The sequence below is a fragment of the Aptenodytes patagonicus genome, chromosome 18 (assembly GCF_965638725.1).
Source record: "Aptenodytes patagonicus chromosome 18, bAptPat1.pri.cur, whole genome shotgun sequence".
In the NCBI taxonomy this organism is placed as follows: Eukaryota; Metazoa; Chordata; class Aves; order Sphenisciformes; family Spheniscidae; genus Aptenodytes; species Aptenodytes patagonicus.
This window is the reverse complement of record NC_134966.1, coordinates 2,522,570-3,668,482: the sequence shown is the minus strand read 5'-3', so window position 1 is coordinate 3,668,482 and position 1,145,913 is coordinate 2,522,570. Positions and strand designations below refer to the sequence as shown.

The window sequence follows — 1,145,913 nt, the reverse complement described above, 5'->3', positions numbered from 1 at the left end:
TCGCTAACATGTCAGATATGTGCCATAATCACTTGTTATTTATCCTTCCTGGTCTGCATATATATATATATATATATATATATATTTATATGACCAGAAATGCTGTTTTGCACCTGAGAAGCCTCTGCTTTATAAAATGGTGTATTTTTGGAGAGGGAGAAGCATCTCTTTCAATGGCATTTCATAAGGAATTTTTGTTCCCTTGAAACATTTCTGGCAAGCTCTGTATGATGCTGGGAAATCGTTATTGCCCTTTTTTTCATGGCATTGCAAGGATTAATTCTGTGGAGACAGGTGTTCAGGTAGTATGGTAATGAGAAGATAAAATTGCTGGAGAAAGAATTTAATAAAAAAGTAGGTGCAAATGTAGTCTGTCAGATAACAGGTGTCTTTATCACAGTTCTTAGCATGTGGTTACCACAGCAGGAGATCAAGCTCTGCTCTCTTTGGAGAGGAAAAAATAATTAGAATACCTATTCTGTTTCTTCAGAGATTCTAATTTCAGTGGCTTAAGTCTCTCAAGGAGTTGCTGTCTTTCAAGATCTACTTATTGCGTTTAACGGTCCTGGAAGCGGTGCCAAAGAATCATGAGGAACAGGAAAAAGAAAAGGGGATCCTGTTTGGTTAAGTTGATGGAACTATGTGATGATGTCATGGTTAAAGCTCTTCTCAGCAGAATAGCCCACAAGCAAGAGAAACCTATCGGCGGTGTGCATAGGCTAGTATATATACACTCAGCTGGTTAAGTTATATCATATTGAAAACAGGCTCTTAATACTTGTGATATAAGAATATACACAACCCAGCTTAAAAACAGAGTTCAGAGAAGTTATTTGAACTACAGATGGTTTGGCTGGCAAATAGTAAAAGAACTAAGAACGAGCTGTTTCTTGCCTTTCTATTTTTATCACTGTTAACAGATGTGAATTTTCCATGAACAGTTTTAATGAATCTTTTTCTTAAACTACAGTTGCTGCAGTGTCGAAGTGTTAGTGCTTGGTCAGCCTCTTGGTGCTTTCACTGTAGTGAACGTAAGTACATTTTTAAAACTGCATGGTATATCTGTTTGATCTGATTTTTCCATCCTTTATTTTTGAGTTTTGCTCATGTTTAGTCCAACAGATGTTCCAACTGTAGAGCAAAACTTTAAATATTTTTCCCAACCTGGAATGAAAACAACTTAGGGTTTTTGGCCAATTAATAAAAATGCTTGTTTTCAGTTAACTCTAGATGTTTGTGATAAGATTCATTAAGACCTTTGGTAAACTGGGTAGCTTATCCGTAACTTCTACTACTAGTGTTATAGTATGAACCATAGTCAAAAAGATGGACTGACTCGTTGTAGTTTCTGCTTTTCTCATGCTAAAAATGTCTCAAGACAAACAGATTGTTTCATTCCTTTACTGATGCTCATATGGTCCTTAAAGCTTCATCTTAAGTGTCACCTGTTAAAGCTGACATAGATAATTTTCATACTGAAAGTACATTCTGATGTTGTGACTGGTTCTCCGCTCTCAAAAAATGCGCAGGACTGTGGCAAAATGGGAGTTTCAGGTGCACTAGATAGTTTAGGATACAGATGAAGCTTCCGACGTGCAGTTTTTTACTTCTGATGACTCACAGGAATCCTTTTCTAGGTATGACAGAAAAAAAAAAGGGTATTGTCTCATCTCAGCAGCTTTCTTTGCGGAAAAGTACATACTTGGACTACAGCTGTTTTTAAAACGTGGCGAGTAAACTGGACACCAGGCTCTGGTAACTCAGGAGGTCACAGTGCGTTGCAGGTGAACCAGGGGAAGCCGCCACTCCCTGACTGTCCATCAAGGGGTTCCTCTCTCGTCGATTCGGGTCTGTCAGCCCCGTTCCGCTCCCTGTTTCAGCACCGCGGTGGGGGACAGCGGCTGATGACAGACATCTTGCAGATGCTGCAGTCACAGTCTCAACGTGAAGCTCTTGCATGGCTGGCGAAACCTGGTTCTCGCTTCTTCTCCTGGCGAAGCATTGTCCTGGTCAGCAGTTTTGCCCTGGAAGCGGACGTGTAAGAATTGTGGGTTGATGATTTATTTTGGAGTCTTGTGCAATTTATGGGAAAGGGAGATAGGTGGAAGGATGGACATTCTTCGGGGTATAAAATCTTATTTTAAAGAAGTTAATCTGCGGGGACAGTTTATAAAGTATAGTAGGTTAATATACGCATGGACTGACATGCAGAGCTTGTCTTCTATTGAATTAAACTAGGCTACACTAGCTGTTCAAGGAACTGTGTGTAGACAGCTGTGGAGCAATTTGAGGTTGTTCCTAACTCAGTATTCACTGGCCGATTTCTGAATTGGCCCATGAGAAATTTAAACTCCTTGTTTAAAACATACTGGCCCTATGGCAAAACCCCTCATTATACCTCTGAATATTCTTTGTATCCGTGAGTCCAGCCCTTTCTTTTGAAGCTTTTGCTTTGAATGGGAAAAATAAAGGACTTTTGTAAGAAAAAAAGGACTGGGATATGTAAAACTGTTTTGGTCGGGGGTGAAAGGACTTCAGCTTGCTCTTAAGATAAATCCTTGCAGTGTTCTGTGGTAAAATTCTACTGCTCAGTGGCCTTGGGTGCGAAGTATGACCACCTGGGTTGAAATGCAGATATGTCTGAGGGTAGAGGAAGCAGTGCTTTGCAATTAAGCAAGGGATGTCTCAACAATCAGCTAGTTTGTCATAATTCTGTTAATTACGCTAATTATGCATTACCTTTTTTCATGTGCTTCCCGATTTATTAAGGGCCTGGTACTACAAATAGCACCATGTATTGTTACATTTTGGAGTTCACCAGGCCCAGCTGCAGAGGCAGCTTGATGTTCGGTATTTTTGTCTCAGCGAAAAGTTCCAGCTCTCCTCCATGTCTTGCCCTTTCAATGCACCCGCTTCCTGCAGCACTGTAGTCCCAGCTTTTATGTGGTTGCTTCATGTGTGGCCTCTTTTGCATAACAACTTAGCCAAAAGGTTGTAATTCACTTTTAGGTATCATCCATGTTCCTATTTTGTACTGAGATTGTGGGCTTCGGCTTATTTTTTAAGTCTGCTGTTTTCTTTTTGTCATCTTTGGCAGAAAATGGGGAATACTTGCTGTGAAAATGAATCTTGATTTAGGTCTAAATTTTCTCTTGCATTCCAGGACACTATGTTCCAAAATCATGAGGATTTGGTTCTTTCATTAATGTTAATCCCCAACACATGTCACTTTCTTCATAAAACTACAATAAAACATTGTAATAGGCTTGTTTTCCCATTTGATGGGGAAAGACATGAAATATGGCTATTAGTTTCAACTGGCAACCTATTGAAGATAGATACTGTATTTCTATTGACTGTTCCCTGTTACTGTAGCATCTGCAAACCTCTTAAATCATAATAATTTTATAGATAAGCTAACGAAGCACACGTCCAAAGCAGTGTAGGAATAGCCTATAACTGTGTAGTTCTGTCTCTTTGAGAGATGTTTCCTGAGCATTACCCTTGGTTTACTTCCTAAAGGTTAGGAGGTTGTACATGAGAAGAGAGAACATTACCTCTTTCTCTGCTTATCTTTCTTTTAAAAGATACTTATGGTTGTTAGTGTATTCTGTCAGAGATTTCTTTGTATTATGAGTCCTGAACATACCATAGCTAGTCAAACAGGGGAGTGATGCGGAACTGGGATCTTGTTCAAGCACAGCCAGAGCCTAGGCAGTTAGCAACTCAATACCGAGACTGAAGTGTTTTGGTAATGCACAGAAGTGCAGGTAAAGCTAAAGCATATGTAGAATTATGAAGTGGTAAACTGAGGCATTGACGGGGGATTTCAGCAACAGCTAATGGTGGTATTCAAGACTACAGTTTTTACAAAGAAAATTACATTTTGAATATGGCTTTGTGACTTAACCAGTGCCCTGGTTTTGGCAGGGATAGAGTTAATTTCCTTCCTAGTAGCTGGTACAGTGTTTTGGATTTAGGATGAGAACAAAGTTGATAACGCACCGATGTTTTAGTTGTTGCTAGGTAATGCTTACACTAGCCAAGGACTTTTTAGCTTCCCATGCTCTACTGACTAAGAAGGCTGCAGGTGCACAAGAAGCTGGGAAGGGGGCACAGCCAAACTGGCCAAAGGGACATTCCATACCATGTGACATCATGCTCAGTACATAAACTGGGGAAAGCTGGCCGGGGGGGCCGCTCCTCGGGGACTGGCTGGGCATCGGTCGGCAGGTGGTGAGCAACTGTTCTGTGCATCACTTGCTTTGTGTATTATTATTATTTTCATATTATTATTATCATTTTATTTCAATTATTAAACTTTTTTATCTCAACCCACGAGTTTTTTCTCACTTGTGCTCTTCCAATTCTCTCCCCCATCCCACCGGGTGGGGGGGAGTGAGCGAGCGGCTGCGTGGTGCTTAGTTGCTGACTGAGATTAAACCACGACAACCAGTCACACAGGGGTTTTTTTTCTTAAACTTCTGAACACAAATTTCTGGATTCCTATTCCTTTCTGCACTTCTGTTGATAGTGCTTATATGCATTGACAATGGAGAATACAGCCTAACTTTTTTGTCTGCTTTGACCCAAGTCTCACCAGCAACCATCTTTCTCACCCTTTCTAGTTTGACATATTCCTGTGTTTCATGTCTACAGTTCTTGGCTCTACAGGTGTAGAGCTATTATTGCAAGCCAAATAATGGGTCCGGTGCTAACACAGTGCAGCTGTAGAAGGGAAGCTTTAATTAAGAAGCTTGAAGCAAAACTTCTTTGCTCTTGGAGGCTGGCAAGTGGGAAGGGAAATGAAATTAACTTGGGTTCCATGTGGTTTCTTGTTTTTTCATATATGAAGATGCATTCAGGCCACTGAGTGGTGCACTGGCATGGGGATTTGCTGCCAGGTAAGAAGACCTGTGCCTGTCTAGCTGCGTGCCAAGGAAGCCATCTGTGTTGCATTTGGCCACAGCAGCAGAAAATACAGTGCGCTCGAGGCAAAAAAAGGCTGACCAAACATCTTTTGGTATAAGTTGATTGAAATCACTGGCATTAGGCACAGGATGAAGTTGAGGCAAATTTAGAATATGTGAATTATTTGAGCTAGAACTTCTTGAACACTGAGCAAATGTTAATATGTCAGCCCAATTCCCTCTTATGGTAGGCAAGTATTATTTACTGTCTTCATTTCACTGACTGGAAAATTGAAATTTCAAGGGCTTCAACCTCAGTAATCTTGATATAAACTGGAACGAATTCTGTTTTTGCGGTGTTATTCTTCATTGGTGCTGATGTAGGTGAAATTTGAAAGCAGCTTTTCCTTTTTGCCAGAGAGAACTGGGACAGCTTACACAAGCAGATGAATCTCCAAGAAACAATGGTGTGGTACCTGTTGATATTGGCAAATGTGCTCAAGTTTCATTCAAAATACAGAGTCTTATTCATTGTTGCTGTGCTTATTCTGCTGATGCAACCTCTGCCTGGGTGATTACTGTTTGCTGGCTTCAAAAGTTAGCAGGTCTACAAAAGCATCTGTCAGCAAATAAAAAGCTAGGCTCTAAGGAAAGTGTTTTAAAACTACATCTGAAGCCTGCTGGAATTTGCATTAGATTCTTTTTTAGTTGCATCAGCTGGGACTCTATTGTGACTGCTTCACACTTACCATTTACTAAAGCTGAATGGAATACTAATTGAGAGAGGTTTTAATAGAGATGTCAACTATTCAAAGGACAGCGTTTGACAAATGCTGGCAAGTATTTTTACAACAATTATTTTATATGAAGCTTTTCATGTAGACAAATCCCAAGGTGCTTTACATTAATCTTTTTGGGGGAGGGAGAAGGAGTTGTGATTTGTTCTTGCCTTTAATCATTTGAAGCCCTCTGACATTGTCTGTCATGATAAAATTCCACTTATAAGGACTGCCAGGAGAAAAAGCTCATCTTCTGTGTGCAAGGTATCATGGAGCAATCACTTATTCCATAAGGCAGCCGGCTGGTTTCTGTTGAGTTCTTTTGCCTCTGGCATTGATTAATATTTTCTATTTGTCTTTGGAATTAACAGTGGATAGGGGATATGTGAATTTCTTTCATAAGGTGTTACATGAAATGACATCTAAGGTACAACATATACTGTCCTGCTTAAATACAGAATACATCAAACACTAAAATCGATTTAATGAACAACTAATTGGAAATGGCTATAAAAATAAAACAGGAAACAAAATAACATCATCCACCACCCCCTGAAATTCAAATGTCACTTCTAATGAGAAACATACTTAAAGCCTTGTAAGATTATGCTACTCAAGAACAATAAATTAGCAAGTTTTTCTATATATAGCTGTGATTTGACCCATAAAAACTCCAGTTAATCCAGAGGGAATAGTAGTCTCAGTTGAATAAGGTGTTGCTGAGTGCCTCTCTCTGAATGCAGGTCCGGGGCCCTGAAGATATTTAGGGGCTTAACTTGCTGCTTTGAATGGTAAAAAGGCGTTTAAAAACTCTTTTAGCTTCGTTTGTTGCTTTGGAGGAAGGCTTAGCAGCCTCATGCTGATGAAGACCTCAGTGAAGAAAGCAACAAGGCATCCGATGTGATCAGAGAGGGGAAACACTCAAGTAGTTTTTTACCTGCTTGCTCTCATCTGTCCTGTTGTCATCTGTGGTTCTTGCAGATACTTGATGTCCTTTTTACCATACTTAACGCAGTTACATCAGAGGACTTTAGTTAGTAGTAGATTCCTACTTCCTACAGAGACAAGTAGAGAAAAGTAAAAATTACTGTGTGAAATCAGTGTTTTGAAAAAAACTCAGATTATGTAAATTAATGTTTTATTAGTATCAGCAGGAAGCTGACTTTCTATGCCTCTGCTGTGGAGAAAGAAAGGGTTAACTTATTGATACACAAGGTTTTTTGTATCACTTTAACTGGTATATGTGAGTGAAAGTTCATTTTGTAAGGTGCTGTTTATCCAACATGCTCTAAGACATCAAATCATGCCAGTTCATTGGAAATAATTACTTTAAACAACAGCAACTCCCCTACGTGGTGAACTTTCCTTTCCTGTAGTGATAATCCAAAGCTTTTCCAGCAGTGAATTGCTAGCTCAGTATCTTCTGTGTCTTGCCAGTTGAATATGTATAATACTGCAGTCCTAATTTGTCTCAATTTTAGGATAAGATCTTTTCTCAGGGGTACCAAGGAAGTTTGGAAGATGGGTTCCGAAAACTTGCATTTAGTGTTTAAATTAGTATTCCAGTGCTTTATAATTAAAGGATTTATTTTGTAGTTAGTATATCTACTGAGACTTTGGGCTCACATTTGATGTTTGAACAACCCCTATTCTCCCAGTGTGTTGAGATCTAGTTGTGTTAAATCAGTGCAAAATCGGCTTAACTGACATGATGTTGCAAGATTAGCTGAGATGTTGTGAAACCATCTTACAATTTCGGCAAGAACATAATCTAGTAAGAGCAGTTGGAGAGCTGATATAATAAACTACTAGAAAACTATTGCTTCATTAATTTCTTTTATCGTATAGCACCTCATCCAGTTTTGGATTGGAACCTACACTGAGGGTATAGATAAGGCCCCTGCCCATGATCTGATGAAGCTGATGAGTCTGCTGGCCTCAAACGCAAAAAAAGACAAAATGGGAGAAATCCCTGATTATTGTGTCACTTGAAAGGAAGCACAGTTAAAATACTAGAAGAGACATTATAGAGCTGTATCCTCTATTGACAGGGAGAGAAGGTCAAGTAAATCTTCTGTTATTAGCATTTGATCCTATAAATATTTAAATGTCAGCCCTCCTGGGAGGAATGCAGTACTACTTTCTGAAATGGCATTATGCTAGAAAGATGCTATTTAAATTTTTGCTAATGCTGTACTGCAATTTGAGCTTTTCATGCCTCACCGATTAAATTGACTTTCTGTAAGAAAAATAAAAATTCATCTCATCTCTCAAAGATCAGGGTTTTTATAACAGCATGTTAAAAGAAAAAAATCTAAACTAAATACTAGTGACTGAAAGCTGTGGGTTTTTCAGTAGTGACTCCAGTGTCACACAATTCCACCAGCTTTTCAGCCACAGAATTTCTTTAGTGTATGGAAAGTGTGTTTTCTGATCATCTCGGCTTCTCATTTCAGTCCTGAGTTGTTGTAATGAGCACAGAATCTTCTTTCCCTGCTTATCTGCTCAGATGGGGAGAACCAAAGATGCTCATGTAACTTCTGTTTTAGAAAACACTTGTTCCTTTCAAAACAATGTTTTGAGACTTCGTCTTATAATAAAGTTTCAAATATAAAACTACACATTCTGAAAGAAAAAACTTATGAGGTACTGATGAAACCAAGTCTCTGAGGTTAAATGAAGTATTTTGATTTAACATACTCTATGCATTTTGACCACTGGACTGAAAAATCTATCCTCAAGAAATCTTTAGTTGAGGAGACTTCCCCCCCCGCTTTTTCTCACTCTAAAAGATCAGAGGATCAAATAAAATATTTACTGAAGTTCATTTCTTAGGAAGTTGATTGGTATTTTGTTTGTTCAACTTCTGTTCTTTGGCAATTATTGTTGCATTTTAATTTTTTTTCTCTCTAGAAATGCAGGGGATACAGTTGTGCTGAAATAGCACCACAGAAAAAGAAAAGCTGTCTTTGACAACTCTCTCTTCACATGGTCAAAAGGCCTTTTCCTCCTTTCCTTATGGCCATATTTGGCCTGGAAGAACACAATTACTTTTTGTTTTGCTGACTTGGGGGTTTTCTTGGATGTTGTGTTTGACCCTGTTTACTCAGAAAGAGGAAGAAATCCTCAGTAATTCTCTTCTACTCGTTTCAGATGGACAATAGCTTCTGTATGTCAGGAATTCCAGCTGAGGAGGACTGGCTGCATTACTGACCTTCACACACTGTCATAATTTTGTGAATTGCTGCCTATACAGTGTTGAAGCAACAGGGCTTTTCTTATTCCATTGTTTGAATTTGGGAATGGAGGACTTAAAGGCTTTTATGCCTTCGGCAGAAGAATTTCAAACCAATTTCATTTTCTCAGTGACTTGGGATATAATATAAGAAGCAAAAGCAAGTCTGAACTGGTTTTAAAAGAACAGAGATGGATACACTAAGGGAAGTGGGGAATGAAGTCGAGTGGCTGAGGAGTTCAAGGACTCGACTATGGAAGAGGCTAGGAATTTATTCATGGTCAAAATGTTAAAACTATCAGGAATATGTATCATCATAAACAAAGGAGGGAGAGACATAAAGGGAACTTGTAAAATAAATAATTCCAGAATGTAACTGGTAGTGGTAGAGCCATCTTCAAGGACTTAAAGTACAGAGTCCAAAAGGAGTGGGGAAAAAGCTGCTGTAGAGGTCAAGAAGCGTAACAGGAAAAGGACAAATGTGAAAAAGTAAAGCTTCAACCGAGCTTGCAAGAAAGGAGGGAGGAAAAGAAAAGCAAAATATGAGAACAGAAAGTCTGATAACTATGCAATGAAGACTAAGTACATGACCTGAAAATGTGAACTTAATTAACTTAACATTGAGAAATAGACCCAAATTGTTGTTAAGGCGCCATGAATACTTATTACTAGGAGGAAATCTCAAGTGTTTTGTAGTTGCAGAGGAAGAGTCACAAAGACTACTATTAAACCACGCTTGTTAAAATACTTATTCCCATTCAAGTTGGGAAAATCTCCTCAGTCCTGATTTGTAACATGCCTGGAACTTGCCAATACAGCTGCTGATCTGCAAGTACACTAATAATGGAGCTTTATAAGTGTCCTGGTTTTGGCTGGGGTAGAGTTAATTTTCTCTATAGTAGCTAGTATGGGGCTGTGTTTTGGATTTGTGCTGGAAACAGTGTTGATAACACAGGGATGTTTTCATTACTGCTGAGCAGTGCTGATGCAGAGTCAAGGCCTTTTCTGCTCCTCACCCCACCCCACCAGTGAGGAGGCTGGGGGGGCACAAGAAGCTGGGAGGGGGCACAGCCAGGACAGCTGACCCCAGCTCACCCAAGGGATATCCCACACCATGTGACATCATGCCCAGCATATAAAGCTGGGGGAAGGAGGAGGAGGGGGGGGGACATTTGGAGCAATGGCATTTGTCTTCCCAAGTCACTGTTACACGTGATGGAGCCCTGCTTTCCTGGAGATGGCTGAACACCTGCCTGCCGATGGGAAGCAGTGAATGAATTCCTTGTTTTGCTTTGCTTGTGTGCGCGGCTTTTGCTTTACCTATTAAACTGTCTTTATCTCAACCCACAAGTTTTCTCACTTTTACCCTTCCAATTCTCTCCCACATCCCACCAGGGGGGAGTGAGCGAGCGATTGTGTGGTGCTTAGTTGCCAGCTGGGGTTAAACCTTGACAAGTATCTTAATTACAAGAGAGCATCCCACTGCTGCTTGTGTCATCAGAGATGTCTGACCACTTTACGAAGTGGACTGGGATGCAGAGGCAAAAGGCAAAACATTTGCAAAATGGTTACTGATTTTTAATGTCTTCAGTTTAGATGCTTATTTTAAGATGGGTTTTCGAATTCGGTCATTTCTACTGAAGATGCTAAGCTAAGTAAATAGCCTGAAATTACTTCAGGCAGTGGGAGCTGAAGGGATACAATTCAGACCTCCCGCTTGCTGTACCCGGCTCCAGTGGCGCTCTGTGGTGCTATTATATACTGTACTGCTTAAAATGCTTCTCAGGCTTTTAATGTTCCTCAAGAAATACCAATCTGTCTCCAGCACTACGCTCCCCTGGGGCCTCTGACTGATGGAAGTGTCATATTTAGCAAGAAGTCTAGTGTTTATTTCTGATGTTATTCAGCTAGTTTCCTTTCACTCTTTCACTTGTTTTCTTAACTGCTTTCCAACTACTCCACTTAATTAGGAGGATTAATACTTCTCTGTGGTAGAGCCTTCCTTTCCTTTGGATTGTGTGCAATTAAAAATATACTGTCAAGAGAAAGGGTGGTCTTTATTGCTTAGACTATGGGATTAGGTGTTTGAAACACAAGGTATTGTGTGACAAGTAACTTAGTCCCTTTGTTCCCTATTTATGAATTCTGGATAACTATTCCCCTTTCCACCCCTTTCTTTGCCTACCTTGTCTGCTTAGACTTTGAGTTCCTGGGAAGAGGTAGTCACTTCCAATGTGTTTAAAAGCTCTTGAGAGGGAACTGTCATTTCAACAGTACTGGCTACTACTTCTGCAGGAAACATTGAAAGCCACTAGCTCCGTGTTTTCTGTCTTTTTTAAAATTTTATTTCTTTTTCTTCTTTTGTTCCTCTTCCCTTTGCCTTCACATTTAAGGAAACATATTGGTCTTCCCCGGCCCCCCTCCCCCCCCCCCCCCGTTGTGCCTGACAGATACCAAGCACTTTCAGCATGCCATAAGCCATTTCTCCAAAATGGATTTCCTTAGCTTTGCTGCATTCATCAGTTTGTCAACTCTTCTTTTTTTAGTGTTTTCATCATAGGAAAACTGCCTTTCCCACAGTGATTGATATCTTCCTATTTTGGGTCAACTTTTCCTTTTATGATAATTTTTACAAACTTTGATTATAACAGGGATTTTTGAGGTGGCACTGGCTCTTGTCTGTTTTTCACATCAGTTTGCAGCTTTTAGATGCTTACTCCAATAGATCCAGGCTGAGATTCTTAACCAGGCTTATTTGTTTGGGTTTTTTGTCAGCACCTTTACCAAAATAGTCATGATTGGAGAATTAAACATTGCTAATCCATCACAAGTGCAGGCAAAGGTTCTTCACGTGTCTTCTACTCTAAGTTTGACTTGGCTGAAAGCTGTTCAGCTTTTTTGATGGCAAAAGGCATTAACTGAGTAAGCTTTTATGTGTACTTGAAATACAAAAACTGCAAAGCCATTGTACCAAAAAGGTTATCCAGTACTGTAAGTATTTTGCACAGTATTCATGATTGGGGACTACACTGAAAATGCTATGTGTTTAAAGTAAAGACAGTCTCTAGCAGTATGTTAAATTTCTTAGAAGAGCTGTGGAGGTCCTTTTTCCATTACAGCCCAGACGTGACGGGAACAGATTATACAAGACCTCTAATTACCTTTCCTTAAGCTTCAGAAAGACCTGTAGCTGCCCTGTGGCAAAAAGCTTTCTCTTTCTCATACTCAATGGGTTATTGTGCTGTTTCCCTCCAGCTGCTTGTCATTCTGGAGAAGTGCTGACTGGAAGGCGCCGGGTTTGCATTTGATAACTGACACTTATTGCTTGAGACAGACAAGGGTTTAAATTCTCTCTCCCTTGGGAAAGGTGATGTTTGTGAAAAAACACAGGCCAAGCTCCTGTCTGTCACTGAAAGATGAGCTAATCTTTTCCCTTGACATCGTGTGAAGCTGCAAGCTGTGGCACAACACCCCCATTCCCTTGCCACCCAAAGTCAGAAGAGAACAACTGCAAAGATCACTTGGCAACTGTCTTCCCATCGTTTGCACTAATATGCTCTGGTTCTTAAAGTGCTTTGGGCTAGTTTCTGAAGCTATGCTCTGTTTCACTCTGTGATCTCAAGGTACTGAGCTAATGGGATTTGTACCCCAGGACAAGCTGCGGACGAGGGAATGTTCTTCACTAAACTGGAAGCGAGTTGAAATCAGTGCTTAACTTCTTGATGTTCTCCTGCTGACTGGCCTCTGGTTTCCATAGATCTGAAGCAAACTAAATAGTTGCATGAATTTTTTTTGCCTGTTTCTTTGGAGCAAGGTTCCTGCCTTCTGATCTAAAACCTGTTACTCAGCCAGTGCTGTACAATGCATATCAATGTATTGTGTGTGATACAGGACAACAAGCTTGGGTGTTTTAAGCTTTATTTTACTTCACTTCAAATGACATCAACTCAAGATACGAATGGTGCAGCTAAAATTAGGCATTGTCTTAAGTCCATAATGTGGTGGCTGAGAGGTGTTCCCTTGAGTTCTTGTGACTTTTTTGGAATAGGAAATAAGGCAAGTAAAAACTGATTTTTTCAGTATGTACCCCTATTCATGGAATGGTGTGGGCAGACAGTAATGAGCAGCTGTCTGCAAAATCTCGTGATAAAGGCAAAAATGGTCTTTGGAGATATATCCTGTGCATCATCAGCCTAGCAACGAGTGCTGCTGTTAGATCTCTTGATCTGTCTAAAGATGGTATTGTTTCTGTGGGGTTTTTTGGTGCATACGTTGCTATTGCATCTGTCACAATGGCTTTTTTCCTAAGCAGAAACTAGATCAGGGTTATGAAGTGCCATGGATGGCAGATGTTGCATTTTTCTAATGACAAATTGTGTAATTACTGGCACTAGTCAGATATTTTTTCCACTGAAACTTTTTTCTCAAATAATTGAAAAGCACTGAAAATAATTCTCTGGGACAACCCATATATTTTGAAACAGAACTTAAAATTAAGAATTTCAGCTCAAAGTTTTCAGCTCTGTAATTGAAGTTTCAACTTTTCTGAGGAAAGCAGACACCTTATTTTTAGGGAAAACTATGAACTTTTTGTACTCTGAGGTTGGATTTAATTGTTGCAGTTCTCAAAACATTTCTGCTAAATAGTCAAAGCATAAGTACTCATTCTTATTTCTGTGCCTTCTTAATGAGGAATAAGTAATTGCTTATTTTGTGTGCCCACAACCCAGGACATAATACATCCACATGAAACCTCTCAAAGTGACTCAGAACTTAAGGATAATTTCAAATTAATGGTGTGCTGTTAAGATTCCTCTCATAGGAAAGCTCATGATAAAACCAGCTCCCAGCTCCACACACTGTCACCCTGCTAAATTTGTAGTCACTTGTACTGAATAACTTTTTGGGAGCAGAGGTTTTCTAAACTAGGTCTGCAAAACAATGCAGGGATGTGTGTGTGTGTGGGAAGGGAATTACAAAGAGCAGGGGTATACTGGTACATACATTAGGTTACTTAATTGCAGATCACTTCACAGACCTAGTTTAAAGTGCAATCTAATCGAGATTTGCATTGCCACAACTGAGGATTAAAAACCCCTTCTGCCTAGGACATTAGAAACAATTTATTGAGGTGGGAGGGGGGTAATCTCGAACTGAATTTGCCAGTGAAGAAATTGAATGCAGAGCTGCTCTCAAGGACTTCCTTGTGCTGATGAAAATAAGATGGCCCGTGAATAAACTTTGTTAGAACAAAATTAGACATAAGGACTCTATGGTTTCTGATGCGATGGTGCTGTGGTGGAGTAGAGACATCACACAATGTTTCCTGCTGGGAGAATTTTAGAAATCTGTTTTAGTTCCCACTGGGGGAAGAATGGCCCAGGAGAAAATGTAGTCCATGTGGATCTCATACTGAGACTTATTTTTACAAAATGGGAGAATTGGCTGGTGCAATGTTTTTTTCTGTGTTTCACGGCAAACTTGGAATTAAGAATTTTTTTCAGGCCAGAGCTTACAGGCATATTTTTTCCTGTAAAATATGGGACAAAACTTTAGAAAGCACTCATCTCCTGTTAGTAATGTCCTTCTGTGGCACTCTTCATTGTAGCTCTTGAAAGAGATTAGTACCATTATCCACACTGAGACACTCACAGGCCCCTTGATTTGTCTGTTTCCGCTCAACAGGAAAGCTGAGCCTTACAGGGTAAAGGGAGCTTACACTTCTAGGTGGACATAATGGGAAGAAATAAAACCATCTAATTTCTTGAGAATGACCCTAGCTATGATTGAAGATGCAGGTGATTCCTGCTTTTTGATTCAAAGTGTTTCATAACATTCCCATTCCAGAGCTGCAGAAGGTATGCCAGTTCTCATGTCATCCACAGCAAGTGTTTAACCCTGCTGGACTCCTTTCAATTATTTGTGATGCCCTTGTTGGTAAATTTTGGGGTTTATGCCACAAAACAGGCTTAAGGAAACCTTTGAGACAATTTGAAAGTCTCTTTTTCCAACTGGAGTGACTGAGGCTAAGAAGAATAAGCCTTTTTATGTAACATATGGATTAGGCCAACTTGAAGATCTAATTACAAAGCAAAGGAAACAGCTTTTGCTGTTCCCAGAGTACAGATGTTGTCCTTCCACTTGCCACATGTTCAAGCTGACATCAGTCCCTGTAAAAAAAAAAAAAAAAAAAAAAAAATTACTGTGATGACTAGTGAAATGGGAGGTTTCCGCTGCTTAAATTTTGCATTGCTTCAGGGAAGCAGCAGGTCAAGGTTTTGGAGTAGATCCATGAGGGTACCCTGAGCTGTTAACAGGACAACAAGTTGCATCAAAAGTGGGGGGATATAGCCCATTGCTGCCAGCTGCAATGGCCTGGCCCAGCTCCCTGGGGAGGAAGCTGAAAGAATGAGGGGAAATCAGGAGGGAACTGGGAGAAGGGTGTGGAGAATCACAGAATAGAATCATAGAATCATTAAGGTTGGAAAAGACCTCCAAGATCATCGAGTCCAACCGTCAACCCAACACCATCATGCCCACTAAACCATGTCCCTAAGTGCTGCATCTACATGTCTTTTAAATACTTCCAGGGATGGGGACTCAACCACTTCCCTGGGCAGCCTGTTCCAATGTTTAACCACTCTTTCAGTAAAGACATTTTTCCTCATGTCCAATCTAAACCTCCCCTGGCACAACTTGAGGCCATTTCCTCTCGTCCTATCGCTTGTTACTTGGGAGAAGAGACCGACATCCACCTCGCTACAACCTCCTTGCAGGGAGTTGTAGAGCGCGATGAGGTCTCCCCTGAGCCTCCTTTTCTCCAGGCTGAACAACCCCAGTTCCCTCAGCCGCTCCTCAGCAGACTTGTTCTCCAGACCCCTCACCAGCTTCGTTGCCCTTCTCTGGACACGCTCTAACACCTCGACGTCCTTCTTGTAGTGAGGGGCCCAAAACTGAACACAGTATTCGAGGTGCGGCCTCACCAGTGCCGAGTACAGGGGAAGAAACAGGGTTAGAAGTAGAAGAAAAAAACCAAGGTGCTTTAATCAGGAACAGGATGGATTAAATAGATGTACTGTCTGAACAATTGTTTGCCTATTTATTTTTGGCCAGATTTCGATACCTAGTTGAATCAAATGGTATTTCAGTATTTCCCTTTTCTCTCTGGAATGTAACCATCCCTTAATAAACTTATTTTACTGCAAATACTTGGTGTGCTTGGGGTCTAAGTAAAGAAAAGCAAAGAATCTTTTCATGAAAAGATTCAAACCTGTATGTCCTGCATCCAAGCAGGTACTCTCATTATCAGGCTATAACTTATTTAAGAAGAACAACAGTTTCTTCCTGCTGGAACATGGAAGATTTCCAAGTGGAAGATATGTTGAGCATGTGAGTATAGAGGCATTCCTGGCTGGTTATGATGACCGCCTTAAACATAGGCATTTGGAACCTGGACAGAGAAGGGGGGTTGAACCCCCATTGCTTGCCTTGTGTGTTTGTTTTCCCTTGAGCTGGCTGTGTACAAATATAAAAGGGGAACAGGCACTTTTATGTCCGTGGGGGTGTTTGTGTCTTTTCCGCTCAGCTGGTACTATTTAGTGAAGCTGACTAAATCTTGGGATCAGAAGACTGAAGTTTTCAGTAGATCTCATGTTCACTAGGAATACAGCTTGCCATTTTTTACTTGCAGAAAAGAAAGAATAATTAAAGGCAGGTGGTGTCCAAATAGGATAAGGTTGAACAAGGCATTCCTGTAAGAAATCAGGATTTGGCATGAAAGGATCTGAGTCTAGCTTTAGCAGACTGTCTCCCTACTGCAGACCTTGCAATTTTGCTGTTGGCCTGGTACTTGATGCACCTGATCATATGGTACACGCTTGATGGTGCACATTTACTTATGAGGAGCCACAGTACCAGACTAGCTTCTGTGTGGATTTTGGTATATCCTCAGGCACAGTTGCTCTCTGGTTTGAGTCACGTGTGCCGCATAGTACTGGCTGGCAGATCAACAGACCAGGCAACTGGCTGCATGTGACAGCTGGGATCATGGCACTGCATGTCAGACCACTGTGATACAGCAGCTGGCCATATCAGCTCATGACTGAATCTCAAGTCCATGTCTTTAAGCAGCTGTAATATGGGTGGATGCATGGATGTGCATTTTGAAGAGTTGCCATTATTCAAAACAAGAGGTAAAAGTCACAAGCACAAGACTGAATAAAGAACTGAGGAAGCAAGCAAAACGTTTTCCAGGTCTTCACAGGTTATATGGTTGTGTGCATGTCCTCTATTAATGTTTGGAAATGGGAGTTGTTTAAAATCAGTAAACCTTATTTTTGAAGGTGTGACACTTGTAGTGATGCTCTGCTAGAGTTACCTCTCTGTTCTCATCTCTAGGAGGGACTGACTGATATCCTGAGATTTAAAAAAAAAAAAAAAAATTAAAAAAGCTCTTGATGGTGATTTATTGGTGATGCAAGGGATGGGTGTGGAAACCAGGCATCCCATTCCAAATTTTCTTCTTTCAGTTGTTCTGAATGTTTTTCTTTATTTAGAGATGGTAGTCTGGGAGAGGGCATCAGAGAGCATAGATGCCTTAAAGGGAGCAAGAAACTCAGAGTTTAGCTGTTGCTATCAAAATGTCTTACAGAATTTATTAAGGATGAAAATAATGGGATCTGAACAGTTGCAAAACCTAAACACGGTAAGGGGTGTGTGTGTGTATGTGTGTGGTTTCTTGAACAAACTCCCAGCAGTCTGTAGCAGGATTATCCATTTTTATCAAATCTTCCTTGAAGGTGAACATGTCTAATAGAGCCCTCAGGCCTCTGTTATTCTCCAATTTCACTGAAATAAGATCTGAAAAAAAACAAAAGGAATTGAACCCGTGTAGAAGTACAGTTATGTTTTGGGAAATTGGGCTGTTGAATGCTAGGAAAGATAATTCATTTTCTTTGAAGAGGTTGGCAGAGTGATTTACCTGTATACAGCCTTTCTCAGGACAGAAATGACAGTGGATCAGAAAACAAATGAAAGTTTAGCTCCATGCCTGGCACAGGCTGAGCCTGTCAGCCTGAGAAGATGGAGGGGTGCTCGGGGCAGTGGGTTATCCGGGCCCATTCACAGCTACAACTGGAATGTAAATAGTCTGAGCTCCTAAAAGAAATGTTATTTTGCCTTGAATTTAAATCCTCTGTTTCAACTTTCCAAGCCCTTAAACCTCTGGTGTATGTTTTTGCACTGCAGCCCATGGGGAAATCTATTTTGCTGCTGTTATTTGCTGCCTCTCAGCCCTCTGAAATGTTTCTTCCATATTCCCCTGCCCTCTGTCTCCCTTGCAGCCTCTTCAAGCAGCCCCGGGAAGAATAGGAGACTGTTAAAGAAACCACTACAAAGAGCTCACTGTGCAAACTCCCTCCAACAACGTCCAATTACAAAACATAGCACTGCATCTACCAGGCAAGAACTGCTGCATCTGCTCTGCAGAGCCCTGTCGAAGGTCACCTTGTAACAGGAGTGATCTCTTGTTCACTGACATTTTCCTTTCTGTGTTTCTAGAGTTTCTTTCTGTCACTGTTACCCAACACCTTTTCTTCCACCTCCCCTACCGCACGCCATAAAATTATTTTGTATGTGGTCCTCATTCATTCATCTCCCTCTAGGGAATATACTTCCCCATGGATTCTCTGGAAATCTGCAGTAGAGCTTTACTGTCTTTAAAACACTTTCTCTTCCCTCTTCCGCCCCCCCTTCCTTCCCCTCCTTTTAGAGCCCATTGAAAAGATATATATTTTTTTTTCCCAGCTGTTTGAATTAAGTGTATGGCACAGTTTAGTTTTTGCTTAATCCAGAATTTATTAAATGATTCACTGGACCCTTTGTTTTTTGAAAACTACTTTTGCACTGAAAACAGACAAAGAAAAAAAAGAAGCAGAGGAGGGGATCTGAAGGGCTTCTAAAAGAACGAATTCTCTCTCTTGTAGCTGTAGGTCTCAACTGGGATGTTAACTGGTCCTTGCAGAGGTTTTGCAGTACTCCTAAGTCAAATGACCAGACTCAGGACTGTGTCTGAGGCTGTAACAGGAAGGATCTGTGATGGGCAGGGGAGCAGGCAAGAGAGGGGTGGGCAGCAGTTAAGGGAAGACAGTTTAGACTCCGCCTGCATTTCTCAAAATAATGTTGACCTTGGCTTTGAAACTCTTCTTTCATCTGCCCAGCTTGCATTGCATCTCTTTACTTTGAATCCTTTGGTATAATTTGTTGTATCTGGATTTTTTTTTTTTTAAAGCCATTTTGCAGGGTCAGATAAATTCAGTGAAAATTAAATAACATGTAATTTGGTTGTTCTTCAAATAATAAACAAGAATTGTGTTTGTTTTGGCAGCAAGAAGGAAAGGTCTTAAATGGGCACACTTGACCAAAAAGTCATAAAGAAGAACATTTGTACACATAGGAATGATATATTTTCTGTCCCTCCTCAAGGCTTTGCGAATTGAATTTGAATATGCTGTAGCAAAGCTCTGCTTGTTGTGCATACTGCAGCCCGTTCAGCATGACAGAACAGCTGAAGGAAGGAGTGGGTATTAGGGTGCCTAGCTTTTTCCTAATCCCCACTGATTAAACTCCAGATGTCAAATAGCAGGTGTTACCTTTAACTTACTCATTGTAAAGTTCAAGTTCAATTATTCTAATGTTTGCTCTTCCCTAGCCGCAATAAGGCTCGGAGTTTGGTGTGTTGACATAATTCAGCTTTTTAGCTTAGTGCAGTAAGAGATGTGTAGTTGTAGGGACAAAACTGAAGTAGTGTTGTAAACTGAAATAGTGTTGTAGGGACAAAACTGAAACAGAGCTGGGTTGCTTATGCAGCTAATGGCCTGGTTTAATCTGTCTCATCTACTATACAAAAACATCAGCTGAACAATGTTCTTGAAAATAAAATATCTTTGTAATGTCTGGATATTTAGAGCTTCCCTTGGGCATTTATGTCCCTGAGAGAGGACCAGCCTTGAACAGTCAGATGGAAATTACAGAAAGCTGTGATGGGGGGGGGGGGAAGTGTTTTCTTGTTGTTTCAGACTGAACTTTCTGACATGTCCTTATTTAAACATTTAGAAAGAACCCATAAAGCTGTCTTTCAATTTTAGCCAGCCCAGCATAGAGGGGAAACCCCTTTCTTTACAGTAACAGCCAAATATTTTGGTGGCACTTTAACCACTCACCAGGAAACAAACTTCTTCATCAGAACTTGTTTTGAATGTGATTGTATTGTGTTTATGTATTTTATTTCCAGGCTGGAAACAAAATCCAAACAAGTCTGGAATTTAATCAGTTACAAAGGGCATAACTGAAACCATGTGCTTGGGGCCAGCTAAGACACCCAAGTGGCAGCTTCTATCTTTATCCAAACTGGGTATATTCTGCCTCATGGAGGGGAGGAGGGGGAGGCACCTTGCTAAAGAATTAAGGCTCTATTCTGGGACCAAGATTTATCACTATATCTAGCTTTTAACACCTCCATACAATTCTCATGAATAAAGTTGCGCAAAAATGGATCACTACTTATATGCTGCCTCATCATTACCTACTGTTTACATCCAAATGCACAAGTGCTCTGTTCCCCTCTGACGATGCTGTCTTCCTCTAACCTGTCTCAACAGTGAGTGCAAAGCACAAAGCCATGTTTTGCTTCTTGTAAAGCTATGTCAGCTGTGCCTCGGCAGCCTCCATATAGATCATATCCTATTATGAGCATATCTACTGTCTTGTGTGTGGCTGATGTCATCCTTCTGCATTTCAGGGACCCCCATGGAAAGCCCAACTGCAGATGGGTTGGTAGAGACATGGATGTTTTTGGTGAGATATGTGATCTTGCAAAGGCTAGCATGGTAGTTTTTTTAGAAGTTGTCAAAAAAGCCAATTTTTCACCATTTTCATTACTGCCTTTAGCAATTAATTCCACCGTATTGACTTTGCTAGCCCTGCTTTGAGTTTTGCCTATACACAGACTTGTGCCCTTTTGTTAAATCCTTAAACAACTTTTGCAGTAATTTACTGATGCTGAGTATGACCATGGATGGTTACAGTGCAGCTCTGTGGGATATTTTGGTTTTTTTCTGTGCATACTTTGGCTTAATTCACAGTGGATGTCTTGGGGAAGATTTTAATTTCCACTGAATAGGAGCCATTCTTTCAAAGCCTTTCACTATGTTAAAAATCCTCTAGCTTTAATATTATATTTAGCTTCTGCTGTTAACACTAAACAATATTTTGATTTGAGAGGACTAGCTGTTCACTTCTAACCACTGATTGCAAGCTGAGGGAAGACATGCAAGTGTTGAATTCAGCCACGTCTGCTGAATACTCTCAAATGATAAGTGTGATTATATAGCCCTTAAAGAGAAAAATTGCAGGGGTCTATATAAGGGCTATTTCCTTTCTCCCCCTGGTGAGATTTTGAAACAGAGAAATAGATCTGTCTGAAGAAATGCAGAGCCTGGCTCTATGGTTTTATGCACATATTTTTGTGCCTGCTTAAGCCACCTGTGTGTGAATTGGCCTCTGTCTAGAAGCTGTGCAGCCATGCTGATGTGGCAACAAGCCTGGGGCTTTGAGGGATGTGTAAAAGGGCCCATATGACTATTAGCTTGAAGTAGGCTCATGTCTATCCAGCCTCAAATATGGGCAGAAGCACGTGGCTGCTTGCAAAGAGTGTTTAGATGAGCCTTCAGCGAATGCAAGCAAAGAGGATGACCGCTGGTCCCGTCTGTGGGGTAAGAGTCACAGTGTCTCTCTGACTGCCTTTGCTGTGCTGTGCTTTACCAGATGGGGAGAAACAAGACTGGGATAGCTGCCTAAGACACAGATAAAGAGATCAAAGGAAATCCTTTTCCTGTGCTTTGCTTGCAACCTACTGGGATTAAAAGAGGAAAGTAAGTGGTGGATCCCAAGTTTCAGCTATCCATTAATGAGGAAGTGTCACAATCTTGGCTTAGGGTTTTAGCTCAAGTTTTAACAGTCCATGTTTTCAGCTCTGGAAGCTGTGGGTTTGCTCTCTGGAGGAATAATTTAGATGATTATTTTTTTTTCAAGCAGCTGGTTGTGTGGAACTGACTCCCCTGTAAAGGTGAAAACATGAACGTGGCAAATACCAAATACCAGGTCCTGCTGTAAAGAAATTGGGTAGCACTGTTTGCCCTCTGTTCCTCCATCCATGGCCCTGTGAGTGAAGGTCCCTGGCTCCCATATTGAAAGCTCAGACAGAAATGCCCCTGATTAACAGCTGACTAATGTTTGGCTGATAAAATCATTTAACCATAATACCAAATGGCAAAGCTTATAAATGATGGGTTCACATTTTTGATTCAAGTGTAAAGAGGGGGGTGGAAGGGGAGTTGTTGTTTTGATTCAGTTCTTCTCATTTGCTTTTAACCTCAAAAAACAGTTGGCATGGAAAAAGAATTCTCCAAAGACTCTGAAAATAGCAAATCTGAATAAGCGGAATATTTTGCAAATGAGATAGCACAAGCACATACAGTATCCCGGCAGTAGTGCTCAGAGAGGAGGAACGTCAGCCGTCACCTCCAAGGAATCAAGACATTAATCTCAGGAGCAGAAAACAAAGAAGAAACATTGAAGCAGACACCTAAACATGACTCATTACACTATTTGTCTCAATTAACATACTGAGACAATGGACTGATTATCTCAGTAACATTGGGTCATGTTATACCCAACAGCATGTGTCGAGGAGGAATTAGCCTCTCATCATGAAGTAGTATATAATGCCTTCCTTAGACAGGAGCTGAGTCATCAGTCATGAAAGAGGAAATAAATCCTGAAGAGGAAAAGTGGTTAATTGATTAGAGCAAAGGAGCAAGAGCTTGGGGCTCCCCGGTCCAACCTCTGGCTTTAGAATGACTCACTGAAGTCCTGGGCAAGACATCTAACCTTTGCGTGCCTGTTTCCTCAGAAAGAGATATATTATATCTGTCTCACAATAAGGGCTGCCTTTTGACTTTTTTGTTATTGAACACACTGTCTCATAGTCATTACTGGATATGTACCTCCTCATTCCTATGAGGATCCAAAATTTCTGACTTAAAGCTGTAAAACTGATAGAGAAGTTAAGTGACTGCCCTAAGGTGCAAAGAAGGGAGATGGAAAGAAGGCACAAATTACATGAACATGAGAGAGGGGAGGGAGTACTAAAAACAGAGAGGTAATGGAAGTTTGACCATTAGGGGCTTTTTTCTCTGTTTCACAATGAAAGATACAAAGGATGTTAAGTATTTATGTTCTGCATGAGAACAAATATTTATTTTAATCAATAAGCCATTGATGTTGCAATACAATAATATTGTTGACTTGTGATTTTTATAAGAAACTTTCTTTTCCAATTCCTGTTCTGTCTCCTAGAAACTGTAGGGGCAGGGATTTATGAGCTTTACTGTTTTTCTATTTAGCGGAGATCGATTTTTCTTGATGGAGGAGATTGGAAAGCGGGCTTGTCCTTACTTCTCAAGCTGAGAAGTCAGATGTGGCTTCTCTAGCTTGCTCTAATTCTGTATAGCTAGGAAAAAAATAGGTAAACATATTTCAGCTGAGGCCAACACTGCTTTGGGAAGGGATTTTATTAGTGAAACAGATTTGCAGAGACAGCAAGGTTGCAGAAGCAACTTTTGGTTCAGTACTTAATGAAGGTGGGGCAGCTGTTTGCAGTGTTGCCTCTCTAGTGTAGAATTTTTTAAAGAATCTGGTTTATCCTCTCTTTCTGTATCTCTCCTCAGACTACTTTGGACTGTGATATCTTCAAGAGCTGGCATAACCTTGCAGACTGACTTATGTTACAGTGAATGGGATGAAGTGTTTTAAATTACAGGTTAGTTACTGGTGTTGGCATCAAAGTGATTTAGCCACAAAAGTTTACAATTGCTTGCCTGATGCGTGGTGCGGTTACACATGTTAATGGGAGTTGCAGTGTTGCAGGGAGAAGAGGACCAGCTCTCCTGAAGCCTAGTCCTACCAACACGCCAGAAGAAAGGAAGGTAAGCATGAATGGAAATGCTAAAAGGTTAATGCAGCATCCCACTTTACGTTGCATTGTTTTTTCCCTTTGAGCCTTTCTCACATGTAAAATACCTAAGAACAGATTTAAGAGTAAAGATTTGCTGTTTGCCTTTATGCCACCTCTGTGCCTCATCTCTTGAATCATTTTACTTCTGTCTTTCAGTGAGTAATGGTGACTGCCCCTCAGACTCTATGCTGTCTTACTAATGTCTTTTTATAACACCTCAGCTCTCACTTCTGAATTTCTCCTCTTTCCCTCTAAAGTCCAGAATGTTTTCTCTTTCCTAAAAGACTCTCCAGAGACCCTCTGTGTCTGCTTGGTTACCTGAGCCTTTGCCAGATGTTCCCTCAAGATGCCAGCCTGTCCGTTGAGATGCTACCATCTAGAATTAGGCCCTACCTATGCCTGTCAGAAGCAGCTCTTCAGTTACATTTTCAGACTATACATGCTGTTATGGAGTCTTGCATCAGACCCAGATCTCAGTCTCCTTGTATATTTTACTTCTCAATAAAGCTTGTGTCTCTTCTGTTTCTTCCCTGTCTTTGCCGCAGTCTTTTCCTTCCTCCTCCTCCTTCTCTGTCTTGCCTTCCTTACACCTGAGAATGCTTCTCCTTTACAAAGGAGTAATAGCTTGTCATCACCTAAATAGCAAAGACTAAAGAGATTCTCTACAAGCAGTGTGGAGTCAAGGGCACGTTTTCAATGACAGTGCAGACAGACCTTATTTGCACTTCTTGTGCTCCAAGAAAGCCTGACATGAGCCGGTTCAGATCCGTATCAACAGAGAGGCAGGGCATAGTAACTTGTGCTTTGTGTCCTGTTAAAACAGTTGCTACGTGTCTGACCCACTCAGAGTATGAGTAAGGAAACTGCCTCAGTCCATGCGGATATGATCTAGTTCAACTATAAAACAAGATTTTTAAACGGGGTTTGCTACACATGTATAAGGTTGGTAATGCACTTGCATTTCCCATTTCTGTGGTATATCCATAAAATTCTGGGCAAATGGTTGAAAGCAAAAAAAGGAGTGATCTATCATCTTACTTACAAAAATGGTAAAGTTGGCATATACCAACAAGTACGTATGACAAAATAAATTATGTTTATACATCTGGATGAATATTCATAGAAAAGTTTTGGATCCATCTCTGAAGTTTAGTCTGGTTTTTAGAATTTCCCCTACCTTGTTCTGTGTAGGAAACATAACTGAGTCAGTTATAGACTCTGATATATTGACATGGAGCTGCATCTTGCTCTGAATACATTCTCCACCACTCCCCTGCCAAAAAGCAACATAGGTAAGGAGGGCAAGTAAAACAATCCGTGTTGGTGAAGACTGGCTGCACAGGGAACGAAAGTGAAACGCACTGCTGCAATGCTGTACAGGGTTCCATATGTGCTTGCAGGCTTCCTTTGTGGCTTACTTGGGTTAATCTTTGAATACCACTAACTATTTCTTTTCCTGCTGGGAAGGGGGGAATTTCATGCCTTACTGCCCAAACCCAAGGCACCTTTCTGAATGAAATGGAGATGTTAGCAGGTAATCCAAAGGAATGGGTCACAAAATGCTCCGATTTCCTAAGTAGTTGCCTGAAATGAAGGAGCCCTTTATTCAATGCTATTTTTAAAAGAAACAAGGCAGTTCTAGTGTGTTTGCATTTTCCAGCCAATGCCAAAGGCGGTGTCTCTGTGTGGTCAGTCCATGAATAGGGTACCTTGCCTATACAAATAGGTAATGATCATCCCAGTTTAGGCATAATTTTGAGTTTCATTTTTGATAGCAATGTGATCGAAAAGTGTGAGGTAGGTGGTGTATGCATGCAAGGTAATGATTTCCTGTGAGACAGTAATGTCTTTAACAGAAAAATATTTCAGGAGGGAGCAGGATCACTGCAGATAGTTGATAGCTTTTGCAGGGATTAGTGTTGTTAAAGCAAACACCTCAGAGTGTTCCTTGGAAAAGTAACCTCACAGTTGAAATTGTTCACTGTGTACAAACTGATTATGGGTACAACAATGCTGAGCACTTCCAGAAACGCCTGACTAATTTTTCCTTAAGGGGGAGAAATTGCTTAACATCCAGATGTGACAAAGGGTAGGAAAGCCTAAACACATTTGCAGGGAATGTAATTGTAGCAAAAAGCCAACATGGCACAGCAAAGCTGAAGAGAAGCCCACTGGTTCCTGAGTTTCAGACCATTGCTCTGGAAAGCAGGGGACAGTAAAACTCTGGTCTCCCTGGCTGGATTTGTTAGCTCTTCTTAGATTGTTTTAACCCAAGCACAGCAGGCAGGACAAGGCAAACGGGGAGCTGCTGCCTGGCCATAACTTTTTCACCAAACATAGTTATGGAGCAAACTGAAAACCAAACAACTAAGGTGTTTCACCACCTGTTGCAAGGAGTAGAAGACTCTGTAAAGTCAATTACCCCCTGAGTTTCCTAGGAAAAAATCTCCTATTTAGCAACACTTAGAATTTTGGGTTTATTAGGAAAGTTGTGGTTTCTTGCCTGTCTGCTCAGAGGGCAAGTGAGTTGCAGGTTGAGCTGCTTTCCTCGAAAGCTGCCCTTGCATGCCTGGGTTGGTTGCTGCTTTCTTATTGTAAGTGATCAGCTAAAGAGGAGACAGTGCTGAAGACTACGCGAGTTCCTGTCTTCTCTGCTTCTCCAGTTCATCCCCACCCAAACCCAGAGCTACAGCTGGTTCTCCTGAAATCAGTTGCCACATGCAACATTGCCTTCCTCAGAGCCTGTTCCCCAGAGCCCTTGATTAACTGTAATGGGGAAATAGCTGAAATGAGAAAGAATAAGAAAAATACTTTGTGGTGATTGAGTTCCCCTCTTTTCCTCACAAGTCTTCAAAAAGTAGCTGCGGTGGCCTTTTGAGAAAGGTCAGTAAAGCCTTTAGAAAGGCAATGAGTTTGTGGTTTCCCGGGGGAGGCTCTGTGAGCATGGTGCACAGTTGGTGAAGCAAAATTGTGCTTTTGATTGTCACTGCAGACTGTCTTTAAAAGAAGTAGCAGAAAACCAGCAGCATTAGTGATGAGAGATTTGGGAAGAGACGATGTTCTACCATCTGCCAGGGTATTTTGCAACTTAGTATGCTAAAGCAGTGGATCTTCTAATAAGTCATCTGTTAAAGGCAGCTAGGTAGGGCTTAGCAGTTCTTGTTGTGATAAGGATCGAAGCCTAAAACGTGAACCTTCTCCAATAATGTCCATGCCTACAAGTGTTTGCTGACAGAAGTATTAATGGCAGAGAGCTTAGCTTTGCTGAGTTCCCCTGTTCTTGTTGTTTATCCGGTGAAGCCCAAAGGGTGAATATGGATCTGTTTATATTTTTAGCATTTATGTTTTGTGGCAGATGACTATGCATTGAAGCATTCATTTCTTCTACTGCAGTGCAAACAACTACAGTCTGAACTTGTTTGTTTACAAATCAAAATGTTTGGATAGCAGACTTTCCTGGGGAGACACTCTAAATCCAGGGAGTGAAAAATATTGTGGTTTCAAGTTACCTCTTAATTGAAAATAAGAAAATGAAACAAATCTGATCGCATCCTGTGTCAGAGTTTGTAGCTGGTTTAGACATTCAGATCAACTTTGCTCTTGAGTACAAGATGAGATTCTTATTTCCTTCCCTGCTAGTGAAGAAAAATGGTGATCAATGTAAAATGGCAATTAAGAGCACTAAATTCCCAGGGGAAGATACTGTACAAATGGCTTTTGGTTGCTTGTTGATGTCTTTTTTTTATTTTGGTAATGAAGTGTTTCACAAAGACTTTAATCCATTTAATGTATTTATTACTTGACAAATGAGGCTTGGTTCTTTTAAAGACACTAAAATAAAATAAACCTGAAATCATAATAAAAGCAGCTTGATAGCCTTCAGACGCAAAGCTTGCAACAATTACTTTTTGGCTTCCTGAAACTAGATTTCTCCAAGTGGTGAGGTTTGCTGGACAGCCTGATCTGCATTGTTGGTGTGACAGCTGCCCTTTCTGCAGGCACACACTGAAGACCTTCAGAGGAAAGAGCAGCTGTATTCCAGTTGCTGGTTCTTGATTCTTATAAAGGTATTTTAAAAACAAACAAACAAAACCCCAAACAAACAAACAAAAACACCCAACACCAAACCACCTCCAAACCAACAAACAAAAAAATCCATAACAAAAAAAGGGAAATCGTAAGAAAAACAGGGTTTCTGTTAATCTTCAGATGTGAAAATGGCCACAGTTCTTCTTTGGCCTCCTGAAATGGGATTTTCCAAGTGGTTTGTTTTTCTTGACAGTTTCTTCCTATTGGCAGCAACATCTTCAAAAATTCCCAGTCATCCACTGCTGATGGTGTTTGCAGGAAGTGCCAGCGCTCAGTTTCTCGGAGTCAAGCTGCAAACACTGTCAGGACTTCTCCTCTAACAAGCTGCACACTCAACTTCATGCAGAGACACATTTTACTAACATAAAAAGGCTGAGAGGATGATTGGGAATTTTTAAAAAACTTGGTACTGGTAGATTTCCAAAGCTGTTCTTGCAAATGGAGCAGTTTTGATTAAACTTATCTGGAAGAGTTCTCTCTCCCTAACTGGAATTGATGGTGAAAGTCAGAGGAAGGAAAGTGTCTGAGGCTAGGCAGTGGCTAAGTGGATAAAGTCGGATTCGAGTCATCCTCTTCTTGCAGAGGTGAATTGTGGTAACTCAGTCTCATTTAGGAGGGTGACCAGGTCATCAAAACCTGTGTTTAGTTACTTATCTAAAAGTGGTGCAGTTTGATAGGAAAGACTTACTGTCTTGCTGATTAAGATGCTTTCCTGAGATGTGATGCTTTGAGCAGTAACTTGAAGCTACTTTAGCACAATTCTTGGGAGTGCAATGGACACTAATTTCTTAGCTATTTTGGGAGGTTTGTATTTTGTTATCTGAATAGAATGAAGATGTTTGATTTCATCCTGATGTGGCATGAAAAAATCCCTTTGAAGTTTTACCTTTTCTATAAAATGGACTTTTAAAATTTTTTTCCAGTCAGCTTTTGTGATGAAGTGTTCTGATGTCGCTGCAAGTTCCAGAACATGCTACGGAGCACATGTGAGCATGTGAGATATTGTGAGTATGGTGACTAGTGTCCTGTTGCCTGAATCAATATCTTGATAACAGTCTGACGTTCACTGCATTGACTGTAGTGGTAGTTCTCATCATGTTACTCTGATTTACTGGAACGCAATATCTCGTGCTCCATTTTCACCTGTATTGGGATCGCCTCATATTATTGGTTTGAAAGTGGATGGCAGACATGAGTTACTCTCCTTCCAACGTCCCACTTGCACTCCCAGAGGTGTTTAAGTGTCACTGAGATTCATGTCCTAACTGCAATAAGCAGCCTGCTGTCCTATGCAGATGTGCCACTGACTTGTTTTAGCCCTGATGCTGTAATGTGTTAAGCATCTTCATGTTGGCCTGACTTTAGAACTGAGTAGGACTCTAAGAAATTTGTAGTGACGTATATTGCCACAGCAAATCATTTTTGTATGCCTCATGGAAGAATGGGCCAAAGTTGTGCTCTGCACTAGAAATGAGCAGAACATTTCGGAAAGTAACATTGGACTGATTTCTTTTAAATATTTGTAAGTTTTGAGGTATTTTGCAGAATAACTTTTGAGTGTTGCAACAGTATTGTTGGTTTTATCACCATTATTATGAAATAGGAAAAATTCTCAAATATCTCACAGAAAGGAATTCAGAATAAATTGAGGTTTTCTGTTCAGAATTTTGCTTCTCGAATACAAGCTTAAAAAAAGCAAGCAAACAAGGAAAAAATAGGCTGTAAGGAGAAGAAAACTCAGAAGGAGTAGGATTCTTCCAGAAGTCAAAAAAACATCAGGTCTGAAGCATGGTTTGGAGTGAAAGATGCTCTTTTTGAATGTATGGATCCAATTAAAATTGAGATGGAGTGTGCATCCCTTGCTGGAAAGTTGCATGTACCTAATTGACTAACAGTGGAAGTGAGGGTGAATGATTAAGGCAAGACTTTTTTTGCTTTAATAACCAAGAACATTCCCTTTAGGAGAAGAGGGTACGGTGTGTAGGCATGCCAGAGCAAGCCTGCACTTTCACTCTTGTGTAAAAGCAAAATTTGGAGAAGGATTAGCGACAACATGGGGAAAGATCAAGTGATGTTATCCCTTCTAAAAATATGTGGATTAAAAAAAAAAAAAATCTTATTTGAGAAAAGTTTTAGGATCGTTCCCCTCATACCAAAACAAGCACATTATTTACAGTCACTATAAATGTAAATGGTCTATGAGCTCTTGAACTGTATCAGCAATGAATAAGAAGAAAGATGAGTTCTGCTTTTCTGAGTTCGAATGGAGCCATTGTATAAGCATGAACCAACACCAGACAGACCTCAGGAACTTGAAAAACTGCACTGCAAGTCATGGTAGGGGCAGCCTTTGCTTAATCTTCACAAAAGTGACTTTGATAACTAGCCCTTTTAAAGTAAAACTTTACTGGAAGTAATTTTTTCCATTTTTGTGAGAACAGAAATCTGGCTTAATGCACATGCTGCTCTGCCACTTGGGCTCAGATTAATTTATGAGTGATAAAGATTACTTTGTCTTTCTGTTTCCTGAAATGCATATTTTGCTACGTGTCTTTGCTCCATTCCCTCCAGTAGTTTGTTCTGCCTAATTACACTGAGTGTCACAGCACGAGCAGGTGGTAAGTGCTACAAAGAGCTGTGGTATCCATTTTCCCAACCAGAAGCTGCCTCTAGTGTCACTAAGGTTTCCATAAGGCTTGTTTTGCAACTTGTTCTGTTTTGCAGAGCTAACATTTTCTCCAGAATACACCGATTTTTCTTTCTCTCAGCCTTTCAGTTCAACTATAATGGAAGTTTGCACGAAACTCAACTAGTTCTCACTGTCCCTCAAGATATTTTGCTGAGCCCTATTACACAATTTGCAGATTCTTGTGCTTTACATTATAAATTACTTAGTATAGTGCATCTAACTGCTGAAGGCAGCTAGCTGTATATGCCTCATTATAAAATTTCATGGTATATCTTGCATCTTTGAGCAGTTTTCTAGTTCTGCTGCAGCTCAGTCTTGCGGCTGTGCACGTTCCTCAGGCAGCAGGGTCAGTACCGATGGAGGAAAAAACAGTAGCAGGTTCTGAATAAGTCACTTGAAACATAATGCTGTTTTCTCAATGAAATAGGGATTGGTGGCTGACACTAGGGAAAGTGCCTGATCTAGTTGTTACTCATCTTTTCTCTAACTGTGGAAGTAAACATAAGTCTGTGCAGCTTTCTTTTTTTTAATAGGATTTGTGGTTGGTGAGAGTGGAACTAATTTGAGTAACATATCTAGTTCAAAAAGAATCACCTCTTTACAGTTGTCCTAAATTCAAATCAAAACTTGGCTTTTTATTTTTCTGAAGTACATATTGTGTGTATTTTATTCGTATGTTCTTGGCACACTTGTCATATGCTGGGGCAAAAAAACCCCAACCCTTAGACAAAACAACTTTCTTCTAAATTAAAGAGGATCTCCTCTTCTTGGTAAACAGGCCATTATTTAATTTTCTGCATTTGATGTTTGAGTGGCATGTAAAAGGAGATTGCACAACAAACCATGTTCTTAATTCACAAATGAATCAACATCTTATTAAGAAATAAACCTTGTAAAAATCCAGCTAGCATATTGATATACACCAGCTTTTGTTGTTGTTTCTGAGGAGGCGCCCAGACTACAAACTTAAAGGAAGTTCACTAGCCTTTTCTAGTTAGGAGGAGCAACATAAAAGAGGAGGCTTTATGACAGGAGAACTTTTCTGTTCCCTTTTTACCTGCCCTGCCTTGGATGGCATCAAGGACACACTTTTCACACTAATATTCTCGTGTGAAATAAGAATTAAAAATGCCTACTAGATGGATATTTCTTAGAATCTTGATATGGTTAAAAGTAGGATAGATTATTCCTCTACTCTTACAACACATGTAATCCTGTAATCTTGAGAAAGCTGACTTTGCACATCCAAGGCAACTTGATCTCACATTTCCAGGCAGGAGAGGAAGATTGGCTATAAACCTTGGGTACCCTGCTGTCCCTCCGAGCATGTAAATCTACTGCATGGGCACTGCAGTTATTCTTTATGCTCTCACTCAGCTGCCAGCTTGCCCTGGTTTACCCCAAATCTCTGAATCTTAATTTTTACTCCTAAAATCAACAGTGACTAAATTTCTGCTAATTTATGTTCATCCATGACAACACTAATGAGGCTGGCAGCTTTTTCACAGCTAAGCTCTAGTACTTTTCACAACCTAGACATTGCCTTCTCTAGCTTGTGTGTCTGGTCTGATTCAGCAGCTGGACTTAGAGCGTGCTTTGACCTGCTGGGAAAAAACTTCAGGTGAAAGTGTTCCCTGTTCTACCTGGTAGCTCTGTAGTAAATTCTTCTGCCTGGCTTAAAGATGTGGATACAGTCTTCTCTAGCAGCTCATCTGGGGTGAGTTGCTCTCCCATTCCAAATGCTCCACTTGTTATGGAACATGATACAAATATGGGAAGAGCTTCCTGTCCTTGCTCCAAAAAATATTTAGCTAGTGACACAAAGCAGAGCAAATTCATGAGGAGAAGTTGAGAGACTGCCAGCTGGTAATTAGTGACTGCTGTGGGAGCTTTGACTCAAGGCTTCCCATCCTTGCTCCAAATCCAACAAAGCTGGGTCTTGGTCCTAAGTTTCCTTCACCCTAAATGGCTTTGGCTGTTGACTTTGAGTTGAAGAGGATAGCACCACCTGTTGTCTTCAGTTTTATGTGAGATGGGATTCACGCACATTGGTGCTCTCTAGGAGACTGTTCTGGAGATAAGCGTCTCCTTTCAGTCCAGAGTTAAATGCTGGATTTTCTTCAGACTCCACCTCTCTCCTAGTTGTTTTTAATACCTTAACGATCTGCTGTTCGATATACTGGCTTCTTCCTGCAAAACCTTATGAGAGACCTCGTTTGTTACTGCGATAATTAATGAATTGTTTGCATTTCTCAGTAATCCCAAATGGCTGGGCAGGGGATCAAGAACCTGTCCTTATTTACCTAGTTCTTTGAAGATTTTTATTCTAAATGTGAAGGTTCTCACCTCAGCTACAGCTAGAGACATGAATAGATTAGGGGTAAATGAAGTGTTGACATAAATGGAATTGAAAAACTATGAATGAGACAGAAGTGGAATTTAAAGTGATATTTTTCAGCTTGCTCAGAAGTTTGCCTGCTTTTCTTTCTCTGAAATCAAGGTATAAATCCCATTGTGTTTGATCTTAAAGCAGCATCTCCTAATCTTGAAAGCATTTTGCTTTGTGACATCCCTGTAAGGTAGGATTGATGTTGGGGTTTTCCAGGTGAGGAAGAATGGCATGAAAGGACTGTGCATCACCTGAAATCGCACAGGATTTCTGGTGGGGGAGAAAATGTTGAATACATATCTTTAGCCAGTACCTTAATCTCTAACCCCTTCATTTCTGGAGTGAAGTCTCTATATATGGGAGAAGAGTAATAAATGAAGGTTAAGCAAAGCTGAATCCTATGCTGTTAATGTCTTTCTCAGCTAAAGTTTTCTACCGTTCCTATAGTCATCTTTAAGTATTTCAAGTTGTTGTTGGGTTTTTTTTTGTACTGTAACATTTTTGTTAGCAATTGGAATATCACTGAACTGATAACAAATACGAAGTGTGCTCAGCAAGAAAGACATGACCAAGGCTGACATTAAAATTCCATCTACCTCTACCCTTGCAAAAGAAGGGTGGGAAAGGTCCCCTTATGTTTTCAAATGTGCTTCATTGCAATGAAGTGAGGTATTCTTATCTGACCTTGAGGGAAAACCTCGATCATGTGCATCCGGGCAGTATCCCTGGGTCAGAGCTAGTATATTCACTCAGGCAGGATTACTCAGAAAGCCTGTGTGATTTATGGAGGCACAAGAGATTGCACTATTCCAAAAACCATGTGCCACAAAATTATTACCGGATGCACAGTCACATGAAAACAATTGTTTAAATGCTAAATGAAACCTCGTAACAAGGCCCAAAGCTCCCCATTTATGGTCTGACTGGAGCCCCAGCTGCATTTGTGAGCGATTTTCCTGACTTCACGGCCCAGAAAGCGAAGCTCCAGCTGTGTTTCTGGGAGAAAGGTGTCCCATGTTGCCCGAGGAGCGCCGTGCGGAGGTGGCAGAGGAGGAGGAAGCCACCCCAGTCTGGAGCACGAGGGACATGCAGAGGAAGTGACTGCATACCGTGTTTGAGGGGATAATGTCACAGAGGAGGAGTTGGCCAAAGCCCTGTGAATATGATTTGGCCTAGGGCCACGCAGAAGCTAGGAATGACCTTAAATAGTAGTCTAACTTGTGTTAGCATGTGCTGCCTGAACGGCAGCTAGGGACGTCCTGGACTGCTGACTCACCGGCTGCTGGGGTGAGAGCTGGCGACGACGCAGCTTGCTCAATGTGGAAGATGAATGCTGCGTTATTCATCACCGTTCGGGATGGGATGTCGTAAGGTGTCCATAGGCTCTTGCAGGAGCCGACACATCCTGATTTCCTTTGTGTCAAAGCAGTGGGTCGGTGTTTCTGTGGAATAGAGGCTGCTGGCTACAAACTTTGGCAAAAGCCAAATTCAGCTGAAATCTAGATCAGACTCTGGATCTGCTGCTCAGGTGTCTGAGCCACAGTGTGATGATGTCCTACCATTTTAATGAGGAAGCTTCATGGGCATTTCCATTCGTACAGAATGGTTGTGCTTCAGGGGTAAAGACTCATCTGTTTAAAAAAAAAAAAAAAGCTTCCTGTTTTGAATAAAGTTTATAAAAGTGTATACTGGGTGTATGTGGCAAGGTTTTAGTAGTGGGGAGGCTGCAGGGGCCTCTGTGAGGAGAGGCCAGGGCCGCCCCACGCCGGACACAGCTGGCTCCAGTAGCCTCACTGCAGGGCACAGCTGGGCCTGCAAGCTATACTGGTGGTGCCTCTGTGAAAAATGCATTTTAGAAAGGAACAAAAAGCTGCACAGGCAGTGAGGATGAGGAAAAAAGTGTGAGGAAACAGCCCTGCAAACACCCAGGTCAGTGAAGGAGGAGGGGGAGCAGGTTTTTCCCTGCAGCCTGTGGAGAGGACCACACCAGAGCAGAGATCCCCACTGTAGCCCCTGGAGCAGGGGGATTTCCTAACAGGAACTGTGGCCTGTGGAGGACCCACGGTGGAACAGGTGGAAAGTGTGAGGAGGGAAGAGTGTCAGAGAGGAGTTGTTATGGACTGACCATAACCCTCCATTCCCTATCTCCCTGCACTGCTCGGGGTTGGGGGGAAAGCAGAGGAGTCAGGAGTGAAGTTGAGCCTGTGAAGGTTGGGGAAAGGTGTTTCAATTTGTTTCTCACTTTCCAAACCTATTTTAATTGGCATTACATTAAATTTTGAAAAAAAAAAAAAAGTCTGTTTTGCCCATGGCTGTAGTTGCTAAGTGATCTCCCTGTCTTTATCTCACATTTTCCATTCTTGTTTTCTTCTCCTGCCCTGTTGAGGAGGGGGAGTTTTCCTAACATTTAACCAAGAAGCAATGCCTCAGCATCAGCAGCTCCATCAGAACAGCCATCGCTGCCCACAGCCTTGGCAGCTGCTGCACCTCCCTGAGAGCCTGGGAGGTCTGCAAGAAGTGCAGGAGGTACCATATAATTGGAAGCTTGGTAAGCATAATCTACAAACGCTTACTAATTCTAGATGGGAATGTAATGTTACCTTGGGCTAATGGTTTTAAAATAAATCATCTGAATCAGACACCTGCCTAGGTAATCACCACAGCAATTTCAAAACAAACAATAGTAACCTTAAAATTATCAAGAGAGCCTAAGGAAAACAAGGACACCTGGGTTGCAGTTTTGGACAGTTTAAAATTATGCCTACATGGTCTTTTGCAGGCAAACATGAGCTTGTTTACCACATGCGCTGCACTGACTGAAAGACACATGGCTATATAGGACTCTGTGCCTGAACTAGTACATGCCACATCTCTGCAGACCTCATTAACTTGGGCAAAAGTATGTTCCTGCAAAAACTCTGCCACGCTAGGTTCAAAGGGGCTTGTGGCTGTCTGGACCCGAACATAGGTAGAACAAACTCCTGCCTGTCTGCTGGATAGCATGTCAACATATCCAAAGTGAATCGAGAGCTGAAGCTTATGGCCTGTCAGTGGATCATCAGTCCCTGAGCCGCCCTGGTATCCACACTGGTTGGTGGATGTTCAGCCCTCAAGCTGGTCAAGGAACATCTTCCTAACTGTGTGTATACATATCTTTCCCTTCAAAAGTCATGCATGCAGCTGACTGAGCTGCTTGAAATCATCATTTGTATTAAAGAGAAAACCAGTAAACATGATTAAATGGATATTAAAAGGAGTCTGAAGAAAGGAAAAGGGCACAGGCACCCTTATATCTCTCTCTGGGGTATCTGTGTCAACAAAGCCAGAAAAGCAGCTGTTGGGATTGTTAGCAGAGAACTCTTAAGTGATGATGTCTTCACATGAAAATGTGCAGTTAGTGTCCTGCTGTGATAGTATCAGCAGCTGCTTCTAGCTTCAGCCATTCTCTGGAGTTCAGGCTCCACATGCAAACCAGCTGAACTCACTCTGTCCGCATTGAGGGGGGAATACTAGGCACTTGGACTGGCTTCCTTGCTCTAATCTGGAAGAATCAATGAGTTCATGGTTCAGGAATGCTCCTAAGAAACCACAACAAGGGAATATGAGCAACTGCAGACATGGAAAGTCTGTGCACCACAGACCCAACTTCCCTGCAGAGGGGGGTAAAAAGAAGAGGGAGATGGGGATGACCCAAAGAAGGAAAAGCTCTGGGATTTCTGACTCATCTCCCTTAAGGGCTCTTAAAGCAGCACATCATGTTGCTTCATATGGAGAAGATGGGATTTCCTGGTGGCACCTGTTATCGGCTGGAGCAAGTCTTGCCCCTCTAGCCCTTCCCTTGGTATTTGTGAGCTGTGCTGAGTGTGATACACATGTGCATGCAGCACTGTAACAGCTCTCGTAGCTGCACCTTGTGGAGCTAGGGCACTGAATAAGGAATTGTTTCCCAGATGGTGATCTTCAAAGACACATGGCAAAAAGAATTGTATGCCACAGACCTGTAATTTTGCAAAGAATCAGACTTTCAATGTGTGATTTATTAAAAAAATTAAAAAAGAGAGAGAAAAGAGAAAAAACCCTGTCATTAGAACTGTTGGATGCCAGTATAACCTGGTTTTAATGGTATCTCTCCTTCATCTGTCTTACAAAGCAGACAGGTGTTGTTTTGCATGTGACAATATAAGCTATAAAAGGTAATTAGTAGAAGAATGTTTCTGTTTTTACAGATCCTAGAAATGTGCTAGCTCTGCACATTGTTTATGATTTTTCACTTACTCCAGTTTTTTTTCCAAAATGGCCAGTGACTTTGGATACCCAAAACTGGGATGGCTGGTACATATGTGCAGGTATATATAGACAAAAAGCAGGCTGTGGGTGTCTTTAAAAAATAAATAAATAAAACCACAGATGTTTATACATAATGGGAGTGCTGTAATTTCTCCAATATGTTAACAGATAAAGGACAGACCAAACAACAAAAGGAACACCATAAAAGATTTTAAGAGATATTTTTTTAATACTAGCCTCACTTAGTCTTTGATTTTTTTTTTTTTTCCAGTCAGATGTTCCTAATGGAAAACTAGAATCACAGAATCATAGAATAGTTTGGGTTGGAAGGGACCTTTAAAGGTCATCTAGTCCAACCCCCCTGCCGTGGGCAGGGACATCATTACAACGTAGCATCAAACAAGTCAGAGTTAATGAATGTGAACAGTAATTCTGATGTGACAAACACGTTTATAAAACATGATCATTATTAACAATTGTAAAAATTGGTATGGAAATACTTTTTACTCTTTTCAGCATAGTGGTGTAAGTACCTACAAAGGACAGAATCTTTCAGCTGGCTTATGGGGAAAAATTCTCACTTGGCACCAAATACCGCTTTGGGTTATAAAATACCAAAATCTCATTTCATGGACTCTTGTGTTTACATCATAGCTTTTGACAAGGGCTGTCCCAGCTTTGACAATATTCTTTTCATGCCCCTCTTTCCCCAGCATACCGAACAACCCTGTATGCTTCCCAGAGCAACTCTGTATCTGCAAAACTTCTGAGACCGATAACCCTGCTGACTTCCTGTCCACAAAAGAAAACATGCAGGAGGTTGTTGCTCCCACTAAAGAAGTCATGTTGTCTAGCTTAATAATTTCACATGGTTGTATATCTAGACACCAATGCCCTAAAAGCCTGATTCTTCTGAAGAAATGCATACTGCACATGCTTGATTGTCTGACTCATAACACTGGTGCCAGGACTTTAGCTTTTCATTTCTATTTATTCACCACGGGAAAACTGAAGTACAAATACATTGGATGAAAGCCTGGCTCCAGTGAAGTCAAGGACAAAATTCTCATTGATTTCTGTAGGCAGAGAACTTCACTTCTGTGCTTTTGGTTGTACTTTACTGTTCCTGGCTTAGGACTAAAGTGACATTTGAAAAGGCTCTGTTACCCATAGTGATGATGAATTCCAGTGGCACTTCCAAACACAGCCCATGTGTACAAGAAGCATCTGTTTCTATCCTGAAGAGCTTGTAGCTTATGAAGTAAGCCAGTTTCGAAGGAGTGCGCAGTAAAGACCTTTTCACCACAACACATACTCAGAACTTGAGTCTGTTTGAAGCTCCCTTAGGCCAGGCCATGGGGCAGCAGGGGGGGGAAGGTAAATGTGGCTGACCTAGGTATTGATTAGCTTTTAGCAGTATGCAGAAGTTTGGTAACAAGCAGTCTTCCTGTGATGAAGCCTGTGCCCATCTGTCTCACAAGGAGAGGCCATGTCCAAACAGCCCAGATTTTGATGGTTCTTTCAGTGCTAAAACAGCCCCTTGGTGGTGTAAGCTGCCCAGCATACATTGCAGCAGCACTACTGTTACTCTAATTTGTGCTGCGGTACCTAGTTTTGCTACTTCTCTACAGAAGTGAAAAGAATTATTTTGGATTATACTGTAGTTAGGGAGCTGGACTTGGCTGTAGCCTTCTTATGAACATATTGCAAGGGCTCACTGTCTTTTCATGTGCTTTGTCAAGTTACAAATTCTGATAAAGAATCTTTAAAAAACAAACCAAAAATGAACAAAAAAACCAACCCAAAACAAACCATGCACTTACTTAGGAACATAAAATTTCAAGAAAAAAACCCAAATATCTTAAAGTGCTTAGTATCTGAGTTGAGAAAAGTCCACTGGTTAAAAAAAATAATACTGACAGCTCCCCAGTGCCCAATTAATCATTTGCTTTTAACAATAGAGACTCACAGGCAGACACAAAAGTGGAACAGGAAAGCAGGAGAAATGAAATGCTCCTTTGTCTTGTGATTGAACTTGTTGCCCTTGCCGGGACACAAACAGTTCATCTGGGCAGAGAAACCCACTGGCCCACTTGGCATCCTACAGCTCCTGGCATGTGTTAAACAGGTCGGTACGTGGTCTGGCACAGACCTTTTGGACGTGCTTTCTCACAAGGTTCTTTGCTTTGCAGGGGGAAAAACAGTTTGACAGAAAGATCTTTTCCATAGGGCTCATAAACTGTTTCATGGTACTTAGAGTACTCTATTAAACATATAGCTAAACTTTAAAAATGTAGAAAAATTCTGCAAGGCTGTATAGTTATTTCAATGCTACCCCATATAATTTATATGGAAATCTGTTTTGTCTCTATGATCTATACTACCATTTTAGTAGAGAAATTGTAGGTAAAACAGAATTTGTGCATTCAGAAATCATTAAAATTATCAGGTGAAATAATTCGGCTGAAACTTTCAGCTAGTCTAATTAAGAAACAGTGCTGCTTCTCTGCCTTAATATCTGTCAGTGTGTTTTGGCTATGAAGGCTGTGACACGCTTCACTTGCTTACTTCAAATCTACTAGGGAGTTGATTATGCTGGTAGTTAAAGTGTCTTTTTCTGCTTTATTATTTTTATTATTATATTATTATTGCAGATATATATTAATCTTTACATAAAGTATGCCTGATTTACACTAAACTCTTGGAAGAACTTTCAGGTTTTAAGCGGGGAGTCAGATGGAAAAAGGAGGAAGGATGTGGAAAATTCAGGATATACTGGCCCAGTTTGACACACCTATTTTCTATCAGCTTAGTGTTATCTCTTAGTGCTTCTTTCTTCAGAGATTGTTAGTACAACAACTGACCGTTGCTTGAAAGGTAACATTTTTCCTCCACAGCCTTTCACTTACATGCAGTGGTGGGGACGCCAGGCCATGACTTTCTGAGGTTGAGGCTGTGAGTCATTATTGAAGCTGATAGTTACAACCTCAGCAGTGTTACTGTTTATCAGCTGGATCAGCAAAAAATGATCCAAGGTAGAAGACTGTTTATCTTTCATTGGTGTTTAATCTGGCATGCTTTTGCTCATTTTCTTTCAGCAGCTTAAATTGGTGCATTTGGCATGTAATAAAGAGGGATTATGTGTGCTGATGACCTCATGAGTGGGTAACTCCTTAAGCAGATGCAATTCTATTTCATTTGATAGAATTGTCCAAAATTTTTATTTTAAATATTTGAATTTACTTCAATTACTGTTTAATGTAAAGTGCATGAGCTATGTAGACCCTTGCTCCATCAACTCAGTGACTGAGTCTTTTCTATGAACTGGCTTTAGATGGATCGTTCCCCATCAGTGGCAAGGTGGCAAAGTGGCCCATGGTTAAGAAGAGCCCTTCCCAATACATGAGCTAACTGAACTATTCTGTGAAATGAAGAAACAGGGCTTTAGATATCAAGGGAGTTTTACTGGAAAAAATGACAATAACAGCAAAGTTAAGGGGGCTTTTGAAGCTGAGATGTCCAAATTCTGTCAAGATCCCACTTCAGAATATCTAGACCTTAGTTTTTCTATCTTGTATCTTTAGTGAAGGCAATAAGTTGCCTTCTTTCACGAGGAACGTTGTGAGTCTACACTCTTGGAAGCTGTCAGGCAAGTGGGTAGTGCAGGAAAGGGATTCCTAAAAGGTATAAGAACAACAGCTTTTCATTCAGAGTCTGTTCTGTCTTCTAAATCAAGAAATTGAATGTGATACACAGTAAGCTGAAAAATTTTAATTAGATACTTTTTATAATAGAAGGGGGTGCAGAGAATCAGCCTTGTGTCTCACCAGCAAGCATAGTCATCTCCATGAAATCTGAAGGCCCAGACATTGCCACAGCTATCTTTAAACCATTGAAGATTTCATGAGTTCCACCAGCAGACATGAAGTCAAGTCAGCAGAGTATTTTTGGGAGATGTTCCCACTTCCTTTCCAGCCAAATGTACCCACTTTGTTGGTCTGGATTGGCATCCTGAATCGTAAAATATTTGCATCTGCTTCCCATTACTGCCCCCATCTTCATCACAAATTCTGTAATGTCAGCGATGTTTCTGCCTAACTGGTTTTCGTACAAGTAGATAACACACTTTATTCCTTAAGAATCTGTTCCTAGGGAGAAAAAAAAGTCACTCTTTTTCCAAACAATTGTCAAGAGCTCCTAAGCCTTCTGGAGCATCACACAAAAGCAACTTAATCCTGCTCTCTGCAAATGTCATGTTGCCTTGATCTTTTTTAACAGGAATTTGTTAAGTTGTTGCTACAACATTTGCAACAATCATGCCCTGTGTCGTTGCCTCGTGCCACAAATCACATGCAGAGAGCTGTCGGGAGTAACAATAACATATCAAGGATGAAATGGCTTAAGTCCTGTGTGAAAGATACAGTGCCATAATTCCAGATTGTTCATTGGTTTTTCTCTGTGTGCTTCTACTGGATCCTTTGAGACTGAATTAGGTCATGGATCTGTAGGGGGGGTGGAATTTGCTGTGCAGAGAAAAAAAAAAAAAATCAAAGTTTAGTGTAGCTAGGGCTTGATGCCTTCATAAGGATTTACTGAAAGTAGTTTTGCAGTGTGACCTAGTCTACAGCTGCAGAGCCAGCGCAGGGAAAAGCAAATTTGTTACTGCCTTGCTGCTGGGGCAGAGCAGAGAACAAACTAGCTCAAGACTTGTCTACAGGGGATAACTACTGCCATTAAAGTTAATTCTCTTGCTTTTCTTGCAGTAAATCCTCCTATGGACATTCTTCTGAGTGCCTTCGTGCAGTTTCAGTTCATATGCTTCCAAACTGGATTAAGGTAAGCCTTATAATAGCTATGCACACAGGAGTAGGCAATCACGTACTTGTACAGCATGAGCTCTAAGCTGGTAGATGTGCACCAGCTCTGGTTAAGGAACTCTGTATCTGTGTTAAAATGGCATTAAAATCCCAGGTGGTGCCGAGAAGGATGTATTAGCTTGGGTTTAGTGCCGGGCTGTCATAGCTGCGGATTTGCTGGCTTGTGACCTGCCAGCGTGGGTTGCAGGTGGAGGAGACATGCAATTTACTTGCATGTGCCCCTGTACGTAAACTGTTAGTACAGCACAGGCATTTCTATGGGAGAGTAAAAGCAGATTAAGTAGTTCACAGTAGTTTTTGTGGACTTTTTCTTCCTCAAGACCAGAGGCCCCATCTCTTCCTTTGCTCAAAATGGGTGGTAGCTTACTTCTAAACTCTGCAGCAAACCTCCCTTTTCCTCTCTGTGTACTACCCAGTTAGAAAGATGAGTCATTGAGAAACCACTTCTCCCCCTGGCACATGTGTGTCAACATAATGATAAATGTGATCTTTCTTGCAGTTAGCTGTAGGGATGTAGACCTATCTGAACAGCTCTATTTGATTTGTAGGTTTATCTCAAGAGATTAAAGGTATTTTTGCCATAGTTCTGCCAAGCTATTTACCTTCCCATGGAAGTTCTAGGTAATGTCTTCTTTCATACAAAGCTTAAAATCCCTTTATTAGGCAAAGACTAAAATACTATGGCTTGATTTAACTCTGAAAGAGATCAGCTGTGCTGAAAATGAGCAAAAGATAAAGCATTCCAAGGCGCCTCATCTTTTTATTGACTCTATTTTTAGCATGTTTTCCTAGGGAAATGAGGTTTATACAACTTACATATTCGTGAATTTAACCATCCAGCCTGCCTGGCATGTCTCGTCCCCCTGCACTCCACGTGTGCCTTTAACTTGAACATATTGTGAGATTCTGATCAGATGTTTGGGGGATGAAATTCTTGATGTTAGTAAATCTGTACACATTCATGAACCCAGTGACTATGCAGACCAGAAGATCCATATTTGTGTGCCCACTAATGGAAAGGCAGGAAGAATTCAGCCGTGACATGTCTTGGTCATGGTCAGCTGGCCAGTCAGCATGTATGTACTGGCCAGTTTGGGCTCTGTAGGTCTTAAAAAGGAACAGAATATGATGTCTTATCCTTGGTAGAAGTCTTGTGGCAGGGAAGGGCAGAGGAGGAATTTGAGGAGCAAAGGACACAAGTCAATAGAAATTAAGTCTGTTCTGCTGCTTCTGGAACAACTGGTTTTGTAAACAGTGCAGTTGTGAACTGTGTGTATATATTTGGAAGGGTGAGGTACAAGACAGGATAAAGACTGAAGTCGCGGTTCTCATTTGAAATAAAGCCCGTTCATACCAAACTGGTGCCATAAGTCATTAATTTCACTTGCTCTCCCTCCAGGGCAGGCAACTCAAATGGGCATTAGTACAGCTGAGAATCTTCTCTTCAGTTTATACAGTGATGTTTTATTCTCTTCCTGTGCAAGGAGAGAGATTTGTTTGTATAACTTCAGGGGGTTTTTAATATGCAAAAATAGAGTGAGAAGAACCAAATGTTCATGTTTATAGAATGTTAGGGAAATCGCAGGCACAGGATGACTGTAAGAGAGAGCTACTATGATCCATTGAAGATAACCTTCACCTTAAGATTACATGAAAACCTTTACTAATATATTTTTGACAAGTATTTATCCTTTGTAACCAATAATTTCAAATGGTTTACAATTAGGTGTTATGCTTGCATCTCTACACCTGCTAAAACTGTATGTAGGCCCTGACTCAGCAAAACTCTTAAGAATATGCTGAACTTTAAAATGCATTTGATGTCCATTAATTTGAAGATTTTGGATTGCAGTGGTTTTTTGAGTAAGGGTAAATACAGGCACATACCTGAAGTTCAACATGTCATATGGCAGGGTTTGGGATATCACAGAGGCAGTTCCACCTGTAAGTTGTCTGCTTTCCAAATCTCTTTGCATCATCCTTTTGAGGAGAGCCACTTTCTTGCTTCCGGTGTGTTAGAAGCTGCTGACTCCCTTCATCATTGAAATAAAGTTTATGATGTATGGGGAGGGGCTTTTTTTTCCCTTAGCAGATGTTATAAGTATTTCTTTTGACTGTGGGTATACTGTTTTTGTGTTCTTACCTAGGTGTATGTTTTCTGGTGCCAGTTTGTCTTTCAAGTCAGGATTTAAATTTGAGTATTTTTCTAACGAGCACCTGGTAAAGATATGGGTACATCTTGAAACAAAATATTGGTCTGAAGGGTCAGAAACCCTCACAGAAGTTTTTTTTCTCTATTTTCACACATAGGCTGTACTCTGAGTCTCAGGTCTCTGTGATACTTTATCTGCTATAAAACATTTTTATTCTGTCTTTCATCTGAACAGTATCTTTGAAGTACCCATTCGTACCCTAAATGTGGCTTTCCCAATGGTCTCCACACAGAAATCTGTTCCAATTAGAGACGGAAATCCTCTGGAATTAATTTTCCAAACTGATTTCACCTCCTTTGTCATTTTCAGTGGTAAAATGAGACTTTATAGACTTTGGGGAGGAGGGGGAAGAGACAGACACCTGAAGCAGGGCCTCTGTTTAGGTTGTGAGCATCAAAATCCTTTGTTGGATCTAACCCTAGAGCCTTGGCCAAAGGTAATGAAGTGAAATAATAGGATAAACAGCTTACCCCAGTCCTCAACTGAATTTTTTGCAGATATATTCTCCTAGAGTGAGAACCTTACTGAATACATAAGCCTTCCCCCTACAGCTCTTTTATTTAAGGAAGTGTTTTTCACATGTGAATTCTATTCACTTGTCAATGGTGACTCTGTGACACCAGCTGTGTGACAATACGCATCTTATGGAGGGGGCAATTGACAGTGGGTGTAGGAGAAAGTGCTGGAGTTAGGCAGGCAAGTGGACTTTGTACATGCACAGTTACAGATCATTAGTTGTTGCTCAGTGAGTTTATTTTGCTGGTCTAACTTCTCCAGTGAAATATACACAAAATGTGCAAGAAGAGCCTTCATCTCTGTGTCCTGATGAAAGCATTCTTCACTCCTGGAAGAGTAAGTGGTAAAGGAAACACATACTTATTTTATTACGTTGCTGGGATGAAGTGGGAGGAGATCCAGTTCTTCTAACAGGGCTTTGAAAAAAATTGTCAAAGTGATTGCTCTGTCCATCCTGCCCATTGAGGACCTCTGGGATTTGCAGAGAGCCTGAGTCTTCTCTCAGAGGGGTCTGGACTTCTGCAGAGAATTAATAATATTACTGATTTCCAGATGTACCTGCTAGATGCAGCACCCCACCATCATTGTGAAAAAAAAAAAATTAACTTGTTTCTAGAGAGGATTAAAGGAAAGCAGTTTCTCCCTTCTCTTACAAAGTAACTGCTAATCAACACTTTAAAGAGAGCTTTGTAGAGAAGGAATTCCCCATCTGGAGGAAAGATGTGGTGTGTGAATTCAGGTTTTCTGTTATAATAACAAAACTGTACAGTCTTCTAGCTGATTTTTGCAGCTGAATCACTGAGCCAACTGTTTTGAACCTGAGCTGGGTGAGGGGAAGGCTGATCAAGAATGGTGCATAGTGTTCTTACAAAATTTTCTCAAGGGTTTACAGTTAGAGATTAGTGTGTCATCACAGAGAAAGGGGAGCCTGGAGGTCATATCTGGTATGGGAAACCCCAGGCAGGTCTTTTAAAATAACAAGGGCGAATCAAAATGATGAACTAATGAGAGAAGGCCAGCTTGTTACTCAGCATGACTTCACCAAAATCAGCTGTGCTGTATCAGAGTAGAGATCTGGCCCCGAATACAAATAAATTTGCAGCATACTTGGACTATAGGATATCATATCCTTATAAAGTATAAATCCAAGCAGAGTCTTTTCTTGTAGACCTTCCTCATATAAACAGTCTATAAACACATGAGTTGTCAATCTGATTATTCACATAAGTAAAGATTAAGATCTGCCCCATGATTTCATGTCTCTGTGCAAATCACAGTAGTGCTATGAGACATGAAAAGAGTAAGTCTGCTAATGTGTTTGGAGGCTGGAGTATCTGTGGCTGAGACAGCAGCAGATGTTTCTGTGTGGATACCCACACAGTTTGGGAGAATTGTGTGTCCACTTCATTTGTCTCTGTCCTGTGTACAGGATCAAACTGTGACATTAAAGAAATGATTCCTTCATTCTTCATGAGGCCAGAACATGCACCAAGTCAGCAGTGCTACATTAGCAGCATCTGGCATGCAGGGTGTGTGTTGTTTCAAGAAAAGCAGGAGAGAAGGACACTTTAAAGTAAACGAAAAGTTGAAACAATCTGGCTCCAGGCAGCTAGAAGAAGGAGGACTTAGGTTCAGGGTATGGAAACACAGCCAACACATGCTCTAACCCCAGGCTGTGTGACGTTTCACAGCAGCTATGTAAAACAAGAACTCTTTCACACTTTAGTCCCCCCACAGCTATGGGGTGTTGCACTGGGCTAAGTGTTACCTGACTTTGATGTTCTCCAGACAGACCCCATATTTGCTCATGTTTACACATTTTGGCAGGGAAGGAACAGCTCTGCTTAATATCCCCTGGGTTTCCTTGCAGCAGTTTTAAACACTGCAGTGCAAATAACAAACTCGGCAGGTCCAACGACAACTTGGTTCCCACCAGGCAGAGTTTGTGTCTGGCAGGGCAGTGGGTGAGAGCGCAGATTGCTGACGTAGGTTTCAGACCTACAGCCTTTCCTGCATGCGGATATTTGGAAAGCTTCCGTTCCCTCCAAATAGGGATAGGAAAGTGATGAGGAAGCTGTGAGAGGCCAATCAGTTAGCTCTCTCCTCCTCCTTTCCTTTTTAATCCATCTCAGCATGCTTCATAAATACTTTTCACAGTAGCTGGACATTGAGGAGCTATTCTAACATACCAGTTGCAAGAATATACTGGAATCGCATGTTCAGTCAGTAGTATCCTGCCTTTAATTTCATATGTGAATATGTCACTAAATCCCAGGTTTGTGGAAAATTTGGTTTTATATAGTTGATGCTTTCTTTTTGATGCTGACCTTAATTATTATGTGAGCCTTTATATATAATAACTGGGATGGGGCTCATGTACTGAACCCCCGCCATCAAATTTTGTCCTCAATTGCATTGGTTTCACTCAGTATTTGTCTTACTACAGGCCCTGCTTTAATCTGTTGTGTTACGTGCAGAGGACCTGGAAAGTAAGGTAGTTCCTGCCCCGAAAAGTTGGAAAAAATGAAGGACTTATAGGTATCACTGGATTTCTGATGAGAAAACTCAGACACAAAGAATATTAAATGATTTGTCTATGTCTTGGGGGTAAGCAGGGCATTTATTGCAAGACTGTCTTTCCTCATCCTTCTGAACTTTGATCATATTTAATATCTTTTTTTAATGATTTTTCCTTTTGTATGAACAAGGAGAAGTAACAAAGAAACCAAAAGTAAACCTGAAATGTATAAAATCTGTATACTGAAGATATAGCATGGCTTCCTCTGAAGGACCTTTCATCTAAATCCTAGGAAGCTGGGGGAATAACAAGGAATTAATGTTATCTGAAAGACAAGATTAGGCAGGCAGGAAGGTAAGGAATATACACACATGAAAATGAGTGGCCTGTATTGGGGTGAAGCTTTCCTCTTTGCAAACAAGCAGCAAACAAGCATATTTGGGTCAGTGAATTCCAGCACTGGTCTTCTCTTGATCTTTTCAAGAACTTGTGCTTTTCTTGATTTCTCTTTTTTCCCCCCTCTCTCTGAATATTGTGAAATACAACCTTGTGTCACACTTTAAACTGGAATCCAACAACCTGCAAATGTATTTACATTCAGGATCAATGAGGTTAAATGCAGCAAGCCAAAACCTTCATTAAAAGGCACTTTCAGTGTCCAATGTGCAGGAATGCAAAGAAGCAGCAACTAGATATAATGAATACACTGCAGAGCTGTTGAAACTACATGAGTCCATTTATATCCAATAGCTGTATTCAAAAAAACAACAATCCAGTCTTACTAGTAATTAGAAATACAGGACAAAACTGAGAAAGGGTAAAGCCTCATTGTCTCTAAATAGATATTGAAAGAAAAACTGGCCTGCTGCTACTGCAGTAGAATCAGTGTTTGGCTCTAAGGCCTCTTTTTTTGCTCTGAGGAAGATGAAATGAGAGTGGATTTAGAGCCTTCCTCTTCCCATCCCAAAGTTTCCTTCAGTTTGTAAATAAACTGTGGAAAAAAACAAAGCCCTGAGCCAAAAAGCCAAATCCAGTGCTTGTGGCGTTCTGTACTTGAACTGTGCATTTGGAGAAAGCACCAATCTACTCAGTTCATACAAACATAATGGATAAAGAGCTGTCAGATGGCTGAAACTCATTACAGTTCATAACTAGGGTAGAATGTGACATGCACTTGGCTGGGAAAGAATGGACCGAATAGCCTATCCCCGTTCTTATGTATGAGATCGGACAATCAGTGTCAACCCTTAACAAGACACAGAAAGCTTAGTGAGGCTAAGGTCTTTTGGGGAGCAGTGTGAGGAGGGAGTGTAAGGCTACGTGTGCGAAACTTCTGAAGTTCAGGAGGGACTTCTCAACTAAACCATGAGAAACCATAGCAACTGAAGTAGACAAAACAGGTAGTCTGGATATCTCATAGCATACCAAGGAAACAAGTGGTGTTATGAGGTCCTGAACGTAAACTATATACAAAACTAGATCTGCAGCTGATGAAAGTTGGCTGAACTCTATTTGAGCAAAGTTGAACTGTATTGCTTTATATTTCAAGAAGCTCTCTGTATTTGGCAGTGTAATACTTTTAGGCTCTCTGACACACTTAAGTGTACATGGGTGGATGGAACAAAGTATGATTTCATTCAGTCAGTTGTTGTAAATATTTATGAACATAGCCATCATTGGTAGGGAATGCGTTGTTACTCGGCATTAATAAGAATGAAAAGGGCAAACATGACTGAGGCTCATGAGGGCGGAACGGGGGCCAGTGAAATTTATATAAGGATCTGTTCTTCACCAGATTTTAGATATCCTTCTGAAGCTCTAGACAGGCAGGTAAATAGCTGTGCAGAGGTATAGATGCCCGTTTCAAGCTAAGAATTATTCCTGTGTTGATATTAACGTACTGAAATATTAGAGGAAGTTTTTTGGTTTGTTGAGGGCAGAAGTTTGGTTTCAGCGATGTGTTTGTTCCCTGCTGGCTCTAATAACCCATAAGCTTCGTTCTCCCTTGTGCTTGGTGTCCCAGTGAGCCAGTATGACACTAATGAAAGATTTCGTGATGTGGGTTGTAGTCAGTTGAATGCGTAAGTGTCTGCAAGTTCAGGGTCTGACAGTTATCATGAGTCATTAGGAAAAAGTATCCTTTAACGTAAAGGTTGGGAAAGGGTGGTTGTTTTTTTTCCTTTTTGAAAAGTTGAAAGAGTTTTTTCCCACATATGTCCATTCCAAAGAAAGTTTCCTTCTAGTTCTGCCATGCCTAGAAGCCACACATTCCACTGCAGTCTTGCAAAGTGATGAAGGATTTGGTTTGGCTGAGGCATCCTCCTGGGTGCAAGGAATCTGGCTGCTACTGGCTCTGTCACAGGCACTGTATGTAACCTTATCTATGTCATTTGGTCTTTACTTTGTTTTCTGTCTGTAACTATACAAAATGCAGTGTGGGTTTCAGGTAGAAGATTTTGGAAAGGCAAAGAATAGTACTAATGTACAATTCATTATTTTCAGGTTCAACTTTCAAACTTAGCCCTATCTTATTCCAGAAAGGATTTTATTGTGTTTTGCTATACTGGGAAGAACAAGATCTGTATCATGGAATACTTATTCTTCCTCCTTTATGAGTCTATCTATACAAGTATTTCCACGCTTCACTGCACTACTCTAATACTTTGATTATCTTACTGAAGGAAAAAACTGCCACAATAATCTGAAGTAGATAAAGCTCAAACCAAACATCTTCACTTGCACAGTTTTAGCCTGACACCTTAGGGACCTGTTTTGTAGGCACAGATCCATTTGTCCAACTCTTCTGGCTAGCACCTCTGCAAAACCACATGTGTTTAGCTCTTTGGCTTGCTGTCCTCTGGTTTCCAGACTTGATTCTTGGAGTGAGAGTCAGGAAAGAATATCATCCCCCCCCTGCCCCCTCCACCTTTTCCACAGTCATCTTCTAGCTTCCAGCCTGCCTTGCCGGCACCTTTCTTAGCAGCATGTGATTCCTGGAAGTCTCTACTCATTGGTTATGTTTCAAGATGATGGGCTTGGCCAGATCCTGGCCTGTGGAACTCAGTGGTAAACATTCTCACGAAAGGCTTACTGTCTGTCACAATAATTTGCTAATCTGTTTATAGCTGGGATTCTTACAAAATGAAATCAGTCCCCCACATAGCCTTTTCATCCAAATATCTCCAAGAAATAGACTTGATGCCTTTGATGACATCACTTTGCTTGCTGCTGCTTAACTTGATGACATTGAGCAATACACCTCCAGGATTTTTCCTACTTTGGAGCTCACAAGGTATAAGAACAATTAAAAGGGTTCTTACGTCCCCCTTCCTTATTGTAAGAGAACCCTGAATTGAAGATGGTTCAAGATTGTTGGAAACTGGTTTGTAGTAAATGTTGGCCGGACAGTGTGAATGGGGGTCGAAGCCATGTTTATCAAGTACATTTGAAACTTCAGTGAGTTAGAAGGTCATTAAAGGATGACCATTACCCACTTAAATGATTATGCTATTTCTGTTACCCTGTGTTACAAGTTTGTGAAGACTCTGTAGCTAGAGAGCTTATGGATGTCATTTATACCATAACTTTGGGGCTTTTCTAGCTGCTTTGAAAAGAGCCTACATTGAGAGTTCAGAGTCCACCTGTCCTTTCTGTCCTCACATATTGCCAGCAAAACAGAGAGCTATATGTGGGCATAACTTCCAAGTAAGCTTCAAACTGGGTGGCATGAATAGTAAGGACTATTAAAATCCATGGCAGAATTTAGTACTGGAGAGATGTCACATTATGTAGCTACAATCTCCAGTAGACTCTCAAAGCTAACTTCAGTTGCAGCCAAATCCCCCACTGCCACCTCCTTATTACAGTCATTATCTGCATTGCTAAGGTGAAAGCAGTATAACAAGTTGCACCTACATTTTGCTGTGCAGATGCATCCCAAGAATACATTGTGCGTGAATAGTAAGTAGACTTTTCAGCAGAGATCATACAGCTGCAAGGCCAAAGATGATTGTTATTCTAGGGCAGGGCTAACCTGGAAGCCTCTATAAAGAAGTTGATGTTATAGATCTCGAAAGAACTCAGTAATTGTCAATACAGAGAGTTTCCCAGTCTTTGCTGTGGAAAAATGTGCAAACATTCTTAGCAAAATTATGCTACTCTGTTATTTACATTATTCTCTTAACTGATATAAAGGGATGAGTTTTGCAAATCTGTGCACAGCTTTTAAAGAACACATAAAGAATACATATAAAATACATATATAAAGAATACAATTCAGCTGTCGCGTTCCCTTCTTTTGTGCTTAAAGTGTATTTGAAAGTGCTCAGTAACCCGAGGGAAATCACTGCAGCCAGTCAGGAATGATCATGGAAATGGAAAATCCCTAGCTGTCTTGCTGAGGAAACTCAGACAAGGCTGTGTAATTAGTGCAGAGCTGTTCTGCCTGCTCTGTGAAGGGACCCACACAGCACTGTAGTATCCAAACCCCTGGCAAAAGGGCAAAGGACAGGCCAAAAGTCACTCCAGAAAATACTTCATTTTCTAGGAGTTTCTGGTATTTGGCAAGTATCTTTTTCTTTTATTTTCTCTTTCTGTTTGAAAGAGCCAGACACGTAGATGGAGCCTTTGGGTATGTCTGTACTGCAGGCCAATGGTATGATAGTAGTTTAACCTTGGCTCAGCTATATGCACATAAACTTCCTAGTTCTGGTAGTAGGACCGCAGTGGTGCTCAAAGAGGGCTTCAAAACTCCCCTGGGATTCTGAAACACACCTTCAGTGACATCTGTGTTGTGAGGCAACCTGTTACCAAACAGTCTGTATGGAAACTTTATTTTCTATGCCTTCACATTCATTGCTCCCTTTGCCATCTAGTCTGGAACTAGTTGGCATAAGCTAAGCTGCGAATTTTTAAATTGCAGTTTATCTAGATATCAAAACCATGTTGCATGTTTTGTAAAGGAGATATTCAAGAGGCTGCAGCTGTTTGCAAGAGCTGTATGTGATACAGGGATAATTTATGAAGCAGGAGAAAACATCTTTACAAGCTGTTTCTGAGCCTTCCCCTGGATCCTGAATTCAGGTTGGATGAGAAGACATAAGGCTTCACAGTGCCTGGCTGGTGGAACAGAAGGTACTGAGGGCCTGCTCCTCTACCTGTCCTTTCCGCTGCAGGTATGAGGAATGAAAGAGTGTAAAATGAATGAGGTAGGATGTTTCTCTGAAGAGATTTTGGCAGCCGTCTAGTATCAGTTGCACATGCTGGACAGGCTTATCCTGGGCATAAGGCTCCAGGGGTTGCTCAGTGTGCTGTGTGTCCTGAGGATAAGAGAAACACTGAATTGATTTCTAAGGCCTCCTTCCCTCCTCAGTGATGCCATTTTGAATGTAGACCTTTGTTCCCAGTAAACATTGTTTCTGTAGTTGTCTCTCTGGCTAATACCTGCTATGATCTGGTGAGAGGGACAGCTAATTAAGTCATGATATGACACTTCAGGATTATCCAAGACTGGAAAGTCACAGTAAGAGCCAAGTGCTTTTCTAATGTGTACATGGTCTCAAACTTGCGTGGCATAGGCGTTGTCATTTCATATCCTTTGACCACCTCGTCTGGAGAATGGAAATTGTTGGTTTTGCCCAGTTGTTATAATTGAGTTCAGGATGGGTCTGTGATCAGGAACTTTCATCAATGACCTTCTTGGAAAACTAAACAAGTTATAGTCATTTTTATTAAGTCCTCAAAATCTCCTGTGCAGCTTGCATTTAGCGAGCAAAGGAAACCATTCAAATTATGCTTAGCAAGTCCCATAGTTCTCTGAGGAGAACTGGGTCTCATGCTGTGCTCAGCCTCGTTTCCAACCCAAATCTACAAAGCTTTGTAGAAGTGTCCAGATTGTTGACGTTTTCTCCAAATAGACCTATTAACCTGTGAAGGAATTTGAGATTTTCACACCCTGAGTCGTGAGGGTCCCTGAGCTACGTTTTCAATGATCACATTATTCATATTCTCAAGGTAAAAAAATATTCCATTGACGTATTATGTCTCGCCTTGTGTTTCCTGATACTACATGGGAGGCTGCACCTATGCATTTCTGATGTCAAATTTAACCACATTTAGAAACTTTCTTTCTCCAGGTGGAATAGTCTATTGACACAGTTGGCTTTTTACAGTGCGGTGAAACATTAACCGCTTCCTCTCCTCCAGTCTAGAACATCAAACTTTTGACCTGTCTTTTAGGAGGCAAGCTCATTTACACCAATCAAAACCTGAAGTAATGTTATTTTTGGGGGGGAAGCTATTTTGGATTTACACCCTTATAAAAGCAGAATTTGCTCTTGGGTGCTCTCCTTCCTCTCAACCTCTTCCTGCCTAGTTAAAACATCGAAGTTTTTGTAGGCTCCCACATTAAATCCGCAGCAGCCTGAAGGTCAGGGAGTCCTATGCCATTGTGGTAAATATATCAGTTGTCTCTGAAATACATTTGCCTTTCATCAGATTCTTCTTTAATAAGGTAAAAGATTTAATGTCATGGTTAAAAAAATAAAATGAAATAAAAGATATGTGATACATGAGCAGCAATTCCATTAGACTCTGTAGGAAAATGAGAATTGCCAGACAAAGTCTAGACAGCAGTCCAGGCAGTCCAGTAACTTGTCTCTGAAATGGTTAATTATGGAACAAACAGCTCACTTTCAATGCTGCCTTGAGAAAAGGTCTGACTATCAGATGGTCCAGAACCTAGAGAGAAAATTACCTTCGTAATAAGCGCATCTCATACATTCTCGCCTTGGCAAAGTGCATTGCACTTAAGCGAAACGTTAAGTATAAGGACTAGAAACAAAAAGGGAAAGGGAAGAGCAGGTGTCTCTGTGCAAAATAAGCAGGTATATACATACATGTGTGTATACGCCTGAACCACCACCACCCTGGGCTGAACCTTCTGGCCAGCCCATGGGCACAGGCCAGGGCAGTTCTTCACTGGTGGGAGGAGAGAGCGCAGCACAGTGTAACTCCTGCTGTGTACCAGGCTGTAAAGTGGGCACCTGTGCCTGTCCCAACACTGTAGTACAGAAGAATAAATTAACCCTCAGTAAAGGAGGAAAAAAATATTTTACTTTTTTTACATCTACTGACAGACAAAAGCAAACAGCCCAGTAACAAGGGCAAGGAACATAAAAAATGTTCTGGATTTGACCCTAGAAAATGCTGTGCACTGGGACTCTCAGGCCCCTGCAAGCAAATCCCGTAGCTTTTAATCACTGAGTCTTTTATGCACAACAGTTTTTGTTGTTTTGTTTTTTATACACAGTACAAGAAGTATTAATTTCCTAGACTGCTTTCAGAAGAGAAAACCTGAAAGGCATCTGTTGTCTGTTGTTCCCCTCGATATGGAGGTATTTAAAAGATGAGTAGATGAGGCACTTAGGGACATGGTTTAGTGGACATGGTGGTGTTGGGTTGACGGTTGGACTCGATGATCTTAGAGGTCTTTTCCAACCTCAATGATTCTATGATTCTATGATTCTATGATATAGCTCTTATACCAACTGTATCCTTTGCAGTCAGCTTCTGGAAAGGACACAAGTTAAGTTAGAAAACTCAGAACAGTTTTTATGTTCCTTGCCCTTGTTACTGGGCTGTTTGCTTTTGTCTGTCAGTAGATGTAAAAAAAGTAAAATAATTTTTTCCTCTTTTACTGAGGGTTAATTTCTTCATCTGTACTATAGTGTTGGAACAGGCACAGGTGCCGAGAGTCACTTCCAAGATTATATCTTAATAATTTGCTCAAGTGTCCATCAACCTGGAGATGCAAATTGTTTTACTGAGGCACTGCTTGTTATTCTCTCTGCCCTTTTTTTTTTTGCTGGATCTGAGACCCCCTGAATCCATGTCTCTGCCATCTGAGCCAGCTGCTGAAAGGAGTGAAATCTATTGTGCTATCCTTCCTGAATTGTAATGTGTCTTTAAACATATGCAGCTCATAACAGAGGGCCCCACAGAATAAAAAGGGCATTTCACTGGTTCTCTTGCTGTCATTGTCTGGCTGCCTGCTCAGGGGCTTCTCACCTTAATGTTTTTCAGCACTGTAGGACTGTGACACCTCCTCTAAATAGGAAATAGGCTTGCTTATACCTGCTCACACTCTTGACTGGTTAGAAATGCCTATTAAGCCATCTAAATGTGAGTATTGAAATGAGTCATGTTGCATTCACGTTGTTAGCATGGGGCTCTGGGCCAGTAGGAGAGTCAATGCAGCAAGGGTTAACATCCCCCTTGCAGCCCTGTCTTGAGTGCCTGAGATCTGGGAGCATGGATGGGGAGGTGGCACAAACAGGAAAGATGCTTTCTGGCTCTATGAAGCCTTTCTGTGCTGCCTCGCCTAAAGGAAGAGCAGGCAGTGTTTTAATAGGGGCTCAGTGTCATTTCATGGTAGTCTCTCAATGGGGCTGATCATCCTCTACCTGCAGAGGACAGTTTATTTGCGTTGCAGCTGCTCACAAAGCACTGAGACGCTCCAGCTCACTTCTTCAGCTACCTTATGGGAAACTCTGAATGCAAAGGAAGTTATTTGGCAGCTTGTTTCAGCAGACAATATCGTTGTTATAGCGAAATGCTTTCCTCCTGGCTTGCCTTGGGGTGGGCAGGCGGGGGAACACCCGCAGCTAATTAGAAACAGGTATTTGTCTGCAGGTAACACTGCCAGACAGAAGCCCTTTTGCATCTCGCAGTGTCCACGCAATCTGCAACATCTGAACAAGCCCCATGGGGAAAGACATGAATTTTTCACACCCATTTCTCCAAATTTAATAATAATAAAAAATTCCATGCAAGCTCAAGAAGGCAGCATTCCAGTAACATTTTGCTTTTACTGACTGAAATTTCCCGTAAGATGGGCCTCTGGCTATAGAATGGAAAATCTGTCCTCACTCACTTCCCCCTCAGTACTGGGCGGACGTATGGAGTCTGGTTGCTTTTTTTTGTTCTTGCCAGGGCTGCTGCAGTAGCTCTGTGCTTGTTAGTCCCGGGTGCCATGAAGTCAGAGCCACGAGTCTCCCCGTTGCAGTAGGTGGTGGGGGTTGGTAGTTTGTTCCAGGGGACGTTCCTAAGCCCTGTGTCACTTCATTACGCAGCAAATTGGGAACAGACAGAATGTTCTCTAATATAAATGGAAGAAAAAAAGAAAAGAAAAAGGGGAGTCACAAAACTATCAGAGAAATAGGTGTAAAGTCCATAAGTGCTTCTGCACCTTGGCCAAATGCCAAGTTGAAATCTAAGATGCTTGATGCGTTGAATTCTGAGTTTCCCACCACACTGCTCTTTTTTTATATTTTATTTTTATTTAGCAACAGGTAGTGAGATACAAACTTTACTGCGCAGCAGTTACCATGTTGAGGTGGTGGAAAACTACAGTAGGAGGACATGGGCTGAATTTGGCTATGATTGACTGGAATTCATGACATGGAGTATCTTTTGTTGGCTTTACAAAATGGAATCACTTCCTACCTGTAGTGAGCAATTTTGGACATGATTGTTTTGGGATACTAAAGCACTGACTGTTACATGAATACTTCTAATCCTCATTACATAATGACGTCTGTAAAGAGCTTTTAAAGAAGAAATAAAATATTTGGAATTTGATACCTATTTAGGTTCTGAGTCCTCTCTTTGTTCTCTAGGCATCAGTTTTAGAATTCCTCCTTGTGGGAGGCACTGCCTTTGCCAGAATAAATGCAGTTTAAAATAACAGTAGAAAAAACTCTCATAATGCAAATGTTTGCCCTAAAAATTGCTTTAGATGAGAGAAACCTAACTGCACTCTAACAAAATCAGGGCTGTTCTGGAGATGACAGATTAAAGCAGAGATCTACAGCAGGAACTCTTTTTTTTTTTTTCTTGGTTAGATCCTCATTTTAGTTGTGTGCTTCTGTGCATTCCTTATTATAGACAGCAACTGCCATTTGTTTGGAATAATCAAAAAGTTGAATTTACCCCTGTACAGAACAACAAGACTTCTCTGCTCTGTCTTGATTGATTTGAAAACATAGGTATTATTAAATTATTGATACTGATAGTGCAAAAAAATGAAATGTCTGTTCTTTCGTGAATTGAACTTGTGCATTCAATTAACTTCAATTTTGTAAATGAAGTTTTGGAGGAGTATTTGCACAATATTATCATACAATTTGCACTCCAAAAGTATGGGGATAAAAGAATTGTATTCAGAATAAAAGCAGCAGACATGATTTCTATTGTTGCGCTGTCATATAAATAGGTTGCAAGCAACCTTATTTCAACGTGGAATGATTTGGATTACTCTGTTGTGGAAGGTTTGCCTTGTTTGCTAGCTCTGAAAGGGAGATAATCTTAAATCTGAGCTAAGAAAGATGGTTACAAGCAAGACAGAATGTTTAAACTGAATTTGCTCTTCTGTTGTCAATGTTGAGAGCCCCAAACTTATGAGGAGATAACAGGGTGCTCCTGGGTTTTAGAGAATGCAGGAAAGGCACTTAGTATAAAGAGTAGTCAGTTATGCATTATCCTGTCTTACTCTAGTGTATATTTTGCTTCTGCTGTGCTATCTGATGGACTCTAGTCTCAGTCTCGGGTGGACTACACTGCCCTACTAAAGATGTGAAGAACTGGGAAATAGGAAAGGATCGGTCAGGGCTTAATTACAAACTTGCATTTTTGTGTTAAATTCATGACTTAGATGCTTCTGACAAATTCGCTCTGGGTTTGGGGTTTTTTTTGGCTCAAAATTATTGCTAAGCCTGGATTTCTAAAGATACAGAAGCAACGTAAGAAGTGACTTAACCCCTTTGAAGAACTCTGGGATTACAGCTGTGTTTAATAAATTCTGAGTTAGCTATAGAGAATGTAAGTAAGCTACATCCCATCTGCTTTGAGGTTTCCCTTTGGTCCCAGAAGAAGCCAAATGCAGGATATGAGGAGAGGTGTATGGAGTCCTACCGGAAATGATGGGGAAAAGGCAAGGAAAAAAGGCCTCCCTCTTCTCCTTTGGTCTGCTTAAAAGCATCACATCATAAATGATGTGACCTCACTAGTGACACAGTGCAGTGTGTTGAGCGATACACAAGGAGAGAGCGGAAAGAGCTTGTGTTCTCCCTCACTGCCGTATAAACGGGATCAGAGCTCTGTGAAGAGCCAGCATCACCTGTCACTTTTCCCATTGCTTTGCTAAGTCCATAGATATCTCAGGTAAAATGGGCAGCGCCAGGAATTGGGCTGGTGGGACTATGCTCCTGTCTCTTCGTGCCTGGGTGCAAACTGGAGATGAACAGCTAGATCAGACAGGATATTTCTGAGGACTCTTGTGAGTGATGTGGGATTAATTGTGCAGCTGGTCCTTGCCAGTCTTTGACAACTTGGATATGATATCCCAGCTGGTCAGGGGGCAATTCTGAGAAAAAACAGAGGAGAAGGAGACACTAATCAGCACTTTTCACTAAAAATCGGCAAGATTGGAGCTGGGGAATCAAGTGGAAATTCTCACAAGTCTGCTTTTCCTTGACCATGCTTTTTGTTACATTATCAAGAAGTGAGGCAATAATTAGGTAAACTTAGCTGTAAAAACCTCTTTGTTAGTACTCGAGGAAGCCAGAATTATATTTCAAGGATATGTGTCTATCATACCTACCAGCCCCCTTCCCCTCTGCTCCTGGGATATTGCTCTTGAACCTGAGGTTCAACATCCAAAGTTAGTTCTTCCTTGAAAATGAACAGATTAGTTCCAACTCTCACACTAAAACACTTGCCTGGTCTGTACAAATGCTGTGCAGGTCAAACAGCTCTGCTGTCTGGCTTATGTCTCTACTATTTCAGTGAACCTTTCACCTCTTCAGCTGATTGCAGAAGCTAAGAATTACAAAGCAAATGATTGGTTCTCCATCAGCCAGATTCCTGACTTTCTCTAATGACTTTATCTGCTGCTCATCCCCAAAAGCTGGATGGAGAGGTTAAATATCCCTATTTGCTAATCTGTGACCGTGATTTATTAGTTTAAAACAATTTTAGGATATGCTTTGAAGATTAGAGACATAAGTGTCTAGGACCAGCACAAACAGGTCATTTTTAGTTGTTGTGGGACATTTCCTGTCTTCTTAACCATAGCTCAAGATTTCTAGTACTTAGACAGAGAGCTTTCCTCCAAGGTTTGTCTGGGGGTTTTGGGGAGGGGGTTTTTTTGACTCAAAGGACAGACAAACAGGTCTCTTCCTTTCTTATCGGGATGCTTTGAATTGAAATGTTTTTTTCCCCTTTCTTATGTCAGTGGATCAGGCTACCTTTGTAAAAGCCAGTCAAACTGTGCAAGGTGGACACAGAGTGTGTCTGCTTATCCTCAAGTGGGTCTTTTATGGATGCTATTGATAGAACATTGATTGGAATACCTATCATAAATACTGATTTGTCTATGTGCTTGCTTACCTTCACTCACAGGAATGCCAGGGATGATATGCATGATATGATATTTATAAATGTGGCTAAACAGCAGCTTTTATTTAATTTCCAGATGGTATATAATTGAAGGTCCTTCTGCCAAATTTTTCTACAGTGTCTTCCTGTGTCAGGGTTTTGCTTTAGGATTAAGCTGGTTGCGACCAGCTTTCTACTTCAAAGGTGGGACATGGTTACCTTGACAGCCAGTGGGTCTTGTCTCTCCAGTTAGCAAAAATTAATCACTGCACAGTGATTATCAAACCCACCACCTTCAACTCCATTGATCCAAATCCTTGTAAAGTTTCTCTTTTGTTATGCTGGGGGGGTTTGCGTGTGTGTATTTGTTATGGGTTACCTGTTAAAGAGCTAACCAGGCCAGGCACAGCTTTTAGACTAATTGACAGTTTTGCCTGAAGCATGACTGACTAAACTGAGCTGTAATCTCTCTTTTTTTAATTCCCCTTAGAAAAGAATTTTTCACTGTTTTCCTCAGAATAGAGGCCTTCATCCGAAGGCAGGAATTATAACAGAACCAGGGTGTTGTGTATTTGGGTATGGATAGCTGAAAAACGTCAAATTTGTCATGTGGGCTTCTGGCTGGGTATTAGAAAGTCTTGAACCTTGTCTTTGATCTCTCATTCTGCTGCTGACATCATGTTTAATTTTGGTGTAGTTCCCCCTCAAAAAAAAAAGCTACACTCTTTGCCGAGCTTGTTTTACTAAACTGTATTGGTTTTGGTATAGCTTATTGTGCTCTAGGTAAAGACTACATTACCTTTAAGGTCCCACCTCATTCTTTTTCTGTGTAAGTGCTTTGACATTTTTGGATGAAACGTGCAGTTGGGACTAAATATTGCTTAAACTCATGAACCCATTCTTCTGGTTTTTAGTTACAGCACAGTATGGCTCACACTAATTAGAATCATTTAAGGGAGTAGTTAGCTACCAGAGAAGCTTCTTGTTAAATCTTCATTCTTCTTTTTTTTTAAGAAAGTAGATTTTTCTATTTAGTAGCAGCAAACAAAGGTATGTCTATGTAACAGGTGTATATTTTTGCAGAAGAGTAGTCACATGCTTATGGTAGGCGAGTGGTCCATTTACGGTGACCAGTTGGCATGTCTCTTAGTGACTGAACATGTTTTCTGGGAGCAACATCTCACTCGGGCAAGTGCTTCTTTCAGGCACCTTTTACTGCAGGGCCCTTCAGGACCATCACTTAGTCCAGGAGGGCATCAAAGATTATGGAGTGTCCACAGCTTTTTTGCTGGGGTGTGGAGGAGGTGTATGGGAGGTGTTAATGTGGCATAAATGAGGACATTTGGGTAGCAAGCACCATTAAATTCCTACCCAAAATTAAGACAGATTCTTATTAAACAAACCGTACTTGATATACCAAGATACAGACCAAGGGAACATTGCTATCACTGTGGAGAGCTACATTTTTCAACTATCGTGTTCATTAAGTGCCCCCATCTCTATCTAAGGGAGTGCTTAGGTAGAGCAATCCTGTGGGTAATGCAGGCTACCTTCCTCCCAGGCCAAACCCCTTGTGATGATGGGTGAAATTACCTCCTGTTTTCTAACAAAAGGGAACCTAGGTACATCTGTTTGTGCTGTATAACTATCCACGCTTCAGTCTTTATTAGCATTAGTAATCCTCATCACTGTAGGGCATATAGTGATAATGGCTATCATTATATTTGAACGTTTCATATAGAATGGATAAGCACTACGGACTTTTGCTTTGCTGTTTTCATTACTTAAGCTTCAGTAGGGAAACTGTTCCTGCAAGACATTTAAGGATGTGTTTAATGTGATTAGCTGTAATTTTGACATCAATAAGCTTAGAAACATGATTATAGTAAAGTGCACATAAGTATTTATGGATGGATAGAAGCCTGTGCTTAAGTATTTTTATGAACTCAAGCACTTAGAGGATACAAATTGGTGTGGCACGGTATAAAACCTTTACAGCAGTTGAGTTACTTCCCCTGTGTCATCTGTGGATTAACCACTTATGAGTAATGCTAACATGCTGATAAAAGCTTTACACCATCCCACACAGTGAGCTTCACTTTCTCACTCAGTCCTCAGCAATTTGGTATATTCTTCCTTGTCGCTCTTCCTACCTTGATAAATAGTGATAACCATATTTTGTCTCATAAACTTCTAATCAAATCTACTGCAAATATAATAAATGCCAAAGATATTTATGAACTTTAGAAGTCACTCTGTGTCAGAGTCTGACACCAGCAGTTTGGATGGAAAATATTTATATACTGGCATAGGTATTATTGTCTATTTTTTTTTTTTAGTGAAGTTTTGATTTTTCTTGAGTGAATTTAGCATAGTGCTATCATCTAGATTATCTTTGTAAATGTTTGTGATATCACTAACAACAAATTCTTGTCTAGTGTATATAATCAGTGTGTTGATGTCTACCTTGCAAAGGACATGTGTTTTATAGGTCAGGGAAAGAGATGATCAAGGTCATCTTTTCAGAGCATGACAGAAATTGCATTAGCACCCAAGTCATCTCGCTCCACTCTCATGTATCTCTTAACAGGCACATAACTTCTTTTCACTGATGTGATAAGAGAGTTTGAAATAACTTAAACACCAACATTTTCTCAATTACCTCTTGTTTGTGATTAAGCTTGTGGTCTTTCCAGGTCATGCAAATACTGCCAAGACATACTTAGCTCTTAAAAGAGCAGTTAAAGAAAGGCTAAATGAATAGCTGTCACAACTGTCTTCCTGTGTACAGGCAGTACACAAGCCCAGTGGGTCTGCTGTCAAACAGCTGCTGCTTATTTCTTCATTTAGGGAATGAACGCAATCCTTGGGAAATGTCCTGATGATGATAATAATAATAATAATAAATCCAAATAATAGAGGAAATTTCCTTTTCCTTTTTGGACATCATCTCTTAAAAATTCCAAAATTTACAAGTATGTTTTTGTAATTTAATGTTTGGTGTGATTTTAATATTTTAATGGATATTATGGGGTCTCAGCTTTACTGTTTTTACATGTGCAGTTGATTCCACTGAAGATCTCAGTAGTGCTGATCTATGCAGCAATTGCAAACTTGTACCTTCGGTTTCTGCATTCGTCTACTTAGGTCAGAATTCCCCTGGGTTAAGAATGAGATTCTTCATTCTCTGATACCAAAAGAGTGGGCACTCTTCCTGCCTTTCAACATGGGTTGCAATTATCAGGATCAATCCAGCCTCAAAGCAATGTTGTCTTCAGCATGGTTGAACATGGTCATACCAGTGCTCATATAACATTTGGGAAAGGATGGTCTATGTATAACTATATAAATTAGTGTTCTCACCTAAATATAAGCACTGGACAAGAAGCTAAAAGTCTGCAGTGCTTGAAAGCCCTTATTCTGTTTGAGAGTCATCACATCAAGGAAGGGAGAATATTAATGTAGAAGCAACATGAATTGCTGCAAATAGCAGATCTTTAAAGCAATAGTTTAGATACTTAGGTATTTTCTGGGGAAATAAGTTGAACTGTCTTCTTGTATATTAGCATTGAGTGATTCTAAATAAACGCTCTCATAGAAATCAAAGTCTGTTTGCAAATTGTTGTCAAGTAAGAAGCAGTGAGTGCACTGGGACAATGGTTTGCTGCAAATTAGTGGGAAATCAACTGAAAAGCAGCAGATCAGATGGTAGCCCAAGAGCCAAAGTTTTAAGAAGGTTGCCAGAATACTACTCAATGTGAACTAGAATTAACTGACCTGTATTTGGCTACAGTTGTAAAGGAATCAAGGCAATGCAGATGTAAAGACAAAAGTACTGTGAACTTGATTCTGTACCAATGAAATCTTGTGAAGATGGTCTCAAAAGACAGAAAACATAGGGAAAGGATATTCAGTGAAGAAGGATCAAAATGTCTCTGGAAATTACTTGACCTAAAAGCATCAATCATAAGAATGGAGCATGGAAGGATCTTTAAAGTCATGTCTCCTTAATGATCAACCCTGTGGTATTATAGTCTCTCTTTAAATCTTGATTTTTCATCTTCCTCTTAACATTAAATAAGATAAACTGTCTTCAGCAGGATGCATTTTTGTGACTAAATTGGTACTGCTTCTCAAGCTGGCTGGCTTGGCTGTCTCCACGCTGTGCTCTTGGGTGCTGCTTTTGAGCATTGTCCCACTCTAACATTAGTTTTCTATGAGAAATGCACTTCCTTCCAGCCATAGGCACCGAATACTTCTCCTGGCTCCTAAAATTGTTCAAATCAAGTATCTGTTTCCCTGCCCCAAAGCAACATAATCTGGCCACTTATGTTTCGTAAGTTATATTCCAGTGGCTCACTGCACTCCCATCTGCATGTTATTGAAATCGGCTGCACTATGTGCATGGCAGAAGACTTCTCAGGCTACTCAGTTAATTCCCCCTGTGTTCACGTCTTCGCATTCAGGTCAGCTTTCACAATATGCTGCTACAAAGTAGATTATTCCTAGGACTGGGTGAACCAACACAGGTATTAAATTGGAACTAAGTCTATTTACCTGCGTTGTAAAAATTTTGTCCCAAGGTAATAATGAGCATATTTTTTGCAATTCACTAATATTTTCCAAAACAATTAGCTGGTCTCTTTTATGCTTTCATAAATATCAAGATATTCCTAGGTTTGTCTATCTGTTATGATCTTCCATTCATGTTTGAATTTCATCTCTAATATGAGCTTGTAAGCACATAAAAACACAGCAATAAACTCAAGAGTATGAAGTTCAGTGTTCATTTAATTTCTCCTTGTTCCTTTCATTTAAAAAAAAAATCAATTGCTTTCCATATTTACCTAATGAAAGAGGATACCACAGGGCACAGAATTCAGTTTTAGTCCTGCTTGTTAGAGATCACAACCTAAAGCTACCTTTCTGATTAAAATACATTTTCCCTGTTCTTTCATGTTATCTTTTGCTTCTGACTCAGTGTATTGTTCAATATTTGCAACAGAGTATGATTAAGGATGGGTGAGCCCAAAAAGATAAAACAAGAACAGGCCTGAACTCTTACCTGGAACTCATCTCATGGCATATTTTTCTGAAGTCAGGTAAGTGGGTGGAGAATTACTGGAGAAAAATTTAGTTTAAGTTTTGATTCAACAACTGTTGGCAGAAAAGCTCGTATGAGTAAATGCTCCAAAAACAAATCCTGCAAGTTGCTTTCCACAGTTTACACATAAGCTTTAACTAACTCTTTTAGACTTGGTGTGGACAATGAAATAAAGTGTTTTGCAAATGTATGTGAAAGGACTACTGAATTGTAAGAGACAGCAAATGGCTGATTGGATGGGGAAGCATCTTGTTCTGATTCCCCATCAGATTTTGTTGGAAAAATTGTGTTACATCTCACATTCAGTTTTTCGGCCCTGAGTACATGTTTTAATTGAATTTAACAGGACTATATAACTGGGAGAGAGCTAATGTAAGCTAGTACCAGGACCATCTTGAGAATATTCTGAGAAGAATTACACACAAAAATTGGAGGCTTAGTAGGGGCTGTATACAGAAACCTCATTGCCTTTGAGATTGGCAGGGATGTCCAGAGCAAGATCTACTTTTAAGAAATCAGCAAAGAGGATCCGATGCCTTTACCAGGGATTAGTCAACATTTCTGACCCTCTCTCCAATAGTCTTGTTTCTTCCCTTAGGGCGTGACTGCTATGAAACACAGCATGTCAAAAATTAACACAGAAATTGGAAATGGGTGTTCATAAATGGCTGATAGAGATGCATCACTGATTTTACTGAAACTTTTGATCTCAGTGTTTTTTGAACACTTCTGTGATTGGTTGGAGAAGCAGCATGTGTTTGTTGGAAAAATAATTTATAAAAACTTCTATGAGTTTTTTTTGGTTTTTGTTGTTTTTTCCTTGAATTTTCATCAGCATGTATTTGGAAATGACTAAAATTTGTGCCATGTGCTGAGGAAGGGAGCTCGGCGTGAGCTCAGTGATATTACTAGACACAAGAGAATACAAATATGGGGTCAATGTTATGTATGAAAGCCACAGCAAAGAAAATTTAAGTAGTTCAGTGAGCAAAAGAACTCTGCTTTTTATAGTCTCCAAAAATAACGATTCTAAAATGGTGATTCAGAGTTTCAGGATCGGCATTCTCCCATCCTTTCCTAGATGTTTAGGATGGGCCAAATCTTCCTGGTAGTGCTGTGCTTGTGAAGCAGCACAGAAAGAAACAGTTCAGAAAGAAACACGATCAGAAAGGCCCAGGCAATCAATTTTTATCCTTATAAGCATCTTTGTTCCTGAGTAGGATCCCATTGCTTTCCTACTGGGCTGTCCCATAGCACCTTGAAACCGGTGAGTGGTGTTTTGTGCTTTCATTGTCTTCAGAGGTGTTTGGATAAGTCTTGCTTTCTAAATCATCAAACAGAAGAGTGATTTCATCCTTTATCCTAGAAGATAGACCTGAAAGTTAAAGATTAATCTTCCTCTTTCCCCTGTGCCACTGCCCCCTCCCCCTGCCCCCAGCCCAAACAACAACAAAAAAACCCCAAACAAACCCCAAACCAACAGTGGGCTGGGGTGCAGGCAAGGGAGAGGCAGATTTTTAGTATAAGGTAGGAGGGAGATCAGTGTTAATGAGAATCCTTTAACTGTGATCTTTAATCTTTGCCACAAGCCTGAGGTTCAAGGGTAGTCAAGAGATAACAAACACCCCTGAAAAGGTCCCAGATGAGCACTCTGTGTGTTACTGATAGCTCTGGGATGGGAAGCAGAGAGAATGCAATGACTGAGAAACCATAAGCCTCACAAAAGTGGTTGGATTATCTTTGCACACACACAACCATGTAATCTCTTTTTATCAGATCTGAGAAGAAAGGGAATCCTCCTGTGTCACTCTCTTCTGGGCTGTTATCTCTTCTTTTTTTTATAGAGAATCAGGCTAGGACTCTGCTCACTAGACTTTTATCTTGATTTCTCCACTCTTCTCCCTACTGCTCTTGAGAGAGCAGAAGGAGTGCAAAAGGATGCAAAGGAGATCACAAGCTTGAAAATATGGGGATTTGCCAGATCCTCATCATGTATAATTCTGATTTTTTCCGTTGATTCCAGTGGAGTGGGGTCAATTTACACTAACTGCACATTAGACCCATTATGTTCTGTAGGAGTTTCTGGGATTGAAATCCTGCTTGTGATTCCTCTGATTTTATTTGAGTTTGCTACTCTTTTGCAATGTTAAAATAATGGGAATGAGGGGATTAAAACCTCCTGATAATGTATTCTGCTGATGCTGTAAGGAAAATATTCTGCTTTCTGAGTCATTTGCCCTGAGCTGACTTTCTTTTTTAATGGTTCAGGGGTTTCCTTCTTTAGCCATAAATTGCATGCAAATTCTTTTTTTGTGTGTGTGCCTGTGTATGACAGTCTGTGTATGTGAGTGCGTGTGTGTCTTTCAGAAGCTAAGCCAAAGAGAGAGGCTGTTCCTTTAAAGCAAAACTGAAAAAAATGCCTTCAGGCATCCTATTACAGTGGAATGAGCCAAGGATCAGGATTTGCAGCTCAGCTATATAAACCCAGCAGAATCTGGCTGATCTGACCAGTTTGCCTTACTGTCAAACGTTTCTGTCTTTCACACACTCACACGCAAAATTAGACAACGCAACTTCTCTGAGTTTTGACAGGACGGCAACAAAGTCAGAAGCCGATAGCTGACTTTAACATCATATTTATTTCATGGAGACTGCTTACAGCGGGATCTAATCTCTGTCAGAGTCTGTAAGGTAAGTCTGCTTCCTTCCTGAATTAAAAAATCAGGAGCTCTTCTCCCACACAAGTTTGCAATGACACAGTGTTCTGTCATGACCCTCGTAGTTATGACTATCAGTCTGAATAGTCAGGGATCTTGTTAAGGGATATTTTTGAATTGGAGCATGCCTGTCTTTAGTTTGTCTTTATTGTCCGGTGTAATAATAATGTAAGAAATGTCTCAATGACATCAATCTGATCCAATGAATGAATGAAGGATGAGTTAGTTGAATGCTGGACATCTACAGAAATGTAGACAGAAACCTAATTGACAGGAAGGGTAGAAAATCAGATTTGGGGTTTCCTCTCAGCTACTGAAGTAATATAAATGTTTCCCCCACCGTCACCTTGCGTACCAGACTAAATCCACTTGCAGTTCTTAAACCTCCCAGGTAACTCCTCTTCCTACGCTATTGTGTATGACTTGAAAAGAGTCAGGCCCTTTTCCTTTTTAATTTGCTGTCTGCACGCTTATTTGCACTGAAGCCTTTGTCACCTTCCTCCCCGCCCCCACTGGGCTCCAGTTTCTTTTAGAAGTATGATAACATTAGTCTGCAGTGGGGAGCAAAAGACAAAGGAAGAGTCAACTGGTATCTTATTACCAGTACTTAAATGGGCGGCTTCTGGGGAGTGGGAGGGTGAAATTCTCCATCATCATGGAAAAATGGAGACACTTGCTTTACAGTGTGTCTTAACTACTTGCTCCCTTGCACATTGAGATTTTCCGCATGACTGTGTCTGCACTTACCAGTTAGGCTCAAATTGGCTTAAAATAGAGAAGCTGACTGGGAGAAGGTGATCGTACTTAGCTTCATTTAGGAGCTAAGCCCACTTACTCAAAACTTTGTGTTACATCACCTTTGCAGAGTTTTCCCTGCCTGATTTGCTGTCTGGCTACTAGGAGAGTTTTTGGCAGTTATTCCAAACTTCTGAAAAGTCTGTATCATACTATGCAGGAGAAAGATGTGTTCAGATTGAAATGACGGTGACGTGTCCTCTTGCACAGTGGAGAAATTATAAAATTAAAAAGCATAATAAAGATATTTATCAACTTTTCCTTCATGAAAAAAATAGAAACCAATGAGATGCATGCGATTCTATGGACTGGGTAAAAGCCTTATCATCAAGCTGTTGTGTTTGGTTTTCTCTCCCAGTTTATTTTTTTTAAAAATCAGGTTAAATAATGGGAATTCATTTTACGCGCTTCCTGATTAACGTTATATGTGGGGGTTGTTTTATTATGCTGGGGTTGTGCGTTTGCCCTTTAAAGCTGTGACATCTTAAGGGTGCTGTAGTCCGAGAATGAGCTGGACTGTGGGGGCTAGCGACAGTCCTTTGAATTCTAGGAAGACTTGCAGAAAATGATGTCTTTTGGGTTTTTTCTTACTGCTGTTGGGAACTTGGTAGCAAATGTTTGATCAAATGAAATCGTTTAGCCAAAAGAAGAGAAGCGGTCTATCTGCAGTTCACCTTCCCTGGCAGTGAATTTTGAAAGTACTTGGAAGGGTTATCAGGGTGTTCCTAGCGCATCCCCTTTGCAGCTGCTACACCTCTGCACCATTGCTCAGGAAAGGACGCGCATCTGAACTGAGCAGGGCGATTAGCAGCTGAAAAGGGGCAGAGTGAGAGGGATGCTGTAGAGGGGACTGTTGCCCCCACTGTCACTGACCCTATCACAGTCACTATCCTCAGGAAATTGCTATTAGTTTCCCATATTTTTCACTTGTTAATTTTATCCTCTGGCTCCTTTCAGCCCAGAGAAAATTCTTTGCAAGTTCCAGTCCTTAATCCTATAACTACAGTTACTTTACCAGTTTTTCCAAAGCTGTAGAAGAGCTAAAGGATCTGCTGAAAAGCATACAGCCTGCAGATTAGAATGTCATGTCTCATTTGAAGAGGAAGCTGATATTCTGCTGAAGAAATCTCATCCAGGTACACTGTGGTGATAGGTATATGAAAAGAAAACCAAGCAGATCTAATCCTCCTGTTGAAATAATGATGCTTAATGATGCTAGAACTTACTGGGAATATCCCCAAACTCAGGCTAAAGAGTGCTTTACAAAATTATGAGTAACTGTGTTAGTTGGAGACTTTTTGTTAATGGAAATCTATTCCTTTTTTTGATCCCAACTCTTTAATACTGGATCATTTCTCCTCAGTATTCACTTAAACTTAACTATCATGTTGCTAGAACAGCATTTCTAAAGGCGTTTGAAGTTCAGATCGGGTGGCTTATTTTTCGCATTACTGCTTTTTATAAAATATCTAAAAAAAGCCAAAGACTATTAATGTATGAAGATGTTCTGACTTGCTATAAAGAAACTGTCAAAGTTTGTTCTTGAGTGTTGTTTCACTTTTTGACAAGAAAATAAGAGACTAGATGGCAGAGTCTGTGCTTCTCGGGACTTTTTCATCCTTTTCAAGAGTGAAGAAGAACTGAGAAGCAAGTGTGCATTTGAAACAGTGATGTTGCTTTGGAGCCAGAGCTTTAACCCTTTCATCCCTTCTGGTAAAACCATTTGAAATACTAGACCTGCTTGTGCAGTTCTCTGCCATTTTCCTAGTCCAACACAATAGTACATCTGTTCATCTAGCTTTGTAGGCTGTGTTCAGAGGTTTGGGCAGTGCTAAAAGGCAATGAAGTGTACTGGATTGTATAACAGTTGTCTGGTGTAAATGGATGTCCCATATTGGCAAATCTGTAAGGGAGAAACTGTGTTCGTTCAGTTGCCTGTTTCCATCAGTGAACCCTGGTATCTGTCTAGGTTGAATATTACATTTGGAAGTAAGCGTAAATGCAGAGGGTGGTGTCTGCTTCATTATCAGCTACACATTTACCTGTCCTACCTGTGTGACATATGTTGAAACATGAGAAATTCAGAGTGGTTAAAAATTACTCTAATTTGAAGCCTGTGACTTGATATATTCGTCCTTGGATACATGCCATCACAGTTTGCTAAGCTGAAGGGCCATTGACAGTTTTAAGGTCCAGTGTCTCATAAAGCTCCAGGCTTAGGATGGATGATTTACAGCACTGGAAAGTTAGAAATCTCAGCTTTCCAATAATAAAAAGGTATTTGTTTTGAACCGTGGCAGTTTGAGATATTGGGCTTTAAAACTGTGCTCTGATTTACCAACATGCACTTTCTCAGACAATTTCTGGTGTGGATTTAGCACGCCCTTCTCAAAGACTGATCTCTCTTATCAAAACCCGTGGTTATAAACTACAGAAGTCTGAAACTACTGTAAAATGTAATAGCTACCCTCAGTAGTTTTAAGAAAGTTGCTGATCTAATATTGCAGAAAAATCATTGTTACTGAAGTAGGAAACTAAGGAAGATAACAACCAGAGTGAACTAAGTTGACTAAGTATTTTATCATCACCCAGGCTGAGAAATATGCAAAACCAGTGCAAGCAATTGTAGGACTAGTAACTAGTAAGTTCTGGACAGGAAACATCATAACTTAAGGTCAAGAGCTGAAAAATAAGGGATGTGTAAAGATCACTTATGAGTATATAAGATGTAATTTAATTCATTAAACTACTTGATATCAAAGTGGACTTGCTGTCCATGGCTTCTATTGGTTTTGTGTAGGAGTTTATTAGAAGTTGATGATGTTGTTACTATTGCTACAGCATTTTAGGGCCTCATTGTATTAGAAGGAGTGAATAGACGTAGTAAGTGATGCTCTCTGCCACAAAGAACTTACAATTGCTATTATTAGCTGTTCAAAAAAGTTCTTTGTGTAGTGAAGAGAAAAAAGAAGGAAGAAGGCAGTTCTTTGAGGAACGGGAATACCGGAAAGAAGGAAAATTAACAACCCCAAGAGACAATCTTGAGCCGTCTCAGTTTCCACCAAGCTCTGACGTTTATACAAGTGTAAAACTTCCCCTAACTCAGTGCTTACTGTCCACTCATGCGTTCGATCCTCTGTCCAATCTGAGCTGAAGTTAAATGCCTTCCACATGTGAGAAAAGTTAAAAACCGGGCATTCTTCCAGCTAGTGAAATCTTTCAATGTATGATGTAACTAAACTGTGCGGAATGGGCAGACTGGGGAGAAGGAATCAGAATGAGATTCTGCCTGACAAGAGTTGTCTCTTGATGCATCAAAAAGTGTTTGGGCATTGAAAGAAGGAATATAATAGGGATCCTTCTGCTAAAAGAACAAAGTTTGAATTACTTGGTGTCTCTTTTTAACATTCACTGGAATGATGCCCATGCCCTTATAACTAAACATGGCCTTAATGTAATATTTTACTGTATTTCTATATGCATCATTTCTCTCTCTCCTATATACTGCATATCCTGTTGCTGACAAAACAACACCCCCACCCCACCCCATAGCTTCAGTGAGTATGTCTGGATGTAGACTTTAAAGAGTATACATTATATCCCATAAAGTAGCCCTCATAAACAAATGTGAGATTTTGCTGCTCAGGTTGTGGAGTCAATGCGAATAACTTTCCATTTATGTTTTTGTTTGGCTTATGCAATGAGTCAATCACCAAAGATAAATTCATCCTGAGTTGATCTTGTTGCAAGAAATTTCTCCCAATTCACATCCTTAATTGTCTTGCCACTGTAGTTTCAATTAAACTAAGGTGGGATGTTGCCAAGTTTTCAGAACTTCCAACTAGAGAGTCCCTGTGTACGAATAGCCTGTGGCATTTTGTATTCTTTGGGTAGCAGAGAACAACGTTGCCAAGTTTGCATTCAGTCATCCATCACATATTAGCCTACTGGAGGTCCATTCTTCCCTAGCAATAGGGGAGCTCTGCTTCCTACTTAGAAAGATTACTCACACAGAAAGCTCTTTCCCCATAACCAGAACTGCACAGGGAAGAGAAAGGAAGCTTTCTTCAATTCATATAAGTGCTCGGTTTCCAAACTCTTGACAAAAATGATATTGTTTCATGCCTAGAAAACATATTCTTTTTAGTAATTGAGTCGAAAGTACAGGGTGGTAGAACAGAAATCTTTAATACAGATTTTAAAAACAATTGCTTGAATCACAGGCACTACAAAGGTCTATTGTAGTTGTCTGCCTCTTCCCCATGCCAGGCTGTAGCATTGACTATATGGGTATAGATATTGGCCAAGATACTCAAAGGAGTCTGAAATTGGGTGCCTGGGGAATTTCCACTGCAATGATTTTGCTTCAACTAAGTACTTCAGCATTTGTCTGGGCCTTACCCCAAGATGCACCAGAACATCATAAGCTCATAAACCTAAAATTACAAATGCTAATTTTCTTATGGGATTAGGATATTAACCATAGTATTAATCTAAACTCTTGATTCTTCTTTAAATTTATGCTCTTTTACACCATTCTGGCAGCACAAAGCTAAAAGGGGATGTGAATATCTTCTTCTGAGTATACATGAAAATTAAACTGTGAGATCGTTTCCCTCTGTGCCCATCAGAACTAGCTAAATAGTTATTTCCACCATTAAGGAACTCCTGCTGGAAAGGGATTAAGAAAAAGATTTATTTCCAAGAAAGGAGTTTGCTTTTCATTCCCAAGAAATTAAAAGAACTGGAAACAGACAGATTTTCTCAAACAGTTTTGGGCTTGTCTCAAAGACGGGATGCAGGGTTAGCAGGTAAGAGAGCCAACGGTGAGCTGAACGCTTGTGACTGTGGTGTTCTGCCTCTTTGGTTTGATGAAAAGCCTTTATTCAGACAGGAAAGGTTCACTTTCAGTATGTGTTATACACTTCAGTACAAGACCTTAGTGGTTATCTTCCTTCTTGGCCTGGCATGATCTCATTTTTGTCAGAAGTCAGTTTGTTAGGCTTTCAAAAGGAGCTCAGTGTCTACTTTGCACTGGTTCTTTGTTTTTACTGGTTCTTTTGGAAAGCCAGCTTCTTTTGGATATGCTGAATCCTCCTAAATAGTTTCTCTGTGCTGTGTGACAAAGGTCTATGCCAAGAAAGATATAAAGGTAGCCTGTGATGTGTAGGCAATCCGTTCCTCTTAGTGAGACACAGTGTAATGCATATTTTTCCTTTACTTGTGGCTTGTACTTCCCTTCTGCATTGCTTGTACTACAGTAATTCAAGTCTGACTCAGAATGAATGCTGCACACTGTAGACTACAAGTCAAATGAGAACAGGATGCATATTCAGGGAAAGGTCTCAGATCATTTTTCTTATTGAAGTATTTTGGCAATATAAATAGTTTCCAGGAGAAAATGCTGGCATTTCCCATGGTGAGCACTCCTTATGAATGTCCTATCTATTTTTCCAGTTTGGTGGCCAACTGAAGAGTTTATAGGAGGATATACCATCTACAAGCCAGGGAATTTATATTTCCACTGCCAAGTGTTAATTATGATGTAGACTTATACACTTTACAGGTTAGCAAGTCAATCACAGTGATCCAGCACTACAAGCGCCACAGTTCCAAGTTTGATGGAAAGAATGCACAACCTAGAGAAAGCTCCATTCTCAAATGCATAAGACATTATTTGTACTTTATTTGTCATTCTCAGGCTGTTATTTTATATACCGTTTATTTGCCTTAGTAGTAGTACCCTGGGATTTGACAGGGTCGCTGGCAGAAGCAAGGAAATACGGTTTACTACCAGGCAGCCATGTGTGCCTGTCCACGCTCTCCCCATCACTGGACATGGTGCCTAGGCTCTTGCATCTCTGGGAACTCAGTGTCACTGCCCCATCTGCATTCTCAGAAGCCCCGTGCTTCTGGTATTGTAATGCCATGTCAGTGCTGAGGAAGGTCATTTTGGACATAGAGTTCATTTGCTTTGCTTTGGTTGGGATCCCTCTAGATTTGGGTGTGATTACATTTCCACATGACTAATGGTCCCACTGGCACTGTTCAAATGGGCGAAGTCTCATCTATAAGAAAAGGGAGCTGATCCTGAATCAATACACTGCTTTCCAGGTTGTGGCCTGACTCTCTTTTGTACTATTTATGTTGCTCAGAACATGTGCAGGAACCCTTAAATTGCGTTTGTTTCTCTGTATATACATAAAACACACACTTGACGTAAGAAAAGTATAATTCCTATAAATAGAAATATGCCCTGTATATCCTATAATCCTATATCCTAATATCCTATTAATATGACCTACTACACTGACAAAACGGGGGCCTTACTGTAAATAAAAATTGAGCCTACGGTGTCTGACTTCAGCGGTTTCACCTGGGGAGAGAGCTTTTTCTGCTAACATGAGCAATTATTATTTCACTTTGGTATGGGGTGTTGAATAGTATATAGTATACCTGCTTGACATTGTCTTAGTTATACAGTAGAGAAATTTCTTTTTGCAGAAAATGCCTTGGCCTGATCTGATTTGGTTTGTGCTCATATAGGTCAGGAGTACTGCTCATGGAGTAACGTGGGGATAAAACCAGTCTGACAGGGAGGAAATTAGAATCCACTGAGCATTTGTCATGCATACAGTGGCACTTCATTGTCTGCATTATTCCTTGTCCACTTCACTTCAGCTTGCATTTCCGAGGGGATGGTTTTCTCCTATGCAGACTTCAGAGGCTGCCAGCCAAATTCTCATGTGACACAATTGCATTGATTTCACTGGAGATCTGTTGCTGGATAATTGAGCTCCACATCCCTTCTTTTATTCCACAGCTCAAATTGCTGTCAGCTAAGACTTTAGCAGAGACAGGTCTCAAGTCACTGTGGGTTAAGAGAACGAGGTCAGAGCGTGGTTGGTGGAGGTCTCTCAAGTCTCCCATTAGTGTAACAGTGCCCAATTTGTTGACATTTGAAACAGCAGCGCAGATTTTTTTCCCGAGTTCAGTCACCATTGCGACTAATCACTTGCTCAGGGCTGTGTATATGGCTGTATTTTCCATTACATCGCATAAGTGCTTCTGCTTTACATCAGAGCACTGAGAAACATCCTCAGACTGGATTTTTTAGAAACAGTCTCCTGCCCTTTTCCAAATGCCTTGCACTCAATTTGTTTCATATTTTGTGAATCTAATTTATATTTTATTTTGTCTTGCCAAGCCGTGGTTGATTTCACTCCATCTTCACTCTTCATTATATATTTTGTTCTACTAAGAGTTTGCTACCCTACCCTAGGCTGCCAAAGATGCAAATTCTTGATGCTACCACATCTGACAGAACTAGGCCAAGCAGATATCTAGCCTGAGGGCTATTCCTGGAAGTCAGATTTCAAGGAACTCCTTCTGTGGTCTCGTGAGTTAAAAAAAAAGTGCGCATTCCTGCACATTTCAGATGCTAGTACCAAGGACAGAGGAGCTCTGGCAGGGAGGAAAAGCCGCCCAAGTAAACTAGTAGTTGTTTTAAAAGCAAAGAATTGTCTGGGGAAGGGTTATCTGTATGTTTTCCCAGCTTCTTTTAAGAAGATGACCAGTGTCTGCTAATGACAGGAGGCAAGTAATAATATTTCTGATCGCCAAAATAGTACAGGCATTTATGACTGAGTTCTGAGACATTTTTAAAGATGTAATTTTCATTGCTTGAATAAGTATATGGTTAAATCAAAGTAAAATTACAAACTGCATGCAAATAACCACAATGAATTCTGAAAGTGTTCTGCTGCCTGCTGACCAATATAATCTGTAGCAATTCATACTTCTTAAAGAGTTTTTGTTATTCCAGGCCAATGCACGTGTAAATTATTTGTGCTCTTGGTTACAGCAAAGTCATTAAAACAGAAAAGTCATTAAAACAGAAGAATTCCACATCACTTGCCTCTGTATGTGACATTCCTTCAGCTAAAATCACTTTAAATATGGAAAAGTGTGATGCTGGGTGTATGGAGTAGAATTTTGGCTAATCTCTTCCTTCTGACCTCCAGGAGAATTTTAAAAAAACAGCTTCATCAGAGATGCTGTACAAAGCAATGTTGTCTCAGTGTGCTTAGCCTATTCACTTGTATACTATGTGAGTATTTGTTTAGTATGTCAGTGCATGCAAAGATCCTATTTTCTATTGCATAGTTTTCAGCAATATTTTTGGTAAGCTTATTAATTTGGCATCTATTTTTTATAGCAGATCACCTATTTATTCACCTATTCATACTATATTTATCAAGAGTATTGATGATTCATTTCCTACCTCTCATTATCTTTAGAAAAGCTGATGTTTGATGCCTCAGTTGTGAATTTTAGGGACAAATGAGACTGTCTGGGCTCCTATCCCCAGAATTGCCTGCTGCTTTGTTCTTAGAAACTCTTGCTCAGCGTGAAAGGAGTGGGAAGAAAATTCAGAAGTCCTGAATTTCTGCTCTTCCTATCTCATCACAAAACCATCTAGAACTTTGTGAAATGGGCTGTGGAAAACCTATAGGTGGTTTTGGAAGAAACACTGTGAAGAAGGGTCTGGAAATGAAGCAGAGCTTTATATGTGGAATGAACATAAGTTGCCGTGATTCATGCTAAAAAGCACACAAACCTCCTCATTTGAAACTGCATCAGCAAAAGCCTCAAAATAATTCAAAGTGAAGTCTCTAGTGTCTACCCAGAAAATAATGAGCTTCTGACAAAGTGTAACTTGGCAAAAAAACTTTCCAAAGACAAGTTTAGAAAACCATAGATCTTTTCCAGCTCTGCGTCTTTGCTATGAGGAGGAAAAAGCCAAGAGAGCAAGCGAATGCTTTTGCTATTAGGAAAGGCTTTATTAAAAGGTACAGTACATACGTAGGAGGCAAGAGTGATTTCTGCTGTGAGATTATGCGCAAAAGTTGCTTTTGCTGTTAAAGGGGTTTTTAATATTGTAAAAGGCACTAATCTAGGCTTCAGTGTCTGTGGCAGCTCTCCTATGGACCTGATTCAATTCCACATTTAACAATCCAAAGCTCCACATATGTCTTCAGAGACTAACAGGTAAAACTCACTTCTGTGCTGTAAATGCAAACGGGGGTTTCAATGGGTAACTAAGCAAAAGGAAGGTGTGAACACATCCCTTCTGCTTTCCATGGAGTGCTTCTGAGATGACCTATTTCTATAGTTCTGCTTCTGTTTTTAGAACAGCGACAGTTTTTCTGAATTCACTGCCTTTGTTGCTGTTCACATCACTGATGTGTCCTGCTGTTTCTGATCCACAGTTTTTGTCTAGGCTTTTTTCTTCCAGCTCTGAAAGCTACAGTAAGAACAGAGATTGCTTTGCAGATGGGAGAAAAAAAGTATTTAGTAGATGCATAGTCCTGTCTTTTTTTTTTTTCTCTCGAGTTTGTAGCAAATTGCTCTACTTGGCTGATTGCTGTGCACCCTGCCATGAGTCTGAATGCAGCTCAAAAGCACCCCACTGACCTGCTTGTTTTGTTTCTCTTTTCTGAGTTCCCATTTCCAGTAAGTGTCCGAGCTCTTAACAAAAATCCAAGCTCCAAGGACAGACTGAATTCCCTGTTAACTTGTGCCTCATTTCAGTCACTGGGAGCTAGACCAGATGGGGTTGGTGCTAGTTCTGCCATAGTTACCTCTTCTAATTCTGTTTCTCTTTTTTAGTTTATATGTAACACGTTTGAATAATCTGCCCCATAAAACAACTAGCTTGTTTCTTGTGGCTTGTATAAAAATCCTTCTGTGGTTTGAGCTGGATGTAGCGTTCTTTACTTCCTGTCTGGCAGCATGAATCACTTCAGTTGTGTAACAGCAGAAGACGTTGCTGCACAACGGTGGATATAGCTCATCATGGACAAAGATTGTGTGTACATGTGTGTATGAATGATTCCTCTGATTTCATAAAACGTCTGGAGACTGTTAGAGATGAAAGGGCATTCTGTAGATATAAGATAATTAGCTGGGCCCATGTATTTTGTTTCAGTTGCAGATTTTTCTCAAATTTTCTGGTGTGTTTCTCTGTGGGTTTTGTTAACCTTATCATTTACTTCCATGGATTCATCTTCTTATTCTGGCAATTGGCTTGGCACACTCTATGTTTTGGCTTCAGAATAAGTCTTCAATTTTCTATTGTTACTCTAGAATTTCAAGCGGTCATGTTTGTTACACATCTCTGTGTAACATCAGACTTTCTTCTTCAGTGCAAAAGACATTTCCCTATCTGTGATTCTTTTTCTCCCTTACATTGCAGCGGATAACACTCCAGTTCTTTGCTTTTTACTTATGTATTTTCTGGTAATTTTATAGCACTCTTCAGGAAGATGTTTAATTATGGAAATGAGGATTTGACAGTACCTTTTCTGTGAGGTCCTTGGAATACTTAATTCACCGAGACATACATTCCCCCTGTGAGGTTTTACCAGTGGATAAACTGAGACACACCAGATGATTTACAAAATAATTTCAGTGCAGGACGCCTGAGTTTCAGTCCTCAGTTCTAACCATGAGACCACACTATTAATCCAAAGGTTGTGAGCAATTTCTGGAGTCTCTGCCTAGAGCACATGGTTCCATGGGAACTCCATGCATCCAGCCCTAACAAGCCAGCTCTATTTAGCTTCATTTCTCTCATTACGATTCAGAAGACTCCGAGATGGCAGACCCTTGGTTGGGAAGCTTTTGTCTCAACTACTGTTGAGATGTAGTTTTTCTGGGCCTGGGGAATCCCTTCAGTGGGAGACCTGTTCATTTCTCATTTTGCAATGATACTATAAGGTAACAGTCTATGCCTCACCGTTCCATTGAACTCTAACTCCCAGATGAACATATTCTTTGGCTGCCCTATGTATCTGTTCATCTCAAACTTTATTTCCATTTTGATTTTCCCATCAGTCAGCAGTAGACTCCCTTGTAAGTCCATCTGGCAGTTTGTATTCCCAGTTTTCATAAAGGAGAGTCTCTACTGTCCAGAAAGATCCATCCTCACAGCACCACAAACCAAGGCTCTGTGGTAGAGCAGAAGTGAGCTACGTGCTCCCTTGCCTGCCATCATCTTCCACATGTCCCTGCAGGACAAATCTGGAAGATACTTGTTCCTTTTCTTATGCTGCCTGAGTAGCAGGACCCAAATCACACCAACATACAAGCCACTGTTGTAAATGTCAGCTGAAATATATATATAAAAAAGCCTACTCCAAATGAACATTTGTTTGGCTTTTTCAGCTCAGCATTCAGAGTTTCACCTCTTCACATAATAAAGGGTATAAACCTAATTTGTAAAAAAAAACCTGTGCATTTTATAGGTGCAGCATTTTAATTTCCTGGGCTTTGCACCTCGAAGGCAGAAAGAAGCAGCAACATAAACCATGTGAGACATTACTTCAGTCAACCCACTGCGGTTTGCATTATTCCCTTGAACTTATTCAGTGGCATCCTTTTTACATGACCTTATCCTTATTTTGCCTCAAACAAAAACTGTATTTTTAAAAAAGTAATACAGGACATATTTTTAGCTGCTGTGAATCACTGGAGTGCCACAGGTCAAATTCACCAGCTGGTCTAACACGCTTTGTAGGAAAAGAGAAAGTGGAGTTGGCTAATACACCAGAACAGCACAATCAAATTAGAAAACTGAGAAATCTTAGTATCTGCTCCCCCTCCCCAGCTCTTCTTTCTTCTCTTTTCCCAGTCTTGCAAGCTGTGTTTCACATCTTGAGCCAAGATGATTTCCAGCCAAACATGCTGGGGGTGCGGGGGGGTGTTATTTGTCTGTAGTTATGATACTTTTTTTGTATAATAAGCAGAACTTGCCTTGCAAACAGAAGAATCAGTGTCCTCAAAGATGGTAAGGAACAGGAAGGTAATTGGACAATGAGTCCGCCACCAATAAAAAGCTCTTTAGCTCTTGGGCTGCTATTTTTGAAGTACTTTGCTACCTGAAAATGTCAGTTTGGTGTCTAATGGTGTTTTAAAATACACTGACATGTCTTACTTCCCCATGGGCACATCTCTGCATTTTTAGAGGTGTTGATGAATGTACGATTAATTCTCTTTCTCCTCCTGTCCTGGGATGAGGGAGACCATGGGCACTGTAGTTTTACTTTCATAATGCTTTTCACTTAGTAATTGAAGTCCAGGCTGCTCTGTGCTTCAGTAGAAAAAGGAGGCTCAAGAAATGATTGAGGTGGTTATTCTTTCAAAAAGACCATTTTTTTCAAAGCAAACCATAGCAGAAAAGTTACTGGTTTCAAAGAAAATTTCCTCAGAAAGTGGTTTCAGAATAGGATGGAATTTCTTCTTGAGAAAGGCAACTCCTGAAATGCTGCTGACTACATTTTAGTTTTCTTCTTGCTGAGTTTTCACAATCAAATAAAAAATGGCATCTTTCAATGGCAAAATATGTGTTGTGAAGAAATTTTCAACCAGTTGTACCTGTTACTTTATCATCACTTGGTCACAGTTCTTTTATAGTGCTCTTTTTATAGAGCCAACCTTTATACACCTGTTTGGTTGCTCAGACGTCCAAGGGAGAGGACAGGGAAATACTGAATGAAATTATCCAGAATGAGAGGAACCCAGTTAATTTTTTTTCTAATATAGGGGATCACTGATGCCGCCAAATAACTAATCTGAAATAATATAATTCTAAGAAGTACATGTATTTAACAGCAGATACCTTACAGTTTATAAGCATCTTTGAGTGCTTACAGATACATCAGTGCAAAACAACTCGAGCTTTGCTCTTAGACTTCACAAGCTAAGTGGACCTTGGGCATGTGTCCTCCAAGAGAAATTAGTAATAATTTAGTTATAACTCACTCTTTCCCTGCTGTCAGAGCTGAGCTTGTGTTCCTGCCACATGGGAAGGGGTGCTACAAAGCATTACAAAAGTTGTCTGAACTACAGGACAAAAAATATCCTCATCCAAAGGGCTAAGTCTTTCTTCAAGTCAAATAAAAATTGGGGGCACATTTTAGTTTACCTCCCCCATAATGGAACAAAAGCCCAGTGTTTTGGTAAAGGATTTCTCTACTGCAGAAGGTAGGTGCTGTGTCACTCCAGCACTGAGAGGCATAGGATAGCTTCTGGGAGGCTTGTGCTATTTGGATAGTGCACTGTGATCTTTCAAGGTGAAATTTGCCACATGGGTGTGTATAACTAGTATCTGCCACAGGGTTGGGCTCTGTAGAAAATTTGAAAATCGATTAAGACCTTTGTTCTGTCATCTGAGAACAATGAACCCCCTTCTTGTGCCCCTTTCCCATCTTATTCCTCTCTCTTTTTCCTGTTGGATAAAATGAAAAGAAAAAAAAAAACAATTTATTTATTCACTTCCCAATTCTGCCTGGGACTGTTTTTTAAAGACCCTTCTTTTGTGAGTTTAATCAGATGCTTGATAACAGAAAAAGCGTTGCTAACTAACCCGGGGTACAAAGAAGCCCCTTCAGAGGAACACATGACCTCATCGACAGGATTACTCTATCACATGAATTCAGACTCCATCGCACACCCAAAATAAATGTTAGGCTCCGTTTGCAGCGAAGTGCTTTATTCGCCTCCATTCGGCAGGGCATATGCTTTGCCAGTGTCTTCCTCAGTCACTGGGATTAAACGCGTATGGAAATTCAGCACAAGAGGCAGATTTTCCTGGTCACAGATAGCCTGCCGTGCACTCAAAAGCTGCTGGCTGGACTGTGCCTTTGGGCCATTGCCCTCCTGGAACCGGTGAGCTCTGGCACAAGTTTGCAGTCGTGGAGCAAGTCTGGTTTTCGCTCACAGCTCCCATTGTCTGTCTTGGTTTTGTTGGGTGGTCAGAGCCTTGGCAGCCAGGAGCTGACTCTGAGAACGCTTGTGGGGTCACACACAGCGCTCCCAAAACTAATCCTTTGCCAGAAGGTAGCACGCATCCCTCCCTAATATATAAGAAGTGACAGCATTGTATTGCCTCGATGCTCTCAGGGTATCTAGCACCTAATACCGGGCAGCATCGATATCCTTAGGATATCCTTTTTATAGGTGCTTCTCAGGAAGTATGTGGATTTCTAGCCAGGTGCTTTGAAATCTCAGTTTGGGTGTGAAGACATTGCTTGTCTCGCCCCTGTGAATGAAGAGGAGGACACGGAGAGCAGTGCAGCCTCCCACCCTGGCATGCTTTTACTGGACAAGGTATAGCAGCAGAGACCTTCGGGTCTCCAAGAAAAGGCAGGAAAGGCTTCTGCAGTTGTTGAAGTAAGATTAACTAAAAAGGCAAGATCCTGCCAAGCCACAAGCTGGAGGCATATTTGATATAAGCCACATTATCCATAGTCAGGAGCCCATGAGCATGCTGGAAGGCAACACATCTGCAACTCAGACTGAGATGTATCATTTATTTGTTTCTAATTATGCACATTTAACAGTATATTACATGAGAGATTAAACACCAAGTTATGAGCATGGTCTGATTAATTCTGCATTACGCATCTAAGTCACTCAGCAATTATCTTAATTCATTTTGAACTCAGATAATTTTATTAATTCTGGTGGTACCAAAAATGAGTTATTAAGAGCTTTTGATTCCTGTGTTTAGTATGGGTCTCTCCCTGAGTCTGGCTGGCTATATATAACTATTACCTAATGTCATGTTGGATGCTTCTCATATAAACAACTGTGTTTAAATAGCCATAAGACTCTGACACGAGCCAAGAGAAACCCGGATATTCTAGGATTCAGCAGATGCCATTTCCTTAGGGTCTGATCCTGTAAATGTGAATTCTGCATAACACTTGTGATACCTGTTGGTGGGACAACAGACGTTGCAAAACCTTGTTCTTGAGGTTTTCCAGTTGATGTTCATGATCGTTTTAATTAAGTGAGGGTTCAAGCCGTTATGAGAGCATCACGTTACAATGCATGCTGTGCCTTTACATTTCTTTAAGGGACAGCAGGCTGCTTTTAGCATGACAGCCCTAACGTACAACTTTGAAGTTATCTGCAGGAGGCAACGTTCAGGGGTAGTGGCCCCTCACGCATCCTGCAGGAGTTGTGCAAGGGCAGTACGCAGAGCAGAAGGTGTGCAGGTTCTGCCACGTTGTTGGCTGCCCTGCACCGCTGGCTGTGCGAACTGTGGCAGGGTCTGTTGCTGCCCACCACCCCAACGCACTTGAAATGGAAATCTCCTTATAGTAACACAAGGCATTTCTGTAAGACTAATCTTCTTTTAATAATGTTCAATGCAGGTTTGTTATTTAATTTCCTTCAACGGTGGCTGGCCTCTGGAATGCCTCCAAAGGAAGCGCTGAGTTTATTCTATAAATAATTGCGTAGGCACGGCCTTAACAAGAGTATCTTATACCCAGCAGCCCTAAACAACACGGTAGTTGTTTCAGAGCAGCTCTGCTCTAGCCAGATTGTATAATTTCCAAAGGCATTTCATTTGCCCTTTTCACCATCAATCTTGTCTACTGTCTATCTGTGGCCTATTTAGAAGGTGGCTGTGGTTAAACTTTATTGAGAACTGTAGCCACTTGGCTACTATTGTTTAACACACTTGGGGCTTCCTCTAATAGAGGTAGTATATAAATGCATTAAGAGACAACCTCTGGCATGAAGATCATAGAACTTAGGCAGAAAAATTGAGAGCAGGCAAAGTCTTTTCATAGAGGGTAAACTGAAGAATCTCTCTAGAGGAACAATTGGAAACATAAAAATAATTAAGTAATTTAGTTTATTTATTTGCACTTTGTTTAGGGTGCAAATCTGCAATAGACTTATTAGAAATCAGGATGATAATTGACTTGGCTAGACGCATGCCAGAAATCAGGAATGACCTCAGATCTCACAAGTCCCAGCGCAGTGCCACTTCCACACACCTGGCTCTCCTCTGAGTTCTTGCTCCTTTGCTCTTGATGGAATAGCAATAATAGCAGCGGTATGTTCAGGCAGAATTTCTTTGCTTTTCTCATCATCAGCCAGGTAATTCCTAAGAAACATAAATCAAAAAAGTCTTTAGGACTATGAAACTGGGAGGCACTTCTTGGTTGTTGAGTTCAATATCCTGTTATTGTAGGCACCTCATCACATAATCTGTTTTTCACTTCTGTTTAATTATTGCATGTTTTCAGCAGTCTTTTTCTCCCAGCTGTATCTCTGCCAGCTGACTTAATTTTTCATTTTATTCATGAGATTTGCTCATTATATTTAATACTTTATTGATCAAAGGTGTTACTGATACTGGAAGAAGACCACCTCTGATCTCTGAACTTTTGCTCTGCTTTGAAAAACAGCCAAACTCATTGTTTAGTTTGGAAAGGTCTGTTCTCTCTCTGAGATCCTGAACAAGGATAGACCTAGAGAGATTTTCTATGGCTAAGAATACAAAACTTTTGAAACAAAGTAGTTTATAATGGAATAATCATGCTAATTTAACTCAAAATAGTCACTGTACAACAGAAGGTTGAGTCTCTCATGGGGCTCCTTTTATGCTTATCATTCAGAATTTACCATTGCTCTTTCACATTTTTATGGATGTTGGCTTCAGTGGGTTATTTTTCCTTCCCCTTTTGTGGCACTGTCATGCTGATGGCTTTGAAATATGAGCCTTTACTAAGTTCTAAATTGTACATAAAGCAATTAATTAAAATTCCTTCCAAAACAGCCTTGGCAAAGCCCTGTCTATATGCTGCTTTTCAGCCAAGGTAGAATGGGCGGAGGCTAAAATGAATCCAAATGGTTTTATTTAAAGATGATGTACAGTAGGATCTGTGAACCAGAAACTATACAGCTTCCCCAAAGTAGAAATGTCATCTAAGAGCCGAAGCCAAACATGAAAAATTAACTGGAGTGAAGAGTTCACACTTAGCTGGGTGATGTTTAATGCAGGACCTCAGGGATGGATGGGGCAAAAAATACCTGTGCATTTGTTTTAATTGCTCTTCTTTGAAACAGTCTGAGGTATAAATCTGATCGCAATCCTAGTGATCACCAGGATCTACTGTAGGGTTCATTTATGGTAATCTAAAATTTGTTTTGTTTTTATTAGTAATTCCAGTGGCATGGGCAAGGCCCTCAGGATGTATGATGGATGCATTCTGCACATGAAAACTAATCTATGAGAGCTAAGAAATCTACCATGAATTAACTGTGAAAATCCATTCCCATCTCTGCATTCAGTGTGCCCATATTTGTAAGTGTTCTCAGTCCCACGAAGAGGACTGCTCTTAAGTGTGCGGTGCCAGCACCAGATGAAACACAGGTGGCTTCAGGGTGTATCCAGAGCTCCGTGTTGTGGATGCTTACCCACATCAAACACAAACTGCTAGTTTGCCCTTAAATAAAAAGGATTTAAGTCATAAAGGCAGACTCATGAAAAGGAAAGTATGGTATTAGGGTCCAGTGCTGTAAGGCGCTATAAATGCCTTCTGGGAGGTGCTTGTGTTTGAACTACTGCGATGGGACTCAGCAAAGCTGGATCAACTTCATCAGTCTTGCAGTGGGTAAAATACTTAGGCCTAAATGCGGAGGTTTGTAGGAGCTCGGCTGTCTCAGTGCTGGCCTCTCTGTGTCTCAGTTTTCCATATTTGAAAAGGAGGAATGACGCTTTGTTTGTCCACTATAATTACAAAATCTTTTGGAGAAAAGGCTTTCTGCCACACTTATAGCACATATGGATGCCATGGGGCCCTTGTTCTGGGGCTACGGACATCACTGAATCACTTCTGTAACAGAAAGTGGATTTTAGTACCTATACCACCTTGTATCTTTAGACTTCATGCTTCTCTAGTTAAACAAACATGTTTTAAAACTTCCTTCCCAGTTGTTTCCTCTCTGTCTCTTTCTCCATGCAGTTGTTGCAGAGGGTGCTTTCTCCCTCTTTTTCACTGTTGTTGGACATCCACAGACAGCAAGATCTTTTTGGTTAATGCTTTTCTTTCCTTTTAACTTCCAGGAATAGGTTCAGTCTGCAAATCTGGAGCAGGGTGGGGGGGCAAAGGCTTTCAAATCAGCGCTTTTGCATTTTGCTATTTATAAAGGGGCGTGTGTGTGTGTCACTGAGTCCGGGTCCATAGTTGTTTGTGGGTTTCCCAGATGTGGGATTTCTTATATAGAAAACTGTAGAGTATATGCAGGATGTTTTTTATTCATGAACTGGCCACGGAGGTAGAAGTGAAGTTGTCTGAATACAGATTAGAGGTAAGTCTTCACAGTGCAACTTGGAAACTGGATGGATTACAGCTTATCACACTGCATTTTATCTGTTAGAACTTTTGAGAATGAGGGAATCGGCTTCTTTCTTTTTTCTTTGATAGTTATGATCCTCTTTTCCTCTCTTCATGCAGTCAATTTAAGACTTTGAAGGAAATTTCCAAATTAGGAGTATTTCCCTTTGGAGCCTCACATTCTAAGGACCTATTCATATCTGTGGTGTCTAGTTGCTGTTGAAACAATTGCAGCATTTCTTTGCACACACCTTCTCTGTAAGCCAATGGATTTTCTGAATTACTCTAGATTTGGCCTCCTTGAAATTCTTCCCCTTAGAATGAAGACAATGTAAATAAAGAAGAAAATAAAAAAAGGCAGCAATTTGGCTTTGATAATTTCTGCTGGAAAGATTCAGTATTGATGGTTTAGGACTGTTAAGAATTTCTGCTCTCCACTGTGATTGACTGTAGTTTGACCTACACTGAGTATCCCTGCTGATTCCTTTGCCCTGTTGGAATCGGGAATGGAAAGAAAATTATTTTCTGTAGTTATGAATGTATGGAAAACAGCAGTGAAAGATGGTGAAGTCAGAACCGTTCGTGTTTTGGCCTGCCATGTCAAAACTTTCAGCCCCTCTCACAGTCTTTTTCTTTGAGAACATTTCAATTTATTTCAGACTTAATCCATCTGTGTTTGAGAAGATGCCTGGAGCCTCAAGAGTCACATGCTCTTGGCAAAGCTACATTAGCACTTTTTCTTTAAAAGTTTGCATCTTTTGAAGCCTTGCCTTGTAAAAATGCACTCTGGCAGACAGTTTCAATTTATTAATCCTCTGTAATAGCACTGCTTGTATTCCTTGTAGAAAATGCACAAGGGAGCAAAGAGGGAGTATTCCAGGTCAGATCAAATTCCTAATGTGGCTCTTTTGTCTGTATGGCAATAGATAAAGAGAAGAGCAACATGATCTCATGATGCCTACACACGTGCACTGCTGGATACCCCAGTCTTGAGGGAACAGATGGCCCGATCACGCCTTGGTGGAAATTCCTGAAACATGAAGTTTCTTCAATTAACAGATCACAGAAAACTATTTTGGGGTTAGCAATTAGCAAACCTCAAAATGCACAGTTTTATGTTTTCTGTAGAGGGCTATGGCTCTTCTCCAACTAAGCCTTGCTCTCTGTCAGAATCCAGCCCATTGCTACTTTTATGCAGATTTTAACAAGATATGCTTGAGTCCAATATATGCTGATAAGATTTGATCCCCTCTTGCTGTAACGTTGGAAGTATCTGTTTAGAGAGGAATTGTTTCCTTTTCTCTCTTTTTTTTCCTGCCTTCTTTAAGTCTAATTTCCAAGTCATGACATGTAGAGGGTGTCTGAGCAAATCTAATCAGCCTTCTGCCTCCTTTAAGAAGGACAGCTGAGATACTTTTTAACACCTCCATTTCTTCATTGCTGTAATCTGTTTTGATTAAAATCGCACAGGGTTCTCATTTGCATATTTATCGCTCCACATACCCACAAATCATCTCACAACTCTGCCACTCCTGAATTTGCAAGAGAGACTAGAGTGGTACACTAGGACTTTAAACTATGCAAACATTAATTTAGTTTCTCACACCTGCTGGTTTCTAGCAAATATGTCTTCGGGGAAGGAAAATATTCATACATTACCTTTGCTTAGTATTCCCCAGGAGTCAGGATTCCTGGGGTTTTTTCAAGACTGATTGAAAATTTCCTATTAAGAAACACATTTCTAATTAAATGGAAAGGTCCTGAAAAAGTTCTGATGTCGGGAGGGGAGAATGTCTAAACAAAAAATAACCCTAACATTGTTTCAGCTTTTGACAGCCAGACTATGATGTGCTTTCAGATCCTCAGATGAAAGGGCTGCAGTGGAAATGAAAATTATTTCTTTCCTTTGTGCTATGGACAGTCCATCTTACTTCCACCACATATTATTAAGAGTATTACTAGCATCAGATTTTTAAGGAGTGTTTTTCTAGGAATGGTCTTTTTTTTCCTCTTTGGATAACATCTAACTTCTACAGTTAGTGTTTATACAAGAGAAGGAAAATTTTTTTTCTTGAATCTCTTTCTGTATCAGCTGGTACTGCATAGATGCCATGATTAGCTTCTCAATTCATAGTCTCTATTTTTTTTAATAGGCTAAAGAAACTCTAAAGTGAATAGTAACATCCTCTGAGCTAGCCAAGACCAAGGAGTAGAGAGGAGACAGCAAGTTTAGCCTGTGGCTGGGATGAAAAAATGTATATTATCTTCATACTCTTCTGACTTGAACTTGAACCCAACTCTCCTTGCACAGATTCCAAACTTACAACACCTCTACTGCCCCGGTGGCTGAGCCATGGCCAAACGCCCTCTTCCCGTGTCGCATTGATATGGAGAGCACATTATCAGAGAGAGACTGACATCTCTGTCCTGGGCACCTAGACCAACAATTTCAGATATATCGCTCGTGAAGTTTATGTGCTCTAAAGATCTTGCACAATTTAAAAAAAAAAAAAAAAAGTACTCTTACGATGATAGCTGGTGCATCCAGTGTTAGTGATCCAAGGTTTCATCGCTCGGCCTGTACCTGCACAAGCTGTACTCAGCTGGGTAGGCTACCTAAGTGTTCTTGGAAGCAAAGATGTGCACAGCAAGCCTCAGATGACTGCGAGAGATAGATACACTCTTGGATCTATTTTTTATCTGATGCCAGTACGCAACTCATTAAGTGACATGACTGCAAAATTCAGTCCTGCAGGAAGTCACTCCCAATCAAGAACATTTAAGACATGTGTGAGAGGCCACAGCACCTCTTGTTATTATTTATATTGTGGTTGTACCTAAGGGAACAGGAGAGAAGTGAAAGATAACTCTTGCCCAATGAGGGTGATGGCTGTGGGAAGATGCCAGTGATCAGACTGGGAGAACGTGAGCTCTAGATTTTATTGTTCTGCACGACAAGCAGAGTATTTTGCAGACCAGCCACATAATCATTGCCAAGATTTTTGAAGCAGTTGTGTTGTAGTCTGGACAACAGGAAGACATGAGGAGCATAGTTCATTAGGACGAGTAATATTCCATATTACACAAACTGCTTGTAAAAAATGGACACATTCTTGGTCATACAAGCCTCTCAACATATCTGAGACATATGCTGCAAACATCACCCAGCTCCCTTAATATGCATTGCAGCAGGGCTAAACTCATGATGAGAAGGGTCATCTTCTTTTGCAAACTCTTGCTCCAAGACTTTCAGGTGCCCGTAAATAATCCAGCAGCTAATGTCTGCAAAGAAAATATAGACAGTATGTCTCCAAGAAGCAGGTTCAAAGTGCAATCTACATGAACCATTCTGAAGGGAAGAAGATGGGGAAAAATAAAGGAACAACAGAGCCTGACAGTTGCTGTGGCTTCCATTTCTCTAGAATGGCCTGCTCCTGGGTGGTCCATTGTGGTCTGAGCTGTTGTTTAGATATGTTTGAGGAATGGGAGTTGGAGAGAAGGATGTAATCTTTGTTCTTCCAGCCAAAAATATGGCTAATGTATAAATAATTGTATGAAGGTGTCTTGTTTTGTAGATCTCAGATCTAGGAGTGGAGCTCAGCTAATCATGCTGGGTCCTTGGCAGATCAGACGAGAAACACCTGATCTGAACTAGCTCAGACATCACACTAGGTGTCAAAACACAGAGGTCACAGATCAGACACTGAGGATGTTTCTTCTAGACCACCACAATGCTTCTTCATAAACTTCAAAAGGATGTCAGCCAAGATATATTAAGTCTTCCAGTATAATCTGTAGGCTGAGAGGTTTGGCTGACTCTAATGCAGTGAGTATCCAGTAAAAGTAATGGTGTTCACATGGCTTTCATCAATAGTGAAGGTAATAGTAACAGTGGCTCTTGTCAGAAGCAGGTTTTTCATTTTCCAGGCATATTAAAAAAATTACAGTTTGTACCGTCATAAAATGATATGTAAACTCACGTCAGTCGGCAGAAAAACTACAATCAATTTCCTTGGTTTGGGCAAGGCCCATTTTCTTGTAGACTGGGATTTACAGAAGCCATAAGGAAATTGATGCTCGACTTTCACTAAAATTCAGTGAGAATTAGATGCGGAGCTACTTCCAGTTTGTTCCATTTTCCATTGGTGATGCATCTGTCAAGCAGCCCATCCCTTAAATAACTACTTGAGGATTAGGCACCAATTTTAGCCATATGACCTTGTCTCAGGGCAAAAAGTATATAGCACACGGAATTTCATTGCAGGGAAAGCAATTTGCAAACCCCAAGTGGGAGTGCTTGAGAGTAAAATCCCACTTCAAATACTGTCCTGAACATGTTTCATGAACTGGCAACCCAACTTAGGAGTTGGCCTGAGTCACAAATGAGACCTGGACCATGTCTGCCTCTGTTATTCTTTATTAGCTACCTTGTGATCTCTTCTGGTGCAGACAGGGGTTGCAGACATATTTGAACAAATGGGTTAAGTGTTAGAAATGGCTTAAAGCTGAATGCTTTTCCATGACAAGAAAAAAGCCTCCACTGCTGCTTGTTTACTTCTGATTTATTCCCCAATAAAAAGCAGTGAAGTTCACTCTTTGTGAGCTCAATGTTGTCTACAAAAAAACTAACTTCAGTCAAGTGTCTGATGTATTATTGTCATTCTTTCACAAAAGTAGCTGGGATAGCATGGGAAAAAATGATCTCTACATTTCGGAGGAAGCAGAAGGGTGGAAGAAGCTAGTCTCCCATCTGACAAATGAATCATCATCAAAACTGTGGTGTTTAGAGAATAAATTGCTGTTTCTTCCATTACTGGCATTTCACTAGCTTACAACTAGTGAAAGCACAGTCACTGACCTAACCGTTTAACCAAGCTTTTCTGGGAGTAGAAAGGAAAACAAATGCTAAGATGACATTTATTAGGTGCACTTGTTTAGTCAGTCCATTAGCTACTTCTGGTTCTCACTCTACATGCGAAGGGTTGATTCCACATGGAAGTCAATAGATGTCTTTCAGCTCCCCTGGCTCATATCGTTTGAAAGGAACCACTACAGACTGAGGAGGAAGAGGAAATATTGAAAGTAAATGAAAAGAATGAGTTTCAGGAAGAGCTAGTACAGCCCAGCCAGGTGCTTGTAACCATAAGCGAGCTCTTGTATTATAGCTGATGAAAGATCAGACAGTGGGAAATGTTGCCTAGTGAAAAGGTGTACTGGTTGCTAAAAAGACTTTTTTACACCTGTATTGATGTAAAGCTTTCTCTCTTTCTTGAAGGACTTAGATGGTCAAAGGATTTCTTTTCCTTCTCTTCCTCTCCCTTTTTTGTCTGTGTGTGCGCACGTGTATTTCTATTGCTGTTTCTTACAATGTGTCTCCCTTGTTGGAGTCTCATCTTCTGTTGTGTCTCACTACTTCTATGCTAAAGTATTGCTAGCTATGATACAAGTACTGACACCAGAACCTTCAACCTGCAGTGTTCTCCAGAGCGCTCCGTTTATCTTCATGCTGTAGACAAATCATCGGTATGGTGAAACTTACTATTGGACTACAAGGCCTGGAGTTCAGATTCCCAAGCAATTGGAATAATTTAAAGCATATGGAAAAGGGCTGCAATGAGCTTAGTTGTGTTAATGGTATGCCTTTTGACAATGTCTCAAGTTTCTTACGTGATCCAGCCTTCAGTCGCCTTCAAGCAGTGGACTAATGAATGAAGGAAATCCAGACTTTTAACATTAGTTGAATCATAACAGAACAGATGTTTATTTCACCTATCTCTGTCTGAAAGTAGTGTTTTCAGTTGAGATGAGTCTCCGCAGGCTTCTTTGCCCTAGTCTTCTGCTTGAGGCAATTAAACCCTCTGTACTCCATTATACTTGCTCTAAATTGGAAATGATAGTAGCTTCCTTCAAGATTCATGCCTTGTGACATTTTGTTCACCAGCACACTGAGATCCTGGAAAACAAGGTAATGCACTGTTATTATATATAAGAACAAGCTCAGCAGCTTGGGTGCAGTGAGATCACACATTGAGTAGCACCCCAGCCATGTTCTTTAAGGATGCCAGCATGCGTTCAGTGTCATAGGCCTTTCGTTGGGTGGTGTAACTGCAGTTCATCCCTTACACTGCTCCTTCTTCTTTTAGGGGACAAGTGTGCCAGGAAAGGAAAGGATATCCAACTTGGTTTGAACTGGCTTTCCAATTTCTGCTCCAGACTACAAAGGCCAAACATATATAAGACTCCATCAGCTTTGAAAAGGAACTGAACGCCACAATGGGACTCCCCACCCAGGTTTTGGTCTGTGCGATCTTAGCTTTGCTGTACCAGCAAGTCAATGGTGGACTCATCAAGCGAATTATCCGGCAGAAGCGTGAGACTGGGCTAAATGTGACCTTGCCAGAGGATAATCAGCCTGTGGTTTTTAACCATGTCTACAACATTAAGTTACCTGTTGGCTCCCTTTGCTCTGTGGACCTGGATACAGCAAGCGGTGATGCAGACCTGAAGGCGGAAATTGAGCCCATCAAGAATTACGAGGAGCACACGGTGAACGAGGAGAACCAGATTGTCTTCACGCACCGTATTAACATACCCCGCCGGGCTTGTGGCTGTGCAGCTGCCCCAGACATTAAGGATCTGCTGAGCAGACTAGAGGAGCTGGAGGGGCTGGTATCCTCCCTACGGGAGCAGTGTGCCAGCGGGGCTGGATGCTGTCCTAATTCCCAGGCAGTAGAAGGTAAGGCAGACTGGGGAGCTGCTCTTGGGGAAATTCTTGTGCTGGCTGTAGATCTTGTTTAGAGTAGATACTCAAATCTGATTCAAGAATGAACAAAAGTCAACCTGTTAAATTTGAAATGTAATCAAAACTGGGAATGCCAGCTTGCAAGATACACTCATTCACAGTTTTGCAGTTTTATGAATCAGTGGGTCAGAAGTCTGCCTGGGCCGCTTTGTAGCTGTGGCATTGAGCATGTACAGCACTTGGGCATGGTGACAATCTGTGTCAGAGTTAAGATTAAAACTCATGCAGTCCAAGCTCTTGGCTCCACGTTTTGTCCCCTTGAGTAAGCTGCCAATGTAACTGTTTTCATTTCCAAGTTTTCTTTAATAGAGACCAATAAAAGTGCAGCAAGACATAAGGCAATAGACAAGCACAAATAGTTAGAGAAGTGGGAAAAAAGGTATCCTTCCAGCTGTTTTTTAAACTGAGGTAAGAGATTGGTCATCCAAGAGAGAAAACACAGGTCTTATCAGTATTAATCTGTCCCTCCGAGCACAGAGCCGGTCTCACAGTTGATGATACAGGATGCTGCCTGGCATTTTATGTTCTGGAGTGAACTGGTGAATAATGCTTCATGGTGCATGCCCTAATGAAGCAGTCAGGAAAGCTGCTCAGACAGTGGAAGAGGGATTTTGAGAAGGGCAGAGGAATCCAGCATGCTCATTTACCAAGTAGTTGGCAGGGGCTCTTCCCTGGCATTAGTGCAAATTAAAGCATTCCTGGTCAACTAAATCTCACTAGAGAAAGAAGGAGGAATTCTCATTCAAAAGCTTTGGTGATTCTGGTAATTATGATGTCCTGCAGGGAGCTGGGAAAACCAGACCCCTTTTAGGTCGTGTGTGCCACACTGGCTTAACGCGTCCCAGAGCCAAGGGCAGTAATGGGTTTTCCGGATCGTTGGTACAGGTCGCCTGGACACAACACCCTATTGCAGTGGACATGGCAACTACAGCATCGAGATCTGCGGCTGCATTTGCGAGCCTGGCTGGAAAGGCCCCAACTGCTCTGAACCGGACTGCCCACGCAACTGCTTCAACCGGGGCCTCTGCATCCAGGGCAAATGCGTCTGCAATGAAGGCTTCACTGGCGAGGACTGCAGCCAGGCCACCTGCCCGTTTGACTGTAATGACCAAGGCAAGTGCGTGGATGGGGTTTGCATGTGCTTTGAGGGGTACACAGGCACCGACTGCAGTGAAGAGCTCTGCACCCAGGGGTGCAGTGTGCATGGGAGGTGCATGAACGGGCAGTGCGTGTGCCACGAGGGCTTCACCGGTGAGGACTGCAGCGAGCCCCTCTGCCCCAACAACTGCCACAACCGTGGGCGCTGTGTGGACAATGAGTGTGTCTGCAATGAGGGCTACACTGGCGAGGACTGCAGCGAGCTCATCTGCCCCAATGACTGCTTCGACCGTGGGCGCTGCGTCAATGGGACCTGCTTCTGCGAGGAGGGCTTCACTGGGGAGGACTGTGGGGAGCTGACCTGCCCTAACAACTGTAATGGCAATGGGCGCTGCGAGAACGGGCTGTGCGTCTGCTACGAGGGCTTCGTGGGGGATGACTGCAGTGAGAAGAGGTGCCCGAAGGACTGCCACAACCGCGGGCGCTGTGTGGGCGGGCGCTGCATCTGCCATGAGGGGTACCTGGGCGAGGACTGTGGGGAGCTGCGGTGCCCCAATGACTGTCACAACCGCGGGCGCTGCATCAACGGGCAGTGCGTGTGCCACGAAGGATTCATTGGAGAGGACTGTGGGGAGCTGCGGTGCCCCAGTGACTGCAACAACCGCGGGCGCTGTGTCAATGGGCAGTGTGTGTGCCACGAGGGATTCATCGGGGACGACTGTGGTGAGCTGCGGTGCCCCAACGATTGCAACAACCATGGACTCTGTGTCAATGGGCAGTGTGTGTGTAACGAGGGGTACACAGGGGAGGACTGTGGGGAGCTGCGGTGCCCCAATGATTGCAACAACCGTGGGCGCTGTGTGGAGGGGCGCTGTGAGTGTGACAATGGCTTCACAGGGGAGGACTGCGGCGAGCTGTCCTGCCCCAATGACTGCCACCAGCACGGGCGCTGCATTGATGGGCGTTGTGTGTGCCACGAGGGTTTCACGGGGGAGGACTGCCGTGAACGGTCCTGCCCCAACAACTGCAACAACGTGGGCCGCTGCATCGACGGACGGTGTGTCTGTGAGGATGGTTACATGGGTAATGACTGCTCCGATGGTAGGTTGCAATGTCCCTTTTGAACTGCTTTCTCTGGGTAATTCCCTGTGTCCATCCAGCAGCCTCAGAGGGTCTGTGAACCTTTTCCATAGAGCTGGACCCTGTTGCCACTCTTCTTTATCATAGTTAAAACAGCTGAATCAGAGAAGTAACACCATCAGTAGCAAGCTCTTGGCCTCCCTTACTTTTCAGGGCTATATAGCGTAGCGGTTGCTGGTGACTTTTGGTGGTGTGCAAGCCAACAGGCTGATAATGGTGATGCAGTCCATTTGTTATCTCCAGGTTTGCTCCTACCTCAATGCCGCTGGAGCTGTAGCTAGCCCTGGCTGGGATTTGTCACCATGACCTTTCAGTTTCTCATAGTACCTCTTGATGCTGAAAAAAAATGCATCTGAAAGAAGCTGTTCTAGCTACGGAGAAGAGGGAGATGTATCCAGAGTCTTCTTACGCAGTATTCAGCAGGATTAGTCAAAAGAATATGGACTAAATTTTGACTAAAGAATAAGGCTTTGCAGGAATGAGATAATGTAGATAAGGAATGTCAGTGAATAAAGAGCCTGGGTATCAAACATTTCTTACAGCCAGGTGCTGGTTCCCAGTCTCATGCTGGATGGGTAAGAAAGGGGTTTGCATTTACAATGCCATCACTTTTGTAGGAGCCAAAAATGAAACACACGGCACTGACAATACACACTGACAGACCCCAAGGGCTCAGCGACTTTGCTTTGGAGGTAGATCTCTGAGCTGGAGCCCTGGTGGAGGCAGAGAGTGTAGTGGAGGCAAGGCACACACAGAAAATAACATGGTCCTATCTGAGTGATCTGTATGAGACAACTGTCACAATGGAATTGCCCGATGTTGCAAATATTGCAGTGCAAGCTTTCAGAATTATTACAGGGACATTAGCTATCTCTCAATTGGCCAAATAGATTTTTCTAACTAAAGTAAAACTCGATTTTATATATATTATATATGTATATATGTGTGCGTGTGTATGTTAGATCTGACAAAGCTTAGAGTAAAATCATGGAATCAGCTGGAATGGAAACTTAGCTATAAAGCCACATGCTTAGTTTCCCAGTACCACTGACTCTATGGAAATTGATAGAAAATTTTGGCAGCTAGATAATGACAGGCATTACGCTATAAAGGAGGTGGTTTTCTTTAGGAACTAAGATCTTTGTAGAGTAATTAAAGACTAGTTTGGTGTTGGGAACATTATAAAAAAGAATGAACACCCTTGAAAAGAAATTCCCATTTTTCATCTCCTCCTTCTGGAAGACTCCCAAGCCACATTTTGTGCTCTTGCACATGCAAATGTGGAGTAATCTATTGAAAGTATTTACAAAAAATAATCATGTTTTATTTTACTTTGGAAAATCTGTGCAATTCTGTGTAGCATATATATATAATTCTGCTATAGTAGTCTTGTGCAGTTGCTGTGAGAGGAGGAGCTGGAACACAGTCAGCCATAGGTTGTGTGCAAGTGTGAGAGTAGAAATTGGCCCGTGACTTTTGGAAATGTCTGTAGTCTTCATCAGCTGAACATTCCTTTCTTCAAGTGGCTAATTTGTGTGACATGGCTTCCCCATTCCCTGTTTGTTAGATAATTCTTATAAACTGCTCCTGGGAAAATGTGAAACTGGGTAAGTCATTATTTTCTGAGCCTTGAAAACTTCTTATAAGTTTGTGTTGTTCTTTTCCCCTTCCTAGTGTCTCCTCCAACCGAGCTGACTGTGACAAACGTAACAGATAAAACCGTAAATCTGGAATGGAAGCATGAGAATCTCGTCAATGAGTACCTCATCACCTATGTCCCTACCAGCAGTGGTGGCTTAGACATGCAGTTCACCGTGCCAGGAAACCAGACAGCTGCCACTATTCATGAACTGGAGCCGGGTGTAGAATACTTTATCCGTGTCTTTGCAATCCTTAAAAACAAGAAGAGTATTCCAGTCAGTGCCAGGGTAGCAACATGTGAGTTTAACATTCCCTGTATTCATTCTTTTGTCTATTCCATAGTATGTATTTATTTGCATCCCTTTTTCAGGGTATTATTTCTTTTGTATTTTCTATTTTCAATTCATCTTCTGTTCTGAACGAAGACAGCCTTCTGCACTATCATTTTCTATTCTTTTCCAATACCAATGACTGTGTTAAAAGTACAGTTCACTAGCTCTTCTGCTCTCTGCAGTGCCTCCCAATGAATATCATGGGGTCTTTGTAAATTAAGGCCTGTGGCTTCTTCATAATAAGGTACGTTTTTAGAATCTGGTAATGCTTCCTGAAAAAATATAAAAATGTAGCAGCGTGTAAAAGAACAATATGAAATCACTTGGATTCAAACTGTTTTGACTAAAATGGAGGTTATATTTGTTTTGCATCATCAGTGGGTTTTACCACAACTCACTTTCTATCTGCCTGTCTGTTCATTTGTTGTTCATCTTCCTTTTTGTATTGTGCAGACCACAGCCATATCTAAACACCCCAGCCTCAAAAGGTGCTCTTCGACTTCTGTCACTGTGCTCATTTTTAGAGAGCTGGGGCAGGGTTCATCTCAAGGCTTCTTTCAAGAGGGCAAAAATAGAGATTTTTAGGGCAAAACTCATTTTACTCTAAGGTGACATCTAAAACAGGTCAGAGGAATGTTTCTCCAAAGACAGAATAACTGGCTGTGAAGAGGGTTTAAACATCTCAGATGCAAATACCTACATGGCAGATATTTGTAGTGGTGGAAAGATGTCCCACCCTCAGTGCCCTATTTATGGAAACTTGTTGCTCATGTAATGATACACTTTTTTTTCTGTCACAGATCTGCCTGCTCCAGAAGGTCTGAAATTCAAATCTGTTAGAGAAACATCTGTCCAGGTGGAGTGGGATCCTCTGAACTTTTCATTTGATGGCTGGGAGCTGGTCTTCCGTAATATGGTAAGGAAGCAGTGTTTCTCGTATAGAGGCCGTATATAAGTGAAAGATCCTGGATTTCTTATATTTCTACTAACTGATTGTTCCATGTGTTACAGAAAAAGGATGATAATGGAGATATAACCAGCAGCTTGAAAAGGCCAGAGACGTCTTATATGCAGCCAGGTTTGGCACCAGGGCAACAGTATAATGTATCCCTTCATATAGTGAAAAACAATACCAGAGGACCAGGACTATCCAGAGTGATAACCACAAGTAAGCACAACATGTATTTGGTGTAGCGCCACCAATAAAACAACTGCTGTTGGGTGTAGCCTAGGGAGGTTTTAAACAAAGAGAAAGCCAAGCTCTATACTATGAATTGATAAGGGGAAAAAAGAAAGTAGTGGAGCTGCTAATGAAGAATACATGAGGAAAAATTGATTCCTTTCCAAATTACCTGTTTGAAGAGGAAAGGAAATTTATATTTAGCTAGAAGGTAGCAAGCACTATGCACTTTTATTCTTTTTCAAAATGTACATCAGCAGAACTAGAATTTCTTTCATCTTTGTGATATGTGCATGAAGGAATTATTCAAAGGAGAGTTGCTATTGTACAGATGGAGAACCTCTTAAGGTTCCTGCTTGACTTTCCTTTGGCAGCTTCTGATGTTAATTAATTTTGATTAATTTGCTTCTCATGAATTGAATCCATTTGGCACTTTCTTCTACAAGAATAGAAAGTAAAGGAAGAAAGTAATTGAAGATAAGCTTCAGTTGGTAGAAGCTGCTCATTTTAATTTTGCTCTGAATCAGCAATTAAAAGCACAAGAATGTGTATGATTTTTGTGGCAAGATTTCTTTAAGAAAACACCTTTTTCTCTTTTTGTAACAGAGCTTGATGCCCCTAGCCAGATCGAGGCAAAAGATGTCACAGACAGCACAGCTCTTATCACGTGGTCCAAACCCTTGGCTGAAATTGAAGGCATAGAGCTCACTTATGGCCCCAAGGATGTTCCAGGGGACAGGACAACCATTGACCTCTCTGAAGATGAAAACCAATATTCTATTGGAAACCTGAGGCCGCACACAGAGTATGAAGTGACACTCATCTCTCGTCGAGGAGACATGGAAAGCGACCCTATGAAAGAAGTCTTTGTCACAGGTAGGAGGCTTGGATACCAATCCAAACTTCTGGGAAGGTAACGCAATCACCATCAATCTTCCTGTGCTGTTTGCGTCATGTTGCTTGAGTTGATAGTTACTGCATCAACACAGAATCAGCACTGTTATAGAGGTACAGGAAAGTGGAGAATATTTTTCTGTGCCTTATATACCTTACTGGCTCAACAAAATATTTAGACCCCCCAAGTATCTAAATGTATTTTGAAAATGGGAATTATGTTATTAAGTCACTTAGAAGCTTTTGCTCATCATACCCTAAATCTCTACTTCAGGAAACAAATTCCTTTGGATTACTTGTCTGTCTGCTGAGCTAAATATGGTTCCTATTCCATCTAAGACCTTATTTCTGTTTGTCTAAATGCGTAACAGATCAGCAGAGAACTTTGCTTTTTTTCCTTCTTCAGTTCTGCAAATGTTTTATGTCATGCTTTTATAAATTTACTTTGCTCCTTAGTGATCCTGGGAATGCTTTATGAAAGCATGGGTCCTTTAGCATGTTATCAAGGTCTGATGCATTAAAGGAGCTGAGTAAATGGTACATAGAGAATTACCTCCCTTTTCATCTCAAAATGTAGTTGTTCATTTAGAGCAGGATTTGAGTCTACTATAGGTGTGAACAGCGAAAGCCCATTGAATTTCTATGTAATATTCACCTTTTGTTTTGAGACTGAGAGTTCCTTTCAGCCATGAATGCAAGATATTTACTGAACAGAAATTCTAGAGATGATCAATTATTTTTTCTTACCCGCCTTTTTTCTTTTGAAAGCTGAGGTATTTATAAAGGAAAAATAGTATTTTCATCCAAATATGTTTTTCCACAAGCCTATTTTGTAATAAAAAATAATTACTAAAATTGAAAATGTTATTTTTGTCTCAGGAGATAAAAGTTGAATTTCTTCCACTGATTTTTTCCTAAAGCTAGTGAGCTCTCCACTTCATGCTAAAAGAAATCTGCTTGATGTAGTTAAGAACATAGTGGTATCATGTCAGAGGAAACTTAAATTCAGCTTTATGGATCATTTCACCTTCTAAAAAGTACTGTCGTAAGAGACTGCTGTCATAAGAGAATTATTCCTATTTATTTATTTATTTATCGGTTGATTGATTACAGACTTGGATGCTCCAAGAAACCTGAAGCGGGTGTCACAGACAGACAGTAGCATTACTCTGGAGTGGAAGAACAGCCATGCAAATATTGATAACTACCGAATTAAGTTTGCTCCCATCTCTGGTGGAGACCATGCTGAGATCACAGTGCCAAAGGGCAACCAAGCAACAACCAGAGCTACACTTACAGGTAAGGGAATGGAGAGATTGTTGTTAATGTTATGCCGCTGCCATCACCCTAGAGCACACTAGGGTGGTGAAAAAATGTCCTTTTGGTCACTATACATAAGAGGTACAAGCAGAGGTTACGCATTTTGAGTACAAGCAATTAAATTAAAAAACGTGATATATATTTACACACCTGCAGATGGGTAACTAGCCAACAGAAGGTATGTAGCCATTTCACTTTCATGTGCATCTCTGAATCCCACTAGTCAGTTCCCTGAGTTCTAGGTAGCTACATGTCTTTGTGGAGATGGCTTCACATCTCTGAGTTCAAAAGGCTTTTGCATGTGCTAGGGATGGTATTTACCGATGCCAGTCTGCAACTTTTCTGTATACCTGCAAATTGCCTTACCAACCTGCAAGGCTAGATAATGGTACTTTCTCCACGTCATATGGACGTCTTTTCTTTGGCAGAAGTATATATATTGCAAGCTCTTGAAAGTAGAAGCTATCTCTGATTATGCACTTGCACAGTGTCCAAAATGCAGTCTCAGTCAGCCATAATCTTTATCCTTTGGCATGTACATGGAAAAAGATTTATTAACATCACATCAGCTGGAGGGTCAACTGAAACCTCGATTCTCTGCAAACACAGGAAAGTATATATCTTACCTTGCATACATTTAGGCTTCCTTATTTAAACAAGTGCCCGTAGGCATATTCCATGGACAGGAACTCATACTTCTATTCCTCATCTCTTAGGTTTGAGGCCTGGAACTGAATATGGCATTGGAGTGACAGCAGTAAGACAGGACAGGGAAAGCGCTCCTGCTACCATTAATGCTGGCACTGGTGAGTAGCTTGATCCTCCTCTGTGCTCTGGAGGAAGCAGCAAGTCAGGTGGAGCCACTCTGATGTTTCTTTCCTTTCCAAGTAATGCTGTAAGAAATATTTTAGAAAGTTCTTTATTTCATTTTGGTACCAATGGGACATTTCCTCTCAAGGGAAAGAAAAAGCATTTCCCCAAAGATCTTGACCTCTGAATCTGGCTTCCTTTTCCTGTATGAGGATCTCTTAATGCTCTGGGAGTTTCATCTCCAGGTGAGCTCCTTAATGGTAATTATGCTTACACTGATTACTCTGGCCATCCTCTAATTGTGAGGGTTTCTGGCAGGAATGGTGGTTATGGCCAAAAGGTTAATCTGATAAAAAACGCAGCCTCAGTGGTTGCAATAGTCCTGACGGCCCTTCAAATCAGGATTTTTCTCACAATATCCCCCTTTTCCCAGGTAAATTCTCTGAAGGCTTAAATTTTGCCTCTCCTCCATGCAGTGCCTGCTGAAGTGAGTGTAAGTGGGGGAAATTTGTTCAAGTGTGGTTTGTCTGTAAGAGAGAACTTCATCCTCCTCTACCTATATCAAGCAACGGGACTTCAAAAGCTCCAAAAGGTGGATAAGACTGAGCTGTTGCTAGACACCCAGTATAAATGTTGCTCTGTCTACAGATGCCTGAAAAACTGTCCCAGGGCAGTTCAGACAACTCAACTTTGCTTTTTTAACCTGTAGATCTTGATAACCCCAAGGACTTGGAAGTCAGTGACCCTACTGAAACCACTTTATCCCTTCGCTGGAGAAGACCAGTGGCCAAGTTTGATCGTTATCGTCTGATTTACGTTAGCCCCTCTGGAAGGAAGAACGAAGTAGAGATCCCCGTGGACAGCACCTCTTTTATCCTGCGAGGGCTGGAGGCAGGGACAGAATACACCGTTAGTCTGGTGGCAGAGAAAGGCAGACACAAAAGCAAACCCACAACTGTCAAGGGTTCGACTGGTGAGTAACAGCTTTTGATGAGTGCCGTGCACCAGGTCATTGGGCAATGACTAGCCCAAGTACAACCTCACCTGATTTTGTAAGCCATGTCTGGGGAACTGCTTAAAAACAACTGCCTGCAGAGAAGACTTAGCTCTGTCTAGCATGATAGGCTTAACTGAGGGATAGATGTATTTCCCTACCTACTGTGTTTAGCTCCATGTTCTTAATGATTTCTTGCTTGTCCTTTGAGAAGACTCACAAAGAACGCTGCTGTTTGTCCTGAAGGAAATGCAGACCTTAGTTTTAAATGAGGCTGCTTTTCTGTGCATTATGTCTTATAACTTGTTTTCTTTTCTACAGCCAAAAACTAAGAGGAAGAGCAACCAGAATGTATTTAACATTGCTTGTTCCTGCCTAATGAATTCTCTTCACAGCATGCCTCCACCCGTCGTGCTTCAGCTGGGTCAACAGGGCTCTGATGTTGCCCTTTTTCAGTTTTCTTATCCAAAAGTGAGAAAGGCTACCACCACAAATCTGGTCACAGTCACCGTTTCCATTGGATACCATGACTGTTACATTTGTCTACAAAGAGGGGGTCCATTTCTGCCATCTCCATTTGTACAAACCACTCTACTTAACCAGTATCTGTGGACTACTTATTGAATAAGGTTTTATTCTTTGTGAAACATTTTGACCCAAAGTTTCTTGCATACAGAACTCTATCTCAGTATAGAACGTAAGTAAGTACTGAATCTTTAGGTGCTTTCAGGCTAAATCCTGTGAGGCAAAGCCTTAACTGCTATAAGCAAGAAGAGACAGTGAAATCGGAATCAATGGGGCTACAATTATTGTCCTTAGCAGATATCAAGGTGTTTATCCTTTTTTCCCCAAAGACCATCTATGAGGTAAACACATGCCAGAAGCTGTGGATTTCACAGATTAATAACCATACAGCTCAACTGATCAAAAATAGTTTCATATTGCCTGGTAGCGTTCATGCCAGCAGAACCTCTGAATGCTTTATAGAGTCAAGTAATGCAGCACAGCAGAGAGTTATATGGTATGGTGTAAACTATGGAAAACCATCAATACTGAATTACTTGTCTGATGCGTAAGTCAGGCCTGTGTCCAATGTAGGGGAAAATTAGGAAGCCTTGAGGCACACACATACAAAAGGAAGCTGAACGTTTATGTGGCAGGAGTGAGCAGGCTTCTGTTTTTCCAAAAAGTTATCTGTTTCTCCATCTGTCTGAAGACTGAGTGGTCTCAAAAGAAGTATGCATAGCCAGTGAAAAGGCAGAAACAACATGCTGTAGAATTTCACAGTCTGGTCTTTTCAGCACCAGCTTCCAAAGTCTGACAAGGTGGCTTCTTTTTCCTGGTATGGTTTTGGTTTTTTTTTATAAATACATTCATCTGGCCAGTGTATTTGTTTTAAGTCTTTACTCAGAGCAGCCAGTAAACAAAGAGTTCTCTGCAGTGGGCTCCTTAGAAGCAACAGCAGTAGTTGACATAACCTGTTCCTGTGACCTCCCTCCTGCATAGGAATGGACAAATCTAAACACATGAGCATGGGGAGGTAGAAATGCTCTGTAAGCCTGTGGGGTATAAGACAAGAGGTCTCTTCTTCAGTTTACTTTTTCGTCCACCCTCAAGTCAGTCCTTTTTATCCATGTTCCCAGTACTTGGGAGGTCCTGAAGTCCTCAGGCTAAGCCAAACAAACTTGTTGTTTTACCCTTTCTTGCAGAGCTATGGAGGACCTCAGGTCCATTGCACTGCTGGGGACAGTATTTGGAGCAACCAGAGAGAGAGATAAATGATTGAAGTGGAAAATGCCAGTAGCATGGCTAGGACTGGACTAGCTCTTCCCTGTGGGTGGAGGAGACAGTCCTGCTGTTTAGAGGGGCATGTGCCATCCCTGCTGAACAAGGGAGCCAGGACTGCGGGAAGGGCTGAGAGTTTTTCTTTTCAGAGTTTCCTTTGCTTCTCCAGATTGCCAGTTTTTCATCTTATATTCTCCCCAGTCTCTTGGCGATTTGGTCAGGCTTCTCTGCCTGCAGGTATTCAGGATTTTCCCACGTCATTTTTATTTGTTTGCATAGGTGAATTTTCTGTCACTGAGGGTAAAGCTTCTTTCAGCCCCAGAGCTGAAGTTCTTCTGTTAGTGCTTCCTTTCCCTTCTCACATTCTTCCTGTTATCTTTTTATGTATATCAACTCCACACACAGACAGCTGAAACATTCAGAGCTCATGAACCTCTAGCAAAGGACATGTCACAAACTCTTCCATAATGTAGGATGGCAGCCTTCTGTTGCTTCTGTCTCTTCATATGGATGAAGTGCGGCTCAAGTGACAAAGTTTTTTTTAACTGATGTCCACGATTCTGCATTCAAGGGACGGTAAAGATTCCAAAATGAACCGTTTGCTAAATGTTATTTTGTTTTGCTGAAAAGGAAAGACTGAATATTTCATACTGCTATTTGCTTGTTTGTTTCTTTGTAGCTCTATATAGTCTAACCCTAATGCAGGCAATGACTCCTGACCCAGAGGAGCTTTCTGGCTCTGGGAGCTTTCTTGCTCCAGAGGCCTCAGGGATGCAGGAGGATGCACTGAGGGACCTTGTGGTCTCGAGGGTAACAGACCACAGCTTTAGTGTCTCATGGTATGCGAATACAGGAGTCTACAGTAGTTTTGTGGTGGAGTACAAGGAAGTGTCATTGGCAGCTGGGCTCCCTGCAGAAACCTTCCTGCCCAGAGAATCCCTAGGTGCTGTGATTGACGGCCTCCAAGCTAACACTTCCTATAAAATCAAGGTGTATGGATTGGCTGGAGAACAGCGCTCCTCTCCTCTGGAAGCTGTGGCTACAACAGGTACCTCCTTTCTGTTATTAATAAAGGTATCACAAACTAAGGTACTGCTTATTTGTTAGAGGTCTCACCCAGCATCATCGCACTAAGGTTTTGCTTTAGAACCACTTCAGAAATCAAAGAAAGTGAGCCATTTTACTAGTTGGAGGGACCTTTCTGGCAGCATGTCTTGAGAATGTTACATCAGATTAACAACTAATCTGTAGGGCGAGCACGTAAGCCAGCTCTGAGGAAGCTGAGCAGTCAGACTGCAGCTTTGTTCTTTCTTGCTCTGGTTCTGGAACCCTGCCTGCATAGCACAATGTGGGTCCCGGAGGAGGCAGATGGTAATACATCAGGCACGAGAGGCCTGTGGAGATAAATGAGTGGACATTAGAGAAACCAAGTGCCAACCACAAATTCCTCTGCTGAAGGACCCAGATTGTGCAGCAACTGCTGATGAATCGTGGATGTGATACTGTCTTGCCTCTGGAATTGAGTTGCACATAGGAGCATGGCTTGGGGAAGTAACTTTTCCATTCTGTTGAATGTTTTTAAGAAGATTTATGCTGTTTACCAAACACCCTGTCTGTGTTGTGCGTCAGCCCCTCTTCCTTTCCTGGCTTCTACTAATCTTAGATTGAGCCATCCTTTTTTATACAAACTCAGAGAAACATTAGGAAGAATGATTAGGTGAGCCAGTTCAATGGGAAAATACAGTGCTGACCACTGGGAAACTAAATTTGCCAGTAAAGATTGTCCATTTCTTCAGCTAATTCCTCTGTTAAGAGTACCTGGAACCTGACTTCAATATGAAGATTTTTAGTGGTAGCTACTGTAGTATTTCTGGCTTGTGATATACTGCAATGTTTTCTTCATGAAATTCAGAGGTGCACCAGCACTGTAAGCCTAGTTTAATCAGCTGGTTGAGAGAGAGGAAAGCCATTTAGCCAAAGGGGTCTGAAAAGAATGCAAATACCTTGGTAGGCCATCATGTCTTACAAGTGTGCTTGAGCTGATGAGAGACTCCGCAGTGAAACTGGCTGATAGCCTCTCTTGGAAAATAATATAAAATCCAAGAGACAGAAGCAAGAAATAAAGCAGAACACTCTTTGCTGCATCCCAAGTAACCGGGGAAATATGCTGGCAGGACATTAACATTCTTTTTAGTAAAATTGCCGGTGAAACATTACAATGGAATTCCTCAAAAGGCCAGCAACAGCAGTATAGACATACTTAGGCCATATTCAGCCTGAAGATTTTACTAAGAGAATGATATTGAGAAGGATTCCAGTCTGAGAAAGAGCGTATGTTTGTTGTCCATCCACTTTCCCTTCTACATAGCTTTCAGCTCTTTGGCATCTACTATTCATTCATCTTGCCACCATGAATCGTTCTATCTGGCTGTCATCCACCCACCTAGGGCTCCTAGAGCTCTCTTTTTCTTCTCCCCATCTATTCCCCTAGTTGCTAAGTCAAGTGTTTGAACTCTGTTGGTCTTGTTACCCTACAGTTTGATTGTTTTCCAAATTTTCCGTTATCTGTTATAGTATTCTATCTGCTAAATAATGAACACTGATACTGTCTGTGGTATCTTTCTTCCACTCTTTCTCATCCACAAATTCATTTGTTGGAGTCAAGTCATTAAACCCAAGGTAATATTCAGAATTAGGTCTGAAAAAATGTCAGAGGTAATGTAACTACATATAATTACATATGCTCCATGAGACAATCTGTACATGGCAGCCTCCCATGAAGTTGTTAAAGTTGGCACAATAGAATTAATCCACTTGTGACATCAAAATTCTGAATTAAAATGCCACTTAGGTGGTTGGTCCCTCAGGTTCTGTATAATACAGCTGAACTGTTACTGTATTTCCCACTCAGATTAGAGTAACCAAGTCCTTGTGTGGTTATACTATAACTGGCAGGAATCTGGGAAAAATGTCAGTAGGGGTGGTCAAGTAAAACGAGGGAAAATGAGAAGCCAGTTTTGACCAATATTACACAGGGTTTACTCAGGGATCCTCAGTATATCAGGAGCGTAATGCCAGCCTTGTTTTTTTCTTTTTCCCTTGTATTTTTGGATGTTTTGTCCTCGGTTTCCAATTCAGGGTGCATGGCAGTTTCCCAGTGGGACCATCCACAGCATGGGGCTGTACCTGTGTAACGTACTGCTGCCCTTTCCTCCCCACTGGTCTGTTCACTCTGTTTATGTATGTCTTCTGCAGAAATACTCCACAGTAAAGCCCAGCTACCACTATGCATGTTGAGTAGACAACCTTAAGGCTGAACAAGTACCGGTGAACTCGCTTGATGCCATAGTTTTTTGCCTGTTCCCAGAATAGGAAATAGCTGGTTGGCATCTAATTGTGCACAAGCAACTGAGTGTCGCAGAAGGCTAACGGTTCCATACTGCATGTCTTCCTACTTTGTTACATGAGCTCAGCAACCCTGGTGCAGTCAGATAATAGTTCTGACAGTCGGTTTACTGAGAAAGAGGGAATTATGCTAGTGGTTCCCGTTGCAGGTATGCTGGTGTGATGACAGGTTGCAACATATGTAGGGCCTGGTTCAGATCATGTGCTGGGGTCATTTAAGGAGGGCCCTCACCTAAGTCAAGAATATCAATGATATATGTAAACAGAAATCACTGTTTGCCTCACAGGCCTCTCTCCTTCCTGGAGGTGAGCAGAAAACAATGTTTTTTACACCTGTATTTGTCCTGAGAGTATATTTTCAAGATAACATTTCTGCATTTATTTGAAAAAAATTTTAATTGATCTTTCTCCTCTGAAAACTTTTTTTTTTCTGATACATGTGTGAATTTGGAGACAGATACTGAATCCTGAGTACGTATTTGTGCTGATCTGATTGATGGTGGTAGATGACTTGCTCTCTCTTAATTGAATGCAAGTGGAGCATGAAAGCAAGGAAGTCATTGAGGTGTGAAATGATGTGGTTTTCCACTAATGAGGAGATAATTCTGCATGTCAGAAAAATCACCTGCCTGTTGCCTTGCAGCTGTGATCAGAAACATATTCTCTGTGATCTCCACAGTTCTCAGATTTTCAGAATCTGACTGTGCTACAGGATATAGTCACAGATCATTCAGCATGTTGAAGGCCAAGTCTTTTTCCCTTCCATTCCTTTGGATCTCTTTAAAGAACGATTGCTCAAGTTCTTTCTGTCCTGGTTTTTAGGTAAGGATGTGTGTCCCCCCCCGCCTTTTTTGAAAATTCTGCATGTATCCAGACGGATAACTCCTCCAAGCCTGTTTTTGATTGTATAGGATGAGATTTAGCATGCTTCTGCGGTGGCTGATTTCTCAGTCTGGATTTGGATGTGTTTGCGATATTTGGCATGCATTCCACTTATGGTTCGTATCAGAAGCAATAACAGACGTGCTGTAGTAAAGATAAAAGGCATGTTTGAGAGACTTAGGGTTCAAATCCTCACTGATGTAAATTAGCATAGTTCTTTGGAGGTAGTCAATGTGTACTGATTTACATCAACTGAGGATGTGCCCATTTCTCTGCTGGAGGCATTTCAGCTCATCTCTGTGTTTAATGGTTGTTGCTCTGGATCTGCTAGTTAGTGAGGACCATGTTGTGCTTGGTGATGCTACCTTTGCTTGTGGCCTGGATTCAGTCTCCAAAAAAGAAGTACCCATCTGTTTTCTCTGTTCTTAGAGCTCTTTAATGCAAAGCACACAAACTGTTTTGTAGCAGATATTAGCTGTCTTTTGGTATATTTGGGGGTTTATTATCAGGAAATTTTAACTTGTAATTTACCTCTGTTTAGCACATCTAGTCACAACAACTGGAGAATCAAACAATGAAACGTCATTTAATCCTACCAGTCCTGCACCTACAGAGCTAAGTTACTTAACAAACCCCAGCACTGATTCTCATGCTCTGCTTTTGGTGCCCACTGACCTTCCCATCTCAGAAGCCACTGGTGCTCTTCATGACCTTAATATAACACACAGGACTTTCAGTAGTTTCACTCTGTCTTGGGCAGCACAGGATGAGGTATTTGATCAGTTCTTTATCACTCTGAAAGACCTGTCCAGTTCAAACAGAACACAGGAAATCTTTTTGCCGGGAAACCATCGAGAAACAGAAATTACCAATCTCACAGCTGGCACACAATACCAGATTAACCTCCATGGAAGCACTCAAGGTCAGCTCTCTTGGTCCCTGGAAGCCCTAGCTGCTACAGGTATTTTCTATGGATTCACTAGCCATATGTTCCTTTTCTGCTTTGAAATACAGAACTTCATTTTCGTACTGCTGTTCCACTGCAGAAATGCTAGGCCTTGTGAGTGATGCCTTTCTTCTTAGTTTTTTTTTTTTTTTCTTTCCTCCTTTTGCACGGGATAAAACTCTTATTGCTATGGAATGAGAGCCTTGAGTGGCGCAGCATGGACAATGCCCCATGCAGCTTTTAAGGTGATGTAGCATCAATTCTCTCTTTTCAAATTGCATGCAAAGAGAGACGTTGATGCATCTGCTATTTACAAGGCACATGAAAATAGCAAGATGCTACAGGTATTTATCTGGATTGTGGTTCAAACACAAGAAAGATCGCAAGGAGGTTGCAGTTTGCAGCATTGGCATGGAAGTGGTGATGTCAGAGAAAAAAAAGATTGTAACACATTGGGAGTATACCTTTCTGAAAGCTTCCATCTCTTATCACATTAATTTCATGAGGAAACAGGCCTATAGCCACAGGGCTCAGTTCAATAATGATCAAAGTACCAGTGTGTAAGCTCATATCTGGAGAACCTAGCTGGAGACTAATGACTGTGCCTGTCCGTCACCCAAAACCAAATTCACAACATGAGATAAAATATTTACATAGAAACACACAGATTATTTCACACCTACGACAAAGCTAGAGGAGTCTCATCTCTCAATGGTTTGTTCTCTCTTTTTTTTTAAAGTAAGAAACATCATCCCTTGATATCATTTGCCATGACATTGTCATTGTTTTGTCATATATGTTGGATGCTTTATGGATGAGGCTTTTGGAGGTCTCCAACAGTCCAAGCTGGTGCATGATTTTGTATGAGAATCTCGTGGTCCCTAGAGAGCATGATGGGGTTGTGTGCGCTTCCATTTCAGACATGCATGACAAACAAACGGGAAGAAAAGGGACTCTGCATCTTGGAGGTGAATGAAATGGAGCCCTCTTCAGAGAAATCTGAATTGCTTTTAAGCTGTGATGATTACTGCATTACTTATTATAACCAAGCTTTTACTTAGAAGATTTTACCTTGCTGTAACTTTTGGTTTAGTTTCGTTTTCATTTTAAGGAAATGTGTTTGTTTTATTTTTCTGTTGCCACCAAAAGATCATTATTTCTGATACAACCTGTTCCTTTCCTGTCCTGCTTTCTCTTTTTCAGCTAAACAGTGCTATTTTGACAGGATTCATATTTTGCCTCAATGAGTCTCATTTCTGTTCCTGATAAAGTGAAACAGCTCTGGATTCATGCATTTTTTTTTTTGTTGAACATCATTGTGTTATTCCATAAACAATATCTTCCTTTCTAACAGGATGGGAAAAGCTCATCAAAACTTTTGTGTTCCTGAGTAGTAGCAATTTACTATACATTAGTGAATCTCACTGAGGATAATTGGTTGTGATCTATGAGTGCTCAACCTCTGAAAATACATCCCCAGCTACCTATATAAGGCTATGCAGCAGTCATACAATAAGCACTCTGTTTTTACAGGGCGAAAATTTGTATGAGTAAATGTTGCTGAGCCTAATTTTCATTTATTCCATGGCCCCTTTACCTTCTGCCTTAAAATATGCATAAAGCTTAAAGCTGAAGTTTACAACTGACAAATCAGATCCATTTCCCTCCATGCATCATCTCTTACAAGTTCTTAGTCGTGCAGATTGGGATTATTCAGATAGACTCTGTTCTTACTATAATGCTTATGTGTTGACAATGCAAGTAAATAAGAAAAGTGCTGGAAAGTCATCGCAGTCCATAGGCCAATGATAGATCATATAGCAAGATTTTCCATGTAGAAAAAAACAGGTATTACTCTGTCATTTTCCCATATGACTACTAATTTTTACGAATCAGTTGTATTTCCTCTGTAACAGAGGACTTTCTCTTCTTGCTGAGAAAATGACCTAAAGTTTCAGATTGAACAGCATCAGGGAGTTAGCTCTGATGGTTCCCAACTTCCTAGGCCACCCCTGTGATGGCTTATGAGAATGTTGATTTCTGTGAATGCAGATTTCAATTTTAGATTAATATCAGTAACGCTGAAAATCCGAGCTTCTCTGCCCCCATGGGTCTTGTGGACAGAATAATGTAATGTAAGGAAGACAAATCCATTAAACTGAAGACATGCAGACATGGAAGAATTTTCCCCTTCTTTATTGTTTTGGATTAGAAATAGTTTAGAAGAATAAATAGCATCCTTCATGTGGACACAATTAAAAGCATAAACATCTGAATCCCAACTACTCTAAATTCAGTGTCTTTCTACCCTTACAACAGGCATTATTGCAGTATTCACAGTCACTTCATAATAGCAAACACTGAGTTGTTAATAGTGCAGTATAGTGGTTATAGTAATACTTACTTGTCTCACAGGGAGTTGTAATTAATGTTGCCAAAACACTTGCAGCTGTAAGATGGTCTATAAGCTGCTTTCTGCAAGCTGTCTTTTAGCATTGATGCGGTTATTATCTATTATTACAGTTCTTTTCTTACTGTTCTGGTTTGCCATGTCTCTGAAGAGACTTTACAAGTTATCTGGGGCAGCTGAGAATGTTAATGTGTGTGTGTGGGTGCATCTCCGTGTCACTGATTACAAGTGAAATTCATTAACACGGAACATCATTAAATAATACGTCATCGCCACTAGTCTGTAATCTGAGTAACTGATTGACTCTCTGTCCTTATTCAGAGGAGGAACCTGAGCTTGGAAAATTATCAGTATCGGAGACTGGCTGGGATGGTTTCCAGCTCACCTGGACAGCAGCTGACGGGGCCTATGAGAATTTTATCATTCAGGTGCAGGAGTCTGACAATCCTGAAGAAACCCAGAATATCATAGTCCCAGGCGGACTGCGCTTTATGAATGTTACAGGCCTCAAGGCCAACACACCTTATAACATCACACTTCATGGTGTGATTCAAGGCTACAGGACCAAACCCCTTTCTGTTGAAACCATGACAGGTATCTTTTCAAGTCACTCATCCAGTCTCATGGCTCCCTTTCTTTGCAGACAGGGATGTGAGCCAGGGCTATTGCAACTGCTCGGCAAAGCTTGCTCACTTGGTCAACTTTGCATGGGGTGCACTGAACTCATTAAAGCTTGGCTGAACATCTCTGGCATGGAAATGTCTCATGATCAGACTTTCCAATAAAAGTCTCAGCGCCCCCGTGGAGCCCTTTGCTTTTAGGAATGCTTTTTTCCCCCCACCTCAGAACGGCTTGTTTTGTTCCCTTTACTCGCTTTTCTGCTGGTTGACACTAACAGCAAAAGAGAACTGGCTGTTGTACATGCTCGGGAAAGCCCAGATTGCCTTGTAAAATTATAAAAATCTGTTCTTTATAGCCCAGATAATCAAAGCCCAAGAGTATGTTTAGTTTTTACACTTCAGAAGCTACTTCTGAAATTATGCACCAGCTTCTGTGTAAATACAAACTCAGGGATATAGCGTGTGCATCTGTCTCCAGGGCGAGGACATATATGTTCTCATATAGAAAAGAACACAAGTGAATTCCTACCAAAAGTAGTATCATATATTAAGCCACATAAGGTTGTCAAACAGTCTGATTGGTCTGAAAAAAAAGGTATAATGCAAGAAGACCAAATTCAGCAGAACTACCCTGGCATAAAACTGACCTGAAAGAAGGAAGGTAAGCCCCACATTATCAGAAGGTTGCATGAAACTAATCAAGAGCCACAAAAACAATTTTCTGGCTGATCTTGTGGAAGACAGCAGTTTTAAATGAGAGCTTATCATGAGCTTTGACTGTGAGAGGTAAATATATACTTACGTCTATCCTGTATGGCTCACTGATTCTTCCAGGTATTATGATCATTGGTAATGAACAGGGTATGAATTAATTGGCAATAAAGGGGCGCCAGCGGCTATTCCTTCAGATAATTTCTTGTAGACAATATCTGCTGCCTCTGGGCTTCCTTACAGACCTTTGCAACCTCCTGTGATTGTAAAAGGTCCAGAGCTTGCTCATATTTGATTTCCCCAAGCACATATTGCTCAGCACAGAAGGGGATAAAAGTACACATAAGAACTAAACAGAATTAAAACATTAATGCAGCAGAACTTGCTTGTTTCAATAACGCTTTAAGCAGCCTGGCTTAGGTAGAAATGTGTGTGGCACAAGACACTTGCCTTGGGCTGTGTCCCGCCGCAGGCTAGAAGTCCTGTGCTTTGAGAGTCCTGAGTGTGAGCTGGTAGCAGATTGCCCATTGAAAACAGACAAATGTGGCTAGACAAAGGAGGCTGTACAGGGACAAACAAGAAAACAGACATCATGGGTGTCCTGCCTAAATATGCAATGTGCTCTCTTTTTATTAACTTAATGAAAACAGCAGAAGATGCCCTGCTGAGGTTTTCCCCTCCCTTTCTGGGTCATGCTCAGCACCCGGCTTTTCAAAATTTTCCCTTCTGGGGACTTCCAATTGTCAGAATTTTCTGAGCCTTCCTGTAACGCATCAGGGATGTCTACAGAGAGGAAGAAACCCCAAGGCAGCTATCACTGCTTTGCATTTTGGCTCCAGCTCCCAAATTACATGCCAGCTTTCATAGGCTTAAGCTGAAAGGGAAAGTAGAAGAGCAAACAAAACACAACCTTCTCCTTTGGATAAAGCAATAGCTCTAGTTTAACTTCTCCTAAAACTGGAAGCTGACTTTTCCAAATGCCCCAGAGGCATTCAGAAAAGTTCTTTTGCATCTGCTTTCATGCTCAGACCTCAAAGGTGCATGGCTGCTCCTGGAGGTAAAGGGAAATAGCCATAGCTTTAAAGCTTGTTTTTCTTTTTTTTTCCCCCCTTCTTTTTTTCTTATTTAATATTTTGAGATGCTTCCATTTGATTTGTTCCTCTTAGTACCTGTCTGCTTGTGGCAAGCTTTTACTCAAACCCTTTTCTCCAACGGCAGCTTGGAGTGCTGCCAGCATGAGCAGAGAGAAGCACGGCATTTCTGAGCAGGAGGCAGTACAGGGCTGTCCCCTTCTGACCAATGTTATTTCCCTCCTCAGGAGTGCACCCAGAAGTTGGTGAGCTAACCGTTTCCGACATTACTCCTGAAAGCTTCAACCTTTCTTGGACAATCACCAATGCGGACTTCGACGTCTTTACTATTGAAATTATTGATTCTAACAGGTTGCTGGAGCCCATGGAGTTCAACATCTCAGGCAATTCAAGAACTGCTCATATCTCAGGGCTTTCCCCCAGCACTGATTTTATTGTCTACCTCTATGGGATCTCTCATGGTTTCCGCACGCAGGCAAAAAGTGCTGCAGCTACAACAGGTATATAAAACCTACCTCAGTGCTAACTCTCCTTTATTCTAACTCTTCCTTACAGGTTGTGCCCCTTTCCCTGCCCTCAGCTATACCCCATCAGTCTACCCATTGCCAAATCCTCTACCTCATTGTTTGACACCTTCTAAGGAAGACCTGCCGGAGACATTTTGAACTGTGAATGTTAATCCACCATCCCATCCAGCAAAGTCAGTCAATCACATTGTGACGTGATTTCATTCACATAATAAGTTTGCTCTTGTTCAAACATTAAAGTTGGGGCAACCTCTGACACAGATGAGAAGCAAAACAAATTTCCCAAGAACCAAGTAGGAGATGATTCATTATGACAGCCTTACAACACGTTTGAATCTGTCACACAGCATAGAGGAGACGCTATTTCTCTCAGATAAGCTGATTTCTAGATACATTTTTTATCCTGATTCTCCAAATAGATTTCAGGCACATTTCAGGAGTCTGTGACAGCAGACTCCTACAAGGCAGATGCATTGCTTGAATTCAGCTTCAGAATTCAGTTTACATGGGACGAGAGATTGAAAGAGTCCATTTGACTTGATGTTGGTGCATAAAATAGGTAGGCATTTAGTTGTTGGCACATTGTGCATCTCGAGGTTTTACAGTTGACAGTTTTTCCAGGAAAGACAGGGAAGTCAAATGTTCGATGTGCTGTAGCCAATTACAGTATGAAAGTGGAAGGAGAGGACTAGACTATGGAAGCAGAAAGTGCATTCTCGTAGCAGGCAGATAATAGCTCATGTTGTAATCATTTATTATCTCTACCAAATTTTGCTTTCTGACATGATCTCAGGAAAAGTTATCATAGCAATCTGTCATAGCAATATATTAACGTGGTCAATGACATTAAGCAGAAGATCAAATTTCAGTGATCAGATAATACAGAGTTGCAGTTTCTAGCATCAGCAGATTGTGAATATCCTCACTGAATCATGGGTGACATGGGCAGGGTGACTGCAGGGGCTGTGGTATGGAAAACATTGAGAAACACAAGGCTAGGTGATTTTTGTGACCTGTGGCTCATATGAACTCAAACTTCTGTATTATTTTATTTTGTTGCTTTGGGTTTTAATAATTGCAATACATTTCCATTTGTTTTTCTTCCCATAGTAGAGGAACCTCTCCTTAGCAAACTCACTGTATCAAATGCTACCTCAGACAGCATGTCACTCACCTGGGAAGCGCAGGACAATGCCTTTGACCATTTTATTCTAGAAGTCAGAAACTCTGACTTCCCTTTGGACTCCCTGGTGCACACAGTGCCAGGGGCCTCCCGGCGCTATATAGTCACCAGCCTCAAAGCTGCCACTAATTACACTGTCCAACTCCATGGTGTAATTGATGGGCAAGGTGGTCAGACCTTGACAGCACTGGCAACCACAGGTATTTCACTGTCTCACCTTCCAGGTTTGCTTTTTTCTCTTCTGTTTTTTGCTGTCCACCGAACTGCTCTGAAGCATGGCTCCAACTCATCATCGTTCCTTTGGTAAATTATAGGGAGATCACTATGAGGGGAGGCTGAAATAAGCTGGGCTTGAAAGCGCTTGGAAAAAGAGAGATCTGAGACAATGGAAAAGGCTGGAAAAGTGCCCCCAGCATTAAGGGAGTCAGTAGTAAACCATGATTGGTTTCCTTATATATACACTTATCTGCAAGTTCTGTGTATATATAATTGACTTGCTCCAGATGGTTAATATTTTTCACAGAGTATCTTTGCACTTGATCTGGAATAAAGTTCTTGTTCATCCCATCCTCACTTGCTTTGTTGTGGGTGGGAGTCCTTCATGTCTTTATCAGCCTGGAGAGGCACCTGCATGCCATTTTGGTTCTTTGTTCTTAAAACCAAATGTCTGCCAAGACATTTGCATCCCTTGTGGGAGTTTCATGCAGCATGCTAAATGACCAACCAAAACTGCATGGAGTGGTCTGGCCACCTTGTGCTGGTTCTGATGTTCTTCTCCGCCTAGCATTTTTGTGTGTTCCCAGCAGAGAGCAGGGCTCAAAAGGGAAGTCCACCCTTTCTTGATGGTCAGCCCACCACTCTGTCACTTGCATTGCTACCTTTGAGTCTCTAAGACCTGTCTGGTTTCACTAGATGTCAGAGCTTTTCCTGTGGTGATGGTGATTCCAGGATGGCAGGAGACATGCCTGAAGAGATAATTTCAACTTATTTTGCATGCAGTGTTCTTTGGAATCTGGGTGTCATGATGTGAACGTGCCTGACTGGATGCAAGTGGCATGTGAAGGAATGTGGCCATTTCAGGATGAGATTGGAAAGGATCGGTTTGTTCTCTCTGACCTGCATGCGGGGCTCATGGCTCCATGCTCGGTTTCACTGGGTTCTCCACCCAAGCCTGTTTGCTTTGTGGATATTCTCTCATCTCCTCCCCTGTCTTCAGAAGTACCATGCTTACATGGTGACATATTCACTGTCAGCCATGAAGGCATTGATGGTCACTGGTTGACAGCATGACAACAGCATGTGTCCTTAATTGGGGCCACTTGGATTCACCTGTTCCTAGATATTTCCAGAGAAGAAGGGGGACTATTGTTTAAAAGTCTTGCAATGGGGAACGGGAGTAAAAGTTGGAATGTCTTGCAGCAGTTCATGTTTTAGTTAAGAAAAGGATTTCATTCTTTCACTGTTCTCTTTGTCGGTGGGATACATCTTTCTTACTTTTCTCCCAGCATGAATCACTTAGTCATTTTCCTGTGTCTCACTGGCTGCATTTCCCAAGGTGTTCTTGGTCTATACTCAATTGGCAAGAGAAAAAATAGAAAATCAGCCCTGAGAGCAGACACAGGATTCTCCGACCACCTGACTGCCGGGTCATGTTTGTGCTCTCTCTGTACTCTAATGAATCTTCAATGATTTTATGCTAAATGGAATAGCTTTAAAACACGGATGAGGATCTCTCCCCCTCCTATAGCATGAAGGCCAAGTTTCTCCCCTGGCAAGGGAGAGATGTGATTTTGAATTTCCTTTAGCAGAAAAGGAAAGTCTTTGCTTCTTAAAAAAGTGCCCTGACCACTGAACAGTCAGAAAGGAGAGCAACAGCAGTGTTGGGGGTGGTGGTGGTGGTTCAGTCTATTAGATATTCTTTGATTGTGCCTAATCAGAGGATGAGGAACACCTTCTCTGTGGAGTCCAGGGAGGTTTTGGCCTGAGATTAGTGCTGAGATAATCACTGTTAGGACTGAAACTCCTCATGAACTTCAGGGTCCAAAAATAAAAGTATCTACCACTCCGGGCAACAGAAACACTAAACAGAAGCTCAACTGGGATTTCAGGGATGTCTGTTTTGGACTCACGTAATTCCTGCCTGAATCCTACTTTATCTACTTTGGAATTGCTGTGGGTTTGTATTCCCACCAAATTCCCAGTGCAGAGTTCCTGCAAATTCCATGGTTTTGCCACAGGGCTGTATGCTGTTGGTGCTTCTGTAAATCAGGCCCATATTTCATTAGGAAAATTGAGGGTTTTTTTAAGAAAATTGAATGAAAAAATAAATAAATAGTCAGCACTAATTTCAGTGGCTTCTTTCCAAAGCCTTACAAAATAGCTGTTGCAATGTTCCTTTTTTTTTTTTCTTCAACCACTGCAAAACAAGGTGAAAACATTCAGCCTTATCTTTAAGCATCTATAAACCTCCACTGCTATTTCCCCCAGCCCCCCAGAGTAACGCTGTCTCTTCACCTGTGTTCCTTTCTCCTTCAGAGGCTGAGCCACAGCTGGGCACGCTCACACTCACAAATGTTACCCCCGACAGCTTCAACCTCTCATGGACCACGAGAGATGGGCCTTTTGCCAAGTTTGTTATACACATTAGAGATTCCTATGCAGCACATGAACCCCAGGAGCTTACAGTATCGGGAGGTGCTCGCAGCGCTCACATCTCAGGCCTGCTAGATTACACTGGCTATGACATTAACATTAAGGGGACCACCAGTGCAGGTGTTCACACAGAGCCCCTCACTGCTTTTGTCATGACAGGTACCTGCTTAAAAGTTTGGAGTCTATTTATTGGCTTATAAAAATATATATTCCAGCATGGATTAAAAAAAAAGGACTCTCTACAGCACTGAATATCTTGTCCAGCAGCAATGTTTTTGTTTGCAAACTTAGTGCAAGGATGGGTCAGAGCAGTCATGTTGAACTTAAAAAAATTTCTGGGAGGAGTACTAGTTTAAAGTGTGTTAAGAGCCCTCTGGAGTCTTTCTCCCATGTCTAATAATCTTTTTTAACTCCTGAAGTTTGAGGGGGAAATTTGCCTAATAGTCAGTAGTTGCATCTGAAGGATCCAGAGAGGACTGGATTTTAGAACACCTCCTGCCCTGTGATGTCTCCTCAACACTTTCCTTATGTCTGAATATTTTGGCCAGATTTTGACTGGGATTGGTTGTCTATCACATGCCTCCTAGATGATCAAATAAATGCCTCAGGGTTCACCTTCTATGTATTATGTGCCCAGCATGTGCTACTAGGGCTTGTCACATGGACACCCTAAATAGGATTAATGGAGAAATTGAGGCCTTTTCTGTTTTCTCCTCTCTTCGTTAACATGCAGTGGAAACACCAGTTGCAGTAGCAGCATCCCTCACAGCATCTGGGCTGCCAGTTTCTCTGAAAGGCAACGTCCATGATAATTTTCCTTAAGGCAAATGGTTGCATTTTGCACCAGCTCTGACCTGCCCCCTGATGACATTTAGTCACATAGTTAGAAGTGAGCAACTCTTTGCCTTCAAAACCCCTGCTCTTTTGCTCCACTGGAGCACAAATGCTTCCTTTTTGAAAATAAACCATGGACATTGGTATTTTGAGAGAAAGCTTCCCACAGCTAGGTAAACATGTGGCACTCTCTATACAGCAGAAGGATTTGCCAGCAGTTCACATAAACCTACTGGGTTTAGAGTATTGGTGTCACTCAACATCTATCCCAGGAAAACAATTTCAGCATTTTGGGCTCATTATTTGTTACCCACCTCCCAGAGACCAAACCAAAATATGAATCTTTGGGATTGCTTGATTAGAAGCAAGTAAGCTGCAAAAATTTCTCCAAACTGAGTAAATTTGAGCTGAATCTCTGGCAACCAAATGTGTAAGCATCTAAACATAAGGACTTCCAAATTATAAAACTTTAGGAGGGAATTTTTATGCCAAATTCTAACAGAACATCAATTTCAGCAGTTGTGAAATGTCAAAATCAAACCCAAGATCCTTTCCCAGACAAAGTTCTGTGTTTAACTAACTGGTATTTTCTTAATATGGAAATTTGAGTGATTGGAAGATCGAATGAGTTAGCTCCTGAGCCAACAAAACAAGGTTTGACAAATAGTTTAGAGAAATACTAGCAATGCCTGGGATCCAGGATCAAGGCCATGGCTTAGCAAAGCCAGTTGATCTTCCTCTTTGACTTGTCAGATTTTGAGTGAGCAAAATACACTGAGAAACTGTCTTGTGAAAATGTGGCCTTTTTTTTTTCAGAGACTTGGTGGGAAAGTTTTGAGGAGTTGATCCACAGCCTCTAAACTTTGACAAATTCATGCTGATGTGAAAAAAAGACCCCTCACTGGAATTTCTTTAAGTTGTCAGCATACCACACTAGCAGCTGCCTGTGAAGCTCTTTGGACAAATTATTGCTCTGTTCTGCAGTCGTTAGCCCCTGCCCTTAGCCAGTGCAAACTCTGGCTTCTCTCCTATCCCCTGCAAAAAACAATCTTGCAAGTATTTAGTCCTTGCACTGGCTATGACCCTGACTGGTTAATGTCCTGCTTCTGGCAGTCCTTCTGGCATCTCTGACCCCTCCACCACTGAAAAGAAAAGCTGGAGATATTCACATGAAGTAGAGAGGTAAAGAAGAAAAATACAGGAATTGTGAATGCCAAAGTTGAGGCTTGTCCCTAAAGCACCGATGGTGGAGACAAGTGAGAGCTTTATGCATAGCATTTCTAAAACAATTTTGTTTATAACTGTCTTACAGTGCATGTGTAACCGAAGAAATGTGCTTGCACAGTGAGCTTGGAAGGAATTTCAGTGGAGCTTGTGAGATGAGGTGCTGAGACACCCTTGATGAAAATTAAGAATTGATCATCTAACTTCTGGAGGCTCCATTGAAAATCCTAGTCTTGTGGTCCTGGCTATGCACTTCTATTAAATCCATACTTTGGGGAAAAATGTGATTTATGTTTGGTGGAATCTGTGACACTTTCTAATTTGCAATGTTTTTCGCTTCTTTTTTTGTGTGTTTTTGCACCTTCCCTTCTTTTAGAGGCCATGCCCCCACTGGAAAACCTAACTGTCTCTGATATTAACCCTTATGGGTTCACAGTGTCGTGGATGGCATCGGAGAATGCCTTTGACAACTTTCTAGTAGTCGTGGTGGATTCTGGCAAGCTGCTGGACCCACAGGAGTTCCTCCTTACGGGAGCCCAGCGGCAACTGAAGCTTAAAGGCCTTATTACTGGCATTGGCTATGAGGTTATGCTTTATGGTTTTGCCAAGGGGCACCAAACAAAGCCCCTAAGCACTGTGGCTGTTACAGGTATTTTAATGTGAACAAATTGTCCTCTTCCACCCTTTCTTTCTTGCTTTTCTTCTCACATGGAAGATGTTTCATGCAATCCATTTGCAAAGCAAATCTTGGCTTTTGCATCCTTTTCTGCATCGTGGCTACACATAACTCCTCATGATTGATAGGTTCACCAATGAAATTCTGTTCCATTTAACTTGATGTTTCCCTTTTGTCTTTATGAGGGATCCTGTAGAGGCGCATGACGTGGGTTGCTGGGTGAAAGTTTCTGGTATGGTCATGCAGGTACTTCTAACCGAAGTCTTTAAAGAAAAATGGCTGCATGCGGGAGCTCGTCTTGTTAACAGCTGCTGGGCACATCAGCATTCTCCAACTTGCCAACCATCAGGACCTTCGGGAAGAGTCATGGATTTCTTGCCCATGGCCTCCTTTCTTTTACGTTCTGTGTGGGTTCCACCCAAAGACCATCGAGTGTGATCATTGCCACCCATAAAGTTGGCATCTCTCTCTCGAGAAAACCTTAGCTCATGTTTTCAACCTCATCATAGCTGCCGTTTTCCAGCAGCACCTGAGCTTTCTTGAAAAATCATTGCAGACTGATTCCCTAGCCCCATAACCATCAAGTCTCATCTGCATGTTGCTGTCTGTGCAGCAGTAAAGCTGGGGGTTACCTGATCAGAGGTTCGCGAGAAAATAAATAGGAATGTCTTTCTGTGGAAGAAAGAAGTGCATTGGAGATGCTGTAAGACAGTAACCACTCCAGTAGCATTTCTCTAGGTAATGATGCCTGACGATACTGAGCTAAAGATATTTTGCAGGTAATTAATAACTTACAGCTCCTGGGATCCTCTTGAATGGGTTCTTTCGCTAAAGACAGTAGGTCTTGCATTTGTATTTAAGTGTGCTGTTTAGGGGATGTGAATTTTCATGATTCCCCTTTGCTGTTTCAAAATTTGTTTAATGTTGAAGTAAAGGATTCATCTGATCAGAAGCATCACAGATGCCAGAAGTGCATGAAATAAGGGTTTTGCATGAAGAAAAATACTCTTTCAGGTGGCTTCTATGTTGTCTTCCTAACAGAGAGAGACCTGACAATTCTACAGGCATGCCTGCGGTTCTGTAACAAGAGCTTGTTTTTATCATACATAAAGGTTTCACATAGGTAGCAAGGGAGAAATGCACATGACACTTACTACTAGCATGTGTAACTTTGCATGTCAGAGGCAAATGGTGTATGTCCATGCAGTGGATTTGCTATTAAAGAGTGAAAGTTTGAATGGGCCTGCACACACTCATATATATCTTCTTCAGTATGTGTATAATGCTAATAGTCGTCTTTTTTTTTTTTTTCAATAGCTGGCAGATTGTTTCCCTTTCTTTGAACTGTGGTTGGATTCTTGCAGTGTGTTATATCCAGACCTCAGGCAGGACTCTAATGAACTGATTAAAAAATCATTTCTTTTCCCTACTGCTATCTTCTTTTTTAGAAGCAGAACCCGAGGTCGACAACCTTCTGGTTTCAGATGCTACTCCAGACGGCTTCCGTCTGTCCTGGACTGCAGATGATGGGGTTTTCGACAGTTTTGTTCTAAAAATCAGGGATACCAAAAGGAAATCTGATCCGCTGGAACTCATAGTACCAGGCCATGAGCGCACCCAGGATATAACAGGGCTGAAAGAGGGTACTGAGTATGAAATTGAGCTCTATGGATTTAGCAGTGGACGACGTTCCCAACCCATAAATGCAGTAGCAACCACAGGTATTGCCTTTGCAGTGGGAAAAGTGTAACATGTTCACGCCTGTTTCTTTCAGCATCTCTCCTTTTCATAGCCAGCTTGAGCTGTCACTGAGGTGTTCGAACTGTCTCCTGCATGTCCCTTATCCAAGTTACTGGGTCAGTGTGGTGTCGTTATTTACAATCATCTCAGATTCCTTACCTTCATCACTGTCTATTTAATATGGTTTTATTTAATTACTTTCATGATCTGGAATTAGGCAGCAGAGTCTAGCAACTAAAGCACTGGCTCTGAGGGCCAAGAAATATTGTCTCTGTATCAGCCTTTTTCAGTGATTTCCTGCAACTAATTACATATCACCACTGCACAACAATTTACCTCCCTAGAAAAGAGGTACGACAAAATGAATTTACCAGAGCTATTGAGAAGTTTATCTATGGCTTGATCAGCAAAGGACTAAGCACCATTAACTTAGACTGATCTTACCAGGAGCAACATGTGCTCCATAATTCAAAATAAACGGGTTTCTTGCAAAATCAAAGCTTTGAACTCCCTCAGCAGAAGTTGCTATATATTCTCATTCTTGTCTGTCAAAAATCCTGATGTAAATTAGCTTAGTGACTTACCCAGGTAAAATCATCTGGAAAAAAAGATGCAGGTATGACTGCCAATTCATGCCATTTTGGTTTAAAAATACTAAGGCCTTAATCCTCAGTTGCAGCATGCCAATTCCACAAAGCTGGAGTTCTTGCCTTTCATAGTCTCACATTAATGAAGAAACATTGTAAACATAACTGCAAATGTCTTGTGTCTGAAGTTAGCCTAAACCTATACAAGTTTCTGAAAAATCTCTACCAGAACAGAGCTTCATTTTCTCAGTGCAGGGAGAAGAAGGAAGTTTTTGCTATTTGTAACTGGAATATTTTTTCTTCTATTATTTTTCTATGAAAATATGCAGATACTAGTCAAGTAAAAAGTTCTTGAGGCTTAGGTTGAATTCCTTAGATTAATTTAAACAAAAAAAAGGTTCATAATTTGAAGCATTTCATTTTGGCACTTTTGAATGAAGCTTTTCAATTTTTTTCCACCAAAATCATGGTTTCATTTTGAAACATATTTAAATCTAAAGCAAATGAAGCAATGTCCTGTGACCCAAATTCACTCTTTTAAAGATTTTGAGCTTGCTGATATGAACACATAGTAATTTCAAATCAACCTAATTCCAGGAGGAGGGGAACGAGAAGGGGACAGGTAAGTTCAGTGTGTGAGGAAGCCAACAGAAATGCATAGAAGAGTTATTTGCCCAGCTGTAGCAGTGTACTCCAGACAACACACAGAAAAGGGACAACAATAACTCAGTATTGAACAGCTTTTCCTGAAATAGCATGGCCTCATGACTCACCTTAATGTCTGTGGTGCCAGTTGTTAGCATGGAAAGACACATTTCTGACCAGCTCCACTGATTGCCATCACATCCCTTGAATAAACAGCAAGGGCATATATACACTCACCCAGACATTTACATGAAGCAGAACACGCATCCATCACAAGCCACCTTTCTCCAGGCTCATGCGGGTTGACTCATAATGGAGAAGGATGTTTAAAGTCAACTGCACTTGTTAGCAGCATGTCCCCATTTTCACTGACTTCCAGGATATTTATGGTAAACCACTAAGAGTTGTCATTTTCCTCATGAGTACATTCTTATTCCGTTCTTTCAGGGAGATTTAGCACATGTCACCTACTGAAGCCAATAGCCCAAAAGATGTTTGTCAGATGTAAATAGCCCATGGATAATTGATAATAGAGCTGGAGCCACAAAAATCCAGCTAAATAATTCGGACTGCAGGTTACACACGTTGGGTAGCTGGGCCACCAAGGCATCTAACAAATTTCCTTTTTAGGAGTTGATGATTAGACAAACATATGTATATTTATAGCATTTCCAGTCTGGTTGCAAAGAAATATTTCTATCCCTGAAGGGGGTAGCTCAGACAGGCTTATATTCAGCCTTACTTTATTCTGGCCTGTGTACAAGTTACGAGTGAGCAAGGGATAAATTAGCTAGAAAGTCTTCAACTTTAGTAGAGGAGGTAGTAAAATAACAGTTGGAACAAAGCTAGCAAACAGACCAGCAAACCTAAACCAAACACTACCATGGAAATGAAGGCAGGAAAATGATCTAGATTGAAAATCCTTCTCTGTATTTATCACTCACAGCTTGCCCCTTCTTCCCTACCTGGGCACGTACCCTTTTATACAACAATGCAGTCTTCAGGGATCAGGTCCTCAGCTGGAATAATTGGTGCGGTTGAGGCAGTCTGGTTTGAGCATTGCCAAGCAACCCTCTCTGAGGGTCTGACCTCTTTTCTTTGTACAGCAAACCACCCACCTACCATAAGGAAGGAGGGGGAGGAAAGACCTTGCAGTGTTCACCTTTTGCTGCCTTGTCCTCCTCTGTGGTTTCCTTTCCTTCTTTCTCTTTTAAGAAGTCAGCAAGGCAGTTGATCTAGTGACAGCCACGGGCTTTGGATGTGGAAAGGATGAGTAGGGCAGGACTGGCATTTGCCATTTTCTTTATGTAGCTTGTGTTGGTCCTGCAGCTGGTAACTTGCCCGGAGGCTGAGATGACCTCCCTTGCTCCCATCACACCAGGAATGTGGTGTGAAACCGCTGGGCATGGGGACTGACAATAAAGTCATATCTTCCCACACCCATCACAAGTAGTTCTTCCTCCATTATTTATTCATATGTACAAGTGAACAGCAATAGTTTTCCCCCAGAATTGCTGATGATTGATAATGTTAAAAGGTTATCCTCTTTGGGGTGATGATGGTACCCACTCTTCTTACCCTCTGCATTTTTCTGTCACTTCACCCTCATCACTTCTGCTGTGATAGAAAACATTAATCATAAAATCACCATAGTGCAAGGCAGCATCATACAGATCTGCAGTGTCTAATCAAATTGGCACAAGGGAGTTTGTCCACTGCTGCTCTCAGAGGGACAGTCAGTGTCTTTTGGAAAGTCATCTGTGTAACGTCTGTTAAAGGTGCAATTCAGCCCTCACCGGGGGACCACAACACAGCCATGTGCCACTTAATATCCTTGGTAGAAAGTGTGGGTCTCCTGCTGCTACTTTCCTCTTCTTCTAATGGTGTTTTGTCACACCGTGACAGCATTTTTCATCTGAGAGGATCACAAAACACTTCACATGCTCTTTATACATGATAAATGCAACCTGATGCTTCCTGTTGCTTAGCAGAAGAAAGCCAGTGAACATACTCCTATAGTTTGTTAGTAATGAAAGAATATTTTTTTAGCAAAAAAATCCCCAAAGAATAGCAGCTACTCGGGTATCATGGGTGCTTTAGCAACCCCACAGGAAAGTTCTCCGTCTCTCATACAGCTAATGGGGAATGATGTTGGAGGATAATGCTAATTACCTGTATCTGCCCAACAGATGAACTGAGGTTTTTTATGAGTCACAAGACAGAAGCATGCTGGCCATTTTTTATGCCTGCTTAATTTTGGCTTTCAGGTAGCTCAAGAAGATGGTTTCCTTTGCTACTTTTTAATTTCCCTGTGCTCAAAGGTACCACTGTCTTACATCTCTGGGACTCATTCCAGGACTGATGCTTGCTCTGATGGTCCATTGTACTTTCTTTGCCAGGTTTGCTCCCAGGAAAGTAGCTGCAGTTGGGGTAGTTGGGGATGTGGAACTCTCACAGAGTCACGGCTCTTCTTACTACTGTTTGTTATGCAGTTCACCTGGTACAGAAAACAAGCATGAAGCCCATGGAAGTGCGCACAGCAGAGTCCAAGTGGGATGGATTTTATTTTCTGGGAAAGGCTGAAATTCCCCATGTGTATGAAAACTGAGTGCTGGTCTATCTCTTTGATCTCCAGAGTCATCACTAGAACTTTTCACCAGTTACTAAGGGCACCTACAATGTGAAGCAAAATCAATGTGATTTTCACTTCTCTCCCTTTCCCAGGTTTTCTTTATGCTCTTCTGTTTCCTTCAGACTGTACCTAAATCAGTAGCAACTTTGTGTGCCTTGTAGCTTTACTAATTCCACCTTGCTTTCTTCGTTATCTTTAATTCCTTTCTTTCTTTGGCTTTTCCATGTGAGCAAACCCCACAAATGCAACATGTCTAGTGAGCTCCAGAGAAATAATTTACATTTCTCTTGAGAGCTCAGTTGTTTTTCTTTCCTTGCCTTTCAGTTTATTTAGTGCATTGCTGCTAGAGCTTTGGGGACACATGGAACAAACAGCCCTCTGACTTCTTTCCTGCAGGCACGTTCTTTCCAAGCTATTTCAAGCACAGTCCCTTTTTTTCTCCTCTTGCCCCCCTTCCCTGCCCTCAGCCTGTCTCCACCACTCTTAATGTGGCTGATGTTTGGTATCTCTCCTCTTTGTGCTAATGGCCTACTCTGTGTGGGCTGTTTATTTTTTTAACACGTGTCAGGGTTGTTTTGGTTACAGTCAAAAAAGCAAATTGGAAGTGAGATGCTCAGTGTAAACTTTGAAGTGGCAGGTCTCTTTACCATGTCCTTCCAGAAGCCCTTTCCATGCTTGTTTTGCAATAGCTTAATTAAGCCTTAAACTGGAATGTTTCAGATACGTGTTGGTTTGCATCTTAAGATTGGCATTTTGGCAAAACTTGGGCTTTGTTTGCCCAGCTTACTGATCTAATTTACATGGGCAAATGTAGCGCTCAGGTTTATACAGGGAAACGCTGGGTTGTATGACAAAGAGCTGCAGTGGAACCACAAGTGCCTTCCTCATGATGGTTGTACTTGGATGTCCTCTGGATGGATGTGCTTGAATGTACCTAAGAAAAATCATGGTCTCAGATAGAGATTCCAAGAAGAAAATCTTGTTGCTTCTACTTTGAAGCCAACAGAAGCTACAGGCAGTCAATGCTTGAGAGGATGGACCCTTGATGAACTCAGGCAACTAAGTCCAGGTCTTTTTTAGGCATCCTATAGTAGAAACTTTATGCTCAGGAAGAGACGTGTCTCCACTGCTAAGAGCTGCCATTGCTGTGTGTCACAGATAGGGCTCTGAGACTCAACAGAAGGTATAAAAATCATCCAAGTCAAACTGGGGTAGAAAAAATTATAAATACCATGACTCCTGGGTAATAGAATGGCATTGCTGTAAGTATTCCTCCATACTTTTCTATAACACTGAAATCTCTGTTACTTCTGTGTACAAGATATGTAGATATATGCCTGGGGTACATTTAAGGTATGCACTACTGTAATGTTACTGAAAAAGGAAAATTTAGACCAAATAGATTGTTGCTGTCAGTATGTAATAAAACCATTAACTGTTTAGTACTCCCTGCATGAGTGTTGTTTAGGACAGACTATTGATAGCATCAGCTCTTGGGATAGAGGGATAGGACAAATCAGTTATTCCAGGACTGATAAACAAATGATTTACCTTTTCTTTCTATGTATGTGGTGTGTTTGTTCTCTATTCTCCACTGACAGTTGTTGGATCTCCCAAGGGAATTTCTTTCTCTGACATCACGGAAAACTCCGCTACAGTCAGCTGGACACCCCCTCGCACCCGCGTGGAGAGCTACCGGATCTCCTACGTCCCTGTCACAGGAGGTGAGTAACTGCGAGGAGGGACAGGGAGGAAGATGGTAAAAGGGAGAGCAGAAAGGGTTTGTTGTGCTGATATCCATCTCTCAGTGGATCTCCCAGATGATCTTACACAGATCATCTCTTTTTTCTTCAAACTGCTGACGTGGGTGTGCATACATGGTCCCAGTGGCCAACCTCTGTCTGAACATAGTGTCCCACGTCCCATGGACAAGACTTGTAAGGGAGCTCAGAGCTAGATGCTGGAATGGTTGTACCCCTAATAGGGCCACATTCACAAGAATCTCTGTTCCCGCTGAGCCTCCTAAGTAAGGATTTATTTCCAAACTGCCTCATTATTTTGTAGGCACTTTATGAGCTAAGCATATTTGAAAAGATGGCTCTTGGAAATAATAATCATAATCCATGGTTATAATAGTTTTCCAAGGCAGTGATTTTTCTTAGTACTCTCCAATGTTGTTTCATGCCATCCGTTATATCTCTGGTTTAGTGTTCAGCTTAAAAAACTTCCTATAGTTAAACAGATTTTTAGCATAACTTAGGAGCGTCTCTGAAAGGAAACAGCTAAAGAGCAAACACTACAGACACCAGGACCATAAAAGACATGCTATTGACTAAGACAAGTAAAGATATAGGCCTTTAGACAACATAGTATGTAAGCACACATGCAACTTTAAATATATAGTGATCCCACAGAAGAAAAGGAGCAATCCACAGTCATAAAGTTAGGCGCTTCTCTAAGTGCTTTCCTGGAATAAACCCAAAATTTGAAACAAATATGTGTCCTAAGTCCTCACCCACACATGCAGTGCCTCTTAAAATAATATATACAATAATATATCTTTATTCAAAATCGGATGAGTGAAGGAGAAACTTCCAGCCCTTACCAGAAAAAAAGCAGATCTAAACTGCAAGTCCTGTCCTTGCAGGTGTATGAACTTCCATGTAGAGAGTGCTGTGTTTTCACCTTACATATTATTTGTAAAATTATATTTTTCTGAACAGAAACGTTAATTTTTTCTTACTGTTGGCATACCATTAGGAATGAATACAAACCAATGTCTTAGGTTTAGGTGTCATGGCAGCAATATTTTGTGCTGAGGCTGCCCTTCGACATCGGTGATTGTAACTAACTGGGGAAAATTCACCTCCTCCTGTACAAGTACATCCATGTTAGTCATAATATCTTTAACTTGAAACGCATCCTTCAAGCATTTACTGGAGTATTGTGTCACTAATCTCGTGGGATTTGGCTTCATCCTAGGTACTCCAAATGTTGTTACAGTCGATGGAAGCAAGACAAGGACCAAGTTGGTGAAGTTAGTCCCAGGTGTAGACTACAATGTTAGTATCATCTCTGTGAAAGGCTTTGAAGAAAGTGAACCCGTCTCTGGCACTCTGAAAACAGGTAATATATAAAGAGGAAATAGCAGGTTTTCAAATGCATTGTCTGTGCTGTAGGGGAGACTCAGGAACTGGAGCTGAAGACCCACTGAGATCCCATTTTTGCTGTCCACACAAACTGTAGGAAGTTTTTTGCCCACTCTTTCTGTGTGTCTTCATATTTCAGATGAGTATAGAACTTGTAAGTTTGATCAGGCTCCCATTTGCTAAGTGCTGAACCAACTTGCAGTGAGACAGAGACAATTCATGTATTTACAGTCCTAATACATCAGAAAAAAACAGAAGTTTAATTAATACCATTTTACAAATGAGGGAGCAAAAGGCCAGCTCAGCTGAGCAGTTCAGACCAGTTTCTGTTGTGGACTCAAACTCCACATCTCCCAGGTTCCAGACTGTGTTCTAAGCATAAAAACATTCTCTCTCCTGGTTTTTCTTCAATACTGTTTTAAATATCCCTGCAGGAAATGAGGGTCCACTCTGCTCCTGCTGACCCGACGCTGCAGTCTCATTCATTCTTTCTTTTTTGGGGGGCTAACAAGTATTCAGAGAACTGAGGCAAGGAACAAGTTGATGAGTATTGGATAACAACGTGAAATTTATAGCCCATTCCAGAAGTACTATAGATAGTACTAGACAGATATCTATCCCAATTCAGGAAGAGCGTAAAACTATGTGCAAAATAGAGTCCCATGAGGAAGCAAGGCAGGACGTGTGGATATTTTGGATGGTTGGCTGGCTGTTTGATTGGTTTATTTTTAAACATGCAGGGCAAGCTAGTGGAAGGTCACAGTGGCTATCAGTTGCTGTCACATTAGTTATTTTTCCCAGCTCTGTCTCCTGAGTTTGCTCCAAAAAGCAGTCCAGCTTTGAGGGTGTTGAGAGAAATATGTCAGCTCTGACAGAGCCGTTAAGATTGATGATATCAAGACTGATCTGAGAACATAGTTAGTTATGTCTGTTCCCAGTGTTTAATCTTTTCACGCATTGACCTCCCTTTCCAGTGGAGGCATTTGACGTCTCTTTATAGGCACTGACGTCTTTTCTGCAGAGCTCCACTATTCCAAAGGGGATCATAAAAGCTGCATCAAGCAGCAGTGTTTGTGCATTTTATATCATATATTTTCAACGGAGCATTGCACAGAGCCGGTAATGTTTGTCAAATTCCTTCAATCTGTTTTTCTCTTTCTTGCAGCTCTGGACAGCCCGTCAGGCCTAGTAGTGGTGAACATCACAGACTCTGAGGCTCTGGCAACCTGGCAGCCAGCAATTGCTGCTGTGGATAATTACGTTGTCTCCTATGCTTCTGAGGATGGTAAGAAGAGTTAGTGATGGGTCAGGGAGCTGGCAGCGTTACAGCTCTTGAGAGATGCTTAGAAATGGGTGCAGCAACGTGACTCCAGGAGGATGGCAGGGGGCTGATATTTGAAGGAGATGCCTCACTGGAAGCATTTTAAAAATAATCATTTTAGTTAAGCATTCCCAATTCAGACATGAACAGAGATAACGTATTCTTGAAAAGAAAAGATGGTGTTATAATTCATATGAACACTAGAGAGTGCTAATACTTTTAGATAAAGGACTCTGGTGTTAATTCAGATTCAGCATAGGTATAAGCAGAGAGGTGGGCTCTGGGCTTTTACTATTTTGCGCTTGCTCCCAGCTAGTAAGAAAAAAATCACTGAGTGGAGCATGGAGTTGAGTTCATCATGACATGTCTGAATAATGCTGGGACCTGTTCTCTTCTGTGTTTTCTTCTTAGAATCAGAAGTTACTCAGATGGTATCAGGAAACACTGTGGAGTATGACCTGAAGGGCCTTCGACCTGCAACTGAGTATACTCTGAGTGTCCATGCGCTGAAGGACACGCAGAAGAGTGAGACCCTCTCCACCCAGTTTACTACAGGTGCTATGTCCCACCTCACTGCGGGGAGAGCTGCCATCTCTTCTAGTCCCACCTGCCTTACATTTCTCTAATACCATAAAGTCAGTCAGCACATTGTGCTTTTTTACTAGAAACCTGAATTTTTATAGTATTTGCACCAAATTTTCTGTGGTGGAAGGCTAGATCCAGAAGGTGATTTTCTGTCACCAATTCTACAATTCTCACACAAAGCAGGAGCAGAAGCTCTTCTTTGGGGGCTGGTGTTGGGGTACCAATGCTGAAGGTATCCAGCTGGTTTCATACTTAAGGCTTTCCATGAGCATCAGTGAAATCATGGACGGTTCTCATTTTCCTGACTGTTACTTGACTTGTCCCAGGGTGTTAACTAGAGAGCCAAGAGCTAAGCCATACAAATTCAGTGTTATAATTACAGTGTAGAAGGGAAGCTGTAGCCAGACCAAGTATGAAAAATTTTCCTATTCAAAAGAGGCATCATTGGAACCAAAGTATTTCTTCCTGGGAATATGTAAATACCAATCTGTCTTCTTGTGTGAAATAATGAAAGGCACAATTTTGTTTCAAAAGACATTTCAATGCAACTGCTTATAAACTAAAGTGCCTGAGACAAGCCAATATTTTAACTTAGATAAAGTAAATACCTTTATTTTTAAAATTCCAATAGGAAAATTACTTTTTAATCACAAAATTGAGATTGAAATATTTTTTAATTTTGAATTTCTGGGGAGAAAAAGTTTGCTTTCTTGGCCTGTTTTAATATACTGCCCATAAGATAGCCTGTGTACTAGACTCCATATAGATGTGATTGTAATTGATCTGTTGTCTCCTTCAGGACTGGATGCTCCAAGAGATTTAAGTGCCACTGAGGTTCAGTCAGAAACAGCTGTGATAACTTGGAGGCCTCCACGTGCTCCTGTCACTGGTTATCTCCTAATCTATGAGTCCATTGATGGCAGAGTCAAGGTATAGCACTTGTAACCAAACCGGAAGGTCTGTGCCTCAAAACTGGGCAGTAGAGATGCACTGAATTGTCCAGCAATGGAACATAATCATGTGCCTTAAGTTAAACATGGTAAAATACTAAGTACCTGTTTCAGTGCTAGCTTGAACACAAATGCATTTAAAACCTGCTTAAGTACTTTCCTGTATTGTATCCTGAAACAGAACCTCAATTGCAGCCTGAATTTTGACAGTCATCTCTCCACAATATGGATAAAAGCGCAAGCAACCATTTTCCCTCGTTCCAAACCTGTATAATGGAATAAACTCACACACCCCAAAGAATAGGATTCCCCTTTCTAAACTCAGGAGAATCCTTCCCTGTGCAAGTGAGGTGAGGTGTCTAAGGCAGGATGAATCACCTTTGAACGTGCCTCTTGCTCTCCAATAATTTTATGTTCCTACATAACTAGATTACACTAGATGCTTAAATATGAATGAGGTGAATCCCAGCAAAAATGACAGATAATTTTGGATGCCCGGCCTGGTACATCAGAAGGGGTTCTCATTTTCAAGAAGGCAAATTCCCTAAGCATCCTGAAAATCAGTCTTTTAAAGTTACAGGAAAACAGCCTTTTGAAGGCTGGTGTATGATATTTCCTTGTCCTAAAGGGTGATTCTTCTCAATTTTTTCTGAGTTTCAGAGAGACATCTATACAATGTGTACATTCAAGGCATGTAAAGGTTTATGCTGACTTGCTTTTAAACCACACAGCTTATACACTATGATGGTAAACAATCATTTCCAGACAACTTTTCTCAAACTTCTAAAGAAAGTTAGCTTGATAAAAATCTTAGAGGAATACAAGTTTTGTATTAAATTATTTAGACGGTTAAAAATACCATAAATAATTACCACAAAAAATAATGTGACAAACTAAAATATGTAACAGTTCCGGTTATTATGATTTTCTCTCTGAGATTTCCCTGTATTATTTTCTCCTCCCTATAGGAAGTCATCCTAAACCCTGAGACAACTTCCTACAGCCTGACAGAGCTGAGCCCATCTACCCAGTACACAGTGAAACTCCAGGCACTGAACAGATCCCTGAAGAGCAAAACAATCCAGACCATTTTCACCACAAGTAAGGACCTTAGAGCGCATGCACAGCTGAAATAACGTATAAGTTACTGCTCTCAGGACAGCACTGAGCTCTGCAATAAGCAGACGCAGACCTCACAGAAGATTTTTAATCCAATTGTCAGTATGCAGTTCATTTGCTTGTAATGTCAGTGCAAAAGTCCCTGTTCTCCCTGAGCTATAGTGTCATCTGCTTCCCCCGGACTGGCAGGATGAATTTTTTTTCTATCTATCCACATCACCTCTATAGTCCTCTCTCTGACAAAACATCCTGTCTTTCCCATGTAAAATATCAAAAGGAACATTACTCTTTAAAGTCCAAACTGACACCCTGATTTACCTCTGTATTAATGCATAGCAAGCTGTTAAAACAAATCAGCGTTTTAGGTTGAAATGAAGCAAACCGCACACACACACAAATCAGTTCAGTGGTCCGAGGAGAAGAATTTCTGGGCAGGTTTTTTTCTCCTCTTTCTGAGATCGGTTTTCGCAAAGCCACACCGTATGTCTGCTCCAGCTCTAACAGGACAGCTCTCCAGTGAGCTGAATGCAAGGATAGATTGGGTTCTCTGAAGGTCACTTCACAGCTGACGTTGCAAAAAAAAGTTGTTCAGTATTAAGTGTGAAACCTTGCCTGTCATTTATCTCACTTTTCACGATTTCCAGCCTTTCAGACCCGGTAGGACCTTCAGCCATTTCCATTCTTCCTTCTGCCACTTGTACCAACTTCAGCCCAAGGACTCACAGAAGTGCTAATAAAAGTCACGTAGCCCCGAGTCCGCTCACAGTCACTCCTTGCGTAGAGCAGGGTGAACTCCACCGACAGGCGACAATCCACAACCAGAAATAGGAGAAGAATTAAATCTGGGTGTATTTAAATGACGTTTGGCAAATTGACCATAAGCAGGGACTGAATGGGGTGCCTTCGCCCATACGAACGCAGCGTCAGCCTCGTTCAAGCAGATGCTTAAGCCTGGCCTCAACTCTAAACATATATTTGTGTGCTATTTAGTGAGAGGGAAACACTGAAGCAGCTCCCTGCAGACAGCCGCTTTTCTCCAAATCCCAAAGCTGATGCAAATTTTCTGTAGCTGAGGCACAGGCAGGGATGTGCAACACACTGGAAAGGGAGCAACAGCCACTCTGTGAGCAGCCACAGTTAAAAACTCTCCCATGGACACACCAAGAACATCACTTAATTAGACCATTGGCTGAAAAAGTTAATGGCCTAAGTGAATTTAAAAAGAAAAGAAGAAAAGCTTTTTTGGGGGTTAGAAATTGTTCTGACTGCAGCGATGCTATTAGCTTGTTGTCAGAAAGAAATGCACATTTCCCTGTGGTTTCAACTGTTAGTGTTTGCTTTGTTTTTTAAAAGCCTAGTTTTATAACATATTTAATATTGTACTTGCTAGCAAAATATTCCCAATTTATTTATTTTTGGTTGTAGTCCTGTCTTTGTATTTCCCCCTCCCTTTTCTGTCACATAATCAGAGATTGGTAGATTTGGTTTTACCCAGAAGTTGCTGTAAACACAGCTCATGCCATTTAAATATTTAGCTGGAGGATGCACTCCCATCATAGCAGGGAGTAGTTATCTGGCATTCACAGCACTTCCAAAAGTGTAGACAGATGTGCAAAAGCATATTCAAAAGAAAAATTTACATCATCTGCTGTTTACTGTGAATCTTTTTTATGTGGGATAGCAATTACAAGCCCGTTCCTGGGCTCTGTACCTGGCTGTGCCATTGACCCACAATAGATTTTTGTGAGTCATCTGTATTCAACAAGTTCCTTGTAATTGCTGATTTCTTAAGGACTGCTTTCTCTTTTTTGTGTGTGCAGCTGGTCTTCTCTATCCTTACCCTAAAGACTGCTCCCAGGCTCTCCTGAATGGAGAAACCACCTCTGGGCTCTACACAGTTTACCTGAATGGGGACAAGACTCAGCCTCTGCAAGTCTTCTGTGACATGGGCGAGGACGGGGGCGGATGGATTGTGAGTAAGAGGGAGAGGGCCCGCGCCACCCTCATGTGCATCTGCCTGTGCTAAGAGCAGGAGTAGCAGATCCCATCCCTGCTCATCTATGGCATCCCTCATAGTGCTCTATTATCAGAGTAGGGCTGACTTGTCTATAAATTTGGGGAATTTCATGTCGGATAGGACACCTAGGTGCCTAGAACAAGGTTACCAGCTCTTTCTGTAGTTGGAGGAGAGAGAGGTGTCTCCAAAGGATGGGTCACATCAGTGGTTTCAGCACCTAGGAAAAGCACTGATCTCTCTCCACTGGCTATAGGGGTTGCCGAAATGACAATCTTAGATCAGATACATACCTTCTAAATAGCTAATTAGGTGAGAAGAGGGTGGACTGACTCTATTTGAATGAGAGAGACAGTGAAGGAGGTTAAAGCACAGGCCAGAGAAAGCGTTTGTTCAGCAGCCACATGCTGTGGTGGCTGGCCAGGCTTCCCAGGCCATTATCCAAGGGACACGTTTCACCCAGACAACAAATGAAAGGCAATAAAAATGCCAGCTCTCTGTAGTGATGTCCTCAAATCTGAACATGTCAGAGGGACCCAGGACACAGAAAGGAAGAAGGAGCTGGAGAAATGCATGGCTAGCAGACTGTAGAGGATGTAGAAAGTCTTGGCTGAGAAATACAGAAGTGCAAGGGGCTGTTAAAAAAGCAGAGAGCAGGAACTAAAAGGCCACATCACTCAGGGGAGCCTGGGAACCCAGTAGATAAACTAGAGACTTAAAAAAAGCAAGAGGCATCCAACAGACTTGGTACAATTCAGTAATTGCAGTGAGATTGCTGCTTTGGGTGGTAAGGGCAGGGGAGCAGCAACGCCAACCTCTGCATTTGTAAAAGCCACATTGTTAGTGCCCTTTCTGTCAAAGGCAGTCTGCTGACAACAATTCTTGCATGTGGTGTTTGCAGGTGTTCCTGAGGCGTCAAAATGGAAAGGAAGATTTCTACAAGAACTGGAAGACTTATGTGGCTGGTTTTGGAGATCCTAAGGATGAATTCTGGATAGGTAAGTGGCAAGAATTTGTCTTTTTTTAAAAAAGAAAGCACAAAGCCCAAAAGAGTAGGAGCCATTTTGAAGCCTCCATTTAGTTGGTAAGAGTATTTGTAAACGGGAATATAATCTGCACGAGGGAGGCTGGGGACAGCATGCTGCGAGGGAGATTGAAATTGCCAGGCCCAAGCCAGTCCCTCCAGTTGCCGTTCATAGATGTCATGCTTCTTGGGTCACCGAACGTACCAAACCAATGCTCAGTGGTGCTCTGTAAGAAGTCAGGAGGTAACCTGAGAAGCAACTGCAAACCTTCTTCTTCCTCTACTCCTAGGACACCCCCAACAACAAAAGCAAAGTGGGGAAAATAGAAGTAAAAAGCAAATTTTCAAAGATTGCGCTACATTTTATTTGGTTGTAAATGAAAGACAATGATGATCACACAGCACAACCTTGATTACTTTTCCCAAAGGGCTACCTCCTACTGTGATTTGAAGGGAAGAGGTCTCTCAATCAGCCTGTTTTTATCTATTTGTTTTTGTGCTGACATTACCCTACAGCTGAAATAGCTCACTTTCCTCACCAGTGTTTATGCCCTGGTGTATCTATACAGGCCAGTATGACCTCCTTTATGGGATAACATGATGGTAGACAAGTAAACATGGGGAGACAAATAGATTGTTCATTTATTTCCACAGGTCTGGAGAACCTCCACAAAATCACTTCTCAGGGCCAGTATGAGCTGCGCGTGGACCTGCGGGACAAAGGTGAGGCAGCTTATGCCGTCTACGACAGGTTCAACGTTGGAGACGCGAAGAGCAGATACCGGCTAAGAGTGGATGGGTACAGTGGCACAGCAGGTGAGATGAAATATTTTTTTTTTTCTTCTGATCTGCAATTTCCTCCCAGATGGCTCAAGGTAGCAGTGTGCGAATGTTGCAGATCATCATCACAGCAGGTACCTTTTGTATGTCAGGTGTTTGAAAATATGAACATACCAATAGATTTTATGCTTCTGTTTTAAATCCTCCAGTCATTTAGGTGCCACATTTTATGGCATGCTTATGACAGAATATAAACAAGTATATTAAACAGCCGCATATCTCATTTGGCCAATGCTTGACTGTCATTTGTACAGCCAATAATAGCTTGGCACAGCCTCATCTCTTGTCAGGGGAATATGCAGCAGAGTCCTGCTATAACATGATTTGTAATTTTGCTGAACAAATCATCTGCCTTTTGCAGTCATACTGGGGCAAACCCTGCGGCCCTTATTGAGCCCTCTTCAGGGCTTCAGAGGATTAAGAGTTAAATCCAGCTCCACAGGATGTCTTAAAAAGAGATACTTTTCATGCTGCAAGGTGCATAAAACAAGACCAGAGAGATGGGTGTGTATGGACTCTGCCCTGTGACCACCACATGAACTTTATGCACAGCCGATAGGGATACAGGCAAAGGATATGCAGCAGTAGTAGAATTAATGTCTATTTAAGGCAAACACACTGATGCAGAGCAGTAGTAGTATCTGCTACAGCTACTTCCTCTTCCTAAGCATTCAGGTCTAAGATTAATGGATGGAGCAACACAGATCCTGAGGCATGAATGTGAGCTCTGCTTCAGGCATACACTGAAGGTTGCTCCTGTTGCACCCATCTGTAAATGGGCGCCCAGACCCTGGGAGTGGGAAGTCAACAGTAGGCAGATATCTCTCTGTCTGTGTTTCCAGCTAATGAAATGGGTAGCTTTACTGCATGGACCAGCTAAGTGTGAAGACTCCTTTGGTCTTGACTCACTCCTTGTGAGTCCAAACCCTTTGGACCTGGTTTGTCCACACTGCCTTCTGTAGGGGCCAAAATCCAACTTTCAGCAAGAAGTACAGAAATTGAGCTGCATAGAAAACCACTTAATAAATTGGGGATTACAGACCGCCTGGAAAAATATTTTGACTTGCCTCCAACAACAAATATTGTGTACTTCCTTCTGTAGTAAAACAAGTCAATTTTTAAACACAGCCAGGCTTTACAGATGGTGCATGCACAGTACAAACTTCTTCTGCAGAATGGTCACTCCCATGTAATCTAAACTAGGCAAACAACTGACTGCTCTTTTGTCTCCCCCATCCAGGTGACTCCATGACATACCATAATGGAAGGTCCTTCTCCACCTTTGACAAGGACAACGATTCTGCCATCACCAACTGTGCTTTGTCATACAAGGGTGCATTCTGGTACAAGAATTGCCACCGAGTCAATCTGATGGGCAGATATGGTGACAACAGCCACAGTCAGGTGAGCTTGGTGTTTGAAGGCTTCCATAATGCATTAGAAGGGGAATTGCAATTATGGATCTGTCTGGTGGTTCAGCTAGCCAGACATCGGAATGCCAGCCAAGCCCACCCTCCCGACCAAAGGATCGTAGGGAAAGACATGGGCAGTTGCTCACAAAACAGGAATTTAATGTCAGCTGGTGAAATATTGATGTGTTTGTATGATTTTCCAAGGGAATATCCCCAGTGTGCAGGGAACAACTGTAGTTTTCAACATGTGAAACAAAATGTTCTTCCTGACGTGAAGGCTGGGCAAAGAGTGACAGCTCTGGGGGACAGCATGTGGGTTTGTTTGTACAGGTTGTGCATACTAGCGGCCGGAGCCCTGTGCTTCCCAAAGCCCCTCTACTTTGTTGTGCCTCTGTTCCCAAGTTAGAAAACAGCCTGCAAGCTGAAACGAGAGCAGTAAAGGTTGACAACAGAAGGAGTGAATGTGTGACGTCCCACACTTCATCTTTGTCTTTGCAGGGTGTTAACTGGTTCCACTGGAAGGGCCACGAATATTCCATCCAGTTTGCGGAGATGAAGCTGAGACCCTCCAGCTTCCGAAATCTGGAAGGAAGACGAAAGCGAGCGTAAAGTCCCAGAGGTGGTGAAGGGGCTACGGGCAGGGTGATGGGGGGGAGGGATATAGAGTGGGGGTGTGTGGGGGATCCTCTGGCATCACTGGGGTGGTGGGGTGTGAGGAGCTGGTAGTCGTACCAAAGCATCGGTGACCCTTGGCCCAACAGAGGCTTCTGCAGCAGTCCAAACAACAAGCCTTAAGCGTCCCAGCGTTTTCAGCAGAGCAGCTCCGGCTGCCCATCAGTAATGTCCTCCACACCAAAGACAACGATCTCAAGGGTTGTTATGTTGTTTTATTAATTTTTATTTTCTCAGAAAGCCTCTGGGATAAAGTTCTTCCACAGTCTGACTATTTCTTGGGTGGCCCAGGGTAGGGGAGGGAGAACAGTTTTGTACATTGGTAGTTTGTTTTAGAACCAGCCATATTTTACACACACAAATGTGTACGATTAATTATCATCATTATTATTATTATTAGTTATAATTGAAATTCTTTGGTCATTGGAAAGCCTTTTTTTATATATATCAAGTACCACAGAGAAGGAGGGGATGGGAAAGGGAAAGCAGTATGTTTTTAAAGTTAAGCGTAAGATTAATATTATTAATATAATGACAAAGTAATAATAATAATGATAATAATAAGCTAAGTTTTTGTCGTTTTTAAGAGAACCATGCTTTCGGAAACACAGCAGGACAGTGTCTGATTGTAAATTTTTTTTTATAAATAAAAGCACAATTACTTTTAAATAAATTTCTGCCTTTTTTCATACATGTTGAGTTTGTGCATGTCCAGGGTATATTTGCTTAGATGGGGAAGTAAAAGAAAGGCTGAGAATGATTAGGCTGCTGAGCCCGTACCGAAAACTGTTCCTTTTGTCAGTGAGTGGTTGTAAGTATTCTGCTGGGTTTGTTACAGTGAAACACCCGTAGGGATTTGGTTTCTTTTAGAACATATTTCTTTTTTTTTCCTGCCCAAAAGCTTCTTACATGTTTTTCTAAGTGTTACTGACCAATGCTTGCTCCATCTAGGTGGGAATAACTAACAGAAGAATAAAGAAAATACAGAGTTGTTGTTAGGTACATTTGGTGACTTTGAACACTTGTGTAAATAAAGGGCTCTCTTTTTTTATATGAAACCTCTGTGTAGTTCCTCTGTATCAAACTCTTCAGTTGAAGACAATAAAAGATCTTTTGTCTTAATCCAGTCTCTCTGCCCTGCTTCAAGGTTGCGCTTTTCAAACAGAGCAAATGTTTCTGCCTCCTCCTTGACGATCACTGGAAGGTGGCTGGGAAAGAAGATGCTTTCAGTCAGAGCGAATATGATCAGCTCTGCGAATAAGACTTATTGTGAAGTGCTAGCTATTAGGTAAGGTCAGGTATTGTTGATTTGACACAGGGTGTACAAAATGTGCGTGCATGGGAAATATCACTAAAAAACTTCAAAATCAGGAGGGAGGAAAGGAAGGAGGGAGGGAATCACTTCCCCCACCCTTAGGCCCCGTCTTCCTAATTTATATTTTTTTTTCTTTTAATATTGTTATTATTTTTAATTACAATCCTTTGATTATTAAATTTCTGAGCTTTAGCTGAGTGTCAGCCCTTGCGAATAGTTATGTTCCAGGGCCATCTTGTTCACGGTCTTGACTGAAACTTTGGCATCGCCCCAGAGGGGAGAGCCTGGTGGGGACCCCCCCATGCTGGGGTGTGCACTGGGACCAGCTTTGCTGTGAGAGAGCCCCGGGAGAGCGGGAATTGCTGTATGGAGACACAGAAGGTGGTGCGGACAGGAGCATCAAAGCCTGTGTTCTGTGCCTTATTAATAGTCAGTCTCAGCAACTACATTTCAGAAATGTCCAATTTCTGTAGGTATTTATAATGCATCTCCCAGGAGCCATCTCACACAGTGAGCCGCTATTCATCGCTAAGCAGACTTTAGGACCACAGACTAAAAGAATGCACGGGGATGGTGCAGAGGATTTACCGGCTGGGAACAGGCAATGCCTGGACTGGGGAAGTGAGAGAAATCCCTAAGAGAATTAGTAAAACATTGGAGGTCTTCTGTTCATACAGTTTCTGTTCCAGCATCTCTTGGCAGCCCTGCTCGCTCTCCTCGTCCATTTTAAGCCTGGCTACCGGCAGATGGCACACGGAGTCCGTCTGTCTTGGTCTGTGCCTGCTCTGTTTGGCAGCACTTGGAAATCCTGCAGGTATCCAGCGTCGGTCCAGACGCTGCCATTCTTCACTGTTGTCTGCTTGTATGGTGATGTCCAGCACTCCGAGCTCCCCCGCTGTTGTTGGTGTCTCTGCAGCAGCGGTCTTTGCTAGGAAAACTAACTGCATGTAGGAAAGCATCGCCCTACGGCCACACAGCAGGAGCTTTGCAAGGACACCCGTGAGGAAAAGTTTATTTTTGGCTTGCGGGAGCTAGGTCACAGCAAAAGCACATGTCAAAGAGGAACTCCTATTTACTTTCTTCATGAATATTATTCCACATACTTTGAATTTATTTCTCCCCCGCCCCCTCCGGTTGAAGTTATACTAGTGAATATTGTTTGTTTTGCACAGGGAACACAAGTCTCCTTTGACCTTCTAGAGCACTGGCAAAGGTCTGAGCTGCAGCACTATATTAAATTAACTCTCTGTAATCAATAGCCCTTCTTCATTGTTTGTCGGAGCAAATGATTGGCAATATAAAAGAGCAAACCCAGTAAGGAAGAAACATGCTCCATTCTCAAGATGCTTTTCAGGAAATGACACTAAATCTGTATAACTGGGGACTTGAAAGCTGTTGCAGTCTGTTTGCAGACATTCAGAGGAAGAACTGACATTAATGAAATTATTTCCTCATTTCTAGTAACATCACAAAGCTGACTGTATCTGGCTGTGATATCATTTAGCTTGGCAGATCCAAACAGGGCTGCTGGAGACAGGCTCGGATTTGTACCTCACTCCAGAAATGACGCAAACACGCTGCACAGAAGAAAGTTGGTATTTCCTGTAATTACTCACTGTCAGATGCCCTGCTTGGTATTTTTCATTATTACTACTGCAAGAGAGAAACTCTTCAAATCCTTGAAGTAACACATGCCAAAACACCCTTCAGAGCTGACACAAACTTGATTCGGTACCAAACAGCTCCACCATGGGCTATTGTAAGGGATATTCGCTTTCTAGCTTTTCTCTCCCCCCTCTCCTGATTGTAACTTGTGCGAATAGCTTAAAAACACCCTCAGTTTTGAATTGTGTTTATAAACCTGCCAAGGGAGCACCAAATTGCCACCCTAGTGCTGATGTTAATGCTTAACGTGACAAAGCGGTTTAGGAGCCTCAGGCGGGCAGGAGAGGAAGGGCTTCAAAAATAATTAGGCAGCAAGACCCAAGGTCTCAAAGGCACTGAAGGAGATATTTGGGGAAGTGAGTGGGATTTATGGGCTTAGGACTGTATCCATTAGGGGTATTTTTGAGACATGTAGATGGCAAAGCATCTTTTCCAGTGCCGCTGCACCTATCCTCCCTCCTTCAGTCAGCGTGCACGCCCAGGCCTGCAGAGACCCTTATTCATACTGCAGTCCTAGCAAGATCTCAGACTTGGATTTCTTACCTAAGTTTGGGTGAGGTAATCGCCTCAAGCCAGTTGGGCAAAAGACAGTTAGATAGGTAATTTTGGGGGACTGAGGCTTAAGCTGATGGCAGCTTTTAGCTTACTAAATCCTCTGGCTTTCTGTGGGACTCGGACTACTAAATGATGGGTTTTTTTCTGAATCCAGGCATGAGTGTGCAGCCACACTGACCAAGTGGCTAGAGCACTCCAGTGCGATGTGGGAGGCGATAGATACTTTAAATTCCTCCATCTGTCTGAACCAGAGTAAGACCTTGATGTCGGCTCAGTTTGATGCCAGGAGAGCACCCTCCTCTGCTGCACCATCTCTGGGTGCAGCTCCCTTACCTCTTCTGATGCTATTCCATTTTGTTCATTAATCAAGGGAATTGATCTCACCTATTGCTGGGCTAAATGTAACCACACAACCAGGCCATCTTGCCCAAGCCTGCATTAGTGAATAAGTAGCCCAAACTATTGCAGTGATCTGTAACAGAAGACATCTTCTATTTCCCATCTTTTTTGTGCAAGGATGTCACTTCATTCAAAATTACAAGTTTGACTTGCTTTGCTTTAAGAGGTGTTGGGCATAATTGGGGCTTAAAGAGTGTGTAAAACTGGTAATCCAAAACTGCAGCCTTGAAAAACCTTCTAGCAGCTGCCACATTAGCTCTGAGGGCTGTTAAACTCTGAAGGAGCAGTACTTTTTTCTTTATTTTTCTTCTTTTTCTTTTTCTTTTTCTTTTTCTTTTTCTTTTTCTTTTTCTTTTTCTTTTTCTTTTTCTTTTTCTTTTTTTTCTTTTTCTTTTTCTTTTTCTTTTTCTTTTTCTTTTTCTTTTTCTTTTTCTTTTTCTTTTTCTTTTTCTTTTTCTTTTTCTTTTTCTTTTTCTTTCTCTTTCTTTTTCTTTTTCTTTTTCTTTTTTCTTTTTTCTTTTTCTTTCTTTTTCTTTCTTTTTCTTTCTCTTTCTCTTTGTCTTTCTCTTTGTCTTTCTCTTTCTCTTTTTTGTTTTCTCTTCTCCTTCTCCTTCTCCTTCTCCTTCATTTAAGCATTCTTTGTGCTTAACCTAATGAAGGTTCTTCATTCTTTGTGCTTTCTCTGTCAGACTCTGATTAGTAGAAAGGAAAGCGGAATAGAAATGTTTAGGTGTCATCAATAAGCAACAGCTTGATCCTCCACCCAGAAAATGGCAAGGTGGTGGCATCAGCCTCATAGGTACCTTGCCACTTCATACTTCTGCCTCCCAGGGACGCGGACAAGATGACATAGGCCTCTGGAATAAAGCCGGGATTGCTGAGACGGTACTTGGCTGGTTGCTGCTGGTCCTCTGCACTCCATCAGAAGGTACAGGCAGACTGGAAGTAATGAGCAGATATGAGACAACTTCATGTAATGTTACAAATATAGAATCTTGACAAAATGATCCGGCAAAATGATAACATGTATTTTATGGGAAGTAGGGAAAAAAATCTATATAAAATTTAAAAAAAAGAAACATGAACCCTTCAGCAGCTTTAGAGCTCCAGGTGGGGATATCCCCTGTTGAGGATTGCCTTATCATTTTCTTTGAAAAAAGTCTGCTCAGAAACCCTCCTGACTCTAGTCTTTGTTCATATGCCTTTTTCTTGGGTATTTCCCCAGCAGCCTCACCAGGTAAAGAAATCTCAGCCTGTAGTGCCATAGCAGCTTTGTGTGGGTACAACACATGTTTGTCTTGATAAACAAGGTGGTGTTTGTCACCAAGAGACTGCAAGCAAATATCAGCAAAAGCTGCACATAACGATCTTTGTTCTTGGAAGACTGACAGCCTCACTGTAAAAAAACACATCTTAATCAGACCTTCAATCTAGAGAATAACATGACCTCTCTGTGGTGAAGAAGCAGCTGGTTTAGGTGAGAGGGAAAGACAGTTCTCAGAAAAAAAGAATAAAAAGATGATGTAAGAACAGCTCTGCCTTTCTGGGTCATCCTCAGCTGCTCACAAGCTGTTCCTGGCTCCAGCCCAAGAAGTTTAGGAAGCAGCAACACAACCCTGATGATTGTACAGTGAAGAGGTTTTCACTTGACTAGCAATCTTGGTGAGGAATTTCCACAGGGTTGAGAATGAGTCTCCATCCGGGCTTGTATCAATCATGTTCCTTCTGCAAAATGAATCAGTCCTATTTCATTTTGCAGTGAAAATGACATCCTGAGTGGAGGATGGAGCAGGAAAATATACCCACATGCAAGAATTTCAACACCTCTGTAATTTAAAGGAAGGTTTTCTGGAGGTAGTAGGAGTTGGAAAAGAAAGATAGAGGAAGTTACTGCATTATAGTTAAATGAAGAAGCTGATGTTCTACCCAAGTATACAGTCTCTGACTGTCTTTCATCCCTTCTACATCTGCATTTAGACACATGCACACTGAAAAACCCACTTCAGTTTTAGTCACTTTTAAAGTGTGGGGAACTCATGGTCTCAGTGAGATGATATCTGAAGAGTTACTCACTTGTGCCCTTTTAGGTGACATTGAGGATAAGGGTTTTTTAGGGTAAAAGTCCCTCTTCAGGACCTTATAAATTGCAAAAGTTTGGGCTGAACTTTTCAAAGGGGTCTTGCAATATAGGAGGCCCAAATCACATTCCTCATTGCTGATGTTTTACTTCCCCAACCTGGCTTCTCAGAAGACTGTGGAGAGGAACAAAGGGAACAGATTCAAAATGGCAGCTATGGCTATGCTATACAGACAGGAGCTTGCAAACTGCCTCCCCCTGCCCAGTACCCCCATTGCAGCTCCCAAGAGCCAGCCTGGCAGCCTCACACCTTTCAGTCTCTAGATATGGAGAGGAACCTCCAAAGCCCACGCACTGTGTGCAGAATGACCACTGGTCACAGCGTGTTAATGGTTAAGAGGTTTTTTTGGGGGTACAACATGCAATATAACTAATAGCTGCTGTTATTCACCAATTCAGGACTCCCTGTGCTTGGATTGCCACAGGGAAAAATTCAAGCCTCCCGTACCTGCTGCCTGCCCCGCACTGGCAAAACCACTTCAAAGGCATCTCGTTGCAAGATAGCGTCTCTGCCTGAAACCATTGAGGAGACATAGGTAGCGATCAAGTCAAAGGGCCTGATGATTTTACTCGTTCACCTCCTTGTCAGGTACTTTCCTCAGAGTACATCATTCAGCTTCCTGTGTTTTTACTGTAAATTATATGCTGCAAAGAGGAAAGAGAGAAAGAGACAAAGACAGATAGACAGATTAGGAGGGAAAAAACCAACACACGGATGGTTTCAGTACGGATAATCCCTTTCACTGCCACTTCTGTGGCTCACTTTGCCTAAGGCATCCCCCTTCTTTATAGTTGTGTGGAAAGAGTTGAAAACAACAGCTAACCTGAAATTTTGTCCATTGCTTAAACTGAAACTACTTTCAGGACTGAAAGTGCTCATTTCCTCCCCGCCCTTCCCCTGCCTCTTTACTTTTACTTTATTTAGTGCCTTGTCCTTCTATTTCTGTAACTGGCAAAGAGAGAGGAGAAATAATGTGAAAAAGACTGTTTCTTGTCTAAAAGTGGAAGAAAAAAAATCCTGGCTATGTCACTAAAGAGCATAACCATGCAGATTTATTCTCAAAGATAATTTCCACTTTTTCATCAAACCAATTGTAAAAGTCTCAGCTTTAGGAAGAGTTGGGACTTTTTCATTAACAAGAAGATGTTGTAGGTTTCCATGCAAATAGGATGCTGCTTGCAAAGAAGGTACTTAGCCGAAAAAAGGCTATATCTTCCCTAGAGAAAAGTTTTGAAGGGAATTTTTGAAGTAGCCCCCACAGAGCTGTTTCAAGTCCATTATGACAGACCCGAGAAGTGTAACTGGCTGAGATAAACTGAAAAAAAAAAAAAAAAAAAAAAAAAAATCCATCATATTCTGAGTATGCGTATACCCTGAACCATTTGACTTATCCCTAGAAAATAAATAGTAAAAATGAGCTTAGCCCCCCAATATGTCGATTTTTATATGTTTTAAGTACAGGCTGGGTGCATCCTCTACCTTATAGCGGCCAGACTACCTGGAAATTACACATCCCACTGCAGTGCTGGCACAGCAGTCAAATTAATTGCAGATGCTTTTTTAATAAGAAGTTCATCAGACCAATGATACAGGCAGCAGCTCTGTGTTTTGGCAGTCTCCCATCAGCCCAAAGGAGTCTCCTCTGAAGCCCTGTGTGTGAATATATTCCAGCCATGGTTATACTTGGATACATGGATACTGGGGGTGGGCTTAAGGGGGTAGGATACCCTGATTTCACATTTGTGATTGCATCTGACCAGCCTGATCTTTGCTTTCCAAAAGGCTTTCCAAGCACCCGCTGCTCCAGCCACTGCTCTGAACTCTTCTCGCTGAAATGGGTTAAAGTCTCTCAGCTACCAAAATTTCAGTTCCCCTGAGCAAAACCTCAATTCTAAGCCCTGCTTCACCCCAAACCATCTCCCCCATCCCAAACCCTTGTCATCTCACCTGGCTATGGAGCTGAAAAACAGCTCTTTGACAAGGTGCTGCTCCCACACAGTAGCAGGAGACCCTCTCTTCGCTGCAAGGGGAAACAGGATTGCTCTGTGTATAGAGTGCAACATGCACATGTACCAGTGGGATGGAAAAATATGTGTGTGTGAGCGCGCCCTTTAGCTGTGCTGCCTTACGACTGCCATCATGCCATCAGACCAAGGGAAGAATTCAGATGGGAAAATCCCCTGGTAAAATCCCATGTGCTGGAGGGTGTAATAAGTCACTTTAAGTGACACATCCCTGGTCACTTCTGCACTACCCCGCACTGCAGTGCTAGAGGTGCAGTACCTCTAGCTTGTTTTCTTTCCTGTTTGCCTTGCACGGACTGGTGTGGGCTGTTGTGGGTTTGTCGAGGCCCTTGGGCCATGGCTCTGCCAGAGCAAAGGCTCTTCCCAGCAGCTTTTGCGGCTGGGTTAACATCCTGCACCCTGCCAGCCTTCCTTCTTCTAGCAGTTTAAATGATGCCCCAAGTGCAGGGGAAGCACTGCTGTGAGCTGCCAAATAGTTTCATCCTTCAGTGAGTCAGCTGTACTTCAACAGGTGATATACATGTATATAGGTATGCATCTATGTGTATACCTATGCATATGTAGAAACTATCCATGTCTGTACATGCATTTGCCCACAAATATCCATCTGTACTAGGGTGTATTCAGAGAGAGAGAGAGAGTACTCACATGAACAGCATGTGCATGCACACACACATATACATACATATATATATATATAAAAATATAATCATTGCAAGGCTGGGAGGTGTTTAGCTGAGCATCACTGGTATAGAGACCCCAAAGTGCTACCAGCTCAGCATAAATTTTGGTATTCCTTCTTGTAGCTTAGAAAGGGAGCAGAAACCACTGAGGTTTCAGATGGCAGCAGGTATCAGGATCTCAGTGTCGGCCCTGGTAAGCTGACAGCAAACGCCTGTGGCTGCTGAGTCCCGTCAGCCCCACCTGCAAGCAGAAATCACCAATACTCCAAAACATTTTGATGGATAACCCCTTCCACTCCTCTGCTCATGTGTGATAAAAGCATGTTTATCATCTTTCTTGTTATAGTGTGTTTATGAGCAGGAGTTCTCTGATTTCTGTAGCAATCAGTTCATTCACTTATGTATATGCTTCAAAGTACATTACAGAAGAAGAAAAGAAAGGAAGAACCAAAGAGGCGTGTCTGTCCTGGGAGGGATTCAACCCAGATCAGAGCTTGCTTCATGCGCCTAAAGCCTGAGCAGGTGGGGAATGTAATCAAAGTACAGGAACAGTAATCGTGTACTTCTAGCTTTGTTTAATGCTCCTAGCTGGAAAGTTTTGCTTCTCCCAGTGAAGGATTTTAACAAGCTGTGCCTTTAGAGCTTCTCTCCTCACTACAGTTTGGCAATTCTCATCAAAGTTTCCATCTGAATAAAGCATTGATTTGGGAGGCTTTGCAACACACTGGGTTCTGGAGGAGTCTGTTTTCTTTGTCTTAGTTGAACACTGAATAAACACCACCTGATCATGTTACCTATGCGGATACCCAGGAAACTTTACAGTACAGCAAAAATGGAGACACATTGCACCTCTGAGACAAGAGACCAGCTTTTCATTTAAATGGGAGGCAGTAAAAATGAGGATATCCCCTCGGCTTTATCACAAAGGCAACAAAACCAAAGGCAGCTGCAACTGATGGGCTGTCTGGAGTTAGAACATAGCAAGAAAGCAAAACATCAGCATGCTCAGCTCTCTGAACAGTTAGTGCCCAAATTAAAAGTGGATAAGTTGTTTGTACACTTGGTTAGACCATGGATCTGGAGAAGAAATAGCAGAAAGGATACACATGGCTGACAAGCGACTTTTATTCCTGCTGCAAAGCAAACGACACATGATGAGAGTTTAAGGTTTCTGTAGCAAAAAAAAGTGAGGCCAAAGAAATATCAGCTGCTTTATTTTTTTGGTTGCAGGCTGCATGATTAACTGCAAAACCAGAACCTATTTTCAGGACTTTGCTCCCTCCCAGGTGGTCAATTTTCCAAAGTACTGAAGGTACAGCAGATTTTTGGGTGCTGTTCTGCACTTAGCATTTCTGGAACTAAGAGCATCTTGCTAAGCGGCCCTCTAGAGATTTAAAAAACCTGCACTGAGTCTTATTTTATGTCAGTTTAGTCCTGAGATAGGTGTGCATGTGCATACTGGTTAGGAATCAGATTAAGAGTGTATATAAAGTGAATATATGATAATAAAGTGTACTGTTCCTGCTAGGAAATCACTTCTATTTCAGACAAGTGGGTGTATAATGATAGTTTTTAAATCTTTTATTGGTGATCGGCATATGTGAATATGTGTGGGTATATGTATTTTTTTTTATATATATATATATATATATATATCTCACAGAAAGATGTCATCTATCTATCTCCTGTAAACAGCATGGCAAGAAATGTCCCATCAGCACAAAGGTATTGTGTGTGATCCTTCAGAGTTAATAGCAGCATCTAAAAGCAAGAATATTCGGTGGAGTTTCAGTGCAAACATTTCACAGAAGGCTTCAGTTATTATTATCGTTATCTGCAGTGCAGTACTTCCTAGAAGTTCCAATGGAGAAGATGCAGCTTATTAGGGGGGCCGTGAGTGAGCATCTAACTCCCTGCCTGGAATTTAGCCCAGCTACCCTCTTCTCGGAATAGGACCTTCGGAAAATGAAGGCGGCATAACCTGAGTACGCCATCCCTTAGCACACAAGGGCATCTGTCTTCAGATGTTTTTCCACTGACAAATCAACCAAACACCTAGGCTGGTGCGGCACTGCCACGTTTCTTTGAAAAACAACCTCTCCTTCCTGGGAAGACAACTGATGTCAGGGGTCAAACATGCCAAACAGGCCAACCGGCCGAGGGCGTTTGCAGGGTCTGCAGCGGTGGCAGGGAGTGGAGCTACCTTTGTAGTCTTCACAGCTGACCCCAGGAGAAACCAATAGAGAAGCTGGCAGGCATTGGCATCTGCAATGGACAAAGTGAGAAAATAATAAAGGAAGGCAGGCTGTCAAAGAGGATTTTTAGCAACCAGTACTCATGTTAATCCTCTGACCTAGTTTCTGAAAGGCCTATATAAGGAAGAATATTCTCCACTGAGCAAGCAGCTAATAAGCAGTGCCAGCATTTAAGAGTTTGGAGTGCATCAGTTCTGAGACTCAGCTATCTCTTCCTGGAAAAAAATAAAGCACAGAAAACAAACACTCTTCAAAAAAAAAAAAAAAAATCCACCCCCCCATCTATCTCTAACAAAAGCTTTGCATCTTAGCAACGCTGTGAGTTGGCACCATGGCCCCAAAGACATCGCTGTGTTTGCCCACTTGCGGGTAATCTGCCAGATGGACTTCACCAGAAAGGAAAATTCCTCCCCTCAAATTACCGCAGCTTATTTTAATGGAGTTACTGCAAACATACAGCCCTTTGAACCACATGTATAGACAAGCAGCCATTAGTGCAGTCTTAGCACCATACTCTTAAATTTCCCCTGTGGACTCTTTCTTTTTATGGTTTAAAGCTGTTAACAGCCCTAAGCCTACAACCTGTGTAGTTAGCTCCAAGTCGGGCAGAAAAGCCTCTCACTTCAGCCAGCATGACCACTCTTTGGAAGTCACCTATGACTTTGGGAGCCTTCGTTTCCACTTGGCTGATGTGAGATATTTCAAGGCTTCTTTCTTCAGCCAGGCTTAGCTACAGGACCTTCCCTTTGACTTCCAGTGAGGCTGAAGGTACTCAGCAAATTAGTATGAATTTATCAAGTTGGACTTCAAAAAGCAGGAAACCGAGAGCTATTATCCAAATCTGATCATTTTTGGCCCGTTTTCACATCTTTTTTCACTGCTTACATTGGTTCTATCTGGGTGTACAACAATAAATGGCACTGGTGTTATTTCTAATTTACTAAGTTGAAGGCTACACAGTTAATCCTTGTAAGAGTCAGGAGATTATTTTTCATGTCGTTGTCCTTCCAAGGGGTGCTTCATATGTTCTAGTGTAAGAGACATCATAATGTTTCAATGCTTCTTACCCATCTAGCAAGAAAAAGGTGTACCAGAAATTATACAGAAGTGCCTTCCCTTCTGAGAGCCCCAGTCCCTTTCTATAGAATGAGGTAGAGAAACATCAGCTTGAAACAGTCTGCTCCTCAGCATGAGGATGTTTTCAAGGCCATTGGGAGAAAGTGAAAACCCATTGTGCGGTGCTGTGGTTGGGGGAAGAGAGATGGTTTGGTTCATTAATCATCTAGTATCATTGATTCTATAACTTCCTTGCTTTCTTCTTAGGTGAACGCTTACGGAAGAAGGCTTTCCTTATGTCTTTGCTTGTATAATTGCAAAAAAGCATAGCCAGATATAGGTGTTCTCCAGGGACATGTGGGGATGGGGAAGAGTGCAAAATAAGAGCTCCTTGCTGCCATTCTGTACTTTAAATGTTTTTCTAATCTTTCTTTTTCTTACATTAAATTTTTCTCCTCATAGAGAAATCTGCTTGAAAACACTTTCTATTGGATCCTCTCAAACACACCAAGAGAGAGCAGCCCCACAACAGACCTCCTCACTCCTGGGGATTTCCATTTTATCTGTGTCAAAACCCAAGCACAGAGACACTAAATGCCCACTTCAATACATACAGCAAATCACTGCCAAAGCCGAAAGTATCTTCACCTTCCTCCCTCGACTGCCATCCCCATTGCTTCAACCGTGCAAGCATCTGCTCTTGTCCTCGGCTCTCTCCTCCTTGAGGCACAGGGATTGGGATGAACTTGGCATGCAAATGGAGGCCGCCTGGTTCCTTCCTACGATGCTGCTGTAATAGTTTCCACTGAATGTCCCCTGTGAAAGAAAAAAAAAAAAAGAACTCTAAAGCTTTTTTTTTTTTTTCCAAAAATAAAATAGCGAGCCCCAGGGGAACATATGACACAATCATCTCCCTCCCCTTGTTCTCTCTGCATCAACTTGTGCAACACACACTGCCTTGTGGGAGGACCTCTGAGAGGAATTTGCCACAGGTGCTAGTAAAACTAACCGCATTTTTCTTGCAGCTTCATAACCATCCGCCTCATCAGTATGTCAAAATCCCTCGGCGTGGTGTGCTCGCTGCAGCTATACGTAACCTCAAAGTGGGTTTGCTGCGAGGGGCCAGCAGACGAGTCGACCATGGCAGTGCTACAATTTTTTGCCCCTCGCTAACCTTTCACAACATGTACCTGTTTATTAGATCTTTAAGGCATTTAGGCATACTTGTGGGTTTCTGTAAAATTACAAAACAAGCAATGGCCCCTGATTCTCAGGAAACCATACAAAACCACACCAGAAATCTGTCAGCTAGTCTGAAGTGTGTTCTCACTGTACCTGCCTCGATAGGGACGGGGGCCAGATCAAAAGAAAAACTGACCTGGCATTAGCTGAAATGAAAACAAACCTAAAAACCTGCCTCAGCTTTTTAACAAGTAAATATTGTTTCATTTTAGATTTTCTTCATAATTTTGACCAGCTTGGGATTTCCTGCTCTTGGATAAACCTCTCAAGGAAAAGCAGAGATGCTCAGTGTTTCCCTGCTGGGCGCGGGGGGCAGCCCCTGAGAAGGGCTGCATCCCTCCTGGCTCTTCGTGCAGAGGATGGGACACGTGGGCACGCAGACATGGTCCCCCCATGGGGACAGGCAGGGAGTCCTGCCTGCTGCCCGTGCCACTTCCTCCCAGAAACCCACAGCGACACCTTCCCCTTTCACCGTGCCCATTTTTAATGCCTTTTGCTCCAAGTCAAAACACTGGCACACAACTACTTTCACTCGTTGTCTCATGAGGTTTCATTAGCAGCTGCTGGGGGCTGCTCCTGCGGGTCACAGCCCTTCAGGTCTGGCTGCCCTGCAGGGTTCGTATTAAAGACCACACCTTGCTTTTGATCTTCCTTATTCTTTCTCATGGTCTGAGCCTTCAGGCAGCTGCCCCCCTGTACGGCTGGCCTCTCTGCCCAGACATTCGAGTGTCCCGGAGACGGACCCCTCTTAGAAAAAGCGGACAGCAGCTGAGTCACTGCAGAGAAATGGCTACTTCCAGGGCATGAATCATGCCCTCCTGAAGCAGATACATAAAATAAGTTAGACAAACCCCTTTTGGAAAGTGTCTATTTCTCCCTCTTGATTACAAAGTAAGGAGCACAATAGGCAGGTAAAGTGCATTGCAGATGTCTAAAGCTGGGTGAAAGTAACTCTCTCCTGTCCTCCAAAGCCAGCAGCCGCCAAATAAAAAGGCTCTCGGTGCTCTCCCAGCTCAGTCTGCATGACATAAAAACTGGAGTACAGATCTAGGGGTCCTTTTGATTAAGGGAAAGCTCCTCATCGACACCCATCTCCTGTATGCAGAAGGCTGCAGCTCTGATTTGCTTGGGACACCCTCTTGTACCAAGATCTGATCACAGGGAATGCCTTGCACAACAGGGCTGATGCTCTTAGCTATTTTTTTTTGCCAACAAGTGTTTGGGCAACATTATCATGTACTGGAAAAGGCACTTTTTGGTGCTGTAGCTACTGTCTCACCCCATGGGGAGCTGGAAGGTCTGGAAGGGGACCAGGCAGAGGGGACAGTACAGGGAGGGTTAGAGGATGCAACAGATCCTGGGCTTCGCCATCCCTAAGAGAGGAGGTATGAAAGAGCACTATGAAATATCGAGTGCATGGAGGCAGCAAGCCAGGGATGAATCCAGTTCTTTATCTAACAAACCTAAGGGGCACCCTAGGAAAATAAACCCTTCAAAACATTTAAAATAAATGAAAAGAACATTTGTTTTATACATTGCATGATTAAATTATGGATCTCATTGTCACAGTGTGTAACTGGACTCAAATAAGAATTAGATAACTCAGGTGAATGCCTACTATATTTTGCCTGTTGCTTATACTCTCTCCCAAAGCATCTTGTACTTAATTACTGTGCTTGCAGATGGTGTATGGGTATTTGGTCTGACTCAGTGTCGTGCCCTGATTCACTGCAGTGACCAAAGACCTATAGATGGTGACCTATTTGACGTTTCATTAAGTGGCTCTTGACAATCTGCATCCACTGGCTCCAGAATGGTTTTATTGTACGTATGGGGCACATCTTTCTAGCGCCTATTGCTGCTGCTGCTCCTGGCATAAAAATAAAATTACAGTTCCAACTAATATTGAAAGGGTTGTTGATCTCCTGCAGGGTCCAGGTCATAAGTGGTTGAATTCACAGACTTATCTAATAGGTACTCATCCTGTAAAAGTGAGTGCCAGGGAGGGAATTTTAACTTGCAGTTTTCAGGAAATTATTATCAGGTATATTCCTACACTTTCATTCAGCTTATGGTATTCTGGTTTGCGCATGTTATTTAATAAAAGTAATTTCTTGAGGATGGGAGGACATTGCTCAAATCTGTGGTCTGAATTACTCAGAGAGGGAGATCATATCTACAGTTGTTATGGAGTGCATTGGTACTTTAATCAAGCCAGTTAACAGGTGAGGAACAATGTCTCCATCACCTAGCTCAGGTTTTGGCAAGAACCAAGCCTGGCAGAAGTGTAAAAGCAATTAACCCTGAATCTGTCTAAACCACTGTTTAATCTTATCTAATTCCAGTGTTTCAGCACTTCCAAAAGTTTTCAGCACTTGTGGTTTCACCTCAACCACTCAGCAAAATTCAAAAGTGCCTTTTCCAATGAATTGATGATTCACTGAACCATTTTCTCCCAGCTTTAGAGCCACAGCATTTCATGGAAGCCAGTACTTTGCTCAGAGAGATGGCTATCGCAACCGATTCCACCGTAGGAGTGTTGAAAGCACAGGCTGTGGGCTGTGCAACTGTCTAGGACTATCTTCTGTGGTAACTTGAACACTTGTGGTACCTCTTCCTCTACCTTCCTTCAAATAATCTAAATAATTATTGCCATTCAGCTACTGCATTCAGCAAGCTATTTACCAGGGTTAAACTTATCAGACTTTGCAGTGTCCTTATAATTGGGATGTGCTTTTATTTACAGGTCCATCGTGTGCTCTGTCATTTTGCTTTCCACCCGGCTGGTTTCCCTTCCTTTACGCTGCCCAGTCAGCTGTAGGTCAGGCTAAATATTTAGATTTTAATATCATAAAAGAATGTTAAAAAGTCTCAAAGGTGGCCTATAGAAAATTCCCCTTGGTGTGGAGAACTGCTGTCCCAACCATGGTTTTAATTAGAAAAATGGTTCCCAAACCAAAAATTTCCCCTATGAAATAAAGCGCAGTCACAAGTGTCTGTCTGCTGCTCTACTGGAGTACTCACCGGAGAAGCTGCCCGACCTCTGCCTGTCTCCATCCCCAGTGGCAGTTGCCTGCGAGGATGGGCACCTGCTCCTTGTGCCCAGGTCCCGTGAAGCCTGGCCAAGCTGTGCCCTCGGCCATCTCCCCCCGCTGCTGCTCACTCTTCTCCAAAGTGGAGGGGTGAGCAGCAGCGGTGGGGCTGGGTCTTCCCCGCTCCTCCGAGCCATTCACCACATCCTCTGCCTACATAGTGACTCACCACCGGTTGTATCGTCCAGCACCTGTGCATCACCCTGGCGTCAGCTCAGGGCACGCAGCCTCTGCTGTCTCCGCTGCGCTGCCTTTATGCCCAATCACCTCTTATTCTCTGTTCCTCTTCAGTCCCCCAATCATACGTGTAAATGTCCTGTCCAACTCTGGACCATATCCATACAGTCTCTTCATCCTTGGTTTGTCCCCACACCCCTGCCTTGACGCTCATCCCGGGCACCCCGTGGCTATCCCATCACCCCAGTTCCCTCCTCCAGCCCTCTGCCACTCCCTCAAGTGCTGCATCAAGAAGGGCAGAAGCTGCTCCCTCGCTAGCAAGGCAGCCCAGTCTCTTGTTGCTTTAATAGAGTCACTGATAGTGCAGCAGTTCATCTGTGATGTGTGGCTGTATTGTGAATAGTCATGACCCTTTGGTGGCCCTACACTCCTTTTCCAGGGAAGCCCAGTGCATTTAACAATGTTCCCAAGTGAGATTTAGTGGTGGCAAAACTAGGGAGTCCCAGCCCTAGGCCATGTCACGGCAGACTTGTCTTCCTGAAGAACATCCTTTCCATTCCCGAGGACTCACAAACTTAGTCTTTCAGCCACCCAGTCCCTCACCTATTGCTACAGCTCCTTAGTTCTCCTCCAGCTCTTCCTATATTCTGCCCACCTTGCCTGTCTGCTGGTCCCTGACCCCTTTCCCCATGTATTTGTGCACCATCATCTGATCCTTATTGCACCGAGTTGTCTCTTTGGGAAGCAAAGCAAACCGATCAATTTTCAAAGAAGTGTTATGAAATTCATTAGACTGTCTTCCTAAATTACTGAATAAAAGTGCTGACAGAGTTTGCTATCACTGGAGAACCACTGGTCATGCAACTATTTCATGAGGAACTAGCTTTTGTATTTGGGTTGTAATGCTGCAGTTTAAGAATAACTTCTATTCAGAAAAAAAAAAAAAAAATCCTAGAAATGTGTCACAAAGCAAAAGTCCCTTTCTCCACCACCAATGTGTAGCAAACAGAGATCAAAGGGCTTAATTTTTCCCATGGTTTCAAGCTGAATAAATACATTGAATAAATAAAATAGTGTCGAGTGAAGTGTTCCAAAACAAAATGTAATTTTTATAAAAAAAGAAATCACGCAATTCCCAAAATGCTGAACTTGCATCTTTCAAGCTTATTAAAATGTAAGGGTTTTTTTAATTTTCTGAAAAGTTTTATCAGAATGACCATCTTTCTGAAAAAGTGTTTTGCTTTTAACAAACCAGCATTTTTGAGGGGGGGAGGGATCCACTGCAATGTTTCCAACTGGTTGCACACCAGTTTGGACTCAGACTCAGAAGCCCATAGTCCCAGTGTGAGAGCTGACACAGACCTGCGGTATGACTGTCACAAGCCACTTCCTTCAGGCTAGAGCTACCCTGATAGTTAAGGTTGCCCTGAAGGTCACTCTAAAGCCTGCAGTGGCCAGATATATCCACAGTAAACCCCAAATATGCCATGTCACCCGTAGGATTAAGGTTTCCTTGGGTTTGGTGAACCTACCAGCACATATCTACCAACTATCACTTGCTGAGACTTTTCCCCATGCCTGGAGCCCACCTGGACATGCAGAAATGCCTGTGGGTGCCCCAGGACCCCTGTCTCCAAAGTCCCTGCTCCTGCTGATCCTCCCTTTCCCTATCCCTAAAACCAGACTGGCTCCCCTGAAGGACCATCTTTCATGCACCAGCACTGAAGGGCTTTGCTGCCCACCTCCAGGGATGCTCCAGGCAAGCAAGGGCAGTTCATGCACCTCAGGCTGGAAGATGGAGCCTTAAAGACCAGAAAACCAGTGCTCTGTGCTTTTGCTTCCTACCAGACTTTGTATCGCCTGTTAAGACTTCAAACTCACAAGACTGCCTTGTAATATGTTTGTACAGCCACCAATACCGCATATTTCCATTGCTAGCTGTCACCACCACACAAGCAAGGCTTTGTAGAGGCTAAAAAGCTTCCTTAAACTAGTGCACTGATAACCCTGTCTAGCTGCTTGTCGATGCCTTTATGTCTTATTGCTAGTTTTAAGACTTTGAGGTCTTTGTGTCTCTGCCTAAGTTGTCTTTTGGCAAGAAAAATGCTTATAGGAATATAGATAGTATCGCAAAGCAACAATAATCGCAGGCGCAGATTAGCGGTTCGGCTGTGCTGTCCCTCCTTCACCGTAGATGAGTGAATGACCTATATTTGGCTTGTGGCTAACCCGTACCTGGTACATCACAGCCTCAGCCCCTGCCCTCCTGTTCTTCATATTGACTAATAATAACAACAACTTCTCTGTGAGCTGTTTACCACCCACATATATCTACCCCCAAAAAACCCCAGAGGAAATAACATCAGGTAACATGCTTTTTCTATTTATAAACAGCAAAAGATGATTCCCAGTAATAAAACAGATAGATGTTTATCTGCTACGGCAGAAATGTTGAGTCGATTTTTTGAAATTCCAAATGTGAAGTTTCCTTTGCTTGTGTCAAAGCTGTTTCATCTTCTCTCACAACCTACACCACCACCTCCTCTTTCTCATTATCTTCACCAAACTCCTTCCCTCATTCCTTGCCTTGCCCGGCTGCATGTGAAGAGACTGCCCTGGCCCAGCCGGGACGGCAGGGATAACCCACTGTAGCAAGTGCCCGCGGAGCTTTTCCTCGGCCCGTGATGCTGTTTCTGCAAACTGGGTTCAGGGTAGAAACTCACTGCAGCTCCATGGATCTCGCTTGTCCAAGGCATCTGGCAAAGGCTTTGGAAAGACGTGGGGCATCTCTGCTCCGTTAGGTACTTCTCCATTCTCTGCCTGTTTTTCTCTCTGTAAAACTGTAGAGATCAGGTAGATCTTTCTTGTAAAAGGATTTGAGCTCTGGGGTGGAAAAGGTTGGAGTTAGGTGTATTGCAATAGACCCAAAGGCATTAGCAGGTCCTTCTGCTCAGTGCTGGATTCAAATGTGTCTCTTCCCAAAGCATTCACAGAAGAAACAGCCAAGTTCAGCACGTGCGCTGCTGGCTTTCCCTGCAGAGCGATCATTCGGTCCCCTCCCATGCTCTTCCCTTGGGCTTTTGGCCTAAGAAACTCAAGGCAAAGTCATTACCATCTCGTCTAAAATTATCCTCCTCTTTCAAGGGATGCTGACAGATGACGAGGCCATATGTTTGCACAGATCCCACCCGGGTGAGCGTGCCGCTTTCCTCCTGGTGCCGCTGGGGAAAGTGGGACACAGCCAGTGACATGGCACCGGTGAGGCAGGATGGCTGTGGCAGAGCCCAGACGTGAAACCAAATTTCCTTTCAGTCTGAGTTTCACTCACTGGCCAAACCCCTCTAGAAAATAGCTACACCAAGCCAAAACAAAACAGCTTGTCAAGACACATCCTGAAACTGCCTAATTACATTTAATAGTGGCCACAGAGAAAATGGGATATTTTTGCATTTGAGTGGGTGCCTCTAACTTTCAATTGTTTGCTGTGTTTTTTTTTCATTTGAAACACTGTTTGAAGCTGCAGTTTGCAGTTTCCCATCCTGCATGTTCTGAGAAACATACACCGTTACACATTTTCCCTGCTAAACAGTTGCAGTGTCAGGAGTGAACAAATGATTCGGGGTCTAGAAAATGCCTTTAACGAGAGAAATCTGAGCAATTTGGTTTATTTATTTAATCAAACTGAGGAATGAAGAAAATCTGAACCTGCGTCCATGTGAATTTAAGTTAAGAAAAGGAAAGTTTTGACCAGTGGAAATGAGAGTTAATGACAGGTGAGGTGAAAGAAAGCCCCAAAGCTTTCCTCTTTTCTGTCTTTCTGTCTGACTCTCTGTCAATCCAATAGGAAAGAGAAGCAAATCCATGAGACTGAACTTAGTTAAACATTGGCATGACTCCTTGAAAGAAATGGCAGGTCCATCGTGACTTGAAGTCTTTGAAATGAAAGCTAGCTGTCTTTTAAAATGAAATCTTCCGGTCTAGTTGAGTTTCCTAGTTCAGTTGTGCTCAATAAGGTAATTTCTAAGGAATTCAGCAAGAGAATTAGTACTGATGTATCCTGGATGACAGAATTGGCTCAGTAGGTGAGACACAGCCTTCAGAAATGTATCCAGCAAGAATACACATATTTGCTCATATATCACTGAAATTGCGTTATATTTCAAGACAAATTTTCTACAGTATAATATATCTCTAGTACTGCCCATCCTTCATCTCACTCCTATTTTCATTTATCTACTATGTGACTGTTATGAATTCAAGGCTGAAGCTATCTTTTATGTGCACAGCCCTTGCTGCACCACACTCACATGCGTGTGAGTAGCCTGAGCTAGCAAGTGCTTGATGAGTTCCCTGGCCTTACTTAGAAATGATCCAAGTTTTATTCTCTACTGGAAGAAGCCGCTGTAAATCAGTAAGAGAGAACAACACTAAAGTCTTGGTATTTTCCCAGTCTCTTTAAACCCTGAGATATAAAAGATGTAGACTTGTCTATGCCAAGCCTGCACCATCCATAGATTTCCCACCACGACAAAGAGAATCCTTGATTTTTGTCTTCCAGGTATGTATTCAAGGCTGAAACAATACTAACAAGACCAACACAAGGGCCAAAACCAAATTCAAAGCTCAGGAGCCAAGGAGGGCCAATAAACCGATCTACTTCCACTTAAAAGGAACCAGGAGTTCACTCGGTGCAGAGAACTGTCTCTTTGCAACCAGGCATCTGATAGCAAAGACTTGCATTGTCAACCATTATATTCCCAGTAGACAAAAGTGTACAGATGGCAATTCAAAGTGCTTAAACATCATGCTTATTTTTTTTCAGACTCCACGAAACTTTCATAATGAAACCCCAAAAAACTAGGTGAAATGTATGGTTTGGTCTGGAAACCATGAGAAATTCTGTGGTTTTGCTTAGGTTTGTACTGAAACTAGTCCAAACTATGTAGTTTCTTCTAGCTGAATTTTACCTAAAGATTTTGAATTCATTCATACCTGAAACTGAGAGTGAAATTTAGGGGGCATGAACCCATATAGTCTAAAAGAAGGAAAAAGGGTTTGCATGAAACCACAGGTCAGGTTTGCTGAGTTTAGCACCACTTCGACTTGCTCTGCGTGGTGTTTGCTGCTGACTCACTGAACCATGGCTGCTGTTTGGTGGACCCCAAGACTCTTTGGCCACTTGTGAATTGTCAAGTTGCTGTGGGAACACACAGGTACCCAAGTGCAGCTGTTTTCAAGATAGCACCTTTGAACGCATGGCTGAGCCTCTAACCAGCTAGAAATCCACATGTAGGCTGGCAGGCCTCCAGTGTGGAAAAGTCTGGGGAAAAAGTATGGAGAAGTAGTATTGCCAGAAAAATACTTGCTATTTGGTACAGTGGTTCTTGTTGACGGGTTCTCTTGATTGTCCTTCGGGCGTCTCAGTGTCCAACTCTTCTGGGCAGGGTGAAAAACCTACTTTTCCATCAGCAAAACCTGTTGTGTGTTGTATGCCCAAGGAAGTACTAAAGTACTAAGACATTTGCATAAAGGCATCAAAGAAAGAAATAAAGGCCTTCGGGGGCGGGGTGGGGTGGGGTGGGGCGTGTGGAATTCAAGAACAGACAAGATTAAATTTTTCAGCATAAGCCTGCATAAATTGAGACTGACATTGCTAAGGTTCCTGGGTTCCATTAATTCAAGAGAAGCTGAAGTAGCAATGATATGAATATCAATGGCAATGCACAGAGCTTTTGTAAGCTGTGGTTGGAATCAAAGACAGAAACACCAAATTTAATTCCACGGAGTACAAACAAAACAGGATCCATGGTGGTATGTCCTTCTTGTGGATAAGAAATACAGCTTTGATAAAAACTTTGGCTATTTTTAGGGTAACTCTTCTAGTGAAAATACTGGCAGATGTAGTATTTTGCCTGACATTTACCTTTGTAGCGACAAAGACAGACTGTCACTCAAGGCTGAATATTTTGATTTTGCTTTTTCATTGCCCTGTGACTTATACATTTTCTCTGACTTGCGTAAATGAACAGCCAGTTTTTCCAGAGGTGATCATCCCCTGGCAGTCATGGCTGTTGTGTGACACAGTGATCCCTCGATTTCCTTATCCCGCTGTTACCGCTCCTCCCTGGATGCACCCGACTGAGATAGCTGTCAATCCCTGGGTCATCCCTGCTTGATGTCATTTTGTCATTTTGTTCCCGAACATGGTGCATTATGCTTATTTGGTGGCTGCCACCCTCAGAAAGGTGATGTCAAAAGGTGGGTGTGATTTTTCACAAGAACCGCAATGATTAACCTCCCACCCCTCTGCCTGCTAATGAGGCTCATGCTCCTAAATGACAAGCGCCCCCAGTCATTTTCCCTGCCTTTAGCTATCTGAAAGATATCTAGACCAAACAACTTGTCTAGGCTGTTTCTATAATCCCTCTGTGATACGGGCTGGGGACACAAACATTACCAAACTGATTTACCCCACCTAACTCAACTATTTTAAGCCAGGATGAATCACTTACCAAGAAAGCACGGTCTAGCTTACGCTGATGCCTGCCTTCAGAATTGGCCTGGGGAGCCATAAAACACATTTATGAAAATCTTGCCCCTTGTCAATGAGTAGAGCTTGTGAGAAGCCAAGAAACTCTGAAAATTCGCGGCAGAAAAATGCTCATCCAAGAGTTGTAAATTAGCACAACTGTAAATTAGCATAATTGTAAATGGCATAGGGGTGGGATCTGAACAGCTCTGTTTAGAGATGTTGATTGCAGTCAAGTGCTACACTGCTCCAAGGCAGGAACTTGCAGCTTTTCTTATGGTGATTTTTGTCTTTAACTATAGTTATGAAAGACTAGAAAACAGTTACTGCTTGCAGGTGTCCCAGGCCCAAGCTCCTAACCAAAAGCTACCAGTAGCTTCAAGCTGACCTTGTGCTAATTGCCATGAATAAAGAGCTCCAGATGATGTCTGTCATTTAAGGCTTTTTGAAACATCGATCTTGCCTCATTCTTAGGATTTCTACCAATTCCACACCTGGAGAGAAAGCTCCTATCTCCCTGAGGAGCTAGGGTTTATTTCCTTCTTTTACCATTGATTTTTTGTGTGGATTTTGACAGATCACTTAAGCTAAAATGCCCTTGGCTGCAGCTTTTCTGCGTGTGCTCAGGCTCCTGAGCCATGTCACATCAGCTCTGTAGAGGCCTGGGGACCTCTTCAGGGAGCCTTTGTGGGCACCAACACCTGAAGAGGGTCCCCAGACTTGAGTGCACAGCCATATTTAACCACCGAGCCCGTATAGAGGCGCTTTCAGCTTCTGATGTTTCTTTACTTGTCTTTAACAGGGAGATAGAGGAGAAACACCAACATTGACCCACCTTACATAGGTGCTGTGAGGATAAACCCATCCAGACTGTGAGGTGACCTAAGGTAGCTCTGGTACCTAAGGCAGCTAATTCTATCACATACGCTACAGTGGAAATTTTGCAAGCTCTTTCCTTCCTTGCACTATAGGGATGGAAAAAATAAACAACTTCACAGTTTCTTCCCTGAGAAGAGTAGTGATGGAGTTATATTATTTTGAGAAAGGTGAACTACTGAAGCCTTTCAACTTGCCAGAATTAGAAATATACTTTCACCCTACATTCCTGCTCTTCCAGTGATGTATATACTGCATTTCAATCTAGTTGCAACTTTGGCTTTTCGCTGGTTCTCATATTATTTCCCGACAGCGTTTAGTGTACAAATGCCATGCTGAGCAGACTGTGTATTGCCCTCTTTGTAAGACACAGGGAGATTTAGTAGCTGTCAAATGTAGAATGCCATCCTTTCGTGTGGTCTTTCTTTCTAATCTGGATACATTATACTGCCAGCTAAATTCAGTCATGATTAATTCTGCTCTTCTAGTGAAGTTTAACCAGAGCTGGTGTGGTCCCTATGAAGGTTTCATTATTTTCTATCTGACCTCCAGATCACTCATCTCTCTTCAATCAAAAGCTTTCAACACACTTCTAACGCACAGGGAACACAAATAGTAGCTTTTGACATAAATCAGACCAACTAGTCTTTAGTTCAGGATTCCACTTCTTACCATGGCCAGTTACTGAAAGTTTCATGTTCACACACAGGAAAATTCTTATTACAGCCTAATATTTCCAGAGCAATGCCTTTCCTAACCTAGACCCTTATACCTATGTCTCCAAAGACACCTGAGTTCCCCTTTCCATCTGTCATCATTTCCGAAACCATTGTTCATCTGCATCCCCAGGTGTCTACATGCATCACACTCTTCCTTAGGTGGGGTGGAAGGGCCACATACGGATGGAAAACGCTGCTCGAGTCTGATCCTGTCCCACAACTCAGACCCCACCTGATGTTTCTTTGCCTAGCTCATCAGCATTATTATTTTCCAGGTTTTCCGGGTAAAACTGTATGCCCTTTTCCTGAATAGCATGTTAGATTATGTGATCTAAAGGCCCTTTTCTGACTTAAAATCTGTGAACCTCTTAGGCACGTTGAGTGTAAGATCCTTTTCTATGATGTCTTGATCGCAGTGCTGCATTTCTCTGCCAACCCTGGGTATATCTGCATACAGCTGGTTTCAGTGCCACTTCCCCTCATACAACACGTGGTCCGAGTGTGTTGTCTGCAGACCTCACCCAAAGTCCAACACAATGAAATGGAGCCATTCCCTTCATTTCTGTGGGTTTCAGTGCTTAAGGTTATTTCTTCCTGCCACCCAAATCCATTTATTAGAACTTCCTCCTGCTGACCCAAAACCAATGTTTGGATTTGCTCAGGCCAAGATTTTCAGGTCTTTCCAGAGACTTTAAGAACCATACTCAGACCAGCAAGTGTATATGTCCTTTTTTTCTCTCTTAATGAACTTCAAAGTCATACAATCCTCTTCCTTTTGAATTTAAACCTCAGAGTAGACACCAGAGTCTAAATATACTTCTGGGCGGCTCAGGTTTTTATTATGCTGCTTGAATCACACAGAAATGCCCTGGTTTTCAGGAAATGATGAGAACCATGCTGGAAATGAATATCCTTCCAGTGTTTTGTAACAGAATAACTGGAGTTTTGGGTATTTGAAATCTCTAGACATGCCTGAAAAATCACATTCTAAATAACTCTGCATTTTTTTTAATTTAAGCTATGTTATTGATTATCCCATTTCTTCCAGCTTTGTAATTCATGCATTATCTTTTTCATCTTACTCCCAAGTAATTAATCAGAATACAGAGGGGTTTAGTACCGAGAAAAGAGCTTTTCCACTTGGATTGACCCTTACCAGCAAACGTTGCTGAAAGATACTGAAGATTTTCCAGCAAAGCAGGCAGCTCCCTTCTTTGGGGAGGATGCTACATGGGAGGAACTGTTACTGTTTGGGCAGACAATAACTCCTACTGAGCAAATGCACTCTCTGACAAATCTGTGGAAGTTATTGCACTGTTATAACTGTTCCATTTGTACTGCTTTATTATTGCATTTTATTATCTATCCTAATGCCTCTGGTTTCTACCTGCACTTCAAAAGAGATTGATGGTGCATATCACCTACAGTATAAAAAGGTGTTTTTCCCCCTATAGCCAATTTTCAGCTAATTTAATATACCTGTTTTTCTATTGCCTTACAAGGCTGAGTGATATAATTCTTTTGAACAAGGAAGACAGTTACACAGCACGAATAAACACTATGTAGCTTCCCAAGGAGATAATACTGCACAATAGCAGCTCTAATCTTTCTTTTTTTCTCTTATTTTCCTCCCGTCTGATGTCTATTTTTATTCAATAATTTTATTTGAGAAACAAAATGAGAAAAGAACATTGCTATTCCTGGAAACCTTCCAATAAGTTTCAGGAGCAGAAGGCTTGGATGAGAGATATGCAGCATCTCCCTCAAAAGACTGTTTTATGGCGATAGCCAACAATATAATCGCAACAGTGTTAGGAGCGTGATGTTGGAGTGTCATTTACTTCATTCTGTGACCAACCTTCGGATCAGGATCACATGAATAGAATCATAGAATCATTAAGGTTGGAAAAGACCTCTAAGATCATTGAGTCCAACCGTCAACCCACCACCACCATGCCCACTAAACCATGTCCCTAAGCGCCGCATCTACACGTCTTTTAAATACTTCCAGGGATGGGGACTCAACCACTTCCCATAGACACAGATTCTAATAAATATAATTAAAAAAACCCCAAACAACAACTTTGTCAACCCTGGACCAGGCACCCATCTCTCTTGGTTCGGGCTGAGATATGGACTACAAACATAATGCTGATGTGCAATACAAGAGAGTGATTCATCGGAGGAAACTTAAAAACTGCCGACAACAAGGTGATTCATACCTTGAGTGCTAATGGCGTTTTGCAGTAACCTCAATTTACTGATCTTGCATTTCAATATCAAGTGATTCACAAGTGCCCGCATGTGCTCACATGTTTATATGTGTGCACTCAGGTGCAACTCAGCTGAAGTTAATTAACTCTGTCTTTAAAGGGGTCTCTCTTTGAAGATAAGAAGCCCAATAGCATCTTTGCTATCGAAGATCGTTAATTAGGAGGGTACTAGGAATCACTAGGGATAATAAAACATACATTATGCTGCATCTTCTCTGAGCTCTCTTAGATCTTGAAAAGCTAAGGACGAGGTTCTGGTAGCAAACTACTTGGGTGTAAACATGAATGACGGTTTTGATGAGAAATGCACACAGTTTTCATTGAGGATAAAACCAGAAACTTCTAAAGGCACCTATACACTTCACACCCCTGGATTTCAGTGGCATCTTTGAAGAATTGGCCATTAATGTCTTTCAGAAAGGTTTTCAGTTCTCACAGACTTCAGTCAAGGGTGAATTTCCATTGACCACGTGGACAGGTTTTCAGTTCTCAGCAAGTTTATTTCCTTTCAGCAGAGGAGTAGATAAATAAATATTAACAAGGGGCTGGGATCTTTTGTATTTTTCTGCTAAAGAGAGCCACTTGCAAACTCTACCAAGAAATAATTACAACTGCTAGCTTTGTGGTTCATTTGTTTTCTCTCTCTTTGTCCTTTTATGCAAAGCTCTTTGCTGCAGAGGACGCAGCACGTGCCAATGCAAATACAGGGCAAGCACCTGCTATTTAGCCTCCTGAACCGGAGCTTGTGAGAATTGATGCAACATTGGTCGGAAGGCATGAAAGCAGTGAACTGTGCTCTGGAAATCAGGCATAATCAGACAAATAGTGTGATAGGGTTTGTAGAGTGATTTTGTTAGGAACTAGAGGGTAACAGAGCATTACGCTAAAGTTATGTTTGAAAGTGCACCACCACCTACAAGCCAGGATATACAGCCACAGTACCCCAAGAACACCTATTTAACAAGGAGGTGCGGTGGTTTATTTACTGCCAAAGACAAAGCTACTGAAGTATCCACTCATCCTGCAGTGTTAGCCTGTTTAAAAATTACTGGCTGCCTTAACAGTATAGCTGTCTTAGCTGAGCAGTATTTTACTTCTACATTTCAAGATATTTCACCCATCACGAAAGGGGAATCATTCATAGATCCTGCTGTTACCTGGAGCAATCTTAGGTGTTTGCCTTTGCTGTCCTGGAACACTGTATAGCATGATATCACTACATGAGTGGATGTTCTGTGCTCCTATATATTATTGTGTCCTTCCCAGCAGGTTTCAGCATTTCCAACTCACTAAACTCTGTGGGTTTCCAATGCTGTACTAGTGGGCTAACCAAATTTAGTTTAGAAAGTAACAGGCCAAATTTAATCTGGATTGCACTTGTTTACACAGAGGATGAATTTGTCCTGTTTTCCCTCACTGGCCTTCACTGATACCTTTTTCTTTTGTAGTCATCACCACTACACTATCTGGTTGTCTACTTATAAGTTTTGCACAAGCGTTTCACAGCTTGAAGAGCTGACTGTGCACATCCATGTGCAACCACAAAAGCCTACGAGCTCACAGAGGAGTGTGCCCTCCTCGTGACACCAAGCATGATGCGACATCCTTAAAACTACACCACCATTATTCTCTCGAAAACCTTCTTCCTTGCTGACGTATGTATCTGCTCAGCCATGAGCAAGAGGTGTTGAAGCGTCTTTTCAAGAATAGTAGATGCTGCCAGTCACTGCAAGATCTTTTGGATTTTGCTGCATTTCAGAATTGTCACATTGTCTAGGAGGGTTGGGGAGCAATGGCGGTGTTAGGGGACCTCCATGTTCAGCTTCCCAAAAGGTGGGTTTGCTGCTCTGCAGGACCGACTGTTTTAAGGGGTCAAATGAACTTTCACAGGCAAGACTTTGTAAATCTTTCCCTTGCAAATCAAGATTAATTTCCAGTTCAAACCAGGGTGAGTGAGAACCACTGCTGCTAGCGGCTGTCCAAGGTTTTGCATTGACCAGGTGGGACCCAGCAGGTGAGGATCCATCTCATCCATCCTGTCAGGCTTGAGCGACAGATTTCCTGAGGAAGCCCTGGCCAAGCGTGTTACGCTATTGTCTCATCCTTAAGGAGAGGAGGCTGCTTCCCTTTGTCTCTGATTAAAATAGATTGTGCCTGTTTCCACGGCAATAAGAGATGCTCTGAAAAACACTATTTTGGAAATCTATAGAAGTTTTTGTAGTGCTGTGCTCTAGTGATTTTATTAAAAGATAGTAGTAATAATAGTAAGATGCTAAGATCCGTTAATGTCAGGGGTGTAAAGAAGAATTGGATTAAAAGAGAAAGGTATTACCTCTGGTTTGGGAGTCCCACAAGCCCAAATCAGAGGAAACTGGAGAATTAAACTCAATAAATAACTCTACCTGCTTTTTGTGTTCTGATATTCTTCCCAAGACATATCTTGTTGCTCTCTACTGAAGGAAAGATACTGAGCTAGAGGGACCATTGATAAGATTCTCTTTGGCCTTTCTGATGTCCTTGTATCACCAAACTGGGAACAGCTGAGACAAATAACACTCCTAGTCATTTTGATCACGTTACACGAGTTAACTGCCTTGCATTGATATGAATCAAAAGAGGAGACGCATCTAACTGTGAGAATTTTCAGAAACACCCAAGTGTCTTCAGAGCTGGACTGGCCAGAAAGCAAGGAGTCATCTCACATAAAAATTGCAGGGTTAGGAATGGCTGGTCCTTTCACACTGGAATGAAGTAGAAATATTTCCAGTTGACGAAATCTCATTTAGGTTCCATGAGAAACCCCATGGCTGGGTGATAGTCCCAGACTAGGGCAGAGGAGAGGCTTGTGGACAGGATGGAAATGAGCATTAATTCACTAGCTGCAAATAAGCCAGGGCAGGAAGGTGAATACAGACACCCTCTGTGGGCACATCCTAACATCGTGCTTTCAGCAACTTTGGTGTGACTGTTTTCTTTCTATGCGTCTGCCTAGAACTTGTATCCTTCGTCAAAGATGTCTTCCTGGCACATTTCTATGAAATACTTCAATGAAAATCTCACCCAACATCTCCGGACCTTCACAGGCAGGAGCTACAGCCACCAAACTCAAAGCCTAGTTCACCTCTGAATGCAGAGCTCTGGAGATCGCAGTCTGGGACGCTACTGGGAATAAGAAGAGGTTACTCTGTGCAACAGAAAGGCAGAGCTCCGGGGTGATTTACTCTACCGAACTGTAGCTGCACTGAGTACAAAATGAAACAGAATTTGCATAGCTCTCCGTTTCACAGAAAGCCAGTGATGGGGGTGGGGGGGGTGGGGGGGGAGGACAACGACTGATCTTGGTAACTATTCACCTTCTGACATCAGAAACCTCCAATGCAGCATACAAGACTGCTGTCGCGAAATCCCTGATCAAGAACATGAAGCTCCTTCCCCTCTTCACAGCTGCGTCCTGCTTCACGCCCCCAGGTCCCTCTTTCTTTGTACTACAAGTGATGAAGTTTTTTTTCCAGATCACATGAGCCAGGATGAAGGGGGAAAATCCTGCCAGGAACGGAGATCGGCTGCAACTTGAACCTGATCAAGGGGAGATACAGAGCAGTACCCTGAGAGCTATATAAGAAAGTGCTCGGCACAAGAGCAAACACTTTTTCAGGTGAAGGACTCTCATGAATCAGCCATGCATGTGAATGAAGACACCGTTTCAAGGAGGCTTGGAGCCACTAACAAAACATATTTCTATTTCATCATTGCTACCCTTGTTGCGTTACTCATCTTTGCGTTAGCCACCATCATGGTCTTAGTCGTTCAGAGGACGGTAAGCAATTTCTTACTTTATTCATTGGCTTTTTCTTTCTTTTTTTTTTTTTTTTTAAACGTACTGCTTCCCCAAAATTATCCTGTGGCCACAAAATCAGTCGCTGCCTCCTGTTATAAATGCACACATGTGAATTAGGGGAGAGAAAGATGAAACACAGAGGGAGAGAAAAGAACTTTCAAAAAAATAAACCCTTCTCTATGGGCAGCCTTAACTTCTGGCACTCAATTGCTACTCTGTAAATGGCAATGAAAAGCTCATAATCCCAGATGCTAACCACCCTCTGTCCTGCCTAGTTAGCAGGAGAGGTGGAGGGAAGATAGATCAGTGCCTCAGTGTCTGTTACCTGGTTTTCTATGTGTCTCCTGTCGCTTCTACAAAGTGACCACTGTCCAAGATGGTCTGGTCTGGCAGTGTCTACGTGTGTTCCTCTGAAATATTGATAAATTTTAGTAATGGACATAACACGAGACATCTCTATGTGTGACGCTGTGTGGTGCTGTCTGCTGGGATGCACCGTGATGTGGTGAAGCAGAGCTCTCGAACTACCCAGAGCACTGGATGGGGGCAAAGTAGCTCACTGTCCCTCTCTTTTTTTGTTAGTCCTGTTCTTGGGTGTGATTTTTAATGCAAAAGTAGAGTTATAGCAAGGATGACTGAAGGATATAAGTGAGGCAAGGTCTGACAAAAACAACTGTTCTCTCTGCCTACAGACATTTTCTCCTTCTCAAAATAAAGAGGCTTGCTCTCAAGTGGCTCTGGGGTTGAATGGGGAATCGATGAGACAGTTACAGCCAGGGCAGAGGTACAGGTGGTGATAATTACAAAAAGTGCATTTCTAATCTTATCAGGAATGTTGCCATGAACTTTACTGAGGTAAAATGACAGGTTAGAAGTTTCATAGGCTTTGAAATCTTATTGCAAAAAGCTAAGTGCTGAAGTACCTCCACTACTATTCATAGAATGAAAGCACCAGCGCAGGGCTGTTGGAGGAATTTGGCCATGGAAAACAAAATATGATCTTTCAGCTCAATATTTTCTCTTACTAAATTTACCCTGTGCAGTCTGTGTGCCTGTGTATGCACATTACCCAGAAATTAAACCATGAAGGCTTGACTGATATGTCTTTAAGTTGTATCAGGGAGGAGTCATTTACCTGAAATCAGTGTTCTTCCAAAAGAGAAGGAGTTTGGGCACAGTTAGAATGAGACATGGGGGTTTTCAAGTGATAAATAGTGGGACATTAAGGGAGATCTTTAAAATAACAGCCTGGGTAATTACAGAATTGCCACAGCTTTCCTATATAATGAGGCTTTCATTTGTACTTATTATGAAAGTAAGCATTAAATTACCTCTCCATCAGGATAAACGCAGTTACACTACTTGCCAGAGGAATGATATTACTGAAGGAGTCAAGGTTTTCATCTAAAAGAGTAATGACGTTATTGCAGCTGCTTTGGAAATGAGCTTGGCTGAAGGAGAAAGTAGGAAGCTGAGGTGTGTGAGAAACACAAATAAATGCTGTGAGAGCAATTTGGCAGTAAAAGCGTAACTTTTGTTCTTGTTCTCAGGGAGCTGAAAGACCCCCAGTTCAGAAGCAGCATAGTCATTCTTCATCCATGACTGGTCTTGAATTTCCAGACCAGGGAACAAGTGTTCATCCTGTGAGACAAGTCCCTCAAGAAACTCCAGGTCTTGCTCCAAAAACACTTTAGCTCATGGTCACACTGTCAGCGTAAGGCTAGGTACAAAGTCCTTTGGTAAATACAGTTGTGGCTGGGCTGAGCATCTTGTAGTACTGACTTCAGCAGCTCTGGGACAGGAGGTCTGGGGAGTTCTTGTACTTGGACCCCTGTGGCTATTGAGTCCTATTATCCTGTTGCTGTAGGGAGTAGAGCATCATCAGTTGGCTTAATTATTTTCTTTGTAACTTCTCAAGAGAGGACCAACATTTTGTGTGATCAGCCTCTTGAGATGATCTGGTTTTCTCTCCAGATGTTGTCAGCTGGATTATGTGAGTGATCCTCGACCACAGGGGCAATGGTGGCAACTTCATGCCCTCCCTATGCTTAGCTGAGGTAGAAATTTTTATTTTCCTCTGTCCAAATGAGTGTTAGAGGGTCTTAGGGACAATGCAGGCATTGTGACCCATGTCTCGGGTACCACTGCATTAAGAGGAGGCTTCTGGTGGCAAGCAGATCATACAGTCCCCTAGTCCCATTGCAGGTACATGGAAATTGACTGCTTGTCTTCCTTTTGATGAATTTACACTTGGCTAGCTTAAGATGACGGAAGATGCATTGGAAAGGGAAAATCAAACTTTGTAGAAACAAGGCATTTGCATCACCCAAAATCTAGGTGTTCTGAATAAGGGAAATCTAGCATGAAAGACCAAAACAAAAAAGCAACTATGATTCCAAAGCTGCTTCTCTGAATCTAACAGCACTACTAATACACATTATGCCCGCCCCCACCCCCGCATTGCCCAATACCCCAAGAAATTTCCTTTACACCTTGTTTTCAAGAAGGGTGGCACAGCACATTAGTGTCAGACCTGGGAAGTGTCATTTTTTGGAACTAAACTGCGTTTTTTGGAACTAACTATGTGCAGTGCTGAAGTCCGTTCATTTCTTCAGCTTTCATCTGCAGAAACCCTTGGCTTCAGGCCATTCACTTGTCTTGATCTTTCACAGCTGTCTTTATTTTTCTCTGGAAAAAGGACAGTCTGTAGCCTTCACTTTTCTTCCTAACACTGTTATGAGTGCTAAAACCTCTGCTGCACTTCACTGCTGCTGGTCATATGTATATATACAAATCTATGTAGATATTTATGTACGTAGAGATATATGTAAAACCAGTGAAAGACTATGAGACAGAAAGGACTAGACAAACGTAATTTTAAGACACACAGACCCTAGCAAATCTTATGCTGTACTGCAAGGTATGCTGTATCAGGCACCTAGGCCACCTACCTCTATGAAAAAATTCTGTGTGAATGTCCAAAGTCCATAATCTGGGATGGTCCATCACTGCTCTGGATTTTGTAGACTTCACATTTTTAACCTCCAAACTGTGTGGGTAAATCTTTTCAGCAGAGTTAATGCACCAGTGTGGCAAATGATAAGAGTCAGTGCAGATATTTATATTTGCTGATCTAGTCTTCAAGGCTGCTGGAGTCAAAAATGTAAAACTCATTTAGCAGTGGGACTGCCATAACCAGAAATTGCTCCTTCAGCACCTAGCAAGTCCCTGCTCTATCTATTTGGTGATTTATGTCTACTTAAAAATAACCTTGCCACGGGCTGCCCGGATCGGTGCCTATTGGCCCCCTCTGGTGGACAACCCTGACAAAAATTAAAATGAAAAAAAAAACCCACACCACTGAAAACTGCCCCTGAAAGCAGATTTCCCACTTGTTGAACACCACAGGAAAACCACTGAGGCATTCTAGAAGAAAACTGCGCTGTTCCAACCCTTGCCATTGGTATTCTGTACAGTGACAGTCACCTGCTGTCTAGAGGTGTCACTTTAATAAGTATTGGCAGTACTGGAAAAACTTAGTTTCACATGGGGCTCTGTTTCCTGTGATGCTCATTATCAGATCAGCTGTGAGGACGGCACTCCGCTTTCTGAGTTTTCACATCTCGTTTCTACCTTTGCCTCTTGGCAACTCAGGGCCACCTACTAAAGTGCCACTGCCTTCCTTCCCCCTCAGCCAGAGACAGGTAAGGATGGTTTGAGGCTGAGCAGAAACATGGGAGAGCCTTGAGGCTTTTTTTCAAATTGCAAATCTTCCTCCCGGGACAACAGTCCAAAGAGCTTGTCCCCACAGAGCTGCTGTGCGGACATCCTCTTGGAAGAGCCCTGGACCTAGTTAAGCTCACCCCAGGCCAGTTTCTGGGGGACTGTGGTTTCAGGGTGTGTTTTCTTGGACTTTCTAGAGGCGGATACACACTTCAGAGACCTCTGGTTAAATGAAAATTCACAGTTCTGACACAGGACATTAGAATGACCCTCTTGCAGCACCAGCCTGTCTCAGCTTGGGAAACTTTCTTGTAAAATGATTAAGGGAAAGAAGAAAGAAATGACTTTCACTGGCACCTGATTATCATTTTCTCCAATGAAGCAAACTCAAATTATTCTGCTTGCTGAGTAAAGACTGAGATCCTTCATCAGCAGCACCCAGACCACTCCAGACAGGGTAAAATTCATTGTCATGAACTCTTCCTGAGCTGGCACTGTAGGATTTAATCTCTTTGGGCTCCTACTGCGTGCCTCTTTGCATTCTAAATTACAGCATTACATGCAATATTTTTGCTGTTAGGAAAGAAAGAAGTAATGCCACTAATATTTCAAAGCAAGCTCTAAAGTTTTATTTGAATATCTACTCAATTGTCACTAAAATAAATTGCATTAGTATCTGCTGTTTTCACCCACTGGGAGGCTTCCCAGGTGAGAACACAATACATTAGTACATTTTAATCTTGTTTCTGTTGCCCTGACTACAAAGCAAGCTGTGAGCCATCAGCCTTGTCCTGCACACCATCTCCGAGGGAGGGCTGCAAGGTGAACACCTCACTGATCATAATGTCTCGATCACTTTACCAAACACTTCTCTACAGGCAGCAGTGGATCTGCTGTCTGATTTCATTTAGCATAATCTAGCTAGGGGCAGAGCATCCCTTTTCTCTCATGCAAAAATGCCTTTAATTCTCTGCAGAGGGCAGAAATGCTCATAACTGGCATTGAAAAGTAATGCTTCCCTGCACCCTGAGTGCATGTGAGAGGGACAGCCCAGCGCAAGGGTCCAAGACAGGAGCTGAGAGGCTCTGGCAGATGGTCCTTGGGAGTGTTTTCAGCCGAGACTGTTCTCAGTCCCACATTTGGTGATATGTGTGCATAGGATCCATGAGAGTTTGCAAGGGAGGCTGTCGTGTAGGATACCAAAAAGCTTGGAAATGCCTGTTTTTTCAAGCTACAGCTCTAGGTTCCCATTCTTCTCCTAACCCAGCAGCCTTCCTGTACAGCTAGGAGAAATACTGTCTCAACAGATAACTTCTCCCCTGTGTTACATAGGTGTGGGGAGAGAAAATGAACAAATCATATATTACAGATACCAAAATTATGAAGCACCTATGCCATCTCTGTCTGCGGGACACAGCATTTTAGCATTAGACCAAAGGATAACATTGCTTTGCCAGGAGCAGATGCAGCTCTCCACTTTAGCCATGGTTGAAAACTTGGTCACGTTAGGCCGAAGTCTAATTAAAAGTATTCTTAAACATTTAAGACTAGAACATTAAGTACCACAAACAGACACAACGTGATTTTTCTCACTGTCCAACCATCTTCCTTCTCCCCACACCACACATTATCCTATTTACACACAAAAATAAAGTGCTTATGTTTTAAGACCACTATGGATGAAGCTGTCTCCCACCACATGCATGGTGTGCCTCATTTCTCCCAGGAGATATTAGATGTTCTGCTAAAGCTGGTACCAGCTTCCCAACTTTCTTCTTCTTGGACATCCTGGTCGGTCACTGGAACAAGCTCCCCAGGGAAATGGTCACGGCACCAAGCCTGTCAGAGTTCAAGGAGCATCTGGACGATGCTCTCAGTCATAGAGTTTAGTTTTAGGTAGTCCTGCGAGGAGCAGGGAATTGGACTCAATGATCCTTATGGGTCTCTTCCAACTCTAGATATTCTATGATTCTATGCTAAATTGGGCCTGGCCTGGTTAGCGTGCACAATTAGCCCAGATGAGAGGAGGTGGTTTAGGCTAGCCTGAGCAAAACCCGCTCCCTGATACTGAAATCACTGTGGGACTGCCCAGTGCATGTGAATGAAGGGACGTGACACATAGTTTCAAGCACTGAGGCACTCTCAGTATCTTTCCTCAGCTGTTGGGAGAATTTGTTTGCTCCTCGAGGGCACTGACGGACGTTTATGAGCTGTCAGTGACTTGTGTGGAAGTAATATGCAAGCAAGCACAGGCTTCAAGGTTGTATGTTTGGATGGCAGAGAGGTGTGATAAAACAGAAGCAAGACCACAGATGAAGCCTATCATATTTCACACTTAGAGCATGTTTCCTGAGAAGTTCTCAGGCCATGCTGATTGAGGACAATTTCCCATGCCATTTTGACGCTTGGGTTTACACCCCAGGAAGAAGAAGGAGGAGAGGTGAGGCAGGTCAACTCTGTCACTCTCAGACCTGTGCTGAGGCTCTACAGCTTTTATTTTCATCCAGCTACTGGCTTCCCAGGGACGGACACTGGCTCTCAAGGGTGTCCAGTCCCACTCTGTCCTACTCTCTCCAAGCTTTGCAAGCCACAGAGTGAGGTTTTCAGGGCTTGTTCTTCCAAAACAGTCCCAACAGAAACCATACACATTTCTTACCGCACTGAGAGAATTGCTGGCTGTCTCAGAAATGTAGGTTTTCTGCATTAGGAAAAAAGGCAGTGATGAGGGATGACTGAGGATGATATCTGGATGAGTGCAGAGAGCTTGCCGGAGCTGTTTGCTCCACAGCAATCCTTCACTGACCTGTGAGGCTCTACAGGAGCCATACGCTCTGTAACGCCTGGCGCTGGCTCCCTGTGCATCGGGATGTGTATTGCCTTCATGGCATGCAGTGGAAACTTTTAAGATCCATTTTTAAAGCAGGGTTGTACTTGAACATGGGTATGCTCCCAGAATAACCATCTCTTCTCTTGCTTCTCTTTCAGGCAGCTGATCCTGCCACAGAGGGCATCGCAAAACCTATCAGGACAGGTAAGACGCCTAAACTAACTATACATGCCACTTGTCTCATCTGTAAAGCAAATATTGCCCAGGGTCACAAATAAGCCAATTGTGCACATCTTAACATTTCACACAAAGTCTCTTCTTGGTGAAAAGCCAAAGTGGGGGGGGGGGGGGGGAGAAGAAGAAGAAGAAAGCTTTCAAATTAATCAGTACCTCCGGAAACCAGTGCATGGCTGAGGAAATAACAAGTATGTCTGAATCTGCCCTGAGGTGTCTTTGCAAAAGAGCCTTTTTGCCAGAGGATGTAAACATCAGTCTGACTATTAGGTCTTATTTTAAGGGCTGGCTCTTGCACATGTGGGCGTAGCGTCCCCATCTTCGCAAAGCATGGGTGCAAATGTGTTGGCATATATTTCAAAACAATTGAAACTCCTCCTGTACTCCTCTGGCCTGGAGCAGGCATGTGTTTCCTACTGGTTTGTGGGGAAAAGGGAGGAGGGAAGGGGTAGGTCTAGAAGGGACAAATGGAGAACAGCAGCAAGAGGCACAGAGCAAGAAATTAAAACAGGCAAAGTATGAGCACAGGGGGGCCAAAATAGGAAAAAACTGTCTAAGCAGACTAGCAGAGACAGTGTACCAAGATTCTGCTTTTCCTTAGCGTAAATCAGGAGGAGCACTATTTACTTCATTGACATTGCCTCCCTGGTTAGAGGGCCCTTAGCACAAAGCATTTTGACTTCTTGCAAATACAAGTTCATACTCAGTCCCGGAGGATAGGAGATACCATTGCCTCCCACTATACAGATGGGAAAAATGAAGCACAGTGTTCATCTAGAAGGGATAGCAGAATAGGAAATTGAAATTCAAGGTCCAGAGAGTCCTAATCACATAACCATCTTTTCTGCAGCTGCGTTTTTGCACACAGGTGACAATGCATCATTTGGGCAACATATACTCTATCTTGGATAATTTTTGAATCTGGGACTCTTCTGTATTGAGCTTGTTTCATAGCCCATAGTTCTCAAAGTAGTCCCTGCATGTCACTGTGTCCTTTCTGAGAACTTCACATCTTGCCTAACCATAATTTTTTATGTTTTAAAATTCCTGTAACCTGGAGGGATTTTCTTTTCACCTTAGGAGGTCCCTAGGACATCCTAAGCACATATTGCTTTCTCTCTATCAACCTAAGTAGCTTCTTAAGTCTTTATAAGTCTTTCTTAAGTCTTCTAGTGCTTTATTTTGTACCTGAAGTTCCTCAGAAATAAAGCAGGGTCTGAACATACAAGGCAGATTTGGGTAAGGACATTTGGACAGTCACGTCACAGCCCCACTCCAGTGCATTCCAAAAGGTGACCATTAGGTGTCCATTTGGAAACCTGATGGGCTGCAAAGCAACAGCCTCGCTGCCCACAGTCCCCCGTTGATGATGGAGAGTCCCCAGCAGCTGCAAGGCGGTACAGCCCCAGAGCAGAACCTCCGCTCCTGTAAATCAGCGTAACCTCAGAGAAGTCACCAGAACTGTGCTGGTTTCCATGGCTGAGTTTTACCACCAGGTAGGAAGAGGTAGTGAAAGCTGTTGGTGTGGAGTCTAGTGATTGACAGAAGAGGAGCCACAGAGACTGTATCTGTAGATCAGTATTATTTCAAAGCAAAGCACGAGCAATACTGGCATCCCCAGGGCACGGAGGAGAGGTCTCACTAATCCAAAAGTGCATTGCAAAATATATATATATATATTTTTTAAATTTCATATCAGGCAACCGGTGCTAATTGCTTTTTCTCCTCATCAGTAACTGGCAGGTGCCAGGCAGGAGGAACACGCTCTCTCCAGGAATGTACAAGATGCTGTTTCATTAGCCAGAAACCTTTCTGTCTTTGGGTCAATATCAATTACAGGCACCCTCTTGCTCTGAATTCTGCTGCTAAATCTGAGATGATGCCATTAGTGAAAGACAAAGGAGGGAATGATAGAGAAACCCCACAAGGCAGGAAGAGTTGCTGAAAGCTGTTTGCAATGGGTCTAAGTGCTCTATCAGCCTACCCCTCATTGCCCATCAGTCTCTATTGTATGTCTGGCAGGGTAGTAGAGCACTAAAGTGTGAGGCAATTACAATGGCCTCTTATTTTTCTCTTAAAATGCATAAAGCAGGGCTGATTGATTAATATATCCCAGGGGGTAATTTACTGAGACCCCCTCGGCAGGGAGCTCTGTCATACGCTGCCAGGCATCTCTTGCTGACTTCTAAGTAGGGAGTTGCAGCGAGAGCTGCAAGGTCCCATCCAGCAGCTGCAGAGCAGCAAGAAACAGAAACGTAAGAAACATTTCAGAACGGGGACTGTGGTGAGGCTGAAGTTGCTGTGGATTTAGATTTGATTCCGCGTCTGCCTCTCAGGCAGCCCAGATGTTGGTAGTGTAATTTGGATGTATTTTGTACCCACCTTGTTCACAACAGGGCTTCGGAGCCCTGCGTTGTAAAAATGGGCAAGCAAGCAAAAAATGAGCATTGCCAAGTTGCCGGCTGGGTGCTCAGCCTTGCTCCAGCCCTGTGTCGGTACCTACTTGTGCAAAACATCTCAGAGATGCTAGTGGGGGATGCAGGACTGTGCTAGTGGGAGCAGCTGGGGTTCACTCAGGCCAAGACTGTATTGTAATGCAAATGGACAGTGGTCCAGACACAGCTACATCTCTGAATTAATTTTGCGATATTAAAGCAGGAAAAACATGACGATTTCATTTAGATTTCCAATGAGATTATGTTCTATTATTAGCTAAAGACCGGTGGGCACTAAAGCAGATTTGTAGAAGGTTTATGTTCCTGACTCAGCTGTCAGTCCTCAATGGATGGGTTTGCAGGAATCCACAAGCAGTAGCTGAGAGTGACGCAATGTCACCTAATTAAATGTTTGTGTGAAAAATGATATCAATCTCCTCAAAAAGTCTGTGCTATTGTCAGTGGAGTACCTGAGCAACAGGGGGAAAGAATTAAATTCATCATGAACTAAATGTTTGTGAAATGTTCTTTCTGTGGAACTATTTCTCTGCAGAAACTCATCCACATTTCATAAATATCAAATCATATATTAATATGGGCCACAGAGGTATTTTTGTTAGGTTCATTTTTTAGAGGGAAACTAAGTCACAGAGAAATGTATGACCTGCCAACATCTGGAGAGGTTCAGCCCTCATCATCTCCTCGCTGTCCTCTCCGAGCCTCGTTTCCCCATAAAGGTTGTAATCCTGGACTGGTGGCTTTTCTTGTTATTTTGAACTACAAAGACATGATACCAAATCTGTTCTCATTTACAGAAGGAAAAACCTGCAGATACATATGCACACACACACACACACACACTATTTATATGTATTTTTGTCTGGCAGTAAGATCTATTAGCAGTTGATGGACAGACCAGAAAAGGAAATCCAGCACCCCATTCACAGTTTCAATGGGAAATAGATTCCCAAATAAAAATCTGGCTCCGAGAACTTGAGATAATACAGGTGACATTCACATTCTTGCTACCCTAGAGTAAATCAGGCTGAAGCCAGAGAAGCAAACAAGCCTTTCCAGGTTTGCAGCAATCTCTCCGAGTGCAGTTTGGCCTTCTACAGCTAAATCTGGTCTCTTCCAGCCTGGAATTGTCCCAGTGCAACACTACTGAAGTTGCTGGGGTGTTAGTCACAAATCCCACAATGGTGGGTTCTTCAGAAATGGATATCTCGCGTTTAGACCATATAGATTTTTGTTTTTTTCAGTTTCCGTACGTGCCTGTGTTTGTGTGCATATATGTAAAACTGTGTAAGGTTCTGTCTGCTCTTGGGAGGTCAGGGCAGATGAGCTGTGTTTCTCAGTTAAAAAAATTTTGGCAAGCCTGGGCTTGCAAACGCTAGAAAGAACACACAGGCATCCTCCTAGGCAAGCATCCGGAGGAAACTGCAGCTAGACAGATTCCAGTTAGTCATAACGGGGACTGGTTGCTTATTTAATTAATAGTGAGATGATCAGTATTGCTACAAAATGCTGAGTGTTAGATCTTCTGTCTCTCCAATACTTAAAATGCAAGATATAGATTAATATATGTGTGTGTATATATATATGAATAGCTCATGAAATTATGTGACCTATGCTATACTGATGAGCAGGCTAGAGACTTGAATAGTTTTGGCCTTGAACTCTACAAGTGTTGCAGTAGTCATCTGTGCAGTGATGAGGAGTCCATAAGAGGCTCCTTCTAAATTTGGAGGAAAGAAAGGGATACTTCTAAAGTTTGTATTTTTGGAAGGAGGTTATATTGCCAGATGAGTTCAGTTCCTTTTCAATGCACAGAACCAGAGTGACAATCCTTGGGCTCTTGAGGACCAAAGGCACATGTGACCAGCTGGAACAGAGCCCAGCTCTGCCACTGAGCCCAGGAGAGGACATCACCCAGCTGGCACTTGTCGCAGCATCACTCAGCTGGGACAGTCCATCAGCGCCAGCCGGCAGCTGTTTGCAGGACACTTAACTGGAAGGAGGGAGTTAAAGATAGCTACGGGGACTTCAGATAGTGGCTGCTGAGAAATAAAATTAGGCAAGTTCTGCTAACTCTAGCACACTGACAGAGACGTATGAAATCACCCTGCCTGACTTTATAAGCACTTAAATTGGTGGGGTGTACAGAGGAATTGAAAGCTGTTTGTTGCTTGCCTGTACTACTTCACCTCATAAGAGAAGTTCAGGTTTTTGACCTCCTCTTGTGCCTGTCCACACTCAGCCTCCAGCTAGTTGCAATGCCATATGCACTGCAGAGGAATATCACTGTGAGAGGTGACTGGTGCTAGGACAAGCCCCCAAAACCCCATTTAAGGGGCTTTCCATGTCTGGGCAGCAACACTTTGCACTCTGGCATGCCACTTTCAGCTCTTGGTTTCACTGCCCTTTGCCGGTGCTCCCATTACATCCATCTCAGAAGTGGAGAAACTGAGGCAGGCAGCAGTGAAGAGAGTTTCCCAGGCAGAGTCACATCTCCGCAGACCTGGCTGGCAGCAGTCCATATATCCACATGTCTCACAGCCCTTGGGTTCCTCCTGGCTGGCAGACACAGCCTCTTTAGGTCCTGCTGTGTTTTGATGAGACTCTTTCCATTTTGCACCGCAGGTGGAAATCACGGGAATGTCAGTGAGGCCACAGCTCCACTGAGTCCCATTTCACAGTCCTGCAGCATGTACCCTTTGGCTCGGTGGGCAAAAGCTGCATTAAGCTCATGGAAATAGTCTGACCCTTTTCCTCAGGGCTGTGCCCTCTGGATGCTCATCCTATGGTAAAAGGGGTCAGGAAGACAAAAGTTAATTATCTCCTGATGGCTTCTTTAGGACAAAATAACCTAAATGGCTTCTTACTAAGACTCCTTCCTTATCAGCAGGCTTCCTTCAAGCAGCCTGATCTACAGCGTCCGTGCATCACAGCGGACAATGAAACCAGTGTGGTCTCTTTGGTACTTAGTCCCAAATGTGGCTTTGCTTTTCCTCCTTCTCACAGTATTTTTAAGCTCATATAATCCTATTGACTTCAGTGGGATTACTTCTGATTTACACTGTTACTAGTGCAAAGCCAATTAGGTGATGTGATTGAACATATCCATCGATCAATCCTGAAACTCTAGTAATTTCAGTCTCTCCTGGCTTGCACTGAAATGTTTCAGATAAAAGAATTAACTTGAGAAATAAAACTAGAAAACAGATATAAGCTGCCGCAGCACAGCAAGAACCGGAAATGTCTCTATTAAACAATTTTTTTCATAACTTGCCTTCTCAGAAACACAGCTGATGTCACCAAATAAATGGTTTAAACACACACACAAAACTTGCTGACATCAATAAATGTAAGTACAGCTTTGGAAATGCAAAGTGCAGCTACATCAGTGAGGGTAGATCTTGAGAGATGCCATGAATATCCTGAGATATAACTGATTGGGCTCCTGGCAGCACCAGGCTGTTTGTGTGCAGGCACAGCACCTTGCTTGCTTAGCAGACGTTGCAAGGCTGCAGCTTCCAAAGTCTGCTTGAGCAGCAGGGGATTTTCCGCTTTATAGGTAAACCCCCTAAATGCCACCAACTTTCTGTAAAAACACTCTTCCCTTCTTGCAGGACACTTGTAATGCGAGTGGGCCCAGGGCGCTGACTGTGCATTGCCAGAGGCTGTTGCTACCATTGTAACAGCATTAGTTTGAAATAAAGGGGTTTCTTCTATCCTATTCCATATCTCCACATCTCTGTAGTGTCTGTGCACTCACTAAAACACTATATTGACATGACTAATGTCAGAAAATTAGGCTTTGGTTTTTCTTTGGGGATTTCCAGTGCAGTCAAGGGACTTTGATACACGTCTTACTCATTCTTGGAGCGCAGTGAGCACCTGCTTCCCTCAAAAGTGTTTCAACTGCTGAAATCAGAGAAAGACTGCAATTCTTTCAAGATACCCACAGCCTCCCTCTCCAATAGCGAGTGCAAAGGGTGCAATGTTACAAATCACCAACCAGAGGTACTTGTGTGTGGGACCAGCTTCTTCCTGATTTATCTATCCTCCTGACCAAGTACCTCTTAGAAATCAGGCCATGCAGATACTGCAAGGGTCTGGAGATTTGAATCTCTTTTTTGTACCCTTAGTTTCAGGAATCCTATGAAACTGAAGATCCTTGTCTCACTCTGCATTTAGTAGACTCCTTGTTCATGTAAGGAAGAGGAAAAATGTCATCTGATGTCATGGAGTAGCATCAAGATTTAGTAGAACTTAGGTTTGTGTACTAACCGGTCCTTCAGAGACCCTTGTAGGGTTGGTGACTTCTTGTACCAATTTTAGAAACTGAGTCACAGGAAAACTTCAGTGATTTGTGTACCCTGGGAGAGGGGAGTATAATTTAGTAAGGCTTTACTGAAACTCCTTCATACTTTATTCCTGGTATTCAGCTGTAGAATAAAACACAGGAAATTCCCAATCTCCCATCTGAGCTCCTATGCACATCCCTTCCACAGCTGCAGTGGGGCCAGGAGATGTAAAGAAGGAGAGCCAATGCAATGAGAAAGAACCATCCACTTGTCTGGTTGCAGCCACTGGGATATACACTACTTTCCCAAATCTGTATCTTGTCTGTGTATCTATGTGCCTGTGGGCTGCACAGGGCAGTGCAAACTCTGTTCTATACGATCACAAAATAAAAGAGGAATAAACACTGCCATTCACTGAGTGCCCGGTAAGGTGAGAGGAGGAAAAGCTTGCACAGGGGAAGGTGAAACGTGGCTGGAAAGGAGGTGAAACGCAAAGGGAAGCAGTGGGGTGCAGGGTCCGGGATGCAGGAGCTGGGATACTGGGATGCGGCGCCGGGATGCAGGGTCCGGGATGCCGTCCCGGGAGGCGGCGCCGGGATGCGGCGCTGGGATGCGGTGCCTGGGATGCCGTCCCGGGACGCGGGGCCGTGGCGGCCCGCCGTGCCGGCCGAGCCGCCCGCAGTCCCGGGCGCGGCCGTGGGAGGGAGCCGTCCCCGGGCGCTCTGCGGCGGGGCAGCCCCGGCGCCTCCCCGCCCCGGCGCTTTGGATTTTGGGGGCATTCCCGTGACACACGGCGGCCTTTTGCGTTGAACCGAGGTGCTGGCGGTGTGCGTGCCCCTGCCCCGCCGTTACGGCTATGTAGGAAGGAGCGCACGCAGGAACAACGCTGTCCCGGCTCCTCTAGCTGGCAGCTTTCGGGTCTGAACAACCAACAACCTCTCCCGAAGTCCTGGCGACAGCCACATTTTAACCATGAGAGAACAGAGCAACGTTTCAAAAGCACCCAAAGAACCATTTTCAGAAGTATGTTCCAGTTAAACGTTTAAAAGCTGCTTTCTGCCATTGCACCTTACAAATAATTTGGTTAAATTAAGCTTACCTGCACTTAATTTCTGTTTGTGAGAAGGAGAATAAGAAATACAATTTTTTGGACTGATGGCTACAATCTACCAGAGCTTTAGACCGTTATAAATTTACTAATCGAGTTACAATGCTATGAGTTCCCTGTGCAGATCAGATATTATCAGCCAAGGAGTAAGATTAATCTCTCCTACATGCTGCTTGTCGCTTTGGAGCTGCTGCTGTGGAGTTTGTCCGTAGTGCAGTTATAGCAAATAAATGAGGTGCCAAATGCTGACAGCATTTTACAGTACAAAAAAAAAAAAAAAAATCAGGAGTGGTCACTTAATCTGTTGTTTCCCTCAGGGAACACCTCCGAAGACTATTTAAGAATCCTACAGAATGTCCCGACCAAGAGAGCCGCTGCATACATGAGAGGTCAGTGGGGAGCCCAGTCGAGGGCAAGAGTTGGCAAAGAGAGATTGCAGAGCTGGCTGAAGAGCAGGCTGTTCGTGTCAACCAAACTGGTTTTAGTGGGCACTTCATAGGAAAGAGATCCTTAGCTTTACCTGAAATGTGGGTGTGTTTGCTAAACCCCCTATCTGATCACACAAACTTTTTTTTTTAACTTGATAAGAAAAAAATAAATAGAGAGAGACCTTCTGCACACAAACACATGAATCATCTCCATTATTTCCCTTTAAATATTGCAGAAGGCCATTTTCACTGCATCTCCCTGTCTTGGGTTTCCCAAAGGCTGTGTAAGTCCTTGGAACTTTTTAACACCCCACTTCCATGGGTGAACTCCCAGCCATCTGGCCAGGGCCTTTTCTTGGAGCTTCCTGCAGGAAAACCACTGCACAGGTATCTCCATTTACCAGGAGATACACTGCTGCAAGTCACATAAGGCTGAATTCAGGTCAGTAGAGCTCAGTAGCTCATTTTAAAATTTGTTTGCTTTCCTTTCTAGTGTCCAATCCAGTAAACAGTTCAAAACTGAGCTTGGTCGAGAAGGGTATTTGTGAAGACGTCCAGTGCAAGAGCGAAGAGCTGGTGATACAGAAACAAGGCCTCTACTTGATCTATTGCCACTTGAACTTTCACTTTCCCAACTGTTCAAACAGCCCCACCGACCTCAAGATAGAGTTTCTTGTGAATGACAAAGTCAACAGGCAAACATTATCCACATGGTGCGCGTCAGAAACATGCCAAGAAAAGACTTTTAAGACCTTGTTCCTGCTCCATTTGACATACCTGGATGTGAAGGACCGAATATCAGTAACACTTAATCATCCTAAATTCTTGAATGAAATTTCTCTTCCCAATGAAAATGTTCTTGGGGTCTTGAGGTACAGCGATGAAATGTGAGCAGCTCTCTGACTTCCCACTGCTGCCCAGACTTACTTTTCTCTGAACAACAGTAGCCTGCTTTTACTAGGCAACACCTTGTTTTAAATTTCCTATCTTACCTCATCGCTAGGGTCAACAAGGAAGTTTGTGAGTGTCCCAGAACAAAACCTAAAACACTGCAAGACCCACACCTGACAGATTGCTCTGGTTTGGCTCAGGGTAGGATTGTCGTTGGACTACCCAGCATACAACCCACAGATTTGCCAACAGTTCATCAAAACAATACTATGTAAACACAGATTAAAATGTAACTAGATTGTGGGAAGAATAAGCAATATCGAGACTTTTTAGCTAACGGACTGCTGGCAAGGTGCCTACGTTCAGGAAATGGGGAAATCTTTTTCACTGAATTTTATGGAGTAATATTTTGACGTGATCTTTCCAAAAAACTAACAGTCAAAGCTTTTAATTACGACTTCCTTTACAACTGGAGCGTGCAAGCACAGCTCTGGAGTAGGTTTATGGATAGATCACAGGAAATAAAAAATGATGAAATTATTGACTCTCAGGCTGGTAGCTAAAATTCTGGGACAGGACATAGGAGATTTGGGACTTACAGAATATTTCTGTGCTGCATTCTGCTATGGACTTTATGCAATTTACTTCCAAGTGTCTTCCTTTTCACTATTTATCCATCTTTTCTATTTAAATATTAAGCTCTCTGGGGCAGAGACTTTGTATATGCACAGTGCTCAGCCTCTGTTCTCACTTGGGGTTTCTAGAACTTTTCATAACAAATATTAAAACAGTAATCTAGTTGCAAATCTAGCCACATAACAAAGTTCATTACAATACGTTTTCTTCGAATCCTGTCCTGCCTGACAGTACCCTGCGTGACACCAGACCACACTGGTGTGTAAATACACGTCTAACGCCTGCACGTTCTGAAAGTCCAAGATTTAGATCTGAGGTCCAGACTTTCCCAAAGACAATTTCAGACCTGGCCCTCAGCTGAGAGCTGTGGTTTTTGGCCAGTCCGGAGGATAGATGTTGTCTGAGCTTCTTTGGCTTACCAGATAGCTTAGACAATGAAGGATAAAAGAGTAATCTCAGGCCCTCTTATTCTATGAATTACAGTAACACAGGCATTTACTTGAAATTTAATTCTTACATTTTCCCTTCACCCCTGAGATCCTACTAAGGTCTATTTTCATTGGTATTCAACTTTTTCCCCTTGCGTACTTGTACCTTCTTTCCCTTACATGACTAGAGCTTGGTGAACTGTTCACATCAAAATATTTAGTCAGAGATTTAGTTTCTGGCTTCAGAAACTCAGTAAATATTTTATTTTTCAGGCTTAGTTGATGTTGTCAACTGACATAGCGTAGTTTGTGTGAGCACACTCAAAATACTCCTAACAGTAGTAATTTGCTATTTGTGTTGTGTCACCAGAAACTCATTGTACATACTGGTGAGGTTTCATCCTATTGACCAGATGACTCCAAAATACACAAGAAACTTTCAAAGGGTCATGAGCAATTGATGTGATTCATTGCTAGAGATACCCACTTTCTATTTTGATAAACATTGATGAAAACAAAAAATGCTTTTGCTATTAATGGTTGGGGAAAAAAAAAAGAAAAAAGAAAACTAAATGCAGGTTTTCTTTTTTTCTTTTCCTCTTAAAGAAAATAAATTTATTTTTATAAGAATCAGCTTACCCTGCCTATGACATTGTAACCTCCACCAGGATCTCCCATAAATCTTTCATGTCTCTGAATAGGGTTTTTAACCTCTGTCTGCCTCCACCTTTATACACACGACTAACGCCCAGAGAAGTTTAAGCAAGTCTGGTAGTCAGGAATCATAGCTCCTGAATATAGAAAAGGCAGCTAATGAATGAAAATATGCATTTACTCACACATATTCCCCTCCCCCTGACTTTCCCTGAAGGCTTTGAATTGAAAGAGAAAGACCATTCTTTAAAAAAATAAAGAAGCTCTCTGCATAGAATGATTTTATTCTATTATTTTGCCAGATGGAGAAAATCCTGACAAAGCAGTGCTAAGCTTCTCAGCCCCAGGCTTTTCAATATCACAGGACAAAGCAATCTGGCCTCTACTCTGTTGCCTCTGAGAAATAAGAATAAATTATAGCCATAAAGAGAGCCCATTAATAGTGTGCAATTTTGCCATCAGTTATAAAAATGTTAAATAGCTTTCACTGAAACAAGGCCCTGAGCCAAGCAGCAGCCTCCACGCTTTCCGGCAGACTCCAAGTCACTTCACTCTTCCATCCTTTTTCCTTCTCTTATTGCCTGGTTTCTTGAAACAGGCCATTTTGACAACAATCCTGTACTAAAAACAAAGTCCAGGCTGACCCTTCGCACAATGCCATGTCTTTTCAGCAACATCAACAGCAATGCACTTTGGGGAACAACCCGTTCCCATGGTCTCAGCTTCACCGCCTGCAGCAGACGAGCTCTTCTGCAGGAGGGTCCTCACTCTTCTGAGGAGCACCTCAGACCTACAGACCCTGCTCTGGTTCCCCACCACAGAGCCCAGTCCATGAGAAAGGGGGCACTACTGAAAGCACTGAAGTCACGGAGCAATTTTGAAAATCCCTCCCCTTGTCCTCAGATGTGGCAAACGTGTGGCTTTCTGTGCATATGCTCTGTTGCTAACTTGACCAGAAACAGGAAGCATCAGCAATCTCACAAGCAAGTCTGCTCTGCTGAGGTTTCTTGGCCCTTCTCAGACACAGAAGAAGTTGCGCTCTTAAACTGTCTTCTGCTTGGCTGAGAAGCATCTACGGGAATTAATATATGTATGCCATTATTCATAATCTTGGTTGATAGAAAAAGATGCGTATTAATGGCTTAATTCTCGCTGTTGTTAATTGCTATAGAAAATTTTAATTGGGACTTAAATAGAAGTCAAGTCAATGCAATATACTTCCATCCAAGCTCTCCTGGGGACAGCAAACCAAAATCAGATCAAGTTTAATATCAGAGATTACAGAGTTGGATCTGAACTTCACCGAGGCTGTGAAGACTTTGAATCCAGGATTGCAATTAGACTTCACCTCCTGTGAAATTGGCCTGAACCCAAACTCCGCAAAGCTCAGATCTAAAAATTGGGTCATGGTTTATCTGACACAGATTCATTATTTAGGCTATGCAAGTGCTTACTGAGAGACTTGGGAGTTTTGCATTCACTTCACTTCTGGTTTTGTTTCATTTTATTTTCTTCAGCAATTTCCAGAGGGAGAAAATATCACAGTCACTTAGAGAGAAATCCTTTACTGTGCCATGGGCCAACCGGGGGCTTTGTGCTACCTAAAAAAGCACAGCAGTCCTATGATCCCACTTGGATCAATAGCGCACTGAACTTCTGCACTCCTGCACTCCTCTTATGCACTCAAATTCCTTTGGAGGGCAAAGAGCATTCTGCAGAAGTCTCAGTCACCTGCTTATGCTCTTAAATAAATATCATTATTCTTCATAACGCTATTAGATACAAGAATTACAAGCAGCTCTGTTTTCAAGCACCCTATCCTGCAGTTAAAATAAGAAAGGGACCACTCAACACAAATAACCAACCAAAAGGCAAAATAAATAAGAAGCCTTTGCTTTTTGGGACCTCTTAACTGAGCCTCACTGACAGGACTTTAAAAAATGGAAGTGATACAACTTGTGTTTGGTGAGAATAGCACGGGAAAACCTCAAAGCAAAGGCAGCTCCCGTAGGAGGAATAACTGTAAACATGCAGATTCTGACGAGCAACACTTGTGACAGCAGGAGTTGCACTCAGTGACCTCAAAACCTCTTCCAGCCTCGGCTTTTTATGGTTATAATAGGCTCAACTTCAAGAAAGTATGATGGACTGTGAAGATACAGAGTCTTGGAAAAATGTTTTGGAAGAGTGCATTCTGCAGCAGTGCCCCAACCCCCCAGGGGAGCTCAGCTGAAGTGGTTTAAATTCCTGATTTCTATTTTCAGTACTGATCCCAGGAGCTTGAAGATTTGGGGTGGAGGAGGGTAGAGATCAAAGAAGGACAGCACAGCACGTTCTGAAATTCAGGTGCTTCCAAGGAGAGCGAAGGTGGAGAGCCCCCAGAGCCCAACATTTGCATCAGGGCCAGAGCCTTCAACGCTCAGCATCCCCTCTGGGCTGCAAAGGGCTCGCTGCAGGCAGCAACCACCCTCCTGTGTTGTAAGACAAGAATGTTGTACACCGTGGGTAAAGTCGTCAGTTTTTCCTGAGATGCCATATCCTGTGGTGTTGGCACACCATTTCCCCTCAGCCACGTCCACAGCATCTGCATTTAGGATCCCTATTTCCCTCTATAGCCAGTGTGAAGCAAGAGCCTCCAGGAGGTGAGTCAGAACACCCAAACTAGCTGTCTATATAAGATATCATCAATCGCTTCGTGAGTCTTCACCGGGTCCTCAGTCTCAACAGCTTCATTTAATTGAAGATAAATAAAAGATTATTTACTCTGCAGATTTATAACTTATAGACACTTTCTACTGATAATTTATGGACGCTTTCAACAACTTCCCAAAGAGTGCTGCCTGTGCTTTGGGGCTGTGTGAGGCTTACGGGAAGCCCACGGCTCTCCAGCAGAATATGTTTGTAAGATAAAACACAAATGTCAGCTGAGCAAGTTGTTAGATTCATGGACGCGAAAGAATAAGATTTGCCTGCTTAAGTCATTTTCATTCCCACCAGCACCCATTGTTTGGACTTGTCCAGAAATGATAGAGGGAGAGCAACATTTTGGAATTAGGCACCAATTCAGTACTTAGGTTTTGAAGTGACTGTTTTCTCATCAAATACTGTTTAGTAAATATTTGACCATTTTTTTATTCCTTCAGTTTACACATTTTTAGTTTCATTGTTGTTCTATTATTCTGCTTCTACCTCTCTTTGCTTCTATTTTTCACTCCCTATTTCTGCATAAAAATGGGTGGGAAAAAGCAAATAAAATATAAAATAAAGGTGAAAAAAGGAAGGAAACTAAAGTGTGAAGAATTGGAAAAAACCCCCACCTGTTTGAACAGTTAAATGAGCTCTACAGAAGCTCTAACCCCAAGGATGTGAGTGAATATTGGCATATGCAGCAATGTGAAAACAGGTATTTCTACAGCTTATGCTTTAGAGGAAGAATAAGTTTAATGCTTAAAAATGAGAATTTTATTAATTTTTTTAATACTTTATATGAATGTAATTCCAGGGGCTTCAACTAAGTTCCTCAAGCTTGACAGTGGTAGAAGAGCAGAACTTTTGCCTCTGGCAAGCAGAATTGTGTGCAGTATAGCAGAGCCTTTATATTTAAAGGGTATTTTTTTCATGTATAAACCTGACTGTGTTGTGAGACAGTTCATTGGGGGCTTTAGCAATAGACACATATGAAATGTCAAAATAATTATATCATGTAAAATGAAATCGTTCTATGTTAATTATTGCCGTTTAAATATTGGGGGCATGGGTGTTTTCCTGAATAAACACATCTGATTCATAACACAGTGGTGGGTGTGTCTTCAGACGCATCACAAAGCATGTCTCCAGGTAGATCATAGAATCACAGAATCATTTAGGTTGGAAAAGACCTTTAAGATCATCGGGTCCAACCGGAAACCTAACACTGCCAAGTCCACCACTAAACCATGTCTCTAAGTGCCACATCTCCACGTCTTGTGCGTACAGACCTGATCCTGCAGCCTAGCCAAACCCAAACCTATTCCTTATGGGCGACTTCACCTGATGCTGGACCACAGCAGCCCTTTGGACTACCTGCTCGGGCAGGGGGCTGCAGCGAGCATCCGCCCTTCTTCTCCAGGAGCGTGGACCCTTGTAACAGCTGTAGCAATATGCATGCACAGGTCTAGTTGGCCTTTTACTGACTAAGGCCCTGAGGCTAGGGAAGTGCTTATGAAACGTTGGCTGGTTTAAATGTGTTGTGAGCTGAAATACACCTTAGCATGGATGGGGGGTGGTTGGCTGGTCCCCTGATGCACCGTTCAGACCCGCAGCAGTGGGATGAGGTTGTGCAGCAATTACTGGAGCAAAAGGCTGGGTCTGACTGCGCTCATCTTGAGTCAGTGGCATCAGAGTCAAGGCAGCTGAAAGTATCACAGTGCTCTTGATGTTATAGGGGCGTGATGAGAGGCAGATCTGGCCCTGAAAATGCATTTCACAGATGCAGAGAAGTTTGCAGAAAGTTAGCAGGATCTTTCAGTGCTTGGCAGGTTTTTGTTTTTCTCTGATGACAATAAAATGTCTGTATGACGTTCTAATGATTTAAGCCTTTTAGTTGAATGCTAATTAAAGTTTTGGAATTCAGTCCTGGACAACGCTCAGTGTTTTTGCTCTGACTCAGAGGAACACTTCAGTGTAGACCTCACTTCCAGCAGGTGTTTAATGGCAACCAAGAGGCTCTAAAAATATGTGGCCACTTAAATACCTGAGTGTTTTTAAGCAGGAACAGATATAGTGCATGAGTTTACGTGCCTAAGAAATTCTGAGTCATAGCATTATATGAACAATTTAGTAAAGTACGTTTGTCTAGTGTCAATATTTTTAGAGAGTAACTTGAGCTTTTCCTTAGACATTGATCCTTCATTACCATGCGGACCAGGGACTTTTAAAGCTCAAAATAACTTCAGTTCAACTTAAAGGTTGTCAAACTCAATAAGCAACAAGGAGTTCAGCATACATTTTGTTTAGGTATTACATGAAGTCACTCAAAGGATAACAGGAATTGAAGAGCCAAAGATCAAAAACATTCTTAAGCTGATATTTTTTTATAATTTTAAATAAACTTAATAAAGAAAACTATAGCAACTATGAGTATGCATAGGAAAACACAATAGACATGACTTATTCTACAAGTCCTCTTGTATTAAATTCTGTGCAGATAAGACAAGGTCACTTCCTTATTGTAAAAGATAAAGAAATTGGAAAATAGCTTTATAAATAATCTACACCATGAGGTACATGCCATGTACAATTCAAAAGGTAATTTTTTTTGTTTTACTGAAGTCTGAGATTTACCACCGGTAGGACTGGAATGAAACAAAAATACGATTTATTGCAGCAGATTCATGAGGATGTTATTAATTGTCAAGGATATGCTTCATTAACAGCACTGCCAGCTAGAAGACTGATCCTTTTAAAAGGTGAAGTAAAGCCAGTTTATATATTGCAGAGGAAAGCAAAACTTGCTGGCCTGAGTCAAAACCAAGAGCCACTATCCTGGTGTCCGCAGTGGCCAGCACATCTACGCCAGGTAAAAGGGCAAGACCGTGTCCCCGTGCACCATCCCGTCCCACCAGCGACCGCTGGAGATCACCCAGAGCTTTGACATGGGATTTTTCAGTTATTCTTAACATGCTGTATATATATCAACACTCCATTGCCCTTAAAGATCACATTAAAATCTTGTAACTCACAAACCTCCTGAAGTGCAATAACCACAGAATAATTATTCAGAAATGTGGGGAGGAAAAAATGGGTCCTTTTGCTGGTTTTTAATTTATGCCCTTTATATTAGAGTGACACACCGTTGCTTCACTTTCCTTCTTGTGTTCCCAAAGCAAAAATGACTCACACTTCCCTCACTTGAGGTGTCATAGCTGATTTTGTTTGATTTACAGTCCATTTCACATGTTTTCTCTCCTGTTGCTGTCTGAGCCATTCCCCCCCCCAAAGGAAAGTGGGTGAATACAGGGAGGAAACATCTGTAACTAAATTGTACACAGAGGAAACTAAAGAATGAAAGAGAAAACAGTGCAACTTGGTGTGAAAAAATGCCAAGTCATACACTCCCCTATTAACTTGTGAGATAATTCAGCCGATCTGGTTTTATACATAATAAATGTTTCTTAGAAACTATCTGTTTTTACCATACAACCCAAATCCTGTCAAATGGACAAAATGAATGTGTTGAACAACAGTGACTACAACACATAATCCGGGAAATAATACTCAAATCCACTCCCATTCATTAGCAAAAATTCTAGCTTCTAACAGCAAGGAAGTTTTTTCCTTAATGGTTTTTAGAAGTTCATATGCTACCGTTGATTTATCCTCCAGGATTCTAAAATATTCTGAGCCTGCTCAGACCAAATATGCATCCCTGTTTGATGGAGACCTGTATTACTGAATACGTAAACTCGGATCATTCATAATATTTTTTTTTTTCTGAAAGAACAGGCTCCAAAAGGGACAAAAAAGATCTGTTTCTCAACTCTGCACTAGCAATTGCTCACCAGAGAATCAAAATGAATAGATTATGTTAAAGGCAAAAGGGAATATTGCATAAAAGAAACCGAAATAGATTTTTTTTTTCTTTTTTCCCAAAGCTTGCTGGGCTCAGCCCCACAAGGAAAACCAATGTCCCAGAAAGTGCAAGCGATGAATTTTTCAACAAAGTCACATTGTTTTCTCTCTTTTTCTGGAAAGTACCAGTTTCACTGAAATGCTTATCAGCAGAAGTTGCTAAGACCAGGCTGGAATTTCTCGTCAAAACCACAGAAAGACCAAGACACTAACACAAAATATCCAGGGGATCTGGCTCTTCCCAGGGGCAGGAGGACGTGGCTGCAAAGCCTTACGCCAGGTCCCCTCTGATGGAGGAGTGCCCCAGCAGACAGCCCCAATCCCCAATGCTACGCTCCCCGCCTCCACCGCAGCCCCACTGCTCAAATTTCTGTTAGTTACTATAAGAAATTGATCACGGCTAATAACATCCTGTTGCGGTGTCCCTCTCCTTGGCTGCAGAGTAGATGCTTCCTTGCTAATAACAGGTTGTTTCTGAAAAGCAGAAAAGCGCTAAGCAAGGAGCTAAGTGCTGAAGACCAAATCTGGGAGCTGCTGCTCAAGATGGCCCAGTACAACTCCTCTGCTGGAAGGGTTGGTGGTGTAAACATTACTGATTTCAGCCCAGGGAACTAGAATGACTTATCCCTGTATCAGAGGTCTAGTAAATGGGTTTCAGTTATTTGGTTTGGGGTTTTGGAGGCAATAGGAGAAGCTCTGAGGAGAGTCCTGGAGAGCTGCAAATACTTGCAACACACAGGAGTGATTTTCAACCCAGATTCAGCATTTACAGTCCATAGTTACTGGAATCTTCTGGAAAATCCATCGCTGTGTAACTCCCCAGAGGAGGCAGTACCCATCCCTTCCGGATTTTACGAATCATCCCCTTGGAAGAGCACCTGGAACAGCATCAGTCAGCTAAGCAGCACCGAGTACTCACCCTCACTCTCATTCATACTTATTTTCCAGCTATGCCTCACTTTCTTCTTGACATCAGGTTCTTACTCCTCTCTTAAAAACATAGAAATCCCTGGAAAATATGTTCCAGGCCTTTTCTTTGCTATTTTCTTTCACCACACAGAAAGGTGGAAAGTGCAAGGTATTGACCAGCGCTTCCTCTTTCCATTTCTTCGAGCACGTTTCTCTCCTATGCTGATTTGTGTTGTGCCAGTTACAGTCGCTGCTACCTTCCTTTCCAGCTTCTCAGGGAGCGTCATGCAACTGAAAGGTAGCTTGTCTCGAGAATGGAGACAGAGAAACTCTTTAGCAGAAGGGCATAGGAGCACAACTGCCTGCTTCCTCTTCTTAGGAGAAACTCCTAATTAAAGAAAGAAGAAAATTGTTTTGCAAGTTGAAAAGAATGATCTTTTAACTTGCCAGAGCTCAGGATGGATTTTGGCTGGGGTTTTCCAAGGAGTCCAAAACAGTGAATGTACAGCTTTCTTAGAAATTCACTGACATTTGAATAGCAGCTTTTTAAAAATATCATATTCTTGTTCATTCCCAGCTCTGCCACTGACTCAGTATGGCTGTGCCTACACCGACCTGAGGCAGGGCTTGTCTTGGGCATGGTGCTGGCGTCAATTGCAGTGTTGGATGCTGGTGCTACAACACCTATGGGGGGTGAGGGTGTGACAAATCCCACACCTGGTGTGAGGCTGGGGCCATCCCAGGAAGGATTCTGGGACCAGTGATGCTGCTACAAGGCAGGCGTTGTGGCTAGCCAGGCTCACCTGTAGCAGATGTTTTCCTGGTCCATATTAAGGCTTACTTTTCCTTCCCATGCCCTGCAGAATCTCACACGGTATCCTGCTGCTTGTTTCTGAATTATCTCAGACCATGCTTTGCCAGCTTGGGACAGCAAAAGGACAGCAAAGCTGGACTCAGGATCCAGCCAAAATCCACATTCAGCATCTAAATGCATCCTCTGCAAGCTCTGGCAAGTCAAGGGCAACCATTTTAGGCTCTCTCCATTTTCACAAGCACTGCTTGAGGTGTATCCTTGCCCTCACCGTCCTCCAAAAGCACTTGCACAAAATGAGCTACCAGCTATGAAAACATTTGCCCATGTCTTGTCTGAGGTTTATGTTTCCTGATCCACAATAAAACATACCTAACATTACTTTAGCTCTGCCTCTTCAGATAGATGCTCCAAAATTACAGCAATGACATCAACAGAGCAATTTACAACAGTGACAGATGTATTTGTAGAAGACACAGAAGGGTTTAAAGGGCAAGTTTTCAGAATTGGATATATATGAACCACGCCCATGGGATATAGCCCTTGGGACTAAAGTGATATAGGCAGTTCCCACGGTATCATTGATCAGGATCCAAATACTAAACTGTGAAAGCAGAACTAATTCAGCATGGCAGCTTAGATTTAAGTTAGGTTGGAGGCATTTCAACTGTACATCACATATCAGATTATGCACTTCAACCATGAAGAAATAGATGTCTTACAAGGAAAAGTTTTGTAAAGAAAGAAGTTTAGTTCTGCTAATATCTACTATTCTTCTTAAGCTGAAATTTAAATCGCAATGTATTCCTCTGTTCAAAGTGTTGCTATTTAATTGTGATTTCTGATATTCAGAATATTTCCATTTACTTGAAATGATTTAAACTTGACATGTGGGGTATCAGAAGTTAGGACTCCATATAATGAGAAAGAAGGAATGGTCAAAAAAGTCTATCCTTATGCTGGAAAATAATTATCTGTATCATATAATAGAAGGTCTTTCAAATCCTCTTCTAATTATTTTCTAGAAAATATTAAGAAAAATTAATCACAGGTCTTAAGCAATCATAAGCACTGAAAAGACTCCCATCAACATCCCCTGGAACTGCTGAATGCCCTAAACCTTGCAAACGTTTATGCATTTATTCATGTATTCATATGCTTCACTACAAGCATTACTCTCATCACTTTCCTTGCCCTTTGGTTTTCTTTTTTATAACAAAAAAAGGAAAAGCACCCCTCCCTTCACAGTTACCAGACATCGAGCACAGTTTTCCAGCTCAAGAACCATTTTGATTTTTACACTCTCTCACACAAAGTCCCCAGCCTCCCCGAGCTGGTGCCCCAGCAGCAGAGCTGCCACAGCGCCATGTGAAGCCGTCTCAACCCAGGCTGCGGTTGAACTTAGAAGAGCAACTTTCCTAGCCAATTCTTGGCTGCCACACAAGCTCAGCACATTGTTTGTTTGTGGCAAGTCACTAATGAAGTCATACAGCCTGACCTGCATTACAGTCAGGCCTGGACATACCAGGGCCACGGTGAGGAGGGGAAAACCCCTAGAGCTCTGCCTTTCCCTTCTCCTGATGAGCCAGATGTTACCACCCAGAGAATTTCTTCTGGACCACTGGCATTTCTCCTATCACTGTTGTGGGTCTCCACAGAGGGAAGGAAAGAGTTTTTTGCACCCTGACCCCTGTGCATGCCGACAGATGAAGTGGGTCAAATGGAGCCACAAGATTAAGTGGCAAATCTTTATTACCAATGCAAGGCTCTAAAAGAGACCCTGTGGGTTTCCAAATAAACCAACAAAAAAACCAGGCTCTGATTCATACAGTGAATTATTTGGGTGAGGAATGGGAGGAAATCACTCAAGGCAGACCACTGAGCAGTGATTTTTATAGATATTTTATCAGGCATCTACGTGGTTGGAGCCTATCACAATTTTGTGGCAACTTGCACACCATGCAGGAAAGGATCCTGTGAATACATCCAAAATCTCTGATCATCTCAGTGATGGAAAGAGGCCTATGACCAAGTCAAGTGGAAGATGTGTTTAAACGCAGGCAATGAAGAACCCTGTAGTCTCTGATGTAGTAACATTTGGTATTACCAGGTACTACTGCGCTTAAAGAAAAAAGTGATTAGAGAATGATTGTATCTTATGAGACATGAGCCAGCAATTGCTATGCAGTCTGCTAATAGGTTGGTTAAATGTGCTCTCTCTTTTTCAGGCTTTATTCTGTGACGGAGGCAACGATACCATCTTTGCCGCTTTCTTCCGAAACTGAACAAGGAGCTCCATTATGAAGAAAGAGGGGGTGAGAAGCACCAGAGGGAAGACCAGGAGCCCAGGAGCTAAAACAATTTGCCTTACATTTTCCACACTCCCCTTTTACGCCTGGCTTCTTGCTCAGGATCAAACAAAACAACTTACATAATCTCCTAACAGCACAGTGACGTCCTCACGGTGCAGATCTTGATCATTCCTATTTCACATGTGTTTAGACATGCCTGTGAGGTACAGCATCTAACTTCTGCTGCTTTCCACCACAACAACAGTGCCCTGAAACAGCTTCTCCCCTTCTCAAAGGGCTTGAAATATTAAATAAAAAAGAATCTTCACCCTAATCAAAGATGCAGAGGAATAGCCAACAACCCACTTAACATTGTTTTCTGTTAATATTTTCATTAATATCAGTGCAAGACCTCAAGGTCCTATTACATTTCCCATCATAGTTTCTTTCATTTGCACCTAAATCTGCACTATGCACATTAAGGAGCCCTGCACATCCTTCCTGCTGCTCTTGGCTTTTTTCTGCAACACACAGACATTGGGCTCCTTATTCAGAAAGACAACATTTGACCAGGTTCTAACAGACATTGCAAAATGAATGGGATCTTGCCAGGGATCCGAATGACTCCAGGACTTGGGCCAATCCAGCAAACAATTAGCTTGGTTTTGGCAGGAAGGGAAGACTGGCTTTTGGGAGAAAAACTCTAAGATAAGAAAGGCTGAACACAGTTAAATAAATTACTTCGCACAGCCCTTGGGTCCAGATCCATCCTAAGCAGTGCGATTTAACTCAGTATGCCATCACACTGCACCCACCAAAAAGGAGGTGGGAAAAGCAAAAGGGTATTTCAGCTCTGGAGACATGGTTTTGCTGCCTCACCTGACCGTAGTGCCCCTGATGAGCTACCAGAAATGGCCAGCCTTTCCCATGCTTGCTTTCATGCTGAAGGGACCTTGATTTGCGGGAAATCACAGATTTGGAAGCACTGTGGGAAGGACTGGGCTTCCCCCACCCCAGCGAACTCCCCTCTCCCACAGCTCCACTGTGCTGTTGGTGATAACCCATCCCCACACCTTTCCTGGGATGATGTGGGGGATGATTTTCCCATCCCTCACCCTTATGTGCCTGGGCTGCTGCCAGCCACATCTGGTACGTGGGCTCCTACGACAGGGGAGTCCAATTGCCATCACACAGCTCACATGTTAGGTGAAGCCTCCTGCCTCCCTGGAGCTGGACCATCCTTGAGGAAGGCTGAGTGTGCTCTACATGTAGCTCAGTATCCACACGGTAAATGTCTCCCTTGCCCCAAAGAAGGTCAAAAGGAGGGTGAGGTACCCACTGCTTTCTCAGCAGCTCTGCCCAACACACACTACCAAAGGCAGAGAAACCTCACTTGGTCCCTGAAGGTCCTCTGCATGTACCAATGGGTCTCTGCAGGGCTGCTAGCAAGCTGTGCAGGCAGGGCTCCACTAAACCTGTGTTTCTGGTGACTCATGGCAGCTGCTGTTACTCTTCCTTCTGCTTTCTCCATCTGTGCCCATGGTCATCATTTCAGAATTAGAAAAATGAAACAATGACGTATAAAATGTTGCGTATCGCTGCCTACCCTGCTGACCAGTATTGCTTAATTCTCATACTTGCTCTCTCTTAAAGGCATGTGGCCATCTCTCCTCTTACACTGAGCAGTTGTTATCATTGCAGTTGTATCTCAAAAGACACCAAAACATCTCCCTAGAAAGTCTCAGACAAAGCAAGTTATCTGGTATATAAACTTTTATGTAGCGATAACTGGACCCATCCTGAACCAATAAACAGAACTATGTGTTAAAAAAGTGTTGTTTTGCTGGTCACTTCTCATAGTTAAGCTAAGCAAAGCTGGAGGAAGGTACCTTAGGAAACAGCAGGAATTTGGCTACATAACTAAGGATTTTTTTCACTTTGCACAATATCTGAGAGGTGAGCAACTTGATACTACAATGGCGCTATTTAAATGATTATTAATAACATTCCCCTCCTTAATTAATCTGAGTCCTTGGCTGAAAGAGTTAAAGAATCATATGTATACTGGCTGAACCTGATCTTTGGGCATCTCTAGCCCACCCTCCTGCCCAAAGCAAGACTGTCACAGGCACTAGATCAGGTTGGCCATGGCTTTCTCTAGCCAAGTCTTGACAGCTTCCCAGGGAAGAGATTCAAGCACCTCTCCAATGGCCTATTTCTGTGCTGTATCACCTACTGAGTGAAAAAGGTCCTCCTAACGTCCATCATCAAGTTCCTAAAATGCAGTTGATGATGGCTGTGAATAGTTCCTGGGTATATTATCTGGCATTACCAAGGCTTTTTGGCTCCCCTTTGCCAAACTAAACCAGCCCAGCTCCCTCAACCTCTCCTCACAGGTCATGCTGCCCAGGACCCTGAACATATTTGTAGTCCCCATGGGAAGTGGAGAAGGAGGTGCTGATCTCTTCTCCCTAGTATCCAGTGATAGGATGCATGGGAATGCTTCAAAGCTGCATCAGGGGAGGTTTAGACTGGTGATTAGGAATCATTTCTTTACCAAGAAGATGGTCAAACAGTGGAACAGGCTTCCTAGAAATGTGGTTGATGCCCCAAGCCTGCCAGTGTTTGAGGCATTTGCTTAATAATTTGCTTCAACTTTTGGTCAGCCCTGAAGTGGTCAGGCAGTTGGACTAGATGATCATTGTAGGTCCCTTCCAACTGAAATATTCTGTTCTATTCTGTTCTATTCTATTCAGCCAAAACTGGACACCATATTCCAGATATGGTCTCATCCTCACCAAACAGGGGGGTCTAACAACACCCCTTCGTCTGCTGGCCACTCTCCTCCTGTCTTTTCTCAAGATATAAAGAAACCGTCTTGTTTTGTCATCCACACCCTGTAATCCAATCCCACACCCTAATCTGGTGTAATGAGGCCTGAGTCCAAACTTCATCAAAAGCTATAGAATATCTTCCACTTATTTCACTGGATTAGGATCAGACACTCATATTTTACTGGCATGGCCACAAACTTGACGACGCTGCCAGCTGCCCACAGAGCATGAGTTTGAATTTGTCTTCCCTAGATATTGGGGTTTTCCTTTCCCTGGGCCAAATGAACAGTGTCACCCCGCCAGGATTACAGAGAACACTATGTCTTGCTGCATCCCTTTCAAGTGCAGGTACATGAAAGAAGTTTGTTTTAAATTGCTTTTTCCTTTGGCAGCTATGAAGCTCCCTGCAGCTGCAATGCCCACGTCATTCCTCGGTGCCTCGTTTGTCAAGGAGATGCAAAGCAGTTTCTCTGCGTGTAGGTGGCCTTCTCGGCCACCTCCAGATGCGGTGGAGGGGAGAAAAACACTTTGCAGAGGGTGTGTTGAGGCAAGCAATGGGACTTTCATCCCATGTGGTCACATGCATGGGCTTCCAGATTTTTACTCTCTTCCCCCCGCCCCCCCCAGCTGCACCTTTACGCAAACGATATATAGAGACAGAAGCAGGTATTTTTTCACTGGAAATGTGAATAATAGTGCAAGAACGTAAAGCTTTGCTGTGTTTCTAGAACTTTCCTCTCCTCCTTGGGAATTTTTGCACCATGGCTGAAAATTTATGAGTTTATGAATTAAACAGGGTTGCCCCTCCTTCCTAGGCTCTGCTCCATCAACAAAGTAAGAAAGCGGAATGTAGTCTTTCAACCAAAAGAAAAAATAAAATTGCAATTTCTCTTAAACATTTTCCAACTTAATCAATTCTCTGATATGTGTTAATCAGGGACCATGTCCTCACTAGGGGCCAGACCAAGTCCTAGCACACTATACTCGTCAGCTTTGTACCCAGAGCATTCTCCTCAGGAAATGTGCAATGGGTGGCTGTCATGAAGTGTTCTCCCTGTAAAGTTCACGTTGCTCAAAGTGACCACAGGGACATTTCTGAGGCACTAACACTTCTGATTCAGCTCAGACATAACCCACCCCTCAGATGGTGCTGAATGGTGGGGGAGGAGTGTTGATGTGAACTCGTGGCACCTGTACAGAGGCAGTTGAAGGGTGCTGTGATGCTGACCTGAAACACCATCCCAAAGTCTCAAATGGTCTCAAAGCTTGAGTAACCAGATGTGACTTGCTTCAAGGTAAGACTGCAACCAAGAGGTCTTGGCACTCCTGGGCTCCCTTAGGAGCGGCCAAGCTGCCAGCTGTGAAAGAAGGGGGCCAACACCACGCATGAGCAGAAAAGGACGGTTTTTTTCTCTTAGATCTCTCAGAAAAAGCCCTGTTGAGGACCACTACACAAAGACCAACACCTGTTGGTATCAGCAGATGCCCTGAGACAGCAAGTTGTGTAGATCTCAGAGTGCAGACCTCAGCTCAGGAGGTTGTCCCCAGCTTTGCTTGCTGCGAGCACATACTGGAGGAGCCTTTGTGCTGTTGTAGCTTGCCAAGGAGAGCAGATCTGCTTGAAATGGTATAGGGGGAAGTATCAAAAGGTAAAACAATCCACCTGTGCAAAATCTGACGTGGAGAATGCCTAAGCCTGATCTCAGACCCAAGCTTTCGCATTTCCACATTTAGTCATTTCTAATCTAGACTTTTCTGGAAGAAGTGATGGATGGCCAGATGAGAAGTGGTTAATGAATAGAAGTTAAGGTGTTCACTGGGGTCTAGTCCAGCTCTCTCTGGTAAGCTCAGAGGACATTTGGAATAGCTCAAAATTACAAATATGAACTAAGATCCATAGAAAAGAACATCACAGCAAGGTAAACATGACTGTACCATTGGGTTCATCTCACAAACATCCTGTTGATTGCACCATATTCATACCAAATTTATCATGGAAGAGCTTAGAATTCTGCTTCTATTTTTAGCACATCCCTTTTCTAAATAAATAAGAGAAAGATACTGTACAGGAAAATAATGCAACAGCTCTTTCTCACCAGTGAAATCAAGACATAGTAGACAACTCTGGAAATGTGCTTGTGGATATTATGCACAAAATACTGTTTGTGTTACAAAAAATGCTCTTTTTTGTCATGGGAACTGTTTTATGCTGTGGCAGCCATAGGTTTTGTTTTGTCACTGCTAGACTGAGATGGTACTTGGAATTTCCTTTCTGTGGGCAAAGTTCAGATGTTTCACTTTGTTTTCTTCCAGTACAGAATGAAAAGCTGAAAACTTTTTCCTGAATAGAATTCTTTAATTTGTCTAAGATTTAACTTCAGAAGAGTCAAGGTTCTTCTTTATAATTTTGACCAAGACCGAGAAAAAAACTTGGTTAGATTAGTTTGAAATTAAATCAAATTAAGTCGAAATGGGACAATCAAACATCATTGAAATGAAACTTATGGATGATTATTCTTGACAAAGGCAGTGCCATTCCTCCAAGAGTTTTCAGTTCATTCAAGCAAAATTTCCTTCCAGAGGAAAAATATTTTTATCAGAAATGTTCTGGTCAGATCTGACATTGCTCAAAGTGAAGTGTCAAGGGATGGATGCGCCCTGGGGTTGAAGTTTTGCATCTCACCCTCTTTGCACTAATACAGCTTAGCTCTCCAAACTACGTAACAGCAGGCTGTGCTGTGCCGCAGTCTATGTTGCTCATTTTCTCTGCCGTTTCATGTTTTTTAATTGGGTGCCAGACGAGCTGATCATTCCAGCACATGGCAGAGGTGGCAAATGGCCTGCCTGGAACTAGGCACATTTCTCTATTAACTCCAGTGAAGGGGTTTCCAATCAGACCAATAGAAGAGACCCATGAGCTAATTGATCTTAAGTTGCAAGAAATTTCCCTTAGCATTGCCAGCCTGTTTCCTTTCAGTTACTACCACCACTCTGTCCTGGACAGTCCTCGCTCCTCTCCATCCTGGCCCATTTTGTTATTTTCCTGTTATAAGTGCACCGATCGCAGTATAACCCTTCGGTACTGCATGATTTGTGTGCACAGCATGAAACAATCACTGTTCAAGTGGTCTTGCAATGGACCTGAGAGGTGATACCTGAATTTTTTGAAGTTGAGCATTGAGGCAGAGACCATTGTGTGTCGGCTAGATTTTTAACAGCATTTCAGCACCTATTTCGCTGACAGGGATCAAGCACAGTTTCCAAAAGTAACTAAATATGCTACATAAGAACCATTCCAGATGTCACTGCATCAGCACCAAGGAGCAGCATCGCATTAACACAGCTGGTTTCCCAATAACTTAAAACAACAGTACAAAAAAAAAAAAAAAGAATCCTCTAAAAAGGTTGTGTTGGTTCCCTTCTCCCCAGTCATTATGGTAGACAGCATAATTTTGTGTTACATGACCTGGGAAGACTTAGAAAATATTTCCGCACTACAGCTGCAACCCTAAACAGTACAGAGATTAACCTAAACAACATTGATATTACAGGTGAAAACATTATTAGCATTTAAGAAATGCCTGTTACTGAAGAAATCTACTTTAATAATAATAACAATAACAATAGTAATACTAGTAATAACAATTTCTGATTAAATCCTCAAGTGCTTCACAAATAAGCAGCCCAGTATCATAGCCCATGTTTTCCTATTGCAAATTCAATGCCCAGACAAGTAAAGCAAGTGGCCAGTGCAGAATGCAGGTTTTTAAGCTGCAGGTCAGCGCTCTGTCCTTTTCTTCCTCTCTAGGGCATTTTATATAGTAACTGTAGCCAGCTCTCAAAGAAGCCTGTAATCATCTTTTAGCCACACACTTCATCTGTGTTTCTGCCTTATGCCGCTTGTGTTCTCCACACCTCTAGTAATTCTCACTGAGTTTTCGTGGAACACCTTCAATTGGACATACTGCTACAGAGATGCTAGAGACATACATACATGACAGCAATTTATACTGTTATTTCAGTCTTTTCCATGGGAGCTCAACAAAAATACTTTGAGACCAAGTGCTCAGCAACCTTGAACGACACACAGCTGTCTGGCCATTTCTGAAAGTCTTTTCCAAAGATGATGACCTGCCAAATGACTGTGCCCCAGCATGGAGGTGAATTGTGCACTCCAGGTACACAAGCCAACGTTGGGCCAGCTGGGGAGCCACAGTCATCCCAGCGTGGGAGGGCTACCCTTGGCTTCCAGACTTGCTGCATAGCTGTCCCCTGGCATTTCAGAAAGAGGTGGCTCATGGCACGTCATTATGCGCTGTGGGTGCCAGGGATTGTGCAAGCGGTGGTGGTGATTTCCAGGAGCAAGATGACTTCCCTGCCATGAGAACAGCCACTACTATGAGAGCTATTCACCCTGTTTGTATTAGCTGACTGCTGTGAGCAGTCAAGTACAGTTCAAACCCATGAATGAGGGAAAGGGATGGATTGCTTGGTACCCACAAGAAGCCCTCTTTGTACCACAGTGTTGAGGCATGCAGCCGAGCAGAGGCAGAGCAGAGGTGCTGTAGCCTCCTGGATCATGCCTGTGGCAGCACAATTTGAGAAAGGCGTTGAGGAAAATGAAAGAACAAACCAGACCTAGATATGAGAGAAGCCTTTCTCCCTTGACTTACTAGTTTTTTGTCTACCAAACGTCTGTGATTTCCATTAAAGAAAACAGTTACTCATTCCTTGTACTGATACTGTTTGACCCCAAATGCCTTTTCATTACTTATTCTAAAAACCAGCCCTAGATGATTCATCAAGGGAGATTTTTCCCTTGAATCCCCAAGGCTTTAGGTAGCTCCTGCAATATTCAGAGGGCTCAATGGTGAGATATCACACTGGGAGTTTGGGGTTGAGGACTGAAGGACAGAGGAAGAACATTCAGTGGTGTAAAAAAAGGTTACTGGAATGTCCCAGAGTAAAAGGGAGGAGGGAGGAACAGGGAAGGGAGGAATTTGGGAAGACAAGGGAAATGGTGTGACTCAAAAAACTGGTGGAAAGTTCAATGGAAAAATGAAATAGAGGAGTCTGGGAGCCTAGGCAGGGAGGCAGGAAAGGCTTTATGATTTGAGCTCATTCATTTCCTCCCATGACGTAGGAAAGGCTGCTCTGCTAAAGGCTCAGTGGAACAGGATAAAGGAAACACAAAGGCATCTTTCATCCAGCATCAGCTCAAATGCACAGGCAATTGATTTCTATCAAGGTTGTTTAGCTGAAAGCTGTAGACGTCACTACAATGTCCCTCCTGTGGTTTTATACAGCTTCATTACTGTAAGATCATTGCCTTTTCTCAGCACATAAGATGATTTAAGATGGTTTTCCCCACTTGCTATACTTCACAATTTTAGATAGCAGGTAAAGTTTCTGGGAATAACGTGGCAGCCTGCATGGTATTTCTGCAAATGGAAGAGTTTTATTACACATTACAGATGGATGTTAAAGCTTTCCACAATAATTCACCTTCCAGCAACTAAAGAGGAGAATTTAATCAATAATAACTACAGATGAATAGGCATTAGTCCTTCAGCTACAGCCAATGCCATGCAACTTGTACATGACAAAGAGACTAGAATACAGGGCAAGATTATTTTGCAGATTTGGAAGAAGCCGTGTTATTCTTGCTTGATCCACCTATGATAGCATAAGGAAGGGAGAGAGGGTGTGATTTGTGCCAGTTCTCTCGTTCAAAGTTGTTTAGTAAGTCTTACACAACAAATCCTTTCCAAGTACTTCAAACTGACCCCTAAACCTGAGTTTCTCAGATTCTCCAGGTATTTCTGAAAGTCCTGGTCTACATTCTTCAACTTGGTAGGAAGTTGAAGGATAGAAAAGAAGAGGCTAAGGAAAAGAGGCTAAAGTCTTTCTGCCTGCATCTTGTTTAATTTACCATGGCAGCTTTACAGCCCATTCGCAGTCCATCTGCACTTCCCTCCAACCTTCCCTGTACCTCTCCCCTTCCCACTTGCGGAGCTGGGTGTAACAGGGCCCACCATAGAGCTGAAAGGGAGATATATGTCCTCGGAAAGTCACTTCTGTGTCTGGAGGAGCAGGACGTGCTTGGGTCTCAGGTGCCTTCTAGAAGGCCACATCACTGCTGTCTTATAACATGGCCAAAACACTTTAAACTATCAATGTGTATATTACATGATAGTTGTATATGGCAAGGTGGAATTAGATGAACATAAAATATCGTGTTTCTTCCCTCGCACCCTAGGATATTTATTCTAACAGAATTATTACTTCCCCCAGCAGTCTCACCCTGCCTACGGTCTCACCTTGCTTCTATTTTTAGATTACCAAGGCCAGAACTTTGTCAATCAAAGTAAAACCAGAAGTGATTTGCCTTTAACAATTGAACGGGGGAGAGTATCAGGGAACAGCCTTTCTTTATAAAAGACCTGCATGCTGCCCATGTCATATCCACCTCCCCTCGGCATGCCTCCTGCAAACCTACTTTCTCTACACTTATAAGACTCAAAAATGAAAATTTCTTCATGTTGTCAATGGTAGTGTGTTAATTTATAGAGTTCAAATCCCATCAGATTAGATAATAAAACATTCCAGAAGCTGAACATTTTGGCAAGCATTATGCATGATGCCTGTATGTAAGTAACAATGACTTTAGATGAAAGTATAAAAACAAGCTGATGTTTTTATCACGGGAAATGAGATGCACTTACAGGTAGGAGCTATGTGACTATGTATAATTTTGTGATAAGGCACAGACGGTGTCATTTAGTTGAGCAGCTGTTTCTTAGCATTTTCACCATGTAATACCATTAACATCAACTACTGTCTTTTTGTTTTGCCATACCAGAAAGGTTATAAAATAACAAGCTGTTAGTGAATTTTGCTTTTTCAAATAATTCTTTGATCCCAGTTTTAAAAAATGTAACTTTTACTGCTTGATTTCTGTATAGGTTAACCTATAACTTCTTCTAGCAACTGTAGCTCAGAGTTCAGCTCTACAAAGGTAATGAGCTTCAATTAGATCCAGTCAGTCTTATCAGGTAGTCAAAAAGTCAGTTTTGATAGTGGTGTAGTCACATTCTGTGTCAAGAGATAGCGATCCTTCTAAAAACCACCGCCATACTCCAGTAGCCCTATTATTTCATCCACTGGAAATCTCTGCTCCGATGCTCAGGGCAAATCATTTCTACTCTTTCCCAGAGGTTTTTGACTCTCTGGCTTTGTCCACACAGCAGGACTGGGAGATGAGGGCTGTTGTATCACTCTTCCAGACTCATGGACATACTGGAGCACATGATGGCTCTGTCTCCCCATTTGCATGCCCACACTTGCACATCCCTGAGCATTCAGAAGATGGTGTGGTCCCAGCTCTTGCTCTGGCCTGCAGTGTGGTCATGGACTGAGAGCACACCCACAAACCAGGAACGGTGTGTATAGCAGAGGGCTCCTCATCCCACAGGCGAGATTCTGCCAAGAGATCCCAGGTGAAGAGATGAGGGACACAGACCTGTTGACAAGTTTCAGGAATTGACTCATGAACTTCCTTGGCACTTGAGAAAGGCCCAATTAAGAAGCAGCAAACTTCTGACCTCAGAAAGCGTTCAGAAACATTAGCCTCACAGAGACTCCTACGTGGAGCCTGCATCTGAGGCTGGGCTGTTCCAACAAGTCTCTTTCCTCACCCACTCAAGATGTAATTCAACCTATGAAGCTGACAGAGCGCTAATGCCTTTCAGTGAATTGCCTCATTAACCACACCCCGGCAGCCTTCGCTTGTGCTGAGACGACTCCTCTCACGCTCTTTTACCATCCCAAACAGGTAGGTTTCAGAGGTGCAACTTGATCCTAATTACACCATTACTTCTACCAAAACCTGCACAGTATCGGAGCATGCTTTATCTGGGTGAATTCAAGCCTGCTGTCAGCCACTTTCTTGGATGTGACAGACCCATTTTCCCACCTCAGGCCCCCTAAACCTAGATTCCAGTGGCTAACAAATTACCAACCTCCACCAGGTCGTTCTGCACAGATTGACCGTGGGATTTGGCCATCATGTCTTCCACAGATCTCGTCTTCCCAGACTGCTCTCTCGTTCTTCTGCCACATCTATCCACAAAGCCAGACGTGTTCATAGTTCAAGCCTGTCTCCTGTCCACCTTAAGCACTCTCCTCTTGTGACAGGAACCTCACTGATCAGTTCATACCAGCACCAGGTTCATATAGCCCCTCTATGAAGTGACCCGGGAGTCAGGCAGTTCCCTTGAGGGGTCCCATCTTATTGTTATTCACTTTGGTAGTCTGCAGTTAGGTTTGGTGCAGACAGTTATTCTCCCTGGTCATTACTTGGGCAGTCAGCCCTCTGCACATGCCATGAGGCTGTGGCAGTGTGTTGTCCCAGGTTAATAACTAGCCAGTGTCAGCTGCAGGCATACTCTTGCAGCTTGATATACTCTTCCAACCAATTCTGGAGGGAACTAATTCCCAGTTTCCCAAACTATTCCAATTATGAGTCTCAAATCAAAATCTTAAATCAAATTATGAATCTCAAAGCAAAAAAACCTCAAAGCAATTGCATTGGAACACATGCATGCAAACATACAACTGTCCTGATAGGAGACTTCCCTCTGCACAAATATCACCTCAAAAAACCAGGAGGAATTTCCCAGCTTCACTCCAGTCCAAATGGTGTATCTCAGGAATGCACCGGGTTTTCCTTTGGGGAGGATACAGGTTTTTTCCACTTTTTTGGACATCAGTCCACGAAAAATAGGTCTAATCTGTCCAAGAAAAGCAGATCTCAGGAAGTGTTCATATGATACCTGAACTTCACAAGTGTTGAGAGGCCAGGTAAGTTAATATTGACGGAGCAGTCCTTCACAGTGAGAAGCCACATAAACACTCCAGATAAATGCTGCATAGAGCTAATCTGATTCTTCTGGTAATTCCGTAAAACTCAGATGCTTTTGCTCTTCTGTTCAGACTTTCAGATGTTTATGTCATCCCTGAAACATGACTCTGTTCAGCACTAAATATAGCAAAGCTTAAGTGGATGAAGGCTTGAGTCAGTCCCTCCTTGTTCACATTTGTGTCACTTCTGCATCTGAAGCCATGAAATGTATTTTGTGCAACATGAAAATAACATCCTCTCTCCCTTTGTAATTTCCTTTCCCTAGTCCCACCTCACCACTCATCCTAGTATGAGGTCGTGGCTTTCTTTGTTCACCATAAGCAGCATTTGTCCATGCTGCAGCATGAGGCTCAGCAGAGGCTCATGAGACCTTACAGACTTAACATGGTGTCTCTTGTTTTGATTTGCATGTCTTGTGTTCTGGGGTGAACCACCCTTATGAATCACAATGAACTTTATCATATATTAATTCAACAGAGCAGCTTACACATTGCAATTTCCAAGGACAAAAATCAAGGTCAGCCCTTCATGGATAGATGGAAAACAACCTTAATGCTGGTTGACAACTAGTCTCAAATCATACACCAGGTCATATAGGCTAAATTTAAGGATAGTTTTGCAAAAGAGAAACGTCATCCTCCACGCATCCAAATACATATCTACATACAGATCAAAAGGCTGACCCTGAGAGCTCACTGTCCCCCCAGCAAGAGTTGAACATCTGTATGCCTGGCAACACTCCCAGTGTTTATTAATCCCTCTTCAGCAAAAAGAGGGAGAGAGACAGAAAGCTTTGAAGCACAAAGAAATTTACTGTGTTTTGTTGTACACCTAACGTGTACAACGTTTCTCATCTTTACAAAGCAATAGTTGGGCTCCACTACCATGAAAGATTTGCTTTCATTAACAAACTAGATTTTTTTTTACAGGAGAAGAATCAATAAACAATAAGCAATTATCCCACTGTGAGGTAAACTATATGAGCTCAAGCCTGGCTGATATTAGTGCCTGCCATCTTTTTTCAGTGTCAGAATAATAAACTACAATTGCTTGTCTGTACTTCACATTCAACAAAAAAGTACCTGTGGTGGGTTTGTAATCTCTGTGTCAACAGAAGTAAAATCCCTTTGTATTAATGAAAAGATCATAAGATCACGCAGTCTCACACAGGGCCTCTAAGAGAGGGGGGCTGAAACATTAAGATCAGCCTAAAAAAAAAGTCATGTACAATCTTTGTGCCTTTTTCAGCCTGCTTCATTTCTGAAACGTGTATTTTCTTCACAGATTTAGAAATGTAAAACTGGTCTTGGAGAACTTTCCCATGCTATTTCCACCTGGAACCCTGAAATTTCTCATGATACATCATGTTTCTGAGAACATCGGTTTGAAGATCAGCTCCTGAGGAATAGTCATGTAGAACCTTTAGCAAACTGACTCTCCGGCCTCTGTTGAAGTGCATTTATTTCTTAATCCCTAATTTAATTCAAGGTAGGGTAAGAGTTTTGTGTGGGCAAACAGGTTCTTCAGAACTGCAGCCAACAGAAAGGGTGTGTTGGAGGGAGGGGAAAAGCAATACAAGTGAGGAGTCTCCCACACCAAATGCACAAGACAGCTGCCAGCAACCCACTTGGGGATACTCTTCCACAACCCACCTGGGGAAACCATAGAGGTATTACTCAAATGACCAGGTTTCTGGAAAGGACAAGTAGGTGGGCTGGAAAGCTCAGATCAGGAAATGTGTAATTAATACCGATCAAAAGAAGGAAGCAGACTAAGCGTGGCCTCCTTCAGTGTGGGCACCCATCCTCTGCTGGTCATAAAGGTGTATCCACACCACTCTGCAGCTATAGCCTCGAGACCTGGCACAGTAATTCCATCTATTTCCTCCCACTGGAGCAGTGATAAGTCGCCAGTACCAGGAAGCCACTGTGGAGTTATTTCCAAAAGTGTCCCAGAGCTGCCTGCTGTCTGCTGCCTGCAGCTGGAGATGTTCCACAAAGGCATTTCCACAGGCATGTCCCAAATCTCCCCAGCCCTGGTGGAGATGTAGATGTACAGGGCAATCATATACAATGCTTCCCCAAAACATTCTCTCAGCTTCCAGCAATCGGAGGCTCAAGGACTTCCTGAGACACACAAATTCTGAGTATTTAGTTCCCACAGAGAACTTCTCTTTTAAAAACATATCTAGTATGTGCTTGAACCCATTTAAATTTTCAAATTTTCAGCATCCACAATATCCAACAGAAAGGAGTTCTACAGCTTAAACTGGGGGAGGGGGAGAACGCTTTTTTTTTTTTTTTTGACCTCTCTCCTGCTGGTTTAGATTTTCAGTAAGTGCTAGAACCCCATTCTAGCATTAATTTAAATGGTTCAGGTGATGGTGGCCATAAAGACCTGGCAGTGAAGGCTGATCATAAAATTTATGTGGAGGTTTCTGTGAGGTTCACAGAACCCAGTGTGAACCAAGCTGTAGATGTTCACACCAGTAACATCCCTCGTAAAATTCTGGTCTGCTGAAGATTGGGCATCCTGCCCAAAACCAGAGAGAGAAGGACCTCACTGGAGTTTCTTCTTGTACATTCTTTCCATCCAAACAAGTGCTTTCTTGGTATCATGTTGCTCGCTAACAACTTTTATACAGTGACAGGCCACAGGTCAACACATCTCAAAACTCACAGGAGGTCAACTGCTTCTCCTGGGCAAGCTGCCTGTTTTGGCAGAGTCCTTCCAACCTCCTGGCACTGAGACACAAGCAGGTGGCTTTCCCCTCACCTCGTCTCCACCAGTCGTACAAAGAAGCACTGCAGCCCCTGAGCCCTCGTGAGCCCATGACACCTTCCAGCCGAGCTCCCGTCACCTCTCTAGCGGGGCCCCAAGGTGGCCAAGCTGTGCTGATGGCAAGTCCTGCCCCCAAGGTCCATGCTGAGGAGTCATGGTCCCATCACCTGTCCAATGTAAGGCTCTAATTGCTTCTCTCACATGTATCCTAGGACAGTGGAGTCTGGCTCACCAGCTGGGAAGAAGAGCTCTGAAATAAGTGTGAGTGAAGGGTACTGGCCCTGTGTTTGTTTATTTACCTGGTGGGAAATGGTCCATAAAGACTCTGACAAAGCAAGCCATAAAGCTATTAGAGAATGGCATGAAGGGCAAAATATCTGGTAACAGAAATGTGGCAGGAGATACGTAAATGAGGAATAAATACATCCCACTGTTCATTTCAAGAGAAAAACAGGGTCAAATCAGCACCAGGAAATTGTCAGCACATGGAGAGACATTAATTACTCTCAGATGCAAAAGCTAAAGTTCGCCATCCTACCACATGCACAGAAGGACATGGAAATCCTGAGGTTAATTTGTGCTGACTTCTCTTTCCTATCTCTGCCCTTGGCCAGGGCCCGATGCCTAGGATGAGGTTAAGTGTGACCATACTGACTTATGCAATGCAATACAATATCCCAAGTAGTGATCCTTCCTTTTCATCCCAGGTAGTGATCTGTTTCCCAAAGCATAAGGATTAAGAGCCTGGATTTAATTATCTCTGCACTTATCCAGCTAGAGGGCTCTATCTTTTGCAGAGTTATTCCTTCTGCGGCTCCACAGCCATCTCTCTGTTTGCTGTACCATTGAATCAAGTCTGATGTCAGAACCTTTTCCTTTGTAAATAGGTTTTTCAGCACTGGAGAAAGGCTGCAGCTAACTCAGAAATACAATGGAAAAGGTTTGGATCTAACACAAACCTTCCACCATAAACTTCCTTAGAGCACATCTAGAAGAGACCTCCCTAAATTCCTGCGTCATCATGCAAACAACTCTTTCTCATCATGCTTTGTCTGAAACCATCTGGGCTTTGCGTCCTAACTTTTCTCTCCTGTGAAAGTGTTCCTGCACACTTTGGCGATGCCCCTGCGGTTTGGGGGAGCAGGAGCAAGGGCAGCGGTGGAAATGGCACCCTGGCTCTGCTCAGCTCTGGCTCCATTTGCCTGGCTGGCACGCAGCCATGCCACTTGGCACACCAGCAGCATTCTGCCCCAGCATTTCAGCCATGCCTGGGGCTATTTTGGCAGACTTGCTGTCTAAGGGAGCAGCAGGCCTTGTCTGAGGAAACATGGGGCATCCCTACAGGGAAAGAAGACAATTCCTACCCACCAGGTTCTTATGGCATGCGCTTCACGTGTCAGCGGCAGCCTAAAACTTGAAGCCCTCTCTCAGAAGTGAAACAGGCATCACTCAAAAGCATGCCTTGGCAGACTAAGTCTCAAGGGTTTGAGGGCCTATTAGGGCAATACAGGCCAAGACCTTGAGCTGAGACTATGTCACCACTGCCCTGCTCGGGGAAATCTGGAGTCTGGAGCAAGTGAGCTGCAAGTTCCCCTGATCCCATTGCTCACGCTTGATGGTTTCTGGGCTGCATTGTTCCCAGAGAAGGCAATAGGAAAGGGAAAGTCCAGCTGTGCCCAGTTGTGACATATGAAAGGCAGGTAATGACAAAGTCATTCTTCCCCCAACCCATGCCATATAATCATTTCTACAAAATAACCAGGAACTGCACTGTATAATCAGATTTTCTTCATTTATTTGCATTTGCCACATAGAAACACGCATCACTGATGCTGTTTCGTGTATCCTCAGCAATGTCTCGATGTTCAGACAATAGCTAACTGTGGTTTGTTTCTGATAGACTAACAGGCATGTAGAGCAGGGAGGCTGGTACAGAGCAGAGTCAAGAGCTCTGCTTCATTGAATCATTTGCTAGGGACTGTCAACAGCAAGGAGAAAAACAAAGTGCTGGATCATGAAGAGAATATTTTACAGAGCCAGCTTCCTTGTATGCACTGAAACAGATGGGAAAATGTCCAGGTAACCTGTCCCTGACAATACAAATATATTCTTGCAAAACTTGAGCAAGACGCCACTCCAGCAACAGACGGGAATAAGCAGTGTCTCTGTAAATACATCTTGTACTCAGTCCAGGAGAAAAACCTTATATATCTGACCTGATTATATTATTTCCTGCTGATACTGTCTGTTCCCTAAACTTCCTCATGAATGAGGAGCAGAGTTCAGACTTTGCACACGCGCAGGTACATTGCGTGAATCTCACCTGAACAACAGTGGGAAGTCCATCCTCAACTGATGTGCACTGGTTTCACTCACTGATTTCAACTTATCTGTACCAATGTGGTCAGAAGTAGAGCATCTGCCCCACAGTACTGTTTTGAAAACCTTGCCTGGAGTTTGGCTAAGAATACTTTTCTCAGCTCTGTAATCAGTTAGGCCTAGGCTATTGAAAAAGTAAATGGTAAATGATCTTTTTGTTTGACAGAACAATGTTTTCCACTGTTCTTTATCATGAGCTTTCCTCTGTATCTCTGACTATTTTCTGATCCTGTGAAATTCATTGGGAAAAAAAAAAAAACACAAGGAAAAGCAGAGAGTTATGCCTGGGAAGGAGTGAAGACGTGAAAGGGTCTCAGATCACCAGAAATTAATTTCCAAGAGGATAAACCACCTTGTACTGCTGAGCTGCAACAACTCCTAAGTAAGTGCTGGAAGCAAAATACCTTGGTGAAATGTAGAGAGTTCTCCTAGATGAGAACTAGGAAGCCCTGCACCTGACCTCTTCTGGCTTCAAGAGAGATTTGAAGAGAGAGACTAAGATGCTTTTAGTCTCTTGAAGACTAAGGTAGAGACCAAGGTGCTCTTCCCTTGTCATGCTGCAATCTTATCCCTCAGTCATCTAAAAGCTGTACATGTTACTCCCTCCTCGGCTCCAGTTTTGGGCAAACCAAGTAGTCTCCCTGGTGAGAAACCTATCCATGGAACAGAGGATGAGTTCTTCCAGGGTCTACATGCTACAGGCACCATGCTGGATTTCTGTCTCTTTGCTCAATACATTGCATCAAAGTTATTCTAGGAGACCTTGTGCCCTTACACTCCCCTTATGCCATCCCACTTTGCCCCAGTGCGCTCAATACAAGAAGTCTGGTACAGCGCAAAGCATCCTGTGTATTATTTGCCTTTTTCTCCTTGAAGTAAAGGCAGAGGGGTGAAGAAAGGCTACTTGGGCACCAGAGGAAACCAAAGCTCTGGTCTGTCTGTGTCCCACCTGGGGTCTTGCTGCTGGGAAAAGTCTCCTGGCAGCAGCTGTAGAAGGTGAAGCAGTTCAGCATGGTAACAAATACGGTGCCCGGCACAGCCACTTTAAAGTCAAGAAATTCCAGGTTGTTTACGTCATGCTGACAAGCACCGTGGTTTGCCACAGCATAAGCAAGGGGATAGACCAGGATTTGCCCTGAAAGGCTCTCCCAGAGTCCCTGGCATGGCGCAGCTCCCATCCCACAGCCCCTGCCTCCTCCGCAGCAGTGGACTGGAGCCAAGGACACGGGAGCAGCATCCACCTGGGCCATGACATTCCCACAGCTTCTGACACCACGAGAGTACCGCCCAGCTGATTGTCTCACTTTGTGTGTGTGGGAGGGAAATGTGCTACAGGACATGCGCCGTATGACAGAAGGAGGATTTCAGCAGCAGAGGGGTGGGAGGTCACAGCATGGACACAGCTGCTGGAGGTGGGGAACCATCTTGCACCCTCCCACTCCTTCCCGTCACATATCATCCCCTGGCAAGTGGCAGCTCGAGGAGCTGGTCCCCATCTCCTGTCTGGTGACAAACCCAGTCTAACTGGGTAACATTTCCACATAGCAACCAGCTACATCCTACTTCTGCTTATTGGTGGTCAGGAGTTGTGTAAGAGTAATGACTGACCTGAAAAGCCCCTCCTGACATATATCCATACCTGACCATGCTTATGGCAAAACCCTCCCACAACCTCCCATGCACAAGGGAGGACACGGTTCCTCTTCCAAGGTGGTGCTGGTCATGCTAAATTGAGCCCCCCATCCCTCTGCCTTCTCTCCAGCCCTGCTGTTCTCAGCAATCACAACTGGCAGCACTTGAGTTTATTGGATGTCCATGGGTTGACCTTGGTGGTGTAGAAATTTCCACACCAATAGCACTCCCTGCTTTCACCATTCCTCTTGCCCGGCTCTAACCATGGGCTGGCAGAAGCAGGCATTGCCCATTGCTCCCCATGCAGCCCCGATGCTCAGCTGCAGTGAGCCGAGTGCTGGAGGGTGCGGGACAGCCACAGCAAAGCACAGTGGAGGAGCCGCCACTGAGTACGTGCCAGCAACCAACAGCCACGACATTGAGGCAGCAGCAGCAAGAGGGAAGGATGAAATGCCAACCTGGGAAGTCATGACATGTGCCGAGAGCACTCAGCACCAGCTACAGCCTATCCATGCTGCATCTCTGTACACACGATGTCTCTGGTGAGAGACTCCAGATGACCTAGCAAAACACTGAGCAGGAAGGATATGACAAGAACAAGAGGAGCAAATATCATGTGCTGATTCTCCCTCTTCTCCCAGCTGAAGGATGCTCTGTGCTTTTTTTTTCTAAGGGAAATCTCACAGGATTTAGCTGCAAATGGTGCATTAACCATTCTGAACACAGTGAACAAGAAGCACTTTGAAAACTCTTAGGGGATGTGTGAACTGGTTTTTGAATGCTCAATTACTTTTTCTCCATACTCACTGCAAGCTTAAAAACTAAAAACACAGCCATTACCTGATGTAGACAAGGAATGAATAAAAATGCAATATCAGTGTCTTCCATGCTGAAGACAGAAATACCCGCAATACCATCCTTGTGTATACTTTATCCTCACTATATATGTGATTCAGCTTATTTGCCCTCAGACAAAATACCCTCATACATATCATGTATAAGCATGCAGAAAAAACAAAAAGCACTACAGAAAGAAGAGAAAACTCAGCAGCACAGAGGTGGCATGCCCCGGTGACAAGCTGTTTCTTTCTCCTCTCATGGATGCCTAATTCCTTCCATGCATTTCTTCTCTTTAAAAAATCTCTAAGTCCCATGTATTTAACTCCACCTCCCCTCTTTAAAGCTTGTTAAACTACAGAGGTGAGCTTGATTGGTAACCCCTGCAGATTTTTCTGATCAGTAGAAACTAGTCAAGGATCACAGGCTGGGACACGTCTGACATGAGCAGGAGAATTTACAATTCACTCAACAGTCAGGGCTGAGAGGTCAGCTGGGGGCAAATGGGGAGCAGCAGGAGAAATTTGAAAAGCGCCACGACAGACAGCCGAGCAGGACTGCCCCTGCCCACACCCTGCCTGCACAGGCCTAGCTCCCTTCATGGGAAAGATGAGACCGTCGTGGTCACCGAAGGTCACCATTCCCTGTTCTGCAGCCAGGGGATGTTCGGGAAACGCTCCAGGCAGGAGCACCCTGTGCAGTGCGGCACAGCCGAGGGCGGCCAGGCGGCAGGAGCCCAGCGCTGGCGCGGGAGATCTGCAGACCTGGGTTTATTCTGGCTGCCCTAAAGCTGCCTTGCTGAGCCATCTTGGGCAAGTCACCTCCTGGCAAATAAAAGGCACGCCGTGTGCCAGATGCACTTGCGCTCTGGAGAGGAAAAAGAAATTTTTCCTTCCTTTCTTGGGATTTTTAAGAACAAATTCTCACCTTGGCTTCATAAGCCAGGTGCAGAGCATGAACATGTTCCCATCTCATCTCAAGAGCCCAGCCCTCGCTCTCCAAGGGTCTGGCTACTCATCCTCTTCCAGCCAAAGGTTTGCAGGTCACACACCACTGCAAGAAGTCTCAGGACAACAAAAGCTCTTACAAGCTCTTTTAACTCAGAACTGACTCCACTGGAATTCCCTGGAAAATAAAAAAAATGAACTGGTTTTCTGGCTTACGGATTGGGGATATCTGTGACTGTCTGCTTGTAAGGCACGTGCCTTGAATACATATTAAGCATTCTGTGGCACTCACAATGAAGAGAAAATTAACTTTGACACTCATGGCCAAAATACTAGCATTAGTTTTTTAGTGCTCTGGCCTAGAATAAATAACTAGGACCCCAGCAAAAGAAAAAAAAAAAAGAAAATCACATCTCTACACAGCACTTCCACAGAAATATGATTTTTCTTTCTACTGATCTTAGCAGAACCTTCCCACCCATTCTGTTATTTAAATTTATGATAAATGGAGCCACACTTGCCATGAAATAAGTTCTAGGTGCTGTAAAAACAGTGAGTAGTCCTTGTCCTCAAGATTTTACAGCCCAAATGAAAACAAACAATGAATTAAAGAAGGAAATGACCTAACTAACCTAAAGTCACAGCGGAGTTATGTGGCTTGGCTCAGATTAGAGCACATGTCCTTTGGTGCTTTACCAGCTCTCTTGTCCTGTCTCCCTAAACCATACTGGTTTTCACTATTTCTTGCTTTCCCCTTCACACTTTCTCTCTTTCTCTTTCCCTGGCCTAGTCCCTGTCCAGTCTGCTGGCAAGGATCCCCTTCCCCGCTGCCGACAGCCTCAGTCATCCTCACTAAACTGTACGTTCTGCTCAGAGAATGACTTTTAGCTTTCTAATGTACCAAGAGCTGCACCGGACAATTGTAACAGGAAGATTTCTAGCAGTGTTATCGAAGTGCACGTGATAAGAGCTGGCTGAATTTTTATTGATTGGGGGGGGGTTGCAGACAGATGGGACATGAGAAAATATTTTTCTTTCTTTGATATTATTTTGCAATAACACAAATCTGAAATGTTTTTCATGGGGAGGTGGGGGAAACCAAACCTTCTTGCTCTCTCACTAAAAAATAAGTAAGTTTCCACCCTGTTTCTCTACCCAGGGAAAAAGAAGCTTCTGCACACCAGTGTGCGTGTGTGTATAAATCAAAGAAAGTTTCAGTTTTGATGAGAACCGTGTTTTCCCAGGGAAAAAAATTCCAATTTCAACAATCTGGATAAGTCTACATGGCAACATCTCCACTGAGAGCTCCTGCAAAGGCCAGTGGAGGGAGGGTGGGTTGCTGCTGTGTGGCAGGGAGCGAGCATGAAGCTAGCCTTCCCTGGGAGAAGGGAGCCCATTCCAGCTGGACATCGGCTGCCGTCTGAGCTTGTTTCTCCTAAATCAGTTGCTGAGCAGCTCCTGAGGTTGCCAATAGGTAGCCGTTTTAATCAGAAATAGTAGCTATCAATAAAGTAAGATGACATAAATTTTTCCCAAGTACAATAAAGTCACAGCTTTTCCAAATAATGATAGCAGGCTCCTGTGAAAGCACAATGAAAATGAGTTTGGGGAAGATGAACCCCACAGCAGATAAACACCCTATTTTAGACCTGATCCTGTACTGTTTGATGCAAAAGGTATATTGAGCAACCTGCAGCCCACTTGCAAATTCTGCTAAAATGTAGGAATGAAGCAACATTTCAAAGAATCAGATCCTTTCTTCAGGGTCACTTGCAATACCCTCGCCTCCCCTAAAAGACTCTTTCCTTTTCTCCCAGGGCTGCGCTGAAACTGCTGGGCTCCAGGATGGCACACGCCGCCTGCTCGCTTCTGCGGCTCGCTCTCGCTCTCCCCCTGCTTCTCACTTTCACTCCCGTTGGTTTCATGTTCCCTTTGCCATGCGGAAAAGCTTTCAAGCTTATCCAGCCCAGCAGCAGGGTTTATCCTGGTTCCACCCACTGGGACTTTCCTAGCTTCCTTCTGCACAGCGAGGGGGGAAAAAAGCCAGATGGAGGCATGCAGCAGGCACCTCGGGGAGCCACAGTGCTCTCTTTCCCTGAGCTAGGTTTCTATTGTAGGCGGTGCATTCCTTGGGAGGGAGGGTGTGTGTGTGTCGGTCCCTTCCCACACTCGGGGCAGCACTTATTTAATGGGGGTCTCCATGCAAGGCAGACACCAGAAGAGACTTTGCTGGTCCGACTTCCCATCCAGGAACAGCAGCAGCTCGTGTGCCAGGTGCTGGCATGGACCGCGTGGTCGAGATAACCCTGGAGGAGGCGGCTCCTGGAACCAACCAAGCCTCCAGGATGCATCTCAGGGAGGATTTGAGGAGGATACGGTGCGCAGTGCTGCTGTGCCTGCTCTCCGTGCTGGTCCTGGCGCTGCCCACTGCCTACCTGCTGGTTGGAAACCTCAGAGCCCCCAGCTCCTGCACTGGCCAGGTAAGAGACTGACGGCTGATTTCTGTCCTGCCACCCTGCAAGGAGGAAAGCGCCGCGTCCCGCATCTCCAGGGTTGGGTTTGGTTCTTTTATTCGCCTTATGAGTCTCATGTTTAAGGGAACATGAGAAACTCGCTGTTACATTCCTTCTTCCTTACGCAGAGCAAATCTGCCTGGGATAAATCGTATTATTGTTTGGTCTTTTCAACTAACAGTTCCTGTTCATCTTGTCTTAATTTCACTAAGGTCACAGTACAACGCACAACTTTTTAAAACTTTTATTGACATGCTGCAGGAAATGCTTAAGAATCACTAGTTGATGGAAATCAGTGTCTCTCCACTGATTTCAGACAGATTTTGACACTATGGCTCATTTTCCTCCCTTCTTTCGGGTTAACTCTGAGACTTCCCCTCGCAGTGTCCTATTTCAGCAAATATCTGCTGACCGCACTGCTGATGTCAGTGGGTCAGTGCCTATCATCCATCACTGGGCAGACGGCTATAGCTCTCATACATTATCAATGCAAACTCCTGCAGAGATATGATTTGAGACAATTAAGGAGTCTGACCCTAAATTTTGCATCTCATTTTCTACTCCCCATCAAAACTTTCTCTAGATCCAGGGATCTTCTCAGCTGTTCTTTGACAGACAGCTAAACTCACTTTGTTCCTAGCGATATAAGCTTGCTGGTGTGGCTGCTTCTAATGCTTTTCTATGCCGCCCCACTTCTGGCACTCCTTCTCGTGCCAGACTGCAAACAAGTGCCAATTTCCATGGTAGACTATGAATTCAGCAGGACTGCCCCATGCTAGAAGGATGCATATATGCACATAGGTCTGAAGAATTAAGGTTTAAATTTTAGCTTCAGGTCTGAAATTCCCCAGCTAATTAGCCTACTTGTTATACGCTCGCTTAGGAACGGCAAAAGAAAGCAGTGTTAGAAAGTGGCCTTGAAGGCAGATTTCTAACCTTGCACACATTTAGCCTACGGATGTTTAGAGAGTGTGACAGCAGTACCCATGGCTGCGCACGTGCACGCTCTCGGCTGCACAGAGACGTGCTGGCCCCCATTTGACCTCAAGTCGGCAGAGCCGGAGTCTCACACCCAAGTGATGCCAGCTTCTGGGTGCAGCATCTTCCACGTTATCTATTTATACCTTCATGCACAGCTGAAAGGAGATGCGTCAGCCCTGCGCCGTACCTCAGGCTGTTAAATTTGCCAATTTCTTGCACACACGAAAGTGCATTTACCCTGTTACTGCTGTTTAGGCCAGCTAGAGCGGGTGCACACGGAGTGAAGCGGCACTTTGGACAGTCTCAGGTGCATTGCTCTTTGTTTGCATCCTGTGAGGTTGTACAAAGCAGAACAGTTCAGTTCCTGAAACTATCTTAGAGTGAAATAATAATAAAACATTAGCCTGTTTGATTGGACTAATGTGTTCCTGGCTCTTGACTCTGTTGGCAGAATTAGTGCAGAAAAGTATTTTTGTGGCTGGGTTTGGCTTCTTAAGAGGAAAAGCGCAATGTAAGCCATTAGATTTGCTCTAGCCTGGGCTACACTAGTGTGTATTTCCATGCATATGCACTGAATTATTAGCGCGTAGTATTCCCACAGTGATGTAATGAGGTAATCAGATGAGTTACAGCCTCTGCAAGTCCCCGTGAGGAAGCGAAAAATCGTCAGGGCTGGCCGGCTGCCCGCTGCCTTTGTGCCAAGCCCAGTGGGTGGAGCACCTAGCTACAGTTCAGCTGGATCCTGCATTTTCTGAATTTTTCATTCACTCCACTGGTGACTGACTGTATTGCCAGTGTTGTCCAGCAACAGAGCACAGATGGGTGGATTTTTCTGCCTGTGTAGCTTTCTGTTAATTCCCCAAAGAGCTGTGTCATGGGCTGAGCCCAGCTGCTCAGTTCTGCAGCTCAGCACAGCTGTAGCCTGTTTCAGTCCATTGGAATGTTTCTGGGCATAAAGGCTCTCAGGAAAATGTCTTTGTGCATTTCCTTCTGCATTTGACATGTTAAAACTGGATTGCTAAAGGATGCCTTCCTCATGAGCCCCACTGATAACCCAAATCAGAAGGACTAGGCTGGGACCAGACGCGGGTGCCAGAGCTCTTTGTGGCACTGGTTTTGGCGTGCGGATGCCCTGGGCATACTGGGAACAAGTGGGCAGACTCAAGTTTGCACCAGATGCGTGCAAATGCGTGCAAATGCGTGCGATGCAGATCACTTGCTGACCCTTGCAGCAGTGAGCCCACAGGAGGAGTCCTTTCATTACCCCAGGACCAGAGCTCAGCCCACACATCCCAGATTACCAACTTCTCCTGCACTGGGGACAGTCCTGGGAGGAGGGAGGGACTTGGCAGCTGAGCAGGTGAGAAGCAGATGTAGTAAATTCCTGAGCCAGTCCTTCCTGGAGCAAAGAGGAGGACAAGGGGAGCCAGGGAAGGTTTGTGCAACAGGGGTGTGCCTCTTTGATTTGTCTGCGGGGTGAGGCGGTCTATTCATCTCTGCTTCTGTGTGGGTGCACATGGTGTCACACTCTGCCTCTGAAGGGATACAAACCCACCTTTTCCTCTAGAAACGTCCCTTTCAGGAAAAAGCAGGGCAAGTTATGTCATTACAGCAACATGTGTGAGTTGCCGGTTCTCTCTCATGGTATACTGCATCTTGCATGAATAATTCAAGTCTGATGATGGTTTCCTTGGGCACCTTCAAGGCTCACTACACTGCTTCCCTTTTGGAAATAGAAATCACTTTCTTTCATGCTTCAAGACAGAGTGAGGTGAGGAAATAGGGTTCTTTAAGCAATAACACATGGCTTGGGTTATTAGCAGAAAATCTATAAAAGGCTCTAGTGGCGCCCTTCCAGAGGAAGGGCCAGGACTGCTGTGTGTCCTTCCCCAAAGGGAAGCCAAGTTTCAGTCTGAGTACACAAATCTACCAAAGGAACGGCACAGCAGTCAGGAGAGCATCTCTGGCTGCCTTAGCAACCCGTTTAGCTAGCCCAATAAAGCAGAGCAGCAAGTCCTGTGGCCTGGAGATGTTGGTACTTGGGCTTTTTTTCATGGCATACTTGGCATGGCAGGACCACAAGCAGTGTAAAGGGAAATTCCAAAACCTGTCCGAAAGGTTGCATATGAACCTGTGTGCCACGTCAGCCTTGCAATGGAGAAGGGAGCTGTTGCAGTACAGGAGGGACTCTGAAGTCCTAGCGGCTCCACCTGGATCCCACCTAAAGGGATGAAGCCAGAAAGCTAGCAACAAAGCTCAGAGAAGCACTGCCGGAACCATAATTCATGCAGAGCCAGAAGCCCTAATGGCCTGCCCAAATGGGAGAGAGAACCTGAAATGGCTTCCTGATCTGTAGGGAAGGAGAAATGCCTGGGGAGGAGCAGTGAGCATTGCACCTAGGCCCAGGTGTGTGGGATTCCACTTCCAGAAGCCAGCAGCAGTAAAACTCCTGACTGGCCATTGCTGCTTGATGCACATGGTCCTCGTGGGCAAGTGAGTAATGCCCTGGGTACATGCTTACAGTGGGCATTATAGTCCAACTGAAATAACTCCCATTGAAGCCAGTTTTTACTGGCACAGGACAGGACCCTACCAAAAGTGCCCAGCCGAGGCCATGCAGCATCTCTGGAGCTAGCAAAATTGTGGGTGTATGTACCGTGTATGACCTGCAGAGACCCTGCCCGTAAAATAGCGTCTTGTGCTAAAAATGGAGTGGATGAAGGTGCTGGGGATATTCTGCTTATTAACCTCTCTGCCTGCAGTGCCAAGCTGCTTTTCCCCTGCAGTTCTCTATCGGATACCCCTGGTCCTTCCTTGAGGTGCAAGAGGAAAAGCGTGTGACCAGGGGATGTTCAGCCCTTCTTTTTGGCTTTAGCAATGTCTGGATATAAATGCACTGGGGCTTTTGGACATTCTTGGTATCAAACAAATATAGAAGTGTTTTGCACACGGCAGTCTTCAGGGTAATTAGAGCTGGCTGTCCAAGACATCGTTTGTCTGCAAGTCAGCTATAAGGTGGGATTTTCAACATCACTCAGTGCTGGTTAGTCTCTCCACAGTAACCAAAGGGAAAATTGAAGCCATGCTGTGAATTTTTCAGAATCACAGCTAAGCAAGAAAGGAAAAGAGAGAAAAACACTAATTGTATAAATGATCTCTCTATTGTCTCATGGTGTTTAGCTCTCCCTCACCACCTCATCTACACCATCAACATACATCAGTGCCTATTTAGGACAAATATTACTAATACCTGGCCGTTATGTAGCATTGTCTAGTGCTAAAATATTTTCTATAGGAGGTTTAGATTTGTATCCTTATCAAATAGCACAATTAGGAAAATAAAAACCCCTACAATTGCCAAGCAGCAGAATAATTTCACACCTTGCAGCACCCTGCTCTATCTACTGCATCACACTGTCCTTTAGCATCTATGAATGCAGCTTCTGCTCCTGCAGTTTCTATCTGGCCTTCTTTGAAAACAAGTAAATTGAGGTTGCATGAAAAGTTTCTCCCCAGTCTTTAGTCAAAACCATTTTGTTATTTTTTATAAAGAAGCAGAATTCTTCTTGATATCCTTCCCACTTTACCATCACCTCTGTATTGCAACATCCGAGTTTATATAAAGTACTTCAGCAGAAGTTACGCTCTAAATATGTGAACAGTCCCACTGCAGTTACATGATTAAACGTAGGTGTGTGATTGATTTGTAGCTCATTGCAGTACTTAGAATCATTAGAAAATATGTCTCTTGATAAATATGTAGGAAGTGTCACATAAATAATGCTCTAAATATACTCATGCATATACATCTGGCCAAAAACAAGGGGAAGTGTTTGAAGGAAATCCTCCACACCGATCTTGTGCTGCCCACCAGGGGAAGGACAACGTCACCTGGCTATGACTCTGTGTCACATCAAAAATGCAGTCACGTTTAGACACCATGGCAAGCAGGCAGGATGTTGGAGACAGTCATAATGAGCAGCTCAGACATCTCATTGACAGCACACCACCAATTCTCTCTGACAGCCACACACTAAGCTTTCGCACCACCCTCTCTTCTAGATGACATTTCCCGCAGAGCAGCAGACTGCTGTGGCTGGGCTATATATGTGTGTACAGGTGGGGAAGGGAGAAAAAAAAAGATAATTTTCCCTGCAGTTTTCCTTCTCCATTTTTTTCCAACACACTGGAACAACTATTTTAGAAATTATGGTTTTCTGCAGGAGCACATGGATGTTTACTGCTAGTAAAACATTAAAATACCTTTGGGCTTACTAGAGTAGCTAGCAGTCCCCAAACCCAGGCAGCCTGATTCTTCTCCCACAAACACTCTTCTTCCCCCAGCCAATATAAATTATCTATTTTCTACTTCTCCTGCAGTATTTGAAGTTGTGTGAGACACAACCACCAGGAGATAGCTTCAGCATCTATGTGCTGATACTATTTCAGCCTGTTTATTAAGGAACGTGCACCAAATCCTTAGCTGCAAGCTGATCAGTGGCAGTTTATTCACTGTGTTTATTGTAGCTGTCCATAAAACACACCGCACCACACCAACGTGCTCCTGACAGACGTTGCATGACAGAGGTTCCTGACAGCCCTGTTAGTCGACCCTGAGCTGGCTGCATAACCCAGACTGTCTGCTTTCTGCAACCACACTGTTGGCAGAGACCCGCAATGAACTGTGCCCTGGGGAAAGCATAAGGGATGCTCCTCACACCCCAGGGAGGCTGGATTCAGAGTCAGCATCCCGCAGCATCCTCCGGTTAGGAGCCGTGCTGCTTTGCAGGCTGCCATAAGAGGACTGGCACTTGGCGAGAAGCCACCAGCCATGCCCAAGTGTGATTCAGAAGTGCCAGCCCTGCTAGACATGGGGCAGGCAGACAGCAGCTTCCCTTTGAACTGCTCAACCTAAATGTCAGAACCACTTGGCACGGCCCAGGGCCATGCCCTGCTGCCATGCAAATGCGTGTTGGCACAGGGATGTGTTATGAGTGTTCAGCTCTAGAACAAGACGTAAGAGGCAAGGAAACATAAATCACCCTGCTTTCCCTCAGTGGAGTGTCAGTGTGCCGCAGAGCTCACCCTCTGCCAGCTGCACTCTCAGACCTGCTCAGCTCTTTTCTGTCTTCCAAGGAGGCTACCCAACATTCAAGACAGACCTAAGCAACAGACTTACAGTCTGAAATAACACAGATGCAGAAAGAAAAGCAAGTGTAGCTGATACACCTCAATTAGTCTCTTTGCTGGCGTTATGGATGAATCTTTGCACCTAAAAAGGCTCAGACCTGCTGAGTCTTGAGACAGGGAAGAATCACTCACATTGCTCTGCTTGCTCTGCACAGATTGAGGGACAGGAGAGTCTCTAAGCAGCAGAGGTGCTCCAGCAGTGCTGCATGGAGGTACCACCCCAAAGGAGGGTTAGTGATGGCTAATTCACACTGGCCACTCTGCCAGTCCCCCCCTAGTTATGCCAAGGGCTTGTCCAGCCTCTGAACAAGACTGGAGTTTAACACAGCAACCACCACAGGAGCCCAGCTCCTGTCCCTGGCACCCTTTCAGAGATGCAGGCAGTTTCAAACAAACAGCAGAAAACTCTTTGCCATGAAGCAAAGCTTTGTCAGGGCTTGTCCTTTTACATAAAAGCTCTAGCTGAACTCGATAGTATTACTGTAGCATATTCCATTTTCTGGGATAACACAAACAAGACCCTCTGTGGAGGTACTGTACACCTGGAACCCTGAGCTGACTGCTTGTAAATCTCTCCTGCAGGTCACAGAAGAAAGGGGCTCTCGCTTTCTGAAGCAACGGGCAGTAGATACTGGTGAGTTTGCCAGTCCTTTACCCCATCCCGAACACCTTTGTTTACCGAGGTTTTGCAATTGCTGCTGCAGCACGCTGCTGGCAGATGCCTCCCCACCTGCCCTCCGCTCTCACCACCCAAATCCCTCCTGAGGCAAACAAGCCAGGGCAGACAGAGGCAAACCTGTGTGACAAGATGCAGGGAGATAACTGGGGCCATAGTGACAGCGCGAGCATTTCTAACACCAGGGCTGTGCAAGCTCGCTCCTTCTAGTGCAGGCACAGACCTCCCCAGCAGCTCTCTGAGATTGGTATAACTCCCTGAACATGCAAAAGCATGGATTTGGGAGCCCATGCACACCATGCTTTCATCCGTGTACACCACACCTCCCCTCAGTTCACCCTCCAGAAATTTAAGACACGGCCATGATGTGCCCTATCGACACTGCAACAGGCCTGACAAGCTCACTCATTTGCAAAGAGATTTTATTAGCTCAACGGTGTCAATAAACAATCATGGCAAATAACTCCTGACTCAAATGTATACAGGAATGGAAAGGGGCTCCACACGTTTCCTCGGTGGCATCGATCACCGCTCACATCTCATTGACTTGAATAGCAGCAAACATCCTTACGCACTTTTTTTTTTTCCCCTCAGTTACAGATACACTTTCCAGTGCAGAAAAGCCAAGAGCACACCTAACAGGTAATGCTTGTTCAAAAATGAAGTGTTTCCCGTGGGTATTACAGCAGATGTTGTGGTGCAATAATCTTGGTTTATATGGATCTGATAGGATCAGGTGTTGCAGGAAACATGGGGAAAATAATCATCAGCTTTGCCTTGTTGATCATGACTGATTGACTGCAGCCTGTGTTTGTAGAAAAGGGCCCACAAAGGAGGTAGCTGACAGAAATGTTGCCACTTTTCCAAGCCGTTTCTTTCATTGAATGAGCAGCTCTTGTAACTGAACTTAAACAGGTACCTCGTATCTTAGAGATCTGCTGAATCCCCTAGAAAAGGCAGGGGAAAGAGCTCAAGTGAGCCCTCACGGAGCAGTGAATTGGGAAGTACCACCAGGTTTAGAGACCAGTTTTAAACCTTATTTTTCTGCAAGGCCTGACTCGGGCCACGCACACCATATTGCCATCAAATCGCCCCGTTTTCAGGGAGATCATCCCTAACATGTGTACGAGCAAGTGAGGGAAGGGTAATGCCCAGCTGAACCCCTCCAAACCCTTACCTTGTGTTAGGAAGGTGCTATCGCAAAGCCCTATCACAGAGTGGGCTGCCATACATTTCCGAGGGGCTGCCAGCATTTGCAAGGCCACCATCTCACCACCTCAACCTTGAAGGTGTAGCTGTCGTCACACCAAGGACACTGTCCTGAGCCCTCCCCCATGCTCACCAGCTCCACCCACCTGGAAAAATTAGGTATTACCAGAGAAGAGGAAACAGTTCATGGCTGGTTCCCATGTGGATGGAGTTGAGTGCTGAAAGGCTCTCCAGCTGCTCTGACCTAAAGCAATTTATACCTCTCAAAAACACAGCTCACTGCAAAGGCTTCCCCAACACCCTGTGTGTTGTCCCAGAGGGGCACTTCAGTAACTTGAAGCATGCAAGAAGTGGCATGATGCTTCATGCATTCACTTACAGGGTTAAATCAATCAGTATTTCAGGGCTGATTTCTTTCCTAGTAGCGTTTACTTTCCCTAATCCACAAAGTCCTTCCTAATGCACATCCTTGGTACCATCCTCTTTTGCACACAGGTTGCAAGAGCTCCAAAACTGACCTGTCCTTGTTCAAAATCACATCTTTGCTTAAGCACAAGTGTGCAAGAGCAAAAGGACCGTGTCTGCTAGTGTAAGTCTCTCTGTTTCCCCTGAGTGCCCCCATGGCAGAGAGACCCAGAGGGTCCCGGTGCAGCTGACTCAGAAGAGCAGCCGAAGCACTGCTCTGCTGACGGGACCTTCCCTGGGTTGCATAAAAGCCCAGTTGCTGCAGGGAAGCACCCAACAGTTTTCTTCAAATTTCCTCAGGCCCCCCATTTGCAAAAATTCCTTCGTAGTCATTCCTGAGCATTCTCCTCAGGCTGGTGCCCGTCCTCTTCAACCTGCCGTTTCAAGCCAGTCACTGTTGGCCATAGCAAGGTGCATGAAAAGGAAAAGCTAAGGAGATTTTATTGCTTCTTTTCTGTGCAAAAAGGCTACACGCAGGCTGCTGTGTTATGTAGCCATCAGGGAACTTAATTTCCATGAACTTATCTTTGGCCTTTTTTGAGCCCAAGCATATTTTTGGTGCTGTACCCTGTGGCAATGAGTTCCCCAGCTTAACAGTGCATTGCAGTCAGAAAATATTTCCTGTTATTTTAAACTTGCTGCATAATAATTTCTTGGGTACCACCCTGGTCTTCTCTTCTCAGAAACCATGACTCATGCATAGAAAGTGAAAAAGGAATAATTATTCTTCAGATCTTTGTTACATTCCCCCACCTCAGGTACCTTCTTCAAAGTGAAGGTGTAGACTACAAACTCTCACTTGTAGGAAATCTCTTCCAGATCTCTGTTCTCTCTGTCTTTTTCTAGTTTTAGGCACATATATTCTGAAGGTGAGAGCAAAGGAATGAGAGGAATGAGAACTAGCCACAGTACTTTCATGGGAATGCACCACTGAATTAGCAGTAACAGAATGACTCAATGTTTTGGTCTCTGTTCCTTAATGATGAATTTTCCACCTGCTCTTGGCCTTTTTAACACACACTGAATGTTTTGAACTTATCCAAACTGGCATCAAGGTCTCCTCTCCCAGGGCGGCTATAGCTAGTGAAGAATGGCACGATCCATGTGAATATCTAGCTAGGACTTTTCTCCATCCCCATTGTCTCCTGTGCACTAATGTATATTTGGTGCTGACTGCGCCATGCCATGATCCCCTCTCTGACTTATTTGGTTGCACTTTGGGTCAAGATGCAGACCAATGCCTACTCCTTCTTGTCACCAGCCTGTGGCACGGCTGGAGAACTATGTTGCAGAAACCCCGTCAAGTACCCGGCTCACGCTTATGCTGCAATGGTAGCCGAGCACTCCACTAAATCTGGGTAGAACATCACTTTCTGGTTCCACTTGATAGTTGGAAGTAATGACCTTTTAAAGGCAGTTATTAAACTCCCAGGGCGTGATCTTGAGCAACAGAGACCCTGCAGCCACGGGATTTTGCAGTACATGCTGTACAAGGGCTTTACTATAACAGGAGACTCATACTCTAATCTCTTGCTGAGATCAGGAGTCTGGCTTCAGAGTACAGTGTTCGGTATCAGGCTCTCACACCGGTGAGGGCTAAGAATTGTAGAAACCCCACAAGTTCAGCAATATGCCACAAAATGTACCCAAAAGCTGCCAAGCAACAGGGAGTCTCCAGCGAGGGACTAAACCAAAAGGGATTTTGGAAAGGAGAAGTAATTTCACATGTAAGGGATGCCAAAAATTTATAGGGGATGGGAAAGTTGAAGGAACTGTAGCAATGATCCCTTATTAAAAGCAGATTTTATTTAATTCAAGAATTAGCAGAATATGTATATTTGCAGGAAGTATAGTTCCATATAATTATGAAATAAATAAATGACAAGTACAAAGTACAACTGCTGCTAGAAAAGGAGATATACTGTATTCAAAGGCACTTGAACAAGCATTTTTCCTCTTGACCTGTATTGAAAGCATGGGGAAAATTAATTAACTTGAAAATAGAGAGCATCAACAGAGTGAGCTTTAACCTAAAAGGGAGTTATAGCTGTAAAAGTTAGAGTTGCCTAATTCTAGAAGTTATGAAATCATGTACTTCATTTGAGATGCCTGTTAGTTATAAAAAACATTGAAGAATTGAGTGTCATTGACATTTTAAATGCATCATTGTACACAGAAAAGAATATTTCACATGCAGCTTCTCTTCAGTTTTCCCTGAAAATTCCCAAGATGGAAAAAAGCCCAGGGCATTTTCTGGAAATATTCTGATCTTTTCTGGTCCTTCCCATCCCAAACAAAATTTCATCTGCTACCAGCTGATATCTGAGAGGTATTACTCCAAGCTCTTGTAAACCTTAGAGTGACCCAAATGCTACTTTAGTTTTATGCCAGGACTCAGACCAGTCCCTAGACACCCGAGAGGTAGATGAAGATGAAGGCAGACCATGAGTACTTTCACTTTCTTTTATTCCTCTCTCTCTGTATCAGGCAAAGCTCCATTGGCTCTAAGCCTCATAGTCCTTATAATACTTCAGTAATTTAGTTTGGCTTGCTATCACAATCCCTGTCTATCGTTCTCCCACACAGAAATACTCTCCTCGTGTACTTTGCCTCCTGGGGAAAAGGTCAGAAAGATTTGATACTTCAGCAGCGCTGACAGGCAGTCTGAAAAAGAGCCATTATTTTGTTGTGCTACTCAGAGAATATGCAAGAAATTGCACTCCTAATGCCTTCTTGTCTCCTTATGGATTATTTGTTGCTAGAAAAGAGAGGGAAACAGATGCCACTGGGAGCTGAGCACATCAGTTTTTCTGAATCTCATTTCTCCCAGGATAAACCTAATGGTTATTGCCAAGAGAATTTCAAAGCTTTCCTTTACCTGCATTCAGTTTGCCTCCCTGCCCATGCACACACAGCCCTTCCCCAAATACTAAATCAAAGTCAACTTTAAACATTAACTCAAGCTCATGAAAAAGGTCTCATTTGCCGGAAATCAGTTGCCTCAGTCTTTCTCAGCATTTAACATTAACTTTCCAGGATCATTTTAATACCTGGCAGAATCTGGTTTTTATCTTGTTCCTTTTCACTGCCTCAGCTTCTGTTTTACCACAACAATTTTATGTGGCAGTCATGAAAGAGCAGAGAAAACTCTTTCACTTCCCTGCAGAAAAATGAATAAGTGCTAGGGCTCATTCTCCTGGCTGTCGTGTGAGAGAAATTAAAATGGTGGAGGAGAGGCAAAGGGAACAGGGCAGCAGTTCCCTGATTCTTCCCCTGAGATCCCTGCAGCCTGGGGAGCATCCTTGGCTTGGATCAGACTAACATTGGGACCTGGATTAGAGCTCTGCTTGTAATCAGCTAACCACAAGACTGGGAAAAAGTCTGGAGGAAAGCTGAGGCTAACACCAAGCTTAATGTTTTGTTCCAGCAAAGCATTTCAAGACCATTTTTATCTCAATTGTTTTTTTTTAAATACAATGTGTTGCTTTGGAATTGGGCCTCTTGAAGCACAGTGGGGTCTTCTGAGTTTTTTGGTACAACCAAATGACACTGGTAAACCAAAGGCAATTCTACAGCAAAACATTTCATTGTGAGTACTCAGGAAGAAAAGCTTGACACAAGGGCTAACAAACCCTAACATCCTTCAGAAGCAACTTGGCAGGAAGAGAAGTTCAAGTGTCGCAGTGCTTGGTGATGGATCATGCTGATCATTGTGAAACTTTTGCAAGCACGGTAGTGTCTGTCTAAAAAACATAACTGCAATCCATCTCTACAGAAGAAAATGATGCTTTAATATTTCTTATTACTCTCCCAAACTATTAGGTACAGGCATGGTACCCATGTGTACAGCTGCCCCAGCACTGGTTTCACTTAAGGACAAGATTTATACTCTGTAAATAGGCAAGATAGCTCCCCGGACCTGCAGGGTAAAGCCATCTGTATTCCTCCACAGTGCCATGAGACTCAGCCTTTAGGAAGGACAGTCTCATCGTTCAGGATCTGGCCCGCAACAATAGTCACAGCCTACCCCTTCAGGCAGCCTGGGCTGGCTGAGGTCTTAAAAAGCATCCTTGGCTTTCACTCCCAATTGCTCAGATCTGGATGCCCTATGGACACCCTCCAAAAATACCACTGGACAGTTGACCTGCAGCCAATTTTGCCTCAGTTTTCAAGCTGTAAAATAAGAACATTTCTGTCCTAGCATTTTGAATACCCTATTTAAATTTCTTGCCCTTTAGAGTAGAGATCTCATATTGCATTCAGCAGAATATCCCCGCCTGTAGCAAACTAACCCATCTCTTCTCCCCGCAGTGAAGAAACAAGATCTCGCCAACACCGTGGGAAACCATCTGCCCATCCTGCAGTGGGAAGACAAACGAGGCTTGGCCTTTACCAAGAACAAACTGAGTTATTCCAGCAACGCACTGGTGATACCTGTGTCTGGGGACTACTATGTCTATGCTCAGGTCACGTTCCGAGGGCCCATTGAAAGTTACAGTAAAACAAATTCTGTCACTGAGATCATCACCAAAGTCACCGACAGTTACCCTGAGCCCACCCAGCTGCTGACCGGCACCAAGACCCTCAGTGAAAAGGGAAACAGCTGGTTCCAGCCCATTTATCTGGGCGCTGTGGTCTCCTTAGAAGTAGGAGACAAGCTAATGGTCAACGTTAGTGACATCAAGCTGGTGGATTACACTAAAGAGCACAAAACTTTCTTTGGTGCCTTTTTACTGTAGATCCCTGGCAGCAGCTGGTGACCTCGCTGGACCTTGGCTTTGTGGGTGCATGTCAGGGTGCGATCTCTGTGCTGTTATCCTTCTTCTGTACTGTCACTCCCCTGCAGCTCCTTGCAGCCTTAAATTAAGGGGTAGGGAAAGCTGAAGCCGCAGGCTGAATTGAAACAAACAAACAAACAAACAAAAAATCACAACAGAAAAATGAAAGTCAGATCGGAGAAAAAATGTATTTTTGGAAGTAAAAACAGAGAGCTCTTCAAAACTTTTTAAGCTAGGGAGGACCAGTTTATACCCGTGGGTAGGAATATTGATCTTTAATATTGCAGCTAGGCTACATCACTAATTCCACCTCGAATGTACAATTTCCTCAACTCAAAAGTGTTTTGAACTTTCTCCAGTGCTTCCAGTATAGTTTTGCATGACCCTTCTTCAGATTCTCAGTTCTAAAAGGTAATTACTTTCATCATTTCCTTATGAATAGATTTGCTCAGTACTTTGCACTAACATAAAGCTTAGATTAGTCATTAACTGCTTAATTAATCCCTTCCAACTTCCCTGTAAAGTAGATTAAAATTTTATCTTATGTTTTGCAGAGGCTACTTGAAATCTTTTTTTTTCCCCAAGAAATTGTTTACAGTTCTTTAAGTCAATATACAGCCTCAAACCTTTATGTAAAATTTCTAGGGAACATGCAGAAACACTTTCTGTTTCAGCGTGAAAGTGTCCTAACATTAGGAAAACAGAAAAGACAAGACAGAGAGACACGCAGCAAAATTTTCCACACTTTTTAAATCAATCACTGAAATTTCAAGGAAAACTTCTGCAATATTTTGCTTTCCATTATGTTTAATGCAAAGCAAGTGCAACTAAAGAAATCAGTGTCTTGGTGCTCCCCCTTGCAACCATTGCCAATGCTGCAGCGGTCCCCTAACCACAAGGGACTTCCCAGCCTATCCCTGGGTGAAGGCTGGCAACCAGTAGTCCCTACACAAGGTCAAAAGATCCAGAGACACAATCATGGTGTGCCACAGCCAGGTGCGGAGCTCAGGAATGTTTAGCTTCCCACCTTACACTTATTTATTTTCATAGACCTTACTGTCTCAGGGAAATTCCCCAGCTTTCCTTCTCCTCCCACAATAAATACACCACTGACAATGACTCAAGTCATGTTCTTGTAGATTCAGACTTTACACTCTTAACTGCCAGGAGGTCTCACACTTGAGGACCTACCACCCAGCCATTCTGCAACAACCAGGCTTCATTCTCTGCAACGCTTTCTCTTTCCTGCCTCACCTCATTGGATTTCCTCCAGTTTCCACTCCTTGGCCAGAAGTGACAGCAAGGCTTGATTGCCTAGTTAATATTTCCACTCAAAGCCATGGTGGGGCCCAAAAGCACACTGTTAGTGTCAGGGAGGCACTCAGGTTGGGGAATACATAGCACTGGGGATGGGAGGTTGTAGCTGAGGACCTCATATGGGCAGAGAAGTTCTCTGGTGAAGACAGCCCAGCTATAAAAGACCATATTGCAGTCCAACCAGCAGTAAGACCAGGCTGCTTCATCCACAGCAAGCCTCTTCCTAGCAACAGATAATTTATTGCTACATAAAGGTCTGTTTGAGCTGACAAGGAAAAGTCAGTAGCACAGCTGAAGTGTAGAGCATAGGGAAAGGCCAAGGCAGATTGGGGGTGAAGGGAGGAGAGGAGCAGAGGAGGAGGTGGGAGATCCAGGCAATACCAGGATCTCTGCCTCTTCATGGCTTGGTGTAAGTACCTTCATGCTGACAGCATGACTATACCTCTTAAACCTAGCAGATCTTTTATGTAGTAAATCATCTCAGAAAAGGAGGCTTTTTGACCATCCTTCCCTATTCTGCAGTGCCTGGGTCCCATAGTAGGTCTCAGTCCTTCACTGTTTTATCTACACTGAGACAGCATTAAACACATCACAAAAGCGAGGAGATTGCCATCTTGCCCTGCCCTTCTTTCCTCAGCAGGTGTCTTTCTTGCTTCCAGGTTCTCCTTGAGTCATTGGGTGTTGGTCCACTATACAACACTGCCTGTCTAGGAGACGTTGACAATCTCCCTGCATCAAAACCTCGTAACAGTTTGGCTTCCCATCCTTTCTTTGACCTGTCCTTTGTTTTCCCCACATCCATATCTCAGCTGTCCTCTTGATCCCATTCTCTCACCTTCCTGCCTTCTTGGCCCTGCCCATTAGGTATAAGGACAACTCTTTGTCCAAATCTGATTTTCTACGAGCAACTTCTCTCTTACAATCTCCCCAGTGCACAGAGAAAACTGACATCTGAAAATAGGTTAGGATGGCAGAAAGTAAAGGTAATGATTCTGCTAGCAGGTGCAAACACTCTTGGCCAAAACGTCCTCTTATGACTTTATTAGCTAGATTCACTTCCATCTTTAAGTCCTTACTCCTAAGCTTCCTCCACCTGTTCAGCCTTTTCTTTTAAGCTGAAACTGGCTGAGACGGGAGCAGTTATTCCCCATGTATCCGTTCAGTACCTAGAACACGCGAGCTGGCCCCGTTACTTCTCAGAAAGGGTGTCTTGTGATTCAGCTCCTTGGCAGGGCTCTTCTTACTGCTCAGAAACCCCCCACACCAGGGTAAAATCTGGTGAAATCTCGCTCTCTTGGCAGTTCAAGACAAGGTTATTCTCTGGGAAACCCTAAGACTCTCCATATCTTAGGTTTTCTAAAGCGTTCTCTCAGCACCCCACGTTGAGTCCTTCTGAGCTTCTGATCTCTTAGTTATGTGCCCAAAATAGGATCTGAACTCATGAAAACATGAAATTTGCAGCTTTTGCAGACCACCACGTAAAGCACTTTAGGTGACTAGCACATGAAACAATGTGGTAAATCTCATAAAGGGAAGACTTAAAAATCACCTTTCCAGGACAGGTGATACTCAGCAACTAGGTAGGAAAGCTTCTGTGAAGTGTTATATAGCATGAATTTGATTTATCCTTGGAGAAAATTGGAGTGCAAATTCTAGCTATTCTGAGACAGCTACAGAAATTCAGAAAGCTCTTTATTTCTACAAATGAGATGATGTAGCATTCTTCCGAGGCCATAACGCAATCCTGATAGGCTTGTACAGCAGATTTCCAAAAAATTGTATCTAAAGTCATCATCACTTAATGCCTAGTGTGCTGAATGATGGTAAATATGAGGTCTGGGGGAGAGGAGTGGTGACTGCAGTATCTGGCATACAATAAAAGAGCCTTCTATGGGATATATACACATATATACATAGACATACACATATATATATATTTGTGTGTATTCCATAGAAGTTCTAGGAAGCCCATTGGCAATAATGATCCTTTCCTGCCACAAGGCACATAATTTGGGTCCACTGTACACTAACAATAAATTTCACAAGCGAAAAATTGCCTGCTGCAACTCCATTACAGGTGTGAGTCTCTTGATCCATTATCCATGGCACAAAAATAATTATTTTAGTCCAGTTAGAGCAAGCTTTTGCATCCCATTACACACACCAGCTTTTAGCACATTTAGCACACTAGCACATTTTATATGACATGAAGTAATATATCTGGCATTACTTGTTTTAAAGTGGTGCAGGCATATTAAGCCACACATCTACCCTAGTGGAAATTCTCTCTTTCTCCCTTTTTTTCCCCTCTTAGTGTTAATAAAGTTTCTGTAACAGTGACCAGCAAATACAATAAGCATACAGGGGCCGATTCTGGCACTGTTGTGTATCAGATATTCCTCCATAGAAGTCAATGGCATGAAGTCAGAGTAAAGCCACTTAAGTGAGACAGAGGTCAAGCTTAAAGGGAAATATCTCAAACAGACTGAACCCAAGCTGTGGATTCTCAGATTTTTCCAAAACTAAGTAAGGACAGAAGTGTTCTCAGAAATTTGTGTTTATTGAATTAGAAAATTTTCTTTAATGTAAATCATTTCTGGAGATGTGAAAATGCATATGCATCAGCATTTTCAATTGAATGAGAAGATGATGAAATCTGGTCATGTGAACAAGTGACCTGTTGGTCTGTGGTCAAACTGAAAGTATGCTTTGTTTTGGGTGGATGTGAAACTAAAACAGTTGTAAGAAAAAGTCCAAGTTGGAGAAAAAAGGTGAAATAGGCAGCTCATGCTAAATGAGCTAAAAATATATTATTTCAGGTTTTGACCCTTGCATTTCTGGGGGGGTGGGGGGGGAATTAAGCACTTTTCAGAACAAAACCATTGAAAGAAAAAGTAACAGTTGTGTTGTTTTTTTTTAATATGAAGTCTGATCAAAATATTTTAGTTCTTAGGAATTCTCTTCTTCCCTAATCTCTTTGATCCCCCAAAAAATAGTACTAAATATAACCCAAATTCATAAAAAGGTTCACTTACCTACCGCTTCCTTTCCCCTTAAAAACTAGGTATTGATAAATAAGCATTAACTTTCTGCCCATATACATACAGAAGTAAATTTAAATCAAGCTATAAGGATCACAGCTCCAATCTTACCAAAATATACTCGTGCTGTACTTAGTCCTGAGCATGTGGCTGAAGGGATATCATTGCAAAAGTGAGCCCAGTTTTCCTATCTGGTGTATGGGAGGAGTAAAATCTACATTGCTCAAATTAAAAAGTTCTACCTGTGTTTACCCTCAACTACACCATTATAGGAGCAACCCTCCAAATCAAGGAGCGCTTACATGGACCATCTCCAGCACATGTATGTTGGCAGGATTAGGGTCTAGAGGTGGAAAGCTGAAGGTCACGTTCCTTAGCAAAACGTAACCCAAATGACGAAAAGGATGCCGCTCAGGTGATTTTGGACATAAGAGTTCAGAGGATATTAGGATGAGAAGAACCCTGGTACAAAGGGATGCTACCAGGCTATACTGAACTGCAGCACAGACCAAGTGGAATGGATTAAGGTTTTCACTTGTGATTTTCAACACAGATACTTCAGGATTTTGAAGGAAGCTCATTTTTCACCCCTGTATGCTATAACTGACCACACTGCACTTTGTTTTATTAATCTCCTGAGTGGCCCATCATTTCAGATGAGAAATTAGGAGAAAATTCATTCTTTAGAAGAATCATAAAATGTCAAGAATTTTTGCCCAGATCTGGGTATTAGACACCAGTATAGCATTTTGCTATTGTAATGTATTTTCATAAGTGATTGTATGTTGTCTTGTGCTTCAGTACTGATATGTGTCTTTACCAGTAGAACTGACTTAGCTTCTTGTTTCCAAGTTTTATGATAATAAAAATGCAAGTTAACTAATGTGACAACTTCTGATCTTGGTCCCCTTCCAAAAACACTAACCAAATAGCACACTTAAGAGCAATCAGCTAATACAGCCAGATAATGCTGATGTATAAGAAACCTATTACGTTGTGTGTTAATGTATGAATGATTGTTATTTTATGCACTGTTAGAGGTCCCTCACCAGAGTGAACTCGGATTCAGACTTTCCCCCAGGGGCTTATAGAGACTTGCATTTCAAAAGGAAAAATGTAAAGGTTGAGCAGATTTTCTTTTTCAGTCCCTTTTCCCCTTTGCAGTGTGGGGAACAGCTGGTTCCCTCTTTTCGTTATTTCTTAGTCTATTTGGAAAAGAATGTCCTATGGAAAAGCAGTGCTCATCAGAAACCGCATCGTAGCTGTACTCTCAGCCCGCTGAGTCGGGGAGCAATGCTCCCCACTGAGCACCCAAGGGAGACAGGAACCACATTACCCCAGCCAGCTTTGAAAATCACCACCTGGCCAAAAAGCCAGGTTTGCCCAATCTACAAGCGTACCTAAGAGCACCTTGGCAGCTTGGGAATTGAGTGTTTCCAATTGCTCAGCTCCTGGCTGCCAGGCACAACCCAGCTAGGAAATTTTCACCAAATGAGGGTCAAAGTCTTGTCTGAAGGCAGCAGAGTTCTGGGCACCCTTAGCCCTGTTCTAGCTTTGCTGTCCTTACACTTTTAGCATAATAGTAGCATCCACTGGATATGTTTCTCATCGTGGGTGGTGTTATCTCCAATTCCTTTGCTGCCAAGAATGCAAATTCTTTCTTTCCACTAGCAGAATTGAGAAACATTCTCCCATTGGGCATATTATTTTGTATTTCCAGAATTTCTGTTGTTTTCCTGGCTTGAACTCAGAGTATCATATTTAAATTGCTTCAGAAGAAGTTTCTGGTTAAGGGCTCCAAGCTCTGGTTCAAGGAAGGTTTTCACTTGGAAAACTCTGATGGAGGGCATATGTTTCCATCCACTTGCAAATGAGATGCTTTGTTAGGCTGTGGGTAGCAGCCTCTGTAGATCAGCCAAGAGTTAATTAGACAGCAGGAATCAGATCTCTTTGTCCTGTAACACCAAAAAGATTTGTTGGGGTTTTTTTAATCCAATAGCTACCTCACGTTTAAAAGAATAGCAAAAGCAAATTGTGTTTTTATTATTATTTTCTGTTTTAACTTGAGCTAAGCAGAATTCACTTGTTTTATTGACATTTTACTCTGTGCTTTGCACATATAGGGTAATAGCTTGAGTTAACACCATCTTTGTGGTCTAAATACACTGGCACATACAGTCCCTCCACGTGAGCATTGTGCTGCATTTTGCCTACCTTTAATCATACAGAAAGTGTCTACTCTTAATAATTTCTAGGCTTCCTCTCTAGCGAGGTGGGGGGAGAGGTGCACATTTCTGAAAGGCTGCACATGCTAGGGAATGTGGGGATAACAGAGGTCCCTCTCCCCCAGGGCTGCAGGGGGATGTATATGGTACTTTTCTAGCTAAATGCAACCAAGATGACAATAGCAGCACTCGGTGAAAGTGATAATAGCGCTGGATAAAGCTGCCCAGCTACTGCTTGGGCAGAATCCCCATAGGGTTTAGTGTTAACAAATATATACGTGGAAACATATCTTGAGGGAATGGAGAACCTTACTTTCATATGGTGAAATTGTTACTCCATGAAATTCATCCTGCAGAGTAGGACACTACCCATGAGAGGTTAACCTTCCCAGCTCTCATCTGTTGGCCAAGATGCCCAGTCACAGCTGGATCTGCTACTTGCCAGCTTCGTTCTTGCATGAAGACCCCTTTTCCATGCTGGGGACAAGTTCAATGTCACAGTTAATACATCCAGCTTTTGAGAAGAGCTTTGAGTTCACTCTGGCAGGGCGAGGAGACTTTGTCTCCTAAGCATCTTGCAGGATGGATCACAAGCTGAGATGAAGTGGAAGTGATCTGCACTCACAAGAAGCGCCTATGCTATAAAAATTTCAGCTCACGGACAGGCAGCTGAATGAGGGCCGTGTTTTCTAACACACCCAGCATCTGTCAGACAGGTTCTCAAAGGAAATGAGGACTCCACTGTTCGGTTTCTTTTTGAGACCTAGTGCCAAAGCTACGTATGAATCTCTTCAAAAGTACAAAAACAGGAGCCAAGTTTGCCAACAGTGACAGTTCCAAATTCATTTTGCCTTGTAAGTATTACTGCTAAATCCTTTGGAACAGCATGAAAGACATTGCCTGAGAAGTTATAACCTCATTTATTAAGCACCATAAGTCAGGAGTGTTTGGGTTTTGCTGAATTATGAACTAAACTAGCTTTCCAGATGCTCTCATTCTTGCACAAATCAAGCTATGTTCTTTCATTGATTGTGGAGTTTTATATTAAAACGTCAAAAAGGCACTGAAAATGTTTGCTGCATATTTATTGGCACTGTACATATAGATGTCTTAATTTTATGTAAGAGAAATTGTAAAAAATCCTGGTGTAAAGTTTAGATCTATTATACTTAACAGCTATTTCTTCTAGAAAATAGCTTTGAAGCCTTCTGACAATGAAGTTTATAAATAGTTCTTTAAAACATGCTTTGTGTCTTAAAGCGAAAAATAAAAGCATTTCATTTGATTCGTATTTATTCCCGAGTCTTTCTTTATTCTAATAAGCATCCACCAAGTGCTCGCATTTACAGTTGGGAAGGGCAGACATCTACCCATGCCAAAGTGGTTGAAGTGTGCTGTGTATTGCGTGCTGTACAAAAAATGTACACATCTGAGAAAACATGTATCTAAGCTATTAATCACCTACAGAACACACACGCAGAAAATTATTAATGCTAACATTTCAAGAACAGTGAAATTCAGCCCTATTCACCTGAGAACAAGTTTCAGACATTTTCATGAACCTTTATTTTAAGGTCTTTAATTAGAGAATTTTGCTCCAGTGACATATGACTGAGTACCGGGACTGTAATTTTCAATTCCACACAGTTATAATTTTTTTCTCTCTAGACAGAACTGGCTCAATCTCACCCTCATTTTTAAGGGTGCCTAACTCTTGCTGACAACACCCCCTCCCCAAAATAAAATAAGGAAAAAAAAAAAAATCAGTGCATCCAAAGATGATGTACCTTGCTTTGGAATGAAAAACTCCCATTTAACTGCTTTCTGCTCAACAATAATAAGATCATAGAATCGTAGAATCATTGAGGTTGGAAAAGACCTCTAAGATCATCGAGTCCAACCATCGACCCAACACCACCACGCCCACTAAACCATGTCCCTAAGTGCCTCATCTACACGTCTTTTAAATACCCCCAGGGATGGGGACTCAACCACTTCCCTGGGCAGCCTGTTCCAATGTTTAACCACTCTTTCAGTAAAGACATTTTTCCTCACATCCAATCTAAGCCTCCCCTGGCGCAACTTGAGGCCATTTCCTCTCGTCCTATCGCTTGTTACTTGGGAGAAGAGACCGACCCCCACCTCGCTACAACCTCCTTTCAGGTAGTTGTAGAGAGCGATGAGGTCTCCCCTCAGCCTCCTTTTCTCCAGGCTGAACAACCCCAGTTCCCTCAGCCGCTCCTCATCAGACTTGTTCTCCAGACCCCTCACCAGCTTTGTTGCTCTTCTCTGGACACGCTCCAGCACCTCGACGTCCTTCTTGTAGTGAGGGGCCCAAAACTGAACACAGTATTCGAGGTGGGGCCTCACCAGTGCCGAGTACAGGGGCACGATCACTTCCCTGCTCCTGCTGGCCACACTCTTTCTGATACAGGCCAGGATGCCATTGGCCTTCTTGGCCGCCTGGGCACACTGCCGGCTCATGTTCAGCTGTCGACCAGCACCCCCAGGTCCTTTTCTGACAGGCAGCTTTCCAGCCACTCTTCCCCAAGCCTGTAGCGCTGCATGGGGTTGTTGTGGCCAAAGTGCAGGACCCAAATAAATGGCCCAGGGTCATTTAGTAAAACCTCACTGTGTTTTGAGATTTCTTTAGAATTTCAGAACATTTGAGCAGAACAGCATTTATGATTCAGAAAATAGGACTTCATGTGGATTAACCAAATTCCTAAGTCTCGCAATAGGATCCATTTGACCAGCCCCATCAATTAGTATTTCCATAAAAAACGCCAAAGGGAAAAAATAATTCTGTTTCCTACAGTAACTAATTTTGTTCATGGGTGTCAGCTAAAATCACAGGGGTGGCTCTGACCTGCAGTCTGCAAGTCAGGTGTTTTAGTCTGGCTTCTTCTAAAGTCTAACCGAGATGGGGTGACTCTCTCAGGGGCCACCTCCCTTTCTCTGTTACTTCCGGAGAGCTTAGAAACATTTCAGCGCAGCTGAGGTTAAAAAGTAGGAATCACACCCTGAACTTCGTCTCTGAGCTGAACAAGTGCCTGTTTGGGTGGGCAGCTCTGTTTGTGGCCCCCCGAAAAGGCAGCTCAGCATTTCCCAGAATCAGAGCCTGAAGCTGGCTACTGCACCAGCCCGCATGGCTGTTCTCCTTCAGCAATCAACACGACAGCAAAGCATCTGGCTTTCCCCCTTCTCTCCCTGCCTTATTTGGTAGGAGTAAATGCGTTAGTTAAGTATGAGAGCACTGTCCTATAGGCCAGGAGGGGAAGAGGTTCAGCATTCCCTGCTGGCCAGGCACTTGAGGACTGTAAAGGCGCACCAACATCTCCCCAAGTTTGGAGTTAATCTTTGCAGACAGGATAGAGAGGCACATTTCTGCGTGCAGAGACCAAAGTGGAAGAGACCTGTTAAGACATCATCAAGCAAACAGCTGCCGGGGCACGGTTATCTGTGAAATCACACAAAGTAGATGTTTGCTCACTACACTTCCCTTCTTTCATCAGTGCCTGAAAGCAAAGGATGAAAAATGACATCCTTTCAAAAAGGAGGTTAGTAGCAAGCGCTGCCCATGCCCTAGCCCTTTAGCAAGATTACTTCACTTTTTGAAGAAAAGGAAGTGGGACATCTGTATGTAAATCAGGGGAATCTCTAGAACAAAAACAAGGAGATATGAAACAGCTTTTTGCCATTGCAGTGCGACTGTTCCTCTTTGCTACTGAATTATCTGGTGAGAAGGTAGGAAAAATATTACAGCATATGGAAAACTCCAATATCTGTGTACAAATCTCTAGGTCCACTGAAACTAGATGGTTCCTAGGGCTCGCTACCACTACCTTACACATGGTGGCGTCTCATTTGTTCACCCTCAGAGGTCATCCCTTTATACTTCTTTAATAGAGGAGGTGGGGTAAGGAGGATTGAAAAGGACCTTTTCTTTACCCGTCGGCTGCAGCTAATTCTCACATAGGCTAAAAGCATAGGACTGATCTCCTGCATATCACACTATTACTGACCCTCTACAGTCATAAACTAGACTGCGATGCTTATTCATTAGGCATGTTCTGTTGAGCAAATCTGCTGTTCCTTGCCCCAGCTTCCAAATTACAATCCCAATTTCAAGAAGGCGTTTATGCACCCATTCAAAGCCAAGTGCGTAACCACAAACCATTTTTTTTGGCAAGCATAGCTTACTATGGGAGTATTTCCTTGCCTCAGCAGGGCACCATGCAGTCATGCTTTCATGTTGTAATCGTAGCAATGCCAACACAGTTCTTTAAAGAGGTTTTACTTTATTTATTCTTGTGGAAGGTTCCCAAGAGGTAGCTGAACAAAGCCCCACAACTTTTAGGGCAACTATTTTATGTAAAGAAGAGTGTTGCCACAGTTGCCACAAGGAATTTTCATGTCATTTCTTCCCAGAAAAGTCTTACTGCATCACAGGGTGGATCTCCTAAGTGATCAGGCAAACTATCATGCTGCACCAACACCTGCTCTATACTTCCTGGAAAATGCCGGAGGAAGGCATGCACGCTATGAGCATGGCTGGGGTGAGTCGGCTGTGACAGCAGTACCACCCATTACCCTGCAGATAGGCAGCAAGGACTGCTTCCACCTGCATTCTGTCTTTCTGTAACCCAAGTCAGGCTACCACACACCCAGAGCAGGGGAAAGGGGATGCTGGGCAGGTCCCTGGGCCACCCCAAGCCCAGCGGTTCTGAGCTATGTCATTTCTCCACCCGCCCTTTAAGTATGTGCATTACCAGGATGCAAAGCTTCAAGTGCTAAAGCTAACTGTCTTGATTTCATAATTAATGGGTTTATGGCCATCTTCTGGTGAACTAAGAAGCTAACTGGTAACTTCCTATGTTGGGGCTGTGCCACCTCAAGATAGCCTCTGCTCTCTACCCCCTCTACTATCCCTTCAGAAGGAACTGCATCCCCCAACTTCAAAGGTTCCCATGGTCCCTCTGCTCCCACACAGGACACCTTTCCCTCTGCAGTAGAGGATACAAATTAGACTATTTTAGCTTCATTGTACATTAAGGCCTGACTAATGTCAGATCTGGTGGAACCAAACCAAGGCTCATTCATTTAGGTTTATGTTTACACAGCTTAGAAATCAGCAGAAGACTAACTACTTCAGCTCATGCTTCACAAAACACTCTCCTAGTCCTCTCTGAAGGGCTCCGATAGCCTTTATTGGCCTCAGGAATCACTACCCCAGCATCTGGGAATATCCCACCTTCAGTGGCTTTCCCCAAGTGGTGGGTAAGCAACCCTCTGCCACTCAGAGGCAAAAAAACCCCAATATTTTAATCCTAATTACAAGTACAGTACTGGCACCGTGCAGTACACTTCATTTGGCTCAGGGCTTATCTCCTAAAACACCACTTTGGCAAAATAAGGGGTTTGTGTGAGGAGACAGCAGCTTCAATGAAAGTTCTTGGAAAAGGTTTCTGCACCTAAAAGTGAGATTTGTTTCCAACATCCCTGGGGACAGACAGGGTCCTCACAGTGCTGGCTCTTCTGGCACAAGGGACCCTTCCCAAAAGGCCTAACCGCGCTCCAGAAAGGCTCCCAGAGCCCCTCACCCTTTGTCCAAGGGTCATGCCACTAGAAAGTGATTCTTCTGAGATGGAGATTTCTACATGACAGGACTTGCAGGAGCCAAGAGCATTGCTAAGTCTGCAGACAGCTGGTGAGCACCGAAAAGCACACATCAGAGCAAGACCCAGGAAGGAACCATTTCACAGACCCATCTCGCCTCTCCCCTGGTCTCCAGGGGAAGGCAGTACATGCCAAGGGAGCAGGCAGGAACCACAGGGTGCTCTGCCCAGGCTCCCAGAGGGTGCACCTGGTGCACCATGTCTCCCTTTGCCAAGGGGTGCAGACAGAGCCCATGCCTCCCAAGAGGCCTGTTTGGATTGATACAGGCCATGCTGCCAGTCAGTAACCCAGACAGAGCATTCTCCCAATAAATCAAAGACTGAAGACCGTTAAAGACATAGGGAACGTCCTAAAATATCAGGCCAACGGTCCATTGAGGACTGTTGAACAACAGTGGCAGAAGATGCTGTTTAGGGAGAACAAGGGGGTGTTTTGTTTCCCTCCTATCCTGTTGCATCCACACTCACATCCACCATAGCAATGGTTTCAGAGGGTACATCCATACCTATTCCCTTTAGCATTAAACTCATGCGTAACAGGTCCATGAACAGACTAATCACTTTCTAAACTATTTGGTATTATCTGTTCCTTTAGTTTCCTGTGGCAGATTCCTTAAATTCTTTGCCTGCTGCATAAGAGCACTCTTACTGGTTTCAACTTGAAGATGAGAACAGCCCTTGAGCCTGGGGTTGTGGCACTCACCTGGAGCACAGGAGACATGAGATCAGTCTAGTCTGGGACAGGTTCTCCTTTTTGGCTGAAGCTTTGGAACATGACAGTTGCGTGTCAGCATTCATGTTTCCAGTTGTTTATCATTCAGCAACCTGTACCACATGAAAGAAACCTCATCAGAAGCCACAATCACACCCTCACTGCCTCCCATACGGATAGTGGTCAACCTGTGTGTCTTCTTGGCTACCAGACCGGTCTTGGAGCCACAGGAATTATCATGGATGCTAATAACCCACAGACTGTTTGGCTTACTGCACCATGTAAGGCTATTCTCTAGTGAGCAGAGAGCTCCCTACCAGGGCCCTGTGTCAAAGGGGCTACTAGGACATCTTTCGTCAAAGAGGTCATGAGTAAGTGATAGCGTCAGCTAGCTTCCAGACTCCAATAAAAAATACCACTGAGTAAGTGTTATTTCATTTTACCCTGCCATTCTTATATGTCATTAATCTCTGATCTGTGAGACAGAGAGAAAATAGAGATCAGCCAGGACATTGCTGGCTTGTCACAATTTTCCCCTTTATGAGTTTTCCCATCTGGCTTTTCAGCAAAACCAAATATTTGTTATTTTCTTTCCCTTTTTCCCCCCCATTCACTTTGGGACAGGCAGTCACAGAGCCAGGGAGAGCTGGGAGCCCACCCTGCAGTTCTTTGAGAGCCGTGCTCCAGGCATTAGAGAAGAACGGGGCAGAAGGCAGCTATCTGCCACAGCACAGCCTTCCCACACAGGAGGGATTTACAAGGAATTTCAGAAATCATATCAATAGGCTCAGACAGTAGAATGACACCTCCTTGCTCACCCTGTAGCCATCACTATTGATTACTTATGTGGATAGGGACCAGAGAAAGTCTTTGAAGAGGTAAAGCACTTAACTCAGCGTCACACGCAACAGGAAACATCAGATAAGCATGAGCCTGAACTATTGCGTTACTCAAGTGTTTTTCACTTGGGTACTTAAAGGACTCAGAACTGACTAAGTAGCTTAAAAAAAAAAAATGACCATAAGCAGTTAGGCTCCTCAGCTTCCCTTACAACCACCCCAAGTAATACATTATGCCTCAGTTTCCCTCCATACCTTCAGAGATCAACACATCCAGACACCTCAGCCCTACTACACACCAAAGCACCTACTGCAGACCCCTGTCCTAGCCTGCAACAACCCACCCCCAACATAACCATCTTCCTTTCCCACTCCCCCTTTCATCTTCCTCTCCAATGCACACAGCTGCAAGAGCAGAGAAAGGTGGAGGCTAATGGAGTCAATTAGCTCTCATTAACACCTTCTTGACCAAAGCAGGTGTTAGCCACCCTGTCAGCCCACCTGCATGTGTCACTGCCCTGGGACGAATTCCCCAACTCAACACAGGCTCTCTCTGGGTCTCTCTGTACTGCACCCTCCTCTTCAGGAAAACGCAACAGTCGACAAAACCACACCAAAATGCTTAAGCGCTGCCTTGGTGCTTTCCATAGTCCTCTGAGATATACCTAGAATCCCTCTCCCGCACTGCATGAGCCCAGCCTCCAAGCCACGGGCAGGTTCCCATTCCTGTAATTACTTTTCTGCCTGCACATTTGCTCTGATTTGGACGTGGTAAAGAAGAACCTGCCATTAGACTTCTGCAGCCTCCTCGCAAATGATGCCCTGATCCCCATCCACAGATATCAAAAGCCTCTCCCTTCATAAGTGAACTCTGTGCTCTCAACAAGAATATTTACTACTTGCATTGGAGAACATTACTTGTAGTTTACTCTTTGTTTTCTCTGTACTTACAGCCTTCTCTTTATGTATTCAAGAACTTAAAGCAGCACTCTGTAAAACAGCCAAACTACAATGTCCTATAAGTGACAAATTGAATTTGTTATCAAGAACGACTTCCAAACACCACCGTGTGCTCTGATGCAGTCACTCAGAATATTACTTGTTTTCTTAGGAATAACTGATGTATTCCAAGAAAAACAGGACCATTTCTGGCTGTGTACTCAGAGTAGGTACTGTTTTAACTGGACTCAGTTGGTCTACATCAAGAGAGTATCCAAGGCTCATTAGTGCATTTATCCTTGTATCATTCCTATGAGATAGGGAAAGTCCGTTTTTGCAAATGGGGAACCACGGAGACACTAAATGACTCGTCTGGAGTCACACAGGAAATATGTGGTGGGGTAAGAAAAGGGAATCAGGTCTTCCAAGGTCCCCCACTTGTCCCCTAACCTCTTCCCTGTACCCCCGCGCCCAGTGGCGGGTTGTTGGTCAGGGGGTAGTGAGAGCCCCCGCCCCTGTAGCTGGTCTCACAGAGACTCTGTGGAGTTCCCCCTCCTACACAGCCTGAGTCAGTGGTGGACACTGCTGTGACCCTGCTCTGCGGCATGGGCTCTGCATCCACCCACCTCTAGCCACTGAAAAGCATTGCTTGAGTGAGAAGCAGGAGCAGGTGGGTGAAGGAGCCCAGGAAAACCAAGCCCAGCCTCCTCCGGGGCCAGCACAGAGCCTGGACCTTCACTTGGGTTCCCTGATAGTAGGTTATCAGCAGTGGAAATACATTTGGAAATACAGAGTGGGAAATCTCCAGCCCGGCTCCCAGGCACCATGATGGAGCTGGGACCAGCTGGCTCTGCAGCATGCACGGTCCTTACGCCAAATACCCTTGGGACTGCCTGTTGTCACTGGAAAGTACTCGCTGCTGGGGGGATTACGTTGCACTCAGGAAAGCTGTCATGCATGTCCCCACACTCCTGCCTCGTTTGTTGGCTGTCTTCACGGGGAAACTGGAGGCAATATTGGCAATGTTCCTCTCTGGAGGAAGGAATCCATCCCCTGCTGGAAACGTTGCATTAGAAAAAAAAAAAAAAAGGAACAAATGAGTTTTCAAAAGCAATTTTTTCTAGCCACTAAATTCTCACACTAGAGGGTTTTACTTTGAATTCGTATGGGCTGTCTCTGCTCTAGGATTAAAGTTATTGATCCAGTTCTTGATTACTGTCATCCATCTTTGTTCCTGGACTTATTATCATCCATGCAGGGTGAAAGTCTCTAATTAGGGACTGCAATTTATGGTCTTACTCCAGAGAGTCACCAGCAAGGAAGCCATCAGCATGCCAGCTGGCTGCAATGTCTTCGGGCCAGCTCAAATTAATGGGGAGCAGTACCACTGAGGAGCTTTCAGGTGGGGGGCACATAGAGCCAGGCAGGCACCCAAAGCCTGCAGGGAGGGCAGGCCTTTCGGAGGTTAGGGCTTCCCCGATGTTTCCCCAGGGCTCCCGCAAAACCACTGGAGTCACAGAGGCAGCAATAAATCCCACTTGCAGTTTCTTAGAGTGATAAATATCTGTCCAAGCTTCAAGATTTGTTGTGATGCAAGTGAACTTTTAAGAAGCATTTATTATCTAGCAAAAAGTGGCTTGATTTACTTTTAGCAATCCACATTTCCTCCTGGTTATCCATTGCCAGTCCCTGGGGCTGAGCCAGGAGTAGCGCAGAGCCAAGGAGACATCACACCACGTTGCCGTGCCATGGCAGGGCCTCCAAGGAGAAAACTACTGGCATGAACCACCTTCAACAACTGTTGTAACAAGTAGGAGAGATGTATGCCAGTGACTAATTACCAGGGGCTGTTCAAGAAAGCTGTGTGAAGTCCCCTAAATAACGTATGAGTATTATGAGTGCCTGCATGTCACCCACCCTTACCCAGAGGGGACAGGCTGCTGGACCCCACACGCACACGTGGCTGTCGTGCAGAGAGAAGCCCCAGTCCTCTCCTGGACCTCATGCAATTCCACTGGCATCAGAGGAGGTTTTCACAATGATGCTGACAACTTCATATCAGCCCATGGCTCCCCTCACCCGTCTCAGTGGGAAATGCAAACTCCAGCTGTTGCTGCTGTCTGTCCTGAGCATCCAGATACTCCATCCAAGGAAACCACGGTGGTTTTGAGACAGTATTTATTCCTAGATGGACGTCACCTGGGTATGATCTCAAGGCATGACTGGGTTACACCCTTGGACCCATTAATTAGACACAGCTTATGGGACAAGAAACGCTGTCATGTGGCAAAAGATCACCTCCTGTAAGTATTTTGAGGCAAGGGAAGACTTGGCAACTTCTCCACTCAAGAGATCTGGGAGAAGAGCTGAATTAGCACCCCAACTTCTGCGGTCTGCCAACCCAAACAGAAAAATCTGTGTTTAACTGTGCTTGCTCATAAACACCGTGGTCTTGCTCCCAGGAGAGCAGCCTCTGCAACGGGAGCCCCTGCAGTGTCTCTGCTCCTGATACGCCATGGCCAGAAGAAAGCCTTTGCCTTCTTGGAGCACCGTCAGAGAGAGGAGGGGGAAAATTATTACAGAGGAGCCTGACTTCAGGGCTAGGGCTTGTGGCAGAACAGACTAATCTCCTGTTACCTGGGAGTTTTATGCAGACTATGCTCTGAATTTTCCAGGTAATTTCTCTTTTTTATAGGAAGCTTTGGGATTAAGTGTCTGAAGTATTTTTTTCTTTGGTGATCTTCTTTTATTTGCCCCATCTCCCTTAAAATAGCAACTTCCTGAGCAATGTCTGACAGAGCCATAAATCCTGCGTGTATTCAGTATGATATTAAGGTTCTTATTCTTCTGGGAATTTTGGATGTTGGACTGAAGCTCTATTTTTGGCGAGATTTGCATCAGAACAGACTGTCTAATGCAGTGAGTAAAGCCTGGATGACTGCTCGAGGGCTGGCTGCACAACAGCATGGCCGGTGGCTCTGGACCATGCAAAAAGCCACCTGCACTTTAGCATCTGCCCTGACCACTGCACCACTGGCAGCTGGGAGAGACGTAAAACGGACCAACAGAGAAGATCTATCCACTGAACACTGCTCTGAGCAGAACATTGCTGAGCCTCGACAGTAAAAATGACATGCAAAAAGTGGCAGGCAATTGACAGGCTCAGCAGAGCACTGATCATGCTGTAAGAGACATGAGGATGTGGGAAGGACTCCCATTTTCCATCTGGTTTTAGCCTAAACTGACCAAGTGTTTATGCACAGAAGTTTTTATATAAGATCTCTCCCTGGGCAGCTCCTTGCTACCAATTTTGTCCTTAAATGTTTGGGTTTTTTTTAAAGGACAAAATATTTCAAGGCATGCATCCCTAGGATGTTTGGTTTTTGACTCAGAGTCACTAAATAAACAAAGCATGCTGAGAAAACTCAAAAACACAAGGACATGAAAACTTGGGGCCCTGTCTGTCCATCTCCTGTGCACAGACAGACAAACTCCCTGTAGTTACCTCAAGGAGTGAGCACTGTAGACATTACCAGGACCTCTCATCCAGGACCCCAGTGCATGTTTTCAAACATTCTCCCTTCCCTAAACTCTCTTCAGCAAAATTAAGGACTTGTTTGTTAAAGTTGGAGCCAAGACAACTATGCCAAGGGATGTGTTGACCATGACACAGAAGGAGGAGAGATGAGGTTAAGCACAGCACAGAAATGCATGGAAATGGGTGGGAGAAAAGAAACAGGGCATCCGGTGGGCAGGATCTGGGAGCTGAAGCACAGAGAGATTAAAGCTGCTTCCACTCTACAAAATAAACAAGCAGCAAAACCAAGAGTTGAATCTGAGTTCGTGCTTCTCCTTCAAGATCAGTGCCCCGGAGCAACCTGTGATTTTCATTTTGGTATGTTTGTTTTGGGGTTTGTTGGGGTTTTTCTTTTGGTTCCTTGAGACAGGCGACTTCATTCAACTAAAAACAAGTGTTTAGCAATTGCATCAGACTTTCAAAATGCAGCCTGACACCTGTGATACCTCTCCTCATGTAACTGAATTGCAGAACAGGTGGAAAGCCCAAATCCTATGATTTCTCATCAACTGAAAAGCAAGAGGCTCTGGAAACCTGTATGAGGACATGGATGTTGGGATCACTTGCTTGCTTGAGCAGAGCACTGGAAAGCTGAGAGCAGTGGAGAGCAGCGCTCACCTACGAGCCACTCACTGCTTGCACACGGCAGGGACCTGCTGAGCAGCTTCAGTCAGATCCTAATTTCCCCATCTCTGGTGGCAGAAACAGCTGGATCCTGGTGAATTCTGTAGCCAGAGTTACAGAATAGCTTTTTCTTCTGGGAAGTTACCTCTGAATCTCCCTGACATGCTCAGGGCTGGTTCTGCGTTGTTTTAGTTCAAACCTGACATTTCAGATTTTGAGGCTTGGGAAAACGTGATGTTCACAAATAGATACTGAAAACCTCACTGTGCTGGCATTCAGGAATCCTATGTCCTTTCCCCACCTCTAAATGTACTATGCAGTCTCTCTCTGTAGCTTACAGAGTTTGCTTGTCCTCTTTCAAACCCAACTTTGAAAAATAGAATCATAAAATCATAGAATCAGAGAATCATAGAATCATAGAATTGTTTGGGTTGGAAGGGACCTTTAAAGGTGATCTACTCCAACCCCCCTGCCGTGGGCAGGGACATCTTCAACTAGATCAGGTTGCTCAGAGCCCCGTCCAACCTGACCTGGAATGTTTCCAGGGATGGGGCATCCACCACCTCTCCGGGCAACCTGGGCCAGTGCTTCACCACCCTCAGCGTAAAAAATTTCTTCCTTATATCTAGTCTAAATCTACCCCCCTTTAGTTTAAAGCCATTCCCCCTTGTCCTGTCGCAACAGGCCCTGCTAAAAAGTTTGCCGCCATCTTTTTTATAAGCCCCCTTTAAGTACTGAGAGGCTGCAATAAGGTCTCCCTGAAGCCTTCTCTTCTCCAGGCTGAACAACCCCAACTCTCTCAGCCTTTCTTCATAGCAGAGGTGTTCCATCCCCCTGAGCATTTTCGTGGCCCTCCTCTGGACCCGCTCCAACAGGTCTGTGTCTTTCTTGTGCTGAGGGCTCCAGAGCTGGAGGCAGTGCTCCAGGGGGGGTCTCACCAGAGCAGAGCAGAGGGGCAGAATCCCCTCCCTCGACCTGCTGGCCACGCTTCTTGTGATGCAGCCCAGGATACGATTGGCCTTCTGGGCTGCGAGCGCACATTGCTGGCTCATGGCCAGCTTTTCATCCACCAGTGCCCCCAAGTCCTTCTCAGCAGGGCTGCTCTCCAGCCCTTCACCCCCCAGCCTGTATTGATACCGGGGGTTGCCCCGACCCAGGTGCAGGACCTTGCACTTGGCCTTGTTAAACCTCATGATGTTCACACAGGCCCACTTCTTGAGCTTGTCCATCCCGTCCCTCTGGCGTGTTGACCACACCACTCAGCTTGGTGTCATCTGCAAACTTGCTGAGGGTGCACTCGATCCCACTGTCTATGGCATTGATGAAGATATTAAACAGTACCGGTCCCAATACGGACCCCTGCGAGACACCACTCATCACCAATCTCCATCTGGACATTGAGCCATTGACCATTACCCTCTGGATGCGACCATCTAACCGATTCCTCACCCACCAGACAGTCCACCCATCTCCAGTTTAGAGAGAAGGATGTTGTGGGGGACCGTGTCAAAGGCCTTACAGAGGTCCAGATAGACGACATCCATAGCTCTTCCCGTGTCCACTGATGTAGTCACCAGATCACAGAAGGCCACTAGGTTGGTCAGGCAGGACTTGCCATTGGGGAAGCCATGCTGGCTGTCTCGAATCACCTCCCTGTCCTCCATGTGCCTTAGCATAGCTTCCAGGAGGATCTGTTCCATGATCTTCCCAGGCACAGGGGTGAGACTGACTGGCCTGTAGTTCCTGGGGTCTTCCCTTTTTCCCTTTTTAAAATGGGGGTTATGTTTCCCCTTTTCCAGTCAGTGGGAACTTCACCGGCCTGCCACAACTTCTCAAATACGACGGATAGTGGCTTAGCAACTTCATCCTCCAGTTCCTTCAGGACCCGCGGATGGATCTCATCAGGTCCCATGGACTTGTACACCTTCAGGTGCCTTAGATGGTCTCAAACCTGATGTTCTCCCACAGTGGGCGGCTCTTCATTCTCCCAGTCCCTGCCTTTGCCTTCTGCAGCTTGGGCGGTGAGGCTCAAGCACTTGCCGGTGAAGACCGAGGCAAAAAAGTCATTGAATACCTCCACCTTCTCCATGTCCCAAGTGACCAGGTCTCCCATTTCATTCTGGAGAGGGCCCACATTTTCCCTAGTCTTCCTTTTATCCCCAACATACCTATAGAAGCTTTTCTTGTTGCCCTTGATGTCCCTGGCCAGATTTAATTCTGTCAGGGCTTTAGCTTTCCTAACCTGATCCCTGGCTGCTCAGACAATTTCTCTGTATTCCTCCCAGGTTAACTGTCCTTGCTTCCACCCTCTGTAGGCTTCCTTTTTGTGTTGGAGTTTGTCCAGGAGCTCCTTGTTCATCCATGCAGGCCTCCTGGCATTTTTGCCTGACTTCCTCTTTGTTGGGATGCATCGCTCCTGAGCTTGGAGGAGGTGATCCTTGAATATTACCCAGCTTTCTTGGGCCCCTCTTCCCTCCAGGGCTTTATCCCATGATACTCTGCCAAGCAGATCCCTGAAGAGGCCAAAGTCTGCTCTCCTGAAGTCCAGGGTAGCGAGCTTGTTGTGCGCCCTCCTCGGTGCTTTAAGGATCTTGAACTCCACCATTTCGTGGTCACTGCAGCCCAGGCTGCCCTTGAGCTTCACATTCCCCACCAGCCCCTCCTTGTTGGTGAGAACAAGGTCCAGCATAGCACCTCTCCTCGTCGGCTCCTCTACCACTTGGAGAAGGAAGTTATCATCGATGCATTCCAGGAACCTCCCGGATTGCTTATGCCCTGCTGTGTTGTCCCTCCAACAGATATTGGGGTGGTTGAAGTCCCCCATGAGGACTAGGGCTTGTGAGCGTGAGGCTGCTCCTATCTGTCTATATAGAGCCTCATCCACTCTGTCTTCCTGGTCAGGTGGCCTGTAGCAGACCGCCACCGTAATGTCACCTGTCCCTGCCTTCCTTTTAATTCTGACCCGTAAGCTCTCGGTCGGCTCCTCATCCCTCCCCAGGCAGAGCTCCATGCATCCAGCTGGTCATTGGCATAGAGGGCGATACCCCCTCCTCATGTCCCCTGCCTGTCCTCCCTAAAGAGCCTGTATCCCTCCATCCCAACACTCCAGCCATAGGAGCCATCCCACCATGTCTCCATGATGCCAATGAGGTCGTAGCCCTGCAGACGTGCGCACGTCTCTAACTCCTCTTGTTTATTCCCCATGCTACGTGCGTTTGCATAGAGGCGTTGAAGTTGGGCCCCCGATGAAGCTGTCTTACTGGCTGGAGTTCCTTTGTGCTGCTCTTCAGGCGTTCTCCTGCTGACCTGTGCTCCTTCTCCAGGCTCTGGGCATCTGTTGCTGGCCCTGGCATCAAACTGGTAGGAGTGGGATGGATTGAGGTTCCCCTCCCCCGGCATCTCTAGTTTAAAGCCCTCTTCTCCAGCTTGGCAAGCCTATGACTGAAGATGCTCTTCCCCTTCTCAGACAGATGGATCCCATCAGCCCCCAGTAGACCAGCTTTCTCAAAGCGAGTCCCATGGTCGAAGTAGCCGAACCCCTGGCTGTGGCACCAGTTCCATAACCATTTGTTGACTCGCCAGATTCGACTGGCCCTTTCAAACCCCTTCCCATTGACTGGGAGGATTGATGAAAAAACTGCCTGCGCTCCCGAGTCCCTTACCGCTGCTCCCAGGGCTCTGTAGTCCTTCTTGATAGTCCTCAGACTGCTCCTGGCTGTGTCACTGGTGCCCATGTGAAACAGCAGCAGTGGTTAATAGCCAATGGGTTGTATAGTCAGAGGCTTGGTAGCCTCTCGGTGACATCCCTGATACGAGCCCCCGGTAAACAGCACACCTCTCTAGAGAGTGCATCACATCAGCAAACGGGTGCCTCCATACCTCTCAGAAGGGAGTCGCCTACTACTATCACCCGTGGCCTTTTCTTCGTTGCGCTGGTTGTTATGCGGGGAGCAGACGGGGCTATCTTACTCAGCTCCAGCATCTCTCCTGGTGCGATGGGTCTTTGCCCTTCAGTCTGCAAAGCGGTGAAGCGGTTCTGCAATGGCACCTCAGGCTTCGGGGGAAGTCTCTTCCTCCTGCTGGTCCTCACCATTGCAACCATCAATTTTTCTGCAGTATTGGCCCCGCCGCTCCCTTCCGCGTGTGCCGGTGGAGGAGTTTTTGGCTATTTGGCCGTGCGCTGCGGGTCCACTGCAGACTGTGCTTGGAACCAGCTATGTCACTCCTTCTCCACCTCCCTGATGTTACGCAGCCTTCTCACCGCCTCCTGCAGCTCAGCCACCTGCGGCAGGAGGTCCTCCACCTGGGCACACCTTTTGCAGGCAGGTCTGTCGCCTGTCCCTGCCCCAGGAGAGAGGTCTAGGCACTTCTGCAGCCTGAGGTCTGCACTGCAGCCTCTCCCTTCAGCAGCTCCCTCTGGATGGAAGCATCGGCCACCGCTGGGGTAGATGGTGCAGAACCCCCAGCCAGAGCCGCGGCCTTTGCCTCAGACGAGTATATATACAGGGGGGAAAAATCTAAAATATATACTTCTTTCTGTATTTACTCCTCAGGTAAAAGTCCTCACAACTTTGAAATGTTTAACCTTCAAACATGCAAAATTATTTAAGCAGGGAGGGAATGACAGGTTGAATTCTTACAAAGTAAGGTTTCTTTCTGAGCAAGTTTAATGATGGGAACACTGAGAGACTTGTGGCCTGGTCTATCACATGTGAAAACAGAACTTGCACCCCCGGGCAATTTCTGACATTTGGGTTTTCTACCTTAAAGTGGGATGAAAACTAAAAATACAGAAGTTCACTGAATAAAGACACCCAAGAATTTTTTCTTTGAAAAAGATGAAACAAAAACTTCTGTAATTTCTAAAGAAATATATTTCCTTTCCAATGCTGATGTTTCAAAATGCCTCCCCCACAAATATTTCCTTATCTTAAACCCAGAAGGTTTACTCTAAAACTTGATGCTCCCATGAAAAATTCCCAATTCAGTGTATCACAATGTCTCATTAGAATTATTGTTCTAGGTGAAAAGGTTTTATTCAGCCTTTATTCAACCTAGAGTTCAACATTAGATCCTGAACCCTAGTTAATGGCTTTCTTTTAATAAACATTTTCAAACCACTGCACAGAAGCACCTAACATGCTGCAGAGAAATAAAATTTATAAATATAATGAATTTAGTACCCTCAAAATGTATCTGTATTTTGGTACCACACCACCCAGTTCATACTGAATGACAACGAACAAACATTGCAAACCTCGAAGGAAAAGGTATTACATCATGGAGGAGGTATTTGTTAGCTTCACACATACTTTTGCCACTGACAAGAAGCCAGAAAATGACTCACATTATTTGTCAGAGGAAGAAGCTTACAACTGAGAGCCCTGAACATATAAAAAATGAAATGAGAAAATGAGAAAGAATTGGGAAATATATCAGCAAACAAACAAATAAAAAAAAAAAAACCCTTTGAATTTTACAGGGTAGTTTCCCCCAGAATATCTTTTAGGTCATCAAAAAGGGAAAAAAAAAAGGAGAGAAACCTTTGGAAAGGCAAGGGCGAATGGGCAGAGGGGAACGCCACCCACAAAATTGCCTGTTTTCTCTTTCTGCTCGTTTTGCATTAAGCAACATACTAACTCACAATTGTAAATATACCACAGGATGAAATTTTGGTTAAAACAATGAGGCAAGCATAGCCAAAACATGCAAAAACTGACAATTGGATCGATTCCAACCTCAGCAAATTGTTGACATTGGCTGTAAAGTTGGGAGCGTTTTCCCCCATTTTTTTAATAGCAATATTAATGTCTGCTTTGACCTTTAACAAATAATATCTCCAGCAGCCTGTTAACCTGCAGGGACCACCGAGTGTCACAACCAAATTTATCTTCTTTCTTTTACTGTGTTCATTTGAAGCCTGTAAGATAAAGCTACTCCCTGGACTGAAACCTCTACACAACCATAAATAATTCCCTTGTCTCATGTTGCATTTACCAAACCTAATTGCCAATTGCCTTCAGCTTGCAAAGGACACGATGCTCGTTTCGTTATTCCTGGCTGAGCTGTTTTGCCTAGTGTGCTGCTGCGAGATGTTTCTGTGGAAACACTGCTGTAGGAAAAGGGACGTTAGGCGAAAAGTGGGAAGTTTGCGGTTTTTTGCTATTTACTCTTATCCTCATCTCATCAATGAAATGGAGCAGGATGGTGTATTTATAGTTCATGAAGATAAGAAAACATCTCTCAGATGGTTTTCATCAGTGGGTTTGTCTAGTGGACACGCAGGAGTCTGGCAGACTCCTCCAGCCACTGATGGGTGTCACACGAAATCAGAACACACCAGGGGAGTCCTGCATCAGTAGGAGATAAAGTCAGGGCCACGTGCAGAAATGGAGAAGTGGGATGTCCCAGCCAGCAATGGGCAGGACGTCAGCCAGCGCAAGGCAGTGGAAGTGCTGAGCTGAAACCTCAGTCAGTAGGCAGAGGAGAACAGTGTCACCGCAGACTCCTTCTTTAAAAAGAGGAGTTTCATTAAAAAAAAAAACCCTCACGAGATTACAAATTTGGCTCATAACGTTAACCAGAGATAAGACATGAAGTGTTTTTATTTTTTTTACTTTTTTTTTTTCCTCCTCTGTTTCAGCGAAATCAGAGACTGAGGCACTCAGTATGTGATCTGAGTCCTGCCAAGGATGCGTATCCCCCTACATGCCCTGCAGCACCCCTTGCCAGGCAAGGTGTAGCTCCAGCACAGGGACTTGTGGGCACAGGGCTGTGAGCAACCCTGGACACATGCTCAGCTTGGGTTTGCTCCTGCAGCTTCAGCCAGTGACACAACAGCTTCAGTGACACAACACCAGACAGGGTCTTGAGCCACGGAACAGCACCAGCAAGCTCCCCCAGGACAGTCAGAGGAAAGCTGATGGGGATATTTGCCCAGGCAGTGCACTTCTCAGGAGGCACAGCCAGAGGAATACAGACCTGTCCTCTGCTCCGTAGAGCCCTAAGGAGAGCTGAGAGGTGGACCTGCCTGCTCTGCCTTGGGGTGAGTCACTGGAGAGTGAGCACGTTTTCACGGTGTGCACAATAGAGAAATGGTGTTTTGGGTTGTTATTATTATTATTATTATTATTATTATTATTTACAACAGTTCTTGCAGGTTTCCATTGAGTTAAATGCAACAACAAAAACCAGAGAGGTGATTACCCTTAAGACCTTGGAAAACCAATCCATGACTTAAGATTCTGCCAGTGCTGCATGCCAAATCTGCGGCTCCTCTGTAGACACCTGGTTTTAAGAAGCTAAACATCCAACCCTTGCTTACCTTCAGCCACATGTATAGCGCCTGGTGAGCTCCTTCACTAATTGCTAGTGACTCGTTCACAGCCTAAGAAGTCAAAAAGGTAAGAAAGAACCAAACCAGAAGCAAAGCAGATAGTCACAGAATTCATCCATGCCAAAGCTGGATTAGCAATGAGGGCTCGTGACTTGCAGGTTTAGTTTCCAGTGCCACTTTCCAGTTCTTCAACCTTTATAATGTCCCTTGTGCTGCCTTTCTGCAGCTGGTCCTGAACTCCACCATCCTCAGCAGTGAGCCGTGGTTCCTAAAGCTGATGCCATCATCAAAAAGCAGGGCAAAAGCCTCCCAAGAAGACCTGATAGAGACAAGTGAAGGTGAGCAGCTTTAACCAGCTTCAGGAAGCTTTATTGCTTCAGGAATGTTGCAAAATATGAGCAGCTTTGGCCTAGAGCGAAGAGGCAGGGAATAAGGAAATCACATGTACACATGGAAACATGACAACGCATAAAGCCAGTATCTCTCCCTCAGGAGTGTAGAAAACAAACACAAATGTTTTCTTGGCTTGTTTGGAGAGCCAAATGTTTTGGAGAGCCAAAACAACTCTCCAACAGCCCTTCCAGAACCGTTCATAACACTGTATGAAATGAGTGATGCAAACCTGCTATTACACTGACAGCTCTTAGAAGCAAACAGGAGGATGCTGGCTGTGGTTTAGGTCTAAAGGGAACAAAGAGAGGGTTCACTCCCTACTGTCTCTTTTGGATGCCAATTGCTAGTTCAAAATCTTCCCAGAACAAAACTGAGTCTACCAAGAGAGCATGAAGTGCCTCTTAACGTCATAGTGTTTGTGCCTTTGACTGGGGCTACTGAAGGATGCCAGAGCCAGAACCACCCGCTCTCCTGTCCCCCAGACAGAGCCCCTGGATGCACAGGGGTATGACAGCTCCCAACGCCTGTTGTCATTCCATTTCTACTGAGAGGCTCCCTGTCAGGCACAGAACAATGTTTTCAAGGAACCAAGTACTCGGTCGGTCCAATCTGATTCTTAGGGAGGTTGGACTGAGTTGAATCTTCTGGCTGTGGAGTTCAGGCTGCCCGAGAAAGCTAAGCAAAAGAGCTGTGGTCTTCTGTGACACAATGAGAAAATCCTTCTTAGACAGCAAATTGCCTTTCATTTCTCATAGATGCCACCAAGTGATCAGCAGAGGTTGTTCTTATCTTTGGTCAGAGGCCAGAATGATGGATGATGCCCTATGTTCCTCCATCAGTTCCAGGAAGAGACTGGTTTTCCCTCAAGTGTTCTGTTAAAACTGGATGGGAGTAGGTGACCTAATGTTCTAATTGCTAAGAAACCTAATGCAATTTCCAATTTAAATGCCAGAAAATTCAATCGCTTTCCCTCTTGATTCAAAGGTCTCACCTATCTTCAAAATGACCAGCTTGCACTGCCAGTTGTTGAGTATTCTCCTGCAGAACCAACGTACATGATTTCAGAGACACACTTACCTGCTTCAGAAACAAACAAACAAAAAGTAGTGTCATTTATGCATTGCTTATTTAAATGTCCCCACTATAAATACTGCTGTGTAGGTAGCAGCAAGCACACCTTGCCCTGTGGGCCATCCTGTTTTCTCAACAGTATAAACTATTTCAGACAAATTACACACAGAAACCTTAAAATGAAACATTCCCTGTTCAACGGTACAATATTTGCAGTCAATAGACTATATAGCCTCTCCCTTCCTGTTGCAAACAGCATCCCACATAGGGATTAATAATTCCTCAGAAATAGTACAACCGATTGCAGAGTTATTGGCACCTCTCCCGTCTCATCAAAAACAGGGAACTCTTGACACAGTTTGAGTCATCTTCCTAGTAGTTGTTTTCAAGCCTATACTCATCAGCTTCCAGGTGAGCAGACTTCTGATTTTCAGCTAACGTGACTTTGACCTCTCCGGTTTTGGCCATATCAAGTAACCTGCAGAGGAGGAGAATAGCTGGCTGTAATTTAGTGTGAGCCTCGCCCCACTCCAATCAGCACAGCTGATCAGGGCACAGCAAAACAAATTGATTTGCCTTGATTTGCTTTAATAGAAATTTTTATTTGTTTTCATAGTCTCTGGAATTTAGGAGTATTATTCAGCATTTAAGAGTAAGAATACTAAAACCAGAAACAGAATAAACAACAAAATCAGATCACTGGTTGAACCGACATTCATTTTTTAGCACAAAATCTCCTTTCTGAAAACTCACCTATTAAATAAAATCATTTTCTGGCCTGTCTGTCCATTTTGGATATGCATTTACAAGGAGGGCAGTGGCAAAATGCCACAGCTGAAGCAATGACACCATCCTGGTGCTTGACCAGGAGCTTCACGCCACGCTTCTCGGATGCATGGCAGGTCAGGCCAAAAAATATTTTAAAAATAGCACATTTACAATGAAAAGAGCATAACTTCACTACGTATTTTCTTCTTCCAGCTGCAAAATAGCATTTTTACTTGCATCCTAGCAAGATTTGGCTTTGTGCAAAAGAAAGGAAACCATAGTCAAACGAAAGGGAGGAATAAGAGAATGAAATAGGGTTTCAGTAGTGCACTGAGCTGCCTGACCTTAAACACTTGATTGCTAAAAACACTCTCCTGAGCAGAATCAGACCAGGAACTGAGATCTAAACCAAGTCTGAACCCAAATATCACACAGTTCTGTATGTCCTGTTCAAAAAATAAGGATGAGTGGGCAGATGGACATACCTTTGCTCAGTAACTTATACGCCAGCCTTACACAAGCTAGATAATCCCAACAGCCTCTTGCAGCAAGCTGAACGCCCTTACAAGTCTCCAGATCAATTGCACTGAAACAAAACACGTGCGACTTTTCTATCAGGGTCAAGTAAAAGCAACTGCACAGTTGAAATTAGATCCAGAGCATCTATGAGCATGAAGTTGAGGTGAGAATATAGAATCATAGAATAGTTTGGGTTGGAAGGGACCTCTAAAGCTCATCTAGTCCAACCCCCCTGCCGTGGGCAGGGACATCTTCAACTACATCAGGTAGCTCAGAGCCCCGTCCAAATATAAATTTGAATGTTGTTCTCAGTGAAGCCCTATCAATGATTCACCTATGAAAGGGAGTCAAAGGCACAAAGACCAGAAATAGGGATTCAGATCAGGGACCCAAAGGCAAGTTCTGTTCACATCCATAACGTAAATCAGGATCTATAATAAAGAAAGCTCTCGCTGGTGCCATTTTTAATTTCCAAGAGTGGCGGTAATTTTAAAAACTACATTGTACAAGCAAGAATTTCTCAAAACAAGTTTGTGTCTATTCATCCCTAGTGTTCACTCACATTAAGTAAGCAGTTTCCCTTGGCTTGGTCTGGCTCTTGCATTACTGTTATTATGCATGAGCAACAGCTTGAATCACTTCCAGATGAAATTTCAGAAAGCTGTGTATGAGGAAATTTCTACCAACACTGAAGCAAAGGATTTAGTTTTTATTATACCTGCAGTGACTTGAAGTTCTTTACTGAAACTTAGAGAAGGGAGGGAGATGGGTAGAAGAAACTTCTGATCAACTTGAATATGTTTCTACTCAGCGTGGAAAAATGTTTGTGTCCTACTCCAGAACATACTGAATAAAGTTCACCATTCTGAAGAAATAAAGACTTTTCTTTTAGAGCATACACCTACAGTTCAGCAGCATATATGATGTCATCAGAATTTCCATCTATTCTTGCCTGTATGAGGTCCCGTCATTTGCTTGACTCCATGATTCTAGCAGAGCTCTGCAGCACTGCTTGAGTCTGCCACGTTTTAGGGTGAGGATGTCTCAGAAGACCGATACGCGCAGTTTTCCAATCCCAAGCTGAGAGGTTTCTTTAATGTTAACTATATCACCAATAACAGGGGGGGTTCACACATGTAATAACCAAAAAAGGATGTCAGTTTATGGGAGCAGAGGATTTCTACCCTATATATGCCTTTGGGTCTAACATCAGATACTCTGTGGCACACATTTAATTTTAAATTCAGTGCCAAAGGCACATTTTATTTTCCTAAAGCTATTCATTACAATTGCATAGATTTAAAATGTCCTGCAATGATATAATGGTGGACTACAACAAATGAGCAATTAAAATGTACAGCATTGTATGTTACAGCCTTAACTGTTCCAACATTATTAAAGACCTGCACTGTGATTTTAAAGGGGTAAAGATTTCCAATGGCAGATGGAAGAATTGAAACAATTGTATAGTCTCTTAAAAAGTTATTGGACTTTGAAAATCCAATGGATTAAGTACTGATTTAGAATAGGGGTTTTTGTTCAACTTTTGTTACTTTTAAATCTTGCAACTATTAATGCCATCCTGCTGGAGAATTTCAAAGAAATCTGCTTTTCTTCTGTGGAAATTTGCATGTAGCCAGTGGGTTTTCTTTAACAGAAACTAGGAAAACTGCATGCGGTAAATGAAATTCACTCAAAAGGAGTCTAACACCCACCCCAGGATGGAGCAGGCAGAGGACCACTGGCTCATGGACTTGATTCCTTGGGGCATTGCCCTGTGGCTATTCTTCCCTGTGCTGGTTATGGGCTTGAGCTCAGTTCTGCTTTGGCAGAAAGGTAGAAAAATCGCATTTCTCGTACTCCTCAGGGAACTTTTCTGTAATTAAATGAAAAGAAGCACCAAATAACCAAGCATGTGTCTTGTATCAGTTCTTTTGTCATTAAGACAGCTGTTCCTGTTTCAGTCCTGTAGTAAAAAGGAAGCCAAGCTCCACTCAGTTATTGTTCTCTAAATGCTTTACAAATGCCAACAGATGTCAATGGAAAGCTTTACAGATCCTTCCTTGGGGTCCCCTTTGTAAACATCTTCTGGGAGGAATTCAGACATGAGATCAGCAGTGCTGGGAATCCCCATATCAGATGAAGCCCAGTGGCTCTTCCCCAGCAGAAAGGAAATGTAGGAAAGAAGGAGGGACATGTATGTGCCTTTGGGCTGATAGGAAGCCAGGTCCACCTTCCCAGAAATGCTTTCTACAGAGGGACATAAGGGGGAAAGGGAGGCAGGGAGACAGGTCCAGGGAGGAGACGCAAAGGGTGAACAGAGAAGCCTGCATAAGCGAGAGATCTGACTATGCTGTAATCAAAAAGCTGCCTTGCCCCTTACCCTGCCCCAGTGACATCCATACCTAGTGGCATAATTTCCATGTTCCCTTCAAGTCAAGCAGTGACTTAGATCCCCAGGGTTAGGTTTGCAGGAGAAAGCTCATGGAAAATTTTAGGTTCTTGCCCATAAGTAAAAGAAGAGACTTGTTTAGGGAAGGAGGGTGGGAACCAGATAAGCATGCCCAAAGCAATGAGTGATAAAGAGAATGGGCAGAGAGAAATATTTGGAGCTTCTCAAACAGGAAAAACAGAGGAAAATTTGAAGGAAAATGATACATTTATAGTGAGGAGGCTTTCTAGTGTGCCATTTAAATTATTTTCACATGATATATAACGCACTGAAGTTATATTCTCTGAAGTGATATGGTAAGTCAGAAATTGTATATGTTTCGTTCCTTCTGCCATGGAGAAACTGTATTTGTCAGGGTCTCAGCCTCTGTTTGTTGCCACGTGGAATCGGGGTCCATTATCAAAGGTGACGCAGAGATATGAAAGCACTGAGAGGATGCAAAATCGGTACCTTCCAAACCACAATGATTACAGACAGTGTGGTGCTGAGCCAGAGCCACGGTCCCTCTCTCTCCAATAACCTCTTTCCACCCTTTGGGGCCAAGGACCCCAGATTTCTGTGTGGGATGGGAAGACCTGGCTGAGTGTGACCCCCCCTCAACCACAGCCAGCCTCTCCTGCCCCCTTTGCCCTAATTGCACAAGTATCTCCACAGAATAAGCACCACACCTTTGCTGCAGAAGACAAATATACTATGGGAAAAGAATAAGGGAGATCAAGGACATCTCTAATGCTGTGAGTCCCCAAGTGACTTGTGCAGACCTCTCAGCAAGACCAAGGTTTTCAGACCCAACTAGTGCCTTAATCGTCAAAACAATATCCCTCCAGGTACTGATGTCTGTGTTGATGTTGGATATGTGACAACACCTTGCATCACCGGTAGGGTCAAACATCCACTGCTACGCGGAGCCTGGGAAGCCGGGGTTTGCAGGCACCGTGGCCGCATGCCTGCCGGCCTCTGGACTCCCCAGGCAGCAGGACGTGAGCTGGTCCTTTCCCAAGGATGTATGCCAACACATCAAACGTGCCCTCTACAGCTAGCAAAGTCCAGGCTCCTGAGCTGTCCACCAGACCAGTGAAGGAAGTATCACGTCATCCTTGAAGGAAACGCCATCAAAGAGCTTCCAGTAAATATTCAATGAACCAGCACTTCCCAACAAAAAATCACCAGTTTTCTTTCCCCTTCACTCAAAATAACTGTGTGTTCTCTGGCCTTTTGAATTAACAGTTGGTAGCAGAAGAATGTATGCGTGAGCCGTTGATCATAGACTCCTCAGGTTTCCCATGAACTATCCTGAGGGAAACACAATCCTGGGAGATGTACCTGTGCTCCTGGCACAGGAAGGTCATCTGTCCATGCTGACCACAGAGCAAAGCAAAGTTGGACAGCTGGGAATCTGTGATACAGATCTAGGTCATGGCATGATCTTGTCTGTTCTCTTCTTAATCCTTCTAGCCATGGGCTTGTTTTGGAGCTGAAATGGGAAGACTTTAACAGGCATCCAGCTGCTGCAACGTCTCTGAGTAATAAAAGCTGCAATTTTACATGTCCCAGGCAGAGCATCTGGACACAACAGAGATTTACCTGAAGAATCTTAGGAAAGGAGGAAGCACAGAATGATAAAAGTGATAATTCTTGTAATGGGGTCATTACTGTAACAAGATTACAAAACAACCCATCTGGTTCTTAATCTTTAATTCTAGCTGAAGGAGGAAGACAGACCATGATGTTCGCCTGCAGCTGAAGAGAGAGTTCCCACTGCAAAAGCTAAAGAAAAACCCTGGCATTTTAAGGCCGAGACTCCGACGTGCTGCAGGTGACTAAAGAATGCAAAAAAAAAAAAGGTTTTTTCAGAATAACATTTTAAAAGTGCTTAGGGAACCTGGATGCTTAACTCCTTTCTGTCACTCCTGAAAATCCCAAGCACACTTTCCAACTTACCCTTTGCTGAGCCAGCCTGCTCCCAACAAATAGACTGCCAGCTTGCAGCATCAGGACCGCTCCTGGGGAATAAGCTGCCCTCCCAAGCAGGTCCATGCTCCATGCACAGCTGAGCTGGTGATTTCACAGAGTGCCAAGGCATGAGTCACACACTCACACCGTGTTACTCTTGTGGTAACAGCAAGAACATCATACGAGGAGCAGTTGGTAACTGGTGGCTGGGAGGAAACACCGGGCAGGGTATTGGGTCCTGAGCAGTATGCCTGGGACAGCAGTCTGGGGGAGCGCGGCAGGTACTAGTGCCTGTTATCACAAATTTATATCATGGCTTATAGAGTCCCAGGTACAGCTTCCTGTGTCTTCAGCTCTGGAATAATTATAGGAGGAAGACTGGAGTTTGGTTAATTGACATTGGGATTCAGAGCAGGCAGGGTGGAACTCGCTCAAAGCTCCCGTTCCCTGACACCGAAAATGCAGCAGCTCCAAAGAGCTTCAAGACTTCATTTTGATTTTGCTAAATGTTTGTATCAAAATAAGGATGGGAACAGAGGACACCTTTTAGCAATGCCTACAACTTCATGTAACCTATTTGCTGAAGGGAACAGTGCCTTGTACATCCTGCCGGGGAAATTTCCTGCAACCCAGGGCCAGGAATGATTTGTGGACAAGAGCTATAACGTGAATAAAGGCTTACAGACAAGGATGGGTGCCAGCCATGCTTGTGGCCAGTGCTCTCACAGCAGCTGTACCTTGTCCCAGTTTGCAGAAAAGAAAGATGAGAAGTAACTGCAACAGCTGTAAGGAATAGCTGTAAGGAGTCAAAGTTGCAAAACCTCTGAAGCAAAACTGCTCACTTCCCGTATGCATCTGCCAGGCAGTCGGCACAGAAAGGGGAACCTGGCTGCAGAGACCTGGCAAACTCAGAAAAGCTGCAAAGAGGGGGAAGAGGTGAGGCTGAGCCACGGACATCCTTACTGTAATTGTCTCTGCATGCTGCTAGGGGACTGGATGAGGAAGAATAACACAGCCTGAAAGACTTTGCAGTCAACACGTGGGTTAGTCTGGCCAGGAGCGATCTGAGTTTTACTGGACTGGTCCAACATGTGATTGAAAAGTGGGAAACACTGTGCCCTCACAGTTACCCACGGCAAAGGGACAGGAGTCGTTACAGAGGGAGAGGTGTGGCAGGAGGTGCAACTCGGCCATCCATCAGCTCTAGGGCTAAGAGAAAGCTGATGGAGCTGGATGCTCTGCAGACTAAGGAAAATTAATTTAAGTCATCTAGTTGCATGTGAAATTATTTCCTCAGCCCTGCAGGACAGGCCGGACGTTACAGCAGTTTTGGTCTGAACCAGGAGGAGTTGCTAGCAAGAGGAAACCGGTAGGAAGAGGCTGAGTAAAACCATCCACACAGCTAAACCACAGGTCAGACATTTTAAGGCAGTGGCTTTCCAGCTGAGTTATGAAATGTTTGAAACGTTAATGCAAAGGGTGTTGCTCGATGCCCTCTCTATTAGTCACACCTAGTCAGTGCCACTTGCCTGAAGGCAGGTGACCGAACACAGAGGCCCTCTTGTTGAGGGCACATCCCAAGGGGAGAGCAAACCGTCCTCAGACACTGTCTCAAAGAAACTCCCTCTGCTCACGTGAAAAGAAAACAGAGAAGCAAACTTTGTAGTAACCAGTAATGCAAACCCTGTTGGTTTTCGACAGTCACCTGATAACATCCAGGCAGAAGAACACTATGCATGGGGATAAAGCTACAAACAGCTTGGTTTCCACTCATGTGTCTGTGTAGGACCCTCTAGACAAACAGATGCCTTCTGTGGGAAGGAAAGGAGCAGAAGTGAATGTTGTAGTTTTTTCTTGGGGATCAAATTATACTGTATTGATTGAGTCACTTTTACCCGAAATCACATTACAGATGTGATTCTTTATGGCACAAAGGAATTGAACAGCAGCAGCTCTCCCTCCCTGGCACATCCTCCAGAACAAAGGTGCACACGCAAGGGAGACCCTCACGGCTCAAAAGACTGCAAAAGGGAAGAGGAGGCCAAGAGAGGCCAAGCAGAGCAGCTGAAGCAGCACTGACAACACAGCCTTGGCAGAGAAAGGGAGTTTTGGGGGCTGAGAGAGGCTGGAAACAGTGAGCCAAGAAGCTATCAGCTGTTCTTTGGCTCCTCGTAGGCTCAGAAAAATCAGATTTTGATGAACAATCACCTATTTCTCCTTTTAGGAGACGGGAGCTGGCCACACAGGAAGAGGAGGACACGCATCACCCTACCTGCCACAGCCATACCCACTGCTGCTGCGATAACCTTCACCTCCCTTGGTCCAGGCACCATCCGGCTTCGGCAACTTGCCCTTAGTTTCCAGTCAAACACTACAAGGAGAACCACACTGAAGTACTCTGGGCTGTATAAATCCTGGAGCCCTTTACCTATCCCTCCCTCTTCACAGTCATTTGTGATGCTCCGGTCAACCTCACAGCTCAGCGTGGGCACGTCCCTCTCAGCTGGTGTAATACTTTACTTCATTTCTTCACTGATTTAACACCAGCACATATCTTTGAAACAACTCAGGTGGCCAAAGAAAAAGCAGGGGGCTGCTGCAACTCTTTCTTCTGCTCCTGTTGCTCATCTCAGCTTATAAATTGGCTGCAATAATATTTTAGTTATAAAAAATGAAAATATAGCTTTGCCATTGATCTCAGTACTATTTTGCTGAGCAACAAAGCTACTGCCTGCCACTGAACAAAAAAGAAAAAGCAATTATAAGAGATGACTGGATGAATCTCCTGATCTGTCAATATTCCTGGTGAAGATAAATTTTGTTGGTAAAAGCAAAGTTCCAGGCCTGAGAAAAAGGAGCCCAAGGCCATTAATACCAATAGAAATTGGACCACCAGACTCACGCAAGGGAAGATGTATTCAGCAGTGGGGAAGGATGGGAGGTGGAGAGGCTGGAAGAGAAGCTCCATAGGTCTGTAGAAGAAATCAAAAGAAAGGGGAGGAAGGGAGGAGGAAACTGTGTTCAAGGGAAGCATTTAGTAGGGCACTCCTCTGGGAATCAACCCCTCATCAGGCACCTAGAAAGGGACTGAGTTAATAAAGAGCAGCTGTCAGAGTTTGAAGATTGGCCCTTTTTTGGCCAGTAACTGGCATGCAAAGGCTAGGTCTTTCATTAAGAACTCTAGGTCCAGGTGACTGCCAGCCCAGCCCAGCAGCAGTGTGGGACCATGCTGGAGCCCTGACTCAGAGATGTTCCTGCCCTTTGGGAAAGACAGCAAATAAAGCCAAGGTGTGCAGTCTCAGTTCATTTCTAACTTCGTGCAGCTCACAACAGTGAGCATAGGAGATGACTTCAGATCTCACTCCTCTGGCATGTCAGACCATCACTCGTATGGTGTGATTCCCCTGGTCTGGTTTCTCGCTGGATATTTTTGGCTGTTGTTCCTGGGAGTTCTGCTAATTAATACCAAGTGAAAACCTGCCCCATGGCACACAGTCCTTGTTCGTCATACCTTCTTGGGATGTGCCACAGAGTAACAGGGTTAAACTGTAACAAGAAAGAGATATGAGCTGGGCATTAGAAAATGTCCTGGTGGAAAGAGCAGGGACATGCAGGTATCGATTTTTTGGGCAGGGTAGAGTCTCCTCGGGCAAGCTTTGAGACCAGGATTTATAAACTTCCTTCAGGAATACATTGGTTTACTTGAACCTGCCTGGAGAAGGGATAGCTGCACTTCCAACCCCATTTTCTGTGATTCTCTGACCACTTAGGGTTGTTTCTGAGCACCTGGGTCCAGGCACGCTCTATCCTGCCTCTTACCCTAGCTAGAAGAAGGGGTCAGAGGAGAGTCCCCTCACCCAGGTTTGGTCTAGTGCAAGTCTTTTTGCTTTCCTCTGCAGAAGAGCTCTCACAGCTACCCCCCTCCAGGCAGACTCCAAAAACAGACTGGAGACAGCAGGGACACGGTGAGAAAGGTGGAAATATTTTCTTATAAATACCCCACTGCTGGCTCTTCCAGGAAAACCTTACCAGCAGGATCCACCTGGAGGTGTCTAGCAGTTGTGCTCCCGCTTATCAGAAGAGCAGAATGGACAAAGGCAGTGCGGTTTGATGCTCTGCAGCCCTTTGCATGGTGCAATCAAACCCTGTGGCTGATTGGGAGGTGGATGGCTTCTTTCTAAAGGCCCTTGACAAGTGCGAGTTAGCTCTTGAAGATGACCTACATTGGAGACAACTCTGGGTCTCTGCCCTAAATTACTTCTGTATAGCCACTAATGAACACTCACCTCCTTTCCAAGTTCCTCCTGGTTCTGCTGCGTTAGCCTGCAGAGCTGGTTGGGTTTTCTCTGGTCTGTTGGCAGTGGGATGAGCACCATTAAGAATTTTAAATGAACTAGGTGAGAAGTCCAGTGCATGGTGCTTCCTGCAAATATGGTGCAGATACACAGTGATTTCACAGCACAAAAGTGCAAAAACTTTGCAAAAAGTAGCAGGGGACTGTAGCAAAACTTGGGAGAGTTTTGTTTGAAGCTGGACTGAAGGCTTGTGTGTACATGCTTGTTACTGAGAAGCAACTAAGATGGTTTCTCAGATCTAACTGTACCAAGGAAAAGAGGATCCATTTGCTCTCCCCTCTTTTTCTCCCTGACAAAGCCGCTTTGGTGACCTGAACACCGCCCTGCTCCCTGCCTTGCAAGGTTGATACTGGACACAGGCTTGGACGGACACCAGCGCCTGCAGCCTCCAACTCCAAACTGGATCCGCTCCACCCACCCCAGCAAACAGCTCTTTCCCTCCCATCCCCGATGGCAGCAGGAGCATCAGGTCACCCTGTCCCTGCAGCAGCAGCCAGATTGCGCCTGGGCAGGGTGGCTGCCCTGTGCCGGGATCCCCTCTTTTCCCTGCCCCACCACGAGCCAGCGCTGGAGGATTAGCCAGAATTACAAAAATCCGTGAGAAATCTATGGTTTTGCACCTGACTGTACTTTATTTTGCAGGTGCAGGGATCCACCTTTACGTTGTGGCACTGGGAAACAACTGCATTTGTGACTCAGTTAATAATTTTTTTTTTCCATCTGTTGTAATATTAAGGTCAAACCCATTATAAACTTTTTTTCTTCCTAAACGCAGAATAGAAAACTTGAGGGGGGCATCAAATTAAATGTTCTCATGGGAATTAAACATTTTTTTTTTTAATCAAAAGGTTCCTGAATTTAACATTAAAGCCTCATTTTGAAATGTAACATTGAAACATTTTATATTGAAAAATGTTGAAAGGTAGCACTTTGCTTTCAAAAGAAAAAAAAATCAATGCAGAGTTTGACAGATTGTTTTGTTTGACCTAAATTTGAAATTTCAATGGATAAGCTGTTCATAAAAAAATCTTGCCCAGTTCTAATTAGCACTAAATGTTACCATCAGTCAGGTGAAATAATTGCAGTCTTGAACTTCGAACAAAATGCGAAAGTGAAATAACCGCTAATGCAAAAGACTTTAAGCAGTCTGACAGAAGTCTCCTTGCCAGGATATTGCAGTTTCATTAATTCTCCATCAGTTTTCACATTCCCAGAGTAAAAAAGAAGGCTGCTACAACAGTCAAGGACAACACAGTTTTTTAAAAGCCCTTTCAGACCTGATAAAGAAGCAAGAAAGGGCACAAGCCGTCAGACTTTCCCTTGTGTTGGTTTTTTACCATCCTTAGAAGTGCTGATGGAATTAGAAAACCACCAACAAACAATAAGAAACTTAAAGGAAAAGCCCAGTATTTTAACAAATTGCTTACACATGCGCATGCAATCCCATGCAGATCTTACAGAAGACAGTGTGAATGGAAATATCACAGCTTACTTGGGTTGAACTGGCTCTGCTGCAGATTCAGGGTACCTGCCTAGGCAAGGTGTCTGCACTGTGGTTCCAAAAATGCTGTACCCGTCGGTGCCTGCCTGGGTACTGCAGGCGGTTTTACCCAGCGAGGGATGGGAGCAGGATGCAGGCTGAAAAAAAGCCCCTAGCCGCAGAGCCTCTGGGCTTGCTGAGGTGGCAAGTGTTGCACTGCTCTCACTTCGGCGTTGGTCGTCAGCTGAAAAGTAGTCACAACAGCTAGTGTGGATGCTCTTTGTTCAAATTTAATCAGCCTTATGTTGCTTTAGTTTAAGTAAATTTAATTAAAGCTCAACTAAATTAATCAAACCCAAGCAAGCCATACGCCAGTTTAAAACAGGAGAGGGAACTGACTCCACTGAGGCAGCTGGAAATTTCAGATGTCCAGAAACGTTCAGAGCACCTGTAAAGGTGGCTGTAGGGTCCGGTTAACAAACTCATCCAAAGAAAACAAATGCAAGTTCAGGAGGGACACGCTGAGTGGGGCATCATGAGAAGGCAGTACCAACTCCTGAGAGAAATCCCATACTAGACAGGCAGGACAACCACAGGATGGTCCCGAGGGGCAAGGAGGAGATGTTCCTTACCGAAGTGAAGCTCTCCAGTTTCCATCCTCTCTCTAAACTAATTAATCTGGACACAGATACACTATGGTAGCTACATGGGGCTATTATTTCCCACAGTACTTTGCACTGGTGTATCTGGTGTTTGCTCCTGGCTTATGTGAGATGAAGTTATTTAGATCAGACCTGTGCCAGTCCCAAAAGTCCCTCTGTGTTTCTCCCAAGCCATTGCCAAGGCCTCCAGCAGTTGCTCAAGACAAGACAGCAACAGGAGCCCTCCAACCTTTGCATCTGCTCAGCCTCCTGCTGAGAGGATGATCTTAGATCAAAGACTGATCCTTATTGCCAGGACATCTGGGAACAGATAGGCAACGAACCAGTTTGGATATTCTCCAGGGAAGAGCAGTGGGGATGGCTGGGAATGACAGAGGTGAATCGCATGCAGCCCTGGAAACATTCAGGTTCATTCCTCAAATGCCAGAAAATGCATGAACCCCTCCCATCCACACTGCAGACTGTTGAGGAGATGTGTGCAGACATGACGAATGTCTTCAGGTGAAATATGCCTGAATTTCTATCAGTTTTACTCTCTGCAAACACCCCAGGGGCAGCTGTTTGGCCAGGCATGTTCTTGTGCAGGGCAATGTGCCACGTGGAGGAAACCCCCAGTGCCCCTTGCAAACTATTCACAAAACACACAGACCAATTTTTTTCAAAGTGTTTCCCTGAATGACCCTTTGGGGAACTTAGCTTTAGATTTCATATTTATTTATAATATAAATTAAATAGGTAATATCATGTCATAAAGGAGGAGAATAACCTCAGCTAACGGCCACCTGCTTGTGAGAGCAAATCCTTGTCCTTGATGATTAAAACTTCCATATTGTTATCAGCAGTGGTATCTCTTTAGTCTTGACAGTCCCAGCACCAACATTAGGTTTCCAGCTTGACAGCGAGGTGGGCAGACACCTCTCACAAGCTCACCTTAAAAAGTCTTTTAAAACAACAAAAAAAAAAACCATTATTTGCTCATCTGTCCAGTTCTCTGGTGGAAGAAAACCCTTTCTGCTTCTGCTTAGACGATCAAAACAGTCTGGCTCATTTTTAAACGGTAAAAATGTAAAAGGAAGACAGAATTTGGAGTGCAAAGTCCAGCTTGTGGACACCGAATGCCTGAAAGGCTGACCTGAGACCCTGAGAAAATCTGCTTCACACCTTGTTCTTGTTCAAGCTGACAAACCCAGCCACTGAGCTTAAAAGTGAAAGAATCGGCACTCACACTTTTTTTTGTGGGCGAGAAGGGAAAACAAAGCAGTTAACCGTACCGACCATGCAATGGCCTTAGGAGCTCATGCTCCAGCACCTGCTGCCGTGTGAATAGTCTCCACGTCTGCACCCTTCCTCACCACAGAGCGAGAAAACACCGTGCAAACATCTCCCGAGCCCAGCTGAGAGCCTCGCTGGGTTTCCTGTCATCACTTCATTCACCGCTGATTGAGTGAGAAGGTGGTGGAACACTCCAGGATCGGGGCTATGAGAACACAGCTCTGCTCGTTTACCAGCCTGGAGGGAGAAGTGGAGATAACCCCTGAAGAAATGTCTTCAGAAAGGAAGGCAAGATGCTGAAGGGTTGATTATAGAAACAGAGATCCAGTCCTGAAGACCTTCACTCTGTCTACACAGCACCAGGGGAAACTGTGTAAGGAGACTGCAGTGGTATTTCTGTTCTCATTTATCTAATGGGGTTTATGGAAGCAGGGCTGGCTAAACTTTTTACTGTCAAGAGCCGAGGCTGGTTTTGCACTGCTGCATATTCTTTGGAAGAAATGCATCTACACAAAACAAGTGTGAAACGGTACCAAATCAGAGCTTCCCACTTCCACTGGTGGGAGTGTTTTGCATTCACTTTCTGCCGGTACCATTCATGGCAGATGGGCAAAGCATTGAAGTCAGGCTTAATTTTAATTTTGGGATCAATAAGTCACCTCCAAATCTGTCTAGATCTCAGCTAGCCTGTTCCCAACGGAGACCTGCTATTTCTGTAGTGTGGATGGCTGTGTGAATAAGTGTTTCTGCGCCCTGAATAAATGATTGAAACCATGTAAGAAAGCTACAGTGAAATAGATGAGAGAATAGTTACTTGTGATATTTGTAAAGCGTTTCCAATCTGCAGGAGCACACAGCTGTACTGCAGGAATCCATATGCCCTATTACAGCAAACTGGTGTTTTCATTTCTGGCAAGGCAGGTAGAGTTTGTGCAGTTCAAGACTATTGCATGTTCTTTCTAAGCATGGAAGGGAGACTGGCGTGGGACCCGAGAAATTCACTTCATTTTATTCTGTGCGGAAAAGTGTATTTCAAGGGAAGGCATTAGCAAACCTTCCCTCCACCCTCCTGTTCTACAGCTTGGGCTTTGCAAAGTGTGAGCTATTCAGTGTAACTATTTGAAGGGATTGTCTTTCCTTCAGAAGAAAATTAGAAGATGTATTTCTATATATTCTACAGAGACAGAGCACCCAGTAAGTAAAAACAGAGATGTCTTTCCTTGGAGATATATAGGTATATCCCAGTAAATGGGAACAGTAAGAGTAGGGAATCTTGTGAAAGCTGGACAATGCAGCCTAGGGCTTTGTAGTTTTATGCTTTGCTTACACTGCAAATTGCATTTCCAAACGGCTGTTTCCAGTCAATAGCTAAGATCTCCTTTGCCCATCCGAGATACTTGCATCTACTGGGGTTCAACCACAATGGCTTTCCATGTGCCATCTGGAGAGGAGGATCAACTGTAGGATGGCAAATCCTTGACATGAAACATCCTGAGACAGGCAGGGAAAGCTTTGTCAGTGGTACCCACACCTGCTTTTTTGAAGCTACCACCCTCCGTGTGCACGACAACTGCCTGCACAGAGCAGCCACGCCAGCAGATTTGTTTTCAGCTGCTGGGACTGCAGAGAGGTTACCACCAACTGTACTTTTCGGAGTGGCTTTGAAGTTGTTTTTACAAAGAAAAGAAAAAACAAACCAGCTTCACTGGGAACAGGCACAGCGAGATGTGACAGTGTAGGAGGCCAAGCCAAACCCAGCAGAGAGGGCAGCACCACACGGCTCTCACCAGGACTGGGCTGGTCCCATCACCGTGCAACCGAGGGTGATACCAGCAAACAACCTCGGTCTTGTTCTCCAGGCTGGGAGAGGCTCCAGCCTCGGCACCTTCTGCCCAGGCTCTGCAGAGATCAGCTAACAGCAGGGCTTAGCGAATATGGGAAGGCAGAAATGGTTAAAACATGGGAAGAAAATGCAGGTAGGGCTGGTTGGCTGAATCCAGCAACACTGGGCTTCACAGCTGAAGGGGAGGGTGAGAAGGGGAAGTGTCAGAAAAAGTTTAGCCAAAGTTCAGAGTAATGAAGCTGAATGTTGGGCTAGGAGCTTTATCCCAGCACAACCCCAGCTCCCTTTCAGGTGGCCACCACGGAGGCAGCGCAGGAACATGACTAGTGATTTTGGAGCTGTAGAGCAATAAAGCAGCATCTCGCCCTCAGGCAGGTCTACCAGCATGTGGAGGAGGGTGTCCTCAGGACAGTCTAGCACAGAGGACGGAAGAAGCTGTTACTCTTGCAGAGACGTAGCTGAAGGAGCAGGTGGGGGAAAGAAACGAAGAGAACTACAGGTTTGATTCTGCTTCTGTTGGTATTGGTGTAAATCAGGGGCAGGTCCATGGTGCAAGAGCAGCAGAAGACCAACAAGCTCTGAATCATGGTGGAGATCTCAAAAAAAAAAAAAAAAAGGAGGGGGAAGAAAAAAAAAAAGAAAAATTCAAGAACTTAATAAAAAGTCTTGAGATTTATTAGCATGGGCTTTTTTCTTTGCATCCTGCTACGTGGTACCACCTGGATCATCACAGCAAAAGAGACAGTGGTTGACAGGGATGCTCACTGAAGCAGCAAACGCCCAAGCTAGTCACTGCCAGATCTGATTGCAAAACACCAGTCAGCAGAAGACCAAAACAGCCTTGTTGCTGCCTACAAACAGTATCCCAACTGAAATTTCACTGCCCACAGCCTCTGGGCATCTCAGCTCCAAAATTAAACCTTCCTTAGCAGATGTTTGTGAAGTGGGGCATGGTCACTCGGATTAAGAGAGTTCTGAGTCAAGTGAACGGTGGGTGCATCTTGTAATGGAAAGGATATTTCTCTAATTGAGAGAGTTTCCTGGCTCTGACGTAACTGGGAGAATTATTTCTCAATGTGTCAGCTTTACTGTCAAGCCACAGCCGCGTGCTCGCTGTAAAGGCTCAAACTTGTCTTGCTTACGCCATAAGCATGGCAGTTATTTATAGCTGGCATTTACACAGCTGCCACTCCCAGAGTACCTGAGACCTTCCCAATTTGAGGGTGTTCCTGCATCCTCTGTCAGGGATGCAGCCGAGGGATGGAAGGACACGGGGGCTCAGACTCGGCCCCTCGCCCAGACTGTGACAAATTAGTTATTTCCATGACAGCCACCTAAATCCCAAATGACTGCCTTAGCCTTTCATCTCTATTTGCTGTGGCTAAAGGTAGACAGAGGTGATGGGAAATGATGAAGAGCTGCAAAGTTTTGGGCACTTTGCATGTTTACCTGAGCAGCAGAATCTTCTAGAGTTTGCAAAATGAGTCCGGAAATTGCTCAATTACAAAATTTCTATTGCTTTCTAATTCCAGTCAGGCTAAAAATAAAATAAAGCCTTGTGCCAGGCACATTTCTGCTGCAACCACACTCATCTCAGCAGAGTTACATGGGGGTGAGCATGGGCCTTTACCATGTTGTTTTTCAGCAGTGCAACTTCCAGTCACAGCCAGAACAGGGAAATGGAAACCAGTGGTGAGCAGGCCAGCCCCAGCACCGCTCTGTCGTGCTCCTCACAGGCAGGTCTGCGCATCCCCAAAACCCTCCCCATCTCTTCCTACTCAGAACCAACGCCAAGGTCTCTGCAAGACAGCTATTAGCAATGTGCGTTTGAAAGACCTGAGGCAAGACCCTGTTCAGTCCCACTCCTATAAGGTCCCAGCTTTGTGTTTAGGCAGGAGCTGGATGCACCTTGAGGTGGTTTGAAGCTGTCTTGTTTTTGCAGGGCTCTGTCCCACAGCTTTGCCCTTCCTTGTCTTCCACAAAATTGGTATATTATTTTGGTTTTGTTTGCTTGGAAATGATCCATTTCTCCTGGAAGTCTCATGCAGCATGTCCTGCGGTGGGCAAGAATCTCTGCTGTTTCACCAAGGGCAAGAGGCAGTGTTGATCAACCTGCTGGACAAATTGTATGTGTTTCTGCCCCCAGCAGGGTTACAGCTGTAGGTGTAACAGAGCTAATGCTATTCATGGTATTCCTGACCATCACGAGTGTGGTGTTAGGAGTTAGGAACCGGGGATACCAGCCAAGATACAGGGCTTCTGGCTGGACGCTCTTTTTTCAGGTATTTCTCCATTCCGATACAATGAGCTCCCCCACAGTGGTATTTTTTTGCACCTGGGATACCCATCCAATGGCCTCAAGCTGCACCAGGGGAGGTTTAGATTGGACATGCAGAAAAATTTCTTTACTGAAAGAGTGGTTAAACATTGGAACAGGCTGCCCAGGGAAGTGGTTGAGTCCCCATCCCTGGGGGTATTTAAAAGACATGTAGATGCAGCACTTAGGGACATGGTTTAGTGGACATGGTGGTGTTGGGTCGACAGTTGGACTTGATGATCTTAGAGGTCTTTTCCAACCTTAATGATTCTATGTTCCCAGCAGCCTCCCTCAGCAGAGCTCACGGGGAATGGGCAAAGCCCACAGCACAGGGCCATTTTGCAGCAGCAGATCCTGCAGACGTTGATGGGAAGGAGACCTTCAACTCCAGTAGCCCTAACTTCTGCTGGGAACAAAACACGAGCAGCACAAGGACAGGCTGGCTGTCCCACTGGCTCCATGTGGCAGCTGTGTGCATTACAGAAGGCCCTTAAGTGCCTCCGAAGAGAGTGTCTGTTGTGCTGAGAGCTGGCTGCATCACTGATGTAAGGGGAGAAGGGAACAGATCCCAGCTTGGGGGTTTTAGAAACCAGAGAGTAAAGTATCTTTGAGGAACTGCTTGGGTATGGCCATGAGCTAGGGCATGGCTCTTCATTTGGAGCATCCTGTGAACTCCTTCCTACCCCCATGCTGCCTCCCCATCCTTCAATGACATAGCCATACATTTAAGTGATGTCAGAGAATTATGGTCAAACACAAAACCTTACAGAGTTACTTCAAAACAGACCTTTGGGAGCCCTCATGCTCTTGCTGCATACAGTAGAAGATGCTCCCATGGAGAAGCCACTCCACTCCAGCATCATTTGACATCCACAGCATACCTCTGCAGCAGCCACCGCCGCCACGCTCACAGAAACATCTCTGAGCACTGCAAAAGAGAATCCTCTACCAGCATCATATCCCTCCAGGCTGTTTTGGCCTGTTTTGTACCCGATCCTCTCCACCCACCTCCAGGTGAGGGATGGGTTCGGCCAGGTGGAGAGGGATTGGGTTTCCCTTTCCCAGCTGCTCCATATCAGCATGGCTCTGCCCAGGGCCAGCTGATGGGGCAGCTCAGGCCTATGGACCTCGCTGCGTTCCCGGGGGCTGCATGCTGAGCCTTTCCCGGGGTCAAGGGCAAATGTCGAATGTGACCTGGTCCAGGAAAAGAAGTCAGCTGTTCACAATCTCTAACCCAATAGCAACCTATTGCTGTAAACCTTAAATAACTGCAACCTAAATCTTATGCGGCTTAGTGGAGGCACCTGCCTTCCCTCTGCTTTTAAAATAAGGTGAAACCACCAATTTTCTGGTATTGGGGCTCAGAGCTTCAGCCAAGAGGTTTAATGGTTTGCATGGTCCCAAATCCACAGTCAAGCTCAGAAATAAGAGTAGTCCCACCAGACTGAGCTAGTTTCTGAAATATAGAAATAGAGCCCTCGTTTCTATTTTGGATGTGGACTTTCTGCTCTAAGTTTAGCACAAACGAGAGAGATGCGCCTGACAGGTTTGGACTTTCACTCTCTAATGAGCATTTTGCTGAGAGGTTTTTGCTCTGCACTGTGTGACAGGAGAGCGAGAACTGAGTCAACTAAGTGACAAGCAAATTCCTAACAAATAAATGGGAACAAGTCTACGTGGACTGTGTTGTCAGCACACTGGAAGGAGATAAGGTTCAGCTCCCATTGCAGAGATTTCATGAGAATTGATAATTTTAAATCCTTGCAATGTCTAGGAGAGGTAATTAAATTTCACACCTCAGATGAATAGAAAAGATTCTCCAATATATTATGGTGTTTCTGACAGGGTGAATACGGAGCTGCGCATTCCCCTGGGACAGGACGTGCAGGTCACTGGTAGAGAAGATATTGGATAAGGTTAGAATGACATGCCAATGCTGAAATTTCTCCAACTTTTACTTATTTTTCTAACCAGTTCTGAGCCGAGGAGGGGGAAAAAGAAATTTTTAAAAAATCAATCATTTGAAACAATGGGCTGGAAAGCTTCCAAAATCAAAGCAGCTCAAATCAGGCTCCTGCCCATGTTTTACTGAGAGCATTCTGCTGCCAGGTTGACTTTACAGCCCTTTGGGAAGTAACTTCGCTGGCCAGCTGGCAGCAGGGCTGAGGTCTCCATCCTTCCCCCGGCTGCGGAGGCTGCACTGCTGCTTTCGGCACTGGTGCCATTGATCCTTCAAGACTTGCTGACACCAACAACAGAGAGTTTATGCCAGACCCAGAATCTCTTGCATTTGGTCTTGTACTCATTTCCCAGCAGACGTCTCGGTGCACATACAGTTGGCAAGGCTTTATAGGTGGCACCGGGGGTATCAGTGCAAGGACACTTAATTTATGCATCCAAAACAATAGTGTCGGGACCTTGGGAGAGTCACATAATTGGACGGTTTCTGAGTCTGACACCTCTTACCCATTTACCGCAAATGACTTCAGCAGCCACCCATTAAATCACTTCAGAAAACGCATGGAAATATTAAGCAACAAAAAAATTCCACCCCATCTTTCCATTCAGTCAGATATACATATATAAACATATTTTTGGCCAGAAAAAAGCAAACAACAATGAGTTAAAACGTCATTTGTACCTTTGCGGTCCTGGCAAAAGTCCCCCATCCCTTCTTCGGCTCTCTCGGTTGCAAGTTCACAGAGAACAGGTACAGGGGCCGAAGCTTAATCAGGAAATAAATTAGGTAGAGGGGAAATTCAACAAACAATGCGTGATTATTGTTCTGAGGTTAGGTTCATCGCCGAGCCTTGGGACTGCTTCCCAGCACATCGTGCCATTGTGACCTTCAAGATAACCGCACGAGAAAGGGCTTTTCAGCACTCTGAATCCTGAAATGACTGACTCCGCTTACTCAGGCAGCATCCTCCTGGGCAAATTACTCACTCTGTCACTCGTTCTGGTTTCTTTGCTTTCTCATTCTCTCTGCAGTGTGACACTGGAAGGCACCTCTGGGTCAGGCCCCGTCGTATCTTCATCACCATCGTGCTGTGCTCTGCTCAAAGGGCACGTTAGTCACTTGGGTACAGACAGGATTAAGCCCAAGACTCTGCAGGACAGTTTTGTGCATCCTGGTCTGTGTTTGCTCATACAGGGGATTTCTGTAAAGAGGCTTTATTTTCCTGGCTATCCTTAGCAGCTCTTACCATTCACCCTTTCCCAGAAATCCACCTGATCAGAGAAATACCCATAGGCCTTGCAATAATTGCTAATAAATTTGTCTCTTCCACACCTCTGTAAAGTGTGAATCTCTGACATGGAAAAGGAAGACCAGAGTTTAGTGGCAGGGGAGTGGGGTCCAAGAACAGAAATGAGCCTTTTACCAGACATCCCACCCAGCCCATCCTTGGCATTAGCCCAAAACCGCTTCATGGATCTCACCTGGGACCCACCAGGACACTGCGGGGAAGCTCCCCCACCACAGCCTGAAGTGAGCTGCCAGCTGTTGGGCACATCTGGATTTTGACACGGATGTTGCTCTCATGCCACTGGGAGCCCCAGAGCTTCAGGGCACGGACATCTCCTGTGTGCCAGGGACAAAGAGGAAGGCTCCTGCCACCGAGCTCCCTCACTACAGGCACCCCCAGTGCTGTCCCTTGCTCTGTCATGTTCAGTGCTCCGCTGGCCTACCCCTAAAGCCCTTCTCCTGACACCTCCCTTCCACGTGGTCAGCATCCAGCCCTGGGATGCTTCCAGCAGGCACCTTTGTTCCAGGAAGCTGAGCAATAGATTCCCATCAACCAGCCGTGATGGCTTCATTAAATGATTCTTATCCCTTCAAAAACGGCAGGCCAGAACCTTTTCTTTGGGTTCTTGTTTTCTCTCCTGTCACTGCTCTGCCATGACTAAGCCTCCTGTTGGAAGGCTTTCAAAAATGTTGAAATGCATTTTTGAAGATATATCTGAAAAGTTGTGATCCCGCAGGTGCCCCATGGTAACCTCTTGGCAAAGTTATGTACAAACCCGTAATTAATTTATGCTGCCCTTGAGCCAGCACTGCAGTGAGAGTCCTGCAGCCCTCAATTTTCCTCTCACTCAACTTTTAAACTCTTAAAGGAATTGTCTGAATTCAGCTCTGAGCCCAACAGAGATGTCCTGTCTCCCAGAACAGTATCTCTGGGGGAATGCATCCCCTGAGGAGCTCGGCAGACCCCTCTCCACCAGCCTTCCCCGCTCCCCTGCCTGGGCAGGGAGGTGAGCTCAGCCCCCCATGGGGGTGAAATACCTACTTCCTAATAGGTATTTCAGCTCCATCCCTAGTCCATGTTATCACCATGCTGGCACTAATATCACATACAAACGCTATATCAGCTCACACCAAACAGATTAAATCTACCTTGAACCTTCACTCTCCTCTCAAGCGTCTCTCATAGCCAAGGCTGCAGGGAGGGACCTGCACGAAATCTGCCTGTTCAAACTCAGCAGCAGCCCCAGAAACCTTGTGCTCCCTTCCCTCTTTTACAGTAATACAGTTTCACAAGTAGAAAGGATGGGTCAGGATGATCTAGTTAGTTTACCTTACCAGCCACAAGATTTTCCTAATTTTGCTGACATTTGGAACCACCCCAAGAAAGTTGATATGCTTTTTTGTTTGGCTCTCAGTGCTGGCTCAGACTCTCTAATCAACTGCCTGCTTTAACACGAGCCAGAGGTGTCTAAACGTTTGCACATGAGATACCTGAAAGGTTTATACACAAACAATTACTAATCCCAACTGCGAGATATAAATCATGCCTGTGTGCTTCATTACTTGACAGTGGCAACTCTATTCATCAGCAGATCAATTATGCTAATAATGCTCATAAATAACTTTCCTGTTTATTATAATTAGATATTGGTGTGAATGTGACTTGTCTAACATGCTGATGTGCAAGACCATTCATCCAGTATGAACTTGGGTAGAGTTCTTAAACCTGATTTTTAACCTTTGGCTGGTATATATCAGATATAATTCCCTGATAATTCCACCCAAGAAATTTTTTTCATCCAGTTGCCTTTATTGTTCTGCATCTGTTGTAAGTTTTGAGAAACTTTATGACTGCCCTTCCTTTCCTGTCCATTTTGGTCTTTTCCCCATCCCCAAATACTGCCATATGATGCGGGACCCACATTAACACCCAGGCACTGCTTGTTTGCCCCCAGGAAACCTGATGTTTGAAAAGCACAGTTGGTCTAAAATAATACATCTCACTGAGGACGAGCACTGAACTCCTCCTTTCATCACTGATTTCCTCCGTGAGCATAAACCCGTTGCTCGCTCTTGGTATGCCTCGCTTTACACACAGCTGTGAGAAGGAGATGACGCATTTTTCTCACTTTGGTGATTCACATGTGATAACTCCTCTTGGGGCAGGGACCTCTGCTTGCTGACAGAGCACTGCGGACTCATCCAACCCAGCTTGTGACCTACATGCCTGCGATGGGGAGTACGGTTGCCCACGCTCCCTCCCAACTCACAGGGACTCTCACCACCTCCGGTGGGTGAACGGTGTTGCAGAGGACCCGGCTTACCCCTTGCTCTGCCCTGCACCCCGGGAGGGCTACGGTCCTGCGTTCGACTTCCCCATTAGTGCTAAGAGTTCAGGGCCATGGAAATAGGAAGGCAATCAGTTCAAAAGAAAGACCCCATTAATAGCGTAGGGTGGCTAATTGGAGTTGTTTGACTTGTGTGCAAACTGCACTGAGGAGACAGCAGGCTGAGTTTTAACTTGAGTCAGCATCACCAAACCAGCTCATGGGAGATATGGTACCCACAGTGTCCAGAGCAGCCAGACCGAGACCCCGGCCGGGGGCACCGGGCGCTCCCAGAAGACCTGGAGACTTAGCAGTGCCTCCAGGCAAAAAGCTTTTCTGTGCTTGGAGTACATCCCAGCAGCTGTACACAACAAAAAGAAGAAACTGCACATCCTCCTTTTGGATTTTAAAGGTGTCAAACGGTCTGTTTGGAAGTGCTGGTCTCTCCTCACTGCTGCTCTCAGTCATGAAATAAATACCACCAGCACCACCAGGCAGCCCTTGTGCTAAAATTCAAAGCTGACCCTCTGGGATGGAGGCAAGTCTCTGCTCTTAACTGTACCCTTGCAGATACACATCTGGCCACTTTGCTAGGAGTGTTTTTCAGCAGCATTTGTAAGGTGACTTGCAAAGGTTTGATAGGATCTCCTGACACCCCGTACCGGTGTGACACCTTTGCACAGAGCTAACACACCATTCTCCCACTGCACCCACAGTACTTGTCTTTTCCCCGCATCCCCCCTCCCTCCTGTCCTTTCCCAAATAGGCTGATTTTTTGCAAACCCAGTTCCTCTGGACAAATACTATAGACCTATGCAGAGAAGGGTTTTTTTTTTCTTCCTCCAGCCTCCTGACAGTGCAGCCTTATCAGCCCTGTCTCACAGTAGTCCTGACCTGTATAATACACCCGGACACGAATGCATCAGCAATGCTCAGCACTAACGATAAGGCTAATAATAGATACCTTATGGGCTAAACACACAAGGATGTGTTTGTCACCCATTTCCTACAGATAAGGACCTGAAACACAGATAAACCTGGCATGCGCTGGAAGTCCCGTGTGCATCACCCATCACCGCACGTGTGGCTCGGGCTGTTTGAGGAGTGACTCCACATGGCAACTTTTACTTTTTTAAAAGCATCTGTATGACTCGCTGAGAGCATTCCTGAGCATTATGTCCAGTGAAGCATCACCCATCCCTGGAAGCACATTTCTTTTCCAATCACCCCTCAGGGCCAAGGCCCAAGGAAAAAAAATGTTAAAAAGGATAGCTTTGCTCTTGGCGTGCTGAAAGACAGGTGCCTTATCTCTGATGCAGGGCATTCAGCCTGCTTACACGAGGAAATCTGGAACACACCTCTGCTTCCGCAGCACTTGTTTTGCCTACAGCCCTCTCCCCTGGCTGCGTCGTTAACCTGAGATTTCCACTAAAGCAAAAAAACTATATGAAACCCAGCTTGTTTGCTTTTCAACTTAATAGAAAAACCTCATTTCCCAGATTGCTGTTTTGATTAGCCAAGTGGAAGCTGCCGTTTAAATAGTAAGGTGCTTATCTGAAAACGTAAGGCTCTTGAATAAGCTACCAGAGTGGTGAGCTCAGATCCAGTAGCCCGGGCTATTTTTAAGTCTCTTGTTTAATGCAGCTAAATTTTCATGCTAGCCCAGGAACTCAGTGCTGGGTCTGGGATATAAATAGGAATTTGTCTATCAGCCTGCAAAAATAAACCAGTTTGAGACATCCGATTCCAGCTATCTGCCTACGGCCCTCGCTCTTGGCACCTGGACAAGCGGCCAGTTAGGAGGAAAGACCCGAACGTCACAGCTAACGTGACCATCTGCACTGCTGCCTGGCTTTGCTCACTGTAAGCAAACCAGCTATGATGAGGTTTTTCCTTATAAACCACCTGTTTATAAGGAAAAATTGTCTTACCCAGACCAAAAAGAGTCTTGGAAACTCATCTCCCACATAGCTTGGCATCCCCTTTGGGAAGAAAAGGCCCACGCTTACACCAAAGTCTGCTCCATCTCTGCTGCAAGCTTCTTTGGTTTCCCAATATCCCGACGAGAGGGGCTGGACACCTCTGGGTGCTAAAACTCCCTGCCTCCCCCAGGCCAGGGATACACAGAGAAAAGGATGGTGGGAGAAAATAAAATCAAAAAGCTAATGCCAAGCATAGGGAAGAAAATATTATATGAGTGTGGGACCAATGGCTACAAGAGAATCGCAGAATTTCATCAGCTTCCCAAAAGGCCTGGCTATTTCAGCAAGCATGGCTGCTCAGAGGATTTGTTTGCCTTTTCCAAAATTAGAGTAAACAAAGATGCTGCCAGCTGGAAACCAGGGAAAAATCTCCACGGGGATACATCCACCCAGCAGCATCCTCCAAAAAAACTGTTTTCTGGAACGCATCATGGGAAACCACCACGTCATGCATGCTCTGGGCACGTCTTATGGGCAGCCACCAAGCACATCTGCACCAGCCCTCGCCTGAGCTTCCCCAGAGCTCCCACCCTGTCCCAGGAAGGTGCTTTCGGGTGGGTTTGTATCAACAGCGGTGGAGTGCTCCTGGGTCACCTCCTTCTGCTACGCCAGGATTAAGGTCTGGGGATGAAAGCAGCTCTGCTCCCTGCAGCAGGCACACAGCATCCATCGCTGGTTTGGTTCTACTCCTTCTGGAACAAATTATTTGTGCTTCCCAAGGACCAGCCTCTCCCTGTTCATTCTTTGAACTGGCATCTCCCAGCCCAGCCGCGATTAGCTTTTGGCAAGGGGTTGCACAGAGAAGTAGTTAAAAAAGGGGGTCACTGCCTTAAATGCTTTGCAGGTGGGATACAGTGAGGGAGGCAGTGTGCATGCTTCCACTTCAGAAACAGCAAATGGAGAAGAAGAAATTGTAGCCGTGTCCCTGCAATCACCATGGGCAGAATACCAAAACCCCCAGGTCCCACACAGTCCCAAAACACAGGGAGGGTTTTCAGAGCGCCTGGCTCCCAGTCACGGAGAAAGCCTGTGGTAATGCCTGGATGGAGCCCAAATTGCCCAAACCCCTGTAGGCACAGGACTCTGCACTCCCTGTCATCAGCAGCTTCAGATCTTCAGAGGGAAACCACACTGATGAGTTTTCTCTGCCTTTCAAGCACGTTGCAGTAGCTTCTTGCCATAGTAATTTGTAATACAGATTTTCAATAGTATCTAGGCATTAATGCAATCCTGTCTCTGGTGCCAATGGACGTGATACAACAGAGCTGCTGGATTATGTACAGAGCTTTTTACCAACAGAAATATGGATGAATGCAAATTAAAAAAAACACCTCTATCTAGCAGCCTATGATAGGAAATGAATTCTAAAGCATCCTCCAGGAAACTACAGTGTTGGCAAAATTCATCAGAAAAACATTTAATCTCCTCGGTACTTTGTCATTTTTGTATCCCATTTCTCAATTTTTTTTTGTTGGGTTCTTACAAAAGAAGAATAAGAGCAATAATAGTGTAAGGTGGCCAAAGGAAAATATGAGCTAGCTGGGGTTATTTCTATGAACAACTATAGTAATGGGCTTGAACACACAGTGAAAGCAGATGAGACTGTAATTCTTAATAGGTATATATTTAATAATCCAAAGTCTGGAAGGAGATGATTAATTGCCTTTGTAGGGAATTACTTATTAAGATTTATACGAAGGAGGAAATAACATTTTCCTGGAATCAATGCATCTTTACCAGTATGTTAAAAAAAAAAAATATATTAATAATTTTTTGAGACCTCTCTTTTGACAAAACCTGTAACAGCACAAGCCACAACAGCCATTTAACTCCCAGCTGTGCCCTCTTTCCCTCTCCCATCTGAGTCCTGCCCTACCCATTGCACCTCGCTAGCACCCAGGACCCAGGAAGGGGGTTGCAGGGATGCGTGAGGAGCAGCAGCAGCACCCCAGGGCCTCCAAGACCCTGATGCATGGGATCCTGCACAGGCACGGATGAAGACCCACAGTGGGGTCTGTGCCGTAGGGCAGTGCGAGGCTATGTGCCCTGGGAGCGAGCTGCTCCTTGCACAACTGCCCTGGGCAAGAGCTGCCACATGCTGTGTTTTTTATCCCATCAGTTTCCTCCAGCCTCTCTCACAGGAGGTGCTTTGCCCAAGCGAAATAAAGCACGGTCCCTGCCCAGAAAAATGCCTTAGCTAATCAGATGTGAAGGAAATGGAGAAATGAAGCCGCTTGCGTAAGAGCGCAGTGAGAGCAGAGCCAGGAGTTGAGCTGGCATCTCCTGCCCTACCCTGGGCACCCAACGGTTGTGCCCATTTAGGAAACCTCTCACACGATTTGTCACATCCTCTGTGTCTGGCTTGTCTCATGGTGAAGGAGAAGAGTGAGGATTAAAAAGGAGGGTCAGCTCTGCAGGGGTGCTGCGTGGCTCCATGCAGAAGAGCTGAGCACGGTTGGCAGGATGGTCTCAGGTTATCTGCAGAGCACCGGTCCTGCACGGACTTGTGCATCACCAGACCGTGCCAGGTGGCAGAGGCTTTTTGGTATTTCTTTACCCCATAAGACGTTATCTGTCCCTTATAGGGGTGACTCCTGAAGATCTTTTATCCCTGAACTCCCTCTTTCCTGTCCTGGTAAGTTGGTTCTGGGGAAATTATCATTGACATGGAAATCAGATAGCAGAGAGGAGAGGCTGGATGAAAAACTTTTCTTGGGAGGCTGAATGTGCAGGAAGCAAGAGGAGCTAGCCCGTGGTGATAAAACACAGATCTGGTTGTCCTGGTTTCAGCTGGGATAATTTTCTTCCTAGTAGCTGGTACAGTGCCGTGTTTTGGATTTAGTATGAGAATAATGTTGATAACACACCGATGTTTTAGTTGTTGTTAACCAAGTGCAGCCTAGCCTCAAACAGGACAACACAGGCACATCTCACAACACAGACCTCAGTCTTTTCACTCATCTGGCCACAATTAACTCTAGTGGTGAGATTTCTACTGTATTAGACAGTTCACTGGATTGGACCTACGGAGACCATCTGCTGTTCAGTGTGGGAATGTCTGCTTGATTTCTTCTCATTACCCCTCAATAGCTATTAATCCATTTTTCCTAGGAACACTTTCCTCAGGGACACTGGGGGTAGATTTCAGGATCAGGCAGAAAGTCCTGGCTCTATCACCCCAGCACAGAACCTGCCACAGAGACGGGAAGGGCATCGCCGACTGCTGTTACCTGCAAAGGAACTTTTCCTGCTGTGCGACATGGAGAGCAAGAGCAGACTCGAGATGGCCCATGCACCAGCAGTTTTGGCTCAGCAGCTGCTCCTCAGCAATCTGGAGCAGCAGCACTCTGTTCCCTGTACTCGCAACCAAGCATGACCAATGCATGCCTTGGGGGTCTCGCTTAATCTCGATTTCCTGCCCTGGCTCAGACAAGCAGAGCATGACTCTTGCTCAGCCCAACTTTTCTCATGTAGCAACAAGAGGTCCTGTTTTCTCGGTCATTGGGGTCAATCTCACACCACAATGCGTCAGCTGAGACAAGCATCACAAGTCATTTTGACCACCCCTTTTGCAAGACCCGTCGTCGCCTCCATGTGCAGCATTGCACTCTTAGCATTTGCAAAGAGGCGAGTGACTGCCCCACAGCACGGAGCAGGCGAGCGTCAGGCCTCGTCTCCATGGCCACGCTCAGCACCATTGCTGCTTATCTGGGGTCTACCTGAAATCTCTGCAAAGCCCCTGATTTGTGACTTTTTTAGCGAATTTTCAGCACTTCCCGATTCTGGTCAGGCAGAACATCTGATGAGAAGTAGCCTTCCTGCAGTCAGCCTTTTGGTTTCAGGCACCATGGGATCCACACTGACAGGGATGATGGGGCTGAGGGTGCCTCTGTGCCCCGGGTCCCCTCCGTGGTGCCACGTGCTGAATGTGCATCTGGGTGGGATCAGCTTCTGCCCCACAGCTTTGATCATGGACCCGCCTCCTACTGCCACGTCGCTGTGAGAAAAGGGATGTTGATTTAGCCAACTTAATTTAGAAAGTGGTTTAATCGACCTAACCTCCCTGTGCTAAGGCTAATGAGCCACTTGAAAGCAGCTTGCCTTAGAGGGGTTGGTCAGACCTTTGTTTGGGATTTTCAAAGCCTCACAACCCACAACTGGAAGTCTGTTAGCTGGTTCTGAAAATCCCACTCTCCATCCACTCTGAGATTTCAGTATTGCAGAAGCTTTGGCTGGCTTGCAAAGACATCAGTTTCACCCTCTAATAGGCACAGAAAACTTGCTTTCAGCCCCACTTACAGTGCTGTAAATCCAGGCTAACCATATTAAAGTCAAGGGAGCTGACGCCAGAGACTTAAAACCACTATGAGTAAAAGTCACATCAGGTCTATGCAGTCAACAGCCTGGCCTACAGCCACCCCAGGCTGATTTGTAAAGCAGCCCAGAGAAATTTTTCTATAAATGTTCTATTAATGTTAACAGCTAAATTCTCTGGCCTGCTCTAAAGACCTCACCCCTGTCTAAGTTAGTAACAACCGTTCTTATTTAATTTGCTCCCAGAGCTGACAGACCACACCATCAGTGGTTGTAAGCTGATGTAGTTCCCTCCTGTCACTAGCAGCAGTATAGTTTGTACCCTGGCTAAGGACCAAGTTTTTGCACCATCCCCTTTCAAGGTACTGAACAAAATCTGATCAGAAAATACCAACAACGTCAGTGCTACGACGTCTCCCTCAGTTTTTCATCTAAACTTCACCTAGTGGAAATTTCCCCATGAGTATGAATTTTGGTGGGTTCTTTTCTCCTTCAACAAATGACTTTTGAGGCTTTCTATTATTCTCGCACCATGAGAAAGATTTTTAAGTAAAACGCACCCTGAAGCTGATGCGTTGGTCCCTGCGTTACGCCCAGCACACCAGGTATGCTAGGCAATATTCACCAAATGACACGGCTTATTAATAGGAAAAGAGTGGCCTTTTTTCCCTGAGCTAAAAGCAGCAACTGAACCAACAGCCGAGCACAGCCCTGGTCCATCCTGCACTTAATAAATCCTTTGGCAACGATTTCCCCGCAGCGCTTTGTGATGGTGGAGGGAGCCCAGGGGGCTCAGAGATGCCGGGGCAGGGTGAAGCAGCTTTTCCCGGTCCCTGACTAACCACGTCCCAAACCTGACTAATACCCAAAGCAATGGTTCCACTCAGGTGAGGAGGAATTAAATACCATTTCATGTAAACAATAACCGGCTATTTAAACATGACAGCCCAACCCAGAGGGAATTTCTTGCCTCGGCAAGAAAGCCCCGGCATTTCCTGTTTGCAGCCCAGAGGATCCTCGACTCCTTTCTCACCTGCCCTGTGCCCTAACTGCCAGTCCACATGGCCCCGGGCGTAAAAATAACCAAGGAGCTTCAAATGCTCAAAGGAAGAGTGCAGCCATTCATTACTGCTATCGCTGATGGCTCCTGATGCAGCTTTCTCATTGTTTCAGCCTGGAAAAAAAAAAAAAATCTGTAGTCCAACCACATAACAACATGTAGTGTCATCAGGCGAGACACTTCCCTTTCCATCTTGCTGCTGTGATCTCTCTATTATTACCGGAAGCTCTGCTGTGCATTATGAGCCATGGTTTATCACTGGAAATGAATCTGAGGTCACAAAAAAAACAAAAGTCAGAATACTCAGTCATGAGCCAAGTGTCCTTCGTTCATTTGGCTGCCCTACAGCATTGTAGCATGATTTAACCGCAGATGCAATTCCTTCCTAATAAAAAACTGCATCACATGAGACCCGTTACAAACATAGCGGTAATATCCAAGGATTGTGGATAAAGATGCTTGAATATTTAAGGGTCCCGACACTACTTTTGGCTTCAGTCAAAAATAGTTCATCTCTTGAAGTCAGGAACTCTCGTTCTCGGTGATAGGTGAAACCAGATGCCAGCAGGGAGGGAGGAAGAGCATCTGCATCACGGTCTGCCATGGCGTGCTCCGGGCAGCGCCTGCTGACCCGGCCAGCGGAGGGACAGCCGGCTCCCTCACTCTCCCACGTCCCACTAAATCCTGCCTGGGGACTGGTGCATACCAGTGTGGTTGCACGCCGAGTGAAAAACACAACCACAGCTTTTTAGAGAGAAGGCAAATTTACGCTTCTAAATTGTTTCAGATCATGTGAACAGTCAGTTTTAGTTTTAGTTCATAACATGAACTGACTGAGAACCTGAAACTAGAAAGTAATCAAAGAGAAGCAGAAGAGTGGGCAGCAGAAAAATAAAGGCACAATAGCAAACCCTCCCCATGCAGAAAAATAGAAAGTGTTATGAAGGACCAACATAGTTGCAACAAGAAGTCTTTCAGAAAATCAGAATGAGCAATACAACACCTAGAAATGAGGATATATGGGTAAACACTGTGTAAGAGAGTGGCACAAATATTTAGCGATAAACTCAAATGCTGAGATGCAATCTGAGACGTAGAAAGGAAGGGTTAGGAGAGACACCAAAAAAAAGGTTTTCTGCATTCATCAGAACTAAGAGGAGAAGAAAAGGAAACACTGAGAGCCACAGGGAAAGCTACAGTATTAGACACCCTTCTTGTTTCAGTCTTCAGAGAAAAAAAACAAGCTTAATTCTCACCAGCTGCCTAGCAATGAGGCAGGAATACAGCACAAAATAAAGGCTGTATACATTAAAAAAATACATCAAATATTCAGTAGCATTGAATACTCTGGTATTTAATGGGTGAAAGACTATGAAACGCTAACAGCCATCCCAAAAGCTCCTTGAAGAGAGTGGTGATCTGCAGGCCAGAGGAAGGGGAGAGATGAGCCAGGCACCCAGAAAGGCAGAGAAAAGAGGAGAGTGGATGGTCAGGAAGGTGCAACATCAAAAGGCACCTCAGTCTCTACATGAGCCCTCTGAGGACACCACAATGGCAAGAAACAAGCAAATAGCATTTCTCAGGAGAAAATTGGGTCCCATAACAGCCCTTCTGACAGGTATCTGGCTGTGTGGATAAGAAGGAAGCAGATTTATCCAGTTTCAGCAGGGCTTTGAGCACTGTTTTACATGTATGCCTTGTTTGTATACATTTTTAAGGCTGCCCTACATGAGAGCGGGCTGCTGAAGAAGACACACACAAGTTCTTGCAGCTCGACTTGCATGTTCACTCATTTATGTGCATCCAGAGAAGAGGCAGGGGACAGTGATCTTTATCTTGTGCTTTGTGGGCAAATCATCTCAAAATACTGTTCCTTCAGAGGTTGGCAGTAATTGCTAGAAACGCCTAGCCAAGAATGACAACCGCAGCAAGGCCAGGCCAGGCCAGGTGATGGCTCCCATGCCACTAAAATGATCAGCAAACAGCAGGAGATGAAATACACCCCAAGGGATCTCCTCCGTTGGCTCTGCTGCCGGTATTTGCTCAGAGTGCCAGAGGATGAGCCAAGCTGGGCTGGTATTGCTGCCACCCGTCTGCCCTTGTTCCATGGGGGACAAGCAAACCCACCGCCTGTCCCTGAGGCTTTTACAAGCCCTCCACCTTCCTGAAACCCTCCCCACGATGGCTGGGCATTTTCCATGTCACGGTTATCGATTTCTGAGTTGTGTTGGTGGCTCTCTTCCCTCTCAGCAAGGATGTCACTGTGCCAAGGGCTGGGAAAGGCACAGGTAAACAATTTTGGAGGTGTTTTGCCAGGGAAGTCTTGCCGTCACATTCATCTCTCATCAGACTTGCAAATACCAGGACCAATTATTCAGAAATATGCTTTTTGCAATGACTACATCCAGGCTGGAGAGAAAGAGCTGGGCTGGGCCAGTGGCACGGGCCCACCAGCAGAAAGGAGCACCATGCCACAGCAAAGAGGTCACCAACATGACAAGAGCCAGTCCCACCTGAGGAATGTTTGATTCAACAGGAATTCCCCACCACCAATGCCAAGAACAAAGTATCCGGAAAAACACAATGCCATCTTTGGCTCCAAAAATGCTTCTCCCTGTCTTGTTATCCATAGTCGTGAATAATTGCCATCACAAGAGTCTCACTAGCTCCTGCGCACCAAGACCCCTCCGACCCTGCATGCCAGACCTCTGGAAGAAAGCCTTGTTTGGACTTGCTGACATTTTGCTTACGCCTTGACTTCTCCTGACGCCAGTGAGGTTTTCTGACACAGCGCATCAGCCTGCCTGCGGTTGTTCTTCAGCACTTAAGTAAACAGCAGCAGCACTATGTTTACAGAAGCGCGTTTTGCCTCCTTGCTGCCCCGCAGCCCTCTGAGCTGCTCCGGAGCAGCAGCCGCAATGCTTGGCTGACTTGTAGTGACCCGGCCCCCTGGGTGCTAAAAGTCACCCTTCCTTTCTTCTGAACTGGACCAGACCTCTAAACCCATCTCGCCCAGCTTATTTCCTCCTAAACAAGCAGGTATTCAAAGAAAGGTGCAACTATGGAGCTAAGGAGAAGGGCAAGTGTAGCAATGCTGAGGGTAAAATCCACCAACAAAATTGGGAAAATAGTGGGTATTTAGCTATGGCCACATCGCTCCTTGTAACACCTCTAGTTTCATTCACACTAAAGGTATCTTCAGGTCTATCTGCGGAACCCCCAGCTCACGGAGGTGGCTACAGCAGAGATGCTCTGAAATGGAGTCAGACTGATGGCTGGAGATGAGGTCCCTCATTAACTTCACAAGTTAACGTTCTGTGGTCATGGGCAATATCAGAGCTTTTAATGGATGATAGGTTGCCTGCAGTCCATGGATTAATTTGAGGAGTAATTTTTTCAGAGGTGTATGCATTTCTTGAGAAGGAGAATCAAGAAGCTGAGGAGTCTCATCTTCAGAAAAGCTCAGGTCTCAGGTCAGCAGTTAACTACCCTGCTTTTCCCAAGATCCTGGAGCACTGGGTGCTGTGCTTTACAGAAAACATGGCCTTGAGTAGCCTGATATAAACTGCAAAGTGCTGAGCATTTATGACCATGATTTGCTATTTACAAGATGACTGAGCTGTTCTGAAAGCCCAGCCCAGATTATGGGTTTCAAATACTTGAAAATCTGTCCCTGAGCTCTTAATCCAGTTTATGGGCTCATCACGAATGGAGCTGAGCCATTCTTGGAAGGAAAACTTGGCAAATGCAGTCTTTCTCCATTGTATCAGTAGAAACGACATTAAAAGCTCAGGCCAACAAATCTACATTGGGGAGTAATTAAAACCCTTAACAGCCTCTCTCCACGACTGAGGGAAGAGGTGATATTGGGGCAGCAGCCAGAGCTAATTGCACAGGAACAGGACCGACACCAAAACTCACTTCTCAGGTTGCTCTCTGTATGCCATGCACCTGAATGGGAGCTGAACGCTCCTTGGCTCCAGCCGAGCTAAGCCTGCTTGTGCCAAAGAGCTGTCTTCTGCAGTCCTACTGAAAACAGCAGGTTGCGCATTGATACCGTCACTGTGTACGAACATCTTTTCCCTCTGCAGAACAAGGCACGGGGAGAGAAGCTCAATTCTCTTCTCCCGGCAGCATCACACGCATACAGTGCTATTGAGGTCAATGCAGTTGTTCTTCCCCTGTTTATACTTAGTGGGAAGAAAAACAGCCCTTGTCCTGGTTTCAGCTGGGATAGAGTTAATTTTCTTCCCAGTAGCTGATACAGTGCTGTGTTTTGGGTTTAGTATGACAATAATGTTGATAACACACCGATGGTTTAGTTGTTGCTAAGTAGTCCTTATACTAAGTCAAGGACTTTTCAGCTTCCTATGCTCTGCCAGGTACACAAGAAGCTGAGAGGGGGCATACGGGGGAGTTGGCTGGCGGACAGCAATCGCCGCTCAGGGACGGGCTGGACATCGATCAGCAGGTGATGAGCAATTGCATTGTGCATCACTTGCTTTGTATATTCTTTTATTATTATTATTATTATTATTATTATTATTATTATTATTATTATTATCTCTTCCTTTGCTGTCCTTTTAAACAGTCTTTATCTCAACCCACAGCTTTTGCTTTTTTTTTTTCCCCCCACGATTCTCTCCCCCATCCCACCAGGGGGGGAGGGAGGGTGAGCGAGCAGCTGTGTGGTACTTAGTTGCCGACTGGGGTTAAACCATGACAGACCTGAATGTGGTTATTCTTTTTTAAAAGTCTCTTCTAACAATAGCTGTCTTCCAATAGCTTATTTACTGCCCATCTGTGACTCCAAAGTAAAATCTGTTCAGCTGTTGATCTAAAAGACTTCCCCTTCACAGCTAATCCTCAATGATCCTTGCTGTTCTCTGGCAGCCAGGCTGAATTCTCTCTCGATTGCCCACATTAATAAGTCATACATTATCTATGCTTGAATTTGGTTAAGGTTCAGGCTAACGATGCATAAGATAGAAGAGGACTCAGCTGATGTAGTCTTAGTTGTGCTGCTCAGTAAAACTGGTTGAAGTGGAAAGAATAGCTGAGATGGAATTTTGCCATTAAAATCAACTTGTCTGATTTAGTGCACGGATAGGAGCAGATGCACTGATTAAAATCATGACGCATTTGTGGAGTCTCACACATCAGCAAGGGAAATATGAAGTGGCAGAAGGGCCTGAGAAGTATTTGCAGCAAATAGACACGATGAGTGCCGTAGCAGAGCACCTGCACAAAGGCATGGGCACCTCGCTGGGAGCAAGCAGAGAGCTGAGATGTTCTCCTAGCCCAGGAGACCTCAGGCAGCACCAGATGTGCAGAGGCAGCGCACCGCAGGACAACCTCTCCTCCAAGGCCTCTTGCCACCCGCCTTTTCTCTTTAGCTTAGCACCATCTAGAGGGATGCATCCGCAAACCCGAGGCATCAGCTCTACAATGCACATTTGGCACAGGATAACATCCATCTGAAACTCATTGGTTTTGGGGTCAGGGGGAAACCAAACAATTGAAAGCAAAGCCTCAAAAGAGCAGTTTACTCCTCTAGCCGCTTTCACTAGTGGCTAAAGCACATGGCTGTGCTGCAATCGTTCCCCTTGTCCTGGTGAGCTCTTCTGTGAAATGGAAAGGTGGGTCCTCCAGAGAGGGTTGGAGGTTGGAGGTTGGGGGTGGGAGGTCTGGAGGGGGATGGTCAGGGTTTGGGGTTTTTTTTCTTGATTTTTTTAATTTATTTTTTTTAAAACACTTGCAGATCTTGCATCACATACTCCTGCAGGCTTCAGTGACATCTGATGATGTGATGGGAGGTCCTCTGTGGCTTAGAGCAGAGGTCGTTCGTCGCGTCCGTTCAAGCCTTTGCCTTTCACTAACACCGCACAGCAGCATGACAGGATACCAGCTGAAGTAAAGGTTTCTATGCTGCATTTTACAGTTTTCAGCCCAGTGCATCAGAGCTTACTCAAATCTCCCGACATGAAACACCAGAACAAGAGCGAGCGCGGGGTGGAGCTCCTCTCTATCACACACTGCACTTTCTTCTGCAGCAGTCCAGGCTGCTGACTTGCAGTGCCATGAGACACAATACCTGCACTCCATCAACCACGTCTCTGGCCAACCTTATATAATCCCAAGGCAAGGCCATCGAAACCAAAGTCCAACCTGCCTGAACCAGTGAGTGCTTGGTCTGGAGATAGGAAGCATGTTGCCCTGGTCAAAGGGCAAAGCAGAAGCTTTCAGAATTCACCTGACTTCGAGATTAAGGAATAAGTACCAAGCATGAACAGCAGCAAAGTTTTGCAAAGGATGCACAAAACCTGCATTTCCTTAGCAACTGGCTGCAGTGACGCCGAGGACAAAAATCAAGCAGTGCTCTGGAGGTGGTACGTGGGAAGGACCCCGGAGAAACCAAGGCCAATGTTACTGCCTACAACTTGTCTGCTAGGGATGTCACCCTTACCTTCCCCTGCGTACAACGGGAAATGGTAGAAGAGGGTTCGAAGGTCTGGCTGGGGGAGGGAAGGACGTTCATGTCCCTGCAGTGCTTAGACAGCAATAGGAAAGGAGAGGAAACATCCCTTTCCTCACCCCTGCTCCATACAAGCAAAGTGCACGCTGCAGTGCTCCTCTCCAGCTCAGCTTAGAGATGGCAGCACAAGATTTACCTCCCCACATCTCAAAGCCAGGTCCTCCATCGGCCACAGAGCACCAACAGCAGATCCTCCAGCCAAGGCCAAGCCGCCTTTCTGGCATGGTTGGCTCAAACCTCGGTGCCACTGCCCACAGCCGATGCTTGGAGTGCTTTCTCTGTTCCGGGAGATGCAGAGATCCCACGCCCGGCACAGTGCAGCCGGGCTGAGCCTGCCTCCCCATGCGTGACCGGGTGTTACTGGAACAACATCCCTGCAGGAGGGAAGGAAGGAGGAAGCTGGGCTGTAAAGAAATAAAACCACTGCAGAGCTGACTGCGAGAGGAGAGAGAGGAAGAGACAGGCTGGCTGAAAAGGACAGCTTTGCTGAACCCAGGAGAAAATGGTTTGAGTAATCATCAACGGTAAGAAAACCTCTCGTTTGAGGCAAAAGGGCTTAGAGGGATTTCTGCATGGTAAATACTCTGCATATTTTATGGCCTTGGCTTGTGGGAGGAGAAAGGCTGCTGCTGGAGTTGTTTGAAACACAGCCAGGGCACCAGGCACAGTAACTCTCTTTTAGCCCATTAAATCCAGTCCCCTCCATTTCCTCTGTTACTTTTGGCCATAACCTGCCACGGGTCCAGCACAACCCCCAGCTGATCCTCCTCTGCGAGGATCCCCAGCTCACGAAGAGGTCCCACTCTGGGCTCTCTGGGGAGGGATTTTTTTGGGTAGCTGGTGTTTTGCATTGCTGCAGCGAGCAGACAGGTCTCCCCTTTCCCACCAGCCTGCCGCTATGTGGCCAGGAAGATGGGGACCCTGTGCAGCCGGGAGCACCAGGAGCCACCACCCTGCCCGGCGCAGGCAGCCCCCCGCAGCCGCCACCAAAGTAAGTCTGCAGCTCACTGAGGATGGGGACATCCACACACCTCAGCCCCAACCACGCTGGGGATGGAGGGGCCAGGGCTTGCCTGGGCTCACAGGCTGGGATGGGGCGGGGGGGCACCTCCTGCTGCCCGCTGCCTCGGGCAAGCTGCTGCCCTTCCCACAGGGGAGATGTGCTGGGTCCCCATCCCTCCCTGCCTGTGGTCCAGTGACCATAGTCTTCCTCAGAGCTGGGTGCTTTGTATGAGGAAGAACCGTAACAGGTAGAAGTTGCAAAAGTTTATTTTCTTTCCTGCTTTATCTTCCCTCGCTGGGTTTTGCCTTTAAATGTCATGGCTGCATCCCAGTCCCTGACAGAGAGGATGAGCAAATAGCAGCCTTTGGAAGGGGGGACAGACTTACTCTGGGGGTAATCAGAGGGGTGAGTGGATGTAACGTGTTGAAACACCACTTCCCCAGAGCTACATCTCCCTGGGGCAATCTTTATTATTCTAGGCACCCTGCTAAATACCAAAATGCATCACCATGCACCCCAGCTGGCAGTGAGAGATTTCTGTCCTTGCTGCCAGTTTTCCCCAGCCCCTTCCTGGCCCATTTAAAACACACAAATCGCTACGACTTTGCAGATCATTCATGCGATGCCCCGAGAGCAGCTGCTCCTCCTGGCCGCCCCCGATTCAGCACGGCGGGTACGGCAAGGACTTTCCCGGCTCCTCATCCCTGCCCCAGCTGCAGGGGCTGCTCCCAGCGAGGGGGACTCACCAGGGAGCTGCTCCTGCATCGCCTGGCTGTGCTGCTCAGGCGTTAAAGCTCAGTCAAAATGAAATGATATTTGAACAGCAGACAAAGGAATCTCAACATGGGAAAGATCTGCCCCACCAATACCAGTTTCACTGGTTCAGCTGAGTCACTCCTGGTTGCTCTTGTGCAAACATACCCAGAGCTGCATCCAGGCACAAGCACATTCCCAGGCAGCTGCCACAGCGGTCAGGTCGTGCCCTGTGGTCTCCTACCTCTGCCAGGAGCTTAGGGCTGTCTCAGGAGACTTGCAGGGAAGATGTAGGGCTGAGCCATTCCCTTTCTGCTGCTCCCATGTGCTGTGTGCGGCAGCGGGGGGGGGGGGGGAACTGCATGCCTAGGGGGGCCCCTTTAAATCTCCAGAATATCACCTCTCCCTTAAAAAAACAGCTGGATCCTTAATGGGGGGAGGAGGTGGGGGAAAAAGGATGTCTCCCTTCACTAATGCCTTAATTAAGTGCATATGAAGGAAAAGAAGAGTGTTAGTCATCTGGCCTGCAATGGGAGCCAGGACTTTGCAGAGGCCCCAGATGGGAAGAGCAGGGCAGGCACTTGGGTGTATTAGCGAGAGGAATCAAACTCCTCCTTTGAGCAAAGAAGTTAAGCTCCTTCTCCGCAGTTAATTGCCGGGTGTTTATCACAATCAGGGGAGCTGCCCCAGTTGGCACTAGCACGTCTGACCCAGTGCCTTTCTGGCTGGTCGGGCACACCGGCTCCTCAGCTGCTGTGGAGGCAGGGGGCTGCTCCAGTGCGAAGGGCAGTGGTGGTCTGCACCTCTCTTTAGCACGGAGCAGCCCACAGCTGTGAGCTCTGCAGCACCCCAGGGAAAGGTGGTCCAGGACAGAGCACAAGGAGCGTACAGCTCAGCAGAGCACAGATCCGGCTGGGAAACGTGGATGATCAGGTCCAGGTCACGGTTTGGAAACTGCAGAGCTTTATCCCCTCCTTGCAGCAAGGTGGGCTCTGCTGGAGAGCTCTCTGTGTCATAAACCTGGCCTGACTCCCTCGCACTTACCTCATGTTGCTTACGGTTCCCATCAGGAGGTTTTTCCAAGCACTTTGGCAGTTCACACCCCAGCCTTGCCCTTCAACAATAATCTTGCCCCTTGGCTAATCCTGAATCCCTCTCTTTTCTCTGATGCTTGTGCATTTGCAGATGTAAAGGCAGAGGTATCAGCAGCCCCCCAAGCAAGATCCTCGCTTTCCAGGAACAGCGACCCCATCCAAGACCAGCCCTGCAGGTCCTGAGGGTAAAAGCCCTCGTGGTCCTCCCCTGAAGGCCACGAGCTTTCTTCCCACCAGTTTCCCCAGGGAATCCATTTTGTGGGAATCTTGCAGCCCAGGGATCAGAAAATATCAGCAAATCCCTCCTGTATCTGCTCTCAACATAGAAGCACAACAATAGAAAATGTCCTGATCGGTCTCTCTCTCATTACCAGAATTTTCTAGTTGGCAGAAAAAAAAGATTACCGATGTGTATTAGATGCTCCTGCACCTTTGGGCCATGGAGCACCAGGGGAAGAGCCATTGTATCCTAGCAGCAAATTGGATTTTTATACTGTGAAACCAAATTGTGCTCCTAACGATATTGGTATACATTCAGACTATTTCCATGAAGGCAAAATCAGCTCGTGAGCTGGAGTAAGGAGTCTTGGAGCTTAGGTCTGTGGAAATCCCATGATGTTTTGTACAACCTCCTTCCCCATGCCCAGTAAGCTGGTGAAGCTGTGTTTACTGGGCAGCCAGCACCCCGGCGTGATGCGCAGCACCCAGAGAGCAGAGGGGCTGCAGGGACCGCAGTCAGATCCCCCCTCTAGCAAACCCCCGCGCCATCACAGAGACCAATGACAGCAGAATCGCAAACTCCGCGTGTGCGGAGAGGAATCTGCCCGACCCCTTCCTGTGACAGCCCAAGCTGAACCAGAAATAAAGCTGCATGAAAAGAAGCTGTTTGGGAGCACGGTGTTTTTTCTCCTGGAAGGGGTTTGCTGTCATTACAGTCTTTGAACAGACTGATGCTTGGGTTGTACATTGGCAGCCCCGGGGCTCGCTGCAGAGGCTTGTGCCTTGCTGCTCATGTAGGAAGAGATGGATCTTGTCTCACCATTGCTTGTGATAGAAACAGCAGAGTCATCCCGCACCCCTGGGCAGAGCTGGCACTAAGGACCCTGGTCTCCAGGGCTCAGCTCTCTTGCTACCACCCTGAGCGATAGTTTGGCCTTCTGGTACAATATCACATGAAGGGGAGATGCTCGGTGGCAAGATGGAACGTACACAATTGAGGGATGCATACAAACTAGGGACCTTGATTTTAAAACCCTCCTGGCTTTGTGCAGGGCAGGGGTCCTGTGCAGAGCTTTGTTCAGGTGGGAGAGGCACAAGCCCTGCCCGGGAGGCTGTGGGGCTCTGCGGGAGGTGGGGAGGGAAGGAGGGTGGGCAGGCTGGAAGGTGCAGAACAGATCCGAATCTCCTTTGCACACTCAGCCAGAGGAAGGCTGGAAAACACAGACCTTAGGACTCTTTATTCTGACCATTGCCACTTCCTAGGACAGCTATCACCACCAGATCATGTGGTTAGGTGGTCAGGTAAACGTCAGTGCATGCAGTCACCTGAATTTAATGGAAATGCCTCGCTCTGGGGACAGAGGAGGACACCAGCAGTACCTGGACCATACAGCAGTTCTCCATTCACAGGCACTACTGGAGCACACAACCTCTTGTAGGCTTACAGCACTTCACTTCCCATTCCCTTATGGACTCCAAACAAATGTCAAGGTCTCTTGCTCACCACTGCCTCCTCTTATATGCTGTGTGCAAACGCAACGAGGAGGAAAGGAGGAAAGGAAAACCAAAGGAAATCAGCCTGTCCCAAATGGACCAGAAAGGGGAGTCTAAAAAGAGCCGTGCTCCAGGATGCCCTACACAGTGCACAGTGCCTTCTTTAAGGCCTCATCCCATGGATCATCAAGATGTCCATCACCTTCCTCCAGGGGAGGCAGCAGAAGCGGCAGGTACCGAGCACTGTCCCAAGCTGGTTCTTAAATGGAAAGTTTGCCAAGTCATCAGCCGAGACGTCCATCTCTCTCACAGGACAAAGCTCACTGTCACTGACAACTACGTGACACAAACATAATCTAGAGCAAACATCACATTTAGAACACTGCTATGCACAGATTTTTCCCTGTCTTCCTTGTGCTAAAAAACCCCCACATACTTTATTTTGAAGGCGTGGGGCTGGCACCTGTAGGTATTCCCTGCGGCTCTCCAAGGCCCCCAGGTAAGAGCAGTGGGAAATTTCCCAAGGGAGCTCCAGGCTGTCCCTGGATTCTTTCTGCCCCCAAAGCAGCTCCTTCGCACAAAGCCAGTGGGCAGGCAGAAGGTCTCAAAGATAAACAGCTTTCTGGTCAGTGTCTTGCATGCTTTATTAGCATCATATTTCCACTCGTTCATCCGGGTAAGTCCAGGATGAGCAATTACAGCCCTCTCCTCTGCCCCACGGCTTCTTCACACTGTTGTGTACGGACAGCTTTTATTTCAGCGTTTTCCAGCCCCCTCCGGTCACCTGCCCCTGAACCAGCTCTGGTGTGTGTTGAGTGCGGTGGTCTTAATGAACTGGCATAGACAGGGCACGCTGCTGTGCTCCAGGTGCCCCCCTGCCATGGCCCGAGGGAGTCGGCCGGTGACCAGGAGCCGGACGTAGCATCCACTGAAGATCACCAGGAGCTGCTGGGCCATCACCTGGAACGAGAACGAGAGGTGTCAGAGCAAAGCATCTACCTGCAGGAAGAGTGGATGATACACTAAATACCATTTGCTCCCTCATTCAAGGACTGTCCTCGTCTGAAAGAAACAGGACAGGAGCCAATGGCATATATAACTGTCCCAGATCCCCTTCTGGTCAGCAGTGCTGGCACACTGTCCCCACAGGGGAGTGACATGAAATGACCACTTGACAGTGGGTGGCCGGGGAGCCAGGCTGCTTGGGGACCTGCCTGCTCTGTCACTGCCTCCTGGTGCTTTTCTTTGCCTGTAGACAGCCAGAGAGCTTCAATCTGCAGGGATGTCACCTGCACCGAATTCGCTTAGTAACAGCGAGCAGAAAACTGTAAAATAAATCAAAATCATCCCTTTTGAAGCTTCTTGCTGAGCGGGAATGAGGACACATTTGTTGCTCAGCACAGTACAAGTCTTTGAAGGCATGCTCCATGGAGGAGACAAAGGCTGAGCATGGCCATGCCTCATCCTCAGCCCGGACACAGGCGCTGGGTCCCTGCACAGACCCTGGGGAGAGGTTGGCTTCCAAACAGGGACCCCTGGCCACCAGCAAGGAAAAGCCTAGTCCACGAATTCCTCAAGGATTAAGCATTAGCTGCTCAGTAAGCATTAACTGCTCAGCAGTGCCAGGGCTGGAGAAGGTGTGTGTGGACCTCCAGGCTTCCAAGTGCTCCTGCTGGTGAAGAAGGAGGTGTCCCCATGGTTGGCAGCTGCTGGGATGAATTTTGGAGTCGAGGTGCCTGGGGAGGTGATTCGGCACCTCTGTCCATGGGGGAGGGATATTTCTCATTACCTCTGGTGGGCCCTCGGGCACGAGGCGGAGAAGCTTGTTGCATGTCACAGGCTCTTTATTTAGGTTCACCCTGCTGGATAAAAGAGGGGACTCTTCACGCGAAGCCTCCTCCTCTGTCCCCGGGTCGGGCTGAACCGCTGCCTCCATAACCACACAGAGCTGGTCCAGGCTGTGCCGCAAGCCCGACTGGAAGAGAAAGAGATTTTGGGGATGTCCAAAGGCAGGCAGTAGTGCTGTCTTTAAAGGGCACGATTTCCTCCTGCATGTTTTTTACTCCTGGAAGTTATCATCCCAAGAGCAAAAAAGAGCACTGGCCAAAAGCCATGCCCAGCACTTGGAGCTGAGTGTCTTCATCCCACAGCCCCGCTGCCATCAGCTGCCTCTTGTGCCAGCGACTGCTCCCAGCATGATGGTGACAGCCTGGCACGGAGAATCTTGTCTTTAAAAAAACTATATGAGTTATAGCAGCCAATATGTGAATTGGTGTGTTAGTGTCCATCTCCTGATCTGCATCTGTCGGTTCATCCAGGGAAATGAGCAGCCTTGAGATTTTCAGAGAGTTGTACCCCCTCACCTCTCATCCCGCAGCCGTGGTCAGCAAGGGCAATTCAGTGCAGGAGAGTGCGGTGTTTGTATATTATACACCCGCATAGAGGAAAACATTTTCTGAAGGCCAAGAGGACAAAATTTTTATACAGTTAACCAAGTACAGTGTTTACTTATTCCTCAGGCTATCCAATTTATTTCAGGAGGACAGCTCCAGGTGTCGGCTATTTCAAGTTGTGACGCGTGTTTTCAAAATTTGCCCTTGGTTCTTGATGACTTTCCTTTATTAAAGTTGTATAGTTAATTATCCAGACACACACGTACCACAGGGCCTAAACAAATTCCTGCTGAACTAGGCACGACAGATGCAGTTTATCCACCTCCCAGTCTGTCCAGCTCCCAGTTCACAGCAGGGATGCCCAGGAGGACACTCAAACACTTGGTTCTCCTTGTCCACCTCCACCCCACCGAAGCCAGTGCATAGGGGTGGACCTGCACGTGTCACCACGGGAGCTCGGGCTGTGTCTGCCGTCACTTACCTCTCGTGTCCTCTGCAGGTCCATGATGTGGGCTGACAAGGACTGGAGGCAGTGCTCCGAGCTGAAGTGCACGAACCACAGCTGGGACAGGCAGGGTTAAGGAAGGGGTCTTTCCACGCTTCCCCCTCCGCAGCCCTTGAAGTGGAGCAAAGGCAGGTGGTGCCCACGGGATGCTCAGGACACAGGAACCAAATAACACATCGCAGGGCTCATTTTAAGCCAAGAGGGTCTGGGCTAAGGCAAAATCTCAAGGTAAAGGGGAAGGGAAGGGGGTGGCAGGGAAGGGGGACATTGCCCCAGAGGGCAGCCAGTCCTCCTCGCACGCCTCCTGCAGCCTGGGGGGGTGAAAACTGGCATAACCCGGGGCCGTTGCCCGTCTCTCATCTCAGTGGCCTTACAGCTAAATAAACTGGTGGGTCACCTTGACTTAGCTCCCCTAAACTCCTTCCTGCTTTCTTTCCTTTGTTTCTAGGGATTCATTCTATTTATTTTTTACAAAATTTACTGTACTTGGTGCTTGTCTTCAGGACGGAGGCACTGTTTGTGAAAAGTCTACCAAGAGCAACTTGTTGGGGTTGTGAGTCCTGCCAGCTTTGAGAGCAGCAGACCCCCAGAAGGCAGCCAAAGGTCTGCCCTTGTATATCTACTCAAGCTGCCATCATCAAGGGGATTCAGGAACAGCGTAAAAGCCAGAGGGTTAAAACAGATCTGACATTAAAGCAGACTGAGAAATTGTAAATCCTTGGGTTGTTTTCTGCTCTCAGGCAGTTCTGGGATGCGTAGGTAGAGGTGGAGGCTCCTTGGATTAGTCCTTACTTACTGAGGTGCAAAACTATGCTGGTCTGAACAAACATGTAATTCAGGTTCTGAAGTGTTTCCTCCTTGTTCTGCATGACTTCACCCCTGCCAGCCCTCCTGCGGTATTTCCCGCCCCCTTCTCTGACCCTCTGTTTCAGCTTGGGTTCCCTCTCCATTTCTGTTTTATACCTCTCTGTGTATATGGCAGGGGGGGAGGTCCACCAGAAAATCTGGGAGACCATCTCTCTCACCTTTCTTTAACACTTTCATGCTGTCTTCAAACTCTCTTCTCTCCCCTAAATCTTTGTCTAGTCCAGAAAAGGTATGTCTAAAAAGCAGCAAATGAGCCTCCCCCTACCTCGTTTCTTCAACCTGCATTTTTAAAAGGCCACGAAGGTCAGAAGTGCTTGGTAGCTACAGACCTGGCTGCCAGGCACGCGCCCCGCGAAATCAAGTTCTCTAATGTGCCTGAAGGAGGGAGCCCAGGACTACAAATCACCTGGAGAGCAGAGGCACTTGGATGCTGTTGGCTTAGTTTGTCTCTGCAAGGCAGAACATGAGCTCCCAGGGACGGGGACTCTGGTTTTCTCCATGTTGGGATTTTTTTTGCCATAGGCACATTGCTGTCACTCTGCTTATAGTAAGAATCATCACTGTCATGTAAGTGTAATATACTTTCAGGAATAACTGCCTGCCCAAAGGACTAAGCCCACGTCAGTCTTTTAGACTTATTATTTCCTTTGGGCATATCTCAATCCCCACTTATAGGAGAAGAAAAAAATACCCAATCCTTCATGCCATCCAATAGGAGAAAAAACCAAATCCTAGAAATCCCACCCACTGGAAATCCTCATGGATCATAACATCAATAAATACCTCCACGTCATTAGCTACCCAGGAGGGGTACCAATGATTCCCTACAGAAAGGATACTTGTAGGATGTTGTGTGGCCCATCCAGGGCATCTGTAATCCCCAGTATTAAACCGTGTTTGATAAAGATTTCATTGACAGCTGCCAGCCTCACATCTGTATTCATATTTATCTATTAAAGAACGCAGGAAAAATTAACATGCTCTACAGCAAAAGTTGGGCCAGCCTACAGCTACAAATCGCAGCTGCATAACCCCAAATACCACGTCTCTGAAAGAAAAGCAGTGACAAGAGCAGTCTGCAGTCAGGCAAGATTGTCACCAGCCATCGGTATTGGCCTAGCCACCGCTAGTGGATGTCTGCGCAGCCAGAAATCTCACTAAGGATTTTCTCCCTTGTAGACAAGATATCTGAAGGGCAACTCCCAGTATCATGTTCTCCCTTCCTTCCTCGGCAGTCCCTGAGTGAAGGACTCATTTCTTAAACCTCCGTGCACCTGCACATTTGCCAGGTTTCCCTTTGGAAGAATCACTGCACAGCTGTCATTAGAGGCTTGCGCCAAAATCCATTAAAATCAGTGCCAAGACCCCTCTGGATTTTGAATCAATCCTTTCCAATATTATTCTTCAGATCACTCCTTAGAAATTTCCATACTCCTGTGATTCCTACAAACAAAAGTTGACACAATGAAGCAGTGGATGCTGCAGGCTGGCTGCTCCTCATGTTAACGTCATCTCCCTGTTTCCTTCTATTGCCCAGTCTACCTCGGGTTTATAATTTTATTGCAACTTCAACGGGTTAGGAGCTGCCTTTTTGTTCTGGACCCTTTGCAAGGTCCAGAGCACCGCAGCGACACAAGTAAACGATGCTATTAATGGCTGCACACAGCCGAGACTGCGAGGACTGTCGTCAGAAGCAGGGCAGGAGCCGGCTCTGCTGGCGAGCCCCCGTGGCTTCCCACCAGCCGTGGGAGTGCGAACCGCGTTCTGCAATGGTTGCTTTATCTCCAGCAACAGCAGGCGCTTTGAGCCAGCCTGCCGGGCTCCAACACCTACTTTTTAGGCATTACGACACCTAATTTGGCTGTAAAATATCCCTTGCCTGAACCTGATCTCCGAGCCTGCTGTAAAAATATTCCTTCCTCCCCGGATAACTATGTTTTTCATATGCATCTAGGAGACGACCTGGGTCCCAGCGCTTTGGTGGGAGGGAGTCCCGCTCCCCGCACGCAGCGTGCCCACACACAAGCAGCCTCCTCTTACCTTCCTCTGGCGGCGGTCGATAATCAATATCACAACTACAGTGACCACTACGGCAGCCAGGGTCACCAGCACGCTGGCCTCCCAGTAGCGTCCGAAGGAACACAGCTGGACTGTGGAGTAAATGTTTGTCCAGAGAGACATGTAGAAAAGCTACAAAAACCCAGAGAGACTGATGATACTCACAAAACTATGAAAGTGAGAAAAGTCAAGGGAAGAAGAAAACTACCAGTCCCTTCTCCCAGGGTGAACCTTACCATAAATTAAGTCACACGAGATTTTCAGAGGGTGAGAAAGGACAGAAGTTCTTTCCAATAATAAATAGTGGAAATAAAGGACTAGAAGGACTGAGTGACCCCTAGTTTATTATAAAAAATTACCAGTCATCAAAGACGGAGAGTGAATTATTAATGATGATTCATACCTAGGAAGGATTTCAACTGAGTTCTTCCATTTAGATAAGAAATGCCCTCACTAAGGCATATTGATAATACTTCTAATAGTTCCTGTATTTAGAAAGCTCCTATGTCAAAGCGCTCAAGGTGGTGCAGAGATGACGCAATTACAGTAATGCTCAAGTGGTGGACACTGACGCCGGGCTCAAGGACTATGTTAAGGACTGACAAACTTGGCCTTTGCATAAAGACAGGCAAAACTGAATTCATTCGACCTTTACTTCAGATAGGATGCATTTGGGCAGGAGATTGCCTAGAAGCAAACATGATGTGTACAGCACAGCATGTCACAGCATCATCTTGCAATAACATAACTCATTTGCACTAAACAGGCACCAAAACCCTCAAAACGCTGAACACCAATTCCTACAATATTAGTGAAAGGAGGAGAAGACATGTATAATGGCTATCCAAAAAAATAAATGCAACAAAAATGAAGGAGTCAGATTTTATCACACCCTCAGCACGCTGGAAAGTAGATTCCTTACGGTAGATGCTAATGGTTGGGGTCTCTGGAGGAGCTTCTCTCACCAGAAGAAGACAAACAAGACTAGACAATCACCTCAGTAACCAAAGTTGACTGGTCCATTGGTCTAAATTAGCATCAGGACCAGAATATCTACAGATTTCTAAAATCAAGTTAAAAGAAAAAGTCTGATGTAGGTACTACTACCTCAGCATATGCTGGTTATCCAGCCACAGACAGCCCGCTTCGGTGGGACTACCAGCAAGGGGTTGGAGAAGGTTCCTTGCCCTCCATCTACAAAAATTCTGTGAACTGGGATTTCCAAAGGAGCCCCCTAGGATGTGTGAAAACCAGTGTCTCCTCCCCACCCAAACCTCTGTCCCTCCCTGGACACAAGAACCCCAGGTGTAGGTCTTAATGCATTTCAGCAAGCGCATGTCTATGGCAAGCCTGCGAGAGACCCCACTGTCCTTACCACGGCGATGGCTATCTGGAACGCCCTGGAGTTGTAGAACATGTACCGTCTCACTTCAGGCTTCAGGACAGCATCCTGGATTAACCTTCTCCATTGATCCGCTGCCACCTGCTCAGGCAGCAAACAGAAAAATAGAGCCACCCTCCAGTTTCGGGCTCCTAGTCCCGTCAGAACTAGCTTGGGCGGTCATCGTGGGGCCAGGCCGGCTCTGCAACTGAAAACTGCGTCCCAGAGCACCCTCCTGCAGAGCGCACCTCCAATCTCATCCATACAGCTGTCACAGGCCAAAAACTTGTGTTCTTGCCTCGTTTGCAGCGAGTAATATCTCCCCGGAAAGTGCAGGGAAAGTCACAAGAGAAAACCCCCTTTTTATCACAAAGGACAAGACAAGACAGATTGTCCCGGGGATGCTCCATCCCATCAGAGTGACTTTCAAGCAATTCACTAGAACCTATGTTGAAGGGGTTTCTTCACGGGGGTTTAAGCCAAGATCATTACAGTTGACTTGCAGTCCATGGGGAATAGACTGAAGTTAAACTGAAACAAGTGACTTTCAAACCAAAAAAAAGAAAAGCTGTCTGTGATGTGGGCGAAAATGCAAATGATGCTAATCCAGCTAGCATTCACTCCTACAGCGTCCGCAGGGGAGATAATGCATGAGGAGCTTACCTGAACCCCAAGGGACTTCAGTTTCTCTCCACAAAGCTCCATGTCAAAGGAGGTGGCTGAGCAGTTGTTGTCCATGCTGAGCACCATGAGCACCTGGCCATTGAGGGGTTCTGCAAGAGCCCAAAGGAGTCATGAGCACGGCTCTGGCATGGGTTTTTATCCCAGCAGCTAAGGAGCACGTGGCAAAGGGAAGGCTGAGGAACGCAGACTGCCCTGACGTGTTTTAAATGGATCCAGAATCCCCCCTTGGACAGTTCTAAGAACATCACGAGGAGCTTTGGAAGCAGCCTGAAGTCCCTTATAAGGAAACAACCTACAAAAAGGGAGGAAACCCCAAACACATTCCAGGAGCGAGCAGTCAGAGATAACATGATGCTCTGATCTTCAGCAGGATAATGCCTTGCCTCACTGATCCCTAACTGAAAGGACAATGGACTCAAGCTGCTCGGTGTTGCTAAGGCTATCTACCTCTTAGAGAGATCACCCATTGCCTACCCACCCCACCCACCACAAGAAAAAGCTTGAGCAATCAGATTAAAGTGCTTTCCAATAATCACATTGTCTGGCATGTGGCAGGGCTGCCCTGGAGCATGAGCCCCATACATCCTCCAGCATCCAGGTCCCCGCTCCAGCAGTGCTCCTGGGCAGCATGGCTCTGCTCAAGGCTCTCAGCTTCCCAGTTTCAGCTAGGGCTATGATCAGAGATGTAATCTAGAGACCCAAGTTGCAGTCAGGAGCCTAGAAAGTGAGGACAGCCTGCCCTAGATTTGAGGAGCAGGCTGCTCGGAGCTGAGGCAGAGCAGCCTTGGGGCGGCACAGGAGAGCTGTGAACTCCAGGCATCCCATCTGGCATTCATCTAGAGTTTACACAAGCTGCGCTACATCAAGAGGAAGAGATCGGGTCTGAGGAAGTGGCGTGTTCAGATGACATCCCGTTTCACTGAAATGTTTCACGCAGCTTTCCTTCCCCTTTGCAGATCCAGGGTCAGCCAGGCATCCCCTGGGGCTGCTCCTGCTGACACTGCCTGCTCAGTGCTCTCCCAGAGCTGAAACACAGCGTGCGCCCACCCTTCCCTTCTCTCCCACTTATGCCCTCCATCCTCATCATCTCTTCACTGCTCAGGAACAGGAGATGCCAAGTGAGGCAATTATATTACAATAGGGCGTGACTGCATCAAGTCAAAAAGGGAAGAGTAGATGCATCTGAAACCTCCAGGATAACAAGGTCCTGTTTGTTTTCAGGGGCTAATCTCCTCCTGACACAGAGCAGTGGAGGCGGTGAGTGTAAAGCAAGAATAAAAACAAATGGCCTCAGCCTTGGGCTCGGCTGTCCTGTTCTCCATGCCTTTGGTCAAGTTGCTTGGCACAAAGTCTAGCAAGTTGGGTGCCAAGCTCAGATACCTGAGATTTGCAGAGGGTCTCAGCTCCTTGACCTCTGCTGGAGCGTGCTGGAGTGACAGGAGCTGCTTCGCCCCTGCAAAAACTGATCATTAAGGAGGTGCCATGAACTGAGCAAGCAAAAAGCGTGCCCTGCTGAATGGCGCGTGGAGGTCTCGGTGCAAACAGCCATCCATGGCACTGCTTTCTGCCTCTGTACGGGCGGTTTCGGAAGTAGTGCTGCAGAGAGGGAGCAAATTTTTACCAGGGAAGGGAGTCACTTGGAAAGCACAGGTCGAGGTTCCCAAATATTCCTTGACTTTTGAAGGCTAAGAGAAGAGGACTTCCGCGGTCCTGATTTTCAATAGGTTGATGGCCATTCATTCCTATATACCAGGCTTTCCAAAAATGTCAAAGGGTGTCCATCCCCTCCCCAAAATGTTGAAACATCCAGAATCTTTAGTTACTTCTGCAAATGAGATGCTGTTAATGAGCATCTTTGAAAAATCTGTCTTCTGTTATTTTAAGGGTGCTGTACTCAGTACTGCCTTTCTCCTTATCATCCACAAGTTGCTCGCTTACCTTTCACCCACTGCAGGGATCCTTCCTTTAAATCACTCTTACAATAGAGAATGGAGGAAAGTGACCCATTTTTCTCAATTCCACCAGCTTGGCTTTTATGGGCCATGCTGAAGGTGCCTCTCCTTGAGGGTCTCTATGTCTGTATTGTCAGAAATTCAGCACTTTGTATATCCGCCTTATCTTTCACTGCCAAGAAACACCGATTCAGCCCCCGGGCATCAGGCAGCCGGCTTGCTGCTTGTTCTCCTCGTTGGGGACCAGATTGTGAAATTTTCATTCACACTCCCACTGACGACTTCCTCGAGATCCTGCTTTCCATGAGCAAAGAAGCATTTTCTAGCCCTGAAAAGAGGAAAAGAAAATCCCAGATCTTGCAGAGACAGCAAATAGAGGGTAGCAGCACAGACCACTTGGGTGTACTCTGCTCTTTGGACCCCGCTCCCTGTGGATGTTATCACCAGGTAGGTGTTAGCCAGCCACGACTGCAGTATGCACAGGCTCACCTTCTGCTGCAATTACTTTTTTTTTTGCTAATAGGTGGAAAAGTTATCCTTAAATTATCCCGACATCCTTAAATATTCATATTTTGTAAACAATTAGTCAAGGAATAGGCAGGATTTCTCCTTGCAAAGCCAACAGGCTTTTTGCTATTGCTTTCGGCAGGCACTTTCAGAAGAAAGTGGAGCCAGTGTAAATGCCCCTCCCTGGAAGCAATGCACCCTGCTCACTGGCGCGGTGGATAATTCCCCACCACACAAAGGAAGCAGTGCAGATAAGGAAGAAAAATGCATCCACTGAAGGCAGAGGAAAGCAGGAGCTCTCACCCAGCAGCAGTGAAGCCTTTAAGGGTCTCTGCTTTCCTTTCCTCGCTCCTCTTCGCCACGGGCAGTGCCAGAAGCCGACGGGGCACGTCCTGGCAGCAGGCTCTGTGCGCACGGGTTTTCCAGGCAAACACTGTTGACGTAGGTCTCTAACCTACAGCCAGGACCTGTGGGTGGTTATTAAAGCAAATGCTTGGAAGACTGAAGTTTACTTTTCAATTATCTTCCACTCACGTGGCTCAGCTGCATCCACGCTGGCTCTCCAAAACTATCATTTACTTTTTAACCTCTGGTCTGTCTTAATTTTGCACCAGGAGCCTGTTGCTGACTCTTGGTGTAAGGGTCCCTTGCGGAGCTCATCCGCTCTCCTTACAAAGAGGATTGCTTTATTTTTGACTGATGGTTGTTGTTGCAATTACCCCCTTGCACAAAGCCAGGATAGTCACCGGTTGAAGGACTGTCGGAAAGGAAATTGAGGCAAGAGAAACAACACAAAAGGTTCTTCTGATTGCAGAAAAAAACCTGCAGAGGGCTGGAAACTCACAGGAATCAGGCCATGGTACACGTTGCACAAGAGGTGTGCAGTGTGTGTGTACACGGGATGGGCACAGCACCTGCTCTTCACCGGCACAGGTGAGGAGCGCTTCTGCTGTACGTTGAGCGCGGCTCGCCAGTGCGATTTCCTTGCCGAGCATGGGCAGGCACGTGTTACAGAGCGCATCTCCCAGCACCGAAAAGTGGATCCCAACAGTGAATTTTCTCACTCCTTTCCCCTCTTGCCTTCCATCCCTTCAGGTTAGTGTCAAGCAGAAGGGAAAGTGAAAAACAAGACAGAAAAACCCACGCAAAACAGCAGCAAGGCAGAGAGTGAAAAACCTGCGGAAACAAAAGGAAAACCTAATTAAAACCTACCACCCTGTCATTGCTGCTGTCATGTTAAGTTGGAGATGAATCAAGGCTCTCTGGCTTAGATGTCAAGCATTTTGAGTCCCTGGAGGACAGTCCCCAGGAGATGACAGCAAAGGGTGCAGCAGCGTCAGGGCAGCTCAGCCTTCCCCAGCCCGTCCGGGGCTGCAGGAAGGAAACAGCCTTCCCCAGCCGGGATGAGCTCATTGGCGAAAACAGCTTTGCTTTCATCTCTTCGTGCAGCATAGACTCGTTTGGCTCTGTTGGCTTTTACCGCAGAACGACTGCTCTTTTTTTGAGATTGGTCCCACCAAATCTTCCTCTGCCTCCTCCTGTGCTAACACGAGGGGCATCCTCTCATCTCCTGCACTCCCTAGGCTCTGTGTTTCTCTACATCTCTTCTTATTCTTTATGCAATACCAACATTTCTCCGGTGACTTTGCCTCCTTCAGGCTATGGACCTTCTTTATAGGACACCTCCAAGCCCTAGCTAAACAGCAGAGAAACATTCAGCAAGTCCTTCTGCTTCATTTCCAGAGCAGCCGGCAGAGGCTTACCTGGTCCAGCTCACCTCCTGCTCCTGGGGAGTCGGCTCAGCTCCCTCCTCCTCCTCCTCCTCCTCCTCCTCACTGACTTTTATCTGCCATCATCCCACTCTGCACTGCCCAGGCGCCACGCTGTCCCACCGCCAAGCGGGGAGGTCTCTGGTCCCGCAGCCCCAGCCTGTGTCAGGGAAGGTCGCTCTCTTCCCTGCGTCTCCCAGGGACCACGGACTAACCAGGCACAGCTCACCCAAGGCAGGAAGCCTGCGCCCCCGCGCTCCCTCTCATTACCCCAAGCTGCAAGCACCAACTTGCAAAATCTCCCTTGTGCATGTGACTTTTCCCCTAGGCTGGTTTCAGAACCGTGGTTTTAACCCTCTAGAGTTCCTCAGAAGTGCTTTCCCACCAAAGGCACAGCCTTGGGAGGAGATCCCACCACAGGAGCTAGGCTCACCTTTGCAGGGTGGGGGTCCAGAGCTGGAGCTGGACCCTAAAGATTGTGAAGAGCTGAAGAGTGGCACAGTCAGAAGGCTGACCTCCTCCTCCTCCTCCTCCTCCTTGATCAGCTGGGCAGGACTCATGAAGTACAAATCCCAAGGTTGTGTCAGATTAGTTGCTGTGAATATATTAGTGAAAGCCAAGCGTCAACAATAGGGCTAGAGAAATCAGAACGAAGATCTCAAGGCTGAGAAGGGGTCACTGTATATTTAGCAAAAGGTCATGTTAAAGCACAGAGAAACAGGGATAACTTGCAGGGGGGGGACCGTAACCCTCCTCAAAACAGGAGGCTGCGCTGATAAGGAAGGCGGGTGCGAGTTTCCTCTCCAGCTGCTGTACTCCGAAGAAAAGCAGTAGGCTCGGACACACGGCCAGACAGACCCCCCAGAACAGCTTCACGTGCTGGAGAAGTGATTTGCTTTCATGCAAAGAGGTAACGCTGAGAGACACCACAGGAGAGAACACTCCTTTGCCTGGGAATCACGGTTTCACGGCTCACCAAAAGCTAGAGGATCAGCAGAGGCTAGGAACGGAGTGAATCGAGTATCTTAGTAACTGTTAGTCGTAGTGAATAGTTTAAAAATAAAAAAAAAAGCTTCACTGCAGTGCCTGTGTACATTTCCTAGAGAAAATGCCATTCTCCTCTTTGAGGGATGAATTTCTGCAACCCTGCTTGCTCCAGACACTGCTAAGCAATGTGTTCATTGTATCACGTGGCTGCATGGGGATCAGAACTGACTTCAAAACCCCTTACCCACATGGGATCTTGTTACACTGGAAACTGCAAACTCCCATAGTAACATCGTCCAGGTATTGAGAAAAATCAGATAAATCTTCTTGCTGTTGTCACTAGCTCAAGGGCCAGCTCAAATCCCCGCCCAAGATAGGGCCATGCAAAGCTTTAGGTTCTTTTGCAAACGCTCCCCATCAAAAGCTTTGGCTTCGTTTCCACCTCTTCTCGCCCACGCAAGGATCTTGACAGAGGGAGAATGTGATGACCAAAGTGCTTAGAAAGAGCCCTGTCAGCTCGCTGCAAAAAAATGCCCGAGGCAAAACTCTGGGGTGGCAATAAACTTGAAAGCAACACTTATAATTACCTGCAGCGCGTACACCGTACACCTCTTGTTTAGCAAGATGTGCGTGTGTGGGCTGATCTTGGCATCAACACCTCATCCCATCAGCACAAGCAGAAAAATCCTGCTCATCTGGGAGGGGTGTTGGGGGGGGAAAAAAAAAGAAAGAAAAAGAAAAAAAGGTAATTCCAAGTTTAAAGCAATCCCAGTTTTGCTGTTCTGAAGCAGCAAAAAAGGCCACGCACTATTAAATTTTTAGAAACTTTTAAACTGACAGGCTTTCCCTCTGAAGGTTTTCAAAGCATCTGTTCCACGCCGATCTAAGGAACTGAGGAGGAAGCTCCACAGCAGCTTAAACCAACCTAAATGAAAGCTCAGGTTTTCCAGTTGTTTTTCTGAGATCGTTTTCCACCTAACCGCCTCCCTGAACTTGCAGATCTGGCCCAAAGGAGATGACGGATCTGCAGGTCGGGTTGTGTGGAGTCAAGGTCTCCTAGCCCGACTCTTCCTGACTTCAGCGGTCATCAAGCCACGTGCTCAGAAACCTTTGGCACGTTAGTTTTCTGACCATCTTATTTGGTGCATAATTTTGACGCTTTTGTTAGGCAGGCGAGGTCCTACCAGGTATCTTCTCAATCCAAGCAGGTATCCTGTAGCCACAGGTCCCACAGAATAGTCTATAAAATATTCAATGGTTAATATATTCCAATAAACAACACATTTTAGATTCTAGCTGGACAATAAACCTCTACCGTATTTGCACATATGCCTTCATATCTGGGCTTCTGAAATGCAAAGATGTGTCTGTAACATTCCTGTCCCACCTATTAATGGCCCTACCAAAACCTGAGCATTAGAAATTTAACCCTCTTAAAGCCAGCACAGAGAACGGTAATTAACAACGAGTACAAAGTCAATCAGGAAACTAGAAAGAAATCTGGAGAGAAGCAAAGGCTCACAAGAAACAGGGAACTAATTGACTGTAAAACAGAAAGAGGACACTGGCAGGATCCCAACGCAGACTGGAGGTGCTTCTGTTTCGTGGAGCCCAGCTGACACCCTCTGAAACTGGCCCTATTTAAAAATGAAGGTCTTCCAAAAATTGGAATGAGAATGAATGAAATGTAAGTAAAGGAAAATGCAGACTTCTCCGCTCCGGGAAGCATCGTGTTTGCTGTGCGTTCAGCTTGTGCTGGTTGGCAGGGGATTTGGGGATTTGTTTTAGACAAATCGGAGTTAAGGCAGCTTGAGGTTCGTCTTGAGCTTCATTCACCGGTATCTACGAAGAAGCAAGTCCTGACTTAACATAGCCCCACGGCTAAGCTATTCGCAAAGTCTCCCTCTCACTTCACTTGCTCTTTGCCTATTTTCTGCTTCCCGGTCTTACTTTTCCGACGATTAAATGATGAGCTCCCACTGCAGCCTGCTCACGAAGGCACACTTTCACCCTACTGTCAAATGAGACCTTACCCTTCCTTCCAACACGATGAAACCAGCCACCAGGGCCAACAGTTAGTAGGGGACAAAACCCAACCGCACAACCCCAGGACACGGGGACAGCAGGACTCCAGCGGTGGCGACGCTGGAGCCTCCGCAGCCATCTGACCCGCAGCCCCTCGACCTTCCTGGTAAAAAGCAGTTAAAAACTAAATCTTTCCCATTTCAGATGAAGCTGATTACTTCTTCTAGCCTCAGTGAATCTGGTGAAAAATTAAACATCTGTCTGCTTTGAAACAACCTCCAATTTATTTCAAGACTTCTCCACTCTCCACTATCATGGAGTCTCTAGACTAAATCATCCCGTACCTCCCCACCACCATCGCTCTGAGCCGTTTGCCAAACCTCCCCGGGCCCTTCGATGCTCTATTCAAAGAGTAATTTATTTTCACCTCTTTCAAAGCTCAGCGTCCGAAGAGGACACGGAGACCTCACCACATTCATGACCGTAAGAACTCTCTCTCTTTCTCACCTCCATCTTACATAGGACACTTGTATCAACATGCTGTACAGTGGTGACTTCATTTCCGAAACAAAACATTTGCTGAGTCTGGGGGAGTTCACCCTCATTTTCACAATTTCTGCAATGCTGTACAGCTGATTGTTGATTGCTTGGGTTTTGTGCATTCGATTTCACCTTTCTTAGTTCAGCGTTTCGCTTCCCTTCAGGGACTCTCATGCTACTGGTTTCAGATCATTTCTCCCATTTATTAAGATCATTTTGAATTGTAATTCAGTCCTCCGTACTGTTTGTATCTCTTCCCATCTTGGTGCCCTGGACATATATTATAACTGCATTCCCTATTCCATCATGCTGCATTAATGAATATATTACAAGGAACCTGATTCCAGGAAAAAAAAAATCTGCATTTGAAGTGCTTTCCCAGACTGACAGTAACCGCCGATGCCTCCCGTCCTCCAGAATAACCTCATCCTCCATCACGTCCTCAATACCATTTCTTAGATCACTCTTCACTACACGTCTCACTGCTTTACATACCGAGACGTATACTCATGAGTCTGCTTTTTCCTATTCTGACTCCAGAGACCGTATTTTCCCCTATATATTTATTACATGATTTGATACGCTTCTGTGCGATATTCGAAAGGCTGATAACGCATCACTGTTAGTCCAGCTTCATTCCCAGTGCTCTGCACGCAACTGCAGTTTCTCCCTACCTAAGTCTTGTTTGCGGCTGTGCACGCTGCAGTGGTGAGCAGCAGCCAACGCAGGCAGATCTCATTTTCTTTTGATGAAACCGCATTTTCAGTGCATAACTGTTCCATCTTTTTTTTTTTTTTCTTTCCAGTGAGCCTTAATTAGGAGAACAAAGTTGTTGAAAGCCTTGTCTTGCCCTTCCCCTCTTCCTGCACACAAAGTCTTCTTCACGGACTCTGGGTTGGGTTGGTTTTTTTTTGTCAAACAGCTCAGCAAAGCTGACAGATTGACAGTCATTAAATATAAAAACTTTCACAATATCCCTAAATTACGTGTTTCAAATGAAAAATGACACTTGCTTAAAGCATAAAGTGTGGTTCTTGGGTTTTTTTCCCCTACTTCTGCCTTTTTCCTATGAAGACTTAAAGTATTATTCTTTTTATTATGGTAATGTGAAAACCTCTTTCTTGCATCTCAAATTGAAAGAGGGAAAGCTTGCTATGTGCCTTGGGTAATGATTCAGCTATTGATCCAGCAGATGCTTTATTAGATTATTTTGAGACAGCCGAATGTAATTTAATACCTATTTATTTTCTATTCCTATGCCAGTCCAAGACACAATCTTTTCTGCACGGAATTAGTACTTTCTCCTTTCAACCTCCAAGAAAGATTACACTATGCTCCTTTCTTGGATTAGTTTGGGGAACTTTTTCAACAAAACATTGATCTTGAGGGTTCTCGACAGTCTTTTCTTTTAATATTTTGAAGCCAAAACCTCAGCTGGGATCAGTGGGTTCTAGGCTTGTCTTTCTTATTATGCATTAATGCAAGAACTACTGATGTCAGGTAAAAAGGGAAAGAGATTCCAGACGAGGAAAACAGAGACAAAAAGGAGATGAAAAGGAAAAATGAGCAAGTTTCATACAGGCAGAGAGGAGGGAGAGGAACGGCATTCTTTTTACGCAGTTATCTGTAGCCCACAGAAGGGACTGCGCGATGGAACACCAAAACGGCAGGAGATCACAAGAGTATTCAGGTCAGTCAAAATTAGGGTGTGCTTTTATAAGACTGAGCCCAGCTACTCTACACGCAGCTATTGCTGGGACACACCACCTTGCTGTCCACATCTCCCACGAGCTGCCTCGCAGGCCAGAAACCCCTGGCTTTTCGGTAGGGTTACTTACTGCCAGCTAGCCCCGCTTGCTGTGGGGTCAGGTGGGGAGAACAGCGGGAGCCCAAAGCTGTGGACGGAAGGGAGGGGAGAGGGACTGCCAGCAGCTTGATGGGCTTATATCCAGCACATAAAAAAAAGCCCCAGCTTTATTAAAGATCATCGGGAATTGTGTAGGGACCTCACAAAAGCAGAAGAATGAGGCATTTAAGATTGCCAAATTTGGACGTACACACTGGAATACCTTGAACGATTCGTACAAGGCGCATTGACGCGACCATCTAGCAGCAGCCTGTCACCACAGGGCAGAACAAGGAACGGCTCATCGATCTTCAGCAGTAGCCACGGCACTGGGAAAATTTAGGGTCCTCTCTTATGGTTCTGAAACCGCCCAAATCAAGCCGCCGGGGGAGTCTGTGATAAGGCACCGGCTGTCAGAATTGCTCTCCCCTTAATGAAAGCTTCCTCAAACTCCTCGACTCCAGATATGGGGCTGGGGGTGATTTCCCTCCTTGATTTCTCTGTTTGGACCCTGGAAAGGGAGGAAGGGAGAATGGCGGGGGGGATCTTTACAGGGGAAAAATTACTTTCTCTGCAACAAACAAAAAAATTTACAAGTTAAATGTCACACAAAATGGTCCTATAAAAATAATTAAATTATGATTGTTCTTACGTCACAGGAAGCACCATGAAGCAAACACTGGAGGAAGCACGCTCTCCTGCCATTCCACGCTGCCTGAATGAATCTCCCAGCAGCGGCACTGCCTTGCCCTTCGCCTGCTTTCTGCAGCCCCATGGGGGATCACCCAGGCTGTGACTGACTGGGGAGGGACCTCCCTGCCACCGCTGCACACACCACGTTTCATCCCTCCTATCCATTACTAGACCTTTCTCTCAAGTTTTTGGATTTAACCGCAACAAATGCACGGGGGATCAAACCCATACTGGCTCTGAACTGACCAAAAAAATATCAAGCGCCATTCGAGCAGAGATGGTGGACATGACCGGGATCGAGGGCTTTGGTTTCCCCTCTGCCTCCCCTCCCAGAGGGGTGCTGAGCTCTTTAACTGCTCTTTAACTCCTTGCTTAAACACGCAACAGTGAGAAGCAGATGCTCTCCTTCAGACCGAACGGCACAAGCCGAGTGAGGAGCAAGCTCTGTCAACACAGACGTGCCTTGAAAATTGAACTCTGGCTTCAAGCAGCACAAACGCGTGTCCTAATTGTACCTCGTACCGCACGTTAAGCCGTCCAGACGACACTCATCTTCTGGTGTTAATAAGCCATTTGTCCATCTGATGCTTGTACAGATGACACACCTTCTCAACGGTATTTTAAAAGCAAAAAAGGATTAACTCTGTAAATAATGTCTGAAAAGAAGTTCCACAAAAATCAACTCCAAACCGTCGTTGATGAACATGGATGGGCCTGGAGCCAAACTGCACTGTGTAAACCCTAATATTCCTGCGCCGATCCCAGGAAAGTGCTTATTTGCAAGCAGTTTTAACTGGGAGAAATCAACAGCAGTAGCCACTCACTTGACATTGCCCGAACAGGACACTTCTTACCTCCACACAGCACCAGGACTCCGACCGTCCTGGCAGCCGGCTGGTATTTCCAGGGGCAAGAACTCAAATTAAGGGAATCGGACAGCGGTGTTATGTGCCCAAAGCAGCTTCTGGCCCTTCCTGTGGTACAAGGGCAAGCTATGGCCCATATACACGGGCCCACATCTGCGAGGGATTACGGAGGCAGATCAGCAGCAGGGAGAATTCGGAGGCAGATTTGTACTAGCAGCTGGGGTAGGTTTTACCCTTACTAATCAAACTTACCGCAGAAAGTCTAGAAAAATCAGATTTCAGAGGCAAAAAGTCGCATGTCCAACTCCCTGCCTCTGTCGGCAGAAAACTGTTCCCTGCAGAGTATCCTTCTGGCACAGCCTGGCCTAGGCACAAAGATAGCAGTAGGTCTCCCTTTCCCAGAGCATCACAGCGTAAGACGAGAGAATCTCAATTTAAAACAAAATATCTACGCTGCAAACAAAGCCAGCCTTCCTGGTGAGCAGTAATTGGAAATACTCGCTTGTGTGCAAAGTTACAGAGTCCGGTAATTCTAAGCAGTTAAGTTTCAGGGAAGTATTACAGAAAATTGATATTCTTGCAACACAATGTTCTAAAGGGAGCGTCTTCACATCACCTTTTGCCAAGAGGAAATAATCAGGGAAGGGTTGTTCCTTTTCTCCTGCCTCTTACTGTTCTAGAGGGCAAGACTAGAAAGTCCTCATTAACAAAGGGAAACTCATGAACCAACATGAGAAAGTGGGGCGTGCACTATATTTTTTCTGGACAGAGTAGCAACCTTTTACTGATACACAAACAGGACGAAATTGCTAATTACAGCCCGGAGCTAGGAGGACTTCTATTAGGAGTATCATGCTGAAGTCCGAGCACCTGGTCTCAACAGGAAGAAACGTTTCCTCTCCAAAGGACAGACTAGAATTAGCATGGCTGCAACCTTTCATGAGGCCACAGCACCTCTCCAGTCATTAGACCAGACTGATTAAAACTGCTTTGGATCCTGTTCTCCTTGTACCGACCTGGCTTCTTCCCCAGCCTGGCACATTTGACTTTGCAGGCGGCTTTTGTTTCAATTTTACATCCTGTTTAATAGCCTGAGTTCCTAAAGGGATCCTTTCAGAACTACAGTACACTACCATAAAATATTACAACAGAAGACACCATAGCAGTCGACTCCGTCGTTGCCCTGTGTGACTGCAGGCAGACATTCGTTCCTTTGTTACGACTTTCATCCATCCTGCTTTCCTCCCTCCCAATCACAATCAAACTCCACGGGTCTGAGAGGCTTTTCAACGCTACGCTGAGGGTGGGTGGAAACAGAGGATGTTCTGTCTGAGGAACAGCACAGAACAAGGTTTCTTGCTTAGATCCCCAAGTGCACGGCTCTTGGGTCCGACCAGGTACGTGCTCGTCAAGGTCTCTTTTCTGCAAAAAGCCTTAAACCGAACTCAACAAAAAAGCAAAGCTACATTTAATATTCTGCTGGTGAGAGAGGGAGAGGAAGAAACTGCTGAAACATGAAACCTCTCGAGGTATTCCTGTGTACTTTTGATTAAAGAGCTAGCAAGCAACGCACGGACAATCCCAACACACTTATTTCACACTGTTCCCAGGCAGAGCAGGATGCTGCAGGATACAGTATGACCTTGGTATAAACAAGCAGTGACCAGCACTTGACTAAAGGAGGGATAATTACTGCACAGCGCCTGGCTATCAACCTATTCTAGTGAACTGGCAACATTTTATTCCCCCTAATGGTCACAAGAACATTTGTTCCTGAAGGTTTTCAGAATGATCTGGCAGGTAAAGCATCAGACTGGAGCCAAGAGGAAGAGCTCTGTAATGGGTTTTTACCTTACCTGCTGCGACCTTCAGACATTTGCTGTACCTCTTACTCTTTGTTTTATCAATACTTGATACTCATTTTTCGGAGCCCAGACTCCCATGCAACACAGTGAGACCTGTCAGTACTCTCAGAACAAGTGAGCAGGGACAACAAGACTGACTAGAGACTTTGGAGTTAAGTAAGTGTTTTTACTTTCAAGTGTCATAGTGCCAGACTCGTAACTCAAGCTAACAGCAGAATATACAGAGGATATTCAATACAGAGGAACTCAAGCACCTGAAAATTATCAGCCAGCACTGTACAGCCAGAGAATTCTTCTTACAAGGTTTAACCCCTGTACAAAGGTTAACAACACACCAAAAAATGCATTTTGGTCATCAAGAATAGTTACACAGGTCTAACAATTAGTGACACGGGCTCTCCATTTACACCTGGCCGATACCTCTCTCCCCTTTCTACTTCTGAGAGGAAAGCCTCTCGCTGAATACTATCCAGATAAAAAGGGAGCATTAATGCGCCAACTTGAATACATATTTAACAACTTAGCGCAGATTTGAGACATGGACATTTAATGTTCGAATAAGCTCTGAATCCGTGTCAAGAGAGGAACTAACAGAACTCCAACAAGATATTGATGACCTACAACTCACTGAAATAATTTAACACATTTACAAGAAGAACAGTTAAGGTATGGCTAAGAGCTGTACATTCCACTTGAAGCTCAGACATTACTACCAGCATCTCCAGTATGCTCGCTCCTTCTTCCACTACTACCCATTGATGCGGTAATTCACATGGATTTCAGGTTTGATGTCACAGACTAGCAACAACAGCTGGGAGAGGACCACCTCGCGGTTCTTCTGGAAGTTCTGCTGGATCACACTCATCTTTTCCTGGGTCTCTTTCTCAACTTCAGTGGTGCAGCTGCCATGAGATCCAAGTGCCTACAAGTAGCAAAGGAAAGAGAAAGCTCACATGAAAGTAGTTTGACAAAGAAAACGCTATGCCTAGCTCTGGATTTTGTTATTCTGGACTGCCTCACTGCATCTCAACCATTAATCTTTGCTGAGGGAAGAACTGCACTAAAAAAAAAAAAAGTACCATTGGATTCTCTACTCGGATTTCCTGCTAAACTTGCCCAAGTTTGTATTTCATCCACAGCCCACGCCTTTTATCCTCTCTTATTCATTATCCACCAGTTTAGAGCATGGGCTTCTAAAAAGTGCCTGAAATAAAGGTTCTGCTCTACTGGCGACTGGAACTGGGAACCCCTGGGCACTACCGTACTAGATAGTGTAAGAAAAGCAACACCCGTGATCTAGTTTAAGCACAGTCTTCACATCATCCCATTGCTTCTACCCTTGAAGAATCTTTATAAAAATCTCTGCCTTCCTAACAGGACTGTGGGCCACGCGATACACACAGCAAGGAGTCTCGCACAGCTTACGATGCCCGTCTTGCCCCATAAGCAAGGGCAGAGAGTGCAAATTCCCATTATAAGCGGGGGGGGGGGGAGGCACAGAAAAATATGCTGAAAGAGACTAACACCCTGGGACTCAAATTCAAAGAGCTTCTCTCTCTGGAGAGGGATAAATAAAACAGAACCAGCTGACAGGCAGTGAAGTCCACTTTATTAGCCTGGAATTGCCTGGTACCATACGCCTAGTGAACCAAGCTAGCAACTGATTGTAAAAAATTAATCTTGACCTGCTAACATGAAGGCTATTATGCAGGAGAACAGAGGAGGTGGTGGTGTGCTAACCAGATGAACAGAGGAGAGGGTTGCCGGCTCATTTTCTGAAGTTTTCAGAACTGACGTGGGCATACAGGCAGTGGAAACATCCTGACTGCGTGACAGCCCTCATTCGCCCCAGTTCCGCGCCTTTTGGGAATACCTCCTCTTGCTCAGAAGGAAAGGAAACACACCCCTTTGGACACAACTGCTTCAGCACGACAGCAGCATCTACGAGGCAAGCGGCTTCTACCACGTAGCATCGTAGAAACCGGCTTGTCACGGGAGGAATGAGCTTGGTCTTTTTTTGACGCTGCTACATACAGCAGGTTTTGGGAGGCTGCCACCCACCAGGGCCCCAGCCAGCACATGAGCTCATTAAGCCAATTCACTGCCAGTCAATAGTTCTGCCTGTTGAGACGCAATGCACCATGTTCTGATTCACTTCCACCGGTTTTTCCGTGACACGTGGCTGTGCATCAGAGGAAGGCAGTTAGGGAAGTACTCCTCCAGCAACATATTCCATCCCGAGGGCTACTCTCAGGGCAAGTAACCCCAAACGCAAGGCGAAGGGGCTGGCTAGGCAACAGTGAATGATCTAGAAAACAAACCGCTGCTTCCTTGGCTTTGAACTCCTTCTCCCTCTGCAGGCGGTACTGCTCAATCTCTGCCTGGGCTTCTTCTTTTGCCTGCTTCAGCCTCCGATTCTTTCCTGTTTCCAAAGAACATACCAAATGAAGTAAAGAAAAGAAAGTATCGAGAGCGTATTTCCCCACACCTCTCCAGCTACCCGATGCACAACAATCACTGTAGCATTTGCTATTGCAGCAGCTCCTTCTGTAGGAGGCATCAGCAGGGTGCCGCACAGCCTCGCAGCCCCTCCAGCTCTGCAGTGTTAGCCGACCTCAGGAGCACGAGGTCGCCCTGCGTGCCACTGAACCATCGCCAAGCTCACCACGCGGTGAGCTTCCACCAGCAAGAACTGGAGAGGTTCTCTGAGCCAGCGGACGCGTTAGACAACCTGCAGGTCTGGCCTTGCTCACGTGAGCGCACAACATCCCTGAGCCATCCCAAAGAGCACAGCAGAGAGAATATTAAGTCTTAGTTTTGCCTCAGGCCAATTGTGCAACCGATGGAAAGACTGACTACTGCATCAACTTCCCCTCTTGGACGTTCCATCACACCCTCCCCTCCAAGGCCATCATCACTGGAGCAAGCTACAACCACCTACTTCTCATAAAACTGTCAGGGGGTAGAACCGCAACACAGTGCGGCTTCGTTTAAAAATAAAAGAATGAAATGCTTGAGGCAGGAAAAATTTGTAAAGGTGGGCATCTCTGTAACCTGAATTTCTCTCGCTTAACAGGAAAAGCTAACCTGGCTCCCCAAGGAGCCGCTCCCTCAGCTCTACAAAGTGTCTAATCGCCAACGTGGGAATACGCTGTTTTGATCAAGAAGGAAGAGAAATTAAGAGTAGGAAAGATGCAGATGAGCACGAGCATCCCCCCGTGATGGCTGGACTGAAGACCCTGCTGCCACGAAGGTCAGGGCTGCGATGGCGGTCTCCTCCTAGGGAGCAGTCCCACCGGGCCAGGAGTCACCGAGCTCCGCTGCCACCAGCGCGGCCCCTCCAGCTACCGGAACGAAGGTTCCCCGCTGCCGCCAGGGCCCATCCGGCTTCGGTTTCGACACCTTCACACGGGAGGCAGGTTTCCGGAGGAGCTCCCGAGGAGCCCCGCCGCGCCCGCCACCGCCCCGGGCGGCCCTTCGGCCTCGCTCTCAGCGGCCAGGCCCGCGGCGCTGCCGGCGCCGCTCACGGTCCCCGCGCAAGGCGGGCCCTGCGTCCCCCGCCCAGGGGCACGGGGGGGACCCCCGCCAGCACAGCGGCCCGCAGACACCGCTCCTCCGCCGCCCCCCGCGCTGCCAGCTGGGCTCCAGCGCCCCGGCTCCTGCGGCTCCCCCGAGGCGGCCGGGCCAGGCAGCCCCTCCACCTCAGGCCCCCGCGGCGGGGCTAGGCCGGGCCGGGCAGCCCCGCCACCTCAGGCCCCCACGGCGGGGCTAGGCCGGGCCGGGCCGGGCAGCCCCGCCACCTCAGGCCCCCACGGCGGGGCTAGGCCGGGCCGGGCAGCCCCGCCACCTCAGGCCCCCGCGGCGGGGCGAGGCCGGGCCGGGCAGCCCCGCCACCTCAGGCCCCCGCGGCAGGGCTAGGCCGGGCCGGGCCGGGCAGCCCCGCCACCTCAGGCCCCCGCAGCGAGGCGAGGCGAGGCCGGACCGGGCCGTACTCACGCTTGCGGGCCTCGGCCACCTTCTCGGCGGCGCGCTTCTCGGCCTGCAGCAGCTGCTGGATGCCCTGCGACTGGCTCGCCATGGCGGCGCCCGCCCTTCCCCTTGCCGCCGCCGCCGCCAACGTCACTGCGTCAGGCCGGGCCCCGCCCCGGCCCCGCCTCCAACAGGCGGGCCCCGCCCCCCGCCGGTCCCGGGGAGGGGGGGGGGGGGGGGGTGTCCGTCGGCGCCCGCCCCGCACGGGCCCGTCCCGGCAGGCGGCGGAGCCCGGGGTCGCCGCCCGCCTTCCCTGGCGGAGGTTTCCGAGCGCCGCCTTTGCCCCCGGCCAGAAAAGAGGTTGAAAACCTGGAGGGAGCCCCCCGAAAACCCTTCAGGAAGGCAACGGGCGGAATTTATTACTATTAATTTCACGGTTTTTAATCGTTGGCCTTGCGGCAACCCAGAACGCGCATCGCCATTAGCACCAGACCCCCGCCTGGGAAGCTCTGGTCCCCCCCCAGGCAGCAGCATCTCCTCCCGGCCGCACGGGATGCGGGATCTTGCCCCCCAGCACGGAGCCACCGATGCACAGGGGAGTCCATAATCATCCGGGATCATCTTCTCCAGGGGCTCCCAGGGGAGCCAGGCCCCTCTACTCCAAACACACACACCTACTTCACCCCAACCCCACTCCAGCCCAACCCTCGGCCATCACATCCCAGGGATGATTTAAAACCCCGAACGCGGCTCCCCGACACTTTCAGAGCATAAATTACAATTATCGCCACGGACAAAGCGTCGGAGCCGTGACAGTGACTCACACCCTTGCAGGGAGGAATGGGGGGCTGCTGATATGCCTCTTCCATCCCCGGTGATGGAAAGGACAGGAGACAATGAATCAAACGCGTATTTATAGTGCGAAAAGGAATTATGAGTGTTCAGCAGGGTGACCTTCATCTGGGCGTAGCGATTAACTAAATGGGCTTAGCGGGCCTGCCCGTCGAGCGTTATACTCGATTCAGTAAAAGAAAGATAAAAGGAAAGATGGGGAGAAAAGCTGTGATAGTAAATCTGGGTTTTGCAGCAAGCCTGGGAACTGGTGGTTTGTGCACAGGGAGCAGGAACCGCCGCTGGGTGCAAAGGGGCGAGCAGGCATCCGCCGCGGCACCGGCTGCTCCCGTCGGGCACGGGGGACTGTGCTGGAAGAAGGGAAACCCAGCAAATCTGGTCCTAAGTCATCTGTCACAAACAGGGCAGGTTCGGCCGAGGGGATGCGGCTCGGGTGCTGCGCTGGTTACCGGTGAGCACAGAAAGGAAAGGACAGAAAATGCGGGTCCGATTCAAAACATGCCGCAGCACCTTTTGAGAGGTGGTGGGGGTCAGCTGGGCCAGATCCAAGCTGTTTTTACAAGAGAAAATGGCCCAAAAATGGAAGTCGTCTCATCCAGCTCCAAATCTGAGGAGCCCCCTGCCCCCCTCTCACCTCAGACCTCTGCAAAAGCCATCAAATTAAATAAACTCTCCCACTGACTCCTGGGGCCCTCGGATGATACCTCCATCCCCTTCCCATCTAGAAACTCACCATCCTCATTAGCTGCTGCCATTTTTTCAGGGATGTTCATCTGCTGCTAATTAAAGCACTTGAGCTGAACCCACAAATTACCCCCCCAGCAGGACGCTCTGAAGGCGACGTAACGCATGGAGCAGGGTTTGCAGCAAAGCGGCTGGAACGGGCTCAGCTCTCCCCTGGAGTCACAGCGGGCACCAGGGTGTTATCTTCCTCCGGGGTGACTGCGATTTTCAGACTCGCTGCTTCTGTCTGTAAGGTAACAATGATAACGGTGCCTTTTTCTGCCCCCAGAAATATTCTGGCTGTGATCGCACTAAGCCTTCAGACAAAAGCCCCTCCCAAAGTACAGCTTTGGGTTGACCAAACATATTTGATGAGTTTTCGGCGATTTCATTTTGATGGTTAACAAATGAGGCAATAATAGTTTCTATTTAAAACAACCTTTTGTTTGGTTGCATTGCTTTTCAGTTTAAGATTGCTCAAAAGCTAATTGAAACCTCATGGTGTGCGTCACATGAAACACGTGAATCTAAAAGCTGTTGGATCAACTTTTCAAGTCACTTAAAATTTTGAAAAACTGCTTCTCACTTGTTGCAAAAAAAATGGTTTTCCAATTCTCAAACCTGCATTTGCATGAGTAAGAGAGCTGCTTGTACAGCTTTAATTCTATCGGCAATGGATTTATAATTAATTAGCATCACAAGTACTTCTGAACTCGGTTTTTGTTTCCCCCCAGACTCATTGTACACGAGCTCGTCGCTCACTATTACGGAGAAAGCAGCTACTACTGAAACTGATACTAGCATCCCGCCACGTGTCCAGCGCCGACTTCTTAATGCCATAAACTTGACCGACCCTAAATTTCACGTACCTCACATTCAATGCAGACTAGAGAAAGAACATCTTTAGAAGACTAAGGCTAGTCCTGCTCTCTACCATGGGAGAGTAAATTGCTAAAATCTTTCCGGCACAGAACTACTTCCCCTTGTGCCTGGGCTGGGCGGATAACCCAAAGCACATGAATCCTGCCCGCTCTCCGCCTTCCCCCTCCCCGCTTGCCCTGCCGGGACTCCAGTCTCTCTGGCTATACATAAAGATATTTAAGCAACATGGAAAGTTTAGCATGTTAGAAATATCATCTCTGTGTCTGGAGTCTGTTGGGATCTGGAACGTCCTGATGCCCCGAGGGGAAAGGAGGAGCGCTGGGGCCAGAGGGGTGACCCAGGGCTCACGTGCCGGCTCGTGCCAGGAGGGGAGGCCCGTCCTTCAGAGCTTGAAGGAAACAAAGGCATTTTATTTTTCTTCGGCTGTTTCTGCAGATCGCATTAATGAAAGTGAATTTCTTATTTAATTTTCCTTTTTTCCCCTTGTGAGCATTGAAGACTGATTTTCATTTTGGAGTGGTCTTTCATCTTCCTGCTTTTACTCTACACTGGGTCATAACTCCATGCATGTGTTATGCTGGTTTCTGAAATATCAGATATTTCTAGAATCAGGAAGGAAAAAAAAAATACAGATTTCCCCTTTCTTTTTCTTTTAGTTTCTAAGCACAGAAAACATGCGCCATGTCTTATGATCCTGCAGTCATTAAGGATTCCAAGACACATTTCCCAAGAATAAGATTTTAAACATTGTGTCTGGCTTCTTTCCAGATCAGGTAATCACGTTTTTCCTCTCTGAATTCCCCTGCACTTTCAATTGGATACATTATTATTCTCCATTCCCCAACTTAAAGTGTTACGCTGTGGGATTGTCTACTCTTTTAAAAAGGTTTTGTGTTGAACACCTAGCAACCAAACTAGTTTCTCTCCTCTGAGGTTTAATTCATTAACACAAATCACTTCGAGGCCTTGAGATGATGCAGCTGTTGGTTGATGATAAACGATCATTGGTTGATCGTTAAAAAAGTACCAATGAATAATTATTAATTAGAATTCATAGTTTGGAGGGATATTTTAAATTGATAAACTGAGTGTTAGAAATCTAAGCATAACACAGCAGTAAAATTTACATAGAAAAATCAACCAAACCTTCAAGTGCACAAGTCAGTACCGCTTGACTGTACCTGACCTACACCAAGAATTTGGCCCAAATATCCCAAAATAAGAAAGAATTTTTCATTTGAAGTTTCTTTGTGCTCAAGGACAATTTAAAGCCTGGAGTAACCTGATTGCAGTGATGGAATTACAGCAGAAGAATGGACTTACGTTTATATTGTAAGGACCTATCTTTTTACAAGCAGTTCAAGAAGCCATACTTCTGGTGCTAGCTCTTATCATCTTCCTTTGGGAAACGCGTGCTGCTTTGGGGTGCTGCTAGGCTCGTTTCAATGGTTTGCCAGGCAGCCTGGGGGCTCCCCAAGCTTCACCCGCTGAGCAGGGCGCTCCCCGGGTTACTCTCTCCCACAGTCACGTCTTCTTTGCACCACACTGTGCCGCAGCCCCTTCCGCGGGGCTCCCCTGTACCAACCCAGCTGATGAAGGTGTTCCCCCAGCACTAACCAGCTGCATCTGGAGCACGGTACCAAGGACCAGGTCGCAGTGGTGCCAGCGGGCCGTAGCACAGCCCCGCTGCAAGGCGCCTTCTCCTGTAGGGCCCCGTCGCTGGTACCTGTCACAAACCCACCCTCGCCTCACCACCTATAGCAACAAACCGAGGTTTCAGTTTCATATAAATCAGGATCTTTTCATAAGAGCCAGGGAAGCCGGCAACTCCACTTATGTATTCTTCTGTTGTGATGAAATTTATTAATTCCCATGCACCAAAAGAAATCTCTATTCATATTTCCTTGACCTCTACCGGTGTCCATTCTTAAACAGAGGTCAAGTGTCCTTTGCAAGGGATGTGCCTGGAAAGTTTAATCCGTTGTTTGATGAGTGACCGAATACTCCCCATGAGGCTGTTGCCTCCAAGTTACCAGCTGCTGGTGTGTCCAATGTCTGTGAATCCACTGGGGGTCCCAGCACTAGGGAGCACAACTGCGTTGGCTGTCATGGACTCAGCCACAGCCGGGCAGGGTACAGGCTGTCTGGACCAGCATTTTTAGATACGACAGCAAAACAAAGCGGGTCCTGTTACACACTGACAAGTAGCTCCTCCTGTAACGGGTAGCACCAAAGCTTTGACTGCTGAAGGCAATTACCAGTTCTTCATCAGCTTCTACAAGAACAAGAGCACTACTCCTGCTCCACTGGGAAGAAACATACAGTTTAATATAGTTTTCCCTACCATAAAAGGTCCCTCTTGGCTTTTTAGTTCAGCTTTCTCTGCCCCAAACCACTGAGTAATGTCGTTGTGTACCACAGTACAGCCACTGCTTTCAGGTGGCTGAATTTCAGTGATGGATGAAATAATCCCTGCATGTGTAGATTGTTTGGTGCTTTGAGAGATGTTTGAATAAATGACACACCACAGTATAAGACTCATTATCAATATTGCTTGGAAGTATCAGAAATTTGAGGCCTCGGTTTAATTTGGATGCTTATCATAGGCTCTAGAGAAATGGAAGAATGTGGCGGTAACAAAACACTGCAGCAGTGATGCCAGCCCGCTTCAAGCGGTGGTGGAGAGGTGGTGTATTTCTAGGCCACAAGGGAAGAAGATGCGGGTGCCAGGGGATCCTTCTCAACACTTGTTCATTCAAACAAAAGCGATGCTTTTTTTCCCCCAAGCTTTCATGCTTGGAAAGCATCCAAGTGACAGCATCTGGGGCTCTAGCAAATATCCTGCTTGCCTCTGGGGCTTGATGAGATGTATAACAAGAGTCGCTGATGTGCAGGTTCCTCATGGGACTGCTCACGTCAGTCAGCTACAGGACTCCTGCCTGCTAAATGAAGCAGATTTTCTCCATAAACAGTCAGCGGGGTGACAGACCCTTCACTGCAGAAGTTCAACCAAATACTCCAAACTGCCTCAGGAAGGGGAACTTTCCTCACTCCCAGCTCCATGCAAGGATTTGTTTACAACATTCATGGAAAGAAATCTTAATAACCGATTTCTATATTTAGTCTAAATGCCTTTGAAGATCTGAGCTCTATATCCCTGTGCTTACTGGCCCCATCCACTCATGGGGGCTATGGGAAAAGGCCAGAAATAAACTGACAGCCAGCACAACCCTCCCATGGTCCTGATGGTTCTGCCAAACAAGACCCAAAGGCTTCTGGTCTGCTTTGGCGATGCTGTATACCCATTTTTGACTCAATTATCAAAGGCACCGCACATTGCAGAATCAAGCCTACCCCGTTTACCTGAATTACCCCCTTGTTCTCTTACCGCTCTTCCCTCCCCAGATCAAAGCCCTACTCCATCCCACTCTTTTCCATTGTGATTTGCCAGATAGCTCTTAGCTGCAGAGAAAAAAATAAAATCGATCTGTTTTTCCACCACCTCATCCATCAGCTTCACGCTTCTCCCAGCATCAAGCATTCTGTTGCCAAAATGAGTTCTCCGGCAGCTGGCCGCCACCGAACAAGGCCAAGGCCATTTGGTTTGCTGTGTCACAGAGCTGCTAGTGCAGAGGCTGCAGTCATCTGTCCGACTGTGTTATGGGCAGGGGCACGGGAACAGAGTTTGGGCTCCGTGTAATGAAATTGCAGTTCAGTAGGTTTCAGGACATTAATAGTGATTAACCTGAAACAACCACGGTAACAAATTGATTATCAAGAAGAATAGATCATCTTCTTACACATACAGGTAGCCTGGGGTTTTTTCGCATTGGAAAGCCATGAGTATCTACGGGACCATAACAACCTCCAGCACAGAGCAATACCCAGGAAAAGGCCAAAAAGCACTTGATTAAACTATTTTGGGAATGCAGAAGATGAAGGCGGCTGTTGGCTTTTACATCTTTAATATTTGGACAGAAGCAGTGTGACAGCTTTCATCCTAATTTACTGCCCCGCCACACCCCCATCTACCAGCCAGTCCTTTTCAAAAGACTTTGGGACTGACTTTACAGGGCCTGGAGCCAGGACAAGATGTGGCTGCTCTGGGCACGAAGGACATGGGCAGAAGCGTGGCTACTCCAGCACTGAGCAGTCCAGAGCCTGCAAGATGCACTGAGCGGCTGGGCCGCCCCTGCATCCCAAAGCCCTGAGCTCTCTGGATTTGCTCATGCAGTTTTCCATATACAACCCTTTGAATGCAGACTCTGGGCTATTACTAAAGGCCCAACCCAGCTGAATCCAGCTGCTTTTCCACCAGCAGTAACAGCGGTCCAACAAGGCTCACTGTGCTGTAACATTTGAAGAACATTAAAAGCATCAGAGACCCAAATCTCACTCAATGTAAGCCACAGCTGGAAACTGAACTCTCATTTCCTTTGCGGCACAAGTGAATAACTCCTGTGCATGGAATAAAAGTCATCTGCTCACATCTCCTGATGCAGAAAGGAAACATTGAGTGAGCCCTGAGAAGGGCCCTGCTCACACACAGGGGGATGAGTTATTGACTTGCCTTGGTGATTGCACCTTTTGTCCGGAGAGGTTCGTTAACCATCTGCTGTTGCATTGCAGTGCACATATTCACATCCAAGGACCTAGAGACAAGCATGGCTAAGAGGGAACAAGTATGTGCCTCTCAGCCTCTGATGCAGGCTATTTATAACATCAGGGAACATTTCAGGTGATAATTTGCAAACGCTATCCACAGGCACAGAAAGAGCAGCAGAGAAATAGCCATTTGGCTTGAGGTTAGCACCCGGAGTCCTCTGCTACACCCAGTCACCATCCACATGCAGGGAGGCACCGGCAGGGCTTACATTACACCAGTCCCAGGGCAGACCAGGGCTTATTTTGCTTCCAGGCATCTCCTGGGTGCTCTGAAGTTTACTTCAACTGTAGCACCTCCGTAGGAGGGTGCTCAGGTGTTGCTGTAGCTCAGAACCCCCTTGTCCATGTCCCTTCCATCAACTCTGATCTACACTGGGAAACAGCAGATAACAGACCTCTTCATAGCCCTTCTGCCCTTGCAGGCTCTCCAGTGCGTAAGGAGTTATGCAGCTGCTCTGTGCTCCTTGTACCGAGGCTAAGAGTTGAGCAGGAGTCTTCATATAGACAGATGGGACAAAAAGTGCCAACTGCTGCTGTTAATAAGTCAAAGCAAGTCCAGCCATCCAATTCAAATTGCTGGGCCACAGCTCACTGCTTTAATTTGAGAATAATTTACAGCCGGTGACAAAAGTTAGATCCAAGCCAAGGAGATCACTAAGACATCCAGGGATTGAGCCAGGGTAAGTTGGTACCATGCTGTCTGTTGACCTGTATTAATATTGGCATCAGAGGAAAGACAGCTTGTGACCCATTTGGGCTTTGAGACCCATTGGGAACTGCAGCAAGGCTCCCCTGCACCCTGTTCACCACCTCCTTTTCCCAGAAGGAGACTTTTACAGAGGCATTTCTGGGCCAGGAGGAATCCAGAAAGAGATCAGCAGACTGGGTATCTCAAAGCCTGTCGCACATTGCAATGGTGGTGGAGTCAGGACATGGAAAGACTGAGATAGCAGGTAGGAGAGCTTGCCCTCTTCCAGCCTTGGCAGCAATGCCCCCAGAGAGGTGAGGCTCACCTCTGGAAGAAGGACCAATCACTCCTTCCCATAGCATCTTCTAGCAGAATAGCTTCCAGTTTCTTAATAATTCAAACTCTGCTGCCATCCCCAGAGCCACTGAGTCACTGCAGCACTCTTCTCCCATTGAGGATCTTGCAGGTTAAATGGACAAAATATCTTGCTGCTTCTTGGACATCTGTGATGTAAAAGCCATAGCCTTGGATCCAGTTTCCCCAGCCCTGCCCTGGGAGCCCTTCCCAACAGACAGGGCTCCCTGCAGCCCCACTTTGCTGCCAGGAACTGAGGATGGAGGTGGAGGGAAGAGTGATCCGTTATTTCAGTCTGCCAGTGATGAGACACAGGATACCAAGAGAGACATTACAAATTCATCTTGCAGATAACAACATGATGTATGAACACAGGCAATTACTTGGAGAAGGATGCAATCTGTTAGAGCCACACTGGGCCATTGGCACGACAAGCAGAATCCTTGTAGCTGCAATGTAGCTCTATATTCACCCTCAACCTGATCCAAGCCCTGACAGCATGGATCAACAAAACCTATTGATTTCAGGCAGGTTTCATGGCAATGCTAATGCCTGAGGCAGAACAATGCTCCTATAAAGACTTCCTTGCTTACTTAGGGCTTTAAAAGCATCACATGGGTTCTACCAGTATGCACAAGCTTGCTCTTTCCCCACGTAAGGCTCTTCTGTTGGATTGATCTTTTCACTCCTTTTGCAATCAATACATCCAGGCTTAGAAAAGATAGTTACGGAGTCCAGTGGCTAGCTGATGGCAGTGCTGGAGTACTGCTCTTTGGTTTGTATCCACCTCCGTTTGTGAATGAACAGACCCCCAGGGTTTGCATGAGCGGGAGTTTAAATGGCTTTAAGAGGGTCTCCCACTTAGCCAAAGGGATTCAATAGTATTAGATGCCTTTGATAATCCCACATTATCTTCACAAATAGATGCTGAAATATTCAAACAATGCAAGACCAGGCTTTTAAAACCGTTTGTGCATCTACTGCAATTCAGCCTGGGCAATTAATTAGCTCAACACTGCCAGTTCTTCACTGCAGAGCCATACCCCAGACCGAGGTCTAAGTGAGCCTTGAGTGGCATAGGAGCCTTGAATTCCCTCCTAGTGATAAACAGAGGCAGAGCCCATCAATATCCTGTGCTATACAGCCTCTGTCTCTTTATATCCAAATCACATTGATTTCATGGCCCACCTCTTGATGTAACCTAAAATAGTCCCTTTGGAGCAGTATATATCAAGCCTATCTGGTGCCAGCAGCACAGCTCCTGCTGTGCTACTTGCTAGGTTGGTTGTTCTGTCCAACATAGAATACAATAAAGTGAATTTGCAATAAAAAGGAAAAAAATCATTAGAAGTTTCTCTTTGCAATCTCATTCCACTCCTGGGTAGGACTCTGTTCAACCTCCTGCTCCATTTCAGCCAGCCCAGCAAGGGGGATTAGATCATAGTTTGGCTTGTTCCTGCTGCAGACACCCTGTCCATAGCTGTAGGAAACCCAGTCTTGCTACTGAAAAAGTACATCTGTGATGGGTAAAACCACCCCTTCAGTTCTGGCCCGAGTTTATTGGTGTAGGAAGCCTAAGCCCTGGGATTTTGCTCAAGAGGAATGTGGTTTGTCTGTCCACAATGCTCCAGCAGGTGAGATTCAAAGTGACAGGTATGCACCTTTCTGCTACAGCCACACCTGGGATTTTGTTCAATAACACATTGCCCCCACCTGCAATGAGGACCACCAGGAGGTTAAGCTGTCCATTATTAAACAAAATTCCAAGTGTGGATGTAGCAGATAGGTGCATACCTGTTATTTTGTGAGGGATCAGTTCCCAATTGTGTTTGTTTTCTGTGCCATTCCCACCATTTTTAATAAAGATGTTCATTACCAAAGCCAAGCATTTCATATATATATAGAATGCATATAAACACATACATCCCTTTCCTCCTCTCCCTCTAATTTAGAGAGCACATGTAATTTTGGTCTGACACTCTGAATGAATTGCATCTAGCTAAGTGAGATACCTTATGCAGTCAGCTACATATTTCATTACAAAATGCTCAGACATTCCTCTTTAAATCCCTTTCCCATGAATGATGACTGGTATTTAAATAAGCACATAGCATTTTCTAAAGCATTTTATCCACTTTAATTAAAAACTAATATTTATAGAGCAAGGCAGATGTGCTATACACCAGAAGAAAATAACGGTCCCCCCTCCTGGATTGCTAGTGACTTTCTGCAGTAACTAGCATATAATCACTGTTAAACTAGAATAAGTACTATCGACTGTTGCCTCTAACAGAGGATATGATTTTAAAGAACTTGCAGCACTAGGCTGTTCAAGCTCATTGTATTTATTGATTGAGACTATGAAGACTGTAATCACATGTGAAAACACAAGGTTATTCATCACATTGGCTATTCAAAAGGAGCATCCAATACCGCCTAAATGAAATAAAACAAGTGCAACTGCTGCTGTGGAAGGACTTTGTCACCATCTCATGACTACGAACTGGAGTGGTGGAGAGTCCACGTACTGCTCCAGGCATTAACCGCCAGACAGAGCTAGCTTCTGACCTCTTCTGGGAAAACAAGAGGTCAGCAAAAGTGAAACCCCATGCCTCACACAGAACACCTTGCCACTAGAAACCAGAGGGTAGACGGCATCTGTCTTCTGGTGCCTGTATAGGCATGCAACAAAGCAGCCATCTCAGCTAACAGGTTGCTGAGTAGCATTTCATCCCAACAGCAGAGGCCCAGAGTTTCTTCTTTAAAACTGAATCCAGCTGAGGAAGTGGTTACAGGCAACCACTGGGAATATGGACTTCATGTAAGGGAGCTGTACGTTCAGGATTAGGATAAGAAGGAATTTTGTGGAGCAAAACCTCATTTTTAATACACTTTCAGCTTGCCTCTTGTCTAATAACTACTACTGTTACTCCATCCAGCCTCCAGAGCCTTCCACATTACACCACGGTTTATTGGTGATTACACATTACCTTCTTTTGCCATATCCCATTACAAGTATGGCCATAGAAACTGGCCACAGCATCACAGCCACTCAGAGCGTGAGGTCACTGCTATAGCTTTGGTAGCAACTGCCAGGGAACAGCAAAAGGGGGCTGCTGCGTAAGGGAAAGGGAAGAGGTAGCAAAGGGTAGGGTCCTCAGCAAGGAGGGTGCAGTACCACAGTACCTGAGCAGGAAGAAGAGAGAAGCTCTAGGTTGGCTAGCAATCCATTAGTCTCCAGAGAAGTCCATAGGCAAGAAACCAAAGCACAAAACCACACACATCATACACACAATGCACCTTGAGTAAGGGGCTGAGCTTAAATACATTTCCTGAGCCAACAGGTGAAAGCCGGTGGGTGGAGACCCCAGATGGGGCTGCCCAGGGCAATCAGAGCCAGGTGGAGCACAGGGAGAAAGAGTACCAAAGCGAGGGAGGACACTTCATCTGCACAGTCCTGCCCTTTTGCCAGAGTAATTAAGGAGTTATTAAGCAAAATCAGTCCTCAAAGGAACTCCATCCCTGTGCTCCTTGCAATCACGAGTGTCAGTGACCCTTTATCAGTGACTGTTGCCATCTCTGTTTTTCTCCTTGTCCCTGTTTTCTTCAGCTTCACTAAAAATTTCCCACCACAGCTTCATTACAGATGCTTTTACCAAAGAGCACCTACATGATTTAATGTCTTTCTGGTGCCTATTACATCAAGCATCCTACTTAAAGAAGTACTAAATTAGCCTCGCTTGTTCCTTGTCAGATCACTAGCCATGTTGACTTCTAAGCTATTTTCCACTTAAATCCGGGCGTTAAGTGTTTTCTCTCTCAAATTTGTTCTAAAGCATTGTATGCTATATATCAAATAAAAGGTCCTCTCTGCTGTTCTTGTGCCACAGTACCATAGTGCTAGGGATTTCCTCCTGCACTGTCCTGAAGTGACAACTTAGAGGTGAGCTCCTATCCGCGGTGGATTGCTGTGTATAGCAACAGCAAGCACTCAGCCTATTGCAATGTTGGGCTTCCCATCTGTGCCTTCAGGAGAAAGGGGTGATGAGAGTCCAGTGCTTGGGGAAAACAGAAGATCTATGGTGCAGGAGGTTGGTAGTTAAGTGTGAAACACTACAGACAATCCTTATTTTGGAGGATGTGTCCCTGTTCCATATGACCCGAATCAGGGAAATGATTTGGTTCTTGGAAGGCCAAAGGAATTTCAACAGTGTTCACAATGATGGTTTTGACAAAAATAGTCCTCTACAACTTGCTGCTGGCTCGGAAGGGCATAGTCACCTGTGTTAGAACAAGACACAGACAACTCCGATAGTCTGAAAGATTTCTTTTTGCCTTCCTGTTTCTAGCATTTCTTGTTATAATCCTTGCAAATTCCCCTGTCTGCAGCGAAATAAATGGTAGTTCAGAACTTCCAAGGTTAACAATGCTAACAGCCTCCTGGCCTATCTGTCTGCATTTTTATATGGGTCCCAAATGGATCTAATTTACTACTTAAATGCTCTTCTTTGTACCAGGAAAAAAAAAATGCTGCCTAGATCAAACACTAGGAAACATCTCCTAACACACAGGGCTAAATGCTGTGGAACAGGGCCCGCTCTGCAGGGAGTGCAGCTCCTGGAGTTGCGGGATGCTGCGTTACCCACCCTGCATGGTGCTACCAAAGCTGCAGCCTCAGCTACAGCACTAACCCCCTCAGAGACAAATTAATTTCAATGGTAACTACTTGTGCCAAAACTCAGCAAATTTTCTGTCACTGGGAAGCTTGTTGTTTGAAACTAGCGCAGGGAAGCATGTAGTCTCCCTCCCCCAGGGAAGGAAGGGCATGTCCTGAGCCAGCAAGGCTACGGACACTACAAGAAGCAAGCAGGAAGGGTGGGAAGCCAAGGTGGCACTGGGCGTTCTACACTTCTGTGTCCCTAATAGCACAGAAAGAGACTTGCAAGCTGCAGGCGGGGACCACCCTGAGATGCCTCTGCAGCTCTGAGAGCTGCTTCTGAGCTAAATGCTCAAAGGGAACAGGAACCATTTCCACGTCTAGCACAGGCCACGCAGCAATGGAGCAGTGGCCATCCAGCTACGCCGACGGCTCATTTACACGGAACGTTTTGTTCAAAGAGCCAACAGCCCTCAAGACACGGCACCCTTCCCATGGAAATCCTATGAGGGAAAGCAAGAAGGAGCTCAGGTGGTGGAAGACTTCAAACCCTGATGAGTGCGTATTGGTGGAAGGAGAGCACCCGGGAAAGACAGACTGGAGGTTATAAGAGGGGAGGGCAGTAGGCAGCTACTCCTGGCAGAACTCAGGCAGGAGAGCGGTGGCTGCAGCTGCCTTGGGCTTTGTTGGCTGGAAGAGCTTCGTAGGGAGCTCCGGTTTAAGAGTAATATCTTTTCAAAGTAGTGAGAAAATGTGGCTAGTGAAGATGCACTGTTATGTTGTTAACTTTGCTATTCTCTTGTCTGTACTGGCTTGTGCACAAGGAGCTGGAGAAAAGCAAGCTCCTGAGTGACGGGAGAGCCTGAGGAGGTGAGCTGGGACTTGGGGCAGGCATGCCAAAGGGAGGCTGGAGGGAGCAGGAACCGAGTGTTAACACAGACCCTCTTTGGGCTGTGGGAAGCTTGAGGGGATGTGAATTCAGTTCCCGAGGGCTGCTGGAGCCCTGGTGTGGCAGTGCGGTTGCCTTTACAACCCTCCTGCTTGTGCCCAAGGGAAAGGAGGGTGTCAAGCACTGTCTGTCTCTCTCCCTGCCCATCAGTCGGCAGCTCTCCTCCTTGATCATCCCAGCAAGTTTTGTTGCCAAGTTTTTATGCAAAGTAGAAAAGCCTCATTAAGTGATGCTGAAAGTATTCCTCTGTTGATGTTAAAATGTGACAACCATGTAAGTGAGCAAAATGTTCTGGTTGGGTTAACGCTTTGTACAGGTACAAAATGACTCTGTAAGGTGCAGAGAAGGGAGAAATCAGGCCTGGAAAGGAAGGTGAACTGACTGAGTTTTCAAGCTGTGTCAGTCTCAAAGTTGGGAAACAAGCCCAGACATCCTCATTGTAAGTTTAATATCCAGCTATACATGCCAAATGTCCTCTGACTTCTCTGACAGAGCTCCAGAGAGCAAATCCAGAAGGACAGTTATGTCCCCTCTGGTACATCAGCATTTCTTGCAGTCCACGGACATGCAGAGCTTGGTTTCATGAGGCCTTTGGAGTTGCACTGTTGCAATCCTTTGGGGTCTGGTCCTCAGGCCAGATCATCAGTTGGTGTAAATCAGGCAGCTCTGTTGCAGCCAAAGGTGCTGTTGTGATTTATACCAGGTGAGGTTGTCCTGCACTTCCTCATGGCAGGAAGTCCCTCTGTCCATCACCTCCAGGAGCATCTGACCCATAAAGCATCAGCTCAGAGCAAATCCCTGTGGAAGAGAACTAGGAGTTATGTTCAGACGTGGCTAACAATTGGAGCAACGCTCACCATGAGCTGGGTACCCAGACGGTGTAAAGAGACCAAGGCACCTCTGGAAGGGATCTAAAGGATCAGGGTGCTAAGGGCCTTTGGCTTAGAGCTGCTAAAGAAAACATTAAATGGAGACCACATTTTGTGTGCCAATGCCTGCCTCTGTGTGGACTTCAGCACAGAGCGGGGATCCAGAGCAGGGGTTTTTTTAAGATCAGGCACTTTGGTTTCTTCTCTGAAAGAAGTGCTCTGCTGGTAGTGTGGTGGGAGCAGAGAGCCGGGGCAGCACGTGTGCACCTCCAGGGCAGCCCTCTCTAGCTGGGCAGTTACAGAGAGCGAGAGCATCTTCAACTGCTAGCAGCCTCCATGGTGGGGGGGGGGTGTGGAATTTGCAAATTCTGATTCTTTGGCTCCAGATATTAGGAAAAAAAAAAAGCACTGAGGTGGGGAATCACAAATTAAAGCCACATAAGGCTCTGGGCCTTGCAGTGGTGCTTTTTTGGGGGGGGGGGGAGGGAGGGGGGGGCTGGGGTCATAATACCATTGTACACAGAGAGCTCTGGGTTCTGCTGCTGAAGGTCAGGACCCCTTCAGCTGCTTTGCTTGGGAGGAGATTCTCCTGGGCTGGTGCCTGAATGAATCCCTAACACCTCAGAGCAGCTGCTGCCCCAAAAATGGGGTTGGACAAGGATTATATCTTCCTTTTTTTGTAATTCCTTTATTATGAAGGACTCCAAAGGTTACAGAACTGGCACCTCTGCAGTTGAGTCTTGCACTGGGAGCAAGGATTTGATTGCCTCTCTTCTGCTTATGCCATGTAAAAATTGTTTTCATCTGTCTGCTGATGGGCTATGGTGGAAAGCAGAGCACAGGATGTATAGCTGCAGAATTTGTCAGATAAACTAGTGCTTAAAATATCCCTCCTCACTGCATCCCATTACATCTCTTCTCCCTGTTGCTTGTCTCATTCAGGATACTATTAACACAATCGCTTTAGTCGTAGCTCTGCTTACAGCACAGCATTAAGTCAAAATAGAGCAACAGCTGCTTGAGATGCAGCAAAATTCATCTCTGCTTTCTATTAGCTGGAGGCAGTGGGCCCACACCGGGAAGAAGGTAAAAAGCAATTCATATAGGAAAGCTGGAAAATTAAATCTGTTGTACCAAAGCGGAAGATTTAGGCCACGTGAGATTCCATTTACTCCGGTAGTCCCTGCTGTCATTCCTGATTTCCAGCAAGGACATGATGACAGGGAGATGTTGGCTTGGAGGAGGCAATCTTCATTCAACTGCCCAGGTGAGCAGCTGTTCAAAACTTACTATGAATTCAGTTATCTTAATATAGCTTAGGCTGAATGAAGATATTTTTATTCCAGGCTAAATGAGATGTTTTTAATGTCAGCTACTAAATTATCTCATGTAATCTAGTTGCTGCCTCCTGCTGAAGCAATGACTATCTGTGCTTGGGAGAGACAGCATAATTTCCCTATGAATGTCTTCAAAGCAGCATGATAGTGACCTTACTCGGAGACTCGTTGCAGAGGTGCTGCGTAGCTACCAGGAGCAGAAGTCTCTTCCCCAGCCCAGGGTAGACTCCAAGAGGCAGAACAGTCCAAGTGAGAGACCGGGATGTTGGGCTGAGACCTGTTGCTGGCTCTGCCACCGATCTGTGGAGGGATCATTTCCTCACTCACCCACTTAGCTTTTATTTAGCTCTTACCAGCTTTTATTTAGATGGGAATCTCATTAATAGCGTTTAGGGGCAGAAACTGGATGGGGTGGGCAGCTCTAGCTCAGGTTCAGGCTGGTAATTCAGGAAATGGTCACTAACTGTGCTCATGGACTGAGGCCAGCTTCCACCTTCAGTGTGTTTGGCTCTTGATGGCAGAGGGAGAGAGGATGCTGTATTAGGAGCAGGCCTGAGGCTGAGCCTCCTTTTCTCCCCTTCCCAGATGGCAGCATTTCCCTCTTCTCTCAGAGCAAGTCACTGAATCGTTCCATGTGCGGTGTGGAGCAGTGATTCCTGCAAGCCCTCCATCCACACGTGCCTCTGTGGGCAGGTCCTTGGGCTGCTCATGCATCAGTGCTGCAAAGACCACGGCCACTCTTTTGTGTCTTCAGCTGTTACCACAGCGCTGTCCATGTCCTCGCAGGAAGCGGATGGGATAAGGGGCTTGAGCTTGCAGTTGGGTTTGGCATATCTGTGCCACATCTCAGGTTCTGCCGTGGAGCTGGAGTGTCCTCGCATGCCTGAGTGGCTGTTGCGGTAGTGCTGCGTTCAGGGTGGGTGGTTTGTGTCTGCTGGATTAACCACGTTATGGCCCTGTAGCAGCTTTGCTGCCTGTTAATACCAAGTTAAATCGGCGAGGGACAGAGCCCTTGTAACTCCCTTTGCTTCCACAGAGCGAGGTTGTTCTTCAGGTTAGACAAAGCCTGGCTGGCAAGTTGCTGAAAAAAGACTGGGCATGCTTTAGCCTTTGAAAGTGGCTGTTGGAAAGCGGCTTGGGCCGAGCAAACCTGGGTACTCCGGCACCTCCAACGAGATTCAGACTGGGGTTATGCAAAGGGTATTTAACATGCACAGCAGCGCGCTGGCTGCTGGGCTTGCTGCACTTTGTGCATTACTGCTGCTGGGAGCTCAGGGAGGGCCACAAAGCCAGCTCCTAGTAAAAGAATAACATCATTCGGTATAATAATCCTGGTGGTTTTACTCTTTGCATCTAAAATGATGACATCAGGTGCCACCTAGTGTAAACCCATTCTCTTAATGCAAATGTGACTCCATCCAGGTTTCTGTTATTTCTTCCTTTCCCTGCTTTGATATGCAAGATCTAAAATCCACAGCTGCTGTAACAAAAGCAATTCAGCCCTTCCCCTGGGAGATCCTGCAGTAAAAACCTCACCAAGTGCCTGCTGGTGCTGTCTGCAGTGCTAAAGGGAGGATAGCAGAAGTGCAGAGGTCTCAGACCTACACCACCATCTATTCTACAGCCCAGCTGGGGAAACAAAGCAGGAGTGGGATGGGATGGATGTGCTGTGGGGCTGAATCTGTGGCTGGGGGCTAGTGAGGGTGCTCTGGGCTGTCCCTCATGCTCCTGGCCACGTCTGCTCCCTCTGTAGCTTCTGCAGAACGATCATGGAAATAGCTTGCTCCTAGGAAGAGTGAATGGGCCTGATCCAGCCTGCATTGAACTCAGTGGGAGACATTCCCTCCCCTTGGATAGGAGCGGGTGTGCTTGTGACTAGTGCTGTAATGTAGTGCTCTGCCCCAGGGTTTCAAAGCATGAAGACTTGTTTCACATCCCTCCCCACCCCCGTTGCTCTCTTGGGGGACCCCGCTGCTGAGTAGCCAGCGGGTACCAGCTGGGGAGTTACAACCCCTCCAACCACCCCGTCACCAACAGGTCACTGGGCAATGAGGGCAGGAAAGACTCAGGAGGGCAGAAGGCTGAAACCACCCTCTGGGAACAAGGAGCGTTGCTATAAATAGAGCTCGGACTGATTAGTGAAGGATGTGTCCATAAATATTTATTCTTTTCACTCCTGCTAGTTGACTTCGAAGAAAAATTGGCTTCTTGTGCCTGCAAAAGTGTTTCATGCTTATTTAACTGGAGTATGATTGTTCATGCACCAAGATGCACAGTTTAACTCTAGTCTGAGATGTAAAGTCATGTTGAAAATTAGGGAAGGATGAGCTGATGCCTTCAAAGCTTGTACCAGGGGAATTCCGCTTTCCTTAGGGCGTGGGGAGGGGGAGGGCTGGGGATCCATTCACCGCTGCCGTGTGGGAGCTTTGCTTGGAGCAAATCTGCTGGGTTCAGAGCTTCCAGGGCAAGCCCGTCCTGCCTCAGGGGAAGAGAATAAATATTTTAAAATGTAATCAGAGTCACTGGGGAAATGTGACAGGATTTAAACAGTGACATAACATGCTTGTCTTGTCTCTACTGCCTGTGCTAATGAGCATGAATTGAGAGCATTAGAGATCTATCCACAGGCATTAGCGTGTGTGAGGCAGGGGATCGCAGCCTTAATTAGTCTCATCCTCTACTGGCAGCCAAGCCACTTGCCTGTCCAGTGCAGGCAGAAACGCCCTCCAATGCTCTGGAGTTATGCAGGCTTCAGCATAGCACCGTGCTGCAGTCCATCATGTCTTGAGGCTGGACCTACACCTGGTTGTAGGGGTTTTCTTTCATCTTCGTCTCCCTAAGAGAAATCTGAGCACTTTTCCCTCTCTTCTGGGGAGTTTCAGAAATGTTATGACAACTCTGAGATTTTTTTTTTTGTTTTCTGTTGAACATTTCTCACTTTAGGAGAACTTTCAGCATTCAGAACAGCTTTTTTTGCTAAAACCAATATGCTTATGTTCCACCAGGTGCTTAATTTCTACAAGAAAATGAGTTTTGGGCTGGAGGCAAACAAGTAAAACCCTGCAGAGAAAGGATCCAGGATTCAAGCTTGTCCTGGCTTTTCCTCCTGTCCCTCCATGCTCCTAATTCCCCAGTGTGGCCTTTTCAGTGAAATCTCATTAAGCCCCATCAGCAAGGTTTGGCCCGGCAGCAGTGTGGCCACTGATCTGTGCTGGGAGGGAATTGAGGCTGTAGGTGCTCAGCCAGCCGTGCTCCTCTGGCTAGAGATCGGTCCTCTGGCACCTCTTGGCATTGCCCTGATGGTATGAAATTAATTTTGAAAAAGAATCACATGGCTGATGTGATTGATTAGATGTCTTTGCCCTGCTACATTTAATCGATGGCAGCGGGTATTTATTGCATTATATACTACAAATCAATAGTGATTAGTACCTCATTAACCTTTTCTGTTCTTTTGATTGTCTTCTTGCAGTGTTGTAATAACAGAGCACAGAGCATCCCTCTCCAGCCTGGCAGAGATGGGTTTGTAGGCTGGAGAAGATGAGTGCTGATGCTTTTGATGAGGAGTGTGACCCTGCAGCCTTGTTACTTCTCTGAGTAAGTAGAGAAAACGTGGTGTAAATCATCCCCACCAGGGGAGGGATGCTCATGGGAAGGTTCACTCACCTCCAGGTTCCCATGGCATAAGCATCTCAACCTGGTAACTCTGCAGCAATGGTTGAATAGGGAGCAAAACTCTCAGCAGTGCAAAACCTCTCGTGTGGTGAATATGCCTGAGGAAGAGAGAACTGCCGGGTGCTCTGGCGGTATTTCAGGATTGTCACAGCAAGAGTGAGCTGCTCCCCGGTGACTTTTTTGTGTTGCACTTGCCCCTAGGACATGGGACAGTCTCTATTGTGATAGATGCATAGAAAAGCAGAGAGCCGCAGTGAGCAGCTGTAAGGAGTAACCTCCCTTTTTCCCCAGATGTGTTTGTTCCCCCACATCTGTGCAATCAGACCTTGAAGTTACCCTGCTTGCTGGGCCGAATTGTGCTCCTGATGCAAACCTGCGGGGATAGTGTGTACCACTGCAGTCAGTCAGCTGGATTTCCACCGCTGCAGAAAACGTAGTTGAGAGGTCGGCCCATAAATCCTGCTAGACTGACAGGCTTCCACAAGTAGTAGACTTAGATAATTTATTTGAATTAGGTAAATGTCTTCAGATTAGATAAATATCTTCAAATTAGATTAGCTCTGTGTGAGTTTGTCAATTCTCAGTGTGAGTGAAGCCCCTGAATTTCCCACCTGCTGGGAGGCTGAACTTTTGCAAATGAGCTCTGCAATGCTCAGGCTTGTTCTGAAATTGTCGGGTATATTAAGAGAGCTCTTCAGAAAGGGACTGTACTTCCCTCAAGTCCATTCTATACTCTCCAGCCACAGCGACTGCTGTAAGTAAGCATCACAGCTCATGTGTGATGCGCTGCACTGGCTTGGGTGCCTCAACTGTAGCTCCTAGAGAAGTCGAGGCTCTGGTGTGCAGACACCCAGTATGAGGCAGTCCTTGCCTGAAGGGTGGAGACTAAATAGGCCACTGGGCTGGGGAAGTGATGCACCCAGCAAGAGGAGAATTCAGGGTTGGAGGCATAAATTTGTACCATGGCACCCCCCGTGTGCAAGGTAGACCCCAGATCGTGCATAAAGGCAACACCGAGGATAAGGAGTCTGTGCTCTCCCCGCTGTCAAAGCATCCCGCAACTTCACATGCAAATCTAGCTAGTCCTCCTCTGCCACCCAGCTCATCTATAGGAGAATATTGAACTTGCTTGACAATTTCCACAGTTAATATAAATAAGCCCAGTCCTGTGGAGCGAGTTACTTGCACCCCTAAGGCTAGGCTGGCTCCTTCTGCATGTGTTGCCTACACCACTTCTCCAGAGACTTTACCTCTCGCACCTAAGGAGAGTCAACCCTCGTGAACAGGCCCCGTCTCCTTTACACACCAGGAAGTTTAACAGCCAAGGCGCCCAAATCAGAGACCAGGCAATGACAAAGACTGATCCTCAGCAAGTCCCTGCTTTGCCTGTCCGTAACATCCAGGCCCACATCGTGCCTTACAGCTGATTTGTGCCAGGCATTTAAAAAAAAAAAAAAAAGCTAGTGATGCAAGTGGCTTTTTCTTTCAGGCATTTCAGAACGGACTAGAGAGAGTGTAAGCGCAAGAGATTGCCGGAGAGGGGAGGAGGATTGCAGCTTTTAAACCGCCTGGCACTGTGATGCAGGGTTACACTCAGTGGTGCTGGCACAGTGGAGAGAACCCTGCAGGCAAATCTGGGTGAAACTTCTTTTAGTTGGAAGGGATTTTCACTGGAAAACGTAGCTTTATCTAAAGCAAATGCTTTCCCAAAACGTGGTTTTGTTTTAATTTGAATTGCTTTGACTTTGGGTTTTAGTAAGTGTAAAAGCATTCCAATGGCATTAAAACAAAATATTTCTGGTAATATAGGTGAAACTATTGCTCTCTGTTTGATTTGATTAACTTTTTAATCCAGGCAGTATCTAAATGACTGATAAACTGTAATCTGTGGTGTCCACCCTGTGGAAACAGTATGTCTCTGGTTTGGAGCTAAAATTCTTGTCTTTGATCTTCCCTTGCACAATGGAAAACAACAAATTCCCACCCAATTGAACCTCTTTCAGGCTGGCTTTGCTCAGTAACAGTCTCAGTGTGGCACTGAGCCATATGAGCATAAAGATTTGTGGATATGCAGATACAGAAGGATTTAAGAAGTGTCCGAGTTCCCTACCTCCTCTGCCTGCTTGAACTGTGCTCTACCCATCTACCCCTGGCCGTTGGCTGGGATGTGTCAAATTGAACTTGGTCTGATTAAGCACGGCAGCGCCCGTAAATTGGAAGCATTCCTGTTGCAAGTGGATTACATTTATGCTTGTAACTCAGAGCTTAGAAAATCCTCCTTGAAATGATGATTTCTCACTGCTCCCAGGGCTTTTCTTCAAATCCGACTTCTGCCTGTTATACCTGGAGCTGAAGAGGTGGAGCATGCGTCTCCGCTGTTCGTGCAGCTCCCAGCACAGTGGGGAACTTGTGTCTGAATTGTGCTGGATTCAGCTTTACCGCAAGACAAATGGTGAGGTGGTGCTGGAACCCACGGTACCCAGGCCTTCTGTTAGAGAACCCTCATGATGCTTTTTCCCCTGCATTGGCTATTTCTGTAGACCGCTTAACTGCAGCCCTCAGCTGATTCTTGCCCATGCTGAGGAAAGCACATCTTCAAGCTGCACAAACCAGTCCAGCCGGCCAGGGACAGAGGATTGGGAGTCAATCTGCTAAACAGGGATTTAGCCAAGAGGCAGCCCCGAGGGCCAGCCATCTCCTAATACTCTCTTAAGGAGCCTAGCAGCACAGGCAGCTGCTGCTTCCTCCCTGGCCCTCCTCGCAGTTCAGCTCAGTCCTCCAACTCTGCAGCAAGGCATTTCCAACCAGAATTAAGTTTCATTGTGTTCTTGCTACAGTGCCTTTTAATTAGGAGCACAGCTGCTCTGGAAACATGGAGCTCACTTTTCAAAGAGTGCTCTGGAAACTGATTACAATGGATTAAAGCAGAAAGGTTAGGCAATTTATTCATCTGGCACTTAGCAAATGCATCGGATTATTTTGTGCTGCAAGGATGATTTAAAAAAGAAAATGAGTAACACCTTTTTGGCTCTTGCTAGCCTTAAGACACTCTGCTGCACAAGCTAGGTGTTGGATCTGGAATGCTGTTTGAGAGTTGAGCCTACGCAGTGTGCTCAGCTGCCAACTGCTCCAACAGCTCTCCGCTGTGTGTGAGGTGCTGGAGTGTCATTGCTGGGGCCTGTGTAGCCCCTCCAGCTAACAAAGGTCCAGTTCAGCCAGGAGTTGCCCCAGGAATGAATGTGGACTCTCAGTGTTCACTAATCTCGGCTCCAAAGGACCGCTTAGCTGGATGTTTGCGGAGTAATGCCGTTTGTACCTGGCATTGACTTTCCACCCTGAGCCCTTGCTGCCAACTCCCCAGCTGGCAGAGCTCCCTTTCTGAAAGGACTATTTTGATTTACAGTAGTGAGGATCTGGCCCATTGAGCCATGCAGCCCTACACAGGTATTGCAAGCTGCCGTGAGGCATTCGTTCAGCAGTGCTGTTTGTGCTGAGAAAGCTTTGAGAGGTTTTACTCAGGTGTGGGAACGCTCCTGTGCCCAAGAGCTGGATGAACCCCCTCTTTCCCCTCTGGCCCAAGGCCACGTGCTGCTCGCCCTCAACTGCGTGGCTTAAAGCAGTGGAAAGGATAAAGCCCCTAGAAATTAATCAGCTTCACTTCAAAGCTGAGGTTCTATGAGAAGACCTCAATCCCTTTCTTCTCCAAAGGAAAACCAGTGGGGGTCCCTGGCTGGACAGTATATGATGAAGATCCAACTTGCACAATGTGTGAACAATCTAAATCTGTAAAACATCTGGGGATTAAAACTTTGTATGCGATCTGCGAGCGGAAACTAGAACAGGCATCACATCCAGCCCTACTCCAAAGGAGTGCCTTGGACTTGTCCTGTGGCAAGTAGCAGCTGGATGGGGCATGCCAAGGGTGAACAGCCTCCGCTGGCAGGGCTGTAGTAGCAGCAGCAAGACAACAGAACTGTTTCCAAATGCAGCTACTCGCGTGGATGTTGTGCGAGTTTCTGCCGGGTAGCATTGGATTGAACTTGTCTTAGGCTTGGGAAACTGGCTTTGTGATAGTTTCCGGAGTAGTGGTCAAAATATCAGGGACCAAATGCCACCGCTGGGCAGCTTTGGTCACTGAATACCCGCGGTGGCTGTGGTTTGGGCATTGCCGTGCTCTGCCGAAGTGGGAAGAACTGGATGTGCTGCTCCAGTCTGGAGCTAGCGCAGCGCAGGGGCAGCTCTATCTGCAGCTGCTTCTGTTAACATACTGGGTGTCTTCTTGTAGGACAAAAAAAGGTTGGAGTTGCTCAGGTACTGTGCTTGTGGGAAAAGCAGTACTTTAAATAGAGGAGTCTTTCAGCAGGGTACTAAGCACTAAAATTGTGTTTGAGTGCAATTCAAAGACACGCAATACCTTGTTTGCCCTTCTCTTATTTTGTTTGGCTGATGTAGGCGTATTTTTGTTTTTACTCACTTTTCTGTCCTTTATTGTCCCTTTTTTCCAGTAACGTTGACTGTTCCATCTGCTTATTTATCACCCACAGTTAGAACCCAAATTTCAATTAGCAATCTGCTTTGCTTAGTTTTGTTTTAAACAAGGCATTGAAAGCTCCAACAACGCTTTAATACATAAAACTACTTGTAATGCAGCTGTTAAAGCTCTTCCGTCATATCCATGAACAAAATGAATTCTACTGCTATCAAGATACATCTGATAAATTAGGTGTAATCCTCCTCTGCTGCTGCGGATAGAAGGCACTTCAGCAGAGAAAGATTTCAAATGACTGAGATGGAAAATGGTCTTTGCTCAGTGCTCCAGAGATGTAACAGAAACTAAAACCTCATGTAGTAAGAAATAATTCATCCAGCAACTGGAAAAGCAGTCCCTGGATTTCTGCACTGACTTCTAATCTTGACGTTTCACTTCTGGATCTGAGGTCAGAAGTTAGGGGTGTGGAAGCGGAAAAGAGGGTGGCTAGGCGTGTGGCAAAGTCCCAGGCAAGAACGTGCTCCCCCGAATCCCGCCGATCCATGCTGTGGTTTGCAATTCCGGCTGCCTGCGGCCCTGCCTGCTTCTTGATCGCTGGATCTAGATCACCAGGATCCCTTGTAGGAAGGGCTCCTCTGGGGCGGCTGACTCAGCCAGTATTTGCTAAATGAAGGGGGGTTAATCGTGGTGAGTTTGGGTTTGACTCCAAGCCCGACATCATAAATTGCTTCAACACCCTGTCAATAATGCACGTGCCTAAATCCCATTGACTTGTGATTAAAATGAAGCCAGCGCTGAAGTCCTCTGCTGAATCATGGCCGAATGGATGAATTACCAGTGTTATAACCTACCAGTTGTAATTACCAGTACTATAACTTAATGGCAATCCACTGTTTGGCACACTGGGCAACGGAAAAACAGCCCTACGGGTCAAGTAACGGGCGCCGCGTGCCCCGGGTAGGCTGTTCTCCTGGGGTGTAAGCTGACCGGCAGTGCTAGGTCAACGGTTGGACTTGATGATCTTAAAGGCCTTTCCCAACCGGAACGATTCGATCCTCCCGCTCGCCAGCGTGGCTTTCCTGCACGTCCCCTTCCAGCACGCCGTGCTGAGGCGCCGGGTGGGTGCGGAAGCCCTCCTGCGGGATGGACGGGCCCGGGAAAAGCCATCTCACCCGCCTCGCCGCCGCTCTGCGGGCGGGAGGCCAGGCCTGAGGAAGGGTGGAAGGACTTTATGTCGCCGCTGTCCGCCCTGACCTGCCGCTCCTCCAGCGAAGCAGCTCCCGCCTGCGCCGCCTCACGCCGGGACCGGCTCCCTGACTGAGGTGGCGGCTGCTGCCGCGCCCGCTCATCCCTGCGACGAGCTGCACGCGGGCCTCAGCCCGGGCGGCGGGCGGTCCCGGGGCAGGGCTGATACCGCCCCGTCAAACCGGTACCTCCCACCACCCCCCCCCCGCGGTGAGGGGCGGTAATGAGCGGCCGCGCTAATTGCCGCTCCCGCGGGGGCGGGGCGGGGCGGGGGGGGGGCGCGGTCCCGCCGCCGGGGCCGCTCTGTATAACCCGTCTCCCGGCAACGGCGGGCACGTCACTTCCTGGGGAGCCGCCGTGAGGCGCCGGCGAGCGCGCGGCCAGGTGGAGTGGCGCGTGCGGCGCCGGCCGGGGCGGCGGGGTCGGGTCCGGACCGGCCGGGGCCGGTTCGGGCCGGTCCTGCCCGGCCTGGCGCGATGAGCGCGGAGCTGGACGGCGTGTCGGTGCGCTCCTCCTCATCCTCGTCGGGCTCGCTGGGCTCGGCGGCGGGGCCGGCGCCGCGGCCGCTGTCGGCCAACGTGCGGCGGCTGCACCAGGCGCTGACGGCGCTGCTGAGCGAGGCGGAGCGGGAGCGCTTCATCCTCTGCCTCAACGCCTACCACGGCCGCCGCAACGTCTGCGACCTGGTCCGCTCCCTCCGCGCCCTCCTCGACGGGCCCCGCCGCCGGCAGCTCCTGCCGCTGCTCCGCCTCGTCCTGCCGCGCTCGGACCAGCTCCTCTTCGACCAGTACACCGCCGAGGGGCCCTACCTGCCGCCGCCCGGCCGCCCCCCGCCGGCCCCCGCCCCGCCGCCGCCGGTCCCTGGCGAGCTGCGGCAGGTGACCCTGCGGCGGAGCAAGGCCCACGAGGGCCTGGGCTTCAGCATCCGCGGCGGGGCCGAGCACGGGGTGGGTATCTACGTGTCCCTGGTGGAACCGGGCTCCCTGGCCGAGCGGGAGGGGCTGCGCGTCGGCGACCAGATCCTGGGTGTCAACGGCAAGTCCTTGGACAGAGTGACCCACGCCGAAGCTGTCAAGGTAAGCCGGCTCCGGACCGGGCTCCGGCTGCTGTGCGTCCCGTCCCGCCTCCTCCGCCCCGTCCCGGGCTCCGCTTCGTCCCCGCCCCGCGGTTCGGCCGCTGTGCGTGTCCCGCTTTGCCCCTCGGGAACCGGCGGCTGTGCGTGTTCCCCCCCCCGGCTCCCTCCCTCCCTTCCCCGGGTGTTGTCGCTGTGCGCCCCGTCCTGCTTCACCCCCTCCGGCTTTGGTCGCTGCTTCGTCCCGCTTCAGCCGGTGGGACGGGAGCCCCTGGGTGCCCCCCACCCCAGCCTGGGGCTGCCCCCGCGCGGGGCGCGGCGGTGGAAACCTGCAGCCCCTTCGCGGAGCGGAGCGGCTCCGGGTTTGCATCGTGCCGGAGAGATCGGGCTCGTCCCGCCGGCGTACGGGCACCGGCAGTGCGTGAAGCCGAGCCGGAAAGTTTACGGTGAAAATAACGGTGCCCGCTGATAGCACGGGCGGTAACTGGCTGCCGGGGGTCAGCCTGGCATCGTCTGCAGCTCTTGACCCGGCAGGTTTGTCCCCTCAGGGCCAAGCGATAGTTTTTTTTTATCGCAACATCTCTGAAACGTAGCGATGCTGCTTGTGCCGTCCTTGCAGTCTGTGAGGCTTGTGGAAGTTGGAAATCTGCTTGAGCCGGGTTTTAAGGCACGTACTTCAGCCGCTATACCGTGTTTTCTCCTGCTAAAGGTGGAGGAACTGAGGCACGGAGCAGAACACCCCCTTCCCCTCCCCCCCCCCCCCCCCAGGGCTGCACAGTGCCCAAAGCAGGAGCAGATCCCAGATCCCCTCTGACTGTGTCGGGGGAGAAGGAGAACAGTTACACAACTGAAGTGTCTGCGGCTCTTCCCGCAGCACAGCACCTTTCCACAGCACGTTTCCATATGCCCCGGAGACCTGTTGTTGTGCATAACGGCAGGAGTGCTATCGATAAAAGCTTTCATGTAAGGCGAGGTGGGGGAGCTCCATAAACTGTGGGATTTTCACCTGAAGCTCAGTGTTTTGAGGCAAAGTCCATGTGTGAGTGACCCAAATCATTCGCAGACATGATGTTGTGGCTGGTGGGCTCAGCTCAGAGGGTTCCCCTGGCACAGCAGTGCCAGGCACAAACCTATTGAGCTGGAGAATCGACTTCTAGGGCCGAAATTTGTAGGCAGCGCGTGGAGAGCGGGGATCTGGGGTGACAAGACTGTTTTGCAGCTGTTTGTGCTTTAATTCTTCCATAATAAGCTAAAGTACTTCTGTTGGCAGCCTGCTTCATGTGGCGCGTTCCTTCGACTTTGCATTAATCTTGCATGGCTTTGAACGGCGTCTTCACAGCCAACCTGCATGCTCCCTGCCTGATCTTTAAATCTGTGCCCCAGGCAAGGGCATGTCTTCCAGGCTGGAAACGAGTCCTGGGTGATCTTGAGACCAGAGGAAAAATTTGTAGGGATTCTTTTTTTTGTTCCTAATGATAGGACAACAACGGCGTAAGCTTTCGGAAGTTAGTCTGCAATTTTGTGCCCTGAAGATTGCAAAAAACATATTTTTGGCTACAGCGTTGGGATGGGTAGAAACCAGGTGCCAGGAATTCTCTGGTCTTTTAAATGACTTCATCTCTAATTCAACCCACTCTGCTGGGTAATTCACATCACTTTGTTTGTTCTCTAATATAATGTACATGGTGTCTTTTAGACACTATTGAGTGAAACTAAGTGCTTCTCGCACAGAAATAATTCCTGTAGAATGCAGTTTGCCAAGGAGTTGTTCTGTGACAAGAGCTATATTTTGCTAATGTGATCTTGATATGAAAGAGAAGCTTAGAAATTGTCTGCTTGTGAGCTGAACTTCTTTAAACAACAGTTTCATCACGCACCCGGCTGTGCAGGCATCTTCTAGAGCTCCTGCACTCGTATTACATCTGGGAGGGGGTTTGTGACCCACGTAGTGGTGGTAGAAACACTTTCCTTGGGAAGAGTCGCAGAGCGATTTACAGTACAGCTGTAATAGTTCCTTTGGAGATTTTTTTAAAATTAAGCAAGTGCTAATTTGTCCTTGCATGCTGCGTTTGGGAGGGGGGGAAAATGAAGAGCAGATCACGTTCAGTGATGCTAAAGGGCAGTCTTTAGAGAATTTTTCTGGTGTTAAGATACAAACACCTCAGCCCATGTTTTGGACATCGTGCAGGGTGTCAGAGCTGCAGTGACAAGAGGTGGTGACGTAGAGGGTGGCTTGACCCCATGTTCTCTGCTTCCCCTTGAAACCCAGGATCTTGGGCTCAGTCTTGACGTAAGTGTTAACAGCTCTGCAAAGGCCTCTGGCTGGGGTCTGGTCTGCTCGAGCAGAGCAAACCTCGCTGTGTCCTGACATCCTCACTGATGTCTGCTGGTCTGCTCCGTAGTGATCAATGGAGAGAGAAACGTTGGATAAACAGACGTGTACCAGAGCTAGGTTTGGTCCTGGAATTATGTGTGCACTGTACTCAGGATCAAATACAGAGAGGGGAAAAAGGTGAGCAGAGAGAGGCTTTCTTAATACAAAACCACGGCTGCGTAGCTCGGTCTCCCAGACACTGCCTGCTTTAGACAAGTAGATGTGGTGAACTCTCTCCATAAGAAGCTGTCTGATTAAAGCACAGCTCCTGTTTCCGTGTGTGCAGTGACGGTTTGGCTCTCCATCTGTCTGAGAAGGAGCACGTTCCCATGCTGCACTTCATCTTGACTGTCCTGCAGCAAGAAACTGCCTGTCTAGGACAGCATTGTTATTCATAATATGCGGGATGTGTTGTTGTGAAAGAAGTTGTCAAAGCTTGTTCTTCAGGGCATAAGACGTTTGCAGAGATAGGAAGGCTCTTCCACTGCTGGCCTGGCCTGCTCCCAGGCACATCGCTCTCTCCGGGGTGAGCACAACAAACTTACTGAAGCAGAAATCAACTTTCTGTCTATCAGGGTGCTCGGAGGTGCCCAGCTGTGAATATGGGCAGTGAGGCGGTTGTTCAGATGGAGCAGTGAATAAATACGGAGTCTTAACTTGTTTGTGCAGTCTTGTAAGAGCATTCGCACAGTAGTTACTGCATTCATTTTACAAGTCATGATAGCTCGGTTGCCTTCTTTCCGTGCACGTCTGGCCATGTAGGAGTACCCCAGCCGTTTCCAGCACTCCTCTCTAGGAGGAGAGAGGCACCGCCTGTGGGGTAGGAGCAATTTCTGTCTTCTGCCTTGTATTTTCAGGCATCACTCAGAGCCATGATATACCTAAAGCGGAATAATGGCACCAAATGAAAACTGCCATGACACTGGACAAAGAAGACAAAAGTAGTGAGCTGCACGCTGTCCTAGCTGAAAACTGTCTGGTGGCCTGTGACCAGCGTAATGGGGTTTGTAGATATTTTAGTGTAAATTAGATAAAAAGTGGAATTCTGACTTAAATGACAAGATTACCTAAGCACTCCAGATCAATTCACTTAATGACTAGCTTCTTAACCTTTATTTGAGCAGTGGAGTTTTACGCCTTGTCTGCTTCGTGCTCTCCATTTCATCCAAATCAAAATTAAATGACTCCATTACGATTATAGCTCTATCATTCCAGCGTTCAAGAGTGCACTTTAGCAAAAGATCGCTGTAATTTGAATTACGGTGCAAGTGAAGAAGTTTGTATTGTCTCTCATATTTTTAGAGCGCGCTTGGCTTTCATCAGCCTTGCTGTATATTACACGGTTGATACTGTAGCAGTCGTGCTGAAAGCTTGTATTGATAAGCTGTAATATTTTGTCCAGAGCAGTTAAAATTGAGGTGCTTGTGGTTTTTAGATCATCAAAACATTACACAGGGAGGTATTTCTCCTCTACTCCGGGGTTTGCATTAAACTTGCACTCCCTTTCTCCCCCACCCCTTACTTTTGTTGCTTTGCAGTAGGTTTTTATGCCCTTTAAATAATTTAAGGAGAAAGGGGAGAAGAGAAAGTGCAAAGTGTCATGATTCTGATGGATCATTCCTGATTGAGGATTTGGCTTAATGAGCTACACCAGCCTCGGTGGAATCAGTGCAGCTCTTCTATTTGCCCTGCTGTGTCTTTCTGTTCGTGCTGACGGCTGGGCAAATCCGGATGAGCTTGATCAAAATTGCCAAAACTGGACTAGTTTGTATGCATCGGTCTTAGGGAGTGTGATTCTTTTCGTCTTGGTGTAAATCTGTGGTAGCTTTGCCAAAGCCAATGGACTCGCATTGGGTTTATTCTGAAGGAACTGGGGTAGTTCAAGTCCACTGTCTTGGGTTCTTCAGAGTGGCTTTGGAGAGAAGCTGTGGGTTTTCCTGCAGGCGCGGTGGGGCCGGGGGAAGGCTTGTGGTGAGGCAGATCTGCTAATCTAATGACAAGGCAAAGGTGTCCAGAAGGCAGCGCCTGCTCTGCCAGCCTGCCGGCTCTCCCTCCCGCTGGCGGGCTGCTCCCTGCTGCAGCCCTGCCTGGGAAAGCTCGCCTGCGATGGAGGGGGATCGCATCGCCTGCCGCCACGGGCTCTCTGCTCAGGCAGAGGTTTTCACTCCTTCCAAACCAGCCTTTCCATCTCCTGCTCTGATAGTGTCAAGTGGGCATTTAAAAAGAATTTTAATCTCCTTTTAATTCTTTTTATGTTCTATTCTATTCATTTGGACTTTCATGATGGCAAACAAGGTGATCTCTTCAGAGGCCGTAGTATTTCATACGAGGTAGAAAGGGCTCCAGCTGCTTGTGCTCTGGGCACTTGTGGTTTTGCTAAAAGACTGCTGAGAAAGGACAGAAGAGACGTGCAGCCCTGAGCCTTGGAAGCATGTTCAGAGCAATTCTACCTTCCAGGCAGCTTACAAGAAAGCAAATCTCATTTCATTGTTTCTTGTGATGCCCAATTAATTGATTATCATTATCTGAGACTGCTTATATGCTGTAGTCAGTAATCACCACTGTACTGTACAGGCATTGTAACAGCTAGTAGGAATGAATGCAGCTTGGTTTCTCTGGTTGGTTTTTAACCTTTCCAGGTACTTGGAGTTGTGGATCATCACACACAGTCATGGTTGGGATGAACGAGAATTGAAAGCCATACATCGATCTCCTGATTCTGTAAAGATATCAGGCTTGTTCCTTTAAATGCCTGCTTGCTTATCTCTGTGTCTCTGTATTTTTAGAAGTCAATGACTGATCCAGAGGCTAGAAACCTCCCAAGGGATCTCAGGTAGCTGGAGCATGGAAAAGAAGGATGTGACTAGCATCTACCCCAGTAGTTAGAGCGGTAACCTATTCCTTGGTCTCTGGGTCTGCTTAGAAACAAAAAAACCCAAGAACTGCACACAAAAAAAAGCACCTACAGCTTAAAATGCAGGTGCTGTGCAATGCCACAGGCTTCTGCTCTGCTTTTCTGTCCTGTAAACAGTTTCCATTTTAACTTCTGTAGCCAGCTGAGCTCAGGGGGAGAGGGTGGGAAGTGTAAAGTCACCAGGATCTCCCTCTAGGAAAAAGGGGGAGGGGAAAGGTCACTCTTGAACTTGGAGGCATCTGCATTTTAAATTAGTTCTAATGCTCATTAAAGGGAAGGGCTCATGGCAGTAACAGAGCATAGGTCTGGCAAGTGATGTTCTTGGTTTCACAGCCAGATCTGATGGCGTGTGGTGGAGCAGGCTCGAGCGCTGGACCTCACCCAGTACTGAGGGGCTGACTGCGGGGCTGAGAGGCGATGCTCCATTGTCAGTGTGAGCTAATCTGAGCAGATCAAATTAATACCACGTGTAACTTGGAGAGGGGTGAACGTGCACGTACAGAGAGCATCTGTGGGAATGTGGGTTTAGCTGTTGCACTGGAGTTAGGAGTAGGTTATATTTGCTGCTTTGCTGCTGACTTCCCTCAGTGGGCAAGTTACTTAGTCATCTGTTTCCCTTCATTACACCAGCAAATCACAATCAGTCCTGATGAAATCAAATTACGTTATACTGATGCGAAAGATTAGAATGAAGTCCTTAATCTCTCCTCTACTCATGATGCAAGGATGATAGTACTCAGCATGGGTACTGGCTTGTCCATCAGGGTTAGTATCGTTAGGGCACCCTTGAGTTCTTGGAGCACAAATGTTATTTAGTGGGCTCCCTGTAAATAAACAGTTTTGCCTCAGTAGAGGAATTGATAAGATAACCCAAAGGATAAAAGCCTGTCTTTCCTTCCAGTGTCCATTAGAAGGAAACAAAAACATTAGTGTGCAGCATAGCTGGTGAGTTAAAATATCTTTTACTCAGTTCCTCTGTCCTCAGGGAAGATGATGGATTTTCTTGACACCTTCCTCAATGCCATGTCTGCTCGGAGAATTATTCAGCTCTAAATCCCCTTGCCGAAACTGACAATGTGTCTGCTAAAATGATTTGGCTTAGTTTCTTTTGACTGGGTGCTCTGTGAATTCTCCCTGTCATGGAGCACCAAGTGCTTAGTAAATACAGGTGAAGCAGGGACCTGGGCAGACTGGAGGAACTCTGTTCCTGCCAGCTTCTTGTTGCTGGACTCAGAAACTGCATCTGAGACCCTCGGGGTGGGATGTGCTGGCAGGGAAGGCTGGAAGGGCCTCTGCTTTGTGCAGGCACTGACTGGATATCCTTGGTGCTTAGTCAAGTGCTGGCTCATCTCCCCCCATTGATTCTTTCAAAGTTAGTTTTTCCACCAAGTAACTAACCGTATCTAGATAATATGGGTTTGTTGGTGGTTCTCATGATATTTTTCAGCATTTTTTGGTGTGGAGTGGAAAGAGAGGACAAGAGGAAACGGGGGAGAGTGCTTTGATCTAGATTCCCCTCATGCCCCCCCATCCCAGAAAGCACCTAAACAGCTTTCCAGGCTTGCGTTGAAATAAAGCTTTGTGGAGTTATCTGCTGTTTTTAAAATTGTCCTGGACTTGCTCGAGGGATACGCTGGGCAGTGACCAGCTTTGAGGGGGTGGGAGGTGACAGAGCTGTGGTCTTGAAGCGGGGATGGGGGATCTCAGCTGTTGGAGGGGTTAGGGAGAAGGCCCTGGAGCTAAGATTTCATCTGACCTTTCCAGGTGAAAGGGACATGGGCTTCCTGATGCCTTGGGGCTAAATGTGTGCAATCACCATAATTATGCATCAATTTGCATTCATTTGCATAAGTGCCATTACTTGAAAGCCAAACTGCTGTCACCTTTGCCTTGGGAGAGGGGGAGAGGTTGGACTGTGCCTCCTGTAATTCCCATTTATCTTCCTGACAGGGAGGCCATTTCGCACCCTCCATCCCCTATTTTGTGTTACCCACTGCTCTCCTGTCTGGTTCCTCTCGCCCAGCACTCCATCTGGAATGCCTCTGCTTCCCTTCATCCCTCCTCTTCTCTCTCCACCTGCGTCTGTGTCACCTTTTTCTTGTACCCAGTTCTCTTCGTTCCTGCCTGCCCCAGCCGCACGTCCTCCCCACACAGGGACGAGCTGTTTGCATGCGTCAGTGCAGACGAGGTTCCTCTGGTCTCTGTCAGGCAAGATGGGGAGGGGATACGCTTGATCTTATTTATGGCTGCAGACTGCAGTCTAGGGCAGGGGACAATCTCTCCCTGTGCATTTGTACGGCACCTGGCAAACTTGGCCTTAACCAAGGTGTGTAGTGGGAGCTGTGATAGTCTTATATTTGTCTTGCCTGCAGAGGATCCGTGGAGCAAGCCTTTGGGGGCAGGCAGGTAGTGCCACTGCCTGCTGTCTTCTGCTCCGTCCTTTCCGCTGGCAGAGGAACCGTTTAGCTGATACGGCTCAACTGATCTCCCTGTAAAAGGTTTCGCAGTCCTGCTCCTGCAGCCCCCTCCCCTCCATAGCAGACACGGGAAGCCTCATCGTTCCCACTGGCACTGAGATGGCTTTGCTCTGTCTAGCTGAGCCCACAAGCCTAAAACTGCCAGAGTCCACGTGGGTCCAGCAGGAACACCCCAGGATAGGGCAGGAAATAGTGGTTAGACAAACTTCTGCAAATTGTTCCCTCCGTGGTGCTGGAGCGTGCTGTAAAAGCTCCCTCTGCCTGCCTCCTGTGGTATCTCTGCATTTCTTTCCCCTTCGCAGCTTTTTTTTCCAAGTCTGTGCCTTACTCTTTTGGGACTTGGTGCAAAATTGCGTGGTACTTCAATGACTGATAACCTCCGCACTGACCTTTGTGGCTTGCAAATGGAGCGAGTGCTTGGATGCCCATTATCTGAGCAGCCCAAGAAGCCAAACAGCTCTGGCGAGTCTTATTGCCGGAAGAAAGCAGCTTGTGTCTGTAGCAAGGGGGCGGATGGCTCATAGTTAATGCTTCTTGTATCAAACTGTGATCTACCCACTAACGGAATGAATTGGAATAGATTGCTCATTTCATTAGCGGCGAAGGTAAGTGAGTGGGCTGTATCTGTACGAGACACATATTTTATTCAGGCTGCCAGAAGAATACTGGTGATTAATTGCCGTTGATTTCTGACATCTGTGTCCCTACTGGGGGAATTTTTGAAGGCCTGGAAGAGGCTTTTCCACAGCCTTCAACCTTTCGGTGCCCTCGAGGAGTGGAAAGAACAAGGGGAAAATTCTGAAGGCAGGAGAGGAGAGCGTTCAGTAATGCGAGACGTGCTGGGCAAGAATGGCCTGGCAGAGGTGGGTTTCAGGAAGGGTGGCAGCTGTCAGTCTTGATCTTAGCAAAGAACATGCTGTATTGTGTGTTGTTTTGGTTTTTGGGGTTTTTTTAAAAGGTAATAATTGTGGGTACGTGAGATGTGCGTTTTCTTTTTTTGATTATTTTAAGCAATCTACTTCACTCTCAAAGGACTTGATAGATAATTAAATAGCGTGTTGTCAGGGGATCAGTGGCCTTATGGAATCAGTTTGCCCTTTTCTCTGGCACTTGCTGCTGCTTCTAGTATTTCTAGGCAATTGGTGACTGTTTCCCTGCTAAATGTTTTGGCACTGATCCTCAGATTCAACTAAACTATTTCCTTAAGCTTGTCTTCTAGCAGGTGTGCTTGCATACTGTGGTGCCAGTTTTAAACCTTTCATACCATGGTCTTCAAACGCATTGTAGATGGGGCAAAGCCAAATTTTATCTGAGTCTGGAGCGAAACACAGCAGCACTGAACAACACGTAGCAAGTCTCTGAAATGGCTTGAGAAAGGAAATGGAGATGCAGTCTGCACTGCCTGATTCTGCAGAGGGGATTACGGAGGTGGAATTACCGTATTTAACGGTCCACTGCAAATGGGTTAGGTTCAATATGCCCATCAAATAACACGCTTTCCCAAAGAGCTTGCAGGATGAATTATGCTGTTACTTTTGTGGTGGTATCTCTGCAGTCATTGGACACAAGACAACTTGTGTGTCAGGGAGGGAGAAGTTCTCCCTGGTACTATTCCCATCCAGAGCCTATCCTTTCTCTCCATGGGCCCTGTGCTTTTTATGTTAGATGAAAATTCTGGCCTGAAAACTTTTCCTTTTGTCCCAGGGAGTTGGGGTGACCTGCTTCATGGAAAGTGCATTGTGTGGCAGGTGCTGGCCCTCTTGCTTGCTGTTGCTGCTTTAGAAATAGGCCTGACAGCAAAATCGAGGTCAGTGAACTCGTGCCAGCTTGCTGGCACTGTGGCATCTCACTGGGAGTGGGGAAAAGCAAAGTGCTAAATGTTTGAGCAGCAGCTAAGCTGCCAGGCACAGGGACCAGCAGCCTGAAGGCTTACAAGGGAGGAGGGTACAGTGGTAGAAACCTGTTGTAAAACTCCCTCCGCCAAGGGGCCAATGCAGCTGGCCAAAAGCCTGTGCTCAGATGGGTTTTGGGACCCTCTGCAAACACATTCCAGGAGGCCAGGGTGGATGCACAGTGTGGCAGAAGCCAATGTGATAGGGCTGGAAAATAATTCCTGCTGATTGCTTGATGTTCAGGGAGACCAGCTGGAAAATGGGTCCTCCCTCTGCCATAGATACAGTCCCTGCTGGCCAAAATGCCTGTGCGATGGCAGGGAAAGATGTGTTGAAGAAGCTGCCTGTGCAGGTCCCTGGTCTGTCAGTAATTAGCACCTCTGATCCTCAGATTCAGTTAGCCCCTTCTCACCAGCCCTGAGAAACTAAGTTAAACAGAGGAGAGAATAATCCTGCTTGCTGGGACAGCTGGACAGCGATGAGGAATCTTAGGGCTGGATCTGCCCTTGGGTGCTGGTCTGAATCTGCCCATCCAGGACTGGCTCCACCCGTGTCCTGGGGCTCCCAGCTGGCTTAGCAGAGCCAGCAACCGCTGATGGGAGAGGGAAGTAAAGCCCAATGGTCCTGGCAGTGCAGAGCTCCAGCCAGAGGCTGTACCTGGGCTCTATCCATCAGCACAAAGTCTGCCCAGGCTGCTCCCAGGGGATGCCAGAACTCCTCTCCACACCGCGTCCCTGGAGAACAAGGCTCTCTGCTCTTGCCAAGTGTCCTGGTTGTGGCTGGGATAGAGTTAATTTCCTTCCTAGTAGCTGGTACAGTGCTGTGTTTTGGATTTAGGATGAGAACAATGTTGATAACACAACTGTTTTAGTTGTTGCTGAGCAGTGCTTACACTAGTCAAGGACTTTTCAGCTTCCCATGCTCTACCGACTGAGAAGGCTGGAGGTGCACAAGAAGCTGGGAGGGAGCACAGCCAAACTGGCCAAAGGGACATTCCATACCACGGGACGTCATGCTCAGTACATAAACTGGGGAAAGCTGGCTGGGGGGGCCGCTGCTCGGGGACTGGCTGGGCATCAGTCGGCGGGCGGTGAGCAATTGCATCATGCATCGCTTGCTTTGTGTATTATTATAATATTATTATTTTATTTCAATTATTAAACTGTGTTTATCTCAACCCATGAGTTTTTCTCACTTGTGCTCTTCCAATTCTCTCCCCCATCCCAGCGGGGGGGGGAAGCGAGCGAGCGGCTGCATGGTGCTCAGTTGCCAACTGAGGTTAAACCACGACACTGAGGAGGGGGCTAAGGCAAGCAGAGCTCGCTCTGGTGAGCAGCAGTGGCTGTTGTGTTCTCCGATGCCCTGACATTGACCACCTCCTCTCCCTGTGATGAACGGCTTTGTTGCTGCATCCTTGGCTTGAAAACCTTCCATCCCGCCTGAGCTGCTGAGTCGCCTGTTTGTAGTGCAGTTGTCATTGTCCCCTAGCACTGGTGTGTCCCCAAGGGCTTGCAGAGACTCCCGTTGCCTCTCCAGCTCAGCCCGTTAGCCTTTGCTCTTGCCTCCTTGGATGGCTATTAATGATTTCCATTTTTGCAGCACCTCTACACTCAAAGCACTTTCTTTTATTAGGGGCAAGACTTCTACCTCAATTCTTATTCTGAAGTTGTTTCCTTGGGTACTCTAGCACCCAGCTACAGCTGCATACTGAATTGGAGAGGAGCGGTGCTGCGTGAAGCACTCTGCAGCCCTCTGGCTTACCCAGGCCTAGCCTTGCTTCGACTGTAAAGCAGGTGGTAAGATCCTGGTGCAGTGGTAGTGCAGCAGTAGGCTGCACCTCATTACCTTAGTAGCAGGCATAAATGGCCCCATTAAATCTACTCTGTATTCCAGCACTGTAGCAATAAAAATTGTCAGGACCAAGATGGTGTTAAGGAATTTATGGCAAATGCTCCACTATGGTGGTCGCTTGGATTCCTCACAGGAGCCAATGTTGGGGCTAGAGCATCCTTTAGAGGGAGGCTTCTCCCAAAGCACTTGATAATGACCTGAAGAACAGCTGGCAGAAGAGAGTCATTATCATGTGCTGCTAACTTTCCAAAGGTGCTGGATAATCATGCTCAGTGGATGAGAAAATTACTTGCAAACTCCTTTGGGATGTCAAATCAACCTTGTTTCCTCCAGACTCTGAAAGCTGCTGAGTGCCTGATGGAAATGTATATTAGCAGAACTGAAGGGATGAAATGCGGTGGAGCAGGGGAGGAGCAGCTGAGGGCACCTGTCTCTCAAGTGCCCCAAGCTTGGTGAGAAAGCCTTCCTGGGTCTGTCTTCTGTGCCTGGGTGGAAAATCCAGATGAACCAGCTTGGATGGGACTCGCTGTTGGGGTTGCCTCCGCATTTTTTCCAAAAGCGGATGATTTGTCAGCCTTGATACAGGGAAACTGAGGCACTGAAAAATGGGAAGCTACTTACTATGGCAGGAGTCAGTGGCAGGATCTGTAACAGCTGGGGGTTTTTTGGCTCCTGCTCTGAAGGCTGCACCCTGTCAAAGCACAGGGAAGGTAAATAGAAAAACCCAGTGGAGGCTGTCGGCTCTGCTGGCGTGGCAGCTGTGCTGGGGATCCCAATGGCTGACTGGTACGCTTCTGGGAGCTGGGTGGGGACGGGTTAAGCCCCACAGGTCAGTGTGGTGTTGGTTTTGGATGTGGGATGGGAACAGGCCTCAATGGAACAGGTGAGTCACGGGCTGTGCAATGCAGAGATGGTCCCTTTCCATGGGCTGCTGACCCAGCATGTCCCCACAAGACCGCTGCACCACTTCCAGGGAACGGCCTTCTCCCAGCAGGTCCTGTTCCAGAGGTCTCTTCTAATACCACTGGGACCATCGTTTTTCCTCTCTTTCCCCCAAGGGTAACATCTCCCCAGATGCCAGGAGGGGCACTCTTACAAACCAGGAGATGAACAGATGCACTAGCCTTGGTAAAGCCAGAGGAAAAAAAAAAAACACAGAGGGGGAAGCACAGCATTTCTTCCTGTGCAGGGAAATGGATAGTAGCTCTGCTTGCTTGGAGCTCACCAAAGCAGCTGATAGTGATTTCTGTCTCTGGATGTACTATGGAAGCTTCTCCCATTTGGCTCACCTGATGCCTCATCACTTTGCAGCTCTGCATGCCAAGTGCTTTGTTAAAGTCTAGTTCAGCATGTGGATGTACAAAGGTTTTATAGGTCTGTGCCAGATCTTGTTCCCGTGCCTGCTGTGCTTCATTATGGAGCGCGTGCAGTGCTGTCATCCAAGGGAAAACAGTGCTTCTCTTCTCATCTCCTCTCATAGCTCTGTCAGCTTTAGTTTAAATAGCTGGTGGCTGCCTAATGAGCAAAGGAAGCTCAAATATTTGGACAAAACTGACTTTAGTGGTCACCGCGTTGGGGAAGTGGTTTGTGCTGACTGTCCTGTGATTTTTGACAAGACTGTGGTGGCCAGAGGGAGGACATGGGTGGTGTTGAGCAAGCCTTGTGCTCCTCAACCTCTGGCTCTCATGCGAGTCCTCTTCCTCAGACAGGAGCTGTACTTTGGCTTACTGGAGCAGATGTGCTTCTAGTGGAGGTTAAGCAGAGATTCCTCAGCCTATTTGTGCTCGTGGTTGAAGAAGGATTGACTCCCCAGAGCTGATATAAACCTAGGCTTATCCTAAAATTAATAAAAATAAAGAAACTATTCAAATCGATGCAAGCCCACGAGTCAAAAATCTGTTCTTATAAATAGACTCAGCTTACAAACGGGCTTCACCAGCTGAATTTCAGACCTATGCTTAAGCATGTTCTAGGCAGAGGCTCATTTAAGCACATGCTTGAAGGCCATGTTGAATCAGGGCTGAGGGAGACAGTCTTCTAGAGGAAAAAAAAAAAAACAAAACCCTCAGCTGTTTAACTCTTTTAAATGGTCCCATAGTGTTGCTGTGTCTTGTTAAACAGCTATTGCTTTTTACCTATGTGTGTGTATCTCAGTGGTGCCTGCAATGGTGTTACACATCTGCGTACAGTATGTACATCTTCATGCCAGCATATACACGCATGTTCTGTGTGGTTTGGGGGTGCCCAATGGCCTATAGCTCTTCTACCAGCTTGTAGTTGGGTGAAGGGTTTGCTCGGGTCATGGGCCTTTGTGTCATGGGTTATAAAGCCGATGAAGAGTGAGTTTAACCGGAGCGGATGGCAGCTGTACGGAAGCGGCATGTGATGGCAGGGGCCATCTGTGAATCAGGTGGGGCAGGGTGGGAGCAGACAGGGGCTGAGGTGTAGCCTGACTTGTAAAACGCAGCGCTGGAAAGCAGGTCAGAGTTGCAGTGAGAAGCATGGAGACTCAGCCGCACGCAGGGGCAGTGTCACCAAACAGATGTGACACCATGCCGAGAGAGGGGCTCTCACCAGCTTTCTCAGGGGTTTGTGGGGTCACCTTGGACAAGGTGTTTCCTGCCTCACTTCTCCCGTTTCTGCTTGCTCTTTCTCACATCTGTTTCTTGAGGCAAGCACTATCCCTTTGAGTGTGTTTAGCACAAGGGCAGGTAACTGGAGTCCCCAGCTGCTGAGGTCTGTCACGGGCTTACCATTGTTGAGCTGCCTGGATGGTCCCACTCTGCCTCACAGCAGTAAGGTAAGTCCTCTGTGGGTGCCACTGTCCTCCTCCACCTGTGATCACCCAAAAGGTCTCCAAAAGGTGCAGTCTGTGTCTTGTGGTGCAGGTCACCTGCCAGTGCAGGTGGCTTGGAGGCTAGCAGAGCTGTGTCCTGAAGGGCTCTGAAGTGTAGGGAAGGCCCCTGGCGCGGTACCATTATAGTCCTGCACTAGCTCTTCAATAGGCATTAGCAGTGGGGATGTGTTGGGGGAGAAACACTGTGCTGGGCAGGAAACTGCTTCACGCACTGAGTCCTTGAGAAGCCTCAGTAAATGTATGAAGGACTACCCAGAGTGTCACCAGCCTGCCTGCTGCAGCTCTGCCTTCTGCTGGGAGAGACTGTCACCAGCAGCGTCCCGATGGGCACCGCCAGCTTCTGTTCACTCCTTCCTCTCGTGTCTCCTCTTGTACTGAGGCTGGTGGGGAGCCCTGGGCCAGCCTGCTGCCTCGAGCCAGACGGCTGCTCTCCTCGCCTCCCGGCTCTCTGCTGTCACCTTCGTGCATAAAACATCTCCCTGTTGACTGAGATCCCATCTCCTGGTGGCCTTGTCGAGGGAGCTGCAGGGGGACATAAAAAATCCCTTGTAAATCTCTGGCCTCTCATCCCTGGAAACTTTACCGTGCCTCCAGAGAGCAGCTCTGCTGCTGTTCCTGCTTTCTCAGGGGATGACAGGGGATGAGGCAGGATGGGAGCAGCCAGTGCTCTGCCTGCTGCCAGCCTTCAGCAACAACCACTGCCCCATCCTCCCCTGTGCCCAGTGCGGAGCTGGGGATCCTGCCTGCACGTGGTCACTTCTCCTGCGCCTGGCATCTCTCCTGTGTGGTAGAAACCCCAGAGGGTTATCTTCAGATCCCTCTCCACCGCCAGGATGGATGCTCTGAGGAAGGGGGGAAATGACTCCCTGCGTCAGTCCCGAAGAGACCCGTATGGGAACGGGGTGGCAGTGAATGTAATGACAGGGGAGAGAGCAGCTCAGGGAGGGCCCTGTGTGTGCTCTTGAACCAACCTCAGCTCTGAGTTTTTTCTTTGCTCCTTCCTTAAATTACAGTGACATTCAGCAGCTGGCTTTGAGGTATTGTATGAACATATACAGGTCAGGAATGCCCAGGATCAGTGCAAATGGAGAGCCTGCTCTTTCATTGAGAGGGGAAAAAGGGTGGGAGTGCAAGCGTCAGTTAGGATCACGTGGCGTTTCTGTGGCAGAGGAAGGACTGTAACCCTGTACAGTTGGACAAATGATGGATTATCCTCATCATTTGCCTGTGCTTGATGAGGAGTTGCAGCCTCATTCAGAGATGAGACTTTGCTCATGGGACTGTCAGTGCTGTTTGCTGTCTCGGTACCTAGGTAAGTAAATGATGTTATGCAGGCTTAAAAGAGGGTTTCATAGAAATGGCTCCAGTTTGAATGGAGAATGAGATTGTTTCTGTGGGGGCTGTACCCCATCTCACAGGGGTCACTCTGCATTGGTGGCTCTGTGGGGGCTGTACCCCATCTCACAGGGGTCACTCTGCATTGGTGGCTCTGTGGGGGCTGTACCCCATCTCACAGGGGTCACTCTGCATTGGTGGCTCTGTGGGGGCTGTACCCCATCTCACAGGGGTCACTCTGCATTGGTGGCTCTGTGGGGGCTGTACCCCATCTCACAGGGGTCACTCTGCATTGGTGGCTCTGTGGGGGCTGTACCCCATCTCACAGGGGTCACTCTGCATTGGTGGCTCTGGGGGGGCTGTACCCCATCTCACAGGGGTCACTCTGCATTGGTGGCTCTGTGGGGGCTGTACCCCATCTCACAGGGGTCACTCTGCATTGGTGGCTCTGTGGGGGCTGTACCCCATCTCACAGGGGTCACTCTGCATTGGTGGCTCTAGGGTAAGTGAGAAGCCTCCCTGCCACCCCCCAACTCATTGCCATAGAGTTCAGATCATCCTGAGCTTGTCTGTGTGGCAGCTTACAAAGGGGCTTTGGGTCGGGAAGCTGAACTGTGCCCTGACGCATGGATGGGTCCCTACGCTGTGGTACCGTGGGGTGGGCAGTGGGCTCAGAAATAGTTCCATTGTCCCAGTGAGACTTGGGCTGATGCCAGCAAAATGGGAGCGTGGTGAGCACCTCTGCCTGTATGCGAGCCAGACTGGGCTCCACGTGCTCGCAGGGAGAGAAGAGATCGTGGCAGGCGATGTGTCTGAGGGACTGGGGGAGCTAAGGGGACAGGGGCTGGAGCTAGCGAGCAGCCCAGGATGTTGAAGTGCTCTGCGGTTGTTCTGATGGGGCTGTTGGTTTCGCAATCCTTGTTTAGGCTCTCCAGGCACGTGATGACCTTGGGAGCATATGACAAATTTGCAGCCAAATTGCTGTATGTGATGGAGATGCTGAACTGGGAATTGGCGAGCTGGATTCTCTCTAGCTCTGGCAGGGAGGGACAGGACTGTTGCCAAGTCAGAGCTGGGATCCAGCCAGCCCAGTATTACTGACGATATGACTCCTGTCATGGTTTAACCCCAGTCGGCAACTAAGCACCACACAGCCGCTTGCTCACCCTCCCCCCTCTCCTGGTGGCATGGGGGAGAGAATTGGAAGGGTAAAAGTGAGAAAACTCGTGGGTTGAGATAAGAACATTTTAATACTTGAAATAATAACAACAACAATAATAAATTATAATAGAAAGTAACACAACGAGGGGGAGAGAGAGAGAGAGAGGAACAAAACCCAGGAAGGAAAAAAAAACCCAAGAGGTGATGCAACCACTCACCACCTGCCAACCAATGCCCAGCCAGTCCCTGAGCAGCGATCACTGCCCCCCGGCCAACTCCCCCCACCTTATATACTGAGCACGACATCATATGGTATGGAATATCCCTTTGGCCAGTTTGGGTCAGCTGTCCTGGCTGTGCACCCTTCCAGCTCTTGTGCATCTCCTCTCTGGTAGAGTATGGGAAGCTGAAAAGTCCTTGACTTGGTATAAGCACTGCTTAGCAACAACTAAAACATCAGTGTGTTATCACATTATTCTCATGCTAAATCCAAAACACAGCACTATGCCAGCTACTAGGAAGAAAATTAACCATCCCAGCCAAAACCAGGACACTCTTTACTGAAGAGCTGCCGGTATTAGTTCTTCCTGGTCACAAGCTTTGCTCAGCAGCTTCTCTGCTGAGTGGGGAGAGGAGACCTTGCAGGAGCAGCTCATCAAAAGGACATATATATGGGAAAAAAAAAAACCCAAAGCACCTCCTTTCTGAGAGCAGATCCCGAGCGTTGATGTTCCTGAGGCCTCAGAAGGGATCAGCACTTACATCTGTCCCCAGGGAGAACTCCTATACGTTAATTTAAGTTTACTGTAAAGCCTATGTCAGCTCCTCACAGTGAAAGCTGGAGGAGCAGAGAAGCAATTGCAAATCACCTTATCTGGGTCCCAAGGTCATCTCTGTGCATGCTGTTTTAAATATATGTATATATTTAGTAATTATTGTACTCATTAATTGACTGCTTGTGCTGGGGAAGGCAGCTGGTAATGAAATGGCAACAGGGGCTGAATTTCTGGGAGCGTTGTCAATGTCCCCTTGAAGGCATCAGGAGCTTTTCCAATGGTGGAGTTTGGGGCCGAGCTGTGGGGACCAGCAGTGCTGCTCTGCTCCAGCATTGATCCCTGTCCTGCTCTGACTCCTCTCCAAAGCTGCAGAAGCTGCTGAGTCTCAGGTTCAGCCCATACTGGGGTTCCTCCTGGCACGTCACTACCTGCCTTGCCTCCCTTACTCTGCTTCACTCTGCTCTTTCCCTGGCCGATGGGGAGAGCGTGTTTTCTCTGTCAGCACTGCTGCTGTTCAGGAGAGAATAGAAAAATTCCAGCTCTTTCACTAGCTTTTTATGTAGCTCAGTCATTGAGTTGGTTGCAGAGTAGCTTGAGATCTTTCAACCTCAAGGAAGAGCAAAGCCATGTCATCCCAGAGTCCTAGGGCAGATTGTCCTTCCTGCTCCGTAGGCATTAACTCCCACCTCTCCTTGGCTTGTCTTCCAGGTACTGAAAGGCTGCAAGAAGCTGAACCTGTCTGTACATTCAGTGGGACGCATCCCAGGGGGCTATGTCACCAACCACATCTACACCTGGGTGGACCCACAGGGCCGGAGCGTGTCCCCGCCGATGGGCCTGCCACACCATCAGAACAGCTCCCTCCGTAAGGACAGCGAGAAGAGGAGCCACCTCCAGCTCCTGCAAGAGGGAGATGAGAAAAAGGTGAGCAAAGGGGATCATCCACAGCCCTGGGGGCCTCTCTGTGGTTACCTGTTATCACGTGGGTGCTGACCCTCTTTGTTCCCTTTATGCTTTTCATTTGTGTGATTCTGGCCTCCCTTGGGATAGCCTGTCTCTCCTTTAGGATACACTGGATCCTGGTTTTCTCCCTTGGTCTGTAGCTTTCCCTGTCTCCCCTGAGGAGTCCTGTAGGACGGGATGGATTGGCTTTGTTCCCATTTAACACAAGTAGAACCCGAGCTGGAGACACGGCATTGTCCAGTTGCAGACTTGTCTGGTGGTGAGGGTCCTGCTAGGAACAGCGGTCAAAACAGAAACTGCTTTTAAGGGTTTTTCCCAAACAGGTTGTCGTTTTGACTGGAGGCCCGCTGCCAACATGGTCGTTGAGAGGCTGACATAGATGTTGTGTTCAGGAGGGCTCGTGGATTTGGAGGGCTAGATCTCAGTGCATTACTGCCCTTCTTCCTGCGTTTCAGATCTTTCCTCAGGTGTTTCCCTGAGGCTTTCTTGGGTCTCTTGGCAGTTTTGTCTAAGTAAAAAAAAAAAACCCAACCAATTTTTCTCTTCCAAAAATGCTATAAAATAAAACGGATTATTTTCCTTTTCCGTTTGGGGAGAGGCGGGCTGAGCCAGGAAGGTCCCGAGCAGTGCCTGTGTAAAAAGCCCTGTCAATTGAAAAAGGGGCAGGGGAGGGAATGGCTTTTATAATGGTACCCAGGGGAGCTGGTGGTGTGTAGCCAGTGCCGGCCACTCCAGCAGGGCCTGGATCTTGGGCCTTTGACAGAAAGGAAAGCATATCAGCACATCTAATTCCCAGTCCTCTTCTCTTACTGTGAGCCTGCCCTCCTTTGAAATAGGCCTTATTACAAGTGAAGCCAGCAGAGGATATGTTCAAGCTGCAATGTCTGATCTCGGGGATTTCATGTGTCTTCTCCCTCATGCTTCCCGTGCCCAAACAGAGCGAGAGACTTGTAGATGCAGAGGAACAGTGCTCAGATGCCCTTGCAGTGAGGCATAGGCTGGAGGGGCAGACTCTGCTTGCTCTCTCGGTGGTGATGGATGGGGAACCTGTTCATCCTGTACACGCAGGACACGGCGTTGCCTCACCAGCATTCATGGGATATCCAAGTACTGTCATACGAGTGAGCGGGGCGCTTGCTTCCCAAAGGCACAGAGCTGCTTGAAGCCTCCATCCTGTTATCCTGAGATCGCTGTGGCTGTCCCCAGCACTTTGATTGTATGCCCAAAATATCCTCAGCTCCTCCTGGAAAGGCTGTGGAGGGATCTGTAGGCTGGAGCCTCCCATCTCAGACAGAGAGGGAAAAAATCTAATATAAGATGAGGCAGTTTGCTGATGAAATATTCATGTGGGCCACAAGGGAGAAGGGCCCATTATTTTTACTTTAAGGAGAAGAGAAAAGCAGCTGCTGCTGGCTTGCTGGTGTCCCCCACCCCCTACTCAGCGTCACCTTGATACAGCAGGCAGCAACTCTTTGAAGCTGTAGGTAGGAGGTGTTTCTCTGCACATTGTTCCTTTAGTCCTTGCTGTGTATCGACATGAAATGCTTAAAAGCCTGAAGCTGTACATATCCCTGCCCAGTGCCTGATCCTCGTATGGCCCCAGACAGCCCCTTCCCGTCAGTCCCCAAGGAGGTGCGATTACAGGTGCCCTAGCTATCTGGGCAGCTCGGCTGCTGCATGGGCTGGTCATCAGACCGAAGCACCCTCCTCTGTGCTGCTCCTGGTCCTGAGCTTGTCAGGGCTGTCTCCCAGGGGGGTGCACAGGAAAATGAATCCAATTGAACTTTGCAAGTTAAAAGAGCTTTAATTACCATAACTTAATCTGCTTTGGAAGCGAAGGAAGCCAAGTTGAATGAAGGCCACGTTAAACTTCGAAGAGTATCCATGCTGGGCTTGGCTGCTGTTGGATACACTCACTCCCAAGGTGGTGGTGGTGGGGAGGAGGGGGCAGGTCCAAGTGGCCCACTGTAGCACCATTCTAGCTGAGCTGGGCTGCAGGACCTTGGCTCACAGAAGTGGCTGCCCTTGTTCTGAGCTGTGCTTCTCCGGTGCTGTTGCTGTGATGCCTCTTTGCAGCAGTGCTGCACTTGCAGAGCACTTGGAAGATTTCCCAGCCTTGGGTGGGATGCCCAGTCTTCATGGCGCTACCATCTTGTGGCTTGCTGGCTTCGGGACCTTTTGCCCAGATGTGAGGAGTGGTGAAGAGCCTCTCACTCCACCTGGCTCTTCCAAACTCTGAGCTTGTTCTTCCATTCCTTGGTGCCACTTCACAGTCGGACAACCCTTTGACTTCTTGTAGTGGAGGATCGCGCTTTGACCCCAGGGCAGGGGGTGAAGGCCCCTCTATTAACCTGGGAAGAGTCAATGACAGTTGCAGGAAACGTTTGAAGCTCACAGAAATGGGTGTGCAAAGATCTGATGCAGTGCTGGCATCATGAGAACAGGACGTATTCAACCTTCTCCTGGCACTACTCCTCCGTGGCATGTCAGCAGTGACATTGGTCGCTCTGCAGTTCCCATCCTGCTCCTCTGTGCCACGCTGGCTGTGTACCGCATTTCTAAGAGAAGCTGTCAATCATGTGTTGTTTCAGTCCTGGGATCCCCACGCAGCTGTGCTGGTGGCCCTTGGCTCCTTCTGCTACTCCAGACTTGACTTCTTGTGTCAGACTCCAGTGTGGCTCCTGCTCTGCTGTAGCGCAGCTCTCGGCGCTGCCTGGAGGCCTTCTCCTTGCCCTGTTAGCTGGCCTCCGTCCTTGCTGACCACAAGCGTGATGCACCCTTTCTCCCTAGCCTGCTGGCTCAGTGGTTCAGAAGTGCTTTCAGTGGTAGCTGTTAGCCCTGGTGGGACCTGAGGTTGTTCAGAACAGCACCCTGACCCCTCTGCTCTTTGCACTGCCTTGAGCCTGCCTCCAAACCCAGCTCTTCCTCACAGTCCTGCTCATTGGTGTCAACGTGCAAGGCTTGGTATGCACGTTGTGATAACCTCCACTCCTGAATTCCCATCTGTAACACCGGCAAAAGAAAATTACTGGATGCTACAACTTTTAAATGACCAAGGCCACCCGGACACTTCTGTATTCAGAGGTGCCTTGCTTTGCCAGCTGATGGTGAAAGTAAGCCTCACCACGATCAAAGGCTCGCTTGCAGTGAGGAGAGCCTGACCCGGCCGGTGGATTTGAGAGGGGTTATTTGGTATGACTGCCTGTGTCAGTTGTCTGAACATATGCTTCAGGGCATGAATTAGCTGAGTCACTTCGTCCTGACTTACTGTGCACCATCGACATGGAAACATGTCCCAGAACATGGGAACAGCCTGCCTCTAGTTTCTTCTCTTTTTAATTTGTATGTGTAGAGAGAGATATTTTTAACTTTTGAAAGGGGGGTTATTCTATTCACAAATATCATGCAAATAAATGCGAAGTATTCCTGGTTAATTCAGCCCAGTCAGCTGGAATTGACAGTTACCCCCAAGGGCTATTTGATTTCTGGATGGTTTTACATTCTGAGGAAAGGGCTGGGGATTAGTTGGTTATTTCCCCCCTCGCCTCCTATTTCTAATCGATCTGCATGTCCTGGAATACATATGCAAAAGCTTTCAAACAGGCACCGTTTGGGAAAGTACAGCAGAGATCAGACTTCAGCCCTACAGCAGGAGGCTGAAATGATGTAAACCAGGAAGTTTGTTAATGCTTTGCTACAGTTCAGTAAGCCTGCAATGCTACTGTAGTTAAGGTGATACTTCCAGCTTTTGCAAGGTTAAATTCAAGGTTGGGGGAGGCATCCTACATTCATCAGGCAATAGAGATATCCCTGTCTGGCTACCTTTCCCTCCAGCTCATCTGTTCTGTATGCCTGAAAGGATGGGTTTTGTAGCATAGTTTAACAAGTTTGCTTATCTGTAGGCAGAAGCATTCATTATCAAAAGGCTTGAAATGGAAACCGCTGCTGTTGGCGTGTGTGTGATAGTGTAACCGATCCGTCTGGCGGTGGAGGGATCTGGTGCGTGGCTGTGTCCCTTCCTGGAGCAGGCACCCGGACGGTGCGCTGGAGGTATGGAGCAGATGGGCTGGACTGGTGTGCAGCCAGGTGGTTGGGCTTTCAGCTGACAGGTCAGTCTGACGTCCTTGGATAGCTTTGCTGTAGCACAGGTTTACTGCAGAAGGCAGCCAGCGTTGCTGGCCTAGGGCTGACGCATTCTTCGCCCTTGGCTTTCTATCGTATTTTTGTGTGGACACTGAGATTCCTTTGCTGTCAGCTGTGGAAGAAGTCATTATGGGGCTTTGGGAAGTTACTGGTGGACTGTCAGCTGTCCGCTGGCTTTGCTTTCACCATCCTGTCCCAGTCAGTGCTTCTGGACCAAAATCCAGCTTGCACCAAGCTTGGGTCAGAGGCTATTCTGTGTGGATGAGCAGGAGGTGAATGCCAAGATCTGGGCCAATTATTCAGTGTAGACCTGACCTAACATGAATGATATCTCGTGAGAAGGCACAAGAAGGGATGCAAGAATTAAAGGGAATGGAGGGATGAAGGAGGTGCTGGCATGTACGCACTTAATAGTTGTGCAAATTATTGCAAATCTTACGCTTTCCATGTCTGTGTTGTCTGTGGCAGGTTGAAGAGATGGCCGTATTTCCCAAGTTTTGCTATTATTAGTTTCCTGCAGTAAGGGTAGCCTTCCCTGTAGTCGTAATCAGTGGATCCAGTGTTTCATCAGAGCCTTGTGCCCATCTTCCCTGTAGGTGAAGTAGCCAGTGATGGTGGTCAGTAATAAGCATGAAACGAAGGGCTTGCGCTAGTGCAAAGCTCTGGTGAAACATTCTTGGAGCCACCTGTCTCCAGGACAGACGCAGCAGCAGGTCACAGTCCCCCAGCGCCATCCCAACAGAAGATGTAGCCTGCTTGCTGGAAAGATGGGACCTGCTTCCAGTGGTCACCTTGTGCTTCGGAGCAGTTTGATTTTTATGATCTGTTCAGGCTTAAGTCCTCTACATTTTTCATAACAGCAAGGGCCATTTGTGCTGTGAATTGTCATTAATGTACTTCTGGGATCAACAGCTTATTTCATTAAAAGCACTTTGGAAACCGTCAGCCGGCAAAAACTCGTAGGTGCTGCTGAGCTGGGAGGAAGGTGAACTGTGCAAAATGCTGTGCAAGTGTCGGACTGCTAATTCTCTGAGAAACGCCATTTCATCAGCTGAATCGTTGCTCTAATGTGCTTATTGCCAGGGGAGGTGCTTATTCCTTTAAGCTTTTGGTGCAGCAGAAGAAAGAAAATATACGTAAAGAAGAGAGTGCGAACTTGCCTTCAGGCAGTTCTGTATTCAAAAGTAGCTATAATTATTATAAAATAAACAAAAAGAAAAATATATCTGTGATAACATTGTGTGGCTTGAATGTTTGAGACACTAATGATGACTACTTGAGCATGAAGGGTAAGAGATGCAGGAGAGAGAAGGAAGGATTTCTTTCTATTAGATTACAATGACATTTTCAGTGCAAAGTGGTACAGCTCCCTGCATCTCTCACCGTTTGCTTTCTCTGACCTTGCTGGCGTTTTGCTTTGGTTTACAGCTAGAAGCCTCTCCAGGCTACTCGAGGGTATGCAGGTTTCCTGTAGTGACTGGAGTACGTGATGTGAGCCGCTGGTCCCCCAGTTCCTTGGGGATAAAAGGTATCCTTCTGCCTTGGGCGGTCTGTAGCACTGTCCCAGCAGACTTACCCCAGAACGTCCCTTGGGTCAGGCCTCAGCTCACCTCGCCTCATGCTGGCAGGCAGCAGTGCCATGTCTTCGTTATTTCAGGCACTTTAAGCAGAAGAAGCACCCAGAAGTGATAAATGTGCCCCAGAGCTATGGAGTGCTGCATGAGTCAAGCACTGCCCAGCGGGGAGGCAGCCATTGGACTCGACAGCAGTGGGGCCGAGAGCTGGGCAGCACTGCTGGGCTGAGACTTGGGATCAGGCCCTGTGGCAGAGGACTTTGGTTTAGAGGCTGTCCTGCACTGCTTCTGTTGTTGCCTGCCTGTTCCTCTGCTCTGAGTGTCACCTCTCAGCCGTGGGAGATGCTCACTGCCCTGGCACACACCTGCTGCAAGAACCCGTTTGCAAATCAGTGCCCCACACATGCCTGTTGTGTAGCCAAAGGCAGCACTGGAGCTGTGCTGGTATTAAACACACTTGGAGGTGGCTGCCGGTGTAGCTGTGTCAGCAAAGTCCCCAGCATGGCCTTACAAAGCCTGCCCTGGAAGGGGGAGCTGTTGTTGAGGCAGCTCTGATGGATCTGGCTCCCCTAGCAGCTCCGACTCTGCTGCTCCCAGTACCTCAGTTAATGGGTCATGAGCTGGCTCTGCGTTCCCGTGAGCTGTGCTCTCACGTTTGCAGGATGTCTAGACATAAGCCAGTGGGGTTTCCTTGGTAAGCAGGAGGAAGATGAGCCCTACAAGCCTCCTTCAGTGTTGTTTTTGTTGTTTAGTAGCAGTAATGGCATGGAAATAGCTGTCGGCATGGGTGAAACCTTCTTAGCCGTTCATGCAGCTGCGTGCTGAATCATACTGATGCAGAGTAATTCTTGTCTGAAAGTGCTTTTTCTGATGGTAAAATTGAATCTGTCAACAGGTTAATTTTGTAAACCCAGAGAAAAGAAATCCCATGCAAGAATCAACTCAGAGCAAATGTCTTACTGATGATGGCATTTTTTTCCTTCATTTCCTGCTACAGGAGGCGGCAGATGTTTCAGTGTTGAAATGGAAATTAAAATTGTGACCCTGATCTTCCAAATGCTTCTGTGTTGTACACGCGGGAGTAGCCTGGGGCTGGACGCAGCCTTGGTATGGCATAGGGAGGAGGTGGGGACTGCACAGCATCTGTGCTACCATGAGCCTGGGAATACCTGGCCCTTCTCAGCAAGGTGCGGGGGGGTTACCTTGCCTGGACGTCCTCAGTTTCCCCCCACAGAATAGCTGCACTCCTGCACAGCCTTGCTTGCTGCCTCTTTTTTAGGATGGTGTTAGGACAGCTGTGTGTTTAGCAGCTTGGAGTGATCCCAGCTCTCCCTGATATTAGCCCCTGAGCTATGTTACAGCTTCTCACTCTGAGCTTCAGCCTGGCAGCAGAACAGGGGGAGAGCTGAGGAGGGAGGAAACATAAAGTGGAAATATAACCAAAATGCTCTCTTCTGGGACAAGACTTGCACAGAAGTGTTAATCGTACATGTACAAACCTGCTTACTTGAGTGGAAAAGCCCAAGCAGAAGGGCTTGGTCCGGGAAATGGTCTGTTGGCGGTCTGTTCCCAGTGGGGCCCAGGATCAGCGCTTTCCTTCACAGCAGGATCAAGTCACAGTGGTGGGAACCACTGGAAACAACAGCCTGGTCACAGTGGACATATGTAGCTCCCTCCTTGGACAGCAACTTGGCTTGTGCTTCACTGTCATCCCACAGTCTCCCTCCCACCCCACAGCTGTGTCGGGAACATGGGCATACGGCGTGGGAGAGGTCCCCTCAATAGGGATGGCAGCGGGTATGGACAATCCTGGGCTTGGGGCAGCCAGCGTGGCAGTGCCAACCCCACCTGACATCATGTCTGCAGTGTGCCCCGTCACTGGAGGCAGCCTCTCAGAGGCAGGAGGCCCTTGGGAAATGGTGTGCAAGACAGTCTCCCCTCTTATCCCTAAGTCCTTAACACGGAGTGACTCAGCCTTTGCATCATCCTGGCAATCAGCTTATCTCTCAGTTTGGCTCCTGAACACTTTCTCTTCACTCCTCCGTCCTGCCTCCCTCATTGCTCCCCAGTCTGACCAAACTGAGCCCCCTGCCTGCGAGCACTCGCTTTATTTCTCGGCTATTCCCTAAATCTGCAGTTTGTCAATAAGCCAAATGCTCCGAGAGTGGTTATTTCTCTGGCCGCTGCTGCTGCCACGCTTTTCCCAGCAGCCTGAGTTTCTATTGTGATTTCCGCAGGGTTTATTCGGAGAGGCGTAGATATTAGTTGATTAAAAAATGCAATTAAGCCCTCAACAACCCAGCTTTCTGGGGTTGCCAGCAGCGACATATTTTTAAGTAGCGCTTAGGTTTTTTCACGCAGCTTGGGTTTGCAGGAAGGTCTTTCAGACCGTTATTGCTTGGGGCTGTATTCATTGCTTTCTGCTTCTTGAAGACTGGGTTTGCCTGGTACGTGTGTAAACAAACCGGCGCGCACAGCAGCATGTCAGGTGTATAGGGAGAGGGAGTATCTCTTACTCGATCTGATGATATCGGGGTGGGGAGAACAGCTTCTCAGCTTACCAGCCTGTCCAGATAGTGTTAAAGGGAAACGTAAATGTCTTGATACGGAGCTACCCCTCGTGTTGCTAACTCCAGTGGAGTGCTGGCACATATATTTGTTGTTCAGGGACTCGTAGAGAGGGAGTGTTGCCGTTACCAGTCTATTTTGACCCTGATCTGTGATTGCATGCACTTTGCTGCATTTCTGCTACTCGTATTTTTCCCAAAGTTGGGGAATTTTTGAAAGATATGGCCACGGTGTGGTGAAGAAGTTACAGTAGAAGGGAAACCCTGAATGCCATTAGACAAATGGGGAGAAAAGAGAAGGACTTTGGAAAAGATTAATATTTTTCTGGTTTTAGTAAAACCCAGTGAAATAGCCTATTAAGTAATCATTCTGTGTCCAGAGCGATGTCTTCGCGTAAAGAGAAAGTTAAACTGCCCTTGATTTTGACAGGCAAACGCTCTGTTGGGTGGGTACAGTGCCCACTCTCCTCCAGCCTGAAGCGTGAAGGTCTCTTCATGGTTCCTTTATAATGCTTCAATCCTAGAATTGTTTCCAGCGCTTTGTGCACTTTAAAGCAGGGGAGGGACTAACCCAGGGAATGCCAGTTTTGTGCAGCCCTAGACAAGGACGCTGATACAGGTAGTTAATGTCTTACAGTTCTCGCTCTCCGGCTTTCCACGGGACAGCCGTTTCTGGAGTGCGGGGAGCGGAGGGCAGCGGCGCCGTGCTGAGAACCTGCTTGTGTTGGTAGTGCATTCATGGGATCACCCCAACTTTAGCTCGCAGATCCATAGAACACATGCAGCTGATGAAGCATTAATGCAGTTGCCAGCCAGCTGTGATACCGGTATAGAAAAGTAGGAGCTGTTTTGGCATCCATTTCTTAAAGTACAAAATTTTGCATTGTGTAGTCCTTAGGGAGATTTATGTCCTGCTGCTGATTTCTGTCTCACTGCTGCGTGACCACCAAGATAGAAAATGGGTTTTCAATACCAGCCTCTCTAAGGCTGGGCTAAATTCCCTGCTGATGCTGTGTCCTCTAGAGAAGCAGGTTAATTAGTGACTTGAAGCTGGAAATTACTTTTCCGTCCAGGTAAATTTTCAAGCTTTTGATTTGACTGTGACGAAGAGTTCTAAATATAAAAGCCATTCACAAAGAGTCTGTTTCTGGTTGTTTCTATCAGTGTGAAACACATTTTGACTTTTCTCATTTCTTTTTATTCCTGCTGTCTGCTTTTCTCCAGAATTGACTTAAAACTTAGGACAAAAGCAAAAAAAACCTGGAGTTATTCATTTAGAAAATGTCGTGCAGCGAGTGAACAAAGGATGTTTTAAATTGGGAGTTCTTAAGGGAGCTAAACGCAGGCTTGCTCATTCACTCTGAATTCTCACCTGAACTTTGATATATCATCAGGCCCTCTGAGTAGGAGAGGTTGGAAGAAGGCAGATGGGAAGCTGGCTGATAGCTTTGGTGTACCTTGCAAAAACAGCCCTGCGGTCAGCGTTTGGTGGGGAAAACAGCTGTCCAGGTGCTGCGTGGTGCTTCAGCCTGTCGGAGGTTTGTGGAAAATATTAAACATCTGTTGCAGTATGTGCTGGCTGTTCTGGGCAGGATAGATGGAAAATCTGTCCTAGGATTATTAATTAGAAATAATAAGGCACATGGCTGCGCGGAGGAGTCCTGAGTGCCTTCTGTGCCTCGGACAGGCAGGGTGCCTGTGTGGGGCGTCCTGCGAAGCTGCCATCTGCACAGACCAGGGACTGCTGCAGGGGCGATGGCTGGGCTGGTGGAGGTGTGTGAGGACCAGCCTGGGCTCTGTCGGGGCCTTTCCCCACTGCAGCCTGTGCTTCTGCGTTGTCTGTCTTGTTGCTTGTTCTCTGTACCCTCTCCGGGTGAGAGAGTGCCTGGAGTGGCCCCTCGCAGCCACCGCTACATGAAAGAAGGGCAGAGAAACAGAGCTGGGCTATTTCCCTGTCTGGATGGATGTGGGTAGTTGCTGTGTAATCACATGTTTGCACAGGACAGGGGCAGGCAGAGGGGAAATGCGCAGCCAGTGCTGACGGGCACCGCTCCGTCAGTGGTGCTTTGGGGATTTCTCTCGGCTAAGTATCTAGCCCAGAGATGCACCTGTAAAAGGAGAGCACTGAAAACTGCCGCAGGTCAACTTTTCCTCTGGTTTATGGTTGTAATCCTTCCAGGCCACGTGTGCTGCCCCTCACGTAGCTGAACCCTCTCGGTCCTCCAGAGCTGGCATTTCCTTCTCGTATTCCCCACTGCCTCCCCTGTCCCACAGGAGCTGCCCTGTCCGGCCAAGGGACATGGCGGGGGTACAGCTATCCTGTGTTCCAGCTGGCCGTGTATGTTACCTCTCCCTTCGCCTGCGTGTTTTCCTCCTTGCGTTTCTGAGGATTGCGGAACAGGAACAGAAGGGCCCCTTTGGTGCTGCTTTGTCACCCTGTGTCCTGTCACACCTGGGGCTGGTGTCAGGAGAGGTGCAGTGGGCCTGAGCAGCCCGGCCTTCAGCCAAAAAAGAGCTTAACAGCAGCTCCCTCTGGACCCTGAGGGTGTTTGCCATAAACTGGAGTGAAACCTGTAGCTTGCTTTATTACTTGATGTTTTTAGTTGCTAATACTGGAGGCTGGGTTTTTGTAGAACAGACAGGAGGAGAAGGGCAGTATCCAGCAGAGCTCTGGCAGTCCCTTATCTGACCGACACCTTAGCTGGACTCCAGCCTCTAGAATGGTCTCTCAGCCCTTGCCTAAGCTGTGTCTCCTTTCCTGTAGCCCAGACCCCCTCCTGAAATAACATTACTTGCTCCTCTTAAGGCATTAACCTCCTTCCATGCCAGTGCTTTACTTGATCTGTCACTGGCTCCTGGATGTCATTCCATCATCTTTCTCTCTTCTTCCAAGTTTTCCTTTGGAAGAGCCAGACTTCCACACCTTCTCAATGTGATCTGCTCTCTCACTCCACTTGACCCTCTAAATTATTGAAAAACAGGAGAAGGCAAAACAAACCCAAATCACAGACGTTGCATGTTTTCCACACTTCACTGGAAAATGCCTCCCCTTGGAAGAATCGCCCTATCTGTCTCCCCGCCTCCCGTGCCTGTGGTTAGCTGTGGTGCTCTCCAGGGATGCATGGGGCATTGCCTACCCTGCAGGTCATGTACCTCTAAAGCATCCTTTGAGGCACAGCCAGCTCTGACCGTTTGTCCAGGCACGGGGAGATGGACAAGCCTAGGGAGCCACAGGAGCAGCTAGACCTGCTCTCCCCCCTCCTCTGCATTGCTACAGGAGCCAGCTGCAGCAAGGAGGGGATATCACTGGTTCAGAGCTCCGTCTGGGGCTGCGGTTGTCTGGAGGCATCTACAGAAGTGGCTCTGTCCCAGGGTGTGTGCTGCTCACTAGGGAACCGGCGGGAGAGCTGGTGGCAGCAGGGGGGACGTGGCTGTTGTCAGAAGCGTGGAGCTGAGACTGCTTTTGTGCAGCGCTCAGACACCACATAAATGACCTGTTCCCCCTCCTCTGCAGGTGAATCTGGTCCTGAATGAAGGGAAGTCCCTGGGCCTCATGATCCGAGGAGGGGCAGAATATTCCCTGGGCATCTACATCACCGGTGTGGATAAAGGCTCTGAAGCAGAGAGCACTGGCTTAAAGGTAAGAGTGACCCCAGAGTGGGCTGGGGCGGGAGGTAGAGCTTCACACGCTGTGGCTGCAGGGCCATGTCAGCACATAACTGCTGCTGTTCCTACCTCTCTGTCCCCAGCCAAGCAGGGCTGTCAATGGAGAGGTGAGCATTGTGTTTCTAGGGATGGCTTTTCAGGGCAGGTTCTTTGGACATTCTGGATACTAAGCCTAGAGGGAGCAAGGTTGTTGTGCAGAGAGAAATGCAGCCTTACAACTTCTGGAGTAGGTTGTACTTGCCTTCTGCCTTAGCACACCCCTTGAGATAGCTTGGGGATGTTTTTGTTGTAGGTATCTGAGAGTGCAGCCCAGACCTGGCAGGTGAAGACAGTCACTCTCACCTCCCCAAGCTGGCAGGGAAGAGTTTTCCATTAAAGCTCCTGGTCCTGTGCCCTCTTCCTGCATCTTGCATCCAAACCCATTATGTTTGGAGCTAGTGTTTTGCAGAAAGCGGTCATAGCCTGCAGCAAATGTGTTTAGCTGCCGCGATGAGAGGAGGCCAGGCTGGCTGCAGCGGGAGCAGGTGCGTGCTAGTTTCTTCCTGCAGCATTGGCATTTGCAAGGATCGTGTCTTAACAAGCAGAAACAGCAGGATCACCCTTGGGGCTAAAGCAGAGCTGATCTATCAGCAGCCTAACTTGGTGTGACCTCCAGCTACGTCAGGATCCTTCCATAGTCAAACGGGTTCCTAAAGGATGCTCTGTGGGTTGGCTGGGCCCTTCTGAGGCTGGACTGGTCCAGAGTCCTACACTTTCTCTGGAGACCTCTTGTAAAGCGAGATCCTACATCTCTTTCATCCCAGCTTGTACACATGCACACACATCACCTCCAAGCTTCTCCATCCTTCCTGCTGTACCAGGTCTCCGAACAGGATGGGACATCCTGGGACCTCAGCTGTTTCTGGAAGGGGCATTTGGGGTTAAAATTTTATATGTCCTAGGACGTTCACCAGTAAAATAAGTTGAAAAGGGAGCTATTGGACTTTGGGTGCAGCATCTCTGTGCTGCTGATGGATGGGGCATGTTTGAGACTCAAGTTTCCCAGGCTGTAGCATTTTACTTCATCACTCAGGGTTTCTTTTTTGGTGTTTTTTTTTCTCTCTAAATGACCCAACTCCTTGCAATCACATCGTGCCCTTTTTGCTTCCTCCAGTGCAATCCCATGGGCTCTGAGAGACAGTTCTTTCCCTGCTTCTTGTGTCAGTCAAGAATCGATGGACGTTAAACTCCCTAATGTTCTCTCAATCCCCTGAAATGGTGCTGGACTGCTGAGGATCGAGGGGTAATCTGCTCTGATCCCTTCTCTGTATTGTGAAGTGATATGTTTCTCCCTTGATCAACCCCAGAGAGTTTAGGGCTAAGCCTTCAGCTTTGCTCCAGTGACCCCATAAAGTCACTTAAATCTGTAAAGGCTGGTAGCATTAAGTGGGTGGACAGTCTGGTGGAGACGGCTGTGATTTGGGCTGGGACAGATACGATCCTGTCCCTCAGGTTACTGTGGCACAAAACGTTGCATCTAACTGGGCACTGATGTCACCAGGGTTCCCTTTATAGACAAAGAGACATTTGTTGGGGTAATGCAACCACTTCTGAACTTAATTGTCCGCTGCAGGCTCCTGTTTCTCTCTGACTCTTTTTCACACAGAATGAAAATGCTGAACTTGGAGGTTTGGATCAATCCAAGCCTTAATCTCTCTCTCAGGTCCTTAGCAGGGAAATGGGGTTTTGGACCCTGCCATATAAGAGGGTCACTTGGGCATTAGGGACAAGGAGCTGTGGGAGCATCCTAGGGAGATGGCTGAGTGTTTCTCAGGGCATCAAGAAGTGAGAGCTGCTGCTGGAAACTCCCTGCAGACCATCCTTCTCTCCCAGAGTATACGTTACTCCTCTGGGCTGGCCACCTCACAGCCGCTCTGCCTGCACGCCTGACCAGGGTACGCTGCCGTCTTCCAGGGATGTCAACGTGTGCTTGTTCATTAGCACAGGGTCGTGGTGAGAGGCAGCAGGGACAGTGCTCTGGGATGCGAGGATTTCAAGACAGAGATGGTAAGAGGCACAGGACAATTTGTTTCTGCTTAATAGAGCTGGAAAGAGAGGGACTGGCTCGAGCTGCCCCGGGCGTCACACGGGTGACTTTGCTGAGTCAGAGGACCCGCCGTCTGAAGCAAGCCTGTTTGTCCCCAGCGCCTGCTGACCTTGTGCCAGAGTGTCAGACTCCATCTCAGAAACACTAGAAGCCTGAAAGCTTAAAGGCAGGAAAAGAAAAAGAAGTTGCATTGTTTTCCTAAGGTTCTTTCTGTTTGTTTCATGTTTAGTGCTTCCATGCTGCTCCAAATCCTTCTCTTTGCTGCACGGGGAAAACTGCTGCTTTTCTTGGTTCAGTCCACCTGCCGGTGAGCTCAGCACAGCTAATGTCACACTGCAAACTCACGCAGGAAAAGTCACAGCAGCGTAACTCACGGTATCCCTCCACCTCTCATTTCATGCCTGGTAGGAAGGCAAGAAAATAATCACATGCACGCTGTAGTCGAAGCACATGGAGCGGTGCGTGCTACTCCCCTCCGTCCCTGCCGAGCAAGGTCCCTGCGCCGTGGCAATTGTTTGCACACCAGAGCCTCTGCTTATTGATTCTTTATATCTCTTTCCTTGCTGTTCTGTTTTCTAGTAACTGATTTGTGTGTGCCAGCAGGCCCATGCTTTTCTGAATGTCAGGCTTTGTGTGATTTCAGATACGCACAGACGCTTCCCACCCTGGTTTGTGTATGCTGCAGGCCGTAAATTCAGAACTGCTTGGAGGTTTGGAGATAAAGAAAGGCCTTTTATATTCTGCTGTTAGACACGGTTGGGTGTAGACTGCATCCACACGCTCCCTGTGCTGCAGGTGGTGGTGGAAGGGATGTGATACCGCAAGGAGGGAAGAACTCATGGGTAAATGTGATTTCCAGATAATTTGTTGCTCTCTAAAATAGAAAAATTGTGGGTTTGTTCCATGTGGGCTCAACCCAACCTTGCTGGGTCGATGGGAAGGTTCCTGCTGGCTTCCCAGGCAGTGAATACTTCTGTGGGTTTTGCTGCTTTCACTGAATTTGTTACCAGAATTGTTTGAGTTGATTCTGCCAGACTTTTCATTTTAGGGGAAACCTTCTTGCATCTATGGCACCAAATCAGAATTTTTGAATGTTTTAATAACATGTTTTACATGTCCCTTAAATTTTGATTAAAGGGCGAGCAACGTGGTACTGAAAGCCAGTCAAAACCAAGGAAGTTTCTCTCAGGCCCAAGCGCTAAGCTGGCTTTTGTCTGCTGCAGAAACGGGCCATGGTCCTCAGAAGTGGGTCCCAGAGGAGATCTAGCCCTGCTGGTGCCAGTTTGGGTACTGCTGCTCTGCTCCCTCCGGCTTCATGGCCACGAGGCAGAGCGCTCTGCAGGTGCCAGCAGAAAACAGGCTGGATCGCTGCAGTCAGTCAATAATTAAATATTCATACTCTCAGCCTTGGCCTTCTTTATGTTTATTCATTCATAAAACTTCTGACAATGTGTTCTTTGGGCATGTTTTAAAAGATGCTGCCTCAGTGTAAGTTCTCAGACTGAAAAAGGACAGGTTAGCAGAGGACTGCGAAGGAGGAACGTGAGCCGGTCTTGTTTGCTTTTGGCTTCTGTCCTTCCTGTCTCCTTCGTGACGTTCGCAGCAATGCCGTACAGGAGCTGAGCTTGTTCTGCTGGTGTTCATGGCTCTGCTTATCCTGATTTCTTCCTCGTTTATTTTTTCTGATGGTGTATTTTGTCAGGATTTTTTTTAAGCCAATTTTTTTTTTCTCTCCTTGACCTTGTCCTGGTTTCGGCTGGGGTAGAGTTAATTTTCCTCCTAGTAGCTGGTACAGTGCTGTGTTTTGGATTTAGGATGAGAATAATGTTGATAACACACCGATGGTTTAGTTGTTGCTGAGCAGTGCTTACACTAGTCAAGGACTTTCCAGCTTCCCATGCTCCACCGACTGAGCAGGCTGGAGGTGCACGAGAAGCTGGGAGGGGGCACAGCCAGGACAGCTGACCCCAACTGGCCAAAGGGACATTCCACACCATGGGACGTCATTCTCAGTACATAAACTGGGGAAAGCTGGCCGGGGGGGGCCACTGCTTGGGGACTGGCTGGGCATCGGTCGGCGGGTGGTGAGCAATTGCATCGTGCATCGCTTGCTTTGTGTATTCTTTTATTATTGTTGTTGTTGTTGTTGTTGTTATTATTTTATTTCAATTCTTAAACTGTTTTTATCTCAACCCACAAGTTTTCTCACTTTTACTCTTCTGATTCTCTCCCCCATCCCACGGGGGAGGGGGCAGTGAGCGAGCGGCTGGGTGGTGCTCAGTTGCCAGCTGGGGTTAAACCACAACAGTCTTTTTTAGCGCCCAACGTGGGGCAACGAGGTTGTTGTTGAGATAACAACAGATTAACCAGAGCGCATCAAGGAATTTATATCTGTTAACAGTTGCGGGTCACAGTATTGATTCATCTGTTCTCAATATTAGTTTATCTGATCTGCATCATGCTCTTTTTTTTGCTGTACATGTTAGAGATTGGTGTTGGGTTTTGCAGTTTGCTGTGGTCTGCAGTGATTAGTGATGTTTTGCCTGGGAGGTTTGTTATTAAAACACTGGCCTTGAGCTTAATCTGGTATTTCAGCTTTGTACTGAAGCCATTACTGTACGTCGGGTACCACTTTGTGGAGACAATTAGCAATTACAGTCCTTCCTCTGAGAGGTTTTTCATGGAGGAAATACAGAATGGCAGTGTCACTACCTTCTTCTGTGATGTTTCCTCCTTCGTTACAGTAACTTTTCAGTATCTTGAACATCCTTGGGTAGTTAAGATACTTCTATTGGTATTTCTTTGGAATATTGTTTCGGTTTTGTCTAAGGTTAATAAGCAATTTAAGAGTATCGTCCAGAGATCTGCCCCAAGGCTGGATAGTTATGAGTGGCAGGGTGTGTGGGATAGCATGGGCAAGTACCCAGGCCAGTGGGCACCCCCAGTGTTTTGGAACTTCACCCCTGAGCAAGTGCAGAATCCTGAAAAGTTAGTGGAATATTTGGAAGAAGTATGCTGTCACCCTGGCAACTCCAGAGAGACGCAGATCACTGCAACGTGCTGGGGCCTGGCTCGTGCCTACCGAGCCCTGTTCAGCACTATTCAGTGTTGAATAGTCTGTCACAACAGACCTTTACATCAGAAATAGCAGATTTCAGCTAGCTTTCGTTGGACAAACAACTCAGTACTGAGTTCCCAGCACAAAGGCTGGGGTAAAAAGAGGCTACCACGATCCATGTATATCCATATACAAAAGAAGGAGAGAAAAGGAGAGACTGTAGGTAGGAAGAGGTAAATGATTTTACATCATTGGTGGCAGTCATGAAGCTGCCGTTTGAAAACTGGCTTGTATTTGGAGGTCTGCATGTAGACAAACATACTGAAAAAGAGAAGATAAAAAAAGAGCCTCGTGGCTGCCTCGGAGTCTGGGGAATAAGCTGTATAGTGAGAAATTCGATGAGGAGGTGAGTGGTTGTGGTGTGCAAGACGTAACCTTTCCACTGGAGGCAGTGTGGAGTGGTCCTTCAAACGATGTCACCTTCAGAGGGACAGATATTGTCACTTAAATTGCTCCTCTTCTGGAAGGCTCCCAGAAACCTCCCCGCAGCAGTGCCAAAACCACTGCCTACCCCAAGAGACAATCTTCTCTCCTTGTATGCTTTCATTTCCAGTCTGTATCTGCTTTGTTCCCCATATTTGTATCGCAAGGTGTTTGGGGAAAAGAACGTGTTTTCAGACAGCGCTTGGCACCTGCTGTTCCCTTGCCTTGCTCCCAAATCTGTCTGTGATCCTTCCAACAGGCTGTGTTGACCTCACTGGACGTGGATTGTCTGCCCCGACCTGTTTCCCTCCTGGGGAAGCTGAGTACCTCCTTATTTTTCTGCGAGTCTTAATTTGGTCATTTCCAAATAGATTCATACTTTTTCCTGCCCATATTTTTAATTTCTTAAGGTCTGCTTTTGGTAATTATTTGTGCTAGAGAGAGACTCCTCCTACTTTAGTGGTATCCGCGAGTGTAATTTAACCTCTCTTCTAGCACATTAGTGGCATTAAATAAGACTAGTGCTAGTGCCAACCCATTTGGCATCTTATTAGCCCTGTTATTCCCAGCTCAATTTGGTGTCATTTAACATTAACTCATGTTTAAAATCTCTCACCTATTTTTCTGTCTGCGTGACTGAATTTCTCCCAGAGCCAATTTTGATTATTTTTAAGAGACTTTAGGTGCTCAGAACCTTTGTCTTAAGCCCATTAAGTTTCTCTTGACTGCACCTCCCTTTCCCATGTTATTTTCTCTGTCTCCAGAAAGAGAAGGAGCTAAGCCTGTCATCGAGGTGGCATTATTTCTGAATCCTGCTTCTTGTCTGCAGCCTGTCACCTTTTGCATGTTATGTTCAGCCCCTGCATTTCGGGGTAGATTTTTCCCTAGGAAATGAGAATAATCCCGTTTTCTGAAGTGGTCAGGCACTTGGCAGGTCCTGCTGTGTCCACCCACCATTAGCTGAGCACAACTGAAAAGTTGTTCCTGAAATATCCAGGGCAATAACTTTTCTGTGTTTTATTATAATTTTTTTGTGTCATCTTATTACTTCTTTTATTCTGTGCTGGTTTGGAGCTGTGCATACAGCAAATAATTTGCCAGAGTCAACGTTTGTTTTAATAGATGGTTCTCTTGCATCTCTGCAGTCTTCTGTTACCTTCCCAGTTGTCCTTGACTTTGGGGAAAAAAAAATAATTATTATCTGTGTTAATTAGCAAAAAATCCTTTCCAGCTCTAATAGGAGCCTATCATCAAGATAGGCTGATCTGCAGGCATTGGGGCTGTGCAACGATTCCCTTATCTGCCCTTCACCAGCAATTATTTTTGCAAGGTCTCTCTTTCCCCCTGCACAAGGTGCTCAAACTTACCTATTTTGTGGCTGGTGGTTGTCACCCAGTGTTAATATTCTGGCAGCACCAGATAGGGGTGGTCTTGTGCTGGGCACTGTGCTAACGGAGCACAAGAGACCAGAGCGCCATGAAGGACTTCGAATAAATGTTGAGGCAGTGATGAAGGACAGATACAGACAGATGAAATAGCATGTCCAGGGTCCCTCTGGTCTCCCTGATGCGTGAGGGCTTGCCAGATTCCTTTTGGTCCACTCTTGAAAGGAGAAACTAAAGAAAGGTTATTAAATCTGTATAACTGTCTTGAACAAAAAAAACATGAAAGTTTAATCCCTGATATGGAAAACTATTAAAGATTCATAATTGCAATAAAGCTATCTAAATGAATTTGGATTTTCATTGTTTCGGTGCTGCAGTGTGCCTGGTGCTCCTTATATTAGCAGCAAAATCCACTCCAGTGGATTGCCCCGTGGATTAGAGAGACCTGAGAGATGATACTCATTACACCTGAATGTGTGTTTCTCTTGGTGGTTTAGGCACTTGGCATAATTTTCCGTCCCTGTTATGTTGGCGGTCAGCAATTTTCTGATTGTTGGTTTAAAGCTGATAGAGCTCGAAGGGAACTTGAGATATTTTTGGAGTCTGATGGTTGGGAATATGGTCATTTGTGTCGTTTGCCTTCCCTTGGGCTCCCTCCCTCCCTTCCTTCCCGTTTCTTGGTCTCTGTGGATCAGCTCAGGTGTTGCTGGCTGCCTCTGGCTCTCATTCTGCAGCTGGTGCACAGAGGTGAGGTTGGCTCCAGGCTGTCTTTCTTTCAAACCAGGGAAGTTTCACATCCCTAGCATATGATTTTGGGAACCGATCTGTGCTCCGCAGTCTGCTGGGGTGGGTGTGAGTATCCTACCCTGACACAGCTGTGCTCTGTACTCTCTCCCCTCCAGCCAGCAGGTACAAAGGGCCACCATCCCCCTGGTCGTGACCTGCCAAGTCTGACCTGTGCCCAGTGCTGTCTCTTGTCCTTCCACAGGGAAAGTCAGAGGAGGGAAAGGCCAGCCAAGAGCAGGTGGCTCTGTTTGCAGCACCTGCTGCTTTGAGCATCTTACTGGAGCCAAACCAAAAGGTGGTGCAGCAGGACCCGGCCTGTGCCAGCACCAGGGCCTTGCAGTGGCTGTTGAAGTGCATCTGTCATGTGCTCCCTCTTCCCTTTGAGCTGCAGGCTTGCATCAGCCCAGCTTGAAGGCGTTGGCTCCCTTCTTGGCTGACCACGGGACTGTGGCTTTCTCTCTTACCTACATCATCTTTTTTGCCTTATTAACTGTGCAGCTGCCCCGTTAACAGCGGTTAAGAAGACGGCAAGCAGAGGGCATCGGCTGACCCATGTGAGGACAAAACTCAGGGGCCCTGACAGTGGTGTTGGTGGGGACTGGGCTCTCCTGTGCTGCCACAGCCCTTGCTATTCACCAGCCCCTCTGTGTGTCACAGAGGAAGGAACTGTCCCCAGAAGAATGAGGCAAATCTGCTCGAGGTCACTGGACGGAGCTGAACGCAGAACTGAGCTCTGCTGCATCCAAGCTGTGTCTGGTGCTTTTGCTCCAGCTCCTTTTCTCCTATTGATGCCACCCAGAGCATCCTTCCAGCCTCACAGAGCATCCTCTGTCCTTTCATCAGAGGGAAGGGTAAGCAGGAGCCCTTCTCTGGCTTCTCATTATTGCCCGCATTATTTTGTATAGCTCCATCAAGCTCCCCACACATTCTCTTCTCTAAATTTAACAGGCTTAATCTTTTCGATCTGTCCTTTCACAGGCACCTTCATCTGCCACTAATTATTTCTGTTTCCCTTCTCTAGAACTTTTCTCTCTGTGTCTCCTTGCTGGGCAGGCAGACATGTACCCAGGGAATGCACTCACAGCAATGTCACGCGTTCACTTGGATATTGCCATTACACTAGTTTGAGCAATTCTTGATATGTTTCTTACCACGGTTTCCCATCACATGTTTTTGTTGCAGGCTTACTTGATCATTCTCAAATCACAGCTGCACACTGAGCAAAGTGGTCCATGAGCTGTTGGTTATAGTCTTTCGTCTATGTCTGCTCTGTTCATTCAAGAGTCATCAGTCACATCTTGGACAGTTGCAAAGTCCTGCCTGGTTCTTCAAAGCACCTTTACCAGCCCCTTCTGACACCTCTAGTCTGAACTAACCCAAATAGTCGAGTGTTGCTGGTAGATCTTATAGAATCATAGAATCATTTCGGTTGGAAAAGACTTTTAAGATAGAGTCTAACCGTTAACCTAGCACTGCCAAGTCCACCACTAATCCATGTCTCTAAGCGCCACAACTACACGTCTTTTAAATACCTCTGGGGATGGTGACTCAACCACTTCCCTGGGCAGCCTGTTCCAGTGCTTGACAAGCCTTTCGGTGAAGAAACTTTTCCTAATATCCAATCTAAACCTTTCCTAATATCCAATCTAAATCTTGACTCTCTCCTGGGCTCACTCTCACACTGCTGCTGCAGGCATCTTAGGATTTTCTTCCCCACCTTCGGGATGTTCAGTAACCCTCAGGTTCTTCCATTCCTTTGCATCTTTTTATTGCTTCTCAGGGAGATCCTGCGCCATCTCTCCCTCTGCATCTATTTTTGCAAGGCCAGAGGAGCACAAAGGTCTCCATGCATGACCCTCCATGGCCCTGCAGTGGGCAGGGAGGGAAGCTGCCGTGCCGCCTTGGCACGCAGAAACTCTGCCTCTGCAATCCCTTCAATAGCCTGAGCAAATACCTATTTGCGCAAATGCCATACAGTGCATTTGGGGGATTTCTTCTGCCCTCCCCTGGAAAGCAGGCTGGAGTGAGTGAAATGCTCCTGGAGCTTTGTGCTGCTCTGAGGCCATGCCACCTCTCAGCTGTCATGGTGGCCAGCCACCAGTCCAAGACAGTCCTGGGGCTTCCTGCCACCCCACAGCAGCTGCCTGATTCTGTAACCATGTGGGGAGTCGGATGAGAGAGCTGAACCAGCTGAAAGCCAGCCCTGCAAGAAGCAGCCATGAATTTCAGTCAGATCCATTAACTGAGTGTTGTGGTTTAACCTCAGCTGGCAACTGAGTGCCACACAGCCGCTCGCTCGCTGCCCCCCAGCCCCGGTGGGATGGGGAAGAGACTTGGAAGAGTAAACGTGAGAAAACTCATGGGTTGAGATAAGAACAGTTTAATAATTGAAATAAAATAAAGGAAAACAGTAATAATAATAATAATAATAATAAAAGAATATACAAAGCATCAGTTTCAGACAGCCCGAGGTGGGTCAGTGGCTCATGAGATAAGCACAGAGCCAGGGTCCTGCTGCCCCTATCACCTGTGACAGAGCCCTGCGAAGTCATGTTCACTCCTGCCACCCAGGGGCTCTCCACCAGCTTGCTTTTTTCCTTCTCTCTACTTGATTTCTCATAAAGATCACCTCTCAGGTGGTCTGAACGGTGTCCATCACAACACAGACCTCAAGACAGCCAGGGGTGTGATCAGGGGTCTCTTCTGGCCCAAGCAGCAGGATTTCTCTCTGTCTTTCCTTCCCCATTCTTGTGCTCTCTCTGCTGAGGACGTCCTCATGGGGATGCCTGGAGAAGCCACAGTTGAGTTTTATCAGCACTGTGTCTGACACTGCAGCACGGCCACTCTGCCCTCGGTTCCCACCAGCCCTTCACTGGATGCACTAGTGGAAGGGAAACATTGTCCCAGGAAGACAAAGTGAGAGCAGTGGATGCCTTGACAGGCGTCCTGTTAGCCCTGAAGCCTCAGTGGTTGTTGGACCGACCATCTGAATGCCACAGGCTACCAGAAATCGAGTGGGAGTGTGTGTGTGAGTGTGCAGGTTGCCCATATGTGTGTCAGTCCTACTGCTACAGCCGCCTTCTATCTCAACTGGCAATGCTGTGTCTGGAGAGTAGCTGATGCAAGCCCTGGCCCTATGCTCTTGTGAGCTTCAGCATGGCTGTAGCATAAAACAGAGGTGATGTCCAAGTGCAGGGGCTGTACTGCGATTTCTGGATCAGCTGCTGCCTCCTCGGACCAGCAGCTGGCTTCCCCTCCCTGCCGGAGCAGTCGCTGGATCACTCGTGCTTTACGCTCAGCTGAGCTTTGCTGGTGGTAGTCCCGATGTCCGCTATTTCACCCCAGCAAAGTTCAGGGTAGCACTAGTGGAAGCTTGGGTGACAGCAGGGTCACAGCCCACCACATAGACTTGGCAGTGGTTAATCATGGCTTCTTACTGGAGTAAATGATTTTAAGAATCTGGAGAATTAATCCTGGTCCTCTGAGGCTTCCTTGATGCAGCGGCAGAATGAGAAGGACTGAGCTGAAAGGATCGTATCAATTCTCCATTTTATTTTTTTAGCCTTAGAAATTCTTCTCGCTCCCTCTTTTCTCCTCTCCTCCTCCAAGATGGAGGCGAGTTATTTAAAGGAATGTCTCATTCTGCTTGCAGAAAATAAGACTGTGTTTTGACAGAGCTGAACAGAAGCCTATGGTTAAGCAAAGATATGAAAGAGCAGTTTCAAAGAGGTGGCTTATCAGAAACAGGGTGAATTGTGATATGGGAGTGAGGAGGAGTGGCACTGAATGCCTTAGAAGCAAAGAGAAGGGGGAGCTGGGATGAAGGGAGAAATACCAGATGAGTGCTGTGTCTTGAACATGGCCAGGCTGTCAGGGAAGCTCCTGATTACAGCAAAGGCCCTGGCCACAAAATGAAAGCTCTCGGGAGCAGCTGGGGAGGAAATAGGAGGAGAGGAGAGATGAAATACAGCTGTCTCAGATCCTACAGTTTACAGAGCGTTGGAAACCGTGGTGAGACACTTGAGTTGAACCCTCCCTGCTGCACACAGAGATCTGAGGTTTGAGGCTTCCGCAGACGGTTCCTGGCCTCCCAGATCAGTAGGAGGGATTGGGGCTGGAGGTCTTGATATTCTTTGCAGGTTGTTTCTAACCAAGCGGGTCTGCAAATCTAGTTAATCGAGGGGACTGGACAGATTGGTCTGACTTGGGATCCTAAACAGGCTCCTCCAGGCTTCACATCCTTGTCCATTGCTGGCTGTTGGCTTGAGTGCTTGATCTCCAGCCACCGCCACTTGGCCCCTCTCCCTCGTCTTTCTTGGTGCCTCCAATTGCTGTGGTCCTAGTCTGGTGGTGGGGTAGACTGAGTAGCTCCTCCCTAGTGGGAGAAGGCGGCATATTCCTAACAGGAAAGCCCCCAGGCCTGCCAGGCTCACCCCATCCTGACTCCGCAGGTAGGAGACCAGATCCTGGAGGTGAATGGCAGGAGCTTCCTCAGCATCCCCCACGACGAGGCAGTGAAGCTGCTCAAGTCTTCCCGCCACCTCATCATGACAGTGAAAGACATCGGGAGGCTGCCCCACGCCTGCACCACTGTGGACGAGACCAGGTGGATAGCAAGCTCCCAGATCGGAGAGACCCTCGTCAACTCAGCAGGGTATGTGCTTGGTACACCCCATGCAAGCGTGCTGTGTAGGGCTGCCAACCCAGAGCTCCCGCAGGGTACGTACAGTCACCCAGGATGGGTGTGGAGCGGCAGCGTGTGAAATGGTGGCAGCCTGATGCACTGCGATGTGCATCGGCAACCTGTCTATGGGAGCACCCCCGGCGCTTAGGTGTGTGGCCCCCATATCTGGTGCGCTTAGAAGACAGCATCTCTGTCTTAGAAGACAATATGCTGCTGCCCCTTCCCTATTCTCTCAGGCCAGAAGCTTTTAGCTTACAGGCAGAGAGAGGAGAGTACATAACAGATCTCATGCCAGGCCTCAGGTGATGAGTGATGGGCACATGGTGCTTAGTGCTAACTGATCTTCTCCCTCCTTGCAGGGCAGTGGGCAATCATGCTGCGGAGGCGACAGCCAGGGTAAGAAATATCAGGCATTCCTGATGCCTTGTGAAAAAATCACCATCGTTGTCTCCTGTTTTCCATGGGAGGGGGTGCTTTGTGCTCCTGATTATAAAAGGGACGTTAGTTTTATGAGGACTGGTGGGTTTTAACTGGCTCTAGCCTTTCTCCTGCCCATCTCGCTTTGCCAGCTGTGTTTCTACAAATAGTGCTGCTGGTGGGTCAGTTCTGCAGCACATCTGGTGCCTCCTAGCCTGGGAACGATCACGTCAATGGGCAAGGGGCAGTGATCACACACGGACAAGGACCATGGGGACCCCCTCCACCCTGCAGAGGTGACCGTGAGGCCTTCCACATGGTGGCTGTCTCTGGGCCCTGACATCTTTCCCACCCTGGGATCTTTCCCACCCTGAAGCAGAGCTGAGCCAGCCCTCTCCAGCACACCAGTCGGTGGCAGGGCTGCAGCAGCGGCAGGGCCTTACCCAGTGCTGTGACTGCATCTTCTCCAAACACCTCTTCGCAAAGCACATTTCTTTTAAATGGAAATGAAGCAGCAAGGTTTCACAGGTGGCTCTCACTGATAACAGCTTTGTGCTGTTTGCTGGCAAAACGTGCTCCCCAGCCTCAATGCGTTTCAGCGTTCCCCGGGATAGTCGGGGTCTTGTCTGGCTCCATATCCCTACGCTGACTGTGCCAACACTGCCAGGGAGGGGAACAGCAAGGACCTCCTCTCAGAAATCCCTCTCAAAGAAAAAAGCCTTTCATCTGCAGCCAGATACGTCTCTCCCTGGGACTCCTTTGGTTGCCAGTGGCTCTTTCTTCACCAGGGTCTGCTTCGAGCTTGCAGCGGGGGCAGATATGCCTTTCACACAAGATGGGAAGCTTGCCTCTCTCTCGTAGCCCCAATCCCCCCAGCTCTGCCAGGAAGGAATACAGCCTGCTATTAAATCAACAGCTGGTCAAGGGACAGCGTCCGTGCTTGCTGAACAGAGCTGGGAAGCTGGTTTGTTTATTCAACTGGTGTTGCATAAACTCATGGCTCTGGAGTTACTCAGACAAGTAGTTGACACTGAGTAGCCATGCTGGTGAATCCTTGGGGGTACCTGCCTCCAGCCATTCTTGGCATCCCCCTTCCAGTCCTGCTTTCCAGCTTTGCCACAGGTAGTTGGGTGAGAGCACTGGTCTGAAACGCAGGCAGCTTGGGCTGGCAGGCAGAGCCCAGAGCAAGGGGGCAGTTCTCGGTCCTGCCTATGCTGCCCAGCTGTCTCAGCAGAGGGACAGCTGCCCTCCTTTCAGCAGCTGATTCCTTGGCATGCCAGGCCAAAGCCTATCTCCTTTCTTCTTCTGCAGCCTGTGTTTTACCGGGGCCTGGCTGGCTCCCAGGTAACGCTGAGCAGCATGGTGAACCAGACCCGAGTCATGCTGGAAGAACAGGCACGGCACCTGCTGAATGAACAGGAGCGGGCGACCATGGGGTACTACCTTGATGAGTATAAGGAAGGCAACATCTCCGTGGATGCTCTGGTCATGGCGCTCTTCGAGCTTCTCAACACACATGCTAAGGTGAGGCCCACACCAAGGTCAGGGACAGTTTCTTCTACCCCGTGGACTGAGCGGAGCCATTGTCACAGTGTGGCTCAGTGCTTCCGAGGTTATCTGCTCAGGATCAGGGGTGAGGGTATGAAAGCAAAATCTAGATATAGGACATTATGAGGGATACAGGCTGGTGTTCAGTGGCAGAGGAGCTTCTGGTAAAGTTTAGGACCAAACCTCCTCGTGCGTTACCTGCCAGTACATCTCATTACCACTGTTGAACAGTGTGGGAGGATGGGTCTTCACCTACCCAAGAATATGGTCATGCTCCAACCTCTCTTTGGTTGTCTGTCTGCCTGGCCCAGTTCTCACTGCTTTCAGAGGTGCGGGGTGTGATCTCCCCGCAAGACCTCGACCGCTTTGACAACCTGGTGCTGAAGAGAGAGATTGAGTCCATGAAGGCTCGACAGCCCCTGGGGCCCAGCATTGGCACCGACTCCTACTCTATGATGTCCTACAGCGACACCGTCTCTTCCTCCAGCAGCCACTTCACTGCCACAACTGTCAGCTCAGCCCGGGTAAGTCCCTCCTGGCTGTTCCTTTTTCTTTCAACACCTGCTCCTGGCAGCCCTATGAAAAACTCACTTCCCTGGAGTGCTATAAAGGCATTTCACCCCACAGGAAACCCTGTTCAGTCTGCTTCCCCGGTGGATTCCCCCAAAGCTCTTTTTTTCTTCCTTGTGGACTGGGTGCAACAACATGATTTGTAGGTGCAATAAGGTGATGCTGTGACACGTGCTTGGTATCTCTGTGCCCCTGAGACTGAGATGCCGCTATCGTCTGCATGGGGGCTGAGCCTGCTGCTAAGTGTCACTTTGTCCCCAGCGAGGGAGGAGGTCTGCTTCCCTTCCAGGACCTCCGCTGTGCAATGCAAGCTGCATACACACAGAAGTTTCAGCGACTTGTCGCTGCCACACCATGCCTGCCGCTATTCACCAGTTCTGGCTGTCGCTTTTAAATCACCTCCTTAAAGACACTGACTGTCCGCTCCCCATCCCAGCAGGGACCGCAGCGGCCAGGCCAGCTGCATCCTGTCCCGGCCCCTGCCCACTCTCCAGCATTAAGCAGCAGCGCTCCCACGTCTCTCTGCCAGGCCTTCATTGCACGCACTGTCTAATTAAGTTATCGTAATCACCTCAGAGCGTGCAGGCACACAGCCCCGAAATTAATTTCCTAGCCATAAAATGCCTTTCATCTTAAATGCATTAGCAACCTTGGAAATTAAAACCTTCATGAAAAGAACGGATGACAATGGGCTTTCTGCTAGTTCAACAGCAAGCAAACCAGCCCACGGCCGGGGCGAGTGGGATTGTGCTGTGGAGGGTGCAGGCAACACAGCCGGCAGGGGAGAGAGGCAGGGGGGCCTTTCCTGAGGCTGTGCCTGCTTATGCAGTTTGGTCCTGCTTATGCAGTTTGGTCCAGCCTCCCAAGAGGCCTCGGAGAGTTTCAGCGCATCAGAGCTGTGCTTTTGTCCCCTTGACTTCACAAATACCTGTAGGAAGCCGTCTGCTCTGTTCAGGAGGGATTACAGTGAGATCCTTTCTGGATCAGGATAAACAAAGCGAGTTTTGTGCTGCTCTCCGAGGGCCTGCTGGGAAAATCTTTCTGAAGTATCAGAGGGCTAACACAGGTCTGCCAGGACTTGTGCGCTGTGCATGACACTCTGTTCCCATGCTATCCCCGTGCCTGGGGCTGTACCACTTGCCTTGGGCATGCCGTGCTCTCCCTCCTGCTCTGTGACACCACGTGCCAAGCGTGGCTGCTTGGCCTGGTGCGTGAGTGATGGCCCAGCCCCACCTGGCACACGGGCCTGGAGGTCGGCGAGGGAGACTGGGGTGCTGTTCTGGCATAGAGAAGAGAGCGGGCACCGTCTGGTGGGCCTTGTTTTAAGAGCTCCCTTCAAGAACCTGTGTCCCTCGGTCACACTGCAGGTCCTCCCTGGCAGTGTGGCACCTCTTTCCATGGGTGTGAGAACACAGACCCCTCTGTGCTCTGCCTCGGGTGGTGGGAACACTGACACTTGAGATGTTTACCACCACTGCTTGCTAAAATAGCTGCCAAGCAAAGAGCACCAGCTCATGGTGGATGGGTGCTTATCTCAGCTAGCAGGAGAGAGAGAAGAGCGGCAGAGCTCCCGAACTGTTTCCTCTGCCCTGCTCTACCCTAAGCCCCTGCTGCTGTTGCCCTCCCCCGCACCTCTCGCAGGAGGGGCTCATTTCAGCCTTCACATTCAGCGCTGGATGTGGATTCTGCAGGGTGGGTTTTGGGGGAGGAGGGATGCATCGTGCCGGGATTTGCTTGTCTCACTCATTTGTTCTGCATCCTCCCTGACGTTATGTTTTCGCTTTTATGCTTGTTTTAATCTGCTTTTCCCCTCGCACGTCCCCAGGAGCGGCTCTTGTGGCTAATAGACCTGATGGAGGTAGGGGCTGTCAGCGAGACGGGGAGTTCGAGTACCGTGGTTGCCATAGTCGACGGGTTGAGAGTGCGTGCGAATGTGCATCGGGTGGGAGGCGGGGTACAGGCTGTCCAGGGGCCAGCATGCGACTCAGCCACGTGAACAGCCGCCTCGTTTCACCTATCTCTGCCTTTTCTTCCTGTGGCTCTGCTGAGCCATTCCAGAGTCCCTTTCCCCAGCTCGGCAGCATGGCTGCAGGCCTTGGTGCTGCAGTGCAGACAGGACTCAGCCTCGAACCAAACCCGGCTGGTACCACTGTCCTGCTTGCACTAAAGCCCTGAGTGCCACTGACAGCTCAGGGCTGGGGTTTTAGAAGGACCGGCAGCGTTGATGCCTGATGGACCCCAGACTGCCCTTCTTGCCTTGCTGCCTGCTCTACCTGCTGCTGTGCTGTCTTGCTGTATGGGCACCCTGGCTAAATACCAGTAGGCTGGTCACATTCCATCACGCATCCTCAGGGATGGGGGAGAATTTTCCTTATGGGCCTTGGGTCTGCAAAAATCTGTGCTCCAGTGCAGGAGGGGTCAGTGTACTCACATTGTGCATGTTCAGCCGTGGAGAAATCCTCACACAGACTTCAGAGAGGCTAGACATGGATGTGGGGAGAGCCTCGGAAATCCCTCTGTCACAACAGAGCTCTTGGTTGGGAGGAGGCTGAGAAGAGCTGCAGGCTTGTGCCCTGCAGCGCAGCTCCGTGATGCGGAGTGCATTCCCTCCTTCTCTGGGAGGAAATCACAGGGGTCAGCGGGTTGAGCACACACAGCGAGTGGTGGAGCTGAGAGCTACTAGTACTGCACTGGGAGAGGGGACCTCTGGTAGCTGTGAACCTAGCCGAAAAGCCACACCCCTCCGGGAATGGTACTTGTCTAGAAGAGCACAGCTGTAGTGTTCCCAGATTGAGTCTGTTGCAGGCACCCTGAACCGTGGGACACAGATTTCTTTGGCTTCATGACCAAAGGCAGTGACACTAGCCCAGACCCCCTGTCCCATCAGCTCTCCATGGGTTGGTGGGTGAACTTACACCAAAAATAGCCAGTTTGAGGCTGATCAGGACCTGCCATGCGAAAAGTGATTGTGTTATGGGATGCTTGAAGGATACTCGGAAATGAGACAAAGCCATGTTTGATGGTGCCGCTCACGGATGATGTGTGTCTGCCTACCTAAGTGTCACCATCACCTCTTGTAAATCTTGGATCTCAAGATAAATCCTGCAAAGCAGAGGTTAATTGTAGACTGCAATAATCAGGTGCAACTTGTCTGATCAGAGCAGTATGAATTTCTAACTGCTTACAAGCACGGCAGTCTAGCATGTCCTTTGTCCCTGCCTCCTGCCCCAGCCCTCATTGTTAGGATTAAGGAATTGAAATCGCTGTTGATTTCATTTTTCTTCTCCGCTGCCTCCTAGCAAAGACACTGCCATCCAAAGGTGCCTTCTCCTCCCAGGGCCTGATTCCACAGGCACTGACTTGCTCCCAGCTCCCTGAAGCTGCAGGATTGGGTCCAGTGCAGTAACCCAGTTGAGTTGCTAGCCCCTGTCTGTCTTTGGTCTCCGTTTCACAAGAAGTATAAGTAAGGAGAGGACGGCACTGAGCTGTTCCTCTTTCTGGAAAGTGAATCTCAAGCACAAGAGCCCACAGCCTCTTTGGCAGCTGGCAGATGATCTCTCTGTCCCCAGAGGGAGAGCAGAACGAGAGCAGAGAAACGGGGGACATCTTCCTCACCTATGTCCACCGTCACAAAGCTGCTCCAGCTCCCAGCGGTCCTCTGACCCCCTCCAGGACAGGCACAGACATCCCATGTGGAGGGTTCCCATGTGCTTGGCACGATCCTCTCGGGCAGTGAGGATGGAGACAGGGTGAAGCCACCGCGTGGGGTGTCACTGTGTCACCCTCAGAGCCCTGGAAGTCAGAGAGGTCTGTGCTCAGGCTGGGGCAGGGCCAGGGGCTCTGGGGCTCCTCCAGCCCTGTGGATGCATTCTGGGGTGGGAGAAGGAAGGGGAGAGAGGAGGAAAGCTGGGCTTATTCTCAGACTGGCGCAGTTGTTCAAAATTTAAACCCTGCGGGAGTCAGGCTGAGTAGCTCTGCAAAGCTCTTGTTAGCAGTAACTGGAAAATCAGGGACTCATTTGGAGCTGTGAGGTTAATTAAAGGTTGGGTTGTATTCCCCAGGGAGGTGGCAGTTTCTCCACCACTTAATCTGTGACTGGAAACTGGCTGCCTGTCTGAAAGATGCTCTCCAGCTCCATTGCTCCTGCTGTGGACTCTGCGCAAGATAGGAAGGACAAAAATCTCCCAGCTGCACCTTGCAGAGGGGCTGGAAGGGCCTCGCCTGGCCTCCAATTTCTATAAGTAACTAGAAAATAGATGGGGTAAAGGAGCAGAGAGTCGGTAGGAGGGAGCAGCCTCCTCAATAAATACTCATTTTTCAGAGCAGTGGCACGTGGCTTCGATGGGTCTTTCAAGGGAAATCCAGGAAAGCACAGTCTTAAAATAGCCAATTCCTGAAAGCAAATGTGCTCAGCTTAAAAGCCATTACATTTTATAGCCCAGAGCAATTTCTATTTAACAGCTTTTGCCCCCAGAGTACTAAGCTTGGGGAAGGGCAAATCTCCTTGCACACTTCAGCAGAAAAAAGTGCCCTGAAGACGTTGAGCAGTATTAGTGTCCCCGTCTGTTCAGGGCGAGCAGAGCCGGGACAGCGGGATTAGGGCCGTCGTGCTGGGCTGGCAGGGAGGGTGCTGGGTGCAGCTGGCTGTGCCCACCCTCCGTTTACCAGGAGGATTCAAGTCTCGGTGCAGACTGGTCTTAGCTGTGAGGCCGGGGCTGGGACAGGGCACGTGGTGCGCTATGGGATGGGCTTGATGTCGCGGTGGTGGGCACAGAGTTCAGTGGCAGGACTGGGGGAGATGGCACTGGCAGATTTTAGGGGGCCGTCGGGCAGACTCTTCTCTTTTTAGTAGCGATGTAACTATGACTATTTGACAGCAGGCTGCTCCCAGTCATACCGCAGGGGTCTGGTCCTCACACATTTGCCAAGAGCTCAGTGAACCCTTAGAGACGGGTTTGAAGCTGGCAGAGGCATGGCTGGAGAGGGAAGAGTTAGGGACACAGCTGAGATCCTCCCAAACATGGCCAGGCTGGTGCTGAAATGCCACCATCTCTGCCTTGGCTCCTTTCCTTGTGCACGCAGCCATTTGGCTGGATTAAAGGCTCTGGGCAGCATCTGGAGGTGGGCTGGTGCGGGGGGAGGGTGGTACTTGGGCAGCTTTCTGCAGAACAGCTTTCTCGTTAGAGGAAACGGTGGCAAAAGGAGGGAGCTCTGCGGCAAGCGCACTGGTGCAGTTTGGTGCAGTTTACTCAGCGCTGCGTTTTGTCCGGCCGAGCATCTCTGCTCCTTGACGTCACGCAGGGACGTGATGGCACTTGAGCTTTTGAAACTCATTGGCACTTCAGTCAAATCTGAAGTCCTGTTGCTAATGCGTGCACAGCCCAGAGAAGTTCGTGATCATTTTAATTAATATGAAGGCAGGTTGTTTTTGAAATAGCCGTACCTACCTCTTCCTCCATCCTCAGACGCATGGTATTGCCCCGTCCTTCGTGCCAGCGCTTGGATTTGCACAGTCTTGTGGCGCGTCAGGTCTGGCTGAAGCCTGATCTTTCTGTTGCTGCTGCCATGCGTTTTCAGCCAAATCTGTCTTCTGCCCTGGCTTGGCCGCACGGTCAGTAACCCAAGAAGGGGTAGGAGATGTTTCTCTTTCAAAAGCCACCTGCCTTTATGTTGGATTAATTGATGATGAAATCAACCTTCATCAGAGGAAGGAGTGGTTTCCCAAGCGAATACTTTCCCTGTCACTCTCTGAACAAGCCATTTCTTCTAATTCTCATTCTCCAGTGTTCCTTCTGAAGCCACAGAGATAAAAGCACTTTCCATCAATGTTTTTGCTGCTTCTCTAATGCTCTTAATTGTCTCCCGTGTCTATTTTGGGATGCTAACATCTTACAGGCACAGCAGCAGCCTCCAGCAGATGGGGGCAATGCAGATGCACCAGCATTTCAACTAATCAGTTGTTTACCCTGCAATAAATAACACGCAGTTAAACACAAACTGCACCCTGCCCATTCCAGCACAAATGAACAAACATCCCTGTGAACGTGACAGAAACGAAGTACACCCTTTCTGAGCAGCAGCAGCACCTCTCCAGATCAGGAGTTACTGTGGGAGGGTGGTGCCGAGTCTTGGTTTGCTCTTACAGGGCCTTGCAGGGGAACCAGGCGGGGCTGGGGCTGTGCACCACCGGCAGAGCATCCCCCAGGAGAGTACCTGGTGCCTGCCTGGAGCAAAGCCAGCAGCAGAGCCATGGCTCTGGGCTAGACTCAGGACCAGCTGGCTTCAGGCCCGTCCAGTGCCAGGCATGGCTTGCCAGGGCAGAGCTGCGCACCCAGCCTCTGCTGCACGCCCCCAGTTCTGCCATCCCTGCTGTTACTTAGCCAGGGTGCCTGTTTGCTCTGCTTGACTGTATCTACGTCCTCTCCTTGGGTCCATCCTGACTGACAGCTGCCCCTGCGCAGACAGACTGACAGATTCCCGAAGCCCTGCTTGATTTCTGGGGCTGTGATGTGTTCAGAGCTGAGTTGTGACATTTTTCTAATGACATTTTGACTCATAAAGGGAAGGCAGTGGCAGCAGCTTCTATTTGCATCTGAGACCAACTGCTCTGGTTTGCAAGGGAGGGAAGTTTTAAACTTTTTCATTGCCCTTCTCCCGGGAAAGATCCAGGTATTGAACCTGCGGCCCTCAGAGCTGGTTCCTCCCCTCCCTCCAAATTAAACACGAGGAGCTGAGATTTGAGTTTTCCTCTGCTACAGAGGAAATTGCCCTGGTAGGTCAGGTTCACAGCATGCTTTGAGCACGCTTCTTAGCTTGGGAGAGTCAGTTTCCCAACCAAGCTGCTTTGCTCGCATGTGTGAGTCTCTAGGGAACCTCCCAGGAAACCAAAACCTTTGGGTGAAAGACTGGCCTTGCGTGGCGGGGGGTTGGGCAATGCCCTGCATCGCTCTGCATGTTCCCTATCATGTTGGCACTGTGGTGATTGCTCCTTGCTGCTGTGACCTGGTTTTCTCTTCCTTTGCTCTATCAGAACACATCAGAATTGGAGGGAGGTGGAGGTGGCCACCAAAGTAGCATCAACACCCTGCCAGACATCTCCTTGGTAAGACACTGCACCATGCTGCTACGCCTTGGATGGGAGCTGGAGGCAAATTGATGATACCGAGTTTTGCCTCAGCTTCTGTAGCTCTTCGCTACATCACCTGCCCATGGATGTCACTGCAGTCACTGAAGCAAATTAATCAGACCGGTTAGGAAGAAGGATTCTGGCTGTCTGAATAAGAGTAGCGTCTGTGCGAACCAAAGCAAAAGTTGGGTAGTTTGTCCTCTAATCGTCCTCATTTGTGAGTCGTGTTCTTAATGCCAGTAAGGTCAGAAAGGCATTTCTATGAAAATCAGCTCGCTTTGCCGTGGTCACTGTGAGAAGGCAGATGCAGGTGACGCTGGGCCTGGGGAAGTTCTCACAGCTGAGCATGGTGTCCTAAAGGCTTCTGTTCTTGGTTTGGCAGGATGATCTCTCCTCCTTCCCAGATGAACCACCCAACTTCAAGCCTCCACCTCCTCCTTCAGCCCCTCAGATGCTGGACTCCTCTGCTGCCCAGCACAGGAACCCAGGGAAGGACAAGCCCAAGCGCCCTTCCTCCGAGTCCTCTCAGTCAGGCCTCTTCTTTGTGGCTCCCCGAAACCCCACGCCCTCTCCTAGCCACCCCGAGAAGGACACAGTCAGCATGACCTCCACTGCTACCACGTCCACCGAGGAGTCTGCCCCGAGCGCTATCTATGCTACCATTTCCCCAGCCCTGCACAGCTCCAGGAGGCAAATGGATGCCCAGCTCTCCTTGGTCAGCCAGCACCCCATCGGTCCCTTCCCAAGGGTCCAGTCCCCGACAAGGCTGAAGAGCCCACCCCCGGAGGGTCCCGCAGCCGGTGGGCTTCAAAGCCCCCCTTCCCTGTCCCCTCCTCCTCCCCCACCCCACCCGGCACCCCCTCCACCGGACAAGGGCAGCCCGCAGGCCGTGGCCAACCAGCATTTCATCATGGTGGAGGTGCACCAACCCAACAGCGAGCCCGACGTCAATGAAGTGAGGCCCTTGCCCCAGGCCAGAGGTGGGTGTCACGTTATCAGCCGTGGGGTGAAAAAACCCTCTCTGGGGTGTTCCTCAAGAGAGAAGCAGGAGAAGAGACAGTTCTCAAGGGCAGGAACTGGACGAGTTGGAAGAGGGAGACCTGCATCAGGCTGCAGGTCCCTGCCTGAGCGGCAGGCTTGGTTGCAGGGCTTCCCCCTTCCTGGCGGGGATGTGGGCTGGCAGCGCCTGCCAGGGAGGGGCCACAAGGGCAAACGCCGTGATTTCGGTTCAGACTCCAGGTCAACAGGGTAGGGTAAAAGCCACAGAGCCTGGATCGGTGTGGCAACGTTTGGTAGCCGTGTGTTGGTTTGCCTTTTTCCCCGAGATGAATTTTCAATTGCAGAAAACAGCTTGACAGCATCACGGCAAAAAAAAAGTGAAAATCCAGGAAAATGCATAAAGCCCTCCACAGCGTTATCAGCAGTAGTGGTGTTAATCTCTGAGACAAAGCCCTCAGCCCTGGGTTTTGGCAACGCCGGAAAACCTGTGAGGCCCAGGGCCAGGGCAGCCAGCTCCCCGTTGGCATTCAGCACGCTCTTCAAAGCCTCCCTGGGCTTCCAGCGCAATTCAGGCTGACCTTTACTTAAAGACCAAGCTCTGTTAGGCAGTTGATTACAACTTCTCTCTTGTGTGGGCTTTGCTGCGTTAGCTCGTAAAACCTGCTTCCAGTGGAGTTTCAAAAGAAAAAAAGAAGCAATTCTGGGATTTTCCCATTAACTCCAGATTTTGGAAAAAAAAAGTCTAATTATGCCCACACTGAGCTTGGGAGTCGGATTTATCCTGAGCATATCCTGGGAAAAAGAAGTGGAAGCGAGGGAGGAGCGTGCCGGGCTCCGCAGGTCCCTCGGCAAATGGCTCTGGTCCAGCGGGAGTGGGAGGGGTGGTCCTGGAGCCCTGAGGGTGCCCAGGAGGGTGGGCTCTGCTTTCGGCTGAGACCCGTTGGGGCTGGGGGTACCCACAGCATCCCCGAGCCCCTGTGAGCCCCCCTCGAAATGCCCTGTTCGCGTCCAGGCTCCGTGGGACCCGATGCGAGTGGCATTGTCGCCCTCCTGTGGCACCGTCCTTCCACTGCGATTAGTTCATTAATCGCAGGGTAATGGGTGAGGGGCGGGAGTGCCTGCCTCTGACACTGGACGGGGGCCGGATCCTGCCCGAGGGGTGTCGGCGGTGTGACCCCAACTCCTCCAAGTCCCAGAGCCGATTTCCCGGATCTTCAGCCCTCTCTGCAGGTGCTGTCGTACCGTTGTTCCTGACGCTCATTTCTGGAGGCAGAGTCTCTCGGTCTGCACTCGGAGTCTTCATCCTCGAAGCGGAGAAAACTCCTACCTGGCAGCTCCTCTTTGCTCGGGTCTGTCCCCGTCTCCTCCCAGACCCTGGTGTTGAGCATGGGCTGGCTCAAACTGGCCTCCAGCAGGATCCCTGAGCTCATCGCCCTCTTCCTCCATCCCAGTTCAGGATCTGGGTTGGATCCTGGACCTGGGTTTGAGGCTACTTGTTCCTTGATGCTCCCTGTGCACAGCTCTGCTCTTCGGGACGGGTCCGCTTGGGAACCCCGCTCCGAAGTCCAGGTCTAAATCCCCAGGGAAGCTGCCCAGCCCTGGGAGCGGGTGAGATGTCCTCCCTCTGGTACGTGGCCCTGTGGGTGCTCGGCTGGCCGCAGAGCCGCGCTGCCCAACCTCTAACAGCCCTCATCTCTCCCCAGCCTCCACGCTCTCCCAGCTGTCGGACAGTGGGCAGACCCTCAGCGAGGACAGCGGGGTGGACATCGGGGAGGTCGAGATGAGCGGCAAGGACAAGAGCCGGCAGCTGGTCCCTGGGAAAAGCCGAAGCCTCAAGGAGGCCGCGAGGAGCGAGGGGGCGGCAGAAGGGGCCTCCAAGCCGGTGAGGCTGGGTGCCCGGGGACCTCGGGGCGCTGCCATTTGGAGGTGGGCACCCGGGGCTGCCAAGGGGCAGTGCTGCTCCCCGCTGCCTCGGTTCTGCTCCCTCTGCCTGCAGGCAGCAACCCCTCTTTTGTGCTTTGATGGGTTCATTACCCTCTTGTCTAATGAGCTGAGTCAGCTCACCGGTGGGCTGAGCTGTGGGGAAGGGAGGCAGGAGCGGCTGAGAGGGGCACTGTAGGGCTGATTCGCTCCGTCTTGGGTAAATCCCGACCCTCCCAGCTCCAGCAAGCAGCTACTTGGGACATGGCAGAGTTCCTGGCTCTGAGGGGACATCTGCAGGGCAGTGTCCCATGAGTGAAGTCACGGGTCACCGGGAAGGGAAGGTGGCATCAGGTATCAGAAGTAAATTGGAGGGTTTCTGATGGTGGCAAGGTTGAGGGGCGTAGGCAGGCGGCCGGAGAGCTGCTCTGCTCCTCCCCAAGCCCTTCCAGACCTGCACACGGTTGGGATCTTGGATGTCAGGAGTCAGAGAGCAACTACAGGCAGCGTGTCTGTCCCTTTCCCACGGAAGCCTGCCGTGGGTGAACCTGCCTCCCGTGGGACCCCAGCCAAGGGAGCGTGGCAGGCAGATGGTGCCTGGCCTCCCTCGGCAGAGCTGCCGTCTCTCCCTGCAGCCGGGGCTCCTGGAGCCCACATCGTGTCTGATCCGAGTGTCCAAGAGCGCACCAACCTTGGGGATCGCCATCGAGGGTGGAGCAAACACGCGGCAGCCGCTGCCCCGCATCGTCACCATCCAGGTAGGGCAGGCTGAGAATGGGAAGAACTCAATGCACATCCCGTCCCTCTCCTCCCTGGACATCAGGAAAGCCCCTCAGCCACAGCCCAAGTGCAGCGGCAGCCCTGCCCCTGGGGGGGTTTTGGAGGTGTGCTTCCCCCCTCCGATAGCCCTGCATCTCCCCAGACATCAGAGGCATCATTCTGCTGCAGGGGGGTTGCTGAGGATTGCATTCGTGTCCGTGGATGATCCCATACCATAAAGCACGTCCTGGGAGCCAAGAATTTGCTGCAGACATTTTCGGAGGGGGTCTGGGCAGCGCCGAGAGCTTGGCTGGTGTCTCCAGATGTCTGGAAACTCCCTTTTTTCTGCTCGGATAGAGGATTGGGGAGGGGGAATGGTGGATGATAGCTGGGGAACTGAGCCCTTGGGAGCTCTCCCCGCACCGTTTCCTCTGCTGTTTACTTGGGGCAAAATTCAAGTTATTTACAGCAGAAGAAAAGCAGAGCTGGCTGTGCCTTGGTTATTCTTGGCCATCCCAGCTGGCGCTGCGCTCCGGGAGCAAGCAGGAGGGAAGCCAAATTCATTCCCCCTTTCTGAAATGTTTCATTTCCATCATGTTCACCCTGACCCAGCAAGCACCAGGTCAGGGTGAACATGATGAAAATGCAGTATTTCCCGTTTTCCCAAAACCCCCTGTGTTTCATCCCTGGGTTGAGCCAGGGGGTTGGTGGGAGCATGAGCTGATCACCTCTCTCCCGCAGCGCGGAGGCTCGGCGCACAACTGCGGGAAGCTGAAGGTGGGCCACGTCATTTTGGAAGTGAACGGCACGGGGCTCTGGGGCAAAGAACATCGGGAAGCCGCCCGTATCATCGCTGAAGCCTTTAAGCTGAAGGAAAAGGACTACATTGATTTCTTGGTCACAGAATTCAACGTCGCCCTTTAGGAAACCCGAATGGGTTTGGGGAGAGCAGCTTAGGGCAGGGAGCACCCAAACGAGGATGGAAGGCAGTGCCGAGGTGTGAAAGCAGCATCGCACCGCGCAGTGCCCTCGCCCGCTGCGCCGCCCTGCACATACAGACACCCCCAGCTCGTCCCCAAATGTCGTCCCCCCCCCACCACAGACTCTCACTGCCTGGGTAGGGCAGGCTGAGAACGGGCAGAAATCAGTGCACATCCCTTAAAGTCTTCTTCCCTGTCCACCCCTTCCGGAGGGGTGGGGGAGCTGCCCTCTGGGGACACCCTCTCCCCCCTCGGCCAGGCTGGGGAGCGGGGCGGGAGGACGGCGGAGGTCTGGGTGTTCCCGCTGTCATTTGAGTGCCACAAGCAGGTGGGCCCATAGCTCAGGCTGGAGGGTTTTTCGGGCGGTCGCTGCTCCCTCGGGTGCTTGCCCCAGTGCCCAGGCGGGTGGCACGGGCAACGGGTGGGGATGCAGGGAGAGCAACCAGAGGCCTTGTAAATTGCTGGCAACACCGTCGTATTTATATATACAGAGCTTGTGCTTTTAATTTTTCAATAAATCTATCAGGTTAGGAAAAGGCTGGGTTTGTGGGGGTTTCTTCGGGGCTGGGACAGGGGGGGATAGGAAGGTAAGGGGCGGGGGTGCCTGCGGGGCACCCCAGCACCGGCAGGGCAGGTGGGGGTGCGGTGGCGATGGGCATCGCGGCTGGGCAAAACTGGCACCATCCCCGGGGCGGGGATGCCCCGTCCCCGTCGCCCCCGTCATCCTCTTCATCCCCGTCGCCCCCGTCATCCTCTTCATCCCCGTCGCCCCCGTCGTCCCCACCCCCTGCCGGGGCCATCCCCGGGGATGGGGCAGCCCCCGGCCCCGCTCCGGCCCCGCTGCGCCCCGCCAGGGGGTGCCCGCGCTGCATAAATTATGACAATGAGAGCCAACCGCCGCGGCTCTGATTGGCCGCCCGCCGCGGGCTATGCAAATGCGGGGGAGGGATGGGTTTATGCTAACGACCTCCCGTTCCCCGCTCGGCGGCGCGCGCGCATTGGCGGGAAGCGGCAGGGATGCTAATGAGGGCGCAGGCCCCGCCCCCCGCCGCCGGCGGGCCGCGCTATTGTCCGGCGGGGCCGGGCCGGGCCGGGAGGAGGCGGCGGCGGCGGCGGCCGGGGCTGGGCCGGGGCCGGGGCCGGGGCCGCCGTGCGGAGCCGCCCAGCGGCGGGCGAGGAGGGGCCGGCCGGGCCCTGCCTGCAGGTGGGCAGCCGCGGGGCGCTCGCGGGGCAGCTGTTGCTTGCGCGGGGCGGGGGGTGCCCCTCCAGCGGTGCCCTCGGGCCAGATGTGCCCCCCCCCCAGCTGTGCCCCGGCGGGGGAGGGGGGCGGCTGGGGCTGGCTCAGGGCGCGGGGCCGGCGCTGCGCGGCGCGGCTGCTCCCTGCAAGCCGCCTGCTGCAGCTGGAGGGAAGGAGAGGGCCGCTGGGGGCACCGCTGGGGGCACCGCTGGATGCACAGCTGGATGCACAGCTGGATGCACAGCGGGGGGCCCGCGGGGCTGGCCCCATCTCGGGGGCCGCATCCAGCACGCCCCAGGCTCTGCTGAGCCCGGCTCCGGCGAGGCTGGCTCGCAGCTGGGAGCCGGTTGGGATCCCTGAGCGAAAGGGGGGACCCCCCCCAGCCCCGCCGGGCTCCCCGCAGCCGAGGAGATGTGGCGGGAGGATGCGGGACACGCCGCTGCGCCGCGTCTCGCCAACACGTGTCCTGCCCACGCCGCCCCACGCCACCAGCGCCTTCATGGGCCCGAGGAAACTTGTCATAACTTTTCTTATTCTGGCGCTTCCTCCCCGCCGGGGCCCAATCTGCCGCCCCGCTTGTGCGCGGGAGGTGCGGCCGGAGGATTTCGGGAGGGTTTCATCAGGCTGCCGTGGCCGGGGCCGCGAAGGGCGGCACGAAGCCAAGCCCGGGGCTCTTGCGGAGGTTGTGGGACACGAGGCCGTGCTGCTGCCTGCGGCTCCTCCGAGGAAGTTGCGAGGGCTGCCTTCAACTTCAGTTCCTCCTTTTATTTAAAGGGCAGCTTTGAGCACACTCGGTTCCTTAAAGTCAGGTCGTGGGTGCCAGCCGGCTGTGGTGGGTTTCCCTCGCTCTGCAGCATCCTTCTGAAACGATCCAGGCAGGGGTGTTTTAAGGACTCCCCGGAGAACGTTGCAGTCAATGCACTGTTTACCCAAATCCAGTCTGTTGCTGGTTAACCCCACCACACGCTTCCAGCTGCTCGGGGACGGCTGCCCTCCCGCGTCCCCCGCCGCCTCCCCCTGCCCTGTGCTAATAAGGGATCTCTGTGCCACCGGCTCTGCCGCGGTGGCGGTGGCAGCTCTCTCCAGACGGGGATTAAGGCTGCCCTTGGCAGGCATTACGGCCGTCAGCAGCCTCCGGCTCGCGCCGCCGGCGGCCCCAGCTCCCACGGGTACGTTGGGGTTCAGCCCCGGGGTGTACACCCGCGGCTTTCCAGGGCAGACGCTGGGGACAACGCTGTCCCCAGGGAGGACAGGGCCCTGCGTCGGGAACAGGAGGGTTCATGTGCTGGGAAGGTGGCAGGAAAGCGGCCGCGGGAGCAGCTCCCTGTCCCGCCATGGGGCTTTGCTTCGGTGCAAGTGATGGAGAGATGCTGCCTCCGCGGGGTTTCGGTGCCTCCCCGTGGGGATGTGCCGGCATGGGGGAGCTGGGGGGGGGACGTGGCCCCTCCAGGCAGAGGAACTGGGGGGGCATGAGTGCTTTAGAGCGATGGTGTAGTAACAGGCGTGCGTGCTTTCAGAGGATGAGGCGGGTTTGTCAGGCTCTTCCTCGCTATGACGGTTTCTCCCTTGTTTTACTGGGAAATAGTGCAAACTAAGAAAGCAGCGTTTCCGCTTCTCTGCCCTCTTTCATGCTCATAAAACGGGACGCTGCGGGCTTAAAAAAAAGGGTTTCTAACCCAGGAATTCCTCCCTCCTGGAGTGCAGCTGCCCCTTGCCAAGTTTCAGCCCGAGGCCATTCTTCTGGCCTCCTTCAAACCCCCCCAAAAGAGATGCTTTGGATGGCAGCGCTGACGTGCCGCTCCTGCTAGGGGCTCGGACAAAAAGGCGAGCTGAGGCGGGGAAGGGGCGCGCGGGGAGGCTGCGAGAGACCCACGCTCCTAAAAACCAGCCCTCCCCATCCCTTCCCTGCAGGTCGCCGGGACCAGACATCAGCCGCTGCTTGCTTTTAACCTCTCTTTTTAGACACTCAAGCAGAAAAATGTGTATTTTTATGCAGTGCATGCACGGGGAGTACCCCCCCGCAGAGCCCTGGGCTGCGCGGGGATTCAGGCTCAGAGCTTTTTAGCCAAAAAATCTGCGGTCGGGGGTCTCCGGCTGCAGGCGGGGCTTGCTGGCGCTGCCTGCTTGCCCCCTCGGGGTGCTGGGGTGCAGATCCCCCCTGCGGGGATGAGGGTGCCTGGTACCTCTGGGAGAGGAGCTGCTCTCTGGAGCCGAGTTCGGGTTCGGAGCTGGTGGTTTAGGAAAACAAAATATCTATCCCTTGCCCGGGAGGGGGGGGTTAAAGCCCCCCCTGCGTCCCAGCTGGGACGCAGGGGGGGCTTTAACCCCCCCCTCCCGGGCAAGGGATGGATATTTTATTTTGGGGTGCAGTGACAGTTATTCCTCATCGCCCGGGGGACATCGCCTTCGCACCGCGGGGATAGAGGTGGGGGGTTAGAGCCCCCCCCAGCCCGCCCGCTCTGCCCAGGGTTGACAAGGCAGCAAAGGCAGAGTGACAGCGGCCCTGTCCCGTGTCCGCCCCCCCCCGCCATGTCACCGAGCGAGCCCTGGGGCGGAGGATGCAGCGTCTCCTTCGCTGTCACCACCGATAAACCCAGGAGCGGCGACGGGGCCTCGGCCTCGACTGCGCTGCTGTTCCTCTGCCTCACACGTGCAATGAGTTGGGCGGTCTCAGCCTCGCACCGCCGTCTGTCCCACGGGGGTTTGCAGGGCAGGGAGCAGGACAGGGACAGGATCGCTGTGCTGGAGGGTGAAGCTGCCTGCAAAGGGGATCAGCGATTAGGAGCGGAGGGCAGGGACAGGCAGAGGTAACCCCTCCTGCCTGCTGGCCAGGCAGAGACCTGGCAGCACTCATCACTGCCCTGAGCAACCCCTCCCTCGTCTGCGCACCTCTACCCCCGAGGCACGATTTGGGACAGCCCAGGCCGAGGGGCAGAGGGAGGAAAGGGGGCTGAGGGTCTCAGGCAGAAGAGAGTTGAAGGGTGAAAGACATTTTCTAGCTGAGGCTTTTAAATTTCTTTTTAGCTCTTTGTCTGATTGCCCTGCTGCAAAATCCCGGCTTTCAAAGAGCGAGATTAAAAATATATATATATATACACACACACACACTTGGGATTCTTTGCATTTGCTTTGTGGTTCCTGCGTACGCAGCCACATCATTTTTCAAGCTTTTCTGTGCTACCATAACAGCGAGCAACTCACTTAAAGGGGAAAAAAATCCGAGATTTTTCTCTCTTACCACCATGACCATCAGTGGGGGCACTTTCTGGGAAAGCGATAAATGTGCCTGGATTTGCAAGATCCTGCAGACTGCGGCTGCTGCGGGCGATGCAGCCTGGGGGGACGCTGCTCAGACAGCCGATGGCGTATGGGTTAGGCATGATCTGGGCACCGGCCTGCCAAAACCGGGTAGGAAACATTTTAACCCTCTTTGCCCTGAGACAGCGGGACCCCCAGGCTCCTTTCACCCACCGCCCACCCGCTGGGACCCCCCCGGGGCTGGTGTTTGGGGCTCCTCGTCTCTCGGGGATGCTGCGGGGCTCGAGGTGGGTCGGGGGCACTTTGGTGTGCTGCTTCTCCGGGCCAGGATGCGGGCAAGGGCTCGGGGCTGGAAACATCCCAGCTTCAGAGAGGGGCTAAAGCCAAAATCGCTCTTTAGCTGCATTGAGCAGCCGCAGAGCCTGAAGCATCCCATGGGCAGTCCCGTCCTCCCCGGCGGCAGGAGAAGCCGTGGAGCATCTCCAGGTGTGGAAAATGGAGTCGCCCAGCCAGCGTATGGGGAAAAGCCTCGTGCAAACACCCCAGCAGGTCCGTAAGACCCTAAGGGATGCTTCGGGGTTTGCTCCCTGCCCGGAAAGCCCCAAGGATGCAGGCAGGGCTGTGAGCGCGCTGCTGCTGGTGCAAGGATGATGCCCGAGGACCTTGATGCCAGGTGGCACCAGAAAATAACCCCAAAACCCCCACTAACAGCAGGATTTAAGCCAGGGAATTTGCAGAATCTGAGACTTCGGAGTGGGTTAGAGGACTTTTCCCGGAGCATGTGGGTGCTATAGATTTGCTGCTCATCACTGCCATCCCCGAGCCAGCAGCACCCCAAAATCACCGCAGCACCCTCCGGCTGAATGCAGCCGCCCCAGGGACCGTGCCGTGGTTTCGTTAGCAGCCGGGAGCTTGTGCAAGCTCTCCTCCGTGTGCCACTAATTACACAGTAACGAGCTGGATTAATTGCCTGCCTGCAAATGTGCCAGGACGCGCCGTGGTGCCTGGTTACGGCCGTGGCGTCCCTGGGGCTGTGAGCAACATCTCGGGGTGCGGGCCAGGCAGACACCCCCCTTGGAAATCCGGGATGTGGGCTTTTCCGGATTTCCAAGGGGGGTGTCCGCCTGGCTGAATTTTGGGGCTGTATGGCTGAATTTTGAGGCTGCCTGATGTCTGTTGGAGGCTGCAGCTGCTGACGGTCCCAGGGATTCCCCCCCCCGCCACCCCGTTTTGCTTCGGCGTTTTGCTCCGAATCGGATTAAAAAATAAAGGTTTTGATGAAAAGCGGCGCGGGAGGAGGGTTCGGCCCCTGCCGCGCAGGGCCTGACGGGGTTAAAAAATTTGCGGCTGCCTGCAAACTTGCAGGAAGCACCCGAGCGTAGTTTCCTACTTCTGCAAAAGCCCGGCTGCCCCGCAGGCGCAGGAAGGTTTTGGGGTGCTCGGAGGGATGCTGCTTTGGGGACCCCCAACGGGGTCCTGATGATGGGGATGTCCCAGGGATGCTGGTACGGGGTGAGTGTACCCTGCATGGGGCCGGTTGCTCCTCCATGCTCCGGCATTGGGTTGGGGATGCTGCGGGGTGGCCGCCGGTGATGCCGGCGCGGTGCTCGGTAGCAGCCACAGGCACGTGGGCGGCTGCAGCCTCCAGCACCCCATGGCCAAAATTGGGTTGCGGGGGGCTCAGATCCAGCCGAGGGGACGTTGCTGGGAAAACCCCGTGGCCTTTCTTGCTACCCGCCCCGCGGTTGGGTTTTCGGCATCCAGCATCTCTTGAGCTGCCGCTGCGGCTCTGGGAACCCCGGCACACTGACGAGCGGGGCAAGGGCGAGCTCCTGCTTTTAGGTCATCAGTGGACTGAGTGTGCCGGGTCTCTGCTGTGATCCGTCAGCCCCCCAGAGCCACAGGGACCTCGGGGTGCTCCTGCCTCCCCCCGGCACCGTTCTGCACCGTGATGGCACTGCTGACGGTTCCCAGGCTGTGGCTGCCTGGCCAGGGTGACGTCCAGAGGGTGCCAGCATGGGCTGGGTGTCCCCTGGTGCCCGCCCCGGGGGAGAAAAGCCTTTTAGGGTGGCCCCGGGGAGCTCCGTTCCACAGGGACCTCTGGGGGCCATCGTGGCCATGGGGGATGAGGTAGCTCCCGCTTTGTGGTGCTGATGGTGGGATGCAGGGTAGGGGGGTGGCCAGAGGATGTCACCCCCCATCACTGGGGGGTTGCTCTTGTCCCCAGGGTCTGGGGGACAGGAGAAGCCCTGGCAGCAGGGGGGACATACCTCGAACAGAGCCCACTGTGTCCCACTAGGCATCCCTCCCTCTCCCTGGCCCACCAGGATGCGGCGGTGATGATGTGACCTACATTCGCGGCAAGGAGCTCCCCGGCCTGCCGCCGCTGCCGCCGCCGCCGGGCCATGAAGCGGCGCAAGTGACGGGGACGCCGTGCCTGCGGGCCATGGCCAGCCCGGCACCATGGCTGCGCTGGACACAAACAGAGCTGACGCGGTGGGAGGGAGAGGAGGAGGAGGAGGAAGACGACTTTGAAAGGCGGATGGATGAGGATGGGGTCATCGGCCTGGGGGAGGATGCCGGGAGCCCACCGTTGGGTGAGTTGTCCCCTCCCCACTGCCCAAAGACCCTCGTGGGGGGGTCCCGGGGGTCCCAGGAACTGCTGGAGCCGAGGGGGGCTGCGAGGGGGCTGGGGGGCACCGGCTGGCTGGCAGCAGCCCCGCGGCGCTGGTGTTTTGCAGGCGGCGGCGAGGACCTGGAGGAGGGGTCCCTGGTGGAGGAGGGTCGCTGGCACCCACGGCGGGACCTGGAGGAGGAGAACGAGGAGCAGGGCAGCTCCAGGGGGGACGAGGGGCCCTGGGTGGCAGAGAGCGATGGGGAGCCCTACCCCGAGCTCTCCTATGAGGGCCAGTGGGGCTCAGGGTCCAGTGGCAGCCCCGACGTGCTGCGGGATGGCCGGGCTCTCTGCCAGCCCTGTGGCTGCAGCACGGACAGTGTTGACACCTTGGGGCTGTCGGACGCCAGCCCCGGCCCCGCCACCCCGTCCCGCCGCCACCGGGGCTGGAACATGGCTGGCGACGCTGGTGGGGGGCATGGGCAGGGCTGGACCCCGAGCCGGAGCCTCCTGCTGCGCCTCTCCGACAACGACCTCCGCGATGCCACCAGCATTGAGCCCATCCCCAAACCCCAGCCGGCTGGGACGGGGCTGCCAGCCCCTGGCACCGCTGGCTTGGCACCCACCGGGGAGCCCTGGGGTGCTGGGACCCCCCCTGCACCCCAGCTGCAGGACAGGTCCCGGGTGCCCAAGAAAGCGGCGCCCATGGTGCTGCTCCCCAAGCCCGGCCGGCAGTCACGGTCCCTGAGCCCCCAGCGGCGGCACACGGGTGGCAAGGAGACGAGGGATCCCTCGGGAACTGGCACCGGCACGGCCGACGGCACCCCGTACGGCCGAGGGCGGCTCAACCACCCCCTGCCCGACCTCTCCAAGGTGGAGGCACGGGTGAAGTTCGACCAGAGCTACCGGCCGCCGCGGGGCCGAGCGCTGCCTGCCCACCCCAGGGCCCCGGGCGGCCCCATCGGCTTCAAGTCCCCAGCCGAAATCGTCCGGGAGGTGCTGCTGAGCAGCGGGGAGGGGGTCCCCCCGCAGCCCCCCACCACTGCTGGGCTGCCGCAGGAGTTCAGGTCCCCCAGGCAAGCCACCGAGCTGGTGCAGCAGCTCCAGGTAATGCCCAGCTCCCCCAGTTCAGCCAGAGAGACCTTACTGGGAGGGTCTCCAGGGTGGGGGGACCAGGGGGTGCAGGTGAAATGGAGATGTCACCAGCCCCGTGAGCCGGCCCTGTGTCACCGGTGAGGGGTTTGGTGCTGCTCACTTCTTCCCGGTCCTGCACGGGGGCTGGCGAGGAGGGAAGGACCAGGCAGGGATGTGGGCAGCACTCAGGGCTGGAGGCAGGGCTGCTCGTGTCCCCCCCAGGATGCTTGTACACCCCCCCCCCCCGAAGCTCATTGCCCCCAGGATGCTTGTCCCCTGGGACACTGGGAGGAGAGGGAGGCTCTCCCCCACGCAGAGAAACGGGGACCACATCTGCACCAGATGGGCCGGGCGCTTTGGGGGGTGGGTTTCCTTACCCCAGGGTGTCCCCCACCCATGGGAGCCCCCCCCCGGCCCCGTTGTCCCCACACAGGGATGCCTCCCTCCGTGCTGCATCCCCCTTTGCCACCCACCCCTTGGGCATCCTCCGAGCCCCCATCCCTGCCCCGGGTGCCGTCACCCGCTGCATGTCCCCTCCCCGCAGGACGACTACCACAAGCTGCTGACGAAGTACGCCGAGGCCGAGAACACCATTGACCAGCTACGCCTGGGCGCCAGGGTGGGTGCTGGGGTGGGGACGGCTGCGGGGGGGGGGGGTGGTGTCCCTGCTCTGCTCCCCCCTCCCCAGGGTTATTTGGGGTGTCTTCCTCCCCTGGCCCCACTCTTCTTCCTTCCAGGGAGCTGCGGTTGAGCAAGCCCAGCCCGGGGGAGGGGGGGTGTGGGGTGTGAGGCTGCTGCAGCGCCCGCAGCAAAGCCGAGGGCCGCCGTACCCTCCCCGCCCAGCGGGCTCCCCTCCACGCCGGGGAGGTGGCTGTGCCGAAACGGCCCCGAAATGGCGGGGGCGGCTGCAGGGCACGTCACCGAAATGGCAGGACAGCGGGCGGAAGCGCGTCCCCGTGTCACCCTTGCCACCTCCCGCCCTGCACCACTGTGCGGGTGGGGAAACTGAGGCAGGGCCGGTGTCCGGCTGTGCCCCTCTCCCCACCCCCCCCCCAGCCTTCACCCCCACCTGCCTGCTGTCCCCATGGGGATGGGTGCTTTGGGGTGGGCAGCGCTGGGGTTGGGGTGCAGGGTGGGTGCCCCAAATCCCTTCTCCCTGCCCCCAGGTGAGCCTGTATGCCGACCCGCCGCGGCCCAGCCGCAGCCTCACCATGGGCACCGTGGGCACCGGCTGCCGGGTGATGGCCCTCAGCATCCCGCAGGCCAGGACGGCGGCTTTCAGCACGGCCCCGACCCTGGCCCCGGCCCCGCCATCCTCGCCGGAGGGAGGTGGGTTGAACCGTGTTTCCCTGTCTGGCTCATTGCACCCCTGCTCCAGTTTTTGGGGGGGATGTTCAGCTGAGACCCCATACCCACGGCTTTCCCTGCGGCTGGAGGGGACTGGTGCTGTAGGGGGGGGGATTGCCCAGCATCACCTTGTCCTCGTGTTTTCTTGCAGCTCCAGCACCGGGACTGTCAGATGGGGGGGGATCACCCCGGCCTCCTTCCCCCCCTCCACCCGGGGGGGGCTGTCCCACCTGCCCGGGGTCATGCCGCTGCCTGGGGACCCAGCTGACGCGGACGCTGGCTGGACAGACCCACAAGCTGCAGGCGCAGGCAAGCCCCGGGGAGGGGGGGGATGCAGGGGAGGGGGGGCTGCAGTTGAGGGGGGGCCTGCAGCAGGGCTGGACTCAGCCCTTTCTCTCCCGGCCAGGTGGAGTCCTTCGAAGGCTGGATCCGGGCGGGGAGCCCCGCACCCCGGGAGCAGCTCCAGGTGCGTCGGCCCCTTCCCGGCACCCCACTCCGGGGGTGCACAGCCGGGCCAGGGGGGTGGCGGGGACCAGGGGCTGAGCTGGCAGGCTCGGACATCACCATTGTGCCACAGAGGTTTAGGAAGCTGAAGGATGCGCAGGATGCGCTGGAGCAGGCGTACCTGCGAGCCCGGCAGCAGCACCCGGGGGCCTCGGGGGAGTTTGATCCCGACCGGTAGGTGCTTGACCCCCACCGCCCCCTTCCCGCCAGCGAAGCCCCGAAGCCCGGTGTCTCCCCGGCACTGATGGTCGCTGTCTTGCAGCACGGTGGAAGGGGAAATTTTCCACCTGGGGCTGCGCCTGGAGGAGCTGAAGGAGCGGCTGGAGCCCGGGGCTGGGCGGCAGCTCCCCCCGCAGCACCCGGCCCAGCCCCGCTCCCCTCCAGCCCCTTCCCCGCCGCCGGCCGCCCGCTCCCCGCGCCCCGAGGTGAGCTGGGCAAGGCTGCAGGGGGAGCGGATGGGGCTGGGGGGGTGCAAAGATGCTGGGGTGGAAGCACCCTGCTGCGGCTGGGGTGGGGGTTGTGCTTCTCCCAGCCCCCTTTTGCTGTGCCCTGCAGAGCCCCGCGCTGATGGAGGGTCCCCGGGGGACAGCGGGGGACAGCGAGGCGGTGACAGGAGGGTTGCCCCGGCCCCTCTGGCACAAGCAGCTCCGAGTGGAGGAGGATTTCGGTGACCTGCTGGAGCAGTGAGTGCCCTCGTGGCAGGACGGCAGGGGGCACAGGCAGGGAACGGCTCCCCAAAACCACCAGCTCCTGCCTGCGGTTCCCCCCCAGGTACAAGCACTTCAAGTCCTTGCCGGAGTCGCTGAGCCTGGAGCAGCTGAGCCTGGCAGGGAGCGGGTCCCCGGAGGAGGCAGATGGCCCTATGGCAGTGGACGGTGGCCCCAGCAAGGTCCCCTGCAGGACGCGGTCACTAGAGGAGGGTGCCGACCTCGAGACCTCCCCCTTGTAAGTGTTGTGGGAGCACAAGTCCCCCAGGCAGGGCAAGCGGGAGGTTTTATGTCAGGTCTCAGGTTTTACATCACCGGCGTTGATAGGCTTCAGAGTTAACAGCCTCCACGGGAAAGCTGGCCGCACCAGGGTATTTCCCCACGTTTGGGGTTGTTCTGCCCCATCACTCATGCTCTGTCCTCTCCCCGCAGGCACCCCCCAGAGAGGAGAGCAGCGCTGCTGCCTCCCGGGGAGCCTCCATGGCCAGGGGGGACACGGGGCCGCCTGTCCCCTGCCACCGCTGAGGAGCCGCCGGCCACAGCCAAGCCCCCCCTGGGACTCCCCGAGCCACCGCGGGCGCCCCTGTCCCACCACAGCAGCGGGGCTGGCAGTGCTGCCACCCAGCACCGGCCGCGCAAGGTGAGTCCCCTGGGACTGTGGGTCCCCATCTGCCAGCACCCCCAGGCCCTGCCGGGGGGTCCTGGGGGTGCTCGGCACCAATCCTGCTCTCCCCAATGCATCTGCAGGAGCAGCGCATTGTGTCACCGGAGACGGACAGCGGCTTCGTGGGCTCGGAGGCCAGCAGGGTGTCACCCCCCATGCACACCCCCGAGCACCAGCCCCCCGGCACCGGGTATGGCTCGAGGTCCATGCCCTCGTGCCGGGACGGGGGGTGTGTGCATTCGGGGACATGGACTGTCAGCTCTGTCTGGGGGGATTTGGGGCATTGAAGGGGAGCAGGGGTGGGGGGAGAGGCGGCGAGGACGTGGGGAACAGGGAGGGGGTGCTGGGGGGGGGGGGTTGGAGATGTGCAGGGTGGCCCATGGCTGGGGGATGAGCTGTGGGGGCTGCCCACATGACCCATCTTGTCCCCAGGACCCCCGGCTCACTGGGAACCTCCATCCCCGTCCCTGCGACCCTCCGTCCTCCGCGGAAGAGAGAGGCGACCCCGCTTCCCTCCGAGACGGCACTGATGGGCATCTATCCCACGGGCAGGCAGGGCGGCACGGGGGGGCCCCACCTGCCCCCCAGCACCCTCTCGCAGAGCAGCTCCCCCCACCGCTGGGCTGAGAGCGCGGGCAGCGAGGCAGGACCCGATGGTGACGGCAGTGAGTAGGCAGCGTTTCGGGGAGGGACGTGTCCCAGGGAGAGAGATTTGGGGGGGCCCTGGCTCTGCGGGTGGAAGAGGCTCTGGTTTATGGTGTTCCCCCAACTCCCTTGGGGTGCTGGCCTGGGGGTGCCTCCCAGGTCTCTCCTGGGGGGGGACGACACCCCCACCGCCGACCTTGGCTCACCGTGCCCCCTCTCCTCCCCAGCTCACACGGACTCAGAGGCGGAAGGCAGGAGTTGCGCCAGTGCCAGCCGCCCCCCCCCCGCCACGGCCAGGGGCCCGGCCAGCCCCCCGCCGTCCCCTGAAACACCGTCCCCCACCCCGCTGTCCCCCGACCCACCGTCCCTCGATCCAGCTTGCTACGACCTGCTGGGCTCCCGTCTGGAGCGCGAGTGAGTGTCTATGTACCCCCCCTCCAAACCGGGCCGAACCCGCCCTGGGTGAGTCAGGGACCCCGCCAAGCAAAGTCCCCAAAGGCACCAGCATCTTCCGCTGGGCAGCGGCAGGTTTTCCCTTCTCGGAGAGCCAGGACCTAGCTGGGGCTGAGTCCTCCAAACTCGTGACACCAGTGGGCTGGCTAAGACTGGACCCCAGCCCAGAACAGCCCCAGGCTTGGTTTTGGGGAGCATCACAGCATGTGTCCTGGCTGGTGGGGAAGAGGGCAGGCGCGGGCTCCGGGGAGGACGGGGCTGCTCCCAGCGGCAGCCAGCGCTGTTGAGAGCCTTGCTGGCTGCAGGAGCCCCTCACCGTGGCATTTGTCCTGCGGCAGCCAGGCCATCCGGGCGCTGCGGGACGAGGTGTGGCGGCTGCGACGGAAGCTGGAGGAGAGCCTGCGCCGCTCCCGCAGCTATCCTGAGGGAAAAGCCGCCCCGCGTTCCGCCCCGGCCAGGAGGCAGCCGGTGGCCAGCGGACCATCGTCCCCCAAGGATGCAGCACCCTCGGGGTAGGTGGCAGGAGGGACCTGGGGGGAGGGGGGGTGTGGCAGCAGCCACTTCTTGTTGGGGACAGCACTGTGTCCCATGGGCGTGGGGACACCCCCAGCCCCAGCCCGTCCCATTTCTGCTGCAGCTGGGGAGAGGTTGGGGTTGGGGAGGGACCGGCAGCCTGGCTGCGCTGGGGTGGTGGGTCGGGGGGATGCCTGAGGGGACACTGAGGGGTCTGGGTGGTGACAGCGGCTCCGTCCCCTCCACAGGGAGCCGAACCCCCCGGTGCGGGGCAGGGCAGCCCCTGGGGTCGTACCCACGAAGAGGGGGAGGTCGGCATCGCTGCCCCGGGACAGGCCGGAGCTGGACCTCAGTAAGTGGGACCCTGCCGGGGTGGGGACGGAGGGGACAGCAAGGACATGCTCCTCCCTGCACACCGCTTCCCCTTCCCCAAACGGAACAGGGTGCTGGTGGGGCTGCGGGACCACGGGGACAGGGCAGGTCCTGGTGGCCCCGTGGGACCCAGCAGCACTCAGCCCAGGGCCAGATCTTGCAGATCTGGGCCTCGGACCCACCGGATCCCACCCTGCTTCCCTCTCCTCCGCCACAGCCTCCGAGTCAGACCCCTCGCCCACCGGGCCCCGGGCCACCCCCTCCCCGCGGAAGAGCCCTGGGAGCCCCCCGGGTGCAGTGACGTTTCGGGGACAGTACACAGGTGGGTGCCAGCACCGGTCGGTGCCGGGGGCCAAGGGCGGCCACCCCCACGTTGGGGTCCCCAGCCCCACTCATGCTGGGTTTTGGCAGGGACACGGTACCAGGTGGGGACGCCGCGCGCCGCCTCGGCACCCCGAGAAGAGCCGGCCACCCTGGGGTGCCCCCGGTGCCGTGGGAGCAGGACGCCATCGGGTGAGTGGCCCCAGGAGCAGCCCCCAGCCCCTTCTGGCCTTCCCTAACGCCTGCTAACGGAGCTGCTAATGACTTTAATTAATTAACTACAGAGGCTCGGGGAGGGAGGAGATATGAGCCCACTCCCCGCGGCCTGAGGCTCTCCCCACTGGCCCTTGGCCGGACTCCCCTGCCCTGGGGCGCCCACCCCGCTCCCTGCTGCTGGCTGCAGCCGCTGCTGTCACCGGGAGCAGTGAGCACCTGTCCCCAGCCCTGTCATTTGGCTAAAGGTTAACCCAGCCCGTTCCCGGGTAACAGCGCAGAGACGGGCTCTGCTGTGTCCCGTGGCTGCCTGGAACGGAGCTGAATGCATGCAGGGTGCTTTGCAGACCCCCCCATTTTGCAGACGCCCCCGTTTTGAAGAGCCCCCCTTTGCAGACTCCCCCCCCCTTTTGCAGACACCCCCCCTTTTGCAGACACCCCCCCTTTTTGCAGACCTCCCCTTTTTGCAGACCCTCCTTTTCGGCCCCCCCCCCCCTTTGCAGCCCCCCCCTTTTGCAGCTGCCCTTGCAGGGAAAGGCCTCCGCCTCCTGTCCCAGCCGCTCCCCCAAACCGCTTTGCTCTTTCCAAACTGCCCTTGCTTGGTCTGCGCGGGGATGTTCCCGGACACACTCGCTCCTCTCTCCGTAGCCGGCTCCTGGGTGGGCGATGCCGCGAGGCAGCCCCAGCACAGCACCCCGAGGAGGACGCGCTGCCCCACTTGCCGGGCACCCATGGTTCCCCCCACGCCCGGTGGCAGGGACAGAGCCGCACACGGTGGGTGATGGGGGTGGCACGTGCTTGGCACGGGCTCATCCCTGCGTGGGGGCTGGGGTGGGGGGGGACAGGGAACAACCCTCAGACCCCTGGCACAGCGCTGGCACACTGCTTGGGGACAGAAGTGACAGCCAGCAGTGCCACCACCCGCTCCCTGCGGGCACGGGTGTTTCCACCCAGCAGTGGCAGCCCAGTGTGGCAACGGGGGGGAGGAGCTCACCTGGGGCTGCTGCTCGCTGCAACGCCCCTGGGGACATCTAACACCCCCGGGGACATCTAACCACCTTCCTCCCCGCAGCAGAGCGTGGCCCCGCTGGCACGTCCCCCCCAGGCTCCCGTGTTGGTCCCCGCGCCGAGAAGCCGGAGCAACCCGGACTTTGGTACTTGGCATCCAGCCCTGGTGCCACCGCTGCCATCGGCTGCCTTGCGCCCGTCCCCCTCGTGCCTTACGCGCCCTCCGTGCTGTAAGGATGCTCTGTGGCAGGGGGGGGCCGGGGGGAGGTCAACATCTCCCGGGGGAGGGGGCTGAACCCAGGAGGGGCTGTGCCCACCCCAGGGACCCGCTGGTTTGCCCACAGAGCCCAGGCACCCGGGTGGCAGCCAGCTGGGAGCGAGGTCACGCAGCCCTCGGCTCCTTTGGGGGGGGTCTGCATGGGGGTGAATGTAGGGAGGTGGGTGCTGGGGGTTGGAGATGGATGAGATGGGGGAGAGGGATGAAAAACAAGGCAGAGTGGAGGCACAGAGCCCCGGGGGGGCAGAGCCCACGGAGCGAAGCCGAGCCCGTGTCCCCTTCTTCTTCCCAGCTACTGCTCCCCAGCAGTACCTACCTCAGCCCCAGCCATGGCCACTGTCCCCCTCCAGCATGCCGCGGGGCACTGGCGGGCAGAGCATCCCGCCCAGCCGCACGCCGCTGGCCACCACCGCTGCCTGACCCTGGACCTGGATGAGCTGGAGGAGCTGAACCGGTCGCTGAGCCGGGCCGTGGAGGCTGCCCAGAGCGTGAGGCTCACCACCACCCGCATGAGCCGGGCGCTGGCCACCGAGCTGAGCCGAGCCCAGGACCTGCGGGGCTCCTGCCTCTTCTGAGGGTCCCGCCAGCACCTGCCAAACCCTCCCGGCCCTTGCAGGGGGCAGGAGGAGGAGGACGGTCTCCCCATCAGCATCCCCGCACTGGATGCTCCCAGCCAGTTGTGGGGGCATTGGGACTGGAGGCATCTCCACGGGGTCCTGCACCAGCTCCCATCCCCATCCCGCTTGCCCTAGACCTCCTGCATCGCTTGTCCGTCTGTCTGTCCATTTTCAGGACCACCCAAGCTGCAGGAGGGGGGCAAGACGTGGGCGGAGGTCTCCTGAGACCTGCCCCATCCGGCAGCCCCCCCGGGGTGCGAGCACAGCCCCGGCAGGAGGGCAACGTCCCCTGGGACCAACAGGGTGGCCCCATGTCCCCCAGGGCAGACGCCGCCCCGAGCTGAGCACTTCTGGGGGTGCTCTGACTTTGTGTAGGTCCTACTGCAACACGGGCCGAGCCCCCGTTGGCAGCTGTGTTTACCTCCGTGCCTGCGTGGGCAGAAATACCCGCGATTCCTTTATTCAACCCCTTTCCCAGCCTTTAGGCATCCTCCGGGGCGCGATGCCTGGGGCTCGACCCCCGCGCCCCCCTCCACCCTCTGCTCTGCCCTTGGACTCGAACCGAGCCAGGTCCTCCCTGGGAAAGCTCTTCTTTTTGTGGTTTTATGTGATTTTTTTTTTTTTCTCCAAGGTAGCTAGCAAGCAGCTAAATCACTCTTTTAGGGTTGATCGATGATATATATCGTGTATGTGTGTGTGTGTATATATATATATGTATCTATATATAGATACATATATATATAAGTTCTGTTTTTAATTTCCAGCATAATCCTTAGGGCATTTGTGGGGTTTTTTTGGCCATCCCTGGATGTGGCCACCCACGGCGTCATCTGGACAGAAAAAAAAAAAGGATTTGGGGTTTTCCTTGGGATTCCCAGGGGATCTGGGCTGGCAGAGGAAAAATCGCCCCGTGAGATCGAGGCAGGGGCAGGATCCGGCCCCGAGGGGGTCTGCAGAGCCCCTGTAACTCCAGGCTGGTTTTGTAATGAGTTAATGCCTTTTTTTAGCGAAATGGATGAGGTCGGAGCAGCCCTTGGAGAGGGCACAGCACCTCGGAGGTGGGTGCTCTGCACCCCACAGACCCCGGGGGTACCCTCTGGCTGCACCCGCCAGCACCCATGTGGAACCTGCACCCCGTGCCCCCAGGATGGGTCCGGCCAAACCCCCCCCCCTCCATCCCTGAGCATCAGCCTGCAGTGCCCCTGGCTGTGTTTATGTGTAGGACCTACCTAAAGTGCCCGTGTCAAATCTATTTATTTTTGAATTTTTGTTGTTGTTGTTGTTGTACAAAGACCCACGTTTGGGGGGGGGGAATCGCTAACGCCCCCGGCGAGTTACTCAGGTCTAGAGCCTCCCCAAGCGCTTGCAAAGCCACTGAGCCCAGATCCTGCAACCAGGCCGGGGGGTACGGGGAGGGGCTGGGAACGGGGCTACCCCTGACGCTGCCCTTTGCGGGGAGAGGGATGGGTTGGGGGCATGCGGGGGGGGGGGGGGGGGGGGGGATTTTAAAGAGGATTTACATGTCTCTGGTTGCATCTGCTCGTACCTGTGTCCCAAGCGAGCCGACGGGCCAGGTTGCGGCCGCAGTGGAAGCCGCGACCGCCCCGAGCCCAGCCGGGGTGCGCGGGGAGCATGCAGGGAGCGCGCAGCCGTATTTAACTATCCCAAATGCAATAGCCGGGAGCAAAGATGACGTTTTTTTTCCTGTATCTCCTACTTTGTAATGACCAGCAGAGCCACTCGGATGGTATTTTGTACTAAGATAATCGCCTATTTTTGAACGAAATAAATGCGGTTGGTTGGCTTGTGGGGTCGTCTTCCTTTCCGAAGCCGTTTCTCGGGTGAGTTTTGGCATCGCCACACCAGGATCTCTCCCTTGGAGGCACCTGGGGTTTGGTGAGAGTATTTCCCCAAGCCTTTCCCTCGCCTGCCTGGCCCCCGAGCAAGCGGCACGGCACAGCCCCGGTTGCACTAGGGATGGAGATCGCTTTTATTTAGTCACTCGGGTGCTTTAGTACAGAAGAACAGATATACAGAGATGATACATGTTTGTGCTTCAACACTTTCAAACATTTAGATTCCAGTAATTTCAAGGTAAACAAGTTCCAAGACAGACTAGATTATTTTTTTTAAGTTTTCCTTTTTGATAAATTATTTTTTATATAAATAACTGTAACAGAAAAAAAAATAATGTCCAACATACAAGATCCTGAAGCATTTGCATTGCTAAACCGAGAAGGAACTCAAACGGGGTGGGAGGACCAAGGAGGAACCAACAAATATCAGTGCAATGATACAGCCTTTGCCCTAAAAATATATATTTAACTTTATGGGCAAGGAACAGATGGGGAGGGAAGGGGGGGGGGGGCTAACCACCAACAAGGCAAGAAAGAGAGATTTTGGGGAAGGAAAAGGGGGTCACAGCCTTCAGGGGGAAAGAACAAAACGATGGACCCCAAAATATTGCAGTGCACCTAATGTCAGGGGAGGGCGGGGGCAATCCTTGGGTGTAAAATAAAAAAACAACTAAAATCAGAAGTTTGGTTAAATCACTATACACCAAGCTTGTAAGAACGTCACGAGACACAGTCATTAATATACACAGAGTCCGGAGGGGGGGGCCCGGAGCAGGGGGGGACCTCGGGGTGACGGCACGTTCAGAAACGCTTCACCATGGGACGACATGAGCAGAGCCGGGCGCGGGGGTGCCGAGCTTCCGTGGGGATGGATGGAGAGAGAGAGAGAGATATATATATATAAATTAAATTTTTATTTTTTTTTTATATATATATATATGCGTTTTAAGGAATACCCAGAGAAGGGGGAGGCCGGGCTGCAGCAGGGCAGGGGAGCGGCCGTGCGAGCCGACGGGCCCAGTCTCCAGGTTTTGACCATTTTGGTCCCTTGTCACATGGGAATTGCCGCAGTGTGAAGCACCCCGGTTGCACACACACACCCCCCCCACACACACACACCCCCCAAACCCCGTGCCAGATGTTGGCGTGCACATCTGGCAGGAGCGCCCACCACCCCGAAAAGACGAGGGACGGGAGACGGCAGCGGGGACCTGCTGGCCGAGAGCGAGCAGCAACGCGAGAGCTGAGCCCAGCCCGCGGTGCCTGCCTGAGCAGAGGCTGGAGTGATGGCGGTCCGTCCGTCCGTCCGTCCGTCCGTCCGTCCACACAGGACCCCCAACAAGGAGCGAAACTTTTGGAAAAAGGCTTTTTTCTGTTGTTTTTTGTCGTCATCATTTGCTAGCAACAGGCAGATGGGTTACTCAGCAATGGGCTCCCGGGTGCTTCGGATAGCTGCAGCTACAAATATATAGATTTTTTTTTTCTTTTCCTCTTTTAAACACAATGCATCGGCTTTCTTAATATATTTTTTTCGGCTGTTGTCCCCTCCCTGTGGATAAAATGAGATGGGGAAGGCGGCGGGAGGGGAGGGTGGGTAAACACAAGAACAAGAGAGAAAGCTGGGCCGGGCCGGGGCTGGGGCTGGGTGCGGGATCGCACCCCGGGCCGGGCGCCCGGCGGGGAAGGTGAATTCGGCATCGAGTCGGTGGCGGCGTTTCCTTTTAACTGCTGCTTTCTTCCTCTGTTTTATTGAGTTTCTTCAGCGTGTCCAGCAGTTTCTGTGGGGTGAGGATGTGCGTGGACCCTGCGGGGGCAGAGGAAGGGAGGGGGCATCAGTGATGGCTTCGGGATCCCTCCCCCCCGAGTTGCGCCCCAGCCGCCGGCCCCGCTGTCCCCGGTCCCCCCCCCCGGCGAGGCCTTACCTGGCGGCGACGGCCCCGCGCGCCGGTGGAAATGCTTGCGAGAAAATGTACATCTATGGGGGGGGGGGGTTGGGGGGTGAGGATAATGGGAAAGGAACGGGAAAGGAGAAATGAAGATGTATGGAGCTGGGCGGGATGGGGGGCGGGCCAGGAGGTGCCCGTGCAGCGGGGTCGTGGCTGGTGGGATTACTCCTGGACCCGCTGGGGATGCGGCAGGCACTGGCCAAAAAGCCACCGGGGTGCACGGGGCGGGAGGTGCGGGCAGGCAGCAGCTGGGCAAGGAGGGACCTTCTGCGGGTGCCCAGGCTCTTCCCCTGCCTGCACGGAGCATCGCTGGGTCAAAGGGGTGGTTGGGAGGGAAGGGGTGGGAGGGGAGGAGGAAAAGGGCTCTCGCCTTCTGCTGCCCTTCGCTCCGAGAGCTGGGCTCGGCCCTGGTGGTTCCCCGGTGCCAGCGGCAGCTCCCAGCCACGCTGCCCGCAGCCCAGCCCCTGCCCTCCACGCCGCCGTCCCGCCCTTGCAGCCTCCCTGGCTCTGCACGGACCAACACATGGCAGGGGGACGCCACGACGGGTCTCACCAGCAAAACCGCTGGCAGCTAGACCCTCGCTGCGGGGTTCTGGGGTCTGCAACGTCAGGGGACTCCTGCCTGTCCAAGGGCACCAAGCGCCACAAGAGCAAACCTGAGCTTTCCCATCGACTCGGAATTTCAGCCCCATTGCGCCCCGGAGCTGGGGGCTGGGGGGGGTCACGGCAGTGCCCAGCCTTCATTGCTGGGGACGAGAGGAACCAGAGCTGGGACAAGTGCTGGGGTCTGCCCCACGTGCCCGCTGCTGCCCGCTCTCCCTCGGGCACCGAACCCCCGGCCCTGCTCCAGCCACCCACTGCAGGCAGCGTCCCGGGGTGCTCCGTCCCCCTGCTCGGCCCGGGGATGCCTCTGCCAGGCAGGCAGGACCCCGACCCGCCGCCCCCGGCCCCTCCGGCCCCTGCGAGAGGGAACTCATGGCATGAAGGAGCCGGCCAGGTCTGGCCGAGAGACATGGCAGAAGGATGATGGAGCGGCACTGGATGCTTTTCCACCTGGGTAGGAGGAACTGCAAGCATTTTCTTATCGGAGAACCAAACGGAAACGAAACCCAAAATAATAATTAAAGAAAGGAGGAACGGAAGAATCAAAGAAAACCCTTCGGGGAGGAAGAGTTTCTTTTTTCATTAGTAAGCTGCCTTTACTTGGTTTCTTTGGCTCACTCCATTGCTGGAGCCTGATCCTCAAATGATACCCTAGTAGAGTCCCTGAAGTCGGGGTGCCTCAGGTCCATGAGAAATTTGGTGGGAGTGAGAATGTGAGTAGAACCTGCGGGAGAACAGAGCGGGGCTGACGGCTGCGCCAAGACCCCCCCTCCCCCACCACCATTTTTCGGGGTGAGGGAGGACGCGGTTGCCACCCGGAGCATCGTAGGCGCATGCAGGGGGTGGTCCCCGGAGAGACACGGGATGAGATGGGCGAGAGGCGGGATGGAGCTGGGCAGTGGTGGTGGATCCGCTGCGGGGGGGGGGACACGACACGTCCGGGGGCTGCGGGAGGTGATGGAGAGGGGGCTGCTGCTCCCAGGGGAATACAAGGAGCAGATGAGACGCTGGCAAGAGGCTCTACCAGGCACCCCAGATGACAATCCAGGGACCAGATGAGACGGTGAAGGGCTCCTGCCCCTGCCCTACAAGGTGTGTATCCAGCTGTGCTTGCCTGGGGGGAATTTTAGGGGACCTAAAAGCTCCTTGCTAACATCTGGCAGGGCTTCCACCATGTCCTCCAGGCCTGACCCACGGCTCCTTCGGGAGCACAGCCGGGGTGCTGAGACTGAGCACGCAATGCATGTCCTGTTGCGCACACGCTGCGCGTCCTGTTGCACACGCAATGCGTGTGCAACAGGACGCGCAGCGTGTGTGCAACAGGAAAGTCCGTCTCTGGTTGCAACGGTTCCTGTTGCAACGCGTGTGCAACAGGACACCCAGCGTGTGTGCAGCAGGAAAACGCATCTCCTGTTGCATGCGCAGTGCACGCCGTGGTTGGCGTGCTGCGTGGCACGCCTCTTTATTTCCTTTTTTCTCCCTGTAACGACCCCGAGGACGAGCGTGCAACACAGGTGCAACAGGAGCAATTCAAGCTGCAAAACCCCTTTCCCTTTCACCCAGCTCTGCTTGAAACAAAACCAGCCAGGGAGAGGAAAAATGGCAGCAAAAACGGGGATGGGTGGAGGGACGTATGCTGTCCCGGCGGAGGGGAGGACACAGGGGTGACACCGGGCGGCGGGAGAAGACCTTTCCGCAGAGTTCCAGCTCCCGCAATCATCTGGAGCCGGGAATTTGCGGGATGGCAGAGGGAGCGTGGGATGAGCAGCCAGCGCGACGGGGCGCAGGGTCCGGCCACCGGTTCCCACTCACCTATTAGCACTTCCCACTTGCCGCTGGCTTGCGTCACCTCGTAGGCGCAGCGCATCTCGTTCATGCTGACGCCGCCCAGGATGAAGATGATGAGGCGGGGGCCGCTGCGGTACTCGCCGGGGGCCTTGTTCTTGTGCCAGTGGCCATAGCGGGCACTAGAGAGAGGAAGAGGAGAGGGATGAAGGATGGGCAGGAGGCAACAGACTGTGCATTGAGTTCGCATCTTAACTTAAATCACAGATTGATTAGCTTCCAGGTTGCTGCTAGAGCAGGTAAAGTCCAGCTTTCCAGCCACGAGCGCTGCTCGCTGTTACAAGTAGGGAAACTGAGGCACGGAACGCCTGAATGACGGCAGAGCAGCTCACAGACCTGCTGATGGATACGGCCCCTCCAGGCAGGTGAGGGATGGATGCTAATGGTGATATACGTGCCAATGTACAGGGGGAGGGCGGGGGGCGCGGGGGACCCACCTGACAGCAGTGGTGCTGAAGGAGGCGGAGGAGCGGGTGGAGATGTACGGGTAGTGCTTGGTGTCCAGCTTGTCATCGATGGCGTCCTGCGGGCAGAGAGCCCCGGGCCAGGGGTCAGCGAGGAGCCGGGCATGGCCCCTGGCCCCAGAGCCGCTCTGCAGGGCTGTGCCCAGGAGGACTGGCCCAACTGGGTCAGGATTCATTTGCATATATTTGCATAGCCTTACTTTTTGGAACAATTTGGCTGTGTTCCTGTAATAGGGTGCACTTCGGGGGAGGAGGGTGGTGCTTGGCTGCTGTGGGGCAGGGGCAGCGCAGGGGGGCTGCAGCATTGGGTACAGGGTAAGGCTCGCCCTGAGCTTGGGGGTGTCTGTGGAGGTAGGGTAAGGGGGGGGGGGGGGGAGGACCCCAAGACACAGTCTCTCTCCTGAGAAGCTTCAGGGGCTTACGCTGAGCTGGAGGCTTCACACCTGTAATCAACCTCCGTGGGATAAGGGACCTGCTCTTGCTTTCATCGGTGGTGGAGGGTTAATGCCATCTGCGAGATGTTGCCCTGCCCCAGTCCCCTCTGGTCCTGGGGATGAGGTTTAGGGGTGCCCTGGGCATGAAGCCACCCCGGGAGGGTTTGCGTGGACTGTGGTAGAGGAAGGCAAGAGCTGCGGCTCTGCTTGTCATTGGTGCTTGGGAGCAGGGGTGGCACTGAACTGCAGTGATATCCCCCTCCCCAAAGCGTGGCTCCAGGGTCTGTCTGTCTGTCTGAGCAGGTGGGAAATGTCTGTGCTGGGGAGCGGTTTTGGTGCCTGGGATCCCCCGGGCTCTGGGCAAACCCCGGGAGGTTGCTCCGGTTCAAGGGGTGGCCGGGAGGGAGCGGGTCAGGAGGAAGGCAGTGCCTGGAAAAAAAAATCACTTTTCGGCTCTGCCCAGTGCTACCCACGCGCAGACCCCATGGGGCAGCTCCCGTGGGTACGGGCACGGCTGTGCCTGTGGGCAGGGGTGAATGGCGCCGAGCCCGTCTCCCCTGGCTCGGCCGGGACATGGGCAATGCTGCCACGAGGCTACCCAGCAGTGCCCATCGTGGCAGACGGTGCAGCACAAGAAGCAACCAGTTTGTTACTGCATTTTGTATTGCAGGGATGCCGTGCAAGCCCGGTCGGGGCCGTGCATCCCACCTGCGGCCAGCGTGCACGTGGGGGCCAGGAAATCCTCCCAAAACGTCCCAACCTTGTTGCAATTGCAGGCAGCAAGCAGCCTGGAGGGCACATGTCGGGGAGAGGTGTCAGGGTTTGGGCTGGAAGCGGCCAGCTCTCTGCAGGTCCCTTCCCGGGTGGTGCTGAGGTCCCTGCTCCGTCCCCCGTCCCTACCCTTGCTGGCTCACCTCCATGATGTCCTTAATTACGGGGGTCCATCGGGAGAGCTGGTAGGTCTGCTCGCTGATCCGCTCCTTCCGCTCCGGCTTGCTCCGGCGGCGCAGGGTGGACTGGGCAGAAAGAGCACAGAGACACCCTGAGACACGGTGGCTCCAGCGGTGGGATCAGGGCCACCCCAGAGGGGTGCTGGGGGCATCCCGGGGGGTACACGGTTCCCATAGCAGAGTGGGTGCCATGGTCCTCCCAAGGGGCAAGGAGGGCTGCGGGGAGCAGGAGGTGGACACTCACGTCTGTGATGATGGGCACCCCGAGGTGGGCCATGTTGGTGATGATCTCGCTGTCCTCTGCCGGGATCTGAGCGTGCTGGATCAGCTTGTTCAGGTTTTCCTCGGTGATACCTGGAAATGCAATGGGGAGATGGTGTCCTCCTGAGAAATGCTTCCCGGTGGGGACGCAGCCCCTCCGTTGTCACCTTAGGACACCTGGCTTGGTGGTGGTCGGGGAGACAGGGCTGAACTTTTCCATCTGGCTTATCTTGGCCAAACCCTGAGCTGTTTGCCACCCGGAGCTGCCCACACGTCTTGCCCACCCCTGCCCAGGTGTCCTCCTCACCGTTCTTCAGGAAGATGTAGAGCAAGATGATGCGGATCTTGTCATAGGTGCTGACGTTCCCATCCAGCAGGATGGGGACGATGGCCCTCATGGGGTCCTTGATCTTCTCGCCTTCAGCATCAGTGCCCATGGCCAAATCCTGCGGAGAACACACATACTCATCACCCCACAGCTCAGTGCTGAGCTGTGGGGCGGGAGCTGCCAGCCCCAGTTGTCCCCGTGGGGACGTGGGGCTGGGGGAGCTGGTACCTGTTCGACTCTGCAGAGCTTGTCCACCGTGCCCTGGTAGTGCTTCATGCAGTCCTCAGCCAGGTGCAGGTGGGTCGAGTACTGGGGAGACACAAGTGGTGCAGTCACCACTGCGGTGCTGGCAGCAGCCGAAGGTCCCCGTGCCACCACCGCGGCCTCAGCCCCTGCCCACAGCCGGGGACCCTCTGGGGAGAGCTGCCATCGCCCGGCTCCCTGGGTGGGCTCAGTGCCAGCCGCTCTGCACAGACGTCTTCCCCCCCCCTCCTCCTACCTTGCTGAGCTCCTTCTGGTACTGCGGCATCTTCTTCAGCATCTGGGACAGGTCTCTCATGGTGGTCTGCGAGGGAAGGGGACACGGTCGCTCACCCTCTGGGACTTAGGGACCATGAGCAGAGAGGGGATGACCCTGCCAAGGACTTCTGTCCCCATGCGAGCCCCTCGCAGGGGTTTGGTGACGCCTGCCGTGGCATTGCTGGGTCTCCTCCGCTGCAGCTGAGGGGCAGGGAGGGGGTCTGCAGCTCTGCAAACTGGAGGGGTGGGGGGAGAAATCCCCCCCCAGGGGATTGCACTTGGCTGAGGCTGAGATGGTGCTTTCAGCTTCGGGCCACTTCTACATCCTATTTCCACTGGGGTCCCCTCACTGCCACCGACTCGGGGTCTCCGCAAGGGAACCAGCTGGGGACAGAGGCAGCCGCTGTGGGATGGGCACAGACCCCATGCCAGGGGCAAACCGACCCCCACAGTGCGGTGCTCCCAAGGCACCCCCTTTCCCCAGCCCCAGGCGTAGGGATGGCACCCCCCACCCCCGCCAGGGACCTGAGCACCCTTGGTGCTTTGCAGAGGTCCCCATCAGGCGTCCCCCAGGAGACTCCACCATGTGCTAGCCCATGGCAGAGCCCCCCGGGTGCCTGTCCCCAGCTCGGCGGGCACAGTCAGGTCACCTTATCGCCCGTGTTCATCCTCTTGCTTGAAGAAAACTCCTTCAGGGACCGGGTCACCTCCCTGGGGAGAGGAGGAGGGCACAGCTGTCAGCGGGGAGGGGACCCCAACAGCGGGGTGGGTGGCAATGCCGAGCCAACATCCCACCCAGCTGGCAAACCGCCCACAGGGACACTCACTGGGACACCTCGGCGATGTGTTTGTGGCGCAAGGTGACCCACAGGTCGTCGTCCTCATCCAGGAGAACCTCCTTAATCCGGGCTTCCCCGATGCCGCTCGTCTCATACCTGGGAAGAGGACAGGGAGCGTCACAGCAGGGATGGGGCTGGGGGGGCACGCGGTCCCCTCACTGCCTTGGCTCTAGGGAGGTAGGGGGAGATGGGGGGACATGGGGGCTCTTCTTGGCTCTGCCAGCAGCGAGGTGAAGTTATTTCAACTTGGTTTCACATCTCGCCTTCTTGTACCCCTTCAGCTGCTAAATGTTGGGAAGGGGCAAGGGTTGAAGGCTAGAAAAGCCCCTTTTGCATCAGTCCTGCCCATCACGCCTGCCAGGCTGCAGGCAGGAATGGTTTCTCCCCACCAATGACTTGTGATGGATGGAGGGATGCGGAGGCTCAGACTTCATGGCTGAGCTTCCAACTCCTGTTCGAGGGCTGGACTCGTGGGGGCCATGGGGGTCGCAGGGACGGCAGCGCTGCACTCACTTGTAGACGTCGTTCTCGATAGGCAGCAGGTCGTAGCTCATTGCCTGGAAGGTCAGCTCGTGCAGCACCGGGGAAGCAGGGTCAAAGCCGCGGTCCAGGATGAGGAGCTGGGAGCGAGCTTTGTCCGGACCCTGCAGAGCGGAGGGAAGCCGTCAGCAGCAGGGCCGGGGGCTCCTCCAGCCCCGCAGGCGGTCAGGGGAAGCCGGGGCCACTTCGGGGTCCCCGCTCGGGGTCTGCGACTGCCGCACGGCAGAGCTCGAGCGGGACTTCAGGAGTGAAGCATCACCCGAGCATCCTCCCCCGGGGCTGCTGGCACCGTCCCTGCTCACCTCGCCCATGGTGGGGTCATCAGCCTTGTAGGCATCCAGCTTGTCCTGGATGAGCTGCGCCAGCATGGCATTGTCCTTGTAATCCCTGGAGGAGGCAGGAGGAGAGGTCAGCTCCCCGGGGCGGCTGGCTGTCGCCAGCGGGGGATGGGGAGGAGCTGCTGGTTTCCCTGTGCAACGTCCTTGGCTCATGGGAGAGGAGGGACCTGAGCAGGTTTTGTTGCCTCTTTCCACCTCTTCTTGGGGTGCCCTGCTTTGCCTTGGTGCCACTTGGATTTTAGGCTCCCACCTCCCCAGCTCTCCAGAGCATCACCCGAGTCTGAGCCTGTTTTTACGCTGAGCATGGGTGTCTGTCCGTCCCACCATCGCCATCCCCACGCCCTCACCAGCACCGGACACAGCCTCATCCGTGCCCCGTGCTCAGCACTGCCCCAGCTCCACTGCACTGCTGGGGGTGAGGGCAGGTCCTGGGGGGGGGGTGCAGACCACGCTGCCCTTACCCCCTGTACCGCACGGCTGGGTACTCCTTCAGTGTGGCGCACAGCGTGGCGATCTGCTCCGCCAGGCGCTCCAGGATCGGGTTCTTCATCTGGGCCTTGTGGGGGCTGTAAAAGCTTTGGAAGGAGTCGGCCGAATCCAGGGAGTAAACCTGGGAGGTGCAGCGGGAGGGAGGTTAGAGGGGATGTGCTGCAGGGGACGTCCGGAGGAGAGCAGCCCCGCAGGACACCCCAGTGGGTTTGGAAACCAGATTCAACCCCAGACAAAGGTCCCCAGTTGAGCCTGGGACCGGGCAGCCAGAGCTCAGTGATGCTTGGGGCATCCCTTGGGCTTTCGGCTGCCAGCTCTGGACCCTGATGCCTTCCCCAGCTCCGGCTCTGCAGCACAATCCCTACCCATGTGTAGCCCCCCGGGGTGAGCAGAGGAGGCAGGAGACCCCCTGCCCACAGCAGTCATCTGCTCTCAGGCAGGGAACCAGAGACACAGGGACAAGTGGGGACACGCTGCTCCCTGGCTGTGCCACCAGTAAAGACCAGAAGCCAATTTGCCTGTGTGTGGGGATGCCAAGAGGTCATCTTCTGCCTGTCTTCTCCCCAGCAATGCTGAGGCTTGAAGGGTTAATGGCACCAAGTGGGTCCGGCACCATCTGTCCCTCCCTGTCCCCCTCGTGTCCCCATGTCGCCAGCACGGGGCCAGCTCCCCGGTGCCCTTGGCTGGGGGCTGTGCCGGGGGGGGGTGCAGAGCTGGCCAATGTGGCTGCCGGCACGGGGCCAAGGCGTGGTGCCTGCTAAATCCCCTGTGGCAGATCAGCCCCGAGAAGTAATCGAAGGAGACAGGGAGGAAGAGCTGAGCAGGAGGCGAAGAGCCGGCCGGGGGAGAGGGGTGTGAGGCTGCTACACAAACCCTGGTGGGCTGGAGAAGGACCCGGAGCATCCCCCGGCTGTCCCATCCCCTAGACCACCCCAGCGGCGACGGTCCCCAGCCCAGCCTCACCTGAGACTCGGAGGGGAGGAAGGCAATGTTGATCTCCGTCAGGGTTTTGATGACCTTGGCAGCACGGGATTTCACCAGCTCGTTGAAGAGGGCGTCAGGGCAGGCTGCAAGGAGAGGAGGAGGAGGGTAGCGCTCAGCATCCCAGCATCCCTCCATCCCCGCTTGCTTGCATGCGTTTTAGTGACAGAGACTTTCCCTGCCCTCCGTTTCTTTCTTGGAGGAGGGCTGGCTGCCTGCAGCACCTGCCCTGGGGCACAGGGATCCAGCCATCCTTTTGGGAGCGGGTGATGGAAACCACCCATCTGCACTTGCAGCCGCCCAGTGCCATGGGCAGGATGGGGCTGTCACCCCACGGTTTGCTCTTTCTCCTTCTCTCTTGCCCGGGAGGTGGCAGTGGGGAGCCGGGGGTCCGGGGTGCCCAGGCAATGGGGTGGGAGCTGCGACCCCCAGATACTCACAGTCAGTGAAGAAGACGTGGGCAGCTCTGTACTTGGAGGTGGGGGGATCCTTGAAGTCGTTGATGAGGGAGTGGATGGACTGCAAGAGAGAAGGGAGCAGCTGGGCTGGGCAGGGTGGCACCGCGGGCATCTCGGCAGGGTCACCCAGGGTCCTCCCTCCTGGCATGGTGGAAGCTCTGCACCTCTGGTCCACCGCCCCAGCGGCACCATGTTGGCCTCGCTGGAGCCAAGATGCCATCCCCGGGTGGGCATCCCTCTGCTTCCCCCCGGCCAAAGGCCGTGCCCCCACACCGCGTATTCACCTTCTCGGAGGGGGTGATGAGATAGACGGCCTCCAGGCTGGGCAGCGGCTCCCGGCGCTTGTTGATGTCTTCCACGACTGGGGGGGGAAAAACGGGGGCCGTGGCAGGGACGGGTGCAGGCAGGGGCACTCGGCTACGCAGGATTGTTGGATATCCCACGGCAGCACAGGACCAGCCCTGCCAACCCCTCCGTGTCCAAAATGTCCCCAGCCACCCGCCCCTGCCCAGCCGGGAGCTGGGACAGGGGCTGTCCCCACCCCATCCCAGCCCCACAGTGCCCTGCTGGGGCTGCGGGCGGGGGTGCCTGGCAAGGTCCCGGGGGGCCGGTGGATTTGTCTGTGTGCTCCCATGCTGCTGTTGCCTTGGTTTATTCTCACATCCCTCCGCTGGAGGGGACCGCCCGGGGGTGATGCTCTGGTGGTACCTGGGCTGGGGCAAACCCCCGCTGCCCGAAACACCTCCCGATGCACGGCCTGGGGTTTCCTTCTCCTTTCTGAGTGCTGCAGGGAGCTATGTATAGGGCTGACATAAAATAACACTTGGTCTCCTCCTTGGACTGAGATACTGCCAGGAGACAAGACGTTCGGGCTCCTCCAGCCCCAGCAGGCAAGGAGGGAGGCTGTGAAACATCAGCCTGGCACCAAGACAGTCTTCCATGAGCAATGGGAGGTAGCGTGTCTCCATCCCAAGCGGGATGGGGCTGGGTGGGGGCCGTGCTTCCACCTCAACCGGCTTGTGCCAGCCTGGAGATGCCTTTGCGGGTCCCCTGGTACAGAGGGAGGTTTTGCCCTTCCTACAATGAGGTTTGCGAGAGACGGCTGGGACCCGGCACTCACTTGTTATGCCCTCCGTCATGATGTCGGTCATCTTGCAGCAGGAGGAGAGCATGCGCATGCTGAGCTGGTCCACCACCAGCACCTGGGGAGAGGGGCTGTGAGCTGGGGGCATGGCAGGCAGCCAGGGAACTGCCCTTCCCCACCCCCTCCCTGCTTCCTCCTCCCCACCCTCCTCCTCCTCCTCTCCCGGCCCCCCCAGGGTTTGGCACTCACCTTCCATTCGCCCTTCTTCTTCACTTTCCGGATCACATCGTGCATAATCTCTGCAAGAGAGGGAGCACGGGGGTGGGTGAGCACCCCAAGTCCCCCCCTGTAGCACCCCAGGGCCCGTCGGCAGCAGCGGGGTCTGCACTGGGGGCACTGACCCCCCCCACCTGTGTGCGGGGCCATGGCGAGCCCCACTCCCCCAGTGCCTTTCCTGGGAATATGGGGAGGAGATGGGGGGTGGTTTTGGGGTACCCAGGAAGGGGCGGTCACCCCCCCAGCCCTGTTTTTCTCTTGTGCTTGGCACTAACAGACGGAGCCCACGCCAGTGGGGAGCCACGGGCTGGCAGAGGGTTGGGGGGTCCCTCTGGGGAGCCTGGGGGCCACCCCACGTGTCTCGGCCCTAATCTGAAGTGCCGGGAAAACAACAGTGGCTTAAGAGCTCCTTTTAGAAACAAGAATCAAGCGGCCTGAGCCTGTTCCTTGTAATCCCTCGCAATCTCATTTCACCTCCCGCGGCTGCTGGGCTTACGCAACGGGCTGGGATGGCAGCACCCGCGGGTCCCCCCGCACCCCAGGGACCCCTCGGGGCTGCAGCCACCCTGCACCCATACTCCCAGGCACAGACACCCTGCTTCTGCCCCGGGCCAGCCTGCGGGGCTGCTCCCCGTGGGGTGCAGGTTAAGGCCATGCGAGGAGGTGGCCCCAGCAGTGGGGTGGGGATGTCACCTTTTGGGGCTGGGATTTCAGGAAAGGGGTTTCAAGCCTTGCCAGAATAGGTACTTGCCCTCCTGCCAGACACACGTGCTGCCTAAACATCTGCGTTGGGGGACATGAGGTGCCCCCAAAACCCTAAAGGTCCCCTTTTTACCCTGGTCTATGAACCATCACCCCTCGCAGAGCAGGGACACACCGGGGAACTACCCGGCTGAGCCCAAGGGAGAGTCTGTGTCCATGAGTGGCTGTGCCATGTCCTCCGCGTGGTGATTCTCCCTGGCTTTCTCCCCTGGAGGGTTTTGCTCTGTCCCTCTGGTCCCAGGGACAGCAATGGAAATGCCCAATTAAAACCCAATTAAGAGATGTTTCTAAATTAGAAAATACGCGAGGTGTGGGGAGCCCGTTGTTGAGGGTGTCAACCTGCCAGCCTCAGCCTTGGGACCCTTCCCCTGTGGGAGTGACCCCAAGGGTGCCAGTCCCCCGGTAAAGCTCAATTTGGGTTTATATGGGGCAGTCTGGGGCTTAAATTTGTCCCTTTTTTAGAATAAGGCTTGAGGGAGGTATGCAGAGGGGACTGCACCCAGCCCTAGAAACTCCTGCTTTTGGGTGATGCTGAGTTTGGGCAAAACACCCCATCTGCCCAGCCCCCATCCCTGCTGGTGATTTGCACGGGTACGAGCGGCTTGGGGCCGGCCGGGGCCTCGCAGCCACCCTGCGCTGCACGGAGCATCCTCACCGGGAGAGCAGAGGGGCCCTGCCAGGCTCGGCCCCGGCCCCGGCCCCCGGGGGTGATGCTCCCCGTGGTTCCCCCACACTGCTGGGCTCCTTCACCGTGCTGCCATCCAAACACCCCATGGTGATTTCACGGGCTGAGCGAGGCTGTAACACCTCCCGGGCTGCCTACGGGGCTCGGAGCCACAGCACCGGGGTGGGGACTGGTGCCAGCAGGGATAAAACGGGAGCCTGTGAGCATCGCTGGTCTGTCTGTCCTGCTGTAAAACTTGGCGGCAGCCATTCCTACCGCTGTACATCCACCTCCTTCCCAGCGACATCTGCCTTGGGGGAGCCCCAGGAGGATACTGGCCATGAACTCGGGGTCCTGCCTGCCCTTGGTCACATCCCTTAGCGTCTCCATTGGTAAAGGGGGTGCAGAGTACTTCTGGGCCAGGGAAGGGGGGATGGAGAGTAATTGGGTACAGATGGTCTGTACCTCTGAGCCCCCGAGCTGGACACTGCTTGGGGGGAAAAGCTGCTGCAAGCACCCATGTGCACTGCCCACCCGAAGGCGGGTCACCCACGCAGCAAAAAAGTGAACCGGGAATTGTCCTCCGCCGTGGGCAGGAGCCGGCAGCGAGGGCTGTCCGTATGTCCCCAGTCCTGCTCTCTGGTCCTTCGCTGGTGCAGGAGCGGGGCCGGGAAGGAGGGATGCCAGCGCATCCCTCCTCTTCCTTTCATTACTCATGTTTGGCTCCTTCCCCGGAGCAAGGATCCAGAAATAACAGTGCTGTTTACAAGGCAGCACGCACGCGCCCTCCATCCCACACCAACAACCTCAATCGCAAACAACAGGGAGTAAAGCACGGGGGGGCCGTGGCGGTGCACCACATGCCGGGCGGCAATACTGGCCGGGAAGGGGTCAGGGTCTGGCTGTGAGCAGCCAGAAAGAAATCCTGCCCCTGCGATGAAAATACCGCTTTGCTCTGGGGCCGGGAGGGGAAGGAAGGAAGGAGGCTGGGAACGAGCATTTTGGGGCCCAAGGGAAGGTGCTGTTGGTGCAAAGGCTCCCGCGGCTCGGCTGGCGCGGTGCTCCCCACACCCTCCGTTTGCTGCGGCAAGGGCGGGACGGGGGCTCAGGACAGGGGAGCCCGAAAAGGGCTGCCTCAGCCACCCCTGAGCTTGTCCTCGCTGTGGCAGCCGCTGCAGGGGACATTTCATCTTCAGCGCCTGGCTTTGTGGGAACTCTCTCTCTCCCTTTTGCATATGTATGGGTTGAGCTGGATGCGTGCGATGGGGAGAGCGTCTGCCTGGCTGTGCACCTCCCAGTGCAAGAAGTGCTGTCACGTCCCCCGGCCTGATCCTGGCACCAAGATGGGCCTCCCAGAGCAGAAACTGGGCACCTCTGAGGGTGATTCCTCTGAGCTTTGTGGGTTTAGGGCAGCAATGGGTCCCCACTGGCACCAGGGGCCAGCCCTGCTCCCAGCCTGCTGCAGAACTGCCCTGTGCCTGGGCTGCAGCCAGGCACAGCCCTTCCCTAAACCGATGTCCTCTCCTGCCTTGACCATGGGTCCGATCTGGCTGCAAAGTTAAGTAGCCTCCAGGTCTGCTCTTCCACCGGCTGCCAGAGCCAGCTCAGACCCCGGGCAGGGTTGGGAAAGAGGCAGATCCACAGAGCATCCTCCAAAAAGGCTCCAGGGCCCTGGCCAGGCGCGGAAGGGCATGAGACACAAACCCGAGCAAAAGCTTGAGATTACAATGTCCTGTTTGGAGGAGACGTGGCCATGACCTGCACCTCCCAGGTGCCCTTGCAGCAGCCATTAAACCCCCAGGTTAGGGAAGAGTGGTCTGTTAGCGCTTGGGTGGACCAAGAGGGCAACGTTAAACGCTGCGGGTGGCCAGGTCTGGCATGGAAAGGGAGAAGACATGGGAATTTTGAGGTCAAAAGGTACAGTCCAACAGGGTACAGCTGCTCCCTGTGGCTGTTCTGGCTAATGTGGCTGCTAGCGATGGAGCTGGGGTTGCAAGACCGAAGGCTTGGCCAAGGCCAGAGCTGAGAAGACACCCGGACCTGTCCTCAGAGCAGGGCAATTTCTAAGCAGCCTCTCTGGCAAGGGCACATCTAACCAGGAGAAGGGATGCCAGCACATATGAGCTATCCAGGATGAGCAATGCCAGGGAAGGCATCCTTGAGCCAATTCTGCACTCAGTTATACGATCAGCAAGAGACTCCTGGGGGAAACGGCAGCTCCTCTGTTCCCCGAGGTCCTCAAGTCAAGCCTGGACACCTCCCGGGAAGCAGTGCTCTCACGTCCCCACGTTAGCAGGTCAGATGTTGCCGCCCGTGTCCCCAAATGGTCTGGCCAGCCAGAGCTTTTGGGCTTTAACGTCAGTCAGTGACGCTCACAGTCAAGCTTTTCATCTTGGAGATAAATCAGGTTTCAGGGGAAAAAATGCGTATGCGTATCTCATGCAGTGCCTTCAACACTTGGCTTGTCTGGACCTACCACGTTGCATCTGTTTCCTTCAGGCTGGAAGAATTTTAATTACAGTTTCTACGAGAACAGACAATACAGACAGCTCTGGACTTATCCTCCAATGTGGAGACAACATCAGTGCCTATGGACAAGGAAGCACATCTCACCCACAAACGGAGGACCTCCAGTGCTCTTGAGTAATATGGTCCTAAAAGTACAATCATGCAGATGACATGCCTGAGAGCAACCACCTCCCCCAGCCCACCACCTGCAGTTAGGCTTGTTCTCGGGGTGACACGTGGCATGAAAATGACCCACTGCATTGTTTCCAAGCCGGGCCAGAAGCTGGTGACACGGTGGCCTAGTAGGACTTGAGCCCATACGTCACTCGAAGAGGCTTATCCCACGTTATTTATACCAAGCTGGCCGGGCAGCCTTCCTCCGAGCCTGCCTTGCCTCGCTTGTTCATGGCAAAAGCAACCAGCCCCATGTCTCCAACTGGTTCTGGGGGAAGAGGGACCAACCCTGCCATCGCTTGTGCCCACACCAACAAAGCTGTGACCAAGCACAGCCTGTGCTGAGACAAACTCATCTTGGGATGCCCCAAGCCTGTCACCCTGCTTCAGAAAGAGCCTGAAACCTAATGAGCAGCCCTGACCTCCGCCGGTCGGTGGAAGCAGTAAAACCTTGTCCTGGCCACCACCCCATCCTGGAGCACCAGGACGGGTAAGGGACACTGCAGCCAGGGGGATATTTCTGCTCTAGCACTGACCCAAGCCTGGCCTGTGCCAGCAGCGATGGCCAAGCCCTTCCCTCCCGGAGCAAGGCAGGAGGCCAAACTCCTGCTGCTCAGAAATGCTCCTTTGCTGCCACATCCCAGGACCCCACAGGCTGCACACCTTGGCCTGATGTGGTAAGGGAAGATGGAGTTGCTTTATGGATGGGCCACAGGTTGCAGGGATTGCCCAGGGTCCTACAGGAGACGAGTGGTCCTAACCATGGGCTCTTCCCTGTCACAGGCAGGGCTCAGTCCTTTCACTCTCCTCACGCGTCCTCTGTTTTGGGATCCAAAATCCCAGAGCAGCTCTGGAGAGCCGGATCACAGAAATCCACGGTGAGGTTTGCTCGAGACCCACTTCTCTTACAAAGCTATCATGTTGCATCTCCAAGACGAATGCGTTTGGCTTTGGGTTGGGTTGGCAACTGCTTTTTTGCTGGTTCATTAACTAATTGCTTAAGACAGTGTGGATGTTACATAGATACAACCACATTTGAATGTGGTGGAGCACGTATCTACCTCTGAACATCCTCAGTCAGGGATCCCTAGGTGCCAGTGTACCATCCCCAAGCAGTCCCCAATAGGCTTCATGGACCAGAGGATGGCAGGAGGGCCATCAACCCCGTTCAGGACATCGAGAATAACTTCATTTACAGGAGGCAAAGCCTACCTGATGTCCCTCAGTGTGGCTAAGAGCCATCTCAGGGATGATTTGAGTCTGGAGACCACTGTGTCCATAAACCAAGCAAGTCTCAAACATCTCCCCTCCAGCAGTCTGTGTCCTGAACACCTATTTTTCTCATTGGATTATTTCTGGTGCCCACCTGGAAGACCTCGGCCTTTCTGGAGGACACGTTCCTCATGTAGGAACCTGCTGGCGGTGCAGCCCAGGTGCTGTCCAGCTGCAATAAGTCCTACATGGGCAGAATTGCCCAGGCTCAGCTTCATCCTTTCCTCCCCAACCCTGGATGAGGTGAACTTTGTTATTTTCACATCCAGAGCAGCACCGCACGTCTCCCTCACGGCTGCTGGTGAAACATGCCACGTGTCGAAGCCACGCCGAGCAGTATTTGTGCTATGCTGGGGAGCTGCGCAGTGCTGCTTTGCTGCTGGGGCTCTAGCTTCAAGGATTAGTCATGGTAATCGTAGTAACCTGTGATTAATTCCTCCTTTTCCAATTTGCAGTGCTCTCACAGAGGATGTACGTATTTATACCTGCCGGCCAAAGCCATGGGAAAACTGCATAGCCTAGAGAGGAGGAGGACAGAGACCTGGAGGTCTTGAATTCTTTAGAAGTTGAATAACACACCCAAAAGGAAATAAGGGAAACGAAACACGTGATCGCACCCACGAATCGCTCTCCTTGACTGCACTGGAGAAACGGGGTAAAATTCACAAGGATTTTCACTGTGGGATCACTCCTGGCACAGTTTCTGGGTCTGCACAAGGATCTGGGAGTTGAGCAGAGCTTCTCCATTTGGGTAGAGACAATGGGCCACAGACCACGTCAGGTCCCTTTTGAAGGCATCACCCTTCACTAACGCTTGTCCTCTTCCAGCAGGTGTTTCCATCCCCAGCAGAGACGCTGTACCTGGCTGTTGGTGGCTGTAGGTGCTGTTGGTGTAGCCAGTGTTGGCGGTGCTTCAGTGCCAAGAGGAGCCAAGAGCTTTTCTGCAGCAGGACGACATGCACGGGGTGTCACAGTGTCCTGGGGGAAAGGTGACCCTCTCCCAGGGGTAAGTCACGCTCTCCTACGTGTGTGGCCCTGACTTTGAGTTGGTTCTTCTCTGCCTTGAACCAAGAGGGAGCAAAACAGGGCTCTTCAGGCTCGGCTCGGTGGGAATCCAGGCTGGGCTGGTCTCCTGTGTCCACACGGACACCAGGAACAGGCTGGAGGGCAGCTGATGTGTGGCTGAGCTGGTCCAACTCTGAGTGGTCTTTGCTGCTCCCTCAGCGGCACAATGTCAAACCATCTGATGGGCTCCGTAAATGACCCTATAGCACACGTGTCAACGTGTGTGTGTGTACACGTTCATGTGTTTGTGTGTGTACACGGGCAATGTGGAAGCCCATAAATTAATGCACCTTCAGCTTGATCTATTTTTGCACTCTCCAAAACACAAGAGCCAAGTTCCTTCCCGCACCGTGAGTTGGTGGACGCAGCATCTGCTTCTCAGCATGCAACTAAAAGCCATGTGATGATGATTCTCTTTTTAAAAGTGTTGCTTTTGTAGGAAGAGGGAGGGAATTTTTCCTGAGACATTTTTCCTGAGAGGGAAATTAGACCCAGACCTTACTTTTCTTTCTTTTTAAGAGGGAAAGAGTCCAAGTCCTCTACATCGGTGGCTTTTTCAACCTTCTCGCACATGCAGACACCGGTGGGTGGATGTAGAGCTGCCAAAGTGAGGTTTGTCATTCTTGGTAACCTTCCATGGTCACGTACGAGCAAGTATTTCTCAGCCCCTGGTGTAGACCGCGGACTAGAGACTGAAATTGCTCTGCAATATGTGTGAAGGTGAGCCCTGAATTTTGCATATATTTTTTTCAGGCTTTTCCAACTTAGAGCCAATGTTGGAGGCGAGACAGATCCTGACGACAGGGTCCCAAGAGGGCAAATGCTAAAGGCCCCAGCAGAGGCTTTGTCAAGCGCCCGTTCCTGTACCCACACATCACACAGGCAGCACCGCACCGCCCTCAGGACCCCCCGGAGGAGGGGATCAGGAGGGTGGGCTGCCCAGGAAGTGACTGGCTCCCACCCATGGGGGACGGGGAGCAGAGACCCTCTCCTCCTCACCCAGCCACTTTGCCAGCACACCGAGATCATGGCGGGGCTGGAGGCTCTGCCCCCGTGCAGGGAGGAAGATGCAACGTGCATCCCTGCAACCTTCCCACTGGTCCTTCGCTGCCTCCTGTTCCTCCTCTGCTTGGCAGAGACCTTGCCAGACCTGGCTCCGGGGCAGCACACAAGCCTCGTACCCTGGGCCCTGAGATGGGCTTGGAACATCCTCAACGGGCAGCATCTGGCCCCCAAAGTCTCCCTGTGCCCTCAGCCAAGGGGTGGTGGGAGCGGCGAGGTGCCCCAAGCAGCCTGGGTGAGTCACGCATCAGCAACCCAGCAGCAGGTCCCTGCGGCCCCTGGCTGTGCCCCGAGGCTGGCAGCGGGCCACAGCCCTGCTCGTGCCTCCTCCCTGTCCCCAGAGGTGCAGCACAGCACGTGCAGCTCGGCATGAGCCTGGGTCCCTGAGTCATCACATCCCTGGGTGGGCCAGGCAGGGGTGGACCCTCGACAGGTACAGATGGGGACACCGAGTGACACGGTACGGCAGTGAGTGCTGTACATGGGTGCTGAGGGCTCATCAGACCTCATCCAGGCAGGATTTAACCGTGGGGCTCCTCGGTGTGGCTCTGGCAGGCAGGCACCCGGGCACAGGTCAGCTCTGCGGGAGGCTGTGTAGGGAAGGATGCTCCGTGGGAGGATCGGCTGGTGTCCTGGGGGAAAGGTGTTTTCTTGCTGTCTCTGCAAGGGAGCAGGGCGCTCCCTTATCCCAGGGCTGCTCTGCTTCTCCCATCTGTCCGTGACAGCAACGTGAGCAAAAGGAAGCCCTCAGGGAGGTTTCTCTCCTCTTGCAGGTGAAGGGGTCTGGGGGTTTTCAGATCCAGCACCGGTACCACCTCTATGTTCCGGCTACGCATCTTGCAGCAGCCCGCTGTGGTGGCAGGCGCTGCACAGGTGTCACCCCTGCAGCACGGCCTGTCTTGCCTCACTGGTGATGGTTCAATGAAGTAAACCCAGCCTCCTCCTCCTCCTCTCCACTGCAGGGTGCTGCAGGAGAGCGGGGACCAGGCTGGGCAGGGGAAGCTCAGGGCAGGCTGCCCTGAGAAGATCCAAGGAGGCCCTGGGGCAAGAGAGGATGGGAGGAATGTCCTCGTGGTGGGGGGTTAGATGAAGATTTGGGGACGGGTGTCCTCAGAGGGGAGACCAGCTCCCACGCTTGGGTGAGGTTTCTCTAACCAGCACAAGAGCAAAGCGACTGGTTCGCCAGTGGGGTTCCCTGGGAGGTGGCCACAGGGGGAGCAGAAGACACACCAGGAGGATGCAGTCCTCGGGCACCACCGCCGGCGCCGAGCGCACTCAGCTCCGACCCTGACCAGATGAAAGCAAGTCCTGGAGGGATGCAGCCATCGCTGCTGGATACTGCAGGGAGGCGCAGGGACAGCCGCCCCAGCACGTACCCCACGGCTCTGGGGGGTGACAATTCAGTTCTGCCCACCTCATGCAACACTCACCCATCTCGTCCCCCTGCCCACCTCCTCCCACTTCTCCAGGGGCCTCCAAAACCCATCTTGTTATGGCACCAGCTGGTCAGAAGAATAATCCGGGTCTGGAGGGGAGCCAGGACAGAATGCAGCTCCGGAGGTGGGGCCTCGTGGAGCGAGCTATGGCAACGCGGCAGCATCCTTCTTTCCTTCCTTCCCTCCTCGGGAGGGAGCCCGGCAGAGATACCCTGCCCCGGGGTCAGCCCCAGGCTTGGACCTCTTGCTTCATCTTCTCCTGCGGGTGAACCTCAGGGGAATCCCTGCCCGAGAGCAGGCTGGTGCAGTGAGGGAGAGCCAGGGAAATCTTGTGCTAGCCGCATTGGTGCCCAGGGAAGGAGGAGATCTGGGTACCCTGCAGACCGGTCCTAACTCTGGGGGAGCAGCTGCAGCTGAAGACAGCACCTCAAGGCAGGAGCTGACCCACCAAGGCCAGGAGCTTCCCGGGGCAGCCTGAGGAGCACCTCAAGCCTCGGTGGGAGGGGAGGGCTGGACCCCGGCAGGGTGCTCCTCCGAGGGCCCCGTCCCTCACTCCTATGCAGCATTTTGCCTGCACAAACCCTGCTCTCTCCTTCCAGACACCCACGCTTCCCCGACAGCCCCGCTATAGCACTGATGCCCAGCTACCAGTTACCATTTTCAGTCTGGAATGATATTTTTCAGGGAAGAACAGAGCAGTTTGTTACTAAACCCTGAAGGGAAGGATTGAGCCAGATTTCCATGATGCTGCCTCGAACCTCTGTGTGTGTGTGTGTGTGTGCGCTCTCTCCCAGCCTATTTCAGCGCCAAGACAATGAATGAAAAGCTGGTTTCTGTCCCCTCTTTAGCGATGGCACTGGATGAGCTGGATGGGGCCCTGCCTGTGGGGGTGGGTGGGCGGCTGGTCCAGCTTCCCCCACCCACCCTGCCCACTGGGCTGGGGGTAAGCCCCTCTCCCCACCCCGGAGGTGAGGGGACCAGCCTCCCCCCCCCAACAGAAAACCCAGCAAAGCACAAGAGCCAACCTCCCCCCTCCCCAAAGCTGATCCTGCAGCAGAGAAACAACGGGGCATTTCCCTGCCTTTTCCCTTTCATTTTGCAGCTGGCTGGGCTCTAACCCCCAACGCAGCACCCCAGGGTGCCGAGCCGGGGGGGGGGGGGGGGGGGAGGGCGCAGGGATGGCGCAGCCCCCCCATCGCCGGGGCAGGTGACGACTGGAAACAAAGCAGGGACATCAATCCAGGGGGATATCCCCCCCCCCCCCCCATCACCACCCACCCGATCACACCACCAGCCCCGGCCGCACCATCTGCAGCCTGCGCGGGAGGGTTTCGCTGCACAACGCGGCGGCTGCCGGAGCCACCCCACCCGCGGGGATTTCACCCACGTACAGCCCCCCCCCCCCCCCCCCCGATTGCACACCAACCGCCCCCCCCCCCAAAGAAAAAAAAAAAAATAAAGGAGACCCGGCCCCGGCTGGCCACGATGCCACGGAAATAAATCGTGCAAGAGGAGCGGGGAGGGACGAGAAAGGTTTTTCATGGCTGCGGGGAGCCCGGGGGAAGTTTCCACCGGTTCCTGCCGTTTCTGCTCTTGATTTAATTTCTTTTTTTTTTTTTTTTTAATGCGGAGTTTCTCGCTTTAATTTTGCTAGGGGAAAGGGAGCCGCCACCCTCACCCCCCCAGCCTCGGGCGTTTTGGAGAACACCCCCCCCCCCCCCGCCGCCATCAAGACGTTGAAAATATCGTCTTGCAACAGCCGGGGGAAGGAGGAAGCAAACCCGGGGCTGCTCCGTTCCCACCCGCCTTCCCCTCCCCACCCCGCAGCTCGGCTGCCAAAAATAGCACGGCGGATCGCGACCCCAAAGGGCGCCAAAATGCCCGGGGGGGGGGGGGGGGGGGGGCACCGCCGCCCCGGGATCGGGGAAGCGAAGTCACGTCCGGGGGGAAAAAAAAAAAAAAAAAAAAAAAATCACCATTAAAGCGGGATTTGCTGCAGACAAAGCCGAGAGGCGCCCGGCCTGTCACCGCGGCGGCGCTGGGGGGGCATTTCTGCACAGCCGGACATCCCTGTGGCCCCCCCCCCCCCCGGCCCCCCTCCCCGGGCTCAGACCCCCCGATGGGGGGGGGGAGCGGTTGGATTTTCCTGATTATGCTCTGATGGGGTGATCGCCCCTCGGCCATTTAGGAGCCAGAGGCTGGAGGGGGGGGGGGAAGACTCGAGCGCCTCTCGCTTCCCTCTTTACCCCCCCTCCTTTTTCCACCGCCCCCCTTTCTCCTCCCCTCCCCTCAGCACTGCAGAAAAATCCCAACAGCCCCAACACACCCCCCAAAAATTAAATAAATAAAACCCGGAGGAAGACAACAAGCCCTGACACCGCCCCCCCCCCCCCCCCCCCCCCGCCAAGGCCACCGGCCCGGCTTGTCCCCACGTCCTGCCGGCTGCCCCACGGGGGCGTGTTCCCCCCCCCCCGGGCGCCGATGCCGCCCCGAGGGTCCGTATTGCGCATCCGCAGCATCCCCCCACCCGCGGAAACGGGGAGCCGGAGCCTGGTCAGTTCCCCCCCCCCCCCCCCGGTCAGTTTCACACACACACACCCCCCCCCCCGCCGGGTGCGCAAGTAGCGCGGCCGGACGCGGATCTTACTTTCTCCCACCACAGCCTTGAGTCCGATGGGGGCCATGTCTCCGTGCCGGGGGGGTCCGCAGCGGCTGGGGAAGGATATTGGGGGGGGGGGGGGGGGGGGGGCGCACACACACACAGCCGGGCGAGGCTACGGGTGGCGGGCGCAGCGCCGGGCGGCGCAAGGATGCGGAGGGAGGGAACTGGGGGGGGAGAACGGGCGGGCCGGGGCGGGCGGGGGGGGGGCGGAGGGCTCCGGCGGCGGCGGCGGCGGCGGGGCTCAGCTGACTGCGCGGAGGGGAGGGCCGGCGGGGGGGGCGGGACGCGCGTCACTCCGCACCGCCCCACGCCGCAGCGCAGCGCCCGCCCGCCGCCGCGGAGCGCCCCCTGGCACCCGGCATCCCCCCCGCACCCGGCATTCCCCCCGCACTCGGCATCCCCCCGCCGCACCCAGCATACCCCCCGCACCCAACATCCCTCCACACACCCGGCATCCCCCCCCGCACCCAGCATCCCTCCACACACCCAGCATTCCCCCCCCCGGCATACCCCCCACAGCCGGCATCCCCCCCCGCACCCAGCATCCCCCACACACCCGGCATCCCCCCCACACCCAGCATACCCCCCGTACCCAACATCCCTCCACACACCCGGTATCCCCCCCCCACACCCAGCATCTCTCCACACACTCGGCATCCCCCCCCGCCCCCAGCATACCCCCCGCACCCGGCATCCCCCCCGCACCCGGCATTCCCCCCCCGCACCCGGCATACCCCATTGCCCCGCGTCCCCCAGGGCTCAGCTCTGCACCTCCGGGTTTATTTTGCCAGCGCTGAAGCAAAGCGCTGCCTCCCCCCCTCTCCCCACCATGGGGCTGTAGGAAACCTGCCCCCCCCCAGGGCTGCAGCATCTGCTTGGGGGGAGAGGCCCTGCCCGGGACAGTGGAGAGGGCAGTGGGGAGGGGTCCCTATGGTGTCTCAGGCTTATTTTCCAGCAAAATATCTCCCCCCCCCCCATGCAGGGGATGCAGACACCCCGTGGCCACCCACACACGATGGGCACGGCCGGGGCTGTAAATCTCGGGGCAAAGGCTGCACGCTCGCCCGGCACCTGGCACGGCAGCTCCTCGCACCTGCGTGCCGCTGCGGGAGGGTGGCTTTTCCTCCGAGCTGGGGTGCGGGGTGCGTGCCAGGGCTGCCAGCCACTGCGGTTGGCCCTGACCTGGCTCCCGGGGCTGTGCCGAGGGGATTTGAGTGTTTCTATGCTCCCCCTTCCAAGCCTGGGCAGGGTGTGATGGGGTGAAGAGGGAAAAATGGGGAAGGAGTTGGGAAACAGCACGATGCTAGCACAGAGCCCGAGCTAATGGCAGAGTGCTCCAGTGACAGGCTGTGTCCGCAGGTATAGGTATGTATGTATGTATGTATGGCCGTATAAACGTTCACCCCATCGCTTAGAGGCGAGGCAGGTCAGGGGGTGCCTGGGGACACAGGACAGCAAAGGAGAGTCTGGAGGGGCGGCGGGGTGACGAGGGCCCGTGCTCCGGCCCGGCCACCTGGGTTCCCAGCAGCCCCAGGTCAGGCAGACATGCGTCTCGATCCTTTGCTTTAAAACCTGTTCTCTTCAATGCTACCTTAAAAATAAGCTGGAGTTGAGTTTGTCAGAGCCACCGGACTCTCTGCCAACCACAGGCTATAAATACCAGCAGGCTATTTAAGAGCAAGGTATTTATATTGCTTTCCCATCTCCCTGTCAATCTTCCCGGTGAGGCCGAGCATCACTTGTCTGTAGGCAAAAATACAGCACGTGTACAGAGCCGCAGGTGAGCCGGGACCTGTTTGCTGGGGGTCCCCGCGGTGTACCCCCTCTCTGCCCTCAGGGACACTCGGCTCCCCGGCAGCCAGGTGGTTCTCTTGCATCCATCACATCTGGCAGAGAAAATAAAGAAAGAAAGAGTGACACTTGCTTCATTCGAAGAATCAGCAACCAAACTTTGACCGTCCTGATCCGCAGGCTGCGTGGGCAAAGGCAGGGTGCCAGGCTGGGGGTGGAGGCCTTGGAGGTGAGTGCTGGGAGGGCAGGGACGGAAACGTCCTGCAGATGGTGGGGTGGGGAGAGGGCTGTTTGTAGGAAGGATGCTTTGGCATTGCCTTTCTGACAGCAGGGGCTCGGCCTCATCAAATATGGGGAGCCCACGTCCTGACGTCCAGGATCCTGCTGGCTTCGGGGCTGGATGGGGGCTGGAGGCTAGTTCCCACTCGAAGGCATTTGCTGGGGTGCGAAATGCCTCGGGATGCTGGGTCCTCCAAGCAGGGACCGTGGGCTGTTGGCCACAGGCCTTAGACCCTTGGAGACCACCAGGAGCCTTTCCCTCCTCTGCAAGGGGCTCCGGGTGAGGAGCCGGTGCCACGCAGCCCAGACCCCCCCAGCACAGCCGAGCCACAGCGAGTGCAGTCCCGATGCACGCGAGACACCATGCACGGGTAAGGGAAGGGGAGCAGCATTTCCTCAACCCCCTTTCCACCCTCGGGCTGAGAAGGAACATCAGGGTGGATGGGGAGAGGTGGTGGCTGCTCCCCTCGCTCCATCCTGTGCTGTTTTGGTCCAAGTGATGCGAATCGGGGTGGCTGGGTCTGGCGGCTGGGACCTCCACAGCGAGCAGCGACCGTTGGCATGGGATTTAACCCTGCCTAAATAACAGAGGGAGCTGGGAGGCGAGAGGAGGGACTGGTCTCAGGGTCAAGAAATCGGAGGGAGCTGGCTGAAGCTGGTTTTCCTGAAAGACAAGTTTGAGGATGTCTGTGGCACTGAGGGGGAGTTGATGTGGGAGATGCTTTCCCGAGCAGCCCTGGGGCCACATCCTGATCCCTCCTTGCTCATCCTCTCCTAAGTTGTCTGGGCTGGGAGGCCTCGCTCTGGGCTTTTTCAACCCCAAAAGTTCAGTTGAAAACTGTCGAGATGCTGGAAATGTGTTTAACTGGGAAAAATGGAGATGTCCAGCAAACCCCCCGAGTCCTGGGGCTGGGGCTTGGGGGGAAACACCAGCAGCTCCTGCTGACCTCCTGCCCATCTTCCCTGGGGACCGGGCACTCTCCAGGTGCATTTGGGAGCTCGGGGCACCCACAGGGCAGCCGTGGGAGAGCGTGAGCGTATCCCTGGGCCCTCTCTGATTCCCCTGGGACCGCTGGCTCGCAGGACAGGGTGAGTCTCTGCAAAACTGTGTGAGCCCTGGGTCTGTCCTCTCCTCCAGAGCCCCAGGGAGGGGGAAAACCCCAGGCTTCGTCCCGCTGGGGGATGCATCCATCGTCAGGGGGTGTGAAACAGGGAGGCCGCTTCCACCGCACCCTCAGTACAGGCAGGGGCAAACTGGTGACGATGAAGCCAAATGACTCGCCCCGGGGCCGGGAACGTGTCCCAAGGGAAGGTAGCTGCAGGGACAGGGAGGGCACAGCATCACCCGTTGCTTTCGTCCCCATGAGCTGCCCGGGGCGAAGCTGCTCCGGGTTAATAATTCCCAAGTGTCCGGTGTTTTCGCTGGAGGCAGTGAGGGGTGATGGCTGAGCAGAGATACTTGCTCTGGGTGCAAGCAGGGCCCAGGCTTTGTGCTTTGGGTTTTCCCACTGTTTCCAGCTGTTCATCATTGCTCAAACATACAGTTTTTCTCCTTTCCCTGGTGCAAATGTCAGAGCGGTGGCTGCAGTGACCCAGCGCCAGGCCTTGCATGATGCAATGCCCCATCCCTGCCCAGGGTTTGGAAATGGGGCAGAACCCACAGGTCAGAAAACCACTCTTCACAGTATTCCACAGAAAGGGGCAGAGCCAGGGCCGCATCCTGGCCTGACCCCGCTGGGAATAGCCACTGGAGCCAAAGGGGCTGAGACCATTGTTCCCGTGTTTATTGGTGTCCAGTGCCCATCGGTGTGGGCTCCTCAGGAAAGCCGGGCAGCTGGCAGAGCCCCCAGCCCCTCCTGGGTCCCCGCAGCAGCCTGCAAGCAGCTGGAGGGGCTGGGGAGGCATCGCCCATGCCCCGTGCCCATGCCATGCCCCCTGCTTGTGCCAGTGCCCATGCCCCATTCCCATCCCCATGCCCCATGTCCCGTGCCTGTGCCCTGTGCCCATGCCTTGTACCCACAAACATGCCCCACGCCGGCGCCCGTTCCCATGTCCCGTGCCACGCTGGTGCCCATGCCCACGCCCTGTGCTCATCCCGGTGCCCGTGCTGGTGCCAGTACCCCATGCCCGTGCCGGTGCCGGTGCCCATGTCTATGCCCATGCCGATGCCAGCGCCTGTTCCCACACCCCCTGCCCATGTTGGTGCCATTGCCGGAGGTAGATAGGCTGTCTGCCGTGGCCATGCCATGCCGGTGCCCACGCCATGCCGGTGCCCACGCCATGCCGGTGCCCACGCCCATGCCCGTGCCCGTTCCACGCCCCATGCCGCTGCCAGCGCCCACGCCGTGCCGGTGCCGGGGCCGGGGCCGGTGCCGGGGCAGCCAGGCTGTCGCACCCTCCGCAGGCTGCACCGGGCCGGCCCCGGCTCCCTGCCAAGGCCCGGCTGGCGGCGACCAGTTATCCCAGTCCCGACCAGCAGAGGGGAATGGTGATCCACATGAGCCACCCTCCTCCACCCGTGCCCTCTGCAAGCCCGGGGGGCTGCGGTCCCCCCCGGCCCTGCTGGTCCCCTCCTTGCAGCGGGGCGCTCGCAGGCGGGGTGGGTGCTCACCCACGGGGGTGTGTGGGTGGGGGTGACCCTCCCGGGCACACACTGACCCCTGTGGTGCCTGCCACAGCTCCGTGGGGCTGGCTTGTGTTTTTTCGCAGGGTCCCGAGTTGCTCCGCAGCCAAGGCCGGGCTTGGGGCTGGTCCTCTCCATCCCTCTGTGCAGAGGCTCCGTGCCCAGGCTGGAGCTGGGGCTGGAGGTTATTGATCCTGCCCCGGCTCTGGCCCTGATTCAGCAAAAGCCGGGGTCGCGGCAGGCCTGATTCAGCACTACTTAATCACCTTGTTATCTCGGAGCGCTGCTCTAGCACAGCAAATCCCGCCGGAGTCAGTGGGACTGAGGGTGCGACAACCCACGGGGCCCATCCCCGGAGCCACAGGCACGGCACTGCTGCTCTGCGGGGCTGGGCAGAGCTGGCCTCGACTTTATCAGCAGAAGGAAGTTTTACTGCTGCAATTATACAGCTGTTAATCACACCAAGACCAGTTCCCGTGAAGGCGAACAGCCCCCAGCGCACGAGCAGGAGGACATGTTCACACCCTTGTTTGCCGGGTGCTTTTCCCTCCTGCCCAGCCTTGGCTTGCTCAGACCCCATGCCGCAGCAGAGTCCCTTAACGAGGACATGTCTTATTCACCTCCGAGGCCTTAGAGGTGACCCCGGGCAGGTTTGCATGTGGCCGTCCCCCCATGGATGGGGACCTGAGCCCGGCTGCGCTGGCTGCCAGGGCCACTGGAGAAATGCATGCAGCTCTATTGGCAAAGGACACCCTGAAACCTCCAGGCTGCACCTCCTGCCCGCGAGCACCCCCAGGCTCTTCCCCTAAAGCGATCAGGTTTCCCAGTGATCCGGCTGAGGTGGAAACAGATCCTTGTCCCAGGGTCAATGAGAGTGAAAGGAAAACTCCGCTGATTGCTCCTTATGTCAGAGAAAGGGAAATGAATATTCACTGGGCTGAAAGCTTTATCCTGCAATGTACTCCTGTGTTTAGTGGTTGCAGGAATTCAGCAGGTCCTGGAGGCGGTAAGTGATGGGGAACAGCCTGTTCTGGGTGCTCTGCAGGTGCATCAACCACCTTTGCTGCCGGGAGGTCAGATTTTACACCGTGGTAATGACTGCATGGAAAATCCAAGGGGAGCAAGGCAGGGGCGATCCTCCCCGTGGGTACTGAATCCAGGGGGACCAGCTGAAGGGGCAGGATGGGCAGGGAGCTGAGCACACAGACCCTGGAAGGCTTGGTTTGACTGCTGTGAGCATAAAAATATCCCAAATAATCAACTTTTTTTTTTTAAATGTTCCCTCACGGACATGGATTGGGGCATCAGGATCGTCCAGGAGACGTGCTGGGTCCCCGGGAGAGTGAAGGAGAGGTTTGGAGTACTTTGCTCATCATGGTGGACTTCTGCACCAGCCTCAGGCTTCACACGCACTTTGAGGGCTTTGCCGATTCGGAGGCTATCTCGGATCGCTGCTGCCATCGCCACAATCCCAGGCAGCTGCCTGAAACCGTGAGAGCATTTATTCTCCTACGCTGTATTCAGAGGGAAATCCTTCATTTCGAAGCTAGGATAATTCAGCCAGCTGCAGGCAGATAAGCATTATTTCCACCTGTTTAGAAAGATGTAATTAGCTGGGATGATTAGACTTCATCACGGTGTGTTTTTTTAAAACTCCGTATCTGCACAGTCTCTAACAGGAGGGACATCTGTGCTGGGTCCGCTCGCAGCCCCAGCACGTGGGGCAGACACGGGGCCGGGCTTGATAAACCCATTTGAGCATCATCTGCAGTGCAGGAGCTGCTGCGCTTGGTTTCCCTCTGCTCAGGGGTGCCGAGGGCTCCTGATCCCAGCAGGGCTCAGCTCCAGCCTCGGCAGCGGCATCACCCGGAGCAGGTGCCTTTGCAGAGGGATGCGGGGAAGGAGAGCGGGGCGATGCCCGAGCCGGCGGGCAGGCGCTGCTGCCTGCGCTGCTGCCTGTCTCCGTGCCAAAGGAGTGAGCCTCCCTTGCACACAGGCAGTGCAGAGGGGGCCGAATTTAAAGATATCCTCGGGGAGGATGGGGCCCGGAGGGGAGGCAGGAGAGCAGTGGGGGGCTGTGTCTGCACCCCTTGCCTGGCCACGGCGGGACGGGCTCAGCGCTTGAGCAGGGCCAGGCTGGGCTTTGCCCCACGCTGCTCCCAGAAACTGGCAGCAGGAGAGGAAGGACAAACCATCCTCATCCCCATCCCTGTCCCCATCCTCCTCGGGCACCCCATGGGGCGGCGGGGATGGAGGAAACCCTGACCAGGACCGTGTCGGGAACGATCCCCTCTGCACATGGCCACGTGGGAATACACCGAGAAGCGTTCAACGTGATGCCACTGCTGAGCTTGGAGCTTCCAAACGCCTCCTGTCACGACAAAACCCTTCAGATAACTCCTTTACTTTCCCCCTCCCAAGCTTTAGCAGCTGAGCCTGTCTCTGCCACCAGCCAGCGTGCAGCAAAAGCTCGGCGCTGCGTCACCGCATGGCGCTGACTAATGGTGCCGGGATGTCGTGCTCATCTTCAGGTGGTTTTTTGAGCCCCAGAAACGGCCTCTGTCTCTGCGTTATGGCCTCCAGTCTCTGTTGACACACTATTTCTGCATGCCACAAATATAACCTTCCTGTTTGCAAATCAGCAATATCAATGCTCTCTATTTTTTACCGTTTAATTAGGTTGGTTTTTTTTTTATTTAAGAAATACGTCAGTGGGCAAAAAAGACAGGTAATGGCTCAGTATGTAGTGCTCCAGTGCTTACGTGGATTGACTTTTCAAAAATAAGGGTTTTATACCAGTTACTTGGTCTATTTAGCAGGACTGTGTGTGCACTGCCTAAATCGTATTCCATACATTGCTTCTTTTAAAGAAATGACACTTAGTTTCTAGTAATGAAATTATTACCATGGGTAGATATTCACATTTTTTTTTGATTTGAGGGAGGTGGATGCATTTTCCCCACCTTTTAAATACCATCACCCTACTAAGGCAGATTTTCAAATGAATTCAGAGCCAGACTCCTCGGGGATCAGTGCCGGGGAAAGTGTTTAAAAGCCTCCAGTGGAAAAATATTCTATTGGAAATGAGATTTCGCTGTAGCTAAATTTCCCACGAGAATCCCTTGATTTCAACAGCATTTTGGCCAGGCAGACAAACAGCAAACAAGCCCGCTGCTAAGGGTAAAGCCTTCTTACGGGGCATTGCAAAGAGAAAAAGGTAAATATTTCAGCTTTAAAACAATTTTTCCTTTGAAATGACTTGCAGGGGTAAGAAACATGTCAAGATGGAAAGGGCTGATGCGTGGTGGGCATCCTCGGTGGGGTCAGCCCAGCCCAGGGGATACCCCAGCCCCAGCAGCACCCGGCCGCAGCCCAAACCCAGCCGTCCTCGCTCCCGTGGGTGCTGGTGCAGATGCAGGGTGGCATCTGGCTGCCAGTTGATGCCCTGATGTTCTTTGGCCTCGTGTTGAGTGTTTGGCTTTAGCAGAGCCCGGCCTGGCGTGGGAGCACCCGCTTCCCTCTCCCGGGGGGATGCTTGGCCCCAGGGAGTGATGGCACGGCGCGGGGGGAAGGAGCCCCTGGTCCCCACCCCCAGGTGTTAGTGCCAGGCGGGCGGTGGGCACCATTTCGGGGCAGGGCTGGTGGCATCTGGCAGGGAGAGGTGTGAGCAGCCTCCCGTCCCCCCTCCCCAGCCCAGCAGCCAGCGGCCGGCCGAGAAGAGCTATTTCAGGCAGGATAAACAGGATGCCTTGCTCCAGGGCTGGTCACCTCCACTCCTCCCTCCCGCCGCTGCGTAAACAGTCCAGCCGAAGAAAAGACTCGCGGCACAACCTCAGAGCTGTTTCCACGCCGGCTGGCGTGGACCTGGCCAAGCAACCTGGCCGCGGTTGAGCCGCGCTTTGCCCAGCCCAGCCCAGGTTCCCAGTGGTCTGGAAGCATCCGGGGATCGGAGCGATCCCAAGGCACAGATCCACCTCGGCAGCGAGTCCCCAGAGCCGCCCTGCAGCTGGGAACGGCCTGAACTTTCTGGCCGCGCTGCCACGTCCTCCCCCTTCCTCCTCCTCTTCCTCCCTTGGTCACACCCTGGCTGCTCGCTGTGCCCAGGGGTCTGGGAACGATGCAGGCAAGGCTTTTCCTCCAGCCGGATCCTGCCCAGGCAGCGCACGGAGGATCCTGTGAGGGCTGTTTCCGCCTGTTGCTCTTGGGAGAGGAGCTGCAGCAACAGCAGAGGAAGGAGGAGCTTTTCCACCGCTTCCTCCAACTCCCCAGCCCCAGCTGCTTCCCTCCCTCGTTGAGCAGCCCCGGGCCTGGGAGCTCACCCACCGCCCAGCAGCACCCCATGGATCCGGCCAGGCAATTTTCAGCCCCATTGGAGTGCGTGCGAGGGGATTTTGCTGGATTGGCGGAGCGTTGGTTCTAGTATCCCACTTCGAGTGTGCCCTCTAGCTCCCCAGTGATGCTGATTGATCCGGGAGATGCCAGCCCCCTCCTGGCTTCCCCCGCCCAGGGAGAGTGGGGCCAAACAGCTCCTGGTCCAAAATCCATGGCTGGAGAGTGTTTTAAGGCAACTTGAGTTTTTCCATCCCATTCTCCCACATGATGAGAGCTGCCCGGAGGCTGGGGAGGGAGAGGGGCCCCTCGCCTGCCTCCCACCTTGTCTCACTGCCCGGCCGGCTCCCACGGCCGCCCTCCCTGGTGCGGCACACCTTGGCATTGAGAGGAGCTCAAGGTTGAGGCTGACGAGGACCTGGGCGTGAGGGCGCAGGTAGAAAGGGAGGAGCGGGTGTTGCAATCGCCCGGTGAAGCAATGTCAGGAGCGGAGGAGGCCAGTGCCAAGACGGAGCTGGTTTGCCTGGCGCCAGCAGCCGCGGGAGCTGGCGCGGGTCCCTGCAGTGTGTGCGGCGGGGGGCACAGCGATGCCGTGCGGGGATTAACACCGGGCTGAGGCGTCTCCCAGCACCCAGCGCACCCCGGGGTGGGGGGGGCAGCCCGGTGGGGCGTCACAACCGCTCTCCTTTGAGCCTCCCCCGTCCCCCAGCGAGCAAATTAGGGCAGCTAATTACAAGGAGGAGGAGGGGGACAGGCGCACACGCACACGCACAGGCCGGGGGCGGCGGGTGCTGCGCTGCCCCGGGGCGCTGGCGCGGCTGCAGCGGGGCGGCGCGGGGGGAGTGGCCGGGGGAGGCCGGCGGAGCTGGGGCTGCCATGGGGCGCCGCGCTGCCTGACCGCCCCGGGCGCTGCCTTCCTCCTCCTCCTCCTCCTCTTCCTCCCTCCTCCTCCTCCTCCTCCCTCCTGCCGCCGCCCGCCCCGGCCCGGCTCCGCTCGCCATGGGAGATGTGGTCTCCACGCACCTGGACGAGGGTCGCCGCCAGCACATCGCGGGTGAGCTCCCGGCGCGCTTCCCCCTCTCCCCTTATCCCAGCCGGGCTCTCCCCATCCCTCTCTTCAATCCGGGTGGGGACACACACACCTCCCGTGTTCCCGGGAGCCCCTCAGCCTGCTCTTCCCCTCTCTCCCGGACTTTAAACTTCTTTTTTTTTTTTTTTTCTTTCCACCACGTTGTAGTTTCCCTGTGTTTTTGCCTGTCCCCTTGGCTGGGCACAGCCCGGGGCGGGGGGGGGGGGGGGCACCCGAGGTGCCTGTCTGCCTCCCAAATGAAAGGCTGTGTTGTGCCGGGGGTGTTTGTGTTGGCTCCGGGGACCGGGTGTTCATGCGCTGAGCTTCCCCGGGCTGTGGGGAGGGAAGGGGGGGAGCTGGGCTCCGGAGAGATGCTGGCATAGCCGGGTCCTGTGCAGGGAAACCACTGTCAACATGGTGTTTGCTGGGGCTGGGCCGGCAGATGAACTTTCTCCCCCTTAGCGGTGCTGAGGGATCCCTAGGGAAGCCCCCCCAGGGGCTCTGGGGTAGGGGGAAGGACTGGCTGCACCCCTGGGGTACCCCTGGGATGCCCCAAGCCTGCCCCGGCACAGAGCAGGACACAGCAGTCCCCCCGCCGCCGCTGTGGGACGGGGAAGGGTGACAATGTGGTTATTGAGAGCCCGGCCGTCCCGGGGCGACTGCCCAGCAGCGCCTCTGCCCCCGGCGCAGGATGTCTGGTCAGTGCCGCCTGGGAATTGCTGAACGTGGGATTATGGCTTCTGTACAGGCACGGTTTTGTGCGAAGCGATGGCCGGGAGGGCAGCGGCGGGGGGGCAGGGCTGCTAATTGGTGCCTGCGGTGACTTGCTTGACCCCCGCAAGTGGGGTCACCCCTCCGTCGGGGTGCTGTGCCCTCCCCGAAGCCACCTTGCGTCACTTGTGATGCGGGTGCTTCGCTCCCCAGGGCTCCTAAGCAGGCAGGACCTGACCTCTGAGACCTTTTGTGCTTCGGCTTTGGTTTCAGCTCCCCAGGCTGAAAAACCCTCCTCTCCACCGGGTTAAGCAACCCCCCCGTGAAGCTGCACCTAGTCGGGTGGCACAGAGGAGCGTGGCTTCGTGCTGGACCTTGTGCGCCTTGCGGAGAGCTCAAGGGCTCAGGGAGTGCCGGGGTTTTGGAGGTGGCTCTGCCCTATCTTTCCTCCGTCTCCACCGTAAAGCCACGGGAGTGGCTCTGAAGTCCTTTTTCCCCAAGGGCTTTGGGGAAAAAGCTGCTGTGGGTCCGGCACTGATGGAGCAGCGTGGTACAGCTGCTGCGGTACCGGCACACGGGCTCGATGTCTCGCAGCGTATGGTGGAGCCCATCCGCCTTGCCAGGCCCCGCCGTCCTGGGCTGGCTGGCAAGAATGCTTACGTGGTATGCGGCTCAGCAGGACGCCAGCAGGTTTGCGAGCTTTGAAGGAGAGCTTGTAACACGCTGTGGGGTTTTCGTGTTGCATAGTTAAAGCTCGACGCGGCTGATCCATGAGACTGCACCGGCTTGGGTCTGTGCGCAACTGCTCACCGCAGCACGTTCGGGTCCAAAGCACATCCCGAATCTCCCTTTAACTTACCGGTTCTTGCTCTCTGTCCAAGCCCTGTGATCTTAACCCTGAAGAATAACAAGGAAAAGGCCGGCTGGGTTTCCTATGCAGGAATCTGTCTCTGCTGGGCCAGAAATTAGGTGTTTGCAAGGCCAGGCTGGATGGGTGCACCCTGGCAGGGACCGAGCTGTTACACTGGGGGGTTTCAGCCCATGCTCAGGGGGGCTGGGGGCTGCAGACGAGTTTTCATGGGGAAAATAGGATTCCTGTGAAACAGGATTGTGGAGATTGGGCTGGTACATGTCCTGTGCCATGCTGCAGCTCTGAAGAGTCGGGGTGAATAGGGGGGACCCGCACCTGTACTGGGACACCTCCCTGGGAGGGAGTGGAGCCCACTGCGTTCACTGAGCACCTCTCTGCTTTCTGCCTGGGCTCCTCGCTAGGTGAAAAGCCCCCAGAGCTGGGAGGGGCCATAACCCAACAGGCAAGGCACGACTTGCTGTCAGGCATGCAAAGCAACGCAGCGGGGAAAACTCCGGGTTTTCCTGCCTAGCTCGGCCTGTTCTCCGCTGCCGCTGCTCCTGCCGGCTCCCGGGGAGGGATCCATCGCCTCTCCAGGCAACTTTTCCTAGTTGTCCTCCCGACTTTGGGGAGTTTGGAGGAGCTGCCCAGGTTGATGTGACCCCTAATTGCAGCAGGGATGGGAGTTCTCTGGGCTTGGCAATGCTCCCCGTGGCTGCAGCCCCCTTACACCAGCAGAACTGTGCCGACTGGGCATGCAGCAAGCCCTGGGGCTGTAGGGAGATGGTGAGAACCTGGGCCAGATCCTTCCCCCCTGCTGGGAGCAGAGCTTTGAGCACTGCAGGTGGGTTAAAGGCAGGAGGGAGGTGGCAAAAAGCCTTCCCATGCCATGCACAGTGCGGTCTCCTCTGCATCGGGACCACCGCTGTCAAAGCCGTGCTGCAAAGGTCCCATGCTGTGTCCCAGCCCACATGGCGGTGGCTGTGGTGAGGCTGATGCCAGTGTCTCCCAGAAGTCACGAGCCACATGTGTGTGTGACTTGTGTGTTGGTGGCTCAGGACCACGGTCTTTCCTCCCACTGGTGGTGCTGGTGGGGCTGGACCTCGCTCCTGCTGCCTGAGCAGGCATGCAGGCAGCATCCCTGCCAGCACTGGGGATGCTCCACTGCACTGGGACTGACAGGGCAGCCCAGGGGGTGTGATCTACACTGCAGTGGTTTTCAGGCAGTGCTGCCTGCAGCTCCTGCATCCCTTTCTCCAGGGTCTCTGCGGCCGGTAAGTGCTTCCTTCTGCTGCCTTGCTTCAGACATCATCCTGGCCTGAATCACCCAGCTTGTTTGTCAATAGCCGTTGGCTGCCCTCACTCTCCTCTTCCTCCCAAATGTGGGTTGGGAGTTGCTCCTGCCCTGCTCCGTGGACTTGCAGCAGGGACTGGCTCCCCCTCCTTTCGCAAGGATGCCCAGCACAGGCACCGTCGCCTGGGGACACGAGGGTGGCAGGCATGGGGTGTCCTGCCAGGGCTCCCAGGAAAGCCAAGATGTCGCTGGGTGCCTTGGGTTTTTGCACAGTGTCCCCTCCTGTCCAGGGCAATAGGTGCCCTCAGCAAGGGGCTGGATGAAGCTCTTCCCTTGTGCTGGAATAACTCCTTCCCTAGCGTGTCCCAGCCCCATGGACCCCAGGGGGGTGAGGTGGAGCGTGGCTGGCAGGAGATGGGTGGCTCTGCCCTGTGGGGCTGGTGGTCCCGGGCACCTGGCGGGTGGGAGAGCCCAGGGATGCAGCAGGAGCTGCCCGGTGCCTCCACAGCCAGATGGATGGGGAGGTGGGCGGCAGAGCAGGGAGGGTCCCTGAGAGCTCACACCTTGTTCTGGCATCTCCAGGGGGTTGCCAGCCTGTTAATTGCTGAGTAAACCAGCTGTTAATTTGGGGTGGGACTTCTACAGACACCAGCCCATGCAACTGTGGCACAGGTGACACTGAGCCTCACCCCTGGTGCCGGACCCGCAGCCTTTCCGTTCCAACGAGCCTTGTCGGGCATCGGCTGTGTATCCCCGATGCCACCGAGGAGCATCCTTCTCCTGCCAGGAGGCTGGGTGCCGACAGAATGGGCTGCGGGGTCAGGTCCGGAGGTGCCCGGCGAACGCCGAAAGGCACCTGGCTGTGGTGTTCCGCTGCGGGGGGGGCTGGGGGGGGTGGTGTGCCAGCAGCGGGAAGAGGTTTGCCATGGCTTCCTTAAGCGTGACACTCATTTCCTAGCCTTGGCTGCAGATCAGCTCCAGCCGGCACGGGAGGCGGTGGCTGCTGGTGATGGGCTCTGGGGTTGGTCTTGAGGCTGAAACCCTCACCCTGCCCCCGGGGGGGACCGATGCAGGGAGGCTCTGAGGGATCGGTGCTGCAATGTGCTGGAGATGTGGAGTGGTTTCTCGTAACAAAGTGTGTGTCTTCTTTCATTGTGAAATAAATAACTCCCCTGGCATGTCAGGGCTCCCTGCCAGGGGGGAAGGGCTGGTTCTGGCAAGCCAGGGCTTACCTGCAGCCATCATGTTGGGGCACGGGGCTTGCTTGGAGCCAGAGTGTTGGGGCAGGGGACATCACCGGCTGTGGGGGCCTCTTGTGCCAGTGGCCTTCCCACATGGGCAGGAGGTAGGAGCCCCGGGGCAGAGCCTGCCTTCCCTCCTGGGGGGGCTTTCCCGGCCTCCCCCAGCCAGGGCTTATCCAAAGGCCTTGCCTTGAGCAAGCTGGGGCACGCATGGAGGGTATCCCTGCTCTGCCTGGGAGCAGGAGGGCTGGTGACAGGAGGAGCAGAGCCGGCATCGCAGCTGAGAGCTCTCCTTGGGCCCTCGGGTCAGCCCAGGGAGAGAAAAGCACCCTGCAGACCAGGACTGCCCCCCACTGCAGTATCAGACACCCCTAAAGCCATTGCAGGGACCCAGCAAGGGAAGCACAGCCAAGCGCTGGGACTTCCCATGCCTTTGCCTCCCTCCTGCCCTCAAATCGCTGCAGAGGCTGGCTCTGAGCCCAGGGAAGCTCGGCGCCTCTTGGCACACCCCCTGTCAGCTCTATCCCAACCACCCAGGGACCGGCGGGCTCCCGTCCCTCTGCCTGAGCCCCGCAGCAGGTTGCAGCAAGCCGCTGGCTCCCACCCATGCCTCTGCTGCAGCCACAGCACTTGCCGGTCCGGCCCCACGCTGGGAACACCAAAGGTGCCATGTGGACACGGGGACAGTCACCGAAACAGCCACCAAAGGAGCCCAAGGCTAGGTGCGCAGACAGCCCTGGGTCCATGGAGATGCAATGGGTGCCATGGACAGACCCTGCAGCCGGCCTTGCTGGCAGGAGCCTGGTCCCAGCCCCTGGTGAAGGAGCGGCGTCGGACCCACCCGTCCCATTTCCATCCCTCTTACAGCGTCCTGCGACCAGGCTTTATTTCACAACCCAGGCAGCAGCTGCCCTGCCCTTGCTCCCAATGAGTGGGGAGATGGGGGGAAGCTGGAAAGCTGTCTGCTCACAGGATAGGGCTCTCGCCTCCCACACCGCTAGGACCCTGGGCTCCGTGCGTCTCGGAGCTTTTCAGCAGGCAGAAGGGCTGGAGGGATCCAGGGATGCTTATCCACGTGAGCTTGCTGGGGGGAGGTTTGAAGGCAGGCGAGCACCAGCTCTCCAGCACGAGGCTGAGCACCTGCTTTGCCCCTGCAGTATCCAGGTCTGGTCCCACCACCCAGTTTACAGAAGGTGTCACCACACCCTTGGGCTGCAGCCCCCGGAGCCCGGCCGGTGCCCAGCTGTGAGATCCCCAAGCAGCAGCTGTGCCCCCTCCCCAGCCCCTGGCTGGCCCCTGAGCCTTGCCCCGTGCCTGGATGTGCCCACACCAGCTCTATGGAGAGCCCGGTGCCGGCGGGGCCAGGAGGGGAGGAAGGGGCAGAGCCGAGCCACTTGTTGCAAGCAGACTTCCTCCCAGCCTCCTGGACCGGGGCGGGAGGAAGGAGTAAAACTCCACCTTTTCCCCCTTTTCAAAGGGAAAGGGCAGCGGCGTTCGGTGCAGGTCCCGGCTCCGGCATGGTAGAGTATGGTGCCTTTCTCCGTGCCCTCCTGCCCTTCCCCGGCAGGGATCTGTCCCTGCCTGCAGCTGAGCTCCCAGCCCCGCTCTGTGGGGCTCGGACCCCTCCGCTATGGGAGTCCCCAGGATGGGATGTCCCCATGTGGCAGGGATGGATGGGATGCTCTGCCCTGGAGCTGGCAGGGGACCTGGGGCAGGACCTCCCTCCCTCCTGCTATGTTGGTGGCTCCTGGGGCACGGCATGCTTGTCCTGGCTCCTTCCCTCTGCCAGCTCTGCTCAGCGCTAGGCGTGGTGCCCCTGGGGGGGTTTCCCTGCATGAAGGGACGTGCCCCAAAGCTGGGGTGACCTCAGTGCCGCTACATGGGGCAGGAGAGCAGGGCTGCCAGCTCCCAGGCACCCAAAGCAGTGGTGGCTCAGCCTTGGGAAACATCCTGAGCCCCTTCCTCTGATCCCAACACTTGCCTTGGAAACGTCCCCCCCATATTGGGAACATCCCTGCTTTGGGAACATCCCTGCCTTGCCTCTGCCTAGGAGCCGCTTTGCTCTGCCGGCTGCTGCCCACCCTCCCACAGCGAGGAAGGCACCGGTGATTCTCCATGCTGCTGGGCGCTGGCTGCCAGCCCCATGGGGCAGGTGCCCACCAGCCCGGGGTGTCCATGGTTCACCAGGGGCCATGGTGCTTCTGGAGCATCCTCGGCTGTGGGAGACACTGAGCCCGTGGCCACCCTCGCCTTCCGTGGGGAGGAGGGAGCAGGCATGGGGGGGCATGGTGTGGGACGGGCACTGCGGGGCAGGTGGAGACCCTCTGTCCTGCCCTGGTCTTGTGGAGGAGCTGTGCACAGGAATGCCCCCTGCAGCAGGGCCTGCGGCAGAGCCCAGAACAGGCTCAGGGCTGTTTTGTTCAAATATCTCTTGTTTTTTGGTGTTTTTTTTTTTTTTTTTGACGTACATAAAAGTCTTTGTTTGGTCTCCTCCTGCGGTGCTGGATTGGGTTTCCCGCTGGCACCGGCCAGCTTGGCGGAGGGAGAGCATGCCAGGTTCATCTCCTCTCCCTGGGGCTGGGCACAGGGGGGCAGGAGGGGGCCAGCTGCTCGTCCCCTGCCGAGCACAGAAGCATTTACTGAGACATCCCGGCGCAAGGACCACCCACCCCCTGCTGTCCCCGGCGCCTGGAGCATGAGAGACCTGGAGATGCCCACGTTTGATCTGGCCCCTTTGCCTTGGGGACCCCTCTGGTCCCGCAGCTCCCAGGTGCCGGGAGTGCCCAAAGGACACTGCTGCCAGTGCACCACCCCACAGCGGCACTGCCTGCGACCCGGTGTTGACTCAGCCGCGGTGGGGGTTGCACCACGCTGGAGTGGATGCAATGCTGCTGGGCCGGTGCTGGTGGATGAGCAGGACCTTATCTGGGGAGGGGTGATGCTGTGTCCCACCCTGCTGCGGGGCAGCACCCGCCGTGGGGTGAGCACCAAAGGGTTGGCAGCTCTTCTCCAGCCTGGCCAGGCACTGGTGGGACCCCGGGGGACAAGGGACATGTGGGGTGATGTGACCGCAGCCAGGATGAGGGCAGCGGGTCCTGGTCCAGCACAGAGTTTGGGGGATGGTACCCAGCTTGAGCAGAGCTGCTCCATGGGGATGCTTCATCTCCCCACAGCCACCTCCCTGCCTGTGGGATGTATCTGGACTATCCTGCGAGTGCGATCACCTCTTCTGGTGGGCTTGAACCTGGTCCCTGTGCCCTCTGGGCAGGTGACACTTTGGGCTTGGGTGGGTTTAGCCCAGCTGGGGTGCCTCTGTGGGCACCTGTGCCCCGTGGCTTTGGAGCATCACTCCAAAAGGCAAGGCTGCTCAAAGGGGAAGGGACGAGGCAGGAGGGTCTTGCCTGGATCAGGCAGGGTTGGGTGGGCAGGGGGGAATCTCCTCCTGCCCCCACCCCTCAGAGGCTGTTTGGGCAGGGAGGTTCAGGGCAGACATCTCGTGCCGCCCAGTGCCTGGGCTCAGTCCAGCCCTGACCAGCTTCTCGGGAGATGTTCAAAGGCCCTGAGTGCTGTTTGTTATTCACATGCACATTCCTCGCACGCAGCCCCGCAGCAGCCTTGTTCCCGGGGAGCAGCGGGAGACCGGCATCCATGCCTCGGGAAAACACCCGCCAGCACGTAGCCGGACACTAATCCCTCGCCTGCTGGGCTGGATGCGGCCCTGAGCTGTGAGAGCGGGGCTCAGGCAGGGGGCTGAGTCTGGCTTCGTGGTTGGGATTGGGGAGCAAGAGCAGCGGGTGAAGGGTGTCCGAAGCGCGGTCGAGAGCGCTGTCGGGGTTTTTCGGCTGTTCCTAGGTTGAGGAGCCGCTGCTGAATGTGCTGCTTCGTTTTCGGCCCCGTGCATTTCGTGGTCTGCTTTAGATCCTCCTGCGGCCGCGCTGGGCACGGCTCTGCTTCGGCAGGTTTGTTTGCTCTGGGCTGGGAGGGGAGCGGCATTGTGCAACCGCCGCAGCTGGGCGCGGTGCTGGGAGACAGGGTGGGTGCTGCCACGGTGGGGACAGACCCCCCCGGCAGCACCTCCGGGGACATCCCCAGCAGTCGGGATGGGGGATGCCGCAGGGTGTTGGGTGCTGGTGAAGGGTGCACCTTGCAGGCGGCGAAGCAGAGAGCAATGTCCCCGATGGGTGCCCCAGCCCCGAGCTGGCACTATGGGCGCTTCTGACTCATCCGGGGGCAGAGCCCTGCGCGGCAAAGGCAGGGCGAGAGAGGATGAACTGGTTCAGGCCTGGGCCCATCTGGTTTCTCCTCCGAGGCTCCGCTGCCTCATCCCTTCCTGCCACTCAGCCCCTGTCCTGCCCACCCTTCCCTGCAATGGCGTGAGTCAGAGGGCAGCCGGTCGCTTGGCTCATCCCCAGCACTGCCGGCCGCGGAGCCGCACGGGACTGCTGCCGAGGGGGCGGCAGGATGCGTCCCCTTTCCACCCGGACCGTGCTTCTAGGCGGATTTGTAGCTGAAAATATTCCCGATGGAGTTTGGAGCAGTGCTGGAGCCAGACGGTGATCCCTGTCCTGCCGGGTCCCCCGGTGCCGAGCTGTGCCCTGGGCGCAGGCATCAGAGGAGTGCACAAAGAGCCGGGGCAGGCACCGGGAGCAGCCTCTGCTCCCACTTTGTTCCAGATAAGCTCAGTCTAAATCCCAATAGCAGCCTGGAGCAGAAACACCCGGGCTGGTTTTGGGTGGGTTTGTGTGAAGGGTGCCTTTGGGTGCAGGGAGGTGAGAGGGGAAACTGTCCCCAGTCTTTGCTCTCCCCCCCCCCCAATTTGTTTTTCCCTGTTTCAGTCTCTGCTGGTCCGTATGAGAGGGGAAAACATGAAGTGCTACCGGGTCAGCCCCCAGGTTTTGCTTTTATGAGGAACAAACCCTCCTTCAGCCCCTTTTCTGCCACCGTGTCCTCCCGGGTGGGGAGCCAGTGCCCGACCCCCCCAGCTCCAGCATCGCCCTGGGAGCCCGCGCTGGAAACCCCCCTCCCAGGGCGATGCTCAGGGGATGCTCAGCTGGGCTGAGTCAGGCCCATGTGAAGGAGTTTGTGTTTTCTGGGTGGAAATGAACTCAGATTCAAATTCCTGAAACCCTAAACTGCCAGCTGGGGCTTAACCCTTCGGGTGCACCCCTCGGTGCTGCGGGATGCTTGCCCGGCTCCCTGCAGGGAGATGCAGCGGCTCTCGGCTCTTCTCAGTGCCCTGTCGACAGTGGCACCTCTTGCACTGTCCCTTCTGCTGGTTGTCGCTGCGTTGCTGTGATGCTCAGCCTGCCCAGAGCCATCACGTGTCCTGTCACGCTGCCTTTCCTAAAATCTCGTAGGGACGAGCCTGCGCTGAGCCAGGCCCAGCACTGTGGCAGGGTGAGCCGGTGGGCAGGGTGGATGGCACAGCAGCGGGGCACTGTGTCCATGGGTCACTCCCAGCCCACCCCTCCCCAGCTCAGTAGCTGCAGGTGGTGCTCAGGGCTTGTAGGGTGCTGCTGGTTTGAGGTCTGGCTCAGCACCCCATCCCTGGCATGCTGTGCACCCCATCCTCAGTGTGCTGTGCACCCCATCCATGTGTGCACCCCATCCTCGCCATGCTGTGCACCCTGTTCCTGCTGCATTGTGCACCCCATCCCTGGCATGCTGTGCACCCCTGGTGAGTGTGGGTGCCAGGATTTGGGGCATGCAAGGGTGGCCGAGGGGCAGCAAGCAACCCCTCCGGGTGCATTTAGACCAGGCAGCGGTATGGGATTGCTGGAGCAGCCCCGCTGCGAGGGGTGACCTGGGCACCCTTCGTCCAGCCGGTGGCATCAACCTCCCTGCCGTGGTGGCCTTGTCCCCAATTCTCTTGCTGAAAGACCCCCGTTGTCCTCCTGGGCTGCCGGGAAGAACCGGAGCAGCCTAAGACAGGACGCGAGGGGCAGGGCGGAGACAGGGGGTCAGTGTGGGAAAGCCGGTGCTTGGGTGACTTTCTGGGCAGCGTGTGCGTCGCGGTGCTGCCCGTCCTCCCCGGCTCCCCTCCCGCCGGCCGGGTGCAGGCAGGATGCCGGCGGCTCCACTAACCCCCTCGCACGCCGGGCATGGGAACCGTCGGCCAGGCGGCCGCTCCCCTGCACGCCAGGGACAGCCGGGGATGCCGCAGGGCCGTCCCGGTGAGCAGTGCCCTGCCACCTTGCACCGGCACCCCTCTGTGCCCGGGAGCCGGCGGCCGGGCGAGGAGAGGCCCTTTTGAGTTTTGCTGCCTGTATCTGGGTGGAAATCAGCTTCCCTCCATTCTTGCCTCCCCGAGGTGCGAGCTGGCTGGGCTGGCAGCACTGCATGCCAGCCCGTGGATGTCCCTGTCAGTGCCACCCACTCTGGGGTTGCTGGGAGCCTGCGCTGTCCCCAGCAACCCGCCCCCGCTCGCTAACCATTTACTGGCTAAATTAGTGATTAACTCCTTCCCCGGCAGCCTTGGCAAGTCTGGCCGGGCCAGCACATGCTGCTCGCGGGTCCCCTTGCCAGCGAGATGTCCTATGGGCCGTTGCCACCACGGCATGGGCCATCACCACCATGGCACAGAGGGACCTTCACCGGGGTAGGGACACCCAGCAAAGGGATGTGATGGCACAGCCCTCCCGGGTGTCCACTCCTCTATTTCTCTGCAAACACATCCCCGTGCCATCACCCCCTTGCTGTGCCGGCGGCGGCGAGGGGACACGGGGATGCCTACGTGGAGGCAGGGGGAGCTGGGTCTTTCCTGCGGCCCCACTGAGTCAGGCTGTCCCGTGGGGGCCGGGGGAAATGAGCCAGGCAAGGTTTCGTCACGAGTGCGGGGGCCATGGCTCAGCCAGCCCAGGGGTTCTGCTTCAATGAGCTTTTTTGTCCTTTTTTTTTTTCTTATTTTTTTCTGGACCGGGGAAAAATTCCCTGCCTCTGGTGAGGCATCCCTGCGGCATCCCACAAGGGCTTGCTCCCAGCTGCTGCTCCTGCTCCCACTCATCTCGGCTACATAAACGCAGGGGGGCTCCCAGCGGGGCTCCTGGGGAAGGTTGGGATTTCAAAGGCACCCTCACCCCCCCCCCGAATATATTTAAGTAGGAGCAGAGGGATGACATGATCTCTGGAGGGTGTGTCTGGCGTGAGGGACGTGGGGCTTTGGGCTTGCAAAACGGGATGTGGGCTGAAGGGAGGTTGCGGATGACTGTTCCTGCTCGGATTTGTCAGACTCTGGCCTCCAGCCTCCCTGGGGGGGTGCATGCGTGTGTGTGCACGGGTGTGCGTGGGCATGTGTGGGCATGCGTGCGCGTGGGTGTGCGTGGGTGTGCATGGGTGCGCGTGTGTGCGTGCATATTTGTGCATGTGTGTGTGCAGGCGTGTGTGCATGTTTGTGCATGGGTGTGTGCAGGGGTGTGCATGGGTACGTGTGCTGCTTTGGGCACGAGCACCTCAGCTGCAGAGCACTCAGTGCCCGCTGTACCCGCACTGCCCCGTGGGGTGCGTTTCAGAGAGCCCCGTCCTCCGGGTGCAGCCGGGGTGCTCCCCCCGGCCATGCATGCTTGCAGCGGTGCCGCCCCGGGGACCCGCTCCTTGTCCCTTGGGGGGCCATGAGCGTGGTGGCCACGAGCATGGTGGCCATGCCCCGGGGGCCAGCCAGGCCAGCCCGGGGGCAGCCGGGGAGCAGGAGGCAGCTCTGCGTCCCCAAAGGCACAGCTTCCAGGACCTTGGCCTGACTTCTGCCGGGCGCGGGAGGGGTGAAGGCTGTTTGGGGTGCAGAGGAGCAGTGCACCCTCTGCTTACCCAAGATCCTGGCAAGTCAGGAAAGGGGGAAGAACGTCCCCAACCTCAGCTTATCGGGTATCTTTGAAGGGGTACAGGGGGATGCTCGTCTGAAGAGCAGCTTTGCCAAGCATCCCCGACGGAGCCTGCCCGGTGGCGTGCCGCTCAGCCCAGTGCTGGGGGAGGCCGAGTTGGTCCCCAGCCCTGGGGAGCCACCTGGGCTGAACCACGTCCCTGTCCCTGCCAGGCTCTGTCCCACCTAGGACGTGCTGTGATGCTGCGGCAGCCCTGATCCTGCAGATACCTCCATAGGTCATGGATGTGTCGAGAGGACGGCGAGCAAGAAGGGCACTGCTGTTGGGTGGGGGCCGAGCAAACTTTGCAGCAAAACCTGTGCAGGATCTGACCTCCCCGCTGCCAGGTCTGCTGACTCTGTCGGCCACGGCCTGGGCTATTTAAAGCATCACTCTCATTTTCACATGATTTCGAGGGTAATGAGGAAAACGAGCTCTGGCCACGCACTCGTGCTGGCAGGGCTCTCTGTGAGCCAGGGGCTGCCAGGATGGTGTTTCTGGAGCCCCGGTCTCCCCACCGCGGTGAAACAAACCGCAGGCAGCAAATACAGGCAGCTGGAGGGAAGGATACGGTCAAGCTGTCCATGCTGTTCTCCGGGTGATAAGGTCTCTGGGCTAGACCTGGAGCTCATGGTCATTTTTTCCCCTTGGCTTTGCTCTAAGAGGTGCCGGAGCTGGGGCTGGCCCTGGTCATATGGGAGGTCAGGGTAAGAGCTGGCTTCTGCCTTGGTCTGTGCATGTGTGGGGCTGCTGCTGGTGCTGGAGATGCTTCCAAGGGCAGGACGCAGCCAGTCCAGGCTACTGGACCAGCTTGGGCAGTTTGCCGCAGCTTTTGGAGTCCTTCTGAGGGTGAGATCCACCTCCTGCCCTGGTTCAAAGGGACTAAAAGTGGACCGGGGCTGCTCTGGCTGGGCCATGACCTCTCAATATGTGAGGGCTGCACATGCCTTTGGGGGTTCAACCCGCATCGCCGGTGGCACCGGCTGCTCTGGGGCTGTTGCCTTCCCGTCTGGCCCATGCTGTTGTGCTGGCGCTGCTTTGGGCTCGGTGACGGCTGTGGTGGCAGGACCGGTCGGGGGGGGGGGGGCAGGAGCAGGAGCTGCCTCTCCCGGCCGGTTTTGCCCAGACGAGCCTCGGGCTCCGCGGTCCTCAGATGTCATCTGGGACAAGGGCAAACCCGTGCTGCCTGTTTCGTCCCCCTGCCAGGGTGTCCTTGCGGGAGCTGCTTGCCCTGCTGTGGCCACGGTGGCGGTGCTGGCTTGGGTGGGTGATGGGGAGGGTGTGTGGGTCCCTGGGGACCTGGCAGGGAGGGTTGGAGCATGGCTGGGGATGCGGAGATGATGTGGCATAGCTGGACCCTACTCCTTGCTCCCTGCGTCTCACCCAGCCCCGCATCCAGCCTGGCCTTGGGGGTTTGCCCGGCGGCTGGGATGCCCAGAGCCCTTTCTCTGCCCTCCCCATGTAAAGCTGGCTGCTGCAGAGCCTCTTTATCTCCTCCTGCAGCTGCCACGTGCGGCTTAGTCATGGCGATGGCTGGGGAGGGAAGGAGGGGAACCCGGAGGCCGAGGAACAGATGAAGTCTGTGATCAGAGGTGCCGGCGCTGGGGCTCCTGCTGAGCCAGGCATCGGTGGGTGCCATTGGCACCCCTCTGCGACCACAAAGCTGGTGGCTTCCCCCTGCCCTGCCTTGCCAGGAACAAGAGAGATGTGCTGGAGCCTGCACTGGCCCAGCAACCCCGGCTGCTCGGGAACCGGTGCCTCTGCATGGCTCGTTGTGGCGGGGACCAGGGTGGTGGCACCCGGAGCAGCGGGAGGGTGTCGGTGCCGGGAGCTCAGCGGTCCCAGAGCAAACACCAGGCTTGGGAAAGCACTGTCTGCAGGTGCCTGGGGACACCCAGCACCACCCTGGGAGGTCCCTGCATGTGCACCCGGAGCACTTTGCTGTGGGTGACTGAACCCGCACCCAGGATGGAGCAGTGGCTGGGTGGCGGCCAGCTGGGCCCCATCCCTCCCTCGCCCTGCCACAGCCGGGGGGTGAGCTCGGGCAAGGGGCCGGGAGGAGGCAGGGGACACAGCTCCCTGGACTGCCACCTGTCCCCAAACCCTTCCAGCTCTTGGCTGGACGTGCAGCCGAAGCGGCTCGTAGAGGGACGGCTGCTCACGGGTGGCCTTGGTCGTGCAGCCAGGGAGGGGGATGCTCTCTGTAGCCCCCAGCACTGCCGGGAGGTTTTGTTCAGCCTGGTGAAGGAGCCAGTGGGTGGCTTAGCCAGTTCCCATGTGGGACACGTGAGCCCCACGCAGGTTGCTACGGGTGTGATGGGGTCCGGGCACCCACTGGCATCATCAGCGTGGGCTTCCCATCCTCTGCTCTCAAGCAAAGCCCGGCTGTACCACCGCTAGCAGTCCACATCTTGCCAAATCCGGTGTCACCTTGTGTCACTTCCTCGCCACGCCGCTGGCCACCTCCTCCTGACCCCCCACAGGTCCCTGCCCCTCTCGCTTCCCTGGGGCTGAGCGTGGTGGCTGGCAGGGCAGCCAGGGGCACAGGGCAGGGAGCGTCAGTGGCCCCCCAGCATCCCCTCTGCACCCTGGAGGGGCTTGCTGAGCTGGGGGAGATTTAGTCACCTTGGATATTTGACTGCAAATCTTTTGTTTCAATGCCTGCAAGTAATCGACTTTTGCTTTTCCATTTACTTAAAACCTCCTAATTGGCCCCGTCGTTAATCAGGGAAGAATGAGTGACTAAGCCGTCTCGCCTGCCCGGGGACCGGGGGCTCTTTTTTTCCCATGAACTGAAAGGAAATGAAACCTCAAAATGTCCTTTTAAATCTCAGCTGTCAGCATCGCTGCCCAGAGCCCCGGCCAAAATCATAGTTTTGTAGACGGGAGTTGCAACAGGGGTGCAGTGCGGATGCAAGCGCGGCGTGACTGCGAGCTCTTTCTTTTCCAGGAGAAAATGCCAAAATCGGGGGTGAGGAATTTCTCTGCTGGGACGAGCAGGCGTCTCGTTCTTTGCCACGAAAAAGGTTGCTTAAATTTAAAGGGATTTTCAGCCGCGGCACAGCAAGGTGCTGGCCCGCCGTGTTGGCTCCCGTCGCGGTGCTGGCAGTGCCAGCATCTCCTCGGGGATGAGCATCTGCCCCCAGCTGCTGTCCTCGGACAGCATTTTCCTCTGGAGCTGCTCATCCCACAGGTATTTGCAGCACCCTGGAGCAAGCTGCTCCTTCGGGCTGGCTTGGCTGCGAGCGTGGCTCCGGGGCGGCCGCTGCTGGAGATTTTCGCTCCCGCCGAGCTGTGCTGGGTCTGGCACGAGGGTCTGTTTTGTCTGGGTTCATGCCCCCAGCATCGTGCTGGCTCCTGCACTGGGGATGCATAGCCAGCATCGTTCCTCCCTGCGCCCATCACCAGCGCTCTGGCAGAGGCTGAGCCGCCAGAAATAGTTGGAGGCGACTCAAATTCTTTCCTTTTCACAGGCTCTGGGGCAAAGTTGAGAGCAAAATTCAAAGTAGAGGCCCCGTGTGCCAAAGGCAGCTCTAGGGAAGCTGTCTCCCCAGACCTGTGATGCTTTGTGATGGGGTTTTTGGTGGGGGGGGGGTCTGTCTCACAGACCCTTGTGGGGTCTGGAGCTGGGGTGGGGAGGGGAGAGGGCAGGGTGCTGCATGGGGAGGGTGCTGCATGGGGCAGGGGTTGCTCCATGGGGCAGGGTGTACGTGGGGAGGGTGCTGCATTGGGCAGGGTGCTGCGTGGGGCAGGGTTTGCTGCATGGGGCAGGGTGCACATGGGGCAGGGTGCACATGGGGCAGGGGTGCTGGCAAAAGTTGGGGTGACAGCCCCGCTCCCCCGCTGTGGCTGGTGCCCTAGGAGGAGCAAGGGATTCCCGTGCCTGCCACCCTGGGGCTGGGAAAGCACCGTCCCTGCTGCTGGGGGGTGGGTTTGCAGTGTCCCCCCCACCGTGCATCGAGGGGTGGGGGGCTGCCGGGGAAGGGCGCTGCCTCGGGACTGCCTGTGGGATGGAGAGGATCTCTTCCCGTGGGGGGTGCAGGGGGGCACCTGGCAGCTCAAGCTCTCCCAGCATCTCGGTCTCACCCTGGTCTGGAGGCGGGGGTCCTGGTGGTGGGTCCTGACCTTGCAGAGGGGGGATGACATGGGGAGCGTGATGGGGGCCGGGCTGTCCCTTCCCCTTCGAATCTCCCTGCTGCATGCATGGCCCCGAGCATCGCCGGCTGCAGAGCCTGGAGCCGCCCAGCCACTCTGTAGGATGGCCCTTATGGAGGCACAGCGGGGTCGGGTGGGTGTGAGTGATGCTTGGGGCTGGGGAATTGGGGGGTTGCCCCCCAATCTCAGCCGGTCGAGCCAGTCAGAGCGGGGCCGGGGAGCCGCACAAGGCGCGGGAAGCCGTCAGCATCACCGGAATCAGCTTAATGTCAGGAATTTCCTGCTGGGGAGAGGAATCCATGGCATTAACGTGAAAGGCCAAAAAAAGAGATCATCCTGACCCCAAATTAGTCCCTGGACTGGATGGGGAGGGCAGAGGGCAGCATGCTCAGCTGTGGCCCCCACACCGAAGCCTGCTCCAGCAAGCTGGAGGTGTTGGGTGGGTGGGGAGGGTGGGGGAAGGTGTCCGAGCGGGGTGTTGGGGGGTCTGCAGCAAGGAGACCCCTGAATCCAGCCCCTGCCTAACGCGGCTGTGCTCTCCCATTGCAGAGAAGACGGGGAAGGTGCTGGGGGAGTTTTGCCGGTGCTACAAGGAGCAGTACGGCGTAGCTCTCTTCAACAGCGTCCGCTATGAGATCGAAGGCAATGGAGGGCCACAGGCCCAGCTGCTCCACCGCAAGGTAAGAGTCCGGCTCCGCGTGAGGAGCCTGGAGCCGGCGGGGAGCTCCATCCCTGTGCCCAGTGAGCACGGACCGATGTCCTCCCCAAAGCCCGGGCACATCCCCTCTCCCCGTTCCACCCTGCCGGGGTGCAATGTAGCCCCCATGCCACTGGTCCAGTCCATCCCCTGGCACTGTGCACCATCCGTGCGGCACGTGGGGCTCCCTGGGACGGTTTTCTTTCCCAACCCATGCAACGAGCAGGAGCAAGGCTGGCTTTTGGCTGCAGCCCCTGTGGATGCCTGTGCTTGATGCCAGGGCTGGCAGGAGCTCGTGGGACCAGTGAAGCCCCGAGCAGGACATGCCAGGCTGTTGTCCTCCCGCTCCCGGGTGCGAGCAATGCTCCAGCCCAGGCAAAAAGCCCAGGGAGGGGTAGGAAACCCCTGGCAGGTGTCCCTGACCCCATGGGGGAAGAGGAGGTGGCTCTGAGTCTGATCTCCAGCAGCCACGTGTCTCCTGCCTGGCAAAAGGTCTCCAAGCATCCCTCCTTGTTGCTTGAGGCTCTGGCACCCGGCGACGGATCCTGCCCTCCCCTCCCACCTCCAAAGGCAGATGCATGTCAGCCGGGGCTTCTCGCCGGCAGACAGGGTTTGGGGTTCCTCCCTGGCCGGGTCGGTGGAGCCGCTGACCTATGGGTGCTCCTTGAAAGCAAGAGAAGATGTAATTGCACATGGGGACGGGCTTCTGCTTTTGTCTGAGGCTTTTTAAAGAAATCTAGAGATTGCATTCATGAGATCAGACTTGAGCCCTGGGTGCTCACAGCGGCTGTCCTTCTGGCTCACTCACGAAGGTTACACCTTGCCCAGGCACCTGGACGTGCCCCATCTCCTCTGAAAGCTGCCTGGGTGCTGGGTCTGTTGAGCAAAATAAAGGCGTGGAGGCTCCTGGGCAGGAGCCGGGTGCCCGGCATCCTTGGCAAGGCGTCCCTTGGGTTCTTCGCAATTTGGCAGATGCCATCAGCCCCCTGGGGGGTACCTCCCTCCCAAGGTTGGTTGCTTCATTAAAAAGCTCCAGCAAGCAGCCCAGGAATGTCTGAGGAATGGCGGCGAGGCAGGGAGGTCAGGGACTCCGTGCAAGTCTTTTAAAACACCAGTATATAAATAGCACATTCCTCTTGCGCGATGTCCCGTCTGCTGCCCATCCTCTGCCAGGGCACAGGCAGAGCCTCAGGCCGGGATGTAGCAGGGCTCCAAACACCGCGGGGACCTGTGTGTCCGTGGGGTGGCTCTGCAAGGAGCTGGGGAGAGCATCTCCTCCAGCTGGGCTTTGCGCTCCCCAAATATGCCAAAAAAAGTTGTGGATGTCAAGAAGATGCAGGATAGCATCCTCCCTGTCCTGGGGCAGGTCCAGCTGGAATCTGGCGTTTGTTTTTTTTTAATTTAATTTATTTTTTACCTTATTTTTTGCCATCTCTGTGGGGATGTGGTGCTCAGAGGCAGCTCCCGCAGTGATACCGGGGGCTGGAGGCCCTCCTGGGCAAAGGGGGACAGCTAGGCTGTGGTCTGAATTGTGGCTCAGTCACCTGAAATGCCAGCCAGAAGCAGCAGCGATGAGAACAAGGAATAAATGTTTCTGCCTTTGGTCTCTCCAGCAGCCCAAGCGTCCCCAGCCAGCAGTGGGGACAGCGCACATCGTGGCCTTGGTCCGACATCCTCACGTGCCCCTGAAAACCAGTCCCCGAGCATCCTCTCTTCTCGTAACACCCCCTCCTGCCTCTCCCGGACGAGCCCCAAAGCTGACGTATCCAGACCCAGGTCTCGCTCCCCATTGCTCCCTGTCCCCGCGGCAGGGATGCAGGCATTGTGCTCCCCGGCCTCCTCCCCGCCCAGCCTAGCAATTTGGCGCATACCTGCCTGTCCCAAATATTTGCCGGGGTGGGGTGGTGCCGCCTCGGTGCCTGCCCGAGGTGAGGAGGGTGTGCGAGGAGGGGACGGCTGCGCCATAGGGACGGGGCTCCCGGGATGCTGGTGGCTGTGAGCAGCCATTCCCCATCCGAGGGTCCCCTGGACTCACATCAGGGCTCGGTCCAGGTTTTTTTTCATTAGCAGCCGGTCCGTGCGGCTTCGTCTGCCTTGGGCAGTGGTTTTGAAGCTGGTTTACATGGCCTGATTCTCCTTGGATGAGCCACCCCGGTGAGATGCCGATGGGGACTCCCAGAGCTGGCACCACCTTTCTGTCCCCATCCCCGCTGGTGGCCTTGGGGTTTGGGCTCTCATTGCCCCCGCCATCCCCCGGCCCTGCAGGGCCTGCTTTCCGCTTTCTTCTCCCCCTTCCAAGGGCTTTGGAAAGCAGTAGGGAGCAGCGAGGTGCTGTCAGCCTGTTTGCTGAGCCAAGCTGCTCTCAGACCTCCCTACCGCCCAAGGGCGTGTGGGGTTGGGGAGTGGTGGGGGGCTTGGGGAAAGCAATGGGGTGCCTGTGAACCAGGAGATGGACAGAGCAGGGAGAGGAGAGGGAAAGGTCCTGCTGCTGGGTGCATGGTGGGACCCAAGCCCTGGCTGGTCCCTCCTGACAGCCACTGTGGTGGATGGTGGGTGGCCACGGCAGGAGAGGCGGCCGCCGCACGCTCCCGCCCTCATGAGAGCTCTCGGCTCTTGTTTATGTTCCTGGGATCATAAAAATTCTTGGGACAAATTCTTGGCTCACTCAGCCAGCCTGTGTTTGGGATGGCGTAAATGCTGCCGGCGTGCGGGCCAAAAGGCGGTGGAGAGCTGGTGAGGGGCTGCTCAGCCGGGGTGGGCTCGGGGGCGTGGGATGTCCTCAGCCTGTTCCTGTCGGTGGTCCTCCATGAAGTCCAGAGCATTTAAGCATCGTCTGGTGCTGGGCTCTACAGGGTGGCTTCTTGCTTTTCCCATCTGGAGACCATGCTAGGGCAGGACTTTGGTTCTTGCCATCTGCAGCTTGCCTCTGACCCGTACCCTGGCAGGGCCTTCTGGTTGATGGCCACTACCAAGCAGTACCACGCGTGCTCCTGCCTGCCCCAAGCCACGGAAATCGCAATAGCTGGGGTTGGGAAGAGCTGCTGGAGGGCCCTGCTCCAACCTGCTGCTCGGCCAAGAGAGCTCAGGTCACTCAGCTGAGCTTTGTGTGTCTCCCAGGGAGGAGATGCCGGGGACAGAGGTGTGACCACCGCAATGGTGAACACCACCACGTGCGACTGCCATGTGAGCAGCCCCTCTGAGGTCTTCTAGGGCTGTGCATGTGGAAACCCCCAGGTTGTCACCCAGATGCACCCCTTCAGGCACCAAAATTTGCAATGCTATAGGAGATAATCCAGTGGTGAAATTGGAGACCCTCAGCATAGCCCTACTGCAGAAAATCCCACCCAAACCACCACGAACGGACCTTGCTGAGCTCCCCGAGCCAGGCCGTGACCACGGGATGGAGGGGTACCCAGGGGCCCCCTCCCTGCCCCCCTGTGCCACCCACCGCGTGTCTCCTCCCCGCAGGTCCCACTGGAGGACCACGTCATCTACTCGGGCAACCTTTTCCAGTACATCGAGGAGAACAAGAAGTGGAGGAACCGCTTCTCTGTGGTCCCGCACAACTACGGCTTGGTCCTCTACGAGAACAAACTGGTGAGGGGCATCACCCTTTTTCACCCATCTCTGGTGGGCACAGCTTCAAAGGGGGACACCCCATTGCTGCGGTGGCGTGGCCGTGCTGCCTGTCATCCATGACCATCTTTTTCTGCTCAGGCCTATGAGCGGGACCTGCCGCCCCGCGTACTGGTCAACAGCGCTGGCTACAAGATCCTCACCTCCGTGGACCAGTACCTGGAGCTGGTGAACAGCAGCCTGCCTGGTGAGTGGTCTTGGTGGCTGCGGGGCGAGGAGAGATGCTCGGGGTCCCCTGCGCCCCCGTTCTGCTGGGCATCCCTTGGGGACCTTTGGGAAAGGGTGTTTTCAGGGCGTGGGCATCCCTAGGGACCTTTGGGAAGGGGTGGTTTCGGGGTGTGGGGCTGTAGGGAAGGAGAACAGCCCCGTTCCCCCTGTGGGGTGTAGGGTGCGGTGTGAGGTGTCTGCTGCTCGGGTCCCGCTGCAGCTGCCGGGGAAGGAAGGAAAATGTGTCTGCGGCTCCGTGAGAGCTGCCCCGAGCTGCTCCTGCCTCCCTTTCCCAGGGAGCCCTGGGCGAAGGCAGCAGCACCTGCTCCTCCACCCAGACTCCCAGGAGGACCGGCCACCACCCCACTCACTGTCCTCCTGCCCTGGGTCCCTAAAGGCCAGGGCAGCCCCCAGGGAGCGGGGCAGGAGCTGCAGAAACAGCTCGCGTAGGGCAGCGAGCCCCTTTGCTGGTTTGGGGCACGGGCACAACGGCAGCGGGGTCAGGCCGGCAGCTCTGGGGAGGAGTTTATTTTAATTTTTTTTTTTTCAGTTTTCACTTCTGATTTCCTTTTTGGAAGAGCGAGGCTCTTTGCGCTTTTTTTGCCCCATGTTTTTGGTAGAACTCACAGCAAAGGCACTGGGAAGGAGCTGAGGGGTCTCGTGTGCCCCTGCTGCACCCCTAGCCCCAATTGCTGGGGGAGATGGACGCACCTGACCCTGCAGCATCCCCATCCCTGTCCTGCCCCATCCCCTCCTCAAAGCATCCTTCCCCCCCTGCAGGCGTGACGCCTAAATCGGGGCATTCCCCCATCCTGAAGTGCCCCACGGATTTCCCCCTCATCCTCTGGCACCCCTACGCCCGGCACTATTACTTCTGCGTGATGACGGGCAAAGAGCAGGAGAAGTGGCGGGCGGTTTTCCAGGACTGCGTGCGACACTGCAACAACGGTGAGCGATGCTGGGGGCGGGACGGGACACGGGGGCTCCCGGGTGGGGAGAGCGTCATCCTCCTGCTCCGGAGAGGGTGTTGGGGACCCTGCGGTGGTTGGGTTGGGTTTTGGGCCAAAGGGGATGATTTGGGGGGGTCAAGAGGAGGAATTGGCTGGGAGTTGCTGAGCATCATTGAGCATCTCATCTTCTCCCCAAGCAAGGGTGGGGAGTGGGAAGGATCCGGCCGCCTGGTGCATCCCTGTGCTTGGCTTCATCCCACTGCCCATAAGGAGCACGATGGCTGCACCAGGGCAGGCAGCATTTGCAGGAGCCAGCACAGAGCCTGGCTCAAGAGACGCCCTGATGCCTATTTTCCACTGCGAGGCAGAAAATATTCAGTAATTAAAGTCATCAAAACTCCCAGCCCCACCGTCCTGCTCCCCGCCCCGCCGGCACCGCCCGGGCTCCGGCGAGCAAGGGCAGCCGGGGCTGCGGGCAGAGGGGGTGTGGGGCTGCGAGGGACCGGGGCGGAGGCAGGACCTGCCTCCCACGTCAACGATACTCTGGCAGGAAAACACGATTTTCCTGCTTGGCTGTGGCCTGTGTGCTCCTGGGCTGAGACCCAGGTCTCGGCGGTGCCTTGGATGGCGAGAAGTTTCCTGGGGAAGGAGGTGCCAGTGCTGAAATCTGCTCAAAATCGGGTCTTTTAGTGGGCAAAGAGCGATGCTGCCTATTTTTTTAGTGTTTCTTTCACTCCTGGGAGCTGTGTGTAGCCCCGATTTTGCCAGAGCTGCTGTTTAGGGAGCAGAGAAATGGGGTCGGATCCGGAGCCTGGGTTTCAGTTGGGGTTTCCATCCTCCCATGTTAGATTAAATCTGAAAGCTTTGCTCTTTCCTTTCCTTTTGGTGCTCCTCGCTGCAAAACACATCCATGTGCTGTTGGTGAGCTGAGGCCGTCCGAGCTCATCGGGATGAGCATGTCCCTGCACCCCACCCGGGGCCTGGGCTCCTTGGGGGGTGGGGGGGCTGGGTGCAGTGACCCCCCCTCAGCCGCTCATCCCCCCGGGATGCTGCTGGAGCATCATTGCTGCATGCAGTTCAGCACCCCAGGAGCCCCTCTGCTTGCTGGCTGGACACACAAAGCCAGAGCACTGCGAGCAAAACCAGCTCCTAGTAAAAGGAGAATCAACCTCTCATACTAACAAAGAGCCAATTTATTAATTTATTTGTCTTTAATTCCCCTCCCCGGCTGCTGGGTGCTGCTGTGGGAGAGAGGAGAGATGTGAGCCCCTCCGCCATCCCCACTGCCAGCCGGCTTGTGCCATTAAATCCTCTCCCCCCTCTCCTCCTCCTCAGCATGTGATGAAAAAAACTTTCAGGGGTGGGCAGCGGCCCAGGGAAGGCTCAGCGCTGGTGGGTTTCTTCATTTCTGCAGCCCGGGTTTCTCTGCGAGACGGTTCTTCCCTCCCGAGCTCCGTTTCTGCCCCTCGCTGCTCCTGTGAGGTCCGAGATACTGTTTCAAATCCCATGAAAGCCCTTTTGTTGTTGTCGAGCAATTCCCCCCCCCCCCAAATTAGAGGCTCTGTTTCTGCCTCCGGTTGTGATTAGTGTGGGAATTTTCACCTCCCTTTTTCAGACTGTATTTTTGTAACACCAGCACTTCTGTAAGGATCAGGGACGTGCAACATCGTTCCTCAGGCAGGAGGTGTCCAGCCTGGTTTCCCCGGAGCCTGGGTGCCCTTGGCTGCTCTGAGATGGCCCCTTGCTCTGCATGGTGACATAAGGGGCTGGAGCAGCACCCACCCTGCTGGCTTTTGCCCCTTATTGCGGGCAGGCTGCCCCGTTCAGCTGTGTTTTGGGCAAAAAGCGGCTTCAAACTCACGTTTCTTCTTCAGCACCGTTCCCCCGGCAAGAGGAGATTATCCTGTGCTGTGAGAGAGGTGCACTTTGAAAAAGTCGAGGTGTAGCATCTCTCTCCGTCGTCGGGTACTCCCATCCCATGGTGCACCGTCACCCTGGGAGCCTTTCTGGGACAGGGTCCAGGCTTGAGCGGGTGCTTCCCATTCCAGAGCGAGCTCAGATCAGTGCTTAATTTGCTGCGTATTAATGAAGCAAACTCATTAAATTCGCCCTGTGAAGTGGCACGGTGGCTTCTTGCAACCAGCCCTGTTTGCTTGTCCCTGGGCAGGGTGCAGGGCTGGAGACGGGTCCCCGCAGCCGGAGCCCACTGTACCCCCCGGGCTCAACCAGGGATGAGTGACCCTGGTGGGGCAGATCCAGGTGGCTTCTCGGGGGGCGAATCCTGCCCCGCTCTCTGCATGGTCTGGAGGATGTAGCAGCTCTGGTGGGGGACTGGAGCCCGTACCAGGCTGTCCCACCCCAGAGGTGATGCTGAGCTGCAAGGAGCCATGGATGGAGAAGCACTGGCCCCTGAAAGCCCAGCCCTGCTCTGGCTCCCACTCCCACCAAGCACTGAGAAAGGGTCAGACTGCACTTTCTCAGCATTTTTTTTCCCCTGTATATTAAGCTGCCCCTTAGGAAAAGCTGCTTAGGCTTGGAGTTAAATGTAATCATCTTAGAAAAATCTGTGTGCGTTGGAAAAGATCCGCTCACTACCCCGGGCTGTTCCTCCTGGGAAGGGAGAAACCACCCCTGGCTGCGTCTCCCCAGGACACTGGCTTGCTGGGCGGTCCAGGGACGTGCCGTGACCCTCCTCTGTCATCGCTGCGGGGATGCTCTCTGGGAGCAGGGTGGCTCTGCCAGGGGGCCCTTTGCCACGGGGCACAGCCACCACCAGCCACCCTGGGCTCGGTCCCATCCCGCCTCCCTCCTGCCAGAGGTCCGGGCATGGGGAGGGGAGCTGGGGTGCCGGGGGGGTTCGCTCCCAGGAGTGTTTCTCTCCAGCTGGCAGGCGCCTCTGCAGCCAGACCCTGGAGAGGCTGGGACGAGGCAGGGACATGTGTGGGACATGTGCCAGCAGGCTCCCAAGCTGTCCTGCCTGTCCGCTGCCCCCATCTCCTCCTCCTGGCACGTGGCCGTGAGCTCCCAGCACCCTGCCCCTCTTCCTGATGGGTGCTGCGGGAGGGTGGGGGGTGATGTCCGAGCCCCCCTCGTGCCGGTGGCCCCGTGAGCCATGCTGCAGTGACTCACGGCAGTGACATCTCAGGGGCAGCTGAACCAGCCGGAGCCCAGCGTGCCTCCCGCAGGGCTGGCTCGGGGACGGGGCCCTGACTCATCCCCGATGCCTCTCGGCCGCTTTCCTCTTCCTCCCGAGCTGTGCTGCTCCCTGCAGGGGCCCCCCTTCCTCCAGCCTCCCCCAGCTGCCCTGTCCTGCGGTGCTGGTGGGCTCGCTGGGCCCCATGCAGCATCGGGGGTCACTGAGCCCCCCCATACTGCTGTGCCTTTGGGCCTCACCGAGCCTCTGGGTCCCCGTGCACCACGGGGGCTTGCTGAGCCCCCTGTCCTGCTGCACCGCTGCTCCTGACATGCCTTCAGGGCTTGCTGAGGACCTGCGTCCCTGTGCACCATTAGGGTTCACCGAGCCCCCCATCCTGCTGAGCCTCTGCTCCTGCCATGCCGTCGGGGCTCGCCGAGCCCCCGGGTCCCCATGCACCATTGGGGCTTGCTGAGTCCCGGGGTCCCCATGGCACCATCGGGGGGTCAGCCCCCCCCCCACTTTCTGCCGAACCCCTGCTCCTGGGTGCCTCCCTGCCCTTGGTCTGGCTCTAGAGGGGATCAGTCTGTGGACAGAGTAGGAGCCCCCCAGCCACTGGTGTGTCTGGGAGACTGCTGCCCCCCGCCCAGTTAGAGACAGGGGCTTGGGATGGGATCCCCTGGTCCCGCTGAGAGCCCTGGGCTCCTTGAGTGGGTCCGAGGGTGTGGGGGATGCGAGGGACCCCTGCAAAGATGGTCTGGGGTGCTGCAAGCATCTGGGCTGCCCCTCGCACCCTGTGCCAGGCTGCTCACTCGTTCCCACCCCCCCCGTCCCTGCAGGGATCTCTGAGGACTCCAAAGTGGAGGCTCCAGCCTTCACAGACGCCGTCCGCATGTACCGCCAGTCAAAGGAGCAGTACGGCACCTGGGACATGCTGTGCGGCAACGAAACCCAGGTGAGGACCTGTGCCCCCCACGCTGGGGTGGGGGGGTGCGGGCTGAGCAGGGTCCCCAAAGCCTCCTGCCTTCGCAGGTCCTGAGCAACCTGGTGATGGAGGAGCTGCTCCCCGAGCTGAGGACCACCATCGGCCCCCGGCTGAAGGGCAAGGCTCAGGAGCGCCAGCGGACCTGGATCCAGGTGTGGGGCTGGGGCTGCCGTGGGGGGTCATCGTCGCCTGCCCTCCCCCTGCCTCTGCTCTGGGGGCCGCGCTGCCACCTCCCTTCCTTGCCAGGCTCGGTGCCCACCGGCTTTCCTGCCTGTCAGAGCCAGCGCCACCCCCCGCGTCGCCCCCTCTCCCAGCCTCTGCCAAAGAAGCCGTCCTTATTCTCCACTGCAGCTTTTTAAAGCTCCTTGTTGTGCCTCTGCGAGCAGCCCTGCCCATCCCTGCCTGCGCTGCCTCGTCCCTGGGGTGAGGGAAGCAAACAGGAGGAAGCCCAGCCCCGGAGTGAAGCCTATCCTGGCTATATTTAGCGAGCCATTTTTAGAGCAGCACAGGCTAAATCCAGCCCAAACCCTTGCGAAAGTCCGAGGGCTCTTCAAAACTGCCTGTTAAAACCTTAAAAGCCGATAGATAATTACCACCAGGCTAATAATGTGCCACTGGAGCAGCCTAAAAATGCACAAACACTGCTTTTTCAGTAGCTGCGGTCTTAGCTGCAAAGCTGGGAAACCCGAGGGGTGGGGGACGACGGCTCTGCCTCCTGCTGGCCCCGAAATCGTGGCGTTTGGCTGCAAAGTGAGCGTGAAGCCTCAGCGAGCGGCTCCATCCCGGTCATGGGGTTGGCTCCTGAGACCCCAGGCAGGTTGAACGGGGCAGGGCACAGGTTTCAAACAGGGTCAGGGGCTCTCCTGCCTGGACTGCCAGCATCCCTGGACCACCAGTATCCCTGGACATCCAGCATCCCCAGACCTGCAGCATCCCCAGACCTGCGTAGGGCACATCATTGGCTGATGGAGGCAGCGCTCAGTTCTGTGGCCCTTGGGCATCGCTTCAAAGCAGCTTCTCCACCGCGGGGGCTTCATCTCACCCAGCTGGGAGGTAGCTGGTGTGGAAAACCTACTGCCAGGCTGCGAGGAGAGGTCCGGTCAGGGCATGGGCGAAGGCTCGGCAGGTCCTGAAGGCGTCTGGTGCTGGAGGCGATGGTTAGTGGGGGCGGCAGGAGGTGTGGGGGGGAGCTGACCGTCCCATCTCTCTCTCGCCAGATCTCGGATGCCGTCTATAGGATGGTCTATGAGCAGACCAAGGCCCAGTACGATGCAGCAATGGCCAAGTGCGAACAGGAGCGGCCCCAGATGGAGAGCACCATCCGCACGGACATGGACCAGATCATCACTTCGAAGGAGCACTTGGCCAGCAAGATCCGAGGTACAGCCCTGCGGGGAGATGCGTGGACATGGATGTGTGTAGCTGTGTCCGTGACCGGCTCCTGGTGTGGCATCACCACTGTTTCATCAAGGTGTGGCTGTTCCTAGGGTGCAGTGTGGCTCCTGCCGGCACGGCCTGGGGAGCCTTGGGGAGATGCCAGCAGCGGCAGGGGCCAGGGTGCACGTCCTCATTGGCACTGTCCCAGGAGGTGGGGGACAAGGTGGGCAGTGACCCCCCATCAAGGCAGTGGGGGAGGAACAGGTTCAATACAGACCTGAGGGCCCCTTGCAAGAACCCCTTGCGTTGTCCTGCAAGTCTGGGAGACTTCTCCTGGAGGGGTCTGGGGAGAGGGGCAGGTCCCCCTTCCTAGGGAGGGTTTACGGCCTGATTTGCAGAGCTGGAAGGGCAGAGGAGGAGCCTCACCATGCTTACCCCTGTTTTCTGCCCAGCATTTGTCCTCCCCAAAGCGGAGGTCTGTGTCCGTAATCACGTCCAGCCCTACATCTCCTCCATCCTGGAGGCCCTGATGACCCCCACAAGCCAGGGCTTTGCTGAGGTGCGGGAGGTGTTCTTCAAGGAGGTGACGGACATGAACATGAACATCGTCAACGAGGGTGGCCTGGAGAAGCTGGTGGAGGTGAGACCTGGCGATGCTTCTTGCTGGCCGGTGGGCTTGGGGGTGGTAGGGCCAGTCCTGCTGCGTCCCTGGTGCGGATGGCACTGGGCTGAGAAAATATGTGGAGATGAAGCCCGTGTGGTGGTGCAGGCTGCCGTGCCTGGTGTGGGGTGGCATGTCCCAGCCCCGAGTGCGCGGAAAGGCCGTCCTGCCCTGCTGAGCTTGGCTTTATCCCCAGTACATGGAGAAGCTTTCCCACCTGGCCTTCCACCCCGTCAAGATGCAGTCGTGTTATGAGAAGATGGACCAGCTGAAATTGGAGGGCCTTCAGCAGCGATTCGATGTCTCCAGCACGTCAGTCTTCAAGCAGAGGGCCCAGATCCACATGAGACAGGTGGGATGGGGACCGGGGTCCTCCCGTTTCCCCCCAGGGCTGAGCGCAGAGGGCTGGGGAGCGGAGGCAGAGCGCGGAACCCAGGCTGCTCCAACCCAGACAGGGATTTGGCCAGGATGTCTGTCCCGTCTCAGGGACCTTCGTGTCGTTGGCACCCAGCTAAGGGTGTGTGATGGATCTGGCCATCCCCTTTGGTCTGGAGCGCAAGCAGGGAGGGAGCCCACGGGTGGGAAGCAGCGTGGGGCACCCTTACAACGTGGACTCAGCACCCAGGCTTGGGCGTCACGGCACAGCTGCCCCTTCGCCACTGAGCCCACTGGCACCAGCAAGGCCAGTAGCCCAATTTTGGGGTCTGATCCAGCCAAACCTGGAGCACGGTGTAGAAGTGGGGGGTGCAAACCAGCTTTGGGCACCCTCCTCCCCCAGCACCCTTGGTCCTCGGGGTGGAGCCTGTGGATGCCACGCTGAGATGCTGGGGACCTTACCAGTGTGAAGGCTCGTCTTGGTGTGGCAGTGCCCCAAAAGAGCCCCCTGCCCACCCCCATGGTTGGTCCCTTTGGGTGCCCCCCCCCCCGGCCCCGTGCTGACCGTCTGCCTCTGCTCACAGCAAATGGACGATGCCGTGTACACGTTTGAGACGCTGCTCCATCAGGAGCTGGGGAAGCTGCAGGGCAAAGACGACTTGTGCAAGTCCATCCAGCGCATCCTCGAGAGGGTGCTCAAGGTGAGGGGTGGTGGGTTGGGGCCGTCGGTGGCCTTCAGTGGCCTTGTTCCAAGGGCCAGCAGCCTGGGGAAGAGGCCAGGAGTGACCTTACCAGTTTTAAAAAAAGCCTTCTGGGGAAATACTTCTTTATATTGAGATTTTCATGCATTTTGCTGGGATGTGGGGCAGGCGAGTGGGAAATCACCTGGAGGAGCCAGGTCTCCTCTGACCACATGCATCACTGTAAAAGCCACCCAGGGTTCAGACTGGCCCAAAAGCCCTTCTGCAGACAGTGATGGAGGAGCTAGCTCCCACCCAGGCTCAGGCACCCCAGGAACCGGCTGGAGGGAAGGATGCGAGGGACAGAGGAACCTGCTCACGCCCGTGCAAATGGGGTGGGGGGGCCAAACCGGAGGGGCTTGTGCCTGCGGGCAGGGGAGCTGTCAGCCCCGCAGCCCACAGCCCTCGTTGACCTGGGGCTGCCCTCTTGCTCACCCTGCAGAAATACGACTACGACAGCAGCACTGTGCGGAAGAAGTTCTTCAGGGAGGCCCTGCTGCAGATCACCATCCCCTTCCTGCTGAAAAAGCTGGCGCCGACCTGCAAGGGGGTAAGAGGCTAAACTTTGGGGTGGGGGGGCAAGGACCACCCCCCCCCGCAGAGGGGCTGGAGCATTCCTCCCTGCCATCCCCCGGGCTGAGCGACCTCTCCCCCGTGGCAGGAGTTAGCCAAGTTTCAGGAGCTGATCTTTGAGGACTTTGCCAGCTTCATCCTGGTGGAGAACACTTACGAGGAGGTCGTGCTACAGTCGGTGATGAAAGACATCATGCAAGGTAGGGTCCCACGGCGCTGGGGAGCCTGGACCCGCTCAGCTCTGAGCCCCGGGGGGCTCCAGCACCCTGGAGTGGGTGGTGGGTGCTGGGTGGCATCAGTGTAAGCCGAGCCTGAGCTTAGCAGCACCTGGAGGGCCCATGGTGGGTGCTGGGGACCATAGGAGGAGAGGGTGACCCCAAGCAGGATGCTGGGGGCTGTACGAGGAGCGGTGACCCTGTGCAGGGTGCTGGGGACCATAGGAGGAGGGGGTGACCCCATGCAGAGTGCTAGGGGCTGTACAAGGTGGGGGTGACCCCATGCAGGGTGCTGGGGGCTCTGTGAGGAGGGGGTGACCCCATGCAGGGTGCTGGGGGCTGTGTGAGGAGGGGGTGACCATGTGCAGGGTGTTGGGGTCTGTATGAGAGTATGAGAAGGGGGTGACCCTGTGCAGAGTGCTGGGGGCTGTACCAGGAGCAGCTTTCCCACCTGGCCTTCCCGCTGGCAGGGCTGAGCAGTGGGTGGAATGCTGAGCCCTCCACCCGGCTCCAGACACCTCTCCCTGCGCCCTACGCCCAAGGCGGGGGCTGGGAGAGGTGTCCCGAGCGCAGCGGGCGCTGCCCCATGCCCACAGCCCATCTGACATCTCTCTCGGTGCCCCCAGCTGTGAAGGAGGCGGCCGTGCAGCGGAAGCACAACCTGTACCGTGACAGCATGGTCATGCACAACAGCGATCCCAACCTGCACCTCCTGGGTGAGGGCATCCCCATCGACTGGGGCGAGGAGTACAGCGGGCAGCCAGAGGCCGAGCCGGCTGCCGACAAGCGCCGCAGGGCCAAGCAAGTGGTGTCAGTGATCCAAGACGATGAGGGGGTCCTGCCCTACAAGGTGGACGCCGAGGCGCTGCTGCAGCCTGGCTCCCCGGAGCCGCGGGAGACGGAGGATCCGGACCCTGGGGCACCGCCGAGCTCCCCAGATGGGGTGGAGGAGATCCGGGAGGCGCTGGCGAAGGAGAGCCTCGGGGATGGTGTCGAGGCGGAGGAGCGGCTGACGAACGGTACCTATGCCACACGGGAGAGCGGTGCCACCGAGGAGGTGGTGGCGGCGGCAGGGTCTGTCCCAAGTGATGTATCCCCCCAGGGTCCGGCCAGCGAGGGGGACGGGATGCACTGCGCTGCACCGGCATCACCTGCACCCGGAGCTGAGGTACCATCAAAGGCTGGCGTGCACCATGCCACGCCGGCATCACCCATGCCCGGAGCTGATGTCCCCTCAGGGGCTGGGGTGCCCCACACCGCACCGGCATCACCCATGCCTGGAGCTGATGTCCCATCAGGGACCAGCGTGCAACACGCCGCACCGGCATCACCCAAACCCAGAGCTGATGACCCATCAGGGGCTAGGATGCCTCAAGCTGTGCCGGCATCACCCGTGCCCAGAGCTGATGTCCCATCAGAGGCCAGGGTGCTCCATGCCACATCAGCATCACCCGCTCCTGGAGCCGAGACCCCATCACCGTCTGCCGGGATGGCTTGCCACCAGTCCAGTGACAAGGAGACGGGCGAGGAGGTGGCCCCTCCGGGCGGCGAGTGCAGCCCCCCGCAGCCCGCGGACACGACGGAGAGCGGCGAGGGGGTGCAGACTGAGTTCTAGCCCTGGGCCCCACCCGCCATGGACTGGCCCCGGTGACGCTGGGGATTGGGGTAGGGGGATAGGACCCGCTGCGCTGCCGGGATGGAGAGCGGCGCTGCGGGAGAGGGTGGGGATGGGAAACACCAAGACCTTATTGCCTAGCCGGGGGGGGGGGGGCCCCGCTGCTGCATGGGGCTGGCCACAGCCAAATGGTCCTACTGGGTCAGACTGGGGGAGGCCCCCAGCCCGGCATGGGGCACCCCCTACACTCTGCTCTGTCCTTCTTCTGCCTTATTTTCTTCTTTTCTACTGAAGAGATGCTTTATCTGCCCCCCAGCACAAGTGCCTGGGGCTGCTGGGGGGCTGGCCTGAGCCCCACTGTGGATGGGTGCGCGGGATGCTCCTGGCTGCCCCGGGGCTTGTCCCCTGCCCCAGCCCGGGGGGTTTCCTGCCCATCATCATCCCACCCAGCCAGCTCCAGGAGCGCTGGTGGGAGCAGGGGGCATGGGGAATGATGGAAAAACACGACGGCAGCTGGGGGCATGGCAGGGGTACAGCAATACTGGGTGGCTCAAACCGCTGCAGATGGGGTGAAAGCTGGGGCAGGGCTGGACTCACGGCACCCAAGCTGGGCTCACAGCACCCAGGTTAGGCTTATGGCACCCAGGCTGGGCTCACAGCACCCAGCGCCCACCCCCCTCCCCCAGCCACCCTCACCCCAGGGTCTTCTAGCAGCTATTTAAGTTCGGAGTAAAAACTTAGAGGGGAAGGTGGCACTCACACAACGACTCCAGCTTTGCCTGGCAGGACTGGGCTGCCTCCGGGCTCAGGCTCGCCGTGCAGTGGAGGGATCCCAGCTCTTGCCCTCCAGAGCTCTGCACCACCGTGCACGAATGATTTCTCCGGCTCTCGGGCTTTGCAGGTTTTAGCACCTGTGGTGATGGTCGAGCAAAGATCTGGTGCCTTAGCAGCGGTTTGCTGGCACCCCGAGCAGCCCTGCCCGCCGTGGGGAGGGGGGACGGGACCGGCACAGCCCCCATGCAGAGACGCTAAAAGCCCCCAAGCTGGTGGGGGTTGGCGGGACTCGTGAGCGTGAGACGTGTGTGCGTGCACAGAGCAGGGACCAGCACCCCAACACTCGTCTGTATTCTAGGTGCCGCTGTTTCTGCCCCTGAAGGGGGGTGCCCAGCCTAACCCACTCGGGGAGGCCCCCCAGTGTGCCTTGCTTTGGGAATTTAAAACCTGTCTCTTCCAGGATATTTTATTAAGAAAGTTATACAAATGTTTAAAAATATGCTTATAATAATTAATAAAATGGAAAAGCTTTATTTAAAGCCAGAGGAGACTGTCCTTATTCCTGAACCGCCCCCCCCGGGGCTGTGCTGAAGGGGTAGGGCTGGGGATCCCCACTCCCACTGTGACTGGGGGGTGTCACGTCCCGAGACCACCCAGCAGCAACACGAGCCAGGAGCCGAACGACTGAGATGATTTTATTAAAAGGGGTGTCCCGAGGAAGCAGCAAGAGGCACCCGCAGCAGCAGCTTCCCCTCGGCATGGCCACACCGACGGCTCGGGGGCTGCTCCGACCCCATCCCTGAAGCACTGCGCAGGAGGCGGGGTGGGGGCCAGCAGGACCCCCGTTGTCCCCAGAAGGCACTGTGTGAAGAGGTGCTTGGTGCAGGGCAGCTCTAGGCAGGAGGGCAGGGGTGCCTGTCCCCAACATGTCCCCTTCCCCAGCAGGTCACTGGACCATTCCCATTCCAGCCAGGATGAACCCCCCTGAGAAGTGAGGGGGGAAGGAAATGCCCAGCAACCCCCCGCCGTCATCACCCAGCCAAAGGTCCCTGAGAGCCAGGGGACAGCTACCAGCCGAGGACAGTGGCGGTGGCAGCGTGGCAGAGTGCTGGCCACGGGGCTCCCCTTCCCCGGCGCCTCCCCACCTGAGTTGGGCCAGCACCGAGGGTCCCCACAGCAAGTCCCTGGGGTGCTGTGTCCCACACAGCACGAGGACAAGGACAGACCCAGCAGAAGTGACAGCAGCTATTCCAGACAAAGTAGCAGGGGGTGTGGAGAACATCGCCCACCATCCTGGGGGGGTGCCTAGCCCCGACCGAGCAGGGGGTACACCACAAAATAGCCCAGTGTGGAGCCCGCGATGGCCCCGAGGAAGATCCAGGCGTTGTAGGACATGACGGCCAGCATCACCATGTAGCCCAGCACCACCTGCACCACGTGGAACAGCGTCTGGCCGATGTGGTACCGAAACCACCTGTGGAAGAAGATGGGAAACCCCATCAGCGAGGGGCCGGGGCAGCCGGCATCTCCCCCCTCCCCCAGCATCCCGGAGCGGCCAGAGATGGGTTTGGGGAGTGGGGAGAGGGATGGGGGCTGCAAACAGCAGCGCAGGGGGAAATCCCGCTCCAAGGGAACGGGGAGGATATTGTGAAGAGGTTGGCAGTAAGAGCAGCCTCAGGCACGGTCTGGGATTAAACACAAGAAGAAAAACCCAGGGCTTGGCTCCAATGGCTTGTGCTGGGAAGGAAACACCCGGGCCAGCCTTGCTGGGGTGCCTGAGCCGCTGCTTGTGCCCATCCCCAAACCACGAGGATCCTCCTGCACCCACAGTAGCTCCTGGGGGAATGTGAGCATTTAAGACAGCCGAAAAACACCCTGGACATCTCCCAAAGTACCTGGAGGGGCCGGGACGCCCCCGGGGCCACCTCCCGAGACTGTACACGTACCCCTTTCCTGGGAGCCTATTACTCCACAGCTGCCTCTTTCTTTACAGCCTTTCTCCCCTCCTGCGCTGGCCCAGGGGCCATACTCCCGTCCCCGAGCCCCACCGCGGCCCCACCGGCCGGGTGCAAAGGGGGCCCTGCGGTACCTGCCCTGCGCAGGGCCAGTGCCCCCCTCCTCTGGCTCCGCCAGCAACTCCCGGCTGAGGCTGCGGGGCAGAGCCAGCAGCGCCCGTCGCAGCAGCACGGCCTTGCCCATCTTGATGGCTTCGTAAAGCATCGCCAGCAGCAGGATCACCAGCACCGAGAGCGCCATCCCTGCACGAGAAACACCCTGCCGCTGCCCACCGCCACACACCGGCACGGAGCCCTTGGGCATACCCACGGGATAAGGTGGAGGGAACGGGGGGCTCCTGGGATCAGGCTTGGGCTGGAGCGACAGGCAGCAGGCTTGTGAAGCATTGGGAAATGGTGTATTTAGCCCAATCCCCCCTCTAAATTCCTAGGGAGTATTTTTTGGAGGGGGGTGCTTTGAAAAAAATAAGCATCTTTGCATCGATTCCACAAAAATGTGGGGGTTAAAATATGATGCTGGGACAATAATTTAAAAAAAAAAAAAGAGTGTAAAAGAAAACGGGAAGCTGAGCCATCGCTGAGTGACCTGGGGGGGGGTGGCAGGCTTGGGGGTGGGGGGATGCTTCCCGCACCTCCCTGCCTGCTGCTCTCGGCTTGGGAGGATCGACCCCTGTCCGGGGCATTACCAGGGCACGGCACTGCTCATCAGGGTAAGAGAGAGTCAGCCAAAAACAGGCAGTGCCCTCCGAGCTCTGGGGCGAGTGGTGTGTGGAGCCCATCACGGCTCTGCCCCGACCCCCCCCATGCAGTAAGTGCCCCAGCGTTAATGCTGGGCGGGGGTCCTGCTCTCCCCTCCTCCCAGCCCATCGCTAACACTGCTCCTGCCAGAAATGCAAAGCCACTGTTCGTTTCTCTGCCCCGCATCCTTTTCCCCAGGCAGAGAGCACAGCTGGTGGCGGATGGACGGATGGACAGACAGGTGTCTTGGGGCCGGGCCGGGGCTGGCAGCCTACCTGTGGGGGTGTGGATGCTCCAGAAGTCAAAGAGCAGCACTGCCGTGTCCGAGAAGTAGAAGGACATCTGGAAGAGAGGCCAAGGAAAGGGCAGCGCTAGGAACCGGCTCGGGGTGATGGGGCAGACAGGGGCTGGGGTGCCCGCACCTTCAGTGGGTCCATGCACCCACCACCCCAGAGGGCTGAGCCCTGATGCCGATGCTCAGCTGGGGTTTCACCAAATGGTGCAATTTTTTTCCCTGATTCCTGAAATAGGAAGAGGAACTTGCACTGAAAATAAGTCACGCCGACCAGGCTTAACTTTTCCCTTGACTTCTAGCAGGACAATTTTCACCTCTAGCAGCAGCTCCTGTGTGTGTCCAGGCTGGCAAGAAAAAGCCAGAGTTTGCCCCTGCAATAAAGAGAGACGAGCCCAGGACTTCACTAGCCCTGATTTGAGAAGGGAAGGTCCATGGGAGACAGACGGAGGCTGGTGACACCGTCCGCAGCCTGAAGCGAAGCCGGCTGGTGGTCAAAGCCCAGCCACCCTCCGCTTTCCTCTGCCTCCCAGGGGTTTCTCTTGCATCGCCGGGACAGGCCAAAACACCCGGAGCCACAAGCGCGACTGCCTGACGACGGGAGCCAGGGCGACTGGTCCAGGGATGCCTCCCTGGCAGAGGAGCATGGGTCCAAGCACTGTCCGTCTGTCTGACCTGGGGCTGCCGGGACATGCAAAGGCATCAAACCCCCTTCTTTATCACGCTGAAATAGGAGGAGCAAGTATCGCTCTTGTGTAACGAACCCACCTACAGAGCTGATGCCACAGCTGCCAAGCCTTGCTCGTTTTACCACAAAAAATGGAATTTTGTGGGTTTTTTTCCTCCTCCTTTTGGTGAATCTCTCTAGGTAGTGTTCGCGGGGCTTGCGCCCTCTCCTGTGCCGCACCGACCTGGCTTTGGCCGCGCGTACCCGCCGTTACTGACACCAGCAGATGCGGCTGAAAGGAGCGGCCTCGGCCAGAAATACCATCCAATAACCGGGTGCCCATGCCGCAGACGGGCTCTAACTACACCCTTCGGCCACTCATTACCCAAAGCACATTAGCACGTGTAATTGGCTCAGGCTTTTAAGCTTCCTTTGGCAACAGATTAATGATAATTAGCCTTTAAATGAAGCTATTTCTCCTTTGCAGGCTTCACCCACAAGTCTGCAGCACTGTGTAAGGAAGAGGTAACTATTTTAGGGACAGGGGAACAGAAGTGACCGGCAGAAGATCCCCTCGCTGCACCAGGTCTCCCAGCCTGGGGTGGAGCCATGTGTCTTCGGGTACCCAGCGTGGCCATGAGGCCAAAACGATGCTCCTTGGGCCAAGGGCCCCTCGCTCCTCTCCTATAGCGTGATTTCTTGCTGGGTGAGATGCGGTGTGCGAAGGTCAAGAGGGCAAGTCCTAAAAGTCTCTGCACTCTTTGCAAGAGGGGAATTACGCTGCCGGGGCGATGCGACAGGCCCAGGGATATTGGTCGGAGGGATGTGGTCCTGTCCTCACCCACCTGCCCACGGCAGTGATTCAGCAGGTGCCCACGTAAGGCTGCACCCAGCTCCTCCTCTGCACCTTGCAGGTGTTCGCACACACAAATAAAGCTGCTGAAAAATATCCTGTGCTACCTCTGCTCATGTGCACAACATGTGTGTTTAGTGGCTTAATCCGCCGCAGTCTTGGGGTTACTCTTCGCCGTTAAGTGAAAACCCCGCGGTGCCTGCGTGGAGCACTGTCAGGCTGCCCGGCACATCCCGACCTGCTGCTCCGGTCCGACTGGGACACCCAGCCCCGCACGTTGGGACGAGCCTGCCTTCCTGCAGCACACCGATCCCCGGGTTGCAAAATAACATGATAAGCAGGAAGCCGTCCCAGCCAGCCCAAGCTGCAGCCCCACGCTGGGGACACAGTGGCCCGGGGAGGTGTCTCCACACCGCGATGCTCCTTAAAGCCACCCTCTGGACCTCGCAGGGATGCTGCTGCGGGGGGCGGGTGCCAGCAAATCGGGGGGACCCGGTAAGCCTTAAACATCACATCTGAGCTCGGAGCACGAAGCAAACCTGCTGCAGGGTGATGGTTTAAGGCCCGTGCCATGACTTGGGCTCCCGCCGCGGGTGCCCGGTGTAAGCCCGCACCCGCTACAGCCCCTCCATGGGCAACGGGCGATGGGAGAAGCCTTCGGGGTGGGGACGCGGCGGCACAGGGGGTGCGAGGAGCGGACAGCCAGCCAGCCCACCCTCTGCACAGCTCGCCGGAGCCACCGCTGCTGGCAGGCTCTGCCGCAGCCCCGGCCCAGGCACGGGGCGAAAGGGGAACCGGGGCGAAAGGGGAACCGGGGCGAAAGGGGAACCGGGGCGAAGCTCTGGCAGGAGGACGCGGTGCCGGCGGGTGAACGGCGATACCGCAGCCTTTAGACAGCGCTTGTTCGCAGGGAGGTGCGGGGTTTCAGGGGTGATTTACGGGAGCAGCCCCAAACCGGAGAGGCTGCGGGGCCGTGCCAGGGGCGCACACCCGGCCCCGCCGCCCCCCTTGCCCGGGACCCCCCCTCGGCTCGGCTCGGCTCGGCTCGGCTCGGCTCACCTGCATGGCGGCGGTGCGGAGCCCGTCCCGGCGCAGCTCAGCCCGTCCCGGTGCGGTGCAGCTCGGCCCGTCCCGTCCCGTCCCGTCCCGGTGCGGTGCGGTGCAGCTCAGCTCGGCCCGGCCCGTCGCGGGCGCCTGACGCGCGGCGCGGGGCTCCCCGGGAGTTGTAGTGCGGCGGGGCCCAGCCGGGAGCACGCGTGGGCGCGGGCGGGCGGGAGGAGCACGGCGTGGGGCGGGGCGGTGCATGTGCCCCCCCCTACCCCGCACCCCCCTCTCCCCCCCCCGCACCCCCTCCTCCTGCGCCCGCACCGTCTCCCCGGGTCGGCCCCGGCGCCGCAGCGGGGAGGGGGCTCAGCATCCCTGGGGAAAGAGGGGGCCTGATTCCCCCCGGGGCTTCACTTTCCCTTCGCTCCTCGCTCCATCCCTAACTCACTGCCGCCAGTTCATGCTCCCATCACTGGCACAAGGGCCCTCGAAGCGTTCACGAGTGTTTCTGCTGGTTTTCCCCACGGCAGCGGGAGTGCGGGGTGTCACCGAGTGTTTGCAACCCCAGCTGCCCTGCAGCTGCAAAATACGGAAGGTATTTTTTTCCCCGGCCTTTCCCGGAGAGAGGCGGGACAATCTGAAGGGGAACTTTGAACTTTGCCTCCCAGCCACGGCTTTGTCAAGAGCACGCAGGCGCTCGCTCCCTGCTGGCACACTCTGGACATCTCCATTACACCGGGGAGCAGGAGGAGGGGGTGCTGGAGCTGCCCCTGACTCTCTTTCCCCGAGTGCAAACGGGTGCTGATGCCCACAAAGGCACCCAGTGCCTGCCAGCAGGACTGTGCGTGACTCCCTGCTTGGGAAGGAAATACGGGGGTGCAGGCAAAACAGGGCTTTTGGTAGCGAGTGTATTTTTCCTTATGGCCAGAGAGGTGGAATTGGAGTTATTCAGGGTGTGTTTGCTGCTTGAATTAAGAAAAAATATTGGATAAACCCACCAACGTGCTACTTCCCTTTAAAAATCTTTCCTCAAAAGTTTCCATCAAAAATGGACACACAATTTTTTTGGCAGCTGAAGCTCCTCTGGGTTGTGGCCAGCATGGCTGGAGGGTGAGGCGAGGTGTGGACTGTGCGTGCTGCTTTCTTCCTCTGCAAAAACACAGCAGAAAATGCTGCTAAAATGAGCAATTTGTGGGGGGAAAAAAAAAAAAAATTGCCCTGAAAAAATGTTGTGTTTGCTGTCATGTAACAGCCCGCTCTGCTTCTCTCCCCAGGATCTAATACGTGCCTTGAGTTGGAATTTAATTTTCCCTTTGCAATCTGCTGCATAGGGTCTCTCTCACCAGCACCCGGCACCCGCGGGATGTGTCAGACCCTCAGCGCTGCCTGACCCCTCTGCCTGCGCTGCAGGCAGCCGCGCAGCGAGCAGGAACCGCCTGCTCCCCGGCCAGCCCGGCCGCAAACGACTCCTCTTCCCCTTTCACCTCCCCGCAGGGAAGGGAGGGCTCTGCATGGCAGGGATTGGGGTTTTGGCTGCACCCGCGGTGATGCACCTGCATGGCCCCATGGCTGGCCGCGGGCGAGGGGACATCGCCGGGGGGTTCTCGCAGGGGTGGGGGCAGCTCTGGGGGGAGGAAAGGCCCGCGGGCAGGGCCAGGACTGGCATCACGCCCTCGCAGGCCAGAGCCGGGGGTGGTTTTACAGAGGGGTGCCCCACACGACAACCAGAGTATCACAGCAAGCAGAAATTAAATGCCAGAGCAGAAAAACCCTTTTCAAGGCGCTCAGCCCCTGCCTGGAGGTGGGTGTTGGCTGGGCACGGCCCTGTGTCCCCTTTGGCCAGCTGGCTGGTGACACACGGAGCACAGCAGGGACAGCTACTGCACCCTACGAAAAGATGCTACGCCAGGGACCGAGCCCTGCGGCTTGCACACGCCGCGATGTAGCATTGCTTAAAGCGCTCTCTAGGAACTGTGCCCCCTGGAAGGGCTGTGCCTCCTGCTCTCCTTGGCCCGCGGTGCAGGGTCCGGCCCAGCTGCCGCACTGTTCCGCTGGCATCGGCATCGATGCCCAGCCTCGGCGCTGGCATCTGGACACGACGCAGGCGGCCTGGGCACACGTGCTGCAAGGCAAGGCGGGCAAGCTCCGTGTGAGAGCTCGAGCAGTGAAGGGTGCTGAGAAAGCCAGTGGTACAGCACAAAGCCAGCTGAGATTTGGGGATTTTTGGGTTGTGCACCAGAGAAATGGGGGTGCTGGTAATACAGCTATGGCTCAGGTGCCGTCTGCCCTTGGGACTCACCCATACCCGCCTGGGGCCAAGCAGCCTGGCGATAGCGGGACGGTTAGAGGCAAGGGAAACACTGCTGGGAACAAGAGAAATAAAGTGGTAAGTTAACAGTGCTTCAGCACGGGAGCCAAACGGCTTAAATCCCTGCCCCTGCCCGACCAGGGCAATGCTGCCTTGTAGCACGGTCTTGCTATAGCACCCAGCTCTAGACCACTTAAGCCCCTCTGACCCCTGCATGAGTTGCAGACCCAAAACAGAGGCAGGACTTGGAGGGTTTTGCTTTCTTCACCCCTTTTCAGCCCCTGATGCCTGGCTGGGCTGGAGTCACGGTGGCTCGGAACCGCTGAGGGCAGCAGCTCGCAGTCACTTTGCTCTGCGGAGAGCAGGCAGCACGGCACAGACCTGCCCGCCGGGGCTGCCAGGGCCCTCCAGTGCTGCTTCTCAGCCCAGTCCCGGGGGGACGAGGCTCCAAGCATTTGTGCACTTGACCGAGGCAAAGAAAAGCCCCTTGCCTTCCCCTTCTCCCAAGCTGGCAGTATTTTTGCCTTTTGGGTTTTTTTTTTCTTTAGCAGACAGTTCCCAGTCAGTCATTAAATTAGCACCTTCTCATATATATATAATATATATAATTTATAGAGAAATGACTTTTGTAAACAATATTCTTCTACTCCAGAAGGAAGTGTAGTCCGTGGCATAATGCAGCTACAAACACGTATCTCAAAAAGAGGACCAGCAGCTCCGGGGAGCAGGTGGGAGCCCCGTGCCACCCCCCGCCTCCGCACACGTCCCCAGCGGGACAGTTCTAGGGCGGGGAGGGAACCGGCCGGCTCGGTTTGGGTGTCACTGGTTTCAGCTGAAGCAAACTGGTCCGACTGTGAAACCAAACTGGTGCAAGGTGTCACCGTTGTGAAAGACGGCCAGGTCCCGCAGGGGCAGCAGGGAGAGCTCCTCCGTGGTGAACTGGAAGATGGTGTCAGTGATGGAGGACTCATTGTCCAGCTGAAATGAGCACCGGGAGCAGCTGAGCGGCACTGAAGGACCCTCTCGAAGCACCCGCTGTCCCCTTCGCTGCTCCGGTTGCTCCTTGATTCACCCAGTAGCCCCGCAGGAGCCAGGTCTCCAGCCCTGCATGGCTTCTCCAGGGAGGTGGCCTCCCCTGTGTCCCCTGGAGCCCACCCCGTCCCCTGCCACATCCCAGCCTGCTCCCTAAGACCGGGGCAGCTCCTTGGGCCCGGGGAGAGGATGCTCTCCATCCCCATCCCACCGTCTGAAGCCTCATTCCCCAGGTCTATCCCAAACCCCGGTGATTCAAACACGTGCTGAGGGGCTCTGCAAATGTCGAGGGGCTCTTCCAGGCAGAGAAAAGCGTCCGGCCACGGCCAAGCTTACCACGCAGCCTTGCAGGCTGGCTGCATAGCTCTGCTCCCGGGAGTCGGCCAGGAAGCGGATTTCCTTCTCTGGCTGGGGCTGGCCCTGCTCGGGGGCCGGTCTGCAGGAGTAGGAGACCTTCTGGGTGGCCAGGCGGCTGTGCAGGCGGAGGAAGCGGAGCTGCACCGGGCTGGCCCCTGCGTATTCCAGCTGCAGGGGCAACGAGAGAGAAAAGCGGGTAGTGGGGGCTGCTTGGAGGGGTCTGTGTTGAAAACTGGGCAGGATTCAGCTCTCTGCTAAAGCACCGGTTTGGATTTTCTTGCAGAGGGAGATGTTGTGTCCCACTTCCCACTGCAGCGGGACAGGCACTAGGAGACCCCCAACCCCATGAGATGGGCTTCTGTCCCCTCAGCTGTCCCAGCCAGGTACCCACCAGGAAGCCCCCGGGCAGGGCGCTGAACCATTCGAAGGTGTCCTCAGAGGCGTAGGTGCTCAGCCAAGCCTTGATGGGGACCTGCAGGGAGGGGGGAACCATGTCATGCTGTCCCAGCGGGGGACGGTGGCACCAGAAGGACAAGGATCCAGCCATACCAGCCTATGTGCGTGACTTGTCCCTGAAGCCCGGTCACACGCTGTGACCAGGATCCTCACCCCAAACTGCTCCAACAGCTCCCTGTGACGGCAGCGGTCACCACGGCAAGGGACCGGCCACACTGTCCCTCTCCAGCCACGCCAACCCCCTATCCTCGCCCATCCTGAGCAGTAATGCAGGGCTGGAGGTGCCCCACGAAAGCCACCCCATACCTGGTTGTGGACGGGGGCTATGCAGGTCTCTCCCCCTGCCGTGAAGTTGCAGAAGGCCACCAGTGCATCCTGGGGGCTGCCCTGGTTGGGGTCAATGTAGTATTGCCCTGGAGGGAGGCAGAGGGGAGCTCCTGGCACCCGGTTTTCGGCACAGGGACCGTGCCACGTGGTGCCATCCCAGCTCAGCTCGTGGCACATCCCCGGCTGCAACCTCCATCCTCCTGGAATGCAGCCTGGCTGCCATCCTGTTGCTCCAGGGATGCCCATGAAACCCAGCTGAGCTCATCCCCCAAATCCTCATCCCTTCTTAATTGCAAAGACCTGCCCGTCCCCCTGTGTTGGCCCTGGATCTGGCCAGCCTTCCCCACGCCGGGACAGAGGGCTGGCTGGATCTGGGTCTGATGTGGGGGGACCCCTTGTGCACCCCAGTACCGTCAGGCAGGCTGGGGTGAGCCAGCAGCAGCTCCTTGCAGGTGGCTGCTGGGTTGGTTTTGGTGCCGTTGGGATGCTCGACAAGGGCTTGCAGCTCCTGTCTCAGGGTGTCCAGCAGAGCCCAGACCGCAGTGTAATTCAGGTGGTTGGAGGGATAAATTAGGTGCTGAAAGAGAAAGCGGGGGATATAACCTAGCTGGCATTAGCCCCCCCTCTTATTTTGGCCAGGAGCATCACCAGGTGCTCAGGGATGGGATGGGACATGCAGGGGACAAGGACAAGTATGATGGGAGAGGGATTAACCATCTCTGCTTGCTCTTTGTGCAAGGACCTTGGTACTTGTAGACAGAGGACCTCAGGAGCAGTGGGACATGGGACAGCATCGCTGTCAGCCCCTTCCCCCCAGGGTGGCACCCGCCAAAGCGGGGATGGAAACCCCTCGCCCCCACGCAGCATCGCCTCTCCAATGCACTCACCCGCATCTCCTCCCTGGACAGCATCAGCGTGGGTCCGCTGGGACCAGGGGGGCCGGTGAGACCCTGGGTGGCAATGACAATGCTGGTGACGCTGGCTGCTGCCCATGAGCCCCCCGCCACACTCGCAGCTCCTCCCATGGCGCCAGCAGCCAGCCATCCCCATGGCGTGACATGGTGGGACCTCACTGCCAAATTTGGGGGAGCAAAGGACACAAATTTTGGCATGAGGGACATTAGTGGCTCCGCTTACCGGCAGGCCCGGCGTGCCCCTGGGTCCCAGCAGCCCTGGGAGGCCTTTCAGCCCCTGCCGAAGGAGAGAAGCAAAGCAAGGTGGCGAGATGCTGCTGTGCCAAGCAGCACCCGGGGTGCCCCATGGGGCCACCCTGCACCCCAGGGAGAGGACAGGAGGGGAGGGCGCCCTGCAGCAGGGCTGAGCCCGGCTCCAGGCTCTCCCCCCTACTTACTTTGGGTCCGGACAAGCCCTGGAAGAGAAGGACAAGACCCAGCTAAGAGGGATGCGGGTGGGATCGAAGCCGCATCCCAGCATAGCTCCTGCGGGACCAGGAGTGAACCCCAAACCTGCCAGGAGGGAGAAGGACTCACCGGCATCCCGGGGAAGCCGGGGTGTCCCCGTGGGCCGGGGGGGCCAATGTTACCCTGCAAAGACACCGGAGGAGGTCAGGGTGCTGCACGGGGCATCCCCCAGCCCTATGTCCTTCTACAAGCCAGCCCCTTCCCCAGGTGGATTTTGCATGGAAAGATGAGGAATTCACCCCAAATACTCATCTTGGTTCCTCCCATTCCCCTCCACCCTGCCCTTACCTGCTGTCCCTTGAGTCCCGGACTCCCGGGGATGCCATGGGGTCCTGGCTTGCCCTAGGAGATGTGGCAGGGTGTCACACAGGATGACAAGGGACCAAGGGGAGGGAGGAAGAGAGCAAAACCCTTCACGCACCTTGAAGCCATCGTCCCCTTGCTGGCCCAGGTTGCCCATGCTGCCTTTCTCGCCCTAGGAGAGAGTCAGGGAAAGATTTGGCGGCAAAGAGGAGGGTAGAAACTCCCCCGGGACACCCGCCGGGGGGGAGCTCTGCCCCAGAGGGTGGACATCAGGAACCCTGATCTCGTTACTCCATCAGTGGTATTTCATCAGGTAGGCAACAGAGGTTTTGTTTGCTGCCTGGCCCTGGCAGGAGATACCTGTCTGGGGACATTTCCCCAGGCCAAACATCTCCTGGCCTCCAGCAAGCGGCTGGAAATGGGAAATTCCCAGTTACGGCTGGCCGCAAAATTTCTGAAAAAAACCCCTTTTGATTTGGTAGAACTACTGTACCCGTATTGCTGGGGACGGAGGAGGCGTGATGGAGCGTCTGCCTCCCCTGCTCAGCTGCAAAGGCAAACTGAAAGTATTTTATCCCAGACTAAAATAACATTCAAGAAAACCTGGAAGTTCCCAGGAAACACTTTGAGAAAATAAAGAAGATTTCTTGTGTGCTGAAACCTGGCGGAGCAGGGGAAGAAACCTCAGCACAGCAGCTGCCTGCAGCCTCCCCTCTGCCTGTTCTCCCAGGCTCTGGCCTTGCTGAACGCCCTGGACTTTAGCTTCTGCCATTGCTCATTTAGCTTGCAATAAATTTAAAGCTTTATTTATTACCGGGCTTTCATTTTCCTGAAGGATGCGAGCAACTACCCGCCGCCAGGGACTGCTTGTCACTCTTATTTACAGCCTTGTGGCTGACAGATGGGACCATGAGGATGTGCTTGGCTTCTCAGGCCAAGGTTGGATCCATTAGCTCATCAGTAATGGCACAGAGGAGGTACGCGCCTGTGCTGTGTCAGCGTCAACGCTGAAAGCAGGGGATTAAAAGACCGTACACGCTGCTGCTTGCAACTCCAGGAGGATGGAGAGGCTGGAAAAGGACCTGGTTTTGGAGAAAGTCTAAAGGTCCCATCTCCCAGCGCCTGGGGACACAGTGGTCAACCCCCACCGAAGGATGCTGCAGCGATCAGGGTTCAAGAAGAGGGGAGTAAGTGATTGCACCCAGCAAATTAAATGCTACCCTGTGCCCGCAGTCCCCGCTGTGCCCGGGGCTCAAGCGCCCGGTGCATGTCCCCTACCTTGTGTCCTTTTGGTCCAGGGTCTCCTTTCACGCCCTTCAGCCCTGGGATGCCCTAAGAGAGAAGCAATGCGGCACCGCATCACCCTGAGGCTGAGCTGCTCCCGTCAGCTCCCGGGCAAGGAGGGACCTCGCCACAACCTAGGTTGCTGCAAGGATTCTGAGAATTTCAGGCAGTTTTAGAAACTTTGAGTCATTTCTCATCAGATCTTTGATTTTTGCTTTCAGGAGGATCCCTCAGCAAACCCCGTTAAAAATGCAGTTCAGGTCCCCTGGCTGATTGCACAACGTCCCGGCTTTGTTTTGTGAAGTTTCCAAAGCCGGGTTATTTATTTTAAATAGAGAAAAAAAACATTTCCAGTAATTAAAACAAATATTTGAGTAGGTTTCTTTGGCCAATGCCAGCTGCTGCAGTGCAGCCGGTCCCTCCAGCCATGGCAGTTCTCTGGGAACGTGGGGACAGTCCTCTGCAAGCGCTCCGCACTGCCAGGCATCAGACACTTAACTGGAAGGGAATTATTTGGCCTCTAGAACAACATATTGGAAATTATGTGATTTGCCTGACTGCATGTGCGCTGCTGGGATGCTAATTTGGGAGGAGAAGGCAAGATGAGATGGATGAACGACAGATGGATGAAACACCTAGGAACTTCAGTTGTTTTAAATGGGTCTCTGCTTGGGTGGTTCACAGAGGTGGGTTGCACAGTGGTACCTGCGGGAGCCAAACGGGGAGCACCAGCACCCCGAAACCTCTGAGCTAATACTCACATAGGGTCCTTGGGGGCCCTGGGGTCCTTCTGGCCCCTCGTCGCCTGGGTAGCCCTGAAATGCAAAAGCGAGAGACCCTGGCTGGTGGGCACAGCGGTGCGGTGCGAGAGCAAGGCAGGAGTGATGCCCCAGTGCCTCTTGCAGGGAGAGCAGCCCACGGGGGCTGGGGGTGGAGGAGACACCCTCCTTGGGCTGGAAGGGACAGGGGACACAGAGCCCTCCAGCTATGCAATGCTCCTATATTGGCTTATCCTTTTCTAAGCTGGGGGCTCGGGCAGGTGGGAGCACCCCCCTGGCTTGGGAGCACCCCTGAGCTGCCAGGGTGCCAAAGCAGCCCTCGCCTCAGCGGGGCAAAGCCGACCTACCTTGGGTCCCCGGGGGCCTCTTGGGGGCCGGTGGCCCACCTTGCCTCGCTTGCCCTGGGAAGAACAGATTAAAGACTCACGAGCAATTCAAGCCTGTCAAAGGCACTAAGCCGGCCGCCCCGCGTCCCCCTTGCTGCCTGCCCAGGGATGCTGAGCCCCCAGCAAACCGGGGACCCTCTGCAAGACCTCTGCGGGCTCCAAGCAGCAGTCCCATGCTTCCCGCCACCCTCCATGGGGACAACGGTGCAATTTACCCGTCTGCCAGTTTCTCCGGGAACCCCTTCTTCCCCTTCACTCCCCACATCGCCCTGGGGGAAGAAGAGATGGGAGACGTGTCACCAGCAGCCCAGCCACATCCCAGACCAGGACTGGGGAAAAGGGGCTGCTGCCTGCATGGAGATGGGGACAGAGCTCACCAGGTGCTGTAGGAACCTGGAGATGGACACCAAGGCCATGGTGCAGAGCTGGCCAGTGAAGGGGAGGACCCTGTCCCCCCTCCAAGGGCACCTGAGCCAGGATGGAGGCAGCCCTGTGGGGCTGGGGGGGCTGAGCTGGGGAGACCTGCCAGCCCCTCACTCGAAAACCAGCCAAGGCAGCCCAAGGGCATCTAAGAGCTCTGTGTTTGCCAAGCACCGATGCGCGGTTGCCTTGACAGCGGGGAGAAACGGGCCCCCTGGGGCGATTCCCCCTGGTTTCTCTCCATGGACCACAACATGGTTGACCAGCTCAGGCTTGGCCACCCCATGCCCAATGGCCGGTCCCCCTCGGGTGCCATCTGCAGAGGAGGATTTTGGAGGTACCTTTTCTCCTTTGCGACCTTTCCGCCCTTTAGGACCGGCTTGTCCTGGAGACCCCTAAAATCCCAAAGGAGAAGGAAACCCCTCCGTAAGGATGCTGCGCCAGGGATGTCCCCTCCCAGCCTCCCTCCCTGCTCTCGCCAGCGTGCACAGGAGGATGCTCTAAGCTGAAGTCTCCGTTTGAGATTTTTGCCCCTCTCTGGAGCAGGCTGGGCAGAGTGGGGCTGCGGGAGTTTCAGCGGGAGCAGGAGATGCTGCCCGTGTGGGACCTCACCGCAGCCAGGAGATCCCAGCATCCCACTGCCTGTGCCAGGGAGAACCAGTATGGCTCCATCCCACACCTCACCGTTTGCCCCGGTTTTCCCGGCTTGCCCAGCTCCCCTTTCGCACCCGCCAGGCCCTAGGAAGGAAAACAAAAATCAACCCAACTCCGAAAAGTAAGCTCCAGGGTTGTTCACCCAAATCACGCAGAAAAGCCAGAGGCGGAGAAGTGGGGCAGCAGAGGAGCCCACTCACCTCGGTGCCGCTCAGCCCCGTGGCTCCAGCTTCACCCGGTGGCCCGAGAGGACCCTGAGTTCATTTGGGGACAAAACAGGAGACTGGCATCAGCTCTGGGTTACTCGGGGGAAGGCAGGAGGGTGAGTATGGAGCCAGCTGCTTTGCACCAGAGCTATGCTGGGTTGGGCCACCCTGCAGGGATGTCCCCTGCCCATCCCTGTGGCAGAGAGAGCAGTTACCTGCTGGCCCGGCTCTCCCTTGGCGCCCGCTGCTCCTCTGGCTCCTGCGCACCCCGTGTAGCCCCGGAGCCCGGGGACACCCGCCAGTCCCCAGGCACCCGCTGCGCCCTGCAGTGCACACAGACAGGGGCACCAATTACACCCCACCCCAACCCCATCTGGAGCAGGGTCTGAGCAGCCGCCCCTTGAGGGGCTTCAACTACACCGAGTGATGGCTCTCGCTGCCTGCTTTGCAAATCCCCCCAGAGTTTATTCTGCACCCCGACCTCTCCCAGCAAAGGCAAACGCCTGATTTAAGGACATGTCTTGCCTGGGCAGGCCGGCACTGCAACATGGGAAAGCTGGGATGCAAATGGCATTTATCCTGCAGCCAAGCGCAGGGCATCGGTAACACATCTGTGGCTCTGTGCATGTCAGGGCCACGACCATAAAATGCATCTCAGGGCAGCGCAAGTGCCTCTGAGCACAGGGCGGTTCCTGGAGCCCTCTGACCTTATGGACACCTGCGGATTTGCTCTGTGAGAGCAGAAGACGGGGAAGCCAAATGCCCTGGACCTGCTTCAGGCAGACTCCGACAGCCGAGCGTTAATTGCACAACGGCCACAGCACTTTTGCATGGTTTTTAATAGCTGTATTAAAATGCCTTTAAGGAGCTTTGGTTTTAGGGAAACCAAGAAAATGATGACTCGGTTACAAAGCCATTGCAGGGCAGGACCCAGGAGACTCGGCCCGGCATTCGGGCTGGCAGAGCTCGCTTTGCGGCCACCCCCTGGGTGACACACAGCCCCAGCCCGTGCAGGGACAGGCTCTGCTACTTCATCAGAAGATGCCACCAAACCTCTTTCCCAGGGAGGTTTTGCAGGGGCAGGGCCGGTACTCACCGCCGAACCGGGCTTGCCGCTGTCTCCCTTGACTCCATCATCTCCAGCGAGTCCCTGCGGTGACGTTGGGGATTTAGAATAAGCCCATCACCACCACGTGCTTTGTGCTCAGGCCCTCTGCAAGTATTTTAAGCACTCTCTCCCTCGCACCACGTTCAGCTGGCCACGGCACGTGCCCAGGCAGCGCCCAGGCACTGTGTGGGAGTGAACATGATGCGATAGCAGGAACGGGTCTTCCACAAGGCATCCCTGGGTGCCAGACTGAAATGGTTTGATTTTTGGGGCTGGGGGCATGTAAGTACCTCCTGGGAGTCAGTGCCAAGATGCGAGGCATTAAAAACACCTCCTCACTCCTGAGCCCCCTGGCCTGGGCAGTTAAGGGGCAATAAATCCTTTGGGCTTTGGTTTGTGTTGGAAACCGTGAAGCACTGGTAAAGCCTTTGAGAGCTCCTGGCTCTAGAAGATCCCAGGCACCAGTACCTCTAATCCAGTAGCACCAGTGGGTCCGTCCATGCCTCGTGGCCCTGGATCTCCCTGGGGAAGAAGGGGAAACAGCTCTGTCCCCAGCAAACCCCTTCCTTGCCTTGTTGACTTTGGATCTCAGGCAAGGAGGCAGGGAGTGTGCCATGGCAGGTCCTCCAGGTCACCAGCCTGCCCAGGTCTGACCCAGCTCCTCCACCACAGCCAGCCCCACCATGTGCCCCATCAGCCAGAGGCAGAAAGCAGAGCTTGGGAAAAGACCAGAAAAAGGCATTTCACCCAGAGATGAAGGGTTGGAGCCATCACCCCACCGTACCTTCGCTCCCTCGGGACCGTCGAGCCCAGGAGGACCTCGGAGACCCGTCCCACCCTGTTCAGGGCACAAGCAAAGGAGCCCCATTGATTTAACCCTGCCCAGTGCTCCCAGTCACAGCCACGTCCCCCTGCCTGCCACGCCAGGTCCGTGATCAGCCAAAATGGGAAGAGGGACACAAGCTGACTTACAAGCCGTCCTCTGGCTCCAGCAGGTCCTGCAGCTCCGGTGACACCGACCTGGCCCTGGGACACAGAGGGAGACGTGCTCAGCAGGGTCCCAGCCCGGCCCGGGGGTAGGAGGCTGGAGTTTGGCTGGAGGCAGCATTAACCCGGACTGCCCGGCAAGTCCAAACTGTCCCTTTGTGCCAACAAGACCCAATTTTGGTGTCATGCCCATGAGACACGAAACTCCCTAATTAAGGAGATTTACTAATTCCTAGTATTTTCTGCAGCTCCTGAAGCCCAAGGTTTCCCGCCGGGGGTGAGCCCCGCTCCTTGGCACCCAGCACCCAATGGCCAGCCTGCGGGGATGCCGGGAGCCCGGTGGGCTGAGGCAGCCCCTCTCTGTACTTGCCAGCAAACCTTCTTGGCCCTTCTCTCCTTTATGGCCTTTTTCTCCAATTTCCCCCGTAGCAGCTCCTGGGCCAGGCGCTCCAGGAAGGCCCCTGGGGCCAGCATCACCCTGCTCAGGGATGGAGACAGAGGTGTCACCGGAGAGAGGAAAAAGGAATAGCAATTAAATGAGTTTCTGCATGGAGATGACATGTTTCACCCTCTCACTGGGTGCCACGGACAGGAGAAGTTCACCCTAGGGTGCTCAGGAGAGGTGCTGATGCCAGGTCTGAGCCCCGCATCTTCAACGGTCCTCAGCCACGGGGACACCCCTGTCCTGCTTCTGCCCCCACCACGCCAAACTGAGCAATGGAGGCTGAGCAGGCTATGGATGTCCCCAAGGTGCTGCAAGGAGGGACAGAGTTAGAGGCACTCCTCACCTTCTGTCCCTGTGGTCCTGGCTCGCCCGGGGCTCCAGCATCACCAGCGTCACCCTGCCCAGAGGGGAAATATCAGCATCAGATGCAGCAGCTGCTCTCCAGCCCCATCCCAGGAGGGGTTAAAAGCCGAGCTCTGACTTCCCCACCCTCCTCTGGCTGGGATTTTGGTGCTGGGTAAGAGATGGCCCCACAGCTTCGCCTGCACGGGGAGGTCACCCCCAGCCGTGACCCATGCTAGCCCAAAAGTGAGTGAGGACAAACTGTGGAGCACAGACAAGCAGCAGCTCCCCCAGCAAGGGGACCCTAAAGCATCAGCCCCCTCCTTCCACGGGGGCACCTCAGCCTGCCTGTGGCCAAGCCAGTGCGCTGAGTGGCACACCTTTCCTGTCCTCATCCCGTCCCCACCCCCTGGCAGAGGACGCCGGTGGGCAGCAGTGACCACCGTGGTGTCAGCCAGCACACATACCTCCTTTCCTTGCTCCCCGGACCTCCCCAGTGGCCCCTCTGGCCCATCGTCCCCTGGCTCCCCGGGGCCCCCTCTGATGCCCGGAGCTCCGCAGGTTCCTGCCTCTCCCTGGACAGGACAAAGATGAACAGGATTATTCTTGGCTGACTTTTCCAGCTGACCCTGGCTCTGCCCTCCATCGTTTCTCACCATCAGCAGCCCCGGTTTTCCTTGTACCAGGTACCAAAGCTTAAGGGGATCTGGACCCTCCTACCACACCCAGCAACATAAATCTCCAGGCATGAGGATGCCTGGGGGGGGGATTTCAAAAAGCCCCATGTGGATTTAGGTGCCTGGCTGCACCTACAGCAGCGGGGCCAGGCGAGCCCAGCGCTGCCGGAGGTATCACCCCCAGCACCCAGCGGGAACCGACCTGCTCGCCTTTGGGCCCCGGCTGACCCTCTGCTCCCGGCGGTCCCGGTGGTCCCTGGGGAGGAAACACACAGCCCAGCCCTAGCACAGCTCATTTATACCACACTGCCCAAAACCTTCGGCTCAGGTAACGTGGACACAGCTTTAACCTTCTGGATTACTTAAGGATCAACAACCACCTCCCTTCCCATCCCTGGAGAAGGCACGCAGGAGGAGGCCGGCTGGAGCAGCCCCAGCTGAGGGAAGGACAGGGTTCCCCAGCTGACGTACCTGCTCGCCATCCAGCCCGCTGATGCCGACTTCCCCAGGATCTCCCGCATCACCCTGCCGGAGGACACACAGACATTAGGACAGGCAGCCGTGGTGGTCCTCCACGCAGGTCCTCTGCACACCCCGCTGCCCCGGCCCCCGCAGGAGGGTTTCCAAGGCTCTTTTCCCACCTCGCACCAGACACCTAAATCCCCATCCCACTGGGCAAAGCCAGTGGCCAAAGTGGGAGGCGTGCTTGCACCTACAGCCCAGGGGAGGAAAACCCCGCTTTGGGCAAGCAGAGCGACCCCAAGGCTCTGCCTGCCTGGGCCGCTCAAGACTCACCTTCTCTGTCCTTACCTTCTCTCCTCTCATCCCCGAAGGCCCTTCAGGTCCGTTTGGACCTTCCCGCCCCTGAAAACAAACAGGCCATATCAGCAGCAAGGCATTGCACTAACTCAGGAGGCCTTCTCAGCTCCTGAGCGTGGGTGGCAGGGGCTGGAGGTCCCCAGCACACCACGTCCCCACAGGCAGAGAAACCACTCGCAGCTTCTCAAGCCCCTTGCACCAGCTTCCCTTTTCCTTCTCTTCTTGCAGGTGCTTTCGGGAGCTCCCTTAAAAGTGTCGCACCAGCAAAATTGTTGCACTGGGTCCTACCGGTGGAGAGCAAATGGCTGAGGCAGGAGGTTGTGTTGTGCATCAACTGAAGGAGCCACATCTGCACTCACCGGGTACCCAGGTGGGCCAGCAGCACCAGCCGCTCCAGGAGCCCCCGTTTCTCCTGCTGAGCCAGGCTTCCCGGGGACGCCGTCCAGCCCCTGTGTGCCCGGAACGCCCTGCAAGGCCAAAAGGCCACTTAGGCACTCCAAAATGCAGCGTGGGGTGCAGCTCCAGGGAGGACAATGCCAGCAGGAGCCCTGTGCCTGAATCAGTTGGGCCACCACGGGGTCTGCAAGGTACTAGCTGTGCCTGGGGGGTCCCAGTGCCTCATCACTGCGGGTGCAGGAGGGCACTGCTGTCCCCATACCCGACTTGTCACCACCCAGCTACCCATGCAGAGTTTGGGTCATTCTCTGCCCCACGACCAGCCCGGGGACGAAGCTGCCTCCAGAGTGGGCACCTATCTTTCATCCCAGCAGACATCACCCAACTTCAGCCTACAGAGCATCTCTACACGCTACAGCTCTCCCACTTACAGGCAGCCCTGGAAGCCCTCGAGGACCTGGGTCTCCCGCTCTGCCCTGAAACAAGAAGGATGCTCAGCAGCGTGGTCATGGCAAGGAGGCACAGAGAACCCCGAGCAGGGTGAGGCTTCGCTTGGACAATCCCCATGCGCCTGGGCCACCTCAACGGTGTCCATGCAGTATCAGGACGAAACCCTGCCAGCAACAAGCAGGACCAGGGTCCTGCCTGCTTCCACAAAGGGGTCTGGGATCCATGCTGCTAATGCTATAGGTAGCACACGGTATGTATTGCAGAGTATTGCACATCGCAGGGGAATGCAGCAAAGGGAGCGGAGCAAGCCAGGCACACAGGGAGCATGGCAAGCCCTACCTGGAAGCCGGGAGCGCCTCGTGGACCAGGGGGACCTGGCAGGGCCTGGGGGAGGAGAGCATCATCAGAGCCCCGTGCCGCAGCCCTGACTGGTCCCCTCTCCCCAGTTTAGCCCCTTGATGCTGGTGGCAAAGATTTCCCATTTTCCCATACCCAGCCCAGCAAAGGCGACTTGCTCAGTGCTTCTCCAGGGGGAGCTGGAGCTGCCCAGCACAGCAGCAAACAGCACTCACCTTGGGACCAGCTTTTCCTGGAAATCCCGGTGGGCCTTGGGCTCCTGTTTCTCCCTGTTAGGAGGCAAGAAAGATTTGCTTTCCAATGTATGTTTTAATGCAGCAACCTCTTAAGGAAAAAAAACCCAAACAAACCCAACAAAAAACCAGCTGCCTGGCATCATATAACAAGCCACAGGAGTTTGGGCAGATGAAGTGCTGGAGAACCACCGGTTCGCCCAACATAGGAGCCAGCTCCAGCCGTTCTCCTCCTGCCACCCCTGCAACCTCCCTGGCATGGCTGATGGAGACCGTTTGTGGACACCACCCAAACCCATCCATTGGGTTCAAGAGCCCAACCCAAAAATGTTTTGGAAGCCTGGGCTCGCATCCCAGCGCATCCCCTCACTGCTGTGCTGGATTTCCCAGCCCTACCTTGTCTCCCCTGCGCCCCGGCCTCCCACGGTCGCCAGCAGGTCCCGGGTAGCCCTGGGGAGAGCACGGTGTTAGGAGGCAGCCGGGGCCGCCTGGCATCTCCAAGGTTTTGGGAGAAGGCGGCTGCTCTCGCCTGGGGAAGTGCAGGACCCTGGGCACAGCAGGAGCCCTGGCAGGATGGCGAGTGCCTGGCTGGAGGCAGCGCTGCTCCAGCGAGCCTCCCCCCACCCCCACTGCTGCCTGCACGCAGGCAGGCAGGCAGCGCCGTACCCCCCTCCACGGGCAGGTCTATCACTTACATAGGTACCGACAGGTCCTTGCGGTCCCTCCGAGCCAGGCTTCCCAGGCAGGCCCTGCCAGGCAAGACGAGGGCGTTAACAAACCTCCGCTCCCGGGATGCAGGCAGGCATGTTCCTGTCCTTGGTGTCCACGTCTGAACCCACGGGATCCCCCCCAGGTTTCCCCATGGCAGCCAAGAGCCTCTCAGGGCTGTTCACCACCATCACTGCTCCAACCAGCCCCCCCGTCATGCTTATGGCCCCCCAAAACCCCAGCTCTCACCTTTGGGCCCAGGGAACCCAGGTCTCCGTCAGGTCCAGGTTTTCCCAGAGAGCCCTTTGGAAATATTTGGGGAAAAGGCGTCAGTCAAAAGGCTGAGATGAGACAAGCCCCGCTGAGCCACAGCTGCTGCCTCTGTGCTCACAGACAGGCATCACCTGGTCCAAACTGGGTTGCTGGGGATAAACTCCGCCACCGTGGCCCATCCTGGTGGCTCCTGCACACCAGCACCCCATGGCTGGCTCTCCGGCAGGGTTGTCACCGGGGGAGGTGACGATACTCGCTCTTGGGCTCATCACCAAACCCAGCTGAGGGCAGGCTCTTCAGGGAGGAGCTCTTCCAGCTGCAGGAGCTGCTCTGGGTCTCCATCCCAGTGGGCAAGGACGTGGGACTGTCCTCCCTGAACCTGTACCACCCGTTTCCACCTGGGATGGAGCAAATGCTTTGATCCCCTCCCAGGACCCAGGGCCACGCTGCTATTCAGCCACCCAGGTGTGAAGGGTTTCCACGGGCTGCCGTCCCCCATGGAGACCCCGCTAGGCTCGGGGAAGCTGCAAAGTCCCTCGGGCAGGCTGATTCCCTGGGGAAATTATTCTGTTCTTTCCTAGCCCCAGCTATTTCTGCCACTGAGGCTTTTTTGTCATTTAACAAGAAGTTAAGATCAGGTCCTACAGATGCCCTGATCCCCTGCCGGTTCCCAAGGTGGGAAAGTCCCATATCCCCCACCAGCCAGCCCTGCTGACTTCCCACCTAAGAAAAGGCAGAGTTCCTGTAGAAAGAACACTTGTTTTCCTTACTATCGATCCAGGAGGTCCTGCGTGCCCGCGGCCCCCCTGCAAGCCGGCAAAACCCTGGAGGAAAGGGCAGAAGATGAGTGATGGGGGGAAGGCTGAAGCAGGAGGGATGGAGAGGCTCTCCCCTGGCAGTGTGTGGTCCGAGACCAACCCAAAGCAGAGTGCAGCACCGGGGGCCAGACGCAGACAAATGCCTCAGCCCGTTGAAGGCAGCGCTGGTGCTTTCCACTTCAAACCAGCTCTTTGGTTTCTCGTTGTTGAAGCACCGCGGCTGTGTGTGTACACGCACACAACGCCCACACGTGCATCTAGACAGCGCCGTGCAATGCTAACAGCAAACTCAGCGGTGCGTCTCTTTGACCCACAGCACAACTTTTTTCATATTTTGTTTTGAGGAAAGTGCCAGATTTTTTTTTCTTTTGCATTTCAGAGCAAAGATAAACAAATATTAGAAATCCTGCAGAAAGGAAAACTTGCTGCCAGGCCAGGTCTTGTGCCAGGGATGAGAAATCATTTTGCAACAGTCAGTTCTTAAACGCACTGCCCCGTTCCCTCTCCTTCACCCTTCAGCACGATTCTCAGCAGGTCCCTGCCTGCAGCCGCACCCAGAGGAGCACCCTCCGGCTGGTCTTGCTCCATCAGGGCCACCCACCACCTGCGCCCCATCCTATGGACGTGCTTTTGAGGCACATCCCCAAGGGGAGTGAGCTGAGCAGAGGGGAGGAAGGACAGAAATCAGACAGCTGTGCAGCTCTACTCACCGGTGTTCCCCTCCTGCCTGGGCTGCCCACAGCCCCTGGGGGACCCTGCAGGACAAGGCAGGTGACGATGAGGATGGGGAGGCAGAGGCAGCCTCTCCCAGTCCCACCGTGCCAGCCCAGAGCCAGCTGATGCACATCATGGCAAGGTCCAACATGGTGTCAAGGTCTTGACCCACATGGCCATGGATGGGGGGGTTGGTAAGTCTGCCCCCACCGGGCTCAGCTCCCCCTCTCAATACAACCCACCGCCCCAGACCTCGCCCGCAGTCAAGTACAGAGTGTAGGATGGGAACCTGTGTACCAGGCTTTCCTTCTGCGCCTTCTGCTCCCGGGATGCCCCGCGAGCCCTGAAAGGAGAGTCTCGTCTCAGGAAAGCAGAGCCCGGTGGCAGGGTGCCCCCATCGAGGGCTCATCCAGCCCCAGAGCCTCCCTCCAGTATTAAAAGGTGGCAAATCAGTGGTGGTGTGGTCCCCAGGGTGCTCATCTGGACTGTATTGGGACATGGGTTAGTTAGTACGTGGCTCATCCCCGCACAGCTCCTGCAACTCCTCCCTGCTCCATCCCACCTTTGGATGCGATCGCTGGGAAATAACATGAATGTGGGAGGGAACCCGTTCCCACTGTGAACATCTCGACCATGTTTTTTCCCCTCTTGCCCCAGCTATTTATTCCTGGCTCCTTCACCAAACACGACTGAATAACAGAGTTTTCTTAAAAAGTTGTTATTTCCTGAATTTTCTATGCTCAGGGTTAAGAGGGAAGTTGTGGTGTTGGGCAGGTGGCTTGTCAAAACACTTCATGCAATGTGCAAAAGCCTGAGCTGCTCATCTCCAACTTATCCTGTGCAAATTCCCAAGCAGATCCCAACCCTCTGATCCGGCCGCATCCCAGGATACGCTGCTCCCCGAGAGCTGGCTTCCCCGTCCCAGCGCTGATGGCACCACGCGCCAGCACAGGGACATGGGTCATCTGCTACTTACGGGCAGCCCAGGGACTCCAACCAGCCCACGCTGACCCACGCGGCCCTGGAAAACAGGAAGCATTAAGAAAAGCATCATTCTGCCAGCAATAAAGCTGCAGATTTGGAGGCAAAGCTAGCGCCCAAAGATGCCACGGCTCAGCCCCAGCACATCCCAAGCCACCCAGTGAGGGGTCTCCAGGGTTGTTTCAATCTCCCACAGCCAAAGAAGCTCCAAGATTCAGCTGCGAGTACCAGCCCCCCATTAGTTACCCGGGCTCCCCGTGGTCCTGGGGTTCCCTTCGGGCCATCAGGTCCTCGGCCTCCCTAAAATTCACACAAAGGGGAACACAGTCATTTTAGGCCACCCCGCAGGTCTCCCCCAGCCCCTCCACCCCGGTGAGCACCGAGGGGACTCATCCAGCCACCAGCGCGTCGGCAGGTCGGCACATGGCCGTAGCGGGTGCAGGGATGCCACACACGGGGTGGGGGGCCAAGAGGCTGGGGACCCTCCCCGGGGGGGCATCGTAATGCTGTCCCCTGGGTGCTGGGACCCACGCTGGAGGTCACGGGCAGGGTGGCTGCATCCCTGCCCCTCCGCACGAGGACAAGGGCAGCCTGTGGGGAACCAGGGGACACAGCAGCAAATGCCAGCGCTGACCTTGGATCCCTCGCTGCTGTTCAGCCCCGCCGGGCCGATCTGGCCTTCTTCCCCCTGCCAGGAGAGAGGAGAGGAGTCGGCCAGGGCAAAGGCAGCCTCTGATCCTCTGCCTGCTCCCCCAGCCACGCAGCCACCGTCCCCCTGCCTTGTGTAGGGGAGAAACACAGGGAACATGGCCGGAGGTAACATTAATTAAATGGCAATGTGACCTGGGGCACCAGCCGGCCTTTGGGGTGGGGATGGGGGTCGTCCCCCATCCCTCAGGTTTATAAAACTGGCCAGAGAAAAAAAGCTCAATGGATTCAGTGTTGGCCCAAAGGAGCACAGTTGAGTATTTTCATTTCCTGCTGATCAAATTAAAGGCAATTCAAAGGACTGGTGTGCCGAGGCTCCTGCCTCCTCCGTTACAGCCCCAGCAGGGCAGGCACAGCGCTGCTTGGTTGGGTGGAAAAGGCACCGCCGGCAGCGAGATGAGTCGTGCTGCATCTCCATCTCTTGGAGAGGTGGGAGGATTCGTTTCTCATCCTGAAGAGTGAATGTGAGAGCAGATCCAGACAGGCATCCCAAAAGCCCTCCGAGAGGGAGGGCATCACACGTGGGGGGATGCTGCAGCCCAGAAAGGTGGGTGGGAAAATATAATCCCCACTTCTCCTTCTCCTGAGAAGCTGGAAACCACTAGAGATAAGCAGCCAGCCTGGCTTCAGCTCCCAGGTAGAAAAATTGATCTGCAGCTGGGTTTGTCCATCCTGACAGCTCACTCAGAGCAGACACTGCAGGAGAAAGCACTCTAAAAATCGTGCCTTTTTTCTGTGGCTCGGCGCTTGGGAGCTGGCGAGGGTCGGGGCCGGGCAGTACGGCTGGTGAGAAGCAGGGCAGCTGGCTGGGCGACAGCAGCCCTCTGGAGCTGCCAGCACAGGCTCCAGGAGGCAGAGAGCCCAGCAGGAGTCGGAGATGAGCAACAGTTCAAGAGAGCGATCCGTGAGCCCTGTGCTCTCAAAATACCTGTGAAGGGTGCTGACATGGAGTGGGGACTCAGCGGGAACCCTGCAAAGATACTCGGGCAGAGGCAGCTGGGGAGGGCTGCCCTCAGACCTGCTGGAAATCCCCTGCCTCAAGCTGCCCTCTCCTCGCATCGCTGAATTTCGGGTCATTGATGGGGGCAGAGCCAGAGGGGTCTGGAGCAGCCGGGTCAAAACTCTGTTGGTGCCAAGTGCTGTGGTGCTGGGGGCACCTGTGACCCTGAGGATGGGGGCTTTGAGCAAAGCTCCCCGCGGCTGAGCAGAGGCCAGCGGTGCCCGAGCAGCGTGGAGGGAGATGCCGTTAGAGGGCTCCCTTAGCCCGCAGCAGCTCCCACCGCCCCAACGAGCGAAGAAATACCAGTACTGCTGCCAGGTGGGCTTTTAGCTGGGGACAGTCCAGTGCCTTCAGCCCGCGGGAGGAGGAAGAGGGTGGTGGAGATGCCCAGGACACTGGAGGGGAGCCAGGATTAGGCAGTGGGAGAGAGCAGCACTGCAACGCGTGGCTCTTGGGCAGGCACCAAGGCACGCCGCCCATCGCCCGGGCTCAGGAGCAGGCAGGAGTGCTCACCCCGGGCAGGGTTGGGGCAAGGCAGCGCTGCCCACGCTGCCTGCATCCTTCAGGGCTGTCCCCTCCCCACGCCACCCGCCTCACGACATGACACTGGGCACACGCACGTCCCACCACGCAACACCCCGGACCAGCCGCGGCACTTACATCTGGTCCCCGGGGCCCCGCCGCTCCTCGGGGGCCGGGAAAGCCCTGCAAGCCGACCTGGCCCCGAATCCCTGGGGGCCCTTTTGCTCCTTGTGCTCCACGTGGACCCTTGGAGGAATAAGACACAGCATGTCACAGCAGGGCTTGCAAACAAGAGGGACAGCCAGTGCCTGGGGCTCCCCCGCCCACGGGCAGGAACCCCCCAGACAGCCCATCGCTTGCTGCCCCGGCTCTCTGCACACCCGGCCTTTGGCATGAGGCCACTCTGGGTGAACACCCCACAACCCTCCTCCGAGAGCATCCCTGGGGCACCAACAATGGGGCAATATAACATTTTTAAACAGCCAAAGCAAGACGGAGCAGGGAAGGATGGATCAGGGGCGGCAGCGTGGTGGGATCAAGCACAGCCTGAGCTACCCGGCTCTCACAGGCCCCGAAAGCAAATGCCCCTGGGTCCCTGGACATCCACAGAAACTCATCCACTACCTGGAAAATGGCACATATGAACAACAAAAGAGAAAGCAGCTTGAGGAATCCCCCCGCAAGCCTGGGTACGTGGTACCTTGTCTCCTTTGGCTCCCAGGTCTCCCTTGGCTCCACCCGGACCTCGACAGCCCTGCAGGAGCAGCAGAGGTGGAGGATACACTCAGGAAACCATGTTATGCCACTCTTTGCAACCAAAGCATGCCGTGATCTGATTTTAGCATCAAAGAAAGTTAGTTTTGCCCAACTTAGATCACAGCTTTCCTCCCGATGGGCCTTTCGGAGCTGGGAGCAGGTACATACTGGATCTGCTCCTCATGGCGGTGGGGCTCCAGAGCTTCTGGGTTCATTCACCACCAAACCGTTAGTGCCCCCAGCACCCCATGCCAATCCTACCCCCAGCTCCCTGGCAGGTAGGATGCCTGCAGCAGCCGGTGGTGGCATCCCAGCTGCACCGTCCTGATGCCAGCACGATACCGAGCACCTTGTCCTCATTACCGTGTCCCTTAACACATGCTAAAGCACTCCCACTTCCCTTGCCGCCTCCCCAAAGCAGACAATATCTTAGGACACACAGTCGTGTCTGAAAGCTCCTCTTATTAGAGCAAGGCAAGCCCAAGTGCAGCTCTGCCTTCCCAAACGACTGCATTTGCCACCTATTCAACCGTCAAGTCCAAACACAGGCAAAGAACATGAAGCTGGTGCTTTGGGCTGCTCTAACGCGCGGCTCTCCTGCATCCCAAGCAGGGTTGGCATGGGTGCCAATCACTCACCCGCTCTCCTTGGGTGCCTTTTGAACCTGGCAGGCCAATAAACCCCTTCAGAGAGAGACACAAAATGCAAGTTAAAAAAAAAAGAACCACAAAGGAAAATATTGCATGCACTCATGGAGGCTGACAACCCTCCCACGCTATGGGGACGGGAAGATGCTGATAAATGGGAGACACCAGTTGAGCTCTGCAGAGTTACTGCTGCTGATGCCACGGTGGGATTTGCACCCCAACAGGGACCAGGGGATGCATAAGCCCTCCCAAGTCTGCCCCCGCCCACACAGCAGCCCCCAGCATGAGGACAAGGTCCTTGTTAGCCTCCAAAATGCACCACCCACATCCCACCCCGCATCCCTCATCCCTTTTGCAAGCACCAGTTTTCAGCTCTGCGTGTCGGGGTTTTGGCACATGAGAAGCAAATGCACCAAGGGTTGTGGTCAGCTGGGACACCGTGGGTCAGGCAGGAGGAAGGCCAGGCTGCCCTGGCCTCCTCACCCTTTGGAAAGGGCAGCTCAGCACCCAAACCCCTTGGGAAAAGGGGTGCACCTAATCGCGCACCAGGGAAGGGATAGGCAGGGCTGGGGCTGAGGCATCTCTGCTGATAAATCCATAGGGAAAAAAAAATCAAGGCCCCTGCAAGCAGTAGAGTCAGAGGAGCTTTGGAGTTTGGAGATAAGGAGCATGGCCATAGGGACGCGGCCATCATCCCCACCAGCCCTTGTGCCACAAACACCGTGGGAAGCTGGGGGTGGCAGGGGGGAGCAGGGCATTCCCCCGCAGTGCTTCGGGGGGCTGCAAGGGGGAGGATGAGAGCACCCTGCACCCAGCCACCCGCTCCCATGGACTTACCCCAGGGCCCTCCTGTCCCGGCTGTCCCCTCAGCCCGGGAGCACCGTCTGCACCCTGCAAGGGGAGTGCTGGCATCAGCTCGTGCCGTGCTGGGCAGAGAGCGCCCAGCCCCACCGTGTCCCCTCCCCAGGACTGCCAGGGACCTCCAGGGTTCATTTGCGAGGTCCGCTGCAAGCGCTAACCCCCTCTCCCCTCCAAAAGCAAGGGCAGGGACGCCTCACCCCACCTCTCAGGTCCCTCTGAGGAAAGCCCTCAAGCCTGGGCTTCATCCCCACCAAGGTCAAAGCAAGCCAGCAAGAAGCTCTTACGGTGTCTCCTTTGGGACCAGCGGATCCCTCCATCCCAGCTGGGCCCTGGGGAAAAGCAAAGGCGGTGGGAGGTTTGGGAGAAGAGGGATGCTGCTCACTGTCCTGCTCTGCGGATGAGACCCCAGCCCATAGGAACCCTGCCCGGCCCTCCAGGAGCTGCACGTCACGCCCCAGGGACCATGTCCCCATCAGCTCACCCTTCCCTTCGCCCCCGTGCCTGCACGTCCTGCCCAGAGCAGGGGCTGCAGCCAGCAGCCTGCCCTCGGGACACGGCCCTTCCCACCCACCCACTCCCACCCACTCCTGGGTGGTCATAAAGACCCACAGGGTCAAGGACTTCATGCTCATTTGCAAAGCACATGGGGGACAAGTCCCAGCCGCTCCTTCCTTGCTCAGCAAGCGCATGGCGAGGGGACCCACACCTCGGAGACATGGTGGGCTCCGAGCCAGGACAGCACCCGCTTACCTGCATGCCCCTGGGGCCGGGGGGGCCGCGTCTCCCCTGCAAGCCCTGCGGTCCCTGCAAAGCAGCGGGGGACGAGGAGCTGCTGTTAGAATCAAAGCCCTGCACACATCGTGCAAAGCCTGTGGTGCAAAACCTCTCCTGGGAAATACCACACTGCTGAGGAGTTCCAGGGCTCCCAGCCGGCTGGTGCGAGGGGACCCCCCCACCACTGCAAGGGATACAGAAAGGATTCCTACCCCCATCTCAGCCTCTTTGCAGATTTTGGGGTGGGCTGAGATCACAGCCCAGCTGGAGGAGACCCCCTCCGGGCTGGGTGACCCTCGGGACACCCTCCCACCCCAGCACCCCCACCAGCTGTCCCAAGACACCCCACCACTGTGAGGTTTTCTCATCCCTTGGTGCAGGCGTGTACTGACGTACCTTGGGGCCCCGGGGGCCGGGCAAGCCAGGGGGGCCCATTTCTCCCTGGGGAGAGAGCAGGGAAGGGATGGGGTGAGTGCAGTGGCCAGAAAATCCCAAATAGCAAAGGAGGGGAACTGGGGCAGACCCACCTGAGAGCCATTGATGCCTTGGCATCCGACGGATCCCGGCTGGCCCGGCTCTCCCTGCAAGGTGAGAGCGTGCTCAGCCCTGCGGCCACGTGCACCATGCAGGAGGAGACGGGATGGGGCCCCCCTAGGCATCTCCCATGGCAGCAGAGGCAGCCCCGGGCTAGTGGGGATGCTGGGGGGGCTTTACTGGTGTGCGTGAGTTTTAACACCTTTTGTCCTTTTGCAATTTTTCCTCCCACTACCAGGAGGCTGCATTTTAAGCAGAGGCATCTTTTTCAGGTGTAAATCAGCACAAGGGATGAAACGCGGCAGGACATCGTGGCACGTCCCAGCCTGCCCATGGTGGTCCTGCCTCGCTCTTGCTGCGAGCCAGATGGCAGCAGGTCCCCCAGCCCAGCCACCCCCTGCGTTTCAGCAGAAGTTTGGACCAAGAAGCTGTGACTTACCATGGGGCCGGCAGGCCCCGGGGGACCCGCTGAGCCACCTTCTCCCTGGAGCAGGAGAGAAAGGATGCCATTTTTCTAGCCTGTTTTGCTTTGATTCTCTCCTTTTAGTCTTCACATCCCAAATTCTCCCTTTTCTTCACATCAAGCATCAGCTACTTGATGTCCCTTTGAACAGCTACCTGGCCAGCCCCTGGCTCCCCGCCTCCCTTTGTGTTCGAAAGTGCTTCTTTTCACCACCACCAAAACATTTTAATTTTCCTTTTAAATCCTCTGCAAACTCTTCCCTGGCTGGGATGCCTCCCAAAGATGTGGCAGCAGTTAAGCTATCAGTGTGCCAAGAGCAGCATGGAAAAACCGAGGTGCTGTCAGCCTGGGATTCACCTCAGCTGAAGGTGGTCACCTAAAATAAACTGTGGTGAAACGTGCTCTGCAAAGGCTCGTTTCTCTTCATCGCCAGCCAGGAGGATGAGCTGGGATGCAAACGTCCATGTGGGAGATTTTGGAGGCGAGGGGAAGCTCCTGCCCCCAACAAGCAGAAGGACAACATGCCTGGTTGCTCTGGGGCAATATCCCCGTTAATAAAGAGCCACCTCCAGGACAAAGATACAGATGTAGTTTAGGTCCAGCTCTCGGAAAAAAACAAACAAACCAAGGATTTTGTAAGAGCGAACCAGAAAGCAGTGCCAGTGACCTGCAAAGCCCAAGTCCTCCCTTCTTGGACCCATCTTTCCAGTGGGGAGCACCAGGCTCCTGCACCTCTTCGGGGAGGGCTGGTGACACAGAGAAAGCAAAACCACTCACCTCTGGCCCCATGGGGCCTTGGAAGCCCGTCACACCCTTCAGACCTGACATCCCCTGGGAGAGAAGCCAGGAGTGGGGTGTCAGCAAGGTGCCCACCCCGAGGTGCTCACCCCAAGGTGGCAGCTGCCTTTGTCCCATCCCTTGCAGGAGGGTCAGGGAAAACACAGAGACCACGAGGGCTTTGCCCAAAGCCAGGAGAACGTGGGCTGGAGCCAGGGACAGAGCTCGGGGCCATTGCAGAGAAGCAAAGGGGTCAGTCCAGGAGAGGGGATGGAGGGAAGGAGCAATCCCGGCATGGCAGGGTGCAAGACATCCCCAGCTTCCCCGTTAACTCACGTGAAGCCCAGCAGGACCTGGCAGACCATTTTCTCCCTTCACCCCCTGGAAAAGCCAAGAGCAGCCTGAGAGATGGGGGAGAGCATGACCTGGGGCTGGGGGGCCGTGGCAGGGAAGGATCAACCCCCTGCTCGACCCAGGCGGGGCTGTAAAGAGCAAGGAGAGACACCCTCACCTTCGCTCCCTTCTCTCCTTTCTCCCCAACCGGTCCAGGGTCACCCAAGAAACCCTGAAACGGGAACAACAAGGATATGTGAGCCCCAGCTGGACCATCAGGAGCTAAAACATGGCTGCTGTGCCCCAAAGGACTGTTGGTGTGCTGCAGGGGGATGGGGACCCTCAAGCTTGTGCTAAATGAGGCAGCCCCAGAAGAAAAGCCTAGCTGCTTGTCCCCAGCACAGTGCCCCCCCATTGTGGCTACTCCGCTCCCATGTCCCAAGCTAGTGTTGCACCACGCCACATACAACGGTGACACGGAGGTGTCCCAGCACCTGCAGGGCTGGGACGGGGCTCTCCACGGCAGCGCTGCACCGGGTGGCAGGGCCATGCCCATCGCCTGTGCCTTGGAGGATGCCATGGTGCCCTGAGCTGCACACAGCGGCAGCGGGGAAGAAAAAGAAAAGCTTCATGGGCCCGTGCGAGCAGTGCAAAGCTTCACGTGTCCACAGCTGCTGAGTGCTCAAGCACAGAGAGGTTGAGACCAAGGGCAAGAGATCCTCCATCTGGCTGCTGGGATGATGCTCACAGGCAAGAGGGTACGAAGTATGGGCCAGAAAAGGTATATGATAAACCTTGTGGGGTTGCTGCTTCAAAAAGAAGAAATTGGGTTTCAAACACCCCAGTATGATCAGACCTCGGAGGAGCCCAGTGTCTCCTGGGAAGCTCTAAATATTTTAGTTAACACTTGCCTTAAAAAGACTCGGGGGGTGGGGGAGGGGGGGAAGGAAAAAAAAGGGCAACAAACCACTAGCATTCACTTTTTTATGGACATTTTATATCCTGGCTGAGAAACCGCTGGAACAGCCTGGAGAGGAACCACAGCAACATGCACTAGCAGCCCCTGCTGCCCCCGGGCTGGGGCAGCTCCGAGCACAGGGCACTCGGACAGCCGGAGGCTGAGCAGGCACAGCGGTGAGGGCGGCCGCCAGCCGGATCCCGCACGGCTGGAGGGCGGCAATTAGGGCATCCCACACCGTAAAGCAACATCAGGCTGGCACATGCGTGCCAGCAGGCTGGGGGGACATGTGTGTGCCAGGCGCTGCTGGTGCAGTACCGGCGAAACCAGTAATGAAAAGCTCTTACTGCTTGGCATTAAGCGTACAGGCTGGGACTGGGGCTGGCACCGAATCGTGCCCACAGCACCAAGTGACTAAGCAAGTGAGAGCCAGCTTACCTCTTCTCCCTTCTCGCCAGCCAGCCCTCGGTCACCCTGGAAGCCCTGCAGTCCCTGGGGAGAGGGAGGAAGAAGCAGAGTGGGTGCTGAGGGGCTGCTCAGCGCCTCCCACCCATGTCCAGCTCCACTCCCCCCTCCCCACTGCGCCGGCAGCTGCTGCCTCCTGCCCACAGCCACCCCGGTGCAGACTCCCGGGGGGCTGCTGAGAGCCCCAAACCTCTCAGCGTGGTCCAGTCCCTGTCACCATCCTCCAAAAGCCCCCTGAGAAAGCTTCCAAGCCCAGGTGCGTTGCCCGTATTCCCCAGGGATCGCTGCCAGGGGTCTGGAAAAGGGCAGGGACCATCACACCACGAAGTGACCAGCTTCATAGCTTGAACGCTATCCAGGCAGTCCGTAACTGCTCTCATTTCTTTCTCCCCCCCAGTTATTTTCTCCTGTCAAAGCAACTAGGAGGTTGAGATGCAGAAGAGCAGCCCAGCCCTCGTGCTCAGGCCCACCACAATGCAGGATCTGCAGCGCTTGGGTTATCCCAGCTGCACCTTAACGCACGCGTGTGAGGTTCTACAGCCCTTTTTTTTGGGAAACATGAACCTTGAGGCACTAATCCAGGACTGCCTGGGGTTGTAGGTTCAGGAGGAATATTTTAGTTAAAGGAGGCAAGCGAACATAAAGAGCAGCAGCATTAGGAGCCCCTTGTCTCCTGCTCAGGGCTTGGGGCTGCAGCTTCCCCACCCCAACGCTGGCCATGCCATGGTCCTGCCTGCCTGCCTGCTTGCCCATGGCTCACCTGTTCTCCCGGCAGCCCCCACGGCCCAGGTTTGCCATCCAGGCCAGGGAAGCCATCCGAGCCGGGGTAACCCGCACGTCCTGGCAAGCCCTGGAGCCCAGGTTCACCCTGGAGAGAAAAAAAGCCAAGCATGCAAAATTAAAAAATCCACATCATTATGAAACCAATAAATGAAATGCTAAGCTCTGCCTGCCTCGTGCTTTTGCAGCAACGCCTGCTAAACGCCAAGTACCTCGCAAGGAGACAGGGAGGGCTGGCAGGGGCAGAAGCTTTGTGCATCCAGGCACTGCAAGGGTTGGGCATGTGGATCTGCCCAGGCTCTCTGACCGAAACCATGGGAGAGTCGCAACCAGCGGCCGTACAGCAATAAACAAAGTGGAAGGTAGGGAAGAAGCAATGTGTTAAGAGAAGGTCAAGCGAAAGCCCTCTGCATCTGCTTTTTGGCCCTGGGACTTATGCTCAAAGCCATTTCTGATGCTTTCCCACATGCAAGAGCCTGAGCAGATCCTCTAGATTGGGTATCACCAGCTAAAGCTTAGGGGCAGCTTTTTTTTGCCCCTTAGCTCACTGGCAATTCTGAATTAATGCAGGACAAAGAGCAGTGTGGAACAAAGAGAAGACATTTCCCTTCAAATAGCTTTGATTGCTTGGATTTCTCAAAAATTTTGGAACATTTGGTCAAGTCCAAAAACTGGACTTTGTTTTAGTTTGTAAAGTCAGAGTTTGAAGGAAGGGCAGAAGGACGCAGCTGCCTCAGTTACTTCTCAAGTGAAGGATCTGGCTGCGAAAATATAAAAGCTTGTTGTGGGGAGGTTTGCTTTTCCATCTCCCTCCCCCAAGGGCTTCAGCATTGCACAACCAGCCACGCACATCCCCCATGCATTAGTGGCCACGTATGCTGGGGGCACCCAGCCCAAAAGCCAGAATTTTTGCCCCATTCCACTTCTGGTCCCAGCTTTGGGGAATATTTATTGTTATTTGCAGTTTTGCAAGAAAGACACCTGGGCTGCGACACACCTCTGGCTGTGCTCTGTGGCGAGGGAGCCCAAGCAGATGGGCCAAATGCAAAACAGACCGTGGGCAAACCCAACCCAACCCAACCGTGTGCTCAGGGGCTGATGCAGGTGGATGAAATCCATCCTCCTCTTCCCTGCCCCTGCTCTCATCCGATCAGCCTCCCCCAGGCAGTGAGAGCAGGGAACGGAGACCTGCTGGAGCCTGAACGGGCATCAAAGACCTCTTGGGCCAAGGTCTAGTAGAAACGTGAACCTTAACAAAAGCCACCCCAGACTGGTCAAGAGCCGAGTCCAAAGTTGAGTTGAGTTTCCCTGTTGGAAACCTGCCACTCAAAGCCTTTGGCAGATGCCAAAGCAAGAGCAGGAGAGCAGGGGGCTGGGGACAGGGCTGCGGCCGTGACACAGCCCCCTGAACTGAAGACATCAGGCTTGCAGATGGACTGTGATAGGCGGAAAAAATTTGCTCCTTTCCATTTCTGTGCTAATCCCTCCCTGAACTGCTGACTCTCCTCGCAGATCCTGTTTATGTGAAGACGGAGAGTAACTTTGGCACCTTTTGGTTAAGCTACGCCAACAGACTCCAGTGTTTACGCTCAACCGGCTTAACACAGTCAGTGACACCTTCCAGATGCTGGCAGCTGGTAAAACACTATCCCTGGGGTGCGTCCCTGCTGCTAGGGAGTGGGGCCGGGGGTGACAGGACATCTGGCAGCAGGACGTGTGATAGAGAGCAGACACACAGTGTCTGATGGCATAGCTGCGTTTCTTGCCCATGATATCAACTCCAACTTTTGCCACGAGCTTTTGGGACTCAAAAGTTCAACACAGCTGCCAGGAACCAGCCTGTGTCCTGCTCGCCAGCCCGTCCAAATCCTCCTTCAGCATTGATCCATGTAAGCCCAGCCTGTCCTTGGCTCCTCTTCTCAAGCCAGAGGAGAAGCCACCCCAGTTTTGGAAAGGAAGAATGTCCTGGTTTCGGCTGGGACAGAGTTAATTTCCTTCCTAGTAGCTGGTACAGTGCTGTGTTTTGGATTTAGGATGAGAATAATGTTGATAACACACCGATGGTCTAGTTGTTGCTGAGCAGTGCTTACACTAGTCGAGGACTTTTCAGCTTCCCATGCTCTACTGACTGAGAAGGCTGGAGGTGCACAAGAAGCTGGGAGGGGGCACAGCCAGGACAGCTGACCCAAACTGGCCCAAGGGACATTCCATACCATGGGACGTCATGCTCAGTACATAAACTGGGGGAAAGCTGGCCGGGGGGGGCCACTGCTTGGGGACTGGCTGGGCATCGGTCGGCGGGTGGTGAGCAATTGCATCGTGCATTGCTTGCTTTGTATTTTTTTTTATTATTATTATTACTATTTTATTTTATTTCAGTTGTTAAGCTGTTCTTATCTCAACCCACGAGTTTTCTCACTTTTACTCTTCCAATTCTCTCCCCGTCCCACCAGGGTGGGCGGGAGTGAGCGAGCGGCTGTGTGGTGCCCAGTTGCCAGCTGGGGTTAAACCACCACAAAGACACGATGACAACAAAGATGGCAGGAGGAAAGGAAGGTCATTGCTGAGAGGGAGCCAAGGGGACCACGGTGCTGTGGTTAAGGTCACTGGGGAGATGCTATGCAGGATGGGAAACACTGGAGGGCTGAAGGAAGACAATTGCTCCAGTAGATGGGTGAGTGAGCGGGGAGATGAGGAGCAGCAGGGATGGGCACTGCTGTCCCTTCGGAGCAGCCCAGCAGCAACCAGGACAAACGAGCAAGAGGCAGGGGGGTGCTGGGGGACGCCTGCGCATCTGCTCTGTTGAAAGAGACAAGATTTGGGATGCACCAACTCTTCCCACAAGGGCTGGGTACCAGCGAGCACGGGTGGGAGAGCGGGTGGAAAGCTCCAGCAATGCTGGGAGATTGGGACATCTGCTCTCCTTTCCTTTTACCCATGGGGCATCCAAACCCCCACAGGCAGCTGTGCTCGCTCGGTCCCGGGGGGAGGTGGCCAGGTCCCACGAGGGCACGCTGCACAGCAGCTCCCATTGCAGAGAACAGGCAGAGCTCACACATCCCTTCGGCCAGAACCATGGGGAAGGAGGCGAGTGGCTTCCAGAAGGTGACAAAAGGACAGAACGCTTTTGGGACCACCGTGCCACCTTGTGTCTACCTGCTTGGGAGGGCATCGGGTGACACGTGGCAGAGTCCAGCACCCAAAGGGACTGTGCTGAGCAGTCACTGAGCCCATGCACCTGCTGGAGCGGGGTGCTGCAAGCACAGGGCAAGAGGAGCTGCAGCATGGACTTGGTCAGGGGAATGAGCCTGCTGTGGAGAGCCACCCCTGCCAGCCACAGCAAGGACCTCAGAGAGAGGACTGGGGCATCACCACCCATGACCCTTCAAACCAGGCACACGTTTCCTTGCACAGTTCCCCAACCAGCAGCAAACCCGACTGTTACAGTTCTCTCTCACCCAGTGCTCCAGGGTTTGATCCAAGAGGGGCAGGGTGTCCGAGGGTCCCCAGGACAGCCCCGAGGGTGCACTCAACCTCTCCAAACTGGGCTCTCCCTGCAGCCAAGCCCCCCACCCGCCCACAGCCAGGCGTCCCTGCCAGCACCCCCACTCACCGTGTACCCCTGCCGGCCTTTCTCGCCCGGCTCCCCCGGATCTCCGCAGGGTCCCTGTGCAAAAACAGGGATTGAGTCAACAAACATGTCCCCCCGTCCTGCCCCGTGCTGAGAGCAGCCCGAGCCCTGCAGAGGCTGTCATGGGGAGGAGAACGAGCAATGCGCAGAGGCAGCCTTGGAAAGGGCAGAACGGGAAGATTCGCACCCCTCGGCACACCCGCCACCCTGCCTGCCTTCGCGGGGTCTGTGGCCAGGGCGGGTTTGGAGGCGGCGACAGATCCGGTTCCCCGTTCGTTTGGTGCCCTACGGGAGGTCAGGACGGGGAGTTTTGCTTTTGTTTCTTTTGCCTCATGCTGCTGCCCTGTTTGCAGAGGCCAGCCGGGGGGGAAGCATCACCCAGCAATCCGGGGGGCTGCGTGGGCATGGGGCTGCAGACCCACCAGCATGGAGCTGGCGCCACACAAGTACTGCATCAGCCGTTCCCTGGCTTGTTTTTGTGCCTCTGGGAGGGATCCACATGGTCCCTACCCAAACGTGGGGGCAGGAACCCGATGCCCTGGGGAAGATAAGCCAGCACTGTTCAGCTGGCGGAGGCAGAGGGGCAGGGGCTGCGTCTGCCAACGAAACCCAGGGAGTTAGATATCAAGCATCACCCGGGTTTCGGTGGGAAGCAGACAAGCAAACCATTAGGCTTCTTTGAAACCCAATTCCAAGGCCCTTAATTACAGCATGTCAGAAGCCACCTGGCAGCAGATATTTTTTGGGGCAGCCCAGGACTGTGCAAATGACTGGGGACATCGGCTCTGCAAGCTGCCCCAGGCCAGCCGGGGTGGCAGCGGGGCCAAGCAGCACCCAGCCGTGGAGGGGACACCGAGGCTTTTCTTACTTACAGGTGCTCCTGTTTTCCCTGGATGTCCTGGGGGCCCGGGGGCTCCAGGTTTTCTCTGGATTAAAAAGAGAAAAGTTGGTAAAACAAATCTCACTGATGAAGTGCTTGGAGGGAGGAAAACCCAGCTGACCAAGCTGAGGAAAAAACGAACCACAGAAAGTTGCTTAACAGCGATACTCACCGGCCAGCCTGCATGTAGAAGCTGGTAAAATGATGATTGCTGAAAGGAGAAGGGGGCGGGGGGAAGCAAAATGTTAAAAAGAAAACCCTAAATCCCTTTTTGCTGGCTTCAAAGTCTTTTTTCTGTTGCTTGGGAAGACACAGCAATGAACCAGTGCTCTAATTAATTTTTATTTTTTTTTATACTATGTGTATGCAAGTCACAGGACAAGGCTTAATCTGAGGACAACGTGTAGGAGATAAGGAACTGCTGGCCTCATTAGCAAATGAAGACGGAGACCCCACTTTTGAAGTTTGCTGAAATTCAGCTCCCCCACGGATGTCGTAGCAGCCTTGGGACACCAGAAATGTTTTGCATGGGGAGAGGTCAGAAACATGTTGTTGGTGAGCGCAGGTACCATCATATTTAGCCCAGGTTGGACTAAAACCAGCTGTTTCGACACCAGTTTGCCCCAGGTGGGAAACCTCATCCCGACCAGCCCCATCTGAAGCCCCAGATGAGGTGATCCTCCAGCAGCCATGGCTGGCAGGCTTTCTCCTCGCTGCTCCTAGCAGCCAAATCTTTCATGCACCTCCAATTTTTTAGAAGACCAGATGACCACAAAGGGGGAAAAAACACCCAAAAGCCACAGGGTGGGCTAATCCCATCGTAGCCGCAGTTAATTCCACCGTATTTCAAAGCCAGCGTGAAGGTCCTAAAAACTCACAGTGCAGCCTCCTCCCTGCGCACTTCCAAGCCAGATTTCCCCAAGTTTTGGGAGATGCCCAGGAAACAAAACAATGTCTACCTCCAACTACCAGCCATCCTCCTGCCCCCCCAGCAGAACAAACCACAGACACCCAGGAGCCAAAACCCACCTTTCCACCTCCTCCTCCCCACGGTGAGCCCAGACACATGGTCCGGGCAGCTCCTCCAAATCCTGGCTTGCATCAAAGGCTAAGAAAAGCCCCCCCTTGTTCATCACCCCAATCCCAAGCAGCTGGAGGGGCAGGATTCCCACGTGCTCCCCAGCTTCAGCCTTGGGGGCGCCAGGAAATCCCCTCCTGTCCCCCCCTCCAAAGATCCGTCCTCCGATACCAGAGGAGAGAGAAGGGAAAAAGCCAAGGAACTCATTAACGAAAATAAACACAGACCTTTCAACATATGGAAATATTTCTAATAATGAGCGGGGCTCTCGGGGGCAGATGATGGATGGATGCATTTAACTAGCTCTAACGCCACACCAGGCATCTCAGTTCCTTTCAAGTTGATCCCGAATGGATTACCGTGAGCAAATGGGTGCAGTCTTTGCCAGCCTGCCAGGGCCAGGCCATGGTCCTCTTGTCCAGCCAGTTCTCATTTCCCTCAAAAGCTGCTCACAAAAACTTTTTCGGGGGGTTGGAGCATGGCCAATGCTTTTGCCTTGTCTTGGGAATCAGTGAACTCAGATTCACTCGGGACAGGATATTATTTCATTAGGCCTCAAAAAAAAAAAAATCCAACCTTTTAAGAAGGGGGAAAAAAAAAAAAATCCCACAGGAGACGTGAACTCGTACTTCGGAGCACCAGATGCCAAGCAGAGGGGAGAGAAATTAATTGCCTTCTGCAATTTCAGCAGGAAATAGTCAGCACTTTGCTCGCTGCAGCTCTGGTCAGCAGGGAGCAGCATGACGGGTACGGGGATCGTAAGCAAATGGAGGGGATGGAGGATGGGGAGTGGTCGCCATTTGGATCTGTCCTCCTGTAAAACTCCAGCCTGAGAGCAGGACAGAGAAAACCCTTCCGACAGCTCTGCAGGGAGCAGGTCATGCCCTGCAGCACCATCTTGGCCGCCCTCCCCAGCCCACCCTGTGACCACGCTCCCCAGCCCACCCCACGTCCATAAAGCCACGCAGTCACAGAGCTGCGTTAGCAGCCAACCCTTCAGCAGCAGGAAATCCCTAAGGGTTGCCTCCTTTTTGCATGGAGCAATATTTTCTTTTGCTCTAAGGTTACCAGCCCTCATTTCCCAGCCTGACCTCTTGCTTTTAAAGGTATTGGGAGAGAGAAAAAGAAAGGACTCTAGCGCTGCAGAGTAAGCTCCCTAATAACTGCAGGAGGTCCAGTTCTCCTCCTTCCTCGGCTTCTGGGACTCCACCACTACCAAAGTCAACGCTGCCAGAACAAGGCAGCAACAGTTCCTGCCCCTTGAGTTACACCAAGACAACTTCTTGGCAAACCCAATGTCTGTCAACTTGTTGTAAACAAAAACACAGGACAGGGGCTCGGGGCAGAATCGCAGCGGTCTTAAGCTGGTTTTGCTCAATTCCCATGAACAGCAAAGGCTTGTTTCACCGGGAAGGAGCAGGAGAGGCTATTGAGCATCCCAACAGCCATAACTGCTCTGGGACAGCCACCAATGTCCCTTGCTTTCCCAGTCCATCATACTGCATTATGTCCCCCGGACTGAGAGGTGGCTCCTCTGACTTGCGTTTCCAAAGGCTGAGCCAACAACAAACCCCAGCAGCCCAGGATGCCCCCCCTGCAGCCCCCAAATCACAAGCACTCGGTTCACAAGAGCAGCGCTGTCCCGAGCCACAGCATTTCTCCAGCCCCCCAGTAAGTTGTAGGAGGCTGCAGAAGCAGACAGCACCCCCATGCTCACAGCAGCCAGCACTCAGCTTTTCACCCCTGTGCTATCTCAACAAAGATTAGCAAAACCCAGCCCACGGCTTTGCACTCCCGTTTCCTGCTGCCGAGCAAAACGCCACTGCCGGGGTCATACGGCCACAGACACAATAGCCCAGCAAGGCTTTCGGGTGCCCCACGTCATCCTTGCCAGACACTGCCTTCCCCTTGAGATCGGCACTTTGCCAAAAGCTCTGGGCCAAGTGCCAGCACGCAACCCCCCCGGGAGCCTGCGGCCAGGGCCCCGGCAGCCCTCCAGCTTCGGCTTCCCAAACACAGACGAGACTGTCTGCTCCCTCCAGCATTCTCAACGCCTAAGTGCTGAAGGTGGTGGTACACCAAAGAAATCATGGTCTACGGCAACATCCATAGGCATGAACGTTTCAGCCTGCAGAAGAACAAAGCCTGAGGTCCCTTTCCAAATGCAGGCAGGAAAAAAAAAATGCAATTCTGACTGAGTGCGCAGAGCAAAGAGCGTCAGCAGCCCTGCAAAGTGCTGTAACCATGCCCTGACAACAGGAATTGATTACGCGGATGTCTATCCCAAACACCCTGGGAGGAAGGCGATTGCCCTGGCGCAGGCATGAAGATGCTCTCTGGCACTGCAGGCTTCTTCCAGCCAACGCTTCCAGCTTGCTCGCTCCTATCCCCGTTTACTCCGGTCCCGCACTGCGTGCCTGCAATGGGTCTTGTGAGCATTGATAACAGCACAGCACCTGCTCTAGAGCAGAAGGACAGGAGAACATGGAGGTCCTCCAGGTCAACCAAGATATTTCCCAATGTTCAGCTCTCCTGCACTTCCCAGCAGGAATCTGATCTCCTCTAAGGCAGGTATTTATCTTCTGCAGATGCTTTGATCCAATCCAACAAAAAACTGCAAGGGGCAGGTCTGGCCCAAGGACTTCTGGTTGGTCAATCCAAGATCAGAGCCAGATCAGCACATGGCCACTCTCCACCTCGTACCTCCAGTCAGCACCATCCCTTCCTCGGGGTGTGCTGTGCTGGCAGAGCAGAGGTCCTCCTCACTGTATCGTCTTGCCAGCATTAAAGGCATTTGCCCTGGAGCAGAGAGTGCCATTACCCCTCTTCACAAATGAACGAGTTGAAGATAACTCAAAAGTCCTGCCCAAGGTCATTAAAGCTCTTAGAGAGCCGGAGCATTGAGCCTGGCCTCTCACTGGCCCATTACTCTGCCCGTTGCACCAACATGCCTTGCAAGCCAATCTGCCCGGCATCTGCTTCGAGCAGCCAACATCCAGACAGGCTGCAGTCCCATCAGAGGGACATTACAGATGCACAACGCAGAGAGCATCCCCGCTCCAGGGAGCTCCAGCCCCTGGTTGGTAAGGTGCCTAAGGCAGTTAGAAACCCAGTGCCTTCAGCTATTGACCTGCCTGGCTCAGGCAAGGCTTGAGAGGGAGTTTGAAATTAAGCTTAATCACAGCAGTCACTGTGCTGTCAGGAGTCGGGGAACCGGGACGAGGCTGGCTGGGTCGTTGCAGTGATCGCTCCCACGGTGCATGGAGTTTCGCAGCCAGCTACGCAGTAGCTGAAGCACTCCTGCCTCCCCGCAGGTCCCGTCCCCGCTCCTGTGCTCCCCACAGCAGCAGGGTTCAGGTGAGAAAATATCTCGTCTTGGCAAGAAGCTTGACAGGCACAAACCCTGCGAGCCAAAGCCATGGCACACAGCTGGGGCACAGCAGAAAACTGGGGTACGGTGGAAAACCGGAGCAATGCTTTGTAACCAGCAATGCAGAGCAGGAGAGGGGCTGCTTTCTGCATGGCTTGGATCTTCTTTGGCCCCTGTCCTACAGAGTTAGGGCATGAACCACCCTTGGGAGGTCATGGATGTGTGTGGACGATGGGGACCCGAGATCTCCCAGTCAGTCACAGGGGAAACAGGGATAGCTGTGTGAGCACAGCTGTAAATAGGGCACACGCTGATCCCATTTCACCCAAGGACAGCTGCCCGCAGAGCCGTCCCCAGTGAGCTGCACCTCTCTCCTTGGCATCCTCCCTCTGCCCCCACTTGCCTACCCCGCCTCTGTCCCCCCACCCAACAGCCCCAACCCATTCCCAACAGGAATCTCAAATCATCACGAACCCTTCCTCCCAGCTCTCATCCCAGCAGAGCAGAGAGGCGCCTGCACGGGAGCTGATGAGGAGATACAAGTGGAGCACCCCGAGTGCTCGCCCGCCACGGCTGTAACTCACCATGAATGTCTGCCAGTCCTCCCTGGAGTTCCTCCAGAGGACGATGGTGGGGACACCGGGGATGCCCACAGGGCCCGGGTCGCCCGGGGGGCCCGTCCGCCCCATGGCTCCAGGGTATCCCTAGGAAGACAAGGGCAGGTCCTTAAAACCAGATGGGGATTTAACAATCAACACAGGCTGGACGGGCTCTGACTCAAGTCAGCCTCTGAGCAGAGTCTGGGTCTAGGCACATTCCTGGGTTCAAACCAGCTCTTAAGATCTAAATAACCCTGACAACAGGGAAAGCAAAAGGAATGAGCTTCATATGCACATGCCTGTGCCCAGACCCATCTAAATGCCACAGGTATTGAAGCTAATGCACACAGAAGCGGCGTGACTCATGGGGCAACGAGTTTGCCCCTCTACAGCTTGGGAAAGATGGAAACTGCTGTGCAGAGGAGCACTCTCACTGTTTTACTGATGGGGAAACTGAGGCACCACCCTTAATCCAGAGCATCCCCAAGCATCTGTCAGCGCACCAGGCAATGCTGCGTGCAGCAGGAGACCGAGCTGTGCCGTGCAGGCTGCTGCGCGCTGGGTTCCTGGAGCAGGAAGGGCAGCCGTGGGTCTGACCAACGTGGTGCTGGAGGACAGATGTCCCTCCAAGGTGAGTTGGTGGATATAGCATGGGGCTGGACTTTGGGACACGCCAGCATCCCTCCTCCAGGTGACCTCAGCCAAAGCTGCTTCATCTCCCCGCTCTGCCGCCTCTGTAGAGCCGTTAAGTGGCTCAGAGGAAAGACAGCAGCTTGTCCAGCCAGCCAGCTCAGTCCTGAGCCTGGGCTTAAAATACCCAGCAAAAATAGTTCTTTCCTCTTCCAAACGCACATAAAGGGCCACCAGACTGCAGCTTCAGAAGCTCACACTGCCCTCTTGATGAAAAACACCCAAACCAACCCAAACCATCCATGGTATTTGCCCCGGACCCTACACCCCATCCCATACCTTCCTGTGTTTTCCGGAATACTCACTTTGTCTCCTTTGGGTCCCACCAGTCCACGTCTCCCAGGGCAGCCCTGAAAGGCAAAGGAGGAGAGCTGTGTCACCCCTCAAAGGGGGAACCCCCGCAACCAGGGGAGATCCCACAGTAGCTGGGTGACCAGTGCCATGGCCAGGGACATCCTGGCCCCAGGGAAGCAGGAACTGAAACGGCTGATTCAGAGCATACCAGCAGCACCAAGCCTCAGAGAAACACCCCAAAGACCGGTGGGGTGGAAAGTGCACCCTATTTTATGCTGCTCCCTTCCCACTCTCCTGCCCTGGCATCAGAAAGCAGCTCTGCTCGGCCAGCTCAGTGGCGTAATCCTGCGGCATCCATCACAGAAATGCCCCAGACCATATGGCCGGGGAGCTGGAGCACATTTACTGACACCTGGTGAGGAAAGGCAGAGTGTTAGGAAAAAAACCCATAGAGCTGGATCACGGCCACACGCTCAAACAGTAGTTTGGACGAGGACGCAAACATCTGCGAATTCTAACTTGTGTGAGATCTGATCTAGCCCACCTCGAGTGAAAAGTGCACATTTGGCCAAGTGGCGACTGCACTTCGGGGCTTACCGAAGCATCTGTCTGGGCAGAAACAAGGTCAGATGGGAGATCCCGGCTTTTCTCGATGAAAAAAATCTACCTGGAAGATGTCGGCAGAGACTGATAACACGCCGGGCTGCAGCAGTGTCTACCTGTGTGTCTGCTGCAGAGCTGTGGCTCTGATGGCTTCAATTACAGCCACCGTTTTTGTTCTGAGCTTGCAAACAGCCCAGTAGCAAGCCCGGGAATCCACACTGAATTAACACCACCCCAGCACAGACACAGCTGCATCCCTGTGACCACCAAGGCAGCCCCGCTCGGGCAGCAGCCAGCCCCAACCTCGCTGCCTTGTGCCGATGGGATGGGTAAAAAGGCCAAGCTGCATGTCCAGAAACAGCTTTGGCACTGCGGGATGTTTCACCAAAGGGACTCTGATCACCTGAAGTGCCCAGATCTGAAGGCCACGGGGCTCCGTGGCTCAGTTCCCCCTCCCTGGGGGCTGGAGGCTGGAGGCCGTGCCCCTTAGGCTCGGTTCGTGCGCAGCACGTGTTTGTGCCAAATGGCACACGCAGCGGCAGTGATGCTGGCAACTCTGGTCTGATTTTGAAACCTTGGGTATTAGAATCATAGAATCATTTAGGTTGGAAAATACCTTAAGATCTTAAGATCTCTCTTAAGAGTAAACCTAACACTGCCAAGTCCACCATTGCTGAAGGAGGTAAAATAAAGCAATTCCTGCCCACTGTACCCAATATTAAAGCATGCACCAGAATGGGCAGGGACCCCTCCCAGTGCCAGGCAGCCCCTCTATTTATCCACCCAGCAGCCCTCCTTTAAGGAGCTGGATGCATGCTGCTGAGAGACCACTTCTGCAGGAACGTACCCAGTTTGGAGTCACTGGGATTTTACTGTGAGCACCACATGCCTGTTGCAAGGTGCCTGGGGACAGGCTCATCCTCTCCACCCTGGGTGCAGATATAAATTAGATCCTTCAGTAAGTCCTGCCTCCCCCTGATCCCCCTCAAAAGAGCTATGGGGTCCAGTCACTTCTTCTGGGTGCAGCCTTTAGCTTATCTCCTGCGTGGACACCCGCTGCCCTAGGTCCACAGCTGAGATATGCCAGCAGCCGATGGGGTGCTCAAAGAACCCTTCCTCCAACACAGTCGTCAGAGGGTCACGGTGCTCCACCGAGGACACTTAAATGCACCAGGACCCTCTCTGAGGTGGCCCAAGAGCCATTCCTCCTCCTGCTCCTCCCCAGATGCTGGCCATGGCCACCCCCAGCATGAACACCGACGCTGCAAAGCCAACACGGGCAGTCCTAGTGCACAGGGGAGGGACAGGACCGAGCCATGGGCACAACAGCACCTCCTGAAATTTGACGGCATCTATTTCTCTCCCTTAAGCAGCTCCCAAGCTGATGTCGTTTTGTGCAAACCAAAAAGAACAATTCAGAGCACCAGGAACAACGAACCCAAGGGCTGTAACATTTCAGGAGAGAAAAATGAAAATCAATCCAAGAGATCTCATCCAGAAGGCAGCCAGTGTTTTTCCCTGAAAACTGCATGCAGCACCGCGCCGCAGCACCATCCCTCCTCCTGCGGCACGACCCGACGGCTGCAGCCCTGGGTGCTGCAAAACAGTGGATGGCTCCCGGGAGGAAAGCATGGAGAAGGCTTTGCATTTGCCTGTAACCCGAGTTCACGCCATCCCTGACACCAGATGCCTCCAGCAGGATTTAATTTAAGCCTACGAATAGAAACCACATCTCTGCTCCTAAACAGCCAGTGCTAAGTTTGAGTAACAGAAATCAAAAAAGAAAAAGAAAAGCCTGTGGGGACATACCGACAGCTGGGAACCCCCATGAAACACTGTCTATGAAAGCCAAGGAGCTTTTGAATACTGGCAACACAATGAAATCCCTGCAAGGAGGATTAGCAAGATCATAAAAATCAGCAGCTTTTAAAGTAAGAAACACTTCCCACTTCTCACAACGTGTTGGTTTTTTTCCCCACTGATCTCCAATGCCTTTGCAGCGGATGATAACTGGGTTGGGAACTGAGGGCATGCGGTCTGCGGGGTCTACAGTCCATAAATGCCCTGAACAGCATTAGGGCACGATCAGGACTTGGCAGGATGATAAATAAACCTCCATCCACACCTCCCGACTGGAACAGCTACTCGAAGTGTTTTTGCAAAGGCATAAAAATCCCTGAGGGTGGCAAACCAGATGTACACGAACCTGCACCGAGGGAGAGGACCCATCGCGTGGTGGGGCAGGGCTGGAGGTCTGTGCACCGCTGATTTCCCTGATCGACACTGCCAGTGAAAGAGGAGGAGAAAAGCCCCACAAGTGAAAAGGTTGATGCTAAAACCCCATTATTTCCAAACCTTTCCTCTAAGAATAATGAGAGATGTCACCTTCAGACACGCACCCTGCCTTGTGCCCAGGTCCCGGTTGCAAGGCTGCCCGAGGTGACACAGTACGAGGGTGAGCCACAAGCCCAGCACACATCACCACTGCCAAAACCAGAGGCAAGGCAAAGTCCCATTCCCAAAGGAAAACCCCCAAAATTCCTTTTAATGACGTTTTCCAAGGCAAGGGCACCGATTCTTTGGTTTCCCTTCCACAGGATACATTTAAACACCCAAAACATCCATCACACTTTTGCTGGCACCACCACGAGCATGGGCCATGGCAGCAGCGAGGCGTGTGGGTGCAAGGGCTGGGCAAGAGCCCCAAAGCAGGCTCTACGTGCCCAGACCCCTCACGGCTCAGGACGGCTGAAGGGGCTCGGTGGGATGGAGACCCAAGGAGGCAGGAGGACCTTTGGGGAGGAGCAGCAAGGGCAGAGCCCGCCTGCCCTCAGCCCTGAGCAGTGGTAACAAAACATCGGGAAAGGTTGCCAGGCTCAGCACATAATTTTAGCTAAAATAAGAGCTCTAACTGTGGACGGCATGTGCTGTTGCAGAGCTTCAAGCCTACACGCGCTTGCGCCAGCATCTCAAACCCAAACTCCTAATGCTGGGATGGGGCTGCCTCTACCTGTGTTTCCACCCAGAATGCTCATGACCAAGAGAAAATTCATCTCAATGCTTTCTACGGGGGAAAAACCAATTCCCTCCTGGCTGCCTCCCCTCCTACCGGCTGACAGCAGGGCTGTCAAACACCGTGACGTTTCCTCCACTCCTGGGATTTTTTTCATCCTTCAGCATCTGTTCCTTTTGCTATTTTCTTCTGTTTTTGCAGGCAATAGCTGCAGCAGCAAGGAGATGGCTCGAAGGGGAAGCTAGCAGTCCTAAATTTAGCCGTTATCCTATGAAGCCTGGCTCATCGATGACTAATTTAGTGCCAGGGCCCTCAAACACAGCCGTAAAAACAGCCGCGTGTGGAGACCTGCCCTGCAGCATCCAGATGAACCCCCAGGGCAGCCCTGAGCTCAAGGCATCCCAGACAACTTTCACGTGGGTGTCTGCCCAGGGGGTAGGAGAAGGTGCCCGTGGTCATTTCTGGCAGCGGCACTGGCTAAATGAAATGCAATTTTCTAGAGGAACTGTTAAGAAAATTTAACGAAATGAGGGAAATCATTTTGGCAGAAGAAATAAACATGGGAAAATATGTAAAAAAATTTTTTCAGCTACTTCTCAATGAAGACTGATGAATTCTCTAAGATTTATCTATTCTAAGTTTACCAATTTTTTTAAATTTCCCTTTTTCATCTACTACAATGGATGAATAATCTGAAAAATAATCAATACTTATTTCAAGACAAATTCAATGCTCTGCTTTGAACCACCACAAATTTTGGGGTGTCGCAGTGGTAGAGAAGCAAAGGACAGCAATGCCAGCGGGGGCTGCGGACTGACGCCTGGGGTTTGGTGCGGGGACAGGGGCTGGAGGAGATGGCTTGGCCCCACTCTGAGCCCCTCAGCCTGCCTCTGGGCAGGACCAGGGTGAAATGAAAGCCGACAAGATGGTTAAATGACTTGAGACCATCTCTGGGGCAGGGGGGATAAGGGAATCATCTTCTCTCCAGTTGCCAGTGAAGTTTCTTCAGGGACATCAAAAAACCTTCTCGCAGGGCCGGGCTGGTGCACAGCCCCATGCTGTCCACATGGAGGAGGTTTCCCTGCCCAGTTTCCCACAGCAAGGTGCTGGCACCACAGCTCAGCACCCTGCGCCCACCACCCGCTCTAGAGAGGAAGATGCACCACCACCCATCCCTCCCCTCCAGCAGCCATCACCTCCGCCACTCACCGGTAGCCCCGGCGGTCCTGGCAGCCCCGGTGGTCCCGGTTTCACGTGACCCTGCTGCCCGTGTGCCACCGGCGAGACGGGGTGTCCCGGGTGGGCAGTGCTGTCCCCGAGCCCTGAGACAGTGGGGCTGGCTGCTACCGGAGGATGCTCCGGGACACTCCCTGCTGACCCCGTCCCCAGGGGACCTTTGGGCATGTTTCCTTTGGGGGCAGCTGCCTGACGTGCCGATGGGGAGACCTTGGCGAAGGCGGCAGGCACGTCCAGGTCAGTGATGGCATCGCCAGGTTTGCTGGGCAAGAGTCGCCGCTGGGTGCCTGCATCGCCCGTCAGCTTCTCCGTGGTGACATTCTCCTCCTGGGGGTCGGAGGCATGCTCCTTCTTGGCTGATCTGTGTGTTTTGGTGGAGGGTCCTGGGCGGATAAAAGCACCATCAGGTACCCAGGCATCGTGAGGGTGCGTAGGAGAAACAGAGGAAACCACGACTATGGACTCACCGGAGCTACCAGCAACCCATGGGCTGCTCCTGCCGAGCCCTGGCCCGCCGGGGCTGGTGATTTTTTTATAGGTGGAGTTCAACAGCTCAAAGCCTTCATCCTCAATAGAAAGGCTGCCCTCCTCCTCCTCAGCTGACGGCATCTCAGTAGCAGAGAGTGAAGTCAGGGCGCTCCCATCAGGCTGTCGGTTGAGGGTCTCCTGGGCGTCCTCCCATGTCCAAGGTGACCCCAGGGTCAAATCTGAATCAGTGGGTCTGGAGTCCTGAAAAGGAAGAAGAAAAAAAATGAAATTTGATGTTTTCACTTTTTTCCCCCCTCCCTGCTCAACACACTTTGTGCTGCTTAATTTCCCACGGGCACGAGTGCCACCAGGGGACACAAGGCAGCCCAGGGCTTGTGAGCCCCAGGCAGGAGCCCCCGAGCTCCAAGGAAGCTCTGTGATGTGCCCATCTGTGATGGGCAGGTCTGTTCAGCCACCTACAAAACAAAACTCGCCCTCCACGATGGACACAAGCCAGTTGTCAGCATGGACCATGCTAACACGAACCTCCTTCTCACAGTCCCACTGCAATGATTTCCCCCCCCCAATTTTCTATGCTGGAGGGACATCGAGAGAACAGCCCACACCTTAATGACAGAAATCCAAGCTTGAGAGCAATTACTGAAACAATTAAAGCAAATATATAGAGTTACACCAGGGACCGGTCTGCCCCTTCAGCTTTTGATTTTGATGCTTCTGTGTATTTTGAGGCTCTTGGTGGTCTCGGGAGAATGGAACAGGAGCTTGCAGCCCCCGCCACACGCCTCCTCCCCAGCCAAGCAGCTGCAATAGCACTCCTGGCAAACCTCCAAGGGTCGGGAAGAGAAGGCGGATGCAAGGCCAGGTGGAGCCTCCTGGACGCTTGTGGCAAATTAATTTAAGGCAGTGGCTTGCAAGAGACTCGCTCTGTCTTCAGCTTCCATGCTAAATGGTCCCTGCAGGACAGTGCAGGTCGCGATGGCTCTTTCAGCCCTACAACCACCAGCGGAGCCCGGGCACCAACCATGGATGGAGGAAAACGGCAACGTTGATAGGAATATCTACACTCAAGATGAAAGCGCTGAATATGAAAAAGAAGAGTTAAACTTTAGAGAGTTTACCTGCATCTAAAATGTACATTGGTTTTACATCCAGCACCAGTATAAATGTCTCAGACTGGGCTTGCACACTGAGCCACATGCGCACAGACCCAGGGTTGGGTTGGTTGGTGGGTGTGAAGGACCTTTGCCTCTCCTGGAACGGCTGGCAGCATTTCCATCAGCCCCGCACACTCACCACCCCCCGCTCAGAGCTTGCTCTGCGCTCCCCCTGAGCTCCACAGGGCACAGACAACCTGGTGCGTGGCACCAAGAGCTGGTGGGACCTCAGCCCTGGCTGGTGGCTCCTTGGTGCTGGTGCCATGCAGCTGATGAAGAGAGAGTCTGCGAGAAGTCACTAGAGGGAGATGCAGGCCCACGCTTGCCTTGCGGGGCTGCAGAAGGGGAGCAGAGAGGTACAAGGAGATATGGAGCATCCTTCCCATTGTCCTTCCCATACTATCTTCTTTTGATTGAACCCATTACTTGGTTCTGATTCTGCTCTGCACCATGGACCCAAGATGCATGGTCGCTTGGGAGCACCAAGTTGGATTTGCATGAACAGCAAGTAGAAAAAACAACAATTTCACTGCCAGAACTGGTGATTCTGCAGGTAAGGACCCAACGGTATGGATGGGTCAGGAGAGCCAGCTCCGACCAAGTCCCACTTCTGGAGGGCCCTGGGAGGCAGAGGAGCTCCAAAGGCAGCAGGAGCTGCTGAAGCCTTTGCTCTGCTACTGGATGCCACGCCATCAGATCGGAGATTTCCAAACTCTTCCCATCCCAAGTGGGAAGGAAAAGTGAAAATTTTCATTTTAAAATTTTCAAATGACAAGTTTGAAGAGTTTCTTTTAAAAACAGCTGAAATGCTTTGCTCTCAATTATGAAAACCTTTTTTGGGGGTGTCCTGTCTGTTTATTATATATAATTTGTTATAACTTACTTTGATTTCAAGCTTTCATGCACAAGCAATTCTATAAGCTAAAACCCATCTCAAATCAGAAAAAAGCGTGGGTTTTTTTTTTTTTTTAAATATCAAAATGAAGTATTTTGACAACCTTTTCTCCCTTCCAAAACCTACCCCAAGCAGACTTTCCTCACAAGAAGTTCTAACCAGGGCAAATCAGTATCCTCCTAAAAAATTAGCAGTGCCAAAAACTACTGCTGATACCAGCCACGGACGCAACCTCTGGATGCCTCCACAGAGCATCTCCACCCTCACGCCTGCAGGAGGAGGATGGCTAGGCCCACAAGGCACACATTTTCAGTGGTCCCTCTGACGCTGCAGTAGGTAAATACACGAGGGATGTATCTAAAACTACGTGTAGGTATCAGAGGAGCCCACCCTGGGTCACATCCAGATCTCACATTACCTGACCCCTGGTACTTTTTAATCCCTGCAGCTGCAGCTGAGCGGGGCTTGGGGCCAACCACCCGTGACTCCCCCTGAAGCCATAATACTCACCCAAAGAGACAATATTTTTCTGAGCCAAGACAGTCTCTGAGTATGGAGGTTTTTGGGAAAACAGGAATATTCCCACTTCCTCAGTCCTTTGCACAAATTTGTCACCCCACCTGCAGACAGAGACTTGACCCCCCAAAGGGAGAGGCAATGTCAATGTCGATGTGTCGGTGTTACTCTGCTCCTCCAGCCAGTGCTATGTCCCAAGCCAAAGGACCAGCGTTCCTCTATCACCAGGATTTTTATGCCCCAAATGGCATCGACAGCCATATTTTGAAAGAATGATGTCTAGGATAGGTGTTAACTAGGCAAGCGACAACCTAGCACCAAGGAGTAAAAGTTGAGAGAGGCTGGGATAAGGCAGAAAAGACAAAAAGCAAAGGAAACGGAGATGGCAAGTGGGAAAGCAAAGACTGGAGGTGACCAGCCAGCCCCTCTTTCCCCAGAGACCTCTAACGAGGACCCATGGTCCTGCCTTGCAGACTGGAAACCACTGGATGCAACTGAAGGGTAAAATGCATAAAACAGGAGGGAAGGGAGGAGTTGGAAAAGGAAAAGATTACCCTAATTCTGAAAGGGATTTTCTCAGAGTTAGGAAGCTCTCGGGCCAGATCCTGCAATGCCTCATCCCCTCGCTTCATTGCCAAACAAAACTGCCAGTGGAGAGCAGCAGCCCCTGTGACCCGAGGACGTGAGCTTGCTGACCCACAGCTGTGCTCGCCGAGGGGAAAGCAAGCACCTCCGGAGGAAGAGAGCAGCACGGGAAGACACAGATCCCAACCTTCTGGCCCTCCGCCTCCGCCAGCTCCCTGAAGAGAAATTCTCCGGCTTCATCTCCAGCCAGCTCCCTTTAGCTGGCTTTAGCAATTACACGCGCTCAGATTTTCCCTTGGGCGCTACCCAGCCCGCAGTTCAATCGCCAGGCGAGCTCGTTACCATCACAGCCCTGAAGAGCAAAGGAAGATTAAGATCATGTTTCCTAAACAGCACCCAGCGTCTGGGTAAAATTCAAGGAGATTGAGGAAAATAAGCAGCAAAAGCTCTGCACAAAGTCACGTCAGAGTGAAGCACCTGAAGGGGACAGGTTGCAATGAAGCTGTTCTCATTGCGAGAAACGCTAATGTACAACAAACGAGACCGCAGACTTTGGAACAAATGAAAACATGCTGCCAATTAAATCACAGCGGTTTTGCTGCCTTTGAGGTGGAGGGAAATCACGCTTCAAATCATGAGAGCAGGGAAGCAGCCAGTGCTGCTCATCTGCAGCACGGGCAGGCTGGACCTGCAGCATTACGGCAAGCTCTCGAGTATGGCCAGCTGGCACGTCCCTGCCCTCATCCAAGTGTCCCGGCTAGCCCGTGCCTTCTGCTCAGCGACACGGGAGCTTGGGAAGCTGCTGGTGGCGGTCGGTCCGAGGAAGCACTTGCAAGCTGGGCAAAACTCACCCCGTGGACACACTCTGCACGGCGTTAGAAGAATTGCACTGAACTTTTTTTTTTTTTTTTTGGTGCTAGAGTAGTTTTCAGCCAGATCAGGGAGCTGCACTGACCTGCCCTGTGGTTCGCAGAGCACAGTGCTGAGCGGGGGACTGCTGGGAACGGGACCTCGGGGCAGGAGAAGCCCTTTCCCTGCTGCCCTTAAATCAGTATCCAGCCAGAACATAGCACCTTTCCAGCAGAAGGTCCTGTGGTTTAGCTTAAACTGTTCAGAAATGTTAGAAAATAACCAAGGAAAGAGCTTTCCTCTCCGGCGATAGCATTCAGACAGCCCAGAGAGCAAACCAGCATAGCCCCTGCCGGCCATGTTCTCCTCTAACCCTACAGCAAACTCACAAACCCTACAGCCTTTCTCATGGAGGTGAGATCCAAATCTCAAGAAAACCGCAGAGATCTGCTCATCAACCACTCGGGCATTTTTTGAACCCCAAAGCTGCTGGAATAGGGGTTGAAGCCATGCAACACGTGGGGAGGGTGAGGACAGAGCTGCCAGGCATCAACTTTACCCACTGCAAGGTCGGATTTGCAGTCCCCCGCGGCAGTACGAGCTCTCAGGAGGACGAGGTAGGATCCTTCGGTCCTTTCCCACCATGCACGTTATCAGGTATATGCCTTCCCTTTCCTTACTCTTGGGTCCAAGGCAAAACAGGGCTGTGAAACTAGACTTGAGGAAAGGCAGAAACCTGCCCTTGCTACGACGGCCCTTCTCCCTGCATCTCCATTTTGTAGCCCCTTCACACACAGCATAGTCATTTCTTTCCTTTTTCCTTGCCACACAGCACCACCGACCATCAGGGCGAGGAAGCCCCAAGGGATTAATGACAATTTGTATTAAAAGCAGACACATCGCCCAGCCGATGCGGAGACCATCTCACGTCTGCTGATAGTCATCAGCGCCCTGAATTAAATTAGTCTTCTCAAATGTATCAGAATCAATGGATTCAATTACACAAGGGTAAAACCCTTCGGAGGCTCCTCCAGTGTAACGTATAAGCCAGATTTCAAATCCAGTTAAGAGCCCCCCTGTCATTAGCTTTAACTAAATTGGTTTGTGGTCCTGTTTCTGTTTAAGCTGGATGACTGCGAGCTTGGCGGTGGTCAGTAAAGAGCTGTAACACACAGACCTGAAACAGCACTTTTTTTTTTTTTTTTTAAACTAATACCATTAAAAAAGCCCCTAGTTTATTTTACAAAGTCCTTTCGGGCAAGAAATCAAATAGAGAGCTGCAGAAAAAGCGTTCTGGCTAAAACTCGACTCCATTGTTTGTACATCTTAAAAAGGGTTCAGCTGTTAATTATGAGCAACCACATTCCCTGCCAGGTAACCTTCCAACAGAGGGTGAGAGAGGAGCCAAAGGGGAACTAGAGGGACCTGCAGGCAGCTGGTTCACCCTCCGCAGCCCAGCACAGAACCGCGGGGCTGATCCCCTGCCCACCCCTAGCCGCCCCCCAGCAAGGAGCCCTACGGACGCCTCGGGAAGGGAACCGTAGGGCATGGGGCAGACCTGGAGACTCTGCAGACCCACAGACGAGGTATCCTCAGCTCTACCCACAAACCCCTCAACAGACCCACAAAGCTCATGCTTGGCCTTAGATACCACTGCTGTCCATCTTCCCAGCACCTGGCTCCCACGACTTGTTGAGGAGGAGTTTCTGGGTAGTCTAAGATGCTAATTACTCCTCTTAATGCACTCCAATTAGCAGCCACTAGCTCACTTTCCTCCCTGAACAATGCAGTCCACAGCCTGCATAATTTGTTAGCAAACCACCGCAAAACTGGCGGCAGCTCCATACCACCGGCTCCAACATCTGCCCAGCAAATATATTTAGCATTATTTGTAAGCCTCCAACTCCAACAGCTGGGAATCTGGAGAAGAGCATCTGAAATACGAAAGGGGCTGAAAAATCATCTCAGGGGGAGGCGGAGGGAGCTCATTTACCTCCCTGTCCTCCTCCTGGCACAAAGGAGGCTCAGAGGTGAGGACCAGGCGTCAGATGCTCCTCCACAAGCCTCTTCCTGCAGCCGCACAGCCACGCACAGTAATTAAACCCTCTGCAATCCCAGCTGCATGATTCAATTTTGGATTTGGCACATAGCAAATCTAACAAGAAATGAGAGCTGGTGGGGGCAGGGACTTGGCCTATTTGTAAGTTCCAATTAAAATAGTTTTAAAAATTGACTCGTTCCTGGTTAGCTTTGTTTTTGCTATTTCTACTCCTATTTTGTAGTGGGGGTGTGGAGGACCTCTTCAGCCACCCCCCCAAAGAAAATTTCTTGGCTTTTTATTTTGTAACCAAATTTCTCATCCATGAACGGACCTGCAGCAATGCAGGACATTAAGAAAGGGCTTTTCAATCTGGAAGTGAAAGTATTTCATTCAAGATGGAACAAAATGCAGCGCTGAACCCTGCCCCAGGCTGCTGTGACCTGGGTACCAGGGTCTGCTGCAGGCTCCCATCTCCCACAGCACCCGAGCCACCCAAAGATGCAGGAAACTCCACAATAGGCATTTTCTCTTTTCATTTAATTAGGCACCGACATCATTTTGGGGAAGATAGGGGCCTTCCACTTCCAAGCTCCATTCTGGAGACTGTGGACATCACCACCGTCTCCCAACCCAGACCCCCAAGCGGGGCACACAGCTCCAGCTGAGCCAAGCGGGCGCCCACCGAGACCCGGGGTTGCAGGAGACCCATTGGCTTTACAACGGCCCCACTCTCACCTGGAGCTTCCTTCTAGCCAAGGCCCTTGCTAATAATTAACAGTAAGTCAAGGAAATAAAAGCGCCCAACGGAGCCATAAAAGGGAGGATTTGGTCACTAGATCAAAAGTGTGCACTGGCTCAGGGAGCTGGGGAAGGTGCAGAGGGCAGGAGCAGCTCAAGGCTTTCCCTCTGCAGGGATTCACCAGTTTCACAAAGGACAAGGACGGACAAGTTCAAGGCACGAGCTGCTACAGCAAGAGAAAAACCTGGCTGGATGATTTCACATTCCCTGCTTGCATGCAGAAGAGGCCACACGCAGAGCCAGCCACGCGCACCCCTCTAAAACAAGCACCAAGGCACAACATCCAGGCGTTTACTGCACAAGGAGCATCTCCGGGGTGAGCAGTGGCCTGCCCTGGTCCCCAGCGCCCACCGGCCAGGAGGTGCTGGCAGGTTTTTCAGGACATTTTCTCATCTGCAGCACTGGCTGCTGCCATGGAGACTGGGCTCGGGTTTCCATGGGCTGCCATGTGAATGCCTGTAGTAAGAAAGCTCTTTAACTCAACGGGCTGTTACACAGGAGTCTTTTTTTAAATTTTGCTGTTAAACTGCTAAAAAAGAGAAGCCACCTGATGCCTAGATGTACCTTGAAGTCCCAGGCAAAGAAACTGCAAGGGTCCCATCAAATCCATTAAAATAAATCGGTGGAGGCATCGCTCCATTCAGGAAGCCAGAGGGGAAGTTTCTAATCACCCTCCCTTCACCCCATCACACACCACCGGCAGCAGACATCCTCACACTGTCCCCCTAGAGATGCTGGCATATGCTTGTAAAAGCTTGCCGGAAGGCACAATAAAACTGGGTCCCTGATGCAACCAAGCCTGCCCTGACATCCCCTGCCGTCCTACAAGCCAGGCTTCCACCCCACCCGAGCCTCATTTAGCTGGAAGGAGGGTTTGCTTGAGGTTTGGAGCCTGCATCCATGCAGGTGCTCATGAGCATCACCACGGTCCCCCCTGCCCAGCCATGGTGGTGTGACCAGCGCTTGGCACACCACAGAAGAAGTCCTGCTGCCAAGATCTCCTGCAAAGTCTGAGGAACCCCTCTGGAGAGTGCCTCAACAGCCTTGTTCCTCATTTATTCACCCCAGACAAGCCCCTAAGGGGGGGACAAATGTCAGCAGAGATACATAACCTCCTGGGTGACTGTCACTGCAGGACAGCAGCTCCCTCAAGGGGAGCAAGGCAAATATTTGTTCTCTGTGCTGCAATCCCTGGAGGGAGTAAAAACTACAGCCATTTCTTTATGAGTTGAAATAAGAAATAATTTATTTTTTTCTTCCAAAAATTAAATTGCAAAGTAGTGTGGTTTTGATGTCACATTTTTGTTGCTTTTGGGGGTTCTCTGATTAAAAACAATCTTGAAATATAGCTTTAATTGTGAAAAAAAAAAAATCAAAGTACTTCAGCTTTCCAACACGACCTGTATTTCTCTCTCCAATCAACAATTTTGCCAGTTTTGATCCAAGTGCTAATTTCCTTAAAGCACATTTTGTCACAAGTGAAACCAGAGTATTGAAAAGTTTCAGCTACAGCTGCTTGTAAGAGAACTTGGTGATCTCATTCTGTACATCTTAAAGAGGGAAGTTAATGAAAGATATCAGTACCTCTCTGCTCCACAGGGCATCGCAGGGGCTGGATGATTAAGCCCACGAAGCGCATGGGCATCATTAGCCAGAAATCATTCGACAGGCAGAGGACAAAGGGAGGCCTGGCTTAAAAAGATGCTGGAAACCCTGCCTTGTGAAAACAACTCTGCAAAGCCAAAGATTTAAAAGCCAGTTCTTCAAAGGCAGGTCACCTGTGGATAAGACATCCAGGCACAGCTGGCAGATGGTATCAGGCGAGGAAGAGTACGGTGGGAAGCCAGGGCTTACAGCCTGAGCTCTGTGCTCACTTTCCTAAAACACCAGGTTTAAATGTTATTTTTACCAGATGCCCAGATCTTATTAACCACAAGCTGTGAGGCACTGCAGGGGCAGGAGCTGAAGCATTCAGGTATTCAATAGGTGAAGCCGATGCAGAACAAATCCATAGGACACACACCAGCCAGGGGATGCCGACTCCCCACGGAAAGCCGGGGTCCAGCCCTGGCAGCCCGCACTAACACAGCGTTGAACTCCTACACATTGCAGACGAGCATTTTTTAATTGAACTTCAACGTCTGGCATGGGAAAGGTCTATACTGGAAACTCTCATCTGGTGAGCTCAGGGGAAAGGGGACCCTAAGCTAAAAGCTACTGGTCTCTTAGGCACAAGTAATCACGACTGAATTATATTGGTTCTGTGTAAACAGAACAAAGCGCCAAAATCAATAGCATACATGCTTGCTCCTTTAAATAGGGCAAATTTAGAGAAGAGCCAGCTGAGAAAGACAAATTGGGAACTGCTTTAAACAGCTCAGGAGTTGTGCAAAAGCATGGGAGTTGAGGCAGAAGGCATGCGGGTTTAAAACCCCCAGAAATTAGATATGGGAAGCGGGGAATGAGCACAAACTGAAAGCAGCCATTAAGGATGATAAAACAGAAGAAAAAAGGAATTGGCATGTGATAAGCAATGCAGTGTCTATGATTTGTAGAAAATTGACTTGGACAAGAGAAAATAAAGACAGGAAAGATCTCTGACCCGGCCATCCCTCCTTGCAGCACGGGGTCCCCATCGTGGCCCCCCGCCACGTGGAAGCGGCTGAACCGCCAACAGTGGCATGGGAAGACGGAGCCGGAGAAGCCGCATTTCTGTCCGTGTTTGGGAAAAGCCAGATGACATAACCAGATGACAACGAAATACTTTCCATTCCAGAAGTGACAAGGAGGAGGGGTTTCTCAATCCTGTCCCGATAATTCAAACTAAAAAGTGTTAAAATAGCCGGCTCTCCCGAACATGAGCACTTATTTTTCAATTTGGCTCAGAAAGCTGGGGAAGCTCCAGGGGACTGGGAAAACGCTTTATGTTGTGCCAGTATGCAAAAAAAAAAAAAAAGGCAAACAGGAGGCCTTGAGTAATTACAGACCTCTTCCCTCAAGCCAAGCCCAAGCAAAATAACAGAGCAACTGATATGGGGCTCATTAATAAAGAAACCACAGATAATGTAATTAATGCCATGGTTTTGAAAGGAGTTGCTGTGTAACTAACTTGGTATCTTGCCTGAGGAGATTAAGAGTATTTTGTTGACAAAGATAACAGTGTTGATGTAATGATCCTAGACTTCTGTAGGGCTTTTCAGTTAGTACAGCTTGATACCATGATCCAAAAACTCAACTGACTTCCTAAATGGCAAACAGGTTAAAACCCAGCTTGGAGCATATCTGTCTACAGGAGCCCAGACAACTAGTGTAACGTGCTGCCCTACTTTTCAGCCAGGTCAGGCTAGGTAAAATGTATTTCAAAGCTTAGTGACTTCTCTCAGGAAACACGTTTTTGTTAATAGAAGCCTCTTCTATCCAACAGACAAAGGTACAATATGATTTACAAGCTCAAGATCAGAGAAAGACAATTTTAAACTATTTTTTCCAGCACATTCTAGCATCAAGCCCCTGGAAGAGGCTCGGTCATGGGAAAGTTGAAAATCAAGGCTGGACTCCTTGCTAAGCAAGCTGCACTGATTTAAAGGAGGAATAATTGCCAGGAAATCCTATGGGCTGTGTTCAGCAGTAGATCAGGTCAGACATAATTGTACCTTTGGATCTGCAGCACCCACAGCAGGAGTCTGGGGAAGAGAAACCCCTTCTGGTGCTCACACAGCCTCCCTCCGCTCTGCACCGGCCCTTGCTTCCTTGGAGAGGTGCACAGGGCTGCAGCCTCAGCTGAGGCATCACTCTGTCCTTCTCCAGTTGCTTCAGGCCAGAAGTGCAGGACCTTGTGCGCAGGAGACATTTGTTCAATCAAAATTGGAACAGCTCAGTTCTGCTTTGTGTAACCAAGGGCAAAAATTTTTGCTCACAAGTTTCATACATGGCACCTGAGCACTGGCTTTGGGAAGTGAATACGTTGTAAGCCTAAATAATAAACAAGACAAATGATTTCTTTGTCCATGTGAGGTGCCTCAGCAGTGCCCTGTTTTCACAGGGAGATGTTTGGGGCTCCCAGGCACTCAAACTGAAGCAACCCAAAAGCCTGAACACCCCTGCAAGCTCCACATCCAGGGGCCACATTCAGACTGGAAAGACCCTGAAGGACTCCCCGTGCTCCCTGCCACGCTCTCAAACAGCACAAGTGCCTCTCCTCCAACAGCTTTTTCCAAAGCAAAAGCAGAGCAAAAACCATTTCTAAGTGACCCTTGGGCAGCGAGCAGCCCTGCTGGCATTGCACGCAGGAGACGTGGCTGGCCCAAGCACATGGCCATGAACCTGCAGCAGGACACGAGACGCTGGTGGGAAGCGCAATGCCCCCTGAAGTTGCTCGAGGAGGAGCAGAGAAGCTGCCAATCAAGCCAAGCCCTTGCTGCAATACTTCTGGCACATGGCAAGCCACAAAAGTCAGCAAGGGCACAAAAACTGAACCCAGGCAGAAGGTCAGATCATAAAAGGTTGAAGAGTAGCTGTAATTCTCGCTAGAGGATGCCTCATGGCTTGGTTAGATGGAATAGCACTTTATTTCTTTGACTTGAGGTGGTGGTTAAAAACCACTGCCGTTCAGATCAACATACTCCTTTCATTACATTTATCACGCAGTGGATTTGAGGTGCAATAAATTATCCATAGACACCTTATCCCACCTGAGAAACTAGTTTCAGAGGTCTTCAGATGGCTGAGATATTAGAGCTATCAGAAATGAGAACAACCATCTCAAGATAATGCCTGAGAGCAGTGGAGATACTGCCGGGCTCGAGCTGTCAGTCACACTTGCCCCACCAGCCTTCGCTAAAAACCCGCAGGGATATTTGGTATCAGCCCAGGTTATCCAAGGAGCCGGCAGCCCAAAAGGTCAAGGGAACCAGTGGGGTGGAGGAGTGGCAGTTCCCCCATGAGGGCTTGTCTTTATTAGGCAGGATGGACCAAGCGCAAGCCTTTTGTGACAGGTATTTTAAAGACCCGCATCCAGAGTATGTACGTCTCCTGATTTACACAGGCTTCAGACTGCTCTGATTTTAAAGGATGGGTGCTCTGGTAGTACTTCAACATTAAGCAATCAAAGGTGCTAACAAGAAATTAGCAACTAAATCTCCATTTACTGCTTTCAAAAATTATCTTTAGGATGGGCCTTCCTCCTAAAGTTTAAGTAGAGCCAGCATTTCCTTTGCCATAAAAAAAACAACCCAAGCTTTTTTTCCCTCCTCTTTGTATATGAATTCTCTTAATCATCAAGAGCACCACACTGTGATTTGCTTTATTCAACTGGAAAGTTTCTTGGTATGATCAAAAACTAGCAAGAAAGTCCTGTAAAGTAAGATCTTTTACTCTGTATATTGGATATTTTAAAACCTCAACAAAAAAAAGAATTTTTAGGTAAAACTCAGACTTGGTACCAAACAACAAAACCTCACAAAAAAATCAAAATCTTTTTTTTGCCATCCAGGTCATAGTAATGTCCAAGCTCATTTTGCTCCATGTTCTCTGCCGCCACCAAGCATTGCCTGACCCAGCAGAAATACGCGCTCATGAATCGTGCCACACAGGAGCATCTCCTCCTGCTTAAGCATATGCAAAATCGGGAGCAGAGACAAGCATTTGCCCAGCACGCTCTTCTGGTTCATTTGGCCTCCTGCTCCCTGGAAGCGTTTCTGAAAAATTACTTGCAAGGAGCTCCCTGGCTGCTGGTTGACACACACCATAAAGCTAGAACAGTAATACCAGCCTCACCCCGCAGTTTCCCTTTCGGGCTGAAGGACAGCCTGAAGTCTGCTCAGGCATTCCTCCCAGCCCATCACCATGGATTCAGGCCACCCGCTAACTGGAAAGATGCCACGCTGCGAAATAAGACTCTCGCCAAGCTCTAACAGCAGAGTCCAGGCTGAAAATTTTAAATCCTTGCAGAAGTGCTCAGATGCTAATAAGAGACCTACCTTGGGTTTTTTTAGTTACGAAGACCAAAGAGAATAGGCGCTTAGGGACATGGTTTAGTGGGCATGGTGGTGTTGGGTTGACGGTTGGACTCGATGATCTTAGAGGTCTTTTCCAACCTCAGTGATTCTATGATTCTATGAATGGCAAGGAGGAGGAACAAGCAGTCCCCGCTGCTGAAATGCTGTATTTGTACGCACAGTGACCGTGTTGGACTACTACTGAGCTGTTACTATTTAAGGAGCTACCAGCAGCTGTAGGATTGAATGAGACTAAACAAGTGATTGCAACACCAATTTTGTTCAATAACAAATCTGAGCATGAAAGAACAGACATGCCATGAACAAACTGAGCATTTTCATAGAGCTTTCACAGCATTTTTAAATCAAGAAGAAATCTCGGAAGTAGCTTGAACTGTCCAGATAATTAAACCTGTGAAATTTTGTCTCTTTGGAAATCAGTGGGATTTAAGCTTTATTTGACTTTTGGTTGAATGACTTTAGGATCCCAAATTAAATTGCTTTGGAAAAAGCCGTTCAGTTTAGTAGTCAATAGCTCTCTTGCTCACTTTTAGTACAGGCAGACAAAGAGAAGACAAAAGGTAGAAGTGGGTCAATACCATCCATCGCTCGAAGATTACTCATAAATTACAATGTACCCCTCAAAAAAAAAAAAATCACAAAAGGAGTAGACTGCAATCCAGGTACAATTTAGGCTGCCGGTATCAAACATCTAATCTATTGCCCTCATCCACTTACATCTTCCTCCACCATCACCCTAGCCCTCTGTAATTATTTAGCTCTAATTAGCAATTAAGGAATTCACCAATATACTAATTTACTTCTAAATGAACAAAGGCACGGAAAGTGTAACTACAAAGTATAGCTTTGGATTGTCCCTGCAGCAGAGCTGATCTGCTCTTCATTATTTTCAAACTGTAACGCATTAGTAGCGCATTTTTTTCTTTTAATAAATCCAAATGTCAAAGATCCCGAGGCGTCTCTGGTCCTGATTAAGTGCTTGAAAAATAAACTTGTCCCAAATCCAGAATATCATTAGTCTTCCCCTGTAGACCTATGAATTTCACCCCTTTTCTTAATACGGCAACATCTCACCAATTCACACCAGTCGCTGGGAGAACCACTGCCAGTGAAGCCGACTGGCAAACAAGCATTGGATGGGGGAGCACGTCCTAAACAGGATCCATCAGGACTCGAGGACTAGTCGCAGGAAGGCGGAGACCACCTTTAAGACATGCTCAGGAAGAGTGATTTTGCCATCTCAGTTAGTTATCATCGTTACAAACCCAACCCATAAGCACCCTCATCAGCAAACCAACAGTATGCTCACCTGTAAGCCTGCCTGCGGCTGCAACACCCATGTCACGGTTAAACCCTAATGCACACAGTATGAACCCAGCTGCAGAAGTCCACTTGGCCATACACGAAGCATATTTTGCGCGAAGGAGTTAGCAAGGTGTAGCCAGACAGTTTAAGCCAGGCGTGAGAACAGAGACCATCTCCAAACAGTTAACAGCAGCGCCTGGGAGGGTGAGGGGAATACAGAAAGGACTCTGTACTGCTCAGTCACACACACACACACACAAAAATCTCAATTTACATTTGCTGGCAGGTTTCCCCCTCAGGACGTCTGTTTGCATGAACTCGAACAACAAACCTTGGCTAGAAATACCAAATAAAGCAGAAACATAAAGGACTTGCAGCCTGCCTCACTCAGAGCAATCACTCATCTCCCAGTGTATGCAGAGGACCTGGATACATCCTCTCCAGATGCCAGAGCAGCCCCAAAAGGGAGGAGGCAGCCCCCAGCCCCAGGCAGAGCTGCAGCCCCAGCACCATGAGCACCAGTGGGACTTGGGAGCAGCTGCTCCTCTCCCACCGCCTGACTCCCCGGGGAGCCATGCCGAGGAAGCGTGATGCCTTGCAACCCCCAGAATCACAACCACCTCCTCCCACTGCAGAGCTTCAGCCTTTCCCATCTCCTCAATGACGGCGAGCAGCAGCAGCAGCGTCTTCCCCAGGCAGACGTTCATGTCCCACGTGTGGGCAGAAGCAGCAGTCATCCAGCCTCCTCCTTTTTCCTGTACCATGCAGAGACCTGCCGCCCTGCTAACCTCACCGTTTCCTTCCCTCCAAGCAAATCCAGCGGCAGCCAGGCTCGCAGGCAGATCCACAAACGCCTCTGTGCATGCAGTGACCTGATCCATCTCATCACCACCTTCACCAAGCCACCCCTCTTGGGCTCAATGCAAATGCTCAGGAAGGTCACCTAAACTCACCTTGGCCTCCACCAGCTCTGAGACATGTCAAGTTACAGACAAACCATCGAAGACAGACACCACAAGAAAGATAAATCATAACTCGTAGCCTTGCCTGGGTATTTTGGCTTTTTACCTGATTGCTCATTAGCGTGACTGGTTTCCCCAGGAGACATTAAGGTGGTGAGACATACCAGAGGGACGCGGGGAGGGGCATTCCCTGCACATACCTCCTGCAGCAATGCAGGAGAGTCATACCTGAGCAGATGAGTCCTGGATTTCATTGGTTTCTTTTGGCACCTAGACAGTTGGAGAGAGAAAGAGGAAAAATATCACTGCCCAAGGACCTGCACTGACTTAAACATGTGGTTATTGTTGGCTCCAGGACTGAAGAGTGTACTGCCTCCGACAGCATGGGAAGCATCCAGGGAATGCACACTGGGAACCAGTCATTCATAGCAGCATGAGGGAACAACTTTCGATTAAACCTCTTGAGTCTTTGGGTGGTTTTTGTGGTTTCTTTTGGTTTGTTTTTGAAGCTAATCAGCCCTAAGGAGGGCCAGCAAGGGATGGGAACTGGTGTGATATGGGGCAGAATTATCCTGTGGGTTCCCACTTGCAGTCAACTTACTGATGCTTAAAATAAAACCTTCTCCCTGCTGGGTAAGCCACTGGAGCCATTCAGGTGAGTGCTCCAGGCCTACAGAGCGCAGGATAATACAGATATTAAGAGCAGGTTAAGAGGAGCCCATCACCTTGCAGGCTCAGAGGACACAACTTGTAGCTTTTAAATGAGAGATTTGCCCTTATTTCTTAGCTCTAGGGAGTGAGTCCGACTTATCTCATGGAGCTGCAGCCAGTACCCAAGGGCTGCCAGCATGAGAAATACCAGGTATCATTTTGGGGATGACCATGGGTTGCATTTGCTGGGAACTCAGACACACTGATCTCCCTTAGAGCAGGCAGACAACCAGCGTGACCTGCTCTGCATTACATACTTGGCCTTCTCCGCATTTACTCTCTGGCAAAGCCAGCTCCTAGTTAAGGGCTTTTCCTAAAATCATCCTCTTAAAATAATAAATACAGAAATTGATGCAGCCCATCCTGGGGAATGGCGCAATTACAGCAGGGCTGCTCTGGGAGCAGGGAGAAGCAGCGGCAGCAGCACCAGCTGGGTGTCACTGCTCCCTCTTTGCTGCCTGGGTGTGCTAGCACCAGGACCCCGGCGGAAGGAAATGTTAGACAGGACCCAGACAGGGCAGATGCCCCATCCCACACCCAGTTCCCTCCCCTTTCCCAGCAGCTCTCCCAGCTCCTCACTAGACCATCAGAAACAGGTATTACACATGGGAGGTTCGTGCCAAACGTTGACATTAGGCACTTGCCTCTTCAGCAAGCCTTTTCCAGGCAGCTACGAAGCCCTTCTAGATACTTGGCCTAGAGGGATGAGGTGTCTCCCTGGACCAACTCCAGCTCCTGGGGAAAGCCTGGGTGCTTCGTGTCTTTGGGGATTTACTATATGATCTGGGCATGATGTATTTCTTGAAAAATTGCTGAACACTGTAATAAAAGTAAAATCCACAAAACTTCAATTTTCCAGCAATGCTGACAAAACAGAGGAGACAACCTTTGAAAGGAAGATGCATCAAAGGGTGCAATGCAGCAATCTCGCTGGGAGCGAGCAAGAATTTCAAATTGATGTACAATTCCCAAGTACAGCTTTCACCCCCTCCCAAAAACAAAGCTCCAGCTGCAGCATTACTCAACAGCTACTCAGAACTTTCCTGCGTTAAACACATGAGCACATACAGTCATACACACACCCAGGCTTTCTTTGGCTCAGAAACTCTCCCTCTAACTCATTCTCCCTTTGCACCAAACCCATTTACGACTTGAAGGGAGGGTTTAGATGGTGAAAGAACCACCGCCCCATGTGCTGGCCATCATCAGCTTCTTGCATCTCAACTCAAACTGGAGATCCAAGTACTTCCAGGCTGCATTAACTCCCTGGGTTGGTCCTTTCATTTGAATCGTGTTACACCAAAGAGGAGCTCGGGCCAGCAACCTCAAAATTTGTCAGCTGCCCTCAGCCACACCTCTGGCCAGGCTGGTGAAAGCTCCCACGGGGAACCGAAGCGGTTGAGGTTGAAGGAGCGTGTGCAGGTTGCGTTGTAGCTGCAGCAGTGCTCGCCAGCGGCTGCTGGGTCTCCCATCACGAAGGTCAGTTGCTGTAGAGCACCCTGGGGAGGAAGAGACACAGAAACCACAGTTTACCCACATGCTTCCTCCAGAGGAGAGGGAAAGGTCTGCAGGGGTCTCCAGCCTCTCACAGCCAGGGACTTCTTTACAGGATGGGTTAGGCAATCGACACTTACCCCCTGGCTTCAAGAGCTGGATGCAAATATCCTGGGAACAAAGGCTAAGAAGAGCCAGCAATGCACAAGCTATTCTGGAGTTAAATAACAGTGAGGATTCAAGAGGTGCTAAGCAAACTGCAGGATCAGGCCCTTACTATTCGCCCTGAAGGGAGCATCCTCCCCTATCCCAGCTGAGCAGTACCCCGGTGCAGGGGCAGTACTGAAAGGGACCCCTCGACAGGCTGACAACTGCGTGCCTGCAGGCAGAGAAGGCTTGCAACTCCACCATCACCTCCCCGCGCACCCAGGCCCTACAGCTCTCAGCGAGGCAGCAAGGACGGCTCAGCTGGGTGCTGCACAGCAGCAGGGAGCTGCTCTCGTACTGCAAAGGCCCTGTTGAAAACAAGGGTGCATGAGGAGAGAGACGAAAGGGAAAATATTCTGAATGGGAGAAGATTTACAAAGAAGGAAAGAATAAGCGTGATATTGGACTCCCAGCACAGACCAGACAGAGGAGGGAGGGAGGTAGATATACAGAGATGCCTGTTTGCCTGCATAAGGCAAAATGTCAACCTCCAAGGTTCTGCACTTGTCAGAATCAAAACTGATCTAAAAAGGGCTTCCCTGCCTTACGAGGCTGCCTTCACATTTCCTTCATTAAGCTCAGGGCGACTGAAATAATTAGTTAGCAACACAGCACCACTCATGCTTAAGCAGCTTTTCTGCACGACACGACTATCCAGAGGGAATGTCTGAGCCAGCTCCGTCCACCCAATGGTCCCCTGCTACCTCCCGGCAGCAGCAAATGCAGAGAGAAGCATGTCCGAGCTGCCAGCTGACCTCTTCACTAAATGAGCTGAAATCTTCCTCCCCAGGCTGGGGGTGCAGCTGGGCAGCCCGCTATAAACCAGGGACAAGGAGAGAGCTACCCCACAGAAATGGAGAAGAGCTTCAGATTGATGGCACAAACCAGGGGTTGGTCTCAGAAACGCCACTTGGACTTCTTCTGTAAGAGTGAGATCTGTTTGATGCCCTCAGTTTGTGTGTTTGAGGTTGACCATCAGATACGTTTCAACACAAAGCTTGACAGCCTTTGAATTTATCAGGCGTTTTAACAAGGCCATCTACTTTGACCTGCTGGGAATCCTTTGCTTGTAAGGTCCTCAAAGCAGGGACTTTATCTTCAACACACGCATGGGACAAGCTCCCCAACCAAATGCTTTGCGTGCTGACTGCACAGATGACTTCTGTCATGGTACAAGTCATGGCCAACAAAAGAGGATGAGTGTAAGTCTGTAACCTAGAGGTCTCTACTGTTCACCTGACTGCTAGCACTGGCGTTGCCCTGACCCAAAAGCAAGCACTTTGCACAATCAAAGCCTTTGCAAAGCTCACCCTCCCCAACCATGAAAATAAATGGTGTGTTTTAGGAAGAGAAGGCAATGGATTCCTTCAGAGGGGGTTGCAACCTCAATTCATGCAGCTAGAGCAGACCATGTCCTCAAACACAGCCCTGCCATATCTGTCCAGCTCTCACCTTAAAGGGGATCTCAAAGGACTCGATCAGGCCTCCGATGATGATCAGCCCCTCAGTGTTCACTCCCATCCCAAAGTAATTGGACCAGCTCACTCTGTCCACCAGCCGACAGTCCACGTGCAACTCCAGCCTCTCCAAGGAGATGCTGAGAGCAACTTGGTGCCAGTGCCCATCGCCGAGAAGGGAAACGGGGAACCTGCATGCCCCAGAGGGGGAAGGAAAGAGGCACAACATGAAACTTAGGTCCCACAACTTATGCAGGACTAGGCTTCACCCTTACCAGCTCCCAGGGTCCCTCATGTACCCATCCTTAGGTGCAGATGCTAAGGACAGTACAAAAGAAATCAAGTCTACCTTATTGTCACAGGTAAGCACCATCACTTCTCTTCCAGCATGGGAATACTATTTCTAACCAATGGATTTGGGCACATCTACAACCAGTTGATGTGTCTGGGAAATTATTGGGTTTTGTGTCTCTCCCTGCTTGATTTATCCCCAGTCTTTCTGTAGGGCAAACTGTAGGCTACCAAAGCAACGATAAAGGCAAAGCTGGCCCAGGGCATCCTCTACAGTGGATGTTAGTGCTATTGGTCAGCCAGAAATGCCACCCTTCTCTGGCACTAGCAAAGCAGGGATGATCCAGAAGGAGCAGGAACAACTGCCCACCTGACACCAACCAAGCAGGCAGATGTGCCCATCAGCATGGGGACACTCGGGTCTGGCTGAGGGAAGGGCTGTCCTTGTTTCAGAGTTTGTGTCAGCACGGGTTGATGTTTCTCTCCACCCACCCTTGATTTCACTGCAACAAGGCTATCAGCAGACGCGACTCTGCTACCACCTCATCACCCACAGACATGAGGCAAATCATGACTGGCCGTCAGGACGTGCTCGCAGGGAGCTGCTGGTGGAAACATGACTCCAGCTGCTGCTGCAGATGCTCTGACAGCAGCGAGCAGCAAGACCTGCTGCAGATTACAGCCAAGCCAGGCAGGTGGCTTCAGAAACACCCCTCTCCAAAGCAAGCCCTGAGGGTTTCTTTAGTGGAGGGGAGGTGTCATGTTTCTCAAGACCAGAAATCACCACACCTAGCTCTCAAACCAGCTTTTATCATTTGAGAAGTCTCCAAGCTCTTTGCAAGGGAGATCAGGGTTGTTACCTAGCTTCACGGGCGGGGAGCCTGAGGGACAGCGCTGGGCTACAACTCATCACCCAGCAGGTCCAGGACACAGTCCAGGTATGTAATACAAGGCTTCGTGCAGGGCCTTGCTTTCCTGCAAGTCCCCCTTTGTACGCTGGACTCAGTGCTGGCTGGTTCGATGCGCTGCTTGGGCTGGAGGCGGGCAGAGCCAAGGCTCCCAAAACACTTATCCCCACTCCCTCTGCCAGGGGGATTTCTCAAGGAGCCACCCCCAGCACAGCCTCCCAAACCAGCCTGGGTATTTGAACATTTTTGTTCTTTGCTTTGTTTTCCAGATGTGTATCATTTTGACACAGTAGTTAGGCAGTGACTACCTGTGCAGTCACACCACCAGGTCTGAGGGACCATCACCCAGGTGGGGACAGGCAGGGGGACACAACCTTGATTCAGCTGAGGTGGCGTCAGAGCAGCACTGCTCAAAGCCTGTAGTGGGAAACCTTAACTCTGGCTTTGGGAGCAGAAAAGGAGGCATGAAAAGTCAGGAAAAAAGCACCTGAGCCGGAACTTACTCATAGTGTCTCCTCCTCGTGGTGACGAAGACTAAGGCGTATGGGTTAATCCTGATCTGGAAGAGCACGTGGCTCCGATGGCTAAGGATGGTCACTAGGCTGGTGTCCTCCTTTAGCGAGTACCTGAGCTTCATCAGCACACTCAGCTCATCTGCAAACCTAGCAGAAAGAAGCAACGCGTGACATCCTGCAGCAGCTGCTGAATCACCACAAACTGCCCTCTTAGGACAAAAAAAAAGTCACAGTACAAATGAACTCAGTGAGGACAGAAAAATAAAAAGCCAGGAGCAAACCAGTCATTCAGGTTGTAAGGTCAGGTACTCAGAAAGGAGCAGCCAGGCCAAAAATCAGCATTGCCCGTATAACCTTAACACATCCCTCTCAGGTGCAATCTCAGCACATGCTTCTGTGGCTGCGCATGATTTTCCATGGGACTCCTGCCCTGCCCACTGCTCAGATTGGATGGTAACCCTGTTCCAAGCAGCTCTTCAATGCTGCTTTCTCTCACCGTGTCCAGTGCCCTTGTCCACAGCAAGCTACAGTCCCATATCAAGTAGGGCAAAGGTCCAACCTGGTCTATGCCTCCACAGACCAGTGCCTTGGCATCAAGCAATGCTGATGCATATGGCTGTGCTGTCTCTCTTGCTCTCGCCAGTTCTGTGCTGGAGCAGAGAGGTCTTCCTGGTGGGAACACCAAGAAAACACATTCCTGGAAATGGTCAGTCAAGCACTGTGCCACTGTGTCTTCCCTGCACATGACCAAGAGATGGAAGAAAGGGAAGAAGCACTGAGCTCATAAGAGCACAGAGTGGATGTGTTATCTTCGTGTTGTTATGGAATGGGGTATTAAAGTAACCCCTCAAACCAACAAGCATGTATGAGATGATTTTGAGCACCACGACCCCAGCCCCATCCCCCTGAAGGCAGCCCACCTGTCCCCAAACGCCTCCCTCGTAGGGATGTTGAGGGTCGCGTACTGCCCGATCTCCAGGATGCTGCAGTTGGCTTCGTCATAGCCAAAGGAAATATTGCTGAGGTCCTGTGCACGGGAAGTAATTTTGTCCAGCAAGTTCACTTCATCTGCATTGGGGGAGAAGAAAGAGATGCTCAGTAGCTGAGACACCTTCACTACAGGGCTCCGCTCTCTTGGTTCTTCCTATTAGACAGCAGACAAAACCCCCAGGAAGGGGAGAATGCAATTTGGGGAAATTAAAATAATTCACAAATTGAGCAAACTCAGACCGAAACAAACATTCAGATAACCTCAGAAGCAGCAGGTGATATTTTTGAAGCAGAATATGTGTTTCGAGGCCAGTGCCCCAAAAACATGAAGGGCCATTTCTACCCAAGCAGTAGTGGTACCTTTATGACCATATAGTTGGGATGCTCAGGACTGTAAAGCAGAGCCTGGGACACAAATGTCCTAAAACACAAGTCCTGGATCAGCTGGGTACAGAAAATCCTGCTCAGTCCTTTCCCAAGCTTCCTTGTTGAAGTTTGCCCAATTTCAATAATTGAACCATGGAGCGGGATGAAGTTACTGTGTCCCTCACTGAGGGGGGTGTCCTGACCAGACCACAGGGGCACTCCCCTCTCCCCAAAGCAGGGTTCATCGTTATGACAAGGTCAGGAGCTCCATCGGGAGCCGTGCACCATGCAATAACCCTTTCCCAGCAGGTGAAAGGTCCACTTTCAAAACTATGCTGTGAACGTGCAAGATGGTTTGAATTGGGTGAGAGCCCCTGGTCTGGGCTATTTGGCAGCACCTTCACTTCAGTCTCATGAGGAGCTTTTAGCTCCCATGGTGAACAGAGACATTCCCTTTCCAAGTGCATTCTTTAACTAAAGAATCATTCAGCTACAGAACCTGAAAAAAAATTTGTTCAAAACCACAAGGTTTCTTGTTCCCCTCCATTAGCAAAAAAAAATTGCAGACATCTGGCTCTACCCAGACACACTGTTTCTATCTCTGAGATATCTACAACCAGGTCCCTCCTTTCTTGTCATCCCTTTATGCTGCTGGGCAGTGTGGCAATAGCCCTGCCACCTGCAAGGGGTGGGGATGAGGGATGGACCCAGGGCAGCACCCCACGGGCCCAGCCTTGCAGGAGGGGTCTGGATCACTCCGTACCTGATGACTTATCAGCAGGAATCCTGCCAGTACCGTCTGCACTAGCATCTACCATCACGTGGGAGGCGTTCAGCCTCTGTATTCACTCTAATTCCCATTGTCAATGAGGTGCGAGATTTATTTGAGGGCAGATGAACAACTTCGGGCATGCTGCAGCCTGACAGGAGATATACACACCGTATAGATCTGCTGCTCTGGAAAATAACAAGTCAATTGAGCAGAAAGCTGCTTTGATCCACTTCAGACACTAACATAGCAGTCCTGCCACCATATCCTCAGAAGATTTTGTAAGGGAAAGAAGCCCCGTGCTGGGAAGGAGGGGAGGGAATGCGGTCCTGCAGGAGACGCGGCCATTTGTGGTGACTTGGGATTTCATTGGGTATACCTCCAGCTCCCCACACAGCCACAGCATTGACATGTTCCCAGGCAACTCTCAGTTCAGCAACATGAGAGTGCAACAGCCTTTGGCAGCAAGAACATTGCAAAAATGGTACCAAGGCAGAGAGGGTGCAGGGCTGAGCCCCTCGGAGACTTCAGGGGTTGTAAACCCTGAAACAATACCAGGTCAGCAGAGTTTATCAGTGTTACAAGTGATGTACATGCACAGCATGGGGAATTAATCTGGGACCGAACACAGCTGTCAGACGGGAAAAAATATCAGGGATGTTTGTCTCTTCTCATTGCCAAGCAGTTTTGGGAGGTGATTTCCCAGCTGCTGACACCAATGGACATGCCAAGACCTGCATGCTTCATCTCCAGGGGCTGCAGCCCTCATCATCGATCAGCTTTGCTGGTGATTACAGGCAGACGAGTGTGAATTCAGTGGATCCTATCAGGTGAAGGGCCTTCCTACACAAGCTGCAGCTGGGGACTTAGTACTAGAAATAAGATGCTGGCATGGAAGTTTTCCTGGGCAGGGTATGGCCTTAACACACAACTTGAGCGTGTGCTGAAAGTTAAAACCATGGTCCGTGACAACATGTGCATGTAGGGTTAAAGGTAAGCATGTGCTTGGTGCTTTCCTAAATAAAGTAGCAGAGACTCCTCTCCCTGTGTCCTGGGAACTGGAGGTAGCTGGAGAGCAATCACAGGGGCAGGGCTGCACCAGCAGGTTTAAACAGCCAGGGTTGGTGTTTACCTCTGGATCCCTCACCAACCCCAGAGAAGAATTTGGCATAAAAGAAAAACAGAATTAGGAGTGAAATTAATGAGATCTCTTATGACCCAGGCAAGGGCACAGGTAGGAAGCATGACCTGGCGTAGCCGAGGGGGCAGCTGCCCACAGTGTGGAGCTCCAGTACATGTTGCACCCCTCAGCCAAGGGAGAGACGGGCTGATCCCACTGTATGCCTGGGGCCAGGGGCAACCCCAGCTCTAACAGAGGAGCTATGCAGCACTGCAGACTCTCCCATGGCAGCCACCAGAGCCTGAACGTCACAGGAAGGATTTAGTCATGTTCCCATCCCTATGAACACCTCTACATGTTTGCGCGTGCACAGGGAGCGGCAGAGCAAGAGCAAAGCACAGGCGCCCCGTGGCCCCTCGCACGATGCAGGCAGTTCAGAAGACGATGCCAAACCTCTACTGGAGACAAGCAAGGACAACCAAATGACAACAGGTCACTTCAATCCCCAGGGAGGGTGAGCATTCAAACCCTGGCAATGGGCTGCACAGTTATACCTTGGGCAGATCAGCCACTGCAAACACCATTCTCCTCTCTCTGACCTCCCCCATAAGCCAAAAGAGAAACGTTGAAATAAATGACGTGCCTCTCAGACACCAGCCCTCACGCAGAGCTGGGGAAGCTGGAAGGCAGATGCCCTTCTGGCTTTAGCAGCTCCAGACCGCAGCTCTTCCACATGCACTGTTTTTTCTTCCCCCTCCCTTGTTCTCCAGAAGCAGCTTTCCATGTATTTATTTTAGCCTCATCTGGCTAGTTTCTGCGCCGTTGGGATAAGCCAGTGGGGCCTCAGAAATGCCTACAGCAGAAACCCACACTGCACGAGCCAGCAAAGCATCAGATGGGATTGATCTACTACAGACACTTCGAAGAGTGTCTTGCTGCGGTAGCTGCGGCTCATGGCACCACTCATCCTGGGGCAGAAGCTGATGCACAGGGAGGTTGTTTATGACACTGGCTTTAACGCTCAACCAGCCTCAACCCTAAAGCTTGTGCTTGCAATTTCTCCCCAGGATTAACCAAGGGTCAACTCCCCATCCTGACACTGCTGGGTTTCTGGTTGTTACAAGAACGTCACGGATTTACTTTAGATTTCAAAGCAGGATTATTTTCTCTCTTTGCCTTAACCTCTGGGAGCAGATGCACTGCTTCTCAAGGACACAGATTACCTGTGGAAGGGATTCTCAGCTGCAGGGCCTGAGTCACCAGCTATCAGAGATCGGGGTCACAGCCTTTCTGGGAGCAGATTAATCCCAGGCAGGTAGATGCTGAGGATGCAGCAAGTGCAGTCGCTGCAGCAGCCAGAGTCAGGGACAGGACAGACCGTACGTCTGATAAAGTAATTCTAGGTTTTCTTTACAAAAAATCATGTTTTCTCATAAGCTTTCAGCTTTTCTAGGGCTCAGGTACCTTATCCCCACAGGCATTCACCCCACTGCCTTGCTTCACAGCCAGGCTCCCCCATCTCCTTCCAGTGGCCATCAGTGAGCAGCTCTGCTCACAAACGCTCTTTCTACCACTGCTGAGCAACCTTCACCACCGGCATGCTCCTACCTCCACCCTGGGGGCAATGCTGCTGTGCTGGTTACAGCTGGGATAGAGTTAATTTTCTTCCTAGTAGCTGGTACAGTGCTGTGTTTTGGATTTAGGATGAGAATAATGTGGATAACACACCCATGTTTTAGTTGTTGCTGAGCAGTGCTTACACTAGTCAAGGACTTTTCAGCTTCTCATGCCCTGCCGGCGAGAAGCTGGGAGGGGGCACAGCCAGGGCAGCTGACCCCAACTGGCCAAAGGGACATTCCATACCATGTGATGTCATGCTCAGCACATAAACTGGGGAAAGCTGGCCGGGGGGGCCGCTGCTCGGGGACTGGCTGGGCGTCGGGTGCCCAGTGGGTAATGAGCAATTGCATTGTGCATCACTTGCTTTGTATTTTTTTATTATTACTATCATTATTATTACCATTTGACTTTATTTTATTTCAATTATTAGGCTGTTCTTATCTCAACGTACAAGTTTTCTCACTTTTACTCTTCCGATTCTCTCCCCCATCCCACTGGGGCGGGGAAGGGGGATGAGCGAGCAGCTGTGTGGTGCTCAGCTGCCGGCTGAGGTTAAACCACGACAGCTGCCCAGGACCCCAGAGGCAGGGCTCACACCAAGCTGTGCTCACAGTCCAGCTGTGTTTGCACTGAGCTCTAGACTTGGGTTCTTCCTTGCCCACCTGCAGAAAATCCAGGCAAGACTGCCCACCGTGCACATTCAGCATGCCAAACCAACATCTTTGCTATTCAACCTCAAACCAAAAGTCTGCAGAAGGGCTATTTCTGTGCTGGAAAGGAGATTCCTGGAGTTCAACAGCTGCTGCCAAACTCAGCTTGCCTCCGGGGCTCCTAAAGCAGCACAGGAATCTTCCCAGGCAGCCCAGTGCCAGGGAGACGTGCACGGGTCAACCTCAGCAAGGACAAGCACCGGCCAGCGGAGCCAGAGCCAAGAACGTGGCATCCCAAGCTGAAGTTAACCAGCGGTCACCAGGGTGCCAAGCATGTTTTTGGAGCAATGCTTCCAAGGATGGGGAGCACAGCAGTCAGTGCAAAGGGGGACACCTATAAAAAGCTATTAGAGGTACAGCATGGAGCTGTTGAATCACACCCCATGAACCCATTGCGGTGCTTGCTGTTGTGTCAGGAGGTCTCTGCCTCCAAGAGCCCAGAAACTGAACCCAAGAGAAACAGCCAGACTGACCTTATGTTTCAGTGCAGACATTCCAGCAATCCCAAGATTGGGCTAGAGGAGAAAACTAGTACAGTCTCACTAAGCCCAGCAACAGAGGATGCATCCTCTGCTTATCAGCAGTGTGCCCTGGACCATCGTTACCTCCACAGCCTTGGTCTGAGCACATTGGTGCACTTAAAGAGATGGTTACTTCAAAAACTATGACTTCTTGTTTCCTTTGCAAAAAATGTTAAACAGTAAATCCAAAAAATTTTACATGTCCCTTTTTCAAAATGAAGTTGCTTAGAAAAACACACAGAAAGAGGGATAAAAGGCTTTACCCCACCACTCTGAGGCTATAAACAAATTTCAGCTCAAATATTAAGTACACAAAAAGCACCAGCTTTTCTAGGATGAAGAGCTCAGGAAAAATGAAGGCAGAGGTGTCTGTGTATGGCCCTGCGCTGTTTGGCGTTGGGGACTTTGTCAATGCACCTGCATCAGACCATAAGATCCACATTTGCAATACAGGTTTTTCCTGCTCTCATCAGTCTTTTGGCCCCACACAGAGTTAAAATTCCCAAGGAACAACAGGAGAAACAGGAAACATGTCTTGGTCAGACTGGTGACCCAGAGGACAACCCCAAAGGTAAATACATCCTTTGACGGGGAACTCTGCAGAGAGGGGTTGTTGTTACCCTGCGAGGCCAATTGGGAACACGCCTGGTGTACAGGCGCCCACCAGCCTGGCCTGGGCAGTGGAGAGGGAAGGTGGCAGGGAGCACCGAGGGCCAGCTGCCCCCCAGGGGCTGGCGAGCTGGGGGAGCCCAGTGCAGGGCAGTGCCTTGCCAACAGGCAGTCCCAAGGTGGGTGAACACAGCAGGCAGAGCCAGCCACTGGTAATAAGGTCCATAGGCAACCCCAGGCAAGGCTAGCCACAAACCAGGCCCAGGGTCCACCACGGAGCACCATCAAGTCCAAAAGGATACGTAGGCAGAAGCTGATCTGGAAACAAGGCTACAGCGTGGGTGCAAGGTCCATCCAAAAGACAGAGCCAAATACAGGACAGGAGACAAGCTACATCCAGCATAGGTCCATGGTCCATCCAGGAGGCAAAGCCAGAAGCAGGGCTGGAAGCAAGCACCCTACACCATACCTCAGGGAAGGGCTGAGGGCACAGGGCTGAGTTTAAATGGGGCTCTTGGGCTGAGGGTGTGGGTGGAGGTCCCAGGTGAGGCTGGTCAGGGCCATTAATTCCCATTAGTGCTCCCAGGGTCCCAACAAGATTCAGTAGTGGTCCTTCCCCACCTCACCCCTGGGGCTACACCCCAGAGGAAGGTGTGCCTTGGGGTAGCACCTCAGGTTGCAGAGACAGAAAAACAACCATCCGTGCTTTCCTCTGGCTCATGTGCATGTGTGAAGATTATACTCAGGTTTATGTTCTCCCCAAAGGAGGAAAATGAGGGAAAAGATGATACTAAACAACATAAAACATAACTGGAGCCCCGGGAAAGCTCGTAACAGGGTCTGTCAGACTGAGACACTTCCCCTGGACGCGGCACTACTGGCTGGGACCTGAAATAACTGGGCTGGACAAGCCTTGGGGACAACCCCAGGAGAGCCCTGGCGCTTGCTGGCTGGGGAATGGAGCATACAACCTGATGTGTCTTTCTCTCTCTAATTTCTGGGTGCCTTATGAAAATGTCCTGCCAGAAGTCTGCTTAGGATCACAGGCCACGCACTTCAGCTGTGTTTTCAAACTCTGAATTAGAGAGGCTTGTACATCACAGCTAGAATTTAATAATAAAGGGTCTCTGCATTAAGTGATGGAAAAAGCAGCTTTTATACTGGGGCAAGGGTTTCCTGGCACCTCACAGCACTGACACCACCACAGTAGCACATGGTCCGCAACCAAGCATTCAAAACAAGATGGCCCTCCCAAACCACCGATGCTCCTCCACTCCCCTCTCAACGGCTCACTCTCCTCTACCCTTTGCCTCTTGAAAGACGTTCTCAGGCTCGGAGGTTGTGTGGGACCTTCTCTGGACCAAGGGGACCCAAGATGGCAGCTTCATATTTGTCTTGACTTGCCTGATGACTCTGCACATTGGGTGGACAAGGTCAAGGACACCTTGGTAGTGTTGTCTTTGCAGGACATCAACCCTCCAGCAGCTCTTCCTGCTTCTCTTTCTATCCTAGCATTGCTTGTAACGTAAATAATGTCCATGGCAGCCATCCGTGTCACCTCCTGTGCCACCTTCATCTCCTACTGTTCCCATTTCCCTAATAATTTCTTTTTAAGGGCAACACCACAAGCCACACGAGACGAGGTTTAAGCCAAAGCGCACACAGCTCGCAGTGACGGACCCACATTCAGAGGGTTATGCAACAGGATTTCAACCTTCACCTCCCTGCTCCGGAGAGCAGAGATAATTTGGTTTTGACCCAGTGGCTGGAAGTTGAAGGGGACAGAGCCAAAGCAGGAAGAAAAAGAAAAAGCACATTTCTCACGCAGAACGTTGTACCTATTAGTGGAAGAGTGAATGCAACCACCCACCCACAGAGAGGACAGAAAATTTCAGGGAAGCGAAACCTTTTCAGAAGAAAGAGCTAGCCGTTCACATTGTTTAGACAGGAAAAATTGGAGCATGGGCTTCTTTACAAGCTCATTACGCAGATCTGCAGGCGTGCTGCTGCTCCTTTGTATGGGCCCAGCACGGGGGGCTCTGCCAGGACAGGGATGGGGCTTTTGGGGACAAAGCCTGGGGAGGAGGAAGGGCTGCTGAAAGTCGAGGATGACCCTGAATAAGGATACGTTGGCTACAAGGAAAAGTAGGCCAAGTGGCAGAAAAAGAAGAGAGTCTGCGAAAGAGCTTTTGGGAGAAGATCAATGGGAGCAGGAAAGCAAAGAGTTTAAGAGTTGCTAAACCCACAATGGGGACGATGAAACCAGAGTGGCCACAGGAGCAGGGAAGTGGGCTTGGCAGGCATTTCAGCCTTCAGCTTCACCATCCTCATCAGGTCTTCTCTCTGCAAGTCCCAACTGCCCAAGCCATGAGACGGCGTGAAAATCTCATCCCATTAACTGAAAGTGTATGTTTCCTGCCCTTGTGGGGACAGGGAAAAGCTCTGCAAATATGGAGCAAATCAATATCCTGACAGCTGAGAAACGAGAGTCCGAAGACCCTTTTGAAGGAGGTGCTGGGAAGGGCTGGGGGAAAAGCTCACAATGGCTAGCTGCTCTGCAGGACCTGGTGGCCTCACTTGGGTTGGTTTATTTCGTTTTGGTTTTTTAATAGGAAAACAAAAAAGAAGCCACTTCTAAGCTTCCCAGGGCATGTACTGAAAGATCCCACAGAGCTCCTCGACCACCTCCTTCCTGAACAACCAAGAGAGTTAACCTCAACCCAAAGCTCCTGGTCTCTAGGAAAATGCTCAGGGGTGCTACACGTCACTCCAGCCTCGCACACTCCTCACCCCCCGGCCACACACACACCCTGGTGTGTTTCCTATCACCCGTTCTCCACATATTCTCCCCAGTTCTCCCTTTCTCTGCTCTCTGCATGCACGTCCTATCCCCTCCTGGAGCACTGACAGCAAATACTATTGGGTTGAGCTCAAACCCTCACTTTACTCAAGCCAAACACTGTGAAACTAATGTTTTATCTATATTCAGGGCTTAATAGGTTTAGCTAGAGGGGTATTTTTAAATGGATTTCATTTAAACCTGTGCAAATCCCCGCACAGCCACTGTTCAATCTGTTCAAGTCTGCTTCACAGCAATTAAACTTAATTACTGAATTACAGTGAATCAGCATAAACCAGATTTGAATTGGTCTACAATGCCTATACAGAGGATTCTGTGGGATTAATTTAAAAACAACTGAAAAACGTACTAGCAAAACTTGTGTGACACTGAGTGGGGACAAGTCCCAACAACATTGGCCCTCCCTGTCGCTAGTAAATAAACTTCTCTTTGTTGCTCCATTGTCAAAGTAAATTAATAGCAAATTCTACAAACAATCACACTCCAGGGACTTGTTTCCAGCACCAGCTTTCCAAGAGCCTCCCTCTCTGTTTTGTTTTATAGGGTTGGAAGACACACACGTAAATATACACGAAGCCACCGGAGAAAAGCAAGGAAGCGTTGATGGTGAAAACCAACTCTGGGTGGGATGGCCAGCACCAAGCCGGGCAGCCCACGGCACAGCCGGAGTTTGTACCCCTGATTTTCAGCATCCTCTCGTGCTGATGGAGAGCACATGCACGTTGGTGTGCACACACACACACCCCCCCCAAGCTCCCATGGCCAAGGCTTGTCTGGATTTGACAGACTTCAAGGTCGGGACCACAAGGAGGTCCCTCCAGCCCCCATCCCTGGCTCCAACAGCAGATGCTTGCAGGAGAGGAGAGGAAAAGGGCAGGAACAGAGTGAGTCTTTCCTGCTGTTTCCTCCCAGCTCCCTGCAGCATAAGGATTTGCTGAGCCAAAGGCAGCGTCCGTGTTAGCAGCCGTCGGCAGGGACTTGAGCTCAAGTCTCTCCTGTCCTTGGGAGCACTGGAGGATACTTCTGCTCAGCTGGCTGGACTGCCCAGGAGATCCCTGGGCACACAGAGTTTTCATTCTCTCCCTTTGGAGCTTTCATGATGTTTTGTGAAGTCTTAAACTCCTCCTAAGGCAGAATGGGATGCATTTTTAAAATCTCAGCAACACATTGTGGGGGTAGGAAAGCTAGCTGTAGCAGGGCAGCACACAAGCAGCCCCTTTGCAGGCTTTGCTCTCTGAGCAGCGGTAGGAAGGGAAGGAGCTGGAAGGGTTTGGTTTACCTCCTAACTCCCCTTTCCTCACCAAATGGCAGGGGGATTGGCAAAATACACACCAGAAGCTACAAAACTGAAGTGAAGAGGTAGAGGTGAGTAAAGCAGAAAGATTTCTTACAAAAGGAAATGCAATTTCAAAGTTTTGGAATGAAGCAACAGTTTGATGTGAAATATCTGCTTTTGAAATACCTCGGTCCCCTTCTCCATTACAAGTTGATCCTCACAAATGTTTCTCCAGTTTAACGTCCCATTGTCTTAGAGTAGTTATTTTAAACTCTGGCAGAGGCTCAGCCTGAGCTATTATTTCAACAATGTTGAAAGTGTCTTGAATAACAAGGGAAATGGTCGGGTTAGTATTATCTTCTGCTGCAGACATACACATCTGGGAGAGATTACAGCCTGAGAAAATAAAAATAAATATGTCCATGGAGCCCATCCTGGGAATTCCTCTCACTTCAGCAAATAAGGGCTTGGTGCACCCCAAAACCAAACCCTTCCTCCAAACTCCCCTGCTCCTTCCGCTAGTGATGAATTGGTTCATTTGGTTTAGTCTAACAGCGATTTTAAACCGCACGTGTAACATCATCCAAGGCTGAAAAACTGCAGCTTAAACTTGATATCATTGGCGATGTGGAAGGCAAGCCAGATCTAAGGCGATATGCCCAGATGTCAGTCACTGGTGAAAGGCAACAAGAAAGAGTCTGATCGTGCGCCAGCAGCCATCTGTCACACCGCGAAAAAGCGCACGTTGGCTCAGGATCTCTGCGACTCCTGTTTTCCAAGTTATAATCAAAGTATCAAAAAACTGCGGGAAAGTAGCAGCAGTAAAGCAGTGAAAGGTCCTTTGTGTTTTCAGACCCAGGGGACCTTATGTTCAAACACCGCAGCTGCCCCGTTGGGTCAGACAACGGCACCTGCAAGAGCAGCTTCATTTCTGGTGGTGGTCGCAGCTGAGGGGAGCAACAGCAAATCCGCCCATCTGGCATAAAAGGGAGTCTCAGGTTAACTTACACCCCTGCAGACTGCGCCGATGAGCATCCGCACACCATCCATGCGGGAGCAGGGCTTGTGCTGACCCCAGCTGTATACACACGTCCTTGCCAACTGAGATCCCCAGGAAAAATGACAACCGAACACAATATATTTCCTGAAGCACCCAAATGGATGCTGCCTCATAACCTGGGCTGCTCAAGCAAATCTACCTATGTAGTTGCTCACCCTGATGATTCAAACCATGTTGCCAGGTTTTCATTTCCATTTCTGCGTGATCATGGGTAAATCCTTTTTCCTTTTGTACAGGTGGAGAAATGAAGCAGAGCTAATGTTGGGAGGCACCATGAGGATAGGTGTGTTGAGATAAGCAGGATGTACATGTGCGTATCCTAGCTGAAGGGAAGGATCAGAGAATTAGCTTGCCATGGAAGCTCTTGTCTGTCTTCTCCTGTGCCCATCCTCCCTGCTCCCTTGAGACCTTGTGTGTCAAGCAGGGATCTCTTACACCCCAGCTAACACAATAAATGCTGCAGCTTTTAAGCCCAGCAACCCCAAAATTCAGTCCTTGCATTGGCCAAACTGATTGCTATTATCTTCATTGCAGCCAAAAAATCAGAGTGTTTTCCCTAACCTGGCTGATTTTCACCTCTCAAACTCTGCTGCCGGCAGACCCGAGGGGCAGGAGTCTTTGGCAGAGCTAGAGGGGTGTAGGCAGAAGGGCAACCTCCATACGAGCTAGAGATATCCAGAGATCATCTTTCCAAAGCTTTCACCTTTCGTGTGCTCGCAGGTCCTTTGCAGAGCTGCCTGCTCTGCTCCTAACATCAAGCCCTGGCAATCACTATCCTCATCCTCTGCTGGGTCTCAGTGTATTCATGACAAATGTGCTTTATCAACCTCCCTGCAGTGGCCCAGAAGACTAATTGGCTGGGGGAAGGCGAGGGAGTCAGATAGCTTAATTTTCCAAGCTTGGTAAGAGCTGATGACTTCACTCAGGAAGAAATCTTATATTGCAACTGTAAAGGTCTGGCTGGGGTCACTCCCACCTCGCTTGCCTAGGAAATACCTTGTTATCGCATCCCTGTCAGAGGAGCTGGAGGATGGGCAAAAATGCTACCCAGAGTTTACTGTGCCTTTGGCCTCGTGCCCTCCAGCCCCATCACATGCGTACACATGCACGGAGCTGGCAAATTCGCACTCAGATCCATTTTGACTCGTAGGAATTCACAAATTCAGGGGTGACAAGAGGCTGGAGAAGCAAACTGCAGAGACTTTGCAACAAAATTCCTTGCAGTGAGCACAAGACTCCAGTGTTTGTGATGGTAGATCGTGCCCCAGGCAGAAACCCCTCGGGGGGCAGGATGTTCATCGGCATCTGCTTTCCCATTTAAAGCTGTGGTTCCAGCACGCCAGTCTGCAGACAAAACCTTGAAAAATCACCCCAGAGTAATCAGTGGCCTCGAAAGCACAGGGCAAGCACGACAGCTACATCTACGAAGCTGGATGCACACCAGCGCTGCCCGGCCCGCGGGCCTGGCTGTGGAGAGAAGTTGGCACTCGGGGAAGAGAGCTTGAGGGCAAAAGCCGGGGGACACGCAGGGGACGCGCGGCCGGACACAAGGCTGCCAGGGACATGCTCCCGAGCTGTGCCAAGCACGGCGGGCGGAGAGCCAGGGCCCCAGCCATGTCCGGGCTCCTGGGCACGGTCTGCTGCCTGCCAGGCTCCTCCAGCCACCCGCCTGGCAGCGATGGGACCAGGGATGCTTCACAGGAGCTTGTTGGAGACTCGAGGTCCCGACTGCTGGCCGGGAAAGGCAACTCCTGTCTGTTTTTCTCAAAAGCTTGGGGTCTAATGCAGGAGACTCCCTATTGCACAAGTGTCTGGCAAGCCTCTTACCTCTGTCCAAATCCATCCTAACTCAGGGAAGCTCTTTCCTAGCCATGCCTTCCTTCAGAAAGGCCAATTTTCCCCTTGAAAAGAATGGCTACAGGTCAGCACATGGTTTACCTTAGCTAAAATACAGCCACTTCATGCTGTAGTTAATCTCTTTGGAGATACTGGCATTCCCCGCAAAGTAGCAAGGGTCCCATGCTGAGGGAGAGAGGACAGACAGACGCTGCTCCCATGAGCCCACGCCTGCCACAGCCCCAGGCTGTGGGAGCTGGACCTGCCTGAGCTGCGCTTTGCCACTGCACCTTGTAAGTGCCTCTACCAGCTCTTGTTACTCAGCGTATGACTAATGCCCAAACCGAAATTAGTACCAGTGCACTTAATTAAAGGGAAAGTTTTTCACTGCAGGCAAGTGAAGTGCACAGCGCTTTGCAGGGATCTATTTCTGCTTCCTTTGCTTTTAGATATGCTGCTGCAAGGGTCAGTGCTCAGGCTCTGACCTGGCGTTAAAATTCATTTGATCTGGAACAATGTTCTGGAGGTTGTATCTAGCTACCACGCATCATCTGCCCCGGGGGATCTGCAGAAACGGAGCAGGAATGAGAGAGAGAAAGAAGCACAAGAGCCTCATGCACCAGCAACAGCCCAGCCTGGGGCAGAGCGGGGCAGGAGCAGCAGTCCCGACCTTCCCCTCATGCTCCCTTCAACACAGCTCACAAGAATAAAGAAAAAATTAAAAATGAGTGTTTCCCAGACTAACAAGCTGACATTTCACAGCCAAAAAGCACTCTGATTTTCACCTCGGGCAAAACATGTGCACATTTGTGATTCATTCCACACTCATGGCTGCCAATTTTCCTGCACAAACTATTGAATTGTTGCGGTTTCAACCTTCACTCAACTCCTGAATGCTCCTACAAGTTCTTTACGCTTGGCGTTCTGCAAAGCTACTCACCTCCCACCTCTCCCCCTCCACTAGTATTTTTACACCCAAAGTATCTTTGGGTGCCTGTGAGCCTTCAATTTTCATGGCAAGCTGCTCGATGCCATGAGCTGCTGCTTTCCTAGGCATCAGGGCCAGGGACCCTGAGACCCCCCCCAAGCAAAACGATATCGTCTTCATGTAAAGTCTCATTCATCAAAGCCTCATGGGTCAGGTTCAGCCCATAATGCTTGAACCGCAGCTCAGAAAGCTCCGGGCAAATAAACATAAACCAGGGTTTCCTTCACATGGAGAGAAGCTGTCAAGCCCCAAACTGTGCTGAAGGCACCACTTTACCACCCCCCAGAAGGGGATGACCCTCTCAGCACTCCCTCAGCATTCATCCACCACGGTTCCCCCATGTCCCAAGGCTGAGCCCTGGTTCACCGTGGCTGGATCCTGGGCAGAGGAGGCTCTGCTGGCCGTGAGCTTGGGTGAGGATGGGCATGGATGGTCCACTGGGACTGAAGAAGCCTCCTGCAACTTCATTTATGGGTGAGGTGCCACGTAGGACACGCTCAGCACATGGGCATGGGTAGGCCTCTACAACGGTCAGCCTTTATGCAAAAGCCCATTGCTGGATGTGGAGATCTCCACCCCTGTTTTCTCCCCAGGGTTCAAAATCCTCTTCCTCCCTGTGAAAAGCATTCTGCCCAAAGGCTGGTTCGTGCCCACTCCTGTATCTACTGCTTCTAAGGCTGCATTGGAGCATCCTACCCACTAACAATCACTTCCCAGCTCAAATTAAGTTTTCCTTTCTCTCCATTTCTTTACTAGCCTAGAGAATTTCCCAGGGAGAAAAAACAGGGTTTCTTATGCAGAAGAACCCGGAGGAAAATCTCTCTTCTCCCACCAAAAAACAGTTTCCAAGCCTTTATTATTCATCACAAGTAAAGCTGAGAAAGGCAGAGGTCACACACGCTCACCCATGCACGCGGCCTCTGCACAGCCCATCTCAGATAACAGTGCAGATTTTGGGAGAGCCCCAGACGCAGAGATGACAAGTCTTATTTTAACAGCAGGGATGTATCTGCCTTGCAAAAAAATGTACTCTTCATTCCTCCCGCTGCCTTTGAGCGAGGGAAAACACATTCGTTAGAAATGTACCACATCTCTGAACAGACGACACTGAGAAAATGCTGGATTTGGGATGTGGGGGAGGTCTCAGGGTTAAACGAAATTGCTGGAAAGAAATCAGTGTCAAACAGAAAACTTTCCCAATATTTGAGTAAGAAAAAAAAAAAAAAGAAGGAAAATGAGTCATTTTGAGTCAGCCTAGAAATGAAGAGTTTCATCTTTGTCTGTGGATACCTTTCTTATTTTCTGTTATTCAATGCAAGTTAACTTTAGTTAACTGAAATGCAGACAGCTGTTTTGAAACTGAAAGTGAAATTTTGTTTTTAAAACCCTGAGATGTCAGGACATTTTCAAAAAACAAAAACCAAACCAAACCAAAAAAAAACCCCAACAAAAAAACCCCAAAAACTTTCTTTGCAAAACACAGGAAAACCAATTGTTTTAATGGTTTTGAATTTCACTCCCACTTCCCGATTTGAAATCATTCACCCGATTAGACCCAGTTTCACAAGCCCTGCTCCATCCACCCCCTTTCCCACCACATGCACCAGGTCACCGAGAGACACCTCTACTAGCAGCTCAGCTCCAGGCTCCACCAAGTCCATCGAGGTCCATCAAAGCAGATCCCCAAGTCCACCCTCCCTCAACTTCACTGTTTCTTTACCTGGAAGCAGCCAACCTGAAGAACATCCCCAAGTAGAGCCTTCCTCTGTGTAGGCGTATCTTCTGTCTTAGTGCCTCAGCACCATGTCTGATAACCTCTGTGGCAAATGCTTTGCTGCATCTCTGTTCTACCTCACTTGCAAATCACCTCTAGTACAACGTACTCCGGAGTGGTGAAGAGAACCACTCAAATTACCATCTTTATAGACACACACAGGTTGGAAGACACCAGAACTCCTCTAGTCCTCCACTGTGAGCTTCACCCATAACCCACCCTGCCATCTCTCCAGCTTCACTGAAGTGAGCAGTGCATTATACTACTGCCCTGCCACCTCTGTGTAATGATTAAAAAGAAGAAAAAAAGCTAGACCCATGAGCTAACTTCCCAGACTGAAAAAGAAGGGTTTGCTAACCTAAAACGATATATCACATAGTTCTCCAAAAGTGCCAGCAATTATTTTTTAAGCCGTATACTGTATCCAATATCACAGTGGGAGAAATCCTTCTGGTGGAAGGTTTCAAGGTTTCTCTTTCTAAGACATTAAAATATTCCTGGCTTGTGAAAAAACAATCCTTGCCACCTGGCCTTGCACCTTACTGCCAGCAAGTAAGATAGCCACAACAAATTGCAGATCAGGGGGGTTTTACATGGTTCCTGGGAGCCACCCTCCAAAGAGTCTGGGCTTTGCAAGCTGCTGAAGAGATGCCTATCCTGTGCAACCTGGGGCTAGCAGCAGTGAAGCTCAAAGTCTCAGCCAATATGGACCAGCCTCTGCGGGAAAACTGGGAGCAGGGTGAGGAAGGTAAATAGGGAGGGAAAAGGTTTGTTGCTGGAACAGGGCTGGTCAGGGCAGTCTGCTGGACCCATCTACACTGGCATGTCTATCAAGGCACTGTGAGGAGGAGCTGGGGTGGAAAGACACCTTCAGACACCTGCACAGCACCCCTGTGGGACAGGCAAACCCCTATGCCTTTCCACACCTCCTGGAGCAGGCAGAGTCAGTGTCGACGTCCAGCATCCACAGCTGACTCAGGAACCCCTGTTTCCTATCCCTTGGCTCCACCATTTCTCCTTCCCAGGCATGTGCTGAGGAAGCCCAGACCTCCCCAGGACAGATGTCCGGGTGCAGGCTCAAGCAGCCAAAGCATCTTACAACAGTGCCTTTGCAGAGAGCGCGGTCTCACGGGAGGAGAGGACCTAAGGAACAGAGATCCCACTGAACCTAAACGTCCTACACTTCAAAAACTCTCTTCCACATCTCACTTGTGAGCTCCTTAGACATGGTCAACCAGCCACAGCAGGGCTCTGCTCCTCTAGGCTCTCCCAAAAATATCCCTAAATAAGGAGCAACTCTACAAAGGTACAACAAATACTTCTCTGAGGCTGGTGTGCTGCAGACACAGCAGGACCGTTGCTCTTGCTCCCCACACCTGTATTTCCTAGGCGCAGAGAACATTACTTTCCTGTCTAACTCCAGCAATACCTGCTAGATTTATTCACCGAGCAACGTGCAGATTGCTGTGAGCACAATTCTCCCACGGCTCCTTCAAACTAACTGGGGTGAGTTTGTTTTCAAGTCATCAGATTAAATGTCCTAGAGATCACTGTAGCAGTCACTCACGCTGGGCTTGCAGCAGTGCTTCTAGCCTTTGCGGCACACTTCAGTGCTCCGTGAGCAGCAGGACTACATGAAGAAGTGACTTTCCTTCTTTTTCTCTAGTTTGGAAGTGAAGCAAACAAAAAAATAAAGTAAAAAGTGGAATTGGCTTGAACTGTTGTACCTTTCCCACCAAACCTCCAGCAAAACAAATACTCTAAGGAATCAGCTGAGCCCCAAATACATAATTATATTCATTCACATTTCATTCAAAATCTGAAAAACAGAGCGCCAAATCACAGACCTACAAAGTCAATGGAGCCGTTCCCTCCCTGCCACAGCCCAGAGACCAAGACACTGCCTTAAGGTGTGGGACAGCCAGGCTCAAATACCTCTTCTCCCTAAAATATCTGATTCCTACATTTCAAGAGCCTGCCCTACCCTCCTGTCATCACTGCCTTAAGGCACGGTGAGACAGAGTGTATACGGCCACGACTGCGTGGTGAAATGCAGTCGGGACCTACAAGAGATGGGCTGTCACTGGAGAAGGGATGCGCCAGCACTGGGCAGCTCTGTGGATGCTAATCCCTCGTGGAGAAGGAGCAAAGGGCAGTTACTTTTCTACAGAAAACCACAGAGGAAGGGCACGGGGAAGGAGACACGACTGCCAGTCCTGGTCGAGGTCTAGGGAGCCCCATGTCATGGTGTTCAGTAGCAAACTGTCGATCAAGCTAAAGAGAAACCCCAGCTGGGGTGTGGGGGTCCTTGAGGAGCTACAGATGAAGCTTTGCTCTGCTCGACTGCAGAAGGAGCTACAAAAGCAACAAATCCAGAGCATCACTTCAAACGCAACAGCAACTATCACCCGGAGATGTCAGTAATCTCCTGATTATTGCACTGTGCTTTGAGCAAGCAGTTCTTGTGCTGTCTTTGATATGGCAACTGTTGATGTTACAGGCTTCAAAAAAAGACAACTACTCTCCTACACGCTTAACCCACTTTCAGGTTTGAGATAAGAAGAAAAATCTACTCATTTATCCAAGCAGAGCAACATGCATCCCTTTATGCTGTGGAAAACCTTGATGCCCATCCCTTTCTTCTTGGCAGTCAACTCTCCTATACACGCAGGGGTGTAAAGCGGCAGTAATGGACTAAGACCTCATCGTGCCAACCCATGCACAACCCCAACAAATAGAGTGGCCTTCTTCAGGCTGCTTACGAGCCAGGGCTTGAGCTGCATTAACCCCTGCTCTCTGCAGCAATGTTTGTACACTGGTATTAAGAAAGAGAGCAAAAAATAAAGAGGAGCAGTTAATAGGAGTGGGCTGGTTCCTGGTTGGCTCAAGCCCTCTCCAAGCAGGGAGGAAGGGGCAAGGACAGTCCCACGCTGGTTCTGCACATCATCCAGGCTCTGGCTGTTTTATCAGGCCATTTATCTCGGTTACTTCCATTTATCTCGGAAACATCCTATTCTGTTTCCAATCAGCATCCCCTACCCGCTTGGCCTGGGCCCTGTGGGAATTCCAGGAAAAGCCTGAAAGGAATATAAAAATGAAACAAAAACACATTCAGGGAGATTAAAGCAGGGAAAAGGCAACTGTGTGCTGTGAAAAGGAGCAGGGTTCATTTTCTTGTGTCTTGCTGGGTGGAGAGAGCCTGGAGGAGCGCTCGGGGTGGCTCAGCCCGGGGATGGGGCTCCCCACGGCCAGCACCAGTGGGGAGGGCATGACGCTGCAGCCAGGTTTTGAGTGAAGGAGTTATTCTTCTGCTCAGGGAGACGTGCGTGTGCTGCACGTGTACTCCACAAGCACAGAGCACGCCTACACGCCAGAGCACGTCTGCCACCGCACTGTGAGTCACAGTCACACGCGGGAGGGAGCCCAGGGCCAGGGGCCTCTCTGTCATCGAAGAGTCACAAGTTGGCAGCAAGTCTTAATGCAGATTATGAGAGGTTGCTTGAAAATTAGCTCTGCCATTCTTCCACCTCTTTAAAGACAGGAGTGTGCAGTGAGGACCTCCACACTTCCTATCTCCTTCAGAGAGGAAGGCTGAAAAGAGCTCCCTTGGGACAACGTTAGTCCACACTCTACCGAGCTGCAGCAGAGACGTGTTCACAACATGCTTCTGCAAACTGTTTCTGAAGGGGGAAAATAAACAGCAAATAAAAAAAAACACCGCACAAGTTATTTTAATTAGGATCAGGAAGGCATTTCAGGGCGAATGCCCCAACCATCCCCACTTACTGCAGAGCAGTCTTGGACCGCACAAACAGACACCTTTCTGGTGACAGTAAGCCAGAAGAAAGGCTGTGGAGGACATTTAACATTCTCCAACGTGGAGAGTATCCTGTGGACTGAAAATCCAAGACCAGTCCAAGGTAAAAAACCACAGAGCCCATATAGAGTGGACACAGGGGCCTTGGACCTGCTGCTCTGCAGATCTGCTTTTGGTAGAGCACGCTAATTGCTGACACAGACAAAGACGTAATGCTCCAGCTGCTGCACTCATTAACAGCTCTGAATCTCTTTTTAATTAACCTTCCTGAGCCTCACAGTTATAGAGAAAAGCTTGGAAAACCTGACTGCTAATGGTTCAAGCACGAAAAGTTGAATGCAAAGGTTCAGAGGTGATTTTTATTTATTCTTTTAAAACTTCATCTTCCTTTTTTTTTTTTTTTTTTCTTTTTTCTTTTTTTAAGCCAGGAGTTTATTATCCCATCCAGAAAACCATCCAGCCCATCTCCACCCTCAGGAGGAAGCTGTTGTCCATCCACCACATCCCAGCCTTGATGAAAGCTTCCATCGCCCCGCAACGCTACTACCAGGTTGGTCTGACCAGCCCCGCAGCAGCGCCCGTGCCAGTCTCCGCTCGCTCCTGCCCAGCCCCAAGACCTCCTCTCTGACAGTAGCAAATGCGCTCACATGCCCAGGTTGGCCCTACAGATGCAAGATGTGGGAACTCACATCCACAGTGAACCATCCTAGAGAGAAACGCATCGCCTTCCCCTGCAGAGGCTCATCCAGAGAGTGGTTCTGGGTGAGGAACAGCCCTGGGAAGACCACCCCCAGCTCACGCAATTGCTGAGATCATGATCCAACCTCTCCCTGCCCAAAGCACTGGCACCGCCTCACCGCTGCTGTGCTACAAAGCGCAGGGGTGCCTTGGCTCCCAGCTGCCCCTTGGCCAACACTGGCCATGGGAAGCATCTCGGGGACCTCCTGGCTCCATGGATGGATGAATCATTCCCAACACCCCAGAACCAGCCATAGAAGAGGTGAAACCTCTTTTCCCCTTCCCCCTGCATTGGCAGGAGAGGACCATGCCATGGCCAGGGGACGAGACATCTGGGTATTTTTGTGTTGGTCTGAAGCTCAGACCACACAGCATCATGGCTGCTGGAGGCATCAGGAAGGAATTAACCAGAACTGGCTGATTCCCTCTTCAAAATGGCCCCTAAAAAGAGCTCCCATTGATCTCCCTGGCTGGGAACCAGGAATACACAGGAACCGAGAGGAGATCTGGCTCACTCTTCACAGGCTGGAGTAATTCTGGATCACTCCTTGCCCTGTGACGGTCAAACCCTTGATAACTTCCAACGCAGCCACCAAACCCTTTCACTGGAGGAAACTTTTCCTGAGCAATGTGAAAGGAGGAGGGATGCATGGGCCACCCCTCTTCTTGGGGATCACTTTCAAAGGCAGGGTCTCCCCACCACCAGCCGCCATACCAGGAGCAGGCACCACTCCGGGGCTGCAGAGCAAACACGTCCCAAAAGGGCGAGCGGGGCAAGGGAGCCCGGAGACAAGCCACAGCCTGTGTAACATCAGTGCAGCTCCACCAGCCCCACCAAGCAGCCAGGCAGCACATGCCTGCCAGATGCTTCACATTTTGGGAGGAGGGGAGGAGAGGTTCAGAGGTCAAGGTCACAAGCAATGCCTGACTCCATTCTTTGTGAAGGGGCCATGCAGGGGGAGAGGGAGCTGGGAGGAAATACCAGCCTGTGTGTGTAAAAAACCATCCAGGGTGGGATTCACGGTCAAGTTTGCACATGTTTGGCTCAGGAGAGGCAGGAAGCTGCAAGGCACGGGGGTCCCTCGGCTGAAATGAAGGGCTGGGGAGGAGACAGAGCAGCACAACGTGTCGGGACAGCCTGTGATGCTCCTTCCTGCATCGCTTTAATGCCTCCGAGAGAGCTGCAACCGCCTGGTTTAGGATCAGCCTCCAGCTATCGATGTTCCCCCTCTCCTCCTTCCCTTCTTTGTGGGAATGAAACGCTGCACTGGGAGTTGCAATTCCCACATCAACAAGGCTTGGAGCTCCCTTCATACCTCGGGACCTCCTGGAGTGTGTCAGCCCTGTCTCCCCCTCCCCTTCCCCTTGCCCGTTCAAGTATCAGTTGGCTCCTTGTACTTGAAAGGAGAAAGCTGCAGTCTCTGACGTAACCCCAGATACTTCTTTCCAAGGCTCAAGACCAAGTTAAACTAAACCAGACTGCACATATCAGACACAAAGGAACAGTTTTGGAAATGCCACTCACGCCTCCGCAGGAAAATGGCTACCAAGCACCGATCATCTCCAGGTGGCCCTTTCAATGGCCTGGATCTAGATGGACCTGCTTCGAGCAAGGGCTGCACTCTGTGATCTCCAGAAGTCTCTTCCAATGTGAATTATGCTATGACAATCTCCTACTCCTGGATGTGGGTGATACACCTCCTCTCCATCTCCTGCTGCTACATGTGATATTAAACAGACTTGCAGTATCTCCACAGCCATAAAACTTGATTTCTCACAAGCCCAGCTCTTCCAGAGAGCAACAAGCAACTACCCCAGTAACACCAGTACTGCTTCTGGGGCACAGTCACACCCTGCCCAAAATCATGATTGTCTTGTATATTTTAGACAGAAAAATATAAAATCCAAATCATTAAACCACAGGAATGAAAGATATGACTTCTAAGCACTGTCTTCTAAAGCAAGTGTGCCTGGGATGAACAGTGAGGCACAGCATTTTTGCTGCTTTAGTTTAATTTTGGGTCACTTGTACCCAATCAGCATCCATCAAATGGTACGAGACTCGTTGCTGAGCATGGGATCTCCTCCTATTTATGCATTTTCAAGCTAGAAAAAAACCCCACTGTGATCTGGTGTCCTACAAAGAATATGCCAAAGGAGATCTCCAGCTTAATTCCTCCTTTAAGACCAACAGCTGAGGCTGAATGTGGAAAAATATCTTTCCCCGTAGGAAAAACATCTCATCTGGATTTAAAGTCCTCCCAGCAACTGAAACTCTACCACAACCCAACCTTGCGGTAGGCCAGCAGGGAATTAATTAAATAATATATACAATCAACATATGGGTTGTTACAGCTAACATGGGAGGTTACAATTAAAACCAGCAGAGCTGTGGAAGAAAATTAACAGCACTTTTACTGCAGAAGGTATAGGATTCCCAAAAGTCCACTCATTTGGAGAGGAAAACCCTGAGCGAGGCATTATAAAATGAACCCATTAATAAGGATTCAGAAAACTGCCTACCCCTGGCAGGCACCTGATCTCCTCCTTAGAAAGAACCACCAAAAGAAGTTTTTGCTCAAAGCAAGCTTAGCAGCTTAAAAATTTAGCCTGCAAAGGGGGGAAAGAAACACTGTGGACCTCTGCCGCTAAAGCACGGTACGTGGTTTTGCAAGACCTGCCTAGTCCAAGCAGGATGACTTCTGCTTCCCATGAGCCACAGGCGCACAGGGAGATGGGCACCGCTTTGGTTCATCCTCAGCAAGCCAGGGTAAGAGGCTCTCCCCATGGGGGCAGGTCAGGGGTGGGCAGCCAGCCCAAGACCCCCCACCTTTTGTCCAGGTTCAAGCCACCCTGAGGGAGCAGGGGCAAGCGCTGGCCTGCCTGGCAATGGCAGCATCCGATTTACGGCCATCGAAGCTGACTTTTAGCCCTGAGGGATTTGATGCCAAGAGCTGGTGCAAACTGTATGGCAACTAGAAAGCACCTGGTCGTGAACTGCAGCTTGGGGACTTTTAAATACACACTCACCCTCGTGCATTTCCCATGGACAAGGAGGAAGGAGCACTTTCCTCCTCTGTACCAGCCCCGGGAACAGGTCTGAGGCAGCTGTGACCTGCCCCGGCTTTTGCCCCTGCAATGCATCTGTCCCCGCAATGGAGCACATCAGCGGGAAGGCTGGGGGTAATTTCCATGCCTATGAAGCATGGGAGAGCTCAGCACAGGACCTGTCATCTGCCCCAGGCTGAAGTCTTGCTCAAACACTCCTGTGTGAGGAACTCGGGCCCTTCTCTCCTCCCAGATGAGTACAAAACCTTGCAGTTATTGACATGAAACAGGAACAAATTGGGCAATTTTTCATTTAGGTTGTGGCAGGGAGCTCGGGGCTTCGTTGCCCAGGTTAGCTCTGAGGCTGCAAGGCAGAAACACTGTCTTTCTGAAATTAAAACAAACCTCTTCACGTGCTGCCGGGAATGAAGGTCCCTACACCAACTGCCCTGCCCTGGAAGAAAGCGAGGCCCCGCAATCAGCTGATTGCAGCCATCGAGTTCCTGCAAAATCTCTGGCAGCCACACCACAAAGCATCTCTGTGCCACGGTGCTGGCTGTGTTCAAACCTCTGTTAGAGAATCCGTAGGGAAAACATCAGAGAGGCACCGAGGAGCTGGCTGGATGCAGGCACAGGCAGGAGTTTCCAAGTGATGTAGGAGAGCGAGGCCACCTGGCCAAAAAGCTGTTCTTTAAGTCACTCAAACTCTACGTACAGAGCCTGCATCCAGTGTTTTTCTCTCTTTCTCCCTCTTTCTTTGCGGCTCACTTTAAACTCCGCACCCCGCGTCCTCTAGTCACTGGCCAGGGCGAGGAGGACCACGTGGCACGATGCAGACTAGGTCCTCTGTCTCCTCTCACTTCTCTCACCCAAATCTTCCAGTTTGCCACCCTCAAAGTTAAAACAATCAAAATGCTCCAGTAAGGGGGGGTGTGAGGGGAAGAGCACAGGAGTTGTTTAAAATCCGCTTACGCAAAGCTTGTTGCCAGAAAGCGAGATCCAACTTCAAAACCTCTCTGCATCGCTAATGACCTTCTAATAGCTCTCATTACAGAACATCTCACTCAGTCCTGGTATATCCCCGCCTGCCAAAACAAAGACCAGCATTTCCACAGGCAAAACCCAGCTGTTTAATTGAACCATCAAGGACTTCAGAAAAGTATTAATAATGCAACTCTGACAGACTAAAGGTTTCACTCCTGCGCGGCAGATGCCTTCGTTGGATGACAACTCGTTTAACCTGCCTCTTTAGTCAAGCATTTCCCACTCCCAGTGGAAGCTGCCATTGCAAATGTGGCTTAGAAACAAAGGCTCAGCAGCAGGAAAGCAGAAAAAGTCATAATAAAATGTACCTCTTTCACTCCGAAAATCCATACTTGACCTGTAACATGCACTCATACTCAATCTCGAGTATACACACACTTAGTTGTTAGAACAGAGGCATACAAGCGCCCCAAAACACATCAGGTCTGGGTCCCGCATGGTACTGTACACACAGAGAATATCCCTGTAAATTATCCTCGCCCCCCTTCCTTGCCCTGCGACTCTGTGGTCTTCATGCCTGGGGTTACTTTGAATATCTCTTCTGATTTACACCTTTCAGGGACGAGACGTGTCGTCCTCAGCTCTTGCACTGCAACATGGCATTTTTCCCCAGCCGGTGGGATCTGCTCCAAGCAAGCCCAGTGACTCCCGCTTTTCTCCGTTGCAATCCAGAGCGCTCTGCTGAAATTGTAATGGCATAAACACTGGCACTCACAGGGATAGGGAGAGAGGGAATGGAAAAGCATAAGACAGAGCAAGCTGGCAAAATAACAGCACTTCTTCAAAACATCATGTCTAGCAGGCTTAAAAAAAAAAAAAAAGAGAGAGAAAGTGAGGAGCTAATGGAACATAATCTGCTGCCTGGCTGCATTTTGTCTTGCAAAGAGATCTCAGCTCAGAGCCATTACAGAAGGAGTAAAAGCATGCATCTGTCTAGCATCACTCCCTGCTTTACAGATGGAAACCACGGGTAGAGAAACAGCCGCTAGCGCAGGGCCACGGCAAAGGAAGAGATCAGGGAGCCCCAGCGCTGCTCTGTGTCACAGCCACCCCATCCCACTGCTTCCTGGTTCTGTCCTGACTTCAAAGGCTACGGACACTTCATTTCCCCATCATAAAGTTAGTTACTGCACACACGTGCATGGAGCCCCTCCACCAGCGAGCTCTCGCACGGAGAGAGCGCTCGGTATCTGCTCAGTCCTTAGCTCGTCCTCAGCCATCTGTTCCCAGGTGCTCTCCAAGTTGGGGCACCAACTTGGAGCGTCTAGCAACCAGACCTTTCCCCACCCAAAAAAAAGGCAGGGATACTGGACTAGCTTCTCCCATCAAAACTATCCAGACAAGCTGGTGTGAAAGATCCTGGGCTTTTCTCTGCACTAAACCATCCTCCCCTGCTATGCTCTTCTGTTTTTCATTGCCAGCTCTAAACAGTTGGGGCTGGCTGCTGCAATAAACATCAGCTGCATCCTCCTCCACAGCTGCCTGCAGTTGAGCAGCAGGAGAGATTATCCCTGCATCTGTCATGGATGAGTTTGGGGCTCTGAAGTGCTTTAAGATGTCTCTGCAATATATTACCTACCTGCTTCTCCTATTTCTCCAAGTCCCGATGGAAATATTTTATGTTTTATCTAAATGTATCAACTTAGAATACATCCATCTTCTGCAAGTGGGGAAGCATATCTCTGCATAATGCTAGTTGTGAGGGTAGTCAGCTTTCAACAAATAAAAGTTAATTACCTTTCTGTAGGGTTTTTTTTTCCTTTAAGAAAATAGAAACTGCTATTTGAATGATTTTAAGAGAACAAAAAGAAAAAAAAATAATTTGACCTTCATTCACACTCTGGTGAAAGCAACAGCTAAATCTGTTTGACCTCTGCCCAACCCCTATAATTTCCCCACAGCAGGTTTAGGAGGGGATGAACTCTGCACACCTGCCATATGGAGCCATTAAACACAACAAGTAACACCAGGTGTTGCAGTAGCAGGTCCCATCCCCAGTGCTGGGTCCCCACCACCGAGCAGAGCTCTCAAGTGAACATAAATGCAGATTATGGGACTCCTTAGAGCGGGGAAAAAAAAGGCCATGCAAAGATTCACACCACCCTGGGAAAAAGCACCCACATTAACTTCCCAAAGTGGTGCCAGAAGCTGTGAGAGCTCTGCGAGCTACAGGAGGTTTGGCCTTGCATGAGATGCATTGCTGCCGCTCATCGCCAGTACCAAATCTGCTCATCCGCTCCTTGCTACCCTGTTCTGATGGCTCTTGGGGTAAGTTTTTGCCTATGGACAAGCGTTTCCATAAGAAAAGGAGCATATGCAGAAATGACACTGCCATCCCCAGCCTTGAATGCCTGCAGCCATTCTCCATTCCCTGGGTGCTCATGCTTGCAGCTGACTCCTCCAGCTCGTCTCCCTGGTGTAGCGAGATCGGCCGGGGAAATGTGTGAGGCACCTTACGCAAGCGGCTGCAGCAGTATTTCAAAGCTCACCCTTCGGGGCAGCTGGGGCCAGCGAAGGCTCAGCCCTCCGCAGCCTGGCACGAGCCCCCGATGCTCAACAAACTCCAGCAAATATGAGAAATCCCAGCCTAGGGGAGATGCCGGCATCTCCACCCTTGCCTTGATGCCCGGTTGTGATCAGACACTGAAGTACCCCTGTCCCATCCGCCTCGTCTCAGAGCAGAGAAAACCTGCTGGCAAAAAAAAAAAAAAAAAAAAAGGGGGGATGATTTAAAATAGCCAGACAGTTTGGTGAGGCATTTTGGATCAAAAAGAAGAAATTCTGACATTCTGCCCAAATGAAACAATTTGAATGAGAACTGTGGAAATGGACCATCATATTTCATTCAGAGGGAGCTCAGTATTAATCTTCATCACCCTGTGGAGCTGTATTAGTTCCTGGGATTAATGGACCCACTCTCCTCCCTACTGACCCTGCTCGGCTGGGATAGGGAGGGAGAAGCAGAGCAGGGCAAGGCAGCCCCTGGGGAGAGGCGATTTGATACCACCTGGGCTGTACCTTGACCTCCCCAAGCTGGGAGTGGTTTTACTGGGGTTGAACTGGCCTGCAGTGAAATATTCTGTTTTCTCAATGGAAAAGCTACATATTTTTCTAAGGGAAAAATTTATGTAGAAAAATCCCAGCATCTCAACTGCAGAAAGTGCATTTTTGTGTTGAAAACACACTGGAAAGACGTGGGGAAAAACATTTCCAGCTAGCTCTGATGTCTGGGGCTAGATTCCCTTCCCAACACATCTCCGTTTTCTGCCAATTTGTTTACTAATCAATCCCATCTTTCAAATAATGAACTAATTTACGAAGAACTTGACTGTGTCAAAAAAAAAAAAAAAAAGAGCAGCGATGCCCTTGCAGGCTGAGCTGCCATGGGGATGCCGTGCACGCTCCGATCAGCACAGGCATTGCTCAGATACAGCCCAGCTCAAGCATCTTTCCAATTTTCAGGTACGTCCCACATCCCAAAGGGCATCGTGCCTCTAGAAAACCCCAGCTGCCTCCCTCTGCCTGGGGAGCCGCAAAGCTGCACAGTCTGCACTAACACCTTCCCTTTCTTACAAAAAAAAGAAAAGGAGACAGAGCTTGGTAAACCTAAACAGAAAACCGTATGTGTCTAGAAAGGGGCAATCACTTTCTGCTCCTCATTGTGGATGCTGAGAGAGACCTGGAAAAGGAGCATCCAAGAATGAACCTGCTCCGGGAAGGACGATGCAATGTTAACAGAGGGGTTTAAGCTTCTGAGAAAGTCTTGTGCAAATTAATTACTTGGCAAGTCTTTAATGCGCTTGGTTATTCAATAAAGTTACAGCAGCTCAAGCGAGCTGGTGTGCAGCACCTGGTGAATGCTGGCACGATAGCTGGCGCTTTCCCTGAGCCCCAGTTCTGGGCATCATGGGAATTAGGCAGAAACTCCTCTTCTGCTCTAAAAAGAGGATTTATGAACCTGCTTCCTGTGGAAATAAGCTCAGAAATGTGTATCTGCGTCTTGATACTCAGGAAATAAATATTGGGTCCCTTGACAAACTCTCCAAATGTTTTGGACTGGCAACACTGAGAGAAAGATTTGACAACCTGCAAGCATGGAAAAGGACATTTGCATGAAGAGCGATTCTGGCGCAGCCGTCACCGCTCACACGATGTCCATGGCAATTCGGAACCAGCCAGAACAACTACTCCCCCACAGCGCTCCGCACAGCTTGGCTGAACGGCCTCGGAAACCCTCCCAAAACCCCGAGCAGCCCAGCCCCAGCTGAAACCTCATTAATTAACCACCCCATTACCCTCCTCTCCCAGGAGCGGACCCCGGTGGAAAGCCAGGAGGGGGGACTCCACAAGCAGCTCCCCATTTGCTTTCCCCAACCAGAAATCCTGCAGCAAGAATTCCCAATTGCAGCTCCCATGAGCTTTAGAGGAGGAACCGAGCCAGTGTTTAGGGCTCGCAACAAGGCGATGGCCTCAGCAGGCTGTGGCGGGGGACATCATTCAGCCCTGGCCACCAAGCAGTGGATGGAAGGGGAGGCAGAAAAGAGAGAGGGGCTTTGAAGATGATCAAAGGGCTGGAGAACCTGCCCTGTGAGGAAAGACTGAAGGAGTTAGGTCTATCCTCCCTGGAGAAGGCTCGAGGGGACCTCATGACAGTGTTCCAGTACTTAAAGGGCAGCTACAAAGCAGACGGAGGCTCTCTCTTCACAAGGAGTCAAATGGAGAAGACAAGGGGCATCAGGTACAAGTTGCACCAGGACAGGTTTCATCTTGATACAAATAAGAATTTTTTTACAGTGAGAACAATCAATCACTGGAAAAACCTCCCCAGGGATGTGGTGGGGTCCCCATCACTGGAGGTTTTCAAGATGCAATTGGACAGGGTGCTAGACAATCTCATCTAGGCTCCCTTACCCACAAAAGGTTGGACCAGATGATCCTTTGAGGTCCCTTCCAACCTGTGCTGTTCTACGATTCTCTGATTTGATGCGGGGGGGAGGTCAGGCTGCTGAGCACCCTGGTGTGGCAATGCACTGCAGCCACCCGAGGACGAGCAGCACTGGCCATGCTGCAACCACACCCGGCAGCATCCCGGGGGGACACCCGCAGAGGGCATTGGGGCTGCTGGGAGTGAGTGGGGATGGGGAAGCGTTGGAGGCAACCTTGCTCCCAGAGAGCCAACACATCTCCTTGGGTCTCCTCGCCCCCTCCCAGAAACGCTGTCCCCCAGCAGGCAACACGGCGGGGAGGAGGGGGAAAATAAATTAGGGAACAGAAATCCACCTCATAGCAGCAAATCCTGGCGCTCCTTTCCCCAGAGCCGCTGCAACCCACCTATGAAACCACTGCAGCAAATCCGATGAACCAAAGAGACTCACGGCTGCAGGGCAAGGGGCTGCTGCATCCCTCCATCCCTCTGCCTGCCTCCCATCTACCCAGCCAGCACCTGGCCGTGCGCCGGGGCACCCTTGTCCCCAGTGGCACCAGGATCAGCGCGATGTGACCTGAGGTGGCCTTTAACCCCGCAGGAATTACACTGCCAGGAGGGATGGGGGAGCTCGGCAAAGTTCCACGTGGGTAATTAGTGCTGCACTAATTGCCATCATTGTGGGACAGAGACGCACTGTCAAGGTTGACATGCCCTAAACAGAAGCTGATTTTTGTCACGGTGTTGCTCTCTTGAGTTCTTGGAGTGGGAAAGGCAGGGGAGGAGGGTGCTTAAGTCTTAGGGAGGTTTTTTTCTTAATTGATAGCCACAAGAAAGCAAAGCTTTTCAGCTGACTGCTCTGTCACAGGGGCTGCAGGTTGAATTAAGCCTTTGCACAATGAAGGGACTACAGGGACAAGGAGTCCCTTTGCCACCAGCTGGCAGTCAGGAAGCACTTCCCTCTGCCAACCTCACCGCCTGCCCCCAGCGAAGCAGAGCCCACAGCAGCACTGGCAGGACCAGGTCTCGCTGCGCTGCTACACCCCACGGTGCAGCTGGCAGAGCCAAGGATGCTCGGCCTCTCGCTGAGCTCTCCCATGCTCACTCTGCGACGTGAAGGAGGGGGACAGACTCAGCCTTGCCAACCTGGTTTGTTTAAAAATAGGGAGCAAAGCACAAAAAAGAAATAATGATCTTGTTATGCGATGGTAGGTCGGGCTGAACAGCCTTCCGCTCTCTTTTTAGCTGAAGGAAATGAGGTTTCTGCGCTCACATCTGTCCCCCGAAATACTGCCAGGGTCGACAGGCAAGAGCAGGGGGACACCCTTTCCCTGCCTGCCGGGGCAAGAACTGTAACACCAGCACAGACCCTCCCAGACGCCAGAGCATCCCCGTGGAGGAGGGCTCCTTCCTCGCGCCCTGCGGAGCCAAGCCCTGAGCCTGTACCCAGCTGGGGCCACGAGGACGGAGCCCCCAGCACCCAAGAGTCCCCACAAGCCACCTGATATCCACCACTTCTCCAAAGGGGCTCCTGAGCTTTCCTTCCCAAACAAGCCTCAAACAAAACCAAACCCCAGAGGAACGAATGATCCCACAAGCTGCAGTGATCGGGGGAGCGGGCTCCTCTCCTCGGAGGCTGAGCCATAACCATTCACAGCTACCGATAGTGTTACCACAGCCACCATCCCTTGCCCGCACAGGCTTAACACCAGCCCCACGGCCCCGCAATGACTACAAGGCTTGTGAGAGCGAAGATTAATGTTATGTATATATATAGCACATACTGAACATACACAAAGAGCTCTGGCTTCCTCGGCCGGGGGTGGAATAATGTTACGTCAGCCCCCGCGGCGCAGCCGGGACCTCAACCAGGAGCAGATGGCGGCTCCCCCTGCAAGAAATTAGGAGACTTTTGGGAGCCTGCCCCGATGCAAGGGGTGGGGACAGCCATCCCGAGCTGCTTCTCACACCAGACCCTGTGTCTGCCCCCTGGACCTCTCCACCTCGCTTGAAGGCAAACCTAAAACCAGACTGGCTTAGCTTGGGCTTGAGCGTCGGGAGCTGGAGCTGCTTGCTGGCTCCAGGCTTTGCCTGGGAAGAGCAGCGAGGCTTCTGTCAATATTTCAACAAGGGCAGGCACCGGTTTAGGCGTAACAGCGCACGGCCCAGTTCAAGCTGTTTATTTTTCTGTGGGCGCGATGCATGTATCATCTAGCTCAACTCCCTGGTAAGTTTATATGATCATAAACATGCAGCATGCAGGCTATCCATTACGCTTCTCCTCTAGAAAAATCTTCCCTTAAGAACAGCACTCATTCACCCTTGAAACCCTTTCCCAGCACACTAGAATTTAAATGTAATGATTTCCACCTATTACATGCAAAAAAATAGAGGTGCAAACAGCGCTAGCATCCCTGGCTGCAGGGCAGGCAGGAACACCTCGGTCCTTATTTGCTCTGCATGGTGGCACATGTGGGGACGTGGGCTGCTGAGCGCCGGAGCCAGCCCAGGGCAGGATCCAGACCTGCTGGCGCAGAGAGAGTGGGCACTTTTAAAAAAATCAACAGGGAGAGTTTTTAGGAAATGAGGCTCCGTATGACCCATTGCTCGCAGAAAGGTTTAAGATTTTATAACTTGGTCTAATCTGGAAGGATTTCTCGTGGGGATGCTGCCAAACTTCAAGTCTGCACTCCAGCTTACAGGAATACAAATACACACTGAAGACAGGGATCCTGGGAACTGCTGGACAGTTTTGGCTGAAATTTTTCAAATAATTCAGCATGAGACAGACTTATAACAGAAAGACTTTTCAATCCAAACAGCTCAAGTTCGGCAAAGTTAAACACCGCAGCAAAAAGCATCATCGCAGCAGCTGTCTGGATACAGCAGCCCTAGGAGCGGTACCAGCTCTGTTCACACACACCCCCCCCAGCGTCCCTGCACCGCAGTTATGGCTTTGCCGTAGGCATCGCGTGTCTCCCATCACCTTGGGAAGGTGGCGGCACTGGGTGCGATGGCAGCATTTGGTGAGGGCAGTGTGAAAACATCCAGCACATGCCACATCCCAAAATGCGGCATCATGTCCTGGGTCAGTGCCTTCTCCTCTGGACATGTCAGAGGAAACTGGGGCCACATCCAGGCTTGGGGTTCCCAAAGCACCCAAGCGAGTGGGCACCCAACTGCACTCAGTTCGGTGCAAGTGGGGATACAACCAAGCAACCAAAAGTTGTCAAGTGCAAGTGATGGCATTTGTGCCATGTGCATTTGTCCAAGGGAAAGCAGCAAGGGCTCCTGCCACTACCCACCTCCTCCCAGTTCACGGACAAAGGAACCGGAGGATTTTAGGGTGGAAAAGGGCTCTTTCATCCAGCAGATAATGGCTGGAAACTGATGTTCAGTAAACTCAAACTTCAGATGAGGGGGGTGTTTTTCAGCTGCGAGGGCAATCGCTCACTGCAGCCCGCCCGGGAACGGGCCAGCTTCGCCATCGCTCCAAGTTTTCATGCTACAACAACACATCTTTCACATCACGTAGGAAAATGGATGTGCTCCTTCAGGCCTGGTGCAGAAAACACTGCACCAAATTCTCCAGGTTTTGATTCTTCTTTTTGCAGGGGAGTGGAGCAGACCGACCCCTCGGCTGGCCATCTCGCCCCCCCGGGAGGCAGCGCAGCCCTGCGGCATCCCCACATCCATCCTTCCAGCGCCCTTCAAATGGACCCAAAGCACAACAACCCGGGCTGGCTGTCCCCTGCATCCTCTGGTGCAGAAAACCTCAGCTAAGAGGAGTGCACGAAGGACCTCTGAGATAAAAGCCGCATTGTAAAAACATACTGGCGGGCTCTGTCTGGGGGCTCTTGTAACTCCTGCAAGCCCTGAAGTTTTAATCCTTCGTTCTCTGCCTTCACAGGGACAAACAGCCACAGGGGAAGGCTGCACAGATTCTCTCTGTGATGGGGATAGAGGCAGTGACCCCTGTATTTATGCCACTTTAAATGCACAATTTAGGGTCTTGTGAGGGAAAAAAAAAACCCCAACATATAATTGCCTAATTGAGGACTCCATAGTAACGTGCGTGCACTGGAGGGTCAAATGGAGATGGCAGGAAGAGTCCAAATCTGGCATTTCTGGATTTTTAAGTGATTTGACTTGCAAACTGGTTAAGATTACCATCATCTTCTAAGCTTTATATACACATATGCACACACACAAATGTATCTATATCATATAAAACATATGCTACCGTACATACACAAACAGTACTAATGCATTGCAATTTATGTATGATTTTGCATATTTACATTAGGTTAAATATTTAGTTTACAAAGTCCACGTACATGTCTTCATTACAAGCACACAACAGCATAAGACACCAGATCTGAGGAGCCTTGCTGCACAACTTTCGGAGTACCAGACCTCCAGGAGGATAATTTACTGAAAGACTACTTTCACCAACCCTCGAGCAAGAAATACCATCTGCAGGAGCCAAGCATTGCATTTTCAGATGCCACTCATCCCTTAATTAAGCAGATTTTAATTGGGCGACTCTAAGCTTTAATTAATGGCAAATTGTTCATGCGCATTCATTCTGGGTCACGTTCCCAGACGGGATTTTTCTGGGTTGGTTTGGGGAGTTTTGTGTTTTGCAGGGCTGGGTCGCAATTATGGTTATTGCACTTTACGGGGAAAAAACAGCTCCCAGGAGCCCTGGAGCAACCGGGCTCCCACTACACCATGGAGTTTTCCCACTTTCCCCTCCCCCTTAACCTGAGCATCCCCCGAATGGCTGCCCTCCGGTGCGGTGAGCTCAGCAAAGCCCTGGAGACACCAGTGTCGTGCCCACAGGTGCCAGCACATCTGGGGACATGGAGGGGGGATGCTCAGCGGCAGCTGGGGCTCATGCAACCCCACAGCACCCCAAACTCAGAGAAACACTGCCAGTGCCACTTTCCCAACCATTCCCCCGCCAGCACAGACCCACAGCACTGCGAGGGGTCTCACTCAGGAATCATTACAGCTCAAACCATCAAAAATAGCTGCAAGTTGAGTAATTCAGCCTTGGGAAAGAGGCACTTGGGGCTTTGCCTACCCTGCACAACATGTCGTGCACGCCAGCTTACACAGAGCTCCACAGCAGCAGTGATCATGGGGAGATCAGCTCCCACCCGCTGCCTTACAATGCTCCCCTAAAAATCACCCCTACCACCATTTCCAGGCTGGCTTGCTGCTCCAGGTAACCTGCGGATTAGGGCTCAAGGGACAGATTCAATTCAGTGCAAACGCTGTTTGCTTAAAGGGCGTGGGTGTGCTTCAAGGGAGCTGTGCTCATGGGGGACAGGACACCAGGCATCCCCATTCCCAGCACGCTGGGGTCAATTCCCACCCATTTCTGGCACCCTTAGTGCTCCTGAGATCATCAGCGAGCATCCTTTTGGTAACAGCTACAAACACAACAAATGGTGACAGCCCAGTTTCCCTCCCAGATGGATTCACCTCCTGCTTTTACAACCCAAAGCCCCAGCTGGGGCTTATGAACTTATAAACTGGCCTCTCCCAAGCATGAGCCACGTGAACCGCTCTCCCAACCAGACACAGGAGAGGGGATGATGCCAACCCCATGACAGGGATGCTGCAGAAATACCAACTGCCTGCTACCCCAACCCAAGCAGAGGCCCAGGAGGCATCAACAAATCACCTAATCTCGACTGAGCTGGAGTGAGAGAAGAAGAAGAAATGGATCCTAATTTCCTAATGGATCCATCTAAGAAATGGCTCCTAATTTCCTTCCAACCCTAAGGTGCTACAAATGCTGCACGCTGTGCTCTCTCCTCTGCTGCTGCACGGAGCGGAGGGAACGTGCAACCTCAACACGGTCCCACCAGCTTTGAACACCAACTCCCGGCTCAAGTCATTAGCTGTTCTCTGGCACTCGCTCCCAGCTTCAATTATTCCCCACTTGACTCGGGCTCGGCGTGCGAAGCACCCGGCTGGCCGCAGGAGTGCCACAGGTCACTGCTCCAGCTTGCAAAACCAAGCCCAGCTCCAAGGTCAGGAAGGCCAGCCAAGCTCTGCAGCCAGCTGCTCCTCACTCCCCATCCCTCTCCTTGAGGACATTTATTGCAGCTGTGCTACACAGGCCTTCCTCAGAACAGAACTGTACCATCAGTAGGGACTGGCTGAAAAACAAGAGCCTCAACCCCAAAGAACTGTCTTGTTTTATGCCAAAGCCTGAGAAACCCACGCATTTGGAGGGCCATGCCCCATTCACTGGCAGGATCTACAATAAAACCTGAAAACCTGCCTGAGCTCTTGACCTTTACCAGCCTGGGCAGCAGTGATCAAAGGGTAAAGCCACACACCTGGATGATGCTCAGTCAAATCCTCCTCAGGGCTGCCCCATGACCCAAAGGAAATAAAAACATACAATGAGCGTGAAGCTTCCTCATGCTGCTACAGCCAACTCGCACTTCCAGCTCTTCCCTTCCCTGCTGTGCCCAGGGAAACACTGGGCTGCAGACACCCCTCTCTGCCCTCTCCCTTCCTCCCCACACAGCCCGATACCCTCACTGGAGTTACCACCTCCCAGGTTCCTCAGTTCAACCCCAATTCCCCTGCACCTTATCTCCACTTGGATTTTGCTCCAGTTCCAGCCCCTGGAATGCAATTCCCAGCTCAGTTTCCCAGGCTGTGAACTGCATCGCTCCAGCCTTGTTTCTGAGCCAAGGTTCAAGTGGAGTTAAGCTCTACTGAGATAAATCAGTGGTTTCCCTCTCAGAACCACATTCCCATCGATGTGGCTGTATTGAAGCCTCTGGCACTCTCTAACCTCATCCAAACATGCATGTTTTTAGGCAGGGGTTTGTGCAGTGGCCAGGAGCATGGGGTCACTGCCTCTGACTGGGACCCGTACATGTTAGCACAATGCAAATGCAGCAACAAATGTCTTAGAAACAGTCAGTGCTTCCTTCAAAATAAACATCCTTTTTTATAGTCACTTAATAAAGTATTCGCCATCATGCTCTGCACAGCCCATCGCTTCCCAGTGAAAAGTCCCAGCCCCATGCCCCAAACTTTGGAAACAGCTTGCCTGGAGTTTTCATGAGGCAAACCAGTCCCGCGACCCATTTTATAGGGTGAGAGGCCTGGACCCCGCTGTGTCCATCCCAGGTGGGAGCCGGTCAGGGGCTCCTGCCATGGGGAGGGACAGGACTTAGCGTTCCCAAAAGTTCCGTGAAAAGTTTCAGGACAGTGATTCGGTGATGAGCTGCAGAGGGGAAAGATGAGGGGCTTGGAGACATGCGGCAGTGCCCCAGGTACAAGAGCTCCAGCTGTGGCACAGGCAAGCCCATTATGTTATATTATACATCAGAGGAGCCATGCACAAATCCTGGCAAGTCCAGCTGCTCTGCTCCTGCAGGGAGAAGGACACCGTGCCCTGCTCCAGCGGTGGCCCTGCCACCGAGACCCTTATGCCACACTGAGACCCCCACAAAGAGAGACCTCCCCTGCCAGCCCCCCAACACCGCCCAGCCGGTCCCACGGGGGATGCCATTTGCAGTGATGGGGGGCCCTGGGGAGGCCTTTCTGCCCCCAAAGCAAGCGTGGCTGCCCCGCGGCCGGATGCCGGGGCTCCAGGGGACACCCCACACCGCCCCCCGTCCCGACCCCGCCAACCGCCGCCGCATCCCCGCAGAGCCCCGGCTGCTGGAGGGGGCCGGAGCCGCTCCGAGCCGCGCTCCCCGCTCCGGCGGGCACCCGGCCGTGCCCGGGGCCGCAGCCCTGGGCTAACAGTGCATCCTAGCGGGGACCGCCGCGCCGAGCATCCCGGCCCGGGGGCCGCGGGGGGCAGCGGGCTGCACGGCCGCGGGACGCCGCGATGCCCCAGCCGACCGCATGCGGGGACGGGGGCGGGGGGGGGGGGGGGGGGGGGGGGCGAAGTGTGAGAACCCCCCAGCTCCGCGGGGTCGCTCCCAGCCTCCCCCCCACCCCCACCCCCCGGTGCAGGGGTGCCGTCCCGCTGCCGCGGTGCGCTCCTACCTGCGTGCAGCCCGGAGCCCGGCTCGGGGGGCTCCAGCCCCGCCGGGCACAGGGGCAGGGCGCAGAGCAGCGCCAGCGCCAGCGCCCCGCAGCGCATCGTGCGCCCGGCCCCGGCCCCGCCGCATCCCGGCCCGGCCCCGCCGCCGCCGCCGGGGCAGGCACGGCCCCGCCGCCCCCGCCCCCGGCCCGCTCCGCCCCGGCCCGCCCGGCGCTGCGGGGACCCCCGCACCCTGCGGGGGGGGGGGGCACCCCCTTCCCTCCGCCCCCTTCCCCACACGCACCTCTGCAAGGGTTAACACAGCCTCCGGCAGGCCCAGTGTTGCAGGGGTTAATGCCCCCCTCAGCCCCCCCCCCCAAAAGCTGACGCGCTTCCAACGCCCCCCGGGACTGCAGGGCTTGGAGGGAGGAACCTCGCCCCCCCACCCCCTGTGCAGAGCTGCAGGGTAACACACAGACACAGACACACACACGGACACAGACACACAGACACACAGACACACACACACACACGCTTGTACCGCACGCGGGTGCTGCAGGGGTTAATGACCCCCCACCATGTGCTGGTTCGGCCTCCATAGGTAAAGGAGACACACCACACCCCCCAAATAAAAGTTGCTGCAAGTGTTTTTCAGGGTGCTTTACTCCCAAAGCTGTCTCCCAGCCTGCTGCCTTCCCCAGTGGGGTACCTGACCCTGCTCCCACAGGGTGATGGGAACATAGCAGCCTCCTGCCCTGGCATTTTAGGGTGAGTGAAGGACCCCAACTCTCCTGTGAGAGCTGTACTGGTCGTCTGCATTTAACCCCACTTTCTTTACCCAGAGTCTGGGCCAGTTCACCCCCTTCTTGGCATTACATGGGTTAAATCTCACCTCACTCAGGCCCTGCTCAGCCCTCACACCACTGCGGGCTCCTCCCGAGGCACAAGGCACCAGCGATGCCACCCAACTGCTCCTTAGCACCAGCCACAACAGCATGACAGTGGAAGGTATTTGCAGGCAGATACCCCAAAAGTGAGTTTCCCCAGTCACCACCCCAGACAGCCCCATGTCTGCACAGCACCCTGCACGAGTGCTGCCCCACGGCAGACCCTGCTCTGTGCTACACGTTAAGCTCTCTGGTATCACCAGTGGCACAGACCCTGCCGCTGTGGCCACACCGCTGCCCAGGACTGCTCTGCCCTGTGTGACAAACCCCTGGACACTCACAGAAGCCCTTTGGGGGTTTTGTCTCAGGCCCACAGAGCAGGCAGGCTCACTCCCAGTCTGTGATAGCATTTTCTCTGCAGCAATCATAGAATCATAGAATCATAGAATCATTGAGGTTGGAAAAGACCTCTAAGATCATCAAGTCCAACCGTCGACCCAACACCACCATGTCCACTAAACCATGTCCCTAAGTGCCTCATCTACACGTCTTTTAAATACCCCCAGGGATGGGGACTCCACCACTTCCCTGGGCAGCCTGTTCCAATGTTTAACCGCTCTTTCAGTAAAGACATTTTTCCTCATGTCCAATCTAAACCTCCCCTGGCGCAACTTGAGGCCGTTTCCTCTCGTCCTATCGCTTGTTACTTGGGAGAAGAGACCGACCCCCACCTCGCTACAACCTCCTTTCAGGGAGTTGTAGAGAGCGATGAGGTCTCCCCTCAGCCTCCTTTTCTCCAGGCTAAACAACCCCAGTTCCCTCAGCCGCTCCTCATCAGACTTGTTCTCCAGACCCCTCACCAGCCTCGTTGCCCTTCTCTGGACACGCTCCAGCACCTCGACGTCCTTCTGGTAGTGAGGGGCCCAAAACTGAACACAGTATTCGAGGTGCGGCCTCACCAGGGCCGAGTACAGGGGCACGATCACTTCCCTAATCACCCGGAGACCCAAAAATATGGGAACCTTCAGCAAGGGGCAGCCAGACCTGCCTGCCTCTGGGTGGATGTCCCTTGCCAGGAGGTGCTCAAGCGCCCCGGGGTGTCACCTGGCTGTCATTTTGCTCAGACAAACACCGCACCGGCAGTGGGTAAGCTCCTCGCTTTAGGTCCCGATTACTGCTTGCTCCTGGGGAGACGTGAGCCCAGCTGGGTGCAAAAGGTGCTGCGCTCACCCCTCTCTGCCTGTTTCAAGGCCCTTCCCCTGCCATGCGCCGACTCAGCTTGTCAAGGAAACGAAGGTCAGAGACACTCAAGGAGTCATTTGCTTTGCCATGTAGAGGACTTTATTTGTCAAGAACATGTGACACGGGTTCGGCTTTCCTTTCTCAGGTGTTGCTGAATCCCACTGATTTCCACGGCCGTGACCTTCTGCCCCAGCAGCACACCTCCCGTCGCATCTCTTGGCTCTGTCCTACAGCCAGTCTCTGCTGTGGCACGTGCAACTACCTGGCAGTGCAGAGACTCTGCCCTCCGCTCCTTTCACATGCCACCATCCCACTGCAGGAGGAGTTTTTTTAGGTGGATCACTTGCAGAACCAGGTCTTTTAAACGCTCTCCGCTCCATGAGGAGGGAAAAAAATCTTGTGAAAGGCATGCATTTATTCTGCCACAGTCCTGTCGGCTCGGCTCAGCATCATCTTTTTAAACACGCTATGATTTTGCTGAATCCAGTAACAAAACCACATCCACTCCCCTCCTCTGCCTCCTGCGAGAAAATGGGGTTTTACACCCCTGTGGGTATTTCAGACTTTTGTGCAGGAGTAGCTGGACAAGGATCATGCCTCCTCCTCCTCCTCCTCCTCCTCCTTCTCCTCTGTTTGTGCTGTGCTGGGCAGAGAAAAGGCTGCCAGAAACAGAGAAGTAATAAAAACAGACACAGACAAAGCCAGTGCTGGGATATTCTGTTTCAGAGCAATGACAGAAAGTGGAGATGAGGATAAAATGAATAAACTATGGTTATTGATACTGTTTTCTTTGAATTAACACAGCTCTGCTCCATCAGCATGTCCCAGGCTTCCTCTGCGGGTGAAGGGGCTCTATTCTGGTGTTTCCATCAGTTCGTTCGGGAGTTGGTTTGCTCAGACCTCCCTTCTCAAACAGCCTCAGCAGCTCCTTCACGCTGACTCACCCGCCTCAGGACTTCATCCCCACAAATATTTGCACAGCCTTATCAGAGCCACCCTTCTCCATCACTGTGCAGAGCTCCTTACAGCTACCGCCATAAATCAGTCCCCGACCTTTCATCATTTTTGTTATTGCTCCTTTGCTTTGAATTCCCTCCAATGAACCAACGCATCCGCTAGTGAGATGCCAAATTCTCAGTGTCACCTCACTGAGAGCCTGTGGATATAAAACAATCACGCACACATCAGTGATTTAAAACACCGAGACATGAAGGAGGCAGAGTAACCTGCAGGAGCTCAGGAGACCTTGTCCTCGCTTCTGCACTCACTTGCTGGGTGACCCTGGACAATTTCGTTCCCTTGAGGTGTCTCAGTTTCCCTTTTTTATCAAATGAAGATGCAAACCCAGCCTCTTTTGCAAAATATTTTGGAATGTGCTGAGGGACGGTGTTGGGTTGAGGCTCGTTATTATGATCAGGCACTTTCTGAAAATGGTGCTTTCCACAGCCCTGAAAATATCAGATCTACCAAAGGCTGATCAAGAGGGATGAATTCCACTGGGACGAGTAATTCATCACCTTGGAGGGTATGCAGGAGTCTACGAGCACCGTCTGCAAATGTGGCTGGAACAGGGAATCAGCCAGATGACGGTGGGTTTTCATGCGCCGGGGAATATAAAAGGCCAAATTACCTGCACGGCTCAGACTCAGGTGTATTCAGTGTCTCACCCCGAGTTTTCTGCATCCTGAGACAAATATTTCAGGGAATGACCCTCAAAGAGTGGGAAGGGGAGATGAATCAGCCCTTTTCCATTTTTCATTTCCCTAGAAAGTAGAAAAAGCCTGAAAATGCTACCCCCTAATGGTAAAACGTGGCGTGGGGGTGCTGTCCTCGGAAATACTGATCCGAAGCCCAGATTTTATCCGTAGGGCTGGGAGTGGAGATACAGGGAGCAGAAACGTAACGGTCTCTGCTAGCAAGATGTGCCCCCGTGGGGAAGAAATCTCATGCAAATCCACTCACAGCAGCTTCGCATGAACCATTACACCGGTCATGAGAACCAGGAGGTGCTGGGGACGAGGTACAAAAATAGAGCCATTTTGTGGAGTTCAGCTGAACTCAAAAGCAAAGCAAAGCCGAGTGTTTCAGCTCCCGTGTCTTGGACGTGGGAGATGCTTCGAGTCCGGCGGCAGGGATCCCTCCTGCTCCAGCTCCTTCGCTGAACTCAAAAGCAAAGCAAAGCCGAGTGTTTCAGCTCCCGTGTCTTGGACGTGGGAGATGCTTCGAGTCCGGCGGCAGGGATCCCTCCTGCTCCAGCTCCTTCGCTCCAGGACTCAGGCAGTCCCTGGAGAAGCTGTTGGGTGCATTGCTGCCTTGGTCTCATGGACCAGAAGAATACAGCTGAAATAAGGGGAAAAAGAGAGGAAAGAAAGGAAAGGAAGGAAAGGAAGGAAAGGAAGGAAGGAAGGAAGAAAGGAAGGAAGGAAGGAAGAGAGGAAGGAAGGAAGGAAGGAAGGAAGGAAGGAAGGAAGGAAGGAAGGAAGGAAGGAAGGAAGGAAGGAAAAAGAAAGAAAAAGAAAGAAAAAGAAAGAAAGAAAGAAAGAGAGAGAGAGAGAGAGAGAGAGAGAGGAAGAGAGGAAGGAAGGAAGGAAGGAAGGAAGGAAGGAAGGAAGGAAGGAAGGAAGGAAGGAAGGAAGGAAGAAAAAAGAAAGAAAGAGAGAAAGAGAGAAAGAGAAAGAAAGAAAGAGAGAAAGAGAGAAAGAAAGAGAAAAAGAAAGAGAAAGAGAAAGAGGAAGGAAGGAAGGAAGGAAGGAAGGAAGGAAGGAAGGAAGGAAGGAAGGAAGGAAGGAAGGAAAAAGAAAGAAAAGAAAGGAAGAAAGGAAGAAAGGAAGAAAGGAAGAGAAAGAAAGAAAGAAAGAAAGAAAGAAAGAAAGAAAGAAAGAAAGAAAGAAAGAAAGAAAGAAAGAGAAAGAAAGAAAAAGAAGAAAGAGAAAGAAAGAGAGAAAGAGGAAGGAAGGAAGGAAGGAAGGAAGGAAGGAAGGAAGGAAGGAAGGAAGGAAGGAAGGAAGGAAGGAAGGAAGGAAGGAAGGAAGGAAGGAAGGAAGGGGAAAGAAGAAAGAAGAAAGAAAAAAAAGGCAGAAAGCCCCCAAAAGGCTTTTAGGATTTGAAAACCCATATGGGATTGTAAGCTGGTTTTGGAGCTGCTCTGTGACACACATCTGGAGGGAAGAGGTTGCTCATCTGGCCCTCCAGGCAGATTCCAGCTCCCCAGATGGTTGCGGTGGAGCGAATGTCACGGGGGTCTCTGCTGAAGTTGGGATGCACACTGATTCGCAAATCTTGCACTGCTTTTCAAACCTTCCCTTGTGTGCTGCTCAGACACATTCAGAAATCTCCATTCCTCCTGTTTGGGATATTTTAAAAAATTAATAAAAATCCTACTCTTCTCCCCTATGCACCACTGTTGTCCCACCCAAGAAACCTAAACCCTGCACAGACTGCAAGCCAAGAGATGTTATTCTGCTAATAATTTGCTGTGTGACCTCAAGCAAAACCATTTTCTTCACATGCTACAGCCTGAACCGGTGATCAGGAGGGAAAAGACCTTTTCCTTGCAGGGACGGCATTTCACACGATGCCTGAATCTCGGGTGGGACCTTGGGTGGTCTCATCACAGAAAAGATTCAACAAGAGAGAAGAAGAGTTGAATACTAAAATAGGCCTTGTGCTCTGAACAGTACTGAAAAATGCAAAAATGCGATGGTCCTCCCTTCAGCGGTGCTCTCCAGCTGCTAATAATTTTTCTCAAGTTTTTGGAGAGTCCTTGGCATTGTCAGAAGCGTCACAACAACACGCCCTGATGAAGGAGATGCACGCAGCGGAATTTTCCCCCCTGGTAGGGAATGAAGGTGGTTCTCCAAAGAATTTAAAAGTTCCTTCCTCGTGTACCAACAGACCTTGGGTTTTTCTTCTGCTCAGGGCAAGCCTTGGGAGTAGGAACTTCAAGGTACACTAAGCAAGTAGTATTATTATTATTTTTTTTTTTCTACAAGTGCTACAGCACACCCTGGACACGGGGCAGACTCCTGACACCAATCCAACCCCACACGCTACCAATTTCCATGCCCATGCCTACCTGAGGTAGCACCAAGGAGACTTGCTTGCACAGTGGGTCTAAGGTTTAATAAAGGTTAATTCTAAAGGGAGCCGCATGCCCAACATTTTTGCACATCAAGAAGAGAAATAGCCTTCTGTTAAAAACCTCAAGGAATTCAATCACTGCTAGGGGTTTTTTGTGACCCTCAACTTAAATTATGCGATTTTGCTGCCTGTTGGACTCCAGGAACTGTAATCTCCATACTGGATCCATACTGCAAAGGCAAATTTGCAAACAGCTCCCTACTCAGACCGAGCATCTGTGAAGCCTGTACGGAAACACACACAGACGTGGCCAATTTCTTACAGCATTCCAATTCGGGCTAAACTAAATCCGGTTTCACACCGGATCTCACGGGCTATCGCTCAATGCGGTGGCCAAGCCAAGCTGCCTCCTGCCGGCTCTCTCCTGGCCAGCCCGCCGGCTGGGAGGCTGCTCTCAGGATGGCGGTCTCCCGGTCACTAGGCACACTGCACACACCATCTTTGAATTTGTAAGTTTTTTTGCTAAGTTTTTATTTTAATTCAAGGACTTTGCTTCATACAAAATGTAATTGTAGAAACAACTGCAGAATTCAAAGTTTGGCTGATAAATATTACTCAGGCAGCAAACTAGGCAATCACAGAACCTTTTTTTTTCTTTTTTTCCCCCTTTTTTTTTTGGCTAAAGTTCCGCTTGTGTTGCATGGTTGGAACTTTTATAATTTTTAACACTGTTTTTTTAAATATAAAGTTTTGCAACAAACCCCCAATTTATATCAAATATAATTAAAAATTAACAACTGATGAATACATTGTATCAAAAAAGTACGAAGATAAACATTTTCCATGCACATACTTTTTATATATATGTATATATGTATATATTTTACATGCAAACATTACTTATTCAAAGTACAGCCACTACGAGACTGGTTCTGGATGCAGAAAACTGATCGGTGCAATTCAAGTTTGGCAACTCACTATGAGGATTCTTGGAAATATCATGTATGCATTGAAGAGACAGCAGAGAGGCTGTAAAAAAAGGTAGGAAAAGGGTTATGAACAATTGTGGTCAGGCTTGTCTGTCTGTCACTGTCATCGACCGCTACGAGGTGAGTGGAGGATTAGACAACTTGAGATTCTTCTTCGTGTTCTGCCTAAGAATTGGAGTGACCCAAGGCCACTGTTTGGCTGTGCGCTTCCAGACGGCGTGTTAGTGTGGGGCTGCGGGTTTGGGGATCTAAAACGGTAGAGGAAGGGGAAAGGCAAAATTATGCAGTACAGAAAGACATCTCTTTTGCTTTCCAGTGCGGGTACAATGTTTGCATGCACTGTCAGAGAGATTGCTTTTTCCCCTCTCCTTTACTTCCTGCAGTAAAATAGTAACGTTTTCTTTAAAATTTCAAATAAAATGTTTGTGCCTTCATATAAGGAAAATGTATAAAACATTTGGTCACAATCATGCTGAAGCCTGAAACAGGAAAATCCAGCAGATAAAGCTACAGAATGGATGAAGGTCTTTCTGACTCTTGGTGGTTTGGATGTGTTTCCGAACGTGTCATCTTGTTGCATAGCCCTCCATTTGCAAATTACAGCCGTTACCCATCGCGGACCTCTGGCCACTGCACTTCCTTTATTCAAAGTGCACATAAATACAGAGACAGAGATAGAGACAGGAGTTATCCTTTAGCAGAATCCAGGGATGAGATTGGCCAGAGATTATTATTTAGTAACGGAACAAAAAAACCACAGAAGGAAACGAAAACAGGTTGAATTTCCTCAACAGAAGAGCTACAGGAGATGTGAAGAACCACCCTACAGCAGACTGCTCCCCGCCTGAGGCTGAAAGACTTTTGCTGAGAGCACGAGAGACCTCCTGAGCGTTTTGGTAGCATCCGATACCCTCCAACCACCCCAGCGACAAAACGAATCACCAGGGTCCAGCGGGATCTGTACCCGTCCTAAGCAATCACCTAGAGAAGTTTCACAGTTCTGGGGCTTGGTAGATCCTCTGAAAAAATTCATCTGTCCAACACTCTCCTCTTTCCTATCAGCATTTTTAGCGATGTGCTCGTCTGGCACCTCCCACCCTTCCTCCTTTAACCTTTTGTCAGTGTATTACATGTCCTCTGGCCGCCCTGTGCCCCAAATTAGCCCTACAATGGTTCGTCAGACCCACGGACACAAGGTCCTGCCCAGGCTTTTCCTTCAGTGCTCCCTCCCCGCCAGCACATCATGTTTGCCCCTTTCCCAGGCTCAAAGTGCAGAAATGCACACGTGCACAAAAGAAATCGTCCAACGCAAGAGTCATTGCAAGAACACAGAAATCTCATCCCTGAGAATCAGAGTTAGAGGTTTTGCTTTTTTTTTTTTTTTTTTTTTTTTAAAACCTTCTCTTAACAGGCAATAAAAACAAGACCCTCTCCAACTGCCCTCAACAGAAGTTGTGCACCGTGGAACAAGGCCAGAGCTCTCGCAGCCCAAATGTGACTTGACATGCAGTGTGAAAGATGCTGCTTCTCCTGCAAGAGTACCTCTGCAGATGCTGTACTTTTCCACCTGCATCTCTCCCGCAGGACCTCAACGCTAATCAATGAGAAAAGGCCGGTTTTGTTTGCTGCAATCACTCCCCTCCCACCAGTAAAAGCATATTAAAAAAAAAAAAAAGGGAAAAAAAAAAAAAAAGGCCAACAAAACCCAAACCAACCCCAAAGCATGTTTGCCTTCCCCACTGTAAGCTTCCAACCTGGTACTCGAACACACTGTCCAGTAATGCGACGCGGGGCTTTGTGTGCACCGCGGAACCTCCGAGACGAGCGGCTCCTCCCGGCTCTGCCCTCCCTCCCCTCCTGCCCCTCCCCACGCTCGCCCAAGGTCTGATGCATCGAAGCAAGAGGTTGCATCGTCGCTGTGAAAGATTTCAAAGGTTAGGCACTTAGTAGTGAACAACTGGAGCATTCGGTAGAAACGGTGGGACCTGGAATGACAATTGGACTAATTCTCTACATAAAGAGTATTTTTTTTCCTTTTTTTTTTTTACTGTACAATTTACAAAAATGCACACAATGAAAAGTTAAAGTTCTATCTAATAGCTTGATATAAAACCAATAACATTTCTTCTTCTCACCCCTACGCTTTTTCCTCTTTTTTTTTTTCCTGGAGATTTTTTTTTTTAGTTGTTTTTTGCTAAATCAAGCTTATATTGTAAACAAGACAAAACAGTGAGGGCGTGTTGCGGTCGACAGGAGAGAGGGACGGAAAGAAAAGTCTCAGCAGCAAGGAAACAGTCCTTACAAAGTAGTTCTCTTGTGGCTTTATCATGTGTCAGTGTGAAGGACCCGACGTGGTGAGTAAAATAAAAGAGATCCACACGGCAGCGGTGTCAGAGCAGAGTCCCGGCTGCCGGAGCGCTCGTTCAGCTCAGGGGTGTGTCACTGGCTCCGCCGAAAAGGATTGCTGTGGCTGAACATCAAGTCCCGATGGACTGTCCTTTGTTCTGGTCTGTGTTTCTCCTCTCCCAGTTTCTTGGGTAGATCTCTTCCTTCTTAGTGGTGAATGAGATAAAACGCAGATGCGATCTTTGTTCATGTGTGTCCGTTTGCAACCCCCGACTCCCACCCTGACCGGGGAAAAAAATATAATAATAAATTAATTAAGAAATAGCCCAACAAAAACTGCGCCAATCTCAAAAAGAATCGACAGTCTGCTTTTTCCGACGTCGAATGTGAGGACTGCTCTTCTCTTGGCTTCTCGCGTGTCGTGGATTTGGCATCTGGTGCATGTCTTTGAACTAGACAAGGCAGTAGGGAGGCGGGTGAGAGGGGGAGAGAGATATGTGCCCCCCTCGCTGCCTTCCCCCTAAGGAGGGAGCCTTCTTCCTCGATTTGTCTAGTGCAAAAAAAAAAAAAAAAAAAAGAAAAGAGAAAAAAAAATAAAGAAAAAGAGAGGAGAGAGGCTGCAGGAGTGTCTCCGGACCCGGGGGCAGAGCAGTTCTCATGGCGGGGGCTGCCCCGCGGGCCCCCTCCGGCCCCGGGCACCGCGCACGTCGGAGCGCACAGCCTTCCAGATGATAAAACTCATCGATTTTAAACGCGCACACCTTGAAGGGTTTTGCCATGCCGCTAGCACCAGTCATCCTCATCGGCTTCGTGGTAGTAACTACGTCCTCTGGTGCCAGTCCCGGGGCCTGTGTTGAGACCCAGCGTGTAATGGTAGCCGTTGGGCACCCTGCGGATTTGGTGAGACTGGGAGGTCAAGGAGGAGACGTAAGAAGTCCTTGAGGACCGTCCCGAGTTGGTGGCCACCGCCTCCTCGAAGGTGAGGGTGTCCTCCGGCACCGCGCGGTAGGGGCTGTCGGCGTCATCGCGGTGCCCCAGGTAGGGGTCGGAGCCGATGCGGGCCACTGCCGGCGGGGGCGGCTGCTGGTCCCCGCGCAGCAGCGCGTTGTGCTCGGACAAGCCGCGGCTGAGACGTCCCGGGGAGAAAGTGGGCAGGCCGGTTTGGAAACTGGTGAAGTGCACGGGCGAGGAGTTAGCGGTCTTGTAAGTGATGCTGGGGCGTGGGGTTAGTGGAGTCTGTGGGAGCTGCCTCCGACCCCGGCATGGGGTACTAGCACCAGATGTCGACAGCAAGGGGCTCCCATTAACTGAACCACTGCCCTACATAAAAATTGGAACAAAGCAAATCAAAAAATAAAAAAGGGAAACACCAGACAAACACAAAGGCAGGCAGGTATAAAACAGAAGGAGAAGCAACAGGAGGGAGAGACAAGTCACAAGAGGAAAGAAAAGCAAAAAAGAGAGAGTTTAGACAAGCACAGTTAGGGGGAGGAGGCTCTCGAGAAATAATTCAACACGAGATGTAAAGAGCTGGAGAACTAAAGTTCTGCGAGCAGTAAATAAGAACAGAAATGATCAGAGCATCGGTAGGACGCAAACTGGCAGACGGCTCCAACAGAAGGGGACACTGTCCGGAGGGAAGGCATCCACATCATACACAGGCTCAACATGCGCCTTACCTGAACTAGGCGGGAGCAGCTTAAAAACCTACGGTATCGTTTTTTTTTTTGCAAATACAATTTTGCAAAACAGCACACTCTGCTTTGGGGCAGATTTTTGCAGAACTTCGCCCAACGGTTGTGAACGCTGCTCTTGGGGAGCATTTCTGTGGTCAAAATTGGATTATGTGGAAGGAGGATTTGGGGGCAGACTATTTTTTTGTAGTTTTGGGAATGAAATGCATTTTGATTAAATAGCCACTTTCCGGAAAAACAACAAAAAGCTTTTTGGATGGGCTTTAACTTTAACAAGAGGGTCCCTTGAAGAAAAACATGTTCACCTTCTCCTCTTCAATATTACACATTTGATTTTTGAGTGGTAGAAAAGTCTGGCAGCTTCCTGAGTTACTAATAGCGACATGTGGGAGTGGACTAAGCTACAGTAAGTTAAAAAATGCCATGAGTGAGAGGAACGGGACCTTGTTTTGGCATTTCTATTTACATTCTCCCAGGGCAGAACATGAATAGCCCTGAGAGTGCATTTTAAAAATCCCTTAGCCTTTCGTGACCTAACATTTTGAGACCAGACCTTTAATTGTTAAAGTGTGGCTTTTCCTTCCTATAAAAACATGAGGCTGTTGCTTGTTGGGCTATCAATCAATGCTTATTCTGCTCTGCCTGGGTTTTCTAGCACAGTTTTGAGGGCAAGCCCGGCAGTGCTGGAGGCTATCAGCCCAGCAGCTGGATGCAGAGGCTATTTTAGTTGTGGTTGCCATGAGTCGTGCCATGTCTATCAGAAGAAGAGGCAATACCCGCGTAACCTGGAGGTGCAGAGCAGCCCTCACTGCAGCCCTGCTCTCCACAAGCATTGGGGACTGGTACGGCATTTGCTGCTCATGCTGCTGGACCAACGACTCAGGTGTTTCCTAGCCTGGAAACCAAGTCTTTGCCTTTCTCGTCTTTCATTTTCACCCTCTCCCTTCTCTGGCTTCCCCACATTTCAGCTACAGACCCATATTCCTGTCCCAGGCACCTGCTCCCTGGCCAAGCTGCCTCCCATCACTTGCCTCCCCGTGGTGATGGAGGAGATGAGGACCTACAATGTCCCAACATCTAGGGGAAAATGCCCAGCTTTTTCCAAGGGCCTGAGGCTGATCACCTCAAGATTACAATACTTACAGAAGAAAGCAGAACTAAATTGTTTTGATAAGTATTGAGCTGTCTAAAAATGGTTTTTTTTGGCGAGATTTTCAAATTGCTTTTATCTGGAACCAATTCAAGAAATGATCTTGATTGTAAAAAAATGGTGAGGTCTTCTTTCAAAATGTCCAACAAGCTCCTTCTTGCTGAAACATTCTGAAATTTCACGAAGTTTCATCTCATTTAAAAAATGCTTTCCTCAGATTCATCGTGAAATCGGATTAATATTTAACAATTCACCTGCACTGAAAAGGAAACAGTGAAATAATTCACAGAAGATGTATAACATTTCTATGTGGGTCAAACAAAGCATTGTGAGTTGACCCACAATGAAATGTTCATGGCTTGGTTTTCTTGTCTCCTCTTTTTGCATTAAAAAAAACTCCAAAGGACTTCTTTTTGAACCAGACCTGTCCTGATTTTTTGGCTTGGCTCTAGCTGGAACGGAGCCACCTTGTTGGCAGGGTGAAGCTCAAGCCAGCCTCCCTTTTTGGTACATGCAGGGGCCTCCAGGGACCTGGTGAAATGTGCTGGGCCAGGGCTCCTGGGAGAAGCTGCATCTCCCAAGGAGAGGGACAGACTAATGAAGAAAATACTTGAGAGATAACAAGCACCTTGTTATTGAGCCAAAATAACGCAGGAAACGGCCTGACAGCTTCTCACAGACACCTTATTAAGACAAGGGCTCTTCAGCTCATCAGGACAGAAATGACAAGCTGGTTTGGCGATTTATTTTTTTAATCTTTTTTTTTCCAATCTTTTTTTTTTCCCCCAGAGCCAACCGGGGGATGTATTGGCAGCTCCACTCAAGGTAGATAACATGTGAGTGGATAAAATACATGGACACCAAAACAACGGGCTTTCTCCTCCCTGCCTTACTAAATCCACACGGGACGTGGGGGACGATGCAGACTTCACTGAAACTGGGGGAACAGGTCTATACAAGGCAGCTGATGCTCTAATGCTGAATGTCTATTAACTATGGGAAGGTTTCAGTTTTTTAATTAAAACATACATGATATTTACAATTCTGGTAAGCTGAGCATGCAAGAAAGGAGAGGTATCGTGCTAAAAATCAGTGCCATCTTCCTGCCTCTCAAAGCAGAGGGAGAAATTAAGAAATGGAAAGAAAAACCTCATCTGAAAAACTAGATGAAGGCCAGTCGGGGACTGCAGCAACCAGAGATGGAAAAGACCTGCCGGGCTGCAGCTCCCTCTTGCTATGGCCGCACACAGTCCTGGGTGCATCAGACCTTACACCGATGTCACACCTGCTCCCAGCTGAGAACGACTGTGCAAAGCGTGTCTCACGCCCCGGGTGTCCCCAGAGCTGTGGGGCAGCATCCCCCGAGCGCTCACTGCAGCACGCAGACTCTGAGGCTGCAGCCTCGATGCTGCTAAGGACCATGCAGGGAAAGAGAAAGGCACAGGACAGGGTAAGGAGATAGAAAGCTGCTTCCTTCTGCAGCTAGTGGGACACTACGGAGCCTCTTCATTTAAATCTTTCCCCTGGGCTCTAACTCATGCTGGACACAGGATCTCCTCCCGCTCCCCACGAGCTGATGCTGCGCAGGGGCTCACGGCTGACAGCATCACTCACCCCTCCTGAGACACCCAGCTGGTCACACACCACCAGCAGGCTACAAATTTAGGGAGATTTTGGAGAGTGGCCAGAGCCTCCCTCTTGGCACAGCGGCTGTATGTTACTTGGAGGTGTTTGCAGGGATCATGCTGGCCTGGGGCTGAGCTCTCTCCCCTTCCACCCAGGGCCTGCCTTCTCCTTCATTCCCCCTCTCCCTTACAATGATTTCTTCTCCCAGCTAGAGAGCACGTTTGAAGATTGATTTGACTCCTTGAAAAAGGACTTTTTCCTCAATTTCAGAAAATTAACCTATTCCACAATACGGGACAACTCTGAAGCCCACTCAACAGCAGTTGGAAAATCCTGCTAACGTGAGCAAACGCTGCTGAAATCCCAGCTCTGGCTGCCTGGAGTCCCTATACTGTATTACATTGGCTTGTACTGCGATGGCAAGGATTTCTCTGGCAACCACCAAATGTTTGTGCACGGGGCAGTGGTAGCTGCTAGATAAGCACAGCTGGCAGGGGAACGGTCCAGCTCAGTTGCCCAGGTCCCACAACACACTACCGGCCTGCCTTGGCTCAGGTACACTTTCTCCATCAGCATCAAGAGCTGCCAGTTCTCAGGTCTCCCAGGCTGCTCTGCTGAAACTGTGAGCAAGGCTGTCCTTGGCAGCGGGGTCTCTGCGAGATGCCTTGAGTCACTCACTCATTCTGTAGGTGGCTACTACAGAGCTATCAAGTGACATTTCTAATCCCTGTCTTGGATGTGAAGCACCAAGCAGGATCTCAAAGGCTTTACCTCCTACTGCCCAGCCTTCCGTGTTCTGTCTCTTTTATTTTAAGCAAAACATGGAAAAGCTGTGCACATCCCTGGAAGACCTTAGGGCTCTCTTCCCACCCTGCATCTCCTCACCTGTCTGTGTGGACCTTGCTCTGGCCCTCCATTGGGTGAGGTGGGCCTGCTCTGATCGGCAGACTTGGGCTGAGAACGGTCCCGGCTGCCGTAGCGGTCACAGGAGTAGAAGCGCTGCTTTTCGGAGGAGGAGGAAGAGTGCTGCTTCCTCTCTTGGGACCGGCCACGTTCCTGCTTCTTGTCCTTGGAAGAAGACTCACCAGACTGGGCCACTGAAAGAAGAACGTTGGTTGGGGGCCACCAACACGGGAGGAACTCCCAAGTGTGGGGCAGGGAGGTTCTTCCATGCAGACGGGACACCGAATCACATCAGATGACCACTGTGCATCCTGAAGGGAGGAGGATGAGGGACAAATCCTTGTTTGCAAAGCACTTACCAGCTTCTCCATCGGCCAGCTGATGGGGGGACCTGTCCAAGGACTTCTGCTTCTTCTCTTTCCGCCGGTGGCAGCGGTGGTGATGGTGGTGATGTCCTTGCTCCGGTGGCATGCGCTCCAAGGAGTATTCATAGAGGTGCATGGCGTGAGGGCGCTGCGGGGTCAGCGTAGAGACGGAGCGCTTCATGGGGCTCGTGTCCGGGATGGGCTGCAAGGCAGATGGAGGGACACGGAGCAGGGTGAGGGCAGGCGCTGCACCGTGCTCAGCTGCTTGGTTCCCAGCATGGGGAGGGTTTTACAGTAAGAGAAAGGGGCAAGGAGGGGAAGGAGAAAAATGGTTAACTGGATATAACTGGAATGGGCAGAAGGACTTGTGGAATGGTAGATTTAGTGCTAAATTTGAGGAGCAAATGTGATCTCCGTTTGCTGAAATGGGCTTTACTTTTAGCAAAGTGCCAATCCACAGGTACCATGGGCGCAGAGCGATAGGCAGCACTTCACACCAAACACAGCGTCACAGAGGTCAACAGTAGATTAGCAGGGGCATAGGGCAGCACAGGAGCCAAGCATCTCACAAAGATAATTCTCCAAGACTAGTTTCACCCAAAGCTGCTTCAGGGCCTGTGGTCATCCTGAAGCACCTCCAAAGAGGAAAGCATGAAAGCGTTGCTGGGCATTGCATGGAAAGGGAGAAAAATCAGGAATAATAAGTGGGCAAGGTACAGGCCAAGCTACCTAGCAATTAGTTCTATCTCCCTGCAGTTGAAGACAACTCCCGTCCAACATTTAAACCTCTCTTCTTGTCCCACCATTACTCCTTGAAGCCCTTGTGGCTGGGACAAGCAGGATAGCATGTATGTCCTGCAATTCTACCAGGACATCTCCAAAAATTACTACCTGGGTTTGCTATTGCTGTTTTCAAATCATTTGTGGCCAAACGTCTGGACACTGAGCGCAGTAACACAGCCTCCCTCGGGCATTGCTGGACCCTGTCCCTGTGCCAGTGGCAGCTCCAGACTCTGCTCCCTTCCCTTTAGGTTCAAAACCTTACAAAGATGCTCTGCAGAAACCAAGACAAGTGGACTGCAGGACAGCTATTCTCACAGCCTTTCCTTTCCCTACTGCCCAATCACCAGGTATAGAGCTCAAAAAACGAGAGCAATTCCCCTGTGTCCTTCTTTTTCACTCTGCTGGCCTCCAGCTGGCCCTGTGGTGGAGACAGGGCTTCATCCATCCTCTGGAGGCTTCCCTGGGTCTACCACTGCGTCAAAGCTGTGTGGCAGAGGAAAGACCTCGGAGCACAGCGGTCCAGCCTGACGGGGAAGGAGCTCAGGATGTCCTCTGGTCCCTCAGCTCTTACACTTGTTTGAATTCACAATCCAATATGTGCCTCCAACAACAGATCTCGCAGAACATTTACTTTGTTCACTGTAACCTTTCCAAAGAGCCCTGGATTATTTTTACTGTCCATGCTACTTTGTTTGCTTACCCTGAAATTCAGATCTCTGCTGCCCCGTGATATTTACACAATGCAAAGCCAGTTGTTTCGCAGCTCTGCTTGTTATTTTGAGTGGAAAGAACCGCTCTCCCTCCCAGCGGGCTTTCACGGGTGGGTTATCTTGCATGCAAAGGTGCAGCCTGGGCTGAATTTCTGTTTGCCGCTCTCCCTCTTGCTAGGCAGTTACCCAAATTTTGGTGCTTCCCACTGGAGGGCAAGGTGGAGCGCTAGAGCTGGAAGGTTTGTCAGAGACACAAGGCAGACACTGCTGGGGTGGGGGAGCACAGCATAGCCTGCGGCATCGCTACATCCCCGGGGTCTGCACCGGTTCAGTTAGCAGGACCACATTGTGCTGCATTTGTCTCCTGTGTCTCTTGCTGTGTGCACTTTCTATGGGCAAGAATTTATACCGAAGATCTTCATGTTTGTCCCTCTTGCTTCCTGTTGAGCCTGAAGATGGAGGAGGGCAGAGAGGTCCATAAACTGGACAGTCAGATTCGGGAATTGACTGATATGGGCAAAAAAGTGAAAAGTGAAAATACTTCCCACTAAAAACACTTATCCAGATTTCCAAAACCCATTTAGGAGCTGCCAGGAAGAAGACAACAAATTTTCCAACAAAAAGCCATCCAAATCCATAAGAAATGAACATTTCTCTTTGGACCTGATTCTGTGCTTATTCCAGGGACAGAAGTCCCCACTGACACTAATGGGAAGTGGCAAAGCAATGAATACCCTTTCCATAAATCCTGACAATGCTCTCGTTACGTTAACGGGGCATGCACAGACTCTCCACAAGCCTCGGGAGACTATACCATAACCCTTCAGAGAGTTACTAATTGCTTCTTCATTACCAAAGCAACTGTTTCCACTTCCTAAATTCCTGTGCAACAAGGCATACAAAAACAAATAAATAAGCAAAACAAACAAACAAAAAGTCCCTGCTATTACAGCGTGCGGCGTGCAATTGTGGATCGAGGGAACTGCAGCAAAGTGGAGAGAGATAGCGGCTGCGTCGGTGCAACATTGGACTCCAAATGAGAAGGGAAAAAAGTAAAGGGTTAAGGAAGGTTAATTATTTCTTAACATGAATTTAATAGGATACAACTTAGTGCAAACTACATACTGCTAGGTAACTCCCAGGTGACCGTGCTTTGCTCCTCTGCAAACAATTCGGACAAGATGAGAGACATTATTTGAAGCAGGCCCACAGTACAGCCATTGTCAGACATCACGGCAGATGTGCAGCAGACACGATGACGACAAGGGAGGGGAGATGATGGGGGAGGAGGACAGCAAAGAGGGAGGGAGGAGGTGAGATTGAAAGCATAGGAAGATTTTTTTTTAAAAAGTGGAACATAAAAAGACAGAGGAATGACAGGCAAACAGAAAAGGAGACATCCAGAAACAGAAAACATTGCAAATAAGAATTATAAAGAACTCAAAGTTTGGGGGCAGCAGAAGCAGCACGTGAGAGGGAGGGTGGAGGGCATGGAGGGGGAAGACACACACAGAAGTACATCAGTTATTCAGCTGAAGCTACAACCACCAAAACATTGTATTATTAAATGAGGTTAGATCTGCTCAGATATTATGGGCCTGATTCATAATGAGATTAGACGGCTTTCACGTGGGGCAGCTGTGCCCTGCGGAACGCGTACTGTGCTTCTGCAAGAGACACTCACTTCTGCAAATATCTGACTGCAATGGAGAGGAGTTTCCCAAGCAAAGGCTCGTGCTGCTGGCATTGCTGCTGCCAACTGCATTGCCGTGGAAGGAAAGACGCTGCTTGTGGTCTAGAATAAAGGACAACTTTGTTCTGGGAAGGGGAAAGGAAGGGAATATGGGTTTGCTTTGGGGTCTTTTATTAAGCATGTTGAGTAGTGTTCCTGATAACGCAGAGAATCCCAGCTTTCATACAAAGACTGCAGTTTCTGAAGTCAGCTGGGAAATTTGCTAGCCGATGAAGTGTAGCTTGTGCCAGCCTGAGCACGTTAGCAAGAAGATTATATCTGTTGGAGCTATTGCAGTGTATGCAATACACAGGCTTTTAGTTTTAGGGTGCAGCATATCTTCCACGTTCTGCTTCCCATGGAGAGCAATGGAAACAGCCCACAACCACGGGCTGCTCACTCCTGACGGTATGAATCAGGCCCTTTGAATGAGAGAGACAGGACTGCGAGTGGTAAGATGTTCTGACACACAGGAGGCAGGACAGTGGCTGGAGAGCATCCGGGACAACAAGCTAGCAACGAACATGTGAAATGCCCAAAAACGAACTGTGAAAACCATGACATCCTACGCACTAAGTCGCGCCCACGAGTTGCTGTAAAAGTCAACTCTGGTGACGGGATTTCTTTACAAGAAGTTAAACAAGGGAGATCCTCAGCAACATTTTACTGACCAAATTCACAATACAGTATATGCTAAATATTGTGGGAAGAGAAAAAAAACAGGGAGGGTGCTTAGTGTCTCAACGCAGCTTTTCAGGTGCAGGCTCCCTGGTATGTTCTGTACCTACTACATTCATCAAAGAGAATCACAGCACACGTCCAGCGTTCTTTATGGGTAGGGCACAGGAGCATGCCTTGACTGTCCGGATAGATGGCATGCAACTCTCAACGGGAAACATGCTGTCCAGGAATACAGGCTGGCAAACAGTATTGTCCCCAGTTAATCAGAATAGACACTCTTGGGTGGGTAGTCATCGGTTAGCTACCCAGACAGAGGGATTTCTCTATGTTGCTTATTGCTGCAACCAGGGATGAGTAAAACTGGGGACAGTGCTGTGTCTACACATGAATACCTGCCATCCAAGTACAAAGGCTGGTTACCTGTCTCCAAGTTCAGCAAACATCTTTTAAAACAAATATTAACAAGCAACTTCCATCAACACGGGCAAGCAGAGAGAAGATACTGATTTCTTGACCCACTCTTGGTTTCCCACTGCCAGTAAAGTCTCCCTTGCTCACCTGAGTTTCAGCGGCCAGGCGCGGCATGGAAGCCGCCCGCCCCTGGCTCTCCAGGCCTGGTTGGTGCTCTCCATTGGCAAGCGTGGGGCTGATTTCCCTCATTTCTACCACCTGATCAAAACAAGAAATGGTTTCAGTAGCAAGAACTTGAACATCAGCTTTGAAGCCATCATCTGAGCAGGCTTCTGCTAAGTTTGATTTAATTGTGAAGAGATACTAATATGGGAAAGAGAGTAAATTAAGAGCTGTGGAGTGCCCAGGTTACTCTGTCTACAGTGCTGTCTTCCACAAGGACAACAGTGGGCCAAGCTCTTCTACCAGCCATGGCAATGAGCCCCAGCTGTGACTTGTGAAACCCATCATCTGAGTTTGTACACTGATGACAATGGGATTGGGGCAATGGGACAACTAGGAAGAGATAACCATAAGTAACCTATTGCAGCAGACACATAATCCCATGAAAAGCGTGTCCACATATACAGCTATCAGACTGTAGAAGCTACCAGATTTGGTTTTTCTCCATAATGTTCAAGCAAACTTGGGGTTGTAGGAGACAGAACAATGCTTGTCTCAAGGGAAAGATCTACTGCCTACTGCATCTCACCCTGTCTTCACATCTTCACCCTGTTTGCTCACCCGTTCAATGGGGATTTCTTCTGAGTGGCCTCGTTCAAAAGCTGGTGTCCTGGTTTCATAAAACACATCCTGGGTGCGTTGGGTCCCCCAGGAACTGGACTCTTTGATCCCACCCTCTGGGGCTGGCCTGTCAGAAGGAAAAGAGGAAAAAAGATTAACTCTTTTGCAAAGAGATTTTGCTGACCTTACTGTGATAAAGGTAAACCACTCAGATGATACCCTTTGAGGTTTCACCTGTGAAACTAGTTGCAGGGTAGGCACAGCTGCTGGTGAAGCTATAAGGTCCCCTGGGTTTTGCCAGGGCCACTTCCTATACAGCCTGAAGATCCCATGAGCAACAAGGAAATCAAACCAGCCATCACATTTTTTTTTCAGTAACTAAGGAAAACAACTTCTGCAGCTTAAGTTCTGATGAAGAAGAATTTTGGAGTTCAGGCAAATTATGTATGCAAGACCAGTTAGACGTTGGCCAAACACATCTGTGGTCATGCTAAACTACATTCACTGAATGTACAGTGGTACAGGTGGCCCTGGGTTTCACTGTTAAGTCTGATGTTGATTTCCCCATCGGGGTTATTTGGGACATTTAAGCTTCAAATGTCTATCACTAAAAATCCATAGTGCTTGTGACCCAGAGAAAAGTCACCCAAAGAAAAGCAGGAAATGGAGAATTGATTAGGAATCACTGTTACTATAACTGTTTGGTAAGCTCTCTGTGGAGGTATTGTTTTGCCCAAAGAGAAAGAGCCAGATTCTGTCCTGGAAAGTCTCAAGAAGCTCTTGCTGTAACCAAGTGCCATGAGCTCAAGGGACAACTTTGTTCCCGAGGACCTTTTGACTCCCAAGAACTCACTGCAGTGGTGGTTGGTGGGTCGGGGTTTGTTTGGTTGTTTTGCAATGATCCCAAATTCCTGTAAGCAAACTCACACTTACAACCAGCCACAACGGAAAGCTCTCCTGTTAAGATTCAGAGGAGACCATTAAGAAAACATGCAGCTCTGGAGAACCCAATGCTACCACCACACGGATAACTGCACCTGAGGCAGCAGTGGGAAGCAGAGCCACATGGAGGCAGTTTGGAGGCCACCGGTGGGAAACTGTCCCAGCCATGGCGTGAAGGGGCTGCTGGTCTTGGTGTCACCAGCTGTGCTGCTCCACCTCCAGAGCAACTGAACCAGCAGTGGTCGGGTTGATGCATACAGCCAGTGTGCCCTTTTTTCTCTGTGTTACAGCTTTGGTGGGGAGGTCACAGGATACTCACAAGGCGCCCCCGTTGTTGAGGGAGGCCGAGCTTTTCTGGCGAAGGAACGCCTTTGCGTTGTTGAACGGTGCAGGCTGGGTTTGCTCCAAAGTGGCCTTCAGGGGGTGGAAGAGCGACACCGGCCCGGGCTGCAAAGCACAAGGAAAGGTTGTCAAGAGACAGAGCCGTGTATGGAGAGGATGGGCTGCGGTGCTTTTCCCAGTTAATAAAAAGTCCGCTTTGTCATCCTGAGAGATCAGCCCAGCAGAAAGCACGCCCCAGCCTTCACACAGCTGTAAGAGGCTCTGAAGGACACTTGCTGCCCTCAGCTTTGCACAAGCCAAAGTTGTGCTGCAATCCCCCTTCCCTCTAACAAAGCATTCCCCCAGTCACCAGAGCGCAGCAGGGATTTCGTACACTGATGTGACCAAAGGGGCTGTGCAATTCAGGCGGCTCGTTGTGACACTGGGTCTGCTGTAGCCTCCCATCTGCGAGACAGACAGACAGGCCATGCTGGAGGTCAGCTGAATGATCATCCTGAAATCAATAGGTATTTGTCCTATCGGAAACCATTGGGGTTTCAATCCCAAGCCAGTTGTGTGCAAATATTTTCAAGAAATTGTAAAAATCTTCAAATCTATTAAAGCCAAAATGATTTTGAGTAATTCACATTTTCAAAAGTAACTTAAACATTTTATAGCCAAACTATCATCAGCTTTCAATAATTCTTTGGTGTCCCAAAGAAATCTTTTGGTGTTCCCCAGTCCCTAGGCCACTTCTGAAAATAAGACTTAGACTGCCAAATGTCACTTGACATTTTTTGGAAAAGATCTTTCCAGACCTACTGGAAAAGGCAACTGCAACGTGTTTTTTTTATTTTTATTTTTTGAGAAAGAGAGACTTTCAGGAGAGCTTTCCATTTTTGAGACAGCATTTTCAAATCCTGCCTGGAGAAGCATCCAGACTTTCTGGATGAAACGTGCCAGTGACTCTCGTGAGAGCTGCCCAACGCTGGAGAAGAGGCTGCTCAGGAGGGAGGACTGAGAAGGACACCTTTTGGCTGAGTACCTGGCACAGGCCTCCGGGTGGCTGGTGGACTTGTTCCCTGCTGTTCTTATTCTGCTTGTAGAAGTCGAATATCATCAGCGCTGCGTAGACCTTCCCCACAGTCATCTCATCGGCTGTCAGAGGATGGTGAAACGCAGCAGAGACATTCAGGTGAGGAACGGGAAAAGATCAGGAGAAGAGAAGAATAAGTCAAAGAGCATGAGAAATAACAACAAATGGGCGTGAAAAACAAGGAGAAAGAAGAGGCGACATTAGAATCGTGAGGCAAAACAGACAGAGAAAAGTGGGAGAAAGAAAAAAGACCAAGAAAAGGTTACAACAGACTTCTTCAGATCTTTGCCTGTCGCTGCCTTTCACATCTGAGGAGGATGGCCCCTGTCTCTAGCTCCCTGTGGCAAATATTCACAGAGACTGTGTAGAAAAAACCAGGCAGGAAAACTCTGTGGCATTGTAAGCATTGCCGACAGAAGAATTGCTAAATTAATACCAGATCCACAGCCAGCTTTTTATCAACAAAGAAGCCTTATTCCTATTTCTTTGAATTACAGTCAACCAGGGCATAATGGGCTAATACGCGTTTAAAGAGTATTTCATCTTTCCAGATGTCTTTTTTCACCCTCACAGCTATGCTACCAGCCCGCCCTTGCACGGCAATGGAGCATTTACCGTAGAGCAAAGAGTTAAAGCAGCAGATATATAGGCATCAAGAGAGGAGGGGAGGAAAAGACTTAAGCAGTCACTACCCACTGATTTGCACCTCCTCAGCTCCCTCGTTTTTCTTAATTAACAATGCCTTTATTGCTCTGCACTGTTTCTCATTAATCAGGAATCCAGAGCCCTTGTCTGGGCCAATCAAGATAATGGCAAACTTTCCATTTTCTCAGCACATTTGCCCCGGACATCATCAAGTAACACAAAGGCCTTTAGCCCCAAAATACCTCACTTCTGATTCTGTAAGTTCTCCGCAAACTTTAGTTTTCTTCTCCTGGTTTTCTGGAGCCCAGATGGTAGAAATTGCTCTCCCGTCCTGTAAGGCTGGAGGCAGACAAAGCTATGAAAAAGCTCTGGAAGAGGCTACACAGGGCATTGGTCCCTTCTCGGCACTGTTTTGTTTTCTTTTTTTTTTCTAAGTACAGGAAATCTACATATAGCATAATGAAATACATGCCTAGATGTGACCTCAGCTTCCCTACTCCTTATGTGGCCACGGCATGGAGGTGCGGGCTGTGAACCCTGCGGAGAGGGTACCTAGAAGCTGAACTGCACTCAGTTTCTTTGCTGCATCCTCTAGATGACTGTGCGCCTAGATGGGGCTAGGGACAGAGCAGGCAAGGAGGGAGAAACCTACTCTGGGCTTCTCGGGTGGCTGGGATGGGTTGGGTGCTTGCTGATGAACCACTTACGTTTGTGAGGAGGCACCAGCAAATCCAGAGTTTTCTGGGACAGATTGGGCCAAACCAGCGAGATCTCCTTTCTCAACTCAGCATCGCACTGGTGCTGTTTAACACCCCCTGCAGGAAGGGAGGGGAGAGAAAGAGGCACATGAAGAAGAGTGAAAATCCTTGTCCTGCCAGCGCATACCACTGTTTGCACAGCAAGCACAGGAGGAGGCATTTCCCCCACTCCCATTTCTTGAGAACAGCAAGCCGGCGCCAGCTGCAGCAGATGTTGCAAAGGGAATCAATCGGTGACCTCCTCCGTGACAAAAGTGTGTGAACTCAGCTGGACCATCATCGCTTCAACCTGCTGACCCTCTGCTGTTACTTGGGTCTTAAACTTAAGCTCAGAGTTATTCTACCTAACTGCAGGTGCCTGCTCATTTGAGGTGCTGGATGGTGTCAGCAGAAAGCAGCAGCACCTCCCAGGCGTGATGCAAAGGACCTGGTCTGAGGTGCTGGACTATGAGCAATGCCGTGATTGATTATAAACCCTCTCCACCAACAACTCTTCCCGAAGTCTTTGGCAATGAGACATAAGCACGCTGTGCTGTATCAGCAGCACCAAACAGTAGCTATATCACAAGGTAAAACAGAGAGAGCCGAACACGGCGGCATTATTCAAACGGCCAAAGCGAGGTCTTAATACACAAGTGGAAAGTGATTAAAATATATGTAAGCCAAGAGGCCAGCTCCCAAATGAATGCACCGCACGGTAGGCAATTAAGTAGTTCATCTAAACGACAGAAATTATTTTTCTAAGAGAAAAGTAATGGGAGGAGGCTCTGGGTACTCCGCTACACAGTGGTTTGAACTCCAACATGGAAACTCATTAGGGAGGGTTTATTAAGGGTCTGTTAGTCCCACTAAAGACTCAATTAAATGTAGCACACAAAACCTATTCAAACAAAGCACATAACAACAAAACAGGTCAAAACCTCACAATCCACCGCGGATATAAATCTTAGAAAGATCCAGTGCTATCAGCTGAGCTCTCTTCTCTGGTTCCCTTCCAGTGCGCGGCCAAAGAAAAGGGTGGGGGGAACCTTTTTCAGTTGAAAAAGGCTGTTTGAATTACTATTGCTGACAGGTAACTAGAAGCCTAAAATAATACAAACTGTCAGCATCCTTATCTAGAGGTTATTACTAAAATAAGATATGAGCCTCTAAAATCCCAGGCAGTCCTAAATGCATCCTTAGAAATGAGTGTGTGATACTTGGTGTCACTCCCTAGGGGAGTCCCAGTGACCTCAAAATTTTGTCTTCTTCCAGCAGTGCCTACACAAAGCATCAAAGGCAAAGTTTAAGCAACATATGAGGGAGGTAATTAATACAGAGGTTGAACGGCTGGCCTAAAACTGCTTAGGAAAAGCACAACATCCTAACCCTGCCCTGCCCTTTGCTCATAAGAGCGTTGTTACCTCCTGTTAGTTTTTAAATTAAGTATAAAAGTGCTTTGGCCAGTCATGCTTTGATTCTGACCCCAGCCAGCATGATTAAATAGTGTAACGACCCAGAGAAAAGGCCAGTGTATTTTATTACATTACAATGTTTAATTGGGAAGTCAAGTAAATGCCTGATTAAACTCTTAAATAATTAAATTTTATCTCAAGGCGGAACGCGGTTCATGGCACTTGGAGTCACTGCTTCGCTGCCAGCAGACAGCAATTGGAGAAGAAGGGCTGTTTTTCCCCTCATGCTGGAATAGTTAAGAAAAGAGGTGTGAAAACTCTGATTTCTGTTATACAGCAACGAGCACACGCACAGGGCTTCTCCTCCGAGAGCTCTCAACTGGGATGGCCAAAGCTCTCCACGTCTCATCGACAGGGCTGCCAGTATGCAGCCACCCCAAAGGCAGAGTGATGCTCAGGACCGCTCTGTTGCCTGTCCCCGAGGCTCCCTTGTCCTCGGGTGCTGGCAGATGGTAGGCAGGCAACAGGAAAATAGGATTTCCACCTGGGGCAGGATTTCGGTGGTTTCGGGAGGACACCAAGCCAACAGACAAGTTGGGGTTTGAGCCCACACGTGCTGTCAGACATCACGTCTCTCTCACCTGAGGCGAGTTTGATTTCTAGGGCAGTGCGGATCAAGGCCATCAGCGTGGACGTGAAATGGACGGTTAAATCTTCAGGTGAGATTGGCATGTTCATCCGCACCAGGCGCTGGAGAGAGAAACGCAGTGGCTGTGAGCGCGGGTCAGGATTCCTCCCCCCCTCCACCCCTTCCCCCCCCACCAGCGAGCCCGTAGAAAGAGCCAGATTACAAACGTGTGTTCACTTCTTGTGCACTGAGCTAAAATGCATCTTCTCCATACAGACATCAACTCCTTTTCAGGAGCAGGTCTGAGCTGTAACGATGGCTTTAGCGGTTAAACAGTTGATTTGCCAGCATTTGTACTGCAATTCTACAAAGAGAGTTCTTCCAAAAAAAAAGTCCGTTTGAGTGCTCTCATCCCATGTCAGAGCCTGGTACGCTGCTCCTGACAGTCTCCAACTATGTCTGCAGCCTCCAGACATGTGGCTGGTACCCGTCACCCCTGCCAAAGCAGCATGCTCAGGCGATACAAACCATGAAGCCATCCTTCCCTACATCAGTTTCCTTCACCTATATTCTGGTTCTACAACAGGAGCAATAGCAACAAATGGGACCTGGCACCATTGAATGAAGTAAGATGACGGAGGATTTGCATCCACCATCTGGGGATGCGGCTCCATCCAGAAAGTGACTGCGCCTCTTCCAGCTGTGCAGGTGGCCTTGCCAGTGAGCGGGATGTGAGGAAGGCACTTTTGGTGGCAATGACAACAGGAGGTGTGTGAGTGCTTCATACAGGAGCTGTGCAGTCTCTGGAGTGGTCCTGTGATGATGTGTTTTGTACACAGCCTGAAGCACACTAGAAAATAAGGCTGGTGAGCCCTGCGGTGTGCCTCAAGTACTCTGAGGCAGTTTGGGACTGGCTGCTAATAGCTAAAGGTGTGCAATATCCTTTTTATTGGAGACACTTGGGTTCTGCCTCTTACCTCCTTTCCCTGTGGGCATCCCCAGAGCTCTGAAGGTCTTCTCCGATACTTCCAGTCAATGAGCTACACAGCTCCATCTGGACCTTACCCATAGGGGAAGAGGCTGGATTAACATGAGCAGGACTATAATTTCCCCCCAGTTATGTTCTTTCAATCTGAACATAAAATAGTTTCTCAGGATCACTGTCTTCCAAGATCTTCAGACCTGGTAGCAACTCCTTCCCCATCACCAGTCAGGATCGCCTCTGATATGGCAAATTCATCATTCTTGTAAGCAATGAAGTACCTGAGATTGCTTTGGAAAGCTGTGGCTCCCTTAACACCGCTGGCAGCAGAACATGTGAATGCAGACGGGGAGAAGCACTCTCTAAGCCTTGCTGATAACCTTAGCAACGCATTTAAAGGATGGATTTCTTCTCCTTCAGCAACCTAATGTTTCCTCAGCTCCTTGGCTTTCACAAGCTGTTTAGAAACTTCCTTGGCCGGAGCCATATCAGACAAGCCTCTGTGTTTCCGTTCTCTGAGGGTACATGCAACCCGAGGAAGTCACTGGGTGTTAATTTGTCCGAGCAGAGCCTTGCAGCAGCCTGTAAAACCAAGTGTTAGCTTGGCCTGGGCCCCTTGCTCCGGAGGGAATTTCATCCGCATCTGAAAGCTGCTTAGGCTGTTATTTCGATCCCTATCGCTGTACAGAAAGCTGCTCTTTGTTTAACAACAGCCCAACGTGCTGCTAAAGAAATTCCAGCGCAGTCAGCAGCAGGCTGCAGACTCACCGAGGCAGCAAGCTGCCACAGCAGAGAGTGCACAGACGAGGCCAGATCCCACTTTGGCTCTGTACACTATAATACTATGCAATGTCAAGGGTTGTGAATATTTTTCAGAGATGCAGCTTTACTGGTGCAATCCTCCCTTCAGATGCGACTGCAGTGGCTCGGGGGTGCCTCGTGCAACCCCTCTCACCCTCCTTGCTGGCCTGGGGAAGCTGTGTGGTAGAAGCACCGCTGCTTATAGGCAGTTTTTGCTGGTGAAGAGAAACATGGTGTAATGGAGAGCAGGGACCTGCCTGGAGACTCAGGCGAAGTGAGAGGCAGAGTGGGGCAGAGCACTCAGTGGGCCCTGACTCCTGCTCCTATGCTCTACCCAAAACCAAGCCATGACTGGTGAATAAAGACTTGGTCTCCCTTTCCATCACTGGGTTAGCCTCCCTGCTTAGAGAAATCTCCGACACCCAGTTTCCCAGAGGTATGAACTGAGCTGCCTTAGGCATTTTGGTACCCTGAGAGAGGTCAGACTCCAGTCCTGGTACCTTCTGCCAGCCAAGGAGAAAACATCTCTGCCAGGGGGCACGTGTGCTGGTGCTGACAGAGGGCAGAGGGCACTGATCCAGTGCAAAATGTCTGCTTCTGAAGTGAGCTGACATTCAGAGGAGCCGGGCCCTCCTTATTTATCTTATTACATGTCTTCGGATCTCGTTGCATGCTGCAGGGACAAGGGACTCGTGTAACAACCTACCCTGTCTCCTAAAGTCTGAGACAAACCATTGTAATCTCAAAGAGCTTTCTTAAAGCATGCCCAGAGGTTATCTTCCATGTCTGACAAGCCTCAGAGATAGGGAAATCAAAGCCAAGACTCTCCTCCCTTTAAAATTCAATGACAGTATCAAATGCTGGCAACACCACAACAATTTTTTCTGTTCACTTGTGTCAAATGAAACAGGATTTTAATTCAGACTTCTGCTCTCAGCACACAAAAAGTTACAAAAAAATTATTATATCCATGTGAGCCCACAGTTACCACTTACAGAGTCCCACTGAATCCCAGTTCAGTGGGAGAGAGAGTTAAGGGATGGAAAGAGAAAGAAGATGCATGGAAGTGAAGAACAAGCAGATGAGAAATAATTCCTCCCAGGAGAGCTCTATCCTCACAAAAACTAGTCCCAAAAAACATTTTCTGACTGAGGTGTCCCAGGTCCCTTCAACTGACTTTCTAGAAGAAATTCCCAAAGGAAATGGATGCAGAACACAGGCCACATCACATCTATACACAGCAATGCTGTAAGAAGGTCTTTCCTCCTAAATTTTAATCAGGGACAAAGGATTTAGAGGGAGATTTTCCAAGGGAAATTTTCCAAGGGAAATTTTCCAAGGGAATGCACACTTGTGATTGCACATTTGCAGGAAGGTTGGCTGAGCAAAACTCACGTGCAAGTGCTGAGTAGGAGTGCTGCAAACAGCCACCTAGAAGAGTCTCTCCTCAGACCACGTCCCTTCCCTCCTCTCCACGCTACCCTCAGCACTGCCTGGTCTACGGCATTTTTTCCATCCCAATATGCAAACTGGTCAACCCGGACACCTTTAGGTCATTGCAATTTCCGATCTGATAAACCATCAGCCAACAGAGAGTGTGGTCGTTCTGCAGGTCCTTGCGTATCTCACAGCCCCTAGCTGGGGACTGTGGCTCTAGCAGTCACGTCAGGAGAGGGGAGGCTTGGTCTGGCTTGGGTGGGATGTCTCGCTCTCTCCTCTCTATTGGGGTGGCTAACTGGGATGCACCTCCCCATCCTCCCCTGGGGCAGGCTGTTGGCAGCCAGCTGAGGAACACTTGCGTTGCAAGGTGGGTTGCAAGTTGCACCTACCAGGGCAGAGCAGCTGCCCATTTCCTAGCCAAAAAAGCCATTAAATGGGACAGAATTGACTTACAACCGGCTGCAGCTAAGCCCAACAGGTTTCGGCTACAAGCCACCCCAGATCCATCCCACCATCAGTGAAAATTGCTTTCTTGGAAGCGTGAATTGAGAAAATATGTTGCTCAAATGGATATACCACATTTCTGGGAGAGCTCCTGCTGTAAATGAAGCAGTTGGGAGAAAGGGATTGATTCATCTTTGATTCAAAATAGCTTTGCCACCACACCATGTGGGGGAGGCAAGGGAGAAGGCAGCATGGTGAGACATGCTGACACCATGTCCCTGCACTGCTGTTGACACCCAGAGGAGCCAAGGAGTCAGCCAGACATTGGCACAGCCGCCCCAGAGGAGGGACTCGGCACCTGAACTTCCCTGCACATCGTCTAGTGCATTTTCCTAGCACCAGAGACGTAACTGAAAGACTGAAACTGCGAACAAGCAAAAAAAAATCTTCATTTCCCCCCCCAATATTATAAAACAACCTTAACGTAAAAATGTTTCCTTCCAACATGTGCAGAGCAAGAAATTTCAATCCTTTCAAGGCTACTTTCTAATTTTACATATATTTTAATTCATTTACATTTCTATAGAACCCATTTAAAAGGAACTGGAATCCAACTAAAATTGGTAAAATTTCTCAAAGTCAAATATTCTGACTGACCCAAAATTGCTCTTCGAAAAATTAATCAAGAACTTTTGATTTTCATCCCTAACCAGGATAGAAGAGAAAATCTCAATGTTTTTCATACAGCATGGGCAACAACATGGTTAAAAAACCCTGAACCCATTGTTTAGTCTGTACACAGTTTAACGTAAAATTAACATCCCCCTGCATTTTTGCTGTTTCTTCTGGCTGAAGTTGCACTTCAAGGCCACATCTTACCAGGTCCTCATGCTTTGGAATGCAATACAAAAATTTGATTAAAAAAAAAAAATCTGATTTGGATAATTTTCCATCTTTCTAGACCCCAGACGGAAAACACATGAGCCTGCTGATGCAGATGGCAGGGGATCCAATGCTTCCCCGCACTAGTAGAAAGCTTGCATCACTTGGGGTGCCCTGGGAATTGCCAGCCACAAGCGAGGGGCGTTCAGGTGAATTAATAACTGGGGAGCAGGAAAAAAAGATAAAAATCCCGCCCAGGTGCCCAGACCTGGCAGGAAAGATCTTCTCTGCTCCCCACACTGCTCCTCTTCCTCCCACCTCCAATTTCCTCCAAGAGCGTTTGAGGAAAAGCAGCCAGCAGCAGATGGAGTCCCCGCTCCTATTTCCCAACTGCGCTTGGGGAACCCTCCTCCAGCCCTTGATTTTAATTAGGCAGTTTCGGAGGCATCCCCCGAGCAAGCGAGCAAGGGCGAGGGGAGCTCGTTAATGTTTCTGCAGGAAAAGGCCCCAGGGGCGGGAGCTGCAATATTGCCTCTAGAGTCTCCTAATTAACTCTGTGCAGATAACGAGGTAGTAACCAATTACAGCCGGGGTTAGGGAGGCAATGCTTTTTGCTCTGGTTGCTTGTGTGGTCAGGAGGGGTGCAACACCCCTCAGCTTCTAGCAGTGATTTAATTGCAAATAAACAAAGGCATCACTAATGAGAAACCAAACCTTTGTGTCAAGCAGAATTGACAGAATTCATGCCCTTTCAACATTTGGTTTCTGCAGATCCTCTGCTTAGAAACTTCTTGGACAACATCCGAATAGGCAGGGAATGTGTTAGTGAAATGGGGGAAAATTCATCCCGGTGTCAAAAGCCGGGATAAAAGGTCTCCTGCTGGCTCCCAGCCTGACCCAGAAAGTGAGCACTGAACAGAGATATCTGCACCATAAATTTTATTCACCGACACATTTGTCCAAACTTTAGCAGGAAGAAGAGCATACTGAGCTACGAATGCCAGAAAAACTAGCTGGTACCTCGATGGATTTGAATTATTAAAAGCACCCCATCAGCAGCTCCTGCGCAGCCTCTGGGACAAGAACTGCTCTGGGAATAATCCCCAAACATGAATAAATTTGGGACAATGGAGTGCTGCTTGTGGGAAACGGGGCTGAGTTTGGTAAATAAATTATTTGTTATGAATAATTCACCCCGACCTAGTTGTAATTATTCTACTCTCATTTAACTCTTCTGTTGGTTTCAGAGAGGCTGGCCATGGCCTTCCTCCCTCCCATGGTCAACAGAGGAGCCAGGTCTGTGCCCCGAAACGTGGGCTTTGTCTCTGGCACACAACTGTTGCATGGAGTGGTCATCCTACCTTCAGTAAGTTCAATCTTGCTCCTTGTCCAGCAAAAGCAATGCATGATGCTAGCTCTGTGCAGAAGAGGTAGCAAGGCTGGGCAGCTAGCAACTGGACCATTCAAACTCTCGTTTAGCCTTTGGGGACCTAATCCAGATTTTAAAATCCATGTGGCAGCTATGGGCAAGGTGAGGTGCAGCCCTGGTGCAGATGGGGAGCCAGCCCAGCTGCGAGATCACCCCCTATCACATGTCCAGGAGCCTTGGCCATATCAGGAGGCGATAAAGGGAGAGCCAGAGCCCTCCTAATCCCTGCAATAAATCACCCTTGAAATAGGGCGTGCAAAGCCATGCTTGACAGCACCAATGGAACCACAAAATAAAGCCAAGAGCCCCCCTCTGGCTGCCAGCATCGCCCTGCAGACCCCATGCAGGGTTTCACCTAGAGCTAGACTCGGACAGAGGTGGAGATGTGCCTGCTGCTGATGCTGTCTTTTCCTGTCCCCAGAGAGGGAGGTAAAAAGATGACTTTGAAGAGCAGTGGGGAAAGGCTTGGGTTATTGCCTCTCCTAGCACCACACCGTTTCTAAGAATCACGCCCTCAAGCTCTCAAAAAACCCCTCCACCAACCCCGCTCTTGCAGATACCTGCAAGATATCTTGACGGCACTGTAGTGCCAGAGAGATTTAGCAGCGTCATGGCCATTTCCTTCTCCCATTTTCTCTAAAGATGCGTGCAAAACTCTGTGGTGCAAAGGACGGGCTGACTCCAGGTGACAGCAAAGCTGGCTGCCGCTCTGCCCTTATTGCTACTACTAAATAGCGTATAAGACCCCAGGACCCTTCGCTACAGACAAGCTGAGTCTGTCTAAGAGGCTTCAAAGTCTCAATACATGACTGTAAACAGAGTGCAAAAACCACCACCCCCCCTCATCTGAAAACGGACAAGCGATCAAATCTCAAGACACCAGAGTGAAGTCAAAGTGGTTTTCTTCCCTCTTTTCATCTGACTGGGTAGAAGAGATTTTAAAATTCTGTTCCTTCACCCTTTTCTCACCCCCCCAGTGCAGGATAGAGCTCTCCTGGTGCCCGAGCAGTGCGGCCAGAGGACCCCACGCATGCACCTCCAGGCAAGCAGCAAGCCACGCGCATGAAACTGCAGAGGCTGGTCACGCTGACCAAGGAGAACAGTTGTGAAAGGGGAACCAGAAAACAGCAGAAAGGAAGGACAGCAGCCGAGGAGGCTGCAAAGAGGGAAAAATCCAAACGAAATGACAGTGTGCACATACTGAGAAGGCAACACAGACAAAGACAGGGGGAAAACACACAAAACCTTTGCAGAGAGGACTGGGAAAAATATATATGGAAAGAAAAAGGGTGGACATGTGGGGCAAAAGGGCTTTTGCCAGACAGAAGAGTAAGGTTTTTTAAAAAAATCATTTGGTTCAGAGGGAGAGAGTGAAAATAGCACACAAATAAAGCCCTGGCTGCTGTCGGCACTGACTGAGCTACGGCTGCAGGACGAGGGGGTTGTTGTCCCTCTGCACGTTGGCTCTGCATGGAGGTGTGCATGGCTGGGTGGGCTGCACTGTCCTCCCCAAGTGTCCCATCAACTGTGGGAGGACAGCAGGAGTGACATCGGGGGGGGGGGGGGGCACCCAGCACATGTAGGGCAGGGGGATGCCGCAACCCACACGCAGCCTTCATCTGGGGGAAGATGCTCAGCACCAAGCTGTCTCTGTGGACGTGCTGTTCCTAGTGCTGCACATAGAAGTAGAGGAGGGAGGGAGCGAAAACCAGTACTGCCTCCCCATGAGGGTTTAGTTTTATCAGCAGCCATAGCTGGGAGTGTGGGTCAGCCCAAGCTGCAGCCTTACACCATGGGAAAAATTCAGATCTTGTCTTAAGTCTGTATTTTTGTAGTTCGGGGCTCTTTGATAACATGCAAAATGAATCTGATCACCTCCAAAAGCTCAGAGAAATCTGATGTTCAGTCTAGATTTGAGCTGTTTGACTTGAACCCATCTCTACTTATGGTTCAGTCATTCACAGACACCTTTTAGAGGTTTCTTAGTAGATGGGTAAAAATTAAAGACGAGTCTTTAAAAAAATCAGGAGTCTGTATTTTAAAAAAACCCCATTCATAAGTACCTAAGTTCTGTGGATTTGTTCTGTAAAGACAGACAAATTGAACGAGATACCAGCTAACTCACAAGGAAAAGAGAGACTAGGGAAGGCACATCTGCAGTGCCTCTGCCCGGGGAAAGTCTGCTGCAACAGTTGAGAACAATCGCATGGAGGCACAGAGATGCCGCACTATGAAAATCAGCCAAAACACTTGTTTAAAATGCCTATTTTAACACATGATCTTTTTATCCCCTTTTATTTGCTTCCTTTTTTAACTGTAAAAGATTTGGGGGGGGGGGGGGGGGAAGGGAGAGCTTTATACTTCTGGTACACACGTGTGACCACAGAGCAGATCTGGTTGCCCAGCTGCGAACACCTACTGCCGGGCTTTCAGCAGGACACAGCTCCATCTTAAGTCAATGGAAACTCACAGGTGCTAAAAGGAGACATTGATTTCTTTAAAATGATTGGGTTTCTGTGTATAATTGGTACCTCTGTATAGATGTTTATCTATCTACTCATCTATCTGAAATAGCTGAGACCTGGGAGCTGGCATTTCGCCGTAGCTGGGTTTCTCAAGCTTAGTTACAGTATGGTAGGTATGAATTGCTCGTAATAGAGATGCTCTTTTAAAGCAGCTACCAAAGTGGCCAGAAACAAATCAAAAGGAATACAGAAAAGATATCTATCTGGCTAGCTTTAAGGTTATGTTTAATTTTATTTTTATTTTAAATCCTAACACACTGGGGAAGCCGTATCTGAACCCCTTCTTGCTGCTAAGTGGCCTATATAAAGGCAGGCCCAGGTTTGGGTTTAGCTTGAGTCTCTTCGCAAAATCTTGCTTTCATATGGCCTCAGTGAAAAGACAAGGACTACTGGAGGGGCTGTTGTGATCTGGATCCATTGCACCAAGCACAGTGGGGTGCAGCAATTAGGCTTGGTGGTGGCTGAAATGACGTCAACAGCAAAAAAAACCCTGTTGAGTTTGACGGACGCTCAATTACACCAATGCTAGATCCTTACGACAAACCTCTCCCTCCAAAACTGTGAGGTTCAATGTTAAAAGCTTCCAAGGAATCGCCCCTGCAAATGCAAATTTCCAAGCGCCGTGCGAGCTGTTGGGAGAGCAACATGGCTTTAACTGGCGGGGTCTGGGTCCGCTCCGTAATTTCGGCTCTGTGTCTATTTGAGTTTCCACTGCGTTCATCCAGGCGGTGTCTAAAAGGCAGAAGCCAGAAGCCTTTTGGATATAATGCATTTTTGTGGTTCAATTAAAAAGTTTTTCAGAGTAAACAGCAAGTTTGAGTGATTTCTTCATCTTACTGTCTTAAATGTTTTCTGTTAAAATAATTTCTTTCACAAGGGTATTTAAGGAGCCCTTCTGGTGTTGCCTCTGTTTAATAGCTTGCTAACTCCTACAGTACTGCCTACTCTAATTACTCCAATCTAATTAAGAGGGGGGAAAAACAACATACTACTGAAGGGCTAGTGAGAACGGATAGTCAAAGAGCTGTAGGAAGATAAATGGGGATCATATTGGCAGGGTAATTTGCTCATTAGCACCCTCCCTCCCCAAATTAGCCTAAATGCAAGCAGAATGAGAGAGGAGAGATAGAAACACTGATAGAGATAGTGGAGACATACTTAGAAAGACAAACTGATGTGCCATAGTTTCAAAGACCAAAAAAAGGTTACAAAAAATAAATAAAAAGGAGAAGATCCAAAATCCAGTCTGCTTGGGAAGCAAAGAAAGCACCAGAAAAGTCCAGGAGGACAACACTAATGCCACAGAAAACCAACACCCACTTCAGCCACGGCACAAAAAGCTGGTGGTTTGGCAGGAGTTTCTAGGGGGGTTGATCTACCTTATAGGCAATGCGAGCAGGGCATTTCTTTCCAAGGCCTAGAGGTGGGGACATGTGTCTCAGCATCTCATACATGTCAGTGTAACTGATGCGCCCGCTTGGAGTCAAAGGGAGGGAGGCAAAAGCAAGAGGACACAGAAATCAAACCAGACCGGGTGGGGGGGAAATAAAAAGGAAGGGGATAGGGAAAAAGGCAACACAACAGAGCAAATGAAAAGGAGGAGAGAGAAGGGAAAGCAGACAAGAAAACAGAGATCTGGTTAATCAGATTTCTCAGGAAAACAAAACCAAAATAAAGAGATGGGTAAATAGAAAGGTTTCTCCACTTCCATTGCTGTGTTTCAACACCCAACGTCTCCTCGTCACTGCAGGGACGTCCCGTGGCCAGAGCTGCGCCTCGGCACGCGGGTCCCTGCGGGGAATGATTGATGTCTCTGCTCGGGGTGGAGAAGGTGTGGGGAGGGCTCGGGTTTGGCTGGCTCTTTGAGGGGGTGGAGGGATGCTTCCCCTTCTCCCCCCCCAAACCAGTCAATCAAGAGGCTGTATTCACCATGCCAGGGAGAGCTGGTAGGCAGAGTTATGGGACAGGGAGAGAGAGGGCTTAGAGAAAATATTCAGCTTTCCTTCAGTGAATAAAGAGTTTGGTTTTCAGGTCAGCTTGTGGGCTACGAGAGAAGGAAAAAGCCAGTCCTGGTGTGTTTGCTCAGGGGACAGACTGGGACTGCTGTGACCCCAGGCACAAAGTGAAACACTGCAAAACCTCAGCCAGCCTGAATTTCTCCTCCAGCCTGAATTCAGGTTTGACAAATCCAGAGCCCAGCACTCAATTTGCAGGAAGGTGATGGAAAGGGGACTTGTTTCTCCCTTACATTTGATGAGGCCCCGCTTTCATCAAGCCAATGTCAACTGGTTGTCTCCACCACCGAGGGCAGCTGGCTGTCCTGTGTCTTAGAGGGAACTGCGAATTGCAGAAATTTGGGAAAAGGCCCTTAGATCAGCCCATTACTGACAGCATCTACCTTCAATGCGTGTTGGTGGTAAATAAAATTCTGCCCTGAAAAGCAAGGGATGCAGAAACAGCAAGGAATTCTCCTGCTTCGCCTTTTTCTGACTACTGAAACTGGGAGCATGACTATGACAATCTCATTTTGTTTTCCCAGCGAGCTGCCTGCTTATTATATTGTGCAAATCTGTGCTGCCTGTCATCTGAGAAGACTAAGTATATTGCAGCATGTTATTAATTAAAGTTTAACCCTTGGAAAAGCAGAACAGTATTATCATCTCCACTATACTAGGAGGGAAACCAAGACCTAAGCACCCATAGGAAACCCCTTTCTTAAGCAGGACAGCTACAGAAGCAGGCACCCGCACACCAGCCTGCTGCCCTGACTTGGGTCTCGATACCTACGTAAAGCATTGATGCAGGAGGGGGCAGAGGAGAAAGCTTACCAAGTCTGAAACAACTATTCCTGTCCTTGGTAACTAATGCAGTTAAAATACCACCCAGGTTTTATAGCCCAGAGCTAATTTAAAGGCTGGTGAGAGACACAAATTGTAATTACAGCCAATGGCTTCCTCCTGGCTTCTCTCTTCTGCCCCCGCTCCCTGGCTGGAGGTACAGCATCTCCTACCTTCTCTGCAATGCTTGTTAACTCTTAATCCCCAATCAGGTGTGGAAAACACCTGGGCTGGAGTGAAAGATAAAAGCAAACTCCGTGCTGGCTGCTTCCACTTCTCTCTCCTTCATCTTCTGCTCTCCATGCATTGACCGCAAGAAAATCCCTGCCTGTAACTGGGACCCCACTGAAGTCCAGTGTCATCCCATGCTGATTTCTTGGCAAGATCTGTCCTTAATTCCCCACCTCAGCTCCCAAGCACTTATACTCCCAAGTATACTTTTCCTGTGCCATGAGGCAGGAGATTTCACTGGATGTCCATCATAGCTTACGATCTCAGAGGCGTAAGTTTGCTCCCAAGGCAATCTCTGGCTGTTGCACTGTGAAAAGCTCATCCCTTCATCTCTCCCCAGCATAGGTAACAATCACACTCTGCTGCCCAGTTAACCAGTGCCCAGATCAAATGTCTTTTCAGCTCAGGAAAGGGAAGGGTTCAAATGTTGATCATTCAACTGGAGCAACAATGCTATGAAGCCCAAACAAAATGGACTTGCTACTCCCTAGAAATCTTGGGATGACATTTTTCTCCAGTGTGTATATATAAAGAGAAAGTGCTCAGATGCTGTGCTGCTTTTCCCCAACACTTCCCACCTAGACCTGGCAGGATGGAAGCTGGAGGATTCACTGTCTCATAAAGCTGCCTGTCTCCAGCCAGCTGGGGTGTGGGAGTAGACGGGGAAGAGATGCATCAAGGAAAAAGGAGGCAGTCAGTCAGTCAATCATTCCTTTTTTTCAGGCGAGGGGTTAGTTACGTTACAGTTACTTTTCTCTACTGTTTGCATTTGCACTTGGGGGGGCAGGTAAAAAGAAAGAAAACCAGAACTGAAAATGCTGGAGGGAGTCTCTGAAGTTCCAAACCTTGTATGCCACCCTATGAGGGCACTTCTTTCCTAAGCCCAGGGGTGGAGCAATTACACGTAACAAATTGTACATATCCTTATAATGAATCCGGCAACTGGAAAGAAAACATCAGATGTTACGACAGCAAAACCCGAGAGGAATCAGTTTTTCCCCAGGCAAACAGGAGCTGGAAGGGCAAAACACGCTGAAAAGCAAGGTTAGTCTGACAGCAACTGGGCTTGCAATGAAGGAGGCACCTTAACACAGAGAGAGAGAGAGAGGGAACTTCCAACTGCTGAACAAAATCTATACCCTTGGATTTTCTTCTGTGAAACCTTCAGTGCCATGTGCAAGGCCTTCCAACCATTGCATTTGGTTACCTTTATCACTAATGTTTTACTTCCCTGTGCCTAGCATCTGCCTACAGATGGCCTCTACCCACCGCCCAGGTGCTGCAGCAGCCCAACAAAACCAGAGCCTGCAGCACACAAATAGCCTATTTAACGGATTATTACTGGGATTCAAATTAGCTGGTTCAGAAGAGCTTGGGAACCTTTGCCTTCCACTGTTATCACCTACATAACCCCAGCAGGGCTGTACTCTGTTTCCTGGGCAATAAGCAATTTGCTGGAAGTCCAGAAACTGCCATCTCGAGAGCCATCTTGGCCACTGGCACTGGGAAAATCCAGCCTTCATTACCAGTAGGTGAAATCAGATGCCTCCAGGTAGCTTTATGGTCAGTCTCGTTAACTCCCAGCAACATTTTCAGCTAATTTAACAGCAGGATTAGATTTCTTAATCTTTTGTAAGTAACCAAATCATGTACAAAAAGAGCTGCACTGAACTTCAAAATGACCTCTGAAGAAAAATGAGATGATTTGGCTTCACGGTTTTTATTTTGGTACGTTATATAAAGAAGGCTGCAATATTTTGGAATATCTCCTTCAATATTACTGCTTTTTTGGATGTGAAAAATTAAGGTCTATTCAAAACCTTCACAATCAGCTCAAAACTATTAATTCAGAAACAGATCAAATGGAACTGCGCAAGTCTTGGCTGCAGGCCTAATCGTGGATATAAAAAGTATATTGGTTTAACTGAGTTAAGAAGTTTACCAAAATTTTGGAACGGTTTTGTAAAATCAGCGTGTAGAAAATACGTATGAGCAGATCCCTGAGCTCTCTGAGAGTCTGTGGAAGGCTTGAAAACCAGCAGATGTACTGCATCGGAAGGTCATGGCAGAAAATTATGACAAATTATGACAAACAGGGATTCTTTCACAGGTTGTTTAAATCTATTTGAGTTTTGTTTATTTTCATCAGCATCCCTTTATCTCAGGTAGCTAAGAAAAAGCTCTCCCTTGGGAGCACCTGCACCTCCTCCCGACCACTGAAGGTGCTGCCAGTAGCATTTCCCTTGGCTCTTGGGAACAACTCATGGGAATGGGATGGCAAGATCAACATTTCCAGTATCTTTAAGAGGTATGCACTGGGAAGGGGGGTATGAGAGAGATAAAGCGCTCACTTTATATATCTTGAACAAATAAAAGCTCATAAAAATCCAGTTTTCTTTTCTTTCCCAGTTCACCCTTAAATTCAGTGTTTTCACTCCTTTCCTGATTAACTCCCAGCTCCAGACCAAACCACTGTGTATGCCCCATTTCTCTCGCTCTCTCTTTTTCTGTGAGCCCAAGGCTTCCGCCACCCCTAAATCCAACAGTTTCCCCATACTTACCCCTACTGAGTGTGACACACATCTAGAACAACAGCTACTTCCTTTTGAATGTTTTTCCCCAGAAAAGTTTACATAAAGTTGGATTTTGTAACAAAAACAAAGGTGACACTGGAAATATGTATGTAAGTACACACACATTAAACCTATGTTTAAAATATTATCTATATAACAAAAGTATAACAACACTTGTACTTTTTACCCATGCAGCATCTTTCATTGAGGGTCTCAAGCTACGGGAAGTGGACAAACACTGTAATTCCCTTTTCCTTGGGACAATCAAAGAGGAGACCTTGAGAGAGGCGATCAATTAGCAACAGATGGAAGTAGGAACCAGCTCACATGCATCTAAGCATAAGATAACTGCCTGAGAGTCTTCTTTCTTGCAAATTATGGTATGGTGATTATTTACCATTCCCCTACACATGTCTATACTGGGAGCTGACATGCTAAAAGGAGATGGCTGACATGGAAAATAAAAACTGGATCAATGTTTTCTTTCAATGAGTTTAACCAACTAGTGGAACAAACAGCTGAATTAAAAATGGGTCCTTTAAAGCCCTGTGTCTTCAGATCAAGACGAGTTGTACTGCTGGGAGCTGTACCTTAAAAGACAACTTATTAAGCTCAGTCCATGGATACCTATTGTGAAATACCACGTCCAGAGCTTCACAGAAGTTCAGCCCAAATGATCAAAAGATCTATTCTGGCCTTAAACTGTGAATGGATTTCAGATTGCTTTTAAATTGCGGAAACGTTAGTCCCACTTATGAAAACATAAGTGATTTCAGTGGAACCATTCACACATGGAAAATCCAGAACATGCACATGTTTAGGATCAAGCCTCGAGCATCATGTCTTGGCTGTCCTGTGACTCGCACTTCCGCCCCCGGTCACTCTGCCAACATCAACAGCTTCACATCGGAGAAAAACGGGAACAAGGTTAGAGAAAACCCAAATTTCTTAATAATGACATATTCTGTATTAACAGCTCTAGAAGTGAAAAGGTTTGGCACCTGCGTGACTCACAAAATGTAACCTCTGTGCTCAGAGTTAATAGAGAGAGCAAATCTTTCTGTAAACTTAATGCTTGTGCCTCTTATGGGTGGAAAGTTCCTGAACACATAAACATTAAAAAGCACATTGATACTAATTTTTTCCCTTGCAGGTGTGTTACTCCTCCCATGGATGCTAACCAGAGCCAAGACTATTTTTTAAGGAGAGAACGGGCACTCCCAGGTTTTCAGTCTCATTGAGATTTTTCTAGTGGTAAGAGGGAGGACTTAGATTTGAGAAAGGAAAAAAAGCTATTTACTGCCTGCCAAATACCCACAAAAGACTTGTCTGTCTTACAGAGCACGTGGTAATGAAAATCTGCTTGGAGATTACAAGCTGCTAGTATGTGTGTAGTATATATGCAGGCTCAAAGTATGGATGGCTCCGAGCTAGTTAAAATCACACACAGTTCAGAGAAATGCAGTCATTTTGGAATAGGTTTACGTTTAAAGTTAGCCTAAATCAATTTAACTGAGATTTTAAAGCAGTTTAATTGCATCCTAGCAGGGAGTTTGAGAAGCTGATTATACAAACACTTTCTGCATCTGTCTCTACTGAAGGGAAATAAAAAAGAGTGGAAAATTGGAGGAGCTGGAGGCAGCTTCATTACAAATACAGAGGAGATTCATTGCAGAGTAACTCATGGGGAGGAAAATGGATACAAAATTAGTACGGCTTTAAATAAAAAAAAAATCTCCCAACAGGCAAATTCCCAAGCTGCAGAATATCAAGGAAATTATTGTGACCTGTATCTCAGAGCATCTAGAAATGAAAATAAAACAGTCACCAGGACTGTTGTGCAGTAGCTTTCTCTGGGCAATGGAGAAAAGCAATATATTAAAATCAGTCTTGCTCTAGAAGTGATCACTGGTCAGAGCCATTCTCTCCTTTTTAAAAAATTCCTTAAAATGCTTCAGCAGGTGCTCTTGGGTCTGCCACAGCACAGTGCCACTCCTCCACTGCCGTGGTACTCAAGCCCAGGTGTGCAGCTTTCCCTGCGAGTGTCTTTGAATAAGAAAAACAAAGAGATAAAACCATAAAACCAAACACCTCACCACCTGGCTGCGAGAAAACCATTTCCTCCTTTAACACACTCATATACCAGGAACATTTTATCAGAGGCTCACTGAGAACTGAAATGCTTCCAAAGTTAGGCTTATTGCATTTTCTTATTATTATTTCACACGTCTTATGTTTCACCTGTAAGTCCAAAAGCTAAAATATTATTTAGAAGAACAAAATTCCCTTCTACAATTTGATGTCATTAGAAGGAGGCTTCCAACATCAAAACATTGGGTTTGATGAGAAACATCCGTTTAAAAATCACGTTTTCAGCAAACCACCCTTACGTTGAGAAACATCAAGTCACTCCCTGCTGCCTCACAGGTGGGTGAAAGCAAATGATGAAGTCTGAGCCCGTTGGACTTGATGCAAAGCAGTGGGGTACATCATGTCCTTTTAAGGGAGAGAGAGCATCTTGAAGACTTGAAATTTTTTCTGTGTGGTCTCAGGTCTCTGCACAGGATTTGTGAAACCATTAAGGTGGTTCTCAACTAGGAGAGAAATGCTACACAAATGAGGTATAACAAGGCCTAGCCTCTCAGTTACCTAAAGTGCTGCCAATAGCAAGAGATTCAGCATATTTTTATCTCCAAACTGGGACGCAGAAACCAAAGGCAATCAAAGCTCCTTTTGGAAACGCTAAACAGCTTTTCTACTTGGCCATTTAGCCACGATCATTTGAATTTACCCTATTAACTTTTGGCTCTGTGTGTGTGGGAAGGAGGGTGCATTTTGCTTTCTTGATTTGTTGGTTTATGTCTATCTCGTGTCTATTTGAAGGAAATGCCCTTGTAATGACATCAGGTTTGTTCATCTCCAGTGCACAGTGAATTGAAGTTGGAGCATTTACCACCAATGTTACCTCAAGCTTTGGAGTCGTTTTCCTTCTGGAGCTGTACTCACATTAGAACAGGCTGTTTGTGTGTGTAGGTATGGTATTTACACACAATGTATATCCTTTTCTCCATACATAAGTATAACAGCGTACATACCAGGCAGCTGGGTCATATTCAGCCCAGACACGAACAAACTCATCCAAATGATGGGGCCCAAGGATGGAGGAGTCTCTTGTCAGGTATTCAAAATTGTCCATAATCACAGCCACAAACAGGTTTAACATCTGCAGAGAGGAAGCAATAATGCAGTTGAGAAGAGAAGAGAAGAGAAGGGAAGAGAAGAGAAGAGAAGAGAAGAGAAGAGAAGAGAAGAGAAGAGAAGAGAAGAGAAGAGAAGAGAAGAGAAGAGAAGAGAAGAGAAGAGAAGAGAAGAGAAGAGAAGAGAAGAGAAGAGAAGAGAAGAGAAGAGAAGAGAAGAGAAGAGAAGAGAAGAGAAGAGAAGAGAAGAGAAGAGAAGAGAAGCTGGAAGGGAAGCAGGTATGATTCCCTTAGCAGGGTGTGTGTTTTCTACAAGAAACAGCCACACTCCAGAGAATAAACTCTACAAACTTAGCCCTGGGTCCCTGGAGACCCTGCTGCCACCTCCTCTTCCCTTGCACGCTGCAAGCCACTTCCAGCTCTGCAGTACGTGGCAGGTTTGCCACGGCTTTTGACCATGGACAGTTTGGCCACATCCCCATCACTGGTGATGCCCAGATGACCCATCCCAGAGCCTGACTGGCTCAGCACCTCTCCCTCGCCCCTTCTTCACCCCATGTCAGCACAGACCAGCACATGGGCTGCAGCGGCTGCTTCACCAACTGGGTGATGTGAACTCTTCCAGCAATTTCATATCAAGGCACATCAAGACAAGAACAGCTAGAAGAAAAACCATTCTTCAGCCTGAACGTCCTATTTTAGACTCAACAATTTAAACCTTCAAAGATCCCCAGAAAGACGAGGTGCAGGACACACAAAAGGCTCCTGTCCCTAATGGGCGCTGTCTAACACAGAGCCCGGCAAACGCTTCTGGCATATTAAGATTCTCCTCTTATTAAAGCCAACAGAAGAGTTTCAACAGGAAAAGATCAAGCTGCATCCAGCAGAATGGAAGAGCAGGAGGACAGGTGGGAACAGATGCTCCTGTGCCAGATAAAGGCCTGACCGGCACAAGACCCCTTTCTACCTTCGTTGTGTTTTTGGTAGGGGAGCTGAGCTGCTGCCGTGGGTGCTGCTCCTCTGCACCACGCTGAGCAAGGAGGACTGCGGTGAAGCAGCCTGTGAGCTCTCGTGTGGGGATAAGCAGAATTAAACTGCATATGGATGTCCCCGGCTGGTCTGCTGGTCGTTAAAAGAAAATCAGAGTTTGGAGTTCATGCAGTTTTAAAGAACGCATATTCCTGTGTGATCTGAAGGGAGGAAGGGGTCTTGGCTCTTGCTGGGACACACGATCCGCCAGTACAGACAAGCAGAGTCCATAACAAATCACCATGTCACCACCAAATGGAAGTTCCATCAGGAACTTCACAGACCTGTAGTCCATCTACTTTTAGAACCTACCCCAACAGAAAGCGGGGAGCAGAACCCAACCCCCAACATATCAATGTCCTACACTAGAGCACCGGGGTTTCTTACACCACCCAACGATCTTCTCCGGGCCATGCTGTACAGCACACAGCCAGGCGAACCTGGCTGCAAACAAGGCTTCTGCCTCTGCAGCAGCGTGCATGAATTCACTCCTGCAGCTGAGCGTTAAGGCTTGTCAGCTCGAATGCAGCACTACACTAAACAGCTCTGCTGGGTTTGGGGAACCAAGCCAGTACTTTGTGCCACCCCTGTTCCTGGATGCTCGCAGAGTCTCTGTGCAACACAGCCTAGACAAGCCCTGGGATCTCGGTGCGATGCAGCACTGGACAGGGATGTCCAGCCCAGCTCTCGATAAGCTACTCAAAGACTGGAAGCACTATAACCACATCAGCAGGGCTCACTCATGTGCTGCAGGCACCCCACATGTAACACAGTACACCCAGAGCACCAAGAGACAGCAAAACTCTTGAGAGTTTGCCCCTTAATCCCAAGCCCCTTTCCATTACTCCCAGCTCCAGCCATGGCTTGGCACAGTTTTCCCTTGCTTGCGTACAGCTGTTTCAAAAGTTCCTGTATATTTTTAAATTTCAATTTATATTTTTCAACAGTGTAAATTACAGGAGGAAAATTATGTCAGGGTGGACATCCACAAAGAGCCAGAAACAACATTTAAAACCAAATACTTTTTATCCGACTCCCCCCCCCATCTATGATGTAACATCGAACAAACCATGAAAACGTGCCCTCCTGGCAAGGCTGTGGCTCTGCAACGCTTTAATCGCTTGTGGGGAACCACATGTTTCATTGCAATGAAGTGCTGAACGCATTTTAAGAAGTGAGTTACAGCCCTGTCCCGCAGCAGTCCAGCTGCTTGGCTTTCCGCTGCCTATTTTTGGAGCCTGCCCCCCCTGCCTTTGCTCTTCGCAAGGGCTCTCCCCTCTCTCTGCCAGCAAGCCCAGGGTGTGGTTTCACGGGGTTTTCCGGGAGCGCTGACTCAGGGACAAAGCTTATGCAAAGCTGTATTTTGCACAGATGTGCTCCAGCCTCCAATTCTGCTACTACATTTCGAGTGGGATGGCTGATATAAGCCAGGGAGGGTGAGTCTGGGGGGATGTTGTTTGGGTTTTTTTAAAGAAAAAGCTTTAGGAACAATGATGCACTTGAAAATAACAATGAGAATGTCTGATGTTGGGTTAGGGATTTGTACAAAGAAAAAAAATTGGCTTTAAAATACAGAGTGCTGAAGGAATCAGTAAATGGAGCATTAACTTTGTATAAGCTTTCAGGGCTCCGCGTTTTTTAATATATGCAGCAGAAATAAACCACGGGATGTCAAAGGGGCAACAGCAGTCAGACAAAGGATCTCAGTAGGGGTCATTGAAGTTGGTCTGTCTATACCCAGCATCAGACTGCCACGTGTACCTCTTTTTCCTGGTTAAAGGTTTCTGATGATAGCAGGAATTAACTGCACAAAGCATCAAATTTTATCTTTTAAAGCAAACCCATGGAACTGAATGTAGGCTTGATACGTTGCTTTTTGGTACATTTCAGAGCTGTGACTTTAATCTCTTCCTGCTTGAAGTTTAATTGGGTCCCTGTCCCTGGTTTTCCATTCCTCTGTCCCAGTGGTGCAGAGGAAAGTGAACCAAGCCCCAAGAGCAGAGAGCTTTTTATGCATGCAAGTGATCAGAAAGACAGTGGCACCTATTAAAGCTTAGACCCAGCCCCGTCTGATGGCCACGGGCACGAATCAAGTACAACAGCTCTGTGTACTGTCATGTCTAAAGCTTTCCCGGCACCATTGCAGAAGAAAACGATCACTGCATTTATTTGGCAATCAAAACAAAACACAAGGCATCAAATAAGTGTGATGCTCCCAGCTGCCTGCTGCAAGCACTTCTGAACCAATGTTTCTTGGCCATTCTCACCCCGCCCTCCCCAATCCCCTTCTTCAAAGGCCCATGTTACAAATCAAGACAAAACAGATTAATGCTTAATTCCAAATATTAGACCCCCCTGTGAGAAGAAAGATAAAAACCTTCCCTTTAATGACTAAATGATCTCTTTGGGGATTAAAGGGATTATATCACCAGGATGATAAATGGTTTTTATTGAAGCTCTCTTGTAATGTTGTATAAATCATAATTAGGGAGAAGGAGGAAGCAAGGGGGTGGGGAGGGAAGGGCTGGGGGGGAAACCACACCGGCATCTCTGCTCTGGGAGAGATCGGGACCGACTTACCAGGAAGGAGCACAGGAAGATGAACGACACGAAGTAGAAATAGGCAAAATCACTGCCACATTCGTTTTTGGTGAGGCCAGAGAGCGGGTCGCAGGCTCTGTTACTCAGGCACGACAGCATGATCTCGTGCCAGGCTTCCCCCGTGGCACTCCTGCAGACAGGGAGGGCAGAGGGTGAGCTCATCCAACTCCCTCCCCATTACAGACCTGGGGGGGCATCCACTTTGCGGTATTACTGCACCCAATTAACTAAATTAATTAGGTGGAAGGTTGTGTCCAGGTGGAGAGACTATATTTATATTCTGAATTTGAACTACCAGCCTGCTGACATGAAAAAGAAAGGAGAAAGAACATTTCCCTCTATTACAGGGGGGTAAAAGAAACGGAACAGGCTCAGGTAGGCTAAGCTTCATTGGTTTTACGGAGAATAAAACCAGACTGATTTAAACATGTCCAGTGCAAATGTAAGTAAACAGAGTTTAGATTGTTCCCTTTTGAGGCAGCTAACATTTCTGTCCTAGTGCTGGCTGTAAACCCAATGGGGAAATGAAACCAGGCTTCTTCAGTTGAATCTCTTATTTCCTTTATGAGGCAGATACAGAGATACCAGGATGGCCTGGTTGGTCATAGTGATCTCAGTAGGGAGATCCCCGACCTTCTACATTGAAGTTGGTCGTAGTGACTTGGGTCCCTTTTTCATGACAGTCTCGTGGGTTTTCTTCATCGTTTCCCTCCTCCCCCTCTAACTTCTACTTCTATAGGGAGAAAAATAGCCAAAAGGAAAAAATTTGGAGTCCCAGAGGGTCTGTCCTCAAAATAAACCAGCCCCTGCAACGTGCACACATGGATCGGAAGCTGGGGGATCCCCACGTTCGCTTACTCTGACTTCCTACGTAACCTCAGATTTTCCCCTCTGTAATTTCTGCACCACACTCAGAGGTGCTTTTAGGGGCATCCCTCCACAGTGCCACAAACAGCCCATCTTGTTGCCGTGTTGTTCACAGCCATGCTAATTTGTACACAGAGCCAGCTCACAAGCCTTCCTCCTGGTTGTTGAGAAAACTTGATGCTCAGTGTAAAGTGAAATAGCTTCCAGGCTACTCTGAATTACTCTACAGCAGATTCCCCCACTGGTGGCACTGAGTCCTGAAGCCCCATTCCCTTGTGCAGAACCCCGCTCCCCCATCGCAGTCCTGCTGCCTCTGCCCCCTCTGTCCCACTGCAGCTGCCGCGTGGGTCTGGAAAGGGACCAAGAGGTCTGGACACAAGACTGAATAATTATCCGGTTTTATTAAAATTCAGAGTTTTGAGTCGAGTGATTATTCTGAGCTAGAGAAGGCTAATTTCATTTCCGTCTGGCTTCACAGAAACTATGCAAACCAAATCCCAGGCAAGATATCCAGTTACGAGCGCTGTGTAATCTGCAGAACCGAGCCTTGGCACAGCTGGCAGGCCCTTGTGGGGCCAGAGCAGTTATTAACCACTGTGCCTCCACACCGCACGGCACACATCCAGATAAGTGAAATCTTCCCCAAGCTGCCCCGATTTGGAGCAGGGCCTGCACTTCATTTTTGCCAGGTCTGAAAATGAAAATCTGCCATTTCATTGATTTTTTTCTTTTCATTTGAAAATGCTTCGTTTCCAGGCAGAATGAACCTAGACGGAAACATTTTCACTCTGAAGCAGAGGTGGCATTGACGTATGAAGTGTTAACTTGTTGGTAATGCAAAAATGACCAATTAAAGGAATTCGCACTCTTAAAAAAATATAAATAGTAAGCTTCATGACAGGAACGACATTGATCAGTTAAACAAGGGGGTTCTCTCTTATATTAAGCTTCCGCCTGAGTTGATGTGGGGTGTCACAGCGCCGGGTGTCACTTTGTGCAGATGCTGGTGTGTTGAATCAGATCTGTCATATTCGGAGATGTGACAGGCCAACCCCTAACGCCGAGGAGGAGGCAGCAGGAACGGATGCTTTACTCCAAATAACTTCCTTAGAGGATGCCTAAGTCTCAGCAGCTAAACTGGTATATGGGAAAACAAGGACTTATTTATTGCTTGCATGCAAGTCTTATGGTATTTTATACTCTACTTACCTGAACAGAAGCATCAGGGCTTGGAGGAAGGTACGGAAGTTATTGTGCCGATTAATGGAGGTTTCATCATCTAGTGCAATGTTTCCAAATACCTGCCACAGAAAACAGAAGCAATTCAGGCCAAACGCATCCTCGCGTGGACGTGGTCAGTAAAGGCAGATCAAACGGAGTTGGGAGAAAAGGCAGGAAAAGAACTTGTCCTGGTTCAAGGGATCTCAAAAGCTAGAATAATTTCTGTGCTGAAGAGGGAGATAAAAATGTGTTCTGGAGATCAAATGGGGAAAAAAATCAGTTTAATGTGCTTCGTCTTCACACAGACCCTTTCCAACACCACAGTTCAGCTCCATCCCAGGTCAAGAAAACTGCCTCATTTCTTTTCAGAAAGGTGCAGTGCCTGAGCTGCTCCCTGCTCTCAGCCTCTTGATATGCCTGTACCCAGAGGAAGGGACGTGCCCTGCCCGTGGGAGACACGGCTGCCCACCACCACCTCCGGCGATGCTGTGCTGCAGGCTTATCACCCGCAGCCAGTTTGCCTGCCCACGCTCTCCCTTTGTACACCCAGAAATATCTGTACACCCAGGGCCACGTTCAACACAAGAACTGGCAATAAAGTTAGAAGAAGTGGCCTTTTTTGCACTTCTAATTTACCTGACACTGGACTTTCACCTCATCCTAAGTCAGGTGTTGATCCTGCTGCGCAGGCAATAACCTATTTGCACCCTGAACCAGCGGGACAAAACCAGGCTACTTATGACCTAAAGCTAAAATTTTACCTGCATGCCAATAATGGCGTAGATGAAGAAGAGCATTGCAATGAGGAGACACACGTAAGGCAAGGCCTGTGGAAAAGGAGAAGGCAGTGTTAATGACAGCAAACGCATACGTCAGCCGGTAGCATTTAATTCCTGGGCAGCACTGTGTTTTGTGGCATTTGTCCTTCAGATGAAGGGACTGGGAAGAGAATATGAACAATTCTGGCAGCCTTCAGAAGACAAACCCCTGCAGCCAGGTATTCATCGATCACAAAACAGTCTGGGCTTTCCAAGGGCTCTCTATACATCCTTGCAAGCAGATAAGCAGTAAGCAGGGAAAACAAAATAAGAAGCTCCGCAGCAAGCACTGGAGCTACTGGCAAGCACTGGTACTTTCTATGCATAATTATATGAGCATTAATTTTTAATGACCTTGCTGTAAATTTAGTATGACAAAAAAAATATACATCCAAGAAACAAGTTCCTGCTCTGAAACAGGCACAGATTGAGGTCCCAGGAGGATAAAAAGATTCTGAGTTTTAGCAAGAAATCAGTGAAGGTTACAATGTAATTATGTTACCCAAACTGAGAGTAATAGCTACTTTCCACTCAGGCTAAATGAATGGGTAATTAATGCCTCTTAATTAGTAATAGCTGAAAAAATGAGAACCCTTGCCCTAGGGCTAGACCGTGTGATGCTCGGGGCAGGGGAGGGATTATGCAGCCCACAGGGAGCCCAGTAAGAAACATGGGGCAAAGGGCTGATGTGGTTTCTGCTGGACACCTTTGCACAAGGGACAAGGACCGAGAGCTCAGGGATGGGGGAAAGGTGGCCAAGCAGCTCCCCACACAGCCCAGAAAGTGTCTCGGCTCCACTTCAGGGGCAGCACTCTGCACACACACTTTGGAAAGGGTCAGGATTATACTGAAAAGGTCCTTGGCTGAGCCCCTCTCCCAAGATCCAGCGAAGACTACACAGTCCAAGGACACTCTCCTGAGTGGCAACATCTCATACCTGCAGACCCCATGTCTCAGCCTCTGGTAGAGGCTCTCCTGGCTGCAGGATTCCTCATGAGTTACAAGGTGAGAGCAGCAGCAACACCACCTCCATCCGCCTTCAAGGAAAACACGACCTAACAAATCTAAGGCACTGCAACCCCCAAATTGCAGGCCCTTTCCATTAGCTGCTTGATGGTTGGATGAAAACATAACACAGAAGTTGAATACGAGAGCACCAGCTGCCTGTCTGGTGTCTCCCAAAGGGACGTACAGTGTAATACAACACTCACTCCCACCCCTGGCCATGGGATAACAGCACGGATGACTGCAGTTCTTCTCCAGGTTGCTTGTAGAAAGAAGCAATCGCTATGTTCCCATCTCCACCCTCCAAAAAGGTTTTGCCTCTATAGTCTAAAAGGTCTAATAGAAACTTCCCTCTCAACCAGCTCTGGTGCAGATCAATAGCCACGTTCACGCCCTACCGAAACCAGTTCTCCATCCCGGTTCTCTCGCAGCCTGCATGGGGCTGGCCAGCGCTCCCAGCCCAGCGTGGGCAGAGCCACCCGGCATCTCTCTGCAACCGCAGGAGAGAAACGCCTTTCTTCTCTTAAAAAGTCTTTTCCCTTTTTGGAGAAAGCACACTCCTCCCCACAGTTTTATCACCTAAAATAACCTCTCTGCATCGTTTTGACTCAGATGCCATGATATATTTGAAAGCGGAGCTAAAGCAAAAGCAACCAGTTGCTCTGCATCCCACCTCACTCTGCATCATTAGATACCAATTGCCACCATAACGCCTTCCAGAAAGCACCATGCAAAATACCCTGACATTGCACCGACCTGCAGGCAAGCTCCCCTGAGCTTGCAACAGCACCCAGGACATAAGCTATCACCCGCAGACCTCAGAGCTCAGCCCAAAAGAAGGCGAGACCCTGTGCAAAGCCAGAGGTATGGTCCCCAGGCTCGCCGAGCCACCCACCACGTGCACGGGCAGTGCTCAGGAGCGTGGCACTGCGCCAGCGAGCGGGAGATGAAGTTCGCTGGCTGCGAGCTAGTGAACAGATCCATCTTCGGCCACTCCCTGACCTCGTTGTGCTTTGCTTTCCCACATCACCTCTCTACTTATATTTCTCTGAAAGTCCTGCGAGATCTCCGGAATCAGGGAGGTTCCTTTCTGGGAGAGGGTCTACATGTGATGGGACTGGGGGTCTGCACCCTGCAGCTGCACAGTCAATAAATACTAGTGTGCTAGAGCTCAGTATCAGTGCTACAAAATCCTGATTTCATATTAAATGATCTCCTCTGCACTGCAGAACATGAACATGCCCCATAACCAGAGTTAAAACACAACAAGCTGTGGAAACGGGCTGCAAACCAGCTGAGAGCTGTTAAAAATAACCAGCTTTGGGGCATGTGGGCTCTTATTTAGATCTGGAAAACAGCTATCTCGAAGCTAAGCATGGGTTGAGAACTAAGCTGCTGTAAGGCAGTTGTTTGAGGGTCACTCAGTTCAGAAGTGTATATCCAGCTGCCATGGCCGATTGCCCCTGCGCCACAATGTACCAGCTGCCACGACATGCTGAGGCTTGCTGGGAGGGAAGGGCAAGGGAAAAGGAAACAAGGGAAAGCAAGTATCTCGACTTTAGAACAAAAAATCATTTTTGTAATCCTCCACATCATAAAAACACAGCCCTGTGTTATACAGCTTCACAGTTTATATTACCAAAATGCAATGGTTTGGGTTTCACTTCTATCAAATTCTACCAAGACTGAAACCTTGCAGTCGCTGCAGGCAAACTTAAAGCAGTGCATTAAGGCACTTATTAGTCAGACTACCATTTCCTTGTGCTAATAGCCAAGTCTCATGATTTTGCCACAGGGATTTTGTGGTAGTTTTCAAGGGCAACTTGAGCTTTGCGCACTTGCTGCAAGTCTGCATCAGTAGCCATCCGGCTTTCAGATTCATCTTCCAAAATGCTCAGCACCTACAGTGTTCAGGGGATGTTCAGTGCAAATCAGTTAGCATTTCTGCAGAATTAATATTCCTGTAATTGCTTTGCAGAGGTGCAGAGAGGCCGTTCCCTTGGCAAGGGGAAGCTCTTTGATACTCAATGGACAATGATACAGACGTGCCAAGCGTTACCATCTCCCCGCGTCTCTTCCCTGCCTCCCACCTGCCTAACACTCACCTTAAAAGACTGCACAAACGTCCAGAGCAAGATGCGGATAGTGTAACCCTGGCGAAGGAGCTTGATAAGTCTCGCTGCCCTGAAGAGCCGCAGGAAGCTGAGGTTGATGAAGTTGTCCTGCGGAAAGTAAAGGTTTTGTGTCCTTCAGAAATTAACGCGATTAGAAACCACAGCCCGCAAAAAAGAAATTAAAATTACCAGCTTCACGATCTAAGCAGCAAATCGGCCACCAGAAAACCTTCCAAAAGAAACATTCGTCAGTGCAGATCACTCCACATGCAGCAAGTATGAGAAAATCCCTCTCCACAAGAGCCCTCCCCTCTGCTACTGGGTCAATGATAGAGAAGGAAAAGGCCCTTTCACGCTGTCCATGGAGGTCTTGTTTTCTTTGAGTAAGGCAGATTTTTCTCCCCCTAAAGACTCAGGGAGAGGTAATGGTGCCATATTATCATTTTGTAAAGAATGAGGTTGTTTTGAAGTCTTGGTCAGCTCGCTTTCTACAATGACTTGAACTTAAGCCAAGACAGTTGCAAGGGAATGCATATATAGCCTCTACCGTAACAAAGAAAGGCATTGTCCAGTGAGGATTAAAACATCCTTGAAAGAATGAGGATGTTTTCTAACCTGGAGGTTTAAAATGTTTATACAACATGTGACTGGACAGGCTCGTCAAGGAGAAATGGCACCAGCAAGACTATTTGGAAGATGGATCAATGGCAGCAAATCAATTGGGGAGGTTGAGCGTTCAACAGCAGGAGGGTGCCTTAGGAACCTGCTGATTTTTTAAATTATTATTAAATGTGCCTTTGCAGGTGGATCAAAGAACTGCTGGAGACAGATTCTGATTTCCATTTGTTTTGTATGATTCTCCCCACCCCGCACCCCATTTTTTCTTTCCTTTGAGGAAAAGAGGTTTCTTGCCCCAATGAGCTAATCTAGAGAGGGTTCTTTCCAAAACAAAACATGCAAAAGCCAGATCCCTCTTGCCCTCCTAGTTTAAGGAGATGAAAAATATCCCCCCTTTCCATACTGATTCCAATCACTTATTTGTGAATCTCTATTCACAGCCATTTATTTGACTGAGTTAGCTAAAGAGAGAAAGCATCCCACTTTAAACTGTCAAGCAGTGGAGTGGAAAATATAATCACAAGGAGCTCTTGTTGGTAAAGATGAGCAAAAATAGTCTTTCCCTTGTATTATTGTTTTACCAGAAGACGCCCAGTCATATTGAACTAACCCACGTTTCTTGCTCATTTGGCTACAGAGCTCATGCTGAATTTGAGGGGCTTGTTGGATCTATTCATTTATTTAAATGCCAGCTCAGTTTTGGGGCCATTAGCATCACATTCCACCAATCCCATCAAAGAGTTCAAGAAATCAGTCTCAGGCATGCACTCGGTTTCTCTCATGTTAAAAACGCAAGCAGCTCAGAGTTAGGCACAGACCGTATATCAGACTCAATCCTCAAATAAAGAGAAAAGAGAAAAGCACAGGTATGTTCAATGAAAGAGCAGACAACAGTGAGCTCATTCAAATCAGCAACAGAAAGCAGCTCTGGCAGGCAAAACACAAGCACGGATTCCCCTGGGTTGTTAAAGGTCAGTAAAACAAGCACTAAAAAGTCAATGTTTGTCTCTTAGCATCAGCCTCTGTTTTATTTTTCACATCGGTTTCGTTCCCTTCACAAAATACCAGCTGAACTCACCTTAGCATGTAAGGGCTGTATAGGACCCGGGGGGCAGAGCCGGACCACGGCTGGATAACCGGGTGCCGTCAGCAATCTGGTCCTTAGTAACCCGTTCCCCCTGTGCTGGCCGCGGTGCAGGCTGATACACGTCCACAGAGCAGCTGCAGGGGGTTTCAGTGCAGGGCAAAGGTTTAACCCAGAGCCCATTTTAATCACGGAAACTTTCCCCACCAGCGGGAACTGGATCAGACCTTATGTGTATTGTTCATGGCACTCGGGCATCAAGCCTGCAAGTCTGACAAATTATTACCTTTGGAGCAACGCTCGAGCCAGATCTTTCCTGTGCACAGGCCTAATGCTCCTCCAAGGAGCACATGCACAGGCAGCGTCTGCAGGATCCATCTCTCTGCATATGAACCTGCCTTACCTCCCTCTTCCCACGTCACTGCAGCTTAACAGCAAGAATGTTGTTTTGCTCAGACTTTGCTATAATCTCATAATCACAGCTGACATGATGCTTAACATCTGCTTTGGTCTAGGCTGACCGCAAGGTCACACTTAGCACAGACTATCCCTGTGCTACATGAGGCTTTATACAGGATAGTCTGTATACATGCAATACGAAACAGGGGGCTCAAAACTGTACGGTTACGTCTATAACCCCCTACTCCCTGGGATTTGGAGGGACAAACAGTCCATAACCTTTTTTTTTTTTTTCCCCCAGCCCCAAACCCTCCCTGTTTGACTCATGCACTGCCATTTCCTAAAGCGCAGCGAAAGCCTCAGCTCCACGGGGAATCACTCGCAACCCAGGAAAATCCACCGTCACCAACATTCGCAGACCGTTCGAAGGACCATTCTCTGCGCTGTTCGTAGGGAGGCACAATTACACACGCTCGTGATGGATGGAAGGGCTCCACGTGTGTAACCCTCGGCACACCGCATAGAAAACCCATCCTTCAACAACTCAACTGTCCAGGCAGGTATTAGAATTGCATGCAGTTAAAGGGGAAACTCCACATTGCAATATTTCTTGTGTATAGCAGTGTTTTGCATCAATTCTCCTCCCACTTAGCCACCTCTGTAACATGTGACACACACACACATGATCACCTTCTGGGTTATCAAGGTCTTTCTTTCTGGGTTTTTCTTTGCTTTTCTGTTGCACAGATGCTAAAGGCTGACCGGTGCTTACAAGAGGCACCATAGCTTTATGATTTTATAATCCACCTGAGGACTAGCAAATTATGTTTGAAAAACATTTCCCCCTGGCCTGTCGCTATTTTCCTAAAAGAGGGGGCTTTGGTACCGAAGACACCCAGCCACCCGGGGGGCCCTGGGGGGTCTGGGCACAGCCGGGCACAGCCACCACTTCCCGCAACAGGAGCGTGACCAAAGCTTGGCCGAGCAATGCAACCCTGGAGCAAACTTCAAAGCAGGAGGGAAACAGGGAGAACAGACATCATGGAAAAAGAACTGGCCTTGATTGCTGTCCTGCCATGGGCAGCCTGCTCTTTTACCCTTTCTTAGGGTGTTTTCCATACTGAAAAGCAGAAAAAACCATGAAGAATAGGGCATACAGCCATTGCCCAGATCTGTTCCTCCAGCATCTTCAGAAGCAGAGTGGTTGCCTCCCAAAACAGGAGCTGTGCTTGCTGTCCACAGGGGTGCAGAATGAGCTCCACCAGCTCAGTACATTTAGTGGTTTGGATTTTTAAACCTGCAATAGGAATATGAGGGGTTTATGCCATGGCTGGACGTGCTCTGCAGGATCTAGTGAAGGAGGCTACGTTACACTGCCACAAAGCAATAAACTCAGCAGAAGTTGGGTTGTTCATCCCTGCAGCCCAGTTGCAGAACAAAACAAACCCCCGGACTTGAAACTTCAGATTTCTGTCCTCGAAGGAAGGGCTCACCCAAAGTTGCAAAGAATTGTGGGAAGAGGAGTCTGACCAAGCCAAGAATGGGGTCACTCGGGAAGCTTTGGCAGTTCTCTTCATCTTGCATCGACATGAATTAACTTACTCTGCTAAGGAACTACTGCAGAGGAAGTGGCTGTGTTCCCATTTAAGTGTCCAGGGCATTGCCAGCACTGAAGAAGAGCTACTGAGTCTTGCACAGGGTCTTGGCTTCCTTTGAAGCTTGGGGAAAACCCTTGCTGATTTTAAGAGGCTGAAGATTTTTGCCACACTTCTCTGTGTCTTGGGGACTCTGCCATTACGGGCATATCGCGCCGTGTCCTTTCATCTTGAGCCAGGAACACTGGAAAATGATTTTATGAGTGTGTGATGCTCAGATCTCTCCCTGTTCCCTACTACCTTTCAACTTTGGTACTTCTGCCGTAGTCACTGTAGGCTCCCATCACCCGCAGTGGAAGGGGGAAGGCAGCTCCAGAGGGCAACGTGGTGCTCCAAAGATCTAACTTGGACGCCTTTGATGCTGAGTGATGGAAGGAGCCTGGACCTGCACATATGACTATAGAGACTGCAATCCTAACAAACTGCAGGATGAGCATTTAAATCTTTAACCTGCCACATGGACAGCAACAAGGCCAAAATTTGGCCAAAGGGAGATAAGCTGATTTTTCCAGTGTATTTTCATGTGCCCAGCTGATGCCAGAGCACTTATCTTTGCTGCCTGGGCCAGGGTTGCACGGAGGTGAATTGTCCAAACATGTCCTCACAGCTCCCACACATCTGTAATGCTTCCAGCCACCGCAGCACAGGCAGAGGATTCCCTTCTCAGATTGCACTATGCAAACTTTTAACTTACACATTGTCATTTTCTTCTTTGCCATTTCCTAGCAGAAAATTCCTTCCTGTGACCCTCCATGAAGCATGGAGCTTATTTGCAGTCTGTCATGAAGATTCACTCTGATTTGTTTCTTAACAGCAACTGTGCAACAGAAAGTCCAGATGTGAACACAGATCTAAAAGCTGTTGTCAGGTGGCCAAGCAAGTATTTTTGATAAGCTTATGGTCTCATTTGTGTTATTAACCATAGCCAAAATAATTAAGAATGGAAGAATATATATATTTTTTATATTGTATTTTTCTTTATTCATCCTCTTTTGCTTAATTTATGGCTTTCAAAGACAGAGGCCAGTATTTCCAAAGGCATCTTTGGAATCAGGCACTAAATTCCCAGTGGGATCTGGCTCCCAGCACTTTTCAGCCCTGTTCGTAACATGGCTTATGCATTTTACTTGAGATGTTTGCTTTTGCATCCAGGGACTCTGTGTCCACTGTGGTGGCAAAATGCTTCTATATGCTGGTATCACAAAGAGTTTTCAAAGTTGAATAAAAATCACTCCTTCCTACGACTTCTCTTTTGATTTGAGGGAAGCAAGTCTGTAATCACTTCAATAATTTTTTTGCCTTGCAATACAGTGTAAACCACGGGCTTAAAATACCTGTAAGGCAGTCCTTTTAGACGTACTGCTTCCCTTTGCAGAAAGCTCAACGCATCTCATCGTGAAAGAAAACAAAACTGATTTCTGAGAACTGAATTTGGTTCCACCACTTACAAAACGAAGGGTTTCCCAGCCAGCCAATCTTCTCTACTCCGGGTCATCCAGAAGCATCCTTCCCTCCTATTCTCATTCAATTTTCCACCAAAATAAAGCAAGTGTCAGTCTCCCCTTTATCATTGTCAGGTGTAACAAACAGCGGAGAACAGGCTATTGGTAACTGCATTTGCCTCACGTCACCAATTAGCCAAGGGGAAGAAGATGCAGAACAGAAGCCAGTTTTGAGGCACGCTGCAGTGAGGCTTTTTCACCAGTGTAATCGGAAATCTCATCAAAACAAATTAAATTAAAGAAAAACGAGAGAAAATAAAAGCAGAGAATTTAAATAAGTGTTTAAATTCAATGAAACCAACCGTGTCCTATATGTGATGTTTTCATGGATGGATATTTGCAAGATTATTTACAAATTTTTTTTTTTGAGCAGCAGGTGCACAACATACAGACGGAGACATGGTTTTCGCATTGTATGTTGATTGGATGGCGTGATTCAGCAGGTAGATAAGGAAAATAAAGAACAAAACAGGAAACAAAAGAGAAAATGAGTAATCAGGACAAGCAAAAAAGGAAACTCTGAAAATTTCACTGGAAAAAAACTGTTGGGCTTTTGGGGGTGTTATTTTATGATAATTATATAAATAAAAAATGCTTCAAACCAAAACAGATTCTGAGATCCTAAAGATAACACAGACAGTGCAGTAGTTATTTGCATTTCATTTTGTAATGCAAATTGGGAGACAATTCACAAACACTTCTCAGTATCTTTTTTATATTTCCAGGCATAGAAATAGATGTCAGTTTGCGATACACCCATTCAGCCTCCTGAGGCCGGCTGTGTCCGCCAGGACACCTTCTCCTTAATGCCACCTATTTTACTATTTTACTTCCATTACTGGGAGGGTAAAAAACTGACATACGTGCTTTTGCCTAAGGAAATAAAAAAATATATATATTCCACTGCATTCACAAAGTAAATTACATATGACATGACAACAAAATTAAAATAAAGCAATTAATCAACACATTTCTTTTCCTTTTGTCTTTACTTTTCAGCAGGTTAAAAGTACCGATGCAGCAAGGCTGGTGGAAGCCTAGTCTCTCAAGATGAGACCACCCAGGTGAGCAGGTTTATTTACCTTGGAGAACACTTATAGCTGGAAAACATAGTCATGGAGAAAAGTGGTGCTCCTGCAACTATTTGCGAGCCTGATCTCAAAGTCGTACCCAGAAAGCATCCCCTCTCCACAAGGAGCTGGAGGGCTTCACGGGTGGCTGTTACAGGGACAGACTGACGGTTGAGTTCACGTTGTGGCTGTCACCTGGGCTTCTCAGCCTGAGAAACCCTCCTGTGTGAATGGGTAATAACAGTGCTGAATGCACAGGGAAGGACTAACGGGGGCTGCCACCCAGCTATCCCCACGGCTGCCCATCAGCCGAGGAGAGCCTGGAGCTGAGGAAGGCGAATGGAGAAGAGAGCATCCTCCGTTGGGGACACAGCTCTGAGTCGTGATGAGTAACGACCTGCTCTCCTCTTTGGTTTTTCTCAGCTCCATAACACGGTGCAGAGAGCTGCTGCATCCCCGGTCCTGCACCGAGCCAGAAAGTTGAAGTGGGGTTAAGCATTAGCTATGGTGTTTTGTGCGGAGCGGATGTTCATCCCGGTCCTTAGCTACTACTCTCCCCTACCTGGAAAAGTAAAGGGCGGAAAACGGTTGGGCAGAGGCAGCAGGATTAAAGACTCAAGGCTGTAAGCCTGATCTGTGCTCTGCGAACGAGGCACCCACCAGTCCTCCCCTTGGTCCCTGCTGTTTGCAAACAGCATGCTCGCTATCACTGCATCAGGTTTTTCAGCCCTTTTCTACATTTTTTTTAATTGGTTCTAAATTCCAGAAGTATTTAAGTGACTTTTGTGCAACTCCAGTTGAACAAAATAGCAGGTTATATATTACAAAGATGGTTTAAAGTGTAACTCTTCCAGGTTATACATGCACCGTGCCACTTTCCAGGCAGCAAAATGGTCCTGGCGTTTCCCAGGCAGCCTTGGGACACCTTGGGTTTCCCCTTGTGCACTGTGGGTCAGAATAACACATGTTGCAACCTATCGTGGAGCCAACAAAACGGGACCGGAGCAGAGTGCTGGATCCTTCTGCTTGTTTTCCACCTTACGTGCCATAGCCTGTCCGCAGGACTGGAAGGAGAGGAAGGCTTGCAGTGCCAGTGGAGATCCTGGTACAAGACTACCGCCACCACATGCCACTGGATGAAGCAAATGAACTGCTCCGTGAAAGACATCCTGAAAGCTGCCGTTATTTGCTGCCATTAACAATTCTGTTATAAATGTCATCTTCGGGGCACCACTGCAAACTCCCACTCGTGTAATTAAACAGTGATTCTGAGACTTGTGCATCAATGTCACCTTTAAGCAAACTAAGCTCCTAACCCCTCTTCAGCAAGCTGTGCACGATGCATTTGAACTCTCAGCCCATCGTCCCTGTCTGAGGCTGAAAGATGGATGTGTGCAGCTCAAAGAAGCGTACACCGGTGGCTGCAAAAGCCGTTCAGTGTGGATGAGTGTGCTGCTGCCGATGGGCACGGGCTGGAGAGAGATCAGAGAGGAGCTGTATGAAAGAAGTTTTGAAAAACAAGTCTAGCAAGAAGGGCGGGGTGGGGGGGGGAGCTCTGGGCACTCTCTGTCTGCAGGGGAAAGCATGTGGAAAGGAGACATGATGGCTATACAGAAATGCTGCAGAAGGGGAAGATTTAGAGAGAGCAGAGCTCAAATAGGTCTATGGACTGAGTCAGAGGACCAAGAGGTCAGGGGCTGGAGTGGTCCTGGGGGACATACGGCTTTTATATTAAAGACATGCTTGTGAGCAGATTTGTATTGGACACATTGCCAGAGGAAGCTGTTGAACTACATTAGAAAGTCCTCTCTGAGGTTTGACTTAATGGATCTAGTTACTCATAAACCAAAAGCCTCTCCCTTACTGCCTGGGAGGATAATGGAAAAGTGTATAGGTGCTTGGGAGCTTAACCCTATCGGAGTTTACTGACTGTTTTTAGAGGTAATTCATACTACTCTTCAAAGGCATCCCCAAATTGCTGCTATCTTTGATACTGGAAACCACAGAAATTACTGCAGAGTGGAAGGGTGATGCCGTCACTCCCAGCACCCTTGAGGTTACTGCATCAGTGCCTGCCAACTCACACGAGGGTATTTGGGAGCACATTTACTCTCCAGCCCAAAGACCAGGAAAGGGATGGGGAAACTCTGCCTACACACTAACTCTCCTACCCCTAATAGTTGGCCAGCAGTGCCAAGGGACAGCTGCTGCTTCCAAAAAGCTGGGGACGTGCGTATACAGCCCCGGATGTGTTGTGGCTTTGTCTTAAATTCAATGATGTATCATAGCCCAACCTGATCAGTCCATAGCCAATTCCCCAGGTGCCAGACACCCTCGCCAAGGCTGGGCCACCCCCATGCGAGCTGGAGGGAGAGGCAATGGCCTGTTAACCACTGTAGCAACCACTACCTGCCAAGCAGGGAATGGGCAACACTGATGGCTGCTCTCTCTGCCTGCAAAAGAGCTGTACAAAGGAGAATTTTAATAAGAGGCGTGTGGGCTTGGTGTTGCGAAGAAGACACCTTCCTGAAGGAGAAGATACCAATCTTGGAGAGACCACAAGCTCCCTTACCACATGGGAGTTGGCTGTGCTGCTTCCTCCCAGTAAAAGTGGCCAAAGGAGGGTGGGAAGAGAAGCACCGGTCTCTGTTTGTGGCTGGCTTGCCAATGTTTTCACAAATTTTCAAACCAAGGCAAAGGTTTAGGTGCCTGAGTCTGACAAGAAAGCGTGTCCCACAGCAGAGGGAGTGGAGGCAAGCACCCAGTACCTGCCCACAGTGCAATGAATCTCCTAAGCACTCAGAGAAGCGGTAGTCAGACCTTGTGTTTGATCTGAGTAACTTTACCCTGGCCGTAAGCCATGCATTAAAAACAAAAGGTAATCCAAAGTCTACAAGATAAGATTCACCAACTGTTAAATGAACACCATTCGTGCGAGGAGTAAAACTTCGGGGTTTTGTGTGCTTTTTTGGTACCAAGGAGGTTAGGTAATAATGTATTTTGTTAGAAACAGTAATATAGTCTTCACCACCAGCTGAATGTCCTGTAAAGAAGTCTGGGGAGCATAGTTCTTAGCACACACAAAACAGATCTATAAGCAAATCCCAGGGAATGAGAAAAAACATTATGGTAAAGTTCAAATTCATCACATACAGATACAGCATCATCAGCTAAAACATGCATTGGGAGAGGAGAGGAGTAATTTATAAATTGGGTAATTTCAGGCTGTCAAGGCTTGAGTCAGACATTTGCTGCCTCTATGGAAAAATCCTCTTGAATTTAATGGCAAGTTTGTACACTTCTTGTAATCTACAGGACTCGTTAGCAGGGAGAGAACAGTCATTGTAAAGTTGTTTGTTTGTTTTAATAATTGCCCTGCAAAGCTTTTGTGCACGTAACAGAAATGCACCACGTTCCCCCAGTCCAGACTGTGCAGGCTGATGAGTTTCTGGCTGTTTCTACGTTCCCATCACCTCTCCCCTTCTCACTCCTCTTATCGCCTTCACTCTGCCCCGTGACCAAGATTGGGTAGGAGCCCCAACGGACAGACGTGTGTGTGCCCTGCAAAGCACCTCACACTATAAACCAGGAGTCTTCACCAGAATCCTTTTGATCTTTTCCCTCTGTTAAATTCAACAGGATTTTTCCATTAATAGGCAAAAACGGCTCAGGGTTAGAGAGAGTTTGTTTCCTGGCAGAGTCACTAGCACTGTCGTTCTCATCACAGCTTTTTGCATGGAAGTCTTTGGGGCAGGCAGCCGTGCTCGTCTCCATGGAAAGAGCAGAGCTAATGGAAACAGGCTGCCAGGTCGCCCAAGGACATCACCACACGATGAGTCCCAGAGGCAGCTCTAGGGAATAAGGCTGGTAGGGAGAAGGTGCAATGTCTTGACAGAGTACAGCTTTGTTTGTAAATGAAGCAAATTGAGCAAACTGTACTTACCGCAATCTCTGTTACTAAAATATCAGTAATACTTCCCAACACTGTTACAAAATCAAAGACATTCCAGGCATCTCGGAAATAATTCTGCCAAAGGAAAACACAAGGGGGATAGAGGGATCCAGGGGTTATTTCTGGTTTGCAACACAGGCTTTTTTTGTTTGTTTGTTTGTTTTTAAATACGCGTCATGAAATACAAGCATTTCATGTAGAGAGGAAACAGTTGAAAGTAAATGAGGAAGACACATACCAGCACACCAAAGGCAATGATCTTCAGCACACATTCCATTGAAAACATGGATGTAAACACAATATTCAGGCATTTCAACATTTCTTCATATGCTTCTGGAGCATCATAGAACTAAACCAGGATGGAAGAAAGGCTGTTACTGGAAGATCACTTACAGAATAAAACCTCCCCAGCTGACTTGCCTGACTGCAAGACTCTTGCCCATTTTAGTGCCAGATTTTGTGCTCACTTTAAGCAAGACTTGGGGTTACAATATGGTTATTCATGCCACTCCAGAAGCACACTATTGCCTACATGCTATCTTAATGGGGTATCTGGGGATACACCCAGAATGGGGAGACTGTTGCTGGTGTACATCTCCCTGTAAGCAGAGCATGGACCAGGAGGGAGGAAGGGCATTTTCAAAACCAGACGACAAGTGCAGAACTGTGTTTCGTTCCAGCAGACCCTAAGAACACAGTGACCCCTTGACTGTGAAGATACTCTAAGCTAGGCAAGGGATAGGAGGGGAGATCATCCACAATATCCAGCCATCTGTATCTCTTCCTCTTACGCACCGTGGATCGTGTCCCAGAAGCTTGACACTGCTGCAAATTTGAGTAATTTCCCTGGGATGGCTGGATGTCGAGCAACCCCAAGAAGTGACCCTGCTCTGCAGCAGGAAGCCCAGGTTGAGCGGGGAGCTCCAGACCTGCAGAGCCCAGTTCCCATCCCACTGGCCATACGCTGAAGGGGCTACGAGCCAAACCAGCGCTGTGTAGGGGAATCCCATTCGCTGTGTCTCATCACAACTAAACCACCTCCCTTTGGGGACCGAAGGAATCCCACAAGGCCTCTAAAAATGACATCAGGTGGATGAGAAGTGGCGATTGCTCTTGCTGATCCCCCCCAGCTCTCAGGTCGAGTACAAAGCCTCTCCAGCAAACACCACATTCACTAGCCCGAAATTGCAAAGATTCAGTAACAGCCCACTAACCTTCATCATTAGGACAATGGTATTGAGTGCAATCATGACCATGATAAAGTACTCAAAGGGAGGGGACACCACAAATTTCCACATCTTGTACTGAAAAGATTGCTTGTTCTGAGGCATGTAGCGGGTCAGTGGCTTGGCACTTATGGCGAAGTCTATGCAGGCCCTCTACAAAACAAAAACCAGATGAAAAGAATACAAAAAAAGGGCTGGCAGTCTCTGTCACTTGGGATATTGTTGGGAGAGCGAGCGGAGCATTTAGTGGAGGATGGTACTTCTAAGTGTTTCTCACACACGATGCAAGTACTAACTACCCCTGTAAAATGCCGCACAGGATCCCCAAATTGTAATCACTTTTGGACACTCGCTGAAATATTAAACCCCGTAGCACTCCTATGGCCCCCTGCAATCCTAGGAGACGGCCTTCTACCCCAGCCCAGCTCCCGGTAGGTCCCGATCCCTTCCCACTTAGGGAAGGGAGTTATAAATCCACAGGTTTACTTCAGAAAACACTCTGCCAATTCCTCCTGATATGTAACTGTGGAAACTGGAGTATTGTGGAAGTATTGTGAAACCATTGTGAAACCCAGGTATGTTCTCACACACAGCAAAATCTGTCCAGCTAATAACATTTCATAAAATGTAAACTGAACTCAACCAATAAATTATCCAACAAATATTACTGGGTGAACTCTCAAAGACCCCCTTAGTTGGCTATTTCTGTTCACATTATTATGAGTGTAAAACTGCATTAAAAATGGATTTCTACCCACAGGAAGTTTTGATTCTGGAGCATTTTCTCATCTTGGATTTAGATAAGAATTCAAAGTCTTAAATTAGTGCAAAAATATTTTCTGCTCAGTTAAAAAATAATGTGGGTAAAGCATCTCTAAATATTCTGCTTTATTTTGGACTTTTTGTTCATACAGACAAACAATGCACTAATTAATAATTGATTAAAAAGTCATCTCTTTTAATCAAAAATCAGGTTCTGTTTTCAAAATAAACGAAAAGAGATGGTTCTTCGCACAACAGGTCATTGAGGCTGTGGGACCCAGACGAAGGATGTTGCGGATGCTAAAAATCTGCATGGGTTCAGGAGGAAACTGGATACATTCATGGAAGAAAGATACACAGATGCCGCTAACTAAAGAAAAACCGTGTTCAGCTCAGGAATCTCCTGAGCTGAACAATATGGTATTTGCTAGGGCATTAAAAAAGCGCCTCATATCTGCTTGCCCTGGTCTTAGACTCTTCCCAAGGCATTTACTTTCAGCTGCTGTCAGGAGGACATCATGTCAGCCAGGCACAAAACTAGCCTGGTGAGAGGAGCGTTCCTTTGGGGAGCTGTAGCAATTGTACCTCTAAAAGGCCAAAGATTTCTGTCTCCTTTCACACCTACATGTTTGAGCTAACATGCAAGTCTATATTCACTTTGAAGTGGAGGTGTGGTCCACGGGGACGTGTGACAGTGCTTACTAACACGCAGCACTCGGGGGCTCTCCCTGCTTTTGTTTTTACGCAAAAGCTGAAAGAGTCTGTAATTTGTTTGGTCTCTACACCACACACCCTCAGGTAATGACTGCTCTAAAACCCCCCACGGCACAGGAGGGACGAGGAGTGGGCTTCCACCGGTATCGAGGAGCTCTGAGCCCCCAGGTGCTAACTCCGGATTCAGAAGGTGCGGGTACCTCGTTTTTCTCGAGGCTGCACTCTGACATCACTTTATCTCCTTGCTCTTGGAAGGTGATGATGATTAACGCCACAAAGATGTTCACAAAGAAAAAAGGGAAGACAACAAAATACACCACGTAAAAGATAGACATTTCCATTCGGTAGCCAGGGCTGGGACCCTGTTCCTCGTAGGTAGCATCCACCGAGTGCTTCAGCACACTGCAATCAAGCGCAAAGAGAGAAGAAAAGTCAATGAAATCAGTGTGAAGCACCAATGACACCCTGATAGTCACTCACTGGCCTTCAGTCACGTGGAGGGTTTTCCACATATGCTCAGGTCAAACTCACTCCCATCTCTATGGCTGGGAAGAAGTTTTCTTTGAGGATATTTTTAGGGAAACCCTTGCCGTTTTCACCACTCTGCAGAATGATGGAGATTTGCTACGTACAGATCCACTTATCCCCCTGGCCAAGGGGAGAGGATACAGTTAGATCTGGCTTCTCTTCTCTGCTCAACAGGGATGAAGTAAGGGTGGGAAAGGAAAGGTGTTGATGATCTCCAAGTAGGGGAACACAGTGAGGGACTGGAGAAGGGAGACTGATGCTGTATGTTTCATTCTTTATTTTATGAAATAGCTGAACGTGGAGGACAGGGAAGGCCTGCCATGGAGAAACCCTGACCATGAATTGTACTCCACATGTCCCAGCAGAAAAGTGTGCCAAAATAAAGTCATATGCTGAACAGTAAATATAATTTTGGGACAGCATACTTTCGGCATAGGTCACAATACTTTTTCCCCTCATTTTCTTACATTCCCATTATCAGTTTTACACCTGAGAAAGGCATGCAAGTCCAAAAGACTGGAGCAAGCAAGCTATTAAATACTGAAAACTGCCTAAGCATCCCTGTGCAAGCTCAGAAGAACGTCAAGAAAAATGCAGAGCCCTGCCTGCTGATTCACCCAATAATCACACAAGGGAAAGTAAAAGCTTAGCTGATAAAAGACTGTTCTTATTTCACAGGTCACTTGCCATTTACATGTCCCTCAGAGCTGTGGAAAGCTGCCATTACCTTCGCGATCACTGACCCTGCCAGTCCTGTGTACTCACGTTGGCCACCCTTCGCCTGTGGAGACGGTGAAGAGCGTGAGCAGAGCCCAGAGCACGTTGTCGTAGTGGAACTCGTATTTTTTCCATTCCCTGGGCTGCGCCTCCACCTCATCTTTTTCATAATCGAGGTACTGACCCCTAGGAAAAACAGAGATTCAGATCAAATGAGAGAATTAAACCAAATCAGCCATTTCGTATGACTCACTGAGGAGCATCGAAAAGCCCCAATAGCAGAGTCCGACTGTGCTATGTATTAAAAACAAATAAAGAGACAGCCCCTAGGTTTGTAACAGAAGTAAAGGCCATTTTTCAAGCCATTTAGAGCCACAGGAATTGGACCTGAGGTCTCGAAATGAAAGAAATTGTAATCAGGACATTCATCAATTAGGCAAAGCCAGCAATTAACAGCATGCTGGCCCCCAAATTGTCTGACCCCACAGAAAACTGTGCTGCTTGATGGGGAAAAGTCTCTAGCTCCTACTTCAGAGTTGGATCTAACTTCTAACTGGGTCCTGCTTTGAGGGGCTGAGGGACCTGTGTTGTGGTTTAACCTGACAGGCAGCTAAACACCACACAGCGGTTCGCTCACTCCCCTCCCGCAGTGGGATGGGGGAGAGAACTGCGGAAAAAAAAGTAAAATTCGTGGGTTGAGATAAAGACAGTTTAATAGGACAGAAAAGGAAGGAAAAAAAAAATAATGATAAAAGAATATACAAAATAAGTGATGCACAGTGCAATTGCTCACCACCCGCCGACCGATGCCCAGCCAGTCCCCGAGCAGCAATCGCTGCCCCCTGGCCAACTCCCCCCAGTTTATGTGCTGAGCATGACGTCCCATGGTATGGAATGTCCCTTTGGCCAGTTGGGGTCAGCTGTCCTGGCTGTGCCCCCTCCCAGCTTCTTGTGCACCTCCAGCCTTCTCAGTTGGCAGAGCATGGGAAGCTGAAAAGTCCTTGACTAGTGTAAGCACTGCTCAGCAACAACTAAAACATCGGTGTGTTATCAACATTATTCTCATCCTAAATCCAAAACACAGCACTGTACCAGCTACTAGGAAGAAAATTAACTCTATCCTAGCTGAAACCAGGACACCTGGCACCTGGAGAGTTCCCCTCCAACCTACATTTTTCTACAATTTCACATTTCTTTCTGTAATATATCTGCTTTATTGCAAGGAAGAACTGCAGCGACAGCCTCCGTGGCTACTGTGTGCACACGGTCCCACCAGGGATATGCCCTGCATTTGCAAGGAGGCAGGAGAGGGGTAACGCGGGCAGACCTGGACAGTGCTGAGGATGTGGTTTGGGTGCCAAGAAAAATGGCAAGTGAGGAAGACGCACATCGTGGTGAGTAAAACACCTTGACAGTCTGCTGCAAAGGACAAAGCATGGCAGGGCTTTTAAGATATTCAAATACTGACCCCTTTTCTAGCTAATGAGAAGCTCTTTAACTTCCTACCGACTCACTTCTGATTATTTATTCATTATGTTTTTCTAATTCATACGAGCCCTAAGAATCAAGGCAGCAGGTAGAAAAAGGAGTCACGCCATCCCTTCAAAAACCCTTTACCTTAAAATCACACCTAGCCCTCCCCGTGAAAAGGAGCCTTCTCCCCCGTATCATTAAGCATTTGGCTAAGTATTTGCTAGATCAGAGCCAGGAACGATGCAGCTATAGAAACAACAAAAGGGAAAATTCACCTCTAGGGTAATTGTGCTGAAGCATTGCTCTTACTTACAGGAGACTCATCAAGCTCAGCAGATACCTGACTGATGCAGCTTTGGGACAGTCAAGGGAGCTGCTGCTGCCAGAGGAAAGTCGGGCTTCTCCCGCACAGCCCCTGCCCCCGGCCGTACCTGCAGTCCTTCTCCAGCTCCTTTGACTCATCGGTGCAATAGAAGAATCTGCCTTTGAAGAGCTGCACAGCAATGACGGCAAAAATGAACATGAAGAGCATGTAAACTATGAGGATATTGAGGACGTTCTTCAAGGAATTCACCACGCAGTCAAAGACAGCCTGGGGATGGAGAACAAGGTTAAGGCGTTGAAAGAAAAGGGCATCTAACATCTTGGCATCTAGCATCTAACTATACTTGGGAGTAATTACCCAACCTACAACCCATGGATGGTTTCATGGACTTGCACACCAAGTGTTTGACCAAGTGTTTGACCAAGAGTCATGCTCCAGCTGTGAGAAATAACGCCGGCTTCCTACATCTCCTGCTTTCTCGGCGGGTTTGGCTGTGCCACTGAATTTTCTGGTGCTGCCTGTAAAATTTATAAAGACAATCGCAGCTCATCGAGATAAATACTAGTCCTAAGCAAATATTTCCATGGCCAATTATGAAATGAAAAAAGTACTTGTGTTTAATTTATTCCCAGTGGATATGTAAAAACTCATCAAATATGTTAATCATTGACCGTTATTTGAACTGTTTGAATAATAAGGAAAATATACCAGATACAAAGCAACCAAATGCTTCAAATAATATTTTTGTAATGAACTATCAAAATTAAGTGTGACTAATCTAGTCAGAATATGTCACTTCTGAACTCCCTGCAAAGAACTTCTCAAATACATTTATTATTTGGTTATTAGTCACTGATTCATTGTTACAAGTAATTTGCAGTTTAATTTTAGTCTGAAAAGTTTGTCATAATAATAGAAATTGAGCAGTCTTACTGCCCAAGCGTGGGGTTTGTACAATACTGTTTCTGTTTCTCTGAATGGAAGTGAATAATTCACAAAATTACACTCCTGGTGCAACCCGGAAATTCTGAACTAAAACACTGGAAATATCTCTAATCACCCCATTAATCTTGTTGATTGTTGCATACAAGACCACATCCAGGAAAAAAAAAAAAAAAGAAAGAATTTTGAAGACAAACCATATAAATATGACTTCTGCTTCACATAAAAATTTCTGAATACTTCTTTAGAAGTGGTAAAATTACTCTGTAAAATGGCTTGAAAATAAGGAAGACATTCAATAAAAAGCAAGCGTTCAGCATCCTGCTGTAGGACTGAGCTACAGTTGACTGTTTTATGACCTAAGAGCTGTACATCTCAAATTTCTAAACCAATAAAGACCATTTTCTACATTGTTCAACATTACTCGTCCTTATCTTTTAGTATGCATTTTTATGCATACTAAATTTAGTATGCATAATCAAAATTATTTAAGCATGAATTGTGGGTAAGGACAAAAGCAAACCTATATAACAGCTGACCCTGGTTTTTACGTGCCACTATGTGAAAACAGGAATTGTCAGACAGTTTCACCATTGCAAAAGCACCCATCGCTTTTTCCCCATCTCTCACAGAAAAGATCCTGCAAGCAGTGATGTCACATGAAGGCGTTCTACAATAGGTATTCAAGAGTTCCCAAAACTCAGAAATTATTAAATTCTGTAACTCCTTCCATTCTCTGCTTCCAGGGGCTGGCTGTATCTCAAAGCGTTCATGAAATGGTGTTGAATAAGTAACCACAGGCCATTATGTTTATTTTGCTTTGTAACTTAGTATTCTACAGATGAAAGGGTACTGCTATAAAACCCTGCACTATATATTCTTTAATAGAAAAGATGAACAGATTGAAAATCCTCATACAGCAATGACATTTCTCTTTAGACAGGCTGTGGAAAGTCTTGCAATATTCATGTTAAGTTCTCTAGGGAAAGTCAAACACTCCAAAACCTATTTTCTCCCATATCATTTCTAAAAGCATCACAGTTATGAACTGTAATTTAATTTATTTACGTTTTTTCTTTTCTTTTTTTTAGAAGTTTGATTTTAATGTGGATTCACAATAATTCATAATATTGCACACAATGTTTGCAAAAGAAACAAGCGTTTGACATTTGCTAAACATCTGCACAGCTATTTTTATAAATCTGGCAAAGAGATTAATTGCAACAAAATAAAAGGAACAGAAATAACTTGGATGAAGTTTAGCCCATCAGCCTCCACTCAGATCAGTTGCAAACCTCCAGAGAAGGAAAGATTTGTGGTTATTCTCTAACCTTTAGTTTTGGCAGCCGCTTAATGGTCTTCAGTGGTCTTAGGACCCGCAGAACTCGCAGTGACTTGATTGTGTTGATGTCCTTGCCTTTGGTTCCTCTGCAAGGGATAAAAGGCACAAGAACAACAGAGGGAATAGTTTGGTCCTCAGGTCACTAACTAGAATATCTATAGGTACCCAGTGTGGTTTTGGTTGTGGAATTGGGGCTTTTTTGTGGTTTGGGGTTTTTTTACAGGTTTTGGGTGCCATCCTCACCATGGATGCAGACAGTACTAGTGAGGACTGCAGATGAACGCCCACCTAAGATGTGTTAATCACCGCAACAGGAGGAAGGCTGTGGGCAGGACATGGTCCTTGCAGCATTCAGCCACACGTGCTCTCCAGCCTTCGCTCACTTCCCAGCTACTCACCGAGCATCACCCAGGAACTGGTGACCTTCCTGCCCCAACTCCCCACCCAGGCAACGGTCAAAGCCAGGGCAGCAGCACACCTCGGCTGCAGCCAGCAGGAGAGGAGGCTCAGTACATTCATCCCAGCCCCAGGCAGGAAAAGTGAGAAAGTCACACTTGGCCCTCCTCCCTCCCAGGCACCTGGGTGAGACAGGAGGATGTTTCTCTGTGTGCTTCTTGCACTTCTCTGGCAGGGACGTTGTGTCTAGACAAGCAGACAGTGACCAGTGGGAACTGGAGCCTTCACGGTGAGGGACAGAGCTCTCCTGGGGACTAGAGCCGCTCCATGCCCGTACCCTCATCCTCGAGTCTCTCTTGGAAAACATGCTACCAAACCCATGCGGGAACATGTAACATGACAGCATATTACATGCCTGGAACAGTGCTAGGGCAACTTCCCACTTACGCATGCAGGTGCTGTAAGTCACATTTTGTTTTTAGTTTTTGTTAAAACTGAGTGCAAGACTCGAGACCGTTCCTCTTGTTACCATTAGAGGTTTTTAGGGGAAGGACAGAGTTCCTTTCCTCGTGCACTTCCAAATAAATAAAAAAGACACAGTTACATCTTCTTCCAACCCAACAGCAAAACAATGACATTCCCCTTCATTTCATATGAAGTGAAAAATGGGATGAAAACCTTTAACAGAGTTTTATTCATGACTATAGGTTTAGATCTGAGACTCTATTGAAGTAACACAGGTGTGAATGAATAACATGTTGAACAGATGCTGATATACCTATTCTAAGCTCTTCCAGTTTGCTAAACACTTCTCCAACAGGAAAGCAACAGAAATACAAGTAACCCGAGAGACTCACAAGAGGTATGTGCAGGTAGTGGACTGCAAAGCTTCCTTCACCCTGCTAGCAGCCAGCCCTATGCACTGTGCTAAGGGATAAGCGCCGAGAGCGGAGGAAACCACCCAGTTTCATGGCTGGCTGACCTTGCTAAGCCCTGGAAGGTGTCTTTTTGCAATCTATCCACTTCTAGAAGACTAATAATTCAGTACTAATACTGTACTACTCAATACTAACACTGGACTGGAATCTGCAACCTAGAAACACACATTCCTGTCTCATCTCCGGTGTCTTTCTCCAATTACCAGTCACCGCAGTTGTCCTGAAATGCAATAAGCAGTGAGACACAAGGAATTTTTGGAGGGCCATGGGTTGTATCCCAATGACTTATACATTGAACACAAGTTGCCTTTGCACATGATTTAATAGAAATGGAGGAGAGGGGGAACAGGATGGAGATTTACCTATCCTCTCCCTATCTCGTCTTTCAGGGCTGCTTTAGGGCCATTTTAATCAGCCGCAGATGGATCCTGACTGCTGGCACGGCTGTAAATCCAGGTGATTAAGCTAACACTCATGGAGTTACAAGACTGATTTAATGCCACAAAATAACTATTACATATTTAAAAGAAATCATTTTTTATTCTCATTAGAGACCCTTTAATCTGGTGAAGATGAAGCAGACACTGACAGCGCAGCTTTTACTGGCTTTCTCTTCAGGTTTTAGCATAACTGAAGATCTGGCCCATGTTTGGCTTTGCATACTTGCTTTCAAATCACCAACTCCTAGCAAGCAACGATCCTGCCACGGTCACTGCAGCCATCTCCTTGTCACCATAGCCTTTGGATGAGCCAGCCAAACTGGAGCTCACCTGCTCCCCAGGCAGCTTTGTCTGATCCTTAGCAATGCCCTGGCTGCAAAACAGTTTGTTCAGCCTCTTGAGGAGGACAGTCAGTGGCAGGAGAGAAGTAGAAGAGGAAATAGGTTACTGGGAAGGACATACCACCTGGCTTGGCCAGCCAGCCTGTGCCCATGGCTGATGGTCACCCAGCACACGCCCATCACCTTGGCTGTCCCTGCTGCTCCCTCCACTCTCTCCCCTCTGGAAGGCCAAGTAAGTCACTCGGGTTGCTCCATGTTGCCCAGCCATTTCGGGTTTAACTAGATGAGGAAGCCAGGGCAGAGAGGGTGAAGAGGTAGGAGCTGAGGAAAGTAGAGGTGAGAGAATAGTGAAGGTGAGAGGGTTTAAGGGACATGTGGTTGGGGCAGTAGGAGAAAAAAAGTGGTGGGATACCTCGGCCCAGAACTATATTCAATTCTCAATCACTTGTGGCCACATTTCTGGTTTGCAGATTAACACACACAGTCCAGCTTAGCAGCACAGCCACTGGCAGGTAGCAACTGAACTAATAAACCTCAGCAGTGCTCACCTGGGTTCAAGCAGAACCACAGAATATTTCTGGATGGTGTCTTCCAGTGCTCCTGATTCCGGGAGACCTAAACACCTATTTACTACGCTGCCATGCATTTGCACTAAATATCAACTGTACTAATAAGGCCTCCTGGAAGGGAAGTTCAAGACGAGAACAGAGACACTTCTCGGCTCTGAAGGAGCTAGCTCAGGTCTCACAGGGCTGGCTCCAAGCCTGAAGCAACAACCTCTGTGGGCTTAATATTTCTAGGAAGATTAAACAGACCTACTGGGTACTAATGAATAGTGGGGCAGAGAAAATCCTTCCTCCTGGGTCTATGAGAGAAGAAGCTGTTTTTCCCTCGCACGGGGAGGCGTGTGGATGACTGCACTGAGAGCTTGGAGGTGAAGGGCAGACAGCTCCAGTCCTACAGAATTCCTTCTGTCTTAACAGAGGACACTAAGAAGGGTTGATATTTTTTTTTTCCCTTTCAGGCACCTAAGCAAATAAAGACCGTGAGCCAATTAAATGTTAATGGGATTTATGATCTAAGTCATATAGAGGATCCTGAAAAATCATACTTATTTCTTGTCACAGAAGGACTATCACTTCATGCTATAGGAGAAAGCTTTTTCAATGGACTGGTACTCTGAACTAGAGTGATGCAAATTGCAAATTGCATTTTAATTAAATGGATCTTCTGCAACTATTTCAGCCTGTCAAATAAAAACTAAGGGCTTTTTTCGGTGTTTAAGAACCTCCTCTGCCAATATTGTTTTTTACACCACTCCAATACAAAGCCACATGTCCCACAAAATAAAAAGTCCAGATGCAACTAGGATTCAGTCAAAAGGTGTATACAAGCACACATTTGACCAGAATATTTCTCACAACAAAAATAAATTGCTATGGAAAGACAAGATGTTGGATGACTGCAGAATAACAACTACAAAATTCAGAAGAGCTACAGAAGAGCAGGCAGGATAAAGACAGACAGCAAACAGAAGCCCAGTGACTTTAAAAAAAAAAAACAAACATCATGAAGAAAAAAATTGCATTAGGTCAATTCTGGTTGCATTAGGCCAGTTCTGTTTTTTCTGGGGCAGTTTTCTGCTCATTTATTTAAAACATTAAAAATATTTTAAGAGAGCTTTGCATGGTCTTTTTTCCTTTAATAAATAAAAGATCCTTTAAAAAATTAATAGTTCTTTAAAAAGGAAGCTTCTTGTTTCTGTTGCTCCTGCCAGTAGCTCTGATTTCACATAACATGGGCCTCCTAGAGTCACGTTATCAAATATTCAGAGTAGGGTGGAGTCACCGCCTTCTGCAATCGCCTGAAATCCCCAAGGCAGAAAGTGAATTCCTCCACCGGAGAGTAAATAAGGTCACGCAACTCTGCCCAAGCACAATGCCACCCTCTTCCAGGGTCTAAAAGATCTGGTTTCCTAAAAGAAGAAAGAAACAAGTACCCAATTTCCTGGACTGCATCAAAGACCTTTCTTTGCATCCTTGTCATTGCATCTCTGGGATATCTGCTGCGGAGGAGCCCACCTGAACTCTTGCCCTGCTCAGAACTGCGGCATGAGACGATGCAGCTCCGCCTTCCCCTCCATCCCTGAAGTAAAGCTGCACTGTACCGCACCGACTTTTGCTACCTCCTTCTTTACAAATCGCCCCTGCCAACCTCTCGAAAAGTTCTCTGCGCTCTGTTTTCATGTCAAAGACTTTCACTAATGTCAGAGGCTGACAGCCTGAATCCCAGCTGGGTCGCATTGCCCAGACTGCACAAAATTAGTCCTGAAGCTTCCAGCACTAATGCAGTTTAGAGGTGCAATCCTCTGAATGAGAATAAAACTGCTTCTTTAAACATAGTTATTAAGAATTTCATGAATGGCAACTCACACATTAACCATGTACCCACTAAGTCATCCCCTCAAATCTTTTTGGTACAAATATATCTGCTTATCATGGTTTCTGACTCTCTGGTCAAGACTCTCTGGTCTACTTGGCTTTCTAGTCTGCTTCTATCCTCTGCTTAAAGAAAGTTAGGATGAATGAGGACTGTTAAGGGAAAATACGTTTCACTGAGTAATGAGTAATAAAGGGACAAAGGAGTCAATGCAATGGGTGTAACATGGTTCGTTTCCACAGTGGCAAGTGTGTGTACACACGTTTGACAGGCATAACAGTGCAGCAAGAGACAGGAATAACGTATTACCCCATGAAACTCCTAGAGAGAGATTCCAGCAAGAAGAAGACAAAGAAAGAGCAGAGTCAATGACAAACAGAAACATAAGGCTATACAGTGCACCCCATGCACCTACAGATATGTGCTGGCAGATAATCCCATCCCCTGTCCCACACCCACAAACTCAATGTTCATAAAAATAAACAAGCAAGGAAGCAACAGATTGGCTATACAGCTTATACCCACACATCCCCCCACGGTGCATCAGCCCTTTGACTGACAAGCAGACAGGGCAAATATACCTTCATCCTCCTGACACTTTGGGAGGTAATAACCTTGATTGTTTGGCAAATGCTGCTTGCTTTTTCAAAGAGCAGTGTGAAATTCTGTGCATCTCAGACACCTTTCTGTTGTTGAAAATGTAAAAATGCAATCTCTCTGCTGCTATTCATCAGCTATTTCTATTGAGCAAGTACATTTTATACCTGGGGCTGATAAATTTTGATGACAAAATTGCTAGCTTGCGTTAAAAGCTCCTCTATTTCTATTTCCTTAAAGACTAAAACATGTCTGTATGTTTGTGGCATGTTTATCTCTAGAAAAAGAAAGAAATTTGTCTTTGAAATACATTGCTAAATGGAAGACTATTTTATTATCATCACCATCAATATTATTAATGTTTTTAGCATCTCACTGGGGGCCTTGTTTTAAAAATTTGGGGGTTTTTGAACTGCAGTCAAGCACAGAACAGCTTCTAAAGAGCTACAGGCAGAAAATAGACTGATAGCTGGTTTGGGAGGCTGAGATGGACTTTATGAACCTTGCAGCAATGACTGATACCATCTCATATGCCTAAACAAACATAGGCTGTTGCAATATTCCAGATGGAAACACTTCAGGGAGCTCTGTTTTTCCTAGGTTTTCAGTGACATGTCTAGCCAGCAATAAATTGATTCATATCACCTTCACTGGACACCAATGAGGTCAAGAACATACATGAATTACATCACGCCCACTGAGTGGCAATCATGTATTCTTGCAAACAGAAACTGGTAACAGCCACATTAAATACATTTTTACAGTGACACTGAGGATAAGTGACAGGACTGTAGTGTTTTCTAGAAAAAGCCCACTAACAAAACTGAAGATTACCCAGTTTATTCTCCAAAACCTCGTTTTCAGGATTATCAAAACTCAGCAGGCTCGGTGTGCCCGTCTGGTTTAACCAAACAATGCAGTTGAGCTAAGGACATGACTCTCTACCCAATTTTCATCTGAACAGTCTGAGACTTGTTAGTATTCATAACTGGACTGGTGGGAACAGAGAGCAAGTCATCTCCTACGAATGACTGGATTTCCTGCTTTCAGGTTAGACCAGAGATACTGCAAGATTAAAGATTAAAGACTCACTTTAATCTGGGAGACAGTAAATAGGCAGGCAGGTTTTATGCATTCGTTTTCTGTAAATCCCTGCTCAATACTTACTCAAAGAGCATGTAAAATAGAAGCAGCTTGGGGCACACTATTATGAAGCACAGTCAGGGGATGTACAAGTAATTTATTTAGAGGCTGATGAGGTGCTGTTAGATATTCATGGCCCAATGTGAGCAATAGAAACCTGAGCACAAAAAGACTCAGAAAGATTAAAAATTGTTTATTTTATGAATGATGCTTGTTCTCACAGCACATGGAGTTGCTCTGAAGGGCTCACAAAACGCCCCTTCTCCCAGTCTGCCTTGAAAATTTGAATTCTTAATGGAAAAGGGAAATTCTCAGTGAACCACAGACTTGGGTAATATTGCTTTGCAAACTAATACTTGTGACCAATATTATTTTACTTTTATACCTCTCTTCAATTCAGAGGAGCTCCGTTAACCTGCTAAACTTTTTTTTTTTAGTAAGGTTTTGCTTAACTCAGTCTGACCACATCCAGTTCTGAAAGATGTTATGCTAATATATTTCATGTGCAGGGAAACTAAGCCACACACATGTCTAGTCAAGCTTAAAAAGCAGCATGGTTTTGGATATCAAATTTTAGGTAAAAGCAAGACATTCACCAGACTAGACCAGCAATTCCATCCCAAGACAACCTGGCTTACAACAGAGCACTCAGCAACTCTGGAAAACAAATTTCTAATGAATAGGGACAAAGTCTTTAAAGAGGGGAGGGCAGCGTCCCTCTGAAAAACTTACATTGGACATGACTTGCTCTAAGATCTAAACAATTCTTTGGTGTAGGATTGGGCACAGAAAGCCCAGACCCCAATATCCCCAGGTGTCACTCCTCAACTGGCTCAAAAATCATGCCAACAGTGTCAATCCCATCTCCTTCTGTCCATCCACTCCTTGGTCAAATTAGCTTAGACTTTTTTTATCCAGCATTTGCTATGAAGAATAGAAGATCTAAAATACAAATCTCACAGCCTTAATGTGAAAGGAATTTTGACACCTCAGAAAATTAAAAACTCCTGAGAAATATTCCAGGCCAACCTTACCAGAAAGGTCCCAGTAACTTTTTGTGCTGCAAGGGACATGGCAGTATTTTTCATCAGCAGAGCACATAAGAGGAGCAACAGATATGGCTGGCTGCCTAAAAATTACTGTCAGTCTAAAATATACAAGACACGCTTCTGCAGTTCCTTGACAAAGGTGAATGCTTTTTCTCATTAGCAAGTAAAACACTGCTAATTTCTTCACCTTCTCTAATCATCATGTCAACAAACAGGTGAGTGGAGTTTGGGCATGGGCTGCTAAATGTTCACTGTAATTACTCAAGGCTAATTTAGCAGAAGATTAAACTGGCCAAGTCCTGTAGCCTGTTTCCAGGTCATGTCCTAGAATTTCTCAGGAAAACATTTGCAATACAATTATTCCATGGCCCAGAACTACACGTGGAAAATTTCTTTCCATCGTCCAACTCTGAGCTCCCCAAATTCTGAAGAACCTGCATTGCTCTTCCTCTGGTCTCTTCTGAGAAAAATGCTCAAATGAAAAACTAATCTTCATTTTTAAAAAGCAATTCCTCTGTGTCTGTTGCTGAAAATCCTCCATGACATTAAAGACGCACATGGAACATTATTTAATGTCATAAATAGAGAGCTGTGATTGAGGGAGCAAGCAGTGAGCCTTAGAAATGAAACTCTCTGGAAATGCAAGTACCCTGAATGAGAGAAGAGGAGGAGAGAGAAATACCAAAGGTATATGAACCAGAAATGTCCATGACTCTAGAAATAATGTTTTGTAAAGAGTTCACTGAGTTATCAGCTGATTTCATTAACTATTTTTTCATAGTAAGAACAATTTTTAAAACAATTGCCTGAAGACACTGGACTGCCACAAACTGTTACAATGTGTCCTTGAAAAGTAGTTGGCCAGTCACAAAAATCTTGGCTTAATCTTTGAATGAACAGCGAATGGACTCGCCCTAAAGCTGGGAAGATTTTCAAGAGATTCTACAACACAAATTTAGGGATTTTTTTTTCTTCTCCCCAGCTATGAGATGATAAAGGGCGGAAACTGAGCATTTCGCTGAGAAATGGATCCACAAAGACTGCGCTTCAACTAGCTCTGTGCCAGGGTCCTGCCTCCTCTGCCTCTTATTTCCTCGAAATTGAGATGTTAAGGAAAATGTACTTACGAGAAGGCAAATGCCACCAAGGCCCCACTGACCACAATGAAGTCCAAGATATTCCACAGGTCACGGAAGTAGGAGCCAGGGTGGAGTAACAGCCCCAAGTCAATCATCTTCAGAGGAAACACATGAAAAGAAAGAGTTTTAATAAAACAAGTACCAAATCAATGCTACCGAGGTAGAAAGGAATATTCTTGATCAAATGACCCTTCACAAACTCTTCTTCAGGGCTTCACAGCAGCAAGGCAACACCTAGATACTTAGTCAAGCTGCTCATGTCTAATAGGCACTGCGAGCTCTGTCAAAACGGAAGCTGAGGTCAATAAACCATAACCAAAAGCATGAGAGACAAGAATACTAACACAGGATTCTTTGCACAGACAAATTTATGGGAACAGCAGTCTGTGTGTGAAACATCCAAGTAGTTCAATTTTATTCTACCCCAATCCTACCAGATTAGTAGGAATTAACAACTGGCATAGGATATGACAGAATAAAACACAAAGAGAGGATGGGAAGACCCACAGGCAAATGCAACATTCAAGGATATACACCTGCTCCGGAGCACTTGCTGAAAGATGCTGCTCAACGTAGCATCCTGGCTTGCTTCTGCATGAGACTGAGTCTCTCCTTACAATGCTGCTAAAGATCTTCTACAGCTGAGTCTCAAAGTGCATGCTAGACATTTTATCTGTTTTTCTGAGAGCTCTACAACTGCCCACGTAAGGTTGCTTTCCTCACATAGCTTCAAATCCTTCTACTGAACAAACAAGGGAAAGTCTGGTTTTTATTCTGCATTTCTTTTGCATCTTGCTCTGACAGTAAAAACTAACTCCATCATTACCCCAAGAATAAATCCTGGCTTTATTAGAATTGTAGTTTCTGGAAAGTTACTGCCCCACAGTCTTAGCAAAATCTATCACCCTACTAAGTAAAGTAAAAAGATAAATCCTCAACTTTCTAAAACACGACAGGCCAAGAATCAGTTGCTATTAATATTCCTGATCAGCATCAAAGGAGAAGGGAAGAATCAGGTGTGTCTCAGTAAGGTCTATCAGCTCCTGTGTCCTTAGTCACGCACAGACATTTCTGCATCAGGCACTCACATTTCTTACCCTCTTACACAACCACAGCCACTAACGATATCCTTGTTTTCCTCCATAAAATGTGGGATTAAAGAAACCAGGAGAGCCACTACAGAAAGGCATTTGTTGTGCACTGGCTACTTCTGAGTGCTGATCCCGAGTTAAAGCTTTCCATCATCACCACCTCTCCAGGTGACCCAGGGAGCTCTGTCGTGCTCCACCCTCTTTCTCCAGCTTCCCAGAAGTTGATGAGTGTAAATCTGAAAGAGGAGGTGAACCATTCTGCTTGGAAAAATTCTTACCTTGATCACCATCTCAAAGGTAAAGACACCCGTAAATATATAATCCAAGTATTTCAGAGCCTAAATGGGAAAGAAAAATGTGTATTAGGGGAGACTATACGTGAAATAATCTGCACATGAGCAAAGAATAAAAAGTCTATTCTAGCAACGGTCTGTTTGCTACGATGGGTAAATATCATCTGATGGGAGGCTTTCAAATAGTTCAGGCACAAACTTGAATCATCTGATTTAAACAGCAGCATTTTTTCCAGCCCTTGCCAGACTGCAGTATGCATGCCCATGGGATGCTTCAGTGCACCTGCATATATGGCAGGTTCAATAAGGCAAAATGGATATTTCAAATCAAAATATTTTAATATCCTTTCCTAAAGAGCTTATTTGCCAGCATATGTGTAGTAGCCTGGGTTTCTCTTCTGCTGTAGCTGATGATAGTATTATTAAAGACCTTGGGAGAGTAAGAGAGTGATAAAATCCTTTTTGTAAAACTGATTCCACAGTTATTAAGGATGAGGAAGAGAGATTGCTCGCAGCTGCTTCAGCTCATTACTGATATAGGGATTTGTGGATCCTCCTCTGGAAAAAGTTAATACTGACCAGATTCAGAAGCAGGAGGCCAGGCAATTCCTGCTCTGACCTGGTCTGCTGACTTGTGCTCTGAAATAATCCAGTTCCTTAATCTGTTTAAGGGATGGATGAACACAGACTTCTCAGTACACATCCTGGTAAATGCAATACCAGTCCATTCAAATATCTATAGAGCTCCAAAATTTTAACATAATTCTGTGGATGGGATGCACCTATTCACAGTCAGATTCATATGATTATACATAGTGAATGGGTGTTAAGTCAATATAAATATCACATGATATCCACATACTGCCACTACCTACACCAAAGAGTCCAAAATTAGGCAACTGCATCTTGCAATTTCTATACTTAATCTTCAGTTCTGTAGACTCTCAGTTGTCCATGTAACTGCAACCAGCTCTGTGCCAATGTCCTCATGTGAATGTGCTTGAAAACAGACACCCAGCTCTCTGCTTCATGAACACTCCTGGGCTGCAGGCTCTCACGTAAAAGGTGGCACACTTCTGCTTGTAACAGCACCCATCTGTGAAGTCTCCGAGTTTGGTTTGACATCCACGGATAAGTAGATTTTCTACTAATTCTAGGAGATTGCTACCATGCCCACCAAGATAAAAAGCCATATCAGGTTTTACTTCCTCAGGCTCTGCTCTAGCAGGAGCAGGAGATCTTAGGACAATGTCAGCCCTGTGACTGGGGACTTCACCTTTCCCATTGCTGAATGGTAAGTCACACCAGCCAAACAACTAGCGATTTCCAAGCTCTCAAACCCAGATGTGGTTGAAGCAGCAGAAAGGGACAGGAATTGTGAGCATTTTGATAGTGGAACAAGCTAATTTGAGTATGTTATTAAAGAAAGCTCCAGTTTTGCACCTGCCACTGTAGTATGTTATCCTTTGGAGATGGGAATGGACATGCCATGTGCATAACTGCTGGGAGAAGCAGAACAACTTTATTCTGGCCATGTTGGTTGGTACTCACATCGTTCCTCGGTGACTCGGCTTGGACAGGGTCTTCCGCAGCCAGGGCAATGCTGCTGAGGGCTATAACTATGAGGATGACCATCTCGAAATAGCGCAGGTTGACGATGTAGTGGAACAGATGCCGAATCCTGCAAACAACATAAGCACATAGGAGGGCTATTGCAGGTGCTGTAAGCCAAGCGCTGCGGTATGAAAGACTGGTGGAAGGACAACGTTCATCAGGCATATCACCTTTAGGATTCCTAATACATTAATGGTAAGAAAATAAAAACTAGGATCAACAGCTTTAAACTCCAGTTTGCAACAGATCTGCAGTGAGATTTAAAATAGGATGTATAACATCTCTGCACTGCTCTCCACTCCCTCTGCAAAACAATGACATCTATCTATCCATCAAAAGGGCATTGAGAGCTTTCAAGCATTCGGACGCAATTCTACAAATGGTGTTTATATACCCCCCAATCCTTTTCACTTTGAACTCACAGGCTAAAGTCCTGTGTGTTCAAAACAAACTTTGAAATACTTTTAATATCAACTAATCCCTTTAAAATTGAGATATAGGCTATGCACTGTGAGACTCTTAGCTGCAACTGGCTTCATAACTATGAATATTACTTCTAGCAATCTCTCTCTTGCCAAGTACCTCTGTCTGCACTTTATTCTAAGCTATGCTTTATAAGCTGCACAAATACCTTACAGTAATATATCTGATTATTTTAACCTAATCTTTTTCTTCACAAATTGTGTCCAAGAAAAGTGACAAATGCTTCAATTTCTAAGCAGTGCAAAACTATTCACAAATTTCAGCTAATAACTCTATCTGACCACAATTCACAAATACTTAACTGCACAGAGAACTCTACATTTGCACCATATTTGTCAGCCGAATAAAGGACTTAGGTTCTGCCTGAGAATTAAATTATATCTGTAACTTGCCAACAACCTTGTTATCTGAGAATGTAATTCAGTTACTATATCACATTTTCTCTAAGCAAATACTTGAACAGTTAGAATTAAAATTTATTTTTTACATCCACTTATATATTCATTTTCTCTGGATTTCTAATGGATTCAGAATTAAAAGAGTTACAAATACCAAGGAAACAGATTTGATACAAAAGAACATGAAGAAAAGTGCTTTTGTGAATCCCTTAACTCTGGTTATCAATCTGACAGAAGAGGATTATCATCTATGTGCTCTATGAATCCATAGAAGTGAAAGGCAACATTTTCAATAACAATTGTAACTGTAATTCATGCATCAAACTCAATTCATCAAAGAAATAACAAGTCCCTATTTTTAGATCTTCATCATTCACAACCAGCAGTGAGATGCGGGAGCATTTGTAAACTGCCAGTGGTGCTTGAGAAATCATTTTAAATGCATGTCTGTTTTAAGAGGGTGGGTGGCACTTGGAAAGTAATACATTTCATTTACGCTTCCCAGAACTGTTTTGCCCACTAGCAGCACCCGGGTCATGCATCCCCAGCAGGGCTTGGAACGGAGATAGTTAGCAATAGATGTGGTGAAAACCTTCATACCCCAGGAAGCAGAAAGACCTCTCTTGAGAAGTTACCACCAGCCAAAACACCTGAGGGGATCCAGCTGGGCCTGCATCTTGCCCAGAGGAAGAAAAACAAGTCGCTGACATTCCTAGAGTTTGGTCTTCAGCTTGTTATTTCCCCTTGGCCCTGTGTTATAATACCTCTCTCCCAGTGAACTTTGTTTTTTCGATGGTCTTTTAGCCCAGCTTTTGGGGGAGGGGGTGTGTGCGCGCTGGAGAAAGCTGCAAGATGACTGAAACAACATACCAAATCCTGGACTATGAGGCTCAGAAGGTCATAACTGTAGGATGAGGTGAGAGAAGACAGCATACATATGAAACAAAAAAGTCTTGCTGCTTCTCTGTCTGCCCAGTTCACTCCTCAGCTCAGACCCTTTTGGGCTTGGGACCATCTAGCTCCCCACTCTGCACTGCCACCTTTAGCATTTTGCAGCTAACACTCGTTTTTGGTGGTCACTCCACAACAAAAAGACTTGAGCTACCAAATATTAGGGAAATACTGTTTCCTTACCCAACCAGACAGGGGCCAAGCTCCACAATTCAAATTTGCCCCAGAATGTGTAATTACACTATGAATGAGTGCACCTCATCTAATGCTCTCCCCTCCCCTTAACTGCCTTTTACATGAATTCAAAGGACATGTTGCCTTATTTGAAATAGCACAATGCTATCACAGCGTTCTGAAAAGGGAAAACTTTCTGGGCTTTCGGCTCAGTTATACTAAGGTGTCATGAGGTCTACCTGGCAGGTGGCTGGAGAAGGCAAAGGGGAAACGCGAGTGTCTCTCTTGTGGGTTTGAGGCAGAAGGGGCACGTATTAAGTCTTCAGTTCATTTCCTTTGGAGATGAGATTATATTAGCAGTAGTTTGGGGTCATTCTCCCTCTCTATCAGCTGGCATTGAGAGATAGTCTCTAACTTCTCCCACTGACGAATTCCTTCTGTGCTCACGGCTATATCATCTTGGAGCATGCAGGGCTGTAGCCTGAACTACACGGCTGGCACTTGTGTTTAAAGAAAGTATTCAGCCTGCCTACTGTCCAGGGGTGCCAGACCATGGCCTCCACCACAGATGCATTTCTGATGTCAAAGATGAGTACATGGAGCAGCCCGTTTTGTTCCACCGACTGCACGGGCAGCCAGGATGTCACAGTCCTGAGTAGCAAGAGGTGTAGGAGCACTCATTCTTCTCTTGAATTGAGTTGCCAAAGGAAGGGCCTGAGGCCACCTTAGGTATCTGAGCATGCAGAGTACAACCTCAGAGAACAACATCTAGGATCTGCAACAAGTCTACCTGAGCCAGAGACAACTGATCACACCTGCTTCTAGCAGATCTCTGGGTTGGCAGAAGTTTCAAATGCCCTCTGTTGCCTTAAGTTACTGCTTAAAATGACTCACAGGCCTTCATGCTACAATTATTACAACCCTGCTGCTCTTGTCTAGTCCTGCAGCCCTTCGGAGTGACATATTCAGTATTTACAGGCTTTGAGTACAAAGATCCCCATGAGGCGGAGATGCCTGAAGCAGAAGTGCTGTAATCCCAACAGACCCTACAAGCTGTATTCTCAGCCTCGGCAAATGAAAAATATTCACGTTTTCCCAGAAGTTCAAAGTTTTCAGTGATGTGAGGGTACTAGTATGGAAAGAGCACGAATTCCAGCTGAGGAACCTGCAAGAATTTGCTGACATTGAAAACAGCCCCCAACCTGCTTCTCCTGATAATGTCTTCTCCCAGTGATAGTCCACACTCCCACCCTTTAGTGATCTACGACTGAGCAAATAACTTCCCACCTGACTGTCAGCAGGGCAGTTAGTTAGGAAGGGTCTGCCTAAAGCATCATCTTTTCCCTATCCTGGCAATTTATTCCCCCAGGAAAGCCCAGCTGAAAGGCAGCATCTGATCCGCAGCCTACATAAGCTTTTATTTAATTTCTCAACATGTTTGGCTGGCAGAGATGAAGATCAAGCTAATGTTATTGCTTTGAATACCCATGCTTGAAGTACCTGTAACCCATAAGTGTTACTGTAGAGTCAGAGGACTTACGGATTTGTAGGACTTAGGATAAACATGGAACTGTAAGGCAAGATTGGTTTAGGCCCATTTTTTGTCAAGTCATCGACGTCTTTCTTCTCCTCTGTTTTACTTTCAAATTCAACGTTGTTCACTAAAATGTGAATTGAAGGAAACAGAAACGAGAGGGTTAAAAATGTGTCTGCAGTCTTCACACAGCAGGCTGCCTGCAACAGCTGGATATGCAAACAATGCAGCTGGGATAGCAAACAGCCTTTGAATATGTTGATTAAATGTGATGAACAATCATTTGATTATTATCACTGCTATTTACTACAGTGTGATATACACTGCAATTATACTCCTTAACTGCTGCACTGATGAGCAATATATCAGAAATGGCCAGGAAATGAAGATGCCCAGTGCAGACAAACAAAGAAACCTTACACTTATTTAGACAAGAGCTGCCAAACTGGGGATGGAAATCCCATTCCAAATATCACAAATTTTTAGGGAGAGAGGATCAGCTAGGGATCCTTGGAAAGAAAAAAAGAGAGTAGGTCTAACCAACTGCACAATTCTGTATCTTCTCCCATAGATCAGTAGCACGATTGGCTTTGGAACGTGTAAAAGAGCAAATTCATAGATGAGCTTTAATAATTTTGGGGCTAAGACTGTTGCACTTCCCAGCATTAGGAACAGAGACTTGGAAGGGACTTCTTGGACCCCCTAGCTCTGTGCCTGCATAGTGCACCCCAGTTTTGGCAGAACTCCCCATCTATAAGCTGTCGAGCTCCATCTCACATCAGGTTTTTAACTTACATGATCCCCTTCTAGAACCTCACTCCCAAAGGTTAGAAATACATTCTCTAATTTCCATCATAAGTTTACTTGCAGTGGGTTTATAGGATAATTTACTTAAGATAATTTCCAATATATGAACTAGAAAACATTTTATGCTTCAAATTCTCTTCTTAGACAGATATATACACTTGTCTATTAATTCACAGGACCTAGAGGACAAAAACCCCATCCACTTATAACGTGTTAGGTGCAGGGTTTTTATTACTTTTTATTTTATTTTGCAACAAAATGACATTTCATTGTGTGTGAGTGACATGTTCAATAAACTCCTCATTGTATCTCAAGCCAGATATACAGGAAATGGCCAGGAAAGAGAGAGGCTGATAAACTGTGATTGACAGGAACTCAGTATTGCAATATAGTAAAATTAGCATTTAAGAAAAAAGAAGAAAGAAAGGGAGGGAAAAAAAAAGGCAAGTCTTGTGTGGCTGACAACACAGTGAAAAACCATGTGGAGAAACTGCTAGCTCTTGGCTGTGCCTCTTGGAAAGCAGAGTCCTGACAGCCTGCAATCTAACGTGGGCCTCTTAGATTTCACACTGCAATTCTCCTCGGCACCCCCAGCTCTCGAGACTTCTCTAGGCTGTGCCTACCCTGCCAGGGATGAGCCACAAGCTGGTCAGAACAGGCTGGTGGACGGGTGGCTGCAGAGCAGATCATGAGCACAGTGATCTTGGGACCATCTGCAAAACAGTGTAAATCTACGCTGATAGACCCAAGGCACAGAGCTCTGGAAAAGGACAAGCTAGGGTGGATCTGCTGAAACTGAGATGCAGAGGACTGCAAGAAACTCTAAAATCACACAGCCTGCAGGAACTCAAAGCAGCAGGGTCACACGATGGATGCTGTGATAGCTGCATAGCCATGAAAGACCTGCTGTTCTACAGTGGGGTCAGCTAATAAGCCGAGAAGCATGAATTTGGTCTGTGGGCTTGAATGCAATGCCACTGCCTCCCCTGTCCTTTGCTGAGGGGTCTGTGGCCAGTCAGGGCCCTGGGACACCAGAGGAAACGTAGCACAGCACTGTTGGAGTAGGAGTTTGCATCATGGCAGCAGAGGAAGGTGATAAAGCAGAGGACTTACTCCTGTGCTCACCACAAGGTCTTGACTGGTTTGCTGCAGAAGTTGCTTATTTTGCTGCACAGCTCTCAGTTACTACATTTTGCTGTTTTTCTTTCTCCTTCATCTTTCTCTTATGCAAAGATACATGGATGTGCTCTGGGTGAGCCATCTCCAGGGAACCTTACATGGTGTTTTCCAGAGCCACCAGGTGACCCAGGTGGTCCAGGAACCCATTTTGGGTTCCTGCAGGCTGCATGAGTTGTAGAGCCTATATCAACCACAAGTTCTGTCTGCCAGCAAGGTGGCCAGGAAAGCCCCCATCACCCAGTGTGTGCTGCTAGCTCCTTGGAAAGTTAGGTCTTTTCTGGCAATATCATAGCAAAAAGCAGCGGGACAAAGGCACTCACTTGGTATGACAGTGGTTTCCCCCGGCGGGGCAGTGATAGTGACAGGGATGTTCACAGTGGTGGTTTTGTCCAGAGGTGGCTGAATCATCCGCGTCACGTTCTTCTGGTTGTCAGCATCTTCTGGCTGCTCCGGCACTTTCTGCAGATAGGTGCTGGGAAGGGTGTGCACAGGGACACTCACACTTCCACTAGCCTCAATCTCACACTGATTCTCCCTAAGGTAGAAAAGCAGATTTTATTAAATATGGCCCAAGAAGGATTCAGACAATATATGTACCCTGATGCCGCACCTATTGCTAGGTTTCATAGACTGTTTTCTTTATGGAAGTCCTTTGCAGAAAGGTCACAGACTGCAGGACAACGTACTGATAGCACAGTATGTGACCTTTTCCTCTGAGACTTTCTGAACCAACATCCAAGCACAGCATTAAGAGGAACTGTGCCACTGAACGTCACTTTATTCAATTTAATGAGACTTGGAACTGAGGTTCATGAGCAAGGACCACATGGCACTTGCATGTAACAGTGACATTAGCTTTCCAGCATCAGCTGGTTTCTGAATGAAGTCTGACATTCTGCTTCTTAATGTTCTCCTGAGGCCTTATTTAAATTTGGTGGTTCTCTTTTCCAGTCCTAAACCACTCTGTAATGTCGCTGTAAGCGGCTAAATAGCTTCTGCATTCCTCTGCAGCAGTGGCTATATTTCAGTGAGGAGGAAAGTGAGCTTGTGCACGTGATCAAACTAAACAGTATGCAAAGTGTTTTGAAATCCATCTGAAAGGAAGATAATATAGACAGGAAAATTATTATCTCAGTGCCACTCACAGCTCTCCACGGTGACATGAAATCTATTCTAAAAAATCCCAGTGAAATTTCTTTTCCATCAGACTAATAAAGCTGAAAAGGCAATCTATCCTTCTTTATTAACTACTCTAAATGCTTCACGAGTACTATTTGTCTCACTTGACTTACATAAGAATTAAACCAAATGGGGTACATCATTGTTCTTAATGGAAGAAGCCACGTGCTGTAACAACTGGTGATGCAGCTGACAGGCTCACCATAAAAAAAAGAAAACCAAAGGGCTATAAGTAAGACTGGATGCCATTTAAAAATACGTCCCTCAGAAAATTCCTTCAGAGGCTGTGAAATTCTCTGCTCCACGTTATGACCTAGGTGGTCTGTTGGTATTTACATCAAGGATATTTCCTTCCTTAAACCTGAGCTATTCTATGGGCCATCATGGACCGAAATAATCTTTGGGAGCCTCTGTCGTTACTGATTTAAGCAGAACGGAACTGCAGGTTATGGTGGTAGCTGGTGTGAGTGCATGGGGAGGGGAATCAGTAATTTCCTGAAATGTGTCTGGGGTCTCATGCCGCCTGAGCTGTCCCAGGGACGCGCCCAGCCACGCAGCACTCACTCACTTGGGCTGATGATTCCGGTGCTCCTTCTCGCCAGCCTCCCCCTCCTTCTCCCCGTTCTCCTTCTCCACCGAATCGTACGTTGACAGCGCCCTGTTCCTGAACCTGTGCCGTCTGTGAGGCTCTTCTCCATTCTCGCCCTTGGACCCGGGCTCTCCTTCCCGGTTCCCAGACCTCGACCCTCCCCGGTGTCGGGAACGCCGCTCACTCCTGGCCCCGTTGATTGTCCCATTGCCTTCCTTGCCTTGCCGTTCAGCAGAGTGCCGGTGAGTCCGATGCCTACGGTGCTCCTTCTCAGCACCTTCTTCCACTGACCCTCGGCGATGGTGCCTCTTTCCCCCTTCCTGACTCCTGTTGCGATCACTTTTCCCTTCCTTACTCCCCCCTTCCACCTCCTTGCTGCGGCTCCTGTGCTGCCTGTGCCGCTCTTCCTTATTGTTGGCACCAGATTCCCCGTTCTCATCCTTGGTCACATCACCCTTCTCTTGCTCTCCCAGTTTGTCCTTATCCCGATGCCGGTGGTGCTTTCGTGGAGCTTCTGCCCCATCAGTAGAGCTGACTTTGGTCGGCTCCACCTCCTGCACGTCCACAGGGCTCAGCTTGCTGATGTTGTTCCTCCCTTCACCCCTCGGCTCTACCACCAGCGGCCGATCCAAATGAGTCTTCATGTCTGGCCTGATGTGAAGGGTGGTAGCGTAACGCACCCGCTCCTCCGGATCCAGCTCGTTGTACAGCGCCTCGCAGCTGGCTCGGAAATTGTGCATCCGGATCTGGCTGGTCCTCTGCTCCCAAATGGACTTGGATTTGGAGGAGTTCTGCTGCTTGCTAAGGAGGGGAGGAAGGTGAAAAGTTAGTATCCAGCTTTGCACCAATTCCCTAAAAAGCAAACAAAAAAAAAAAAAAAGAGGAAATTTTCAGCTGAGACGGGGGATTAGAGGGTTGAGCCAAAGAAATTATAGGAATGGAGAGAGAATGGCTGGCGGAGAACGTGAGCAGGGAAAGCCAGCAGGATCATCAGTGTTAGTTTGCCCCCACACGCGTCAGGCACTATGAAACATGCCCTCTGGAAAGGAATTATCTTGATTTCTAAAATGTGGCCATCCCCCTTGGAAGCCTTAGGTATAGTCTGAAGGGTTAAAGTCTCTGCACACAAAAATCGTATAGCACAGTCAGAGCTTTTAAACAGCCTACAAGGCTGCCCTACAATTAACAGCACCTTTCTCCCCACCTGGAAACATCTGGATGAGCAAATTAGCGGTGAGCAGGAGAAGTTAGATTGGCAGGAGGAGCGAGGGGAAATGAAATCTGCCCCTGAGGATCCGAGCCTGAGTGCCCTGCCACCTGCCCCTTCCCCTTACAGCCAGCCAGAGGGGCCACTTTCCAGGCTGCACTGCCCCGCCGGCTAACGGCACAGGAGAGCCGTTGCTCTAAACCTGTGGCATCCTTCCGAGGTGAGGATGGACCATCCAGCCCAAGCATCACTGGAGTCTGGAAAAGTACAAGTAAGAAAGGAAAACTGTTGTGTACCGTGAAAAGACCCCAGGGACTGGGAGAGTCACACGTAGATGCAGATGTGATGAGAGCACCTTTATCCCCTGGGGAGACCTGCTCTTTTCTGTCTCTATCATCTGTTACGATGAGGATACCTCCATTGGCATTGCCTTAATGCTTTGATTTTTCAGCACAGCGCTTGCTTTCTGACCACCACATGCAGATGGGTCACCTACTTAGCCAATGCAGGCAGAGAAGGCTTTTTTTCTTTCCTCCTATAGACTGCAAGTCAAATGCTGGTTTTGCATAAAATCAAAGTAAACCCACTGGCTTCCAGGGTGGAGTTCTGCATTTAGCCTGGTGGAGGATCAGCACCCATTTTCTTCCTTAATGAAATTTCTAACAAAGAGAGGAAAATCATTTTCCTTCCAGCAGCCTGTTCAGATGTCTCCATTTGCCACACATTAGTCCGACTTCTGCAGCCGGAGGGGCCACATGGGGCTCACCAACCTCCAGCACTTAACGCACAGCCCACAATGGAGGCAGACGCATTTTCCTTACGTACTTTCTGGGATCCCCTGACAATAGAAGAAAGCAGATTTTGCGTGTGTATGTGCTGATTTGGACTGTCAGGGCCTGTCGCCGTGCGCAGACCCTGGGGGAGGCAGCATTCAGACGGGCTCATGTAGCACAGTGGGAGCTGTCAGAAAGGCTTTGCATCTCTGAGCTCTGCTGGGGGATCGGTTCTTTACGGAGGGTGCTGCTGCCTGGTTCTGCTAAAGAGGCAAAAAAACCTACTTAAACACTCACTGCAGGTGGGATGAGGGCACCCGGGCAGCTGTGAAGGAATCTGATTTAATCCAGAAATCAGAGTGAGCAGAGCTAAATCACCAAAACTAAAAATCTACATCCCATGTTCCCAAGAGGCACATTCTGGACTAATTTTCCAGCAGGTGAGTGCCCCATTTACACCACAGCAGAAGAACAGGTGGCAAAAATCACAATTCTAAATGTAAATGATACCAGAAGGTATTGGGGACATAGTTTAGAGCCCCACTCACCAAAAATCCCACACCAAAGGGGGAACAGGCTCCTCATCAGGGGAGAGGACCCCCCAAGCTGTCCTGGTGACCCCTGGCACAGGATGAACAGCCTCATCATAGCAGGCAATAACTTGCCATTTCTTTTTGGTTCAACATTACGAAAGATTGAAATGCTATCACTCATCAGCAGATTTACTTGGTTTTAGAAGGAATTAATGAGTAACATGCAAAGCCTCTGACTGCCCAGACCTGCTGCCCCGTACAAGGATTTCCAATGAGAAGCCACGTGCTCTGCATTTGCAGCTCTCCACAGTCAGCTGAGATGGGCACAGAGAGATGGAGCTGCCTGGGACGAGCGTCCTGGGATGTCCCGCACGTCCTCTGGGATGGACGAGGTGCCTTGCTCTGCAGTGCTCCAGATCTAGCTCTGCTAAACTGAACTGGGCTACAAAAATTAACCTCCTCTTTAGCACATAGGCTCAGGGAAACAAGACAGCTTAGGGATGTGTATGTGCACGTCTGAGCTCCCCAAGTGCTGCCTCGGTGCAGGCCACCAAACACATTTGTTCTTAGGGGACATTTCTCACTTCATAATGAAAGTCCTCGGGGCAGTGACCGGCTTCAGTTTTGTGCTTTGAACAGCCAGAGCGCTCCGTCAACACCGAAATGGTAACTAGTAACAACGAGTTAGAGTTGGGAAACTGCCCTTACGCTGACTGAAGCCTTCAATTTATCTACAAACCAAGAGCACAGAGAAGAGCACAACCGCCTACTCCCCATGAACCATCCTGTGCTCCATTTCCATGGGACAGGCACCACACAGGGGTGGGACACAAAGCCCCAGCCGCCCTGCAGAGACTCTCCAAAGTAAAACACACAATAATTATCAGGCAACTTTCATGGACACAGCCTCTCCATCAGTGCCTGCGCTGAGCCCATCAAAGCCAAGATATAAAGAAAATCTCCTAAATCAGACTGGATGTGGTGAGGAGGAAGGTTGAGGATGCAGGGCTGGTACTCGTCACACAGTGCAGAGTTGACACTCAGAACCTGCTAGCTCTGACACAAGATGTATCACTTCAGGAGGGTTTTTTTAGTTGTGTTTCAGTTACGCCACAAACATAAATCAGCCTTTAAATTATCTCTGAGGTGCTAAAGCTTCCACTGTACTTCACTCATGGCTAACTGAAAGGTGCTGCCAGGTACACACACCACTGAGAACCTGAAGAAACCAAGTAATGCACATATTAACTCAGGCTATTTTGCTAAAGTCCCTTCCTTAAAACAGACACTGACGTTACAGACTCAAATTTCTCAGCATCTAGAAATGCATCCTTAATGTTGACACAAGTAGTGGAGGTGATTGCCAAAAGACTACAATACACAGCCACCCACTGGCTTTGGTTACTAACAAATCAAAGAGCAGGAGGTTCAGAAGTAATGACTGCATCCTTTCTTCTTTCTACATGAAAAGACACACCAAAAAAAAAAAAAAAATCAGAAAATATATGAAGCACGGTAAAAACACAATCAGGAAAATGTGAAGCCTGCCTGCAAGCTCATTATCATATTCAAACCAGTCAAGAACATCAGGAGCAAGTGACAGTGCACATAAAGTCTGCTGTAGGAAATGGAAGTAAAGCAACTGAGCAGGTTGGTCCCTCTGGGGACAGTGTTTAGGGTTTTCAGAGCCAAAGCGGCAGCAACTAGAGGGAATGTGTTGTCTGCTTGTCCAATTAAATTTATCTGACTCTCGCTTTCTACAAGTTCCCACAGCAACTGCACATGGACACATGTGACAGCTTCTCCTCTCCTGTTGCTCTGCTGTACTTATTCACAGAAGAGAGCTTTTGAACTTATTTATGGCTCAACAGAAATGTCACCTTAAAACAAAACACAGTTTCATCACAACTGCCTGTGCCTATGAGGATATGGTGCCTATGCACACAACACGAAGAACTGCAGAAGAGATGGAAAAACCTAGACAGGGCAAAATCATTTCCTCTGCTTCCTCCGGCATTTGGTCCAGTTAATTACTGAGGGTGCATGAATTGGGGCAGGCACAAACCATCTAGAGTACAAGCATGATATGCCGCAGCATAGCATGACTTGTCCAAACCGATAAAAAATGAGCCTTTGTGGTAACAAATATTTTTTCCACAAGAGAAAACTATCTATTTCTGAAGTCAACTCCTTATCTGAAATCCTGTTCACTGTTTGCTTCTTAAAGTCCTTCTGAATCCATTAAGAAAATTGCAATAATCACTTCTGATTTACACACATAGTACAAAGATTAAAGTTAATTCACTTTCTTTACAATTACTTCCCATCCCTATTTTCTGTCTACGGAATATTTTGAACTCTTTGAAGGGTAGTGGCAATAGTTTTCAGGTCCTCTGGGCTTGAAATATTGTAGTAGATATTACTACTAATACGTTTCTCTGAGTAGCTCGACTAGTTTTGCTTGGAGTAAGAAGCCTGCAGTCAAACAACTCCTGCCTGTGGCTAGAATGAAAACCATACAATTCATGTAGAATCAAATAAAATTCATATTAATGAATCAGTGACTAATATTGGTATAAATAAAAAATGTAACCAGTCACTGTGTAGATTGCTCAAGAAAGGAAAGCATATTTTTAGTCATAGTCTAATCTTAGGGTATTCCTTGATGATTAAAGATTTTGTTATCATAACCTTTTAAAACACTGCTTCAGTGAACGGCACTTTGCTTCCCAGAACTACTGGTTTAATCAGCTACATAAATGTAATCCTTAAAATTTTGCTTTAGTAAATAATGAATGAAAGCTGACTATGAACATAATAATTTGATGTTAATAATACCTACATATTAGATTGTGGGTATGAAAGAGTACGTTCTGATTACAGATGAAAGGCAATTTCTTGTTAAAATACAGTTTCAACAAAAAATGCAATGCAAAAAAACCTTTCCACTGAAATCATATTTTTCTGTTCATAAACTTGGAGAATCTCTCTCCACGTTTCAATTTTCCACTTGGAAAATACAATGAAGCATTTTAGTTTGGGGTAGGCATGCACAAAGCAGAATGTTTTATCTCCATTTGGTTTGATAAAACAATATTCTTTCAGATGAACTCACCACTAGTGTTTAAATTTGCTTTACCAGTGACCCTGGGAGTTGCCGCTTGGATGCTTTAGCACCTTTTCTTTATGAGCTTCATCTGCCGCCTGAGGTCTCTTGGAAGATGCACTGTGCTCTCCCACCGAGCTGGTCAACGGTGTGCATCACAGAAACGCCATTACCAAGGACCGTTGCAGAAAACACTGCCCAGTCTCTTCCAATATTATTCTTGAATTTGATTTTGGTTTTATATATTAGAATTTCTGATATTGCAGTTTCTCAGAAAGAAAACATTTTCTTTCATAATATTTCTCCTAACTTCTATTAGCTAGAAACTCTAAATTTTGAATGTGGTCTAAGCCTAATATAATACTGGCCATATATCACATCCTTATGTTCAGAAACTTGCTACTGAAATTTGAAACACCTTTTAAACTATCATAGATGCCAGCTTCTTAGATCAAGAAACTTCACTAAATGCCACATTTTGCATTTAGTGCGTATTATCATCCTCAGATTGAATTTCCACTCCCTTATAGAATCATAGAATAGTTTGGGCTGGAGGGGACCTCTAAAGGTCACCTAATCCAACCCCCCTGCCGTGGGCAGGGACATCTTCAACTAGATCAGGTTGCTCAGAGCCCCGTCCAACCTGACCTGGAATGTTTCCAGGCATGGGGCATCCACCACCTCTCCGGGCAACCTGGGCCAGTGCTTCACCACCCTCAGCGTAAAAAATTTCTTCCTTATATCTAGTCTAAATCGACCCCCCTTTAGTTTAAAGCCGTTCCCCCTTGTCCTGTCGCAACAGGCCCTGCTAAAAAGTTTGCCGCCATCTTTTTTATAAGCCCCCTTTAAGTACTGATAGGCTGCAAGAAGGTCTCCCCGAAGCCTTCTCTTCTCTAGGCTGAACAACCCCAACTCTCTCAGCCTTTCTTCACAGGACAGGTGTTCCATCCCCCTGATCATTTTTGTGACCCTCCTCTGGACCCGCTCCGTGGGGGTCCGTGTCTTTCTTATGCTGAGGGCTCCAGAGCTGGAGGCAGTGCTCCAGGTGGGGTTTCACCAGAGCAGAGTAGAAGGGCAGAATCATCTCCCTCGACCTGCTGGCTTACCTGCTCTTTTAGAGAATTTGGAGAACTGCGGATACAGGACTTGCTGACGACAGATAATTGGTATCAGCAGGAGGAAGAAGCTGAGATGCCAGAGGGGGACAGAGCTGAGCACCACTGCAGGTCTTTGGGGAGCCGCTGAGCGCGTGGGCATGCACGGCTCGGCAGCTGCACACCCTTCAGCTGGTGCCTTTGGCCAACGTAGAGCCAGAAAGTTTCCAAGGTGTGTCTCAGAACAAAAGTTAGGAAAGCTCTAGCGTTCAGTTACCACTCCCATGAGGTGTCCATGGCCGCTTCAGAGCAGTAGAAATCATTACATGCTGCTGTTTAGAGTTTGAAGACAGCTGTGTCCCTTGTTTTAGTACAGCTCTGAAGTGATGCAAAGTTCACCCAAGCCAAAGCTTCCTGGTGTTAACGTAGCTAAAGTTTTACTGCTTTCAGCTTGAGTTTTTTCCACAAGAAGAACAGAATGATTTTGCTCAACCATAACTCACCATCCTGCATGCTGCTCCCTATTGCTCTAATAAGAAGAATTTCCTAATTGTTTTCGGTAGAAGTACATCACATACTAATCCCAGAAGTAGAAATATGAGGCTTAGCTTTATGCACATTCTGATCTTAAGAAAATGCCAGAAAATATTTATTCTGTCTCAAGTTATATTGCTACCATCAGTCACAAGATCCCTTTTCAGACCTCAAGATTTGTTTGGTATTTCAGTTATGAATTGTGAGCAAGTAATTCCATCCTCAGTAATAAATAACAGGGTGAGAGAGTTAAAAGTAAAACAAAAAAATGAAAGTTAAAAGCCACATCGCTATGGCCTAATTTAACAAAAAACACTGAGGTCAAATATGTGGAACTATTAAGTTCTCCTAAAATCCAGTCAAATTACTTTTACTTTAAATTATTTTTTTCCTCTGAAGCGTTCATGCCACACTCTCCAGAAGACATTCTGGCAATTACACTGCAATGGCCCAGACCAGACTCTGTCATGGCCAAAGTCCCAACGTGAGCTCCAGGCTTTTGATAAAAACCGAGACAAAACACATCAGGGAATGAAGTCACAGCCCCCTTTTTTGCACTATGAGGATGGAAATAAAGCAGATGGCCCAGATAATGAACATACAAAAGCAAGCGATAGAGATCAAGAACAATTTGGGTTCTTGGACAGCAAATGACAAAGTCATCCTGGTAGAAGATATTTAAGCTTTTTCATTTCCCTCTGTACTCTATCAGCTTGTCTACAGCTGGGTGGATGCAGCAGAGACATGCTGTGATGGTTGGGGTGGGAAAGAGCTGCTCAAAGAAAACCAAGTTTTGTTCTGAAAAAAAACCAAACAAAAATATCTGTGGCAGGTGCAGGTGTTCAGCACTTCTGGAAAAAAAATCCCCAGCTTGTGAAACACTGGCTTTTGCTCTATTTACCATTCTAGAAAATGCCTTAAGGACATGTCATTTTTGATGTCCAGGCAATGACTGACACCTCTGGATCCTATTAGAAATAAACAATAAACAATAGCAATACAAAGAAAACCTCAAGTTACCAAATGCATCATTTTGGTTTTCATCAGCCATTGCAATATAAGGAGGAGTCACATGAAAATTCAACATCCCATAACTCTTAAATACGTACCATTGGAAAAATACAACATAATTATTCCCTTAACTGTGTGTCATCACCTATGTACATATAAATTAATTGCCAATTTCAGTATGTATTTTAGATAAATGCTGATCTACTTAAAGAAATAGAGCATATCTGTATTTAATTACCTCTCCTCAGTGAATTAAAAATGGATTTCATACTGCTTGCATTGCTTGTATCATGAATTTGTTATAGCACAAAAGCCTGGAATCAGCACAGGAAAATGACTCACCTTGATTTTTCTTATTATTTTTTAAATTTATTTTTAAGAAACTAGCTCCAGTATTTTGTCCTTAGTTTCTTACCAATTTAGATTTTTTTTTTTTTAAGAAAAATAATCAAAGAAAGAATATGGGGGAAAAAACAACCCTCTCTATCTCAAAAGATTTTTGAATAAGCTTCGTTCTTTTCAGAACCATGGTTTTGCAGATCCTGGTTCTTACTGATATTAAAGGCACATGATATTTTATGCTGTTTGAGCAACCTAAGGGAGAAAAAGGAACAGGGATTTTTTGCACCTTTTAAAAGCTCTTTTAAATTAGTAGAACACTGTTCAACTTTCACCTGTGCACAAAAATTAGAGCACTTATCTTTCAGTATAATTACAGCAATAAGCACTCACAGTGGGTAGAAACACAGTGATATAAAGGCATCCTGAACCTATACTAATATTCATCCAGGGAATGGGAGTTCATGGCACCTGCATGTCCCTAAGAGGAGTCGTTCCAGTTTATCTATTTGAATTTAAAATAAAAACCACATTTCTAACGATGACATTTATACTGAGTAAATGACACCTTCAGATGTCTTTACACTTCAGGGGGGCTTTACTGATGCTCTATGATGGCTGCTAGTTTTATATATTGCACACTGTTATGGGATCTAGTCATTTATTTAATCAAAACAAGGGATTTTGCTGGGGAAATGCTCTTTAGATACCCACAGAGAAGAAAATGCACACTCAGCTCAACTGTCAAAAACGGTCCTGGTTTGCATAGGAAATTACAAATTACTGCCCAAACGGTGCATAGAAATGTTAAAAAGGATGAGAATCCTCAGTTACAGCTTTCTGCAGTAAAAATTTATTCTGTTCAGAGAACAGATGTGAGTCATATCAGCAAAAGAAGCCTCTATTACACCGTCTCTATTGCTGGTGGGGAGTTAGCAACAGACCTCAATGGCAAACGCCTCCGAATGTGGGCAAATCCTCCTTCCAAGGGGTTTTAGTACCTGCAATTTGATTTCGTCTTTCTAAAAGGCATCTCTGTCTCTGGAAGTTTGGAATAGGGGCCATATTCTTCATTCTTTCAGGCTTTATTCCTAATTGTGCAAACATTGCCTCGGACCAGTTTGGTGCAACTTCTACCGGAGTGAATTCAAGTGTTGGGGAGAAGGCAGCTCGGCAGCACCTCTCCTCCATCACCACCTTTAACCATCCCCTCCCTCCTGCCAGGGGTAAGGCAGGGTGAATGAGACCCAAAGGGCAGCAGACCTCTCTCCACACCTTTCTGCCTGTCAAGATGCCCGGCAGCCAGGAAATCCATTGGAAGAAATGAGCCAAAAGCTGCCTTGGTCTAGGCTACTCCCCTAATTTCCATTGTGCCTACCCTGTGAGATCTCAGGCCTTAGCACGGACTCGTCACACCTACTTTTGCTAGTCTCAAAAGTTCAGTTGTGGTCACAGAAGCTAAACTCACACATCGTATCAACATACTTTTAATAAAAACCTATCTAAGATCCACCAGTGGACATGGACCCCCAGAACACACAGGGAAAAAGGAAGATGTCAGGAAGCTGGTGGAAAATCTCCTTTGCTTCACCGTGCCTTTGGTACCTGCTGTGGTGCACGTAAGGACAAATCCACGCGTGTTTGAATTGCACTTACTTGTCTCTCCAAAAGCATTAAAGAAGAAAGATAACATCAAATAGTAAAAGTATAATCCAAAGCAAAGACACTAAGATGGGTTGATGAGAAGCTGATGAAGAGTTTTGTTGTATTAGTCGGCAGGGAACAATGGTATTTTCTACAAACCTGCATCGGTGTCAAAGCGCACCCGTGATTCACAGCAAAGCCAGCAAGATTTGTTTGTTAGGAAGTGCGTGGAGTGAATGGAATGCCTACCACTGTGTTCGCTCAACCACGGGTACATAGGAGCTTGCTGAGTGCCTCTTTTTTACAATATCTGTAGCTTTAAGCTCCAGCTCGAGAAGGTTAGAGAGCACAGGCATAACCAATGCTCTCATGAGTGTAAGTTTCCCAAGGATGTTTATGCAGAGTTTTCCGATTTGGTCTCTCTTGGGCCCCGTTTCCAGAAGTTTCTTTTAAAGTCCTCCTCCAGCTTTCATTTAAAGAGCGCACTCATGATGGGCCCCCATTCTCCTATTGAACCATAAGTGCAAACACTGGTGGAACATCAAAGCCATCAGCCCAGCACATAATAAACACAGAGAACAAAAATACAAGTGAGAACAAGACAAACCATCAAGACGAGGGCAGAGGGGAGAAGAGGGAAAATAGCTAAGGAAGGAACAAAGGAAAATAATTAAGGGGATGGGAGAAAAACGAAGGAAGGAAGGGGGGGGCGGAAATCACAGTCAATGTGCGAAACACTACGGAGTTGCTCACGATCAAATCACAAGCATTATATGGCAATGTCGCACACCTTCCAGTCCTTCCATCGTATGTTGGTCTGGAGGCTTTCCACAATGATGGGAATGATTTTTGGAAAAAACAAGGGGGGAGTGAAGGCATCAGGAGAAGGGGAAAGAGGGAGGCTTATAGAGAGATATATCATAAATCCATTTACTGAATATCGTAACAGAGAGCAACTCACGGTGAATTTACGCTGGAGACTGACGAGCTGCGAGATACAGTACCTCGAGTTTGCTTTACAAAACTGCACATGCAAAAACAAAACAAACAAAGAAAACAAAAAGTGAGAAAACAAAAAAAAAAAAAAGAAGGTAAGAGAAACCATAAAAGACATTGGGAGGAGACTCATACAGGCTGTGTCCTATCGAATGCAGACTGCAGCGTGCATCTTGGTAGGAGACTAGGCAAGCTTCAGAAAGTGTGGAAGCCACAGACACATCACCTTCTAGTTAACAGGGAAACAACCAAAGAATCAAAAACAGAACCAAAAGGGGAAAAAATTAAAAGGTGAACCAAAAGCCACACGATGATATTAGGACTGTATGCCTCCATATGCTATACTCACACAATGAAAGTCCTCCGCAGAAGTCATCTTTAGGACCTCAGCGTAGAGGTCTTTGTAGAAACAGGTGGTGATTGCTCTTACAGCTGTGCTGTAAATAATTATTTCCAAGTGGGAGCGGGATGCTAATTCCCACTCTGGCCCTGTGACATGAGGAAGAAGCCTTAGCACGGAGAAGAGCACGGGCTGGAGGGAGGACCCTGAGCCACATCCAGAGAACCAAAATCCACCTGAGCCCCAGCAGCTGGTACCAGGCTGCTTCTGCTCGGTCCCTGCCTCAGATTTGCTCTTCAGAGGCACCTACCTCTCTCCTCTGACAGGCACAGGGATGTGCCTGAGCTCAGACCGTCCGAATATGGCTCATTGTGTCTAAAAACCACAGGTCAGCTGCAGCTTAGGCAGGGGATTACACATTATTGAAAGGAACTTGTTTCAGCTCACAAGTAATTTTGTAGATTCTCCTCCATCCAGCGTTCGTATAAACACCGTTATACTTGGGGGGTTCTAAATACAGAAATCGCTGAATTACACAGAAAAAGAGTTTATTCTTCCTTTGGCAGGGAATATACAGAAAAACAGGATTCTAAATATCTTGATAGAACTTGTCTTGAGGCGCTAATTTTTTCATAGTTATAAACAACAATTTTTATAAATCTACATCATCCGAAGAATCCACCCCAAGACTGAAAATAAAATCCCTTCACCTCCTGAATTTGCCTTTTCAGTTGCAGCATTTTTTCTCCTGCTTCCATGAGAGTTTTAATGTTAACAATAAATACTAGCAAGCCAGAATGGCCAGTTAAAATCTAATGTTCTTTGGATATCATATAAGTAGAGTTTTAAATATACATTTACTTAAAATTTATGGATTATTCTGAACAGAAATGTTGGCCCAGGTAAAGTATATAACACAACAATCCAGAGGTCAAGCAACCTGGAACAAATGTAAGAGAAATTATGAAAGGCATTGTCAAAGTTTTGCTTGGAGCAAATAATCTGCCGAACAGTCAGGTAAAGTATTTTGCCTAGACGTCAGTATTTCTACATTTGTACCATGCCAAATGAAATGGGAGCAGGAGTCAAAGCGGGGTTGGCATGTCCTGCTTGTTTGCCAGGAAAATTATTGTTTCCAGGTTTCTCAGGCTGGGGATCCCTTTACTCTTTGGCTGGATGCTGAACCCCTAGGATGTCAACTAAAACCTGCAGAGAACAAGCCCTTCACTGCACAAATGCCTCAAGCATAGGTAAGAAATTTCTTGGGCAAAGCAAGTGGAAAACTTGCGATGGAGAAGAATGTACTGGGCTGCCCTAATTTACCAGAGAGTCAGCACCTGCATTGTGCAATACCTGTGGAAATTTTGCTTTTAATTGCTGAAAACAGACCTCAACATCCCTCAGCAGGAGGCTTGAAGGAACCTTTGCATTTATCCCTGCCTCGTTTGGTGCAGTGCAGGACAGAGGACACGCTCTGATCCTGCCAAGTATCCTTGTAACTTGGCCAGCCAACGTTATGCAAGTCCTGCAGCACTCCAGGTTCACTCCTCTGCTCCCATTGCCAGAGTCTGCTTTCTTGAAACCATAAATTTGACTAAATTTCTGCTGGAACTGCAGGGTGCAAAGCCACGAAGCAAAGATAGCCTCCTTTTCCAAATCAAAACGACGGAAGCACTTGAGCTTTACTCGCTGCTACTTACCATCCACGAGGGACAGAGTATAAAAGAGTGTCTTTAGGTGCAGCTGAGTCACCGTTACACCAACAGCAAGGGCAAAAAGGTAAGCTAACGGGAGGAATCACAGTACCTCACACATCAACACACTTCAGGGGAAAAAAGAAAGGGAAGAAATCACAAGCCAGCAAGAGAAAAAGAACACCTCTTCTAGTCTACACATCACCCAATACAGGACGTTTCATGGGCTGGGTGTTCAGGCACACTTCTTGCTGGGTCCTGTTGGGTACCGACAGCCCAACAGGGATTTAGAAACAGACCACAGTATTCCCAAGACAAAAGGAAAATATGGAGCCTCTGAGATGGAAAATTTCCTGGAGAAACAGAGCAACTCTCCCCCTTCATCCCCAGTCCTGTACAAAAGGGACAGACACCTCTGAGAAGTCAATGTGAAATGATGTGCCACCTGCATTTGCTCTTGGCACTTTTCTAATGAGTAGTCAAGTCGCTCACGACTGTTAAATCATAACAGGCAGTATCCACCTGTGGGCGTGCAATTAAAATGTAAACAGCTTTGAACAACCATGTGAGGGACCAGCAGAAACCAGTCAGAGCCTGGAAAGAGGAAGAGGTCTTTAAAGGTTGGAAGTTTGTCCTGGGAAAGCACATGTAACTTTGAAAAATGGTAGTGGGCACTTCTGTAGACTGTGTTTAAGTCCGGTGCCCACGTTACATGAACTGTCTCTGCCACTTTCTACAAAGTTTCATCCACAACATTCGGGAAGTTCTCCTCCAATCCAGAACTCGCACCCTATACATATGCTTAAATAATCTCCTTGGGTCTGGCTACAGCTGTAACCCATTACCACGTGGAATTAAATAAAACCCATAAGTAACAAAATGCAAAAAGTTTCACTCAGCATGACTTCAGCATAACTACTTAGCAGGTTCCCACAAATTTAGCATTTGCTTGCTGTTGCGATTGTTATTTTAAGAGTTTTCCCAAGAAAAGGTGAAGAGAGGCCACCAGAAAATACATGGGTGCCAGCTGAGCTGCAGCTTGTGTCCTCTCGGGCTGGTCTGCTGGCCCGCGCTGGGCTGGGTGTGCTTATCACAGCCCCTTTTGTACGTGCCATTGGTGCATCACTGGCTGGAATAGAAAAGGCGGAGAAGGAACCCAAACACGGGGAGTTCAGGCTTCAGGTTAGGCAAATACAGAAAATAAAACTGTGTTTGTGCTGGAGTCTTCATATCACCCATGGGAATGAGCCTGATGGTTCTCCCTTCCACTGGTGCCTTTAAGTGGGATCACAAAGTGCTTTGCACATCCATCGCCTGAGTAATATTCCCCTTTTCCTCCCTCCTCCATTCTTGCCACCAAGGAAGCTGCACCAATGGTTTGCTCTAAAGACCCGTTGGTCTGTACAGTCGCTCAGTTCAAGAGGCTGAGTGGTTTAAACGTTGTACGAAACAGAGGGTCTTAAAGACAATGCTGGGCAGACTGAACAAACCCAGAAACTCACCTCCAGAAACAACAAAGCAAGGAAAATGCTAAACAGAAAACAAAAAAAATGACAAAAATAAGAATGAAACAATGGACTCAAATTAAAACGCAATAACACATGTTAAACAGATACTCTGTTTTAAACCAAACATTGCAACAATGACAAACGTACCATCCTAGCTTTTAAATCCTGAAAAACCACAAAACAAAAAGGCCTGTTCAGGATAGAGTTCACCAGGTGAAAAAACAAACTGCGGTCAGACAAATCTGTTCATGTTAAGTCCCTTTGGTGGAGCAGAAGACAAACCGTAGAAATCCTGGGAGATCGATGAAGTAGGAGCTACAAACCGAATGCAGGTAGAATGTTGTAATAAAGCACTTTGAGTCAGTTGCAAGACAGATGGTATCTCGATGCCACTGTAACAATGAGTATATTATTAAAACAGATCCCCATGACACCATCGCTCTTCACCATCTATCAACCACAAAACAATTTGTGGCTCACGCAGCAGCCTATTGCACGTGTAAAGGTGAAGGTACCTCTTTGGACCCTCCAAGCAGGCTGACATGCTAAATAAGCAACCAGTTTCTTATGCCTAGGAAATGACATTTTGCAACTGATGCAATAAATGGAGCAGTTCCTGGAGCTCAGTTATGAAGGGAGGCTTGAATGGCAGAGGAGAGCAGAAGAACCGGTGCAGATAAACTGCAGGCACAGGAGCATACAAACCACAAGTGCACGCTGTATTTGCACGGGAAAAATGCCGGAGGTGAGGAGCAGATACAACACGACAGAGTATGCAAAGGCCTGGAAGGAGACTTAGGGGAAGATACACGCTCTCAGTCCTTGATGTAGGACTGACAAGGGAAAGAAGCAAAACAGCAAGCACAGCACCTTGCCGGTGAAACAGCAGAACAACCGATATGATTTTTCACCAGACTCAGCCCCAGGACGGCTTTATCACCTCTGTGGGAGGTGGACAAGCAGGCTGGAAACATGAACATCATGACTAAGGAAATGCAAGTCACGGTGCCCTCTGCTAACATCTAAGAGACCTGTTTTGATTGATGAAGGTAGAGAAAACATTGATGTTTTCAGAACATTGATCCGTGCTATAGATGCCTGTTGTTATAGAAATCCATTTTCATATGTTATGAAAATAAAATCAAATTCTAAAACTAAAAAATTATTCCTTAGGAGAAAATAAAAATGTAAACTGCTAGGGTAGACCCACCTTTGCAGCAGGCCTTTGGTAGCTCAGTCCCAGTTTTTCCCAGCCCCTGCTCACCACCCACTTAGGAGTACCCAAGCTCTACAGGCGTTTGCTTTTTGCAGTGATATTTCCATGTGCCAAAAATCCCATTTCCAAGCATCCCCAGCACTTTTTCATTCTCGGTATGTCCAGCTCTGAATTTCCTCAGAGGCTTGATCTGACAGGTCTTGCCATCAACACGGCATCTGCTCCATCTTCAGGACCACTTCATAAGAAATGCAGTAATGGGGTACATCTGGCTGTCAACCATGGGTCCCTATCATCAGCCCTACTGTATTGGATAGAGATATCTAAGGGATAGGTGCTGCAAACCTGCAAGCTGTAGCTGCTAAGCCCCTTTGGAGTTCGCTATGGATGTATTTATGTATTAAACAAATTGCTTCGGCGTGCATTCATTAAATATCTCTTGGATCAGCAGCCAGCAATCCGTGCATACGCCTATTTCTCTCTCGCAAAACATCTAACTTCTCCCTTGCCTTCTCCTCTATGTCATTATCCATTCAGTCGTCAACCTATTGACCTTAATGCATTCTTTTTCCAAACTAAAGTCCTGCGAGCTTTGAGAGTGGCCTTGTAAGCACCTCGCTGGCACTAAGGCAGAGATAACGAGAAGTCATGCAACCGTTGTTAGACGATGGCTCCCACACAGCATGCATGATATTGCTGCGGTTAGTAGATGTGGAAGCAATCGACTGCACTTTCAAATGCGTTCATTTGTAAGCCTAATTATCTGCCTGTACAAATGTGGCAGGTAGGGATCTGGGTAGATACGATTTGAGGCAAAATAAGCAGAAATCCACAGTTTTGTACTCACTTTCAATTGTGGTCACAAAACTGGCCCTGTGATATTGAAAACCAGGTGAAAGCCTGGTGAAAAATCATGGAATAAGGTTATTTTAAGCAACTGACAATGTGGTGTGAAATCTTAGCTCCATTAAACTGTTTTTTTTTTTATTTCTAAGAAATCTTCACACGCACTATGCTTATGATTAAAAAAGAAGACAATAAGCATCATTATCTTGGCATTTTAAAATAACAGTACCAGGAAATTCATCAAAGAACAAGAGCAAATATCCTCATTTGACTTCTTTTCAAGACTGGACAGGAAATCATTGTAAGAAAAGGATTATATTCAAAAGCAACAGACATGGCATAAATAGGAGCTGATTAAAGCAGTAATTACAAAATAAAATGGTAAGAATAAAATAGTCAAATTAATAATATTCTTTTCCTTCACATATAATGAACTGGCTCCATTTGGCCTATTGTCTGCTGTAGCGGATTAAACTCTCACTAACAAAGGTCTCAAGAGATTTACATTGAAGGAACAAACAGGGATCCTGCTGCATTTCAGATACTTCGGAATAAAACCGAACAGGAAATTTCTTTTTCTATGCTTGAGCTTCTCCAGCCTTTGGAGGTCTCCCCTGCAAAAGGGAGCTGGAAAATATCAGCAGCTCTCAGTAAAACACACGACCAAATTTTCTGATGCTGGAAGTCCCAATGCTAAAATTCCAGAAGAGGTAAATGAACCTTTAAGAAGAACATACTTTTAAGTAAGTCCATACAAGTCCATGTCTCAAACACAGGCCCATAACCTCATGCAGGCAGAGCTCTGCACTGACCTCAGCAACATCCAGACAAGTATTTCCACCTACATATCAACTTTTCACTTCAGTTTAGATCAGTGTATATGAAAATGTGGGCCCCAAGGCAACATTGTCTAAGGATTCTGGTATCACAGAATCTGTGCGTATGTCCACATCCACGCAGAAAAGCCTGCATCTGAAAATGCAAACCGATGTTTCTAGCTGCAAACCAGTGACTGTTCACATATGTGATTTTATTCAACCCAGCACTCTTTCAAACAGCAAAGAAAGAGCATTCAAGCATATTTTTCAGTCTGCTGTTTAGGAGGATGCCTTTACACTTAAATTCTCAAAGCAGAGATCATTAAAGAATAGTTAATACATTATGTGCACACATACCCCTTGAAAGTAAAAATCCAAAGTGAAATGTTAACACTTCACCTGGTGAAATCTATCCCAGGACAGCTTAAAAAAAATCCTTCTAAAATACAGTTATTTATAGCAAGGCAAAAGATAAGGCATTACAAAGAAAAACAAACTAAAAGAAATACTTAATTAAATTCATGGTTAAGCAATCAGCACTAAAGTATTCAGTCAACCTAAAGCCCTGCCAGTAACAGAGATGGTATAAAAGGGCTCACAGAGTACTATGGGATGCTCCACTTGAACAGACATATATCAACACTGAAAAACAGAAACCAAATGCTAAAGTTCCCAAATAATAAAATAATGCTTACGCGGCTATGGAAATGTTAGCTGCAGACATGGGGCTGACTTCTGCCACTTCCTTGGCCTTTTGCAGGGCGAGCTTTTGATTGGTGGCTTCCTCCATCTCCTCCTCGTCCTGGTGCAGAAAATCAAGAGAAATCAGAGCATGTGTCACGTAACGACAATAACCAGAGCTCCGTGAGGCACGAGTCATACGTGACTGTCACTGCCGCGCTGTGAGAACAGTGGAAACTCATTAAAATAAGGCAGAATTTCATAACTTTTTGCAAGGACCCCCTGGGTAGGGCCTTGGTGCCAGCAACAGCTGGTTGAGATGAGAAATGCAAGGTTTGGTCAAGTGCTCAGTGCATTTTTTCCAAGAATCATCTTTACATCATCTCCCTCGCAAAGCCTGCTTACCTCTCTTGGGTCTCCTCTTACCACTTAGCGTTCGGGCAGGAGACTATGGCAGAGCAGGGAGAGACCTGACCACAAGTGTGACGTTTCTGGGGTGAAGTGAGCCCCATTTATCTCAGCCCTGCATGTGCAAAAACACTCTAAAGCCTATGTCCTAGTGAAATGTATGAGAGAGACTCCTAAATCCTTCATGACTTCTGGTCCATGTGACTTTTCTGAAACAATGAGTTTCAGGATTTGACTGGTGCTGCTCACACCAGTTTTACCCCAGGTATTTCCACTTATTTCAGTTGAATCACTGAGGACTTACAGGGTGAAAACAGGAAGGAGGAGTCTGTAGATTCAAGCATAGATCAGAAAGATGGTTACGTTCATGCTTTCTGTATAACCCCAGATCATGTGGATTTTTAACCTCTGTTGGCATTGCAAGTTCCCACAGAGTATAACTGTGATTTATTTCCTCCTACCTGGTGTAATGACAAGAGAAATAGTGCTCAAATTCAAACTACAGGTTCTTAAGCAATGAGATGAGGGCAAAAGGCAAAGAACAGCCTGGTTCATCTTCAATGGTCGTCTAGGTTAAACTTCCTTTGAACTTTCTAGCCAGTCAAATTAGATAGAAAAAATCATGGCAGGATAAACACGGACCCTTTGATGGCAATGTTAGCATCACACATATTCAAGGAATAACCACATGTCAAGATGAGAGCCGTCACAGACTCTTCTGTCAAACTTTATGAAATGCCACAGGTCTACCTCTGCTGTTCAAAGGTGATGCTGTGAAAGAGTTATGCTTAAAGTAATGAAAGCAGACAGTAAGACACCTAGCTGTGAAATAGTCATATAGATTTATCCATCCTGAATACCATATGCATAAACAATTCCTTGCTCTGACTTTGGTGTTATTTATTTTCTTAAACTGAACTAATTTTGAAACTGTTTTCCTTTTCTCCTTTCGAAGAAAAAAGAAACAATAGGAAATTAATCCAAAAAATCTGCTACCAATAAAGTTTCTTTTTTTTTCCTTTCTAAATATCAGCAAATCTGTAACAAGTAAATTCCTACTGCAGTGAATGGAGAACCTGAGACAGGCCATGAAAAAAAGCCCTGCTGAACAATTATACAAAGTCAATATTTCTCCACTGCCAACTTCCAGTAAATTTATCAGTGATTTGGAAGTTTATTGTAAATCAAGGGTGTCTGCAGAATATGAATCTTCTGAGGATTAAGGCCCCTATTAAGAAGGCTTTTAAGCTTTTCTTTTCATTCCGCAGGTATCTTCAAGTTGTTTCTTCTCTTGAGGCTGCTCTCCAGCAGTGTTAAAATCACATACATTCAAAGGCTCTTGATTTTTCTTTCTGTGCACCTAAAGCAGCAGGTGCAGTTTTTACCATCGCTTTAAAATTTGTAGCTTCAACTCCATTCTCCCCATTGCATCAGTAATTCTGCTGGATTCAAAAGGCTCTCAGAGTAACAGCAGAAAATACCCGTTGTCATTATAAATGCAGCCGTCCCTAACTCAGAACAAGCACACTCTTTAGCAGATGACTGCTTAATAATATTTCTGTAGCTCCTTCCACCCAGAGATTGCAGATCACTACAAAAATTAATTAATTTTTTGCCTGATACTTACACTGCGGGGTCTCACTGGGGCACAGACTCATCTTGTTCTGCTTGAAGCACGCAGGGGTGTGACGGTGCATGACTGAAACCAGCTCTGAGCTGCGACGGCAACATCCATCCATCCCACCTCCCACCAACAGCCCAGCTCTGGCAGCTCGACTGTCACCGTCGTTATATAGGGGCAAGCGCAGATGAAGGCCCTGCCTATAAGGATGTCTCTCTTCTGTGTTTCCCTTCTGTTTTCTAGAGCTCTAAATCTTCATTTAAACCCCACGGTTGATCACATGCTAAAACCCATCTTCGGTGCCACCCATAATGATGTGCATAGTTAACACTGACTGCTCTTTATTAAGTTCACCCAACTAAAGCCCTCTCCATTGGGAAGGAGGAGGAGGGGTCTTCATGGCTGTTAGACTCTTGTTTTTGTCACTCACTTCAGTCCATTATTTCTGAGGATTTCTCAAACTTTTCATATATTTTTATATAAAATTCACACATCCCTCCTGTCCCACTTTGCGTGTTTTTATACCGCTTTCTCAGGGACTGCTGGCAGTGGACAGAGGTCAGAGAACACACTTGGTGCTTTAGGATATTTAGGAAAATAAAGGGTCACCTGTGGCGGCTTTACATGCCAGTTTAACGAGGATGAAAAACGAACTGCTGTGTGTCACCGGAGACATCGTGGGATGGTCAGCGGAGAGAAGATTTTAAAAGCAAATTTTGGGGGCACTTTTAGATTCCACTCTGAATAAATGAACAGGAAGAAAAACCTGCCAATACATAGAAAAATCTAGAGGGTAGGCAACCAAAGAGATTCAGGACAGTTCTGAGAAACCACTAGAAATTAAGTTGGCAGAGTTTAAGTCAGTGCTAAGGGGGAGAGCAAGCACAGGAAGAGGAGGAGAGAGACCTGGGGAGGGAGAGGCAGAGGCTGGAGAACAGATTCTTTATATATTCAAGGCAAAGAAGGTGATTCTTTTTTTTTCCCCCAAAAAAAATGAGTCATTCCAAAGTACTGGTGAGTTTTGTAACAGACATCGGATGATCAAGCTTAAGTTAAATATAGTTACAATTCTGATAACTTCTGTTACAGGTCACAAGGCCTAGCTAAGGCTACCGAGAAATGTTCAAATACCACGATAAAAGAAGTCCAAATTAGCATCCAGAAGTGGAAATGTTGGTTGAAATGTTTCAGTCCTGAAGGTTAGCTGGAAAGCTTTCTGTCTCTCCAAAACAGAGGCAGTTGCAAACTGCTTATGGTTTTCCCACATTATATGCAGTACTGATCTCGATTAGTTTTACAGTGTAAATGTCAAGAAAGTCTCCTGAGATCAACTGACTCCTGAGTAACCTAATTATACCTCCGGGCCATTTTTGGGTTTGCATGATCATATTTACTTAGCAATAAATCCCTCATTCTCCAGGTATGCTATATAATTGAATTACTTTTATCTTTTTCCTCTTCTTTTGAAAGCCCTAGTGATTTTTTGGGATCATAAATAAAATTAAAGCAAAAAAGAGTTTCTCAAGAAGCTTTATGATTTGGCAATGCTGCTGAATCCATCAATATTTAATTATACTTTATGAACATCAAGAAAGTCAGGGTTCTAACCATCCCAGTCAGCTGCTGAAATATTCACAAGAAAGCACTAAAAGGATTAAGAAAGAAGTAGGATGAGCTTCATTATCCAAGAATTGTGCTGGTCCTGATCCTCTTTCTTAACACATGCAAGGGATGCCCGTAAATGTCCTGAACAGGCTGGGAGGGTGCATGTCTCCAGGCTGGAGATTTCTGTGGGCTTTAGAAAGAACAGGAGCAGCTGAGCTGCTGTAAGGGAAAAACTTTCCAGAAGAAAACACTGAGAGCCATTAAACACAGCCCTGAGCTGCATTATGAGAGAGGAGGGATGCAGAACATGGTCTCAGAGACCTAGGAACATTTATTATACACCTGAGAGCCACCAGCCGTCTTGTACGGTCTGCGCCGAATGGATATCGGCTGTCAGGAAACAAGGCTCCAGTCAAATCTGGAAGCTGCAGCCAGTCATGCAGCTCCACAGCAGAAAAGGAGAGCTGGTAAAGACAAGCTCAGCTGCAACAGAGACATGGATTTTAACTGGGAATGGTTGGCTGCTTTGGTCTTCAGCAGCTGGAGCGGGGTAGGAAACTCCTAGAAATCCCTGTGTCCCTGAACTGTGGAGTTGCATTGTGTATCCATGAACTCCTGCACCTTTCTACAACTCTAAAAAGACAAAACATCCTTGCCCACTGCTGCATAAGCACATGGTTAGTGATCCTCTTACCCTATAAGGAGTATATAAGCTAAGGCTTGTAAAATACAACTGCTAAGGTGGATACGGAGCTTCTTTTGCCACGAGCAGGTCACTGTGACTTATGGCGGTGGCAGCAGCACAGCAATGGGGTGTGCATGTTTTTATCCACTCAGTGAGAACAACCTGCAAATGTGCAAACAAAATCTAAGGCTGCCTCATAAATACAACTGAGTATGCTACAATGAGAAATCAAAAGTATGTAGTAATACGAATCCAAACTGCAGCACTCGCAATCCTTCCTGCGTAATACTGAGGCTGTAAGTTTTTCTCCATAGGGAATGCTCCAATATAAATCTGCTCATACAGCAGAGTGACATCGGTGTCATTTCTGTCTCTTGCCAGGACCTGGCTTTCTGCCTGCGCTTGGGCTGGGGCCTCAGATTTCTCTTGCACCTGGTGAGAGGCAGGAAGATCATAACATCTTCACTGAGTATTCACAATAGCCTCTGCAAGTTGTTTTCCAAGGAGCTGATTGGAGAATGTTAATTCTTTGATCCATCCCGAAACTCAGCAAGGTATGAAACATTAGTGTGAGACAGCAAAAACAGCAATACAACACCTGCATTTCCCCATGCCTAAGCTTCAAGTCAGCCAAAACCTGTTAATTGCTTCCTCTGCTCTTGAAAACAGCAAATGCTATGAATGCCTGTGCACCTCCATGCAGCGGCGAGATGAGCAATGCCCACTGCCCACTCTGATAAAATGAAACTAAAGAACATGAAATAGTTCACTGAAACAAGCCTGAAATGAAACAAACCTGAACAAGAATAGAACTCCAGGTCCCTCTCTGCAATGCAAACTGGTAAATAGGGATACCGCATGAACAGGCTCTAGAGGAAATCTCAGGGTGTCTGGAAGGGTCGGTAACGCATGCTTTAGATCCAGCAGCTGTGGTCTAAGTTTGAAGAAGGAGAAATCTCATACATACCTTGGTCAGCTCTTGGGCATTTGCCAGATTGTCAACAGCGATAGCCAAGAAGACATTCAGGAGCGTATCTTTTGGGGAGCAGCTAAGGAAAAAATCTTCACACAGCAGACAGAGTAAACTGTTCCCCTTCTGCTGCCACTACCTCTTTTTCTTCACTTACAATCATCGGTATATTATGGACTGACCCCTTGCACCACTGCTTTATCTTCATTTCTAACTCACCCCCTTCTGCTGGGAGCCAGCCTGCAGCGCAGCAGGTGCTGGACACCCATTTGTCTCTTCCCCAGCAGATATCCCTGGTGAGGATACACACACGTGCTGAGCAGATGGGCTTTACAGCGCTATAGGTGCAACCAGTACGGGACCACATGGTTGTCCTAGAGACACAACAGCCCCTGTTTTTTCATTCCAGAAAATCCACACCTACACTCCTGCCTTTACACACACACAGAGGATATAATCTTCATTTTCCCCTTTTGTTTAAAAGGACAACTGGTAGAGCTCCTGGAAATCAGTCATTTTAAAGCCAACATTTGCAAAATATAAACATATAGCTATATAAAGGCATTTGGGTACCATGAAAAAGTTAAGCTTAGGTCACTGCTGCATTACATACTGGCGGGAGGAAACTATCATGACGTATCACACTGAAGTTGATATGACAATTAGACGGCCACGGACATCCTCTATCCTGAATGCTGCAGCATCACGCAGAGCACAGCTACAGAAGAGGCTGTTAGCAGGACACCCAGCCCGAGCTAATGAGCTCTGCTGGGAAACAGGCCGTTAGTCCTGGCCAAATTGCATGTAGCCCAGTTAAACAACCGCCAGTGCCCACGCTAGCCTGGGTCTCTCTGCAGAGCACTGCATTATATCACTAAGACATAACATTTTCCTATAATTATTTATTCATATTTTATTTTCATTTTTCCACTTAATGATTTCAGCTATTACTTGTCCCTTCATATATTTTATTGTTGTTACTCCAGCTATGTGCCTGCAAACAACCCCAAAACAATTGTGAGATACCTTTGCACATGAAAGGAGAGCAAGCAAAGCAAAACCAAGTCTAAACTACTCTCCAAGAAGAAAATGCATTTTGCTCTTGCACATTATGTGGTAGGAGGAGAGTCACTCACTCCATAGCTGTGTAAAGCTATGATTGCTCCTCTAAATATGAAAGTACATGATAATGAAGTTGATCTCGTGAGTATTTATTCTCTGGAGATTCACAAAGGCTTTAACAACAATGCGCTTCACTGTGTTTGTATTGCATTGTCCTCGCCAGAGCCAAATACGAGTCTGGGAATAGATGCAGGTCCCCATAAGCTGACTGAAATGACTGCAGCAGCTTTAGGCAGCTAATTAACCAAACAGAAAATAACTGGATGTGTCCCCTGTTTTGGTCTGTGTGTTGGAAGCAACACTCAAAGCAATGCCGCAGCGAAGGCAGGACGGAGGGACGAGGGCGGCGTGCTGGGGGGAGCCAGGCAACCGCTCCAGTGAGGGGAGGAGAGGCAAGGTGTGAGCTCCCAGGGTGCTGCCAAACCTGCAACAAGATTTTGGGAAACCTTGGCCTCGGTTCCCCTTTGATTGCTTTCCATTTCTCAGAAGGACGCCTGGAAGAGGCATCAGAGGTTTCTCTATAAACAGAGGAGCCAAGAGCGGTGCAAGGCTGATTCATCAGCTGCAGTCGTCTCTGCTGAACAGGAGCATGCCCAGAAATCCTTGTGCTCCAGCAGCCTCTGGGCAGCACACAGGCTGTGGGCGCTGCTGGCTGGGGAGCCGTCGCCCCACGTTGGCACAGCTTCAGGAGACTTCCCAGGGCAGCCAGGGACCAAAGCTGGCCCAAACAACCAGCTCAAGGCCTCTTTGCTTTCCCTCTCAAGAGCTTTCACCAAACATAATTCAGCCAAGACTTCAGAACCAGACACTCACGTCTCTAATTCCCATTGAGATGAGCGTCTCCAGAGCCTGAATGCCTATCGAAATTGAAGCCTCTGCTTGTGACAGTGGAAAGCAGTTGTTGTATTTAATCTCTTCAGATGCATCTGCATCCTGACCACCAAACCCTGCAGCGGATGGGACACAGAGCCCTGGGGTTTCTCCAGGCAAAGGCCAGATCATCCATCAGGTTTTCTCTGTGTCACGTAACACGGGATGGAGGTTTTTATCATGTGAGGATGATTCCTCTGGGACAGACAGAGGTTTGAAATGTGATGCCCATCAATTGCTCCTTCCTCCGTTCCAGCCGGACAGCAAGGAGTGCGGGAGCACTTCAATCCCACTGAGCCCAGCAGAAAAAGAACAAGAAAAAGGGAAAGATGATGCTGAAACTATCACCTCCCTCCCACGCTGAAGTCAGAGCTCAATCAACTTTTCATCTGCAGAGATACTAATTTCCCCCCTTCCTTTTAACCGAGGCTTGGCAAGAGGGGGCTGTCACTTGCGGGCTGGGGGTGCAGGCAGGGAGGCTGAGGCACCGCTGCCCAGGGCACCGGGGTGCCGGCCGGTCCCGGCCGTTTGGGTTTCTTCCTCTGGGGTGCTTCCAACGCACTGGAAATGCTTCCAAGCCTCCTGCTCTGGGAATAAATGTCTCGGTAATAAAACTGTCTTCCTACCCCTGCCTCCTACACACACATGCTGAAAATGTCTTGTGTAACATAATCAACCACTGGAAATATAATTAATTTTTTTAACAGATCGGGCTGTTTTGTTCCATCTCCAGGCAGACACAGCCTGGCAGACTTGGCTATTTCTGCCCCAAAAAAGGTCCCTCAGCCCTTTCTGCAGAGCTCAAGGATTCCCAAATATCACCCAAACTCCAGCCTCTGGTCCAGGCTGTATAACCTGGGCAGACCCATGGACCTTGCTGGGCAGCTGAGCCAGCGGCTGGTGCTGGGTACGGCTCTCCTGCACAGCAGCTAAGGGCAAGGGGAAGGGCAGCATGCTCCAGGCATTTGCTGCTTTTCATTTTAGGCTCCTCTGCAGTTTTTCATGGGTTTTTTTCTTTTTTTGTCTCAACAGATGCATCAATTTCTCAATTTACCGGATAACAATGAATACAGGCATGGTGTAATTTCCTAGAAAATGGGCCAAATCCTGCTGTTACTCTAATCATACTACTTTCATTAAACCATTTCAAATGTGGAGGTCTGGCTCCACACAGACTCTCTGGAACTAGGAACATAATGTGAGAGGCTTCCGACTTAGGAAACCAAAGTTTCTGGATCTTTTCCTTGCAATAGTCCCTTGAAAAAGTAAATGGATTCAAAGAAGCAACTGAGCTGCAGTGAGAAGCAGGGGAAGCCGGCACCCACCCGCCTTTCTTCTTCATGAAAAAAGAACAATCACAATGCCCCAAGCAGCTCTGGGAAAAGAAGGGAGTCACTCATGTTTAAAAAGAGCAGGTTTTGCAAGCTGACCCAAAATCGCCAATGCCAATTCTCTAACAAGATTTGATCCAGTCTGCCTAAACTCTTAAAAATGGACTCACTAAATGCCAATGTTCAAAAAATGAAAATAAAACCCCTCTCCCAGCAGAGGAACCGAAGTGCCTTTTGCTGATCAGCATCCAGAAGAGCTTAGACTGATTTCAACGGTAGTGATATAAGAAAATAAAAAGTCCCACTTAAGAAATTCAGCCGCAGTGAGCGTCTGTGTGGGGAGGGCTGGTGGCAAATCCACACTTGACAAATGACAAAAATCCATCGCGTAAAAAAGAAGTACATTTTTAACGCTTTTTGGAGGGAGTTCTGTAAAGCAGAGGGGGGAGATCTTTGTGAAGTCCCAAGTTAGAGCAGAAAAGACAGTTCACATTAATCTAATCTGTAATTAAGCTAATCAACAACTTGGACTGCTCTCTATAGGGTGTCCTCTTGGCATTTGCTGGGCTGTGGGGCTCTCCTTGGGAAGGTGAGCCCAAGGCTCAGACACGTACCTCACCCTGTACGCTCGCCTGTCCTTAACATTGCTGGGGCACTGCAGCATCGTTGACATTAATGACTATTTTACTTCCCGCAAAAATGCAGGACTGTTCTTTTCTGGAAAACTAAACTTCCTTTTCAGGCGTTCCTGGTTATGTTTTGACAGTTAATGATAACGTAAGTCCCTGGTAAGTCATACAGTTCAGCTTTCCCTCAGAGATAAATGACTGCCTGCTGCTTGCTCTCAGCATCCAAACTGTAGCTCGTGAAAAGCAGGGGTAGCACCGACCTTACTGAAATACTGTTTGAAATATCAGTGCAAGCATTACTGGGCTTACTGCTGCAATTCCCACGGAAAAGATTTAACCCCTCATCCTCCACCACACACTCCAGCCTCAGTTGTCCCCTCCTGCCCATGGTGCTTAAAGCAAACAGGTCCACGTGCGATGCAGAAGGACTCTTACAAGCTCTCTGTGAAAGCAGCTGATGCTCTCAGACTAAGTTTCTACAGAGACAATCTGGACCAGGTTTCTGATTCTCCAACAGGGATGTATATCTCCATAGGAATTAACAGATTTCCTTCAGGCTTATAACTCTGATCACTAGAAGCTGGTGAAAGAAGTCTTCTAGGATATTGTGAAAGGGTTTCTGAGTGTTGTTACTCTTTGTCAGCCAGCTCTCCCCTCTCTCTGTACTTTGTGCTCACAGAAACTCACCTGCAGAACTCATGGAGAATTAAAGAATCACACCTGACATATCCTCCTTGCTAAATGCACAAATAGTGCCCTGAGGAGTGCTCTGGCTGCACTAAAGCTGTGCCACCATCATGCAACTGCGGGCAAAGGGGACGAGAGAGGCACTGGAGATGGTCCCGGGGAAGCATCCAGGAAAGCCACCTCCTGGCTCTCCTCGGCAGCAGGACAGCAGAAGGGAAAGCAAGACAGCTGCTCTCTGCCAGGATGATATTCGGGGAGAATGTGGGTAAGGTTTCGTCTCACCACTCTGCCAGGGCAAGCAGAGGCAAATATCAAATTCATGGCAGTGGTAGTAGGTGAACCAGGTCCTTATTCCCTCCTCCGGAACATCGCCTGCTCTTTCCCTTTTAATGAAATCTAAAGGACAAGGAAGAAGCCCCCTCTTTAAATGAAAGGTGCAAGAAGGGGATTTATATCCTGTTCCTCAAAAATGCTGGATCTTAGCTGCTCTAAGGTTAAAAGTTTCTCTCTCAGCCCTGCTGTCAAGCCTGATTATAGCTTAATCTCATTTTCAAATGCCAAGCCCTGAGGATTTAGAGATCTCCCTCCCTCCCAGCTCTCCATTGACCCAGTTTTCCAAAGCCTCATGTTTCTGGAAGGGGGCATGTCGCCCGCCACGAGGCAGATGTCTGAGCATAGTTGCCAAGCCAGCCCAGGCATCATGGCTGCTCCGGCTCTGACAGTGCATGTTAATGGGATAAATCCCGCAGAGACACACAGCTCGCATGCTGCCTGCTCCACTGTTCCCTGTCTCTGTTCCTCATGTTAATGGGGAGATTTTAGGCAAAGCGAAAGGGCCGGAGCCCTGCCGCACAGTCCATGGGTGCTGACATCCCATCTCTTGTCATCTTGACCCCCAGCTGAAGGGGGTCTATGTCTATAACAACTCTACATCTTTAGCACAAGTACTGCCCCCCACATACCCTTCCCTTTCTCCTAGGTACCCAGCCGATGCTGCCAGCCCAAACAGGACTCTCAGGAAAAGATGAATGCTGGGACTGTAGCTAGCAAGAAAGTTCGCACTGCTGGGGAACCCTCCAGAGAGCTCTCAAGCAGAGCGGCAATGCCCAGCTTTATTATCCCTATTTTTACAGAATAAAGAAACCAGCCAGGCTGCCTCACATATGCAACAGTTTTTAAGTTTCCATTTTTAAGGATGCTCTGACTCCACACAGCTTGTCACTGCAGCCAGCAAACATCTCGTACCATCAATTTTGTACCTAGTTAATGTGAGCAATGCTACGTAACATCAGCCCATCAGCAGCCTCCATCGTGAAGCAGGGACAGAACCATCACAGCTACTACGCTCTGCTGGCTCTCCTAATTGCACCCAGCCATTAGATCAGAGAATCTCTTTGCTCATTTCTGTATAAAATACAGCCTCCCTTTCCAAATCCCGGCTCCGTGTGACTGCTACCTTCTTGCCTCCTCAGAACTCTCTGGGGACATAACACACGTCAGAGTGCTGCTGGGTCCCCAGCAGACACCCTGGGACATTCTGAGGGGACACAAGCTTCCAGTTTCCTGTTGCCCTCAAGACATTTCCGTGACTAAGCAGAACAAAACATCTTCAGAGACTTCATGCATCAGGTCTTGGAACATGATCGAATACTCCCAGAGCCCAAAACCCAAGATCTGGACTTAAGTTTTAAGCATTATGTGGATACAAGACAAGTCCAAGCCTTTGGAATAGCATAGCTGGTTAAGCTGTCATGTAGACAAAGGCACCAAGAAACTGGAGCCCGATCTATGCACTAAACCAATTTCAGCTGTTTCTTCCCCTGACGTAGTGCAAACTATCTGTGAAAATATTCAAGGTACAGAGGTCCTGCTCTGACTTGACTTCAATCATTTTTTCCACAACATAAATTAACTCATAATAGGACATTCTTAAGGTAAAACATGAAAACTGAAATGAATGAAGACCACGCCCACATTGCCATCAGAAAAGCGACACCAACATGGACAAACTGCCCATGCCTCTCACCCTGGGTGCTGTAAGGAGCAAAGTTATAGCAATGATTTAGTTTTAAAAAGCATAAGTGAGGGTGTGAGGATTTAAACAAAACTAGATATTTCCAGCGCCCCAGGAAGGGTGCGTGGCACATTCTGCCACCAACACAAGGCAATGTGTAAGGATACAGTTACCAAACAACGTCAGGACGATGAAGTAAATGGAGGAGAACATCCCGGAGCGGACGCCACCCTGCGACTCTATCCCGTGGTACATCACCGCATTCCAGTCTTCCCCTGTCAGGATCTGCACAGTGAAATTCGAGAGAGAAGAAGAAAGGGTGAGTCAATGGAAAGACAAAGTAGGTGAGGTCTGGAGGAGTCAGGCAGCTTGATGCAATCTAGAGCTGGTCTTTGGGGGAAAATGGATGAGCACATTAGCGTGGCAGACTGCAGTGTTGGACATCAACCCCCCAGCCCTGGACGGTCTCACCCTGGGCTGGATGCAGCTTTCTCCTCCGGCATGGACTGAGGAAGTGAGGACCGCTGGTGAGGGAGGACTGTTGCCCCATTCCTGCCCTCTCTTGGTCACGTGCCTCCTGCCCACCTCTGACTGTAGGCTCCCATGCAGAGGCAGTAAAAGCCATGTTCCACACTTCACCCCCAGCAAAATTTCTCCCCCCTCTCCATTTTTAAGTCACGCAGAGATACCAGGTTTCAATGGCTGCGTGCATGGCATTTCCAACAGACCTAAGAAAACTCTGACTTCTAAGCTCAGTGCCCTGAGTGGGACCTCTGCCAGCTTCCACTCCTTTCATTCATTTCATACAGAAAGGGTTTGCTCAGCTCCCCTCCAACCCCCACACGCTATACACACTGAGTGATGGTGTAAGAGGAGGAGAAACGCTTGCAGCCCCCTTCCTCTATTCCTCTGTCCCTCAGGGCTGCAGACAGCTTTGCTGCAGCTCTCGCATGTGTGGATGTTATTCCCAATGCCAGGCACTGGGCAGCACAACCACTGCAAGGTTTGCCAGGGGGCTGCACCACAACGCGTTCTTCTCCAGGATTCCTGCTTGCCACAAGGACCCTCCGCCACCCAAATGGCCCCAAACTGCAGAAAAAAAGCCTAAGGGGAAGCAATAACCAAAATGCATATGAGTGAGGACAGACGTCCTTGTACAGAGGCGAGTACAACCGCAGCCTAGCTCTGCAGAGCTGTCCTGGCTGCAGGCTCTGGATACTGACCTGAGGCTAATTAGCAAACACATGAATAATAGAAAAACTAATCATAATAAGTGAAAACAACTAAGACTCAAATAAGCCTTGTCATGCTAGATGTTAATTTTGCACAGTCTGAATTGCCTGCCGTTCCTGTTCTTCACCAATGACTGTAACACAACAATATTTTGGGTAGATCAGCACTTCATCTGCCTGCCATGGCAGAGTCAAACGACAGTTACTTTTAGTACATTAAAACATGCCCACTGGGATGTGGAGTTCAAATTCCTAAATAGGAAGTTATCTTTGTGTTTGGTAGAAGAAAAAAACAAAGAAAGCCCAAAGCATGATGTATGTTGTAGTAATCAAGTCCCACGTGCACACAGTATGCTCGAAACGATTGCAAATTCCAGACTAGTTGTCAGCTGCTGATAGAAAATTTCTCGCTGCAGGGTTGGTGCTGATGACAGCAATAGCTAAGAGCCAATAGACACAAGGACATACAGTGCATACACAAACTTGTTTCCTAAATGCAGAATCCAGTCTCAAATAGTTCCGGGACCAGGATTCAAAGCCCAAGCCTAACCCACACCGTTGGAGTTACTCTGGATTTACACCAGAGTGCATGAACCAAGGCATTGTGCTTTCAACTCTGGCACTCAAGTATGAAAAACATTGTTCACAAACTTGCATTCACATCATTTCCATGAATTCACAACTCTTCCTGCTTTCTGGGAATAACCACAGGGTGATTTCTGTTCACTCAAACATTTGTGGAAAGGGAAATTGGTGGGAACACTTCTGTGCCCTGCAGAAGACCAGGAGTCACAGGTATCACAAATTACAGGCTGCATATAAACAAGTGCTGGGGAAGATTATGGAGAGGTTCATCTTGGGGGCGCTCACAAGGCATGTGCGGGACAACCAGGGCATCAGGCCCAGCCAGCACGGGTTCATGAGAGGCAGGTCCTGCTTGACCAACCTGATCTCCTTCCATGACCAGGTGACCTGCCTAGTGGATGAGGGAAAGGCTGTGGATGTGGTCTACCTGGACTTCAGCAAGGCCTTTGACACCGTCTCCCACAGCATTCTCCTAGAGAAGCTGGCGGCTCATGGCTTAGACAGGTGGACTCTGCGCTGGGTCAAAAACTGGCTGGACGGCCGGGCCCAGAGAGTTGTGGTGAATGGAGTTACATCCAGTTGGCGGACGGTCACGAGCGGTGTTCCCCAGGGCTCAGTTTTGGGGCCGGTCTTGTTCAATATCTTTATCAATGATCTGGACGAGGGGATCGAGTGCACCCTCAGTAAGTTTGCAGATGACACCAAGTTGGGTGGGAGTGTTGATCTGCTCGAGGGTAGGAAGGCTCTGCAGAGGGCCCTGGACAGGCTGGATCGATGGGCCCAGGCCAACTGTATGAGATTCAACAAGGCCAAGTGCCAGGTCCTGCACTCAGGTCATAACCACCCCATGCAGCGCTACAGGCTTGGGGAAGAGTGGCTGGAAAGCTGCCTGTCAGAAAAGGACCTGGGGGTGCTGGTCGACAGCCGGCTGAACATGAGCCGGCAGTGTGCCCAGGTGGCCAAGAAGGCCAATGGCATCCTGGCCTGTATCAGAAATAGTGTGGCCAGCAGGAGCAGGGAAGGGATCGTGCCCCTGTACTCGGCACTGGTGAGGCCGCACCTCGAATACTGTGTTCAGTTTTGGGCCCCTCACTCCAAGAAGGACGTCGAGGTGCTGGAGCGTGTCCAGAGAAGGGCAACGAGGCTGGTGAGGGGTCTGGAGAACAAGTCTGATGAGGAGCGGCTGAGGGAACTGGGGTTGTTCAGCCTGGAGAAAAGGAGGCTGAGGGGAGACCTCATCGCTCTCTACAGCTACCTGAAAGGAGGTTGTAGTGAGGTGGGGGTCGGTCTCTTCCCCCAAGGAACAAGCAATAGGATGAGAGGAAACGGCCTCAAGTTGCGGCAGGGGAGGTTTAGATTGGACGTGAGGAAAAATGTCTTTACTGAAAGAGTGGTTAAACATTGGAACAGGCTGCCCAGGGAAGTGGTTGAGTCCCCATCCCTGGAAGTATTTAAAAGACGAGTAGATGAGGTGCTTAGGGACATGTCTTAGTGGGCATGGTGGTGTTGGGTCGATGGTTGGACTCGATGATCTTAGAGGTCTTTTCTGACCTTAATGATTCTATGATTCTATGATTCTAAGTCCAGCAGGTTGGGGTCTGGGTTTGAAAATTCAACTGGATTATTTTGGAAGTGGAACAAAAACTTAAAGAAAAAAAAAAATTGGTTTATGGAACTTTTGCAGAGAGATAAATGGTCTAAACCCACCAACCTGCCTGCACAGAGCTGAGGATGCTCTCTGAGGCCCTGGCAAGAGGACAGACACTTTGACCTGGTGTCCTTCCCACTGTTTGCGCTGTCACCCATCAGCTGGAGGAAATACTTAAGCAATTAAGTAGCTGCCCTCAAGGAGCAGAGCACATGCAATAAAAAAAAAGTCTTTCTGCTCTATAAAGTCTCTGTTTATGGATGCTATAAGAACTTCTTGCTACAGGAGAGAAAAGGACAGCATTGCAGAGGGAGGGGCACAAGCAATGAGGACTTTGGAGTAAGGTGAAGCCCAAATATTTTGGTTTTCCCCGGGCCCAAAGCTGCTTTTGGCTGCCCAAAATGAACATTTTGTCCAGCGCAACTCAACATGTAATACTTAGGCTTGGCTGAGGAGCCATCAGGTGATGGAATAAAAACAGCTTTCAAGAGCTGTTGTGAAATCTTAATGGACTAATGAGCACATTAACGGTGGGAGACACTCAGATGCTGGGGATCAGTATCGCACCATTTCAAAGGGCTGTTCTGAAAGTGAGCTGCTTTCCTGAAGAAGGGCCTGAGTAAATGCAAAATCACGTCAGCTCAGTGTCATATCCCTCAGGCAGGTCAGTGAGGGCAGCCAGGCACACGGACATCAAACCGAAGCCAGCTCTGCTTCCCAAGCCTCAGCAGGCGCCCATCAGCAGAGCTGAGGTTCAGTCCCTTCCTGCCACCGCGACTCCTCACCTCCTCCAGCGGTCACCGGTGCTCTTCTTCTTAGCAGCCGGCAGCATGTAATTGTTTACATAGCAGCTCTCAGGGAGCAGAGTATGTATGGATAACAGAGGTCTTTCTGCTTCATAGAGTCTCTGCACTTACAGACGTTGTAAATGCTTCCAGCTCAATGATTGCTGGAATAGGGACATGCAGCTATCTATTTTTCACGTGTATATAGATATATATGAATATATATATAGTTTGTGTTTGTATTTTGTGTATACTTCAGCTCACAAAGACTTTCTTGGGAGCCAGGAACTGCAGAAAAATGTGTGATGCTCTTCAAAGGGGATTTAGGGACAGGAGGGCTCAGTTGCACCCAATGCTGAGTTCAGCCAGCTGCCAAGCAGACAAAATATGTCCCGGGAGTTGCATGACAGAGGACCGTGACCCAGCCAGGTCTGCTGAAATGAAACGGCCTAAGGCAGGCTGCAGAAGACTTTGTTTAAGACTGCTTCTTAAACAAAGAATCTCCAAAGGGGTTAGGGATGAACAGGGTGTATCTGGCTTTATTATATTTGTTCAACACATGGAATGCATTCACGGAATGATGCTACTCTGCTCATCAGAGCAGCAACCAAACGAGCCTGCTGGCTTGCCTGCGTTTATGGGAGACGAGGTTAGAAAAGGATCCAAAGCCCGTACTGAAGTAACGTTGACACGCTATTTGAAATTCAGGGGAGGAGGGGGGATGGACTGGGAGCAGAGGTTATCGAAATGCTTCTGCAAAGCTGCACAGAGTTAATACAGCGCTGATGGCTTTTGCTGGTTTTAATTCGTAGCTTTGACGTTCTACACAAATGTCATAAAACTAACTGTTTTCCTTCATCCCACAGCCACTATATTACAGGGGTATTTATCTCAGGAATAGAAAGGAAATATTTCAGCAAGTATTCTCAAGAGATAGCTATAGTCCCAAAGCAAAATAACGTCAAAATTTCCAGATGCTCATATCCAGAGCCTGACTCAGGTTCAGTTCCGGCTCTGTGGCAATACGTTTACGTTTCTGTAAGCCCTTTCTTTGATGAGTACTAAAATACCATGCAAATATTAATCTACCATGATTTGCAATATCCTGCGAGGTAAGTACTACTGAACCTGCTTCACATCTGGAGAGAAGCAATTCCCATATGAAGCTGCTTATGCAGAGGTCACAGGACACATTTTCTTTTAGATTCTTTTTCTGTTTTAATCCAAAAATTGTCATCAACTCAATTTTTTTTTATCCTTTTCGGGACGGGACACGGAAATACATAATGCAAGCCTTTCTGAGACCTAGTCAGATCGGGGGTCAAGTCTCAGCTCGAGCCCACATCAACAATTTGTTTAGGACAACGCTATAAATGCAGGGTGGTCTTCCACAGACCTGTGAGTGTTACCTGCACATAGAGCAGGGTGCAGCATCCCCAGGTCGCTACTGAAACACCTGAAATAACTGTTTAAAAAAGGCATGCAGAGAACAGCTGCAAAATCAGGCTCTTAAATCTGAGCATTGCACCTGCCAGAACTGCCACTTCTTCCCGCCACCTCAGGAACTTGCCCGAGGCTGATGCCTCTTTCTGTGCTCCCCCATTGATTGTAATTCTTATCCAGCATTATCTTATCTTGAGCAATTACCCTGCAAAGTGCTGCATTGTTTCCTTACTGCCCGGAGATAGCTCAGGCCTGTCTCCTCACTAAATTATGGCAACCACAGGAGAGAGTGAGACAGGTCAACCACACGCGCTCCCCGTCTAGGATTTCTGACAGGACGATTTATGCAGCGGGGCACATGCGGGTGCTGCCATTGCAGCGTGCAGCCCCAGCCAGGGGCCTCAGAAGAAGAGAGCCTGGGCACGCACAGCCTTTAAGCTCGGCACAGAATTGTCTATTTTATCAATATTTTTTTCCTAGCAAAAAGTCTTTTGTTCTAGTTTTCCTTAATTCCATAGCATTGATTTTTAATGATGCATTGATCGGTCAGTGTGGCAAAAAACATGAGAAGGAAGGACTTTCTCTTTCCTAAATTCCACGGATTTTTGGGGTCCTCTTTGCTCCCCGTAAGCAGGAAGAGATGCCCGGGAATTTATTTTCTAATGCTCACTCAGGACAAGGGATGGCTTTACCTGGAATACTGTGAGGATGGCGGCAGGGAAGGTATCGAAATTTGTGGTTGGTGTTTCATCTTGAAAGTTGAATCTAGACAGAAGTAAGAATAAAAACAAGAGCAGTAAGAGAGAAACAACTCTCCTGCAGTCTTCTAATACGCTATAACACAAGTCAGAAAGCAACATTTGTTCCACCTGGCAATAACACCCCAGGCAACCGCAGCGGGGAACACGGCATCTCTGAGAAGATGCTTATTTTATTTTATTTTATTTTATTTTATCTTATTTTATTCCTGGAGGAAATTCTGACACTTTGAAATCCATTTTAATCCACAATTAAAACAAACAATCAAAATCTCAAATGCTTTTTGTGGAACAAACCATTCCAAGAAGTTGTTGTTCTCGAGTGTAAAAGTCAAAATTGAAATTTCCCTCTTAGTAGGTCATTTAATTTTAATTTTTTTAAGATAAAATAATGGTTGATTAAAAAAAAGTTATTTCATTTCAGAAATTATATTGGAGCTTGAATGGTGATATTGTGACAGTTCTTTTCATCACAATTGGCATTTCTTAGTGAAAAAAATCAGATTCAACAAAACTATGTTTTCCAGCAGAAAAATATTCCAAGTGGAAAAAAAAAATCCTGTTGCCCTGGCTGTCAGGGAAAGAATTTGTCTCTCCCCTCACAGTAGAAAAAGCGCTGCCTCCCTCAGTCCTCTTTCAGAGGTCTGGGTGTACATGGCGACTATGGAATAACGTAGGAGCTGTGAATTATAGTAACTAGAAAGAATTCAGCTCCAGGAAAAACACCAGAACAGGAACTATTCTCCTATAAACCAGAGATCACAACTCAGAAGCCAAGACAGACTGACATCTGCACCCACAATGTGAATATTTTGAGCCCTGCGGCCCCTCTCCCCCTTGGGTATTGCTTTTAGACTACCCCTGGAAAGGACAATGATTAATTAGACTTACTGTCCTCCAAAGAGTTGCATCCCCAGCAAAGCAAACACCACAATGAACAGGAACAGCAGGAAGAGCAAACTGATGATGGACTTCATGGAGTTCAGCAAGGAGACCACCAGATTCCTCAGGGAATTCCAGTACCTGCGTTGGAGATCAGAGCAGCCCAGAGAGAACGTTAGCAGGAGAAGAGCCTTCGGTGAGAAACTAATACGATCTATTTTCTTATTAAAAATAAAGGAAAAGAATGGCAGGGAATATCAGCATCTTTAAACTCCCCTCTATGATTGGAAAATACAGCTCACTGAGGGGCAAAACCTCTTGTAGCATCTCAAGGGCAGAGATGGTCACCTCAGGGCACATGTACCCATGCAGAGCAGTCGTCTGCAGTGAAAGTGTTCGGTTTAATTTCTCAGTAACCCCTTCCCTGGTGTACATTTCGACCTTTCTGCATCTTCTCATCCAGCACAGCAGTCAGCAGGGGTGTCAAAACCAGGGACGTGTCGATATCATCAAGGTGAGACTGAACGTGGGGACAGTGAACCCCTCCCTTTGTAAAACACGAATCGGGAATGAACAGCTCATTTCCACCAGCACGTCTTTGCAGTGTGTCCTTCCAACTTATCAAATGCCAGTACCCACAAGTGGACTTAAACTCCCATATGTTTAAACATTTCTGTAGACGTTTAACACGCATTCATGCACAGCGATGCCCTCCGTGTGGGGCAATTCAGCCACTTGGTTTAAGCATCCAGGGCTGAGCAACCGCCTCAGAGGATGAAAACAAATCCAGGACATTAACTCCAACACGGCAAGAGGGAATGGCTCAGCCCGAATCCTGACTGACACATCCAAGTCGCATCTGGCCAGATACTGAAGTTAGTTGCTTTTATCTCCCCCGTCCCCTGGGACGGCCTCTGGCACACTTGCAGGTGCAGACAGGCACGTCGAGTGATGGTGTGCCGGGGAGGGTGCTCAGAAACAGCTCTCTCTCCTGGCTTTATTGCCCTGCTGAGAACAGGCAGGGAGCATTTATATTAGGAAAACTAATGAATCAGAAAATGCAGAAAGAGCTATTAAGCAGAGGAGCTCTTTGACTATCTCCTTTTGGACAGACAGGCATGCGGAACAATGGGGCTGGAGCAGGCGGTAGGAAATGAGTGATTTAGAGCCATTTCACGTGTCCTCTGTTAAAAGTTTTGAGTCTGAGACCATGGGGGGAAAATTTTCTCTCTTTTTCTCCAGTGACCTCTCTCGTTTCCACTGCTTGGTGCTGGGAGCTGCCATCCAGAGGTCACTCTCTGCAGCAGCATGCTCTACCATCCTGCCCTCTGTGTGTCCTCTGGCTGCAGTTCTGGGGACAGACCCATGCACTGAGCTCCTTCCTGCAGCGCAGCTGTGGGGATCCAGCAGAAGGAAGCCCATGGATTTGTCTGGTCTCCTGATGGGGAGAGAAGCTCAGAGCTTGAGTGAGAAGAGCAGAAACACCATCCTTTCCCTCCTCTTTGTCTTCATTTTCCTCCCCTTCCTTCCCCCAGGTGTAGCTGGGAGGACTGAACCACCCCACATTTCTCTATGCTGAGGATGATACGGGCACGTCCATCCCAGGAGAAGGAGGATCTTGCACTCCCATTGCACCCATTCCAAGAAGAGTAATGTCCGTAATACAGTGACAGAGGTTTCAGGGGAAACTTTGGTCTCTCGGGAGAATATCTTCAGTTGAAAAAGTTGCAACCAAACCTACTCAGGGTTAGCCCCTAAGCAAAAGGGGCTGAGCTGCTCTCCTTGGAGAAGGAGAAATGGTTTGCTGATCACAGGGTTCTCCCCTGCTTGACATAATGGCTTCAGGCAAAATCTGCCACAAGCAAGGGGTTTGCACCTTGCAGTTAACACAACCGGACACAAAATACATGTGGAGGCTCTGGCTTGCCCTGGAAGAGCTCAGCACCAAACCCTGCCTGACTACAGAGTGCCAGGATATAATGAGGAGTTGCATTTCTACCCATGCCAGTCCCCATTCAGGTCTGTCATGACGAAGAGGAAAACATGTGAAGCTCTCTTCTCCTTGTCCTCCTTCCTGAATTTAGCCCCTCTTAGGCTGCATCCCCTCGCAGTGCATCCTGCTGTCACCGTTCAGGCCGGCTGTAATTTAACTTTTTAACTATTGCATCACTCTGCCGTCTGCAGTCACACTGATTTGGAACATATGAATGGAAAGGTCTAATACCATCGATTATTCAAAGCAGGTGGATTGCAAACGGCTTCTATTAAACACAGAGGCAAAAAAAAAAAAAGAAACAGGGCAGGGAGCTTCAGAGAAAAAATACTGTGAAAGAAATGGAAAAAGGGAAAAAAAGAAAACTGCTGAGGGTCAGGGTGTTTTCACAGTAAAGACTGTAATGAGAGCGGGTGGGCAGCAATCTGTGCCTGGTGCCATCGCTTTGGTCGCTCTCCGTGAGTTATGTTAGGACTGAGCTGTGCAGCTCAGGCACTGGGATAATGTGGCCCAGCACAGCTGAGATCCCCCCATGTGAGCTGGGAGGAACCTGGCTTCTGGTAACACAATGTCATATCAGGTGAAAAATCCACCTAGTCAGGTCAAGGGAACTTCAGCATCAGAGGGGTGAGAATTTCACTCGCTGTCCTGAGAAGGGGGAGAGCACTCTGCTTGCTCCATGATTTGCTTTGTTAAGTTAAATCTCACGCTTCATCCCTTCATTATGTTGGCTAAAACCCTGAATAGTAAAAACTTGCAAAAAGACCATTTCAACTTGCAAAATGTCCAGAATTTTTAAAAACTACAACACGCAATCAGATACACTAAATCTCAGTAGCTCTGGATAAAATTAACTGCTGAATATTAATTGCTATGAATTTGCTAAAAAACCTGGAGTTTTCCATAAATAAGATTAGTGCAAAGGTAGACTAAGAGATATTTTGGGGGCAGGTGCCCACCTCTTTTGCTGGACATTTACAGAACTTAATGTTTCCAACCCCTCTGTCCCACAGTACAACAAACGACACAGTATCAATCTTGGATCTGCATAATGATTAGCAGATATAAATTAACAAATGTGACAGTCTACACTTTACCTATTTAGGGTGGTTGGGTTTTTTTGGAGGGAGGTGCTATTCCTCCTTTTGTTACTTTAAGCCAAGAACAAGTAAGAGAGTGATGGAAAGGGGTGAGCTGAGGAGGTAATGGTGTTAAAAAAAAAAAAAAAAAAAGGTGGAAAACAACAGCAGGAGCACCCAAATATCAATTTCCACCCTACAATTTTGAAATCCTGCAGCAATTGCTCTAGATGGATTTCTAAATTGCACAGTAGCTGTTTACTAATGCCAGCACACATTAACGCAATGCATGGGCATGAAAACAACTGAAAAGCTGCGGCAACCCAACCCTAGTGAAAATTCAACTTCGCAGGCTTAAGACTGAAAACCTCAGACATTCCCAGACCAGACACAGCACAGGCAGCAGCAGCACACTTCATATTTGTGTCAACAGAGTGGTTCAGGCACCAGGATTTAGTATCCAGCAATAACCGGGGTAGCTCAGTTTACCAGTTCCTAAATACTTAAGGAACTATCACCAGATCAGCAGCAGATAAGGACAGTGGGCAGCTGATGGGGCTTAGAAAGTAAATAAGAAAATTTTTTTCTCTTACCACAAGAAATAAGGGATCACCTCACGAGATTTTTGTTTTAAGCAAACTTAAAAACAAAGAAAAGGAGGATGCTCTCATGCAGCCCATCACTACACTGTGGAGCCCTCTGCCCAAGGGCCGACCGTATGAAATCTGTACCACCAGCCCCACAGCAAGTAGTAGTGCTGGTACAATCCTGTACATGAGGCTGGGGAAAGGGCTGTTAAAAGTCCTTTTCGATGCAAGTTCTGGCTCAGGAACTCCCTAAACTTTTGACTGCCAGAAACCCAGGTTGCCTTGCCAAGGGAAGGGCAATTCTGCATCTGCAATTTTCTTCCACTCCCCTATCCACTAAAGCCAGTGCAGACATAGGATGTTAGGACAGACAAGGCCTTTGTGCCAGCTAGTACAGGGGGGGTTGGGGGTTGTTTTGGGGGGTTTTTTTGGGGTTTGTGGTTTGTTTTGGTTTGTTGGTTTTTTTCAAGTGTGAAAAGCAGTACTACTCGCTGTGGGGCTGGTGATACAGATTTCATATGGTACTAAAAGTCTCATGTGAGCGGAAAGGGAGCTGGACTTACTTTGTTACTTTGAAAATCCTCAGTAGTCGAAGAGCTCTCAATACGCTGATGCCGAATGAGGTACCCGGTTTCACTGCAGCCCAAATAACTTCAAATATACTTCCCACAATGACCTGCAAGAAGATTTCATTTTACATAAGGCAAAACTTCTGCTTAGTTCTTTGTGGTGCTGCTAGAGAGGCTGAGGAGAGAACAAGAATCAGAGCCCAGGCTGTGATGGTTTTCTTATGAAGACTTCAGCAAAATCATGAATTAGCCAACAGCACTAAAAAACCTTGTTCCAACTTTCTGCAGTCCAGTCTAAAAAAATGCAATGCCTAGAAGCAGGACAGATGCATCAGTAATCACAGATAGGAACTTGTTGCTTTCTTCTTTAGCAAGAAAACTACCTTAAAATAACCTTTTTTGAAGGACACCATTTCTTTTTTTTTTTTTTTCTGTACACTGGCTCAACTACAAATGCCAGCACTTCATTTTCCCACTCCATGCAGCCAGTCGGTCCAACCTGCAGAGATGCAGGCGGGCACTGCTTCGTCCTCCCCTTCCCATCAGAAGCACCGAAAGGCTTCACCCACAGCACTGCAGAACAGCGAAGCATTAGCTCTGGGCAAGGTCTACCAGAAACTTCTGGCAACTGAGAGTCTTTAGGAGACCGATTAAGATAATAGCTATTAAGAGATCCTGCAAAGCCTCTAGCATGCACATCCAATCGTCTGCCAGGCCCTCAGCTTAAGTTATTGAAAAAATTGTCCCTAATCAAGGTGGTTTTTTAAGTTTTGTTTTGTCTGTTTCATTGTTTTAAGGCTGGTAGAGAGTTAACCTCAATTGATAAAGAAATCTTCTCTTCAATCCTTTATTACAAAAAGGACAAAATACTAATGGATTAAGCACAACCGGAAAAGGCAGTTATATCGACACAGGTTACTGCACAGTTAATAAGAGAAGACAGGCATTTTGCTGCCAGTTACTGTTATTATTTGCATTAACCTAGCATTTCAGAGCTCCCATGGACTGTGGTCCCCAGTTGCGTGAAGCACACCATAAATACATTATCCCCGGACCCCAGTGAGCAGCTTGTTTTTGTTGCGAAAGGGAGTGTTAATGGCAAGTCAGGGCCAGCAGAGCTGTGTCTGAGTACCTGAGCAGTGCTGGGAGACTCAGCAGCTCGGAAACCCCTTTCATAAACAGAAACCTGGATGTTTTTCAAAAAACACAGCATTGCTTGCAGCTGCTCTGCAAGAAATGCTGTACCCTGAGCTTCAAGAAAATGTAGTGGGAAAGGGAGATATACAACACTTGCTCATCCAGTTGCTCTCATCACAAAAAGAAGGAACTAAAATTTCTCTCCCACACTCTGTCACTCTTGGGAATCCCTCATGAATCAGCAAAAACCTTTCCTTAGACCCTCCACATATTACACTGATAATTAATTCTCCTGGCATCTCAACATGGCTTCCTGGGAGTTGTTTCACATGAGACCCCACTGGACTGATTCTCCCAATACTGATGTTGCTCTGATTTGTTGTTTCACTTTTTGCATTTGAACAGTTTCATCCTGATGGTTTGTCAAACTAAACTGACTACAGATCTGTGTGATATTCCAGTGGGGGTGAAGTAGCTGAATTAATTCTGGGGGCTGGAAGGTGGGTGAGGAGGAAGAAACATAGCTAGAAGTAGGATCCCAGTGGATTCTCTAAAGGAGGAAGAATTAGAAACAGATCAACAGCTCTACCTCCTGGGAAACACCCAGCAAAGCTTACTGCCAGTGCTGCACTCACCATAGCATGACACAAAGCAGAGAGACCCGGTAGGTTCATCTCTTGCTTAATGCAAGCTCCTAAATCACCTGTCCATGACTATCAGGTACAAGTTCTTCTTGTTGTGGAAGAAGATACGAGAGAAGAAGAAGATACATCCTGGATACAAGAATCCAGGGAAATTGGCAGCCAGCGTAGGGGCAAGCTGGCTGCAGTTCAGAGCCGACTTAATCCATTGGTGAAGGACATCGATCTAGTGTCTGTCGCTAGGCAATGCAAACAGGGCAACGATACCCTTAAAGGTCCAACTAGGCAATATTGCTTGGCTGCCAAATGTCTTTGACTCAGCTTACAGAAGCTGGGGTCTTTAGGCATGCACCGAATTTAACAAAAGGTGGGTGTCAGTCCCCTTGTATTCTGTGGGCACACCCTTCATTCCAGCCTTTGCAGGACATCTTGCCAGTACAGTTAAACTTTTCCATGAGTTGGCTGCCTTCAGTTGAGGGGAGCCTCTCTGCCCCTTGGATTAGGCACCAACTCTGAATGTGCAGACATCCAGTTATCTTACATTATCTGTGTTATTTGTGTTCTGGTTTCCTCTCATGACAGAGTCTGTGCATTATCCTTTGGGCTATGCAGCCAGAAAGAGTGGCACAATGCATTTCAATGCTCTGAGCCACCAACAACTGTGATGGACACCCCGAAGAGGAGAGCCCCACACTTGGTGCAGCCTGATGCAACACCTCAGTTTGTTGGACACTGGTGATTCTTGGGCTGGCTGGTTTAATCTCAAAGTCTATTTAGCTCTGAGCTTTCCTTTTGACACTACCAAAAAGAGGAGAAGCTGGCTTTAGCTGTACACTTGGATTTAGGAGTGGTCACTTACCGAAGGTAAAAATACCTCCTCCTACCTTGTGGGAGCAGTGCTGAAGCAGGGATTTTAGCCCCATGGGGGAGAAGAATCACCCCCAGCATTCTGGCAGATAAAGACTAGAAACAACAACAAATCTTGGAGAGAAGGGCTGGATGATGGGTACAATGAACCGAAAGTTTTCCCCTTGCCCGTGGCTGCATCATAAGCTTTGTATCTGCTTTGTTAAAGAAACCTTACAGACCGGTTCCCACTCTGGGATGTAGTGCTCAGCCCACGCTAAAGATAAGAGAAGCTGAGTTAACCTCTGTGAGGACAGATTACAGCCTAGTAGCTTTTAATGAATAAATTAACATCTGCATGCGACGTTCTTTGTCAGATGGAGTCAAAACTGGCTCCACTATTCCCACTTTAAAGCTATAGTTTTAACACGAAGGGGAGAGCCTGTACTTCTGCAATAAAAAGATGAGTTATTGCCTTCCTGTCACCTAACCACGTGTTTAGACTTCTACTTCTGGGCACTCATGTCTGAAAAGTGCTGCCTATGTGTCTTGAGGTAAAGGCCATTAAATGGGTGATAGGGGAGATGAGCAATAAGATGTGTGGGGTTTTGGTCTTTCAATCACCTCATTTAAATGGGAGAGAGAATCTCTCAGTAATCAGAGCATTTACTGGTGCTGATGCTGCAAACACCCTGTAGCTCGCCGAGGAAATGAAATCCCCAGGTGTCACATTTCTTCAAGAAGAATGATAACTAGGGGAAGCTTAATGTGTTTCACTGCAGCTAATTTATACAATGACTACTCCCTGCAGAAGACGCACTTATAGCACCATTTCCCATGGATTCCCATACTCACCCTTAAATGCCCAACCCCATTCAATAACAGGAGAGCCACACACTTCATCCACACAGCTAGAGCCTACTCACCCCGAAGTCAAAGCAGTTGAATGAAGAGTGGAAGTAATTTCTTGGCCCCAGTCCATACATCTTCAGAGACATCTCAGTAAGGAACAGACCCAGAAAAACAAACTCTGCAAAATCTGGAAACAGGAAAAGAGATTAAATTAGTCCACAAGAACTTGGTAGGCAGATCTCTTCATGTGGGGAACAATGGTAATTTTTCACAACAGACTGCCTCCTGCCAGAAGAAAATCTCTTTGCAATGGCAAACAAGACCCTGAGGACAGTTTCACCTAATTATTTCTATATGCACAAGCTGTATTCAGCCTTCAAGAGCTATGAAGGCAATGTTTCATGTGTACTGTGGGAAGATTGGTATGAGCGTTAAATAATATTCCCATCGTCTCTGTAAAGGAATTTCAAAAGAAAGCTCTGGACCTAATATATAATATAATATATAATAATAAAGGTCTAATTTAATTGCACAGATAATGTTTTGCAAATGTATGTTTGGGACCTACACAAGATGGGTGCTTTTGGGAGCGGGGTGTAAGCTTTTGTAATGTCCTCTCATGATAAAAATACCTTCATACCCAACAGAACCACTGTCTCTGAGAGCTCAAATTCAGAGGTGTTGTGTCTACTGTTAGCACATAGCCACATTTATTTTTATTATGCCTGTATAACCATATAATTATGGAAGAGCAAGTTCTGTTTCCTTCTGCTTCACATATCACAGGCAAATATCAGGGGGATGGAACACCTCTCCTGTGAAGAAAGGCTGAGAGAGTTGGGGTTGTTCAGCCTAGAGAAGAGAAGGCTTCGGGGAGACCTTCTTGCAGCCTATCAGTACTTAAAGGGGGCTGATAAAAAAGACGGCGGCAAACTTTTTAGCAGGGCCTGTTGCGACAGGACAAGGGGGAACGGCTTTAAACTGAAGGGGGGTCGATTTAGACTAGATATAAGGAAGAAATTTTTTACGCTGAGGGTGGTGCAGCACTGGCCCAGGTTGCCCAGAGAGGTGGTGGATGCCCCATCCCTGGAAACATTCATGGTCAGGTGGGACGATGCTCTGAGCAACCTGATCTACTTGCAGATGTCCCTGCCCATGGCAGGGGGGTTGGACTAGATGACCTTTAGAGGTCCCTTCCAACCCAAATTATTCTATGATTCTATGATGAAATACGCTGTGAAGCTTTTGATGAGAAAATTTATCACCTATGATGAAACAAAGGGCAGAAAGAACATAGCTGGAGACTTCAGTTTCCAGATCAAGTTTTTAGGACTTGAAGCTACAGAAAACACTGCCTTTAGCATTTTAAGTCATGCAAGTTTAGATCTGGAGGCCAATGAGCAACAGAAACAATGGAATGTTAAAAACAAACACAAAAAGGGCAAAAAACCTCTACACTACCAAAACAAACCAAATAGCATAAGGCAAACCTCTCCCGCTAAAGAAAAGATGAGGACAAGAATCAAACTTCAAAGGGTGGAGATTAATCACATTGCTTAGCGCACTACAGAAGGTTCTCGGATGCTGTAGCAGTACAGACGTTACAGGAAAGTCATCTTCTGTAATTTCAGTTTTACAGTTCCAGGAATGATAAAGACAAGATGGTACCAAACTTTTCTCGAAGGTGCACATGGACAGACAAGGGGCAGCGGATACAAGTTGCAACAAGGAAAATTTCAGCTAGAAAATGTTGAATCCCAGGTGCTTTGTACATCTCCTGCAATACGTGGCTTCAGCTAACAAGTGTGGGGAAAGAGAGGAGGGAATGAGGGTCCTTTCACGCTGCATGGCTTTCACTCCATTCACTGCCTTGCACATTCATATCGAGTGAGCACGGTTGGCCCAGGTCCACCTCGCATTGCTGCTTGTCTTTTGAAATTGCTTGAAAAATACAGCTTCAATGATCAAAAAATAAAAAGGGGTTTTGAATTTTAAATGAAAGACAGTCATGAAATATCATGGGCATAATGTTAACTGAAATCCAGGAAGCATTAACTAGATGAGAAGGGTTTTATTAACATTTCAGTGAGGAGCCTACAAGGACACTTCTGCCAACATTTGCAATAGGGAAGGAAATACTAGGAGGGTATTAACCTACTCTCCGTGTAACTCACTCTCCTTGAAAATAGGAGCAATATCGTTAAAGGAGACTATCAAGGGCAAACTCTTCACATTTGGGGAATAAGATGGCAAAGTATGAGGTCCGCAGACTTCTCAGCCTTTTTCCTACCAAGAGGTAGGCTCCATCCGCTGGATCTCAGTGCTCAGGGGAAGGCATGGTCACATGAAGGAGCAGCATACCTCCATCTCCCTTTGAGCTTGGAACTTGCTAGGAGAAGCATGTTCACACCTGCACCAAGCTACAACTTTTCTCTCCTTTCTGACATCAGACACAACAGCTCAGTGAGCAAACAGTTGTTTCCAACACAAGGGATCCCAGAGTAGGGAGTTATCCACAGTTACACTGGCAATCCATCTGACTATACGAGTGCAGAGGGGGTGAGAAAGGGACCAGGTGAACCAATGTCAGGCATAAAATGAGATGGCTAACAAGTCCAATAATATAAAAATACAGAATTTTTAAAAAACACATGTTCAGTGGTATTAAATTTCCTTGCACATAATTAAAAAGACCACAATTGTGAAGTAGTAAGAATGTTAAAATCCTTAATTATTAATAGCTGTCCCTGTCAATCAGAAGCTTAAACTAGCTTCCAGGCCAGATCCTGAACTTCCATTCTGCACCCTACATACTTTGGAAATGGTAAGAAACAGAAGGCAAAAATCCCCCAATAAAGCAGATGCATCTTCTCTGGGCGTGGAAAAATTTGTGCTGCTGCTGTCACCTATTTCAGTCATTAGCCCCGAGGGAAAGCTTGCACCAGCGTTTGGGCTGACAAGAGTCTCTCCCTTGCTGGGAAGCTATCACTCCCATCTTCGGTTTCACACTCAGCAGAGCTCAGCAAGCCTGACGGTGCTTTTTGGAATGACTTCAATGTAAAGTCTCCCTATCACAAGGACTGATATCAAACCAATGCTTTGAAACTGGTGGCCTTGCTTAGTTAGCAGACAAAACTTAAAATTGTAGGGAGGAGTTGTAGATCAGACCTACAGAAAGCATTGCACAACCTCCACCTGCTTCATATCTCACTCTGGCAGGGAGATTCTTATCCTCTTATCTATCCACCAGACTCACCTTTAAATGTTACGTTTCAGGTACGCCCCATATTCTTTCACAGAATAACAAAAATACTAGGTAGGGGTTTTTTACTGTAATTTTCACCAACAGATCTCAGTACACTTTGCCAAGACAATTACCATCATTTCAAAAGAAGAAAAAGGAGGAAAGAAACAAGGATTAATGTTTAGTCACCCATCCAGCATGAACAAAAACCAGGTATCAACCAGTGCAATGTTCCATCATTGGACTGACACATCCTGCAAACACACATGCAAAACCAGAATATCATAGGAAAAAAAAAGATAGCAAATACCCTAAGTAAAACAGAATCAAGAAATATTTGGTTAAAAAAAAAAACCAACCAAACAACAGGAAACATTAGAAACTCAAAACATCCAAGAAACAACTTCCTTCTGCTGCTCTTGGAAGAACCACCCAACTTGTTCTTTCAAAGCTGATGACTTCCATCAAAAGCAGAGTTCAAAACAGGCAGCGATAGCTATATTTCAGCAGGTTCCAGGTGCTACAAATCATAGCACTATGAGGACAAGGGATGGAGGCAAGGAGGCAAGGAAAATGAACTCCTTGGGCAGAAGGAATTGGCTCAAAATGAATCAGCTGTTCCAGCGGACGGATCAGAAACATGATTTCTTCTGACATGGCCCTGCCCATATAATTGAAAATGCAATTTCATTGTTTGAACCTCCTGGTATTCAGACCCCACATATAATTTAATCTGCCTTAAGCAGAAGCATTTTGTAATGTGATTTAAGGAAAAAAAGTTTGATACAAATACTCTTATTTAATTTCACATTTGTGCTTTTGGCAAAGACTGTGCTAGCATCTTTTTGCCCCATACGTTTGAATTACATAGTTAGCGGCTCTTTTCTGTCAATCACCCATGGATTAATTCCATTTCTGCCCCATCTCCAAGTCCGATGTCATTAGGAGCAGGTGTCGAGCCTGCCGCTTTGGTTTCCTCTGCTCACCCTCCTCGTACATTAAACCAACCAGGAGGAGAACCTTGGCGAAGTACAACTTCCTCCTCTTTGACAAAGCAGACGTGAAATGTTCAGCAGACATGAATAAATATGCTTGCTTCAGAAAGCCTTTTCCTCGCAATTGCAAATGCTACATATTTATATCCGGAGGGAGCTGGCTTTCTACTTCAAAGGCAAACACAACATCATCAAAAAAGGCCTAATTGCACCAAACACATGGTTCAGCATTGTGCAGCACACAGGGAAGACGTTCTCAGGCCATAATGGCTAAAATACTGTTTTCAAATATTGTATTTATCAGAAAGGAGACATTCTGGATCTTGCTTTTAGACAGATATAAATTTAGGAGCAAGTTAAGGATCACTGTAGTGCTAGCTGGGGAAACATGGAGAGAGCTGCTTCGTGAAGGGCAGCCACAGGGGAAGGGAAGCCTAATGAGAGGTCTCCCAAGTGAAACCTCACTGATCCAATCCTAAAACCTTCTCACCATGGTCCCTAAAGCCAGCCCCAGGAAGACCAGAGAGCCCTGGTTCCAGCCTTCTTCCACAGCTTTAGCCAGAGGAAAAGGAGACCACCACCACCACCACCATCTCTGCCGGCCTCCTGCACAGCACAGGGCACGGAAATGCATTCACCTGTTTCCACATCGGGCTTGCAACTTCTGTTCAAGCTACAGCATATATTTTTAAAAGGCACAGTCCTGACTGAAAAACCCTTAACGCTGCACCTCCACTGTGTGCCCACATTATGGATTTTGTTGGTTTGTTGCCCTTACAGTTGAAGATGCATCTTTGCTGCTACTAGATCTCAGTGAAGCTTTTCTAGGCTAGATTACAGAGTTGTCTTCTGACAGAAGTCTCTTTTTTCTGAGCATACCAGCAGCGGTGAAAATTATCACAAACAGATGACAATCATGGGTGGCTGCACGAAATATATAGTTTTATAGGGAACTGCAACTTATTTAATCAAAGGTCCATGCTTTGGTGAGCAGAACATGCCATGTGTCCATGTGCAGTATGAGAAAACTACTCTTGCAGCGTGGCACTGGAGTCCTTTCCATGCAGAGAAGGAAAATCTCTGATCTAATTTGGGGATAACTACAGGGGCAAAAAGGATGTCTTGTTCTTCACCATACCCCAAGAATTCAAAGAATTTCTCATCAGCTCTTTCAATAAGACTAAAGACAACCCAAGCCACTTTCTAAAGCTCCTACAGTTCCTTTTTCAAAGCAGTTGCAGCAATATGGAATATCAAGCAGAGAAAGCTAATCAGAACAATTCAACAGCAGAAAAGTTAAAAGAAAAGACCAAGGGAAAAATAAATCAATGCAGACCCATACGCTTTTACCAACCATTCTTTAAGTAAAATTAATTTGTAATGTAATTAAACTTTTCCCTGGAGGGACAGGTCTAATTGAATTAGAGGTGCCTGGGTAGAGTTTCAGGGTTTAGCGGATCCTCCCAGACTTTACCACACACTCCTCTCCCGCTGATACAGTTCACAAAACTCCTCATCAGTTCATTCCTAAGCACCTTCCATGAAACAACATAATTAGAGTTGGCTACTTCTCTCTTGCTCTATGTCAGACTAGCCAAGTCCTGCTCCTCTGTAGTGAAGTTCACTCATCATGGATTAACTTTAAAGCCATTTTTAAATTCTGTCACTCTTACAGTTAAAGGATTTTGCCAAGTATTTTGAGGAGCTGTTTAAAATCCCCTGGTTTTGTGATATCTTGTTCTGCCTATATCTAACGGATTTGTGCACAAATCTTGGGCAGAACAGGGCTTTTAAGGAGCACTCCTCGAGGGCTAAACCACAGCTGGGCTCGTTCACAAATGTGTTTGCTGTGGGGTTAATCAGGCTGGCTGTGGTTTAGTGCATGCAGGATTGAGAGGGGCCAAGTCCAGTCTTACCATCATTGCAATAACAAAACAACCAGTTAGTCCACGCAAAGTCCCACATACCTTAAGGTGTAAAATATTCCCTGCATTCAATATTAATCTTTAGATTAGTAGGAAAGATTATGCTATGAAAACTATACCATCCACCAGGAAAGAGGGCAGAAACTTTCGGTCATTACCAGTGCAAAGACAGGCATGAATACAATACTACAGCTCACCATCCTGAAAAGTTGGGACGGTTTGGAGGTACAGAACTCTTGTAATTTAAGAGGCTGAACCTGTAAGCCTATTCAGCGGACAATTCTCAGAAGCTCTTTATTCTAAAATTACATTAAAATAGGTTTCTTTCCAGAGTTTTCATTACACTATGCCATAAGACAGACCAGAGACAATCCTCCCCAGAATGAACCCATGGCACCTCTGCTTCTTGTCTTGGAGAAAACTATCTTTGGGGGGGAAAAAAAGCCAAAAAAAACAAAAACAAGAGAAAATTTTCTAGAGTATCTTAGATTTTCCATGATGACCATTCATTCTGCATCTCTGGCTTTTATTCTCTGTGTGACGGTGGCTAATCTTGTACCACTCTGTTTAAAGACCCAATGCTTATACCTATACGAGAACATCGACAAAACCTATGATTCCTCAGATATTCTGGTTTTGTCTGTGACTCATCTCTGTGTTGCCCCTCACCAATTAGTGTTGTTTCTAGCAGTGTCTATCTGTAGCCACCAGTATTTATTTTAGTGAATCTAAGGGATTGATTTGTGAAACACCTGGACAGGTGTTTCCTTATTGACAAAGGACACTCAAGTCTTACAAGTAAATGGCAGTGCAATGATGCAAAGACATATAAAGGGCAGACGAGACACTGGAAGGCAGGTATGGCTGGGAGGATGCTGAGGATTTAACTCCCAAGAACACATGGTTCTTTGGTGTTTTTCTGACTTTTCCATTAAAATTAAGTCAATAGGATCACTTGTTCTTAGCTTGGTGGTACCCTAGCACCAAGAAATTAAAGAATGCTACCCAAGTGTTTCTGAAACCAGTTCACAATTCTGGGTGTTACGGATGTATGCAGAGCTCCTGAAAGAAGGATCCACCCCAGTCCCTGATCCCAGGCATCACACAATGTCAACCTTCCCGTTTTTTGTCTTCAGCTGAGGTAGGTTGGGATCCTAATTTGTGGCCTCTGTCCCAGATATGTTTCCCACCTGGAGATGTACCTTTAATTCCAATCAACAGAAACATCCCTTCCACCTCTCATATGAACATTAAGTAGAAGTTGCTGGCTCAGGATTTCTTTATGTTCTCCTAGAAAAGTTACTGCATAAGGTGTTCCTGAAACTTATATGAGTTTGTAAATCTGAAGCCTTCTTTTTTAAGTTGAAAGACTTAAAGTAGGTTTTTTTCTAGACATTTAGTCCTAATTCAAGAGGAAATCCTAAACCTCAAACTTCTAATTACTCTGCCAATCTAGCTTATTATTTCCTCTGTTAAATTTAGGAAATGAATAAGCAAGACTGACTTCTCTGTGTAGTCTGTCTCTCCTTTCAGTCTAAATCTTGAAAAAAAAAACCCAACCAAAACCCAGAGTTGAATGAAATTCCTGTCCTTCTTATGCATGTCTCATTATCGCTCCGCTTACCTGGTGGTATTAAATATTTCAGCAAACATTAATAGGGACTTTTTTGAAGTCAAAGCAGCTAGTATTCTTAACCTTTTAGGTCTATTAGAAAAAAAACTTCAAAAGTTTGTTTCCTTATAATAAGGTAAGACCTGAGGATCTGGAGCTAGAAATATTTAAGTATCTAATTTATATAGAAATCAAGGAAAATTAGGTGGGTAAGTATCTTTAATGATCTAAGCCAAAATTATTAAGTTAGACTGTTTGAAATATTTTGAGGTTTTTTCCTAGTCTTCTGTTCGCTTGCTTCAGAAGTTTTACTTAACAAATTCTGAACTACCCACATCTGAATATCAAGTGCTGAACAAAAGATTTGTTCCTGGCTGTTTTATAGAGTCAGAAGTGGCCAATGCAATGGCTCTGTCTTCCAGAAACAAACTCTCCATCCCTTCCCTTCAGAAGGAAAAACTTGCAGTGTCCCACTTTCAGTATCACCATATTCTTACCTTACCAATTTCTACAAGTTTTCCAGCTCTAGGAGTCATAGCCTACAACCTGCATTAAGTTAAACAAAAAAGCTCCGTCCCTCACCTTCCACATTTTTTTAGAACAGGCTTCATGAACAAGTCTGCAATCTCAGTGTAACGCTGTGATGTGTAAAGGCTCTGATTGCAGATAGCTGCCTCTATTTATTATTCATCACAGGACAAAATAATATGCAATTTAAAAAAAAAAAAAATCATACTTCAAAAGCACTTATACACTATCTGAAGCCTAAACTGATAGGTGACCACGGGAACCAAGCTAAAATAAAAGCTTTTGCACAAATGTAGTATAATCTTCTGTATGGTATTATTTCTATCACTATTGCACATATTTTCAAGAAGGTCATCATGACATCTATCCCATCTAATCACACAGCATTAGTAAGGAAGGCACGATTATCAAAAAAGACCTTCTGTAAAGTTGCAACCTTTTAAAGAATATGACAATAATTGCTACAACTGTAGTGAATTAGTGTATGATTCTATAAGCACAGACAGACATTTTTATCTCCCAGGTAGCCCTGGCCACTGCACATGCTGCTATCCCAGGGACATCAGAGCTGGCAGAGCTTTAAGTATGTCCACAACAGAAATCGCCCACAGATGCAGATCAGCCGCAAAGTGACACAAGTTCTGCAGTTCTCTGGGCAGATGCTGATTAGACAGAGAAACATGCCTTTACCCAAGTACAGAGCCATTCCCCCACCTTTCATAAAGCCTGCTCCAGAACAAATCCTCCTGCCGTGTTACAAGATTTAAATGTGGTTGAATCTGAAGTTTCAGATAATGTTTAGGATAACATTCCCATCTCAAACCAGTATCATGTCCTGGTGGATTTTTTCTGAATTGTATGACTCAGTTACTCTTGAGTTACTGGAACCATTCATTAATGCATTTCTGACCCTCCTCTGAGGGAGGCATAGGAAGCTGAAAACCAGACCTCATGGGGATGTGACAGCAGTGCTCAGAGTGATCAAAAATGCAAGACCTCATTACAGGAAAGGTGGAGTCCCCGGTACTCACACAACGCAGTGGTGAGCTTCTCCGGCTGGTCGTAGTGCACCATCGCAACGCAGAGTGTGTTGAGGGCGACCACGCAGAGGACGATCCAGTAGAAGCTCTGAGCTTTCACCATGCGCCGAATGAAGAACCGGAACATTTTCTCTTTCCTCCTGAAGTAGGACGAGCTCTCGTTCTTCCCACTCTTCAAACTGGCACGGGCAAAAGGAGACCCTGGGACAGAAAGAAGAGTCACCACACCACATCCCAGCAGGTGAAAGGCTGGAGGATGTTCCTGAGCACAGAGACCCTCTCCCAAGCACCAGAAACATGGCTGAGCAGAAAGCTGGGCACACTGACTATGGGCTGAGCAAGGGCATCTTGCTTGCAATGACATCATGAGGGATGAAGGCTGGGATTTTTAAACTTCATGAATGAATGCCCAGCTCCACCATCTAAAGAAACTGGGCTTCCAACCGTTTGAAGCAATCTTGATTGTCCCAGTTTAACTCATAACTTTTGGGTTCCCGGTTGACTGGAGGGACAGAAAGCACCAGGCACGGTGGTATTTCTGCTCATGGTGTGGAGCACATCCTCTTGGAGCTGGGTAGCTGGCAACAGGAAAGCCGGTCCCTATTTCCCCTGCTCCAAGGACCAGGCAAAGACCCGGCCCTGACTACTGAATTGAGTGAAGTCTCCTTATTTTACTCTCCGAGTTCATGTATTTCTACAGCAGAGGGCTCAATCTGCCTCCATGCATCATATTTTGGGCGCAGCTACTCATTTGTATCAATTCTGCCTATATCAGCTATGTTTTGACTCTGGTCTGAAACCCTGGCAAAGAGTCAAATGCTTCAACAATAGGAAGCTGATGGAAGAAATTATTTCTGATGTAAGCTCTCCCCCTGTGGTAGCAGGCACTGTTCAAACGAATGATGAAAAGGCAATCTCCGGCCGGTGCTGAGGCAGGAGAAATCAGCACACGTTAGTAATAAACACATGCATCCGTTGGAGTTCCTCTGCAACAGCCGCAGACGCTGTTGTGAGCAGGGCAAATCGTGATTGCCGCAGGCTGTCCACTACCTGTTTCACGCTGTGCTGGCACCCCTCAGAAATTGCTAGCGAACTTTGTTTCAAGATGGTTTGCGGCAAGGTAATATGCCTTTGCCCTTCCCCATCACAGGACAGAGCCTCCCAGTGGGTAGGGCTGACCAGGACACACATTGTCCTGTCTTGGACCAAGCACCGTGAGAGCAGGTGACTTGCATGGGCTGTCGTTGGAGACGGCTGAGTTACATGAACAAAGTGTTCTGGCTGCGGCAGCCAAGTTTTTGAGTGTTCGCTTACATTTCAACACTTGGAAGGGGTGGGACTCTAGCACCCTGTTTCATCCTGCAATAACATCAAACACAGCACCCATAGAAAGGATGAAGCATCCAGATGTGACATCAATGGGTTCTCCAAGCCTCACAGCTACACAAGAGCGTGCTGCGCCGTCTCCCCAATAGAAGGCAAGCTCTCTGCTTCATTTCACATTTCTGGCCATCCACCAACACGCCAAATGCAGAGCTGGCCCTGGCCAGGCTTTGAACAAACTCCTTGCGGAAAAGCTCAGTGTGCTGGTTCTGTTAGTTTGATAATCCTCCCTTTGGCAGTTTAAAAAAAAAAAAAAAAGAAAAAGAATCACAGCGGTCATCAGCTTGTCTTGCTTTAAGACAACAAAATGAACTACAGGTTAAGATATAGGCTGCACCGTATCGTAATACTGTTTAGCAGGTTAAGACCTCTCAGATGTTCAAGCCAGTCTATACTCTCAGATTTGCATGGGAATAGCCTGCTGCCCTTTCGTCCCCTCTCTACTAGCTTTACTGGTCTTCCAGAAAAGAAAAGCAGCAGTATTTAAACTGATCTAAATGTAGAAAACATCTACTTCTCCAGACTTCTCTGTCTGGCAATCAAGACAGTGTCCTGTGTCTGGTACAGCATGAAGGGTGGGAAGCCAGAAGGAGCCAGCATCTACCGCTGCACACTTATTAGTGCAGAAAGAAAGGCTGAGAGTTAGGAGGAAAGAAAAGAATAAATATTAAGAACAACTCCAGAGAACATACTGGGAAGTGTTTACCACTATAGAGCTTTATAATGCAATTATAAGGCTCATTGAAGTAATTGTGTTTGAATTAAAGTGCAACGTATTCAGTCAACGGCCAGCAAGAGACCTGTCAAAGTCTCTACCACCCTGGTCTGCATCTTCACGTTGTACTCAGTAATTATATTGTTAGTTCTTCCACAGTCCTTATGCTCCCATCAGCAAGGCATTATAGGAAACCATCCAAAAAAAACCTTTTCTCAAAAACATATTCTTTATGCATAATTGCCCATATGATCTGATTGTTTATGTTATGCAGAGTTTCAGCCTTTTCAGGAGCCTGCAGAAGTATCTGCTTTATCCATTTCTTCTTTTCTGCCTTGTTCCACGAATCAAAATCAAAACCACTTTTCCCAAGTGGGTGAACCACTCGCAGAAGGTGGAAAGCACTGCTGTTATTTTCCCTGCCATATGCTCCCGAGACAGTTCCCAGCTCTGCATCAGATTATCCACGAGTCCAGATGCTCCGTCATCCGTTGCCACCTGAAATGCTGAATTCAAAGATCTGTTTGCGTGGCATGGGTGCCTACAGCCTGGAGGGACTTGGATGTGAATGCAAAGATCTCATAATTATTGCAACCATGAACAAATGTTCCAAAAATGACCATTCCTTGTTATCCATGCAGGGATCCAAGCTGCCCAGAATAAAAGAAAACAAAATGCACACGGTTGCTGCATTTTTGCCCTCTTTCAGCAACAAACCTCTCATAGAAGTGTCAGCAGTTTAGCCACAAAACCTGCAGCCTGCTCAGCCTGGGGGACTGTGGCAGTTCAACAGTGGGTGATGGTGTCAGTAACATGCTGAGCAACATTCATTTCCTGCAACCAGGTCTTCATTTAAAGGGAAAAAAAATCCAGCAGCAGCTGTAATCTCTTAAAATGTTAATGCCAAATTTCCAAAGAGCATTTGAGGCACTCATGCTTGCAAGCATATATGGACATGTACTCTCAAATGAACTGTTTGTGCTGCTACTCTTGTGCATCCAGGATTTGCTGCTTCATGGTAACTGGGGTGCCAAGACACTTCTTTGGAAGATAATGAGAACATCTGCTGCTTCAGCAGCAAAAAAAAAATAGACTCAAACAACAGGGACAGGAATAAGCAAAATAGCTAACTCCAAAGCATTCAGGAAGATGTCTCCCCAGACAGCAAGCAAAAGCACACGACTGAGAGGTCTTTCTGCTGATGTCCAAAGAGCTCCCCTTAGATGGGGTGCTGTGTGCTCCGAGCCTGCCTCCCCTTGCAAACCCCAGACCTGCCTCCTGCCTCTCCACCTGGCAGCGTCTCAGGAGGGAACTAGCTCTCTGTTAACTGCAGAACAAGCAGTACCCCTGTACCCTGAGAGTATCTTATTCTCCAGAGCTGAAGATAACAAAATTCGCACCATCAATGCTACACTATGGAGGATGCCACACTCTGCATTGGAGGTATGTGGGTAATTGCACGCACACTGGTGTGTGTCTCCTTCTGTGGCTTTAAAAATGTAGAGAACTGCTTTAAGATCTTCTTCTAAGGCAAGAATGAGAGAATTAGGGCCACTGCCCAGCATTTCCCAGTAACCATTCACATGGCAAAGGCTGCAAAAACCATATGCTGTGCATTAGTGGCAGATGTGACTAAGTGTCCACTTCCTCTCCTCCCTTCAACAGATGAGGCTTAGCAGTATCGTTTGACATATTTGGGTTTCATTAGCGTGAATGAGCATGTTCCAAGCAGAATCACAGGATGGCCAACACAGCATGGATTCTCCAAGCGTTTCAGCAGGGCTCTTTTAAAGGGTGCAGCATGCAATAGCTGTGCAGGGCAGCATGGGGGAGAGGGTGAAGCCACGAAGCCATTTGCTTTGGGAAGTTGAGTGCTGCTGCAGGAGCAGTGATAATTCTCCTTCTTGAAACTGCAGCTTCTGGAGCAAAGGAGCCGCTCAGAGGAAACATGACATTAACACGTTTAGGTGGAGATCTAAACCTCGGGGAATGCGAAGCCAGTACTCACCAACGGAGCAAATGTCTGTGAAATGGTCCTCACCTTCTTCAGCATGAATCAGGTCATTTTTGCTCTTCTTTATTGCAGCTCTTTTCAACACTGTGTGCAAATTAAAAAGAAAACGCCCCGTGAGCATTCAGAGTGGATTCTCTCTCCCCCTCCCTTCACTCTCCAGGGCCAGCATTTACTTCCCAATGCCAGCTTAAAGCTCTCACACAAGGGTAAGATGGAGCAAATCAGACAACCTACAGCCTTGCAGGGTCTCTGCATGCTTCAATGCCAGGGTCATTTATTTATTTGACCTTCTAGATCTTGAAGGCTTGCCAGGCACAGGTCTGCACGCTTACACTTACCCCAGCAGATGCAGGAGGGTGGGGGAGTCACTGCAGCTGCCGGACCTTTTAGCACAGCAGAAAGGCTGGGCAGGGTCACTGAATCTTTCTGAGCCCCAGTGGGTTATGAGATGAGTGCTTCTATCCATTAAAAACATTAATGCTGTTTACAGTGTGCACCATTAAGAAGTTAGCATTTACGGTGCTCGGATACAGTTTACCACAGAGCAATGCCTTAAGCAGCAGAAATGCTATGTCGAAAGCAACTGCCACGAATCAGTGAACATACCCTTAATAGCACCCACTGTACAATTCCTTCCCTCTGGGGATGTCATAACTCTTTGAAAACACACTTTGTCCAACAGGATCTTTTGTGGGAAGGGCAAACATCGCTACACCATTTTACTCGACAGGGAAAGAGAACTGCACCCTAAGGCTCAGAGAGGTCTGCACTGTTCACCTAGTGCACGAGGGGTAACGCAGGAACAGCGTGGACACTGGTCCCATGACCACCTACCTGCAAAACCTTGAGAACTAGCAGAAAAAAATATGTTGATACAGTTTTGTAACAGCTTCAAGACATACAGTAACTAAGCACCATTTGCTATCAGCAGTAAGACACCCCACGGTGTGGTGATACATACTGTTCAGTAGGCACACACAGCAAACCCACTCACTCTGCAGCGACTACCCTGGGGGTAGGTTCGTATGAGAGGATCCCCTCACCCTACACAAATTTCCCTGCCTTGACAGAGAAACGGATGCGCTTCTTCCTCCGCAGCTAAGGCAAACGTTAGTGCTTTTGTCACTTCAAGGAAACACCCAGAACATCACCCAGGTTTGGAGAGGCTCAAAGAGGAGAGGATGCTCTAAACCTGTGGTCTGGATCCAATTTTTTGCAAATAACCACTTTTGCTCTTTTCTTCCCCACCCAGCGGTAGGCTGAATCCTCAGTCCCAGCAATACCAGCTTTTGGGTCCTTCAGGCTGCATCTGTCCCCGTGCACTCCAGCACGTCCAGGGCCATCCCCAGCACTGGAACATAACCAGCCCTGGGAGTAAAGTTTTACAACACTCCCTGGCATGAATTAAGCACCTTCTTTATCTTCTCCCCCAAAAAACTCCTGCATGTGTTTAGCAATTAGGTTGTGCCATCTCTGCAGGCACCTGGGATGCAATGTCCCCCTGTTTTCGAGACTAAGACAATTTACCAGCATAGATGTGGGCTGCTCCATAGCAGTTGGCTTCAAGGCTGGGAACATTGCCGGGCTCCTTTAGCTTACTAGTATAGAGGGAGCCTTAGTATACCTGGGTCTTTGCTTCATGGCCTGCGCCCACCTCTAGTTTGCTTACACCACTCAGCTTTTTGGACTACTCTTCCAGGCACTCATTTCAGCTCGAGACTAACTGCCCTGGCTGCACCCACATGCTGGACAAACTTCCCCAGTGCACACACACCCACGCATCCGCACACACGCACAAAGGTTTGCCAAGCACACCTCAGCCCTGACCTTCTTCAGCCCCAGCTCTTCCATCCCCGAGTCCTCCCCGAGCACAGGTCACCAGGTTGGCCAAGGTGGGCTAGCAGCCGGGCACCTGATGCCCCAAGGAGCCGTGTGGCTTGGAGCAAGGTGCAAAACCACCCGGGAAACATCACCGGTGACCTGGGCGCGTGGGGCTGCAGGGGAGAAGCACTGCCCCGCTGTGCCGCCTAAGCCCCTGGTGATTTGCAATCCACTCACTGTTGTAGCTGCTGCCGCTGCTAGTCTCTGCCGGTGCCGTGCCTTGTTGAATCGGCCCTTCCGAGGCGGCCCTCCCTGACAGTGAATGGGAGGAGAAAAAAAAAGAGGAGGGAAAGGGAGGGGAGGGGAAAGGAGGAGACATGGGAGGACGAAAGATGGTCAGAAAAGGGAGAGGGAAGAATCTTTAACTGAACTTTGACTGGCTGTCGCATCCTAAGAGCTCATTGGTCTGGAGGCACAGGGAGAGCGGTCCCCATAGCCTCGCTGCACCTGTGTCTGAAGCTTGGTACCTCCAGCCGTCCTGCAATGCTAGGGTCACACATCGGAAGATAGGATCACCACACCCTGTTATGTCTTACTGCTTACAAGTAACAGGGGTCTTAGTCTCTTTGTCAAATCCATTTGGAAACCTCGGTTTAGAGCCCTGCCTTCTCTCGGTCAATGCATTTCTCTTCTGGCACCTCCTCTGCAGCCTACCCCCGCCACAACCTGTGCGTAGACACAGCCAGCCATGCTCAGCAGAGGCTGACGGGTGTCCCTGTCACGCTGCGGTCCCACAGGCAGTGTAGGGACTGACCGACCCCAAGGGCAGATCCCCATCCCAGTGTGGTGTGTCACATAACTGCTCATCATCCACCTGCAACCTCAAAAAACCCTGATACGGGAAAAGGGACTCTTTAGGCCAACTTATGCCAACTGCATGCAAGAGCGTGTTCCTCACACCCTCCTGGTTACAACAGAAAGCCATATCAGTGTACAGCGGGTGAACCTCTCACATATCACAGGAGAAAAACTGCACAGCAAAATGACCTACCGTCCAGAGGAGATTTCTCTTCCGCGTTCTTGTCTTCCTCTGCCAGCATGACCTCCTCTGTAAAAGGAAAAACAGCAAGGTTCAACCTCAGATTTATCACAACCCCACTCTAAAACCAGCTGAGCTGGATGCAGCAGGCATCTGTCCCAGCTGCCACCAACCTTACCCCATCGTATCACCCAGTTATACGACGTCTGTCGAGGAAGGGATGGCTCAGAGAGCCATGTTTCTTATCCTGTACCCCTCTTGCACAGCGGGAAGAGGCCAGACAAGCCACTGGAAGACTGTAGCACTTCCTCCGTGATTTCCCTCTTCACAATGAACCACCCACTCCAGTTTCTTTACCCAGCTATCTGGAGAGCAGGAACCTTCCTTCAGACCCAAGGAAGACCACAGGGCTCCACAAGCCGGAGGATGGTCCTTCCTGCCCAGGCACACTGGAGACACCATTTGAGGAGTGAAAGATGCTCTACACCCATTGCTGCTCTTCTGTCTCCATCAATAAGACCAGGACTCCAGCCCAGGAGAAACGAATCTCTGCCTCATGGCGCAGGGTAAGACAAGCAGGGCTGGCTGCTGCATGTCAGCTGTGCCACATCGCAGGGGACAGAACGTCACCAAATAACCATTGGATCACATCTTTGTCCAAATAAAATCCACAGCAAAGTAGCCATGGGGGAGTTCTGGCTAACACTGTTCAGGTTGTGCAATATGTGCAAGACCGCCACCGTTGGTTTTCCATTGCTGTATGACTCATCTCTAAAATATAAGTTTATACCTTCCTACAGTAAAAGAATTCAGAAAACACTGAAAAAACCAACCCCCCAAAATGGACTCATTTTTATTTACGTGAAAGACAACCAAATTTCCTGAGGTGTCACAATGCAAATATCATCACCCAATCAATTTACAGTACACACCACACTGCGCCAACACTTGAAACCATACAGTTCATACAGTCTGAACCACAGATTTAGCTTGCTGTTTTAAAATTATGTAAGGATTTTCTTCTAAAGGACAATCTAAAGCAAACAAAATATTGAGTTGGCAGCTGGTAAACTGCACACTTCCTTGTATTATTGTAAATGACAAATTCTTTCACATGTTTGGCATAGATGCAATTTGGGATCTTACTAAATCATCTGACACTGTGTTCCCACAAAATTTTGCTTTAAAGTCCATTTAAGCCAGCCTAGATGGAAGGCTAATTAAAAAATAAACAAAAACCCCACACAAACCAACCACAGGCCAAACATCAAAGTGTGTAGCTGAAAGCCATCCGGAAGAATACTAGGGGGACCAGCACTACCACACAAGCCTTATATAATCTCTTTATTAATTATCTGGGAGACAAAGTGAACGATACATTAATAAGACAACAAACTGAGAAGGCTGAAAAATAATAGTCAGGACTGAGGAAGACTTGAAACCCGAGCAGAGGAGAACAAAATAAGAACATGCAAACTAGTGCACCAGAGACATGGACGAGGGTAACGAAAGCAATGGTGCTCAGAGAGGATTAAAAAATGTCAGGTGAGCTAACAACTTTAAAATGCATAAAATCCTTCTGAAAACCCACAAGCCAATACAATTCAGGTGTTCTCCAAGGCTCCTTAAAACAGGTCAGAAAACTGAAATAGGCTTTTTTGATAGTTCAAGAGAGATCTCTCTCAAACAGACACCTCAGAAACCAAAAGGTTCTTCTAAAGTCTTGCCTTGGGAAAAGCTATACTGGTGTTTTGGGGCTAAAAATATGGAAGAAGTTAAACAACAACTAATAATGAACATGACTGGCCTAAAAGCGTAGAAGGGATGGTTTAGATATGGAGACCTCTTCCCAAAGGCAGCTGGACAAAGGGCCTGCAACTGTGAAACACAAAGCAAACCTGTGCTGGCAGGAGCATGAGCTCAAGATGCTAATACAGTAAACGTTTTCCTATAGATTTTTTCAAAGCCTACATTGCTCATGGAGTGTGATTTTAAAAGCTGTACGTCATATCTGAAGTTGATATACCCGCATCACCACGCAAGACTATGCATAAAAGCGAATCTAGCTCCTAGTACCAGTAGAGTCAATAGTGCCACACAGATGTCCCTACACTCTTTTGGATCCGAGGATTAGTTCAGTCATCAGTACTTTGGGGTTCTCCATTTTGTGCTCCTCTGCACAACACAGATGTGGTTTTTTCCTATGCTACATACTAGCAAATGGCAGTGAAAATTCAAAACCATTTGGAGTGGAGTGTACACTCCAAGTGGAGTCTTGCGAGAAAGAGCAAGCACAAGAAAGTGAGCACATTCCAGAGGAGCTCTTCTGCCATTCCCAGAAAGAGAAGCTGACTTTTAGATGGCATTTAGTAATTAAATGGACTAATACAAGTCATTGCAGGGAGCAGACATGCTGCCATGCAGGTGCTGAGCAACAAAAGTAATGAGCTAACAAAGGTCAGGAGACTGGCCGCTGTTCTTCAGGGGCCACACACAAATGAGCGCAATGCAAGAGAGCTGTGTCTGCAGAAGGAAGATCTCAGCCAGACCCAGCACACTTACTGGTCAATGCTCTGAGGGTTGTTGGTTTCAGTCATGTCTTATTAAAAGAAATTAAAACACTCCAGGAAAGAAAGAGCCTGTTTGCTTAGCTGGAAGCCCAATTCTGCACTTTATTCGTGTCAGTGCAGGAAGAACATCATTGTACTGGTTCCTTTCAAAGATCTCGGACTCCGAGAAGGAAAAGAAATTCTTCTTTTCCCTGGTTTCCGAGTGGCCTCTTGTTTTGCATGTTCCTGTAATAATTTGTCATGACTCTCCACTGTCCTTTGGGCAGCAAAGGAGGAACAATCCTGAGTCCCCAGATCACCTCTGGGGACTGTGAACTGTATGAATACATTATCATCGTGATTTGCAATGGTGTACTGATGCCATCTGATGTTCCTGTGTCCCCTTGGCCAGACTGATGAGAGGTTTAGCCATACTGAGGTTTCAGAAACCAGAGTGAAAAATGCCAGTGAGACTTCAAAATTTGTCAGGTGTGACAATTTGGTATCAATGTATCTTCACCTACAAAGCACATACTTTTTCAAGACAACTCTGCAAACCAGCTGAACCATTGCCCCAAATTCAGGGCCCTGAGTTGGTGCCCAAATGTATCTCCATCCATAGACATACCTCACCAGGCCTCAGTTTTACTGTTCCCTTAAAATAAACAAAACCCATGTTTCACCTATGCAATTCCCTTAAGCCTGACTCCCCTCCACCATTGCTCCCCAGTTCTCTCCCTTGATAGTCACTCCTGTCTGTCTTGTATCCTCTGGGAAACCAAAGGGCCACATCTACCCTAGTGAGACTTTCCATGGTTTTTAAAGCCTGCTAGAAAGACAGCTCAGCAGGCTAGTCTTGTAGGATTTTTTTTTTTTTAACCATACAGCATCCTAAGCGGAGGATCAGAAGTTGCATTGCTTTTAGTCATCACTGTAACACAGATACTGGAAGAAAATAATTAGGACGCCTGAAGAAAACCCAAACAACAGTGCCTCTACATTAGAAGAAATATTCAACAAAGAGACAGTATTGAATCGGCAACTTCTAGCCTCCAAACAAAGGCACGGGGTCTTCGCTAGGGTATCTGAATGAAAGGTGTCTCAGCAGTAAGATTAATTGTTGGTCATTAAGTACTGACAACACACAGCATGTTACAGGCCTGGAAATAAAGGCAAACTTTATACTGAGGAACTGGCAAGCTGAACAATACAGGCAAAGCAGCACAGAAACATGGTGCCCCTTCTCTTTCTCTTTGGCATGGGGAGATAGAACATTGTGGGCTCAATAGAAGAGCAGATTACAGGAAATAACTCACGTTCAACAGGCAACAGAAGTTACAAAAAAGGAAGAACAACTGAATTTAACTGTTGAAGCTTCAGACTTGTTAAATAGAAAAAGTGAATAAAATGCATCCTTTAGAAGAAGCCATCACACGCTCACGGGGAACTCTAATTTGTCTTTCTGGCAATTATCCTCCCTTGCCATCTCACACACATTGCTGCCCTTTTTCATTGATGTGGGTGTCTTTTCCCAGCTGTATCAAGGGGCTTGTTGCTCTGTTTCTTCTACAGAAAACTGAAACCTGAGTTTCATAAAGCTTTGTCATGTCAAGGGATGGCATTCAAGTTACAGTCAGCTGGAAGAGAGAGGTTAAACCCATTCCCAAAGCCTGCTTACTCCAGGAGAAAAGAAAAACTCAGAATCAGTGCTGTGTGAAATTGATGGACGTGGAAAGAATTAAAAGGCAAAAGACATGCAACTTGATTAGGTCTGAACTGAAAGAATTCCAGTCTCTGAGAAAAGTGTTTTTAAAATGATGCATGTCCTTGTAAGATAAGAGAAACATCTTCAAAAGAATATTTGTGGGCTTATAAACGCTTTTCTCTGTGCAGAGAACTTCTAGTTCTCCGCTCTCCATTGAAAATGCAGCATGACAGCCGAACAGTTGCTACAGTTTTGAGGAGTTTAATGGAGAAAGCAGCAGTGGCAAAATCATTTGCATAGATTACATTGCTTGACTTCACTGCTTTTTAATTCCTCTGAAAGGCACAATTTCAAATTGACTCGCTACTGCCTTTGCATAGAGCCCAACAAAAACATGAAATGAAGAGCAGAGCCTGTCCCAGCACACAGCAGGTAGAACAGGACAGGGTTTGCTCATCACCAGCAAGACTTTATTTGATATTGGTTGAACTGAAAAGGTGTTTTGGGAAAAGAACTGTTGTCTCATGCCTAGAGGAGCAACACAGTGTGAAGCATTGCTTTTTACACCTATATCAGCTGACTTCTAGTGGTGGGAAGAGTTGGTCCCTTTAAAGTATTTACTAAAAACCAGACAATTTACTTTATTCTTAGAATCATAAAAGAGTTTGCGTTGGAAAGGACCTTTAAAGGTCATCTACTCTAACCCCCTGCCCTGGGCAGGGACATCTTCAACTAGATCAGGTTGCTCAGAGCCCCGTCCAACCTGACCTGGAATGTTGCCAGGGATGGGGCATCCACCACCTCTCCGGGCAACCTGGGCCAGTGTTTCACCACCCTCAGCGTAAAAAATTTCTTCCTTATATCTAGTCTATATCTACCCTCTTTTAGTTTAAGACATTCCCCCTTGTCCTGTTGCAACAGGCCCTGCTAAAAAGTTTGCCGCCATCTTTTTTATCAGCCCCCTTTAAGTACTGATAGGCTGCAAGAAGGTCTCCCCGAAGCCTTCTCTTCTCCAGGCTGAACAACCCCACCTCTCTCAGCCTTTCTTCATAGGAGAGGTGTTCCATCCCCCTGAGCATTTTCATGTCCCTCTTCTGGACCCACTCCAACAGGTCCATGTCTTTCTCATGCTGAGGGCTCCAGAGCTGGAGGCAGTGCTCCAGGGGGGGTCTCACCAGAGCAGAGCAGAGGGGCAGAATCCCCTCCCTCAACCTGCTGGCCACGCTTCTTGTGATGCAGCCCAGGATACGACTGGCCTTCTGGGCTGGGAGCGCACATTGCTGGCTCATGGCCAGCTTTTCATCCACCAGTACCCCCAAGTCCTTCTCGGCAGGGCTGCTCTCAATCCCTTCACCCCCCAGCCTGTATTGAGACCGGGGGTTGCCCCGACCCACGTGCAGGACCTTGCACTTGGCCTTGTTAAACCTCATGAGGTTCACATGGGTCCACCCCTCGAGCTTGTCCAGGTCCCTCTGGGTGGCATCCTGTCCCTCTGGCATGTCGACCGCACCACTCAGCTTGGTGTCATCTGCAAACTTGCTGAGGGTGCACTCAATCTGACTATGTCATTGATGAAGATACTAAACTGTACTGATCCCAGTACGGACCCCAGTGGGATGCCACTCGTCACCAACCTCCATCTGGACATTGAGCCATTGACCACTACCCTCTGGATGCAACGATCCAACCAATTCCTTATCCACTGGACAGTCCACCCATCAAATCATATCTCTCCAGTTTAGAGAGAAGGATGTTGTGGGGGACCCTGTCAGAGGCCTTACAGAGGTCCAGATAGACGACATCTGTAGCCCTTTCCATGTCCGCTGATGTAGCCACTCCATCATAGAAGGCCACTAGGTTGGTCAGGCAGGACTTGCCATTGGGGAAGCCATGCTGGCTGTCTCGAATCACCTCCCTGCCCTCCATGTGCCTTAGCATAGCTTCCAGGAGGATCTGTTCCATGATCTTCCCAGGCACAGGGGTGAGACTGACTGGCCTGTAGTTCCTGGGGTCTTCCTTTTTTCCCTTTTTAAAAATGGGGGTTATGTTTCCCCTTTTCCAGTCAGTGGGAACTTCACTGGACTGCCACGACTTCTCCAATATGATGGATAGTGGCTTAGCAACTTCATCCGCCAGTTCCTTCAGGACCCGTGGATGGATCTCATCAGGTCCCATGGACTTGTGCACCTTCAGGTTCCTTAGATGGTCTCGAACCTGATCTTCTCCCACAGTGGGCGGCTCTTCATTCTCCTAGTCCCTGCCTTTGCCTTCTGCAGCTTGGGCAGTGAGGCTTGAGCACTTGCTGGTGAAGACCGAGGTAAAAAAGTCATTGAGTACCTCCGCCTTCTCCATATCCCTGGTACCCAGGTCTCCCATTTCATTCCGGAGAGGGCCCACATAGTTTTCCTTTTATCCCCGACATACCTATAGAATCTTTTCTTGTTGCCCTTGATGTCCCTGGCCAGATTTAATTCTGTCAGGGCTTTAGCTTTCCTAACCTGATCCCTGGCTGCTCAGACAATTTCTCTGTACTCCTCCCAGGTTACCTGTCCTTGCTTCCACCCTCTGTAGGCTTCCTTTTTGTGTTGGAGTTTGTCCAGGAGCTCCTTGTTCATCCATGCAGGCCTCCTGGTGTTTTTGCCTGACTTCCTCTTTGTTGGGATGCATCGCTCCTGAGCTTGGAGGAGGTGATCCTTGAATATTACCCAGCTTTCTTGGGCCCCTCTTCCCTCCAGGGCTTTGTCCCATGATACTCTGCCAAGCGGATCCCTGAAAAGGCCAAAGTCTGCTCTCCTGAAGTCCAGGGTAGTGAGCTTGCTGTGTGCCCTCCTCGGTGCCCTAAGGATCTTGAACTCCACCATTTCGTGGTCACTGCAGCCCAGGCTGCCCTTGAGCTTCACATTCCCCACCAGCCCCTCCTTGCTGGTGAGAACAAGGTCCAGCATAGCACCTCTCCTTGTCGGCTCCTCTACCACTTGGAGAAGGAAGTTATCATCGACACATTCCAGGAACCTCCCGGATTGCTTATGCCCTGCCGTGCTGTCCCTCCAACAGATATTGGGGTGGTTGAAGTCCCTCATGAGGACCAGGGCTTGTGAGCGTGAGGCTGCTCCTATCTGTCTATATAGAGCCTCATCCACTCTGTCTTCCTGGTCAGGTGGCCTGTAGCAGACCGCCACCGTAATGTCACCTGTCCCTGCCCTCCTTTTAATTCTGACCCGTAAGCTCTCGGTCGGCTCCTCATCCCTCCCCAGGCAGAGCTCCATGCACTCCAGCTGGTCATTGACATAAAGAGTCACACCCCCTCCTCGTCTCCCAGCCTGTCCTCCCTAAAGAGCCTGTATCCCTCCATCCCAACACTCCAGTCATAGGAGCCATCCCACCACGTCTCCGTGATGCCAATGAGGTCGCAGCCCTGCAGGCGTGCGCACATCTAACTCTTCTTGTTTATTCCCCATGCTGCGTGCGTTTGCATAGAGGCGTTGAAGTTGGGCCCCTGATGAAGCTGTCTTACTGGCTGGAGTTCCTTTGTGCTGCTCTTCAGGCGTTCTCCTGCTGACCTGTGTTCCTTCTCCAGGCTCTGGGCATCTATTGCTGGCCCTGGCATCAAACTGGTAGTCTTTTAATCTTCTTCAAGATTAAATTTAAGATTACAGGTCTGTTTCTAACTGATCCATACAGTTCACTTCTAAACGATACAGAGGGTCCATGTTTATGAGCTTGACACAGCAATTACCATATTTACCAATTTTTGGCCTAAATTCTGTGAGATGCAAGAAATGACAGGATTTGATCATTGCTTCTGGCCTGTAACTCGCGCTAGTTTTGTAAGACTGAAAATCTTACAGATTTGAAGACACTTACAGATTTATAAGTCATTTAAGGTGGCATGACATTTCTTGACATCCTCAAAAAGACTCTACTGAGTTACAATTCTCCTTCTTGCTTAATCTTGGCCTCATGATATGGGAATTTTACATGAAATCACCCGTTATCTCATTTGAAAATATTTAAACCCTCCTGACTACCCTATGTGTTCAATCTTCAACATAAACCTGAGAAATAAGTAAAGCTAGAAACTTCATACCTCACCTCTGTATAGTCCTAAGTGAAGAAAGTCAATTCAAACTCTAAGGAAATTGGTCAGACCGTGGGTTGATTTTTTTCTTCCAAGTCATGCACGTCTAAATTCAACACTGCAGCACGTTATCTGTGTTATAATTTTCTCTTTTGTTCCCCAACCCTTTGTTAAGAAGGCATTTGTTAAGCACTTCATCAATTAAGGCTTCCTGTATTAAGTATAATGCGCAAATATTTGTGTGAGTTAAGGTTGTCACTGTTTAAAACACCTTGATATAGATCCCTCAAGCAGATATGCTGCTGACTATATTAAACAATCCACATTTAAAACAGACTGAGCTATGTTTGCTTCAGTTTCAACCATAGCTGCGCTTCTGGTGATTTATCAATAGTGAGCTGGCACCAAAATCTTTCAGCTGTGCCAAGGTACCTCACTGGAAACTTCACAAGCACTTTTTATTATTATTTTCTTCCTTTTTATACTCTTACTTTACCACTGGAAAAAATTTAAAAGTACCAACAGAAAAAAAGAAAAATGTAGAAGTCAGTTACTCAAGAGCCAGGCTATTAAAGAAGTTTCATTCTTACAACACAAACGTAAGACAAGTCATTAGACCAGGTCTGGAACACACTCGAGTCAGACAGCACTTAAGAGGTAGAAAACAAAGACCCATTGTTTTCTTCTGGAGGACTAAATGGTCTACAATTTCAGTATAAGAAAGGGTTGATAGTAGACAACCCCAAAATTTTATCTGAACTACCTTTTTAATGCAATATGTACAGCAAGGGATAATATAACGTCATTCAGATTACTAATAGAGAAGGCTGTGAGAAACATTAAAGACACTCAAGAGCAGTCAATAAACGATGAGCACAACATTAAATTAAAATCATTGTTGACAAATGGGAGGTAGCGTACAGATGAAGGAGTGATTTTAGTCACTCAAATACTTTCCTTGGTCCTAAACCAGTTACAGCCCTTGAGGTAAAAACTTGAGCACTACTGAGAACTAGGAAACCTCCTTTCCAGCTCCAGCAACTACTCAGAATATGTAAAACATTGCAGAGCAAAACCAGTCAGATTAAGTATTAAGATGCCACTTTATGAATCACTGGAATGCAGCTTTCCACCATTCCTACCTTGCATCAAAAATAAATGAGAAAGAATGAACAAAAAAAATGCTCAGGGAGGACACTATAAATACCAGAAGCCTGGAGAGCCTTCCATGGGAAGAGAGGGGATTGAGCAGATTGGTTCTGCATGCTTTAGAGCAGAAAAAATAAGATGAAAGAAGGTAGAGAGAGAGATCAGAGAAAGAAAAGTAATAAAAAGAAATACGAAGTGCACTCCTGAGCTCTTCCTCTCACTGCAGAAAGGCAACACTTAAAATCGAGGACAGGACATACCGTTTGGTGGGTTGGTTTGTTTTTTAAAATCAAACCAACTGTGAACATGTGGAACTCCTTGCTACAAGATTCAATGAGGTCAAGGACACTAGAAGGATTTAAAAACAATTAAATATTTGCATGAATAATAACAAAACCCTCCAGAGTTACATGAGAGCAGAATACCAAGAGCTTTTGATCTTTCTTTTATGCAAACAGCTTATTACATCTCACTGCCTGGGGCTGGTGCAAGAGATTTCTGTACAGGCTGGACTGTCTTTGACCGTCCTCCCTGGCTGTTTTCCCCCACCCACCCACGCAGTTTGCTTTGGCCATTGTCCCACACACGGTCCTGGACAAGGAATACTGATTGTCTAGTTCAGAAATTCATGATCATTTCATAGCTGAAATCCTGGCCTCTAAAACAGAAATGGGAAATCCCCATCGACGGCACGGTCCCAAATTTCAGCGCCTGAATTCTAAACACTCGATTCTCTGTTTTGGTTAGCCGTCATGCTACCTTTTGTGTTCAAAGATTTACTAACACTGCTAAGTTGATTTTAATTATTGTTATTATTCAGCTGTACTAGGAAGCTTTTTTTATATTCCTATTATATTTTCAACAATGCTTTTACAGAATATTTTTATTATTCCCTGATGCAGCTATTTTGCATATACTTTCCTGTTCCAGAAAACCTTCTGGATCTTGTGTTGTTAGACAAAATAAAAAGATGGGCATTTTACAGCAGTTTCACTCTATACTGATGTGGCATTTATTCAGCACTGGCAACACAGAAATAGAATAACCAGCCATTCCCACAGGGATGCAAAGTCGGAGCAGAGATTGGCTGTACATTTTATAACTTCTCCACCTCAACTTTCAGACAAGTTCAGCTAATGACCTCTGCATAGCTTTTCCTGGCAGAACCGTCACCAAAATGAAACGAAGCAACCCACATCCCTGCAAGGGAATTCTCATCTTTATTTTACTGATGGGGAGACCAGGATTTAGAGACCGAGAAATCCCGAGAGCCTGAAAAGCAAGATGGCACTAGAGCCAAGGGAGAACCACGGTGCACTCTGCTCCAGCCACTGGATAAAGCATTAATTAATTTGAATTTGAGGTAGCACAAAAGCTGTAAACAAATGGGAAGACAAATTCTAAATGGAAAGGAAAGTGAATGATTCTTTTTTTGAATCCTACAGAACCACAGAATGAAGCGTGGTTACCCAATTGAGGACAGTTGCTGTTGAACAGTCGCAGTGAATAAAAGTCCATCAATACAACTGGCACTCGGTCGTCACTCTGTATGGCGCTATGGGAAATAATGGGTTCAGGCCACCATATAAACTGCTGCTACTTCTTCCTATTTTACACTGCAATGCTCCAGTCTTTTCCCTCTCTGGCCAGGTTGTCAAAACTCATGCCCAGACCACTGGCCTCTGGGGAGGTACCGCAGCCACCCCCCAGTGCTCCCAGGGGACCCGCGGCAGGGCAGAGCCCCGCACCCCTGGGCACACAGGCTGGCAGAGCGCTTCAGAGGAGAGAGCAGAAGCAAAGCAGCAGGAGCCACATGAAAATGCTCTTCCAAATACTGGCACCCAGGTTGCGCACATAAAACAGAAGCCGCAAATGCAGAAAAGGAGCCACCTATACACAGAACAGCACCAGGACGCTCTGGCCGCGGCGTGTATGCAGCTTATGCATGTGCAATGCTGCAATGAATCGTTGCGACCATACAATTACTTGCTTGCGCAAGCACATTTTAGCACATCAGTATGGATTTCAAACCAAGGAATGATGACAGGGCTTTTAGTATGGCGCCAGCCCACAGTTTAGGAGCACCGCAGAGTGCCAGTTCTGCCACCGGTCTATTGGCTGACGTCAGGCGAGTCACTATATAACGTTGGACCTCAGTTTCCCCATTTGTAAAGGGCAAGGATGAAGTTGACCTGCCTAGAAAGGCACCTGAAAAACTATTCGAGAAGCCACCACTTCTTTTTCTCCCCATCACTGTTTTAAAAGGCATTTTCACTTTACTCAGATGTTTCAGCTTCTCAGAAAAGCAAGCAAGGAAGCAAATTAGCCCCAGAAGTTTTCTTGATGCTATGTGAATGAATTGCACTGTGGTTATGTCAATATATATATCAGCTACCCTGTAACACAGAAAGGTTATTGGTAAGCTTTACTGTCCGATAAAAAGGAAAAGAAAACATGGTGTTTTTTGTTAAATTAATGTGTTTGGGTCCTTGGTAAAGTTGCTCATGACTTGCAATAAAGTGCAACGTTCAGTTATAATAGTTATAAAGCAATGTTAATATGTGCTGGGGTGAGTTTCACAAAAGTGATCTTTGTAGCTCATAAAAATGACACTCCAGTGTATTTTACCATCATAGCAAGAGAGGCTTGTAAAACAGCTGTGGTGGAAAGTAAATAAAATATAAATGACTCATATAAGGGAACAGCTTCCCCACTGTGGAGACTTTGGGCACTGTATCACTTTTTATATTATACTGTATTAAGACAATTGCTTTGATCTCAACAATAAAGAAAGTTGGCCTAGCTCCTTTATTTTTGCTTAACCAAACTGAGATCTTTTGCAATAACTTTAGTGTGACTGCTCAGAAACAAGACAAAAATAACAAGTGCTGGCTGGGCCCTCTCTAGTCTTGGGTTACCTCGATGGCCAGCAACACCGAGGACTACTTCTGGGGCCCTTGTCCTGTGTCAGCACCAGACTCTACTTGCCATAAAACATATTGAACCAAGATCAGGAGATCCCTTGCCTTACCTGCTTTGAAGATCCACTCCAAGTATCCATTTAGTTCCCGTTCAATTTGCTGCTGCCTACGGAGTTTCAGGAAAGCTCGACGATTTTCTACCCTCTCTCGTTCTTTGGCAAATTCACTACGGAGAGAGAAGAATGAGAAAGCACGTCACAAGTGGTCAGGGAAAATATGCAGCCCTTCTTCCATCTTTCAGATTGTATTTAGGAAGCCAGTGAAGTTGATGACAGCAGTAGTGAGTAGAAACCACAGCACGCTACATGTTGTCGTCCAACGAAATACTACTTTGATTGTAGCTCAGCTGTTTCTCTGCCTCTCTCATCCCGAAATAGGACTGCAAACTGCCATGTGCACCCAATTCTTTTGCTCTGGGGCCACACTATATCCATTACAACAAGATCTGATGCACAACCACATACACCTGTCCAGTCATGCAATACAAATTATTATCCCCAGCACTAAAAACTGTCCTCCATCCCTCCACACCACTCACCCCACAGCAGAACTTCCTCTATAAGCACAATATTATGTCACAGAGGCACCAGCAGTCCCTCTGTCTTGGAAGAGATCTACTCTTCCCTGTTAGCCTTTCTCTGAGTTGTCCCAGGCTTAAGCCGACTTCGACAAACACAAGTCAAATGAGAGCTACAAGCGAGGATGTATTTATTGATAGGACAAGAGGAAATGGCCTCAAGTTGCACCAGGGGAGGTTTAGATTGGACACGAGGAAAAATTTCTTTACTGAAAGAGTGGTTAAACATTGGAACAGGCTGCCCAGGGAAGTGGTGGAGTCCCCATCCCTGGGGGTATTTAAAAGACGAGTAGATGAGGCGCTGAGGGACATGGTTTAGTGGGCATGGTGGTGTTGGGTCAACAGTTGGACTCGATGATCTTAGAGGTCTTTTCCAACCTTAATGATTCTATGATTCTATGATGCGTACTCTGGGGTTAAGGTGAAATAGCCCGCATGCTCTGAGTTGAGGGTAATAATGATCCTGCTATTTGCTAAAATCACATGGAAAGCAAGTAACTTGACATTAAATCATTAGCACAGGACTGTACAGGGAGGTCAGAAAGTAAGATTCATCCAACCATTGCGAAAATCTTGTCCAAGTACATCCTACTGCCTAGTTTGAAAGGATGCTGAGACAATAGTGCAGCCACCACCCCCAAGACACCCACTCTGGGTCTTTCCCCAAGCTAATTTGTATCACCTCTGGGAAGTTTCTGATGCCCCACCTGGAGATATAAGTGCCCATCTAGCATTTATGGAGCTCTAAACCAGGCTCTGCAACCCCTCGCTTTGAGCACACGCTAGAGTGACTCCCACAATAGCCTAATCTATATGGTTAAATCAGGCTTTTGTTCCTCGTGTATACCAGCAGCTCGCTCACTCGACATTTTGAAATCTTAACTTTCCTGTGTCCTTTAAATCTTCAGTTAACTGTTAATTGTTGCAAACCTTTAGTTAACCACTGTTCTTGACTAAAATCCCACCTAATCACCCGTTCATTACCCACACAAGTGCTTCAGAAGCCAGAAAGGAGGAGGAGATGGGAGGAAGGAGGAAGAACGGGGAAAAAGGAGCTGCAAGTGTCAGAGGCAGGTTTATATTCACAGTCCACACTTTACCCTTCAAAGCTAACACTGTTGCCTTGTTTGGCAGGACTGTCTGACCCATGGAGAAGGGACTGCAAGGAGAACTTGGCACAGCACTGTGACGCACACCAGTACCAGCCACTGATGTGAGAGCTGCCATCAGCTGAGACATTATCTTGATTTTGGCAGCACATCCCCGTCTCCTGACTCCCGTCTCCTGTCCCCCACCTGACAGCACAGCCCATGACCCCATCCTTGAAATGGAGGAAGCAGAAACATCGCTCTGAACCGACAGCTCGTCCTTGGTATTCAGCATGTGTCTGCTGGGTTGTTCGGGATCCTGCACGTGTCATCTGGATCGCCGATTTTCTCCCTCTTCCTTTTAATGTTCTCATTTCTGGTTCAGTGCCTGCTGGTCAGGGCCATGGGCCTCCTCTCAGTTTTGATTTCTCTCTGGAGGGGGAGGAATGAGATCAGACGGCACAAGGTGACAACATGCATTTATAAACTGCCAAACGTGGAGGGGCTGCACTTCCTGCGTTACAGTCTCGTGTCACCACAAATTTCCCAGAGCTGGGCTGTGCCGGATGGGAGCAGGAGGCAACACCCAGTGGGGAGTTTCATAGAGGACCGCAGCGGGCAGGAAGGACAGCAGATGAGCCGTGGCACTGCTCCCTCGCTCCTCAGGAGCAGGCAAGGGAGAGCTTTCCTTGCAAAGCCTTTCATCCTCTGCCAGCTCCTATCTGGCCTAAGGAAAGTAAAAGCTACCTAGGACTTGTCCCTTTAATCTCAACTTTAAACATGTAAGAAAATGAAGGAGAAACTGTGCTAAATTGCAAACCTTCAGTAGTTTCAGTACAGCCATGCAGGCTTTTTGCAAGACACCAGTGAGGAACATTGCTGAGGTTAAAGCCACCTGTGCCCTCCTGTTCCCTTGAGCCGGCATGTTTGGCGCTGCTGTAGAAGGTGGGAAGGTAACTTCCAGGAGAAGACAGTACCTTGGGCCTCTGCTCATTGTCTGTCTTCTGAGTGCTACAGAGCTGTAAGCAAAATCATCCAGGTTGAAGGCTGGAGGGTTTCGATGTATGGTCTTCCTGGTGAAGGAATGCATCACTTGCTCTTTCTCCTGTCTCCAGGAGATAGGAGAGGTTTGATGGAGCTGGAACTTGTCAGAAGACTGTGCTTTTCTTTATGAAATGTATTAATAAAAGCATGCATGTGTGTCTCTTCCACTATGCTCATCACCAATCAGGAACTGAAATGTTCTCCATTTGCAGCAAACTGGAAAACTCCCAGAAATTCTGTTCGAGAGCTTTTCAACAACATTTCAGAATATGTTCAAAGAAAAAGGGAAAAATTTCTATCAAAATGCCATATTTAATCTAAAAATATTTCAGCCGAAGTTTTCCTGCCAGTTCTAAATGAAAACACAGAAAGTCCCTTTGGAAGGTTTGGTAGCAGTAAATAAGTTTCCTCTTTTATTCAGCATAGTTGCTATTTATGCCACTGACTTGCAAAAATCTCCCAAATCACCAGAAAGGAAACCTGAGCAGGAAATATGCTGCCTCTTGCCCAGCTTTACCTCCAGGACTTTCTTCATAGCTGGCCCTCCCCAGTTTGGCCAATTCTGGAACGAGGAATATGGAGAGATGTTCACCCATTCTCATCCTTGGCTTTTGTTGACCACCATGTGCCGCAAAAGCCCCCCAAAATATTCATCTTTCAGCACTGTCCGAGGAGGCATTAGCAGGAGGAAAGCTGAAAGGTTGGTACTCCTACACGCAGCACAGCAACACAAGCCGCTGCTTTGGGGGAAGCTGAGCTCTGCCTGAGTAGATGACTACAATGCATTTTAGTTACAACATGACAGTTGTGAATAACTGATTTTATAGAGACAGCAGGAACAAACAGAATTCAAAGGAAGGGCATTCATCATGGAAACCATATGCCATACCAGTCAAGCTCAAAGTGTCACATTTTTCTTCTCAAGAGTGGTTGGTGCTTAAAGTCACCAGGAAAATGGATGATTGTTGCTTATCATTTTGGTGGGTGGAAGAGTAAAATAAATCTCAGTGTAAATATGCACTGGAATAGCCACTTCAGGGAAATTCAAGAGCCCCCCAGCCACAAAAGAGACAAGGTCCAACTCATGAGTTACCACCAGGGACAGTAAAAGATTATAAACCAGTGAAATTTTTACAAGTACTTTATCCATGCTGGACTAAATTAAAAATACTGTCACAGCAACCAAAAAGAGAAAAAAAAAAAAAACAGAACCAAACCACAACCTTCATCCCCTGAGTCTCTGATTAACTTCCCTATATGACAGCAGAGAGCTGAGATGGAGCATCATGTAATGCGCCTCCTGGTCTTGGGTTTCATGGCACACTCCCAGGGCCAGCAACAGCAAGCCTGCTGCAAGACTGATCACACCATTAAACCTCTGCAATTCAGGTTTTCCACTTAGAAAGCAGACAGAAATGCTTTCCCCTCGCAGGGAAAAGGCAGAGAGAGATGATATAGCATCACTGTCATTGCTACCACTAATAGCGCTCACGATAACAACACAGGTAATTAGCTCCTCATTCAGAACAGTACCACTGAGCTACACGTGATCTCATGAAATCTCAGACCTTAAAATGGGAGAACAGCCTTGTCTACTGAATCTAAAGCACTGTTCAGAGTGAGCAGAAAGAAGCACAGAACTCAGAAGGACTCCACCAAGGACTCCCAGAAAGCAGCTGTAAAGGACTTTTAGAATTTTAAGTCTAAAACAACAAAAAACCCCAATCAGTTTTAGGATTGACTTAATCTCCAGCCCAAGTACATCAAAGGAATGAGCAAAGTTGAGCCTGGATGGCACGTGACATCTAGGGACAGAGTCCTGACTGGAGAAATGTAGCCCTCAAGAATGGAGAGGAGCCAGATAATTCAAGTGGGTGAGCTGCTGGTGAAGGAACCAGCCAGGACTGCAGACATTTGACTGAGTTACTCACAAGCCAAAATGAATTCTCCAGGTGGAGAAACAAAATTGGCCAAGACGGGAGGCTTAATTTGTAAGCTTTGTTGCTTGAATGTGGAGCAGTGCCCAAGAACAGACTTGATACTTGTCAGCAGCTTGTTAAGCAGCCCACGTCACTCAGGAGCAGTGAGGGACAGGCAGGTAGAAGATGGAAAACAGGAACCCTCTGGCTGCCTGACATGCAAGTCAGAGGAGCATCACTGTGGGAAATGTGCCAGAAGAGCGGCAGTGGCACAAAATCATGCGTGTTGAGCTACTTGGGGGCTGCCTGGTTGAGGAGAGGTGAAGTGTTAAAGATTCCTCTTGGTTTCAGTCCATCCTTTTACAATCAGCAAGGAAGGAACCTCAAAAGAAATGTTGTGCCAATTATCCACCCAACTTTCAGTAAGCCTTCAGCAAGAGCAACGCTGAGGTAGGAATTTCCATAAGAGGCTGTAGAGACCGCAGATATAAGAACATGCACTTGCAGGACCCCAGACATATGAACATGCTGGATGATAAAAGAGGTAAAATTAATGTAATACTATCTATATTTTTCAGTAAAACCAAGTCTCTTGTGCTCTTGGCAGGCTGCAACCACAGCTCGGGGGCTGTACATCACTTAAGAGACCCTCCGGAGTGCCTTAGGGTAACTTCCCAGCACAGGGACCGCACACACCTCCAAGCCTCCCGGCATCCTGAGAGCATCCACATGCAAGCAGAAACACTTAATTACATTTTAAAGGTGGCAGTCCATTTCTTACCATTTCTTTTGGTTAATCAACTGTGAGAAGGAAATAGGGAAAGAGCCTTCAGTTAAGTTTTCCTTTCCCTCTCAGGTCTCTGTTTCTGTTGCTGGGGTTTGCCTCCTCACCCTAAGCCAACCAAATCCTGACTGCTTGGGTGAAGCCAGTTACAATAACGTGGTAGGCAGATTCATGCTGAGCCAACCCTCCTTCTGCTCCTGCCATTCTGTAGGTCCTGCAACACTTGTGTGATTGAGTTTGCTACCTCATACACACAGTCCTGCAAAACCCTTGCGGCTTGCTTCTCTAGAGTCTGATCCGGTTAATACTCCTAACATTTAATTCACTAACCACATCAGCATCCACGTGTTTATAGAAAAGCAGATTCTTGCTCCAGGGAAAGAATTTGTTCCGCAGGTTCATATCTCTGTCTTTTGTCCTCCTGGAGAGGAGTAAATCCTTTATAAGGGGAAGCCTGTGCTGGATGCAATAAAAAACCCCGACACCTTTATGACTGTAACTGTTTATACAACTAAGGACACAAAGCCTTGGCTGTGCTAAACATTTATTTTACCTTCTGCAAACCTGTTCTCTGAGAGACAGAGGCAGTGAGGGAGTCCTAGCAGAAAGAAAGAGAGAGAGCCCATGGAGAGTAAGCAGGAGCAAGATGGACAGCGGGGAGTGGAAAGAGAGAAAAGCAGATGCTCGGTGTCCTGGGTGCAGACGCAGGAAGAGCCTGGGGACCTGCTGAGCATCCTTATCCCTCCTGTGGGTGCTGTGGTGACTTAGGGCAGTGCAGAGGGAGGCAGGCAGGACACCAGATAGGAAGGGGGGTATCTGAAGTACAACAGCAAAGTTCAGGATCTGAGCAGAGGCAGCAGACACCATCTTCCCTCTTTTCCTGAAGCATTTTGCTTCAGCAGGGTGCACTGTCACTAGGGAACTGTCATCAACAGCAGCACCAGTAACTCTTTGAACTCTCTTACAGATTAAAGGACCCACCTCAGCCCACAGCACAGCTCCAAGAGCCTGAAAGGGGCTGCCAGGGAGGCAGCGGCAGGAGAGCAGCAATCCTGCAGGGATGACGCCCTGCAGGCCAGCCACCTCAAAGGCACAGACCTTTGGTGTTTCTCACAAAAGCTCCTCTAGGAGAGGAGAGAAGGCAGCCACAGCAGGGGCTGAATTATTCACAGCAGCACACAGGGGTGAGGGGAAGGGATGGGGGAGAGGAGATAGAGCATCATTCCCTTCAGTGCACTAACCTGGGTGGTGAGTTAGAAATATAGGTGGAGGGTAGAATCAAATTTGGCTTAGGAAAGAAAAATATGAAATAAATCCAGGAGTAAATAGACAGTAAATAGTGCAATTTCCAGCTGCCTGGACATGAGGTGTCATGACCCATAGCTGGGAAGATGCAAACCCAAGAGGACATGGCTCAGCTGTGTCCATAGCCAGCACCTTGCACCCAGAAGGGCTGCAAACAAAATGAGAGGAGATCAGCAAGGACATCAGTTTCTTTACCATAGCATCAGATATCTTTACCATAGCATCAGATATATTTACCATAGCATCAGATATCTTTACCACAGTAAGCCCCAGGAAGAATTCAGGATGAGCCAAGGTATGGTTATTCTCATTCACAGACAAAACCCTCAAGTGCAGAGAAACCTGCAGGCAAAACTAAAAATAATTTGATGCCTCTGACTTACTGATTTGAAAACATGACTAGAAATGCATGTAGAGTATTGTTAAATCATTGGTTTTAAATATCTCTAAAAATCAGGGCCAGGTCACCACTGAACACAGGCAAAGTGTATTGATTAGAAAGCCCATCTGGAACAAGAAGGAAAAGCATGGAAATGCACCTCATTTGGGCAAGAAGAAAATCTGAAGGAGGTGAAAGAAAGCACATCCCGGGGGCACAGAGAGATCACACTGGAAAGTGCTGGAATTGAGATGAAACCAAGCAACTGTTTCACCTGGAAAACCATCAGTAAGAATTTCTTTATGCTGGTGACATCTGGTATCTCTAAGATATTATTTTCCTGCCCATAAAGGTGGTTTGCTGAGAAGTCAGAGTTTTGAACCTTGTTATTAAACAAGGAAAGCCCAGAGGAGGACTGAAATTTCTTAGTGCTGAAGATGACAAAGCTCTGTGGCTCGTCACCCACCCCAGGTTGTCCCATCAGCTGCACGAAATCCCAAAGACACACAGTGTTACATGTTTCTCTCTCACCTGGAGCTATAGCCAGCCAAGATCACACTGGCCATGGTCTGAGGGGGCATGTCCATCTCTCCCAGACTGAGCCCAAACATACAGACCCAGCTGGCTGAGCTGCTTAACCCATTCTAATATCCACTGCTTAGGAGTAAGGACTGGCTCAATCAATCCTGCACAGCTAGAGCTGTTTCTGCTTCTTCCTCATTGCTCTAAAGAGGGGGAAAAAATAGCTCTCCTCAACTAGCTGATAAAGGATGAAAGTATCACTTGAGAGATTGATCTCTCAGCACCGAGCCAGGCTTCACAGTCACTTTTATCACCGAACATAGCAGGAAGATGCTTCAAATGCAAGCCAGATATGGGATACATCTTGTATTTCTAGAAAGAGAAGAGGAACAGCACAGAGGTGAAGCCTTCAATGCATCTTCCTTCCTTTTGTCTTTACATTCAGCTTGTGCCGATTTCACTTTGATTCCACCTAATCCGATTTGAAATGCTGCAAGTGCCACAGCTGGGCAAACCTGGCTCAAAGGAGGAACAACAAAGAGAGAAAAAATAATTAAAAAGCACCATTTATCTCATAGCATCAGCCTACTGCAATTGCTGGATGAACCTCTGGCTCTGTTCATCAAGTCTCCACCCCAGAGTCAAAGCAGAGGCCCCAGGAAATTCAAATTTAGGTCTCATGTATCATTCCTATATTACAGGCTTTAATTTCCATTGCGGCTTAACAGAAGGGCAAATAAAGGTAGTCCAGCTCTCCTATACTAACCAAAAACACGAAAGGATCAAAGGATTCACAGCTGATAGGACATTTAGCTTGGTGAGACGAAGCTCACGTGGAAAGTCATTGCTCCCTGACCCCTTCTGCAAGAAACACACATGCTTCTCCCACCTTTCTTGTTTGCAATGATGGCTTTGTTAAAAAGGTTGATGAGCAAGGAACAACAGGAAAGAATTTTTTTTTTTTTTTTGCCCTGTCTTTCCCCTCTTTTTTAAGCACAGTCTGAGGAAAGACTAAAAGAAAATGAGAAAGCAAGCAGAATCTCATATCTTTTCATGATGCAGCTTTTCTGCTGCAAATAATTAACGCCAGCCAAAGTCAGATCGCAGCAGGTAACAGTGAACTTGGAACAAATTTGCAGGGAACAAATTTGCAGGGAAAATGAATGATTGTCTCTGTAATGAGGGAGAAGGAGGACAGAAGAACTCTTTGCCATTATGACAAATTAATCAGCCTGATTCTTCTCCAGCCTCTGCACGTCTTGCAGGCTGAAGTTTTATGATCTCAATCTGGCAAAAATCCTCAGGATGGGAAAACACGTCATGAAACTCAGCAGAGCAAGTCACAGAGACAGCTGGTTCAGCGAGGTCTGGATGGGGCTGCGCTTCCTCCCAGGGAGCTGCTCTAACAGAACAAAAGCCTCAGTGACCCAGGTACAACGGTCAGAAACAGAAACAGATATCCCCTAGGGATACTGAAGCACACGGCAGGGAGAGTGTTTAATGGGACTCTGCCCAGAGAGCATCACCCCACACTGCAGACTGCTCAAAACAGGGTGCAGCAGTGAAGAATTAAAGCGCCGTTTACCCTGACCCTTGTTCACCTGCAAGGTGCCAGCACGGCCTGTAGCTGTATCCCTTGCCAGGCTCCTACTGCCACAAAGACGCTGCATCCATTCAAAATGTCTCCCTGCAGTTCTTGCACCACGTGGTCTCATATAGGAAGAGGCAGGTGTTGCACATCTCAGGACAGAGCAGGTCTGGACCATGTTATGGTAATACTTAAGCAGGGAAGATGCAAATTGGCCACTGCAGTGCCTCTCCACACTTGGTTATTGCGGCCAGATGAGTAAACCTCAGGAAAGATCATTACTCTTTACTGGCTGGTCTGGAAATACCTCAGGCTCCACCATAAATATTTGAGGAGATGACAAGCAGCATTTTTCACACTCAAGAGACACAGACTCTCAGTATTCAAATGCATCATTCACAGTGCACTGCCCTCTCTGGCCAACACTCCTGCTGTCTCGCCACCCTCACCACTCCCCACCGCTGCATGAAACAGTGCCAAAAAGCACTTAGCCTTGAAATAAGTTAAATCATCTTCCTCACAGCATCCCATGATAACGTTTATCCTCTTTGCATTGTGTAATCCAAAGCATCAAAACAGTCACAAATGTATTGTACAGAATCATCCAGCTCATTACCAGGTAAAATTAATACTCAACTCAAGACCCAAGCAGTAGAAAACTCCATAATCCCACCAGCCCACGGAAGAAAGCTGCTAGCTGGGCTGAGAGAGGGCTGAGGACTGGGAGGGGAACAGCAGCAGGATGAGAAAAACAGTATTGGAAATCACTGCTAAGGGATGGAACACCAAGAAGCTAAGGTGTATATGGAGATGGGTTCCCATCTCTTGGTGGCAACAGCTGCCAAAGCAGGATGGCAGAGGGCTGCAGCCTGCTAGCAAGAAAACAGTACAAAGGCAGAAAAAGAGTGAGCACTGGTCAGGACTTCTCAATTCAATGGGGGGTATTTTTTCCCTCCTCACTGTAAACTGCAGAACCATGTGCTGATTTCAATAAAAAATTTATCAGGATCATCGTAGGGCATTTTCTGGTCAGAACTGAAGCCAAAGCCCATGACATCCCAAGCAGCAAACAACCCTGTGTTTAGGGAAAACTGAAAGGCATCTGGGGTCAACCCTTCTTGGCATAACTTGGAGCCAGAACATTCCCATGGTGCCACTAGAGGCAGCCAAGCTCTTTTTCTATGGAAAGGTTGTATTCCCTGTGATGGATGCCTTTATTGCTACCTAAGTCACAAAGAGTTTACAAATAATCTAGTAATTAAGAATAACCACCCACCCCAGTCAACGCAAAAAGGTGTTTCAAGATAAATATATTATGGATACAAATTCCTAAACATTTTCACTACTGTTGCTGTTCCGCTCTGCACTAGAAATGTTACAAAATGCTACCCCACTTTCTGGGAACCAAGGTGCCCCAGCTTTCTGGAACAAGGTTAGCATGGTTAGAATGGCTTCTCATGGTTAAAACAGAGAAATAAAGTCAAGGGCACCTCTCTGGTATGAACAAAACCTGGTTCGTCCTTTTGGTGGATGGATGGTTCAGCAGAACTTCAACCAGGTGTCTAATCTCTTTTTTTTTTTTTTTTTACATTTCTCTTTTCCCTTTTTTTGTATCTGTGACTGGGGAGGTATGAGGCTTGGGCAGTCACCCCAACATGTTTCCCAGCACATGGATGGGCAGAACACACCCTGCATCTGCCCATCTTGATCAAGCGGGCAGACCTCTACAGTTCATGTGAAGAAGCAAATGAGCCTACTGAACGTCTTAATGCTGTCAAAGGGGAGAGAAATCTCTCCTCCTGCTTCTGCTCTCCTGGCCCTATACAGTCCTGATCTTCTCTTGAATCAGCTATGGTACTCAATAAAAGCTCCTCCAGAAGAAAATAACCTCTGTTTTTCTGCTCTATTGGTTTCTGCAGGGCTGTTGAGTTTTACCAGCTCACAGAGGGATCAAGCACCAGAGAGGGAAAACAGAAAGCAGGGGGAATACATGGTGAGGAGTAGAGAGGAAAATCCCCAACAAGGGACGCAAACCCGCATTACCACTACTCCACAGCAAACAGGATGCCGTGTTCCTGCTGGAGAGCCCCGTATCTTCTGTAAACAAGCAAAGGCAGTTCCTGGATTTTAGGAGCTGTTTCAATTGCAGTTCACTTGTGTACCTATGACTGCTGCAGTACGCCAGGAAAACTCTAAATCCTACCATATTCACAGCTAGAGAACAGCACGGCCTGTCTTTGCTTATGATGTGCAACCTGGCAAGGGGAAGCTGCTACCAACTTCCCCAGTCAGAGACCCACCTTTAGCGCTGTGGTGAGCAGGTATGGCACAGCATCCGCTGCAACATGCCTCTTTCGTAAAGACATAGGAGAGCCCAACATCCCTATTGCACCATCAGATGTTTGCAATAACTCCACATCCCATGTCCTAGGATCATTGGGGAAATCTGGATATTCAGTGGCACAAGCAGAGCTGAGCTCTGCAGGCAGTCTGGCCCCCAGTGCTTGCATCAGGGAGGGGAAAGGAACAGAAGGCAGAGCGTGCCATTTGGGGAGGGTATTTAAATATTAACCGATTACAAGAGCACTAGCAGTGCTTTGATCAGCACACATGAGGAGGACACACTGTACAGCAGGCAGAGTCTCATTTAATCTGAATTACAGAGTCAACATGCTTTTAATTACATCTTTAGCCGGCTACTCGGAAGTTTTTGTTGTATCAACTGTGGCCCAAGATTGTGGGTTATTTTTATACCAAGTTTTTACCAACACTTACAGATTTCCACATCTCCCTGTCACTTCTCTGCCTTTGCTTTTATTATAATTCCAGAAGAATCAGCAGAGGGGAAAGGTTGTTTGCTCTTTATTTTAAAAAAGGTATCATCTCTTCCATAGCATTTGCAATGCAAATGCTTCCACATTTTGCTAGCAGATGAGACTCGGGATCCTAACCAGCTCAACCTATCTACACTGCTCAAACAGATAAACCCAGGAGCTAAGCCCACTCATATTAGGTATCTGCCCAGTGTTGACATGGGTTCAAAAATAACTACAGAAAGAAAATTCCATTAAGAGTTATGGCAAAACTCTGTATAATGTAGTGTCAGTAGGAAGCTCAATAACTTGTCATTTCAGATTATTTATATTGCCATAATCTGTGATAGCGTCTGCATACCTACTTCAAAAATTTGTAGCTTCCTTATTGCCCGCTGAGGAACACAAATATGTGAGAGGAAATAGCTCAAAATTAACAGCAACGAAAACTACCCAGGTAAAAGCTTTTTCTGTGGCTTTCCAAGGTACAGACAGCGGCATGCTGAAGCTTAACCCCCTAATGCTGATGATGTATATGGCAAAGTATTGGAAAATAAAATACAACCTGATCAGCATGGTTTCTGTGAAAGAGGACAGTAATGAAGATCACACACAAGCCTAGGAAACCAGTGACCTAACCTCAGCTTTGCACAATTGTTTCCTGGGGGCATTACATCCCTTCTTTCCACCCCACTGTTCCCTCTCTGTAATGTGTGAAGAAGGAGAGCAGAGCACTGCATCACCCTCAGTATACATCATGGCTCGTGAAAATAAGAAGCAGGTGAACAATTGCTAAGTTAACCCTGTTCATGGGCTATTTGTAGAACCACTAACCCTAAATCAATTTTGGTTTATTGAAACAGGAATGTGGGATGCTGCTAAGAGTCTCCGTTGCAGGAGCCGCTAGCTGACACTGTCACTGGGACAGTGACAGACATGGATGGCATAATGTCCTTGAGTGAAACTGTACCCTATGGAAGTCAACATGCATTTGGCAGTGACCCTTTCTCCATGCAGAAACCCATGCAAAGAATAACCTCCAGCAGAAATTTCTTTTTTTTCTACAGTGCTGTCTGGGGCTTTTGGCTAGAGAATATAATGACAACAGTCTCTGCCTTCAGAGGGTCTTTCCATCTTTCTGGTGCCTTCTCATCACCAGTCCATTCAGATATACCCAGTTTCCTTCATTGCTCAATAGCTGCAAGCCCACCAGCAGCCTGCTGAGCAGTGTGGTCAACACCTGTGCTATGATGTTTATTCTCTTCAGCCTCTCCCCAGGAATTATTCCAGCCAAGGACGTCAAACCACTATGCAAAATAGAATTTAAAAGCTTCCCTCTGTGAAGAAGACATTATCATCCTTACCACTAACAAAGGGAAACCTGATGCACAGGGCTGCATTTTTAATAGAAGACACACATTTATATAATATTCATATTTTGCCCCAAGCAACAAGAGGTTTTCAGGAGAGCCAGACAGAGGCCTCCATCTTTTGGTCACCAAACACGTTTGAATCCAGCACAAAGGAACAAAAGGAGCACAAAAGGAACAGGAGCCTGCAAGCTCCTGAGTTTTGTTTTAAATGGCAAGTATCATTTCAGCCAGCGTGGGGTCACACTGTGGAACGAGGAAGATGAACTACCTAATGAACCACACTCAGCCCTGGCTCTGGTGCTCGCTTTAAATCATACATCAGACAAGTATGGTCACGAAGCTCTCCTTTACAAAGCCTCTGATACCACAGGATGTCTGATGAATGGCTTTGATCGGTTATTGATCATGACCATTATTCCTGGACTGAAGGAACAGCAAGGTGCACGACATAGCCTTCCTCATGACCCTCCCTTGTAGCAGCACATCTCCCAGTCCTCAAACAAAACTGCACTGCTGCCTCCCTGCTCCTGCCCCCAGCATGTGCTTTGAGGCAAGGATCCTTAACAAAATAATAAAATTGAGCATGAATCTGTTCTTCGGAAAACATTTTTCTTTCTCTAGTAACTTAAAGAGAAAGAGCAAAGGTGCAGCACTGAAGGGCTTTTACCACTCAGCAGCATTAACTCTTCTCTCTTCCTGTGCTGCCAAGAGCCAGAAATAAATCTAGATCTTTATAGATCTATATAATCTAGATCACCTGGATGGGCTAAGAAGAAACTGTGTGCAAAATGAGGTGCCAAAGTCTAAGTGCTTGCAAACGATTAAGATGAGTCAGGTTGTTAATTCCAGTTCAAATTTCCACAGATGCTGGGGACGTTCCAGCTAGGCTTCAAACTTGGCAGCTTGATCTCTACAATGGCCCAAACCCAAAACTCATATGCAACAAACACCAAATCCTTGGCTGACCCCTGGGGTTTGAACATCAAGAGACCAGCGTGACCCCAAAATCCAGACATTGGCTTAAACAGCTAGAGATCAAAACAAAACAAAAGAAAAAAAAAAAAGAAAACAAAACCCAAAAACACCACCCCCCAAAAAAAAACCCAAACAACAAAACAAAAGAAAACCCTGAGATCTTTTAATTGCCTTTTGTTTGAGTTTCCCCTTTCTCCATGCTGCACAGTTACACCAAATGCATTATGAACACTTTGATGTCCAGCTCCAGCACTGAAGTATTTATACTGGCATCAGTGAGTTCCTGATGGGTTTTCAAGACGACGCAAGAGTAAATGTTGGCTGCACAGGCCCAAGTCAGTATAATTACAGGGAGCTCACTTAACTCTTGGGTCTGGATTCAGAATCATCTCAATTAATGATTTTTCACCAGCCTATCCCCCATCCTATGGCTCTATAGTCTTATAGAAATACCCCACTGCAAGGAAAGGACACGGTAGGAAATGTGTGAAGAGGGACAACGTACAGTGTGATGTATTACCCCACCTTCTCTTTTTCAGCTACGTCCTCCCACAGTGCTAAAACCAACACATCTTCCCTTTCCATATATCCAGGTGGAGACAAACAAGTCATTAGTGTCTTACCCTGATAAGACGCCCAGCACCAGGTTGAGCATGAAGAAAGAGCCAATGATGATGAGAGGGATGAAGTAAAGCCAGTTCCAGGTATTTCCTGCAGCATCATTTGTCTGGAAACAAAGAAAAAGGGAGAGAGAAAAACAAATATTAATTTGCCTCAGAAACAAAATACCATACAGAAACTGCAGGGCAGAGGGCAGGGGAGGCTGCCCTCAGATTTCCATAGGGCTGTCCACCACTGATGTACTGGTTGGTTCTGTTACGTTCACCAGCTGAAATGCCAGCAAAAGAACTGATGAAGCAAGCTGATTGTCCCACCATCCACACCATGATTTGTTGTCAGCTCCAGTGAGAAGATTCATCTAATTCCACAGCTCCAGGCTGACCCTGCCACAGGGCCAAAACATGCTTTTCAGTGACCTACCGCTGTGCAGGCTTTCCACACCAGCCTCCTCCCTCCCCACCTCAGCTCCGACTTCCCATGTGCTGAGCATCAGTGTCGTATTTACATCTGAATTGAGACACACAACATCGGAAGGGTACCACAGCCTTCCGTTAATCTGTGCTGCAATTAAGGCAGAGCATGGCACCATGCCCAGAATCTGTGCACACACACAGAGCAGGAGAAGACAAGAAGTCTGCAAGAAAACGAGGCGTCTTCAGAGTGATTGCAACTCCACATCTGCTTACTCAGCACTTTGGGCTTCTGTCATCAAAACCCGTCTGAGGCTCCCTGAGTAAGCAGCAGTCTAGATTAAGGGGAGGGAAGGGTGGTTTAGTTTATGACAAAGTTTCTGCATTCATCAACCACAAGGGAGCTCTTTAAGGAACTGCTGAAAAGTAAAATGCCACATGGCCATTTACTGAAGCCAAGTGCTGAGAAAAATGCAGATTCTTCTCTTGTGAGTGAAGAATGCAGCAATTTGAGAATCTGATGTCTGGTGTAAGGGAGGGAAAAAGGGAAGCAAAAAAGAAAAGAAAAGACCTAAAGACATTCTCCTCCTCCTCCCTCCTCCTGCAGAGGGTAAAGAATAACAGGAACACAGAGCTCACCTACCTGCCCAGCCGCAGAGGCTGGTAGAGACCACAGAGAAGCGCTCTCAAACACCAACTTGCAAAAAATGCATTAATTCTAACTGATATTGGTGCCTTTTACATATTATCTGTGGGTTTTTTTGGTCACTATTCCCAACCATATTTGCAAGTGTAATTTTGCTTGCAGAAGGATTCACAGGAAGAAGTGCTTTAAATGTGCTTTATTTCAGCCATGCATGCACTTGATGCCACCTCGAAATGTCTCTGCATAAGTAGTCACCCAATAAACAGGCAAAACCAACGTGTGATGTGGGTGACCAGTGTCATAGCATTTCTTACAGGTAATAACATATATAGCACTGATGCAAGTAAATACCTTCTGAGACATTTTTAACATGTTGCATATCTGCACAAATTCTTCCTCAAAGAACATGCTCTGGATCAAACACATGACAAGCATTTCTCCAAATAGCAAACATCTTCAGAAATATCTATGTCAGTTGATCAGTGACTCACCCAAGAGAAACGGAGACTAACTAACCTCGCCACAAACCACCCCTGCTAAAGGCAAAACCAGCGCGTGACAGACAAATGAATCTGAAAAGAAAACAGGCTGGGAAAATGAGAGCAGAAAGACAGGGAAAACTCTGTGCAGCCCAATCTCTCATTATGTTTTTTTAATGCCTTTTGCAATACCTGTCATCCCAACCCAGTAGCGCCACTTCTTCATTCACTGCTTTGTCTTTCCATCCCTCTCTCTCTGCTTTTAGCTATTTCTTTTCCCTATTCTCCTGCACCGCGTCTCTACAAATGGGTTTGAAGGAAACGAGGACACTCGTCCTCAGTGCTTCTTCCCCAATGCACGGGGAAAGTGCCTGGTACAGCCCCAGCCTGCTCTCCTGGGATTACCAGAGCAAACCCCACGTTTTTATATTTAGAGGCTGTTCTTCAGTTCTCCTTTTGTCGACCAAGGTGGCAGCCCTCATGTCTCCGGTTGGAGCAAGCACACCCCATTCAGCAAGGCTGGGGACTGCCGTCAGCCAGACGAGAGGGGCTGGAGCGCCAACCCACAAGGAAGAGCTGGAGGAAGGGAACAGATGGGAGAAGGGAAACCACATAAACATGCAAAAAGAGTGCAGCAGGTTCATTGCTGCCAAATGATCGTTTATCATTTATTTATTCATTTGAAGCCCAAACTTGGCGACAGATCCACAATTCCATGCCACGATCAAAGCCCTTAAAAATGAAATGTGCTGAAATACAACTAATTAACCAGCCTCCTCTGAGCATTTGCTAGACTACCTTATGCTCAGGGCAGGGACTCGCTCTGTTTGCTCTGCCTCGCGCACAGGAATCCAGGACAAACTAGAGGGCAAAACACCAGGCAAAAGGGTCAACAGAAAACCTCTCCCGAGAAAGCAGAGCCTTCACAGATGTGCAGCATCTTTCCCAGTGCTCCCAAGTGTGCTTGAACCCAATCACAGTTTATGGCACTGGCTCTGCCATGGTGGGATGCTTTAATGAATCAAACCTGTTTGCTGCCAGGAAAACCAAACTCCTCTCCTCCAGGGAAAGCCCCCAGAGTCCTGCAGGCACCTCTGGCTGCGCTGGGCAGAGGAGGCAGCCCTCCACCCACAGAGCCACCGGGGCTTGGGCTTTAGCCCAGCTCCAGGCTTGCTCATTAAGCAGGATGAGCCACGAGATCAAATCAATTTTTGTCTTCCAGTTAAAACATTTCACTGGTGTAACGCCTGGCTGACTGTCAGTGCTACTTGATCCTAACCACCGGTCTAACCTGACAGGGAAGGAGGAGAAACGAAATACTTGTCACGATGTGCCAGAATTACATCCAAATACAGTAAGGGCTTACGGGAGGGCTCCCTCACTGCTCAGGAGCTGAGGAACCCACCGGTTAGTAACAACCACAGGGCTCTTCACAAGCACCCCCTGAACAGTGCCCACATCAAGCTGAAGCCTTGCTCCAGGAGTGCCCCGGGCACCGGCATCGAACAGCTCATGTCCCTTAAACTTGACAGCACAAGACTCCCACAGACAAGGTGCTGCACAGCGGGAAATTGAGGCACAGGAAGTCTAAGGGACACTTTTGGGGTCACAGTGGAGACCCAGAGATCTGTACCTCAGGCATCTAAAGCCCATATGAACTGGCCAGTCCCTGGAGTGCTCTTCCCAACAAGCCCAGCTGCCACAGCTCCCTCTGCCTAACCTCTGCTCAGCTCCAACCTGGCACTTGTATCAAGATGCACCCACCATGCCTATTCACAGCTGCTGCCTCCTTTTCCTTTCATCTTTTCTTTTTTTTTTTTTTTTTTTTTTTTGCTAAAAGTCTAATCTAAATCCCCATCAGCATCCTTCTAGCCTCTTCTGTGTGACTCTGCTTCATTATACACCCTGGAGCCTGATGCCACTGCTCAGCAGGAGCACCCAGGTCACAGCTGGATGCCAAAGGACAACCTTTATATGTTGACTCTCTGCACAGTTGGCTTTAAGCACCTAGGGGCTCTCTCCTCCCTTTCATGCAGCACCGAGCACATTGCCAGCATCCCCCAGCAGTGACAGCACGGCCACCTCTCTACAGAGATAGGTGGGTGAATACTGTCATCTATAACAAATGCAGAAGCTAAAAGGCTTCTGTCATGCAGGGAGATTAATGCCCTGAGCTCCCAATACAGCCAAAGAGAACTGAGTGTACTCCAGCAAAGCACAAGATACTTCCCACAACCAAGCCTTTTGTGACTTGTCCAACACCAGAGAAAGGCCACTTTTGTCTCTCAGACGGAGAGCTGTTAGGCCACTGCTTCATTATGTTAACAAGATGGCAGCTGCATCTAATTATTAATTCATTTAAAGATATGTTTTGAAACAATTGACTTGAAAGCAGCCTACTGCTGCTTGCAATGTGCTGCAGAGACCAGAAATGCTTTTATATTACCTTTCATCTTCCTTTCTGCGGCCCTGGCCATAGCCCATATTCCCAGGGCGTGCAGGGAGGCAGAGCCCTTGTGCCTGGCTGCCCTGAGGTGAGTTTCTCGTGTTGCTGGAGCTTCTTGCTGCTGCAAGACCAGAAGCAGCTCTGCTCCAGCCAGCCCCATCCCATCACCATGAAATGGGCAACACAAAAGTGGCAGAACAACAAAGACCTTTGCCATAGGAAAATGCCGGGTGGCGCGTGGCAGGGACTGAATGCCCTGATTGGAGACTGTTGTCCTGCAATGAACCTAAGCAAAAAAAATCTCACATTTCAGCTCCTGATTTCCAGGTTTCTGATCAAAACACCATCATTCTCTTTGCTCTTCTCCCAAAATCATCACTGTCTCCACTTGCAGTCCCTTTATTCCTGTACTGGGAGGAAGAGAGAGCTCAGGGATGTCCTGAGCAAGGCTACACCAGGCCAACTCTATCACCACAGACCCACATGTGAACACACTGACTTTATGGCAAGTCTATAATTAATATAAATTATACAGACTTCCTGATGACTTTGACTTGCACTCAGGAAGCTGCTGCACAGGGTGGGATGTCAGTGCAGGCCAGCTGCCAGGCACTGCCCACGCAGCAGGGACTAACCCTCCACGGCAGACCCACTTCTGCACCTGCACCTCTGTGGGTGCAGTCACCACGATGCAAACTCACTCCTGCTCACAGCTGGAGCTAAGGAAACACATTCCAAGCTTCATGGCTCAGGGATGAATTCCCTTCTGCTACTGCTATGGGTGGCAGGCACCTGTCGAAGAGAGGAGCTGTACAGCAGCCTTCACCAGAGCTCCTCTGCGAGTGCCTAAAGGCAGCCAAAATGCCTTTATAGGTGTTCTTCTGTTGACTTTGGAGCTTCAAATGAGACCTTAAGGGCAGCGTCTACAGAAGTCTAAAGTCACAGATCATCCTACCACGTACTAGCACCAACCTGGGTACCAAATCGCAGGACAAGGTCTAGGCTGGTCCTGCCGGCAGATCTCCAGCTAGGGTTCCCTGGCTGGACAAAGATGCTGCTTTGGGCCCTCACGCAGTTAGAAATCCATTTAGACTTAGAGTTACTCCACTTTCTTACCAGTAGAGCAACAAAACAACGCGCTCTGTCTCTGAACAAGGAGCCATTCTGCTGCTTACATGAGTTTCTTCTTTCAGCCACTTTTGACAGGAGTGGCAACCCTGAGGCGGTTGTCCTGGATCTCCAAGGAAGCAATTCTGTCATCACTTTGCTCAGCACGTTGTCCATCAATGTGAAAAACAAGCAATTAATGGGCTAACATGTAATCCTTTGGAAATGTTTCCAGAGTGGGGTTCAATAAAGAAGGGATCTAATTTGACAGATACATCCAAAGCTGAAACACCACAGACCATTAGCTCTTTACTATGTTTTTAATCAAAATGTATAGTACACCTAGAGTTTACTCACTTTAATCTAATCAATGGCAGAGCCTGACTTATTTGGGGCAATTAAAGTGTAATCTTCCCTTAGATAAGTGCTTTTGCATGGAGGAAAACTCTCAGTTGTCTTCGAGAGATGAACTCTATTTACCCTTCATCTGATTTTTCACAATTCTCTCCTCACTACTTCTGTTAATTAGCAACGCTATTTATGGTTGATTTATTTCTGTCTGTTCCTATTCTTAGGATTAGGTGAACACAGAAATTACCAGGAACAAAACCAAAAAATTTAAAAGCATGTACAATGAGCACATGGAGCCCTGCCTTACCCAGCACATTTCCACAAGTAACTCCCGCTGAGCTCTTCATCAGAGACAGGCAGACCTTGCACAAGAAGGTATAAGGGCAGAAAACCCAAATTTGCTGAGAAAAGCCATTCCGAGTTCAATCTGTGGAATCGATGACGACCTACTCTATTCACAAAATAGTCACAGACTCAAATGACATTTAAACGTCACTTCTCTGGGATGCTACATAGTCCACATTACCATGATATCCCAAAGTGTCGATCTTCACTTCTAGAAAGTGAAAAGTGCTTTCACAGATGGAGGATGGGGTGTACTGGCTTCGTATGAACTTAATAGGTTCAAGTCCAAATCTAACTCACATCTGAAGCCCCTGAGTGCACAGCTGTAGTCAAGCATAAGCTTTGCCGTTTCTAATTAAGAAATACTCACTATTATTTGCACAGTATTTGTAAGCAAAATCCCTGGTGGAAAGTCAGGACCCCATTCTGCTGAAAGCCCTGGAGAGAATACCTCTGGCCCCAAAATCCAACCTGGTGGAGTGTAGGCCAATGTATTTGTCAGATTAGAGCATGAGACAATTGGCTTCCCCCAAAAAGATAATCTCAAGCCTAAAATCAAGCAGGACATTGAACAGCTTTATTGTATTTCAGGTTTTATTTTAAACGAAGATGACCACAAAAGGGGACTGGAGGGGTTTGCGTAAACTTCTTAAGATATTGCAACCTTCAGAAATAAGTCTGGGGTCTAAGAGATAATGAAGGGGCCTCAGTCTCCCATCAATAATGTACTGGGAAGAGCTGAGGAGGAGTACAGCACCTTCCTCACCTCCCTGAGAAAGTCATACCTCTAACATCTCATTCAGTAGAGCTGTGAAATATTTTTTCTCTATTCCATTTATTCAGTTACAAAAAAGGTATTACAATTTATTACTTTTTGAAAATATTCATTTTTCTCCTTTTTTTCTCCACATCTCTTTGGATCAACTGAAAACAGAAGAAGAAAAAAAAAAATTTAAAAGGCTTTCATCTTTTAACCCTTATATACCCTTTTTCACCCAGAAACACCACCAAGCCCTGTGCTGAGGAGGTCTCTATTGCTATCCCCAGCTTTACAGAAGGTGAAATTGGGTCACAGTCAGGAGAAAGGAGAGCTGCTTCCACGTTTCCCAGCAGACCAGCAAGAGAAGTCCCATCTCTCAAGTTCTTACCCAATGTGCTGGCTTATACAAAATACCAGAATCTGCAAAATAGCCTTTTTTTCCCCCGCCCCCAGATCCAGTTTAAATAAAATTTTGGCAAAGTCAGTCCAATAACTTTGGTTACTGATTTTCAGATGTTACAGTCCATTTGCAGAGAGCATCTGGTGTTCAGCTCTGCAGGGACATGACAGCCGGGGGTGGGGGAGTGCTGGCGATTGACCCTTCTGAGCAAAATTAAATTGGCAGAGAGGTGCATTTCCGATTGATGCTCAGGGGTTGTACCACCCACGGGAGGGAGATGACCGAGCACCTCCCTGGTGTGCTCATTTGTGTGAAGGATAAAACTAAAATGGGTTGGTTAATGAAATTAGTGGTTGGCCCAAATCACACTCCCACACGTGCTGCGTACAGCGAGACGGGGTCGGATTAGGGTTCAAATGCCTCCTTTTTAGCATCCCTCCAATTGGGATCAGTGGGTTCAGGTCATTCAGAGCAGGTATGTAGAGGGGGTGAATTGGAAGAGCCCCCGTCCAGCAACCTGCACGGAAATTTGGAGTCAAGCTTAAACACTGCATCGTGTGGTTTTGTCTGCTTACATGTGCCTTGAGGAAAACTCTTTAGCTGGGGGGTTCCATGTGTAGCCTGGGATGGACAGGATCTCAGGAAGCCCTGAGGTCCAGCTAACAACTTGAGGTTGAAGGATCTCCTGATGTCCTAGAGTACATTACGATTGTGCCTGCTGTGCCTTTTTGGTAGGTCCCAAGTGGGTTTTGGACACTAGGAAGGATCTCATGGCAGAGGATGTGCTTTCTAGGGGCACTTTGGGATGGGGTACCTCTTGTCTTGAGGGCCAGCAGTTGTAAGAAAAGCATTCAGAGAGCCCACTGGCCTCTGCACTCCTTTTTACGTCAAACCTTGGCCAAAGGCAATCAAGTCCTGAGCGCAAAGCCCGCTCAAACTGAATTCTCTGGGAAGAGGTGCTCTAAACTCCTAGCACATTTACACTCAAATCAGTGTTTCTGAGAAGATCCTCTCTCTTCACAGAAGGTCTTTGAGTTATTCCACTCTTCCTTTTTACCTTCAGGATAGAGGTTATTCCACTTCACTGCTGTAGTAACAATCTACCTTGTTAAAATCCCCCAGCTGCTTCTCAGATCCATCCATAACTCCTGGTTCCCAAGTGGGCATCAGATGAAAAATATCTGAAAATCCTTTGAGTCTCACGACACTAAAATCAAGGCTGTTTTGAAACAAAGATAATCCTTCTGCCCCTAAAAGGGAAGTCACTGGCATCCAGCCCTACAGCCTCTTGCTGTTTAGAGGAGCAGAACACAGAGCTGTTCACTACCAGGGTCAAAATCCAGAGTACTTCACAAAAAGCAAACTACTCCTGGCCTGAGACCACACGCAACCAGCCTCTACTGCAGACTTTAAAAGCCTTGGCAGCACGAGGTATGGATAAGGGGTGAGACACCAGGCCTGGCATTAGCTCTTATCCCCTCGAACCAAGAGCTCAGCCAAATCTGTAACAAGCTTGGGGTGCTAAAATTAAAGCATCCCTTTGGTGTTGTTGGTGGAAGCTGCATAAGAGCCTGCCCAGGGCAGGAGAACACAAAAGGCAGCAGCCACAGTGCAGTAGGATTCAATGCAGCAGCAACTCATACCTGAGTAGAAGGCAAGAGGGGTTAGTTTGATTTCAGAAAATCACTCTGAAAGCATAACCTAATTTGCATTCATTTATTGCTTTGTATTTGCAGAAGCCACTGTTACTGTCACTGGCGTTATCATCACACCAGCAAGAATAATTGGGAAAGGTGCTTTTTTTCCCCCTCTAAACATACCTAAAGCAGGAAAAGCTGTAGCAGTCCTGCCTGCCCCATGCCTTCATATCAGGCAGCGGTGCCCATCCATGCCATGCAGCAGCACAGCTCTGAGGGAGTCCTGCCTGATGTTCTGCCAGAGAAACCACTATTTTCCAGACAGAGCCAGTGCTCGGCAGACATGATAACACAGATCTTGCTGCTTCTCCATAGGGCTGGTTATCCTCTGCCCTGACACGGCCATGCTGCTTCCAGCCCCAGAGCTATCCCTCTCCACCTGCTCGTCCCCGCGCCCTGCGGGGCTGCCCTGACACCCGGAGGTCCCAGAACACCAACCACAGCACGTTTGAAAATCAAACACACAATACCGAGGCAACAAGTGTGGTACATGTGCCTTATGCCTCCCCAGTGGACATACAGGTACCCTAAACATAAGGTGAAGCACATCTACCCCCATCACAAACCAGAACGATGTGCATCCTCTGTTCCAGGAAGAGAAATCCTTTTCGCATAGCAAGCAGTGAAAACTGAGAGGGAAAGGCAGCTTAAGCAGTATCTTCACATCACCAAATGAGAGGGCAAAGCTCCCATCAGTCTCTATGGGGCAGGAAATCCAGGTGGAAGCCTCAAGCAGAGGAGATCATTGTTTTAAAAAGGAAAGATAAATAAATACAAAAGGAAAAATAAATACATACACATAGATAATTAGCTCTTTGGGTTTTGATACTTTAGGATTCACATTTTCTAGCTTTTCTTTCCAATGACAAGAGTTAGAAAGTCCCATATAAGAGAGGAAGGCAGCTATAATTCTCTCAAGCACATAAATCCAGAAGCCGGGCTTTCAGAGGAAAGCATCCAAATGCATAAAATCAACCCAAATACCAGAAGACTCTCAGTAAAATCCTAGAAGCTGGCAGCATTTTAATTTTGCTACAATACTGCTAGCTGTGTATGAACATGTTTTAACTATAGTCATTGCATGCAGTAATAATGTTAATTCAGCCAAGTTTAAATAGAAGCTAAATCCTTCCCTTTGTTTCTCCCCTTCTCCAGCCTTACAGAGCTGGGGAGACTGAAAAAGCAAAAACACCGATGTTTTATGCCTTGATCCGAAGGCTTATGGCACCAATAAATCAATACATAAATATGTTAACAGGATTTCTTGATAAAAAATTCATTCATTCCTCAGCTAGTGTGGACTCACTCAGCTGCTTTATTCATGAGCGTGCCTGCCTGCCTGGCACCGTGAAAGCTCTTTCACTGTCAAAAATTACAGGCTGGCCAAGGGACTCTACCTAATTTTTAATATTTTTTTGTAATCCCTCCTCCTCTTTCTTTTATTTTTAAGCAGCTGTGGATTTTAATTATGAATGTAAACTTGGTCTAGGCAATTCCTATTGGAACCAGGTAATGCACGTTCATGATAAGGAAGGTCAGACCTATGGCGGAGGTACTCAGGAGAAAGCATTACCCCAGCAAACACACAACTGGCCACCCTGTGAACCCCACCAGGCAGTTATGGCACAGAAGCTGTCTGGAACATGCATTTTACATATGTGAGCTCCTTCTGCAACGTCACACAGCAAGTTAATGGCACAATGATGAACAGAGCCCAGAAAGACCAAAACTGTAACCAGAAGCAGCCAAAAGCAGCTCATGGGCTACTTGCAACCCAAAGACCTTTTATTTGGCTAGTAGTCTTCAGCTGTGACAGTGGACCAAGGCACTGCCTTGCTGAACACCACAGCACTCAGCCCACAGGCCACCCAGCCGTGCCATGGGGGCATCCGCAGCAACACTCATTTATCTCAACACTCTCAAAAGCAATGTCTAACAAATAGCAAACCTCCCCTACCTAAATTCGATATTCATCATAAATCTAAAAGCCAAATAGCTAGTCAGACCAAGTAATTCAAATAGTTTAACCTAAACATGACTTAAACTGAGATGCTAAGGGGGCAGTCAATTCAGCCAACAAAACTCCAAGATATTCTACGATTCAAACCAGCACCACAGGTGCCTCGCATAGTTATCTCCAAGTTTCTTTTCTCTAAGCACACAACCGAGTTCTGTTTTCTAAGAAGAGGGAAAGAGCACTACCAGGTCACCACACAAGGTTAGCACAGAAGCTGTTGGGGTTGGGTTGTGCAGACTTTGAGGAGGGGTTGCTCCTAGAAAAACAGGCACTGCTTTTGAGTTTGAAATTCTTGGAAAGCAAGAGTACTTTACATGTCATTCATTGCTTGAGAAGACTCATGTGTAAGTCAAGTTACACTTAGAATAAATTCGGTGCTCTCTTAATGTGTTTTTTTTATACTGCAAAGCCAACCAGCAAGGCTTCAGGTATCTGCTATCTTTCATTGAAGAGCCAAAGCTGTCCCCAAATGTACTCCTAAAGTTGTAAGGAGGGAGGAATACACACATTTATGTGTACACACAGACACACATATTTAGACCTCTGTCCAGTTTGGTTGCTCACAGATACATGCAGTATTTACATAAGGATAAGGATGCAATCAGACCAAAATATAAGGTTTTGTTGGTCTAGTGAGTAGATGCAGAATAAACTTTTCCTCCCACTCAGCAGCCCCTGTGGCCTGCAGCCCCTAACTCAGAAAGACAGAGCCAGTCACATGGACCGATTCCCAGAACACTGAAAACATCCAATACTCAATCATCTTCTGACTTTGAACATAGGAAATTGTGGATCAATGCCCAAAACCATTGTAGATAATGACAGTCCTAAGAATAACGTGCAGGCTTCCTCGTCATCTTAAATGCAGATCCAGATTCTTCCTGAAAGAACAAAGCCTATACACCTCAAGCACTGATTTTCCCCTCCAAACATTGCAGGCAAAAGCTTCCCAAGAAATTTTCAATAGCAGAAAACTGTTTAAATGAGTTAAAGTCTTGATTCCATTGTATAAAATTATAACAATAGGCTATTACATGCATCCGTTCTTCAGCAGAGGATTGGGATTGTGCAGAGTATCGATCTATTTAGGTTAGGTCACCTTCTCATTTTGTCTTCTAATGAGACTACCTCCAGCAGTACAGCTTCTCTCCTAGTCAATTATAAGCAGAAAATACTCTTGTAGAAACATCTACCGCTCACAGAACTAGCTGGAGCTGAGAACTCGGTCACACAAACTTCAGAGCATGGCAAAGCCCCCAGATCCAACAGTCCTTTCTCAATGCAAACTCTACTTCTCAGGACAGGAGTCCAAAGCTATTTTATCACTACCATTTTCCTGTTTCAGACAAAATAAAACAAAAAACAGATGGTTGTGATCCTCTCAGCTCCATCTAAAGATGTTTCACAAGGTTTTATTAAGACATTTTAAATAGAAAAGGACTGTCTGCTAAAGGAAAAGTAAAAATTTTTTCTTAACCATAAGTCTTGCCAAATTGTTCCAAATTTGAATGAAAACTGTCTGTGAAATTCCAAATTTTAAGTTTGAAAATATTTACTATAGTGTAAATTCATTAAGTCTGCAGAAAATTATGAGACTGGCCCAGAGCTGCTCTTCTCCATATTCGAAGAATCTTTGCAGAGAGGGATACTGCCAAACAACAAAAGCTTTTGCCACAGACCATACTAATAAACAAACTAACCTTAAAATAAGCACATACACCCAGCTTTTTTTGTTGTGTTGATGAGCAGGTGACTTAACTGTTGTTAAAACACAGTTTCAAATGCTTCGAATTACACTTGCCCTGTTTAGGAAGCATCTAGTCAAAAAAATGGGAACTATCCACTTTTTTCTCTTGGCTTCCTCCCATGCCATAGGGAGCAGCTGTGCAAGCACTGGTCTCCACTACTGGAAGGTTTCACCACGCTGCAGTCCGTGTCTATAATTACTCCCTGGCCCTGCGAGGAGCCGACCTCTGGCCGGCGAGCTTGATGGCTGGTACCAGCATTGCTACGGCACTACAAGCTCTGCACAGGATAGTTGCTCCAAATATACCTGCTTCGCTGTTCAGAAACAAATGAGCAAATATTTTTAATCCAGCTAAATGACAACTGGTGCTTCCACCATAACAGCCAATGCAAGTTCTCCAGCTGCTGGGGCTGTATCCTGAGCTCTTACATGGCTACAAACCCATGCAGATGAACTCTCTCAATTTTGCATGACTTTTCAGTCTGGACACTAGGCAAGGTGACTTTGACCTAGAGTTTCTCTTGTTTCATGAGCAGTTATCCTGCTTTCCGCAGTTATCCTGCTTTCCACATTTATGAGCAATTTTCCTTCTGCAAGGGATTCACAAAGCATTTGCTGGATTTTGGCACAAGGAACACAAGAATATGAAAATGTTGCTGGAAAAAAACATCTGGATTAAAAATTTCCTATTTGCAAGTCTCTGTAGCGCTGGGAACTTTATCTTTTGGAGGAAAAACAACAGGTTGCCCAGAGAGATTGCAGATGCCCCATCCCTGGAAACATTCAAGGTCAGGCTGGACGGGGCTCTGAGCAACCTGATCTAGTTGAAGATGCCCCTGCCCACGGCAGGGGGGTTGGACTAGATGATCTTTAAAGGTTCCTTCCAACCCAAACCATTCTATGATTGTATAAAAAGAAGGAAGGAGTCTTGAATGTCACCAGTGCTGACCCTGAAGGCAGGCAAAGGAGAATGATGGCATCTTCTGCCAAAGTGCAGCTTCAACTTGCACCTTGTTGTAGCCCCCTCATATGCCAACACATTGACCACAGGTGACCTCTGCCCCAGCAGACTGTTCCCAGTCTTCTCTGCTGCTGACACAACACAGAAAACAGCCCTGATAGCACCCATCTGTGGAGTTCCCTAAGCCCAGCACCCCCTGAGCTGCCTTGCACCCACACACCGAGCACCCCGCTCGTCCCACCACCAAGTCGCCCAGACACAATGCCACACCGATACACCAATATTGTACCCGTTACAGCAGCCTGCCTTCGTTCCTCTCCTGTACCCCAGGGCACGTGGTCTGTAGATTAAAGAGCAAAGACTTTCTCCCAGAGCCCACACACAGCCAGCCTCTTCTGTCGGAGAACCTAGCCGCAGGTATTTTGGGTTGCCGTAGGAACTACAAGAGCAAATGAAGTCTTCACTTTTGGTTTTCTTAGAAGCGTTCTGTTATTCTCCTCCACTCCAACCACAGATGTAGCAGTCATGGCATAAGCAGACTGGCATACTTTTGAAAGCATGCAGCTGCTTTTTTCATGCTGTGTAGGAAAGCAATTGTTGGGCATGTAAGAGAGCTGCTTGTACCCTCGATGCTATAATGTTGTCAAGCTGCAAGTGAATTTCTTCAGCTGGAGTTTTCACTTCTTGGCAAGCACTGATGATTAAGCTGTTGTCTGGAGAGATTTTCATTTCTTTTCAGAGAGCAATTGCTCTGTTGAAGGGGCTCTTTAAGTTTGTATGATATATGTCACTCTCCTGCTGTATATCTTAAATGTCTCCTATTAAACCTGGAGGTGGCCACCCCGCAGTCATTTTGAATACACTTTCACTAAGACATTAAATAAAATGCAGAAAATTCAGTGAGGCACTTAAACTCTTGTTCAGCTTTACACATTTGCTCAAGTGCTTTTCTGAACAGGGTAATTTGCTGAATCAGGGCTGAAATGTCCCAATCCTTTTAGCCTTAGAGAGAATGTCCTCGCGGGCACAGGGTCAGACAGTCTGCGTTTCCAGACGGATGGAGACCCAGGCATGGTCAGAGACATGCATCGCACCCATCTTGGCATCTAAATATTTCAAAGCTATTTTAGCCTTAGACATGCTCCACAATTTCTGTTACAATATCTTTGGATTTCAGCAAGACCTTCCAGATGGGGAAGCATGCAAAACCTGCCATGCAGTAACACTGCATCCCTAAAAGATCTGGGAGTTCAGCCCTTTGGCAAACAGACCCTATGGCCCTCCAAAATCCAGGAGGAAAGCATGAATAAATGGCTATCAGCCAAGGCAGAATTTAGGCTGGTGTAAGACTGTCGTACTGACAGCTCATCATTCCGCACAGGACCCATCAGTCGTACAGATTCCTCCATTTACCATATGGTTTTCTCTCACAGGGGTCAGCAGAGCAGTTCAGCTAGGCCGGGGAAACTTGTGCTGCTTGTTCAGTGATCTCGAGGGATTTTTCAGCTGAACTACAAGTCTGTTGATGAACACACCAATTTATTATACTGCTATATTATATATATCTGACAAGGTCTCATTAGTAGCAAATATGTTACTCCAAAGCCTGGTGTGAGGCTTCTCTCTGGGGAAACGGGAGATGAGAAATCCAGTCCACCTTCTGCTCAAGAGCAAGATGCTCGGGAAGTTTGGGCATGGAGCTCTAGGGAGGGTTTTGAGGAGAAGTTTGGTTATTTTTATGCCACTTGGTTTCTGCCTGGCAGGAGGGCACAGGTGGTAGGTGATGCTGTTTACACAATAATTTTTTAAATTTGGGAAAGATGTTGAGAACTAGATGACTGTCACACGTAACTGATAATGATAATCTAAATGAATGAACTTTGACCTAAAAGACTCATTTTTCTACCTAATAATAAACCTCCCTGACACTCAAGCAAAATACATGTTGTAACAACATAATGGGATGGAGCAGGCTTAAAACCATCAGGAAACGTGTGAAATCCACACCTCTGTAACCAGCTGGAAGAAGGGCTATGCATCAACCCATTCAAGACCTCGGAAGAGGTATAAATGGGACATGGGCAATGCACAGGCCATGTGCAGGCTCTCTCTGTTGGGATGGGTTTTACACGTGGCAAGGCTCCAGCCAGAACATCCAACGTGGCTTTGTGTTCAAGTTAATAGTTTGGCTGATCTCTTCGGTGCTTTTCTTGCAAGGGCTTGGTCATCCCTAAGTCGGTCCCTGCCTTCTGCACACTTCCAGTACCGGTTCTGCAAAAGCACCAATCCACAGTCTAGGCTCTTCCCTTCTTCCCCAGCTATTCACTATCGCACCGATCCTGCACTCAAAGCTGCTGCCAGGCTCTTGGCTGCCTGCTCCTAATCCTGCCATCGTTGCCCAACTTTTCTGTAAGTGACTGGTGATACTGAGACACAAGAAATCAACATTAACCCCACAGCAGCAGTGAGAGACTGGGAATTATCGATCACCTTTGTGTGCACATGTAAGATGGCTGATTCTTATTAGCAAATTAAAGTCATCCTAACTCAATAGCGAATGCAATTTAACACTAACAACGTTAGGGGATTTTCTCTTCTTTATGAAACTGCGGGGAGAAAGAGAGCACAATTACATCCATGCAGCACTTTAGCACAGCACAGGAGCTCAGCTCCCATCCCCATCGTGAGTGCACAACACCAGCACATTACACGTGCACTGCTGGCTCCGTAATGCAGCGCCTGGTCCCAGGCATCTCCCTTGGCACTCGGTGCATTTCCAAGAGCAAACGCACAGTGACAAGAAAAGTTCAGCACTGGGGAACATCAAGTCCCAAGGGTAATCTCTCCCCAAGACAGGGCTATGGGAAATTTTACACTATATGTGTGACCCAGCTGTTAGGCAGATGCTGTGCGCTCTCGGCTCTGAGATGCTCTGAAAAGATGAGAAGTCAGAACAGGCTCTTTGCTACGGACAAGACTGTGGTGGCACATTTCTTCACATACCTCTAAGCATCGCTTGCTTTATCATTGTTAATTTTTTTCACCTGTTTGCTCCTCACTTCCCACAGTGTGCTGCATTATTAGATCTCCAACAGGGCTATGTCCACCTCTTTGAAGACCCAGGTAAATCTTGAGGCCCTGGCCACATGCTGTGTTCCCAGAGAGCATTTCAGCTCATGCAACACAATATCAGAAAGCCTAAGTGAAAGCAGAGCGCCCTTGTTTTCATGCTGCTCTTGTGCAGCTGTTAATGCCAAATGTGGCATCAGTCCCCTGGTCTGTTTTCTGGTACTGCTCTCTTCCAGCCCTGGGTCCTGACACACCACATTCAGCTGGAGCAAAGCATATCCCTTGGACACGACAGAGAATGCAGCATAAAAGAAAGAAACCACATCAGAAATGTGTTGTGTGATTCAGAGCAGCAAAACAAAACCTTTCCTTGTGCTTATTCTTCCTGTTAACGTAATGTAAGGAAAGCACTTCAGCCAATTTTCTCCCCCTTTTCCTGTCTGCTCACACTTTTGCTGGCTAAACAGTTTTGTTCCTCTATATGTTAATTCAGAACAAAGAGAACTGATACACACACACACATGCACAAAGAGTAATCACAGGGGACTGAACCCATCATAAACCCCCTCAGCCACTAACACCGCAGGCTGCCAGCCCCAGGACACACAAATATCACTGTAAACAAAACCTAATTTATTCTCATCCATCTCAGTATCTAGCAATTACGGATTTGTGCTTTAGTGGACTGACTTCAGGTCTCCTCTAACAGACAGCAGACAACAGCACATTAGGTGTATTAGGAGAGGAGAGCAATTTCAAAGGCACCTTCACGGAGTCCCACAGGCTTTGCTATTGCATTTACTGCTATGCCAAAGCAGTCATGACAGTCACATATTAGGAAAGGCAAGTGCATAACCTTACAGGAAACCACAATCATGAGCAAAGGGCCAGCAAAAGCCACTTAAGTCACCTTTAAACCTTAACTGGAAGGTTTAAGAGGTGCTTGAAAGTGTGGGGGCTCTTGAGCCCAGGAGGAATCTTACAAGCAGGCAGCGAGCCAAGAGGAACCTTAATCCAAGTATCCAAGATGCGGGGATGCTGCTTTATGTTATTTATTTCCCTTCTGCTTTCTGTTGCATGTTCACCTGCACCTTTCCTCCACCTTCCTGGAGGGTTTTGCACAGGAAACCATCTCATGGTCCAGGCAGCCAGTGCTAGTCACATCCAAACTCCTCCCGAGGAACATCACTTGATTCCTCAACTCACAGTTGTGACTGATGAAGACCGAGTGTCAATGGTTCAACCTTCCATTTCTGTATCTTTATAGGAATCAAGAAATTCAAAGACACAAAGGGGAATGAAAAATACCAAGTGAATCATAAGCTATTCTAAATTCAGTGAGGGTAAAGTTCTATTTGAGATCCAATTTAGGGTAGACTTACATTTTATTTGAACTGTTCATTCCTACTTACAAGCATATTAAGTTAGGCCCAGTCCACAGTCTTGAAATACCCACTGGACACTAATATTTATCAGTAGAAAATAGAAGAAACATGAAAATCTCTTGCCATTAAGATTAAAAGAGAGTGAGCGTACACTTTGACATTTCTCCTTTCCTGCAAGGAGTCCCTATTTTGCAAAGCAAATTCCACCATGTAGCTTTGAACTCCTGTAAAGAAAAGATAAAAGGTGAAAACCCAGCTCTTTGAAAGTCAACATCAAGACTCCTGCCAACTTCAGATGAATCAGGTTTGACCCATGTTTTTCTGTAGGAGAGCTGGGACCACAAACCACATTCCTCAGCTCCTTGGAAGCTCATCATGCACCTCCACTGCAAAGGCATGACTACACCTCACGGAGGAGTATAGACCAGCTAGCTCAAACAGTGCTGGCTGTGTAACGACCACAGCAAGGAGCTCAAAAACCTTCCTACTCCACTGAGTATACAATGGAAAGCATCACGCTCCAAGCTAACCACAGTGCTAAGTCTACCTTAGCTATCTCATTGAAGGCTACCAGTGTGTCTCTTCTCTGGTTACAGGCTTTGTAATGAATGCTTCTACTTAGTATAGTAAAAGAATTGTTTTAATTGGGGAATTCATGGGCAGGCACAAGACTTTTCAGGCTTTTCTCACTTTGCAAAACAAGGTGAGCTTCCCATGTCAATCGGGATGGAAGGCTGGAGAGTGTTTTAGGATGGACAATAAGGTTCTTGCATGGGAAAAACAGAATTACCACTTTAGAAGAGGAAACCAGGAGTTATTCTATTGCCTCTTTAAAAAGTTTTACACCTTCAAATAGCCTATATTAGCAATATGCAATAGATGACTCACTGTCATTCACAAACACTAAGCATGTAAACAAGATGATCTAAAATACCATTGTTTAATTTGAAAACTAGATCTGGAGGAAGATCAGGACTCAGAAGGACTCAGATCCCAGGGCACCACAGTTTCTTTTGCTGAGCTTCTGCATTATTTCCTCCCACCTCTGTATTTGTCCCCAGTACTCAGCCTCAGTTTTCTTTACCCAGACTCTGCACCTTAGTTTGCCGAGACCTTGGAGGCCATCACTGGAAATGTTCTCCTCCCCGAGCTGTGCTAACATCCTCAAGCTCCAGCAGCCACTGGTTACTGTCAGACAGCTAAGCTTAAAGCGTGATAACAAGTGCAGCATGGCAATACTTAGCATATTAAAATACTTTATGGGAACTAATGAATAAATTTACATAACGGTCCCAAGAGATAATCTGATCACCAGTTACCACTTACCTCAGTAATGGCTCCCTCAGGCACAAGCAAAGTGGACGCAGCAACCCTTGCTGTCTCACATCACCCCCAACCCCAGTGTGATGCTCCAGGTGCACACTGCTTACTGCAGAAAGTGCCTGCCCTGAGCAACAGGGCCCAGAGCAGAGCCTGTGTCAGCACCACCAAACTAGGATGCAGAATGGTTGCATCAGCCCCGTGCAAGGGCTGGTCCACTTTGCTGAGAGGCACAACTCCTGTCGCGGGACCAGCCTGGGACTAAACTAGTCCCACTTGCAGAAAAAGAAGTCAGGTTTGTTAATCTAGGGCATGTTGTGCTGGAGCAGCATTGCTGCCCACAGTGAGCTGGTGCTCTAGGTAGGTTTTTCCCTAATTTCACCATCCAGAAGATGCTCTGCCCGTACTTCAGGGATCTCTGATCTGTCTGCACTGGATTAGACTGAAAAACTGTTCACAACACCGGACTGTGACACTGAATCCTCCCACACTGAGGAAAACAGTTTAGTTACTCTATTTTAATGCATTCCCAGGTCACTTTGAAGCCTTGAATTAGCAGGAGGTAAGTCCACTCCATTTGCTGGAGAAAAGGTTCTTCCCTGTCCTCAGGACACAGCAACTTTCCTAAATCACCTGTTGCTCCTTGGACCTTTTTGAGTAGAAACAGGCCACAGCTGACAAATCTGCAGCTCACAGAAGTGCTTGTTTGGAGCAGTTGCTCTGATGCTGTTGTGCTGCTGATTCAGGAAGGAGTTTTCCCCAGCTTATTCTCGAAGCATTTTGCCCAATTGATGATTCAGTCTTTTTGCTTCAAGCATAAATCACCTTCCAGATGAAGTCTTGCTAGAAAGCTTTCATTGGCCCTAATTAAAATGAAACTCTGAAAGTATAAACAGTGGACTAGCAAGGAAAAATTGGGCTGAGATTTGTGAACTTGCATTCTCCCTACCCTCCGAATTCCTCAGTTTATCACAGGAGAAGGAGTGAATATCTGCAAGGCAGATTACTTACAGCGAAGCCTAGCCTTTGATGCTATTTTTCTCTACATCTGTAGGAGGGCTGCATCTGGACCACATATAAAGTCATCTCAAACCTTTGGAAATGACTGAATAACCCTTCACAACAAACCTCTTGCTTTGGAAAAACCTGAGCCAAACCATCAAACTGAAGCCCAAGCTCCTTCTTTCCTGAACATCACTTTACACCAAACTCTTCAGCTTGCCTGATGCCACCACAGACCAACTTTTCAGTCTCAAAGCTGCTTCCAGGACAGAGCAAACTCTCTCCCTTGGTTAAATTAATGCTGAACTGGTAAAGCACGTCTCACCCTGCGACTGACCCCAGCCATCACCACTGCAAACTAAAAAACTTAACTCTTCTGAACATCCCACAACAAATGTAGTAGCAGGAAAAGAGGAGCAATAACAAAGGCCTATTGATGCAGGGCAATCAATCAATCACCATTTTCCAGAAGAAAATGAATGCCCCATTAAGGAAGCAGTCCTAACCTCAACTTCCCCGTAATGGGTCTCTTGGTCCTAGACTGGCTGGCATCAAAGGGATTTCAGCCCTAAGAATGGACCCCATGTGGGGCTGTCTGCTTTAACAGCAGGAAGGGAGAGGGCTTGCACAAGCAAGGCAACAAACCTACCCCAGCCAAACCCAACATGTGGCAGTGGGTACACAAAGGGTGGGGTGAAGGAAGGGCTCTGCTAAGCCTTAGGAACAGCAGCCTTCCCTGCTTTCTAGTTCATTAGTGGGAGAAAAAGCACCAGCCTTTTTTCTTGCTAATGTATAATCACAGTTTACATAGACCACACCTTGCCTCTTGTGGTCCCACAGCCTTTTGCAAATCTTAATTAAGCAAAACATTGAAAGTAGCTTCAGAGCTCTGCTCTGATGAGTATCCTGCATCAGGGGAATGCTGGTTTCCTTGAGGAGACCAGAGGCTGGGGCTGGCAGGGCAACTAGCTCCACCGCTGCAAAATTCTCTGGGCCAAAAACATTCTCCTCAGCAGTGGAGAATCCAAATGGTGAATTAAAGCTCCCTGACACTCACTCATTGCCTAAGCCTAAATATGCTGGCTTACTTCCTGTCCTCCACAAACCAAGGAGAAGGACCCTGACACATATTCACTTACCCCACTGTTCAAGTTTTGGATACAGGAGGCAACATCTTCCAGCTTCTTCCCATATCAACCTAGTACACTCTACAACTACCTGAAAGGAGGTTGTAGCGAGGTGGGGGTCGGTCTCTTCTCCCAAGTAACAAGCGATAGGACGAGAGGAAACGGCCTCAAGTTGCACCAGGGGAGGTTTAGATTGGACATGAGGAAAAATGTCTTTACTGAAAGAGTGGTGAAACATTGGAACAGGCTGCCCAGGGAAGTGGTGGAGTCCCCATCCCTGGACGTATTTAAAAGACGTGTAGATGAGGCGCTTAGGGACATGGTTTAGTGGGCATGGTGGTGTTGGGTCGATGGTTGGACTCGATGATCTTAGAGGTTTTTTCCAACCTTAATGATTCTATGATTCTAAGTAGGGATCCAGCTGATTCAGGCAGCATTAATGTTCAGTTGCTGAAGTGACTGGTGCTGGATGGACGGACTGTTTGCATTGCTGTTACCTCTGCACAGTCTGACAACTGCATCCACAAACACGCACCATGCTGGGTTTTCAGTCATTGCTGCAGCGTGGTTTGGGCTTTTGTTTCATTTTAAAATTTGTTTAACTTAGAGTAGGCACAGAAGAAACCAAGACGAAAGCCAAGCAGCCAGAAAACAGCAGATGACTGAAGCTGTGAAGAAGTTCAGGGCTGCACAGAGTGGATCTTCTCCACCCACATCTTTTCTCAGCTACTAACCTTCAAAAGCACAGCCAGCTCCTCAGCAAGCAGAGCAGCACAAGGAGGGGGTAACACAGCATGCAGGGCAGGGCCAAGGGAGAGGGGGCAGAGATGGCTGCTGGCACTAGTTACGTGAACACCGTCTGCCAAGTGGTCCTGTGGCACGACACACACTACTCACCCTCCACACAACAAGCAGACTGTCCAGAGACCTTCGTATCTTTCAGAGACATGAACCCAGCAAGCATTAAAACCTAAGCTGGAGTGTCAGACAAGGCTTGACATTATACAACAAATATTCAACTGCATCTCATCCAGGCGTCTGTTTCCAATTAGATTAATAGGTATCTAGAATGATACTATAGTAGTTTTCAAAGCAACCCCCCAAATCAATACCCCAATAGTAAGCTCAGGTTTTTGCATGTGGTACAAAGTGCAGTTTGGGAGAAGATGATCTAATACACCATGTATTGATCAATCAATTCCAGCCAGGATGCTAATGGGTTTTTCTTACAACAGCTGGTACTAGAAAGAAGGAACGGGATTGCTGAATGAGAATGGGAGAAACTGGTTGTGTGACAAAGTTTCAGGGCAAGGGGAGGGCATGCAGTGGGGAAATGGGCCCTTCTAGAGATCGCTCTAAGTGGGCAGAGACTGGGAAGAAATGGAGGAACTGAGCAATGAGTGGAGAAGGTAATAAATCAGATATATTGGCTTCAAACACAGCAGAATTGTATCTTTCAATTTACTGTGGTTGATATTAATAATACTTTCCTGTTGCGACAGAAACCCTCACAGGAAGGTCTGCAACCCAGCATGGGTCTAGAGTCTATAATGAAGTTGACCGAACACTTTGTAGTCCTACCGGCCAGTGAAATGGTCTGGAGGCATTACTAATGCCTACCTTAGTTATTTTTCCACATTGGCACTTCTGGCTAGGACAGCGTGGGGTAATTCAGATCATCTATGCACGGCTGTCAGATTGTCCTTCCTTCTACAGTCAAAGGAAAGAAGCAGCCAGTGTAGACATACATTGCTAATCATCACCACTCTCTCTCCTTCCTTCCCCGGTACTTGATAAAGTCCTTTACTGCCACAGAAAATGGAAGTACAAAACAGCTGGACCGTCCTCCCGACCCGAACCATAGCACTTTACACCCACTGCAGAAACATGTGAAGATCTAAGCAAATCACAAAGCTGGGGAGAACAGGTCTGCAACAGATACACAGGTCCCTTACGGCTCCCGAAGAGCAGCTGTCACACTTTGCAAGGAGATATGATACAGATGCTGGAAACCAGCTGAAGGGTTTTATTCCCAGCCTGTTAGCAAGGGTTAGGTGCTTGCCTCTCAAGACAGGACACCTCAAAAGGGTAGGTATAAATTACAGACACAAATGAGAGCATTACACTGCCTGAAAGACAGCAGAGTAGTTCAGTTGTTGCTAATTGGGTGAAGTTGCCCTATTCTTGGTAAAATTGGAAATAGTAAAACTGACCAAAAGGTTTTGACCTTGAGCGGCTGTGACAGTCATGGTCCTGGCTGGCAGGAGGCACAGCCAGTGAAGACCCTAATGAGGAAATTCAGCCCAGTGTATCTTCTCTACAGCCAACAGAGTCATGCCAGGTGTGAAGGTGACTGACAGGGTTTTGTAAAATTGTACTGGAGTTGCCAAAACTAGTACTGGATCTCGGTGCTGACATCCCGCTGATGCTGTTCATTGATGTAAATTACAAGTTTGATCACGAAGGCTAGACCCAGTCAAGAGAGAAAACCTCTAGGTGCAAAATGTTAACACGTCACTGGTTTTGCCACCCTATATTGTGCAGTTTGGTAACTGATTTTCTATGGGACATCGTGAGAACATGCTCCTACTCACCCACCCATCCTACAGCAGAGCACACCACCACCTTGGAGTGACACACACCAATTCTTACACATGGCAACATCACACTGACACAAGACATCATATGGCAGGTAAGCAAGTCTGCAGCCTCAAACCACCACAGGCCACAATGGTGGTTCAAAGGCTCTTACAGGACCTGCAGAACAACCCTCAAGAAAATAGGAACAATCTTCCTAAAAAGCAGGATGGGGTGCTAATCAATAGGGGAAAATGCACAAACTAAATTACTTTTTTTCCAGAACAACCTTTTCCAAACTAACGCAATGTATAACAGCACCCCAGGAGCCCTACAGCCCCATCAGCGGACTCACATTGTAGAGGATGTCGGTCCATCCCTCCATGGTGATGCACTGGAAGACGGTGAGCACAGCAAAGAGGATGTTGTCAAAGTTGGTGATGCCGTAGTTGGGCCCTTGCCAGTACTCCCTGCAGGTGGTCCCACTCTCACACTGCCTGGCAGGAGGCTCCTCTCCACAAGGAAAATCTCCCACCTCATCACCTGCAGAGAAGAACAGCGGGGATAAAAGTTACCGACTGAAGCCAGTCAAGCAGCTGGTGCTGCTGCACCTTCCTTGCACCACCGCATGAATGTAATTTACATTTCAGGCTTCCTTGTGCCACTATAGGCATGCGAAAGACATTACGCCCATGTAGTCATTTATATACTATTATGTTATAAAAGAGAGTTTAGTGGCAGGGTGGAGTAGGATGGGCCATCCCTGAAGTGCCCATCATTTGTAGTTTGCCCCAGTGTTCAGCCATGTCATATATGAGAAATACCACAAAAAAAACAGTGCAATAAAAGCAAGGGCTTGGGAATGGTGCATACTTCAAACGCTGTGAGCCAACGATACACCCTCATACAGCGTAGCTAGATGCTAAATATTGACACTATAACATTAAAGCAAAAGGGCAGGTTCTTCACCAGTGGCTTAAGCAAGAGCTGCTTGTGGATAGCCCCAAAATTGTCCAGATATAGATGTTAGACCACAGCTGCATGAGGAGCCCCTGGCTTCGTCACAAGGCAGCACCACCACAGCAACCTGCAAGGTGGACTAAGAGCTCCAGCCCCTCTGTAAGCTTCATATTTCTGCCCCAAAGGGCAATGCTGTGCGGCGTAGGTACACGTGGCGGGGAAAGCATCCAGCTGTCAGCTTGTCTGCAGCAGGGATAGAGTTTCTCTGCTGAGTTTCATTTCAGACCCAGAGAAGGCAAAGGAGGATGAGTCTGTGATAGTTAAGGACCACAAGGGATGGCCAGAATGGTGGCCAGCATCTTCCAGGTTCAGCTGTGAAGTCTGAAGTGTTGCAGCCCTCCAGAGACATTGTAAGCACCAGCACAGAGCAATTTGGAAAACTAAAGTGCTAGGTTTTCAAAGTAAATATATATATATACTAAGTAATAGTCCTATTTACACAGAGATGCAATTTGGGAAATATTAAAGAATTTTAAAAGTGACACGTTATGGTAATGGAGCAGCAAACTGCACAAAATCAAATCCACCAGGGGGAAAACAAGATCAGCACTAACAATAATTAGGAATAATCATTCTATAGAGCAAAGCCTGCAGCAGGAAAACAAGATTGTCACCGTGGCTCCAGGATATATTTGTGTCTGTGCATATGTGTGATGCGTTTTCCTGTTGACTCAACACCTTAATGCAGGGCATCTCTCTCCAGCTCCCATATGGGTCACCACAGGCTTTCACAAGGGCTTAGTGAGACAAGCCTGCAAAAAGAAGATACCAAATCTGGTTCTTGCAGACCATTTGTGTGTCTTAAAAGAGAATCCAGTTTTGTCTCTGTTTGGCCTTTTGTTGTCAGGTAATGTTCTGAAAATGCAATGCACATCTACTACAAAGGGTTGGGCTTTTTTTTCCTTTTTAAAAAAAGAGACCAGAACTGGTCCCTACTCCCATGGCTGGGGAAGACCGAGAAAAGGGGAGTCTCAAGGAAAAATGGGAAACAAATGTGATGCCCTCCTCTCCTGGAGCAGCTTCAGGGCACTTGGGCTGGGTCAGCTGCAGAGGGTGGCTGCTTAAAAATAATCCTGTGTCACCAGAACAGGACAGCATGGAGGATGCAGGGAGAAGAAAACAAGTCAGGCATCCACTGGAACATGCACTGCCATTAATTCTTACCCATTTTCCATTAAAATAGAGAAATGTTTCCACTAGCTCAGAACAGTCTGTCAGGCTGAGTGGCAAAGGCCTTGAATAACCTTTTTGCCACATTTTGGTCCCCAGCATTCCTCTTCATTGCAGTTTATTACTGACCCACCCAGGGCTACTGGATTAGCGGGGCTATAGCAATATTTGCTGTTGACACCTCTACTCGGTTCCCTCCACGATGCGCTGAAGCAACAGCTGGTACCTCTCATGTGGCTCCTGGTTCCAGGAAAAATCCCAGGAGTTTGCTCACTTTGGGGATTTGGAACAGAAACAAGCATGAGCAACTCCTCCTCCTCCAATTTGCTGCCCTCTGACAGAGGCATCTCTTTAATGAGGTTCACATTTCCACACTCAAGCCAGCCTTTGGAGCCCGTGGTATCAGGCCTGGGCTTGTTAATGCACCTCTTTGGAGATGATGAGCACTTAGGTTTTAAAAGGCTTTGCTGATGGCTTTGAGGGATACTCTGCTGCTCCGCTCACAAGGGACCGCAGTGCCAGGAAACCTCACCGCTCTCCGCCTTTCCAGAAACACCATCACACCATTTCCCGCCGAGCAGGTGGAATCGATACCCATAATTCATCTGACAACCAGCTCGTTAGCCCTTGAGAAAAGCAAGGGCCGGTGCCTGTAAACACAGGCACCTTCCCACACTGCCCGGCGAGGGGATTCGGGGCAAGGTGAGCCCGGCCACGCCGCATCCTCCCACCGAGATGCCAGGTGCTGCGATGCAGAGATACGCAACACACACAACAGTTTTTTGGCTGCACTCCCAATTCCTAGCTGGGAGCCACCCAGCAAGCAAGAGTCACTTACACACAACATTACACATAACAAAAATCTGTTCTCAGTCCCCAAGCCTGGCACAGAGAACTCTCAGTCATCACTGATGTCAGAGAGTTGTCTGCAGAGAACACAAACAGCTTTGGGTTTTATTTTTCCCTTTTACGTTAACTAGTTTCTGGGGAAAGGGGAAAAAGAAAAAAAATCACTCTTCTCTTTAGCCCACTGGCTAAAGTCAGCCCATTAGTGACAGAGCCTCAGAGCTCAGGCTGCAGCTGCTACCTGCAAATGAAGGATGCAAAAAATCACCCACCTTGGTTGCAATTTAACAGACCTAAAAATGCTCCTAGGAAATGCAAACCTGCTCATAATTGCTTTCTCCCTGCCATCTCACCAAGAATGCTTCTGCTTCCTACACGCCTGTATCGTCACCGTTGTTATTATTCCTCTGTAATTGCTGCAGTAGCCCCAGAGACCTTGCAGCGGGCTGAGACCTGTTCAGCTTGGCATGAACACACGCACCCCACACAGATTTTGCTCTCCTACAAATCCAGTCCAAAAATTAATTTCTTCCAAGAACCATCGTGCTTTGCTCACAAGTCACAACACCTGACTGTCCTCTACAAGCTGTGTTACGCTTTTCTAACATTACGTAGGAACATAAGCAAGAAAACAGTTTCACCCTGCTTTTGCAAAGCTCTGTGTAAACTGAATATATTAAACTGTTTCCATGTTGTTGTTAGAAAGCGCTGTGAAGGATGCCCAGAGATTTGGCAGGGATGTTGTTTTATTACCATTTGAATGTGTATAAATAAATCAATATTAAGACCTATTAGTGATAATCACTGAAAATACAAGACTGTGTTTTAAAGACAGTCAATTGTACCTTAAATTGCAATCTTTTGGAGACAAGAACAATATTTTCATCTGTGGATAGCCCAGATAACCAACACATATTAGCACTATTATAAAGGAATATTAAAAAATTACATGGAAAAAATTGGCTTTTTTTTTTTTTTTTTTTTAAATTGGAATGAATTCTGAGCCATGGACAAGCAGCTGGCTTTGACATGGCAGCCAGTCCCAGCTGAGAGTCTCTGGGCATTATTCCTCTCCACCTCCATCTTCCGTGGTTTATCACTCATTCACAGGCAGACACATCATTTACTCTGCAGTGCCCAATTTCCCTTGCCCTTCTCTGTTTGAAGGACATTTTTATCCTTTCTCCATCAAAGGGCTCCTTGCCTTCCATCTATTGTCCTTTTCTATTTTTTTTATTTTTTTGGTTGCTCCCAGTCTTTCCACTCTTACTATTTCACACCAAGGTTTTCTCATACCCATGCAACTTGCCCCAGAAACCTTGCAAGGAAATTCAATGTTCAGCAGCTGTTCATAGAGCTAAACCCAACGAAAATGTAAAGAGACCAAAGAATTAAAAAACAAAACAAAAAAAAACCCCACCCTTCAAGAAGCTGGACCAACAGGAATTTGGTTCTGTATTTCTACTATGAAAAAATTCTTCCATGAGAGGAGGTCTCACTCTTGTGTAGACTGAGAGCAACCCACTAGCATCAGGGGTGCTGTGGTGGTGTAACAGAGAGAGGAGAATCTGTCCCAGTGCATGTAGGATGAGCACAAAAGTCTGTTAACTCTTAGAGCGGGCAGGTAAAGAGAGAGAGAATGCAGCGAACGTGGAAGAGGAAAAAGGAAAAGCAACATAAGAGCAGGATAGAAAGCATCCCGATGAGATGAAGGGGACTAGAAGCATCGTGACGATACGCTGGGAGGGGAGCGAAGCTCGAAGCTCACCTGTCTCGTTAGAGAAGCAGGTTTTATGAAACTTCCCCATGTAAAACTCCAGCCCGATGATGGCAAACATTACGATGGCGAAGAAGAGGAGCAGCCCGATCTGAAGCAAGGGCACCATCGCCTTCATGATGGACTTGAGGACAACCTGCAAGCCTGTGGGGACAAGGAGAAACACGTAATCAGTGAGGGAAGGAAAACAAGGACTTGGGGTTGGGGGCAAGGTAGGAGAGAGGGGCTGTCTAAAGGAAAGTTTAGGATTGGCAATACTGCTTTTCCCAAGGCGCTATAAAAAAGGTGCTACAGCCATAATGCACTCAAAATGCAAGACAGACAATCAGGAGAGTTATCTTTTTCTGACCCCTTTTCTTCAGATCACAGATTCAAAGGTCTCTTAAGCTTCAGAGACAGAAAAAGGACTTTTCCTGCAGCCGGTGGAGTCCCAGGACTCAGCCTGGAGCTGGACCAGGTCCTTAAGGCAGATCCTGCAGCAGTGTGGATGCAGCAGCAGAGCTGGGCACTGCTGTGGTACCCCCCTGTCCCAGGGAGGGCAGGGAGCACTGAGCTGCACAGGAGCTGCCTCTCCCTCCGTGATACACAGAATAGCCGCGATGCTGCCGTGCCTATCACACCCCGCTTCTGGAGAAACAAAACCCTGTCTCCAGGGCTATCCATCCATAGCTTTTTTCACTGTCACTAAAACTCATTTTCAATTAAAACCAGGGGAGAGAGAGGGGGCTGCCTGGCTGCCAAGGGGTTAATGCAGAGAAGAAAAAAGCATTCCACAGAGCAGCGGTTCCTTTTCACTGGCTCTTGCTGGAGGGAAAAATCTCTCTGTTCCACATTCAGAAATGAAATACACTCCTGACAGCGATCCCCCGCTAGCGGGCAGAGCAGCTGGTGAACAGCGACAAATAAAAAGGCAGTAAGCAATGGTATGGGGACTTTGATGGTTTCAGGGCATCAGCAAGGCATGATGCAGCTCCCCACCGGAGCATTCAGACCCTTCACATTAGCATGTAAAATATACCAAGTTGCCCATTGAGTAGGCAAGACCAAGTCCTATCTGCTCTTTCCCTTTGTTTTTTCCCCTTATTAAAGGGGTAAAATCCCCAGTGCAAGATGCTCAGCTGGTAAAAACTGTCAGAAGATCCAAGCTCAGGGCTCGGGGCCTGAAAGCTGCACAATTTGGGTCTCGGGTCTTCATGCCCCAGAGAATTAATTCAACCTCAAAGGCAAAGGAGTCCTAGGACAAATCCCTGCCACTCACCTGCAAATTTGGGAGCACGGTGCTGAAATCAGCTGGTTGTACACAAAATGGGATGACAGAAAATCAGAACCTAGCAAGGGCAGAAGCCACAGACCGCGAAGAAGCAGGGGAAGAAAATATTGCTCAGAAAAGCATGTAACACCCCAAAAGCTATAGAGCACCTTTAGCTGTGAAGATGACATTATCGTGACACTCACTTGGGATTCCCGACACAAGCTTCAGCGGCCGTAACACTCGGACGGCTCGCAGGGTCCGCAGGTCAAAATCAGTCCCAGCAGTTGCTAGAATCCTAATTGTGAAAGGGGAGAGAGAAGAAAAATTGAGATTAAATGCAAATTCCTCTTTCCAAAGCATGGATAAGTGTTGTGTAAAATCAGCAAATATTCAAGCTGCTTTAAACTTTATACCTGTGATCACATTGCAAATTGTGTCCACTGAAAACCATCGATTCACACACTCACTCCTCCAGAGCTGCTGAGCCTTGCTCAGACTATAAGAAAATCCGCAATATCTGCCTGCTTACGAGGCCATTTACACATAGTGAGCAGGCCTGGCTCCGGCCGCTAAAGAGCAGCACCCTGTGCTTATAGGAAAGCACACACCATTTTTCAGAAGGAGAGAGTGAGAGGGAAATAAACCCCTCAGTTATGCCAGAAATTACCTGCCAGAGCTTTTCCCTATAATAAATTCAGAAATCCCTCAAATACTGATGTCTGGTGTTTCCTAATATCTGAAGCAGTTTCTAGTTATACAGTTCACTCTGTGTGTGCAAAATTAATTTTTGTTCAGAGCATCTTACTTGAGGAGAATATCCAGAGAGCAGGGTGCAGGTATTTCCTCTGATACACGGCAGTAACTCTGATAAGAAATACAGCCCCCAAACCAGAATGATTCTTAAAAATTTAAGTGCTCTGCACAGAAAATGAAATGGCTTCGCTGTTTTAGGGCGCAGCAAAGGAAGAAATATTGTCACAGTGTCCACAAGCCACAGTGATGCAAACTCCTTAAGCGAAGACCCTGCAAGGCACGCTACCCGACAGAGGGCATGGCAAAACTGTGCTCATTAATTACTGCAGCACTTCCTATGATGCTTCAACAAAAATATTCTTGATTTGAGACAGGGCTCCCCTAACACAAGCCAACCACGCAGTTAGTTCAGGGCAAAAACCCTCTCACCAGCTCCCCATCGACTACACCATTTTAAAATTATTATAAGCAATTGCCATTAGTTTTTGCTAGGTTTGTCCCCAGGCTGTTCTGCCGAGGCGAAATTGGCTGAGCAACCAGCCCACCAGTGGGGTCTGCAAGCCCCCAGCCACCTGGTACCAAATGTACAAGATGCCATCACTTTGTTAACCACAACTGCTGAAAGCGCTGCCCACGGGGCCCCAACACCTTGACCATCACCTGACACTTTGCCAACCCCTCCCCAAAAGCTACAGCAGCAAGAGGGACTTGCAAACCTGGCTGAAAAGTGGGATTCCAGAGCTGCCATAAGCCACGGGCAGAGCTGGAAGGAGGCTGCCAGACTTGGGCAGTGAATCCCAGGCAGTCCCCTGGGGATTAAGCACCCAGACACAGCAAGCGTCCCATGCCGGAGCACAGAGATGCTCTGAGAGGTGCAGAGCACCCACAGTGTGCACCTGCAATTTATCTGCGCCTGCCCAGGGGCCCTTTTTCTCAGTTCCTGATAACAGGCTGCTGAGCATTCAGCGAAGTGGCCGGCTACCATAAAAAAATACAAGAAAAAGCAGAGTTTTTCAAAATGAGACATATAGTTTTACTATGTAATATGTATTATGCAAGATGTCTGGCAAGCTCGGCAGCGGAGGACGTGGCCGTGTAGGAAGCACTCACAGCACAGCTACACTCAGATAAAAACCCCTGTCCTTGACTTAGTGACTTAGCACTGCTGCCAAGCATGGGCCAGGGAAGAGCAGGATCAGCATTGCTGTGTGGGAAGGGCCAGACTCCATCAGCAGGAGGTGCTGGAGATCAGGAAAAAAGCATGCTGAGATGTTGGATGGCAAGAGAGGCAGCAGCAAGCCAGGACCTGAGGAGCAGAGTATCTATTCTATAGGACACCTGTTCCTACATTTTCACGACCAGAAAATTCACATTACATCAGCTCTATCGATGCAGTTTGAGCATAAGCAACAGGAGACAATTTAAACCAAGAACCATCACATGCAGAGACTTCTAATTTAATCTTCTGCACCCATGCCAATGATTTCATTCCTTTTCTCCCTTCCCTCCATCCTCACAACTTAATTGCTCACTTATAAACCTCTGCAGTCTGGGAATAGCGCACACTGCAAGTCAAAAGATAATCTTAAACCTCCACCTTGGACGTTGCTACTAACAGCACAATTAGCCTCCAGTGAGCTAAGATGGATTTGTGCTGTCATCAGGCAGAGCCCTGGTTCCTGGTACAAGCTGAGAGTCGGGGTGCTTGATACGCTCATGGTTTTGTTTCTAAATTCAAAGAGAAAATGGAAGTGAATGGGGGACACCATCAATTAGTCCCATGGTGCCAGTAAATGTTCCAGTGGCTGGAGGTCTTCATTCCAGTCTTCCTAACAGGCTTGATGCTAAAAAACCAGCCTGATCAAACTACGGCGTCATCCCCCATCCCAGTCAAACCCCCTAATCATTCATTAATTCCCACATCACTGCACTGTGATCCCCTAGCTAACCTACACAGGGCACCCTACAGCCCACCATCTCCCATGGCTGGAGAGCTGGTCCACGGATCGTATCAAATCACAGTCGAATCATGCAAACCATCCATGCCCGTACAGATGAGCTGTCACTGCTACCTCTGCCCATGAATCGGCCACTCTTGAAAAACAATACAACGCTGGCCAGATTTTGCCTAGAGAGAAAAAAAAAATACAGTTGCATCCTAAACAAAGCCACTTTTGGTGGAAGAAACAGAAGGCCAAGGGGATGAGGTGGTAGCTCTAGGTCTAAAAATCCACATTTGAGCCTTGCAGGTAAATGAGGCAGGTGGTGAGAAAACCCAGGTGGGCATCCAACATGTTTCCTGCACTAGTTGAAGAGGGGAGGGCTGGATGCTGCACAGCCTTCCCATGCTGTGTGTTCACAACCGTGGCTCTGGGGCCCCAGGCAGGCCGTCCAAACAGTGGAACTGGAGGAAAGAGGGCCCCGGGCCTTTTAGAAGTGTTATGGGGTCAGCGTCCATCCCAGGAGCCCTGGCACGTGGCTCCGAAGGACCCACTGGCAGAAAGCTGGTGCCCAGTAATTGCGAGGGAAGAGCCGAGTGGCAGCTGGAGCCCAGCAAATCAGCTTGGCGGGGGGAAGCCGTGCCAGGACGGAGATGGTGCCTTTTCTCTCTACAAAACCAAAGCTAATTTACAGCTGCTCAGCAGTCCATTCCCCTAAACTGTTCACAGACATGCGTGGAAAAATGCCCTAGTGAGGGAAAGACCTTAATTAACTTTGTGGCATTTGCCTAAATGCCATCTTTCTGTTTTACTTTTGCCCCCACTCCAGCTGAAAGCTCACAGAAGCCACTGTGAGTTAGGCCAGAACAAGTCAGAAATTATCATTAAAAATAAGATAAATAGAGAGATCAAAGGAGCCGGCTGACAAGCATGTCCTGACAAACCTGCCGAAGCATCCCTGGCTGCATAGAGAACAGCTGAGAACAAAGCAGAGGTGACGGGCGAGCCAGTGCCGGAAGAGGAAATCAGCTGTGAAAGGTAAAAAAAATAGCAAAAGAGAAGATTTTAGGAGATAACCTCACAAATAATAAATGGATTCATCTGCAGCCCTTTTTGCATCTTAACGTGTTGTACAGAAACACTGAGATTTGATAGGCTTAGGATGTTGTCTCTGATAGCACTTCAAATGTTTAAGTGCAACAAAATCTCATTAAATAAGTTCCTCCGTGTAATTTGCCTTTTTTACGAGCAGGATGGCCGACCATCAAATCTTTCTGGCTCATATGCTGCGGTGGAGGATCTGGGCACGCATCCTGCCAGCCCAGCAGTGCTCAGGACTGCTGCACTCGTTCCTCACTTTCATGATAACTTGCTTAAATGCTGCTTTCTGTATCACCACCTCCACTAACAAGCTCTGACTGACATCTGTTCCCAGAGACAGAGGCCAAATTTGTGATAAATGCTTGATAACTTTTGTTCTAGCAAAGCCTGGAATAAGTTATAAAAGCAGCTTATTCCTTTGGGTATAAAAGAAAGCAAAGAATGAAGGGAAAGTTCCTTTCCTGAACATTATGCTAACATAAATAATTAGCAATCCATTTCTTAAAGTACCTCGGAGCTCAGCGTTTCTGTGTACTGGTTCAGCAAGACACACGCTGCTGTACAACGCTGTGCTTTTCAGAGCTATCCGATAACGAATCTCCTTACTGAAGCCCTGACCAAAGAAAATGTCTTGAAACTCCTTCAAGCTTAGGCCCAGATCTCTAAATCCCGAGGGCTGGCATGGGGAAAAGCTAAGCCTGTTCCTCAGGATCATCCCCACCTTGTCCTCCTCCTACCTTAATGGCCTTTTAGTGGGTTTATTTCAGCTTTTCCAGATGATCTCCTGGGGAGCAGGTGACAGAGGTGCTTTCCATCTCCCCCAAGGCAGGAAGAGGAGGAGGAACAGAAACACAGGAGATGTCCTGAGTGAGAGTCAAGAATAGATGATCAAAAATACAGGGTTTTCTATACATGTCTCTGCTTATAGGAGCAACCACACCTTGGGTCCAGCCTCAGCAAAGAGAAGCCGGTGAGGCCACGCTCAACACACACGTATCTGCAGGTGATGGAGCGTGTTTTCCGCCCGGTCTTCTGACATCACCGTCTATAAATCACAACGGAGGCGGCATGAGACGTGCAGGAGAGAACTTTCCATCTGGAAAGCTGGCTGAAAGTCCAGCAGCTTCAGCGTGTCTGCTTGCGAGCAGATAACGTACAGCTACAGCAAAAAGCAGCAAGAGTAATAACTGAGAACGATTAACACTTCCAAGGGGCTCTCACCACTGGACAACAGTGGTGCCAGGGCAGGTTCTGCTAGAGGAGGAATTGCTGGCATAAATTGTAGGCATTTTTAATGTAACCTTGCTATTTATTATAAACTCTAGTCCTAGAAGGTAAGTGGAAACAGCGATCTTTTCAGAGACCTTATCCCAAGCACCCATTCCTAAGAACCGAACCAATCTCTTCAGCGGGATTAGGAGAAAGACTAAATACCCACCAGACAGCTTCCCTCAAAAAAAGGTAAAGTAGCCAGCAGTACAGCAGCTGTCTTATGAAAAGAAATAGCAACCATCATTTCTTACCCACAGATTCAACCCCACCTAATGCAGACACCTTGGCAGCATTGACCCCAAAATCTCTGACAGAAGCAGGAGCACAGAAAACTCCAGTAAATCAACCCTATTCCCAAAGCCCGACTTTGGGCTTAGACTGCCGACGTTTAACAAGCCCCAGTGACCGCCAGGAAATGGAAACCAATGGGGAAAAATAAATAAAATAAATATCTCCATAAATATTGGCTGACTAGTTTAAAGATGTTTCCCCCATTGGCGGTCCATGGGCTGACCGTCGCCTCTATCTGTGCTACCTGCTAGCTGTGACCCTCGTCACCCTCTCCTTCCCAATTCCTCCTCTGCTGCCTGGGGGGTGGAGAAGGTCCCTAACCCCACGGGAGTTGTCACCACCACCAGGATCGCTGTCACAGCGTTCATGGTAGCTAGCGACCCAAGGGGAGTACCTGCAAGGTCCTTCCGGTTCCACATCATTGTGGGGACACTTGGGAATTTTACAGTAAAAATTAAGTGGAAAGAAATAATTCTTTTGAAATGAGATATTCTATGGAAAAGATTCATTTCCCTCAAAGAAAGGCCCATAAAATTAATCTCAAGTAGCCGGGCCTTTTAACTGGTGTTTTCCCTTAAAACCATATGCAGAGCGTTAAAAATTTACAAAAATATATATTCTCCGTTTCTTTTTTTTCCCCCTGAAACCATTTGCCATGGGAGGCTGCTCTGCCTACCACTTTTCTGAATGACTGAAGCATTTTAACCCCAAACTGGCACACAGCATGCTTCTGGCTGGAGCTGGCAAGACTTTCCAGGATCAGGAATACCAGCAGCGCACCAATCAGTGCAGGACAGCCACTGGCCTTGCCATGTACGCCCCAGCCTTTGAATTAATGGTCTTCATTTGGAAACACCAACTTCTCCAGTGTCTGCCCTGCAGTCTACCTAGCCAGGAGAACCTGGGGCAAGTGGAGGTGGCTACCAAGACAGAGCTTCCTATCAGGGAAGCTACTGCCCAAGTGAAGGTCTGCGAGGGCTGTACCCCACACTCCTGGGTGGAGGAGGGTGCAAGCTTCACCTGCGCAAGGTGAGCTCCAGTGGAGTCACTGAGGCAGCGAGTGGAGGAGCTGCAGGAGGAAAGCAGCAAGTCATGATGGATTAGGGAGGGGGAACAAGAAATAGAGTATTATTGGAGGCACTGCAAGAAGAAATATTAGGTCCCTTTGGCACTGACCTCCAAGGACTACCAGAGCATTTGCTATTTGCTGTTACAGCAAATAGACAGCACTGTGGAGAAGGAGGTGCCATGATCTCTGCAACTTGTGGCAACAGGGCACCACTTGCCCTCGTTTCCTTGTATGTACCAACCAGCAACAGATAACAAAGTCTTGGCAGCGGATGAAGCCAATGAGCAAGACTCACAGGGAGAAACTACACCAGTTGCACACACTAAAAGCTGCAAAAGGATGCGGCGAGCGTTAGTAGTGGGTGTCTGCTGAGAGGCACCTCAGCTGCAGTGCAAATCAAAATGACTACTTTTTACCTTCTTAACTCCAGAGTGCAACACTGAAGACATTGCTCAGTCTTACGCTGGTGATGTGGTCTGGCTGATTTCCTTGCCTGGGACTTGAGGGCAGGTCAGCAGGGGCAACCAGCCAAGGGGTGCCCACGAGCCAGCCCCTCAGATGCGGGCAGCCGTTTTGTTCAGCACAGCAAGCCTGGCTTGCGTTTGGACTGCAGCGACATGGCTGTCAGTCCTGCTGCTCCCTTGTTTTCCAAGCCGCAGCACAAATCTGCGTGCAAGCAGCGACTGGAGCAGTTGGAAAGATGTCCCTTCTCACTCAGTTTGATTTCATGGTGTGTGAGCTTTATCTTGACTACCAAAGACATAGAGTTGACACCAGGTCTGAGCCGATAAGTAGATCTGGCATGCTAATTGCACCGTTTAATTTATGGCATTACCAGGTTCATCTGTTGGCTCCATCACTCCACGTTGGTGACTTCCCCACCAGCTGTCCATAGTCCCTCCTACATGAAAGGGCCCAGCTTGCCAGCTCTCTGCCTCTCCTTTGGATGACTAACACCAAGTCTAAGCATCCAAGTAGATACTTGTATATTGCTGTCTAAGCCTGCTCCTTCCCTTCAAAGCACACCTACAACACAGTGTACCGGGTCCCAAGCCTTTCCTTAACACCAGCCTATTCAGAGCAACTCAGGCTGATCCCCTTGCTCAGGTAAACATGCTCGTCCCAAACCTGACTGTATCCATCAAAATGGCCTCACTGTGGTGAAGGATAAACCTCTCTTTAGCTAGAACATGAAGGGAACAGAAGGCAAAATAAAATACACCAAGGAAATAACAATATTCAACAGTACGGGGTTGCTCTGCTTCAGAGGCACAAACAGCCAATTCATTCCTTGGTCTCACACCAAACGGGTGCATTTCTGAGCCTTTTGTAGACAGCATTAAATTTGCCACCAGCTTTCAGCATACAGAGCTGCCCAGATACGAACGCAAACTCTCTCCTCCTCTTTGCATGGCAGAAATGCTCCAGAGTCCTGGGAGGAGACACAGCAAAATGAGAGCAGAATGCCCCACCAAAACCACCTGCAACCTACTTTCCTGACTGTAATTCCTGAGCCAGGTTCCAGGGAGAAGACAGGGAGAGGAGCATCTGTAGACACACACTCCTCCGCTACAGCAAGACACACAGCAACCAAGCAGTGTGCGACACTCAAACAAAATGAATGAGGTTTTGCAGAGTGCAGAGAGCTGAGGACTTGGCTTCTGCCCAGGATGAAGGAAGATATTCTGGTTATGAGGCAATTGCTCAGATAAGTCCTTGTTGCTTCTAAGCAGGAGAGACATGAACATACCACACCACAGAGTAGAAAAGAAGGCTCATTCGCAATAAGCAATGACAGCTGGCAGGAAAATGCACATGTCCAAAACATTTTGGTGAGCTCATGCTGGGAAAACTGAGCACAGAGGAGTTAAAACCACCCTGCACTTCACTGTGGCTGGAAAGTAGGTCATACCTTGAGTCTCACTACATTAACATTACAAAGGAGAGACTGCTTTCTGCCCTTGGAAATGGGCATCCCAGAATTTTGTTCCTGGCATCAGAGGATGCGGACAGCTGGAGCTGGGAGCCCAAAGCACTTTCCTGGAGATGTCTGGTGTCACGCACCCCACCCCATGGTCTCTTGTGTATGGGCAAGCTATGGAGGGTTTTAGCTCAGTAGCAAACAAGATTTTTAAAGAGGAGAGGGGAATTTCATGGTCAGCACAATGTTTCAAGTATTTTTACTTCAGGGGGAGTCGGGGGGGAATGAGAGCAATGAAACACCATTTGGGATTGTTTGTTTCATTTGTCAAGTTATAATATGAAGTATTCTGACTTTTAATGTGTTTCCCTTTTTAGTGAAAGCAATTCATTTCAAGTCTGCCAATATTTTTGACTTGATTTAAAAGTGCCATTTTCCTGAAAAATACAAACCCCCAAATCCTGTGTGCACGAAAAATGTCACCCAAACTGGACACTACATTTCATTGCTGTGCCAGAAATTCCAGAGGAGCATGACTCTGCTCTCTACTAGCTGGCAGTTTGAAATTGGGCAAAGGGCACAGCACAGCTGGTAGGTGGATGAGGGATGCATTTTTCTGTCAGGTGGGCTAGCAGGGCAGCACAGACACTGCAGGAGGTAAGAGGTCTGAGTCACTAAAAGCACATCTCAACCCTCCTTCTTTATAGTACCCACAAAATGAGACCCTCCTTGCCAGACTGCCCTGGGAGCGGTGACGAAGTCTGTGTTATTTGGAACCAGAACCACATCACCCTCTGCATTTGGCCAGTCCCCAGAAGTAGTTGTTCATGAGTTGAGCAGAAAATGTCATCGCTATCAAATTACACTAGTGTTTAAAAAGCAAAACAAAACAAAATTTTTCAGAATAAGAGCTCAGCCTTCCCTCCTGGGGTGATGAACTGGTGCTGCTGGAGCTGGCAGGAGAGGGACGGGGAGCAGCAGCCAATGAGGGACTGGAGCAAAGGAGAAGGAAAAATATCTGTCAGTGCTGGGCACATCGGTCAGGATGGAAAGGAGGCCTCTTGTTAGGTTACAGTCTTCTGGGCCTTTCTGCACTGCAGGCTTTTCTTTTCCACCGAGCCACCATGCACTAGCTTCTAGAGGGAGTGCTTGGAGGGATGGCCTTCCTCTGAGTCCACCCACTCCACCTTGGCACTGCATCGCTGAATGCTGTAACAATCTAGAGACGGGCAGATAACGAGCAAAGATAAACACGTCATGCAAAATGATAGCCGAGAACATTCATATAATAAACGGGAAGGTAGAGAGTGGAGAGTTAGTTGCACACTTTTTGTGTCTACTCTCCAGCACTCAGCCAGCTGATCCTCACTGGCACAGCCAGATGGATAAGAACTGGCAAAAATGGATCATCAGCATCATCCACGCCTGGATGTACTTGTGCACTTGACCAATTAGAGACCCAAAACCAACCATGAGCTGAACCAAGCCATCCTAGCTAGAGAGCTTTACCAGAATTTCAAATGTTCCTGTTCTTTTTTTCCCATAACATAGCAAAATATTGACAAACAACGGGTTCCTGCTGCCATCACTATGTCACTGCACCTCTCCTCCTGCCTGCGCTCTCATTGTGTTCATCCTCCCAGCACAAGCACGTGGGGAGTCATGCTACGTCCAAGGGGTGACACTCAGGTCATGCTGCCACTCGCATACTGTGGAAGAATACTATCCAGGTGGTATAACCCAATATACCAAAGAAGCATCAAATGTGGTTAGTGAGTGTACAAGCACCCACCACTCCTTTGGTACTTCCTTGCAGTGACCAGAGGGAACAGCCACAGTCCCTCCATGCAGGGGATGATCCTCACTCTTCTGCCCGCTCTATCAGCTAGGAAGGTCTTCTGCCAGGGAAAAGCAGCCTCCTTCAATCTGCATGCCTGGGGCTAGCCAATTTAATGACCTGGTTTTGGCACTGTGCTCATGACTTCCAGTTTAAGACCATCACAAGCAGACGATACAGTGAGCATTTAGTTCACAGCTAACTACTTAAGCTGTGGATGAGAGCCAATACTGAACTCCAGAAAGGCTGGGGCAGAAACTGGATTTGTTATTCCCCAGGTGCATGTTGAATGGCTCTGACTGCTTCTCAGGGCCACGGGCTCCAAGCAACTACCACGTTACACCACCTCGTTACACCCTTAGGGGCAGTGCTGACTCCCTCACCTACACCTGCCACCCTGTGTCTTCCCAGACAACAGCTTGAACCAAGCTAGATGATGTTGGAGTTGAGTTCAACATGACAAGAAAATTGTACCCCATCCATTTCTGGCAAATGTCCCTACAGGCAATTTCTCTGACAGCCCAATTTTTAGAGAAGAACAAAGCTATCAGGCACTCTACAAGCGGGCACAGAGCTGGGTTTCTTCCCTTTGGAGGGAGGCTGGCCAGGGAGTTGGTTCCTAGCCGTGTCACAGATAGTCACAGGACCCTTCGTCACCAAGGTCAGTGGTCTCTGAGGGATGTTTTGCCTATGAATGCTCTGAGCAAGCAGAGAGACGCATGTTCCTCATACACCTCCTGTCCAAATCTGCTGCCTCAAAGGACCCAAAGCCCAAGAATTTTTCCACCTGCGGCAGGTGGCCCTTGCTCAGAGATGCAGTATTGCCAGTGGTCACACAAGTAGGCAACCCCAAAATCGACAAGGCTGGATTAAAAGTCAGTAGACCATTTTAAAAAAAAAATAATATCGGGGCTCTCTATTTGTCTTGTGATTCCTCAGCTTTTGTAGGCAGCTGGGGTCATGTTTTCTAGCTTTAGTCTACAAGCCACAAAAAATACACACTTTCAAATAAAAGCTGAAACTCTCCTCTTGTCACAGGGATTAAAATATGGCATCAGATATTTTAAGACTTGCAATATAATATCTCCTCTTTAATATACACCTTATTGTCACTCCCAAAAGATATCATTCTCCCTCTTTCTTAGAATTTTTTTTTTTTTTTGGCCAGAACTATCACAGCAAACATGCAATGTTGTTCTAAAGAAAACACAGTTTGCCAAGACATCTAAAATATTGTGTATTCCCTCCATCTGCTTCTGCTAAATAAACCCAGGGCCTTATCTAATATAATGAGTAGATGTTGGCAATAATTGCATAGCCATCTGTACCATGCTTTAAACCTGTTGCAAGCTGGGCTGTGGACATGAGAAATTCAGAATTTATTTCTTCCATACTGAAAACAGAAATTGTAACTTGCCCCCTTCTGGTTTTTAGGATAATTTAGCCATATCAGCTCCTATGCTTGGTGCTTGGGGAACAGTATTTCATAAACGTGACAGATAAACTCCCTCTTTTCCCTATATTGTATAGATAAAGCCCAAGTTCTGCAGCTGACAAGGTTCAGAGCAGTCCCAGCTGAGCGTTCTTTGCAGCACAGCAGCCTCAAAGAGATGTTTCTGCCCAGCATGGTGCAACCACGACAACACGTTTCAGCAATGACTACACAACACCAGTGCTCTGCCTGTGCGCAAGCCTTGCTGAGGATGACCGTCCCAGAGAAGACTTCCCAGAAACTTTAAGGCGTAATTAGAAAGTATCTTCTGGTTGCAGGCAGCTGCTAGAACCACGGCATGCAAGTTACCATCACCTAAATTGGCTGGGGAGTTACTCACCTGATCATCCCCACTCAAACTGAGCCCATACCAATTCAACAGTTCAAACAAGTTGGGTTTTTGTTTGTTTGTTTGTTTAAACCTTGTTCTTGCCCTATTTGCGTCAAATGGAGCCAGCTCCTCACTGGCAAAGCTGGGGAAATAGGGATCCAGCTGCAGCGTACAGGACCATGCAGCATCAGGCTGCAGATGTGCAGCAAGAGGAGGAGGTTTGACTGAATTTACCCTCTGTAGGGCACGACTGAAAGTGTCTGTAAGAGAGCAGTAGTGCTCAGTTACTTTGCATAGGAGTCAAAAAACACCAAGGTCCTTGGATAAAAAGAATTGGAGAAACAACAATGTTTTGCCTACGAAATCTAATTAACTAGATGTACCCAGGTACACATTGGCCTGGAATCAAGATGTTCAGAGAACACAGCATAGCTTCTGCATGCTCAGGAGGCAACATTTAATGACTGCAAGGATCACCTCAACACCAATACAAATCATGCCCATCATCATACTCTCTCTGAACACTGGTTTGCCAGCCCTGCTTTCCTCCTCCTCCGCCCCACACTGCAGTTGCCCACTCTTTCCCCACTTTGCCTATCCCTTTTCACCCACCACAGCATGATAAACCCCTTCCCAAAACCAACATGAGAGCACAGACACCTACTAGTCAGCAATGCAAGTGGGCCTTGCAGCCAGGTCCCACCAAGCAGAGCTTGCGGGACCTCAGAGGCCAGAGCAACGTCACTGGTGCAGGGAAGTGACATCTTTATAACAGGATAGGGGACTGTGCTTAAATTAATTGGCAGTTCAGATAATGGAGGCTTTCGCTCTCCACTGGGCTGTTAAGAACACTGGAATTGCTGCAGATAAAAGTCTGGCAGTATTTTCATCATAAGCTCAACGTTTCTGGGCTGTATAATCCAGCCATTAAAAAATATATGCTCTGGGCTGAAACCTGATGTACCAGGTCCCAGAACAGCAGCAAATGTTTCTGTTTTCCAAATTTCCAGAGCAGTCCCTTTGGGCCCATTGGGCAGTTACAAGCTGGCAGAGCGGAGATGGAAGTTGCAGTTTTCCAGGGGAGGCTGCACTTGCATCAGTCGTGGGTTTCGGAGTTTCATTTCACTCCACTGACCAGGCAGGCAAGTTTGTCCACATGCTGCAGCCATCTGAAATACAAGCAGACAGCAGCATCCCGCAGAGAAGACTGTATGTTCATTGGCGCCGCTGATTTGCTGCAGCAAGTTTTCCCCGTAATATGAAGACCGACCTGAATTATGAGGCAGGAGAAAGAGATCTGTGGGGAATTTCTTAGACAGCTGCAGGAGAGGCAAGAAGTATCCTGTGGTCCACAGCAGCTTTCTGACAAGGCAGCACACGAGAATATAGCACCAAGGGCTTTGGGATGTAGGCCAACAGCATCAGATGCTTTTTGTTGATGCAGCCTATTGCTGTGAAATGGTCCAGAAATCCCTCCTAGCTTTTCGGCACGAGAGTTAAGTGTTTCGTTAGGAGCTAAATCACCTCAGGCTTACCTCTACGGCCAACAGAGAAAAGCACAAGCAGAGAAAAAGAAACTAAATGCATGAGTCAGGTTCACCAAGGAGTAGCAAGAGTGACTTTAAGATCTGACTTGAGTTTAATCATCGAGTGAGCAAGACAAGTCACTGTTTCACTCCATGCTGCTGTTTTCTCTTTATAATATACCTCCCTTGCTTGAGCTGTGATTTTTAGGAAGGAGGTGCTTCACATTTGACTGGGTTTAAATCTCAGGGAGCTCGTAGTACCCAGCTCTAGTCTCTGCCCATTCAGTTCCTCTCCTGGCCATGACACCCCTCTCCATTAAATCACCTGACTCACTGCTCTCCGAGCAGAGAAAAGCCCCAGAAAGGCAGCTCTGGGGCTGCACCCGCCAGCGCTGAGGCAGGGAAGGACCTCTGAGCACTTTTCCAGTCTATCGGCATTACATTAATTGAGAGTTTGCACAGGGCAGACCATCGTCTAGACAGCGTTAAGCTCTGACCAGGGAAGGTGCAGCGTGGTTTCCAGACTAAGCGTTTCTGACATTTGCTTAGTCATCGCCTTCCCTCCGGTTTGGTATGTGAGCAATTCCTTCCTCCAGTAGCCCTGGAAACGGCGGGAGGAGGCAGCTCCAGATGTGTATGGGGCAGCTCCGGGCATGGGCTGCTGCTGCGAGGTGGCACTGGGGGGGGGTAGGGGGGGGGTGTTCTGGGCTCCCGCTTTGTGCCCTTCCCTGCCACCCTCACCACTACCCAGTCCATCTTCCCACAGCACGGTAAGGATTTTGGGAATTCCTGCATCAAACCTTAAGGCAGGGTAGTGGGGTGCTGATAAAGGGCTGGGGATGAAATGCACCCATGGCACTGGGGTCTGGGGAGACACCAGCAGTGAGAAGCACCTAAAAAAATTTACATCCTTCCATCAGTGCCCCAGCTTATTTTGGCATCTTCAGCAACTTGATCTGCTTTCTTCCTGCTCCGATTCTGCTTTCCCCAGCTTCATTGGACCAGTCCACAGCTCAGGCCAGACACTGCCAACTGCTCTGCAACACTCCAGCACCTGGCACAATGGCATTACCATTGTGTTTCAGGGCTCTAAGCGCTACCTCAATTAAAAGAAACAGCAGAAGAAAGCACAAAACACTGCACGTGTAACTCTTACATTAAGAGCAGCCCCAGCAAAATGCAAATAGGTGGCATGTTAGTGGCAATTACTCAAGCAAATCTAGAAGTATTGCTAGTTCTTAGAAAAAGCACTCAGCAAAGAAGGTTTTTGTGCTGAAGAATGCTTTTTTTCCACCAAGAATGTTTGTTTTCAGGGAAACATCAATTTCAGTTTTCCAGTGGGAAATAACAAAACATTTTGGTTTCATTTTTACTTCAAATATGACTCCAGATTTTATTTTTATTTGGTTGTTTTAACTGCAATGATATTGTAAAGCTGGCTGAAAGCAGGCATTTTCACCTAAAATCAGGCTGAAACCTCCCAGAGGAAACTCTATCTTTTGAAACAAAAACTTTTGGAACAAGAATATTTCCTCCACTGTTTCTCATTGGGGAAAAATCTGGATTTCTGGGCAGCCATCCTTCAAACCTGGAGGGAGGCTGCTCTCCCAAGTCAGTTCATACCTCCTTGCCCATTGGGATACGGTGTGGGGTCTGAGCGTTTGAGATGGAGGCAGTTGTTTGGCTGCATCTCCCCAGTGTTCATTTCACCTTCAGAGCCACATGGGCCGCAGGGGAGCTGGGGGCAGCAGGTCCCCCCAGAAGCCACAAGTGCTCGTGCACACACACCATTCCCAGCCTCCTCTCAGGGCTCAGGGAAACCCATTCACCTCTTCAGCTGCTGATGGCTCAGATGACTGATTGCACTTTGATATTTACACAAGCGGACTATTTCTTTACTGAAAGAGTGGTTAAACATTGGAACAGGCTGCCCAGGGAAGTGGTGGAGTCCCCGTCCCTGGAAGTATTTAAAAGACGTGTAGATGAGGCGCTTAGGGACATGGTTTAGTGGGCATAGTTGGGTTGACGGTTGGACTCGATGATCTTAGGGGTCTTTTCCAACCTTAATGATTCTATGATTTGTCACGGCAATCTTCAGTATACCACATTCTTGGCAGGCAAGGAAACTCCTTCAGTTCCTTGCAACTCGTGGAGAAGCAATGGATTTATGTTGGCCCTTTTCTTTTGTTATCATATTCCCCAGTAGCCTGACATGGTACAAAGGTGAGGGCAGGAAAGCTCAATCAAACACAAATACAGGTTGCTGAGAAAGAGCAGAGGTTCAAAGTGGGGTTTGTACCATCAGATCAAGGAGGACGTGGGTAGTGAACGCAATGCTGGGGGTAAGCAAGAACCACTTCAGAAGGAACAAGCTTGGTAAGATGCATCCTCCTTCTGGAGGACAGGTCTGGGGGCCGTGCAGGACACAGATCTCCAGCAAAGTTTCCAGCAAATGAGGACAAGTCAGGTTGTGGGAGGGGGAGAAAAGCAGGGGAGCAGAGAGGGAGGCTGGAGGATGCCAAGCAACATCAATTGCATGGCTTTGCCAAGAGCACAGGATGGAGCTGGAGTGATAAAGTTTGCATCTGGGTTTTGCAGATGACAAAATTTACAGGCTGGGGTAGAGTCAGGATTTGGCATTTAACTCAGGCCCTGCTCTTCTTCAAAAGAAAGGAGCGTCTTAGCCTGGAAATTCCCAAAATCGGCAATGGAGATGCTAGGATGAAATCAGCAGGCAACTCTGAGGGACACAGCTATACCCTTTCCATTTATGCATCTTGCTTTAGAAAGGAGACCACGGCTCTGCTTGGGTAGATCTGCTCGCTATTGGTGATAACTTTTTCACTGTGATTTGAGTGTGGAGGTAAAGACATACAAGTTAGATCACATCTTCTACAGCTCTTGTAAAGCCCAAGTCAAACATGGTTTGGTCATCCCTTCCATTGCAGTTGTTTCATGGCAGTGGGTCACCCAGTCAATGAACGTCAGTGCTGTCCCACCATGCTTCACGCAGCCCTATCGCCCCTTTTAGAAGCAACACTGATACATGTGTATCCTGGCCATTGCTGTCCCGGTCCTCAGCACCTCTGCCTGAGCCAGCTGCTCATCCTCACATCATGTTATTCCAGCTTGTCAGACTAACAATCATGCCAAACTGACCTGCCAGGATTGATCTCTCCCCATCCCCAACACCTCCCGGATTCTGAGCGCAAGCTCTGCCAGAGTCCAAGGTGGTGAACTCAAAACAAGAAACCTGAGGCCACTAAATTCATTACACTAGTGACTGTCCCTGAGCAAGATTTTAACTCCTCTACACAGAAATGAGAGGCTGGACCCACACACGCAGCTACATCCAGCCCCTGGAAGTCACAGCTAAGTACAAGAGTTAAACTTGCACCGTTTCCATTTCCCTGACCCGATTGCAGAAGGGAAGACTTTTTTCCCCTTTTAATTTTCCTCTCTTGTTACAGTTTTCTCCCTTGTTACATGAATGAGACAGCAGAATTTTAATGCCTCTTATGTTCTGTGAAAGATAACAGCAAATGGTACCACTCTGACCTTTTCAGTGTTTTATAATTTGATCAGCTGTCCAGACCCGCTCTTCCCTTCTCCGTGCTCAACCGGGGAGAGCAGAGTGGAGGGGATGGCTGGTTAGAGCACCGCTGTTGCTCAGAGTAAAAGAGCAATGGGGCTTTCCTGGTGGGAGAGGATGGAGGAGCTGTCTTCTATAGATGAGCTTTTTCTATGGGATCAGCTGAGGGGCAGAGGGTGGGAAGCAGGAGGCTGACTCCAGTCCCTGCTACACATCCCATAGCAGATGGCACCAGGGTGGGGAGGAGAGCACAGTGCCCCAAGGAGTCCCAGGGATACAGTTTTGTCTTTCAAAAGCCTGAGGAAGACGGTGATGGAAAAGCACTTCTGTGCTGCTAATGGGGAGAGGGCGGTTGGCCCTTCCCGCAGCACAGAAAACACATTCCCTTGGTCTCACCAGCTGGGAAATGAAGATGCAGTGAAGGCCTGTGCCTTACACAGCACCACAAAGACCAGCTAAGACCCAAACACATAACCCCAGGCTATTTCCCAAACACTAAAGCGGGTGCTGTCACGTGGCTGAGGAGGGGAACAGGGAGCCCTGCCTTCTGCTTTGCTGCTCTAACACAGGGGCTTGCCTCCTCCTCAGGCTCCTCTCCCCATCCGAGCAGGGACCTGCCATCCCCACCCCTGCAGCTCCAGCAGTCGCAGAGGGGACTGCTCAAAGTGCTGCGCCGACAGGCAGGGACACACAACAGCCTCAACAGGGAAATTGCTTACGGCACACAACGATCAGACCAGACCGCCTCTGTGCTCTAGATCCAGAGCCTGATTCGCATCAGACCGTGGCACCTCGGCCGTGGACGGGACCATCTCCAAGCACAAGCTCACACACAGGATGGTGCATCTCCCTCCAAGCTGCTTAAACAGCTCAGAGGGTTTCTCCCCCTGCTCCTTCCTCTTTCAAAATCCATCTTCTTCCCCAAACGTTTAACCTGAAATCTCTTCTAACAAACTCCTCCCCACCATGGGGAGAAAACGGCTCTGGCAGCCATAGGCGAGTGATAACCTAGTAAATTTTAATCCTTGCCTGTTATTGTATTACCACCAGAAGTACACGGATTGAGATAAAAGGCTCACCAGCCCAGCCATAATTATATTAGAAAGGTAATTATCTCCTCTTCCATCTGACTTTGTGCTTTCTTTCTGTAACGAAGTCTCCAGCTAATGTTTGCAGTGATGGGGCCAGCCACCACAAAATCGCTGGGAAATGTAAAAGCTAATTGTTCAGTGTGTGAGAACCAGCAGATAAAGCTGCAGAGAAGAAGAAAGGAGCGGGGGAGCCCTGAGCCGGGAGCAAACTGGAGCTCCTGGCTGCTGACGATGCCTGTGCCCCACCACAGAGCTGGTCCTGGAGGCACCCTCAGGCTTTCAGCTATAGGCACGAGCACCCCAAATCACAGCAATATGGTCTCAAATACACATTTGATTCAAGGCACCTGCCCCATGGATCCTGCTCTTTTGGACTGTTTCTGAACCATCAGGAGGGCTAAGGGGACGTTAAAATAAAAAGACATTTTCGCTTTTTGAGCCCACTGATTAATGCAGTAAGGAGAGTGCCATCCCATCATCACCAAACCAGCTCACCGTGCTGCTGGCTGTAGATGGCAGGTTACAAATGAAAAGGGAAACTGAGGCACGGAGCAGGAGAAGGAATTCAGTGCAAACCATGGGTGCCCCCAGCCCTCACTCACATTCAACTCCACCCAAACAGTCTCTCTGCATGAATTTGGACCAAAGCTGCTTTTGGCCCATGAGCCATCCTCACTCGTGTTTGTAAGCATGGAAGCAACACGAGAGCTCTTCTCCAGTAGACAATAAATTATCCAGAATTGAATGAGCTAAGTATAATTTTAAACAAGCACACATTGTACAGATCACAACACGAAGATGTTGGCTTACATATGTTGGGTGTATTGTTTCATAGAGGGTTTTTTTTGTGCTTTGTACTATTACTGAGTAGAGTAAAATTACCATTTGAGACACTTAATTGTCCTAATTACAATCTTTTTGGGAACATCTTGAAAAATTAGTGTCTTTTACCAATGCATAACTGACCATATGATGTCCTCTATAGTATAGAGTTTCTTCTATCTTTCCAAATTAAGAGGTAGGACAGTACTTTGCAAAACCTCCCAGAAGGATCTGTTCCCACCCAGCACAGCAGCTTGCACTGTTTGTCTCATGCCATTGCAGAAGAGGATGGTTTTTCCCTTAATGGTAAATGATGCTCTAATGATTTGGAAAGGTTTCCTAAAAAGCCAAAAGTCAAAACACATTTCAGCTGAGTTTCCTCAATGTCAAAATTTGCACTAATTTTTCTAGGACTGAAAGTTTGGTGTCTGTGGGCCACTGGTCCCCACTTCCAATGCTTTCCATTTTAAGATGGACCTAAACTATCCCAGGACTTTGGTCCCAGCCCTCAGAAACCATCCAGCACCCAACATCTCTAGACACCACAGAAGGACCAGCACGGACATTAGCGACACCTCCACCGGTGCTCTGCTGGGCACCAGCAGATGACCTTTTCTTGTCTCTTCCCACTCAATAGCACTCATGACCTACCCAGCAACATGGGGTTTAATTTTTCCCTTGTGCTATTATACGTCTCAGCACCTCAGACTGCTGTGTCCATGCATCTTCACAGTGATACGCAGAGTCCTCATGCAGCATCAGAACTCTTCTGTGCTTGGCACCAACCCCCCGGCTCCTTCAAGGACATAGCGCCCATCCCAAACAGCTTATAACATCCTCCCTGTGCACCGATGACCCTCCTGAGGACACCTGAGGCAGCGAGGGGACATTTGGGGGAGTTTCTGCTCCCTGATGAATGATTGTGTGAAAACTGCGTGTTTCAAACAGCATCACCAGGGCAGGGCAGAGGGACAGAGGATGATTGCATTGCGGGAGGATGCAGCGGGAAGCAAGTGCCTGCCGCATCCCACGGCTGCCCTTCCAGCAGCATCTCCTGACAGTGCACGACTCCAGCAACAGCGTTTTACAGCTTTGCAGGATGCGCTTCCCGAAACCCAGCCAGCTCATTCTAGAAACTGCCTGGGAAGGAGCCTGCCACCAGCTACGCATAGAGATGGGGCAACTGGGAGAGGGTATTTGGCTGGAGGTAGTGCTTTATTAGGTTTAAAACTTTCAGTCTGTAAACAACTCTCCCCAGGTAGTTGCTGCGTGCAGCTGGATGAATCTGGATGAAGCAAAGGGGAAGAAGTAAAGGCAGATAAAATCAGTTGTGCAATCCAATGTGATGTTCCTTCCACCTGCCTTCACTGCTCCCCTCTGCCTTCAAATGCAGCAGCTTAGAGAGCCCCATGTGCTTACAGAAATACCTCTCTAATCCTTCATTTATCTGACAGATCTGTCCCACTCATCGTTTCCAGGGGAGCACCGGCAGTAGCACAGGAATCGCAGAACAGCAGAATTTACCTGCTTCTCGTTTGGGCAATGCAGTGCCCCCGGGCTCTCCTGGAGCTGCACACAGGGCAGCGTGACCCTGCCAGCTCCAGCCTCCCCGCTGGCACTGCTGTCTTGCAGGCACAATCTCATCGAGCTCTGTACTGACACCACAGCCAAACACTTGAAAGGCCCAGGGCTATGGAGCTGATGAGACTTCATCAAGTTAAAAATGCATATATTAAATTACTTTTATGACAATCCTTATCCCCTAGCTCGATACCCAGGCAAAAGCCACGAGGGAGTCAGTGCCTCCCTGCAGCACAGCCAGTTTCAGTACCTCCATCACAACCACACAACAAGCCATTTTGGAAGCGCAAACAGGTGGCAACCACTCACTGCACCATCTCTCCTGGGACAGGCTCTCCTCTCCCATCTTGCAGGGAGCCCTGCAAGATGCTCCCCTCCAGCCAGGTTGAGCTGCAGCAGCACTTTTCCCTGCTCCCCACCTCAATGACAGATCGTCTTCCGCCACAATATCCAGCCTCTCAGTAGGGTGCAAGGTCAGCAAATCCTCCTCCACAGCTCAGCCTGCGTCCGCCTGCAGCCCAGATAATTGACTTATCCGTAGGCTTTCATCTCCTTCCTGGGCTGGGAAGACGAAGTCAAATTGTGCCTTCAAAATTCAAGCTGCCTCGTGCCACCCTTGCCAGTCAATAAATACCGATCACCCTCACCCCGTGGTTTTCAGTGCAGCTATGAAAAGCTCAGGCCAAAGCGCTTGTGGAAATCTCCCCTCTCATCTGTCACACAGCTTGCTCTGAAACATGAGCATCCTTTAACCTGCTTTTACTTACTTATTTAAGCAGGAAAGGAGGGAGAAAAACATCCCAGACTAGCCTGTGTCAGCAATTAGGAGCATGAAATATCTAGCAAGGCAGCTTTATAATTAGAGCTTTACCCTGTCCTTCTCTTCTCCCCCTGCCAAAAAGAAATCACTGAAGACCAGCCACGTCTGCAAGGTTGCGCTGCTGCCGGGGAGCCTCGGAGAATGGACGGGCTGAGGCACCGAACCTGCTGGCTTCACGCTCCCATTGGGAAGGAGAGCTGCATGCACAGGGAGTGCAAGGACTACAGGCAGCACACGGACCGAGACCTGTCCAAGGGATTTCTTTTTCAGCTGACCTGAGGCCTTTTAACCCTCCCAACATGGGACAACCTGCTGCCTCATTCCCCCAACTTACAAGCACGTGGCCCCCCCCCCCAGCTTATAAGCACGCGCTTCCCATGCACCAGTACCAGCACTCAAGTTTTTCACCCCTTCCCCACTGCCTTCAGACTATGCACACACATGCATTGCACATCTCCAGCCTGACACTATGTACCACATTGCCCCCCAACCCCTCTGAAAACAGTCATCCGAAAACACACGCACACCTGCATCAGCAGCCTGCCTACGCTCCACGTCTACAATCACTGTCCATGTAACTATAAGCCTTCCTTTCCACACACCCAGCTATTTCCAGCTTGCTCCACATCAGGTATCTCTGATCTGTCTTTTAATTCTGAAATCATAAACTGCAATTTCTACAGTACTCTGACGTCAAATGCTCTCAGGCTGGAATAAATAAGCTGACCCTAACATCTATTTATTAGTGAGATTGGCCCCTTATAACCAGAGTCTAGTTGGTGACTACCAGTGACAATAAAAAATTAATAACTAAATACAGTATAAACCTCCAAATGTCCTGAAGGCAGCAGAAGACAGCTGTGTAGTAAAGCTGTGCCATCCCTGGGCAACACGTATCGACGTCGGCCAGGCCAGGCCAGCACCTGCAGACTGTCCTAGCTCCCATGTCCCAGGACCAGGGCCACCCCCTCCCCACAGGACTCTTCTACTCCAGCAAGTCTGGTGAATTGGAGAGACCGGTTCTGCAGTGACCCACCCTGGCCCCAAGGGATCTCCTTTGCCTTCTAGGATGGATCCAAAAAGACAATATTTGTGCTACCAGAGACGTTAAAAGCCCCAAACACACAAAGGCTGTAAGAGCATGAGAAGGTCCCTGCCCATAGCCTGTAGCGTGAGATGGGATTTTGCTCAGTGAAACAGTGTTAGCGGGGCAGAGGGACACCACAAACCATCCCGGGAGCTGGTGACCTGGTAAATGTGGGCTACTGAACTGCAAAGCTCCTTCCTTTCAGGCCTGAAGGAGCACCCCGGCAGGGAGGTGGTGCAGAGCGGGCTGATGGTGCTGTGCAGCCAATGCAGCACATCCCTGGCACGAGAAACAACCTGAGCTCAGACACATCGCTCTGCACCGGGGCTCCTCAGGGCAGGGACTGTCAGTCCCGGTACACAGGATTCATTTCAGCCAGCCTTAGAAGATCCTCAAAGCTCACAAAATGCAAGCTAATCCTTTAGGCTCCCTCTACAGACATCCCCTGAAGGCCACTCACTGAGAAGAGGAGCACCCAGGACGGATGCGGTGAAACATCATGGAAAGCGGCTCCTCTTCCTCGGCAAGCCAAGCTGGACACCTCGCCCAGACTCGGGCAATGGGCTTGCAAAGTCTGAAACGCATCTCACAGAGGCAGCCTCCCACCACTAACATAACATCAATAGTAAGAAATAGCAATGATTTACACAGCAGAAGAGCAGTGCTAGCTGTTTTACTCAGCGGACAAAGAGGAGCAATGCAGAGGGTCTTACACTGGATGAGGTTACCTCCGTGGCCCATGCCAGGCATCTCCATTAGGAGCCATGTGCTGGTCTCCCCACTCCAGGCTGTAAGTGCCAATGCCCTTATAAATTATATTACCCAGGTTTGAGCAGTTTCCTTTGCTCCAAAGCTTCCAGCTCCAGATATTAATGGCATTTAATGAGGAACAGCTGATGCCTGTTCATATTTCATTTCCAAGCAGTATATAGCAAAAGGGCTCTGGGCTTGGCAGGGACCTGCTCACCACGAGGAGCCAAGCCTCCTCCCTCCCCTGCCTGCCCCCCAGCAGAGGCTCTCTCCTGGCTACCACGGAGGAGGTTTTTATGGGAAGGATGTCCCTTCCCCCAGGCATACAAAGGTGATCCCCAAGGCCCATTCATCAGACACTGGAGGTTAGGAAGAGGCATGAAGCGATCTGAGGAGAGGTAGACTGGTACTCCCATCTCTTCTAGTAGACCACAAGCATTTCCAAGAAGATTGCCCCATAGATGCCATTTCTCTGCTTTGTCTGGGAGAAACCCTTAAACTTACAACTCACTTTTGTCCCTTCTAATCACCAGGGCATGCTGTCCTTCCCGCTGCACACCTGATGCTTGCACCCACGAGAGAGCTGCACCATCCCCAGACACAGCCCTGCTTCACACGAATCCCATCACCGCCCTGAGCCCCTCCAAATTCTCTTGCAAAAGCAATGTGTAACCCAGCAGGATAAAGGCTTTCAAGACATGCCCTCAAACCCTGCACATCAAGTCAGCAACATCACACATTTCCCCTTGCCAAACCCTTCACCTTCCCCGAATAGCAGGTTGGCACACAGCTGCGGTGATCTAAGAGAGCTTTTTCATCTTTAAAAGGCATAAAGGAGAACAAAAGGCAGATATACGTGCATAGCACACACATATATAACAGGGGTAATAAGAACTCCAGCTCCTGGGCTTGCAAACCAGCACAACATTACTGAAATCTCTCTGTAATTCGTGACCCCTAAGCAAGCCAATACGTTTCAGGAGCAGCTTGATTCATGTGCAGCATCTGGGGCCTGTGACTGACCCGCAAAGAAACCCCAGGGACTGAGAAAGGGACCCGGGGAATTACAGAGCATGAGGGGAAAGGGCTGCTGCACACCCCACAGCACGGCTGGCAGAATGCATCCTGCGCTGGGGGAGCCCCGGCACCCTTCGAGAGGCAGATGCACGACCACCCTCCCCAGCACTTCTCCCTGCTGGCAGAAACTGCCGTGGCGAGGGCTGAGCGATGCGACGGGGACCCATGGGGACCTGTGTCAGGGTGTTCGCATGCCACAGGCTGCAATGAATGAGGTTGCACTGAGAGGAACAGGAAAGATGCCAAAATTGTCTACACCTGCCTCAGCTGTGTGTGAGCACTGACAAGTGCAAATCAATTCTTTAGCAGGACTAATCAAGGCAACCCAAGAACATTTCTGCTGAATATTCAGACAGTAGAGCGGGTCTGGCTGCCTGAAGTGTAGACGTATCCCTGCCAAGGCCAAAACCCCTGCCCAGCCCTGCCCACCCCAGAGACAGGTAACGGCTTAACACAAGGTTTTCTACCTTGCACAAAAAACGAACAAAAAAAACCCCACACATATAAAATCTGCACAGAGGCTAGTAACTGCTAGCGTCTTTGGAGATTTGTAGCATTCGTGTGGTAAGTGGATTTCAATTAAAGCCATCCATAAAGAGAGAGGGCCTCTCTCTCCATCTAAATCACAGCAGCACATCAGAAGGAGCAGAAAGTGTATTTTTAAACTATATACCTCAGATGGTGGAGAGCACCATCCTTTTACACTGAGGGGAAAAACAAATTAATTGATACAGGTCAAACCAGGGCAAGACTCTCAAATATTCTACAGTAATTACCCTAATAAAAATTTAAACACACGTAAGCCAACTTGGTAAGGTTTAGCCTCAATATTAGTAACACGAGAAACTCATCTTCTACAGCCACCCAAGGGAAAATTAAGAGTCAGCTACCGATACCCAGACCCCCAGACAGGTCTCCTTCATACAAACAGCCATTCAGGGCACACATGAAAATATGTTGCCAGCACATGTACATGCAAATTCCCAGCTCGTCTGCAAACACAGCTATCACTTGATGAAAATAAAATCTGTATACAATATATTACAGCATCTTCAATCCACACACACGGTTTCCCTTACAAAAGCACTGGTGTGCATCCTAAATAACATGAGTTTCCCATTCAACACCCTCTGAGGATGAGAAGTATTATTTTCATTCTCATTTTCAACACTGGGAATGGAAGAGAGCTGAGCAAACTCCTTCTGGGAAATACTTTATCAAAGGAAAATGCATGTGGAGTGAAACCAAAAGTGCTGGTTAATTTGGGCTGAATGCAGTAAATAGCCTCAGCCAGGAAAAATGAAGAGCTGAAGGAGTAATCAAACATTTCCTTTCGGTGTTTGCTAAATTAGATGGTTCAAAATGGTGTTTTAACTTCAGTAATTCTCTATGTGTCAGCATAAATGAGCTTTAAAATATATATATAAAAATAGTAAAATGGAACAACACATCTTATTTTCACATTTTGTGAGAAAAAACAATGAGAAAAGTACCTAGGGTTCACCAAGCATGTTAGTACTTATTTTTCTCAGATCATTCAACAGAAATGGAAAATAATCAACCAAGCTCTAGAACTCAGGCTCAGAGGGATGCCTTGAAGCTCCTGGACCACTCAGTCCGCCCCCATGCCAGCCCATGCCTGGACCTTCACAGCCAGGTGAGCTGTACTGCAGTGGCAGGGGCTCCAAGGTGACGGGCACCCTGAGGAAGGTGGCCTCGCTGCCACCTGGATTAGGAGCTGGTCATACCTAAGGTGGCAGAGTTTCCCCACGGCCAAAGCGATGGGACCAGTCTGCAAGGTCACCCCCTGCTCCACCGGGTGCTCCGTAACCAGAGCTGCTGACCTGTCTCTCCATCTCTCCCAAAACCCATGGCTTTCACCACACAGGTGGTAAGTCTGTCCTGGTGGTTCTGCTCTTCCCAGGTATCCTGGTTTCAGCAGGGATAGAGTTAATTTCCTTCCTAGTAGCTGGCACAGTGCTGTGTTTTGGATTTAGCATGAGAATAATGTTGATAACACACCGATGGTTTAGTTGTTGCTGAGCAGTGCTTACACTAGTCAAGGACTCTTCAGCTTCCCATGCTCTACCGACTGAGCAGGCTGGAGGTGCACAAGAAGCTGGGAGGGGGCACGGCCAAACTGGCCAAAGGGACATTCCATACCATGGGACGTCATGCGCAGTACATAAACTGGGGAAAGCTGGCCAGGGGTGGGGACTGCTGCTCGGGGACTGGCTGGGCATCGGTCGGCGGGTGGTGAGCGATTGTACTGTGCATCACTTGCTTTGTATATTTTTTTTTTTTTAATTTCGATTATTAAGCTGTTTTTATCTCAACCCACGAGTTTTTCTCACTTCTACTCTTCCAATTCTCTCCCCCATCCCACCGGCGGGCGGGGGGGGGAGGGAGGAGTGAGCGAGCGGCTGGGTGGTGCTTAGTTGCTGGCTGAGGTTAAACCATGACACCAGGGATGAGCAGAGCTGCAAAGGCTCAGAGAAGAGGAAAGGGTGTTTTAGGAGTTACTAGCCACACCTCCTCCTTCCCTTTTCACTTGTTCTTCATGGACCTAGTTCCTCTCACCTGTTGCGTGGCTGCAGTTCACCAGGAGCTAATTTTTTAATAGGGAAAAACACGTGTGTAAAACAAGTCTTCAGTAGATTTGCGTGATGGTTTTTGGAGTACCTTTGCCTAGAGGAATGCAACCCTAATAACCCCCCAATTAGGTTCAGGTCATGTTTGCTGACTCTCAGGCCAGATATTTTGGTGCTAGGGGAAAAGATGGGATTGGGAAGAGGGGGGCTAAATTCAGAACCTCACCAGAGAAGGATGAAGCACTGATGCCACCCCTTCCCCCAAGATCTCACGGTTGGCACGCTTGCTCAGGGCACGGGAGGCCACATCCCCCACGCAAGCAGATCTGGGCTCATTTCTGCCAAAATGGGGTCCTTATTCCTAGGACATGATGAGTGGTTCTCAATGCCTCCTCTTGAAGCTGCTTCACAGGGTGCAGATGAACCTGTGCTGGGCAGAAAGCGGAAGGCAGATGGCCAACGTCAGCGTGGGTGCCTGAAGCACCCGCTGAGGGGTCCTCCCCACTCCCTGCCTCAGCAGCTACTTACATTGTTTCTGTAGAGTAGAAGAGCTACTCCACCAGAAGGGATTCAAAATGCCCAGCAGCCTGATGATTAGAGTACTCATTAAAAATGCAACACTGCTTTCAATTCCTGTCCTAAAATCAAGCAGAGCTTAGATCTTAAGTTTGCTCTCCTGAATCCAAAAGCTCTGAGCACAGTGCTGCAAGGAGCTCTTGGGCAGGTTGCGCCTCTCCACTTGGAGCTGTTCCACTTGATGCACGTACCCTTAAACCATCAGGCAGGCTATCAAAGCGAGCAGTTACGGTTTCACCCCTGCAGCAGGACACCTACATTCCTGTTTACCAGACATACCATTTGATTAAACACCAAGCCAGATCAGGTCAAGAAGAGTCTTAAAACAGGACAAGATGTTCTTATTTTGTTGCTCCAAGACACAAAACCTTCAACTGTTCATTCTGGTTGCCCAAACCAGAAACTAAACCTAATCTCCCAGCTGGTCCCGGACTGGGTAAAGGTCACTCTGCTCCGTGGTTCCTCCCACCAGCAACAACCCTGGAGATAGTTAGAAGGTGCATCCTGTAGAGGCGTGCTGTGGCATACAAGTGTATCACTCCAATAGCTACCCAGTTGCACACTGGTGCCTAAACAGCTGCACTGGGACCACTCTTATCAAAGGGAAATGAGACGAGCTTTAGCACAGCACTGATGCATCTTTCCACCTTAGCTGATGGCAGGTGAGCATGTGCGGATTGGGAACGCTGCTTTTGGACTGAGGCGTCCTGTGAAAGCCACGGCCCAGAGATTTCATGCCTGTTGGAAGCTCTGCCTTTGCGAGGTGAAGACTGTGCCGTCGCACAACCGGCAGCATGCACCGCTGCACAGGCGAGCTGGCTTTGCTGCTCTTGGTAAAGACACTGCTGCCCTTAGGCAGTTCAGTTCCCTCCAGTACATATGTAACTCCCTGGTGTGTGTTTTATACCTCCCCTCAGTGCCTGAACCAGGAGTCAGGAGTCTGTTAAGGCCACAATTAAAATGGCAAACTGGTATTTTTCATGTTATAGAAGAACTCTTAAATTCCTGACAGACGACAGGTAGGAGCAGCAGGGCTGGTGGGAGAGGTAATGTTTCCTATTAGGCCCTCTGGGAAAAGAGAGCAGCTTTCAGGAATTCATTCGCCATTAGATGATTGCTAAAAATAAAATAATAAAACAATCATGTGTGTTTTCTTGCAGCTGTATCATTTGGTCTAACAGGAGATTACACCTCCCAAAACACCTGCCTCTGCCCACACTGCTTAAACAGCCTCCACTGCTCTGCTCCAGCCCTGGAAATCTGTGCTTTTAGCCTGGGAGGTCGCCAGGCTCAGGCTTTGTATTTCAGGCAAAACAATAGATGTCAAATAAGAATTATTTAAACCTCATCCCCTTTCCAGGTCACTCTGCACCCCGTCACCACCCCACAGAGATGCTCCCCCCAACCCCAGCAGCCCTACCGCACCGCACGGTGCCAGAGATCATTTGGGGCTTATTTCACACCAACCCTCCTAGATCTCGTATGTCACTTGACATCCCAACATGCAGAGGCAAGTTTGCTCCCTGCAGAAGGAGCTGGGGACTGAAACGGCTTTAAGGTTTGCTGCTAGCAGAGATGCACAGCCTGCCTGTCCCTGCCTATGTGCCTCGGGACTTGCACCAGCCGCTCTCTCAGCACCGTCAGCTGAGGATGGAGGCAGACAGGCAGCTGGCGTAACCCCTCTCGCTGTGCATCGCCTCCTGGGATTTCCCAGCTTGGTTTCCAGCAGCACGGGGCAGAGGCAGAGCTGGACTCCAGATGCCTGTAACTGGGCCAGGGTGTTCACGCTGGCAGACCAGCATCAAAAACCCTCATTGGAATTAAGGATCAAAGACAGGAAGGGAATTTAGCGAGCACAAAAGTTCCCATTGACTCCTGCAACTGCTTCCACGTGCAAAGACCCAAGCCCGGGTCCCACCTGAATCCTCTCCCCTTTAGCAAAGCTACAGCTCTGCAGTGCTTCCCCTTGCAGAGAGACGCTGGTGCAAGCCTTGCTGGCCCGCACAGACCTCTTGCTCCCCTTTCCTCGCATTGCCAGGCGCTGCCATCACCAGGACAGGCAGCACCCAGCCTGCAAACCTACCAACCACGTGCAGCACAATTGCACCAAGCTGCTACAGGGGCTTTGCATGGGATACCGGGAGGGATGTGTTAAAAGATTTGAGTCCAGGCAGGGAGCAGCAGCAGCAGGGACCAGACGAGGGTCGGGGAGCAGCAGCTCTCCTCTGGTGGCTTCATGCAAGAGAGGCAAATTCTGCTGAGCTTGGCAGGCTGCGGAGGAGGTGGCTCAGAGGCAGGAAGGGGGTTATAAAGCTTCCTCTGTCTCCAGGTGCAATTTAGTTAAATTATGTCACAAAGAGTAGGAAAAACATTACAATGAACTGCACCAGGACATTCATTTCCAAGGATGCCCAGGGCACAAGAAAGGAAAATACTGATTAGAACTGGCTGCAAATTTTCTGGAAGAACAGTTTTCTGACAGAAAATGACAATTTGATCATATCAAAATTTCCTGCTAGAATGGGTCAAACTCATAAAAACTTCATTTAGGAAAACAGTCGCAATCTGTCTTATCACTGGGTTGAACGTGTTTGTCCTTATTTTGAAGCCACATTTACTTTCATTTTATTAAGACTCATACCAAAATTAATTCTAAAAACAAAATAAAAATATTTTGATTTACCCCCAAACAAACTATTTTCATTGTACTGGAAGATTCACATTTCAGCTTTCCAAACGTGGATTTTGACATTGCAAAATACTTTTGCATGATGGAAACTCCAGATTCTGCCCTGACTTTGAACTGATACAAATACTTTTTGCCTAAGAGGATTAATAGGATGAACTATTTTTATAGAATGTTTGTAATACTTGTTTTAATTCTTTAACTGATATCAACTGTAATTGTACCTCTCAATGAGAATAGGTGACGCAGAGGCTAGCTTGGGTGTGCTTTTACAGAAACATCTTCTTATTTGGTAGTTCTGGCATTTGGTGGGTTTTTTGGTTGTTCAGTTGTTGGGTTTTTTTTTAAAAGTTATTGGCTACAAATCACGGGTAGATCCTGTTCCAAGAAGACTGGAAATCCACTGGCAAAATCCCTCTGTCTCCAGCAGAGCCAGCTGGGGATGCAGAGCGTGACCTGTCCCCACAGATGGGTGGCAGCGAGTCCCCTGACTTTTCTGAGCAGGGATATGCCATGGGAGCCCTGGGGGTCTCGGTCTTCCAGACGTTGCCAAAAGTAAAGCAACAAACTGCAGTGTTAATAGTAACAAAAAATAAGCAAATCACCTGAGGACCAGAGTCACAACAGTATTTACGCATCAAACTCCTACTGATTTCAAAGCAAGCCAGGAACCAAATCCTTCGTGGATCCAGGCCGGGGATATTATTTCTCACACCTGCTATGTCCTCTCTGTTCTTTTCCCTGTTTTTCATTTTTTCCCCTCACTCCTGTCATCACACAGTTTATTTCAATCACCATCACCTTTGCCTTGTTCCCTCAGTACTCTGAAGGCATTCCTTTCATTTCCATTTTTCAGACATTAAAAGCATTTATTTTGAATTCTGGTGCCTTCAGCACATGAAATCAGCCTCAGCTGCACTCAGAAAACACCATCCTGATCTCGTTATATGCCTGTTCTTCATACAGTATTAGTATTAAGACAGAGGGGGAAACCTAGCTGCCTTTCAAATAACCCTGTTCATTAACCACGCTCCAAGTTCAAAAGCTGAATGCAGAGGACACACCACCAGGTCCAAACCCCGCTGCTCGCGCTGCATCCCTTCTGCTCTCTGGGTTTCGGAGGTAGACAGGAGTGGTGAAGTCTGCACTGAATTTTTTCTAGCACTATATTTTAGAAGTGGCCGCAGAGTGACCGACAAGAAGGATGGAGCCAGGGGCTTCCAGAGCAGAGGAGGCAGGGTGCGTCCGTATCTCGACCAGGTGCTGCAGAGCCACCACCTCGTCTCCCCAGAAAAGACATGTTCTTGTGGATCTCGCTGGGACAAGGTAAGAAACTCCTGCCCCGGTTGGAGGCAATCATCCCACCTTGAGGATGCGGCTCTTAATGTAGCTGAGCTCAAAGTGCTGTTGAGACAGAACTAAGCCAACCTGCTCTGCTTTGCCTGCAGCAAGCCACGAGCAAGCTTTGGATCTGGGTTTGGGTGACCTTATTTCACCTCCCTCACTCCCTTAAAGACGTGGTGCATTTTCCTATGGGAACCTGCAGTTGAGGGCAGTAATTTCTCATGCCAACCTGCCCCGATCAGCAAAAGCATGTCTGCAACACTTCGCACAAAGCAACATGCCATACGCATGCAGCCACAGCAGCTTGCCCTGTCTTGCAGAATAAACATATCCACCACCATCTCAAGAAGCTCATGCCATACAGCCAGGCTCTGCAGCGAGTAAATCCCACGGAGCCATGCCCCGGGCAGAGCCAGGGATGGATCTCACCCCACTCCTCGTGGCTCACCATCGCAGGGACTCACACACCGAGCATCATAAGCAGTTTATAATCTGGGCAATGTAAGCACCGCCACGCTAAACCCACTCCCTGCTTTGTTCACCAGTGCTGAGTGCGAATTCCATGGTAATGCAAGCAGCGGCGTGAGTAAGATCCGATTTAGCATGGCTCCAGGGAAGCAGACGGCACCTATGTTATACATACAATAAACCCAGCCAGCTTTTGCGGGCTTTGCCATTCAGATTGCTCAGCACTGGTATTTCCCTTGTGCATGCACTAACACACACAAGCTGCACAGCCCTTTGGTCCTTGCTTATCCCAGCAGCTTTACAGGTCGATCAGGATTTGGGGTATTTTTTAGCCTTTATCCTAAAGTGAAAAAGCACCCAACCAAAAAAACAAAACTCAAAATCATTAGTCTGAGAACTATCAGTAGTGATTAACAAAGAGAAAAACAACAAATGAACTCCCAAAACACACGAGCCGGGAACAATATAGTGTAGCTCTTTGAAAAGAAAGCTTTTCATGAGCCTCAGCATGGCATTGAGCCATTCCTCTGATACATCATTTCCCTTGTCTGACACACAAAACACCCTGATGTAAGGTCTATTTCCACTAACAACCAACAAACTTTTATCGTTAAAAGTAAAGCAGGATAATCTACTCTTAATATGGTCTGGATGGAGAGCAGCAAGCAGATGCTGCCAGGGCCTCGGGGTCATACCCACGTCCCCCCCAGGTGCCAATCTGAACACATGGTTGCGGTTTCACCAACAGCTCCGCAGCACTTGGCATCACTGCCGGTGGATCGGTGTTAGCTCCTCTCTCCCAACCAGGCAGACAACCTGGAGAGACATTAAATTCCTTGCCCAGGGTCACGTAACAAAGCCACTGGAAACCAAGCCCAGGGACACTTGACTCCTTTCCCTATATCTTTCCCACTAGATCAGAGTGCCTCATTCACTCCCAGCCCACGCTGCATCCACTTGTGTCCCCCTGGGCTCGCTCTCCTCCCCAGGAGGGACTTGGGAGAGAAGCCCTGCTCTGCAAGTGCTTAAGCACATGTTCAGAGTTGAGCTTTTGCTCAAGGGCTTAACAGGGAGGTATTGAAGGAGTTGTTCAAGTGCAAAGACTTCCCAGAATAATGAGATAAAGGCTAATGCAGTATGTAACTACTGGAGAGTCTGTGAGGTCTCACACACCCTAAGAGCAATAAGGGTCTGCTCAGCTCTCGTGTCCTCCGGGCACATGGGTGAAGCTGTCCAGGCATGGGAGAGCTCATCAGCTCCAGCTAGAGCCTTCAAACCAAAGATCAAAATCCCCCAGCCTGGATCCTGCACCCATCTCCAAGCTCCCTCTACTGTTCCCAAGTGCATGTTACAGTCCCTGATTCCTCTGTTACTCACAAGCAAGACCACAGCAGAAATGATGTCCTGCTGCCACCAAAAGATACTTCCACCTAGGTGGGTCTATCAGCAAGATCAGTGGCAGCTGCACCAGGAGCAGGAAACAGAGCAGCAAGTACCTTTGGAGACTTTATCTGGGATGAAGGTGATGAAATGAGAAAAAGCAGAAACACTTGGGATGAAATAACGGGGGGAAGAGGAAATCACCCTGTTGCAAAGGGGCCAGATGTTCTGCTGAAAAGCAGGGAAAGCAACCACACTGAATAAGTGTCTGAGCTGCAGTTAGCTGTCCCACTCGGGGTTCCTCTGTCTCTCTGCTTCCCCCAAGGCGCTGCCCAATTCTTCTCTTACTCTTACAGCAATATTGCCATCCACAAAACCCTCCAAGCAAATGCCCAGGGCATCTCTCAGGGTTAGCATGAACTCTAGCTCTTCTCCTGCAGGTCCTTGATCTCAAACCCATCTCAGTGAATTGCAGTGACCAGCCTGTCCCTGATTCAGACAGAGCAGAGGAGGGTGACCGACACTGCTGTCAGTATCCCATGTGATGAGCAGTGCTCCCAGCTTGCCTCTGCCCTGGCCACCTCAAAGCACGGCTCCACTTGGCTTTCTCCTGGCCATGGGGGAAGACACCACACACCCCAGAGATCAGCAGAGTCTGGCCTGACTAATAGCAGGAGCAACAATAACCCTCCGAGGTCCGCTGCAGCCTTCAGCAAAGACTTAGCAGAAAATGAGTTATATCAGAATATCCTGAATTCCTGTGGTTTTCCAGACTCTTTAGAGTTGATTTCATGTAAACTCAACCCAAATGACACTCATTGTCCCTAAGCAGTTTACAATCCACCATGCACTTGGACCAGCCTCATAAATTTCAATCTGTTTTTTAGAGGAAATGAAAGAATGCAGCTAGTATAGCTTAAAGACAAATAGATGTTTACTTCCATCATTTGTCTCCTGAGTGGGTTGCAACTGCATCTTCGTATATGGAGTGGCAGAAAAGGAAGCCACAGGTTCTCATTATTGAGGAGACTAAAGACAGCACACCCCTGCTGCACGGCATCCCCCGGCTACGCGGGCTTCTACCAGCACCTGCCTGAACTGGTAAATGATTCATCTCAATGTCTGGAGGATTTTTCTGGTAACTGCTGCAGATCCACCTTGGGATGACAGAGCAAAACTAGCAGAAAACCAATCTCGTCACTTCTCCCCCCCCCCGAAAAGACGTAATTTCAGGATTGGGATATCAGAATAAAAGTTAAGGATGATCTGGCTCCTTACACAGAGATTTTTTTAAACCTATTTTCAGCTGACAATGTTAAAGCTGCTGCCCATAGATTTATTGGTGAAATTTATGAGCCAGTGAGGAAAGCCACCAAAAGAGGAGGAAGCAGAATCAATTCCAAATCTCAGGACAAGAAACATGTTTCAGTGGGATTCAAAATGTGTTAAAGTCAGTAAGCCAGAGAGAAAGAAGCACAAAATAAATACATATACCCTCTAATCCCTAAGATACTTTGTCTGGAGGACACCATGCACTGTGCTGTGAAGTAAAAGCAATAACTCCTAAAGGACAACCCGTCTCTTTACCAGACAGACAAGAAATGAGGATGAAAGCAAGAAAGAAGCACAACAAGTTAAAGAAATACAAAAACATGTGTCATAGCATTTATAAGGGGAAAAAATAGGAAGAACAGTTTTCCTCGACTGGAGCTTTATTTACAATTGACCCAAATGAGGGAGGCTGTTCCCCAAGCCCCCCCAGGGGGTGGCTGTGCTGCCCGCAGGAGTGGGGCTGGGGATCGCAGCCATCACACCCACCCCACTGCCTCCTCAGCACACCTGTAAGGTGCCCAGCACATCCCCAGCTGCCTGCACAGCACCAGCCTCTCTGAAAGAAGCCTGCTGGCTTTTCAGCTCAACCTTCTCTCGTGGGCTACTGGGAGAGTTTAAGGCACCTGGAGGAGGACTCGGCTGAGCATGCACAGCCACAGCTGGCCTGCCCTGTCCCCACCGGTGCTGTTCATCCCCACCACCGTGTCCCAGTGTTCAACAACCCACCCACACCTAGCGAGGTTTCATGCTCTAACAGGGAGCACACAAGCTTTTCTGGTTTAGACGTGGGACCAAAGGGGCCTTCCTCACAGTCCACCTCCAAAGCAGGAATGACGAATGCACGAAGCATCCTATGTCCACATGTGAAGGAAAGGGCAGTGGTTGCCACCACCTTTGCCTGAACCTGCCTCCCTTTTGTCCAGCAGCTGACGCTGGAGAGAACGTCCTCCTGCAGCTGTGACGAGGAATACACTCACCCCTGCCCTCCCACAGCCATCTGAGAGGCAAACCTCTGCCTCCAAACTTGCCTTGGCAGGGCCACAGACCAATGACAAAGACAAAAGAGAGCAACAAGACTCCAAAATGGTTTCTAAGTCCAAGAGGCATATTTCCAGTTTCTCAAATTTTATACGTGCACGTGTGTGTGTGTCTCTCTCTCACACACACATCATTTTTCACATCAGCCCTTTGTCATTCAGCGCCTGGGGAAAACAGGAGGCTTATTCTTTATTCTGAGTCATTTCTCTCTTCAGCACGAGCACGGAGCTCAGCGAGACCCAGTCTACTGGATATACTGAGCTACAGACAGCGCTTCCTCTGCAAAGGCCTCCTCCTCCTGCAAATCCATTTAGAAATTCCTAAAAAGAATCATCTGCTAAAGAAAAAGGAAATTTGAGGTCACAGTGAGAGAGCCATGATTATCAGAAAGGCAGTGAAGGGCCAGGGCAGACGTGCTGCTCCTGGTGGAGAACATGAGGACTAACCAAACATTACCTGAGCCACTGAGTGCACATTATCAAGGAAAACATGCCAGCATCACTTTGATAATCCAAACCATTTACCCTAGTCCATGAGAACAGAGCACTGATGGGAGAAGCTGGCAGGAGGCAGAGTCGGGGCCAAGTGAGAAATAAGAACCAGAACACCTGGCTGCAGAAATGCTCTAAAACATCCCAAAATAATTAGCTCCTCAGCATACTTCATTTATCCCTTGCAGCAGGAATTAATGAAAATGAATCTGTATTTAACAGCAACTTGGAGCCTTCAATACAGAAATATTTTCAAGCTGGTAAGGGGGGGGCATAGCTCCAAATTTCTGCCAAGTTCTCAGGGGCTGGATTAACAGAGCAGTAAAAAAAAAAAAAAAAGGGACTGAACTTGGAACATGAAATCAAGAGAATTTATGGGAACATTTTTAAGGTTCAACTCAGTTTTGGGTTCAGCAATGGGCAATGCAGAGAGGTTATTTTTTCTGGCCCGACCCTCGAGTGAAAAATAACCCATGAGGTGGCAGCCTGGCAGGGTGGCTGAGAGTCAGGGGCGGACAGTGGCTGAGCAGGGCTGGAGACAAGGAGGGACGACCAGTGCTGAGCAGAGACTGTGACAGAGGCTGTACAGGACTCACTCAGCCCTGCTCAATGGGGCCAGATGCACCAAACCTCATACACAAAGTAATTATGATGGTGAGGGACATCACAGACAGACAAGCGGAGCGCAGCTTTCTCTTGCAACACCATGCTGGTCCTGTGGGATTTGCACCTGGCAGCATGTAAAGCTCAGAATTCATTTTGGAAACGCTTCCAGCAGTTCTCCAAATCGGCCCGAGTCCTTCAACAGCTTGCCCTTCATGTTGTCTGCCTTTATCAGAAGGAAACTGCCCCTAGCTACCTCTGCAAAAGCATTCTTCAAGTGAACCCTCAAATTTTCCCCTATCCTAGGAAACCATCTATGGAAGATCCTCCAATATCCACCACCAAGGCATCCCTCACCAGAGCATCTCCATCCTCACCTGAAGAGAGCTGGCTGGGACAGGAGCACTCAAACTATAGTTGAGGTTAAAAACCCCAACAAGGGGAAAGGAAAGACTAGGGGGCAATTAATAGGGAGGAATTAGTTTCTTTAGTGGCTCCAGCTCCATCAGGCATGAAAGTTTAGGATGCTCTTGGAGGAGGGAAGATTCCTGTCTCAAGGCAAACTGGCCTACTCACTCTATTTATAGACAAGAAGCAGCATTTTAGCCCTGCTGCAGCTCAGCAGAGCCCACTTAGATGCTCTGCACGTTATGCAAGTGCTCCAGAGCCAGGCTGGTCCCCTGGCCCAGCTCCATGCGTGGGTGGCTACCAGGAGCATGAGGAGATGTCCCATCCAGGGCAGGAGCACCCATCCAGCGTGGGGGTGGCAGAACCGATCCCCCAGTGCAGGCATCATGCTGCAATGTGGGGACAACGGTGAGAAAGACTGAAGCACAAGACGTCCCTCTTCTCCACTGGCATAAACCAGGCTCGGAAAAGCAATATAGTGCAGAGAACTGGGAGTCCCAGCTTTCCCTAAACCCCTCAGCTGGAAAGCATGGGGAACTGCAAGCAAAAGAAGGCAGAAAATGGAATTATTTGAAACCTCCTATATTGAAGGGAATGGCAACAAATTCTGGTCTGTGGCCTAAATACCACTGGCTGGCTGTTCACCACGAGGCTACTCGGGGACAGGAAGGGGCCATCTCCTCCTCCCCAGTCGGCTGACGTCCAGCAAGCAGAGCAGGGGCTGCTGCAAGCAGGACTTTGGCCTTCAAGGTGGTGTCTGTGCTTCTGGGTCCAAAACAGCCACTTTGGTCACGAGACACGATGTTCCACACGAGGCAGAAGTCAAGTAGTCACCATGGTGCAGCCAAGTTAACTAATCCTCATCTTTCTTCTCCTTATTTTTCCAGAGCAAATTTAGCCTTCTCTTTGCAAGTCACCTATCTCAGCTATTAACAATAAGGATAACTAAGGAAGCCATTAACGGGAATTTAATCCTGGTCTTTTAGGACAGGGTCACAGGTATTTGTAGGGATAAGTCTCAGGAACCCAGCCTGCTCCCCATTCACAGTCAACCAGCATGAGAAGGTCACATTTAACAACAAAATCTTATAAATCTCATGCTAGTGGAAGCCCTCAAGACTGAAAATCTGTGTTCTTATAAGCAAACCCTAAACCTAGGCACAGTATACGTAAATAAACACCGAGCCCTTCCTTACGTCCATCAGCCCTGCCCTTGGGAGCTTGCCGTGGGAGCAATTGGGGATGGGATCAAACTGAAGGGCCATGAGGGTGAGCTGGTACACAGCAGTGAAACGGGAACGGTCTGTCTTTCCACAGCATCTGCCACCTTGCCCAGCACAAGGGACTGAAATAAAGTCACCAGAGAAAAATATATAAATCCCAACGGGATAAATTACCAGCCAGAGTCAACTCCTGCAGAGACAGGGGCACTTAATGCACCAAGCAGTGGTTAGAGCTGGGCTTGCTAAACACAATACGGTATAAGGCTTTCTAGGGATAATTCACCAAGACCCAGGCATTTCCTGGACATCTCTCATCACCCCACCAGTGTGCCTCGTTACTTATTTATCATCCTCACTTAATATTAACCTTTGAGAAACTGGTTAATACTCCAAATCCAAATGCCACAAGAGTTCACCCTGTGATAATCATAATCTTTGGGCCGGAGGGGACAATCAAGGCACATCACTCAGGAACTTGTTGTTAACCCTGACCTTCAGCACGTATGGAGCAAGATTTGTAGTTGCATAAAGCAGCTACTGCATGGAAGTGCAAGGAGTCAGCCTTCTCCAGCATGGCTCATAACACTTGCAGAAACACCTTAAAATTTACCTTCTAGACATGGCCCCATCTAAATTTCTCCAATATCACCACGGTGCGTCCTGTGGCGTGGGATGCCAAGAAGCAAGAGGGCAGCCATGCTTGCTGGGGCTGAATGATGCTTCCCCATGCAATGCCACAACATGCCACAATATCCAGCATAGCTCCAGAGCAAAAACACCATCATCACATGAGCGCAGCCCCTCACCTGAACCCGTCACCTTTGCTGGGAGAAGGGGCATCTCAGCCAGGGCAGGATGGTCCCTGCTGGTGACACCCAGGCTCTTGCCCCTGGAGGGTGTCGCACTGGTGTGGTCATACACGGCTCACACCATGCTGGCTTGGGTCCCTCTGGCACAGCATCTCATCCCGCAATGTCAGAACATCCCCTTTCTGGTGCCTCGGGCTGTGCTTCCGGACCCTCCAGCTGAACAAACAGCCCCGATGCCTCCTACACATAGTTAGCCTAATTAAAGGGGAAAATGTGCTATGCTGCTGCTCACTACAGGCACAGGAAGAGAGAAACATCAGATGGCTCTGTGGGATACCCCCTGCCGTCAGCCGGTCTGATGCAGCAGGAGAGAAGGAGATGCTGCAGCAAAGGCAATGGCTGGATCAAACACAAATAACCCGAGGCACCAAGGGACTGACCCAGACTGCAATGGAACCAGCAATTAACACATGCTTTTCATTATTCTTCAGAAAACTAATCTTCCAATGGTTACTAGAGACAGTGAAACCAGCATTTAGTCCTTGCTGAAGGCCAAGAAATGGTTGACGTAGGTGTCAGGCTGGCATTTCGGGCTGCCCCAGAGGGAAGCAGTGGCCTGGGGTTTGCCAAGCTGCCCACGTTGCATGTCCTCACAGCAAACCCGCAGGCAGGCTGGTGCATGCGATGGATTGCAGGAAGATGCCTGGGAATTGTCCATGCACAAAAGCGTGGGTATGCTGCAGGAGCCCAGCTGGAGCCCTGCTGGTTTTGCTCTGGCCTTGGGGTGGGAGAGTCAAAGAAAACAAAAGCACGACCATCAGCTCTGGGTGTGGGAAGGGCTACAGATGGCTGAGACTGACACTTCGGGGAGGAATGTGGGATCTTAGCAGGTTCTTGAAATATTACCTTTGTCTGTCTAACAAGAACTGGGTGAGAGCTGAGCATGTCCCAAAACAAAAGCTCTTAATGAAAGTGCTAGCAGAGTCAGGGAAAGCTTTAACGTACCAGGTAAAGACTGAAAAGAAAATGAGGACCCTAGTCTGCAAACACATCTGCACACCAGGATAAAAGTCACAGGTCAAATTTTAATATTTGGCAGTTCATTGCCTCTGTTTGTGTCAGGCTCCGTCACAGCAACACAATGAACATGGCATCAGTCCTTGCATGGGGATGACACCAAGTGACAGCCAGCCATTACTTACCATCCCCCAGAGTGCAAAATCCTCTATTGACCTCAGGGCGGAGAGGAGGAAGGAAGGCAATTTGATAGCAGTTCAGTGATTTAGAGCAAGGGGCTCCACGCACGGGCTCTCGGAGGCATTTAGCCAGTGTGTGCCTCAATTTCCCCATGGGTACAAACAGGGATCAGCAATAGCACTTGTCCAACTTCCAGGACTTCTTGCAAGGCTGAGTTAATATCTTCAGATATTCCAGTAAAGGAAGTTAAAAGCATGTAGCATTGTTCACATAACACTTGAATATATTTGCCATGTAGCTACAGTGTCCTAAGAAGAGCTATTCTGTAGGAAACAATGCTGTCCTTCTCCATGTCTAGAGAGAAATGACCCTCTGCTGGAAGGTGGGATGTAGCAAAGCAGCACTGTCAGTGTCTGTCCTTATCCTCCTCCTTCCTACACAAGGGCAATAGCTTTTAACGTGAAAAATTAATAGAACAATGCTGAGTATCAAGGATAATGCCAAGTACATTGTCTATAAGATACTGGCAATGCAGCTGCCTTCTCAGCAGCGCCCTGAGTTGCTCCGACAAGAAATATCCAGATTGCCACTGCACCAGTGTTATCCTCCCATGGGTTAAACACACCTTGGGTAGAAGGCAACATAACTGCCACTTCCATCTGGGAAAGCTGCGTGCAGGTCAGCTGGCACAGCCCAGGAGAGGCTTCCTCCATCTATCCCCTTACCCCCTTCTCCCTAGGCGTGCTCAAGTGTTTCTTAGCTGAGAAGGCAGCAAAAGTCCACAGACAAACATGGGCTGCACTGCCTGGTCGAAGCTATGGTGAGAGAGTCTGGCTATCTCATGGTTATAGCGGGAACAGACTGCCAAGAAAGCAAGTGAAAAAGCAAAACAAACCATTTCTTTTTTATTCTCCTAAAGATCAACTGCTTTGGGTGAGGACATGACAGTTCCCCAAAGCTCTAAATGCACTTGATCCCTTTTAGATGTTAAAAGAGAGGATCCCTCAGAGACCCATCGAACCCAGTTTTTCCAGGCCAGTCAAGTGGTATCTGCACATCATCTCTGTCCTAGCGTGTCCGCTGGCAGCCTGGGGGGGTCGGAGGAGAGCATTTGCCAGTAAGACTGTGCCAATAATTAGGCTGTTTCCCACAGTCTCCCCTGTCTGGGAGTTACCATATGAACCGGCTTCTGGCCAAGACAACTCAGTTTGTGATTCTTTCCTCCTCATTTCAGGGGCTTTAAACTACCTTAAATCACTTCCAGCCTGCTCTCAGGGACTTTATTCACGATCGTTTGCTAGGTGGTGCTAATGAGCTCAGCATCGTACACAATATCCTCCTGTGTTCCTGCTGTCCATAACAACCCCTGAAAATCTCAGGGCTCCACCAGCCAGGAGCTCAGAAAAGCTTCAACTCCAAAAGCAAAGCTTTCCTTGGTCTCCATGCCCCATCTAATGTTGCCCAGTAGAGAAAGAAACATATTTTAGTGCCTTTTCTGCAATGGGTTGCATATGCACAGAGGGTACCACACTCATCCAGCATCCAGGAGAGCCAGGAGGACTCTATATTCCCCAAAGGCCATCAGCTCCAGGACCAACATCTAAGGTTACTAAGCAGTGTCTCTTGGGAACACAGGTTAGCCACAGGTCCTGCTCCCTTCCAGAAAACCCAATTATTCACCTAATGGGCAATTTGCTGCCATCTGCACATTCAGAGCTTGACCTGCGATATGCCAGACGTCCCAATGAAGTCAGTATTTGGCACCAACAGGGTGCTACCACTGCCTGGCATTACTGGAGAAGTGGATGCTGATGAGCACAACAGCGCAAATCAAATGAGCGTCAGAGCTTTTGGATGGATATTCTCAGTCTGCTTAGCAAGAGCTCATCCTCTTCCCTTCGAGATGAATGTAGTTTGAGATACAAGTGTTGGGCCAAGCAGAGCGTGGGAGGGCAGCCTATATTCTGCTCCTTTCTCTCCAGAGTTAGCATCAGCTCCTAACTTTCATGGGCAACCAATTTACACTGCTAAATGTCTTTTTGCAATCCTGCAGGCTGAACAGCACCCAAAGCTTTTGGCCCTGAGCAGTTCTCTGGGAGAGTCAGTCCTTGGCACTCGCGCAGGATTTTCACCAGCAACAGAGCACCTCAAGGTTGTTCCAGCAAAGATCAAGCCTACTTCAGCATCAGGTGTTAATCACTGAGAGTATCATGGAAAGGAGATGGCTGTGAAAGCACTGTTGTCAACAAATCCTCCCCTCCTTTGGCTGCTTGCGTTACACGTGTAAGATCTCAATCAGGATTAACTGCAAGGAATCAGGACTCAATCAAAACTCCCTGCCCAGGCCCAGCAACCAAAGACAGAAGCACTGCTTTAATAAAGGAGCACAAAACATGCTGCTGATTTGATTTTATTAGCTCTCAGAGAAGCACAGAGTCCCACTAACCTCTTTCCCTTTCAGTAGCTGACCGGTGACAACGTGCATCCATACAAAGGTGTGTTAATATAAAGACCATAAAGAGGCAAAAAAATTATGGGGATTTAATTATCCTGCTTTTTGACACCGAGGTAGAGCTGAGGACTTGGCAAAGGATGTGAATGAGTGTGTGCATGCAATCTGGGATGACTGAGCCCGGTGCTGGTAACCATGTGGATGAGCGAGTACGTCTGAGCGAACAAGTGGGCTAGAGACGTGCGTGCTACGACAGCAGCTATGCATACCTAACTGCTCCCTGCTAATCTTTCATCCCAAATTCAACACAGGCTCATCTTCAAGTTATGAATTGCAAAGGACCCACAATCACACTCAAGCGGGCAATAAAAAAAAAAAAAAAATAAATCAGACATGGGAAAGGAGGACCAGGGAACAGGAAGCCAAACACAGAACTATTTCCAGGAGAAATAACAGCCATATGGAAAAAGTTACCAAGATGATGAATTCTGCCTTCAATATGTTCAAGAAAGAAACTACATCAGACCCAGTCTGGGGGTGGCCAGATCCTTCAAGGGGGGGGGAGGGGGGGGGAACTGCCACCCCAGCTTGAACTTGAACATTTGGTGTTTCATTTGCATCTTGGAATGAGGCAACTGTTATCATTCAAACTTTGCATTCTCCTCTTGGATCTCTGCCTTCCCGGGTCACATTTGTGGCTCTCACATAACCAGGAATCCCCCCACTACAATATGCTGCTTCTGGCTCAGCCCTGAAACCAAATTCCAGAGCAGCTGACATGGAAATTTACCATCGAAGAACTATTCAAGTTTTACCTCAGGCTGTAAAAACTGGTTTATGTGCTCTGCATAAAAAATATAAATATGCACTTGTCTCACGTGCTGTGTGGCATGCTGCTACAGAGCTTCACATAGCAGTCTCCTCAGATTTTGGAAACCAGGCTGGAGAAGTGTAGGGATGGTAATTGAAGCCCCAGCCCTACAAGTCTGCAAGTCTCTGCGTACGGCCGGAGACCTGCTGGCTGCATTGCAAATTGCAAAATCCACCTGAACAAGCCAAGGCTATTTTCAACCATTAATTAATTAAGCTTCATGACCCCCATCTCACCCAGGTCTCTCCCTCTGACTGCCATATCCAGTTTCATTACCCCACCCTGAAGGACTGGGGGAAAGCAAAGCGCAGCAGAGCCATGGAGGGTTCGCACAAAGACAAATCAGGGCAGAGTAACCCAGTAGCACACTAGCTGCCCATGCACACTCTTATTTCTCCCTCCCCAATGCACAGAGGTGCCCCCTGAGGCAATTCCACTATGTGGAACTGCCCCATGGAGACATTTGTCTCTGATGCCTAATCTAATGCAGGTACCTCATTCAAGTACTTAAAGTTAACTGGGATGGATCCAGGCTTTTCTCCAAGTAATGGCAATTTCTTTTTCTGTTTTGCAACCCAACTTCATCTTCTTTCTTCCTTTCCATGCAAATCACCACCCACTTGCCTCCAAGGGTGGACAGTCTTTGCCAATACAAGTACCCAGCAGAGAATTAAAGCTAGAAACTATTAACCATTGTTGGGTTTTTTCCATCACCATCAAGCTCAAAATCCTCTTCTATTCAAGCTACAAGTGGGCTGATGTATATCTTCTGCAGATGTCTGTGTTCAAGGGAAAAAAACAACAGCAATGAAATCCTCTCTTGGCTAATAAACAGAAAGTAATTGCAGTTTGTTTCTTTGCTGCAAAAGGAACCGTGCTACTGATGGCATTGGCTGAGAGTGCCTAATTTGTATCAGCAACTTGTATCGTTAGCTTTACATTCTCCTGCTAAACTCTACCCACAGTGTAACCACATCTTCCTTGGTCACCTGTTTTGTCCACCCCACACCTAAGACAACGATGGCAGGGATTGTTATTCTTTCCCATTCCTTAGTGTATCATACAATACAATGGGATTAAGCTTCTTTTTTCTAATTCCTACTCATTACATAACACAAGAAAATAAGCATAATGAGACATTCTCCAGTGCAGCAATAGTCACAACTGCGTGCTAGACTATGAGCCCCATGTATGAAATGTAAGGGAAGTTATTTTGCCCAAGATGCAGAAGTGATTCTGCAGCAATAAGGAATCCAAAGAGATTTTGCCATAAGCAAGGTTAAATAACTGCTTCTTCCTTTCTCCTCTATAAAGCAACTCGCTGATTAATTCGGAAGCAAGGTAAACAATAAACAGTGATTATGTGCATAGGGGCGATGATTCAGCCAAAGCAGCAGATCAGCATTTGAGTAACAGGCTACAAACATGTGCTCTATTTTCTCAATGATGATTCTCCAGTGAGCAACGGAACAAGATGTCTTATACAGCCACCAGGCAACAGCATGGTCCCGGTGTCAAGAGCTAATCACATGACCATCAACCCAAAGGACCTTAAAAAAAATCAGCCTCGTAGGGGATCACACACTCTAGGACCAATTTTTTATATCCAGGCAGCAGTAAACACAGACCAGCTGGGACATTTCAACTAGCAATAGCATGGCAGTGCCTAGGAGAACGTGCTGTGTCAAAAAGATCTTCTGGAAAAGTGAAAATGTATCAGGACACCTGCAAAACAGCTACTTTTTGCCTGCATAACCAAGCTCTGCAAAATGTAAATGGGTAATGCAAGAAAAACATGCTGGGGAAAGTTCTCCTATAAAGCCATAAAACCCTGAGCCACAGCGGGGAAGAAAGTAATAATGAAGGAAAGCTTTTGTGCTTCTGGTTTATGCCTCATATTTTCATTTTGCCTCATCACAACCCTGATTTGATCATGTCTGTTACTTGGATAAAGAGAAGATGGAAATGCTTTCTGTTGCATCAACAAAAACCAGCATGAAAGATAACTGCAAAGGCAGCGAGCCAGCTCCAAGGTAGCTGTAGGTCAACGTTGCTCTGCAGCAGTCAACAAAACTGCATGGACTTGCAAAGAGTGAGATTTTGACCTCCTCAGATCTGTGATTGGAGTGATCTGTACTTAAACTGTTAGCCTGCAAGCCCATAATATTCCTTTCAAATGCAATTACCTCTACGTGGATGGGGAAAGAGACAACGGCCACATCTGCAGCTGGTCCTTTGAGACTGTTGCTGGGCAGCTGCGAGTTGTACAAGGACGTCACTAGAATCGAAGGCACGTGAGGATGAGTCTGGTAGATTCATCTCCACATCCATGGCTGGTTCCCTACCTGAGCGTACCTGGCACATTCAGCAGCACAACCTGGCAGACCCACTTTACCTGCTTAAAACTCACCTGCCACCAACACAGCAGGTGTCTTCTAATAACACCTGCAAGGTTTATTATATTAGCAGCAACCAAGTGGTTAACTAATCTAAGAAATATATTCACTCTACTTAAGCAAAGCAAAGCAGCAAGGGGGCTCCATGGTGTTGACAGCTCTAACAGCAAATTAAGAAGCTAAAATAAAATGCACCATCAAGCAAGCAGCTGGAGTGAGGCCAGAAATCAGAAATAGATGTAAAGAAAACTGTATCGAGAAATCAGCTCCAAGCAGGCTCATTGAGCCCAATTACTAGAAATTAGAAAAGGAAATGGAAAAATTTATATTGTAAGGACACAATACATTATGTGGCATCAATGATGGCTGCTCTGTTTATTGTCTCTCTTCTAATCATGTTTTTATAGCATGGAATTTGCAATACCAGATCGGAATTATATTGATACAGGAGGACAGCCTGCCACTTCCAGGCAGAAATTCACAGCTTACATTTAAGACATCAAACTAGAAGTGAAATTCAGCAGCCGGGGTCTGTGCCCATGACCCTGCTGACATTGCCATGTGCTCGCATCTCAGCACTCAGCCCCACTCACAAGGCTGGAGACAGACTGAGGAAGCCAGAGAGTTTTCCAAAAGAGTTCCAAAAAAGATTCTTCTTCTAGACTTTGAGCCAGTGCAGTCCTGCTTTGAAACTCTACTCTGCAGCCAAGAGGACTAAGAGAGAAGAGACATTTACTTAAAAAGAAAAGAAAACCAAACAAAAAACTCATGGGCAGCCATGCAAGTTCAAACAAAACAACGGGAAGGGAAAACTACGGAAAGTTTGAGCAGGCACAGTTATAAGAGCTGGCAACGCTGCGAACAGTGAGCAGACAGATGCTGAGTACCAATGCTCACAGTGAAGAGAACTGGGGTCATATTATCCAGAAGCATTCAGACCTCCAAGCACAGCTCACAGCAGCTTCACCTCCCTGCCCGTGGCGCCAGCTCAGGGCTCTCCTTTCTCAGGACCTCTCCTGAGCCTGCCCATCTCCTCCCTCCTCCTCTGAACCCCCAAACCAGGGAAAATCACTTGCTCTCTCAGCAGTGTCATAGGAGTGACCCGTAGTGATGATTAGCCCTCATGAGCTCTGTAGGAGGGGAACGGGGTCGGCACAGATTTATTTTTCTATCCCTACCTTCCCCTTGTAACAAGACCGAGTTACAGCACCTGGCCAGCTGGACCTCACAGCCACCCGCTCGGGCAGGGTCAGGACTGGGAACAAGTCCACGTCTCACTCTGAGCTGTCACTTACTGCAGCACAATATGGCAAACCAAATACGTGCTAGGCTGAAAACCAGCCAGGATCATGTGGCGGCGAGTGCCAGATCAAACACAACCCATGGCTAGCTCAATTCGTCACTGCCCTGGTGCAAAGCGCTACCCATCTGATGCTGTAACATTTTCCTTTCCTTTGATCTACAGTAAATGACTCTTCAAGTCACAGGAATAGGCACAAACTATAAGCTTAGGCTGCTGGGCATAACCTGAAAATATTTTAAGAGAACAAATCCTCATTGGCTGCAGTCAGTGGGACCCAGAAAGGTGCCACTAGTCAGACAGAAAACCCATGTTCTCTTGTAGAAAGCTTCTGGCAGCACTTCGAGTTTGGTTGATGAAATGCAGAAACATGTGGACAAAGAAAGAAAAAGCCCACGTTGTCCATATATCACCAGACTCGCTCATCTGGCTCAGCAGAGTGCTGGAGTAGCCAAATCTTACTCAATCTGCTTTTGTGACGCATGGACCTTTCTCTCCAGATGTCCCAGAGAAAGGGAGAATGGGACCATCACTGAAGTCTGAAAGTCTTTGTGTTTCCAGCACAACACAGCACTGCCAGCAGCATCCCACCCTTCCCACGTGCTGTCCCCTCACCTGCCATACACCTCCCAGGAAGGTCCCTGGTTTATTTCTAAAGGGGACTATAAAAGATGTAAAAACAAAGTTTATTATATCGGAAATTCAGAAGCCTGCATCTCCTGTCTGGGGAGCCAGGAACCAAAAGAGGTTGCAAGCAGCTGCCTTGACCTGGTAAGCAATATGAGTCCACATAAAACCACTTGCTATGGCTCAAGCTCTCCTTAGTGTTTGGGAGAATTTGTCTTCAATTCCTGAAATCCTTTGCCCAAAACCAAACCTCTTCCAGCAGGGCCTTGGCTTTGTAACTGCTCATTCGCAGTTTCCCTTCAACCCTCCTGCTGCAGCTCTACCTCTGTCCCTTGCGTCCATTTCCCACTCTTATTCCTCGTGCTCAGAGGCTGCAGGTAAAGAAATTCATCCACACAAGAGAAAGTACTCCTCCTGAAATGAAGCAGGACCACAGAGGGTCCCCAGAAGGAGGACAGCTCAGACTTGTCACCAGGTCTGAGCAACCCCCATCCCATATCACAGTGCCTGACAGTGCTCAGAAACAGGTACCACCTGCGCCCTGACTTGGGGAGCAGCCCTAGAGGCCACCTTGAGCAGGACACCCGCCTTGTTCTCACTTCGTCTCACTACAATATTCATTCAGCTTTCCCCTGGCAGAGATGGAGATGGACTGGGGAGCTGTAGGAAGAGCTTTCTCTCCAACTCACTGTTTAAATTGACTTAATTTCTTCAAAATGTTTTCTTTTATTGGATTCCAGGGGAGGGAAAAAAAAATCATATGTGCAGTCATACAAACAAAAGTAAAGAAACTGATCCCTGGGTTTGCTTATTTAGAGGGCTTATTGGTATATGCATCTAGAAGTTTACTCCTTCAAAGCAGTCTATTCATTGGGGTCATATTCTTCCAACAAAATTCATCTTTTCCTCTGAACTGCACTTGGAGGCCTCCAGTGCACTCAGCAGCTGTCTAAAAAGCCTACAAAATAACTCTGTCCTCCAAGGGTGTTTAGTCTCACATCAGGCATTTGTTTAAGTGAGTTTTATTGTATTGACATTCCCTATCCCTAAGGAAGGGCAAGGCCAAAAATACCACCTTGATGCTTTCGTGCTGTGCAAGTCCACATGCAGCCATCCAGCACGCATCTACCTGCACATCCCCAGCGTCCCCTGGTAGCTCAGGGGCTACCGCAGCCTGGCAGGCATTTGCCCAGCCCACAAACTGCTGGTCCGAGTCCAGCCCAGAGCAGCAGGGATGCAGAACCACCATCTGATGGCTGGTTGGTGGCTTGCGTGAAGCAAGTGGGTTTGGTCCAGGTCCTGGCGGGCAGGTATCCAATGTCTCAGACTCACTACCTGCGAGGAGAAGCCTGGGTGGACGCCAGGCATGAGAAGGTTGGGGTCCTCTGAGGTCTGCTGGCGTGGAGGTACACAGGCACCTGCCCCATGGTCAGACACTGTGCTCCAAGTCTGGCACCTGGCGCTGAGAAAGCCACAGCTTTGCATCCCCTTTGGGTGATGCAGTTTCTCCGTTACATCCCTTTTGCATGCTCACCAGGCCCGTAAGACACCCAGGCTGCACAGCAAAGAGCCCCAAAGCTGCAGCTATCCCAGCTCCCTTCCCACACGCAGTTCAGGAAGGTGGTGGAAGGCTCTCAAGCAAAGCAAGCAGCTGGGGCTTACACAACTACTTTTCTTAAGCAAAGGGAAGTTTTTTTTCCCAAGAAGGCCATAGCATGGAAAAGAAAGCGAGAAGGTGGCGTAGGTCTGAAGCACCAAGGAAGGCATCAGGGTCCATCAGGAACAGGAGAGAAGCTGTCAAGGAGAAGGGGATGATGAACACGCCAACGAGGGAGGCCACAGGTGAGCAGGGGTGGGTGCTGGAGATGCTGGGGAAGCTGCTGAAGGGGTGGAGTAAAGTAAAAAAATGTAAGCAAGAAGGGATTCTGGGTGTACAGCTTGGGACTTGGTAAAGCAGCCCTGATTTTTAGAAGGAAAAGGGGGGTAAATTCCTTTGGACGATCAACTTGGGGCAAAAAAGCCCAGTCTGCCCAGGCCAGATTCATCTGACAACACCAGGGGAGAAGGAAAGCTTCAGAGGGAGAGAGGAGAGAGTGTCAAGCACAGAGGAGAGGCAGTCGGGTCTGTCTAACAAAGCCAAAAGCAGCTCTGCCTTCAGCCTGTATGAGAACCACAGTCCCAAGAGGCACCTAGGCGATGTGGGGCGGTGGGTTTTGTCCATACCCAGCAGAAAGCCTTATCACCTTGACCAGCTCCCTGGACAGAGTGGGCACCTCTGTGCAGGAATTTGAGCTCTGATGCTTGCAGCAGTGCAGGATGACAGCATCGTTCCTGAGTGGGTGGTGCAGCCTCATCCTTCATGAATGAAAATTTCAAAAAAAAAAAAAAAATACAAGAAAGAATCACACCACCCACTAGCAGGTATGCTATAAATACCATGGCAGGGGGTGTCTGCAGAGGAACTGGAGGTATTGGCTTCACGGCGTACTTACAGAGCTGCATATGCAACTTAATTACCATGTAGAGCATTTTGCTGAAGACGTTAAGCTGTGCTGCGTAGGTCTGAGCTAACAGAATCGTCTGGCTGTTCTGCTGTGGCCATGCAGCCCCACAGCAGAGCAGAAAAACTATGAACAAGCCCAATTCCTTTTCCTAGAGAACAGGCAAATAGTTGCCACTACAGTGGCACCTACAGGCATCCCAACCCTGGAGAGGGTTGCATCACTATAAACTATAGTTGCATCACTATAGAGATTTTGCATCACTATAAACTTGGCTTGTAAGATCCTGGATAAAAACACAACACCCCAAATCCTTCCTCAAGCTTTGTGAGATCTACGCTGAGCTGAAGAAAGTGGGTGCAGCTAGATGCTGACCTTCGCTTCAGTATGGAACGTGCTGAGCTTTGCAACAGCTAGAGTAAGGCAAAATTAAAATATTTGGCAAGCTTCAGCTGAGATCACCTACCTGATGTGCTCACTAGGCAAAGAGAAAAAGAGGAATCCCAGCAGAACCCTTCACAGGAATCAATTTAGGCTAGAAAGTCATTGCTCTGTGGCTGAATCAATGCCGGTCAGGGTCCAAATCTAGTCTGAGCTTCATATAAATCACAAGACTGGCTCATTTCTGGATCAACGTATCCTATATAACAGTGATCAGACCCCAATCCTTTAATTCTCAAAAGTGCCCCCAAAAACCTTCTATAATGCAGATTGCAGCAATGCTCATTTACAAAGCCAAAAAAAAAAAAAATCACATAATAGCATAAAGAGACCTGTCTGTTAAGAAAAATGTTTGGTTTTACTGTTGCAGAGAAAGAACATTGTTACCTGGAGAATGAGCCTGGAGGAAGAGCTGAAATAATGGGAGCTGGTGGCAGAGGGAGGGGAAGGGCACGCTGGACAGCTCACAGAAGGCAAAACAGTCTCGGGCACAGGCAGAACCTGTTTGCAAGGGGCCCTGGAGTCACTTTTACCAATATCCTTAAAAAAATAAGAGAGAACCTTGTGGACTCCGCCATGGCGGTGACTGTGTGCAGCAAGTCGCAGCTTTGCCCCGCAGTAGCAAAGCAGAGGGAGCAAGGAAACATGGTCCATCTCCCAGGAGGATGCGTGGATGCTCATCGGCCTCACATTTAGCCCGCGGGTGCCCCAGAAGTACAAAAGAGCTCTGCTTCTCTGGCACATAAGGTAAAACAACCTCAAGTTACCAAGCAGAATAACAAGCTGATTCACAGTGAGCGACTGTGGCACAACCAGAAGCAAAGGCTGACCAGGGAGGAGAAGACCACAGGGGACCAGGACTAGCCGAGCCTAAACCAACACCTGGAGCCACCAGAGAGTTTTTCTCACCATCTGGCTTGATGGAAAGAGCTGGCGCTGGGAGCCCCATGGATATTACCTCAGTGCTCTGCAAACATGGTTATTTCATGGCATTACATGACTTAAAAGAACCTTACTTAGGGGCTTATACGCTCAAGCACAGCCAAAGCTTTAGCAAGTCCCCAGACTGCTTTAAGGGGAAACAATTAAACAGCTCTAAAGCTAGATGTAGAAATATATCCCTTCTGCATTATCTTAAGTATTAACTTGCAGCATTAAGATGCTCATATACTTTACTTTAGCTTACTGTTGAGCACTAATGGGATGTAACTTGTGATTTAGTCCTTTCTGAGCACAACACACCTTGCAATCACAGCTGCTCAATCCTCCAACCGCCTACAAAGGAAGGCTCGTGTTCCCCTTTTCTCAGTGGATGTGTTTGAAAAGAGAAAGCAAGCACTTTACCACGGCAACAGCGGTGCCAAGTGCCAAAACACAGGTTGCTGCTGCTCCCACCCAGCCTGCAGAAGAGTCAAATCGAATACACCACTCCTCCAAACACGCCCTTCCAAGAGAGAGTTGAATATTGCAAGATTTATTAAAAAGAGATGTACACAAAATTTCCAAGCATTAAGCACGCCAGTGCTTATACTCTCACTGGAGTTGTATGACTGGAGATTTTTATTCCTGTCACTCAACCTCTTTTATCAAGAATGCTACTCCAGCAAGAACCTTTGCATACAGATAAAATAATAACACCCCAAAATATTTTTTCCACATCTTTTTGGAAGAACATACGTTCCAGAAGGAGGCATAGGTCGACCATGAAGCCCGGGTGGTTCACACAGGAACAGCCAAATCCTCAGTGCCAGCCCACGGAGCCAAGCTCCGAGGCCAGCTCTCGTGAAAAATAAACCAGAGCTAGAGCTGTCTAGCAGCTAAAACCCAGTGCTAAGAGTTTTGATTTTCTCTCATGTCTGCTCTGTGTCATGGAGACATTGGACTCAAATATCCCACTACTGGCTGTAAAAAACAGGATAATAATAATTAACAGACTCTGACCCAGGGTCTGAGCACCATTAAATTCATTTTTCCCCAGTGAGACAGCACCCACAACATTTCCCCTCTTAGTGCTTTTTGTCAGGGCTGGACGCATCGATGCACAGAAGTGTGGGGCAAGAGCAAAGCCCTCCCAGCGGGAAGCACTGCCTGTGCCCTGGGGCTGACAGCAGGCAGGACCTGCCCTCCCCAAAACTCCTGCTCTTTGCTTTTACCACCTCTGGCAAGTGCCAGGACCTGGCACCCTCCCCCTGCGCGGGGACGCCTGTCCTGTCCCCAGCCCCGCTGGAACGGTTGCAGAGGCAGGAACTTCCCTCGCAGACCTCCATGGGTTTGTCTTCGTAAGGACAAAAGAGGTGGGGTCTGTGGTTATTGCCCTGGGGCAGTGGGGAGAAGCCTCCCGAGAGCTTACCCATCTCCTTGGGGTGCACAGCCCCGCACGTGCAGCCGCCGTGAAGCCTCACTCTGCTCTGGGCTCTCAGTCCCGCGGCCCTGCCCGTCCTCCCCCCACCCCTTTCCTCTGACCAATGTTTAAAGCGTGTTTATCTCATATAAAATTTAAGCAATAAAAGCACTTATAAACACTTTCTTAATCATTCAATCATTTAGCACGGTGGATGCTTAGGACCACAACATCAGGAGATCCATGGCATAACCATGGTTGGGGCCAGCCTCAGCTGCCTTTGGTGCTTGTGGAGGTTGTCTTTTCGTACAGTTACACTTTGGATTAATTCCCACACTAGCTCTCCATGTGCCTCATATGTCATGGGAAAGGTCACAGCTCCATCATCTCCATGGAAAACTTGTGGCTTAATCCAGCACTGGCTGCACCAGGCAGGGATGCATGGCTAAAATGCCGGCGACCAACATACCTGGGTCTGAACTAGAGGCTTTCAGAGCAAAACATGAGAGCTCTGTAATTGCTCTGTAATTTACATCCTCCATGGACTGGGCACAAAAAGGGACAAACATAACTAACCAGTTATCAAGAGCAACGTTTTGATGATGCTGGATCCAAAGGATAGCATCTCAGTCTCACTTTTCCAACATAAATTATTGCCTGAAAAGCAACAAGGCAGAGAATGAGGTTCCTCTTGGAGACCAAAACAAACAAACCTTCCCCTATACTCACAGTCTGGCCCAGCTTGAACTGCCTTTCTAGATCCTCTTTCTCTAACTGAAAAAGAAAGGAAGGAAAAAAATTGCTTACCAAGATGATTAAATAAAATGTTAGCTATTCCAGCTACCCACTGGCTCTGGGTTTGACGTCAGTGCTGAATGCATTAACTATATTTGTCGCTCAAGATCTAAAAATATCTAAGGCATTAAAAAAAAATAGGGCAGTGCTGGGAGAACTGTAGGTCCTTAAGAGGCACAAAGCCCCTCCAAGCCTTCGTGGGGTTCACTGTGCCCCAGTAGCTGCCCATGTTGCTGCACAGCCCATAGGATCGGGCAGTTACAGAAAAGCTACTGCTGATGAACAGCCAAAGGGAAAGAAATGGGATGCTGCTACGCAGCTGCCGTTAAGACTGTTGAATTGCCAAGAATGCCCAAGGTGTTTGAAGCATTTTTCCCCTCTTACCCAGCTTCCCAAACTGATGAGCAATGTAGCTGGTATGTTGGAACTAATAATCCGTATTTTTAGGGGTAACTAGAGGAAAGAAAATTCTCTTTAAATGATGTAACAGAACTGCGTGTTGAGTTTGGGAGCCAGCCTTGTTCTTTTCCAGTCCCTTCCAATGTTTTTCTTCTTTCAGCAAGCTCAGTCTGCTCTCAAAGGATACTATAGATACTATAGGTGCCATTTCAAAAAGAAAGGAGTCAAAGCAGAACAAAAACTAGAGTAAAGCCTAAAGAAGCTATTTACTTTTGTTCCTTGTCAGAAAGAGCACCTGGCGAGACATATATCCTTCACCCCCTCTTCACACTTTGCTAAGAGTCAGGCTGCTACTTAAACAAATAATTCCTGTAGGGGTTGTTGCAGGGTAGTAAATATCTAAGCAGGGAAATCAGCTGCAGAGAGTCTGGGCTGTTGCGAGTTGCTCTAGGGTAGATGCAATAGAACAAAGAAAAAGGGCCAGAAAACTTTGGCCACAAGACAAAACCAAGAGGAAATAAGTCTGGGTTTTGTTTAAAGTTATGGAAAGCAATCTACATCGACAACTTTCATTTTTACTGTTACTAGTTGTGCAGGCCCTGATCCAACGAAGCCTGTAAGCATGCGTTTAACCACAGGAATAAATCCCGCTGGTTTAAGTGTGTTACTAATGTTTCACTGATTAGGGACGGAGTCAAGCATGTACTTTGGACTTGTTACAGAGACCTTGCTTGGTGCATAGTGAATTACGATAAAAAGGAGCTCAGGTTACCTGAAGTCCCTTCCTGTTGTCGTTTCTGTGGCACCTGAGGAGGGTTTGCTTCACGAGTATTTTACAACAGGTTTACTTCTTACTCTGCCAGAATTTGCATGGCAAAAATAGTGGCAGGAAACAAAAACCAGAGCATTTGACCCCTGCGTTTGGAGGGACCATTACAATAGTGTTGCTGGATACTAAAAGAACACACAAACACAGTGATTCTGCAAACTCTCATAGCCAAAGTCCTGGTAATACAGCAAGGGACGGTGAGGAGCAGCTGATCTGTGCACATGGACACCATGGGGAAATTTCTTCCCCCGTGGGGCTGGAAAAGGCACAGAGACTTGGAAGATTTTCCCCTCCAGGGAACCGCTGCTGGCTCTGCAGCCTGAGTCACAGGGGTTTCTGCATCTACAGCCAGAGGTTCTAAGTACAGGCTCCAGGGAGAAGTAAATCAGATGTGTTATTAAGCACACATACCTGATGAATGATATGAAGCAGAGACCAGCAAGTCAAAATCAATTTCCTGGCTCTGTAAGCTAGCACGCAGTTCGTGCAATGAGAAACACACCACCCATCTCCGGCCCTTGCATTACAACCCTTCAAATTTTGCCCGGAGGAATACAAGCCCCTGTTGCTTCAAATGTAGCGTGGTGCACACAGAGGCAAAACCCTACCGGGTTGTCCCTGGGAGACAAGGTGCCCTCCCACAATATAGTTTCTCCAGCGTATCAGACACAAGCCGGTTGAGGAGCAGAAACAACATCACAGGTCTTAAATGACTTATTAGTCCACAGTAATAGAGAACAAACATAAATAGGTTGAAATGCCAACAGCGACAAGATGGAGAGCAAAATCTATTTCCACAAAAACATGGATGATTCAAGGCTGCAAACCGCCTAACGTGGAAAGCTTTAATGGAAGGCTAGATGGATGAGAGATATTTATATTACCATCCAGAATATTTAATTTTGTAACAGCACCTTTGAGCCTGCAAACTGCTGAATCCCCTAACCTGAGCCCTGGTAGAGCCGCGGTTACCTCCTCCAGCAGAACTGCAACTCGTTCACCTCCTGACACTTTTTCTTCTCTATAGTGCGAGGTTAACGTATGTCCAATCTGTTGAGGGTTATGGAAGGAATTTCTCACTAAGAAGTGTTAATAAACAAAGAAGTCCTGCAGTAACGATACAACCAGTGTGTGAAAACATAATTGGATCAGCAATACATCAAATATGCCAACACAGGGACAAACCTGCAAAATGATTGTTTAATCTTGGCCCTAGGTCATGGTTTCAATGAGCGCCTTGCAACAGAGACTGCTTTTAACTGCGCTGAGAAGTAGGTTACAACATGTTGGAAATAAAAGCTGTTGGTAGCTCTCTCTTTTGTTCAAAGCAAAAAGTTATTTCTTTAGAGATTTAAACAACCCAGACAAATATCAACTGTAATCTTCTTTAAAACAATGCATTTTAGGGAAGAAAGGCTTTTTTTTAAAAAAAAAAAAAAATACTTATTCAGTGTCAGTCTGTTTGTAATCAGATTAGGCTGATGAGTACAGGAATAAACCCACCAAACCAGGGACAGCAGAGAGAAGCTCTTGAGATCACCCACCTAAAACTCCAATCCTCCCACGAGATAATGGAGGACACTCAACCCACAAAGTCCAACATTAAAAATTTTACATTTTCAAAACCATTGTGTATTAGCTGATTTTTCTTGGAAATGTCACAGTGAACCAATGTACTCCAGGAAAGCTGTCAGCATTGTCCAGTAAAGCTGCACTAGTGTTTAACTTAGGAGTAAAATTTCTATCCTCAGCTCTCATTCGACGTGAGCAGCCTCTGTGGTACTCAATTACAGCATTACCTACAAGAACCCAACCTCACTTTGAAGCATAATAGATTATCCTCATCAAAGCAACTAATTTCAACAAAGGGGAGCAAGCTGCTAAAAAAATGTTTCTGGGTGTCTCGATTGTAATTAGAAAAATTTTAAAAATAAAGAGGAGCTGACACTGACAACCTGATGACGTACCATGGCCATATCTGCTTTAGTTAAATAGATACTACACTGTATTTACTAAAAGGGCCAAAGTTATATAGCCATCTCAAGCAAAGGACATTCTAAAAGGGACTGCAGGAAAAAAGAAGCACAGAAAATGTTGTTCCCCTCCTGAATGTATGGAGAAGTATAAATTTCACTGTGACTAGGAGGGACTCTTTCCTTTTTTTTTTTTTTCTATTTCTGTGGTTTACTCCATATCTGGGAAGGAAATCCATTTTGATGCGGCATTAGCAAAATGGCAGCTTCCCCTGGGAGAAACCATTCACAGTTACAAATACCAGAGTGGTGGCATTTCTCATCAAATCACTCCTCTGAGACTTGAGAATAGGAATAATGAGTTGCAGTAGGAAGAAGCCAGCACACATCAAGCGTGCTCAGCAGGCCAGACGCTGTTCCCAGGTACGCCCGTGCAGAACGGGCACGGCTCCCTGAAGACTAGGGCAAATCTTTAATCACCAGGAGCCAGAAGCGTGGTGTGAGCGTGACCTCTGCATGGGTATATACCCATGCACAGCATGGCCTAAGTATTTTCATTGTCCCAAGGCATCATGAAATGCCAGGGGGAACTCAGGCCATAGCCTCACGCACCAGAAGACCACCCCACAGTCATCAGAGCCTCTGTCTGTCCATGTCTCAGGTCCTATAGCAACATCAATTTGTCTCTCTCTCCTACCAGCCTTGCCCCATTCAGAAACACCAGATTGTTTTCCACGTGCTGGAGGGACATCAGCAGTGCACAGGTTTCAAGATCCAGGTTTGTTAAAGCTGCAGAAGGTCAGGAGTTCAGAAGCCTGAAGGTGCGCCTACTTTGGGGCAGGGTTGGGTATGGTACTACTGAGACTGCAGTGCTACAAGCGTCCGATGCTGCTGTGAGCAGACAGACATATCCCACTGTCCCTGATGCTTTCTGCCTGGCACACACATACTCTGTCCCAAAGGGAACGATGCTGTTGTCCCACGGATTCCCTCTCTTGTGTGGCTCTTCGTTATTTAACTCTCAAAAGGCTTGTCCAGACTCATTCCTAAGCTCACCCTCATTTGTTTGCTCTGGTTCAGAGCAAACCCCACCTGGACATGGCAAGTTCCCATTGGAAACCCACCCCGCACAGCCCACACCGGGGTTGCTTTCACTGGCCCGTCCCAGCACGCATGGTCCATCAGGGCTGCGGCATTTCACCCGCTAGCCCCACTGCTGCCTCTTCTGCACAAACGCTACCCCATGCTCCCCCATCCCATCCTGCCCTGGGAGGGTTTGCCCAGCATGCTCCTCTTAGGGGACAGACCTTTAAAGACATTCAGGGCACAAATTCCAGAAGTCCAGCTGCCTATTAAGCAACATGGTCCAAACAACCAACATTGGAAAGAAAACACAGAGCAGCAGCCACAGGTTGGGTGCAGGAGGGAAAGTGAGGTGGGAAATGCCTGGTCCTGGCTGTGATTTAAGGTCAAGTCAGGGAGAACCAGAGTTGATGAGGATTTTCTCCCACGTGGGGTGTTGTGTGCCCAAACACTGCTGAGCACAACCAGCCCCTCTCCGCACCATCCACCCCTTCCCCTACAGCATGTCCCCTGCATCCTCAGGTGACCCAGTTCCCTCCATGGACAGCACTGCCCTCTCTTTTGTCTCTGCACTGGTAGATATGCCCCCACCAACACACACACTGCTGCCTGACCCCCTCCCTTCCCCGGTCCATGGTCGTTGCAGGATTGTTACCGCTCCCCTCTTCCCACGACCTCCCTTCTCCCAGCCATGAGAGCACTCATCCTCCCTCTTCCATCTTTCAGCCTGAATTATTCATCAATGTCAGCAGTGGTGCAGAAACCCAGTGCAGAGACACTTTGGGAAGCTGTCGCCCTGCTCCCGGCTGCACAGCCGCTGCCAGTCCCCCAGTGCTGGGCTCCATCCGCTGTAGTGAGCTCCAGAGGCCACCGCAGCATTCAGTCGCCAGCCCCAGGCGGAAAGGAAACAGCACGAGAGCAGCTCTCTAATGGTGCAGCACACAGACAGTGATCAAAAACTCCTGCTGAATGTGGAGAAGAGGAAATATATACGCTCGCACATAAAACATAAATGCTGTCACGCATCAATATTGATGCTTCCTTGCTCCCACGGACCCAGACCAGGGATAATTACATGCAATTTTTATGCTGCCTCTGACATACTTCAGTCTCTGAACATCAAAGCACTGATAGGTAATGCTACAAGTCGCCAGGAGTAGTGTGGATCAAAATGGAGCTTGTGGAGAGAAGCAATGGGTGGCAAGGTAGGTAATTGCAGCAGCCTTTCAACGCTGCAGATGCTGCCTGCAGTTACAAAGGGAATAAAGTAGGTGATCACAGGCCGGGCCAAATTATTTGCCATGTACAACCCCAGCACCCTTGTTGAAGCCTGGAAGGGCAGGACAAGCTGGCTGAGTGCCCGGTGGGATATCAGCAAAGCTGTGCGTGGCTCCAGAGCTAAGCAGAAGGAAACACCTTCAGAAAACACCAAAGTGCCAGGGAGGAGTAGAATGCCTGACCTGGCACGGAGGGGTTAACAGTGGGATGAGCTGGAGGCCAGATCCCTTCTCAGCCTCCCATCCCCAGCACAGGGGAGCAGGTTGCTGCGGTGCCTCCGGGGAGCCCTGCTGAAAGCTTTTACTGGGCTGGCATGTTTCCACACCACCTCCATCCTGGAGAGAGGCACACCCCCATGTTCAGACCGTAAATGCCTCTAAATCAGACACTGGGAAGAATTTTCTGCAGCCTTGGGAGGCAAAAGTAGACTCTTCTTGTCAACACTGCTGGTAAACAAGCCCTTGCTTTCTTCAGGCCATGAGAGCTTCTTCACCTGTGGTTGCATAAAAGCAGGGATCACGCACAACACCGCTCTGACACACCGTGTCCTGCTCCGTGCAGCTAACTCTACCACACGACAGCTTTTCGGGGAGCACTGAGGGGTGTAATCAGGCACAGCTTGGATCGACTGCCCCCTCCAGCTGCTTCTGCTGGCCCCTCTCTTCCTTTCAAGACAAGGCGAATTCACAACCAGCAACATCCAAATTTCTCCATCCCGGAGACATGGATATAAGCTGCATACGTAGTTGCAGCACACGGTGAAACTGAACGCACAATTTAACATTTTTTCTTGAATGACAGTTTTAATGAAAGACATTTCAGCGCTTAGGAAATCAGCATAAATGATCAGTTGCTAATCTTGTTCTCCCAGTAACTCCGGGAAGTCAAAAATAGACTAGGCAGAATAAACTGGGGGCTGAAAACGGAGGTGGGGATGGAAGTGGGGGTATGTTTTGCTCCTCTTTCTGAGAAATCACATAGCAATTGCCACTGATTAAAAAACCCGCTTTTTTTACAAAAGGCACAATTTGCTGTGTCACCAGTGTTGTGCAATAGCTGAGGCTGTCTCTGGGCTCAGCAGAGGGAACAGGATAAGCCACTTTTTGTGTATCTCCCCAGTCTCTAACCTTTTACACCCCTAGGACAGCTCGCAGGCCCTGTACCTCCCTGCCATCACACATAACTGAACGCACAGCGAGGACAGCACAGCCTTTATCACAACTGGGAGACCACCAGTGCTCAGGAGCCATCACTCTGGAAATCCTTGGACCAGAAATTTTGCAGGACAGGAATGGTTAGGAACAGGGACAGATGAGTGGATGACACAGATTTTCTACGTCTAAATAAGCGCAAAGCCACAAGATCCCCAGTTCAAGACAAATACCAAGAGGACACCTTTGCGTTCACTGGACAGAGCTTTTGTGTGCACACATAAGCACGGGGGTTACAGCACCGTACTCTGTTCATTAATGCTTCAGGCTAAAGACCAGTTATTGTGCTCACTTCTTTGGCCCCAGACAGCGCAGGGGAGGATGGCAGGTACATAACGAAGAGCTGCGCCAAGCACCGGTGGGAACCAATTCACTTCAGGGGCCCGGGGCACTGCTCCGGTCCAGGCTGATACAGCAGGTGACATTCCTCACTTCACAAGGGCGGCAAGGCATCCTTTGCTTTGACTTCGCTCTTTCCACCTGTCCCGTTCTACTCAAAATCTTACCCTGGTCCTGTCACCACGGTATCTGAGCTCCCAGTGGAAAAGTATTAATCTTTACAGCATAAGAAGGGACAATTTTGACATCCATATATGACTTGTAACAGCTGCGATCTTCATGATAGTGCCTTTTTAATACTTTTCATTTCTATACTTTATGAGACTATTTTCTTTATTAGTGCATTTTTATAGCTTGTGCAACACCTTAAGCACCTCCATGAAGGTACTTTATAAATAAAATTGTTAATAAGATTAAGGATTTAACTTCAAGAAAAAACACAGTTTGCAAAGTTATGAATCCCATGGCCACTGTTACATGCCCTTCTTGTTTGTGCAGGTCCTCACATAGCCAGCAGGTTATTAGTTTTGGTGCCTATACTTCTGGCAAAGCAGTTGGAGTCTCAGCAGATCTCTGCATTTCAGATATATAACTAACAGGGCTTTTGGAGATATTATATTTCTTGTTTTCTGTGTAATTCAGATAGCAGTTCCAGAATTATAACAGGATTTTTTTTTTCTTTTTATATCACTTTCTTAGAGGCTTTTTAAAATTTCAATGGTACCTGAGCCACCAATTATCTGAAGCCAACAGGACAGAGAAGAAATACAGTCCATCATGCGAGAAGGTCCTGGGATATATAAATGTGCTGTTCCTATGGCTACTTTATTTTCACGTGCAGCAGACAAACGGGAAAATTAGGGAAACTAGGGCTGGATGACCCTAGATCACTAAGTTATCGTTACACATGCAGCTACAGTGTAAATCAAGAAGTACCAGACACAGACCTGAGCCTGCTCCCCCCTTCTCCAACATGCACTCCCAAATTACAGGGGACTTGAGTGAAACGCTCAAGTGAAACTCTGGTTCTATGAGGAAATACAGCTCCTGTTTGGTTTAACCCAGAAGACAAGGTCTTTAACAGCGAAGTCTGAAACTCGGCCACCTTCTTCAGCAGGCAGGCCTGGCACTTCTTCTGTCTTCCCTGTATCACTTAGCATGCAGCTTTCATGACCCACCATTAAGGATAACAGCAGAGCCTTTGTTCCCTTTCCAAAGGGGCTTCATGAGCTTTATCTATCAAATGAATAGTCGTATCTGTGTCACTATGGGAAAATAACAGGCAGTTTCAATCAAAGTGATGCTACAGCATGGGAACAGCAGCCTGAGGTTCAGAAACCAGCCACATTCCAACAGCGCATCATGCAACACCACAGCAGCCCTAGCAAACTCAACTTCGCCAACACCCTACCACACCTCATACAAACACTGAGTTTTACATACAAAAGACACATACCTAGCCCCAGGAAACCTGCATTCTTAAGAGACACGACAGTCAAAGACCTAGACCAGACTTGTGCTGTTACCCTCTTTTCGCAGAGAGGAGAGATTCAGGAGCAAGCAAGTCTTCAGCCCCAAAGGTGATGCCAGAGCCCAGATCTCAGCTCAGCTCAGCTGCCTTCTGTGCCCAAGCCTGAGCCAGCATCAACCTCACTCTTTGGCACCAGGGGAGAGGCTGGTCATCCTCTGCCTTTTTAAGCCTTCCCATCACTCACCTGGTCCCAGGACTACAATTAGGGTTTGAGCCACTGGGCAAAGATCCGCTCCATGCTATTACCTACCTGGTAGCTGGGCTGAAGGTGGCTCAAGGCCTTCAAACAAAACCTCCTCCTGCTAAACTCAGTGATGTTTCATTTTTCCCATCAGTGCTCCTAATACTCTCAAGCGTTTATCTAATGAAGGGGATCTTTCACCAGGATCCTTGGGGAAATAGGGCAGGTGCTGCATTGACAAAATCAATTATTCTCTGAAACCATTTTTGCATTTGGAATCTGCTTGTTGAGCTGAGAGAAAGTGTGTTACAGCACCACAGGGGCCAAGTTTTCAGGACAAATATATCACTTGGGTTTCACAGGAGGCCAAATGGAAAGTGTGGCCAGGGCAGCAGCATCCCCTGAGTGGTGGCACCCTGTGTTCAGCGCCTGAACAGAGGCAGCTCGTTCCTTCTCTGCAAACATTTTTAGCCCCTCCATACTACTCTACTGTGAAGTCCTACTTCAGCTCTGAATCCAAAAGTCTTCCAGAGCCTGAAGATAAAGTTTCTTTGCTTCTCAGAATCCACCTTCCAAGCCCCATGAAACAAGCCATCAGCATATCACAAGCAAAGACCTTTGGCCCATGGAGTCCATTTCCAGTGGTAGCCCATAACTGTTTGTCAGGAAAAGACACTGCCAACCCACATTGCATTAATCAGTGCTATTCACAAAAGAAAAACAATTACTTCCTGATCCCTTCAGATAATTATATTTTGCCCTGAAGCATGAGATTTTATTATGGTTAGTCCCATTTTATTTAGAGCCTGAAGAGAGACCATGAAGTCTCGGAGAGGAGTGATAAAAGGAGATGATGCTCAATCCCAGCCTTTTGCAAGTCAGCTTCTGACCTAAGTTAAAATCATTCAAGCACGATAGGGGAAGAAAAAAGTCCTTCAGATTTTAATCTAATTGAAGAGGGCAGAAATGCTGGCTGAATCATGAACTCTGGGGAATATCAATGCCTCCCAAAGGAAAGAGGGCTTTCTTGTCAATGTTCTTTAAAAAGAAAAGAATGTTTCATGTGGGTGTGTGCTGTTGTTTTTTTCCACTGTAGAGCAAGTGTCCCATCTTATTTCTCAAATGGTCTTTTCTTTGTTGATGCCTCATCTATTAATAATCCTTCACTGGAAGGGGAAAAGAAAAAGCAAGCTTCTGTCAGACATACAAGCTGTTACTCTGAGATGGACAAAAATAAACCAAAGCAGCACAATTAGCTGCAACACAGGTCAGTTGTCTGTAGTTGCTTAGTGGCTATAACTATAACCTTACTAAACTTTACTTATAAAACATGGAGTTGGACAGTCCTCTGGCTCCATAAGTGTACTGGAGACTTGGAGTAAATTTAGAAGGTTTCCTGAACTGTCCAACCCCACCTGCTACATCAATATCCTCTAGGTCCAAGAAAACATTTTGTTCTTAAAAACATAGAGGAACGAGGTCATGCCTGTACTCCCTATGGAGTCAGGACATTCAGGGAGCTGCCCCGGGTCCAAGTGCTTCTCAGAGGTGTGCTGTGGTTTTTCCATAACATTCATTGCAAGTAGGCTCTGAGCCGTTCAGAAACAGTGGTGATTTTCCCCAAATCCCTTCTCCAACCTGGGGCAGGACTACCTCCTCCCTTCCACAGACAGGGTCCCTGGCTGCCAAAGTTGGCCAAGGAGCTGAGGGTTGATCACAAGTGGTGGGAGCTGAGCCCATGGTTGGATGATGTTCCGCCCTCAGTCACTTCAACTGTGGGAGGTGGGCAGTATCTTCAGGCAGAGCCTGGGATGAGCTTAAATTTGCAACTTACTAAGTGAAATCTTCATTTGTTTTCACAGGTCTTCTCTAAACTGCGGCCCTTTGAAAAGGAACAGAATTTGCTGGAAACGTCAGCCCAGAGCTTTGGTGGTGGGTATGTTAAAATGCCACTGGTGAGATCAGTCATACTTCTGAGAGGTGTGAAGTGTATCAGGGAAGCAGCCAACTACCTGCGTCACATTGCAGGAGACTTGATGGTGCCACCACATTTCCTGCGAAGGCACAGATGCCGTCTGAGCCCACAACAGACCTGCTTTCTTGCCTGCTCACAGAGCAACTGTGGGAAGTCAGCATTACTGAGACTCCAAGAGACTTCTCAAGATGGCAGCCCTCAAAGCAGGCTTTAGCCCCAAGAGCAGCAAGAAAGTGATCCCCATCATCCTCCTTGCACATGGGGAGACATTCATCACCTTCTCTTGCCAGCACCCACAGCCTTCACGCCATGTTGGAGAAAAATGCGGGTGGGCCTACTCCCGAAGACCTTCTAGGTGGAGCGGGGATGGGAACGGCAGCAGCTCCTTCATGGAGGGAAAGGGTGTGAATTACTCACCTGGAGTCAACACAGATCTAACCAGCCTGAACATCCCTAGCACAGTCCCTTTCCCACTGCTTCCAACACCCTTCTCTCACACATTTTTCCTCCCACGTTATACACTGTATTTCAGCCTTTACCAAGCCAGAGCTGGCGGTCCCTGAGCTTTCTGCACCAGGGAGCAGAGAGGAAGAACACGAGAATGCACATTTCCATGTACTTCCCGGCCTTCCAGCTTAGGGTGTCAAACAGCAGCAATAAACAATCAAAATATTATTTTACGAGATAATGCCAGCTATTGCCAAAGCCAGCGTGAAATACGTTCTACCTAGAGCCATTAAATTTCAGTGGTACGAACCCTCGGCTTGTTGCCAAGATATAGAGCCCAGGCTGCGGTATATTAGCATAGGCTGCCTTATCTGCAGGGAAATAAACTCAGACCTGCTGAAAACAGTTGAGTGGAATATCACCATAGAAACTAGGCGAGGAAATGGGTGAAGTGTCTCTCCCCAGCTAATTTCAATATGACAGCAACCAGAGAGACCAACCACTTTGGACCAAGGTGGGGTAGGCGAGAAGGATGCCTGGAGCAGCTCCAGCCCGAGAGCAGATGTGTGCCGGTGGGGAGATCCCCCACCCGCCCCCTGGGCTTTATTTTTAGCTGCAGGCAGGCTTCCTCCCCAGCCACCCACCACCCCTCTGCTACGCAGCATCCCCCGTGATGCTGCCGTTGTGCCACGCTGCCTGGTCCTGCACACCTCCACCACGCACGCGCGCACCCACCGCAGCTGCAGAGCACGCAGCAGGGACAAAGCACCCTTTTCCTTTTCATCTGCACATTTCAATAGTGGAGGAAGGGAATGATCTGGGAGCAGATCACAGAGCCCCTGAACCTTCTACCTATAGCACAAATTTAAATCCATCCCCAGCCTGGAGGCAATCTTGTCCATAACAAGGCCTTTTCTGGAGAGAGAGATGCCTCAGAGAATCCATCTTCGACTGCAGCCTGGACCAAATGCTTTGGAGAAAAGGCAGGAAACCCCAGAGTGTTTCCCACTCACCTCCTTCCCTCCCTTCCCGGCTTGCAGGTGCCATGAAACACAACCATGACACCATGTCTTTAATGCAGCACCAGCAATGCTGAGCTGTCTTGAGATGTCACGTACGCAGGTCCTCAGCCTTGATAATGTCTAAAGACTAAGTTCCCCAGCTTGTGTCCTCTGCAAAAAGTACACACATCATGCTTCCTTGCATGTGGTTTTTTATTATTACTATTTTCAATAGTTACATGCAACTTCTACTTGTGCTTCATAAGAAAAGGAGCCACTGATTCACTGGCCTATCGTTTCTTATTTTTTACATCTCTCATGTCCCCATTTAGTCATCTCTTTACATTAAATGACCCTAGACTTTTCATTAATATTGCTTTAGTTCTACTGTTTTTCATCTTGACAACTTCTATTTCTACTCCATATACTCCATTAGGTGCAAGGATCAGAGAGTAGCTCAGGAAAGGGTCTTTCACTGATGATATGACACTTATTTTTTTTATCCTTCTGTAATAGTAATGTGTTTATTACTATTTTCACTATTGCCATGCATTGAGCAGATTTTCCACTTGCTCTCCACAGCGTCACCTGGATCTACCTCACCCCCTCTACCCCACAGTTACCACTCACTCAGGGTGCAGTTATCATACCAGAAGCTCAAATTATCCCTTCCATGGTGTAAGCTGTCTTTCTGTGGCTGTCAGCACTGACTTCCACCTGCTATCATCCTGCCAGCTTGGTACCCCCGCCTCCTGAAAACCTTCAGTCTTGGCTAATCTCACTAATTACAGGAGACTTTGACCCTTGCATCTTCACAACCCACTTTTCTGGACCATTAACAAATACATTCTACATCAGTGCTAAAACAGATGCTGCTGGTGCTTCCTGCTAGCGGAGATGCAACAATTACAGTCTTACATGCAAGCTTAATTTCTTCTGAATCCCATTCCCAAAATATAGATGTGTAGCTATTGTACTGGAGAAAGTAGCTATATTGTCTGGCAAACCAGAGATTAATAACTGACCTAGATGTTGAAATTAAGTCTCTAATTGGTTTCAGATCCAATTCGTATTTGTAGAGGACCTAGTATTATGCAGTCCCGGATCATCTATGGGCTCTTTGCAAATGTAGATAAATAGGCTAATAAAATGAAATGGTACGTAATAATTTCTCAAATTAAAATATTTTGGACATGATGGTTGGAAGCTAAGATTGTCCATGACTGAGCCCCGCTTCTGCTGAAAAACTGTAACAAGAAATTCACTTAAATTAAAAGCACTTCTTTTCAGATGCTTTGAATTTAGGAACACTGGAAGAAAGCACTTCAGTTCAAAGATACCTGTATGTGCAAGGGGAGGGGTATTGTATGTACAGATATAGATACATATATATAAAAACATACTTTTCCACCTTAGCAGCTCTAGAAATGGCTCCTCTTTGGAAGATCCAATGTGAAATGAAAGAAGCACTTGGTCCCGAATGGGGTATACAACTGACTAAACCCTGAAGAAAGAACCACTGAAAAAAAATTCTCAACAAGATTTTAGGTTCCTCCTCCTAAGTTAGGTGAAACCTGCCCTGGTCTTTCCTGAGCTGAGGGGTAAAACTGGTGGGACAAGCACCAGGAAATAAGAGACCCTGAGAAATAAGGGTATGAATGTATCGAACCTCCCACCTCAAAACAAACAAAAAAATGTATGTAAATATATATATGAACACACGCTTGAGGGCAGAAGAAATCCCAGGTAGAGAAGTGTTTGGAAAAGGATGGACAGCCCAGCTGCTCCTCTCCTGCCTGAGGGCTTCCAGGACTGGCCTACAACTGGACCAGGGCCATCTCGGGCAAACTGTTTTATAGACGAGTGTACAAACAGGCTGTAAGACAATCCTGTTGCTGCACAGCTCAGATCCTGAAAAAGACCAGACAAAAGGAGACAAGCATACGGCACGTTCGGGGCGGTGATTGGCAGGCAACACACTCGATCCAGGAATTTGTTTTGAAAACTGTGTGATCATTTTTCACTCAGCTTCAGCTCCTTTTCCCTCTCAGGGAGAGGCAGAGGGGACACGTGAATCCTTGGTTTGGGGGGGGGGGGGGTTACTGAGTGGCTTTTTGCCTCAAAGCTCGTTCCTTCCCTTCCTCACCAGAGCCCTATTTTATGAGCACGCAGCTTGTCACAAAGAGCATTAAACCTTCAAAGCATTTTTGAAAAATAATATGAAGAGAAGGATGATTTCTTATGACTTCATTGAAATCCAGAGAAAACTGGGGACCCCTCCATGCCCCCCCATCAATGCAGAGGCTGAGGACGATGAGGGAAAAACAAAATGGAATGAAATCTTCAAATGCCTCTTTAGTAATTCATCTGTCCTGGGAGGAACAGAGGTCTAATGATATAAACTGCCCTTCCTTCTAAACCTCTCAGACTTGAAATAATCAGTACAAGGTTTTTTTTAAACACTTTCCCAATGAAAACAGGGAAAATAAAAGGCCTTCATCTCCAGGGAACTTTGCTTAGAGATGCATCTTTCTGACTCTTGCCTGGATCGGGTACGTCTTCTACTTGACTGCAGCCCTTTCAGATTGCCAGTGTTTGAAGACTGTCCAACCTTCTCTGTGTTACACAAAAGCGCCTATAACAACTCCATGTTTTCCAGGAAAATGCTGGTAGGAGATTCTTAACCTTTCAGCATTTCTTTTTTGTTTCCTTCTAAGGTCTGAACCATTTCAGTAGACCCTTCAGATGTTTTAAACTGAATTTAACAGCCAAAACCTACCACCACAAGTACCCAAATACCACATGGAGGAATCTTTTGGGTTTTTTCCCCCATGTATTTCTTCTAGTATTACAGACTACAGAAAACCAGAAGCATGCTGCTTCTTTGTGTACCAGAATATTCTTCCTATCAACATGCTTCCTCAATAGAGGTTTCAAATCAGTCCAGATAAATAGAATAAAAGCTGCTTCTTTTTCACATCATGCTAGACCATTTCTTTCTATAGAACATCCTGTCAGGGCTTGGCGCAAGGAAGCAATCAGAAACATTATGTTAGTTTCCTCATTCTCCTATATCTACTTTGTTCTGTTTCCCTGTCAGGTTTAAGTACTTCCCATGCCAGCAGGCAGGTCCCTTCTAATTCAAGAGGAATGCGTTTCACAGGAGACTAGCAATGGAAAATCCTGATTGCAGACATTTCCCTGGGGGGAAAATTAGATTTCTGGAGTGTAGAAACAACAGATAAAATAATTATTGCCACCTGGAGTTGGACAAGAGAACTTTTCAGTATGATGATCCAAATTAAGAACTTGAGAAAAAAGTTTGCAAGACAATGTTTCAAGTGCTTTCCTAGAGAAAAGCATCTGCGAGAAGCCATATTAGGTCAACAAAATATTTAGTTTGACCAGAAGGTAACGGATTTATGATGTCTGAGTCATTTAATTAATTCTAATTTACAGTTTAGATCAGTGCTATTTCAAAGCATAAAGTCAAAGAGTATAATTTCAAATATGTAAAAGCAATATACTTAGGGGTATCCAAAATGAATAATTTTAAATTTTCTTCCTTCCCCATTTTTGGGTTGAAACTCCCATCTTTCAACAAACTTATTAACAGATGAAAAAAGAAATCTCATGTCTTCCTCCCTTATGGTATTGCTTCTTTCCCTGTAGAATCATTAAGGTTGGAAGAGACCTCTAAGATCATCAAGTCCAACTGTCAACCCAACCCAACCATGCCCACTAAGCCATGTTCCTAAGCACCTCATCTACACGTCTTTTAAATACTTCCAGGGATGGGGACTCCACCACTTCCCTGGGCAGCCTGGTCCAATGTTTAACCACTCTTTCAGTAAAGAAATTTTTCCTCACATCCAATCTAAACCTCCCCTGGCGCAACTTGAGGCCGTTTCCTCTCGTCCTATCGCTTGTTACTTGGGAGAAGAGACCGACCCCACCTCGCTACAACCTCCTTTCAGGGAGTTGTAGAGAGCGATGAGGTCTCCCCTCAGCCTCCTTTTCTCCAGGCTGAACAACCCCAGTTCCCTCAGCCGCTCCTCATAAGACTTGTGCTCCAGACCCCTCACCAGCCTCGTTGCCCTTCTCTGGACACGCTCCAGCACCTCAACGTCCTTCTTGTAGTGAGGGGCCCAAAACTGAACACAGTATTCGAGGTGCGGCCTCACCAGGGCCGAGTACAGGGGCACAATCACTTCCCTACTCCTGCTGGCCACACTATTTCTCATACAGGCCAGGATGCCATTGGCCTTCTTGGCCGCCTGGGCACACTGCCGGCTCATGTTCAGCCGGCTGTCGACCAGCACCCCCAGGTCCTTTTCCAACAGGCAGCTTTCCAGCCACTCTTCCCCAAGCCTGTAGCGCTGCATGGGGTTGTTGTGGCCGAAGTGCAGGACGCGGCACTTGGCCTTGTTGAACCTCATACAGTTGGCCTCGGCCCATCGATCCAGCCTGTCCAGGGCCCTCTGCAGAGCCTTCCTACCCTCGAGCAGATCAACACTCCCACCCAACTTGGTGTCGTCTGCAAACTTACTGAGGGTGCACTCAATCCCCTCATCCAGATCATTGATAAAGATATTGAACAAGACCAGCCCCAAAACTGAGCCCTGGGGAACACCGCTCGTGACCGTCCGCCAACTGGATGTAACTCCATTCACCACAACTCTCTGGGCCCGGCCATCCAGCCAGTTTTTGACCCAGCGCAGAGTACACCTGTCTAAGCCATGAGCCGCCAGCTTCTCTAGGAGAATGCTGTGGGAGACAGTGTCAAAGGCCTTGCTGAAGTCCAGGTAGACCACATCCACAGCCTTTCCCTCATCCACTAGGCGGGTCACCTGCTCATAGAAGATCAGGTTGGTCAAGCAGGACCTGCCTCTCATGAACCCGTGCTGGCCGGGTCTGATGCCCTGGTTGTCCCGCACATGCCTTGTGAGCGCCCTCAAGATGAACCGCTCCATAATCTTCCCCAGCACCGAGGTCAGGCTGACAGGCCTGTAGTTCCCCAGATCCTCCTTCCAGCCCTCCTTGTAGATGGGCGTCACATTGGCAAGCCTCCAGTCATCCGGGACCTCCCCCGTTAACCAGGACTGCTGATAAATGATGGAGAGTGGCTTGGCGAGCTCCTCCACCAGCTCCCTCGGCACTCTCGGGTGGATCCCATCTGGCCCCATAGACTTGTGAGCATCCAGGTGGCGTAGCAGGTCATTGACTGCTTCCTCTTGGATTATGGGGGGTTCATCCTGCTCGCCGTCCCTGTCTTCCAGCTCAGGGGGCCAAGTACCCTGAGGATAACTGGTCTGCCTGTTAAAGACTGAGGCAAAGACGACATTAGGTACCTCAGCCTTTTCCTCATCCTCGGTGACAATGTTGCCCCCCACGTCCAATAAAGGATGGAGATTCTCCTTGGCTCTCTTCTTGTCATTAATATATTTGTAAAAACATTTTTTGTTGTCTCTAACAACAGCAGCCAGATTGCGTTCTAGCTGGGCTTTTGCCTTTCTCATTTCCTCTCTGCACAACCTAACAAGATCCCTGTACTCTTCTTGAGTCGCCTGCCCCTTCTTCCACAAGCGGTAAACTCTCCTTTTTTTCCTGAGTCCCAGCAAGAGCTCCCCGTTCAGCCAGGCCGGTCGTCTTCCCCACCCATTCTTCTTATGGCATATGGGGACAGCCTGCTCCTGCGCCTTTAAGACTTCCTTCTTGAAGATCGTCCAGCCTTCCTGGACCCCTTTGCCCTTCAGGACTGTCTCCCAAGGGACTCTCTCAACCAGCGTCCTGAACAGGCCAAAGTCCGCCCTCCGGAAGTCCATGGTTGTGGTTTTGCTGCCCCCCCTCCTTACTTCACCAAGAAGCGAGAATTCTATCATTTCATGGTCGCTAAGCCCAAGACGGCCTCCGACCACCACATCTCCCACCAGTCCTTCTCTGTTAGTAAACAGCAGGTTGAGCGAGGCACCTCCCCTGGTAGGCTCACTTACCAGCTGTGTCAGGAAGTTGTCTTCCACACGCTCCAGGAACGTCCTAGACTGTTTCCTCTCTGCCGTGTTGTATTTCCAGCAGATGTCCGGGAAGTTGAAGTCCCCCACGAGAACAAGGGCTAGTGATTGTGAGACTTCTGCCAGCCACTTGTAGAACGCTTCATCCGCCCCTTCATCCTGGTTGGGTGGTCTATAACAGACTCCCAGCAGGATAGCTGCCTCATTGGCCTTCCCCCTCATCCTTACCCATAAACACTCAACCATATCATCATCACAATCGTTGAGCTCTAGACTATCGAAACACTCCCTAACATACAGGGCCACCCCACCGCCTCTCCTTCCTCGCCTGTCCCTTCTGAAGAGTCTATAGCCATCCATTGCAGCACTCCAATCATGAGTCACCCCACCATGTTTCTGCGATGGCGACTAAGTCTCATCTCTCCTGCTGCACAATGGCTTCCAGCTCCTCCTGTTTGCCACCCATGCTGCGTGCATTGGTGTAGATGCACTTGAGATGGGCTATCAATTTCACCCCCAGCATTGGCATGCCGCCCCTAGGCTCACCTCTAGTGAGCCTGGTTTTATCCCCTTCCCCCTTCAAACCTAGTTTAAAGCCCTCTCAATGACCCCTGCCAATTCATGAGCCATGATCCTTTTCCCCCTGCAAGACAGCTGGACTCCATCTGTCACCAGCAGGCCTGGTGCCGTGTAAACCTCCCCATGATCAAAAAAGCCAAAAATCCTCCGACGGCACCAGCCCCTGAGCCACGCGTTGATCAGGTGTGTTTTCCTGCTCCTTTCAGTATCCTTCCCTGCCACTGTAGGGATAGAGGAAAACACTACCTGTGCTCCCGATCCTTCAACCAGTCGCCCCAGTGCCCTGAAGTCCCTTTTGATCACTGCAGGACTTCTCTCTGGAACCTCATCACTGCCAGCCTGTATAACCAACAGCGGGTGGTAGTCAGAAGGCCGTACCAGACCAGGGAGTTTCCTAGTGATGTCTCTGACCCGGGCCCCAGGGAGGCAGCAGACTTCCCTGTGGGATGGGTCCGGTCGGCATATCGGGCCCTCTGTTCCCCTCAGAAGGGAATCGCCTATGACAATTACCCTCCTTTTTTTCTTAGCAGCGGCAGTCATAATGCGTGGGGCTGACTGCCTCACCCTAGGCGACCCCCTGGATGGACCTTCATCTACGTCCTTGTTTGCCTGGCCCTCAAATTCCAGGGCCCCATATCTGTTCTGTAAGGGCAACCGGGAAGGTGAGGGAGGCCGGGCGGGGGTTCGCCTGGCACCCCGAGCAGGGACCTGTTTCCATTTCCCCCCATCGCTTAGGTCCCCTCCTTCTGCCTGGTGGCAAGAGGGCAGGGGATCCCTCTGCTTCTCGTGGAGCCTCCATCTGCTGCCTTTGCCTCAGGGACGGTAGGGTGCGGCTCCACCAATCTATCTCCCTCTCACATTCCCGGATAATCCTTAACCTTTCCACCTCCTCCTTCAGCTCTGCCACCAGGCCGAGCAGATCACCCACCTGGTCACACCGCACACAGGTGGTGTCTCTGCTGCCCCCTGGTACAAGTGACAGGCTCAGGCACTCCCTGCAGCCAGAGACCTGGACAGCTGTATGCTTGCGTGAGGGCTCCGTCTGGGTCGCCACGTTCCTTCTGGCGATGGCTTTCGGCCGAGTGGAAACCATAGCTGGTCCTCTTCTGGGAGGGCGATGACTACTAGTTGAGTTGGCCTCTAGAGCCAGGAGGGGGACTGTGCCCTGCCCGCTCGCCTTCCCTGCACGCCCTCCCTCGTGAACTGCCATGCGAACTGCTGCGCCACGCCCTTCTGATGTGCCACGCCCTGTTCACCGCGCTCCGGGTCGCTCGCGCTCCCTGGGGGCTGCTCTTGTAAGTGAGGGGGTTCGACCGCCGTCCCTCCTGCCCTCGCCCACGCTGAGTCAGAGCTGCCGCTCGTCAGGAGCTCCCTCCTCTGGCTCGGGGAATGGGGGGGCTGGGGCACCCTCTCACCCCCTGCGCTTTTACCTTCACGGGTTTTGCTGCAGTTTTGCCACTTTAGGAAGGGTCCCCCGGCACGATCCTCTGCTCTGGAGCCCTTCGCCTTGGTGGCTTCTGAGTATTTCATAGAATCATAGAGGTTGGAAAAGACCTCTAAGATCATTGAGTCCAACCGTCGACCCAACACCACCATATCCACTAAACCATGTCCCTAAGTGCCTCATCTACTCGTCTTTTAAATACCTCCAGGATTTGGCCCAAACTAACCAAAATAAATTGGAATACAGGAAAACAAGGCTCTCTGTGACTCTACCCTCATCCAGGCGGGTGACGAGATTCTCTTGACAGCAATGACTTACACCAGGGAACAAGACCAGAATCACATCAGATATTTCTGCCCAACTAGGAGTGCATTCAAGGCTCAAGAAAATAGCATCATCCAGGAGGAATAAGTGAATCAACTGATTGTGGAAGAAACAGGCACTTCCAGGAAGACAAACCTAAAATCTCCAACACTGATACAAAACAGCAGCATTGGTATTTGCCATTGTCATCTATACATTTTAAACATGCTTTTTTTTTTGCCCTTTTTTTTTTTCCTTTTTACAAGCTGGATGGGGGTCAGCAAGCTCATTCAGGAAATATCAGAGATGCTTCCTGCTGTGTTTGAGACCCACAGATAACACCATTGTTCAAATACACAATGACCATAAAGAAATAAAGTAGTTTTCCATCAGAAACCACATTTCCACTTCTTCACTTCATCTGTCAGATTTCCAGATTTACATAACAAGTAGCTCCCAGTGACAGCGCTGAGCTTTTATAAGAGCCAGGGATTCTTCATCCAGCCTGCAATGGGTCATTTGTCATTTTTCTCATCATTCAGATAGTAATTGGTTTTATGTAAAACCGAACTGTGCAGGTAGGACACCCTGGACTTAATAATCATGATCCTAAACATGTACAGCACCTCTCTTAGCAAATGATCCGGGGATGTTTGACAAGCTGTAACAGTCACTTCACATAGCACACGGATGCAACCACTGGGATGGATGGCAGAGAGCTATTTCACAATGTACAATAGTGCTCTGAAGATCCAGCCAGGAAGCTAAGAAGAAACCATATGCAATTAAACGTGCAAGGAAGGCTTATGGAGGCAGATGCTGAGATGTGTCATTGCCAGGATGCTAGGACTAAAAAAAAAAGAACCAGTTCAGCTAGAAGTGCCGTGTGGGCTCAGTGACCTTGCTGGGTTGGGGCCTCACTTTTATATCTGCACTAGGAAGATCTGCAATGAACTTCACACCGAGCTTTAGAGGAGGAGGAATTTAGCATGCTGTGTACCGGCTCCCCTTCCTGGTCTTAAAAAAGCAGGCAGCTGCCTAAATCAAACATCAAGATGACTGCATTTTTGTTCTCTGTTGCTTTATTACTATTCTACTACCTCCCTCCTTCATTTCCTCTCCTAGAAGATGGGTAATAGCTATGTTTCTCTCTCATCTTTCATGAGATATTCGATAATTGTCCGCTCACCAGCTGCTGCAAGCTCCTCGATGAAAGACGCACAGAAGCTGGAAGCATGACCATCTCCATCAGGCCTCATGAAGACTCGTTCAGGGGACATCTTTGTGGAGCCATTTTGACTTGGTACATGGCTCACACAAAGGATTTCAGTCTAGGGAAAAACCTGCCTCAGTTCTTAGCCCATTGTATGAAAGTTTCTACTAAAGAGCGTTATTTGTGCAGAAATACTGGGGTAGGTGCTATGAACAAAAAGCTGAACTCTGCCCTCCAGAGCAAGCTGGTTTGTAAGGCACTAACTTCAACCTTAACTCATGACGCAATAGATTTCCATTTTTACAGATGGGGAAATGGAGGAAATTTGGCCCGAGGTCAGCTGTTATGATGGAGGGGTTCTTGCCTTACAGCACCTCATTCATCCCATTTCGTCAGCCACTTAATCATCATTTAATCCAAGGATATTCATTCATTCTGGATTCTCACAGCCCTGCGGGGAGTCTTTCACAGTGTCATCTGAGATATTTAAAGCTGGGCGCCTGGCAAGGACGGCTTGGAGGATGGCATCAATTGTCTGCATCAAGTTCCTTGACCCTTACTTTGAAGAGCTCCCTTGCACCAGCAGAAAAAATAGAAGAGTGCTAAATGGCCCTTACGAAGATGAAATGGCCCAACAGCAGCACGTTCATTTACTTAGATCATCAGGGCCATCTCGCTTGTGATCCTAAGCATGAGAGAGAGAAGTTAAATCTTTTTTGAAAATTTCTCTTAGAAGACCCAACACAGATCTGCAGCCTCCAGAGAGTCATGCAGAGACAGACGCCCAAGAGATTATATTTAAATTTTTAAAGAGCTCTGGTTGATTGGGTCAGTCCCTGTTTAATGACACAGACTGATGGTCATTCAGGTTGGGGTTGATTTTTCCTGAAGCTTCTGGCACCAACTAGTTATTATAAAATGAGGTAATTATAAAATGAGGTAATTATGGAACAGATTCATTAGCCCACAAATAGGTTTTGGTCTCTCCAATATGTTGCCCAGCCTTTCACATCCTTAGGGGCTCTGGGGTGGGATAGAGAGAACTTGTCTGCATGGGTTTCTGCTCATGATCTTTGTTTCAAATTACAAGAAGGTGCAAAAAGACCAATCATAGGGTTCAGATTTATACAGAATAGATTGAATAATACTATAAAAATTGACAAATTGAAAACACAACAGTACAAACCACAAAAGAAGAAACAGGGGAAAATCTGATTGTTAGCCTGTAAGACAGAGTAATCATCCTAAAAATTGTGGAGATAAGTTCATGTTGCTAAGGCTCCTTTCAGACACAGGAGTCAGTCCCTCATCTATAACCAAGAGAGCAATTTTAGAATTCAGCAAGATCAATCACAAAGCACTGATGAAGTGGGAGAAGAGACTTTCCTGGAAGAGAGTGGATTGAAATTTCCAGACGCTCAGTGACACCAGTTGTTTCTTTCAGTTGCACATGAAATAACTGGGGCCAGATTCTCCTTCATTGTGCCGTGGGCACTGAGAAACAGACGCAAACCTGCCACACAGAAGGACATGAGATATGTTGGCCTATACCTAGGGTTGGAGTTTTTCCTCTCCTTCTATCAGCAAAAATCCTATCATGAGATGTTCCTAGAAGCATCTATTCACAGCCATGAGAACAGGGTAGAACATATTTGCAACAAAAGATGACTGCAACAATTTATTATTTGCTCCAAAAGGGTCGAGAATGAGCTGCAAAATTGGCATGCTGTTCAGAAGACCTAAAAAGCAACAGGGCTATTGCAAATCACACTGGTGTCCAGGACAAAGTCATCCTGAGATGTGCTCCAGCCACACTCCCAGCCTCAAACAGTTCTACAAAACCAATTAAAAGGGCTGAAATATTATCAGGACCTGGAGTCTATGTATATTTTTGGTTCAGACCAGCTTGAAAGGGACAGTTTGAAGGACTTTGTGGCATGAGGGGTTGGAAAGCCTTATTCAGAGGTACAAAGGATTAGTTTATGGGACAGTAATTACTCTGCAGTAAAGGACATTAATTTGAAGTTACTAGGGTTCAAGATATTTCATTATTCATCCTGCACCCCATTTGCAATGATATCATTTCAAAGTGATGGATTCAAATTTACGCAAGTGATGCTGGAATAGGACAGAGAATATACTTTCTATGTTTTATGAGCATAAAGAGATCCATAAATTTTGAGTGAAAAAAGTCATTACAAAGAAAAAAATATTTTAGCTGTCAATCTGACTCTTTATTGCTGAGGGAATAATTCGGTAGGATACAGGAGCCCTGCAGACCCAACCATCTTTGCTGGCTGCCCTGCAGGCAGCAGCTGGCAGGTCCCCACCAGCAATGTGGTGCCTTCCCACCTCCTGCCCACAGGGTGTACGAATGGCACAGCCTTGCCCTGACCTGTGCGCATGAGTCTGTGACAACGGGGAAGGACAAGGTGAGCACAACGAGCCCTGGGACAGGAGGGCCTATCTCTTTGCACCGTACAAATGCGACACCCTTCTACCTTCACCCCCTTGAACCGTCTGTGGACCCATGAGAAGCCAGTGGGACCTCTGCCAGCAACTGCGCCAACTAAGCCGGTCCCAAGCTGGGAATTCAGTACTGCAACATGGTCAAAAGATTTTGGGACTGATCTGAAACCCACTGAAGCTGGCAACAAGAGTGTTAAGGACCTACCACCTTCAGCAAACTGCTAAATCCTAAACACAAAGCCTCTGCCTTTCCCACTGGCAAAAGGAAAGGCCCTTTCCAAAGATGCGTGCGACTCACCTGAAAAAAAGAGCTATGCAGTGGGTTAGAAGGGGTTTCAGCCAGAGTACCGTCACAAGAGACTGCAGTAAGGATGAACATGTTGAAAAGCCTCTTGTGTACAAAAGAGGAATATTTTTGAGCTGGGAAAGAGGATGATCACTGGGAGCTCCCTCACCTTCCCTTCACTCTCTCATCTTTGTGCAGAACCCGACACACCAAAATCCTCGGAGCTGTAGGTCCTGGCAACGCATGTGCAGAACCCATGCTACAGGAACAGCAGCACCACGCAACTCATAGGACCCAAACTATTATAACACCTTTAGAAGGGCTGAGTAAAGGGAAGGAAGAATAAAACGTCTGCTTGGATTTGCACCAGAATTGAACTCATCTGTCAATTAGACACATCATCCCAAGTCAGCTGGGGTTTGCATCTCCCCTTTGGAGCAAGAAGCATCCAAGCATTAAAATAAAACAACTGCACTTTGCAGGATCACATGGCTAAGAATGTGTTGCCCCTCCAAAAAAGGTCTCAAAAACAGCATTAGACTTGCTATTAAAACAACGTGGAGAACATGATCCCACCTCAGCAAGAAAAGAGCAGCTATTTACTCCTAATGATTTCAGTCCAAGAAAACTAGTTTGAATATACGCTTAATGTTTCAGACAGCTTTTCCTATGCCTGCTAAGCACTTCTGCCTGAAACAAACATAATCGTAATTTAATTTTATATACACCAACAAAATGCAAATTACAAGAGCAATAGTCTGGAGCCTTCATCCTTTCTCTCATCTGTATCCCAATCTCCCCACTTGCAAACTACGAATATCTGCTCATGGATTTTCTTTTTTTTTTTCAAGCATGCAGCCAAATAACTTATGCCACATTGTGTTTCTTTCCTCCAATATAAATAATGTTCACTTAACAGTGAATGCATTAGAGAACTACGTTTCCATTGAGTTGTCATTTCCAGAAATATTCTTCTTTTGGGTAGAAATTTTCCATTCTCAGTCTCAGCTGAAAGGCAATTTTTCTCCCCACTTATTTCCATCCTTTCAGTATAACTTGCTCTTCTTTTTAATTTTAAAGTAACAGCAATATCTCCCGGTAAGAAATGCAGTGAAAGCACAGACTGCTTCCTGACCTATAACTATGGCCTAATTTGGTCACTGTTCATAACCCATCTGACAAACAGCTGAATTGATGTGAGCAGGTCAGTAGCATTAAGGTGCATCTTCCACTGTAACCAGTGCAAAGTGCCAGGAGGGGCACAGGGGAGAGAAGGGGAGGGGAAAGTGCCCACAAAACTCCCAAGATATTCACATTGTGGCAGGTGGGAAAGCAAGGAAGCGACTACTGCCCAGGTATATCATATTTTATCTTTGAACAGTTTAGCCTTGTTTCCCCAAATGAATGTGGGGCAGAAGGTGGTGGCAGACACAGATGAATCTCCCCCCCTTCTTGTTGCCAATCGGTTAAAAGGGTAAACTTTTAAGGCAGCAACTCTAACCACTAATGTGCTTAACCAGTTGGGGGTTACAACCAACCTTGCAGAGCTGTTGTCTCAAACTCGCATTGGACCATCTGGTCCGTATAGCACCTGGCCTCGACGGGGCTGTGGACCCCCCCAAGCGCTGCAATAACACTGATGAAGATCAGCATCTCTCGGTGCAGGTTTGCAGCCAGCAGGGAGCATTAGCAGGGATGTGACAATGCCAGCCCACCCCATCCCCTCTCACAGGTGGGCACCAGCCAACTCCCCTGTGTTATGCCATGCAACGTAGCCGTTTTCATCCTGGCGAAACAAAAAGGCCCACAGTGGCCCTTGAGTCCCAGGGCACGATCCCATCTACAACAGCTCTGGCCCAAATGGGACTCTGGGAGGCTCTTTCACCAGGCAGCTCACAGCTCCTGACCAGGGGTAATAACCCAGGGATTGAATGGGAGAAGAGGGGGAGAGAAAGAGGTCTTCCCTTACTTTATTTACTTTTTTTTTTAAGACTGTATATAGTTCACACAATTTTCAATTTGGACAACTGAAATGAAACCAGTTTCAAAAAGAGGGAAGAGATTTTATTCCAAGTTTGCACACGAGTCCTTTCTTACTTTTTCCCCCCACAACTGAAACAATTCAACATGAACACAAACTGGTTTTGCCAGCTTAAACAAACATGAGAAATCCTCCCCACTACACAAAGACACACTCCGCTTATGATTGTTTTCTCCCTTGCTCCTCCTGGAAGGAGTACATGATCTAGGCCAGCAGCTTCATCCCTTTCCAGTCCTAAAAATAAACAGTGTTTGTTCCTTGCCCCTTTTGCTTCACAAGATCTCAGATGTTAAATATTCAGACAATCCACATATAGAAAACTGATTCATCTCAATTATTCTTGGACTTTTTCCTCCTAAAGTACATATATACCAAGCAAAGAAATAATACCACTAAGTTTTTTTCCTCCACAGTACAGCTATATCACCAACAACTTTAAAAATCACTTTTCACTAACAGATGGCAAACAGGGCTAAATGATGGGATGAGTGGTAGAAGGTTTCAGATGAGCATTCAGTACAAGTTGCATAAACTGTCATCTTTAAGCTAAAGCGTCCACTAAGACGTTCTTTACCACCATCACCTACGTGATTTTTTTCTTCCTGTATACGTCTACGCATCATGAGACGAGAAGTACACGAAGTTACCAACAGACTTAAAGCCAAACACTCCCACCTCTTTTTATTGTTTATAGTTTTCTACTTTTAGGTGAAGTTTTCTAGGTGTCTGAGCATTCTTCAGTAACTGACAAAGTGTCAGAGCCCTTTCCTAAATCAAGGAGGACTGTAAGAAAACTCCAGTGACTTTATGAGAAGCCCTAGAAATCTTTCATTTTGGATTGGTGCCCTGAAACTTGACAGGGAACAAGCCCATACGGGAGAAACAAGCCTATCACTGTTCCCAAAAACATGCTTTGAAAGTATTAAATGAAAATTAATGGTTACTTTTGTCTTTCACATTCCTATACCTCCCTTTCCACTGTAAAATAAGACACATCAAAGTCTATCTCACAGGGGTGTTGTGAAAGTGAATTAATGTTTGTGTGAAGCACTCACACTATAGCAATGAGGTCCATAAAAAAAGGCCTAGAAGGATATGAAGGTTCCCATCTTCAGCCCACAGTTTGAATGGCGAGCTGTAAATAAGACCCAAGGTTGCGCGCTGAACAATAAAGATGGCAAATGAGATTAGCACGGTGCCTTCTTCAGCCTCAAACAAAGCTGCAGCCCAGCGGAGAAGCAGGGGGGTGATCAAAGACCAGCTCGGTACTGACATGCTGCCAGACAGGGTTATTTCCAACATTTCCCCATTTCTGACCAGTTGCTCACTAAGCAGAAAATGGTTTGGGGGCATCAGGTCTTCTTTGTGACAGGACAAGTCAGCATCGAGATAGACCGAGTGCCTGGCGGGATGTCCCTGCTCCTAGGAGCATCCCCACCGAACATTTCTGTGCTCCCAGGAAGGCCACCTCCTCTCCTGCCATGACATGGGTGCAGCTGGGACAAGGCAGACCAGAAGCCTTCCTCCCTTCCGTGCTGCACCCCACAGGAGCAAAGCACTGAGAGCAAACAGAGCTGCGACACCACCCATCACGTGCGTGCTGCACGCACGGGTTGTAAAAGGCTCCAGGGGCAGGTGTGCTATAGAGATGCAAGTTAATATTCGACAGAGAGAGGAGACCATCTGCACCCAGGTAGCACAGCATGTACCATCCCACCGGGCACCCAAGCTCACGTTCATCCACCCCATGCACTCCATTGCAGGCATCTCATGCCCCTCCGCTGATGAGCACAAGCAATGGCTTTCCATCGGGGACAGGCGGAGCAGGGTGGCTCCTCAGAAAATGGAGACCCGTAACACATCAAAACAACTCCAAGGACCACAACATTGGTGTGCAACCCTAAAATTAGCCTGAGCAGATTGAAGTTCAGCTTCTGCAGGCTGGGCCATCGCTCCAGGCCAGTAAGCACAGAGCAATCAGGAAGACTCATTAACAGAGAAGACATTTCAGCAAAAGGCTGCATCTTTAAGGATGCTCTGTCTGCCGGACCCATCTGCCCAGGAACTGAGTACTGCAGCAGCATAAGAGAAATTTTTTGCTGGATAATTTTTGTTAGATTCCTCCCCCCTCATAGATTTAGGTCAATCACAACACTTCAGTAACTCATGCTAAGTTTGCCAAAACGTTTCCTTGAAGGAAGGGAACATGGAGAACATTTTGTATGTCAACATTGTTAATTTGAAACCTTTAGAGTTCGGTCTTTTCTACTTGGAAGGGTGTTACATTTTACTTTCACAAATAAAATTGAAGTTATTGAGAACATTAAAAGCTAAAAAAATTTTCTTAATCTAGGTTAGACAAAAACGTTACTCCTCATTTTACCCAATTGTCTTGCCTTTTTAATCTGCTTTTCATCTGAAACTTGGTTCTTTCAGTGCTTGTGCATGGCATGAAACAATTTCCTTGATTTTTCAGAGCTACAAGCAAGCCAAAAGAACAGTTATTTGCACAACCAAAGCCATTGTGCCACATACATTTCCATACCTATCAGACAGCTAAATTTAACTGCTTAATTATGGGGGGAGGCAGGGGGAGAGGGGAACAGTGAGAAAGGCTGCACCTGGCAGCAAACAACCATCTCTCCTTGCTTCAGGAGCAGCACTGGAGCCCTCTGAACAGTCTCTTCATCCTTCCATTCCCCTGCTTGATGCTGGAACAGGATGTCAGATCTCAGCTTGTACATTTTGTCCCATCTTAAATCTATGTTTGAAGAACTACAATGAGTCTAAAAAGGAGAAAGCTGAGAGGTTTAATTACTTTTATCCATGTTTGAGAGGTGCTCTCAAGTATATCCAGGGTTCCTGGAATTGCAGTGCCAGGGAGAAAAAGAACAGCAAGAGACAGGCTAAAAAAATCCCCGTCTCCCGGATATTTGCCTGAAACACAGCTCGTTTCCACGAACATTGCACTGTTACTCTGGCTGGGGCTAGTCTCGAGCAACACCCTTTCCATCTCTCTGCTACAAGGTTACACTCATATTAAGCTCATGGATTTAGCCATCCTCCTCACACACAAACCAGACTTGGGGCCGGATGAGGTGGGAAGTGGCAAGAGGTGGGTTTTGCACTGCTGAATTTGCTTTAATCAAAGCACAGGGGAAGAGGATCTGCATTCGGCACAGACTGCAGCTTAGCTCCACACGCTGCAGGAGCCGGCTACCTAATGCCCAAGCTTCAGCGCCACTCGTTTGTGTCTCACGAAAGGCATGCTGCAGTTACCCAGCCTCAGGTTGCAAAAGCAAAGCCCAAATATTTTGATAGTCATTTCCACCAAGTCACCTTCCCAGGGTCTGCAGCATCTTAAGCATGCCAAGCCCCGGCTGATCCACAGGCTGCATGAGGTGGCAGGCAGCAGTGCCAAGGGAGGGGAGGGAGCCCGAGGAGCTCACATGCCATCTTAGATTTCAGCCCTGCGATATTAAGGGTGATAACACACTGACTGAAGCCCTTGCACAGGATGCAGCTCTGTTGAAGGGTACCAGATCAGCAGTTTTCTACCTGTCACTCTACATCAATGCTTTAGCTAAGGCAATAGACGGCTCTTTTTAGCTGTACCTTGTAAGTCCTTCAATCAAGGCACACAGAGCAACCATGTGGGTCCTCACCCCATTTCCACCAGTGTTTTAAAGATTTTATTGGTTGTTTTGGTTTTGCTCAAGTCCCTCATTCCTGAAGAGGAAAGCAGACATAAGTGTGACCCATGGTTCCTGGTGAAGACGAGCACTCAGTAGCAGCCACAAATTTCTTACGGACAAGAGGCAGTACTTAAGACTTGTAGGTTTTCCCTGCACCTGACACAGACACCCATACACTGCCCGACACTTAGCTGCAAACACCATGGGACTCTGCCTTGTGGCTGAGTCCCTCAGACCACTTGCCTGCAGCTGAGCTGCCCACACACCATTTGGAAATGCTGGCATGAGGCAGCTGGATTTCACAGATCTCCTCCCTTCCTACAAACATTCCTGCAGAAAGAGCCAGGAGACTCAAAGTATGAGGGAAAGTGCCCAGCAGGGACGTACACAAAGGCCTTGTCTCTGTCCTGGTGAAGATGCTCTATCCCTCTCCCGTGCTTTCTTCACCCCAGGTCACTGTGGCTACTGCAGGCTCCTTCCCAGCCCTGCCTCAATCCATCAATCCTAGTGCCACAAGGCTCCAGGTAAAGAGCTTTCACCAGCATATTCACTGCAATCCCAGCTTTAGTTGTGCTTCCTACACCAGCAGCAGGGCCAAAGCGATGCCACCGCTGCCAGAAACAAGCTATGTGGGGAGGCAAGTGGCTCTCTGTCCCCTCCAGCGCAGCCCCAAGCACAGTGTGAGCACCCATTAAATCACACCCTATAGAAGTGGGAGTGGAGGCTGCCCTCTCAATCCCTTCGTTATACAAGGTCCTGATCAGCCTCACAACAAGGTGCCCAACAGGCACCTTTCCATGCCATATGCACTGCCTGCACCAACCCTGCAAGGACATCAAGCCTCGCTCTATTGCAGTCTTCCTTCCATGGATAAGGATCCTCTTTCACAAACTGCGTTACAGTGATTTTAACAACCTAGCCATGGACAGAAAAGGTTGCTTCTCTCATACCTCTAGAGCAGCAGGCTGGGAGATACCATCTCCTGATGTCTGAAAGAGCTTGTTCACAAACCTCTTGGAGCTCTCAGAAGTTGTTTTCAGTTTTAAACGAAAAGATCCATGGGCCAGTAAAAAAACAGGCTTTTTAAAAGGAGGAATAGTCATGTAACCTATATTTCACATGTTTTCCATGTGAAAAATAATAGCTCACAGTTGTGCATAAATTAGATTTGAGAGGATAGTGAATTGCAAACTAGACGTTAGAAGTGAAGATATTGTTCAGTGCAGGCAGGATAGGGACAGCATTACTTATCTGGCCATTTCAGAAAGCCACACAGCCTCCCTTACTAGAAGATGCGATTATTAAAGATGCTCCAACGCGTTCATCCTCTCAACACCCCTACGCACTTGGACAGTGCTGTTATTTCCCAGATGGGGCCAAGTGACCCAGCCTGTGCTGGCCATCATGCAGTAAAGCTGATCTCCATTCACCCAGGCTGGTGCCCAGCCAATGGATAGTCCATCTGTTTGGGACCAGAGCAAGAACATGGACCATTTGCCACATGATGACATGGTAAGCTTATGGATGTGCTGCAACATCAGCAGCAAGGAGTACCAGACATCTGCGGTACAGTTAGACTTGGATGATCAAGACCCAAAGGAGCTCCCAGAGCCGACAGTGACGCTGGGGTAATTTTAGGCAAGCAGCCCAACTGTATTGTTGGGGCATCATCTATCATAGAGCAAGAGAATTACTCCCTCCTAACCCCACTGGCAATGGGTTTGCACCGTGGTACATGACATTTAACACTTGTTCCTGAACAGCTAGGTTGGCTTCTGCAGAGCTGAAAAATAAAAGATCAGGTTTGGTCCATGCACATGACTGAGAAGATCAAGCAGAGCAAATGTCTGCAGCACCAAGGGCCCTGTTTTGCAAAGTTACTTTTCTTGATCCTATCCATATTTCAGAACATCTCCAACTGAGCCCCATTAATGTAATTGATTTTTAATGGCATTCTCAAAGAAATGATGTGAAGATTTTAACAGGCTATTAGACTGAAATTAAGCCTCACCCAAACCTTCCTCCCCAGGAACAAAGGCTTCCAAAGATGCAGGGGGGCTATTCCACTCCTGCTAATGGGCCAGGAGGTACTACAGTGACCTGGGGAAAGGGGACACTATTTCCCCATATTCCACCCCAGATGGCATTGATCCCACCGCTGCTAGAGACCAGAGGTTTGTAATTACAAAGGAATGTTTTCTCATCCTTCCCACACAAGCAAGACTACAGGGCAGCCCTAGAGGGATCAGAAGCAGAAATACCATTTGATGAGCTGGAGGTCTTCCAGGTTTCAAAAAGAAGAAAAATAAAATATACGTCCTGCTTGCTTCTGTTCTCTGGGTTCCTTCATGCCAAGCTGATTTCTCAGATCAGGCCTTTGAAACCCAAACAGCTGAACCTGGCAAGTGGTTGTAGTCAACGGCTTCAGCAGTGCTGCTTTCCCAGCGAGGCTCGTGCTGCAGTAAACTACTACAGCCTCTGTCCTTCTCCTGTGGAAAGAGGCACCAGGCAAGGACTTCCAAGTTCTCCCTTTTATTCATTTCCTGTATGCACCATGAAACATCTCTTTTCAAAATCTATCCATGGTTCAAGCAATTTAAAGCCAGGACATGATCCTGAAGACTGACTTTGCCATGGATGACATTCCTCTTTCTCTATTCAGTCACTTCTGCTCCAGCAAAAGTGGAGCCGCTCCTTTTCTTTTATTTTCTAGCAAATCAGTGACAATACTTCTGGACATTTTGACTCAAAGCATGTCACCTCCCCCAAAGGTCCAATCTTTCCTCAGGTTAAAATCTGACAGACACCCACATTTGCAATTTCCCCTGTGTGGCACGCCATCGTTTTAACACATTCCCCATGGTACACGAACACTGAGCTCCATGCAAGATTCTCCCACTCACTGTGAGTGAGCATCTGCATTTCTAGAAGATTATGCTGTTACCATCTATTTTACTTCTGATTCAAATTCTCCTCACTTGATTTCAACATTTTTAAAGACTTATTTTTACTTCGAGACATTTTAAACTCACTTCTTTTCAATACTGTCAGCCAGCCTTTTTCACTAGTACATTAAAAATTCGGGTACCATTATTATCTTCATTTTTAAAGAGGTAGAAATGTGGATACAAACGAGAAAAAAAATGGCCTAAAATGCTTTATTAGCCAATGACATGAGCAGCAAAGAAAAACAGGGCACCCAAAATCCCACTCCAGTGCTCAATCTGCTAAGCAAGAGAACTGAAACTGTATTATTCTGGGTCTGTCTCCGACACAGCATTATCTGCCACTATAGTCTCATGTTCTTTCATGCTTTCCAATTAAAGCAAGGAAATTGGATCATGCTGAGCTTCCTTTGTCTTTTTCACCTCTCGTGAAAGTCAGGGGTTACCATAATTTTATACCTGTTATAATTAGCTTTAATGTTGTAACCTGGGAGGGGAAAAAATACAGTGTTCTTTCAATAATAGACTTAGTGAATCATGGAGTGGTCTTACCTTCTCCACAAGTGGTAGCCAAGTTTAGTATTTCCAAATCCTCTTACATTGTACCTAACCAATTTAAGTACTTTATTCATTACTATAGAAAAAGAAATTTAAACCGCGCAACAAGCTCGGGATTCACCTGGCCAGTCCAGGTAGGAGCTAAGTTTGATCACAGAACTTCAGGAATTTGCACAGGAAGTGGGTAAACAAGGCTGGGATTTGTCATAAGAGGACAAGAAAGGTAAAATTTTGTTTCAGCACGTTTCGCAGGGTAGAGATAATCTGCATAGATTAGTGATGAGGATATACATGTTATCAGCTAAATGTTTTTGGAGTGATACAGCACCACTTACACCAAAAGCACGTGGTTATGAGCTTTTGAAAAGAATGGGATTAAAAAGACATTTAATGAGTTTGCTGGACCTCAGTCTTTGTCCTGTAGCCATAGCAGCAAGGATACAGTGGTTCATGTCTTTATCAAGCCAAGACTTGAGGCTTTCGTCTCGTCTTTTCCCCAGACCTACTTCTGATGCCCTTCAAGAGAGGTGCTACCCACCTACCACCAAATGCACCAGCCAAAACTGCCTTTTTCTCCACAGCGCAGTAATACCTCTGCCATTTTACACAGCTTTTGGCCAGTACCCTTCACCCAACAGTGGAGACCAGAAAAGCAGCAGAGATTTGTCTTTGGCATTGGGAGGGAGGTTTGTTAACACTGCTACCCAGTGTGAGAGCTTTGGTGCCCGACTTCTGGCAGCTGGATGTGTTTTCAGGTCTGACCGAAGGCTCATTCAGGACAGGGCCACCCTCTAACAAGATAATTTCACCTGCCAGAATCTTCTTCCATGTTCCAAATGCTGCAAAGGTTGGAGACCGCAGCCGAGAAGAGCCCCCTCCTCCCAAAGCAAGGTCAAGGCGATGTTCCGCCATGGAAAGAGAGCAGTAACACTTCTGCAGCACCTGGCCTGATGGTGCCAGACCTCCCTCCTCTACAAAACTAGAATGCCTTTATCAAAGTGGCATCTACGTTATTAGAAACCGCCTTGGATTCTTTTTAAATGAGTGACAATTTTCAAACCCAGATCTTTCCCTGAAGCTTAGGCTTGCAGGTTTTGAGGGCACACTTAACACAGCACTGGAGTATTGAAGTTTCTCTCTAAGCTGTAGCACAGCTTGCAAAAAGATGTTTGATCTTTAAATCAGACATTAAGTGATGGAATACCACTAATCCTATTGATATTGTTTCATGTATAAAAAGACAAAGTTTAGCCTTGACATACTGCTGTATTTCACAGGTCATGCTGTAACAGACTGGATTGGTGCTCTGGAGTCATGTCTCCAGCATGATTCAGAAGAAATTACAAGATAAAGAAAAGGACAATTACGAAACAGCCTGTTCACATTTCCACCTAACTTATTTCAGGGAGCACCAGGAAAAAGGCCTAATCATCCTCCTTCAAAAAAATCTATTTCCTCTCTGGTGAATCTGTAGATGATCTCTACACTCCTTTGGTCTCAAGACCCAAAACAGACCATTTCAGCTGAAGCAAATTCTTGTGATGAGTTCCATGAGTTAATTACATTTCCATTAGTAAAGAAGTTCTAAAACTTCAATTTCTTTACTGATGCTTTTTGCAAAATAGATAGGGAAACATGATTTCCTCTCTTTTTTCTTTATCTATCTCACCCTTATGAGACTTTCCTCATAATTTTAACTCTCTCAGCCTTTTCATTTCTCCTTAAATGGACATTTCTTCAAGCCTTTAATCATTTTCACAGCCTTCCTCCTAAGCTCCCATGCCCAAACTTTATTCAAGGATGCTGGTTCAGGATGTTTGAGATGGGGAACTAAGCCAAACGACAGTTAAATCTTTCAGTCTTCCTTTTTCATTCCTTTTTTTTTTTAACTGGGAAATAAGCTGAGAGCTCCAATTTAAGTTCTTTTAAGTCCTCTTTGAAGCAGAACCAAGCTACGTCCAACTAAGTATTTCTGATTATCAGTTTAGTTTGAGAGCTCTTCAGCACAAGGACATTTTGGAGACTAAGACTTTTTCAGCTACAAGTAGATCATTTCTGTCCTTTACTCCTTTACCTCTACATCACCCCATGGACCATCAACATGCTCCTAAACCCTTAGTCTGACACTGGGTGCTTCTGTTTTGCAGACCCTTACAGGGAATTTTTACACGCTTAATGAGGCGAAGGGGAGGAGTCAACTTTAACCTCTCTCCAGAAACATCCATAAGGAACAGCCTTCACAGCATCTGCAAACAGATTTATGGCATAGGTGTGACACGCTGAGAGCAGCCCTCTCCTCTTTTGAGAGCCCCAAGTACAATTTCTATTCCCAGTGAAGCACAGCACCGCTCCAATCTCTTCTTCTGATCTTTTCCTTGCTTAAATCTTACACAGCCCAACACGAACTGACTTGAACTGAGCCAACAGCTAAACCCATTATTGGCTAAAACCTGGAGTTTAACTCAGGAGTGACCTGAACTTCTTGCTCCAGAGGGATGCTTTTAAAAGTCTACAGCTGATCACGAGAACCACCTACACATACACACCCACCCCTGTAGCCAGCTCTTGAAACCAAGACAACTTCTCCAACACTGACAGGATAAGAATATCCACTGGAAAAAACTGACCTATTTCCTCAATATTCCACCCTGAGATCACTGAGCAAATAACTTTATTTCATTTATTAATCAAAAAACAATGAAAGGTGATTTTCCTGACCACCAGCATACAGAAAAATGGAGGAGGAAGGAGACACAAAGCCTTATATTTATTTTCAGCCATCGATTTAGCTAATGCTGACCATGCCAGGAAGGAAAGATTTCTCATACGTATTTGAAGAACACTGTTTAAGTGGCCATGCTCCTTTGTGAGGATCAGGAAACTTTCAAAACCCTCTAGCTCACACTACAGGTTTGACGTGTGCCACATGTAGGAAGCAGGACTTCTTTCTCAGCCTAAGCTGCCAGACTTCCCCATGGCACAAAAGTGGCCTTCCCATGCAGCCAGGAGTTCATGAAAGGTAGACTCTGCCCCATTCATCCTCTAGCCACTGATGTTACTGAACTCATTTACAGAGGATCCCTTCCCTCCATCCCAATTCAGTCAGATCCTTCAGCACAGAGAAGATCCAAGATAGCTGAAGTTAAGCAAAGAGCCTAACCTTGGTGTCAAAAAGCATCTCCAGGTACCCAAATGCCAGGCACTGACCCTAGAGCTTGGGCTACCTATACAGAGACCTGGAACCACTCATCCGCCTGGTTCCAGCTTCCAGCACTGAAGCCTTGCCCTGGCCAGAACATCCCACACACCTTGTTAGTGGTTCAGCAAGAACAAAATGGAAGACCAACTTTCCATCTCCTCTAAGTTTTCCTGATGTTTTCAGAGAGTCCTGAGGAAGGCAATAGTCCCAAAGCACCCAAAAACCTTTGGGGCGAGTTGTGGATCCAAGGATGCGTGTGCAAATGTGACACTGTTGCTCCTGGCACTCAGGATTAGGTTACAATTAAAACTAGGTTGATTTTCTAAATCCTCATTCTTTTCAACAATCACAGCCAGGTTCTTATCATCTCAGATGAGCAGGCACTTTGCCATCAAAAGTTGGCCACTTGGGAACTGGGACACAGCAGCAGAAGCAACATTCGAGAAACAGAAGCCTGAGAAATCCCTCACACTCCTCCTCATCTAATCATGAGATAGCACTCAATACCACACAGAGGACATGGGTGTTTTGGGGGTTTTTGTTTTTAAATTGGGAATCATTAAGAAAATGAACATTAGAGCACTTCATAGCTGCAATTTTGTTTGTTGTTTTGGTTTTGAATTCCTAGCATTCATAAACAGCTATAATAGCAGCTAAGTATGCAATGTTTTCCACATATAGAGAAGAGCAAGCAGTCAAGCAGATGCCCACACTACATGATTGCTAGAGCAGGATGAGATATTAGGAGCAGATCACAAGGTCCAGAGTCCTCTTCCCACCTGCAGTCTCCCCGATTGCCTTTGCGTGGTACAGCTGGTCCCCTCACAAGAGACAATGTTTCCCTGCCACCAGCCTCCCTCTGAGGGCCATAAAAAGCTAAAAATGCTGTCTGGACTCTGGACTAATGATCTGCCTGGCTTTGATAAAGCCCTGGCTGTGATGAGAAAGCATACCTCCCTTTCACTTAGGATGGCCGCTTTTACTGTACAGCTGCCCAACTTCAGGGCCTGCAGGCCAGGGAGATGTAAGCACCCCCAGACGGTGTCCGACACCCCCCTCTTTGTGAACAAAAACCTTCAAAGAAGCATAAACAGGCACAAAACATGGAAATCTGAAGAAATGCTTTTATTTCCTCTCTCTTTGGAGAAAAGCTATTTGTCCGTGCCTCAACTTTCTGGCTTCTTGTTGCACGGTACCATCATTTATCAGTTCACATACCAGGTATTCAATACCTTGCAGTCACTTCTAATAAAGTAAGAGAGAAGCACGTCAATCTCATTATCTATTTGCCCTTGAGAAGTACTCTGACCTGAAACATTCAGTTTGCCACAACCAGAGTAGAGTCATGCTTCAAGGATAACTTCTGCCAGGTAAGGGCCGTCCCTACCTGCGGGTCCCGAGGGTCTGTGACCATCTGCAGCCTCCCTCTAAGCACAGCCCTGAGTCCTCCTCTGCTCAGGAAAGTGTCCTTCTAATTTAGCAGCCAGCCACACAATTATACACCCACCCGCTTAACTCGACCTGCCTCTACCCACCCCCACCCAAAATCAACACACAAAAGCCACTATAAGTAACAAAAAAAGACACAAGCCCTAATTAACACTCCAACGGGCTCAGCATGGCCTGGGACCCCCTTTGCTAGGTGAAACAAGCCCAGAGGGAAAGCAAGCTACAGTCCCAAGGAACCTGCTGCCCCACTGGGCAAAACCGGCTGTAACAGCGCATAAAAGGAAACAGGGACATTTGCCAAGGTGGGTTTAGAGCCCACAAATCCTTCTTCCCTGTCCAGCATCTTCTCCTTTGAAGGAAACTGCTTCTTCAGCTCCCCAAGAGCCCAGATGGCCAAGGGACAGAAAATAGAAGAAGTTCAAACTATTTTAGACTGTTCAAACTGAGATCTCACACGCCCTCTTCCCTTCCAGTTACTAACTACTCATTTTCTCTGCCTCAAATTTAGTTACTTGCCTTCCTCCATTACTGCTCCCATACACCACCCAGATCCCTAGTTAACACCTTGCATTGAGGAAAACAGGTAAATTCCCTTTGCTTTGTCCAATTCTTTTATCTGATTTAATTTCAGAAGGTACCCTTAGCTTTTCTGAGCCAGCAAGTATCCATCCATCATTGGAGCATAAAAGAAATTGCAAACAAGGATCAGATCCATTAAAATCTATAGAGGCTTTGCTCTTAGCATGACTCATGCACAATGCTAATAGCAATCAGCCTTAGTCCATCACCACCCATACTGTATAACCATGCAAAGAGGCTTACTCGTTTTCCTTGTGACAACTAATCAAGATGACGTTTGTCCCTCTTAAAGTATCCATTTTCCCAACTCCTGTTGCTGCTCAGCTTTGCTTTCTAGCACAGAAGTGCCAGAAGTTCCATATCAGAAAAACAGAGAAATCTGCATTTCCCTGCTCCCAGCCCCTTTTTTCCCCAGGTGTCTAGAACTAAAGCTTATATACAAAGCACTAAGCACACCGTCTAAAGTGGTGCTGGTGGGGCATCACTGGCAGGGCATCCAAGGGTTTTCATTTGATTTTAATTTTGCTTTTCAAATTACATTCTGTGGTTATTCGTGGGTGGGAAGATTGAGGTGTTTTGGGGAGTACACCAGAGCCAGTCACATAGGACCCAGTAATTCAGACATCCTGGTCTAAGGGCTCTTGAATGCGCAGGAACATGCATGTGGAGGAAAAAAAAATGCTAGAGACTATAGGCATCTGTGTATATTTGACAGCTTTAAGAATCCCAGCCCTCAACCAGACATTCACTTCTCAAACACTTTTGTGGTCACATCTCACCCCACACCCTGTCTAGGAGGTACGTCCACCTCGAATTGAAAGATCAGATGTCCATAGCCTGCTGCGCAGACCAGGCTGGATGGTTCCTATGCCTCCCCCTTTGACAGACATCACTGCAACCAGGGCTGCCGCTGCTCCTCATACACTGCACCAGGAATAGCATCTCAGACTGCCCACATACTAAGATGATCCTGGTAACTAGCAAAGCTAACAACAAGGATGAACAGGTCTTTATTATCCTACTAAATGAGTTACCTTCCAAATTATTAGCATCACCAGGAGCTAGGAGCACATTTCTCAGTCATCCAGACAATCAAGATAATTCTAGCTTTTGTAATTTGTTCCCGACAGCCTGAGACATCAGTAACAGCACAGAGACTTTGTGCACATCATTTGGCAGCTCCAGGCCTGGCACACGTTGCCTCTGCCAGTCCCACCCAGAGATCCAGGCAGCTGATCCAACTGGCTCAAGAAGCTACCAGGACTCTTCGAGAGTGTTTAATCCAGGCTGATTGAAAGCCAAAAAAATTAACTCTGCTCATAAGGGACAGAGCACGATCCTTTCAGGTGCTCCATTTATTTATACCACTCTTTAACAACTCTTGGTGCTGGACAAACGCTGCACACAGTTTTAGTCACTGCCTCCAAGAGGATATGATAGAACTAGGAAAGGACCAGAGCAACAGCATAGGTCAGCGGCGCACAGAAAAGCTCTCAGGTCAAGGGAGGTTAGGCAGCATAAATCTCTGACCGGGGAAATGCTGGAGATTCATGAAACCATAAGCATGCAGAAAAAGGAATGATTATTCTCCAGATCTTGCGATACAAAATCTAGAAGGAACCAGTGGAAATCTCAGGTAGCTAGTGATGAAAAAAGGGAGAAGCAGTACTTTTTCTTGTGATATGTAATTAAACCATGAACCCATTACCCAGGATACGATGAAACCAAAAATATGAACAGGCTCCAAAACACAACTAAGGAGAACTACCCCCTTGGACCACACAGTTTAAAAGCCATCGGACCCATATTTTTGTCAAAAATCCCTAGATATCTGAATTTTGGGAATCAGGAAGATAAGGATCATTTTATCCATGTCTTGTTCTCCATTCTTCCCCCTAGCAGCCACCCTATTACATCAGCTCCAGCTAGAGAAGATGTTTGCAGTTTAACCCAGTACAGCAGTTCTTTGGACTATTGCATCCAAAGCCCAGGACACCAGGAGAAATCATCCCATGAACTCCAACAGGAACGGGTCTGAACCCTCAAGGCCCTGAATCCAGGCTCATAGCTCCATCCACTGCCATCTGAGGGGTTTAGATGTAGGGAGGACTTTGTTCCCAAGGCAGCTGTGGATACCTGAGGATTCCACCCCATGACAGGCTGCAGCAATAGAGTAAAAAGTCCCTTTGCTCCTCCCTTGGGAAAAGTGCGTAAGATCATATAGTCCCAGGCCAGTTGAGAAATTGAGGTTTTGTGTGATTTAGAGCTGCTAATGGGTGATGTCATCACCAGAGTGAATGCAAACCCATAAAAATGTGAAAATAAAATGAGCAGGAGCTATAAAATATACATGTCTCTCTCCACGATAGCAACAGGCACATCACAGCAAGGCAGCTTTCCTCGATACTCATCTACAACTGGAAGTGTTTACAAGAAATAACTAAGAAAAATTACAGAGGAAACAAAATCTTTCAAGGAGCAGCAATCTATTATTTTCCCAGGCCTTTATTAACAGCAAATCAGCATGCTTCCTTGAAAGTAAATGAGAAAAAGACACCACAGCACTGCTGTAGAATGAAACTGGGGGAGTGTTTTCTAGAAAACCAAACCAAGCCATTTTGGACCACTATCTGTTAGACTCCAGTTAACTCAATAGGATATTGATCCTGGCTGCATATAACATAGCCCTCATTTATTTTCTGATTAACAAGTTCTACTGTCTGATTTTGACAAACAAAATATCCATCATTGCAGGCAAATTAAAAAAAATACGTATTTATCAAATAATCCCAGTGTGCAGGCGTTGGGTAGCAAAAAAGGGGGTTAGAAAAAACAGGTAGAAGGGGTTACCGCCTGATCACTGTAATATTTACATAAGGGTAAGTTCAATAAATGCAGAGCCTTCCCCCACAGCCTCCTCCAAAACACACCCAGACACTGGCTGGCCTTCTGCCTGTGGAAACAGCTAACAAGAGCAAAGCTGCTCTTTGCCTTTATGGGTTTTAGCTAAAAGCTGAAAATGAGATCAGATTTTCTGACATTCACCATTTACCTTAATAAAAATGTGCACTCAACAGGATTAGCAGGTATACAACTCTGCGTGTGGTATCATGAAATGCATTTTCATGATCTTTCATGCTTACACAGAAAAAAAGAGAAATTAAAATCCCTCTATAATATTGAAGATCAATGTGAAACTGAGCTTAGGAACTGAACGCTGATCACTGCCTGGGAGACACGAAGGAACATTTTCAAGTAGAAATCTTGCACATATGGAAAGGAAAGCTTTTGACAGAGTAGTAAAATGATATTTCAAAAACTGATGTCCTACCTATCTATATTTCTAAGAACAAATTAAGTTTAGCACTGTCCTTTTTTATTATTCTCTAATAAATTACAGAACCTGCTTGATCATCTTCTGAAACACACAGATCTCAGACCACTTTCCACAGAAACAAAAATTAAGGTCCCACTTGTGTCACCACCTCGCGGCCCCTCCCTGGAGAAACAGCCGGGTTTGTCAGTAGTAAACATTCTTCCTCGGCAACCTGCCTTTAAAGTCTCGATGCAGAAGTGCCAGGATGATGTCTGTCTCCAATGAAAGGCCTTGCTCAGACTTCCCCTTGTTAGCCGAGCTAGGGCAGGCAATGGGCAGATGAAAGGGTTTCTGGCCAGTGAAGGAAGCTCAAGGAAGAGGAACAACACAGGAGTGAGCTAAGAACATAATAAGGATCTAGGAAAATCACAGCAAAACACAACAGGCTACCGAGAAAACACTAATTCAATCCCCTGTGTGAAGCTGCAGATCTTTCAATGTTATTTCTCTACTATAGGTCCCTCCACCTCATCACTGGATTTGGAAATACAGCCCCAGATTCAGGAAAGCATTTATCTAAGCAAGCACATGAGTAACCCTGTTATTTTCGGTAGGCTCCCCAGACACCAAAAATTGGGCACGAGCTCAAGCGCCTTGCTAAATCCAGCCCTCGAATTACAGGATTAGAGGTCTGTGGATTTCCTCAGTGGAGATGACTCTTGGACTTAATATTGATCGGTTTACACTTTGCCTTCCCTGCACTGCCTGCCTGGTGGGAAGTCCATGTACAAGACAATTTCAACACAGCCCAGCTAGTATCACCATTGGAAACCAGCAGCTTTGACGTTAACAGAATTGTACTTCAAAAGAATATGCACGTTCGCAGATGGCAACAGGGTTCCTTATTACAGCTGTCTAATCAAGCCGATATTCCACAATTATGCTCAGAGATCAAACAGCGCTGCCAACAGCACTCACAATAACACCGGCACCAGTAAGATGCCGATGTCACGCCTATAGCATCGCACATTCGGTTGCGATTCCACAAGCACGGCACGCACGCACAATGTTTCAGATACTGTCGCAAAACTTTGAACATCTCAGTCACATCTAGGCAGTTTTAAAAAAATAATCTGTTTTGATTCTTGGCCTGTGTTTATGAAAACACAAATCTAAAACATGCCTAAAGAAATAGCGATATGGCTGTAATTCAGGAAAGCTTTTATGTATAACCTTAAGTACAGAACCACTGGAGTCAGCTGAATTCAAACGTGTACTTGAATGCTTTGCTGAAGGATAAATTAAACCACACGCCAAAGTCCTTTCCAGAATCAGGGTCTGATTTTTTTTTTTTTAAACACACAAAAGGGCATAGTGCTAACTAGGAATCAGAACGTACCATCGGTGCGAATAATTGTAGCATCTGTGCTAGTTCTCTTTTCATCCTGGTACCCCCTATGCTTCCAAGTATGTAAATCTGCTTCTCCTTGTGGCTCCACTGAAGTTTCTATTGACTAAATACCCAGCCCCAGCAGCAGGAGAATCAAGCTCTGCATATTTATTTTCTTCCTCTCAATACATAAAGAATTCCCTTTGGCCTCTCAATTGCTATATCACATGGTACACTGAATGCAAATAGAATTACAGTGATAATGTATCTAATGAATATGCTATGTATGCAAGCATTCTCCTAACAGCATCCTACTCTACACCACTAACCAGACCAAAGAATATATATGTTCATCACACACAGTAGTAGAGAAAGTGCGTAAAATGAGTGCATATTAGTAACAAGAGCCAGACTGCAGTCTTCTAGGGGAAAAACTAACTGAAGTCCTTCCAAGGTGAAGGCTGCAAGATCAGGACCTCACGCAGACCTTTGGAACATTTCCTTTGGAGCTTTAAAGCACTATTTGTAGACCGTAAGTGTAGCTTAATGTTTATGTTTTCATTATCCACTAGTGTTACGCTACATTTATATAAATAGATATAGAAACTGTTGCAACGTATAACAAAAATACTGTAAGGATTTCCAAGAAAGAAATTGGTGATATCATTTCAAACCAGGGTACAAAATGCACAGGTAACATTTTCAGCTCCATCCTTTGTAAGACATGCACCCTCTTTGAATTATTTTTGGAAAAGTTGTTTTATAGCAGACCAAATTCATTCCTGCAGAAGCTTCACTGATTTCAGAGTTGTCATAGCTTAAAAATGGGATGCATTTAATTTGTTAGCTCACTCCATGTTGACTTTTAAAGTCATCCTGTAATGTCAGAAGATAGATTGATTTAAATCAGGTTCAAGTACCTCGTGGCAATTAGAACCTGCAAAGTCCAAGAAGTGTCAGTAAGCATCTGGATAAGATACATGTCAGCATATATACAAATAAATATCCTCAAAACCTCTTTTTAGTTGGTTCAAACAATGCTTTGAAAGTTCAGCACAATAGCCATTATTTAAAGACAGTAAGGTCAGAAATGCAGGGGTTTTTAGTACTGTTTCACTAAAATCACTCCCAACCCACAGTTAAATAACAACACAAATCAAAGCAAGGGTCCCCCTTTAACTTAGGGCAAGAGGAGGTCACTTACCCTGTGAGGACCACGACAAAATCCATCACGTTCCAGCCGTTTCGGAGGTAAGAGCCTTTATGAAAAACAAACCCCAGAGCGATGATTTTTATACCAGCTTCAAAACAAAATATTCCAATAAAGTACGGCTCAGTGTCATCCTGAAAAAGAATAAAAATCAAAGGTGTCAAGGAGATACCTGTGCTCCTGCACTGATAGCAAGAGTCATATAAACAACTAGGTGCACCAACTCCACGCCCTTTTCAGCTCTCTGAACAGAGTTGAAACCAAAAGGTTTAGGTTCACTGGAACTAAGCACAGAGAAGAATTTCATTATTATTTCTCTGAATGTAAATTTGTTTTTTTCAGATTGGCAATTCTATTTGCCTCGATCCTGATTGTTTCACCCCACACTTTCTACTTTTACTCAATATTCGGGAGGGAATTTTAATACTGAAGTTTTGCTCTAAGGGTATATTTAAACTTGAGATCACATATTTCTGACATGGAAGAAAACATGTGTTTTAGAATTCATCCAGGAAACTGAACCAAGAAGATATCTTGGGGAGTAACAGTCAGCACAGCAAGCTTGCAAACACTTGCAGGAAATTATTTATCATTTATTCCATCAGTTCTTCCTTCACTCTTTCTCCTCCATTTTCTCAGTTTCCACAGCTGCGGTCTCATTTATTTTCCTTTCACTGTGTATCTGATTCAGAGAGAAATCCCCATTCCCTTCCATTAGCAGCAGCAGGAAGGTTTGTGTCTCAGGCCCGTGGTGCAGACTAAAGCATACCATGGGATCACAGCTTCATGTCCTAGCTCACTAGAGAGAAAAATCAAGCTTAGTCTCCACAGTTTTACTAAACCATCTTTTTCACTATGGCACCGGATCCCTCAGTGCTATACTTTATTGACAAGGGTTTCAACACAAACTCAATACCAAATGGAAGCATTCACGTTTGGAATGAAAACGTGGGCAAGAAATGGGAACAACGCAAGAGGTGAAAGCAACGGACATCAATTTCAAGAACATATTAATTAGCTTTGGCACCTGTAACCAATTTCCAAATGTGCCTTAGATCCCTGATTTCAGCTGCAGTCAATGGAAGTAAAGCAGCCCTATCCAAAAGGAAGCAAACTCCCAAATTAAGAGATTAGAAATCTTTGTTCCACTGGCTTTGGCATTTCTGACCATCAGAGCCAGAGCGTTGCGCTGCTGTTTGATGCACAGTTGTTTACATTTTGCAATTCTATTAATAACAAAAGGTGATTTCAGTTCTTTTTTACAGAAAGAACATGAAAGTCATGTCCTGTGGCCACAGAACAAAGAAAGAAGCAGTTTTGATACAAGAATTTATTTTATAAGCACGGCAACTCTTGCTCAACTCTGACCCAGCACTGGCACACAGACCCATGCTTTAGGCATGGTACTTGTTACAGAAAGCCAGGTTTTTCACACCTAGAAGACCAATATATCGCATACCCCCTCCCAGAGAGGCTTACACACTTAGCACATCGATATATAGCCAACTCAGCAAGTCAACCACAAAGCACTAATCACTGAAGACGCCTCCAAGCTGTTGGAAATTACTACTTCTGGACAGGCTTTTTTCCATCAGTGGCTGAATTAAAGTTTTGTTTCCTACAAAGCAGCACCCCACATCCCTACACACCTCAGTGACCCCAGCTCCTCCATATATATCATCTTTCACCCTGCCATCTCTGCTCCCCTCCACCTTTCCTAACCTCACAGCCCCAGCAGCTCCACCTCCCATTCCCCTACGGCCAGGCGAGATGACCAGTCACCTGCAGATCACACACACGTACGCTGACTGGCCGGGCAGCAAAACAGAGCAAGTGACTGTTGAGCTCACACTGTAGGCCTTTCGCTGAAATGGAAGGGAAACAAACTCAGAACTGGCTTCTCCTCCAGCCAAGGAGCTGTTTCTACAGACGGCAACGCCTCCAAGCCCTCTGCCCCTCCACAGAGCCTTACTGACACTGCTCAGAGGATACAGAAGCTATCACTGACAGACTAAGAAACTCCAGCTACCCATCTCAGTGCTATTTACCCACAGAGGAACAAGACAAGGCCATCAGACCTTTTATAACTTTCAACAGAAATTCTACAATAAGACTCTTCTTCCAGCAGTTTCTCCACAGCAAGAGCTAGAGGCATCCCAGGACTCCAACCCAGTACAGAAAAGAGGGAAGAAAGAAGAGGGGGTCAGAAATCATCATATGTGATGTCAGGAGAAGTCACCTTACTGCTCCTCCACTTTCCTTTATGCACACAGGAGCACTCTAACAGCCCAGTCTGCCAGCTCTTCAACCCCACAAGACCTTCTAGTTCAACAAGTATACAAAATCATTGCAGACAAAGGCCTCCTAGCCCATTCTATATTTCCATCCAGAAACTACTAGCATGCCTCTAAAAATAGCTCTTCTAACACACATTAAAAAAAACCCTTTACCCACATCCACTCCCCCTCATTACTCCCTCACTTCCTGGAAGCCTTATATCTACTCTGCTACCAGTCAGTTGCTCAATCTAGGTCAGGTGCCTGGCGATTACAGCTCCCAGCTTTAAAGAGACAGGTTTCAGGTACTCAAGGGTTTGATAGAATATGCTCTTCCCAAAGCTAGGACTACACAGAGCTCTTAGGAAGTGGGTCAAAGAAGTTCTTGTCAGCTTCTAGGGAAGCAGGAAGGCTCACAGATGGGCTTGGGTATTTATTACAAAGAAAAATTGTCATTTATAGGGTTGGCAGTGAGCAGCTGGGGAAATAAGAGGGGATAGAAAGAGGGTCTTTTCTAAAGCCTGTCTAAATTTACACTAATTTAGCAAAAGAATCAGGACAGTAACAACAGGATGAAAAATAAAATTTATGCCCCATTAGGTAGTGGGGCCTACTGCTGAAAAAAAGGATTCACGTGACTGTGTGTGATGGAAGGAGCTGGAGGGCAAGGACATGGGTGACATGCCCTGTGCAGCTCTGATATGGCACTGCTGTCGGCTCAGAAATCCAGCTGCCAGGGCATCCTGCAGCCCCCTTCAGACAGGAGGCTGTGTTGCTGCTTGGGTTCAAGAGCGGGAAAGCAGGTGATAATGAGTATAAGTTGTGCGTGCTTGGAAGAAGGGCGGAGAATTTGGGCAGCAGCCAGAGCTGTGCCAGCAGGTTGTTTGTTGTGGACACAGCAAAGCTTGAGACTGGGCCAAACACACACTTAATATGTTTCAGATCAGAAACAACTTCTGAGTCTGGAAAGTCATTACTATTCCTAGTCCGTGTCCTAGCGTCTTTCCTTGGCCTTTGGATGTGACAGCCTTGATAGATTTGGGTGTGTAAGGCTTTGTTCATGCAGAGGTTGATATGAACAGCTCACATATGATTGCACGAAGTGCCTGTGAATAGGATAAAGAATTAAATCCATTAGTAAAGTGCAAGAGTTATCATGCTGAATATCTGAGAAAGCAGTTGTATTCTGCCCTCACATCAAAACCACCCAGGGGAGCCGAACACTCAGAGCTGTACAGAGACATGCAGATGCTCATCCTACAGACCCGCTGGTGTCTTCAAACAGGGTGTGCCCCAGCACGGGGCAAAAAATCCATTTTCTGTCCTGCAAATTCTGATATCGTCTCTGTCAGGCTGGGACAAATCCATGGTCTATTGAAGCTTCTCATGAAAAACTGAGGAATTAGGAAGGAGACAGGGAGAGAATGACCATGCCTCAGCCTATACAGCCAAGAGCATCATGAGCAAGGCATCCACCTGCAAGGCCATTCAGGGCTCAGATGTGAAGCTCACACTCCCACATTTGGAGGTCTCATCACCAGGCTCTGGACCACTCAGTACAACTCCCTCAGCATCTTTTCAGTTGCCATCACTCCAGCGTGCGCAAACAATGCAATATTTGTTGGGACAGAGAGAGACTGACTCTACAATCTATTGGCTAAGGCACTCAGCTGAGATGGACAGTAGCAAGTTTGTAGCATCTCCGTTCCAGTGGATAATTACTGATGTGAAGTAAACACTTCCAGAAGCCAAAGCATGCGAGACCCCCAGCTCAGAGCAGGCAAGAGCCTAGGGGGTAGGTCATTCTCCCGCTAGTGGAAGAATTAGCTTATTTCTCTTGTCTGAAGAGCAAGGACTTGAAGCCAGTGCTCTACTTCACCACTAAATGCTTTGACCACCAGACTGGTGTTTTTTCAGAGCCCTGGTTTTGACAAGAATTTCCATCCTAGAGCCAAGTAATGCTTTTCTGTGCTACAAACTACATACAGAAAATGGACAGAGAAAGATGACTTATAACTCAGCCATTCCAATTCTTGAAATATTGCATATATTGTGACAACACTTGCTCTTCCCATGTGCTTAATTAACCCTGCTTGACAAGTAACATGAGTGCAGAAAACAGCCAAGTGAGATTACACTGCAGGTTCATATCTCGGCTCTCTAGGGAGATACATAGAGGAAAATTTTGATCAGAGGAGAAAAATCATGAAGATGTTCCTATGGACTCCTCCCTCTTTTTCTCAGCTTTAACAAACAGACAATCTCAAGATTTTTGTCTTTGTATCTGTGGCACAAAGTATTCGGGCAGCTTTGGTTTTCCTTCAACAGCTCTGCCTACATCTCCCAGTCAAAAAATGCTTGTGATATGCATCTCATATCCTTAAGATCTGATTAACTCTTCAGTGATGAGACCTCACTCCAATTTGGAGATTTTAATGAACCCAGGAGAAGGAAAGGTATATCCATAAATCATTAACCAAAAAAGGCCAATTCCATTCTTGCCAAAGGCAGTAATAAAGCACCTGCTGTTCTGCATGGACTTATAATTTGGCTCAAAAAACCCATAAATGTATGGGAATGTTTGCCCACTCTGGTTTAGCATGGATTCGTAATGTTTTCAATGAAAGAGCTTACAGTTTGTGGAAGCAGCAGGAGCATTCTAAGGAGGTTTCACTTTGAAAACCAGAAGACAGTTTTTCTTATTCGCAATGCTTAATCTTTCCAGCATATGTTGAAAACAGAAAATATTTCATGACTTGTAAAGATTCTCAGTGTTATTCTATGATAAAGCCCTTTGTACTTCAGAGTTACAAATGTGCAATATTTAAAATGGCTACAGAGTATCTGGATCAAAGACAGTGCTGCAAAACGGTGTTTGGGACAAAAATCAGGAGTCAATTCTTCCCACATCACCAAAGCAGAGCCAACGAGGTGGAGACTGTGCATTTAACTCATTCAGTTATTTTACACTGTTCGGTGTTAATGCCAGTGCCCCCTTTTGGGATGATTTGGGCAGGAACTAAAGGGGTGTGTGCAGTAGTGGGTGCTGTAAGATGGAATTAATACAATGGGGGAACAGACCAACAAAAAGCCTCTGGGATCCCCTTACAAATCTAGGGATATAGAGGAACATAGCAACTATGTGCTAACGATACCCACTGCTGCTTAAAATAACATATCGCCAAATGGTTACCAAGCCAGAACATCCACAAAACTACTTTTCCCCTTCACTAGTCCATACGTTCATAACTATGGAAGGCATTTCCCCAGCTCAATCATTACCCTGGGTCTAAACCTGCGCTTTGCTCACAAACCCAGGCTTGCCTTGCTAGCCGATCCCAAAACATACAAAGGCATGGCAGAAAGATCAACATACATCTACGTTCTTAATTTTCTCCTCATCTCTTCTTAAGAAATAATTCAAACAGAAAGAGACTAAGCAAACACAGTGTAAGTGGGCAGCCAGCATCAGCGGATACATTTCCAAACAGGCAGTATCAACTAGCTGACCCTGAAGCTCTTTCTAGGTCTATCACTTATACACTTTTTCCTGTTTCTGAAGAATGAGATTGTGAGAGTTGACCACCGGTATGGATCAACCTTGGAAACTGTAGCAACCGACGTTCAGAGGCTCTAGCTTTTGGCAGCAAGCCTAACTCTGTCTTTGTTTGCATAATTTAATATCTACATGTAAAACACATACGGAGCCATATTTATTTATCCTTTGAGTATGCACCAGGATTAATGCATTTAGGCATGAAAGATGTTCCGGATCATTAACAGCAGGAGAAAAAATCAAACCAAATATTTCCCATTTTTCCTACAGTGATGATAAATGGAAGAATGATTTTGAAGCTATTCTTATATTTTCTTTTGAAATAAGATAATTTGGCTCATTACCATAAAGCCTGCAGGTAAATTATTTTCCTCTGTAAGTTGGTTTCTTTTTTTGGAAGGGAAGTATAATCATCTAAACCCAAAGTTTGCTTTGTAGGGTCCTTGATATGTGCTGTAGCAAGAAGATAGTTGAAAGACATACGAACCTAAAAGGTTACTCTGTTCTACCACTTCCTGGGAAAATATCACAGAAGTTCATTTGATTCTACAGATAATTCTGAGCATTTGGCAGTCCCTTCCTGCCTTGGTTTACAGACAACCTACGTTTGCTGCTCTTCTGATCATACTGTAAGGTCCATCTCTCCTCCTGCGATTGGGAAGGGCTGGCTAGAGTGATGAAGCATTCTTGTGAAGATGGGATCGGGAGGTTAGAGTTATACTTGTTGTCACGGACTTATTTTTTCTGATTGTCAGATCAATGGCCCTTTGTTTACATGTGGATCTTCAAAACAGATACAAGCCCTCGCAACACTGGGTGGCTGACTGCTTTTTGTATTAGACCAGAAACACAAAATGTAAATAAATGAACACAACTCACCAATCTCTCTGACATAGGTGTCTTGTCTCCATCTGGCAAATGTTGTTCCAGAGCCAGCACAATACAATTGGCTATGATTGTAGCTAAAATCATGTATTCAAATGGAGTGGGGACCAGAAGTTAAAGAAGACACTAGACAACACAAGGAGAACCTCATCCAAACCCCGTTTCTACCTAAACAGTTACATTAGTGAGCATTCCAAGATCTCTCATCTTTTTTGAAGACATTTAGTGTCCTTGACTTCCTCAGTTCTTCCTGGGGTGCCTTTGGAAGAAAAGTAGGAAATTGGCTCTCTTCTTTGAGAGAGTCGGTGACTTACACAGAATCTGAGCTGCTCAAGGAATTTGGGAGCAAGAAAGCAAAAGGTTCAAAGGAAACAAAAAGCTATTAATAATTATTATTTTTAAATTAGATTGATAAGCTAAATTGCCCCAAAATAGATTATACAGCTGAATGCCATCTGCTGAACTGTTCTTCAGAATTTCCCTGTCATGTAACCTGAGCGCATAGTGTAAATAAGCGATGGGCTAGAAAAGTTCGATTTAGAGCGTCTACGCAGGTCCTAAACACGAATTACTGCTAGACTGCAATGCCCGCTCCCGGTGAGCATGAAATCATCAGCGCCCTGGCGGGGCGTGCGAGGGAAGAGATCTCACGGGAAAGAAGGCAAACCCGGCACTAGGTTCCCCCTTGCCTCTCGCCGTCGTCTCTAGCCCTGAGCCGTGCCGAGCCCCTGCTCTCCCAGGGCGGAGCCGCCCCGCGGGCAGCACGGGGGCCCCGGGGCGGGCGACAGCTCCGCTCAGCACCGCGGGGAGCGCCGCTCAGCACCGCGGGGAGCGCCGCTCAGCACCGCGGACGGCGCCGCTCAGCACCGCGGACGGCGCCGCTCAGCACCGCGGACAGCGTCCTGCCCCGCCCGCCCGGGCGGCACCGCCGGCTCCGCGCCCGGGCCCCGGCCGGCACCTCGCCCCGCAGCTGCGGCGTGGGGGAAAGGCTGGTGGCTCTGCTGAACCCGCTGACGCCGCAGCGCTGTGGGTCCCCTCCCCACACTTCACGATGAAGGCGCAGACGAGTCGCCCAAGAGACGGGAGAGGGACAGACTGCGTCTAGCCTCGCAGGAAATGCGATGCTCCGACTGCCACCGGAGCTTTGGAGCTTGTTTATTCAGACTTGAATGCAGGGAAGGAGAAATGGATGAGGAAGTACAGCAATCCCTGTGATTTTATAATATGGACAGAAAGATCAATACGTGTGTGTGTGTGTGTGTGCGTGTGTGTTCAGGGGGAAGGGAAGTGCGTTCACTCTACGGGTGTATTTTTTTCCTGTGAGCCCTTCAGGAAGTGAAAACTGGGGAAGCCTGAAGGGGAGCTGGCCTCTGTGGCAACTGAAAGTGTTGCTAGGAGGCTGGGAGGAGGCCTTGCTGTTAGCTGAGGATTAATAGGCGTGTGATATCAAATGAAAAGAAAACAACCAGCTCCCTTGAGATCACCAGTGTAATGCACTCCTGTACACACACATGCGCGCGTGCGTGTGTGCACACACACTGTATCTACTCCCGGGCAACCTCAAATAGTCTGCTTCCCTTTACTCATGGCTTCCAGCCCCACTGTGTGCATCGTTACAAGCAAAGCCCCCTTCTGAGGAAGACCTCTGCAGCTCACTTGGCCTGGGAGCTGTTTCTGAGACAGAAAGCATCTGCCCCTTTCACAATACAGCAGCTGATCCTTCTCTCCACTTACTGCCTCCCTCTGCCACAAAGCTTTTCTTTTTTATTTTTCTTTTTTTTTAGTACAGCCTAAGCTTAGGCTATGCACCTAATCAAAGTGACAAGATTCATGTTGATTCTAATGGATTCGGGAGGTGATGTACTAAAAACCTAGCTGCAATGATTGTATTAATGGGATTCGCAAGGTACCTCAGCTATCAATGTCCCTACTATCAATGCAGCTTTAATGCTAAGGTGTCACCATTTTTATCCCATGTTTCTTCTCCTATTCAGAGTGAGAAAGAAGAGTTGAAAGGCTCTGAGATCAAAATAAGAATCAGGATTCATTAGCATGAATCTCACAGAACCCTTTGAATTTGGCTTAAATTGTAGGAAATATAAATCTATGCAACTGTGTATATCTCACACCTAAACACACACCGAAATGCACCTAAACACACACCGAAATGCACGTATGTCTTACACACACCCCCGGCATAGTCAAAAGCACACTCCACCGTTCCCACAGAAGCAGTTTCCTATGATACCCAGCTACACGGCTGTACATTATGTCGGACACACGGACCCAAGGCACACACACCCATTACACACACTGGATCACACACGCACGTCTACATTAGCACCAGACACTCATCCTTAGCTGACTGGGGGGGGGGTCTGTTTTCCCCCAGTCTCCCTCTCCCCCTCCCCACCTTCCCCACCGTGCCCACACACCCTCCCTGAAAGGATATGGCCATTCTGTTATTCTCTTGGCGTATTTCCGTATAACATTATCTTCACTGAAGATGAAGAGGGATCTGTTGACTGTGAAGCAGTTCTGTTTGACAGGGATGGGGTTGTAGAGAGCCATAGTCCTGGCCCTCTGAGCCATTGACTGCTTATACATCCTTTGGCCGGCTTGGGGGCCACCTTGCCGGCTGCTCCCTCTTCCAGCCCCGGCCGGCCCTCCACCTCCATAGCGGGTTGGCAGATCATCCCCAAACCGAGCCATTCTCTCAGTGCACGGAGCCGGGCGCTACAATCCAAACTGGCAGCCGAGGCGAGAGGAAGACGCATCACAGCGCGCAGCACTTCTCCCTCCGGGGGCTTCAGTTGCGGGATCGGGATTGATCGCAGCAAAATATGTAGATATATTTAAAAAAAAAAAAAAAAAAAAAAATCCCGTTCCCGTCCTCCACCCCCTCCTCTTCCCCGCCGCTGTGGCTGCCCGGGAGTAGGAGGAAGGCGCCGGGGCTCCGCTCACCTCCCCGCACAGGTGCCGTCTCTCCGGCCCGACCTCATGGCCGGGGCGGCGGGGGGGATGGCCGGCAGGGCGGGCGGGCGGGCGGGCGCGGTACCTTCCGCGGTGGCCGGCGGGGCGCTGGGCTGGGAAGGGGCTGCGCTGCTGCCGTGCCCGCCGCGGGAGCGCTCCGCCGTGCCCAGCCCAGCCCAGCCCAGCCCAGCCCGGCCCCGGCTCCGGCTCCGGCCCGGCCCCGCCGCATGTGATGCCCGGAGCCAATCGGCCGCCGCGGCTCCGCCCGTTCCAGTCACCGGCACCGGGAGGCGGGCAGGGATGGAGGGAGGGAAGGATGGAGCCGGCCCGGCCCGGTCGCCGCCGCCCGCCCCGATAAATACGGCGGAGCCGCGGCCACTCCCCGGGGCCGCGGGGAAGGAGGGACCGAGCCCCGAGCCCCCCCCCCCCCCCCCGCCCCCTGCGCAGGGCTCCGCGGGCGCGCAAAGCCCCGGCCGGGGGGTGCCGCCGTCTGGGGGGTCGGGGGGAGAACAGGCGAGGCGTCCCCCGCGCCTGCGCGCCGCTGCCCAGATGTGCGCTGCCCAGATGTGCATTGCCCAGCTGCTGCACCCATGGGTGCCCCCAGCCGCGGCGGGGGGCTCCGGGGGCGCGGGCTGCGCTGGGTATCGGAGCTCCCGTCACCCCCGGCTGTGCCATCGGGAGCCCCGGGGAAGGCTGGGGGCAATGGCGGGGGGGGAGTGCAGTGTGAAATGGGGGCGCAAGGGGGGGGGGGGAGACTGGGGGTGCGGGGCAATGGGGGGGGTGCTCATTTCAGACCCAGCCCCTGGGACCGTGGGGCCGGTGGGCACCGCCGTGGCAGGGACAGATGCGGCTGGAGGGAGGGATGCAACTCCCACACCAGCACACGCGGGTAAGGTGGTGCAGGGCTGTGTGCGCACAGGCTGGTCTGAAACAGAGCGCTGCGCCCTTCTGGACAACTTATTTTGTCTCTCCTTGGTTTGAGTGACTCCTGCAGAGCACTGGATACCTTTAATCCCATATTTATGGACGAAATCCTTTAATCCTGTTTATCCCAACACCCTCTGTTGCTCCCATCCACCACAAGTCAGAAAGCTAACTCCTCCTTGTTCCTGGAGCGCCTCACGTCAACAGTCACTGCAGTAGCTGGTGAGGATATGCTTTTGCATTCAGGCTAAATCTGGGATACAAACTATTAACTTTTAGAAGGGACCCTCCAGAGAAGACAGGGCTGTCAACAGGGGGACATTTTCACTTCCCCCACAGTAAGGAAACCCTGGACTCTGCTGCTAATGTGTTTTTTGCCTTAGTCATCCAAGCTGTTTCAGTTCAAAACCAACCCACCAACCAGGCAAGTCTGTAGCAATAACATCTGCTGGCTTCAGGAGACAGCAAGAGGGCTGGCAACATCCACAAATGGCACAAATAAAGGCTGGCAATAGCCAAAGGGTGACTCTCCAGAAGAAACCGGCTTCTTACCCAGGGCTTTGGTATCTGAAGGGCTTTCTCACGCTGCAGCACAGCCGGAAGATACCCTCGGAGGCAGCACTGGCTGCCGAGGTGAGCCAGGAGCAGCACTAACTCAAGGAGCCATAGAGGGAAGCAGCACAGGAGGAAGGTGCATCACGTCCTGCTGCCTTGAGGGTCAGACACAGCAACAGCCACCAACCACCCTGACACGGGCACGGCCACCCGGTCTCTGCAAGACCCGGGGACCAGGTCAGCAAGAAGAAGCTCCAGTCTGTAGGATGCCTTCCCATGCACGTGCTGGGAATGCGATAAAAGAGGACTTTCCCCCAACCCCAGTTTTGGATAATTTGCAGATTAAACCGAATGCTGGAGTCTTTGGGAAAAACTTCGCCTGAAGAAGGAAGTGCGGTCTTTGGGAAATGAGGCCTCCCACTTTGGCTGCCACCAGGTTGCTCCAGCTCCCGCTGGCTCAGGATCCCTGTTACACTCAAACAGACCCTGGGCAGAGATTAAAACGAGTGTTTCCTCCTATGAGTCTTCACCCCCCAGCACTGCCGAGCTGATCTACACAACTGGGTCATCCGGGAAAGTTTCTTTATTTTATGGAGGGAGAAGGAGGGAGCAGGGAGCTCGCAGCTCATAGGCTGGACAGGGCCGGAGAATGGTCTTTTCTTTTTAAAGTTTCTCCTAAAAACATTTTCATTATTCATCCTCACTGCAATTTTTTCTATAATGAATTTTATCTTTTCATCTGAAAATCAAGTTTCCCCCAGCTGATTCATTTAGTTGTCTAAATTTTTCACTCCTTTGTTTCTGGTCACTAAATCTAACATATTCTGTGGTCTTTTGTTTTTCAGTGGAAAAAAAAATCTAGCTCCTTTTATCAGTAGCCACTAGAAGGGGAAATGCCTTTTTCAATAATCGCCTACCTCTTCTGATGGCAATCAGCATCTGGAAAAAAGAAATACATTGGTTCCCACAAATCTTCATGCCTGCATCCTCCCATGCGTACAAGATGGGGGAGGGGTTGGATGAACAACACGACAGCTCTGAAAAGTCCAAACGAAGTTCTGCTTTTTGTATCAGGTGGTATTGAGAACCAGGTAAAACTCTGACCCCCACATCCCCTCCTCTCCTCCCAGAGCCACCAAACCACCCTGCCTCTCCCATGAACAAACTTCCCACCACGGCACTGCGGTGAAGTCAGCAGACAGGGTGGTGGGGGTGTTTGTGACGGCGAGAAAATGATGTGAGCACGTCCTGCGGATGCTCTGTTAAACCACAGTTTGCCCTTTTCTCAATCTGCATGCTCAGGGCTTTTTTTTTTTTTTTTCCTCCTTTCTACACCATAGGGAAGATCACACAGATCTTAAGCACTGAAAGTCTTAAAGACGAGAAAGAGATTGCAATTGCAAGGATTATTTAGCTTTGAGAGGGGAAGCATCAGGATTTAGTTGGGGTTTTTTAAGATTATGAAGAGCGCAGGGGAGTTAAGAGAACGCAAAAAATTTAGAGCACTGAAACAGGTCAGACATCTATAATCTACCGCTATAGGAGGGCAAAGAGCATTTCATGGCAAGTTCTAAAAATGGATTCAGTCGTGAGTAACTCCTCCTCATAGCCCCAAAGACAGAGGTGAGCAAATCGCACTGTGCTCCAGCACTGGCTGTCTTGGCTTCAGCAAGGAGCCTTCCTCCCCTGCCCCGAGCGGCTTTGCCAGGCGACCAAGCATTTCCCTGGACTTTCACCTCCATCCCAAGCACCAAGCCTGAGGCTGGTGACTGGGCTTAATGGAGCAGCACTTCCATCTGGAAAGGCGAAGCCTGCCTTGCTGAGGCAGGGCAGAGAAAATGGTACAATATTCCAGGTCTTTGCGTGTCAGACGACTGGGACACTTGGATCACGGCAAGCACCAGTGGCACTATTTATTTGCCCTGGCAAAGCAGCTCGCGGGGACTCCTGGGACAGTCTGGATCCATCTCGGTGGGGGGGGGGGTCTGGTTGAACCACAAAGAAGTGGACTTCCAGCTTGCTGTGCTCCAGAGACAGGAGCACAGGTGTCCTATGTGAGGGACAGTGGCTAAAATTTAGGGACACAATCCCGACATCCCCTCAGCTCTCATCCCCCACTGAGCAGGTTAGGAGGGACACATTTGCAGAAACAGCAGCAGGAAAGTAAAAGATTTCTGCCTTTAAGAGAGGAAGGGACTCCCACCACACTCTGACTCCCCTGGGTCCTGGCCTACACCTTGAGCAGCTCAGAGGGAAGGTCACGGTTTCCTGGCACACCTTGTGTCCAGGTGAGCTCAGGGGTCGGAGAACTGTAGGTAAGCTCTTATTTGGTCTCAGAATTTGCAAGACTGAGGAACAGAGCAGCCACTTCAGTCCCATACATCTTGAAGCTCTGGACCCAGGTTATTGCCTGTCGTGGTTTAACCTCAGCTGGCAACTGAGCACCACCCAGCCGCTCGCTCACTCCCCCCCCCGCAATGGGATGGGGGAGAGAATCAGAAGAGTAAAAGTGAGAAAACTCGTGGGTTGAGATAAGAACAGCTTAACAACTGAAATAAAATAAAATAGTAATAATAATAACAATAATAATAAAAGAATATACAAGGCAAGTGATGCACAATGCAATTGCTCAGCACCTGCCGACCGATGCCCAGCCAGTCCCCGAGCAGCGGCCCCCCCGGCCAGCTTTCCCCAGTTTATGTACTGAGCATGACGTCCCATGGTATGGAATGTCCCTTTGGCCAGTTGGGGTCAGCTGTCCTGGCTGTGCCCCCTCCCAGCTTCTTGTGCACCTCCAGCCTGCTCAGTCGGTAGAGCATGGGAAGCTGAAAAGTCCTTGACTAGTGTAAGCACTGCTTAGCAACAACTAAAATATTGGTGGGTTATCACATTATTCTCATGCTAAATCCAAAACACAGCACTGTGCCAGCTACTAGGAAGGAAATTAACTCTATCCCAGCCGAAACCAGGACATTGCCAAACAGAGCAGCTCCCAAGAGCATGTTTCCTTTAAAGAATAAATAAACCACACAGACTGCACATCACCTCCCAGCCCACAGGAAGGTCCACAGCTCCAGGCCAAAAAAAGCAGCTTACCGAGGTGTTCCCAGCCAGCGATTTCTGCTCTCCTCAACTCGCATGCACGCATTTTGCACCAGCTGTGCTAAAAGAAAATCCTGCTGCGATGCAGGTAGAGAAAAGTGTTAAAGATTGTGCTTGAGTCTGCCAGATGATGCAGAATGGCATTATGCAAAAGACAGCGAGGGGAGGGCAGTGGGAAAGGTGCTTTGTTACTTTTTATCAAGAATGAAAGGATAAAAGAGTGAACAAAGGGAAAGAGAGGCCTCATGAAGATATAGCTCCTCTTATGTATGTGTCATGATCGTGGTATCGTCTGTAATACAAACAGTGTCCTGAACCACTGGGGCCAATTGCCCTTAGCTGCTGTACAAATGCAGAGTAAGAGAGACGCTGCCCCTGAGAGCTCATCGGTTGGCCTGGGAGTATTGATGACAAAGCCCCTGGGTTGTATCTGTCTGGCACAGCAATTTCATCTCTGCACGAAGGGGTGCACACACCTCCAAGCTAGCACCATCCCAAGTCCACAGAACCACACAGCTCTTCCAGCCCAGGAGATCAGCTCAAGCTTACTATTTACAAGAGCTTAGTGTAAACAGTCAAAATGGAGGAAAGGGAAACTGAGGCACAGGGCTTACAGCCACACAGCAGGTCAGGGAGGGAAATCAGGTACCATGAGTCCCAGCTCGGCACCTTCTCCCCATCAACTCTCCACCTTGAGTGAACCCCAGGAGACCAAGAGTGGTTGCACTCATTCTGTTTCTCTTGAACTTAATTCCTTTGTAGATGGACCGTGACATGAAACCCAGCAGCTATTCCTTGGCTGTGGAAGTAGTTAGCTGAATTAAGTCTGCTGGCATCTTTACTTCATGTCCCAGGTAGCTAAATACCCAGGCAGGCAGCTCAGAAAGTACTTCAACAAGCAGGACCAAAGCCTGAGTAACAACACACTAGAAAATTCACAGCAATGGATAACTACGAAATCACAGGACACAGTGAAGCAAGGCTGTCCACGTGTTGAAGACAGACAAGAAACCTTCTGTCTGGTGCCCAGTGTCCCACTTACAGTGTTACTGCACCACATCCGAGCCCCAGCAACACCATAACAGTGTTTGCTCTGTGGAAAAGCAGCCTGCTTGCACACACCCAGTGCTCGTGGCAGGGGAGCTGTGATAAGCTAATGGATAAAAAGTACTAACTATTTTTATATCAGGCTTCATATTTTTATTCTCCTTGGCATTTCTAAGATAATTTCTACACCACTGGTCTCCAAGACTGACCAGCCAGCAGGGAAAGGCAACAAGTTCACACCTATTCCATTGCTTTGGACTCAATTCAACTGAGGACTTGATCACGAGAGAGGGGGATTTGGTGAGCCTTAGCCTGTCTTTCAGTACATATCTGTCTGTGGTACAAAAATGATTTGACATCTAATCCTCCTTAAGATTCAGGTCTGTCCTCTGCTTAGGCTCTTCTGAAAATCTGCCTAGATGCTTCTCAACATCTAGATGTCAAAACACCTTTTCAAATCTGACTTTAGACAAACTAGAGTAATGTACAGGCTCAGCTCTGCGTGAGCATCACTCTTGAAATCCAAGAGTGAGAAGCATCATAAGAACTGATAGAGCACCAGGACTCTGCTTGTCCAGATCAGGAGCTAGATGGGTTGGCAAAGGAAAGTCAGAGAAGTTTGGGAATTTCATCAGTCACTTGCCCAAAGGCTAATGTAAGTTGAGGACAGCCTGCTCCCAGGTTCCCTTCCACATAAACCCAGCAGTGTCTGTACTTGTCCCCCACAGACGTCTGCTGTATATTATGCAAAGCTTCCAGCATGTCAGGTGCATGTCAAATCACACTGCAAAAGGAATCACACTTTGCCTGGATTATTTTCAGCATTATTATTGAATACAGATTGATCAAGGACAAGAGCTTGTCATCTTCTCGGTGATGGGCAAGAGAAGCTATTCAGGCATAAAGAGAGAAAATATGGAGAAATGATCACACAGGGAAATGGCTCCATGTTTTCAGCGGCCAAGTTTTGGGTTGAGATGCCCAATGACAAGGTGTAGGAGGGCCCAGATTCCCAAGGTCCTCTAAGGTTTTGAAGAACTTGGGGAGTGAAGAACAGTCTCACACAATGAGAGTAACACAATGAAAAGCCGCCTTCTTCCTCAGTTGTAGGATGGCTGTTGCTGTGAAAGTTTGTATTCTAAAACTAAGGAAGATGATGGTTTTCTTTCTGGACACCTGCAGCTTCCATGGGTATTTCCTCCAGTGCAAAAATTTGGCACTTGTATACGCAACATCAGTAATTAGGCACTTGCATATGCAACGTGTCTGAGGGAGGGCATGTAGGGGGAACAGATAACCTCTACAGTATTTTCATGTACTAAAAAAAAAGAGCCTTTGCTCTGGAAGAGCTGGAAACAGCTGTCTGGGCAAGCTTATCTCCCAGAAGGCATCACTATGGAGCAAAGAAGCAATATGGAGTAATGACAGTATCTAAAGTGCTGCAGCTGCAATAAGTGAGAGTTCACCTCCGTCCTTCAGTACAGACTTAGGAAATCCTGGGGAAGCTAGAACCAGGTTAGTGGCACCCACCTTACACATCACGTCCTCTTGCAGACCGCTGTTGCAGGGAAATGTTCCTCGAAGTATCTTTGAATTCTTTCACCAGCACATCCCAAGTCTTCCCTGTTTCAAGATGGTTTTGGCCCATTTAACCTCAGAAAAGGAATAGGTTTTAGTGACGTGTGGTCAGATGATAGAAAACAAGGATCAGTTTCCTATATGGGGCCTTCAGTTTATATGGCACAAAAGAAAAGAGATAATGCATATGAAAAGGTGGACAGAATTGTCTTAAAAATTGGGTATTTAACTCATTTTGACTGAATGAGATTGCAGATACATTCAGCCACACATCATATATGCAGGCAGAAGCAAAGCCAGTGCAGTGGTAACTTCTCCCCCTCCCCAAAACCCTGCAGTTGCAGGAGTTATTTTGGCCAACATGCAGAGTCCTGTTGTCTGCTGGCAAAGTGCTGAAGCAGGGCCAGGAGACACGGGGTCCACCAAGGCTTTGCTAGGAGCGCTCTCAACGATCGTGGGCACATGGACACACCTAAGGCCTTTAAACCACTGTATTTCCCCCATCTTGAAACAGGCATCAAGACGTCCTTTGCTTACCTTTTCCCTGTTTCAGTTATTACCTCCGTGATCCTGGGATGCTCTTTCCTCTGCAGAGTGCTCAGCTCAGCGAAGCTTCAAACCCACTCGGGACCTCCAATCCACCTAATACAGAAATTTAAGAGACAGCCTGAAGGTCTGATGAAGTGCTCAATGAGCTACAGTTAATGGGTGGATGTGCTGTTACTCTGTCTAGGACCAGATCAGGAACAAGGCAGCAAGCAAGAATAATAGGAATTAAAAAAAGCAATGCACACTCCACAGCCTTCTAAGATCTGAAAGGTTAATGCACACAGAAAGGGAGAAACACAATAAAAAGCTCTGGAGCTACAGATTAACTTTCACGTCTCAGAATCTATTATTGTTATTAAGAAAGATATTGAAAGGCAGAAATAGGAGCTAGATGCCCTACTTCCACCACCTTGCACTGGGAGTTGGGGTTTTGTTTTCTTCTACGCCTTTCAATATCTGCCCCATTTTTTTTCCAACCTGCAGTGAAATGCAAATGACGACAACTTTGATAAGCAGCCTGAAAGCTGAATAATATTGACAGGCAGGGAATCCCCCAGGCTTAAGGCAGGTTGATGCATTGTAAAGCAGCTCCCCCTTACAAAAATGCTCTTTTGTATCTGTTGGCCAGCCCGAGTGAGGCAGAGGGCAGCCAAACGCCTGCACCAGGAGATAGCTCCATTTATAATGGTACACCTATTAGGCACCCAATCTGTTTAGCTTGGGTGCTCGTTGTTTATTCAGCTAATGGTGAAAGTTATGTCCACATTCTAGTGTAAATTAAGTATTCAGCTATTTTACAAGGCACAGTAAGTCGGTCAGCCTTAGCCTCAGTAATTAGGGTTTACTGTTTAATTAATCTCATGTGGTCACACACATGATACAGCAATCTCTATCGCATCCTCTCTGTTGGCTTACATGGTAAAGTGAAGAGAGGCTAAGGAAAAGGAGGAGTTCATCCTTTAAGCATATCACTTATCCCCATTGCACAAACATTAAATGAAGTGGGGGGCTGCTCTCTCTCACTGGTGGGAGAACATTTGGGTTACGAGCCAGCAAAACCACTCAGGACATTAGCTCATTGCCCAGGAGACCCCTCACACCTACAGACGGGGGACAAAGCAACACCCACAGGGACTTGCTCCTTGTAAATGGGAAGGAGAGAGCTGCTGCGCCTTTGGTTTGAGAAATGCTGAGCTAACAGGGCTATGCTTTCTCCTTGCCACAAGCCTACAGCCTCTGAGCCCCTGTCTCCAGCAGCTGCAGCCCCAGGGTCAATGCCCACGGACCGCGGCAGCAGGGGGGACACCTGGGAAGACCCATCCCTGGAGGTGCCATGTCCTTGCCAGGAGCAGCAGCAGCCCAAGGCACCTGCAGGGACCATGTTTCCGCTCACTGCAGATGGGGGAGCGTGAAGGAGTCAGCGCTCCCATGAAGATGGCAGAGGGTACAGTGTGCAGCCAAACAGGAATGTGGTAAAACCTGAAAATCAACACCCAGGGTCACAGGACAGGGGAAAAAACAGTCATTGGACCAAGATTACTGCACTAAAGAGATAAATAAGCAATCTGAAGATTTTCTTCAGGTAACAGAGCCAGCACAGAGAGCTTAAGAAGGTGCAAACTATTGTCAATCCCAAATACAAAAGCAGGTGATCATCAGCATTTTAAGGTGCCTCTCCCTTTGGCAAGAAGTACCAGCTGCTGGGAGCTAATTCAGGATGCCAAGGAAGGGAGGCTGGAAACCCTATGGACCAAGGGCCCCCATGGAGGGACGGGAGCACACGCTGCACCTGAGCTGGTGGCCAAGGGACAGAAACCCCAGCAAGAGTCTGGACGCTTCAGACTGCCCTGAGCCGCTGGGAAGAGGGTGGGAAGCTGGAAAACCATTCACCTACAGCCTCAGCTTCTTCCCCTGCCCGGCCCCACACCGCCGAGACAGATCACCTGTGACAGCCAGCCTTTGCGAGGGGGAAAATTGCCCACCACAGTCACAGTCACAAATCTCAAGGAGCAGTTTAATCCGGCAGAAGCCACCCTGCAGCCGTGGGACAGCGGTGGCTAAACCAGCACCGCGTGGGTTCCCCTTCCCATGGGGTCACTCGGCCCTTGCGCCGGTGGCAGTGGGAGCTGGGGGGATCTGGCAGCCGCTCACTGCAGCCTCGGGATTTTTATCGGGCTCCAGCGCCCTCTGTTCCAGCATGGACAGAACTGAAACTCCTCTCCGCCCGCACCGCATCCCACACAGGGCTGTGGGTACCACCGACCCACACCCATGGGCAGGGGAGGGCTTCCCACGCCTCTGCGGTCGGGTATCGCCCTGTTTGTCACCTCTGCCTTTGGCTCTCCCTGCGCTCATCAGCCAGCACAACCCCTGGCACTCAGCAGGGTGGCCTTATAAATTAAGCATGTTTCTGGCTTATACAATACTTCTGAAACACTAATGACTTGCAAGGGAAATTACTGGGGGAGGTTTACAACCACCTGCCCAGCCTGCAGACATCAGCTCTTCTGGGCATCAGGAGCATCTCTGCAGACGGCTCTGCCTATGGCTCCATCGGGAGCGCAAGACATGGCCTCAGGGCTGGTGCTGGATTTTAGGTAGCTGCCAGTGCCATGCTACATAGCTCCTCCGCCCTCAGCACGGGCACACACAGTTTCTTCAGATATTTATACAGATACTTGGCCACACCTTGATGATTTCCACAAGCTCTGGGAGCAGGCAGGAGCAGAGCACCCACTGCCCACCACGAGCTCTTTCTCTTGTGATGCTGATCTCAGGGAAGCCAGAGCCCTGCCAGGGCTCTCGTCCCTGCAGAGGGGTCCAGCTTCCCCACCACGACCTGGGAGATCCTTCTCCTCCTTCCCCGGGGTTGGCCAATGCAAGAAGCTGGTCCGCATGACAGACAGATGCTCCCGTAACACAGAGCCGCTCCTGCAGCTCCTTTCCACGCTCATATGCCAGACTCCGTAAACAGGCCAGACTAAACAAGCCAGTCTGTCTCAGCGGAGGGAAGCTGCTAGCGTACATTCAGAAAAGCTTACAGCCGAGCCTCCCAAAGCAACAAGTCACCCCTGCTCTGCACAGGAGAGGTTTCCTCTCAAAAGAGGAGAGCAGCGACTTTGCCCCATGGTGGGTCCATTCAGTCACTCGCAGGGATGAAGGGAGGATTTTTGTCCATATGCTGGTTTCCAGCACTGGAACCTGCTGTAGGTAATTGGGACATCATGTGCAAAATGAGACATTTCTAAAATTTTTAAGGAAAAAGTCTAGCTCTTTTTAGAGCAGCTCTTAGAAATGCACATGGGTGAAGCCATTTACTCGGGGATACCTGCTCTTCCCCTTACTGTTGTAGAGGTGAGCATCTCCACCCAAAGCTGCAAACCCCCTGCCCAGCTGCTCCCTAATGTTGGGGGCACCTCAAGTCTTTAAGGCTCCAAGTTTCCACCAGAAAATTTTCCTATGTCTCTAAACACCCACCTCTGGTCATGCCTGAAACTATCCAAGCCTTTGCAATGCCAAGTCAATAAGCCACTTGCTCACACTTACAACCAGCAAGCATCATGGATCAGGCCTTCCAGTGTGATGCACCCTGATAGAAGCTCCTGATGCTCTCATCACTGGGGTACTGTGTAACAGAGGCACCACCACCTCCGCCAACCCAGAAAGTCTTTTAAGAAGACCAGCCTCGAGGACAGAGCACTGAGGCTACGACTCGAGGAATAAGTATGACTGAAACCATTCAGAACCCGACAGCTATGTCCTGTTGGGTAGTTAGTGGAAAAGTTGCACCTTTCTCCACTAGATTTCCCCCAGTTGCCCTTTGGGAATCCCTTTCTTAGGCACTTGTCTCTTCACTTACACCTGGTAGGTGCCCAGATGCTCAGTATGGGCTCCCAAAGCTCTAACAACAACAAAACAAACAAAAAAATCAAATGTTGCTATCTACATGGATATATACATATTAAAAAACATACATCTATAAATATAAATGTGTGTATATATATATATGTTTATAGCATAGCACTGGATTCTGTCAGGCCAGGTCTTGTACGCTTCCACCTCGGTACAGATGGAGGGATGGCGCATTTCGCTCCATGATGAGGCCATCTGGAGGAGAGGCAGTCAAAAATCCCGAGATGCTTCATTCCTGTTATAAAGGGGTTACATAAAACAATAACAGGTCACAACCAGGCGTCGGTGACACCATCGCATCACCAGACTCTTCAGGCAGTGACATTACAGGTGGCATTAGGGGCCAGCGGGTGATCTGTATACAACATATGATAAAACCCTGCCGTAATCATTCAGCATCAGGACACAAGGAGGTGGCATCTCAGGGACTCTGATGATTTATGATGCACTCAGGACTCTCCAAAGGCATTATTTATTTGCATTACCAAGAGGACTTAATTATTCCTCCTCACATTAGAGGAGGTACTGAGAGCTTCTATTACCGAGAAAATAATTTTAATCAGCAAACAGAGCACATGCCACAACCAAACACTTATTGCAAGGAAAGTCAGATGGATGAAGAGTTCGTATTTCAAACCCTCGCTGTATACAGCTGCGTGTGCCTGAACTGCATGGGCTGACCCATAAACGAGAGAAACTGCCTAAACGTAGCAAAGCTGAGCAAGCTTTCCGGTGGGTAGTACTGCACAAGAGGCCCAGCAATGCCAGAAAGTGGGAAAATAGAGGAAGAAACTGCAGCTAACAATTTCACGTTGCAAGAACTGGCAAGAAGAGAGGTTAAAAATGATAAATAAAATAAAGCAAAGTAGATTTAGGACCAGGAGGCCCATTTTCTTGCCTGAGTTTTGGCAGCAAGTGGAGCCCAGTGGTCAGAAGAGGGGCCTTGAAGGTATCCGGCAACTCTTCACAAGCACTAAACCTACTGCCAGCTTCTGGAAAACAAGCACACAGTAAACATCTCTAAAGCATTGTCATTTTTTAAAATTAAGGCAAATTTTCAAAAAGTGTTTATAGCCCAGTGGGATTCTCATAAGCACCTCAGCAATAGGCACCCAATTCCTGATGAAGTCAGCACTTAACTTACTGCAACGTGTTTTTCATCTCTAAGAGCAACTAAAATAAAAGCATGATGGGGCATGCCTGCTGATGGTGCTGTAGTTCCCAAAGGTGACAGTGACATCAAAGACACGGTGATGGGCACCATCCAACTTGCACAGGGACCATGTCTGCTCTTTCCAGGCTGGGGCAGTCCAGAAGGTGATGTCCCATCACCAAACACACAACACAGCGCCCAGAGGTGACAACAGCCCCTCATAGTGCTGCTGGTTGCTTCCTTCCCCAGGAGCTCACGGGTTAGACTAATGTGGAGCTCCAAGTCTTTTTCTCCCTGACTGCAATTAAAGTTTTTTGCAAGACAAAAACTAATGTCATTAAGAAAATCTGTGGGAATCCAAAGGGAGGTCACATGTATTTTAAAAAAATTTATTCAAGCCCATGGTTGCATTATTCCTAGCGAGAAAACACTCCTGTGCCATTGCTTGGTTTTCTGGGATCAGAGAAATTGCCTGTGGTCTTAGAATAACATAAAGTCTTTCATGATCTGAACCAAAAAAAAATCCAAATCCCACAGTCTCTCTCTCCTTGGAAGTTACCCCATCTCAATCTGCTGCAGGACTTGGACCTTTCATGGAGAAAGAAAACCGCAAAACTCATGGACAACTGGTACTCAACGCCCAGCTGAGGAAGGTGGGCTGGGTGGAGGCAAGGCCATCCAGCATGAGAAGTCTGCCTTTCATGTCCAGCTGTTTGATGTTTTCTTTAACATCTAAGAAGCCCGTGTGATGATCAGATCAAATGCTTCTTCTAAATGCTTCTTCAGTTAACTAATCCAGGACCTTTAGATGCAACCAGGACTGCTCCTCTTCCCAGGCCAGTTTTCTTCCATGAGCGCAGCAACACGATGGCCTCTTCCCCCACCCTCCCAGGGAAGAGGCGAGTCCCCATGTTCCTGTCAAATGATGGTGTTCGCTATTCAAGTTACTCCTTGGCGAAATACAAATGTACAGCCAGCGTTTTAAATACTGGCATCTCTACAAGTTAAACATAGTAATTACGGCTCGCAAGCATTCAGGGAAGGGACACGTTTCCCTGCCAGTGAATGGGGCATTCAGTATCCACTCGACATCATCTCCTGGAACATGAAAATTAGAGGGATCATCACTTGGGTGGAATAGAAATGTGCATTCATGCCAGTGAGCTGGGTGGTCAGCTCTGCTCCTAGCACTGTTGCCACCCTGCATCCCCACGGGACCATTCGCTCGAAGCTGCAGAGCAGCCCAATGAGGGCTGAAGGCCAAGACCACCAGGACCAGGAGTCAGTCGATGGCCAGAAGTGGTTGGTGTGCAGTAGACTGAGCTCTTTACGCTTTAGAGCAATAAGGACGGAGTTAAGAGCAACAGGAGCTACTGTGGGAGCAGGACTTGACTCATTGGGTATTTGTGCTGAGCAAGGTTGGTGGTACCTCCTGTATGGGCAGCAAGGTTGTGGCAGTGGCTTCAAGGCATTCCTGACAAGGTCACCACTTGTTTTTGTGGCCTGAGCTAAGTGGGAACAAAGGGGAATGGTACATCTTTGTGTTCACAAAGCTGCCAGGACCAGACCTCTAAATATCCCCTGAGCCATCACAGGCAGCAGGGTTGGAGGTGACAACAGCCCTGATGAACCCCATTGAACCACCCTCCTGGAGAGGGACAGGTCCGCCAGCCATTTCTGGGGAGGAAGAGTGGGCCGCATCACTTGAGCGGGTAGCCATAACCACACAAGTTGATGCTTCTATCCAAAAAACATGCAGAGGAACAGTACACCTTGTAGAAAAGGTGGTTCTCAAAAGCAAGGAGAGCCTGGAGGCACGTTAACAAAAGCCCGGCTTTCTGCTCGGATACTAACAGCAGCAGAGGGCACGAACGGGGGAAAAGTTACAAGTGAACCAAATCACGTATAAATCAGCAAGCCTCGCTGCGACTGTTTTACACTGTCTGGGAAGAGAAAATCTGAAAGGAGCACAACTATTTTGCCCACTTTGAGGTCTCGCCTCCCTGCCAGGATGGAGGAACAGGCCTGCAGGGCAGCTGCATACAGCTCTGCTCTTCTCTTCAGTTTACTCCCAGCTCTATCAGCCTCCCCTGACAAGTCAGCCTGCAAGCACCAGGTCCAGCACCACGTTCATGCTGCCAGCCATGGTCTTCATCTATCCATTTTCCAACCTTCGAGTGCCTTGTTCATTTTATATACAACCAAGACCAAAAACAAAAAAAAAAAAATCAATATTTTAATCAGAAATTGGTTGTTTGCTTTAGTCCTAGAACATCCAGTAACACACAAATAACTGAGCAGCCCAGTTCACTTCACTGTTTAGAATATTTCTCTTTACTGAGGTCTTTACTGTTCCTATTTCAGACAGTTTAATAAAGGATTAGTTCTTGGGAACGGCTGCATTTTTCACGTTGTTGAGAAATAAACACATCAAGCTCATTTTACTTTGCAAGTGGCATAAAATCAAAAGAGCTCAATACTTTCCAAGAGAAGTGTTACGCACTCTTGGTGTTCCCTCCTCGTCCCACCTTGGAGCCCTATAAGCCCTCTCCTGGCTCAGAAGGTGATCCTCTCCCTGCACAAAGCCTGCAAAAAACAAGTACGGCAGTTTGGGGGTTGCACAGACTAACCCCAAATATCTGTGCAACTCTGAGCAGCAGCTCCCAAAGCTGGAGGACCATTAGACTGCATCCTTCTTTCTTCTCTCCTTGCCTTCTCCTCTTGTTATCTACTGAGGGCACAGCTGAAAATAACATTTAATAAGGCTGCTGGGTTGTCAGTGGCCTGCAGGACACAGCCTGTGCAAAACCAGCAAGCTTTGGGCTCTCTGATCTGGGGGGCCTTTCTCCTGGGACGTGAATAAAAACAGCTTCTTAATTAAGTCCTGGGTATTGATTTCATTTTCATCCTATTAACTGCTTTGCCCTACATGTGTTTGCTACACTCTGTAGGATTCCCCTTACCCCCACCCTGTATACATACAAATGGCAAAGATAAAACGCTTCATTAGTCCTATCTACTCTTCAGGCACCAATTTCATTTTTTGCTTTAAAGTGCTCATAAAAGAGCCTCCTTGACAGCTTCCAGGCCTGCATCTCTCCAGCAGAGCTAAGATGCATGAACCAACATCAAGAGCTCCGCTACTTTTGAAAGAGAAGGAGAAAAAACTCTGCACAGCCCATAAAGAAACCCAACTTCTGGGTAACGTCACACGTCCAGCACGGGGTAGGTGGTGGGAGCTGGAGGGGTCAGAAAAGCAAAATCCCTGGGGCTAACGCCACATGCTGATCCTCTTTTTTTTTTTTCTTTTTTTTGGTAAAACAGTAGGAAGAGTTTGTCCTTAAACACTGAGCCCCAGCAGAGTCTGAGCAGCACAAGGTCAGGTCACTCTGCGTGGGAGCTGCTTTTCCTGCTAAGAGGAAAATCAAAGCTTTTTTTGTTTCCCCCCTACATAAGCAGATATGGGAGAAAGCCTCACCAGTGAGAGCAGTGAGACAAATATCAGGTTAAAGAATGAAAACATGGAAAAGAGTAGGAAGACGATAGATTGAGGAGAGCGAGCAGAAAAACAGCATTTTCCATGATGCTAGAAAAGAACGGCACTGAAAGATCTGAGAGTTTATACTGCATCCTCTGAGGTTATTTGCATCTGTAACCACGCAGTTCATGAACTTAGACAACCACATGGTCTTTGACCCAAAGAATTCATAATCAAAATTAAGACTTCGCCCAAGAAAGGAAAACAACCGGAGGGAAGACATATTTAGACAAGTGAATAGGGGAGGCATGTAAACGTTTTGAAAAAAAAACTATTTTCAACTCTTCATTGTCTTTTTTTTTTAGGATGTCAAAGAAGGGGACTGAAGGAACGAGAGTTGGCTGGGAAGCTCAAGGAAGATGTTCCCTGCAGAAATTAGAGCTGGCAGAGATATGGTGAGAATAAAGCCCCGACAGGTTGGTCAGAGCTTTACTGCACTTCCCAACCTCCATGTGTTTGAGCTCCCTTTGATTTTGAGCTGAAATCCCAGGAATTTCTAGCGCTCACAACCATAGGTAAATATTTCTGCCATCCAAATCTGGGAATCGGCCTGCAGTGCAGCTGGGTAAGGAAAGCAGCCTGACGCTCGTTGGTCTCTTAATACCAAGGGCAACTACTTAAAAGGTCAATGAAGACTAATCAATAATCTGAACAGTGAATTTAAGTTTCTCTAGCATGAATACCTGCTAGCTTTCAAAAGCACGGTTGATTGCCGAAGACTTCTGGTAAAGCTTCATGTTTGGATCTGGGTTGTTTTTCCAAAGCAGAACTGAGTTAGATAATTTGCCTAGTTCTAGGCAGTACTTGGATGTTTACATTGATTTAAGAATTAGCTTAAAAATTGTAATATGTGCCAAGTTAAGTGGCAGCAAGGACTGACTGCATAAGAGGTAGCTGGGCTCTATTTCACAGTCCATATTTTTCTTTCCCTGTTTTACTTCAAGAAATAAGGCTCAATAACATCAAAACAGCTTGTCCTTAGGTCCAGCCCTCAGCTGGAAGAAGTCATGGTAGACGTCGCTGAAGCTGCATTCGCCGATGCTGCGAGAGGATCTCAGTTCTGCAGATCTGTAGACCAGGCAGCACTTACTTCAACTGAATTAGCAAGAAAGGTCTGGAATGGTTAATTGAGATTATTTAGCCATAATGTTTTGCCCTTCTCCTCCTCTCCCTGGCATAATGTTTTCTAAATTGAATTCCTTTAACAGAATCCAATATGCAGAAAAACTGTTGTTCTAGAGAAATGTAACATTTTGGGTCTGGCTGGTCGCCTCCCCCACAGCTCGGGGCGGCAGCAGCTCCCAGCGACCCCTTTTCTGTCCCCATCCCCTGCCCAGCATCAGCCGGAGCCAGGCACTGCAGCAGCGAGTTTCCTTCGGTCCAGGTCCACGGGGCAGTGACGACACCGGGATCACACGGGCAGCACGGCTGCAAGGAAGGCTCAGCACCAGGAGCTCCCCTCGAGCAGCTCATTGCCCTGGGCAACAGCATCTTCCTTCCCATGCTGGAGGGCCAGGGAAATCTGTGCTTAACCAAGCCACACATCCCTTGTCTGACTTTTTTCTGCATGCAATTTATGAAGAATTATGGAGACATTGCAAATAACTGGAAAAAACTGATTTTGCACAGGGCAGTAGACCTTGAGATCCAGGCACCATCCGAAACAATGTGCATTTTTACCCACAGGGGAGGTTTCCACACAGTCAGGGCAAACGCAGAGGCAGCAAACAGCACCTTCATGCAACAGCAGAGGGTCTGGCAAGCGCTTTTCCAAGAAACAGAGCTGCAATGCCAGCAAGCAGCTCCCAGCGACAGCACAGGGATGGTCACCTTCCAGGCGTATAGAAACACAACCCTCACAGAAAGTGAGATGCATCAGTCTGCATAAAACTGAAACTTTGCACAGAGAAACCATTTAAAGACTCATGCCCCGAAGCTGAGGTCAGTGTATTTGGGGAGGTTGCTTGTCTGTAATAGCAGACACGGCGCTGCTGGGTCTCCTGCTACGGGAGAGCTGGAGAGCCGTACCAGGAGGTCTCTGTGTCCTGGGAGGTGCCCAGCACAGCAGCATGGGAAGCTGCTGATTATCCCAGAGAAACACGTATTCAGCAGCCACACCACTGAGTTCAGAGCACACCCAGCCTGTGGGTTTAACACCACCTTTACAAGCAGGTACATTGCATGGAGAGACAAGGATGGAAAGTCTGCAAGTCATGTGGTGGTCTCTTCCCTCCTCTGCAATAGGTTAATGAAGTTTGCAATAGTACCTTCACAGCAAAAAAAATTAACTAAAAATATATATCTGCCCAAACAATCAAGTATGTTTTCCAGTCTAGTTTTACAGAAGAAGCTTGGTCCTCTTAAAAAACAGTATTATACCAGACTCTTTCTTTATCTCCCCTAATGCCTTTGCAAGTTTGGCCCCAGATCCCTTTCAAGCCCCCCAGATGTCTTTCTATTCTATTTGTCTTCACATGAGAGCGGGAGGGTCTCCTCGCTCAGGCACCTACAGGACCCAGCACAGCAGCACCCTCGTTAGTTGTTAATGACTTGGGGTGAGGTTTTCAAATGGCCGTAGGCAAGTCAGGAGCACAAAGGATCACACAATCCACTGGGAAATTTTATTCCCCTTTTACTGGTGGGAAACTGAGGCAAAGAGGTATCTTCCAGCTACTGAGAAGATGCACTGTGTGGAGGGATGGGTAGGAGGATCCATGCCACTGCTTAAAATGTGCAAACTCCTTAAAACATACAAAGCTTTCATATGGGGTGAGTAGGAGGCAAGGCAGGGGATTGCTCATCCACCACCAAATGCAACCAACCCTGGGGCAGAGCAGGGCACATTCATGTCTCATAACTGAGCAATTTGGCAACACTTGAGTTCAAGAAGAGGATTTATACCCGAATGAAATGCAGGGGTAGCTTAGGCACAAAGTGCATCGGCACAAAGTTGCCTGAACCCATTTTTGCCTCCCATTTAACACCCAGCAGCTTGGCGCTTCCCCGCTCCAGTCCCTGTGCACACGTTGGGTGCTGGTGCTGAGCATCTTGGACGTGAGGAAAAATTTCTTTACTGAAAGAGTGGTTAAACATTGGAACAGGCTGCCCAGGGAAGTGGTGGAGTCCCCATCCCTGGGGGTATTTAAAAGACGTGTAGGTGAGGCGCTTAGGGACATGGTTTAGTGGGCATGGGGGTGTTGGGTCGACGGTTGGACTCGATGATCTTAGAAGTCCTTTCCAACCTTAAAGATTCTATGATTCTGTGATTCTATGATCACATATCTGTCCACTGAGTCATCAATTCCTGCTCTTTCTCCACCCCAAGGTCTACAGCTCCAGCATCCCATCGGGTACCTAACTCGGCCCACTCTCCCCAGAAGAGCTGCGGCTGCTCCGGGAGATTTGCACTCTGAGCAGAAAAGCAGCTCCCTGCCACAGCAGGAGGGAAAACACAGATGATCGTCAGCAAAACAAGATCCTTTCGTGCCACAAAAGTTCCTGAACTTCTTCCAACCCCAGTCTGTGTCGAAGGGATGTTCATGATATAAATGAGAATATTCTCCCCCCTCCTTTTTCACTCATTTATACAGTCATTTTGCTAACGTTGCCGGCCATGTTTGCTGTTCACAAATTCCCAAGCAATTTATTCCAGCTATTTTCCTCCAACAACTGCACAACTAGAGAGAAATTCTCTTCCCAGCAGAGGCAGAAGAAAAGGATATTCATCTTGTTATGTCTGGGTGAAGCTTATCTGCTTATTTGCTGTTCAGAATTGTATTTACAGTGCACAACAAATACAAAGCCAAGTGCACTAATTGCTGTTGCTTAGGTGGAATATTTTCTGCCCACCCTGAGCTCTGCATCAGTGGGGCTTTATACTTTATCTAGTATGAGGGAGCCACACAGAAGGCTTTTATTATTTACCCATCACCGCTATTTCATTGCCACTATGTTTTCTGAAAGAAGAAAGAAAAACCTCAATGATTTTTTTGCATGTTGTTCTGCTTTTCAAAAAAGGATTGCCGATTTTTTTTTTTTTTAAGCTTATTAGACATCACAGACAAATACATCACCATTTAAATCAACCTCACTCTGAAAACCCAGATGGAGGCTCCTTCAGAGGATAGGGGAAGCTATCAACAATCAGGTGCTTTACATCCTCGACACGGTGGGCTCCAGACACCCACCTTCCTGGGCTCTCAAGGGATGAGCACGATGCAGTAAGCAACTCCCCGGCAGAAAGGACTTCTAGCCCAAAAATCTTTATGTTTTCCACCTTATCAACACCACAAATCCTCATCTTACCTCTAGTCCTGCTTATTTAGCTACAGAGCATCCCACTGACCCTGTGTTCATGAAGCAGAGCCCAGGTCAGGCACCAGCACACAGCTCCCCAGCACTGGTGTTTTACTAAAGCATCCCCGGAAGGACGGCAGCAGCGTGGGATGGGAATTAATTTGTCTGTAAAGAGGGCCAGCGGGTAACGCTTACCCTTTCCCCCTTTCCTTAGGGAAGGGAAAAACATCCCAAATGCAAAATGCAGCTGTAGTTCCTTTGGTGTCCCCACAGCTCCCTGTCCCTGCCCCGCTCCCCAGCCACCTCCTTAAAATTAACGCAGCCCAAAATGCACTTGGCTCTGCCTGGGCTTAGAGACATTTTATGCCTTTTGCAAACCCACCCTCAGTGGTTAACTGGGCACGAAGGATCCATATGTGTCCAACACTTTCTATTCCTGCAGCAGTATTAAAGACCTGCAGCCAGGAAAGTTGGCAAATGGATCCCTCTTAAAATAGCCAGCCCTTTTCCTAATGTAATCTCTTGTCATTCTTGTTAGATAGCAGAGCTCCAAGTATTTAAACAAAGTCTTGGCTTACTGTGCTGATGCCCTGCTCCTACCAGGTCAGCTGGGGAAGTTTGCTGTAACGATGAATTTAATCCCGGCCAAACATCAGGCTGTGATGGCTTAATAACAGCATTGGCAGCCTTGGGGCATAAATCCCCTGGTCTAGGGGAGGGGGCCAGGGCCAGGGCCAGGGCCAGGGCCAGGGCCTTGGCCTTGGCCTTGGCCTTGGCCTTGGCCTTCGCCTTCACCTTGGCCTTCATCTCAGGTACCTGCAAACCCTTCAGGCCTCCGAGAGAAAGGATGGCGAAGAGCTGCTTAACAAACCCCAAGTGTTCTGGCCACCTTTGCTAGTGCTGAGCACGTGCTGATCAGGGTGTAACGTGGTCAGGACTCTTTTATTGCCTGAGTTTCCTTCCTTCCACTTCCCCACCCATCCCAGAGGGGCGGGGGGGCATTTATTCATTATAAATACAAATTTTCCAGGCACAGGGGTATTTCCTTGCTGCAAGGGCCGCTGGGGTCCCTTTGATGCCGCAGTAAGAGCGGAGGTAACCCAAGGGTTGGGCTCTGCCCGAGCTCTCAGAGAAGCAAGGCTCGCCAGGCTGGGTACAAGGCACTGGGTAGCTGGGGCCGGGTCTCAGCGGGGTGAGCCGCATCCTGCGCAGGAGCAGCAGATTGCACCGCGTGCTCCTTGGCACAGGGCTGGGGACCTTGGTTTCTCTTGGCACCGCGCTGCTGTTCCCCAGCCGGGCTGACGGGCGCTGCCGCCTTCCACAGCACGCAGGTACATCCAGCAAGACATCGCCCCGCCGCGTCTTTCACCCAGCGCCACCGGCAAGTGGGAGCCCCAGCAGCTGCTTAGTGCAGTCGTCAGGTGCCGAGTCCTCTTTAATGACTCTCGCATCAGTTCGTTAAACAGAAATTGAAAGGCAGAGCGGAGCAGGAAAATTCACGTGTGAGGCTGACCTTGTTCAACCTCCCCCTCCCAATTAAAACGGCAGCATCACACCTCCGCTCACAGGCAGCGTTAGGTAATATTTGCTTTTTCTGGGCATTTACTCCATTAGTGCTATTGCCTGGGGAAGCATCAGGGGGCTGAGCCCGGCCTTCCCCCGGCCTCAACACTTCTCCCCTCGCCTGCTTCATCGCTCCCATCCTGTCTGCAGACTTTCAGCTTGAACCTCGGCCTGATGCGAGGCTCTCATAGCCGGCAGCCAGAACATCAAGGCTTTTCCCTGCCAACAGTGATAGCACCTGTGGCTTTTCATCCTGCCCCGTAGCACTAGAAAGGAAATTAAAAGGGTGATAAGGGAGCTCTTTCGGCAGACGAGGGAATATTCTGTGCTATCGGTGAGATAAACTAATATTTCTTCCAGCTCTGGCAAAGGCTCAGGAATGAGACGTGGGGTGAAATAGTACATTTATAGAGATTTTATAACTCTTACCTGCCGCTCCCGGGCTGCAGGATAACCATCGCCCTCACTCACATTTCCTCAGCGAGGGAAGTCAGCGCTGCGGGATGAAGCGAGAGATGGAGTCTATAAAGAGGAGAAGCCAGATCAGCTCCAGTATTTCAGGGTAATTTTACGGCTTCGCTGGGCCAGTTCAGCTGCAGGGCGATGGACGCTGCCTTTCGGGTGCCTTTCTAACACCCCCCCAAATCCAGCAGCCCCTGGAGAGACGAGCCAGCATGAGCTCACCAGCTCCACGACCTGCTCGGTGTGCAGAGGGTTTGCATGGGGAAATGCCGTGTGATCCCATGCAGCTGGGTTTGATCCATCCACGTCTCATCTGCTGGCCCTGGAGCAGGTGATGGGCCCCTGTACGATGCTCCCCTATAGCTATAAGGGGACTGATGCCCACCAGGAGTGGGGTGCGGGAGGGAAGTGTGCATGAAGGAGCCCAGCTCAGCGCCATGGCCTGCCCCCCCTACAAGGCACCCTGAATTGCCCGGCCCTGCTCCTCTAGTGAATTAGCACATCCCCCCCCACGCGCCGCGAGTCGTGGGTGCGGGGCAGCACCCCAAAAAGGGCCGTCACACCCTGTCCCACAGACCCAGCGCTGTGCGCAGGACCCAGCTCGGTGCAGACCAACCGCACACCCCCACCTTGGCCTGGGGGTCCCCGACCTTCACTGGGGGGGATCCAGCGGGAAAAAGAAGGGGAGCAAGGATGTCCCACACATAGAAGGAGAGCGGCGTCTCCTCTAGCTCTGTGAAATCAGGGGGTTTGCCCTGTTACCCTCCTCCCAGCCGCGAGAGCGAGGGTGGGATGCTGCTGGATGCACAAGATTCCCCCCACAGCTCGGCCCCATGCCCCGCCTGAGCTCAGCACCCAAATCCAGCATCCAGCCCTGGTCCCGCTCCCCAGGATGGCTGCATGATCATGGGGACGTCCCAAAGCATTGCACGCTGAGTGCCAAAATCCCCAGGAAAAGGCCAATGAATGATTGAAGGTCTCTCTGCATCCTCAGTGGCGCCGAGGGGAGGCTCCCGGCCCCGCGCAGGGCGGCTGCGAGGCCTCGCGTCTCACTTGGCGATGGCTGAAAAGGAGAAGAAATCCTCCTGTGCTGGTAACTGCCACGAGCAAAGTGACTACTGGCTGCTCGAGAGCAAAGCCCGGAGCAGATGCTCTCGCTGCATTAAAAGAAAAGAATTCTCTCTCTCTCTCAAATAAAAGCAAACTCAGAGCTACAGACACCTCCTCGGGCAGCCCGGGGTGTGCACGGCGAAGGCTTGGCACCAGCAGTTCGTAAGGAGCCATCAGTTAGCAACAGAGCAGCTTAGCTTCAGGGCGAAATATTAACATTAAAAGTGTTGCATCCTTTGAAATGAAGCGTCTCAACAAGCCGCTGACCCCAGTCGAGTGGGGTTGGCAGAGCAGCCAAGGCGGCTTCGCCTGCGTACCCCAACCCCAGAGCCCCCAGCTCCACACTGGCTGTTTCGGGAGAGCACGGAGCAACGACGGCCCTTTCGCCTCCCCTGTCCCTGGAGCAGCCACTGAGCCGGGGCCCACTGGCCTCGCAGGAGTTCCTGTTAAAATGGACAGCCCTTCTTTGGCTCATCCTCACCTGTGGAAACGCGGTGGGGCATTAAAGGTGTATATTTAATTTGCAGTTATTTGCAAGAAAAGCATAGGCATCACCCAGCGGTGCTGGGGGTTGCCTGTGACCACGTGCAAGCCGGCAGTGTTCAACCTCCACCCATCTCCGCCGGGTGCAAATCCTCTCTGCACCCAGGACCAGCATCGCGTGACGCCACGCACCGCCGAAAACACGAGCATTTCCCACCTCAACCCCAGGAAAATAACTGATGTCGGGCAAGTTACGTTCAGAGATTAGATTTCTCTGGGGGTTTTCCACTTCTCACCTTCAATTAAAGCATATTATTTTCCTTATAATGTTTAATTATACAATATTGGAACGTATTATTATAATTAGCATCAGCCTGTAGTTAAATGGTCTCGACGTGCAAGGGCACCTGGGTGTCTTCAAGGGTCCTGCTCGCTTTCCCCAACAGCTCTGGCTATTCCTAAGGGCACCCTTTGCAATTCCGGCGGCAAAACCCATCATTTCTCATCAAACAAACCCAGCCTAAAGACATCGTGTTTTATTGACCAACTGCCCTCAAGCCGCCCGGCTTGTGACTGAGGATGACGAGGGCATCTCCGGGGCTCTGCGGGCGACGAAGGCTCCTGCCAGGTGGGCGAGAGGTGGGCGAGCACGCGAGGCGGCGGCCGAAGCCCTCCCCGCTCCTCCCATCCCCGGCTGGCATCGGGCCGGACTTTGCCTACTGTTTATGAATATTTTTATGAGCTATCGACTGGCAGTGACTCAGAGAGTTGCTTCTTTTCCTGACACGGTGGGTTGACGGCAAAGGCGAGTGGTGGCTGTGCTTAGTCACGCAGCCTCGGCAGCCCCCACCCGGCACCCCAAGGCTCGGGGGGACCCCCCCCCCGACACCGCTCCGCCGGGACTTGCACCCTACAGCAGCCCCCAAACCCAGCCCCTGCCCCGGCCGGAGCTGCTGGCCCAGCCAAAAACCCGCAGAGCCTTGCTGTTCCTCCCCGCCGCCTCCTCCCGCGATAGGGAACGTCCCCAGGGTTTGCTCGCAAGTAGGAGATTCTCCCCCTCGCCCCTTTCCTTGGCCTTATTTAATTTTATTTAATTGCCTCCACGCAGGTGACGGGGAGGCACCACGGGCCCCTCAAAGCCCGCGCTGAGCTCTGCACAGCGGTGGGTACCAGCACTGCCCACCCCGCAGCGGGAGTCCGGGCTCCCAAACAGGACGCCTTTAAGACTGAGGGATTATACGGAATTTAAAACCCAAACCCAACCTCCGCCCCCCCGGCCCCGAACAGGGAGCAAACAGCCAGGCTTCGTTTTCCTTGCTTGAAAGTACGCAGGGGTTTGGGGGTTTTTTTTGCTTTCTTAATTTTCCTGTTAAGCCCAAGGACGAGAGGTGCCAGCGCCAGCCCCCTCCAGCCCAGCCCCGCACGGTGCCAGCCCCACCAGCCCGGCAGAGAAAAAGGCCAAACTCCTTTTAAAGCACTTTTTTTTTTTTTTTTTTTCCTTTTTTTTATTGATTTCATTGAAAACAGAACAAGAAAATGATCAGAGCCAAAAGACTGCTCCTTTAAAACTGTCAAAAACATTAACAGAAAAAAAATAATAATAATAAACATGACGGCATTATGAATGTTCTAGAAGAGATGAACAAAAAAAACTGTTACTGCACTAATTACAGTATTTAAAGATATATGCAAAAAAAAAATTAAGATAATGACCTGCCCAGCCACCACACAAAAGGTGATGGCAAATTTATTCACACTACAATACTAACAATTTAAAAAAAGTTTTGTGTTTTTTTCCTGCATTTTTATACTAAAATCACTTTGTTCTTTTTATACAATTGATAGTTTATATTCACGTGGTGAGCAAAAATCACACCAGAATCAGCACCGTTTTGTTTTGTGGTTTCTTTTTGTTGTTGTTTTGGGTTTTTTTGTGGTTTTTTTGTGGTTTTTGTTTTTTTTTTCCTTTTTAACACTAGTCCCCAATGTTTCGGTAATGGTAAAAAATAAATCAGTTTATTGAAACCTCATAGCGTGTGGCTTAAAAATTAACCGGAGGTGCCCAGCATTGAGAAAAGTGATGGGAACAGACGAGCTGGTGGCATCTGGGATCTTCTCGCTGCGACATGTCCTGTCTGCTGTTCGCCCCACCCGGCGGACGCGAGTCGAGGTTCTCTATAATATATATATCATTCGCTTTATTTTTAAAAAAAGAAAAACTGATTTTCTTAAGAAGTTAGTGTCTTGTACAATCCCCTTCAACTTTCCCTCTCTAAAACGGCTAATGCGACGGGGCGAGGGAAATCCTTCCACGGATGAACCGAACACTGAGACAGTAACACGGCCAAGCGGCGCAGACGAGAGCTGGTTTGTAACGGAGAAAGCCCGGGAGGGAGCACGGTCTTAGGGGAAGCGTCTCTGGTCGGCTCGGGAGAGAGCCAGGGACCAAAGGGATTGTAAGGACTGTGGGTTTCTTCTCGTCAGAAGAGAAAAAGGCCGGTGGATTAGGTAACAAGGAGGGTATTTGTTAGAAACGCCCTCCAGCTCCTAGGGAAAGGCCCCACCGCAACGTCCTGCGAGATGTGGGAGAAATTCGTGATTTTAAAAAAAAAAAAAAAAAAACAAAAACAAAAAAACACCAACCAAAAAACCAAACAAACCAACAAAAACCAACCAGCAGAACCTGCCCCGAGGCTGTGCCAAGCAAACCCAAACGCCAGCACCTCCCTCTCCCTCCCCACTCCCCCCGGCTTTTAGAAAGAAAGTCCCATCAAGTATTCAAAGTTTATTACAAGTGAACTGGAGATGACTTGGCATGAGCGATCCATTCAATTAACAATAGTCAGAGGACGGGCGGCTCTCCCTTGGCTCTGACAACACTTAGCACATTAAGAGACGGAGGCCAGGACAGCTCGCATGGAAAAAAAATGCAACAGCCACCCCTCCACACGCAACTGTGAAAACCAGCAGCTTTCCAGGACTGGGGAGGGGAGAACAACATCACGGAGGTGGGATTTGCTTTTACTTATTCCTCAAGTAACAGTCGGTGGCACAGCCCTAAGTGTCACAAACCCTTGGCTTTCCTTGAGCGGGTTTTGTTTTTTTTTTTTTTTCTTTTTTTTTTTCTCTTTTAAATGGAAATTCAGACAGTATGCGAATCTATAGGGTTAAAACAAGTCAGTCTCTGGGGAGCGGAGCCTCAAAAGGGGCCGGCTGCTGTGGCAGAGCTGGTGTCGGGGAGCCCGTTTTCCTGCGTGTCCTGGGACGAGGTGCTCGCCTGCCGCTGGGCCAGCGCTGAGCTCGAGTGTTTGCACTTGGGTGAACCGCACTGACAGCTGAAGTATTTGCCTTTGATGTCCCAGAACCTGTCTCCGTAGTCAAAGCTGCAAGAGAGAGACAGAGATGGGGTCACTGCAAAGCAGAAGCATGCAGGAACAAAAGGGACCGTGCATCGGCACAAGACGCCGGGGTCGGCGGTCCTTAGTGCTGCCACACTTGGGGTTTTTTGCAAAGCTTCAGGGGATGGAGCGCGTTTGCGGGATCCCCGGGGGACCCTGGGGACACAGCCCGGAGAGCAAAGGGATGGAGTGAACCAGCTCGGGAGCAGCAGAACTTTTGTCCCTCTCCACCCGGTCCTTCCCCGAGCGAGGCGGCGGCTCCCTGTTGGAAAAGCAGCCCCGGGGACAGCACTCACCCGATTTCTTCTCCAGCTTCTATATGCCTCGTGCTGAAGAAGGCGATCCTGGGAAAGCGGAGGTCCTGATGCGACATGAAGACTCGCACCGGGATGAGGTTTGGCTCACAGAGGTGGTTTATAAAGCGGCTGATGTTGCCATAGAAACGGGCATCTATGCAGTACACCTCTCCATCCTAGAGGAGAAACATTGCATCTTCCATTAGATGAGGTTGGGTTTAGTATTATTACTGCTACTTGTTTAAATAAAACAAATGACCGAACTATTGGTCGTTCCACTAATACTCTGGAGAGCTTCAAGAAGAAGAACAACCGGGGCAGGACACCCACTGCAGGTTTAAAAGGACTAAACACACACACTTTGATATTCAACAGTACCCTGAAAATACAGTTTTCTGCACGGCACTCTGCCCCCACAAGCCCAAAGACCTTTTACAATGCTCCTGACACTGGCTGGCACATCAGTTCTCCTCAGCCCTGCTCTGCCAAAGCACCAGTTTGGCGTAGCGGGATTGATGTCTGGTGCAGACAGACACCTTATGGGTAAAAGCCACCGGATAGGGAAACAGGCATCTGTTCTGTCCTCTAATTGAACATGACAGCTAGGAAACACAAAGCCAGAGCCTTGAGAAAACACAGGTTTTTGCAGATAAAAGAGAAAGTGAGAACACAGAAATTCCCTTTCCAGAGAGCAGTAATATTTTGTTTTCCTTGAAAATAAAAGAACCCCCCCCAGGGCTTTTTTATTCCAGCAGAGAATGACTGTGCAAAGCAGAGACTTTAATTACAGAAGCTAATTTCAGTTGCAAAGAGGCCAAAAGCAAAAGGATCCATTAGCCGTGCTCAAACTCCCTTTTGGGCAAGCACCTTGCAATTGCTAATGGATGAACCGTGCCAGATCACACCGCCCGACTGGTGCAGGAGCCCAGGGAAGATGTCCCGAAGACTGGGGGAGGCGTCACTCCACATGGTCCCGTATCACACACAGTGTCACTGGCTCTGATTTCAATTTTAAGTAATTCCCATCACCCTCTCACTTTTATCCATGGAAATGCCACGGTTGGTGAGGACATCACCCACTACCACATCTAGTGACCGTCTGGAAAAAACTGAGCTCTCCACCATACAAGTCAAGACGTGTTTCTCGAGAAAGGAGCCTCAGCAGCATCCTCACTGTGAAGCTGCTGAGGAGGACAAGCCCCAAAGCAAACCGCTCCCCACCTTGCTACGAGGGTACCAGGAACGTAAGAGTCACACGGTGGCAAGTAGAGAGGAAGAGGAGAAACCATGAACCTGCTCTGGGGCGAGATGAGTCTCCTCAAGAGTGGGAAGGCACCAGGGTTTCTTGGAAGAGAGGAAGCCCAAAGAAAGCCCCTCCTGCCTGCAGGCAGGCAGGGGTCACACAGAGGCAGCAGCGTGCAGCCCCGACCGCTGCCTCTCCTCGATGGAGCACAGCAGGGCCACGCACGTGAGCAAGGACTGCAGAGGATGGGCCTGCGCGTGGGAAAGGAGTGGCTTAACACAAACAGAAAGCAACCACAGCAGCTAAAACTCAACCTCGTCTTTCCCAGAAATAGCCTGTTTTTTCCAGCTCTCCAATAGAGAGACAAGCAAACTATTCCTTTAACCAGTGGAAGCCCAGAGAGCATCTGTCGTGCTGTGTCTCCCTCCCTGGAAACCCAGCAATGGCGGTTAAGTTTTGGCTGTTCGATGTTCGTCCCCTTTCAGACACGGGACGGGATGTGACTGCAGGACCCGGCACGCTGAACGATTCACCATGCACGTGGCCTTGAGTGACAACTCAAGGTACAGGGACATCAGAAGTGACGTCCTCACCACTCTCTTTCACTACAGCACAAGCCCATCCAAGCCACTCCTTCAAGACACACCAGGACCCCAAGGCTGTCCCCTCCCAGGGTTGGGGTTCACACCCTTAATAATTTCCCATCACTCAGGAGGCCACAGGACCCGGCTGGCTCTGCCCTGCCCTCCTCCACCCATCCCAAAGGGCTTCTTTTAACAATCACTCGATGACTTGGGTGCCTGGTTTTCTACAGATGCACCACTTTGAAGATACCATGAAAAGAGATGACGTGCTTGCACCTGTACTTAGGTCTCCCTCCTTGCTTCACTGAAGGCTTGGTAAGAGCAAACGCAGAGGTTCTCCCTCAAGGCAGCCAGCCGGGGGCTAACCTAAAGGCAAGGCAAGGCCCAGGCAGGCTCTTGCTCATAAATGCACAAAGTCCCTGCTGCTTTTCAACTTCTTAATAACAGTTTGACCTCCCTGTTTTCAGACTGACTACAAGACTCATTACTTGATCTTTTTTTCAGTTGTTGAATGTGTGTCACTTTAAAAAAAGAAAAAAAAAGGGGCAAAAAAATAAAACAAAGCTTCTTTGTCACTAGCTGATGACAGAAACAAGACAGACACCGTTTTACAGCTTTCCTTGGAAGCCACCCCACTTCTCTGAGTCCCCAGCTCACCTTTCTCCTCTTCTCCTTTCCCAAGGAAAGTCTGAAGTGATGGCCTTGCTTAAAAGCTTTAGATCGCACTTTTCAAAGCAAGGTTTCTGCTCTGAGACAGCCTTCCGCAGAGCAGCGCGGGGTAACTACCAGAAGAACAAGCCTCAATCCCTGCCAGGGTATCTGATGGATGCCTTTATAAGTGAATGGGGGGTTTTTTCAGTCTTTCAGCTCATTTTTTTATGAGGAACTTACGGAGCTGCCAATCAACACAGTTGCAAGCCTGCATATATACACCTGAGTATCAAAAATTGAACAACTGAACTCAGTATGCCCAAACGGTTTTGACAGAAGAGCATCTTGCATCAAAACTGGCGTGGGCAGCACGTACCGCGGTGGCCCAGGGCTGCTGGGCTCGGTTACCATTTTAACAAACCCTAAGCCTTAACCTCAACCACTCTATATTTTGACTAAAATGCAGCCAGGATGTGGTCCTCCTCTTTGCAGGCTTTCAGATTGTGCCGTACATCAAGATGGAGACAAATATTCTCCTTGCTCTTTTGGAGAGGCAAGACCTTGGGTTTGTCTCGTTAGATACCTTCAGATACAGTACCTTGTTGTCAAGGTCGAAGAGGTAGGAGTCCTCTTCACGGACATCTGCCTCGGAATCAGATATCAGCTCACCAACATACCTGCAGACAAACAGGAAAGGCAGAAATAAGATGCTCATGCAATCACAAGCTTGAGTTTAAACACCTCTTTCTGGGAAGAGGGAAAGAAAGGGATACAGCCCAGCCACAGATGGCAACCTGCAGCCTTAGCAGTGCAGGTCATCTCAGAGCCACCCGGGCAAACTCAGCTTTGCCAACTTACAGCAGCTAAAATCTGGCTCCAAACTCCACCTTTTCAGGGCAACACTTTTAGTATTAAAAATGAAGTCTTACTTCCAACAAAATTTACTTTTTCCCCGAGGACTATGTTTCCTTTTGCAAATCTCTTTGTTGACCAAGATCAACACATTAATCCCATTCTCCTTATGTTCACGGTCAGACTCATGTCTTGGCTCTCCTATACACCACTGCAATGCTTGTGCTGTTTACATCCCAAAGAAAAATGTTTGTGTCTGTCCTTCCTGTATTTTCCAGGGTATTTTGACCAATTACATATGCTACATACCTTAAAAAGTTTTGTTTTAAAAGTCTTAGGTCTAACCTAACCTGGCAGGATCCCTGGAAGGATCTAAGTTTCTTTCTCAATCCCTCTCAAACCAGAATAAATCAGAGCTGTGATCCAAGTAACAACCACCTTGTTGTAAAACCTGGTGCAAAGCAGATTACAACCAGGTCCTCCAAGCACCGTGAAGCACGTGCTGCTTGGCCTGGCCTGCTGAGAAGGACTAAATACACACACCACCTTTCACACCCCAGACAGATGCTGGTTTTGATGCAAACCCCCTTGTTGCAGGAATCCCCGCTGCACTGGTGTTCCCCCATTTGTCTCCCCGTCTCCATCTTAAATGGTTTTAGACTGCCCAGGTTCAACATTTCCTGCCCTGACCTGCTTGCAACCAAAGAAAGAGACACAACAGGAGAGGTACTGAGCAAGAGGGAGGAGACGAGAAAGAAGCAACAGCGCAGTAGATTCTGGTATGTAAGTCTTCCAAGCCTTTAACACAATGCTAATTAATTATAAGCAAAGGATTCACAATACAAATAAATATTCTTCGCAGCATCAACAGAGACTTCCATCAGCAGCAGCCATTATCACAGCATTCCTCTGCAGCTCTCAAGGCATTTTCGAAGTGTTAACCAACCGTATCCATTTCCCCCTGTGGCTCAAGGAATCATTTAACTCCAGGGCTGGGGAAGAGGAGAACCACGAAACATTAATCTGGAGAGGACCCACGCACGCTGTGACAAGGGATCATTTGGCTGCAGTTCTCAAATCGGAGTGATCTGGCCAAGTCGCTCTGCCAGAGCAGGAGGCTGCCGCCGCAGGTGATCCTCCTGTTTGCCCCCACCGCATCTCGTTATTTATTAAGCGCTCCCGTAAGGCTGCAGCATTACTGGAAATCACACGCTCGTTGGTGACCTAAAGCAATAGGAAGATGATGGCCAGAGAGGGAGAGAAATTGCTGTAACACGGCACAGTAGCCAGCAGCAGCTGAGAAACAGCTGAATAATGCTGCACGGAGAGGCACTCTGCTCAGGGACAGCCACTTCAGGTTTACAACTCAGTGAAACAAAAAAACCCACAATCTAATTAAAAATTGTTGTTTCGACGTTCCTTTAAAGACTATTCTTGTAACTCATTTCCTTTCCAGAGCTGCTTACCAATACAAATGGTTCCCTAATTTCCCAGGTCCAAAGTTATGGAAGGATGTGCAAGAGGTACATTTTCCTACCCAAAAAAATAGCAGGGAGCATCAGCCCCTTCATTTAAAAGCTCCCGAAGTCAAGCCAGCATCTTTCTTCTCAGCAAGATGTTCAGCACGCCGATGGCAAGTAACTACATCTCAGAGCTTTACACTGCCACTCATCACCGCAAGATCAGAATGCACTCCATGCAAAAATCAGGACAAGAAGAAGTCCTTAGCACAGGCTCCAGCATTTTCCACGGGGTGTGGGAGACGGGATGCCTGGGGCTTCTCTGGCTGAAGGTGTGGCTAAAATACCTGGCTCGATGCAGATGGTATCTATTAGAGCATCATTGTTTTGTACAGAAATGAAATATTTGGAAACCACCGAAAGAACAGACCAGATCCTCACAAACCTCTGGCTTCTGCATCCCACTAATTCAAAGCCTCTCCAATAAAAGCCCTTAACCAGCTGTGCCATTTCCAGAATGAGCAGTTACACCAACTGACAACCAAGCATGAACAGAGCAGACTCAAAACAACCCACAGCAACGTCAGCACAGGGGGAGCAACAGCAACTTCTGAGCAGTGACAAATTCGGAGGCCAGGGAGAAACCTGCACATGAGCACGCTCCTGAGCATCTGTGAGTGGCAGAGCCTAAAAACTCCGTGAGAGCCCAGCGAGGCAGGGAGGATGACACTGCTGCATCTCCCCTCGCTAAGCTGCTGCTTCCAGGACGGCGCTGAAGGTACTGGAGGCCGTTAGTAGGAGGGTCTGGAGCAGCTGAAGGGTCTGGAGCAGCTGGGGTCTGGGGAGCCCTGGAGACAACGGTGGGAGGGCTGGCTGGCCACCGTGCTGGCAGAGCCACACTCCCAGCTGCCAAACTGCTCTGAGCTCTGCTAAACGCTCCCTGCAGAAGCTGCTGCGGGCTGCCAGAGGGACAGTCTGCAAGCAGAAACGGAAAGGGAAACCATTTTTGGAGTGATTACAGAGAAAAGTTGAAAGATATCTGAAGTACGGAGCGGGCTGAAAAGCAGTATGTGTGTAAGAAAGGCATTTACACACAGAAACAGTCAGTACCAGCAGAGTCTTGCAAAATAAAAGCACTGTGAGAACTATTCCAGATCTGGCCCCCATGCAGGCATACGTGAAAAATTACGAAATAAAAGTCATCCTTACACCAATACAATTATCATCCTTCCAAAGCAGAGTAATAACCGCTGTACAAAGCGACTACCCACTCAGGGCTCTAATCCAGACGTTTAATGCAAAATACTCTTCCACAAGAGCCGATCCCGGGAGCTGCTGTGTGCAAGCAGCCCCCGAGCACTGCCTGCACCGAGGCTTCTTTGCCAGAGGTGAGGAAAAGAAGAAACCAAGTCTATAGGTTGCCCATAAAGAATCACAGGAAGGACATCAGTGCAGCTGGCTTGAGGAGGAGAGAAGGACTGGAGTTGGTGAGTTGAGTAAATAACGTGTGTGTGAGAGTGATGGAGACAAGGAGGAATGTGCATGGGCAAGACATAAATTAGCTCAGCTTTTTAGTATGCAGCTCATTTAGATAATGAAGGAGATAATGCCTACCACTGAAACAGTGTCAGCAGCTCCTGGCAAGGGTGGAGGGAAGAGTTAAGCACGGTTCTGGTATCTGCACCCCATCAGCTCTGATGTGCTCTACAACGCGCCTGTCTGTGTTAATTACACTGTTGCGCAGGGCTGCCCCGTTTCCTTGGGCTGCCTGTTCACCACTGCTTATTCCTCTTGCGTGTTAGCATTCCATTAGGATTTGCCAAAAGTCAGTGCCTTTTTTTCTTTGGGAGCAGTTCACACAGAGGCTCTGGCTCATCTCTGGGCGCTGAACCAGGACACGGGGACCTTTGGTACTTAACAGGAAGCCCCACCTGAAGACAGACTTGAGACGCTCCCCACAAACAGCAGAGTTTTAAGCTTTACCTCTGAAAAAACATTTTATCGTCTGGCAGCTCCTAACATGGAAGAAATACTTGGCCAATTCACTGCGGATTTTTCTTTTCCTTCCTTTTTTTTTTTTTTTTTAAATTCTGCAATAATCTTCCTCAATCCCCCGCCCCAATTCTATAAAACATCAATAACTAGTTCTAAAAAACCCTAGCACCTATTTCCATGAAGGGCATGAGTCCAGCCTTATTTAGGAGGTCTTAACTCGCTGTAGTATTGCAATGAAGAAAACATTTTCCAAAATATTTAATAAAGTACATATACCACTTTAAAGCCTAAAATCCACAGGGTTCGATGGCAGTTTTTTCACTTGACATAAATCTGAGCATTTTTGTTCTTAAGTAATTTATTGAATCAGGGCCGAAACATGTGCTTAACGCCAAGTGCTTTACTGTTTTGCTGAATCAGACTAAAGCCAGAGCTGTGACACTGGAAAACCTCTTGAGAGGTCAGTATTGAAACAGAAAAAGATCCGGTATAAAAAAGTTTTTCCTAATTGCCTTGGCCTTAAGTGTCCCACATCCACGGTGAACATGTGAGTTGAGCACATTTACAGCATAACCCAAGTGCATTTTTCCCCCATCGCTTGTGTTTCAGAGGGGTAAGAGAGCTGAGCACAGACCCCAGCAAGACGGAGTTGGGTGGAGAAAGCTCCACGCTGTGAGGAAAAGGACAAACAGAGCAGGAAACGGAGTCAGGAAACCTCTGACTGAGGGCAAGCAGCTCGGCTCGATGCCAATTTGATTTGCGTGAAAACCTCTCCTTGAAGAGGAGCAAGCCATCCTGGCCCTCTGGAAGCGATGCGTTTGCGGGAGCTAATAAAAGCTGAGTAACTTACTCGCACACAAAGGTTCCCAGTGGAATATCTTGCATTGTTCGCACACCCCAGCCCATCTTTTGTGTCCGATAAAGCTGCAATCGAGTCCTGGAAAAGAGGAAACGAAACCACGTTAACGGCAGCACTCCACAGAAAGACAACGAATTTTCATAGAGAAATGAGCAAAAAAACCAGCAACCTTTCATCAGCACAAACTCAAAGATGACTTCAATATTCACCCCCCCCAGTTCTCACGCTGGGTACGCTCCACTCCCACTGCTGCTCTGAGCGTGCGGGCAGATGCTCGGATGGGAACAGCCTGGGGACAAGGGACGGGCGCCCAGCAGCACCTGGTGAGGTGCACACCTAGGGACTGGACATGTTCAGGACTGGGGAAGAGGGTACGGGACTGGATGCTCTGTGTGGTCACGCCGTTGATGATTTACATGTAGAACACTAGAATCCCACCACCGGCATTTGTTTTCCCTTCCATGCACACACCCGGCACTCGGGGGAAGGCAGGGAAGGTGGAAGGGGACTTAAGGCAGCGTAGCTCTGCAGGGAGGCGTGCTGCAGGGGGAAGGCAGGGAGCTTACGGTGAATTAAGAACACCTTGAGCTAAGTGCTTTGATCCCTTTGCCCTCTGCTGAGGCCGGTGCATTTAGCAACTCCATCATATCCAGCTCCCTGGCTGAAAGACAAGGAAGAAACGCTGCAACTTGAAACTTCTTGGTGTAATAGCTGCTCTGTGGAATTTTACTGATGGAGTTTATAGGCAGAGAAACAATCCTGTAAGTCATTTTGCCTCCTGCTCAGCCAGAACTTGAGTTAAGTGCAGGATGAACAGTCTCCAGGGCTAGGGAAGGCTCGCTCTGTCCCCAAGGGAACCAAAACCCACTCTCAGCGACGCTGTTATCGGAATAAAGAGAAATCCGATGCTCACCTTAACTTCACCCTGTTGCTTTTCCCAGTACTCCTCTCTTCTTCCCTCCCCCATTCCCTCCTTGCACCGTCAGCTCAAACCAGGGGCTGTGCATTTTCTCATATTCGCTCACAGCTCCTGGAGCCTTCACCAGGGCAAAACATGACGTCATGTTAAACAGGTTATAAGGCTGTATTTCAGGCTTGGGAAGCTCCCCCATGTTTTGCCTTGTCCATCACAGCAGAGCAGAGAGCCAGGCTCGGGTTCAGGCTCTGCTGTCGGGACCGACACCAGCAGCAGTGGGACCACGGTTCCAATCTCAGCTTCCCAGCTGAGCTGGGTCAGCCTGCCAGATGGAAACATGTGCACTGCTGAGCAGAGTTAATTTGGAGCAAATCTGATAAAGGAAGCACTGAAAATGGAGCAGGAACACCCATGTGTCACGCTGCAGCCCAAACGCAGGAGGTTTCCTCCGCTGACTCCCCAGGGACCTCAAGCGCAGCTCTGCCAAGCACCTGACCTTAGCGCCAGCTTCCCGACAAAGCCGCTCTCCCAGGCTCATGGTTCGGTTTCCAACCCTTCCCGTCTTCAGAAAAATACTTTAGCAAGGCAAAAATGCAAAAGCAACAGCTCTAGCTGTACAGCTCCTAAATAAACACCCACACAGGCACCGGAGCTCTGGAGCTTGGCAGGGAAAACCAGAGAGGGGTAAAGTTCTGTTGAAACGCATCGAGCCTTTTCCTTACTTATTTTTAACGTTGCAAAATGTCATTGAAACTACAAAGCTTGCAAAAAAAGTGTTGTCAGTACTACAAAAACTTCGCAAAAGTCTGTTTTCCAGTGGGATTCCTTTGAAGTTTGTCCTGATACATTTAGTGCAGTGGCAAACTTCTCCATAGCAGAGGTCCAAAACAAAACATTTACATTTTTAGTCTGGCACCAAAATCGTAACAGCCTAATCTGCAGCAGTGAGGCCAGCAGGTATTCAGGTATCCAATTCAGGGGGAGTCATGCCAGTAATTTGGAAATTTTAAGCAGCCAAGTCTGGGCATGCTGGCCTATATTTCTAATATAGACTGCTAACTTACAAGATCTTCTCAATCAAAGCTTTGCAGTTTCTGTTGCTGTTGTTTTCTTCACAGATCTCTACATGAAAAGTTGCATCTAGGCTGTTTGTGCAAACCCACAAGCCATTTCTATGTTTTATGGTCAGGCTGATGAAAGAATGCCGCAGTTCCCACGTGAAGGCGGCAGGGGCAGGGTGCAAATATTTAATTGAGCTCATCAACCCACTGCCGCTTCATTCCCACCGGCAGCACACAGGAACCCACTCGCATCCCACCACTGCGTGGTGGCACCTGCCCCAACTTCTGTATCATCTTGGAAAGTCCTGGGTTTTGTGGGTTTATGAGTGAGCTGAGACTAGAGAGCCAAAAAGCTCATGAGTTTGCTGTTGGTTTTGCCAAGGTAAGCTGCGTTTGGATCCTCCTTCTCACCTGAGCCCATTCTGCACCACCCGGTTCCTACAGGTTCGCCAGCACGAGCACGCATGATTACACTCAAAGATCAGCGGCGGCTCAGCCATGTTGAATTCAGGCAGGAGTCGGCCGTCCTGAAGAGGAGAGGCATTCAAGACTGGGTTAGTTGTCTATTCCTGTGACCCCTCCAAACCAGAGGCAGGCCAAGAGCAGAAATTCCTGAGTATAAAAACAGGCCAGAGAACCCCAAGGTGGAGGCATGCCCCGACCTCCCCAAAACCAGCGTCAGACCTCGACTTCTGCAGTGGTTTTCCTCTACCCCGACAGTGGCACACTCGCCACTATCACCGACAGCTGATAAACAGCAAGACACCGTCTAGATTTTTGCTGCCTGACATCACCCTATGCACCACCAAAAATAAAATCTTACAGTGCTGTGCAAAAAACCGGTGTGCATCATCATTATAATAATTTTGCAGTGCTGGAGGGGAGAAGCGGATGCTTAGTCTGTCTCTGGAATAAAGCCTAAACTTCCAGATTAAAAGGCCAATATACCCAAGTTCTGTGAAACACATTATCTTCCCAAATAACACTCCCCAAAAAAGCTACAATTCAATTATTTACCAACCATATAGGATTAAGGAAGCGATAGATGCAGTTCATCATATTTAACAAATTCGGCTTTTAAGGTTTGAAAGATGTAATCACCTATTAACATGTAAATAAAATGACTACAAAGCAATGAAAGATGCCAATATTCCCCCTGGGAAAAACTTGCAGAGATTCACAGAACTTCTGATCTTAGCAGAACCTGTCCAAATATTAGCCTCAAAACCTCCCTGGAGGACTGAAGCATACTTAACCAAAACAAACCAAGCTTCCAGCAATGTTGTGGTTAAAACACCTTTACTTTGCCTTCATCCAGAAGGATCATAATAAATAAAAGCAGGCAAAAAATCTCTCTACTACCCTCCCCTTGTTTACATATTACGGCATTTCTATGTTGCTCTGAAATAGAAGCTGATTTCACGCATGGATTATTAAATGCTCTGTATCACATGGGTATAATTAATGGCTCAGTTGGCATGACAGTAACACAAGTAAGTAACACTAGAAAAGCTTCCCTGAGTACGCATTTTGTTATTAGCACATACATCTCAAAGCTGAGACTACAACTTTAGGCATTTTAAAACAAAAAGTAGAGGAGCTGTGCAAGGACCTGTTTCCAAGGTACTATTATAAACCCTGAACTGTGCAAAGTTCAGCTCGCAAACACTGGTCTAACCCAAGAGGAGGTTCCGTGTCCTCACCTTATCATACCAGCAGCGCATACTGAGTTGGCCACACATGCAGTTACTGGAGGAGCAGTCGTCTATACATACGCAATACTGGAAGAGAAGAAAAGGGGTTATCTCCACGCTGCTCACACACAACTGAAAGAGCAACTTCTGTGACTGGGTCAGAAAGTAAACCACAAGTCTTCGCCTTCTCCTGCTGCAGCTCGTTAGCCAGAAAGATAACCAGCCTCATGGGTTCAGTGGCATTTTTACCCCATTCCTTATTTGTGTGTGCAAGGAACGTCAAAAGATTCCAACTTGCAGGAAAGGATCCCATACTGAGCCACCTTCATTTCTCATGAGAGGATGTTCCCCTGTGTTACTAACCTTCCTCCGTGCCCTATGAGCTGTACTCCACGCTCAAGGACAAGGAAAGCTCCAAGGAGGGACCAGAGCTAGGAGATGATGCAACATGATGTCTCAGTCCTCCCCTGCTGCTTGCCTCTTCCCACATGGGTGCTCCAGCTGGCTGCTTCTCCAGCACTCCCCAAGCCAACACGGTCCCACCACCAGCTTCTGCACAACAGGGCTTAGGCATGGGAAGTTCACTTCAGCCATCTGAGAGCTGTGCCCAGAGAGGGGTCACCCTCACCCTATGCTTCCCCACCTCTGCTTTCACAACCCAGCCCCTTCAAGGACTTCCAGTATCACAGTAAAGACCTTGGCCTGGATGCTGCAGTCAGTAGGAAGCCAGCATGAGGAAGGTCTCTCAACAACTCACTAACTCTCCAGATACAGAACAGAGGAAAAGGATAAAGGGGAGCCACATCAGCCAGCACCAGATGGCTGATGCTACAAGCACACAGCTGAACACAGAGGTTAGCCTAAGTCTCAGGAAGGAAGAAAAGCATAATCCCATCTCCTAGAGCAAGAGCTGGAGTTTAGGACTACAGCCTTAGCTGGCAATATTAGGACTAGACATTCCCATTTTGAATGCAAAACCTGTTCTGAGGTGCAGTGCACTGCAACATCCCTGAATGCACACACCAGGACAGGAAAAAACACGTGGGTGCACATGATCCCTCACCTGTAAATGAGTGATGTTTCTATCAATGTCCATTGGGGAGGTGACGCAGTTCTGCGAAACATATTTGTAGTTGCTAGGACAAGGCTCACTGTCCACTGAATTGACGCAGGGAATTGGGATACGCTCATAACCCCGGGCAATGTCTCTGTCAGTGGGAGAAAGAGAATTGTCACAGAAGAAAAGCTCCCTTGACCAAGGGGCCATTCAAATGCCATCCTGGGGCAGAACTACTGTCTTTGATCACCAAGCATTCAAAGCCTGAAAGCAATTCAGGCTAGAACAGAGTTCATTTTTTCCACCCTGCCTTACAGATTGTTCTTTGTGCTTGTGAATATTTCCATTTGGAGGATGAATTTACAAACCACAGTCTGAATCAGCATGTGCTTAATTCTTGCTAAGCTCAAATTGACCTTCACACCAGTTTAAAAACCTAAGCATGCACTTACAGTCCTCTCTTAAACCAGGCCCTCAGCCTCCCCTGTGCAAGGGCTCTATTTCATGACCCACAAGCAAAGCCAGCCAGATTCTCACCTGCTCACGACCTTCTCTATCTGGGCAGGCTTGTCAGTAGATGATTCTTTGAGAGTCTTGTTCATCTGTAGGGCCACCCAGACCTGAGAGTTAAGGCTGGAGCACTGGAGTGGAGTCTCACCCTCCTTGTTCTTTAGAGTGACATCCGAGCCACGGGAAAGAAAGAGACTGCAAAACAGCAAGAAAGGATAAGCATCCCCCAAGAAAAACCGCGCGGGGGGAAAATGAGCTGAATCACATCCTCCAGCCAGCCCTTAAGGGATAAGGAAGAATCTGTAGTAGTGAATAATCACCTGAGTTTTCTTTATTAAGCATGGTTCAGTGAATCCTTCTACGTGAAGGTGCTGGCAGAAGCCACAGACTGGAGCTCTAGGCACTCACGAGAGCTCTGGGCAAACCTCGCCTTGCTTCAGGCATGACAAATACCTTGCTGGTACCAGCCTAACTTCAGACAGGCTTGAAACTCTCTCTGGCAGGGAAAGATATGGGGTGGGAAGAGTAGGCTGGAAATGGAAGAGTCCCACGGGAAACTGGTATTGGACTTGGCCCGTGTTTATATTCACCAGCTTTTGGTGAGTACACATGATGACTTTATTCATAGCAGCGATGAAGCAAAGGAAAAGCCCTGTTATCATATTATGCCAGGCTAGTTGCAAAAAAAAAAAAAAAAAAAAAAAAAAAAAGAGCTTTAATCAAGGATGCCTGACGCCTTTCTGCTGGGAAGCTCAGGCTGAGCACAGCCCCTCAAGCCCTCTGCCCAAGACTCCAGGACCACCCCATGTTTTCTGATCTTTTTTACACCAGCTCTGGCAGCAGCTAGTATTTCGGACCCACTGCCCCTAGGAGCGGGGCAATAGAGAAACAAGCCCTCCATCCCAACTTTTTTTTGTGCTTAAATGCCAAAGGCATTTCAAAGGATCTCCCGAGCCTGCCAGCCAGCACTCAGAGAGAAGGGAGCGACCAGGGGAAGGGAAAGAAGCAGCGGGGCTGGAGCTGTACTTACACGACACACTCGTAGCGGTTCTCTCTGGCTGCAATATGCAGGGGCGAGTCCCCGTGAATATTCACTGCATGTAAATCACACTTAGCAGCCAGCAGTATCTCCGCTATGTCAACACAGCCAGAAAAAGCAGCCCAGTGCAAACAAATATTTTCCTCCTGGAGGGAAAGAAAACAGAGTAGAGGCTGTTTAGTGCATTAAAACCCTATTGCTTTGGGACTTCACCATCCTTAGCTCTACACCTGCAGCATTCAACATGTGGCTTGCAGTCTCCTTCCCTACATTGTTCCTTCTGGCTGGGACTGCCAGGGCGGGCAGGGAAATCTCCACGCAGACAAGCAGGGAGTTCTCACTCCAGCCGCCTCCGTGCACCGAAGACGGGGAGGCTGCACACAAAGCGGTCCATCGCCTTCCTTATACACGCAGGCAAATCGTCTGTCTCTAAGCCACAAAAGTCTGGATCAATCCACGAGAGAGGTGACAGACAAGAACAAACATGCTAGAAAAGGCTAGAAGATGAGCTTCCCCAGCCCAGACAGACAGGAAAGCTAGTGTGTCTCCCAGTGCTACAAAATTTAAGAGAAAAAGAGCACAGCACAAGCTATAGGGTATATGAAGGTGCTAGAAAGCAAACCACGAGTCACAGGGAAAGCAATCAATCCGACTTCAGGCATCTCTTAAATACTGTATGTACTCATCTCTCACTAGCAGCACTAGAAATAGCTGAACACTCATCTTTTTGATGGAGATATTTTAAGCGATGATACTCTGTTTTCTGTTACAGTGCAATTTGCAGCACACTTCGAACCCTTCCCCATGACAAGCTCTAAAGACGTCGATTACAACAGCGCAATGATAGTAATGATCACCTAACTTTTCTCTTTTTTTTTTTTTGAAAGCAAAAATAAAGCACATCTTTTAGCCATTGCAACTTAACTTAGATCATTCCTTAAATGGGGAGGCTATTGACATACACCAGGGAGTGGGGAGACTTCTTTCTATACGGCTTCTGCCTCCCATTATGGTAACGTCTAGAAAAAAAACCCTAATCAGCATCACGTACCAATCTACAGAAAAAATTTGTCCTGTCGATTGCACAGCACATGCTGCTGCACAGACAGGTTACAAACACCTAGACTCGCTGCTTTGCCCTGCATCGGCTACTGCCTAACAGCAGCATAATTACAATCAAAAGCATTTCTCCCGGAGTACGATGTTTCCCAGCACAAGTGACATTGCTTCTTAATGACCGCAATCAGGAGACACCAAATGTAGGTACAGTAACGGATATGCCATACATACATCTGCTAAGAGGATATTTTTCTTTCAAGTAAATTGTTGACTGAGCTGATTTGATTTTCATCATTTAACGTGTGATCTTGTAACTGGTAGCCAAAAAGCATCTGTGACAGATCAAACAGGTTAGTTTTGTTCAGAGTCAGCGCTAGGGCTCTGAAGCAATGCAACAACCCAAAAAGCCCCCTCTCTCGCCTTGACTTTTGCTTTTAGGAACAGTATCAGATCCAGACCTGCCTGGGAACTATCTAAGCTACCAAGGAAATAGAGGCTCCGACCAAGAAGGGGCTTTCAGACTGGGGACAGCGACTCCTTGGGAACAGCTGGAGCCTTTCTGAGCCCCACGAGACAAACGTGCCAACACCTACCCCTGCTAGCACCTAAGACACAAAATGAGGCATTTAAGGAGACAAATACAAACCAGCTGCTTATATCCCTTGGAGTCAGAAGAGCACTAGGAGCCTGGGACAAGAAAATACATTGCCATGAGGTACGCTGGACGGTAAACTGATGGCAGGGTAGGTACTTTGCTGTAACAACTCTGTGCAGAAAGCAATGAAGCCAGTTACCCCTCATTTATCAAACTATCTCACATCTACAGGCCAAAGCCTGGAATAGCTCAAACACACCCCGGTTCACACCGAAGCTTGCCTTGCAGGTACTTCTGGGATTTCAATATCCTTAGAGACAGAAAGGAAAAAATGAGAAAAACACTATTAAGAAAAAAAGAGGAGCAGTGCTGATATAATGAGTCTCCTGAACAGAAGCCTGGAAGCTCTCTCCTTTTTTCCCCAGTCATTTCCCTTGTATCTTCTCTGTTTACTTGAAAATCACAGCCCGACACGCAGCACCGCCAGGCCCACAGAGCTCCCAGGGACTCCACCTGGAGTCAGACTCCCTCAAGTACAGAGTATGTCCCGCTCGAGTAGGATTTACGGAGGTGAAGAGCAGACCAAGAGCCAGCTCCAGCACGCTGAGCCACCAGCCTGGGCACAATCTGTCCACAGTGGTGGCTTCGTGCCCGTTATGCCTAGGAAAAGCCAGGCTTGTGATACTTGCTGGCAGAGCGTCTGCACAATCCATCTGGAAAACATGAGTACGAGCTTGTGCCCCCCAAAAGGCACGCAGGATGGCCCTAACCCATGCCCAACGCACACCGGCCCGTGACCAACGTGGAGTTAGTAAGTCTGGACTCAAGGGGGATCTGCCTGGTGCAGTGTCCAAGTGGCAGCATGGCAGACCCACGTAGATTAGAAGCAGCGAGGCACAGAGCTGACTACAGCCTGCAGCATGACATACAGCATCCTTATGGGCTATGTCAGAAGAGCTGGAGGAAAAGGACTTCTTGCCAGCTTGTAAACTTCTTCCCAGAATATGGAGGAAAATTCCCCCATCAGACACTGCCCCAAACCACCTGCATCAAGGGACCACCGCACCTCCCTGCACTGAGCCCAAAATCTGCCTCCTTCGGCTTGTTTGGTTTTTAAACACAGATTGTGGCTAATTTCTGAAACGGATTCCAGGAAGAACCTCACATTGTCACGGATGTTGATGTCTGACCCCTTTGCAAGCAGCAGCTTCACCAGCTCAATATGCTTGTACTCAGTGGCCCAGATCATCGGCGTCCAGCCTCCATCATCCTGGGGAGGGAAAGGAAAGGGTGAGACACGCAGAACGGGCACGACGGTCTCCTGCTGGCTTCACAAGCCCCTTGGCAGCCACAGCAGGGTGCACCCTGCCTGGGAGCCACAGACCCCTTCCCTCCCCACGTCTGCCTCATCACTCTCCTTGAGTCTATGCTGCTGCAGGGAGAGGTCCCTCAGGGTCCTGCAGAGCCCAGCATGATTCGAACCAACATGCCTCAGCAGCCTGGAGTTTATTTGCAGCTCAGCACACTGGCAATGGATCTCCAGGGCGTTCAAATACAGCTGACTGTCCAAACAGCACAACGAACATCCAGCTTGTGTAAAAGCTCTTATAAAGATCCCTGAGCAGCCTGGGGGAGCTGGCCTTCCCCCAGATCAAGGAACCCTGATGCAGCGCTGCCTCGCCCAACGGCAACAGATAAGCTCTGCGATGGCGAGTGCCAGGCTCGACCCATCCCACAGCATGTCCATGATCCCACCCTTGAGCAACAGGCTCCACCAGCAAATTCAGGGTCAAGGAGAAACTGCAAATCAAGGCACACGGAAGGGAAGTTTCCATGAGGTCAGTGGAGGGGATCACCTTCTCTGGCAGACTGGGATGCCCACGGCACTGTCGTCCTACAATGTTTTTCAGGTGCCCCCCAGCAGCAGGACTGTATTTGAGTAACCACTGCGCAGACAGCACGCTGCTGAGACTCGGGTCCCTGACCTGAGAAAAGCAGCTGCTGCCCCTCGCAGAAAGGCCTCACCTGGCAGTTGACATCCATCTTCCCGTTGGAGAGGAGGTACTGAACAACGTCGTAGTGCCCCTTCTTGGCAGCCAAGTGCAGACACGTGGAGCCCTCCGCGTCCTGGACACAACCACAGAACAAGCGCTCAGGGGATATCCCTTCCCAGCATTTCCTATGTCTGCATGACAACACTGATGCTTAGGAACAGCAGAGGAGTTCATGGACAGAGCAGAGGACTCCAAAAGCCACCAGCTCACTGCCAGGAGGGAAGAGAGCAGCAGCAACCAATGCCGGCACGGAGCAGAGGGAGCTTCACACAAAGCTCAGAGGTGCAACCCGTGCAGCGTAGGAGGCTGCAAGTGCAAAGGCTACGGGAAGAGACGCCTTTGCGAAGCCTAGGGAAGGTACCAGCCCCAAACCCTGGCAGACTGATGCTCCCCTTCCCCAAGAGACCCTCTCCAACTCTTCTCCATGTGCTGGAGAGCCAAGGAGAGGCAGAAATCCCTTACAGAGGCAGAGCTTTCACTTTACATCAGAAAAGTAGCCTTGTCTCAACCTGAAATGCTCCATTTATAGTCTTTTTGCTGTGTTTTATTAGCACAAGGCCTTATCCCAGCACCTGGCAGCAGAGCAAAGGGGTGTCCTGCACAGGGGCTAGGAGCCTCCCAAGAGACCAAGTCTCCAGCGTGCCTGCAGCTGTCTGCCGAGATAGGAGATAAAAAAATTACTGTGAAGGTTGAAAGGAAAAATGCCTTTGGGAGCTGAGAATACAGGGTCTGGTGGAGATGGACAGTCTGTGAGTCATGACGGAGACACTCCCACACTAACACCAAAGATCTCAGCGGCTGGAGCCTGATTTTTATCAGGCGTTTATATCCCAAGAGCTTAGCGCATAGCAAGGCCCAGAGACCAGGAAATAAGGAGGAGGAAATGAAAGACTGAAAACTAAAATGACTCCTTCCTGCTGAGCCCCTGGAAGCAACGTCAGAGGTGAGAGCTTTTGGATGGAGCCGAGTGGAGAGCATGGCACAGGGCTAGGGAGCAACCCTCCGAGCAAGGATGGGACGTCTCAGGTCAGGGATTACACTGTGTAGGCTTCTTGGGGAAAAGAAGGGGTTTCTATACCCCCATAAGTGCCTGCCACATCTGAATAATGCCACAGCTTTCCCCTTAGATTAGCATGAGCCAAGTGCAGCTTCTCAACCCTATGGAGAACAGGCATATTTTAATATAAAGTTTCTGCAGGTTTTGAGTGGGGCTTTTTACGTCCTATTAACAGGATCAACAGCTTCGCTCTGGGATCTGAGAAGCCCCCCACACACACCCCCGCCCCATCCTCAGCACCCCCCTTCACCCAGCAGTCCTGCAGGGCCGGGCTGGGCAGGCTCAGCACACACCCACAGCAGTTAAGGTCCGGATTTCTCATCCAAATGGCTGGAGCTGATTTTAAACTGCAATGATGCTGCTTTCAAAAAAATTACTCATTTGGTGCAAGAAACTAATTAACATAATAAACTAGTCTAGACTTCAGACGTGATCTCAGGCTTCTAATTTGCTTTTGCAAGCTCAGGATTTTTTTCCTTCCCTTTACCTTTAGAAGCAAAAAACCCCCTCTTTTCTCTTCCACAGGAATAAATCAGGTGAGAGATGTCTGGATTGTCCAAGACACTTGGGACAGTGGCCAGCATGAACCCACACGTGCCTTTCCTATCCTTTCCCCCTTCCCGGCTCAGAACCAGGCTCCCAAGGATCCATTTAAGGCTCAGGGTGGGCAGCACTTGATATCTTGTGCAATCCTCCCGGCCCTGCCAGCTCCTTCGCAAAAAGAGCATCCTGGCCCTCCCGTACTCCCCAGCAATAGCAGAGGAGCGCACCAAGAGCAGCAGGTTGTAACAATAAGAAGTTCACGTGGGGAGGGTTCCTGTGCTCCACATAGCATCTGATTTATGGGACTAATAAACGATCTGTATATTTTCCAAGACTGGAAAGCAACCAGAGCATGCTAAAGCGCAAACATACAGCTGCATTTTATTGTATTTGTTTAAATTAAAGGGTAGAGTTTAAAGATGGGGTCCAATTTTGCCACTGCAGCGTGACTGCAAGAAACCACACATCAGTCCTTTGGAAAGCAAAGCTTCCTGTGTCATTTTTGCTGGCTTGGCAAGCACCTAATTACCAGCCCATTTTAAAACGTTGCCCCAAAATTCTCATTATTAGAGTCTATAGAGAAGGAAACTCTGAAATCAAACTCCAAATTCACTGCAATGGATTTGTGACATTAATACTTAGTGGCCCCATATGAAATCAAATACCCCCTACATTTGGTGCCACAAACTAATGTAGCAAGTGGCAGCACTTGCCCCAAACTGCTCACAGCCGGGACACTGCACCACTAAAATGATACTACCAACAACCACAGCCTTGCCAAGCCTTCGCGCCCAAGACAAGCAAGTCACAAGCAAGCCCTCTGCCTGTCCACTTCCACACAGGACTTAAAACTTATCGAGAAAGAAATGGTGGACAGAGGCTTCTTCAGGAGAAAAAGATAAAGGAATAAACTGCTACCTTAGGATCTACTAATGCTCCAGCCTTGATAAGGTATTTCACAGTTTCCAGATGGTTGTTTTCTGCTGCTTCCATCAGTGGGGTCCTCTGGTCTTCAGAGCAGGTGTCTATATTAGCACCAGCCTGTTAAGAGGCCAAGGTAAATACAAGGACAGTTATAATCATTACTGGTTAGCAGAGGAAGGATGTGGGAGTAGAGATTTAGTAGCAAGTTTTTTTCCTGAAATTTAGCCACATTAAGCGGGGGGGAGGGGAAGAAATAAAAACAGGAAAGAAGGCAGTCCAACCTCACCTGTTTTGGAAAGTGGCACACACTGCCTGCCCTCTCTCCTGCCTTCTACAGCCAGTAACCGGGGCATAAGGAAGCCAACAGCTGGTATTAAATAACTCTTGTTATTAATGCATTTTGTACTGCTACTTTCTGGATATTGTTTGTGCAACAATTTGGAAAAATCAGCCTCCTCCTTTTTCCAGCAGCTTTGTTTTCCCTGGTCTATCATTTCTACGGACACAATGAACAAAACAACCAGCTCTTCCCAATGTCACAAGCAGTAGGAACAATTTGCTGATTGCAACAGAGGTAGGAGCTGTAAAAAAAATCCTGGAGAATGGCTAAGTATTCCTGTTGAAGTCAATGGTAACGTTTCTACAGAGGTCTCTGAGAATATGTTCAGTTCAACATGGGAGTGCCTTGGACCAAAATACTACTGTGTCATGCCTGCTTTAACTCTTTGGCTTAGCTCAGTAACCCACCCAATACTTAAAACCAAAAGAAAAATCTCAGAGACAGCACAATTCTTGGCAGCCCACGCACGCATACATACACGCAAAGCACAGGCCTGTTTACAGCAGCGACACGCTGACTCAGGTTCACCTGGCACAAGAAGTTAGCCCCATTGCTTCCAGGTGCCACCCACTGAATGCCTTTGGTTTGATTACTTTTAAATAGCTAGAGCTATTTAAACCAGACCAGAGAACAGGCATTTCAAGTTTAACAAGCTGGGGACATTCCCAGCCAAATACTGTGCTACTGCAGTAGCCAGACATCAGGGAAGAGACAAAAAGATGAAGGATTTTGGAAACAAACCGACCCTACTGACACTCAATTCAAATTGTTTGTAATATCTCGCAAATTTTACTCCTTTTACTCATACAAGTCATTCCGTTGTCTTCACGTGCAGTAACTTAAAGTGAGCGAGAGCAGCAGGGCAGGCCCATAGCTGCATCTTCAAACAGCCCTTTGAAAGCCTCTGAGTCCAGGTGCTGAAATGCAGCACCCAGCAGGCTCGTTTTCAAAGACGTGGCATTGCTGCTTTCTCAAAAGCCTTTTAGGGTTTCCCAGTCACACAAGGGAAACCAAACATACTTCCTGTCACTCCAGATGATGTATGCCAGTACAAAAAAGAAAAACTAACTTTTTAAAGCCTTCTTTTTTCTTCACATCATTTTGGAGAGGGTTCAACGAGAGCACCCCTATGTCTTTGACCACCTTCCCTCAATTAGAATCCAAAACTCAGACAATAAGCCAAACTTGCATCTTTCCTTCTCTCCTTTTCACATGTGAGGCATTTTTCACATGCGAGGCATCCTGCTCAGATTTTGACAGAAGGGAAGACAGAGTCTGCTAGTTTGCAGGCTCCAGAGTCTACCCGCGTTCATTACAAAGAGCAACTTGGCAGCAGCTTGCAGATCACCTGGAGTCTGCCAGCAGTCAGCCTGTGCTGGCACATCTGGCAGCGCACTGCTCTGCTGCGTGTGCTTAGGCATTGCCGTGGTTTAACCCCAGCCGGCAACTGAGCACCACCCAGCCGCCTGCTCACTGCCCCCTCCCCGGTGGGATGGGGGAGAGAATCGGAAGAGCAAAAGTGAGAAAACTCGTGGGTTGAGATAAAAACAATTTAATACTTGAAATAACAGCAATAATAATAATAATAATAATAATAATAATAATAATAATAATAATAATAATAATAATAATGATGTAATGAAAAGTAAAACAACAAAAGAGAGAGTGAGCAAGGAACAAAACGGGGGACACACACACACACACACAAGTGATGCAACCGCTCACCGCCCACCGACCGATGCCCAGCCAGTCCCCGAGCAGTGATCGCTGCCCCCCGGCCAACTCCCCCCAGTTTATGTGCTGAGCATGACGTCCCATGGTATGGAATGTCCCTTTGGCCAGTTGGGGTCAGCTGTCCTGGCCGTGCCCCCTCCCAGCTTCTTGTGCACCTCCAGCCTGCTCAGCCGGTAGAGCATGGGAAGCTGAAAAGTCCTTGACTAGTGTAAGCACTGCTCAGCAACAACTAAAACATTGGTGGGTTATCACATTATTCTCATGCTAAATCCAAAACACAGCACTGTGCCAGCTACTAGGAAGAAAATTAACTCTATCCCAGCCAAAGCCAGGACAAGCACGTAGGTTCCCACATGCTCCACAGTGCCCTACATCGAAGCTTCACATGCTCACTGCCCAGACAGTGAAGCTTGACTGGAGAACAGCCTAGAAAGACGGCTTCAGTCATGTCCTCTAAGACCTCGCGCTACTCCTCCACCACTCCTCCCTCAGCAAACCCTGAGAATAAGGAGGTTTTTATAGGAGAAATGGTTCAGTGCTGATTTCCAAGTGTGCTTTAGCCATGTGGGGCAGGAGACCAAAAACCACGGAAAATTGCTTGTACAGAAGAACATAAGTGGAGACAGACCTGAATCAGCATATGGCAGATGTCCACGTGGCCAGACTCGGCGGCAGCATGGAGAGGGGTTCTCTTACTCTGATGCTCCATTTTAAAATTAGGGTCAATTCCATCCACTGAAAAACAGAGCAGAGATGCTTTCAACCACAATTCAGAGATTAGAGAAAAGCCTAACAGGAGAACCAGCTCTCAACTAAAGGCTTTTAAAGGACGGGTTCCCAGCCCATCCTCAGTCCTCCTCATGACTCACTACACGTTCAAGCCAGAAAGCTCTCAGGGTAGTCCCATGGACATTCGATATGCAACAGCCCTCAAACCAAAAGCTTCAGAAACACCATGGAATTTAATACCTTTAAGGCATTACAATTTCTACACAGGCCGTCTCCCTCAGATTCACAATTCCCTATCTCTCAATGCAGCAAAACCAAACACCACTGGTGATAGGACTTGTAGCAATAGGACAAGGGGTAATGGTTTTAAACTGAAAGAGGGTAGATTTAGACTAGATATAAGGAGGAAATTTTTTACGCTGAAGGTGGTGAAGCACTGGCCCAGGTTGCCCAGAGAGGTGGTGGATGCCCCATCCCTGGAAACATTCCAGGTCAGGTTGGACGGGGCTCTGAGCAACCTGATCTAGTTGAAGATGCCCCTGCCCATGGCAGGGGGGTTGGACTAGATGACCTTTAATGGTCCCTTCCAACCCAAACCATTCTATGAACACCATAAAAGGATAAAAAGGAAAAAATATGCTGTTTAAAGCAACACAGAAGTTGGAAACAACAGAGAGTCAGTACTACCTGGCCTTTTTGTCTCACCACTATTAACTGCAATTAATATTAGCGATCCTCATTGCATCCCCACAAACACAGGGCTACAAAGTGGATGGAGCTTCTCCTAACACGAGCTCAGGATCTGGCCAGAGATTCTCACAGCTGTGCAAAGACTGACAGATGATGATGACAGCCAGACAAAGATGTCTGGACATGATAACATGTTGCGTATGATGAGGCCGTAGTTAAATATCAATGAATAACATTTTTGTGCTATTGAAGACACGAACAATGAAGCTAACACTAGAAGAAAAAAAAGAAGAATCTGATAAATGAAAAGAACAGAAAGCATCCAAAAACATACCGCAAAGTACTGGCGTGGAAAGGAAATTATCCCAAGGAAACACTGTGTCCTTCAAAGCAGGAGATTCCTCGGGAATATTTGTTGGTAAAAACAAGCTCAGCAGCTCAAAGTCATCTGGTGACAGACAACTGTGTAGCCCCAAAACAAACCCTGTGTATTGAAGGGCTCTTCCTTCCTGCTGTCTTGCTGATGGGTCTCGCCTTAAGCTGATTCCCATCTTTTTTCCTCTCTACTGGATGCAAATACCTAACTATCCCATTGCACGGACAGGAGAAGTTCTGTCAGACTGGAAAAATCACATTTGGGGACAGGAACAGCTTCTCTGGATAAAACCATGCCCAAATGCAGAAACAAGTTGGGAGCAGGTCCACATTTCACAGAAAGATGAAGCCATTTCCAATGACACATCACTTGCAAAAGTGGCTTTCTCCTCCAACTCCACTCACAAGGGGCAGTGGGGAATATGACGTGCTGCCATGCTGGGAACTGGACTCTGGCAGCTGCCTGGCAGGAGCTGGGAGTACTGCCAGACATGCAGTGTCCTGGGAAAGAGCCACCTACCCAACATAAGCAGGACTTTTTGCAGCTCTCCTTGCCTCGCAGAGAAGTACAACTGCTTTGGATGGAACCGTAACTTCTTGGGTCTGCAGCAGTGGGGAAAAGAGGCATAATTAATACTCACTGAAGAACACTCCTGGCATTTCACCCCACCCCACTGCTACCCCATGTGTATGATAAAGTCTGTTCCTATGGTACAGCTCCAGAGTGCCAGCAAAACACAAGAACAAGTCTCCAGAAGGAGGTCTTAAAACTTCCAGCTCCAACCGCAGGCAGCCTTGTTCTAATGAGGGCCATATCTATCCAGTGCCGCTCATCAACAAATTCTGGGTCTTACTACTGTAAACGGGAACTTCTAGTAGTTACAGCTGCGGTTGGAGGGCCAGTAAAAAAACAAATATTCCAGACAAATCAATAAGACATTTAGAGCTATAACTGTTCTCTTGAATCAGTAATCTGTTGGGGGTGACAAATGACTGAAGTGAACAAAAAAAGGTCTAAGTGGGGCCAAAATCCAGAGAAGCTAAATCTCAGTTTTCTCTAGATTAAGCAACTTTGCTGGGAACTGGAAAGACCCAGCAGTCGTCTTCTTACTTTTCAGAGTCCAGGGCAATCAGGGCACTTTCCAGAGTTTCTTTAACTGGTCCCTGGGTCAGACTAGCAGTAGGCTTTGGAAAAACTGAAGACCCAGCCATGTCAAACCCCTCAGCAGCCGAACTTTCTGGCTTGTCTTCCTCTGACAACCGCGTCCCAGTGCCACTGAAGAGAAAAAATAAGAGACAGCCAAAGCACAACCATTAAAAATACACAACAGTGTGTATCTTATGCCAAAGAAGGAAAGGAAATGGATTTTAAATACAGATAAGTGTAAGTGAAATCGAAACACAAACCAATTTATTTTACAGCCTTTTCGGTAAGAACTTGCCCCAAAAAGGAGTTGCACTACCCTATTATTACATTTTGATGTACTCTGTGCTACAGGAAACCCAGGAAAACGCGGCAAGTCATAAAAGCCACCAGAAGAAGATCAGATCGGACAGGAAGTCGGAGCACTGTTCAACGCAGGGGTGGCTTGATTTGTGTCTTCCTCTGTGTTTTCATCCTCTCTTTATACTTGCGCCCATTGGTGCAAGTCAGGAGCTACAACTAGGTACTGCATGAACTTCCCTGTCACTTAGCAGACCTGGCAACATCAACTCGTTCCGCTATTACTCCATTCCTAACAATAAGTGGAAGGAATGGTTTTAACTCCTAAACCCCTCCTATCTTCATAGCCTCTGCCCCAGCTCACCCTGTGGTTGTCGCACTCTTCTCCAACACAAAACGAGCAACGAGCAACACAAAACACACTTGCAGATTCCTGCAGCTGAGTTTGGCTTGTCAGAGCAGGACCAGAAAGCATTTTGCTCCATCAGGAGGAGCACAAGCGTTCAAATGCAAAGCACGGTCTGGCGTGAGGTTTGAGATCGCCACGTGCTCCCAAGCTCACCTCCCCGTCGTGGTGTCGGCCCTTCCCTCCACAGCCGCTGGTTTCTGCTGCTCGTAGGTCAGCGACACCGTTGAGGTTGTGTCTGCTTTTGCTATTGTCACCTCCTTTGCCTTGGAGGCCTCCTCCCCGCAGTGTGGGCAGTAGCTCATGTCGTTGACCTGGGAGGCACAGTTCTTGTGGAAACGGTGGGAGATGCTGCTCTCCGGCTGACACTCCATGAAAGTGCCCTAAAAAAACCACAGAGAAGAAATTCACACCTTGGTCACTACGTGCCTTACCCGTTCTACATGCTTCGTCCGCAGATCTCTTAAACACTTCATTCACCACCACTCTTGTCCCTGGCGCTTCCAATACAGTAAGCAAGCACTGCCACTTCTTTAGAAGAGAACAAAACCAAGGTAACGGGGAAAAAACTCACTTGATTAGGGACTGCAAAGCAAGTTTTTTAATTGCGTTTGGGAAACAGAACCAAGAAGTCCCAATATCCAGCTCTTTCCTCTAACGCTTGAAGTTCTCGCTTATGTTTCTAGAAGTGCCAGTGTACTGTAAGGACGCCCCCAAAACTGGAAAAGAAAACTTCAGACCTGCGTGCTGAGCCAGCATTAAAACTACCTAACAAAGCTGCGCACAAACCATTCAAGGACCTACGCGAATATCATTAAATCAGCTGTTAACCCCAATGTAACCTAAAGCATGCGACTTCTCTGCTTGAACCAGCCCCATATGCTGTTTAACCCCAATAATGTGGCTGACTGCTCATTCAACAAACTTCGGCAACTTTTCTTAAAATTCTTTTCCCTTTCCAGCAAAGTCCTCTGAACTGAACTGAAGGTACCCCAGGATTCATTGCTCTGTGCTATTAGTGCTACCTGAAGCCCTACTGTGCTCTGTGTTATTAGTGATGGATAGCACAGACAAACACTCCCAGATTCACCTGTGTGACCTATGACACGTCACTCAGAGATGTAAGAGCATGTAAGGAAAGGCTAGTTAAAACCCACTCTTCTCCCGAATTCACGGTCCTCCCAAGCAATCTAATTACCCCTATTTCAGCTTTGCAAAGTGCCTTTTAAGGGTTTTGAGGATTTTATCTTTTAAATGATCTTTGACTCAGCATGAAAACCCAGGATGGCTCCATTTATTACAATTACAATAATGCTTGAGACTACTGTAGCATCTTTCATTGAAGAACACTAGCATCAGACAATTAAGCCTCCCCATCACCCCGTGAAGCCCTCAATTGGTGTTTTTCAGCTTTACCACCAGGGAAGCTAGGACGCTGACGACTTAAAGGACTGGACCAACGCTATTAGAAGCCTCAGTGGCAGAGGTGGAAGAAGCAGCAGGAGATCTCAAACACTGCCTTGTTCCAGTGCCTTCACTCAGGTTTCCCGTCTAAACCCTCATGAGCAGACCGGGGGACAGAACCACTCTTGTGAACACAGATTCATTTACAAACCAAACTAACACAATTTTTTATGTGATTGATCTGTACAGAGAAAGAAAAAAAATAAACCTTGTTCCAATGAAATTCCTAAGGCAAGACTTCCAGCGTGTGAAACCCCAGTGAAAACCCTTCAGTAACACCCCTTGGGGTCTCCAGGAAGATAAAGGTGACAATTGCAGCTACCCTCACACACATTCCTGTTGAAAACACCACCTGACGTGCTGTGGAACGAGGTGGAGCTGATGCCAGGAAGTCAGTAAACCCCTTTAGGTACCATCTCCACCTTCAGCTCTTCCAGCTACTGCGACAGGTACCCCCTTCCCTAGATTGAGAGCACGGACTTACTGCAGTGCAAAAGTATCCACAGCCAGGGCAACACTGGTGTTTCACCATCCTCCCTCTATGGTCCTCACACAGCACCAAAAGCTGGACTTTGTTAGACGGGCGCATCAGTTCATACTTAACCACACTGTTTGTGCATCGGCCCAGCTGGAACAGGAGAAATTAAAGGAAATGAAATTACTGGAGACCAAAACACTCTCTGTGCTTGTGCGGAGGAAGATTTTGCACACTGCCTTGATGAGCCCTGGCTTTTTCACAGTAATTCAGAAGTGTGCCAGATAGCATTAGCAGTGCAGCAGGAAGCTGTGAAAGCTGCTCTCACAGGAAGAAATGCATCATTTACTAACTAACATGCATGTGGACCCCGAATCGTTTGTTCCTTGCAAGAAAAAAAAAATCGTAACTGGAAATACGCAACAGCCAAGCAGCCACAGAAGGGGCAGTCCCATGGGCCTGACTCACACAACATACGCTCTCCTTTTGCCAGGAAGAGCGGGTGTCGGTGACCAAGAGAACAAGACCATACGCACTAAATCTTGTTACTGTTCAAAAGTATAAGTCACAGGAAGATAAAGGGAAAAATAATTGCTCTTCGTTGCCAGCGAAGTTATCGTCTGTACTGGTTCCAGCACTGGCCCCTGCCCAGACCACAGGGATGAATAGCCAGGCTTTCACGAGAGCTCAACTAAAGTCACATTTTGAGCATGTTTTCCGAAAGATTTCACCAATGTATAGCTCTGGGCTTAAAAAGCTGTCTTCTCGTGCGCCACCTTGTTCTGTTAATGACAGCAGGCTCCGTAACTGGGGTTCACTTTTCCCAATCAGTGTTACTCGCTCTGCTGCGTCAGAAGGATCAGCACTTGCTTCTGCTGCCCCCATTCATACACCTACGACATTTTCACATCCCAGTTGCCACCTGATAGCATGACGCAACGCTGTTTGGGTTCTGTAAGTTCCTCTTGATAATAACCTTGCTTTCCCCAGATGCTTGGCAAAGGACATTTATAAACTAGAAATATAAACATGAAAGGCTGCTACAAGGAAACGTCCCTACCGAAATCTGTGCATGGTTTACTGTGCGCTGCCACCATGAGCAGAGGAGTCAGTCAGGAACACGGTGCCTGCTCATCACCAACAGACTGTCCCTCTGGTCTAGCTGAGGTTTGATTTGCTGCCTTTTCCTCAACAAAACTAGACTTTCTCTCTAATTTTTTTAAACTCCACTTCTCCTGCAGAATCAACACCCCTACAGAAAAAGAGAACGGATTTTAACCTAGGCTCATCATTTACCCCTAGCATCTCTGATTCAACTTACCCAAATTCCAGCTGCAAAGTCTATCCGTGGTTGTGACACCCTGGCTAGACTGATCACCGTCACCACACAGAACCCAGGGGCTGCAGGGGTGGCGGGAGAGGACCCTTCCACTGATTTTTACTTATGAGCTGAGGAAATCTGATTAATACGTGAAAAGCTGCACTGTCCGTCTGAGAAAGTCCCTGTATTATTATGTCACACTATATTATTTGTTAGAAACTCTAAAAAAGTACAAAATTCTTAATTGCTATTTTCCAACCATTAGAGAGTGCAGCAGGGCGCTCACAACTATTTGTAACATTCTTCAAGGACATGACAGTCTGGAGAACCCACTATTCACACGAATAATATCCTTATAACATCTATGAGTCCCTTATCCCATTATGAAAAGGAATCTAACATAAAGCATGGCCTTTGCTATTCCTCTCTCTGATTTATCCAGGGACAGAACTGTCAAACCGCTGTATACGCAAGAAGGAACTCTTTCATATACCTTTTGTTTATTTAAAAACCCTGGGGTCCCCCTCTCTCCTGTAAGTCTCCAGGGCATTCTCCTTAATTAATCAATTTTGCCATGCTTTGGAAATTCCTTTCTCTATAGGTACCAGCACGTACTAACAGAAGCAGAACTGGGCTGCAAACCTGATTATCCCTTTCTCCCTCCATCCACCCTTCTCCTGGGATCCTACAGGAGAACTCGGGATATTCTCACTCCTTGCCCTACTACCAGCAAGTATCAGAGAGCTGCAGTGTGACTGCAGCTCAGCTGAAGCTTAAAAGAAACCCCCGTGCCTCCCAGTAAAAAGAGGATCCAGCGAGTGTGTTCCTGTCCTGCAGTCTCACTTTCCAGACTCTGGGAGGGAGTCACTTCTGCCACTTACTTCCACACTTCTGGAACCAGTAGAGCCCAACTAGCCCAGCTGTGCTCAACTGAAAGGCATCAAGTGCAATCGTTTTCAATCAGCCAGACCTGGAGGCTGCGCAGGGCTGCCAGGACATAGGAAGCTTTGTAACAGAAGCCTCTTGGGGGAGGAGGAGAGAGGAAGGCTGGGGCAGACTGAGCCGGCGGAGGGCATGCCAAGTTCCCGAAACTCAAGAGCTGGCTACGGAAAGGTTTGCATCAGCTCCTTCGTAGTCAAGAGAAACAGCTCCAAGCTTCCTCCGATAGGATTTTCTCACTTTGATGCATGCTAATGTGTTTTAGCCCACTTGGCCTGAAGTGTGCCTGTTACATCAACTTGATCCAGCCGCACAGGCCAGGACAAGCAGGAGAGATCCACCCAGTGCCTCTCCAGCTGCCACCTCCTCCCTTCCGAGTGGCTTCAACCCGACTGTGCGATACACGCAGAGTGCTGGAGCCCTCAGCTTAGCGAGTGAGATGCTTGCCCTGCCATTCCCGCACACCAGTGGGTTCCCAGTCTAGCAGGCTGCAGAGCCCCTGTGTGACCCGACACATGTTCCCGGCACAGTATTTTATTCTTTATGTCTCTGTCCTCAGCAGAAAAGTCTGCGAGAAGCTGAAAGACAGGCTCCTACCTCGTTATCCACACTCTCTGTGGCCATGCACTGGTTGTTGGCTAGCGTGGTGATCTCTCTGCTTTTGGGGGTTTCCATTCGACAGCTACAGAGGGGGACTTCCTGGAGACCATCTACTTCCATTGCTTCAGGACCATTGGAAAGACCTGGAGTAGAGAAGACAAGTAAATCAACTCTGAAATTCTCTTCCAGGAGAAAGGATGCAGTCCATCAACACCACCCATGTCCTGCTGCATCTTCCCATTCCATGTCCCGAAACCCTTTCAAGGCATTACCTAAACCCTGTAAAAAAGACCCGTTTCTTACACCAGTTGGAGTTTGCAAAAGCATCCTGTACTTTTCTAAGTCCAGCCACACTACAGATGACTGTGCTGAAGTCAAGAATAAGTTAAGAACAGTTTACTCTGAGAAAACTTCAACAAGGAAAAGCAACAATGAGGTACAGATTTTTATCAGCCTGTCTCTCCTCCCCACCTGCCCCACAACACTGTGCTCTGGCACCAGAAAATTTGTAGGAAACCACTAGGAGTTGGAGATTTGAATAGTTAGTGGAGTGATAAATAAAGAAGATCAGGAAAGCACAAACTTCTATTTGCAGAGGCTTATTACACAGATGGGAAAACAAAATTCCTGGGACTATTTGGTCTCAGCCAACCAAGAATTACTTATTTTGGAAAGAGAACAAACCAGGGAAAATAAAGCAGCAAGATGCTCAGATGTTCTTGCCTTCTCCTCATCTCTTTCTCTCAGATTTTGAACATTTTAAAGGTGGATAATGGTTTTTGAGGGGGCTTACCGCCAGGTATGGGGGCACAGCGTGAATGTTCTTGTGGCTCCTCTGGATTCAACTCAATCACCAGGTTACCCGTGATTGCAATACACTGGCCTAACGACAAAGGGGTTGCTTTTAATCCTACACTCCTATTCTAATCCTACACTCCTATTCTAATCCTACACAGTCGTAACATCTCTTGGCAACATTTTCATTACAGAAACAAACCCTCAAACATTTGCCTTTGGATTGGTTCACCTTGAAGTGTCCCAAGCTTTCCCTACCCAAGCCTGCTATGGGATTGAGTCCCAGTGAGAAGGAAGCACGCTGCTATTTTTTAAGCTTTTGAAAGGAGAGTTATTTTGCTGCAAAGTTTCAAAGATCAACTGAATTCCTGGGGGAGATTCCTCTTTAGCTGCCCTGGCAAAGGCAGCACTCCTCCTGCAGCATCCTGCCCATGGCGATGACCCTATCAGCCGAGCACAAGCCACTTTCATCTTGTAAGGAGTTTCCTTTAGCCAACAAGTTGCAAGACCAAGCCTGGAGAAGGGATGGCGTATTTCAAGACATACAAGCAGAGGGAAAGTCCTTGCAGTTTTCATGTAAAATCCCGTCAAGATCTTAAAGGTTTAAGAGCTTTTTCTAGGACCACAAATCACAAAGCTCATTCCTCGCCTTCCGAGCTGTCACTTTCATAATCTTTTTGACATCCAGAGGCTCCGGTGAAAGCATCCCTCGTCCATCCTGGCCCTCCCTTGGTGGTGAACACTCCCACCCGCTCTTTGATGCGCCTCTATCAAAAGAGCCAGACAACCTTTGAAAGCGAAAGAGCGACGGGGATAGACGGATGGATCCAGGTCAGCGAGGAGGCGCTGGATCCGAGGCAAGTTCAGCACTGGCAACAGCGGCCGGGGGCGAGCACCCAGGAACCAACGCTAGTCCCTCCTCTTCCCGGGGCTGAACAAGAGGATCCTGGGGGGCACTGGGGAGTCGCTAAATCAGCATCCTTCAAGGAAGGGAGGGGAGCTGCTGAGTGGGACAGGCGGGCTGGGACAGCGCCTTGGACCCCTTTGCTGGGCCGTCTTCCCGAGCCAGCGTGCTCCACCCGAGCCGGGCTCCCCATCCCCATCCCCGCCCCCAGCGCAGAGGGTCCCGGCGGCGGGCGGGCGCTCTGCGGCCGGGCCGGGCCGGGCCGGGCCCCGCAGCCGCCAGGGGGCAGCCGGGCCCCCGCACGCCGCCCCGGCTGCGCCCGGCGGAACAAAGGCCCGGCCCGGCCCCGGCGGGGCTCGGCCCGGCGGCACCCACTCACCTCCCGCCGGCGAGGAGAGGAGTCCCTTCACCCGGAGATCCAGGGAATCCAGGGACACCTCCATGTACTCCATGCTGTTCTCCTGGCCGGGGCCCTCTCTGCCTCCCAGAGGTGGTTTATAGGCTTCGGCACCTAGATGGAAACACACGCGTATTTACACGGCTAAAAAAAAAAAAAAAAAAAAAAAAGTAGTAAAATAAATAAGTCGCGTGCAAGCACGTGCGGGTGTAAAGGCCATGTTTAAGCGAGCTGGCTGTATGCAGGCTCCTCAGAGAGGCCATGAGTACAGATGCACATAGAATTATGAAAATGCAACATCTGGGCATATATGGCACGACTGATCTCTTATTTCCTTCCCTGTCTGATCAGACAGATTTTCCACTTCCACTTAGGTAGGTAACAACAACAACAAAAAAAATAGTAAGAGAGACAAGTAAGTTCTGCCTCTGAAAGGCACATCTGCCTGCTGCCGTACTGCATCGGCAGCAGAAGCTTAAATGGCACAAGGAAAGGATGAAACCAGGGCTCAGCGCATCCTCCTGCCTCCGACCTGCTGCGAAGGGCTCCAGGTACACTCCGGCCAGGCAGAGCGAACCGGCTAATCGTGTACGTCGCGAAGAGGACGAGACAGGTGGCATTCAGCTTAACGGGAGGGGAAAAGCATAAAAGCCAAGTTCTGGCTCTAAGTGACCAAAGCGGCTGCTGGGAAGAGATTGCGTGGGGGATCCCTCACTGGGAAGAGATTGCGTGGGGACCCCTCGGAGCCTTCATGGGAATTGTCAATCTCTTCGCACTCACTCGGCTTCGCTTTCTCTCCTGGTTTGCTTCTCCCACTCGAGCTTGGCCAAGAGACTTGCATTAGCCTGAAAGACTGGCTGCCACCTTTATTGAAGGGGTGGAAGACCAGTAGTCTGCATCTGAAATGAAGAATTAGCTATTTGCTCTGAAAGGAATCAATGGCCCGCACTTCTTCTTGAGAAAGGGGCCACCTTGGGAGGAGGAGGAGCAAGCCAGATGACTGACAAACCCCAGGCACAGACCAGAGGCTGAAACATGGTCATTTAGCTCAGAAGCAGCCACAAATCTGCTGATAAAAAAATGGCCTGTTTGCAAAGAATTAGCAAACACAGAAGAACAAACTCTTTGATGGCATTGGATGTGTGAAACCTTAGTAACAAAGCTGAAGGCACAGCATCACTCCAGGGACTATCCACTTTTTTTTATCTGTCTTGTTACCTTTCCTGAAGAAGAAGAATCAGATCCAGCCTGCACTCCCAGCTCTCCCCATCCCACAGCCTTCAGAGGACAAAGGCCACTGAAACCTTCTTTTGAGTGCTGGGTCGCTTAGGTCAAACAAGAATGACCACCTGAACAACATCCACACCACGAGATGGGCCAGAGGTAGCTCATTACAAACGCTGTGGTGCTTTCAGATTAAGCAAAGACAACCTGCACATTCCATTCAGCTGGACAAACATCCATACAAAAGCAACTGAGCACCACTCTGGGGTGGTTCTTCCTTTCCCTTCTGCATCTAACCACACTCCCCGAGCTCATGGGACATGAGTACACATGGACATGAGTCCACGAGGTCTTTTTTGGATACTCTAAAATAAAGGGAGTTCATGAACAAAAAAATATTCCTCCAGCACGACAAGTATAAAGCCACCTACTATTTGTTCTGCTGTTGAAGTGTGCACACCAGCAGTTACTGCCAGTGAGATGCAAGTTCACACCCTGGTTTATCATACAGCCCATCCTTGAAAGGAAGAGCCAGCCCTGCAGACAGCCACTGCCTTATGGGCCTCAGGTCCTTACCCCTCCACCTGGAAGGCTAATTTCTGTGTAGTTAAGGAACAAAACACAATTAGTTACCTAGCACACTGGCTTGTTTCTTTTTATTCCTCCGTCTCCTCTTGCGGGTGGGTTTCAGCCATGGACTGTCCGTTTTTCCTTTCCTCTTCAGCAGCTTCTTCTTGATGCTGGACTCGGAGCTCTGAATAACCAGAGAGGCCACGTGCATGTAAGGCATGTTGGCATCAGCGTCCCAGCAGTCCTTTGCGCCCATGCGAAAGAGCCTTCTCTCAGCTTGAGTTATGCGAAAAGGCCTTAAGGACTGGGGGTTTGAAATCAAGTGGTGCTAAGATGTCTTTATAGCGCCGAAAAGGAAACACAAGCACACGTGTGGGTGTATTTCCTGTCATTTCAATAGTGCATGCTTCACTTTCTCTTCCATGTAGGCTCTTACACCACACTCATCGCAGTAGTAGCCGAGCACCTCTGCGCAGCAATGCGAGTATGCAGGCACATGCACACTTTTAGCTTCTCCCCAGAAAAAGCTGAGGTTTTTTTTTTCAAACTAAAATATTCACATTGCTCCACAGTCCTGCTAGAAAATGCCAACAAAAACCTGCCTTGCACCTAAAGAGCCACCTTACAGGGTTGGGATGGACCCGGGGGAATTGAACTCTACAGTAGCAGACCAGCCCCTTCCCTGAGCAAGGTACAGGGTAGCACGGACTAATCATGAAGCAAATAGTCAGACACATACATGAATCTAAACAGGGTTTGGGTTTTGGCTGAAAAAAATACAGTTGTCTGGGGTGGGTTTTCAAAGTCAACATCGGCACGGGGAATCGGGCACCCCAACCCTGTAAGGCAGTCTTCAACGCGCCGATCATAAAATTCACGTTCAAACTGAAACTGCCAGCTCCTGATGCTTATCCATCTCCCACCAAAGCCTATGAAAAACCTCCTGCTAGCATTAACTGTGGCTGGATCAGGCCCTACCTTCATGGCCTACCTTGAGAGGAAGACAATGCTGCACCATGCCCTGTTATCAGAGTGAGCGAAGCCGGGCAAAGGTGGCACTGAGCCCTGGCTCTCTCGGGCTGCTCTACAGCATGTCTACGTTGCCCCTGATAACTGTCCCTGAGCACGGGCTCGGTTGTGCCCTGCCACGTGGCTTACACCAATTGCGTCACACTGCTTGTGGGGAGAGGTTTGTATTTAAGCCAGCCCATGTCTGGGAAACCGACTGACTCACCAGATATGAGCAGAGCAAAAACCACCGTCTAGGATGTGGAGATACGACTTGGGAGTTTGGACTGCAAGCTCAACCCTTGGTTTGAGCTAACGCTACAGACCGGCCTCAGCCACCCAAAGAAAGGGGCAGGCTACACAGCCCCTGCTGCTTGGTCCTCTCTGGCTCCTGTAGTGTCAGAGCACAAGGAACAAGACTCTACAGAGCTTCAGAGATTCACTTGATATAGTCACTTCTATCTTCAGCTCAAAACATCAAGAAAATGAAGCCAAGAATTTTCTCAAGGTGACTGAAAAGTTGGGGTGCCTTAAATGCTGGCTCCTCAACTTGAGATGCTGTGGAAAGGGAGCAAAGTTTTTAAGTAAAGGGGAGGGTGGGGGACAGAGACAATCAATGAACAACAGTTTAAATTAAAAAAAAAAAAAAAAAATACAAGTTCTCTTCACCAGCCATCTAAAAATAAAAAGTAAAAATCACTAGCAGCTGGTGAAAGTCTTGCCCTAACACTATACAGACAGCCTCCTAGGGAGAGCGTCTGTCTGTCTGAGTGCTATTTGTATGTCTCCCTGGATCAGAGCTGCTCATCTGGTACCGTGAGGTGGCATGTCAGATCAATGTGAATTTAGGCTCTGGGCTGGGCCAATGGATTTGTGAACAACTCCACCTGAGCTCTAAAAAGCCATGCTGAGCTTCAGGTTGTTAAGAAAACATTGCTGGCTCCTACCACTTGCCAAGTCTACATCTGAAGAATTTAAGCACCCTTAAATATTTCTACTAACATTCAAATGATTAAAAGCAGTCAACACCTTGTTGAAAACAACAAACAAAAGCCCATTAATTAGCATCAGAAAGCAATTAATTGTATCACAGATCAGGGTTAAGCACTTTGTGGAAAACAATACTCTGTGTGTGGGTGGTTTCAAAGAGTGAGTTTTGTCAAAGAGACATGAAACTACACCTCTTCGCTCGCTCTCTTTCTGGCAGCAGTGCAAAGGGGAAATTATTATCAACAGGACAAAGGCTGAAAGACACATTTAGCAGCCAGGCTTACCAAGTCAGACTCATCTCCATCTTCCTCCTCCTCCCCAGACTCTCCAGACTCCTGCTCCTCCTCAGACTCGCCATCATCAATCTGCAGCCACCATTTGCCCAAGAACAGAAAGAGTCAGTCAGGTCAGGCCTCTCAAAGCAGAGCATCCCCCCCATCATCCTGCTGTGCCCCCCACCCAGCAGAGCATCCCCCCCATCATCCTGCTGCGCCCAGCACCCAGCCCCAGCCTGCGGGTGCACTAACACAATTTCCTCTCCAGGACAAGAATGCCAAGGCCGTTAATGCACGTCATGGTACATCCATAGGGATGGTACAGGGAAAGAAAAATTCCAACCCAAGACGACAGTTTTCTAACCAAATCTTAACTTCTGTGATCATCCAGAAACAGCCTCATGTCTACACTATGCATGATTTGGGAAAAAATTAACTAAACCAATTTTAGTGCTTTGCCAGCCTGTTACAACCAAGATTAGGAAGACATCTCTTGCTGGTTCAGTGAATCCCGTAACTAAATGTGGTGAGGGTTCTGCATGTGTGCTGGACCACAGACTTACGTAGCAAGGCTGAAACTGGGGAGCAGGTGGGGAGACTCTCACAGGTGCAATGGGGAGCAGGAAATGGTCATCAAAAAGCCTCACTTCCACTCCTGCGCTTTCTGCCATCTTGCAGGCTAAGAAAACCTAGAAATTGCCTCAACTCGTGCCACTCCTATCCCACAGGTACAAGCAGTGTCCCATCCCACTCCGAGTTCTGCACAGGGCATGTGAATACCTTTCTGGTGTTGTCTGCATCGGACGCGCTGTCTTTAGAGGTCCTGTTATCATCTGCAGGAAATACAGCTGCCTGATCTGCTCCGTGATCATCCTCCTCTTCCAACTCGTCAGAGTCTTCCTCTTCAGAGTCTACATCTATGCTTTCCCCGTTCACATGAGGGCTGGCATCACCTAGGTCCTTTTCACTCTGAAAGTCATCCAAGCACACAAGCCACAAAGACAACATCAATTCATAGGACAGAGCAGCTGAATCCATCCCAGACCACCTCTAGGACCACCTCTAAGGCTAGGAGCCTTAAAGCTGCCAGAGGAAAGCTGGCTGTATGTCCCTCCAGACCTCTGCAACGCTGCCAGCAAAGCCAGCCTGAGAGCCTGCCATGTGTCACCTCACCCTGTTGACCTGGGGAACGAGGAGCCACAAGGAGTCATTCCAGACTCATGGCATTAAGGGGAGGAGGGCTGCTGGGCAGGAGCCTTCAGACCGACCCCTGCAGTCTAATTCAAAAGTGGAAGGGCAGCTCCACTGTGGCATACCAAGGGTGCAAGAAGGTTTCTAGGGAATGGAAAGGGAAGTTAAATCAGAGAGAGAGAGGGATTTTCACTCCACTCCATGAAAGCCTAGCACTGTTTTCCTTGATTTCAAAGACCAAAACTTCAGGGCATGGGTTGCAGCAAAAGCAGAATTTGATCAGGAGTGAGTCCCTGTCTAAAGCTTTCTAAGTAACCAGTTGTTTTGCCGTACAGCCTCAAGCAGCAACACTAGACAGTTACCTTGAGGACTCTGAAACAAAAAGGTTACAACATGGGGTATGCTTGAAATCTCTCCAGTTCCACAGGACTCACGGGACAGAAGGGGAACATTCACTGGAAAACATTTGTTTAAGAGTTGGTATCTGAACAGCCACCCTCAAAGAGCCATTTTCAAAGCAGCAAGGCTGCTATGGGCAGGATGCTGTCACCAGAGGGAAGATGTAGACTCAGAATGGAAGATGCTGACGGCAACAGGCCAGCGCATTCCTGCACCTATACATGGGGTCGGTGTGCCAGGACAAGGGATGTGTATGGTGACAACAAACACGTCCAGTGGGCTCAGTGCTCCCCTCACCTTGGCACCCGCAGAGGAATGAGTTATGCTCTTAAACATCTCAATCATTGTTCTCTGTTTTAACACTTTGGTCTTTTTCTTGGGAACCAGGCTATAGGTTCCCATTCTCCGTTTCTTCTTCCGAGATACTGCAACAGCTGGAAAAGAGAAGCAAAGAAACCCCAAAGTTTGCTCAGGAATGAAAAGAAGAAGGGATAGAGAGTAGAGGCTGTACTGGGGGAAACCACATTCGAGGGCACGATCTGAGAAAAAGGCTTCCCACTCCAACTGATTTATTTACAAGTCAAACAAAAGATGACACACACATACATGCAAGCACACAAAGAGCTTTCTGCCAGTGCTGCAAACCCACCCAAATTCTGAGCATCCTCTCCACACTCCTTCTGGCCCCTACATCACCATACACAATATCAAATCCTTAAATTAGCCTGCATTTGGCAGTATTGCTGATGCCGTAGGAGGCTGAATAGAATCCAACTTGCTCAAATAGATATTGCAAGGCTAATAATACCAGCTTACAATGAAAGCGATCACACAGTAACTGAAGAACACACAGGGAAAAGGTACCTTAAAATAAAAGAGCCGTTTGCCATTTAACCTTATTTCACACCTACTATGGAAGTTTGTTTGATTCCTTTCACTACTTTGATCGGGTCTTAATTTGTTAAGTCTCCCTCCTGGCCTTCTAATCAAATCAGTCATCACACCTCGCTGCCTGATGCTGTCTTTAGTGAATACACATCAGAGGGATGCTTAGTGCAGGCTCTTTTAAGAATAGCGTACAGCAGGGAACAGCCAGCTTCGGCACCAGTATTACCGTTTGCAGCTGTACAGCCTGTTCCTTGAAAGCATTTCTTCATCTCCCACTATGATGAAATCTCACCAAAAATCTATGAAGAGACCTCTCAAAAAAATTCTGTTAACCCAATTAATTTTATTTATAAGGCTGTAGTTCATGGTAAGCGGTTGTTGCGGTGATATACAAAGTCCTTCAGAATTTATAGAAACATCTTCAGAATATCACATGGGAAGACGGGATGAAAGTGTCTCCTCTAACAAAAACTTTTAGCAGAAGAGTGATCCTCGGTGTGGTGGTGCCTGACGGAGCATGCCTACCTGCCCACGCCGCCTGGGACGGACCTGCACCCCATGAAACAAGGACGCGCAGGAAGGACTGCATGGCAGGTGCTCCCTGCAGAGCAAAAAACTGGTGGACTTCACTTGGGAGGCTACTTCAACAGGGGACTGCAAGATGTACCCTGTACAACATCCAGAGGTGACCAGAAGGGAGTCCAGAGGACACAAGCATCATGCTTGCAGCGCAACAGCCACTTGCAGAGAAGTGGCTGGATGAAACGGCATCTGTCAAACAAGGTCTACGGCAGCAGCCCTACTGATGCCAGCAGGAAAGGAAACCCTGAAGGAGATTCAGTGGGGAAAAAGGTACTAACAGAGGTTTCAGTCCTTGTTAACCTGCCTCATCTCCCACTCAACCACATACACACATGTCTGAGAGGTGGGTGCTGTTAGGAATTTTAACTCTGTCCTCTTTACCCGTCTGCGACTTCGTGGTGGCCACATAGCTCTGGTTCTGAGGTAGTGACTGGTGAAGGCCCGGGAGAGAGGGCAATGGCAACGGCTTCCCAAACTCCAGGACGTTTTTGTTGCCTTCCTCCTTGGATTCTTTTTGATCTCTGCTGTCTCTCCCATCTTTGGGGTCTTTACTTGCATGCTGGAAAACAAAATGCAGTTAAATTGAGCCTCTTCATTTAAAAAAAAATAAAAAAATCAAGAAAATAAATTTAATTCCTTTCTCTCAAACATTATCACTTTCATTTGAAGATAGAACCACACATTCAAAGCAAAAGCACACAGCCCCTCCTCTAGCACATAATGTTACTTTGCCTAAAGACTGCACCAGCCTGCTGCTCCTTCACTTGTTGAAGGCTGTCGCCTTTGAAGGTGAAAGGCTACCTCGCAGAGGCAGAGTGGCAGATCCAAGGCAACTGCAGATAATGAAAAGGATCAGACACTATTTACACAGGCATTTGCTTGGCTCTGGAGAAGATGAATGAATGCAACACATGCACCTGCTCCCTGAAACAAGCCCCGAGTGTGGCTGTCACATCAAGCACGCACAAGAAGTCTTGCAGAGACGTTTTCGGAAGAGCAGGCAGCAACGGGAAGGGATCCTTCCTTTTGGACAGCATTTGGCACAATCAAGGCTTAGCAAAGGCTGTGGTCTCCCACCTCTAGCCTAGCACACAACAAAACACGAGCACAGATGGTATTTGCCTGACATTGTAGGTTCATCTACAGTGCTGCCACTGCCGCAGCAAACACCTGCCTGAGCTTACCTTAAACCAGCGAGCACAGGTACTGCTGACCTAGCTGTTGCAACACCAAACACAGGGCAGGCTACAAGCTCCTGCTGAAAACCTGATCAGGCTCAAGAGAATTTTGTAGTTGCTCCTGCGCTCCCTGTCACTGGAGCCAGGCTCCCAGGCCCCAAGGCAGCTTGCACCCGCTCTGATTTGAGCTTGTACTCAATGCAAAGTCTCATCCAGCACCTTTGGGCATGAAAGCGGGGTTCCTACAGCCCCATGTCCCGCAGCAGCGCACCTTTTGCAGCAATGACTCCAATAGCAGAGAGTCAGGTAAATGCTGCCACTCTGATTTGACATCTTACACTGGATTTGCCCTCTTACATATTGAACAGATGGCCTAGCCGCATCCACACCTCTCCACACATCTGTCCACTCAACTGTCGAGCAGGAGGCAGGTTTGGCAGAGATGCTCCAGAAAACCAAGAGCACAGCTAGCAGATTACAAGCTCTGCGGTGGCAATGTTTTAGTGCTGCTCCACTTGCAGGAAAATACTTCTTATGGGACTTCTGAAGCAACAGATGAAATACCAAAAAAGAAAGAGGAATCCAGGCAAAAGAAAGAAAAGGGAAAAAAGCAGCGAGCAATAAAAACACTCTTTGAAGTCCAGGTTCAGACAGGCACTCTTAGACGCTGCTTTCAAGTAATGTGACCTTGTGAACAAATGGGGAAGCGGCTGATTCTCCTAATTATGGCTCTGCCATGTGCACGCTGCTGGCAGAAAGCGAGGACTTGGTTGCAGACAGAAAAGCTGTAATGATAATCAAAAATGACCCGCATAAAGAGGCCATCAAATTGCCAATGATTCCTGCATCAAGCCCATAACTTATGGCTGAATTGCCACATCTTTTCTTAAAAGGCATCTAGTCTTGGATTAACGATTTCAAAGACGACAAATCTACCATATCCTTTGATACGTTGTTCCAATGCTTAATTGCCCTCACTGTCAAATAATTAAATGCATTATGCTTTTGCAACTAAATTAAAAAGCCCCGTATCATCAGAAATTCTCACTCCAAGTAGATGCTTATGGATTATGATCAACTTTTTTTTTTCTTTAAAAAACTTTCTCTTCAATAAGTTTAATAGAATGAGCAAATTAAGCGTCCATAAGATGATTTACTGGACATTGGATCACTCCTGAGACTGCTCCCAGTTGTTCTACCCCTTAAAAAAACGTACGTCAGGAGTGCTGGGCACAGTATGCCAATAATAGTCTCAACAATACTATTTATACCTCTTAGAAGTCCCTAGTTTATAGATCTAAAGGTTAACAGTAACTCTTGGCTACAGGATTATTCTGAGAATTCCCAAGTCCCCTGGAACATCCACTGCTTTCCGTTTTTAACTTAAAATTAGAAAAATGAGCTTGGGAGAGGCAGATCTGACGCAGAGCTGCCTGCAACAAGTGTACATAAGGGCTGCATTTTTTGTCCTTTAAGTGCAGGTTCTTGCAACTGGTCTCTGATAAAACGTGCTGTTACTCCCAAACATCAAGAATTCACATTCAGACCATGCCAGGCTGTTTGGAAGAACATAATCAAATTTTAAATGAAAAAGTAGTATGTTATTAGCTTGGGGTTTTTCTCTCCCCCTGTAATTACAATATGGAAATAAATTCAAAATCTTCAATAGGGCTGCATGACAACTGCTAAATGTGACTTTTTCATGACAATTCTGGTAAAACAGTTTTTAAAATCAAATTAAGCCTTGTGAGATCTGGATTATTACTTGGAGGCATATGCAGCAATGCTAAAGGCCACGAATTCCCACAGAGAGGCGACCAGATCTCTCAGGAAGCCTGATGGCACAGGAAGCTGACCAGGCCAGCAGTAAAACATACTTATATATCTAGCTATCACATACGTATATAAATAATCCTAAATCTAAGGATTGTAATAGGAAGAATCAGTAAAGATTTGAAAGCACTCATATACTCGGTCCACACGCAGTTTTCTCACCATCATTCTCCATTCTTAGCTAGATAAAACAGTTACATCTTTCCTGTTCTTATTAAATTTTACCCTTCCAGCAAGCAGAGTGTTTAGTGGATGAAACTTTATTCTTTTCCCATTTCTAATGTCTCTGAATTCTGCCAGTTCCTTAACTCGAGCCTGTAGGTACAGCCCATCCTGGTCTCCTACACTGAGCTTTTATGCTCTGCTCTACCTGTTTCAAGTTAAAACACTCCCAGAAAAGAGGCTTTGCTAATCTAGTACACCAGTCTGCTGGGAAATTTCTTCTTCCTTAAAATCCCACCACGCTGGCTAAGAGCTGGTTCAAGCATACCCGGGCCCTTCCTCGCAAAGATATTCAGCATCCTTCGCTGCCCAGGTTACAACCAGCACCTGACAGCTCTCCGCAGAGGAGAGTGGGCAGGCTCAAATAAAAGCAGCAAAGGCAAAAGACGGACTGTGCATTTGGGAGTGGAGCAAGTGGGTGCTAGGCTATCTGGGGCACAACAGACTCCTATCAAAGCAAAATGGAAACAAAAAATTACAGTGATCCATTTAAACACAAAGCTCACAGATCCACCTGCAAACCCCCAGCACCATCAGAGGACTTCTCAAAATGCACCACATCCATTTAGCTCCAGCAAGTTTCCTGCTAGGGAAAAGGCTGTCCCAAGGAAAACCTCAGACAAAGGTTTCTCCTGCAGAACAGGCAGGGCAGGCAGAGCAGCTACCTCCAGCCCTGCCACCCCATGCCCCAGCCTGGGGTTGGTAGGATCCAGCTCTAAGCCACCTCCGTGGGCTACGCGGTCACTGGCATGGCTGATTGCAATTAATGCTCCTGTCACGTGCCACTTTTTTCCACTTTCATGATGGATGGGTTCCCCCTGCCCTCCCCGTTCCTAGCACAAGGCACAGCATCAAGCAAGTATCTCTAAAACTGCTTGCAGCCCAGCATCCATCCAAGCAAACTCCTGCTTCTTGGCTTACAGCCTCTCCTACCTTCCCCCAGCAGAGGACACTCGTGCTGGCAAAGCACAAACAAAGGGGGTTGCAAATAGCAGGTGCTTCAGAGACCCCAACGGAGCCGATCGCTATCAACACCTACTCATCCGCTTTGCTGTGACAAATCCTGACGTGATCCTGCTTCACCTCCTGAAGATCCAGAGTCCTCTGCTAAAGGTGAAAAATGCCAGACCGGCAATACTGGAGCAGAAGCGACCATGCCGGGAAAGCAATGCACGGCTTTCAGTGATCTGTTGGGCACGGACTGATCTGCTAAGAATACTAACGAGGGTAGGCACACTTTGAGTTGCCCGCATTTTTAACTAAGCAGACTCCTCCACTCAGAAACTGGATGAAGATCATCCTCTTTCACTTAAACCAACAAACATTCAAGAGAGCAGAGGTGCTTTCATCTAACACCTACATGGGCTCCACTGCAAACAGCAAAATTAGAGGTGAGAAGCACTATTTCTGACCCTAAATAAACTCCATTGCTGTGTGTTATCCCTGTCCAAAACAGCCGCGGTCTTTTTCTTTTTTCCCCAATTACACTTGGATTTTTAACACAGTTAAAGCACAGTTCTGTTTTCATCTACAGATTTAGAGAAGTTCAGTGAGGAGAATTTCGCGCAAAGGCAACTCCAGGGCGCAGTTTGAGCTCCCTGTGTTCACATGTTGTCCTTAACCACCACGTGTGTGGACCACTGGAGGCCAAGAGGACCAAAAATGATAGAGAGAGAACCTGCGTTGCTAATGTCTCCATTTCTCACAGCTTCACATGTGGCATCAGCTCATCCTATGTGAAAGGCTGTAAAGTCACTACTTCACGTGGGGCATTGCAGGGAATAGTCAAGAAGCTGAAGACAGCTATTCCAAGGCTCGGGCCAACGTTTCCAGAGTTGCTTGTGTCTGGAAACAGCAAAAATGGGACCACAACTATGACCAACACCATTGTAAGAAAAATAGTCAAGAAAACTGCTTAGATTGGGACAAGAACACAATATTTTATGTGTTTATAAAAATTAAACTTAAGTGCTTTCTACATTTTAATGGGACTGACCATGTTTCTATTATCGGCACAGAAGTCCCCTACAGCAGCAGGGAGAAGTTACTAAAAATGGCAAAAGACAGAATAGCCTCCTTTTTTTTTTATTCCAAAAGCAAATATACAGAACAAACAAACCTTACTAATTAAACCCCGTGTTGGTTCGACAGACCACACACGGCATTCTTCCCACAGCCCAGCAATTAAGAGGTCTTTCCGTTACCAAAGCAAGCAAGCTAGCAACGACCGAAGAGAAACCAGTTCAGAACTCCATCCGTGTGTTGGTGCAAGGATGCTGGCAAAGGTCCTGCAGGTCCTGCTTCGGAGCAGGGAAGCTTTGAAGAGCGCCGCAGAAGGACTGCCGTTCGCTCTCGACACCTGAAACCATCTCCAGCTTAGACATACGAGCTGTTTTATTTCTCTTCTTTTAAGGACTTTCATCTCTAGCACAGTACGAGCTTGAAACCAAAGCCAACTAGCCAGGAGGACTAAACTAACCGCCACTGCCACCAGGCAACACAGCAGCTGTCACAGAGCAACCCTCTTCTCTCCATCCATCAGTCGGATGTGGAGGGGTAACGAGATTTGTACCAAGGCGCTGCCTTTGAACAGCACAAAGCAGCAGCTCCCAGGGGTATCTGCCTCTAACAACTGGTGAACGATATTTAAGCAAGAAATACCCGTCTGCTATAAAAAATTTATCACAAGCAGATGACAGTGCCTGTAGGAGCTGTAGTGGTGCTACTCTCCCTTTCCTCCACTGCTACAAAATTATAGTTTTCACTACTGAATTTCACCACAGCTGCCGGGGGATCCTGACCCCTGCCTAAGCCTTACCTTGGAGCAACAAAAAGAAACCTGCAGGGCTTTGGTCTTCATCTAGATCAGACAAGCTGCAACGCTGATCCACCTATTAACGCCCTTTTTATCTGCAGATTAACACGTGCCCATTTAGAAGAGCGATTCTGGTGTGACTCAGTTACAATTGCACTGATTTGTGTGCAGTCACGTATCTGCATAAAATCATATGGGTTTAGGCTGCCAGGCAGACTGTGCTAAACCAAGCTACAAACCTGCATTTAATGGGTTTCAGAACCAGCGTCGTTCAGAGGTGTGAACGCTGACAGGTCAGGGGACACCCCACTCCTCGTCCCTGTCCCCTCCTAGATCAAGCAGCTCGAGGGAAAGAAGTGTCACACATCAGTCAAAACGAAACAGGGTAGCTCAAACCAGTTTCTACAGCAATCCTCCTGACAGAAATAGGTCTGCTAGGGATCTGGGACTGGGACGGTTATTTCTGCAGGCTGTGGTTGGCAGCTGGGGCAGCCACCTTTAGCCGGCACGGCCGTGTCAGCAGCACAAGCAGAACCAGTTAAATACGAAATTAAAAGTACTGCACAATATGCATTCACTTTCTACCTCCCTCTGCACTGAACCCTCTATATCATTAGTCCAATGGTACTCTATAGCCTCGTCACTCCTGAAGGAGATTTCCCACAGGGGATATTTAACTTGTGGCCAAGCTCACACACATGGACTTCACACTTTCAGTCTGCCCGTGCACAGCTGGGTGCCCCCCTGGAGAGGGTCCTCGATGGGTGCACCTTCTAGGTTCAGACAAGCTGACAGCAGCACTTGCAATCAGAAGAGCTTTATTCCACTATGCCCTGTACTCTTCATTTATAGAATCATTAAGGTTGGAAAAGACCTCTAAGATCATCGAGTCCAACCATCGACCCAACACCACCATGCCCACTAAACCATGGCCCTAAGCACCTCATCTACACGTCTTTATATTTTTTTTTTTTCCCCCAAGGAGGCAATATCCCCACCACCATCCCCATTAGGACCTGCCCTTTGTTTTGAGTTTTCTGCCTATTAGAGGGTCTGAGCCTGCTGAGCAATCCCAGACGCTTGCAAACCACCAACTGCCACCTGCCTGACCCCGAGAGATGAACACAAGACGTTCTTAGGCCAGGAGCTCCTGCAGAGCAACCCACAGACCACGTCAGCACACCGCCGCAGTACTGCTGGGCACTGACACAGAAAACAATACTTTACAGCAGCAGCAACACCTGTGTGCACACAGAAACCAAGCAGCTTACTGATCCTGGGATCAGATATTTAGTGGCAACGCTGCTTAAAGGTATAGTTTGATGAATATTGGTAGAAACACCAACGTAAGCAAAGCATCTCCTGCTCCAACCTCCTCCTTCCTGCCCAGGCTTTGTCTCCCCCAGTTAAACTGGTACCCTACATCTTGGGCTCACACTGTGAATCAGGCTGAGATACTAATTTCACACATTTTTGCACTATTTCTTCTGACGGTTCAGTTCCCCTGACCCGGTCCTCTGCACAGCATAAAAAAATACCACCAGCGACACACACCTCAAACTACAGCCTCGTGGTCACCAAGTAGTGAATGGAAACATAACTTGGGATTCCCAATTCAGCCATCTGCTCCTCCTCTCACAATGCTTTCACTACCTTTATCATCCTTTATCCCTTCCAGACACATCTTAGTGATGTTACGCTCAGAAACTGGAGTTTCTGAGCAGGAGGGGCCTTCTCCAAGCGCAGGACACACACACACGCACGCACACACACACTTGCCTTTCAGTCTGTTGCCTGGCCCTGGAAACTTTTGGGTTCTTAACAGGGTTGTAAATGGATTAGGAAGGAAAGAAAGATTCTTCCAAAAGGTGCAATGCTTGTGTTACTGCACTATTCAGAAGGGGAGCAGAAATGATGCTGTCAACACCTCTTCTGAGGTCTTTGTTCAAAAACCACCTTAACATGCGACAACATCAATTAAAATTGTCACCTGTTTCAGATTCAGCTTCGATCCCAATTCAGGAAGCAAATCCTAAACAGAGAAAAAGCTGGTTAAATTTGTGAGAAAATTATTTTCTTCCTTTCAAAGACCAATCCATATGTGCAGGAAAAGGCTACCAAGGTCCCCTGACAGCTACTGGATTACAGAAAATAATTTTTTTGGCCCCAGTGGGTTTCTGCAGGAGCCAGGGGGAACAAATGTTTACACTTTGCAGGCAACAAAATACCTTTCTCCCCTCCTTCTCTCAGGCAGCACAGGTCTGCAACAACAGTCTACCAAGAAAACAACAATGCTCTAAAAAATATTAGCAAAGAAAACTACTGTGTCCTGTAACATCAACTTCTGGGTGATTTCCGCAATTTATTTCCTGGAATACAGCACCTGCTATCATGGTGTTTTTGAAGGGGAAAAGGTGTGAACGTGGAGGCTGGTGCATGAAAAAGTTACTGCAATGCTGTGCTGATGAGCCTCTTATAAGCAGCTCAACAAAGAAATAATCAGGACAGAAAAATGACAACTAGCAAGGACTCTGCTACTCAAAAGAAAATAGCATGTAAATTCAAAAGACAATGGGGAGAAATTAGGTAGTAATTATCAGGAAGGCTGAATAAAACAGATGTTTTATTGTCTTGCAGAAATGAGATCAAATCTTGGGTTCACATTCAGATACAGAGGCTTGAGCGGAGAACATGGGAACGGCCTCTTCTTGCCACCCTTCCTGTGAATTTTGTTGCTCTCCCTATTTTAAGCCCAAGGGAAATGGCCAGAGGTGCTGAGGACAGGCTATGAACTTTCTAGAGCGGCCCAACAACTGCAGGCTTTGGTTTTCGAAGCTGCTGTTACCATGTGAGCAAATAACGATCAATAGCACCATCACAGCAACTACTCATGTAACAGAGCGCTGCAAGCATTCGCAAACGTTGCACGCAGCTTTCTAGAGACAAACCTTGAAGCCCAAGGGGTTGCGTAAAAATATTCTTTTGATGTATCATAAAATATGAATGAGGAAAACACTCCCTCCTAACCTAGCAGTCGTCTTTTAGAAGGGAATTGCCTCTTTCAATTGCTCAGCCCCAAGGGATCTCTCCCTGTCAAATTCCACAAGGGTCTGGGGGTTTGCCTGGCCTAATTTAAGAGCACAACAGGCTGCTGGAGGCAAGCTGCAAGGCAGTTTCGGTTGCAAAGCCTTCTTTGGGTAAGAGACAGCCTTATGCGAGATTTTCATCAGGCTGCATGTATTGCATCTGGGCTTCCCCACTTGCTAGCCAGAAAACACAGCAGGGGTGCGAGAGCGAGAGAATTCAAATGCAATCAGGGGAAGACAGAGGGGAAATTAGCGGTTTGGGAGAATGGTTGGGAAATCATGGCAGGCGTGGTTTCTGCCCTACCATTGAGGCTGGGTGCCCATGAGGTTTCTAATCTTCGTGTGCTCTTTGGACTCCCCACCTGCTTCCGGAGGCACAGGCGGTGCCACAGCCAAGGGCACCTTTCCCCATCTGTGGCTGGCTAGGTGCCACCCATCTTTTTTTTTTTTCTCTCTCTTCCCCTGCTCCAGACCACAGCGATTCACAGCTTTGAGAGCTTCACATCATATTATTGCTGTGCTGCAACATGTGGGTGACATCTGAGGATCACTTTGCATTTGCCGGTCTGTAATACGCTGGTAGCTAACAGCAATCCATTGCACCAACCTCTACAAAGCTGCAGCAGCTTCCCATTTATTACTGGGTGTGACTCACATTGCCAAGCAGGGCTCACAATCCTTTCCTTGACCTAGGTGCAGGATACCCAAAGGCCAGTCTCTCTCCATCATTAGACATAGCACAATGAGGGGATCTAGCTCATTGTAGTTAAATAGGAAGTGTCACAGGGCTGGAGACCAAGTGCTCGTAGTGGAGATCTGCCTGTTCCAGTATCTACGGATACTGGAACCTTTGGATTCTTTTACCTTTGGCAAAAGAACCAAAAACATAACCAAAAGAACCAAACTTGGCCAATGACAAAGGCAGGCCTGTTTCTGTTCACCCCACTGTAACATGAATGCACCAGATGGCTTCACATCTCCTTTTGCCTCCTAAAAAAAAAGGCAGAGCTCTGTTTTATTAAGTGATGGTAAATCCACCCCTAAGGATTCTGGAGTGAAGATTTCTGAACAAGTTGTATTACTGCAGGCAACACACGGAGAGAAAACGTCATCTGGTTTACTACTGTAATGATACGGCAATGCAGTCAAGTTGCCTAACATATCAGCTTCTTGACAGCTTCCAAGCTTAGGAGAAGCCTCAAGTTAACATGCTATGCTTAATTTCCTTTGGGTCGAACTTATAAGAAATCTAATTTGTTTCACAAGCAGCTCTGGATTTCAGCAGACGGCTGATGAGCAATACAGCCAAGAGAGAAAGGCCATTTAGTGTCTCACATAGATCTGTTGGAGAAGGTAATTGATCAATTATATATTTAGAAACACCTTGGGGAAGAGAGCTGATGGTGGCCATGTGACTCTATTTTAACACCGCTGCCTCTCTGTAGGAAGGGGGGGGGGGGGAATCTGTATTAAAAAAAAAAAATAAAAATCAATCCATTCAGTGGGACACCTCCGAATTACACGTGTTCCCGTGCAGCACGGTATCCCTCTCACACGCTCAAAGAAAGCCAAGAGCAATCGCAGCAGCAGCAGCACTGACTGCTGGGCATATACATTACCAGGCTAGGGGTGGGTTTAGGCATTGTCTTCCGTGCTCTGTGGACCTTGACTTCAGTGTTAGCAGTGGTGGCTTTTTTAGCATCCATGTCCTTACTGCCCTCCCCGAGCTTGGTTGGCATCGTGGCTTGCATCTGAGAAAAGGAGCCCACAGTTCTCCCTTTGCTTGCTCCTCCTGGAAGGGTTTTTGCAGCATGGCCGGTGAGAGAAGCAAAGGTGCTGGTAGTCCTTAGAGGTTGCTCCTGTGCCATCTGCTTGGTTAGAATATATCCATTGCTCCCTGTTACAGAAGTCTGTGTGAAGTCATTAGCTTTCATATGGTTTTGCTTCCCAGTCTCGCCATCTCGTTCAGAAATGCCATTTTCTGCTATCCTATTTAATTTAGTACTAGAGTCCTGCTGGCTCACTTTCGTATTGTCCTGAGTGTTTTTAGCTGGGTTTGGGTGGCTACCAGCTTCACTGTGCTCACAGGAACCGTTGGTTTCACCGTCTACTGCCATTTTTGGTTCCCCCGCTTGCTTTTCTGTAGCACTTTCATCTGCAGCCATGGCATTAAACCCTGGAGAAAGAGGGAGGATAAGGAGGAAGAGAGGAGAAAGAAAAGGGTCACAAGCGGTATCAAAACTCCAAAGAGAAGGTACAGCTACTTACAGTGCTAATGAAGAGCAAACCTCTCCCCCAGAAAACTGCTTGCTATATATATATACATACACATCCATCCATTTAGGTTGCTCACTCACCTACCTGACCGCCTTGCCTGGATCCTCAGATGGTGAAAATTGGGGTGGGTGGCTCAGTTGAAAGCAGTGCACTCATTCTCACTTGCCTCAGCTGCAGATGTGGCCAATCCAACTATGGATTTTTCAAGGTAAATATTATCTTTAGCTTTTCCAGTAACTACATTTATTGGACCATATGTCAACACCTCGCATGTCAAACAAAACGCTGCCCAATCTTTCATTCAGATCTCTGGCAAAGCCCTTCCCAATGCCAGATTGACACAAGAAAAGCTTGCTGGTAGGGCTGTACAGGTAAGTTTTTGTGGCACAGACACAGCTCAGCAGCCAGATGTCTACATCAGGGCTCTGCTGCTACACAAACCGTTGCAAGGAATAACTCCCTGGCAATCACAGCTCTCTTGGAAATGTTGTCCAGTGGAGACCGGCTCTTTCACTGGGGTGAAGGAGCACAGGAGAAGGATTCATGGTGTCATTTCAGAGGAAATAGCCAGAGTAAACACAGGGGTGAAGCATGTTAAATGCAATTTTAGACTAAAATAATTACATCATTCAAATGCAGCGAGATTTTTGTAGACTGACTAAAAGCTCACGCACAGATAAAACAGGAGTGTGCATGTAAAAAGGTTTTTTTTTCCTCCCTTCCAAACATTTCCATGCTTCCCCCATCAATGAATTTGTCCCATCAGAGATTTCAGACCTGAGCTGAAAAAATCCAAGTATGAACGCTATGTACTTGCAGAAAGGTTTCCAACATGACAAACTAGCAGCTCCCCAGGCAACCAGGAGTGATAACAATTCACTGGCACGTTCAGTAAAACGATTAAATCAACCTGCTGTTAGGGATTCCTTGTATTGTTTTCCTTCCAGAGGCCAGACAGTTATGAAAAGCATCACAAGAAGCACCAGCGAAAGCTTTGTCCAAGTGGGCTGTCAGAGCAGGTAGGACTGATTTGCAACCAGCTCGAATCAAAGCAATTTTTGCCTACAGTATTCAGAAGGGCCCAGAGTCAAACCAGAGGACAACTTTGCAAGCCAGACCAGCACGCTGGATATCAGTATCTCACTTCACGCTGCTCTTGAAGCCCAAACACTCAAGGAAAACAGTATTCTGAATGTCTCTGCTGACCTGGCAAAAACCTCATGCAAGGCTAAAGCAAGATCCTGCATCCCAAGATGTCAAGTCCAACACACCTGGGCTCATGGTTCAAAGCCGAGCTCTGCAGGGCTTTGCTGCGTGCCCTTGAGCACTCGCAGCTCAGTGCCAACACCAGCAGGGCTGCGTGAGCCTGGAGGAGCAGCGCTGCACAGCTCACCGGAACAGCTCTTCCCAGAAAGCACCAAATTCCCTTTCCAGTTTGTGGCAACTGGGAAAAAAATCTCTCCCCAACTATTTGAGGGCCTACCCACCCCCTTCTTTCCACCCCCTTTTTAATGTATTAATTCAGTTCATCTCCTTACCATTGGGTTGACCTAAAAGATCTATTTGATATCAATTTCTGCACAAACAGCATTTGCAGATCTAGTCTCTAAAACCAATGCATTCTAGTACCTGCAACAACCATATTACTCCCCAAAATTCCTGGGGTTTGGTGCTCATCTGGGATTTAAAGACAAACATTTCCTGCATCAAACTGACAGCCCTCTTAGAACTGGTGAATACACTTAGAGCATCCAATCCAACCTCCGGCTCGAAGCATGGTCAACGCTGAATTCAAACAAGGTTGATCGGGCTCTGTCCAGGTGGGTCTCAAAGAACTGCTGCAGTGCTCGACCTGCTCCAGCCTAGTCCTACCCGTAAATTACAAGGGGGACAGTCCTAGTCCTGCCCTGTGTTCCAAAGTGAAAGCCACAGATATTGGGCACTAAACATCTTACTGGAAAGTGTCTTCAAAACCTGGTGACAAGTGGTAACTCTTCCCTGGGGTTCAACTCTAGCCGTTTTTCCTGATGAGACACCTGCACTAAGCAGTCCATTCCCCCCAAACCCAGGCAGCTCAGCCTGCAACTGCCTCCCACATGGGCTCTGCCAGCTCAGAGCCTCCAAAATGAGCTCCAAAACCTCCACAAAGAGCACCCCGGTGCTCGCTGGAGCACGTGCAGGGGGGCAGAGGCAGAAGCCCCACCTCCGGTAGGCAGTAGAGCGGCTCTCCAAGCACGACTCGAAGTCATCACCTCCATCTGCTGCCCTCTCACGGCACCCAGACCACCTTCTGTGTACTGAAAGCTCTGAAAGCACAAGGGTTTGTTTTGGATAGCAACGACTCTGACTGGGAAAAGATAAAGTGCTAGTTTTTTCACTGTTGTTTAACTATTTGAAAAGTCTTGGGCAGAGGGAGGCAACAGCTATGTCCTTATTCTTTCAATACTTGTTTCTCTTTCTGCATTTGGTGTCTATAAAAGACCATGCTGTGGCCGCTAAAAGAATTATTTCAGCAAAGTCAGTGCCAGAAGAAAACAAAAAATGAGCTCCCTAACCACAGATGGAGGTTTCTAGTGCTCAGCACTAGGCACCTGGCCGAATGAAGCCTTCAATATTTGTTGATTTAAATACTGCGCACTCCCACCAGAGCAGTCAAATAACTTCAGTGGCTGACTATTAGATAAACTGAATAAGCAGAGGGCAAGAATTGCTCTGCCTGCCATGAAGGCAACCAAAACAAGGTAAATTAGAGCACTGCCCTAGGGGAAAGAATAACTGCATTACTCCAGAAAGCATCATGGACTTTATGAAAAATCTATGAGGCTAAAATTAAAATCCCACATACAGTCTTCCCACACACACACTCTTATTAAGTGTGCAAAATGCAATCTGATTGACTGTGGAAGTGCCATCAATCCCCTATAAACAGGCACCAGACTTCCAAATCTGTATGACTAGAGATTTGACAAAACAAAGATATGAAATTTCATAGTCCCTGAAGTTGCACAGAACTGGAGAACTTGACAGCAGTCGTCAGGGGTATGGTTTTGTTTTAACAGGATTACGCACCCACTCTGCCCTGCCATAAATGACTGCACACGGCGCAGGGCAGAGCAAGGTCCTACAGCTTCCAGCTCCAGCCCCGACCATCAGTGCTGCCACCGCTCAGCCGGCCGAGCGGCATTGCGGAGTGTCACAATTCGGTGCCTAATGGACACGCATCCATACGACAAAACCTCTTAGGGCAACTGGCATCACACGGCTTGCTGGCTGACAAGAATCAGCAGAGGCCAAGGACTGAATGGGAAGAGAGACTACGTCCCTCTCCAGCCTCCGACAGGTCTGAGACACTGCGGGCAAGGCTGTCCTGAGCTGCTGGGACAAGCTTCTTTGGGGAAAGATCATCTCCATCCTCCTGCTCCCTTTTTTGGCAGCACTAAAATAAATTCATAAATACTTTGGAATAGCATTGTTTTCTACAAACTGAGTTCCTGTACAGCACAGGGCTCCTGCAAGAAGCACCACAGCCAACCCACCGACTGCAGGAGCTCGTCATCCCAGGGTCCTTCCTGAACATCGAATTAAAGAGACCCCCATGAAGAACTAGTTTATGTCAGGAGCTACGTTGCTTAGTAAGATGTGGCAAGCCAAGTAAGCTAGTCTGGTTTTCACAACTAAAATACCTGGTCTGGTAATAGGAAATCGGAGTTGCCATCCCAGGCTAGGCTACCGCTCCGCTTGCCATGATGCTCTGCCTCTAACTCGGTGCTCCATCCTCGTGTAACAGGGACACGTCTGCAAGTCTGACCACGTTCAGTAAGTCTTAGATGCACTAAGTGCACATTTACAAGCATTGCTGAATAGATACAAATTCAATATATATTTACACTTTTGACGAAATATGGCCTACAGATGGGGATGGGAACACAAACTAGAGACAGCAGGAACCTCACAATGGAGAAATACTCAATAAAACAGCCTACAGAAGTTCTTCAACAGCACCAGACAGCTAAAGAAACACTTGTTCCTGACGTGACCTTTTCATCTCCCCTTTTCCATTATAAAAAAATAAGTTTCACTGCAAACCTGCTAAAATCTTGATTTCAAATACACGTCATAGCAACGAGCTCTCTTGAAAATGCTGTTCAACAGCTTTTCTGCTCTTGTGCACTGCAAGTGCAAGTGAATAAAACCCCCGAATCGGTATTTCTCTAAAACTTTACAACCTGACAGTATTCTTTTCTTCTAAATCGAGCAAAACTATGTTTCCTCCGTATTCACTTTTCTCTCCAAGTCCCTCGTTGTTCCTTAATCTACAACCATCCTTTAATTAAAAAAAATAAAAGGTAGAAAGATATAGCCACGTCCATGGAAGCGTAACCTCATTGACTAGAAGCATCCTAGTATTTTCAGAGCTCCCTTATGCATCCCCTACGCCATATGCAGCAGTAAAAGCTTGTCACATCGACCACAACGCTGCCTGCACCCCGATCCAAGCATTTGGTATTAATCTAAAATCCAGCAACGTGTAGGACGGGTAACTTGCCCAAGAGATTTATTTTCTGTTACGGTGCCCGTTCTCCCAGGTAGGTATCTGAGGTTGATACCAAGTTGAAACAAACTTCAGTCAAGGTCTATCTTTTAGGAGCTAGCTACATTTTAGTAACACAAGGAATTTAAGACTCAGAAAATTATGCAGATACATTATCCCTGCAACTCCACGTGGCAAAGAATAATCAGTAATATATTTAAATCACTTCTCTGAACTGACAACTCACTGAGAGCAAGGAAGAGTTCACACCCCTCCCCAGGCTCGGGCAGACCCTCTGCAGAAGTTTCAGTCTTAAGCTTTCTTCTTACATCAAACACCGTCATTCAAAATTGAATTAAAATTCCCATGAAAAGAACAGAATCTTAGGAAAGCAGGGGAGAAGCTAAGTCAGACAGGAAGAGGACACCTCATCTCATTTTAGGTGTCTAAAAGACATCTCAAACTCCATGGTGCCCTTAAGCCACCATTGCAACTAACAGAAAGAAGACGACAGCTCAAAAAGCACAGTCTGACTTTAGACATCTATCTTTGGATAAACTAATCACTGCCTGGACATGCCTATCACGTGAAGCAGAAATGAGCTGGACTAGTTCAGAATTAGAATGGTAACTTCAAAAAAAATCCTAAATTAGGCAAAACGAAACCCACCTCTGCTCTCCCAGCCCAGACTCCTGCAATGCTGGTTCCTCTCCACTGCCTTTGGCCGTTGGGTTTCCAGCCCTTCCAGCAGAGCCGGACCTGGCTCCAGTCCTGCCCCGGAGCTCGGTTCAGCCTGCCAAAACCTGCCCCTGGGCAGAGCCTGTCTAACAGATGCGCTACGGTCCCCACCAGCCGTCCTGGCCACAGCCAGAGGGAACCAGATCGCCTCCGCGGAGACCACAGGAGATGAGTAGCCACCAGAAACTTTCCACATGCAGGCAGCCAGATGATCAGTTCAAAACTCTATTACTTTGAGAACGCTCTGAAAAAAATAAAGTCCTAAATATATTTTTTAAATTCAGATCTCACTGCTCAGTGAGACAAAATAAGAAAAATATGCAAGCGTTATGAGCCCTTATACTCCAGGCCAAAATGCAATCATCACTAGGTCTGAGGGGGGGAAAAACAAAGACAGAAAGAAAAAAATATCCTACAAGCGAATGCACCATTATCTGATCCGGAACTTTTACACGTTTTTCTGACCATCTTGGGGCTGAGCACTGGTAGAGGCGAGACACCCAACCGCCCGTGTCTTGCATGATATTTTCCATGCATTTCGAGTGCCCCCAGCACAGAGCACAGGGCAGCTCTGTGCTTTCAGCAGAGCCACGAGGCTTCAGCTGCTGCAAGAGAAACATCAAACTCTGAACTAAGCAGAGACAGAGCTTAAATAAAAAGCTCACAATTTTGAATGGCAGTACAAGTACTGCATACATTTATCTTTATATATACACACACTTCACAGATTTTTTTACCTTAAGCACTTTGCAGATCATCATTAAAACACCACAGATACCACAGTCATTTATTCAATGCCCAACTGTCCTGCTGGATAAACTTTTAAAAGTGAGAAATGCACCTGCTTATAATTCTTGTCTTACAACAGTTCCCTCCCCCCTTCCTCCTCAAAGTGAGGAAAAAAAAAAAAGAAAATTGTAAAGCAGAGAGAAGCCCAGCTGACATAAAGAGGATGACAGAGATGGGGACTGAAACCATACGGAACTGGTTGCTAGAGATCCTGTATCCATCGGAAGGGAAAGCACCGCCTCTACCATTCAAGCCAAACAGCAGAGCATTTTGAAGCCAAGAAATGAAGAGAATTAAGTGTTTCAGGCCAAAGTTCTTCTCTGGGGCGAGTTATTGATGGTCTTTTCTTCTCCCCACCCTTTTAAATCCATGAAGTTGGGCGATATCCATCCAAGAGCCTGGCCCTGTATTTCCAAAACGTGCCACTCCTCCCAGTGCCCTGGAGCACTGTCACCCTGCCGCAGTGTCACCGCTTCCCACCTCCCATCAGACACACCAAGAGTCAAAACAGGAAAAGAAAAGTAAAAAAAAAAAACGGAAAAACAAGAACAACTTCTGCTGTTAATGCTCAATACTGAGATTATACTGAGGTCAGGTAAATGGGATTCAGCATCTCACCGGTGGGCTGCCCATGAATACCGGTGGTGACTGAAAGCCTGCGTGAAATTAATTTGTTCCTTTGCCATGGGATTGGGTCCACAGTGTTACAAGCGCTGGCCACGAGGCCCCGAGCCCGTCTGTAACTGAGGGATGCTCCTGCTCTGGGGCTGCCAGGTTCCGAGCATGTTTCTCCTGCTGCCACAGCCTGTCTGCCGTGGGGCACAGCCTCCCCGGAGCAGGGGTCTTGAACACAGGGAGCACCTGGGTGCACATCTGGGTGAATATCTAAAACATCTAAAATTTTGCTCTGTCTGGTATCCTGGCCGTCAGTCTCAGCAGAGCATCCCAGTGCTGAGTACGGTGAGGTGAGATTATTCTTTTTTTCCTTTTAAAGCAGCCATCTCTGCACCTGGGAATGCAAAGGTTGCAGCTGCTCAGCGGAAAGCAGCACTTTCCTCACTCGTGGCAGCTTCCTATCTGCAATAAGAGGGGAAAAAAAAACCCAAAAAAATAGAGAAAAAAGGCCGCTCCAGGAATTTAAAACCCTGACACTCTCTAAAAGCAGTTTTAAGTTTATTTGAGAGCAAAGTGACTGTGCATGTCTCATCCAGCGCTACGCTCCAGCAGCCTTCCTCTTGCAAAACAGCTGCCTCAGGTGAAGTCTCCCGAACACCGAGGCTAATGGAGAACTTCGTTACCAAGTCCCCTTCCTGCTCCTTCGTGCTGCTGCTTTAGTGGAACTTTCCATCTCTGGGGCTGAGGAATCAGAAAAGGAGTGGTTTGCCTTGAAAGCTCAAGTGAGATGCAGCACAGAGTTAGGAGCTATGTACGTTAGGAGAACTGAAATCACTTGCAATTCTTGCAAAGAAACCGCTTTTTCATTAGTTTCTCTCTGAGGCTGACTAAAGACAATACGGCCTAGTAAAAAACAAGAGCAGCTTTTTTCCGCCCATCTCTTCCATTTCCCTGCCCCTTTCCCCTCCCTGTCAAAAGGGAAAGAAGGACCTAAACTCACACCCACATGTAAAACTGAACTGGAGCATTTCCCCACGGACAACAAAACACAGTCTCATCCACAGCTTTTTTTTCTATCTGTATTGAGCAATTTTACACAGAAGGGGACACTGAGTCTACTGAGCAACTTACACTGGGCTTTACGCAGGCTGGGACTCAACCCTAGAATTGAAAATGAAAGCACTGGGAAAACGCAAAAATCTTGTTCCTACAGATGTACGTTAAATTTATAGTTCAATTATTTCTCTTTATCAGTGCCAGGATGAAGCCAGAAGAGGACATGCCAGCTGGTAACAACAGTGCATTTCTGCAATACCTTCCACTCAAGGAACAAAGAACAAAACACAACTGCCCACCCAAGGACCCTCTACCTCCAGGCTGCTCCCCGAGAGCACCCACCCAGCTCCCTGCCCCAGCCCGACGGCACTGACAACTCGTCCCCTGGGGCAGCAGCTACCGAGTTGTCACAAATGACAGGCTGGCACCCTGAGGACAACCAAGAAAGGGGACGCACTGCCCCAAAACAGCAGATCATAAACTGGGGCAGCTCAGCTATTGCCCCACAAGAGCATGAGCCTTCCTTGCAACAGATCTTCACGGAGATCTCCACCATGATGATCTTCATCAGTGGTGGAGCCAGACAGCAGTCGCAGGCACTACTGCAGCGGTGCTGATGTGCCTCGCTTGGGGGACAGACCCCTAAATCTCATTCAAGGCTGCAAGCCATCCGAATTTCCTGGCTTATCTTGGACACAGAGAAAGCACAAGTTTGTACGTAGAGGTGTAACTTGTAAAAGGCCACACAGAGAGGCAGCAGGAGAGCTATGGTACGTGCTAACACAGTTCAAATGGAGAATACTGATCTCAGTATCAGTACCCTTCTGAGTCAAAGGGGACTAAAAACAGGGAAAAACAGAGTAATTCACACTAAGTCTTCAGCCCAAACAACACCTTTAGTCAGTCTTTGGATCTGCAAGTTAAAGCCTCAAAGTTTTAGATGCCAGGTTCAATACTGACAGATAACATGCCAAGGGGATTTTCCCAAAGGGAACTAAATCCAGAACAGATCTAGTTTTACATTGCAGGCCGTGGCTCCCACCAAACACACCATCAGTCTGCTGCAGCAGCTCAGCCTAAACTAGAACCCAGAAGCACCAGCAGTCTTCTGCAGATTCCCATTCCCACACATCACAGAATCACAGAACCGTGGAATAGTTTGGGTTGGAAGGGACCTTTAAAGGTCATCTAGTCCAACCCCCCTGCCGTGGGCAGGGGCATCTTCAAGTAGATCAGGTTGCTCAGAGCCCCGTCCAACCTGACCTTGAATGTTGCCAGGCATGGGGCATCCACCACCTCTCCGGGCAACCTGGGCCAGTGCTTCACCACCCTCAGCATAAAAAATTTCGTCCTTATATCTAGTCTAAATCGACCCCCCTTCAGTTTAAAGCCATTCCCCCTTGTCCTGTCGCAACAGGCCCTGCTAAAAAGTTTGCCGCCATCTTTTTTATAAGCCCCCTTTAAGTACTGATAGGCTGCAAGAAGGTCTCCCCGAAGCCTTCTCTTCTCCAGGCTGAACAACCCCACCTCTCTCAGCCTTTCTTCATAGGAGAGGTGTTCCATCCCCCTGATCATTTTCGTGGCCCTCCTCTGGACCCGCTCCAACAGGTCCGTGTCTTTCCTGTGCTGAGGGCTCCAGAGCTGGAGGCAGTGCTCCAGGTGGGGTCTCACCAGAGCAGAGCAGGGGGGCAGAATCCCCTCCCTCGACCTGCTGGCCACGCTTCTTGTGATGCCGCCCAGGATACGACTGGCCTTCTGGGCTGGGAGCACACATTGCTGGCTCATGTCCAGCTTTTCATCCACCAGTGCCCCCAAGTCCTTCTCGGCAGGGCTGCTCTCAATCCCTTCACCCCCCAGCCTGTATTGAGACCGGGGGTTGCCCCCACCCAGGTGCAGGACCTTGCACTTGGCCTTGTTAAACCTCATGAGGTTCACATGGGCCCACTTCTTGAGCTTGTCCAGGTCCCTCTGGATGGCATCCCGTCCCTCTGGCGTGTCGACCGCACCACTCAGCTTGGTGTCATCTGCAAACTTGCTGAGGGTGCACTCGATCCCACTGTCTCTGTCATTGATGAAGATATTAGACAGTACTGGTGCCATCCTCCTCACTCAAGGAAAATGACTGTTCAAGCAAAATCAAAGAGAGAAATCTCAGACTTCAGGGTGCTTTTCCATTCCACACATCCCAGCTCCATACGTTGCCACCCATCCCTGAGACAGGGCTCAAAGAAACTATTTCATGCCATCTTGCAAGTCTGCTGTAATGATTTCATGTTCACGCAACACTCAGAAATGTAAATTCTTTGCCAACGCTAAACACTGTTATTAACAGACTTCAGAGACATTAACTAATTGAACTCCTATGACGATCACAGCTGGGTAACGAAGGTCAGCGAAGAACAATGCATATAGCACAACGACCACGCAAACCATTGTCTTTTACACACGTGGTATGCTTGGGAAGAGAAGGATACAATCTGAACATTACCACAAGAATGGAGACTATGCAGTTCACATTTTAGGACCCTTCTTTCCCCAGTAACAGAACTGGACAATAAGCTGAAGTGGTTGGAATTTGAGCATCTCATGAAGCCTCAAAACTGTTCCTGCACAGGGACGGTTCTCAGCTTCCTTTTGATACACAGCATTTGCTTTAAGTGAAAATCAGTCAAGACATACAAGGCGCAGAAATGTCTCTCTTCCCACCCTCCTTCTGGATTTTTACCTCCATAGACTCTTTGACACATACCTTAAGATCAACCAAGAGCTCAATAAACTAGCTTTATAGTCCTGAGCCAAGCAAGGCAAGGGATCAAAGCAAGAGTCTCCTCCCAGAGCCATGCGACCTCCCACTAACATCTCAGACTTCGTCTCTGGTCTGCCCAGACCAGAGGTCCATACACAACCGGCGTCAGCAGCAGCACTCACGTGCTCCCAGTTAATATGCAAGCACAGTGGCCACATCTGACGCAGCATTCAACATTTTGCCTGTTCTAAGCTTTATTTTCTAACTAGAGCAGCTTGACAAAACATTATGCTGGACGGAAGATAAAGAAAAAGCAATACTGTACTCACACACATCTGAATTAAGTCTAAAATTTTGCTTCTAGCTAAGAGTAGGTATTTTGATGGGGCCAGTTCAGTGCTTTTCTAATGCTCAATTATGGAAAGGAGAACAAAAATACACCAAATCCCTGCAGAGCTATGAGAAGTAACTAGTCAAGGAATAACAAAGCCATGGAAAGGAGGGAGGAGGAGATAAAGGGCGGTGGGTTTTTTTCCTAATCCCACCGACACATTTATTAAGCCCTCAGATTTCTGTGCATGCAACTCACAGACAACCACGCAGGAAAGACTTCGTCAAATTAACATGTGCGCTGCATCCTGCAAAGTAAAAGCAAGCAGAAACAACGCAGAAGCCACGAAGCATCCCATAACGGCACGAGGTGTGGAGTGTCTAACCCCACCGGCCATCCCGCAGCGATTGGTGCCTGTTCTGGAGCAACAGAGAAACTCATAGGAAAACAGAAAGTTAACTTTAATAGAGGGAGGAAAAGGGCTAGGTCATCATGTGGTGGGGATCAGAGTTCAGTTAAAACCAGTCACACAGAGGAGGTTCAAAGTAACTCCTTTGTGCTTCACAGCCACACCAAAGCAGAAGTGAAAATGAGATATAATTCTTCAGGTGGGTGGAGATGGGTGGACTGAAAAGCAGATTTGCATCTTCTGGGGAAGAGCCCTGCTCAGAATAAACACAGGAGGAGAACGGAGCCACTCTGTTTGTGGGAGCACACCTGAGACGCTCGGGGGACAGAGCACATCTCCAAGCCCCCAGTTTTGTTCCCATCATGTGCCGACCTCACGAGCAAGGTCTGGCCCTCAACCGAGGCAGGTGCTCACCTTCCTCTTTGTTGTTGGTGATATCTTTCAGCAGCTCAGTCTTCATGCAGGCGTCTTTCCTTGTCTCTCCCTTACTCAGCACTGTTCGCTAGGAGTGGGGAGAGAAGGGACGGGGGGGGGAAAAAGGAAATATCACGGTTTAGCTCAATGTTCATACACACGTTGCATTTAAAAGAAGAGACAATCATGGACACATCCTGTTTACATCACGGGCAAACTTCATTCTGCAAAATAACGCTGCCAGGAAACTGCCACCAAGGCACAGGTCAGAGATAAAAAATGGCAAGGCTTGCCCCAGCTGACAGCCCATCTCGCCCGAGAAGCAGAGGGGCTTCGAGCTGCACCCAGGGCTGAGACCTCACAGATCTTTGGCTAAGATGCAGCCAGTTTTTCTGAGTGTAACACGCATGGGAATCCAGCTGAGTATGTCTGTACAGGCGTGGATTAAAATGGTCAGGAAAGGCATCTCAAGGAGGCGACCCTTATTCCCCCAAAACTTCTTAGGTTTTGAGCGGGGTGAGGCAGATCTATCAAAATTCTCATTACACATCATTTATTGACATTTACAGCCCAAGTATGCTTTTGGTGGTTTTGGTTTTTTTGTAGTTCATTCAAATGTAACTTATAAAATGCAAACCCCATCAGTGAGCTACAGCTAACTCATCATTCATAACATCCATGTTTATTAAAGTTAGTGAGCTCTATTTTTAATTCAATAGAAAGTAATTTTTCCTTTTCTCCTCTCTTTTTTCCTTTTTTTATTTTTTTTGTAGAAAGGGAACACCTGCTTGTCTCCTCTGCCTTTCACATGCCTGGAGTCATGTTGCTAGATCAGGTTTGCAGCCTTAATACCTTCTCTTTCTGTTGTTTTTTTTTTTTGAAGTGGCAAGACAAAAAAAAAAAAAGCTACCAAAACAAAACAAAAGGTAAAAGGTATTAAAAAAACCCAAACACACACACAAGAGAAGGGGTCCTTTGACACAGCTCTGTGTTTAAGGAGACAAGCTGGTCTGAAAGGTAAAGATGGCGACTGCCTTGCAAAGCTGTCGCGTGATCGGGGAGGCAGTGATGTCCGCCTTCGGGGCCGGGGCCAGGCCGGGTGAAGGGTTCACCGCACACTGCCTGCGTCGCAGGAGAAGAATAAGCCCAGGTCAAGCCAACTGTTGTAGGCCAGCACAGAGAGCAGATGGTGCCTGCAGCCATGCAAATCACAAGGTTTAAAGCGCACTGAGTGATAAAGAAAGAAAGAAAAAAAAAGAACCTGCCCATCTCCCATAAAGCAAGCAAAAGAGATAAGACGCACATGCGAAGCCCGGCGTATCAGCTCCAAAACCATTCCCAGCAGCAGCTCACCCTTCCCCACATCGGTTTCCGTCCGAAGCTAGCAGGGGAGATGAGCTTTGGTGTTGTTATTACCAGCCACCCTGTCATTTTTGTTTCCATGTGAACTCAGCTGCAACGCCAGGCGCTGGCAGGTACTGCAGCGCGGGGTCTTCCTTCACCCCGATTTCAGCAGCCCCCCGCGCCATGCAGCCAGGGAGGGCTCATCCAGCACCAGGTCCCTGCCCCTCGGTGCCTGCAGGACCACCCTGCCCTGCACCTAAATGCCATCGTCTGCAAAGCAACACGCAGTTGATGGGAAGGAGGAAACTCGAGGGACACCGGCTGGGCACAGGTTCTCGGGAAAGCCTCCACCACCTGCCAGGCCCGCCCATGCGGAGCTAAGGGCACCTTCAAGGATGGCTCCTCTAGCGAGGAGGAAGGTGGTTGTGGGTGGCTGCCTGCCCTCGGGCACAAGCAAACACCAAACACGGCCACGTCTAGATGCTTTCAGCAAGAGGGAACTTGTGCTCCAAGCGCACCACCTTCAGATTTTCAGACACACACCAAAAAGCCATAAGCGTTTGAAACCTCAGCTCAGCCAACTGATCAGATAACCTGAAACGGAACATACCTCCAGCAGACACTGGCCAACAGCTTCCATCAAAAAATGATCATAAAAACACAGCCCAAGTTTGAACATAGATCAGCTTTTTTTTTTTTTTTTTTTTTTAATTTATTTGCTAAGCCAATAATATATCCTTGCTGCAAACATCTGCTTGTAAACCCTTCCTCTCCTCTAGCCGGACTTCTTGTGAACTGGGAATAACTTCATTTTTCTCACGGACTTACCCTGCTACAAGACTAATGCAAAGAGAACCGCAGAGAGCCGGGGCCCAAGTGCAGCCCCACGGCTCCCACCATGGGAAGGGGCACCCAGGCCCTCGCCACGGACACCAGCAGCAAATAAAGAGCCTCAGTCTGTCTAACAGGGACCAGCTTGTTTTCCCAACCTCTGCTGCAACAAGGAAAGGTCTTGATACTCCTGCTATTAAACTGACTGATACTGGAAGCCCCAGGATTCCCAGCAGGTCGCTTTTACCCATCCGATTCTAAGTTTTTCTTTATTTCATAAGCAGCAACCCCACTCCACAAATCATCCACGCTCCCACTTCCACAGAGGCGTTGCTGCTGCTCAGCCCACGAGGCCTGAAGAAAAGCCACTGCAGGAACCCTGGAGTCAATCAGACCTCGACAGCTAATGACCACACTCCCTCCTCGCTGCAATTTCCAGGAGCTCGGGGCTGCCCTAGGTCCTGGCCGGCAGCGGGAGCTCTCAAAGCAGAATTTCCAGCGCCAAGAGAGGCAAGAGAGAAACCATCACTTTTCTCCTGTGAGAGTTAAAAAAGGAGGGTGTCAAGGCAAAGCTAACTGAGGTGGCACCTGATGGGCTCTCCTGGTTCCTATCTCGGAGACACAGCCCTCGCTAGCAGCAGCGGCGGCTTTACAACTTCCATGCCTTGCTCTGAAACAAACAAAAACTCAGCATCAAGGAAAAAAATAAAATAATAATAATTAAAAAAAGCCAACTGTGAAATTTGAAGCGTCTTGATCAAAAGGAAGCTACAGGAAACGCCTGCAAAGCACTCGAAGCCTCTTCCCCCCAGGCCAGCGCTCTCCCCTCCTTGCTCCATCACAGCCCGGCAGATGCAGCAGCCGGCACCCAGCACCGACGGGCACCCACCGGGCACCCACCACCAGCCGGGCAGCGCTGCCCATTCATTCCCACCAGCCCACGGCTCCACCCAGCCAACTTAGCAGCAACTTCACGGCAAGTGTCAATACCTCAATTTTTTTGTGTGTGTTGGGTTTTTTCCCCCCTCCCCTCCCTTAAATTCAGAGCAAACTTCCCTTTCTGCTCACACTCCCCATGCCCCAATCCGTCAGCTCCCGATTGGCAGGGAAATCCTATACCCACCCTCCCCGCCGAGAAATGTCTGCTCTTGCAGCAGTCCCAACAAAAGCCAACTGCCAAGCACAGGCTGCTTCACAATAAAAGTCTCACTCTCTCAATTTTTTTTTTTTTTTTTTTTTTTTTTCCCCTCCTTTCCCCCTTTCCCGCAGCCGTTCGCCTCCATTCCCTTGCCGACCCCAGACCGATTATTAACCTTCCATGGCTGGAGAGCCTCCACAAAGAGCACACACCACCAGCAATGAAGCATTATCCCCCACACACCCTTTTATTTTTAGGTTTCAAGGGTGAGAAGAAATTACTGCATCTTAAGAAAGACTGATTAGGTCTTTGAAAGGGCTTTAAAAGCCATGAGGATCCAAGCAGAGGAGCTAGTGCTGGTTTAGTTTTTCCTCTCCACCTCTGTTTACAAGAAAACAGGCTTCCTTTCCTCCGCGAGGTCTTTGGAGGGGATGGAAGACGGGTCAGACAAGCCAAGGAAAGGCTCTGCAGCATTTCCAAACAGATGACGACTAGAAACTACAGTGGTGCCTTTAAAAAAAAAAAAAAAAAAAAAAAAAGCCCACAAAAAAAAAGAAGAGAAAAAGAGCAAAGCTGGGAAACACTGAAAGCTTTCTCAGCCTCCTCCTTGGCATTTTCATCAGCCATCCGGGTGCCCTTCGCAAAGGTCCAAACAGGTTTTATAGGCAAAGACAATACATGCACAGCAAAACTCCAACATATTGCAGCTTACCAAGCCCAAGAGACCAGTGAGTTACATCATGAACCAGAGCTCTCTCCAGGCAGACCAGGAAGGAGCGGAGGTTGATGTGCTAAGATGTCTACCTTCACCAAGGTCTTTTTTTTTTTTTTTTTTTTTTTTGTCTTAAAAATCAACCATCTAGGAACCTGAGGCTTTGCAGCAGCGTTGTTCTGATCGGAGCCATGCAGCTAAAGCAAGTCAATCTGAAAGAAGGCTGGGAGCAGGAGGACCCCTCTGAAACTCTGCTCGCTCCCATTCAGGGCAGCAGCTGCACCAACACATCTGCTTGCAGACCCGGCGGGACGGGCAGGACTGATCCTGCCCGGCCTGCGAAGCCTCCAGCCAGGAGGTCTGCACTCAGTGGACACCAACCCCTCAGAGGTGACACCACCGGGCACCGCTCCCCACGAGCAGTTGGGGGATGCACCCCAACGCCAGCTCCCCGGCGGAGCTGGGGCTCAGGCAAAGCTCTCGCCAGCCCTTCAGCAGGGCAGGATTTCGCCTCCTGTGCAAGGAGGCGGCGAGGTTTGCAATACACACTGTAGCAAGGCAGAGAGGCAAAGCTCTCAATAAATGATGCAACCCCAGCAGCAGCAGATTCTCATTCACTCATTTTTTCCTCCCTTTTTCTCCTAAAAAAAAATAAAGAACAACACAACCCAAACCAACTTGCTCATAATAACCTTTGCCTTAAAGAGAAGACAAACACTTCATAGTTATTTATATAGGAAGTAATGATTAAGAAAACGCTTGTAGAAAGAGAGTGTTTCTTTTGTAGGCACGAGAAGGCTGCTCATTTCAGAGCTCGGCGCTGCTCAGGTCCTGCTGTGCACAGGCAACGTCTGGGATCACTGCTCGTGGGGACGCTGACCACGGGCCTGTCATTAGAAGCAGCAGAAGCATTTGATCTGGAGAAGGAAGGAAACGTAACCACCAGCGTACCTGGCCTACAAAGCAGCCACCAGTCTCAAAGCTCCTTTTTTTTTTTAGGTTAAGGCCACTTCCTTATAAGCCTCGTGCAATCATGTGAACATGGAATTTTATCTGCAGCTTACCACAAGCACTGCCCTCAGCCTGAAGTTTGTCCCCAAATCAAATTCTTTGCAATTCTTTTGTCTCCTGAATTCCTTTCATCCAGACTCTTCCTAAAAGAAAAGAAACATTTCCTTCCCTACCCCCATGTCCTCTCTCCTATTCCAGCCGCACAAATCAACTCCCGAAACAGCGGGAAGGGCAGAAACGAGGCACAAGTCCCTGCACGCAACAGCTGGGAACAAGGAGACACGTGCATGAAACACAACAGGACTTAAAGTGACTTCTCGTAAGACAACGCGGTCCACAATGGCGTGCAGGCTTCAGGCAAGTGGGGTTTGCAGAGCCCGTGGCCTCCTGTAAAGGAGAGACCGATTTACCGGACGACAGCCCTAGCATGGACACAGCTATGCTTCCTCACCGCTTCCACGCTGGGAAGCATCGTACCCATCTAGCTGTGTCCCAGTAGAGTTAAAGCCAGTGCAACTTGTATGTGCAGGCAAGTGTAAATCCAGAGCAGACAAAGGCATCTCCTCCTTCCACGAGCTGAGGTTAGCAAGGAGTACAGCTGCTGTCTGCCTTCTCCTAGCACCCATGAGGGGAGGGGGGGGGAAGAAAACCCTAAAGTGGAGACCAAGATTCATCACTATCTCTAGCAAAAGCAAACCAGCCATTTCAGAAACACCCAGTCCCCAGGAAGGCTTAGCCAGGATAAAACCGTAGCACCAAGAGGAGCCTGGAGCAGGCAGGTTGCAGCAGCCTGGGGCAGGGGAGCTGGAAGGCAGCTCGCCCCCATCGATGGGGCTCAGGCACCTCTTCAGCCTCCGTGCTCCTCTTCCTCCCACCCCCAAACCACCGCAGCCGGCGGAGCAGCTCCCTCTCCCCCTGCCCGTCCCGATGGCGCCCGGCGGAAGGGCTCGTCGGGTCGGCGGAGGAGGGAAAGCCCCGCACGGGCTTCCCTTGGGACCTGGAGGACCTCGCTCAGCTGCCCACACCACCTCCGTCTGGGTCACCTCCAGCCATCGAGAGGCCAGCAGCAAGACAGCGACACCTGCGAGCCGGAAAGCGGACAGGGAGAGGGGGGGAAAAAAAGACAAAAAAAAAAAAAAACCAACCAAAAAAACTTGCACCCTCGGGCCTGTCCCTCTAATAACTACAGCAAAACCTCACCAAGGCTTTACTCTCCTGGAGGGTGAGAAAGCGACACAGCGCTGCCCAGCACCCGAAGTCCTAGAGGTGGGAGATCCTCACACCCTCTCCTCCATGGCCTACGGGCTTCGTCCCCGGCGTGGGGCCTTTTTTTTCTGCTCTGTCATTAAGAGTGGAGCCTGGTCTTTTCCTTCAATCCCAAGAATTGCACGGAATTAGATCATCTTTCTCGGCTCACCTCCCCCTACAGGCTGCTCCCGAGCATGCTCAGCTCGGCCTGGCGCTGCCATTTCATAACTGCATTGTTTACAGACACACACTGACCTGCCATTTTTTGACAGGAGGAGAGGAGCGGGGCGTTTGCCTCCCGACCGCTCGCGGCCCCCCAGCCCCTCGCAACAAAAATCCGCTTTGGAGAAGGGAAATTGCAAAAGTGGGGAAAGTAGCAGGCTGTGGGTTTGTGGTGGTGGTTTTGTTGTTTTTGGGGGTTTGTTTGTTTGTTTTTTCTTTTCCCTCCTTGATTTAGGTCAAGATCCACCTGTTTTGGAAGGAGAAGTTAACCCCTTTGGGGGCTGGGGGGAGTGGGGAGGAGAGGTCTCGCAGAGCTCGATGCAAAATGCCAGCCATGATTTTTAGCTTCTTCAAATCACAACCGTGCTTCGATGTCACTTAAAAATGTAATACCCAGCCCGGTTTGCCATCCTCCATCAAGCCTTCCTCTGCGAGAGAAAGGGTTGGAAATATGGTATTTCCCTTGAATAAGTTGGCTTAGTCCCAGCACATACAGTTTTCTCCTTTAAATGCAAACCAGAGTATTTTTGCAGGCACACAGGAAAATGAGGAGAGGAGGAGGGGAAAAGTTCCTCATTTAACACCAAGAGCTCCATGAAAAGCCTTGAAAGGTTGCTCCGAGCCCCGCTCCATTCCAGTCCTCTCCCTGTCCGTGCTGATCATACTTTACAGGTGAAAGCAGCTCTGACTTATGACGGAGAGAAAATGCCAGAAGAGCTGGAGGTTTCCTCATCCTTGGAACAAGGACAAGTTGTGAAAAGCTTCCTTTGCAAGAGGCACTGTGCTGCTCCGACACAGTATGGCAGCGTTGCAGGGAAGATGCTTGCACATCAGATCTTCTTAACCCCCACTGCCTCACCCCTTCTCCACCACGTCTACCAGCCTTCCCCCTCCTGATGGGGACTGCAGGAAAAAGATAAATACATTACCTGGTTTGGGGGAAGCAAGCTGTTATGTTGGATCCCAGAATATTTTTTTTTAAAAGGCTTGCTCTACATTTTTTCCCTCTAATTTTTTTTCTTTTTTAAGGATACTTTCCAATTAGCTCGTACAGTGTGCGTGCTTCACTCCTGCTGCTTTCCTGACTACTGTAAATCCTGGCAGGCAGTGCTGCCCGCTGCCCGTCCTCCTCCTCTGCCCCCCTCCAGGACCAACGCCACCGTACAGCAACGCCAAACATTTCCTCCTCCACCCAAGAGACCAAGGAGCTCACATAGGCACGGGGAGGGACGGATCCCACAGGACCAAGGGAAACACGAGGGGACATAAGGGTCTTCTCTGCAAAGAGCGGTTGGTGTCAAAACTCTTCAAATTTACAGGAGTCGAAAAGAACCGGCTGAAAATGGTAGTTAAGGGTTATAAATTCAAGATTCGCTTCCAAATTACTGACATTACATGTCACTGCAGGAACATATGGTCCTCCAAGCCTCGCGAGCGGGGAGCATGCGCTGCCAGAGCCCCGAGCCTTTCGGCTGAACCAAAAGCAAGGTAGCTCTCCCTCTGCAGCAATTCCTCGACCGCTCTCAGCTCCAGGAGCGGGAAGGGGAGAAGGAAAAACTTCAGGGAAAAGCAGCAAAAGGACAACAAAGAGGAGCAGCAGGAATCAAGCCAGCCCTCCCCCAAACCAGCTGGCCAGGAGGGTGAAGCTCCTTAAAATTCCTAGTTTACCTGAATAAGATAGCTCCCTGCCATTGCACGAGATGCAATCCTCTTTCGTTAGGAGATGGCACTGCATGGGAGAGGTCAGGGGAGCCAGGCTCCAGTGCCGGGAGAAGGAGCCCGCAACCACAGCCCGAGCCCCCAGGTCCTGGGCCTGGTCCTGCCCACCCAAACCTCTGCTGCCAGGCCCAGGGTTTGTCTAACAGGGGCTGATCAGCAGAAAATATGCCCCATGTGTGCTGCAGAGCCCAGTTCTGTCCAAACGTGTTCTTGGGAAGAGTTCATGCTGGCACTTAAAAGTCAGTTAAATACATGAAGGGGAAAAAAGCCAAGACCCCAAGGCCCCAGTTTGGGGCTCTTAACCCTTGCTGGAAAGCAGCACGAAGTCCAGACCTCGGGTTTCTCTCTTCCCTCCAAAGTAGGTCAGGCTTTTCAGCGTCTCTCTGCAGACGCTTTCAAAGGGCATCAGCTGGCAGGGACGGAGCATTAGATGTTTTCGGCTGGCTGTCACTCCGGTGTCATCGTGGTCACCACCACACAGGAGCACACGCTGCACACCTCAGCATTTTTTTGGTTTCTTGTTTCCTCAGCCTTCATCAACATATTCTCCCCTGGATGGGAGCTGAGCAGCACGTCAAGGCCTCTGCTCTTCACTGCTAAAAAGAAATCTTGTTTCTCTCCTCGTGACTTCTGATGCCTCTTCCTTTAGCACACATCTTCTACATGACGAATAAGGAATGTATTTATAGTCCAGTGGAGACACAACAGATACTTAGATTAGTTATCACAGATCGTCCTGTAAGCTCCCTAATCTTTTAAATGCCATCTTCACATCTCACTCCTTGACTGAAAATTCAATATCGTGTCTGCATGGCAGCTTCAGAGGTTTCCCTCGAGCACAGCAAGCTCCGGCCAGTGTTTTGCCTGCTGGCCGGGGTGCCCGGACCCCCCACAGCTCTGGGACCTTCCGTGTCCGCCCCAAGTCCCACTGAGGTCTGTGGCAGCCAACAGAGCTGTCTGCATGTAACACAAATGACAGCAAAAAAAAACAACCCCAAGAGCATGGCAGGGCTGGATTTTAGGCAACTTTTAAAATAAGCTGCAGACATGGGCCTCCTGCCATGAAATCAACCACGGATGTTTCGTTTTAATCAGCTGCTCCCTTGGATTGCAAGCTACTATTAAAAAATAATTAAAAAAAAAAAAAAAGAAGAAGAGAGAGGGGAGGAAGCTACCCCAAAATAAAACCGATTGTTTCTTCCTGGTAAAATCACGTTCGCTCTTGCCTCCACCAGAAGAAGTGAGCTGTAGGCTTGCTTGATGCAAGCAGAGGCTGTCAAAGGAGATCTAACGAGGAGGTGCCATGTGGCCACAGGCCCTCTCCTCCCCTTTGGAAGTTCAGTCTTCGAGCAGCTCGGACACCCCAGGGTTTGCTCTTCTTGCTTGCAAGAGCTGCAAGCAGGGAGGGCTCCTGGGAGAACCATATTTTCCAGAAACTTCACACTTTAAAAAATAAAAAAAAAGCACACACACAAAAAAAACAACCACCCAACCCCAAACAAGCCTCCCCACCCCAGAAGACAAATAAAAGACCACCCAGACGCGAGGAAACAAAGCCCAAGCCTTCCCGGAGCCAGGCGACGTCGGATGCAGAAGTACCTGCCAGCCCATGGCACAGCACAAGGCAACAATCACCGCAGCACAGACGGAGCCTGGCCAGCCTCCTCCAGCCGGCTCCCCAGCGCGCCCCGCGTGCCCGCCTGCCCTCCCGCACACGGGGCAGGAAAATAAACCTATATAGAAACAAATAAATAAATAACCCCCAGCCATGATTCCCTGAACTGTCTTCCTCCTCTCTGAGGCTTCTCCTTCCCCAGCGGGAGACAGCCTGCCTGCGGCCAGGGCTGGCGGGGAGCCGCTCTTTGTGAGGCATGGGAGGTGGACCCTGCCGTACCTGCAGACATCTGTTGTCTTCTTCTGGTGAAGACTCAAAGAGTTGCATATTCCAGATCCTCATGAGCAGTGATTCAGTTTCTGCTCATGTGATAAAAGCTCCCTCTACAGAGTGAGCATGCCCAGAGGAGACCATTTCACTGCTCCCTCCAAGCTGCAGCCATTTCACAGAGAACCTGCCGGCTCCAGGGCGTCCATTGGAGCGTGATTATCCCGGGCATCCCGGGGACACACCGGTAATGCAGATCATCTGTCAACTTTCTGACAGGGTGCCAGGCCTCAAAACTGATCGCTCGCCTGAAAAAAAAAAAAGCCTTTTAAACCATAGAGCGAGGTGTTCTGTCTCAGTGGCCTTCAAGAGTAGCCCTTGCCCACAGGAAAAGGAGAGCCAGGAGGGATGGGGAGGGATGCTGCGCGGCTTGGGGACGCTCCCGTGCCGATTTTGTTCTGCTTAATGAAGCGCCCGACCTCTGAGCACTGGGATGAAGGCACACGAGTTAAACTGGTTCAGTGTGCAGCGTCCAACTGCAAGTGCATTCGAGATCCGATCTGCTGAGCTGAAGGGGAGCTATTTTTCACTTTGGGGATTAATAAGACAACCTGACCTGGTACAACCAACCTTAAAAGAGTATCACAAACACAGTCATTAAAAAGAGGGGGGGAGAGAAATGGAATGAGGGGCGAAAACCCTAATGAAGTGGTAGTGCACTACTAGGTGCAGGAGCTCTGAGCTCAGCCTATGTCAAACCATATGATACAGCTGGCCCAGCCAGCAAGATAAAAGAAGAAATTTTAGCTTCAAAATAAAAGTAGTTTGTCTCTGTTCCACTCAACAATTAAGCATAAACTCTTGGCAACCTTTGCATCTGCTCAAGCTCCCAGTAAAACTGCCGGAGCAACTCGCAGGAACATCTGTAAGCAGAGATCGGCTGGAAGGGATTCAAGTGCAAGACTGGCATTTATCGGAGGCAGGAGCAGGAGGCTGCTGGAGCTGGGTGTCACGCTGGAGAACCTCCCACCCGAGCAGGGGGAGGGCGGCCGGCAACCCCGGAGAAGAGGCCAGAAGGAAGAGGAAACTCAGAAATGGACTGTGGCACCACCCGCTTGTTCTTGGCCAAAGAAAAAACAGCTTTCAAAAAAAAAATTAGAGCACAGAAGACAGTTCTCTTTAAGAGTAGAAATTAAAATGAAGACAAGCTGAGTGTGATGTGTTACAGTGGGCTGGGGGGGGGGGGGGGCAGGGAGCAGCCTGCACTGTAGGGAGAAAAAAAGCCATCAAAATCCATAGCAAGGTTTTGAAGAGCCCAAGGATTTTGTTTGCCTTACACCTCGCACCAAAAGCAGGCATGCAAATTCAGGCCTTCAGCACAAGCACGAAGCCATCGCCTGCTCTGCTCTACCCATCCCCTCCTCTCCTCTGCAGAGCATCACAGGAGCGTGTCCTGCCATTGCATTATCGCAGGCTGGATACATCAACAAGCCACGTTTTCTCCAGCCCAAGCAGCTACTTCACCACTGTGTCCTGGCTCATTTGCAAAGCGGCAACAGTTAAAGCAGCAGAAAAGCCTGTCACGGATCTGTCTCGGCTACGAGGACGTTGTTTTTCTCTCCACACTCTGGAGAAGTTTCACTACTAAACAGTTAAAACACACAAGGCTAAATCAAGATGACTGAAATTGGTAGAGAAGGAATATTTGAGGTGACAGTATAAAGCAAGGATCTCTCTTTCACCCACTGGGTTTTTGTTTGATGTAAATTTTAAGTTTTAATATACACAAAATGAGATTTTCCTGGCCTTTCTATCAGTCGCTGAGAGGTGTAGAGGTAACTCATTTAAGACAAACTTGAAAATCCCCAAACAAAAGCAACAAAAACCAACTACACAGACAGAAGTTGTATTATCCACCGCATCAAAAGATTACTGTAGTTCAAACCAAAGATGGCTTTAAAATAGTTGACGCGTTGCCCTTCCTTGCAGCATGAAATTACCAAGCTTTCATTAAAAAGACAGAAATAGACACAAAGATGTTAACAAACGCAGTGTCAATGAACTACCACAGTCAACATCCTCTCTCAGAGATAAAATAACGACGGAGAACCATGCCGCAGCCTCAGCCTTCCCGCGCACGCAGAAGGGCAGCACTCCCCACTGCATCTCAACACTAGAAATGTTTTTACTGCCAAGGTTAAATATACACTGAGAGCAGAAGCTACCAGAGACACTTTTCAAATCTCACAGTCATCCTTGAAAGCACTAAACACTGGTTTGTTTTTTTTTTTTAAAAAAAAAAAAAAAGCAAAGCTGATCAGGGTATTGCAGATGCTTCAACAACCAACTCGAGCGAAGCCATCGATCGGCATCCTACCAGCATGTCTGCCCAGCACTGCATTCGCAGGGGATGCTTGTGCGTTGATTAATAAGACCTTAAATTTATGCCATCCGAAAGGAGATAGAAGCTTCCAGACCACCACGGCGTTGATCAGCCCGGCACTGCCAGCCCTCTGCCCCGGCAGAGTCCGTCAGCTGTTGGAGCGGTGCCTTCTGCCCTGGGACCCCCAGGACCCCCATCTCCCCGATTTTGCAGAGGTCGGGTGCTGCACAGGCACAGGCTCTTTTTCTGACCAGCTGGTTAGAGACCCATCTCCAGGGTCGAGGAAGCGGTTTTTCTAATCACGTAGGATAAGAACAAACCTGTGCCCCATGAAGCTTTCCCCTTTATTTAACCCAAGTACTCTCCAGCAATTTCCCCACCAAGCCGGTACAAGACAGCATAGCACTCCCCTTTCAAAACATCTTCTACCAGCTATAAAACTACAAGGTATTTTTACACCAAGGCTCTCTGGCCTCCGTTCCCTGATTCAGGGCTCAAATATCCCTTTCATAAATCTCACATTTTCAGGAGGAAGGCAGCAGCACAACAACCTCCCTTCACAAAGGACACCGGGTTCCTCAGGGCTTTTGCTTAATTACACCATTACATACGGCACTTTCACAGCTCCCTTGCAGAGGAAGCGCAAGTGGGAGGCAAGGGGAGATTTTTCTTTCTATAGGAAGAACAATATTTAGCTCTGCAAAATACAGGGGGGTTTCCTTATTTCCATCAGGCCCCTCTCCTTCCAGACCCTCCAGTTGCCCAAATCTGAAGCTCCTTTCAGCCTCCTCAGAAGTGATCCCAAAAGCACGACGAGCTGAAGGGACTTTTGCTATAAGATGAGTATTTCTGCTGGGATCCTGATCTGCTTCTGCACTGCTACGAACCACTCCCCAGCTCCGCCGCAAGCTGTTAAAATGCCTCCTTCCCTCCTCAGCCATTATGTACAGCACTTTCTAACCAGAATGCCCATTCCCAGGACACACTGAGTGTCCTCAGCATCCTCCGAGGGAGCCCGAATGTCCACCTCCAGACTCAGGTAACAGCCTTGAAGGAGCAGGCAGTCATTAATGCACACTTCTGGAATCACAGCTTTCTCCACCTTTCAAAACCTGTTTTTTCTTCCCCAAAGTTTCCAAGCCATCTCCCTTCCTCCCCCTCTTTCCCCAGCAAAGTTGAAAACTGCTTTACTTAATAGGAAACATTAAATGTTCCCTGGGACGCTACATTGAGTACATCACACACACTAAGAAGAAGAAAAAAAAAAGAGAAAAAAAAAAAAGGGAAAAAAAAAGATGCTGTTGCGACAGATGTTGAGATGTAAGCTCTCTGGGAGATGTTGCTATGTTTTGATAAGAATATGCATTGAGTATTTCATTTACAGGGCAATCCTAGAACTTTATTTAGAAGCATATTGGCCAGACAGCTGTAATTTAGAACATACTGTATTCCTAACAGCTCCCAATTATAAACTCCTTCAGCTTTAACTTATAGTAACCACGGCTCCTTCTATTTCAGAAATCTAAAAACACCATTTCTCCCCTTCATTCAGCTATTGCATATCAAGAGCTTCTACCGTACAAACACAGCCTTGCTCGAGAAGGGTCCTAAATACAGCGTCCCCTGCACGTCCCATCTCAGTAACAGTGAGCAAGCTCATTGCTTTAACCACACTCACTGTTTGCTCCACAGACAATCGTTTTATTGTTTTATTTGGGGGACAGTAGATGGGGTGGGAGTCAGACCCATGTCAGTGCAAAGCCATCTTGCTTATTAGTAGTCTTCTGCCAGCAAAGCCGGCTGTGAAAATGGCTGCTTCACATTCAATCTCGCTTCTGCTGCAACACTTTGCTGTAATGCTGGAGCTCGAGTGTAGACCCTGCCGATGAGCCTCACGTGTTCAACATGTCCCTGTTCTTTGACCTGACGCCTATTTTTTTTAAGGATTAGGGCATTCACGTGAAAATAAGCAAGTTCTTCACTGGAGGAGAATCAGTGCTTCATGACGCTTTTGTATCTCTCCCCAAATCATGAACTCGCCTATGAAATATCACAGTTGATGGCTCTACAAGCAATTCCGCTGACATAAATTTCTGCAAGGAACAGAAGGAGCAGATGAACTCTTTAAAAACAAAGCTCCTGCCTTCATGCAAATATCACTAGTTAAGAAGAGCAGAGAAATAAAGCAAGCATGATGTGTATACAGAATTGGCTCTAAAGAGGCTGCTTTTCAGCAACTGCCATAAGGTGGCAGTGGGTCTTTAAGGCTACCTTACACCTTTCACACAAGCACAATACGAAATTATCACACGAGTGGTTTTCCAGCATCTGAAACTGTTTAAGTCAAATTTCCTCATCAAGGGAGCCAGACCATACATGAAAACTTGGGGCTGAGATCACCTCAATGCCAGAGTCGCACAAGGAGAAAAAGCCACCACGATCAATTCTGAAAAGCCATAAACGCAGCCCCCATCTGAGCCAAAGAAAATCAAAACCTTTTCCTTTCAGTGTACAAGCACAATGCCGTTTATTTTACATAAACGCTTTTCTGTGTGCATTCATCAAACCATAAACAAGCCAGCGTTCATTAAAGAGTAAGAGAAGTTCTGCATGGCCAGCAAGCTGGAGCTCCAGCAGACTTTTATGCAGGGACGTAAAAGCAACACCAGGAAGCAAGCTGGTCACCAACTTAGTGCAGGGCTGACGTATCAAACAGGCTCAGAAAACGCCGTGGAAGCGTTGGGTACGCAAGAAATGCAGAGCCGGGCAATAAACAGGCAAGTTACTTTAGGTAATAAAGTGACTCATCATGCAGATTGACCCAACTGTGTGAGACCATCACCTGGGATGGAGCAATAAAATAAAAATCTATGTTTTGCTCTTCACCAATCGCCCCCTGCACTGTGCTATGAAAAACAGCCAGAGTTGCCCCGAAGAAAGAGCCGGTCTATCTTACTGCATGCAGGCTAAAGATAGACCATGATCGCAGAGATTTCTGTTAATAAAGTTAAACACAATAACTTTGTAATACCAACATATTCACAGTGCCCTAAGTAGAGCAAACCTCTTGCCTTACCTTTACTTACAGCCAGGCTGAAACAAGTGTGGACACCCAATAACACACCTCCCATAGGAGACAGGGTCTGCGAGGGCTGAGGCTCGCGGCCGACGTCTCCCCCCCCTGCTCCACACAAAGTCAGATCTTCCCTACACCTCACCAATACAAACATCGAGAGCCAATGTAAATGTTTTATTGGCACTTTACCACACAGCTTGCTTGTACAACAACTGGAGTCAATCAGCTCATGCAGCACATACCTGCTGGTGCTTACACATTCCTTGTAAAAATCTGGCAACTACAGGCGAAATCCAAAAGCCCAACCTAGCACAACTCAGAGAGTCCCCTTCCTGCCCCCAAACCCACTCGCCAACACACGTTAAACCCCTGCAAGAAGCACAGAAAATCTCTCAGCCAAAGGAATAAACATATCTATATTCCCTCCTCTCCTTGCCAGTTTGGAGGACCTGATGTGGCAAGGTTTGTTTGCAATCCTTGGAATGCAAAATAAGCCCAAAAAAGGGAGTTTGAGTTTTACATTCTTTCGCCCTCCCACAATCACAGACGGATCTAGATTTAAACTGCAGAGCAGGTCTGCGCCCTGCAAGGCTTCCCATTAATAATAATTAGCGACCGAGCTGCGCAGCCCACGACTGAGACGCAATCACATGCCTTCCAATATGAAGGCACAACCCAGCAAGTCCCCGCAGCCCTCGCTGCCAGCCCCTGCCTGCTGTCGCTTTATGTCACCACCCTACATTAGACAGGTCCGTTCTTTATACAGGTTCGCCGGTCAGTAAAGGTCAGTATTTTAAAACCCCTCCCCGCTGATCTGCAGGAAGCGATTTGAAGCCATCTCGTGTCAGTGGTTAACTATGCTGCTTTTGAATCAATTCCAACAGTTTTTACTCCATCCGGTCTCCTCGCTCCCCCGGCCCGGGGGCACGGGAAGGAGTCGGCCAGATTTGCCCTACCTCCATCCCGTCTGCGGGGAGCTGCTGGGTCCTTCCAGATCCTGACTCCAGGCCTATCACTCCTCCAGCCACAAATCCATCTCACTCTATGGGTGCAGCCTCCACCCCGGAGCATGCTCAGTACCGGCTGATCTTCAGCCATTTCAGAGCTTTAATGAAATGTAAGCATAAGGAAGTGTCATTAGCAAAAAAAAAAAAAAAGAGGAAAAAAAAAAAAAAGGTGCAGGATTCATCCCGATCCAGCCAACCTTCCTCTTCCCATCCTCTGTCAAGGAGGCGAAGCTCTCGCTGCGGGGATCACAGGCGTTTTTAGGCAGCAAGCATCTCATTTTAGAACAAAAGCAAGGAAAATCCTGTCTCAGGCAAGCCTTGTGCAAAAAGGAGCATTTCCAGTGACACTCAAACCAGCAGATTTTTCACTCTGGGCCTTCTGCAAATTACAGTATTTTCAATGAAATGCCATTAATATTTTTTTTTTCCCCCCAACGGGCTTCAACTGAGGCTTTTAGCTCGCAATGCAAATAGTGCTTCCCATCCATCTTAAAGCTAAACCTACCCCAGTCTACCCTCTATCACCTTGAAGATTATTTTAACTCCATTTGCAAGAAAGTTAAAAAGCAGGATGAAAGAGGGGGGGAAAGAGACTACAGTACAACACACTTCATGCTATGTTTTCCTAAGGACTTGAATTTTAAGAGAGGGTTGTTTTTCACTAGTCAGCCCTGAAATCACTCCGTCATTACCTTGTCTCCTCAATGCAGTGAGACCATTTCAAAGAAGAATTAATAGAAGATTTTTTTTTTTTTTATCCTTCCCGGTTTTCCGAACAACAAAATATGCAAAGACACAGAACACTGAAGTCCACCGGACATTTTCACTGCCGGAGGATGACAGCCCTGCACACTGCGAGAGATCTGCACATGGAACTTGACTGTTCCTTAAAAACTTGTATTTCCCTATATATCCTTTGCATATCCCGTACAGATCCCTACCAGCTCACAGAACTACTCGGGAAAGCAAAGATAGTTGTTGCAGAAGTAAAGCTTTGCAGGCCAGGGCAAAAATTGGTTATTTAATCCCAACACAGTTTTAATGTATACCCTATTCCTCATGCTGGGCCCAAGCCAAAAACAACTCTGGATGTTCAAATCCGTTAATTGTGTGTGCACTCTGCCGAGCGATGCTCGTTTCCTGTGCATGCTTGGCTAATATTTCTGCCATGTATGTACAGTGTCTGCTTCAGTGCTGAAGTTTTGATTCTTCAAAGGAAGATTAATAAAAAAAGCCCAAGTTACTTTATCAACACAGCATTTCAGAAAAAAAATCAGGGTGACAGATGAATGCCAAACCCCAGGTTTTTTCCGGAACCAAACTTCCAAGTTAATCACAAAAATACTAAGAGACTTTCTGTACAATGCAATAAGCCAAGTTAAAGTCAAGATTTTCATCGGTCCACAGCACATTCATGTCAGATGCACTACGCAAACAACTCAATGTTGTTCTCTCATCTCTTCCCTGATAAATTCAGCCCAGTCCTCAACATCAAGCTACAGCTTTTTAGCAAATTATTTGGAATAGTATTCGCATTTGACTTCTGAACGCCAGGCAGCCTTTCACGCCAAGCGCTGGCGAGTTGCATTTTACTAAAATATTTTTAGAGCACAAAATATTTGGTGAAGTGACCTGGGATAAACCATAATAACTTGGCATAGAGAGAGTGTGCGTAGCTCCCCTCAGACCTCTATTTCTGCTGAAGGATTTCATCGAAGCCCCGGGACCGGTGCCCTGTGGTAGCCGCTTGGCCCCAGGCTGCCCCTTCTCCGGGGACGTTCATTAGGGACCTCCGTTTTCAGTACAGGATGCAATTCTCTACACCACATTAGGCAACTCTAAGATACCGCACAGTGCTTTCATTAAGCACAGAATGGTAAACACTGCTGACAAATTCTATTCTCGTCTTCTCCCTTGCCTTTAAATTGGAGGTAGTTTAAAAATAATATTCAGACCATATAATCCTGAGGCATGTCTGCTGAATCTAGCAGTGTTTGCATCTAGCACAGCTCAAGCATGTCAAGTTTGTTTCCTTGGAAACAAAGACCAATTTGCAAGCGTTGCTTTCTTCCTTTTTTTTTTTTTTAATGTAACGAAGACATACCTGCAGCTCTTGTTGATACAAAGGAATTAAAGCTGATTGACTTACCAACAAGGTTCATAAGAGAATTATTAATATATTTCACTAACGAGCAATTGGCTTGCTGCACTAAGGGAAAACCACAGTTCATCACTATTTAAAAATCCCTCTTTCCCTCAATAGATCCACACTCGAGGCATGGCATTTATATTGTTTCCCTGGGGACAGGTAGGAAAAAAAAAGCAAAGGCAGAGTCATTTGCTTACCCTAGGCCAGGTACACTGGTTCCAGTGGAGGAGCAATCTAAGAGGGAAATCCTGTATTGCTCCCACCACATCGCTCCAAAAGATACACTAATACTGCTCAAAATACACCTGCTTTCAACACAGACCGAAGAGTCAACACAAGCTTAATAAAAAAGAAAGCGCTAACATCTTCTAGACATGTTTTGCCAGTTTTATGCCCAACTTTTTCCCATCAAGGGCATGCATTAGGGCTTAAGTGGGAAGCCAGCCTTTCTATGCAGCCGTAACTCTTCTCCTAGAGCCTGCTCAAATCAAAGGTCCTCACGCTGAAGGCAGTAAATCCTGTGGCGACGACACTCAACCCCTCTGTGTGGGTAAGAAAGAGGGAGGGCAAAGAGTGTCAGAGCTGAGCTATCCATAGCCGCATTTGCAAAGGCAGTCAGTACCTCCACCCTCCAGAGCCTTCGTCAGGAATTACAAGAGCTCAGCACCTTTCAGAAATCTGTCAGATACGGCGTCAAATGGACACACATGAGAACAGCAAATAAAATTATGGCTCCTTAAACATGCCCTACCGGAGGCTGACTCAGCACAGAGTTCATTTCTCAACATGCTTGGGCTGAGGCCCGGCTGCAATCTCTACTTGAGAAGATTACCTTTGTATCCAAGGGAGCGGAGCCCCAAACTTCTTTTGTTCCTACTAGCATCACCACATTAGAAAAAGCCAAGGGAGCTGCACGAAGAGAAGCTGACAGGAGCAAGAAAAGCCTCCTTCCTCCACATAAAGGACAAAGCCTCGTGATTCCCTGCCCCTGGAGAATCCCAGAGCCATTGCTAGAGCCAGTGTCCGGCACTACAGCTGATGTGAACCCTGGATGCTTCACACTTCTGAAAGTCAGGCCTTGGACTCCAACACACCAGATACTTCAAAGAGGTTCAGAGCTTGCAAATGCCACTTTACTGACAGAGCAGCCTTGCCGTCCTCTTGAACGTGCTCACAGTAGGACCAATGCAATCACCTGGAGGGTAAACTGTAAACAAAAAGCACCAAAAAAACCCCAAACCCTGCAAATGTCCAGCAGAACTGCCAGAGGGTCTCACCCTAGAGCTTGAAAAATTAATCTCTTCTCAGTACACTGACTTTTCAATTGTGTCTGAAGAGCATTCAACACAACTAACGCAGGTTTCCATTCCTGCTGCAATCAAGGAATCCTGCAAGCAAATCCCCCAGCCTACACCCTGCAACGGTGTGCACCCTTTACCAAGTATTGTAATTACTTAAGTTTTATCCCAACCAATGCCACGGTCTTAAGGGGTTTTGGAGGCTGTTCTAGCCACCATCAGTTCTGGGGGAAGAGCAAGGAAAGTGATCTAGTTCTTCCTGCTCAAAAGCAGAGCATATGCTGAAAAAAGCATCTAAACATAACCATGTGAAAAAGAACCAGATAGATACATTGTGATTTGGTTAAATGTATTGCAACAATAAGAATACTTAGGACTTTTTATAAAGCAATTTATAATAAGAGATGGGAATAGTAGGCAATATTAATGTCTCTATTTTACAGATGGGAAAATCGAGTCTTGGAGAATTAACTGCCAAAACTTTCTGGAGTGGTCCTTCACAAATGTACAGAGCGGCGGAAGATGATATCGGAGACCTAGATGTGAAGTCATGCTCACTCCTGATTTACTGAGTCACCTCGGGTGGCCAAGTTGGGGCAGCAAAGAATGTGTTGGGACAGCCTGTTTCGGATGACTCAGCTTTGAATCTCAGAGAAGTTTGAGCACTTTAAGCTCCCTGGAAAAAAATCTCATCCTCTGTTATTTAAAAACAACAAAAAAACCCCAAAACACATCAGTGTAAATAACAAACATATCAGTATTATCTCCCTCTGTATGATATTCCCTGTAACTAACATGTTTTTGGAGGGGAGGGGAAATATTTATCCAAAACAGCAAACTTGCAATCACTGAGGAGCTTTTTATGCCCATTGCCAAGTTTGGAAGCAGGCAGATGCCATGTGGGTGAATCTGTGACACCAGGACACAGTCCAGACTCATACAAGAAGTCAGTCACATCTGAATCAACCAACAGGGACAATAAATTCAGAGAAGTTACTTAGAAATTTTTTGTTGGGTAACTGGGCTGCAAGTCAAAGCCCCTGGGGCAAGGGCAATGAGCTCCGTTACGGTTTTTTAATGCAGATGCATTAAACACCTGGCAAATGCTTAGGTGAAAATACTGTATCGAAACAAAAGCAAATGTGGAAATAGAGTGAGATTACACCATTTACTAACAAATTTAACTATTGCTTCCCTTCCCTTTCTCTTCCCCCTCCAGCCCGGCAGCCGCTGCAGCGTGCTGCTTGCAGGTATCAGAGGAACAAAGAGCCGATGGATGCCGTGAGCCCCACGTACTTCTGGAAATTTCTGAACACAGATTTAAATTTGGGACGATAGTCATGGAATTTATTTTAGTGCCCAAATCATTAAACCATCCTCTTTGCTTGGGTTCCCAGAGCTACAGTGCTAAAGACTTGCTGTATCACAGAGGACAAACGCGAGGATGGTACTCAGAGCTCAAGTCTGAGACTGTCAAGCTCATTCTGATGCTTTCCCACACGAAAGCTCTGTAGAAAAAAAAAAAAATAAATTTCAAATCAAGAGTCACGCACTGATTTTGGGTGGCCAGCTCAGACAGAGTTTTTCAAACCTGCTGAGATCCGGCATCTCCTGGAGATGTAGAGACACTACAGCAAGATGCTAATGGTCAGTACACTTGAAAATTAAGCACCGGTTTCACATCAAAAATTAAACCACTATTTCAAAAAATGACTTCCCTCAAATTCTCACACCTTCCCGCCCACCCCCCCCACGTATTATACCCGCTTACTTGCTTCACAAGGAGGCACAGAGCTTAATTTTTTTTAACATTTTAAATTGAAGGACTCAAAATACAGCAAAACACTAGGGAAAAAAAAAAAAGACAAAATGCTGCAATAATGTAAGCAGCTCTCAGAGACATGAACCAGAGAACGGGGCAAAGATGAACATTGCAGAACGTCTGCAGTTGAGCACAGCAGCCCCTCTCCTTGTTTGCCTGCTCTTGGCCACAGCGACCAAAATTTGTTTTGGAGGCAAAGCAAGGGAAGGCAGGAGTCTACTGGGGAGAAGTTTTGCACACTGAAAAAAGACCATTTGCACTATTTTTATTATATAAGGAACAGGAAAGGGCTTCACCCTTCCAGTGCTCTGTACGGAGCCCAGACTCTCCCTCCTGGTGCTGATCTCCTGAATTCAAATGTGCATCAAAAGCATCATGGACCTTTGGAAGCTTCTCCTCCGCTCTCATACAGCCTTACCCCAGAGAAGTGGTTGGTTCTGGTTCGGTAATACTACCAAAAATAAAATAAAATAAAAGTGCACAGGCAATAGGAAAAAAAGAACCCAAAAATCCTGAGTATTTTTCTTCTGTGACAGGAAGCCAAATGCCGGCCTTCAGCAGCCGCTTGATCACACTCGGGCTTCAATTAAACAAACTCAAGGACTGCCGAAGTCAGCTTCCTTTCCTCAAGCAGTTTTGTAAGACATTTGCTTGGTAGCTGAAAGCTCTGGAGTTTCACATGAAACTTATTAGCAGCTGGATCATCCCTGTCACTGACTTCAAAACCCAGAACCAGAACATCGCACCAAGACAGCTCATTCCCGTGTGCCTTTGATTAATGACTCCTGCTGCACTTGGGGAACTAAATTTCGGCATTGTTTTCATGCACAAGCCAAGAAAAAACAGCCAGCCGGGCAGAATATGGCCCTCCAGGAAAGATTTCCAGGATTCCCTGCTAGTCAGCAGCTGACAATATACAGCCAGGCATCGTCAGCAGAGGGAGGGTGTTGCACAGCGTTACCATGGCATGTTCGTTACGCCTTGCACAGTCTGCAGGATGATCCTTCCCCAGACGGCTGAGAGTCAAGCGAGGAGCTGCTGCATCACCTGGCAAACATCACTTAGCTTTTTTTATTGCCTCCTCGGCGTGTTCAGCTCTCACGACAGACTGACGTCGACGTGGGAGCTGCGGCTCAGCTCTGGCAAAGCACCTGGGAGCCACAGGTACAGGGCTTGCTCCTGACACCCATCCTCCAAAACAGTCCCCGTTGAAATGCATGGGACTGCTTCAAAATAAATGTGCTCTCGTTTAGGCTTAGTGATACATTGGTTCAAAGCAAAAACCCCGAGAGAAAGTAAAATCCTCTGCAATCTTTTGCACAGCTATGTACCCTGCACCATTCTTCTGCCCACGATATAATTACAGCCCAAACAGTACAGACTTCAAGCAAGGTCCCCAGCCTGCAAGAGAGGGACTTTCCCAGCTCCTCCCTTCCCAGAGGGACCGGAGCACCATCGGTCTGCAGCCTGCCTTAGAGACAGCTGTCCTGTCTTCTCCTTGCCAGATCAGGTATAAGGTATCAGCAGACACCCAACAGAAACACAAATGCTTCTAAGCCTTGACTGCGGGTAGACAATAGTCTCACCCTAACAAGAGGATTGCTCAGTGGCTTTTTTCCCCCCTTTAAGAAAGGGGGAGGGAAAGGCCCACTCAGATCATGATAATAATGACATTAGCCCAGATGGTTATAATGGGAACATCCCTTGGGTACTGCCATCATCATAGTAATATTTTTGACATTCCCCTTTCCTGACATGCCTCCGATGTTGGCGTGAAAACCTGCAAGGGTGGATATTTACAGGTCAATATGCTGTGACATGCCTGGAACACCAATTTTTTTTTTTTTTTTCCCTAAGTCCTTCTTTAGAAGGAATAGAGTAAAGGATCGGCTGTAAAGCAACCCAAAGCACCTGTCATTTCAAACTGCATTTAACACTCTTCTTCCTCTCCGTACTGAAAAAAGCATTGCAGAAGTTCCTGTAAAGCCCTGCATATCCCACTGCTAATCTAAATATGCCCCATTCCCAAGGAGTCTGAATGGATGTCATAAATCAGAGTTTGACTTTAAACTATGAAAACTCAAGAGGAGGCTGCATCCACTGCAATGCACAAGCGAACAGAAAAAAGAAGAGAAACGTGGTTCATAAGTAACACAAATACATACAAATTTTCCTTCAACAGTGTAGTTTGTACACACCAGTCTAAATAAATGCCAATCTCATGTGTTTATACAGCAAGACTAACTCTGCAGGGACGGATGCTAGTAAATGGGATCTTCTGTTCAGATTTAAGTGATGGAGGAAGGACACCAATGTGTATATAAAGTAACCGAGTCCGGTAATTTGAGGGATTGTTATCCATTTATTTTTACCAGGTTCTTATACCTCATTTCTAATCCCTGCAACGCCGCCTTGCACTCATCAGTTAACTTCACCTTCAGGAGTCTGTCAGTCTGCTTGGGAAGAAGGAGGGTTGCTGCCATCATTTTGTTTTAAAGAGTGACATCCCAATGGATCCAGCTGTGTTGATTTGCACAGCTGCATTACAAGCTCCTTACAGAATTAAGGTCAACTCAGCCTGTATCTCATCATAAAAATTCACCAAATATTTTGTCAGGTACATATAACGCACTTCTAGAGGTGAAAGCCAAACTTCTCGGCAAGAAGCAAACTCCACCGAGCTCACGCCTTTCAGACTTGCAATGTCTATCAGCAACACAATTAATTTCTTTCTCTCCATGTAACTGATAATTAAATGGAGGATCCATCTTCACTGCAAAAGCCAATGCACGTCCGTGTTAAAAAGGCTACTTGAAGATAGGTTACATGAAGGTTAAAATTATATTACCTTGCCTTTGCTAGTAAGGATACAGAGGACAGAATTGCAAATTAACTTAAACTAGCTATAGAGGTCAAAAAATCCTTTGTTTTGTCTTCACAGGGCTGCAGTGCTGAAACAGTCACCTGTCCTGATGCAAACATGGTGCTTTCAACACTGTGGACAGTGCAAGCCTGTGACACAACTGTAAGACAGATGTGGGAAACATGACTTACATGATTTCTTCATTCATTAGCCAGGTACAGTTGTGCTCGATTTCCACTCCCTTCAACCATCCACGGGTTTTGTGGGAGACCTTCAAAATCAGAAGGTTTCTCAGCCTGGTAGAGCACTGCCTTCTCCAGCCTCTCCTAAACTATGGGAACTGGAGACCCTCTGAGCTGCTCCCCATGGAGAAGGTAAGGGTCAGTCCTTCCCATCCATCACTCCATCCATATTCAGGGCTCGGGGGACTTTTTTGTATCACTTTTTAGTCATTGGCATAAAGGACAAAGCAAATATTCTGCAGCCTGCTGCAGAGACAACGATCAGCACTTGCCTCCCAATCCCTCATTTTGTTTGCCATCTTCACCTGTTTCCCATCCTCCTGCCTACACATCCAGGTGCCTTTCCTTTAACCTTGCTTTGGGATCAGAGTTTTTTCTGTTTGCAGTTGTTCACACGCACAGATGCCCAATCCCTCATGTTTCAAAGCTTCATTGTCCATGCCATTTTTTCTCTTCTGTTTTGAACCCTCTTCCCCTATTTTTAATTCCTGTATTTTCTTTCTCCTCTGTTTCTAATTTATTCTCTCCATCCCACTTCTCTCTTTCTAATCCCTTCTTACTATCCTCTCGGGGCAGGTTTTAAAACAAAGATCCTGCTGCTGCTGCTCACCTCGAGGTGCAGGCAGCAACAAGGCTTAACTGCTTTATTCTGCAGACTCTGAAAGTAAGCGAACCCACATGGAAACAACCAAAACCCAAAAAACCCTGCCAAGATCTCTGCTCTAGTCTCAAAACCCACCAAATTCACTCCAAAGATACATAGACACTCCACTGACCCAACAGATAGGAAGGTACTGCTGCCGCAGGAATAGTCTCTGGTATCCTAATATAACCTAAGGATAAATCTAAATACTCTTCCCCATTAACGCCTGACCAATGAAAAGTGATAACGTGTGTAACTCTGAACACATATGTGCACACATCCACGTACGTGGAAACACAAGCAAGAGTTTTCTTGCTTCTCTGTCCTTCATTGAAGATTTTTCTACAAGCATGGCCTACCTTGTCCTGCCCGGCTAACAATGCTGCTCTGTTAAATGCATATCAGATCCTGTCTGAAGATTCAGGTTTTAAACAGCCGCCCCTATCCCACTTGTAAGGTGAACTGTTAAGCAAGTATTAGCGCAGCAAAAGTATGAACCCAGTCCAACAACGAAAAGAAACATCCCTTTGCAAATAAAATTGATGGGTGAAACAAGTCATGGAACTGAAGCCTCCCCTCGCACACCACAGCCGTCTGGGAGCCCTGGCTGCACGTCCTGCCACAGTTGTTAGCCAAAGGCTCAGGCAACATCAGATCCCCCCTTCTCATGCAACATTCATAATTGCAGGTGACCCAGGCTCTACTGCTTAATCAAACCTCCCAAAGTTCATACTTACTCTGAAAAAGTGTGGACCCCGTAGGTGAAGAAGGTCTGTGCCAGGCAGCTGGCACTGGCACCCCGGGGAAGGGGGTCTCAACCAGCCCGGCACAGCTAACTCACAAATCGGGGAAGAGCGTGCCTCTGAGCCTCTCCTGCCTATCGTAGCCTTGACTCTGCAAGCTTCAAGGCACTTTGGTCCAAGTTAGCAACAAAACCTGCTTAAATAAATTAAGCACCTGCTTGAAGATAATGTGTGCTACGGGGTCCCTACAGCAAAGCTGACAAAGCCAAGAGAGGGACAACGGGGTGAGCAATCAAACAAGCAAGCAGTGATCGAGCCGTCAGACCTCCTCCCAAGGACCTCGTTGGGGCTTGGACCCTCCACGTGGTGCATTTCACAGCCACACAAACTAGCCAAAAGAAGCGTTGATGCTGACTTCTCTTCTGACTCTGGACCTCTGCCTCCCTTCCCCAGCATGCCCATTTGCTTTTGCAGAGCACTTTTACAGCAATGACCTCCATTCCATTATGCCTTATATTTTCACTCGCTTTCTTCCATCATGAATCATTAACAATCCCTATTTATCATCATATAGTTATTCTTTAAATTAAAATAATAAAGGAAATTGCACTGAAGCTCCAGGGTTTTTAAAAAAAAAAAAACAACAAAACTATCCCACAGAAAAGTATGCACTTTATACTAAAGAGGAAGAGAAAAAAGAAAAAGTAAAGCATGGTTGAATTTTGAGCCTACCAGCTTTCTACACTGACCTTTTTATGTCTGACAACAAAGAGGCGTGAATGCTATCAAGTCACACACAGGTACGGGCAACACGATCCTGCTTTGTACCACTTTCCGGCTAGGTGCTCATTCTAATACAACACAAGCTGCCATGCAGTTAAAAAGGCCCCAAAACAAAAGGCTGGAGAAAAAACTGCTAACATACCCAACTACCCTCATTTTTAGCCTTAAACAATGAACAAGGCACCAATATAGAACTACTTTTGCAATGTGTCAAATTTAAAAACAAACAGTCCCCCACACCCCATTAAAAACCCGCCCAGCAGTGATATTTTCTACATACTATATATTATGAATGTGTCCCAAGGCACCGTAGACTGCGAGCAGCGTTTCATGGCTCCCTTTGCCATCCACTCCGACATTCACAACAGCGAAGCCCTTCCTCGGCACAGCTGCATTTAAAGCAGAAAAAAGGGGGCCTGCCTTACCACCAGGCAATTAACAACTGAGGAATTAAAAAAAAATAAAAATAAAAATAAAAAATAACTAAATACTTGGCAAGACGAAGCGCCTTTGCAATCCGTGGCCTTACCTGCTGGGAAGGGAGAGGTGCAGAGGGAGCCCTCCCAGCGGCAGCACCCTCGGCGTGGCCCTTTGCAGAGCACAGCTGGCAAGCGCAGAGGCTCCATGCTGCCGGAGCCTCTGGCGCAGGGGATAAACTAGCCGGGAGACAACCCGCTGCTATGTGCCGCTGAGCCATTTAAGTTTAGAAGCATTTTGTCCGAGGCAATCTTTAGGAAACCCCAACGGAGTGAAGAATCAGCAGTAAAAACCTCTTAAGGAAAGCCTGGCGTGATGCATACCTCTGTTTGGCCGTGCTGGCTTTTTAGATTCCTGTCAAGGATTTCGGAGGCCTACACCGGCGCGTCCACGCGCTCCGCACCACGGGAGGTGGCGAGGAGCATGCTCAAAGGGAGCAGCATCCTCCCGGCACGCCACGGCTCCATCCCATCGTGGCCCCGCGCTGGAAGGGGAAGCGAGGAGCCGGGATGCTGCGCCGCTCCCGGAGCCTGGCAGGGGGAAGGAGGTGAATCGAGAAGAGCGGGGACAGTTTTTAAACTCTCTCGACCATTCCTCGGAATAAAATGAAAAAAAATACTCATCGAGCGATTAAAATGTGCAAACATTTTGCTTGGTGTTCCGACTGCCACATTTAATATTTCAAACAACATCCAGGCCAATATTGTTGCTTAATTTAACATAACTGGATCCCGAATGCATTTCTAACAGATTAAACCACAGAAATATCCACATGTTTTAATGAGGATTTGGCACTACTCGGAGCCAAACAGATTTTAGCAATATTTTTGGACTACAGTTTCTTTCAGAAGAAAAGAAAGCCCACTGGTAATGGATCTGCATTCCCTACATTTCAAGCTTTTTTGGATTTAAGTGCAAATTGAAAAACCTAAATATTTAGTGCCATCATAATTCGAGCAACATCTGGACAATTTTCTTTGCCTCGTAAAAGATTTTAGCCAGCTTTGCAGAGGCTCAGTCCATGTTGCTCAGGCAGAATGGCTCCTTTTACATTTGCATGCTTCACTCAGATTCTGTAGTTTCTATGCCAACAAGCATTTGTAACTCTTTAAAAAGCACATTTGGAAATGGGGGGAGAAGGACGATTTGAAATGTGATCAAGATTTTTTTGTTTGGGGATTTTTGTTGTTGTTGTTGTTCCCCCAAATCTAAATCATCCATTCCTCATTTTTTTCTGAGCCCTGGAAACCTCAAAAAGGCCCAATAAACATCATCTCAGCCATGGCAACTCTTCCACCTGCTTCAAAATGCAGCAGTGACTCAGAAAGAGGAAAGTTTGTTCAGTCAATCTGATGTATAAAAATATATATACACACACACACACTTGCATAAACATCTCTCTCTCTCCAGTTCTCTCTCCAGACAAAGAATCAATAGCAAACATCTATCGGTGTCTCTTCAGACAATAGCTCTGTGGGGAAAGCAACAAATCTGCAGTGCTGAGAAATGAGCCCTCCAGATGTACCCCAGCCCGACCCCAACAGGCTAGTGAAACCCCCTCCAAATTTACGTGTCCATCTACTACTGCAGGCTACAGGGCCTGTGCGAGTCTCCAAATCCCAAGGAAAAGTAAACAAAGACAAGCAGCTACTACTGAAGTATCAGTCAAAATCCAGCAGTTTGATTTTTAACCAGATTTTTGGAAGCGACGCCTCCCCTTCCTCCCCACCCTCGGTCCCAGACCTCACAGATGGCTCTAATTTTATAGTTAACACTTGTGCTCAGCGCTGTGACATCATAGGTGCACAAAGAAAACCACAACCACGAAAAAGCAAAATAAAACATTCAAAGCAAACAATACTGCCGATCTTACAAAAATAAGAGAAAAAGCTGTATTTTTTTTACACAGATGTAGCCTACTAGACGCATGGTCGTTGTGAATTCCTCTTCCACCTGAAGTTCATACACGGGACCTAGCGATGCCTTTGGAGCTGCCATCCCGGGAACACCAGCTCATCACGAAGGTGCCCAAGAGAAAAACAGTCAGCCCAGGCCGCTTTGCAGCAAGGACAGTCGAAACAAGTTGTTCCCACCAAAAGGCAGGACTACAAGGGTGTTTCTCGGGGGAGTTGCTCACCGGGAGGAGCTGAACAGGCAGCACAGGCAGGTACCACCTACCTTCACCTGCTTCTCATAATTTTCTTGTCCATGAGCTCCGGAGGATGAAAGACCACAACATACAGTGATACTGCCAGCACTAAACATCCATTTACAGGCTCATCGTTAACGACGGAGATCTATTAGCCCCTTCAATCCACCTCCTGTGCATATGTAATATATAACCTGATGTGCTGGGCGGGGAGAGGAAGGAAAGGCTGTTGCAATAATCAATCCTAACCACAAGACCAACAGAAAATACTCTTGCGGACCCAAATATGATAAACTTCTCTTACTTCAGCTGGACAGGGGATACAGAGAAAGGAAGATTGGATGCCCTTAGCCAAAGCAAAACGTTTAATGTGCTGCTATTCTGGCAGGGCACCGGTTCCTTCCCTCCCTGCACAATCATAGATGATGCAGTCCATCAGACAACTGATTTCATCAGCAACCCGGGATTTGTTTTCGCAAGCAGGGATCAGGATAAGATCCAGGAAGGGCAAAAACTCCCTCGGGGAACAGGAGACAAAAGGACAAGATTATCAGTATAGTGGTGGTGACTAAAAAAAATTATTAATTTTCAAAAGCGGTATTGTCTCACGGGACTAGTAACAGCCCCCAGCTAACAAACACAGTTACTCCTGCAAAGAGCCATCAAAAGATCAGGAGAAAAGGCTACGTCTATAAAACTCTTCTCATTTGCAAAAAGGCCTATAGGTCACTGCCTAGCACACGCAACGCCTGGAGCATAAGGAAGGTGCCTTGCAAAATATAGCCATTAATACCCACTTTTCCAGTCTTTGCTGTGCTGTAGGAAGGGGCACGCGTCCTCCTCTAGCCCAGCTCCCATCCCCTGACGTTCCCTGCCACGATTTCACAACCTTTGCCATTTCAAAAGCCCGTCTGGCAACCACACCAGCAAGCATGGAACTGTTTTACACAAGACTCTGCGTGACTGATAAATTCAGGCTTCTCCCTCCACATCATGCATATGTAGCTTACGCTGCCTACAGATCAGGACCATAACTGCTGTAAATTAAGAGTATTTTCACCTACTTCAATGAACTGTATGGGTTTGTACTAGCTGGAAATACAGCTCCATCTGTGATTTAAGGGACTGAGCCCAAAATACCAAAATCAATGGCAGCTTTCGACAGACGGGAGGTGGCCACCTGAGTGTTCTCTGTCTGGGATAACTTCTTCCACACTATGCGCAATGAGCCAAGTGCGCCGACAGCAAGAAACAGCAATCCATACCAGCTACAGAATGAACAAAATTGGGCGGTTTTATGCTGCAGCCTACACCTACGCCCCCCAGGACTTCTGAACGGGGAGGAGAGAGACATCTCTCCTATTAAAAGCAGGGAGAGTGATTCGAAATCAATCTTTGGCAAAATCAAAGTCTGTCGGGAGTCACGTTCATGAATTCCCCTGCCAGGTTTATGATGTTTAACAGAAAACAAAAGACTGTTTTATGCAGGGCATAGCAGGTGAGACCTGAGGAGGATATTCACACACCTGGTTTTACGTTCCCTAAGCTCACTCTAACCAGGAGAGAGTCTCCCTCCCGCCCCTGTGCTAGGGGACATCTGGGTGATGAACCGCTCTCTCACCTGGGTACGGCAGCCTCCTGGTGTTGGGTGGTATTAAGATACCTCCATTGTTCTTCTGCCTGAGATGGCAGCAGAAAACTCTGGCTGTAAATGCAACAGATGATCACATGTGCTCTTCAGCTAATGGAAATACCCGGGGGCCACGGGTCCTTTGTGCCGAGCCTTCTCCCAGTGGGTCCCTTATGGGATTACTGCAGCAGCCAAGTAAGACAAATTACTATTAGCTGGACTAAGTGCTACTGAAAGATCAGGAAAATGAATTAACTCCTACCCTTCTCTCTTCCGTGATGGATTACGCTCTGCTCCTTTGGAGCAATTTCACATAAGGGGAGAGGGAAACATACGACAGATGTGAGAAATTTATTGCCATGTGGTTTCTTGTGTTGAAACACAGCACTGAAACTGTCCCCAACGCCTCCGGTCATGCTGTGAGATGAGGAAAGAGCCAGGGCCACATCCAGGTCTGGTGCCAGCACCTTTTCCCTGAATACAGTGGAGATGAGCTCCACGTCCGCTGTCCCTACACTTGGGAACGCACACCTGGATGTGCAACAGTTATGGGGATGTGAATGACTGGGCAACAAACCCCTTTTGTTAAGCAAGACTCTTCTTTTTAACACATTGTGCTTTTTCCCTTCGCCCACCCTCAGCATAATCCCCCATTGGAAGCATGGCCATCCGCAGCTCCAAGTTTTTATGTATTTCTCAAAGCTTGTTGGAATAAAACTGGAAAGCAAAGTGGAGGGCAGATTCCCCACTCCCCTGGCGCTGGTCTAGATCTGGACCTGTGCCACTGCTTCGCCAGTGTGGAGGAGCCCTGAACGCCTAGCCTGGCATAAAGCATAAATGTGTTAGCTGATAAAATATTAAACTCCGTTCCTCAACCAACGCACCCGCAAAAGCTCTAATTTAGCTCTGAGATTCATCACTGAATATTACATCACTTTTGAGCCATTTAAGGAAGCATTCCAGCATTTTCCCAAATTAATCAGGTAACTTTTTTTTCAGCCAGACAAAGTTAAAAATAACCAAGAGCCAGGTAGGTGTCAGTGAAAACCTCTTGCAGGAAAAATCTTGTCCCATCACACCTGTAAGGCACGGAAAGGCAGCAAAGCCACCTTCCCAGCAAACAAACACAACGAAGCCCAAGGACAATGCTCCCCATTAATGCCGGATAATTTTAGGGCTTCAATTGCAGGCAGTCCATATTGCTAGCAAAATCCTACACAAGACTTGCACTATCTACCACAGCAGGCTTGACCCCATTTTCATATGCAGAAGCGAAAAAAAACCCCTCATAATCCTACAGAACACAGAGCAAATAGCACTCTCTGGGACTACTTGAATACCACCCTATTAAAATACAAATATGTTCCTACAGCAGCTCAATGATTTTGAACATTCACCATCTTTTCATTTCAGGTTTTAAGCACTTTGCCTGGCAACTGTCTGAAGGGCAAATCATTATGGAAATAGGAAGACAATTAATTTTCCTTTATTCTGGAAGAGAGGATTATTGGAATAAATAAAATAATCAGCTTAGACAAGAGCACAATCACAACTTATGAAAAACAGAGGACTTTTTTTTTCGTTTTTCTTTCCAAAGAAAAGAGTTTCTTGGATGGAGTTTGGAAGGCAAGTGCAGAAGTTTTGGAGTTAAATAACCTTGGACCGCTAACTCACAAATAACTCCCTATATGCCATCAACAGGAGGAAGGCTGTCATTTCAGACACTCTTAGAGCCACTTTTTTTATTTATTTAATATAGCAACTTAGAATACCCCAAAAAAAGATACAAAGGCTACTTCCCAATCTCATTTTGTACAGAAATAAATCTGAAGCAGCTCCAGGCTAGATGCAGCCCTAGTCCGAGCGGGAAAGGTGTCACGGGAGTAAGAGCAGCCACGGCACCGGGCACTGACAACAGCAGGTCACTGCTTTTTAGGGTCCCCTCCCCATCCAAGGCTCTGCCCCCAGGAAACGCACACTGAGTCTGTTGAGATTAATGAATTTATCTGGATTTCAAGCACTGTAGGAGATATTGGAACCAGTTTCAAAATCAAGCAAAGGAAGGTTATATGCTAATGCTTGCTGATGAATGCAAAGGGGAAGAGTGACTGTCTAATCAATGCCACTATTTGACGCCAGCCTGTAGCACTAGACGCTCAGCATCATGATTAGTATTGTTAAAGGAGTATCTGATACACTGTGACATGCATGTATACCTACATACATGAATTAAGTTAAAGGTAAGGCATTTACTTCTCCCAACCCCAGTGGGAGAAGTGAATAGGAGGAAAAGGAGAGCCTTCAAGTTCGTATTAGCAAGAGATGAAGTTATTATTTATTGAGAAAATTTTGGGATATCTTGGTAAGAACTGTACAGTTATTTCTGAAGGACTCCTCTAATAAGCAGTGTGAGTTATAAAAATAGTATGGAAACTGTGGTTCAAGGTTGCTACAGCCTCAAAAAAGAAACAGAGATAATTGATGGAGGGACAGATTCCCGGGAACACTAAGGACTATAGAAGTACTGAGAAATCAAACTGATGATCTGGAAAATAAGATGAGATTGAGAATGATCAGGTTAGTGGGGGCTCCTGGAGGAGCAGAAGTGGGAGAAAGCAGACTTTTAGTTTGCAGTGGATCATTAAGGAGGTTAGGAATGAATAATTTCTACTGTTCATATCACGTCCTGGTGAGCCGTGTCCCCAGACAGGCCAGTTACGTAGTGCCCCGCACCCCTCCCGGGGAAGGAGCTCGCTCGTGCATCAAGGAGCCCACGTGTTTAAGCCAGCTCATAAATCGGAGCCTGGTTCCAGGACCCAGCACTGCCTCCCTCCACTGCTGTGACACCAGAGGGAAATGCATGACTCAAAGCTGCTCCCTTTGCTTTCTCCAGCAGTGGCTCTACAAACTCCAGGTGCCCGGGCGCAGTCACATCGCAGCAGCTGGAGAAAGCACCACTAGAAAGAGCTCCTGCGTGTACCGGCACCCCTGCCCTTCCCACAGGGAACAGCCATTTCTTCTGTTTGCTTCTCTAGCTGCAAATCACTGTGGCAGCAAGTAGGTCACGGACTAGATGGCGCTTGAAGAATCACCTGCAGTTCATTTCCTCCTCTTTTCTCTCTCTCTTTTTTTTTTTTTTAAGGAGCCACCAAGTCACTTCACCACCACCTTCAAAACCAGCCTCCTCCAGCACAGCCCCATCCATCCATCCCTCCTGGTCCTCTCCTCCTCCGACTGCCATGCTCACAGCCCTGTCTCCTGCATTTCTGCTCTCTCCCTGCTCTGTCTAATTCCATCTTTCCCCTGCAGGTGGATGCAGGTCTTTAAGGCAGGATTGTTCTTCCATCTTCCCTTTCACCACAGACCATATTTTTCCAAGCATAACATACCGCATTGTATTGCTTCTTTACAGTCAGAAGCCCAAACGTACGTCCTCCACGCTGATCAATTCATTAAGCCTCATCCACCACGGGAACGTAGTTATTCTACTAATTTCACAGCCAGGTTAAAAATGCAGCTCCTTCCCCCGTGCCCGTAACTTCACTTAATCCTCAGGGAGAAGAGCGGTAGGGAGTCCCCTTTGCCAGCTGCTGCTTTCAGGCTTGCTCCGGTCCCCTCTCAAAGCAGGGCTCCATCAGCCTCCCAGGAGCACAGGGCTCCCACGGGGTCTGCTGGGGAGATGCCACAAGGCCCTTCCCTGCTTCGCCCAGCATGTGTGGAAGACCTGGGAGCCCGGCAGGGCGGCTCGGGGCAGAGGGAGAGCACTGCGAAAGGGCACGAAACAAGGCTGCAGCAGCAAGGAGCTAGTTCAGGGTGTTAAGGAAGCTGAAATGAAGCCATAAACTGGATTTCAAAATGGCCAGGAAGGCAGAAGAGCAGGAGATAAAACTCCTCTGAAGTGAGCCTCGGTAAGGCATGAAGGTGGAGAAATGCTGCGCGTTACAGAAAACCCTTCCACGCAGCTTCACAGCAGAAAGAGGATTCATCACAGCAAGTAATTACAAGGCTTATATATAATGTCTGGTTTTAAAGTTATTGCCGATTGACTAAAGGTTAGCTGAAGCAGTTAGAAGGGAAAGAAGCAAAGACACCAGGCTTTGAAGTGGTCATCATTTGATTATTAATGACTGGGACTTGGATGCAAAATATTACGCAGCACAGTAACTTTCTCCTCCCTGTGATTGCCAGGGTTGCATAAGGCTTCTTTAGATACACCTGTAAGATTCAGTTCCATTTTGTTCTTTCTGTTTTGAATACAGTCCTTGGCTGCTACGTTACCAAAGAGGTGAGCAAGTCCCAAATTCAGGTTTCGGTTCCTCCACTGATCAAAGTTATGCTGATGGAGAAGGAGACAAAACTGGCCATACGGGCAGAATTTTTCACAGAAATCTAAAGAGAGGAGCCCGCAAATTCAGGCACCGAATCCTCCTGAAAAGCCCGGGTTACCCATCTCAATAAAAGCATCCAGGAGTCCACTGTGCTGCGTTCCCTGCACGCGCTGCAGTCCACACAGCCCCATCTGTGCTCACCAGCAGGGGACACGAGTTAAACACCCAGGGTAACGTTTTCGGGTAGGATGACACCTCCGCTCTCCCCAGATGACTCCAGCCTGAGCGCTGGCTGTTGCCTCCCCCACTGACACCCCCGTTCCCTGTAGGCTGCTGCTCCTACAGCCAGCGCGGCAGAAGCAGACGTGCCCCATCCCCTCAGCTGCTGGGGTTCACAGCCTGCCTCGCAGCAGACATTGCACCCATTTCAGCGGGCTACGAGCTGCCCAGGCTGAAGAACCGACCTCCGCTTGGTTCAGCCATACCAGAGGGCTGGGGGGCTCGCACAGGGAGCGAGGTGCCCACTCCATGGGAACACCCCAGCGGGGATCTGCAGAGCTCCTCCGGCAGAACCCAGGAACACATCCGCAAACTTTAAACCAAACAGAAATTAAATTTGGATGTAGCTATTTTTTCCTTTCAGACTTAGCAGTTCCAGGGCTTGCTGGAGAGGAGCTGAACGTCTTCTCGGCAGAGAAGAGCCCTGCGCAGCAGGGAAGCAGCTGTGGGCTGAGGCTCTCGCAAAAGCTGCTCCGATCCAGAGGCGCAAAGTCCCCAGGCCACCAAAGGCTTGGTAAGGCTGAAGCACAGCGCTTCACGCTAAGGGCTCTCCTCAGCCACTGAAAATAGCTCGTTTTCCCCATTTTACTCTAAAACAAGAAGAGGGGGAGGGCTTTACTCTTTGGCTTTGAGCCAAAAGGCATGGCCCTAAGGAAACAGTGTCACCTTTGTCCTTTTGCTGAGCTTTTCCCCTGTTTTCTGGTGCCAGAGATGCCCACCCTGGTACTGGAAACCGAAGGAAAAAGTTTAAAGCTGGTCCAAACCATTTTAGGGATGAACTTGATTCCCTTTCCCAGTGAGGTTGCAATAAAGAATGAGATGACAGATCCAGGCTCCCTAAAGTCACCCACTGCAAAAGGGAAAGGCAGCGATGACCAGCACTGGGGGAGAGCCAGGGACAAGCACCTCGTTTCAGCGTACAGACCGGTCCTGGTGCATGGGACATCTGGGTCCTGTACTGGCAAAGCAGCCCCCCACCTACACACTTTAGGTTAAAGATGTATTTTTGTTACACTCTGATCATAAATTTTAAGGTTTATTTTAACTTTCTTGCTTTCGCCTTTGCTTTTCAAAAAACTATTTCCCAGCCCTTCAACCAAATGCACTTTAACCAGAATTTGATCGTTTTCCTCTGAACTGAAAACGCCTTGTCGTGGTGACAGATACGTCGCTGGCATAAGATAAAAATCTGAAATGGAAAACACTCATCCACGACTGAGAAACATGCAACACCGCTGGATCCCGACAGAACCACGGTCCTCCAAGAGACAAGTCTTTGTTCTCACGATTTCCAAAACAGTATTCTGAAAACAACGTCCCTCCCTATATAGATTTATATTGCTATATCTCTATCATTTTCCTTACACCCATCAAAACGAAGATATAATTAACCCATCCTCAATAGAAATTACAATGATTTTGAAACAGCAAGAAACAATCTATTTGCATTTGGTAGATAATTATTCCCCCTACGCACACAGCCATCAATGTTCCCTAAAACCATCCACAGAACAGACAATCTGTGCTAGCCAGAGCTTCTGGAAAGGAGGGGAAAAGGAGGGACTACGCAAAAAACCTCAACATCGGGGTGGCAAAATTTTCTTCAAATACACAGCATCTCAAGCTCAGCCAAGTCTGTAATAGAATTGCCCTTCTGAACTCATCTGACAGCATTAGCATCCACCTGTGTATCACATGTAAGCTGACAGCTACCACAGGATGAATCTAGTGGGAGCCACTGACATTTGCAAAATTATTGAATTATTATTCCCTTCTTCACACCACTCCAAGGAAATACGAAGCCATTTTCCAATACACAATATCGCAAACAGATCCTGCTGCCGTTGGACATTAAATTTAACACCGGGTAACACCAGGACTACTGTCATAGCCATGCAACACATGAATTTTCAGTGGCAGAGGCAGAGTTGCATCTATTATTATTCACTCCTCAAAGGAGGAAGGGTGTGCCCTTCTTCCACTCGTACACAGTCCTGGAGACTTGCTGAGGAGTGATCTCTAACAACTCGAGCTCGAGGGGAGCAATTTATTCCAGTTAGGTACATAACACTCAGAACGATGCCCTTCCCTACCCCCCCCAAGCCAGGCAAGTCTCGCTGACCGTTCACCTCCATTTCCTCATCATTCAGAAGGATTAGCTAGATGTTTTTAAGAGGTAAAGACGCGAGCCGTGGTTAGTGAGCACTGCCTCTCCCAGCTCAAGCACTGCGCTGAAGCAGCCTGAGAAAAATCAAGCCACCCAGGTATTTCTGCTTGACGTCCTGGGAGCCCCCAGGTTGGCCCTCCATCGCTTGTGCTGTAAGTATTTGGAGGCAGCTGATACAAAGCATCAAGGGTGGTAAATCACATCCTCCTTCACCCATGCTTTCTGGAGGCAAGTAGATAAAACGCTGTTCACTCACTAGGAACTAACAGAGGTTTTCCTTCCTCCAGGATGCACCCGCAAAGCAGCGACTGGGAAGGAAGGAGCTCGGTTTCCCCTTGACGCAATCCGTGTGCCTGCAACACTTACCTCGCTGGCAAGGCATTCTCTCCTCAACATGCGAAAAGTGATCATCCTTTAAAGCAAAGCCAAAATATCTCAACGATTATTTTTCTTCCCCCATCTGACACAGGTTTGCAGCTCCTCAGGCATGGGGAGGAGGGGGAGCAAAATAAAAAAAAAATACTATTATTCTGTAGGCAATCAAAGCTAATCCCTTTACACATTTTCTTTCCAACAGAAGCATGATATATCGAGTCCCACTGGGTTCTGATCACAACTAAACAGGACTAGGTGTTTTCAGCTCCCTTCTGCCAACACAGCCCAACGTGCAGCAGGCCTCACCTCATATAATCATTTAACTCAACACGAAGTCACCCTGGTGCTCTACCCCAGCTCTAGAAAGTCAGCCCGTGCCTCAGTATGGCCTTGCACGGAAATAGGATTACTTTGGCCTGGAGGAAAAAAAGAAACCACAACATGAAGGTCACCCATAAAATCATTACACAGATCCCTCTTCCCCAGCTCTTAGAGAAAAACCTTTATCAAACCCTCAACCTTAAAGTAGAAACACAAAAAGATATGTACATTAATCCCATATACCTCCGTCAATTTTTTTCCTCGTGTCTTTAGAGCAGTTGTTTACTGCAGCCAACTGCAGAGAAATTACAGTAGCTTAACTCTCCAACTCCCTCTAAAGGATTAATCTTCCAGTGAGCATGCTCACGCGAGATCTTTTTTCAGCAGTTGCATCCATTTCATGAAATGAGGGCTGCTGCAGACATGAGGAAATGCCATTTCAGGACTACAGGCAAAGTTAAACAGCCCCCAAAATAAGGGCTAATCCCTTCCTAGAGCTCTAGAAAGGATCTCTGCCCAACCCTCTACCTCCAACGAGGTTTAAAGATTTCATGTTAATGTGCCCTTTCAGGAAGAGGGGGGGCTAGTGGTTTCCCTGCGACACACATTTTAAATGTCTGATCTTGGCTTTTCTCTACAAGCTGGTGGACAGTTCATCCACCGAATCTTAAGTCAAAAATAGCTTCTCCTCACTGGCAGATTTTTCTTTTGTATCACTTGTTGGCTCATCCTTGCTTTTAAAAAAAATCAGGAAGATAATTTGGGGTGCGGGGGGGAGGGGAGGGGGAACATTCAAATAAAAAGGACCAGCTTTAAAAATCTAGTTCTCAACTCTGCATCACAGTAGATAACAGATCCTGAGACACATTTAACTCCACAGATTAAGGACCCATGCAAATAAGGATTTGCTAGTAGACAACAAATCCAGTATCTAAACAAGGCTGTTCAAGTAACCTTGTCCATTCCCTCCTAGACCACTGTAGATTAAACTGCTCTATCTGAGGTATTTCTCTCTCACCCCAAACAGCGCACCTTGAATCAGAGCTTTCCTGGTGAAAATAAAGCTCCAAAATTAAGGACAAATATTTATACTTTAGAAATAGATTCTCCCATTTTCATCTTCCCATATTACCAGGGTTCTGCCGTTCCCCTTCCCATTTATCTATTTTATGTCCTGTTGCTTAATTGCTCTTTGTAGCTGATAGAGATCCAAGCCTTCCCCTCCCCCACGAAAGGCTCTTATTTCAAGTTTTAAACCCTGCTTGAGTCTAGGACACATAGAGACCAGACTGCAACCCCTGAGCGCTGGGGAAAATCCGGAGTGGGCTACAGCCGAAGGTGTGAGATTGCTTCACAAATCCAGTCGCCAGACTTCACCCCAGCCATTACAAAGATCTAAACACTTAGTTTTTTTAAAAAAAGTCTTGAATGCCTTTGATGCCATGAAGCCCCTTTTATGTTTTAAGCCCTACATGTGAATCCACAAAAAAGGCAACATGTCATGATAGTGTTAAATAAGGGCTATGTCTGCTTTTTAAAATGAACGCTCACCATAGCGACAGTCTCCGTAAGGAATGATAAAACGTATGGTGACACTGGATATTTTGTTCTGTTGTCACCTAAATAGAATCACCCACAGAAAAGAAATCTCTGTTACCATGCATTAAAATAGACGCTTTGTTTTATTTATAAAGCATCCAAACTGGTTGGTTTGGATGTGTCATAGCACAGGCTGTTCATCCACCCCTCCCTGCTCTATCCTTTGGGGACTTAATGAATGATGCCTGCACTCGTCCTGCCCTCGCCTCCCACTGATCTCAGGTGGTGCTGAGGCTGCTCCAACTTCTCGGAGGAAGGTTTGGAGTGAGGGTGGGATCTGTCCCTGAAAATCCCTGCAAAGAAAAATCCCAGACTTTTAAAGCAGGCAGATGCGAAAGCCTTGATGCAGGAAGATCATGTCCTGCACTTCCTCCTTCATTGCAGGATTACACCCAAACATGAAGTTGGGATATCAGATATGGAGTTATCCTGACCTGTCATTCCCAATTTGGAAACCAGTTATAGTCCCTGAGAGTTTAGACTTTGAAGATTGACTGCTATTGATTCTTCTTCAAGCAAACAGCCCAAGCTGGCCATCAGTCAATAATAAGCAATTACTCGACAGCCTCTTATCTCCAGATGCCAGCCCAGACAGCTCGATTCATAGAGGCAGCAGGTCAATAAATCAAAGCTGTTCTCAAATTTTAAAATATCATCATTTAAAAACCCACCCAGCCTTCAACCTGGCTGAAAAAGCAGCCAGGACAGAGAGATTCCCGCAGAACAGTATGGTGGCGTATTAATAATTCACCGAACAGGAGATAGTACGTGATGTGGTGAAATCCACCTCTGACACTCCTCATTTGCCATGAGTAGCATGAAAGTTGCAGCTGGATGAAGATGATGAGAGAGAGAGGAGGAAGCAAACCCCTTCTCCTTCAAACAATTACTCATAGGGAAGAAGCAGAGCAGGGCAGCCTTCCCTAAACGATCACCGTTCCTGTCTGGCTCACTTTGACCCACTTCGCTGTTCACTGGGAGCCTCAGAAATACCAACGAAAGCGTGTTTAACAACACCGTGACAGCAAATTGATGGCACCTTTCTAATATCCCTGCTGTGACCTCTATATCCTGAGTATACAATTAATCATTTCACCCTAGGAAATGCACTTCTTTGCTCTTTCATGGACTAAACATGACAGAAGCACGTGAGCCAAAGGCTCCTCTTGTGCATTTCAGCGTGACCCAGAGGCGATGCTGTTAAGTCCAGTGGTGCCAACACAGTACAACACAGAAGAAAATCAGCCTTGCCGAAAACTCATGTAGGCATTTTTACGCTCTCAGTGCAGACTCCCTTTAAAGACTCATTTGTATGAAAAGAGCTAAGAATTGCCTATATAATTTGCAGGAGACCACACAGCTGGAATATGAGCCTGGTGCAACGGCAACCTTCTATCCAGTACTGCAGAACCTAGAAACTGTGGTACCTTCACTGTTTATCCATGAGTTCTCACAGAAGTCATGGAAACAGCCTAAAAGTACCAGCAGAACAGAGCAATACTTAAATAATTCTGCTTCTGCTGCTAGAGGAGGTAGGTGGCCTACAGGACGGTGGATCCTCTGCATCAGGTGTTAACCACTGGCACAGAAGGAGGTACACAAGGCACCAACAAGCTGCGCGAGCACAGTAAATCCAAGACCCTCAGAGCCCATGAAGCTTTCTGCTCATGCTGCAGAAATGTCCCAGATTTAAGAAGCCTGGGGCAGCTCCACCGATGTACTGCAGTGTAGCTGTGACCCCATCTAGGCAGGCTGCCAGGGGTCTAAACAATACCAAATACATAAGAAAACCAAGAGAAGAAGGCAGCAATACTTGGGAAAGTGGTATCTCTAAGTACGGGGGACCAGCAGCTCCCAATGAACACAGAGCACGGAGGCTTCTTGCTTCATTTGACGTGACCACTGGTCCCAGGAAGGAACATATTTGGGTAATGATTATGACCAAATCTTGCAGACTGAGCATCTCCAATCACACTAGCTTGAAAAAAACCAAGATTTTGAGGCCAATATCTAAACAAAAAGGGGCGACCCACTGGAAGCAGGATCGAGCCCATGGCTGGTACTCACTTCACACTGTATTTGCCACAAAATGCAGGCATCTGGGGACATGGTCTGAATGTCCTCAGTCTTCAACACCTTTCAGAGGTCTGGGAGGGATGGTCAGGTGAAAGGCAGCAGATAATGAATTACTTCAATCATACTCGCCATTTGGGTCAGACTTCTTGCGGAAGAGCCTACTGAGGTTTTCACCTCTAGCTACACACAGTGCACTTGGTTCTTCGTTTCATCAGTGGCTGGGACAGCAGGAAGCTGTGGGAAAGTATACCCAAAATCTGAAAAGGATTTCTCCTCTTCTTACCCACAGAGCATCTGCAGGTGGCTTTTACACCGTCAGTCTAATCTGTAACATCGTGGCAAAGCATGGAAGAGCACTCAGGAGGGGGAAAAAAAAAAGTGTTAACGCATAATACTGTATCACTATACTGTATCATTTATAGTAAAGCCACAAAATGCCAAACCAGCTGACAGGATCCCACAAACCACACTGCAGAGCAACAGCGGGCTCATGAGTTTTGCGGCCTATCAGAATTATTTTCACCTGCATTTTTCTGGTATAAAATACGGTGCCCTTTTCTCTCCCCCTCCAAACGTACAGACGAATGGCAGGTCAGCGCATCCGCGCTCTAAGGACAGTCTAGCGGTAGCACAGCTCTAAAGGGGAGCCTGCAAAACTGGAGTTGCTGACCACTGCAACAGTTATTTATTTCCCCACAAAGGAGAGCAACCATGCTGCCTGCTATTGGCCTGGCTTCAATGGATACACGGCTTCCGTCTAACCCGCGCTGTCATACTCCGTAAAAGGAAAATAATACCCCAACGTTACAAGCCATAAACGCGGCAGTAACACAAGACTATTTCTCATCTTTTATGACAAAAACAATGGCAGTCGCAAGACAACGAGATATCACAACCTGCCATTCATCCTTCCCATCTCAAGGTGTGACCATTTCACACAAAAGCTGCTGATCACCTGTTGTGCTCTGCTTCCATCTTTTAAATCGTAGTGGTGTGTTAGCACCAGGATCCCACTGCTTTGGGTCTGAAAGTGTTGCTAGAGCAGCAAATGCTAGAAACTGCAGCAGAGAGCAGAAGGGCTCCATGGCCCCACCGAGGATGTTATCAAGGAGATAGCAAGAATGTAAAATGGCACCAAGACGCCTCTCATAGAGGAGGGAACTGCCATCTCCAATACTTTTGGTGGGCAGAATGATAATTTAGCAAGTCCATCATCTCAGCAAGAAATTACAGCAGCTCAGCCCCATGTCTGCTTCTTATCAGGAGCCCCATGACTGACCAAGGCATTGCTCCTCTTCATGAGCATATTATATTTCATGCCCAGCATGAACATGCCATCACAGTCCGAGACCTCACGGCCGCTTTGGTGCAGAGAGGCAGGAATTAGGGACAGACTTTTCTGTAAAGGCAAAGTAAATCCCTACTTGCGTGTTGAGCAGGTTGCCCTTGCAGAAGGAGACCTGGTCAGAACACCTCACTGGACAAATCCAATTTAGGTTAAATTCCAGAAGTTCATTGGGCAGGGTAGACAAAATTAGTCTCTTAATGGGATTTCACTGTATTCCTGGCACCTTTCAGGGCTTATAGAATCATTAAGGTCAGAAAAGACCTCTAAGATCATCGAGTCCAACCGTCGACCCAACACCACCATGCCCACTAAACCATGTCCCTAAGCACCTCATCTACACGTCTTTTAAATACCCCCAGGGATGGTGACTAAACCACTTCCCTGGGCAGCCTGGTCCAATGTTTAACCACTCTTTCAGTAAAGAAATTTTTCCTCACGTCCAGAGTGGCCCACGTGGTTGCAATGAATATGGGTGCTTTAGAAAATAATCCTCAAAGCAGAGTGATTCAGGGACTTTCCTTTGGCCCTTCTAGCACCTTCAGCATGGAGACACTACACCAAAGGTGTGTGCACAGTGCCTTAATTGTAAATATTACCCACTGGAGTGTGGGGAGAGGGAGGAGAGTAAACAGCAGGCTTCCGTGTGATTGCAACCCACTGTCAAAATCAATCCATGGTGGTTTGTGTTCGCTGCATCACGCCGTCTGCAGCACCAGTTTCGATACTGGAGAACTTTGGAAGAGCGCAGGAGTTCCTCGTACTTCACACACACACGGATTCGTTTTGCCCCCCGCTGGTTGCAAGGATCTGACTAACTCTGATTTGTCTCCCAAGATAAACAAACACTGTTTAAGGGGGTCCTTTTTCATTTAGCAGGAACTGTCCCTCTGCACCTGGTCTTCCTATCACCTACATCAGTGGCTTTCAACCTGTGGTCCGCCAAGTACTTCCAGAAGGCTCTGGGAGGTAGCTAAGAAAAGCAAGCCACTTGCAGTAGCCATATTTGCTATACAGATATTTGCACCCTACTGGCATGGGATTAAAAACCACTCAGACAAACTAAGCAGAAGTAACAGAGAGGAAGTCCTGGAGGCGTCTGGCTTTAAGTATGAAAGCCAAAAAAAAATAGGTGGTTTTTTTTTCGAAGCTTAAGCAAATGCTTTAGTGAAGCTGACAAAAATTCTCATGGTGGCTTATGAAAATGAGTATGATGGCTAGCAAAGGCAGTACCAGCTTCAAGGAAGTAAGGCTCAAAGCCTGGCTCTGAGCTGGCCTCACCTCCGGCTTGTAACACCTGTACACTTGGTTACAAACCAAGCAGCGAAGAGGACGAACATCATTTCTTCACCCTCTGGATTAAAATTCAAAGGTGGAGAAGTTACACGAACTACAGAAGATCACAGCACCGAGAGACTGCCTTGCTCTGGGAACGGATGGCCAAGCCCCGAGCTCTCAAGCCTGCCGTAACGCACAGTGAGAATCCGGACCTCAGGAAAACTGAAGGACTTTGCTGCAACTTAATCCAAAGGCCCTGATAGCACAAGACTGTGACTGCAGCCTTCCAAAACAGACAGGTATCAATGCTCAGATGCCTCCTCGTGTGCCTCCTCCTAAACTCTGGGAGAATCATTGCCTCCTCCACGCTCTGAGCCTTCCTCTGTTTTGCTCAACAACATACCTTTCACACAGCATGCAAAGCACACGAGCAGTGGGATATGGTCCAGCCTCACCTCGACTGGCATCTACGTTCCAGCTTTTCGTTTGCCTGTTTCCAAAATATCTTGTTCCCCATTAAAAAAAAAGAAAACCCCAAACACAGAGAAATACAAACACATGGAATGATAAACACTGAAATAGTATAATATAAAAAAAAAAAGTAAATTAATTCAAGGACCTGATTACTGGTCCATCCACAATTTTTGCATCTTTTTAGCTACCCATGATAGAGGCATCCTTTATAGCGTGATAGTTAAGTTGAGACAATTCAAAGCACATTCAAAGTTATACCAACATAAACACGCTTCTATCAACATGACTTTGGTCAACACACTCACATGACGTGCAGCACAGCCACGTTTACACCAGCGTAAACGTGCTTATATCGACATGGCTAAGCCCTGTGTCTTCATGTGCATTGGCTATACCAGTACAAATTACTAACTTTAACTGTCTGTTAATTGGGATTTGTAGAGGTTCAGTCTGTATACGCTAAGAGCTGTATGTAAATGAGCTCTCACAGTACAGTCTTAATTAATAGTCGTAGCTTTCAACACGCAAAGGAACTGCCATGATCATCCTGTCAACGGTTATTTCTACAAATCCAATGGCTCATGGCTGAAAACGTGCAACTGCTGTCCAAAACACCCCACCATCATCTCCTGCTTCCTGGCTTCTCTGCTCTGCTGAGGAGGGCTGCGAGGAACGCACCTCTGCAGGAGCCCGTAGCCAAGAGGTCTTTATGCCATGGAAGTAGCTTGCTTCACTCGGGAGGGCTTATTTTGCCAGCAAAACTGCACCCGCAACTCAACCAGTACAAGACACCTGCACAGCCTTACCAAGGAAGCATTCCTAGATGGAGGCATGGCTCACACCGACCCACACATCTAGGGCTTAGACGTGCAACCCTATATCCAAGGCGCAGCCAGCATCCGAGCCATTATGTCACCAATGAACAGCTCTCCCTGTAACACTGAATACTATGGCATACTAGTAATTATTACTCAGATGTGTAAAAGTTTGCAAGATCAAAACCTACCTGTCTAGCCACGTTATGTAATAACAGAGCAGAGCACTCAGCAGCACACAGTTGTGCTCCTCTTCTGTCTGATTTGGATCTGCAAGGTACCATTACAAGAGGTTCCATGGGCTCATTCCCACATCAAGCTGTGTTCATGTAAATAACCTATGCCACAGGTAGACCACTTGGCACGCTCATGGGGGGCTGTCAGGCCAGGAAAGGGTTATCATCTGATTTTGGGCACCACAACCCTGGAGAAGCTGATGCTGTCACATAAGCAACTCACAGGATCTAGTAGAAAAGATAGAGATTTTAACTAGTCCTCCCATATGCTGCCCAGCCCAGAAGGCAGCAACGCGATACAGCATTCTCGTGTCAAGAGAGACAGACGTGCTTAATGCCACAGTGCAGCTGGTGAGTTAAGGGGAGAAGACACATCACCAAGATAATGGCAGTGTCTGCATGAAGATTAGCTCTAAAACTAAGCTTGGGGCAACAGTCCCTGAATTCACATGGAGCATAACAAAAATTTTGATTCAAATATTCCTGTAGAAAGAAATGGGGAAATGACTGTATTCCTGGAAATTCATTTGCAAAGGTGGCCTATGTGTAACAGTTCCCGGATATCAGTGCTGAAAGAGCAGTATGTTGAGACACACATGGCTGAAAACCCAAAGAACAAGCTATGTTGTCTGGCAGAGGCAGGAAACCCTTTCCTCCTGCCTTTACCCTTCAGGTGATGTAACACACAGAGATACTTACAGTTAACAGAAACCATATCCTACATTGGCCAAACCTTCGCAAAGCTCTGATAATGCAGTGAAAAAACAATACTGGTTGATTTTCCTTCCATGCAATTTAACTTCTAGTACCCAATGTAACACACTCCTTCCCACTCTTGTGCCCAGAGCCAAACAAAGCCCATCCACTGGACAGTGAGGTTTAACTAGGATTTAAGATACGCCTTGAACTTCTGATGGCAGTCCACGAAGGAGTGGATCCTACCCAGGCTGAGCAAAAGAGTGTAACCACATGGTTTCGTCACGCACAGAATAAAAGAAAGCATTGTGAACTCATGCCAAAATATTAAGGGGTTTTTCTCATTCAAAAAAATAAAACGGCTGAATCAACCAACAGAGCAGAGTTTTTCCCAGTGCTTTTGCAAGGTCAGATACAGCCACAGACAGGCTGTGGCTGGGAGGAACCTGCACCGGCGACGGGCACTCCTGGGCTGCGTGGTCATGACAAAGCCCACAGCAGAGGATGCTGATGGGGGACTCCAGCCCTCTTCGCCCCCCCTCTGCTCTCCCCCACTTACCTGCACTGTGAAACTAGGCCTGAACCTCCAGCTGCAACTGCTACACTCTTGCAAAACCACATTAAAAAAACAGAGCTAAACAAACAAATGGGGAAGTTCACCAAAGTGACACTTTTCTACCCAACGTTTTGCTTTAGAAGAGTCAGTGACAGGTTGTCAAAGTGGATTTGTTTACTAAAAGTGGATCTTTCCTAGCAAGGGGCACAGAATGACCATACAGTAGATGCCATAATTACATAGATTTGTTAATAATTGCATAGGCTGGAACAGGATACATTAGCCTAATTTAAGGATGGAATACGAGAATATGTGAAAGATTACAGATCACATTTTCAAGATAAAGTCCAATGCTGCTATCAGAAGTCCAAAGAAGAGGTGCTGGACATTTGGAGTCGTACTGGCTTTGATCACAAATAGTTCATATGTTACAAAGTGCTTCTAGAAGAAGTTTTCTATTTTTCTTAATCAGGTCCACCCATGATCTCAAGGAATGAAGCCAGAAACCAGAGTACGTAAACCAGAGCATATAAAATAGTGAACATTTTGACTGATGTAACTTGCCGTCTCTTACCCAGTGAAGATAACCTGTACATTTAAAAATTAACATTCTGCATTTCTACAACACTTCCAGTTAAAGGCTTCTAACACCAAGTCAAGCCTTATAACATTGTAAAAATATTACCTCTGTTTTACAGATGGGAAAAGCATCACAGGTAGCAAAACATCAAACAACCTGTCCCAGGGACAAAGCCTGCAGAGCAGCACAGGCTGCAGAACCCAGCCACCGCGTTCAACCGGGACATTCAAGGGCGGGAGCCTCTGCTCATCCCTGGGGAAACTACCATCACAAGAAAGCAACCCATACAGATCCACACACCTAATCTCAGCAGACCCGAGGGACTTCCAAACACACAGATCCCAAACTGATCTGAAATCGCAAATTCAGAGATGACAGCGCACCCCTTCCCCTGCAGATACGGTGGCACCGGCAGCGCACGGCTGCACCTTTAAGGCACGCAGGCTGCTGACAGCAAGGACACTGCATTTGCAGTAGACAAAGCACCACAATGGCGATGCCAGGCCAATTAGCAGAATTTCAATTCATTGGCATTTAACAAGACTACAAGTCCTTCTTGGGCACAGCGGCTTTTCAGCAGGGACAAATTCTAAATCTCATAATCAGACTCTGCCAACCAGCCTTGCTTGGACAGTTCTTTAAATTCTTTTGTTTAAATTGCTGACTGCCCCATTGCCTGGGTACACTGCAAGCACTCTGCTCTCACTGAAGCTGATGGCAAATACCTCCCCGATTTCTGTGTTTTGGATCAGATCCCAAGACTCTTTTTAATGTAATACTCTACTTTAGTCTATGTAATCTTCTGTCTTACGGAGGGTCAATGCTGCAAATTCTCCTTGCACTTAAGTCCTATTATCTGTCTGCACTAATTCTGCATACAGGGCATTTACAGGTCCTTAGCTCTCTGCTCATACAGCTCCACATTCACCAGCCCCAGTCAGCCACGAAGCCGGGCATCTGCTAAGAAAGAGGGGAAAAAAGAAAACAAAACCCAGAGATTTACCTTACTTCAATATTCAACCGCACAGTCAGTATTTCCAATACTCTCATTTTGCACATGGCACAACACATACTTCAGAAACTCTGGGAAACAAGCAGGTTATGTTCTGTGCTTGCAAAGCACCATCTATACTTACAGGGCAATAAAAATTAGCTTAATTAATAATACATCAGCAAGAAAATGTTAATAAGCACCCAGCAGGGAAAAGGACTGTTGTCTAATCTCCTTGTGTGGACTCCTTGCTTTGGCAGCAATCAGCAACTGCATCAGCGTTACCATCCCACTGCAAGCTAAGATATCTGACTCATCAGGGAATGCATGCAGGAACCATGGGCGCGTGTCACATTTACATTTCTCTTTAAAAGCAGACACTGTTGCATCAGGAGCGGCTCTTGGCAGCTCCACGCCAACTTCCACTTGTGGAGTTTTTGTCATTTAAAGAAGAATTTAGAATATTCCTGGGCATCCAACGTATAAATACACATAGACGACGGGGCCTCCTGCAATCGGCTCTTTGGCCACGTCTGCAAAATATATGGCTCTGCCGACAGAGCCTGCATCGGCTCCAAGCTGCCGACACAACCGTGCTGCTGGATCACAAGCATGTCGGGGGGGAACCGTATCAAACCTCCCTACTCCTGGGAGCTCGCCGAGAATATCCCAGCCATTTCCTTGGGGCCTGCCTGCCCTCACTGAGCAAAGAGGCACCGCAGGCTCAAACCGCTGTGCCGCCAGATGTCTCGGCTAGGTGCTTTTCAAGGCAGATAATGGAAATCCCCTCTCCCAGCTGTTTTTCCTCCGTGCTGCCTCCCCATTGCAGGAGGCTGTTTTGGCAGGAGCCAGCACCCCACGAGTAAGAGCCCGGGGCTCGCAGCTGCCAACGCAGCTCTGCCACCGGAGCACATCCACACTGGCACTCGGCTGCAGCGCGTGTTCGTCAAGGGCTTGTGCCGCATGGGGAGGTGGTTTCCTGCAGCCAATGGAGAAGCTGCCGTTTCTGCCTTTCGTCAGAAGCGTGGCTGGAAACAAAGGCCCGGTGAAGAAAGGCAAGTTGGCTGGTAAAACTTCCTAGCACTAGGCAAGCCTCAGACCTGACAAATCACCCTCATTCCTCATCACCTCCTGACCTTCTCCTCCGCAGCCAGGCTGCCTCTGGGATCACACCGGGACCTGTGTTTAAGCCCACACGCTGGCTGGGGGCGAGGAGGATCTTTGTGTCATATGTCATTGCTGACGGCAGCCTCGAGCCACAACTCCAGGACAAACAGCAGCAATAGCAATATAATGTGCATCTTGTAATTCCATACAGCACCAGCATTTGCATCCGCAGCGGTAGGTAAAACTTTAGTCTGCTGTCACACAAGGGCAGAAGATAAATTGTTTCTATAAAACAGCCTCCATGAGGATAGTCTAGAGGTGTGGATTTGAGAAGACATCAAACCAATCAGTTTTTAATAAAAGCCATAAGGGTACTTGAAAGTACCAAAGAGTACTTTCAATAGGGAAGGAGACTATAAAACTCGCAAAGAAATCCCAAAAATGTGGGAGTTAGGCACAGAGTACGGTGTGTGAGAGACACCTGGTCTAAATCTTAAAAAAAGATGGGTAATACAACTTGCAGTGACTGGAAAACAAAGTGGAAATAACCAAGACAGAATATGATCCCCCCTCGCTGGCCTTTTCAAACGATGCAAGCCGGAGGCTGTGCTAACCTCTCCCCACTGTAAATTCTCAAAAGTCAAAGCAGACGAATCGTCAGCAAATGTGCTCAGTAGCAGTTTGTTTGCTCACTGGTGGCGTCTCCCTGGTACAGGGGGATGTTGATTAAAAGACAGCATGGCTCTTCACCTCGCCTCTCCACACACGCTCTGAAAGCTACGGGATCTGGCACTACAGCAAGAGTAAATATTACATCTCATCCAAAGGCCATCTTTAAAGGAACATTCGTTGTTTCTCCTCAAAGTGTGGCAAAAAAGATTAAAAATTCCAGATGTCATCTCCAGGTCCTATAGGACACCTGCTTATAAACAATCATCTTTGCATATTAAGGAGGCATTAAAGCACCAATTTGAAGCAATGCATCCTAGCAGTACTAAAAAATACCCTTCCTAATCCAAAGAACAATAGGATTTCTAACGGATGGAATTCACGGATCCTTAACATTTAAAACACGGGCTTGACAAAAGCTATTACAAACAAGTTTGCAATTAAAAACACCCAATGTCTGGGTTACCAGTTCAGCAGCGGTGCTTTTTGCAAAGCCTTCTGGGTGTTGATTTAATCTATCAAATATTAATAATGCTCCTCAATTAATAAGATATTTAGACTCATGCTTTATGTTCTCATAATCTGCAGGTTTATGTTCAAACTTGCAGGCCAACAGCATACTAGGTGGAATCATACGAACCAGCTCGCAGCCTGATTGTTAATGCTTTCATCTCCCGAATACAGATACTCTCTCTCCTTTACACTGATAAAACCACATTTGACAGGGTGTAAATTTGCTACCTACCCCCTTGGACATAAGAAATGCATCAAAAAAACCTAAGTTAATTTCTCAGGTCCCCAAAATGCAAGTGACTTAAATGCCCATCTCCTAATTAGTGCAGGTCCTGACGACCTCCGAGCTGGAGGCGCTGCCTCTCCAGCCCCCAAATCCTCCCCTCCACCCTGTGCTAGCGCAGACGTGGCTGACGATTCGCAGGGCATGCGGGGCCGGCACGAGCTGCACAGCGCTGCCAGCCCCCAGCGCCTTCCCGCAAGACCCTTCCACGCGCCTAAAGCAAAACTCACAGGGAATGAACTTCAGTCAAGGGCAGCATAAAAACATGCCTTGGGTAACACCCCAGGAACTGAGATAATCAAGCAAGGATAAATTAAACTACCGGGAAGAAATAGTGAAAAATAGATATGGCTTTGCTGCCCAGCTGCTCACACCTGGGCTGAGCTAACGCAGCATCAAAAACGTTAGTCAGTTTGGAGGTAAGGCACGGCTTTGAAGTCAAAGGCCTTTGGGCATTTATATTCACCAGACACCAACGAACATCACGTTTCAATAACTACCTCCTGATATTGCGACAGGCGTACTTTCAATTCCCAAATCAACAGCTGGATGAAGCATGTAATTTTGAAACCCATTAATCCTTTCTAAGTCTTCTACCATGTGCATGTTTAATTTCCCACTTCTTGAAACGATATTATGATTTTTGAAAGAACCTGACTATAGCTTCTGAATGCTCTGGGTCAGCAGTATGAAACATCCCCAATTACCACTGAAGTTGGATAAAACATTTGGGTAATTTGCCTTCTGGCTTTGAGCCTTTGGGAGAAATACCTATTAAAACTTCCTCTGAAACTGCAAGGACTAGAAATGTGTGACTGGAGAGGAAGAAGGTAGCTGAGATTCTCAAGAATCCAGGAGCTCACGCTTAAAAAGGAAAAGGGGGGGTGGGGGGGTTGGGGGGGCGGAATGTATTTCACTGCACTCAGGACTGTATTCAAATGCATCAGCAGGTCATGGCCGATAGTCCTGGGGAGACCAGGGTTCCCTTTTCCCAGTTAACATGCTAAAATACATCTGTCCATATCTACACTTGAGTTCTAAAATTGATGAAAAATCTGAAGTAGCACTCTGAACAACACCTAGACTTTTTCTCTTAACATAACCAAGGCCAAAGCACAGCATATTTCAGTTTGGACACCTGGACTGCAATTCTTTCTCCACGGAGGTGCCCGTGCTCTCGTGCTGTGTTCCCTTCGGCTCTACGGATGGCTCAAGCCATCAGATTCATCCTGGCTGCCCTCCATTCTCACAAGCAATAAGCACCACGTTCTTCTTCTTTTTAGCAACGAGACAAGCACAAGCAGGCACGTTTTCCTGCAGCATGACCAGCCTCCTGGACTTGGCTCAAATACTTTGCCCCAAATCACAGGTAATAGGCCTGCTGTGTAGTCTTTGGGCACCACTATTATCTTCACTCAGCTCAGTTTGCTCAGTTCCCCAGTTCTCTGCTGTTGGTTTTGAATGCAGTAGCCTCAGAAAGCTCATAACCATCTCCTGGGTCACGTACTGGCCTAGCTGACCCAAGAAGCTATAATCACTTCGATTCTTTTTACCCCTGTTTGCATAATTTTACATTTCCCTGTAACAAATGGGGTAAGTCACTTACCTGGCTTTATTTTGAGTTTATCCATGTCAGCTCAGTTATCTTTCTCCGTATTTACTTCCTCCCCAGCTGCGCCACCTGCAAATTTCCTCCCTCTCCCGTGTGCTGTCTCTGCAGGATGATGAGCCGTACGCATACAGAAGTGGACCTGAATTTTCTGCTCTACCAGTCCATCCCACTCACTGTCCCCCTGTCCTAAACTGACACTGCTCACCACCGCCTCTGAGAGCTCTCCCTTGAGAAGGGGATATGACACTGAAAAGGATGGATTTAATATTTAATAGCTCACCTCCACCCCCAAGCCAGTCCCTTGTACACACAAGTAGCTCAGCCCTACACCGTGTCAGCTCACCTTGCTCAGCAGCTGCCTGCAGTTTATGTCAGGCAGCATGTTTGAACGGTGACTCCTCTGTGGAGCCAAAATATCTTAAATGTAAACTCGGGCAAAACGAGCTGGTATGGAGGCAGACAGCAAGACAATGGCGGGGATCAGACTGGGCATTAAGGAAACAGGAATCCTCTTGGAAGAACATTTCCTACTCGAAAAGAGGATATGCTGGATGCCCTTGATACTTTGCCTATGCTAGAAATTTTTAATTAAAAGCAGGAAAGCCTTTCTATTTTAGACACAGCGATACCAGCATCAAGCGCTTTTATAAGTACAGTTTATTCTGGGTTTATATGCATTTCACAGAGCCTGGCAGCCAAGCTAAGCCAGCAGGGCTACAGCAAACTCTTCCACTCCCTGTCGGATTTACTTTACCACTTCAACCAGCCACCAGCCATCACCAACGGGACGTGCCTGCCCACACACTGAGGGAGGACGGACTCACACGACTTCTCCCTGATCCACCTGAGACACAGACAGCTAGGTGAGCCTTCCAGTGGCGACCTTTGGCTTCCACGACAGTCAAGGAGAGGGAAATCTCCAGCAAAACGTGTCTTGAAGCACTCACACAGACCCCTTGAACCTCTCACAGTCCTGCACAAAACGTAACCCCTTTTCACCTCCTCCTTTTCTGGGATCCAATGACCCAAACCATAGGCACCAGCTGTGCTCTGCTCCAAGCACTCTGCTAGGGAAAAGCAAGAGGAATACGGCCTGCTGCCATCCCCTCCACAGCCCCACTTCTGGAGCAGAGAGGCCACGCAGGCGGCATTGCCCCAGCCTCAGGGCAGGGGAAGAGACAGATCACAAAATCTGGAGCAAGGCCCCAGACCAGCATTTCAGATCAGTGGCAACGCAGCAGTATCGGTCCCTAATCGTTTCAGTATCAGCTGCTCTCATGCACATTTGGAAGTGTGATACCCCAGGGTACCGGTACATCACTCTCTGCTAGCGGCAATGAACCGCTAAGGGATGCTGATGCCTCCATCAGCTGGCACAGCTGTTTGCAAGGTGAGTGTCCATCCAGCTCTATCTGCCAGCACAGCTCGAGTCAGTTCCCTCCACGGAAGAGCTGTTTGTTTGTTTTTCTTGTTGTTGTTGTTGTTGGGGTTTTTGCTGGTAATTGCATCTCTACCAGGACTTCTGCTGACACAGCTTTGGTGGAGGGGAGAGCAATTTCTCCGCATTCGTGGACAGATAACTAAGCTGGCAAAACTTCGCAAATGTAGACCGAGCCTCTGCTTTGGAAAGCAAAAAACAAGCTACCCTGGTCTAAAATAACCTCTAAACTAATACAGCTATGTCCACAGCAAGGACTTTTATTAGTATGACTATTTCAGCAAGGAAAAATGAAAAAATCATCCTCTCCAGCCAGCATAATTATATTGGAAGAGCTTTTTTTGTAGTATAAACCAGGCCTTTGATTCTGCCTTGACTGACAAAATGTTCTTCAGATGCTTTCTTCGGTCACCTTGGCTCAGCCACATTAGCTTAACACAACTGAAGGGCACTTTTAAGGCTCTCTTAAAACTTCAGAAGTCATATTTGCCCATTCTGTTACTATTTAAAGTTTGTCTACGTGGAAGAAAAGGATGAGTTCCCAAACAGCCTTTGCTAGCCCATAGCTTGCTCAGCACGCGAGAATTCACGTTAGGAAAGTAAATGTTAGCATCCATTTGACACAGGGTAAAATTTTGTCATGGGCAGGGCAGTGTGCAATTTTAACAAGCTAATAAAGTAACCCTTGTGCGAAAGCCCCTACTTGATAAAGTTACAAACTCTCCTTACTAGGTGTTTAGTACCAGAGAGGGGAAAAAACTCCTTTCTTCATACAAAGATGCAGCTAATACGTTGCAAACTATGTTAAGGCTGGTACCCCAGAAGAAATCTAACACAACTGGAAACACACATCTTTTTCCTGTGTTCACGTCAGCGTAGTATCAACATACCTCACTGCACTAAGGAGACTGAGGAAAACAGCTGTCCTGCAGCCATCAAAACATGCAGGCTTCCAGACAGCTCACAAAGGAGGAAAGACGATGGGGTTTTAAATGCACCAAGTTTTCCAGATGTAGCTTACTGAAACAGACTCCACATTAAAAGCAACGGCCCTGGGAAAGCAAAGCCCTCTCCTCACTTACGATACCAGCTGGCAGGAGTAAATGAGAGAGGAGGAAGGGCAGGGCAGGCCTGAAAGAAGCACTGGATTTCACGTCACCTGCAAAACAGAAAGTGGGAAACTGAAGAAATCATCTACGTGCTCACTGCTCAAAGGCACCGCTCATTAGGTCCTGGCTTTTCCTATTATCACTCCTGTACTTGGCGGCCTATTACAGCAACCTCTTTCCAGCCAGGGACCTGTGAATAGGAAGCGCTTTGACATGAGTGAATGTTGCCCCTTAATCCAGTAGGGAGTTCATTGAACAGGCGGAGGGCTGCCTACAGAGCTCCCGGCACCAGCTGGCTGAGGGGATGAGAGCAAGGATCAAAGCCAGGGCAAAGCCTTAGCACCGCGAGCCTGATTTGCAAAACTGCTCAGCCTGTTGAGTCCTCGCCTTTAAAACGTGGGGAGCTGCTGGGTGCTGAACTCGCCCGAGATCCGGCCTCAGCTGAAGGTGCTGAGCAGTGGGGAAATCTGTCCTCTATGTGGCTTGCACGCCGTCTCTTCACTTTAAAGATCAAAGCTGCATCTCCAGAAAAAAAGATGTTACAGATCAGAACAGATAGGAGGAAAAAAACCGATGAAAAATGCAGTGTGACTTCTGAAGGGAACCACTTCATTCAAAGCCACACACACACCTTACTTCCTGCTTAGCATGCAGGCACCGGCCTTCCTGAGGTTAGCACCAGCCTGAGGAAAAACATCGTGGCTTGAAACCTCCCTTTTCAAGCTCACACCAAACAATCATTTTAGGAAACACAGAAACACAAGGTCAGCTGATTCTCTTCACTAAACCGATGCAAACTGGAGTAGCAGCATCAAATTCAATGAATCTGCCCTATCATAAAACTGGCTGAGCAAGACAAACTCAATTCCTTAAACTTTAATCTTTACTGCTGCATTTGCAGAAGGTCTAAAATAAGTAGAAGCACCAAACCGGACTGGATATAAGAAACCTGCTAAAGAAAACCAACAGCAAAACCAGGCTTCTCTGCAGCAATGTGATTATTGCACCTAATGGCTGCAGGACAGCTACTTACCCGGCAGCTCAACCGTTTTCCGAAGCACAGAGTTTACTTGGGGCAGCCTCCGAGTAAGGCAGCCAGAAGAGAATAACCACTGAAGTTTACAGCTCAGAAGACACGAAGATCTCGGTGCTAAAGATTCTTCCTCACCCATCAACACTAAGATTTAGCAAGGAGCTATTCCATACTGGAAACTTGAGTTAACTGACTGCCAACAGCTTTGTCTGCAGAGGCAGTGTGGACACTCCCTGGAGACACACAGACAGCACTCTTCCAACCTGCCCACTCCCACCCAGCTCTTTGCTCGGAGCAAATATCTCCTCCCAGGAACACACCTCTGCACCTCTCCTGACCAAGTAAAATAATCCCTCGTTTCTGCTCCATCTTGCACACGGCAAAACATTACGGTTATGGGATGCTAGTCCTTGCTCTCCCCCACAAGCACTGAGGAAGCAAAGAGCATCTCCTCCAGTCTCTAAATTCCAGCCTGATTTATACCAACATCCTCCCCTCTGGCCTCAGAGGGGTATAAGCAAAGGCAGATCCGGCCTCAGATTTAACTGAGTTTATGGGGGAGGGGAGGAATTAAACTCCAAATGAGTCACCGTTCCCTCCCCATAATCCACGGCAACATCTGTGGATATTAAGCCTGATTCTAAGAGCAACGTTTCTTAATGCTCTGCATACAGAGCAGACCCAGCCAGGACTCCTGGGAGATGCTTCCCAAAATAAAAGGTGTGCATCTGTAGTGTTAAGACTAACCTGTGCGTTAAGAGTTGATGAGTTACGAGCCAACTCCTGCCCCGGTTACAGCCTTGCCATTCTCCTGAAAGCAACCACACCGTGGTAGCTGAAGCCAAAACCAGACCATGGAGTCACAGAAGCACCTGAAGGCTGATTCCTCTGTCACATGGCAAGATTAACACCTGATCCTCTTCAAAAGCACAAGGGAAGGGCAGCAGGATCAGGCCTTGAGATGCAGTTGTGATGGAACAGAAAGCATAAGGAAAGCCTTGGACAAAACTCAACACCAAAGATGACAGGAATCTTGCCTGAGCAATAAATTCGAGCTGTCTTTGCAGCGCTTCGCAAAGAACTGCTGTTGCCACCTGCGTGGCCATGCCACAAACTTCATCCCACACAGGGCAGAAATTCCCTGCCGCAGCACAACCCTCTGAGCGCAGTATTTCGGACAGAAAGCCGGGAAAGGCTGCAAGCACAGCCTGTCGCACCTGAACGGTACGGCGTAACCCAGCTGTCAGGAGGTGCTGGTCGGTAACTGCATCTGGGTACGCTCACGGAGCATCCACACACCTCCAGCTCTTCTTTCTGTAGTTTGTATATGAACGTACACCGTACTATTATCTCGTTGCTCTCTTTGTGCATGTGAAGAGCGTGCTGCGATCTAGTGTTTACCTGAGGGTAGACTTATAAAAAGAGTTTATATTCTCTAACAAGACGGGGGGAAAAGTTTCAGTCTGGCATAAGGGAACACAGCAAGCGCAATAGGTATTTCAGCTCCGTGTGCCACTCGCGTGATTTTATGGGGTAGCCGAGCGGTGCGTTGTACTCTTTGGGGACGTTTACAGGTCTGGCTAATTATGGCTAATTGTCATCACGTGGCAAACTTCATTCTCTTTGGGGATTCTGGATGCGATTCTGGTGTTTCCTCAAACCTCGCGCTCAGCGCGTTTCCAACCACGATACCGACAGCCGGAGTGAAACCTCTGCGGAGGCCGGCGCCTTCGCAGCCCCGGCTCGCCGGCGCACCGCCGAGCAGCTGCCGCAGCCCCCGCGCCTCGCAGCCTTCCCCTCTCGCCCATCTCCAACCAGGGCGACGTTCTCTGCTCGACTCACGACCGCGGGGCGGTTTCTGGGCCTACTCCAGCCCGCCGCTGAGGGGAAGCCGAAGGAGAGCCAGCCCTGGCTCAGCAACGGGGAACTCGGCCGCCGTCCCGGGCCGCTCGGCCTCCGAGGGCACTCGGGAGAGTTTTCCGAGGGAAAACTCAGAGCTCTCCTCTCCGAAGGCAACTCCTCCGCCCCCCCGCAGCCCTCCCGCGCCCCGTCTCGGCCCCCCGTTTCCTAGAAAGCCGGAGGCTGCAGCCGCGGCCGCCCCCCCGAGAGGCGGCCGCAGGCACAGCCCGCCCGACGGCGCGCTGCCGCGCTTCCCGGCCCGCAGGGCCGCCGGGCCCTCAGGGCAGCGGGGGGGGGGGGGGGGGGCGCGCTCCGGCCTCCCCTCCGGCGGGCGGCGGGGCCGGGCGGGGACGCCCGCCTGCTCCTCCCGCCGCGCGGGGCCAGGCTGCCGGGGGCGGGCCGGGGGCCGGGCCGGGGCCGCCCCGCCGCCGCGCGGGCCCGGGGCCCTGCATGCCTCATGCCTGCCCCCGCACGGGCGCGTGCCCGCCGCCCGGGACCCTGCATGGCTCATAGCGGCGGCCCGGCCGCCGCCGCCGCCGCCGCCGCGCCCGGCCGGCCCTGGACTCTGGATGGAGCCGCGCCAGCGCCGCCCGGCGCCCCGCCGCATGGAGGGCCCCGGAACATGGATGGCGCCCTCGCCGCTCCCCCCCCCCGCCTCCGCCACACGCACTCGCTCCCATTGGGGGGGAACCCCGGAATCTGTATGGCCCATACCACTGACTCACCGTAGAGGGGTGTTACTTATACAGAGTCCCGGGCCCCCCTACACACAATGGCAGCAGCTCCCACATTCTTCCCCTCAGAGGAGTTGGACTGAACCATGGGGCGGCGGGGGCACGGCCCCCCTCCCGGCCTCCGACAGAACCCGCCTGGCCCTGGGCGATACCACTCCACGCTCCCCCATCTTCCTTCCCCCCGCCCGGGTAGATGGACGCCGCCGCTCTCACTCACCTCGGCATCCACTGTGGCCATGGCCGGAGCCCCGGAGCGTAGCCCCGCCCCCTCGGCGGCTCCTCACGCCTTGGCTCCGCCCCTTTCCCCTCATTCTTCTCAATGGAGACGCTCCGACGGCCACCGCGCATGTGTGCGGCAGCATGGCGGCCCCCGAGGGGCTCCTCTGGCCGTACGGCGTCATGGCGGCGCCCGTCAGGAGGCTGCCGTACAGCTGGAGCAGGGCTGGGGGTGGGGTGAGGATGGGGTGAGACGGGGACAGGGGAGGGATGGGGACAGGGCCCCTCGCTCCCCACGCACAGCCTCACCGACACCCCCCAAACCACGAGCTTTTTGCTGTTTGGTACAAACAGCTTTGGCCCCTCGCGCCGTGGGTTTTACCCCACCACCCACGGCAGCAGCTCGGCACCCCGTCCGGTGCTGCGCGAGGGCAAGGGCGCCAGCCGTTCCTAACCGAGTAGGTAACGAGTTTCCCAAACTCTCAGGAGTACCCCGCCGTGACAGTACCCAGCGGCAGCACTTGCCCAAAAACCTAAACAAAACCCGTGCAAGAAGATCCCAGAAACAGCCAGAGTCCCTCCAGCCTCCTGCCAAAAAATTACCCTTTGAAAACCATCTCCCGCTGTAACTTCTCCCGCTTCTGTGTTATTCTTACGCGTGCAAGCTATTAGGAGTCCGTCTTAGCTAAAGACAGGGATGGACGCGCCAGGGAGGAGGGAGCAGCTCGCCCGGCTCCTGCCCCAGAGGGTCCCGGGGGGGGGGGGGGGGGGCGGGTTGTTCCAGCGGCTTCGCTCCCTTTCCCACACCCCCAGCACCCACAATAGCTGCTTTCACCCTCCCCAAGCCCACAGGGCCCCCCCCTAATGCCCAGGCCCATAAATCCATGATTGCAAAACAATTAGCTCTTTTACAGCTCTTCAGTAAAGCAGAAGATACCGCAAAGGGGGTGGTGGGAGGGGGGAAGATAAACACCTCCAAGGGCTCCTTGGCCCCGCAACCGCTTCGGCTGCCACCCAGGGAAATCGCGCTAGCACCGGGGAGACGCAGGGACGGGCGCCTGCCGCCGCACCAGCCTCCCGGGGCAGGGGGGTTCTTGTGTCTTGGAGGGAAACGGGAGCCTTCGAGCGCCCTGACGTCGATTTACACGCTTATTATCAGCTCTCCCGAGGAACAACATTCCCTCCCTTGGTCCACAGGCCGGTTTCCCGCAGCCCCTGCGCCGACACCTCGCTCCTCTCGGCGGGCAGACGGACTGCGCCGTTTTGTTTGCTTTGCAGCGAGACTCTCGCCCTCCGGCGCTCCGAGTTGTGCAGGCAGCGGCCCCGAGGGGCCAACGGCCACCATCTGCTCCTGGAGACGTTCTCCAGAAACCCTGGTCCGGTGCCAGGGTTACCTCTGGGGTTACCACCGCTCTCGTCCCGACACCTTTGCAGCGTGGGTGCTCCTCCTCCTCGCCCGGCACAGCTTCGTTGGCACCCGCGGGGCGGGAGGCCATCGCTGCGTCAAAAGATGCGTTTAGTGAAAGCAGGAGGATTTGGGGTGGCAGGGCACAGGAGGGAGCAGCGGTGCCCGCCGCTGCCTGCACAAACCTGGGTAACTCGGGATTCAGCCCAAGTTTGGGCGACAAAGCGACCTCGGCGCTGCCGGCCGCCCCGCGGCGGGGAGCCCAGCACAGGCCAGACCCTCCATCGAGCCCCGGCCTCCAGCCGCCCCGCCGGGCTGACGCCCCGGAGCCCCAGCCCGGGGCCGATCCCCGCTGGGACCCTCGGGGCCCACCCGCCGCCGCTCCTGCCCCTGCAGAGTCTCCCCCGCAGCAAACCACGAGTGTCGGGGTGCGGAGGTTTTTCGGGGGGGGGGGGGGGGAGAGACTCCAGAAGACCCCTCAGCGCCTCGGGCGAGGCTCCAAAACACAGCAAGAGGCGAAAGCCGGCGGCCCCACTCCCCCGGCCCGCGGCCCGACGGGACCCGAGCGCTGCCGCCCTCGGGAGGGGAGGGGAGGGGAAGGGGCGGCGGGCCCGCCGGCCCCCGCGGCCTCCCGGCGCCCCGCCGAGCCGGAGCGGCCCCGCCCGGCCCCAGAGCGCGGCCCGGCGGCGGCGGCGGCTGCCCCCGCCCGGCGGCGCCGCGGTCAAAATAAGAGTCCCCGGGCCTGAGGCGGGACCCGCCGGGGGAGCGCCCTGCCCTGCCCTGCCCTGCCCTGCCTCGCCCCCCGCCCTGCTTCATCCCGTCAGGGCAGCCCCTACCCCAATTTAGCAGCAGCTAATTAATGAACTCCCCAGAGAAGCCCCCATGCACCGGCAGCTCTGGCAGGGCCAAGGCAACGTCCCCTCGGAGCCCCCAGCACGGCCCCTCCGGCGCCTCCCCACTGCGTGGGGACCCAGAGGGACCCCCGGGGGTCCCATCGCTCCCTGCCTCAGGCGGCGGGAAGGAGCTGAGCCAGCTGAGGAGGGTGGTGGCGGGAATGGATGTCCTTCCCCCTCTGCTCCCCCCAGGCTGGAGTGACTGTTCCCGGCACAAAGGAAACCACCAGCACCTCAAAACGGCGCGTCGGGGAAGCCTGGGCTCCGGCGAGGGCGGGCTTCACCCTGGAACATCACCACCATCCCACGCTGGGGATGCTCAACTTGACATGGGAGGTGGCCATGGAGGGAGGGAGGGGATCGCCCGCCTTCAGCCCTGCTCCTACAAACCACCACACAGAGAGGACCCAGCACCCGCAGGGGCCCTCGCGCCTTCGGGACGGAGGCAAAAGGGAGGTCGGTGAGGCAGGATGGCCGATCAGGCCAGGGGTCTGGTGGCACCTCTCCCCTTGCATTTGCTGGGGCTCCGTCTTTCTCAGCTGGAGCTGGGGACGCCGCAGTCGCCGGGACAAACCTCCCTGGGCCGTCAGGAAGGGAAGCGGCTCCCACAAGAAGCAAAAATAACCGGGAACGCACAGACCCCTCGCAGCCCATCGCTGCCTGCCACGGCTCGCGTCCCACCTCAAACCCTGCAGCTCCACCGGCTTGGCCTCATGTGCTAATTAATGCAAGCGGAGCGAGGATGAGATCTGTTTTGCCACGAACTCCCCATTTTCCTGAAGCAGCTGCTGCGAGCCCCGAGAGGAGCCGCAGAGCCCGGGGCAGGGGCTCAGCCCCAGGCAGCGTGGAGCCAGCAAACCGCTTCGCCATGGCGGCTCCGGCTCCGGCCCTCCAGCCAGGCTGACATCGCCCTCTCCCGCACCGAGCGGGACGAGCAGGGTCGGACCTCCACATCCTGGGATTCCTGCTAGCAGGAAGAGAACAACCCAACCGCCCCAGTGCTTCCTCCGGCTGGGCGCCCGGGTCCTTCCAGCTGGGCGCCCGGGTCCTTCCAGCTGGACCTTTCTCCATCGTGGGAGCAAGGGACAGTTTAGATCACCCCACCAGCGTCTTCCCACCCCAACGGTTCCCCCACTAAGTTGCGGAGACGTGGCTTTGCTTTAGCGTCGGCTATAAATCAGCTTTCCGAGCTTCAGCTGTAGACGTGGATGCCTCCTCTGAAAGCCAGGAGCCACTTCTCGCCCGCTGTGCCAGGCCCTCCCGGCAGGTCTCAGCGTACAGGCGGCGCCCATCACACATTTACCCCGAGCAAAAGCACCCATGGTCTTAAAAAAAAGGAGCTCTTTATTTACATTTTTCAGTTCTTTACATTTGGTGGTTTAAAACCCAGGACAAAAATACTCCCCAGAAGCCGTGGTAAACATGTAAAACTGCTCGTTTACATTTTAAAACCCAGTAATAAACCGCGTAGAAGTCTTAGGTTGTACAGAGCCATCACAAATACTGTTGTATAAAACCCCAAAATCTGTAAAGAGAACCACAGGAATAAAGAATTACAGCCACGAGTATTGGTACAAGAAAGGGCACAAGTTTTGAGGGTTTTACCCCACGAGTCTCTCTTGGGGAGGAGGGATGGGACATTCCTCTTGCAGATAGTTGGAAATATTTTAAAATACAGAATAAACAAACGGACCCCAGAACACCCTTTATCTCCTCTCTTGTGCTGGCTCAACAGGAAAACTTCCTAGCAGAAAATAGTTACTTTTACAAAACTACTGAAAGTTCAGTGGAAAGCTAAAAAAGAATCACCGTCCAACAAAAAGAAGAGCCTTCGCGTCCCCCATCTCCCCGTTCCCCATCTCCTGCAGGCAGCGGGACAACAGGTGCCGAAGCGGAGTTTAGTAGGACACAAACAACACTGAAAAAGCCAAAAATATGGAAGCGGCACATGTGGAGAGCGGGACAAGAACAAAGCCATGAAGGACAAAAAAGAAGCAGCAGGAAAAAAAAAAAAAAAACGGACAGAAGATCTTTTTGGTATTTTCCATTGAATGCTGAGTTTGGAAACAATTAGCTCACAAGCTTCACTCGCGCCCCACCACTTCCCCTCCCCATTTCAAGCAAAACCACAAAACAATTGCTTAAAAAATTTGAGCCAGGAATTTGAATGAATTCCTGCACGCTGAAGTTTTTTACCCAGAGCTGGGTTTTGGAAAAATGGGTTTTTTTCCCCTTTATTCCAGAGTTCAGAAAGAGGAGAGAGGGATGACCCGGGGCCTACAGGAGCTCCCCAGGACTTAAAGAGGTTGAAGCCAGAGAGGCTGCAGAGACAGCAGCGAGGCAGAGGACAGAGGGATTGTCCACTCGCCCTCTCCAGAGGGGACCATACTCACACCCAAACATTGGTTTTAGCTCCATCGTGCTCACGCAAAGTACTCGTATACCCCGAGGACCTTGCTGCCACAGCACCGAGGCCACAACTGCGGGTAGGTTTAAGGAGAGCTGGACTAACTCCTCCATCCTGCAGTCCTGGACCGTTTCAAAGGGGTCCGTGAAACATGAACAAGGCTCTTTGCGCCAGGCTTCGATTCCCTGCCGCAGCGCTGGGGGACAGGCAAGGCTGGGCAGGAACGTTGAAAACCACAGCGCTTTGCCAGTTATTTCTGTCCGCTTGCACAACAGCGAGGTTGCTGAGAGATAAACTTAGGGTGATAACCTGCTGCATCCTGGCCAGAGCCACCTCGCAGGTCTGAGAGAGGCCTCTTCTCTGCCCGAGCTGTGCGTGCCCAGCCCTAGCATCCAAAAGAACAAGGACCACCGTGAGGTCTAGCTCCGACTCCTTCCTGCTCCCCCCACAGCAGCCAGCGGAGATGGACACTCCTCACCAGTGAAGAAGAGTGTGCCCACTTGCTCCTTGCTTTGCAAAGGGGACTCCGTGTACAGCAAGAGGTGCTGAAGGACCAGTTTGTAGCAAATATAATTTGGGAGAGCAAGCTCAGGTGCACGGGAGCACTGCAGAGGTGCAGGGCACAACACAGGAGCTGTGTGAGATACGGCTGGCCTCTCATCTCCACAGTCTCCACCCTGAACGGTGCATTCCCAACCATAAAGGTTAAACGAGGAGGACAGACACTGGCTGGGGGTCTAGAAGGGCATCCCAGTGGCTCTGGCCACAGTAACCAAACAGCGTTCAAGTTTTCCAGCCAAGGAACACAGGCTGGACACGTCACCAGCAGCTCAACTTCAGGGGTGGAGAACAAGGAACCGGGAACTCAGTCCCGGCCCAGGCTGCCTCTCCCAGACCCCAGCTGGGTCAGGAGCCTGGAGCCCAACCCAGCACGTCCAGAAGCATTGACAGCTCAGAGGAATTTTTCCAGAGGTGTGGAAGGGATTTGGGTGGAGGCCTGAAAGGAGGGATACGTACTGCCAACAGCAAGGAAGGCCACAGGAGTTACAGGCTGAGCCAGCCAAAACAGGTTCAACTAACTGGGAGGAAGAGGAAGAGCACTGGGGAAGAGATGTACCGTTATGAACGAACAAGCACCCGCTTTTGATCCCCTGTGTATCAAGAATGCTTTTCATGGCAGGCACAGACCACGAGGCAAAGGAGAAAGTCTAAAATAATAAAAGCTGGGCAGAAGCATACGTTGAGCAGAGGGTGAAGAAGGATCCTCGTGTCTGAGACACAGATCACACCTCAGGCTACTCGCGATGACAACATTTAGGCAACACCTACATGCTTCAGACATGGTATCACCAAACTGTGGGTGTGGGGAGGAGCCTTCTTCCGTTTTTAATACGTTTATTCCAAATGGTTCTTTAGGAGAGGGCATGGGCTGGTGGTCTCCAGCCCTTCCAGCCAGACCTTGGCTGTTCCATCTCCATCCTCCTGAAGGGAGAGTCCACTCTCCCCTTCCTCCCCACCAGCCCACCTCTCCAGTCGGACAGCAGAGAGCACTGCCCAAGACCCGTGGCCCACTTGGACTTCGGGACACGGGGCCAGGGAAGCAGCAGTGCAGCGGCTGCTCTCTCCAAAGCCGAGCCCACATGGTGCCCGACTCCCTCCAACCATCTGGAACTACGAGCCCAGCACCGCGGTCAGGCTGCACCGTGCTTGTTTTCCCCAAGCTGCCTTGGCAGAAGTCACCATCCTTCCCGGTGAGAGCAAAAAACTTGCTTCATTTTGTAAGAAATCAGCAAGGTGCATTCCTGGATTTGGCATGAACAGGCACATGGATAAGCATCAGAAATGGATGAAAAAGCACAGCTTTTCTCTTAGAATAATTTATTAAATACAGCATTAAAATTTGTATTTATGAATTCAATCATTAAAAACAAAACTTCATCTCATATATATATATATATATTCAGGGACAATGACAATCATTCTATCAACATTGGTGCATGTTGTGCCAGCACTGCTCAGAACGGCACCTTCTCTACGCTATCCTTAAAGCAGTTCAACGCTTAAAAAAAAAAATAAAATAAAAAGCATTTGCAAAGAAAGAGTGCAAAGCAGGGCTTGTCCCAGCTGCCTGCCAGGGGTGTGCAGAGGCAGGCTAAAATGAGGAGGCAGAGGCTGCAGTGCTCCTAACAGGTTTGTTAGATATTGCCTGCCCAGCGTGAGGCAGTGTGGAGACCAAGTCTCAGAAGTGCCAAAGGTCTGCAGTCCACAATTTCAGCCGTGGCTGGATGCCTGCGGCTCTTAAGTATCTGGTTTGTGGTTTCCTCAGCTTGGGCAATCAATACTAAAAGCGCTAAACAAGGGGAGGGGGAAAGCGCAAAAGAAAAATGCTGTTTTACATCCACGAGCTTCTTCCCCCGACCTGCCAGGTCCAGCGGAGGCTGCAAATGAGGCTTAGCGGTTTGTGTTCCCACTCACTCATTTTCGCATCCTGCTGTGGCTCGAGAGGCGGCTCGGGAGACAGGCGGTAAACCAGTACCGGCTCGTGGAGGGAACAGTCCCCAGGCCAAGCACCCTCGCGCACTGGCTTGGCAGCGTTGACCGCTCCTGCGAGAGACACCAGGCTGGGCCTCAAGGGAGGGCCGTCCCAGAGGGAAGGGCTTCCACGGACAGGGTCCTTGGGCAGACTCAGAGGTAGCATCGGACAGACTTTTGTAACTTGATTGTCATGTAATTCTGGCCTGCCAAAGGCAGCGGCAGCTGGGATGGAGAGGGCACCCTGCAGGGGTGGGAGATGGGACACGGGGGGATCTGGTCCCCCCGCTTGCAGACTGACTAGCGCTGTTCATCCTGGGCGCTGTGGTCTAGCGGCGAGCAAGGATGGACTGTCTCCTACAGGGCTTTTCAGAAGAAAGTCACCCTTGCTGAAAGAGGCCAGAAGCTGGCTGGTGGGCACCCCACGGTAACACCGAGCCTTCCCTCCACAGCTCGCCAGGGCCTCTTGAGTTATGAGCAAGTGCCCCAGCGAGCTCCCCGCTGCCAGAGCCTGCTCTCCTCTCACCGCATGCAGGCAGTGGTGCAGCCCACTGCGAGAGGACCAAAGGCTGCCGGTCACTCACCCCACAACACAGGTATAGCAAGGGCTTGTGCTTTTGGCTTTTTAAGAGTCCCTGACCTTCCGAACCTGCTTACTCCAAGAAACCTCCTGTTTCAGCTACCCTTAGGACCTACGAGGACAAGGAGGAAGGGCTGTCAAAACCATTTCTGGAGAGCACATGGCCCCTAAAAGAGAAGAGAAAGTCCACACAGCCCAGCCTTCACCTACAGTGGAGACATGCCAAGTCAGGAGCATTTCAGATAAGGCATCGCAGGTGCTTTGATAGTAAAGCAGTTAGCGTTGACTACAGTACTTTAAACACAGGCTGCTGCAGAGGGCATCCCTGGGGCAAAACCAGTTCTCCAGCACTTGGTGCAGCAGAAGGAGACGGTTCAGTTTCCCAGACCTCTCCTACACACGCACGCAGGCTGCTCTGGCTGCCCTTTTTGTTTTTTTCCCCCCCTCCCTAGAAAGAGACTTAAAAAGCCCAGGCTGGGATGTGCCGTTTACCCCACCAAGCAGCCAGAGAGATAAAAAGACGCCTTGTGCTGTACCAGACTTTGCAGTAGGCAGGTGAACTGCGGCGCCTGGGGGTGGGCAGCGCCAGCGGGACTCGAAGCAGGGGAGGCTAGTTGCCATTGCTGATGCTGGAGTTGGCACTGCTGCAGCTCTGCTCATAGGATGGAGGTGCCTCTGCGGGGGAAAGAAAGAATAAGAGCGGTTATGGTGGATGTTTGGGAGGTTCCCTTCACCCCAGTCTATGTAACTCAGTGCAGAGTAAAGCAAACTGCTAACATGTACACGTGTCACACAAGCAGGCACACTCTCTCCAGGACCCTACAACCTGCCCCACTGAAATATATGTGGTTTGCGTGTGCATACGCAGAATTTGAGCCAGCCAGTCCCATCCCTGTCCTGATGCCTACAGGGATTAAAATCAGCACCTCAAAGTCCTGTTCTGTTCCTCCCCTTCTTTCACAAGCATCCTCACGGACTCCAACACCTCCAGATCACAGGTGACCCGTGCTCTGTGTGCCCCAAGCCAGGGCTGAAGTGACACATCGAGTGTCTCGTTAAGCCAGTGCTAACAGACGGGTTTATTTGGGTAGGACTGTGCTAACAGTCTGTCTGTGCTAACGGACACCGCTGGTCCCTGCCACCCCAGCCGCCGAGGACAAGCACGGCTCCAGGAATCCAGCATGCTGGGATTTCCCCAAGCTTTTCCACCCTGGACAGTCTCTCAGCTCCCACCCCCACAGCTTGTGTCTTCAGACCAGCTGCAGGCCCACTCCAAGTCAGACAGAAGATTTCAGTTACATCATTCTCCTGGCTCTGCTCCCACCAGCCTCACCACAAGCCAAGAAGTTTTTCTATCAGTAGGAGGCTGAAAGCTCATTTAAGAACAGGGAGATCCTCTCACGACGAGTCCAGGGCAGGCATGAGTGTAGACGTGGGAACAGACAGCCGGCTTTTACAGCTGTAAGAGGGGACTCCCTCCGGAGGCTAAAGCAGGCAGAGAGATCTCATGATCCCCTCTGACATCAGCCCCCGGCAGGCTGACATCCCTATATTCCCACCCAGTTCACAGCTAGCAAAGAGACTCTCGTGGTAGGAGACATTTACTACCACACTGCCAGCCCGTTTAGATCTCAGAGGTGGGCTGCTCACCGTATGGGTAGCCCCACGTGCTGTACTCCGGAGGCAAAATGAGAGAGCTGGCCGTGGGGACGGGCACCACATTCCCCTCAGCGTAGTAAGGGACAGTGGCTCCCGTCGACAGGCAGAGCGTGGGATGGTTTGGGGAGCCCGTCTGCTCTGAGTCCACCCTTATCTCCTGGAAGCTCAGTCCTGGGGCGTAACTAAATGGCTGCTGCTGGGAATGGCTTTTGGTGGGGATCGAGACATTGTCCATCGGGTGATAACCGCTGGCAGCCTCCTCTTCCTCCGGGGGGGCGCTGGGTACCACTGCAGACGGTATGTGCTGGATGGACCGGGAGGGGCTCAGAGGCACCCTGTTCACAGCAATGTTACCAATATAAATGGGGAGAGTGACTGAAACCTCCGGCGACTTGAGGGAAACCTGGAAGAGAAAGAAAAACAGTGGCATCCTCTTCATTATACATTGCACTGGGAAGGTTCACCTGATGCGAGGGCCACCCGCACCACACAGCTACGGAGTTCAGCCATTGAGCTCAACCCAGAAGGGAGCACAGCCCACTGGAGCTCCCCAGGAGCGCTGATGTACTTACTTGGATGTAATAGTCTATATGTATGAGGTTACAGCCCTGCAGGATGGACTGGGGCAGTGCCGGAACGAGGATCTGCTCCTTCCATTCTGCATGTTTCCAGGCTTTCACTCCTGAGCCTTCCACCTCCGCGATGGTCCTCAGGTCGTAAATCCAGCGCTTGGATTTATAAGCCACTTTCTGTACAGACAGGAGAAAATACAGCTAGCAGAAAGATTGCAGATGGTCTTCTGTCTCCCACAAACGTAAGTCAGGACATAAAACCACCCAACTGCTTTGTCAAATAAGCACAAGCACAAACCTAACGTGCATATTACAGAGCAGAAATACCCATCATTATATGATAGACTGAGTTGGTATAAGCAAGACAAGTTCTACCACCTCTTTCCCCAGAAGGTAGAGAGAAACAGAGTTAGCCAGAGGTCTGGACTCCTCGCTGCTACCTCCCAGCCACACGCAGCAGAGATGCACACTGGTGAGAACTGCCCTGGTTTCACAGAGGTCTCAGGGGGGTGGAGTACCAGCACAAGCCAAAGAATCACCCTTTCGGATGCCTACCTGGAGCAGACTGGCTACCACAGCCCCGGTGTCCCGGCCCGATTTGTTTTCTATGTCCGTGCGGAGCTGGATTGCTTGCCCCACGATGTACCCTTTCAGATCTGAGGTGGCAGTCAAGATAATGTTGCCACTTTTCACAAGCTTGTAGTTGAACTTCTTGGTGATTGACATAGTGTTGGGCTGCTGCAGGACAGGAGAAAGACAGAGATGTTGGCTCAAGAGAGTCAGAAAGCCTCCAGGAAAACATGCAGAGATTAAAAAAAAAAGCAAGTAGAAATATCTGGTCTAAGAGGATGCAAAGAACCAGCAACACAGCACTGCCACAGACAACAGGTCTCACTTCTCCATCCCTCTCAGTTTTGCTGTCCTATTAGTCACTCTTCCCTCCAAAGCAAGTTCCCCAAACCCAGGTCTTTACAAGCACCTGGTCAACACCTCTCTCTGCATGCTGAAAATTCACCTAAATCTTTCAAAGCAACATGAAGAAGAGTCAAAAATCACTGGGAGCGGGGACTGATGGCAAAGCAGGACAGATCAGGAGTCCTTGTCCTGCTCTTGCACAGTCAGGGCATGCAGTCAGAGAGTTGTCCAACCACACAATTACTCCCCAGACAGCACACAGGTCAAGGACAAATGCTGAAGCCTTGGCACTTTCCAGCCACGCTCCTCCTTGTTCTTACCTCGATGTCAGGGATGTCGTTCAAGTTGAGAGGGCAGAGAACATAGAAGATCTTGTTGCACTTGTAGTCCTTGGAGAAGCGAGGTGTGTCTATCACAGCTTTCACCTGATGGAGGACCTTGCCAAAAGGTCCTTCAAATGATGTAGGAGCAGAGGCTGGAGTTGAGAGAGAAAGAAAAGGATCATAAGGCTGAGTCAGGCCAAGCGTTTCTGAACTGAAAGTATAGTCCCTTTAAGCAGCTTTCCTCCTCACCTGAGGAGTTCTGCAAGTACCTGAGACACAGAGCACATGGGGATTCCCCCAAAAAAGACCTGGGGCTGAACACTTAGGTCACCCGGAGACCTTGCTGCAACCTCCTTACAGAAGGGATCCTCTGCAACCACAGGTGCAAGAGCAGAGATCCTCTCTCTGAGCGCACTGTGTGCAGGACGGCTGGCTAGCCACAGGCCAGGACCCCTGCGCACACCCAAAGAGCTCGCAGGGTCACGCTTAGGGAGGCATCAGTGACAGCTCAGACCCGGCTCTGCACCAACGCAGAAGGTACCGGCTTGTTTAAGCTCTTTGGCTGTCTGTGGCTGACCTTACGCTCCCTCTAGCGTCTCCAGGCCAAGCTGCCAGCCTGCCTCTGCCATCCAGCCCAAGTCCTGCTCAGCACAGCTCGAGAGGCTGCAAAAGCCGAGGCTTACATGGAAGTGCCTTCAGACATTATCTGCATCATACCTGGCAGCAGGAACTGGAAGGGAAAGTTGTGCTCTCCAGCTGTCAGGACCCCTGTGGGAAACAAGAGTACAAGGTAAGTGGGACAGGCCGTTGCTTTGGAATGGTGTGATCTTCTGGAGAGCATGATCTTTTGGAGAGAGAGGCCACCACCTGGGGAGCAACACACAACTTGTTCAGCTGCCTACAGCCCACTGGACAACTCCAGATCCAATGAGAAGTGCTTGAGTCAATGGGAGCATCTGCTGCCACCCACCTCTCCTTGGGACAGGAGATGTCTCCATTCCCAGTGACTGGTTCTACGTTAAGATACCCTGGAAATAAGGTATTTTGGGGCAGGGTTTAAGGGATCCCAGTGCCATAGTAAGTGGTTAGCCCCAGACTACTGACACAGGGCATGGAGAAGGGATGCCGTGTGTTTATCTTTCCTCAAGTAGGCTACAGCCAGTCAGGGGGAAGGTGAGAGCACAGGCACTGTCTGAGGGTGGTAAGGAAGTCTGGTAGGGATCAAGCCTCTATAGCCTTAGCCACACACCAAACCCCACGCACAGAGTGCACAGTGTTCAGGAGCTGGAACGAGGTCCCTCTCCCAGGCCTAAATCCACCCCCCGTCCCAAGAAGGGACCTGCAGTACCTCAGCCCGGCTGCTTAGACAACAGGAGCCGAGGAAAAGATTTCCACGACGTTAAAACCTCAACACTGGTTTTCTTCAACCATATCCCGCTCTGCAACAGCGGCCTTGAGGGCGCAGATCAGAGCCAAGACTCAGTGCACGGCTAAAACAACAGCTACAGACTCAGACTGCCCGACCCTCTCCACCCTCCGGCACTCCCATCCAGACTGCGGATTCCCTCCCAGGGCAGCGTGACATCTGAACTGGACCCGCAGTGTGATCTGGTAACATCAGGCAGCTCCCAAAGTCGCCTTCAGTAAGAAAAGCACTAAGGTTTATCCACATTTGTTAAATATGTGTAAACATGAGAGGTTTTGTTTTTAAAGTGGCAGTGCTAAGAAGAGACCTGGATACCTATTAAATCAAGCTGTGTGTATTCTGCTTTGTAGGATCATTGCTGGAGGTACCAAGACTCTAGATGTGGCTAGCTCTTTGTTTATGCAAGCCGGAGCAGACAGCTTGCCCATTAGCAATATTGGCTCCGCAGAGCTGACAGTAATAGAATCCTGTTGGCAGGGGATTAAGTGGATTACGTGACAGGGAGAGATGGGGAAGAGAGAAGGGTAAAGCCCCCCCCGCTGACACTGCGATCCAGGTAGGAGGCAGGGGAGGTGGCGTTTGACTCGGTGCATCCTTCACGTTATGAAAAGCTGCACCTCTGCCCCTCCGCTCGCTCAGCCACCCCACGGGGACCTAAGGACATCCCAGTTAGCGTGCATCCCACCTGCAGCGCAAAGGCAGGCAGAATAAATAACACGACAAGCATGCCATTGCGTATCGCTACGAAGGCAAGTCAGGAGAAAACTAAGAGATGTCTATTTATACACTTTGTCCTTAGAGAGAGGAGCAAGATTTGCTCATTCCTATCACCCCACGCAGAACACCTCCCTGGTGACTTCCCTCCCTGTCCCCCAAATAAAACCGAATTTTGTAGGCTAAACTGCAACACCCGGTCTTTCCACCAGGTGGAGGCACAAAGCCAGTCCCTGCCTCCGCTGCCAGGCCTGATGCCTTGCAGAGCTGGGACAGGCACAGAGGTGTGGGGCAGCTTCTCCTATTCCCTCCTTGGGAAGCTTCACTCGGTTAAAGGCAGTAGCTTGAGATGTAGCAGGTGCCTTTGCTTGTTGGTTACAGGGTAAAGCCTGGCTAATATGAATGACTCAACTAACCCAGTGCTTGTTTGCTGCTCCAAGGGTTTCCACCTTTTATTGGGCACCATTCAACGTTGACCTTATACCCACTACCCTTACTTTTGGAAAGCAAATCGATAAACTGGAATACAACAACTGTCCTGTGCAGCTTCTGCATTGCAGGAAGGGGACTTGCTCCATCTGAAAGGGAGAGGGAGCAAGTCCTGTTACTGCAATGCAGAAGGAAGGGAGATGGGAGTCCCAGAGGGTAGTGGCCACTGAGTTTCCACCAAGACCTGGTGACTTTCCAGCTGTCTGACCTGCAGAGCCCCAGATGAACATGCAGGCAGTGATTTCAAGTCTCCTGCTAGGAGCATAAAACTTCACAGCCTTTCCAGGACCCTTAGGAAGAGCTCACAGACCCCGCAAGGTGAAAGTCCCTCTTCTACATTACAGGCAGCATGATCTAACAAGTCATTTTGGTCAAGCTCCTGCCCAGCTCACGTGCACCAACAGAAAGCCAGGCTGAAAGTGAACCTGTGAGCACTTCATATTCACAGTTTCCAACCCCCTGCAGAAAACCAGGGGTCCTGAAGGTCACTCCCAATGGCAGCACCGAGCAAGGCAATATGCTCTCCCAGCAACACACATGGCCAGCATCACTCACAGAGGATGCAGTTGAGCTCTCGGAGCCACTGTATGACTTGGTGGCACTGATAGTTTCCACACGGGTAGCCCAGCCTCCAAGTAAGTCACCAGATGAGAACTGGCCACAGGTCAGGGTTGACCACCCCGATAGCTCAGACCAAGCCCAAGCACCCAGAGACCTGTTGGCTCACAGCATACTCAGACTTGCTGTGACCCCACCTGGGGCAGGGAGCAGCCTGCAAATCCCTCCTGCAGCTCCTGCCTGCGACAAGCTGCCCGTGAGAGCTGGAAAAGGCCATTCCTGCTCTTCACGGCCAGTGATGAGTTCCAAGACCAGCTAACCCAGACTGAAGTCGTGCCCCGTCGCAGTTCACATGGACCAAGGACATCACAGCAGTGCTTGGCTCACGGTCACGAGCCCAGACCTCAGCCCTGCACCAAGCAGGGAGCCAGGGAAACACAGCGAGCTCTATTCTCCACTCCATTAAGCAGAGAGATGCTGCAGACAATTAGCAGTATCTCTTGTTTTCAGACCTGCTCCTTCCAGCCCACACTCTCCTTCCCCCAAAGAGAGAGAAGCATCTTTACGCCAGCCCTGAGGTCCTCCACGTATAGGGAATTTTCTAGCAGGCTGGACCAAGCACCCAGGTCCTACCCACAGGAGCAGATGCCACTGCACGCAGCTTCATTTGCTACCACAGCTAACGAACAGCCAGCTGCTCGCAGAGCCCTGACTTCCAGCTGAACGCCTGCATTTCTTGCCCTTATTGCAAGCACAGAGGCTGTTTGGGCACCCTCAGCCCCGCATGCGGCTGGCGACCCCCAAATCCCAGCTGTAGGAGCCGTCGGCAGACCGGAGCAGGCATTTTGAGGAGCCCACTGGCAAGGAAAGTGGAAGGGGTGTGGGAGTTCAGTGCCAGAGCTATTTCAGAGACAAGAGTTAATAAAAACAGATGAAGAAAAACAGATGATCCTGACCAAGACAGGAGACTCCTGTGAAAGCATGGGCATGATCCAGAGCGCCTGGCAGAGCAACAAGGCAGCAGAGACCACAGGCAAGCTCAGGTCCTGCCTGCCTCTCGCTGCAAGCAGGAGGAGATGCAGATATTTAGCAGTAACCCCACATCGAGTTGTTCCCTGGGCTCCTGCTTGCCCCTCCTAGCAGGAGCTCCTCCGACATGGACACAGTGGAGGCTCCGTGTCCAACTTGCCTGGGATTACAAAGCCATTTCGGTCTTTTGCCACGTGACTGGTGCCTTTGGCACGTGGAAAGTCGGCAAGCCCCAAGCCGAGTCCCCCCTTACCATGAGAAGGGAGGTGGCAACTACTTTAAACTCTCCAGCTGGCAACTCTGCTCCTAAAGGCTGAGCTTCCATTTCCAACTGCTGACTAGTCTTGACATAATGGGGAAAATCTACAATTTCCCTTGTCCCAGCCATCCTGTGAGCATAGGCAGGGCACAGGCTGACCTTGCCCCAACACCCAGGTACCTCTCACATGGAAAACAGCAGCAAAAGCCACCTTGGCACCCTGTGAGGGACACTCACAGTGCTCGTCTGTCCTGTGCAGCCACCACGATGGCAGGACAGGGCAACATGTGTCCCGCTAGCCACGCAGGTGCCTTGGAGAGTTCCCCAGACCACAGCAGGTGGCACAGCAGGTGCACGTGGCATCATGCACAGCACGCAGAGCCATTCTGCCCGCCCAGCCGCATCTGCTGTACAACACCAGAGTCCAAGCAGCGAGGGGGACACAAAGCCCATGGGAAGCCACTCAGTGCCCCTGTCCCTTCAGCCCTGAGAGCTTCAAGCAAAGATCCAGGACATTTAATGTGCTAATTCCACGTGCAAGTTGACTTTGCAACAGAGATGGTTGTTGACAGCAGGCAGAGGTGAGAAGGTTTCCTCTGATGGCCCCCATGACATGCAGATACCCGGGAGGAGCAGCCCTTTCTGAAAGCTCCTTTCTGAGCTGCTCCTGAACCAGAAGCTTTGCCAAAGCAAGCCGCAGACTGTGCACAGGCGAGAGCAGGTCAGCAGGAGTTCAGCATCGCTCGAGGGGTCTCCGACAGCCCCACGCAGCAGGCTGCAATGCTCCTGAGCAGCTTGCAAACGCACTGTGAGGGGAAAGGGCTGTGCAAGCCACCACAACCGCACTGAGCTGTTACCTCCCCATTCCCAGAAGCCTGAACAAAGGCCACAGTGTGCTCGGCCGCAAAAAAGCTTTTCCTGAAGTTTATGTGCAGCTAAAAATACCTTGAGAAAGTCATTAGGCAGCAGAAGCAGCTGGATTAGCAGGGTTCTGCTGCGGGGCCATACCTGCAGCAGCCTTTCCTCCCGATAGGAGCTGAGCCAGCAGAGATTGGCCACCCCCACACAGTCTTTGGAAAATCCTCCCTAAAAATTCCTGGAGGGAAAGGAGCCACTGCCCCAGACAGCCTGGAAAAAAACAAACCCAGACAGCAGGAGCAGCAACAACACGCTAACAGTGCGGAAGAGCCGTCTTACAGTGCAAGACAGAGCAACCTTGGAGATTTCTCCCAATCCAGCGGAGATTTGTCTGGAAGCAGACTCTCCCGTTCACAGCTCAGCCACTCCCCTCTGCTCCACGCTCGGACAGGGGGGTGTTTGCTTGTACCAGCGGACATGGAGAAGGCCTGGGAGGACTCATCATGTGCAGAAAGGAAACACCTTGATCCAGAAGGCTGACACAAAGTCCTCTGCTGGGTCCCCTGGTGATGCAGCCAGGCCCAGCTGGTGCTCCCCTGAGTGATCAGAGCCTGCAAAGCATTGCCAGTGATGGGGAGCACAACCCTGAGCCCAGTCCTGCACGACACAACAGACCTTGATGCTGCAGCACCGTCCCACAGCACTCAGGGTATCTATGGTCACACTGATGTTAATTTCTGTCCCTCCACTGCACGGGTTTCCCATGCAAACCTTGAGCTGATCATGCCCCTGAGCCCACCTAGCAGCTGGATGCGCTGTCCTCTCCCTGCAGACAGCTCTGCTTTGATCCATGAAGGTTTCCCCATGCTCACTGCAAACCAGCACACTACTGCACAACCACACGGGAAAACACGACACCATCATAACCATGTGTGGGTGAAATGACCACACGTCTATATTTACACTGCTAAAGAGATGATCCAAGTCGAGCTTGCTCTGCCACAGCTCAGGTGCTGAAAGGGTTTGGACTCTTTTCTGAGCAGTGCAGCTTCCCTGGCCGGTGCTGCCAGGCCCCTGCCCAGGCAGAGCTGGCAGCCAGAGGAAGTCACCAAGCCCTTCAAAGCCATCATCCCTCCGAGACAGAGGGGAAGCTGCCTGCCCACACCCTGCCCTGCCAGCAGCCAGCCGAGGGCTGGGAAAGGTCCTCTGGCAGCCTCTGCCCCGGCATGAGAGCAGGGCAGGGCTGGGGTTGAGGAGGCACCCACACACAACGAGGACACTGAGTACTACCTGCTGCCAGTCCCGCCTGGGCTTCCCAGGGCTGCTCTGCAGCTTTCTCCGTTAGTGGCCTGTGCAAACAGGCCAGTCTTACAGTACCGGTGGGGCCAGATCTGCCTGGGCTGCACGTTCAAACCAGTGCCACTGCAGGGACATCTGCCAAACGCCTCCTCCCAGGTTGGCTCCTCCAGCCCCAGCGTCTCCATCCCTGGGGAGCTGGAAGGCACAGGTGGTCACAGCCATCTCTCTGCGAGGCTGACCACCACCAAGACAAAGCCAGGACCTCCAGGTTGGCACCAGCCGGGGAAGGCACTGGAGAGAAGCCAGAAGAGGGTTGGGAGATGCCTTGGTCACTGATGCACAAACATGACAGACTCAGCCGAGCCTTATTACTCACCCCTGTGAAATCTCATGCTCTGGTGTGCTGGGAGAGACAGCCCAGATGTCTGAGCACACAGCAGGCTGCAGGGCCAGGCAACCGCAGTGCGCGGTACAACACACACCTCTGCCTCACCAGGCTTCATCCACGGCTAGACCAGGGCAAAAAAGATGAATATTCTGTGTATCGCTCCCTCAATCCCCCAAAGAGGAGGATGCTATTTGCTCTGTAGCCACAACTAGAAGCCTGGAAGGTGTCCCTGCACCCCAGGCACAGGAGCCGGGGAGCAGCTGAAACGGGGCTCCTGCCCCAACCTCCGGCTCTCCTGGCCGGTACCTGACAAGCAGACGGCAGTGGCTCTGCTCCCTCCTGCTAGAGGGAGCATACGTGGATGCTAGAGTGGGAACAAGCTGCACCTTTGGAGTACACATTTTTTGGTTCTTTTACTAGAGGAACAGCAGGCCGGGCCATATGGCAATTTCTCTCTGGCTACTTAGCGAGTGATGCATTAACTGTGCTGGCCAAATCATGTAGTACAGAAAGGTACCTGGTGCCTGCTGGTGCCCCTGCCATCGCTTGTAGCAATATAGTCTTCCTGCTGCCTAAAATCAAACCTCCCGCTCCCCTGAGGAAGGCGAGCTCCTCCGAAGGTGCCGAGTTAGACTGATACCAGTGTTGCTGATACACAGCTTGGGTACTTTCCTCTGGAGACTTTCCAGGCAGAGAGCAGGAAAGCAGCAGGTTTGTGTTTTCCACTTTTGGGTGGAGAAACAGGCAGCCCTGCTTCTGCGCTGTGCTACAGGGTACCGATTCCCCAGCTACTGGAAGAACCGTCACTCTCGCTGCAGTCCTGACAGCCAGCACCCTGCTCACCCCTGCCCTCCTGTCTCTCCTCATCCACCTTTGCAGCCCAGAAAATTGAACATTAGACGTAAGCAATAAGGTCAGAACTCTTCTAACTTGCAGGAGGCTGTTATCAGAGACGTCAGATGGGAAGCATTAATTTTGTCTGTGCCAGGGCACTTCAGGCAATGCCAGGCCTTTGCAGCTTTAGCATGAGGACTCCAACTCAGTCTCTGGTGGATTAAGCTAATACACGGGATTACAAACTGCAACAAATGAGGGTAAACGCACACATTTGCTCGTGCCATCCCTGCAGCAGACAAAGGTGCCTCAGAGAGAGCAGCCGACAGCCAGAAGAGTGACCTGCCAGCAAGCACAGCCAGACCTGTCGGGGAAAGACTCGGCATTTAGCTCAACTTAGTTTTGCTCTAACGAGAGCTCTCCTGCTACCGACAGCACTTCAGCCGAGCAGAGCTGCCGTACTGGCAGGATGGGAGCACAGTCCCCAGCAGGCTCCAAACTCCCATTCAAAGCAGCAACTTGCTCACATCAGATTTGCATGCACGCAAACACACAGTAGGAAAAACCTCCAGTGCCCCGATACAGTTAATGCTGCCGAGATAAACCTTTCTGTAACACAGGAGGTACAGACTGAGGAAGAAAACACACCAGAAAGCCCAGCACTGAGGCTAGGGCTCCACTGCTTACAAATCTCTGTGTCAGCAGTTTTCAGTGACATTTTCAATGAATTAGCAGGATCTGGCGGTATGGCAATGCTGCAAAAAAAAAAAAACCAAAACTGAGGATTAACAGTGATCTGTTGAGGCAAGAAATTGGGAAGTGCTGAGGAAGCTGCTGTGACCCAAGACAATTGCAGCTCTTTCCACGTGGTTTTCCTGGGCCGAACCCGCAGTTACTGCTCCTGAACCCAGCAGCACAGTGTGGCCAGGAGCTGGCACCAGCACACCCTTAATGGCTCACCACTGCCCACGGGCACCCTCCTGCTCTCACCTGGCCAGGGGTTGTCCAGGAGCATCGCCTGCTGCTTCACTACCTCCTGCTCGCAGATTGATTCCTGAGCACAGAACAAGAGACCTAAGTCTCTCAATGCCTGCTTAGTGTGGTCACTAAGCTTTTTAAATTCAGCTGGAAGACAGGATCCTTGCCCTGTGCCGACTGTTGGCCGTGAAGGTGTTGTGCCAGGCCGGCAGAGAACCACCCCAGGGAAGAGGTGATACACAGCTGCCCCTTTTTAGCTCTTTGTGCAAGAAATCTGTCAGCAAAGGAAGCATGTGGAGCAGCCAGGAATTCCCTGCAGCGCCTTCTAGCTAACTAACAAGCTGCCAAATGTAAGGTCAGCTGGAAATTACAGCCAGCTCCCTGCACGGGTTCAACTCAGGTACAAGTAGGATTTAAAGGGAATTTAAAAAAAAAAAAGTGTACCTTTGCATGCACAACCCATCCACAGGGCAAGAGCTGTGTGTGCAGTTGGAGATACAGGGTGTCCAAAGAAAACAGCCCCGTGTGGGTAGAGGCACACGATGGACCGGCTCCTCTCCGGCTGAATACGGCCAGAGCTGCAGCAGGGGAGGGGGAGAGGAGTGGGAGGCCTCCACAGAGCTGAATTACTCCATTATATTGGATCAAGAGAAGCATCTCTGTCCGAAAGCGGCGGGTACAAGCGGTGCTATTTTGTACTCGCTACAACTGGTGTACTTATCTCCTGCACTGCTGACACCTACAGAAACCCAACACTCCCCACACTTGCAAGGTTCCCCCCACCCCTATTGCATTTCTTTGCGAAAAGGGGACCCAAGAAAAACCAGCACCAGGGAGCAGTCAAAGTCCAAGCGGGAAAAGCAAATCCCCCCCTCAGCCTCCCCTCCAGGAGGCAAATAATGAGCATCCCCTGAGAGCCACCCGTGGGCTGAGCAACCTCCCCGGCGCTGCTCTGTTTGCTGGAGGACACAGTGCAGCGAGGGGCTCCAGACCAGCTGGTGCGCTCAGCACTTTCCAGCAGCTTTTATGTAAAGAGCCCGAGTTCATTAAACCGCCGGCCTGCGTGTTATTGCCAAGGCTCCAGCACAGACCCTGCGCAATCCCCCAGCTCCCCCGGCGGCTCGCGGGTGCCCGCTGCCTCCAGCTCCTGCGGATGCTCCAGCGGCAAGGCTGAGCCCTCCGCACCCTGGATGCTGCTCCGAGGGGGGGGTGAGAAGGGAAATTAAGGATGAGGCCAGTGCCTTAAATAAGTGCCTTACGTTGCAAAGCAGGCATCTGGCCTATTTCAGGGCCTGCCTCCTTTCTCATACAACGTACACGCTTAAAAAAACCCCCCGCTAGCGTGTAATACAAGCAACAGCTGATGCTACAGAGGACAAGCTGCCCCCTCACTTATTTCAATGCAAAGGTGTGTGGGTGGAGAAGTGCGGAGTCGCTCTTAGATGCTTAAAGAGCAATCCAAGCCTCGATAGTTTTGCAAACCTCCTCTCCCCTTCCCCCCACATGTCCTCAAAGAGCACAGATCGCTGTTTTTGAAAGTTACTGCTCAGGATGTGGGAAGGGAGAGAGCGAGGCGGGTTGTTTTTCAGGCTGAGCCTGCCTCCCTGCACCATCCCCCCGGGTGCCAGCACTGCTGCGGCCCTGCTGGAGCACGAGCCGCTCGCCAGGGATGGGCAAGACAGAGACGCGCTGCTGCGTGGTCTTGGGGACACCTGGGATCCTCCCTCAACCCGAGCTGACGCTATCGGGCTGGATGAGCCCTCTGCAAGAGCGCTGGGGATGGTGCCAGCGGGGAGCCTGGCATCACCCTCTCCCCCCAGCCCTGCCGCAAGGCACAGCCTGGCTGCTGGCCCCTCTCCCAGAGTACAGCAGGGACACGCTGCTCCCCCTTGCTTTGTTTTTTTTTTTTTTAATGCACAGGTTCAAAAATGAGAGGTAACAGCATTGCTGTAAGGGGGCAACGCAGGAACAGAAGAGCCCTCTGAGGCAGAAGCTAATTCCTCCCCTTCCTCCGTTCATTTTCCATTCCTGCTGCTGGGAGGTGACACCCCCTTTGTGGATAAGATGCTCTTGCAGCACCGCAGAAAGGCAGCCTCCCCGTCTGAACCATGGGGCCTCCCACGGTCCCTGCCCTTCCTCCTGCTGTTTGCTTTTCAGGGCATGAGAAGGAAGGGTGGGCACAGCCAGCCCTCACCTGAAGGAATAGGCACATATTCACCCCGAGGGGTTTCTGCATGTTTTTACGCACATGGCAGGACCGTCCCATACGCCACCGCAGTATTTGTCTGCAGCCGCAGTAACCTTTGCTCGTGGTGCTCGCCGCTTTTCGCCTGCGGCTGTCTGACACTGGCCAGGGAAGGAGTTGTGCGCTGGCCGTGTGGGCTGGCAGCCGGGCTGGCCCCACGCTCCTTTGGGGGTCCTTGCTCAGGAACGCTTCTGACTCCCCTAACTCACCCACACCCTGGGCTCCTGCCATCACCCATCGGAGAGCATGGCCCAGTTCAACACCCCGTGCCCCAAGAGTGCCGCAGTTTCCCCTCCCAGCCAGGTGTCAGACCTGCATGGAGGCACCCCGAGGAGCACCCACAAGTGCTGGGTGTGCCTCCCCAGAGGCAGCTGCACCCCAAACCACTTCGCTGCCAGACAGCGGAGCAGCCTGTCCCTGCCGAACTCTCTCGTCCAGAGTCGCAGGGAAAGGGACAGCTCTGCTTTGACGGTCCGTCCGTCTTTCTGAAGCTCCTTCACGCTCTGTTCAGGAAAGGCCGGAGCAGCTGAGGGCTATTCCTGGGGAGCCTAAAAACGCCGTGGCTGAGTCAGCGCCAAGGCCTTGCCCTGCTGCTTGTGCCCACAAGGCCATTGCATGACTCCCCTAGCAAACCCTTGCCACTGCCTCGCTGCAGGGCTGTGCCATGCCAGGATGCTGCGCTGCCAGCGGCCCCCTCGGGGGAGGCAGACAGACAGACAGGCAGAGACAGGCACGTGCGGAGGCAGAGTCACGGAGAAGCAGCCCAGCTTCCCTCCTGCTCCGCCAGCCCGGACATGCATCAATGTCACGACAAGGGCTGTGACAGCAGACAGTTATCTCACTTCCCCGCGCCGCAGGCTGGAGCGGTGCCAGCCCCCAGGGCTTTTGTTTCCATATCCGCACAGGCCAGCGCAGCAATTGCAAGGGACGGTTTCAAAGCTGTCTCTGGTGGAGGTCTCGGGTCCAAAGGCAGCACCGACACTGCCTTCTCCCACCCACGTCCCATCACTCGCTCCCCTGCGTCCTCGGGGCATGGGAAGAAGGGCACGGGACAAACATGGCAAGTCCAGGACAATAACTCCTGAGCTTGTACCAGTCGCACAAAGAGCAAATGCCCCACAAGCGCTGCCCTTGGCTGCGATCCCACACACAGGGACTGCCCACCCTCTCTCCGTATCTGCTTCCCTGCAGCTGGGAGCTCCCAGCAGTTGCGTCCACTTTGACACAAAAAGCAGAAGAGGACAGGTCAGTGACTGTAAGTACCTGGCATGCTGCTCCAGACTGATTGCTGGTAGCTGGGACCAGGCTCTTCCCCGTAATTGCACTGTAGCTTTGCAAGACAGGACAGTAACGACACTACAACACACCTCAGCTTTCAAGTGCAGGACTCTACAGTCCTACAGGACAGATTTTGCCTCCAGTTCCTTACGTCTCTGATAAGTCATGCACTACCATTTCTTGCCTCGCTTGCCTGGAGCTGTGGTAGTTCTGGAAGACTTCAGCTGGCCCGTTTTGTCCAGATCACACCCCAGGCACGCAGCTGCGCAGCTGCCAGCTCCATGACAGGCTCCAGCGTAGAGCGAGCAGCCCAGCCCTGCCGCCCCAGCCCCGGGCATCTGCTCAAGTCTCAGGCTGGCAAAGTCTGCAATACCAGCGGTTGACAGACAGCAGCACTGCACCGGGTGATACACAAGAGTCTGGGTCCCAGAAAATTAAGAGCCAAAAGACAAGGGCTTTCCATGAACAGTTTAAGAGCTGGGAATACCAAAGTTTGGCCGTCTTTGGAATTCAGGCCTTCAAAGGGGACACTTCAGAGCCATGAAAGCATGTAGCCACCAATGCATTTTCCTTCCATCCCTCCCAGTCCACACTGGTCCTAGTTGTCAAGGGGATGGCTCCCAAGGGCAACCTCACAAGAACCAACTGCCAAAGTGGCTATCAAAATCTCCCAGGGGCTGCAAAACCAACAAACAGCACACCCGCCTCTTCCCACTCCTACCTCCTGGCTGGCTTTTGCCACTGCTCAGCTTTACCAGGACAGAACCGACCACAATATCACAGCTCTCTCTCAAATCATTAAATATTAGAAACAGAAGTTGGAAGGTGCATTTTTCAGTGCAGTTGCAGGTTTAAACCTCTCCAGAAGTCCACAAACGTTCACAGCCTCCAGCTCCCAACTCATCTAAGCTCAAGGGCCAGCAGCACCTTATAGAGCCTCTGGGATTTTGCTACCCCGACATTCACAGCTGGGCCCTCTGGCTGTGCTCAGCGCCGCATCCAAAATGAGGCAGGAACATTTCTCATTGCCTTCCCAGGCAGTTTACCTCCAACTGCAGCCCCTGGGCTATGAGCCAAGCCAAGGGGTGAGCCAGCCAGCTGTCTCCCTTCTCTGGGACCTGAGAGCAAGCAGCACACTCTCCAGTTGCTGCAAGGATGAGATCAGTCTCCCCGCGACGCTAAAAGCTCTCCTTGAAAAATTGCTGAGCTAGCAGAAACTGCCACTTCAGTTTTACCCATTTCCTGATATTAGATAAAACAGCACCAGAGAGCTGAGCTCCTGCTAGCCCGGGCTTTTGCCACGTTACAGTTACAGCTACAGCCACTGCCTTCAGCAGGTGAATACTGGCACATCTTGATTTCAACAGGAGCCAGGGCACAGCATGAATTATTTGTGGTAAGGCTGACCTATTTAACAGCAGAAAGACAGCATTCATTCGAGCCCAGATTCCCCAGAGGCTGTTGGTGTCACTTTACCCCACAGGATAATACAACCCCGTCGCTATCTCTGGGCAGGGGGGTGTGGTGGTAACTGTCCTAGGCTGTTCCTGCCATGCTCTCAACGTGTCTCTTGGAGGACAAGTGACACCTCCATACCCCTTTCGATGCAAACTACTCTTGGCTTGCAACTGCCTTCTGTTGATCAGCTTTGATCGGTGTTTTGTGACCACCACAGAACCACAGACAACACACATAGGAAGCGGAGCAGGGTGAACCCACAGGGCCTTGAAACAGCAGAGAAGTCGCTGCTGGCAGCCCCGATTCAGGCAGACCAGGGCCAGAGGATGCAAGCAGTGTTTGCAGGGTGGCTGCCAAGTTCTGCAGCTATTCAGGATGCCTCTCTGCACAGCTCCTTCTAAGCTCTTGTAGTCTCTAATATTGGCTCCCATCCTCTGTGCACAGGCCAAGGCAGCCTGTGAAGGGGTATTTCACACTGAGAAGATGCTGAAGTCTTGGTGATACATTTCTGTAGACCACCTCAGAATCACAGATCTCCACCACATCTTTGTGGACCTTACCTTTGTCTGCCAGAGACAGCGTGCTGTTAAAGTACTGCTCCTCCACCGTCCATGCTGTGTCATTGATCTTGTTAGACACCCCACAGGATCCAATGCAGCTCACCTTGATGGCTGTTGAGAGAAGACACACGTAAGCACTGGGAGAAAGCAAAACCTCAGGTTCAGACTTGCTTCAGGTACTGTATGTGGACTTGTGCAGGAGCAGTGCCTCATGAAAACACACAGAGGGTGGAAAAATGGAGCAAAGGAATCATGTCATGCTTTCATTTCAGAAGCACATTTTCCCTTTACTCTCAGCACTATTGCACAATCCCTACTACCCCAGTGCTATTCCCAGCTGTTATCACCATTGAAGTCCTCATGCTGGTCTCCTTGGACTGTGAAAGCCCTTAACAGCAGTGATTTCAGCTCCCCGAGAGGTAACCCTCTCTCTAGTTTTCTCCCAAATGAACCAACATCCCCTCCCGATATGTACATCAGCCCCTGCGCTCAGGCTGACAGCAGAGACCTTTGTGGCAGCGATGCTCTCCTATATACTCGGGTGTCCCTGTCCAGACAGGGATGAGCAGCAAAGGGCTCTGCTGCCTCCCACCCCACAAGGAGCCAGGCATCCCACCAGCCCTGGGAGGAGAGACGTGTTTGGCACAAGCCCATTAGCCAGCTAAACAAGGTGTATAGCCCTGTCTGCAGCAGCAGCAGAAAGCTGGACCCTCCAGTGCAGCATGAAGAAGCCCAGCTGCTGCTTGAATTCACAGCCCACCCACCCTCATGGACATCCCCAATCCTTGGGAGCCTGCCCCCGTGTCCTGGGGTCGGTCTCTACTTCAACGGAGTACAGCAGAAGCACTTTGCCCATTAATGCTTGTCCTGCATCAGGACTTCTGATCATATTTAATAAGCACATTGCTCCTCAGTAGCTAGAGACCACTTTGAGTGGCTTCCTCCTCCTGTTAGAGACACAGGGCTCACAGCAAAGCCACACAGCAAGGTCTGGAAGCATTTGAGATGCCACTTGACCTTCCCAAAGCAAGCAGAGGAATTTGAGCCATCCAAGGCAAGGCACAAACATAAGTCACCCCAGAGCTTGCCCTGCACCGTGGCTTTCAGAAGGGCCACGTGGCTTTCAGAAGAGCTACCCACAAGACATTTTCAGTTAGTCTTGGCCAATTCACAGCAGGTGAAATCAAGCTCCGATGTCGACACTGGACCACAGAGACAGGCAAACGTGACAGACTGGCCTTGTTGCACAGCAGGAGATAATCTGTGGTGCTACCCCCACACAGGGAAGATGCAGGCAGACCTATCATGGCACAAACTGGGCCTTCAGGGTTGTCCCAGCCTGAAGATCTCCTGTCCTGATTCTCACCGGGTTTTACAACAGCTTTAATGGATCCCACAGAATTCCCTCACTGAATTTGTCAGGTGAACAGTTCTGCTGGCAGGAAGGTGGTAGAACTACCAGACAGACTCTTTTCCCGTTTCACCCATCGGCTCCCCTGTATTCAAGCTGTGTCTCACAGGAAGCATCTCCCTGGGAGGCAGGTGGCCCATTTGCACTGGCTTAAGAGCTCTCCCCTCCCCGCTCCACAAGCCTTTTCAGCCATGCTGATCTCGCCACCTCCGCCCACCTACCCAAACACTGAGGGCTGCAAGTGATGCTGCTTGCAACTACCTCAAACAGCTCTCCAGAGCACCCGCCTGGCCAGCGCGACCATGTCCTCCATGCTGACTCAAGACAGGGTGGAAAGAAACCCCAAACCCAGCCCTCTCTGCAGGGGGAATGCATAGCTCTTACCCCAGCCCCCTTACCTGTGCTTTGCTACGTGCATTCAGGTGGAATGGGCTCCTTCAGGGCTCAAAGTCTCTAATCCCACAATGAAGAACAGCCTCTCCTCATCAGATCTGCTGCAATACCTTCACAGCCTGATCATGACTTTGAACACCGGGGCCATCCAAGTGCTGTTTTATACTCAAGGGCAAGGGATAAGCAGCTCCAGATGCCAACTCTCATTAACCAAACATCAATATAGCAGCAAGGCCGACACATCGGCTCGTTTGTTTGTGTCTGCGATGTGCATCGGCACTTCCGAGGCAGTGGATGAACAGGAGAGCGTGGCCTGCAATGAGAGCTGCCTGCGCCACGGCACACAGCACACCTGGTCTGAGCTGACACAGGTCCCCTCCCGAAGCAAACCACGACACTGAACCCCCCTGCACACCGCCAGGTGACATCCAATCTTCTCTTTTGCCAAATGGCAGAGCCAAAACCACATAGGGGTTTCGGCATCAGAAAGAGCAGGGAGCAGTTTTAGCAGGGTGGCATCCTGCGTACCCAGGCATTGGTGCCAGCTCTCATGCTCCCACCTTGGACATACTGCCACGTCTCTGGGCTTACGACAAGCCTGCCCTGCTCTGAGTTAGCCCAGATAACTCGGATGGCTCAAGTCAAATCAAGGCCAGGCTCAAATGGTCCACTCCCACATTTTCACACGGGAGATGCGAGTGAGAAAAGCCCAGCCAAGAACTGGAGAACATTCACATCCTTTGGGAGCAACAGCCCCTGAACAGGCTCACCCTCAGAAGTTTGTAGATCACCACCACCTGTTGCAACGCCCAGATAAGGGGACAATGGTCTTTAATTCAAGCCCGATTGCTGCACTGTAGTGCTGAGGCACTCCTGTTCCTGGAAGGTGGGTGGGTGGGCACATACCACATTCAAGCATATACACACGCTGTGGCCCATCTCCCTTCCTGCAGGAGACAGAGACTCAACAACCAAAGGCAGTGGGTTTGCAGCCTGACACTCAGAGCCAACCCTTGGCTGGTAGTCCCTGCTGCGATGGTGGACCCCCCTATAACCCACCATTAGGGCTAAAGTCACATTAAAAGTGTCTAAAAGTCTCACTGCAGCTAGCTAATGAATTCTGTGTCGCAGGCACGGGAGCTGTCAGCTCCAAGGCTTCTCAATTAACCACTGACATCCCAAACTGGTGTGGCTGCAGCCAGCCTGTGCCTACGGAGGAGGGACGGTTCCTGGAGGGAGAGCTCCGGGGCTCTCAGGCATCCTAGTCCTGCGTCCCCACTGAGGGCAGCCCTCTCCAGCCACGTTCCTGACCATCACGCACCCTGGGGCTGCCGTTCCAGCAGCATGAGGGTTGCATGAGGGCAACCGAAGGGGCAGAAAGCCACATTTCAAGCCAAAAAGCTTGAAGGCAATTTCACAGCAGTGGAGAAACACTCTCTCTCATCTTCTACACTCTCCAAAGTTGCCAGCATACCATTACCAGGCACACCAAGTCACCAGATGTAGACAAGGACAAGACTCAGAGCAGTTCAAGTGGCAGAGGATTTGTTAGGGAGCATTCTCCAAACCTACTCCAGAAACACGAGCTCCCCCCGCCTCACTGGGGAAGAAATGGGACAGACAACAGCTCTGAGCAGACGCATTGCCCCGCGGCTGGGAGCGGGGCTGTGACTGGATATGGGGATCGCATGTCCCAGCTCATCCCCCAGGCTCCTGGAGGAGCCAGCAGATCCCCAGGCCCCCACAGGGTGGGCGATGCTGGGGGCAGCGGGTTCAGGGCAGCCAGAGAGCCCCCGCATTTCATCCCCACAGCCACAGCAGGAAAGCCTGGCAGCTGCAGAGCTCTCGTTCCCCTCAGGTTATCCAGAAGGTTTCAGGGGCGCCCGGTTCAACAGGTCAAACCGTTTATCTTATTCCTAACCAGGTTTTGGAGCAGCTACCCATGAAATCAGCCTCTCCATGAGCATCCCATGGGCAGAGGAAGATAACTGGGGACTTGCCTGGCTGTCGTGTATGGGCTCCTGCCCACAGGCGGGAGGAGGGACACGGGGCAGCTGATAGGCACAACTCGGGCACGTGGCGCTGGGGGCAGCTGCAAGCTAAAACCGGTGTCGGCAGGACAGGTCTGGCAAACTGGCACCATCAGAGCTGCTGCAACTGGAGCCACCTGAGGTGCAAAGCTTGTCAGCCTGTCAGGAAGCAAAATGCGCAGTCTGAGCCTTTCCAAGGCAATCTCTGTGCCAAGCTGCAGATAGAGCAAATAAGAAAATTTTCTACATCAGAACAGGCCAGTTCCAGTTATTAGAAACCCATTAAAAATGCCTCTGGAATCCAGTGCTACCAATGGCCCCAGTTACCACGCTCCTGTTCCCTGTTTACCCAGGCTGCTTTGAATAAATACAGGAAAAAAAGTCAAAAAACTGCAAGGGAAGTGGAAGGGGGAGGCGAAGAGCAGCAAGCAGATGAGAAGTGAATTACAAAGCCATGCAGAAGACAAGAACCCTTCACTCCTGCAGTCCCCCGGGGTTCAGGGAAGCGGGCAGCTTCGCATCCAGCCAGACACATCTTTAGCAACGCACTACAGCACGCGCCAAATACTGGAAATAAAAGGAGACAGCTCAGCCATATCCATCTCTGCACTAAGTAAAAATAGAGATGCCAGGAGCTGGGCATGTCTGCCTTCTTCCAAGGTGATTTAAGGAGAGCAGCCATAGACTTCAAATTACTTTTTCTGGTGACCCAGTGAGCTGTACTCCTCGGGAGAGCTGGCATTGCACCTCGGGCAAGAGGAAAGCAGAGGACACACATCTCCCTCCCCTGTCAGCAGCAGGTTGTACGTGCACATCCCTACTTCCAAAATCCAGTCATGTCCTGAGCAAGCACAGTCATCGGCCACCCTGCACTTAGCAGCAGGGCCAGCCCCAGTCCCAGGTGACGCCGTCTGGCTTCAAGTCCCATCTATGTCACACACCCACTGCAACAGGTAGGGGCAACAGACAGCAGCGGAGGGAAGGAGATGCCAACAGCTTGGTTGGTTTAGGTTTTCTGGGGTGGGGAGGGGAAGCAGCAAAAAGCTACAACAGTCTGGGGTGGTGGCTGTTGCATTTGGCAGCAGCTTACGCAGGACAAACAGACTGTCCCGTCGTTCCCCTTCCTCCTCAAGGACGGCCAAAGAGTTGGCGACTGAGGTCTGAGCTGGCACTGACGCACAGCCCTGGGTTTTTGCCAGCTGAAGCCTACTCGAGTCAGCACATGGGCTCGGCCAAGTCTGTTGGACCCGGAGGCTCCAGCCATCCCTGCTGCAGAGAAGAGGGTGCCCGACCCTGCCAGCGTGGGATGAGATGGATGGCAAAGCCACCCCATGTGTCTGCACCGACCACACACAGCACAAGGGACTGGGGCACACATTCGTAACGGGCTCAGAGGGTAGCTGGGGACTGAGATACCCTTCGGAATACTTGTGCACACCTGGATCCAGATAATGGGGGAGCAGAGGGGGAGAAAGTGCTGTGGGAGATGAGCGAGTCTGCATCAGGTAAGTCTTCATTTCATGGAAACCAGCCACGGGAAGCCAGAGCCCCCTTTCCTCATCCCTCTCCATCAGAGAGGGCAACTCCACGGCAGGCAGCTATCACCACATTTTAATTAGATTCCCTCAAGTTGCTGCCTGTATGCACAGAGCTGCAGGGACTGAGAGCCTCCCGTGAGCTGGGAATGAGCCACCTCTCTCCCCTCCAGCCCTGCAAGCCACAGGGGCCAGAAACAGCCCCGGGAGAAGGGAGTGATGGATCGCCCTGAGCCCCAGTGACTCCCCAGCTGATGGCAGTGGGGAGCTGCCATTGATGGGCTGTTGCGGCGGCAGCAGGAGGCCACCTCAACACACAGCACCCCGGAGTGAAACCTCTGGGTTCAAGAAACAAAGATCACAAGTTTTGGTATGCCCTGAGATCTTCTGGCCCTGTAAAGCCCCTGCCCTGGATCAAGGAGATGGGTTTGGGGTTATCCACACTCCCAGTAAAGCAGGACCAGATGGTGCTGGGAAGATGGAAAGCCTAGAAGTCAGCAAGACCTGCAGACAGAGCAAGTTACTCTCAAACAGTTTGTAGAGACTGGGTAATTCCTAGAAAAGCTCCATGAAAAGTGGACACCGAGAAAGGTGAGACCCCAAAGACAAGCAGGATGAGGCTTTTTGTACTGATGGCCTTTACACAGAAACGCACTGGTACAACCTCAGACACAAAGGGCTCATGTCCTCTAAGCAGGAAGGCTGGAAGCTCACAAGATACGCTACTCCCCCGGCGCCCAGCTCTCATGCACGAATATACCGTGACACTGCTAATTAAACCAACAGCTCCTCATTAATTCTCAGCTGTCCTCATCCTTTTGGGTCCATCCTGTCAGTTCTTGAGACACAAATAGTCTTGGGCATTTCACAAGCCAGTGAGGCAAGACCAGAGCTTACACCGAACGCTGGAGGCAGCAGCAGGTTTGGCACGAGGTTAAGGATTGTCTGGGGAGAATTTTATCTTCTTCCTTCCCAAGAGCCCAGCACAGGGGCAGGAAGGGGATTTGGCCTCTCATGTGGAAGGAGAGGAGTTGTCTAGAAGAGTAGTTCATACTTTCCATCTCAACTCAAACCCAAGCCTGTAGCCGGGCCCCAAGAGGTGACTTGTCTGGAGCTGACGCACGTCGAGCCGCATCTCCCACACCACCTGCAGCCTCCAGCAGACGGAGGACTTGGCTGCTGCTCCCCGTGACCCAGGGGGACATCCCACCTCCTGCAGCCTGCCAGCCCAATCGCACAAGTCACACACAATACAGCTCTTTTCTCTGAGACTGCGGACAGGCTCCCAGTGAAATACTGAGTCGTTGCTACAGTTTGACCAGTCTTTGTCCCCGCAGGCAATGCTCCTGCCATGCACAAGCCCAGCTGGGGCTCAGGAGCACCCTGCAGCCCCCTCTGCAGTGGCATGAGCTTTAGCACCATTTAGTCTCCAGAAGCGAGATCTGCTGCTCAGCCATTCCTCCCCAAGGTTGGCACTTGCCCTCTGTGCCCTGCAAGAGACTGAACCAGCCAAATCACTCACAGCAGTGGAAGGGACAGTCCCTCCCATCCTGGCCCTGACCTTTTGGTGAGCTGATTTCCAAGGCAGCAGAGCCAGCCCCGCGAGCCCAAGCTCAGCAAAACCCATCCTAAGGGCCAGAAGTGCCTGTTCTCCCCAGCGGTAGCAAAAGGGCTGTATTTACCTCCTGTCAAGCTAAGGCAGGAGAACCCAGGTGGGTCTCCCACACAACCTGCAGGAAGCCCAGACCCACCCAACACAGCCCCATGCTGCAGGAAGGCTGGACCAGCTCCCAGATGCAGCCTGTAAAAACTCCACCTGTAGCCACAACAGGGGAGTGACAGCTCTGCTGCACGGGCAAAGCAACCCAGAGCCATTATTTTGGCTACACACGAGTTATTTTAGCCAGAGTCCAACCCAGGGTGAGGAGGGGCACATCCATGCAGGTAGTATTGACACACAGAGGATGTCCTCATTCTAGCAAATGCAGAAGTCTCCAAAGGGAGACTTGGGCAGGTGTGTGCCCGTAGAAAAGGGGAGCAGCAAATCTTCTCCGAGCCCTCTCCCAGGCAGGTCAATCCTCTCCCCTCTGCAAGCACTTTCTTCCATCAGGTTGAGAGCAACAGGGAAACCTACATTTTCCAGCTCCTCCTCAAAATCAGGGGTCAACATACATCCCAAGGGAAGAAAGCACTCTCTTGGACTCCTGTTTAGAACAAAATCCTGTTCAAACCGAAGGCTCTTCTCCCTCGCAGAGCTGACAGGTTTATTCATAGCATCACAGCATTTTATGAGCACACCGGCTGCCCTCAGAGGAAGGGGGTCATCTTGAACATCTGGAACAAAATCCCCATTTGAGCACATTTAACAAGCCTGTCTTTGCACTTGTTGGGCTGTGGGTGGAAGACGCACCAGTGAACAAGGCCACACAGGCTGCGGGAGGGGAATGGCCGCATGCCACAAAGTCTGTGCGTTTTATCTGCCAGTCCTGCTGCCAAAGGCAACCGCAGCTCCTTAGCAACAGGCACAAAACGCCACAGCATCCACACACAGGGCCCGACTGATGGGCTGCACCACATCCAGCCCTTCACCCCGATCCCCGCCACGCTGCCGCTGCCACAACCACCTCGCTGCTCACCAAGCACACTCCAGAAAGGACTCCTCCAGCATCCCCTTTCTCCAAAACTGCCTCTTGCAAAAAAAGGACAAGTTGTTTTGTTCCGAAGCTTCAGATTGATGTAGGTCCCAGTGCTGCGTCACACAAGAGCAGCCTAGGAAGAGAGCTGGGGAGTTATGGGGTTACTCTGCCTTCAGAGCCCACAAGGGCAGAGGTGGTTGCACCATAACAGCTGGGCAGCGCAGAGTCCGTGCATGCAATCTGGCAGGGGTGCACAGCCGCACAACTATCGCTCCCCTCACCGTGCCACCTACCCCGGCCCCCCCGCTGGAGGCACCTGAGCCACGCTGCCAACCAACACACCCATGGGCTTCCTGCAGTAACAGCCCAGGCTGGGGCTGAGACAGGCAACACCCCTCGATGGTGGCTACAGAGGAAGCTGGGAAGGAGAAAGTTGTACCTCAGACCAGTTTTGGGAGCCCAAACTCTTGCCCCATCCTAAACAGGTGGCATGGCCCAGCAGAACTGCTCCATGCAACGCCTGCTGCCACACACAGGGCAGGGGTCAGTGATGCCAGCCCTCGGGTCCTCATGCAAAGAGAGCAACCAAGCACCACCATAGCATGCTGAGGGACCAGCCTCTTTCTCCCAAGCCAGGATGGCAGATGTAGACGCCCCTGAGCGCTGGGAACAGCCAGATCAGACAGTAGTACAGGAGGCACTAAGGGAAACTAAGTATTTGGCAAGGAGAGGCAGATCTCACAGCTCACTGAAAATCTCCATGCCAGCCACCCACCTCAGCCGCACTGCCAGCATTCGCGGTCTCCTCTCCTAATATCCATCTCTCCGAGTATCACAGGGAAAATGCAAAGAGGTTGCAGAGGAGCAGAAGGCTGGAAGAGGTAGCGGCAGCATTTCATGTGGATCTTCAACCGCTCTGGTGTGTGAAGCCAACTTTCAGTCTCAAGAAACTTCTTTCCTTTCCACTTCTCTGGACAGAAATTCAGAGGGGGATAGACTGATGTTTGGAGACTAGTGTGCCTGCCCTCCTTCTAGAGCTATGCTCGAGACTCGCCTCCGTTCGCCCCATCCACAAGACAGCAGGCTGCACTTTTACGAGGACAGGACTGAGCTCCAGGCAGGGCTTGCAGCAAGTCTCATGCTGGCTAAGAGCAGCTCAGCTTGTTACCCAGCAGATCCCAGCAAATAACACTACCTCTGTTGCTGCCTGTGCTCTCTCTTCCTCATCCTCCTTTCTGCACAGAGCTCGGTACAGCTCAGTATAGCCCAGCTCCTCATCTCACCCTTGCCCCACTGGCCAGAGCGGTTACACCCAGCTCTGCAGGGCTGCCTGCCAGCACCGGCACCTCTGAGCGGCAGATGCTGCAAGCTTGGTGCAGAAACACCTCGTATTTAGGATCTCTGTGAGGTCCAGGCAAGGTTTACTCCTGACCCCCTGAGCAAGGCAGGTCCTAATTTACTGTCATCCTTCTCAGGGGATCTGGGCAACTTAAACTTGCTTTTGTGAGCCTTGGGCAACGTCAATTTAAGCAAGCTATGCTCTTCAAAGCAAAAACAAGGCTGTACATACATAAGCAGTCAGAGCATCTTGATCTTCAGTGTTTGGCCCCTAGAACAGCCCTGTGGGAGGGGAATGCAAGTCCCCGATGCCCATCGTGCAGCCAGACAAGTGGAGCAGAGCCAGCAGCTCGCCCCGGATCACAGGAATGCTGACGGACGCCAGGACCTGCTAGCTCTCAACACTTCAGCCAGCCAGGGACCACAGCCACCCTTCCTCGGGCTGAGCAGTGCTGAAACAGAAGAGAGGAACCTCTTTTTTTAATAGCTTGCCCAAAATGAAATAGGTTTCCACCCAGCACTTAGCACTACTTTAGGCCAAAGCAGTTAAGATATTCTGGTACACTTGACTTGGCTGTCTAAAAAGGAAGAACTGGGCAAGAAACCACACCGCAGTCTACCACACAGCACTGCAGGTCCCAGGAGGCATTTGCTGGGTGCTTTAAGACCAGTCAGGTCCACACTGTCACAAACTGCCCCTTTAAACTCATTAACAAACTCAATTGTTCTTTCCCAGCAAATGCGAAGCCAGGCACCTTCTCCCACCTCGCTGGCAGAACAAGCCGGCGATTCACCTGACACAAGGAGCAGCCAGGGAGGCTGAGCTCTCTGATGTCCTGGGAACACACCTATTTGCGACCACTGCCAACCCCGCTCGGTTCTTCCCACACCCCAGAGCAGGTTCAACAAGCTCTCCCCCCCAAACAGCCCCTCTGCCACTGCAGCAGGAGCATCACCCCTCCACGCTGGATGCAAAAGCCACTGCAGGCAGATAAACAGCTGACTGATCAGGTTTCTCTACTTACCACAAAGAGGTTGATTCACCAGAGCCTACTCCCTTTTCAGGCTCTTTCTAAATAAAGGCTTCAAAGAGTTCTCGAAATTCATGCTTAACAGGCTTACTGTAATGCCAGAGCACAAGGGTTCCTGTGGGCCCGACTCTGCTGCGGGACTGAGTCACACTCATTTTCTTCTGAGACTCTCAGATACACTTGTCTAGGAGTTAAGGCTAGAACAAGTCCTGTTGGCTGATGCTCATTTTGGCAGATCCTCACTGCCACCCAAAACACGGCCTGACACAGGTTGCCTGGTCTTCTCAGCAACAGCCAGTCCTGCAGATGCAATGCAGATGTTCAGGAGAGGAGGTGATGCTCTTCCATCCCCTCCCGGGGCTCCAGGGATGCTCCTGGGCGTGAACTCCCCAGCACTCGCTCACTGTCCACAGAGACAAGCACTTGCAAAGTCAGCTCAGCACCCAGTCAGCCAGAAAAAGGCCTGTTTCAGGCTGGACACCCCCCACCGCACGCACCTGGGGCTGAAACGATTCAGCACAGACAGTATTGCCATAACCACACGTCCTGAGTGAGCCTCTGTATCCAAGGCACTGAGAAGGTCTAAAGCAGCAAGTTCAGGACTGCTCAGCCATCCTGGAAACAACAGTTGTGGTGTGAGGGGTTGGAGGCCGCATACCAGGAGAGAAGAGGAGAGCATGGGGGACAAGCAACCGTGTGTAACTCTGCACTAAGGCTCATCCACCCTGCTGCTCCGCTCCAGGCGTTGAACTCGCAAGTCAGCAGCTAGAATTTGCTGAGACACCTCCGTGTGATTTAGCACTGCTGCAGCTCCCAGGCACAAGCCCAGAGCCAGCTCACGTCCTCCTGGCAGGGGAGGTTTCAAGTGCCTTTTCCTGAAAAGCCTTATTAATAAGCAGTAAAGCAGCCCTGCATTTAGTGACTCCTCATTTCGCCCAGGTACCGGCGCAGGCAGGTTCTCCGATAGGGAGGCAGGAAGGCGCAGCGTGGGACGGTGCGATGGGAGATCCCAGCTGCCTCGCCTCACCTGCTCCCCGCTGAAGATTTCACACGCCACAGCGAGCTCTCGAGCATTGCTTTCGCACGCCTCGGTTGTCAAGAAATCCCCCTCCCCCAGCCCCAGCATCTTCGGAGAAAGCAGCCAGAATCCACTTCATTCTGCGTAAGAGCTGCTCCTATGATTTTCTTTGATGCCATTCAATGCAAGCAGCTGGATTCTCTATTTATAGCAAGATCATCAGTTTGGAAAAACAACTTATGTTCTTATCATTACCAGAGCACAAAATACATAACAAATCCCCGCTGTGCTAGGAACGCTAGAAGTTGGTAAGACAGTCCTCGCGGTCAGGCTGGACACCTGCACAGGTCCAAGCAGACAGAAAACGGAGCACTGAGGACTGAGAGCAAAACCCCCGGACCTGACATTCAGTCCCGTACTGACACTCCCCGTCAAAAAGGCACCAACTCATAGCTACACATTGAGTTTTCCTCCCTGGAGATGTTGCTTTCGAGCCAGTTTTATTCAAGTCTTATTGCAGGGAGCATGTGGGATTGAGGCGGGTGCATTTGGGAGGGATGGACAGCAAGTTGCTGCAACACCATTACCCCTGGCCTGAGCCGCTGGAGCCAGAACAGCCGAGTGCACAGTTCCATCATGCGCTGGTTTTGGCTGGGGTAGAGTTAATTTTCTTCACAGTAGCTAGTATGGGGCTGTGTTTTGGATTTGTGCTGGAAACAGTGTTGGTAACACAGGGATGTTTTTGTTATTGCTGAGCAGTGCTGACACAGAGTCAAGGCCTTTTCTGCTCCTCACCCCACCCCACCAGCGAGCAGGCTGGGGGGGCACAAGAAGCTGGGAGGGGACAGCTGGGACAGCTGACCCCAACTGACCCAAGGGATATCCCACACCATATGACGTCATGCCCAGCATATAAAGCTGGGGGAAGAAGAAGGAAGGGGGGACGTTCGCAGTGACGGCGTTTGTCTTCCCAAATAACCATCACACGTGATGGAGCCCTGCTGTCCTGGGGATGGCTGAACACCCGCCTACCGATGGGAAGGAGTGAATGAATGCCTTGTTTTGCTTGGCTTGTGTGCACGGCTTTTGCGTTACTTATTAAACTGGTTGTATCTCAACCCATGACTTTTCTCACTTTTACTCTTCCGATTCTCTCTCCCATCCCACCGAGGGGGAGCGAGCAAGCGGCTGCGTGGTGCTCAGTTGCCAGCTGGGGTTAAACCATAACACATCAACAAGAACAAAGGGTTGGAAGTTATAAGCGTGAGTGCTTCAGAAATGATTCATGCTTCTTGGAAATAGCCTTTTTGCTACGGTTATCTGATAAACGCCGGGTTTTAATTAAGATTAAGGTGGTCAAAGATCAGGGTGTTTTTACACTAGGTCTCTGAGTAATTCCAGACTGGCACTAGCTTGCAACTCTCACCTTGTCGAGGGGGTCAAAAGCAGCATCCATCCTTACCTCAGGACACCCCCATATCCTCTCCACTGCCATCATCCAGCATCTCAGCATCCCAATACACCTGCCGGAGTTTGCTGAAGCCATTCAATTTAACCACATGGCATTGACCACTCTTCTGAATGCCGTACCTGATGCTGGACAAAGCGGTAACCAGCTACAGCTAAGCACTTTCTGGTGAAAAGCCTCTACCCACAAGCTTATTCACAGCAAAACACCCAGCTCACACTTGACACTGGCACCCCATCAGCTAGTTTTCATAGAATCACAGAATCATAGAATAGTTTGGGTTGGAAGGGACCTTTAAAGGTCACCTAGTCCAACCCCCCTGCCGTGGGCAGGGACATCTTCAAGTAGAGCAGGTTGCTCAGAGCCCCGTCCAACCTGACCTGGAATGTTTCCAGGGATGGGGCATCCACCACCTCTCCGGGCAACCTGGGCCAGTGCTTCACCACCCTCAGCGTAAAAAATTTCGTCCTTATATCTAGTCTAAATCGACCCCCCTTCAGTTTAAAGCCGTTCCCCCTTGTCCTGTCGCAACAGGCCCTGCTAAAAAGTTTGCCGCCACCTTTTTTATAAGCCCCCTTTAAGTACTGATAGGCTGCAAGAAGGTCTCCCCGAAGCCTTCTCTTCTCCAGGCTGAACAACCCCACCTCTCTCAGCCTTTCTTCACAGGAGAGGTGTTCCATCCCCCTGAGCATTTTTGTGTCCCTCCTCTGGACCCGCTCCAACAGGTCCGTGTCTTTCCTGTGCTGAGGGCTCCAGAGCTGGAGGCAGTGCTCCAGGGGGGGTCTCACCAGAGCAGAATAGAGGGGCAGAATCCCCTCCCTCGACCTGCTGGCCACGCTTCTTGTGATGCAGCCCAGGATACGATTGGCCTTCTGGGCTGGGAGCGCACATTGCCGGCTCATGTCCAGCTTTTCATCCCCCAGTACCCCCAAGTCCTTCTCGGCAGGGCTGCTCTCAATCCCTTCATCCCCCAGCCTGTATTGATACCGGGGGTTGCCCCCACCCAGGTGCAGGACCCTGCACTTGGCCTTGTTAAACCTCATGAGGTTCACACGGGCCCACTTCTTGAGCTTGTCCAGGTCCCTCTGGATGGCATCCCGTCCCTCTGGCATGTCAATGGCCAAAGAGAGTTGGGGGATGTGGAGTTGCTGTTTAACAGCCATCACAAGGAGGCAGAAGCCTGCACATCTTTGTGGTCTGAGGCCATTTCACCTCCTGTTTCAGATCCTAAACACGACCCAGGGACTCAGAGCACACGCAGGCACAACTGTGCACAAGACAAAAATCCACGGACTGGCAGCAGTCTGGTTCTTTGGTCATTTTCTCCTCTCCCAAGTACTTTGCACTTCCACACAAGAGATTCAAAGAGCAATAGATTTTAAGAGCAGCAACAAAGAGGTAATTAACTTCCACAGCAATCCCTGTTGCCAGACTTCAGAGGTCACAACAGTAGCCTAAAGGCTGTACATTGGATATCTCTGCAATCAGCCCTCAAGAAAAGAGGTGCCAAACCAAAACTCAGCCCCTGGTGTGCTTGCCAGGCCATTTCAGGAGCATCTGCCCTAAGCAGAAGGAGGAAAGACTTGCCCCAATGCCTGGCAGAGCACCTTTCTCTATGCTTTTGCACAGGTCAGGTCTGCAGCAGCCTCGCAGCACAACCCAACCACCCCATTGCCCTTCTTCTCTTGGAAGAGCCCAAGCATCCCCTTCTCCAGACGGCAGAAGATGGTCTGCATGTCTGTCTTAGTCTTCCTGGCCATGACAGCCTCTAGCAGGACTTCGCCAAGTCCGGTGGCAGCTATGTGGCTTCTACACATACTTCTTCCTCGAGGATAACTTTCAGCAAAAGGTATTCCATAACACGCTACGAGCAGAGCATGCCCATCCACACACCGACACCTCCCTTGGCAGAGGGGCTGGCCCGAGCCACTGCCCTCCCCGGCTGCTCCCCCTCGCCCGACCCTGCCTGCGGGGCCATGCCAATGATGGGGAACTGCCTCCGGAGGAGAGGGATGTAAACCCATGGACTCCTTCCTTCCAGCCAGGGAGCCTCCCTGCTGCCTACCTGACTCCAGCCCCCAAAGACAAGCTACATCTCTGCCAGCTCTGCGCTGCTCCGGGGAAGGAATAAGCACTCACACCCTGTTTGTCACACTTGGAAGCAAATCAGACAGACAGAACTCCGCTCCACTTGTTCTCCCATTTTGTTAAACAAGAGAGGGGAGGCTGCAGCATGTCTCCTCGCCAAGGAAAGCGGCAGAGTTTTTCAGATGAGCACAAGTGGTGCGCAGGCAGGGGGAGCAGCGGAGAGAGGCACATACTGCAGCGACGAGACACAAAACAATCTCGTGATTAGTTATTGACTCCAGAGGAGTTGGAGCTCTAGCAGCGAGCCAGCCAGGAGAGCAAAAATCCCTCTTTTGTTCCACAGCCTCAGACAGACTTGGCCACACAGCTCCCTGCTGTCTCGCTCCAGACAATGAGAAAAGAAAGTTAATCCACTTCCCCTATAGCAGGAGCCATCCAGCCTGCCAGAGCAATGCTGCAGAACAATATATGAGCATTCCTGCGCACCAGTGCCAGCCTCGCCTCATCCTGGCACCCACCGCCACTAGCGGATGCCAGACGACTCGAGGACCTCACCGGGCACTGCCGGTATCGCCGGGGACAGCGGCAGCTTTGGATCCGCTCCTGCCTTCCAAACCCACCAGGCCCTGGCTCAGCTCTGCCCTGCAGGCACTGCGCTCCCTTGCCACACTGCACCCCAAAGCACACACCAGCCGTGGGGTCTCTCACACCCCAATGATTTATAGGTGACATATGCTGCCAAGCACAGAAATTTCAAATCCACCTTTACAGAAGACAGACTTCCATCTCGGGATAGAGCAAGCTTCAGACTGCTAACCAGGGACAGAATCCATCCTTTCAACATCACTTTAGGAAAACAGCACACAGCTTTTCTGCGGGAACAACATTTTCCTCTGTTTCAGAGGTCGAGTGGTGCAGAGGATCATGGCCAACACAGTCCTTCAGTGTCACCTCTTTCCCCCAGGAAGGGCACAGGTTACACGCACATCAGAACCACTTTACATGTTAGCCAAACCCAAACTTCTTCCCACTGCCCTCCTAGGGAAACACAAGTCATCTTTTAATTTGGACAAATGACTTGGGATTCGAATGACCTGCTTTTCAACCCCCTTCTTCACCACCAGCTTTCTTGGTTCTCCATTTGAGAAGTAAGAGTATTTACTACATTTAAGATTAGAGAAGGAAATTGATTCACAGGCTCTCTGCTCTGCAGAAATGGGAATTACGTACCTGGGTATGTCTAGAGCATGAACAGACGTAGGTACTTGTGTCTGGAGCTTTGTAGTTCAAGGGAGTGATTTTAAAGCCAAGTCATTGCTGCATAAACCCGGACAGCTAAATAACAGAGTGGAGAATAGCAAAGTGCTGAATTCTGCTCCGGAAAGCACTTGCAGCTTCTTTACTCTTAGTGACCCGGGAGAGAGGGCTGTTATTTTAACATTACACTTCTGCCTGCGAGAAGCCTTGCTGAATGGCAGGCAGCAGGACCGAAATAAGCTGCATGGCCCCTGGAAGCCGCCGAGTTGAGAGGAAAGTGCTCCAGCATCCCCGAGCAGCACAAGCCTTTGTTCCAGCACACTCCTGCCAGCGACCAGGGCTGCCTGCCCTGCTCTGAACGAACTTATTTCCCTCCTCCCTCCCACCAAATTAACTCCATCTCCAGCTGTCCCAGCGCCAGCTTCCTGTTAAGATTAATTATTCTTTGTACACCCGTGTTTGATGATTTACCCAGCAAGCCAGGCACAATGATTAGGAATTCTGCATTCCCATTAGCGCTCTCCCCCGAGGCTCAGAAGTTTTCAAGGAAGGACCTTCACCCTGGCACAGCCACGGGGAGAAATGTGCCTCCCCAGAAAGCCTGTGTGGGTCACCAAAGGCCAGTCGTCATTTATGACACTGCCACACAGTCAGCTGAAGACGATGTGCTGCTGAACAGCCATTACTGCTAGTCAGCAGGGCTGGCACAGAAGACAGCATAGGTGGGAGCATTTATGATCCCGAAAGGTGTGTCTCCAGTTACGCTCTCCTATGACCCAAGATTTCTGGAGTGTTTAGCAAGGCAGAGCGAGCTTTGTTTGTTTGTATTGTCCACCTTTCAGAAGGTGCAATTTCCAAGAGCCATAAAACGAGTTACCGTCTGAAGTAGTCATCTACAGGTTTGTTTGCATTTGTGATCTCCAAACCGCAACACTGAGAGAAGCCACTGCACCAGACCTGTCTGGCTCAGGAAATGGAAAGCACCAAGCCTCGGTGCTGTGGGCCAGACTGCAATGGGCGAGGGCTTCGTGTCTTCCCCTGGGAGCTGTTTATTAGTCTGAAAAGTCATTGCTGGTCACAGAAGGTGTAGGTGTATATACTATATAACACAAACTGATGCCACCCGCCTCTCCCCACACCCCAGCAGAAAGCCACATCATGTCAGAGGTTGTCTGATCCCTCTGCTGCTGAGCCCATGGAGCTCAACAGGGCTGACTAGTCCCTTTAAGACCTCTTTCCAGCAAGTAGTTGCCTGCTGTCACACCAAAGAGGATGTTTCAGCAGCTACACAAGCCTCCTCCTCTGAGGGCGAGACATTGCCTTCAGCCAGAAGGAAGGAGGGTGCCCATCCGAGAGATCCCCGGCCCCAACGTGGAAGGTTTAAACACTAAAGACCATAAGATACAGAGCAGCAGGGAGGACACACAGCAAAGAGTCACCTTGTGCTCTGCAGACGGTGTCACATCCCAATGTGACTTATTTGGGCAGGTTCAGACACCAGTCATGGAAAGTTTTCGCCCCAGCCGGCGAAGCCAATTTCCAGGGACCTCGGCCCAAAACAGCCGTTCAGGTCACCTCTGCATAGAAGCAGAAAGAACAGCCACACACAGCCCACCTCAGATTTTGGCTTGATGCTTCTGCCAGCTTTCCTAGAGCCCTGCTCAGCTGCCCCAGCTTCTTACCAAAATCCCTGCGTTACCATAAAACACTACATCCAAGAGCAAAGCCCCTCCTGGCTTCAGGACCAATACTTATGCCTGACCCCAAAGTTTCAGAGTCAAAGCAATAAGGAAGCAGAAAGAAGGTCCAGAACCAAGAGACACCTTCCTCCTTCCCCACAACCACCAGCTGCAGCACACTGGGAAGCAAAGGAGATCTGGCGTAGAGGAGAACCTAGCAGTTTTTCTCCAACATGGGAGTTGTACAGGCAACAGCAAGGCGTAACCATGGCCAGGCCCAGCCAGCTGGCAGCACAGGGGGCAAGCACAGCCAAGCCCTCTGAGGCAAAACGCTCTCATCTCACCCAAGAGGCACCTTCAGGAACAGGGGTGGAAGTCAACAGGATGGGCCGAGGATGGATGTCAGCCACACTTTGTTAAGAACGTCTTTGCTGGAAGAAGTACGGCTGGGAGTACCCTCCAAAGAGATAAATGCTGCATGTGCAACTGTTTTTCTCCAACAGGAGTTAAACAGGCTACAAGCCTGTGCTCGTCCAAGATATTTTTTTCCTGAGGAAGCTTCCAAAAAGCTATTGCAGACAACTGGGAGAGGTGCTTACAAAAGCAAGACATAGGCAAGCATTGGCACCATCATCCAGGCTGACATCTCTGTTCAAGAGACCCTGCATTTTAAGTTCTTCAGTCTTTTCCCCCCCCCCCCCAATAATTTGTTATAAAGGAAGAAGCGTGCACATAGGAGAAGCAAGCAAGACAACCTCAGGGAAAATAGCAAATCAGTTTGCATTTCCATGGCACTGAGCACAAAACTAACTTGTAAACGTGAATGACTTCTCTAGGAGCAAGTTCCCAGGCTGGAAGATCTGAACTGAGCAGCTCGCCTCTCCCCAGTCCACCTCCGTCCCTCCACCCTCACGGACTGCACCAGCCACCAACAGAGCCTGGGTCTCACTTGGAGTAACACCCATCCATGTACCCCCGATACCTCCCGCACCACAAACACAGCGGACACCACTGCTGCCTGCCCGCAGCTGCCTGCCCCGCAGGCAGGCGCTCTGTGCCCCGGCACACACAGGAGGACCACGTCCTCAGCCTGGACGTCTCCCAAACTGGTACTTCCACAACTCAAAACGTTAAATTTCATTCAAGATGTTACAAAACGGTTGCTCGCCGCGGACTGTGCTTGCAAATGGGCAGGCACCAGCTGGGATATCACATCACCTATCTCCTCCCGGCCCCCTCCCATCGCCCTGCCATAAAAAAAATATGCATTTCGGCACTCCATCAGACCCAGGAGCACAAGGGCCCAGTGTTCAGGGGCCGCCGCCACGGCGATGCCTGCAGCGCAGGGAGGCTGCAGGGCTCCGGGAAAGGCTGGACGTGGGGGCCAGGCTCCTCCGGCCACCTCCCGGTACCACCGCCCTGGGCACCCGCCAGCTCCGGAGGCTCCTGCGAAACAAGCCCGCGCTGGGTTTTCTTTTTTGGGGGGGTGTTTGGTTTGTTTGGTTTTTTATGGGATGGGAGGAAAAAGTAAGAGGACGCAGAGGAGGAAATAATTCAGCAGGTTGGTCCTACCAGCCCCGCCGCTCCCCTCCCCGGACCGCCTCATCGCAGGAGGGGGAGAAGCGAGGTGCAAGCCCCGAAGCTCCCGGTCCTCAGGGCCGGGGGGGGGGGGGGACCCGGCTCCTCCCCGCGCCCCCGCCCGCCCCGGCACCAGCCCCACGGGCAACGCGAACCCGCGCCCCCCACGGCCCCCGGGGGGGTCCGCACCGCCCTTGGGCCGCGCGGGCTGCGGGCACGCTACCGCCGCGGCGGGGACCCGGCCCGGCCCACCCCGGCCCCGCCGCCCGGGGGAGGCGGGCAGGGGGCACCCCCGGCCCGGGAGGCGGCGGGCAGGCCGCGGGCTCACCTCGGTACTGCAGCGAGCCCGAGAGGCGCACGGTGACGGTGCCGGCCAGCGGCTCGCCGGGGCTGTAGACGACGCGGCTCTCGCCCAGCCGGATCTCGAACAGCTGCACCTTCCCCATGGCCACGCCGTCCCGACCGGCCCGGCCCAGCCCGGCCTGCTCCGCCGGCAGCGCTACCTGCCGCGCCGCGCCGCGCCGGCCCACGACGTCCCTGCCCCGGCGGGCCGGCCCCGCCCCGCCCCGCCTCCTCCCGCCCCGGCCCGGCCGCGCTGTGGTGCCGGGGCGGGCCCTGAGGGAAGGGGCAGCCGGTGGGGCCGGGCTGCGCTGCGACGGACGGAGCAGCCTGCGGGGCTGGGGTGTGAGGGAAGGAGCCGGTTGTGGGGCCGGGGTGTGAGAGAAGGAGCCGGTTGTGGGGCCGGGTTGTGAGGGAAGGAGCCGGTTGTGGGGCCGGGTTGTGAGGGAGGGAGCCGGTTGTGGGGCCGGGTTGTGAGGGAGGGAGCCGGTTGTGGGGCCGGGTTGTGAGGGAGGGAGCCGGTTGTGGGGCCGGGTTGTGAGGGAAGTGGCAGCTTGTGGGTCCAGGCTGTGCTAGGAGGAGAAGAGCCAGTTGTGGGGCCGGGCTGTGGGGGAAGGAGCTGGCTGCCCCAGCATGGGGCCACCTTGCGTCCTGATGCTCCCTGCTCCCTCTAATCTGATCTCCCTGTAATTCTCCCAGCCCAGCTGTCACCTCTCCCCTCTCCTATTTTTACAACCCCAATCACTTTAAGTGTACAGCGAGAGGCAAATACAGGGGTCCCGACGGCTGCCTGGGACCGGGGCTGAGGGGTAAACGACAGCCCCGCACCCTCTGTAGGTCAGTGGGGTGAAGGCGTCTGACCCGGCTGGGATGTCCCAGGGAACTGGGGGGCGAGCGGTGGGCCTCCCTCCATCACACTTGCCGCGTCCCCCCCTCAGCGCTGTGTGATTGAATAAAAACCATCTGTAAAACCCACGCTGAATGCAGCGCTGGGGAAAGGCACCTCCTGGCAAGGCCTCCCGGCCGCTGACAAGCAGGCTGCATACACAGGCAGAATGAATAACTATAAAACGAGCTGTTTATCTGCAGAGCACACCCAGCCCAGACCTGGCCGGACAGACGGACATCCTCCCGTGGACCTGCAGTGACGCCAGCCTGGGCACGCAGGGCTGTGGGACCCTCCGTGCCGCCTTACAGTGGGTGTCGCAATGTAAAACCTCTCATAAAGCACCAAAGGAGTTTGTGTATTCCCAGTGCACAGGGCTCCTGCTGGGAAGCTCTTACAGGCCCTCCTTCCTCCGGTGTTTAAAAGCTACCTCTTATTTTTCCAGCCTGCGCGTAGTCACAGGCAACATGCACCCCTATGGTCTTGTGCCAAGGCTTTCAGCAGCTCATCTCCTCCCGCGGGGCGGACACTGGGATGCATCCATACACCACTCTCCTTGTGCTGCCCTTAGCTTTTGTTTTGCCAGGCTACGCATGCCGATTTTCTCCAATCTCTTTTTTTGTAAGACAAGCCTGCAGCCTCTTTCATCCGTCTCTGCAGCCCCTGTTTAGCTCTGCCAGCAAAACCAAACAAATTGGGAGGGGTGAAAGCACCCTGCGCTACAGCAAATTTTACTGAATGCCCTTCCCCCATGGAAGGTGGCCGAACACGCAGGGTTTTGTGTGCTGTTGGGGCCACCCCATCGCTGGGGCAGCACTGGCACCCTCGTCCCAGAGGGACACTGCACACGTGACAACTCGGGGTGAAAAATACCCTTCGCCAAAACCAAGCCCCTCACGCTGCGCCGCAGGTCTCCTGATGCAAAGAGATTTACGCGCCTTGTTTGCAGAAAAGTTAATTTTAAGCACGGAGAAGTTGCTCGCCCAAGGTCACGACGTGAATAAAAAGGATTCCTGCGCCAGGAGCTGAACAAAGGCGCCTGGGCTCCGGCCGTGGCTGTGCACGCTGTGGCACAGCTACAGTACTGCAAGACAGGTGCCGCGTGCTTAGAGACAAATACAGGAGCCCTTCTCGTGACATGGCCGGCAGCGATGCCACGGCATTAATCCATCCCCCGGACCACAGCTACACTGTGCATAGCAGTTTGTAAGGCGTAACTAGATGGGTATAATTCAATATATTTGATGCCTGCGGTGCCAGGGCACCTGCTGTTCCCTGCACGGGGCCTGGTGGTGCTGGGTTCAGGAGGGTTTTACACACTGGAGTCAAACGTGTATTCGCATTCCTGCCTCCCTGCTCATCTGCATGTGCCCCGGCGTCACCCCTGTTATCTAATTGCGTGCGGAGTCACTGGCGCTGAAATTCAGAGCGGGTAAAAAAAAAAAAGCTAAGGATGTTTGGTAAACTGCAAAAGATTCACTTTCCTGCTATTTTGGACCATTGTTTTGCTTTAAAAAAAATTGTTTTGAAGGGTTTGTTGTGGTGGTGGGAAATCTCACTTCCTCTGGGTTCTGTCTGCTCTCCCTTCCTCCTTTTTCCCTTATTAAAAGGGAAATTTAAAAAGAGAAAAGAAAAACAAATGTCAACCCCGATCTTAGAATAAAATTTTCCTTTCAGATGTCATCACATTCCCCTAACTTCAAGGAACATGAAATTTCTTGACAAAGAACATAGTAGTTATTAAAAAAAACATTTATCAATAAAACAAACCCCCCCCGGCACCTGAGCCGTGCTCTGCCCACAGCACAGACGAGCTTCGACCACGGGCCCTGGAAGAGCAGCTGCGAGTGCTCCCACGCCTGGGCGAGATGTGCCCACGAGGCATCAGCTGTAGCTACGAGTTTTGTATTACCTATATATGTATTGTTATATATATGCAGAAGCTTCATGGGTAAGTCATAAGCATTGTCTTGTGACTTAAATCTGTTCCTCTTTTGGCTTTCCAGATGTTGTCCTGCAGCTGTGCCCAGTGACACAGAGGAGACACAGCCCCACTTGACTGTGCCTCAGTTTCCCCTGTGCCGGATGCCATCATCTCACCCGGTGGGGCTGAGCTGAGCGAGGGAGCCGGGAGTCCTCAGAGAGAGGCACCGCGGAAATGCCCGAGAATATCTGAGCCGTGACTGATAACAGGGTTTAATGACGTGAACACTTCTGGGTGAGGCAGCAACACATTACCCCTGGGGCAATTTGTAGTTTGCAAGGTCGTTTCCACCCGCTCTGTTGCTTCGGGGTACGTGGCTGCTGGGGAGATGGACCAGGCTCCCAGGGTGCTGACTGGCACCCTGGGGACGCTGCTAGCCTCTCCGGCTCTCTAGCCCCTCTAGGGAGATGATCTACGAGGAGATGAGGAGTCTCTCCCTCAACCCTCAAGTTTTCTTGCCTTTGCTCTTCCAACCTCTCCCCCATCCTGCTGGGGGAAGCAAACGAGCGACTGGGTGGGGACTTCACTGCTGGCCAGGTCAGCCCACCACACCCCATAAGGTCAGGCATCGGAGCGGCTGTGATGGAGGAAGAGATATAGCAGCAGAGCGGCACGGCCAAGGAAGTTGGTTTCTTAAGCTTTCCTTGAACTAAAATACACATATGTAAACAGCAAGCCCATGGAGGGCTCACTGCTGTTATAGTTATACTATATACATCGCCGATAACTATTTTATATACCTATGTATGTATATAAAATCCATAATACCGATATATATTACACCTATGTCTCTTACCTTTCCAAATCACTTCCCTCCTTCACCCAGTACCTCACTGCTTCTCAGCTGATCAGTCAACCACATCACCTGATATTAACAGCAACAACAATTACTCATTTGTTTCGGACTGACACCTTTCACCAGTTCACAGGTAGCATTGTTCAGCCACACCTTCCTGCACACCCGCCCTCTCCTCGGCAGGAGGCCACAGCCAAGGTCCCCAGTCTCCGTTCTGTGGCTTCATGGGCTCGGCTGTGGCCCAGCACAGCAGCTTGCAGACAGCTTCCCCCAAGGGAACGTGGTGACATTGGAGCTAAGATGTCCCACTAGCGGTGTATGAAGCTCTGGCACCTCGATGTCCCAGGGCTCTGCAGCAGCTCCTTGCTGCTCCTGGAACTGCATCTGCCTGATACACCCCATGGTTGCACCAAGCCTCCCAGACACGAGGGCCATCAGCCCCACCGCAGCCCCGCTCCTGGGGTTGATGAGAAGAGAGCAGTAAGCGATCAGAGACAACCCACACAGCAGAGCCAGGAGGCACCACTGCGAGGGGGCTCTGCGAGGGGGCCAGGCGGCAGCTTTGGGCTCCATCCCATGGATGCTTCATGACCCTGTACCCTGCGACGGTGTCCCAGGCCTCATTCAAGGAGTAAGAAAAAAAAAAATCTAAGGGGCTGTAACAGCATAATAAATATCATCCGCTTACCCGCATACTGTGTGCCTGATTAAAGAATAATTTGGCTGAGACATCTCCACCAGAAAGACGAGGCTGCCCTTCACCAAGGGACAAAAAAACCCCTGCCATGTCCCTTGGCAGTTTGCTTCCGCTGCTCATCCCTTTTGCTGCTAACGTGCATGCCTGCTTTTTAGTCCGACTTTGGCAGGCTTCAGCCGCTGGTTCTTGTTCTGTCTTTCTCTGACATTAGAGTCCATTAGTGCCAAGTAATTTCTCCTTGTGATGGTACTTACACACCAAAATCAAGACACCTCTCAATTTCCCTGATAAACTGAGCAATTTGAGCTCTTCAAGTCTCTCCCTGTAAAGCATTTTCTCCAGCCTTCGTGTTATTGTGCTGGCTTGTGTCTACGCAAGCCCACCTACTGGCATTTGTGTGTCGATGGAAATCTGCGTGCAGGAGCAGCCTCCCACATACAGACACGTGTGCACACACAGGAGTTGATGCATTACAGTTTATTTATCCCCAAATGCACACAGAGGTATGTGCAAGCCCTTCAGCTCACATCGCTAGGGACCAGATGAGCATCCATGGGTGCTGCTGACCTGTTCTTCTCCCCCATACATTAACCTTCATCCCTGGGGGAAGACGGCTGATTCAGGGCCATCCCTCCTAAGCCAGCTTCTCCCTTTTAATCTTCCCCCCAAGCCGTGGAGAAAGATGAGGGCAGGGAGAGCAAGCCCCCAGCTGAGGCACTGCGGTCCCATGACCCAGCTGGCACCCATCCCCTTCACGTGGGTGCTGTTACTTTAATTAGTTAATGCCCAGCCAGCACCTGGCAAGCCTCACTAGAAAATCCTTAGAGAGAAGCAAGGCATTAATTACTATTATTGTAATTCTAATCGTGCTGCCTGGATTTCTGATCTCCTCCTTCACTGGAAGAGCCTCTGTTGCTCAGCATGGGACTGGGGAGGAGGATCGGATGGTGGGACGCCTGTCCTCCTTTCCCCATGGGGTTCAGCATCTGCACACAGGCAGAGCAGGGACAGGAGTTTGTTTGCACTCACCTACAGGCTCTGGGAACAGGAGGATTCACTTGCTCGCTCTCAGTGATCCCAGTGGGACCTCACCTGAGAAAAGGGCCAAATTAAAACCGAGGGCTGGACTGTCACACCCCCAGCACCATGCAGTATTTTGCATTTCTCCCTCACTGTAAAACTACTTGATTTTGGGCTTGCGTTCCCGTGACGCTAGGGAAAGGCCAACACGTATGAGCAGGCTGATATCGAGGCTCATGGGGACCCCCGAGGGGCATCTTCAGGGAACAGCTGTGCAGTGGAGCAGGGCAGCCCAATACCTGGGTGTCTGCCATCCCGAGAGGTGTCCTGAGCAGCCAGAGGGTCCAACAGCAGCGAGATCACTGACCCTGCCTGATCACCGCCTGAGGTGCAAGATATTTGGATCCTGTATTTGACCTGGCTCTCACGTCTCCCTTCTCTTCACTGCCCAGTTCTTCTACTTCCCTTTTCTCCTGTAACAGCCTCATCTAACAACATCACAGCGTAGCTGGCCAGGAGAGCAACCCACTGCGAACCCAGGCAACAGCTCTTCCCACACTCCTAACGTTTGGTACCATCCCCTCTGGTAGAGATCACTGCCTCACCACAGACTCGCCAGCAGGGACGTGACATCTCATCAGCCACTCCCATGCAAAGCCCACCATCTCACCTCCTGCAGCACTTTCACCAAAGTCCACTGAATTCCCTCCAGAAATGGCTGAGGAGCACTCCCACATTGTTGGCTGTGGTGGAGATAGCCTCCAGCACAGAGGCAGTGACAAATATCTAGGGACAGAAGGCAGCGATGGTGATATCTGAGGCCACCACAGCTGCCAACTAGAGGAGTGAATCTCTGTGTGGCTCAGCAGCCCCCTGCTAGGATTAATTTGCTCAACCAGCCCAGAGGTCCCACTTCTAGCTTATAAAAAGCTGTGGGATGGACCCTGCCCTAGATGCCAGGGACAAAAATCACCAGGAAATCCCCCAACCCTCCACGCAGCCCAGGAGGATGTGTCTGGGGAAGAGGAGATCGTGCACCAAGGGTTGTGTCAGCGACCCAGCTTGAGAGCCCTGGGGTGGGGGCACCCCACAGTACCCACGCCACTTTCCCACACTTGGCTGCCTTTGCCAACTCACAGAGAATCCCACTCCCTCTCTCAGCACACATCTCCCCCCACCCCCATTGCCGAGAGAAACACTTCGTTTTCCTGCTCATCGTCAATCACACCATGTGTCCAGAGGGGGGGGGGGGAATCAATCCTCAGTATGGAGAAACATGTCCCGGCAGCTGCTCCCGCAGGAACAGAGAGCAACCCTCTTCACGCATGCTGGAGTGGCATGTCTGAGCCAAACCATGGCTTGGTGCAGGGGCAGATGCATCTGGAGGACCAAGGCTCAGGGTGACACTGACAACACACCATACCCCACACACCCCTGCCACTGCTGCAAGCGGCTCCAGTGGAGTGAGCAGCCCAACACAGCTCAGGGTCCCCTTCTGAACAAAAACCCACCTCCATAGCATAAGGCTAGCAGAGCCCTTTCCCCATCACCCAGGGCCTGGGTAAGGGACAGGATGGCACACCAGCAGTGCTGACCCCAAGGACACCCCATGGGGTGGACCCGAAAGCCACCCAGACCCAGGCGTGCAGGGGAAGGAGTTAATCTTTCAGCCCAAGCTGCTGCTAGAGCAGCATTCTGCCTGAGGGCACCATCAGCCACTGAACATTTTTCTTTGTGAAGTAATGCTTTCCAAAAGAGTTTGCTGGCTGGCTGCATCAGGGGCGGATGCTGGGTGGAAAAGCAGGGGGGCATGGGTGTCCCCCACCACCACACCTTGCTGTTCCTACCCCTGCTCATCCCAGCTCATACCCCCTGCCCACAGCGGGGCTGTTCCAGGACTGTCCCTCCTCAGATATTTCCCTTTCCACAGTCATTGTTGATTTGGGTTTCCATGAGCTAATATGCAAAACTCAGACGTCACTGGTTGTCACGCGGCAGGTGAGTCACATCTGACAAACCTGCCTTGGCCGGAGCAGGAGGCATCATTAAAGAGTCCTCCACTGCCACAACATGAGCACTGTCTGCCCCAGCCACGCGTCGGCACGGTGCTGCTCACGCAAGGAGCTGATGGAGGCTCTGCCCATGTGCTGGACATCTCCTACCAGCCCCTGACACTGCCAGCCGAGCTGGTGGCAAGTAAAGTGGTTGAAGGTGGGTCTACAACCCATTTTCACCGAGTGAAGAGGCAACAATGATGCTTGTGCAGCCAGTTGCTTTGTGGCCCTTGTATTGGGCCCGTTAGCAAAATCAAACCCACTGTCCCCAGGAGGACGCAAGCAGAGGACAGAGCAGCTCGTGACAGGTTCTAGGAGCAGCTCCTCGGACACTGCTCCTGCCAGCAACCCCCAGCTCTCAGCACAGAGGATAACTGCCCAGCCCACCGACACAGATCCATTGGGGGTGCAGAGTGGTGACAGAAAAAAGAATACACGTGATTTTGGTGTGGCCCAGGGCTGGGCCTGGGTGCCAAACTGCCCTGGGGAAGCAGCCAGCACCTGCCACCATGGGGTAAGTGAAGGCAAAAAGCTGTCAGTACCTGCTCGCTGCTCTGTCCACCTCCACACCTCTCACGCTGGTGGGAGCTGAGCATGCTGATCTTCTACATGTCCATGTCCGCTCCCCCCACGCTGCCTCTGTGGGGGAAACCTGCCAAGCTACAGTCACCCAGTTTACCCACTGGGACAGTGTGAGCTGAAGCCACTGTGCCACCCCAGGGACCTGTCCTGGCACAGGGTCCTAAAGGGGCTGAGGCAAGCAGCACATCAGAGGCAGTGGCAAGAGCCTCCAGCACCCAGGGGAGGTACAAGGGTGCAGCCTGGCAGGAAAGAGGCAGAGAAACATCCAGCGGGTGCAGCCAGGAGGGCAGAGCACACATCTTGGAGAGCCACACACGGGGATCTAAGAGTTTCACCCATTAAACTGAAAGCCAAGAGCAGATCAGTGTGTTACAATAGCACAGCTAGTCAGCACAGAAAGGCAGCTCAGGGCAAACTGACAGTGAGCTACACGCAAGACCTGATGGCCTGTCCCTTCCCCAAATGGGGAGATGGGAGAAGGACATGCTAGGCACTAAAGAGATGGTGTAACAAGCCATGGGACCCTTGTCTGAGGACAAGGAGGGAAAAGACATGATAGGCCTGATTTAATACAGCCAGGATGACTGATAACAGCATGCTTCAGTTCCTTGTGAACATGTGGGTGAGGTGGAAACATCCCAGGCACAGTGTGGGTCCACGTCCTGGATTAAGTCCCACAGAGAAGACAGAGTCACCCTAGCCAAATCTCCCCAGATTTATCTTACTTCACCACTCTTCTTGCTTCACTACTCTTCTTGAGGCTGGAGTTTGCCTTACAGATCAGCTGCTGCCAAATCTGTCACAACTTCTTTTACTTTCCCTGAACTACAACATCACGGTTGTATTTCCCCTATCTTCCCTGTGAACTTGAGAGGGTATAGGGCAAACCCAGTTCTTTCACTAGCAGCTCTGTTTCCCAACAGCACCCATCACCTTTGCACGCTCCTCCCATGAGCAAATATTCCAAGCCCAGCCCTACCTACAGCTATTTTTTTTTTTTTTGAGTCCTCCTAAAACCTGCCATACATTGACATTTCAGCCACTAGAATAGCTAAGCCAGCGCAAACACCTACTGCAATGTGAATCAAGGCCAAGCAAATGCATTTGATTGTGTTATCACAGTTATCAGGCTAGCGTGGCACCAGAATAAATCACTTGATTTGGGTTTGAATCATCTTTCCAACAGACACCTGCCTGACTACAGTACAGCTACAGTTCAACCTGTCCCTCCTTCTCTTAGCAAGCTCTGCTGTTGTAGTTTCACCGATTGCCTTCCCAGCTGCAACCCAAACACCTGCATGAGCTGCAAAGAGCTTAAACGAAATGGGCTTGTAAAAGAGAAAGAAATTACAGCAATTGCATCTATCGTCCTCTGCAGATACGTTCCTGCTCATAGAATCATAGAACAGTTTGGGTTGGAGGGGATCTTTAAAGGTCACCTAGTCCAACCCCCCTGCCGTGGGCAGGGGCATCTGCAAGTAGATCAGGCTGCTCAGAGCCCCGTCCAACCTGACCCTGAATGTTGCCAGGGATGGGGCATCCACCACCTCTCTGGGCAACCTGGGCCAGTGCTTCACCACCCTCAGCGTAAAAAATTTCGTCCTTATATCTAGTCTAAATCGACCCCCCTTCAGTTTAAAGCCATTCCCCCTTGTCCTGTCGCAACAGGCCCCGCTAAAAAGTTTGCCGCCATCTTTTTTATCAGCCCCCTTTAAGTACTGATAGGCTGCAAGAAGGTCTCCCCGAAGCCTTCTCTTCTCCAGGCTGAACAACCCCACCTCTCTCAGCCTTTCTTCACAGGAGAGGTGTTCCATCCCCCTGAGCATTTTCATGTCCCTCCTCTGGACCCGCGCCAACAGGTCCGTGTCTTTCCTGTGCTGAGGGCTCCAGAGCTGGAGGCAGTGCTCCAGGGGGGGTCTCACCAGAGCAGAGCAGGGGGGCAGAATCCCCTCCCTCGACCTGCTGGCCACGCTTCTTGTGATGCCGCCCAGGATACGACTGGCCTTCTGGGCTGGGAGCGCACATTGCCGGCTCATGTCCAGCTTTTCATCCACCAGTACCCCCATGGTGGATGAAAAATACCCAGTACTCATGGCAGCCCATCATCAGCATCGCTTCTCAGCAGCTGCAGGAAGTAAGGATTGAAGAAGAAATTGAATTCCCCAGGCCCAGTTTGCCACTGGCTGTCCCCATGCAAGGTCAGGGGATTTCTGTGGTGTGAGCACCCTGTGGGGTCCAGTTTTGTGGTTTCCCAGCTCCTCACACGGGTGCCTGTGCACAAGGTATCACCATGGGGAGCTGAACCTGTGCTGGAAACACGGCCATCTCAGTGTCGCAACACAGCACTGCAGGGACTGTCACTGTGGCAATGTGGGGCACACGCCCTCCCACCCCAAGGGCAGCCAGAGGAAATTTAAGGCTATTGTCCCTCTCTCTGAAGCCTGGCAAATGCCAAGGCGACATCCTAGCAGCCTTTAACCAAAAAGATGCGCGGTGACATTTCAAAAAGCAGCACAACAGAGACAGGTAACGGTGAGGAATCTGGTCCTGCACCCACAAGTGCAAAGTCCGCATCCCCCCACCAGCAGTGTCTGAGAAATCAGCTGCAGCTTCACAGCTCAACCACTCCTGCACAGCTTAACGTGTCACCTTCCTCCTCTACACTAGGCACCCCAATTGTGGGTACCACCAGCCTCCAAGGACCTTGCACCGAAGCAGCTTTGGCAAGCACTGCAAGGGGCACCACAGAGGAGATTGTCCTACCCCATCCCAGCAGACACTGCCCTGTAACACCTATACCCCATAGTCCCCCACAGCCCTCCTCTCCCAACACTGTTTTCTCCTGTCACCCCCCCACCACAGCCATCAGGGCACAGCAAGGGCCAGGGGCTCTCAAAGCTCCAGGAAGCCAGGAGGGACACCACGGCTACAGGGCAGAATCTCGCCAGCAAGGGCCCCATCCCTCTGCTCCCAAGCATGGCAGGTCCAGACACGGTACAAGTGTTCAACCAGGAGTCCTGACCATCAGGAAAGTTCCCCACAATGAGGCAGATCTAAAATCAAGCCAGAAAAATCAACCTGCAGTTCAGAATCAGGCTCAGTGAGGGTAATGAGGATGAGACACAGCCTGCTGATCTTCTGGCAGATCTACAGTAATAAGACAGGTCAAGCTGAGAAATCAGTCCATGGGTCAAGGTCTGGATGACCAACACTAGAACCCAACGCTCCTCAATACAACTCAGGCAAGGACTGATGGCCCTGGCAGAGCTTAAATGGGCCCCCAGGGCCCGTGGGCTGGGGCCCCAGGTGAGGCTGGTCAGGGCCATTAAAGCCTGTTAGTGCCCTGACACCCTGTGCAGCTCCTGCCCCCCACCCAGTTCCCATGCAGCCCCCAGCCTGCAGCTCATAGGGTGCTTTTGATAGCTTATCTGGCCCTGCTCACGAATCACTAGGACTGGGTGCTCAGGAGGGGTGCTGGGGTCAGCAAAGGTGGCTGCTGCAGGTCATTAAGGACTTGTTTGCGGAGGCTGCTCTAGGGACACCTGGGGGAGCTGGATTCTTTGCAGACCTTTCTCAAGCCAACCATCAAACCGCTGCTGTGGGCTTCACGGCACTGCTCTATGAAAAAGTCGTGTCCGTGCAAAGCAGCAGTGCCCGCTGCAGCAGGGAGCACCAAGGCAGAACCTGCCTTGTCCTTGCCAGGGGACCGGGGGCTCTCTGCCCGTCCCAGCGTGGCTGAGACGAGCAGGGATGGTCCAGCCCTGTGGGGGCTGATGGGGACATGGGGCTGATCTGCTTTGCACGGTTACAGCCTCTGCTGCCTTCTCTCCCAGAAGGAGGAGGGCAGACCCGCTGGCTCCTCTTACACCCAGGTGCAAGCCCCAACTTACACCCCAACCACTCACCATGAAGTCATCTGTCTCCAGTGCCCCTACAAACAACCCCCCAAACTGTGGGTGCTGCCACAGGGCATCGTGTTGCTCAGGATTGCGCTGCGTTGCATCATCCAGATGCAAAGCAGGCGGGAGGTGTAATTGCAACTGCTGGGCCCATCTAACACCCCCCACCCCCCCACCCCCGACTAAATCCTCCTTGTTTTGTGGATGAGGTAAATGACTGTCTGCTCCCTGTGCCCTGCCATGGTAACGAGCTTTCCTGGAAAGTCTAATTGCTGTATCTTCCCAGCAGTGAGCGAGCGGCAGGCCTCCGGCAGCCTGCATGACCCCTTCCCCGCAGAGCACCCGTGACTGAGCCCCACGCTCGGATTTGGAGAGGGTTTTTACCAGCGGCAATGCCATGTGGGTTGATCACATACATGAGAAAACCCATCGTGCATTGCCAGGTTCTGGGCTGCATCACCCTCTCAGCAAGACGCTGCTGTCAGCCGGGGTGTCCCCGGATACTCCCCAAACAGCCCACCTGGAGCTAAGGTTGGGCTGCTGGGGCTCTTTCATCCCATACTTTTAGGGACCAAACCGAGCTGAAAGCGGCTGGCTGCAAACCCAGCAGCAGACTGGTGGAGGTTGACCACCTACCTGCCAGCCGGGCTCCCTGGGAGCAAGGCTTGGTCCGGGAGAGCCGCGCAGGGCTAGTGGGGCACCAGGACCAAACACCCCCTGACCAAACCTCTCCCTAATTCTTCTCCTGGCACATCAGGTGCCCCTGCGTGATGCCTGTCCCCCTCCAGTTGCAGCTGCATTTCAACAGCAGCGAATTGCTGTTAATGAGCCGTGTCTCTCTACGAGCTGAGAGCCTTCAAGATCAAAGATGCTCCTATACAAAACCAAAATATTATCGCTGGCCTTTAAAGGCCAGACTAAGCTTCTGAGGGAAAAAATTCAATTTTCTGCAGCTCTAATTTGAAATAATTTTAATGCTCATTAAGATAGAGAGACCCAAGCAGATTGTGCAGGCTGGAAGACAGGGAGGGGAAAAAAGAAGTTATTATTGACGTTTTAGTTTAGGTCTTTATTCTACCCAGAGCTCCCCACTTCTGACCAGAGGCTTTAAGTAATGCTATTGTTAGCATCAGAATTGTAATTCTAATGTCATTTTTATAACCAGCTTGGAAAAAAAAAGTCCTGAAGGCCTTGACTGAATTCAAAGTAATGGAATTTATAGTGATAAAAAGAGATCTGAAGACGGAGAAACCTGCAAGCCCCCACGCTGTCGTTCCCTATCACAGGGTGGTCACAATGCTCGCCTGCCCTGGGTGTCCTGCTCTGCAGTGCCTTTGCGGGGTTCTCAGTGGTGGGAGGCAAAGGAAGGGACCACGGTGGCCGCCTGGTCCTCGTGTGTCCCAGCTTGGCAGCCCACCGGAGCTGTCTGCCGGAGCCACTCGTCCGTCTGCTGGGTTGCAGCCCCGGGGACAACTGTCCCTCAGCAGCACCCAGCTCCGTGCCTCCAGCCGAAGGGTGGGATGGGTACGGGAAAGAGCCCAAGGGGGTATTTATTTGCCACTATCTGTGAGGGCTCGTGTGGAAATGCAAGATTTGGTAAAGGCGGGTCTGTCTGCCCAGCGGGTGAGGGTGTAGGGTGGTCCCAGGGGCACGGTCAGAGCCTAAAAAAAAGGAGCTTGCGTTGAAGAGCTTCCTGGCATCGCCCACCCGACGCTCTTTTGTCAACCAGCTCCTCCGCACTCTCCCAGCAAAACCCCGGGGGCAGCAGGGCAAAGCCCCGGGGGCAGCAGGGCAAAGCCCCGGGGCTGCAGAGCCGGCCCGGCCCGAGCCCCCCCCCCCCCCCCCCCGCTGCCGGGCTGGCGGCGAGCGCTGCTCCGTGTTATTTGCGCCTGCGCCTGCGGAGGGCAGCAAACCCCCAAGAAGAGCTTCCAGACCCCAAATAACCCTCCTGCTCCCCAGCCCCAGGATCTGCCGCCCCCGCAGGCTGCGCAGGACGCGGCCCGGCCCCAGCCGGGAGCCCCAGCGGGGGGCCGCGGTGGATCATCCCCCCCACCCCGGCACAGTCTCCTTGGGGTGCTCCGTTGGGAAAACCCTGGGTAACGATTACCCAGATTGCAGCAGCCCGCACCCCCAGCAGCCCGGTTCCGTGGTGGATTCCACCTGGGGTCCCGGCACCGCTTCCATCCATCGCCATCCGGCCCGGAGCACTGGGCAATGCTGGGTGCATCTCCTCCCAGCACTGTCCAACCCTTGGATGGGGACAGGGACGCTGACCCCCTCCCCGTGGCCTCAAGCCCCGACCCGAGGGCTGGCTCCATCCATCCCCAGCGCCTGCTCCGTTGGCTGAACCCAACAACCCACCTTCGACACAAGCAGGCACACCAAAATTCTAAGAAAAGCTCTTGTGGGAACTTGCCGGTGTCCTTGTTTCCCCTGTGCTGCAGGCCCTGTGGGTGGGAATCACTCCTGCTTTAGGAAAAAAAATCCTGACATATGGTTTCTGGCCCATTTTGGCCTCAAAAAGTACAAGCAAGAAGATCTGTGTTTTGGCAAAGGATAGCATGAAAGTATCCAAGCACGCAGCAGCTCCAGCTGCGTGGGGACCAGCAGGCAGCGTCCCCAGCGAATGGTGGCCAGGGCTGATCCCAGCTCAGGGAAAAGCCCCGGCTGTGGCTTTGGGTGAGTCCCTGGATCTCCCGTGGAGCTTCACTGTCCTCCACGGAAGAGGAGGGTCCTCTCTCAGAGGGGAATCACCGGGTGAGACCCAGGAACAGGTACAAAGTGCTTGGATGTAACCACGGTGCTGTGTCTGGCCAAAGATGTTTTCATGTTGGCAATGCGGATTCACACGATTCCCCAAATTTAGCAAGGGCTGTACAGCAAAGCGTGATGAAAGCTGAAGTACTTTAAGCCACTGGTACAGTCAGGGAAACAAACATTAGTCTTCCTGCTCCAGATTTAGTTCTTTATTGATTTTCCAGCTGCATCCAGCAGTCACTGTCCCAGTGCTCAAATTACCCATTAAAGACATCATAGAAATGAGAGGAAAACAATACAGGGTCGTGGTTTTGATGAAAAACGTTAAACATCCTGAACAGCAATTTCTGGAAGGAAAATTTGTCCTTCATAGGGTGGGGACCGGATTACATTTATTCTTGAACAGCTCAGAGACACCGAGGGCTCCTGGCTGCTTGTGGTCCGGGGCACAGCCACCTCCCCGGCTGCTGCTGCCCTCACTCCCTGCTCTGCTGGCAGTGCCACGACCTGAAGGAGGGACTCGGGGTCCTCCATTTTGGCTTGTGACCTGCTTCGGATTCAAAGATAAACATAAAACCAGTTTCAAAATCCCCATGACTGCACCAGAGTGGACATGATGTCCCCAGTCTGTTCATGCTGCTGCTTCCCCTCGCCTACAGGTGACCCCCCCCATTGGTGACTGGGTCACATCCTGCAGGTCTGTCCCAGGGACCTGACCTGCCTGTTCAAGGTGTCCCCGGGACCAGAGAGCCGTCCCCTGTGCTTGCATCTGACCCCTCCCCACAGTCGCAGCATGGAGGGACCCCAAGGGTCTGGCAGTTAGAAATGCTGTTGACACCCCACCTACATGGAAATGTTCCCACCTGGGGGTTTTGCTCCATGAATAAAATCTATGACCCCCCCCTTGTAAAAAGACTCCAACCCGAGGAGCTGCACTGTGTCCCTGTGGTTCAGCAGAGCATCACCCTTGGGGTGCAGCAGGGGGATGTCCCCAGGCTCCCCTCCCTCACCCAAAGGCGTCCCCAGAGGGGAGGGCTAGCACTTGCTGTGCCCAGCGCCGTGCTGGCTTTGCTGACTCAGCGACACACACCCTGTGTAAATGCCCGCCAGCTGCTGCCCCGGCCGCTGTTTGCTCAGGCTGCGTTGCTCTGTTTGCCTTTCGGGGGATCACGATGGAGGGAGATGGCCTTTCGGCCGCCGGCAAATGGGGCAAGGCAGCTCCAGGCATCTGCCTCAAGGATCCTGCCCAGGGCTGGTGCAGGCTGCTCAGTGGCTGCAACTCATCAGCAAGACCCAAATCAAATCCTCCATGGAGCTCTAGGAGCTACAGAAAAATGCACCCGCCGCAGAATAACCCGGCTGCCACGCAGCCAGGAAAACTATTTATTATCATTTCCTTGCAACAGAGATACGGAAAAAAAGCACCCGCCCTCGCCAGTTGCAAACAGCAGCAGCTGCAGCTTCCACGTAGGGAACTATGTACATCACAGTGAAAAGTCCATCAGAAAAAAATTCAATCCAAGTTTTAAAAAAAAAAAAAACAAAAACCTCCCCACATACAACCTAAAACCAGGAACCAGAAAAAAAGTGGTTGAGAAAATAGGTTGGGCCCCTTCCTCTTACTATAAAATATATATACTTCTAAGGCGACGTTTCACAAAACCAGAAGCGAGGTTCCTAAAGAGTCTGAGCTTGTAGCTGAGGACACCACACGGGCACAAATCCCACGTGAGAAGCTAGTGTAGAAACGATAACCTCCACCCACCCCGTGGCCTCAGTGGTCAGCATAGTCCTTGGTCTCCACCCCAGTCTCGTTGAGCACCGTCGTCCTCATGATGGCCTCGGTGACCGCGTAGGGGTCACAGTTGGCTGCCGGCCGCCGATCCTCAAAGTAGCCATAGCCGTCTTGGCCGACCTGGCGCGGGATGCGGATGCTGGCACCTCGGTTGGCCACACCGGCAGAGAACTCAAAGATGTTGGACGTCTCGTGGTGGCCGGTGAGCCGCCGGGAGTTGTCCCGGCCGCCCCGCGGGTCGTAGACGCAGATGTGGTAGTCGTGCCGCTTGCTCAGCTTCTCGATGGCGGCTTCAATGTGTCTGTGGGAGAGGAGAACGGGGTTGGGTTTGTCAGTAGGTCCAGTGGGGGGTGTTCCCATGGCCAGGAAGGCTGTCACCTCCTCCTTCTGTGCAGGGACGAGGACAGCCCAGGGGACACTCTCATATGACCAGTTGCTTTTAAAATAAAATGAGCTGGGACAGCCCCAGCCCTGCCTGGTGCAAGCCACCCAGGTACAGAGACAGACACACTACGGGGAGCTGCCACACGGCCAAGGACACCCCAAACCTCCCGGGTACATCCCAGGCACCCCCCCAGGACTCACTTAAGACCCCCTTCTCTCCGCATCTCCTCGGTGCTGTAGTTGGTGTGACACCCAGCGCCATTCCAGTTGCCAGTCATTGGTTTGGGGTCCAGAGTAGCCACAACCCCAAAGTCCTCGCAGACGCGGTGGAGGATGAACCGAGCCATCCAGAGGTGATCTCCCATCTCGATGCCTTCGCATGGGCCCACCTGGAATTCCCACTGGAAGGGGCGAGTGGATGCACTCGTGAGGACGGGCAGGTTCATGCCTCCCCAGCCATCACATCCCTGCCACGCCCCTGGCGAGGGCAGCCAGCCTGGGGTATGGCTGAGCTTTACCCCTTGGGAATCAGCAATGAGGATGAGGAACATCAAGTTAAGCAACAGGACAGCTTTGGCATGCAAAAAAATGGGAATAAACTGCTCATGACTAAATAGAGCAAATCAGAGGGTTTTTAATCAAAATGGAGGTAAATAAGCACTATGCCTGCCTTTGAGGCTGGTGCTGGTGTGCAGGATCCCCCAACCCACACTGCAAACAGGGCACGGGACTAACAAGGAGCCTGTTAGTCCTTCCCAGGGCTGCTGGCTGCTCCCTTCCCGGCTGGAGCCGGGGTTGCGCCACCCACGGTGACTAAGCAGGCGGTGATGCATTTACAGCTGCTGGCATGGCCTGGCCGAGACCGAGCCCAGGATGCAGAAAGCAGCCAAGAAGGACCCTGAAAAAGCCAGGGCAAACAGCAGGGTCGTTAAAAGTCCTGCCTCAGCTGCACTGCAGATAAGCCCCCTGCTTATCGCTGTCACATCAGCAGCGGGAGAGTCAGCGATTCGCAGGCTGCAGGGCCAAATCACCGTCGGTCAGTCTGGCCACCCACCTAATGCAATCAGGGTCTCCCTCCAGCTAACTCCTAAATAAACCCAAATCCCCCCCAGCCGCTCCCCCAAGGCCATGTCCCACCCCAGCTTCCCAGCTCCCGGGGTAGAGCAGCAGGTTGCAGACACCCGTCGCTCCACATGCTGCTCCTGCAGCCCATCCCGGCTCATGCTGTCCCCTGCATCCCTGCTCCACGGGGGAAGGAAAGCGCAGGGGAGCGCCCAACTCCGCACAGGCTGCCAGAGCTCAGGCTGAGCTGTGCAAGGAGCTCACTGCAGTTTGGTTCGGCTGTGATTTTGCTTGCCTACCCCAAAAAGCAGGCATTTGCATGCCAGGGTGAGTTAGGAGAAAATCAAACAGTTACATTTTCATCCTAGCAGTGCAACTGCTCCCATCTAGACAAAACCGATGTGAGGGGTCACTGGATTTGGCATCCCAGAGGAGCTGGGAGTTGCTGGGTTATTCCAGCTTCATGGTAACTCATATCCATCAAGGGAAACAGGAGCTGCGCCGGGCCATCCACACGTACCTGGGAGGGCATCACCTCTGCATTGGTGCCACAGATCTTCACCCCCGCATAGAGACATGCCTTGTAGTGGGACTCCACGATATCACGCCCGTACACCTTATCTGCTCCAACCCCACAGTAATAGGGGCCTGGAAAGGAAAGAGGAGTCACCACCCAAGTAAAGCTTTCGGGAGCAACAACAGCACTGCAGCATAATCCCACCACTCCCAGGTACCAGCCATCATCTGCACAGGATTTATGGGAATTAAATGGTGTTGCCCTCCATGGTGCATCGAGCCACCAACCCCTACTCCAGGAGCAGCAGCGTGAGCAATTCATCTGTGTAACCCCGGCCTTATCTAGGCAGTTAAACAAGACTTATCATGCATCAACTGGGAGGTGGCCAGGAGATAAGGAAAGCTTGGCTTGGTCTGCCCCGCAGCACCTCTATGACCCTCTGAGTACATCAGGCATCCAAGATTGTTCTAACAACAGCTGACATTGTTTATGGCTAGAAAATTAAACTCGCCACATTTTTATACAGCTCTTCCTCATTCAAGCAGGTCAGATGAAGATCTTCTTCCCGCCTGGGGGAAGGGAGATGTTGAAAGTGGCCGGTCCCCACAAAAGGATGATTAAGTCAGGTTGGGAAACCCCTGGCCCTCTCCCAGGAGGCAGCTGAGGCACTGGGGCTCACTCGCCACTGTAAGAGGGCACGATGTGCTGGCCCTTTCCCGAACAGCCATGGGGAGGAGGTTTTTTCCAGCCAAGTTCTCCAGCCCTTGCTAAACAAGTCATGCAGCTGAGCTGTTTGTGCAACCAGGGTCTGGTGGGAGCGGCACTGCCAGCCGGCTCACGTGAGCCACGGGGCACCCAGCACTCTCAGCAAATAGCTCCTAACCTCATCCCGGCTCCTGCCCAGTGTCAGCCACGATGGGAAAGCTGCACCCAAGGTTGGGGACAGGATGCCTGCCACCGGGCAGCACCCCCTAAGCAGCAGGGTGGGAGCCGAGGGGAGCATTTGGGTTGGGGAAGGGAGGGAGCACTTACCCTGCGGGCCGGGGAAGCCATTGTCAGGCCAGCCATAGGGGTGGCTGTTGATGCCCAGCAGCGTGTACTCCTGCTCCATCCCGAACCAGGGGTGGCTGTCCTTAACCAAGTCCATGACTTTCTTGCACGTATGTCTCAGGTTGGTCTCTGGGAGCAGAGAGGTCCGGGTTAGACCCATGCCGTGGGCAGGCGCCCGCCATGCTTCGCTCCATCCCACTCAGAGGTTAAGACTCCACCACTGCCAAGTGCTTCCCACAGAAGCCTTAAGGAAACGGGTGAGCGGATCCCCTCCTCCCTGTGACGCGCTCTGCTCACCGGTTTCCTCTTCGCAGAGCTAGTCCACCGCCACAGCATCAGGCCACAGGCCAAGGAAGTTTAATTAGCCTACTCCCCAAACCACCACCCATGGTCCACGAACATCCTCCTCTTACACACCGAGAGACCAGGAGCCATACCCCAGCCCTGTCCCACAGGCGTCCGGCAGATCTGGGAACAGGGACTGTACATCTCCCATCACTACTTCACCCCCACCCTCTTTCTACCAGCCTCAGCTTAATTATCCTTATCTTTCTCCTGCTCCATGTTTTTGGTTAGCATCCAGGCTGGCCGGCCCTGCCTTGGCCCTTTGTGGTAGCAGGAGTGCTCGGGGCAACCGGGGCTTTGCCCGGAAGATACAGATAACAGAGAACCATCCTGACATGGGACAACGTGCTAGGCAAGCGGCGTGAGAGTTTGGACTGAAACAGCAGGGCTGAAAAACTGTTGTCACAGGGACAGGCAGCAAATTCTACCTTTAAATCACAATAAAAGACCCCAGAGCAGCTACAACAAAGCCCAGGGCGTGGGGCTGGAGGGGAGCAGTGACATCTCCCTTGCACTGATGGGGGAAGGGGTGAAGGCAGTTCCTCCCTGGAGCCCACACAGCCTTTAACATCCACAGAGACCCACCCTGGGAAGAGCCAGAGGGTGCACCCCTCTCGTCTGCAGGGTGTCACAGGGCTCTGGGCTCAGCTCTCTGCCCCGGCTGCAGCCCCCAGGAGCTCCAGAGCCAGGGGCTCTCGTTACAAATTGCTCCGGTGGAGGAGCTGCTGGGCAGGAATCTCAATCAAGACACTTCCCCCGTGGCTGAAAGGCATGACGCTGTTTGAAGAGGAACCAGCCCCGTCTTTCACCATCGCTGCCCGCAGCCTCTCCTCTCCCAGGCAGATGTGTGCATCACCCCACAGATGCCGTCTCCCTCCCCCCACTCACCCAGCAGAGACATGGCCCCGCTTTACTGGCAAATAATCAGTTATTTGCTGGCAAATAAAACCCCTCTGGGAGCCCCTCCGTGTGTCCCTGCAAACCAGCTCCTCCTCCTCCATCTGGGGCTTTATCAGATGGACAGGACAGACACCGGGACTGCAGTCCTCTGCGTGCGGCGATAAGACCGAGCGCCGGCGCGCTCTGGGACTGCTTGCAAAAGGTCACTCCAAGCCAGCCCGCGCCGCCCCAGCACCTTCACCCTCCTTTTCGACAGCCGCCCAGCAACGAGGAGAGCGGCCACGAACCCGGCGCATTAAACCCCCCTGCCGCTTCCAGCTCCAGCTCCCCTGCTGCAACCCCGCAGCCCCGGGGGCTGGGTGCACTCGGGCTCAAAAACCGGGTAACACCTTCGGCACACTCGAGTTGGCGAGTGCTGCAAGCTCTACGTCTTGCTGCTCTTCCCCTCACCCTGAGCCGCTACAACAGGTTCCTGCAAACAACCGCCGTCATCAGCACTTGAATTGTGGAGCCTCGGGCCAAGTGCTCAGTGCCGAGCTGCTCCCCCGTGCCAGCAGTCCAGAGCGAGCGGCCCCTTGGAGAGACAGCACCCTAAAGAATAAGGGGGTGACCCTTGGGAGCTGGGGGGGGGCACACCGGAGGTGCTCACCTGCGGGTTTCCTGTTGTACTTCAGCACTTCGCAGAGCACCAGCTTGTTGGGGTCCAGGCAAAAAGGGTCCCTGAACATGCGGATAGGCACCAGGAACATGTCGCTGTTGGAGCCCTCTGCCTGCGCCGTGCTGGAGCCATCGAAATTCCACTCAGGGACGTCTGTGAGGCAGGAGGGGGACAGAGGGGGGAGCAGGATTGGGAAAAGGTCTCTCTCATACAGATCATACCAAGTGCCAGTGGCTTAGACCCGGGATGGAGTGCCCAGAGGGCACCGAGTGCTGCAGGACAACAGCCGCAAAGGTTTTCTCGCACATCCCCGGAGCCCAGCAGTGCTCCCCGAGCATCAGTGTGTTCACCCTGCCCAGCACCATCGGGGCACAGGCAGGATCAGCCCCGTCCACTTCACCTCCTCCCTCTGCCAAACCCCAGCCGGATGCTGACACGTCTCCATGCCTGTTGGCCCAGTGGAAAGGGGCGAGGATCTCGTCCTCCCCTTCCCACCCAGCGCTAATGACAGAGATTATGGATCAAGCAAACCGCAGCAACGCAGGCCGGATATTTACTCTGCCATTTGACATAAGCCCATGAGACAACTGCAGCGGGAATCACCGGCACCATGCAACCAGGGAAAGCAAGTGCCAAATCCCACCACCCAAAGCACCCCCAGAACTTTTCCCCGGCGATGCTTGGGGCCCTCCACCACACCAACCATCATCCAGAGCGGCGTTACCTTCGATGCTTTTGGGCTCCTTGTCGAGGGTCCTGCTCTTGCAGCGCAGGCCCTCACCGCTGCCATCGATCCAGACGTAGGTGACCTGCACCAACCCATCCTGGGGGAGCCTCATGTACTGCTCCCGCACCAGCTTGTTCAGCCTGGAGCTGTGCGACACCGACATGGCGACGGCCCTGCGAGAGCGCGCAGGTGAGCGCGGCATCACCCCCTGCCCATTTCCCTCCCTTTATTTTAAAAGCAACACCCCCCACCACCCCCCAAAACAACAAAAAAAACAAGCCACAACCAACCTCCCGCCCTGCCGCCCCCGCGGGTGCTCGGCGCTGCACAGGCGGCCCCGCCCCGGCCGCCCCCCGCCACCGAGCGAAGCGTCCCCCCGCGGGACTCGAACCCGCGGCCCCGCCGCTCACCGGCCCCGGCGCTGCCCGCGGCCGCGCTGCCCGCGCTTTATACGCGCCCGCGGCCGCCCCGCGCGGGGAGGCGGTGCGGAGGCGGCTCCGCCCCGGGGCGGCTGCGGCAGCGCCGGGCTCTGGCCCCCCACCCCGAGGGTTACTGATTAAAAACGGTTAGTACGACTTTTCTTTCTTACTGTAATATTACTCATTCAAAACAATAACGATCATGTTGTTAAAATATCACTTTGTTACTAAATGACAAGTTCTTTGCTAAATAACCTGTTATGTATTAAAAAATAACAAGTATTACTCATTAAAAATATTATTTACCACCTCCTGCCCCCTTGCTGCACGTGTCCTCCCTCCCGGCTCTTTGGTTTTGTAGGGTCGCCCTCTTACATGCGAGCGGCTGTTTTGCCCCCCCAGCCCTGCTCCGGGGTGTGGGGTGCAGAGCCGGTGAAGCCGGCATGGCGTGCCCCCCCCCAGGCACCCAAAAAGCCTTGCTGGGACCCTGCCCTGCGGAGGTGCAATGCCTGGCAGTGGATTGGGGTGCCTGGCCGGCCCTGGGGACGCGGGCAACCAGATCCCTGGGGACGCGGGCAACCAGATCCCTGGGGACGTGGGCAACCAGATCCCTGGGGATGCGGGCAACCAGATCCCTGGGGACGTGGGCAACCAGATGCCTGGCAGCCCTAACACCACCCCTGTCCCCCCCACCCTGCCCTGGACACCCCCGGGACGACTCCTGCCCACCCGGCTTCAGCCCCTCAGGGCTGCAGGGCTGCCCTTTCCTCCCGGGCACAGCCACCCCCCTGCAGCAAAAGGGCACCGGTGCTTTGAAGGAAGGAAAGGCTGAGGGCTGCAGGGATTGCTGCTGGGAAAACACAGAAATCACCCCCCTCAGCCCCTCGCATCTATAAATTATTGAGCTAAAGTACAATATTTTACATTTTTAAGCACCAGCAGCGTTGTTAAGTACGTTTAAAAACAAAAATTATCCACGCGCAGCAATGGCTCTGGTCTGATTTGGAGTCAGCTAAAAAACCTACGCCAACAGGTGTGAATTTGCGTAGATTATTTCAATATAGCAGCAATTTCCAGCTATCGAGCCGAACCCAAATCTCAATTAGATTACTTAAACCGGCCTCTGCCTTTTCAGTTTTCCACAGATACGGTGTTACAGGGTTCACATTTGTTAGAGCAGACAGATCCAAATCGTGCCAGCGCAGAACCGGGCGCAAATGCAGACACAGCGCCAACAGCCCGCGCCGGCACCTGCCGGGTGTTATCTCAAATACTCTGGTATTTTTTTTCTGGGAGGAGGGTAGGATTTCAAACAAACCCCGCCGGGTGAGCGCACCACGACCCTCCAGCCTCAGTTTTTAAGCAGTTTTTCAATGTTACAAGAGGAGAAAAGGCTTTAAAGCATGACCAGGCTCCAAAGCAGTTTGGGGTTTTGCTCATTCCACCGGTCTTTAAGGCAGACTCATGCTTGCAGCTGCCTGACTCACCCCCCAGGAATGTTTTTCTGCAAAACAGTAAAACATCTGCACTGGGGCAGCTAAAAAAAACCCTTCACAGTTGATGCCCCCCCCAGGACACCTCCTCACCGGGCACTGACCCCAAACCCCCAGCTCTGTTTTACTTCTGAAGGTGTTTTGGTCCCGCAGGCGGATGAACAACCAGGAAGAAACCTGAAAGCATCTGTGATTGCACAAGAACCAGGAAATGAGATTGGCAGAGAGAGAAGCAAAACTTAATTAGCAATTTTAGTCCCCGGGTGGTGACATCAGTGGCAGCGGGCTGCGGGCAGGCCAGACGTCACCCACCCCATCGCCCACAGGCGCTGCCCTGAG

At 48.6% G+C, this 1,145,913-nt stretch overlaps 15 protein-coding genes and 1 long non-coding RNA gene across 38 annotated transcripts; 7 read left to right on the top strand and 9 right to left on the bottom strand.

Annotated features, from left to right (window-relative positions):
• Window positions 1-67,639: 67,639 nt before the first annotated feature.
• On the top strand, window positions 67,640-140,627 carry TNC (tenascin C). Of its 4 annotated transcripts, XM_076355356.1 has the most exons (28): window positions 67,640-67,805; window positions 92,973-93,565; window positions 94,517-95,830; window positions 97,544-97,807; window positions 98,643-98,758; window positions 98,854-99,010; window positions 99,629-99,898; window positions 101,030-101,215; window positions 101,953-102,042; window positions 102,756-103,019; window positions 109,654-110,073; window positions 112,790-113,062; window positions 115,118-115,390; window positions 116,528-116,800; window positions 119,136-119,411; window positions 121,687-121,959; window positions 123,435-123,707; window positions 129,192-129,314; window positions 130,573-130,716; window positions 131,905-132,024; window positions 132,472-132,615; window positions 133,445-133,575; window positions 134,564-134,696; window positions 136,535-136,686; window positions 137,630-137,726; window positions 138,407-138,568; window positions 139,833-139,996; window positions 140,503-140,627. In XM_076355356.1, exons 2-28 carry the CDS (start codon window positions 93,103-93,105, stop codon window positions 140,611-140,613), a joined length of 6,666 nt encoding a protein of 2,221 aa, XP_076211471.1. In that variant the 5' UTR covers window positions 67,640-67,805; window positions 92,973-93,102; the 3' UTR covers window positions 140,614-140,627. The 4 variants fall into 4 exon arrangements, with proteins under 4 accessions (XP_076211471.1, XP_076211468.1, XP_076211469.1 ...); XM_076355353.1 differs by lacking the exons at window positions 109,654-110,073; window positions 116,528-116,800; window positions 119,136-119,411; window positions 121,687-121,959; XM_076355354.1 differs by lacking the exons at window positions 109,654-110,073; window positions 112,790-113,062; window positions 115,118-115,390; ... (1 more) ...; window positions 119,136-119,411; window positions 121,687-121,959.
• A 28,839-nt stretch (window positions 140,628-169,466) lies between these two features.
• TNFSF8 (TNF superfamily member 8) lies at window positions 169,467-187,468 on the top strand. Its single transcript, XM_076355774.1, has 5 exons — window positions 169,467-169,507; window positions 171,260-171,491; window positions 178,221-178,266; window positions 186,467-186,538; window positions 187,071-187,468. The coding sequence occupies exons 1-5, from the start codon at window positions 169,467-169,469 to the stop codon at window positions 187,466-187,468; spliced, it is 789 nt and encodes a 262-aa protein (XP_076211889.1).
• Window positions 187,469-222,341: 34,873 nt separating this feature from the next.
• TNFSF15 (TNF superfamily member 15) lies at window positions 222,342-236,676 on the top strand. Its single transcript, XM_076355322.1, has 4 exons — window positions 222,342-222,619; window positions 229,406-229,457; window positions 230,094-230,141; window positions 235,485-236,676. The coding sequence occupies exons 1-4, from the start codon at window positions 222,422-222,424 to the stop codon at window positions 235,910-235,912; spliced, it is 726 nt and encodes a 241-aa protein (XP_076211437.1). The 5' UTR covers window positions 222,342-222,421; the 3' UTR covers window positions 235,913-236,676.
• Window positions 236,677-301,152: 64,476 nt separating this feature from the next.
• LOC143168600 (uncharacterized) lies at window positions 301,153-304,520 on the top strand. The gene is made up of 3 exons (XR_012996747.1): window positions 301,153-301,313; window positions 301,679-301,780; window positions 303,731-304,520. It is a non-coding gene; the product is annotated as an uncharacterized LOC143168600 (long non-coding RNA).
• Window positions 304,521-305,980: 1,460 nt separating this feature from the next.
• On the bottom strand, window positions 305,981-316,950 carry TMEM268 (transmembrane protein 268). 3 transcript variants are annotated; one of them, XM_076355276.1, is made up of 9 exons: window positions 316,912-316,950; window positions 315,179-315,520; window positions 313,220-313,329; window positions 312,551-312,658; window positions 311,158-311,307; window positions 309,957-310,067; window positions 308,227-308,307; window positions 307,142-307,327; window positions 305,981-306,312 (listed from the first exon to the last, which is right to left on the bottom strand). In XM_076355276.1, exons 2-9 carry the CDS (start codon window positions 315,282-315,284, stop codon window positions 306,133-306,135), a joined length of 1,032 nt encoding a protein of 343 aa, XP_076211391.1. In that variant the 5' UTR covers window positions 315,285-315,520; window positions 316,912-316,950; the 3' UTR covers window positions 305,981-306,132. The 3 variants fall into 3 exon arrangements, with proteins under 3 accessions (XP_076211391.1, XP_076211393.1, XP_076211392.1); XM_076355278.1 differs by lacking the exon at window positions 307,142-307,327; XM_076355277.1 differs by lacking the exons at window positions 315,179-315,520; window positions 316,912-316,950 and adding an exon at window positions 314,621-314,688.
• A 9,485-nt stretch (window positions 316,951-326,435) lies between these two features.
• On the bottom strand, window positions 326,436-330,392 carry ATP6V1G1 (ATPase H+ transporting V1 subunit G1). Its single transcript, XM_076355411.1, has 3 exons — window positions 330,287-330,392; window positions 328,612-328,712; window positions 326,436-327,212 (listed from the first exon to the last, which is right to left on the bottom strand). The coding sequence occupies exons 1-3, from the start codon at window positions 330,366-330,368 to the stop codon at window positions 327,039-327,041; spliced, it is 357 nt and encodes a 118-aa protein (XP_076211526.1). The 5' UTR covers window positions 330,369-330,392; the 3' UTR covers window positions 326,436-327,038.
• Window positions 330,393-356,120: 25,728 nt separating this feature from the next.
• Window positions 356,121-414,600, top strand: WHRN (whirlin). 4 transcript variants are annotated; one of them, XM_076355497.1, is made up of 14 exons: window positions 356,121-356,720; window positions 375,062-375,277; window positions 387,115-387,240; window positions 399,516-399,718; window positions 400,108-400,144; window positions 401,477-401,689; window positions 402,025-402,237; window positions 402,341-402,439; window positions 404,109-404,141; window positions 409,314-409,385; window positions 409,792-410,389; window positions 412,112-412,290; window positions 412,964-413,086; window positions 413,829-414,600. In XM_076355497.1, exons 1-14 carry the CDS (start codon window positions 356,121-356,123, stop codon window positions 414,009-414,011), a joined length of 2,895 nt encoding a protein of 964 aa, XP_076211612.1. In that variant the 3' UTR covers window positions 414,012-414,600. The 4 variants fall into 4 exon arrangements, with proteins under 4 accessions (XP_076211612.1, XP_076211613.1, XP_076211615.1 ...); XM_076355498.1 differs by lacking the exon at window positions 402,341-402,439; XM_076355500.1 differs by lacking the exons at window positions 402,341-402,439; window positions 404,109-404,141.
• A 423-nt stretch (window positions 414,601-415,023) lies between these two features.
• Window positions 415,024-431,336, top strand: AKNA (AT-hook transcription factor). The gene is given in 24 exon segments (XM_076355556.1): window positions 415,024-415,157; window positions 415,159-415,271; window positions 415,688-415,696; window positions 420,890-421,159; window positions 421,304-422,283; window positions 422,855-422,929; window positions 423,477-423,639; window positions 423,809-423,966; window positions 424,064-424,123; window positions 424,235-424,335; window positions 424,424-424,586; window positions 424,717-424,844; window positions 424,933-425,106; window positions 425,301-425,508; window positions 425,616-425,722; window positions 425,965-426,197; window positions 426,405-426,591; window positions 426,969-427,142; window positions 427,392-427,495; window positions 427,733-427,837; window positions 427,927-428,028; window positions 428,698-428,823; window positions 429,122-429,287; window positions 429,627-431,336. Coding segments are annotated over 24 exon segments (4,323 nt in total). The 3' UTR covers window positions 429,910-431,336.
• A 581-nt stretch (window positions 431,337-431,917) lies between these two features.
• Window positions 431,918-455,834, bottom strand: STXBP1 (syntaxin binding protein 1). Of its 2 annotated transcripts, XM_076355137.1 has the most exons (20): window positions 455,753-455,834; window positions 444,136-444,185; window positions 443,923-444,004; window positions 443,087-443,163; window positions 442,785-442,863; window positions 442,327-442,430; window positions 441,336-441,484; window positions 440,839-440,923; window positions 440,510-440,640; window positions 439,985-440,092; window positions 439,808-439,868; window positions 439,138-439,203; window positions 438,867-438,947; window positions 438,618-438,756; window positions 438,294-438,403; window positions 438,014-438,115; window positions 436,639-436,724; window positions 436,169-436,323; window positions 434,957-435,080; window positions 433,550-433,611 (listed from the first exon to the last, which is right to left on the bottom strand). In XM_076355137.1, the coding sequence occupies exons 1-19, from the start codon at window positions 455,787-455,789 to the stop codon at window positions 434,971-434,973; spliced, it is 1,812 nt and encodes a 603-aa protein (XP_076211252.1). In that variant the 5' UTR covers window positions 455,790-455,834; the 3' UTR covers window positions 433,550-433,611; window positions 434,957-434,970. The 2 variants fall into 2 exon arrangements, with proteins under 2 accessions (XP_076211253.1, XP_076211252.1); XM_076355138.1 differs by lacking the exon at window positions 434,957-435,080 and having other exon boundaries at window positions 431,918-433,611.
• Window positions 455,835-465,661: 9,827 nt separating this feature from the next.
• Window positions 465,662-498,439, top strand: NIBAN2 (niban apoptosis regulator 2). The gene is made up of 14 exons (XM_076355336.1): window positions 465,662-465,843; window positions 482,512-482,642; window positions 486,128-486,256; window positions 486,377-486,482; window positions 487,283-487,450; window positions 491,425-491,540; window positions 491,618-491,722; window positions 492,788-492,950; window positions 493,400-493,587; window positions 493,805-493,960; window positions 494,568-494,684; window positions 495,166-495,273; window positions 495,385-495,496; window positions 496,138-498,439. Exons 1-14 carry the CDS (start codon window positions 465,789-465,791, stop codon window positions 497,124-497,126), a joined length of 2,643 nt encoding a protein of 880 aa, XP_076211451.1. The 5' UTR covers window positions 465,662-465,788; the 3' UTR covers window positions 497,127-498,439.
• A 136-nt stretch (window positions 498,440-498,575) lies between these two features.
• SLC31A2 (solute carrier family 31 member 2) lies at window positions 498,576-503,645 on the bottom strand. The gene is made up of 4 exons (XM_076355337.1): window positions 503,525-503,645; window positions 500,929-500,995; window positions 499,990-500,158; window positions 498,576-499,374 (listed from the first exon to the last, which is right to left on the bottom strand). The coding sequence occupies exons 1-4, from the start codon at window positions 503,528-503,530 to the stop codon at window positions 499,206-499,208; spliced, it is 411 nt and encodes a 136-aa protein (XP_076211452.1). The 5' UTR covers window positions 503,531-503,645; the 3' UTR covers window positions 498,576-499,205.
• Window positions 503,646-506,421: 2,776 nt separating this feature from the next.
• LOC143168841 (uncharacterized) lies at window positions 506,422-607,121 on the bottom strand. The gene is made up of 69 exons (XM_076355773.1): window positions 607,025-607,121; window positions 569,838-569,985; window positions 568,906-569,064; window positions 567,199-567,394; window positions 565,401-565,544; window positions 563,563-563,604; window positions 548,190-548,451; window positions 547,696-548,105; window positions 542,882-542,926; window positions 541,872-541,991; window positions 537,012-537,050; window positions 536,832-536,885; window positions 535,942-535,995; window positions 532,309-532,416; window positions 531,522-531,575; window positions 530,304-530,357; window positions 530,129-530,173; window positions 529,793-529,846; window positions 528,992-529,036; window positions 528,546-528,599; window positions 528,415-528,459; window positions 527,995-528,048; window positions 527,529-527,573; window positions 527,221-527,274; window positions 526,375-526,419; window positions 525,681-525,734; window positions 525,119-525,226; window positions 523,385-523,438; window positions 522,997-523,050; window positions 522,746-522,790; window positions 522,059-522,112; window positions 521,766-521,810; window positions 521,008-521,061; window positions 520,214-520,267; window positions 519,952-520,005; window positions 519,653-519,706; window positions 519,239-519,292; window positions 519,006-519,050; window positions 518,648-518,692; window positions 518,180-518,287; window positions 517,812-517,865; window positions 517,473-517,526; window positions 517,204-517,257; window positions 516,792-516,899; window positions 516,326-516,379; window positions 515,908-516,018; window positions 515,523-515,576; window positions 515,335-515,388; window positions 515,019-515,072; window positions 514,539-514,592; window positions 513,658-513,765; window positions 513,437-513,490; window positions 513,267-513,320; window positions 512,924-512,977; window positions 512,378-512,431; window positions 512,124-512,177; window positions 511,759-511,812; window positions 510,992-511,045; window positions 509,832-509,885; window positions 509,699-509,752; window positions 509,480-509,533; window positions 509,341-509,358; window positions 509,127-509,180; window positions 508,877-508,939; window positions 508,401-508,566; window positions 507,969-508,075; window positions 507,598-507,678; window positions 507,186-507,374; window positions 506,422-506,795 (listed from the first exon to the last, which is right to left on the bottom strand). Exons 1-69 carry the CDS (start codon window positions 607,119-607,121, stop codon window positions 506,646-506,648), a joined length of 5,436 nt encoding a protein of 1,811 aa, XP_076211888.1. The 3' UTR covers window positions 506,422-506,645.
• An 8,955-nt stretch (window positions 607,122-616,076) lies between these two features.
• Window positions 616,077-924,967, bottom strand: CACNA1B (calcium voltage-gated channel subunit alpha1 B). Its single transcript, XM_076355414.1, has 47 exons — window positions 924,569-924,967; window positions 922,111-922,216; window positions 915,394-915,533; window positions 816,446-816,537; window positions 814,982-815,134; window positions 810,533-810,720; window positions 786,334-786,437; window positions 771,394-771,509; window positions 758,894-758,950; window positions 758,080-758,154; window positions 756,016-756,105; window positions 751,901-752,110; window positions 742,640-742,752; window positions 739,084-739,196; window positions 734,871-735,002; window positions 733,914-733,986; window positions 727,696-727,813; window positions 720,873-720,940; window positions 715,601-715,707; window positions 697,226-698,047; window positions 695,799-696,013; window positions 693,499-693,619; window positions 689,890-690,019; window positions 688,324-688,383; window positions 686,943-687,049; window positions 678,462-678,558; window positions 676,295-676,455; window positions 674,439-674,576; window positions 673,346-673,547; window positions 671,658-671,822; window positions 670,682-670,792; window positions 670,435-670,518; window positions 660,155-660,271; window positions 656,988-657,053; window positions 656,215-656,306; window positions 654,118-654,268; window positions 650,407-650,534; window positions 643,050-643,146; window positions 633,181-633,289; window positions 631,095-631,202; window positions 629,692-629,804; window positions 628,645-628,772; window positions 627,384-627,510; window positions 626,748-626,858; window positions 622,278-622,485; window positions 621,901-622,112; window positions 616,077-617,865 (listed from the first exon to the last, which is right to left on the bottom strand). The coding sequence occupies exons 1-47, from the start codon at window positions 924,826-924,828 to the stop codon at window positions 617,329-617,331; spliced, it is 7,032 nt and encodes a 2,343-aa protein (XP_076211529.1). The 5' UTR covers window positions 924,829-924,967; the 3' UTR covers window positions 616,077-617,328.
• Window positions 924,968-951,199: 26,232 nt separating this feature from the next.
• On the bottom strand, window positions 951,200-1,076,141 carry EHMT1 (euchromatic histone lysine methyltransferase 1). 13 transcript variants are annotated; one of them, XM_076355800.1, is made up of 29 exons: window positions 1,055,074-1,055,200; window positions 1,054,816-1,054,925; window positions 1,015,989-1,016,076; window positions 1,003,702-1,004,258; window positions 1,000,987-1,001,028; window positions 993,330-993,507; window positions 991,776-991,912; window positions 990,669-990,857; window positions 989,898-989,978; window positions 987,679-987,799; window positions 985,804-985,935; window positions 983,723-983,868; window positions 980,875-981,018; window positions 979,083-979,309; window positions 978,188-978,352; window positions 977,597-977,679; window positions 975,911-976,017; window positions 973,203-973,325; window positions 970,656-970,757; window positions 969,796-969,900; window positions 966,968-967,122; window positions 965,965-966,132; window positions 965,434-965,578; window positions 964,380-964,457; window positions 963,088-963,203; window positions 960,691-960,777; window positions 956,132-956,210; window positions 953,056-953,231; window positions 951,200-952,744 (listed from the first exon to the last, which is right to left on the bottom strand). In XM_076355800.1, the coding sequence occupies exons 3-29, from the start codon at window positions 1,016,032-1,016,034 to the stop codon at window positions 952,561-952,563; spliced, it is 3,873 nt and encodes a 1,290-aa protein (XP_076211915.1). In that variant the 5' UTR covers window positions 1,016,035-1,016,076; window positions 1,054,816-1,054,925; window positions 1,055,074-1,055,200; the 3' UTR covers window positions 951,200-952,560. The 13 variants fall into 13 exon arrangements, with proteins under 13 accessions (XP_076211915.1, XP_076211910.1, XP_076211912.1 ...); XM_076355795.1 differs by lacking the exons at window positions 1,054,816-1,054,925; window positions 1,055,074-1,055,200 and adding an exon at window positions 1,076,091-1,076,137; XM_076355797.1 differs by lacking the exons at window positions 1,054,816-1,054,925; window positions 1,055,074-1,055,200 and adding an exon at window positions 1,032,511-1,032,561.
• Window positions 1,076,142-1,079,708: 3,567 nt separating this feature from the next.
• On the bottom strand, window positions 1,079,709-1,121,683 carry ARRDC1 (arrestin domain containing 1). Its single transcript, XM_076355438.1, has 8 exons — window positions 1,121,539-1,121,683; window positions 1,101,749-1,101,859; window positions 1,088,093-1,088,143; window positions 1,087,373-1,087,527; window positions 1,086,693-1,086,875; window positions 1,086,138-1,086,314; window positions 1,085,557-1,085,968; window positions 1,079,709-1,084,581 (listed from the first exon to the last, which is right to left on the bottom strand). The coding sequence occupies exons 1-8, from the start codon at window positions 1,121,654-1,121,656 to the stop codon at window positions 1,084,517-1,084,519; spliced, it is 1,272 nt and encodes a 423-aa protein (XP_076211553.1). The 5' UTR covers window positions 1,121,657-1,121,683; the 3' UTR covers window positions 1,079,709-1,084,516.
• Window positions 1,121,684-1,137,572: 15,889 nt separating this feature from the next.
• Window positions 1,137,573-1,143,973, bottom strand: LOC143168739 (glutamine synthetase). Of its 2 annotated transcripts, XM_076355491.1 has the most exons (7): window positions 1,143,953-1,143,973; window positions 1,143,660-1,143,835; window positions 1,142,927-1,143,088; window positions 1,141,015-1,141,161; window positions 1,139,986-1,140,113; window positions 1,138,605-1,138,804; window positions 1,137,573-1,138,320 (listed from the first exon to the last, which is right to left on the bottom strand). In XM_076355491.1, the coding sequence occupies exons 2-7, from the start codon at window positions 1,143,823-1,143,825 to the stop codon at window positions 1,137,999-1,138,001; spliced, it is 1,125 nt and encodes a 374-aa protein (XP_076211606.1). In that variant the 5' UTR covers window positions 1,143,826-1,143,835; window positions 1,143,953-1,143,973; the 3' UTR covers window positions 1,137,573-1,137,998. The 2 variants fall into 2 exon arrangements, with proteins under 2 accessions (XP_076211606.1, XP_076211605.1); XM_076355490.1 differs by lacking the exon at window positions 1,143,953-1,143,973 and having other exon boundaries at window positions 1,143,660-1,143,864.
• Window positions 1,143,974-1,145,913: the final 1,940 nt, after the last annotated feature.

Coding starts and splice junctions, on each gene's coding strand:
- TNFSF15 (XM_076355322.1), top strand. CDS start 222,422: ATGGACCGCGTGGTCGAGATAACCCTGGAGGAGGCGGCTCCTGGAACC. Junction 229,458..230,093: donor GCAACGGGCAGTAGATACTG/GTGAGTTTGCCA, acceptor TTTTCCCCTCAG/TTACAGATACACTTTCCAGT. Junction 230,142..235,484: donor GCCAAGAGCACACCTAACAG/GTAATGCTTGTT, acceptor TTCTCCCCGCAG/TGAAGAAACAAGATCTCGCC.
- CACNA1B (XM_076355414.1), bottom strand. CDS start 924,828: ATGGCTCGGTTTGGGGATGATCTGCCAACCCGCTATGGAGGTGGAGGG. Junction 673,548..674,438: donor ACAGGCGAAGGGTGGCCAAC/GTGAGTACACAG, acceptor GCTTGATTGCAG/TGTGCTGAAGCACTCGGTGG. Junction 670,519..670,681: donor TCATTGCCTTTGGTGTGCTG/GTATGTGTCTTC, acceptor TTCCTTTGGCAG/AATTATTTCCGAGATGCCTG.
- EHMT1 (XM_076355794.1), bottom strand. CDS start 1,026,170: ATGAGGATCTGGAATATGCAACTCTTTGAGTCTTCACCAGAAGAAGAC. Junction 1,016,077..1,026,107: donor AAGACAACAGATGTCTGCAG/GTACGGCAGGGT, acceptor CCCCACTCCTAG/CGAACAGTGCTGAGTAAGGG. Junction 990,858..991,775: donor ATTCCTCTGCGGGTGCCAAG/GTGAGGGGAGCA, acceptor GATGACTTTCAG/AGTGAAAAGGACCTAGGTGA.
- TNC (XM_076355356.1), top strand. CDS start 93,103: ATGGGACTCCCCACCCAGGTTTTGGTCTGTGCGATCTTAGCTTTGCTG. Junction 116,801..119,135: donor GACAGCACTGGCAACCACAG/GTATTTCACTGT, acceptor TTTCTCCTTCAG/AGGCTGAGCCACAGCTGGGC. Junction 132,025..132,471: donor CTCCTATGCTTCTGAGGATG/GTAAGAAGAGTT, acceptor TTTTCTTCTTAG/AATCAGAAGTTACTCAGATG.
- TMEM268 (XM_076355276.1), bottom strand. CDS start 315,284: ATGGCCCATAAAAGCCAAGCTGGTGGAATTGAGAAAAATGGGTCACTT. Junction 310,068..311,157: donor TCGACCGCCGCCAGAGGAAG/GTAAGAGGAGGC, acceptor GTTCTTTAATAG/ATAAATATGAATACAGATGT. Junction 307,328..308,226: donor ACCTGCAGAGGACACGAGAG/GTAAGTGACGGC, acceptor TTTCTCTTCCAG/TCGGGCTTGCGGCACAGCCT.
- WHRN (XM_076355497.1), top strand. CDS start 356,121: ATGAGCGCGGAGCTGGACGGCGTGTCGGTGCGCTCCTCCTCATCCTCG. Junction 401,690..402,024: donor TTCTCAACACACATGCTAAG/GTGAGGCCCACA, acceptor TGCCTGGCCCAG/TTCTCACTGCTTTCAGAGGT. Junction 409,386..409,791: donor CCCTGCCAGACATCTCCTTG/GTAAGACACTGC, acceptor TTGGTTTGGCAG/GATGATCTCTCCTCCTTCCC.
- LOC143168739 (XM_076355490.1), bottom strand. CDS start 1,143,864: ATGCCGCGCTCACCTGCGCGCTCTCGCAGGGCCGTCGCCATGTCGGTG. Junction 1,140,114..1,141,014: donor TGGCTTCCCCGGCCCGCAGG/GTAAGTGCTCCC, acceptor TTTCCTTTCCAG/GCCCCTATTACTGTGGGGTT. Junction 1,138,321..1,138,604: donor CGGAGAGAAGGGGGTCTTAA/GTGAGTCCTGGG, acceptor CCTCTCCCACAG/ACACATTGAAGCCGCCATCG.
- LOC143168841 (XM_076355773.1), bottom strand. CDS start 607,121: ATGCGCTGCGGGGCGCTGGCGCTGGCGCTGCTCTGCGCCCTGCCCCTG. Junction 530,358..531,521: donor CTGGCGAGAAGGGAGAAGAG/GTAAGCTGGCTC, acceptor TTCCCGTTTCAG/GGTTTCTTGGGTGACCCTGG. Junction 515,577..515,907: donor AGGGCCAAGAAGGTTTGCTG/GCAAGTACAGAG, acceptor TCTGTGTCCCAG/GGCCAGGTCGGTGTCACCGG.
- ATP6V1G1 (XM_076355411.1), bottom strand. CDS start 330,368: ATGGCGAGCCAGTCGCAGGGCATCCAGCAGCTGCTGCAGGCCGAGAAG. Junction 328,713..330,286: donor GGTGGCCGAGGCCCGCAAGC/GTGAGTACGGCC, acceptor CTTTGGAAACAG/GAAAGAATCGGAGGCTGAAG. Junction 327,213..328,611: donor TCAAAGCCAAGGAAGCAGCG/GTTTGTTTTCTA, acceptor TGCTACTTGTAG/GCACTTGGATCTCATGGCAG.
- NIBAN2 (XM_076355336.1), top strand. CDS start 465,789: ATGGGAGATGTGGTCTCCACGCACCTGGACGAGGGTCGCCGCCAGCAC. Junction 487,451..491,424: donor CGTGCGACACTGCAACAACG/GTGAGCGATGCT, acceptor CCGTCCCTGCAG/GGATCTCTGAGGACTCCAAA. Junction 491,723..492,787: donor GCCAGCGGACCTGGATCCAG/GTGTGGGGCTGG, acceptor CTCTCTCGCCAG/ATCTCGGATGCCGTCTATAG.
- ARRDC1 (XM_076355438.1), bottom strand. CDS start 1,121,656: ATGGGGAAGGTGCAGCTGTTCGAGATCCGGCTGGGCGAGAGCCGCGTC. Junction 1,101,860..1,121,538: donor GGGCTCGCTGCAGTACCGAG/GTGAGCCCGCGG, acceptor TTCTCTCAACAG/CCATCAAGGTGAGCTGCATT. Junction 1,087,528..1,088,092: donor CTTCCAGTTCCTGCTGCCAG/GTATGATGCAGA, acceptor TCTCAACTCCAG/CCTCTGCTCCTACATCATTT.
- TNFSF8 (XM_076355774.1), top strand. CDS start 169,467: ATGGCGGTGTTAGGGGACCTCCATGTTCAGCTTCCCAAAAG. Junction 178,267..186,466: donor CGCAAAACCTATCAGGACAG/GTAAGACGCCTA, acceptor TGTTTCCCTCAG/GGAACACCTCCGAAGACTAT. Junction 186,539..187,070: donor AGCCGCTGCATACATGAGAG/GTCAGTGGGGAG, acceptor TTTCCTTTCTAG/TGTCCAATCCAGTAAACAGT.
- SLC31A2 (XM_076355337.1), bottom strand. Junction 500,159..500,928: donor GAGCATCCACACCCCCACAG/GTAGGCTGCCAG, acceptor TTTCTCGTGCAG/GGATGGCGCTCTCGGTGCTG. Junction 499,375..499,989: donor ACTGGCCCTGCGCAGGGCAG/GTACCGCAGGGC, acceptor CTTCTTCCACAG/GTGGTTTCGGTACCACATCG.
- STXBP1 (XM_076355137.1), bottom strand. CDS start 455,789: ATGGCCCCCATCGGACTCAAGGCTGTGGTGGGAGAAA. Junction 438,404..438,617: donor CTACATCTTCCTGAAGAACG/GTGAGGAGGACA, acceptor TTGCATTTCCAG/GTATCACCGAGGAAAACCTG. Junction 435,081..436,168: donor CAAGTGGGAAGTGCTAATAG/GTGAGTGGGAAC, acceptor GTTCTCCCGCAG/GTTCTACTCACATTCTCACT.